General features: G+C 38.8%; 1 protein-coding gene and 4 long non-coding RNA genes across 5 annotated transcripts; 4 read left to right on the forward strand and 1 right to left on the reverse strand.

Moving 5' to 3' along the window:
- Positions 1-168,814: 168,814 nt before the first annotated feature.
- LRP1B (LDL receptor related protein 1B) lies at positions 168,815-802,263 on the forward strand. The gene is made up of 92 exons (XM_068195161.1): positions 168,815-169,078; positions 329,476-329,601; positions 429,582-429,719; positions 504,067-504,186; positions 505,787-505,915; positions 512,854-513,111; positions 533,604-533,766; positions 569,841-570,063; positions 572,923-573,094; positions 575,167-575,310; positions 576,576-576,812; positions 581,213-581,393; positions 584,239-584,458; positions 586,075-586,264; positions 591,088-591,210; positions 593,273-593,413; positions 596,679-596,804; positions 598,543-598,659; positions 602,126-602,206; positions 603,454-603,621; positions 605,312-605,494; positions 611,716-611,916; positions 613,375-613,620; positions 619,540-619,737; positions 620,407-620,611; positions 622,929-623,093; positions 623,617-623,861; positions 630,041-630,172; positions 631,344-631,571; positions 634,369-634,543; positions 634,839-634,933; positions 638,525-638,674; positions 647,433-647,573; positions 648,314-648,439; positions 649,595-649,726; positions 653,198-653,332; positions 654,081-654,210; positions 656,562-656,688; positions 656,843-656,994; positions 657,282-657,406; positions 660,502-660,873; positions 671,060-671,249; positions 673,161-673,365; positions 677,336-677,528; positions 678,716-678,841; positions 680,838-680,966; positions 682,322-682,441; positions 683,955-684,068; positions 684,264-684,413; positions 686,947-687,069; positions 688,815-688,934; positions 691,591-691,719; positions 692,602-692,724; positions 693,558-693,698; positions 694,826-695,013; positions 696,452-696,635; positions 697,848-697,933; positions 701,407-701,529; positions 705,222-705,403; positions 707,595-707,794; positions 719,625-719,813; positions 720,579-720,727; positions 724,434-724,527; positions 725,632-725,748; positions 725,919-726,038; positions 728,414-728,533; positions 734,034-734,150; positions 739,058-739,164; positions 739,826-739,955; positions 740,955-741,061; positions 741,397-741,529; positions 744,743-744,865; positions 745,324-745,446; positions 745,706-745,843; positions 746,364-746,498; positions 747,152-747,271; positions 748,425-748,666; positions 754,383-754,606; positions 754,861-754,967; positions 756,696-756,812; positions 758,479-758,652; positions 759,168-759,293; positions 766,875-767,039; positions 775,449-775,610; positions 779,666-779,840; positions 780,495-780,599; positions 782,574-782,687; positions 791,970-792,046; positions 794,131-794,221; positions 796,501-796,645; positions 797,648-797,746; positions 800,104-802,263. Exons 1-92 carry the CDS (start codon positions 168,997-168,999, stop codon positions 800,242-800,244), a joined length of 13,914 nt encoding a protein of 4,637 aa, XP_068051262.1. The 5' UTR covers positions 168,815-168,996; the 3' UTR covers positions 800,245-802,263.
- LOC137477584 (uncharacterized) lies at positions 322,253-323,929 on the forward strand. The gene is made up of 2 exons (XR_011001066.1): positions 322,253-322,778; positions 322,873-323,929. It is a non-coding gene; the product is annotated as an uncharacterized lncRNA (long non-coding RNA).
- Positions 429,970-434,448, reverse strand: LOC137476815 (uncharacterized). The gene is made up of 3 exons (XR_011000628.1): positions 434,221-434,448; positions 430,349-430,459; positions 429,970-430,068 (listed from the first exon to the last, which is right to left on the reverse strand). It is a non-coding gene; the product is annotated as an uncharacterized lncRNA (long non-coding RNA).
- Positions 802,264-830,643: 28,380 nt separating the features above from the next.
- LOC137476811 (uncharacterized) lies at positions 830,644-848,661 on the forward strand. The gene is made up of 3 exons (XR_011000627.1): positions 830,644-830,811; positions 843,256-843,392; positions 848,545-848,661. It is a non-coding gene; the product is annotated as an uncharacterized lncRNA (long non-coding RNA).
- Positions 848,662-862,895: 14,234 nt separating this feature from the next.
- LOC137477585 (uncharacterized) lies at positions 862,896-876,886 on the forward strand. Its single transcript, XR_011001067.1, has 3 exons — positions 862,896-862,952; positions 870,109-870,149; positions 876,685-876,886. It is a non-coding gene; the product is annotated as an uncharacterized lncRNA (long non-coding RNA).
- The last annotated feature ends 46,415 nt before the right edge of the window (positions 876,887-923,301 follow it).

Genomic DNA, 923,301 nt, shown 5'->3' on the forward strand with positions numbered 1-923,301 from the left:
CAGAGGATGGTTCTACACTGGACATCAGACAGAAACTAATCAGCCACAGTAAAATAAGGAGGAAAAAAAGCAGCTACAGTCACTATGCTGAGAAGTCATCCCTGTTAAAATCAATACTGTGATTAATGTTAAAACACAGGAGATCAGAATCCATCATGTAATATTTTTCCTGTCTGTGCTGTTATTTTTATAGCTGAATTTTGCTATGCTGAACTGCTTCACATCTGAATAATTGCTGGAAAGGAGCTCCAACCCTTTCTGGAGAAACAAAGATTGAGGTTTGTACTTACGTGGAAAACTAAGTGAAAGCAAATCTGTGTTATTTATATGAACTGCAGAGCACGAACTAAACCACACAACCTGGCAGGCAATTCCTGCTGAAATTGCTGCAAAATCTTTCAAGGTTTCCTGAGATGAAGTTCCTCACTCTGTGCTGCAGACACCCCCACTCTGGTGACCCCGGACCTCCCTGCTGAAGGGCTGGTGGTCACAGGATTTCTCCCCCTTGCCTCCTGCTGTTCTTTTCTGAATTCATTTTCCACTGCAACAACAGCCATGTCCTCGATTTCCATCCCCTTAAAAGCAAACACTGCAAAGCAACCATGATGCATTGACAGATAATTTTAAAAGACAGGATCAAGTTCAGATAATTAAAAAGTATCTGTTCAGAATACTTCAGGCTTTCAGTTTCTCTTTTTTTTTTTTTTAATTGAAAGTCTTTGATTGCTGAAATAAGAATGACCTTGATACATAATAAATATATTGGTTGTCTGGTAGTTTAACATGAAGTTGCAATGTGGGGTAGGCTGCTTTATGGAAAGGGATAAAATTGGTTTTTCTTAGATTCTTAAATTAAAATCACAAGTCTTGCATCTACTAGTAGAAGTTGTTCCTGCCCATGGCAGGGAATTGGAACTAGATGATTTTTAAGATTTTGTCCAACCCAAACCATTCTATGGTTCTATGATCTAAGAACTTCGATTGGTGACACAGCAATATTCACTGTATGGAAACATGACTGAACACACTGTGCAAGAACACAAATAACTTTTTCTACCCATAAAGCTACAGAAAATAGTCATTAATTCCAGCTAATCCCCATCCCCACCCACCTACAGCGCCTGCTGGGAGCACACTGGTGAGTACCAGCAACTTCATAAAGAGGGAAAACCACCCCTTGAGCACCTCAGTTACAGAGTGCAAACTTCTGAGCCACATACAGGGAAAATAGTCACTCTAAAGGAACTAACAAGGAGTAACCTCCCTTAGCTATGAAAAAAATACAACAGAGTTCTCTTCTACTTAAAAACTATGCACAAGAAAAGAAGAACAACTCAGTCCTCCTATTTCTGCTTGGTTGGGCTCTCTGTTTATAAACAGACTGCAGAGATGTGGCAGTCTAATGTACTGAGCCCTCAGTTTTGTCCCTCTTCCACAACAATAGCCCATAATACTATTGTTTTCTAAACAATTGAGGTGATTTGCATTTGCCTTAAAACTGACACGGCTGAACATGTTTTTAAATCCCTTTTGGTCTCACTACACTTATATATAAAAACTGCAGAAGCATTGTCAGTGGATATGTTACAAATTTGCTGAAGACTATTATTTAACCATGCTAATTATAACAATAAATGATTAAGCATTAATTATAAAGTCATATAGTAGAGAAGTACACATATTTTATACACCTAGCAGATTTTATTAGACAGGTATATTGGGCTCTGGTTTTCATCATCTTGCACAGGTTTATGCATCAAAGATTTCAGTTTGACACTTGCTTTTTACCTTTCCATTTTATGATATTATTGATGCATTATTAAACGATGGAAGATTTTGAACACATATGTTGATAAACAGAAAAGGAGCTTTGTTTTCCATATGAATGTTGCTTTTTATCTTTTCTTCGTTGAATTGTCAAGACTGCATACTTAATCACAGCTGGATGTTGGGCCTCATCTTGAACACCATAAAGTCGACGAGAGTTTTGCAACTGATTTTTATTGGAATGGGACCGAGCACAGTATTGGTAATGTGCAACTTATAAATGCCATTTGCACACATATCAATTTTATTAACTCCCTTAGTATGGAATTTTCAGAATGTAATAGTTTGGCAGGCATTACTTTAGATTTATAGTGCTCCAGGATGACACTATTAAGCCACATTCACACCTCTGAAAATTGCTATAGCAACGGACTAGGACCAGTTCTTCCTCCACACTGGTGGGTGAGAATTATCTCAACAACTGAGGCTCCTGCTGCTGTCTTTCGGGGGGCGTTGCTTCAGGAAAAGGTGCCTATGTGAGATGTATCCACCAACAAAAACACACACAAATAAATATAGATGCAAACAGCACTAGCAGATGGTCACAAACTGGTAGAGCAGAGATGATATGGGAAGGCATGGAATGTGTGGGACTGCCTAAGCAAACTGCTCGAGTGGATTTCTCTTTGGGAAGAGATGTCTTCTGATCAGGAGGAATAGGAACAGGCAGCTCAGAGGAGCAGGGATATCACCATTCCTGGAAGCGTTCAAATGACAGAACTGGCACTTGGGGACAAGGTTTAGTGTGAATTTAGTGCTGGATTAATGACAGGACTCTGATTTTAGAGGTCTTTTCTGATGTCAATGATTGTGATTCTAACCTATGAATCTTTAATCTTCTACAGACCTGATAAAAACAAGACAAAACCTGGGAAGGAGGTTTGAGTACTCCTTGAAATATCAATAATTCCTATTAAAGAGAGAGGAGGTGACCAATCTGGCTCTCAGTGCTGCCTCCAAAACTCTGCAAAAGCCACATCTGACCTTGCCAGAGTCCTTCTGCCATGGCAGGGGAAATATCCACCCCTCATCCCTGAGAGGTTCCTCAGAATGAAACAAACAGAAGGGCTGAACAGACAGGGGAAGATGAAGTCAAGCTTCACTTGAAGTCAAGGGTGCTGCTGGAGAGAAAACTCAGGCCTGAAACTTCCACTGACCTTCATGGAGGAACAGGGATAATCCAGGCAGAGACTGACCTGAGTCACTGCTTTCTTTGGGAGAAGAAATGAGGATTCTTCCTCTGAGAAAACAGATCACTAAAAAAAATCTGGAAGAAAGACAATCTCCTCTTGCTATTTCCTACACTCAGAGATTTGCCTTTATCCTGGCCATGAAACCATCTTAAAACAGCAAATATTAAGGGACCACAATTTTTATAAGGTTACTTTTAACTATTTTTTCATACTTTTAACTAATCTTTACATTTCTATTTGCCCAGGGGGAAAAAAGTGCATCTCTGAATCCAATGGCCTGTCAATTATTGTACTTCTAAGTGGAATTTCAGAATTACAGGTCCATTTCCTCTGTAACTTTAACACATGGTAGAGCCTGAGTCACTTTTTTGGCAATAATGCCATTACTGACTAATGCTGAATGATGCTGGCAATGCTATTTCATAATTTTCTAGCAGAGAAGCTACAAGTGACACTTTCTCCAAATTATGACTTAAGATCAATTTGTCTACAAAACAAAAATTAAACTCATTCTATACTTCTGAGTTCTAGATGTTCTCTAGTTACCTAATTCTGAATTATTCCCTCCTAAAGCATTTCTGAGCAGTTGCTTTTGGGTAAGATTATGGAGGTACAGGTAGTTAGCAGACAAGCTTTTGAAATAAAGAGATTTAAAACCCAGAGGAGTGATCTCAGTGGCTGGAGATGGAGTGCAACCATCACAAAAATTTATTTGCTTTTTGTTCTTCGAGAGATGTAAAAATGCTTCCCTCTTCCATGATAGGTTGGAGGGCAAAATCTGATAGCTTCAATTGGGTGGCCTGTCTTTCCTGTTTTCTAACCACTGAGAAACAGATTCTCTCTCTTTCTGCAGTAATTTCAATTAGACAATAATCCAAAGAGATTCCAAATCCAGAGAGAGAAAACTCTTGTCCTTCCAGGCATACCAAGACAAGTGCTCACAGGGGCATAAATCCCACCGCCTTAAATCAGCTGTGCTGGGTCTGGCCCAAAGCTCTCATGATTCATTGTGCTCAAAGGTTTTAAATAAAATGTGAAACCATTGCCATGGCCACTGCCATCAGCTGTGTCACCATCCTGGCTCCAGTGTATTCCCTGGCTTATCACTGCATCGTGACCATGGGGTGATACCAACACACTCTTATTGAAGAGGACTTGGAAAGGAAGAAGTGAGAAATTACTTCAAAACTTGCAAGAGAAATAGTATTGTCCTTGCAAAATATCTACTGCATCGAGCCTCAGATGCAGCTGTTCCATCACAGCTTCACTGCATCTTGGCTTGTGCCTGCACAAAACCTGAGTGCTCCTCTAAGCACTTCTTTGTTGATGCACTGCTGTTCTCCCATGGATGAATTTTGAAATGTGGTCTAGCTCACCAGATATGGAGCTTACGCTTTCCTTTTCTTGCTAAACTGAGCACGTCCTTAAAGTGAATACAGTCTCCCATGCACTTAGACCTTCCTGCAGAACACATTACATACTGCTAAGATGCTATAACTTGTTCATATTTGTTGACAGATCTCTGGTCAGGAAGAATTAAAATAATTAAAAGGCTCTTCATTAGGAAAAGCAGGGAAAAAAACCCAACTAGTAGTGGAGTTTAAAGACAGGAAAGCTACTTTTAAGGTTTTAAAAGAACTAAGAGAATCAATGGGCAAAAATAGGAGTCTACTAAAAATTTTTCTGTGAAAATAATTTAAAAATGTTTGGAATTTGGGGCAGTACTCTCCGTGAGAGTGGTAAATAGCACACATTCTTTCCAACACACTTCAGCTCCTGTCAGCTCAGTTCTGCCTACCCATGTTTAACTCCCTCTGTTCTTCCTATGGATCAAGGTCCGGAGTTATTCTAGAATAACTGGAATGTGTCTGCCCATGGCAAGGGGATTGGAACTAGAGGATCTTTAAGGTCCCTTCCAACCTCAAAACCACTCTATAATTACGTGCCAGCTGCATAAACTGCATATTATGGTCTGAGAGAATTGTGCCAGTGTTTTTTCTCTTTTACCCGTTTCCTCTCAGACAGGTTGTTCAGATATGCTTTCCCAAACTTCCCCGCTATTTCAGCTAGTCTCTTAAATCTCTGTTTCCTGCAGACTGATCTCTGACAAAGCTCTTTTCTCCAACAAAGCCATTCCAAGGATTACTAAGCTGCAAATCACTATGGAAAGTATTTCACGCCTAAACCTTGAAGTGAGCTAAACATGATTTATCTTTAAAAAGAAAAAAACAAACCAAACCAACAAACAAACAAAAATCAAAAAGCCAACAGTCTTTGGATTGACATGGGATACAGTCAGGAAAAAAAAAAAAGAACAGGCATTCATTTGGAGCAAAGGGAAACATCAATGCAGGTTACAAACACCGGATATTTGTGCTTGTGTTTTCCTAGGCTGGATTATTGTTGTTAATAATTGCATGTCTAAACCTAAGTCCCCATTCTTTAATGTGTAGACAGACTTGTAAAAATAGGTGTTGCTAAGTGCTACTGTCTTTTTGAAGCCTTCTACAAAACCACAAACTAATGACTGCAACACTGATTTTTATTTTCTGTTTTTCTTAAATGTGTATCAGTGGGTTTTCTCTCTCAAAAGCAGATTGCTTATTCAAAGGAAGGCTGGATATATGCTACACAGGCTCGCTTTAAAGTAAGAACAAATTTCCTGCTTCCTTTTAATCTATCTCTAAACTGTGAAGTCTGCCATCAAGTAGCTCCATATTAGTTGTGGGTGTTAAAACCTGTCAATCATACAAGATAATTTAAATTCATAGGTTTCTTAGAGAGTGATTTTCTCCCAGATATCAAGTTATCTCCTTCTTAAAAAGGATACAATAACTTGAGACACCTGTAAGAAAAAAAAAACACAAGAAGATCATTAAGCTTGTGGGTTTGTTCCCATGTATAATTTGGTGTTATTCTTAAATTTCCACATAAAGTCTCTTTTATAGGAGTTATTTTCATTTTTGGTGATTAAAACTTCACGACTAGAGTCACAAATTTTCTAGTACAGAGAGGAAAAAAAGAAAAGAAACCATTCTGTAATCAATTGTCTTCAACATGTGGGGTGCAATCTCTTTTAATGGCAAAAAATTCCCTTCTAGGTGAGACCTTTGATCCATTGAATCCAGCTGGGAGACTTCCTGTGGTTCACAGCCTTCTCCAACATCCACATTTCCTGGATTAGGGACTTTATTGCAGACATCTCTGCCTGTTCCCTTCCATCAGTATATTTTTATGGACTTCCATGGATTTTTCTAACCCCTTTTGAGCAGGCTGATGTTGTCTGTCTCCACTTCCTCCAGAGGCAGCCACTTCCAGACCTCACTTGCACAGAGATCAAAAAGCACTTTTCTTTTGTAGGATTTGAAGATCTTCTCGTTCTAATGAGTTTCAGAACCAAGTGTGGCTCATATTAGTCTCTCCAAAGAGAGAGAGAGAGAGAGAGAGAGAGAGAGAGAGAGAGTCCTTTAGTCTCTCCAAAGCCCAGAACTCCACGAGCACAGGGCGACGCACTTCTCTCTTTTCCTGGGGTTTTCCAGCACATGACTGTGCCCATGAAAGCCCCTGTCCTGTGTGAGAGTACACAGATCACAGATTTTTCACATCTTCCCTTTCTCGGAGTCTCTCCATTTACCTCCAGTCCTACAGTAAAAAGTCTCCCCTCTCTCCCTGCAAGGACATCCATGGCAGTGATGCAACCTCTGCGTGCAGCAGAGAACCCATGGTGGGTGTGGATCAGAAGCTGGCTCTGCTGGAGACCCTTTAGCAGGAAACACCACAAAACCAAAGGAAAAAACCAATTCTTTCAAAGCAGCAGTTCCCAGGAAACACCAATGCTGCGACAAAATGTGTCAATAAATTTAATTCAACCATTAAAATTACTCTAAGGATGACCTCTGCAAAGGTAGGATATAAACATAAGCCTCTAAGAACAGTGATTTAGATTACTTCTCTCTTGTGGTTTCCTAACAACACACAGCAAGCCCCACTGATTAGTACACATGAACACCTAAAGAATGAAATGGACTAAGAAGAACAAAACAAAACCAAAAAAACCCCAAAAAGGCAGGATTTGTTTAGCTTGGTTTTGTGAATGAATTCCTAAAGCTTGCTTTAACTGTTTTCCTAATTTAGATAGATGCCACTTGGAGGCACTCTTATACTATTCTTGCTTGAAGTCTCTTGGAAGTTCTTCATGCAGGGAAAAAGTAATTTTTTTTTTTTATTATTTCTTTTTTCTTCTAATAATCATCTGGAAATGGGTAATTAACAATGGTTTGGGTAGTTAAACTTTGACATTACTTGTATTTATTACCTTGTAATTTTGTCAGAGGTAAATAGTCCCCTATACTCTCAGTAAAAGTGACTTAATTCCCTTATGCAATGGGTGATAAGCTGTGTCTGTGATGCAATGCTGGCTAAAAGAAGTGGCTAGAAAGGATTACAAACTGCCAACTTACACAGATTATTTACTTTAAAACTGTGTGGGGTTTTATCATTTCAGATTTGAAATTAAGCATCCAGTTTATCATTATACCCCTTATATATTAAATTATATAAAATTATCTTTGAGAAGCAGATAAAAGTGTTTCTGTTTTATAGGCACATATAATCTCCCAATATTGATTGCATTTTAGATATGGAACTTTGGAATACATTTCAGTGTATTTGGAGCATTGTAAAATTCTTCTCAGTCTAAGCAGGGGTGACATTTTGCAAAACACTGCAGGAGTACTTTTAAAACTCACATGTAATGTGCTCATTAATTTTCAATAGCTCACCAACCAAAAAATTAATTAGGCTAAAAGAAAGCTTGGCCATTCCTTGCAAGGCAACACCTTGCATACCTGGGAAAGCCTACAAGAGGGAGAAAAGAACTTGGAACACAGTGTTTTCCTTAGTAAAGGATGCATAAAAAGGGAACTGGTCTACTAACATGGAAAAAGCAAAACCACGATTCACAAAGTCAGATACTGAGTCCTTTCCACCCTAACCCTGGGATGTGCACCCACTCTCCTGTCCCACCTCACACCCCTGCAGGGGGCCAGCCAAACATTTGAAAGGGAACGATGCAGGATCATTCTGCTGAGGAAGTGCAGCACAGGCCCAGGGTGTGCTGTAATTCCCACCAGCACGGCCTTATGGCATCATGCAAACAGCAATTTTACAAGATCCTCTCATTCTAAATGACCATATCACACCGCTCAAATGTGCAGTTCAAAACCCATCTGAACAGAGATGTACCTCACACTCATCTTCCCAAAGAAATCCTTGCATATGCTCTAGATAAATATTAGAAATTCCTCAGAGTGAAAGAGATTAGTAAAAACTATACTTGAGCAGAGCAAAAGTCTAAATAGTGAGTGGTGAGGGATAATACCTGCCTGGGGAGCCATCAGGACAAAGTGTGCTTAGGGAGAATGATGGCTTTCAGCAGTGTCACAAAGAAGGCAGCAAGAGGAACCCTCTGCATTGGGAAGGCTGGAGAGAGATGAAAGCCAGGGAAGTCCAGTGCCACTAGAAGGGCAAAGGCAAATGGATATCAACCCTTTGGAAATCTTCTGGCTCTGCTGGCATCCTGCTTTTTGAGGGCTAAGTTTCTTTTGCAGCATGCACTGACCATGCTTTTCTGCCAGCCTGGCTCTTTGCTGACACAGGAGCAGCCACAGAGGCCCAGAGCAGCTGTGCCAGATCCCACATCCCAACTCCAACAGCAGGGAAAAGCCAAAGCCTCTGCCCTGCCCATCCCATCCCAAAGACCCACCAGATGTGCTTTCCAAGTAGTAAGACATCCACAAGGGATTGATCTTCAATATGTCCAGCTTCTATTTGAACTTAAAGTCTCTTTTCTGTGGGTTTTTATATTCTCCTCTCTGCTAAAGACCCCTAAGCTGAGCATGTACAGCATATGGAAGTAACAGTGGCTGTGAAAAAACGATGGAGAGGGTACAAATTTTCCCCACATCCTGTAGCAGGAGTTTTAAAGCTTATCCCACACTTCATAGCTTGTTTGTTTTGAATCTGCCACCTCCTACTCATCCCTCTATCTCCCATCACTTGAAATATTTTTTTTAAATTTTGCCCTTTTCTCCTTCCCTTTTTATTTGCTTACATTTACATTTTCTCTTTTTCACTCTACCCCTAACTCTTTCCCTGTTCTTCTCCTCTACATTTATTTTTCTCTCAGTTTCTACAGCTCTCTCTCTCATTTCAGGCACGTATTATTGGCATAAAAATATTGCCTGCAAAATTAAGGAGGAATTGGAAAGTCACATCCCCTAAGAGGCAGGATTTCTTACAGGTCTTATTCTATTTAGACAAATCTTCTGGCACTATTCATAATTCAGAATTGTATTGAGTAAACTCCTAAGCACTTTTATCAATGAAGTAGATGATTTGCCACATCCTTCCTTTGCTGCATCTTCCCTTGCTCTTTGACTGCTAAAGATTTTTCACACAACAGAAAGACTTAAATGGAATTTGACCTGAGCCAAGCACTTACACAGAAGTCAAATTTCCTGAGAACAAAGTGATGGAGGCAACGCAAAGGATCTGATGATTGATTTAATGAACATGCCTGTGAGATGTTACCCCACCACTGTCAGTTCAGTTAAACTTGGCTTTCTGAACAGCCCTCCATTAAGGATGGTCTGGTGTCAAAATCACAGCAGTTGTTGGATAGTGCCTGGCATTAACGACTCATAAATGTCCTTTCTTTGCTGCTGTTTCATGGAAGCTCAGTAGGCACCTCCACGACTTCATGGTAAAAGGATGCAGACCCTGCAGCGGAGAGGTCAGCTCATAGTGGCCAACCTCCCGCTTAAAGGTGGCACCAGAGCACGGGAAAGGCTTCTCTTCGAGTTACGTTTCCTTTTAGCCAACACTTCATCCACCCTCCGGTCACCAAATGACATGATTTTACATTCAAACCAGTCTCTGATGCTAATTTGATAAGCCAACTGATGAATCCTTAAAACACTTTCCTGTTAAAGCGACTAGACAGAGTTGAAACTGTGCATTAGGGCGTCAGTCACAGAAACCATCTGTTCCAACAGGGCTTTTTGTTCTTTCCAAATTCAAGCTTTCTGAATGAGATGCTGTTTTATAAAATACTGACAAGAATCAGTATACAAGAAATTACCTATTCAGCATCTCTAAGAGCTGGCAATTGACAGTAGTCAGTTAAGAAGTAAAGATGTTTTGAATGATTAGCATTAGGGAGGATGAGTTATAGAGTCTCTTCGTTAACTCTGTATTAAATTAACCTTCCTAGCACTTACAGTTTCAGAATTGCTTTGCAAAACACTACAAATGAGCCTTAAGTGCAAGGCATTGTTTCCCATGGCTAGTCACAACCGTCATAAAATAAATCTGGGGTCGGGATAAGCTTTGCTGCCTTTCTTCAAGACAATATCCTAGAGCAATTTTATTTTTGGCCACAAATGTCTCACTATCACCTCCATCTTTTCATTTATCACTCTAATCTTTCAAAACTAAGGAACAGTGACTCAGACAAAGCCTTTTCCCCCATGATAGCAGTAAATGAGAGAAGAAGATTGCCCACCTCCAACCCCATAGGTTTGCAGGATCCAAGTGGATGAAGCCCCAGACAAGTGAGTCAGACCCCAGGGCTGTCCCTTCTGGAACAGGAAGTCTGACCTAAGACCTGCTGGGGCCCCTTTCCTACATAAATTACCCTGCAACCCTCAGATCCCAACGTTGGCAACTTGCATCAATATCTCTGATTGACAATTCATAGACATCAGGCTGATCCTGCCTTGTTTTGAATACACCAATGCTCCAAAAGTTTAAGGCAGTCATTTTATTATTTCTCACCAAGCTTCAACTCTGATCTCTGCTTTGGCCCCTTTAGCAGAGCTGACACTTAATTACCATACCAGAGTTTTCTGGTGTGGTGAAAAATTTTAATTTCCTAGAATTTCTTCCTTTTAGACTCTCTAAAGATAGTTTGGATTGATAGTAGATTATCATGCAGAGAAATATCAATATTTTGATCACAGTTATTTTGAAATTTTATGCCCCTCAGTAGCTACATGGCATTGCCATCCCAAATCTCTCACATCAAACTGTAACCAGCTTCTTTTTGGATACCTGAAATTTGAGGAGACACTTTTCTATTCTGAGGACACAATTCACATAGATAAAAGTGATAATACCAAGAACTCAAGCAGAAGGAACAATTTCATATCAGACTCCCCTTAATAAACAATAAGATTTGTTTTACTTTATTGTGAAAGTAGCAGCTACCAACTTTTTTTACAAAGTATTTCTCATACCAGAAAATGAATTCTTCTCCCTCTCTTTATATTCATAGAAATGGCATGAAGTTGTATTTTTTTTCCTTGGTGAAGCACCTGAGGCTGCTTTCATCAAATCACAGAATGAGTTGGGTTGGAAAGGACAATAAAGATCATCTTGTTCCCTGCCCTGCCATGGGCAGGGACACTTTCCACTAACCCAGGTTGCTCCAAGCCCTGTCCAACCTGGCTTTGGACACTGCCAGGGGCAGCCACAGCTGCTCTGGGAAACCTGTGCCAGGGCCTCACCAACCTCACAGGGAAGAATCTCTTCCCAATATCCCAGCTAGTCTAGCCCTCTGTCAGTGTGAATCCATTGCCCCTTGCCCTGTCACTCCAGGCCCATCTCCAAAGTTCCTCTCCAGCTCTCTTGGAGCCCCCTTAGGTACTTGGAGGGGCTCTAAGGTCTCCCCAGAGCCTTCTCCAGGCTGAACACCCCCAACTCTCCCAGCCTGGCTACAGACCAGAAGGGCTTCAGCCCTCTGGGTATCTTTGTGGCCTCCTCTGGACCTCCTCCAGCAGCTCCAGTCCTTCTTGTGCTGGGGTCCTCCCAGCTGGATACAGTGCCCTGAGTGGGGGTCTAACTTTTGAGAAGAATCTATCCATTAATATCATCCCTGTACGTGTTGAAATACAAAAGGAAAAAATGGACGAGTGAACATAACACTACAAATATATTTTTCTATATTAAAAAAGAATGACATCACAAATATCTGTTATATTACTGCAGAGCATTCCTTTACCAGCAAGCTGTGAAGCTGAGGATGCTCTAGGTGTTCTCTGCAAGGCTGCTCAACAGACTGCAGGGATAGAACAGACCTTCACTCTGTGAAATCCTGCTGACAGCTCCGAGCTGAAAGCTGCAGTTCCTTGTCCCCTTAAGATAACACAATTGCTTGGATGCACAGCATCTTCTGCAGTTTATGAGGCAGTGATCAATCTCTGATTGACAATTCTAATTAGCAGCTCTCTTATGTGCAACATTATGACATTTTATAGCAACTTTCTCCTGGATATTAAACCTCCACAACCATCTTACAAGAAATAAAGTACTTTACAGATCATTTGATACCCAATGCTATCAATTCTGTTTGTTTATACTGAAAGGCTTTGTTGGTATTATAATATGCTGGTTTTGATATAAAAATTCCTATCTTTAATACCCAGCAATATCTTCTAAGGCCTCAGCTTTTCTTCTCTGAAGAGCTCTTGGCATTCAAGGCTGATACAGGAGGAGGAATACTGTGTCCTATTATTGCTATTTCCAGAACTCTGTGTATTCCAGGTATGAAGTTTTGTACATTTAGAGATGAGATTTTTTTCCCCCTCCAACAGCAGTGATTCATAATAGAATACAGAAATCATAAGAAAAAATGACATCTGTTTAAAAATATGGCTCTCTGTTACAGTCACAATGACATATCACATTTTGCTTGGTTGAAAACAGCTATAAAATGGTGTTCATTTGAGATGTGTTATGAAACATCTAAACAGATTTGTCATAGAATAACAACTTTCCCCCCAAACTAGGCAACAGTTACACAGCAGGGTCATTCCTGAGCATCCCCATTCTAATCTGTAACTGGCAGTCCATCAGAAATACAGGAAATAAGCTTGGGTCTGAGTCACTGAATTCCTCACCTGTACTAAATATGAGTTGGTTTCAGGGTATTTTTTTTCCTCCCTGATATTTCTTTTGGAAAACTAGGCTTTCCATCATACAGAAGGTGATAAATTACTGAGAAAAACACAGTGTCTTTTCTTGTCATGTGTGTGGCTTGTACCAGAGATCTGTTTTCCCTGGTGTTCTTGGAGGGAGAGACAGTATATAAAATAAAGTTTTCCTCCTCCCTCCCCAGAAATCCCTAAACAGTAATTTGAGCTTAAATGTTACCTTAAGCCTACTTTAAATTAACCACCCTACATTTCCAAAACTAAATTTAAAGATGAGGAATCAGCAAAAATTCTGTAACAACACCAAAAGAAAAAAAAAAGATTGTAAAGTACAGATAAGGAGGTTGATGATATATACACTTGAAATACCAGATATCAGCAGACAGAATGCAAAGCACAGCAGGGCAGTTACAACTCAGTGTGATTCATCTTTTAAATGATAAGACTTCTCTAATTTTATGAAGTATTTGTCATATCAAATGCTTCCTAGTCCCATGAAAAATTTCTTTGCTTTCCATCCCTTAGGATTTTGATGTACAGTACAGTGCTGCCTTAATATCAGGATTAATGCTGGAATTATAAATAAACTACTCAATATTTAGGGCTATTGATGGTGTTAAGTGACACCCTGAAAGTTGAATTTCCACACTAAACAGTAACTTTACAGTATTGCAAAAACCAGGAGCTGTACAGGGACGATCTCCTCTATTTTATTCAGAAGGTAGAGGGCCTGAAGATCCATTGATTTCAAACTTATTTTGCAAGTTTTCATTTAAATATCATAAATCCTCCTAGTAAATTGAGAAAATACATTTTTTTCCCCTTTGGAAATTAACCACTAGGCAATTTATATGCATATATCTAATACATAGGCATACACACGTATAAAAATGTGATTTGAGGGAAGAGATTGTATTGCATTAATAAAAGCAAAGCTAAAAATTCAAATAGGAGCATCAGCATAACCAGTCCCTCCAAGTCACATTGACTGTGCAGGAGTTCAGGCACCCAAGCTGCCCTTTAGCTTTTCCTGCAGGTCATCCTCCAGCCTCCTGGCTCAGGGATTTCTCCTTCAGCTGCCAGCCCCAGTTGCTGTTTGCACAGCCAAGTGCTCTGCTCATCCTCTGCTAACGAGGCATTTCTTCTGCTCCACTGACAAACTTTGTCTTTTGCTATTTTGGCAGGCTTCACTCCCTCCTACCTACGCCTTCTCACCCTCACCATCCTCCTCTCCTGCCAAAACACACCTTTCCGGAGCCGCTTTTTCTCCATTTCATTTCCACACCTCACATATAAAGCAATTCCTGTGTGAATCATCCAAATGCCCCTGGTCCCTAAACATCAGGGAGAACTTCTGGTACATGCTCAGGGTTCTCATGTTTTACCTTTAAACAGAGTTTTGCCATGACACAAAACAATTTGCGCTGAATGCTTTCACTCAACCTGTTAAAGAATGAGGGACCTTGTTCAAATTTAAACAGGACTCTCCCTGCTACACACCAAAAACCCACAAAATGACCCTAATTTTCTTCCTATGTAAAACAGCAATAATCAGAAGTGACAAAGAATGCATTTGATACCCAACACCACTTCTACTTGAGGGAGGCATCAGCCTCACCCACCCTGAAATTATTGTTAAATTTGGCATCACTAACACGGCCACAGAGAGGATAAATCTTCCTTCTCATCCACATTCAGGCACAGTTTAGAGCAGCGCTGCCTGTTCCACACTTCTGCTTTTCTCTGCTGAGTTTGGGTAGAGAGAGGTATAAAATATGCAATACAGACCCCTGGTGCAAACTGGAGGATGTGTGGTTACTCCTGCTTTGATGGAGGGAAAACATGTTTCTCTCATCTATTCTCCTTGGACTGCAAAGGCAGGAAAAGGGAAGGCCATGGTACACCTTTGGAAAGGAGAGTGCTGTTAGTCCAAGTAAATGAGTCCAGAAATAAAAAAAAAAGCCATTAGAAATAGTTGGTTAAAATTGTGTGATATTCCCTATGGAGCAAAAATACTTCCACAATTTTAAGGTGTCAAGATTATGTTTTGATGGTATAACACACCTCAAATCTCACTCAGCACTCAAATTTACTAAATAACTATTGGAAAGCCTCACGTGTATTTTAAATAATATCCATAATTTTTTATCCAGTATCTTTAGACCTATAGTCAAAAAGACACGTAATGAAGCATGTAAACAACACTCACACTGAGGAATTTATTTTATTCTACCATTTTTATACATATATAGACACACAAGACAGATCAACTTTATCCTAATAGTTTTCAACTTCTGTTGTTAATATTTTTTTAATATTCGGTTCATGTGGCAATCCAAAATTAAGGCATTTACATATAAAGGGCAGTAAAACATAAAACATTAATTTTGCATTTTAACATTAATTTTATCTCAGATACTTTATGCCACTTCATAAAATTTAAAGCCATTAAATTTTAAGGCTTCACTTATATTGAATTTTAGCGCTTGTCTTATTTAGAATAGACCTTCAGTACAGGAGATGTAATTTAAGATGACCTGTAAAATGTATAGACAAAGCATCTTCTGATACCTGTCCTATACCAGGTTGATTTTACTGACATGCCCTCAAAAATTAGCTTGCCCTTGACAAGGAAATTATTTCAAAATTCTCTTTTATTTTTCTTTATCACTGTATACAAGGGAAACAGCTTAACAGAAAATTCAATTGCCCAAGATTATCTAGGAACTCAGAGGTAAAGATCCAGATTGAATATGCATCTTCCAGCTCTTCAAACACCAATACATTCCCAAGAGATCTTATCCTATATCGTATTAGCTAAAAAAAAAACCCAGAAGATAAATGGCAGGCATGTCAGACAGCAGCCCTGCCTGCTGCTTTCCCTAGTTAGAAATGCAAACAAGAATTGACCTGTGCCACTTCTGATCTCAAACCAGTTATCAGAGTGCATCTCCTTCAGCAGCCAGGCCAAGGGAACTCGAGTCAATGACCGTGGATAAAAGCTTTTCCGATAAACCCTCAATCCATTAAATCAAATGGTGACTTTAAATTGATGAAGATTATAATAAATTATTTCTTAATCCTGATGTATCAATCTATCATAGGTGGTGGCACAGCGCAACGAGCAGCAGCACTAAAAGCTTTATGGAAGTCATCTCCTCTTCCCTCAGAGCTCAGCAGGTGGGAGAGGAGCTACAGCAGGGGACAGAGGAGGGACAGGTCACAAGTCCTGTGCAAGGGGGAAGGAAGGACCCGATGCTGGCATCTTGCTGAGAAAAGTGACACTGACAAAAGTTCACGTTATGGCAGAGGCTGACAGTGCCATAGACAGGACCAGTCCGTTCCAGTTACTTTGAGGAGCAGAAAGAACAGGATACTTCCTCAGTTTGGGGACTATTTACAGCTGTCAGTTATCCTATTGATGTTAACAAGATTGAGAAGCACAGAGACCCTTTAGTCTGCCGCTGGCATGCTGCTAATTCTGAACTCTGCACACTTATGTTTATCATACTAATTCAGGGAATGGCAAGAATGAACTCTTTTTGGAGCCTGCTCACAGCTATTTCCTAAATAATGAAACTCAAAACAGTTTCTTTCAAAGCTCTTGGAGCTCATAAAAAGAAGAAATGGCAACTCTAAGGAACTTTCATTTATTGTTTAACCAAACTATTCTAATCCAAGCAATATACAATGAAAGCATTCAGATCCAAGCCTGGCCTTTACTATTTTACATTTCTGCCTGATGTATTTCTCCTGGATTCAGGCACTTCCTGGTGAAACAAGGTGTTGTTTTTGATCCACTGTACTGGGTCCTCATTGCCCGAGGCTGTTTCTCCACTAACACAAAGGAAAGAGGGATAATGACCCCAAGGAAGTGCCTGAAGTGGGACAGCATGAGGGCCTACACCTATGGCCATCTCCAAGTATTCCAGGCTGTGCAACCTTCCCCACGCTGCCTTTGTGTCAGGGTCTGTCCGAAAATCCCTCATGTTTGCCTCACGACTGCCTCCAAGGACTAAGACCCCAGACCCTGAAAAGTAGCTCTAGCCTGGCTGAGGTGGAAAATCTGCCAAGCCTTAAGGACTGGTATGCAATGCCATGGGAACTCAGTGCGAGAACAATGGACTGGTCATGGTGGACTGAGCCCTAATCAGTTCGTCCTGTACCTTCGGCCCTGTACTCTTGGTCCTGCACTGACGCGATGATTACAACTGGTTCCCAAAACAACGAGTCCACACCCACCGTGTAGCCAGGAGAGCTGCTGCTTTGGCCAGATGCCACCCGCTTTGAGGAACCCTATAAAAGACTGAAGGAGTTTTGAGGACTTTGTCCGGACCCCACCTGGAGAAGACAGCCTATGAGCATCTCGTCAAGCTCCGAGGGCCTCGTCTCTTCAGACTGGTAGCTATAATCCCCTTCCCCTCTTTCTTTATCTTTCACTCTATCTCTTTATTTCTCTCCCACTATCGCAGTTGTTGGCACTAAATAAAAGTGCATTTTTGTTTAAGCAAAGTGTTGTGTCCCCTGCTGTGTCTTTTGTGCTTTGAGATCTCCAAAAAGAACCTATCAGGGACCCTGCATGCATTTGCGGACCCTGACACTTTGTTTAGAAATTCCAACATGATTTGGCCAGGATGGTGGTCTCTCTTTACACCTGTTGACTTTCACCGTCATGGGAGCTTCCCAATTATTTATATTCCTCCAAGCACACAGGGTTTGGCATCAGGGCAAGGACAGCATTACAAACCCACCTTCTTTTCACACTGAATGTTAAGAGCTTAAAAAGACCAGATGAGTTTTTCTACAATTCCTGGAGAGTCTGGTCCAGTGAATACTCAAAGACCTTTATTTTATAGCCTTTGCTTCACAGGTCAGCTGAGCTCTTTATCTACCCGTCTTGTACGCCCTGAGCTGAAACACTTGAGAGCTCTAAACCCAAAAATGAACCAAAAAAATGTTTGACTTTGAGTTGCATTTTACTTCAGACACTTTCTATGCGCCACTGCACGCACACAAAAGGCAAATCTGAGGGGAATACTGCATAAAAGGGTGTTGTCATCAGGTTTTGAGACCACTATGGAAGACTCAAGACTTCAGATAAAAACTCAAAATTTTGAAGTCTTCCCTGTAGTTAGTAATTTATATTTACACAGCCAGACAAGCAACTCGCAACATTTTATATTTCTTCTAGAAATAAATCTTGCAGCATCTGTGTAAGATAGAAACTTAAATACAGTTATTTTACAGATGAGGAAACTTAAGCACAGAGAAAAGTGTATGACTAAGAAATTGACATTTACTTTCAATGTCTAAAATGGACTCTCAGGCATCTAAATGATGGCTTAAGTATTCAGATTCAGAAATGAGCATTTTGCTCCAATTAAAAAAAAAAAAAAAAGAGCTGTCAGGTATAAAAATACATAAACCCCTAAAAATAACCTAGTTAACATCTTAAGCTGATTTAAAGACTTCTAACTTCTACCTGGTAACTTTCCAAACAGCAACCCTGGGGGAAAGCAAGATCTAAATATTAATAACAGGATTTCTGTCACTGGACCTACTATTATTATAAAGAGAAGTGATTATTTTTGGCTTAAAGGTGTGCGGTTGGGATGTTTATTTATCACCTTGGTAAATGAAAAAAGAAACCCAGAAACTTCAATTCACAAATAGAAGCACAGTAGGACAGTTAGGAACTGCTATTGCCAACAGCTGGTCCATCTCATGATGAACAATATAGGTCTCATAGCTACTAAAGAAAATTTTTGTAATTTTCTATAGCAGGACTTTTTTTTTTTTTTTTTTTTTTTTTTTTTTTTTTAAGATGTGAGGTATATTTATGTTTTCCCTAAGTGTCAACCCAAGGCATGCATTTAATTTTGATTTTTTTTTTTTTTGTGTCTTCAAAGCTTGGTCACACCACCTTCACACACCTGCCACTTCCCAAACCTCTTTTCTTCTCCTTTAGCACAGAAGATGGCCCAGACAATGCAGCAATCATTCAAATCACATCACCAGCACACACGCTGGATCTGCTATGGCTCGCATTGCTTCTATCCCTTGAAATAAATTTTAATCAGATACTTTGTACCCTGTTGTACTCTAGTCTGAAACCATCCAAAGTGCTGTTGTTGCTAAGGAAACCACTTCCCGATATCCTCACACTCATCTCCATTGCCTCCTTCCCTCCCCTTTCCCTCTCCCCATGTTTTCCTTGGCTCCAAGGGGCAACCCTGGCACCACTGAGCCATTTACCCCCTCATACCTTGGGGTGCAAACTCACTTGAAGCACATAAGAAATCTTATGCAAGCAGGATTGGTGGTATTTAAAGTGTGACCATCCCTGCACAGGCCCATTATTTAATTAGTCCCTGCACAGCCGGGAACAAGCCAATCCCAATGGCTGCAACAGTGAGGAGAAGCTCTAGCCCGCTGTGAAAAAAGGCAGAAATTCAGCTCTGGGCTCCTCTTGCAGGAGACGAAAGAAGAAAGACATGGAACAGAATATATGGGCTGGAAAAAAAAGTGTTTGGGTATTTCTCCAAAGGAATGAAGTTTCATACCCCTGCACTCTCCCCTGCAGAGCCCTTCCACCATAAGAAGCCCTCTACAGGAAGAGTTGTTTACCTCTTCCAGAGAAATCAAGTCCCCTTGAGCCATTTGACTGCAGAATTGATTTCTGACCCTTTGCTTCCTTCCAGGCTTCTGATGTTTAAATCCTCATGAAGGGTGCTCGTATTAAGTGTTTTATCTTCTCAAAGCTGTGAGCGGCACGTGCAGAGCATGGTTCTATCACCACAAGAACAAGGGAAAAATAAGAAAAGGGGAAATTTGGCTTTTGCCATGACCATCCTGCACGCCCAGAAGCAGAAGGCAGAGCTAAGCCAGGCTGTTAACTGAAAGAGGCACAGGGGAAGCACAGCAAGGAACCAGTCAACAACCATTAAAGTGCTTTCTTTTACAGGAATAGATAAAACAGCATTTGAATAATATTTCATGTTTTATTTGGTAGGTTTTTTTCAGGGAAAAGGAAATTCATTCAGTACACACCATGCCCTAGTGGAAAGGCCCTTTTAACTATATATTGTGGCTGTCAGTAATGGGAATTTTGACACATTTGCCCTTTTTCTACACTCATTACTCTTCTCCCCACCTTGCTTTTGCTTTTTACCACAGTCAGCTTTGTACAGGGGGGTGTAGAAGAGACAAAAGGCAAAATTCAGAGCTAAAAAGCAAACAACCTCTAATATTACAGAGCTTTCTCTGTGTTTTTGCTTTCCCCAACTAAGCCTCCCTGCCACTAGTATTGAGTGTGAGGAACCTGCTGGGTCTGTTGCAGTTGTCCTATTGACTTTCTCTGGATGAATAAGTTCCTGTCAAGAGCAGCACTAAATATCCACTTTAGAAAAGCACTTTTAGCCATAAAGAGCACATTTTCCCTTCCTTTCTAGAGTCAGAGCCAGCGCTGCAAAGCACAATGAAAATGCAGTCTTTGGAGACAGATATAATTATAAGTAAATACTTCACAGGCATTAATTAGCAACATTTTTTCACCTGTGGTTTGTATAGGGAGTCAAACATCTCTCAGCAGAATTTGCTACTGCTCCTATACTTGTTACCAACACTTCACAAGTAATAATTACACCAAACCCTTGTACTGCACCAAGCTTCAGACACTTGAATAATCCGAATCTAAAACCTTAGTTGTGGATTTTTTTAAATTTTTTTTCAGTCAAAAGCAGCTAAAATATAGATCCTGAATCAACTGCATGTAGCTTCTTAATACTTTGTTGTGGTCAAGAGGTGAATCAGGGATAGACCCCTTGCAAAAAAAAAAAAATTCATAAAATTCCAGAGCGCTTATTTGGGATTTCAGCTAATTATCTGGAAAAAAAAAATTTGAGAGGAACAAAGCAATGGCTCATCTGCACTCAGCATCAGTGCCACAAGATGAAGGTTAAAGAAAAATCTGTACAGAAACAGGACAAAAATAAAGGCCAGCGTATTTGGTCTACAGCCTTGCAAAACAGCAAATGCTCAGTGAGGAACACAAGCCACGGGTCTGTGTTTGCCAGCAAAGAGAACAGCCCGTTTCTTTGGTCTGTGCATGTCCAAAGGTTCTGCAGGTTTTAATCAAAGGCTACTGCTCTCACCCACTTAGACAATATATTACTGATATAATAGAGTATAATAATAGAGTATAATAATAATAGAGTAAAGAATTCCTGAAATTATTTTTCACATACTAAATTTCAGAATTCTTGACTCACTTGGCAGAGTTCTTCCCTTTCCTTTGGGCAAAAAACATAAAAGAAGTTGTTCCCTTGCTTTGTTGGGGTGATGTTCAGAGTTGAGGTTCCTATGCCGAGTATAGAATGGAAATCCCACAGAGAAGCTTATGCATGTATTGCTAAATTATTACAGAGGTTTTAGTCTGGAGAGTATTATCATCAATAAACCTACATGTTAGAGAAAGTTCAGAGGCAGGTGGGAGAGAAACATCAATATATTCATCTGAAAACTAAGTTAAATGTTAGAGTGTAAGAGGCCGCCTGAAGCTCCCACATTTGCCTACTGATTGCCACGAGGAGAAACCCCTTCCTCCACTGCAGTTCCGGCTTGGAGAGAGCGGCAGTGCAGGTGCAGCTGCTGCACCGTTACGTTAGCTCTTCCGAACAAGGCCTGGCAAGGAGTTGGCAAGAACTTGGCAAGGAACCAGCAAGGACCTGGCATGGACCCAGCAAGGAACGGCCTACTGCATTTTTGCCCACTCTCCTCCTTTAAGCCGAATGAACTTTTGGGGTGACTCCCGTGGTCCTTCATTGAAGACCCTCATCTGCCTTGTTACCACCGTGACAGACGGACAGAGATCAAAAACCCTCCTCCTAAGGACTGAGACCCCTACTACAGGGAGGGGGAGAAAACGGTGGTCTGACCACTAATGACATGACCTGTTTCCCTTCAGTAGTTTCAGTGGACTTATTCTTCATTGTGTTCACTTTGCTTTGGTGGTTTCAGTGGACTCACCTGCTCCCCCACAGCAATCACAAAAGACTCTCATTGTCCTGCATGTTCCCCCCTCTTTCCTCTGTGGACTATATCTGGACCCCTGGGTTGACCAGAACTTCGGAGACTCCCCCGACACGACAGACAGATCCCCATCGTCCGGACCACTGAGGATCTCGCCTGTGTTGGTAGCTATTCCCATCCCCCTCTTCTCTCTCTCTCTATCCTTTTATCGCCTTTCAGATCCCCACTATCGCATTTACTGTTTTGGCCCCTAATAAAGGTGCATTTGTTGTGATTAACTGATAGTCCCTTGTTGTTTGCCTTTTTGCACTTTTGGGATCGGTGAAAAGAACCATCACAACACCCTGCAACAAGCGGATCGTGACATTGAGAGACTGGATTTGTTTTGCATAAGCCTTGGAACTTGTGCCAGGAGTGTGGCCCTGGAGCAGCTTTGGGAAGCACTGGCTGTGAACACAGACTGGTGGAAAACCAGCACAGCCACTTATGGCTGTGACTCAGCATCATGAGTGTCTCCTGACACACAGCCTGCTGCCACCACGTACTCCAAGGGCTCCTTCCGTCAAGCAGCAGAACCTGTGTTTTCATTCCTAAACACCTCCAGATTTGCTTATGAGGGCCTAGATCACCTTGTCCCTCAGCTGGGCAGAGGGGAACATTCACATAACCACCTCCAGATTTCCATCTGAGATGCAGAGTTCACTGTTTTAACATATGAATATGCAGTCAGGAACTGTCAAAAAATCATGCAGCTATTCACTGGAACAAACAAGAGAGGAGAAATGTCTTAATATCAGAGCTGGCTTGACATTTCCCAGCATAACCAGATCTGGCCGTGGTCTGCAAGAAATCAATTCACAGGGAAGCCACAAATATCAGCTAATGCCTTGGTTCATAAACTTTTATCCGTGCTGGTATGAAAGACCTATTAAAGTAAATAGGGCGAGAGCCACAGGCTCAGGTTGAGGGCCCAGAGAAGGTAAGAAGTCAAGCAGGCTTTTTGAAAGCTCCCTGAGGAAAAGACCAGGGATATCACTTGGAAAACAGCCCTAAAATTTTTCCTTCATATGCATTGCCCCTATTTCACATACCCTGGACAGCCTGAACTAAAGAGATTGCTTAGTGCCTTAGTTTTGGTAAAGGTCATATAAATATTGATTACTACTGGAGAAGTTCAAAAAACATTTTAAACTGATGCCTTTTGTTTGGCACCAATTAATTTTTGTTCCCATATTCTGAAATGAAAAGTTCCTGATTCCACCTACTTGACAAATGATTCTGAGTATTGTGAATAAGAAGCTTTTATAGGACTAGGTAAATCACTGGGAGATTTTTAAGGACTGCAGTTCACTCCTTTAGATCTGTTGTTCTTGACAAGAGGAAAGAAAGGTTAGAGTAGTGTACAGCATAAATAATTTTCAACTAATGACCTAAGACTTCGGGGTCAGGTCTTTCAGGAGTTTATTATTAATCTTTTGACTTCAACTGACTTGTGGTTTCATTCGTGGGATTTTTTTTTTTTAAAGAAAATAAGGAGGTCTTTTTCCTTTTAGAAAAAACATTGTTAGTTTTAGCTATATTCTCAGGTTTTCACAGATTAAGGTCTTGATTATGGTTTTCCTGAATGCATGGCATGTTTCTGATGAAGAGAAGGGCTTGAGATCTATTTAAGTTGGTGACAGGATTTAACACTAATTGGCTCTACACTAGGGATTATTCTTACAGGTATTATTACAATGGAAATAGAGACAGCCAAGAGGACAAACATTTAATGAAAATATGCACTAAATAGAACAGTGCTTGCAATAATTAATATTTCAGAAACCCATGAAAGTAAATTGGCAATAAAGAGGCAGAATTGCAACTTGGATTTCCAGGTTTCTGCTCTAAAACCAAGCAAGGTCAAGGATAGGATTAATTTCTTTAGTGCAGGTTATGGTCTCAGTGACTGCTTAAATTTTATATGACCATAATGGCCATAAAACAGTCAGGAAGAGAAGAGGCACGAGAAGAAAAAGGAAGTGTATTTTTATCCTCTGGGGGAAAAAAAAAATCAAGACCCATTGGAATTTTTTCCATAGAATGTAGGATGAGTTGGGTTGGAAGGGGCCTTTAAAGGTCATCTAGTTCCAATCCCCCTGCCATGGGCAGGGATTTAATCAGTAAGTTGGTTTTGATATCCAGATAGTTCTTTACCATCAGTACAAACATGAGCTGCAGAACCTTACAGCAGGTGTTAAACATGCAATATCTAAATATAAAGACAATATTTCTGTATGCTAATCAAAATATTGCACTTTTAAAGATAAAGCCTACTGAAAACAAGACTTTTTCAGAAACAGGTCTGATTTTCTATCAGGTGCCCTTTACTCATGAACATGTAAAAGCAGCTCCCATTTAGGTGAAAGGCATGAATAACTGCTTTAAGTTTGTAGTGGAAGAGCTTTTATCTCTCTCTTTTTTTTTTTTTTAAAGTATGCAGAGAAGTTAAGATATCTCTATTTGGAAATTGTTCCCTACAAATTCCACACAGACTTGTGTGATGGCTGGAATGACCATGTGGTTTGCTAACCTGACCTTGGTGTCTTCTCTCTCTCTCTCAGGTGCAAGGAGGTAGCTGAACAAAACCCTTCCACTCTGGAGACAGACTTTGGAGCTGATTAGTCAGCCACACACTTAAGTCTATTAATACACAGCACTATTGCCATGGTAGCAGGTTAAAGTTAGAAGTAACTAGATTTGAATAATTTAAATATGCTAAAAATACCAACTTCTAGGCTTAAGTGGTTCTATTTGTCACCTATAATGACAATTACCACCTATGCTAGAAAGTCTCCTTGGAAAGCTTAGTCTCAGCATGTGCAGGATTTTCTATGTGAATATGCTCCAAAATCTGTATCATAGTTCCATCTGCAGACGCCAAAACCAATAGTTGTGTTTCTCAGATATAGTGAATACACCCAGCTCCATCTCTGTCATAAACCAAACCTAACCAAACAATTGGAAGGTTGATTCCAATTAGCTTGACTTGGTATGGTCAAGGCACCTCCCAGATGAATCCAAGTACAACTTCACAAGTTTCCCTTTTCCCACATGCTTACATCTACAAAGAGACCACAGGGGAAAAAATAAAAATCTTAGAATTTAAGGAGTTTTGCAGTGCACATGTATACTAAAACCTACAAAAGATGCAAAGAATACTGAACTATATTGTCCTACCATCTAAAAACATTGACTATGCTTGCAAAAAAACCAACCCAAATCAACTCCAACCAACCAACAAACCAATCCAGAGCACAACAAACCAAACCATAAAAAAGAACACTTTTTCAGAGAGGTGGTAAGAAAAGTTATGTCTCCTACATTAGTTTACCAAAGTGCAACCCAAATGCAAGGTAAAATTTGTTCTATTTCTAAGAATTTCTGAGTTGGTGCTCCAGACTCACTAAATTAATGCAGTGTCAATTCCAATCAATCCAACCCACTCACCTAAGTAAAATCCTGCAGGTACATTACTGTTTCCAGGTCTGTTTGACAGCAATGGGGAAGATACAGGGCTCACAGTTAACAAAAAAATTTCAAAACCAGTTTCTGTCTGTATTTAGCACAGACACCATATTTCAATTCCTAGCTTGTCGTGTTCATTTCTTAATTAAACATCTAACAGGGAACATTAAACGTGTTCCTATTTCATCTTTCAATATGCAGATTGTAGATGCAAGCCTACTGGTAGCAGCCTACTGTAGGATGTGGCTGGATGACACAGGTGCAAGGAGGAAAGATAATTTGAACACCAAGAGATTACAACTACAAATTTACCTATCAGTAACCCAGCTGGGAAGCTGATTAATAGACACTGGATTGAAGATTCTGAATGAAAAGTAAGAAAAATGCAGAATATAGGAGAATATATGGTTAGCTCTGTGGTTTTATATAATTTGGGAGTGGACAAACTTTTTCACCTTCTGGGCGATTAAAAAAAAAAAAAGCCTTTTTTTCTTATTTCTATGCCAGCCTATAGAAATGAAAACTTTTTTTTTTTTTTTTTTTGCAGTGTTCACCCTTCCCCATCCATCTGGTCACACCATGAGGCCCTGGTTCCACAAGGGTCTGATCATCCATATCTGGGTGCAGCTGCGTCCACATGTCTGTCCCAGCCCCTCAGGGGCAGAGCAGCCCTGATTTGGTGGGATATCGGGAAAGACTGACTGGCCCATGGTGAAATGGCTCTGTCAAGCTGCCCACAGTGCAGAACTGCAGCCCTGGCAGGTCCAGACCCTGCCTGGGCAAGCATCGAGTTTTCCTAAAATGATGTTATCACACACAGGAACAGCAGGCTAATTGGGAAACAGGGCTGCAGCAAGGAGCTTCCAGGAGGGGTTTTAAAGATAAAGAAGAGCCAGCTAAGCTTATAGAACAAGCCAATACTGATAGCTGTGTGAAATGCAGATGCAGGGAGCCAGATGTGTTTTAAACTTGAGCTGTTGTTGTGACCATGGATAACCAGCTCTGCTTCAATTGCTGCCCCCACTAGATTGCCACTCTGAGTTTCTGTGTTGGGTTATGCTGTGCTGGGCCAGCCTTCTCCTGGGATCATTACAAATATCTCAATTTAGTTTTCCAATAAAAATAGGAAAGTTGCAATTTAGCGGCACAGCTGCACTTATTGAAATAGCTCTGTCTCTGCTGGTGAGGGCTGTGAGGTGGAGAAGGAAAGGGAGAGGAACAGCTGCAGTGCAGAGGAGCTGGCTGGGGACAGACACAAAAAAGGCAGGGAAGGACAAGGAGGCCTCACATCAGGAGAAGCACCCAAGGTGATGCACATCCGCACAGGCTTTATTCCATTGTGTTCCTATTTCATGTTTTAATGAATTAAGAAATCTTGTCCGAGTCAGAGCCAAGGCTGAGAGTTCACCCCCATGTCCCATCCTGCTCTCTGACCTGTTTATGGTCCTCTGTACGTGGATATATTGTGTATAATTACAGTAGCTATTGTGTATAATTGCATATAACCAACAGCCTGAGTAGCTCCTAAAACAAGCAATACAAAGACATCTCCTCACTGTGCAGAGCAATCATAAAGGTGAGCAGCACACTGAGGAGGTGCCACCCTTGCTGAACTCGTGGGACAGCTTTTCATACTCTGTGTGCTGACCCACCTGTCACTCATGTTTCTCATACAATTTAATTATTTTAAATGATGATTCTTTGCATATATCAATGGGCAAGTATGACCAAGCTGTTGATGAACTTGCCCTTCAAAACAGATTTTGAAGGTCACCATTAGAAATCTCAGCTGCCACAGTTTGAATTGGTACACCTAGGAATTCTGGCTTTATTTTTGCTCACAATCAGGAAAATGAAGGAATGAGACTACGAATTGTTAGCTAAAAAAACTGAAGGCAGGAGATGTAAAGATTCACAGAACAATTATGTTCATAATTCCAAAGGAAACAAACAAGGAAAAATCTACATTAAAAGGAAATGTCAGCAAATGTGGAGAAGTTGTTAAGACATTCTGTGGAATGAAAACAAAACAAAAAAACCTTTTAAAATTCAGGACAGCTGTTGTTAATGGATAACTTATTCAGGGCACAGTATCAAATAATCCTGATGCAGGGAAAATGGAAGAAATAGAGACCCAGGACCTCTTTAACAACCCAGATAATCAGAAAGGAATTGTATTTAAAGTGGAGTTGTGCTGAAAGTGTATATATAATTAAGGATAAGTGTAAATGAACAGTACAAGTATGTAGGCATACAATTGAAAAGACAGATGCACAAAGCAAGATATGACCAGCTATTAATGTGAATGAAAGCAGGAAAACAATTCCAGAAATGCAACATTCATAACAGAAGATAAAGAGCCAACAAGTTCCCTTATTTTAGTTATAATAATGGCAAATGCAGGAAAACTCAAGTAGCCAAAACCTGCCTTTCTTCAGTTTTCACTTAGATTAATTACAGCCAGATACCAAAACAATTAGTTTTAACTGGGAGCTAAAAGCATAGGACAGGAATATGAAAAGGAAAGGTTTAAGAATATTTTAGTTAGACATATTTGACTACCAAAGACAAATGAAATGTGCTGTAAAGTACTCAAGGAATTAACGTGAGCCATCTAAGGACCATCAGCAATTATCTTTGAGAATTCAGAGGGCAGGGAAGTCCTGGGAGACTGGGGAAGGGCAGAGAGAGCACCAGCTCTGCAAAGAGAAGACAGAAAGAAGGTCCAAGGATTTAAAGATCAGACAACGTTGCTTTTGTATTTGGGAGTGTATTAGAACTGTGCTTAAAATGAGGGGATAAAAATGTGAACGTTTAGTGTGTCAATGTCTGGAGAGCAGATTAACCCTGTCACCAAAAAGAGGCATTGCTGACACGGAGGAGCACGTGGGAAGCTGCAGATGCAGTCTGGTGAGGCTATTGATAGCAAGATCAACTCTCATAACTTCCATAAGTAAACTCAGAAAGCAAGGTCCAAGAGAAGTTCTTGTGAAGCATGTAGACAGTTGGTTTTAAAACAGCACTCCAAGCTTTTACCTTTGACCAGCCTGTAAAATGGAAAGATGCTGCCAGGGACCGTCCTGGACCTTCCAGGACAGGGAAGGCTGTCCTGGATTTTGTTCTGCATTCTCATGCTGGCTTTGGCAGGATTGATTCCCACGCGGAGCTGCTGGAAGCTGTGCGTGACCCAGGGACATGGCTGCTACTGCTGAGCAGCGACTGCACAGAGCCAGGCACAGTTCTGCTCCTCACTCCACCACCAAGGGGGCTGGAAGGGCACCAGAAGGGACAGCAAACCCCAGTGGGCCCAAGGAACATCCTGGAACGTTTGGCATCATGCTCAGCATGTAACCTGGGGGCGAAAAGAGAGAACTGGGGCCATTCTGAGCCCTGTTTTCCTGGGGATGGCTGAACACCTGCCTGCCCATGAGAAGTGGTGGAGGAATTCCTTGATTTGCTTTGCTTGCATGAACAGCTTTTGCTTTACCTATGTCCTGGTTTAGGACAAATTAGGGGAAAATCTCCAAAGGAGCCCCTTAAAGGAAACAAACCTCCACAACTCCTCCCCCCTCCCCACTACCGGGTTCAGGAGGAATTTCCTCGGAGGATAAGTGGAAAAAACTTGTTTATTAAGCAAGAACAAAAAACACTCTCCAACACAAGAAAAAACAGCCCGAGATGACAACAAATGTTTTCACCAGTCCGAGAGAGGCCGAACGGCGTGGGCAGTCTGCTGGGGAGGGTGCTGAGCTTCTCTGTAGTGCAGACTCCGGAGGAGTTCCTTGACTTTCCCGAATCAAGGTCCGAAGCAGGTCCGATGTCTTCAGGGAAAGGGAGGAAGGAAGGAAGGGAAAAAGAAAAATAGAAAAATGGCAAAATAAGGCAAGCAAAGAAAAAAACAAAAAAAGCAAGCGAGCAGAGCAAGCGAAGCAGGCCTAAAGCTAGCAGCAGCAAGCCAGAGCAAGCAGCCGGGCGAGGGACACGGCTATAGACAAAACAAACTGAGAGCACGGGAACAGGAATACACGATTGGGATACAAAGCATGAAAATGTCCTGTCACCCCAGGACAACCTATTAAACTTTTATCTCGGCCCACAAGGTTCTCACTTCTCCTGTTCTTTGCCCATCCCACTGTGGGGAAAGCGAGTGGCTGTGCAGGGCTTAGCTGGCAGCTGGGGCTAAGCCGCAACAGCTCTTTAGCAAGAGATGCATGTTTTGACAAATACAGCTGTTTGTGTGGTCCCAAAGCAGCAAACAGATAATAGAGTAGCATTTTGCTGGAGGACTGGGAACAGTTATTTTAAGTTGGAGACATTTCTGGAAAGGTTGTCTTCCATGAAATGCTGTATGTAGTCACTGTGCTCAGCAAGCCTAAGTTACCTCCTGCTTCTGAAAGGGATCCTGCAGCAGAGCCAGGCAGAGTGACAGTGCTGGAGACAGATCTAAGGAGATGAGGATTTATCAGCTGAGATAAGGGCCTTTGGCTTCCTCATTAGTTACAGTCACTGTGGCTGAGCAACTGCATTGCCTCCTCCTCCTCCACACCAGGGGGGACAAAGCAGGCTACAAATTGCTGGGAATGCTGCATTTATCATCAGCTCCAATTCAATCCCAAGCTAAGCACTAGCAATGCAGTTGTATTTATAACTCATTCGGGGGGGAAAATAAAAATATTAATAGTCATAACAAAGAAACAGCCATTTTGATGCAGTTTGATCAAACCCTATTTCTAACTTTGGAAATACAAGAAGCTCAGAGTCTCCACCATCTCAGAACAACGCAACACATGCAGGAATATTTTCTTGAAAATCAGCCAAGCATAAGGACCAGGCAGACCAGGTAGAGGGTGCTCATCTTATAGAGCAATATTGCTCTTGGTACTCAGAGCACATCTCGCTCAAGACTATGGAATCAGAAAATATTTTATCCCTTTTGTTAAATCTCCTTCATAGACCCCTGCAGAAACAGATAAAGGACACACTTTCCCTCATGGAATCAAAACACCTCTTGAAGGTGCTGCCTCAAAACCTTAAATAAGTTTGAGAGTCACAACAAGTAACAAAAGACCAATGAGTCACAGTAACAGAACACAGCACAGGAAACAAACTCTACAACTGTCTTTTCCTAGAGGAAAAATAGCTTTGAGATTGGCCCTTTTGTAAAAGGAAATAAAACCCACTGATGCACCTTAAAGGGCCCAGTGTTAGGTATTGTAGAATAATAGAAGGATAAAGGGTTGGAAGTCCCACCCCCTGCCATGGCAGGAACACTTTCCTCTATCCCAGGTTGCTCCAAGCTGACCCTGGACACTCCCAGGGATCCAGGGGCAGCCACAGCTTCTCTGGGCACCCTGTGCCAGGGCCTCATCGCCTTCACAGGGAGGAATTTCTTCCTGATATTAACCTAAATTATCTCTCTTACAATTTGTATCTGCTACTCCTTGTCCTGTCACTACAGTTCCTGATGTATTTTTCCTTCCTGTCTAGTGTTAAAAACAAACTCTACACATTTTCCTCCTTCCAAGGGGATCACAGATATTTTTATGCATAATATGGCTTGAACCGGAAGACTGTTAATTCAAGGAATACCTTGACAGCAGAACTGAAGATAAAACTAAGGGCAATACAGCAAATTTAAATTGTTGATATGATAGTTGCATATTCATCAAACCAGAGTTGCTGAGGCTTCCACATTGAGCTAAATTGGGTTCACACAGAGGGACATGAGCAGTATGAAAGGAGTTCTTCCTCACCAAAACTCTTTCACTCTAAGCCTGAGGACCAGGAGTGAAGCAGCAACAAAACCAGCCAAAAAAAAAAAAAAAAAAAAAAAAAAAAAAAAAAAAAAAAAAAAAAAAATTAAGGCTATTACTTTCCTCCCTGCAGATATCTCAGCAAGCCAGTATGAGTACATTGAGTACATGCACATGGTATTTGGAAAGAAAACAGCAAGGGGGGAAATGCGCTTGTGCTTCTTTCCTACTTTGAAAGTATTTTCTGAAAATTCTTCTTGTGTGGGACTAAGATTAGCCTTCCTAAATCTGCCTGAATAACACGGATGTTTAGCAGGAATGCTCTTGTCTTAAGGAGATTGGCAGGTTGAGAGGTCACACTTCAGCAAGATGATCTTCTACAAACTCACTGAACCTCTGACACTGCTTAAAAATCATGAAGTTATTACCTAAAATGCTCTATTTTTGTCATCAGTGTTACCCCCTGCACCAACTACAGAGTAGTTCAGCTTTAACTGAGACCAAACTTCTGATGGGAGACAGGAGCAGAGTTCTCCCCCAGTCCTGCACAAATATTGCAACCCTGACACAGAGCATCCAGCCAGGTCAGCAACCCTTTTTGTCCAAGTAATGAAGTGTTCAAAGCCATGTCCCCCTGGCACTGTATACACAGACACACATGCACAGATCCCACTGTGCACTATTTCACACTGCAATACAGCATTAAAAGGCATATTTTTCCTTCAAAGTCCACTTATAATTCCCACCAACACTTAGGAGAGCTGTGCAAACCCATTAAGAAAGAGATGAATATACTTCCCTCCTGAGCACAGCCTTGAATTACAAACCAAGAGCAGCTACAGAGGTCTGACACCTAAAAGTAAAACTTGAAAATCTATATTTCTTGCAGAGATGCGTCTTCTCCTCTCAATCCAGCAGTGCTGCAGTACAGTGTGCTCTGCTCACCTCTGCTGCCATCATAGTGCAGATATTCTTTCTGTGGTAAAAGTTAAGAAGTGCTAATGATATTTAAAATCCATTTCCAGTTCAGCCCTATCTGCATCTGTTTACTTGATTGGAAAAAAATCTCTCTGCAATACTCACTTATTTTTCTATAGAAAAGTCATGCTGACATATATTCAAGGACCAGAGTTCTTCAGCAGGTTTCCAGGCTGTTTTGGTATTCATTTCCAAAGTGTTTTGCTTCTTTCTTTTATAACAACAATCATAACAAAACAGGAACACAAAAGTCAGCTGATTATGCCCCTCATCCCCCTGCCTCAGAGGCAGACAGGAGCTCTCACTTTTCATAGATAAAAAGCTGTTCTTGAAAACACTTTTTGGTGGCCTTTCTCACCTCCAAGACTACAGATCTCTGACCAAGGCCAGGTTTGTTTCTTCAAACATACCTTAACAGTCCAGTGATGCCAAACTCCTGCTGAAGCACAAATGTGGGCACTCAGTGGGATTGGCAATTTGTCCCACACAGGTGAGATGGGAACACACACCCATTATTTGATAAGGATATCCAGAATTACATCGAGTTTACATGTGTGAGAAATTAACTCATAAGGAAAAACAGCTCCTCCTCATAAGAAAAACCAGCTCCTCATTTTTCTTTAAGGATGCAATGAATGAAATTCTATCAATGGTCTCCTGAATCATTTCCTTGCATAGACTAGAATGAGCATAAATTGGAGCAAAATGATAATTAATTGTAATTTTCTTTGCTTAAGGAAAACATCATTTCCTGGACTAGGTGTAGAGAAACCCCAGCTCTTTTCCAGTCACCCACTGACTCATCTGTCCGTGTTGTTTTGCCTCTGAACAGATTTCTGTACTGGTAAGAAGAGGGGAATAATTTCTGATTTGAGTATTGCCAGATCAATTTGCCTTAAAGACATCTGGACACACATAACTTCATAACAATTTTCAAAATGCTCAAGCCAATCTCCTATTCCCCATCAGTGAAGCTTCCCATTGTACCGCTACAATCTGGAGTAACAGCTAACCTCTCAAATTCCCAACACACAGCAACTCCTTCAATTTTCAACACTTCACTGTCACTGACAGACAACTTGTGCAGTTGTTCCATTGCACAAAGCACATTTTCTGCAGGTAGATGATGGCTTAACACACTAGTGGTGATGGAACTCTTGCAGAAATCAGAGAGGTTTGTGTCAATCAAGTGACCCCAGGGAGCTCTTTGTTGCCCAGCTGCCATGAGGATTGCTTGTGGCTGTGCCTGTCCTTTTGAAAAATAGATTCTTCAGATTCATCTAAGATGCCTGGACAGGAGTGTCCAGAAATCCTTCATTTTTTTCTCCACTGTACACAAATCAACCCCTTGGGACATGCTTGCTTCCACTGAGGATTGTCCAACCTCCTGCTTGCCTGCTTCAAAATTGATTTTCACCTCTTGGAAAATTTAAAAGCCCCAACAGTACAGAATTTACAGCACAGTTGCACCAGAGAGGCATTGGACAAGCTGCCCACACATCTGAGCACATGCTTCTGGTGAGTCTGCCTTGCTTTTGCCACCAATGGATGCAGCTGTTCTGGTTTGGTGGTGCTGTAATATTTCATCCTAAATTAGCCTAATGTACTCACCTGCTAAAGGAAGAAGTGCTATCACAGGCGACAGGACACAGCAAGCTGAATGTAGACAGGTGTTCTTTTCCACTGGGGGAAAAAAAAAAATCTTCAAACAGAGAAAAGCTTCCCTGGGGTTTCAAGTTTCCTCATCAGAATTCAACACCACTCCAACACCTCTAGGGTGAGCAAACACCATAGAGGAAAGAGAGCTTGGTGAAGAAAGAAGCAAAGCAAGGTGTTTTAAACACTGCACTTGATTCACCTTCCCTTTCTCCTCAGACATCCTTGCTTTCCCCTCACCACTCACCCTGAGAGGTCCCTGCCCTGTGGCTCCTCTGGAGCAGGTTAAGCCACATCTGCCCACAGCTGTGTGTGTCAGAGCCCACGAGGCTCACGTTGTATTTGCTGCCTCACAGCATCATAAATGGCTTTTTCAGGGGGCAGTGGCAAAGGGTGAAGTTTGCTGGAGCCTGAGGGAATCAAAGGAGGAACAAAGCTTACTGAAACAGCTCCTGGTAACAGCAGCAGACTGAAAATCAGCCTGTTTGTTGTTCTGCTTGGGTTGATGAACCTCCAGAGTCTGTGCATAACATCAGCAGAGAACAGGACACAGCTTTCCTGTCAACTCTCAGTTCAACTTTTAGATATTCCTGATGGTTTAGGGCTGCACTTTGTTCTAAAGCCTCAGTCCATGGTAATGGGCTAAGCAGGTGCTTGCTCTAATAGAAAATTGATTACACAGCAAAGTTTGTTGCAGAACTGAAACAGTATGGGTATTAAATGGCTATTTAGCAAGGAAAAATGATTAGCTATTGCAAATGCTAAGTTCTGATTTCACATAAAATGTCAATGTTAAAAAAGAGAAAAGTAGTTCCAGCTTCACTGAAATACTATTATGACAGATGTGTTAGAGGGCTTGGGGAGGATCAGGGATGCACAGGAGACTGCCTGGTGTCAGGTGGAAAACCCATTGCACCTAATGTATGAAAAAAAGGAGTTCAGTTTTCATCCACCTTATGCCTCACCTGGCCACTTCCACCAGTGAAATACAAAAAAATTGTCATGTAAGGAGAGGAAAAGTCTACACCTACAGAGAATTTGCTTTGCCCACCTGTAATGCTCCAGCAGAGACTGTGTTGCCCACTCACCATCATGTAATTCATAAGGTGCTCTAGGGGAGCCTAAAGACAAAGCAGACTAATTGAGAAGGCACAGAGAAAGCAAAAAAAACACAAGAGAAATAAAAATAAGAACAAATGTGGCTGGATATAATCTGTAAAATGGACTGGATATCTGACAAGCCCTTTTTTAATAAACCTAAATACAACAACTATTCCAATGTGCAAACAGCACATAGGACACATCTTTGTGTTATTTACTAGAGACTCGTATTGTCCAAGGCAGAGAGGACAGTCAAGATCATGATGGGCAGATTTCAATGCTTTTGTTTAAAGAAGCCATGAAATAATAAAGAGGTACATACATATATAAAATACATACAAGCACTTTCACAGTCTGGAAGACAGAAGGAAATAAGCAACTGAGTTGAGGAAAATACCTCACCCAAGAGCCAGTTCAGCATGTTGGTGTTTCAGGTTGTTTTGTTTTGTTGTTTTTTTTTTTTTTTAAATACAGGTAGCAGAAACCAACTATGTCATCCAATATACAACCTCAGTCTGACAATGGTTTGGCACAATAAATGTATTTAATATTGTCATTAAATTAATTATCTCAGTGGAAGACAGACAAGCAACTGTAACCACTAGTATGCTGCAGAAATATATTTTTCACTAGGGAACACAAGGAAAGGGAAACTAAAGGAATTCTGCCAACCACCCACTGCTAAAAAGAAATAAGTCTCTAGAATTCTCTTCACTCAGACAGAAAGAAGAAAAAAGGAGACAAGATTTGGACACACACACTGATCACGGCAGGAAAATGAGCAAAATAAGTTGATTTGTGTACAAGTACTGAAGAATGAGCGACATCACCCTTGAAGGAAAGCAAACAGAGACCCCATTTTGCTTTGAGAAGATCTGGTATGGCCAACAATGGAAACTTTTTGCACTTAAGGACAATTTCTATCTGAATAAATGTACTCAAAGAAGTATCAACATGTCTGAGGACCAACAAGTCTGAGTGGTACTGAAGGACTTGGTTAATGGTTAGGTAAGTGCTTGAGATGGTGTTCATTGTTGTTAAACTTGGGTGGAAGAAGAGCAAATCAAACTCCTTTATCTGGGGGAATTTAGGAGCAAGTGCAAGCCAGGCACTTAAGGAGAGCTGGTAAAATATCTTTTCCAAGCACCTCCCAAGACCAAAAATCAGTTGAGGGTGTTTTTTTGGGGGGGTTTTGTTTTGGGTTTGTTTTGTTTTTCCCCTTGAAATGGGAGTCTGAAATTTAAGTTGTCATGAACTCTACTCTTTGTATTGAAAAAGCCAAAAAACAACCAAAACAAAAACCTGAAACGGGGTCTAGAGGAACAAGGGTAACTTGCCCACCACAACACAGACTTCCAGATTTGGTGCTTCTGAGATGAAAAGACAGCACATCTTTTCACAAAGGACTGCCGAGATGATTGTTTCTGCACCTTCAGAGCCCCCTTCCTCACAGCTGTCAGAGCAGGGGGAAACACCCTCTGGGGATGAGAAATCTCCTCTGTCCAAGTGCTTTTCCTGCCACATCCATGCAAGCCATGCAGCCCCAGGAGTGCTGGCTCTGGGAGCAGAACCTGGAGTGAACACTTTCCACGTTCACGTTTTTACCCGAGCTCACTGAAGTGTGACTAATGACTCCAGCACAATGCTGCAGATCTTAAACCCCGAACAAAATGAGAAAATCCTCACTTTACTCACCCAGCCAATATATTTCAAGCTCGTGCATAATCAGTGTTCTACCTGGCTCTTGCCCAGGAGCCCTCTCAGAAAAGCCATACATTTCCCAGATCTCCTCCACAACCACGAGTTAAAAAGGGAAGCTTCAAACTGAGAAATAGCCAGTGTAGGTTTTTATGATTTTTTTTTTAAGCATATTTACCTCCTATCATTAAATAGATAATATCTTGTTAAAAATAGAGTCAAATTACGGCCAACACTGCTCTTAAGTTTTCAGGAATCTTGCAAAAGTCAAGGGGAGAAACACTTGGCAAAAGAAGAAAAGGTAAGAAGTCATTTTTACATTTTCCCTCACGTGGGGTGGGGGGAAGCGTTACAGGCCTTATGCATTGGAATCTCTACACTTCCCTCTCTTACTCACAGATCTCAGAGCTACACTGGAGCAGAGAGTAGGATTTTAATACTGATTTTCCACTGAAGCCTCAAGAGGCTGTCACAGAACTGTTTATTCTCCGTACTACTCAAGTTTAAAACTCATCATCCACCCCACAACACTGGGACAAATGAGTGCCTAAAGAAACAAGACACCTCAATTTTGAGCTTTAACACAAATATCATTTTCGCCAAGCAATAAACAAGACTATCAAATTTAGCCTGCTACCACCTAGGATTTCCTGTGACAAATACCCACTGTGTGAGGAGCTTGGGCACCTCACAGTGGAAGTTCTTCAGGGTGTTCCTTCAGGTCTTGCCCTCTGATGTTCAACATCAACACGGCTCTCAGTGGGGAAAGACTCGTAGCCCTCGGTGGCATTTGACACGTGTAGGTTGCCGTGTCCTGTTAGAGCTCCTGTATTCCCTCAGTCAGAGGTTAGGAGGCACAAACATTCCCTGTGGCTAAGTGCTTGTAATTAAACACAGCGCTGAAGAAGCTAATTAAAAAAATGTTTTGATGATAGCTGTGTAATACTTAATAACCTTCATAGTGGAACAGCTGTGCAGAAAAATCTAAATTTGTGCACGTTTTTAGGAGTGTTACATCAATACTGTGCTGACATGACTGCAGGCACTAAGGAGCAGGAGAGAGGGATCAGTTTGGGTGGCTTTTGGGCAATTCAGAAGGACAAGAAGTCACCTTATGTGCCCTCAAGGGAGCCCTGCTCTGCATCACTGCCTTCTCTAAGCACAGGGGCTATTTTAAATGCACTTATACCCTTAGGGTAAACTTGGGTTGGGCATTTTGGGTGCAAAAGTTGCATACAGGCGTATCCAGGTAAAAATCTGAATACCTTCCCCTGGTGAGGACCTTTCCTTTCATGACAGAAGTGGTTTTGGCTGCTTAGACATATATATTTATATACACAGACAAACACACTCTCCCCCCTTTGGTCTACATGGGACCTCAATTAAAAGTTAGGAATATTTGGATTCCACTGTGGTGTCAGCTCTGAGGAACCTGATCTAGTGGAAGGTGTCCCTACCTAGGGCAGAGGGGCTGGAAAAAGATTTTCTTATTAAGTCCCTTCCAACCCAGGCCACTCTGTGGTTCCATGAATGAAGAGGCAGAGGTCACAGCCCTACAGATAGGGAGCATTTCTGAACTACCTCCTCTTCCCCAGATTCAGACATTCCCTCTTACACCAAATCCTCACCCCCTACCAGATCCTGGGACTCTGCATCTCACTGAACTAATGAAAAAAAAAAAAAAAATCACTTTCTCTGTGCCTTAACAGCACAATCAGTGTTCACAAACCACAGAAGTCACAAACAGATCACTGTAAGGGACAGATTCCAAACATATTTCAACTTCTTAAACGGGGACAAAGAAAAATCAATGGCAATATGCTTACTAATATGTGCCTTAGCCACAGGCTGCAGCATGGGATGCAATATACATAAGGTAAACATCTTCAATGCAACACAATTCAATAAAATGATAGATATTCCAAAAATAAAGTGTCCCCCAAGAAACAGAAAACATAATATCTGCCAAAAAAAAAAATAGAAAATCCATGTAAACTCAGCCGTGAGTATACAATAATATATGCCTTCAATGTTAGCTTTGGAATAAAAAAGCCTTTTGAGGGAAAAAAAAAAAAAAAAGTAAAGTTTCCTCTATTGCAGAAAGGCCAGGCAGGCCAGGGATGCTCACTAGAAGTTCTCAGCAGGGCTGACAGGGGATGCAGTCCTGCATTGTAGGAAATGGATTTGTAGAGAGTTTTTAGGGTTTGATGCAAGGTTTGTACAGTATTTATTTGTATGTGAATTTTGAGATAAGAAATGTTGATTTAGAAATGTTATGGAATAGGGATAGATACTGTTGAGAGAGAAAGAGAAAAAAGTTTTAAAGGATGGTTTTGTAAATAAGGTTAGATATTTTGGAGAAATAGAATTATGAAAGATGTATTGTGGTAGGATTTATGAGGGGTAGTTTTAGATGATTGGTTTTAAGGTGTTTATAGTATGGTGTGGTAAAAAGTCGATAGGTTAAGAAATGTTTTTAGTGTATTGTCATTAGGAAATAGTTGGTTTTTGATCGTCATAGCATGAATTATAACATTTGTATTGTTTCACTTTTTTTATGAGGCAGAAAATGGAGTAAAAGTTTTTAAAACTTTTTTTAGTTATTTTCTAAATTAAGAAAAAAAATTATTAACAGCATCAGGGCTGGGGCAGCTCCAGAACCTCCTGGGGGGCTCTCGGGGGAGACCCGAGCGGAGCCTCCCAGTCCGGGGGCAGGAGCTTCCCAAGGGGAGTAAATCCTTCTGACAGCACAGGATCTTCCAGGAGCAGACAAGAGCAGCCGAAATTAACACTTTAAAAAGCACAATTTCCCCTTCCAACAGCTTTCAAAGGGCCTTGTTCCTGCTGCACTTCTCACCTCTCTTCACTGTCACCTTGGGACTAATTTGACACAACACTGCCAAGGGTTCACCCGATTGCGGCGTGGAAAGGAAACACAAATCCATCCTCACTGTCTGTTTGACGATCATCTGATTTTTAAAGCAATCCCCCGGTGCATGTGATTTGTAGGGGAGGATGTGAGTTTGACAGCCACATCCCTCAATACTGCACACAAATTAAAAATACATCATGGACATCTCAAACAAAATGTTGAAACACTTAGCCTGTTCTTTCGCAACAAGTCCAGCTAACTCCTTTTCAAGTATCTTCCTACTTAAAACTGATCTTCCTTATTTCAGCCAACTGGCAAAAGCCAGAAACTGGGAGGATGATGAATTAAGAAGCACTGGAGCTTCTGGTCGTTTAATTTTTGTTTATGAAACACTGAACTTGTGTTAAATGCTAGTGCTGAGGGTTTGGTCTAATTGCTGCTTTTTTTCATCTTGTCAGGTTATTTGCTTTAATCCTGTCACCACACTGACTTCCAGCATCTCATTATACCTTGTAGAACCAAGTTAACCACCAAAAAAGAACTTGGCCAAGGTTTCTTGAACACTCTCTTAAGGCATAAAAACGAAAAATTATAAAAACAATAGTTCAACAACAACAACAACAAAAAAAGACAACTCTTCATAAGACTATTTTGCAAGAAAAAGTATTCTTCATGGACTCAAGGCTTTTATTGAAAAAGCCTTTTATTGCCATCTTTTTGGACGGCAAAAGTTTCTTGAACCTTGAATGACTGAGCACCATTTTTCATTATGTTAATTTAAGTGGTAAAGGGCTTGCCTGACTGACGTTAATTGATGGTCCCTCCTGGGGCTTAATTGACACGAGCTTGTCTCTATAAACCTGCGCTGTTAATCAGCTCCTCAGCCACTCCAGAAAATGTTTGCAGCTGGAGAAGTGTCGGTGGGGGTTGCAGACAGACAACATTGATTCTGAGTGAGGATGCTTTCCAGCACTCTTGTGATATTTCATTAAACTGATATTTTCCTGATTCATTTCCAGAGCAGAAAAATAATGCCTTACATTCATTTTCTGCTGGATTTATTTTTGCTGTTTGGGAATTATTTCATTTAGCTGTTAAGTGTTTCCTTTGATCTTCTTCAGTAGGGAGATGTTAAATACTGGCTGAAAATGTCTCGAATTAGCCACGATATCAAGTAATCCACAAAGAAAGTTGTCCTTTGCTACACCCATGTATTTCCTGTAGTGATATTGTGTTTAGAAAATACAAGTGGAGAAAATTTTTTTGTTTTAGTGATAGGACCAATATCCTTTCTTCCTTTTGAGAGCCAGCACTGAATATTTTCTAAAGTTTCTCTCAACTATTAAATTACACCAGTATTGCATTTCCCTAGCAACTCTGTCCCTTGCTATGATATATTCACATTTTGATTTAAAAAGTCCTTTTAAAAACTGCAGTTTTCCATGCAAAATTGGCCTATAGCCACAGTTCCTTCTGCTATCCCTGCCACCAGAACTATTCCAAACACCTCATTTTTAGCACATCTTTTACTTGCATTGGTTTTCCAATTTTTAAGAAATCCTGAGTGCACATAGTGTAAGTCATTACCTGTTAATAATGGTACAATTATTGTAAACACTGAAGATAGATGGGGATTCAGATATTTAGATTTCTCATCTATCATGCACAAAAAAGTGACTTCATAGCATTCTCAGTAGAAAGTAGGGAGAGTATTAAGGTAACACTTTGATTTACTTTGCTGACAGGAGTGTTTGCTCTCTAAAGATATCAGACAAATGGTTAAAAGAAGTTTTAAAGAATAAAAATAGTGATGTACAAAATATGACCTGTGATGTACAAAATTTTCCTGCTCATTGCAGATGGCAGGGATGCCTGGCAGAAATGGGAACTGCTCAGTAACAGCATGATAGGTGACTTACACCAAGGCAGAGGCTACTCTGCATGTTAGATGGACTCTGAAACAAAGTTTTATTCTCAAAAGATGTTTGGGATGATAAAGCAAGACAGCCTAGTATTTCCTGAAATAATCTGGGACAAACATACACTGCAATTTCATCTCATAATGTGTTTAGGCACCAGCTATAGACGAGCAGTTATTTATGACTTAAAATTAAAGTTCTGCAGAACTTTACCCACAGGATATTTTGGGGATGTGACTTTTCCTCTTGCCCTAAGGGCATGCTTCCATCTCTGGGGCCCCAGGATCAGCACAGCCTCCCAAAGCATTCCTGCTCCACTCATCTCAGCCACAGTGCTGCTGTAAAGACGTTTCACTAACCCGCCCTGCTCACTCCACAACATTGGCTTCCACCGCTTGGGTTTTTCAAACAAGCACCTCTAGGTCACATTTTACTCTTGGGACTAACACTTTAGAAATATCTTTAAAAGTACTTCACTATTCCCCTTCCAAACTCATCATAATTCGCCTGCTATGAAGCACCTTGGAATAGTAACTAGATTTTGGAGGGGGGGCTACCCTGTGCTTAAATAATTCTTGCTATAAGGTCATAGAAGATGTAGACGAGTTGATAATAATGGTAATATTTGGTAGGTTCACAAAAATACTGAACTGCCTCCAATTTTATGACAGCTACCTGAGTGGGAAGCACACAGCAGTAAACATGGCTAAATCCATTTTTATGGACATGTATATAAATTATTGGGATAAACTCATCAAAAGCACAGCAGGCTAACTGTTACACCAATGGGAAAAATCTGATGGTGTCCTAAAAACAGCAATACAAGCATGGCCTTTAAATTGTTAAATTATGTGGACAGGGAAAATTATGTACATAAAGATAAGCATGGGATGCATCCTGAATAATTTATTTCAGTTCAAGTTCTTGTTTCCTAAGAAGTCAAAACTTGTGGGTTGCTTTGAATTTACAAGTCATAATGGGCTGACCCAATTATACCAGCACACTGCAAGTCTCCAGAACCATTTTTCACATTGTTCACTTAGCATTTCTTTCTTTGAGGGCTGGATCGTTTAGCTGGGCATATGTGAAAAGATACCATATGCTGCCAGGAAGTTTTTTTTAAAGTTACACCGAGGGGCAGAAAGATTGAAAAGATTTTAAGATAGGCTTGTGAAAACTTTAAATCATAAACCATTCCACAATGCATAAATCATACAATTGTTCAGATAGCAGCCCTCAGTGCATGACGGTTTACATCTGTTGGGCGAGCAGCTATCAAAGCCATTTCATATTTCTTCAGTTCTATTTGCCTGCTTCATAGTCTGCCCAGTGTTGTTTTCCTCTCCTCTTGCCTGAAATGCAATATATAAAATACACAGATATTGTTTGCCGTTTCATCAACTCAGTTTTGAATGTTGAACAACAAAACGCTGAGAAATAAAGCAAATTTCAGACAGAATAGGGAGAGAGTCACATGTTTCATCCACAAGTTATAGTTATACAGTGAAAGCTGCCATTTCAGGGTTCAATACCAAGTTATCTATGCTTTCGCTGGCAATCCCCCAATATATTTTACTAATATAACAAGAATTTTTCCTCATAAGCATTCTGCATTCTTACTCTTATCCATGAGATGCTGAAAACCAAACTCACACCAGGCAACACACACTGTATTTTACAGCAATATGCTGAGAGACTCCAGAATAAGCATGTCTCAGGCAGCCCAAGAGATGATGAGTCCAGCCCTAGAGTTGCACCTTGGCTGTGCTACCTGAGCCAGACAGAGACATAAATATCACTTCATCCAAAAGCTTTGCAGCAAGCAGAAATGCCTGCAGCAGCTGAGAAAGTTATAACTGAAAACAAAGCTCTACAGTCAACACTGACAAATTCCTCAAAATGCTTTTTCTAAGCAGATTACATAAATTATGTATAGATGTGGAGGAGTGGCTGTGTGGCAAGTTTACCTGGAATTAGTTCAGGAATTTAAGGTTTTCTGGAGCCCCTTAAAGTTCAAACACCTTCCCCACTCCTCTGATGCTGTTGGGTGTAGATGTTACACACCAAGACACTGCAAAGCCCTTCTTCCACTTCCAGCTGTGGTACCAGCTCCTGAGGTATCTTCACACCAAGGAGGATCCCTTACAAATCCCATAGCCTCAAATATTTTCTTTCTTAATATCAAAATAACTGAACACTCCAAAATCCATTTATTCCTATCTTAATGAGGCTGGGTTAAATGAAGGTATCATTCAAAGTCCAGATAAAATCAAAAGTTTAGAAGGATTCAAATGGGAAATGCAATCAGGCTCATTTAATATGCTCAGTGCAATGTAAGCATAAAACCCCTTTTCTTTTCTGAATTGAGCAGCCAAACTTTAGACTCCTATTCAATCTAAAGTAGGCAGGAGCCTAGGTTTAATCCATATCCTCAGGATTGCTTTCAAAGGCACAAATTTGATGTTGAGGGGCTATCACCCTCAGCCAGATTTGCCATTTGCTTGGCGATTCATTCACATCTCATCGCTCCTGCTCTTGGACCTGTTCAGAAAGTTATCCTTCAAAGCTTCACCTATTTGAAAATATATATTTTACTTTGGGAGTTCATTTTTTGTATTTAAATGGATGGAAAACCATAAATCCATTAAGCCAGAAAAGTCTCCCTCGCCTGTTAAAGCCATTCACAAACCTAAGTGCTGAATGGTTCCAATCAGCCGTGGACACAGAAAACTTTGACATGTAAACAGAAAATCATAGTTTAGAAATCTATAAACTTTAAACCCATTTATAGAGTTAATGGGCCTTGATTAATGACTTTGGGAAAAATGGATGGCGCATAATCCTAGCCTTGGACTTAACAAAATCAGAGAATTTAAATGCTGAAAGAGCTGGCATGTGTAATTAAGTTCATGGTGGTAAAATATTAGGAGTTTTGAGAGAATTGCAGTGTTTGCTAATTTACATGCTATGAACTACACTAGCAAGCTCTGGGGATCTTTTTATGCTAATGGGATCTCGAGTAAGACCAAAATGGAATTCCAAATAAACATATATATGTACGGGTCATAATCCAGTAACTGTAATAAACACATCCTGAATAAAATTACAGAGGAGAGCAACAAGAAATCCTTGAGCAAACCCTGGAGTGTTTTTGGGTATTTTATACACACCAAAAAACCCTTTGTGTATTTGTATATTCATGCCATAGAGGCACCATGCAGCAGTGCAGCCTTCAAGCCCCTTTCCAAAGACTCAAGTGATCAATGCCAGAAGAATCAGTGACTCAGATTTCAAACAAGCCATTTCACCAAAGAGCTCTAACACGAAGTGTTTGCATTGTCAAGTCAAGGGGAGTGGGTGCATTTCCAGTATTTTACTTTAATAAATTAAAAATGGAATTCTACTTTTTTAATAAGGTGTTTTAAGGATAAACTGTATAATTAAGAAACTACGTTTAAATTATTTTTATTTTTAACTTAATGACTAATTATTTGAAAGGTGGATTTATTTAATTACATAATATTACTTGAAGTTATGAAGAAGGATTAGTTTTTGTTTTAAAATTTTGTTATATATTATTGTATTTTAAAATTTTAATTTTTAAGGTTTTTATTATGTGATAATATACTTTTATTTAAATCATAATATTTTATTTAAAATTTTGTTTATTTTAAATTTAAATAAATAATACAATATACTTTTATTTAAATTACACACTCAACCTTTGTTTTATTATTCCATTTTGGAAGTTTTTTCCATGGTCTTAGGTTAAATACAGTGTTGTTTTGGGGGTTAGTGTTAGCAGAAAAGTCTAGAATAGAAAGTCTAAAATACTCTAGAATAGAAAGTCTAAAATTCTCAGTAGCTAGGATTCTAGCAGCATATAGCCAGTTATTGTGAGCTGATCTACAGTGCTTTTCTAGACACGAGTTTCTGCTAGGAAAGTTAGTTTATCCACTGGCTGGTCTGATTAATTTACTCTTTCAGCTCTGTAGCTGTCACAGTACAGAACTGAGGTGCATGCAAAGAGACTCTTTCCAAGTCAGCATTTTCTAGACCATAACAAGTGGTCTGACTATCAAAACTCGCCCAGGCCAAACGCTTAATGCTCCTATCCAAGTTTCTGGTCAAACATCCGGCCTTGGTTCACTGAGCACACCAGCGGCATGCAGTTGTAGCCTTGCAGGGGCATTTCAAACCTGTCTTGACATAATCAATAAACCATTCTCCACAAAGAACAAGCAGAGTATTGGAAATAAACATCTGTGTCGCCAGGTCAGGCCCACGCTTGCTTTTCCAATTGCAGCACTTTTGTACACTTTTGTACAAGGACTTACTGCTCCTGAAGTTATGCTAAAGAGAGGCAAATAAACCCTTACCCAGCAGCTCAGGCTACCAGCATGGGCTTTGCGGATGCTTTGATTAGTCAGAAGCTGATTATAAAGTCAAAGAATGGATTTCCCTTGTGTGGTTTCACATGTTGTCCCTGTATCTCTTCTGCCAGTTCACCCTTATTTTATTTTCTTAGTCAAACTGGCAGTGCCATTCCTGCTGTACTTTTCGACCCTTCAGAGTTATCACCCATCTTCTTGTGGCTATTTTCAGGAAACTAATCTTTGGGAGGGGATTTTAGTAATACTCGGTAGGATCTACCATACATTTTGCCACTCATCCTCTCATTTACACACAAGAAATGTGCAATACTTCAACAAATACTGAATAATTTCTGGTTCAAATTAACTCCCTTAAATTTAAAAACTCATGAAGAAACTAGAGCTGACAATAAGGGTTCAGGACAAAGCTCTTCACTCACATTTACTGTGAAATGTTGTGAGACAAAAGAGTATCCCTGCTAAACATTGTTTTCAAAGTGTTTCACAACACTTTTATACTGCAGCTTTTAAAATATAAGGACTAACTGTAAGCCACATATAATGTATTTGTCTTTTTATTACACTTTTAAAAGTAATAGCTGCAATAAATTCTCTTTTCTGATGACATTAGGAGTTGTCCCTATTAAACATTCCCAAAGAAGACTCATCCTATATGGATTTTTTTTTAAAAAAAGAGGCCAATCTAAGAGAAGTCAGGAAGCCTGAGAACTACCCCAAATGCACTAATGAAAGAAACAAGACAGATCAAGAACTTGAATTCTGTCTCAGAGTTGCATTTGTTTTCAGCAAGCGTAGCTTATGCATCTTTGAAGTTTAGACCAATGTGGACAATTAGAGTAATTAAGTCTAGGAAGAAGCTCAAACACATGGAAAAGAACTCATTTCTGACCATTCCATTTCATGTGCATGTTTGCCCAGTCCTCCCCAGCAGATACATTCTGTGCTTTCCTGATCCTGGGCTGTTACGCAGCCAGCACAACAGACAAGATAAAGAAGTGAAAAAACCAACCCCCAAAAGCCAGGTAATATCTCTTTGTATCAGTGACCCATGCTAGCCTAGAGCAGGTACAAGAGAAGAAAATGGAAAAGGGATGGAGCAGGAGGGCAGTGAATTCCTGACCCTTTCAGGGGATGCACCGACTGAGGTTAACCCCAGGTCCCCAAGAAACCACATCCTGGTAAAAATGGGCAAAACCATTGTGCAAGGTGGGCATGAATAAAGAGACATCTTTCATTGTCAGTCCACTGAAAACCAAGAGAGGAAGAATCAAAGAATCACCTCTTGCAACCTGCAAGTTGACATGATATTTTGAAACCAACACTGAATTCCTATTTTAACGCTCAGCACAATTGACCTTGTATCAGCAACTCTTCCTGTCATCACATTAGCAGGAAACTCACTCATTAAAACACCTCCCCTTTTGTGCATCCCTGAAAAAAACATCCCAGAGTAACACATTGCTCAAAATTCCCTGGGTTTGGAATTCTTTTATCCAAAAAAGACTCTGCACAGCCTTTTAATAGAGGCTTTACAAGAAGAACCCTAAAGAGATAGAGAAAGTAGTTCACAAAACTCACCAAGGCTCACCACTGCCATGGGAGGAGACCCCAGATGTTCTGTTTAAGCCTGGAATTGATTCCTTCTCACAACAAAAGTGTTCACACCTGGGAAAAATACTTAGCTTTAGCATCAAGTTGGTGTTGTGCATCCCCAACACTGCTCTGTGTGCACAGTGCCTCCAATAAATATAATAAAAAGAAGCAATGCTGTGCTATGACCTCAGAAACACAGCAAGTGGGGTCAAAAGCACAAGAACCTCAGACAAGGGGAAAGAAACGCAAGCAGATGGAGGAGGAGTAGCTCTAAGCATGTCAAAGCAAAGAAAAAATTCGATTTAAAAAAATCCAATGTGAATTTAAAAAAAACTCAAGGTACTGCTGCTAGGGAAATTTAGGTTTCCCTAACCTGTTTCGTTAAAAACTGGGTGAAGAAGGTAGAATTTCAGTGCCTGCTGTTATCTCCAAGGTGCCCCATATCTGGCAAGGTACTGAAGAGCCAGAAGAGCTGGAATTAATTCATTTAATTCTAGTCTTAAGTAGTCAGTGCAACAATGTTACAAGAGAGACACATGACCTCTCAATCAAAGTTGGAGAGTTAATCCCAACACTGGAGGGGATGACATGCACTCTCCCCAGTCTAACCAGCCTATTTTCCCATTTATTTAGATTATTCTGTATTTATGTGTGTATTTAGGTGAGATTTTCACCGTACTAAGCCATAAATGGTGGAAGGAAGAGCTGTTCATAAACAGCGTACCAGGTGTCAGGGTTGCAATTCAGCTGTCAATGGCCAAGACTGAATTGTGATAATAGAGGCAGAATTGCATAAAGGAAGTTCTCCTCACTCTTGAATTAGATTATTGCACCTTTGTCTTATTCAAGGTTTTCTCCTTTATAAAAAGGAAAAGAAAGCCTCAGTTCTGACTCCTCTGACAAGTGATAAGGAAAATATGAACATGTTGGACTGGGAAGAAGCGGCTTGTAACTCTGGCTCTGTCCCAGAAATCTGTATGATCTGGAGCAGCCCCTGTTCCCCCTTGTGCTTCGAGGGAGCTGACTCCCCTCACACACATCCCAGAACCAGCAGCTATAAATAAAGTATACAAGGCTGCAAACCAGCCAAGAGAGTGTTTGGCAGTCAGAGTTACCCCTCATTATATTTAAAACAACAACAAAAAATAAAGCAAGAATAAGATCCCAGGGAGAGCATAAAAAGTAGTGGCAACTAACCTAAAAAGACACCAAACCTCTCTGAACAGCATTTTTAACTCCAAAGCATAAAGTTCTGTACTTTAAACAGATTTTTTTTTTAAAAAGCAATGAGGCATTGGTTCTGCCTGTAACAGCCACAGTAAAATGCAGCTTTCTGAAAAATAGAAAAAGCTTAGAATATTTTCTTTCTTTTTTTTTTTTATAGTGTGTCTTTGGAAAACATCATCAGTAATTATGCTTGTGCTGTTGCATATTTTTGGTATTGCTCAGGCTCCTTTGTCTGAGCCAGGTGTCTACATGAAGGGAACAGATCCTCAAAAGGAGTTAATACCTCATAGCTTCACTTGATGAAGGCATTATCATCTCTGAAAAAGTCTCCCATCTCTTGATTTAACCATCGTTGCATTTACAAAGAAACGAATGCAAATAATTTATGCAGACAAGCTAACAACACCTGCAGAAGGACCTGCCAGTGTGACCAGGAAGGTCACACTGGTTCTGGAGAATCTCCATTTTCAATTTCCCCTGCTCCAGCTGGAGGGTCACAGCTGACAACAAGCAGGCAGAGATCTTGGAAAAAATCCTGAGCCAAATGCTCTAAGATGCAGCAGGTCTTTCTAAGGGAGGGACCTATAACCAGGTGGACCAGCAGAAAAAGAAAACTAGAAATATTCATATTTCACTTGGCAAGTTCTTGTTGTACACTAAGAAATAATTTTGGAGCTCCTTAAAGGATAAAAATGCCTTTTTTAAGGATTAATTGGGAATTTCAAAGGGCTCTTAAAGGGTTTAAGCATTCTTCCAGCACCACAGGGAAAGCAATAATTAGCTTTTCTCAGCCAACCTGTACTTTTGAGTGCTGGAGAATAATGAAGTATTTTCCATATCCCTACCTCCACAACGTTTATCCTCGTCCCTGTGAGCCAAGCTCAGCCAGCCAGGCTGCAGGTGGCTGTGGGCTTTGCTAATGTTAAGAGAGGTATAGGCACTCCTCTGGGGGGAATTAACTGTGAAATATACAGATCAACAAAGTAATTCTTAACCTTATTCTTTGTGGAACAATTCATTTAAACTGCCCTTATTATGTTAATCCACCTAAAGCAAGTTTCATAACAAACAAGCAGCCACAACCATTTTCTCTCCTAAACAAAATCAAAACAGAATATCTAAGCATATACATTTTGAAAGCTTTTTTTTTTTTTTTTTTCCAAAGCTTCTTTACTGGCAACATCAGGATCAGTGGGAGGCAACACAGAGCACCAGTGAGACAGTATCTGCAGAGGTTTGCTTGGGTGAATTCATTATTGCTTGGCAAACTGAGCACTTTCCTCAGGAAATATTTTGTCCTTTGGAGTTTTTGATTTAAACATACTTAGTTGGTGCAGCTTTTTCCTAAGTGTCTCTTTCTTAAAAGCGCCTCTGGCAAAAAGCAGAGGATAAAGGCACAGCAGAGCCAAGTAACCCAGGATGCACTTGCAGCCTGTGTGCCCCTGTTAAACCCCCAGGAGGCAAGGGCAGGAGGAAGGTGAACACTTGGCTCTGTTGTCCTTGGGCAATCACAATTTGGAGGGGGGCACAACCCACCAGGAGGTCTGCACTGCCAGTTTTCCTCAGTTAAGACTAAAAATGTGCAGTCCTTGCAAGGGAGCCCAACCACCCTCAGTCCACCCCAGCCACTCACCTACGCCTACCTCACCACCAGGCTTGCTGTAATCATCCTTCCCCCTCCTCTCCTTCCCTTTTAAATGCTTTGCTGCCATCAGAGATGTAATTCCTGCCACCTGTCCTACAGGGCAGCCTGTCCCACCCTCATCCCCAGAGGCCCATCACATTAATAAATGCTGTGCCACAGCAGGATGGAGTCTGTCTCAGGCTGCCACTGCCTGCACACCGAGTACAGGCTGCAGAGATGAGGCAGACTAGGTAAAAACCCTAAATATTTTCTATCATGAACATCAAGTAATGGATGAAATCTTGGCTCTCCTCTAAGAATTAAACTCGTGGGAAAAGAATACAACTGTGTGATGTAAGCTACATAAATCCATCCAGGTGAAAGACATGAATTTTTATCTTGGACTTTTTTGGTGTCACAGTAGACTATGCAGATAGGTATGCAGACTCCAGCACCTCATAGAGGAGGTTCTTAGTTTCCAGCGAGCAATAACTGGATTATCTGGATGAGCTGGATTTATTCCAGCAGCCACATTGTGATGTCCATCCAACACATTGAGGGAATTCATCCAGACCGTGTCAGTCCCTGCTGCTTGACAGTGCAACATCTGAGTTGGTGCAGTTTCCAAACCAGCATCCACACAGTGAGGGAAACCTCAGTGCTGCAAGGAATTGCAGCTGCTAACAGCAAAGCTCCTCAGGGCCATCAGCTCCCTGCTCATCCAGGACAATTTTAAAGTCATTTGCTTGTGAGAGCATCCTGCAGGTCACAGTCACAGGGAGTCCCCACTCCTGGTCACTGCCACCAGTGACAGGGAGCCCAAAGCTCTGCACAGGGGTTGGGAACCCCCTCATTCAGTTTCTGGACACCTGGCTCTGCAGAGCAGGACTGCATAGTGTAGGTTTGACAAAAAGCAGAGGCAGAAGGGGAAAGAGTTTATGTGGTTAAGCTGAGTGTGAACACCAGAGAGGTTGGACCTAAATATCAATATAACCTATTTCCTTCCAAGGATATATTTCTTGCCCACTGAATGATCAGTTAATCCTCCTTTTTACTCTCCTCCCTTCAGTGAAACTCCCAAGTTATTGCAGGTGCTATCCAGGGACACAATATTCGCAGTTCCATTTGCTTATGTTTTACTGCTCCCATTAAAATCTGTACAAAGTTTAGAGACTGAACTTGAATTGTGCCCTTACTGGAAGCAGCTTGAGCCCCTCAATTCTTCCATGCTACAAAATGAGGAATATCCCCAGAACTCTCTGAATGAGAAATTAATCCCTTGCATCATTTCTTTCCCTTTTTTTCCCTTTCTTATTTTTCTTTCTCTATGTCCCTAGCCTTGCTTTTTATATACCTTTCAAACCTCAGCATATGCATATACCTCATTTTGGGCCCATCTTGACTTGCTAATATCATATGCAATCCATGCCTTCCATCTCACCAAAGTGAATGCAGTAAAAGAGCAGAATGCTTTTTTTCTGAGATGTCATGTAACACAAGATATGCAAACTGTCTCTGATTGGAAAGAAGATATTATTTTTCCTGTCAAATACATATGCTTTATGTACACTGCTTGTTAGAACAATGTTCAACAAACATTCCATTTTTAAAGGCTAGAATATGCTGAAAATGCGTTTTGCATGCAAAATCTTGGTGTATAAGACGAAAAATTGGAGTACTACACAGTGCATTCTGTTATCAGAAATGAACATGGGCAGCAAGAAGCTTCTGAGGGAGTGGAGACTGCCAAGTTTGTCTGTAGAATTTTGGGTTTGTCCTTTTTTTATAATGACCCGTGTGGTGGGGAGGGAAAATACCCGGCGGTAGTGCCAGCCCTGGTGCCAGTGCTAAGAGGAGGGAGGAGCTGCTGTCGGGACACAGCGGCTCTGTGCGGGCTCTGAGGTATCCGTAGGATTTAGCCAATCTGTTCCTGCAGATGCCAGTTTTATGCATGATTTACCTGGCTGGATGCAGCTCCCGCGCCAGCGCTGCCAGCTCCCGGCTTGGAAAGCCGCGCTGCCAGGGCTGCTCAGAGCATCCACCCAGCCCTCTGCTGCCCCAGAAAAGGGAGGAGAAAGCCTCCAGGATTTTAGTCTGCTTTGTTTTAGTTGGCGTTTGGATTTTTTTTTTTTTTTTTTTTTTTTTTTTGTCCCTGAGCTTTTCTGTATAGCTCTGAATGCTTGCAGTTGTTTTTTTTTTTTTAATTTTCTATTTTCCCTCCACTTGGGCTTCTACTAAAGATTACAAGTAAACCAAGGAAAACACATATGAAAAACGGCTTTTTGAGCCAGACAGTGGGACAGCACATGCACTTGTCATCCCTCCATGAAGCATAGGCTATTAAAGATGCAATATTTCCACTATATCTCAGCTGCAGTATAACAAGTGACTCCAGGTGAGCATACGCAGCTGACCTTCCATAAGCACTTCCAATACCCTTCAAAATATCACATTATTTACCAGTTGTGGGAAAGTGTTCTTTAGTAAGCAGCACAAAGCAATCACAGTGGCTTTGGAGATTTTAAAGGTTTCCTAAGGAGCCACAAGTGTCTGTAAGATGCCCTTGGGGCTTCTGTTTTGCACTGTGATTGTGCAGTGTTTTATTTCTGTCATAAAGTGCATACAAAGGGAAAAGGAAAGAAGTAATCTCCTACAGCTGGAAACCAAATTACAAGACTCTCTTACAATAAGGAGAGATTTTCCCCAAAGTGACACTGTGGGACATTAAGTCTTTGAATTTGATCCTACCTAAATGAACAGGAAAAAATTCCATTGACTTTAGTGGTAGAGGATCAAACTCCAAAGGAGCTATTTAAAATATTATGCAGGTGATGTATGAGTGTGGTTTCATATACGTTCATTAAGAGTCTTTTTATCCCCTCCTCCCCTCTGAAAATGCTGCAGAGATATTACCAGGTTCTGTGATTACAGCGTGTGCTGATATGCCAAAGGTATCTCTAAGAGCAGTGTTTCTGTTGAGGTGCTAACAACGATGGGTTTTATATTAACAGGAGTTCACAAATAAGGTTTTGTTATCTCTGCTCCTGGCAATTGTCAGGGCGCACTGAAGCATTATTAACATTCCTGCAATCAGCAAATGAAACACCTCAGTGCCGACCCAGGATCCAGCATTATCCCTAATTTCAGTTCCAAACAGTTTCCTTCTAATCTACCTTTTAGCACTACTTCCAGAAAAGAAGGAATTAATCTAGTGAGAAAGCAGAGTTTCTGAGAAGGACTCTCTGGCATCTTGAATCCTCTTTGAAATTGGAAAAAAAAAAAACCAAAAAAAGTAATGATACCTGCACCCCATTACTTTGGTGTGACTCGCATTTAGGAGATTCAGTTTCTATGGCTGGTTTTACAGAAGGCAATATTTCCTACTTTGCCACTCCATGAATACCTGGACCAGAGCTCAAATGCAGAGAAAATAGGAATTTTACAATTATTGAGGATGAAAATGGATATCATTTAAATTAATGCAATAAAAAATGTTTGTAATCCACCTGAATTTACCTTTCCTATTTGCACAAAACTGGAGTTGCTTGCAGTCACCTGTCTCAGGGTCATACTCAGAAGTATATTTGCAGGAAGGAATTATCACTTGTGAGGTGAAATTTTTCAGTCTCATTCCAGTTAACCCAATGTCCTGAAAGGACTTGGACTTGTCTTGACTCTTCTTTAGCCATAGGATAGTTCATGAACTGCAGAACCAGGGTTTAGCTCCTTGGAATATTTTGGAAAGTCACAACTGTCTCATCGTAAGGCCTGATCCAGAAAGTGTTTGTGTTCATCTTCCTATTCACTAGAACAGACTTTAGAAAATGTTTAATAGGAGTCAGAAAGTGATATGAGAGAAATCGTACACTGACTGCCTAACTGTTAAAAGAAGAAATTAGATAAAACTGAGTTAATGCCTTGTCTTGAGAGATTCCTATGGGATAGGATCATCCTTAAATAAAAGCTGTTAAGAACAGGCCTTCTAATTTTGTGGTAGTTGCTCAAGTTTCGCTCTTCCCACAAAAAGAACTTTTAGTTTACAAGGTAGGGTATAACATCGCAGTATGGGATAAACCAGGCAGCTTCAGGACAACTGATGAAACAAAATAAACTTTGAAAGGTAAGGGAAAAAAAAAAAAAAAGGCCTTTTAAAAGTAGTGTCCTGGACATCCATCCAAAGAAGATTATGATTTTGTAATTCAGTTTCTTAACAAAATCCTTGCTAATACTCACATTCCTGTAAGCTCTGAAGTGCTGCTTTCATACAGACAGGCAAGTCCAGTCTGCCCTAACCTGAGCTGATCCCTTCCAAACCATTTCAGTGGAACCCAGTCATATCTCTAACAAAAGGAGCTGCAGTGGCTGTTTGACTCCTGGCAGTGGCTTTATCTCTCCCCTCCCTTTTGTGGCTGCCTCTAAGCAGCGGTGAGCTCGTCGCTGCCAGTCTGGTGCTGGGATCTCAGGTTTTTTGCTCTCCTACTCAGCAGAGTTTTACCTCAGTGCTTTGAGTCACTGCTTATGGGATCCTGAGTTCTTTTTAAAAGTAACTAAGGGCTGTGGCTGTGCACAGATTAATGGCTGTGGTGCTTTGCTGCTCCCAGGTGGGTGGTCCGATCTCTGCTTTTCACATCTCTGTGATCCCTCATCCCTCCTGCCAGCCCTGCTCCCCAGCTTCTCTGTGAGTTTGTTCTGTATCACCTTCCAGGAACAACCCTTTTACTGGGTGCTTTTTCTACCGCCATGTGAAATTGGATTAGAATTGTAGAATTACCTCGTGGAGGTGTCTGCGGGGCAGCAAAGCTGGTATAAAATACACAGATGGAGGATGTAACCAGGAGCAGTGGATGGGAAGATCAGGGTCTCCCCTTTTCAGCAACAATAAACTCTTCTGTTAGCTCACCACCTCATTCCCACAGACATCTAATGGCTGCTGCAATATCTTTCAGTCTGCTCCTTTCTAAAGCTGTGTTTTGTTAGGTTGGAAACAACCTGCACAGCAGAGCAGCCTAAAATTGATGTGCTTAGTCTAAAGCTGCCAAGAGGGAGACACAGCACATCTCTGGCAGAGCTGCTTGGGGCTGCCTTCAGCCAGGGCTCTCCATTTGGTGTCATTAATGTCACACACTCCTCTGCAGGGACCTCAGCTGGATTCCTTGAAGATTATTATTATTTTTGTTAAAATCACAGACTGAGGCTAGAATGACCATCTTCCTACCGAGAGATGCGGTCACAGCTCCTCTCCAAAATCCTGGTGCTGCTCCATCACTTTAATCACCTGCACCAGCAGAAAGCCTGGCCTCCACTTGGCTGTTACAGCTCTGAGTCCTGTGTTAGGCTTGAACATGAATCTCTGCTCCAGGGGGATGATTACACAGTTTACATGAAACTCCCCAGCATAAATAGCTGCTCTTTGAGGCAAGGACTGCACTCCAAGGTCCCTTGCTCCTTAGCATCCCAACCACAAGCCTACAAAAGCTTCTTTCATGTTTTTTGTCCTTTCTCTCAATATATTTTGAATACTTGATGCTGAGTGAGGCAGCTTGAGAAAGCGAGAGGTGCCTTTAACCTGCACTGGCTGTGTGCAGGTGGCTGGTTTGTGCTGCACAAATGGCAGCTCCAGGTTTTACCAAGCAAAGTCGGGAATTCAGAATGTTGCTTTCACCTCTGCCATGTGCTCTCCATAAGCTATGGAGAGAAGGGATGCAATACCACCTTCTCTGAAAGCAAACAAGGAATGTGGTTGTGTTTTCATCCTGGATGAAACTCACTTTTCCTGGGCTGGTAAAATGAGGTCATGATGAGCAGGAAGGGCCTTACAGCTCAACTGAGAGTAAAGAATCCTTCAGGTTGAAAAATACCTCTAAGATCATTGAATCTGACTTCTGCAGCCAGTCCTGGTGCAAAGGGAGAAAGGGAAAAGTTGTAAAGTCACACTGCCACACGTTCAGAGGCAGATATCTTGCTGAAATGTCTACAACAATTTCTGGAAAGCTCTTGCATTAAAACTACTGCATTCAGATGCTTCATTAACAACTCTAGATTTGATTGCTTGATATGTTTTCTGCTCAGTAATTTGAAGCCATAAATCACTGTTTAAGCTCCTAAAAATGAAGTGATCGTTAAGGAATTAAGAGTATATTACTGTCAGTAATATCTGATCCTTTGAGATGGGAAGAACATCTTACACCACATAACATCTTTTTAACTATCTCTGTGGAGATTGTGGGGAAGGAACTGATTACTTTTTAATGCAGATATTAGACTTGGAATTCCAGAAGTGCAAACTGGGAATATTATGTTTACAAGAAGCCTGATAGCCTGAAATCAGAACAGCTTTTACCTAGATACTTTAAAAAAAAACAACAAAAAACCACAAACATCATCAGTGGAAGTTAGCTGAACTGGACTGCTGATTTTACCCAGAAATAAACAAAAATCCTGGTTTTGTATATATTTAGAAGTAGGAAGAGTAATCAATCAGTCAATAAGATTGTCCTGGACTAGGCAATAGGTTAACCTTCCTGAAAAAGCATTATTTCAGTTTTAGAGTTGACTTCTTATTAGATCAGACCAGGCTCTGTTTCCAAACAAGAATTCGGGTAGATAGATAAATTAGATACCATATCACCTAATTAAAAAAAAAAAAAAAAAGGAACCAACAAGAATTAGCCTGATAACAGAATTTAAAACTCACACTCAAAACTAAAAAACTAAGAGTTTAGACAGCTAAAGGGTGTAAGAGTAATCTAGAAGACTTTCACATTGTGGGACCATTACTAGCAACTAGCTATTAGGAAATGGTAAATATATAACTGTCTTGGAAGCCTCAGTTCTCCCTGGAGATTAAATGCCAGGCTGAATCAGGTTGGAAAAAAGGCATTCCCATTCCCTCCAGGCTCCCCAGTCTGCAATATATTCCCGAGGGTTTAAATCAAAAGTTCAAAAAGTTTAACTCTGCAGAAGTCCCAACTTCACTGGCAAAGCCAAGCAAAAGCACCATGACTCAACGCCCTGCTCTGTGCGAGCAGGGAGAATGTGCATTTTTCACCTCAGAAAGCAGCACAGAGAGGCAGCACTTGCACAGCTGTGGGGTCACAGGATGCAGCAGGTCAGGAGTCAGACAAAATTAACAAGGTGGGATATAAAACAAGCTGTAGCAGAGAGTCTGGCCATCAAGGAGCAGGAAACTTCTGCTCAAGTTCATGCTTGCTTCATTCTACAAGGGAGAAGAAGAGAGGTGTGTGAGGGATTTGGATCTGTTAATGACATAAAAGCATGGATTTTGGGGGTTTATTTCCCTTTTTTTTTCTTTTTTCTTCACTTTAGGATGTCTTATTTAACTATACTGCACTAGTTTTGTCTCTGAAAGGATTTCAAAACTTAGACTTGCAGCATTGAAGATTTGTCACAAAACTGAAGGTTTGGCTGAGATCTTGTTTTCAGTCATCCTCTGAAATTTTTAGTAAAGTTCAATTTCATGTACTCATAACAATTTTATTTGTTTTCTGTTGAGTGACAGGCTAGGGATAAAAACATCTTTGAAGAACTGGGATTTATACTGGATACGAGTGCACATCATTTTTTTTTTCTTGAGTTCCCTAGGCAGCACCCAAAATTCAGATCATTTTAGGGCAGATTTCTGATGGTAGCAAGATAAAATTGTAAGGGAGCACCTACATAAAATTGTAAGAGAACAACTATTCTTCAGGTAATTTTTGTTATCAGTGACAGAGATTTTTCCAGCAGAAATGTGCCTCTACTGTGGGCTGCAATTCTTGTGACTTGGAGCTGCATAAGCCAAAGGCACTGATTTCAGTGCACTGAGCACGGGTGGTAAAACAGCAGACCCTCATTTGGAAAGAACATTTTAAAATTAATTATCTAATGCTGCAAAATGTGAAAAATAATGGAAATGTAGTTAAATTTTCCATATGTCCTATTGAATCAATCTCTGATCTTGGTAAGCAAGTTAAAAAGCACCTGTCTTTAATAAGGGTGAATTACTTCTCCAGGACCAATTCTCCTGGCTTTTGGAATTGGCATTGGAATTTTTTTATGCAATGTGTTGCTTGATTTAATTTCTGGCATGATGACTTCTCTGCCTTGGTAGATTTTCAGCTGCTCGAGAAATAGAAAGATGATGGATTTGGTCTCTCTGAGAAAATCTTCCTCAATGAAGCAAACTGGCAATTCCATCTAATTCCAGACAGAATGAATGAACACCACACAGATAAGAAATTTTAAAAAAATTAAAATTATTATTCAATGACATTTAAGTCTTGTGTTAAATTTCATTGGGAAATAAAACATTTGCCTGAGAACATATTAACATCACCAGACAGCTTCATGCCCAGACCAGAGTGGAAATAGACAACTTTCAATTAGGCTGAAGCTTTAAGCTTGCCCCACATGTATAAAAGTTTTGTAACAGAAGGAACACTTGCCTTTCATCTTTGCTATTGGCACAGAAGCTCTTTGGATAAACGGATGAGCTCAAAAGTTGCACATTTATCTACTAAAGTATTAAATCAAGCTGTGGGCCTACATGGCTGAAGAGGCTGAAACGTTCATCACTTGTCTGTAGGGACATTGTACAAAAACTACAAATAACATAAAGCAGGGAGTCATTTAAATGTTGACTTTGTCCATTAGGATGTGCAATGTAGAACAGCAAGTTTTAATTCCATATCCCATTTTTTTTCAGCAGGAAGATTGCTGCAGCATTACACTTCATTATGTATTTAGCAAAATCAGCAAACAATCCAGAACTGAATACTAATGAGGATCACACATGTGTGAAACGGTACAGGAGGAGGCAGAAGGACAGAGTTGCAAGCTAAAAATCTTTGTAGGAAGAAGTGGCTCTCCAAAGTTTGCCTGTGATCATAAAATCATGGAATGGTTAGGGTTGGAAGAGACCTTAAAGAACATCTCATTCCAACTGCCTGCCATGGGTGGGGACACCTTCCACCATCCCAGGCTGCTCCAAGCCCTGTTCAAGCTGGCCTTGAGCACTTCCAGGGATCCTGGTCCTTGCTCATGCAAGGATCTCAGCTTGCTCATCAACAGGGTAATTGCTTGAGTAATTATGACAAGAGTTTCCCAGATCTTAAGCCTGTTCTGCTAAATAAATTTGTGCCTCTATAGTTGCACCTTTGGTGATGCTGAGGGGCTGGTTTGCACCTCAGTGCTTACTTTCTGCTTCAGTGAACTTCTTGAAGGTGCTAAAATGCCTATTGAAAATGAGGAATTAGTAGATAAGAAAAGGACTTTTAGGAGGATCCATGTCTTCCCTTCAGTGGAAGTGATCTGAGATCTCTGTGCTGTCTTCCACTTGTCAGCCATACAAGTGTTGCCCACCCACCCATCCCTTTTACCAATAAAATTTCTCCCATTTTGCATTTTCAGCTGTTTCACAGATAATTTTAGACATCAGTGTTTCACTCTTTGGAAAACAAGATTTAGATACTTTGTCCATGGAAAATACTTTCCAGATAAATACCAACAAGGACAGGCAAGAAATAATAAAGATCAGTAGGTTGAATTTTTCTTGAACTGATCTTTGATCTGTGCTGAATATAACGTTAGCCAAAACCAAATGCCAAATTAATTTTTTCCTTTTCAACTCCATTATCTGTACAACTGCAATATCAGTCTGCAGCTGATGGTGGCCATATTTTTTTCTAGACTCTTAGGAAATTCTCCAAAGTAAATATTAATAATGTCTGAGCATATCAATCTGTAAAAGCTGATGGAAAATCTTCCTGGCTAAGGTGATTCTGGTCCTTAGTGGCACCCTCAAGTGTTCTCCATCACCCAGGAGAGGCTGCAGCACCAGAAACCCTAATGTCAGGGGCTAAGGTCACTTCTGGAGTGTCCTGTCTCCCTCTGCACTGCCCTGACACAGTATGGGATGCTCCAGGTATCCTGGAACAGATCGGTACCTGCTCCTTGGGACTTCTCAGAACCACAAAGATCTTGAGACCTGAACATGCACCTTGTAGTTAAAAATCTGTGCAGAGGATATTTATTCACCTCAAGAAAAACAGTATATAAATGTACTTTAAAAAATATAAAGCACAGTTCCCCCTAAGAAGCCACAACTAATTTTTAGGGATTCTGATACAAATGATTATTGCATTACTGTCTGATTATGGAATTGAGAAAGCGCAGCTGTTGCTCTCCAATTTCTGTGCAGTAAAAGCTCCTTAAGTTTCCAAGATATCCAGAGGAATTTCCCATACTGTGTCTTCATTTTCAATGTATTCTGATCCTGCAATGTGATGTTGAGTGTAAGGTGCAAGGAAGATGCTTTTTCTCTCCTCTGCAATGCTTTCTGAATTCTCTAGGACTGCTGTATCTCATCTTGCATAACACAGCAGATGGGAGAGAGAACAGAGTGGGGCAGAATCCAGTAACATCCTTTGGATGGTTGGACTGGCAGATTGCAGGAAACTGTGTTGATAGTACCTGCCAAGTCACCAATCAGTCTGAATCAATTAATTGTCAAACTGGCACACAACTCCTAGCAGGAAGCTCCATGTCTCATTTGGGTTGGTTTTCTTTGTGTTTTTATTTTTATCTATCCAATGTCACTTTGTTTTGTTGTTTGTTTTAATATCTTTACTCTTTTGAAGGTTCATCTTTTTGTTTATGACATCTTGAGTATCCATGCTTCTTGTAAGTCTGTAGATAATGCATCAAAGTCAGTACTGCCTGGTTTTGCTGGTGTTTAATGTTTTCTGGATAAAAAATTGTTTTCAGGAAGTGAAAATATTATTCAAGGGAAAATATGTTTAAGATATCAGAAGTTAAAGCATCACTGACAATACTGGAAAAGGTGTTTTATTTCTTCATTAGCAACATCCTCTAGCCACCTAAAAGTTCTGGTTTCTATTTTTGTGTGTGCCTTTCTCCAGCAGTAATATTGCTGTTGGCTTCCCATAAATGACCTTGTTTATATCTTCATATTTATTCATAGCACGAAGCTATGACATAGTATACAAATGTAATATACACATTACTAACAGCACTGAAATTAAATATGGACTGTAGCAGAGGCAGCTCTTCCCTGGGATAGCGAGGTCCATCCCCACTATCCTTATTCCTGTTGGTAAAATCTTTCTCAGTCCTATATCTCCCAGGGCAGGGGACATGACCAGAATTGCCCCTTGCAGCCCTAGTGCATTCCCACCACCCAGGAAGCATTGCAGCTGCTCTTTTTCTATATATTATTTTCTTCTGGATTGTTTTTGGAGTAGATTTAGCTCTGCCTCACCTCCCTGCCTGCCCAAATGCCTGTGAAGGTACACGTCTCCAGGTCCAGCAAAGAGCAATGTTTCCCAGCACAGTGGGGACCCCTCATGTCCTTATATCCCCTGGCACAAAATCAGGGGGAACTGATAAAAGCTGCTGTGGTGTGGACAGCAAATACATACCTGGCTGCACCAGAACTCCCAAACCACCATGTCCCCACTATTTTTGGATAAAACATAGTGCTGCTCATAAGTGTTGGGAGCTGCAACATGAGCTCGACGCAAAGAGCTGCTGTTCTATGGACTCACTTGGCAAAAAGAGTTAATTTTTCACAGAAATAACTTTCTGATTTTTGTGGTTGTGGGGAAGACAGGAAATGCTTGCAGGAGTGGGCCCTGGCCTGTGGGAAGCAGGTGTTCTCTCCCAGCCCCGTTGCCATCAACGGTCTCAAGACATCTGTCATTGTGCAGGGAAAGGTGGTCTGAGCTCAGCGGAGGCACAGACGGAACGAGCCGAGCTTGTACCGCGTGGAAAAGAGTTACAAATGTTTCAGAAGAGAAATCAGTGTTAAATACTGCAGCCTGTGCAGGGCCTGGGAGAATCTTCTTGTCTGAGATGGTCCCAAGGGTTTGACAGTGGGTGGAGAGGGCCAGATGCACCCCTCAAGTGGTGATGGACGCTGGGACCTGCCAGAGGAATCCCTCAAGTGGTGATGGACTCTGGGACCTGCTAGAGGAATCCCTCAAGTGGTGATGGACTCTGGGACCTGCTAGAGGAATCCCTCAAGTGGTGATGGACTCTGGGACCTGCCAGAGGAATCTCTCAAGTGGTGATGGACTCTGGGACCTGCCAGAGGAATCCCTCAAGTGGTGATGGACTCTGGGACCTGCCAGAGGAATCCCTCAAGTGGTGATGGACTCTGGGTCCTGCCAGGCACATATCAGCAATGTCAATGCCAGATCTTCACTAGGATTGGACCTGGTGTCTCCACTTCTCTCAGTCATCTGGGCGCACAACATGGATTTTGTGTCATTGAAGGAAGACAAAGACTGGATGTCTCAGCATCCAATGACAATGATGAGCAGGGCATCTCCTCACACAAATTTAACCCATCAAAATCTCCTGAATCAGCTGCATGAGTTCAGACCAGGCTCTGTATGAGGAGGCCACAGGGGCTGTAACCACGTAGCAGACACCCTGCCAGATGATTTCTGAGTGGGGATCTTGCGTAGACCGTGGTCTGCCATATCCATGGTCTCACCCTTCTCCTAGACTGTAAAACATCACTCCTGCTCTTGTCAGAATGCACTGCACTGGGGCAATACTCACCTCGGATCTTGCAAGCCCAAGCATGCAGAAGATCAATTGGCCAAACCCCAAGAATAAGAGCTGAAATGATTTTAAGAAGCACAGATCCTCTGAAGACCAAAGCATAAAGGTGTAAGGGTGTGTCTGTTGTGGAGGTGAAACCATTGCACTCACAATCAAAGAATTTGAGAGCAAAACTTTTCCCAAAGCCAGCCATCTGCCCTCACACAGAATTGCATATAATATCTTAGTAATTTTTAATGTGTTTTAATCCAGCCTTTATGGTTTCTTTGGATACTTGCCACTCTCTTTCCATATCAATGCATTATGGTATAATAAGTTAAATCTTTTACAAAGTTGCTTTATGTGGCTGAGTTTGAACTGCTGTACAAAGGATTTTTCCACTTATGAACTTGGTGGATGGTGATTCTTTCTCTACAGTTGTCCAATTAATTTTATTCCTAAATGTGAATAAAAACCAACTTGCATCAGGATAGTTCCTGTTATACTTCAATGTGATTTTGATTACATTATGTTACAGAAGTAGCACTGGCCTTCCTTCAAGTCTAGGTGGGAAGCTAATTGGTTTCAAACTGTTTTAAATATGCTGAAGTTATAGTTGTCAATTATTTTTCTGGAACAATAATAATTTCTGAGATTGAACTCTGCTTTGTTAAAGGGCTTTAAAAGCTGAAATAATGAAATAACTTCCTTTTTTTTCTTGTTTTTCTCTGCTTTCACATTTAGAATCTCTTGGTTCCTGACCCCCACAGCCTGTTAATTTTGATCAGCTTTCATTCTGATTTGAAAGTGGGCTCTCTTCTTTTTTTTTTAAATTAGTATTGTGTTAATGCATTTTATATTGCTTAAAAGTTACTTCAGGAGCTGGTTCTGAAGGAGGCATGGCAATATCATTTAATAAGCTCTCTATTCATGTATACTTTTAATGTCTTTTGACTGATTTAATCAATAATTCCGAAGCAGCATTGCACCATCTTTGTGGGCATCTGTCATCAAACCAATTACAAATTCTTTTTAATAGACATCCAAGGGTAATGTGTTGTTACAAAGATTTAGCTATGGAAATGCAATAGAGCTGAATACACACAGAATTGCCTCAAAATTTCAGCTGAGACTTACAGAAAATTATTATCCACTTCCCAAAAGGAGAAGCAGTTCTGCAAACATTGCCTTAGGTGTGTGTTTGTCACAGCACCACATTCAGAACACACATCTGGCTACTCCCAGCTACAGCAGTTTTTTACTGTTTTTTGGATAATATATTGTCACAGAACATTTATCACTTTTGATACATAATTATCTTTAAAACAGGGATAAGGATTTTGTTGGGTAAGGCCCAGCCATATGTGAAATCAGAACAAGGGTCATTACCTTTAATGCCTTTTTATCTCTTTGGATGCTGCAACAATTACTGCCTGGGAAGAGGGAGGATGGGGCGTGAGAATGGGCACTCCAAGGTGTTCCAGACATCTGTTTGCCCAGACCAGCATGCAAGAGAAAAAGAAACACTGAGAAATTCAACCAAAAACTAGAAGGTAATCCTCCTGAAAGGCACACAGCAAAACCCGTCACCGAAAATGGAGCCTGTGCTGGTGTGGGATGGGATGCGGGTGGACCAGAGTGATTTGATTTCCTGATGGAAGAAAGGGGATTTCCTTGCCTACCTATGGCCAGAGCCATTTTTCCAGTTTTTTTTTTTTCCAGTTTTTTTCCAGTTTTAGCACTCTGTCTTAATGGCAATTGAGGGTTTTACCAATGGAAATGATGAGATTTCATGCTGAAGCCCAAGGGAGATAGCTTTAGTTTTGAGGGTTTTTTACATGAACAGCCAATATTATGAATGTGTTTTATGAATATGGGATTCACCTTGGCAGATCAGATTAGTCCAGCACAAGATCTGTCTAACAAGAGTGGCCAGTATTGATGTCTGATACTGTCAAGCACTTCTTGGCTGTGTCTACAACAACACTTCACCCTGACCCTGGGCAACAAGATAACTTCCCTCCTGAAATGCAGGGATTTATGATGCTCATATATTTCCATGCTCTCAATGTAACTACAGATATTTTACTGGGGTACTTTTCTTTTATTTTCAAGTGTAATTTCCCATCATCTTTGAATCTTACTGACCTTTGCTATGATGAGCTGTTAGGCCGAGCTGCTGTCGCTGCAGCTCCATGTGTTTACCTGGAAGGATTCATTGAAAACGACATTTATAAAGCTGGACACACTGCTCTTCAAATCCAGAGCATGGACACCTGCTCCTGCTCCCGTTGACATCAGGGCACTGCTGCTGGTGCTGTACGTGGAACAAAGAGGAGATCCTGAGGGTGTGGATTTTAACAGTTCTGGGCAAGGTGCAAGGAAGCTGTGGTCAGAGTGGTGGAGCGTGAGGTGTGCGAGTGAGATCTGGGTGTCTGCTGCAGCCTCCTCGAGCTGCTGCATGGTGGGCACAGGTGAGGAGAGGGGTGGCAGTAGCTCCAGATATCCTCTGAAGAGCTACCTGCTTCCCCTACCTGCTCCTCTTCCCACTGACCTGCTGGATAAAGCAAACTAAGGATCCAGAGCCCCTCTGCTCTGCCCACAGAAGAAAGCTTCCTGGAGCACATGGAGGGGAAAGGAAACTTCATTTTCTTGTTCTCTGGTGACTTTATCCATGCAGAGAGGCTCCTGCAGAGTGTCACGACGCCAGGATAAATGTTAGGAAGCTGAATTAGTTTATTACTGAAGGTTCCTTCCAACTGAAAATATTCTTTCTATTCTTCCCCATTCCATTCTTCCCCATTCCATTCCATTCACCAAGCACCCCCAAAAGAACGATCTGACAGAAGGCACCTGCTAACATATGGTGTGCTGCACTTGGGGGCTGGGAGGAAGATTGTGCTGGGAAGGCTTTTTTTCTGTTTGGTTGAAAATGTACTTAGTGACTCCAGAGAGCAGGCTGCAAGCCCCAGAAAACAATTCTTTCTGCACATTGAGAGCATGAGCTGCTGCAGCAGGCTCTGCTTGCTCATTCTGTGAACATGTCCCTGTCCTGATGAGGACAGACCACCTACTGAGAAGTGCAAGTAATTCTCTTTCCACACCAATTCATTTTTTGGCTCCTTCACTAAGATTAATTCCTCCCTTTGTATTTAACAGCATCTCCAACTAGCAAAACAAGAGCAGCTTTATGAATAGCAGCAAACAATCGCCAGCCAGGTTGCCAGGTACTGTGGTGGCTTTGCAGGAGAGACATCTGTCTGATGGCAACTTGACCAAAACCAACAGCAGAGCAGAGTCACACTCCCATGTGCCAACATCAAGCTGGTGTTGCCAGCCACGGACTAAAGGAGAAGTTGAGATTTTTTTTCAGTTGTGTTACCACTGGTCTGAAATTTCCTGTCTGTATCTAAAAACTGCTCTTTATTTGGCACTTGGCATAACAAATGCCCCGGAATTCAGTACACAGCTTTAAAAGCAAAATAGCCTGTTCTCCTTGCCACTGAGCCTATGCTCAGGCTTTTCTCCAAGGTCTTCTCTCAAAAGATTTTGGGATAAATTTCAGTCCCTGTAATAGTCATAGCCTGAGAAAAAAAAAAAAAAATTAAAGTTTCTGAATAAAAGAAAAAAGAAATCCCAGATAATTATTCCTGAAACTGGAACACAGGGCCAAAGTATTCATCTCTTGCATCAGAACACACACCCAGCTTTAAGTCCAAACCCACAATGGATGCATTCCTCATGTAAGGAAGAGTTGAATTCACACGAGAAAAGCTATTTTTGTAAGACTTTGGCTTTTGATGGCAGGATCTGAGATCTAATCTCTGCAATTGGAGGCTGAGCAGTTATGGAGCATATGTTGTGAAACGCAGAACAGAGTTTCTGACCCTCCATTCCAGCATTTCGCAGCCTCCTGCTCCCCAGCATCCTTCCCTGAGCCCTCGGGTCCCAGTTTGTGCACAAAGAGCCAGCTTTTCCCTCCTTTCCATGCCAGCTCCAATCTCATCTCTCTTCTAAATATGGGCTTGGCAGTGTTTTAAGCATTTGGTTGAAGCCTGTGTGTGTTTTAACCAGAACGCTTTTTCTCCGCAATCCCTTTACAGGAACATGCCAGACTGGTTGGAAGTGTCTGATACAGGAATTACTTATTTGCCCTTCCACACAGGGACTGCAATGCTCTTAAAAGGCACATTTTAACTGGAATAACCAGATCTGTGCCAATACAGCTCAAGGGGTGCAACCTCATGGTGCTTGCAGTGCTTTTCTCCAGTTTGCTGCATCACTCCTTGCCACGACAGCTCAACCTCTGCTTTGGTCACCTTTAACACCTCCCATCCCCACTCTAAGGTAGACAGGGCCCATCAAACCTCTGTTATAATCTCCACAAGTCTCTTTAAAATAAATTAAATCCACAGTCCAACCTTGAACTTCCAGCATGCCCTGAAGCTGGCTGAGCATCTCCTCCCATGCTCGGAGTGCGGTGTGCCTGTGTTTGTCCTTGTTGTACAGTGGTTCCTGGTGAGACATGACTGTCAGCTTTGCTGGAGACACAGAGTAAATGTTTTGCACTTGTACAGCAGTGCACTCACTGGAGGAAGTGCTGCTGCACACCAGCCTGTGCTGGGTTAACAGGAAAAGGGACTTTTCTCATCTCTCTGGAGTAGCTCAATCTGCAGTGTGGCGCATGATTTAGCAGCATTTGTGATGTTTCCCTGATTAATTCTCAGTAAGGTTTCTCAGCAACAGATGAAGGGAGACCACGAGCACTTTGCCACAGAAGGAACTTCTTTGTGTTGTTGTGTGGTGTGAAGTATTAGGATTTTTGCTTTCCCCTTTGTAAGTGCACACAGAGGTCGCTGGCATGAAGTCACTTCTCTGTATATACATTCCTGACATAAGTGACCGGGTCAGGGAAGCTTCCGTGGCATGAGAGAAGTGAGGGAAATAAGTAATCTCTTAAAATTCTAGCAACTGGATTTGAAACTCACAGTGATCACTTGGTTAAAATATTTCTCAAAGGATGTCAGGTCCAATTTTAGCGATTTACAGGAAATATTCTGTAAGCCACTAGGCCAATCTCAAAGGAAAAGAGTGAGAAAAGCAAGGTAAGACTTTTATTTTTACATTCCTGGACATGGAACAGTTGTATTTACAATTAATTTCCACTGTTACAGAAACTGCCTGTAAATGTGTGTTTTAGCTCCTGTCTGATACAACCAGGAAATTTGATATTAGAATGGGACCCTTATAGATTTTTAATGTGGAACTTAAATAAGACAAAATAGAATAAATGCACCATTTCCATTATTCCCTCCTATATTTCAGCCCATAAAAACCTATTCCTTTAAAAATTAGGCACAGTGCCTACAGAGAAAAAGTGTCATTAGCAAAAAAGCTTCATGCTTCCACTGAAACACAAAGTATCAGTAGAACTCATCTGTGATTGGAATTAAAATTTTACCAGAAGACTGCATCACTTGTGCATCCTTCTGGAAAAGTAAAGGTGGAGCCTCCATGGCAGGTTTGTCTTTGCACTCAAGGAAACTTCCAGTAGGTATACAAGGAGGAAAAAGCTGGCATTTTCCTAAGGGTAGTAAACTAACTAGTTAATCCAAGGAAAACTCAACTGGATAATTGTAAACTGTTAAATCCTTAATTAAAGGACAGTACAAAGGTATCTCAGCAGACACACAAACACAGAAAGGTATTTGTCCTCTCCTCACTTCTAATAAAATTGTTGTTTGGATGGATTTATGAATTGACTTCAGGATTAGATTTTTCCCTTAGATGTGTCTTCATGGCCTGGGAATAAAATTAACACTACAGCAGAATGCAGATTCCAAAGTGAAAAAGAAGTGCTGAAAAACTGAGAAACAAAGATAGGTGCTTAGTTGAGGGGCTGCTCCTCTTAAGAAAGTAAAATCTAACAAAAGAAGTTTGTTTTCCTGTGAATTGCAGCTCAGAAGCAGAACTTTGTGTGTAATTAATCCCAATTTTATAATGAGTATTCTGTGTTTGTGGATTATTGCTGAGGTAAAGGTTTTCAAGACTGAGCTCCCAGCACTCATTCCCAGGTCATTACCTTTAAATCAAGTCTTGGAAGTTAAATATTGAATTTCTGCGGTTTCTGAGGAACCCGTGATGAGTATTTGAAATATCAGAAGGAGGGATGGACAGATGGACCAAGAGGCAGATTTTGGTTCTCGTGCCAGGGAGAGGGAGGAGGTAGTGAGAACTGCAATCCCTGCTGTTCCATCCTGCACCCAGAGCTCAGCAATCCACCCAGCTCAGCTCATCCTCTGCTTTTCTTCCTCCCTGGGGGGCTGCCCTCAAAATAAAAACCCTCAGCTCCCCCATTTCCACTTCTCAGCTCTCCGTCCTTCACACTGCAAGCAGGCAGCTCCGTGTGCTGAGGAACAGCTTGACAATTTAAAGAAGTGTATAGGAACATCCATCATGAATATGAAGACTTGAAGGAATGTTTAATTTTGCTTTCTTTGGAAAACCATCAGCCCAAGATTCCAGCTGCTCAAAATATGTCAGCAGTGGCTGCAACTGCAGGGCCCTGAGAGGGAATTTGTAGAAGCCACGTGGATTTATACATCTGCTGCTTCTGTGCTGCTAAGCTGGGTCTCCATCTTTTATTGTTGGTACATCCCACCCATATTTATTTGATTTTTACTCTCAAATTTTGTACAGTACAAAACACAGCTCACCTTACAACAGTAGCAGTCCCACTTCTCTCACAAAGTCATTTTAGAGGCAAAGGGCAGCAGGGTTTCCATGTCCTTTCAGCAGATGCCATCAATTAACACACCTTCTAACCCCAAATGTTAATATTTTATAAGACTGAGAGAACACTCACTTATTTTATTCCCCTTCCCACAAGCATACACTTGCAAAAATGTTTTCTAACTTATCTTAATTCATATCTCTTATTTCACAATTACCATTTTGCTATTCTTTCTGCCCCCGTCAGAGTTGTGGTTTTTTGAAATTTAATCAAATAATAATTAAATTCTGAGGGTAACACCTCTGGTTATCTCTTCATAATTAAAGTTTACTTTTTTCTTCAGGAATATTTGAAAGGAAAAGGCAATTGCTTGTAAGAATGCATGCATATCATTTGTGTGTGAGTTTGATGACTGAAGTGACTTTGGCAGGGAATTCAGAGGAAATAAAATTTATGTATTCAGATACTGGGACTTTGGAATTTTTCTTTTTACATTTGGATTGGTTAGCTGGTTTCAAGAAGTCCCAAGTACATGCCAAACGAAACCCAAGAGGCTTGTAAACTTTCTGTCTTAAACATTGCTTTTGCTGAGCATGGTAGGTGCTACAAACTGCTCTCTTTACCTTCCCTCACAGGCTGACTAAATTCTTTCCAAGATGTGTTCAAGACCCGTCACTATTTGCTTAATGGGGTGCAGTTTTTTCCCCTGAAATCCTAGGGAAAAAAAAATCCAAATCTCACTTTGCTGGAGAGGAGTGAAATTCAGTTAAAGCACTATTAATGCAGAGAAAGCTGTGCCCCAGCTACCATTCTGCTCAGACAACAATTTTTCTTTGCTCTAGTCCAGGGTTACTTGGCATCTGAGATTTATAAAGGTAAAAAATAACCCGACGCCATAACCCTTTCAATATTTCAGAGTTTACATTGACAAAATTGTTCTTAATATTTTATTGGACTATCTCCTCACTAGACAGCTTGAGGATATTTTCCTCAAAATAAATAATGGTCAAGAAGATCTAAAATAATAGCTTTTCATTCTAGGGTTATTCACAGTCCCATGATTAAGTCATGAAACTGCAGAATATGCATAGAGGTGATTATAACATTGTCAGTGTCCAGCAAATTGTCTGACAGGAGCTAGCTGGGCCACTGCATCCCCAGCTGTGACAGATGTGGCAGCAAAGAAAGACAACACAGTTTGAGTCTATCGGCAATGGAAAACAAGATTTTAAATGTGCTGTCAGAGATGAACAGCGGAAATCATTCCGGTGCTAGAGAAAGTGATGAAAGTTTCCCCAAAGCTGAACTCAGAGCAGGGCAGAGGGAACAGTAAATAATCAGTGCTTGTGCTACAGGCAGGGTGATGTGTTTGTTCTTGGTTATGTGGAATAGTTCTGCAAGCAAAATGGGCTGTTAAGTATTGCACATCAGCGTTTCTTACCTTATTAGATTACAAGGTTTTACAGCGCTCTCCCAGAACCTGGTAACAGTCCTGACTCCCTCTCCTTTCACAAACCTTGACAGCCATACAACATTTTACATTTAATTACTTGAGCTGAAACTGTTCCTTGTACAAAGGTTGCTTTCAAATTAATTAATCTGCTTCCTCCATATGTCACAATTCTCTTTTGTATCCCTCATGATCTTTCAGACATGAACAAAACTCATCCAAGATCCATATGTCTCTATATTTGCTGTTGTTATGCACTTGTACCTGATTTTTTTTAAACTTTCATTGAAAAGCTACTTTTAAAACTAAAAAAAAAAAAAGCTTTTCACAATGTCACCTATTCATAATAAACTTTTTTTTGTTGTTGTTGTTGCTATGTGAGAACTGTTATCACCAGCATGAACATTAATCTCATTCATATAACTACCTAAGGAAGCTACTGGGCATTTAGACTTTTTAATGCAATCCAAGGGCTGGAATAACTTAAACCCATGGATAAACAGCGGGAACTCTGCAGGTCACTCTCTAGCTGCCCACAACAACAATATTTGGCAGAAGTCAGCACCTAATCTAATTAGTTTACTTGGGGGAGAAAAATATGGAAAAGGGAGAACAGCATCTCTCTGGGTTTATAATGTATAATTTTTAATCCTGTAATTAGCATTGCAGTGGCTTACCCTGGTAGCATGAGACAGTCAGAGCTATCAGCTTTGCTACCCAAATTTGAACTCTTAGTCTCTCCTGATTCCATCTCAAAATAATAATAATAATAATAATAATAATAATAATAATAATAATGTATTATTTAAAAACAAGAAGTGAGGAATCTCACAGCTGTCTTGTGCCCTCATGTAGTGAATTTGAAGACAAAAATTACCATCTTGTTATTTTCCAGTGGTTCTGAGACAAACCTCTGGCATCTCCATATTTCTCTGTGTAAAACAACAGGAAAATTCCTCTGGCTGTGGGAAATTTTGCAGTCTTTTGATCGAGGAAGGGCAGCTGTGACCCAGGAGAGGATGAGCTCTTGAACAACTGCTGTTCCCACCTGAAATGTATTCAGCCATTCCCATTCTGGGAAGGTTTGGAGGTCACTGGATTAATTAGCTAAATATTCATTAATAAAGTCACAAGCATTAGAAAATTGTTCTCCCCAGCTCTTTGCAATCATGGGTTTTGTTATCAGAAAGCTGAAAGAAACTGGATTGTTTTCCCTACCTAAATTTTACTTCTCCTTAGGGTAAAGGGAAAGGAAAAGAAAGCATCTATTGCCTGAATATTGCCCCCTGAACTGGAGTCTCATGGACATTTTTCATGGTTTAAACTTTGAAAAATAGAAAAAAAAAAAAAGACTGGTAACAGCAAAGGTTGATTTGGCTGAGTATCATCGTGTGACACAAAAAAGTCAACAACTCTTAAACAATTTGCTGATCTTGTGCCTTCTGTGTCATCAATTTTCTTTATTTTTAGATCAGCTCTTGAGTGCAAAGCTGTATATTGCTGCACCTAGATTTTTTAATGTCCTGGTGAAAGATGAGAGTCAGCTGAATTTGGAAAGATTCTCATTGTGACAATGCTTTTGGGCATCAATGCATGAGATCTGAATATTTCTGAATCTCACATAATCTTTTTCAGGTCTTGGCAAAACCGTGGAGCTCCATCTTCAGGGGATGCACTAGAGCATGGGAAGAGCAGAGTTTGTACTAACAGTAACACACCAGCTCATAAATTCAATGGCATTGTTAGGATTCCACTGAGAATATTATTAATTTTGTAGATTACAACAACATAATCACACAGGAAGTGCTGCATAAAAAGGCAAAAAAAAAAAGATAGCAAACTTCTACTTCAAGGCTCCAAGGTGTTTTTTTTCCTGTTATTTTCTCTTTTATTATTTTTCCCATATTAAAGAGAGATAACAAAAAGTCCATGGTTTTCACTTCACATTTTACCGTGTAATTCTGAGTGCACCTTAAACCATGAAGGATAAGGCATGGAATAGCAAGAATTCTCCATGCTGCAGCAGAAAGGAGACAGTGCCAGCATAGTTTTTTTCCCATCTCTTCTTCACAAACAGCAGCAGAGGAAGATGGAGAAATGAGAGGACGATGGTTTATTACTGGCAAGAGCTCCAAGTCTGGGAAGCCTGACACGTGACTCAAAATGTGACAGCTGAAAAATATGAAATTTCAGAGTATTAGGAACATTATTCTGGATGTCTTATTGAAACACACTACACAATCATCTGCCACAAAAGTGGAGTGATTCAATTTTAAGGCAATTTAAAAATCAGATTGAGGACATCTCTCATTTGAAGTGAGTGAGACTTGGCATGTCCTTTACAGACAAGAAGAGTTGAGCCCTGCTGCTGCCTGTAAAGTTCTGGATCACAGAGGTGGGAACCACAGAAGGGGGAAAAAAATAAACATTTACAACTTCTATGACTGAGAGGAGAAGTGTGCCCTTGAAAACCAGAAGGGAGATCAGATGAATCATTTGTGTGGGGTTTTTATCTCCAGGTCAATGGGTTCTGAACAATACAGGTTGTTTATGTAGAAAAAAAAATCTTAAGAGCAGGGAACAGAAAAAAAATAACAAACACAAAGGAGTTTTTTTCTCAAAAAAGTCAATGAAAAATAAGAATTCATTACTAGAGAAGAAGCATTAGCAAAGTTCAGCAAAGAGCCAATGAACAACAGGGGGAAAACAAAAGCACAACAAATTTTGAGGGTAATCCCAAGAAATGGGCCCAATAATCTTTAACACAGGTATGACTGAATGGGTTTGTAACTCTGATTGTTAATGGGATTGAGACAAATAATTTGCTACACAGAAAAAAATGAAAGTTTTGCAAAAGCACCTGGTGATCAAATCTATGAATTTATTCAAGTGACTAAACATGCACAAAAGGATCAAAGTCGATTTTTAAAAGCACATGGATATTTCCACATATTCTTGGCCCCAGTTCAAATTTTTGAAATGACCTAGGGTCAGACTTGAGAAGTTATTCAACAGCCTAAAATATATACACAAGTACTAATGGGACCTACATAATTGCTTAACTAATTCAGTTACTTGACTTCTGTTAAAAATTTCAATTAATATATTCCACCGGGCTTTGAAAAGGAATTGGAAATGCTGAGAATTTATTCATTAAGAGCTCATCTTCATAATCTAGTGTGTAAGAAAAACAATGTTAAATTCTCTTTGCTGTCATCAGATGTATCTGTTGATCATCTAAATCCGAGCAGTCTGAAGTTATTTTTGTACTCTAGACTATTCACTGTGACTTTATCAAACATGCCAAGGCAATTTAATTATTATTTCTCCTGACATAAAATTTGAGTTTTATCTTCAGATGTATCAATATGATTTTGGCTCCATCTGCACTTGCTAAGTAAAATTAATTGGAATCACATTTACCACGATCAAACTAAAATTAAATGAGCTTGTTATACTGGACACATGTGCTTTTTTGTGTTTTAGGTAGAATTAAAACAGAGGTGTTTTCCTGCTTTTTCCTGGATGTGATATTTTTTCTCTTAAACTCTTAAATACAAAGAAATAGAAGGAATTCAGCATAAAATATGGCGTTTTTCTTTTCTCTATTACTGGTTAAAAACACCATGCAGTCGTTTTCATTAAAAAAAAACCCAACAGGAGAATTATAGACTTTTCTATTTTTTGCAAAGGATACCATTTTGCAAATACACAGAGAAAATTATTAATAAAAAATGGAGCACAGCACTGATTGAATATTAGTGTATGTGCTCAGCCACTAAGCCAGTCTGGGTGAGATGTGCTTTGTACTCAGGGCATTGTGTGCATTCAGAATGAGATAATCAGTTTAAAACTATCCAAGAACTTCTGAACTGCAGATTAACTTCCATCATCCTCTGCAGAAAGGGAGAGTGATTGCCATCTGCTTGCTGCCAACACAATCCAGGGGAGGAATTCTTTGCCCTTTCTTCTCTATTTACATAGAAATGGCATGGAATGTTTAATTTATTTCTTGGTGAAGTACCTGAGGCTGTTTTCATCAGATGAGAATGGTTTGTGTAGGATGGGACAACAAAAATCCCCTAATTCCAACCCCCTGCCATGGGATGCCTTCCACTACCCCAGTTTGCTCAGAATCCCATCCAGCCTGGCCTTGGACACTTCCAGAGATCCAGGGGCAGCCACAGCTTCTCCGAATAACCCATGCCAGGCCCTCACCACCCTCACAGGGAAGAATTTCTTCTTAATACCTAATCCCCTGCTCTCTGTCAGTTTGAAGCCTTTGCCCCTTGTCCTGTCACTCCAGGCTCTTGTCCCACATCCCTCTCCAGCTCTCCTGGAGCCTCTTTGGGCCCTGGAAAGGGCTCTAAGGTCTCCCAGGAACCTTCTCTTCTTCTGGCTGGAAAACTCCAGCTCTCCCATCCTGTCTCCAGAGCAGAAGGGCTCCTGCCCTCGGAACATCTCCGTGGCTCCCTCTGGACTCGGTCCAGCAGGTCCCTGTCCTTTTGATTTCCAGGGCCTCAGAACTGAAGAGTGTTCCTTTGTTAATTATAAATATTTATTTTGTGCCCACTGACAAGACAGGAAGAGCAATACAAATTAACAAAACCTTAGAATTATCTCAACAATTAATCTGCAAATCATTTCTGCCTGGCGTGCTGCTACCTAACCCCTGATGTCCTACATCAAATTCCATTTCTGCTGGCCCCTCTCTAACCTTGATTTAAAGGTCCATCTCCACCCTTCCTCCTTCCAAACAAATTTTTCTGTCTGGATGCTTAAGACAGGAGATAACACTATAGTTTTCCACTTTGATTTTTAGAAGGCATTCAATTTCTGAAATACTTTCAGTTAGTAGAACATGGCAAATGATGTCTAAGGCATCTCTCATTTCCGAAAAGGACACAAGCTTTCATCACTAACTTGTCAATGCTGTACTCTTGATCTGATGCACTTTTGCAAAGCATCACCTTTCTCTTTGTTGTCAGGGACCACATACCTGTGACAAACATTTCAAAGTGAGTGATAAGGTTAAAAACTTCTTCTCTGAGTTTGTGTACAAACATTCTGCACATTCTCAAGCCTCCCTCTGCCCAACTGGCTTTCTGTAGTCATGTTCTTCATTCTTACACCGGTGCTGTGGTTGCTGCGCCTTTAAATGTTGCAGCACCATGAGAAAACCCTAAATCACAGTGCACTGTGAGTGCTGACTTAGTAACCAACAAAACGAGAGCTTTACTGCACCACACAAAAGATCCATGTTTCCTCACATTTAACAAACTGCTGAAAGACCTGCAATTTAGATAGCAGGAACTAAGAAGTTCTGTGCTCTAAGTAGGCAAGAGATAAAGGGCTATGAGGCAAAGGAAGGGAAAAGATAAAGAGCATCACTGTAAGACCAGTTTTTGATACTATCAATCCCATTTAGCCATCTTCTTTTAGCTAAAATGTTTGTTTACACTGTCCTGGGGTTTTATTCCAAATGTCAAAGTGACAGGAATGATATGAAAAAAAACATAGATTAGAAAGCAATTGCTCAAGTGCAGTGTCCTCTGAGACAGAGAGGAGAGTTTCTTCATGAAGCCTTGGATAGAAGGAACATGATAGTGCTTTCATTCTCCACATTTCAAGCCAGCTGACTACAACAGCACTGCTAAAATCCATCATCTCTCTACCCTTCTTGTTCTAAGCAGCAATTGCCATCTATACCATGCCAACTGTGCCTGTTCCTGGAGTTCCCCTCAATGGAGGAAAGGGAAAATTCCTTCTCTCTGTCTTGAGAGATCATGCCAAGGAGAGACACTTGACCTTGAGGCTCATGGAGATGGGTGACCTCACTCCCAGGGTGTCCAGAGCTGTTGCTCCTGCACAAGTGGAGTTGCCAGTTGCCAGTCTGTTGGAGCAGACTGGCAAGGTCTAAATGGTAGAATGCTTGGTTTGCAGTCCCATGGGGTGCATATGGTCACTCCTGTGGCCAAGCAGGGATCACAAGAAGAAACCAGGATGCATCAACATAGACCCTGTTTGCAACAGAGCAAATAAGCATTGTCATAAATCAAAAGCGTCTACAAATTTGTGTGATTTTTTTTTGAGAAAGCATTAAAAATGGTACTTTGCATAGCCATGTGACCTATTTTAAGTGTATATAAAACCAGCAGCCAGTTCTTTACTGTCTTAGCACCCAATTTTGCAGCAAACTTACCAGCATAGTCCCACTTGCTTAGGAAAAACAAACAACATTGATTTATTTTCTTTTAGAGGTGCTGCTTGAAAAATTTTGTTACAAATAGCTTTCACTGAACATTAAAAGGAAGTTATGTTATATATTGCAGGAGGAGTCAGCACCTTCCATCATTGTTCCCTGCAGGAAATTATTAAAATAACCAAAAATGTTGCAATTATTTGGAGAGTTTAGCCAAGGTATATCCATACAACCATTTCTACAGGGTTTTATTGTATTCTAGGCAGTACCTGAGCCCACTGTGGGCACATCCACACAGCCCAAGAAATAACCTAAGCTCCAGAAAAGGTCACAGGAGCAGGCAAGCATACAGGCATGGTGGGCAACCATGGGAATCCCAGGGCTTCTCAGTGGGTGAGAATCATAGAATCGTTAAGGCTGAGAAACACCTCTAAGATCATCACGTCAAACCATCAGTATAAGCAAACACTTTCTAAGCTATAAGTTGTGAAAATGAGGACTCTGGACTGGATTATCAGGAGCTGGAAAATGCAGCTGCTTTTTATGTTCTGCATGGAGGCATTAATGGCAGCTCTGAGAGTTGTCTGCGTTTGGGATGTGCCCTGAACCCTTCACACTGCACAGTGCAGTGATTGACTGGCTAAAGGATGTAAGTCCAGCTCAGAGCAAAGGTGAGCAGAGCAGTTTAAACCACTGTTCAGCAGTCATTTAAACCAAACTGGACTGAATTAGGTCATGCAAGTTTACAGTCATACCAGCTACAGCCGAGGAGAGCTGTAAAAAGCTGTCCTTGACACCTCTTAGCTTGTAGTTATTCTTCTCTCCTTGTTTCTTTATATCTCTGTCATTCAATCCACCATTGAATGGATTCCACCAGCTCAGGAACAGCTCAGGCCAATTCCCTGGTTTTTGGGAAAAAAATATGGTGCTTAAAGAACAGAGAAAGTCTGAGGGTTGGACCAGGGGCCTTGGCAGCAATGGAGGAACTGTTTGGTCAAAGAAACACAGGGGAGCTCCTGACGAGGAGAAGCAGCTGTAAAGATTTTGGTCCTGTGGTGAAAATTATCAACAGCTCTTGGTAATGATTGAAAGGATTAGACTGACATTTGTCCTTCTAACTTTGATCTGTCCACTCATTTTTATATAAATTAAACATCACACAATCATCTTAAAAAAAAATATGCAACATTGTGGGTCGATTTGAAATAGAAATAATAATATTTGGCATATATTCTGCCCCAAATTTAGATTTGTATTTTTAGATTTGGAGTGTGCTCCTGTCAGTGGTGAGGTTGGTGATCCCTGTTTTGCTGGTCACTCCCCCATAACTATAGAATTCACCACCTCTGAGACTTACTCATTTAGTCTGTAATAATAATAGGTAATTGAAAAAAAAGAGATAAAAACAACATAATTCTACCCCCACACAGTATCACTAATGCATTCAGTTTGACCTGGTCTTATCTTGGGCTGTCTTGGGTCGAAGAGAGCAGTTAGGCCCAGGAATAAAAGGGGAGAAGGGCTGGTGTGGTTCCCATGTTCTTCCTGCTCTTGCCTAAGCAGCAGCACAGCACAAATTGGAGTAAAACCTCATGCTCCCATTGCACCCTCACAATAAAATGTTCAAGGAACCAGAGTGGGATCAGTGAAGGTATCACCCAGATATCCGTTTTTAATCAGGTGTTCCTCTCCAGCTTTCAAATCCTGAATGAGGGAATTTGCAGAAGCAGCACAAGAGGCATAACCCAGTGTGTGGGTATAATTAAAAAAAGTAGCAGCATAATTAAAATTATAACGGAGGCAGAAAGGTAACCAGTTTTCAAGGGTGATTTGAGAAAGCACCAAGGTGAAATGGGATTTTTGCCATTAACTTTACTAAAGCTGGGTTTTCCCTACCAATTTAACATCTTCCTGGGTGTCCTAATTTTTTTATTTAAAGGAGCTCTACAGGTAAAAATCAATTAGATCATCATCATCATTGTGTGATACTTTCAAAAAAGGCAATAAAGTTGTCTGCTAGAAACATAATATTTTCATTTTAGAGCATAATATTTATTTGATAGCTCAGAGCATTGTTTCAGCCTTTCCTTCTACATGAAATAATATGTATGCAACAAAGTGATACAGAACAGTGTGATAAAAAACATTTCCCAAAGTTCAATTGCTCATAATGGCTTATATTGCCTATGCATATGTGCCTGCACAGGGGAAGGTTTATTTCAGGGGAAAAAAAAAAAAAAAAGATAAAAAAAAAATTGCAGTATTTGTTACACTTATCAGACTTGAACACCTTTAAGCGGTTTCCCATGAAAGATGTTTCTATGTGACCAAAAGCTGTTAATAGCAGTTTTTTTGCTGGAGACCTCCAGCTGTCTCTCTACAAAAGACTGAGGCTGTAAAGTCCTTGTCTCTGTGTCTGTTACAGACCAGGGAAACGCAGCTGCAGCGCTGCAGAAGGAGGAGCTGTGCTCGTGGGGCTGGTTTCCTTCAGAAGGGCAATGCTCTGCACCTTGTCTGCCTGTGTTTCCACAACAATCCACTATTGCTTAATAACAATCCATAATGTTCTAAAAATAATAAGCCTAGGTGGTCTGAAAAGCTAGGAAATAGAAATGCTGTCACATTTTCTCCAGAGGGAATTGATACATTTTGTTGTGCTCTATTCCCCAAAGGGCACAGCAGATGTACAGGTACTAGGCTAGAAATTGTTATAATTACAAAACCTGTATTCAGTTCCTCAGAGAGCTTTGAAATTTCAACATACAGTAGAAACTGGAGCTTTGAAGAGGAAAAAAAAAAAAAATCCATATGCCCAAAGAACAATAGAGTACAGGATGATTTCCTGAATTATTTACTGCAGCAAGTCGATCATTAAGAAACACAACACAACAAACAAAACTTACAAGAAGCACTGTAAATCTAAAGTACATCAAAACCAAAATTTCTTGCCCACAAAGGATTTTTTAAAGGATATACAACTTTTGTTTTGCACTTTCTGCACAGAGTGGTTATATAAGAATCTATACAGACCAATATCACTCTCCTCCTCACCCCATCTCCGTTGCCTGTGAATTGCAGCTATTTGTTTTCTGTGAGGGGAAAAGTCTTTATTAATGCTAACACAGGAAAATGAATTGAATTATTTATGTTCCTATGCAGCTAAAAACAAAGCAAAACAAAAAGCTTACTGTCTTACTCTGTATTTGGAAACGGTCAATCATTGGTGATGGCAATGGAGGAGAAGAGGTTTTCAGGTCCTTGCTTATTTCATCGAATCATAGATTCATGAAATGGTCTGGTTTGGCTGTGGCTTTAACACTCATCTAATCCAAACCCCTTCCCATGGGCAGGAACACCTCCCACTGTCCACCCTGTGCCAGGGCCTTCCCTCCTTCACGAGGAAGAATTTCTTCATAATATCCAATCTAACCCAGGCCAATTTCAGAGTGAATCCATTCCACCTTGTCCTGTCACTCCAGGCCCATGTCCAAAGTCCCTCTCCAGCTCTCCTGTAGCCCTTTACAAGAACTCACAGTAGTTGTTCTGTTTGGTCCCATGCCATTCTCTTAAGGCCACAAACCCATGGGTAAATCCTCTGGTTTCTTGGGCACCTCCAAAACTTACTGACATCAGTATGAGGCTCGCAGGCCTTCATCAGTACTTCTGGGATGCTCACATGTTCCTTCTAAATCAAGATATATAATTTATGGATATCCTCTGGAGATGAGAACATTTCATGTAGATCTGTCCCAATTATTTGACAATCTGCATTCTTCAAATTTCATCCCTTCATAGTATCACTGGAAATTCATATGAAAATTGAAATGCACTGTAAGGTGGTTTCAGATTTCACCTGGGAATCAAGCAGAAGCAGTTTCCTTGGGTTTAACATTTTAACCCCCTGCTGTATTTACCTGAGGCCAATTTGCTGCAGGGGAGTGCAGAAATCTCACAGGCAAACAGGGAGAAGCCTAAAGTGTCTGGTGCCTGGAGCATTTGGTGACTGGCATAGCACCAAATTATTAATCCTGTGATAGCAGCTTTAAATCAGATCCTGTGATGTCTGTCCTTCTCCTTTTAATTGCTGAATCCTTTCTGCTAGTCACTGTCAGTGCTTTTTTTTAAACTCTTACCTTTAGGAGACTGTGCTTAGGTAGGAAGGGTGAGGCAGGGGAAAGAAGGAGAGAGCAGAGGGAGGAGGATGAGGATGAGAAAGCAGAATGAGGCAGAAGGCCCAAGGTAAATGTTCAGAATATTCAGAATATTATCCAAGCCCAGGCAGCCACCACAGTGAGGTGACACGACTTCCAGAGCAGATACCTCCAAACAAGGATGAAGCAGGAAGTGTGATTTTCCCATTTTTCATTCTGATTGCTAAACTGTTCTCAAATCATGTGTTGTGTGCTACTCTTAGTGCAAATAACAGCCTAATCCAAATTGTTACTAAAATTGTTTGAGACATAATCTTTTATACCAGGAAAGCTTCAGTCTCGTTGAAAAAGTGAAAGCTATTATACAATGGATTTTTGACAGGCTCACTGGAGCCCACTCTGATAAATCTATAGGGAAATCACTCTTAATAGCATTCTTACATATACAATAAATTGTGCTAGCACGGCTCTTAAGGAGAAGCATTTGAAAGAAAGGTATTTGGGGGTTAAAAAACCCCCACCAAACACAAACAACAACACTCAGAGAATATCCTGGCACTTACATTTCTCACAATTAAGTTCGAAGCAAGGGATTTCTCCCTACTTTGAAGGAAACTTCTGTAGTAACCTTTTCAAATTTTGCAAAGCCATAAGAGGACGTACTAGAATTGCAATGCACTGTGTTTCATCTGGCCTAGCTCTTCAATCTCTTCAATAATTTCTGGTGCCACAAAATGTCTTCATGTAACATAGCAACAGTTTCAGCAACTGTGCAGATTTAGAATCATCAAAAACATTGTAGTTTGGTCGAAATTGCATGGCTCCCTTCCCTCTTCTATACATTGCATAATGTGTAGGTGTATAATTTGTAAATAGCTGTCTGTACAAAAAAAAAAAAAAAAAAAAAAAGGCAATCTGATGCTGGAAATCCCTACAAAACATCTGAAATGTCTTGGAAAGGAAAAAATCCTGACATAGTGGAAAAATACCTTTTTCCTTCTGGATACTAAATGACTATACATTCTTGGCCAAAATAACCACATAGGAATAAATAAAGTGGAAATTATAAAATGAAGAAAAATCTCTGGCTTGTGGAACGTGTGCTTTCTTATACAATGTGTTGTGCTTCTAAAGGCCTTTCAAATGACACTCAGTGTACAAGTTTGTGTTTCCAACAGGGCATGGACACGCTGATTGAGTTCAGAGAACACTGTGGGGAGTGCCAGAGCCTGGGAAATGATGGTTCACAGGCAGGAGCTTCTACACAGAGCACAGTTTCCTCACATCAAATAAACACTGCAATAGGATTTTAAGTGTACTTTTAAGGTTACATATTTAAATAAGGAAATGTGTAGGATTAACTTGCTAAAGGTTTGGTGTTTTCTCTTTATCTGTTTGAGAAAGGATGATATAATGGTCTATCTTTAATTTGTGGAGTGTTTAACTGTGCTCAGTTGATGGTCAGTGAGGGGAGCCAAGTGCTGTAGTTACACTTCAGTGTATATAAAAACTTATCTGTGTCTGGGTGTGTGTAAAATGTATGTGAGCAAATGCAGCTTGAACATGGAAACTCTGTCCTGAAAGGAAACTTCTTTCTCACCTCTCCCTAATGTGCAAGTAGGTTCCAAAATTGCAGCTGCAGGGAGTTCTCCTTCTTAGCAGAAGCTCCCCAGTCAGAGCAGGGGAAAGGAGCAGCTGCACAGTGGGATGGGGCCCTCAGTGGGGTGATGCATTAAATGTCTCCTGATCACACTGAGATGAAATCAAGACTTCTGGAACACAAAATGAAGACCATGCTCATCTGAAAACACTGAAGAATTTTATTAAAAACCAGAAACCCCTCCTGTAGTTCTGCTGACTGACCTGAAATTTCCGATGAGCACACTCAAGATACAATAACCAAGCATGTCTAAGTAGGTGGCACTGAGATGCCACCAGGCTCTGCTCCCACCCCAGAGATGGGAACTGTTCTTGCCTCTGTGCTGAGCTGAGATGCACCTCATAACCCTGCACTTGGGTTTGAGCTGATGCACACCATTCCAGTGGGCAGCAAAAGCAGAAGGAGCTGGTGCACAGCCCAAACCAGCCTCTGCCAATGAGCATGGATCACCACCTTGTTGTTTTTACAGTTTCCCTCTCTTCCTGGAGCAGATGTAGAAGACACAGAACTCACACTTCAGCAGCCACTGAGAGTCCAGAACATGAGCTGATGGTAACCAGGTGAGCAATTATCTCATTCTAAATATGCAGTTTCTGGAAATATCTAATTTTCCCTCTCAGACAGTGCATCCTAAAAAATAAGGGTGAAGAGGAACATGGATGTGAATGTTACAAGAGCTGCAAACTAAAAATTTACTGGTGGTGCCTGACTTCATCTTTAGCAAACAGCACATTGGAAGAGTAGGAGAAAGTGCAATGTAAAAATCTCTTTTAAAAACAAATATATGTTCTGTCCCTTAATTAAGTTCATTAGTTCTTGCAATTAATCTAATTGTAACTGGGATTTCAAACAAATAGTTGCTGGCAATATTAGCATAGATAGTAACACTTGCCACAGCTGGAGGTCATAAGAACTTAAAGGCATTTTCCAGCCTCTTCCCTGAGCACCATTTTGGCGAGGAATAATTATGCAGAGTGAAAGCTGATTGATTGTTCTGATATCAGTGAAGCCTTCATGTCTTTTCACCAGATGTAAAGTGTAATCAGAATTTTTCAGAAGTACTTCTGAATGTCATTTTTACAGTTTTATTGGCAGCTTTTTAGAATCCATTTCCTGCCATACATGGAGGCACAAAGAGGCAGAATTGTAAAAACGCTGCACTTCTTTTCCTCCTTTTTCTTCAGCAAGGGGAAGATAGTGACAAGAAAGGGAAGACAGAATTGGTATCAGATGTGCAGCACTGTGGGAACTTTGGTTGCCCTGTAAACTGGCTGCAGGCTTTTTCCATGGCCTGATAGTGCCAGGCTGCCTATAATCCCAACTTTTGTAATTAAAATGTCTTTAGTCAGAAGTACCCGTGTATTGCTATGCTCACTGACTGAAAATTTCCCTTCATCAGCCTCCCCTGCCAAACACCTCGTGCACGCTGCGCTCAGCACCTGGAACCTGTGGTTTACAGCAGCTCCCTGTCCTGCAGAAAGGAAATATTTGGATTGCAGTGGCAAAGCAGAGCTGATGGCGGCGTGTGGGGAAGTGCAGCTGTGCCAAGGGCAGCAGCACACGGAGCAGGGGAAGAGCTCAGCAGAAGGTTGCCCAGTTGTTTTTGTGGACAATCCACACACCTGGTCAAACCTTGGAGAAGCCCGTGGCCAATCACCAACCAGCAATCATTACTGGATCTTTAATTAAAGTGCATCACTTCTGATTGCTGATATTGCACAGTTAATTTGGTGTTGGTAGATCAGCTGTAGGGACTGTTGTCATGGACGACATTTGGGAGTCCACGGTGCCAGATCATAAAAAGATTGGCAGCACACAGCAATATTGAGAATCTTCCACCTGTAAAGCTGTCAAACCATAGATAATGTATGTACCCATTGTCTCACAAAGCAGATAAAGAGAAAGGTTTATCAACAAGAAAGGATTTTTGCCTGCTTGACTTCTCCAAATTGAAAAGAAAGATCCATATTGGCAAGATCTTTATCAACTGAAGGCTGTTTTCTGAAATCAGCAAGGACATTTTTGCTTCTCAGGCTTCCTCTCACTGCTACACTGGGAGAATGAGCTCAGTCTTTTCTGTTTTGCTCCATAGTGAGAATTTTCACATCATGAAATGGGCCCTTTCACACTGTACACAGGGGACAACTGGGTGTTGCTTCAGATCTGACTGCACAGTGAGGGGACAAAACTCAAAGCTCCTACCATTCTCAGTGTGGCACAGAAATGGACCCCCATTTCTGAAACATCAAGGCAGAAAGTGTTGCCTAGAGGACAAAAAGTGCAGGTAGATGATGTGACACGTTAGGACCAGCCAGCAAAGGCACCTTTGGAAAACTTTTGGGTGAAATAAGGACAGGAATCTTTTATTTGTTATTTGCTTTGATGACATTACCTAAGCAACAAGGACATATTAGAAACTATGGTTTTGATCTTGTTGGGACTTAATGGGACGGTACCTGTGAGCTGGTGATTGTGGGATGACGATTGTGGGTGCTGTTCTCCCAGGAGGTCTTTCACACAAAACTAAAAAAATTGTCAAATCATGCTATGAGTAACCCCAGGAGCAGTGCACCTGAACACACTGACATATCTGTTGGGTAGGAACTGTCCAAAGAGTTTGCCTTTGGTGCAGTTAATTAGCCCAGTAAGAGCTTGCAGAGTTGGAGATGAAATGATGCTCCGCAGTTTTTGCTCAACGGTCTGCACAATGTGGTTGCACTGGGAAATTATGCTCGAGCTTGGAAACAAATCAGTCTAACCCAGCTGTCTGCCTGTGCATCGTGCACACAATGCAAACTCCACAAGCTCTTTGTCATGACTACTCATGTTATTTAAGATCATACTAGAAAATTCAACATTTATCTCTGTCCATTATTCCATTTTTTCTCTTTTTCAATATTCAACAGAAAGATGCTGTGACTATCAATATATGTTAGCGTTTTCAATGTTTGGCTTTTTTTCCCTCTTCAATACAATTATCTGTGTCAACTTCTTTCTGTTTCAAAACTGTGACTGCAGGATTGCCACGTTTACCATATTTGTGCACTCAGAGTGAATAGAGAAAAATATTTCTGGATAGCCAGGGAGTTTGGATATTCTGAGTCTGCTAAACTGCCCTTCCCATTCCTTGTCTCATTTTAAGATGGATCTACCTTTCCCTGAACCTTCTTATTTACCTTGTTTGGCTTTTCTCTCACAGGCTTGGCATCCCTGCAGTGATAAAGTTGCTCATGAAGATATAGAATTTCAATACCAATGTATTAGAAAAAAATGCACCTAATTATTTTCCAAATATTAGTATCCACACCAACAGAACTGCTTTTATGACAAAGTAGAATGGAGCTCCAAAATCTGCTTTCAGATTATCTTCAGGCTGCTGGGATGTTTTCCAGTGTGCTTAGCCTTGGTTCCAGACTTCTGTCCTGGTGTTTATGGCCGATGGGTAAATGGAGAATGAGAGGATCAACAGGAAAACTGAATAATTTGGCATAAATTCCTGCAAGTTGTTGTGAACCTGGGAGATTCCCTGGGGCAAAAAGCCTAAGACATAGGGGTTTTGTAGCAGCTGATAATCAAGATAGGCAATGCTGTTACCAGCACTGTAAGAAGGTTTATTTCTATTCCTGTAATTTCAAGTACGTCTTAAGTAGAAGGCAAGTATCTGTCATGTTTGCTGTCTGCACAGCTGTGAATTTCATCAAGTCCAGTGCAGTTCTTAGGCATTTAAGGAAGGAGCTTCTAAATCAACAAAGTAAAAGCTGAGTTCTATTCAGAAATATAGCAAAAACAACTTCTGAGGGAATCATCTATCTCCAAATCTGCTTCTCATGGCTTTGTGTGATACAGAGCGCCATGACCTTCTCCCACAAACCCAAAAGAAAGGATATTTTGCTTTCAAGAAGCCTTTCAACTTTTCTTTGACATCCTCAAGGTGCCTAAATAAGAGAGTCAAATTGTCCAACCTTGAAGTCAACTTAGCCAGCCTTGATTTTTCCGGACTCACACACCAATACGAAAAGAAATATTGGCTCAAAGTCAATAGGCTTATGCATGCACGCAGGAAGATTTAAGTCAGTGTTGAACACAAGTACTTGATTTCAGGTTTGGCTGAGTACAATCAAAACTCTTGTCAGATAAAAGTCTTTAATTAGATTTATTTTTTCCCCATGCTATTTCTACGGTAACATTTATATTATCCATGAGAGCTGGTAATATCATTCTCCTTGCAGCATGTTTACACTCCAACAAGCTCCTGTGTCAGTAAATGCACCCAGACAGAGCACATCAGTTGCCACCATGCCACTGCCAAGAGCCAAAACAAAAGAAAAAGGGCAAAGCTGTTAGTATATTTTTCCAACAAACTGAAGAAAAAGAGTCAATCATGAGAGCAAATGATTGCCACTCCATGAGAGATAGGAGGATTGCAGCTGCAGAATGTAAAAGAATTTCATTGACCTGTTATTGGTTTGAAAAGATAAAGGGCTTTCTCAAGAAGTGCTTTAAAAACACAGACACACACACACACACAGAAGGGTAACAGAAAGCTAAAAAGTTCAGTTGCAAGAATTTATATCAACAGAGCTGTGATCTCTTGATGTGACCGGGAACAGGTTGTACTTGTCTCATAGCTGGTCGAGGAGTTTCTGAATGTCTGGGAAAAGAAGAGTAAGCCCTGTTAATTAAAGCTGGGACTGGGAGAAACGAATCAGTAAGAAATAAAGCAAGAGAGGTAATCAATGAGGAAGGAGGATTTTGCTGGTAGGCTGCAATTAGACTTAGAGGAAAAGGACACAGAGCAATTGATCATCCAGTAGCTCCCTGGCTATCCAGAAATATTTTGCTCTATTCACTCTGAGGGCACAAATGTGGTAAACGTGGCAATCCTGCAGTCAAAGTTTTAAAACAGAAAGAAGTTGACACAGATAATTGTATTGAAGGGGAAAAAAAAATCAAACATTGAAAACACCAATATGTATTGGTAGTCACAGCATCTTTCTATTGGATATTGCAAAAGAGAAAAAATGGAATAAAGGACAGAGATAAATGTTGAATTTTCTAGTATGATCTTAAATAAAAAGAAAAATTGTGGGAAAAGGTTTCTCCTCAGCAAGATTGGTACGATCAGGAAGCCTTTTTGACAAAAATAAAAGAATAGACAAATAACTAAAACAAGAAAAGGCATAGAAAAGCACTAGATTTCTTTTTCTGCAGAAACCCTGAGGCAGCCTGTAGGTGATGTGGCTGACTGCCTGTGAGGCTTTTGTGGGTGGAGATCTGTTGAAATAGGATGGACCACTGTGAAAGTCTAGTTGGAATGGTTTTGGACCCAAATCTCATTATATGATGTGAGTTCACATGTTAATATTGAAGTCTGTTCTGGCCCCTCTAGGGGGCCAGGCCACCACAGAGGTAATGTCAAATTCCTTTTAGATGGGGTGGACTCACAAACTCGTAACTAACTATCAACTCAGTTGTTTATTAACAACTAAACCAAGCCTTACATTTTTGTAGAAAGTGAATTAACCTAATTTTCAACTTCCATCAGCCCAGTATACCTGCTGGATTATTCTTCACATAGGCTCTGGATTTTAAACTTTTTTTTTTTTTTTTTTTTTTTTTTTTTTTTTTTTTTGTGTGGTATTTTTTTTTTCCAAATTATTCAACACCATATGACAAGTGACCCCAAAAGGTTAACCACTGGGGCCACAGACCAGACCAGGGGAGGATGTTACAGAACATAAATGGAAAGAAAATGGAAAGAAGAAGCTGTAAATTCCTAACACACTGACTTCCTTCCTTACCTTCACCACTGGGGCTCCTGGGATATAATATTGCTGCCACTGAGGAAGTCACCTCTGAAACTGAAACCCAGCAAGGGCAAGTGCTGTGTTCCCCTTTGCAAGTTGTTTTCAGAGAGGAATTTCTTTGTTTTCCATTCTAGCAGGGCAGCTACAGCAGTTCTTTCTGCTTTTCTTCTTAAAATAATGTTGTGAGCAAACGAAAAAAGTCACTCCTAAAATATTTCTCCATCTGTAAAAATGGGAATAATAACATCTCCCTGACAGGGGTGTTGTACATCCCAATTATAGGTTTGGCACTCTCTGAGGCATCTCCTCTCTCTCAGTGTGGCTTGCTCAGCACTCAGCTCCCTTGTCACACGTTTGCACAGGAGCTGATCCTCAGCAGCTTCTCAGATTCCTTGATTTTGTTTAAAGCTGGTAGCCTAAAGCTCCTGTCTATCCTCCAAATTTCTACTCTATACTCCTGTACATCTTGAGTTTTACTCTGATACAGACTTCAGAAGAATCCATTAAAATATCAAATGTGTTGGATGATTATTTAAGGGCTTTTTGTAGTAATATGCTCTAAAATTAAAACTTTAAAAGATTTGTCAGTGGCACTTGGGGACAGATTTCAGTGGTTAGCTTGGCAGGGTTCATGGCTGGACTTGATGATCTTACCAGAGGCCTTTACCAACCTAAATAATTCTGTGATTCTAATCATTGTGCAGCCTGTGGGTGCTGCTAAGTAAAATCCTAGGGCTATCCAAGAGGGAGGATGTTCACACCGTGCTCCTTCAACTCAAGGACCCACAGAGAGCCAATGCCCTGTGTCCTGTGCTCTCTGCATGCTGAATTCAGGAGCTGGCCACCCTCCCTGAAACTTTATAGAAATTATTTGAAACAGATTTCTTTTTCTTTTTCTTCTACTTCCTTCAAGCTGATGTGAATTTGGATAAATTTTTTGCAGGTTGCATTCTTCCTTTCCAACATGAAATGTGACATCTGTTGACAGCTGGGTGATATTTTCTTGACAGGAATGGGTTTTTTGGGGAGGAAGAGGAATCAGATTTGGTGACATGAAACATTTAACAAATTTACTTTACTTTCTCTGAGGATCTTGTGCTGAACAAATTTCATAAAAGCAGTTCTGTTTGTGTTGACTTTACAGCAATAAAATAATATCATGACATCTTAGTGAGCATTACTGTTGTGTAATGGAAGTGCATGTAGGCAAAAGATATTTAATAAGAAAATGTTTTAAGGACACTAAACCTAGATTAAAACAAAACAAAACAAAACAAAAAAACTCAAAAAACAAACCTGTCTCTTACAGCATTCCTTTCAATGGAGAATGTTTTCCTAATAACATTTTAATGCTGGAATATTTCCCACTGTTACATATTAGAGGAATTGCAATTCATATTGAAGATAATTGTCTTTAAACATTAGTGGGAGAAGGGATGTCAGTGGCATCTTTTCTCCCTATTTAACAAGCATGTTGCAGCTTTTCCTGGGCAGGACAGGAGTGCTCCCTTCCCTATCTGTGCTTTGTGTGCCCCACTGGAAATGGCACCCAGTGCAGGAGGGTAGGGACACAGTTTTCCTGTTTTATAGACATCCTTCTTACCAAGGGATGCTGTCTCTGCTATCCTGCACTGGTTGGAATCACAACCCCAGTAAGAAATAGAGATGCTTTGGTGTAAAACCAGACTAAGGAAGGGAAGAATTCAACACCCATCTCAGAAGAGTTCCCAGTAACATGATTTTGCCTGTAGCAATGGTTTACTTTTGAGGTCACCTTTCTACAAAATGTACTTTCAACAACTGTGTGCTGTTTTCCAAATATTTGGAATATATTTGCAGCAGTTCAAGGGAGTCAGGACTGTGAGAAAGCAAATGAGACACCCTCACCATCTTTGAACATCACAATTTAAATATCCTTTTTCCTACCCGGTTGCATATCTACATGCACTTAAAATGGAATATATTTTTCACTGAACTTCAGTATTTTTCAAAATTAGATATTAAATTCAGTTTCACATGGCAGTGTGAGCAGTAAGAGTGGTAGTGGCATAAGGGCTCTTCCCACCAGCCCACCTGTCCCTTCCAGGGGGTCCCAGTGCTGCACCCCTTCTCCCTCCCTCCTGCCAGCATTCCCAAATTGCTGCTTCCAGCACCTCTTTGTTTTGGTGGTTCCTCCCCCTTAAAAATGTGAGCACCTTGGTGAATGTCAGACCAACCCTGACGGGATGAAAACCCTCAACAGAAAGATGGTGATTACAGACTCATTAGGCCAACCTGTAGTGAAAGTGCTGTGACCAAATGTTCAGCACTTAGGGTGCCATAAATTTTACTAAATGGGAAAGCAGTGTTTTAAGCAGGCTCACACTTATTCTAGGTCAGGGTCATTAGGGAAGGATTCTCTCCTGCTGTAACTCATGTGGCAGAAGCAGAGCTTGTATATTTTGGGGTTGCTTCATTTTTACTTTTAAAAGATGGTCTCAAGCCAAAAAGCCCGGACGTGAACTCAAGATTTGAATCCAGGTTTGGTGTTATCAAAGCTGCTTCTAAGAGCTAAGGGCAGTGGAACATAGGAAACGTTCCTTTTGGATTTGAATTTCAGACTTCCATCTGAAAAATCTGGATCCTGGATTTTTGATTCACCTAAAAATGTAGAGTTATCTGTATGCAGGGGAACAATTTTAGTTTGCACCTCTTTGCTATGTGGGGAGCATAAGTGGTTTTATGTTAATTTTTTTCTTTGTTTTCAAGGTCAGGCTGGACGGGATTCTGAACAACTTGGTCTAGTGGAAGACGTCCCTGCCCATGACAGGGGGGTTGAAATGAGATGGTCTTTAAGGTCCCTTCCAACCCAGGCCATTCTATGATTCTGTGATTCATAAAGAAAGAGAAGTGTAGTGTTTTCACAGCTGCAATTAATATTAAATATGCTACATATATAATTGATGGCAATGAGGACTGTGTAAATGAAGCCTGGGGTTTATGTTTCTTGGAGACATTTGTGTCTTTCATCCAAAATTGATTATTTGTTTTGCCCTGACTTTACTGCCCCACATTAAACTCACTGGCTCTGAACCCACTGCCCTGTGCCTTTGTGGGGATGAGCAGTACAACGTCCATGGAGGAAAGAGAAACCTGGAGAGGGGAACAGTGTTATTGATGTCTGTCCTGTAGTAAGAGAAAATTATGCCCTGTGCACCCTCCACTGGGTCCTCCAGAACTGCTGGACATCACTCAGATATTTCCCTGTAGGAATATCCAAATGGAAATCTTGGCCTCCTACAAGAAACTAGAGGTAATAAAAAACTGGTTAGTCTTTGGGTACCGTTCTGCTATGATTAATAGTGGAAATAGTGAATTTTATTTATAATAGTCCATGGGGTTGCTAAGGTTGGCCCAAGTGTACCTGAATGTTACCTTTGGACCATTTTTTTCTGTGTACTGCAGCTTTTTGTCAGCTGTATCAGGAGTTACTGTTCGGCTCTAGTCACCAGAGGGATAGGCAAAACAAGCTGAACAATAATAGAGACATTTGTGCAATTTCAAACACTCTTGCCTTTGCTTCTTGAGTGACAAGTGGCAGGAAGCCAACTTTTCAGTGAGTGTTTGGAAAGAAGGGACGAGCTCATTGTACTGCTGTTCAAAGCATGCCCATGGGTGAGGGAATGGAACAATTCACCACTGCTGGAAGGTTGAGAGGGGACACGATCTCCTCCCTCAGTACAGCATGGAGCTTTACACTGGGAACGAGGAGGAGCTGCTGAGCTTAATCACAACACAAGAGGAAAACAAACAGAATAAATGTTCATTAATAAATGGAGGTGAAAATCGGAAGGGTTTTAACTATTACAGGAGTGAAGTTATGAAAACATGTTTAGATATAAGTCCACATATCAGCAGAATCTTATTCCTAGAGATGCCTCAGCTGTATTTATCTGACTTCTTTCATTCCTTTCTTTAAAATGAAAAAATGAATCATAGAAATGCACTATTGACATAATGTCAGTCCCACGAGCTTGCCATGTTCTGTTGAGAAATAACTACAGCTCCACACTTATCCACCTCAATGTAACTCTTAGATTTGCACATTTGCTCTCTTTTTCTTTTTTCCTTTACTTATATTCCTTCTGCAATATCTTTCAAAGATTAAATAAATTGCTATTCAAAAGGCAACACTACAATTCTATTTATATTCCCAGGCTCTTCACCAAAACTCAATACTACAATGTAGTTTCTAAAAGTGAAAGAATTTGCCTTTTTTTTTTTTTTTTTGGTAAAATATGTTAATATAGAAAGGCTTTTGAAGGAGAAGGAACTTGAAAGACTCTCTAATGCTCTATTATTATCTAGTCCATAAAAAGGGCACCACAGCAGCATACCTTGCTGACTGTGCATATGACTATCTATTTTTATTATTTTTTTTTACTTCAGGACATATAAGGAAAAATGAATTACACTATCAGTCATTTCACAAAATGGTTCTGGGGAAAGATTAAGCTTCACCTGTGCATTTCCCTGAAGCACAGTCATTTGTGTATATACATGAAGCAAAATGCATCTCTACAATACTGGGCCATTATATAGAACTGTTTTCCACTAAATAAATATTCAGCAAATGGGCAATTTTGCACCTTTGCTGTTTTGCTCCTTATGCTTGAGGGATTATTTGAGTTACTCTTCTTCATACCCAGTGAAATATCACTTGACTGAAGGACCTGGGGGCTCCTACAGGTATTTCAGCTGGGAATATTGAAAAGGAGTCCAGTGTCTTGCCATGATTTCTGGATCTGTTTCAGTGAGCACACAAGTGAAAAACAGCATCTGCCACCCCATTGGGTGCTGTTGGATTCCTTAGGGCTGTGCCCCTCTACCTGCTGGGCATCTCTGGGGCTACAGGAACACGAAGGGGATGGACCACATGGATGGATAATAGTGTCAGCCCTCACAGATATTGCCACAATATTCTTTCTGCCTCTGTTAACAAACATAATGTCTCTTACATCCTTTAATCACTAGGGATTTTTTTCTCTAATGAACCATATTAACAAAAAAAAAAAAAAAAATTGGACTCACACACATACACAATGATATCTTTTGATATTAATCAGACAAGATATTGCATGTGCTCCAAGCCATGGAAATGTTTTAGTCTCCAAAGGCAGTTACAGGTGTTGTGATCATTATTAAAGGAAAATAAAAAAGAAAACAAGAACCTCAAACTGCCAAAGCTTCAGAAAGAGGTTTCTGAAGGTATCTGGAGGTCTCTGGGAGGCAATGGGGAGCACAGCTTGCGCAGGGTGGTCCTCAGAGGAAACACACAGAGCTGACTCAACCCAGCACTGTGCCACGCTCGTGTGGCAGTGAGTGGCACGAGGCTACACAAACCAGTATTCCATGGAATTGAAACTGCTGATCTGCTTTGAAACAAAGGCTGCAAATGTGCTTAGGAATCTTTTCTGCAGTCTTTTCTCAGAAGGTTTTAGCACAACACAGCTCTGGACAGATCCTCTCTAGACATGTTTAGGATCCAAGACTGAAGGAGGGCAGAGCTTTTCTCTGTGGGCAGTGCTCCCAGTGCCACACCCTCAGTGTGGGGCAGGGGAGGCATAAAATAAACCGGGGTAAAAATCACCCCTTTTCAGTTCTTTTTTTGATTTAAGAAAACTGCACACTGCCAGAAATGAAAGTGTGAGAAACATCTGTGTTTTTTTCATTTTTCTAGAACTGTTATTCTTTGACTGCTGGCTGATGCATATCCTACGCTTTTTTTTTTTTTTAATAGTTTGCACCTTTTTAATTGAAAGATATTTCTTCTACCATTTTCAAGCACTGCTTACATTTCCTGCCATTGTAAGATTTTTTTTAAGTTTACAGGAGGAAAAGCAGTAACCATAAGATTTTGAGGTGACTAGATAAATTAAACCACAAAAAGAACCTGTAACAAGGTATTACAGCAGAGAGAACCATCATCCCCAAGAAGTCAGTGAAAGCAGAGGAGTGACAGGACAAATTATGTTCTATAAATTAAAATGTAGAGAAACTCTTACTAAGCATCTTGAATGTCTCATGAAATAAGAGGTCACTGAAAGATTGTTCTTGATTCTCTCCATGGGATCCCACCAAACACAAACACCTGCCTTGTGCTGGTGGGATGATATATCTATTCCTCCATGACAACTTCTACACTTTTGTTTTGCATCTCTGTCAAACATTGAACACAGCATCTCTACCCATTACCTTATAAATCTCCTGCAGTAACCTAGGAGTCATAAAATTGCCAATGTGTATTTATGGAATAGGTCTATTTTATCAGGGCTTTTTTCTTCCACAACTTTTAGTGCTTGTAGACTGATCCCTATTGAAATTCTGAAACATTTTCTGCAAATATATGTTTATCTTGCTGTTATTTAAATATATGAGACTGTACTCTATGGGTGGCTCCTGATACTTACATGCAAATTTCTTTTAAAAAGATGACGAAGCCAATTTAAACTGAAAGTAAAGAAAACAGTTCTTTGCTGAGACTTGCATGCCAAATTTGAGCCAGAAAGGATTTTAATATAGAACTCTTAGACTCACAAACCCTCAAAAATACTATTTATAATGGAAATTTTGACAGCCCCTTCAGTACAGCAGTGAAAATAACACCGCCATAATGAAAAAGAAATGATGATAAACAGAATATATTATAAAGAAGGGTCTAACAAATTCATAGCCTTTAGTTTTGTCAGCAAGCTGGCAACAAGCAGTGAAATACAAAACAAGCCTTAGCTTTTAAATGAGAACAGCCTGAACAATAAAAGAGTTTCCGTAAAATAGATTAAGAAAATAAAATACCACCCTTACTGCATAAAGTACTATTTTCATTAGGAACCTTAATTCACAAATTAACACTAAGAGCACTTAGAATGGAAGAAGTGGAAAATGTAGCTATCTGTCATTTTGGTAGCATATTTTCTTCAAAAAGACATTACATTTGCCAGGCAGGTTTGCTAATGCCTTTTGTTTAAATATTCATATGTGGGTTTTTTGAGCCTGATTCTTGTGAGGAGAGACAGAGCCTGAGAGCTCCTGCTGAAGCAGCTCCGAGATGTGATCCATGGCACAATGAGGGGACAGACATGGGGCATGTCCTGTCCTCCCTCCTGTGGCATCCCAGTGCCTGCTCATGCCTGAGCACACCTACCCACACATTTATGTGCCCACAGGCTACTCAGGAGCCTGGCATCTGCTAAAATTTCCAAACCAAATACTGGGAACCATCCCCTTCCCATATTTTTTGACCACATCTCTGTATTATGGCTTCCAAAGGTAGCGGCAGAAGATGGGTTCCAGTGGTGGAACGTTGTGGTGTTGGGGATAGAGATCTTCCCTTGTCCAGTGATGCACCAAAATAACATCTCCATGTGAAAGCAAGGTGGAAACACTCACATAGAAATAAATGTGGCTTTTATATCCATTTTTATTGGCATGAATACAGCTATTAGCTTGCATAGTGAGCCTGTGTAATAATATGTTAAACATGGGATCAGGCATTCTTGTACTGATGGAAAAACCTGTATGTAGTGGAAATACACACCTATAATAGAGCTTGGGTTTTGTAAAAATGTGGAAGGTAAAAAATATAATCTAGGCACTGCTTTGTTCCCACATTTCATCTGCCTAATGCAATGCAGTATTTGAAAAATGAAATGTAAGACAAAAATTTTAGTCCACGGATGCCCCCCCTCACCACTTGGAGCTGGAGGTTGGAACTGGGTGATCTTTTAGGTCCCTTCCAAACCAAGCCATTCTATTCCAGGTAAAACAGATACTCCTGAGTTTGCAACATATCTAATTTTTCTTTTAAGACAAATATCAAAGTTAATCCACTAGGTAATATGCATTTTTTCCTCTTGCTCCCAGAGCCTCACTAAATGCAAAGTCATCTGTGGGCTAATATGAGCTGAGTTCTTCAAAGTGAAGAAATTGATGGCCTCCTATATAATTTTGTAAATACAAAGCGAGAAATTTTATTGTTTTTATTTTTAACTTTACTTCACTCTTCATCACTATGTTCTTTGCCAATTTATAGAATGTCTCTCTCTAGCATGTTGGCAATATATTTAGTAATCAAGATGCTATCTTTAACCTCTCTATTAATTTCCTCCTGGCAGTGTCCTCTTCACACTCCCAGCTGTGTCCATCAGGTTATCTGAATTTCATGCATGATCCATGCTATGTGGAATATCTCTGCACTTGTCCCTCAGCCTGTAAGTCCTCGTAACCTTGGCAAGGTGTTCCTAGCACTTCAAAGTGCTGCATCATCTGTCCTATCCATGGATTAAAATTAAACCATCTGCATTGCTATTCTTGGCCAAGACATGAAAGTGCCAAGGATGAGGCCTGAGGGCAGCAATGCTGGGCCAAGGTCACCTCCAGACTCCTGGGGACCACAGCTGGTCAGGAGACAGCAATGAGCCCCTGTCCCTTAGGTTCAGCCCCTTGGACTCTTGGTGCCTCTTCCCATGACACTGGAACCAGCTTGGGCAAAGCAGTAACCTCTGCAGAGATCTTACAACAAACAATGTGATAAACAGCAAAAACTGGGCTTTTAAACATCACTTTATGTGCTATCCCACTCAGCAGCTGACAAATGCAACTTCCATTCATTAGGCTGTGCCTGGGGAACAACAGGCTCTTCTCCTTTTGACTGCTGATGATTTCCTTTGGCATTAACCACATTACCCACACATTATGTTCCATCTCTAATTTTCTATTAACTTATAACACTTTCTGGCCTCAGATGACCTAACCTGAATTCACTCTTCACTCGAGTGAAGATTTGAGTGAACATTTCTTGTCTGGGAGCACTGTGGGTGACACCATCAGTTAATCAGTTTCTAGCTCTTCTGATAAAATCTTGCAGATATTTTCCACCCAGCACGTCTTGTATGCATAGGTTTTATAAATATCAAAACAGCTAGAAATTAACCGAGACTTTTTTCCATCATGAATTTCAGCTTGTGCAGCCCTCTTCTCTTTAGCTTTATGAGTACATGCCTGTCTTGAGCAGAATACTGTTCTTAATCCCCTTTCTTTCTCGTCTTACTCCTCCTGCTTTCTCTCCTGTGTCAAACATAAACTTCTTGTTTCCTCCTCCAAAGCCATGTTGTATCCCCATCTCCTACCAGATCATAGTGCTGAACTCCATTTTTAAAGGATTCATTTTTCAAGTTGGCACTTTGATGCTTTCTCCCATACTATCACTCCCTCTTTGCAGGAGCTTCCCATAAACATGAGAAAAAATAACTACTCCTCCTCCAGAATGTCCCTCAAACCTCTCTTTTTGTGAAGTGACTGTTTTTCATTGGCTATGGCCACACTGAGATATACTACACACCATGTTAATCAATATTACCTCATTGCTTTCTCGTATTCACCATTCTCTTTTATTTATTTCTACATTCTTGCCTGTCTTACTTTGAGATTAGAAAATCATCTTTATGTCCTGCATGTTCACCTTATTTAGATAGCTGCCCACCCCTATGATGAGGTCTCATAGGCAATATAGTGACACTAAAAATAAAGAGTTATAGGCTTATAAAGACGTCTGCGAATCGGAAGCACCCTCCTAAAGGGAGCAGAGTGGAAATTTACTGGTGAACATTAAATCTCAACTGTTCTCTAATTTTAAAAAGATGGTACACCCAGACTCAGATGGAGATGTACTGGTGAGGAGCATGTGGTTTTTCATTAAGTATAGAGATATACTTTGAGTTATAGCTATGACTTGACTCATGCTTTATAGGAGAAAGGCATAGACCCTCGATAGGATTCATCTCTAGGTAAATATTCCTGTCTCTGTGAGCCCAACATTTCTCCCAACAAGGGGTCATACTTTAGTGCTTATTTCTGGAAGCAGACAAGGAAGCAAATTCCCAAAATGCTTTTCTTCCCTCTTCTTCAGGACAAATGTTTCCTGGTTGGATACTACATGTAATGTAGCATATGTACTTGAATATGGAAGAGTAAGTAATACAAGGCTCCCCACCTTTTACCAGTCACTGTCTGCAACCATTAGGATGAAAAATTGTAGCTGTTTTCCCATCTTACATTGCTCTGCATAACAACTAGTACAGCATAGGCATGGCAGGAAACACAGGATTCATCACTGTAATACATTTTAGAGACAAAACTTTACACTGTGGTATTGACTAAAATGCCCCTGTTAAATTGGTGATGACACCACCTCCTTTTTATGGTAAGGACAAAAAAGTGGTAAGCTCAGATATTTTTTAATACTTCCTTACATGTAGAGATGATGGAATGAAATAGAAAATCATGCAAACAACACCTTCATCAGTCAGTCCTGGAGGCCAGCCAGGGACCAGATAATTTGGACAAGACCATGATGGGCTGGATGAAGGAATGGGAACAAGGTACTGCTTCCATGCTTTGTAAAATGACTGTAGACAGTCTGTCCCTTTTTAAAATGTCCTCTTTTTTTAATTTCACACTGAAAACACAACCTAATATTTTTTGCCTAGTTCATTGGAAAACAAAGTCTTGAGAAGACGAATGAGAAAACCCATGTTTGCTGTAATGCTGCTATGTTATTGAGCCATAAGATTATGGCACAAAAAATACACCTCTTAATAATCTGCTTTTTAAGAGCTGCCAGGATTTTTAACCTCATTTCAAAGTGCATGAGAGACCTCTTAAAATGTATGGCCTTAGTACATTGCAAATCTATTCATTTAGCAGTTTTATCAGACATATTTCTTTGTCAGCCACCCATTTAAGATGGGATCATCTTAAAAGGCACTGACATAAATTGTTGCGCAGAAGATCGATCAGTTTAAAAGGTTTTTCCTTTTAACAGATCAGATATCTATTATATCTCACCATTTGGCATATGGAATTTCCATTGAATAATTTCAGTGTTTAATCACTTCTTTAAACACGTATTCATTTTAAAAGATTTCTCCCAGATTCCATGATCATGGCTTACTGGAAGGAGTTTTATGCTTGTGTGTTGTATCAAACAGATGTGACCAAACAGCTGGGACATTCTTCTTAAGGAACTAGTTTAATTAGCTGAGAGAGGCCTTTGGTGCAAAGGTAGGGGTTATTCAGCTGAGGCAAGGAAAAACAGTTTTACAAGGTAGGTGACAAATTATCAAAATGTTGCTAACTATTCCTGAGTGTACAGGTGAGCATTACAGACCTCTAAAAGTCATGGCAGGGCTGTTGGTGGGATCCCATCCTCCCCACGTTAATCACTGAATCAATTCCTGCAGATGTGCAAAGGAGTGCTCATGGACTGTTGCTCTCTTTACTGCTCTGAAAATCACACTTCTTGACAGATATGTAATTGCTATTGTTTCTTGAAATTAGTTCATAAGAGAGATGCTGAAAACAGCAATCTGGTAAATAACTTTAATTGAATTCTAGGGGCAAAATGCTGCCAATCATTAGTCCCATTGGTAACACCTTTCTCTACAATCATACCATTTGGCTGAGATTACTTTTGGGGTTTACATCAGGTGCCACACAAATAAACGACAGAGCAGAACTTCACCTGAGCACTGAAACATGGCACCAATGTTTCCTTCTCTTCCTCTCCTTCCCTTCCATCTTGCTCAGGCTGAGGGACTCCATCCCTTATCCCAGACCACCAGTGCTTATTCTGTGGGGATATCAGAGAGGCTGGATGTGCTACTGCTGAGCATCCATAGCAGTCAATTTGTTTCCTTCCTCTCTGGGGACAGCATGGAGACCAGAGCAAGTTCTCATATCCAGTGGCCACGATCCATTTCTCCTCTGGAAGATGAGCATCCAATTTCCAAATGGCCATCCAGCCATGATGCCACTTGGATAGTGTAAATAGTGGATAACAGAAACATAAAGTTTCAGCAATAGACTTTGTTTATACTGCTTCTTCTGTATGAATTCCAACTATTTATTTTTTCTCCTTGACCTGATAAAAGTATTATTTGACAGCTCCACAAACTTCAGATTCACTGAGAATTAAACAAACTAACTGCAGTAGAACTATGATCTCATCAGCCTCCCACACATTTACTTTTGTGTTGTACTCATTTATATTGCATGCCTAATTAGTCAGGGGACATGACAATTACAAAATTAAACTACCAATAGATTTTCTTGAGTTCTTAAGGCTTTGAAAAAAAGAAACAGAATCAGAAAGAAAGGATTATGAATCAGACAGTTGCTGGAAATTGTATAACACAGTCCTTCCTATTTAGAAGTCATCCAGTTATCTTTTCAAACCCACCAATGAATTTTTAGCCTAAGTCTCAAAGTAAACCTAGATTTATACTGCTGCTGAGGGAATTTTTTTTGTTATTTATAGTTTGTTTTCTCACAAAAGCCATAGATAGAAACAAAAAAAGCATTTCCATCCTTATTCCTTTTTTTTAGCATGCTTCCATAATCTGAACATTAACAAGATGTCACATTTTAGATGAGTTAGACAGATTCATAGAGTTTTGAAGGCAAGAATATCTCCATATGAATGGAATTTCAAACCCAAACTCAGACATTATGCTGTAATTCCCTCTGAAGATTCACATACCACCACATTTAATAACAATCTGAACTGACTCCATGTTTCTAAAAGTAGACAATGTTTAGTATTCCAATAGCTATTTGCAGAAGAGCTGTGCACTCCACATGCAATGCAGAGATGTTCTCATTCCCCTGAACCTCTTTTCTCTGCTAGGACTGTGCTCTTCTTTGAGCTTCCTGTTGACTGATACAAATTCCTTTTGAGTGTTTGTTGATTGCATTTGACACAAAGGTCTGCTGGGGACAAAAGCTGTGTAACTCAATGAAGATTCATTTTCTAAAGCCACCGACCTCCCAAGTGACAGCAGGGACACTTGTGCTAAAATTATTGTTTTCTTCATCCTTGTAAATTCCTCTTTATATCTCTGAGCTTTTTCAGTTTGTGTGCATACGATTGTGTATGTCCCAAATCCATTTGGAGACTAGGAAGGAACAAGACTCTTTTCATGCTTTTGTTGTGTTTTCTGGACTCTCCGCACAGCCCTTCAGAGGATGTCTCTCATAGGACATCTCTTCAGGAACCAATGAGATTCCTATACTATATTCTGTTCTCCTCACAGTCAGGGCAACACTAACTAGCAACTACAAGGGGAGAAGTCCTCCCAGCTCAGAAATTTCTCAGGGCTCCTGGACCTACCCTCAGCAGGCAGGAAGTGAGGTACCCTGAAAAATCCTGTCCAGGGGCTCCATTACTACAGAAAATCCATATGTCAGAAGTCACAGAGAGCAAATATATTTGTTCTGCATAGGTCAGACAGTCTGTGCACTAAAACTGATAACAAATAGTCATTTTTCTTTGCTCTGTGTCCAGTGAGAGTAGATGAATTGTCAACCAGCCCACCCACAAAACTATCTGCTTTGCATACCTTCAGTAGACTTATTTTCCCTCTCCTTGTACATTTCCAGATTCCCTCCTGCTGGATTTTAACAGAATTTGTAGAAGCCTCCATTTCAGTTGTGTTCCAAGTGGCTCTTGGCGTGAGGGAAGTTTGCTGTTTCTGAGTCTTGCTGTGTCTCCATGAGTCCCTGAGGTGGGTGCACACTTTGTGAGCTCAGGGTGACTGTTCTCTCACGTGGAGAACTGCAGCTACTGTCAATAAACTCCACAACTCAGATTGTCCCATTGCCACATCATTGAATACACTCTTCTCTTCTGCACCTACTCCAGGCCAACACATGTTCAAACAACCAGTTTATGTCACCCCTGCTGGATTTTCCTGGGGAGCCTCAATTGTCTATCTGCTCTCAGCATGTTCATATTACACATCACATGGCCATATTTCTTCCCACTGCTTCCAGGATTATACTGTTTCTTACTATTCAGTTCAACTGCAATTTGAGAAAAAATAATTACAAGCAATGCATCCAAATGCCTAGCAAACTTTTTTCCTACGTTGCACTTATTGCATTGTTTTTGTCAGCCTTTGCATATTTTTGTTTCATATTACTTTATAGATTATATATGCTTGACATGAGATCTATCAGTGTGTCTGGCTCTTCAGCAAAAGTTCTAGTCATAAGCACAGAAAACAACTTGCTGAAATATTTTCCAAAATTTGTCCTTCTGGTTTTCCATTGAGTGCCACTCACAAAAAAATTAGAAAGAAGTGAAAGCAATCTATCAGGAAAATGGAACAAATGCAGTTGAAGGAAAAAGATCTGTGTTTGGGGACATTTGTATCAGACTATTGGGGCTTTAGTTATGTGCCCAGGCAGAGCACATGCCCTAATAAAGCAGATAAAGCAGTGAGACTTTGAATTAGTTCCTTCAGGTTACAATTTTTATTGGCAGGTGCAATGAGTTATGTGGCATTTGTTATGTATTAATGATGAACAGCACTTTCATGTACATAAACAAGGTGATTTTGCAAACAGATGCATGGCACACATTGGGAATTTAGAAAATAGCATTAAAATTTCATCTCTAACAACACCAAACCTATGTCGTAGGACACTTTTCCAAAAAAAAAAAAAAAAAAAAGCATTTGTGGGATGTACTATAGCCCCTATAGCCCCTCTGTGAAGAAGCCAAAAGCAGGTAATAGTTCCTAATCACAGAGAAGGAGGAGTCTTTTGAATAATCAAAGGAGATTTGTGCCTACTTAGTATTCCAGAATTGTTTCGAACTTGGGGAAAGCTCTAAGAGCCTCTCAGGAAAAGCTGGCATACTGTAATGCAAAAGCAAGATAAAGATTAATATGTGTTTTCAAATATATATAAGAACAACTTCTGGTAGAATAAGAATTCAAACATTTCCTGTATTATGCTTGAAGGCATTCAAGCTGCCAGCCAATAGGTATAACGAGAAACTTCCCATTTTGCTATTATATTGTTGTGCTGTATAGAGTTTTTCTCTGAAGCATCTGGTATGGGTTATTGTCAAAATCCTACTTTGAGCATCGCTCCAGCTTAACATGAGAATTTCTGTGCTTCTGAAACTGGGACATTCTAATTATCTTTCAACAATACAGTGCTGTGCTACCAAACCCACCTTAATCTATAATAATAATAGAATAGAATCATAAGCCAAAAGACTGTTTACAAGTTGACACAAATGACCCAATCTTTACGAGGAGCCATGGTGGAAAAAGTGTGAAAAATGTACTTCACAGAAGCATCCTTGGCAGAAGATGTGAATTCAGTGAAAAGGTTTAAAACATTTCAACGAAAGCTTGAATTGGATGACAGAGCTGCAAGAACTTTATCTTGTACCAAAAGAGGGAACAGAAAAGATCTCAGAAAAATACAGTACATATCTGCTCTGTTACCAAACAGACTTTAAAATAACAAAAAGAATAAACAGACAAATGGCAAGAAAATGCCTAAACACAACAAACTAACCTCTGCAGGGTTCTTCACGGCTTTATTCCCTCGTATATGACCTGTGATTTGCATGTATATCAATATTTTTCTAGCAGTTGCACGGGTCCATTAGCCAGATGCCATTCTTCATAACAAAACCATTATAAATATATGGCCTCAAAGTGCTTTTGGCCCGAGTCCAGCAGATCCCATCTTTCAGCAAGCCATTTCAATATAGGGAAAAGAGAAAGAAAGAAGGAAATTCTCTTTTCGAGCGTGTCATACCTCCAAATCTAATAATGAGTAGTGGGACAGATCAGGCAGGTTTCTGTACTGGCCAAAAGTTACAAATTAAACCTAGGAGAGGCTGTTTAATGAAGTCTGAGTGCAGCACAATAGGAAACCATGATATTGCCCTCAATGCTGCTGCCTTGACAGCATTTAGTTTCCTTTAGGGAAAGAGAAGTGAGGTTTGAAATTCCACATTCAGAGAGGAAATGCCCAGCAATATTGCAAACTAGAAGAAGACAAATAGAAATAACTATTTTATAAAGTTTCCTTAATAATATTTTTTTCATTATTTTATCAAAGCAAGAGAAGTGAGGACAACTGTCACGTCACTCTGAAGCAAACTGTGCTTACCAGTGCTTAAAGAAAAGCCAACATGGTTCACCAAGACTTTGTCTCTGAAAATCGACCTTTCTTAGCAAAGTAAAGGGTGTGAAAACCCTCTGCTACTTTAAAAGACACCTGAAAACCAGACCCCAGCTAGGCACAATGTTCATTTTCACATTTCAGCCATCAGATGTTAACATTCTAGCATAAGCAGAGTGGCATTCTAATTGTGAACTTATTAAAGTAAAACATAATTTTATGGGTTTCATTTTGTTGCTTGGGTTTTTTTTTTCCTTACCAAATGAGGTACAATATGAAATCAAGCAATTCCAGTAATGTTAATGGGATCATGAATAATCGGCTGGGATTTTCCCCATTCTGGGGGTGTCAGATGCAGTTTGAGTTAAGGCAGAGAAGAGATGTAAAAGCACTTGGCAGAATATATTTACCCTGTAATACAAGGATAAACAGATGCAAATAAGCAATTAAATATGTGAGAAGATTAAAAATCATGGACCTCTACCCTTAGTGCCACAGAAATAAGCCTTACAAAAATTGATAACTTCAAAGAAAGGTCTCACCCCTCAAATAGTTTGGAAATTCCCTAAATAATTTCTATTTTCCTGGCCCCTATGTTTGTTCTTCCTCCCCTCAGGAAAGCTGAAAAAAGACCTGAGCACATACTAAAATAAAACAAACCACAAAACTGAACATAGCAGATAAAAACAAATAATTTGAGGGATTGAAATTTATCTTATATAGTTAGAGCAAAGCACAAACTCCATCATTCAGGCCAGCAACAAAGTGGAGACATCAGGGAGGGCTTAGCCAGCTCCAGGCAAGGCAAAGCCACTTCAGCCAGAGGTCTCAGAGTAGTGAGAGACCCCACAAAAGCAATCATGGGAAGGGAACAAATATGTGAGCCTGTGGTAAAAGAGACTTTGCCTACATGTGTGACACGAAACCCAAGGAATAAACAAATTGTGTCTAAACATTGCAAAAGCTCTTGGCTCTGCAGAAGTTCTGAAGCAATTTGTGGTTGCAAAAATGTGTGGAGAGCAGGGGAGATCCAGAACCAAGTCACTTCTGCTGCTGGGCCACACGTGTGAGTGGCTTTGAGTCTGTCAAAACGATGCATCAGTGTGCTTTACGTAGGTGTCAGTCAGGTCACTGATACATTGGATCATGTTAGGTCTGAGCTTAATGAGATCTGAGCTTAATCTGATCTCCTGAAGTCCCTTCTCTGGCCCAAGCACTGTGGTACTGGGTTTTATGCAATACAGACCCATCCTTCTCAAAGCTGCCCTCCAGCAAACCCAAAAGAGCAGCAAATACTGAAATACCACGTGCTGGATAAAGGCTCCAAACTGCTGAGCACCAAATCCCCACCCCTGCTGAGAGAAAAGGGTCAGGGGTTCAGGCAAAGGCCTATTTTGAGTGTCTGAACTGCCAGGTTTGGGTTATCACAGTGAGGCACTCATGTATTAGGCAGCGAGGAAAATGATAGGTATTCATTTCAGTTCATGATTTTTCAATTTTTAATTTGATTTTAAAGATTTCTCATCAGCAGCATATTTCCTAGTTTTTCCACTGTCTGAACTTGTCAGACAGCTCTGAACCAAAGCCAGACCGCATACACTGCCTCAAATTAATGAAAAAGGTGAAATGAGAAAGTTCTGTCTCCACTAAACTAAAGAAGAAAGCTCTGTTGCAAGTATGCCAAACACATGAACAGAACCCAGGCAAGGTGAAACCACTCCTAACACTTCTGAGAACCACTTATTTCACAAAAAGAGTACAACTTTCAAAAAAAACCATTTCAAACTTAGCAAAAAAAAAAAAAAAAAGAAAAAAAAAAGGATAATGCTCTGGGGCCCTTGTCCCCTGCTCTATTGTGGCATTAGGGACATTGGGAAATTCTATTAGCGACTGGAAGTTCAGTCATGGTGACTCAGCCGTGCTGCACCAGTTGAGTGAGTCTTTAGGCCAGCTCAAGATAAGGCTCAGTTCAGGAGAGGTTTGTGTTTTTCTTTAGAAACTTGTGAGAACATGATACTTGGATTGAGACACTCATCTTGAGAAACAGCATTTGCTTTTCAAATCTGCGGGAGTTATTTGGGTAGCGTGTACTCTCTGGTCCTTCATTTTTAATGGCCATAATGCCTCCATTGTGTGGTTGTCATTAAATATAACACTGCCCTCCAACCTTTGGATTGCCACTAGAAGCTGCCATGAACAATTTATGTGCCAATCTTGATTCTCAGAAGAAACTCAGGCAAAAGCTTCTCCTTTTAAAATGTTCAAATGTGCTTTGTATCAAAAGGAAAAGAAATATATTTGTGAAGTACTTACCATCGATTACAAACATCTGTGGTAAAATTAAGTAGTGGAAGGCTCTTTTACATCCAGAAACTTTAAAGAATTAACAAAAGTTGAAATGTGTCAGATATTTTAAGTAGATTTATAAAAGAATACTGTATCTATGGCTTTAGCATCTCATATGTACAAAGCTAAACTGACAGAATTAAAGCTATTCATGCTGGAAAATCCCACAGTGCAGTTATCAGACTCCAGGAATAATATGCATAAATGAAAGAAGTCTTATGATCAGGAGGGAATTAAAGAAAAAAAGGGCTCTGATCCTCAGTGTCGGTGTGTTGTTAGCAAACATGGATCCTGTGCACCTTTCCAGACTAGAGCCTAAAAGCATGAGGTGCCACAAGTGCCTTTGGAAATCAGATAAGGGTATTCTGTATTTCACTATTGTGCATGAACCACTTGCTTTATGCAGGATTTTGACAGTGGGAAGTGTTATGCATTATTTTAAATAATTAGCCTTATTTTTAAGCCCTTAAAACTGCTTTTGTACTGCTTGCAAAGGGTTTTGTCTTGTTTTTAGTCTTTCTCCTCCCACCCATCTACCAAACTGCTTTTATTCTAAAGAGCAATATAGCAATATCTTCTTCTGTTTATATGACCAAGAATGGCTCTCCTAAGCATTTTGAGTTCTTGTAGAAGCTGCACACCATATTCAACACCAGGAGAACTGAGATGGACACTGATGCATGTACATTAAATATTGTGCTCTGCTTGCAGGATCCCTTTCAAATTAGGGGACCATGAGATGGTCCCCATGGGCCCATGCTTTGAGACAGGATTGCATATGGGCATGAGAATAAAGTAGTTAGAAGAGCCAAAATGCCACTGTGCTCTGCATATTTTATGTGCTTTAATTGTATTATATTGATTTGAGTCCATTATAGCCTGGTTTGTTACTCTAATAAATTACATTGTTCTTTGAAACAATGATGGCTTAAGACTGAAATATTATATTAAAACTTATATCTGACTGGCAGGCTTCACATGTGATATTTACCACTGGCTATGGAGAAAGTAATCCTTGAAAGACTTTCACTCTTTAAATAAAACCTCCCAGTCAGAATGAACAAGTTTAAAACTGGTCCTCAAGTATTGGTTAAGAGTGGGAGGAGAACAGCAGAGGGAACAGGCATTCTTCAGGCTGAGATTTGCAAAGAGGACATGTAAGCAAAAGAAAAGAAATAACTTTTCATTTAGATTTGAGGAACAGAAGAGTTTTAGCTTTTAAACTCCAAATAAAGCCTTATTATAATGCCTTTCTGTTTATATTTTAAGTTGAGGCTTTGGAAGATTTAATTCCTGAAAGAAAAACAACTTTCCAAAAATGTATCTGTATTAAGTATTTAATGTTTAATTGATTGCATGTTTTGTATGGCAATTCCTATGAAATCTAAAGCTGAAAGAGTTCAGCATATAAAGATAAATTATTTTTACGACTGGGCTTGGTTTTTTTAAAAGAACAAGAAAGAACATTTTTTAAAGTAAATACCAAGCCAAGACTGAGAAAGTAGGGCTTTTTTAAAAAGGAAGCCTGCTAGGCACCATGCATATCACATATCCTCTGTGTTTTTCTGGAAATACAAAGTTTTTTTAGGTGAAGTAAAAGGGAAACGGGACATTGTTGGAATGGAAAACTGTAAACAGGAGCTCAGAGTAGATTAAAAAAAGAAATTTCATGACAACATACACATTTAAAAGATGAAGGTGAGTCATCACCATGAGATGAATACCTTATTTTTTAAACCCTATGGGAGTTGTCTTCGATGAGCAGCAGCACAGTCGCTGCAGGTAGGTGCATTTTGACAGGCAAAGAGCTGCACTACACTAATTCGCTCTGTCAGAAATTCCCACCACAGCACAGAGGTGATTTTGTGGGATTTAGCTCCTGGGGTGCAGCAAGTCTGGAGATGGGGCCCTGCAGCAGTAGATGTTCAGTGGCAGAAGAGCAAGCTGCCACCAAATAAGGAAATTTTGTCTTTACAGACAAAACTACTGAACATCACCTTCAGACATGTAGGATTTTAAACTTTATGTAAACTTATTCATTAAAAAATTAACCTCATTTAAAATATCCATAGACATCTTTTAAAAACACCATGAAGAGATGTAAGCAACAGAAACTGAATTTTGGCAGTTGTTCAAACCTGGTTGTATTTTGGCGCTTATTATTTTTATATATACCAGCTACTTTTTTTGATTACTTCTTTTGCCTTCTGGTGAATCTGACAAACAAATGTATCAGCTGATGGCAGGTGTAAAAGCAGTTCCACGTGGGTTACTTGCCCCAGCTTTGGACTGAAGCAGGACTGAGGCTGAGGAGCTCCCTGTGCCATGCAGACGGGAGGAGCTGATTCCTGCAGTCCCTCCCAGTCCCTCTCCCCATCGAGGTTTCCAGACAGCCCAGGACTGTGTCACTGCTGGAGTTACCACTGGGACTGACATTACAGAATTGGCCATTCATCATCTTTGACACCAGGGCTATTTCAGAAAGTACTGCTTTGGCACATTCAGGAATAATCATATCAAAGTTGGGGCTGTGCTTTGCTTCAGAGGGAGGTCATGCAGACAATAATAATGCATCACGGGTTTTTGCTTTATTGTAATGCTTCCTATGTCTTATATATGGGTCATGGTACTCCTCTGAAACCTTCCAGGGTCGAGTGTTTGCCTTCAGAGACAGCCTGCAAGAGAGCAGGCAAAAAGAAGAGAAAAAATGGGGAGCAATGCAAAAGAAAACAAAAAGAAATAACAAAAAAAAAGTTAAAGTAGAAAAAGGTAGGATTCTTATAAACAATTGTTTTAACGTATTCAAAAGAATTCACAAGGAAAGTCAATGTTGACTTGTAAAAATCTCAGACTTACAGATCAGTATGCAAACTGCCATTATGCATTCAAAACAACATATTATATTTCATTTATAAAGGCACATGTCATAGTCACAGGGGTAGACACTACAAAACTGTCTGATTTACACAAAGTAGAACATACACACACCAAATTATAAACACAAACCTGAATGTTTTCCATGCAATCAGAAGGCCTGTCTGTACACCTTTCATACTAATAGCAAAATTATGTTTCCAGTAGGCATAAGATTGGCTCATAATGGCCTAATCCCACTGATGTTCCTTACCTTGGCATAGTCTGACGTCAGCCTTATGAATAATTCCATGGGTGTCAGGAAAGATGCAGCTGTTAAAATGCTAAGCCAGGCCTGATCATTACATTAGCCTGAAAACAGTGACTTAAAAATGTGAGTTCTCAGAACTGACGTCTGATGTTAAACCTTTCAGATCAATTTTCTCAAGATCTTCTTCACCAAAACTTAAAATTAGCATTTCTTTTTCTCCTATTCCTTTCTCATTCTTTTTCCTCTTGAAAAACTCAGTTTTCATCAGCAACCATAGCTCCTAAAGAAAGTTTGTTTAAGGGGAATATTAACTGAGACAAGAGTTACAATAAACAGGCAAGAATCAGCAACATGGAGTTTTCATGAGATCTCTTCATTTATCAAGGGCTGTCGTAAGGAGATGCAAACTCTTCAGTGGCACACTAATGACAACATTTTATCTTTACATATTAGTGTAAAGTGAACTTGGAGCTCAAGAAGCCTTACCCATCTAGTTATATTATCACAAAGAACATGCACTTGACAAGCAAACCAGCAGAATTGAGATGGTTTCAGCCCTTGCTTTCAGTGTGCATTATAAACAAACACCAAAACCCACAGTTTATTACATCTACTGCTGCTTGCATCAGAGGATATAAAAATATGTATATGCTTCTCAGGAAAAGTATTAGGACTTTGACCAACTGGCAGTTTGCACTGAAAATAAAGGATCAAACGTTCAAAGACCAGTTTTCTTCACTCTAAGGTAACAGCAACATAAAAAGTATGGGGTATTATTTTTATTTTTACCGTCCTTATAACGATGATGAAAACAGGACATTAAAATAGTTCCAGGAAAAAAAAAACCCTGAGAAATATCCTTATGCATTCTATTTTTTACTGGAGATTAGGCATTGAATATTTCATCATCACTGTCCTTGATTTCTTATAAGCAAAACACTCCTATGAGTTAAACTGCCAACAAAAACCCAACAACTGCACTCCCTTTCACTGCTTTCAGATTTTGTCAAGGAGTTTTTCACCATACAAACATAAAGTTATGGTTTAATATTTCAACTGCAACCAAAACAGTCCTTTTTCTGGCACACAAAGCTCCCCTGGAAAACACAGAGTGGTAGCTGATAATGAGGATAATTCAATAATTCAGTGTTTTAGGCACTAAGCGTGCTGAAAGTGGAATAACAAAAGTGCAGATGTTACTCACAGTGCCAAGCAGAACTGAAGAGGGAGGACAGGCTGAAGGTGAGGACGAAGAAGGAGGAAGTGATGCAGGAATGCAGATGAAAACCCCTCTTCCAATATGCATGTTCCTCCAGGACCCTAAAGAAAAAGAAAAGAAAAAGGATAATAATTTTTGTTTAAGAAAATCACCATAAAATTCCACATATAGATACTATGACAATTTGAGATCCCAGTGAAACTGATCATGATTTAGCTTGCCAGTTAGAAAAACTGTCAGAATCATAACTCTGCTTGAAGAAAATCATGGAGTTTAAAACTGTGGGGTTATAACCAACAAAAAAAATGTCTGTAGCACACCTCAGTCATTAACTAAAAACCAATCTCATCATCAAAAAGGCATTGTTTATCTGTTTCTGGTGTCAGGAAGCAAACTCCCTCCCTTGTTCCCTGGCTCCACTTCTTCCAGCTATCAAATGTTGCCCATCTATTCATGACACTTTTAGCACCTTATGTTGCTTTGACAAAATGAAAGGTTTTTATTCTTCTTTTAATTGTTTCTTCTTATTCGTTTGGTTTTTCTGCCATTTTTTTGTCACTTCAGTGCAAAATTTGAGGGCGAATCTCCTCAGATGAAAGAAAGGTGAAAGTCAAACCTGTTCTCATGTTTTAAGATTTAAGGTGTTACTCCTAGGTGGTGACTGTGGGATCACAGCTGATATGTGGGCACCTGAAACTACTTTACACATTACATGTTCAGTGATGGTATTTGGCAGGGATTAGATTTCCAGTTGAAGTTACACATTCCAGAGCTTGCTAGAGCCACATAAACCAAAATCTAACTAAATTGATTCAGGTATTATGTAAAAATCCTCTGAAATACTAAAGCCCTCCTGAAGTACTAAAAAATGTACTATGTAAATTTTCCTCTAAAGCAAGGAAGATAATATTTTTTCTCTGTCTTTACTTACAAGAACAACCCAAAGCAAGCCCCAGGTTTTCACTTTTAAAAATAAGCCCATATCTTGAATGGAAACTCTGAGGAAAATGTTAATTAACACTTAAGAAGACAAGGAGTCCCTTTAACGTAAATTGTCTTTCTTCCCAGTAGCTATTAAGAAAGGCAAAGGAAAGCTTTTGGAACATAAAGGATGCAAGCCCCATCACTTTCACTACAAGTTTCTTTGGAACAAAAATGAAAGCTTTATGTTTGATGAGCACCAGAAGCTTCAATATCTATGGGGTGTAATTTAAGTCTCATGTCAAACAAACAAAAAAGAGGAATTTTGGCATAAAATCCTCCAGTAATTTACTGCAACACTTGTAACTTACTCAGGAAGTACCGGGTAGGGAACCAGTGACTTTGCTGAAACTGGAAGAAATGAGTACATCTATTTAATAGCAATGAGAGAGCTTCATTTGGAGGAAATGTTAATACTTTGGTCAAGCATTGCTGTATACAAGATAGAATTTTAGAGATAGATTCGCTGCCTCACACATTTCCCCAGACTTACCATAAAGCACCAGAAAAATTGCATCTATTGCCTGGAATTACACTGTTTTATCCATGATATTACACTCACAAAAACTAGAATATAATTTGTCATTTCTTGCCCTTACACTAATTGAAGTGACAGAGCTCTATTAAAATGAGTCAAATCTAATAACAGTGTTTCAATGGATAGGAAAGATATCTGCTTGTTTTTCTTAAAAGACAAGAAGGGGGGAAAAAGATATTTTTGGGTTGGCTAAGCATCTATTCCCAACACATAATAAGGTTGTTATCAACCAGAAAAGCCTATTAAGATAGAAAATGAATACTGAAAGCTTTCTAATTAAACACTTTCCACTTACATGATACTGAAAAAATAGAGTGGGAGATGCTGGTCCTGATACTGTATTAGTCATTGTATCACTCATATCATGATGTTGTAATCAGCTCTCGGGATGAATAGCCCAGGTGCTCAAGCTGTGCTGCGATTTGTAATTGGAAACATCTTTGGATAATAGTTGTCTCATGAGTTGTTTTCTCCTCTTGTCATATATTTTTTTTTTTTAATGTGATGTGACTTATAATTGAGTTTTCTATTAGCTGTCATGCAATTGTGGTTTTAAAAAAACTTTAAGTCTGCTCCTGCCAAGCTGCTCTGTGCAGGTTCATCCTGGGCTGGAGTGGGTTGTGTGCATGGCCATGGGGCAGCACAGGTCCTGTCCCTCTGAGGCAGCAGGCAGGATTAGGGCTGTAAGATTTCCTTCTTTGAGGGAGAATTATCATTTTGATATCTATCCACAAGGATCACCACTCTTCTGATATTAGTAAATTATTCTAACAGGGACAAAACTAAACCAACAGCAGCAGTCAGATTCCCTTCTTCAGACAGATTCCTCCTGTCACATCTCACCAAAATGTTACATAGCAGACAACTCAATAGGTTCTTTTTACTTGCAATATTCCAACATGCTACTAATAAGCATAACTTTTGCCACACCTTCAAATAAGTTCATAGTTCTACATATCTGGTTGGTTAAAAGTGTCGCAATGACTTTTATTGTTAGGAGACTTCCAAGAAAGAGGGAGGATTTGGTAGCCAGCCTTGAGAAATACAAATTAAATTTGGTCTGAGTGGAAGGTTAAAAATCATATCATGTCAGTTACATTAAAACCACTGGCATGTTATAGATTCTAGCACGTCTATAGCTTCTGCTATAGAGCAGAAGCTCATAGTATTCAAATTTATATCATTTATTTCTTTCATATTTTTAATTAGGTACTTCAGATCCGCCACATACTGTTCATGGGTTCTACTGAGACACAGCACATGTCTATACAACCAATAATCTTGAAACACAGAAATCATAATTATCTTTAATGTTCTCAAGTGCAAATTGCTCCTAATATATATTCTTCTATGTAATTGGTCAAAAGGTTTTAAATTATGCAATAAGTGTATAGCAGTACCAGTATGGATATGAGAGCTCTGGATGCAGTATTTTCACAGAGGTGAAGCAGAATAAAAAGTTGGATATAAATATATAGTTCCTCTATTAAATGTCTAATTTGAAAGAGCTTAATGCTGTGTATAGGAACATCCCTGCTAAGGGAGCACGTGTCAGCCTGTGCATAGCAGATCAAACCCCCTGCAGCACTGGCCCCAAGGAAAGTGTGGTTTAAAGAATTTCCATTTATGAAGATTTCTCCAATTCCCTTTCTGGGGATGATCATTTTTTCTGTCGTAGGAACAGCCTGCACTTAGTTGCTGTTTATTCCCTTGGCTTTCCCCAGTGGCCAGTGGTAATTCCCCAAGCACACATAAGAAGGATGAACAGAAATTTGGGCTCTTTTTCTGACACGAGAAGTGGAATTGCTTGTTGTAATTTTGGATTATGATGATTACTGAAAATATTTTGAAATTTTAGGCAGGGGATTGTTGTTGACCCAGAAGATGCAGTGTGTCTCTGGCAGTGCTGCTGTCTGTGTCACCAGCCTTCCTTGGCTGATCTGCTGCAGGGTGATATGTAAAAATTCAAGCCAGGTTTTAATTGCACTCTCCTTTGGAGGAGATGATTGTGGGCTCTTGAATCCAAGCCCCATGGCTTCCTCACCCGGTTTTGTTGGCCTGGCTCCTTTGCTGCCCTCCCCTTTCTGTTTGGTTACACACAGAGATACATCAAATATCACCTTATGCTGTACAGTGGCAGAGGCTGCCCAAAAAATTATCCTTGCCAGCCAAATTTCTGTGAGGCAATGTAGCTAATTCTTGTTCTAAATTCTACCATCACCACACACAAGGTCACTCTCCTCACCCCTGTGAATCGACCACCAAGATGGGAACTAAAACACGTTGGGGTGGCCCAAAATTTTAGATTTAAATTGCAAATGTGCAAGGAAAGTGCCAGCTCAGTTCCTTAGTTGTTGGTAAAATATACAGAATCTTAAAATGCTTCCCTCAGATGCAAATTCTGCAGTGTTTGACTGTGCAGAAGCTTCCTTCCCTGGGAGTTTGGGAACTTAGTTAACGATGCAACCACGTGGTTATTTATTCTAATTAATGTGAATACATTTGCATTTGCAGATCTAGCAGCTTTTGCAAGCCAAGAAACAGCCCACAGTGGTTTTACAGGGTGCACACAGATGTGCTGGTGCAGCACAGGACACACTGGTCAATGCAGAATGTGGCAGATACCCAGTGCTGGAGTCCCCAGAATGGGCTCAGTAGATGTTTTCCAACATCTTTGACCCATGAGAGGCTGAACTTGCTGTGCAACAGTAGTGGGAACCTTTTGTTCCAACAGAGACAGTTATCAGAAACTTGGGTAAATTATTCACATTAAAAAAACAAATAAAAAATAAAGCACGTAGATGAGCCTCCTTGGACCTGCATAAATTAGAACTGGCCCATTCCTCTATGCTTTGTTCCCAATTGCTGTTACTTTCTTCTACAGGCAAGGTTTTATTTGGGAAGTCACAAGTTCTTAGTTAAAACAGGTTTAACTATTTAGCATCAGATTCACCCACCTACATAAAACCCTCCAACTGTTGAAGCTGTTAAAAGGACACTGTCAATTTTAAAACTGCACGTCTATTTAAAAATGTTTTACCTTCTGTTGTTAGAAGTGATCCCTAGGGTTGGATACTTGAAAGGCATTAGAGAGAATATATCTCCTTGAGTATTTTAAGTATCATCTTTTTCACTGTTTTTCTCCCTAATTACCCAGGCCAAAGACATGCACTGATGCCCCCGTGGGGAACTTGGGCTACAGTGTAACTCCTCCAGCTCTAAATAGATTTTTTTTACCTAAGTGACTGCCTGTCCAGGTGATGCTCTTTTGTAGTTTAAATAAAGGATAAACTAAAAAGCAAACTTTCCACAGCATCAGCCTAGTCCCTCGTGGGACACCACAGGCTTCTAACCAAAAATTAATTCTTACAAGGACTGACCAGCACTGGAAGAGGAGACTTCAGTGGCTTCAAAAACACAGAAAAAATAAAGAGAGAAAAGTAGGAATAAATGAAGAAGTAAGAAGATTTAAGGGCATATGAGATAAAGCAAAGGAAGACTAATACCGTGAAGCAGCGAGGGAGAAGTTTTGTGGAAAAAGAAATGCAAATCTGCTGTTAAAGACAGTATTATATTTTATATGCAGAGGGAGGCTTAGTTTGAAGTGGCATAAGGTAGTAATGATTTTTATGGTATTTCCATGCTTCTAAGTGTTTGATTTTGCTAACTTAACTTTCTTTTAGTGTATTTTTAATGTAATATAGAGATTTGGGATGTTTCATTTTTTGTGATTTTAATGCATAATTCTGACTGACTCAATCTTTAATTTGATTTCCTCTTCATAGTTCAGATTAGAGAACTTAAATAGAGCAGCATGATATAAGTGAGCTTCCTCTCCTTTAATTGCAAAATGGGAGATTTTGGGTAAGTTAGCTTTCACACAGCTTTATCTCTGGGAATAAATGGAAAAAAGAGGTAAGAAATGCTGAGGGGACACTGGCAGGCAGCGAGGAGCACCTCACACCACCAGTGCCTTGGGCTTCCCAGGCATCACAGAGAGAAGCAGCCACTGGAGAAGCCAAGAGAAACTCCTGGGATGAGCTTGCTCTGTGGCTCATCTCCATATTTTTGCATACTGATGTGTGCTAAAGGGCACACATGCTTCTCAAGACAGCACAAAGTTGCTGCCTTGAGGAGCAGAACTGGCTCCCAAGGCATTTTAGATGTTGTGTAAATTACCTACATCAAGCCCTGTTGTCCCCATGTGCTGCTTTGCAGGTTCTAAATAAGCAAACCAATGTGTCTCAGCAGTTGCATTTTTGGAATCTCTGTGCTCCTAAGCTGTAGAAGAAGGTAGGATGTGTATTCAGAAAAAGAGGAAAAGGGAGCCTTTGGTTACTTTTTTGTCTTTCTAGAATGTTCTGAATGCCAGCAGGGCAGGGGAGGTGATTCTGTCCCTCTGTTCTGCCCTTGTGAGACCCCACCTGCATCCAGCTCTGGGCCCCCTACACAGGAAGGACATGGAGTTTTTGGAATGAGTGCAGAGGAGGCCATGAAGATGCTCTGAGGGCTGGAGCCCCTCTGCTCCAGAGGCAGGCTGTGAGAGCTGGGGCTGTTCAGCCTGGAGAAGAGAAGGCTCTGGAGAGGTCTTAGAGCCCCTTCAAATGCCTGAAGCGGTAGAAGGACTTTGGACAAAAGCATGAAGTGACAGGACAAGGGGGAATGGCTTCAATCTGAGCAAGGGCAGGGTTAGATGGGATACTGGGGAGAAATTCTTGACTGTGAGGGTGATAAGACATTGGAATTGTTTGTCCAAGGAAGCTGTGGATGCCTCACTCTGGAAGTGTTCAAGGCCAGGGCTTGGAGCAACCTGGGAGACTGGAAGGTGTCCCTGCCCATGGCAGGGGATTGGAATGGGATGATCTTTAAAATCCCTTGCAACTCAAACCATTCTATGATTCTCTGATTCTGCCTTTCTATAGTTTTATATTTTTAGTCATTATACATTGTAATAATGAAGACTCATGTTCTCTTCCACCTCCTAAAGTTAACTAAAGACTATATGAGCAAACTAATATTGACTGGAATGGACAGGAGGATTAATGCCTTTTTAGGGAGACAAGAGAAAGGAATAGACAGACATAAACATGTAAATGTGCTAAAGCTCCATTCATTATTGTGAATTGTCATTCACAATCACAATTCATTATATGTTAGTAAAACTGCCCAAATAAAGGCAAACATTTAATCCTCCGAGAAAGCAGAATTACTTTCTCTGTAAATAACTGCAGAATAGTGTTATCAGACACCTGATATTTCTCTTCAGGATCAGTGCAAGGGACACTTATTCAGATTTCACTATCGCAGTGCACAAGACAGGACAATTTTTATCAATATAATGATGTTTTTCTAAAAGACCTGGTTTTAAAGGTGAATTATGCATACTGGAAATTCAGGGAAAAGGAAGGCTGAGTGTCTGTGTGAATGACTTTTGCTCATATTCCATCATAAGCAAGAATATTAATGAATCTTGTGAATAAAGGAAAGAAGTTCTGCATTAGCTGACACTCATTTTTTCCAAAAGATATAACTGCTTTACTTAATGCCTGATCTAAAGCCCTGGGAAATTTTTCTCACTTCATTGTACTCCCATCTTCTCTATGGAAGACATACTTGGTCAAACAGTTAACAATTAATTAAGTAAATTAAATACTTTGGCCCTAACTTCTTTCCAGTAAGACTTGAGTAATAATAATGATATCAGTGTGTGACATATGTGCAATGAAGTCAGCATTTGACATAATATTTCAGAAGAAACTTTCAGTGAAGTATGCACCATTAATGATGATAAAGCTTAGAGAAAAGGCTTAAAAATTGCATCCTCTTACTTAGCAGATATGATCCTGATAATCTCAGGGAGGCTGTCAGAAATACGCTTGACTCCAAAACATGTGTGCCCCATATAGAGCTGCAGAAAGGCAGTAAATAAATAAAAAAATACCATTTTTATGGTATATTTTCCTAGTGAATTTAGTGAGAATGAGACAACTTTATGGGGCTAGAAAAGCAACAGACTTGTTATCCCTTAAATATGGTAGAGTTTTAGTGCAAAGGGAAAACAGAATCAAATAAAAAATCCTCAGAAGTCTCCCAGCACAACTGCAGTGACAGCCTTTCCAGATGAAAGAGAGAGAAAAGGATGGAGAAAAGTATTTCCTGTGCTATAATATGAATGAGAAGCATTCTAAATGGTCCAGAGGGATTTGAAAAGTATTTTGTTGCTTTTGTTGCTGCTATTTGCTCTATAAGTAAGATTTGTTTATTTGAGAATTAAAATAGATTAAGTTAATTTGAACATTTTCCCCTGTTGTGGCTTTATGATGTTCACTGCTTTACTGGTGAAAAAAAAAAGCTGAACCTGCTCTGGAGGTTTGCTTAAGAGCCATTAGTGTGCAGTAATTTACAGCTACTCAGAACCATGCATTGAGCTCCTAATTGATTGCTAATGTTGATGCGCTTGATTAGTTGTCAAGTTATGTGTAAAATTTATTGAAAATAATTCTGTTTCATCCCCCTCTCTAACACCACAGACAGTAAATTGAAATAGATATGCAGATAGCTACATCTATTTCCTAAGGCCTGAATTTTATAGAACCTCCCACCAAATCAAACCTTTTCAGACTGTACGATCAGGATATCCTAAAACCCCTTACTAAAAATAAGCAAAGTAGAATATTCCCATGCCCTTTTCCCCCTCCATCATTTTGCACAAAAACATAAAAAACCGTTGCTAGCACCCAGAGCCAGAGCTACTACGCCCACATTTCAAATGAGCATCTTTAACCTCACGAGCTTTGATATCAGCTGGAACATTAACCGCGATACTTCTTCCTCTGCGGGCTGCTCAAAGTCCCCATGGTCTTTTAAACTGGGAGTTGCAGGTGCTGAATTGCCCATGTGGGATGAAAGAGTGACAGGTCTGAACTCTGCCAACCACTCAGGAGGCAGGGGATGGCACCCCAGGGAAAAGAGCAACCTGGAGACAGCAGCGCTGCAGATGGCACCGTGTGCTGCTCTCGATGGGATGTAGCAGGATTTTTGTGTCCTGCGCTTGCCTGTGCTTCAGGCCATGCCCAAGAGGATCAGCTGAGCAAAAGGTTTTTCTAACCCTAAAGGAAATTGCAGCTATCAATTCATATATATAGATAAATGTATATTTATCTATATATATGTGTATATAGACTCAGCAGCAGGAAGGCTAGATCAGGATTGAAATACACAAATGTTTACTTGTTCTCTAACTGGTAGAGGGAAAAAAGAAGTTATTTAGAAACATTTTAGAGCAGTATTTGTTTCAAGCATTTGGAGCATTGAAACAACACTACTACCCCTCTAACAAAGGAATAGTTTGGTAAGGCTGGAATTTGTGCTCCTTTGCACCCATGGCCGAAGAAGGGAAACTGAGCTGGGGTCTGGAGCACAAGTCTGAAGGGTCTAGCGGGGCTCAGCTTGGAGAAAAGGAGGCTCGGGGGGGCCTTCTTGCTCCATCAAATTTTCTGGAAGAAGGGTGTTGCCAGGTGGGGGTCGATATCTTCTCCCAAGTCACAAGCAACAGGACAAGAAGAAATGGCCTTAAGTTGCACCAGGGGAGACTTAGAATGGATATTGAGAAAACCTCTTCACTGAAAGGGTTGTCAAGCCCTGGTACAGCTGCCCAGGGCAGTGACAGTCACCATCTATGGAGGGATTTAAAAGTCATGTGGATGTGGCACTTGGGGACATGGTTTGTGGTGGCCTTGGCAGTGCTGGGGGAATGGTTGGACTCAATGATCTTAAAGGTCCTTTCCAAACTATGTGATTCTGTGATTGTGTTCTATCAGAGATGGAGAAGATTGGACAGGACATAGCAGGGACACAATGCATTTGACAAAGTTGATGCAGAAGTATCAGCAGCACTGATGGCATCCAAAACCTTAGAAGCACTTCTGTGTTTGTCTACTCATAACAAAGAGCACTTTTTAATCTAGAAGGTGGCAGAGATACAGGAAAAAATATACACTGTTTATAAAAATCTTTTCCTATCCTCTCCAAAGATGAACTAGATTGAAGAGAGCAACTCATATAAAAAAAAAGGGGACAAGATCAGATTTGATCCAAGTGCTTTATAAAGGGTCTCATTTTGGAGAAGATGTGGAATGATCTAACCAATATTTCTGTTCCAAAGATTAACTGAAAAAATTAGTTTTCAAAAGCATTAATATCACCAAGCAAACAGCAAAACATCTCTTAAAGTCTGTGACACTAAGATATTAATATTTCTTCCTTGAATATTTTTCAATGCCCCTCCTGAGACAGCAGCAGGACTAGAGCACATGTTCCCTGATTTCACAGTAATTTTACACTTTTGCCTGCTGCCCCCCATGCCACGAATGCTGGCAGATCCCTCCACAGCACTGCAACATGACAGAAACTCCACAGGGTAAATGCTGAAGAGCTTTTGCAACAACAAGCTGGTCCCCAGGAGATCTCTCAAAGGAAAAGCCAGACTATCCTACAGAGCCCAGTTCCAGGCTTTCCATGAATTAAGATGTGTTTTATTTAAAGGATAAGTAATTAACAGTTGTATCATAGAAGAGAGGAACTTTAGAGAAGTAGGGGTTATGTCTAAAATGGATTATTTAAAAGAAACTACAATATTTAATAGGGATATTTTGAGGGAAGCATTTCACCAGTTATTGTTGCTGTGTTTTGCTGTCTAAACATCCTCCTCTGTGCTGTCATCATGCTCATTTTTCAGCTGTCAGTGCTAGAGACATGCAAATAGTGAAACAGCAGCATGTCCAAATTAGCTTATATAATCATGAATAGAGCAGAGTAAATAATTTAATAGGAGCTGTGTATCTGGAAAACCTATCTCTGTGTTTTTCCTATTCAGAATATGCTTGAGAGAAGTTCAGAGTTTACACAAATTAATTCACGATTTGGTTTTGTATGGAGAATTTCCAGCTTGCAGTCTCATCTTGAATACCTCTTCATTAGGTTTTAGTAGTTTGTGTTTAAGGGAAAGGCAGTGGCAGTGCTCAGGGCTGCTGCCTGGGAGCTGGGAGAACAGGATTACATCTGGCAGGGATTTGGCCTCAATTCTTCTGTGCCTCTGACATCCCCCTGAAAGCTGACAAGAGTGTGACAGTCTTTTCCTGAAGCCCAGAGGAAGCTCCTTTCCTTGCAAAAGTAGGGAAATCGTGGAAAAGTGACTGTCTATGGTTCACATTCTTGGGTACCACCTAGTGGCACCAACTTGGTTAAGGATGGATGTGACTGATTCACAGAGCCAGGGTTTGGTTACTGGGATCTTGACACAAAGTTTGTGTCCTTATCGACTGATCTATCAGAGCACATCGAATGTAACTAAAAATAACTTCAGGAACCTCCTGAAAAGAAACAGGGCAAATATTCACTGATATCATGCAGCAATATTTATCCCAGTGGAATCACAATAATCCACTTCCCAAATCTTGTTGTAGTGGTCGCTGGATTATTTTAAGCCTTTTTCCTTAAATTGCAACCACATTAATAGAAGCTGAGTAATTTTAAGAGAGTTTGTACCAGTCTGCTACCATGGGCATGTTGTTACCCCCACAGAGAATATCTCTCAACTAAAGAGGAGCAGCACACCACACTCCTCCTGTGGGTTTGATGGTTTGATCCACCAGCAGCATGAACTACTTGCAGACAATGCAAAATGCCTTTGTTTTATAGATTCTTTCGCTGCGCCCTGAATGAAATGCATATCACTAACCTATTAAGTACAAATCGCTTAAAGATGTAAATTTTTTATGACTTGCTAAATGTTAATGTATGACTTGTAAAATGTTAAAGTAGTAAATAGCGTCTTTGAGCTCATACACACTGAATTTCATTCTCTAGCCCTGAGCATTTAAGGTAACAGTCACAGGGTATTTGTCAGAGAGATTTCCATAATCCTCATTTACTTTAATTTATCGTTGTTCAAAAAAAAAAGATAATTAAGAGTTAATGTCCATAGAATAGAAAAATAGGCCTTTGTCAAAGGATAATGCTCTCCTACTAATAGGAAACTGCTGAGACATTCCCTAAGAATAAATGTTGTGAAATATGAAACACATGATACAATACCACAATATGTAATTACAGCTATTTTCTGTCAGCTGTTCTGAATGACTCCAGAAGACGTTATCAAAATCTGATTAATGTTTCCACATTCGATACTTCTTGATTTATTGATGTAATAACCAGCTGAGAAGGTCTCCTCACAAAACCAATTTATTTAAAGTTTGCCATAGAAGCTCCTATATACTCTGCTTCCCATCTGCTAGAATATTTCCTATATTTAGAATAATATACACATAAAAATGAAAGCCACCAAGTGGAATTTGTTCTGGCTGGAAATATCAGAGGCTGATATGGTTATTTGTTGAGAAAGGAGCAAGCTAGTTTCCAGAGAATATTGATGAATGGTCTCCAGATACACAGCAAAGAGCTAAATCCAGAGATGTGAAATTAATGTGACTGCACCTGTGAAAACTAGCCCTGAATTTGTTCCAAAATGATATATTATGTATATGTGGAGATAGCAAAGATACCCAGGGCCTTGGAAGAAATATTGTAGTAAATCATGAAGATCCTAGCATTAAAAAACAACAAACAAACAAGAAAATACAGGTGCTATTTATGCCCCCTTTGCTTAGCTATTTCCAAGTTAGCTAGGTATTTAGCACCAAATTTTGATTCTGTTATTCATGGAATATATTAATTTTCAGGGGCTGTTTAGGAATTGGTTCTTGCTGTCAGTACAGCTTCTCCCTGTAGGTCACAAGAGAGTAGATATGCTAAATATTTCCATCTTGTACAATAAAGAGCATTCTGTTTCAGTTCTTAATAACGTTTTGAGATCTATTCCAAGCGTGATTCATTTAAATAAAAATCAATAGGCTTAGCTGCTTCTTTTGAATCATTTAAGACAACATCTTTCCATTGGATCTTCATCAGGGGCCAAATTCTGACCTGATTTATGCTCTAATTTACACTGGAACCCATTGCCTTTAGAAGATCTGCACATTGTGTAAATTAGTACAGATTTGACTCCAGGGATCTTTGGTAAGTGGCATAAATTAAGAACAGGGAAAATCTGCTCTCTTTTAAAACCCCATAAAGGTCAATACAAAATTGAGAACAAGATACAGCCCCAAGTCTCTTAGTTAAAATGTATTAAAAGGTTTCACGGAGCAGTTTTATCCTCCCTGCCGCAATCTGCCCTCATTCTCCTGTCCCGCAGTGCCTCATTCACATCCAGCACGCTGGGACACTGAGACTGTGATGAGCCAGATTTTGCCCCACAGAGGATCATATTTTGCATACTGTGTTGACTTCTAACTTGGCTGATAGCACCTGGCAGCAGCTTAAGGCAAAGGTGACTGTGGCTGGAACAATCTTTTTAATCGGCCGCGATCCCACAGGCTGCAACTTCCGTCCGAGGGAAGGATTTATGCAATTGCTAATCTGGGCATTTCATTACAAGTATTCATATTTGAGGACATCTGGGACTTCTTCTGGAAGACAACTGCATAAAAAATTTAGCAGTACCAAGGAGTATGATTTCTTCTGGTTTTCTTTCTTTTTTTTTTTTTTTTTTTTTTTCTAAGGTGCTCCCTTCTGGCAAGAGCACCTTCTCTCCCCTGTACTAGTCAATGTGGAGGCACAGGGATATTTGTGGCCAGTGTGGAATGCTGAGCTCTCTCTGGGTAATCAATCACTTCCCCTTGGTCACCAGGATAGTCAGGGCAGGTTGCCCGCTGCCGTTTGTGCTGACAGGGGCATTTTGGCAGAAGCAGGAGGGACACTAAAGAAGGTGAGATGTCCTTTAGCACTGCACAGCACACGAGCTGAATGGAGAGATTGCTTGGAATTATTTAGGGTTTTCTTAACAAGCATCAGTTCTGTCTGCCTATAAGGCCATGGGTCTCCTTCACAAGGATCCCCAGTGCTCAAAGCAATGCTCAGTTGTAGCACATCCACAATTTTTATAAGAAAAAAACTTATAAAATAATTACGCTTCAGCTGTGATGCACAGTAATTTCACACAGTTTGATTCACCAGTTTGGACTAAATTTATATGTCCTGTGAATATAGGTCCTGCTAGAAAATTTCACATGAAGCCACAGTTTGTGCATTAGTTTCTTGTAGGACAATTGATATTTTCACCTTTTCTTTCTGGCAGCAGTGACTGCAGTGTATATCATGAGATCCCATCACTGGAATTAATGGGATGCAGGAAATATTTTGACCAGTATAATCTATGACTCCTCTAAAACAAGAAGTAGGGGACCAGGCATCAAAACTGAAATTAAAATTCAATTTACTCTCAGGCTGCAGAGACGAGGCTTTCTGACATGTGAACAAGCAAATGTTTGTAAACAGCAGATAGCCCCAATGGACTGGGCTCTGGATGTGTTGTGGGTACAGTTAATCATCGTGGGGTGAAGGGGTTTGCATAATCCATGGGTTCAGAGAGCAATGAATTTTTTTTAGGTTTTCTAAGAAGAACTTTTTTTTTGCAATGTTGAGAGAAGCACAGGGCTTATTACTCACTCATGGTAAGTGATGCAAATGAATGCAAATATTTTGTGTGGGCCACAGCAGAGAGAATTTTACGTTTAAAGAATAAGATAAGTTCCCTTTTAATACCAGACATGAAACTAAGTTCAAGCACCCAGAGCACTCTGTATATTGACAAGTCCACAAATGCAAAATGCCACAATGGGCCATGTAGTTCCCAATTCTATATCTGGTTCTCCAAGGAATAATTTTCAAACAGAATTGAGAGGTTTTGTCCATTTCTGAGAGATGCTTAACACTCCCCCATGCCTGGCTTTGCAGGAATTAGCCTTCAAAAATTATTTCAGTGGGTGCAGAGATCCACTGTAGCTATGGTTTCTAGCATTTGATGCATTAATTGATTCCTCTGCAAACAGAAATCAACAGCAAGGACTGCGAACATCGCACTGCAATACCTGAGCAGGGAATCCATGAAAATTCCAGATTCCATCTACACATTCACTAGTAATGAGCATTGTCATTGCAGGGAGCAGCTAAACAATGAGCTGTGATTAACCTCTGCTTGTGAAGTGCTGCCACTAATTTTGGCATTTACCATGGAAATGCTTCTGAAATTTTATGGATTTGAATAATTCTATTGATATTTTCCTGGGCTTTTTGATTAGTGAGAAATGAATTATCAGAACATTTTAGAGTCATGAATATACTAGAGATGAGGAAATGTGACAATACCTTCCTCATTAAAATCAGCTTTAAGGCACAGGACATAGGGAATTAAAAAGCCAATGTAGCTAAACTATTTATAACTACCTGATACTCTTTCAATCACTTTATCTAACATTAGGCTATTTTGAAAGAGACATAAAATAAAACCCTCAGCACACTTAAATCCACCGACTTCAAAAGCGTCTAGCTATCAATTATACTCTGTTATTTTTAAGGAATAAGAATTTTGTGAGGGATAAATTAATTGACTCAAGTTTAGCTTTTCAACTACACTAATACTCATTTGGTTTCAATTTCCCAGGTTTTCCATCTGGGTTCATTTCCCGAGGTGAAATTCATTTTCATTTTACTGGGCTCTATCAAGGTGGATTTTAGAGGTCTCTAACTTAGATAAATTAGACATGTATAAAAATTGGCCAGACGATGAATGGGACAGGCGTTGGGGCTCACATGTTTATAAAAATCTGACAGTGTTTTTTACCTGCACTTACTCGGAATTAAGGCAAGAACTAATTTTTTTGCTTTTAACTTGCATCACTCTGAATTTCTAGAAGTTTATTCCTCATTAATGTCTTAAGAAAAAAAAAAATAAAACAAAACAGACAAAAAACAGTGACCCCAGTTTTATGCAGAATATAATTCAAATAAGTTAGGATATTAATTTTAGTAGTAGTAATTTTGACAACATATTTCATTCAATTACGGAAAATTCAGATTTTTTATTAACACTTATAATCTATTCATACAAAGTCCTTTAGGCCTCATGAGATCAAACAAATATCAGATATTTGAGATAGAGGGATCAGCCCTTCTTGAGACAAAACACACAAGAAAAGGATATTTAATATATCAACTGGGAAGTAAAGAAAGAAAAGTAATGAACATTGCTACAAAGCAAACACAAAAATAAAATTTAATCGATTAGATAGTTAAGAAACAGCAACTCCCAACTGTCCTGAAGTCCACTGTGTAATAGGATGTCTACCTGCACTGGCAAATGTATTGAATTAATAATTAAATTTTATACAATAGTTCTCAATAATTTTCAATAGTTCTCAGTTTTATACAATACTTCTCAAATACATGACATAGGGACAACCATAGGAAGTGAAGAAAATCTTTTAAAAAGTAACAAAAAGGAGAAGACAAAAGAGTGAAATATTTGCAATAACCTGACAACTTTTAAATTTAAAAAAATAAAACCCAAAACTTGGTTTGGACTTCAGGCAAACCCTCAGCAAAACCATCTTCAGAAAAGGTCAAGAAAAAAAAAAATCATGGGGCTTAGTTAAAGAACACTACACAGGAGGTAATTAGAAAGAATAAGAAATCTTTGAAAGAATCAAATCCAAATAATGGAATTAATAGAAAACAGTATGAGTTCTGTGAATTTAAATGTGGCAGCACGGTCAGGCAGACCTGGGCAATGTGAACACCTTCTGCAGGAAGCAGATTTCACAGCTCTGAGTAACAGCCATAAAATAGCTAAAGAAACTATAGATGCAGAAGTGGTGTGGGAAGTCACTACTCACTCAGAGTCAGGAAAGCCAACAAAATTCCAGGATGTGTTAGGGAAGGCACAGAAAGTGAAAAAGCAAAGTTATGCAGGGCTATGTCACTTCACAAACCCACAGCATTAACGCCCTGAACAAATACTGGAAAGGCATGGAAAAGTTTGGAGAAGATGACTGGAGGTTTAATAAATGGGATGGCTTCCGTGTGAAGATCAACAAAACCTGTGGTCTGACAAAAATGTATTTTATTCTGTTTTGCTATTCGTGGCAAAGGCTGGCAGCAGGTGGCCAGTGTCACTTGGAGAGCTGGCACTGTTAGTCAATATCTATTTGTGGGATGCCACATCACTGATAACATAAAAATCAGAGGTAGTAGAAGTGAATTTTGAATAGTTGATACCATAGCTTGAGCCAAATTTAGTGAGTTTTTCTCATCCATGATTTAAAGAGCCTTTACATTATCAGATGTCCTCTGTGCTATGAATTTAGGGGTTTTTCACATCTGCATCTCACTACTATGCAATAAGATGCAGGTTTCCAACTTCTCTGCCTTGGCCACTTTGAGATTAACTTGCCACAAGGTCTCCCCATGCAAATGTTCCTTCAGTCTCCTGGGTAAGAGATGGAATTGCAGAAGGCTCCTGAGTGCTATGAGTCTGGTACAGGTTTTTCTAATGGCTTCTGACTTGGATCTGGGATGGAATTTTTTCATCTATTAATTCCCAAATGCCACTGGATCTGCCCATAGGAAAGGCTGCAGCTCCTCCTGAGAGGATCTCCTACAGGATAGAACTCCTTCAGAAGCCATTCTCAGTGCTCACATTCAGACCAGGCCTTCCTAGTAATTTCCATGTTTAAGGACATTTAATGTACCCAGATATTATTCTTCACAGGTAACAGAGCAGTTCTAACACAGACCCCTTTGATGGGTCTATATTTACCGAAGTAATGCTGATATCATGGGAGATTTCAGTGATGTTTCATTCCACACTTACTCTGCAAACCAGGATGATTGTACCTAATGCAAATTAAATTGTAGATTACCCTGAAAAGAAGGTAAAAAGGTAATGAAATAAACAGTTTATTTAACCTCATCTATTCTAGAAGTTTTTAAAGCTAACTTCTATCCCATCCTTGGATTGCACATCCCCAGGTTCTGTCATACCTTGGTGACAGCTCCATTTGTCCCATGTGTGACCCTTGTATCCAATACTGGTGCTCTGAGATTTCATGAGAGAAAAAGCTGTATTTTAATCTACCAGATATTTGAACAAGCAAAAAAATGAGTAAACCCATTGCTTTCTGACTAACATGAGATAATGAAACAAGAAACAGAGATGATACAATTTAGTCAAAGAGGGGAACATTTTGCAAGCCACAAGTTCTCCAGTATAATAGTTTTTATATGGCTTCATTTTAATTTTGTTTTCAAAAAGCAATAAAGCAGAAGTTGTTTTCACAATGCAGACAGAAAATTGATTAATTAAGTGTTGATCATTGTCCAAGGGTACTTCAGAATTTCTAAACTACTGCATATTTAATAGGAATTTTTTTTAGTTAAAATAAAAATCCAAATAAAGAGATTAACGGTTAACATGCTGACGATTTACATATTGCTAGGTGCTATTATTCCTGCTACAATTATCCATTATGTTCTTCTGTTTGCTCATACTTAAAAGACTTGGAACATTTTGGTCCTTTCTTGCATTGATTGCTCTTTTTGCTCACCTTAAGTAAACTACTGTATAGCTGAAAATGAGAATCTGAATATAATAGCATATTGCAAGCAATTTACTGCTTGTACTGCTCATTTCAACTCTTTTTTTTTTTTTTCCATTTTCGTTTTTTTTTTGACAGGAATGCAATTTGCATTTTCTTATTAATACTGATAAGAAGCCGGACATTACAGTTATTGGAAACAGAAGTCAATTTGGTTTGCCCTTCAAACAAAATACTCCTTTGTTACGAGACTTGGCAGCTCTGCAGTGTAAGATTGATAGGTCTGAATGCTGAATTCTTTGTAACCAAAAGGTTACCAGCAAAGACTGTTTATACTAAAGCTGAGAGTGAATCTGATGCTATCTGCAGGTAAAAATTAACAAAAAAAAAAATGAATACCTGTGAATTAAAAAAAAAATTATATGAATACCTGTGAATTTTAATTCTAAGTCCCTCTGAAACAAATGTGAATTTTTACCAGTGCACTCAGTGTACAAGAGAGTCATTGCAGAGGAGTTCTTGGAGTGATGCTGAAGCAGAAAGTACAAATGCACCTTCTGCAAGAACAGCACACAAATTGTCTTTAAGGGAAGGGGATTTTTATATGCAGTCCAGCTCACAGGGGGTTTATAGCCAAGGTCACATAATTTTATAGACAATGAAACCAGTGCCAAGCAGATAATAGGCTGCTGTACTTAGAATATTTGTTTTTCATAAAAAATGCAAGTCTAGTGCCTCCACTTCTCTTGCTAAGAAAGTAGATATTTTATTTTTAAAATTTTGATGGAAAAGGCTTCCCCCCCACCCCCATTTTTGTAGCTGTTGTTGTTTGTTCTATGTTTTTTTTTGTTTTTGTTTTGTTTTTTTTTTCCATAGGAAAACTTTTTTTCTCAATCCACATCTAAGGACATAACTTGATTCAGAAGCAATAGTGACTTAGGCTTCTTAGTGCTTCTGTTCTTCTTTGTAATTGAAAACTTCAAAAATAATATTTTTATGTCTAAAAAAAGGTTGAGAGGGGAGGGGGAAGAATGAAAGGCATCACAAAAGAGAATGAGAAAGAAAACAGAGCAGACCATAAAACTATTTTTTTTCTTTTATTGTCATTATTAATTCTTCCACCTGAAACTTAGGTCCCAGAAGTACTGGAAAAATATTCACCTCTGAATAAATGTCTCTCCCTTTCAAAAGAGCCCTCTGCTACCACCTCATCACTGTGGATAAAGAAAAGTACCCACTTTTGGTTGTTTGTTGAGGGTTTTTTCTGCATTCAGACAGGATTGATACAAACAGTGGTCCAAGCCCATTCCCTGGGATCACACAGTGAGTTTGGCCACTGAGTTTTTAGGATCTGTGTTTTGCAAGCCTGTATGGATGAGGATTTTCCTCTCAGTGAAGGATCCAAGTGTGACAAGTGACAACTCAGGCTTTGCACTCACAACTTACAAGCAGGTCATTTAATAGGGTTCAGCTGGGCTGTGCCTCAGCACGTGGTGAATGTCTTTATTGATAAAGATATTCTTTTTATTTAGAAACATACCCCTGGCAATGAAAATAACAAAAAAAAAAAAAAAAAAAGAAAAAGAGATGCCACAGAGTCCTTTGGTGCTTAAAATAGAGTTTGCTTCTAACTTTATAGAAACACATCAGGGCTTAGGGATCATATGACACCAATTTGATTTATATAAACTCCCTCCACTGTTTGTCTTTGTAAGTTGTACTAGACTTCAAGGACAGTTTTCATGTTGGAATGACAGAATGGCAGGATTCAAGTAAACAGAACAGTCAGGGTTTTTTATTTTCTTCTCCTATTTAATATAATTGCTAGTTTTTTTCTCAGAGTGACCCTGAAAGTCATCTCAGTGGTAATGAAATTGAGCTGCATAAAAAAGCTGTCTGATTTGAAGAAAAAATTAAGGTCCCAGTTTTTCATAGGTAAGGAGCCCTTCCCAGACTGACAATTTGTTTTTAAATTGACCGTCTCTAACAGAATAGATGCCTTTATTACAAAAAGCACTATAGTTTTCTTGATGAGTGGGTATAGAACAGAGAAATATGTCTTGATCTGCCATGTTTAGTTAACTTAATATCTGTTTTCTAACTTCACCACTCTTGCTTATCCTCCCAGCCAGCCAGCTCAGGACTGCTCCTATTCCCTGTGTCCAAGAGCCTTAATGGAGGGGTTAGGAGGATTCCAATCGAGCACACTGTACATACAACACCTAAAAGGAAAATTAATTGCTTTGTATATACATAATCATAGAATCATAGAATGGTTTGGGATGGGAGGGACTTTAAATACCATTTCATTCCAGGGGCAGGGGCACCTTCCACTATCCAAGCCCCAGCCAGCCTGGCCTTGGACACTTCCAGGGCAGCCACAGCTCTGGGAAACCTGTGCCAGGGCCTCATCACCCTCACAGGCAAGAGCTTCCTCCTGACATCTAACCTGATCTCTCCTCTTTTGGTTTAAAACCATTCCCCCTTGTTGTCCCATCACCATCTGCCAGTGTAAAAGTCACTCAGCAATGCTGGGCTCATGGGAATGAGAAAACACACTGAGCTCAGCTCAGGTGATTATTGCGTGTCCATAGGATAATCCTTCAGTAATGGGAGAGAGTTCAGAATACCCAAGCAAGGCATGGGGAGCTGGGATGATGGCTCCTCCTTCCCTGGAGGTGTGGGCACTCACAGCTCTCACTTCAGCAAGTTTGCTCCGCATTCACTCTCTGACATTGCTTTATTTGGTGCATTCCTTGGCCACCTTAAAGCATTAAAGCATTTTCATATGGATAAATCTGTCTTCTCTGAGGAGAAACAGATGTTGCCCAGCATTCATATGATACATCCTATTAGATTTAGGATATTAATTGTGTAGGCTACTCTTTTCACCCATTTTCTCTAACTTTGGGAAGAACTATGCCTTCCCCCTTAGCTTCGCCACTGTTGTCTCTTTACAACACTTTTGAACCTTTCCTGATCTGTTCTGTTATTCTTACATCTGAAATATTAACAACCTGAAAGTCTGATGCTCTTCAAACCGAAGCCAAAGGATGCCTTGCTGACACCATAAAAATCAGATGTAAATGAACTGGGCCAATTATTTCCACATATTTTTTGCCTTGCCTCTCTCCCAGCATTAAATTTTCATTTTAATTGAAAGCAGATAAGTTTAAGTAACACAGCCTGTTGGCTGTTGGGTTACTTCTTTAATCTCTGACAGTAGTTGCTACATGTTCTGTGTCTTCAACACACCACCAAACCCACCAGTTACTTCTGTGTGAAATCATATCCAGTAATGATTTTTTCCCAGTATCAATCAGAAGCATAAAGCAGAATGGATAGCTAGATGCAGGAGTCAAGATTTTGATTGACAGTGAAGAGCAAACAATATTTCCAGCTCAATAAATGTCAGTGAGCTATTGATAAGTAAGATAAACTGTAATAATCTCTGGAGCAGAACATTGTACAAGAATAGTAAAAAAAAAAAAAAACAACAACATAAAAAAATAAAACCCTAAAAATTTAATTTCGGTGGAAGAAGCGAAATCAACTATTTGAATTATTTAAAGCATTTCTGCAAAATGTGGTTCACAATTTCATATGAACAGATGTTATGGAAAAAGGAAAAGTAAAGAGCTTGTTTTCATTAATTCTGTAGATGTAATGAAAGGACCCAAAAGAAACACAGCAACATAAAGGAAGAAAATGTTAGTTTTGTATTCCTGAATTAATGTTCACTTCTTATACTCACAATATCAAAAGAGTAAATTTAATCACCACATGTGATATGTCTAATATTATATCTGGTCTGAATATAAGGGCAATAAAGTACATGATAGAAATCACTAAGGATCATTTCCAAGAGTTAGACAGAAACCATATAAAAGGAACCATGCACAGAAATCTGTGCATGAAACAGATTCCAAACTGTGTGTGGAAACTCTCTCTTGTTTGTTTGGTGCAGTTTGCAGGCAGATATATTTGGGATCTCTGGACATTCATTTCCATGGCGCATATATAATATGTCTCCAAAACCTATTGAGTATTGTTATCTATATAACTTTTCTTTCCATTTGGGGCAGGGAGGAAGGGAAATACAAAACATGAATTTTTTGTGCATAGGAGTCATCATGTCGTCCTCTCATTAATCAGGGGTAAGAAGATTAGACTCAGTCCTAGAAGATTACAAATTTTGTAGCCCATCCTTATATTCTCAGTCTCTAGAGAGCTTTTCAGGGTAGTATGGCAAACCAGAAGTCAATACTTGGACTTAGGGAGATGCGGATGAATAAACAGGTTAACTCTCTCCTTTCTAAAACCTGTCATGCTGCTCCTCAACTTCCTTCAATAATCCAGCATGACGAAAATGAACCAGTTCAAAATTTTAAAGTGATTCTAAATCTTGAACTTCTGTGCAATTTTCTAAATTTATTTAGTAAACCCTTGATTTAAGTAGTGGATTCACACCTTATTCTCAGGCTGAGAAACTGTTTATATTTTCCCCCAACTTGCATAACCGGTTGCAGGGAGGAAGGCTTTGGAGAATGTTCTGTACCTGTGAGGAGGTAAGAGGTAAGGTGAGTCTGACAGATGAGTTGTTAATGTAGAACAACTTGTAATGATGTTTTGGGGATAAGAATATATTATTCATTTGGTGACAGAATATTTTTGCACAGTGTAAAAGTATATTATGATTTATCTGCCTGCTCAATGTCTAGTGGACAAAAATCTATAAGGAAGAAATGTCAGTTAGTCTTCTAGTGACACATTATTATTTTGGTAGATTCAGGATTGGGATGCATCTAGATCAAGGCTTTAAAAAGGTTTTGTTGAGGTTTTTTGTTTGTTTGTGGAGGTTTTTGGGTATTTTGTCAAATAGTTTGTTTCTGTAACAGAATGCCAATACTTAGGAAGGAAATTTTTCTGGTAGACACAGAATGCAGCTATTTAGGAAGGAGAAGGCCTTCTGAATCATGAATATTCTTCTAAAAACTCAGTGGCTGTACTTGATTTTGACCCACAGAAGAATAATATGATATAGGGTCACATCAGAGGTTTCTCTGCAGCCTAAAATGGTTACTTTGGTCCAGGCCTTGTTTTTTGTTTAATCCTTTCAACATCTGTGAGACATAAGAGTGCATTAAAGCCTATGTCTAAAAACAAACTACAAAAGGGAAGATCTTTTGCACTGCTGAGTGCTCACTGATTTCTAGTGCCTCCGTTTTGGGGAGGAAGGGATGTGCACTCATCAGAGGCATCTAAAACTTGTTCAGAGATGTCAAAATTACTATAATCAGCCTCCACTCATAATCAGCTTCAGTGAATGAGTATTCAGCTAATCTAAAAATTGATCTCAAGAGTGTCTCCAGCCGCATGTTCAAGAGGGACCCGAAATGCGGGAGTGCCCTTGGGACTCTGGGTTCACTGCTAGGCCAGGGAGGCTCCAGCACCACGGGCAGTGGAGCAGCTCTGCTGCAGCCTCACCCTCCAGCAGCTCCTCTCCCTCAGCTGAGGTCAATTTGCTGCTATGGGATCTGCTCCTGGCTGTCACTGCAGGCTGATGCAGAGACAGCCACTAAGTGTGTGCATGGATCTCGGGGGCTGTGTTTATAACTGGGTTCTGTGCTCAACACCAGGTCTGTGACCCATTCCTTTTATGAAGTGAGAGGAGGATGAACTACATGGTCCTTCCCTAGAGCCAAATCATGAGATCATGGTAGTCTGAGAAGTGTCTGATATATTTTTTCCCCACTTGTGGAAATGTTAGTTTTAATGTGCATTTTTTTACTAATGAAATTACCATATTTTGTCTCCTGTCTATTCGCTGTCATCAACTTAGCTCAAAATAAAATAAAGGAATTTAACAATTAGGATTCAGTGTTTGGGAACGATGCTGCCTTGACTGAGAGCTCTGGAAATGGCATTGTCATTTTACAACAAAGAATCGCAACAATTTGCTCAGTGACACTGAAAGGCCACCCACGCTCTTTTACCTCTCACAACATTGATTTGATGGGATCCATCTCAAAAGGAGAGAGAAAGTAATTTTGGCTATGAAAATCTTGCCTTTTTCCTTTTCTGCAAGGCTGGCCGCTGGTGATTATATGGTGTAAACACCTCTCCATCATCACACAGGCTGTGAACATCAGCAGTGAGCACGGAGGATCACCTGAGATGGGGTAATAAAAGCCTCCTCTCAGCAACAGAGATGACCAGATTGGAGCAAGACCTCAAGTGAATTGCACCAACACAGGATTGGACATGGATATCCATTCTGGACTGCTATAATTTACATTAAGGAAAGAAAAAAAGAAAAAGGAGAAAGAAAAAAAGAAAAAAGAGAAAGAAAAAAAGAAAAGTGTTGGACTGACCAGTTTCACCTTTCTTCTTGTCATTTAAGATAAAATTATCTAAAGCCTTTTTCTTGGCCATAAATTTGTCAGATTTCTTACATTTTAGGTTTCAGCCCTATGCAAATAAAAAAATGGGGACATCTGTTACAAAATTAAGTTCTTCTTCTCCTGTTACCTATCCCCTCAACTATTTTCTGCCTGCCCAGTTCCCTCACAAGTGTCTCATTCTTGCACTTTTCCTCTTACATACTAAATGACAACCCTGTATTGATCTGGCAACAAAAAATCTCCTCATTTAAATCCCCTTCAGGCTTTTCCTCTGTCGTGACAACTTTGGGAAATCATCCAAAAAATGGAAAATTATTTGGATGAGGAGATGCATGAAAAAGTGTATCTTTAAAGAGAACAAGTGTATGTAACTCCCATGTTCTTCCTCTTTTCCATCCTTATGGAACTGCCTCCTTTTCAGAAGCCTTTTCAGAAGCTCTCTGGCCCCATTCATTGGGGAAAAAAGGAAGAAATAGGGCTAAGGAGCCATGCCCTGACTCCCATCAGTCCAAAGGGGCAAGCCAGAAGGGATTCCCAGCCCAAGAGCCCTGAGCCAGGCCAGCACCACATCATGTGGGGAGGGAAATGAAATGTGGGGCATTGCCTGGACCAAACAAATCATTTCACAGACACCTTTAATGCCATCACTTAATCAGTTTGGGGTTTGCTTACGTTTTTAACAACTTCCAAGTAAATGCCAAAGTTATCTGAGGATGAAGGTTCAGGTAAATAACTTGGTGCACATGGATTACTGGTGGGGGTGGAAAGCTTCTCCTTTCCTGCAGTTTCTCACCATATGGAGCTCTGAAAAGTAAAGATTTTTGTTGTCTGTGTACTGTGCTGTACGTTATTTAGGTTCCACTGAAAACAAATCAAGTAAACCAGGTGGGATTTTCTCTTCTTCCTCCTCCTTCTTGTCCCTCCCAGGAGATGGTGGATGCATAGTCTCCTTATTAGAAATATTTCAGTTCCCTTGATAATAACATGTTTCTTGTGCTCTGTTGCATGTTGTTGTTCTTAACTAGACCATTAAATGCTAATATATCTTTCTTATATTGCTTTTTACCACGGTGACTCAAGGAAGTCAGATTCTAGAGGAGTTATTTTAAATCTGACTTTAGAGGACATTGGATAGGATCCTGAGTTTGAAACACCTTGTTATGCCATCACAGAAACACATTTTGGTACTCTCTGTTTGAAGATACCATAAATGTCATAGATGATCTTTTATTAATAATTTACTGTTGCAGCTGATACAGTTGGATTTAACGCTGCTCTTTCTTCATGGATAAATTAATTCTTTAAATGGTTTTGAACCCTTTTTAAGTATGAATTTCCCATTCAATATATAGGGACAACTGGTTAATTAGACCTGATTTCATTTTATTCCCCTTTTCCAAATTTTGCTTTTATGTGCACACTACCCTGAGAATTATGTTTATTTTCCAGTGTTAATGATACCAAAACTGACAAAGCTATTCACAAAACCAGCTACCAGCTAAGGTGGTGTTCCATGTTTATCTTGCATTTTCTTGGATGATTCCTGGTACTCACTGGAAACCAGAAGTCCTGAGCTAAATCGTTGATTAAAACTACAACCACAATGATATAGAATTATGGAATTATAGAATTACAGAATGGTTTGTGTTGGAAAAATCTTGAAGCTTATCCTGTCCCACCCCCTGCCATGGGCAGAGACACCTTCCAGATGCTCCAAGCCCTGCCCAACCTGGCCTTGGACACTTCCAGGGATGGGGCAGCCACAGCTGCTCTGCACAACATGTGGACTGATCCTTAGTTATTGTGACAAGTGTTATCCCTAAAAGTTATGAATATTTTGGAAAATTATGAGTCATGAAAGGAGCTGCATACACAAGTAAGAAAATCTATTTGATCAATCCCAATTTCAGTGCTATTGACTATTATTCCTGAAGAACAAGGAAATCCATATATCAATAGTTGTCATCTCCAAAACCCACCAAATTGAATTAGTGTTAATTCACATTTCATTATAAAATTATTTTTATCAATCATCTCAGGGCTCTATGCAACAAAGCTTACAGTGCACAATGGAGAAATAATGCCAGGAAATTAAATCAGGAAAACTTACAAAATACATTATCTAGATTAAACCTATGATTCTGCAGATATTTAAATTCTGCATGAAATTGACCCACAATATTCCAGAAGGGGAAAAAAATGCTATTTGGTCACAGAAGTACCCAGACTAGTCTCATTTGTGTCATCTCCCTCTCTTTACAGGTGAGAGCTTTGAGGGATCACAGTAGAAATATATTTCCCATATCTTCCTGAGCATCTTTCAAAAACAGACATGCATAATAATAACAATAATAATAATGAATATCACAAATTCTCAATGTGTATGCATTTTGAAAAAGAATTATATATAATTAAATTTTCTCAGTTCATAGCCAGAGAAACACCCATTCACAGCACTGCCCACCAAGCCCAAGACCCAGTAGCTGCAACTTCCTGCCTTTGACACATGGATCCATGAAGGCCAATGATAATTCCAGTTTTAAAAATGTTTCCATCTTGTTCTATATATAGTGATTGCACTGACTCAAAGCTTCCAATTTCACCTAAAATTAGCTCTCAAACCTTTCTGAAATTTGGAAAAATAAAACATTACACACCTTAATTTTCTATGAGTGTGTCAGCAATGAGTCACTTTACCCCTGGTAAAAGCAGGACAAGCAAAAGCAGTCCTGTCTCCTGATGTCCCCCTCCTCCTTCCCTGCTCCACGGAAAATGGAGCTTGGTGGGATTTCTAAGAGTTTGTGAGCCTGTTGAACTCAGGCTGTGCACCAGCCTGAGTGCTTACCTGGGAGAGAGCAGGACTCCCTCCACACTCCTCTTTTATTTGTGTGGCCACTTGAGCAAATTCCTTGTGCAGTTGTGCACTTGAATCCTCTTGGTTACGATGTTTTATGCTGGAAAACAAGATCTGGGAATGTTTTAGTGGATGCTGGTGTCTTCGTGCAACCACTCTCACACGGGATTTCATGGGCTGCCCCAGCCTTGCAAAGACAAGCATAGAACAGCTCCAGCTACCCCAAATGTGATGCAGAGAAGGATGTTGCAAGGATATTTACAGGTAGCCATCTTCTGTTTTCTCACATAAATATTCTAAATATTCTAAATATTCTCTGGCTCAAAATTTCATGAAAATTACTAATTCAAAGTGACTTTGTTTGCACAATCCTGTTCTCTCAAAGCTCTCCTCCATGCACACAGTTTCTAGAGGGTTTTTTGCAGACCCCTCCCTCCCCAGCTAAAAAGCATTAGAGCCACCAGAGCTGGGCACACAATCAAACCAGGCTGAGTTAGAGCAGTAAAACAGATTATACTTATTAGCCAAGTGACTGCAGCTGATTTTGTACACAGGATGGGGTTTTTTTGCAATGACAAGCACAACACTTTAGCTTAAACCTCTGTGGAGGTGATTTAAGTAAGGTCTGCTGCTTTATGATTTGGGCTTTGAAAATGTCTTTCTGTGGTCTCAGTCAAATAACTTAATGTTACCTCATGATGTTTCAAATGCTTTCCTCTTAAAAAAGGAAGAACACTTGTCTGACATGAAGGACCATAAAATAACTAAATTTGTTTTTGATAACTGTTTATTTGAAATGCTGAAAGGAGATCAATATGTTGATTTGGTTTTGATACTGATTTGCATGAGCAGATACTGATTTATATGAGGAGATATTTGAGAAAGTGACAAAAGCATTAATGTTTTTTTCCTAACTAATTAATACCTGCAGAATACTGCAAAAAAAGTCCTACAATTCACTGAATATAGGGGTATACAAGGCCTGAAATTCCCTTCAGTTAATTCAGGCAATTTCTGCCAAAATTTTTTTTTAAAGGCGTGAAAGCTTCATCATGATGGAGTCACGGCATTTACCAGCCAGGACAACCTGAAAACTATTCAATAACGGTAGTTTGGGTCCAATTTGAAAAGTAGCCCAAGACAGGAAGCAATTTTCTCATGCCATAAAACACTTTCAGATTACAAAAGTCCCATTCTGGGGTGAGGGAGAACCAAGAGGTTTCAGAAATTTTCACCATAAAACAAAATTATAAAAACTCTTTGTTGGAGGCGTTCACACAAGGTGTGACCGAGCCAAGCTTGGCTCTTCCCCTGTCTGGTTTAGGGTTTTCAGGCTTCTGGACATCAGTGCCCGCCAGCCTATTGCATATTCCTCTGCTGATCTTCTGCTGAATGGGGCTGATTTCCACAGGTAAATAAGCAGGTTTTGTAGGAATAGATGTGTAAAGGCGAGGAAAGGAGGCTGAAGAAGTACTTGACTCTAAACCATGGCATGATCCTGTTTCCAGGTGAGGACAAGACAGTCAGAAAGTCTTTATCACTGTGGTTCCTCTTGGTATAAATGTTATTTTGGAAAAGGAATCTTGGTGGCCTTAATTATCCTATGGTTCTATACCCCAGTGAGGATAGATGTTCACATATTTGAGGAAAGTTGTGTTCAGGTAGTTTGCATCAGAAAAAAATAGATGTAGTTTTCTCTTTATATTACTGGAATTAGAATTTTCACTCCCAATTTGTATAACATTTTAGGCAAAAATTTTCTCAAAACTGTTACTTTCCCAGAAAACAATTTGCTTTGTTACAGTCAGAATTTTTTAATCAAACATTCTGCTAAAAAATAAAAAAATCCCATCCGAGTATACTGTAATTTTTGTTCCACCAATAAAGTTGTTGGTGGAAGTTGTTGCAATCTGCAGTCAAGTTCAGAAGAGCATTGTCAATATGCAAAATAACCATTTAAGCATAAGGTCTGCTTCACACTGAGGTCATGGTGGACTGATTTGACTTATATTTGCTACAGAGAGGCAACAAACTTATTTTTCCCACCTTCTGCTCAGTCAACCATCTCAGCTCCTATTGATTCCAACAGAGATTCTCTTGCTTTGAGGTTTGATTTGCAAGTTATACATTTTGCATTTGACCTATTACCAAGATACATTTATACCCATAGTCTCTATTTCTGTCCATGCATTTTAATCCAAACAAAATTTTACAAAGAAACAGATCATCTAATTATATATATCTACACATTAAAAAAAATTCCTCTTATTCGAAGATAATCAGAAAATAAGCAATGTTTAAACTGCTCATCAAGACCATTTTTTTTTATTATATTGATCTTTTCTATATCATGATCAGAAATAGAATTAAAATCAGTATACTTGCATTCATAAGTTAGGGACATCTTTACAGAATGAACTAGGTTTATAAATTTTTTCTCCCTGACTTAGGAAATTATTCAGTGTGATTTTGGACAAGATCTAAAAATGGTACAGGTGCCTAAAGGATGACTCAGGTGAAATTGAATTATCTCAGTTGAGGATTTTGCTCAAAATGTCCTTCCAGCTGCGAGGTACCCTGGGCATGTCGGGATTGACCTCCTCTGCTAACCACAGCCTCTCTCCTGCACCCATCAAGCTGATCAAAACTCAGAAATCAGATTTTTTTTCCTTAAATCTCTTGTGGAATTTTGATCTAATAGCTGTTCAGAGATCACAGCCAACAAACGTAAAGAATACAGATGAAGTGACTTGATTTTTAAAACTTGGCCTTGAGAGAATGATTGGTGGCAGTGCTTATGTGTTATATACACTATTTCTTATAGTGTTTGCCCAAGAAATGGAGAATATATATTTGATTTCACCTTCTGCCAGGGAAGGTGCAAGCTCACATTCCCAGCCCCTCAATGCAGTTCCTTAAGCAGCGCTGGTGAGTTTCTGATCTCAGGACCAGAGGTATTTTCCAAAGACAGTTTAATCTAGCAGCAGAGAGTTTAATTGCTTCCAGCAGGGCAGGGAACTGCACTCCAGGCTCTGTGTCTGTACAAATGATCAAACAGCTGGCAGCTTCACAGGCACTGGGCCTGCTGCTGGCCCTTTCTAAAACAAACCCCTGTCAGCGTGTGAAGGGATGGTCAGAGGTGCCTCTCCCAGGATGAGGGGCTCAGCTGAACCATTCACCCACCTCAGCCAGCCCTTGGCCAGCAGACAGCTAAGCCTGGATGAGGCAGGATGGGAAAACCTTCTCCAATCATCATTGATTAACACCACACACCACAGTGCCCTTATCAGTTCTTGTCCTGAATAGCCTCATGGAGACTTTCCCTGTGGTGTGATGATCACCATCCCAAAGATGTTCTGTGCAAAACAAGTAGCCCTCAATAAACTGCATTTGTTGAAACACGTCTGAGGGGCTTTTTTTCCCCTTAGTTATTTAAATAGTACATTACTATAGCAACTAGTGCCTCACTATCTTTAATGTATTAAACTTCATTACACCATATGAGGCAGGAGAATATTATTATTTTACTTTACAAAGGTGGGAGCGAGATACAGATACTAAATGGGTGTTTACACAGAAAAGCTAAATTAGAATTTCAGCAAAGAAGACACATCCAGGTTAACTCTATTTTAACAGCCACTGGTAGCAACAGGAGCAAAGACAACCTAATGTGGACTGGTAACTGGGAGCCCAAATCTGCCAGTTCCCACTGAAACCTGCCCCTGCTCTGCTGCCAGGGGTCCACATGTTGAACTCATGCTCATGCACATTTTACAGCCACATGTTATTTTACCTCAGTGATGATGGGCAGGAACTTTCTTTTCATGAATCATAACACAATATTTCAATCCTTTTCTGCCACAGGAAGCGAGTCCTGGAGAAAGCTGCAGCATCATCCAGCACAGAGCCATGACCCCAGCAGCACCTTCATCCCACTGCCAGGCCAATCCTGCATGGAGCAGGCAAAGCTCTGCATCACACAAGGTTCTGTGTGTCTGTGTGTCTGTGTGTCTGTGTGTCTGTGTGTCTGTGTGTCTGTGTGTCTGTGTGTCGTGCCCCACACAGGACCACACGATTTAAGATGTGTCACTTCTCAAAGTCACCATTATTTAACTGAGAAAGCACATGAATTGATAACACTTTATTAGCATTGCTGGCACATCGCTCCTACAAAGCAGAGTGGCAAGCGAGGTCATTCCCTCATGCAAAAGAAAGGTGTTTTATTATTCCAATACTTGTTTTGATCTTTAATTTATTTGCTTCATGTAAAAAAAAAAAATCAGTGAGAGATATGTTGATTCAGAACGTCTGTTAACGGTAGCGCCCTAGGTTTATCAAAGAAAGACAAGTTTTTAAAGGAAGCTATATTTTGAAAAAGAAAGGAAAAGCAGAAGTCGGATATAACATGAGTGCATTTTTTTTAAAACCTTTCCTGAAAATTCTTTAACAGCAGTTGTTCCTTCAATTAGATTTTCCTTTTTTTAATTCTTCAATTAAGATGCTATAACAAGTAGGTTTAGGTTTAGATTTAACTTAACCAATGAGTCAATAATTATAAAACACTGCACATGGTAAGGGTATCTATTATTAACATGAGTTTGGCCATTCATACAGGTAGCTAATATACACAGGCCTGAGACACAGTCCACAGAAGTCTCCCTAATAACTTCAAGAAACTGCAAACAAAACCATTGAATAGAATACTGCAGAGCCTAGCCCTGCACTAGAATTTGCATGGCAAACTGTTCTTCATTCTAAAACCATCTTCCAGAGTCTCAGGCTGTAGTTTTCAAATGTTCTGCCACTAGTCATGATGGCTACACAGAGGAGCTTGAAAAACTTAGCTGAAGGTAAGACACTGCAAGAATATCTCTGAGATTTCAAAGCCTGAAATAGTGTTTGTGAGAAGCAGGAATGAAGCATTCATCTGAGATACTCATTAAATCCCAGACCCTGGAGTAAGAGCTGGAAGAGAATTCGATGTGGGGGGGGATCTAAAGAAACAATGGATTCCAAATCAATATGTAACACAATTGCTGCTGTAACTGCATGATGTTCTGTTTTTCCATTCAGACTCCACTTCCCCTTTGGCCATATCCCTGTTATCTTGAGACTAAACAGCAGAGATTTCATTCATTTCACTGCCCCAGTAACTAATCTATCACCTGAACTACTTCTATGTGCAAGATCAAAAGTGGTGTTGAAGAATAGGTGCTTGCTGTTAGGTTTAAGAAAAAAAAATATTCTAATTTGTTGAAGCAAATTCAGCATTGGAAAGGAAAAAATAAAACAAACCAAGAAGTGATGAGGGAGAGTCAGTGCTGATAGTGGGAAAAGCCTGAGGATGTGCTTTGCATTGCAGCACATCATCACACACCGTCAGGGACGCGCTCTCTCTCTGAGGAAGCTGGTTGCACTTCCCGGAGAGAATAATCCTCCTTTCCCAGGCAGCAAAACCTCTGCTGATGGCAAGGAGATGGGATGGAGGGAATTGCTCTGAGAAATGCAGGGGAGTGCTCCCACAGCCCAGCTGGAAGGGGAAACAGATAAACTCCTTGTATGGCTTCTCCTCAGGGAACAGCTCAGCACTCATGAGGGGTTTTGCAAAAAGAACTGAATGATCTTCCGAGGCCAGGGAATAATTGTGCAAGACGACTGGAGGCACCAGAAAAGAGCCCTGCTTGGAGAATAAGTTCTGGGGATAGCAAAAGTTGTTTCAGTTTTCTTTTTGTCAATTTAAAGAGTATCACCTGAGGGGGTCTTATTGCTGTGTTCAGGGATTTTTTTGAATTTTTAACAGGATTTAAAAAAAAAAAAAAACAGTTTTCAATTCTTAACACATACAGAATCACAGAATCATCAAGGTTTGAAGAGGCTTTCAAGGTCATCCTGTCCCATAATCAGCCTAGCTCCAATGTAAATATCCCTAAACCATATCCCTAGGTGCCACATCCAGACACCTCTAGAACATTGCCAGAGACAGCAACTCCACCACTGGCCTGGACACTCTTTCAGTGAAATTTTTGTTTGCAATATTTATTTGCAATATCTAATCTGGACCTCCCCTGGCACATCTTAAGGCCATTTCCTCATTTCCTCTCATCCTTTTCCTTTAGATAATGTAGAGGGGACTGACCCCCTCCCTCACTACAAACTCCTTCCAGGTAGTTGTAGAGAGGAATGAAATCCCCTGCAAAGAAGTTGTCTTGAAAATATAAATGGGATTTAAAAGCCCAGCGATCTGATTGCCAGGTTTTGTCTGGGACTGGCTGTAGGCACTGTGGCACAGACCCTAAGGAGCCTTCCCAATCCTTTATTCTCCTTATGACATGGCCCAGCAAAGGCCAAGTGCTGACACTTCTCTCCCACTCCTCCTCCTCTTTCTCTGCTCTGCTCCAGCCCTTTGAAATAGTCTCCATTTGCCTCTGAGCACTGCCTAGGTACACCTTGGCCACTCTATCCACCTTTTGTTGCTTCATATGGAGAGGTGTGAACTCTCTCAGTCTCTGACTTGAAAGCCCCACTTTGGGGAATGATGTGAAAAGCTTTTTTTTTTAAATTAAGAAAGCGAATGGATTTTTTTTTTTTCTTTTTGTAACCATCAAGGCTATGAATAAGAGCAAGGAAATACATGAAAGTAACCAGCTGATGGGTGCTGAAGATGTCCACTTTGGATGGATTATGAAATCCATCCTCAATATATTTCAAGGCACATTTTATAAAAGGCATTTGACTATTAAAATAATAGTAAAAGTAAAAATAATGGATTTTTTTAAAATTTAAAATAATAGTCTCTCTTCAGTCTATAACAATATTCCAGTTAATGACTTGATCTATGATATAGTTCTGTTATATGCTAATAAAGTTAATATACTTCCCATTTCAAAAGTGCTTTCCAAGATTATTGTATCAATTACTCTTAATAAAGCCTTCTGATGGTCCTGGGGGGTGGACTGTGCAAATCCAAGGGATGTTATTATGCCTCCCTAACCCTTTAAAATACAGCCAGTGTGGATGCTGTGTTTTGAGCATTGTTAGACCAATGCGTTGCTGTTGTGTATTAGAAAAATCTTTTGCAAGAACACTGTCAAAAGAAAATAATGCCATGGTTAGCTGTACATTGAGCAAACTAATGGATCTGAAAGAAATTTCAATGTGGTAAATAATCTTCTGTCTGCTATAATTAAGGATGTATTTGAGAAGAGGAAGATTACTTATCTGCTAGCACGAAAGGAAGAGAGTGTGAATGAAAATAAATTATGTGCAGCCCTCTCCAGGGAAGGGGACTGCCCCTGGGTGCTCACTGTGAGAGATTTATGTGTTCCTAAAGATGTTCCTGCATCTGCCCTGCTGTGCACAAGTGGCAGGAGGATGGAGGGGAACCTGTAACCCAAAGCTGCCATTGATCCTGATCCCTCTACATCAGGAAAACGCCATGCCAAGGTCATTGTGGCACCAGAGACCCAACAGCTCAGTGCACGACATCACTAAATTATTCTCCACTCAAGTGGGATGAATACTGACATGATATTTCTGAGGCTGACAGGACCTGGTGTACCCCAGAGTCTGTATCACTTCACATTGATCTACCACAACCAACAGCATGGGAAAACTGGGAAACCTCTAAATGACCCAAGTTCTGTTTAACTACAGCATGCACAGTCCTCCTCCCTGCCCTGCCTTTTGTGTTTAAAAAAAGATTGGATGTGGCACTTGGTGCCATGATCTAGTTGAGGTGTTAGAACATGGGTTGGACTCGATGATCTTAAAGGTCTCTTCCAACCTAGAAAATTCTGTGAAATTCTGTGAAATTGTTTATAGGATGCTCACAGCACACATTAGGTTGGACAGCAAAACCAGCAAGTAGATGGAGAACTATTTCACCTGAGCATGATTTCACATGGGATTAAGGAATAGAGCACAATGTATTTTGAAGAGCAGTGAATGATCTAGCTATCCATGTGGGAGCCAGAGCCTGTATCAGTGCAGTGTCCAGACCTCACTCACTCAAAACTACACATCACTTCCTCTTCATTTATGGTTTTCCTCCCATCTGCAGAGATAACAATAGTGACTCCAGTGAGAAACAGGGCTAGAGGAAGACGCTAGGAGAAAAGATTTTTTGGAACAGAAGACCTGAATTCTATGAAATATGAAATTATTCATATTCACAGAGGCTGAGGGTCTGTCTGCAAAGTTTCTAATTAGTTTGAAAGCAAAAAAAAGTCAAAATCAGTTTTTTTTTATTGTTTGGGAGATGTAATGGACCTTGGTATGATCAAAGCACAGTAGTTTTCTTCTCTCAAGCACTTGCAAGAAAGACACAAGAACACCTCAGAAGGGACAGCAAGAGAGTGCTTTCCTTATTCCACTATGTGACTGACTAATTCCATGAAGTGTGAGCATTTTAGGAAGTTTTCACTGTACATTTGTCAGTGATGATCTTACTATGCATAAAAACCCCTACTCTTCTCTGTAGAGCCCCAACAGTCACTAATCTTGAGTTCCAGGGGTCAATAGTGGGAGAAGAAGGTAGGGAGAGGAGATGTATAATTTTACATTTTCTTATATGTTTGAAAGGATAGAGTTTTCAGTTTTATTGAATGTTTTATTTCTCTTACACTAAGAAAGTTGATATGCTCTCAGAGTTTACATCCTGGTAAGTAATATACAGCACTTAGGATTTTATTTACTGCTTCATTTTTCATCATTTCTGCAGAAGTTAAACCATTATTACTGCCTGTAATATAAAACCAAAATTATCTCAAGGTTTCTCTTTTTTTTTTTTTTTTTTTACAGTTTATGTTTTTGCTCAGTATATCCCTTTATTAGTGTTACATGTTCTAAGAAATAACCAAAATTGAAGGCATAATTGCAGGTGAGACCATAATGTTGAGATGATTTGCTGATACTCTAACCTCTCCAGGAGTAAAAAATGCAGTAGAAAAATAGTCAAGTATTTTATTTGCCTTTCATTCTACTATTATGGGCAGGGATACTATTAAATATTCCACTACACAACTCAAAACATCTGCAAGAATAAATTAAAGTAGCTATTGTATTTTTACCAGCAACTAGAATGCTTTTAAGAGGTATTTCTGGTTAAAAGGTGCAGACTGGGTGGTTCTTTTTGTTCTTTTGCAATTGTCCCATCATTTAAGCTGATAAGCACCCTGACTCTCCCAGACCTTAGGGGTGGAAACACCGGCTCATAATCATTCTGAGAGCTCCTGGAGCAATGCAGAGGCCAAGCTGTGTCAGCTTGCACGGGCAGGATATTGCTGCATGGGAGAACCTGGAGGAAGGCAGTAATTTGAATGGATGGGAGCTCACATGGAGACTTCCACTGAATCTATTTCATCCAGGAAATCCAGGAATGCAAACCATAAGTTGTGACTCCATGAGCCAGTCTGGGAAAGAAACATCCTGTTTAGTAGCAAAGGATAAATTTCAGCTCAGTTTTCTTAACATTGTCTTTTCCCTTTCTCCTTTCAGCGTTCCAGATGTCCTGCAGAGTGCCCCCTCATTTCTTTCTGGAAGAGCTGTACAGCACTTACAAAATCAAGATATAAGTCTTACTTCTGTATCCGACTCCTCACATTCCTTGGGCCAAATTGGGATCTCATTTATTTTTCAAGGCTGTGCTGGTGTGTTTTTCTGCAGAGCACTGGCTGCCTGAGGACCATGAGCTGTACATATCTGTATATGTTTATATCAATACATATACATATAGACATATATATAAAGTGTCAGGTTCTCTGATCCTGAAGAAACTGCACAAATAGCCCAGAAAGTTTCACAGGAAAGTGACTTTGTAGTGTACTGGAAGCACCAAACTGGAGGAGTTTGCAGCTATTTTTCTTCTTAGCCTAATTTCTAATTTTGTTTACTTTCCTGATATGTCCACTGACATCTGAGGAGGAAAGATTGCTGACTGCAGAAACATCTCCCTTTGGCAGCGTCATGCCAGTAATTTGTGCTGACCATATGAATATCTAGGTGGTTAATACAGCAAGGGAATGTTTTATTTTTTCAAAGTGGGGAAAAAAGATTTCTCTGTGTCGTGCTGGGTGAGAATATGGGATCTCCTTGAACAATTCAGTTGGGAAAGAAGTTGGAGTTCAAATGAAAATTTTCAGTTAGTCCAGTTTAGATGTGAAATTATTTCATTGAAGTAAGTGAAATTATTTTTGTGTTACCTTGAGGTAAATGCTCACAATTCAGCCACACTGCACCATTACATATTTTTCCCTACTAAAAAGGCAGAATAGCACAACTTACTTTTTGATGGTGAAGAAGGAGGCTTTAGGACCACATTCAAAGTGGAAGTTTTAGCTCCTGTGTCACACGATTTCCAGGACAGTATCACAGATGAGCACTGCAGCCTGCCTACCTTGGACAGTAATTGCTTTCCTAGCTGGCTTGGGGTGTATTTCATTTAAAAGAAGCTCTTTCCATATAAATTTGGAAATGTATAGTAGGTACACACACATATGTGCATACCTATGTGTGTTGATATCGTGGCAATGAGGAAAAGCAGGTAGAAATACACACATTTGTGGATTCCTCTAGAAAGGGCAAGAATGAGGATGAAGACAAATCTTAAAAAACCCCAAATCTCAACTCCCAAGATCATCAACTTTCAGTGTGTGAATTAGTCAGCCTGAAGTTAACCCAATTACTCTCTCTCCAGTGTTGATTCTAATTCTTTCTGGATATTTTTATTCATTTCCTTGAGCTTCCCTCAGGCTGATTTATGAGTTTTTAAGTTAATTTTTAAGTTCGGGGTTGTTTGTTTTGGAAACTTCAGAATATTTGTCGTTTTCATGTAGCAACTATCCTGGATTAATGGGTTTAGCCCACAGCGCTCTATTACAAACTAAATAAATGAAAAATAAAAATCTATTAACCACTGATTTTATAATAACTCCTAAATTATGGGAATTATATTTTGAGGTAAAAATAGACAAGCTTTTAAATTCAAAACTAAGGAAACCATCTCTGTGTATTCATAATGGCTCAAATCAAATTATTTTCTTGGGTTTGGATTTTTACTACTGCTAAAACTTTTTAAGAAAAAATAAGTAAAATAACCCAGTGTTCTATTTCAAGTCTTGGTAAGTTTTACAGGAGATCACTGGTTATCATGAATAAATTTAATGTAAATCTAAATGTCTATTGCATTGTGGATTAAATTAGATGTTACTTATTAGATATTTATTGACTTATCTAGTAAGACTATTCTGATTTGGAGTTTATTCTAAAATGATTACAAACAGAAAGAGAAGTAAAAGAAAATATCCTGAAATTTTTGCTTAACAGATAGGATGAACTAGAGAGGACAGGGGAGCAAGAGAAGGATGGAGCTGATTTAAACCCCCTATTGTCCTAACAGCTTTGAAAAAGTACAAAGAAACATAAAATCTTTCCAGTGAGAGCTTTAAAGAGAAAGGGAATAAAAATGATCACTTTAAAACTGTGAGCATATTCACTTATGGCTCTGTTACTCCAGCAAGACACCCACAGCTCCCCTCCATGCCAAGCTCAGCAGCTCAGGAGCATCAGCAGCCTGACAAGGCAAACTAACAACATTTTATGTAGGGAGATATATTTGATACCGCTCAGTAGAGTCTTATACTTCTATAAAACTAAAGATGTGTCTTCTCAAAATCACCAATACCAACCCTATTTTCTTTATTTCCACACACTCATCCTGTCCAGGAAAGTAGTAAAAATATTTGCAATGATTATGGGTCCCTTTTTCCTACTTCTAAATTTAACATAGTTCTAAGCAATAATATCTTTTAGTTTTGGTCCTGCCCTGAAATTCAGACTTACATGAATTTAGTGTTGCTATGAATGAACAACATCTGTAAGGACCATGAGGCTATGAATGGACAACATCTGTAAGTAACAAGACCTTGCATACATTTAAAATAAATCAATAAAATTGAATCCATGCTAATGATTCATTTGCAAACATTTTCAGGTTCTTGTAATGAGCAGAAGACAGAGGTGTAAGTTGAATCATGACTGCATATCACTGACACAATATTATTTCATTCCTTTAAACGAATTTGAGCTACATGAATCAACATGAGATTGGATCAGAAATGGGATGGAACCAATTTTCCTGCAGCATGATCTCTTGCAATACATTTCCGCTGGCAACTTTGGGGTGAGTTCTTTTTGTGATGATGCACACAGTTTAATCTCTCACCTTGAAGTTAATTTTATCCTGCAGTAGGCAGAACAGCCATTATGTAGGAGCAGAATGAATTTCAGAGAAGATGGTTTCACATGCAAACACACGAGACCTGGGAGTGCTTGAGTGCTGCTAGGGTGCCAAGGCCTGTCTGTCTGAGATGGTTAGGGAGGATGGCTCAGCAGCAGGTCTCTGGAAATGCAAACACATCTCACCAAACAGCCACAAGTCACCTCGGTCTAGATTTAAAATATGGCCAGGAATAGCAGAACACAAAGATGTAGGAATTAGGAACTTGGACTAAAAGTTGAAAGCCTCAGAAGTATGAAGCACTCTAAGGAGACATGAGCTCCTCTATTCTTGTGCCTCTGGGTGCCAGGCTGGAGGGACACCTTCCAGTTTTCCCATTTCTACTTGCCAGTGGGGAGGAGCAGGATTTTCTGGGTTTAAAAATTTAGGGCTCTTGGTTGGTAGAAAGGAGCTCTAGCTCTAAGTGTTGCTCCCTTTACACTATAAATAGTTACCAGATACATGGAGATAACCCTGATTAACAGAGCATTATCAGATGTAAAACAGAAGGACACAACCATTACAGGGAAAATAAAATTTAAAAAGACATGATTTTGCGATGTCTGAGAGGCATGTTTTCCTCACAAAGAGATGGGTACTGCAAGGTAAGTCTATTACTTCTGCACAAATGGCATCACTGATACCTGAGAACATTCTGCAGCACAGGACAAACTGGATAAAAGTCTGAGGAGTTCTGGTTTGGACTAACAGTGATTCCCCACCACCCCCCTCCTCTTTCTCAATAACTTTTTTGTAGGAACAGGGAACCTTTAAGGGAGAAGTGTTATAGGACAACAAAATTGCCATTTTTCTGCAAGTAATCTGCTTTTCTCAATATACTTCTGATTCATTATGTTTACATTGACCACAACTCAGTTTTAGACCTAGTAATTCTTGGTTCATCAGGTCAAAAGAAACCTACCAAGGCAGTTTGGACATATATCCTGATGCCCACCAATACTGGGGTGTGGATTAAAAACTTTTTTTCAGGATTGAATCTTTGGCTTGAGCCATCTCATTGTGAATGGGATGTCCTTGGCATTCCTGAATGCAAACTGCTATTAATATTTAGGTGCTTCCTGACTGATGTTCCCCACCCAGAGCCTTTAGGGAGTTTATTGCTCTTCCTGGTACAGGACTAGTGCAATACTGGCTTGCTGCCAAGCTTAGGGCACTATTAAAACTGCATTTCAAAGTTTACACTTCGAGTGCTCTGTTACGCAACTTTAGATTTTTGGCTGAAATGTTGTAAAGCCAGAGAAACGTCTAAAAATAATACTTCATAATTGCAACATATAAATCTTACATAACGCCGCCTTTCAGCCGAGACAGGTTCATTTACAACGGGAAAGAAAAGCCCTTGGTGCTGCTGCCTAGAACAGAGATTCTGATGGAGGGAGGAGAAGAGAGCAAGTCTTGTTCTTTCATGTTGTTCATTTTTACTGTCAGGATTCACATCTATTCCAAGCGGCACCTCAAGACCTAAGGAAGAGGGGAACCATGCCATAAATATGGAATACAAGAATTTACACAAGGTTGTGCCACACAGGACTGGGTAAGGTAGCAGCAAACCTTTTAGGGCTGCAAACTCTTTTTTTCCTAGGCTTGAGCAAGGATTGCGCTAAAGGAGTAAGAGGGAAGTACAAATATAGATGCTAAGGTGAAGAGGCCAACAGAACCAAACAGGATCCTTCCGCAGCAGCAGAGGATCAACAGAAATCATGTGTGTCTGAGCAATAAACAACCAGTGCAAAGCATTTAACAAGATTCAGACTCAGGTTTGGGACTCAAGATTTCCTTTTCTCATTTTCATATTCATAACTTATAATAATTTCACTGCCATTTAAAATATGGCTGAAAGGAAGCATAAGGTAACGAATAATCATTAGTGCCAAATTAAGTAGGTTTTGTCTGTAAGTAAACCAAAAATAAATCAGTTTATTTCTGATTATAAAAGAAATTTCAAAACACAGCTATAATTTAAATATCTTTAGACTTAAAGCAGAAACACTTTTCCTGTAATTTGGGTAAGCTTTGAGGTCAATTTTTGCTCTTTTAGGTTGACTTTTTTGCATCCTTAATTGTTTAGCTTGGTAAGTAAAAAGCACATAATTACCATAGCTATGCCTATAGCTTTGCAATTTAAGGACCAGAACATGCAAATTCTATCTTGAAATTAGTGAACATTTTAATCTTCTCATCTAAGGCCTTCAGTATAGGAGTGTACAGGTGTGCTTTGGCTTCTTAATAAAATGCTAATACCTCTCAGTAAGTAAATATTTGTTCAAAGAAGTAAAATTTTAAATTAAAATAATCTTTTTCTCACTACTATCAATAGATGGAATAGGTAAGAATATTGGGAAAGAACAAGGCAGCTACACATCACATTATAAGGTATTCTCATATTCCTGTGTTGAGCATGTGGTGAATAAAGGCTTTTTATATATTTCTCCAGACACGCTCAAGGAAAAATTGTTGTCTTCATCAGCAGAGGCAAAAGGAATCTCTCTCTCTCTCTCCCCTTTTGCCCAGATCTCATATTTCTGTGGTTGCTATAGAAAGCTATTACTGGAACTCATATCTAGTAAGTTTTCCTCTCCATCACCAAATAAGTCTTTAATACCCAGTATTCCAAGCTGTTTGTTTTAGATATTGTTCTCCAAGATCCCCTTTTCCTTCTTTTTTTTTAACCTGTAAAAGGGTCAAGGTTTTATTTTCTCTCCAGATATCTTCTAACTTCAAAGTTTCTGAATTCAATAAAATTCCTCCATTGTCAAGCAACAGCCACCAAGACATACAACAAATCACTCTTACTTGTTTCACTTTTGTTCTGTTGTGAAGCTGAGCAGCTCATGGTTCTTGCTGCAGCTGACAAGGAGCAGTTTTGGTGGCCTGACATTTTCAAGTGGACTGATTTCTGCAAGGTGGCAAGTCTTTGCCTCTTCCTTCCATAGTAGCAGGGGCTCTGCCAGCCTCTGCTGGGCCATTGGGAGCCAGGATGGGAGCAAGAATGGGAAATGGGGTGTGAACAGGAAGAGTTTTATTAAAAACAAACAAACAAAAAACACCCACCAGTAACAAAGCACAGAACTAAAGGGTTTTTTTCCATTTTCAGAAAAAAATAGCTACGGCAGCAGCCTTGCTTCTGAAAAGCAGATGCTACATGCATGACAGAAAAAGGCTGAACTCTAAAGTCTTGAGAGTGACTCTTGCAAAACATTCAGGACTCCTTTGTACAGGTGACTCGTGAGGGTTGAGTTTTGCCCAGGGCAGCAGAGCCCCTCCAAGGCTGATGGTGTGAAAGGATTACTCAGAAAAGCTCCTTCTCTGTCAGTGTCAGGTATGTGTTTCAGACAATGCAGAACTCAATGATGCATCATTTATGTTATTGTCCTATGAGGGTTATGAATTCCATAATGTAAAAAGCTCTGTGTGACACACATCTTCTTTTTTCCCACTCCTTTTAGTGAAGTTCAGGAAAAAAGATGTACTAAAAGCAGAAATGTTAGCTGAATTACACTCCATCACAAGAGTTTTGTATATCAAACAAAAGAGGTTTCATACATCCAATTATGCAGAGTGAAATGCAATAGTCAACTCAAAGACTATTTTTTTATCTTAATGCTTAAATGTTAAGCTAGATATAAAAAGGACATATAAATAAATGATAAATTGTTGATTACTTTGAAAGCGAATTTGAAATTTGTGTACTGTGCTGCCAACAACAAGTGTCCTGAATTGGCCCAAGAGATGCAACTTAATGTAGAACATCTGAGAGGGTGGAGATTCACCTGATAAGGAGATGGGGGTAGGAGATGGGGTTCAAAATATCAAAGTGATTCTGTCCACAGAAAAATAAAGCCATTACACAACTTGTTAAAATATTTGTGTGAGATTTCTAACAAAGGAACAGTGAGGGAGAAAAAGAACTCAAAATTGGAGTGTTAAATCTGGCCTGGACTTGACAAATGCACACAAAAAACTATGACCTTCAACTCCTGTGCTGAGTATTTCAGTGTAGCATAAAATTATGTTTAGCTGGTTCCCTACTCTTTGCCTCCATTTCTACCAAAAATGCACTTACATGGTTACATGCTCACGTTTCACCATATGCACACTGATTCCCCAGCACATTTTAAGGTGCCCCAAATTGATACAGCAAGTGGCAGATCATGGCTTTTATGGTCTGGCTTCAGAATTATAACTGTTCCTCATGCATTGAGTGTTGAATGCACTTCAAAAGGCAGCTCCTACCCCAATTCAATCTTCAGGTTGCCATCACGTCTTCAGTCTGTCCAGGTCCCTTGCTCAGGTGCTGGCCTTTGTGGGCTCCTGGAGGCTCAGAATCCTCTCCCTGCCATCCAGTAGAACAAGTATTGTCTTCCATAGCTGAGGGCAGTGCAAGCAGGACACAGCCAGCCCGTCTTTCCACAGCCTGCGGGCAGATCAGGTGTTACTGAGGGTTAACACACAGAGGAATGGGATGTGAAAATGGCATCTGAATCTCTGTTTGCATTACAACCCTCTGCTGTTTGATTAAAAAATCAGGGTTAGTCATCTCCCTTGGGAATCTCCCTCGCCTCTACGGATATTGCAGTGTTCTGGAAGTCTACATGAATATTGGCTTGTGATGTACTTCTGGGGATATGGATATCTGGGGAAGTGGGAAAGGTTTTTGTGCATTGCATGGAAAAGCCAGAGGAACAAACTGTCACAGCCTTTTCACAGAGCCACACAGGCACTGAAATCAGCTGCTCTTTGGAAAAGCTTGGACAAATGGGAAATATTTGATCCAGAAAAGCATACTTTTAACTAGCTCTTCTCCTGAAGGAATTGGTAAACTGGGGCAATGAAAGGCAATGTCTGACAGTTTCAGCAGAAAGCCAACATCTAGTGAAAGATCAGGACCTTGCCCCAAAGGCATTGCCCTTTCCACGTTCCCCCTTGAATGACCTTATCACTGGCAGTCCGGCTCCATCTGTGCTCCAGCCTTAGCAGGGTGGGTGTTTCCTATCAGCGCTCTCCAAAATTAGGAAAGCAATTTTACTTCTGCCTTGAATTGCCATAATTAAGATGCTTTTTGCATCTGATGCCTTTCTGCGTGCCTTTCATCTGATGCCACTGATCACATGGCCTGGACAATCCTTCCCATGCCATCCACCACCACCCGCCTCTGCTGCTGCTGGCTTCCTTCTGCACTGTGCAGGGAACAGCAGCATGTGCTCCACACCCAGGAGCATCTCCCCTCCCAAACTGGGGATGGATGGGTGGCCAGCTACAGGATGACAGAAAGACAGAAGGCAGCTCATGTGTGGGACGTAAGGGTGGGGAGAACAATGCCTGCCAAAACCTCTGAGATCTGGATGTGCTCCTGGTTTGGTTTGAGTTTGGTTGCTGGTCCAGGTCTGCTCTTCCAGCTTCCTGGCTGCTCCATGTGCTCGCTCCCCCAGAGAATAAAGGTAGGGCTGTATTTTTAGGAAGCTGAGATGAGTCCCCAACTTGGGGGTTTCACCTTGTGCTGCCTGACTCCTTAGAGAGGAGCATACGCTCCTCTCTGAGGTGGAAATAAGGAACGTGGGTCCCAGGAAGTGGGATCATGGTTCTGAGTGCCAGGACTGACATCCCACAGCCCCGGGAAGGAGGCCAGTGCATCTTTTGAATCTGAATTTCAGGCTCTGGGGCACCAGGATCATGTTCAATAGATCTCATTCTCTATGTGCCAGACCAGATCGTGCACTCTGAACGTATCACTCAAGCTGCTGACAACAGGGTTCAGCCAGCTGAACCTGCACGATCCAACCCCGCCTGGTGTGGAAAGTCTGAGCTCAGGAAGCAGGCTGAGCTTTAACGGGAGGAAATCTCATATTTATTCATGATTTAATTAAGAGAGACCAGGCTTTTCAGCCTGTTTTGAATATACATGAAAACAAGTACATAGATAAGGCTATCGTTCCTTTTATGAGCCCCGTGCTTCTGAACAAAACAGCAATTTCAAATATTCTGGATAGTGAGATTTAATCCATCACTAGGGCCTGACCCTGCTTTTCCCATATAGGGATTTAGAGTGTGGTGCTACAGATTTGAATCCTGAACACCAAAGAAAAGACACATGAAAAGCAAAAATCTCTCACTGAATTTTGTTCCAGCCTTGTTTGAACACAAACCTCCTTGTGATTTGGGTTTTATTCATTAAAATAAAGCACACAGAATAACTCTCACCTACTAGTATTAATCATAAGGATTTGCTCAGGAAAACAAATATACTTGGGCTTTCAGAACAAATCAATTTGGAGAAAGAGAATATTTTGTCTGTCATGACAGCCCAGAAGAGAGTAAAAACAAACATCTCTGCTGCTGCTGGTTTACAGCGGACTCTGCGATGGACTGCTGATGATGTGTGATGCTATTTTTAAACAGCAATTGTTTAATCACTTCTGTTCCCATGGGCTGAGACTAAAAATGATGCCTCCAGAGAACTTTGTCTACAAGCAGGTAGAAATAATTTGATCACATCCTTTATGGCTGCAGAGGAGATGGAGCTTTATGAAGCATCGGCAACACATTTCACAAAGAATCCAAATATTGAGCAGGAGTGAGAGTGTGTTGATCATGACATCTAAGTGGCATAATGTCACCAAGTGATCTGTTGAAACATATCACCCTCTCCAACAGAAAAGGGAAGAGCTTTGCTTAAAGCTGTGTGTTTTTTCAGGCTTTTTTTTCCTTTTTTTACGCAGACTTAACTCTTGGGGCTCATATCCCCACTTTCCATGAAAGGCATGGATTATGCTGAAGGACACTGGTAATTGTATGAAAGCATTTTGAGTGTAGATATTTCTGGGATTGTTTATTGGACTTGCTGTTGGTTTGTTGTACTTCACAGCTGCATTGTGAACTTCTCCCAGTGAAAGCAAAATTAAACACCATAGGACTTGCCAGGATGAGAGTGTGACAATGTCTCACACAACACAATCTCAGCCACAGCCTCCTCACAATTCTGAACAAAGACTGACTGTACCTCTACACTCAGATGTTTACAGCATGCTTGTACCTTGTAACACGGAAACAATTCCTATTATAAATATTGAAGCAGTCCTCCTGCAGAAAATCATTCATTTCGGCAAACTGGAACTATTCCCTCGGTCAAACCCTGGCGTAACTCTGCGTAAATCAGAAAATTATGCGAACGAGAAACTTGACCTAATAGACAGAGCAAACACTTAAACCTCCAGCACGGAGAGTAATAGCCCAGCTTCACAGATGTCAATGGGAATTTTACTATTGACTTCCATAGGGCCAGCATCTCACCCATATCTGCATAGATGATTAATAGCTCCCCTGCCTTTCAATATCCTCCCTGGCTAACAATAAATTATCTCTGCCAGTGATTACTTTTAAGATGTAGCTCATAAAAATCCCTGTGAAAAGCAAATAGTTTTGCCTTTGGGACAGACGATATTAAAGTAAGTGTTGGATATTTTTGAAATCTTCCCCAGATGGATTGCCATAGGGCACTACAAGATCTTCCTGCCTTCATTTCAAATAATCCCAGACACGTGTCCTGCTACAGTTTACCCTTGTAGATTTTTTTTCAGAAAGAAGAAATTAAGCTTACTGTCAAAGTGTGTTTAATATGAGAGATTGCTAAATGTTTTTTTCCCCCTCTTAGTTTATGTGTTTGCAGAGATATTTTTGTTTACTTTGAGAAAAGACATAAGTACCATCCCTTGTGTCTGAGTTTTTTTGTTTGTTTTGGGGTTTTTTTTGCAGACATTTGTACCTCTTAAATATAGTGTTCAGAACAAGTTAATGTGAGGAATCTGCTAGTTTCAATTTGTTTTCATAATCTGAAAGTATTGGCAAGTGCTAGCTTTGGTGTGTATTCTGCTGCAAAGCAAAAGACAGAGAAGAGATAAATAAAGTCTGATTTTGAAAGTTGCAGGACCCTTCATTCAATAATCCTCCTGTGAACCAATGGTATTTAACACCTCTTTCCATCAGAAAATTCATTTCCATTCCTGTCTCCGCTTTCCTTTTTTTTTTTTTTTTAATAAATTTAAAAAAATTTAATAAGCTTTTCAGATCAGCTGGAGAATGTTTCCCTCAGGACCATGATTCCCAACTGGCCCAGCTGCCAGTGACTTTCTCTTCGGCACATTTCTTGGGTTTCCCTTTCTGTCTTCTGTTGCTCCCTGTATCATTTGCTCACTCTTCAATCCCCTGCATTCTCATTCAGAGGAAGGGCACCAGGTTACTGGTTTACACAAGGCTCCTGCATGTATTAGGACAAAGTATAAACTCCAATGTAGATGTGTTCTTGGCTTGCATGTGATGCTACAGAAATATCCTTGGGGACTCCTGGAGTGACTTCCACTTTCCTCACTGAGAAAATAATAATAATGTACTGCTACCCTTTGTTTCTAATCACCTAGCTATTTATCCATGAAGAAATTTCCTCTCTCATCCTGCTGCAAGTTTCCTTTCAGACTTATATGACAGAATCCTTGAAAGCCCTTTGAAAAGAAGGCAGATGCTGAACTGTGTCCCTCTCACATGGAGAAGAGGAGCTGAGCCCCATTTTTCTACATGTGCAGAGAACTGTATGTTGCTGTCAAGGGAAAAGAACTGGAGAAGAAGAGCTTTATGTTCATATCCTCATGATTAAAGCTGAAAGTGATGCCTTAGTCCCTCAGGCCAGGTCCCTCACACCCACTGACATCCACGTGTGTTTTGACATCATCTGCTTTCTTTTCCTGCTGTGCCTCTATTGAAAAAAAAGTTGAAGCCCTTGAAGTATTTTTGCACATGTAACTGTCATTGGATATTACCTAATATCCAGTGCCCTTTCATTTCTGCATGAGTGCACAGCTTGCTCTGCTCCCCCTTTAGATGGGCAGGTAGCACACAGCCATGAAAGAGCTGCTCAGGTTATTGAAGTGAGTTCCCATCTTAACCAGGATCACCAAAACAAAGAGTTGGTTCAACATAAAGGTCTTCTGTCTCTCTACTCTTCTCCTTTCCCTCCACTAGAACTACCTGTATCCTCATTCCAGGTAAAGACGATTCATAATTTGTCCTGGCCAGAGGAGGGGGATACGCATCCTTTAGATGAGACAGAAAGAGGGGAAAGGGAGCAAATCAGCATTTTGAATCAGAATCATATTTTTCAGAGGAATCCTTCTAAAAGCTCAAGCAGTGACTGTAAAACTGTTATCAGTCAAGATCTGTCTAGCAACTTCTTTAAGACCTACTCAGTGTGCACTGCAGAGCTTGGGAGGAGAAACAGGCTGCGGAGTGTCCCACTGCATCAGGCACGTACATGTGAGCTAAAGTCTCTGCTGTGAGAGAAGGGTAACAGCAAATGAGCTGGACTTCACACTCAGGAGAGTCAGAGTCACTCCATGGGAGCAGTTACTCTGCAGTTTTAGGTCAGGGATTAAATTCAACATACAGAACCGTGTTATTCTGATCTGTGCACTTGCACTGGTAACAGATCTACCTGCTTCTGTTACAAGGAAGAGATAAATAAAGATGAATGTGATCTTTGTTTAGAAGTTGAATTTGGATTTTCCCTCTCTATCGTTCACTGTAGTTTCTCATTTTCAGCTCTCTCTCTCCTCCATGTAGCAATTTCTGCGTTTCATTGTTATTCCATCTGCAGACATGAGAGTAAATGCTGTGACTCCCTAACAGCATTAGCTAGATAAGCCTGGGGGAATTAACCCCTCAGAGAGTTTATGTTCCACTCTGAATCACCTTCTAACATATTATTCAATGACTGCACCCACTAAACTTTTTTTTTTTTTTAATATCACTGTTAATTTTTTTTCTCAATAGTTTCCTTTGCCTCTTCTACCACTTTCCTTCTTCATGCTCCTTAAGTGCATTTGTGCAGACATGAGATGCTCCAAAGGTGGGTGGGTATGTGACAAGGAGGTATCTGACCCTGCCACGGTCATATGTGTGAAGCTTCTTTATCTACAAAGTGTGAAGTTTCCTTTAACATCAACCACAGATAAAAAGACAACATATTTTAGTGTCAATATAAAAAAAGAGAATATTTAAAAGAGAGAAGTTTAAAAGTCCTACTTTTTAAGTCTTCATAATAAGTAGCTTGTTTTTTTTTAATTTTCTAATAGAATTTATGAATTTATATCAATTATTTTGAGAACTATATAATTTCAAGTTACAGTATGCTTTTGTAGTTTTTATTCCCATAAAAATTTGAATTTAAAAAGTAACTATTATGCTTCTTGAAATATGCTATATCTATTATTTTTTTCAATTTGAATGACCACATTGAAATAAATTATGTTTAGAATTATCTGAAACCTTAACCTGACTAAACACAGACTATTCAAAAAAATAAAATACAATGTAAATAGTGACTGGCTCTACAGTTAAGTAAACCACTGTAATGTTCCTTTGTGATCTATAATTTTATTGCGGGGGGGACAACTTCGATTTTAAGATTTTACATTCCTTTTCCCCCAAAATTGAAAGATTTTTTGGGTTTGAGCCTAGTTTAAAGTGATGATTTTAGCAGTAGCCTATGGGGGGCACTCAAGGACTGCAAACAGATCCCGCGCCTCCCAAACTTCTCATATCGTCTGCGCCGGGATGGGGCAGACCCTGGGGCACATTTTCACATTACCTTTTATAAAAGGAATAAAAGTGAGGAAAATAAACTAAACCTTTTTTTTTTTGTTGTTGCAGCCTCACTATTCCCCAATGAAAGACAAAATTATATTAAAAGGTGCATTTAAATGACATTCAGAGCCTGATTATGCTAAAAGCGTAAGAGCATTGTGCAGGCTGTGGAGCTTGTCTGCATTTTTAAATTCCAAACAAGGTACCTTTTACATGATGTTTCAATAGTAGAGACAATTATTGTTCGCCTATCGAGTTTTTGGGATTGTTTTAAACTTTAATGACATTTGCAGGCTCTGTTCTTGGCTTTATGGAGTGAAACAATTATTTATGCAAATTGTTTTGATTTTTTTTTTTTTTTTGCCATGAAGGAAAATTTTGCCTACTGTTGTAGTGATGGCTGTTTGCCACAGCAGTCATTTGGACTGCAACCGTAAAGCCTTTATCTGATGGCAAAAATCTTGTACCAGATGTTCTTTTATTTGGTCTGTTTTATGATTAATCACATTTAGCCCAAAACCAGAATGAAAACCCTGCTCTGGCACCTGGCTGCTGTCGCGCAATAATTTGCTTTGTAGTCGGGTGGGAGGCTCGTTTAGCCTTTGAAACGCTGTGGTGCAGACTCATAAGTTTTCATTCTGATACATTTTGGAGGAAGAGAGTAAAAAGTCACTATAATAGCTGTCAGCAGGATAATTTTCCAAACATCTCAGACTGGCAAATAGCACTAATTTCTCCTAGAGGGAAAGTTAAAGGAAGTTTGGACAGCAAACAGTTACGCACAGAAGCTCTCATGCCTGGCCAGGCAGTGCTGATGCTGCTGCAGTAGGGGTGGGACAGAGCCTGGGCTGATGCACCACCAACCAGAGGGCTAAACCTCATCCAAATAGTAAAATTCCACTTCTCTGTAGAAAAATATCGTGCCAGGAGGAAAGCGTTCGTACAGGCTCCTTCAGTAATGCAAGTGTCTAACGTTTATCAAGAAGCGAAAATGTTATGAGTTTATAAGGCTGCTGAATTGAGTATTCTGGAGGTATGTTTGGAGTGGAAAGGGAGGGCTCTTCCCTTAGGAAAATCACCTAGAATACAAATGTGAATCATCATCACTGTTTTGGTTCAAGCTGGGATCATTTTGGCATGAAAAGCCAATGTACAACAGAGAGTGGCAACTGTAATTTTTTAATAATCAATAAATTAACTATAGTTGATTTTATTGCATAAGGAGAAATGGTTTATGTGTTTCCTGGGCTTGCCAAACAACCCTGAGCTCCCCAGGTTTGTGAAAAGAGGCATCCCTATTTCTGTGGTATATCATCTTTTCTTCTTATGCTGCATAACTGGGAATGCACAATTGATATTTGTCAAATAGCTTCCATTTACAACACAAGTATCTCCAATTTCAGCACCACCAGGTGTAAGTCTTAGAAAAAATACCCTTCTTTTTTAGATATTCCTTCTGTGCTTCTGGCAAATGACAAATATATGATCCTTGAGAGCAGTAAGATATGGGAACATAACAGGAGATTGTGGAAATGGATAATGACTTCTGTCAATGACATTATGCATTACGCATTATTGTTATTTTAATCATTTGCCATCACTAAGAAAGATCCTAGTAGGTTATTCCTGATTCCATGTTTAGGAAAATAAAAGAGGTAGATAAAGGTGTACACTTTACTTCACAACACTTGCACAATGAAATTGAAAATTTCATAAATAAGTTGCATTGAGATCTCATTTAAAAATAAAAATAAAAAAATAAATAAAAGACGAATTCTCACCTTTGGCAATTTTCATGTGGGTTTTTGAATAGGTGTTGTGAGAATGCCATAAATTACGGAGTTAATCCTAAATTACTAATGGTAAGACTTGTTGTCTCTGCTACCCCTTGGTCCTACTGGAGAGGCACTTAGTTGTCCAAATCTCAACAATTTCAGTAACTGGACCTTCAAGACAAAAGATGTAGAGCAAATTCATGATTAAGCACATGTTCATGGGTATTTGGGAGATGAACTTTAGTTATCCACTGTCTCAGAAAATCACATTATATTAAACAAAGGTAATTATATTGTGTTATTCAGAGCTATGCATTATATTTATTTGGAGATAAACTGGTAAAAGAAGTACTTTGAACTGACTAATATGCCACATGGTCTGGTCATAAATTTTACCATGAGAGTTTGAAACAGATGGAACCAGATATTTTTCTCTTTTTTTCAACTTTTCATACTTTTTCTGAGCAGTGACTGTGAACATTTTTTTTTTTTTTTGGAAAAGGCGTTTCTATTCCACTCATTGGAAATAAATTTAATTTCTCCCTGCATGTGAGTGCAGCACCTCTGAGTACAGCAGGATGGTGGGTAAGAAATTTGGCCTGCTTTATATAAACATCTTAATTTATTGGGTAACAGAATGATTTGGAACTTTCTTTTGAAAGAAATACTTTTTTGTGTGTGTGCGTGCCTCAAAATTGTCCTTTAAACAGACTTGAAAGGTGATGAGTTCTTTTCTGTTCTAATAACTTTTATGAGGCTATTTTTATGAGAACCAAACCTTGCAATCAGCATTAAGATTTCCCATTTATGCCTTCGCTAAAGCATGTCCAGTTAACTGCAAAATGTCACTTGTCCTGAGCAGATGTCTGGGTACCACAAGCTGGCGTTGAGCTGCCCTTTAGCAGAGCTGCATCAGTTCATTGCATTTCCCCTGGTGTGGAATGCACCACTTCTCAAGACTTTTGCAAGAAAAAAAAAAAAAATCAGAATTTCTTTACAATAGCTGGAAGATGGAGTTTAGTGCAGATCAATGTCATGGTTTCCAAGATAAGGACTTTGTGTTTAGCTTTGTGTCTCATTTATTGTTGCACTAGTGAGATAGGGTCTTCACATTGATCTGTTTTTATGTGGCTTTTAATACCTCCCAATTTATGTATTAAATCCACACCAAATCATCTGGAATGCCAGGCAGCAATTTCCATCCATGACACTTGGTATGCAAATATCCACATTACAGATCACACATGGAGAACTTTTCCTGCAGCTGTTGGAGATGCACATTCAGAAAGTCTTTAATATTGAAACCAATGTTGCACAGCAGTAATGAAAAATTCCTTCAGGGATGTTTTCTCCAGCAGGGATAGCATGGAATGCAACTCTCTGAATTCAGATAGGGTGGGTTTTTTTGTTCTGTTTTTAATCTTTGGTCTTTCTTCTCTTCTCGATCCTCTCAAATACTTTCTCCCTTCTTTCTGCTCCTGTGTCAGCTGCTGCCTGGCAACTTTTCTCTGCGTGGTGGGACGGGGCAGGGCACCCGACCGCCTTTGGTCTGGCTGCCAGCACCATCCCCTAGCAACCAGGCCAGGCACTGTGATGCTCTGCAAAGGGCTGCACACCAGCCAGCCACCTTTGTCCCCACTGCCCCCGTCACACCAGGCACTGGGGGAGTCACTGATGCCACCATCCCTGCCTACCCACACAACCACTCGAAGGCCGTGGCTGGTACACAATAAACAAGAGCACAACCCAGGTCTCAGTGATGCAGTCCAGGCGTTTTCATAGAGACTAACGCCAGAATTACCTTCTGGTGATAATTAATATTCCTGTGTTGTATTATACCGGCAAGTATGAATGATTGGTTCTACTTTGTTTAATTTATCTAAATAAGAGATTTCATAATATTCTATAGCTTGATGAATTAATTTATTTAACTTGTCAGTGTTAATAATTCTGATTACGAGGAAGAAGTTATAAAGTACCGTAAGTGCAAACAGATCTCTAACAGCAGTTTTAACTTTGAATTTACTTCTGACAAGTATTTCAGTCTAGTCTCCTATGGAATTAACTTCCTTTTTTTTTGGCTGTTGCAAGGAAAAGAGATTCCCTGGATTCTTTTCTGTATCTCTCCACTGTATCTGCTCTCTGTGTAACTCCCCAGTGCTTCTGATTTGGATTATTTAAGTGGGACTGAGTGAAGACTTCAATAAATATTTGACAAGCCAGACTGGTTCCTGAGCTGTGTACCTGCACTGGTCCTGTGTGTCTCGACATTCAGACACCACACAGAAATCTGAACACAGCTGTGTGCATTCAAACAGCAACAGGGAGGCTGGGAATGCAGAAACTGCTTCCAGCTAAAATTGCCATTCCCTTTTTTTTCCTCAAGTCTGAGGCTAAAAAGCCTGTCATACAGCAGGTGATGGCTTGAAGCATCTAAATTATAATACATGTATAAATACTGCCTTGGACTATGATCATTTCAGCAAACATTTCAGCAAAGGTTTTTTTTTTTTTTATTCATAGAATATATACATTAAAACTTTCATACACTTCTTGGTGCAGCCTTTTTTTGGATGTGGAAAGGAGAGATGAGAGTTGAGTTACTTCTATGTATTTTTACTGTACTGTTGAGGTCATCCCATTCCATCAGAGATGCACCATCCTTCCAACACTTCCTAGCAATTGATGTTTAATGGAAATGAGGCTGAGGGGAATGATTTATCAAAGGTCAACTTTTATTTGTTCAACAGCCTGTATTTTAAATACAAGACTTCTATAAGAATTCTCACCTCATGGCGTTATCTTAAAGCAAGTTACATTTTTAGGCAATTTGAAAAATAATTACTTATCAGTAATTGCGTTTTAAGTCGGTCATAATTCACATTACATACTCCATATTGACACTTTATGTCCTGTAAACAAGGGGGCCAGTGACTTTTATTATAAATATAATTTAAATATTTTAATAAGCTTATGTGCATATGTGATCAGCAGTATTGAAAGCAAGATCAATCAGTTCTTCAAAGTCTCTCATAAATGCTAATGTTTAAATTGGCACTAAATGGCACAGTATCATTAAAGGAAATTATTCACAGAGAGTAGAGAGGACTGTTGTTAAATAAGTATGCAATAAGAATGAAAAGGAGCAAATTAGATGGTTGAAAAGCAGGATTTTAGCCGAGGTGCTTTTGTGGGGAGGCACGAAAGGGCAGCACACCAATTAACAGATAATGTCTGGGGGAAAAGCATCACCACTTGCAACCCTGCAGACCTTGAGAATTCCGCAGAAAATTTTGCGAGAAGACAAGAAGAAAGAAGACTATTCTGCAAAGACAGTTCCACATCTTGAGAATGATGGGACAGCGTGTTCGCTGTGAATATGTGTGTCTTTATACCATGTGACAGTCCTGGCACGGGGGAAATGTCACTGATTTAATGAGGAGTTCCTTAAAACTTGGAATTCCCTTGTTTTCCTTCACACATTTTTCTCACTTTGCTCCAGCATCTACAGATTTTTGTATTTGAAATGCAATAGGTTGCTCAAATAAAGCCACAATTAAGGCCTAAGAGCCGTATAGATGGCTTGGGGGGTTTGAGGCAGGACACAGAGCAATCTCTTCCATAAACCTGGTGGAATGATGTTCCAGTGTGACATTCAGCATGACTTCATTTTGGTTATAAAAGCAACCGATTTCCAAGACCACGGACACTGCCAGATTTTTTCATCTTTATTCAGACCTGTTTCTGTATTAGCAAAGGTTTTCTACTCTGGGATCCATAATTCTGCTCAGCTATGGCTGTATAAATACTAATTGACTGTAGGTGAATTACACAGGCTTTAAAGGCAGTAGATGAATGCAGAATTTGATCCAGCTGGATTTTCCCCTTTGGCTGTAAATTCTTTGCTGTCAACAAGCAAACCTGAAACCCTCTGTGAGTCCTGACAATCCTTGACCTCAGAGACGGCTTTGGGACCCAGACTGGGCTCTTCAGTTCTTGGGCAACTGAACTTCTCCCACTTCAACAGATATAATGAAATATTTGACATACTACGTTGTGTACTTTTCTGTCCTTCAGCATTGCTTGGTCTGTCTGGTCCTGGAAGCTTCCTGGCTGTAGTGCTTCATATAAAAGGTATTTAGGTTCTGTGTTGTGGATATAAACGTGAAGGTGAAAGAGCTGAGGCTTTACCCTTGGAATGTGAAGGTCTCAGCCATCAATATTAGCACCCGGCTGTCTTTGGAGAAAACTAATATCTGAGGATGATGTAGAAGCTTTATCACCTTTCACCTATTAAAGGGTCTGTTTAAAGAAAAACAAAAAACGGAAACAAATGTGTGAAGATGTGATAAACTCTAGCTTTTGTATGGGGCCATTTCAAGGTAATACTCTTACATAAAGTCTAAACAGGCAGTATCGACTGTGAACTGAGACCTCAAGACAAAAAAGAACACTTAGAGAAGATTGAGCCGTCATTGGATATGGCATTGTGCTGTTGAAGTAGCGTGATCCCCTACTTTCATTGTCTGAGAATTACATAAAAACAAAACCGTGTTCAAGGACGGGTTGGCCGAGGCTCAGAGCCACCTGTTCTACTGGAAGATGTCCCCGCCCATGGCAGAAGGTTGGAACTGGACGGGCTTTGGTGTTTACCACAAACCACCCGGCGACTCCGTGGAGCATCATGAACCGAAGCCAAATTTACCTGGGCACCTCTGGACAACGACTTCGCGCTCCCAGCCCGAGGCGGTGCGCATCCCCTTCCCTCAGCATCGCCATCCCTCAGCATCCCCGCAGCTTCACACGGCAAAAGGGCTTGTGGGCTTGCAATTTTCCTCTTTTTTTTAATATATATATATATACATCTTTTTCTTTTTGCTAACTCACTCCTCCTCCCTCAGCCTCACTCGCCTTTGCGGATTATTAAAAAAAAAAAAAACCGAAAAGCGAACCCGAAACGAGCCCTCAAGCCGCAGCGAGCGTGCCCTGGGGGCGGGCGGGGGCAGCGGCTGAGGGGCGCCTCCCTCGAGGCGGCTTCGCGCCTCCGGCGCGCGCGTGCGGGAGGCGGCGCGCGGCCCTTTTGAGGGGGGGGGGGGGGAGCGGGCGGCGCGCGAGCGGCGCGCGGAGCCCCGCGGGAGGCGGCGCGCGGAGCCGTGAGGGGCGGCGCGCGGGGCGGTGCGGGGCGGAGCGCGGCGCTGCCGGCCGCCGGCGCCCCGCGCTGCCCGCTCGCTGCGTGCGGCGAGCCCAGCCGCGCTCCGCGCTCCGCGCTCCGCGAAGTGCCGGCGGTGCCGCCGCGCCTCCTCCCGCGCAGGCTCTGCCGCTCCGCACCCGCGGCCGACAGGCTCGGCTCCTGCCTCTTCTCCCGCACGCCCGCCGCGATGTCCGCGCTCCTCCTGGCCCTGGCGACGCTCTGGGGATTACCGCCCGTCGCCGAGGCGCTGGCAGCGGCAGCCCGCGGAGGTAAGGCGCGTCCGTGGCGGGGTGCGGAGCCGCGGAACTTCCCGCCGCTTCTGCTTGGGAAGTTTTGCTCCCTTGCGCCTTGCGCGGACGGGCGCGGTCGCGGAGCGCACCCCTCACCGCGCTCCATCACCGCGCTCCCGCACGCCTGGATTGCGGGCGCGCTGCGCTGGCTTGGGGGCGAACCTTGGCGGCGGCGAATACACGGGGGCGAGGAGCGGGATGATGTCCCCAGTGGTCCCCGTGGTTCGTGCCCGGCGAGGCCACGGAGGGGAAGAGCCGCTGCTGCCGGCGGGCCCCCCCCGGTCCCGGCCGCGGCTCCCCGAGCCAGCCCTGCGGCCGGCGGAGATGTGCCGCAGGAACGGCGAGCGCCCTCCGCTTCCCACCACCTTCCAAAAGTTCCCTCTTCAATGTCCTCGAGTTGCCGCTCGCTCAGTGCCCGAACTTGGATTTGGGCACGGGGGCTCGGGGTCCCGCAGCCGCGGGGTGGGCGATCACGGAACTTCCAACTCTGTTCTGCTCAGAGAAGTCCCTGATCCAAGAGGGTTGCGGTTCCCCCGCCGGAGCGGGGCTCTGCGTTTCGTGTCGCTTTACTGCACAGTCACCAGAGCGCTCTCATTTTCCTGCGAGATGTTTGAATTGGATATTTTTCTAAGTATAGCCCAAGTCCGCCTTCTGTGTGGCTCAGGTGCGGGAACGGCGGTGTGCTGCTCTGACTCAGGTTTTCTCTCCCCTGTCGAAAACCCCGCTCACCAGAAAATTGTCTGTCGGCTTGTTGTAGCCCTTCAGCTCCCAAACTGCGTGATCTCATGAATGAGATGCCCTGGGTGGTATACGCAGTCTGCGAGGGTTTAGTTAGATTTCCGTAGAAATGTAACTCTCTAAAGCCTTGAATTCTCGCTGTTAGACATCCTCTCCATCATGTACACATTACCTACTAAATTGTTTACTAACTGCTTACAACTCGTTTGGGTGAGTGCGGATGCCTCTGCACAGCCGGTCTGGGATATAGATTTCTGCTTCAGTCGAACTACCAAAGCTCTCCCGTCCCTTTCCCACGTAGCCATCAGAATTACATAGGTGATTCATGCTGCGAAAATGAGAAATAACTACCTATCAACGAGGAAAGTATTGCTGCAGCATCGCTAACTTGCATGTTTCAAACACTGCATCACAAGGTGCAGGGATATTTATTGTGAGGAAATGAGGATAGTGTTCCGTAGAACGGCACTTGAACAGCCAGAGAGGAAAGGTTCTCAGGAAATCTTTTCAGTTTTATGCTTTTGCTTTGGTTCACAAAGATTCGTGGTCGTGGTAGTGCTTGTTTGATGGAAAATATTTCAAGAACTTTCCATGTTATTCACAGAATGGTCAGATTAGATTTCAGCAACCGTAGCTTGCATCTGATTTTATGAATAAAAATCAAACTTCCAAACATTTTGTGAAATTGTTTTGGAAACTGATTTGTCACTCTGTATTCCTTCACAGCGGTAAGCAAGTGCCAATTATGCATGAATATTAATTTCTGGTGTTTAAATTTTGTTTAATTTTACCTTTTTTTAAATTTTCTATAGTTACCTTGCTCTGATTTAGTGTTTCACAAAAAAAAAAAAAAAAAAAAAAAAGGTGCTGCCACCTTATATTAAAATCAATCCTATCTTAAAAGGCAGCATCCTTGTAAATCATACCAGCCCCAAAAGTGGGATAAATCAAATTTACTTAGAATCAACTAACTCATCATATCATAATGTCATGTCTTATCAAAACTGAGCACTGCACAAATTATGACTTTAAAGGCATTTTGTTTCACAAAAAATGTCAAGTGGTCTCAACCTAAAAGGGATTCAGGATGAGGCGTCCAGAAAGGGAATTACACTTGCACATCTGATAAACTTTATGATACAGTACAAAAATTATTGACCATACCACGTTGATTTGCCTTTACAGGAGGAAATTCTGAGTCACTGGAGCATGTTAAGCTTACTGTATGTAAAAGGCACTGAAATTTGGAATGCACTGAGCCTGGCCATAGGTAATAAGAGAATTGGGAAAATGTCATGGGTTGTGTTAATAGCAGTGTTGTGGTAGCCATGGTAATATAACATACTAGTGAGGTGCTGTAGGGAGAGGTAACACTTTCTCTTAAATCAGTGGGCAACATCAGGAGGAAAAAAAGAGGTGGGGGGGAGCCCCACCAAAGTTTGAATTATCTAAGCCCTTTTCTCTTGAAATACAATTAAATTCTTTTCGTCTTATCAGGTCTGTCCTCAGCCAGGTTACAACTCCTCTAACTTCATGTATATAAAAAAAATTGTGAAGAGAAAGTGATATGGAGAAGGGGAGCTGGAAATGAGATGAAAAAGGGAAGTGAGCAGAAGGGAATCCAGCCAGGATAGTGTGGTAGGATAAGGGCCAAGTCCTGCTGCAGCTGAGGTTGTGCCACTGAAACCACAAAGAGATGATTTCCTTTCCTTCTGTCCTTTCCTTCCTTCAGTCAGACCTTCCTAAGGAAATGGATGGACTCAGATTCCTTGTGACACTTGCAACTCCTTCACAGTATAGCTGCAACAAATGAATTTATGGAACCTGAGAAAAACCGTGCAGTTTGAGAAGCTGAGGAGGCAACATTTGTTACCTGCTCTCCCTACAGACGCTCAAGGGAAATTCACAGGTCCCATCAGTGTCTGTGGTTCTGGTGGGCGTTTCCTTCCCACAGCTCTTGCCAGCCTTGGAGCTTCACCCTGCTCCTTGCCTGGGCTCCTACACCCTTTTTTGTCATCCTTGATTTTTGTGTCTGCTGCTGTGAACATCATGACATGGATCCACTGCACTAATTGGAGTGATTACCTCGGGGTGATCCAAATTGCAGAGATGCCCCGGATAATGGGAGCTTGACTGGATAGTCTCGGTGTTGTCAGTGAGATGTGTATCCACACCAGTATTAATGAGTTGCATTGCTCATTATGAATCGACTTGCTGTCTGTGCTGAGGCTTGTTTGTGTTGGGTTTTGGTGGCACGTCACTGCTGTCAGCAGCACTGAGCCACTGTCTTCTCCCATTCTTTCATGTGTGGGTTTAGTGTTTTGGAGCTCTCAGGCAGGCGCTGGCATGGTGAAACAGCTTCTCAGCAAAGTCTTACAGACAAGAGATCTCCTGAAAAGGGAGACTTTATATGGCATGGGAAAATGTTGTCACATAACTTAAAACTCAAGTTCATGAGTGATGGCATATCACATGTTATTTGTTAATATTTTTTTTTTTTGCTAATTTGAAAACTGTTTTTTTGAAGGATCGAGAAATCTTCATGAATTTTACTCCTTTTTGCAGTCCCAAAAACACTTCTAAAATGTCTGTCTTTATCCCACAAAACAGGGAATTTATTGTTCTCACAGTGTCCTTTTGACCGTATTTAAGTGAAATCTGGAAGCAAATTACTTTGAAATGGAATTTTCAGGCTTAAGGTTAGGCTGGTGAGAGTTTGGATTTCTCACCCTGTGGCAGAAACACAAGCCAGGCAAAAGAAATTTTTCTCCTTGGGACGATTGCTGATGGCCTTCATTCCCTGGTAAGGTGCCACAGCAGGTGACTCTGCACCCGGAGCCTTTACAATACAACTTTGTCATTATTAGCAGCTTAATGCTGGAAACTGGGTGTACCAGCACTGCTGTACTTCACCAGACTGAGCTCCAGCTTGGCCATCTGTTGGAAAGTGTTCTTGAGAAAACCTACAAAATCTGTTTCTGTGCTGTACTACAGAGGTGGATGTTCCCACAGTTAACTTTGTTATGTTTTGAACATAGATAATAAATATTAGTATCTAATGCACAAAAGAGATGCTTCCAATGTCATAGTGACTTTGTTGTTTATTTATTTACCCTAAAAAAATTACTTAAGAACATGCCTATCATTACAGAGGAGGGTGAAAATATATCAAGGAGTTTGGGACAGTTCTTTGCAGGATATGTTACAAGGGTTACTTAAAGTCAGAAATGGTGGGAGATGTCCACAAGCACAGTTTCAGTGGCTGGCTGGTTTTGGAGACACTCAGTGCTGGCTGCCTGCCCTCAGCTGAGTGTGTGAGTGCACACACAAACCCCTGGCACTCCTGAGCCTGAGCTCTGTGTGTGGGTTTTGTGAACTGACGTGCACATTCTCTCTTACTTGGGTTGCTCTTTTAAGTTCAGTTGTTTCTGAGAGCTGTAGTTTAGTAAAAAGAAAGTGGTAGAAACACACTAACTATTTAAAGGCTAAGCTGCATTTCAAAGTTCAAAACTAGGTGTTTGATGTGAAAAGACTATGTGTAAACTTGTTCTGCAGCAAGCCTTTTACTAATTTATCACAGCAGTTCTGCTGGAGCTGTGGCAGGTTGAAGGAGCTGTCCTCCAAAGGCTTGGAGAGAAGCTCTCACTTCACACAGTGCTTCCTTTGAAGAGCTGCCTGACGGCTGCTATGTAAATCTGAGTATATGCCATACCTTTGAGGTTCATATGGACCCCAGTCTTTCTGCATTTAACATGGCAAAACTCACATTGACTTCAGTCTGCAGGTTGGAAGCAAGTGTTCCTCCAGCACCTTCTTCCACCTCCTTTACTGGTTATTTGCAGTTGAAGAAATTTGATTTCTCCGTTTTGCAGTGGCTCTAAGGACTTACGTAATTGTAACTTGTGAATTTAGAATTATGGCTATCTCTAGAAAGGCTGGCAATTTAGATAATAGAACATTGTTTTTGTTACAGTAGCATATTTGGAATCCCAGCATGTTGTTGCTTTTTTCTTAGTTTTTATGCATTAATCTGTCGCTTAATAGTCTTGTTCTTCAAATGCAATTAAAAAAAAATTTGCTTAGAGAACTCATTTTAATTGCACTTCCTCAAAACATTCTTAATGATGAACAGTGAAGATGAAAATAGCAGAACTTGGCTACTTCTAAGCGAGTCATGCAGACTATTGAGTCTGTATTTAATGTCAGTTTGGGCTAAGTGTAGACATTGGAGAACTATGTCTTAAATTTGTAAGTGCAATTAGGAACTAATTGGGTTTCTTTAAAAATATAATTACTCAAATAATGACTTTGCACCTTCTGTCCAACCCACTAGTTTGCTTTTTAATTGAACAAGTTTAATTTTTTCCCCCTTAAATTATCTCTATCGAAGAGATGAAAATATTTGTAAACTTATCCCAGCTAGCTAGCCAGTTGTTGACCATAATGGGACAAATTCCCAAGATGTACCAAAACATAGTGCTGTAAAGTGATACAAATCTTCATTTTTAAGCAGTTGATAAAGTGAAATAACCAGGACTTGTTGCTGTAGAATCAGCTGCCCAGCCCAGCCGTGGTCCTGCTGCCAGGATTCCTTTGGTGAGGATGCTCTGGAGCCTCTGCAGGAGCCAAGGGCATTTTCCCATGGGTGCTGGGCTGTGTGAGAGCAGGATTGGACCTCAGTAATGGAATTCTAATAAAACTCACTCAGTGCCTTTTAATTAGATTTAATGGCAACTGGGAAGGATCATTAGAGATAAACACATCCTTTTGCCAGTAATACGTTCACCATATTATTAATCTGATTTAATTTGCAAGATCCACATAGCAGGAGTAAGATTTTTCTCTGTACCTGGGAAGTGTTATATAAGCCCATTATATTTTGTTGTTGTATATGTCATTGCTTCCCGAGCACTATGTAAGTCCAGAACTGGGGTTGGGCTCTGTGTGTGGTGGTTATGAGCCCTGGCAGTCTGAGGGTAGGGCTGCAGGCTGGAGAGGAGGCTGTTTGTCTCTTCAGAAACCTCATTTTTATTGACCATTTTGCTATAAATTGCAATGGTGTATTAATAACAAAACACTGCAATATGCAGAGTATGCTGCTAAGTAATAGGGCTTTTTAGAGATGATGTAATGCCAGTCTGGAAGTGAGGTACGCCTGGAGATTTTTATTTCCATGCAGTTGGAAATGCAGCCTAGTTCTCTGAGGCAGAAAAACAGATTACAGCATAACGAGTTCTAGATATGGTACGTTGCATCCTGAAATGCTCTTCCCAACCCGCCCGATGCTCCTAAACACCTCTCCTGCTGCTTCCTGCTGAGTGATGGGGCCTTCCAGAGGAGCCAGACAGCTGAAACTCAGCTTCACTTCAGAAACAAGGATGTACCTATTTCCTCTTCTTGGAAATACCCATGTGTTTTGGGCTATCTATTGCCTGGTTGTCTGTAGGACATCCCTTGGTAACTTTTGGACATGGCACTCTTAAATGACTTACTCTTCAAGTGCAGTAGAATAAGTGCTGGAAACTAAAATCTAAGCCTTCAAAATAATATCTATAATTCTTCAAAGTTTTCACTACTGCAGAGCTCTGTTTTTAACAGCAGTTCATAAGAATCACTCTTGATTTTCCTTGAATGAGCAGAGAGAGTGTAAAATGCAGTTTTGATTTTTGCAGTGCTATTTTGGGCTGGGGATGGGCCGCTCTGCAAATGCAGTGTTTTGATGTGAGGTGTTCTGTCTAGGAGATAGTTCTGTGAACTCAAGGACATGCTCCCACAAAAATTCCCATGTGCCTTTCTTATAAAGCTTTCTGATTGTAATTTACCTGCCTTGAAACTAACAAAAATATCTTGTCAGTGATACTTTTTAAAACACAATTTTGATATTGTCAAATAGTTTGGACTGCTGTTTATAGTCTTCTCAGAGGCTGTGATATGGTGTAGAACACTTGGGTCTCCACCTCCCTAAACATGCAGGAAAATATTTTTACTCAAGCGAAGTTCTGAATAATTCTAAGGCACTGGAAGTACCAAAAAACCACCATTTCTGATACATTCCTCTTAGTCTATATTTTTTTTTTTTTTTGAGAAATGCTGTAGTGTTGTGTAGTCAAAAAATGCAAGTTTGAAAAAGTTACAATAATGCCAGAAGATCATGAAAAATCACAGCAATTTTCTACATGATAGGTAGGTTTCCATAAAACACCTGCCTGTTTTTGCTTGCAAATACAGGGAAGATAAAAGAGGAGAGAGCAAAGTAAGTTCATTGCTGGTTAGATACTCTTTTGCATATGCAAACACACACTGATTTACCCAAAGTATATTGGTATTTGTGTAAAGCTGTGTGCTTAGGAAATCAAAGTGTGTCATTTGCCAATGAGACGTTTTCTTCTCTGGAGCAAAACATTTTTCATGTTTTGTAAACAAATAGATTTCAGACCTTCATCAAGACCACTGAAGTCAATAGGTCCTTTCTTTTGTCCTTGATATAATAGAATTAGGTTTCATCTAAGTGTAAAGGAACTTTGAAAAAATTTATTAAAATTTCACTGGAAATTTTTTATTAGAGGACCTCTAATTAAATTATGTTGTCTGTATTGCCCTATGACTTTTATGCAAGAAATACCTATTTCTTGAAATATTTCTATTCCAATAGTTGGTTCAATTTTGTTGGGTTTCTTAAACTGAACCCATGTTTTTATTTCTCTTATCTAATTTTATATTATGTGCATCAAATACATGATTACTTCTCATTTCAGAATTTGTAATAATCCTCTAGAAGAGGAATTATTGCATAAGATATTTTAATAAAGTTAATTTGCTATTTTTTCCTGTAAAAACATCAGTTTTTCCAAGGAAACTGCCTTCCTGTAAGGTCAGAAAACCTGAGAAAATTCCAGACAGCTCATTATGCTAAGATGCGTGTTGTCTGCTACTTGCACGTCATTGGGTTGGTTAAACCTAGTTTTTTGCTATACAGAAGGATCTGCTGGTCTTCTACATGATGCACTACCCTTTTCTTCATTAAAAAATGTGTATTGGCTTTGGAGATGTGGAAGGATTATAAAGGTGGCACCTTCTCACTCTGAACATCAGTTCCCTATGAATCTTTGTAGATTTATCCAAGGATGAGCATGCTTGACCTTCTTTTGGAACCTGTCCTAAAGCAGCTGTTTTTCCAGCAGTATTTAGTAAAGTATAATGAGGGGTAGGTCAAGCCTGTGTGCTTTCCAGTGCTGATAGTCATATATCTCCTGGAGGGAAACTGGCCTGCCTTCCAAATTCATCAGAAACACTTGGTTTAAAATAGGTTTATTTTGTGTAACTATTGAAGTTGTTTTTTTTTCTGAGGGATGTTTGCAGGCAGTGGGAGTTTAAGAGTACAAGGACTGGAGGAAAGCTGTAAAATGGAATTTGTTCTTCTTGGGTCCAAGTCCTAAGCCAAGTGTTTTTATTTTTATATTTAGATTGCAGAAAGAATGGTGAGCAGCAAATGGTTTCTCCATAGTGTTATCTTACAGTAAGGAATATTAGGCAAAACTCTTGAGGCTGCAATATTGAATCCTGTGCAAGGGAGATGAAGCAGGTCCGGATTATAAAGGTGTGAAAATGTAAGCGCTGTCCCAGGCCTACAGCCTGTGGGTTGAGTTGCTGGTATGCCTTTGGAAACAAAGCTGTTCTGTGTTGGGAGCAAAAAGATGTTTTGGAGGCTCACCTGAGCAGGTGATGCTGTAGGGCTGCTGTAAACCACTTCTGCACATATATACATATGTATATAGAGCCTTGGCTGTAGAAGGGGAGACGTGGGAGGTGCTGTGCTAAGTGCAGCAAAGCCAGGAGTACCAGGGCTTTTTTCAGCAGATAGAATCTGATGCCCTGACCCAAGTGGCCCATTACCACATTTCTTCAAACTGGAGCAAACTATTCAGGTCAGAGTGTGTGTACAGACCCACCTGAATGAATTCCTCAGCTTCCACTTGCTGTGTTACGTTTCTTTCTCTGGGTTTCCAGTGGCTGTTAGTTGAGCGGAGTTGACAGTACACAATATTACCTATTTACTCTGTAGATTATACTCCTCTGGAGAATTGGTGTCAGCTAATCTGCTACTTCTGCATTTTCAGAGAACTGCGAACTGCATCTGCAGTAGTATTGCAGGAGAGTGTCAGATCTAAATTTCTATAATTTTCTTATTTACCTTGGATTTCTGGGCCTGTGTGTCCAGGTCTCCAGCCTTTGACACTTATTTTGTCTGTGAATCATTTGCTTTCTGTGCAGAAATTCTCTCTGTCAGTATCCAATTTTGGCCACTCTTAGGGCGGTAAGAAGTTTGAAGCAGATGGTTGTCAACAGATGATGACAAAATTCTGAAATACGGCTCTGATACAAACTGTGAGGCTGAGTATTTAAAGCCTGTTTGAAGCACATTCAAGTGTATAAAGCCTGCTTGTATTTCTAATGCTATTGCTACCTTAGCTGTGGAATATTCTCGGAACAATTCATAAGTTCCATATTTTTTTCTGAAAACAGCATAACTCCCTACACCAATTAGTGGTGTTCAGTAGTGAGTATATGAACCATGATATGATTTTATGTCAGTTAGAATTGTTAAATGCTCCTTGATGAAACCATGCTGATTTACATTAATTGGTGGCCTGTCTTCCCACAATGGCATCACACTGTGTCAGAAGTGCCTCACAAAAAGTTGTAACATAACTAAACTCTCAGTGATTGCCCATGATTGCCATTCTGCTGTTGACTGCTGCTCTGAAGACTTACCAGCAAAAGACTTGAAAATTCAGGTGATTTTAATAAGTGGCTGTGAGGCTTAGGAGCATAACTAAAAGCATTTGCGTAAAATGAGTGCTGAGATCCGGTAGGTGTGGCACAACTCGGATCCTTCCCCTGCATCCCCTTTGCTAATCCAGCAGCTCAAAGAAATTGAAGTGCATTAAAGGCTGTTTACGTGTCTATGAAAAGCATGATGCAAATATGCAAATTCAAGAGTGTGTCTTCCACAAGTTTATATATCTTAATGAAAAATGTCAGAGCGTAATATATCAACAGTCTGCTTCGCCCCACTGTAGCCAGTTTTTTCTAAAGATAGCACAGCATGTCCTTGGTGTGGTACTAGGAGTAAATTAACACAGCAGAGTGCTTGTTCTGAAGCCAGCTGATGATTCTTCTGCTGTTTTTTGGGGAGGGAAGACTTGTCTGCTGAGGGTTGTCATCTTGAGCTGCTTACCACTGCTTGGTTATGCATGCACACAAGTATTTTCCCCTCACTAGTATTAAAAAAAAAATCTTTGTTTCATTTAATTCAGTATCCTGTTTTCTGTTGAGTGGAAAAAGTTGCCCCACCTGAGTGGAAATCTTGTATTGTGTATCGTGGGACAACTGAGAAGCATAAGCTGGCCATGGGTTTTTTTGCTCGTGGGCCAGCAGAGTGGTGACTCCCACTGGTTTGCATCTGATTTCACCTCACGAATTCTGGTTTCATCTTGAGTAGGATATCCCTCTCTTTTTTCCTTTTTTTCCTTCCCTATCAAATTTACAAAATCTCATGTCTGGGAAATTCCCTTGCAGCTTCAGGAGCCCAGGTGCTGCCGAGCTCATTGGAGAGTCACAGCTGTTGATGGTACAGGTGTCTGTCGAATACTGTTTTCATTTGGGGTTTGCAGCCACAGGGAAAGAAACAAACTGGAAGTGAATGGAGGAGGGTTACTTGTTAAATTACAGCATTATTTTATTTGATGCAAAGCTAAAAAGGCATGTCCAGTACCAAAAAACCCTTACAATCTCCACAGTGTTTCTGAACCAAAAAGAACTTGTGTTGCTGAATACATGAAGAGTTAAACAGCAACATTTGGTATGTGCAAGTATTGTCTTTGATAAGCCATGGGGAAATCAACATCTCTCTTTCTTTCCTGAAAATACAGGAGGCTTCTTGAAGCACTTGCATTAGGGAATGAGTGTATTAGTGAAAAGTTCATGGATGATCCAGATCTAATTTTTATAGAAATGAATGGTAACCCACTGTGGGACCTCAAGTCTGTGCGGGAGTATGTTACATTCACCTGCCTTAATCTAGACTTAAAGAATTCTTTTTCTTTTTTTTTATTTTCTCCACACTGATAAATAAGTGAAGTTTAAAAGTAACTAATCCCAATAGGAATCACTACCACTGTAAGGAGGGAAAAAAAAGAGGTCAACAGTAGTGCAGTGATGTTTCAATAACACCATGTAATCCCCCCACACTTCAGTAATAAAGCTGCATGGGCTGCAGTCAGCTTTCCTGTCAGCACCTTTCTGTTGACATCTTTTTGTCAGAAAAGATGAAGTGAAGAGTAAAACCTAACTCTGTTTTCTCTTATGCTAAATGTATTCTGCAAAGCTTTGGTGAAATACAAAGCGTGTGGACTTTGCAGATAGTGTTTGCATTTGGGACTTGTGGGAAAATTTATGTGAACTTTGTGCTGTGGGAATGGTTGCCCTTTAAAGCAATTGGTTATATTTAATGTAAGTACATACCTCAAAACTGTATTTGGTGGAGTGCTCTGTTCTTTAGAGCTCTTTTGTTTTTAGGGGCAGGAGTGTGTAATGACTTGTATAAACTGAGTTTTTACAATTTGGTCAGCTTGGCTGTACAGACTTACCTTTTTTTTTTTGCCCCGAGAAGTCTTGTTAGTGTTTAAAAGCAACGGACAAACCCAAAACCCTGTTAAAGTAAGCCAGAGTACTTTGTAGTTGTTGGCTGAAACCGTCTAATAACATAGTCTAAAAGCTCATTAATATTGATTTTCTTAATTCTCTCAATAACCTGAACATTTGTTCTAATTACAAGAGGAATAAAAAGCAGACTAACAGGTTCTTAGATGTCAAAGTCTGTTGGACCACAAAGCATCCAAAAGGATATCCTTCAGAAGGAGTAAGTAAGAAGTATGAGTATGAATTTCATTAGCCAGTAACAATATGCATTCCCATACTTGGGGGAGAAACACCTCTCAAAACATCTTTTTCCTGCTGGACCTCTGGGGCTCGTACACTTGCCAAAGTCACAACTCCTGCCTCCCTTTGCAGCCTTTTCTACACAAGGGGCTGGGGCAAGTTTTAGAAAAACTGGTAAATTATAGTCATTTTGAAAGGAAAATACCTGAGCAGTTGGGACTAGGTAAAGCACCTCTGGAAGGAGTGGGATTGGGCTCCTGCTTCTCCTGTGATGGTGGCAGAGAAGGGTTGCTCATGGTGTGGTCTTCTGGTTCTTCATGTGAATGATGCAGGCATCAAGAACAGGATTAGTTCTTGGAGCAATTTTAAATGTGAGCTAAGTATTATCCTTAAGAAAAAAAAATAAAAAGAAACATTTGTATTTTTCTGGGTAGTCTTAAATGTTATATAACGGGGAAAATCTCTCTTTTGTCTTTAGTAACGCTTTGATTGCCAGAGAATCTGATCTGAGACATGCCTCTATGCTGGTGGTGCTGCTGATGCTAATCCTGGAGTGAGGGGTCAGGGATGGACCCTGGCTCTTCCCCAGGGGAGGGTGCCCCCTCCTCAGACCTCATTCCCTGTCAGGCCCAGATGACCACATTCAGTTTGTTTTGGCTTTGAACCCAACAAAGAGGGAAACAGGGAGGGGAAACCTGTGCAGAGTTTGGGCTCGGCAATACAGTCCTTGAGGCTGAGGTCATTCTTCCTCCCACTCTCTCATCAGGTGGGTGCTGATAAAGCTTGAGATCCCTCTTGAACTTCATTAGAAATTTCTTTTGGAGAAGACTGGCTAGTAATAATCCAAGGAGGAGAAATGGTGTCCCAGGAAAGGCAACGGTGTTGCTGAAGAAGGAAAATCAAAGGATTTTCTTCCTTGAGTGCTGTGCTTCGTACACAGGAAGAAAGGAAAGGCTTCATCAATCTCCCTCTTATTAAACTGGCACAGCTAATATATTCTGCTAAAATGTGTTCATCATGCTGTTTAAAACACCAGGTTAGAAATCTACTGACAATAAATGAAGATTTATTGGGTTTTGTGTCATTGGGGCACCTAAGACAGGCTTGGAATACTAACTGGAATTTGTGAAAAGGAAAAAAAAAACTGTTTCGGTGCCATTTAATTAACTATCTGGCCAATATTTCTCCCTTTTTATTGTAAAATCTGTAAGTTGCAACTGGCTGCAAAAGTACTCTTGTGCAACTCTGCCAACAGTTAACAAATAAACACATTAATATTGAAAGTCTTGTACAGATCCATGTGTACTGGATAAAACCATACCTTGAAGTGCAGAGATGGCTTCCTGTAACAAACCAGCCAACCAGAAGGTAATAATTGTATTTTGGGTATCTCTTGGTACATGTGCTGTGCCGGATAACTGAAATCAGTGCAAATCTGTGCAGTATTTCCTTTTTAACTGAAGTTATACCTGGAGCCTGATGTAAATAACCTATTTTATGCAAGTCCCAAATACTTTTATTGCTTAGTCTCTGTAATGTGTTGTTATTCTAAGCAATAGCACTGTAAGCTGTGATCCAAATACAGAGCTGAAACACTTCAAATTTCTACCAAAATTTGAATCAAGTTTATTGATTAAGGCCTAACAAGATTTAATGATGTTTAAAAAAATGTATTTTTTGTAGACCTCATTTATGTATACATTCAATGTGTTCAAGGGGTCTTGATGGAGAGATATCACTATGGATCATGACTTCAGACACTTTCTGGGATCCACAGAAGTTTAAACTGGGAGTTTGTGTGCTTTGCTGGTCACTGTTCCTGTCCCAGCTCTCCATGGGAGGAGTGCTGCCCTGCAGGCTGAATCTCCCTGACTTTTGAGGAGATTGCTCCTGCTGTTTGGGGAGCTGCAAGCACAAAGGGAAAATTGTGAATTTTATCACTCAAGGTCAAAGCACTGACACCAAATGACTGGTTCGTGTTTTAGCTTAAAATGCTGCAGACAGCACATTATGGGCAAGGATATGTAAAGCTCACCTTCACTGTGAGATCTACCAAAGGGGGAAATAGCTGAGCCTGCCTTGTGATGCATCAAATGCTGTGCCAAGCAACTGTTTTGGGGAGATGGAGACCAAGTTTTGTAAGCACTTAAAAAAAAAAAAAAAAAACACCAAAAATAAATCCAAAGCTGAATTAACTTTATTCTCTCTCTTGCAGCTGCTGGAGCTCTTGCAGTCCCTCTGGTCAGGCTTCCAGCGGGAGCTCTCGGGTTGAAAGGTTAACGACTCATTTACTAAGCAGTGCCATTTTCCTTCATTTTTCATCTGCAATTATCTCTACTCCTCTAAAAACTGAAAGGCCCTTCCAAAACATATTGTACTGATGCATTACTGCTGTCAATTAGTTATTAAATCATAGATCTTTAAACGTGAAATCCAAATATGCATGAATTTATTCGGCTGCTGCACAGACATTCCATTAGAGAAGTGATGAGTATCATATCCAGACAGCTTTGAATATTGGCAGATGTTTCTTTATAAGGATCATAATGTTCATTTGAATTGTCATTCTGGGGGGATTCTGGCGGAAGGATGGATACTGAAGGAAGCACCTTGAGGATGGTGCAGTAGAGGAGCAAAGCAGATCCTGCTGTGGGATTGCTTGTGGGGTGTGAGTTGCTGGGATAAAAGCTCGGTGTGAGAGCTGGAGACAATCAGAGTGAGCAGTTGTGTTGGCAATGCCTTCTATGTAGGGGTGGCAGATTAGAAAAGAGCCACATTCTGAGCCCTGGTTGGAGGGATGGTGGCAAGGAAAGAGGAATTGCCAGTAACTTGCAAATCATAGACTTAAAGACTGAAATAGTGGTGTGATGGGTCCAGGGAATGGAAGATGATGAGGGCAAAAGTCAGATTTATTCACAACTGTTTGATATGGTATTCGTGTTCATTTATGAATTCCTTAAATTAGCAGTTTCACTTTTCTGCTGTCTACAATACTTTGACTCTTAACTGAATTAAGTCACATTATAAATGACATCTTTCCATAGTTGGAATGCAGGTTAGCACTCCCAAGAGGGGTGCTTTAATGAGGTTGTTACTATGACAGCTCAGCTTCAGGTAGCACATGCGCCACTTCAAAATACCCTCTCTCCCCTCAAAACGTTGCAGCAACCTCTGCGAGGACATTTTAGAACTTCCCTTTCAGTGTAATTTATGACCAGCACTTTGTATTTCTCTTCTCCTAATAATGCAGCTGAGGTTTTGTGTTTCTGCTTTTATTCCTGCAATGTTAGTAGCAGTGCATGACTTGACAAGTTAAAGAAACAAGAAGGTGTCGGTTCTTTGGCAATTTCAAAGGATGCTCTGAGGACAAGTCAAAACATTAACAGAAAGAACAGGTGCAAACACTGCAGTGTTTACAGTGGAAATGTATGGAGCCTGCACTTCTGAAATTCACATCAGAGAACTTCACAATAGATGGAAATTGTTTATTACATACTTGGACACCTGGTAGGAATACAGACATTCCTGTTGGGATACAGCCTTGTAGGTGGCTGCAGGGATTTGCCTCTGCAGAGGAGCTGGCTGTGGTCTGTGGCCAGGCTGTGTAATGGCTCTCAGTACCTCAAAGAGGTTAAATCATGCAGTTATATTTTTCAGAAAGACTCTGAGGTTGTATTTGCTTTCCCACTGCTGTCTGCTAGAATCATGAGGCTGCCTGGAGGGGCGAGAAAAGTCTTTCCTCTCAGAAACCAATTCACCCCCTCCCTACCTGTCTACATGAGCTTTACTCTTGTGGAGTGCCAATTTTTGCACAGATAAATGTGGGTAAGGTAGTTCCAAGCTCAAGGCTTTGAACCTCAGTGTGGTCCAGAGAAAGACTGACACTAGTATTTTTGATAAAAAAACCCAAACAAAAATAGCAGAAGTCCTAACCACAGTTTGACAAAGTTATTCCATGAAGATGTTGAAAGAGCCTTTAGGACGGATGGTGTCAGAGTAAGCACTCTGTATTGTGAGTTTTGCTCTGTTGCTGCTTGGCCATGAAATGACAAAATGTCATGTTTAAACTCAAGTGAACAGCTCTAAAATGCATTTCTGCTGCCTCAGTGTTTTCTAACTGCTTTGTAGACACAAGAGACTTTATTGTTGAGTCTCCTCTTCCTTCCAAGCTCTGAATGTGAGTTTTTAGATGTATGACTTTGACATACAGAAAGGAGTCATAGTCAAATCTGACATGACCTATATAAATATTGCCATAAATATTGGCCTGGATGAAAAGGCTTTTTCCCTTTCCAAAGGTATTCAGTTTTGTTTGCTTAGCTATGAATTGTTGCAGTTGCTTCTCATTGGATGTGTGTCTCCACCCACCAGTGGGTGCTCTGCTTCCTCAGTATCTGTCGGAAATAAATTTGTCACTACTCATGTCAATGAAGTTAAACCCAGGGAGATGCTCAGCAACTATATAACCAGAAAGCTTTGCCATTTTGAAGTTATTTGGCTTAAAAGATTTTTTTGTTTTGTTTGCTACTGCCTTAGAAAATGTGCACTGTAATGATCTGGATTCATTTCTTTTGAGTGTTTTATTGAAAGCTAAAACACCTTGGGACTAAAGAGTAAAAAAGCTGGCTTTATAAATCAATGCTTCATTGTATGTATTATGCTATTTACTACTCATCCAAGTATAGTAAATTTTTACAAATGCAAAATCATTCAGCTGTATCTAGATTGGTTTAAAAGGTGCTGATGAGAACAGTTAAGTTTTTTGCAGGTTCTGATAATACTGTTTGCCATAATTGTGCTTGTTGCAGTTCCTTTCTGTGACCATGCTGAAAGTGCAATTTATCTGTAATTTTAATGACTAGTAAATAGGTCCAAATATTCCACACATTATGCTCTCTTTCCTGTTCTCTCTTTGACTTGCTTGGCCATTAGTGCCACTTATTCTGAGATCATAATGTTGCCTTGTCTGGTAAGAAGGTGAGATGGAGATTGGGAGGTTTTACCTCCGCACAAAAACACAGCAGAAAACGCAAACCCAGCACCCAGGGTGCCTCGACAAAAGGAGACCAGATGCAGAGTGAAAAGCACATGGAGCAGATTCTGGCTTCTCCCTGCAAAGATTGCTACAAGAACAGAAAGCACGCTGTGATTTATTCTCGTGGCAAAAAATCCGCAAATGGAACAAAGAGTACAGAAATCTCAATATGTTGTTGCAAATACAATTTACATTTAGAACAGTGTGTCCTCCTTCACCACCATGCTCTGTTTGAACATAGTTAAGTTGAACTAATCTACAGCTTGAACTGCAGTCAGAGCTTCCACTAAATGAACATCTGAAATTTAATGGTAATTATATAGCTTCTAAAAAAAATTCCCCATGTATTATATTTATTCAGTAGTTATCTCCATGTATAATAATATCAAATTATTATGCTGTCTCTCAAAGACATAAATCGCATCATTTTTACACAGACCAGAAATTACTTGCACTTAATGACATGTTTATCTGTGTATATATAGTAGCTTTCAAATTGAACAGTTCCAGACATAATTTTCCTAATATTTGTTAATCCATCTTTAATTAAAATGTTAATTGCTAATCCAGATATCACACAGACAAAAATCAGCCTACAGTAAACTGTGCCTTATTTACACAAGGACAAAACCCCTGCATTTACATGTCAGTTTGCTCCTCTGAGTTTCAGTGTTGTCACCTTTAATGTGTGGTAACCAACTAAAAACATATTGTTGAGTTATTGTACTCATTGTTTACCCCCAGAAATGGCTGTGGGAGAGTCCAGGGCGGCATGGAGTTGATTTAGTGCTAGTTAAAAATTCCCAGAGTAGGGTCTGAAGCACTCTTTGGTGGGATTTTTTTGCCCAGAATGGGTTCTGCCAGTGCTGCTGTGGCTGAAGTTGCCTCTGACAGTTCCTGGGATAGAAAACACTGCTGAAATCGTGTCCTGTGTAGCCCAGAACAAAACTCCCTCTGTGTCTGAGCCCTGTATTCCAGAAGTCAGGCCCAGCCTATCCTGTTTTCCAGCCAAGGGTTAGAGAAGGTAAAATTAGCTAGATGGAAGTTGTTCTTGTAAGAAAGTGCACTAAGGTTAACTTGATTTGGAGGGCTGGGGTGAGAAAGACTCACTCGTGCTTTTCCTCACTAAGATCCAGTCTCTGTGCAGCTGAATTAACTGATATTTTTATTTGTGATACTCCATACAGAGATTTCCAGCACTTCACACCTAACAAGAAATAATCCTGTGATTCCCTGTGCAAAGTTGCACATGTAGCTGCAACCAGGAAGGCCTTTGTTTGTGTATGTGAATTTTAATACCTTCTTGACAGAAGGTAATTACAGTCTTCAAGACTGAAAAAATTGTTATTCTTGCAAAAATTAGGAAATACGAGTTGTTCAGATTTCTTGCCTTGTATATATATTTTTCATCTGTCATTAATGACATTGTTAGGGACAATCCTGTTTAAGCACATTTCATGGGACTTTTTCAGATTTGTTGTGTCCAAATTGTAAACTCTTTAAATCACACAAGAATTTTCAGGCAAACCCATATAATTAATGAGGAAAATAAAGACTTGCCTATAGTGTGCCATCTGTTGATTTTTATCTAATTAGAAACTAATTTTCATACGTCTGTCTTGCTTATATAAAATGTATACTAATAGTTAGGTTTTTAAAAAGAGTGTTTTTTAAAGTCTGAGAGGAAAAACATTTTGCCAAATACGTCTAGAATATTAACTATCACTAAATAGTATTTCACATCTCTTGATTCCAGAAGCCTTAACAATCTGTTCCTATTTGGGGTTTGTCTGAATACTACTGAAAAGGCTTGAGCTTTTGGGTTTCGGAAATGCTTTCTTCATATTTTTTAACCTGTTCATTTTTTCATCAAAGGAGGTCACCTCTTCACCTTTCTTTTAATCTTTCCTCCCTTTCATTCCCCTTATTCCAGTGCTCTTTCCAGCTTGTGAAAGTCACTTAATCTCTGTTTGAAACTGTGCCTGATTTGCTCCGGCAGCACGGCTTCTCTTAGCAAGTTCATCCACATGGCTAAAGAGGAGGCTGCCTTTGACATTTCTGCTGTACCAGGAGGATGCAGCCGTGCCTTGTCCAAGAGCTACAAACAAGAGGTTATTTTAGGAATGCTATGGATTGGTGTGTATCACACTGCCTTGTTTCCAGTCACTCTGCCTTGGTTGGCAGTCATTGAGACGTGTTGGAATATCTGCTATCAGTGCATGGATAATACTGCTATTTATACCTTGTTTGCAGGCAAAAGATGCCTCTCCTGGCCCTGGCCACCAGGAGAGGCAGTCTGCCTGCATGGAAATTGCGTTCGTTTTGGTTCCTTGCTAAAAACAGTCCAAGCTCCACCACTTCTCAAGGTGAGGTGTTGTTTGTGAGCTGTCCCTTGGCCAGGCAGAGCCCTCTCCAGAGCAGCCTGTGCCCAGGTGAGCCCAAAGCCAGGCTCCTGGGGGAGCTCTTGTCTTTGCCAAGTCCTTAAACCATCTTCGCTAAAAACCTGCAAACAAACACGGTGAGAACATGCCATCCCTCCACCTGGCATCTTTATTCCTGCAGCCTGCTTGGAAATGGATTTTCTTCCCCCGGTCTCCTTATGTCTGGTCTGCTGAGCACAGGCAGGGCACTGGGGCTCTAGAGCTCGCTGGCTTGTGCCTCACTTCTATTATTTCCTTTTGTTCTTAGCTAGACACAGCAGATTAAGAATTGCTTCCTCTTCCCCTTGCATGGTAAGCCAGGACCAGCAAAAACTAAAGACAAATCTGCTACTACGGCTCTTGCCTATCAGGGAATGGGGTGAGAGGAAAGGTTCAGGATTGGCAGCTAATAGACACGTAAAACTCATCTTCACAAGATATTCCCAAAGTCATTATTCAGTGAATAATGTTATAAATGAGGGGGTTGCTTAACAATTGCATTCTCAAGTATAATACATTTTTCACTTAATTTGCCTTTGCAAGCTGATTTTTCTTGAACCTGCAAAATTGAATTCCTTCCTAAGTGGAGGATCAGTTATCAAAAGAGTATGAGATGTATATTGGGTGTATGTTGATTTGGGGGTTATCCGGTAAAGGAAAAACAATGCTTTCAGGAAGAGAGTATGCAGATTAATAAAAATTTGTCCTCAGATGAGATCAATACACCCACTCTGTGAATGTGAGGAACTGCCAGACTTCAAATGTCATCTTTCCTTTAACTGGTGATGAAGTGGGGGTCTAAAGGTAAACAGACTGGAAAACTGTTGGAGTAGGTGTTTAAAAAAAAAAAAAGGCAGGTTTTTTGTTAGCATGATAGCAGGGAAAACTGGGAAGTCTGACTAAACTTGTAGTGGGTAAAGTGGCCAGTGGAGTCCTTAAGTCTTGAAACAAAAATTCAAGGGGAAAAAGGATGTATGAAAGGCGGAAGACAACCTTAATTTCTTAAGAATATGTTCTTTTTCCTTCCTTATTCTACATTAACAGCTTCACTCTGTAAAGCTTCTGCATTTATCCTGAAATAACCATCCCTGGAGCTTCAGCCTTTTTACTGAAATACATTTTGAAAAAAGCTCTAAATGGAGGTTTAGCAACCCCTCTCCTCCAATAAAGATTGTGCAATAAAGTCATAACTGTATTCCTTGGCCCAAATCCATGTATCTGATTCTTCACAGATGCAGAGCAAAACCTGCTGGAAGACAAGGAGGGCAGCCACCAGATGAACTTTGTGCTTGTATTCTTGTTTTCTTTTGCCTCTGCATGCCCCTTTTTATGATTTTCATGCAGCAGAAGTTTCTGAGGTGGTTGTGGTTTGTCTTGTGTGAGCCTTATCTTCACATCTTCTTGACAGATGTTTTAAAGCAGCTCTGAAAAGGATCCCTTTCTAACACAGCACCCAATATTTTATGGTGGAAAGCTCTGTGTTCACAAACCCCCCATTCCTTCTTTGCTGTTTTCAGTTGCTCCTGGACCAGCCTGCCTGCAGAACTATTGATGAACCTCTTCCATCCCACTCTGTTCTCTTTGTGTTTAGCTGTTTATTTCCCACTATACTCTTTAAAAGCCTAATAGCTTTGTCTTTAGTGTGCTGTGCTTGGCATCAGCAATTTAGAATTTCCTTGCCAAGTAAGCACAGCCTTTGTTCTGCTCAGGCAACACCTTAAGACGTAAAAACTGTGAGTGTAGTAAATCATATGGGGAGAAAAAAAAGTCTTCCTTTAAAAATGCATCTAATAACTATGTTTGTATTTCTTCAGTGGTATAGCAATAACTTCTAAGTGCTTTACCACTGTGGTGATTTCTAGTTCACTTTCAAAAATGCAGCTTATTGAAAGTGTCACTATTAATAGCATCCTGGTGGCACAATAAATGATAATTCAGTAAGATATCCCAGTTAAGCAGGGTACTGTGTTTACATTGGGTTCCTGCCCAGCAGCTGCTTATGCTGAAGTTCTGCACATAATTCAGGAATTAATCAAGGTGTAACCATGGGGACAATGCCAGTGTGGTCATCTTAATGAGGCCTATAAAGACAAATTATATAATTCATCTGCAGTTTGGTGTGATCATGGGCAATAAGCTACTGATTTCTTGACCACCTTGGCCATATGGTAATGCTGTTGTTGCTGATGCTACCCAGAAGAGGTAAAGAAAATGCAAAAACCCCAATATTTATTGAAATAGAGCTCCATTTTTCTTAAATGTCTGTTCATAAAGTGTAGCAGCCTGAACTGCATACAAAGGCCCTTTCTACTTCTTTACCCTGGACTTTACTAGCAGCAGTTCAGGCTGCTGCAATAAAGTATGAAATATATCTATATAATATATAGATATAAGATATATATTTATAATATTATTTTATGTATATAATATTATATAGTGTGTATATATATATACAGCAGCATAAATGCATGTTTCTGGGTGCAAATTACATAATCACTTGTGCATGTTTTCTGAGACAAAAGTGCTGGGAAAAACAACTGGTCAGTATTAGTGCAAATGAAGTAATTTAATTGGATTTTTCATTTTTATTTTTAGCTTGCAAGATAATTGCCTCATTATGGGTGGTAGATTCTGATTTTATTTTATCAGTGTTAATCAGAACTGTATGCAGTTCCCAGAAAGATGCAACCACTCACAAAAGCCCTTTGGATGCCCAGAAAAGGCTATTAAAAATTGAATAGTTCAAATATATAAAGATGGGATTTCTAGCAAAACATCTATTTTGGGGAAGGGGAGTGCAAGAATAATTTTGTTTTGTTAAATTAATGGTACTATTTCAGTTCGGGCCTCCATTTAGAGCTCATCAAGACACCCATGGGAATATATGAATTAGTTTGTTTTAATTGGATTATTTAATTTGATTGTTTAAATTGCTTTTCTGTTTTTATTTGCAGCCCTTTTTTTAGCCGAAAGCATTTTCAGATTTGGATTTGCACGTGTGCTTGTTTTTTATGCTCACTACTTTGATTCTCTTCCAAAGGTCTTTTCTTTTTCCTTGGAAAAAAAATGGTGAAAATTAATATGTTGGCAAAATCCAGCCATAAGTTCAGAGAGAGTTGTGAATAATGGATGCAGGATCTTTTTCTTTCACTGTGGAGGCAGTACAACATTATCCAGCTTTTTATTAAAAGCACTGCGTTTTTAATTATGCCCCGGAAATAAACAAATCAAATGCAGGAAACTTTTAGACCCTGACCCGCTGGTATTCCATAAGTGGACAGATGGGGCCTGATCTGATGGAAACAGAGTTCTGCGCTGGTTCAACCAGAGTGATGTGCATGGAGCTGGATCTGAGTTTCCAGGCTAAGAAAAAAACAACTTAGCTTTGTACCAGGGCTTGTGAAAAGATAAACATGCAGCGGCTGACACGGGCAAAGATTCTGCCTGCACTTTACTGGAGCGTTACAGCACGAGGTGCTGTAATTCTTGACATTGTCTGTGTCAGTCTATAAAACTAATTTATCAGAAGGGGCTGATAATTGTCTGAACGTGATTCTGGCAGACCAGGCAGGAGTTTGGTTTGTGCAGCCTACGGGAATCCTCCTGAACCATCCACTCCGAGTCAATGGCAGCTTTGTCATCGACTGAAAGATTAAAGAGTTCAATAAGGTGAATTGACATAAATCAAAGTGATTTAACTCTGATTTAAACCAACAGGCAGAAAACCTTGATTTAAATAATTGATTTTAATCTAATTGTGAATTTATAGTGTTAGTGGTTTTCTCAGAGGCAAATTACTTGATTGGTGTATCAGGGTAAACACACTGATTTGTGACCAAAGAGAAATTCAGTAGATACTTTCTTCGGCCTAACAGAGAAACACTCCTCTCCTCCCAGTTTTATGTGTCTTTTCCACATGAAATCTGTATCCAGCCTTAACTCTTTATCAATTTTCAGCTCCTGTTTGAAAAGTGAATGGGTGAGATTTAATTCAATGACCGTTAATTCTCAATATGTATTAATTTTCATCTGCATTTATTTTAAAACTGGTTTCATGCATTTTAGTTACCATTTGGAGTGGATTTTTGTGAACACTAGAGGGAGTACACATTGTTTCAGGAAGTTTTAGTTCAAACCAGGATAATCTAATCAGGGACTATAGCGCTAGATCTGCTATTATAGCTGATGTTAGTAGTCAAGTTTTTATATCTTGGGTCATTTATGGAGGAGAAAACACAAAAAATATAAAGGTTGTTTTTTTCAAAAAACCCTCTAAAAAGAAAAAAAAAATTCTTTTGTTTTTTTATGATGCAAAAGTGGAACCTTGTGTTCTCCAGCATAGGTTCAAATGCAAATCAGGCACAAAGTGGCTAGGCATTGTAGACAGGCTTCAGGCTGGTTTTAGTCAGCACTGCTGGATGTGAGAGGGAAGTACCAACATCATCTGCCTGCTCTGCTTGTCGTGGTGTTGTTTCCCACTGCGCTCAGTGTTTTCATTGCCCCATCACAGGAAATCCCACAACATGTCATCCAGGCAATAGAGATAAGAATTGGAGGATTGTTTTTAATGAAATTTCTAAAATCCACAAGTAAATAAAAAAAAAATAGAAAAACAAGAAAAAAAGTAGTAGTGTGACACCCTCTGCATCATCCTGCTTTCTGTATTATTAAAGATGTGTGTTGCCCGATTAAAATAAGATTGCTACTGTCTAAATATCATTTGGGCAGGGACATGGAGTTGTTGACAGTGCATTAAATGGTTCAAGATGAATGAGGCTGGAGTCATGATACAGAAAATAGAAATATTCCAACTTTTCTGAAATGTAATAAGGTTTGGAGCACTGGTAGATTTTTTTTTGTATGTGTGTGTATGTTTTCCCACTCTTTAGCCTTTTAACCAGTTTTAAATCAGTTTCAATGACTCCAGGTTGGTTTCAGTAGTGTTACATACATTCCAGGGGAAATGTATTGTTTATAATAAGAATAGTTTGTCTCAGATGTAATTTTATTGGCTTGTGTTAAAGTGCATTGATTTTTTGGCTGAAATATTTGAGCTTCGAGGTAGATACATTTGTTCTGGTTAGGAGTGCACTAGAGTTGGTAGAGCTCTTGTGTTTCAGCAAATACATTTTTATTTAAAAGTAAATGTAACATTTGGAAAGATTAAATGGGCATTAATTGGTCAGGTGCTGTATTTTCAAACCTGCCATCAGTTCTAATGCGACACTTGAAAGAGTGGTATCTGGTCATCATATTTTTAATGCATGTAATTATAAATCTTCTTTGTAATATTGTATTCTGTGTAATATTGTAATATTCTTACTAAAAATATACATAAGCCACATATGCAAATAATATTTTCTCTTCCCGTGTTGAAATTCATGGACAAGGCTGCCAAAGAGAAAATGTTCACTTTTTTTTTAGGAGTGCCTCTTCCCCGTTTTCCTCCCACCTTTTAATTCTGCCCATGTCATCTCCCATTGAAAAACTTGGTCTTACTCCCTTCTTTGTGATTTGTCACTAGCTCAGAGTTTTGACAGAATTGAAAGATCTGTGGAAATTATGGATATGATAATTCTGGATGAGCTTTAGCTGAGCTTGCTGTTTGTGTCAGCAGATGGAGCTCTGATGGACCTCGGCTCCATTGCCAGCACTCAAATTGCCTCAGTGCCTGGGCAGAGCCCCATGCCTGGCACTCTGGTCCTGGGTTCATCAATTAAATACATTATTTGTGTTCTTTTTGTTGTTCTTTTCCACACTGGATGTGAGAACCTCTACCACAGATGGAGCAAGCAGGCTGTGGTGTAAATGGCTTATAAAGCAAATATTTCTGTAATCAGCTGTACCTGTGAGGTGGCTGGAAACTGCTGTGCTCTCTGCTGTTTGACCACGTGTGGGAGCGAGGAGAAGCCTTCCTCTTGTTCCCTTCCTCCTGCCAAATACCCTTCCCCCTGATCAGTCTGTGCCCTGAGCTTGAGGAGAATGACATGAGATTCAAAGTGTGCTTAAAATGTGCCTAATTAGGCCAGCCACAACCTTTGTGCCTAATACTAAGATGGAATACCTGGATAACATGTACAACAAACTATTCTGGAAATGTTATCTAACATGTGTATATATGTCCTACGAACTTGAATATTTTTTCCATGTTTGGCTGTCAAACTACCCCAAAATCTCATATAAGATTCCAATTCTATTTATTCTCTCTTTAATTCATAAAAGTCTAAGAATATTTTTTCAGACTCTAGCTACATACAGAAGTCCTGTCAACTCTAATGTCTGTTACTTGCAGTTAAAGAAAGACAACTAGACTTTTATGTGTTTTAAATCCTACTAGTATGGCTATCAAAAAATTAATGACTTACAAAACCAAAAGCAATCCTGCCACATTTAATATTCTGCAACTGCAAGTCAACTTATTATATGCATTAATCAATTTGTCATAAATGAACCCCTGTTTTATATACAAGCAAATAAAACAGCCATGCAACAACATATTTTATTTATAAACCAATATGCAGCAAAGCAAATGGACATAGATTTAATGTCTCACTTTTTAAATAAAATATGTTTGCATCAATCTGCTTGTTACACAAATTTATGTAGCCTATATGAATCAATATGCAATATGTATAAACTACTTTTCAATCTGGCATGTTTGGTACTTCATAATTACCTCAATTAAATGAAAAATTCCTAGTTTTAAGAAGTCCTAGGAGCAACTCAGATTTTAATTAAAAGTTTTACCTTGGTTTTAAAAAGGTCATATTAGCCAAGGGGAGATAGTGTCCTTTTACAGAAGCACATCTTACTTCTGTTGCTGATTGATGTTATTTGCTGAAGAATAATTTATGCTGCTGTTAAGGAAAGAAAGAGGAAAAAAAATCAGTAGTGTTGCTACAATTTTTTGAGGATTATATTTTTTCAGTGCCAGAATGTTCATGTCGTACAGTTCGTCCAGTAGATAAATAGTGTTTAAAAAAGAAGTGCATAGCAATATTCTTAATTGGTGGAAAACTGTGATATTTTACTAATGAAGGAAAAGTGTCTGCCAGGATGTGTTTACTGATGAGACAGCAGCCTGTGCTGTGGGAAATTATATGTTAAAGCATGTACCTGTCCTTGGGCTTTCAACCCAGTCTTGACATTTCTTTTCATTTTGATTGAGAAAATGGACTGTGATGTTCACCATGGCGTGTTTGCTCACCACTCTGAATGTGTGATTGAAGAAAACGACTCCTAGGTACCTTTAAATACCTGGAGATTAAAATGAAAATAAGATATAAAATGAACAAAACAATGTAACTGTTCAAAGAGGATGTGTAAAGCAAGATCTGAGTGTTATTCAAAAATGAAAATAGGCAGGCTTTAAATCCAACAAAATTTTTCTGAAGAGATGTTCCCTCTGGTGCAAAATACTCTCTTTAGAAGACTGAAATACAAGGGGATTCGTGATGGGAGGTGAATCAAAGCAAGGGGAAGACAAACAATAGATTGACAAAAGCAATCAAAGGAACACTATAAGCAAAATAAGAAAAGCAAGGGGAGTATTTTGACATCTTGATCTTTAAGAAGCCTCTTCTCAGTCATCGTAAACCCTTGAACTTGAAGGCAAGAGCTGATTCTGCTGATATGCATCCCCTGTAGCCCCATCATTTCTGTCAAGGACAAAAAGGAGAACTTTTTGAGATGTCATTTTTCCTTTACCATGCACATTGCAATGGGATGCCCAGCCCGAGGACTGAGGGGTATTTCATTAGAATTCAAGAAACCCATGCATGGGGCTGATTTTATTTAATTGATTGACTCCCTCACTGCTTCATTATGAATAACCTGTGTGTTTAAACCACTTCTTGATCCTAAAAAGATATAAGGAAAAATAATTTAGAATTGTAGAATAAAATCATAGAATATCCTTTGTTGGAAGAGACCCTAAGGATCATCAAAGCCCATCTCTTCTTGGTCTATCATGGGACAGCTCCAAGAATGACAGCACATGCCTGAGAGCATTGTCCAAATACTCCTTGAGCTCTGGCAGCCTTGGAGCCATGACCATCTTTGTAACCCTCCTCTGGACACTCTCCAATGGCTTCATTCTTCATTATGTCTGTGGTGCCCAAAACTGCCCCCAGGACTAGAGGTGTCTTTACTGATCTTTGTAGAGCCGCTCTTGCCAGCCCTCTGATTTGTCCAAGCCTCTCTGCAAGGCCCCTTTACTTCAGGCACTGAAGTGAGACTGAAGGGCCTGTAATTTCCAGGGTCATCCTTCTTGAAAATTGAGACAACGTTTGCCGGCTCAACAGGGACCTCTCCACATTCCCAAGACTGTTCAAAAATCATTGAGGGAGGCCTTGTGGTGGTCAGCCAGCTCTTTAGCTCTTTATGTGTTCTCAGCTGAATCCCATCAGGCCCCATGGACTTACAGGGGTCCAGCTGGAGCAGCAGATCCCCCACAAGTTCAGAGTTGACTGGGAGTTTACCGTTCCCACAGTCCATGCTATTTCTACACTGCCTTTTGCTATCAATGCATTTAAATAATCTCATAGTTCCTCACAGTTCTGGCCAACTTCAACTATGATTGAACTCTGGCCACACAAATTTTCTCCCTACGGTGGCGAGCAGCATCTCATTCCTCCCATGTCACCTGACCTTGCTTCCACTGGTTCTACCTTTCTTTTTTTTTTTTTTTTTTTTTGCCTTAGCTCCAGAAGGTCATCCCTGGTCAGCCAAGCCAGCTGGAGGATTTAAATCCTGCCTTGTCTGCTTGTCTTCCAAGATTTTGGAATTGCCTGTGCTGTTGGGAGGTGTTGCTAGAAAGCGACCAGTGCTGATGGACCCCAGCAGAAGTGTTTCCTAGGGGCCTTTACTCGGTGTCTGAGCAGCCTGAAATCTGCTCTCCTCATGCCCAAGTTTAATTTGTGCTTTCCTTCCTGTCACCATGTTTTAAACTCAATTCTTTCATGATTGCTGTGGCCACGATGGCCACCAATCGCCACTTCACTCATGAGGCCCTCTCTGCTGACAGGCAGCAAATCACGGAGGGCATCGTTCCTGGCTGCTTCCCTCAGTTCCTGTACCTGAGGTTAATCCTTACCCACAGACACCCTCAGCCATGCCACTGCCAACTGCCAGCTCCACACATTCCAGCCCTTCTGTCGCATACAACTCCACCCTCTGCCTCCATTCTTAGGGAAGAAATTGGTTAGCTGCCTGGCTGCAGTTTTCATTAAAATGTTACCCCAAGGATGGAGCACAACATTGACAGATGCACATGTAACTTTGCTAAATTTTCAAATGATAAATTCACTAAAAAAGAGCTGAGACACCTTTTGTTAAGGCAGTTATAATTTAAGAGACATATTTACAAACACTTGCTGTTGGCTTGCTCTGAGAATCAAGGATCCTGCTGAGCATTAAGAATTATTGAAAATCAATAAATTCTTAGTGTGCAGAAGGTCAAATATGTTTCTAAAATACAGAGATGTACAATTGAATTATTACAGTGCATATGTGCCTTGTTTAAAAGATCTCTTTATGACAGATTGTTATTCCCCTCAATCTATCAAGTAGTTATTTTTAAATCCTAAGGAAACACATATCCATATGTATGTTACTCTGGAAAGTTGTTATGTTGCTTTGAGCATATCAACACATATTTTTAATGTTGTTTGTGCTTCTGTTTTCCTGTCAAATGGATTTCAGAGACATTGTTATCTTTTATGTTATTTACAAAGTTACCCCTCTGCTGTTCTACAGTACAGCTCATGAAGTTTTATATTTCACCTTTTTCTCTTCTCTTTTCTCCCCCTAGACATCACAGTTCTCTGTCTTTACACCCCAAGCCAGCTGACTTTTCCTACAAGTAACCTGAATCACTTGATCTGGAACATGAATTTTTGGAAATCTGCTCTAAGGCTTAGCATATAAATTCATGCATAGGTACCAGAATAAGTGATTAGATTAATCATCAATATTAAAATTCTCTGTGCTTCCTGCAAAGTCAGACGAGTTGTGCATTATTTGGGTTTGTGGGGTGGGATGGGGTGGGAGGGGGGCTGGCTGGGCTCTGGTTTTAAAAATCTTGGTCCAGGTTTTTACTATTGCCAGGCCAATAGACTTAGGCTGTCTGTTGTCCCATCTCACAGGGTACCTGCAGTGTCAGATGATGTTTTGGTGTTTGATGACAAAATTCTGCTGTCTTGAGGAAGCAACTGCTGGCACTGTGGCCTAGAAATCTTGCAGAGTCTGTTCTTACTTTATATTGGCACTAATAACAGTCACTCTACCACTGCTTGTCGACACTCCTCAAATTATCTTGAAAGTTCTGAATCATCAGTGTAATAATTAGTAAAAAGCTCATTTAAAAAGATAAGGGATAATTGAACTAAGGGCTTTCCTAGTCTGCCTCATAGATAGCAGAAGAGTGGAGATGGTTTGTCTCAAAGCATTATCACCATGGTGCTTGGTAATCTGTGTCTGGTCTCATAAAACAAACAAACAAACAAACCCCCTAAAACATCGACAAAAGACAATAAAACTGTTAATCAATGCCCCAATATATAATGTGTATGTTTAAATGAAAAATTAATTTCACTGGTTTGAATGCTGCCCCTGGGCAGTGAGGAGCTGGATAAAGGGGAATAGTGTTTCCACTTGTGTTTGGGAGGAGATTTTTCTCTGGTTTTGGTGACATTAGGAAGTGGTCATGACTTGCAGCAAGGGAAATTCCAAAAGAAAAAAAAGGATTTCACCATGAGAGAATCTTCAGTGGTAGTACTGGTGCCCAGAGGAGCTGTGATATTTCCATCCTTGTCCAGCAATGTCCAGCAGAAAACCTGTCTTGCTCCAGGGCAAACAGATTTAACTCTGAATTTAATTCTGCTTTGAGCAGGGGGTTTGGACCAGGATCTTTGAAGGTCTGTCCCAACTTACAGGGGGAAAACAGAAGGATCCAAGTACTATTATAGTCTTGGAAGACTTTGAATCACCTCTGCTGTTACGCATTTAAAAAATAAAAGGTTCATCAGTCAGCCACTGCAAAATGCAAGAGCTGTGGAAGAAGCTATTAAAACTTGCTTAAAATTGCACCAAAGTAATGAGTTCCTTGAAGAGCCAGTCCCATAGTTAAGGCCAGATATACACATATGTACAGTTAGCCTAAATCACAGTCTATTTGAAAAAGATTTGTGAAAGCTATCCTGTCTGAGCAAGCCGTTATTGCTCATAGCACAAAATATCAAAAGTTCAAGAAAGAGTCACAATGTAAATTTGCAAAGGGAATTTTCAGAATACAAAAGGCTTTTCTTTAGAAAAGCTGTTTTGTCTGTGAAAGTGTTTCTAACCAGTACACTTACTGATACAAGACACAGAGGGTAGCTGCTAATACAGTGATGACATCGTAATGTCAGTCTCAGAGGTGGGTTTTCACAGCAACCCAGCTTTGGGTTGCAAAGCTGGTTAAGGTGGATATGATGAGTGGCTTGATAAAGTAGAGAAAGACAGGTTTTTCTTTGCTCAGTGACATTGATCCTTGCAGGAATTGTTACAAAAGCCACTGAGCCTTGCCAACACAAATACAACTGGAAAAGAATAAAAAGACTGGCAGGAAAAGTTCAGCTTCAGCAGTGTAGCTTCAACCTGGGCTTGTCAGAAGTGGTGTTGACCCTCAGGCACAGGGAGCCTTGAATTTCACTTGTCAATGCTCCGAATGTAATGCAGAGTACGTGCTGTACTTGGGTCTGTATTAAAGGCTGTATAGCAATGTTTATCCTGCTGCACTTGGACAACAAAAATTAAAGGGTGTCTCCAACTTTCTTGTTGGACCAGAGGTAGTAATTAACTTGAGGGTTAATGTGGGGGGAAATAAAAAGAGAAATTGGGGAATAAAAGCAAACAGTTCCTAAACCGTGCTTGGCAGGGTCAACAAATAAGATACCCATAAGCTGATAGGTGACAATTCTGCTTAGTTGCAGGGGCTGCTTAAGGACCATAATGTTTTGGACAAAGAAAAGCTTCTCTGGGATGGAACAGGAATGTGGGAAAATGTCTGTAAATTATATCATTCCTTCCAGAGCAAGAATGCTGAGAGGGGCAAATTTTAATAAATTTCTCTGAAAGCCTGGAGAGGTTAAGAAATACCAGCTTTATGTTCTTATGGAATAGTCTGCATGTAGTATATAGTATTTATAGTCTGGAATAACAGCAACCTTATTTTGACTTCTTGCTTTCTACTTATTTTAAGTTAAAAAGTTGGAAAGTAATTTATCTCATAACTAATGTCTAATTACATAATGTATCTGTTTCAAAGTGTTTGTTTCCTTGTTTAGATACGCCTATCTAATCTATTACTATAGTAGTCATTGGAAAATATTAAAATATTTAATGAATACTTCTTGGTAATTCAAATATCAGAAGTACTTCTCCGATAATCAAAAATGATGGTGTAAAATTGTGCTGTTTAATGAGTAGTGTCCTTTCCGCACCCATTGAAATGACTGTTCCTCATTTGGATCTGTAATCTCCTACAAACAGTTTTTATTTTCTTTTGGACAATATGGAAATTCAGAAGAATGCCACTTATCATTAAATTGGTATGTTCATCTAGAAGAATAAAGAATTTCAGTTTTTAAGTTTTTGACAGTACCTTTGGGTCAGTTCCTGGATTTAGCTACTTTTTCAGTCTTCTCAAGCTACACTAATATGAATTCCTGCACGTATGAAAAAGCTTTGTGAAGCATAACGTGTCTACAGACTTTTCTGTAAATGTAGCAAGGAAAATCAAACAAAATGGGTACATCAGGGGGAAAAATCCTGGCTGAACAGTCAGCTTGCAATAAAAATAAGAGAAGTAAAAGCTGTGTAAATTAATGGATGAAGTAGCACAATGTCCTTTTTGATGGTGCAGATGAGAAGTGTGAGGACAAGACTGACTCAGGCAAGATGTTATAAATGGCCAACTTTAGGCATTCTGTTTCTTCTCAGATTTAGACAAACACTAATGCCAACCAAACCACTGTGCATTCCATATTCATGAATGAAAAGCCTTTTTTTATTGTCTGCTTCAAGGAAATTGTTCCCAGAACTGAGATTAGCCTCTGAAGTTGAAAATTTTGGATGAACAGGTGAGTTTTTAGAACTGGTAAAACAATAGAAAAATGAATAAATGTCAACCCCAAGCATAACCAAATCTGTTTCCATAGGAACACAGATGTGTAGCTCCTGTGCATGACAGATTTAGCAGTTTGATTGCATGTTTGTTCTGACCTTGCAATTGAAAAAAGCCATTTTTGAACGCTAGTATTTGAGGATCCTAACAAGGGTGTTGTGCTAATGGCTCCTGAAATATCCCTAAACTCCTGTGTTAACATTCATAGCTGTAAATGGGTCACAAAGAATCAGAAGCAGAAATTGTTAGATGATGAGTTCCAGGTTAGCCTTGGCAAAGTGCTTTGCTGATGGTTGGGATGAAGAAAATGTGCATGGACACGCCCTTTAATGTGTGCCCCAGAGATTTTGGAAGCCAAAGCTGAGGTGACATTGAGCAGTGACCTTTATCCAGTAAATGCTGTGTTTCCATAGGTTGCCATGAGGGTCAATGTTCTCTAATGCTCCTTGTGTGGTACCATTGAGGGCTCTCCAGACTCTCCTGCTGCTGACTTTCGTCTCATTGCCAAACTAAACATTAAAAGCAACCAAAGTCTCAAGACAAAAGCCACATTTCATAGAACCATAGAATGGTTTGGGTTGGAAGGGACCTTAAAGATGCTTTAGTTCTGATGCCCTGCTGTGGATGGGGACACCTTCCACTATGGCAGGTTGCTCCAAACCCCTTCCAACATGGCCTTGGACACTTCCAGCGATGGGGCAGCCACAGCTCTGTGGAGGTGTGTAACTCCCTGAAGACTTTTAGATACATAATTTATTACAGTTAACTTTTTGATTAATGTGAAACATTCCAGTGTCCAATAACTTGTTCTGGCTGAGCTTTGTAGTCTAATGAGTTGAGTCTGCATGAAACTTTCTAATCTGCATAAAGGTCAACCAGTCAATAATTTTAGCCTCTGCTGTTTTAACACACTGAAGTGTTCACAAAGATGAAAAAGCTTCTGTGCTAACTCAAGTGGCCTTGCTTTTTTATTTTTCCTTTTTTCTTCTCATATTCAAAGTCACAACCTGAGTGATGCCTTAAGTTTCAGCTTTCATATTTTTCAGATTCTGTACTGCTTTAGTGTGTGACTCTGAACTTCATATAAAGTGTTAGTAAGTTCTCTTCACAGCTTAGCTAGACAAAATAATCCTTTTCCAGCCTGAGAACCAAGGACACCACTGCAGCTTCAGGCCCCAAAAGTGTAAACACCAGCGAATTGAGGAAAGTAAACTGGGAGAGTGGGACTACATAACCTGCAGCTGTAATTGGACAATTGACCCTAATATGTCAAAACTTATAAAAGTGTGAAAACTCGTGACCGGTTGTCCATCTTGTGTCCAGGTTGGGTCCATCTGGGGTAGAGCCATGGCTGGGCTCTTGCACTGCCCAAGGTGTATCCTTTGAAGGCCTTTTAATAAATCCCTACTTAACTCCTTTAACTCTTTATTCCTCTCTAGGCATCATGAACCCCTCTGTTGTGGCACTGTGCCTCAGCAGATGCCAGTGGCGCTTTATCACCTCGGAGATACTGTACCATGACTTATGTCTCTTATTTCCTCTGTAGTTATAAGGAGTATCTAAATTGGAACATAAATTGTCTCTGGTTAATTGTTTCATTAAATGAGCAATGTGGACTTCTAAGCATTATTATTCCCATTTTACAATTGAAGAAATGCAGTTAGCAATGTCTCAGTGATGCAGATGTTGCATATCTGCACTCTCATGAGTATCATAAATAAGCCCAAAATCTGGCATGTTTCAACTGTTGGAGTTATTGAAAAGAGACTGATAATGAAGATAAATTTGTGCATATGCTGTACTTGTTCTGAATGTACAATCACTGCTTATTTCCGCAAGAATCAAAGGCGAGCTCTGAACTCTGGCTACTGAATGCTCCAGGATAATTTGAAAGCCCAAAAAATGAGTCCCAGAATGGGATTTAGTGATACCATTGATCTCTTTGTTGTAGCAAGCTCAGGCACTCTAACAGAGATGTCCACATTTAGAAACCCTTTTTCATCTGGTATATGATTTTTCTGGAGATAAGGATACACTTTACATTCTGGTGGTATTTTTCAAAGCTTTGTCTTATTAAAAAAAAAAGGTTTCTTTTGTTGCAGATCACTTATTTTTGCAAGATGTATGTTACATTTCAGAACAGTGGGAGTACAGGACTGGGTGTTTGTAAACATTTTCTTACATTCTGAGACATTTTTGTGTATTGATATATGGATTTCAGCACTTACTTCAGTTAATCAGAGATGTCTGAATGGAGCATCAAGAACGCTGATCTCTGAGGTGTGTCTGTGGCTGCTCTTGGAGTATTTGAGCTGTGAAACAAAGAAATTGATTTCACCAATTCAACTTTCACAGTATGACTTCTTAAAATACTTAATTTTGGCTCCTCAAATCACCTTGCAAAACCAGTGTCAGCATTTTTTTTTCTCTGATATGCCGTGTTTTTCCAGATCCAGATTTGCTTTTAGGCCTGGTGTGGCACAGCTGACATACCTGTGTAGGTTGTGCTTTCCTTGTCTGGTGTGAAGCGAACACACGGGGTCATGCAGATTGCAATGACTATTTAAGCCTAACATGATGTTACTATTCATTGCACTGGATGATGATGTTATTAAAATAGTCCAGGAATACAGAGCCTTTAGGCACACAAATGCTCCAGGGCTCTAATTAGGTGGTTGAGGGTTTCTTCCTTTTGTGACCTGCCACCAGAGCTGGGGCACTTGGGGGACCTCTCAAGCACATGTAAACCTTGTCAGTTTGTGGAGAGCTGAGCTCCTTGGTCAGATCTATTTGTGAGATCCTGCAGGGAGCCAAGGAAATCTATGTTTCAAATACCCTGTGCCCTGCAGAGAGAGCTTTCATGTAGGCACTTGCTGCAGATCTTGGAGAAAACACTGAACTTTTAAGTGCTCACTGGTGTGTGTCTCATCCAGCCCAAGGGAAATAATTGGGAAGTGTTTATAAAATACAGACTTGCCATCAGCATTCGGAGGGGAATGGGAGAAAATGGAATCCTGTGGTGTGGCAACTGTATTCAGAATTGTAATAAAACAGCTAAAGAAAGAAGATTTGTGTGATGTGTTGTAACTAGAAAGAAGATCAGAAGCTGCCACATCTGCAGGCTTGTTGTGTAATGAATGAGAAATATTTTTATTTCTTATTTCATTATCATTATGCCAGTCCTTTAAAAACATTCCTGAAGAAGAGTGAGTGGCTCAGTGCTAGGAAGAATTACATCTTTTCTGCGGGCCACTTTGTGTGAATATAGGATTTTTTTTTCCCATAATGGGAATGTTTGTTGTTTTACCATCAAAACAGACACACCATGTGTACATCTGCCTATTAGCATATGAATGACAAAATTGCATATAGAAATGTGATGATCATATTTAACAGCAGGGGTCACATTTGGGTACAACATCTGTCAGTTCTTTGTGACCAGCATAAGAGATTGTTTTAGGGCCATTGTGTTGTGTGGGATTAATCTAAATTAAAGTTCTGATTTAGCTGTTATTCCCAGGCTCTGAATAAACATGCAAACTCTGACTTAGTCTAGAAAGCAGGAACAGAGGATGCAGAATTTGCCCTGTGCTGTTTTGTGGGGTGGAGTGTTAGTGCTGGGGGAGAATAAATCTCATATATTCATAAACTTCCACAGAGTGAAATCTGCTTCTTCCTCCAATTCCCTGTGTGTAAATTAGGGGTAGCTCAAGGAAGCTGCTGGGTTGCACTGATGCAAACTGAGTGCTTCTTTCCCTGACAGCTTCAGAGTTCACAGCTTCAGTAAAGGTTTTCATGTATGCACTCCTCTTCAGATTCCTGAAATAGAAATGATCACAGGCTGGTGCCCTCAGACCAGCTCTGCTCCCCATGAGCAGAGGACTCATTATGTTAATCACCATGGAAAGGATGCATTTCATGGGAGAACAGAGAACAGAAAAACATTTTTTCTCACCATTTTTAGACAGCCTTTCAAGAAAGCTGCCTTTTTTCAAGTGCCTGCACAGTGAAATCTCAGATATTGTTCAGTATGGGATGGATCTGAGAAGGGTTGCTGGTGATGCCAAGAGTGGCTGCACCCTCTGAACATCTGGGAGGCTTCTGTATCTGCAGTTTGCAGATCTCCACCCTGCCAGCCAGAGTCTGTGCTGGAGAGGCACAATTTGTAATGCAAAGTAAAGCAAACTCAGAAAAAACAGTAGCACAGATTTCTCCTTTCACCTTTGTATTTTGCTTTTAGCCTAAATAAGACAGCTCTGATTTATCCTCTGTGGGGGAATGGTGGGATTTTATTCTTTAAGGCATTTGCTTCATCTACAGCATGCTTGATAATAAAAACATCTCAGCATTCTGATGCTGTTCTCCCTCCTATGGAGTTTAGAGGCCAGTGTAGTTACCAAACCAAGAATGGCTTAAGGCAAAACAAATTAGATGGGAAAAGAAGATTTCTAAACAGTATTTTTTTAAACTCTCATGCGTTTGGAGGAGTTTGGTAAACTGATCAAAATGGTCTTTCCAAGGAATCTGATTGTCCTCTCACCCATGGGACAGTGGGCAGGGAAAGGGATCATGGCTGGTTCAGATAACGTGAAACATCTTTGAATTTGCCAGGGCCACAGATGCCCTTTTGCTTCTTACTCTGCCCTGTGTTTGCTTCTCTGTCAAGCTTTGTGTGAATAATGTTTGAAAGTATTGACATCTAAAGAGTAAGAGCAGTGATGTATGAAAGGCAGCATTTTACAAACTCCAGATCTTTGTGTTTAATCATAGACTCAAAACCATGCGTCCAAATGTGTTTATGGGTTTTTTTCCCCCTCTTCACATACAATTATGATAATCCAAAATTTCTTCAAGGTTTTGTATGAAATTCTCTCAAAGGAGGCAAAGGGGATTGTTTTGTGGCTCCATCAAAGCGTTTAAAGAACATAAACTAGGCTTTCATGATACTATCAATCAAATGCTTATTTTGGAATTGTTGCCATCATCCAAGTCTTTCTTTTAAGAGGAAATCAGAAGGTCAAGATTTCACAGACAGTTCTCTCCATGGACCTCTTCTGTGTATATGGGTTTTTGATTCAAAGAATGATGACTGGAGTTTGAAAACAGTTGAGAACATAGCAACAGTGTGTGATCTCAGGGGGAAAGTTTTTAAAGGCCTAGAGGGGCACAGAGCAGCTGTACCCCTTAGGAAGGTCCATTACCTGAGTGAGGAGGACTCTGCTGCTGCCCTGGGGAGGTGCCTAGGTAGGTTCCTAATTTGTTGGTTTTTTTTTTTTAATGTCATGTCCAGAATGATGCTTTTGAAGTTAGTGACACTCTGCTTTGAGCATATTAGAAATTACAAGCAATAGGATCACTGTAAACCTTTGCCTGTGTGGTATGAAAATTCATTTTTTTTCAAAGAGAGAGCTAAAAAAACTCAACAACCCTTCTTTCCTCTGACACACCTTACAGGTGCAATGTTGTGATGCTCTTCTTCATCCAGCTCCACATCGAGTTACAAGGAATCTATTTGGAGTGTTTCCTTATCTTTTATTCTTAATTTTATAAATGAATTCTTCTTTTTACAATGGCTTTTAGAACATGTATACTTCTGTTACTCTGTCAATCTTGGTGAATGCACTGGCAATATTTTTTATATTAATAGTATTACATTAAGTTAGAATAAATCAGTTCCAAATTATTTACTGCCCTCTTATGCAAAGTACTGCATGCTCCCAGGGGCTTGGTTTGTTAATGTCTAAAAAAAAAAATGGATCTTCTGCTACACTATCAACTGATACTTGTCTTTAAAGTGTGCTCTTTTCATCTCAGTTGCAATGCTGTTCCCTTTGCAGTACAAAAGGATGATGAGCTTTTTCCTACAGTCCATTCCCATAACCCTGGAATGTAAAACTCACTGCCAGCTGAGGTACAAAGCAGCTGGCACCGAACAGAAAGGACACAAAAGATTGACCAGAATTCAAACTACCACAAAATGAAATTAAAATTATCTCCTATCAGCATCATCTCAGAAGTATAGTTTTGTTTGAACAATGAAAACTAGCATTTCAATTACATAATGGACCTGAACAGAACCACAGAGCTTAAGAGGAAAATTCAGAACACTTAGGTCGGCTGAGCTCCTCTGAGCTTTTCTTGGCTAAAAGGAAATGCAGTGGCAGATGAATGCACTCAAATACTGTAAAAATAATAATGTTCTCTGTTATTTACTGCCTGACACTGGAAGATCTCCAAGAGTTTTTCTTGAAATAATAATTAAGCATTGCAACTAGTTTTAATATTTCTTCAAGAGTGATTTGATTTTGTGGTTTTGTAAGTGCTAGAAATGTGTGATAGTTTTTTCTTTTTGTTTATTTATCCCTGGTTAGAAATAAGGTGAATGGTAAATCTAGGAATAAAATCAAGGTGTCGTCAGTCACTCTGGCATGTAGAAACAGTAGAAATTAATTTTCTTTTCCTTCAAGTTCAAACACTACAAATGTCACAGGTTGCCTGATCTAGTATTGTCATTTCCCAAAAGGGCTGTTTCCTTTCCTGGTAGAGGAGTGCTTGCAGTGGGCTGCTCTTCTGCCCTTTCCATTTTGGGAGTGGTCTTGCATTTCGCAGAAGCCCAAATCTCCAAAAGAGAAGTTGGACACAAATTTTCACCTGAGTGTAAATCAATCAGTTTGAAAAATGGCCATAATCTGGGTACCTGGTACCTTTTAAAATCATTAAACTATATATTAGGCAAAAGGAAATAAGTGCAAAATGAATTAGAAGTGAGGAAACTAGGTGGTTTTTTCACCTCTGATTTTTAAGGGGTGAATTTAATGGAGGATCAATAGAGCTGGCAAGGGTCAGCTTTACTTTAGCAAGGTAATATATGCAGTTCTCAACATCATCTTCTACAGCATCTCAGCCATGACCATCAATACTCTGTGACTCCTGTAGTGCATCAGTTTGAAGCAAAGAATGCCAATCTGCTGTCTTGTGCACTGATCTATGAGCAAATCTATAATAATGGAATTTAGTCGTTGAAGGATGTTGTATGAACATTAATTAACCTTTAAAAATAAGTATGAGGAAAGTGATACTGTTCCTGTTTCAGAGCTTGTGGTAGCTAAAATATGGGAAGATGAGCTTGGCTGGGTTTTTCAAAAATTGCAAGGGTTCATTTGGAGTACAAGGAAGGGCAAGTGCTCAAATCCTGGGGTTCAGCTTTGTGTGTAAGACATCCTAGAAGATCTAGTAAGCCCTGGAGACATCCATCTTGCCAAGCTGTGGAGGGGCACAGCACCAGCAGGTCTGGTGCAAGATGGGACTCAGGAGGTGTCTGTTCATGAGGTGATGGGTTTTATGGGAGGTTTTGCTATCAATGACAGAGATCTCAGGCCATTCTGTACATATCTTAACCACCAAAGCAGGGATTTGTGCTGATGTCTAGTGCCAAAACATGGTGGTACAAATCCCATAGGGGCAGCTTTGTGTGCCCCACACAAAGGGGGTTTTTGAAGCTGAGTGTGTGGGTGTGACTCTGTGTGCCTTTACCAGCATCTCCTCCGGAGCCATGTGAACTCTTCTTTTTTCCCTAGCATATAAAATGACACATCCTTGTGACATATTATTGGCTCTTTCATTAGAGTTAATTTCTTCTCTTGTTTATTTTATTGCACTGACTTAAGAAATATACAATACCACTGTTGTCATTGCCTTAGGATTTTTTTCTCTATAAATATTATCTTTTTGATGATTCCGAGAATTCTGAAGAGAAAAAAAATATTGATTTCTCTATGTCAAAAGGCTCTTCTGTATCTCATAAATATTTGTTTTGTCAGGATTTAATAATTTGTTGTCCAAGCCAGTGCTTAAATAAAATAGATTTACGTTAATACAAACTTTCTTTGGTATTTAGATGATCAATTTTTCAAATGAAGAAAAACAGGAAGGTGTCAGGAGCAACAAATTATCACATGTATTATGGTTTACTTGTAACCTTGGGTTCAGATGAGATGATTTTGCGGAAGGGTTCATTGGGAAGGTGTTGAAATGCTTTTAGGGAAGGAGGCACTTTTGCACAGCAACCTTAGGGGTGATACTGAGACTGCTCATCAGAGTTAGTAGATGTTGAATCAAAATGTTTGTAGTATGGTTTTCCACATTTGTCTTGGACAACATCTGGAAATATGAATATTAGAATTGATTTTCAGATTTCAATTAAACCTTAAAGCTCCAGTTCAGCATGCTCAAAAAGCATTTTTCCAAGTTTGCTGGGTTCAGCCAGATGCCAGCTGTGCACCCACGGGGCAGGGAGAGGCTTTCCCTGGGACTGAGCAGGAGTCTCCACAAGCCAGGGCATCCCTTCTTCTTACTGAAGGTAAGAGGGATTGGGTTGTAAAGTAGTTAATGTATCAGTGAAAGCGCAGTGATTGCAGTTAGAGTTGATGAAAATAAGACAAGGCACTCGCTTTTACTAAGTGTGTTAAATGCCAGTTGGGGACTGAGGAGATAAAGATGGCTGGTTCAGTCTTAATCTTTTGGGCTGTTTTTGCCTGTTAAGCACTTGATAAATTGGGAATAAATGCATATTACAGATCAGATAAAGGAAAAGGAAAAATCCCAAAAGCTGCATGTATTGTGTGCCTCCACTGGCCCACTTATTCTGGCTTTTTTTTTAATGGGTGTCCTTATGGGTGTTGTTCTCTATGGGTATTATCTCTATATGTCAGCTGAGTTTTGTTGCTAGCTTTCTAACAATGAGGAATACAATTTAGAAATAAATCAGCTCCTAATTTAATTACATGGGTTTTGTTTTTAATTGCATGCTTCTACTAAAGAACAGCAGATCATGTAAAATTGAGGATGGAAAAATAAATTCACAGGATATTTTCTTCATGATTTTGGTGAGTCGTTATGTTACAAAATCATACTTTATCCACAAACTGGATTGGGAAGGCAAACTAGAATGCAGATATTTTGTTACATGTTTATTGATGTTTTTTTATTTTAATGGGACTCAAAGTTTGACTTGCTGCCTGATGAAAATTGAGGGTTAAATTTCTTCCTGCAGCAAAGTTTCAGACCAATGAGCCTCCTGGCAGGGTGATCAGAGCTGAGTTTCAGTGATGGCTGTACAGATTACCATATGATATTGTATGTAATTAGCATTTGCTGTTCAGAATTCTTCTTGGTTATACCAGTGAGAAGCCACAAGTACTCTCCTGAGATCAATGCATTTTCTCTGCTATTTGCACTGCTGAAATCACAGTTTAGCTCATTGTGTGTTTGTATAATATGTTGTACACAACTGTGAATGCATATTTGATTATAATAGAAATGTGATTAAATTTCAGCTTTGTTCACTTCACCTGCTTTTGCTCACTGTATCTCTGCTGAAATTTATTCTGACGTTCAAAACTCTTCAACTGATTCATGTGGCTGCCAGAAAAATGAAAACAGCAAACAACAAACAAATAAAAACCCTTCTGCCAAGACCTTGATTCCTTTTCTTCCTGCAAACACAGGTTTCATCTCTGCCACTGTGGCAAATTTATACATTGGGTATTTCCATTCCCTGCAGCAACAGAAACAGAGGCTCACAGCCAAACCATAAGAAATGGATAGATCTTCAAATACTAACTTAAAAATATAAGTCGCAGGTATAATTTCCTGTGTTTGTAGCTTGTTTTCCAAGAGGAAAATTCAAAATTATCCTGGTAATTCAAGCAAGATTGCAGTCTGTGGAACGAAGCTGGCGTGCTTCACGGACGCGCTCTGGGCTGCCCGGGGTCAATCTCCGCGTTTCAACGGAGCCCCTCTGCAGTCCCAGGCACCAAGAGCTCTGAAGTGATGCATCAACCTCTGCCAGCATCACTGTCCTGCCTCTCTCCATGAGAGCCAAGCTCTTGGGGTAAATCAGCCCTCTGCTTTAAGGCCTGTGGACCTAAGCCCAAGTGCTCCTGCTGTAATTTTTCCTTTATTGCTGCATCCAGTTTCATGGAGTAAGCCTGTGTTTATTGTCTGCTCCTCTCCCTGTTTCAAACAGAAAAACCCAAGATACTCTTTCTGAAAAAGAAGAGCAGATACAGCCACAAAACTTGCCTCTGTGTATGAATTAGCATTACATAGTTCTCCTTTTCGGTGGGAAACAATGTGCCACTGACTGGATCAATAAAAATTGATTTTTGAATAGGGAGTAGAAGCAAACAATTGCATAAAGGGGGAAATAATCTTATGCTGAAAGCAATTGAGTAATACACATTTTACCAGGAACCCATGAGTGTGTAGAGATGAAAAATAAAGCAGGACATTTATGACCTGGGGGAAAAAAAAGAAGTTAAATGAGGTTTTAATTCTGATTTGCAATATTTTTATGACTGATATAGACCAAAGTATCTAATTTTATTCTAAGCAGGGTGGTTCAGGGTTTGTTTTTTTTTTTTTTTTTCATCTTTGCTGCCTTATTTCTGTTCAGTTGTGAGAGAAGTGTGCTAAATAGACCCAGAAGGGCTTTCAAAGGATAGATTGCTATTGCTTTCGCTTGTACAAAAAGGTTAATTATGGAGGTTGGGAAAATGTTGCTACTTTAATGATAAGGGACTGCTGTACAGAAATGACTGACTGAGCTAGTTTTCAGGGTCATCTTAATTTAAAATAAATGACAAAACATCAGGCTCCTTGATCATTCTGAGCATTAAAAATGAAAGGTCCGACATGCATGAGAAATACCTAATGATCAGAAAATCTGATAGGTAACAGAGGAGGAGCTCAACCAAAAAATAATTCATTAGAATTTCTATGTAACACAATCTTTGAATTAATTTTAAAAATGTACAGAACCAAAGTTGTAGAATTTTTGCCTGAGTTTATAGACTGTTAAATAAAACAGAATTTGTAATAAATTGAACTGTAATTTAAACCTCTATTTTTTATGCTTCTCTTCATGATTCCTCTTCTACCATTCCAGTCAATTAGGCACTGCAGAATTTCAAAGGAGAACAGAATTTGGATTTTATTGTTGACATACTAGACTTGATGTATTATCACCATTTTTGCTTTAGTATTGGTGCTGTAATACAAGTTTTCACATAGAAAATATGAATTTCTCCCATTTTTGCACTAAAGGCTGAAAAAGTGAAAGGTCTGTTCAAGGTTTATGCCACACTTCTTTGCCAGGAACATGAAGGCCTGTAAAACACAGTGTTTACTAGAAAATACAAGAAAGACCCTATCTGTCAAATTAAGAGTGATTGCTTTACAGCATCATCCTTGAAAAGTGCTGAGAGCAATGGTGGGTGAACCTCAGAAGGTTCCAGAAATTCACATTCTGCCTAAATAAGTGTTCTTAAAGGATGCATTGAGTCCAGTGAAAATCGCTGCAGGCCAGTGAACCTGTGAGAAATCCTGCAATAAGCAGATGTCTTCTGGGATCGACATCCAGGTGCCCTTGAGGGTCTCCTCTGTGAGCAGCACTGAGCACAGGATGTTGGGATCCTGGGCTGTTCTGGGCTGGGAATGGTTGGTGCTCTCTGCCAAGCCAGTCCTGGAAAAAATTCACAGCAGAGGGGAGTTTCCTAAGGGCTCAGATGCAATTGTTTCTTAATACCTTCTGTATCCATTACCTTATTGCTTTGGACTACTGTCATTATTTTAGGTCATCTCCAAGTCTCAGAGTTATGTTTGAGCACCAAACACAAGCTACAGAGAGTTGGAGTTTTCACATTCCCCTCTTTTCTCTTTGGAGTTGCAGGGATTTACATTGATTTTTGAAGACACACTTTTTGTGTCTTACTCCACCATAATGACTTGCTTGGATTGAAGAGAATCCTCCCACTGCCTACCATTGGAACAGAATATCTGTAGGAAGTGCCCAAGCAACAATCTCACCAGCATTCCCAGGATTCTCCATTTGGTTTTAATTCTTCAAAATCCAGTACCCAATATTTAAAAAAAAATATAATCCTAGCCTGTTGTTGTTGCAGTCAATGAAAAAATATGTTTAAGTAATGAAGAACTGGTAATACAGAAGAAATTAGTAGAGATAGATATATGAAAGTTATTTCCTTAATTTAAAATCCATAAAATTAATGAGTTTTGCATAAAAGTTACTATCTCAAGATACTTAGAATGAAAACAATTGTTGGTCTTACAAATTGTGACGTTGCAGGAACAATAGTGGTGGAAATTCAGTGGTGATGAAATATGGGATCTCAGCCAAGTATTACCTATGTGAATTATTAATATACACATGTTTTTGCTTCTATTTGTTCCTTTATTGCTTCTTAAGTGGAAAACATGTGATTTTCCCAGTGTTTGAGGACAGGACTGGCTCTCACTGGGGCTGTGAGGTTTTAGTTCAGATCAGCAGTACGTGCCCCTTGGCATCACAATATTGCCCAGTGGCTGCACAGACTGAGCTTGAAACTCTTAACAGATATCATGGGGTTGTAGTTATTCCTTAAAATTACATATGTATTTTATATATATACATATGTATATATACACGAGCTGCTGTGCTTCTGTCTCGTGTCTTGTTGGTAAGAGTTGCAAGACTGATTCCCAAAATTACATACAACATTGGCTACCATATCCTACAACAAAGAGCAAAACTGTTGCTCGTTCCAGGGAGACATTACTTAGATCTTGGCAGAAACAAAACGTTGGAGTTAATACTACTGGGGAAGTGATGTGGGAAAGCTGGTCATGGATGCTGAGGCTCAAAGTGATGAGAGCTGGAGCTGGAGCTGCAGGAAGGGACTGCTTGGGGGATAGAGAGGGCCGCTGCAAACAGAGATAGGTGGCATTGCAAATGTAGATTGGTAACTGGAGGCAAGCCAAACAAGTGGAGAAGAACAGCATTTAGTAGGAAAACACTGTGCTCAGCAAAGGGGTTAGTAGCTTGGAATTTTGTGGTTTGTCCAAGAGAGTCTTGGAAGCTTAGAGAATAGAAAATTAGAATTATGGTTATTGAGAGTCTGGAAAATTATGAGGATGAAAAAGACTGAAAGGAGGGGCTGGGAAGAAAAGCGTTTTAGTGTGACTGTGTTTGCAGTGAGTTGATCGAGCCAATGCTTTGCTGAAGACTCCCCAGTGCTGGAAGTTTGCCTAGGGGAGTAAATGCAGAATATCTCTGTGCTCCAGCGATCTCATGGACATTAGACAGCCCTGGCTCAAACTGCCATTCAGTTCCTTTTTGGTAGACAACATTTAGCTTATTTAATACATTTTTTCATGTGTAGTGTACTTAAAAGCAGAGTGTGTTATATTGAAATACTTCCCCCAGCAAGCCTAAAATATAATCAGTTGGCTTTGCTTATTCTGAAATATGTAGCTTTGCTAGGACAAATAGCTTCATTTCCTTTTGTTTCACATGAATACAGGAAATAAATATTTTCACTTGCTGTAGTTATGCCATACTAGTATGTTAAAGTTTTCAGCAGAAGCAGCATATATAGATTTAAGAGTTAACCAGGATTTAAGTGTAATTCCTTTTGAGCATTTAGCTATTGACTTCATGCGAGTAAAGCCATTGAGTTGCTTATTTAATGATTTATTTGTTTATATGGAAAATCAATTAGCACAGCTCCTGGGGTTTCCTTACCTTTTTTCTTCAAGGATTCTCCCCAGGAGCGGTACTGGCACAGCGAGCTTTTGGCATCCACGAAGTGCCTCGGCTCACAGGGGTTCCTGAGGTGCAGGAACCTGCCAAGTCAGTGCACCAGAGCAGGGGAGGAGCTGGGGACTGAGACTTCAGTGCCTTTAAACTTGCTCTTACAGCCAACAGTAAGGAATACCAGCCTTGGCTGTTGATGGGGAAGATAATGTTAATGGAAATGAAAGCATCATTGCTTTGTTTGAATAATTAGTGCTCCAAAAGGCTTCGTTCTTACCTGTGCTGTTATGAGCACTTGCAACTTGTTTTTCTTTCTTTTTGTCTCCTCCTTTTGTTAAGAGGTGGATGTTCTCTAGGACGTGTGTATGTGCTGGGGAGAAGTGTGCTGGAATAGCTCTGTGTACATGGGTCTGGAGGGAGAGGTGCTGGGCTCATCTCTCTCTTTTGCTGCCAGTTCAGCTGGTTCTGGGCCCTGGTGGCCCCAGGCCTGCTCTCCTCAGAGCAGGAGAGCCCAGTGCCTCCAGGCTGTGTGCTGGGCCTTTCTGTCCCTGCTCTGAAGCAGCTCTGCATCCTCTCAGGAGTTTCTTGAAGCCTCCAGCATTTTTAGCCCAAATTGGCCCAGATTCACAAAGTGGTCTGTATATGCTTGCCACACTGAGATAAATCAATTTTTTTTCCGTGGAAAGTCAATTATATTCCCACGTATCTGCCTGCAGATGCTTATTAACAGGAAGTCTTCTAGTTCAAGAAAGTGCAAAGCGAAAAGCTGTTGATGGGCAGTGAAGCCTGCACATTTCTCCTGGCACTCCGATACAGACTGGGCACCAGCACGTACCAAGATCCCTTTGGAGCTGGGGTGTTGGCAGCAAACATGTGCTTGAGCTACCAAATTAAAAACAAACGGCATTGATAGCACAAGGGAGACACATGCTGTTAGTAATATTACTTTGAATCAACACGTGAAGGAGTGACGCCAAGGCTGGGTGAATTAAACCCAGCCCTCTTGACCACATCACTCTTGTTTTCAATAGACATTCAAGAATAATTGATTTTTGATTACAGATTTCTCTAAGCACTCATTGTAAATAAGAAGGGAAACTATAAATAAGAAGGAAATTGTGACTAAAACAGCAATAACCAATCTTCTAAATTCCTTTATTTTTAATCTTGGTATCTTAGAACCTCCTAAAGAGCAGCAGATATTTTGACAGTTCTATTTAACTTAAGAGTCTAAATATTCAAAATTTTAAATCATAGAAATGAAAAGGGAGTGCTGTTTTTAAAATTTCAACTATCTCCTTTTTATGGCTTCTGAGAAGTCTGATGACTTAGAAGGAAACTGAGAAATTTGGAATATTTAAACCTGTATGGAAGCATCACTCCTCCAGTTGAATACTGATTCATTAAAATAATTATGCCCAGTTTTGAAACTCAGAATTCAGAAAGGCATAGAGATGATTACTGTTCATAGATAGGATACCAGGAGACATTTCCCAATTTATTAACCCGTGATGCTCAGCGGACGGAAGGCAGAGCAAACACCAGATCCCCACTAGAGAGAGTTTGATCATTGTGTTGGGTGTTGATGGAGTGAAACAGTGACATTCAGCAAACAGGTTTTAAGGCTTGTGTGGCAGATATGAAATGCAGAGTAAATATTCCTAGTGGACTGTGTAAGCCTTTGCCATCAGCGTCTCCGATTGCCTCCGTCAATCACAACCCCCTGGGACTGGCCTTGTGCTGCACAGCCTCATTGACTTTTATGTGGGGTGTATTTCATCCTCTGCAGGAAGGAAACAGAGTCTGTGCATGCAGCTTGCTCTGCAGAGCAAGGGAAGGAGTTTGGTGGAGCGGGGATCAGGACGGCCCCTTGCTCTTGGTTGAGGAAGAAATGGACTTTTGACAAGAGGGCGTAGTGACAGAGCAAGGGAGAATGGATTCAAAGTGACAGTAGAATAAGATTAGATATTTGGAAAAGTTTTCTGCTGTGGGGGTGGTGAGGACCTGGCACAAGTTTCCCAGATAAGCTGTGACTGCCCATTCCTGGAAGCATCCAAGGCCAGGTGGGATGGAGCTCTGGGCAGCCTGGTCTAGTGGAAGGTGTCCCCGCCCATGGCAGGGCAGTGGAGCTAGGTGGCCTTTGAAGTCCCTTCCAACCCAAACCATTCTGTGATTTTATGATTTTGTGATTCTGTGATCTACTTCAGAAGACATAATTGGCCTGAAATTGAATTAATTATATTTTTTCAATACTCTGCACATACTTTCATGTGCTGTAACTGTGCCCAGGGTGTCAACAATGTAATTTTTTCACCTTCTCTCAATTTTCACCTCTACAACTCCATAACAGCCTGACATGTGCAACAGGCAGCCAGACTGAGACTTAATTCTACAGTCTGCTCCTGAATACGTGCATAGTACCCACTAAAATGAAGGGATTTCAACACAGGAGCAGTGGTCTGTTTGGACACAGCTGGAAAAGCTGGAGATTAAATATATTATTTCAGAACAGCAGCTGTGAAGCTGGTGACTCACTGCAAAAACTGCTGACAGGATCCTGCTCTGCATGTATTTTTAACATATGCAGTAATAAATGTATAAAATACAGTTAAAAATAAAGAGTATTAAATCTCCATTAGAAAAAAAAAATAAAGTGCTGTAGTTATCGAGCAGAGAATTTTTTCAGGAAAAATTGAAGTTCTTGAAAGTACCAGAAGATAAATTAAATAGGTTACATCACTAATTCTTGTTCAAGCTGTGGAGATCATTGGTTTGGAAATATCTGAAGAAAGGTGAAAAAAATGCAGAATTTTTGATGTGCTTTTGAGAGGGAGATTGGAGTAAGTGCTGAGAATGAGAGTGGATTGATCATTTTGAATATGAGATCAAGGCAAATTAGGGTAAATGAAAATAATTGGAGGGGAAGCCCTATTTTAAGTACTCTTAAAGAACATAGATCCTTTGTGGAGTTGAGAGTGGTTATTCTCATAAATGAGGATGTTTCACAATGCAAATACCCAATTCTGTGTTACCAGCCTCCATGCCAAACGGGAGATAGCCCTTCAAGGCCTGCTGGCAAAAGGATACCCATTTCCGCTCAGCGGGCACCAAATGGTGCCACAAATAAGAACTTGGGTGCAGCTGGTCAGAAAAAGTAGAAGCAAAAGATTGTTTATCACTCAAACTCATAAATTTGGGGTGCCTCAGCTGGTTGGATGTCATCCCTGGTGAGCAATAACTGAGGAAAGGCATTCCCACTAGGGCAAATTGAACCCAAGGAGAATTTTGTAAGTGTTCCCAGTTAATTTAGATATTACATGTTCAGCAAAAATAATAAACGAGTAAAAGTGCAGCAAATGTAGATACATGTTTTAATGCATTCTTGGATCACTTGTCTCCTGGTCAGCATTTCTTTGAAACGCTACAAAGATGGGCAAGGTAGGGAGTGTAATTGGAATAAGGCTTGTCTGTGAACTTCTCCTGGTGCTAAAGCTCTTGATCCCCAGTCACACCTACACATTGACATTAACTTGCAATTAAACCACAAATCTAGGTGCCTGCTGGTTTCAGGGAAAAGAGAGAGAGTGATGTTGTATTTTCAAAATATCTGTAAACTCTAATATGACACATCTCACAGCAGGTAGAAGGACTTGCTACTTTAGTTGTGGGAGGAAAATCTTTCTTATATTAGCTCTCTTACCTTTCAGATGCTTTTAGAAAGGCTAAAATGTATGGCTGAAAGGAAAAATATTCTACCTGAAGCTATGGGAAAAAAAGGAAGTCAGGCCTTTTTCATCTTGCTACAATTAAAATACAACCACAAACCATGTAGCTCAAATACTGTTTATGAACTCACAGGTCTGAACTGAATAACCATCTGTAAATTTTAAAAATTAAAATCCCTTTAGGAAGTAGTGACCTCAGAGAGCTTAAATTGCTTATAAAATTCTGAAGGCTGAATTAGTTAGGAAAAGTGATGAACTAGATAAAAAAAAAAAGTTTAAAAAAAGTCAGTACAGGCTGTTCTTCCCTGTCTGTCCAAAGGGCTGGAAGAAAGGCCTGACTTCTGGCTGAACTGTCTGGTGTTTGCTGTTTCCTCCAGTTTGCAGTGTTTGTGATCAGCAGCTTTAGCAAACGACTCGAGCAGGGGCTCAGCTCGGAGTCGTGAACCGTCTGCGGCGGCTGCGATGTGCTGGGGGGAAAAGAGGAATGTCAAACAGTGCTTATCCAACAGAAGCATTCCTTGCAAAGCAGAGGTGGAACCTGGTTTACAGAGGGGGATCCATCCCGTTGGGCACTGGAGAGGTGCTTGTGTTGGGGTTCATTGGGGGTGAGGCGTTTTCTCTGCAGAATTCCCATGTAGATCAAAGAGGGGATGCTGAATGCCAACGCTGCAGGCTGGGCTCTCCCAGCAGAGTGAGGTGATGTTAAACTCCTGCTCTCCCTGTGCTGCAGGCCCTACACTGTCAGCTGTAATGGGGCTGTTGTCTTATCTTGGCTGGAGGTGAGCAGCTGTGCTGAGAAAGGTCTCGCTCTGCTCCTTCTTCTCTGCTTTTGTGTCAAATGTGATGCTCCTGTGGAAGTTTTTGGTGGCAGCAGCAAGTTCCCTCTGGCCTCTGGTTGTCAAATGTTACAAAGGCTTTATTAAATGGTAAATAAGAGATGCTATGGAAGGAAAGCCCTAAATAGAGAGATCTTGGCCAAAACAGTGATGCAGAGTGGTCTGTAGAATAACAGGTGAGTGAACTCAAACACCAGCAGAAGCAAGGACGCCCATATTGGCCATTATGGGGCACCTGGAGGCTTCTACAGCAGCCTGAACTTTCTGCCAGTTAATTTTTATGTTGCTTTGAAGCTGGATCATCTTCACTACTGTTGTGAAAATGCCATTAATTTAAAGAACTGTCAGTCAGAGCTGGTTATTCGCCTGCAGGTGTGGTAGCACACAGAATTCATTGTAGTGAATTCTCCATTCCCTGTGTACAGGATGGAGATCAAATATGGCACAAACTGATAAAGAACTTCTCAAAGCTCACAGTGTCTTTTAAACAGACCTTTGAAGCTGAAGTTTTAAAATTCCATTATTTAATGTTTAATCATTAAAAAAGACTAGGTAGCACTGACATGATGTCATCATCTTTTCATAGAATCACAGAATGGTTTGGATTGGAAGGGGGCATAAAGATCCACTGCCATGGGTGGGGACACCTTCCTCTGGATCAGGTTGCTCCAAGACCCATTCAGCCTGGCCTTGGACACTGCCAGGGATGGGCACTCCCACTTTAAGATTTTTTTTTCTTTCAGATATAAGCCAGAAGTTGTCAAATTAAGACTTCAAATCTGAAATTAACAGGATCGTTGTGCCAGTGGTGCAAAAAATTCTTCTAAGAATGAGTTTTACAGCAAATAGGGAACAATTTACTCTGTACAAAAGCCCAAGATTTTTCTACTAGTTAAAAACTTGAACTTGTTTTATCAGCGATCTGATAAATGGCTGAGCTGTGTTGGCTGCAATTAGGTCTGTTGACTTCCTGCTCGTCATTATAAGTAGTGTGTACTACCTATGCTACTATACTAACTTAGGTTCAGATTTGTACCTAAAACAGAGCAGAAAACAGCAGTAAAACTCTGATATAACCAGCACAAAATCTCAATAGTGTACAAAATGTCACTTAGGAAACTCTTTGATGTTTGTGGAAACAGCACATTAGTTTTTTTTTTGTCTGTTTGTTCCATTTGCATTTCTGTGCTCTTTGCTTCCCCAGGAAATCTTTTTCCATTTAATTAGCCACAAAAGCTCAGATACATACTCGTTAACAGGCTTAATTTGCAACGCTGTGCCAAAGGTTCTTTGCAAGCCTTTGTCTGCTGTGTGGGAAGAGAGGACAGTTTCATGTTGTTCCTACCAAGCCCATAGCAGAAATGGCTATTGCTGCTTTCGTGCCACTGTTTCAGTACAGCTGCTGTTGGAGTCAACATTTTTTGCTCTTAATTGGGTGTTTAAAAAGCCCCTGTCTCACCTGCCTTGCCACCTCATACCCCTGCAGAGGTGTGGGTAACAACACCAGTTCTGGGTATTGCTAAACGTGTGACTTTCAAATCTTAAAACTTCAGTCTGATGCATACTAAATGTTTATACAACTTAATATTATCAAAATTTGGGGTGTAATCTTCTGAAAACCAATGTTATCAATATTTTCTAAAATTTTAAGTACTCTGTGGATTATGGTCATCTATTGCCCTCATTAATTTTTAGAACCGTGTTCAAAATAAGGGTGAAATGTCATAAGTTTAATTTCTATTGTACACACATACAATAGGAATGTTCTAATTTGCAGTTAATTTGCAGACTTCCCTTTGTGCATGAACTGTCTATACTAAACCATACCATATTTGCAGCGTGATTTTTCATGCCAAGTGACTTCTGACAGTCCACATGTCCCATTAAAAGGTTCTTCCTCTCTTTTTTTATATAGATAAGTTGTTTACCAGTATTTTGCAAGCAATGGAAAAAAAAAAAATCATTCCATCCATCAAGAAAGATTAGGGACGGTAAAGAATAACCACGACAGAAAAAAAAGCCATGTTCTCCTTTAAAAAAAGGACTTAGGATCTAAACTGGGTCCTGGACTCCAGTTGGCTTGTTGACCCCAAGAACCCCCAATATAATTGACTGATGTATCAGTATGTTAATATCCATGGATAAATTCCATATTGCAATAAATTCAGAGTGTTTCAGCCTCAGAAAGCTGTCCCATGGAATTAAAAATATTCCCCCTAACGCAGTATTAACTCTTAAAGAAACAAAAATCTCTGTTCTCCCACTGATGTCCAGCAGTGGTTATTCCTGATGCCAAACACACTTTTCCAAACATATTCTTTAAATTAATCATCCTACTAAACCAACAGCAGTGTAATCCCAAAGGGTGACTTCCAAATCATCCAGATTTGCAAGTCCTGAGAAAATGCAGCTGGGAATTTAATCACTTTGTGTGTTTTATGCTAGCAGAAGGTGACTGAACTGTCTGAATGAAAACATTTAACAGCAATAATTTGATTGCAAGGAAATGGAGGTGGAATTGAGACAGAAGCAATTGCTTTCTGACAGTGTCTCCCAGATTTCCTTGTGGACCAGCAGAAGAGCTGCTGTCTACTGGGAGCCTGGGAATCCTCAGCATCACCCATCCTGTCTCTGACAGGAGCTGCTTAGGGAAGGGAAGAATTCTGTAGATTTAGACAACAGAGCGATTAAATATCATAATTTTGTCTTCCAGCAAAAATTACTGACTTGCTGATCAGTCTGGGAGTTTTCCTAGACCTCCTGTGTAATTGCCACACTAAAAGTTTGCAGAACAGCCCCTTCCAAGTTTAAGATCCAACGACTGTAGCAGCACCCAGCCCCCTCCTTACAGCACTTGTACATGGAACTGGTGTGCACATATAAATCAACATTAACACCTTTCTGTATTATGTACCCCTGGCATTTCCAGCTCAGTAGCTATATGGGCTACTTAGACTGTATTGTATAAGTTTGGAAGCAATTTAACTCTTTAATTACACATTTTATTATGTAGTAGCAAGTTACTAAATTACACATATGTAATTCACACATTAAGCAGTGTATTGCCCTCGTGCCCTCTGCTTTTTAATTCCCATCCTAAAAGCAACATCTGCAAGTAATTTCTTTATAGGCATATTTTCCAAGATTTGTTGCAAAATAAAATTTGACTCTTTTATTTTATCCTTGCAGTTGGTTGCCACCTTTTCACACTCTTAAAACAGTATTTCATTGTGATCCACCCTACCTATGTTCCTACTGAAATTCCCTACATTTGGTGCAGACTTTTGCAAGAAAGGAAGTCTGGATTTTCAGATCTTTACACTATTAGGTAAAGGTTTGTGGTTTAGAGCACATGTGTGTTTATAGTACAGTTTGTATGGTGAAGAACTTACCCACTACACTGAATGCCCTGGACTACTTTAAATGAGAAAAACTAGTAAGGCTAAGAACTCCAAACAACTGCTTTATTAATTCTATTTCATTTCAAGCTACTGCTGAAAGCTACTTCAAAAGCAGTTTTTAGGATAGTTGCTCAGTTGGGCTGTGTGGATTTATCCCATGTTTGGACGCTGTTTCAGAGGGAAATTCTGGAAAGTTTCTCCTATGAGGCAATGCTGACAATTGATAATTTTTTGAAAACTAATTTTGCTTCTTTATCGGAAATCATACATGCTAAGTGGTTTATTTTGTGTTTACAAGAAGATATAACACAACAAGGACAGGCTTGATTTAAAATAAATTATTTGGAATAACTTAATATTTTTCAGACTGTTTGTGTATGCACATTTTGCAGATTTAGGGCTTGTTCATGATTGGAAAAAGAGTTCAAGTACCTGTTTTATATAGGGTATTAGTTCTGTGCTTCATATCTGATTTGAATAAATTATACTATGCTGAGTCCAGAATATTCTGTGCCCCCCCAACCACGCAAATTAATAAAACAGGCTGAGCATTATATATTTGTAACATTTTACTGAATATGCTGTATATGTAAATTACATTTTTTTTAATCAAGAAGAGGAAAACTCATTGGTCATGTCGGACTTGCATCTAGACTCATTGTAGCCTTGAATTGCTACTTAATTGAAAAAGCAAAAGTATAAGAAATTACACATATAAAAACATTTCAGAACGTCCCTATATTTGAAGGTAGAATCAGTTGTCTGCTTTATCAGGTAATACAGGGTTTTCTTTCCTACCATCCCTCTGTCACAAATTAATCATGATTTATACGTGGAACTGCGCATCATGAGTCATTGACAGTGACAGTGAACCCAGTTTTGGATAGCATGCACATACAGTACATATAAACCACATAAACCAGAATGCATTCACAGGCAAACAAATGCACAGTTACAGTCCTGTGTGCATGAGGACACACCAAATGCTCTCCATCTGCAAAGGGATGACCTTCTGCACTACCAAATGAATTGCAAAATCTTTTCTAGCTGCTAGCAGTGTGCAGATCATATTCTTAGCACACCCATAAACATCCTAGTTACTGCCAATTTGAGGAATTTAGCTCAGTACTCGTTTCTCTCTTGCTGCTACGAGGGGAAAGAAATCCTTCTTGTTAGAAGGACAAGTTGTACTGCTGGATTGTGTCCTGACAAATGACCTTTCCCGGGCTTTAACAGCTCCAGGAAGGGTATCCTTGAAAGTAAGTGGGTGTTTACATTTGCCTTTTGAATGGGGAAGCACTGCACCTTTCTCCTGGCCTCTTTGGGTGGTGTAGGTTAAAACTACATTTTGACATACCCATCCTGTACATTTCTCTTCTGCTGAGGGGCAGCCTGAAATGTGCTGCTTTTGTTTTACTAAATTCTTCAGTTTTGTAAAAATAGACACTGAGTGTCTGGCTGAAGCAGATCCAAGCAGGATTGCTCACTGAGACATTGTGTTGCTGCGTGAAGGGGGAAAAAGGCACTATTGCAACTTTTCATGGAGGAAGGACAAAATCCAGCCTTCCTTGTTCATTAGGCCCTTTCAGGCTGTGACCGTTCTGTCACAGCTGAGGTGACAGGAGGCCATCCTTCACAGTGATGAACATGTCAGCCTATTCTCTTCTGAACTGTCACCCTCATTATGCATATGGCAGAGAGAAGAAAAAAAAGAACGAAACAGAAAAGTCGCAATTTGATTGAAACATGGATTTGTGCAGGCATAAGGATCGTGGGTCAACAGGTGTGAGCCCTGTGTTTGAAACAGGGATGAAAATAGGAATCAGACATCACTGGAGTTTGTATGAGTCGTGTTGGGTGCAAGGGGTTCTGTTCCTGCAGCTTTCCTGCAGGGAACCTGTGCTGCTGATGCCATTCATGATTTAGTCACAGATAAAACAACTTCTTATAGTAAGACTGCACCTCTGTCTTGCAGTGTTTGTATTTACAGGTACAGCTCCTGTTACACAAATTAAAGGAGGAATATCTAGAAGCACTTTATTCTGTTGCCTGTCTGCACCTTTGGAAAGCAAAGCTCTGAGTCAGTAAGGATCAGAGGAGCAGTTGGTCTCAAAGGAGAGGGCTGTGCTGGAGCTCAGTGTAGGGCTTGCAGCAGGACCTTGAGTAAACGGATGAATTGTAAGAATCTTTTATATAATGCACAGCTCAGATAATGCAAATTTTATTTCCTGTGTAAATAAGACAAAGCAGCTAGACAAATACCTGATATTAAAATCCCTGTAGTGGTTAGAAATCTGTATTAGTCCTACAATTCACTGTGTATTGCTTTGATTTATGGAGCTCTGTAACTGTACAGCTGTCTGGAGAGAGCAGAAACATCCCGTGCAGATTTCACAGCTGCCTGGTGTCAGGAGAAGTGACATTCAAAGCCATCATATTTGAAGTCTGGTTTAGAAGGGAGTTTTGTTGCTGCACGATGATACATTGAGTATACTGTCATTTAGTTATTTGAAAGCATGATGATAATGTGACAGAAAAAATAAATGTGAAAATGTTGACCTGTGTAGAAAATCAACTCTTGAAGGGAAGTAAATCAAGTGTTATTCTTGTGATGACCACAGGAAAGTGTTTGACAATGTGATATATGAAGAGAAAATGATATCTAGAGGGGTAGAGGAAAGGAAGAACTGGAATGATTTTAGGAAATATTTATATTTCTGACTTTCTGCTTTTAGATTAAAAAAAACAAATCCAAACTCCTAACTCCTGCAATTCTCATATTACATTTAGTCTGTTTAAGATTCAGTAGTGATAAAGAGCTTGCTGGAGAAGCCAAGGACTACGTGAGAATTTAAAATAAAAGTGATTCAGTGGCCTGGCCTAAACTGGATCTCATTTGCTCTACTTATTGCAGTTTAGTGGAGACTAATTTCAGTGTTAATTACTTCAGAGGTGCTGCCCTGTTCTACAGTCAGGGGAGAAATGTGAACTCCAGTATCAGCCCTGGACTGAACTTTTTGTTGTGGCCCTGAAAAAAACCTGCACTCAGTACTTTTTTAACTTACATAATATGTCTCAGTCCCAATTGCTCTATCAGTCTATTAACCTACATATGGCCATACTGGGGAAAAGAGTGCAGCTCTGCCACTTGCTATTTCTGTGTGCCCTTGAAACTTCAAATAAATCAGATGGAATTAGACCACTCTGATTTCCACCAGCACTGCACAGAGCTGGGTATCACAGGGAGAAAGTAGTGGGGCTCTCATTGCAGTCACTCAGTGTAGCTGCAATGTGTTTACAAAAGATTTTTTTATTATTTTCAGATTAAAATGTAGCATCAGTGATAATACACTCCCTTGTAGTCACACCCTAGGCAATAACACATCTTTTGAAGTATGATCAATGCTATATGCAACGCTTCTTTTTTTTAGAAATAGAAATTCTGAATATTCTCTATGACATGCTTTTAGTATCTTCCCTCCACTGTTACTAGGCTTTAATAAGAGCAAACATCACACAAAAAAATAAAAGGTCATTTATGACAAGAATATAAATATATGGTAAATTCAAAGCAAAAATATGCCTTGGAGTTAGTTAAGGGAGTTCATTCCAGTCTAGGCTTTTCTAAGTGTAGAGGAGCTTAAAAGATTTGTTTATCAACAAATATTATACTTCATAAATTTCGTAGTATGCTGAAGTTTTTCTCCGTTTTTTTCTTTTTTTTTTCTTTTTTTTTTTTTTTTTGTCTGCAGAAGCAGACACTCTCTGTCGCTGCTTTAAGCTGATCCTGTGCAATCCTATCATAGGGAGAGCTGGCCTAGATGGATAATGGGTTTTTTGGGGGAGGCTGAGCTTTTTCAATATTTAAACTTCTTTTTTTTCAGGAGCACTTCACTCAGCGAGGCAAAACGAGCTACATTTAGTGGGGAAAGAAAAGTAGAACAGAAAAATTGAGCTAAGTTAAAGTGATGCTTAGAGGCTTTGCTAGCAGAGCTGCACCACTGTAATTGCTTCTAACAAGAGTGGGCACTGTAAAACTGCTCCAGCACGGGAATGAGGGCACAGGAGCTTGCACAGCTTCCCTGGAAAGCCCCAAACCCCAGCCTAAAGGGCCTCCCTGCTGATGTCAGGTACCCCAGGGATTAATTACATGGACTGACAATTAATAGGACAAAAATAGATTGAGCTGTACTATTTCAGCTTCCAGAATTTCTGGCATTACCTTAAAATTATGTATTTCATAGAATTGTGGATTCCTGGAATGGCTTGTGTTGGAAGGTCATGTCCTTCCAAGCCCCTGCCATGGGCAGGGACACCTTCCCCTAGACCTGATAGCTTGGAGCTCCATCCAGCTGAGGCTTGGAAATAGATCTGAGTCTGAGCTGAACAAGAGGTGGAACTAAGGAAAGCATAAATCAAAAGCAAGAAAATCCTTGGCTATCCAAGGATTTACTTTGTGCTGGATTTCCATAATTTCCTATCTGCCCCAACAGAGAAGTTAAGTTTTCTCTGTGCATGTTAATAAGAACCTGCAAGGGGACTAATAAGATGCAGGGAATGTTTGAGGGCACGGGTACTGTTACACTTTTAATTAATTTTTACAGCAATTACAGTTTTTCTGCTTTTTTGGTTCTTTTCCAAGACCTGTGTTGTTTTTTTGGAGCACTTCCACCCAGGTCTCATTTTCTACTTTTCTGCCATCCTCTTTAAGTTATAGAGGTGTTTATTTAAGGACAAGTGAGAGGTGCTGGGAGGGGCAGACATCATGATTGAATTGTGGGCTCCAAAGTGAAAAGACTTTTAAAGTTGGGTGTTATTAAGAGCACATTTAATCAGGGAAAGTGACAAACAGTTTGTTGTAAGACACATAAATACTAGTGGGAAACTAATTTCAGTGGCATAAAAAACAATCAACACTTGCATATAAAGTAAATGGAAAACAAGTGCCCCTGCACATTATTGCTCCTGCCATGTATCACAGTTATTTACAACAATTACGTTCGGCTCTCAACCATACCACCCCTTTATTACCCACAGAGTAATGCAGGGGCAGAAAAATATTCAGGAAATGCAAAAAACAGGCATGAGACTTTCCTTTTTTTCCTTTTTAGTTGGTCATATTTAATAATCATAAACTTCCTTGTTGCTTAAGAGCCTGACCTTCTCTGTTAGCAAAGCTCGCACCTAAAAATCCTGCAAAGTTTCAATTTCTAAATGTCACAAAATATCAAATGGGTGCAGAAGATAAGAAGCAAGTCAATAAATGTTTGTACTCTTCTTTTGATGCTCTTTTGTATTTCATTTTCTATGGAAAAAAAAAATAACCCCAAGTTTAATTTCTGCTCCAAATAGAAGAAAGAAAGAGAGCAGAGCCTGGGGTAGCAGTCAGTTAAAATATTGATTACAGTGCATAGCAATTTGCTGAGAAATAAATAAATAAACTCCAAATGCCTTCAAACTATTTAGGAAAAAGCATACTGTTTCCTATGGTGGGAAGAAGTATAATTAAAAAGCTATCAACAGTCTGGGGTTGTCAAAAATACTTTGTCACCTGAAGCACATTCCTTGTAATTATCTTTTGGGCTTTAAGCTAGTCACCATTAACCTCCCAAGAAGAAGGGTTACTATGCTTTCTGGTGTGAGAAATTGTATCATCATGTAAATTAAACCCTGTTAGGTAGTCAAATTGGATTTGGGAAACGATTGAGTATTAAACCTAGTCATGTATATTATCAAATGACACAAAGCGTGAAATGCTAAGAGGGAAGGAAAAAGAAAATTATTTCTTCCTTCCTTAAAAATGTCAGCATTCTTGTACAAAAAACTACATTTTGGTTTTGGTGGAGATAAAAACAAGAAGCTGAGGTTATATATATATAGATTTTGATTATTTTTTAAAAAGTTCTTATTTTCCAGAGCATAGGAAATGAGACAAGCCTGTGCTAGCTGATATTAATGTAACAGTCCTTGGATCACACATATCTATTACTCAGGATCTCATACCCTAACACATAATTGCCAGGGTTGATACGCAATGCCTCCTTCTGCCCAAATGAATTGAGTTCACCAAATCTGTTGATGCATTTGCAGCTGTGGTGGCTGCATGGAAGGAAACTTTCTCCATCTCTACCTATAACTCTCTGCTTGATAATAGTAATATGAAACACAGGAAAAAAATTAGCCAATTGCTGAAAAAGTAGTAATGTCCAATAAAGCATAGAAGGTATTGTTTAGGAATAAAATAAATGAAAAAAAAAACCCAAAAGCCCAAAACTTTAGTTTTCTTTTTACTCTATTTCACTTTATTTTCTTTTTACTTGCTTACAGCATAGTCAGTATCTGCCTGAGGAATTTGTGGTTTGGATCCAAGTAGAAGAAATCCCTTTTAAGCATAGACTTTTTTCTTGTTAGCTTTTCCAGCAGTGTTTAGTGACCAGCATAAAATAAAGGGTGATTTCACTCTGATTACAGTGATAGAGGTGAACCTGCAAAGACACTGAGTCTGTGTTCCTGCAAGTGTTTTAGGCAGGACAACTTATAGCATTAAAATTTCAGATTTCAAAATCGTTTGTGGTGGCAAAGTCATTCCTTGTCCTGTTTCCTGCACCCCCTCAGTGTCTTATCTGCTTGCTGAAATGCCATCAGCTCTTGCAGAAATTGTAAGTTCATACCAAATGTCTCTGTTTGCCAAGCCCCAGTGGGGTGTGGGGGCTCAGGGTGTCCCTCGGATCCCTGGCTCTGCCCAGGGAGCGGCAGCACTCAGCTCTCTGCCCAACAGTGTTTTCAACAAGGAAAAGTTAAAAAAAAACCCACAGTTTTTCACTGGTGCAAAGAACTGACAGAAAAGAGAAGGCTGAACTTCATTTAATGTCGAGGGAAGAGTGGATAATATATTTTTCTCAGGAACAGGAGGAGTGAAATTCAGACCTTTGCAAATTGTTAACACCCTGCTTCCATCATTAAGGAGCACATGCTTCTTTGTAGTTGCTAAATATAAAAACAATTTGCTGGCAATGTCCAAAGATGAGAGTTTATATTTACTTTTTTTAAATTTTTTTTTTGAACATAACATTAAAAAAAAATCTGCCAAATTACTGCTGTTGACAATGGTATCCAGCATTTACAGTCTTTTTTCTTTCAACCCGTGGAAAGTGAGTAATTGAAGTGGTGTGCACAACAAAGGAGAACTTCCATTGGTTCCATATAAACCTCTGAAAAGCCTCTGAATGAAAAGTAAGGCAGGCTAATATGAATTGCAAAAGGACACAATTAATTTGTACATGAAAGGAGATTTTTAGTATGCCATTAGCCTCCGTAATAATCAAAAAATAAAAAGGCAATCATGGATAACCTTGCCAAAAGTATGACGAAGAGCTTGTCATGAAGAAGTTTTGCATTTTCAGCAAATGCATAATGTTTTTATTAAAATTACTTTGTTAACTCTTACTTGCTTCCAAGGAAATAATGTTTAAAAAATGTTATCGAAAGGCATAGGATCAGTTCATAGTAACGAAGAATCGGCAGCATCCTCTGGTGCAAGTGGAAGTGTTACTGTTTGGAAGGGGTTTGAATTTTCAGCAGAGCAGTTCTGTCTCATTTCCTCTGTGTCCTTGTGCCTTTCCATATAACTTATTAATGGAAGCATCAGTTTAAAAAAAAGCCATGAGGAAGTCATGAACCTCTGTTCTATCTCCTGTATCTTTAAGAAGCTAATTTTTCCCATTTTATTTTTTTAAAGAAGAAAGTCTCTTCTCATTTTCCCCCTTTTCTTCTCCCTAAGTTAGTTAATCTTTTCCAGCATATATTATCTGCATATTATATAGTATATAGCCTATTTTTAGGAAAAAATGTATAAATTCTAAACATTTATTAAGTGGATTTATTTCTAGCTATAGCAAGCCAAGGTCATAAACTGCTCTTGAAGATTCCTGCTAACAATGAAAGTTAAATTATGCTACAGATATTAAAAAGACAAGATTTGGTGACTGATAAATTATTTTCTGCATACCATGAAAAGAAAATGAGTCATGGGATTTCAATAGCCTAATTTAATCAATAACTCTGTAATTCCTAATCAATCATAGCTTACTTTTATCCATCATTACAAGAGTGCAATAGTTGTTAGTCCTCTATGAGAGTATCTGACAGCATTAAATAATTTATAGAATAATATAGGCACTCTTATGAGACAACAAGGAGCTGGTGTCTTGTCAGTTATGGCGAGAAGCCATCATTTATGTTAATAACAATTAAAAATATCACAGGAGCCTGAAAAGACCCTTGAATCTTACATCAGTAATGGGGACTACAAACTGTACCTGCTGGAAATAAGGTGGGATATACTTGCTGGAAAAATGTATTTCTCAAATATTGCATCATTTACAATGTTTAGTATGTATTTATTTGGAAAAAAAAATCATTATGGCAATTTATGGAGCAATAAACTACTGCAGTATGGGTGAATTTTATAAGCCTTCCTTGTGTGCCCACTACAGAACAGTCTTATCGATTATCAGTCTGATTTTTTTCATCAGTGCTGCTCATTTGTAACTCCATTCATATTCATTTGGTAGCAGGAGAAGGGACAGTTTCTCAGTGCCTGTGGCAATGGAGAGAATTTATCTCCAGACAGAAATCTCTCAGAGTCACAGTGCTCCAGTGGCAGCAGCTCTGTGCCTGCTCTGCAAAGTCCTGGCTCATCTCTGTCCACTTCCCTCCCTGCCATTTACTCACCTTCGGCCTCTTCACATCCAAAGGTTTTGATTCTCCTTTTGGTATCTGCTGGATTATACAAATAAGATCTTCAAGAGGTTCAGTGGATCTCTTTGACTGGGGTTGGTTTATGATTGCCTGTGCTATCACTGGTACATTCTGCTCTACACATACATATATTTGGATTAATCATATGAATTCTGTTCTGGGTTTTCCCCTTTCTCTTTTCTTCTTTGATGCTGTAAATCAGTAGAAATCAGGACTGATGAGACACTTGCAGTCAGCAGATACTGTGTGGCAAAGAATCTGTTTTCCACCATTACAACCAGGTTTTTCTTCTTCCTCTGTGATCTTTCTTTGCCATTTCTGACAAATTTCTCCACTCCACTGTGCTTTATTTCTCTCATTTTTCCTTCCTTCCCGGGATGAATGCTGCCTTCCTCAGCCTCTCATATTTTCTCCAGTTGTGGACTGCTCAAGGCTGTGCTCGGCCATGGACAGTATTTCTTTTCTCCTGCCCTTCACTGTGGTCTGTTCCCATTGCAGCCATGGCAAAGCTTTGCCATAAATCCCAAAAGCGTTTTCTGCCACTTTTCCAGCTGTGGAAAATACTCTTCTTGATGAGCCAGCCATTGCAATTAATGCCAGTTACAGCTGTGTTTAGGATTCCCCTGCAGGTTTGCATTCTCTAACCCCAGGATGGGATTGAACACGGGGACAAAGCTCTACAACCTGATCTAACGGGAAGCCAGCCCAGGGAGGGGCAGGGGGTTGGACCTCCTGAGGTCCTTACAACCTAAATCATTGTCTGGTTCCAAATACAGCTTTCTTCCCAAGGTATTCTTTAAAGATATGTCTAAGACTCCCTAAGGATGCACGAAGCATCTCCTCTTCTTTCCCATCTGGATTTCTGCATTTCATTTTACTTCCCAAAGAATCCACACTTAAAAGCACAGTTGGAGTACTAGGCTTCTTTCCAAAAGAGTTAAAGAAATATCAAGCTTCAATTAGTCTGAAACTTCTCTATTTTTCCTGTTTTATGTTCTGAAATAGAGAAAATTAATTATGACTGCTCCCATATAGAAAACAGGGAATTAAATTAATAATAATAATTAAAAAATTGCATTTTACTTGACTGATCTTTTCTGGGCCTCTAAAATTTTCTTGGCTTATTTATTTAGGACAAAAAAAATCAAAACAAAAACAAAAACAAACAAAAAAAAAACCACACAAACTAGGTGAAGGAGTACACCATTTACTCTCTTAAATTTTGAGAAGAAATGTGGTGAGGCAAAGAGTCACACTCCCCCCGGCATGATTTGATCAGATTCGAGGAATTTACACCAGGGATTAATTTGGCCCAGGAAGTTGGTAATAATGTACCACAGATGCTACAGTGTTTGAAGGCAATGGTCCATTATAGCAGAAGGAACAATATTATGCCCCAAAGGACCTATCAAGTGAATGAGATGTTGAGAGGCTTTTTACACAAACATTGATTCAGTACTGGTTGCAAGATCCAAATGTGCCCAAGAAAATGAAGGACTTTACTGGATCTTAACAGTGGCCTCTCTTTTAGAGCTACCAGGGAGCATTTTAATATCATCACCTAACTGCCTCTATAGAAATGGCCAGTTCCATATGCAAATGGTACTTCTATTTCTTTGCCAGTATTCTTAAAAATATTGAAAGAATGTCCTCCTACTTAGCTCAAAATCTTGGAATATTGTTGTCTTTACAAAAATGCTTAATTTAAATTCTTAATATTTTCAAATATCTATTTTGAAGTAAATGGCTGTTAAAATCTATGCACACTTAAGTATTTTGAAAAGCAATCACATAGTTTATCATTGGAGGCCAGAGGTCAGAGACGTATTAGAAAGAGAACAATTATGGTTTGTACTCTGTGATTAAATATCAGAAGGATTAACCAGCCTCAGCATTACAGTCATAATATTAGAATAAAAATGACAGTTCCTCTTGTAAAAGGCTAATGAGGTGGCGTGTGTATACAGCTCTTCTGTAATTTCAAATTGGATTCAGACCTGCATAGACTGATTCATTCCACCTACTCAAAAAAGAGGAGACTTCCCAAATCTTTCCTTTTTCCCAAAGTAAGCACCAAGTCCTTTGTTATAATCCAGGTGAACTCTGAATCACTGGTGGCTCCTTCCCAGCAAAGCAGCTGGTTAAAGCAGGCAGCTCAGTGGCTCTGGCCTTTTGGGTTTCCTGCACTGGGCAAGTTGTAAGGGACAAGGATGATGAACCTCAAAATGGGCTTTTGTTTTCTTTACTTCTTCTTGAACAGCCACTGGAAACAACTTCCTGAGCAGATTGAAGGGTTTGGTAAAGCCCATTTAACTTGTCCTGTTGATTGCATAACAAGGTGTTTTATATCCTGACAAAATGTCATATTCACTTTCTCCTTTCTTAGCAGTTTGAGTTTTTTCCCCTGGTTGGTTTGTTTTTTCAGCAGTGCTCCTGAAAGGTCATGTGAGTCTCAAATTCTGCAGGTCTTGGCATCAGCTGTGGACTTCTCTGCTGCTGCTGGTTTTCTGTGCATGTGTTTTATTTAGATTAAAAGGCAAAGTACATTCATTCAAGGCTTAGGCAGTTTAGCATAATTAATTGCACAATACAAATAATTTAATTAAGTTTAAACATCACTGAATTAAAGTCCTCATAAAGCACATTTGCTGCTTTCATAATGCCAGACATACTCTCTCTGTCTTCACTGGAGATTATTTTTTTCAGCATATTCAGTGCTAGGAAGTGGCAGAGGATAAACAGTCCCCAAAAACCTAAACCCTGGTGAGGGCCCCTTGCACATGTAAGAAGGGGGTCAAGTGTTCTTCTTGTAAGACAAGTGTTGGATGGACATAATTTTGAAAAGGCTGAAATTATTTGTGTCACCCTCTGCCCTTTCAGTGCTCTGCTGGACAGGTTGTCCTTGCCCTAAATAACTGTGCATATTGTATCGTGTTGTGTTTGACACGTCTGTCCTACAGAAAATGGATTGAACCTGTCAGTCAGCCCCATGTGCTCTCCAGACAATTATGATTTCTTCATTATTTCCCATGATTGTATGTCTTTTAGTGACTTCAAAATGAGGTCTTCATCAAGGTGGTAATCCCTTGGGGCTCATGGGTCTCCCAACACCCCAACAATTTAATCTAATTTATTATGCAGATAGAAATGAAGTGCTGCTGCCACTGCTACATAGGGGAGAGGGAGCAAAGTGCTGCGAGGTCTCAGAGACCCAACCTCCACCCAGAGGGACCGCGGCGTGTCCTCCAAGAGTTTTGTCCTTAAACCTGCTTGTTCCTTTCGGCTCAGTGACTGTTTTCACCTCCTTAATGTGGTCGCTGCTAGTTATGCCTAGCACTGCATATTTCTGCCTTTCTGCTACTCAAGAAAAAGGTAAAGAATAAAAATATCTGCCAGCTAAGGTATTTTCTACTGTTTTTCCAAGATAGAGTCCAGCTGACACATTTTGTATTGACAGCTGGTGAAACGTTCACAGAAATGGCATCTGCCCATTAAAAATATCCCTCTTACTTTTCCTTACCCCTGGGGATTTCAAGACTGCAAATCATTTTCATGAGAGAAGTAACCTTAGATCAAGCTATGAAAAAATACATCACTTCCATCAAGTGAAATAATCACAGTGTTATACAGGAATATTGAACAACTGCCTTCCTGTGTGGCATGCACGGGAATTTTTGGAGTTTTCCTCTCGGTGCCTCCAATTGTTATTTCATATTGTGACACCTGTAATTGTATATAGCAATCTAGACTTTAAAATCCTGACAAGGCTGCTCTGGGTTCCACTGCATACATAAATCCATCACAGCAGACGAGATAGATTTTAAATTGATGGTACTACACCAAGCACTGAAATAAAAGCAGTAGCTTCACTTATCCTTGTAGACTAATAGCTGCAAATGATTTTATGAATCATTAGTTCAGATTCTATAGTCCTACCCATTTGAAACCATTTCTAGATTAATGCCTTTTTGTCTGTGATATGATATTAATAGGCAACTGAAAAGCATGCAGTTTCTAGTGGTGTGCCACAGCAACATCTTAGTGAGGGAAGGCAGTTTGTAGTATTGGAATAAATTATGGATTGCTGGGATTTGGATAACTGGCAGTTTTTTCAGAAGACTGTCTCCTGAGAACTAGTGTCCAGTGAGAAAATATGAATTCTGAGCATGGATTGCCTACTGCTGAGTAGTTCTGTTAGGATGATAACTGTTTGGCTCTCCTAAGACCCCACCTGCAGTGCTGAGTCCAGCTTTGGGGCCATCAGTATAAGGACGTGGAGCTGTTGGAGTGAATCTAGAGGAGGCCATGGAGATGCTGCAAGGACTGGAGCCCTCTGTTCTGGAGCCAGGCTAGGAGAGCTGAGGGTGTTCACCTGGAAAAGAGAAGGCTCCAGGGAGAGCTCAGAGCCCCTTCCAGTGTGTAAAGGGGCTCCAGGAGAGCTGGAGAGGGACTTGAGACCAGGAAAGGAGTGAGAGGACAAGAGGGAATGGATTTAAAATTACAGACATTAGGTTTAGGTCAGATACTGGGAAAAAATTATTCCCTTTGAGGGTGGTGAGGCCCTGGTACAGGGTGCCCAGAGAAGCTGTGGCTGCCCCTGGATCCCTGGAAGTGTCCAAGGCCAGGCTGGCTGGAGCTTGGAACCCCCTGTCTAGTGGAAGGTGTCCCTGCCCATGGCAGGGGGATTGGAACGAGATGATCTTTACAGTCCTTCCCAACTCACATCAGTCTGTGATTGTGTCATTCTATGCGCAGGGCTCTGTGTAAGCTTAATAATCATACAAAAACATCAAATACGGCTCTGTGAGAGTAATTTATAATTACGTAGAATAAGAAAAACTATTTAAATGGTTATTTTAAAGTAAATGAGTCTCAACCACTACCTTTCAGCTTATTAGGTGTTTAATATTAATGAAACTAAAAAGATGCAATAAAATTATGTGAAAAAATAAAACCTGGTGTGCCTGTTCCTATTCAGGCAGGTAAAATAACACTCGTATTTTCCACTTTCCTATCGTTCTTCCTAGGGAGTTTGAGGTCTCTGCTCTCCACTAAGTGCACAGAGCCAGGGAGATGAGGCTCTTCCCTGTGCTTATTTAGTGATGGTTTTGTGCAGTGATGGTATGATGTCACATCTTAACATGATAGCAGGGAAAAAATCTATGGATCTGTTGTTACTTAATTAGCTCTCTTTATCGTGCTGCTGAATCCAGGAGGATCAGAGGTTAGTAGTAACAACGTGATAGAAGGACCTGCAGTGCTGGAGGGCTGATACTTGAAAGGGATGTGCTTTCTGTAATGATAAGGTCTAGGAAAATGTTGCAGTTTTAATGTTGTTACTGCTGCACTTAGTTTGCTTTTCTTTCTACAGTGGAGTAGTAAATTATGCTGGATTTATTTTCTTTTGTGTCCCACACGAGAGGCTGACATCCATTTATACCTCATTTGAAACAAAAGTTAGAACCACAACCTTTTTTTTTCCGCCCCCTCCTTCTACTCTATTCTGAATTTCTTGGCTGCAGTGCTAAAAATAATAGAAATCTGTGTATTTACTGGTCATCTGTAAATAAAACTACATTTTAAAATCACTATAATCTTACCATATATTCATAGGTAAAAAAGTCAGATTTTGCTATCAACGTGCTAGCACTTTTTAGGTTTTTATAATTTTATATTTAGATCCTGCCACGAGACTCATTCTTCAGTCTCTGAGCCGCAGTCCTTGAGCACACACGGGCTGACATTGACGTCTGCCGAATGTGCCGCACAGGGTACGGGAGAGTTATCTCCATCATTATGTGCCTCCGTGCTCCGTAAATAAGCTGGAGGAATGAAAGAGGGGAGGAAGCAAGAACAAGGTTTCCAGAGAATGGCTGTGCAAACCTGGGAAGATGGATGGGTGTTACACCCAGCACACGCTCGTGTAGGAGGCTTCTTCTGCCCAATGTGACCCACATTCTTGCCGGAGGAGAGAACAGCACAAAGTCAGTGTCGCTCTCCCTCTTCCTAAGTATTTTTGTTGTTTTTTCTCTATTCAGGTTTAACTACAGGGGAATCTCATGCCATATAAACTAGAGTAACCCATCCATTTCAGCTGTGGTGCCAGAATTTCCACCAGCTGAGGAGGAGTCCTCGAGCCTTTCCGGAGGTTCGTGGGGGGCATCGCGTACCTGAGTCAGCCTCCTCCGTCTGGCTGCCCTAATCAATTCCTGAACACTGTGCTCAAACATATCATGGTATTCATCAATTCCCCTCTCCAAATAAGCAAGAAAAATTCTATGAAGGTTTTTCTGTCGTTACTGATGTTCATAATGTAGTGAGATTGATGGATTGCACTAAAAGCCTTGCTGTGGCAATGGTGCGTTTTGAAACGCGCTGGAAGAGAAAGGTTTAGTGCAAGGGTATGCAAGAATATTTAAAGATGTTGTGGTGAAACATGCTGGGTTTGTAAGGGATGAGGGGATATTAGGAAAAAAACATATGTTTGAACAAATGTGTAAATCGTGAGATCAAAACCTGTACTGAGCTTGCAAAAAAAAAAAAAAAAGGCAAATTTCCAAATGCATCCTTATTAATTTAGGTTTTGTATTTTGTAATAAAAAAATGTATTGTGTTTTGGACAGTGTTTGGAAAAACCTTAGTGGTGTCTGGCACACAAAAGCCTTCGCAGGAGGTAGTTAAAGGGTTTGTCAGTAAATTTAAAACATGGAGTTATGGAGTTGCTTAGAAGTATTCAGAGCAAACATCCTACATGCAAACATTTCTGTAGAAGAAAAATTAGTTTTCATATATACTTTGTATCCAAAAATTAGAGAGGAACAAAACACAGGATCAGAGCAAATGAGCTTTTAGATCTGAAAATTTGTTGTTGGCAAATGTAGCATTGGCTGCTATTATTCGGCTCCATGTATTAATTAACATCTGTGGAAAATGTGCATGTAACCATAAAAAAAACCCAAACCTTTATTTGTTCCACAAATAGCCAATACAGAACTGTCCAGTCTGCTTTTATTTATCACTAAAAGCAGGAAAATTTCTTACACAGTAGAGGAAAATATATCTTTGCAAAGATAGAAAGTTGGCTTACTAAATCCCAGGAAACATGACTTCCAAAACTAACCTGCCACTTTCATGCCAGAAACAGCATTTCACCTTGAAAACTATTTCTTGATCTTGAGCATTTGATACTCACAGCAGCTGTCTTGTGTGGTCAAGAAAATCAGACTCTCAGGGACTTCCATGTAAAGGGTCACACAAGGCTTTCAAGTCTATTTTAGACAAATCTGAACAATCACAACAAATCAAACTCCTGAATCCTCTACTGAAAACTTTAATTTCTGCCTCCAAGATCCTCTCTCCTCTTTTTTCCAGAAATGTATCAATCTTCCTTTCAAATCAGTTTGCCTATATCACCTTCTTTGGGAAGTCTGCAAATTGTCAGAAATCATCTAAATTCCAGTCTAAATTTATTCATGAACGATTTATAGCCCCTCAATCTTGTACGAGTAGCAGCCTTCAAACTTAAATAATTCTTCTCCTTCCCTGCTGTTTACTTCCAAATGTACCTATAAAGAATAATTGCATCCCCTCTCAGACTTCATTTTGCTAAGCTAAACAGACCAAGCTCTTTTTAATTTCCTCCTCCTTAATCATCCTACCAGGTCTTGGCTGTACTTTCACAAACCAAGGAATGTGGAATGGTTCATGTTGCATCTTGCTAATGCTTTCTGTGGCAGTCCAGACTCTGCTTAAAACTTACCTTCAGGAATTATCTGTTACCAAATTTTGCAAATAAGAGAAAGTACTTGAAGTACTTGCAAGTTAATTTAAAAAAAAATGAATTTCTTTTTGGAGTCCTGAATATCTGTTTGATGGCAGTGCCTGTTGCTGCCTAATTGCTTGGTTTAGACTCAAGCCTTTGCATTCAAACAGGCAAAAGCTTCTGAGAACCCCGATTTCTCTAATTAGCTTTATTGCTCTCTGTTCCAGAAAGAGGCATCTTCATCGTGGGGATGCAATTTTTAGGTTGAATTGTGACTGGTCTAAAGGCATCCTAAGCAGGCTCAGAGTTGCTATAAACAGAAAAACAGCTCCTGTGCTGTCCTCCTTAATTTCATCAGCTGTGGACAAGTTCTTCAGCCTGTGATAAGATCCATAAACTTAGAGTTTCACCTCCTTGTTGCTCATTTTTCATATAATGCTCCTTTTGACACCTTACCTGGTTCATCAGATTAATTTAAATACAATTTTTCACTAATTGGGTGATTAGACAGTATTCACTGTAGTCCTGCTTCTGCCCTCGGGGATTTTCACCCAGGGCAAGAAAACATTGTTTATTTTGTTCCAGATTGCATAAATATTTGTGAATGAGTATAAAAATCTCAGATGTCAAGTACAGTGCAAAAAAAGGCACTGATGAATCTCCTTCCATGCCCTCATTTGGTGGTGATTAGGTGACCTGCCAGCCATCTCGACCGCCCTTCAGTGATCTTACATTTTCTGTCAGCTCCTGAAAGAGCACATGGATAAGAGGCGAGTCTGTCTGGCAGCAGTGAGGACTCTGCTGCAGGTCTGCCTGCCATGACCTGCCCAACCCCTCTGTCACCGCAGCTGCACATTTGGTAAATTACAGTTATCTGGGCCCTGGCAGGGGCGAGGGACCTTGGTTATTAAGAATTAGGAAGAGCAGAGAAATAGTACAGGCAGTCAGTGGGAGAGCTGAGATGATAACTCATGGTGTCTTCACCTGGACCCCGGTGCTCTTTGTGCTAAAGTCAAGCTTATCGTGACGAGCAGCTCTCAGAGCGAATACGGGACATTTTATCAGTTCCTGCAGGAGCACATTGCAGGGGTGCCAGATTCATGATACTGCCCCCAGACAGGAGGCAGGTCTTTTTAAAAATGTGTCTTCAGACTCCCAGCCCTGTGCTTTAATCCCCGGCTGTGCATCGTCTCAGGGCTCCGTTCTGGCTCAGAGGAGGGTTCAAAGGAATCACCTCTGGGATGAACAGAAGGTGTTGGATCCTCCTCTGGGGCAGGCCGGTCTCGGGGGCAGGGAGGGGTCATGGACTACCTGCCTCTGTGTGCTGAGCTAAGGGACACCTGGGAGCATTGGAAGGTGGATGTGGACAACCACATGGTCACCCACAAGCTGGTGATAGTTGGTGACTGAGTACAGGTACAGAATTACTGAGATTCTTCTTCTTTTCCTCTCTTAGAGATGGGCACTAAGTGAAGCTCTCCTTTGTGTTCACACCCTTAGAGATGGAAAAGGTGCTTTAAATGATATGTGTTTTCAAAAGCTGAATGCTGCTTTGCCAGAAATAATGACTCCTTAGCACTTCAGACTGAGCCAATACATGCCAATTATATCAATACAGTTCTGTACCAGTGGGAGGCCACAAGAAATTGTCTTGACCTGTCAGCTGCTGTGAGCAGAGACATTTTCAACATGAAGCCAGGGTTCTCTCTACCTGACTTGGGTGCCACCATTATGGCAAGTGGCAACTTCCCTGCCACCCCCTGTCCTCTCTGCCGTGCCCAGAGTCAGTGGAAGGATGCTCACTAATTTTCAGCAGGCTTTAGCTCTTGTCTTAAATGGTCTGAAAGCAGCCACTTGACTGTAATTTGTTTGTAGGACGTGTTATCAGGAAATTGGAACCACTCTTGATTAGGAAATTCAACCTTTATTCAAAATTCATTAGCTGAATAGAGGATACAAGTGAAGGTGTGTTCTATAGCAGTGGATTTCTGTTTTGATAAAGTTAATCATACACTACATGCCTCAAAAATCCCCAAACCAGACATTTAAGAAGTGTGAATTTTTCACTAGCTGGGGAATCACACCTGAAAAGAATCACACCTGAAAAGAGCTCTTGGATTTTTAAGACAGGAAATAACATTTCCTCTGCCATACCATCAACAAAGCAGTTCTGCTTTTGGGATGTGCCTTGTACTTTTAATGTTGTGCTGCTGGGAAGGCTGTGGATGCCAGTATGGTTTTCCTGCTTCTCATCAAACTGCACTTCTTTTCCAGGGTTTGTGAAGAGGTACCATTACAGGAATATCTCTGTTTCCAAAATATGCAGAAAACTTGATACTTGAAGACATTTGATGCCATCTCATTTGCTGTAAATCCAGACTAGAAGGTGTTTTGGGACATGCAGGGCAGTAAGTGTTGGTTTAGCAAAGACAGTTACAGAATTCCCTATAAACACATATCTGAAGGTGAGATATGTTGAAGATGGAAATCAACATGATTCACCTGATGGGTGGTTCTGTTTTCTCCTGTATCCCTGACATTTTGATTTGTGCAGGACAAGAGAATGGCTATAATAGGAAAAGATTATGTCATTTATTTAAACACCAGTAAAATATGGATTTCCCCCCCCTCCAAATCAGAACTGCAGTGCCTGGAATCACCTCCCCAGAGATGCACGTGGATGATTGTGTGCTTTATAAATCTGAAGGCTGCTTTGTGGAGCTACAATTGGAAAAATTCTACAGAAAGCATCTCTGCTTTAAGTGCCAAAGCCTTTAGGCTGAAAGCAGCCCCTGGAAATACTTTTTTGAAAGCCCATATTGACAGACTGAGTTCTAAGCATGGTTACACTGATCACATGGCACTGTAGTCTCCTCTGGACTAAAACACACCGCTATTAGATGGATTTTTGGTCAGGCGCTATGTGGGACTCAAAGAATGACAACCAATATATTACAGCAGTTAGGCCTTCTTTTCTATTATTAGTGGTAACTTTCTCCTGAATATTGAAAGAATGGTGTATTTTCCACTGAAAAACTCCTGGATAAAAGACATTAGATAGCAGGGGCTGGTGTTCCAATGTTCCAGAAACATTGACAGCAGAGGGAAAGAGGGTCATGAAATACCAACTATTCATCTTTAAGTGGTTTTCTTACTCCCCATGCACTATCATTGTCTCCCTTTTGCCACCTCCTATGTCTTTAGTTATATATCATTGCCCTTAAGTCTTACTCAGTTTTTCTTAAAGCAGTTCTCATCTTTTACCTTGGCTGCTCTGTAGACCTGTGGCGACAATTTGAGATTCATACTCATGTTCTTTCCTCTTGCTTGCCTCGGGCAGGGTATTTGCAGCATCCTGAATAACAAATGTGCATTTGCATACTTTAGATGCTGACTGGTGGCAATGATCATCATCATTTTGCTGTCATGGTGTGCAGCTTTTAACCTTTTGTTTTACCCATCTGTTGTCTGTGCCTCACCTTATGCTGTGGTTGTGAAGTGGCTGTTGTGGGGATCATTTGCCTGGGATGGCTGTTTGTACACCACTTTTAGCCTGCTCCAGTCCTAATCCTAAACCAGAGCTTTTAATTGTTGCTGCAGTGCAAATATATTGACAAGGTCAGGCCAGATGTTATAAAAATTAAAGTCATCTTTTGTCTGTCTCTGTCGATGGCAGTGCCCTTCACTGACACAGAGAAATGCTGTTTATGTGCCCTTAGATGGAAAAAAATTTTTTCTTGTGAGAGTGGTGAGGCCCTGGCACAGGTGACCCAGAGAAGCTGTGGTTGCCCCATCACTGGAAGTGTTCATGGTCAGGCTGGATGGGGCATGAAAAAACCTGGGATAGTGGAAGGAGTCCCTGCAATGGGACGTGGATTGAAACTAGATGATCTTAAAGGTTGCTTCCAGCCCAAAGTATTCTGTGATTCTTCCTGTCTCCAGTGCTACAGCTCTGTGGGCTTTTTAGCAACTTCTCTCTTATTTAGATTATTCTTGTAGTTTATTTCTGGTGCTCTACATTGTGCAATGATGTCTCCAAGCCAGGGAGCACAGCTGAGATGTAGACCATGTTTTCCACATGGTTCAAAAGATTCCTTGGGTCCTTGTCCTTCAACACCTTTGGCAAACCCCATGGAGATGCCACGGACAGGCAGAGTCATGGATAATCCTCATACCAACAATCATGGGTAAAGGATTCCTTTCCCTTCGTGCACCTGAGTGCATAGCACCTGTTTTCCCCTGGGTTTTGAAGCATCCTTTGCAGACTACCATAATTGAAAAGGTTAGGTGGAATGGCTGGTGAATTTAAAACTGAGAGCGTTGTCTCTTGTAATTTCTTTATGCTTGTTAATGAGCCTTCGTCTCCTTCCATTCATATTAGGGAGGTAAAACAGTAGTGGAAGTTGAGATACACAGAAAGGCTTTGAGAAAAGCCAGTCTTCTATGAAATAGAATCTCAACTTTAAGGAAAAAAAAAATTACCTGCTAATAAATTGCATTACAAAATGTGTCTCCACGTAAAACACAAAGTCTGATTTACATAAAAACATGCCTGGGAGCTCTTAAGATCTCATTATTCCACCACAAGCCAAGATCTCTTTCGGAAAGACAAATGAGAAGTGTCCCCACTTGAAATCTTATGTAGAAAACTTGGTGTCTTCCAGTGTCCTCTGTTCCAATGGAATTGGTTTCCTGAGCTTAGACTGTTGATGGGGCAGTGCAGAGGAAGCTTGGGAATACTGGAGTTTTGAAATGCTGTAAACTTCCCTCCAGTACCGTAGAAAATCCCATGCACCTTTTGACTTGTGTGGGCACTGACAGGGACCACACATGCAGGTCTGAGCCTTTAGAGTAAAGAACAGGAAACTTTTTTTCCCTGGAGGAATATCACAGACAGCAGCAGCAAGTAATGATGCCAGCTAATGCCAATCATGATTAGGGTCTGTAGTAGAAGAGCACCCATTGTGGGATGGATCACGCTTCTCCTCTGTGCTGTGAGAGACTCTGCTGCCTACACTTGCTGTGTTCTCACTGAGGGTGTGCCTGTGGTGAGAGCCCTATGCCAGGGCTGTGCACGCTGGAGAGCTCTGGGGGAGCTCATCAGGACAGCAGATTTTTGGGAAAGTACAGGTTCTGAGGATCTGCAGGCAGTGCTGCTGAAGGGCAGCCCAGCACACAGCAGGATGGATATGGGGAAAGGTCATCATGTCCCACTTTCAGAGGGGCCCATGGGCTCTGGGTTGAGCAGGATTTCTCCCCATGGACTCTGCTATCTGTAAATGGCACCAATTCCCTCAAATCTCTGCTCCTGGCCAGGTTTCCAACAAGTCTGTATTTGTTGATTAGGCTCTTTCACTGGAAAAAAGCAGTTACAGAAATACTGTGAACCCATAAGGTGTGTTAGTTATGGAAAGATAAAGAAAGAAACGAAAAGAAATTACTTCTTTTATTTTTCTCCACGATTGTGCTTTCTGAGAGTTAAAATGCTTTCAGAGAGAGCTGGGAAATTCAGATGAAACATGCAATGAATTAGTATTCAGGCTTAGTGTCTCTGATTTCTTAATCCTTCCTTAGCCTAACATCTCCCCAAAACAGCCTTGTAAGAAAAGCAGACCAGGAAAAAAGGAGCATATAGTAGCAACTTACAGGTTTTCTCAAAGGTTAATTAATTGCATTTAATTGTGAAGTGCTGCAGCATTGAACAGTAGCTTTGAATTTGGTAATGAAAACCAAAAAAAAAAAAAAAAAACCAAAAAAAAACCAAAACAAAATAAAAAACGCATATGGAACAATCCTGGGCTTGCAGATGTGTTTTTTTCCTCCCCTCTGAGTACATTCAGTTTGCAAACTTAACTCAAACACAATTTGAGAAAATTTACTAATATGATTCAGTTGAGAATTAATTTCAGGTGGTGTGGTGGAAAGAACAGAATGTTTTCATTAGGAAAGTAGAGACCAGCAGTTCTGTACAGGACAAAATGAGCAAGACTTTGCAGTGATCAATGCACTTCGCAAATAGAGGGTGACTTTAAATGAGATTGGCCCCTGACTTAGGGGTTAATTTAGATTAAAATAGATACTGAATCAATAGTGAATAGAATGGAAGGCTCTTTTTTTGCCCTCTTGAATTGCTCTTGAAGAAACTGCTCAAACACGGACCTATCTGGTTTGGTCTGTGTCGTGTGGTACAGGAACAGGACTGAGACAGTCACTGGAAGGAACTGGGAGCACTTCCATGTCCTTCTCTCTCCAGTTCAATGCTCTGAAGAGTCAGTTATTTATCAGCATTGAAGAAGTGCTAAGAAGCACCAACCTAAAATGTTGTGGGCAAATGTTAGATGTGAGTTTCCAGCCCAGACTGCTCACCAATGTATGAGGTGGGGAAAGGAGTCGATTGAAAATTGATTTCTTCAAGGCCAAAGTCAGTGACAGAGTTAAAAACAAACCCAGAACCCTCTCCTTTTGTGCTGGTGTGCTGTTCCCTCTCTCAACTCTCTCTGCTTCTTGCATACCACGATCTCAACATTTGAGCTGGTGGTGCCACCTGGCATCTGGGCAATGCATGGCCACGAGCACCACGGCTCTGTGACACCCCCAGGGATGCTCCAGAGCCTGTGGAGGGCAGGCTCTGCCACTGATGAAGTTGAAGGAATTCAGGGCACAGCTCCCCGCTTTCCATGGCCCAAAACACGAGTCTCACCGTGCAGGAGAATTCATTTCACTTGCTTTCTCATCTGCTGAAGTAATAGGGTCAGATCAGTGGGGAAAGCAGAAATTACTTTCAAGTTTCCTGACTCCCTGAGAAGGCTGCTCTCTGTATATGATGTGGTTACAGCTCCCAGACTGATGTGTTTATTTTACAGCCACAGCTCTGAGTACACAGACCAGGGTTACACAACAGCAACAACAACGAAAGTTTACACAAGGAGTTACTTAGCTAGTGAACCTACAGCTAAAATAACAGGGTGGAGGTACATGGAGATATGTGAGACATAGCTGGTCATGTTTGTTTAGAACAGACTCATCCTGTCATCATAAAGTCTCCCTTGAGCCTTCTCAAAATCTTATTTCAAAATTTATTATGCTATTTAGCATATACAAGGTTACAAAAATCAGCACCACAGCCAGATGGCTGGGGAATTGTATCATCCTGTTGCTCTCTTCCCTACTGCCAATAAATTCGGTGGCCAAGGCAGGGTACCAGATGCAAGATGCTGCCAATTGGGCCAGCTGTGGGAATGGGAGCCTGGAACTCCTCTGATCACTTCCAGTCCCCAAGGAGGGCTTGTCTGCTTTAGCTGGGCAGCCTCAATCCTATACGAAGTTACTGCTGCAAGAGGAGAGCGAAATGGGTGGGATCAGAGGAATAGGCACTTTATCCACCTGTTAGAAGAATTATTGCCAGTGCAGTGAGGTTGTTACAAAATTAATTAGATAAAGAAGAAAAGTCATATTCAATTAAATCCTGCCCTTTTCCTCCTCTAGACAATGTGACACTGAGGCTATGCTTCAGAGTTTATAGATTTGTATAGAAATTGGTGCTAATAGTTCAATTTTTGTGTAATTATTATGCTAGTAATGTTGAAAATGGAGAATCTGGGTAGAGGGAGGAGGAGACAATACTTCTATAAATACTTAATATCCAGAGGAGGCAGATGGGGTAAAATTATATTTAGAGATTAAAGATAAAGCAAAGAACCGCCACAATCTAATTCCAGCTCTGACCTGGAGTTTCTTTCCATCATGAGATGTCACTAAAGCTCGCTGGGTCTGGGTTATATTTTTTTTTCTTAAATCTTTTACGTGAAGATAATGCCTTGCTATCTCACTGGGGCTTTGTGACAATTCATGTCTGTATAACACTTTGAAGCAGAGCTTGTAAAGTGCTAAGTATTATTAAGATGAGATGAGGAGAATCTCTTATCTCAAACATCAAGTTCTTCAGGGATGGGGAAGGAGGCAGTGATCTATTATCTGTAATACTCTTCTACAGACTAGGTTTGATCAGCCTTAGTGTGATTCAACAAAACCCTCTTCAGCTGTGGACAAATGGACATCTCTATTAGAAGTGATGAAATGGAAACCTGGATAAAGGCAGAAATTGCCCGAAACCGTCTTTGATCATAATCTATCTGCGCCTCAAAGGAGAGCATAATCATACAAACAAATTTGCACAGGTAATCCAAAAATAACTCCTCCTGTTGTTCTGCCTACACAGAGCCATCAGGAATGTGCTCAGGCACTTGTTGTTGTTGTTGTTGCTGTCAGCATTGTGTAGTGCTGCTGTGCCAATTCGGAGGCTGCCAAGTCGCTCACGATGGGCGCCGCATCCCAGCGACCCGATGGTGCTTGTTTGCAAAATTTGCAAAGCACCTCATCATCATCTATGGGAAAGGTAGTGAAGAATTAGGATGAACTTTGTCACTTGGTAATGATAGACACTGCTAAGTCATAGCTGGGATGATTTAAAGACAGTAAATAAAGCCTTGTTTATGGGCAAAAGATTATCGCAAAGAAAAACAGAGGACAGAATCAGCTGTGGAGTCAGAAAGTAGCAGGATAGATGCAGGTAAGTTTCGAGCAGTAGCACAGATTTTCATCAAGTCTTTGAGGAAGAACAGGAGAGAGTGATTTTGCATGTTAAAATGCTCTTATGTGTCAATAACTCTGTTCTGAAGCAGCACAGAGACTCACTGCAACATTCAGAGGCTCTGCTCTTTCAGCAGTTTGAGCTTTCTGGACATAATTTCAAGGTCACACATCAGCGTCACCCCTCTTGTCAGTCAAGTAATCAGCATTTCACTCACTCCTCCTCACTCTTTCTGCCTGATACTCTATTCTGCATCCCTGTGCACAGAGCTAGCCTTTGCAGCTTTGGTGCCCTTTACTTGGTGGTTCAAAAAAATAAATAAGACTTTGAATCCTTCTGCTTTGCAAATCTTTGAGTGTTATGTTTTCCTTTTGGGAAAGAGCTTCCTTTAAGTAAACAACTGGGAAATAAATGCAGTCTAAACTAGCTGTTTTCCTTGTGGGTCTGCAGTGCCTTTCTCTGAGACATGAGACCTGATGAATATTGACATAGAAATAATGACAAACCATTGCAACAGTGTCACTTATCTGTTGAAACCTATGCCTTCATTATTTAATAACAATAAACTAATGAAATCTAATATTTCCACTTGCAAGGTGACCTATAAATTCTTATTGTAAATAACCGTGTACTTCAAAGTAGAAATGTGCTGATTGGAATGGAGTTTTTTGGAGTATTTGTACTCCCAAAGGACATATTTCAACAAATGTTCATTAATAATTAATCCTGACACACTGGTTCTAGGATGTTAAAAAGAGCATAACAAGTATAAGACTTCCAGAATTACAAGCTTGGGGTGAACATGGCATGAAATGTTGGCATCTTTTGATACTTTTATCTGTTCTAGCCATTACTTGGGACAGGAAGTAATGGACAGGAATAATGGACATGTGTTTGTTTTCTGTGCTTCTCTGCTTTTCTTCCCAAGACATTTTTTATGTCAGTAATGATGGGCTCACGTAGGTGAAACTGTGCTCTCTGTATAGGAATATATATATAGGGGAAATAATAGTAGAGCCATCTTTCTTTAAGTTTTTACCTTTGAAGTTTTCATCTATTCTCTTCAGAGCCATCCACGTCTCTGAGATGTCAGGTTTGTATGTCCTACCAGCACAGTATTCCAGGACTGTCCTAATTACATGTGTCAGGTCTTGCCATGCAGCCTGTGAGCCCCTCCACACTCACTCAGTTACTCATTCAGCATCCTAGGATGCTCCTTGTTACTGATGCATCCTTGTTACTGATTGTCTTTTCAATATGCACCTTGGAGATGTCAACATGCTGGAAGGCAAAACTGTGGGCTATAGAAGTTCTTAAAAATCAGATTTTGCCAGCCACAGACTTGTCAAAGGTAAGATTTTAAGGCTAATGAAGGAAGAGTAATGGGATCTTGAGCCTTGCAGTGCTTTATATTAATTGCTTGCAAATGCTGACTGCTGGCAACTATGCCACACTCAAAGCATAATGGGCTGGAGAGGCCAAACTTGCATTCCTGCAATGTAGCAGTGTTTTTATAAGGCAGTCAAAATAACTGCAGAGGACATGGAAGTGTTTGTGTCTACCCAGTGATGTTTGGGAGGTCTGCAGGAGAGCAGCCTTGTACATAACCTCTTGTGTTGCATACACTTAAATTAGGTTTTACTGCTTTTTCAGGTGAACTCTGAAGAGCTGCAAGATACATAAAAAGAAGATCCAATATTCCAGCCCTTCTGCAGTTGGCTCTGAGAGTCATTTGTCTCAATTTGCCAGCGTAGTCATAGATGATACTCACACAAAATATATTAGTTCAAAAACCAGAGCAGATGAATGGAGTTAAAATTCTAGACTTTACTTACTCACAATATATTGTCTGTCTTTTTCATGAGAAAAAAAATAAAGATATATTAAAGACAGGGAAGCAGTGCTTATGTGGTCTGATAGATTAAAAACCACTGGGAGATGAAGCAGGGAAAGGCATGCCAAGCACAGGGAGTCTAAGAGCAACAGTTTGGCTTCATTTGATTCCTTTTTGTAAGACAGTTTCCAAGTTTTCAATTGGCTTCATTAGGCTGAAGAGGTTTATCTTGCTTTGTACATCTCGGCCTACTTTTAGCCTTTTTTACTCTTTCTTTTTACCATGAAGCTCATGTTCTCCTATGAGCAAAGTGAGCGTGGAGAAAGGGAAAGGCTGGCACTTTAGAATGTGACTCTTTTGTCTTCCTGACTTTTTCCCAGCTCAAAATGCTTTAACATTTTGTTTGCAGGGTTTTTGCATATGAAGACACAGGAGTTTTTAAGAGCTGCTAATGGAAGTTAAAACTAAACCAACAACCACTAAGACTTTGGGGAATATCCTGTTTATGAAACATGTTTTCAGCATTTCCCTTTATTCACTGGGAATTTTTAGGACATTGCACATATGTGTGTTCCAAAAAGCTGGTATTTACTTGTAGCCTGCTGCTGTGGGGATGATAATGAATAAGCAATTGTAGCTTCTAATAAAAAGACTTGGGGATCAGTGTGGTTTTAAGAAACAAAATTCTATTTTCATCTACTGGTTTTTAGTGATGGATAATAAAATTACACTATATCACATTAAAGCCTTGCTTCTCCCTTAGGTGTCAACTCCCTGTAACTGGGTGGGATAGTTACCAAAATGTCTCACTGTGTTTTAGGTTCCAGCAGTGGGAGGTGAGGAGGCTACCACTGTGAGCAGTTGAGGGATTAACTTCAGTGTCCCCAGCAGAGCTCAGGGAAAGTTTTCCAATTTGAGAGTGACTTGTTTGGCTGAAGCCAATCCCTCTTTGACAAACATCCTCAGCTGTCAGGTTGCTCTGGGGAAGGAGAGTGTTTAATAACACCGCACCAGGGTTTTGGGAAGATGTAGAGGCTCTCAGGCTGCTTGTGCAGCACTGGTCGTGGCAGGCTCTATCCCACAAACATCACTCCACCAGCAATGAGAGGTGTCCATGTTAATCAGCTCATCTTTATTTTTATGAACAACTCCTGATATAGCCACAGGCTCAAGATTCAAGGCAAGGTTTCAATCAAAATACAGACCACTGTCATTTTTGTGGCCAGTCCACACCCTGAGCTGTGACAGAGGAGCTGTCGCTACCTGTGGCATGGAGCATTCATAAAAGACCTTAAAAGCATCCTGCAGACCAAGCCTGAATTGTGGCTCCTACAGAAGTGGCCAAAGGGTGGATTGAGACACTCTTTTGTCCTTGTCACTGTGCCCTGCCTACCCAGCTCATCACCCTAAACAAGCTGGGTTGACCCCAGGCTTTTGTGAAATGTAAGTGTCCCCAGAAATTACAGAATATGATTACAGTAGTTCTTTTCTATAAACAGTGAAGATTTGTTTTCTCTCCGAAAACACTTGCAGGTTTTCTTAGAAGTTTCTAGAAAATGTACATAAAGTTATTTCTGCTTATACTATTCCATACAGAAACTCATACATAAATTAAATTTGAAAAAATCTGAGCATAGCTAGAATGTTTTGTTGTTTTACCTAAAATCTATATGTGAAAACCAGGGTAAATGTTCCTTCCTTTTGCATTTAAACAGAAACTAGGTAGGTTTTCACATTAGGTAACAAAAATTATTATCCTAGCAGAGTGATTGAGATAAGCTCATTCAACCTAACTAAAATGTTGTCATTTTCAATAACTTTTCTTATTCTGCATGAAGAAAATCATGTTGAAGTCTCAAAAAATTAAACGAAATTACAGTTGCATAATGAAGCTGAGCTCTTTATGGCTGGTAATAGAGGAGCCAGAATTTAGAGTTTAGTAAATTCATAGTGGTTTAGAAATGTTATGACAGAAAGAGGGCAATGCAGAGACAATAACAGAAGAACTTTCCATCCTATGACTTTATGCTGCTTATGAACAGATTGCAAGTTCTGGCACAATCTGCAGCAGAAAACATATCTATTTTTCATTTTGCAATTATCAGAAAGATCAGAGGCTCCTATTTTTGCAGATTTTTGCTGGGGGAATTTGGCTGAATTGCTCGGACACTGATCCCTGAGTGTTTTTCTAAATGGCGTGCGTATAAACACATCCAGGGGTGACAGCCCTTTGCTCAGGGAGCAGCCTCACCCAGATTCACCGTGACAGGAGGACCTTCCCCATTCAGAAGGACCAGTAAAGTGCAGCTCAGAGCATTTCCACAGCTCACCCCAAATTCCTACACAAGTCCTGGTGCCCTCTCTGCCTCTGGCATTGAATTCAGCTGCCTCCCAAATGTGCTGCAGCCTAACCCAGCTGCACACTAAAACACTGTGCAGCGAGACTTATGCAATCATTCCATCCCTTCTGGCTCAAAATTAGGCTGGAAGACAGAAATACAGAGGATAATGGTAATGGAGCTTTTCTGAACATCAGGATATACATGCACTTGATTCTGGCAAAAGGGTCGTGGGCTGTCAGGGTACAGTTCACCACATTCCTGTATTTGTTTCAATTTGCTTACGCATAATCTTGCCAAAGTGATTTTCTTCCCCTCTCCAAGGCTGTTGCATGAATGGGAGCTTCAAAGTGGAGCTCGCAGAAAGTCAAACACGACTCAGTGTGTTCCATCTGCAGCAGCAGCTCTGACACACGCAAAGGGGAGAATGGAAACAAATGAAAACATCCTTCAGAGACGGTGCTCTGCATCAGGTCACTGGCTGTGGGATGCAAGGGACGATTTCTGAGATACATTCTCAGAGAGCAGAGAGAGCTTTGATACTGAATATACACGAGCTACGTGATTTTCGCGCTGCAAGTGCAAAGGGAGCCATGTACTTGGATTGTTCTGTGGGAGGTTTTTTAATAAATTAGGGATTCATTATACTAATAAGTAAAGCAGATGCATGGCAAAAGGTGGTCTGTAATGAATGCAGAAGGCTCTGCTGTGCATAACTTAGCAGAACATTTGAAATGCTCTTTGTCTTTCCCTTTGTGGATGCTCAGCTGCTTAATGTCAAGTATTTTTATACTCACAAACCAAAGCAAACTCCTCTGTAGTGCCTCTTGCCTTGTTGTTTCAGAGACTTGCAACATAACAGAAGGTTTCTTATTCCTTACTTTTGTCTCAGTTCCTTCCTAGAGCACTTTTCACAACTTGGGAACCTCTTTGATTTCCATTGAGTACCACCAGTCCCCTCTGTGTCTGCTGAGTGGGCACCAGCCACTTCATCCATCTCCATCCTTTTTCCTACAAGTTTTACAAAGTTCCCAAATCCTCCCCCCACATGCAGAGAGAGCAGGAGGTTGCAATGAGCCTGAAATGCACAGATGGTTTAATTCTTAACATCTCAAGAACTTTTGTAATATCATTGGGGCTAATAGCAGAAAAGATAATTAACCTTTCATCCTTGAAAGACTTTCCCTAAATAGCTGCAATAGATAAAGTTCAGGACAAATAGGAAGAGGAATTCTGCTTCACATCTTTCAGACCAGAAAATGTGCATACATTTCATGTGTGAAATTGTGCTGAACACAATTTCAGTGATTTCCTGTGCTCAGGCCTCTTGATAGGCTGAGGTTTTGGGAAAGTTGTGGGGTTTTCCTTTTTCCATTTGTAAACATTTGTAAGCATCCTCTAGTAGGAAGGCAGTGTCATCTTGGGCTCCATATCACCCTTTGCCAGACTGAAATACTGAGGTATTCAGCATTGTTGATAAGTCATTTCTCTTTTATTTCTTTCTTTGTGCAGCATCAAGCAGTATTTACTGCTTCTCTAAACCAAGGTGCTCAAAGGAAATCTAAACCTCTGCTGGATTTTCTGCAGAGCATAAAACAATATCTGCAACAAACTTCTTCAGCATTACATGCCTGAAAGCCTGGAAACAAGTCAGCCCCATGCCTGACATGACAATCTCTCTACATTCCTCCACCTGGAAGTTTCTCAATGTCTCTTCCTCCTGACTGATTCATGGCAGAGCTGCTCCCAAGGATTGCTTTTTCAGGCTACTTTTTGGTCCATGTCAGCTGGCAGCTTCATAAGAAGTAGGAGAGGCCTTGAGGGAGCAAAGCCTGAACTCCAAGCAGTCAGGGAACCAGAGTTAGAGAAACAGGAGATGATGGCATGGATGATATTCCTCATCCAAAGCATTCAGTCACTCTGTGTCTGACAATCCTTTTCTTAAATCCCCATCCCAAACCCTGCATCTTTTGTCTCGGCACATGGGTTGTGCAGAGCCCTTGCACTCCTGCTCTGAACATGGCTGGAATTGCTCTCTTTGTTGCCCATCAAAACTAAGGGATGTCCAAACATGAGAGAGAAAAGTGGTATTAAATGCCACCTATGCTGAGTTATTTCAGAAGTAAATTCCTTGTGGGCAGGAAGCACAGCCCTCTAGATGCAGGTGAGAGCTTGTACTAGAGCCAAGCCCAGCTTAGAGCTTGAGACTTGAGAAGAAGTTTTGTCTAATGGAGCAAAAAAAGCTGAAGCAATCAGCACTGCAAAGTGCTGACTGAAAGAATAAACATTAAAGAGAGAAAGCAGACCAGAAGGCAAAAGCAATCAGATTTGTAAAAGAGAGCAGATTCTGATTTTATCTTATGGAAATAGATGCAATAAAAGCATTCTAACTGGAGTTGTATAAAGTTGCAAAATATTTTATGCAATAGGAGAAAAATTGATGCCAGTGGTTCCTTTAATATTTTATGGAAATTTGTTCAGCAAATAAATTGAAGTGTTTTTTTATTTGCAAACAGAAGGTAAATGGGACAACTGAAGCTTTTATATATATATATTTTTTTCTATTAGATGGATTCACCCTATGGTTGAGTAGCTTCTGCAAACAGTTTTTTGATACAATTTAAACATCATGAGCCAAATTATTCCTGACAGTCCAGGACTGAATGTGTCTGGGGCTAGAAATGCTTGGTGTTGTTTCACCACAGAGCTGGACCGAGCTCCTGAGCATGGGCCAGCAATCAGACCTGATGGCCAGCACTCAGATCCTCTCTTAGTGTCACTAATGCAAACTGAAGTGGAATGGAAGTGACAGAGAAGCTGCAGAACATACAGGCATATATGGCTTTTCTTTTGAAAAGCAAGGGAGCCAGCACAATGCATTAAAGCAGTCATCTCCTTTTATCTGATAGCGGGGAAAAAAATTAACCCAACTAAAAATAGTCAGGGCATTTTGCCCTATGATCTCTTTTCATCCTATGGATCAATATGCCCTGAGCTTGCATCCCATACATAAACAGCTTTCATGGGTGAGACGACCTTGCTAAGCAATAGATGGATCTTTAATCAACAGACCGTGGTACAGTAGGGTGAGTAGGGTAGAAGGTAGCAGAGTTTATAAATAACTGAATTCAATTAAATTCAAACTATGATAAATCAGAAAATGTTTCTCCAAAACCTCAAGACTTAATGATCAAAGAGGCATTTTAGTGCCATGGGAGAACTTTGTTGACAGTGGCATCATTTTACCAAAAATTTGAGGTTGTTTGTGGCTATTCAGGAGTTGGACTCCATAAGCCACGTGGGTTCCTTCCAACTCAGGTTATTCTGTGGTGCTGTAACTGCTGAAGGAGGCGGGCAGGACATGAAGAAGCACCTTCCTTTCTGAATTTAGATGTGGAAGGTGGAGGGGCAGGAGGAGTACACAGCACACAGGGATTGTGATGCAATAAGAAATTAGGGCGGGCTGTGAAACCAGGCCTAACACTAAATACCTTTATTATTTTAACATGCAAGGAAAGTGTGTACTGTTTTTATCCCTAAAATTATGAATAACTGGGAACATCTCTTTCTTTTGGAGATCAGTGTCTTTGTGGTTCTTTCATCAGTAAAGTCCTGGGCATGGTGTCCCAGATGAGTTGTCAGAGGAACACTGAGAATTCCCTGCATAATTTTGTAATTTGGTCATTTGGCTGTCTGCAAGGAGAGTTGTATTTGGTTTTAAATCTAAGAAAGAATGATTTTATATATTTTGAGATGTTATTACAAAAATGCAGGCTAGGTCCTAAATTAGCCCCAAAATTAAACATTATTTTATTCCCTTGTTATTTTTATTTCTTCATAATTAGGAAGTAATTTTCTTTAATAACATTGTTGAAAAAGTTAATAGGAGATGTCAAGTTCTCTGTTTAAGAAACAGAGGGCAGACAGGATCACGATGCTTGTGCAGGTGTGCAACATGTGAGATACATAAAAGTACCTGCAGGTAAAAACCCTTCATGCTTTTTTTCCTTCTTCTCTGCAAAACTGCACCAAGTTATTGCAGCAAGTAAAAACATTTGAAGTGGGAAAAACCTGAGTATAATAAATACAAAAATTCTGCAGCAAGATGTGTTCAGCTGTAAATCACATCTGGAGTATTCCAGGGCTGCTTTGTGAGGAAATACTGCTGGTTGGAAGAGGGAGATGTACATCTCACACTGAGGCTGCACCAAGGTGTGCTGCAGAAATGGTCCCAGCATCTGCAGTGGCATTGATGCTTCAGCATTCATCCCTGAGCTGAATTTTTGTGGTTTCCATGCTGCTGGAGAGTCACAAACTCCTTGTGATTCTCAGAGCATGACCGAGCCTTCCTGGGGAGGGGCACTGATCATAAACTCAGGCCATCAGGATGGCCAAGCTCAGCCCAGTCTGACAGGTGTTCTGTCACACTTGCTTAATTTAATTTCTGCCCTAATATAAACTATTATTAAAACTTCAATTTACAGTTTTCATACTAGTTTTAAGTACAGTTCGAGGAAAAGATGTGGAGAGTTAGAATTAGGTGCAATCTGTCGTGTCCTGATTTGATTTCTGCCAACAGGAGAGTTACAAAGGAGAAGAAACATCCACGGAAGCACAGAATGCAAATTGCTCAGCACGCACAGAGTCCTGACACAAGCTGGGTGTTAATTTATTTAAGCTCATGATATTGTAATGAATTCAGGGTTTGCTTGGCTTTGAGGGAGAAATTGCACATATCAGGTAGCAGTTGGATATAATATTCAACTGCTTATTCTGGCCTCTGCTATTGTGGATGAAGCCCATGCTGCTTCCTCCTTCACCCTTTGAAAGCAACGGCAGAGCTCCTCAGGAGTGGGATCAAAGCCTTGTAGAACTGTGCCCTGGAAGGAAGGAAGAAAAGAAGGAAAGAAGGAAAGAAGGAAAGAAGGAAAGAAGGAAAGAAGGAAAGAAGTCCATTATGTGGGTGAGACAGCATCCCTTCACTGTCGGGCACACTGTGTCTGTTTGATCAGGTGAATCACAAACTCAGAGGAGGAGAGGCTGAGCCATTTAAATTTTATAGCCACATAAATTATAGATGGAAATCACTTCTGGAATAGGGAAAATTACAATCGCCGTGTTCAGACCGACCATTTGTATGGCAGCTGATGGTTAAGTTTTGCGAGATGGTGATCACTGGTAATAGTCACCAGTAATAATTTTATTTAAATTTCAACAGTGCCTAGAGACTTCAGTTGAGCTCAGAGCCACTGTGGAAGTTTATGCACAAACACCTGACAAGAGACCTTGGCAGGGTTTTAGAGCAGGAGATAAGAATTGTTATTATTCTAATTTCAGAGATTTAGAGAGATGGAGCAATTTGGAAATGGCTCCTGGGAAGTCTGAGGCAGAGCATTGCACTGCTGTTAGTAAGCAAAGAGGAAATCCAACTGGCACTTTGTTAACTGCATTTGAACTATTCTGCCTTTTTAAGTTGTGCCTTTTTCACCTTTGCTATTTGGAAATACTCAGTGTTACAGTTCAATTAATAAAAAAACTTCTGTTTCAGTCCCTTGACAACTTTTTTCCCCATGTTTGCAAAGTTCCATATACATTAGTCCATAACTACTGCTCAAAGACATTGTCTTACTTCATATGCCTGTCCTGTGGGGTTTTTTGTTTTTTTTTTTCCTTGTGTTATTTTAGAATTCAGTACATAAATATTGAAGATTTCAACCCCAAGTCCATATAAGCAGGAGCATAATAAATATAACATTAAATTATGCATGGTGTAATACTAACCACTTTCATGTTCACCAAGTAAAGTAGAGGGAAATAATTTGTGTCTAAACAAGGGCAGCATTTTTTTTCATTGTGGAGGTCACTGGAACACATTGTTCTCATTAGATACACGGCAACCTGGGGAAGCAGTAGAATCCTAGATAAGCACAAGCAAATCTCTAATGGATAGCCTGGGAATGTGTCAGCTGATTTGTAAAATGTAAATGTTTTATGAGTAATAGGGTTTTAAAGCTGATTTTGATTAATGAAATGCAATCTACTTATTCCTTCAGCAGTCAGCCTACAAACATCTAACCAACTAATTAGTCTGTTTAGTTAAAGTATTAAATCTGTCTTTTGTTTAAAAATAGGAAGAAGAAAAACAGACCTGCTCTGGAAGGTATGTGCAGTAAGGAAAAAGCCTTCACTGGTGTGAATGACCTGATTACAAAAGTACAGTAATTGCATAAACTTTGCAAGGCTTTGTAGTTCTAAACATACTGACAATTTCAATCTCAGAAGTTAAATTATTAAGCGGGAAAAATGGGGAAAAACAAAAATGATATCTTTATATTTTGCATACTTTTGCAGACTGAGGCAAGGATGGTTTTGTGAAATCAGGCGAGGTCGTGAATTTTACAGCCAGTTTAGCAATCACTGAGGTAGACAAGGTCAGAAAGTCTAAGGAGTCTTTCTTGATTATAGGTTTAATTTGCAGCCCTTAGTGCTCTGTTACGAGTGTTGCACACTATGACATTTGTGAATTGGATTCCTGTGGTGATACACTGGAGAAGATGCTTCCAACTAGAACTTGCTGAAAGCCTTTGACACAGAGGTTACCTGTGCAGGACCACTGGTTTTGATTGCTCATAATATTTGTGATAGGAAGCATTAAAATGGATTTGGCAGATTTTTTTTTTTTGTTCCGGTTTTACCGTTCTGCCCAGTTCTGGTTTTTCTTGGCTGTGCCATTAAAATAAGCAGACTAATTCCAAACATGATCAGCCCCAGCATATTCCCCTCACAGGTATCCACTCACAAGACTGAAAACTGCAGGTGATTAAGACCAGTGACTGGATAAACCACCTAACCTTGGGTTATAATATTTACAAACTTCTGTAATTAAATAGTCTGGAGAGGTAATGACACACCTTCATTCTGTAGCCATGTCCATCAAAGCTGGCAACTGGAGAGCACTTTAAAAGCCAGCAGGATGATACGTTAGCAGGGTTAAGAGAAGGGAGATTGGCCAAGAGAGCTGGAGAAGGCAAATGTAGGCTCATCTCATTCCCAAGAACTCTTTAGTTCTCTGAAACAGTGCACTGGTTGAGCTGTTCAGTGCAACCCATGATGGTGCCCTCTGAACCAGAGCTTGGAATAGGGCCTGAGATTGAGAAAGTCAGACACATGGATAGGGTCATTCTTCAACACTCCAACATTGTTGGAGCTGTTAAAACACTGCAGAAAGCCTGTATTTCATCCCACAGGTGTTTGGCCTCTGATGATAAGACACAGTTGTGCTACTTCACTGAACTGTGGGTGAGTTTTTCTGTCTGCATGACAGCTCCTCTGCTGCAGAAGGAAGGCTTAGTCCTTCATCAGTGCTAGAGGCTTTTTCTGTTGAGAATTTTCTCTGACTCCATTTCACATTATCTCAGAAATAATCTGATGTTTTTGTTGTTTTGTTTTTTTTAACAGAATATCTGTTTTCTTTGTCAGTATTTCTTTCAGATATATTTCCGATCCGTCTCTTTCCTCTGTCCTATTTCCCATTAATTCTCACAGTAACGTGCATTGATTGTTCTGTTCTGGTAGTGCCAAGATCATCATGGCAGTACATGAACTATTTCCCTTAGGAAAGGTGTTACTTCTTCCAGGAAGAGAAGAAAACAGGAAAAAATATATATTTCCATTATATTTCTAAAACAATCTAAATTATCTGCTTCAGTACATGTGTAGACCGTACAGTGGAGCAAAGTCAAACCTGTTTTCTCTTGTTTCAGAGATTTTCCATTATTGCACATCTTGATCATTTCTTTAAATGAAGAAACTTCTGCAAGAAAAACATCACGCACAATCGCTCTATTTCTCCATTTTGTGTGATCAGAAAGATTTGGTACTTAAACGCCATTTCATCCTAAAACTGTACTAATCCACATGTTATTAATTTAAGTGTTTCCTCAATCCTGCTTAGGATGACTTTGGTAAAAGATCCTCTGGCTGTAACTCAACATGCTTATTCTGCTAATATTTTCATGATTATCCCATTCTCTCTCTTTTGGATGAGAATTAGGATTTATTCTTCAACTACTCTGGAAACTTCTCACCCTTTCAAATATCCCAGGGGGATCTTTCATAATTCTGTTACTATTGCTCCACAGCTTTAGCTGTGAAAGCTCAGGCAAAGCTGCTTAACAGCTAAGTGAGCTCACTTAGGGGGAAAAAAAGCCAAAAAAACAACCCAACAAAAACAACATAAAATTGTTGGATTCACCAGGCTTTTATGTTTGACACATCAGTGCCACATGTCATTTTGCTGGGGTCTCCAGTTCCTCGGCTTTCCTGCAGTGTCTGCATCAGCAAAAATGGGTTTTCAACCAAGAAGTGACAGAAGCCATGGATCTTGCCCTTTGCTTTCTGTCAATGCATTTGTGAAGTCTTTTAGTAAGACTTTGTTATGTTTCTCGAGAGATGCTTTTAGCACTTACCCTGTTTAATACCCTCTGAGCATTCAAAAGACAGCAGCTTTACATCAGGAGAGGTTTATAACAAGTACAAACAGTGAAATGTTGCTATGTTTCCACAGCAGAGTGGCAAATCCTTGGACCAGGACAATGCCTCGGAGTCAGTAGTGGGGATGGAAGTGAGAAAGCTGCTGGTTTCATTCCGAGCTTTCTGGCACAATGATATTACAAAGTCTCTGGCCACTGCCCCAACAACCTTCAGTGCTTTGGCACTCATTTGTTCAAACAGAGCAAGTGATGCTGCCCAGAAAAGCAGGGTCTTCCTGTGCAGGTACCAAAATATGCAAATCCCAAGAATATGCATGGAAACACAGAACAGTCAAGGTCCGTATGAAAACTGAATCCCAGCCAGCACATTTTGGTTGGTGGAGGTCCCATCCGAAACATGGTGATGAAAGAGCCTCCACTGCGAGGCCACAGTTAGTTCATGTTGCTGCTTCATCACTAAAATTGCTGAATTACATTCATCATTGGGACACATTTATTTTAAAAAATGGACAAATGCTTTTTGCAGCGACACCGTTAGCCCATTTTCAAAAGTCAAAATGGTTGTACATTCTCTTAATGTGTTACTGGAATAAAATCATGCTGCACATTTAGGGCTGGATTATGTGGAGAGCAGCCAATACGTAACATTGATTACAAGGTCTGTGCCTAAGTAGTTTTCTTCCTGATTTATGAGCCAGACATTATCATTCATTGACTGACAGAGTAAGCTACTAGATTTGTTAATTGGACAATAAACCACACTTTCATTCTCCTCTTCCAGTGTTTTTCATTAAAAAGAGACATATCTAACATTTAATGAAATGCTTAAATAAATAAATGAATACAGAAGTGTTGAGTATAAACCCTTTGCTTGTTTCAAGACTAGAGTACGGTGTATTTATTAATTAGTCTGGTGAATGTAATTAAAGGGCTGTAAACTCTATGAGGAAGTTAACCAGCCTTGCAATAAATACCAATTTATAGGTACAGTAGGTCAGCTGCTATAATGTAAAGAGGTAACCTGCGTAGAAGCTCATTTTTAGCAAGGAGACAATATAAATAAGTTATCATCATGAAAAATACAGCTGACCTTGCAGATTCAAAGGCAGCAGATTGCAATGTTTTCACAAGTTCATGTAGTTTTTTATCTCCTAGCAACTGTATGTCATTTACATATTTTACCACATTGAACATCTTAAAGAGATTTTCTGATGGCTGGTGTTGGAAAAGAGTCATTGTAGTGTAGCTCCTGGAAGACTGTTGTTTTTCATAACTGTGCTTAATGTCTTTATGGGAGGCTCAGAAGTGACATAAAAGGTTTCAGCGTAGGAATTTGATACTACAAGCACTTTCAGATTGTTTTTTGTGGTGTTTACAAAAACACTGGGGTCTGAGTTCAAGAACTGGCACATCTGCTGACATCAGTCTGAAAGACACCAATATACATATACACACACATATACATAAATATGAAGTATGTATATATATAAATATATATAAATAAAATTACATGGCCACTTTCTACGTTTTAAAAAAAACAGTGTACGGATTTTCTTCATTAAGATTTTTCTCCATTAGTTCTGCTCATTAATTCTCTGATGGCTGCTTCAGTTAGCACATGAGGCTCTCAGCAATGGCAAGGGAAGGAGTCTGGGGCCGTGCTGAGGCGCACATAGGAATGTTTCTGCCCAGAGGGTCAGACATGAATTCAGCTGAACATTTTTATTTGTATAGAAAATCTTTTATTCTTCTACCACTAATGGTGAAATTTCAGAAACCAGGACAAACCCCAGGAAAATACTGGATGTAGAAGTAGGACCAAAATACATGAGGAGGACTGAGAGTTTGTTGTTACGTCATTGATCCAGTCTTCCCTTTGCTATAGGTGGGAAGCAGAATCCTTATAGGATCTGAGCTGCTGTGATGAAGCAAGGGCAGGACAGAACCTCTCTCACTGTAGCACATGGAAAACCATTTGAGTTCATTTGAGCCTCATCAGCTGAGCCCATGAAATCACAAGCACTCTGCTCACTTAGAGATAAATCTGACACAAGCGGCACTCGATGGCTAAAACTCAGCTTTGCTCACAAGGAGACATGTAAAGGAATTTGAAAGCAGATCTTGTGTTCCCAGGAGTTTTTTCTGATAACTGAGGACTGTAATCCTGGGCAAAGGGAACAGGAGAGTGAAGACACCAGTAGCAAATCTCAGGTTGGCATCACCTGTAGAGAGCTAAGGACACAACTCAGGGTTCAGCTTCACGGAGAGAAATGCAGGCATTGAAATGCTGAGCTCTGGCTTTTCCCTCACTGGAAAGCTGGGTTGTCCTGCTGGAATTAACCCAGGGTGATCCAGAATCACTCCTTGGGTGCTCTGTAATCTGACACTGAACCCAGAATGTGAGCATGGCACCTGTTCTGCCGTTAGGAGTTCAGCTGTGGTTGCTATAATTGACTCTTCAGCCCCACCAATTTTCTATCAATATAATTGATTGTGCGCTTGTTTCTCTCTCCCAGCAATTCCATGTAATCAATTATAGCACCCCAGTCACAGCAGTTGCTTTGGGAAATTTGTGAAATGACAAGGGACCTCATGCAAGCTGTACAAAATTACCAATTATGGAACTACACAATCTTTTCTAGGATGCCATAAAGTGTCATTATTCACCCTAAAAGAGAATGTCTAAACAGATTGGTTTCTCATCAAATGCCATTGCTCAGGGATCTGAAGAATATGGAAATGCCTGAGTTTAAATCATCTGTATGCCTGAAAAAGCATAAGAAATTAGTTTCTTGAGCTATTTTTGTGAATTTTTTTCCTAGCTTACAGCTAAGTCATACATTATGGTGAATCATTAACTACTGACTTTTATAGCTAATCCTTATATTGCCCATTTTTACCTTTGATTACAGTTTTGGGATACAAGATTGTATAGACCACAAATACTCATCAGATAATGCAATTATCTGTTTCCATCATGTCCCCAAGTTGAGTCTTTCGCTGTAGAAAATACAGCAAGAGACTGACCTTTATTTGTAGTGTGCTTTGTGCTGTTCTTTGATTCCTTCCACAGCCTCACCTTCATGGGGAGTGATTTTCCCATCATTTGGGAGAGATGCACAATTCAATTCCTGCTGCACATAAAATCCCCGCCGGTCTGCGCGGACCGGAATAGCTCCATCTGCAATGCCAAGCGCTCTACATTCCCTCCCTGTCACCAGGGAGGGGACAAATCAGCTCAAACTGATTCCTGTCAGGATACGATTGGAGGGACAAACCTGTTTACTTGCTACATTTCAATTGGGAACAAGTCAGGCCTTTAAACTCCAAAGCAAGTTCTTCTGTAATTTCTTTGTACGGAAATTCAGATAATCAAATCTTTTTCTTGCCAGAGACAATGTAATTTTATGCTTTGATTTTTTCTGAAGCATTCGATTTATAGTTATCCCTAGCCCTGAAAGTCCTGTTGGAATTGAATAAAGCCAGGAGATAACATCCCAATTAGAGTTTTCTGTGGGGAAATAAGATAAATAAAGGAAATTCTGCCAAAAAGAGTTCCTTGATGAAACCTGGGGCTCATAGGTGTTTTAGCACATGTAACTCTTGGTGACAGTGACAAAATACAGATAAAACTGAGAATGTAAATGGAAGAACATGTGGGTTTAACTCTGTGTGTGTATGACTCAAACTCTGGAGAGGTGCAGAAACCGTCACTGAGTCCACTTGAAGTCTGTGGGTGTGAGATCTCCTGCTACTACCAGGAGAAAATGCCTGGCATAGCCAAAGGTTGAAGACAGGTGTCCTTCTGAAATGGTTAGTACAATAAAATAAGAAAATAGTTTTGGTGAGTGGGAGTGAGACAGATGATGGAGGTGGCACCTTTTATACCTGAAGAGAGGAACAAGGACAGCTGGGGCACAGCTTGGTCTGGTGCTCTCAGACCTCACATTGCTCTGGGACCTGCCTGAGCTGTGAAAGGCCCTTAATATAATAACAAAAATAATAATAAGATTTTTTGGGAAGGAGATTCATGCTAAAAATGGACAATGTCCTGTCCCTGCAGCGGGGCAGGGTGACAGTGAGGGGGAGTGATGACTGGCAGGGCCATTGGTACTTTGCAAGACACAACCATTAGGGGGGCCAAGGGGGTTTTGAAGAGCTAATTTTGGCTTGTCACACATCAGACAGGTATCCAAATCCTTCTTAAATCTCTCCTTTGAATCTGTCTTCTGCATAGCAAAGGACCATTTAAAGTGTGCAGAAAGATATAGCTGTTTGTGGTTGCTCCTTCTCAGGAACCTTTCAGCATTGCTTACGACTCAGTTCATCCTCATCTTTTTATTCAGAAAGGTTTCACAATATTTTGTTTTTTAAGGAAAGTGAAAAGACCATGTTGAAGTTCAGACAGGTGTGCATTAATATTGAGTGATTTGATTTAGATTGACACTTGGAGATACTTTGGTTAAACTTCGGCTCTCTGCAACAATTTTTTTTTTGTTTCAATGTTTCAATGAAACTATGGCAAAAATCAAACTCTATGGAAAATATTTACCTGGAAATTTTACAAGTATCTCTTCTCACAGCTGAGTTACTGGGGTTCATGTCTAGGGGGTCAGATTTAATCTAAGTCTGTACATAGATGATACCTTTGTACCTCCTTCTCTGTACCATAGTAGTAAGGGCACCAAGGAATTAATCTGTTTAAGTCCATAAAAAAAAAAAAAAAAAAAGAAAAAATAATATTAAAAAATAAGAGAGTCTATTTCAGCTGGGAGGGCTGCTGCATGTAGCTGGTTGCAGAGGACAGGAGTCTGGAGCTGGAGGCAGGGGCAGAGCAGGATCATTGCAGGGATCCAGATTGGTGTGGGGTCAGGGATGGAGGGCACAGCAGTGGGGTGAGAGGTGCTGGGCTCACGTCACCTGGGATGTGTGATGTACACAAATGCCACCTCAGCTGGGTGTTGGTCTCCAGGTCGTGCTGGGCCAGTTCTCAAAAAGATAATAACTAGGCCTAAAATGCTGACTCATGCTGAAGCTGAAGTTTTAATTGTTTTGAGGTGGCAAGTGTAAAATTAATAAAGAAGGTGAGTTTTGAGCTTAATTTAAAGACAAGCTTCATCATAAGCCCTTGCCCTGCCTTGTACAGGTAAGACATACAGCTTGTTCTGTGCACAGACGCAGCAGCAAAGCTGGGAGTATTATGCAGTAGATGGTGGGTAATGATGCTTTAAGGGAGTGAATATAACATTTTTGAATTTTCACAGCTCTCCTTTTTGTTCTTTGTGGACAGGAAAACAATTAGACCTGCAAAGCACTGTGTGAGGCTCTGGGATAAAGTGACATAGCAAATGCCTTTTCTCACAGGGAGGTTGAAGCCTTGTGGGTAAACTTTTAAATAAACAGAAGATTTATTCACAGTAGTTGGGTGCGCTTGTTCCAAACTGAAGGCATCCTTTTAATAAAAATTATCCAGTTCCTTTTCCCCCGTGGGCTCTGAGGGCGTGTGTCCGCAGGGGCGAGCGCAGGGAGCGCGTTCCCTCTGGCTTTGGATGCCTCACAAGTCTTTCTGTGTGTGCCTTAATAGTCCTCTGAGGGAACTGAAGTCTCATTTTGTGTGACTCTGAATTTAAATCCAGGTCACAGAGATGTTAAATAGCAAATGACACATTTACTGTGCCGCCCAGCTGCCTTCTGTAATGCAGCAGGAATGCTTTCTGAGCAGGGACAGTATGCCAATATTAACTTATATACAGGTTGTTTTATAGTGGAAGCTAATGTTAAAAAATAAGGAAAAAAAAATCAAGGGATGCGGCTTACATTTAAATAGCTACTTATTCCCTTTGCACCTTCTCTCCTGAAGTGCTAATGCACTTCCCTGACTAAAGAATTCCTAAAGCATTAATTCTTTTCTGTTCAGACCTTTACATTTCTGTTTGTTATTAAAAAAAAAAGAAAATCCTTAAACTATTCTGGTTTCGAGGTCACCAGAAATCATCTCAATATGCTATTCTAACTCCTGTGCTTAGTTAAAATCTCAAATTACCTCTTTGGTTTCTGGTCCTTTCTGTAATATTCTCTTTTCACAAAAAGCACATACTTTATTTCTCTGGGAGGAAGGTGGTTTGTCAAAGGCTGCTGCATTATTGCAGCCTTACAAGCAAATAATGAACTTGGACACCTGCATTCTGTACAAAAAGGCTTTGATCAGGCAGATGGAGAATGTGTTCCTGGGCATCAAAAAGGCTCATCACAAGATAGAAAAGATGGGGATATTGGGGTATTTGCTTCACAGATGTCCTTTCTGGAATAGTACTGCAAAATACATACTCAACCAGCAGCTAAATGGGCTTCTGACCAATAGATGGAGACAAAAAGTGTTTTTCTTCATTAACCTGCTTTGCTCCTACTGAGAAGGTCAATTTACCTGCAGGTCCTTCTCTGGTACTGAGTTTGTTCAAAGCAGGTATGTAGGTGGGTTTATTTCCTTTTTCTCGTTGTTGGTGTTCGGGTTTGGTTTTGGTTGGTGGTTTTGGTTTTGGTTTTTTGGGTTTTTTTGTGTTTTTTGTGGTTTTTTTTCCCAGTGAATTCTTAGACAAGGGATTTAGCTCTGCTGGTGGTTTCTCAGATGCCACTGTTGGTTTTCCCTTAATTCATAATTCTGTGGAACAGCTTTTTGGGTTCGTGACCTCAGTTTTATTTCAGTTCTGGGACAAGCGTGAGCTAACAGTAACTAGGCTTGTCCTCTGTTTTTTTTCTTTGTGCATGTGTCAGTGGCTTTAATTTAAAAGTTAATCTCATATTACAACTTACCCTTTTCTGAATCTCTCTGCTTTCTGGGACTGTTACCTCCAGATCTAAATTAAAACTTTATTTTTCCAATCACCAGTTGCATGGGTTCACCCCTTTTGTATTTCTTAGGTGTTCTAATTGTCACGTTTCCAAACCACAAATTTGTTCTCAAACCCTTATTAAGCACTGACAATTGTCTTATAAACCTAATGTAGATTAATGTGTACTAAAGAAAAAAACACAACACAAAAACTCCCAAGACCAGTACTGTCCTACCATCTGTTGATTATGTTTTACTGTACTGTAGTGAATCACTACCTATTTCTGTTCCCTGAATCTAAATATAATTTCAGTTTACTTCTGATTTCCTGAAACCCCAGATTACTGTGTTTAATTTATAAATTGCTTCTTATATATTCTGCTCATGGCTGGTGAATGTAATTAACATTTTCTTGCGAAAAACCTGTACCTATAAATATCAAGGCCGTGACATACATTATTAATTAAAAAAAATGACGAGGGTTGTTGGTTTTGCAAATATATAAATAGCTTTCAAAAAATGTGCCATAAATCTTCACATCTCCTTTCTAATCAGTATAAATACATTTATTTTGTCATTATTAGGAAGGGGATGTGGGAATACTGCAGTAGTATTTAAGTATCACAGTAGGATCAAGTTAATGAGACCTGGAATCACTGTTCAGTAATGAACAGCCTTTCCCATGCACACAGCTGATTTCAGCCCTGTGTGGAGGAATTTTGCATCAAAATATAATTCCTAACCTAGGATAAGGCAGTCTGGCAGCTCTATTTTTTCACTGTTAATTACTTCCCCAAACAAACCAGTTTGGATATCATGTGATCATTGTTCTGTTCACAGGTTGGAGAATAAACCAACCCACTTCAATAAATTTGAGAAAGCAAAGGCAAGAGCAATCTGTGCAAAATGGGTTATAATCTGACTCCTTGGAGTGACTTTTTGAAAACATCATTGTGCCTGTGGTGCAAGTCAGTTGTTAGCCCTACTTCTCTTGTTTACTTGCTCCTAGCTGTTTTGGGTTTTTTGGGATTGTCTTCTTGCCCTTTTTTCTAAGGCTTGGATCCCAGTATCTACAGGAATTCCCTGTCAGCTGAAAGGAGTTTACCTCCTACTACTCATTTTTTTCATAATTGACTAAAAATGCAAGATTTAAACACAGAGATACAATTTTGAGCTTATCAAACAAGCAGCAGAAGTCCCTTAAACATAACTTGTTTCTTAATTACCCACTTACTATTGATCTCAGGCTTCGTTAATGTGCAGCAGCAGCAGCAGATTTTTCTGCTGGGTAAGGATGCAAATTTGGGAGGATGAAACATTTTCAAGTGTCTGACTCTTGTTCCTGAAGCTGCCTTTTCCTCTTCTCTCCCTAGTAAGGATTTCTGATGGATTTTCTTGGCTAGATGGCAGATCCTTGAAACCTTTCTTATCTGGCATGCACAAACAAGGCTTTTCTTCAACATGAAATATTCATAGAATAAAACACTTACAAAGATGTTAAAGGACATGGAACATTTAGTCCCAGTCCAAACCTTTCCAACTTCATTTAACCCCATAAGAGTGGAATTCTCCTGGGAGTTACCATAGAGTTTTGAGTCAGAAATAAAGTAATAAGTTTCAAAATTGTTGCTCATTTAGCCCTAAGGGCTAAAACCCTGCATAAGGAGATTCCTTAAAAATAACTGCAAGTAAACCTGACAGGCTTGGTTCAAGCAATGCAAAGTTTTAGCTTGTTTCCTAATGTACTCAACACACAGTTTTCTAAGTGTTATCATACTAAACTAAATTTGGCCATGAACAAGCCCAGATCAACTGGGGATTTGATTAGGACAAGAAAATTAATTGTTACTGGGATTTAGAGTTGATTTGAGCCCACTAAAGAGAGGGTAGCACTATATTTCACCTTGATTAAAGAAAAAAAAAAATCTAGTCAGGTATTATACAATTACAGCAAAAGTGACATCATGATTTATTGTGTCAAACCATTTCTTTCTTCTTACAGCACCACAAAGGTCAGTGAAAAACGAGGCTTCTGCATAAGATCAAGGAAGAAACCGGTAGTGTGAATAAAAGCCATGAATGTCATTTTTAATTTTCAGTGTCCCTGCTTTTGTGGCTGGGAGCCAGACCATAGCATTGTCAGACTGCGGCACGAAATAACTCACGCACTCACTCAAGATGCAAAAGAAGGAAAAGAGGAAGTTTTTTTTTTGACCTCGCAATACATAGAATTCTAAAAGTGACAGTGGATTGGAGGATGAAATTGCCACCTCTCCAACCACACTGGTCAAACCAACAGTCCATCAGTTCTCTCCTCCCACAAAGAAGAATGCAAAACAATCATTATTTACATGAACAGTGGCGAAAACTCTAGTGGAAATATATAAACATCAGAAGGCATAGAAAACTTTTAAAAGAACAGGGCAACATAGCATTTCACTTGTTGTTTTTTTTTTTGTTTTGTTTTTTTTTTTTAACCTATATTTATTTACTGCTTTTTTCAAAGAAGTCCAATTGAACTCCCTGGAGAGCGGGCATCAGACTAGAAAAAAGATCTGCAAACTTTTTTGTATGACAGAACCTGATCTGATGGGATTCCTATTTTTTTTTTTTTTTTTTTTTTTTTTTATATATAATGAAATTTTGTGGCAAAAGGAGGGGGAGAGGTTGCTTAGAAAACCTTGCAGTGGCACATGCTGGCACTGCCCTGCACTGTCATGGAAATTGTTTCTAATTCTTCCAACTTGTAGTGTAATTGGAAAGCAGGAAGAAACCAGCCACCTGTGCTAAAAGAATCTGTAAATCCATATTATTTATAAATTAAGAGCATAAATAGCAGAGGAAATGAATGGCAAGCAAGCAGCAGTCGAAGACACTTGTGCAGGTTGTTTAGTTCTTCTGAACTGATTTACTCAGTTCTTAAGACCATTAGTAGTGTGACTTCAACATCTTGGTGATACAGAATCACAGAAGCCTTTTGATCCTTAAGTAAGAACCTCACTTTGATTGCTTTTGTACATTTCTAATGGTAAATGTGATTATCTTTAACGTAACAATGTTGTATTTAGGATGGAGAGCAGCTCAATTTTCTTGCCTCTTTTTTCCCCAAGCTTCCAGAATGGAAGCATCTTTCCATGCCAGACACAGGAGCATGGTGAGCACATACACCAGGGATCACAGAGGTCAATACTCATTTTTCAGCTGACTGCAGTGATCTTTGATGTGCTTGGCAATATTTAACCAAGTTTTCAAATGCTGTTGTTCCTGCAGGTCAGGTTTAGAAGCTGCAATGCAGGAAGACTGAAACAAGTCAAATAAACCGATTGTGCTATAAAAACAAGCAATCAGCAAAGTGCTAGAAAATCCCATTCTGGCAAGAAAACACTCCAGCTTTGTTCTTTGGTGTTATGATGTGATGGAAAGCCCTCAGCAGTGCTATAAATTTGTGTAACACGAATGTTTATCTCCAGACTTCTATGCATGTAGTGTATCATTCAAAACACAATCAGTGTCTTTCCTCACACATTTGTTGCTTTGCCTCTCACAGTCTTGGTGTTTTTTACAGGAGGTCTCCATTTCCTACAGGCTTAGGTGATTCAGATAAATTAAAACAAGCATCTCCACAGACAGTGTTATTTCAGTTCATGTGACATATTCCACTTTACTACAGATTGCCTGTGGTGCACAAATCTGTTACTTGTGGTAACGAGTTGCTGTGTCCACAACTTTAAACTGTTTTTTAAAAAAATGGATTTAAACCACGGTAAAAATGATTTATGGGGTTTACAAAGTCTTTCCACTAGTTTAGCAAGATTAATTTAAAATCATGCTACGTCAAATAACAACTTGTGGTAGATAAGGGAGTATTCTTTCCTTATCTTTCGTTTCACATGTCCCTTGTTCTTATAATCTCTTATGACTATGTATATTGCATGACTTATTTTGTTATAATTTAACAACAAGAACTTCTGAGCTTTTTCCCTGCAAGCTGCAGGAAATGGCCAGGTTTTTGAAAGAATATAGTTACAGCTTGCTGTTGTAAAAACAGTATTTGTAGAACCTAAAGCTCATGGAAACTGCCCACATGCCCAGTCAGCTAAATGTCTAGGAAATGTCTCAGTCTTTAAAATCCAGAACACAGTGATTTAATTTATGTTCATGTTTTGATAACTTGCTGAAACCTAACTGACTTAAGCAATGCAACATTTGGGAAGGGGAGAAGGTTTGTTCCATAATATTGCTGAACAAGTCCCGTGATCTGTGGGTGGAAACTTCATATTCAAAGTTCAGACTCATAGGAATATTTGCACACGGAGTTTGTCTAGTTAGAGCATGTGATGGGAAGAATGTGGTTGTGGGACAGGTAATTATTGAATGGCTCCTATAATGGAAACAACGAGAGGGCTACGAAATCACTGTCAATTGAACATAGCCAGTTCTAGTTAAGCATAGTAAAAGGAGATAATTTTGGAAGAAATCTTAACTTCAAGTAGTCGTATATAGTGATGTCAGTGCTGAAGAGATGTGATTGCATCAGCTTCCAGCCCATTCTGTTCACACCCTGCTTCTTTGGCCTGGCCCTTGATCCTGCTGCTGTCCCACCTCTGGAGAGCAAGGAGCAGAAGGCCAGGAGTGGCCTCACATGTTATATCAGAGGTATCTTTGGATTCACAAATGCTCAGCAGAGAGGCTTTCATATAGCTCAGCCAGAAGTGCTGAGGACAGGCTCTGCCTCCTGAATCCCACCAGCTGAGTGTACCTTGCAGGGGATACCTGGGGGGTGCTTTGTGAGTTTGAGGTACTGTGCAGTCTGTGGGAATAGGGGACTGGAAGTAGGCAATAGCAAGGATTGTGTAGGGAGAGCGGGAATGCTGAACAGGTAAAATTAGGAATCTGGCATTACATTAATTTCAAACTTTTCAAAACTTCCTAAGTGATGCTCAACCTCCAGGCTGTCTAGGTGGGATTCTATATGAGACTAACCTAAATATCAGCATCTACATGCAGCCAGTGTGTCTCATCTGCCATGCCAGGGGAGACTTGATCCATGAAGCCGTAGAGCCCTGGGGAGTGTCTGGCCCATAGTGTTACTCTGCAAATTCCTGTGCTGGATCTCCAGTGGTGATGGGTTTTAGGCATCTGGCTCACAGACAGGCTTATGAATTCCAACATGGAAATGTAATGTTCTTGTACTGAAGCTTTCTTGCCATGACCTCAGCCAGCCATGATGTTTTGGAGCTTATAAACTTTTAACTCCATCTTAATGAGGTTGAGCTTGTAGAAAGTCCCATATAAATAATTTAATAATATGTCTGGATGAAATGGCTGCTATCTAACTGGTAGAATAACAGAAGTGATTAAATTAAATTCAATATACACATTAGCCACTGAACTACACAGCCATAAAAGAATGAAAAGTGTGGTCTAAAGAGTTGTCTCTTTTCCTCCCACAGCTTTATAATTATATCTTCAGGGAAATGCCACAGCTCAGCATTTAACGATCTGCCATCAGAGACATTTACGAGGAGATTTTCAGGGAAGGAGAGAGTTGAAGGTGTCTTTTGTACCAAAAAAAGCAGTCATTGAATACTCTGGCAATTGCCTGCTGAGAGGCGCATCGATCCATATATTTACATATCATCTGAACTTAATAATTCTAAGTTTTTCCTCAAAGAAAATCCACAACAAGGTCACGATCTCCCAGGAATCATTTGGAAAACAGAGCATAAATCTTGGGCAATGTCAATCTGTCACTACCCTACAGCAGATTTGTGTGGTTTGAGAGAGCACTGCTGACCAGTTCCGGACACTGATTGTGCTCCATGAGGCGGGGCTCTGGCAAAACCCAGCCCCTTTTCAACGCTGGCACACAGGGTGCACTGGAAAAAGTGGGAGACATTTGCAGTGTACAAAGCAGTGGAACGAAGTACTCATGAAGAATTAACAGATGACCCAGAGTAAACAAATGGAAAAAATAGCAAAATAATTTTCCCAGTGCCAGACTATAAATTAAATTGAAATATCCTGAGTAGCTGTAGCTGGTACGGATATGGAGACGTGACTGTTACTTTGAAGGTGGAAACTAAAAGTCTGGATGAAGACTAATGTGTTAAAGGCTCAGCATGAGAAACTTCCAACTTAAATACATATTTAATTTCCCAAATACATAAGGAAAAGTCCAGGCTGTGGCTGTCAGGTGTTTCCTAGACATTTCAAAACATGGCTTTCATAACCACTCATCTCTTAAAGCAGATTAGATTGTCCAAATGCATTCTGAAATGAAGGAAAATATCAAGTACCCTTAAGAAGAAAAAGACAAACAGACCTGTGAGTGCATTTATTTGAGTCACTGAAATGTTCAATAAGATTTGAAGAAGTCTCTTTAATTAAGTTGCATGCACTCCTAATCTATTGAGACAGGGATTTCCAAGGGGATATTGTCAGATTCCCAGTGAGGTGGTAACAACATCCACAGTTTGTCATTTATAGTGGCTGTTTATCACTTGCATTTATCCCAGCATAGGTGGTCAAAGACATAAATCACACTCTTCTGTGCTCGCAGCAAAAATCAAAATACAGTGTACTATTACATTTTATCCATTTTTAAGGTGTTAGCTCCTACTGACCTCATTCATGGACTGGAGCCTCACAGAGCAGTTCGTCTGTTTGTGTGAGAGATGCTCTTTTCTTTTGAGCATCCTCTGCTGCAGCCCGTGAACAGGAGAGTCCCTCATCACTGCTGGGATTTTGCAAAGAGGGAATTACCAAAAAAAAGGTGGTTTAATTTCAAGCTCCATTAGACACAGTGTTTGCCAAATGGAAGAAGACCAGATTGTTTGGAAATCTTGTCCTGAAACCTCTATGTTGGTATTAAAAATCAGAAAGAGTAGGTAATAATAAATAGAAATCACTTAATGTAACATCTGAATCACTCCCTTTAAATCACTTTGAGTCTTTTAATTTTTTTTTTTTTTCTTGTGGAAATGTAAAGTACTTACTCTGGGAGTATTGATTGCAGAACTGTAGTACCAGCCTGGGATTTCCAGTACTAGATTGTTGAAATCAGTATTTGAATGGCTTGAAAGTAATTAGGCTATGTATAAATACATATATATGTGTGCATACATAAATTTTCCTTCATTTTTCTTTATCGTTCTTTTAAAATGTTTAAAATGCGTGCATAGCACTTTATGATGTGAACATAGCAATTAGGGGAAGGAAATAATATAATTAACAAGGAGTAAAGCTGATTTTAATCCAATCTATTATTTTTACCATGAATTTTAAGTGGCAAGATTTTATTCCTCCGTCTACATACTGAAGTGCTTGTGCTCACACAGATCTTTTCCCTCAGGAAGGTCTATGTTCAAGCCTCATCAGATGAACTGCCTCTGTGATGCTGATGTGCAAATGCTGATGCTGGGGGTGAGGGCTCCTGTCCAGGCACTGAGAGCTGGGTCCTGTTGAGTAGGTTGAGTGGTGTTTTACAATTCCACATTTACATTCAAATGACAAAGTCATGCTCAAGTTCATAGGATTCAGCGAAAGTCATCTGCTTGTTCAGTGTCCAGCTGGAGTATACGTAGGGGAAGTTGTTGTCGGCAGAGGCTGAACATGAGCCAGCTGTGGCCAAAAAGGCTGATGGCTCCTGGCTTATATCAGCAGTAGTGTGGCCAGCAGGACCAGGGCAACACCTGTCCCCCTGTACTGGGCAGTGGTGAGGCCACACTTTGCATCTGGGTCAGTTTTGTCCCCTCACTACAAGAAAAACATTGAAGGGCTGGAGTTCCCAGAGAAGGGAACAGAGCTGGGGAGGGATCTGGAGGACCAGCAGCAGCTGAGGGAGCTGAGGGGGCTCAGCCAGGAGAAAAGGAGGCCCAGGGGGACCTTCTCAGTATCTATCAGTCTCTATAGCTCCCAAAAAGGAGATTGTAGTGAGTTGAGGTCAGTCTCTTCTGCCAGGTAACAAGCACTAGGACAGGAGGAAATTGCCTCAAGTTGTGCTGGAGGAGGTTCAGGTTGGACATTAGGGAAAATTTCTTCTCTGAAAGGTTTTCAGGCACTGGAATGAGGTACCCAGGGAAGTGGCAGAGTCACCATCCCTGGAGGTCTGTAAAAGATGTGTAGATGTGGCACTTGGGGACAAGGTTCAGCGCTGGGCTTGGCAGTGCTGGAGGAATAGTTGGACTCTATCTTAGATGGCTTTTCCAGCCTAAATGATTCTATGATTCTGTGTTCAGTAACTAATGTAAGAAATATCTCTCTGACTGTACTAAGCGGGTCGGGTCTCTGCTCTGATGTATGGGTTCAATTGATCCAGCAGCCAGAGTGATGGATAAGGAGGTGTGTGAACTCATCCCTGCAGGCTGGGCTGATGCCGTTGGCTGCGGCACGGGCCCCAGTGCCATTTGTAGGTCTGCCAAGGCCAGGAGTAGCTGTCAGTAGCTGAACTTGCATGGCTTTAGTCTCCTTTTTAAAAAATTTCCCCACAAGAGCTATTACCAGAATTACCAATATCAAAAGTACCCTTAGTTTGGAAAATAGGAACCCTGGGGAGGCAATAATGATGCAGGATCTCAAGCCACAGCCCCATCATGGGGCAAGGGGGCCTCAGCCTGGATGTGCTGCCACATGTAAGGTAGACAAGACTAGCAGGACAGTTAAATGGGTTCAATGGATTAGATTTAAGCTGAATCTGATTTAAAATGGATATACATTTGTGTGCTTGTTTGTTAGGAAAGATAGGATCAGTTGCCAGAGCCACCCGTGGGGGCTGCGCTGGCCGCCCACGTGTGGTGTTGATATGCAGTGCCAGCAGCAGGCTGAGCGTCCTGGAGTGCTGGAGAGTGAATGCCAGCTCGTTTAATCTCTGTCAGCATGGTCCTCCCTCACTTCATCCGCTCAAAAGAAAGTTTTAAAGGACGCATTTGAAGAAATGTTTTTAGGATTAGCTGGAGGAAGTGTGTTGCTGGGTGTCTGCTAGCTCTAGCTTAACCCATGGCTCTCCATGTGTGATTTTGGAATCACCTCCCAGCTCCAGGGATGAAGCATTTAGTTCTTATTGTGGCTGGTAATGCAGTGATTGCTCTGTGACTCAGGAGGCAAATAGCTCTGTGAGTGCTGGGAACTGTTAAAAAAGTCAGTGTTTACCATGAGGTCAGAAATCTGTAGCTGGAGCCAGATCTGTCCTTGTCTGTCGTTTAAATGTTGTATATATACGTTTTGTGTTCAGGTATGTGTATATAGATATATGTATTCCTCTGTCTCTCTCTGTCTTTCTGTGCATGTATATCAAGGTTAGTAAGGAAAGACATTGTCATAGTCTCATACAAAGAACTTTAAAATAAATATTTTTCCATCTGAGTCTAGCATGAAACAAGCAATTCTGACCACTTTAGTGCTTAATTTTTTTGAAGATCTGACGGGTCATTTTGAGAACGTGCTGCATACATTGGCATTTGCATTTGTCAAATCCTTTGGATGCTGCAGGGAGACAGGAGACTTTTACAGCCAGGAAAGAGCAGCTCCTATAGCCTTTCCTACAGAAGCCTCCTCTCCCATAGCAGTGATTTCTGCTTCCCAGGGAGCGGAACTCGGCACACACTGCTCGGCTTTATTGCAAGGCACTGCACCAGCTGAAGAAATGGATCCACTCATTCAGGACAAGTAAGCAAATTCAGCTGGCTGATGAAAGGAAGCCTAGACAACGGTGTTCAAACACTCGCTCCCATTTCCTCCCCCCGTCCCCAGATGTCTGGTTTCAGTTTTAAAACATAATAACATTTCATTAAGGAGTCATAGCAACCCCTCACTAATTTGTGAAGAGTACATCGTGAGCTACATTCTGTACTTATCAACATTTGAGCACTTTAGATCTTGTTTCATCTCATTAGTGGATGTTTATGGGACCTGAGGGTTTCAGCACTCTCTGACAGCTGCACCACCACAGAGATGTCATTTCAAAGAGCTGGATATTTAAATTGCTGGTTCTGGAAAAATTTAGCCACGGGATGGCATTTACAGGAAACAGCAAACCAGAAGAATGTGCCATGTTGGAAATTGCTTGATGTTAACCTCAGAAAGAGTAGAAATTCTGCTCTCCCACTCTGCTCCCCCGCTTTACTGGACCGAAGCCTTTTCCCCCTAAATGCTCCAGTTAGGTTCGTGCAGGATTTAATTTGTATGAAAATATGTGTTCTTTTTCCTCCACTAAATCTATTAAGCAGTGCACCATTTAGTAAACTGTCGGTGGCATCTGTTGGAGAAAAGGCAATAAAATACTGATGCACAAGGAGATAGTTTTTCTAGATTATTGATGTGTAGTTTCACAAATTTATGAAAAAATTCCCATGACACATGCTTTATTTGGAAATAATCCACCAGTCTGCTTTTTGTGGCTTTGTTTCTACTATTGCTTTTCTTCCCCATCACAATGTAGGGTTTTCTCTGAAATGCACTAACAGATAGGAAAAACAAATGCAAGTGTGAATGAACAGTGTGATGTAAACGATGGAGCAGGAAATGGCATCTTAAATTTGTTTACAGTATGCTGTAAGTCAAAGCATAGGAAACTGCTTTAATAACAAGCAGTTGATAATCATGTTAATTAGGAAATCACAGAAAAAAAAAAACTGTGTCACTTGTGTGATAATTGCCTTATTAACACTGCATAGACTGTATTCATTTTTCAAGGATTATTGTGGAATTCACATTCACATGTGCTTCTGCTAAAATGGTGGCGATTTGTTTCATTATAGGTGGAGCCTTGGTGGTATCACTGGGAGAAGGTAGCTGGTAGGGTCTTTAAACATCCCTGCCAGAAAGGGAATGCAATGAAGATCAATATCAGATCTTATCTGAATAAATATTTCTGAATTTTACAGTTGCTACCTGGCAAACTGTGCTTATGGAATAATAACTTTACAAATTGGAAATCTCTTGCCTCATTCATCAAGTGTAACTACACTAACACTGCATGAATTCATGACCAATATTTATGCATGAGTCGCTGGGCGCCTTGTGGTTTTGATGGGAAATGGAAAACTGAAGGCTCTCTGAGGGGGACTTGGATTTGAAGGGAAAAAAGGCAATATTTGATTTTAAAAGGCTGATGTACAGATAGAAGCAACACCAATGCTTCTCTTTCCTGCTGAACAGCCAAACAAGCTGCTAAGTACCCGCGTATCATCCTCCAAGAGCCTCGTGCTGCTGGAGCTGTCAGAGGACACATCATCCTCCAAGAGCCTCGTGCTGCTGGAGCTGTCAGAAGACACAGCAGCGAGGCCCCAGAACCCTCTGTGAGGCCAAGGCTGCCAGGGATGTGGCAGAGGATGTTCTGCAACTCCGGCATGGGGCAGCACCAGAACGTGCTGCATTTGCGCCTTTCCCCTCACTCACATGAGTACAAAGAACTTTGCAGGTGCTGGATGGTTTTGGAGAGGGTAAATTGCTGCATTTAGTCCACCTCACACGTTTCCAGCAGTTAGTCCAAGCTGACACGCGTAGTTTTGCTGCGAGGACCCTGCTAATTGGGACCAGCCCAGCTCAGTACGTGTGTGCCTGCTGGAGTGGCCGTGCTTGAGAACCAGGCAGCAGCTGAGAACATCTTCAGGCTCTAGCGCTTGTTCCACGTCATCCGTGTTTCTTGATTCCTCTCTTCATCTGTACTTACACGAGGGTAAAAGATGTGTTCCTAGAGCTGTCTGGCAGCACAGCTTTCCAAGCTTGGGTTTTTTTTAATGTTACTTGTAGCAAAGTTCTTCCCTTTCTGCCGTGCAGAGCTGAATGTCATCCTGCCTCTGGAGCAGAATGGCAGCATCCTCACACACCCACACTTGTGCCATTCCTGTATCATCCTCGTGGAGACATCCAGGCTATGGGCATTGGAACAGTTGGAGAGATCCAAAAGGAACCTTCTCAAATGGAAGCTGAAGGCTGTAGTCCTCTGGCAGGATTTGGGATAAAATGTAATTTTTTTTCTCTGATCAAGACATAAACTTGATAGGAACAGTTGTAGCTCTGACTGCAAGCAAAGCATCCTGTTCCCACTGTGGGCTTTCAGTTTGATGGAGGATCATAAGGAAAGGGGAAATAATGAGGGAAAGGACTAACATTTTAGGGAAGGTTTGTGCGCCTCTTCATCTTTAGATTTTTTTCCCTGGCTTGCCACAGTGTCCAGTAGCATTTCCTTCCAGAACTGGATAATTCCGTCACTCTGACTCCATGGCCTGACATAAATCTTGCTTAGGTGATCAGCCCCTCAGAGCCAAGGGGAGATGCTTTTCTCTGATAATTTTAGAGGCAAGAGAATTTGCTGCAAGAGCATGGATAACCTAAAGGGACCCAACATTAGATTTTGTCTTGAGCTTGTATTGCTTGTTGTCAGGTATTTTCAGTAGTTGAGGTTAAGTTTAACAGAGTTACTTCTGGAGAACAAGAGGGCATCAAGGCCCTGGAATGGCTGCTTTTAAAGGCTGTTTTGAGGACTTTGGCCAATATACTGGGTGTGTGGAGTGTTTAGTCCTGGGCAGCAGCCGCTGATTTTTGTTATTCATGTTGGCAGTTGTGTCACCTGGTGATTCAAAAGGGATTTTCTCCTTTGTGCTGGGTTCCTTCTGTTCTCAAAATCACACCTCTCTTTCTCACTGTGCTTTCCCTGTGTTTTTCCTTGCTCTGTCCCTGGTGTGTGCCCTCTGGAATCCATGACAGGTCTGCAGTGCTGTCCAGGGGCTGAGAGGATGTTTTCAACAGATTCCTGGAGAATCATAGCAGGAATGTGCAGTATGTACTCCAGATCTATGGTGCTGGTGGCTGCTGGGAGGGCAGGGTCTCTCTTGCACCTTGAGGTGTCCAGATGGGAGAAGCCAATGGACCATGCTGGTAGCCAGCACTCCTCTCCACAGAGAATCCCACTGCTGGACTTCTGCTAAGAAAGATTTATAACCCCTTCAAAAGACCTAAAAAAAAAAAAAAAAAATTAGGTAAATTTGCCACACTTAAAGCATGACTTCTTATCTGTAATCAGATCTTAATCTGCTTTTGCAAAGTCTGCCTTTGTCTGAAGCATTTGTCCTTGGCCATGGTCCATCCAGTGCAGCATCCTGGCTGCCAGGATTTGATTAAGTAGATGACTTACATCTTCTTTTCTGTGTAACGATACTGTGATCTGGACACCAGCTCAGCAGACACTGAGGTGTTTTTCTGGAGTCAGGACATGCAAAAATATATTGCTGGACTGCCTTAGACAAAGTCCTCTGGTGAGCTGAAAATGAGGAAGGAGCAGGAGTTGCATCAGGGGTGTGATTGACTGCTCCATTATGAATCAGCTGGAGTGACTGGAGCCACAGAGATGTCACAGTGCTGGAGCTGCTCCCTCGCCTTGCATTGCAAACACAGCCAAACATAGGATTTTCAGTTGTTTTATGATTTTACCATGTTGATGCTGAGCAAGGGGAACAGGCATAGATCTCATTTCCTGTTGTTATCAACAGCAGTGACAGTTCATAACTCCCCAGTGAGTTAGATAATACTTTTATTCAGTTTTTACTTTCATATAAATGAACCAAAAGAACTGGCAATAAGCACACAGTAGGCAAGAGCATCCTGATGCATATCACGTGCAAAATTTATACAGTAGTAAAAACAAGGGAATATTCCAGTTGAAATCCACTCTCTACTTTGATCTGGCTCACCTACATGGCAAACAATATTTCTTCTAGCTATGAGATAGATGTCACCTTTTATAAAGATATGAGGAAAACCAGTAATTGTTCCAGTCAACGATGGCATTTGTCATATCCCATTTAGTGAACGCAATGTCTTTACTCATTCACAGTGGTATTTGTGAAATCCTTGATGTCTAACACATTGATTTGTCTGTGTAAAAAGCAGAAATACCTGACACTTGCCACAGAACAAAGTTTCCCAGCAGGTGTACAAGCTGCAGGTCCTTCAGGGCCACATGGTGAGAGTTTCTTTAGCTGCAAACCAGAGAACGCATGGAGGGGAATAGGGGAGGCCTCATCCTGCCACATCCATCTCAGGAACTGGGAACTGCCAGCAGATCCCATTTCTGAGCAAAGCTTTAGAGCTCCCATAGTCGCTTACTCACGGAGAAAACTGTTTCTCGAAGGCACTGCCTCTCAGGTTAAAAAAAAAAAAAAAAGAAGTAAAAGAAAAGTGATAATATATAAATGTTGCGATTTTGATTTAATACTATAACTGACTCAATTGATGTTTAATATCTCATTCCATGTTGAACAGAGTCCCCAAACTCATATTGTGCTGCTTATCTAAATAGCAAAGTACATTTTCTTCTGGTTTAAAGGTCTAGTAAGTAGATATTAGCTGATTTTAAGATACATGTACTCCATGCTCTGGTGTAAAGAAATTGTATTCTTCCCAGTTCTGTTTGACTGCAGTTCTACAGAGCAATGTTTCTTCTGCTTAGATAATCTTTTTACCCTTTAAATGTTTAATCTGGGCATAATTTTTGTCCATTTAAATGTTTAATCTGGGGATGTCGTTTGACTTCTTTCTCCGTTCAGGGCACCAGTACAAGTCACGCTGTGCAATGCCCATTTAACATGGTATTCTGCTTTCACAGACAGCTAATGAACATGAGCATTTGGGATTCATTGGAAATGGTCTACTTAATGTGATGCTTCTGTAGGAGATACAGTCCTTTCCAAAAGTTACTGCTTCTCCAGTCCTTGCAGCTATTCCTGTCAGATACACAGGGGAGCCCTGGCAAGGACATGGAGTACACTGCCTTTTTTTAGTGCCAAAATGACTCTAATCGATCTTATTTATTCTTTACACTAACATTCAACAGGAAGAAAAGCTCCAAATTCAGACTTGTGGCAGCAACTTCATTAGGGCATAAGGAATACAGAGAACTTCAGTTCTTGGGACATTTCTTAAGAGACTTTTCAGAGTATTTCCATGTCAACAGGAGTCTAACTCTGATCTTATTCTTTCTGAAGCCCACATTGACTTTCCTGTTAAATGCACTGGCTCAGCATTGGCTGCTTATAAAGGAGGGTGATTGTCCTTCATACTAAACCTTTCAGCCCAGATCACTGTAAAAGTGGTATTAGTGTGATTAAGAAGATCCAGGCCAAGACTATTTAACTGCTTAATCTTAAAAATGAGATAGCAGAGATTGCAGTGTGAATGCCTGGCCTGCAAGATCAGCACAAGAGGTGCTTTAAAAAAAAAAAAAAGTGTGAAATTGTCTTGCCAGTCCATGAAAAACATTGGATGAATGCATTTGTGCCACTTTTACAGTAAAAACAAGGTGCCCCATCCCTGGCAGTGTCCAAGTTCAGGCTGCACGGGCTTGGAGTAACCTGAGACAGTGGCAAGTGTCCCTGCCCATGGCAGGGGATGGAACTGAATGGTGTTTAAGGTCTATTCCACCCCAAACCACTCTGGGATTTTGCCATGCAGACAGACCAAATCATCGTCTGCTAGAAAGTTTCCTGGGCCCCTCTCAGAGGGCATTTGGGGGACAGAGGTGTAACTCAGCAGTTATGGGGCTACTGTGCCCTAAAAAGGGAGCAGATCGTGGCTGTCCCTCTGCCCCCTTGAACCAATAATTGGTGGAACCAGTAGAGTTTTAGGCTGGAGGGTTTGTTCACCCAGTTCGAATTTTTATCCACTTTAGATACCAAAGCTGTGTGCTGCCAGCTCCCTGATGAATCCCTTGTTCTTTAATGTATCAATCTTGATAATTCCTCTGTGAAGTTAGGAAAAGCACAGAAATTTTAATTGTGGCATTAAAAGCCACCTAGATCCTTGTACTGAAATCCAAAGGTACCTGTGAGATTTCTAAAAAAATCTCCTATCAGGAAGTCTGACAGGGAACTGAATCTGCATCCTTTTCATTACAGACTGCTGCTGTAATGATTCAAGCATCTTCTCCTCATCAGGGACAGTGTATTTACTGTGCTATCCATTAGGGAGATGATTGCTCCTGGAAGAGATGCCAAAATACCACTGTTTTTGATGTGTGAATGTTCACAGTCACCTGTATAAATAGCAGTAGGCTGCTGGAGAAAACTGTATTGATGCTTTTTGCTTTTGCTTCTGGGATTTGGTTTATTTGTCTTTCATGATCAGTGAGAATTGTTGTAGAAGTGCTTCTCCAGAACAATGCTGTGAGGAGCAGGGGGGCAGTGGGTGAGCACCAGGGTCCTGGGGGGCTGAGCTGTCAGATGGAGATGATTTCTGTCTGCAGCTGTGAGCTTAATTTAAAAAATATTCGGTGTCTGCATGGGGTTTTATTTCTAGAGCCATAGTTTGAGGCAGAGGAAGGGCAGGGATGTGAGAAGTGCTATCAGTTATTGTTGCCCTGCACGCTGCTGCACCAGAGCAGCAATAGATGCCACTGGATTTCCGGTGGATAATTCAATGGCAACTTTCTTCTGAGCACTGCAGCGGGGGAGCCTTTGAAAGAAAGAGGTTAAGAGACAAGTAAGTAGGATTGGAGTGCTATTATTACAGCTATTTTTCTTTGCTTCTAATACATGTCATCCTCTTTTATTAGGAGCTGACTGTTGAACCAGGAAAACTGATGCTACAGTGTACAAATGATGGCCAGGCAAGGAAGGATCACTGATAAGTGATCTGTAGTATATTGACCTTTCAGAAAAATTGAATAAAAATACACATGCTTTGAGACTTTCAAAAGTAAAAGATCACCTACATCCTCTCATTGTGCACAGAGAGCATGAGTACCTCTAGCAGTGGTACATGGAAAACAAAGCCACCACCATCCCCACTATAACCCCCCCGCCACAGGAACGAGGACACCAGGCATTGTGTCTCACCAAAATCACAGCTCTTGCCATACCAGGGAGCTGCAGGGAGAACTGGGAATACCAGAGATGTCACATTTGAGTGAATGCTTCCCATGTCCCAGTTGTACAGCTCTTAAGCTCTCCATATGCTATTCAAATATCAATTAATTAATGTTTGCTATGGTGTGTGATTTAACCATGTATTCAGGGCTTCTTTGTTCACTTAACAACAATGAGATGTCACAGCAACACCTACTGAGAGACTGAGGAGAAAAGTCAACTTTTAAGTGCAGTTTTGTGAGCTTCCAGTGTTTTCCTAAAAATTTGTACTGCCCTCTCCCAAAATCACACTCTTGTCTTTCCTGCTTCTCCATACCCATAGTCACCCAACCTTCCTGTTCCACATGAGAGGTCACTGTCTTTGTCTTAAACAGTCATTTTTCATAGGTTAGAGTTTGTAAACACCTTTTTTTTCCCCTCCCATGCTGTTTAGATGCATTTGATGTGAAAGCCATCTACTTTCTTCTTTGTCTTCTTAAACAAGGTTTGTGCATTCTTCTCTGCAGAGTCTGTTAATCTCAGCATTCCGGGACTCTTGACAGGAAGGTTTTGGCTGAGTTTGTGCTTGGCTACAACAAGGAATCTGGGGGAAAAAATGAGCTAGCTGGTCACAGCTTGGTTACATCCCAGTTTTCTGGTACATTGTGAAATAATTCTCTTAGAGGAGAATTTACAGCAGTGGAGGTGTCCTAGACCAGCTGAATATAGCTTGGATAGAGGAGGTTTTGGTCAGACTCATCCCTTTCTCTAATGGAACCCAAACATGTATCTACAGAGAGAAAATATAGGTGATAAGGCTGGGGATGAGTATGAAAACTTGGGAAAGTTCTGCAGGTGGACACTCTGTAAGCAGAGAATACACTCCTATGTATATACACATCTATATACACTTGGATCTGCTTTCCCTTAAGGAATGTAGCTGAGGAGATTGGTCAAATAAGGCCTTTAAACCCCTCATTTGTAGATGAGTGACTGATTGCAGCCTGTGTGTCTTCACAGGGACCCCAAGTGCCCATTCTCAGGAGCTTGGAGGAGCCTGTGGCTGGCTGAGTGCTGGGCTGGGGCTCCCTGAGCTGTGGAAGGTGGCTGCTGAGGGAGAAAATAATTTACGCAGGAAACAGCAATCCTCAAAGGAGAGACAGAAATTTAAAAAAAAAAAAAAAAAAAAAAAGAATACTTGAAGGATTCTAAATTCTCTAAGCATGTTTTTCTTCTTCTAATGATTATTGTCATCAGGGAAATTAGGACAGAGGTATAACAGGAACTTAGGAAGAGCTGATTTCCAGAGAGTATCATGTACCATACTGCCAGGTAACTTGAAATTCCCTGATTTCGCTTGATGCTTTCTCAGTTATTTTTTACACACTTTATCCTTGTTTGGATATTGAGAAGGTGGGGACAAAGAGAGAAAGGAACAGGCCCAATGTCACTTGTGAATTTGACTAAGATCTGAGCTTTGTGTTCTGCTGATAGAAAAATCAACCAACAGCAGCATTAAAGGATGGATTTTCTTTTAAATTAATTAGGTTGGATTTCTGTGTGTTCCACATCACAGAACTGTCAGTCTTCCTTCTGTGAACCTGGAAGCTGTTGGTCATGTGGAAGTGAAGGCCATATGTGTGTGAGGGTGGTGGAAAATTTTCATTTTGACCTTCAACAATTGTCCTTTGAGTAACACAGAATAAAACTGCTGAGGGCTTGTGAATGGCCAAAGTCTCTGGTGAGAACTCTAAAACAGGGTCAAGAGCCCTGTTTAAGGAAATTATCTTTCTCTAAGCAGGAGCAAAAAACTAGCAAGGAGACTGGGAGGGTAAGGGGAGCAAATAAGACGTTGGCAGTGAAAGGAGAGCCAGGAGGGTTGTTATCAGGTGAGACTTTACTCAGCTTGGCACAGATGGTCTCTGAGTTTTGGCTGAGCAACAGCTGGAGATGGCACTGGAAATCTGACTGATTCTTTGGCCTGCTGTGTGCAGGTCATTCTGTCATTTTCGTGGGGGGGGTGGAGGGGGAGAAGTTTTTTTCTACATGCACATTCCCTATCAAGATGTTGGGTGGGTGAAAATTACCTGGCAGCAAAGGTCCGGGGTAATGACATTTTGTAAGGCATTGTCACTTTAATAAAGTGGAATTAAGAGCTGATTGAGGGAATCATTACCTAGAGAAGCAGGAGCAGAAGGTATTGACACCTCCACTGTGATCCCTTCCCAAGCTCCTGCCAGGAAGGAGGTCTGAGAGCCCCTGAGCCATTGCCACACTCCAGGTGTGAACGCGGCTGTGCCAACAGCAGGGGGAAAGGAGAGAGAGGTGGCAAAGCCCAGCTGTGGTTCTGGACACTGCTGGAACTCTCAGGAGCAGGAAGGTTAATCAAATGTACCAATTCTGCAGGAACAGAGGGGACTGCAGGGCAGTGGTGACTGTTCCCACAGGGGACTGCAGTCTGACCCTTGAGCTTCTCACTTTCCCTCCTGAGAGGGTCACAAAAAAAGCAGCCTGTTAATTTACTTCAGAGATTGCAGTGTAAAACAAAGGGAGAAATCCAAGCCTTTAGGGTGAGATTTTTAATCTTCAGGTTCAATTTAGACTATTGCTTAGAGTATGCACTGAAATAGTGTTACATGTGTAATTAGCAAATTAATAGCTCACCATGTAGTGCAGAAATGTCAGCCCCTACAAATGTCATTGCTATTTCTTTACAAGCTCAACTTTTCATTTTTAGACTAATAATTTTGTCTCCATTGAGAATGGGCTGTTTCACTGCTGGTTAATGGAACAATGTTTATAAGAAGGCTGCAATTTTAACATTTTGAAGACAGCTTAATTGACAGTAATTGACACTTAAACAGTCTGCATACATAAATATTTTTGTTTGTGAAGGTGATGTTCTCCAGGCTGCTGGAGACAGGGGTGAAGTTTGTTTTAGAAGAAGTAACAGGACATTTTATTCCCCTTTAGACCATACTAACACATGCTCCATGCTGCACTCTGGGATGAAAAACTCATGGTTTGCTGTGGGAACCCAGTTTCAGACAGGGACAGACTGGTGAGGAGTCAAAGTGTGGATTGTGCTTCAGTTTCTGTAGAAATCTGCTTTACTACTGCCAAAGGCATCCCAGGATCTGGTAGCTCAGCAAGGCATTCATCTCTGTTACAGAGTGCACAGCATTTCAAGAAAAAAAGCAAATGAATAATGAAAACATTGTATTGCACTGCATTATACCTACCAGGAAAAAAATGCAAAATGAGGCATGATTTCCATTCTGGTGCCTGCCATTTAAAATTAGTTACCCCCCAGTTAGCACTCGTTTTTTGTTTGACTGGATAATTAGATGGTGATTTCGTTTTGTTAGAGTAAGTGCAACAAATTGATCACACTATTTTCAAAATGCTTCGCTTTCTTAAAAGTAATTGAAAAGCTGGGACCAGAAAACCACCATCAATACCCATATTTATCTAATTTAAAGTTTTAAAGAAACTTTTTTAGGAGGGAAAATACATAATGAGATTACTTTTGATGCTTAGAAAAATAAAGTGGGAGTGGTTTTTTTTCATAGGTTTTTTTTAAGCTAAATCTCTTTACAATGAAAAAGTCTCCTGAAAGAAGTGTTTGAAGGTTGCTGTAAGATAATACAACAGGTTGGTCACTCCTTTTTCAGTTGTTTTATCCTAATTAAAATCCAGTATGTTGTTTACTGCGTAATATTTATTTAATTGAGGCTTGCAAAGTCCCACTAACAATTTACTTTTATTGTTTCAGCAGTTCAGCTTAGTTTCATTTTGATCGCACAAGAGCTACCACGTAAACAGTTCATCTGCATACCAAAGATTATTTTATTTTTCCTGGTGGGAATTTTTCCTTGCAGATTAACTCTTTCTGCAGCGACTTTGACATTATTGTAATTACACCTCATATATAACCTATCACTTCAGTAAGAGGAAAAAAATAAGAGAAGCAGACATTAATTTTGCTCATTCAAATTGTGTTTGCTTGTGAGAAGACAGGCTATTATTTCTTCTTACAAAAGCCATAATGAGAAATTCTCTGAGCTGATTGTTGAGATCAAGCAAAGGGCAATGTGCAGTTGATTAAAGTCCACCCAAAGTCTTGAGCCTGGGAGTATTGAATGGGAAAACAAACGTGGTTTTTAAATCCCAGAAGAATTAGGTAGACCCTGGACATGGGTCAACTGGGATTTTTTTATAAGAAAAAAGAAAAAAAAAATTAGGATTAGATTAGCTGGAAAAATTAAAACTCAGAGAAAAAAAAAAAAAACCAACCAAAAAACCCAGCAAACAAACAAAAACCCAAAAAAAACCAAACCCAGGAATATCTGCTGTAGGAATTCATACCTTGAAAAGCACGGTTGATAAGATACAGATAAAATCTTTTCTTGCCACTTAAATTTGTAAGTTCATTTGATATTCTCTTTTTAGAGACTATTTCCCTCCTACGTTGTTAGCACCTTTGTTTCCCCACATGCAGCACCAGGAAAATAACTAGCAACATGAAATTTGTTAAAAATATCAGTCAGCCTGATGGCCCTTAGTTGATTCTACCCATAATCTCCGTGGGTAGACATGCCATTTCACAGGATCTGATCAATAAGGCAGCAGCAGCAGCAGCAGCAGCCTGGGAGCCCCAGCAGAGTGTTAATAAATCCCACTTTTCCAGGAAGCTGGATGTGAACTCGCGTTGGAGTCACTTGGAGTTTGGTGAGCTGATCAGTGGCAGGGTTGGACTCAAAAGCCAAGTGGAAAGGGAGAGAAATTATTTCTCTCCCACGAGTGGCACTGCCACGAGGAATATGAGAAACTTTATTATGTCGTAGGACTTGCTGCACCAAGCAAAGCATTCAGGTGTGAACCTCCAAGTTTTGCTGGTGCTTGACTGTGTGAAAGTTACAGTAATATGTTAATGTGCCATATGTCAATCCCAAATAATTACTGCCTTTTACACAGGCAAAGGAGAGGGGGAAAGTATTTCATGTCAGTGTGCTCTGGGGAGCTGCTCATCCCTGACTTTCTTCATCACAGAAGAAGTTTCAGCTGCACAATCCCTTGAAAAGGAGCAGGGAACAATTTTAGATGTTCCTAAGCGGATTTTTCCATGAAGAAGCTATGCATTGATAGGAAGGGGTAAGCAGAAAATGATGGCTCTTCAATTCTAGTCTCTGTCTCACAGTGCTGCAGTTGTGCTCTGGCCTGGTGTTCACTGGCCTATTGGATGAGACATGGGACAAAATGTCAAGAGATAAATTGATACAGCTCTGCCTGTGGGATCAGGAGCACCATTCCTCTTCCCACTACCCTTCTGCCTCATTTATTTTACTCTTTTTACTTTGTCTTATCTACCTCAATTAAGTACACAAAGATTAACCAGTTCCAATGTTGGAACTCACAGTAAATGTGCTGTGTGTGTGCTCTAAGGTGAAGAAGAGAAAAAACCTTTGCAAGCGAGCTGAAGTAAAAGATGGGGAACCACTAAGGTTGCTCTTTCCTCAGTTAGAAACTTCCTTACCCATGAAAAGGTTCAAAGGACAGTGCAGGATTTGGACTTCTTGGTTAAAAGGACGTGACATCACCATTTCAAACACTACTGCATTTGGACAGGAGCGATGGAAATGTTTGCCCTGGGGAAACCCAGCTGAGGGGGTTTTGTGGGTGGTGACAGTGACACACTGGGATGCATCTTGTCTTCTGTATCCTGGTGGAAAAGTGCATCCTTCTCAACTTGACCTGCCTGCGACCGCGATATTTTCCTTGTGGTTAAACAAAGGATATTTTTTAGCTGATACTGTATGTGGTGAAAAGCACAGTTTCATTTCTTGTGAGGCCAGCTGGATTCTTCTGGTACTTCCAGCTGTTTCAGCATAATTTTACGTCCCTGAAAATAAGATTTGGAAATATTAATTGAAAAACTGAAAATGTTTGATTTCCTGAAAATGTCTCTGGTCTGATAACCAAAAGGAGGAAGGACACAAAGTGCTGTGTCTAGTTGTACTTTTAACAGAAAAGAAGGGGGTATGTACATGAAAGCAATTTCTGCCTTAGGCAATTTCTTGTTAGTATTCACCGCACTGAAGAGTTTTCTCAGGGATTTTTTTGTAGAGGACAAAATAAAAGTGTTGAGTGGTTTTGTAGATTGAAATCTGAAACCCAAGCAGCTTTACTTGGATGCACTGGATCATGTAGGGTGTCTTATTTCTGGTTAGGAGTCTGTAAGGGCTCTTTCCTATGCCCAGCAAAGTCAAAGAAAGAACTTCCGTTGATCTGACAGAGTTATTATTAGGATGAGATAATTGTGAGGAGGTAGATGAGTGAAAAAATAATAATTATTTATGCATAAACATAATGATAAATTTAAAATTAATGTTCTAATTACATTCTTTTCATATTCTGGGATATTTATTTTAAATTCACTGCTTTGGTGATTAATCTTGCCTTAAATAAATCTGCCAAAATCTGAAACCCAGGGAACACAAAAGGACAAGAATGGAGTCAAAAGAAATTCTTTTAAAACAGTGGATATTTATAAAACGATCCCTGCTCTGGCACCTACCTAACTTCAGGGTTTTTTCTCTCTCAGTTTCTGTTGTGCCTTGTTTATGCACTTGCTGGTTGATTCCTAAGTGAAGGCAATGGGAGTTTTTCCATTAACTGCACTGAACTATGAAACAGGCACCGCGTGTCACCGCATTCATCAACCCATCAGCTTAGGCGTAGTGCCTTCTTTTTTTTTAATGAAACAAAATAATAACTCTGCAGGGCAGCTGATCACCTTATTATTTTCCATAAATCTACATTACTGTCTCACAGAAGAACTGCCTCTCTGCCAGAGAAGAGATTCAATTAAAAGGCTGCCAGAACAAACATACCTGCCCTGCATGCCAAAGTCAGACACGTTTGGTTCCACAAAATACCAGAGCAGTTTTCTCAGATGGAGTCCCTCTCCTTGAAATGTCTCCCCACCATTTTTACAGAGTTTGCTTGAGGAGTCAACAGCTGAAGTGTCTTTTACTGCCCTGATGAATCATAGCTCACTCATTCTTTATCCAGACAGAGATCATATCATCATAGGATAGAGTTTTACACTACAGGTGGTACTAGAGCTTTCATTTTGCCAAATTTTTGCAAATACTATCTAAAAGTGTTGCCTCTTGTTTAGTGTAGGAGCTTTCTAGTCCTTCGCAAGGTATCTCAGTGTGAGGTGGGATCATGGTGGAAGATTCCAATAATCAAAAGACACAAAAAGTAAGTTACTTTTTCAGAAGCTACCCCTAAACTGGGAGGATTTGTTCAGGTGCACTCTTCTTCCAACAAGGGTCCATTCCTCATGTGTTTCCATGGTCTTACTTGGAAATAAAAACAAACAGAACATCTGAATCAGAAATTCTCCTTATGCCTTTCCCATAATACTGATGGGGGAATATGTTAAGGGGGTATTTCAATTATTTACTGCCAGTATAATAAAAGTGTATTGAGGTCATATCTTTCAAAAGTTTGTATTTAAAAATAGTTTCACTATTTTATTTAATTATGTATATGAGAGTAAAGCTTTTGCACCTTAAGCTAAAACTTAAAAGACTGATCCACCATCTGATTTATTTTTTTAAATTATTATTTATCTTTTCTACTTGTTGCTAATTTTTTTTTCAGTGTTACATACATCAGTCACCTATTTCAGTGACCTTTTCTTTCTTATGTGCAGTATCTAATAGCAGCATAAATGCTCCCTGGAATCTCACATTTAGTTATTCACTTTGATGTTTTTAGAAGGCTGTTCAATACTAACTTTGTTTTGCTGTTTTACAGCAACAAAAAAAGTCACATTACATTATCAACTTTTTCCACATTAATTGATCTCATACTTCTTGATTCTTTAGCTATTGTAGAATGGTTTGGTTTGGGAGTGACCTTATAGACCATTTCATTTCAATCCCTTGCCATCAATTCAAATGAGCCTCTTTTTAGTAAAAAAAATTGCCTTTGAAGATACTGAGCAATTTCAGACCAGTACAGACCTCATTTGTTCTTGGTGCAAGTGTCCAAGAGCAAAAGAGGACAGGGGTTGGGAGTGGCTGTATAACAGAAAAGAGAAACTGCAGGTGGATTAAAAAAAAAAAAGTAATAATGTTGGCATGAGTTGCATCTAGGATCAAGATATTTAAAGAGAAAAGTGTAATGTTCTGCCTTAAAGAGAACTTGAGGAAATCTTTCCACAGCAATGGTCATCAGCATGAAACAGAGTTGAATGTCAAGGGATGTCAGTAATTGTACCATTAGCTGTGCCAGTGACAGGCAATTTAAAGCTAAGCCCACATACTGATGGCCTTGGCATGTGAGTTCCCTGCCCTGGATACCTTGGGAAGTGATGAGGATGTGGAAACACCCCAGCCTCTTCCCAAAGGACTCTCCCTCCTCGGAGTAATTAGGCACAGGAAGGTGTAAGGAGGTGTAATAAGCTTGTTTTTCCCATGCCCACGGTGCAGGAGTGATTCTGCCCTAAGGCAAACACGATCCCTCAGGAAGCCTTTTCGAGGGGGGTTTCTAGCAGTGGAGTTGGCTCCCAGCCTTGCAGAAAGCCTTGGACACAGCAGGTATTTTCCTACTGTTTGCCAACTGTCTCATTTTCAAAGCTGCGGCAGAACTGGAGACACGGTTTGAGGAAAATCAGTTTAGACCCAAGACAATTTAAAATAGTTTTAAGAGTAAAAAGCAGTGATGAGCCTGTGTTGATCCTGTATGTCATACCTGCCATGAGCTCCACTAAGTTTTCATTTCTCTGAACTTCTGGCAGTAATTTTTTTTTACAGAAAAAGCAGAAAAAATCCCCTCTAGCAATATATAGATATTTTTATCCTAGCAAATGCCTAATGGTATAAGGATTTCTTTGATGACATGAAAGATTTTTTTAATACTGCTTTATGCTTTGGTAGCCCATCCAAGGAAAACAACGCTGGTATTTGTGAATTGCATTTGAAGTTGGGTGGCTTTGCCTCCTGAAGTGCCATTGCAGAATGTGTGAGTGAAGCCAACAACTTTTTTACACCTTCCTAAAATAATACAGAAAATAGGACAATATTATTTAAGAGTTACAGCACATGGAAAACCTGCAAGAGTGAGCGAGCTGGGGTCTCCTTGGAGGATGATTCCCTTCACCCCTCTCTCTACAACAGTGTGGAAAACAGGAATTCTGCACGAGCTTTGCCTCTGTCCAGAATCTCCTCTCCTGCTCTGGGGTTTCTCTGCCAGTGAGCTGTGACTCTACCAACTGTTAGAGAAACAAAAGCTCTTTGCAGTTCATGTCACCCAGAAATAGCCTGCTGCCGCTGTCTGAAGTCCTTCCTAGCCCAGCTCTCCGCTCTCTATTTTAACATCCTGCCCCAGTTCTGTGGGGAGATCCTAAATCTGCCAGGTGTTTTCTTCCTGCAGGCCTGGCCTGGAGCACCCTGCAGGCTGGGCTGCAGGAGGCTGTGCCACTGTGTTCTTTCAAGGCACAGGGCACAGAGGCTGCTGCAGAGACAGGTCAGAGCCCTCTGTGGCCAGAGATCCAGGGGAGATGCAGCTTCACACGCCCTCAAAGACAAAATCTCGCAAAGGCTTTCAGGGCAACAGATACGTAATATCTCAATTCTATTCTGAAGCTGTCAGACAATAAAATAACAATGAGTCCCTGGCCTGATAATCACATTTCAAGCAGAAGGTAGCAGAGAACAAAATACTTTTATTTGTCAGAAAAAAAGTCTGACTATGCTGGTTATATGCTGCCATCCAGAAATCCTCAAGGAGCAGCCAGTAGACACTAGAGGGTAAAATGTGGGATTGCCCATTTAGTTTACAGATAGCTGGATTTAAAACAAATAATGGTGTGAAATTATATGTACAATGCACTCTACTGACAGGCCTCCCAAGGTGTATTCTGCAGAAACTACTTTGTGTATATTATCTTTGTGTCATAGACAGAACGAGTTGTGGGATCGTGGATGCAGATCCACTCCTAGACCTGGCTCAGAAAAATAGGTGCAAGAATTTTGTTTGATCAGACCTGTCCAAGTTACTGGAGTAACCACAGTTCTCTGCTTAAATGAGAGTTTCCATAGCAGCAAACACAACATTATTAATTGGTAGGAGAAGTAGGTGAAACACCAAAAATTACTTGAAAATCTGTAATATTATTTTATTTCAACTTCATCTGATCAGAAATGGCTTCTAGGGGATTTGTTAATGCATTTTCAAATACACCTTTAAAGCTTTCCTATTTAGTTTTAGCAACTAAATGCATTAGTTCCACCAGAACAGAATATATCTAGCAGACACTCTAAACCCTGGAGCTCCCCTCCTTCATACATTGCTGAGAAACTTTGTGTTGGGAACTTGGAGATCACGGATGACACTATTCCAGCTACCTACATCAAAATTTCTTGATTGCTTTACAGACTTGGCTTACTTTGCAAATCCTGCAAGTACATTTCAATCAAGCTTGAATTTGACTTAAAAATAAAAATATTTCATCCAAGAAATTGGATTTTTCAATTTATTATGACTTTTAAAAAGACTCAAGCTAGTGTGGATGACCTAATACAGTATGACTATGATGTTTTAAAAATCATCAAAGCAATTCTTTCTTATCTGAGAATTTGCTAGCAAGTTTGACCTTACTTGCTACATTTTCTACATGTACTGCAGTGCTTTAACCACATCATTTCCAGTAATCTTTCATGACTGCAGCTCTACTTAGAAAGTCAGATGGATAATAGCATTTCATTGATGTCCCTTTCTTTATATCAAACTAATTTGAAAATTGAATGCACTGAAGTTGCAGGAAAATTGAGGGTGAAGCAATGGCTCTTTTTTTTTCCTATGGAAATTATTTATGATTTTTCTATACAGCTCACAAGTTAAAAGCTGCAGTAGACAGAATGATGTTCCTTTCTTCATCTGTGAAATTCAAGAAATGACAGCTCTTATTTGTGTAATCTTAGCACTGTTGTAGGGAATCAATTGCTGTATGTACTGTACTAGTTACACTCTGGCATTTCCTACACAGATAAATTAAAATAAGTCTCTTCTGCACATTGGAGTGAGACTCAGAAGAATAGATGACAGAGCATATTAAGGCTGTGAATTGAGTTAGATGGGGCTGTGATTCCACCAACATACAGAGAAGTAGTTTCTCAGGTTTCTAGATAAGATTGTTTCTTGTTGATCAAAGTTTAAAAATCAAAGTATAAAAAATAATCCCTTTTCTATTCAATAGTTGGACTCTAAAAGTATTTTTCCTGTATCACCCCAACACTGGTGGTTAAAGTCCTCCAATTACCAAGGATCCCAGAACCATGGAATACTTTGTGTTGGAAGGGACCTTGAAGCTCATCTCATTCCATCCCTGCCATGGGCAGGGACACCTTCCACTATCCCAGGCTGCTCCAAGCCCCATCCAGCCTGGCCTTGGACACTTCTAGGGATCCAGGGGCAGCCACAGCTTCTCTGGGCACCCTGTTCCAGGGCCTCACCTCCTCACAGGGAAGAATTTTTCATAATACCTAATCCCCTGATCTCTGTCAGTGTGAAGCCATTCCCCCTTGTCCTGTCCCTCCAGGCCCTTGTCCAAAGCCCCTCTCCAGCTCTCTTGGAGCCCCTTTAGATCCTGGAAGGGTCTCTTAAGTTCTCCTCAAGAGCCTTCATTTCTCAAAGCCATACTAAAGAATAGTAACTTATGTGTTATGAAAAATGTAAATCAACACAGCCTTGATCATCTCATCAGACACTCTTCTCTTTTTTCCTTTGTTTTACTGGCCTCAAGGTACAAACACAGCTTTTTAATAAAAATTTCAGATGTAAACTGATAAGAGCTGAAGGTTTTGAACTGAAGGTTTTGAAGCTTCAAACCACGAGCTTTTGCAAACAATACTCTCCATATAGTGTTTTATACTTACTGTTTTTACTTCATGTGTGGATTCAGTCTTTGCAATAGCTTTAAGTGTTATAATTACAACTCTGCTGAGTGCATTGGGCTTGAGGCCACAGCTCTTGAGCCACGGTACCTATGAACCTGGTGTCTGCACAGGGTGTGACTCCATTAGCGGGGCAGAGCTGAGTGAATTTGAGTCACAGCTGTGCTTTGGGGAAATCTTCATCTTCTTCCAATATAATTAAGGAAATCCAGGCTGCAGTGGTTCAACACGGACTGTTTTATGCTCACTCAAGTAGCATTACAGGGAATTGCTGAAGAGGTGTATTAAATTCTCAAGGATTGTGTCTGGGACTTTGATTGCCAAGCAAAACATCGAGATGGGTATTTGATGTCTTGAATGTTACATTTCTCCCCTTGTAAAGATGGTATTGTCAAACAGGATAATTCAGTCTTGTGCAAGAACAAGTTCTGTAAATGAAGTTTGTATATAACAACTATATAATATATCAAATCTTCTTACACTGCATGTTCTTGGCAGCACAGCTGGTGCTCCAGGGATGGGCCAGCTGTGACTCGGTGGTGGGAACAGGCAGCCCGAATTACGTGACCAGGAGCACACTGTGCTGGCCACACAGGCTGGGGGAGACAGGCCACATCCCAAGCTGGGGTTTTACTCTTTGGAGCTTTGTGCAGCAAGAGAGGAGTGAAATTTTGCATCGTTTGCATGTCTCAAAAGGCAGAATGGAAATTCCCACTAGAACAAGGTCAGGATGATAAAAGCGACATGAAAGAGGGTCTTTTGAGAAGGAGGGCATTGACAGTCTTGGGCTTTAGAAGGAGAAAAATGTCTCAGGGAGTTGGTAATGGGGCAGAGATTATATTTCCTATAGGTCACTGTCTCTGTTCCTGCTCGGATCAGTGGTGGTGGCTGAACATCACAACGAGCCAGTGGCTGGGTTAGGCCGAGCTGTGAATGTGCCGACTGTTCCAGCCTGTTTTCTTGTGGGATTATTCACATCTCAGAAATGCCATCTTGACTCTGACTAACTGCTGTCCCCATTAGCACTGTAAACAAGAAGGTCAAGGACCCAGCTGGAACAAAGGCTGAGCTATTGCCTCCTTTCAGGAGCCTGGGAGCTCACAGGGAGGATGCAGTCCCTCTGTCAAGAGATTTCCATCTGCAAGGCACTCTTCTTAAAGGGCTCAAATGTCCAGCCACACATAAGAACTCATTAGAAATTAAAATAATGTGATTAAGAGTTTAAAAACGAGTAGTTCAGGCTCTTACAGCTAGAACAAGCAGTGTATATCTAAGAGAAAAACTGCAGCATTATTTTGAAGATGGTGTTCTGCCTCAGCCTGAAAGCATTCTTTAAAAAATCATAATAATATTTACATTTCTAATTTTACACATTTCTAATCCCATGCATTTGCATGGACATGAGGCACTCACTCTCTCCTCCTAAACCAGAATCTGTGCTTGGTGGCCCAGTGATTCCCTGATGGAGAACTGACTGACACCTTTTAAAGGGAGAACCACCTTGAATCTTCCAGCCTCTAAACTCTGATTTGCTGAATGAGACAAATTGTATGTTAAAAAAAAAAAAAAAAAAAAAAAAAAAAACCTTAATAAAAAATTGGAGGGAACACTATCCCTTTAATTTCCAGCCCAATTATATTTTCATCCCTTCAGGTTGCTCCAAGAGCACAAAGTGATTAATGAGTTAAGTAAGAAGTAATGAGCATTTATTTGTCCAGTTGCACCCTTTTACTGGAACACAGAACAAATGCTACTTATCCACTCATCTCTGAAAAGTACATTAAATGCTTCTACCTCCAAACCCCAAAGGTAATATTATTTATCTCACAGGGATACCGATGCAGTCATTGAACACTGCAAAGAATTAACTGTTGGGTCTTTGGGAAGGACCGGAGTGCTGCACAGCCCAGCACATCCCCATCCTTTAGTATCCACAGCCCCAGGGAAGTGCTCCCTGTCCTTATACATTGCCAAGGACAGATAAGAGCTGGAAATGGAGCCAGAGGGGCTGTGCTGCTCCAGGGCCGAGGATTAAATTGGGAGGCAAAGGGTCAGCAGGACCCTGCCGCCTTTACAGACAAAAGCAGCTTGTGATGGAGCACAGGGATCCCCATCTCACTCAGGAATGATCTCTGGGATCACAATTTTGTCATTATTGCAGAGAGCAGCTCTTCTCTCAGCTGTCTGCTCTGGGGGATCCAGCTGTGCTAGGGGAAGTTGTGCCTCTGGACACAAGAATATCGACTTGGACCCATGGAGCTATTCCTCATTGCTGAACCTGCACAGCTGTAGATATTTTGGGCAGTTCCATAGGAGAAATAAGGTGTAGGGTTAGGATATTTTTGGGCCCATTTTTGGATCTCATTCACATGGTAATGTTTGAAGCCAAGAGGGATGTGGATGTTCCTTGGGAGCGGCATGAGCACATAATCTCTTTAATTAATTAATTAATTCATTAAACATCATTGAAGCTGATTGGGTTTATGGTGTACTTTTATCTCTGCTGCCCTTCCTGGGATGCTGTCCAAGGTGATGGTGTCTTACAAGGAGCTGTCAAGCTAAGCCTTGCTGTTCCTAGAGGAAATACATGGTAATTTACACCTTGGCTGTGTCATCCTTGAATCTGAATACTTCCTTCCTCCCGATATCTACTCCTCCTTCTCCTGTCCCATCCAGCCTTACCTGGCTGTTTAAAGATACGTGGCATAAACCTGATTTTCTTGGTTTCAGGGTAATTAGCAATATATTGGGCCTGTATGTTTTTAGAAGGAAACCTCAGGTAGAGAAGTGTAATATCAACATAAAGTCTAATTTTTCTGTCAGTGTTATTTTGGAGTGATTCAGTGTGTGTGTCTGCAATGTGACTAGAAGGTTGATAAAGTAATTACCGTTTTTATGAATCTTGGAGTTATTATTCCCTTAGTACAAGCCTTTGTAACTTGTCAGCTTCAGGGGGAACATTCATCACTTTTTTTTTTTTTTTATAATGGTGACATGATATAAAAATGCCTTATGCAAGAAAATTCTCCTTACATGTTCTAATAACTGCTTTCAATTTGTTCTTCCCATCAGTACCATTAATATGCAAATAGAATACAAAATTATGATGTCAAATCATAGACCTAATCAGTATATTCTACTTTTTGTATGATATTTGCTATTATTGTAGAAAAAATGCAAAATATGAAAAAAAAATAGGAGCCTAATTGTTGTTCACCAAAACAATGACAAAAGACAGGAGAAAAGGAAAAAAACAATATTGGAAAAAAGAATTTGTCCTCTGGGGAAGCCACTGGCAAGTTTCCTTTTCAGACAGCAAAACTGTATTAATAAGATCCCTGGAAAGCAATAGTTTGTGATGTATTTGTTTTCTATTGAATCAGAAGATCATATTGACCCTCAGATTTGTGATTTTGTCTGATTTGCTCTGGACTATTTTGTAATATATTTAAATAAAATTGTTTTTAAAATAATATTCCTGTTTGACTAGGGCAGTAACACATAGTCTGCTATAATAGTTGTATCTGTAAATTTTAACTTTTCTATACACATGAAAATTTTAAAGCATTCGAATAAATGCTAACTTAGTATCCATCTTTAATCACTGAAAAGACATTCCAAGGAAACTGGACAGGGTGTATGCACAGAGTGAGTGCAGATGGCACAGAATTAACATGTGCAAAAAAAAAACCCTGAAAAAATATGAGAAGAAGAAAAACAGTGTTTCCAACTGCTAATTTGAGTTGTCCATCCCTAGGCTCTATGAATCCACAGGCTGTTGTGTAAAAGAAATTTGTGGGAAATATCAATAGGCAGTTATAAAAAGTGATGTCAAAAACAAGAGTGGAAAACCAGCCATTAACCAGGGTTCTGGCAACCTGCTGCTTTTCAAATGTGCAGACCCACTAAACCCCATCCTGGGGATGTGTGACTTCGACACGTTACTTAAAAGGGTTTTTTACAGAATGGCAATGCATTAGGTGATATTACTGGAAAGCTGGGTAAAATTAGAATCAGTTTTATTTTAGCACCAGATATTAATCTAATTTCCAGACCAGTTTGTTTTGTTCTTTAACAGCCCCCCTGGCAGGTGAGCCTGCACATATCTATCATTTCCTTCTAAGCATTGTCTGATGGCAGCAATTATAACTTTATAAACTCCATCACTGGATCCTCCCTGAGAGACCCAGACACTAATGGGAGATTTATGAAGTATTTAAGTACTTGCTCTAGAACTGAGATCCAACAACCACCCTGCAGCTGCTGTTTTTTTGGCTACAGGTTACCCAGACATCTACATTCTCCAGAAAGCCCTTGCTATTTTTGAAAGAGGTACCGGGCTCTGAGGAGATGTAAGCATTCCCCAGCTTTATAAAGCATGCAGGTGCTGTGACCCCACACCATTATAAAACATACTGGGACCATGCCAGAAACTGGTTTATTTATCTCCTCTCCTGCCAGAAATCCTCAAGACCTGGCTGTGCTGCTGGAGTGAGGGGGCACTGCCTATTCTGAGAAGAACACTACAAAGAGCACTGATTTCCCCTAAGATCCCCATATCTTTAAACACACCATTGCAATAGAACAAGCTGTAGTTACACATTTTAAATTTTATTTATATTCTATTATACTTTTTTTTTTCCAAGACCATACATCAAGCTACAGAGCATACAGCATTATTTCAGATTTTTTTTAGGATCATAAAAGTTCAGGTCAGGTGTGATTAAAAAGAATAATTCAGATCAGCTGTGATGAATCATTTGCCTCCTTGTTGGACTTGGTGGAAAACACCTGAACCCAGTAAAGATTTAGGAGGCAAGGGTGGACAAAGAAAAGCAGCAGCTTTATGGTGTTCTGAGAGAAACCAGCTTGTGGGATTTAATCTGGGAAGAAGGAATAGTCAGGAATATGGAGCAGTGCAGAATGAACAGGGTGAGTGATAATTATATTTAGATAAAATACACAGTTTGGGGGTGAAATAGAAAAGTGATCTTAATTAAGGGGGCTTTGAGTCTGGAAAAAGTGTTGCTTTTTATGCTTCCCCAGGATGAGGCTGGGAAGGAGCAGGGAAGGGGAATGGGAAAAGACACTACAGAAACTTTGAGGCAATGATTACACTGAAGGAATAACCAATTGTGTGAAGATAAGGAAGGTGAGGCAGGGGATGTTGTCCCTGGGGTTGGTCTCCAGCTTTCCTGCCCTTTGGGGCTCCAGGGATCTTGGGTGAGAGCTGTTCTGCTCAGAATTTAATGCACTCCTTCTGCCCGTATTATAAATTATTCCTGCTACTGCATCTCAGGTTGAACCTGGGGGAAGAGCAAAGATTGTTTTCAGTGTTCAGAACCAGTAAAGTGTTGTTCAGGTCTGTTGGTAAGAGAAATTTGCTGTTTGCTTGCTAAAGTGTGTGGAAGAGAATATTAAGAAAGTGAAAGAAGTTGGTTTATTTTTATGGAAGGCCTCTTCAAGAAGTTTAAACACAAAACAGAGAAACACCCAAATGCTGTATTATTAGCTATGGTTGAACTGGGACTGCTAATTGCTCTACAGAAATAAAAGCACAGCAGTGCTGCAGTGACTGAGAGACACAGGAGGGCAAAAGGAAGAAGGAAAACCTGCCCTGATGCCACGGGGGAAACCCGGATGGGAGGAGGTGTTGACCCTGGCAGAGCTGATGAGATTTTGCAACATCTGAAATGCTTTATAGTTTCTTTTTAGTTGGCTGTGAAAGCACAGTGGGTTTTCATGGCATGAACCAGCTCAGAGGTTTATTTGTGTGTTGATAAAGCTCCTTGTGATAAGCAATGCTGTCTTTCTATCAGTTGGAATAAACCATATCCAAGGTTCATAACTCTTAGAGCAGCTTGGATTGAAAAATACCTGCATGTATTATTCTGCCATGTCAAAGAGTTTTTGCCAAGCCAGACCCTGTCCCTGGTGAAAGCAGGGGAGAATCATAGAGGTTCTTGGATATAAATGGATGGAGAAGTGGTTTGGCTGGTCATTTGAAAGTGATTTGTGTGTTTGGGTTTTATCAATAATGTTTCCTGAAGCTTGATGCAGCCACTTTGGAAAAGCAAAGGTAGTGTTTCTTCTCTTCAGGCACAGTGTGCTGTATCCACATGCCCAGATAATAACTGCAGCTTTTCCAGTTTGGGATATTCTTTGGTTCTGTGCAAAGTTCAGCAAAGATCTCGTTCATATTCCCCTGTATTTTGGAGAAGAGACAAAGAGGCTGCTGAAATGGCATAATTTAGTGAATCTTGAACATAGATGGGGCCTGACCCCCAGATTTGGGTATATAGGATAAATCATGTTGACTTCCATAGCTGAACTTCTTGATTTACCTGCTTTAGTTTTCCCATACTTGTCTATATTTCTTAGACTCAGCATTCTCTCTGTTGCATAATATCTTATTTCAAGGTCAAAATTAAACTTGCCTCGGCCACTTCCTCCATTGTATTAAAATGAATGTTCCTGACAATGTCAGCAAAACGTGTCCATGTAATCAGTGTCACACAGTGGATCCCTTCTTAATCTGAATTGAGACGCACGAGCTGGAGGCTGAGTGGCAGCCCCAGAGCTGCTGTGCAATTTAAAATGCCAGGGTTACGTCTCAGGATGTTGCAGTGTTCCCTCAAGTCCCAGAACAATCTAAATTGTTCTTCTCTTTTCCTACCTGTGCTATTCAGTGCTGAGCTTTGTAGGCCAGGGCTAATGGAAAATGTGTCTGCCCAAGGGAGAGGGTGAGTTTTGTATCAAGTACTTCCTTCCTTTTAAAGAAGCTTGACTGATTGCTTCTGTTTAAATTTTTATATAAATAGTGATGGGAGCATTCCTTCACAGAAATATCTGAAATGTGTAAGAAGTTCCTGTTTTGTGCACTGTTGCAACATCCCTCAAATTATTTATTTGGAAAATGGAAGCTTATCAAGTATTTGAAACCCCCTTTTCAGAAAATGGAAGCACAGATATTATTTATTTGTTAAATAAAGAATGCAACAGCCTTTTCAATAGATTTTAATTTCAAGTAATTTTTTCCCTAGGCCATTTCTGGCCTTACTTACCTGTTGGCATTAATGCCACTGGTGTGTTCACAAAAACCAAGGTGGTACATTACATGTGACAAAGGATCCCCCTAATTTGTTCTAAACAATTGTAAAGGATGTGATAACCACCACTGAGTGATCTAGAGATTACTGGGAACCTCCAAGATAAGGCTGTTTCTAATTAGCTGTTAATTAAAATCTTGATATCTGGCCTGTATCCAGTGGCAATTCCAAACAAGCTGATAACATCATTCTTTAGTGTAGTTCAGTTATTCTAGAACACTTTACCTCCATTTTTTAATCAACATTTGTCACATGGCTAAACTGCTAAAACTTTTTTTTTTTCCTCTTCTACTTTTCTAGAAGATAGGTATGAAAAGGGCTGGGTAGGGCACAGAGTAAATCCACAGAACTATGGGCTTCATGGTGTCTCAGGACCAGCTGATATTATAAATTTAGAAGGATATGATACGATTGGAAGATTTGAAAACAGAACAATCAAAATCTCACCAAAAAACCCCAAGCCATGTGTGCTGTATTTCTTGAGTTTTACTTCAGCTATTTACCATCATCTATTGCCCGTGTTTCACTCATTTTAATTTCTGGAAGGATTAATCAAGTATCTTTTATTGCAAGCAGTCTATAATGCCATGCCCAGGTGGTTTGTTCCCTTCCATCTTGAACAGAAGATGATCTTTGTTGGCAATTAATTCTGGATGATTTCTCAAGATAGATTTCACGGGTTTATTAAACTTTTCCATTAACTTTTTTCAGGGAGGTTTGAGCATCCTCCTGGAGAGATGATGAAGAGGTGTAATTGGAAAAGTTAGATTTTTTTCAAGGTGACTGTTGGGTTGTTTTTATTGTTGTTCAGTGCAAAACTGGAGCAGGCCGAGCCCTGCTAGAAACAGGGATTGGAGCCCATCCTGACCTGTCTGATGGGTTCCTTGGTGCAAAAGGTCTCTCATCTGGTGAAAGAGGTGTTCATAGCTGACTGGGAGTAAGTTTTCAGAGGGGGGAGTGTGGAGTCTGTAGGTTGGTCTCATGGGAGATGGAAACCTTGGGTGAACTGTCTGCTTTAGCTGGGCAATTTAAGAAGTTGGCCAAATGCTTTGATGTACCTGCTCTTATTCATTAGGCTCCTAACAAAATGGTTTGAAAGGGAAACAGTGAGATAATTCTCATTATTTGTCTAGTGGATATTGATACCAGCTTCAAGGAGAGGGATCTGGTCTGAATCTGTGGTGAGGATGAAGTCACGCTCCAATGGATTCATTAGAAGTACCTGGAAGGAGCAGGATTTCAAACCCACGCAGGCAGCATTCCATCAGCTTTGGTCCTAGGCCAGTCTTCCTCCAGCACGTGTACTTTGGAGCATGAGTGCCGGGCTTTTCCAGGTGTCCCTGAACAGAGACCTGCTCCATTTGCTGGGGGTTTCAGTCTCCTCTTCCTGGAGCCTTCCTGAGCCATCCCTGATGCAGCAGGAATGACTGAGCAGGCGCAGCCTGTGCTGGCTCCAGCAGGGGCAGGGCTGCCAGTGTGACTCAGAACCTGCTGCACTTGACTGAATGTGAGTGTGTGTGTCCTGCTCACATCCTTGGCTTCATAAAGCTCATAACAAACAGTCTGAGTGGCCAGATAGCTTTTTCTTTTTATTTTTTGGAAACAGGACACTGAAAGCTTGCAAAGGTTAATGTCATTTTGAGCAAAGATGTCTGTTTATTTTATGCTAATCCAATGCAAGTTATATAAAAGTAACAACTCTGTGTCTCTTCTGAATGTAATTTTGCTGAGGGGAAGATTCCAACCCTTTTGAAGTCAGTGTCAAAATGCCATTGACTGGTTCAGCCTTTAACCCTCTGTGTATCAACCATGCAAGAAAATAATCTTTTTCTGTGACTTTATCTAAACCTCAGTACACGCATGCAAGTTTTTTAGAATGCTAAAATCAGGCAAAATGCAGCACATGTACTGTTTATACACTGAAGAACTCCAATTTTCTTCAAAGCCAGATCTTCTGCAGTATCATACAATTACTTTCAACTGCGTATATGCTTTTACTTCCAGAACTTGCCTTAAATGTGTTTAAAAGATAGGAAGGAATTTCTACCTGGAGATAGCATGAAAGATCAAATATTTTGCCTGTCTTCATTTTCTTTATCTCTTTAGAAGGCTTAGAGACAGCAGCAGGTAATTTGAGGTGTACTTTTTTGAAGAACATCAGCCTCTAGCTGTTCCCATTACCAAACCAAGACCTCAGAAAAACGTGGTCACTTCATAAGGATGTCTGACAAGAACTGCCTTCTTTTGAGGGAAAAAAAAAAGCTGTTAGTCTTTATCTTCTATTTAAATAAAAAAATGAAATAACTAAAAAGCCAAAAAGCAAAAAGGAAATACAATTCAGCCAACAGAGAATACATATGAAAAGGCATAACCCTACCAGAGGGGCTGCTTCAAGGGAAAAAAACACATTCTTGCCTGACTTTGCACTTGTCCAGCACAAAGTAATTAAAAAGAGCTGGCAGACTTGGGTTTGAAAACAGGAGGAGTGTGTGCTTGCAGCACTCTGTGTGCGTGTGTGCTTAATCCTACTTTTAGAGTTCATGAATTCCTTTCCAGAGTCTAGTTTCAGAAAGTATTATATGATCCTTTTGGTGGCTTATAACAATTAGCTGCAATTGCAAAAAGGTCATCCGTTGTCCAGAAACCAGACATGAAGTTTGTGTGGGGCAAAAATAGCAGGGGTCTACAGGACTGTGAAAGTTGAATTTGGAGGAAAGTGAGACTTTTCACTCCAGTGTGTTCTCATAATAAATTCATTATGTACCACATCCCTCCTCTTTGTCCTCCCCTTCATCTTTTCTCTCAGTGATACTAAATAAGCAGAATCAATATTTCTTAGAATGAAAATACTTGCTGCCACTCCAGCATTTTACTTAAACAAAAAATGGGTTTAGGTTCCGTAGATGGGGGGCTTGTTTCCTTGCTTATGACTCCTTAAATATTCCTGTATTATCAGAAAACCTATTAAAAATTAAGGCAGCATGGCTTCTCAATGCTCTGTGCCCCAAATTCACCCTCTTCTCTCAGCTTTGTGCTGATGGCACCCCTGGGTGCTGGGTGCTGCAAACCCTGGCTCCACTCCAGCCAGGGCACTGCTTGGAGGCATCTGCAAGTCCCAGGCTGTGTAAATTCAGAAAGGAGGGATCATAAACAGTTTGGGTTTCACTTGTGTCCTTGCTATTTTCCCACATTGCTTTGTATCTGCCCTGTAAAGTGTAGCCCAGAAGAGCTGTTAAACTCACTTATATTCACTGTGGATATTAAACATGTGAGTTTGAAGCTGGTGAGCAGGGTTGAACTTTTCTCCTCTCCTTTCTGAAATGGCACTGTTCAGGAGTCCCAGAAGGCTTAAGGAAGAAGGTAATATTTTAATTGCTTTGTATTTCTCCAGGAGATTAATAGCGCTGTCAGTGCACAGAGGGCAGGAAGCCGCAATACACGCGGGAAGATGCACGACAAGAAATAGCAGCTCCACTGCTGGCTCTGAAGGGCCAAATCCTGCTCCCCTGAGTCCTGAGCACTGTGGGGATTTCAGGCCAGCTAGCCATGGCTGAGCTGTGCTGCACATGGACTAGGTGAGGGCTGTAGGTCCCTTCCAAGGGAACTGCTCTATGTCACCAGCCCCCAGCTGCAGCATAAAAGTGCGCGTGTACATAAATATAGGACTTTCATCACTAATTCCTGCTGGAACATCTTTAACTTTTGTGTCAGGAAAACATTTTTAACTGAATCTCTGTGCCTGAGTCATTTGCCAGGGCATGGAGGAAGGAGGGAGCTGCTGTTGGAGCTGACTAGCAGGTACATTACTGAGGGGGTGTCTGGGGCTTTGAAGCTCTCTCCTGGATTTACTTGTAGCCCTACTTCTGTATCTGATGCCTCAATTTCTTATGCTGAATGGTTCCCCCCTCTAATGACTGTTTTGCTAGCATGAATATGCATCACTGCTTGTGGTATAAACCTGAAGGGCATCACAAATAAGTGGGAAGATGTGGTGCTCTCAGATTTTGGCACTTTTTCCCTTACAATAGAGTCGTGTTCACTCTCAACTGATGTTGAGTATTAAAAAAAAAAAAAAAAAAAACAAAAAACAAAAACCCAAACAAAAGCCTTATTGTAGGGGAAGAAATATTAATGATAAAGAAAACATCAAAATTTGCTATTTGGTGTTTGGTCCTTGAAGTGTTTTTCAGTTCAGGTTGTCCGCTGGCAGAGGTTTCTCAGCCCTAACAGATGTTCCTGTTCTCAACCAGAGTCCTACTGCAGAGGGACAAACTGGATTTTTCATTGCTCATATGTCTCGTGAGAGAGGGAGTGATGTGAAACTTAGTTTGTGCATTACCAGGGAGAAAACAGCTGTTTCCGTGAGCTCCAGCTCCACATTTCCACTAATCTTTCTGCTTAGCCTTGTGTTGAGACTCTTGCTGCCTGTAAATGCCAGTGGTTTGTACAGTGCATGGTGTGGGGAGCTGGCCTTTGTGGGTGATTGATACCTTCAATGCAGGGTATTGGATTTATTTGTGTAGCTAATGGCTTTTGTGAATGGAAGTTACACTGCAGGTAATGCTCATTTCAAAGTAAATTTACTAAATATGTGCTCGAGGTTGGGGGTATTCCTATTCAGAGGACCAAGCATGTGTGAGAAGTGGTTCAAACATTTCCTATACATGGCAATTGTCAAACGTCTTAGATCAAAGGAAGAAAAGATTAGCTACTTTTAAAAAAAGTATAGCAAAGCTCCTATTTTATTTGTCCTTTTAAGAGGTGGGAGGATGACTCTGCAGGATAATCTACACTGTTGTGAGGAAGTTCTGGTTAGTTTCATGTTTTTCCTCAGCAGGAGAGATGGATGTGAGCTTAGTCTCCAGATTTTATTCACCCTGGTGAATTCCAGTCATGATTCATTCTCACTAATGAGATCAAAGCACAAAGTTCCCCTTCCACTAGAACACTCCCTCAAAGGCATTAACTGCTTCTCCAAAAAAAAAAAAAAAAAAAAAAAAATATATATATATATATATATATATATATATATATGTGTGTGTGTGTTGGCAAAGCCACAGAGCTTTGTTGTGTTATTGCAGGTGCTTAACCAACCTTTGAGCTTAAAAAAAAAAAAAAAATTGTTTTATTGCACTTTACTCCAAATGAATGGGTGAGGGATTCCTCTGCAGCCAGATGACAGCAGAGCCTGGCAGGTAGCAGTTCTCTGTGAGTGGTGTTAGGGCTGATGTAGGGCATGCTGATAGAGATAAGGGTGATGAACTTCTATTTTCTAGCTTGAGAAACTGATGGGGGCAGCAGAGCTGATAGAAATGGAGTGTAATGCCTTTCTAAATTGGCCTAAATAAGATTGGCTCTGGAGTGGTGTTGGTAAATTATGGCGTGTTTACTTCTGCCTTTGGGAAATGTTCATTAAATTCTTATTGTTACCACAAATCAGAAAGGTTGGCCTATAGGGCAATTATTTTTTATAGCTTAAACAGTCCAGGTTATGGACAATGTTGGGCTTAAAATATATTTTAAAAAATAAAAATGAATAATGTGGTGTTTTACAAACCAGTTGTTTCTTGATGTAAGTTAAATTCTGGCAGGTGTGTATTGCAGGTGGGGATGATCAACTCTTTATGACAACCCTGTTTGTAATTTTCCCCTAATTTTCCTGATTGCTTATGAGTTAATTGTGTGTGTAGTGAAAGAAAGACTTTAGAATGCTGCTTCATCAGTTAATTAAGAGTAAATCAACACATTTTAAAAGGTGGTAAAATAGTTTTTGACTTGTACTTATGGTTCTTGAGCTGTACCTGCTTTATGAAATTTCTTTTTCTTCTTCTGAACTCTGTGCTCTGCAAACCTGTTGTGTAATTGCAGCTGGCTACCAAATGAGAAGTTAAAAAAACTGTTCACATACTAATCAAGAGCTCCTTTTGTATTTCCAAATTTCTTTGCACTGCTTGCAGAAGGAGTGCTGAGTCCAAAGGATGATTTGGTTCTAGTTTGCTAAGGAGTTTACATGAGTATATATATAATTGCACCTCTTTTTGCCAATTGATTTTATTACAGTGCTTAATGGTTTGTTGGATAGTTTATAGGATAATGAATGTCATTTCCTTGTATTATACTATAAATAACTTGGCAAATTTTTAATTAGGATAATCACAGTAGCTTTCTCTACTGCTGTAATCAAGCTTTGCTTTTTGCATCCAAGAAATAATGTACATCTATATCAAGTTAGAACAATTACATTTTCTAGAGATTCAAGACTTTTGTTGATTGTATTTTTTAAATAGACTTCCCTTTTTAATTCTTAGCTCTGCTTTTGTTGAAAAGATAATTAGCTCAATTGGATGAGTTTTACTTACTTTAATATTCTGATTAGAAGAATGAATGAGACAGAACTTTTGTCCTATGTCAGATTTTGGAGTTTGGCTTTCTGTAGCATTGGAATACAATCAGGCACTTCCTAGTGTAATGTATAAAGATACTTTACAACCACACCAAGTTAAATACTTAGTTTGGTTACAGTTGTAATCTCAAAGTCTATTAAATATAGAAAGAATAAAGCAATTCAAGCAGAAGTTTAAGTCCACTGCATGGAGTGATCTCCTGCATGAGGGATGGCAGTGTTGGAAGGCACCTGAGAGATCATCCAGTTCCACCCCCTGCCATGGGCAGGGACACCTTCCACTAGACCAGGCTGCTCCAAGCTCCATCCTTGAACACTTCCAGGGACGGGGCAGCCACAGCTGCTCTGGGCCACGTGTGCCAGGGCCTCACCACCCGCACAGGGTGGAATGAGACATCAGGACAGATAGATGGAGCTGTGGTTAAATCCCCCCTGCCCATCCTGGGCTGCTGTCCCTTGAGTCTCTTTTGGCTGTTTCAGAAGTTGCTGGTTGGAAAATTTTTCAATTTGTAAATTAATCGGGGAAAGAGACCCAGATCTTTTATAAAGGGATTATTCTTGCCCGTATATGGAAAGCCATACCCCTTCCACTGAAACTTCTTCCTGAAGGAGAGTCCTTAGGCTTATGAAAGGATTATGGAGGAGAAAGTCTAACTCCAGCTTTTCTCTTTTGAGCAAGAAACTGTTTTCTAACACCTACAACTTCATAAAACATTCATAAACTTTCTGTCTTACCCTAGTGCTGTTTTGTAAATGATGATGGATCTACAGAAAGGTCAACCCCTCTTTTTCACAGAACCCAAAAACCTAGACAGATTTACCATGTCCTCTGGTACTTTAGTAAATGTAGCCTAGTTTTTGTTAAGGGCTGCCTGGTCTCCTGCTTCTGCTATAACTGCCAGTGTAAATATCCATTTCATTGCTGAGATTTGGAAGCTGTTAATGTGGCTTTCACCACATTGCAGAACGCTTCTGCAGCTTTGCAGCTCCTTTGCAGGGCTCGAGCTGCTCTCTCGCTGCAGTTTTGCAATTATGTAATCAAATACCAATCTAAACATATGGCCATTCCTCTAAAATACAGAGCCTGAGGAAACTGGAGAGAGCAATGATGAGTTGGAAGAAAAATCCAGTAGAAACAGAGTTAAATGTCAATGTCTGCATTGTGCCTAGTTAATATTTCACAGGAATGCCATCAACTTGCTATAGAGCCCAGAGGATTTATACATTTTCCTGACAGATGATCATGATTCCCATCAGTACACTTAATGCCAACATCTGTAGGGCTCTACTTAATTTGGGAAACAAATATATTCTGTCCTCGTCAGAAAAGAATACTTTGTATGTTCCAGGAAATGCTCATTACCTTGGGGTCATTGCAATTAAGCAGAGGACAGAGATTTTTCAAGGGGTACCATTGCACTTCTTTTTGGCTGCTGTCTTTAAATGCAAGTTGGCAGGTGCCAGTTCCTGGTCTTGGCATCGCAGTGAAAAAATGCTTTTGATCATGGGTCTAAGTAAACACATGAAAATCAAGTATAAACATGGTCATTAGGAAAGTTTTGGCCATACACCCATGTTTATGGGTGAGGAATGTTGAGAATGTATTGTACACAACAGCTTTATATCTTAATCATAATTTTCTTTAAGCTCCACTGTATTTTATTTTTATTATTTTTTGCCTTTATTAGTCACTAGGGAAAAAGTCTCAAAATTTAGATTTTATAACTTTCTGTACATTAAATCATGGCCAGTCTAGATATTAAGGACAAGGACACCTGTATAAACATTCCTTTTTCTTGAGTCTCTCTTACCTTCTTCAGAGCCGATGATCTTCCCATCAGCCTCTTCTTCATTTTGCTAAATAAATAACTTTCACTTGATCTCTTCTCTTGGTGATCTTTATTCCCCAGATGGTGTTTCAGCTGGCTGGAATTCTAAATTATTTATGTGGGTGTGATAATACTCAAGGAGGAAGTTATGTTTCATGTTGGTGCATGGATGAGTTTTGTTTATACAAATGTGGTTGTGTGATTCCAGTGTAGCATAACTGCAAGCAGAAATAGAGGTGGAGTAGGAATAGAATTCCTTCTCTGGGAAGCACACCAGAAAACTCAGGGAAGACAGCCTGCCTGGATTAATGATATATTTCCATGCCTAGAGCAGGAACAATCTGGTCAGGAATTATGAAAAATGACAACAGGATTTCTCATGAGCTATTTGAAAAAATAACAGAAAATGGAGAAGATGGGAAATGTGTAGCTTGGGTTTGGTAAAGAAAAATAAAAGACAAGTTTTCAAGGAGCTCATTACTTCTAGGTAACTCATAAAATTATTTTCTTCTAGTTTTTGTAGTTTTGCAGACTTCTGCTATTCATCACTTTTAAGTTATGTAAAGTAATTATCTATGTTAAATTTGGTGTTGTTGAATTTTAATTTTTGCAGTACTTAAGGCAGTTACCTTCAGGGTTGGGGAGAAAAATCAGAATTCTTCATGAAGTGATCTCTTTTATGTTGGTGTTGTTCAACCAGACCATGCCTAGAAAAACTCAGAAGGGATTTAACCCTGGCACAGGGTGCTATTGGGACATTTCTTAAAAGAAAAAGTTTCCTTTGGAGTGATAAATATCCTGTTATGTACTGAACTGTCAGCCTTAAGAATGTCTTGGTCCTCTGTTCCTTTGACAAGATGAGGAAGCACAAGATTTCTATCAGTGAATCTGATCAGAATAAAAATGAACTTTTAAGCCAATAGAGTGAGTCTCCCCCGCTTTATTAGAAGCAGCATTGAGTTAAACAGAACAATCCTGCATTTGGGTTTGAATGATGAATAAGGCTTCACTTTCAAACATTATTTTCTCTGTCTACTTGATGCAAACTCAGTGTACCACTGATAAAAGATTCCCTTTGACTCACCTGGTCCCTCTATGGATTTGGATGTGCAGAGGTCAATTTCTAAGTGTATGAAAAATGTTTCACACAAGGTGATAACTCCTTGATCTGCTTTTTGTTTTGCTTTAATGCTGTATTTTTAAAATATTTTTAGTTGTCTCTATTTTCATCTCCTTCTTGTCTATCTTAACATAATTTCATCTAGTTCTTGCTTCCTTAACAGCAGCCCTGTTACTGCTGTCCTTTTCCCTTTTCAGATGAGGGAGAGCTTTTTCTTCCTATCAGTTTGTCTGGGGCATTCTTAAATCCTGAAATAACATAGTAGGTTGGGGAGGAGACTTTAAAGGACATCTAGTCCAACCCCACTGCCATGGGCAGGGCAGAGACCTCTTCAACTGCATCAGGTTGCTCAGAGCCCTTTCCAACCTGGCCTTGAAAGTTTTGAGGGATGGGGTATTCACAGCATCTCTGGGCAACCTGTGCCAGGGGCTCACCTCCCTCACAGGGAAGAACTTCTTCCTAATATCTTCTCTAACCCTGCCCTCTCTCACTGTGAAGCCATTCCCCCTTGTTCTGGCACTCCAGGCCCTTGTCAGAAATCTCTCTACTTCAGGTCTTTTTCCAGCCTGAACAACTCGAACTCTCTCAAGCCCTTCTGTATAGCAGAGGTTCTCCAGGTGCCAGTCACCTCTGTGGTCTCCTGTGGACCACTCCTGAATGACAAATAGTGCCCCTTGGTAGAAATGAGAAGGGAGATGGTGTCCAGTGATGTTTGGGCCAGCGCAGAAAAGCATGAGGGTCAAACAGTGTCCTGTTGAGGCCAGGCACAGTCAGGGAGTGGAACCATGACAAGTGGTTTTCATGCAAGTGTCCAATGAAAACCTTAAAGGCCTCCTTTTCATAGGTAAAATCAGTGGTGTTTAGAAGAGCTCTGGAAACACGGATTTGTGACTCATTCATCTTTGTAAATTGTGAGAGCTTGTACGATTCCCCCTTAGTGCTCACAAATCCACGAATCTTTTTGCTGCAGAAGGTAGAGTTTGTTTGGCCTGGCAGATTAATCTCTGTGGGAGGTTAAACTTCTCACATGTCGGGACATTATGGATCCAACTCCACCTCCTCACTCTTCATGCTGCATTGTGTCATGTCCCTTTTTAGCTAAAATCATTCCCAGTGGGATGTTTCTGATGGAACAAAAGAAAGAGAACGTGCTGCCCCAGATGTGGGCTGGGGTAAAAAACTCTTATGATGTGGATCTCCATCAGCACAGCAGGAGATAAGAGAAAAAGTGAGCCAAGCCAGTTGAAAGATCCTTTGTTTTGTGGAGCACAGTGTGGGTAGTTTTCCTGTTGGTGCCTTGGTCCATGGGTGTGATAGGAATGGTGTGCAAAGATCTCAGCAGTCTTGAATCCTGCTGGGGCTCTGAGACAGAGCTCTCCTGGAGTGTCCTCAGGAGGCCTCACTCTGCCCTTTCAGGCTTAAAACACATCAGTGTTCCCAGCTGGAGATCTTTGGAAATTCATGAATACTTAGATTTGATTTACCATCTTTTCTGTCAAATTCTAGTGATTGTGATAAAAATATTCCTCACTCCATTTAGCAGGGAAGTTAAGAAAATGCTGTTTGACTGGAGCATCTTATCCTGTTTTTATTCTGATTTTCATTGATCAAAAGTTTCACAATTTTGATGCCTGTTTACAATACTACAATGTCATCTTTCTGTTTCCTCAAAAGGCACATTTCCAAAATGCTTTCAAATAGCCAGCCATTTTAATGAATACCTCAAGGGATCATTGAAATATCTTTAAACAGGTGGTGTGAGTTTAAAAAATTTTCCCCTGTGTATCCATCTGCATTCATCACCTAAGGTCATTTTCAATATTCATGTCTTCTACCTGGAATGCTGGTTTGTCCTCAGTGATAACATGTGGATTTCTTCAAAATTAAGCATATGGTTTATTTTTCTTGTCAAATTGCCCTTAAAATCTCTTGGATTTTTTTTTTCTGGTATTTGTATCTGCTGGGATTGTAAGACTTATTTTTGCTTAAACTATCTCAATATTTATGATTGTGTTCATTACTGAGAAGTAAATGACAGGAAAAAATAATTTTTATTTGTGTAGATACACAAAGCAGCTCTCAAACAGCCTTGGTTTGTTGCTAAATCTTACCTAAAATTCCCTGCCAAGCTACCATAAATTTATTTTCACAATACAATCTTTAGAAATGTCTTCAAAGCCATTGCTGTGGTTTTCTTGGGTGTTTTTTTTTTTTACTTTTTTTTTCTTTTTTGTTCGTTTTGGTCATTTTCCCCCCTCCTTTAACACCACTGCAGAAAATGGATCTAAGAGGGGGAAAAAAAAAAATCAAAACTGTATTTTTATTAGTCGGTTAAAGGTAAATGACGAAAAATGATTAATAAATTAAATTCCTAGAGCTCAGTGTAGTTAGACTTGTTTCGACTTGGTTCAGTCAGTGTTCTGCTATGTGAACTTATTTTCTCAGTTTAACAAATTGTTGTTGATGCTCATCAGCCCTCAATGGCTTAATGAGGAATAGATTTAAATATCCTACAAATAGATGGACTCAGGGCAGGGCTGGGGTGGCCACAGAGGAGTTTCCTGCAGCCGTGGTGGTCTCCAGGGGCACTCAGCAGTGAAGCCATTCAATTTCACAGAATCACTGGGCTGGAAGAGACCTTCAAGATCATTGAGTCCAACCCATGTCCCAGCACCTCAACTAAACCCTGGCACCCAGTGCTGCATTCAGTCTGTTTTTAAACACATCCAATCTCTTTTTAAACACATCCAATCTCTTTTTAAACACATAAACACCTCACCAGTGTGCCATGGCTTCAGGGGCTGCTTTAGTGGCAGTCCCCAAGTGAAGGTGTAACAGTGTCTCCGATTCAATCCAGGAACTAAGTTTTTACCACACTTTTTAAGTGAAAGCAAATACACAGGTCACTGGGGCCATCTTATGAATTTGTGTGCCTTGCTTACCAGTGCTCAAACACATTTCAGTGGGTCATAGCTATAATTCTTGATATATTTTTTTTTATTTTAAAATTTTTTTTAGATAGAAAAGAATAGGTGTTACAGTTCTGCCACAGGTGTGCTTTCTGTGAGACGGCACTTTAAATCTACTTGAGCATCATTATTGTAGAGACTCAAACAGTTTAGAACTTAATTGATATTAATAGGAATAACCCTCGATGACGTGAACTTGGCAAGCCAGAAATTGCAGCTGTTCTCAGCAGTAGTGGCAGTAACAAAGATAATTAATTGTTTTTCCCTGGGAGATATATTTAGATTGTACAAACTAAATATTCTATTCCCTGAGCCCTAATTCAGGCTTGTATTTGTTCTATAAATACAGGAAGTGAAACAAAATTTAATATTTTTTGACTGTCACACCATGATGTGAGCTGTTATAATTATTTTGGAGAAATAAAGTATTTAAAATATTATTACATGCCTTCCAGTAATAACTTCAGCAGTTGATGTTGTGTATGATTTTGTCAGCATAAAATGAGTAATAATTTGATATTTTAAATTCTATTTTTTGTTGGTATACAAGAGCTGGTAGTTCATCTGGCCCCAGCAGTACTGTGCAAAGGGGATCATATTGGATATTGCAGAGCACGTGTTCCTGGCAGAGTTTTAGTCAAAAAGTATTCCTGAGTGAGCACAACTTCATTTGCTAAGAACTTGCAGTCAGCATTATAATCCTTCTGGATTATTAAAGTATGCATCAAGGTTTAGTTTTGAAGTGCACAGGGATGTGTTAATGGCACTGTAAAATGTTTATACCCAAAGTGCAGGAGGACTCTGTCTGGGTTATTGATTGCCAGGCTTTAAATTCTTTCAGTTTTGCTTAAATAAGAGTGGGAAGGAATCTTCGCAGATCCTTCCCCTGTCTCAGCTGCAAGTGGGCTGAGCCACCTGGGGAGTATTTACTTCTGGTCCTGGTTCTTGAAACTGTAATAGACACCCCCACAAGAATGTATATTCATATGCTCTAAGTGTGTGGTTTTTATTAATACTTACTTTAATAGTGGTTGTAAAACTCATGCATTTAAATGCAGTTCTTTAAAGCAATGGCATTTTGAGCAAGGATTTCTTTCACTGGTTATTTATTTCTACAATAGAAAGTCTCTGGCGTGGGTATAATTTTGTCTACACTGATAACATCCACCCTGAAAATGTAACATGCATGGGATGCTCTGTTGCTTGCTACAGAAGTAATTTTCTATTACAGGTTTTAAATCTCTGATATCCTAAAAACGTGGAGCTGCTTCAGGTTGGGCTGGACACAGAGGCAACAGTGCTGAGCAATGCAGGTGCTCTTCAGCACCTCCACAACTGCCTCCTTTCACAGTCAAGAAATGAGGCTTTATTTCCCCAAATTAATATGGCACTAAACCACCAAACTAAACATTTACCTTTGTGATGTAAATATTTCCTAAGCTCAGCTTCTTTCAAATCCTGCAGTTATATGTGCTGCTCAGCGAGAGGCATGGACTTTGCAGCAGGAAAATGTGTTCTTTATGAATGGGATGAAGCTCTTTTCTTCCCTTGCATCTCAAATGCAATCTAAATGATCCATCATGCCCTGCACACAGCAAAAGCAATAGGTATGATGAAAGTCTGATTGCATGTAATCAGCAGCAGTAGTGATTTGAATGTTTTGTCCTGTATCTTCCCTCAGCCTACTGCCCAGAAAAGCTGCTGCTTTAGTGTGTTGAAAGAAATTACTTGAATTCATCAACTGGGTTAGTTTAGAACCCTATTTCTCTGGTTCTCCTGTGGGCTTTTTGATCATTACATGACTGGAATATCAGTAGCTTCAGATACTTATTAAAAATATTAACAATATTGCACAATCTAGGCTGGCATTCAGGTCCACAGCTTCTTAACAGCAGTGGATTTGAGAAGTAAAACTGCTTTTTTGCCTGTGCCCTAAAGTACAGAGAACTGCTCTTAACAAACCACTAGCTAGGGGAAGCTTAGAAATGGGATGCCACTAAAAAAAACACCTGAGAAGTATTGTTATTATTGTGGTCATAGATCAGGCCAAACCATCTCTTTCTGCAGTGTGTGCACATACATTCTGCAGGAATTGTTAAGGAATAACCAGTGCAGGACTAACAGGGCAGTCCCCTCAGTAATTCTCTGACTCGAGCCCACTCACAAGTGAAATCATTCTGCTGCAGAGCTCTGAAGCTGTGTCTGTCTTCTGGGGAAAATTGCCTGCTTGTACGCTTCTGCATCTCTTTCTTTCCTGCTGCTAGAATATAATTAAATATGCTAGAATATAATTAAAGTTGCTAAAAATACATGCTTTCTAATATTGTTTTTTCTGTGTAGGCGGCTGCTGTTACTCTGTTCTCAGGGGAGGAGATGGTATAAAGATGAATGTCACTTAACTCTATTAAGCGGTCCATATTGCACAGGGATATAAAAGCTCCTTATTTGTGGCCTGATCCAAAGTCCCATGGAGTTTTTAAATTTATACATGTATATGTACAATGTTGTTATCTTTACAGAAGCATTTTTTCCCCATCAGAAGAGGGGAGACTTCTGTACTGAAAACTACCACTTTCATGTTAGCTGTGAGAATTTACATTCTTAGTGCTAAGGAAATTAGTAGAACAAGCAGGGCCATAATTACTGTGCTTTTACAATACCGACATTGTACCTAATTAGGGTTTAGTCTTCAGAGCACTCTGTTTGTTTAATAATCCCAGCAGACATAGTTTGAATTTTTGCATCACCTGGATGTAGCTGGGGACAACCAGCACCGCTGTGGAAGTGACAGTTGACCAGATTTTACCTATTTTACAGTATAAAGCATTGGCTCACCTTTGATATGCATGAAATCACTTAAGGGTGAGCTGGAATCAGCATTTAGAGGCAAAGCTCAATGCAAAGAGAGTCTTTGTTCACTTTTTTTGTGTGGTGAAACCAGGGCTTAATTTTCTCTTCACAACCTCAGCAGCTCGCAAAGCTGGTAATAAAATCCTCAGCACCCCTGCTGATGAAGTCAGATCTGCTATTGCTAACAAAGGTTAAACATCCATCATCTTTTGACCTGCTAAAATTATTCCATCTTCAGGTTTGATTCTGAGTTTACCACCCGTCCCATGCCTTTTGGTTTCTATTTAAAGATGACTGATTTTTTTCTGGATATGAAGTTCTTGATTTCCTGTCCTGCTTCCTCAGCCATCATTTAAATTGTAATTATCTTTTCCTCGCATATGGAAAGTCTCAAAAATGACTTAAAGATTTTTGGATAGCGAGGGGACAGAGAGGACCTTGAGTCTGTATTAGTGATGGATTTCCTCCAGCCCGTTTTGTGGTGCGACCTTCCCCTGTGAAACCTGGATATGTCATATTTGTTCAGGTGTCCACCAGCTCCTTGTTCAGCACATCAGGGTTATGAGCCTCATTTCCATGACTGCGGTGGAATTTCTTAGAAGTTAGAGTTTTCTTGGCCACCCTTCAGTCGCCAGACTCCTGGATAGATTGAAGAAAGCAGTTACGTTAAAAATTAAATTATTGCTTCCTTGGTTTTCATGCAACTGAAACATTTACTCTGTGTGTGTAATCCTGCATACCATCCTATCGATTCTGTTCCTGATGCTGTCTTTAATTTTCTAATTGCCTGTTTCTCTTGATCATCTTGTGTGACACAAATAACCTCAGGGATGGCAGGGATCTGAAAAAGCAATAGCTGAGAAAAGCCTTCCCACAGAAATGCTGCCTTTGAGTTAAATGTTTCCTCCATAAGGATATGTGGGGGTCTTTCAGTTTTTGTCAAGTGTCCAACATGGACAAGTTTCTTGGCAAGAAACTTTTAAAATTATTTTGAGCAAGTTGCTTGATAGCTTTATATCCAAAGTTGTCTTTATTTCCCTTGTATCTGTTTTCATAGCTGTTTTTTTACAGTATGTTTTTTAAATAGTAGTCAACACTTACAAATTATAATAGAATGTCCTTAATAAATCAAAGGAATAATTATCTAAACTGATGGTTCATTGGAATTTGTTTGCCTTTGAAAAATTAAATGTTTATATATAATTGCTTTTAAAGAATGTTTGTTTTAAAATGTTCAATAAATAAATGTTTTATTATTTTTATTTAGTAACATTTCATAATTCTGGGCAATAGTATTTGGTTTGCCTTGCATGATGAACCAGTGGTGACTGTAGAACGCAACCCAGGACAAGAGCTTGTTCCTGCAGTAAAGCTCTTGACAGAGCAAGGTCACTCTTGGCTCCCTTTAAAAATAAATGGTTTTGTTATCAGTCCAAATTTGAAGCCTGTAATAGTCTTCTCATCCTTTTATCATTCCAACTCCTCACCTCAGTGTTGAGGCTTTGGCCATTTCCTCCTTGCTTCTGAGGAGCCAGTGGGTGGAGGGGTCATTAATCCTGCCTGTGGTCACTCGCAGCTCCTAGCAGAGAGGGTTTCAGAGCTTGTTTGTGGGTGGCTGAGTGACACCAGGCTGATGTCACATCTGTCTTTACTTTGCTCCTTCTTTGTAACATGGACTTTTCGGGTGAAATACAAGCTTCCCTGCAAAATGCCATTTTAAATATTTTAGCAGAAACCTTTTGCTAAATATTGCATTTTGCTGCCTGTGAATGATATGTTTGCCTGTTCAGAAAATTACATTGAAGACCTACTGACAGCAGCTGCTAATATCACAATATATTGCTCTCTAGTGGTGTGAAAATTATTATTCAATGTATGCATTTCCAAATTAAATTATCAGTCTTGGATCATATTATCAAGAAAGTCATTCCTGAGCTGCAGAAGATCACAATTGTAACTGCTTTCCCAACTGTTATATTGCAATTAAACCTATATTAAGTGACCCTTTGGTGTGCCTTTTACTTAATTCTTACAATTTAACTTAGAACTGTTGATTGTAGCTATTTAAAATAATGGATACGATTTCAGTAGGGCCCAGAATAAATGTGGAGACATTTTTAGGACTCTAGTCAATTTTTAAAGGCTTATATGAGAAACAGATTTAGTTACAAGTTTCTAATATTACTACTATATTTTTAATATTTGGTGACGTCCAACTTGAATAAAAGAGTTAACCCTGGTAATGAGATTTTCCTTTTACCTCTTTACATAGACACTATTTAGACAGGGATTTTAGCTTGGTTTTCCCCTAGTTCTCACATCCTTTCAATAACTGAGTATAGTTTAAAGTTATATTAGTATTTAACCCCATTTCCCTGTAGATTAATTATCCTAATATAAAACAAATGTGTATTAAACATATGCAGTTGCTTACAGAAGCAGATTTGGCTGTTCCATTTAATATAAGTCTCTTGTTGCACAAAACAAACCAGTCATATTTAAGATTTCTCTGGTCATTAAAACTGAATTATGTAATAGGCTTCCATCTGCTATTGAAACCTGTTCATCATTATTTTGTGTCATTTTAAGTGGGAGCATTCTGAGAAATGCTTAGTGACAGCAGGCTTGGTTCTCCTGGCTATGAGAGCAGGGTAGGACACAGCTTCCTTCCTTTGTAGCTGCAAAAATGAATGCACTGTCTTCTGAGAAGGTTTCCTCCAAGAGTTTGGTTCTCGCTTCTCCAGCCTTGCCATCTTCTGCAAAACTCTGTGTTTCGTTTGTGCTGTTAAACTGTGTGCAAGTTGCAGTCCCCTCCCTGGGTCTCCCCCAGCCCGCTGCACTGATTGCTGCGGGGTAAATGCAGCACTGGATCCCATCAGCCCCAGCCCCGTCTGGGGGACACTGGGGGTGCTTAGCAGAGCAGGCAGCACTCGGTGATGGCAGTGCAGTGGCACAGGCGGGCAGGGAGGATGGATGGCCCCGTGCTGCTGTGCTGGAACAGGATCCGGGTAAATGGGATCCGAGCCTGCCGGGGCAGGTGTGGCATCTGCTGGAACAGGAGCCAGGCAGGGCAGGAATTCCACTGCTGCATCCAGGAGCTGCATTGACCACCTGTGAGGGAGCTGGACTGGAGAACAAACCATTTAGTTGATAGAAGATACTGTGATTTCAGGATTAACCTTTTTGGTATCCTATACAATATGTAATTTTTGGATATGGCAAAAGGAATAACATTTGTGCTTGAGTCCTAAAATAAACAAGCAAATCAAGCACCAGTGCTAACATAGCCTCAACATCCTCCTCCAGGGAAATAACAGAGAAAAAAGATGGTTCACTTCAATCCAGATACTTTATAGTTCCTTCCATACTCCCTTTAAATTTTTAATCCTTTATGGTAACTTCTTTTCTGTTCTCTCAGTATAACTTTGTTTTCCCAATTTTGCAGTCATCTGAGTTTCCTAGATCTTACCTATCTATATCTTTCCCTTATAAAGTTATCTGGACTTTAAAAGAAAACAAAAAACTACCTTTATTCAACGTGATGATAAGCAGAGCCAATTTTTTTTCTTAATTTTTCCATAATGTTCCTATTGTCTTAAAATATCTCAACAGTTTATGTGCTTTTCCTTCCTTGTGTGGACAGATGTCATTCTATTAGAGTTTGAAATATTCAAGTGAAATGGCTTTGTTATGTTTTACATGGTAAGAATACTACCGATTTAAAATAATGACATCATTGATTACCCTTTGATAGATGAAATTTATCTAAATTAATTATCTTTTAGTATTTGCTAAAAACATTCATATGTGAAAATTCACAATGATAGAACATCTGCTCAGCAGAGGGCTAATCAAAGGTATTGTAATAAGCTATGTAATGAATGTTTCAGCTTTCAAAAGAGAAAATATTTTGTGTGGCATTTATTTAAATAATTTGTCACAAGTTAGGATTTCCATCCCACTTTAAAAAAAGAGAAACAATTTTGTCATGAAAACATTTTAATGGAATTTGGAAACTTTACAACTCAGTGGGGGAAGAAGTGTAGCTTGGAAATATCTAAATTCCAAGAGCTAGCACAGATAGGAGATGAAAAAGATTCATTTGAAGTCCTGCTTGGAGGCACAGTGAGTGGCGCACTGCGGCGAGCTGGGTTTGAAATCGGCGCCGGGTGACTTGTCCTCAGTCCCCACCCGTCTGCTCATTTCTTGTGCTCTTCAGGAGTTTGCCTGTCAGACCTTCTGGAGGTTTGATCCTGGGAGCAGCTGAAAACCTCAGTCTTTTCTCTCCTGACCTTCCTGATGGAGCAGGAAATATGTCTGTGTACAAGAACTGTGTTTTTCAAGTCATGGCTCCTAGAATTCCTTTTTCTTGTAAAAGTTTGTTGCTTCTTCAAGTGTACAGGAAGTGTCCTTATGTAAGAGCTCCTGTGAAGGGTCTTTCCAAGATGCTTGCCATTCCTTATAAAAACCTATTTTTTATTCCTTTATTTTCATTAACTTTTTCAAGTTCTGTTGCAACCATTTCTTCCTGTCAAATAAGAAATGAAATTATTATGAGCACACTATGACAATACAGGCTAAGGTAGTGGAGAGGCTCAGAGGTTGTCACATTCCATATAAACTCTCTTTTCAAAGTCATTTTGTTCTTTGACATGGGAAAGAAAGAAGGGCTGTTTCAGTGGGAGCCTTTGAAGGCTTTCCACAAGTGAGAACATTTTTGCTCATGTTCACCCTGGCACTGGCTGTCAGCAGCTGAAAGGGCACCTTGTTGACTCTGGTACAGGGCTTGTCACTCTTCACACACAGAGGGATAAGTGATGGTCACTTTGGCCCTCCACCCTGACGTTTACATTTAATCCACGTCAGGCTGCTTGGAAAGAAGGACCACTTCACCCTGGGGAATGTCTTTGCATGTTTCCTTCAGCTTTCAAGGAGGCGAAGGATAATTGTGAAGAAATGGTTCAGAGGGAGCTTGTTTGGCCTTCGGCCTCCTTTCTTTGTAGGGCTACTGGGAGCAGGGATTGGCAAATGGCAGGATTGCAGGTAATGTGTTTCTATTAGGATCTTTCTGTTGTGTTAGAGAAGGCACCTGGCTATTCTGTGGTATTTTTGAGCCATTAAGGAACATAACTATCATGTCATTTTGTAGTTTGCTGAGATAGGTATTATTCTGTGACCCTTTGCTGATTAGATAAAAAATTGGCTCAGGAATATTTGGGTGTTTCTCATTATCTGAGTATTTCTTAAATTTCCCTCTCCCTAGATTGTGCCAAGCTGAGTTTGAATAAATTTCTCTTGTTCAAATCCAGGAGGGAACTTGGTGTCCCACCCTTAATGGAAATATGCTTTTGGCAAAGAAAGAGCCAAAAAGAGCAAGGAACAAGACAGTCCCCAAACTTATCACCTGCCCACTTGCAAAAATACTGCAGGATTTTCATCAGTGGATATTTCTTGTTTTCCGTTAGTACTGATCTCTCTCAATATTTGCCTAATCTGATCCATGAATTATAGTAGCAAAGAGCAAGTCCAAAAAATACGAGGAATTCTTGCATCTGTGTGGTGTAAATAAGGAATTTGAGCATGAATATTATGGACTGAGAGCTGGGATGTCCAATGTCACTCCACAGACTCCAAACAAGATGCCTGTGACCTTGCTGGGTGGGAGATGTGCAGACTGAGGAAAGTTTACACATGGAATTTAAACATATGTGCCTTAAACTAAGCATATGGTGCTTTTACTGACAGGTACCTGTGAGTGTGCCCTACTTATGGATAAACCAATTAACTGATTAGTAAATGCTGAGTAAGTGATAACTATTATGCCAAGAGCTGAATAAATACACATAAAAGATCCATATTCCTGTTTAGAATGCTACATGTGAACATACCAGCAGCTCTTTAAGCCCATTTGCATTGTGGAAGCTCAAATCAGGGTTTGGTAGATGTTGTGAGAGATTTTTGGGTTCTGTAAATAAAATTTCATGACTTTGAGCACAGCATTACACTGAACTGGGTAGGACAGAAATAAATGGTATCTTATATTTTCATAGCCTGAATGTAAAACTCCGTTTACTGTTTTGCAAGACGAATCTCAAGGATTTTGTCTGTAGTTTAGTGTGGTCAAAATGAAAATGTTTTACTCTGTACTGGACTCTAAAAATGTAGATTTAACTCCAAAGGTATGAAAGATTTGAAAAGTGTTATATAAAGTCTGGAATTCATAAGTAGGAAATGCTGTGCATGCTTTTTCTTCACATCTCCCTTTCAGTTACAGTAATTTAGGTTTCAGCGTATGATGAATTCTGTCATAAATTACTACCAGAATACACTTTTCAGCTTTGGAGTAAATTTTGCTGAAATTAATATGGAAACCCTCCCATGTTTCAGTGAGAGATCAAAGAAAATCCCAAATGGAAAACATTCTTTTGAGAGGGGGGAAAAAATAGTTCTGAGTTCTTTGGCTCTTGCAATGAAGATAACTTAATTAAAATCAAAGCAAAACTAATTAGGAGCTTAAAAGTTCAAGTTTTTGGTTGCATAACATCCCTGAAATACGGCAGGATGGGTTTATTATCATTGCCAGAATTCCAGGTTGTGCAGACAGGTGATGCCAGTGGATCCCAATGGAAATGTACAGCTGGATTGCAGTTTTCTGACCACTCCTTTTGGCCTTTCTGCTCTTTCTTACTATTGCTGTTCTCTTGCTTCTGGGAAAAAAAAATATTTTGGCAGGAAATTCCTTTTCTCAGCTCTGAGTTCTCTCTGGGTATGCAGCTAAGGGACAAACCAGCTGAGGTCTAACTGTTTATCATTTTTATTCATGGATTCCATGGTTCATTCCTTGATTTAACCAGTCTCAAGTGGAAAAAGAAAGCATGTTCACACACACATCCCCCTAGTCTGTGTGCATCTTTTCTTGCCCTTATCCTTGAAAATGGAGAGGGAATTGAAAATTTCAGCTTTTGTTGTTTGTTTGTTTCACTTGAAACAAAGTGAAAATATTTTTTAAGTGCAAAATTAAATGAAATCAATTAGTGAGGCATTCTTACTTCACATTGATCTTAAGCTATTGCTATAAAAGCTTTTGAATATTATGTTGTGTGATGATCTCTTATCCTTCAACATTCATTCCCATCGTGCTTGTATCATATCCTTCAAAAGCTTCTCTAGGAATGTGCTTTTTGGGTTAGCGTGCACATGTGGTTTTTCTGAATATTTAGTGAAAGCCTAATGAGCAGGCTCCCTGCTCTAGTGGATCAAGACTTTATGAGGCTGAGTTTTGCTCTTTGAAGAGCGTTGCCATATGGGAGGTTGTTTTTTTCGGGCTCTCTCAGGTGCTCTTGGCAGATGGAGCTGGAATTGCTCGGAAGACAGAGCACCAAGCAGCTCCCATGAAAGTGGCTGAGGGGTTACCAGGACCACAGCAGGAGCCTGGCAGATCCACAGAGTGCCCAAGCAAGGGACTGCTGGGAGTGGGAAGCACAATTCTGGGATTCAGCAGCTTCTCTGGGCACCTGGTTCCTTCACCAAGGCAGTTCTTAATTAGATTCACAGTGAATAGTTTCCAGTCTCGTGACAGAGCTGGAGAGCACTCAATTATATAAATGTTATCTCCCATTTAGTTCTGTTCAAGAGCCCTGTTGACCTGCTTTTCTTCATTGCATTCCCTCAAATAGGAAGGATCCAGATCCCTTTGACCCTAAACAGTGGCCACAAGCAGTGATCTTTTTTAGGAGCTGAATGCCAATTTACAGAGGCAAATGCCTTTTTAATCCGGGAGCATTCCTGGTCCGGGCAGACATCAAGTCCCTGCCTTGTGTGCTGGTTGGTTGATTGGTTTGTTTCCCTTTTTCCTCTTTTCTTTTATCATCATAATGGAATTTTGGTTTTCCAAGTTCAGTGTAATTTTATAGAATATAATTCTAGTTGCTTTCCTAATGAAGATTTTGAGCTTGTCGTCTTTAAAAAATGTTCATCTTGAAAAAAGAAAAAAAAAATCAACACATTTTTGGCTGTGGGAGCATTGACTTTAAACAAAGGCACCAGGTTTTCTATTTCTTTTTTTTTTTTTTACTTTCCTTCTACGAGGCACTGCCAGGTGTTTGCAGCATAGGATAGGAGCATAGGAGTAGTATCCTTAGGGAGACAAGGCTTTCATTTACCCATAGAGGGATGATTTCTCACCATCTGCTCTGTATCTCAGAGAACTGGGATGTTAAAAATGTGAATTTTCCCATCCACTGGGAGCTTCCCTGCACAGCTCACGTATTACAGAAAGAAAAAGATGTCACTGAAAAGAACTGTTTTACTTCTGGGCCATCATAGATGACTATTTTTCAGCAAGAGGGTTGTTGTGATTTTTGTTTTATTTTTTTAAAGCCTGCTAATTAGTGCACGTTCGTAATTAACTGGTCAAATTCATTCTGTAAAGAAAACAGGTGAAAACAAAAATAATTCTGTGGTTATGCAAAATAAAAACAATTGAGAAAGCACTTTCAGAGCCAATAAAACCCTGAGGTAATATTAAACTGCTTTATTCTAAACAAAATCTATTTTTCAAAGTGTTTTATAAGTTAGTGTTTTTTTCACTCTGCTAAGTTTTTCTCAAGGTAGAGAATATAAAAAGCTTAGATCTCCATAATTTCTGTATTGTTGCATAAAATGGAAAGCAAGAATTTAATAGTATGGAAATAGCTTATTTTTTCCATCTTAAAAAAAAAGGTAGCAAACAAGCCTTTTTTCAAGTACAAACGTTCAACTCTGAGCTCAGTGTGAAATTGCTTTTTAAAACTTCTTTATATCCAGTTACTTAGGCTATTTTCATAACCTTTGCCCAAAAGAGGAGCAAATGCAAGATTTTTGTGTGTAGACATGTGTGACCATCTGCAGATTTGAAAGAAGCAGTTGCACTAAGGAAGGGATAATCACCCTGCCAGGTTTTGTTTCAGGCAGGATTTCTCTTCTATAGGTGCTGTACATGGAGTTATTTGGGGAGGCTCATGTAGAGCCAGACACTTGTGTGACCTTGACTGTAGAAGTGTTTTCACATCTTTACATTTCTGTATTTATTCAGTAGTATTTTTCACTTAGCTGTCAGTTCAGAAGCCTCTCAAAATAAATAAATAAATTTGTTACTCTTAATAATGAAAGAATTTTCAACTATCTTTTGCTCTAAGGAATAAACATTCCAGAGCTGAATAAATAAGTGGACATGTTTGGCAATGGTAGTTTTAATATTTCCAGGTCTGTTAGAAGCAGACCTGCAATACACAGAAAATTGCAGTTCATCCTGTAGTAAAAGCAGAAATGTATCATGGCTTTCAAGAATACTCTAAAACCAAATATTATAGAGTTCTTCTCTGTGCTTCTCACACTACTCTATATCTTTGAAATGCTAAAACTTGCCAAACTCTCTACCTCTTTCTGACTTCCAGGATGGTTTTTCAAGATGTGCTATCAAAGCAGGGTCTTTAATCATCTCCCTGAAAGCTTTAAGCAAAACCACTCCATGTAAACTTAGACTCTTAATTATGCAGTTGCTCATTTTTGCTGTTGAGGGGAAGGAATTAAGTTATAAAAAAATACATTCATTCTTGCAGTCTTAAAAGAAGTTGTGCTACAGTTATATTATGAAATATGAAAAATATCTACATAGTAGTTGCAAATTTGGCTTGTTGGAAAATCGAATGGCGTCAGTAGTTGAGAACCTGACCTCGGAAATGAGGCCTGCACACAGGAAATTATTAAATTATTACTCTAATAAAGGGTTCTTCTTGTTTTTTTCTTTAGTGATAATACATCCCATGGCTTTTGGATGAACTAAGCCAATGGAGAGATCTATGAGTGGACTGGGTTTTGTCTCCTCCTTTATACTTGGTTTTATGTCTTTGTGGCAGTATTGACTCCACTGAAGTTATTTCTCTCTTGTGCCAGTGTAAGAATAATGAGGAAACCTCTTCCCTGCAATCTGCAATGTAACCTTGTGGAAGACACTACTGTAATTTATATATTGATAAAATGAATATAATATATTGCACAGAGGTTTTGTGAGCTTTAATTAATATTAGAATAGTTTTACATTGAATAATGATGGAATAGTCTTGAGTTAATTAACTCTAGATCTCAAGGACATCAGCCTGTGGTGGTTGAATGCAGCAGAGAGTGTGGGTGTGCCAAACTTCCAGAATTGCCCTCTTTTAAAAGCCATTGTTTTCAAGGTGCCCCAGTGTTGACTTTAAATTCTTTGTTTGCTAATTTGTCATGTGAACTATAAAATTATTTTAATATAAAAGGGAGGAAGGACTTGGTCCTTAAAATGTGTCTAAGGAAATAGTTGAAAATGGATGAGTTTACTTAAGTAGAACTTTGACTGCTTACAAAAATACATCCTTGAAAATTTGATTGCTTGAAACAATATAAAAATATTTTCTGTGGCAGGAGAGTTGAGTCAGGAACCTCCCTGCTGGTAACACACCATTAAAGCTTGTTGGTTTCTATCTAGTGAGCAAATTTCCTTTGTGCTGAAGTATTTAGAAAAAAAGCAGATTTACTTAAAATTTTATTCCAGAAAAGTAGTTCCTGGTGATGTTGTTCCTCTCAGGTTGGAAGGGTGATGGGCAGCTCCCACTGAGCCCTCAGCTGGATGTTAGAATTCCCTAAGTGAGGCTATCAGATACCACTAAATTATTGCTTCATATTGTTCCTATCGTTTCCTTTGATTTTTGCTTTTTGAATCATTTCATTTTCACTTTGGATTTTCATTGTGCCATTTTTTTTCCCCTTCACCTGTAACCATTTCACTCTAACCCATTCTCATTTCCAGAAGAGCATCCCTTGTGTGACGTAGGGGAGTTCCTGTGCCACGATGGCATCACCTGTGTGTCCTGGCACTGGCTGTGTGACGGGGAGCCCGACTGTCCTGATGATTCTGATGAGTCCTTAGACACGTGTAAGTAAAGGAGGAGCTGCTCTTTTATTTTATCTCCCTTGGAACTGAAACATTTTCAGTCACACTGACTATACAGCTGAAAGGGCAGATTCCATTCTGTTTTATAAATTCTCTTCCTGTTGAGGGGAGCAGGTTGCATTGGTAGTGTAGGTGAGAGACAGAAGATGGAAGGTGTTTTGTTCTTGTGCCACTCTGTCACTGGAGCATGTGTGCCCTCTGCTCTGCCTGAGCTGTCGATGGGCTGAGAGGGGACAAGCAAAGTCAGGCACAGGAAAATGTGCTCCTCTAAATACATTTACAGGGAGTTGGGGTGGAAAAGTGCAAAATATTTTCAATACAAATATGAAAAGCATACAAACATCAAAGGGAAGAATGAAAGATGATGTGAGAGCTGTGAGGGAGGAAATAAACAAAGAAAGGAAGATGATGGAAAGCTTTAATAAAGCATATTTAATTATAGTGAAGACCTTTTTGGGTTTTTTTGATTTTTAATGTGGCTAAGAGCTTTTGAACACCAGAGTAACAACCTTACAGACTTTTTTCTTATCAGCCTTGTAGACTACTGATGAGGTGTTATTAAATCTTAATGTTCCCTTGTTTCCTGTGTTCTGAGGAAAATGAGGGAATTTCCTGATTTTATCCCCAGGATAATCACTTAATGTAAGAGAAGAACCATGTATTTTGTATCAAAGCAATACTGACAATCAGGAAGACTGGAAATAGGGTTTGCTGCTCAAAGAAAAGAAAATATCAAACATCAGACAGTATTTAGGAGTCTAATCTTTAAAATGACGGACAGAAGCTCAAGATGTCTGGGAGCCATTTCTGTCTGGGCAAACACTGCAGTGCTGATTGCAGCCTTCCTGCTCCAGAGCTCCTTCTCTGCTACTGATCAGAAAATTGCCTCGGGGGCTGTGGGGAGGGTGCTCTGATTAACCACCCTCCACACACTTTGGGGTTCTCAGCAGCAGCATCCTGCAGTGTCCAGCTGGGATTTTGTTACTGCGCTGCTGACTGATCGCCCCCTTCTCTGAGGTGTTTTCAAGCACACTGCTAATATGTGCAGGTAAAAGTTTTTCTGACTAATGAATATCGAGATAGGAGCACACTAAGGGTCACACACAGAGTTTTTAACTTGCCTCCTGATATTCACCATGTAGTTCCAAACCCAACAGCTCACTGGATGCCCAGGTATTTTCATCTTGGGAGCTTCACATGTTTTGTAAGACCTGTGTTCAGCAATTCCATTTAAAGCTGTGGCACATTAAAAACATGGCATTTGGAGTTTATTGATGGCTGGAAGAAATGGGGAGGTAGTGGGAAAGAGAGTCTACACTTTTCCTAACATCAACCAGCGTGGTCCTCTTGGAAACCTTTCCCTTTGCAAATGTGACCAGTTTATGTCAGATGCTTTCCTTAGGCTGTCCTAAGCAAAAGGCAGAAGTCAGCACCGTGGTTTTTCTGGTTATAGAGAAGGAAGGTGCTTGAATCCTTATTCTTTTCCAGCTTCCAGGGCCTTTGCTGAGGAGCTGCTGGGTAATGAGGTGCCTGGGCCACAGCTGAGTGTGTGAGACAATAATTGCCTTAGGTCTGCTGCCCTCTCTCACCCTCCCAGTGTAACTCAGGACTGAGTGAGAACCAAGTGACAGTGCTGGGGCATTGGGTGAAACTCTCTTACATAATTGCTCACAATTTTGTTTTGCACTGGATGGTTCTGTATTTAATGGTCAGCACAATTTTCTGTCAAATTGTTGAAATTTGTGTGCCTACTCTGGCTTCATGAGGTAAGTTGTTTCTCATTAAAAATGAATATAATGCTGCTGAATTATTTTGGTGCTGATACTTTGTACACAGGGTCTGTAGAAACTTAAAAATTACATTAAAATATTCTTATGATGTATTTGATCTCTCATGCTAATACCAGGGACATAGCATTCAGTTTTTGTGCACGGAGTCATGTGTCTTTTTGTTTTAGATGAATTTGTCAGCTCTTTTTTGACTTGCATATGATGAATTATTTGTTGTAGCCTGACAGATATTGCTAGTTGTTCCTATAGCCATAAACAAATGGATTTGGATTGATTTTCTGTGGATTTGTGCCTAGTAATAGGGTTTTCTGGGTTCTAATAATGTGCAGGCATTGATCAAAGCTTTTCCTGTGAGTGGAAGTTCTTAACTTCTCTCCTGTGGGAATTTCAAACTGTAGAAAAGGAGAGAAATTCTCAAGCTGCAGCTTTTCCCATGGTGAGAATATGAGAAGTCTTATTAGTATCATCATTCAAGCATCTATTTGCAGAAAACATTCAGGAACTAAATATCTTTGTGAGCAATCTCCTGGTGGTGTTTTAACCAAGTTTACAACAGAACCTGAAAGTTACTTGGCTGTACAAACACACATGATATGCCTGTATCAACTAATTGCCTCAGGAACCCACCTGAAATCCTACAGTCTAATTCCTTTAATAGTGTTTATAAGGAGATCTGGGATGGGACAGAAAAGGGGGAAATGGTGGCATCCTTAGTTATTGTTGAATTCAGTGTGTGTTGGCCCTTCTTGGGCAGGGCTCTGTGCAGGCACAGCTTCCTTCAGCTGTCTGGGGTGTGCTGGGGGTGTCCTGGCTCTGCCTGTGTGTTCTTCTCAGGCAGCAGAAAGCTTCCAGCACCAGGCTGTTCCCCTTCTACTTCCCACCTTCCTCTAAATGGTCTCACAAACAGCTGGGTAAAATCATAAGTGAACCCCTACAGCAGCTACACTTGTGTTCTCTTCCATTTCTTGGCAGCTGTAGTTCTTTCTGCTCTCTGAAGATGCTGGTTTTTACAGTACCAAGATACCTCAGAAACTTATAATGAATAATTTAGTGAACAAATTCTGTTGCTTTTCTCTTCCAGAGTTGTTCATGAGAAAATTGATTTTTGAAAAAAAAAAAACAAAATGTATTAATAAAACTCTTGACCAAGTAATTTTTACGCTTTCTTGGGTGGTCTCTCGGTTGTTCATGGGTTTTTTGCAAATAGTCAGGATTCAAAAATCAATTTACTCAACCTAATCAGATGATGCTGGGTTCTTCAGTAGCCTAAATCAGCAAGCTCACTCAAAATCAATAGAACTTTATCAGACAGACCAGAATCTGGCCAGACAGTTTGGCTTTTACAGATAGTGAGTCTGGAGCATGATGCAAATGTTCAGAGGAACATTTCCATTAAAAGGAAAACTAAAATGTCTGCCTGCAGATTCACCTGACACGTGATTTTGGTGAGACAATTACAAAACTCAAATCCATTGTTGAAAAGCATAGAGTTTAAAAACATACCACTGATGACTATTTGTATATTTGTATCATCAGCTGACTTCACTACTGTGTGCACTTACCACTTAGAAACATCAATGCAGTACTCATTTTCTTGGGGATGGTTTTAGTGGTTTTTTTGGGGGCTTTTTGGTTATTTGTTTTATTTTTGGTGTTTTGATTGGATTTTTTGGCTTATTTTACCATTCTTGCCACTAGTGTTGGTCTTAAGCTGTAAGTATTTGCCTATCTCAGCAACTGTAAGTAGAGAGCTTCACTAATTTTTTGGTATCTTAAAGATCCAGTTTATAACATGTTTTTTTACCTGTGTGTTTTGTATTCCACAACTGTACCTCTCAGTAACATATTCATCCTAAGTAAGCCATGCCCAAGGAGTACTGTGGTTTCTGAAACCAGAAAAATATTTGATGTGATGTGCTATTACCTGCTTTTCTCCTCAGCCTCCTGCTAACAGAGCTGAAATCTAAAAGGTGCATTGGCAAATTACTCCTTCCATTTAGTACTTAAGGCTTTTTCTGTGTATTTGCAGCTTCAGAACTCATCTGGCTTGCATGTTGTTTTCAAATCTCAGCTCACCACCGCCTCTCTGTCAGAATGTATTCTGCCAGGGCGAGGTGAAACAAAGGAGCAGGGAGAGAAGTTGCTTATTTTCTACAGCTTCTTTTTGAAACTGTGCACATGATTATGTTTGGGTATTGTAGTGCTGGGTGCAGCAGCTCCAGCAAGGGCTGTTTGTTGTCTCTCAGCCATGGAGAAGAGAAAGGTGCTATAACAGTACCTTACAGCTGCCCTGTGAGGAGGCACTTGAGGTCTGGAACGAGGTTCCCCTGAGCTCCTTTTGTATCCATCTGTGGCAGAACAGGCAGCAGAGCTCTGCAGCAGCACAGCTTCCCATTAGAACCATCTATGACCCCAAATACTGCTTGAATGTCATTAATAACCCAGAGGGAATAAAACCCTACAATATCAGATCTCCCATTAACAGAGCAGCACTCTAAAAGGAACTGCCAAGTCCAAAAGTGCTTGATTCTCATTTATTTTAGCAGCAACAAAATCCTGAAAGCATTTCACTCCTCACAGCCAGACTGCAACTCTTGTCTGTCCTGTTGTCCTCAACTGCCCTTTGTTTGTGATCCTGACACACTTACTCTGGCATTTAAGCTTTCCTAAATGCTATCCAGATACTGTTTGCATACCTTCCACCCACACAATTTATTTGTGGCTGACTGGCCCTGCATTGAAGCAACTCTGGTTGCCATTAATAAATCATCAAATTTGAATGGTCCCTGTCTCTGGTAGTTTGGGTAGATGTATCCTTATTGTAACATGTTGAAAGTATCTCTGATAATTATCTTCCTCTGGGATTTTAGGGAATGTCAGTGTCTATAATCATGATTAAACTGAAGTTGGAGGAGCAAAAGAAATGCAGCAACCAGAAGTGTCTTGTTTAAAAGCTTGAGTCTCACTTTGGTTGCTAAAAGTGTGTCTTTCATTCTCTGGATGCTAATTATGGGAGACTAGCTTCAGAAGCTTAAAAAATTGTTAATTGGGTACCTCTGTTGTAGTTCTTTTACCAGCAAAGGATAAGATAATTGGATGCAATGTTGCTCTTGTGGTATGAAACAATAAAGATAAAATTTCCTAAAGCTCCTAATTCTTTTATGAGTAGATCCATTGAAATTCAATAGAAGCTGGGATCCCAGACCACTCTTTAGTAGCTTTGGAAAATCCCAGCTCAATAAATAATGTGCATACATTGAAGGTGCACTGCCATGAAGCTGCTAAAGGTAAATGAAGAAAATGCTGGACATGAGGGGAACATGTGGTCTTTTGTTTTCACTCTTTATGATTTTGGTCTGTGTAGTTACTGTTAAACAAGGAATCTGTTATTTAAAATACCTTTTTACATGTATTTTTCAGCAAGACATTTGAAGTTGTTACTGGCAAGATATTAATTTAGTCTGATTTGAGATGATGAATAGGTACTCCCTTTTTTTCTCTGCATCAGGATTTTTCCTATCAGTAGTGTAAAACTTCTGAAGCTGTTGTAGGAAATGAACCACAGCAAAATGACAAATGTCAACAAATTTTATCCAACTGCTGCTAGTTTACATAAGATTAAATTAAATGCTTAATGCAGCAATACAATATTGCCAACTTTTATGTTAACTGGTGAGAAGTGTTTCTGACAGAACAAGATGAATGCTTTGGAGGAGTATTAACTTTCCTGATACAATTTTTACAGACCTGAAACATAACACATTTCCCACTGAAGCTCTTGCAGTTTACCCTGGCAAAGTTTCTGTGGTTGGTGAACAGTGGTAAAGAAAAGACTTATAAAGGCATTTTTATTCTGGCTGGACCTCTTGCCATCCTGTTTACTGGCACGTAGCCTATCAGGGCTGCTGGCTTTGTCCCATCCAGGTAGTTTGCTGTTGGCTGCTGGAAAACATCTTGGTGTCTGTGACCTGGGCTTCAGCTTTTGACCTCCTTTTTCTCCTTACTCCATCATTTGGAAAACCAGAGAGCTCAGCCCTTCCAGGAAATGTAGTTTTGCTGGGGTGATGGGATTGCTGATGTTCTGATGGTTAATGGGGTATTAGAGCAAACAGGCTGGAAAGGATGGGTGTCCATGGTGCTCGTACCCTCTACGCCCTTGGGGAAGGTTACAGAGAAGCACCCCAGTGAGACAAATCCTGCACTGCCATCAGTGTGGAGGAGCTCAGCCTGTTCCACGGGGGTGTTTGGGGCTGCTCTTGATGATGCCCAGTTGTCATCCTAAGCGGGATCGTTCTTGGAGGATGTTCCTGCCTTTCTCTCCACTGATTCTGCTCCTCTTCCCTCTGGGCTCCCATCTTTGGCTGCTGGGGAGCACTTGCCTGGGGCCAGGGGATAACTTTGATGCTTTTACATTTACTTCCTGCCACAGCCAGCATATAGGCAGAGTTGTTGAGGCTCCAGAGAACGTTTAGAGGCAATTCCTTTTTATAATTTCCCCATGGGCTCTATACTACTTCTGAGGCATAAGCACGCTGTCCCATCACTGGGATACAAGCATTTGCCTTCTCTGCATAAATTAGTTTATTCACTTTTTTTTTCTGGGGGAGTGACTTTAAATACTTGGTGGGATTAGACAGTGTCAGGTAACACCATGGGAAGTGAAATTTACACCAGACCGAACATAAAGATCTTGGAAGAGCAAGGTGTGAGTCTGTGCAACCTGAATCAGAAATGCAGATATTCTCATTCCTGGTGAGTCAGGCACTGCTGCCTGAGCTCTAAAGGGCTGGCAACAGCAGCTTGGCCCCCGGCAGCTTCATTAAGTAAGGGGCTACAATTTCAGCTTTCTGAATAAAAAACATTTTTTCTTAAATAATTATTTTGCAAATTTCCTGCTACACTCAGGTATACATTGGGATTTGGCAGGGAATAGAATTACTTGCTTCTGCTAATTTTCTTTAAAGCATTTTAAAGTCTAAAAATGCTTAGTTAAATTTTGTGCTTTGTGTTTTTGTTTTTTTCTTCCTACTTTATTTTCTATTCTATGTATTCATTTCACTTTGATTTCCAGTCTGAAAGTTTTTAACATTGCCTTTACATAGTCCAAATATCCAAACCTGTTCCAGTCAAATATAATTACCTGAAAAAATGGTTGAAGACTTTGAATTTTATTATCATTCTGAAGTTGGTGTGCTACCTATGCAGATATTTAGGCAGTTATTTATGAATTCAAAATATAAACTGTTACATTAACTCTTACTGTAGTGAAATGGTTTTGGTAAGGTGAGCTCATTTCTCGTGTGTTAGGAATGATTTTTGCCTTGCAAATACATAGCAGAAGATTTCTGTGATGCACAAAAAGTTTAAGAAAGAAGAGTTCCTTTGTTTTTTAAATGCTTTCAGTGCACAGTAAGCGAATAACCTTATACAAGATTTTCACTTCTATTCAGTAAAGTGCTAGAGTTTGTCACCCTCTGAGTACACAAAATGCAGCGTAATGCCTAAAATTAGATTTCATTTTGCCTTTGCACATGGTGCAAAATATTCAAAATCCTTAATTATTAATTTGGGGGGGTTGATGATGTCAAAACCACAACTTTTCTAGTTTGTGTCAAAGATGAGAAGTAGATGGGGAGGAATCACGGACCTGTTATTGCACAGAAACTCAGCAGCCCTGGCAAGAGGTCCTGGATCAAATAAGTGTAATTTCCATGGCTGTGTGTTTTCCTCTGGAATAAAGTAAGCAACAAGAAGTTCAGTGTTGAAGGATGTAAAGGTCATTGTATCTCTCAGTGACATGGTTATTAGAAATGCTACCTCCTCTTTTTTGCCTGTGCCTGATTATCCTGAGCATGATTTTCCAAAGTGATTCATGGGGAATTCAATTAAATGACTGCCAGCAAAATGAGCTTCTTTTGAGGTCTGTGGAAACATGGAGATGTAATCCAAGGCCAGCACAGAGCCTTTGAAGGGTGATACCCAATACCTAGAACTCTGAAACAGCTCATTTATGGATTAATTGCTTGCTAAAATTGCAATTCCTACACAGAAGCCAACCTAATGTGATATATACTCGTAAAACGAAAAAATTAAAAGATCAGCCTTTTGAAAAACCTATAAAAGTAATTCATGCTTTGAGGAAGACTTTGTTTTGAAGTTTTTTAACCCCCCAAAAAAATTATTTTCATACCTAAGCTATAAATTATACCCCCCCAAAAAACCCTAAAAAAAAGAATTGCCCCCGGGGAGAGAAGAGATGGAAAGACGTGGCACAGTTTGTCTTTCCTGAGGTTGTGCTGACTGTTAAGCTGAGCTTAATGGCTTTAGTTTTTCTTTCTGAGAATTGACCTTCTTGACAGCATTTGACCACAAGTAAGACACTTGTTTCAGTGTGAGGCATGGTTTGTGCGTGGGCTGTCTGTCAGGCACAGAGGCTGTGCTCTCTGCTTTCGCAGGAGACCCCAGTGAGGAGTTAACAGGAGCCCTGTGGATCAAAGAACTGCACCTCTGAGATACCCTGGAGCAGAAAATGCCCCCAGAAGGGCCAGGAACTGGTCATTAGGCAAGTGAGGGAGCAGAGATGTGGGGTTACAGTGTGAGGGTTTGTTTGGGCTTCTTTTAGAAGCCCTTTATGATATTTTGGTCCCCATTGCTATGCACATTTATTTACAATCCACTTAATTTGTGTCCTATTTAACAACAGTTTTATTTTTTTTTATTTTCTTTTCATATTTATGTCTTTGCACATCTCTCAAGGCCTTCTATACATCAGTTGAGCCCTTTCACTGTAGCACTGCATTTTCACACAGTATTTTGTTTCTCCCTAATGCTTGCTGTGGCTTTATTCATTACTTTCACACTTTTCTTGCTTTTTTTCTTAGTTCTGCTGACAAACTATTAAAACTGCTATGAAAACTATTTTTGCATTTTCTGTGATCCTTTATTTTTCCTCTCTTATCATCATCAACAGGTTCTCTTTCCCCTCTCATAGGTCTCATCAACTTTGCTGATACCCAGACCTACTCATTCACTTTCTGGCTCAGTTTTTATCTTCCCATTAACAGTCCTTTGTGCCTTGCTGTCCTGTGATGCTGTTGTTCAAGAATCAGCATCAGGAAAAGAGAATACTTTGGGAAATGAGGAATTTACCTTTTGCAGGATAATTCAGCCAAATCCCAGAGCTGATTGTGAGGATGTTGATTTTCAGGCTGTCATTTAGGCTTTCTCTGCCAGGAATAGCTCTGGCATAAGGGAGGTGGAGAAATTGCTGTATCACAGCAATGTCTAATCAATAGACATTGACAAAATGTAGAAACATATTTAGGAGAAAACATAAGAATATAGCATCATCAAACCCCTTCTTGGCTCTGCTGACATCAAAAGGTAATTTTTGATAACACAGGGATTTAGAAATTACAGCAATCTTGGGTATGAAATAGTTTCTTGAAAGGTTTTTATCTGAGGTGATGCTACTTCACCCATTTGCACTGAGGCTCATTACAAATGTTTATAATTATAATGATGCATCTGGCTGTAGATCCTACACTGGGAGAAATGTCATGAACTTAAATAGAAGGCTGGGTGGAATTCTTATTTGTCACTTGAAATTGCCAGGGTAATAATCATTTTTCTTCTCCTTCAAAATTACCGATGAACACAACTCTCATTAGCAAGCAGATGAATTTCTGGAAGAAAAGTAAAATTGTTATTTTTGAAAATAGGGCTGTGATTTAAAGCAAGAGTTTATATACATTTGTATTGATGACATGCACAGTAATTTTAGTCAGCAAAGAGGGCACTTTGCCATGGATGAAGAAACAGTGCAAGACCAAAACCTCTGCTCACGAAGAGTAGTGCATAACTATGACAGAGGAGTGGAACTTAATAAAGCAGAAGAGGAAAAGATAAAAAATAATTTCAAACAAACCGAGATTTAAAAAGTATTTCAGTCCTTATGTTAAGTTACAAAAGTACAGATCTAATCCAGAGAGTCCACGTTTTAGCAGCTCTTACTCATGCACTTGCTCTGGGGGAAATTTAAGTGTGCCCGAGGAAACATTTTCATGCCTGTATTGCTAGACACCTTCATGTCACATTATTCAAAGATGCATCAGCATGCATGTGCAACCACTTTGGAGGACTGTGAGATGTGCCCTCAGAACTGGGTCCTAAACTCTATGTAAAACTCGGAATATGCCCACTATGAGGTAATTTCAAGTTAGTTTTACTCATGAGAGCAGCCATTTATAGGACTGGACCCAAGTTTGTGTTTATACTTCCTCACAGAGAATGCTAAATTAATTTTTACCATCTGCCATCTATAACCTTGTTAAAAGCACAGGTATAGCTGTTAATGGTAGATATGCAATAACATGAGTTACTTCAGAGTAAAGATGTGGCAAACTTATTTTTCATTATTTAACTGTTGTAACAAAATCTAGGAATGGGAGGAGAAACCTATTTTTCATAGTACAATAAAATTACCACTGAAGTTTTTATTCTTCCTTCACTTGTTTAGCATTCATAAATAGGCCAGGTCTGCAAGGAATGTCTCTTGCTGCTCTTGTGCTCAGGATGTGGAGAATATTGGGATGCCATTTTCTAACTAATTTTTGTGGGTTTTTTTTTTTTTTTTTTTTTTTTTTTTTTTTTTTTTTTTGCTCTGCTTCTACACCAGGCTATTGATCTTTGAGGCAGTTTCAAAAGCCATTTAGACTAAAGTTGTCTAAGGTGGTTCTCTTCTTTTTGCAAGATGTAGCTTAATTTACAAGTGTGCTGTGTAATCTGAAGCCAGTGAGGCTCAGGTACCAAAAACCAGGTACAAATAATGAATAATATAAATAATGGATACCTGCTCTACTGTGAAGAGAGCAGTTATATTGTAACACCTGATTGGTTCAATAACAAACTAAAACTCACATTACTCTCTACTGAAATCTGACTGTATTTTTGCAGGAAAAAATAGCAGCTATTGTCATTTTGCCTTTCAATGGATTTGTCTCCACCTTCCTAATCCTTTTCAGTCCCAACTGCTGCTGGCATCCCTGGCTCTGCTGTCAGTCCCTGGGAAGTCAGATGCAGAAGGACATGAGCTGGGGCCACAGTGTCAGCATCTGCTTTGTCCAGCATATAAAATTAATAAGGGAATATGTTCAGACACTGTGTTTTCCATAACAACAAAGGCTTTGTTCCTTTGGTTTGTAATCCCAAATTTGAAATGAGACAATTAAGTTTAGTAGCAGCCTTCTTTTCACAGCTGGGTTTCTATTCAGTAGCCAGTAGTAAGTTCTCTGTCCAAGACAGCGAATAATCTTCTCTTTCTCTTTCCTCTTCACCCAAAGCTGGGTTTTTGGATTTTTTTTTTTTTTTGTTCTTAAATTTCTGCTTGCAGATGTAAGTGTACTGAAGGCTGTGGTTTGACTCATTAGGCTCCTCTAACACCAAGTCTCATTTCTTTTTGGCTGCGCTGGAGATGTCTCCGAGGTCAGCCAGGTCAAAGCTGCAGATTCTGCAAGTAACCATAAAACCTCTTTCCTGCTAACAATCCCAGGGATTTGAATGTGCCTGAAGGATAAGGTCAGTTGAACTACCTTTGTATTTACAAAATTATTAATTTGCCTGGTTCTCATCTTCCTTCACGGTGGCTTTGGCCTGGCCTTCCAGCAGAGTCACTCCTCATCCTGCAGTGGATGTCATGCCTACCCTGACTGTGTGACTTCATGGCACGAGGAGGAAATTACAAAAAGATCATTAAAGTGTGAAATTAAATTCTTAAAGATGACACATCTAAAATAGCTAAAACATTACCCCCAAAACAAACAGTGCCATTGATCCTACCTAATTACATCCTTAATAATTTTATACCAATGTAAAGCACATTGACAATGCACTAATCCATTTCATATTCACTGCCACCACAGATTTTCTCTCCTTATTTGCTTTGAATCTCATCATTATCGTGCACATAAAACTAGTATTCTTAGAATTTTTATTGTGGTATTTCCATATGAAATGAGGAAAAGTCTAATATATGAATACTAAACAGCTCATTAACATGGTTTGTAATATATTTATTCATTATAAAAGCAGCTGAGAAATGCTGATATAAAATAGTACTTCAGTCCCAGAGTATATCTAAGATTAGAAAAAACATGCCTCAGATAACAAATACTTCAGGGGAAACAGGAAATTTTAAATACAAATAACATCAAATAAAGAGCTTTGTATGCTTAATTAAACGCATTAACACATGCACTTATTTCAGTTAAATAATTAATATATTACTAATACTAGCAGTGAGAAAATTTTTGTGCTTTAAAAAATTACCTGAAAAGGTTTTTATCTCAGGAGAAAAAATGCTGCCTTTAAAAGAAATTAAAGACATTCTTATCTGGAAGTGGCACAAAGATTGTTAATGATCAAATTACACAGCAAGCAAAGTGCGTGGAAGGAGAGCCTAACCTACCATGTCAAGAACCCTGATCTTTAAATTTGCTCTATATGAGCAAGCCCCTGTCAAGCCCAAGGAGCAGTATGGGCTTTGGAATAATTTAAATGATGAACAGTTCCTCCTCTGTCCATGTGCATTAAATGCTGGTCCTTGAAGTTATTTTCTCTGGCCTTTCAGCCGTGCTTGCTGTGCCCAGGCCAGAGGAACAGGCTGCTGTGAATTACCTGTCCAGAACAGGCCCAAGGCTGTGTGACAGAGAAAAATCCTGCATTCACTGGAAGCATTTTATAGAGTTGGGAGCCGCAGTTTAGGAATATATTCTGCAGGAATAATTGATGCACTGAGGGTTTAAGTTGTTATAAATTGATAATTTGGTATAGATTTAGCTATGTGCTTATTTCCTTCCTGCAAGTGTTTTATACTGACCCAGAAGCTTTTGCTGCTGTTTAGTTGTAGCTGGGCCATATTAATTCAGCTGAAGTTTCATACTCCACATATCCATATTCCATAGTCATATTCAGGATTCCAACCTATCAATAAACACTGCTGATACTTCTAAAAAGGGGTCAGGGAAGGTCCTTGATCTTCACTTAGATAGAAAATTGTACAAATTATGATTAAGATCAAAAGATAACAATGTTCAGCCATCCAAAATGTCAATAAAGAAGTTTCCAGCCAATTGTTTCTACTAGAAACACATCTGGTGTTGTTGACAGGAAGTATTTTGTAGTATCCTTTCCACACTGCTGAATATCCCCAAATTGGAAAAATCCTGCCAATACTATTTTGGGGTTTTTTAGATAAAAGGGAATTTCTCCTCCAGTTTTCAGATTGAGTTGTTTGGGTTGAGTCACCAAAGCAGGAAAAATGGGAGCTAGCTAGAGGGAGAATGAATTCATGTATATGCAAGGTAGCCTGCGGAGCTGTGGGGAAGATGGGGCCATTTTTGATTTCCATTGTGCTTGTGAAGCAGAGAGCACAGTCCTGGTTCTGGGATTGGGCAGAGGGCTGCCTTTGGACTGTTCCTTTCCTTGTTTACCAGCACAGTGATGCTGCAGATGAGCAAGAATATTAAAAGAAGCCATTTCACAGCACTGTTCTTTAGTCTGCTACAGAAAGGGATGCTGGAAGAAGGACTTGGCTAATTTAATGTTTTTGTGAAGTGTGGTGCTAATTGGTTCAAGCACGCATATGGATTTAAACTTTTTTTTTTTTTTTATTTTGTATTTTCCTACAAGAACTGGAAACATGAAATAGATAAATGTTCCTTAATAAGCCAGAAGAAGGTTAACTTTGACTAATCCAAGCTTAAAGAAAAAGAAGCTTGGTAGTTGGTGCTTTTTTTTGAGCTGATGATAGGTTGAAATGATGCATATTATATTCCTTGACCTTTAAGGCCTGGTCTCTGTTTTTTTGGCACGCTGCTGTCAGGAGCAGCACCCAGAAGGATGAGAGCACACCGTGGTTACACCTCCAGCATCCATAATGCAGCCACAGGCAGGAGGGGGGAGTGCAGCTGCTGCTGCAGGGATCTGCTGCTGCTGCTGCAGGGATCTGCTGCTGCTGCCCCTTGGAGAACCCTCCTGAGGCTGTGCAGGACAAATGGCTCAGCAAGAGCCCTTGGCCAGGCAGGGGAAAGCTGGAGATGGAGGAGCTGCAGGATCTGATTGCTTTTTGAGGCTTCTCACAGCCTACACAGGTCAGAGTGAATGGAGCAGCCTTCACACCTGAGCCTGGGTTATGAAGTGCTGCTGCCAGGCAGGGACTCTCTGAGTCACTGCCCTATCACTGAGCACTTCTCAGCTCCTTTTCTTACAGTCAGACATCTTTATCTTGTCCTGTCTGCATCCTACAGTTTTTTTTTTTTTTTTTTTTTTTTCTTTTTTTTTTTTTTTTTTTTTTTCATAAGAATTAGTTTTCAAAGGGCTTAAAATAGTTTGCTCTAATTGGGAGCAATCCAAGTCGAGAAAGAAGTGAAAATTGCAGTCATCCAGACAGCCCTGTGTTTTTTCTGGGGTAAATCATAAAGCCATAAATCACAGTGTGTTTATTCTGTTTTTCTGTGACTCAGCTGCATTTGTGGCTACATTTTAGCTGCCAGCAGGCTTATAATTTTGAGTGTATAAAAATTACGGTGAGATTCTTTAGGGAGATTTTACTTTTTTCAGCTTGATTTTTCTATGACAGTAAAGAGCTGACAAACTTCATGCACAGTCAAGGGAAATGTTTCTTTTCCATTGTGGAGAAGAAAGCTAAGAGACATGGAAAATTGCACCTGAGGAATGTACTGTGAGGAAAAGACAGTGATGCAGCATCTATAATTACCTCAAACTTCATTAAAAAAAAAAAAAAATCCATGTTTCATAAGGGCATAGAATGGTTTGTGTTGGAAGGGACCTTAAAAGTTATGTAATTCCAGCCTCCTGCCACGGACAGGGACACTAGACCAGGTTGCTCCAAGCCCTGTCCAAGCTGGTCTTGAACATCAGCAGATTTTGACCCCTTTCATGTATGATTCTCACTGATTTTTTTTTTTTTTTAACTGAAAAACTCCAAACACTTGGAAAATGAATGTGAAAAGTTACCGAGAGCAGAAGGAGGTGTTGGATTTAAGATGGATTTAATATGGTGTCTGTTGGGATCTCTCTTTTGGTTTTGATCTCTGTTTATGTGTTTTGGCTGTGCAGAGCAGCCCTTCATTGTGCTTGAATGTAAAGATTTCTTTCTCTTCTCAGAACAATAACTTTGTCATTAGTGTGTGTTTGTATGTTCCTATAACAATTCTACCTATGTAAGGAGCCCTGCTCCAGGAGCTGCAGAGTTCAGTTAAACCTGACAGCAAATCTTGTGCTGCTCTGCTGCAGTGCTGGGCTGGCACTGAGCCCCATCCCTCAGGGAGAGCATCTTGCTGTCTTGATCAAAGACATGAGCGTGGTCCACCTGTAGCCCTGCAGGTCAGCAGAGCAGGGCTGACCTGGCATCCCTCTAGCATGATGTGTGATCTTAGAAAGGCTGGGGTCAGAGGGTGTGCCCAGGGTGCTGGTGTTCCAGCGCACAGGGGTGGGCAGGACTCCTCTCAGGCACAGCCTTATTAGTGGTACCATTTAATGAACCTGAGGTGCTGAAGGGATTTTGCCTTATAATGCATCAGGTTGCCAGCAAGATGTCTTTTAGCAACTGAAATTACCAGAATAAAAGAGTGTATGCAAAACCCTCTGGGCCAAGTATCAAAGGTGATTCCCATCGTGGCACACGCACTGCCCGTGTGCCCACTTTATTGTTACTTATTTGTAATGACAGATTGGTTTTAGCACCATGTTTTTAGCTTGTTAGAGCTGTGTTAGTTAGTCAGCAGCCAGCAGTAGCATTTGGAAAGTGATCCATGCCCTCCCCAGCAAACTGCTCACGAGGCAGTGATCTTTGGTGTGGCCTCCATGCATGGTTATGCTGAGCTCATTAAGATGTCTCAGCCTCAAAGAAGGTATCAGCTATATTAAGTAAGGAGTCCTGGCTATAAAAACAAATGCAGCATGGCATGGAAATACATTAACATCCCCTGGTTCACTGTAGCATCGTGTTTTCAGGGAAACAAACAAAGATATAATCAACTGAGCTGGCATCAGCCCAGTTACTCTGAGCAAGCAGTAATAGCTTTCACAGGGTTCAGGGCTGGGTCTTCTGCTCATTAATATTTCTCTAAAGGCATGCAGGATCTTTGCTGCTGAAATAAGGAGTGAATAAAATAAAAACTACAAATGTGTCAGAGCTGTGCCAGGTGTTTTGCTGGGAGATGTTTAATAAGAAGCTTGGCACTGGTGTGAATGGTTTCCCTGCTGGGTGTCAGGGCCTCCTCCAGCCCCCCACAGCACAGCCAGTCACTGATGGCACTGCAGTGCTTATTGTGGTTGAGGACTCAGATTAGTTAAAACCAGTCTTTTCTGCATGTGTGTGTGCTCAGGGTGGCTCACTGACAGCAGCACTGGCCAAAACATCTCCAGGTAAACATCCTCTGCCTCGTATTGCCCAGAGAACTGGGAGGGTGTACAGACACACCAGGATGAGCGTGGCTTGTGCAAACCAGCCTTTTCTCCCTAATCCTCGTGGCACCTCCACTGGTCCCTGGAAAGCAGGATTCATCCTCCCCAGCAGCTCTGGCAATCACGGGCTTTTCGCTGGTCTTGGGAAAGGTTTGACATAAATGCAAAGCCTGCTCTTAGTTTGGGCTTCATGAATCCTTTGTCTGCAGAGCTCAAGTGCTCAGTTTGGTCTTTTTAAAGTCTGGTTTGTAAATCCTCTACTGGTAACTGTTTTTTTCTTGCTTTTTCTCTTCTCTCCTCCTCCAGAGAGACTTTTGGAAGGCTGTTTTAGCACGGATGCCATGAGGCTGATTATGAACTGCAGCTAATTCTGGCATCTTGTAAATATCAAAACAGCACATTTTGTTTTTACACTAATGCACTAAGGTCAAAATTGCCTTTCTATTTGAACAGATAAGCATTTCATCTTTGTTAATATCCACAACCTAAAAGCTGTAGGAGGATAACAGGAATTTTTAATAGTGATATGTTGATGTTTCGGCTTGCTCTCTGAGGAGAACTTCCAAAGACAGAAATATAACATGATGGTATAGCATTCTGCTGTGTGCCAGCTCTCTCTGAGTGCTCTGCAAGGAGCTTTATGTGCTGCTTTCTAGACATTGTACTGTGAAAGAACTAGTCAGTGCTTTTCCTGGAGGTGTTCTTAGCTCTTGTTTCAGCATTGCTCCCTCTTCTGATAACATCTCTCCAGTTCCCAAGCTGTCTTTTCAGACTGGAGTCTGATGTCCACAGGACATTTCTCTGCAGTAGGTTTTTCATATTGCTGACTCAGTTGGCACCATTTCCCCAGTATCATTGCATCTTATTTACTTTATGTGTGCATCTGTTTAGGTCTCGTGCTCCCTCAGGGCATACAAGATCACAAATCTGAGTTCTCAGTTTTAGCTCACCACTTTTCTACTCTTGTGGTTTGATATGCAGTATAAATTTCATTGTTGCTTGAGCACTAATGCACGATTTAAAAATAATAAATACCCCATTTGCTGAAGGCTAATAGTCAATTCATTATGTGCTGCAATATCACCAGTTACTTGGTCTCTCAGGAGGGAGTTTTGTGAGCTTTGCCATGCCATCCAAACTGCTGCACAGTGATGAAATTCTGGTTCTTCTGTTGTTTTTTTGACACATTCCAGAGGCAGCCTCTGCTGTCTTTCTGTGGGTTTGGCCTGGTGGCCAGAGTGCCCCTGCATGTCAGGGCAACCACTTACCCAGTGCTTTGAGTGGTGGAAACGTGGTGCAACCTCCAGCTCTGCAAGAGTGCTGCCTGGACCCCTCCCAAAGGGAGGCTGTTTGGAGGTGAAGGGCAGAGCCCCAGGGTATATCTGGGGGGCACAGCCTTTGCTTTGCACATGGATTCAACAACGTGTTACCCCCAACATTTTAATCAACATTTTCTATTAATGCGAATTCTGGTCCTTTAATTTGACACTATTTTTTTTTTATTTATATTTTTGAAATATTTTTAGGGTTGATTCATTCATGAGCAGTGCTCTTTTTCATTTTAGTCTTGCATTATCTTGAATCTCTTCTATGTTTTTCCTTTCTTTCTGTATAACCTGTAGCACAGGATGGTGATCACTATTTTTTCATATTTATGTGGACTGCAGTGGGAAGGTTTAGGTTGGACATTAGGAAGAATTTCAGCACAGAAAGGGTGTTTAGACATTGGAATGGGCTGTGCAGGGAGGTTGCGGAGTCCGTGGAGGTGTTTAAGGAAAGCCTGGATGTGGCACTCAGTGCCATGGTCTGATATTGGTCAGAGGTTACACTCAGTGATTTCAGAGGCCTTTTCCAACCTAATTGATTCTATGCAATTCTGTGGTTCTTGAGTTCTACAGTCTGTTTTTCTAACGTGAGTCACCTGGAAAATATTTGTTGTTTCAACAGAATTTTCACCCCACATTTTGAGGGACAGCATAGCTTGTGATAGGCTCAATTTCAGTCATGCCATTAAAAACCTCATAGAGGTACAAATGTTATTCTTTAATCACTCAGCCAGGAAGGGCCTGAAGGAAGGTTGGTTAGGTGTGGCCATATAAATAGCAATATTAGCTTTGGCATAACATAACCAGCACTTTCACACTCTCCCCAGAGACTTTTTACACAGATTCTCACAAGTTAAGGATGCTCTGAGAAGTTCCACAAATTGTGGGAGGATAAGAAATGTGTTAGTCCCACATTTATTGAGGATTTTTTATCTGTGAAGTGTGTGGAAACATAAGTAGAAAACAAGAAACAAAAATAACTTGTTGGATTTCAAAATGTAAAGTAGCACATAAAGAATATTGTTCTGTCTAGAAAAGAAATCTATAAGGGAAAAATGTTTGATATTTTATTATTTCTAGGTTGTCTCTGGAAGGAAAAAAGGTTGATGTTTTTCCCTTTTTATTTTTTGTTTAGCAGTGAGGTGGAAGAAGGAATGTCATCAGCTTTTGTGGTGAGCAGTGGTATAATCATTTTATCAGCATTTGATAAATACCTATTGGAGAAGATCCTATATGAAAAGAACCTCATATGAAATACAAACATAGCTGTGGAACCTCTGTGGAGTTTAGCCAGTAGATGTCACAGATATCACATGGGAGATGTAGCTAAAAGGCAAAGCATTTAGTTTCTCTTAAAGGTAATTCAGGTGAAGATTGACACGCACACACATGTGGGCACACAATAACCAGACCTACATACAAAAATTGACTCTTGTAGTGGTACCTTATTCTGGAAAAGGTTTTTGTGGTGCCTCAGATGAAGTGTGTGAGTGTGGAGAGAGAAGCAGGTGCTTTGTCTGGTGTGTTGGCATAATTCTAACAAAACCAAGAAGAAAGCAAGGTGTGAAAACAGAGATGTTGCTGCATGAGGGAGTCACAGGAGCTGAGCTACCACTGAGGTTCAAAGAGTTTCTGAGTTGATTCAGCAGATTAATATCTTTCAGAACGACGCTCTCTCTTGGTGATGAGTTATTTTGCAAGTAGGTCACAATCCTTAATTTTTTGAACCAATTCAATATTTGGGGGTTTCAAGAGAGGTAAAATTTGATTGCCTGTACCCATAGCCTGAGTTGGCAGTGTAACTGTTGAGAGAGCACTGAAGTCCATGAACCAAGACAGGGAAAAGCAGCAATGGAAATGTGTCCTGGTGAGATAAAGGGGTTGTTTCCATCCCCTGCACAGCGTCCTGCGCCAATAGATCTTTCTCCTCTACTGTTGCAGGACTACTCTACTCTCTAAGGCAGTTTTCTAGGTTTTTTTTTTCCTAGAAATGTAATAAACTATATTAGTAAAACACTTGCCCAATGTTTTTCCAGTAATTATTTTTATTTCATAATGTATAATATCACAGTGACACTTGCCTTGTAAAATAAAACAGGTTTCAAAATGATCTAAGCATATATAAGGGGAGCAAAGTATGCTGAGTGCCAGAAATAGTAAGCAGAGGTAGAGCTTGTGGTGACTTCATATTTGGCAAGTTTCTATCTACATTTCCTTCCACGTTTACACAAATATGTTGAGGGGTTTTTCACTGTTTTTCAAATGTGGGTTGATTCAGGAACAGTAGTTTGTTAGATGATGGTTTTGTAGCAACTGCCAGGCTTCTGTCATGAGGATGACAGAATAATATGTTAATTAAACTATTGTTTATTCTTCCTGTCTTGCAATCATTGTGTACTTCCAGACTCATCGTTTTGGGACATGGAGTTGTTAAAACTGGCAGGTAAGAACCACTGCTTGAGGTGGTGGGAGAAGAGTTGCACCTGGTAAAAGGTAAATTAAGCTGCCTAATAACTTGGACACCATTTGCTCCATATCAGGCAAAAAGTGCCTCCCAACATGAAGTGCTCTACCTGATATGTTGTGCAAAATATAATAAAAGAGTTCAAAAAGCTTTCTGCCATGGTGCAGGATCAGTTCAGGTGCTCTAGAGGATGAGGGCAAGGACCATGTAATGGTAATGATTTATGCTAATGATTTAATGATAATGATTATCACTGGTGCACATAAATTGCTAATGAACCAGGAGGCACACTTGTAAGCTTTCCTGGGCTTTCTAGAAAGTCTTTAATTTCCAAGGTAGCAAATAGAGATGCATGGGTTTCTTTCACTGGTCGCAGCAGCATGAAGTTGTCAGAAGAGGCTGTTGCAGGGTTTGTGGTGGCCTGCAGGCAAACTGGTTCAATGAGAGGCAAGACTTGTGCCACAGTGATTTTCAGAGAGAAAAATGTGCAAAGGAGTTCTCACTTTGAAACCCTCACGAGAAAAGTGTGTGAAGGGTTTGAGCTTGGGAAGGGAAAGGGAAGAGGAGATGGCAGCTTTGATGATGTCCCTTCTTGGTGGCAGCGGGAGGCTGTGTTTGGGTGTTAGGAGCATTCCAGCTGCACAGAGCTCATTGAATTGGATTATTGGCACATTTGTGTGTTTGCCTACATTTCCTCTCACATTTCAGAGCAAAGGATTGCTTCCCTCAGAGTCCCAGGCTGAGGCAGCTGTGTACGCACACGTGGCTTCCTCAGGTAGCCAGAATCCATACAGACGGATTTCAGAAAGCAAGATCATGGTTATTTAGGGCATTGCTCAGTGGCTGCAACAACACCGAGCTTTCTTCAAAGGCTTTTCTAAACCTGTAGATATTTTCAATGTAAAATACAGTTTTGCTGTTTGTTTACCTCTTAAACTGTATTTTTCATGCTAAACCTCTAAAGTGCCCTTCTTATCTATCTCTTGCAAAGTATCACAAGTAAAGTTGAAGACTTAATCTACAAATCCCTTTGTCATGTCCTATAATAAAATATGAGCAGAAGGTAGTTAAAACTATTTATCACAGCATACTTGGCAAGTCTGGGACTTTTTAAGTTAGATCAATTGGCAACTGCTCCATTTTTTATCTCATAAGACAGAACTAAACCAGAATGAAACATTGAGCCTTCTTGCTTTAGGAAGATGCTGGAGTTTGCTCCACAAGTCAGAATATGTTCAAGAGAATTTAGGACACTATACTTTTGCTTCTATTTAAATCATCGTCTATATAGTACTTTTTTATAAATTATAATTTCCCTTTCAAAGTAATACTTTTTTGAATATGCCTGTCAGTAAATTATTAGGTATTTCTGGTCACTTTATCTACTTACCGTGCATGCTAAACAAACTCAATAAGCATTTCATTCAGCATTAATGGGATAATTATTGTATGTGGAATACTGATTTATGATAAAAGGCGCTTTTACTGGGATCTGACATTTGTTCAATTCATTACTCCTGTAAGATAGCAATTAAGCTTTACAAGGTTATTTTAGATTGATTGGTACAGAATTTTTGTAACAATAGTCTTTATAATACATCATCTACAGCTCCAGTGCCGTGTTAACCAAACATTAATTTTAAGTCATGTGTAGATGTTCTGCTGTTAATTGTAGCTGCTCGTTGTTTACACTACGTTGTAGCACAGGAGGGCAGAGTATTTTTTGTTGGTGTGATGGGTATTTTGGTCAAGAATGGTTTTGACCTAAATTCTGTTGAAACCAGTGATGCAGTGCTTTTGGATCTCTTAATTACACAGAAAATTGCATCCCAAAGCTATGTAATGGAATGGAAAATGCATCAGGAATTTCATCCCTCTGAACACAACTGTGCAGACAAACACAAATCCTGCTGTTTTTTCTGAGAGGCACTTTTAGCACCTCTGGCTTTCCTCTCCTGTTCCCTTAATCTCCTGGCCTTTTTGGAGAGGCCTTGGGGAGTCCTTGTTTCATTCTAATAAATAATGCATAAAGTCCCTGTCCATCCCAAGAAAAGGCAGAGTGAGTGAGGAAAGTTTCAGTGCAAGAACTGTGTTAGAGAGGCTGCTGACCCTGCCTGGGAACAGGCAAATCTCTCAGCATTCCTGGAGAGGGATATTGAGCTCAGACAAGGGAGGCAAATGAACAATTGTGTCTCTTGTGCGAGGCTCCTGAGCTGTCTCCAGGGCTTCTGTCAAGGTTCGCTGTAGGGGAGCCCCTGCAGCCTGGAGCATGCCACAGGGAAGGGGCAGCTCCAGGCTCCCTGTCCCCACTGACCTCCTGGAAACTCCTGTTCCTCCAACCCACGCCAACAGCAGCACTTCAGCAAATCCTAAAACCATTCACTTCTGGCTCCTTGCCTGCTTGCTTTTTCTTTCCTTTCATGTAAGTAGTAGCTGTTGAAATCCCACTACTGCATCGCTGCTCTTTTCCCCTTTGTTTTATTTTTTCACCCCAAAAATAAAAAGGAGGTGTAAAAGGAATAGGATGCTGAAATGGAAGGATGCTCCTGAGACTAGAAAAGAGAAAAAAAGGAACCTGGCTGTGGGAGGGAGCTGAAAGAACAAAATCTCCAGTCCAGCATAAAGTCAAGTCAAGTGATTTCACAAAAGTGATATTTGCAGGCCTTTTAAGTCTGTTTCCTGCCCAAGATGCCTTCCTTCCACGAAGGTAATTGCCCTTTATTAGGCAGAAAAAGCACAAGCAGGATTTGCAGTATTTGGTTGAGGAACCGAAAATATGTTTTTTCAGGAAATGCTCCACACAGGATAACCAAATAACTGTCTGCATGGATGGAAGCCTCTTGTATCTAAAGGAAATCACTTTTAATACAGTTTTTTTGCTGTTGTTATGACTCACTAATAGCCATGGTATGAGGCTACAAAATGACTGAAGGTAGAAAATAATTAGGAAAATATTACCAGGTATTTAAATGTAATTAGTAGGATTTTTAAATTTGTGAGTTTATTTTAAAAAGGGGGGGAAATATTTCTTTTTTTCCAATAAATTGGAGGAAGATGCTCAGACATGAGTCCTAAGTATATCGAGACCAGCAAAGTGTAGCCTACTATAAAAGACCATACGCCCGTGGGTTAGTGTGCTGAATTATACTGAATTTCTTACAATATTAAAAGTTATTTGTCTTCTAGAATATCCCAGAATTAAAAAATATAAAATCTTTTGTCAAAGTCAGATAGTTTCTAAGAACTTTATATATTAGAAAACTTCATCTTTTCAAGCCCTTGGAAATTGGAAAAAAATCTTGTAGAGAGGAACTCTAATCTCTTTCTCTGATTTATGTAACATATAAAATGTATCCATTCTTTTTAAGCTTCCAATTAAATAAGAGATACTCCCTCATTGTTACACTCTTCCAAAGAGGAAAAAATTGAAATTATATGGAAAAACGAAGAAAACCTTTTTTAAAAGAGAGACTTCTTTCTGCTCTTCGAGTTGACACGTTGGATTTTATGTAACAGCCAGTGACTGAAACATCAGTTCAGCAATTAAAACTCCTCTGTTGTTTTGAAATGTATCATCAACTTCCCAGTCACTCCTGGTTTAATCATTGTGTGATTCCGGAAAGAAATGAAAAGAAAAAAAATAGCACAAGAAGGGCCCTGTAAATTATTGTTATTTTTTTTCTTCTCTGATGCCAATGGATGACTTAAATCACTTATACTGATTAAAAACCCACAACATAATCAGTCTTTTCTTCTTTATAATTTTTTAATGTTTAATGGAGGAAAATCATTGATGTTACTTAAAAGTAGAGAGAACACTTTGGCAAGAAGAAACATCTCAGGCTTTTAGAATTTTCAGTGAACCTGCCCCCTTGAACTTGTGCATCAGTTTCTATCTGATGTTAACCCTAGACTCTGATTTTCCTTTGTTCTTTTTTTTAAAAACTTTTTTTTAAAAACTTTTTTTTTTGTCTGAAACGTCTCTTCGTTATCAATATAGAACTTTTTCTCATCATTATTTCTACATGAGAAATATACTCCTCAGAAGTAAAACTAAGTTTTTCAGGATTTGTGCTGCTTAAGATTGGAAATAGGTTTATGCCCTATACCACAAAAACTAAAAATGGGTTTATATGTTCAGTACCCTGAGTCTGTGTGCTCTTAGAGAAGTTGATATTCTTAATAGAAGGCCAAAATGAATTATTGGCAGGCTTGATTAACTAAAATAAAACAGAACTGAGAAACCAGATTTTAAAAGGGCACAAATGTGCCTTTGGATTTTTTTTTGTTTTAAGTACACTCAATAATTCTAAGCATATAGCATGTTTCAGTAGAATTAAAGGCAGCATTTCCTTGTTTTTTCCCATATTTTTAGCTTTCAAATTTTAGATCATATATGGAGAACTTTCTAAAATAATATATGAGGATGAATTTTTGTAGCTCCAGCATATTTGATTGCATAGGTACTTTTGGAAAAATTAGACTCTTTAAGCAATTAAAAAATGAAGCATTAGTTAAATTAAAAAAAAAAATACTATAATTCTTACTTTCTATTAGGCAATTCATTTATTTCACTAAGCAGAGAGAAATAAAATGCCCCAAAGTATGTCTTTTGCAGAGGATTACTCCCACGGCGTTATTTAATTTTGTCTCTATGTATCCTACTGATATTGCCTATATTCTTCATTTCTTTATTCCTGTTTGTACATAAAGAATCTTATTAGCACATCAGTAATTTGTAGTCTAAGCTCCCTCGAGGGACTGTGTTTTTCCTGCACTTTTTTGTGCAGATCTCCCATTGCTGCTGTTCAAAGTACAATGCCAAAATCTCAGGTTCACAAAAGGAATTGTCATGGATCAGCAAGGTGCTCCTTCTTTTTATATTGAAAAGTGCAAGGGGGAATGTAATTGAAAATAAAGTTATTGCAAAAATGGCTTTGTCTCCCAATCCAGTGTCCTGGCTCCAGAAGGAACGGGCTGGATTGGGAAAATCAGAGTTCAGCTTGCAACCCTAGGCCCTAATGGGTCACAGGACCTGAGTGGTTTTACAGATTTGCCTTCTGGAACTTCACCTTCCCATTTTTAGCACGTCTCTTACTCTGTGTTAGTAAGGTTTTCATCACTCTAGTTACAAAAGGGGGGAGCAGTGGGGAGAGCATCCCCTCCAGACAATCCCTGTTTGCTTTGCCACCCTCCAGAATTACAACTGGAGCCACTCCCCTGCTTCCAGCAGAGATGATCCTCCAGAGTTACAAGTGGAGATCTTCCAGCAGAGATGATCCTCCCTCTGCCCAGGACTCCCTTTCTCTGCTGTGTACAGGTTAGCAGCTCCAGCTGGCAGAGACATGCCCTGAGTGCTCCGTGCTGGGCACGCCGTGCTTCCCCGCGCCGTTCCTCGCGTGCGGCTCCGCGCCCCGCTGGAGCGGGACATTGACTCTGCCATTCTCCTGTCTGCCCGAGCTGCCAGGCTCCACAACAATTAAAGGCTGCATCCACAGAGTTACGACAGGTGCCTGTCACTCCAGAAGTGTAAGTCCAGGCTTCAGATCTTCAGCAGGCAGCTCAGCTGCCGCTCAAGCTGGCAGCTTCCCACAGCTGCTTTCGCAGGGATCGCGCTCAGCTCTGCGGAGGGTGCGTGACGGATTGGGTTGTGTAGGAAACACTGGTGGCAGCTGGAGAGTAAGTATTTGGCACTCACTGGAGCAGGACTCCGAGTGAGGCAGTCATCATTAGCTGACTGTCCTGGCTGGCTGGGTCTCCAATGTGAGTTTTGACTCCAAATGCTCTTTTGATGCCGACCCAGTGAATATTATCTGTGACATGGAGCAGTGCCAGCGAGCAGGAGGAGAGTGCCTTGCTCAGGGATGCTGCACAGGGAAGCCTGTGGAATGGAAGGAACAGGAGATGCACACTCAGACCTTTCTGATGTGGTCCAGGACAGTTTTTGAAAGACAAACTTATTGCAGAGGTGTGGTGTAGGGGCACTGGGATGGGAATGAAAAGCAGCAGCATGCTTTCATCTTAGTGCCACAGAATAAAGGGCTGCATTTCATATCTGCTTTTTGTGTTTTAATTAAAGTTATGGAAAGATGAAAAATAAAAAGCTTATTAATCATAAATGGCTTTTCACCTCCTTCAGCATTTCAGTTCACTTCCTACTGCTCCCCTTTAGGTTACGATAGACTTAGAACCTTTTAAATTTAACTCGGGAATCTCTTGATCTTGCCTTCCCCTTCATGCTGCCCTGTCAGGGTAAGGGGATGGAAATGGGCTGAAGGAAGGTTTGAAATTTGGTTTCTGCAGAGTACCTTGGCCAGCCAAGCCTGTCTTTGGGCAGGTGAGCTGCTGTGCTGCTGCAGACCAGAGAACATCTCTGCTGGGGCAATTCCTGACAGCACCAGGGCCCTGTGGTGTGTGCCTTCACCTTCTGGGACTGAAAGCCCAAATCGTGCCCCTTCAATGGCTCTGGGTGACTCAGTTTGCTTGTGGGGTGTTTGGGGGAACAGAATCAGTGCATCAGTGTAAAACAGCTTTTCCCAATGTAATGTAGAAACAAGAGAAGTTCACTTTGTAAACTGCAAAGAGTAATATTTTAATACTCTGGCTTTTCCTTTCATGCATCCCTTTTGTGCATTTGTTTCCTGTAATGTGTCTGTGTCACAGATATTAAATCTTTGAAAAGGAATTGAACCTATTAAATGAAAAAATATCCAGAGTCCTACCACACTTCTTAATACCGTAGGGTCTCTGCAGACATGCTTTAATCTTTGTTAAGGTTAATAATTACATTATAATTTTTTTGTAACTATATGAGGGTTAATGAAGCAGGAATGTGGTTTATGGAGGAATTCCTTTTACAGAATTGCTTTCAAAAATTTTTCAAGTGGAATAGTGTTCAACTACATATTTTTCAGTTCAGGAAATCTGTTTCAGTGGGAATTATATTAGATTCAGAGAAAACTTATTATTCCAGTGCAACTAATATCTTTAATTTTTAAAGTCATAGTTTGACTATTTTATCTGTGAGATAATGATACTCTTGGTAGCTTTGCCATACTGATATCGCTTACAGCTGTCATTTAGTAAAAAAGTAAAAAAAGGACAATGATTCAATAAAAGAATATCCTGGCCGGGACTAATCCTATAGTTTGTTCCAAATCAGTAAAGTCTAGTTTTTATTCAAGATGATAGCTTTTCCAAAACAAACTGGCCCTATTCATCTATTACTCCTGCTTGAAGGTTGTGGACATCAAAGTACAAGTAGTTTTAAAGTTCCCACTAAACTAGAAAGGGCACACAATAACTTCCCTTCACCTCTGGGACTTGGACACAGACATTGTTGTGTAAAATAAGTTATGGCTTCCTGCAGAAAGGCGTTTCCAGAGTCCATCTGGTGTGCAAAATCGTAAAAGCTCATCTTCTGAAGGAGAGCAGGGTGGAGATAAAACAGCAGGTTCCACTCCCTGGTCATTCTTGACTGCTGTCCACAGAGGCCTGGGAGAGCTTTAATGCTGCTTTAAAAGTTTAGGTCCTAAAAGGCAAAGCAAGCCAGGGGAAGCTGGGGAGGAGCAGCAGGAAGGCTGAGGCTGCTGTCATACACAGAAAACTGTACAGTGCACAATTAGGAACTGCCTTCCTCATGCTGTAAAGCATTCGGAACCTGGCCTTTGCTGGGGAGACAGAGGAAAGGGTGAAAAGGGGTGAAATTTAAAGTGATTCTATTGTTTCCAGAACAAGCTTGTGTTTGTCCCTGTGCTCTGGGGGTGGGGAAGGGGAAATGGAGTGTGCTGCATCCCTAAGAACCAGCAGGTGACACAGATGACAGTTTGCTCAGGAGCCTTCCTAACCTGGTGCCAGTTGGCAATCTGGGCTGCTGTTCAAGCATCAGTCAAGAGATTCTGGGATGAAACTGTTTTGCAAACAGTGCCTCTTCATGTGATTCTAATGCCAAGTCTGCAACATCTGGCTGTGGTTTTGGATTCAGAGCTCATACATTTGTATGCCCTGGTTCCTCCAGAAATTATTTCTGTCTTGGAGGGTGAACAGTGGCCTCTGTATAAACACTACACCCATGGTCTGTAATATCTTCTCTTTTGATTGCTTCTTAGCAGCCCAGAACAGATATTTTGAAATTATTTAGGAGCATGTTAATTTTAAGAGTTTGCTCTAAATCTCTCTATTTGATTGTCCCTGAGTTTAGTTTTTTTGCTCTTGTTGTTTTCCAACTCCTTCATAAGTTTCTTACTGGTTTTTCAGCCAATTCTGTTCCCTCAGAACATGGGGAGTTTTTCCATGCAATTCTGAGATGCCAAGGGCTCTGCTCCATAGAGCTGACCTGGAACATGGACATGGGAGTTTGCATCTTGTGCATACTGGGCTCCAAACCTGCTAATTCTGATGGAACAGAGATGTTTCTGTCAAAAAAACTCAGAATATACATTCCTGTGCTCAACTACTAATTCAAATAATGTTGAATTAGTAGTAAAACCTGAATACATTCTGGGGGTGATTCAGTTATCTCTGTATCACCATTAGGGGTACTAAGTGGAAGATGGGAATAGAAATAATTGTAATTGTTCAACAGAGACAGAAAAAAAAATCAAATTCTTTGAAATACAAGGCTGCAGAGTGTATAGATGGGAATGGTTCAGCTTGGGCTGACTGTTGTGCAGTGCTGGAATTTAATTATTCGGTTTTTCTTTTGACATTGCACTTTTACCTGTTCTGAGTTTGGATCTGAAAGATCTTTTATTGAAACTTTTTTGCTGCGACAGAAAATCAGAAAGAGATAAAACACGATAAAGATAAGCCCCATCTATGGATGGAGCATTAATGAACATAGACCCTCCTTTAATGACCAAAGTGCTTCCAGTGTCACTGTATGCACTGTCAAATACATTTCTTGTCCAATTCAGTGTCAACTTTATTGTCAGTGGGCTATATTATTATAATATAATAATATATATAATGTAATGTTTTATATATATATATATTATATGTAAGATTGTATTGTCCTTGGGCAATATTATTATTGCCAAAATTCTGTGCTTGGTGTATTTGCCTTCAGTAAGCTGGAGGTGTTCTTGGGGAGTGCAGTGACTGACAGTCCCGTGGTGATGGCTCAATGCACCTCCAGCTGCACCACAAATTGTCACCAGGAGTGGAGTAAGAGATTAAAGGGGACTCACTGAGAGAGGCAACAAAAGCAACAAACTCATCCCCACAATGGGACTTCATTTCAGTGTGTTCAGAAAAGGCTGAGCTCGAGTCACAGTCAAATCAACTCGAGTCACTCAAATACCATTTGAGTCACAGTCGAAGCAATGAATTGCTGGAGAAAATTGCTGGAGAAGCAGGAGATGGATTAAAATGCAATTACACAGGGGGAAAAGGTGTTCTGGTAGTAGGACTAGAAGTGACTAATTTTTTTTACAAGCAGTCCCAATCTAAGTCTTTGATGATTGTGCCAATGTATGGGAGATGCAGAACAAAAACATTGCATTTAGAAGACACTGCTTGTAATGGCCCATCTTTCATTCGGGGTCACTTGTGAATCACTGTGTGCATCACACCTCTTTTACTGTGTCACCTCATTGTCTTTTTGATCATGGCAGCCAGACAGATTTTTTTTCTTTGGATATTCTGTAGATTCTTTATTTAAATCTTCAACACGAATGCCATATCATATTTGGATTTTACTGAAAGTTTACAGTTCTGTGATCTTTAGTAAGTCAAATTACCAAGCATAAAGGCCACCTGGTGTGATCCATGATGAAGGAGTGGTTTGTGGCTGGGTTTGCAGCCCTGGTACCCCTCCCTGCCAGGAGCCCCCTCTGCCAGCCCCGGGCTCCCTGTGTGCCCTGGGCAGAGGCTGTGGGGGATTCCTTTGGCATTTGGCTGCCACAGAGCTCATTGGGAAAGGCTTCATTGATTCCAGTGGACTGGGATCAATTAGTCTTCAATTAGAGAATGACCTTGATACTCTTTCCCTGTTACATCAGTGCTGCTTGGTGCTGTCCTAGCTCCAGTCTGAGTAATTTTTTTTTTTCTTATAGATCTGCATTCCTGCTTTTAGATTGGAGTAAAGTCAATTGAAGCAAATTTCCTCCTTTGCTTTATGCCTGTACAAACACATGTCATTTACTTAATGCAACCCATTACTTTTCTTTCTCTCTCATCTGTTAGCCATTATTTTATTAGTTTTAATTTAGAAGCTCTAGATTTCCATCAATAATATTTCAGTTTTAGTATAGATCCTACAATAATTATTTTTTTAATAAAGATATCATATAACATATACCCAGGCAAATACTCCAGTTGGTAATCACATGAAATCTGTTTATTTACTTTTGAGAAACAGAACTACACATTTCTATAAATGCTTTAAATATTCTAGTTAATTGGGATATGATCTTTCCTAAATGTGCCGGATCACTTCAGCCTGAGTGCCATTCAGTGTTCCAAATTTTGTTTTCTGACTTTTAATCATTAGTGGTTATTCCCCTGATGAGCTTATTAGCCTTGAGTACAAATACTTCATCTACCTTAGTGAAGAACTAAAAGTCTGAGAGTCTGAGGAACTCCTTAAATATGCATGGATGTCTAAAGTTCCCTTTTTTTTCCCCTTCTTTTTCTTAGGAAGTTAAGTGAAGTGACACTGTCGTATAACATCTTCACTAATTTTACTGTTTTAAGGTTGAATACTCATATTTCGTAGGGATAGGCAATGTCTGTAGTTCGATATAAAATATAGAAAATACAAGCCTTGTACATACCAGCTATCTGAAAATAGCTCTGTATTTTATCTGTTTGCTGTGGAGTTTTACTCCAAAATTATATTAACGAGTCAAGCAAGAGACACCACATTTCTGTACAGCTTCCATCCATTTGAATTCTTTGGGCTGTGACTGTATTTTGTTCAGAGTAAGGACCGAGTGTAGTCCCAGGACACTTTTTCTTTATCAATCTATGATGACAGATGCTAATAATACATAACTATGCAAGATATAAAAATGCTAAATTAGAACACACAAGGGTTATTTTGGTGCTCATGCTTTCTCTTGAAAACAGAGGTGACTGAAGCTTTGATAACACTTTTCAGTAGTTTTCATTTTGCTCTCAAAAGTTCATCAGTTGGGTCTCTGCTGTGTAATCTTTGTGTGAGAATGGTTTCATCCCCTTCAGTGATGTGGGCAGGGAAGTTTCCTTAACAGGGATGTGAGTTTTGGCTGGTGTTTGTTTGATTGTTTTTGCTTTCATTATCCGGGTAAACATTATTTTCATGGGTTTCTTTTGCTCTATAACACAGCAGAAAAATTCCTATGACCAATTTGAACCATCCCTCTTTCAGTGGAACGTGGGGCAGGACATAGGAGCTGGGACCAGAGACAAGAAAACAAAACAGCAGTAGGGATTTTTTGAAAATATTTGAGTGTAATGTCTCATCAATTTCTTGAGCTGTTTTTTTTTAACTGTCAATCAGTCACTTTTTCTTTAGTTTCCTGAGAATTTCTAGACACTGAAATCTGTAAGCATACTTCAAAGTTTTAGAAACTGTTCTTTTCCTCGCTCTTTTACTTGATTTTGCACTGAGGCACAAGAGAGTTATGTGGCTTTCTCCAGTGAAAATGAGAATAATGGAATATTAGAAACTTGGATTTTAGCATTAAATATATGTACAGTGTGTGTTTGCACTGCTTACATGTATATATGCAGTGCTAAAAATATGTATTATTTTCCCCAACCATCTTGTTTTGCTGGTCATACCTTTAAGTTTCTTTCTTTCCTTTTTTTTTTTTTTTTTTTTTAACCTACTTAAACTTTCCTCAAATATTTCCAAATAGTATGAACCATTTGTAGCTGTCCTAATTCTGGCTCATAAGCAATGCTAAAAATTCCTCCCCCATTTGACAGCTTTCTTTGCCAGATTACAATATTCCCAGCTGATTAGTTATCTTAACCGCAGGGCTTTTTCTGAAAAGTACAATTAGCAGAATTTGTTTCAAGCTCCTACTAACAGTTTGCTGTAGAATGTAATTTCATGTTTTCTGAGCAATGAATGTTATTCATGTATTTTTGAAAAATCTGCTAAGAGTATATTTTCATCCCCTTTCCTTTCTTTCTTCTTCCCTCAATGCCAAGAAATAAAAATTGAAAATATGATTTCATCTGGAACTAAGAGCAGCCCTGGCATTTAACTAAGTGGGATTCTGGATGTGCAGCAGTTGTTACTGTTAAATTCAACTGTTTATGAATATAACACCATGTGGAGAGGTAGAGGTTGCTGGGAGGAGAGGGGAAGCACAGGAGGATTAGGAGTTTTCAGCAGTGGGGATTTCTGAGCTTTGGAGAAGAGTGCTCTGCTGGGCTGAGTTTGAAGAGGTTTCAGCTCAAAGTTGAAGCTGAGAGGAATCAGAAGTGAAGGTCTCATCCTTTGGTAGCACAGCCATTTAGTTTTCATTCATTAGGGAGTTCCAGCTGTAAACTCTACAGCAGAAAGCTGTTGCTTTGTCCCTATTTATCAGCACTGATGGAAAAGGCAGACAGAAAACTTGCATGTAGCTTTTGTTAAACTTTATAAAGATAAAAGCCCTATAATACATCCTTCACTTGGAGCACGGCAGCTGACACTTGCTGAATGTCTGCTGTGGTGTGATTAAATCCTTGGGAAAAAAGGGAAGGGTTACTGCAAGGAGCTTTAAGAAGCTTGAGAAATAAATACAGGAGCCTGGATGTGTCTGGTTTGTGTTGTGGGCACAAGAGGGTGGTGGGAGGCAGCACAGCAGGTCTGAGAGGAAGGATGGAAGAAGAGAATAATGCTGGTCCCAGATTTCCCACTGTCATGGTCTGGTGTTCTGCTAGGGTTTTTTGGAAGCTGAACAAAAATTGGAAGAAGTGATATCAAAACCTCCCTGTCCTAATGTGCATTAAATGCATCCCATATATTTATGAGCTGGAGACAGAGAGTACTGTGGTAAAAAATATGGGGATAGGATTTTTGTTTATAGCTAATAGTTCTGATTTCAGTACACAGTGAGAAGGCTGAAGTGCTACACCGGCACTTCAGAAAATGCCATCAGTTTCTCTCTTAGCTGCATTGAAAATCTATGTCCTTTTAAAAGTAATTGTCAGCAAAATTAAAGACTCTGAATCTATGTTTATTGTAAAATTTCCATTTTACAAATCTCCTCTACCGACTCACTGAATTTAAAGACATTAAATGAGAAGCTGGCCTGGTTGTTTATAAGACATAGGTAGAATTTTCATTGCATAAGGAAATTTCAGTTGTGCACATTCAATCATTAATGTGATTTTCACATTTAGAAGTTAGTGGAAGGTAATGTGCATGTTTATACTCAAGATAATACTTATTTTTAGTTAAATAGTTATTTTCAAACTGAAGTCACAGGAGACTGAAGCCTGCTTCTCTGTTTCTTTCTTTTCTTGCACATTGTTTTCTTTTATAAAGAAATAAAAGACTAAAGAGATTTACACTGGCCAGAGTTTAATTTGTATTGACATTTGTGTCTTACCTCTGAGGTTTTGGTAAAAAATGGAATTCAGTGAGGTCAGACACATACAAATGAGAAGATATTGCTTTGAGTTGCACGAGCACTGAAACACCTAAATCCAACTTAAATAAAAGTGAGCTGGAAACTCAGCCCAGCCTATGAAACATGGACTTTGGGGCTGCAAAACCTGTTTATGTTTTAGTGAGTATTTATTGAAACCACAAAGCCCTGGGTTGGAGGGATGGAATTCAGAATACCAAATAATTTTAATAATAATCTCATTGACAGTGTTTATGTGGGAGAAAAATACCAGTTGATCTGCCATCTTCTGGATGGTAAAGAACATGAAAACTGATCCGATTTGCAATAGTGGTGCTGCAGGTTTTGGTCATCCCCCACAATTTAGAGCATGATGTGACCATAGGCATTTTATATGAGGAAATAAACTTGGCTTTATGGGTTTATAACTTGTATCTAGGACTAAAATACTGTATAAGGAACTCGTAACAGCATATCCTCCTGAATTGTTCTCCTGTTCTAAATTTATATCTTTTTCAAGGAGATGCATAAACATCCCAGCATTTCCTACTCTCTACCAATTTGTGAAGCATCTTCTCAAAAGCCTTTCTTGAGAATTTGCTTCGTGCATTGACTACAGAAACCTTTTTTCCCCCCAGTTGCCTAATGTGGACTGAGGAAATTACAGTTGAATTTTCAGTCACAGGGAAAAAATTCAAACTCTGCATTCTGTTAAGTGTAAAATTTCTCCCTGAGTCTTTTATTCCCAAGATTGTGTTTGTACCAAGTGGGATAAATGCTCTGCTATTTGTACATTAATACTTATGTGATACGTGGTGAAATCAGTAAGCTGCATGTTACAAATTCTGTCACAACGGTGCTGCTGACCATGCCATTACTACAGTTATTTTTGATTAGCCAGCTACCACAGTGATGCTGTGTGGAGCAGGGAAGTCATCCCTGTCGGAGTCTAGGACATCCCTCTGGCTGCTCTGGCTGCCTCGAGACCCTGGCAGGGGGCTCAGGGACCTTGGCACAAAGTCAAAAACACCTGTGGCTTCCATTTTAACCCATGGGAGAGGCTGCCAACTTTATATGAGGAATTACAAGCCGAAAGGGCTTGAGTAGTGTAATAAGGGAATTGACACAGGGTGAAAAAGTGAAATTTTGGGGTTTTTTAGAATGTAATTCAGGGATACAATATGGAGGAATCTGGGCGTGCCCTAGCCTTTTTTCCTTCTTCTTGTCCTCCATGTCTTGGTGTGATGGTGACACTTTTCTATTGGTCTAGGATAGGGACACACTGTCCAACATAGATTTTAGGTATTGGTACGGGAACTGTGAACATGGTACACGTAATTTTGGATATATAATGTGGGAGATGTCCGGGACTCAAGGGAAACTGCCATGGCTTCTGTACTGCTGGACCTCGGCGGGTCAGAAAGAAAATATTTTAGCTAAGAAGAAGTAAACAACCTTGAAAACTCAGCTTCACACCTTCCAGACGTCTTCTTTGGCTGCCGGGCTAGGGAAAAAGGACTTTCACGCTCCTGGGGTCTTGCCAACCCAACCCAGACAATCCCTACCCAAAGCAGCCTTGGACCTCCGTCAAAGGAGATGCTAAAATCACCCTGTGCATCCTGTCATTGAAATGGGTGCTCTGAGCATTATCTGCTGACCCTGATGGCTGAGGGGATTTTAGAATCACTAATGAAAGGCTGCATGTGATGGTAGCTCCTGGCTGATGGGGACTTACCTGACCCTTTCAAGGCAGGCTGCACTGCCTCTGTGCACCAGCTTTATGTAGAATGGTGAAGTTGGGTGTTTTCTTGGGGAGACTCTTGTGAGACAAAAGGGGTGCTCAAAGAGATCCTTTAAAATAACCTGGGTGTCTTAAAAGGAGGTAGTTTGAAACAAATCCTTTACATTTCAGTATTAATGACTCTAAAAGTAAAAATGCTTTTTTTTTTTTCCTTTCCTTTTTTTTTTCACAAACATATCCAAAAGTGCAGAGATCTGCAGTTTCCTGCAGAACCAGGGGAAAAAACTGGGTGTAAAGCAGCATAATGTGTGAGAAGTGGCCCTCTCCCTGCCCTCAATGATGTTTGAGAATAATAAAACATGACAGTATGACAGATACCTTTTGGGAGCACTTAGAGCTTTAAATGGACTCTCTGTATTACAGTACTAAATTGGAGAGTTACTACCATAAAACAAACCAAATAGATTTACATTTAAATTGTAACAGAACAAGGGAGATAATGTCACAATGAAGCTACAAAAATGGGAAAGCAAATCCCAATAAATGTCAGCTCCTTATTTCACTCTCCAGTTTTTTGGGAAGTTAGGAACTTTTGAATTTTGAGTCACTTCTTGCCAAGAAATAAATATATAAAATTGTTCCTATGACGCTTTTCAGCCTCATGGATAAACCCTCTTCAATAAAAGCATGGGTCAGTGTGAGGGGCTAGGACAGATCCAGATCGATGACTGCAACAGCAGTTCCTGTCTCCCAAAGCTCTTCCCTGCTTTCTTTTCCTCCACCATGGTTCAGTCTCTTTACTCTTTGTCATTTTTCTGTTTTAAAAATTGAAGGCTTTATTTTTTTTATTTTTTTTTAGTCTATAGTGGTATGGTTTTCCTCTCTTCCTTTACTTACTTTTAATTTTTTTTTTTTTTCTTATCTGTGGCCTTCACACAATCTCTCTCTGTTGTTCTCTTTCACTTGATTTTATTTCTTCAGATGTTATGAATGATCTAATTGCAGCCTGGCTCCTTGGGACTGTTGGTGCAGTAGTGTAGAAGTGGAAACAACTGGTTTTGGAGAGTATGGCATAGAATGTATCTCTCCTTTGGTTCATAAAACCATCGTAGATTAACTCAACTAATAGTGATTTTTCTGCAGCCCATCAGTGTGACATGGCATAAATATTCAGAAGTATCAGAGGGGCTTTTTTTTGACAGATACTCGATGAGTTTGACTCAGAAGTGCTTTGTGAGCATGAGTCTTCTCTTGATTCATAAACAGCTTGGGTATTAGTCAAACTTGTACAGTTAAATTCTGCTTTAGCATAAAAGCATGGCCTTCACTTGAAAAATCATTTTTTCTACTGCCTAAATGTGGAGTTTTTCAAGGTCTGGTTAATTCACTTAGAAAACTTCTTAGCTACCTTTTGATTTATGAATGGACAGAACTGTGCTTTTAAATAGAAGATTTTTTTTCTTACAAAGAAAACAAAACAGATGTTGAAAAGGGGACTTGCCTGTAACAGTATTTTCTGTGGCTTGCATGAAATGTATTTGTCTTTATAATGACATTGATTTTTATAGCTCCTATAACTACAAAAATAATTAAGAGCATTTCACTGAGCTAAAGAGGGATGTTTCATATTGACTTGAGAGTTAATTTAAATTACAAATGAAATACAGGAGAAGTGCCCTAAAAACTGATGTGTACATTTTTGTAGCACGGTGAACAGATAGCAATTAGTGATAAGTGATTTGCCTCCAAGATGCTTTGAATAGCAGATGAGGAAGAGCTCAATACAGAGCAAATAAGCTCAGGCTCGCTGGAGAGAAGACAGAGAAGTTAATCTCCCCTCCAGGGCAGTGATGTTCCAGGTGATATCCTTACAATGGATTTTGTCACATTGTGTTTTAATGCTCCCAAACAATGTGTTTTCACCTTTTATTTCCTCAGGATATTATCTCATAAATAGTCTGTTTAGCAAGGTTTAGGCTTCCCTTGTGTCTTCTCTTTGCAAATGAATCAACAGCATCAATTAGGATTGATTGGGAAGGTCAAGCTTGGTTTTGCACCGGAAAGATTCAAAACCAGAGGTGGTCATGGCATGAATGTACAGGACTGACTCATCATGCTGTCGGGCTGGAGCAGGGATTGTGTCGGGAATATTGTGCTCAGCAGGAACAGGACAGTGATTGCCACCTCTGCTGGGCACTGCTGAGGCCACACCTTCAGTCCCAGGGTCACTTTTGGTCCCTCAGGACAAGAAAATATTGAAGGGCTGGAGTGTGTCCAGAGAAGGGAACAGAGCTTGGGGAGGATCTGGAGAACCAGGAGCAGCTGGGGGGGCTCAGCCAGGAGAAAAGGAGGCTCAAGGGGCACCTTCTCACTCCCAAAAACTCCCTGACAGGAGGGTGCAGCCAGGTGGGGTCTGTCCCTTCTCCTTGGTAACAAGCAATAGCAAGAGGAAACAGCCTCAGGTTGTACCAAGGGAGGTTTAGATTAGCTATTAGAGAAAATTTCTTCACTGAACTGGCTGTCAAGTCCCCTGGCACAGCTGCCCAGGGAGGTGGCAGACTCCCTGTCTCTGGAGGGATTTAAAAGCCGTGTAGGTGTGGCACCTGGGGACATGGTTCAGTGGTGGCCTTGCCAGTGCACGGTTACTGGTTGCACTCAATAATCTTAAATGTTTTTTCTAACCTTAATAATTCTATGAGAATTAAAAATAATTGCTGCATCTGGAGACAGCTAGAATACACATTAAACAGAAAATATGTGGAAAAACCAGTAAATGACAGAGAATCCAGCCCATATTAATGCCTTGTGAAGGCTGACCTAGAATAGAGAATGGAAAGTTAAAGAATAAAGTAGGGATTTATTAGAAGGCCTCAATGGATCCACCTTGGGCAGCACAAGAGCCCAGCCAGGGCTGCATCCAAGATGAACTCAAATGGTCACAAAATGCACGACTGAACACGGGGTCTCTCGCTTTTATAACTTCTGGTCCATTTGCGTATTTGAGTTAATTGTCCAGTTATAGCTTTAGCCCATGAAGTCCCATCCTTCTTGTTTTCTCTCTCCAGCCCACATTTTTTGTGCTCTTGGGCCTGAGATCTGGATCACTTGTCCTTGGTCCCCACTGGAGAAGGAATTGTTTCGTCTCCCTGCTCTGTGCAGAGAGCTCACCATCCCCTAATATGAAGCTCAGAACCACGCACTAAAGCAGAACAGAATCTGAAAAATATGAAAGCTAAAACCCGAGGCATAATATGAATAGGAGACTTGTAAGAAAGTGTCATCTCTTGACAACTTTTTATTGATGAAATTAGTTCTTTTCTAATTGATAGTTTGGGAACATTGTAATGAAGTGTCAGCAATTTTGCTTCTACCATTATATACAAATGAGTACAGTTGTTTCTGATTGTAGATGGTTTTTATATTGTTTTATCAAATTTGCAACTCTTGGTGATGACAACTTTGAAATCTTTCAGGGATTCATATAGATGGCAAAACATCATATAGATGCCAATGTTGCTGAGCAGCCTGTCTCAATTATATTTTGTGGCAGAGAATTATTTCATATACATAAAGTTTTTCCATTGCTTGGATTTCAATCTATTTTAATTCATACACTTCATCTTTTTCTGATTCTTGATTTTGGTTTTTGTTATCTGTTTGTCTTCCTGAAAATTTTGTAGCGCAATTTGACATTACACCACAGAAGTATGTTTGGATTTTTCTTTTTTAATTATTTTTATATTTTCTGCATTCTAGTTTGGCAGAACTGGGCAGAATAGAACTGCTGTGCGTCTGTATTTCCCGGATGTGTTTACTTTTCTAATGAATATCTTTTCTGGCTGAACTGGAAAATTTCATGACAGACATCCTGTAGCTGTGCCATAGCCAGTGCTTTGGTTAGACTGGAAAAATCCAGGTCTGCTCTTGAGCCACAGTGGGTCAACAGATCAGCACTTGTGCTCCACAGTAAACCCAAACAAGCAGGAGACACCGATTATGGGATATGCAGGTGTGTGTGCATTTCTCTTAGGGTAATCCAGGATAGGAATATGCGAGTCTTAATGACACAGTAAAAATAAAAAATAGCTGGGGGCCTTAAAGGATTAATTTCTGCCAAGCCTGTCCTCAAAGCAGCTTTTATTCAGCACATGATTTATATGTCTGATTTCTGCAGCGTATTTCTCCTGCAGAGAGGCACTGAGGGTGGTGGAGACTCTTGGAAGCCAATTCAAGCACTGTGGGAAGCAGGGGTGGCTCTGTGGTCCCTGAAATCTCTGCTGCCTCCCAGGGGGGCAGATGCTCCCTGTGCTCTGCTGGCTCAGCCCCTGCTTTATTGATCCTCCTGGAATCAATGGGGAAGTGCTGTGCGCAAATTAACGGCGAGGTTTGGTCCTCACACCGAACAGTGACTGTGAACAAAAGCTTAAGAGAGGGGGAAACACGGAGTGGGGATTTCTTACAGAGTACATCCTGTTACAGAAGGTCTTACAGGAGGCTGAATAGTCACTTTTGCTGGTGCCAGCTCAGGTGCAAAGCAGCAGGACAGGTTGGAGCAATTAAAAAGCCACTGCACCCCCTGCCAGACCTTCCAAGGGTATTTGCTGAATGCCAGGTGCAGCCTGCCTCACTAGAACAGAAATTGCTTGTGTTGATTTTGATGATGTTGGGCTTCAATTCAAAAGCTCAAGAAGTTGTTCTGGTGTGGATGTTGAAGAAAAGGACTTCAGAATTAAGAAATAGAATTCAATGCAAAACTCCAGGAGTAAAGTGGCAATAAGAAAAGTACTGGCACCTGTCCATGTGCTGCAGTCTTATTGGAATAAATGCAAATCATTTTTAGGCTGAAAGTAGCTCATGTGAAAGCTTTTAATTTTGGTAAAATGAGTTACCCATCATTATCTTGTTGTTAATATGTAGAAGTAGACTACTGAAAAACATTGAATAGTCACAGTAATTTACCATTAATCAAGGAAAAAATCCTCAAAAGACAGGTTAAAATCACATTACTGGGAAACCAGGTTGCATCTTACATGAGTAATTTGCTGTATAAAATTCAAAACAGAAATAACAGCAGTGTGTGACTCTATTGATGAGGTTTGTCTGCAGGTGTCTTTTAGATTAATAAGAGGCCACACATACTTTACAAGAAAACATCTTTCTCTATACTTTTAGTGTACGATTTGCTTTTCTTTTACATTTCTTCCTTTCTGTAACTGTGGATTTTCTCATTTTGGTCCATACTTGGCTTGGAGATGCTCCCTGGGAGAGCTTTGGTGCTGATCCTTAAAGTGTTGTTTTTGTTGTAATGTGTTTACTCAGGCTGACCTTGGGGTTTGAGCTGTAATTATTACACAGAAGGATGAAAATTTGCAAGGAACGGTGACTTTATTCTGACGAGCACACTTCTGTAAATATTCTTACTCTGTTTATTCTCATTCTTGTGCTTTACTAACAAACAAGACAAAGAGCAAGCTTAGTAACTGCTACAGCTAAAATCACTAGGTTTCCTTGAGAAGGCAAAACATCAGCTTTTCTGGTTTTAACCTTTCCCAAGGATGATGTGAAGAACCTTGTGTTCATCTGCCCCTTCCCTTCTCTGTTACTGCAAATGGTGGCTGATACCATACGAGTGAGTCCCTTGCAAGTGACTTAGTGAAGGCAGATGTGCTTCAAGTTTGTCATGTGCCACAGCAGGTTTTGAGTCAGGTTGTGAGAAAGGACTGCAAATTTAAACCCCATGGGGATTCTAGCACTGCTGCTAGACTGTGAGTCTGAAGGGGAAGGTGTTCCCAGAGCACCTCAGCACTGCAGACTGAACCATGTCCATCATTCAAGTGGGAAGGTGTAGGCACCTTCTGCTGCTCGTGTGGGCACTGCTGTAGCAGCTGCTGTAAGTTCAGGTAGCCCCTTCTCAATTCTCTCAAATCTGTGTGTGGTTGTGAAGCTTTGATCCCTACATGAAGCTGACAAGTGATAAGAGTTTCTGGAGTCCTGGCCTATTTCTGCGTGGTTTATCTTGCCAAGGGAGCAGCAAAAGAACGATTAATCTGCTCAGTCAGACACACTTTGGAGGTAGGATTTGGTTATTGTAACAAATTTGGTTCAGTGATTTCCCCTTTGCAATTTCTCAAATCCTTCCATGTGCCTCATTGTAGCATTTGCAAAACAAAAGCAGAAACATGCTTTTGAATCTGATAATGTGGAGAAATGTTTCATGAATTATAAATGCATGTCAGTGATGTATGAATGTGCATGCTAAACTGATGGAAGATTTGAAATATGCAACATGTTAGCATATAACTTCACTCAGTTTTCAATTTTGTTGTTTCATGTAGGGAGTCACAGTAGTACTTCAAACTCAATTTAAAAATATTGTCATAAAGTGATGTTTTTATTCACTATCAGTATATGGGAGCTGTCATGTACCATATCCTGATATGGGATTTCAAAATCTGACCTTCTGCTCTTCCATCTGGAATTTTTAATAAATTTTCCTATTGAGCTCAGGTTCTTGAAAATCTTTAGATTTTACTGTTTAACCATTGAAAAATTAACTGATGGCAGCTCTTTGGAAAGTGTTTTATTTCTACTGCATGTCATTGAATTCAGGAGGGGCAAGGTATCAAAAGCATGGTTATCAAAACTCTGGTGATGCCAAGCTTCTTGCCAGCTCAATAACATGCTCACATTTCTTCTCTCACACAGCTTTGTGTGTTTTCTTTCATGTCCATCAAAATGAAGCATTCTAAAGCTTGAGGATTTTATTAATCAAGTAAGCTCATCCAAATTAGTTTCATTTACTTGAAAGCTCTGTGAAGACATATGAATCCATGTGATCTTGCTGTTTTTAACCAGGAGGAGAGAATCTAGACTTAAATAAGACTTGCAACTCCAAATTCTGGCTAATCATTCTCTTAAAGAACAGAACAGAAGCCTAAGTTTCTCTCTGTGGTTGCTGAATGGTATGAGGCCAGACAGCTAACATGCTTCACAGTCAAAGGAACAGAAACTATTTGGTTATTTATACTTTTCTTTTGCTTTCATCCTTCCAGTTGTAATTTTTTCCCTTCAGCTTGGCATATTTCACCTTATAAAAATAAACTTACTTAGTATTTATGGGTTCCTTGTACCACAGCGGGGCCTAGGAGGCCTCAAAGGGATGCAATTAATCCAAATGCTTGGAAACAGCATGCTCCCCAATCACAATAAAATTCAAGATAATCAGTTTAATCTAATTTGTTTCAACTGTTTTGAAAGATAAAGTTGATTGTGAGAGCAGCTGGACCTTGAACTTCTGTTCTTTAGACATTTTTAAAGATTTATTGTGAAAAACAAAGGAATGAAAGTATAAAGCTGTTATGCAGTCTAGTGTTGGGGAAATACATACATCAAGACTGAAAGCATTCATTGCACTTTATATTCAAAATGTTTTATTGGCAGGCATTGACTTGTGTTGCTTCTGCAGTTGACCATTCCGAGCAAACACACAGATCAAAACTACTCTTAACCACTTTATAATTATTTTTTTATTTATTGTGCCACAGAGATGTTAATTTAAAATTTATGTTTCAGTTAGGTTTTATATTTGGGTGGAGGAGAGGCCATACTGAAATCCAAGATTTGAATTGTAGTTTTGAGAATGGATTGGTGTGGTGGTCATCATTTTATGCTGGCATGAAGTGTTTAGGAGTATCAGGGCTGTGTATCAATGTGATTGGTTTTGAAGCATTTTCATTTTCACAAATGCAATTAATGTTGAACTACTTATTGCCTTCTGTCGGACTCTGAGTAATATGTTTTTGTGAATTTGTGAATCAGTTCTTCCATTTTTCATACTGCTACTAGACACTAAAGAACAGAAATAGAAATACATTACATGTTCTGAAGAGCAGTCTTCCAAAAGTCCAGTCAAATTCTCCATTTTCTAAATATCTGGAATAATTCCTCAACTATCAGCCCGAATGAGGGATATCAAAGCAGGTGGATTTCTCCTTCCCTTAAATACTGCTTTTGCTCTTTTATACTGTCCCATCTTTAGTGCCACAATTTTTTGATTTAAGGTATGGCTTTAGGTGTGTTTTTATTTCTCTACACCATTCTTTTTGGTTTTGTTCTTTATTGACAATAAAATGGTATCATTTTGTCCCAGCTGAAAAAGTTACTCCCTTCAAGGCACTGCACCTGCAGGTTCATTTTATTGAAAGGCATTTTGAGATGTAGACAGTAAAATTTAACAATTCTTTTGATAGAAATTGATGTGGAAAACCGCCACAAAGATAAGGAAAACAACAGCAGGGAGTGAGAAAAGGTACAGAGGAAAAGAGGGTTTTTTTTTCATAAACTCTGCCCTGTTCTAGAAGACTGACCTGTATTAAAAGTAGGAAGACATTTTAGATCTTGTACTGGGCTTTTCCCAACTATTTTGTTCACAACATTTGATAGCTTGCAACAAATAAAATATTTTGAAATGTTTAAAAGCGAGAGATTTTTAGGTATCTGGAAGATATTCCCTGATCACTTTGGGAACTTTGAGTAACCAGGTGTACTGGAAGGTGCCCATGGCAGGGGTTTGAAATGAGATTATCTTTAAATCCATTCCAACCCAGACCCTTCTATGAGTCCATGAATGTTCTTAGTCTGGTAATCTTTTAATGTAGTACAAATCCAATCCAATGTACGGTTTTCACTAAGCTCAAAGGGAACACTGTTGAATTTATTGTGGGGTTATGGTGATTTACACCAAGATTTTACTACAGTAGGTGTTCAGCCTTCAGTTGCACCTACTCTGACTAAATAAAGGGCTGCAGGCAAGCTTATACCACTTCTTTTTGGTCTGGGTTTGTTTGTTTACTTTTCAGTTGTGAGCAGCATCAGCAATTTTAAGTGATGTAATGAACTAAGAACTTGTTGTTCCTGCCGTGATAATGGAGACTCAATGAGTTCTTAAAGTTGAGCTCTTAAAACTGGCTTTGAAATCAGGAACCAGCTACTGAAAAAAACCGTGGCCCTAGGGTGACCTGCTTCTCCCAGACTATGGAACTTCAGCTGTCCTAACTGTATTTATAGTTATTGGTAACTTAATACAGGAGATTATTCACTTATTAAATCTATTAAGTAATTTCATTGTGAGCTACTGGCTAGCAGAGTTGTTGGCAGTAGAAGGTGTCCATTCCCTTGCTTTAGTAATGGAAGTAAAAAGGAATTTACTAAAAGCCATTTTCTTTCTCTGTCCTTTTTCGATATCTTTCTCTGGAGCCTTTTTGCTTTCCCAAAGTAGATCTTTCTGTGGAGTACTTAAAGTGAGAGGTTGGAATTCTGACCCTTAGAGGCATAGGTAGTTTGGGATTTACATGTGGCACAGCAAAATGCACCAAAGCACCCTCAGGATTTTTGAAGTTTTGTAGACCTTTTTGTTCATATAACTGTTTTGTTAATTTTGGCCATGAGTCAGCCAAATGACTATAGCAATGGTGTTTATTGAGTTGGTTTCCTACCTCAGTTACCACAAGTGCTGTCTTTATTGCCTGAGAGAAAAATGTGCTATTGGTGGGCACCCACCTGCTGAGCTGTCAGAGCCCAGCAGGGCACAGCCTTTACTCTGCACCTCCATCAGCTCCCGCAGAAATCCACCAGAATGAAGTGTGAATTCCAAGCTGGATCCCCACTCTGATTACTTGTGACTAAAAGGACTGGCCTACCAAGTACCATTTCCACTTCTCTGCTGTTTGTTCCCACTTGTTCTTTTCAGGAAAGCTCTGGGATCTAATGACTCCAAAGTCAGGGCTGGCTGACTGCACCCTGTCACAGAAAAATAGATCTCATTTCTTTTCAGTTAAAAAACCCCAGAAAACCAAAAAACACAGTTTTTCTGAAAAGAAGGATCATAAAACAAACTGCTAATGCCTGGTGCTCTTTTGATATGAGATGAGACAGGCAAAGGAGAGCCTGCAGGAGAAGAAATTGCTGGGCATCTCAGTTGTTTTTACCTGCACTTTTCCTGTTGGCCATAAGTGCCTTTCTGGCAACTGATGACAAGCAGTAGAGGCTGTGGGGTGAAGAAGGGATCTGATTTACCTTCATACCAGGATGCTTGATTGTTGTGACAGAGCTAAAATTTCAGGCCAGACCCCTTTCAAGGCTGACTGATCTCACTGGGCTGCAGCTTTTCCTGCCACAGCCCTTTTACAGACCATGGCATGTGCAGGTGTCTGATTTGCTGCTCCATCCATGGAGAACTGCTGGAGGGAGCTCAGGGATGTCAGAGAGCTGCTGCTTGCTTTCTACTGCTCTCCACATTTCCCTCGTGATGAGTGGGTGTAAAAGGCTTCATAAAACATTTGGCATATGCAAATGAACAAACAGGTGAATTAGCAAGAACTATTGGTTCAAGGGGAAAAAAAAAAATCAATTGTCTTATCTTTCCTGGAGACATGCTATGGCCAGATAAGCAGTTCGTCTTCCCAGGTATGTTCCATTAAGTATATTACCCAATCAACTAGGATATATAAAGCATATTGCAAGTCTAATCTCCCCAGGCAAGTAGTATTCAATTATCCTTACCATTTTCAAGAGAGAAATATCCTGAGCATTTAGAGTGCTTGTATTCTTGACACTCAGTCATGTTATGTGAGGGCTAATAAAGAACATTCCAACTAAGAAGGCATAAGACAGGCAGATGAAATATTGAAGAAAATAGCATTATAGAAGTCCTGAGGTGCAAATGTTCACCATCTTTCAAAGTGGTTTCCTGACATCTTATCTAATGTTTTGAAATTGGGTCAAGGATGACAATGACAGAATTGTCATCCACTATGCCTACAGTGTATATTTTGTGTGTATAGTTATAATTAAAGAGAAATTCTGTGGAATACTTTTTTTGCAAGTGCCCTTTCTGTTTTAAAAGTGTTTTTTTGTTGTTGTTGTGTGTTGCTTTGCTATGTAAATTGCTTTTTGAATTGAATACTGTTCAGACAGACCAATTTTCCTGTTACTCTTGTAAGTAAGCATTAGAGATGTCAGAAGCCACGGCTCCTGCAAGTGCTCTTGGAAGCAATGTCTTCTCTGCCACGTGAGATGTGGCAGGTGGCAGCTAAGTTCAGTCACAGACAGCTTCAGAATTTGATGGTTGACAAGAATCCAACGTAATATCTTTGGAGGGTTATGGGAAAAGTTCTGCTTTGTGTCTGTTCCTGGCAGGACTCGCAGCAGGGGTACCTGTGGGGATTGTTTGCTGCCTTCCCAGACCAAACCCTGCTCTCAGGGCTTGTTTCTCTTCTGCTGAGCTTTACATGTATTGCAGAAACTTTAGTGTCAGTTATATCAGCTAAGCTAAATACCAGGGTATTTCAGTCTATGAAATATGTCCAGTGTTTCAGAGAGAGAGAGATTAAGGAAAAATATATTCTTTGCCTGATTATTACATACAAATGGTACAGCCTTTCATGGGATGTGTTGTAAGGTTCTGTGAAGAAAGAAAGCATTTCTCAAATTCCTTTATTCCTCCATTCCTTAAGTGACCTATGAGCTTCTTCATTCAAATATTCAAAGATGTTGTTAAGAGCACGCATATTCTCTTCTTACTGCTGCCCATGATGTACACCTGTATCTATATGCTTCATATCCTTATTTTGCCAAGGTATAAACATGTAAAAAATCACATTTACTGTGTTTTCCTACATTTTAGCACCTTCATTCTTTGCTGGTCCTTTGTTTTTTCCCACAGGGCATGTTCCATACACCCATGAAAATAGTGCAGTGTTATTTCCCTTTCTCTTTGATTTTTGTTTCCCATTCTGTCACCAGCACAGGACAAATTCCTTCATAGCTGCACACCTCTGAAGGCTTGTTTTATGTAAAGCACAGTCTCAGGTGTCATCCCAGGGAAGGTCTGGTCTCCAGCCAGAATGGGATTCTTCACCAAAACTAATATGCATTAATCTGCCTATTAGACAGGCAGATTTAATCTTCACATGCTTTCAGTGTTGCTAGTCAGAGCTGAAACCTTGCAAAAGTAACAAATCTTGAATTAGCCCTTTGTGAGCTGGAAGTGAGCAATGCACAAGACATAAAAAGGTGTTTTTTTCACAAGCCATAAAAAGGTGTTTCTTTTCACAAGAATTTCAATGTTTGCAAGGTCAGAGAGAAACTGAAATCTGTAGATGTGCTCCAGAGCGTGTGTTTGCCCAATTTCAGTCTTCTAAACTCTTGAAATACCTGGTATAACATCTATTTACAGAAGAGCTAAATGTATTCAGTTAAGTAGATAAGTAGTAAAGATTTGCACTTATTAATGGGAAGGAATATATAGATTTGAGCTGAAACTGGAAGCTGACATGAGAGGAGTGATATTCCCTGCATCACTTTGTACCCCATAGTTGTTTTCTACTCAATTTAAATTGTTCTCAGAGCAGTTCTAACCTAATCAAGTGGAATACATCTATTTCCCCCACCCCGTCTAGAGTACATGGCTGTTTGTAAATTAAGGTTTTTGGAGCCTGGCTTTTTCCCTCACTTACAGTTGTTTAGCACAAAACCAAAGTGAAAGAAAATCCCCTAATGTGGTAAATAGGACTTATTACTCAGTGACAGTGCTTTCCATTTCCAACCTCGGGCTCCCAGTGGGTCCCACATTTGCCTCTCCAGCTAACTTTGCAATGAAGTGTTCATCCCTTTCTGAGAGAAATGCCTTTTCAGAAGATAAGCAGTTCAGACAGAAATAATAAAAGCCTGGGTTACAACACTTACCTTCTGGTGGCCACATGGGAAACGCTGCCTTCTTTTACATCACTCATTGCCTGGATTGTGCAGGAGAGAAAAGTGTTTGCCTGTCCCCACAGCTTTTGCAATCTAATTCAGGCCAGTCACAGATACTTAGGTTATGCTGCATGTTTTCCCCTGAATTCCAATTTTCAGAAAAGTTCAAGAGTCCCAGCAGATCATGTTAATTTGGGACTGAACCCTGACCCCGTTTCATGATCTCAGTCTTTGTTCCTCTTGCTCTCCCTGAATAGTTTGCAGCAGCCCAAGGGTCAGGATTTTCAAATAGCTGCTTTATAAATTAGTAGTGTATGCTAACAAAAAATGCTTCATGGAAGTAATTCTACTTTTTTGTTATAGTAGCACATGAGACTAAGAAATGTGGCATTCATGTTAATATCTCCTCATTTCAGAGAGGATTTTAGTGGTAGAATCTGTTACATCACTTATGTTCCTGCTGTTGTTCAAGTCCAGGAATTTCTGAAGGAGCAGTGAGATTATCTGAAGCAACCAGATCTGAACTGGTTCTGTCACAAAGCCAAAGAACTTCAGTTAAGCTTTCAAAATTAGATTTCATTCCTTGTTCACAGAATAATAGCTGTAATTATGGATCTGTAAGGTGGGAACATTATGAAAAAACAAAGGTGCTTTTCTCTTAATTATTTCCCCCTACATTTCTGTTATATCTTCACCATAAGCAGAGCAGAATAAACACTGTTTTGTGTTGTTTGCCCTGTGGCTTTACTGACCAGAGAAGTATTTCAGATAACCTATATACAATGTCTCCTGCCTAAGCTGCAATTTGTACATTTATTAAGTGATTCCTGGTACTGAACTAAAAGTCCAGCTGTTAATAAGACAGTCAAATTTAAAAGACAGCACAATTTCCACTAAAATCCATGTATCCAACAGTTCAGTGTAAGGAATACTCCAGTCAGGAGGAGTTGAGCCAGAAAAGGTGATATCAGGAGGCCAAGACAAGCTGGCAGCTGAAGGACTCCAAACCCTCTGCTGCAAGACTTGGTTACTCTGTTAAAAGTATCTGCCTGTCACTTCCTCCGTTAATTACTGTGGTTGCAACTGCAGAAATGGCTATTTTTCAAATAATTATATCCCTTGATCACCTGCAGCGCAGGTCTGGGGTTGTCTTTTACTGCTTGTGTAGAACCTCACTATAATTGGTTGTGACTAAATCTCCCATGACAAAATTTTGAAATGATTTTTCATCTTGGCGTTTCAGATGCACGCGGTGCGTGCCAAATCTTCAAACCTCAAAATTGTCTGAGGATGGCATATAGGGTCACTAAGGGCATTTTTAGACATGTCATTAAAGCTAAAAACTTTCTAGGCCCAGTGAATATTTAACCAGAAATGCATTTATTTTTTTTTTCCTCACCAAAGTTGACTTTTCATCATCAAAGTAGTTTGTAAGAATAAATGTTAGATAGAATGTAGAGTGCTAAACTATAGAACCTTGATTTTTTATTGAAATATTCATGTATGAGAATACAGACTCCTGAGAGGAAGGCAAAAAATATTGTAGTTTCTTGCTCTGTGTAACTTCATACCAACAGCTGTCTTTCATTATTAGTGCCTAAAAATCCCGTTAATCTAATCCAGAATAAATACATTAGCAGAAAGACAGAAAAAGATAATTCAAAAGTGTAACATATGCAAATACATTTACTCTGTGTGGATTTTTTGCAGGTGCTCCACAAGTGGAGGCTCTCTAACTTTCTGAGTTTCTAAGTTTTATGAAATGTATGCTGTTTTAAGAAGTAATGATGAATATTGAGGAATAAAATTTGTTCTTTTCTCCTTTCCTCTTTGAACAGCACTTTTAATGATATATAAAATCAGCAAGCCTTTAGAAAATCTCCTTTGATTTTTAGAGAAATAGGAAATCTTAACCTAAAGAAATCTGTGGAAATATTGCCTGGGGATATTAAATTTATTCTGCATTTTAATGAAATCACAAATGAGTCAATTTAAAAGCAGTATACTATAAACTCTGCTTCCTTCCTACATCTGTTCATAAACATAGAAGGATATATACCTAGGGGAAACTTGCTTCCTCTGCATGCAAAGAGCAAGAAATTCCAAGTAGGAATACAATTTTTTCCTCGTTCCCTGTGGGTAAACATCACAGAAGGCAACCTAGTTAGGTTTCATTTGTGAGAGGCAGAGCTCCTGGTGGATGCTCGTTGTTAATCAGGTTTGGTGCAGACGGAAGCGTGGCACTCTGCATCTGAGCAGTGTTGCAATTTGCATCGAGCCAGTCGAGCAGAACTCCTGCCTAACAAACCATACAAACTATCATAACAAAAAGCCTAAACAGAACCAAAGACTAAGAAAAGTCTTATTTACTAACAACTTGTTCTGCAGAAAGTTTCCTGGATTCTTAAGCAAAAAGCAACTCTCTTAAAAAGGCTGAAACTAACAATGTGTTTAGTAAAAAACTATGATCAAAATGTTTATATATAATCTCTAGGTCTTCCAGACAGACATTTTTAAAAATTAGAGCTGACATGTGCAGGCAGATTATTAGTGAGTCCTTGTGTCACCATTGCCTGCTTCAGTCAAAAGTGGATCCCAGTTTCTGCTGCACTGCACTGTGTGCATAAACACTTCCAAAATAGTGTTTCTGTTAAGTGACATAATCAGGCATCAGAGGTTACAAGTGACATCTCAGCTGCCACTGTGCAGTCACACAATGATTTACTGCAAAGGGTGACTGCTCATTTGTGTAAAAGGAGTGGGATGTGGGGAGGGTAATCCTTGACCCCAAAACTTGGGTTCCAGATCCACGTCTCTTCTGGGAGAAGTGACTGAGCATGTTTGGTGAACAGAAGGAATATTTTCACCACTGTTAGCTTTTTATTTTCTTTTGTACCTGAGCAGTGTTATATTTATATTTCTTCTGAATGAACCATCCATACCACTTCAGAGATGTAGAACTCAGAGTGAGGACTGCAGGTTTTTTGTTCAGATTAAGCAGTCAACTCTGAAACTTTGTCGATGTGAATGGAACTAAAGGTGTAGTTAATAGACACTTAGGGTGTTGCCTATGCTTGATATAGAAATAGCCTCTAAAAAATGTCACATTTATTCTGATTGATTCAAAACTGTTGCTTTGCTCTATTTTTAATGTGTTTCCTGGCTTTTGTGCAGTGCAGGTGAGCACAGCATATAGTGTATGGACTTCATGCATTAAATTGCATAAAGATGGTGCTCCATGAGCCCAGCCACAAATAAAATGGGGTTTCCATTCCACAGTGGGGTTTCCATTCCATGAGCACTCGTGTCATCCTTCAGTAGGGTAATCAGTTTTGAGCAATCATGAATAATTCTTGAATTCATTTTTGTTTCTGAAATGTTAGAAGGAAGATTCAGAATCGTGAAGGAAGTTGGACATCAGTGAAAGTTTCTTTTCCCAAATGTGTAAATGGACTTTATTGGTCCATGTACAGATGCTGATGCAGTTTTTTTTGCAGCTGTAGGTAGCAGTAGAGAAATTAGAGGTTTGTCATCTGAAGTGTTGATCCACTCTCCTCTCAATGTGATCTTCAGGTGTTTTACAAACATTGCAGTGATACATTGTTCTTATCTCCTTTAAATGAATATTTTCTTACTGAATCAGTTCAAAATGCTCGTGGTCACAATATTTTAACTGCTTTCTTTCTTTTAATATGACACTTCCGTTTGAGGTGAAAGTTGTGCTGTCCTCCATCTCTAATTAATTGTGCCAGCAGCCATAACATTTTATTATGTGATTCATAAAGCTTTTATTTGGCATGGAATAGAAGTAAGTTAGCTTTGGGATATGAACTGTTCTAGGAACAGAGCCTCGTATTTAATTCTCTTTAAAATCACCTTAGAAGGTATTTGAAAATTCCTTTTGGTCTTGCTCAGGTATTTCTGAGGTATTGGTTGTTTTTCTCTTCAGAAGTCGGCAGGTGACAGCTGGAAGATCAGTGCTCCTGGTGATGTTCCTGTTCTCCTGCACACCCCGAGCATGCCCAGCCCTGCGCTGTGGTTTGCCCAGTGGTGCCTGATCTCTGTCACTGCTCTGTGGTGACAGGCTGCCAGGAGCCTCAGGATCAGATTCAGGTTAATCCACACCCCAGCCCATTGTTAATCACCTTTTCTCTCTCCTCAGCTCCAGGTGTGTTGGTGTTTTGCAGTGACATTGGTCGGTCAAAATGCTTGTCAGGGGGAATAAACAGTAGAAGGAGAATATCAGAACAAGCTCAATAGATCAGCTCTTCTCTTTAGCATTTGTGTGGGGTTTAGACTCAAACCACAATGTCAGAAAGGCTAAACCTCTATGAGGGCATCAAGGGAAAGGAAATGTCCCCATTACAGGGAGATAAAAAGCTTTAGGTTGCAGTCTGCTTTCTCTCCAGTGGTAGCAGGGTCATCATTAATCATTCATTATTGCACAGCACCTTCAATATTGGGTTTAATTACAATTCAGGTCATTATGTTTTCTAATAATTTCATATCTAAGATACTAATATCCAAAATTAGAACAAATGTAGTATAATAATTTCCTTATTAGCAGCCTTTATCTCATCAAGAAGCCATATCAGACAAAGAGAGTGAAGGCCATTGTGTTCTACTGGTTGATTAGCAAAGGCTGGGTTTATTTGGTTTAAATATAACACAAAACAAGATGAAGGGAAGGAAATAAAACCCCAACAATGCTATGATGGAATCACTTGGCACAGCTTAAATCTCTGCCTTCTACCTAACACCATGTTAATTCAATATTATAAAAGAAAACTCGAGAGGGTTCAAAAAGTCGACGGTGTTAGATCACTGTATTTGCTGAAACAGACAGAAATGGGACACAAAAGCAGTATTTTAACACTCAGAAACACTGAGACCTTAGCTCTGGTTCATGGCAGGGCAACACAAACCAGGCTTAACCTGGGACTCTGGGCTGGGAGTTTTAAGAACTCCTCTACCCTGTCCATGCTCTCCTGTGGCATCCAAAAGAAAAGATTGATCTTTGGCTCTTTCATATTGACACTATATCCAAAGAGTGATTTCATTGGAGAATAGTTACTATTCACCCTCGTGGCTGCTACATGAATATTTAACACAAGATCAAAATGCCATAACCACGTTCTTGCTTCTGATTCAAAACACACCATCAGGAGTGATTTGCTGTTAATATCAGAGAGCCTCTGGGTGACAACTGCCTCTCAAAACCCAGCCTTCCTAAAGCAGCATTCAAATGTTGTCTGATCTGCAAATACAGAATTCCCCAGGGCTTTCTATACAATAACCTCACATACTAAGTGCAGTTTTGTCTTCTCAATAGAGTTTTTAGGAAATTCTGTGCTTGAAGTCAGGGGTGGTTTTTTGTGTTTTGTAACTTTCTGATGCAATTTTTCAAAGCAAATTCCTTAGAGCCTTTTTATTTTTAAGATCTATTGATTTACCAAGAAACAAGTTCAGAGAAAAAGAAATTCCAAACAGTCCATATTATTGGGGATTGAAGTAAATATATTGTAAATTTCCTTTGAATTATAGTAACACTTGCAAATTTAGGAGCTTTGAGCAAAGCACAATCTATTATATGTTTATAGAATCTATTTCTGATCAGTTTCCTAGGAAATTCTGTGAAAACCCCTCAACCTATAGACTTCCTAAAGATCTTTGTCTTTCAGCAGATTCTAAAAGGTCAGTACTGTCATTCTGATATTTGTGTGGTGTCATTCAAAACTGTGAGCTGGTTCTTAAGATCATGGAATGGTTTGGGTTGGCAGGGACCTTACAGATCAGGTAGTTCCACCCCTTCCATGGCAGGGACACCTCCCAGCAGAGCAGGTTGTTCACAGCCTCATCCAACCTGGCCTTGTTGTGCCTGTTTTCCTCTCATCTGTGTATTTTCTCTTAAAGCTTGGTACTTCTTGGGAGGGTTAGTGTTGGGGAAGATGAAATAGGAAAACCTTATAAATATGATTGCCTGGCAAAAGATTTGGAAAATACAGACATTGAGATGAGAACTAGATTTGAAATAGCAAACCTTGACTACTGAATAACTAGAAAACAATAGTATAGCCAGGCTGAAAGCAATCCCCCTTTCTGATTAAACAATGCCCTTTACCTGCAGATGGGTCCAAAGGTCACATGGAATGCTCTGTCTCACCCCCAATGTATGATTCATCCCACACCTGTGATCCTCCCCTGAAGTATCAGGTATCTGTGACCCCATTGGCCCAAGTCCTGTTCCAGCCCACCTTGAAGCCCCCTGATAAGGTGTGCCCGAGGGACTGGATGCTCTCTTGGACCTTCCCCTGGGACCCTCACCTGGAACCCTCGCTCCCTCTCTCTCCCTCTCCCTCTCCCCCTGGGCCTGCCACGAGTTGCGCCTGGCAACTCCAAGCAGGGTCTTTCCCCCTTTTAATAAACCACATTTTCTAAGACCTGACTTCAGAGATCTCTCATCCATCCAAACCGTCCTGGAGACCCGCGCTCTCTACAGGTTAGGACTTGTAGGATACCATCACATCAGAGTCAGTGTCTTTGGTGTAAGGCAGCACATCTTTTTTTGTGTCCAGACAAATGATATCCCTAGCACACGCTCACACAGTGAATCCCACAGGTGGCCTATCTATTTCTCTTCAGCTTTTGCAGAGCCAGGAGGCTGAGTGACAAACACACTGAACTGCTCAGTGTTTAACCATATTCCAGTGAGGATTGCATTGAGGACCAGACTGTAGAAATTGAGGAAAATTGCAACATTTGCTATCAGCACAGTGTAACTCATACTTCACTTTCTTCTGTGCACTTGCCTATCTGCAGAGCTCTGAATATAGCAAAACTATTCACTGCTGGCAGAGGGGTTTATCACACTGAACAAGAACAAGAGTATTTTACATGCATGGCAATGATTGAAGTATTTTGTAGGCATTTTACTTGCTTTTAAGCAAAACTGGTGGCAATGCACGTTGCAGTTTGTCAGTGTGTGTGTGTGTGTGTGCTTTCAGGTTTCTGCAGAGATGTCTGAGTGCTCTGCTGGATGGGGTCAGTGGCCTGTGCTGAGCACAGAAAAGCTTGGACACATCCTGAAGTGTAGGCACTCAGATCTGGGCTTGGCTGATTTGCCCTAAATACATAGCTAAATATAATACTAGGGAAAGATTGCTGGGATAATGATCAGGAAATGGAGCCTTTCTCAAGGGGATAATGCCCTCTGTAAGATCTTCCAGTGCATCTCTGGTTAAATCCATGGCTTTTTGCTTGTTACAGGATGATCACCTCTGCCTCTGACTTGAGCAGAGCTTGTGCCTACAGAGGCAGTGTACGTACACAGAGGTAAAATAAGGGAGAAAGACTTTCAGAGGAATATTGTAGATTGTTAAATGAACAAAAAAAGACTGCTGGAGTTTGTGGTCTGTGTAGAGAAATATATAAAGGGAAAAAAAAAAAGAGTTATTCCATGAGACAGTTTGATTTCTTATCCCAAAGATAAAAAAAATTTTAGTAAGAAAGTTTTCTTATTTCACACTAATTGTTTACAAGGTGTTACAAGAAAACTGACCACTCTTTTGTTGTATTCCCAGAAGAAAATTAGTATAATTGGATATTCCTTAGAAGGAAGGTCCTCTTTCTCTGGGAGCATCACTGAAATATTGCCTGAGAATTTGCTGCATCCCTGTCCATGTTTAAGAGGGATTTGGACTATGTCCTTAATAATAAATAGAATTTAACTTCTGGTCCTCCCTTAAGTGGTTGGGCAGTTGAACTTGATGCTCACTGTAGTCCCTTCCAACTTTGGATTTGACTGTATTTTATTCTATTCTTTCTATTTTGACACTTAAAACTCAGCCCAGAAAGAAACAAGATCAAAGATATGCAAATAGTTCTAATGAAATGTTGGAGAACATTTACAAAGCCTTCAGTTCAGGTTGGGAATTGGATTTGGTCAAAGGCTCTTACTGAATAATGTGTTCATACTATTATTTGCTTATGCCTAAAAAGAAATTTTCTAATCACTATGAGAGTGAGGTTTGTGACTGCCTTAAATAAAAACAAAAGTTTAACAAAAATCCCCCAAACTAAGTAATAATTAAATTATCTGTAATTAATGTTTTAGTCAGAGTACATATTTCTCACTGACAATTGGAAATAAGATTATTTTCTAATTGCATCTAGTAAAACAATTTTGCTATAATATCCTTCAGTTTTCAAAATGCATCTTGATTGCTTCCTCTGGAGTAAACAAAAAGAGGAAGAAAAATCATTTTTCTTGATTTATTTTGATTTTTAAGAAGCCAACCCATTTGCATTTATATCCTTGTGTGCCTGGGACATCTTTTAAGCAAAGCAACCTGAAATAGTCCTCCATACACATTAGGATATGTTTCAATGTTGCATTTGTCTTCAAATCTGCTTAAAATTTAGTGTTGGGCTATACACATGGACATCTCATAGTAGAATATCATTACAGCAGCTTGTGGAGGTTGACTGAAAGATTTGTATGGTCATGTGAGGTATAATTAGGCCAAATAATATTGTCAGCAGTATTGGGATTGTAATTGAAGGCAGACTGGTGCTAGCACTGGTATGGTGGGACACTGAGTGGGGTGCCACTCAAAATTATTTGTTGATATATACATTTTACCAATGAAAAAGTACAGAAATAGAATTTCAGTGAAATAAGAACTTAAGAGACAGATAATAAATGCACATTTCAATGCAGAGAAGTGTTATTTGTGTACTCAATCTGGATAAAAAACTTGTGACAGAAAATAAATCCCATTTACGAGCCAGATTTGGAAGGGCAAATGGGATGATGCTGGCTTGCAATAGAGCACATTCTGAGGCAGGCCCTGTCACCTCTGTGTTACGCCTACAATTTTTTTTTTTTTTTGCAGCTTCTCTTATTTTTCAGCAGTTTCTGACTCAACAGCAATTACCTTCAGTGCAGGCTAGCAAGGGGTGTTCAGGGAAAGCAGGAGCATTTCATAATCCTTGTGTATTCTGTGGATTTGTGCTTTTATTTCACCTGACAGGAAGAAGCACAGAAGATAAAACAGGCAGCATTAGGCTTTGATTTGAGCTTTTTTCATTTTAAATGTCCTGAGACACTAACACTGTTCAGGCTGTGATATTCAGATTTCCAGCACTTTTATTTCAAGTGTCATTGCTTATCATTATGATAAAAAGACATTGCCACTGAGAGAAAGAAGGGAGTCAGCTGTGCATACTGTCAGACCCTCCTTTGGAGTGGATATTTTCAAAGACAAGGTCCTGTTGAATTTGGAGTGCAGGGAGGTTGATTGATGCTGTAATTGATTTAAAGCTGATTTCTGTTAGAGCTGTCATTGGAGGAGCGGAGGTGATAACACAGCTTTCATGATTAGCTCTGCATATGGCTTGCTGATAAGGAGGTTGGAGAGGAAATACTGTATTAAAAAATCTTCAGGGTGGAAGGAAGAGAAGAGGGAAGGAAGGTGAAAGCTTTGACAGTGTTAACATTCCTGCTGGATCCAAATCAGCACAGAGTCCTGCAGCAGGGCCAAAAGCATGGATACAAACTAAAGAGCTGAAATCCAAAACAAAGCAAAACTTATTTAACAAAAAGTGCATATAAAACCCACAACATAGTGGTAAATTATTCTAAGGCTTGGATATTCCTCAAAAAATTGTGATAAAATCCTTAAATGTTGCTGTCCAATTCACCTTCTGCAGTCAGTTTAGCCTAGCTGAATGCAACTGAAATTCTGATATACTGAATTTTATCTATATGTTATCTATGGTGCTCTGAGCAACATGGAGGTGTGGAAAGTGTCCCTGTCTATGGCAGTGAGGTTGGAATTAGGTGATTTTTAAGGTCCTTTCTGACCTCAACCATTCTATGGTATATATGTGTATTTACACACACACACACACACACACACACACACATATATATATATATATATATATATGTAAATACATGTAATCTTTCATTAGAAAAGGCATGAGACTTTGCTCTCTAGTTTTTGGAGCTCTTTAGGTGCCTGAAAATTGCACATTCCTCAAATCTGTGAATTCTCATGGTTTTGGAAGTTGCTCAAGTTCACTCACACCTTGAGAACAGCTTGAAAATTACCTACCAGTCTGCTCCTGAAGTTTTTCTGGTACCCAAAATGGGAAAATACAGTAAAAGTAACCTGTACTTTTATAAATCTTAACCTGATAATCATACTAAGAATGAAGTGCAAAAATAATAATATTTATCAATTCATGCACTCTCACATCTTAATTATGATCAGTATGAGGAAGATAAATTACCCTGACAAGATTTGTGCCCTGGTTCACAGATCTGTGTCAAAAGGTGGGATTTTGGTTGTGGCACCTCTCTCTGAAGTGCAGCTGGGCATATGCAGTTTCAGCAGGGGCTATGCTGCCCCCAGGGCTTTGTTCACAGGTCTGCCAGCACTTTGGAACCCATTTTTAGGAACAAATGAGGTAAGAAAATGCTATTTATAGCATTTAATGCCTGTGGGGGGTTTTTATTACTTTGGTTTTTTTTTGTCGGTGATAGCTCTTGGAATCATCTTTTATCCTAAAACAAAAGAACACACCATGATGAAGTCTTTCTTATGCAAATGCAGGTAATGATCTATTAACCCCTGGTGTCAGAACTATTTGCACATTCATCATTCAGCAATTTTCTGCTCTAGGGAAATAAATACAATTCCAGCCTACTCTGTTCAGCTGGTCCATTTTCTAACAGTAGAACAAACCTGTAGAAGAATGATCAAAATTAAAAGTACGGGTGAAAGCTGAGGTAAGTGTTGACACAGAAACACTCCCACTAACAATTAAAAAAAAAACCAAACAAACAAACAAAAAAAACACCACAACAACAAAACCCTCAAAACCAAGAAAACACATCTTTAAAATTTAAAATTGTTTTACTTTTGGTTTTGGCACTTGGATGTCAGAGTGTTAAGAGCAACAGTGAATCACAATTAACTGTAACAATGATAAAAGAAAAGCTGTTGCAAGCATAGTACATCATATTAACAAACAATTAAATCAGTCTCTTTTTCTTTTCTCTTTTTTTTTTTTTTTTTTAGCATTTTTCTACCCATGTGTTTATCTTTAGAATACTTGTGACTGGAAAAGGTACCTGCATCTTCTGTTTTACCCATATGGTCCCATAGCAGCAGATGCTTGAAATGGCTTAGGAAAGGTGTGACTCATGCTATCTGCTGGATTTTTCCTGGCATTTTTTCCCTTGATTTGTCAAAATATTGCACAAAAGAATGTTCATTTATAGGATTACAGACCAAAACCTACATTTAGAAATGCTGTCATAAATGCCTGCATGCAGTCTGGCTGTCTTTCCTGCCAAGGACTGTTAATGCTTAAATTAGCCACCTGATGGTCTGGTGCCTTGTTGTTCACAAATGTCAACTGCTCGTGAAAGAAATAACAGTTTTTTTCCATCAATTCACAGAATAACATTCTGAGTGAGCTCATAAACCCTGCTAATTGCTGGCAAAAATTTGCATGTACTTTTCTTTTGGATTGTTTAGTGCTCCATTGCACATGGAGCTGCCACCAAGCCTGCAAGTGGGACTCCAAACTTTGCCTCTTGGAAAGAAAGGGTGGCTAAGTCAAGAAAAAAAAAGTCAAAACTTCATCTGAGTCTTTTTTCTGGTTATAACTATACATAATTATTAGGCAAGGAATTTAAATTGCAGCTTTTTCCTCTTTCCAGAGCTTATTCAGATAAAAGGCATATTAATTTTCTATGTTTTTCTGCCACTGAAGCATCATTATTTAACATGATTTTTTTTTTCCTGGTACTCTCTCTCTCCTCTTTGCCCTCTCTCCTCCAGCTCTGAATTCTGCAAAATACAGAACCTGTATCAAAGCTCACGTGGGTTTTAAATATATATCTATAAATAAAAAAAAGTGTTTTTCATTTGAGAGCAATGTTTAAGAAATGTAATCTTCTAAAAACTCTTTTCTTGAGTTATCAAAGCCACCCAAAGTCAAGCTGTGACATGTTTCCTATAATGCAATCTTATTTCTAGATTCATGTTACCAAAAGAGACATTTAATTTGTACTTTTCAGCAATTTTCAACTAATTCTCTATTGTGGTTTCTGGAACTATGCCTTAGAATACTTTTTGTTTCAGATATATAACTACCCCCTGAAGCTCAGGCAACCTTCATCTGATGAAAATGTGATTTTTAGAGCTGTCTACCACACTATTCTGAGAACTAATGAATCGGTTTGGGTAGCTACAAATACCTGGAATTCCCATAGCTCAGCAGCAGTTTATTTGACAGTAGGCAAATGGAAATATTTTTGAAGAAATAGAAGCTTTAATGGAAAGACTGAGAAAACAGAAAGCCCAGATGGAATATTGTCACTGTTGATGTGTTTGTATCAGGCACAAAGACAAGGTTTGCCCCTGCAGATCTCCAGCTGCAGAGCCTCCAGAGATGTTCTTTAAATCTCTGCCTCCTCCCAGCCTGTTCCAGTTAGGCTGGTCAGGATATTCAAAATAAGAATGCTCTTCATGGTTTTGTAAAGACAAATTTTGGATTCTGCAGAATATGGTGGGAATATATGTGTCAAAATGAGGCAGCTGACTGACATCCTTGGTTTAGTGGAAAGGGTCCTGGGCAATAGCAGGGATTGGTACAAGATGATCTTTAGAGTCCTTTCCAACCCAAACCATTCCATGATTCAATACAGGTCGTGACTTCCACTTTCTTTAGATGAGCAAAGTGCTCTGTGAGAAACCAGCTGTAGAGAAATGACCTTCACTTTTAAAATTTTAAAAGGTTTATTAAACCTCAACAAAAACACAACAAAGGACTGAATAAGGAAAATTGCAGCACTGGGAGCCTCTGTGGTGTGCTCATGTACAAAATGGATGCTCTGCCTTTGATACCCTCAGTCCCTCCCAAAGTTTTGGCAGTTAACTCTTTCTCTGCCGTCCACTGGTGGAGATCACTTCCTTACATCTTGACTGGAGTCAGGTGTTGTTATGCTGCACCTCCTGGTAAGAAGCCCTGACTCCAAATGCCCTGACTCCTGAGGCTGTTACAAGGGCCAGGGGAAAGAGGACTGTGGGAGGACACATTACATTGACATCATTATGCATCTTAACATACACATAGTATTCACCCCTTAATTGTGGGAGTCAGCTATTATATTACTCATCTCTACCACCAGCTATTTCATGGTGCATTAACAATTAATAGGAAAAAACCCAAACTATCAAACAGAGTGTTTCCATGGAGAATCTTGTGTTGTGATCTTTTGCTGTGCATTATTTATGTGTATTTGCTAAAGTGGTGAATGGAAGGGAAAAGCATTTAGGGCTTTACCACTGCATTGAGTAGAGTCATGCAGAAGAGGATTCCCATGTGTTGGAATTACTCCTGTGCCACTTACTTCAATGCAAACAGCTCGTTGTCATTGTTACATTGTGTGGATAAAAAGGATTGGAAACAATACAAAATTTTCCTTCTTGATACACCACTGGGCATTTCTTAGAAAATGAGCAGTTCTCTTACTTTGGGAGACATGCCAGGGAGACTTCCACATCACCTCATGCTTCTTTCAGATGTTCTGAGGCAGAGTTGGGAAACAAGATTCAAAGATGCCGTGTTCTTTGTGCCAGGGCAGAACACTATTTGATGTGGTTTGGAGTTATTATGCACTTCTGCTGCTCTTTTCAATGAATAAAAGAAATAATAAAATATTTAGGCATAGATTAGCTTTAGAACATGGTTACTTTCAGTGGGGAAGTAGAAAGGCAGTGAACAGAAACTGCTCCTCTGGGTACTGTGTACTTTGGTTTTCTAGTATTGCTGCTTCAAAAGCTTTGTAAAGAGAAAAAGGAAATCTGCTGGGCACTATAGAGTTGAATGTCATAAGCAAAATAGTCCATATTTTGGAAAAAAAAAATGATAAAAGAACTATTGTAATTATGTCACTGATTTGAATGTTTTAGGGAAAACCAATTAAATATTGCATTGATTCAAAATACTGTATAGTTTGTAGAAGACTGTTTATTTCTCATAAAAAATGGGATATGAATATAATTACACCATTTTTCTATCCAGTGCTTTTGACCAGAGTATGAACTTTTACAAGACCTATATCTTTTATTAGCTCCCAGCTGTATCACTGCTGTCTTCCCTTTAGTCAGTTTATATAAGCTCCTCATTTTATCTTTGACAGTGTCAAAACTTTTCATCTGAGCATCCACATTATTTCATTTTTGCTTCACAATTTCGATTCTTTTATTGAAAATGTGTTTTATAGTTTTATACCAAAAAATACGAAATTAAAGTTACTTCAGCAGTTGTATTTTTCTTGGTTTTTCAGAATCTATTTAAGTTATTTGTAATAACTAAAATAATTCATCTTGAGAAGGTACAGATACCAGCAGAAGGATAATGTTGTGCTGATATTTAAAAAGAGTCACTGCTGGTCCTGGTGATTGCTGGCCTGTTACCCAGCCTGGTATTGATCCAGAGCAAAATAATGCAGTGCTTAATGCAAGGCTTGCTTAATAAAAATGTAAGGAATGTAATGTAATTAATGCCTATTAGCATTGGCTGAGGGAAAATAGATCCTACCAAGCTACCTTGGTATTGGTTTTGATGAGATTAGAAGTTCATTGATAAAACAAAGATGTAGACTTTATTCATGAACCTTGGAAAAAATATCTGTAGCACGAGCTACCTCAGGAACAGCAGCAGCACAGCACAGTGCTGGAGGTTAACAATAACCAAATGGTGTATTTTCAATTCTGGTTTAAACAATTTTGGCACCTCAGAGTACAAAATCTAAACCTTTTTAAAACTTAATTACAGAGCTGACTGAACAATCTGACTGCAGTGAAGCTCTCCATTTCACCCTGAAGGATTATCACCAGACTGGTGGTAGTGCTGTATTTGTGAGGTCAGTTGACCTAGTGTTCACCAAAACTTTCAAGAATTATGGACCCTGGAGCTTTGCTCAGTGAGGGAATCAAAACTTCTTTCAGCCAAAATTTCCACAAAATTTCCCATTTTAATATGGGTAAATATGCAACTCTTGTCACATTTCTGTCTTCGTAGCAATGAAGTGGGAATTTCTATCTAAAGACATGTTATAAAATTCCATGCATAAACAGAAAGGTGAATAAATTTTGGCTGCTCTAATGCTGCTTGTAAGCTTGGGGAAATCTTCATCAAACTAAGGAATCAGCTGTCAAGAAAGAGCAATATATACCTTACTGGTATAGATATTATTTGAGAAGCCTCAAGACAGGAATGACAGTAAGTGGATTTTTGGAGGGTGAGAAAGAAAGGAAGATAGACAGAACGAGCCCATAGCCAAGTTAAGCAAGACAAATTCCCAATTTTATTTTTAGTAAGATAAAGCAGTCGTAGGGAACAGAGCAATATGCTATAAATGAAGAGTGCTGACAAAGCACATGTTGTTAAAATCTGAGAAAGGATAATGAAATAGGACAGAGAAGGCTGAAATTCTGTCAGCATTTCATAATGCAAATGAAAAAAAGACATTACAGTTGATCTTTCTTGAGGAAGTGGTCTTCACATATTCATTTGTTAAATCAAAAAGGAGATTAAATGCTTCAGTTTAAAAAAAAAATCTTAATTTTCTGTTTAATCTTTTTGTAAGTATCTGGTAAAACTACATTGAGAGTATGAGAGGAGATGAAATGGAGTTTTATTCTCAGTTTTGGTGTAGAATTAAGAGAGTTTCTTTTTTGGTAAAGGGAAAAAGCAGATGATCTTGTAGGGAGGACTGGAGAAACTAGCATTAGGAAAGTTAGTGCTAATTTTAATATAGAGTTGACTTAGAATTTCTGTGCCAAATTCATTTTTGTCTTAAGGGCTAAATTTACTAAAATACGTCTCTGAAAGGATCCTAGACAATAATCTTTATTCTAGATTTTCAGCACACCTAAAATTGCTTTTCTTCTCTGCTGATGCCTTTGTGAGCTCATAAAAATGAGGAGAGTTCCCTGTGTTGATATAGTTAAATAATAAAAGGTGTAAATCAGTGCTCAGGGGTGTGCAGAGCTCATCCTCAAGGCAGCCATGCTATTGTTATATAGATATTTTTAACTGCCTCATTGTTTAGTGTGCATTACTCTAACTTCAGGGTAGTCAGGATAATAAAACAAGAACATGAGTAAACCCCAGACTAAAATATCTTGTAAGCCTGAAGCTACTATTGGTTCAATATTCCTAAATACCCATATGCTTTACATAGTGATAGTGTACTTTGTTTTTTCAGAACTCTTTCCTTTGGTTCATGACCTCTTTTTGGGGTGAGGGGAAAACTGTTGAATATAATTTAAGCAAAATTTTAATTTGTGCTATGCTAGAAGTATAAGGAGTGCTCAAAATCTTCCACTGGAAGCAGATTTCTGGCTTTCCAAATCTTCTCCCTTAACAGGAGATTCTTTTGAACATCAGAAACACGAAGGGCCTTGTCATAAATTAGCCACAGGCTCAATGAACTGCATCTCCAGCTGTTATTGAACAAATATTTCATTGAAAACAAAAGTATTTTTCAATTTTTTTGACATTTTTCCTTAAAGTGATATAAAAATCTGGTGTAATTCACCATCAGTGTAGTTCGAACTCATCCTGCCTGGGGCTGGGATCCCGGCAGCCCCTGGCCCAGGCTGGCCAGCTGAACAAAAGGAAGTCTTAATTAAATGATTACATAAATTCCCTCTGGAGATGCTGAATAAAATTCATTACATGTAGGATTTCCAGCTCTGAGCAGATGTGAAAGGAAATCTGGAAGCCTCATGAACTGGCAGAGAAATCCCAAATCTAAGCTATTGAAAAATGATGGGATGAGAGATGATTATTTTTGAAAGAAGTGCATCCCCTTTTGAGGCACTCGTGGTATTTCTCAGCCTGGCTCGTGTCTGGGAGGTTTGTTTGGAGTTGATTAAATACTTTGTGCTCATGACTGACAGTGTGCTTGGTGCCGAAGAGGGGAGATGGAGGTTTGCTGCACATTGTACACACTTGTCAGAAGGGAAGCAGGGAAACATCTGTTTCTCTGACATGACAAGGTGCTGGTGAACAGCAAATATTACATGTCGAGCTTGTTGGCTTTGTACAGCCAAAATATTTTGCAGGGATCTGTCAGTTTGATGTTTTGGGTGAAGAGGGGAAGGGGAAGAAGGACTTCCCAAATTACTGTGCAAGAACTGTGCTGAAATCGTCTAAAATGACTGTGTTTGAATCTTCTGAACACGGAGAGCAGAACCTTGGGCAGGGGCTGTGATGGGCTTTATGTTCCTCTCAAATACCATCCTGAATATCCATGTTGAAAGGAAGGAGTGTGAGTGTAACTTTGACAATAATATTTCAACTTGCCAGTTCTGGGTAACCATTCAAAAAACACTTAATTTTTCACATTTTAGACCAACCATAGGTTTTGAAATACTAAAATGCTATGGTGAAGTATTGGCACAGCCGTACAAGCGTTTAATTGCCTTGCCTGTGTTGGTGTTTTTTGTCTAAAAATAACTATTAAAAATGGATTTGAGAGGTTGTTGTTCACTCTGGTGTCCCATGGCTTGTCCTGATGGAAGAGCCATTTCTCCCATTTCAGGATGGGGCTCTAGAGCTCAAACTCAAACTGTGCATCCCATCCCACAGAAACATTCCAGACGTGCCATCCATGGGGAGTCCCAGTATTCCAGAAACTTTCCAGAGGTGCCATCCATGGGGAGTACCAGTGTTCCACCACATTTAGCAGCCTTACAGCTGGGATTTTACAAGATCTGGTCTGCTAATAATGCTGAAAGTACAGAGCCTGACATGTTTTTTTAACAAGAGCACATTCTCCCAGTTCTCTTGTGCCTTCCTAATGCCACCACACAGGAAGCAGAACTGCTCACTGACCAATTCAATTATTTTTCTGTAGCTGGACATGTTGCTAATGGTAATCCATTAGAATCTCCTTGTACTGCTGGCAGGTCTTTATTTATCCATGGGACTGAAAGCATTTTAAATCTCTCTGGAAAAAGATCTTTGTAGAGGGAAGTGAATGGTCCTCTGAAAAGATGAGGACAACTCCTGCTTTTTCCTCCTTAGTAAGGACTTTTTAATGGAATTAAGATGTTATGGAAGTATTGGCTCTTGTTTTATGCTGAATAACAATGTTGACGATGATGATGAAAATAGATTGAATCTGACTATTTGCATATGGCTCCTCCAGGACCAGTTTCTGTTGTTTCCTTCATTTCCATCACTTAAAATCTACCCGTGAGCAGAGTGAGCTGATCTGTCTGCAGACTGTGCTGTTCCATCATTTGGGATAACTCTGGTGTTGGGAGCTGCTCTGTGCAGCCTGTGCTGTTCCATCATTTGGGATAACTCTGGTGCTGGGAGCTGAGCTGTGCAGCCTGTGCTGTTCCATCATTTGGGATAACTCTGGTGCTGGGAGCTGAGCTGTGCAGCCTGTGCTGTTCCATCATTTGGGATAACTCTGGTGTTGGGAGCTGAGCTGTGCAGCCTGTGCTGTTCCTCCATCCTTTGGGATAACTCTGGTGTTGGGAGCTGCTCTGTGCAGCCTGTGCTGTTCCATCATTTGGGATAACTCTGGGTGTTGGGAGCTGATCTGTGCAGCCTGTGCTGTTCCTCCATCCTTTGGGATAACTCTGGTGTTGGGAGCTGAGCTGTGCAGCCTGTGCTGTTCCATCATCATTTGGGATAACTCTGGTGTTGGGAGCTGAGCTGTGCAGCCTGTGCTGTTCCATCATTTGGGATAACTCTGGTGTTGGGAGCTGCTCTGTGCAGCCTGTGCTGTTCCATCATTTGGGATAACTCTGGGTGTTGGGAGCTGCTCTGTGCAGCCTGTGCTGTTCCATCATTTGGGATAACTCTGGGTGTTGGGAGCTGCTCTGTGCAGCCTGTGCTGTTCCATCATTTGGGATAACTCTGGTGTTGGGAGCTGATCTGTGCAGCCTGTGCTTTTCCATCATGGGATAATTTTGGCACACTCCAGCTTTCTGTGCAGTCTGGGATGCCAGAAGTGCTAGCACTGGCACAGAGGAGGAGGACAGCCAAGCCTGGGGAGCAGAGACAGAGCAGGAGCAGATATTTTAAACTGCACTCCCAGTGTATTTTCTGAGTCCTGCGTGCCTTGAATGGCAGCAATTTAGCAATTTGCTGGGTAAGTTGTTGTTTTAGAGAAAAAATTCAGATATTACTGTCCACTGACTCAGACAGAATCTCTGTTTATTTCAGTCCTTCACCTTTGCCATGGAGTTGTCTTTCAGTTTCTGCAGTACAGCAAATTTCCAACCAATTTTCAGCTCTGGGTCAGCTAATAGTTCTGTGTGAGGAGGTTCACACTGGTTCAAATGTTGTCTGGCTGTTTAAATAACTTTTTTTTTTGGAAAGCTGTGAAAATGCAACCACAAAAACATAAATGGAAAATAAGGAAGGGAAAAAATGTGTGATACTTCGAAATAAGTTTGTAATCAAATGCTATAAAGAGGTATTTCAGCTAGATAACTCTCATCCAATAATAAATAAATAGTAGCTAAATCAAAGTTTAATTGGATCAGGTGTGTATTAACAATAAATAAGCTTAAAGATTCAGAAGCATAAAAACGTCTAAGATGGAGAATCCATCCAATTCAATAAAGTCTTTTGGAAAGTGGCCAGTAGGGAAACATAAAGCATCCAAGACACAGGGAGACTTATCCAACCTTGGGATATTTGACAGATTTTAACTGATAAGTTAAGGACCAAGAAAAAGCCCTCCTGAGCCAGGGTTTGTATCTGCACCATCCGAGCTGGTTGGCAGTGACAGACTTTGCCCTGACCTGTTTTTGAACACATTGACTTCAATCAAATCCTCAGCACTGTTGCAAAACTACGATTTCAAATGGGAGTTTTACAAGATTCTGTTTATCTTCTTTTGTTTCTTTGAGACACATAATTTTTTTTTAATGTCCTCATATGATTTCACATTTTATTTTGTCTGGTTTTGTTTCTCTTTTTTTATTGTTCTGAAAAATTTCGCTCTACTTGTAGTTTTTTTTTTCCCCCCCCTCCATTACATGTGTATTTTTTTCCTATTTAGAAACTTCTGTAAAGTATCTTTTTTTTTTTTTTTTTCTCTTTTTCATAGTTCTGCCTTTAGGCTTTCTTGAGGTGAGATGCCTGGGATTGCATGGAAAATTCCAGACATGCATCATGAATTTACACAATGGCATGGTGATGGTTTTGAGATATTCTTAATAGTTTTCTATTTGCCTTTTTGAGAGCTACTGAGCATTAAGCTGACACTTTTAGGGAACTGTCTGACACGACACTAAATGTCTTGTATGAGTGGCAATGTCTTATCTTGAGTTTATTATTGCTCTAGGTAGGGTTATTTTTACTTCTGTGCTGCCATTTAGATGTATCTGCCATTTCATCACCAGTCTGTGTTGTCTGTGCCTTTTCCATCAAACTTAAGTAGAAACCTTCCAACTTGCCACATGATTTACTTAAATGTTGAATAGCACAGCTCTGAGCCCTGATCCTTGAAATAACCTACATCCAATACAGGGGGGGAAATAAAAATTCTGCCATAAGCTTTTAATCTTTTAGAGACTCTTTAATTCACAGGATGACCCTCTCTCTTACCTCTAGGTTGTACAGTTATATTAAGATATTTAGGTAAGGGACACTTGTAAAAAGGGTTGTCATATAGGTATAACTTATATTCATTATTCTTTTCCAGAAGCTTCCCACCTTCTTAATAGGCTTGTGTAAACTTGAGAGACACTTTATTTCTATTTTAATTCTATGTCTTTTTTTAGCTTCCTCTATGTATTGTATTAAATACTTTATCATGTGTTTGTTAGTTCTTTTTTTTGATGCAGTTTCCACGTTTTCTACGATTGGAAGTCTCATTTTGTCTCTTCTAACTTCTGTTTTATGTAAATACTAATAACCCACTAATGGCTGTACTACTGCTCCTACTACTAAGGGATGTCACATGTATGTTGTTCATTGGTCCTCAAAAAAAAAAAAGAAATTGAGAGAATTACTTCAATTTTTGTAGTGCATTGCATTGATTTTACTTTGGGGGATGTTTGGGTTGTGGTTATTTGTTTACATAAAGAGGGAAAAAAAAGAGATTCCCTTAGCAATTTTTTTTAATCTGGGTTTTTACTGAGCTCACATTATGATAATGACTCGCCTCTGAAGAATTGTTCTATATAAATTTAGCCTTCATGATTAAATTTAGAATATAGTGAAACAGAATTTTAACTCACTTAGAAACTCTCAATCCATCTCTAAATGAAGTTTTCCATAATCAATTTATATGGGGGGAAAGAAAATTAAGAAAATTCAATATTTAACAGTTAAAATGTGACATTGTGCAGACCCCGAGACAGCAGGAAGAAGAAAGTCCTGCTAGGCTTTCCTTTAAGGAACATTTCCCATTCCTGTCTAGAAGCCAATTTTCCAAATTCATTTGCACCAGTGGAGTAGCACTATCTTTTGAACAGGAAAATTGGATGTTTTCTTAGTAAACTTAGTTTAAGCTAAAAAAAAAAAAGAAAATTGATATATTGTCTTTCTGAGATAAATTCCCAGCAATGAGAAATTGCAAATGAGCGTCAAATCATGATTCTCTGTCACTGAAATGTGTTCTAACCCAGCAGCTCTCACCACACAAAGCTGTCTGGAATGGTGTTATGTAGAGCCAGTGTGTTTTGTGGAGCTATTTAACATACTTATTTCCACATTATTTATTCAGAAGAAATTTCTATTAACAGAGCATTGGACTCACAAGGCAATTAACTTCCTCCCCTCTCATGGATCCCTTTTCAGATATACTGACATGCTCTGCAGAACAAAAGATTTGATCTTTGGGGAAAATAAATTGCTGGAAGGTTTTTCTTTCTTTTTTTCTTTTCATTTTTCTCATTTGCTTATCACAGTGTTAACATGTGAGGGAAAACAATGAGTTACTTTGCTGCTGTCTGTGAAGACACAGATCAGGAGGATGCATTTACACCTACATCCACTTCAGAATTGTTTTCCATCACTGAAGTTCAGAGCATCCAGCATGACTGTCCCTTCCTCCTTCCAGTCTGCTGTGCCCTTGTCTCCCTGGGAAGAAGCAGAAATAGAGTACACAGCTTGTGAATTCTACATTTAGTTTGGTGCCTGATGGGGATACAAAGCACAGATGAAGGCTTCTCTCAAAGAGCACAAGTGTAGCTAGCTCAAGTCTCTAGTATTTCATTAACAGGAAAATGCATCCTTTCTCATTTCCATGAGGTGCAGGAGTCAGTTCTGGGGTGGTGGATGCCTCTGTGCAAGATGGTTTGTTTCTACACGGCTCTATTAAATGCTGCAATGCTGAAGTAATGCACGTTTTAATTATTCTAAAACATAATTTATACATTCGTTTCCATAGTAACTTGTCATTGCTGTGACATGGTTGGAGCTAGTGACATTTGTGAGTCAATTAAGCAATGATTTGCAGTGTTTTATTTCTCAAGTAATATTTTTTTTGTTATAGCCAGCTACATTTATATTGAAATTGTTATACATTCCATAGTTATATGCTAGCTGGAAAATTAGTCAATGAGGTAACTGTATTTTAAGCATGAAAGAAGTGTAATTGAAATCTGTTTCTGCAGAAGGTTGTATTTTCAAAAATACACCACTTTGACACATGGGACTGTTGTTTCTTCAGGGCTTGCTCCACTATTAAATAAAGATTTAAGTGTTTGGCTCTGAAGGAATCATCACTTTCAACCAGGGACAATTCACTGTGCCAATAAAAAGGTTGTGTACAATTCAGAAAGGACCAGAAAACAATGTTCTTGGCTCTAATTAGTTTTCTTGATATATAAGGTAATATATTTCTCAGAAGGATATAAATGATACTAACACTTTTATTTTGATGTAATAAGTCTTCTAAGGAATTACTGAGTTTAAATGAAAAATACATACAGCACTAGCAACTCCTGTTTTCCACTGGTACTCCCACAGTCATAGCTGCATTTGTCTGTACCTGGAGGAAAATCAGGGAGTAAACTGTCGTGATATTGTGGTTGCAAACTGATTTTTTAATGGGGATCTTCAGTAGATTGTGGCCATCTGCAGCAGTAAAACGTGTTGGAGAAAAGCTAGTTCACCCCACAGTGGGTTTGTTGGTGTGGAACAGAAGCAACACGCAAATTTTGTCTCCATTATCCGGTTTTCAAATATTCCAGATGCTATATCAGGAGGAAATTCCTTACTGTGAGTGTGACAGGGGACCTGGCACAGGTGGCACAGTGAGGTTGGGGCTGACCTTGGAAGTGCCCAAGGCCAGGTTGCACAGGGCTGGGACAACCTGGGATGGTGGAAGGTGTCCCTGCCCATGGCAGGGGGTGGGATGGGATGATCTTTAAGGTCCCTTCTAACCCAAAATGTTCTGTGATGTTGGTTAGAGACTCTGAAAGCTGCAAATCCACAACTGCAAATGGTTTGAGAAAGGCACCACAGGTGGCTGAGGTTAGAATGCTAAATACCCATGATCTGATGGAGGAAACTTGCTTTTGTTTATAGATTCACTAGACTGTATTCTAGAATGGGATAAAAACTTGGATATATTTAAACAGTAGCTTCATGCATGAGTTTTTTGGGTTTTTTTTCCTTATAATGTCAGTTTTTAGAACACAGATGAGTAGGTACTCAGAGGAAATGCTTTTCATTACTGCAAAAACACAACTTTGCAGGGATAGCAGCCATAAGTAATACATGGGCACGAGGGTGGAGTCCCTGATCACAGCCCCACCTCTGGGTGGCATCAAACCCTCTCAGCTGGCAGTACAGCACCAGGGGTGGTGCCCTCTGCCACCAGGTACAGCCTCGTGCCGAAATCTAGGGTGCCAAACTAGGGGGAACTTCATTTCAGCTCATCAGTAAATTACTACCTGAATAAGAGCAGGAGTATTGGAGTAGTAACTGTGCCCAGCTCAAATAGGTGTTGGAAAGGTCAGGATGGGGAGTGGGACAGAGCCCAGCAGGAAACTCCTGCTCTCCTCTCCTGCCTGCCCCAGGAATGCTCGTTGTCCATCACTTCTGTGGTTCTCATTCTCAGTCGATGACAGAGGAATCAGAAATAGGTTTGTTCTCTGAGGTCAGTTGAAATGCTGATGAAGAAATGAATTGAGATTGTTTCTCAAGGGAATGTTCTCAGGCATTTGAATAAGGCTTGGCTTTTTCATTCTTTCCCTCCACCCAGTCAACAGAAATAACTGGCCAATGGAAATGTTGGAGACTGATGGATTTGCACCACCTAGAAATTCATCTGCATTTTTATATTTACCCATTCTGAGCATTTCCAGCTACTGATGGAGACAGTAAAAGGTTGTGCATAGCATTACAGAAGTCTGCTCCGAATAACAATTGGGGTTGGGAGGGATAAAATATATGAATAAAATTGGAAAATAATAAAAGTCACATCAGTGAAGCTTCTCAAATACCCAACATGCTTTATTTTAGTAAAATTTCTTAATAGTTTTACTTCCCACAACGATCTGCACACACATATAATACAATTATTGCAGTACTAAAAAGATAATAAAAAATTGTTTAAAAAAAGCAAAGTGTGGAAGACTGACTAGTGAAGCCTGGCTGTAAATTGGAGACAGTGTGGAAACAGCAGGGGCAGATTTGAGATGAAGAATCAGAAGTGTATCTGCCAGTATTGTAGTGTTCATGTTCCAGGTGTTTTTTCTGTAAAATGAGGACAGTAGGAAGTCTGTTGGGTGGGTTGGTCAGAACCTGGTCACGTACACAAATTGCAATAGTTCAGGAAGTTACTACTTGTCAAAGGAGCAGCAAAAATGGTATGAATATTTCATCAATTTTGAGAGTAAAATGCGAAAGCTCAAGCCATGTGCATTATCCTTGGGAAAAAGTGTGTTTTGCATGCACCCAGATATCCACACACACACACAGAGGAGTGACTGTGGCGTGATAGATAAACTGTAATTTAGCTGTCATCACATGAACGTGGCCAGTGACTCGTGAGCAGAACCAGCTTTTTCATCCATGTTTTCCAATTATGCGGTGTACTGGCGGAGGACAGCGTTTAGGCTGGAGCACACGCACTGTTGGTAGTTAGCAGGTTTCATGCACATGCCTTTTTATGCAGTGTTAGGAGTGCTGCTGTTAGAATTGCAGCTATCTGTCTAAGGGACTGAAATGTTGTCAGTGTGGCCACTTGCTTGAGATGTGTTATTCCTTCACTTGTCTTTTGTAAACGCTGATCCTAATGGAATCCAAATGCTTTTAATGAGCTGGCATTTAGGGTGTTGTCTTCTCTTCATCTCCTGGGGGAAGAACAATGAGGATTTCCTCTAGTTTCTCATCGTTTCTCATCCACAGTTGCAGTAATCTTAGTTCAGGGTCGAATTCTGGATTGTTTAGGTTTGGAATTCTTAAAATCTGGATTATGTTTTCATTTCAGTGAACTGCATTAACATCTGTTTCTATTACTGTACAATTTTGCTACATAATTCATCCCCATTTCTTAATAAACAAAGTGTTCTTCCATTTATTTCTGAAAGAATTATCAAAAGCATCCATTTGGTGACTGAAAACTTGGGTATTTTAGCCCTATTTTTAGAATTTAATGAAATATAACATGTGAAATGCTGCACTATATAACCCTCATGGACACTGGGCACCTTATAGAAGTTTGCAAAATATCTCTCAGCTAATTATAGTGTTGTGAGTCTACACAGTTATCTGAAAAAAAAAAAGAAACAGTGAAAGTGTTTTCATTTAGCAAAGTATTTATTACACTATGATCATTAAGATGAAAAGAATTTTAATGCATGTTTAGATTTCCATTGCAAAACTGAGCAGCTTTGATCTGTGTGCACTGCTAGGTCTTCATTCTTTTCCATGACACCTATACACATCAAAAACATGTAGTAGTGAAAATCTGTCAATTTTCACCACATATATCTTTAGCCTGCCACTTTGCTGCATCATTTTTTCACTAGGAAAAGTGGCATGTGTAATTAGAGGGAAGGCACAACTACAAATTGCATGCAATTACAGCCAAACAAGTAAACAAAATAAAACTACATTCAGTGAGCTAAGGAGTAGCTGAAAGCCTTTTAATGGGAATGCCAAAGATGAGCTTTTGCAGCTCTACAATTTGCCAGTCAAATTATTGTTATTTAGGAGAACTTCCCCACAGAAGCTCAGAGTAGAGTAAATGATTGGCAAATTATCTTTTGAAATTGAAATTGGTATATACTCTTCTGATTGGTTTCCCCCCATTATTCCTTTACAAGATCTTAATATTTTCCAAGTTGAGAAATGGAGCATTTTTTTTTCTTTAAATCTAAACTTTCATATTCTACTTGTCTCATGAAATGTGACACATTCAGTGAGGGGCCCATCTCAGGAAATCAGTAACATTTTGAAGGTGTGCTCATAATAAAAAGATTTATGAGTTTTTGAAAAGATGGCACAAAGGAGGATAAATACTGCGCCTACATTGTTCAGAAGTTTATCACTGAAATAACTCCTACCTTCTGGATCTAAATCAATGGGAGAAGTAAACAAAGCTGCAGAGATAAGGCTGTGTTGCCACTAGAGATGGGTCCTATTCTAAAGAAATTTAATTCTGGCTGTAACCAGCTGCTGAGAATTTCTCTGTTCTCCCATGGAAAGTGGAGCTGTGGTGCAATTACAGCTGTAAGGACACAAAGGTTAAACAGATCTTTTCTCTTACCTCTTCCACCCGAGTAGGACTATCTCCCACAGAAGTTTTTTGGAGGTGTTTTTTTTTTTGGGTTTTTTTTTTTGTTTTGTTTTTGTTTTTTTTTTTTTTTTTTTTTTCCCTATTTCTAAGATTAAAAGTCATTGTGAAATTTGGATAAAAGAAAGACCTGGCACAGGGATTCTTTTAGATTCCTTTTAACAAAAAAAGCATGATAAAAAAAGTGTTCCTCAGCCTTTCCAGACACAGATTATTTTATGATAATGTAGAATGTGTTTGGCAGCTGCATCCTCTTGACAAATAAGCCTCCCTCTCCCACAGCAGCATACTTCAAGATAATTGGCTGAAACGTTCTTAGCAAATAATTATTTGACCAATTAACGCTGTTAGTCGGCAGAGTAATGAACTGTGAATAGTTTTAATTCCTGTGAAATCGCAAACTTTTGCAAATGGAGGGAAGATAAAGAGCATCTTGAATTTGTTGAACAAATAATTTTTTTAGAAAACATTGAAAAGATGCAAAAGTTTTTCTTTCTGCAAAGACTGGTGGAAACCAAATGCTACTCAGATTGATGCTTGAGAGAAAAAAAGCTGTAAGATGAGAGATGAATACTGACAGATGCAATTTTTAGAGTTTCTTCAAGACAAGGTTCTTGAATCCTTTTTGAGTTTATTTACACAGAATCATAGAGTGAATGATTATCATATAAGTCAAGGGCCTACCTGTGAAGAATTTTCCATTTAGCCCTTTGTACATTTTGGCTAAATTTAATATGGAATTTGTAACTGGGCAGTAATAGTCTTGGAGTATGTTCCTCAATACAAACGGAGTGGTCAAGCTACTGCCAGGACTTGGATTAAAAATTTTGTTGTAGAAACTAAGGGGAAAAAACTAAGATGCAACAGGACTATGGAGAGGAAACGTGCTTGGTCATATATTAAACAAGAAAGCAGATAACAGGAGGGGGAAAAAACCAAAAAAAACCCAAACAACAACAAAACTAAACAAAAAACACATCAAACAGAGGACCAAACCGGGAGAATCTGAGAAATACTGAGGGTGAAGGAATATTAGCAAAAGCAAGAGGAACTAAACACTGAAGCCAGAGTACAGGAGTGGAAAAAGTAGCTGGGAGCAGAGCATTTATCAGGCTGAAACAATGGCACTTTCACACCATTGTGTTCTGAAGTAATTTGCCAGTAGGACAGAAAAATATCTTGTTTTGAAATCAGATGGAAATTTAAATGCAGCACCGTCTCCCAGGTTCTTTTTTTAGGAAAGCTTTTTGACAGCTACCAGTGTCAGAAAAAGCTTCCTGTCTCAGTGTCTCTAACTTGAATTAAGAAAAATAAGCAAGTAAGACTTTGATGAATCTTGTGTCACTGTGTACATGGATATAAATTTGAGTTATCTGTTACTTTGTGGATACTCTATAGAGAACCTTCTTAGATTTCAGTGACACGAACTGTATGTAAAAGTGGTTAAACAAATTGTGTGGGAGAGTATAGACTGAAAATCAGCGTTCACTTGAAATTATCGTTAGAAAATATCACCTTGCTACTTTTAGTTAGTGTCTCATTAAACAGATGAGGTTACATTTTTAATAAATGAAAAGAAAAAAAGGTTTATGGTGCATTTTCTAGGTAAATAAAAGAGATCTTCCAATACCCTGGAAGTTCCCATATAAGTATGTTTAGCAGTTTTTAAAAGCTAGTTCATTCTCTTCTGGCAATTTTGGATCCTTCCCTACTGCATTCATTTAAATAGAGAGATTGTGTTGAACTGATACAAATGTACATAGTTCCTTATTTTTCTGCTATTTTGTGATTATCATGTAGAAGAGGTTTTACAAAATTTGGGAGGAAGGAATGGCAGTGGGGGTGCAAGGAGGATAGAGGTTTTTTTCTTTTTTTTTTTTTTTATTTTTAATTTTTTCATCTCTTCTTGTTAATCTGAATAATAGTGGACAGAATCTTGCTCCAGGCTCAGACACAGGGTGGATGTTGGGCTGCTTTCTCCATCTGTGGAGCTACAGAATGAGCAGCCAAGAGCCCAGGGAAGTTTGAAGGAATTCCTCCAGCAGCACATTTTTTTTTTCCTGACCCAGTCGGTGCTTGGAGCCTGCAGCTTTAATTACTGCAAATAACCTTTGTTTGATCTTTAGTTTTAGTAAAAATGTCATGGTATATCAGCAATTAGAGCAAAACAAATATTGCAAAAAGTTTTTTGCTGGTCCAAGCTGCAAGAAAATCCATGATTTTTTTTTTTGTTTATTTTCTCCTTTTGCCTTTTTTTTTTTTTTTTTCACTTTGCCACAATAAGAATGTCATGCTTTTATTCCCAAAATTGTGCAAAGGGAATGGCAGGAACATCCCTGTTACCTGATTCATAGGTGGTTTGATTGAGGAGAGATCAGATCAGGGCAGGAATGCCACTGGAATTCAGGAACTAATTGTGCAGCACCATGGGATGCATAATTAGTCAAATGGCTGGTAAGAGGTGTGTGCTGGCAAGTGCATTGCATTAATGATTAATCTGATTTGGAGTAATGACTAAATATGCTCATTACAGCCAGGTAAAAAGGTCTGTATTTCTGGGATACTTTGCTCCTGGGAAATAGTCCCCCAGTCACCCATCAACTTTTCCTACTTGAAAAGAAGCCTTAATGAGCCTCTTTACCTGCATCTATTTTATAGCCCCATAATTGCCTTGATTTCTGTCAACTTACTTGAGATTTATGTTGCTATAAATAAATAAAGAACAAATATTAACTAATACAGCCACACAGTCTCCATGCAATTGTGTAGATGTGAGCTGGATTAGCCTCTCAGCATCCCACTTGAAAGTCTGGAATAAAGAACATCAGGTGTTTTACAGAAAGGTTAGAGAATATTAACAGCCCTAAACAGAAGAAAAAATTCAATTATGAGCCTAATAAACAAATTACCCAGAGTTGTCTTTTGTGTGCTCTTAGTATGCAGTTAATTATACATGATCTAGAAGGCATTTTTTTTGCTTTTCCTCTATATTTGATTACTTGAATTTAATAATTTACATACTCTCCATCAACACACCCTTGGGAACCTTCATCTGATGTTTCCCAAATTAAAGCCTCATTGGTTATGTTAAATGAAGCTAAATATATAATTCAGAAAAATGAGAAGGACCAACCAATATTGACAACTCCTCCTGGAATTCAGGGTCTGGAATAAAACTCATGTTGAAATCTCCATCTGCACCTTGTTGGAAAATTTTATGGAAATGAAACTTTCCCTTTTTTCCAATAATATTTCTGGATGATTTGTATAATTACGTGCATTTCTGGAGGGAATTACAGGGTGCCATAGTACTGTAAACATTTTATTTGGAGCAAGTGGTGACTGTGAGTATCATAAATATATTAAACCATTTGTCCTTATTTTATGTGTTAGGTTAGTGTAGAAAGGTTCTGTTCCCTAAGAATTAAAATAAAGTTAATTGTACCTTTATTTAAATACCTTTAGTAGCAGCATTTAATTTAAAGGTAAATGTGCTGTGGTTCTGCAGGTGTTCAGCTCTAATCTGTGTGTTCCACATGGATGTGAATGATTTGTCCAGCAGTTATTTATGTTGTTTCAAACTGGGAAGTTGTCATTTTGAACTCCTTTTAAATAGTTCTGAATAAGTAGAATAATTAATCAGGCCATCAGAGAGGTATTTTGTTGCTGGGTCTTCTATTTGACACTTCACTCTGGCTTTTTTTTGGCTACCTGATGGTATTTTTATTATTGTTTTTCTCCCAACTCGTGACTTTTGTCATTTAATTAAATTGTTCAGTTTGAAGATGGTTTTCTGCCAAGAACCCAGATCAGGTGTGTCTCTACAAAAGCATAAAAAAAAAATCAGTTACAAACACACGAGGAGTGGCTTTTGCTGAGTGATTTAGTGACAGAAAAGATTTCTCTCACTAAAAATTGCTAGCTTTTCATTAAAGGGTCAGCAGCATAAAAGCAGCTGTTGCTCTTACATCCACTGAAACACGTATCAAACCCAGTGCTCTCAAAGCTTTTTTCTGTTCCAGATGTAAATACTGTTCTTCAGCCTTCCTGTTCTTTCTGTCTCCTTAAAATGATCCCACATACATTATATTGTATCTTTTTGCTGACATTTGCCTTTTCTCCTTTTGAAGCCCCTGTCAGTGTAAAATGGTGTTTTCACATGCTTTCCTCATGCCTTAGCTAATACAGAGAGATAAAAAATCAATGGTGGGTGTGCTTCTTTATCCACCCTTCCTTTCACAAGTGACCACAAATCCCACCTGTACCTGCCTTCCTCCAATCTTCCACCACTTTAACCAGTGGGGACAGGACTCATCCCATGTCTTCAGGACCACTGTGACATCTGGCTCTGCCCTGACACTTTGTATTTTGCAAGGATTAACATTTGCCTTGCTCGTTTTGTGTCAGATGTACGTGGGTTTTGATAAAATTGGGTTAATGAACTCGGCAAGAATCACATCTCATAGTCCTGTCAGAATCTGGAATAATTTTAACTCATTAAGAAGTTTGATCAGATGTACTTTATCTATAGAGTTCATTTGGTTTTGTGTTGTCCTTTTTAGTTTGCTTTTATTTATCATTTGTTTGTTAGTGAAGATGTGGAGTTTTGATGAGGGAAGGGCAAAAGCAGTTTTCAATGGGGAGAAATTGATTTTATGCCTGCATAAAAATTTGCCTGCCTTGGCAAAATTGCCTCATGGAGAAAGGAGTATTGTTTTTTCTTCCAAGTTTGGAAAATTACTTAAAACAAACATTTTTCTGCTCTTTCTTTGTTTTTTTTTTTTTGTTTGTTTTTTTTTGTTTTTTTTTTTTTTTTTTTTTTTTTTTTTTGTTTTTTTTTTTTAATTTTTTTCCCCTCTTTACGGTTTTTATTCAGGGTTGTTTAGGCTTGAAATCAAGCCTCAAAACAGGTCAAAGCCTGATTGTTTTGCTGGCCTCAGGAATAAATGTCAGAGCTGAGGGACTTGTTCTCCTGAGCCTGTGTGTGCTCAGCAGCTCACTGAAGCTCCACCAAGGAGCAGTTGCAGTCAGATCTGACAATCATTGGAGTCTCTGTGCATGTCAGCAGCTGTCCCCAGGTCACGGTGACAGAGACATCTCCAGCTGGATGGAAACTGATGTCAGGTCACTCAAGCAGTCTTCCCAGCTGTTAAACATAGACAAGCTGTACATCACTTCAGGTGAAGAGAGAAAAAAAAACAACCAAAACCACTTTTGAGAGGGAGATCTAGGTGAAAAAGTGAGTTTGGAGTTGGAAAAGCAGCTTGTAAAGGATTCAGTTCCTTCACAGTGTCAGTAACTCTGAAGAAATTCATATTTCCTACTTGAATTTTTGAAGCTTGTTGTGACAATGCAGCCTTCAAACAAGAAGCTTTGCTTAAAAAATTTTCATTTAAGGGTGGAACTGGTGATTACAGCTTTACCACCAAAAAAAAAAAAAAAAAAAAAAAGTGGGTTTGAAGGATGGCATGCTTGGCTGAACTGGAGACACTGACACGAATCAGAAGTGATAAATCCATTTCTGGAACACATGGGGCACTGTTGCCTTCCAGGATGAACACGATCAAACTTTGCCATGCTCGAGGGATGTCTGAGATTGCCCTGACTTCCCAGTGTGCTGGATTTTGCTCCTACCAATTTCCTGTTAAAAAAAATAAAAAACAACAGTAGGCACAGTGCCTACAGAATTGCACAGGGGAGGGAGAAGGGGTTTAATCAGCTATGGCTTTCTACTGGGAAACTCTCAGAAGACATAACAGGAATTGAAGAGAATTGGACTGCCAGCTCTGGGAGCACACACACATGAGGCTGTGACTGGAAGAAATACCCTTCCACTCAAAAAAAATAACCCCAAAAAAAAAAAGGCAAAAAAACCAAATAAACACAAAAAAAAGAAAAAAGAAACAAGCAGCTGAGAAAGAGTAGAAAAACTTGTTTTTTTTTAAGTAATTTTCCAAACTTGGAAGAAAAAACAATACTCCTTTCTTCAAGAGGCAGTTTTGCCAAGGCAGGCAAATTTTTCTGTAGGCATAAAATCAATTTCTCCCCATTGAAAACTGCTTTTCATTTCACTGAGTTGTAATGTGTCCATGAGGGGCTGGGAGCTGGAGCTGGCTGTCAAGGCTGGAATAACTCTTGGAGCATCTCTTGTTTTTGGTCTGAAAGATGCCTACCTGATAACATCACCTGCTCTTATCAGAAGTGATGGGAGGTAAAAGGTTCCAAGCCCTTAGGAAAATGGATTATTTGTTTTCTTAAGTTCATTTGATGCTGTACTAAAAAAAAAACAAACAAACAACACCAAAGAAAAACCCCAAAAAACCCCCAAAACCCCCTGAACTTTATTAAAAGATGATTTCCTGCAAGTGACAGTAAATATGGTTATAAACCAGGAAAGACTTGCAGTGTAAATAAAGCAGAGCCAAAGGATGAATTAAGCAATAACAACCACATCTCTTTCTAAGAGTATTTATCTGTCTGTGGCATGTGTCCAGCACCAAGCAGATGGTAGCTGAAATGCTGAACAATTGAAGCTACAGGCTGAAGGAATCTCAGCTTGCCCATTAAAAACAAAGCAAAACAAAATTATTTTAGTTACTGATCTTACCAAGGTTGTCCTAGAGCTGCAGTAATGAGCAGTGAAGGCACTTTGGGTATAGTCTCACAAATATGAAGTGATGCAAGAGAGAAAATTACATTGGTGTGTTGGAATATATGGAATTTGGTGAACAGGAGCTGCTGAATTTTTAAGTAGTTACAGTGTGTGGGAAATATCAGTTTTAATTAAATGTTATTGAGCAAATTATGAAATCAGAAAGCACGGAATAATCCAGTGACTGATCATCAAAGAGATGGATAATTCAAGTTCATGTGTTTCTTCAGCTCCACATGAAACAGATCAATTAGATTACAGCATTTTGTGCACAGTGTTCACAAAGCAAAAAAAGAATTCTTCTTCCTTTTGCATTTCTACTTGGAAATAAAAAATGTTATAGCAAATGAAAAAAAAATATATATATGAGAATATATATGTATATTATATATGTACAGTTAGTGAATTTTGGCAACAGAAAACCTAGAAAAATTCTCACTAAAAGAGGGCAAGTTTAAAAAAGCCATACAATCCTATAAATAACAAAAGGGGGCATTCCAAAGTGTGCCTACATTTTGTTACAAAGATCTCCTTTGCTTTTACTGAGCTCTGTTGGGAAATCTGCTTTTCTGGAAGATGAGGGAATGATGGTAAAATGCAGAGTCTCCCTGGAATTGCTGTGGCACAGGCACTAACTGAAGCTGGTGAAAACAAATATGAGAAAGTGTTCAGAAAAAATGAAATCTTAGCAGTAAATAGAGTTTTAGAAGTGGGATGAAATAGGTCTGAAGAAAAATAAAAAAGGGCTATTAATAGTGTGTGGTTGGTGGACTAAGAAGACTGAGCCACCATTGTGAATACACATCAAGAGGAAAATTGTATTTAGTTAACATTTAGATTTCTTTCTTCAGATATAAAAGGACACTAATTGTATAATTCACAGTTCATGTTCAGAAAAGGAAGAGATTTGCTCTGAATTAAAAGTCATGCTATGAAACAGCCAGGCAGGAGCAAAATTGGCAGCTCTGCACAATAGGCCAAGCATGAATTGCATTATCCCCATGGCACAGAAAGCAAAGCTTGCTGCACACTGCCCAAAACTGTGTAAAAGTCAAAGTGTGGAACAGGGAGGAGGGTGTTCAGCACAGCAATTAGTCAGCAAGCAATATAACCCCCCAAAACAGGAGCCCAGTGATGAATAAAAAGCTCTGCCTGTCTTGAAATCCACATTTTAAACCAGCTCAAATCCTGGCAGTGGATGTACAGAATTCTAATAATCTGATGAACTAAATTTGAAGATGTAAAACTTAAACTTTGAATAATTTCTTGAGATCACTGGATTTTTGGGAACTCAGAATGCCTCAAGACTTTAAGTAGCTTAAAAATGGGTTTCTGCTTTGAGGCACTTAAGTCTAGGACTTTTTTCTTTTTCCTCAGAAACCATGGCAATTTCTCTAAAAGCTCAACTGGGAGCTAAAGAAGTTCACTTAGACTTCTGACTGAAAATCTTTCAGGTAATAGCTGGTTGTGCCTGCATACCAGTAAATACACAGGGAAACAATGTGAGTACTGACCGGGTTTTGGGATTTCTATGGATCTCTACAAATCTCCCTCTTGTTTATCTCCCAACATATAAAGGTGCCTTCATGGAAGTGAATAAATGATCCATTTATCTATTTGTGGACATACACATACATTCATTGAATATATAGATATGTCAGACCTTATTTTTTAAACTCATTTAAATCAGGAAAGAAACTTTTTTCCTGCTCATCAATCAAAGCCTCTCAGCAAGCTCTGTAGGTCTTACAAAAAAGTGCACAAAAATGTTATAGCAGATGTAGATCTTGAGGGGTTGGCTTTGTTTTTATATTTTCCCCCCCTATTTGCTGCATGTGTCTGTTGCCTAATTTCTTGTCTCTTGGTGGCATCCCTCCCCACAGCAGGAGGGTTGGAACTAAATAATCTTTAAGGTCCCTTTCAACCCAAACCATTTTGTGATTTTTCTCTGTCTCTGATCCTGGGTTATGCTTGCAGTATGTCTTTGTCTATTCAGAGATGTTCGTACTAATACCATTTTTCATTTTATTTTCTCCTTGATGTCTGTACTGACTGATGGATTCTGTAGCTGTTCTGCAGGCAGTGTGAGGGGGAGAAACTTTGTAAACTAATATTTACATGAGCCCCTGCCTGGAGCAAGGAGCCTCACAACTGTTGTTTTATGAAAGTAAGTGGGAAAAGCATTTCTGTTTAACTGCAAAATAAAGGCCTTGAAATGGATTTGGATTCTGGCTCCTAGCCTGGGAGGGTCACTCGGTATTGTTCCTCTGACAAGAGAGTGTTACCTTGAAGCAAACCTGACATAGGCAAAGTTGAGGAATAAGATTCCAAGGAACAGATCTGAAAAGCAGGCAATATATTTGCTAGGAAAAATGGGGCCAATTCTTTGATATTGTGATCTCAGCTTCAATACTTCCCTTTTAATGTATAAAATAAATGCACCAGGGTAAAGCCTGTGACTGCCAGGCAAAGGCATGTGAATAGCAGAACACGAGTCAGGACTAAAGAAATTCTTAAAAGTGGATTTTTTTAAAAATAAAAACTCAAAAAACAAAGACCACCAGGAGGCAGAGATAACAAAAATGAGAGAAAGTCCTCCAAACAGCATATTGAATTTATATATATATATATATATATATATATATATATATAAAACTTTTTTTTTTCCATAAAAGCGTCCAAGGGACAATAGCAGAGAGAAAGGGAAACATCACCTTTTATGTATTTGTTGCAGTTAAGAGGTCCCGAGACAGAGACCATTCTTCATGGTGCAGACTTCTCCTTTTTAATCATCCCTAGCATAGGAAAAAAAGGAAAAAAAAAAAGCATCTGTGAGAAAGGGCATGAATAAAAGATATATTTAAAATACTTCCCTCCAACTTCATTGTTTACTTAAACTCTTTATAATTGAGACATCTGGGTCAAAGATCAGGATGAAAAAATAAAGAAAAATTCCTACATTCTTTTAAAATTGAAACAAATTTCAATGGCACGAGAATGAAACAACATTTTTGAACCAGCAAAAGGGGGATAAAATGTTATCCCAGCTACTGATCTTCTTAGAAGGACATCAGAAGAACCTCAGACAGAAGGGGTGACTCCACCATGACTAGTGACAGTAAAACCAACACAATTGATTTTGGTGTCTGGTTTTAGTCAGAGGACAAATGCAAGTTTCACTATGGAGAGGCCCTGACATTTTTCCTTTTTTAAAATAAGATTAGCAAGGTAAAAATGGATATTTGGGTACAACACTGGATCCTTGCAGGCTTTGTTCTTAAAATTGAGGTATTTTCACAGAGGAAGCCACTGCAGGGTGTTTGTGTAGCAATGGGAGAGGTCTGGAAAAGGAGAATGTGGCAATGCACTACTCCATCTTCTTCAGCAAACACAAAAGGACAGTACAAACTCTGTGCTCCAGCCTTCTTAACCTGCAATTCAGGCCTTTGCCCAGCTAAAAGCTAACAATACTCAGTCTCCTCTTGGAGCAATAAGAGCCAGCATTGATGTAGATACAGCCCTCAAAGCCCAGGTGATCCCAGCTGGAATTAACGATAAAGGGAAATTAATTATTTTGAAGTTAGTATATGGCAGCTGAGTTCTCATCTTTTCCACGTTGCTCCTGTGTGTTGTGCAAACATCTCCCTTTCCAGCTCTTCAAGGTGCTTCTGCATAGCAGTGCTTTGAACTGAAAATGAATTTCACTCACTGAGTTTAGGAGACTTTTCCAGTCTTAGCACTGAATTTAGTTGTCCAAATTTCATCTGGTTTCACTCCACGTGCTTTATGAGCTCTGGATCTACACCCAGAACTTTCTGAAGGTGTGAGAGGTAATAAACAGACAGAAAATTAAATATTTGCAAAATATTTTTTTTTCTTTTTTTTTAAAGCAAAATATCTGTGGACACCATTGACTGCTTTACTTAGGAAAGAAATAAAAGACGTTTATTTGTGAGAAGCTGAATGTTAAAAAATGTGAATGGGTGATAACTAAAATCACATCCTGCTCTTGTGGAAGCTGCCTGAGGTTGACAGGAGTTGAGCATGGATGAAAACTCAGCAGTGCTAAGAAAAGGAGCACAATTCTGTTATTTTTTAAGTTCCAGAAGTATACAGCACAAAGGCAAACTTTGGAGATTAATAGGACAATATTGTCAGTGTAGCAGGCTCTAAATTGAATCCTTTAAATATATGTGTCCTAAAATTCCTTAGGAATGCATTCAGGTAAAATATGAATATTACAGTCTTTTCTTTCTGAGCTGCTTTCATCAGAATAAAGTGACTCTTGTGCTTCACCAAATGCCAGAGCACTGCAGATAGGTTCACTAACCACAAAAGGAATTTCTTCAAATTATATTCACATAAATGAGTTACTTCTCCTAGAACTTGTCTGTAAAGGATGGAAATGATTCTGGCAGCACTCAGACTCACCCATGTGTCTTCTCTAGTTATCAAATATAGAATTTCTGTCATTATTTAGTCAACCACTGTAGACTTAAAAAAATACCAATACCCCACCAATATCTGTTATGTACTGTCACTTTCCTGGAAAATTTCTGCTTTCTATTTCAAGTGAACAATAAATGTCCCTACTCTAAAGATGCTTAAATTGCAGCACTTATTCCCAGCTGCACTGAGCCTGTCCATTTTTTTAGGCACTGCTGATTCTCAGCAAGAATTACTGAATACTGAGTCACTGGTAATATTTTGGAACCATGTCTTACATTTTTTGTATGGCTCTTTTATATATGAAATAGCAAAACAATCAGTTTGATGTCATTCATGTCGTCCCTTTCCTGGAACAGGAGGACTCATTGCAAAGTTGGACTTGAAAATACCAAGTTGATACCAGAAATTTCCATACCAATATGGCCCAGGTCTGTTTGCTACAGGTAGACCAGTGGGAAGGTTACTATCTGTCTAGTCAACACTTTATATATTCAACAAAAATAGAAAGGGTTATATGTTTTTAACCATCATGCAATTACAGGACAATTATATGCTTTTTCTGTCTAAATCTGTTGTTTTTTTTTTTTTTTTTTTTTTTTAACAGATCTATATAAGAACTTTAGAATATTTGCTAAATACAGGCCCAGGAATATGTTTTTTTTTTTCATATTGAACTTTAGCTGTTGAGTCACAGCGTGTTAGCACAAGACAGAAAAAAAAAAAGTTTTAGACAGAAACTCCACTTTCATTTTGACAAAGTAGCATGTTCTAAGGTTTAGATTGTTATATATAAAACCAGCATAATATATATCTCCTTTATAAACCATTTTGACACTTTCTTGGCTTTGATATTTGAAAACATTACAACTGTTCACCTGAATATAGTTTTAAATCTCGAGTCTCGACAGTTAAAGCCCAATATTGTAGGAAATAGTCTTAACAGCAATCATCAGTCCAGCTCAGTACACTCTGTTGCAATTATCTGGAAATCTTTCTACCACTAGTCCTATTGTGAAAGAGACGAAATACTTTCCATAAAATGGATTCCATGCCTGTTAAAAATAGAAGCATATTTTCATTTCTGTCTTCAACACACTACTTTTACCTCACAATTAGTTTTTTACCGTAAACCTCTGGTTCAGGTACATAAAATACTTTCTAAAAATAGTGTATGTAGAACAAGAATGTTGTGTTTGTTTTATGTCTATGTTTGGTAATTTAACTAAGTAATATAATTACCATTGTAATTACTATTTCATAGATTTATATAGAAGAGGTTTGATTTTATTTCATAATTTCATAACAAGTTTTGTTGGGTTTTTTTGTTTATTTTTGTTTGTTTGTTTTAATGGTGATTTAAGTTATACACAGGATTTTAATAAGGTCTTGGATTCATTTAAAGATTTTTTTTTTAATAAACCAAGAGGATGTTTTCTCATCTTGGAGTATAATTTTTAAAGCTTGTTCTGTGGCACACGCATCTCTGCTGGACCTTGCTGAGACCAATAAAGGCTGGATTTCTTGGTAAACACTCTCTGAAGCTCCCCATGATGGAAGTGATTTCCTTAGTCAGAAATGATGAATCTCATGGCTTAGCAGCACTATTTTTTGAAGAGAGAAGAAGAGAAACAGAAGATTGAGATAATAGAATAGATTTTTGGCATTATAAGTTTTAGAAAAGATGGTGCCAGATACGGTAAAAGATGGAGAGCTGGACGTGGTTTTGGTTATTGTCTTCCAGCATTTTGGCTGTTTTCATTCATTGCCCTCTGTCAAAGCCTCTGCACTTCTGGACTTCCTTTACTCTTGAGTTCTCTGAAGTGTTCAGCTCTTCTAGGACATGATGGAAAGCTTAAAATATCCTATAAACAGTGAATATCTACAAACAGTAAATAAATAAACAAAGAGTGAATATCTACATGCTCAGCTCTGAGAGGCTAGGCTGTTGGTGATGAGGGGGGAAATGTCTGGTGAGCAGAACTCAGCAGACAATTAACACTTTTAACCCCAATGTATTCTCTCTGTATTTCACATGAAATTGCTCTTGCTTCTTCAGACTTAATGCCCCAGTCCCCTTCACTTGGTGAGGATTCTGCTGCAAGCCAGGCATGGCTTCCTGGAAATTCCAGTGTCTGGACTATTCTGTTAGTGGTGAAATAGCAATTTCTCTTTCTCTGATCATACAGAGTTGAACTGCAAAAGACATTTTAAAGCTCAGACACACCCTGAGCTCTCCAGCTCTCTGCAATTTGCACCTGTCGAAAGCTCCAGGAGCTGCTGGGCAGGTGGGTAAGGATCACATCTGGAGGTGCTCCTGCTCCTGGCCTTGAGTTCAGCAGCATCTTCTTTCAGAAGGAATGAAGCTGGATGAGCTGGAGGTTTCCCCATGAATTTCATTAATACTTGCTCAATAATGGGGGAAGATCTGCCTTGAAAGGGCTAAAAAACACCATAGCTGTGTCTGACACAGGCTTTTTGTCTGCTGTTAGCAGGAGGCACTTTGGGTTTTGTGTAGGGAAACTGATACAGCCAGGACTGAATCACCTTCAATAATGCCTCTTCAGAATTATTCTAAGAGCACAAAAATGAGCAGGGAGAGCTGTTTAATTTTTTGCTGGTAAACATGTGAAACTATTTTTCTCTCTGAGTTGTAGTACCTATAACACTACAAAGCCTTTTAGAAGTCTCTAAGAATTATTAATTGAACATTTCCTGTGAGCAATACAGCATTCTTTTGCCAGTTGTTCTAATATTTTTGCCCATCTGAGGTGTTGTTCTCCTATTTTCATCACTAAAGAAGGGAAAACACAGGGATGTTGTGAGAGATGGAAATTTTACTGGGATATACACACCAACATATGTTATTTTTTTGTTCCAAATGAAAGAAATTCCAGGTCACTTTATAGTTATGGGCCAATACTCAATCAAATAGGACCCTCAGTGTTTGCACAACACAAAACCCTGCCATTTTTATATTTTTGACACACTGTAAACTCCAACAAAGCTGATTAAATCTTTTATAGTGTTTTATTTTGTACTTAGAGCAATTGAAATTGGTTCTCATCCTTTCACTGCATGACTATGTACAAAAAAACAAGTAAGACACTTACTTTAATTGGATGCAATTTATATGTCTGTGTACAAAATAAAAATGAATAAGTTTATGATTGCACACTGCCTAACTTGGTTTAAAAATGCATGAGAACTATTTCTAAGTTTCTGTGTTAAAGCTGAATTAAACATATAAGATAATCTTTAAAATGAATAAGTAATACAGATTTTTTTTTTAAAGCTCAAATACTTAGACAGTGTTGGTCCTCAAAGCTAATTTTTCATGTGATTATAGAACACAGCATTTTAATGGTAAATTTTTACCATTAAATAAATAAATAAAATGTGCATGTTGATATTAACATCATCTGCTGAAACGTCTGAAAGCATTGCAAATGAGATGAAAACTCTGTGTTTTGCTATTTAAAGTTAGGAGTTAAAGTATCAATGCATGTTCTGGTCCTGTCTTGTTTTTAAAAATGTCTTACATTACAAATTTCATCCAACCATGTGAAATTTTATGTAATTTAGGGCTTGAGAACTGTTTGTGTGTTTGAATTCCAGTTCTGCTGATGGAAAAGTGAGCTTGGTGAATTCCTTCTCAGTCCATAGACATTTCTGAGGTTGTGTGGGAGTGCATAACTGTTCATAAGGCGCAGGCCTTGGGTTTCCATCAGAGCTTGGTATTGCGATGATCCACTAAAATCTTCTTAGAAGGGAATCTTATTTGGCTGCAGTTTCGGGGTCTGATGAAGAGCTGAGCTGGAACTCGATGGAAAGAGAGGAGTGGTGTGTGTAAATGTGTCACACACACAATGTCAAATAGACTTTTTAAAAGGTCTGTTAGGGGTGCTGCAGAGCTTTGCGTGGCTGCTGCATCCAACTGTTCCATTGCACGACTACACTGCTTGATAAAGGACATTTGCAAGTGACATTTATGCACTTTGGCTATGTAACCATCTATAACACGAGTGTTGATGTGTTACAATCTCGCTGGTGTTGGGCATTTTAATTGTTTAGGTAATTAACGCTTTAGTTCACCTCGTGCCATTTTCTCAGTGAGAGCCCAGCAGCAGCCACTGCTGTGCCACACACAGACATCAAGTCACTACAGCAGTTGACACAAGGCTGCCTCGAGATGTGTGACACCAATTAAATCAAAATCTCCAAATTAAAAATAGGTTCCTTATAACTAATGAGGAGTGACCATCTACATGAGAATATATTCATTTTTTACTTCATTGATCATAAATTATTGCTGTGGTGTGTTGTAGTAAATCACCAAAAAATCCATTAGCAAAGCTTTTTTTGTCCCTGCAAGTACAAAGAATATTAATTATTTTTGCTTCCTGAGAACATATTTTTTCTTTTTCTTTCTCCTCGTCATTGACAAATGTTTGCAAAGCCATTCCCTAAAAATAACCAGGGAATATAAATTATCCACGACTTGCTGGTGTTGGTACATACAAGGACCTCCCTTTATATTCTGATAAATACTACATGCAAGAGCTTAGTAAATGTGTGGATTATGTTTTTAATTTTTAGGGTCTGTGGCAAAGAGCACAAATTCTCTCATCTCTGTGAAGTTTTACTGCTCAAGCTGAAGCTGTGGTCATTGAACAAGATATAAAATGCATTGATGCATAACTGTATTATGTTGGACCATTGTGATGGAAGATTGTAATGGCAAGAATTGTTTTATTGTTGTTTTTAATAAAAAAAACAAACTACTCCATCACTGAGATTTGCAAGACTAGACAGAGATTTGATTTTTAAGAAAAATTCATGCTAGATACATTCTCTTGTCAGTTCTTCATTCTTTCTCCAAAGCCCTAACCAGTTTTCTCTACAGATAAATATCTTGATTAGTGTTTCCTGACTGCAAAGAGGGTTTTTTTGATAGCTTGTGTGAGATAATGCTTTAACTTCCATACTATCTAATATTGCAAGACTACATCTTTTCATTTACAGCAATTTGAAATGAAAATTCTAAGGTGAAAGGTGAAATTTCAGAATATTTAAGCCATATCAGAGGACTAAAAACTATGGAAGATGTGTTTCTTCTATCTATATTCACAATTCCAGGTTATTATAGAATGGGGAATGGGAAAGGTGAGGTACCATATTAGCATGGTAGTAGGTCATATGTGCATATGAAGCAGTAGAGAGAAGGCTTTGATTTAAGCAAAATGGCAAAAATGAGGATATTTGTCTTGACTTTTGTAAAGACTGAATTTTTTAACCTGTTCCATAGGAATGAAAATGTCATTTTGCATAGGGGTGCAACCCTGCTGACAATAACAGTAGACATTCCAGCCTCATCAATTCTTTGAATGTATAATTTTCCCTGACATCAGAAAAAAATGCAAGCACAAGCGTATTTTATACTTTAGGTGCTTGTCAGTTCCTCTATAAAGTAAAGTTACGTGTTTGTGTTACCCTCTCCCCTGAACTTAATTTTCATTCTGGTACAGTGTTGCAGTGTTTGAGCACTATACATTTATTAATTTATTTATTACATTGAGCTCCTCACACCAAGAGAATGAATACTGGAACTCCCCGGGCTACACTAGTCTCGGTTCCTCTCCTCTTCTCTTTGCCATCACTTACTCTTGTTTATTTCTGTAACCAGACAGGCTGCAGAGCAGTAAGGATGAGGTAAGGTTTGGTGTTCCAGTTGTGGCCATGGATTTCACTGATCACCCTGAACATTGTTAATAAACAAACAAACAAACAAACAACCTCCAAGCAAAAAAAAAAAAAAAAAAAAAAAAAACTCATTTTGTTTGTATTCAATCCAGAAATGGTTACATTTAGATCTGTTCAGTGAAAAAAATAACCCCAGTCTTGTTGAATGGTAGCATTAGATGGAGGTTGGCTGAGTAGGTGATCTTTTCTCTCTTTGCTAGGTGAATTTTCTAGTTTGAGATAGTCTGGGGATACAAGACATCCAGCTTCATTTAGGACTAGAGATGGACTTTGCTGTTAATGAGCTGATTTTACTATTATCAATCTGAATACCTGCATGGCTTTTATAGCTTTAGTGGCAATGTTGATGTTAGGTGGAAACTACACTTACTTCAGGTCCCAATTCTGGTGGCTGCTCTTGGCCTGAACCCCCCAAGAGCTGTGCTCTGCCTCCAGCCCCCCCAGCCTGACGCTGCCCAGAGGGATTTTTGGGTAATGTTTCAGTGCTGAGCTGTTTCAGAAGGATTCCCTCCACCTCTTTTTTCCTCTCCATCAGCTTTTGTGCAACCTTCAGCACAGCTTTCCCCTGTCTCCAGTGGCCATCAGCTCCATTACAGGGGAAAGGATGAGTCCTGTGGCTCTGTTAATTATTTACATCTGTGCAGTGAAGATGAGCAAGTGTCTGACACGCAGAAAGCAGTGAGAAGGAAACAGAGCCAGAGGGGAAGTGTTTGCTGAAAAGCCATCTCAAACAGAGCTGACAGAGCCCTTAGCGTGGCACTGTGCAAACAGGTTTGAAATGAAGTATTTAAAAAATCAAAGCTGTTGTGTAATAGATTTAGACTGTCTTGCTGTTTGCTTGTCTGGTGTGTACAAACCCACACAGAGGAGAAGGGGAGTGTAGAGCATTACTCTAAAAGTGTGATGCTCATAAAGCCAATATCCATATGCTGTGTGCTGCACCTGTGAGTTCATTTGTGCACAATTCTGGTGCTAAGGGTGTCACAGGAGTCCAGGAATGGGAGTTTTGTCAGCCACTGTGAGCCTTGTTAAGCTTTACAGCCAGATAACATCTTGAACTGTTTTGTCTGCTGTAATGCACAGAATTGGGAACCATCCTTTGGAAGGGAAATTTAATGTGGATTTAAAAAAAATATTATTTATTATTATTATTATTATTATTATTATTATTATTATTGCTACTATTATTATATTTATTGACTGACCAAATTATATACCACAGAATAATTTTGGTCTGAAAAGCCCGATAAGGTTATTGAGTCCAGCACCATTGTGTTCACCATTAACTCATGTTTCCAAGGGCCACATTGTCTTTTAAATATCTCCAGGGATGGTGACCCCACCACTGCCCTGGGCAACCTGTCCCAGTGCCTTTTGAGGCAGAAATTTTTCCCAATATCCAATCTAAACCTCCCCTTGTGCAAATTGACTCCATTTTCTATTGTCCCAAAACTTTGGAGAAGGGACAGACCCCACCTGGTTGCCCTCTCCTGTCAGGAGTTGTGCAGAGCCACAAGCTCCCCCCTGGGCCTCCTTTTCTCCAGGCTGAGCCCCTTTCCAGCTCTCTCAGCCTCTCCTGGTACTCCAGACCCTTCCCAGCTCTGTTCCCTTCCCTGGACACGCTCCAGCTCCTCAAAGTCTGTTGTGTATGAGGAGCACAAAACTGAGCTGAGGATTCAAGAGGAGACTTAAACTGAGCAATGCAAGCCCTTGATGGGATTGGGAATGTTTGGCTGGGGTAGCTGTTTTGGTTGGATTTGGGAATGTTTGGCTGGGGTAGCTGTTTTGGTTGGATTTGGGAATGTTTGGCTGGGGTAGCTGTTTTGGTTGGATTTGGGAATGTTTGGCTGGGGTAGCTGTTTTGGTTGGATTTGGGAATGTTTGGCTGGGGTAGCTGTTCTGATGGGATTTGGGAATGTTTGGCTGGGGTAGCTGTTCTGATTGGATTTGGGAATGTTTGGCTGGGGTAGCTGTTCTGATGGGATTTGGGAATTTGACTAGGTAGCTGGTTTTCTGCTGCCTATGCAGAGCAGAAGGAGCTGTTGACATCCCCCAGGTGAAGAGCAGACACTTGTCACCAGGTGTGTGACAAGTGGAGCCAGCACAGATAACTGCTGGTCAGACTGTGGTGACTCAAAGGCATTTTCTGATTTCTGAAGTTCTTCATTTTCTCTTTTGTTTCTGTTTGCTTTGGTGTTGGTTTTGACAGTCTTAACTCCTCTCTTAGCTTTGGTCATAAGCCATGACTTCTGTGTGCTGGAGCTGCATTTGCTCACTTGCCAACTCACAAAGCCAGTGGTTGCCACTGATTTTATTGGTTTTTTTGAAGCGTTATTTTGGAGATAAAATGCTGTGTCTGCGAGGTCAGAGTTTACACTTCTTGTGCTGTTACAGCTCAGTACTTCTACTTCACTCTTCTTTTCAGTTATCCACATCCTGCTGTAAATGTTTATTATTCTCCTTACATGGGCAGCTGAATACCTGATTTGATTGAAGGTGACTTCAAATTTATATTAATTATCAGTCTGCATGGTTGAATGAAGCATGTGGATAAAAGTAACTATGGCTAAGGGGTTACTTATGCAGCATAAATCCTTATTAAATATGAAATTCTTTCTTTGTATATATATAAGATGGCACAGAGTAAGGATTTTAAATCATTTCCATACATTTATCCCAGTGTTTCAAAGTCTTGGTATTAGAAATGTGCCTCTAGTCTGTGTAAAAATTGTCTTTATAAAGCAGTTGTCATACCATTAGATACCCCATGTGTTTAGTTTACACTTACATGAACCTATAAATACAGCAATTAATACCTGGTATTCAACCTCTTGTGAGAGTTCAAATATTTAAGTTAAAAAAAAAAAAAAAAAAAAACAAAAACACAATACAAAACCATCTAATTTTCCCATAAAAACAATGTCTTCATTAAGGTACAGTATGTCTTGTCTTGGCAGGGGCAGAGACATGACTTTAAGATGTTGTGATTATAAGTATTCTAAAAGATAAGCACTTTTGAAATCTCTGGTTTTTAATGAACTGGGCAGAATATAAATCAAAAACCCCACCTGTGAGAAGACTACTCACAATTAAAATTGTATCAGATATTTTACGTTACTTTGGCCGCATGTTGCAGGTTTTTTCTTGCTGCCAAGAGTGATTTTTAAAGAATAAAGTTTTGAAATCAAATCTGCAGATTTAAATGTCATCTTCCACACTCTGAGTCACAGTAGAAATGGTTCACCAGCAGTGCTTTGGAGGAAAGTTAACAGAGAGAAAAAATCCTCACAATTTTATATTTGTGTTTGACAAGCCATATACTCTTATCTACCATAGTGTTTTCATTTAAACCCATATTTATCCAGAGCGATCCCAAAATTTGTGTTGATTCTTCTTCTTTAAGATAGAATTGAATTCAAAGGCCATGGAATAAGGTTTTGTTCAGGATAACTGCTCACTGTGGAGAAGATTCACTCCAACAAGACACTTAGGAGAGCAGGAAGGATGTGCAAGTCACTGATGTACAACACCAACAGGAATTTTGAAGACCTCCCACAGTTTGGTAGAATTAGTTCTCATGGCTGAGGACAGCCCAGGATTAGAGCTGCTCAAAAACCGCTGGTCTTGAGGTAAATTGGACACAGTGATGTAAAAGGATGTACCACAATTGGCTGCCTCGTCTCTTGCTTAAAATTCCAGCTACTTGCCGAAGTTGTTCAAGGAGAAAGTGCTTTGTATAAACATAGCTGAGAGAGACAAAGGTGAAAAAATGAACACAGAAGTAGCAGCTTTGATGCTTTTTTTGGTAACAGTTGTCAAATAGGAGCACCACTTATTGAATTTCCAATAAATGGATGTGTATGTTTTACTGTAATTTAATAACTTCCTGTGAGCCTTGAATTTGTGTTGTGTACCCAAGTACAGATGGAAATTTGCAAATAGCCTTTTGTCATACTTTGCAACCCCCCTAAACTTAGTATGTGAAGTTGTACCTTAATTTATGTTAGGTTAGAGAGAATGTTTCTCTAAGAGAATGTTTTCTTCAGAAGAAGGAAATGTACATAATAAAATAATGTCCATTCATAATTTTGGCTAATTAACAGTAGTATACATGGTAATAAAAATAGTGGAAGTAGCCAGTTTGTAGAGCCTTAGTTGCATTCTCCAGTTTGAAATGTAGGGGAGCAGGAGCCTGAGGTGAGGCAGGCAGAGTTTTCATTAAGCACAAATTCACAGATGTCCTATGAGGAGTCCATGGTGAAATGTCTCTGCTGGTTCTGACAAAGGCCTTTAATACATTCTCGTGATGCTTCTTTAGTGTGAACCCACAGTTTGTGATTGACTCCTTCCCTTGTCTCCTCTTGGAGGACATCACAAGCACTTCCTGACCTCTTCCCAACCCTCCTGACCGGAGGGTCCCTTCCCTGAAGGGGCTGGAGCTGGATTCCCTGTGACCTGCACAGGTCTTGCCAAAATTCTGTCCAGTTTCCCTCCAGTGAGTGTGACCCGGTGTGACCAAATCAGAAATGGCTTTCCCAGGTCATTTGACAGCCAAAGCAATCTGGACCCGATATTAATCTCTCTCTTGTTTCTGGCCTGTCTCTGGGCACAGGTTGTTTTCTGGAGATTCGGGGAAAGCAGCAATAATCTGTGCACCTGGAATGGAATGTGCCTGGCCTTTGCACCCTCACCAAACCTGACCATCACCCCCTGTCCCTAGGGAAGCACCCAGTCCCCAAACACCCTCCCCTAGGGCTGGGACAGCCCTGCCTGCAGCCCTGGGGGGCTCCCCCGTGGCCCTGGGGGGCTCCCCCATGGCACTGGCTCAGCTTCTGCCGCTCAGCTCTTTCCCCATTCCTCTGCCATCTGTTCCCAGACAATTACTCACAGAAACACTTGGATATTCTGCTTCCTGAGCCGACTCTCTTGAGCTGCTTGCATCCTCTTTGCCCTCCAAGCAGCGTCCCAGGATGAATGTTTGAAACATCGAGATGTTGTATTACCATAATTGCAGCCAGTAGTTTTGACTATTTTTCCACCAACTGGCAAACCTAGGAATTATTATGTCTTTTGAAGGGAAGAAAAGACACCATCAGTCTTTTATATTCTTAGCATTCTTGCACTGATGTAAAATACACCGAGATTATTTTGAAGAAGAACACTTTTAAATTCCTTTTCCCCAAGTTCACTTGATAACACTGCCAGAAGTAGCTGTCTGTTAAAGGGAGAGTGAAGAGGTGTAAACAAGATAAAAAGCTACTCTTCTTTATTTGCATTAGGCATTTCAGAAAGTGCAGCAGCTGGGAAGGATTCAGTGGAAGAAGCTAGTGCTGCTTCAAAGGCATCACAACATGCAGCTTGATTTGGCTTTTTAATTTTTTTTTAGATTTTTCCAATAGAGGTCATAGAAATTGTGGGCAGGGAGGCCTGCTGTTCTATTCTACTGGTGTTGATGGTTGAGACTTATTACCATTTAGAGGTTTTTTGCAGACAAAATAAGTCACAAAGCTTCTATAAAACAGGACTTTTTGGGGCTGAAGCTCATCTTCATTTTTAAGTCAAGTTGCCTTCCAAAGCATGATGCTTGTAACAAGTCAAAAATACAAATGAATTTATCACATGAATAAGGGAATCACTTCCAATCTTCTCCTTTCACAAGTGGTGCAGAAAGTTTCACTCAAAACAAAAAATTTGAGTAATACTTCCTGGAGTGATATTCAGTGTCCCATCCTATGTTCCCAATCAAAGAAATATTAATTAGGAAGCTCCTCTATTAGTATTTTGAGTTAGACAATATGTATATAATTGCACAATGTTTGTGTCCTGGAGGAATCTTGTATTTTAAAAACAAGTAGCATCAAATCAAAAATGTGATAGATAGGAACCTGTCAGATTAGTCTATTAAAGGTTTAAATGTTAATCAGAGATTCCTTCTTTCACTCATTAAATTTAGGATATATGTAAATATGTTTTTATAGTTTTGGTCACAGTCTGAAATTTTCTGTTTGCTAAAGCATGAAAACCCTCTAGTGATCTAAAGTTTATAGTAGTGTAGGTACCATGGTTGACATGCTTCACAGATCTATTTTTTTTTCAAAGAATATTCTCTGTATTAGAAGAAAACACTTTTTCACTCCTCACATTCTCACAGATGCTCCAACACAAAGAATAGGCAAGTTATTACTGGCAAATCAAATAATTAATTTGCTTTATTTATGTGTCAGGTGCCTTCAAGTACTGATGCAGCTGAGGTGGGAATCAAATGAAACCTTGTGGTTTTATATTACCTACCTGGCACTGAGCTTTGGGCTGCTTTATTTATGCTCTTCCTGGAAAGGTCTGCAGAGTCAAACCGGTCCTGGAGGAGTGCCTGGCACTACTAGGGGTTGTAGGTACTATAGATACATGGGATACTTCATGGCATGAAGTGTCCTGCCTCCAGGGTACAAAATGAGCAATAAAGTGCCTAAAACCCAACTCTCTGGTTCTCTCTTCCTCATTACCATAGTCAGCAAATCCTGACATCTAGGATCAATTTTGATCAACTTTCAATGTTCTGTTGTTAAGTTCTTTGTGTATTTTACTGAAAAATGCAGGGAATGTGTTTTCTTTGTGAAACATTTTAATCCCTCCATATTTGAATTGCGTGTGTTCAGCCTGGAGCATGGTGAGGATAGTTTGTGTTTTATCCTGGGAGCACACAAATCCTTTGAGACAGGGTACCTTCATCCCCACAAGCACTACCTTTCCACCCCTAGACCCAGCATGCTGTGTCCCTGTAATCAGGAATTCCTCAAGGATGCCAGTGGTGTCCCTCAGGGGTGCAAAGTGTGGAGCTGGAAGGTCAGAGGAGGGAGCAGGGCACTGCATCCCATTTTCCTGCACAAGAGATGGGCCCTGTTAGGGGTTCCTGCTTTGCCTGGGGAAGGAAGGCACTGCCCTGTGCTCTTGGGGGTTTTCTAATTGGGACAAATTTTGTATATTAGATTTTTTATTTAATGGTCTGTGCTGAGAGGCATCTCAAGCACATTTGTTATAGAAGTTATAGATTCCCCTCAAATGGTTTGTCCTGCTGACTCCAAGAGACAAGACTTGAGAAAGCTGAGATTTTTCAACTTATTAATTAGAGGGCTTTCAGCTACTGATAGTGATTTCTGTCCTTCCTCCTGGAGTTAGTGCCTTGAGGGAGGTGAAAGCATCTTGCACTTGAGCACTGTGCATCCAAGGATAGATTTCCCTAAAGGACTGTTACAAGATGCCAGAGCTCGTCACAGACCCAAAGCTCCAACACAAGAATTCCAGGAGGTTCAAGTTGTTTTCCTAAAAAATTCCCACCCTTTTGGCCTGTGAGTAGCTAATGATATACAATGTGTAAATTATGGTTCAACCTCTAACTGAGCCAAACCCTTCAGACCTCCAAATGTTCTTTGCTGTGTTAAAAATCTGTCTTTATAGTGTGGAATTATGGGGGGAAATTTATCAGTCAGAACCATTTCTGAGAGATAAACAAAAGTGATTCTCAAGAGTCCCTAAGCTCCTCGAAACTCCCTGAACCAAACACTTCAGGGAAAAGGGGACAGAGAGAAGTGATTGCAGGTGGGGTGGTATCCCAAAGGGAGCAATCACATCATCATTATCCTCCCCCTTCCATCCTGGACTGTGCAGTTTCTGAGGCAGTCTCCTGGGCTGGAGCAACAGTTTCTTTCATTTAATGCAGCCACAAAGATGTGACATTTATATGTTTTTTTCATAAATATCTAAAATTATCTGCATAGCACAATAGTGGAAGTAAATACTGGTAACTATTTCTCATTATATGACTCTTGATAGGATATTCACAGGTCAGTTGAAAATCTTATGGTGCTTTTTAGTGTCTACAAAGCTTATTGTAGCAACTGCAAAACACCTGTATTTTAGGAAATAATCCTCTGAGCCATTGATTTGTAATTGCATTAATTATTTCTTGATGACTGTATGTGTGATAACAAGGCCCTAAAATCTTCCAAATGAACAAATTCTTCAAAATGAACTAATACACAGAGTGTCACCCTTAGCTTTAAAAAGGAAACAAGGTGCAGAACTTTCTTTGCTTTAAAAAGGAAACAAGGTGCAGAACTTTCTTTGCCTTGTGGTGGATGTAAAAACATATGTAAGAAATTTTCCATCTGTTCTTTAGGTCCTGAGGAATCAGATTTCAAGTGCAGCCCAAATTTCATCAGCTGCATTGGCATCAACAAATGCATCCACTTGTCCCAGCTCTGCAACGGGGTCTACGACTGCTCCGATGGCTACGACGAAGGAGTTCATTGCAGGGGTGAGTGAAAATTGCTTTGCCCTCAACTCTTCCACTGCATTTTCTTTCTTGAGTTCAAAGAGAACCAGAATCTACTCCTTGGGAATACATATAGGTATATATGTGTGTGGGAATATATGTAAAACATCCAAAAGAGGGCTGATAAAAACGCGTTTCAAGTTAATTCTAAAAAATATTTTGTGTGAACCAAATGCAAGTAAAAGACACACAGAGATTTTCAGACTTTTCCTGCCTTAGTTGCTATGATGGAAACTCTTCTATCAAAAGAAGGATGAGGAAAATTTACTGAGCAAAAGTTGGGCAGCACAAACAATGTTTGCCACAATGAATTTTCTTTTCCTTATAACTTCTGCTTTAAAAACAACAACAAATTAAAAAAAAAAAAAAAGACAAAGAAAACCACTGAAAAATATATTAAATTTGCTATGAGCATTATTTTGCATGGAGGACTTTGTTTCAGGAGGGTTTTATGCAAATAATCTACTGTTTAATAATGTAGTCACCAAATTCTGACAATGAGAAATCTTAAATAGAAATTGGCGAAGGTCAGGTATTTAATAAATCAACTCAACTGAGATGACTTTTTGAGGTCTGCACTGGGGATAGCTTTAGGGCCAAATCTTGGATACTTTGAATCAGTTATTTTTAATAAGAAGATTTCCAGATGAATGATTGTTGATGATTTTCAACAGATCTCATCTTCTAAACCAGAAATTCAGAGACAGGTGCTGGGACTTCTGCTGCAATGCAAAATGACAATACACAGTGAAAGATACAATTAATGGTAGAGTTCAGAAAGTTAAATTAGAATTTAAAATTTCATGTGGACATATTTTCAGAGCTGTCAGAGCAAAATCTAAGCCCACACCAAAAAATAAGCCACATGGAAAAAAGAAATTAAAATTAGGAAAAAAAAAAGCCATCTGGAATTACTCAGTACAATACTGCTGACTTCACAAAAATACAAATAGTTATTTTTACATAACCAGGTGAGGATAGAGGCTGTCATAAAATATATGAAAATTCTTATTCACAGTGATAGGAATCACTTCTTTTCTTGAAGGCTCAGCTGTTTTATAGTCCTTGTTCAATGAGCATTACACAAAATCAAAATTTGTTGCAGCATATTGGGTTTAGCACTGGGCTTTGCATCCAAAGAAAGCCCCAGAAGTTAAAGTGGGCAAAGCACTTTTTGGCCTATACTGAAACTTTCTGAAGTTGCAGGTGAGTGTTTTTCAGAGAATAGCATTGATTCATTATTTTCTGTTTAAATTTACATTCCTCAATATTTCATGGTTTTCTGTAAATTACTCTAGATTAAAAGACAGAGGATTAAAAATCTCCAGTGCTGAATAATTATTATACTATAACTGTCTTATATTTTTATTGTATTTTAAGTCTTTAAACCACAAGATTAGTGAAATCAGAAAAAAAAATATAGACTAAAAGTATAATCCTATGTTAGTGGCAATGACATATGTTTTGCTTTTCTTATTGTACATCTGTCCTGTATTTTGGAATGTGATAGCACATAAAATACCCAATCTATATTCACGTCCTTTTAATTTATGCTCAAATACACTTTGTAAGGTTCATGTTGATTCCCACTCCTTTCTTTATTACCATACATGAATATGAAAGCTTCCCAGTGGAAAAATTAATGTCTGCTTTAATAAATCACCATAGAACTTGGTAAAACGTTCTAAATAAATATTTCTGCTAGACCACACAGAGCAACTACATAACGAAGTGTCACACTGCCTCCTCATTTAGGAAATGGTTAACAACTCATTAATATTGATTTTTGTGGCAGTTCCATGTTTTTACATGCTTATTAGGGGCAGAATTGAAAATATCAGTGGACACATTTCTGTCAACAGAGCCAAAGAATATAGAAAGCCATAATTTTACATTATGATCCTGTAGTTTGTTACAAACAGCTGCAACTAAAGTGTCATTATGTTACATTCCTGTATATCGAATATTTGGTATGAGGTCCTTATAGTTGTTATTATTCTCTCTCTCTCTCTCTCTCCCTCTGTATATATATATATATATATATATATGTATATCTGTTTATCAGAAAAATGTTTGGGTAACTTTTGAGTCATTCCTCATTACTTTCTGAGTCTTTAACACACAATCATATTTTGGATTCATTTACGTGGCCAAAATTTGCAAATTTACTTCAGAAATCCAGCCAAACTATTAATTTTTCCTTTATGTTACAAGAGTGGCATTATCAATTGTGCAGTAATTTACAGTGGTCATGTGAAATTTGTGATCGAGGAAGGCAACAGCAATTTCTCAATATTGAATTGCAAGGAGCCAAGCTGGTCAACCAGCTGGGTTAAAATCATCTCTTGCTGGGGACACTGATAGTGCTGTGTAAATAAGTCACAGTCCAAGCACCTGGAAAATCATTTATGGTTTGAAATATGGGGGTGTCACCAGGTCAAAGCCCATTTCAAGGCACAGGTAACTCCAAAGGGGTGAAATCTCTAAGAGCTAATGGAGGATAAGCATCCAGTAAGTGGAATTATTCTAATTTCTTTCTCTAAATGTAACATTCTCATGTTAATTCATTATTAAGGATCTTTTAGAGTTGTATTCAGGCCTGCACCTTTCCCTGGCAAGGGGAAATATGGTCATTGCTCCAGTGTGAAATGGTAATGTATGGGAAATTTCAAGGAAATAGTAGTAAATACAATGACATTCCTGTATTGTCATCTTTTATTTCAGGCACATATGCATTTTTTGCAGGTGAATGTAATGCATAAATTCAGGAGAGGTTGTGGCAATATGAAATAAAAAATGTTTTATTATGCATGGTTGTTTCACATTATGTGTTCCAATGTCCTTCAGAGGAGAAAGGGGTGTATAATTCACTGGATTTAAACCTCAGAGCATATAATGGTGATAAGACATCTGTATTTGGTCATTTTGGATTCCTTTCCATTTTTTATCTAATTGAAGAATGCTTTGGAGAGGTTGAATAAGGGAGAAATCAAAATATATATTAACCCCTCCTATAAAGCTTATACTTGGGCTGTTCAGCTTTCTGAAAATTCCAATAATTCCAGCATGATCCAGCCCTGCTGAATGGGGAGTTCAACCCATCAGCTCATGGGAGAGTTGCTAAAGCTCAGACAAAATTTACCAATGCCAAAACTAGAGCCAAGCTTGAGTAGTTCTAGTTGAAGACTGCTCCAGATCTGCTCTTGGCAATTAAACTTCTTTCTTTGACACAACTCTTCAGGCTTATTTGGAGAGCCAGGCCTTTATTTCAGCTGCATTTGCAGCCACTTTTACTGCTCAGCTGAGCAATGAGCTGAGAAGTCTCCTGCCCCAGGGAGCTGCCAAATTATGGCAAACTGAACTTTTTAGCTCCAAGTCTTTCTTTCACAGGGCTCATCCCAGTATGGGGCTGGAGCTGACTGTGGCTCTGGTGAGTTAAAGCTGGGCTCATGTGGCTGCAGTCTGATTTTGAGGTCTTTTGAAGGCTAAAATACTTCTTCTTATTTGGTTTTTTTCCTCCTGAAAGTATTAGGAATGACTCAGGCAAATCTCTGTTATAGGGTAGTTGGAGTTACCTGCTCTTGAGTATGTAAAGCATTAGATAGAAGTATTAAGAAAATTTCTAGAGAATTCCAGTCACAATCCCATGAATGTTAGTAAAGGTGAGGGTTATTTTGTAGGGCTGCAGAGATGGACAGTTTTATAAATCAGTGCTTTATATATCTGTATATGGCACATAATTGAAAGTGGTGTGCCAGAATTGGGATTTGGTCTGAGTTAGTGCTATAGGGAACTAAAACTTGTACAGAATATGGAGATCTCATTTTTTAATTAACTAACTTATTATTTAGTAGCTCCTGGAACATCTGTGCTAATATTTTAGCTTTCCAGACAGAAAATGCTAAAAGAATACTACAAAAAAATACCAGTGCAAATACAATCCTTCCAAGTCTTCAGATTATTTAGATCTTTATTAACTATGATCTGAACCATAATCTCTGTAATCTTTAATCAATAAAATATTCAAGGGCAAACTCTGGATCATTTAGTATTAAAAAACTGCAGAACACACATTGAGAAGTTTTGGCCAAAAGTTGTTCTGTTTTAGCAGCCTATAATCAGAGTATTGTTTTTCTGTTTAGGCTTTTTGAATGAATTGTTATCAGAAGATGAAGATAAATGCTGCTATTACTCAGTCATGTTTTGTTCTGGTCTTTCTACAGCTGAAGCACTGGGAAATTTTAAGTAGTGTTTGCCAGAGGGAAAATAAAAATTTCAGAATTTTAAGGAAAATTCAGACCTTTCAAGAATGATGCAAACATATAAATCTGAGAGATATGGACCTACATTTAGATCCCAGTCTTACTATTTTTTTTTCCCTAGTGCAGTTGTGTAACAAGGTAACAAAACCCCCCTAAAACAGTCAGGAGTTATAAATGTCCCTCCGTTTTCTCATGAGAGTTTTTCTGGAAGTAATGCTCACCTGCATCAGAATTCCCTGTGAACTCATTTGATTTATTCTGACAAGCCTTAAATCACTCATCCTTTAAGGCTGTGATGTACAAAGCCTCACATGAGGTTACTCAATCCTGGAATCCCCAGGAAATCTCCCAGAGCTCCTGATGGACCAGTGGGGCTGCTGAAACCATTGGGCAACATTTGGAATGATTCCCACTGTGACCACTCTGCATTCTGCATCAAGGCTTCCATTTGGATTATGAGGCAGAAAAGAGAAAAAAGTGAGGGCATTAAAATACTAAAAAAAAAAAAAAAAAACAACAAAACAACAACAACAACAACAAAAAAAACACAAACAAAAACACAAAATCCTGTGTGGTTTTGCTTTGGAATAGAGCTGCTAGTAAAGAACTCTATTTGTCTGGCTGAAGGCTCAATTTTTATAGTTTAGTATTATTATATGTCCTCATTTCAGCATCCAAACATCCAATTTCTTGTATATTACTGTCTTTCCTATATTTTTGCCTCAATAGAGCATGATGTGGCTCATTCAAATTAGCCAAGGTCATTTAGTCTATTCTACTGTCAAGACGAAGAAGTCATGGGCTTGGTGATTTAATAACTTTCCATCACAAAATCCTTTTGCAGCAAAGCAAATTAGAGGAGGCTGGTGGGGGAAAGAGCAGTGGAAGACATTTGAGTGATGTGATTTCATCCTACCTTGATGGGCTGCTGCTGAGGAGTTTTCAGGCTAGAATTCACAAAGGAAAGCTGTTGTGAAGGTATCAGCGTGCTCTCTGTGGCAAATTAAGTGTAGGATTTAAATGTTTGGCCATTTGTGACGATAATGTGTGACAGCAGGTCATTAACTGGTTCATGGTTTGTAGAGAGTGTTCTGGTCATGTCCACTGGAGGAGCAATGTATGTCCTGTCTGCTCCCAGCCAGGATTTCCATTTCAGTTGCAGTGTCCATTTTCCTGAGAGAAAATGTTGGCTACTGTTCCTTGCTGGTGGAATCAAGTGTTGGTCAGGTCTGGCCTCCCTGACCAAATTTTGGTCAGATTTTTTAGTACACACATGCTTTCTCCAGGGCACAGAAACCCTGCTTGCAATAGCAAATGCAGTGTTGGATGGTTAATCCATGGAGTTCTACATTATGAAAAAGAGGAGTAAAGATTATTACTCAAATATTTCAAGTTTCCTATGATCTCATTGCCCAATAAAATGCACAAAGTGTAGCAGACATGTTAATCTATCATATTTGAGTTGAGATGATGTTTGTTAAGAGGGCCACTTAGTGGTTGTTAACTCGTTCATGGACTGGGCTGCAGAAGAGGAAAGCAGCTACAGTCAGTGACTCAGGGGATGGGAGGGAATGATCTGAGAAATCTTTATTCTACTTGCCAGGGATTTAGGTTAAATGCTATTTATTGTTGTCTGCTGTTGTTGTTGCCTGCTGTTACTGTTTTGAGGCTGCCCTTTTTTGAGAAAACAAACATTTAGACTCATATCATGAGCATCTCCTTTTCAGTTGTACTCAAGATGTTTTATTACCTTTCTGTTGATTAGTGTGTAGAGTTACCTGTTAATTTGTCCCTGCTAATAAGCAAATAAGCTAATAAAACTCCTTAAGGAGTAAGAAATGCAACAAGCTTTTTGTATGAATAAATCTCAAAGGATTTTTATAAAGATAAATACTCTGGGCATAATCTCTGCATCAGGACTTCCAAAATTATTTGCATGGCAAGAAAGCCCTGACACTCCTAAACTCAGCCTGTGAGCAGGAATTGTAGCTGTGTAGCTGCTGCCTGGATGCCATTAGATCACATCACAGAGTAAATCTTCAGTGTATTTTCAACATCCAGGCATCAGAGACAGCTTTTCACCGAGCAGAGACTGGGACCTGACACCAAATGCTTGTGAAGCACTGGTAACCTTGAGGCGTAGGGAGAGCGACAGCACAGGGTCTGTCTTCAGCTATCACCTCCTATATTTGAGGAGATGGGATAGCTTAGACATCCTGAAATCTTATTTAGAAGGAATAATCCTTTTTTTCAGTTTCTTTTTTGGGCATTTTTTCCTCCTTTTTCTCAGGATATACATAAACTATTGCATTTAGACCTCCAGCGTGAGATTTTAATTACTATTTCTTACATTAACTAATAGTAAAATTATATCTGCTGAACAAAAACACATCTGAGGCATCTGTCCATCAATAAAACATGTCACTAAATTTCCATGTACTCTTTTTTCAGTGACATTATTTGCCTATTCATTGCTTCATTCAACAGTGTTAAAATAATTGGGCAACCTGGTGTTTGAAGTGAAAAAAAAAAAAAAAAGTGACAGGCATGTGTGCTGAAAAACGTGATTTTGGTCCTCCTAGAGCAATTTATAATGTCAGCCTAAATTTACAGAATGGTATCAAATTGGAGACAGAGAAGAAGAAGGAAAAGAGCAAATTCTGGGGCAAGCATCACATAATTTGTCAGAAGTGCAGTTGTCAGTTTTCTGCCCCAGGAGCCCTCAGCCAAGCTACACTGTAAGACTTGGTTTCAAGTTCTTCCACTCCTTGCCTGGGGGGATTTGACTTCCCAGCTCCTGATCTTCCCAAGGTGAATAAACAAATAAGGAAACTACATCTGTTCTGTGAAGGGGGTACTTTTGCTCCTCGGGGCTCTTTTCCAGGAGCCATAAACAGTTACACATTTATTGTACAAATACTTGAAGCTGCAGGAGTGTTCATTTGCATTTGCAGAGTGAGTTCTGGCCTCTCACTTGTTCCCATCTCAGCACTTAGCTGTGTGTCATTAACCAAAGCGGTAAATTCTGGGAGCTGGGGTAGGAGTGTTCCTACCTGGAATGCAGATGCCTCTGCACAACATCCACCTGCCTGACCACCTGTACACAGAGCACAGCAGATTCTGCATTTTCACACACTGCAATTCATAGCTGAAATAAGGAGAAACCATATTTTTTTCTTCCAGACAAGGGCCTTACTTCCCTACCTTTCCCCACTTCTTGCGTTTTTCAATTTTAAGCTCATGGAACTGTATAATCCAAAAGCCTAAGTCATTCTCAGACTGTGTAATATAGTTTAAAAATTAAAATTCGCCATTATTGCTGAGACTATGATAAACAAGCCAAGATGTCACCAGCAGTTTTAAGTGAGATTGATACTACTCAATGGTGTGAAGTTTGCTTTGACACATTGAGAAATTACTCTTGCTCTTCCACTCAGAAGCAAGAACATGCACAGAGGGTACAAAAACTGATTTTCAGAATTCATTATACCCTCTCAGACTCCAGTCATCTTTTCTCCACAAAATTCTATGAAAGTGTGACTTAATCATTAACTCACTGCAGTAATGCTCATGATTTTAGTTATATGACAAATGTACAGATTAAAATACTGTGAGATGAAACTGAGTAAGTTAAAAATTGTGGGCAACAGGGGAAAAAATACCTGGAAGCAATCAAGTGAAAACAGAAAACTGGGGGAACACAGAGCCCAGTCAATAGCAAGGTTTCAGTAAAATACTTTATTTAAGGGATTGTCAAGCAGAACTACTTTAAATCAGTATTCTCTGGAACTATGTCCATCAAAGAATAGGAACGTGTTCCGAGTGCATTGACTCCGATAAGAAAATAAAGAAGCTTCCAGCAGATTCCATAACTTAAAAATACTTTATCTCTTGTGAAAATGAGTGGGTTGAAAGCATTATTGCTGTGCATGGGTGACAGGATATGAATTGTGTACAAGAAGGAAAAAAAAAGAAAATTTGTTATGATGAGATGAGACCTGAGTGCTACTGGAATGAATGGTAGCATTTTCTTGGGTTTAGGCTTCTGGATAGGGTCCATCCAAAAAAAAACAAAAAACAAAAAACAAAACAAAACAAAAAAAACCACCAAAACAAAAAACACCAAAACAAAAAACAACAACAACAAATTTTTTGTTGTTGTTTTTTATTCAGGCGCTGTAAGCATTTACATGTGTGGGAAAAAAAAAAAAAAAAAGAAACTCTTGGTGACTTTCCATCTGGGGAAGAATAAAAGAATAAGCCATATTTAAAGGTCAAGATGTGACCAGACCCTCTCTCTGCAAATCAACAATATTTCAATAGTTTCTGACACTCAGCTGTTGAAAAAGGCTGCTGCAGTTGCACTGGCTTCTCCCTGAGTGTCTCTTTCTAAGGGTGGGATACCCTGGTGGAACAAATCCTATGAAATCAAACTTTTTGAGACTATATTTAGCATCTTTCTAAAATACTTTCTGTCAGTCTAGTCCTTCTTAAAATCAGTTAACATGCAGCAAAGTACCAGAAATGCAGTTTGGAAGGTAAGGTGTCTTGTACATGGGATGGATTACTGGAACAAAGTACCAGTGCCCACTTTCTCCAAGGAAGTGTTGGCCACTAGGATTGAAAATGAGGAAAAATTAGCAGCAGTCCAGATTATGATTCCAACAAAAGACTCATTCCACACACAGTGATTTTCTGACTTTTCAGCTTGGTTTTCACACTCGTGTGAGTGAGATTCCACAACAGCTGATGTCACATTCCCAGAGCAGGATCAGGAAGGGAGAAAATGTCTGTGTTTGCAATAAAAGAATCATTCATAGTGGTTCAAGCCCCAAACATATTTTTTAGCCCAACTATACAGAAGGTCAAAATCCTCACTCATTAAGAACTAAAGATGGTCTTTTTAACAAATGCCCTGTTTAATTACCAGCAGGCAATTCAGCACAATTAGTTGCTGTCTAAGGTACTTTTTTCTTTTTTCTAATGGTCTTGCATATTTCATAGCCTCTTTCAAAACCATGCATCAGCTGGAGGACCTGCTACTTGTTTAATTGACTTTTTCCCTCTCTTAATGATGTGCATCTCCTGGAATTTTAGCAGAGATGAGTCCAGCTTACAATTAAAAAAGGAAAAGACAGTTCACAATACTGAAGTAAAAGAACATTTGGTTGTTTTTTAATAAATTGAGCTTTTTTTTAATCCACTGAAAGACAATGAAGCAGAACTGCACAAAATATTTATGTGCAGGTAACTTTTAGGTTTCTACAGGAAAGACACGAGTATAGTTTTACTTTCTCAGACTAATGGCACCCAGTGGCATCAGGAGGATAAAAAGGAATGGGAATAAGCTCTGTTCTGCAAAATGTTGCATAAAATGAGCACAGTTACATTAAAACAAAATGATTCAGACATCCTGAGGACTCACATTTAGTGTACATGGACACTAAAAAGACTTCTGTGAGGCACAACTGTTCTGCTTTCTGCCATGAGCTGACACACTTTATGTTAAAAAATAATTAATGAATTACTTATAAATTTAAGTGGACGCAGTTTGAGGCCCATACTTCTGTTTTGTGGTAAACTTGAATGTCCTGTATTCAAAAAAAAGTGAAGTGAGCCCTTCAGGACAACCTGGGAATGCATCCTGCCCTTCCCATGGGATCTGGATGTTTTGATTTTTAGCGAAGAGGAAAAATAACCCAAACAAACCCAAACCAAATGTGATGTTGGTCACAATGTCTGCTATTAAAGGATAAAGCACTGTGCTCTTCAAACTGTAATTTCTCTCTCTTGATCCTAATGGAGAGGGGGAAAGCCAGCTTTAAATAGCAGAGTGGCTTTTAGTGACATGGTGTGGGTTACAGTTCAGCTGGAGGAAAATGGGGATCATGGAGGGTCCCTCTCTGACTGAAAAGGTTACTGGGCCCTACACACGTCTCCTGTTTGGGTCTCCAAAGGAGAACCAGATGAAAGGCAAAAAAGATGCCCTCACATGATCCCCATAAAAAACAGCCTTTCTGCTGTTTGAAAACTTTTTATTTTGAAGTCCACCAATTTCTTGATGTCTGGAAACTGCAGCAAGGACATGAATCATTCCAATGGAAAAAACAGTCAAGTTTTTGGGATATAAATTTCATGTTAAATGCAGAAATTTTCAATCTCATGATTTACATCTCTTAAAAAGTCCATTCATTACTTGTAATTTTATTTACTGCCAATCGAGGATTTTTTTTTCTTTTTGATGCCAAAGGTGTCTTGAGCTGAGAGGAGCCATTTGGAGAATGCCTCAGGTTTTCTAAGACTCATCACAAAGTCAGAAAGAGCCCTTGCTGTATCTAAAGGATGTATGTGCTCCATATGAGACATCCCTGAGGATGTACACAAATCTACCAAGTTCCCAGCTGGAGAGGGAAGCTGGGCAGGATGTAAAGGCACACAGAGCTGGACAGGAATTGGCTGGGTGTGAACCCCACCTCTGAAAACATCCCTGTACATCCTCAAAACAGGGACCAGAGAGCTTTGAAAGGGTTTGTCCCTCCAGTGCTGGCATTTGGAAAACCACTCTGTTGGTCTTCCAGCACCACTCCTGGTGTTCACCAAAGGACCCAGGAAGCTCTTTTCCATAGATGGACTGTGAATAACAGTAGGAATTGCTGCTGTGTTAGAATCATCCCCAACTAAAAGTACTGTGAGTGAAATACGGTTGTGGTTAAGGGTACATCTGCAGGCCTTTGCTGCTGGCCTCAGCTGCAGAAGTGCTGCTCACGCAGGGCTTTTTCCCCTAATGAAGACACAGCTGTGCATTTAGGGCTTGACAAAGAGTGTGATTAGGGATTCTAGACTTCCAGAATAGTTTATCTGCCTTCAAAAAGAGTTGTTGTTAGCGACTAATTCTTGGAGAGATTCGTTATTGTCTTGTGCTGAGGGCATTTCTGGATGGTAGAAGCACAGAAAAGCTGTGGCAGTTTAGTAAATCTTTGTATTGTCCAGAATTTATATCCTGCTTCATTTGATGTTGGGGTCTGGATGAGCAAGTGAGAGTCTGTAAAACCGGAAAGCATTAATTCAAATAGAAATTACTGGGTGTTTCTTGGTTTTGGCTGGAATCTTTTTGCCACTTCTTGTCTCACCCGTGGTAGTAGCATTTGCTGCAAGGAGAGGTGAGCTCAGCTCAGCCATGCTGTGCTGATTCTGGGCACAGAACCTGCTGTGCAGTCATCTTCTTCAGCTGTAAAGCACATTCTAGCCTGAATTTCTGCTCAGGAGCTCCCCTCCCTGCATGCAAGGATTATAAATGGAGACCATAATTTGTTTGGAATATGTAAAATATGTCTGAGGCTTCCAAGGAGCTGACAATGCTGATGTTCAGCACTGTGAGTTCTGCTGGCAGGTAGCTTGGAGATGTTGATTATAGTGCTAAACATTGCTTGTACTTGCATCTGGTTGTTAAAAAAGACATTTTTTTGGGGGAAAAAAATGTGTGTTGCAAAAAGATAACATGATTTTTTTTTTTTTTTTTTTTTTTTTAATTTAATAGCCTTTAGACAATGAGTTGTGGAGTTTTTAATACAAATCAATCTAGATGGTTTTAATTTTGTTGTGTACAGAAGGCTGGAATATTTGTAAATTAAAAAGTCATAGGTGAATTTTAAAAACAATTTGATATTAGCTCTTTAACAAAACACCACAGACTCTGCCTGATTTAATTATAAGTATAGGTTTTGTTGTGTTCCCATGCTGATGTATTTTAAGAGGAGAGTTGCAGAAACCTCCACTAAATCCATGCTCTACATAGAGGAGTTTACTTTAGGAAAGGTCAGACAATATATTATAGAATTAGAGCTTAGAATTTTGAAAAATTAGATTTTATTGATCGTGATAAAAATGTAAAATAGTTGCTGGAAATTAAGAACAAATAATACTTCATTAAAAAAAAAAAAAAAAAAAAAAAATTTGAAAAGTCCCTGCATTTGGATGAGAGCTGTCTTGTCCCTCTGATATTATAATGAAAACTCTTCTGTGCAAAGCACAGATAATTGATGAAATTGGGAAAACAACAGTTGATCAAAAACTTTCTGGATAAGGAGGAGGTGAAGGTGGTGCTGAGATGAAGGAGACCTGTTGATCCAGGCAGGAAAATGCCCAAGGGAGAAGGAGAGCACTGTGCTTCCTGAAATCACAGAGTTCAAATACAGAATTTTTTCTGCTCTTGTATGCTCTGGACAGATTTTCCAGCAGGCAGGAAATAACCTGGATGAGTAGGGCTGGTCAGAAGCTTTGAAAGCACATCTAATGTTGCCTGGAATAGACAGCCAGGCCATTATAAAGCAGCATGAAAATTGTTTTTACCTCAATCCATGTGTGCTTTTTAAAAAAAGAGATGTGTGTCACCAGCTGCAGTGAAATTTACTTTCAGAACATCGTGCAAAAACTTCTCTAGTCTCCTCAGAGGGTCATCTAAATATGGATGTTTTCAAGGAAAAAAAAAGATGATCGATCCAAAACCTGCAGGACAAAGCTTTTATAACTGTGTTGAAGTTTTTTAGAATTCATAATATTAACTCACATTTCTCGTCTATTTTTTTTTAATTTTGGTTTAAATGATGTTTGTTTTAAAATTTGTGGATACTTGATACCTTTAAACTCAGGGATGTTCTGGAAACATGGAAAGGTCTAAAGTGAAATGGAGTTCTTGGCACATGATGGAGTTGCCTCTCGTACTGGCCATGGTATTGGCAGTAATTTCCTAATTTCCCTTCCTAATTACCTGTATAGCTGGCTGCTGATGGATTGGAGGTTTCCTGTGACAGAGGAATGCCTCACTTGATAGAGGGGATCTGGTTGTGTAGTTTGAACTCCTGGGCACTGAGGTAATAATGATTACCCTATAATAAAAATAATTATGGCTAATCACCCCAGAGACAATTATCACACACTGAAGTGTGTGCATAAGGGAAAACATGTGGTTGTTCCATGGAGCTGGGATCAATGAGAGACCTTAGGGTGGAATACAAACACCCTGGCTGCTCAGAACACTCAACAGCCCCTTCTGTGACAAAATACACTACCAAGAGTAGGGAAAATGCTGCCTCCTGTGCCTCAGTGAAAAACAAAACCGTTTCTAAGAGTTTTGATTGATCTGCAAAATGAAAGAAAGTTCAAGGGGGAAAACATAGCACAGACTGCACAAAAATTTCAACAGTGCTCAGCACTTCAGTGAGAAGAAGCAGAAGTAAAGGAAGAGATTTAAAAGAATGGTTTAAATGTTTGCTTTTTCTCCTTGCTTTAGAAGTTTGTGTAGTAAGAATCAATGGCTATTTGCCTTTTAAGTCCCCATAATCTCTTGGTGGAATGAAAATTTGAGAATTTGTTTCCCTGGCACAGTCAAATGCTTTGTGGATTTATATTGATGAAGATCTGGAGCCTCTTTGCAGTGGTGATATGTGCTTTTAATCCATCCATCTTTCAGCGATGACAAAAAGCGGCTGCTCTCGTTTTAATCATAAAGTTAACTTCAAAAAGGAGATGTCAGTAAGTAAAATAAAGTGATTTTTATCTTTTAATATCACTACAAACTCATTTTTTATTGATAAGTGCCAGAAAAGGTTGCAATCATTCCTCATGGCTTTAAAGCCATAGGACTTCAGTCTGGGCACATTAAATCTGCACCAGTGGCTTTAAGAAGGTGGCAATTACCATGTGGCTTTTGTTCCTCACAGCCAGGGAATGATCAAGTCCATAAGTACAGGATTCAGGTATTTTAATCATCACCAGGAATACTTAAATCTATTAATCATTTTGTTGTTGTTTGACTAATGTTCTGTCATTGGGCTTGATTTGCCAATGCATTCATTTGTTGCTTGTTATTTTATCATTGAGTTATAATTTCATTATTCCCTGACCTTCTTTGTCCTCTGCTCCTGCAATTGCAGTGTAAGGGTGGTTGATGCCATTTGGACAGAATTAAAAACAATCCAAACTTTTGTTTTCCAATGAAGCTGCACGGAACATAAATCCCAGTTAGGTTCACCTGATTTTCTGCTGTGGTTACACCATGAGTGCTGGCAAAGGACCAAACAGTGAGACAATCCAACGTGGAGGGAGTCTGGGTAGGCAAGGAGCACGGTGAGCTAGGCATCTCCTCCATCACAAATTCACTCAAACTGCAGTTTGGGAACTGTTGAAGACTGGATTGTTTTAAAACTGATAAGCCAGATATGTTGTATATATGCATATTTTTTATATTTCTAATATTGCCTCAGAAGTTATTCCCAGCAAAATGAATTGGCTTCTGTTTAACTGCAAAATGTCTGCTACACCTTTCCTCTCCTCATTTGGTGCTACAGATTGAAAATTTAAGATTACTTTTTTTTTTAGAGCACTTCAAAACTAATACTATAGAACAGTTATTCATAGGGTAAGGGAGAACTTTTTATGCCCTAGTTCTCACTACATAGTGAAAAGCTGATGTAACATTTTGAAAACAGGAATTTAATGCACTTCAAAGTGTTTGAATTCCAATATTCTGAATAGTTCATGGTTACTCTGGTGCATTGATATAGTTTTCACCCACTATTTATATTTTACACTTCTGTGAAGCCAGACATACTGTAAAGTCTGCCTCAGAGGTCTTCCACTTCAGCTGCAAATTAAATATCCTGGGCATTCATATGTTATCATGTGTATCTAAACCCAGACCAAATTATTCAATCCTTCTACCCACAACTAACATTGCAATAATGACAGTTAATAAGGTAATGGATGCAACACCCATGTGATAAACTTTTCTTTGGGATAATGGGACTGTGTAGTAAAAAAAAGAAAAAAAAAAAGAAATATCAAAACCTTTCACCTCTGCGGGATTTTGTATCGTTCCTATTGGAATCACAGGAGAGATGAGGAGATGAGAGAGACTGTCCTTCCCTGCCCTGATGCCTCCAAGATAACATGTTTTTGTGATTAGAGAACTCACCTGTTCACCAAGGTTAATAGTGGTTTCAAACAGTGGCTTCTCTTTGCTGTGTATCCTGCACTGCAGCAGGATAATAACCTGTTAATGAACAGTTCTGCCTGACAGCTCTGTCTGGGCTTAGTGGCTCAAAGAGAGCCTCCATCCCCGGCAGGAGCAGAGGGTTGTGCCTCTCCTACACTGTGCCCGCACCAACGGCCAGGGCATTGACTCCATGCCTTAAAAGCTCACTACAGACCTGGATCCAGCTCCAGGCCTGCCGTGGAGGATGGTTATTATCATTGTTAGTTAACTGCCTTCTCCATCTGTGCATCAACTGTGGGGAGATCCTCCCAAACAAAAACAAATCTGGCGGCTGCATGGAAATTTCAAGCAGCTGTGTCCTACATAGGTAGGGTTTTATGTGTGCTGCTGCTGAGTGCTCTGCAAAATACGCCACCACTGAGACCCTCTCCTGGCTCAGGGGGCATTGGGAATGTGATCTGCTAAAGAGAAAATTAATAGCACAGTGAAAGAGGAATGTTTGCTTTTAACAGCGCTTTTATCTTTCCAGGGCTTGTTTTTGTTTTATTTCATTCATGTAATGGCAGAAGTAGGAATGTAGATGTGCCAAAGCAGATCCAAAAGTAGGTAGTCTAGGAACACTTCAGTTATTCATACAGTGGCAGCTTGAGTCTGATTCAGTGATTGTTGCACAATTTGGTTCCTAAAAGCTGTGTGCAGGGTGTTCTGTGCAGCATGGAGGGCAGTCTGGTACCTGGATCAATGGCCTTGTTTGTTGAAAGGGCACCAAAAAGTTCCCCAGTGGCAGTGGGCTAAAGGGAGAGATGCTAAAGGTGAGATGCCAGGAGGGAGAGGGGGAATGGAGGGGGATGGTCATGCCAGAGGCCTTGGAGTAACCAGGAGCCTGGCCTGGCCCTGCTCTGCCTCTCTCACAAGGGCTCAAAGGTGTCCAAAACAGAACCAGAGCTCCGTGGCTCACGTTAGGGAAGCACTTGGTTCCTGTGGTGTTTTATCCCAAAGTCCCCGTGTGCTGCTTTCATTATCTTGGCTGTAGAGTCCTTGTTCTGTGAGGCTGCACAGACTGAACTGTTATTAACTGCCCTTTATCCTGAGCTGCTACTACTAGCACCAGGGCTGCTGTAACAAATTCCCTTCCTTCCATCCCAGACATGGATGTATTTCAGTTTGAGGATGACTCTCAGATAGCTCACAATTACTTTATGATCCTTTTGCATGGAAGATTATTACTGTTCAGCACTGACCTGAATATTTTTCTTATGTGTTAATACAACTGCTTGGCACTTTGAAGCAAAATTGAGGAATAAAAAAGCATAACCTCCCACACCAAGGAGCTGTAGTGTGAAGTGGCTTTAGGAAACAGTTGTGAAATCCTAATGTGCTGCTCATAACTTTTGATGTTTAGGAGGCTGATGCATTGCTCCTGTGCCCAGCCATAAGATTTGGGTGGTACAGGAGCTGCTGTTCTCCTCCTGGCAGCCTTTGGCACACACAGCGGGGAGGAAGGCTCAGCACAGAGGACTCTCAGGTTGCTGCACCTTCCCTTCAATGGTTTCTGAACAGTCTCTTCAGTCCTCGTGCATTTTCCCAAAGCACATTTAAATCTTATGCATGGAAATCAAATAGAAAAAGAAATTACTTTCATTATGTTGGTTTTATTTGTTTTCTGACTTAGCCTAACGCTGAGGATTATTATAGCCAAAATAAATTGCACATTAGAAGCAGTACAACAAAGGTGTGTACAGTTTCAGTGGAAAGAAGTTTATATCAGCAAAAGTGCATAAATATGAGAGCAGCCAAACTGTGCATATTAGGAAGACAATAAATGAAAGTAGGCCCTTTTTACACAGTTTTTAAATAAAATTTTTATTCATTACTGCACTGTCTGTGCTTTTGTCCCTTCTGCATTCTCCACCTACTCCTTGGTATGGATTTAGGGGAGAATAATAATAATAATCCACAAAAGAGGGATTTGTAGTTTGTGATAACAATTCACATGCTTGCCTAAAGAAACTGCACCCTTCTGGAGTCTAACTACCCCAGCCTAAAGGTGGAAACAGACTTCTTGATCTTGAACTGCGTTGAGCTGTGTAATAAAGGTAGCAGAGAGCAGCCAAGGCATTGAAAACAGCCACCATCCACTCCACGTTCAGCTTTCCTGACATTTTTATTCTTTTTTTTTTTTCAGCAGTGCTCACAAATTATCAAATGTATTGTTGTAAACATCAGCGCATTACTGCCGTGGACAAGGTGTACTGAAAAATCTATATTTCATGGAGTCTAAATTGTGCTGAATATCCAAAGACTTTCAGTAGCTACTTCAACGTTTCCTGCTGGGTTTTTTATGTACTTCAGGGCAGTCATTTGGGATGCTTGAGTCACCAAATTTTAAGGTGACATGACAACCCAGAAAAGCATTTCAGTCTCCCAGAGACACTTATGTGCCGTAAGAAGAGCAGTTAAACAACTGAGAATCTCCGTGTTGATTTTTTCAATCTTCCTGACTGTTTGCTTCCCTAAAAAGAAGTTGACAATTCCATATTTCACACTCTTTGCCCCTGAATGACCAACACAGTCGTGCTGTTGGCTATGGAGCAGTGGAACCGGCAGGAAGCCACCGTCTGTCCTGAGCAGGAGGGGTGACCTTGGGGGTGACCCCTGTAGCACAAAGGGGAGAACAAGTGGAGAATGTGCTGCTCTGATATTCCATACTGCACAGAATTAGAATCCATTTTAATGATATTCCTTTTTCCTTGTGTCCACCCTGACACTTGCTCATCATATCAGATGTGCTTTCTTTAAGGCCAAGCTGCAGGGTCTTTTCTCTTACAAGTTCTGACAGTTTTTACTACAAAGCTGGAACTCTAGAAGGGAAACCAAACCTGTTTCAGTTTTCCTTCTACATGGAAAAAACTTGCAATCTGCTACTCATGCTAAGGGAAACTCCTGGGAGCAAGGGCACAGGATTGAAGTGCACTATCAAGAGCACTCCTTGGAACATGCCTGTGTTCTTGAACAGAGAACTCTACTATGACCAAAGTGTCTATGCTGAGTTTGTTTAATAAAAAGAGGAGGTTTTTCCAGTCCATGACCTCTTGCCTTGAGCTGGACATGATCCAGGTTTTGCTTTCACACTTCCAGGCAGTGCCTACTGGGTGCCAACTGTCCAGTCATTCTCATTTGGCGTTTCTTGGCCATACTGCCGAACCTTGGTGAATAATACATATCTTCACAAGGAAAAATACTTTGTAGAACATTGTGGTTTATGTTTTCCAGTTGATGCAGAACAGATTTGCCTGTTTAGATCACAAGGAAATGCCAGCCTGTCTCCTGACCATCCCTTTGATCTGTTTCTTGTCCTGTTCAGAAGAGACTTGCTTGAGCCAGGAATTTGTGCATGTTCAGAAGTAAATCCTATACACAGAGCTGGTTTTAAGGGGAGGTTTTAGGGTTTTTTTCACAGCACTGCCCAGCACCACTTAGTATTACAAGAATCCCACAGGAATTCTGTCTGTGAAAATAAATTTCTGACAATGGAAGCTGACAAGAGCCAGGAATAGGAGTAAATTAATGTAAAGAAGGCAGCAAATATGTATTTAATATAGATTTCATATTAAAAATCAGACTGGGTTCCTGAACTTTGGTTGTGGATGAAAGGCTGAGACACCTACCATAATCTTCATTTAAATTTGATCTTCATTTCTGTTGGTCTGTAATAAAAAATATTTACATAGGACAGTAAGCAAAAAATAAATATCCTACATAAAAATGTTCCATTTGAGCTTCTCAGGTTTTAGCTTAGAGGGTTTTTGGGTTTTTGTTGGTTTTATTTTTTGTTTTGTATGTATGCTTTTTGCGTGATTTCCCCCCCTTAATGACAATTATAGGTATATAAACTAAATTTATTTAATTTCCCCAGCTTTAACAGATGTTACACTTTTGCCAAGTATTCCCTTGTCAAAAATTTGTGCATTTTAGTTATTTTAATGTCATTTAACTTAATTAGGATTAAAAAAAATATATAAAAACATTTCCTTTGAATTAATAGATTAAAATAATATTCTGTCTTCTTTCCTTTCCTTAGGCTTTATACTTTAGCTGTGCATTGATTAAAAAAAAATATGCAGAGGAAAACTCCATGGGACAAAAATGAAATCTGTAATGATCTCAATTAATTTTAAATTTTATCGTATTTTAAATAAAGCTCTTGGAAATTTGTGTAAATCAGTGGATTTCAGTGAGATGATCATAGTTGGAGGTTTATTATATGGTCTGTATTTATTACTGTAATATTCAGTTGATTGTATTTGCCACTTTTCTTTAGACTCTTGACAGAATTTGAAATGAAGGTGGAACTACTTATTGAAGCAAATCTAAGTTTACGAAGAAGGAAATACAGTTTTTTCCCTAAAGCTTGTCTGCATTTAAAATAAAAAAGAGAAAGCAGGTTCCACAATGCAAAAGTTATGAAGATAATGCTATTTATTTACTAATTGGATAGTCTAGAGACATCGCCTGTGCACCAAGTCATGTTAATGTTCTGAGGATGCTTTTTGAGATTTCAAAAAGGTTTTTGCTTTATGTTTTGGTTTTGAGACTCTCAGTTTTTCCTCTCAGCAAAAAACCATAGTGACACTCTAAAACACCCAAAAGCTGAATGGATCCTTGTCAGTGGTACCAGCACTGGGTGGACAGAGATGACAGCCAGACCACAGTTTCAAGCCACAGCTGAAAGAGCATCAGACAATGCTTTTATTGGGATTTTTAGTTTTAAACTAAAAAGGGTTTTAGTGTTTTTTTCATGAAGGCTGCTGTTTCACAGGGAAATGAACTGAAATTTCAAAGCACCTAAAGCGTGTAGACAGAGGTCCTTCCTCTCCCTTATGATTATGGCACTGTAAAAGTAGTGTATTTGCTGACTTTCTCTTCAATTGGTGCCAATGAAATTAATCACTGGGTTAATTCTAACCCCAGTTTTGCTGACTTGCCCAAACTGTGCTGTCATATATTATTACAGCAATTTATACAGGGTGACAGCTTTACACTCCTGAGGTTGAAATTTTAAAAATGCAATATTATTTATACGAACGTGTTAAGTGACAGGAGAATTCACTAAATATAAAAGCATGAGCCAAAATTCCTCAGAGCTTTCCCTGCCTAAGTGACCAGCTAGTGAGATTTTATGTGTCGTTTCAGCCAGTTAGACAACTTGTCTCCATAAATCTCCAGCCAGGTGATAAAATTTGTGTCAGACACGACTGTGCTGTTTATCATTTCATGTGCACGTTTGTACACATTCCCACTCCTCCCCACTGCTATTAGATCTAAGTAGACAGGTATGATCGATGTATCCTGTGCAAGAGTGCTGATCAATATATCTTCCCTTGCTACAAAATAAAGATTTCAGGTTAACAAGTTGGTGGAATTCCAGGGGTCTTCATTGTTGGGAAGATTGTGAATTTCCCAAGAGGACAGAGTAATATTCAGAGATTATCAGTATGGTTTTCCCTGCTGAATAAAGTATCAATTAATATAAAGCATTGCCAAGAAGTTTCTGTCATAGTGTGTTCTCCTTTTTTTTTTTTTTTACAAAAGACTCCATGAAAAATGTTTTGGATTTGTACATATGAACAAAAATAGAAGGAAATCTTTGTTGAGGGATAGAGGTCTCCCTATCTCCCCTTTCCATGAAGAATTGTCGCTTTCCCCTTTTTGACACATGGTACAAGGTATCAAAACTTTGTGGATTGTTTCCAAATGGAGGAGGAAAAAAAAAAAAAAAGGTTCTGCATATCTAGACCTTTATGCTGTTCATGTAACTAGTATATTTTACACTGCTTGTGTTGGTCTTGGAAACAAAGAGGCCAGAAGCATCCCATATGGAGTTGCCTCTTATCACAGAAGTTAAGCCAGAGCTCTCAGATCACTCTTTCTCTGTTATTGACTCTAAATAGACAAATCAAGATGAACAGAAAACTTCTTAATTAATTGTCAGAGATTTACCTCCAGTGTCCCTAAAGCGACACAATAGCATTTTCTTTAAGGCTAAAACATTGCTCATCTAAAAAGTAAAATTGGAACGAATCTTTATCGGTCGAATCTTGGCATGTTTAACAGTGCCATCTGGTGACCTCTGCCATAACGACAGCGGTGTCCCTTGGAGCATCCCTTGTGCGAGGCTCTGCTCAAACACCTGCGTGTTCCCAAACTCTGCTCAGGGACAGCCTCAGACATTCGGTGTTTCTTTTTGTCTTCCTTCGCTCTGCAGCTTCCACAGCTGAGATAACTGATTCATACAGTCTTATTTTTGTCTTATTAACACCACGTTGGAATAATACCCATGTGATGTTTTAGGGTTATACATCTACCTGTAGGAAGGCAGGTGTGATTACAGCTGGGTAACCAGACACTGGCACAGTTAATTGTTCTTTTTTGAAAGATTCCTATGAACTTGCATCAACTAAAGGCAAATCCCTTAAGTCACTGGTGAGGACCCCATTTGCAGAGATGGACCTGAACCATGACCTTTTCCCTTCTTTTCTTATCCAAATAGATTTTTAATAATATTGTTTATAGTAAAACTTGTACACTTATTTATAATAAAAGTCTTAACCTCCGCCCAGTAACATGATAGACATAATGTATATTCCTAATCCTTCCATGTTTTGTGCATTGACATTTGAAGCATTGCAGGACAGGGACTCTCTAAGAATGAGTTGTGGGGATCTCATTATTGGTCTCTGGAAAGTACTTGCAGTAAAACAAGATGTTAGAACTATTTTTTGAAATTTTAAAATCTATTAAAAAATAAATTTGCATTCAAATTAACATTTTGAAAAGGTTTTTGGGAGAGCAGCAAAATAAAATGTTGCTGAATTTTTTTTTTTTCTTTTTTTTTCTTCATGGCTACAAAATCAGTGCAAAAATACTCCTCCCTGCGGAACGAGAAGGAAGAAAATGACGTAGTTAATGCAGTTTAGATATTCTTCCTAAATCATCTTCTAAGTGTGACACAAGGAAGCTCTTCACTGACTAGAGGGGTGGTGGGAGTACCTTTGGACAAACATGGAACACCCCCTGAGCTCTGGGACACACAGCATCCATTTGCACCCACATGGAATAGATCCAGGGAAATGAGCAGAAACAGAAAACCCACAAACAGCTTAAAACTTCTACACGTGTCTTCTGCCCCATAAAGAGGCACTTGTCATGTGCTGTTAACCCAACTAGGGGAAAAGAGAAAAATGGAAAACCAGACCCAAGCAACAGAGGACATTTGTGTCCATGCAAAGCCATTTTATCCCATCTCTTCTGGTGATATTTCTTCATTTTCTTATGTCAATTGACTCATCCCTCAGTAATGATTGCATATCCTCACCACTCCTCCATTTGTCACACCTTATTCCAAACCCACCTTTGGCAAGCCATTCTTTTTCTGAGCACCAGGTGAAAAGTGTTGGTCAGAGATTGTGGCGGTGTTAGTTTGCATCTGCACTGGGCTGCTGCCCTGCAAAGTGCTCTGTGTGAGAACAGAGGGCATGGAGAGAAATGCTGCATGGAGAGAAATGCTGCATGAGCCTGGGGTTTGTAAAGCTCTAAAACATTGTAGGGATGCATCTGCTGTGTTGGTCTGAATTTAAAAAGAATAGTACATTTATTTCCTGGAAAGCAGAGATTGGTAACAGACTAGGACTCAGTGAGTGGTTTTGGTGGTTTTTAATTAAAATTTGAGGTTTTACTCAGTAATTTGGAAGTGATGGTGAATTTTAATCACATTTTCAGAACATGCTGTTCTGAGATGCACAGAATTTTGGGAGAAGACCCCCTTGTTAAACTTAAGGGTTCAGATCATTTCATCGGGAAGCATGAGTTACTTTCAAACTCTTTCTGCTTGAGTCAATGTGAATTTTTCCTGAATTTCTTAACACAGCTGACTAGACCATCATTCAGGGAAGTATTTTGAGTAGGCAGCTCTCAATCTCCATTGGTACTGATTTATCCTAAATTACTTTAATATGAGATATCCTTCAGTGACAAACTGGAGCCTAGGTTTGCATCTCTGGAGGATAAGTACCGAGTTCTAGAGAAATTATCTTTTTATCTTTTGGGTGAGACATGTATTTGACTTGTAAAGTAGAAAATCCTAGCCAAGACTTGTCCTGGTGAGATGTAATTCCAAGTCAGGCAAGTGAGATCTCTGTTTTCATCTCCCACAAAGTGGATATCAATCAAAGGAGTCGGACATGAAAGATTGCTTCTCCCACTTTGCAAAACTGGGGAGAAATGAGTGTAGGGCAGCAAGTTTTATTGAACAAGGATGATGGAGTTATGTGTTTTTAGGATTAGTGGAGCAAGCTAAGACTTCTCATCCTCAGAAATGATTGTCCATGTTGGAATATTTCAGGGATCTGTAAAAGCATGAGTGAGAGGGATAGGGATTGTTGCTGTGTGTCTTTTCAATGACAGAATTTACAGGACATCAGTGAAGGCTGATGGGTGACAGGTGACCAATCACTACAAGCATTTCTTCAATGCATTGGATAAGGAGCCTTTAAAATTCCTCTCCAAAGGGTGTTGTAAATGGGAGTTTTAATGGGTGCAAGGACAAACTGGGTATGAAGAACGGGAGAAGAATTCTCAGAAGGCTATGGGATATACAGCAAATACAGAAAAATCTCTGAGATGAATATATTTAGAGTGTGAGAGGCTGCTAATGGGAAATGTCATTCATATGGCCTCTTCTTGGTCTTCCCTGGACATGAGACAGGGCCACTCTCAGCAACCAAGCCAGATCCACCTTTGGCCAAAGGCCTTATTAATTCTGAACTAGAAAACAACAGGAGAAAAGGTGGTTCTGCCAAAAATAAATCAGTACCTGAGAATACACATTTTTGGCTGACCCAACATTTTTATAATTCCTTTGTTTTCAGTTTGCTCAGGGGATTTGGTGATGGAAATAAAATTAATGTTATGTAGTAACAGTTGCTTCATTTAAATCTATATACAGGTTTATAGGTTTCACATGCAGACGTGTATCATGAATAAATAAGGCATATTGTTCAGGAGAAAGATACATAATTTGAGATGTGTTTCTTTTTAAGAGTGGTCAGATCTAGGCCTTTTCTTAATTGCTATAGGCCTTTTCTTAATTGCTATAATTCTTTTCCTGTTCCTTTTTTTTTTTTTTTTTGGTGGGGTTTTTTGGTTTTTTTTTTTTTTTTTTTCAGTTGTTGTTATCATGCTTATTTTTGCCTTGGATTAGCAATGAATTACATTTCTGGAAAGTAAATACACTCTAACATGCATCAGTCCTGAAGCTCAGAGTGAAGAGATCCCCCAGCTTTGAAGCTCCCAAGGCGCTGCTGCAGTTTGATCCATAGCAGGAGGAGCAATTATCTCTGTCCTGCAGGATCCTGCAGCCTGTGCTAGCACTGATGCCTTGTTCTGAACACAGGTCATGAATGCTCTAATGACCACAATTCATGTTGCCATTTAGAGACCAGGAGAGCACGCTGTGCCCCCCCTTGCTCTTACAAGGCTCGCTGACACAAACAATCAGGTCAAAATCACAGGATATGTGAAGTTGCTTTTATCATATTGGCTCAGCTAACAAGGCAACAATAAATGTGTGTAAGCATTTCCATTATACATACAAGCTTGGCATTTTGAGCTGTTAAAACATTCCAGAAGATGAAACACAGTGTTTGCTAACTTACTAAAAATACAAAAAAAATGAAAAAAAAAAAAATCTAATGCAATAAAGTTCTTCATGTTCACCAAGCATTCTTTTTAATGAGAGAATGACAAATCTGAAATGTGCTGGGCTGCCTGGTCAGTGATTTTAAATGGTGACACGCTGCTTGATGTTGTGCAGTAAGTTGTGCTCAAACACGAAAGCAGACCCGGGGAATCAGTCAGCTCAGCTTAAGCCAGGGAGGAGCAGCAATGTCCCGTGCACAGAGTTACCTACGGAGTTCTCTGCAGGGCTCTGAAGGAGTGGGAAGGGCAGGGAGCTCCCTGTGTGCCTTCCAAGGGTCACTCTGCTCCCAGGGTGAGGATGGAGTGATTGGCACACAGATGTGTGATCTCAGCACGCTCAGGGGATGTAGTTTAGGACCAGCTCAGAGTCTGTGGGATGTCCAGTCCCACCCCTGCAGCTCCCACTGGTTGTCCCAACGTTCTGATGTCAGGGAAGCTCCTAGACATGAACCCAACACGGTACTCGGCAGTAGTTTGTAGATTGATTTATGTCTTACTCGCTTTCTTTTTTTCTCTATTTCCTGCAATAACTGTGTTATTTACAAAATCAGTGCAGAACTTGATGGTTGTTTCAGATTTTTCTCATTATAATGTTGTTATCCTAGCCTGGAACGCTGGGACTGTAATTCAGCAATTCCACATTCTTCCTTTCTACTCATTCAGGCAGGAGCCCACCTCTGCTGAGTGTGTAGCTGTATTAATTACTGAGGGGATTACATGGGACTCTTGTTAACAACTTAGAAATCAGCACATATTAAAGAGGTCTGTGAGCTGGTCATCGTGAAGTGTCTTTTTCAGGCAGTGACATTTATGTAAATGGAAAAAGAACCCAAACAATAACAACCACAAAAAATGGTCTTGGAAAGCTTTGATAAAGTGCATTGCAAAACACTAATTGGTGAATGCATCAAGGGTAGAACCAGGAGGGACTTCAGTGGATAAAGATATTAATGACAGATGGATTTTCTAAAGCAAGTCAGTGGCTAAAAGGGTGCCTTCAGACAATGTGGGGATTTTTCTGCATTTTAATTCCAAGGAGAACAATGCAGTAACATCATAAAGTTTGCTAATGACATTAAGCAGTTGGGAGAAGCCAGTTCAAAGGAAATTTCAATGTTCCCAATTACACAGTGAGATTAAGGGAGTACACAGAGATGTAATCAAGATGCAGTACAAATTAATTCTGAAAATAAAACAGGAATGGAACTACAGCAAGGGTACCAAGCCATCATGTAAATATCTGCATTCCGCAGCATCAAATTGGTGACCCTGAGTGTTTTGTTTGCTTCTTTGTTCTTCCCCACACTCTTCTAGAAACAAAACAACCCTGGATATTTAAGACACTGAGACAAAGAGGCCAAAACCTGAGAGGATTGCCCTAAAAATGTCCCCTTGACCCAAGAGTGTTGGTTTCTTCCTGCTTTTAAGCTACTGGTGAAGTGTTTCAGCTTCAGTTTTAGAATCAACCCAGGCTGAGGACCAACCCCAGGTCAGGTTTTGACTGGAAATGAAAGTGCAGGAGCTGAGTTATCAGTGCTAAAGAAACCAAATAAAAATAAAAACTCTGTCAAAGCATGAGCTAGGGATGAACAGAAATCAGAGATATTTTTTTTTCCTATAAGCTATTTATTTATCCCTATGGATGACTGCAGGAAATACAAAGTAAGATTTTTTAAAAGAATTAATAAAAATGGCAAGGACAGAGAGTTGAAAAAAATTCTAATAAGTTAGATTTTTTTCTTTATATTTAAATATATGTATGTCATTTCCTATGAAGGAATGAACCTAAATAAATTGAATACCAGGTGCCAGCACAAGTTATTTAAATGACAGGAACACAAAGCCTTGGCTGGCTTCTGATTTTTGGCAAATAAAGAACGAAGATTAATTCTTTTGCTCTGTGGTCTTCCTTAAAACATTTAACAAAAAAACTTGCTTTCTAGTGACCACACCTGTTAATATTTTACTGTCCCATATTTTTTTTTTTTTTTTGTCACAGTACATGGCACACATGCATCATAGATCTCCCAGCTGATATATGTCCCCATCCATCTGCTGTGCCACATAAATCTCCTCAGATAGTGATAGTGATGTGATATTTTAAAGAACTGACAGAACCAGTTCATCCAGAATTGGTTTTTGTTGTGTTTTTGTGTTTTGGTTTTTTTGTTTTTGTTTTTGTTTTAGTGTTGGTTTGGTTTGTTTGTTTTGTTTTGTTTTGTTTTTTCCTTTTGTGTTGTTCAGGCAATTCAGTGAAAATAAGAGTGGAAAGTTAGGTCAAAATTCTATGTTTTTTTAAGGGGGGAAAAGGGTGCAAGCCATCAATGACCGTGCACATAATTCACCTTGACATTAAAATCACTGTATGTAGATGATCTGTCAATAGATGAAATACAGAAAGGCATGCTCATAGTGCTGGAATAGAAACTGTGCTTAACCTGAAACATCTCAGGGCAACAAAATGAGAATCAAATATATTGTATTCTGGAGAGCACTGTATGATGAAGCTGAAAAGAATGTATTGCCAGCCTGAAGATTTCTGAGGTATCTGATGAAATACCAAGCCAGACCTTTGAGCAGAGAATAAGAAGCCTCAGACAGCTCCTCTCTCCACCTCTGAATGCAGAAATTTTCCAGGCTAATGACTTGACCTTTATGTTGTGTACGAGGAGCCCGTAATTTTTCAGGAGTGCACAATATAAATGAAATGTGATCTTCTTTACAAAGCAGTATTTAGTCACCAGAGCTCTCTTGAGAGCTTTTCTGTATTAAAAACATATTCTAGGGGAAATACAGTTAAACTCTGCGAGTGGATGTGTATGAGGTTAAGAATTTTGTTCCCTTTATTTCAGTGGAACATACCCATCAGATTGTAATGCTTCCAACAGTTAGCACTTTACCTGCTGAATTATACATGCATTGCAAGGGCTCACTGGCCTTCAGTTCTAGCAGGGACCACTTTGTCCTCCAAAAGAAAAAAAAAACAACAAAACAAAACAAAAAACAAAAAAAAAAAAAAAAAAAAAAAAAAAAAAAACCACACAAAAAAAAATCTGTGTTTACCAGTAAGAAATTTTCATCTGCACTATTTTTTTAATTTCTCCTTTTGTTTGCATTTCAAATACACAACACCTTTGCCTGTTTTATTTTAAGATTCCAGCCTTTCTTAATTGACCTTTTCACCATGTTTGGATTTGGCGGGTTTTTACTGCTCACACTTCTGGCAGTGCTGGGAATTTCAGTGCACTCAGCCTTTGCTGAGTATTTCTTAAAATTATCAAATATGGTCTTTTTTGGAAAAAAGGTTGGGAATCCATCACCTTGCTGAATAACTCATCAAAATAGTTAAAGTAACTAATTTGCTTGCTGTGCCATTAGCAGCATTGCTTCCCAGTGTAAATCTACAACAGGTCTTCAAATTTGATGAGATTTAGGAGAAGATAATCAGATCTCAGCTAAAATAATTCGGTTGACTTCATCGTTCACTTAAAAACATCTAGAGAATCTGTCTTCACTGTGGAGTTTCAACATGTTGCACTCTTGTTGTGCTTTGCTCCACTGGGAGTTCTGATTTTGAAAATAGCTTTATATATTTTCATGGCAGATTTTGTCATAATGCCAAAACTTTGTAAACTTTAAAATACAGGTTTTTTTTCAGTGCATATAGTGAATATTTTATCTGAACCAAGAGAGCAATAAATTAACAACTTTGTTGTTGTTTTTAAGAGTAGAGCCACCCCTGTGCAGCTGGTGTCTGGCCACAGACAGTTCCACAGCATCTGTATTTTCATTTATTGAGAGGGAATTCTCACTCACTGCTTCAGCTCACAGTGTAGCTAAGGGTTTTGCTAAATTATTCACACATCTTTCAGACATTCCAAAGGTTTTAGCATGCAATAGAGAAGTAATCTGTGGGCTAATATAACAAACAAAGTGATGAGGCAGGTCATGCACTGTCGCCACCATTAGCCTGCTAAGTGTGGCCAGGTTCAAAAGCCATGACTTTAAATTACAAGGCCTTGGCTCTCTCTGCAAGAATCTATCCCTCTCCTTCAGATCCACTTCCAGCTGCCAATACTGTCCTTTAATGTGGGGAGGAATAAATGGTTGAACTTGCTGTTGCATCCAGGATGTTCATGACTTAAGAATCCTTTAAAAGGCTGTTGACCCTATTGAGGTTTTCAACTTTGCAGAAATTCAAGCAGAACAATTTAGATGCTCGAGGAATGTAATTAATTAGAAGTTTTTCTTGCCTGACCTAAGTGGATCGAACTGTGGGAATGCTGATATAAACAAGTTACTGGATAACCCCACAAAGGTTATTTAAATTGTTGATCAGGGAGTAAAGCAAGTGTAAGAAATTATGCAAGTTAGAAATACAGGCAGCATTGATACTGAGTGGCATAAATAGAAATGAATCACTTGGATACCAAATAAAGATTAGACACCTTTGTACATCAGTAATTATAGGCCAGAAATAACAGATACATAAAATTACTAAGATCAACATGGATTGCCTGCTTTCTTGGAGTGTATATTGAGGGAAGTTTGGGGGGTTCTAGTTTGGGGTGAAAACTTCTGAAACCTAAGGCTCACTCATCCATTTGTTAAATTAGCAATCAGCCTGAGAGATTTTTTCTGTCTTTACTAGACACTTAAGTAGAGTCTCACAGAAATATTTCTGTGTTTTTTTCCAGTTTCATTGCTTGGCTGGACCAGTTAAGTTTTGATTGTTGTAGCGTACAAAGGCCGTCCCAGACTGGAAAGGCAGACTTGCTCATTTGTAGAGAAATTCCACCTTCTTGCAGTCTCTTCCATCTCAAAGGCTTCTACTTCAGGCTTGCTCCAGTGTTTCCTTCTGTACCATTTTCTGCTAGTTAAAATGTTCAGCAGGCAGTGATAGGTAGGTACAACGTTTCTCCTCCAGATCCGCAGGAACTTTAGCAGCTAATACTCCCCTGGGCTGTCTCAGCGTGTCAGATCTGATAACTATTACATTTCAGCAAATATCTACCATTCCTGTACATAATTGCATTACTAACATTATTATTACTTTGCAGTAAGCAAAGAAAACAGAGGTGCAGAGGTAAACAGCACTTACAGACTGCTGCCTGCCTCCAAGTTGTGCTGCCTCTTGTTCTCACGACAGGAAAGCCACTTTCAGCTCATGTTTGCTTTGTATTTGGTGCTGGATCTGCAGTGTAACTGGATTTGTTAATAGCTGCGGTGCATGGGGTTTTGTGGCTATTCCCTTCATATGGGTTTATTTTTTTTTTTTTTTAATTTTTTTTTTACTCAGGATATGGCTAAATTATCGCTACAATAAAGAAAAAAAGGAAAAAAAAATATTAGTCACACTCCTGGTAGTACTATTGATCAGTGGCTAGTACACCTGGCACAGCCATCACTTGGAGATGTTCACTGGCCTCTGGCTGTCAGCTGCTGGGAAGATAAACCAGAGGAAAGATGACTCTGAACATGTCTTGTTGGTAGTATATTTTCCTAAGCATTTGCTCCTGGCAATTTTCAGGAAGAGGACACAGCCCTGATAGATTTTGTGACTGTGCCAATATGGGACTACATACATCTCCCCCAGCCACTTTCCTCTGTTTTTTCACTACTTTTTGTTTTTCTTATTTTACAAGCTGATGATATTTGTTCAGCAGTGTCATGGAGCAGATGAGAACCCTCTATCCTATGGACATCTTGGACATCAGGATGTATCGGAGACTATTGGGAAAAGCTCTTTCCCTGCCCTGCTAGATTCTGCCTCTCCTGGTTATCACTGCAAGTTCCATGACAAATTTCACAGAAGCTATAAACCGGGTCATTTCTGGTTTGTGCCAGAAGTAATTAATCTGTTATGCCAAGGAGGCAACTTTCCCAAGGTCCTCTATCAGCCTGGACAGAGTTTCTTCTTTATATCTTTCTTTAGCTTTCAACTGTGCCTTACCTGTCCCTGGCAGATAACTGGAATGAAACTTTGTAAAAAGACCAGGCTCTAAACTGGGATTAATGAGTAACATAATTGATAGAAGTTTTAAGTTCTTGGCACTTTTGGTTGGTTGCTGGAACTAGAGTTGGGCTGTATTTTTTTCTGTCAATATTCCATATATTACCAAATAGTCTCTCTGCAGGGTTTTCAGCCCTCTCCCAGGTGCTGAAGTCCTTGCTGCAGTTCTTTTCCATTAAGAGTACCCTTTACCTTCCCTACCTTTTTACAATGAAAAATATTTTTGTCAGTAGTAATTGCATTACTGGTCACTTTGTCCTGATTTGTCTTACCATTTCAAGACAAATGGACTTCATAATCTGTCCAGACAGTCGGGTTGTTGCTTTAACAGATGTTTCATCTCCAAAAGCAAGACATCCCTCTGCTGTTTTCTAGAAGCCTTTCAGACACAGCTTTAATTCATTTTTATGTGTCCAGCCTTTGTTTTAAATCATATTTTTCATTTTTTTCTGAGACATCTGCGAGCTGTGAACGTACCTGCACTGTTTGTCCCATCATGGATCATCAGGAGGATCAGTTCCTTGCTACTTCCCTTGGAAACCAAATTCCATTGCAACATTTACATTCCACCTTTTTCTTTGAAGTTGTTAACTGGATCCAGGATCTTTAAAGGTTTTTTTTTTTTTCCAGCAGGAATTTAAAAAATGATGCTGTAAGCTTTTTTGTTGGTTTTTGTTTTTTATTTTGTGTGTCTGTGTGTGTTTTGGGCTTGTTGGGGTTTTTTTTTGCTAGTTTGTATTTTTTTTTTTACACAATCCTGCTTAGTCACAGAGAATATCCAAAGCTCTTTTCCCTCAACCAGGAATTGCAGGAGAGATGATGTCTTTGGCTCTCCAGCATTCAGCCCAGCAGCTTTCCTGTTTAACTTTGTTTTGTTTTTTCTTTTTTTTTTTGTGTTTTTTTTTTTCTCTTCTTCACCAGTCTTTCTACTTCTTTCTCAGTAATAGAGAAAACAATCCCAAAATAATGCACAGTGAAACTCCTGCTCCCAAATGTCCTGTCCATGCCCTGTCAGACTGAACAGTGGCAGCTACCAGAGTTTTAAGGAAGTCTCAAGTTATTTTCAGCTACCTGGTTCCACAAAGGAGCTTTCCAGCTTCTACCAGCATTTCTAATGAATTCACAGCTAATTCTAAGGCCTATTGTGCACTCAAGGACCCGAGCACAGAAATCTTAGAAGCAAAGCAGTTCACTTTTAGATTATTTGACATTTAACTCCACTAGAAGTAGACTGCAGACAAGGAATTCTTCAAAGAAATTAGAGAGATAGAGTCAAAACAAGAGGGTTTTTTTTGGAATGAGTTTCATTATTGATGTATATTTACAACAGATTATTTTCCCCCTTCTAATTTTAGCTATAAGGGAAAAACAAATCCTTGTCTTAGAAGAAACAAACAAAAAATTTGCTGATGTTTCCTTTCTTAACACTGTTTATTCTCCAGAAGGATTTCACTGTTTTTTACCTTTGATCTCTTAGAACATCTTTTTATTTCTTGTTATTTTTCCCCATGAAAAAAATGTCCACCTCCACATTTCTTTAACAGGAGCCGTGTACGTGAAAATCTTCCTAATTCTTTTGATGAGTGAATAGTTTTGCACAATTTCAGTTACCTAGAAATATTCAAACCATGTTCTGTTAGTAGATAAATCTATTTTTTAGTAGTATTAGGATGAGTCCAATATTGTGGAATTTGTAATTACACAGTTTGGAAAGAAGGATGATTTCCAGGCACCTATTTTTTCATACTATTATAGTTGTGCTGATTTAGTAATTAAAAATAGAGTTAATTAAGTATGGGTTAAATCCATTCATTGACAGTGCATGCTGCACAATTTGAGACCTCTGAATTTACAAACATTTATTTTTTCTAACCTATATATGCCTGAATAACCATATCTTTATTTCCTTTTTGTTTTCCATGGTTTCTGGACAGACTAAAGACTTCTGAAAAATATAAAACCAGGAAGAATAATGTCTGTAACAGAGAGGGGCATGTTTTATTGATAGAGAGAGCTGTTTAGGTCTGGAACTAAACCATTAAATATTCCATACATTGTTATCAGGGGATGCTGGCTTTCATTCTTTGTCAGTTCCATATCTTTTCCTGTTCTTTACACAGCTCCTTGCTCTTCCCTACCTATCCCAGCTCTGGCTTCTTGCCGATTGAGATTTTCCCCTTTCTTCTTTCATTCAGACTCCAGAGCTGAGCCTGGTGTTTGACTCTCTTGCCCCTGAGGCTGGAAGAGTACCAGAATAGAAGGAACCCTCAGTGAATGCAGTGATGGATCTGTTTCATATCTTGCTCTCCAATGACATTGCAGAAAGACTGCAAACCACTCTCACACACATAATTCCAGTAGTTCAGATGAACATGGGGGTGCTCACAAGACCATCTTGAGTTTTAGCTACAAGAATGCTTATAGAAACTCAGTGCTTAAAATAATAGTGAAGAATTGCTTCAGAGGCATTAATTTAATATTCACATCAGGAAATAATTATAGTTTTATAGTTACTGCAGCCATGCAAAAACATGATAGAAACATAATATGGGATCTGTGGTTTCAGACCATTATCTCAGCCTGTAAGGGCTGAGTAACAAATCCCCTAGAGAAACTGAAACACAACTAGAAACTGCACACAAAGAATTATTTACCGAAATAGTTCACAGGGTGTTTCCAAAGGCAATAATAAAAAAAAAAAAAATTAAAAACACTCTGCAATCTTGTTATGAGTAAAAATTAGATCTTATATCATCTAGTAAATTGTTAATTATTTATCCATCTCTTCTTGGGAGTTCAAGTGAGTGTAATTGGTTGGTCCCTAATGAGATTTAGTGAGGATTTACATTTTTTCCTGTGGAGTTGATAAGAATCAAATGAGGAGAGCCTCTGATTATGTCTAAGGTGTGTATGCAGATGGACTAGTTCCAGTGGTGCTGGGAAAGGTCTGGAAGGGCAGCAGGAGAAGAAAGAAAGGTTGGGAGCAGAAGGAGGAACTGAATTGGTGCAGGTTTTCGTCTCTTTTTCTGTTTTGATAAAATGCAGATTAGACACTTACTGTCTGAATTAATGCCTGCTCTCTAAATAGACCAAGTACCACTGATATGAGGCTTTCCAGTTTTCCAAAGTATCACCAAGAAAGAAAACTCGAAGAAAACTAGATGAAATATTCTCTGTAACAGGGCATTCAAAAGTGCACTTCTACAGAAAAATCAAATGCTACATGAGATGGGCGCTCAAGTCCAAAGTCATGCATAAGAATTCAGTTTATTTTGGGGCATCCTTCTCCTTAGATCCCTGTGCTTTGAGCCAGTACCAGATATCTGTGTGCTGTGCTATAGGAAAAACACCCAACCCAACCAACAACTAGGGTTTGAAGTGCCTCAGATAAATTTGCTTTTCTATTGCATTAGTATGATTTTCATTGAAACAAAATAGTGCTGTTTTAAAGAATTTTGAAAACCTAAACTTTAGTGAACTCATGTCTTTCATATTTTGAGCTATATGCCTCACAAGTGAGTCAATAGGGGAGTGTTATCTGTGTGTTTCCTTTACCTTTTTTCATTGCTTTCCTTGTCTTCAGCTTTTACAGCTCAATTCAATGGCCATTACAGCCACAGGAATTCAGAAATCTTCAGCAATTCTTTCCAATTTCAAGTTTGTACAGTAACCACATATTCATTTCAAATGGGGATTAAGACAAGATATATATTTCCAAAAAGGCACTGCTGGAATGTGCAGTGCTTGGGTTGTGCTTTGTCAGTTTAATCCCACAGACAGGTGAGGAGGGAGGGCTGGCCATGCCCTCAAAATACCTTAGAAGAGAGACATTCAGCTGTCCTCTGCACTGCTGGAAGGGCTCCTCAGAGCTGGGGCAGACTCAGCCACCTTTTAAAAAGTCCTTGTTTTGGTACAGGGACTAGTGGCCTTCTGCCCCATGAGCTGCACCCAAAGTAGAGCCAACGGGAAAAGCAGATCTCCTTTACCCCCACTATAGCTGTCTTCAGCAAACTTGAAAATACTGATAGCAATAATAACAACATCTCTGTGTTTGTGACATGGTTATTTAGATTTAGTGCAAACAGCACAGGTTAGCTCAGTTCTCTAGTCTAAACCCCCAGGCATCACATTTTTTTCTAGGGTGCGTTCGAACGTCCCTTCAGGGGTTTTGATGTTTGCCTTGGGAGCTGCCAGATGTAGGAAATTAAAAGACCTCTTGTACCACTGTCAAGAATCAGATTCTTCACTCTGGAAGGCATCTGCCCCAAATGCTGGATCTCAGCACACCTGGTGAACATCTGATGAGGAGGGCTCTGGCAGGGGTTGAGCCACGCCAGATTGTTGTGAGCACACTCAGCTAAAAATCCCAGTGCTGCGAACAATTGCAGAAGTTATTTTTGTTACACATCTAAAAGCTGTGCTTAAAAATTCCATTCTCAAAAGGCATTTTGAAGCATTGACAACAAACAATGAGGACTTTGATTTCCCTATTGTTTCATGGAAACGTTTTTGGTCAGGTTATTTGGAGGTGGGAATGGTTACTATTGTATTTAAAAATGTAAATGGCACATAAAAGACTTTGACATTGACAGCTTCATTCAGGAAGCACAACATCAAAATATAAAACAGGAGAACATTTTTTGTTTCATTATTGTGGTAGAAATCCAAAGAATTAATCTTGGTTTAGATGAATTTAAATTAATATAATTTGACCTAAAGTTACTCTCTTATTACAGTATTTGTTATTTTGTCCTTGATAAATGCATCAGAAGACATTTCTTACTATGAAAGCTCTGCTATAATTAGTGTCATGTCCGAGTAAATAAAATATTCTAGTTGACTGACAATAATGACATTATTTAATTTGCTGTGCCCTTAAATTAATGTTGTATTGGCTACACCTTGTAGAAACACAGCAATCAGGCCTGCTGCATCTGAGAAAGATCACAGTTCACCTCACACATTTCTTTTAACAAATACATAAAATAACCCAGTCATCAGAGAATAAAATAATTGGATTTGGATGTGTGGAGCACTTGTCATTAACTTTTATTCTTTAATACTAATAGTTTTTACAGGAGGTAAGAATAGAGAGCAAATGATCACATTCCCTTCTGTAGCTTCTCCTAGAACAGGGTCATTTTCTTACATGTTTGTTGAACTAAAAATGACAACAGTTCCTTCAGCTTTGTGTAATTTGGTTGACTGTACCCTTGGCTAGGAAAATCAGTTCTATCTGGGCATTTGTTAAAATGATCAATTAAAATGTGATACTAATGGATTGAAATCCCAGTGTAACTTCCTGCTTCATAGCATCTTTTCCTACTGTTGTCTGTTTACTGTAGCATCAAAAGTGGTGGGAATTGAGGCTTCAGATGCTCTTAGGGAGGAATGTGTGGTAACTTCCCCAAGAATTTCATGTCAGAGTGGTCAAATCCTGCACAACAGGAGCCACTGAAAGCAACTGGAATGGCAAAGGGGACTTTGGTGAATTCTGTGTGTGTGCTGCCAAGGCCTTTCAAAGGAGCACTGATAGACTGAAGCTGCCTGGATGAGGTGGTCTTAAACAAGAAAGGGAAATGATTTCCATGTAGCTCTTTCTCATCTGGTAAAGCCAGTGGAAGGTTCACTTTTTTCCTCAATGTTCAAGAGAACTTCATCCTACCAACCAGTGAAGAAAGAAAATCACTCCGTTTTGTTCCGTTTTTAAAAATCTAGTAAAAACCCAATAGAAGATCCCTCTTACTCAGAATTTCTTTTTTATTTCTGTAAAACTACCTTACTCTGATTTTTTTTTTCCTAATGACAGAGCAGTTTTAATAGTCAGTATGTAAGATACTGCTTTTTTAATAATAGTAAAAATATTCAGTTATGACTGTTATTATCCTGTGACTGCAAGATCCACTGCCTTAACCTCTTTCTTCTTTCTTCCAACCAATCCCATTTTGATATCTTTATTCCCTCCTTTACTTTGGCACTAAGGCATTTTCGTCAGCTACCTTAATAGTAGAGTCAAACTCATTTTCATCAAATTATGGGTTTTTTGAAAATACTGCTCAATATTTCATCCAATAATAGTTCATCCATATAAAAAATGTTCTTGACCCTGCTCTGTATCAGATCTGGGATGCTTAATGCTGCAGATGGGAACATTATTTCCTCACTCCTGTAACCCCCATTAGAAATTCAACCCTTTGAGCTTCCAGAGACACCAGGCTACTGTCCATCTGTCAAGGCAGAAGTTTACTTAACTAAAAATGTGTAAGATCTGAGCAACCCAATCATAATTAGCCAAAAGCCCTCCCCATCAATTAGCCATTCCTTTGATCAGCTGGCCCTGCAGGCACAGGTAATCATGGTGTCTGTCCCTGCAGCAGCTTTTCCCTGCAGTGCACAACAGATCCTGTCGTGAACTCCTTGGGGTGGAAACCTCTGTGCCTCGTTGGATGCATGAGAAGATCTCTCTCAGCTACTTGATGACCAATTTTGTGTGTAATTTTGCTAAATACACACTCATAGGCTGGAGCAGTCTGATTGCTAAATTCATACAAAACAAAAAAGCTTCTTATCCCATTCCTTGATTGTCATACTAATGAGAATGAGCAGGACCTGGGCTGCTTTCCTATTTCTCTCTTTGCTGTAAGCTTTTTCAGACACTTTCCATGGCTGGATGCAAGCCTGTACATCAGCTAGATAGAGATTCAGACCAACATTCAACTTCTATAGAACATCTCTTTGGAATAAAACTCTTTTCTTGCTTCAGTTCAGCAAGTTTCTGCTGATCTGCATTCTGGTATCTGCTATGCAGTGAGGCTGAAATCTGTAATTTTCCTGTATGCATCAGAGGGAGACTTATGTTGGTTTGTAGTTGTTTATGAAATATCAGAGATGTGGGTAATTGGGAAAGGGAAATTTGGTTGGGCATTGCCATAAGTATTTGGAATGTTTTATTATAATTTGTTACTGTGTTTCATCTTCTTACTTTATGGTTAAAACCATCATGGAAATACAAGTTTGTCAAAATGCTACATTGTGTAGTTTTAGCTGCCATAATTATACCCCCCACATTTAAGGCTCTGCGAGTTAATTAATTCATTAATTATCAAGTCGGAAACCACTGCAGAGTCACAACACCTGAACTGGTTATTCTTCATTGCTTAAGGACCCAGAATACTGGCAATTGTAAAAGAAAAAATGTTTAAACAAGAATTGGACTAACAATTAGCACACTGGTTTAAATGGCAGAGGGATTATTCTGTTGGGTGATGGAAGTATAAAAAGTCTTTCCTTGATGTGGTTTTGGATGCTCAGGATTGATCAGAAACTGTCAGCTCTGAGGGAAGGGCTGTGTTTTGAAAAGTTCCTCGGAGAGGAAAGCCGCTGGTTCTTACAGCTGGCAGTGCTGAGGCTGGATGGCCACCAAGACAGGTTTAATACATTATCACAGAGTTTAAGGGGTGATGATACTTTTTTTTTAATACATCAGCATTCTAACAAGACCTCACCACACGAAACACCAATGTTCACAGCGCAACATAAATCATTCCTAGCAGTACAATGAGTTTTCCTGGGGCGTCCTGATGGGTGTCAGATCTCAGCAGAAAGCTTCATACATCTGAGAGAGAAGGACTGGGCTACCAGACTCCTTCTTGTCTGTTTATGTCAAGTGATAAACGAAATGTAATATCGTTTTGATCAGCTTCTGTTGTACAGAATTAATGTTCTGAGTTTCAGCTTAAAGGCCTAGTATTTGCATTTTAATTGTAAACAATATTTGCACTTTGTAGTCATTTCTAAGGATTTTTTTTCCTTGAAAAATTCTGATAATAATCTGTCAACACAATTACTTTTTTTCTTTTAATTGGGGTTTGGATTTGTGCAATACAACATAAGAGAGGGATAAAGATTAGCAACTTTAAATAGGGAAAACCAGAACCATTTGTAAGAAGATTTTGTTAAAAGGGAACTGGAAGCTGGATAATAGACTATCACAAGCAAGATATGATTATAGCTCTTTTCTAAAAGAGAATCTATGGGAGAAATTATCAATAGCTGAGAAACAGGATTTTACCATAATTGTCACTGATTTTAGTGATAGCAAGGTTAATTCTTAGCATTGCATTTTCAAACATTTTGCAAGTATTAATTGAGCTTCCTCGCATCCCGCTGGAGTATGTGCAAGTTCATAGCTTGTGTGCTAAATCTCTGACATTCCTGATGTCATCTGGGGCTGGGAAACAACACTTTCCCCTTCACAGCTTGTCTCTTCCTGAGAAGCACAGAGCCATTACCCTCCCACAAACTTTGCCTCACCTGTGTAGCTCCTCCAGTTTGATTTGCAGTTAATCTTTCTGCTCTGTTTCTCATGCTCATCGTTGCAGAGGCAGCCGAGTGAGGTCTGTACAAGCCTGGAACCTGACAGTTGTGATGCAAACACAACAAACTGTCACTCCTTAATAGCACCGGGTCTATTACTACAATTGCAGCAGAGCCTGTTCACAAAACAAGCTGATATTCCTTATGTGCTCATGGTTAATACTGAGATATATGTGCTGTCAGCTGAAATCCAGGTAATGTTTTTATGCTTCTTAGGTTTTTTATCATGCCACAACACTCTAGCAGCAGACATATAGATCCCTGAACAAAGGCAGCCGTCAGAGACATCAAATACACATTTGCCTTTTGGTATAGAAGAGAAATATCTGATTCTAAGCCATTCAGGCTGAGGGGAATTGTATTCACTTTAACACCTCAAGCCATTTGTAAAATCAGCTGAAAATCGGCTGCAGGCTGTTCAGGAAGTTTGATGGCAGGGAAAGTCCTGGAGGTGCCTGTAAACTGCTTTTACACAAAGAGAGCAGGGCCTCTGAGCCTTTCATGCTGCAGAGCAGAGGAGAGAAATGAGAATAAGACACAGCGGAAGAGGCAGGGAAATTATGGGTCTGGTCTTTGCACAAGATAGGAAAACACCGGGAATAGGAATTGAAGGAGAATGTGGGGCTAGAACTCTGAAAACTAGAGAGAGGAATGTAAGAAGTGAATCAAGGCACTGTAGGAGGATTGGAGGGATTAAAGGCAGGAATCAGTAAGAAAAGGTGCTGCTGTTTTCAAAGGCAAGAATGCAGCAGTCTTCTGGAAAGGAGGAAAAGAAGGATTCAACTACTGGAATCAGTGCAAAGACCAAGGAAATAATGAATCATAAAGTGAAAAGATCCTTAATCACCAAGAGCCAAGAGAAAAAAAATGAAAAACAAAAAAGAAAGAGTTCTTTCATAATCATAAAATATATTAAAGAAACTGAATAGTATCTTGCATCTTCGTCCTTCCCCCAGGAAAGCCAGGTTGCTGTAAAGCCATGAGTGTCCCTTTCCCCTTCCTAAGCTAACTCAGACATTCCTGAGTCTGCTGCCATCCTTCCCTCCACAGTCTCCCTCCCTCCCTGCCTCCCTGCAGTGCCCCCCAAGCCCTCCCTTGTCCCCCACCCTCACCCCAGTGGGCAGCCCTGGGGTTCATTGGCACAGCAGTGTGTGAGGTGATAGCCAAAGTCACTGGGGTAAACCAGGGAGAGAGGTTTTTCACGGCTTCCCTGGTAATGGAGGCAGGAAATAAGTTTCTCACATGCCAAACTCTTGATTTGCACAAATCTTGTCAAAATATAATGTCTTTAAAAGTCAGTCTTTTGCTTAGTTGAAATAGTCCAATAGCTTCAAGAGCTGTAAAACTGTCTGCTCAAGTGGAAAAACACACTTGAAAAGTGTAGCTGTGTTCTGAAGAGCAATACTCTTCTCATTTTTAACATTATTCCTAAATTCTTCATTACTGTGAGTGCCTAACTGCACACACAATGTGTTCCTTTCAGGTTGAATCCCCACTCTGAATTATACATGAAAAAAATGAATGTCCAGTGGCTTTGCCATGAAAAGATTATCATGTCAAATCCCAGCATTTCCCTTGCATATTTTTCTAAATGCCTCGTGATTTTGGAGCTCATGAGTCACACAACATTTGCTCTGGGAGCTGTGCTATTAGAGGACAGCAGCATCTCTGCAGGACTCAGGGACAGGAGCTTGACCTGAGCACGTGGATGCAGGCAAGGCTGACTTTACACCCAGCAGAGATCAGTGCAAGGTATAAAACATAACCTCACAGTACCCCCTGGGCACTTCAGTGTGTGTGTGAGCACGCATCAGCTCACTCCCACATCAGCTGAGCAGCACAACCAGAGTAGAGAAGCAGGCTGAAGTCTGCCCAGCCTTTCTGCCCATTGACAGGTTATTTTGAAGCCAGCCCTTGCATTCCCAGCGTTTGGTTCCATGGATTCCTGCTGCACCTGCTGATGGGCACAGAGGAGCTGGGTGCCAGTTGTTGTGCTGCTCCTCCTTCCAGCACCACACACATTTATCCCTGTGGCTCCTGCTTCCTTTATCAGTGCTGCTGCTGCTGCTGCTTTCTCCTATGTGTCAGGGCCACCTGGTCCCACGGCAGGGTGATAGACAGGATCAGCCTCCCTGGGAGCAAAGGCAGGAGAGAGAAGGTGAATATGAAAAAATAAGAGGAAAAAAAGCATAGCGAAAGGTAGACACGCATTTATTTAGAGTCTTATTTGTGTTGCAGCCCCAAGGGGTGAGATATCCACTTCCTCTCCTCTGCTGCTGCCTGCTTCTCATGCAGTTTCCTATGTGTCTCTCAGACCTGCTAAGAAGGACAGGACCAAGGTCACTTTTTCCTTGGCCAGGAGGAAAGCTGATGCACAGAGCTTCTGGCGGCTCTCTCTCGCCTGCAGACAGAGCACTCCAAATCTGCAGTGCCTGCACTTTCCCCAGGGATAGGAACTTAACAACTGCTCTGCATTTGCAATCTGTAATACAAGGCTTTAGTGAGATACACCCAATGTGACAATCCCAGAGCCCTGAATTGCACAAAGGAGTCTCAAGTCTACATTCAGATCTGTGTGTAAATGGAATTACATACTGAAGTATTGCTGCCTACCTGTTTCCTAGCAGAATCACAATGAAAATGAAAAAAAAAAAAGTGCTGGAGTACTGCTGCTTTATCTCAGAAAACATTTTAAAACCTATTACTTTGAGTAGTCATTCCCATTCAGCTCTTACAGAAAATGGATGGGCCTGGGCTTTCCTGCTGAAGGAATTATTCCCTTGGGTGTAGCTGTTGATACTGTATTGTTGTGTGATGAGAGGAAAATAACCTCCAGCACCCAGATCAATTCTAAATTGTAAATATGCAGAAGAAAAACATGAAATTTTGCATAATTGTTGCAAAAAAAAACATGTAAAGCTTGTGTTAATAACATCCTTTGGAGCTTTCTGATTAAAAAGGCTCAGAAGGGTTATGGCTTCAACCAAGGTTTTGGTTGATTTTTTTTTTAAAGAGAATTATTATTGAATACTTACAGTGACATTATTGTCCTAGTCAAGTGTCCTAAATGTTCTGTTTTGTTACCAAAAAAACAAAAGATAAAAAAACCAAACCAAAACAAAAGGAAAAAAAACCCACAATAAATCAACTCTCAACTTCTGAAAGGCATTTTGGTGTTGAATGTAGGGAAATGGATTTTTACTTTCACTGAATGCAGCATAGGTAACATTTGCTGCAGTTGAGCATCCTGAAATAAACAATGGAAGAGGGTTTTTTCTCAACCCTTTGGTCCTGCCTTTCAAATTTCTTCTATTTCTTCCACACAACATGCTTGTTTATTAAAAATCAAGTGACATAGCTGTTCTGTTCCTCCTAATGTCAACTATTTATGCATTTATGCTTATATTCTTTTTGGCTATTATTCAGTCTTTCCAAGAACAAGCCTAATTATTCCTGTAAGGAGATAAATACAAAAAGCAGTTTGCAAATACTAACCCCATACCTATAGTAATTATTGTCATTGGGTTTTAATCCTTAGCACCATGAATTTCCTCCAGCACAGTCTGTGGTGATACTGCTGTGAATTAATTCCATACTGCTCACTAAGTTGTTAGCAAAAACAGTGTTAGATGAGGCCCATTGAGCTCCACTTACTATGGATGTGTGGTAGAATTTAAGAGACCAGAGTTAAGATAATTTTGGCTGGTTGATAAGTTATTTTAAAGGGATGGCAACAACTCAGTTCACGTTCGTTCGAATACAAATTGCAGCCCACTGATGACTTTTTCAAATCATCAATGAAATATTATGCTTCCTCTCTGCTTCTCTGTCACACAAATATAAGTTATCTCGGTCTTTAGAAGCCACCTGGGGCAATTGCTTTTAGATGAAGGAATTAAAATAACCTCATATGTTAAGGTTTATAAGCCACAAGGCTCTTGTTAGGAAACGTGCTGCCATGCCAAGGTACTTGTACAGCCTCGTGCAAAAAGAAATGTGGTTCCAAATCAGGCTGTAAACGTGCCCAGAGAGCAGGAGGGACAACCATTTCTCATCCATGTGCCACTCTGTTGTCTTCCCCACCGTTTGAATTTAGCCTAAATTCTTCTCAGGCATACATTGTAAGAGCACAGCAGGGAATTCCATGCACTACCCTGGCCTACTAGTGCAAATGATCAGGTGCAGAATAAACAATTTTGAATATAAACTGAGACATTTGAAGCTCATTTAATGAATATAAGAATTATAATAGAAGAAGAAAAGATATATTTATCAATAAAACTACAGGAAGTATTCTACATTCATGATTCTCTTAAAAATTGTGCCCAAGTGATTTTAGGATTTTTTTTCCCCAAAAAATTCAGTTTACTTATGAGCAAAATATTTTAAAGTTAAAATTTCAGAAGCATAATAGAATGCTATTAAAAGAAGCATTTTAATAGCATCTTCACATGTTGCAAGTATCCATTTTTTTGCTGAGTGAAGGATTACTCTCCCTTTTCTTTTTCTTTTTTTTTTTTTTTTTTAAGTGGTATGGTTGGCTTCTTTTCATCTAGCTACATCTGTTCCTTTTTATAAATAAGCCTTTTCTCCCCCTAAGGATCAAGCAGAACTTCTTCCAAGCCTTCTATTCTCAAGTGTAACTTCAGAAGAGCAGAAATAATAGCTTTAATACTTGGCCTTTATTGGCTAATTCAATAGCTTTATGTACTGTAACCGAAAAAGGTAAATGTAAGGGGGATTAGAAGGCAATGGGAGAAACTTTTCCTTTTAATTCTGACCTCAAAATAACTTCTCTGCAAAGGTCCAGCTGGCCAAGGATCCAATCTCTGCCAGGAGCCAGGAGTCATTGTTTGGGGAAAATATTAGAAAAAGAGCTGGTGGGGAGACAAGGAGTGTGTGCCCTTTGTTTTGGGAAGATAAGCATCTCCCACAGAGTTGCATCTGGATCTCCTTTTCCCACCTAATTTTATGAACTTCTTTCATCCATTTTGAGAAATTTTATGGTTTTTCCTCCATGACCTCCATAACCACAACTTTTTCCTCCATGGGCACACCATGGCCGTGCTGTTTGTTGTCTATTAGTAATGCAATCAATAATTCCAACCAGGCCAGGCACAGGAGAGATCCACACTAAATGTCCTACACTTCTTCACAGCTGCAGAATCCACAGCCTTCGTGTTTAAGGTTTGGGACTGCACCCCCTGACAGATGGAGTTGGGGGAGTGAGGTCAAGCTCTCCACTGGTATCATCCCTCAGCTCATGGAGGATTTGTGGAAATCCCAGAGGAGCTGGCAACAGCTCAGTCTGAGAGAGAGGAAAATCCTCCTCATCCTCCTGCTCCTCCTGCTCCTCCTTGTCCTTTTCCCTTGTCGTCACTTGGTTCCCCTAGTGAAGGAGTGAATTTTGGCAGCTCTCAGCAGGATTTGAATTGCAACATAATGCTGCTGCCTAATTCAGGAGCTGACACAGGGTGGGCCTCATCCTTTCCAAGAAAGGAAACAGCTTTTTTGACAAACAGTTTTATGTTTTGCCATATTCTTTGAGAATCTTGGCCGTAATGAAAGTCTTTCTTCAATTAGGTATAATTTATCTTACAGAAAATGACACAGTTTATTTGTTTTTACTTTCCACTTACTAACTACTCCCAAAGGCTATAAATCTCAGCTTATTTAGTGGCACACATCTGGAGTGGATAATAGACAGCAGCATGAGTTCACTGGGGTTACACTGTGAGAAATCCTTTGGGAATGACTGCTGGTTATTATCAGTGACCTGAAGTGCATCAAGATTTCAAAAATAAAAGTGAAATCTAACAAAGCAATGATGTGCCAATAGGAGCCAATATATCCACAATCATTCCTCTCTCCAATGAGCGCATTTTCTGAGTGCTGTTTATGACATCCCCATAATGTAAAAGGTTTACGGTGAGGTCAGAAAAATTCATCCATCAAGTTCAAGTCTTATTAACACAACATACTGAAAGATCCAAGTTTTATTATTGGTTGTCAAAGCCACTTTTCTCTGACTTCAGATAAAGTAGTTCATTGAATTAAATGGTCTAAATCAGTTTTGAAAACATCTCTTTGCTTTGGGACGCTGTAGTAGTTATATTACTTTTTTTTTAATGCCCAGAAAATATCTTTTGAAATAGGAAGATAAATCAAAGAGGAAAATATTCCAAGGAAAATTGAATCTCCCACTCACCCTAGAATTTTTTTTTCCTCAACTATTATCAAATATCTGTTTCTTGTGTGAATAATATAATCCCAGATTTGGAATGTACTGGTAGGTGGCCAAATGTACAGCACCAGTGGGAGGGAGTCTTGGTACTGCTGTGAACCCAAGAGTTCCTTGTCCTTTCTGGTCTTTGTTACTTTCCTTCAAACTGGTGTGAGATGATGCTGATATCAAATAGGCACAAGCTTTTGAAAGAAGGAAAAAAAGAAAGTTTTATTTTTATCCAACAGAAACTTGTGCAATCAGAGCTGTGGCTGCAAAATGAGAGTGATTGTGACAATTATAGCAATACAGATGTGGCCCTCTTCATTGAATTCTTCTGTGCACAAGAAGCCTCAGATCAATAAGGAAAAAATAATTCAACCACCTGTGAGTCCTTTCAAAGGACAAATCCACCGATTGGGAAGTTTTTCTGAATGATGATATACAAAGATTTAAAATCAAAGTCACAAAATGTTTTGAGTGAGTTCAGTTGGGTCAATCAAGACAGCACCCATCACTGTGCATTATATGTTCTGTGAATTGTCTAGGGCAAGGAAACTCTAAGGTGGATATTGCTCATTAAAACACATCCCTAAGGCTTTTGATATATGATAATATGTATCTTGATCTAAAATATATTTGAATAATTATCTTTCCTAAGTAAACTACAGCTTTGATCGCTACATGTACAGAAAATCTGGCTTTTTGAGGTTGTCTTTTATATTCCAAGTGAGTTCAAATGTGTCCATTTTATTATAGGTACTAAATTCTGTGCTTTGAAACTCCACATGTACACTAAGCAACAGAAACAGCTACATACCCATGTTTGCATCCTTTATTAACAGAAGCTTGATGGAATTTCAGAGTGCCAAAATAAAAATGAAGAATTAATATGCATAGAAGTTGTAAATTTAATTAGCTGGTGTTATCAATTAAGCACACTCAGTAGAACTCCAGAAGGAATTTTGATTTAGTATATCTGCCAAAGAGTTGGACAAAATGCAAAATGAATATTCAATTAAAAACTGAAAATGATCAAATATTCTTGGGGTTTTTTTTTTTGGTTTTGTTTTTGTTTTGGTTTTTTGTTTTTTGTTTTTTTTTTTTTTTTTTTTTTTTTTTTCATCCCGTAATCTACTGGAACCAGTACAGAGGCAAATAAATATTTATTCACTCAAAGTGATAGTGACCATTTTTGACCAAGCAGGGTGAGATCCTTTAGTTCCCCACTAATTATTCTTAAGCATAAAACTTAATTTCTGCGTTTTCATCCAAGGATAGAGAATTCATTTACTGGCTTATTATGGCCATGGTACTGCTGAGCTAATTTATAAAGAACTCTTAACAATTACTGTGATCAACTCATAGAGGTATTTATAAATTATTCTAAGAAATTAGAGTTGAAATATTTATGTTGTACCTTCTGGTCATCCCTGTTTTAGTTCAGGATTGCTCCCAGGAGTGTAAGTTGAATGAGCCTTCCACCATTTCCACTTGAAAATGAAATAGCCATTAATGGTATATTTTAAAATTCCCTTAGATTGTAAAATACTGGCATAAATTCTAGCAGATGGAAAAGTGAACTTGCTGAAGTGGCTTTACTTTGCACTGCCTCTTATGTACCAAGTGAAAACCAAAATGATTTATAAATTTTTATGTTTTTTAGCAAAGTAGGGATTTTCTTCAAATAATAGAAGACCTTTTTAAAGAGTGTCCTTAGTCCTTTTGAAATGAAATTGAAATGCCTTCAGCTTGCTCATTTGTCCCAAATTTAGACAGGCTCACACCTCAGAAGTAACAAGGACCCTTTGCTTTGTTGCAATGATTTCTTTTAATGTCAGAACAGTTTTTTTGTGTGAATGGAAGAAAGAAGAGGAAAAATGTGCACTTTGTGTCCTTTCCTGATAGTTTTTCTTCTGGTTGTGCTTCTTCCCATTTTCTTCATTCATCTTCAGTCCCAACCATTTGGAGTTTGGGCCAAACTTCTGTTTCCAGGCTGCAAATACGAAACTAGAAAGGAACTTTTAATGCAAGTAACATTTCACAAAATAGAAGTAAGAAAAGGACAATAAATTATGTTTTTTCTGTGGGTGTAAGACACTAATTAAGCTGCTATCAGACATCTAGGCAAGCAAAAGGGCAATTTTAAAGTATAGCACAATTTAATGTGGTACTGGCAAGCATGATCCAAGAATTATCTGAAAGTCATTTTCCTTATTATTATGCTGCTGGAATATTTATATTTCATTAGCATCACCTCTGTTAATTAACACTTCATACTTCAATTTTTGGTAGATCCAACATGCCTCATCAGAGAGTACCAACTTCAAAAGGGAGTCTGTTATAAAATGCAAGTATATAAAAGAGGATTCTGATTATATGTTAAACCAGTCCCCTACCTACATTCAGTACAGTCAAGAAAAAATACCTGCTGCTTTTTTTAATAGAAGTGCATCTCTACTATATTTTCAGCATAGGAGAAATTGAGTTATTCATGCGTCAACAAGAAAATGGATAAATTACAGTAAAAAGGATTTCTGCGCTGAGTTACGGGCAAAAAAAAAAAAAAAATGTATAATAAGCTTATATCTATGTTGAGTAGCCACAGGGTAGTGCACATTACACATTTTAAGATATTTACTCCACAGAATTAATTTTTTTGATGTGTTCCTTGCCCAAAGAAAAGCTAAAATTTAGAGAAATGTAGATAATAAGTTATAATATTCTTTATGGGAAAATATATTTTGTGCTGGTGAGGCTCCTGCACAAATCACCACAGTACCTGAGCTTTTATTGCTAGGATCTCAACTTGTGGCCAGCATAAATATTGAAACTAAACCCAAAAATACCATCTCAGAACAAAGGACACTTGCCTTAGTAGATGACAATTATTTTAGTGACACCAACTGGGAAAATATTTTACTACAAGGAAAAAATAAGCAAAATATATAGTAAAAACAATTCTAATGTGATGTGGTATAGAACAGTAAAATCACTAAGGCTGGAGAAGACCTCTAAGAGTATTGAGTCCAACCTTTGGAAGTATTTATTAGTGTTTTAAAGAATATTTCTGTGTGCTTTTTAAGCTTTGATACTGATTAAACAGAAAGCTTTACAATAAAGCTATCAAAATAAAATATTAAATAAAATAATTTAAAATAATATTTAGTGATTTAGGCTTCTTGGTTTGGAATCCCATGACAAAGAGGAACTTGCAGAGGAAGCAGGAACTTGTAGAAGCACCCATCTCATCTCGTCTTCTTGGGTAGGACAGGTATTTTTATTTGTTCCAGGAATTCATGTTGTGTGAAATATGGATGATCATATTTAGGGAAGTCTTACTCTTCAGTAAAACAAATCAAAACTAAAGAAGTTGTTAGAAAAACAGGGCTTGAGTCTAGGCTAGAGCCAGTTGCACCATGAGCCAAATGAAGAAACAAAGAAACGCGCAGGAAAACATACTGTTAGAGGCAGGGAAAGACTTGGCATTTGGTATTCCTGAAATACCAGGGAAAAAAACCAACAGCAGCTTGGAATGAGGGCTGTAAGGTTCTTATCAGGAGGAGTGACAATGCTCAGGGAGGTACAGAAAGAGCCATTCTGCAGGAAGAGCCATTCTGCAGGAATGCTGGGTGCGGTGGAATTTGCCTGATGCAGCTCCTGTGGCTTTCCAGGTGAGCTCAGCACCTTTGCTGACCCTGCCAGAGGATCACAGCTGTCACACAGAGCACCGCCACTGTCCCAGACTTCAAAATCCCAGGAATGGAGATTCCTGGGAGCATTCTTGATGATGTGCTCAAGTTATCAGGAGGCATGGGCAGGTATCAGCACACCACAGGGCTCTGATTGCATGTGTGTATATAAACTGCCTCCTCTGCCTGTTGCATTTTTTCTGACTATTAAAATTGTCCTTTTTATGCTCTAAATCTCCTTTATTTCCAGTCTTAACCCCCCTCAATCTCTGCCTCTTTCCATAGGCTTGTCCAGCCCCTTATCTTTTAGGGTTATTAGAATATCCCAGCTAGATGGTCAATGTCATTTTTCCATTCCAGCCATGAAGGACAGGGTGTTCTGTGAGGAAAACAAAACAAAACAAAACCACTTTAAAATAGAAATCTTGATCTCCTAAAATAATATTGAAATTATAGCTGTTTTGAAAATCCAGGCAGCTTGACTTGACTTGTGAGCCTGTACCATGCAGAGCTCTCAAAATCAGTAAAAGTTCAGGAGCCTGCACCCTTCCTAACAAAGGGAAGCTGCTGCCTGAGAAACTGTACTTCTTTTGCCTCTGAATTAGAAACTCAGTCGTACAGAGGTGTGGAAAAGCAGATTTATGCCAACAATAAACATTGCTTTAACAGTTGGTTTGCCTGGGATGGGCTGAGGAGTCACCAAACAGTAGTTTTCACACTAGAACTCAAATTGTGTGCTAGATCTTCCCAGACTGAGCAGCCTCTCTCTCTCTCTCCCTATCTCTGTTCCTATTTCAGAACCACTATTGTATCTTCAACAATAATTACTACCCCTTGTAGCTCTTACATTGTGATCTTAGAGTTCAATAAATGATGTTCAAGCAAGTGAATATATTCTCCATCTTTTAAAAGGATATTGAAACTTAAGCATCAGAACTTACATTATTTCTGCAGCTGCTCTTGTTCTTCACATTAGATTTCTGGAATTAATATTTTCCTGATGTTCTTTTCTGCACATTCATTGTTTGCAGCATGATTCAGATGTAGTAGAGCAAAAATCTAGAAAAAGTTTAAAGATATGGTTATATTAAGAGACTTACTTATTCAGTATTCTTAAAGATTTTTACAAGAGGTTTATAACTATTTTTAAAAAGAAATGTTATATCATGCCAGCTGATATAATAGATTTGGGGGTTTATTTATTTATTTTTTTACCTCTGATCTTAAGGAATGAGTTGTTGCATGCAGGTTAGAGTTGGCAATTAAATATTGCAGCATAGCATGGAAAGGGTGAGGGGTTTGGTGTTATTTTTTCCTTAAGGATGAAGTATGGATTATAATAATTCTGCTACCAAAGTGTTAGATATAAGCACTTTATCAGTGCCCAGGTATTTTAACCCTCTCCATTTCTTTTCTTTTTGTAGATACCCAGTGGTTTTCCACTCAATTACTCATTCTGTTTTAATGTTTCATTTTCTTATTTCTTTAACTAACTTAAGTAGAATTTGCTCATCCAACAGTCTGTCGGAATTCTTTACCACATTAATTTTGCTTTAGTTTACTTCAAATCAAAAGTAAAAGTAGATTAATTCTGTAATTGCTGTTCTTATTTGCTTGACTTGTTGGCTCTTGATGCTTTGCTTTGGAATGCACAGAACACTGAGGACTGTAGAATTGTTAAGTGCAGCATATTCATTTGAAAAAGTGCATAAAAATACAATAAATAAATTCTTTAAGAGTTAAAAAGATATGGTAGTCAAAGAGACTCAAAAATAAAAGACTCAGATAAAATCACAAGCAGACCCAGAAATTTTGTTAGTAAGTGCAAAGCAATGAAGCTTAAAAAAGTTAAGAAAAAATTCAAATTATTTACTGGAAAGAAAACTTTTGAAAGAAAATAAAAAATGAATTGCACCGCTGGAGAGAGGAGTAGAAACTGGCCACAAATTTTCTTTATTAATTTTAAGGGTGGTGTGTGTGTGTGTGAGAGAAGATGGTTGACTAAGTTATTTTGAAAGTCTTCTGGACAAAATGTCTCCTTTATTGTGATGGAGCAGCCTAAGAACTAAATAATTCTGCTGGTCTGCCTTGTGTTCAAACTGTGGGATGGAGAGGAGGGAGCAGCGCAGATGGAGAAGCGCAGCTGAAGGAGAGCAGGATGTCAAACAGAGTTTTCAGAGATGGAAACCGGTGTCAGTGAGGGCAGTGAGTGGGAGAGGCGCTGGATGGTGACTCTGGCATTTCTGACAGAGCTTCCCTGGTGACATTGAGAACAAACCGGGAGGCATTTGGAAGTGATTCTCTGTATTGATTCTGTGCTCAGTGTGGAAATGATTATTGTGTTTGTGCAGCAGCTGCTGAACATGCTAAGCTGTTTTATCAGCATCTCTTGGTTTTAATATTCGCCACGATAACCTTTGGCCACTGCAGTCCCACACAGAGAAAGGAGTCCTAATCCCCCCAGCACTTGAGTTGATTTTATTAACACATTTCCTCTCTGATTGACAGGCCCAGTCATTAAATTATGAAATCCAAATTAACCCCAGGCTCTGTGTTCTGTGTCATTCCTTGTCAGGGTCAAGGGAAACCAGCTCAAATTATCCACTGGCTTTTTTTTTTTTCTTACAGATTAGAGTATTTGAAACAGGGATAGAACTATATCTCTCATCTGTTCTGAAAAAAAAAAAAAAACAAAAACCTGTGATGATTAATTAGAAACAACTTTAAACAGAACAAAATTCAGGTTTATTAATACTGACTGTAGAATTAGGAGTACTGAACAATTTGAGAAGAGCCCCTGGATGTCCACACATTTCCTACAGAAGACGTACCAAGATCATCTTTTTTGCACAGTAAACCCAATATGGCTCTGAAGAGCCACTGCAGCATTAGTCAGCCTATTTTGCTGCCATTTCTATTCACAAGAGGGAATAAAAAAATCATCCAACTTCTAAATTCTCTAAATGAGGTCTACCTCCCTTTCTTTGAAAGAAAATGGAAAGCTTGTTGCCTGGTAGAGCTCAGCTGGGACCTGTTACCTCTGAGTGATTAGGAGAACACACTTTGTGCCCACTCTTCTCAGTCAGGGAGCACTTTTCTCCTTTGGGGAAAAAAAAAAAAAAAAAAGAAAAAAAAAAAAGAAAAAAAGAAAGATGGGACAAAGCTATTGTTACTGACCAGCATTTTTCAATCAGGTCATCTCATCTCTTTTTAAAAATCTAAAGAATATTGCAGCTGCTGCCAGTTGTTCTTCTTGAAGGGCTTTTGAATGGCATTTCATTAAAGGAAGAAAAAAAGAGATTGTATTGAGGGATACAGTAATTCCTGCAAGAGATAGGAGATCATGGAAATACATTAGCTTTTTTTATTTTTCAGCTGTAATTGTCACCTTACCAGGTCTCTTAACTTGGGATTTTTTGGTGTTCTACTAGTTGTTTTTTTCCAGTTTTCAGTTGCTTTTCCACAGATTTTTATCAACATCAACCTTTTATATTTGCTATCTCTGTCTCCAAAGAAAGAAATTAAATAATTTAATCTGAACATAATTCATTTAAATATGGAATTAAATTGTAACTTTAGCTAATAAATACTTGCTTATCAATTTATATATGTCCATTAATTGTGGAAAATAGAAGCGGAGGTAAAGTGATTTTTGGAATCATGGGAGGCATCAGTATCTTTAATATGGACTTAGACATTTATGGATTCTTTTTTTCCAGTTTTGAGTCATGCTTTGGGTATAAATAGCAGTATTTTTGTAGTATGTACGATCCAATAATCCATTTTATTAGTTCATTGACTGTTGCAGTCCAGGACATCCCTCTGGCTGCCCTGGATGTCTCGAAACCCTGGCAGGGGTCTCAGAGACCTTGGCACAAAGTCAAAAACACCTGCGGCTTTGATTTTCGCCCATGGAAAAAACTGCCAACTCTGTATGAGGAATCACAAGCCAAAAGGGTTTGAGTAGTGTAATAGGTGAATTGACACAGGGTGAAAATTACATTTTGGGATTTTTAGAATGTGATTCAGGGGTACGAGATGGAGGAATTTGGGTGTGTCTTAGCCTTCTTCTCCTTCTTCTTGTCCTGCATGTCTTAGTGTGATGGTGACACTTTTCTGTTGGTTTAAGGTAGAGACACACTGTCCAACACAGATGATAGGTATTGGCATGTTATTGTAAACAGACTATATGTAACTTTTGATATAAAAGGCAAACACCGCCTGAGAGGCCAGAGCAGAATGCCATGGCCTCCTTGCTAGCCAGAGGTCAGAGAAAGGATGTTATAGATAAGAAAAATAAACAACCTTGAGAACGCAATCCGAAGCATTCCAGACTCCTTGCTTGGCTGCGTCGGGCTGGGAAGCAAAGACTCTTTATGATCTCGGGGTGACCTTGAGTATCTGAACTCCAAGACATCAACAACTGACCTGCCTGACACAGCCATACTTGTCCCGTCTTACTCTTCCAGTACAAACAGGAATAGTAAGTTCAGTGTAGCCTTCCCCCCGTGGCTATGCCTCTGCTGGTTGATTTGCTTTGTGTGTGCTGTTTGTGAGCACAGTTAGTCGCCTGCTGCTTGTGAGAGCCCTGCTTCCCCTCACCGAGCACCGCTGGCCTTGCGTCACCACGCAGCAATTTATGGGAGCTGCTGAACCCTGGAAGTTGGTAGCGAGTTCCTTGAATTTCTCTGAAACGTTTTCAAGAGCGACCATAGATTTTCCATCTGCAGAAGATAAACCAGGCAGCAGACACCCACCCTCTAACAAATGGTGCCATCTGAAAATGTGGAGTTATGATTGTGGTGTTTTAAACCGCGCGGTTTTATTTCAAGCTGGGAGCTGCACATGTTGGGTGGATGTGGGTGTCGGTGTGCCATATCTCAGCATCTTCATGGGAAGTGGTGCCACTAAAAGCTCCTTTAAGTCATCCTCGTGCTCCACTGCAGTGGCTGAGGGAGGTTGGAATAGGCTGCAGAGACCTGGGTGGATCCCAGGAACTATCCTGGTGTTTAATAGCAGAGCTTTCCTCTGTCAGACTGCTACGATAAAGACAATGCATTTGCATACTCCCCATTTCCCAAACAATCTTCCTTCTCCTGGCTTTCCCCACGTGTCTGATGCTGCACAGACCCGTGACCTCCCTGTGCTGCCTTCTGGGTGTTTGACAATCGGCTCTGAGTCCATCAGGCTGCCTCAATTGTGGAGCAGCAGCCGCCAAAGAGCAACTCGACGCAGCGGTATCAGCCTCATTAGCAGCAATAATGGGCTCTTAGTGCACTCTTGATTCTCCTATGATTTTAATGGCACAGCTTTCCCTGTAGGTTTTTTTTGTATGGAGGAAGCATGAAGTCAGAGAACTTTTGTCACCAGTAAAATATGGAGGGGTTGCAGATACACATTTCTTATTCTCGAGGTGTCGTTCTCTTTGTTCCAAGGAGAGCACCATTGTCAATAAAAAAAAAAAAAGTGTTTGATGGGAGATTTTCATTAGAAAACCGAATTTGAAATATTCAGGTCAGGAAGAGCACACTGTGATAGTCAGCATTTGGTTTGAACTTCTGAATGTTGGAAGGGTTTTTGGAGGTGCTGCTTGAAAGGAAGTAGATCTCTGATCTTGGATAGTCTCTCAATTTATTAAAACCCTGAATGTACTAATAAAGGCACTTCAGAGAACATGATACATTGTAAAAAGTTAGGGAAAGTAATATGGGTCCCTTAGAAGTTCTCCATACGAAATTTTGGAAATAGTTTTGGATGTAGTTGTATTTTTCTTACAGCTGAGCCTGGTAGGCAGCCGGGGGCTGCAGAACAATTGGATTTCTTCCTGGTTGATGCATTGCTGGATTTTGCTGGTATGATTTTAATTGGGAGTCTTGTTACCAGTCCTTTCATCCAAGTATAATCCCAGTTTTTTTCTCATTTATATTAGAATAAAGACCTGGGTTTGCTTTTAAAAGGTGAAGCGTGAATTTTGGCACATCTCTGCTTGATACTTTAGCTGATTCTTGCAAGGAAATCTACTTTCCTTTTCATTTTTCCTTACTCCTAGGAGCTAGAATTGCTATGATAATTAGCAATTTGTTTAAATATTTTAGGGTAAATCCCAGAGGTCAGCCAAGTTCCCCTTCCTTACAACTGGGTGGATCACAACAGTGCAGTCACAGGTGGTAGTAGCAATGTAGTGTCGATGTATTAGGGGTAGTAGAGGGAGTAGTAATAAACATGTAATTCTTTAGCCTCTATCTCCATGCCTGTGTAGCAGTCACGAGACTTGCTGTGCTTTCTGAAGACAAGAATTGTTCTGCCAAGAGGAGAGAACTGTAGGAATGTGTGCCTTTTCAGTAAAATATTGTGGGAGCCCAAACCTTACGTGTCCTTCCAGGATCCTGATGAAGGGAAAGTGGTCGAGTTCTCCTGCGTTCATTTTGGGACAGGGGATAACTGATCACATCCAGCCCCAGGTTGTAAAGCACATGAGCTGTGGCAGTCTGACCTCAGACATGGTTTTAATACCGTAGCATTCCAGCAGAGTATAAAGATATATCCACTTGCACAATCAGTGGGATGTTTTCCCTTTGTCACTGCACTGCCTGCATCCCCTCAGAACAATCTGCACATCTTGTTTGCAAACAAGCCATGTCAGAAAAAAAAACCACTTGATCATCTTTAATTTAATTTATCAGGATCAAGAGGATGTGTATGAATCCTACTTGTAGGATTCACATCCTTAGGTTGTGCATTTGGGCTTTTTCCCCAAAGGTAGCCTCTATTAACTGCCCTAAACTTACAACAGTGTAGTTACATCATTTGATATAACAAACTTAAATCATTTGATGTTGTCCCTTTCTTTTTAGTAAATGTTTCCTATCTCAAAAAAAACCCCACAACAATTTTGATTGAGGGGGACTTCTAGGAGGATCGTAGTTTTATTTGAATAATGGAGCAAATTGTGTTTGAAGGAAAGTTACAATTTCTATTTCTTGACTAATTTTTCAAGCTTTAAAAAAAATGTTAGTTTTCCTTTTAGTTGTACTAAAAGCTATCAAAAAGTTGTATTTCTCTCCCTGCAAAAAGGGTAGGAGGTGGGATATGCTCACACTACCTCATTTACACAATTCCTTTTTTATTAATTTAACCATTCAGGGTTGTTTTTCCCCTCATATTTTATCGTAATGGTTGTGCATGTGAAATGAGTCTGAAGCATTGTAGTAAAACTGTAGAAATATTTCTTATACCAGCAGCTAATATCCTGCAGCTCATCTGCATCCTGTACCTGAATCACCTACTGCAGTGACAAGTAGAGCAAGTGCAAGTGAAATAAAATACAAAATAAAAGAAACTGCTCGCTGCAGTTGGAAATATGACCTAAAATTAGCATCACTTCTAGGTCCCACAACAGCCTTTATGTCATCTGAATAATAATAAGCATTTTCTATGTAAATATTCCATTGGATTTTACTGGTAGACAGATATTATTCCTCAAAATCTGAATCAGGTCTGGAGCCTCAGCCATGCTGAGAAGGACAAGCCAATGCAAGAATAAGTGTCACTGTAGAGAAAAGTGAGTTTTTTGGGAAATATTACAATAAAAAATCATGTGATGATGTTGATGCTTTTAAAAAGTGAACACACAGTTTTAAAAAGTGAACACACAGATGAAAATCTTTGTACAAGTACCTGTGCTAACATCTGTTCTTTACTTGTTTATTTTGAAGCTATGTGGGGAATCTTCTTTTTCCTTTTTTTTTTACTTCCTTTATTTTTTTTTTTTTTTGGTTGCAATAGCTGTTTTCTTTGCCTTGTAAAGTGGTCACTTGCTCTGGCTCCCAGATTCCTTTTTTGGCTCAAACCCACTGTTCTGCAGATATATTCACATCCATATAATAATGAGGTTTTTCAAGCAAACCCCATGCATAACTGCATGTATTTGAAATAAGCTCCAAACCTAAAAACTTCCTGTAAAACAGGAGAAGGGATATCAAATAGGAAACGGAAAATGGATGAAGTACATGTGCAGTAGCACTGTAAAGATAACTTATATACTCCTGAGCCTCTCGCTGCAACTTGTGACATCTTTTATAGAAGTGTCACCTTTAGGAGGCTATTTTTGGCAATGATGTTTCAGCATGGGATTGTAAGGGTAACAGTGGGTATTGGACATATCCTCCAGAGATCACCTTCACACTGCCTCAGATATTTCTAGGCACATGAAAAAAAGTGAGCAGTATAACTTGCTGAAGAGCTCTGCACACTTGTTTTATTCTTTCTCATAAAACCAGATTCAGTAAAAAACTTGGCCTGAATCTGCTATAATTTTCATCAGGATTCAAAGCCATTACTTTCTCTGGATAAACAGCAGTTAGTACAAATCTTAAACATACATGTAGGGAAATATTCAGGCTCTGTACCATTTGTCACTTGCAGAACAGCTAAGGCAGCAAAGAGGCACAGCCTGTGCTGGGGGAAAAAAAAAAAAAACCTTTGTACCTAGCTTGTCTGGAATTAGCCAACTGTCACTTTCCTGAGCCAGGAATAGGTGGAAGAGGAGACAGTGATAAGACTTAACTGACTCTTAGTTTTTCTTCTTTCTTCAAAGAGTGTGAGGCTGTTCCGTGGTTCAGGAAGCCGCAGGCTCCAGAGGGCTCGCTGTGCATGAGCGTTTAAGGGAGCTCTCCAAACTCTGCTAGCAGAGGCTTTGACGTTTCCAGGGCTCATGGAGAAGTCAGTCATTACAGACAGGCTGCTAAATTATGGAGGCAATTTTTATCTGCCAGTTCTTTGCTTCTATTGCTTCCTATAAGCTTCAGGAATATTTGAGGGAGAAGTATTGGCGTGCTTGGTTGGATGAGTGGCTCCCTGAGTTACTTACAGCCTTTCATTCCCAGGCTGTTCACAGATTTCTTATGTTGGCCTGGACTCTTTTTGGCCACTCCAGCAGGTAGGCTGATCTCCAGCTCATTTTACAGCCAGTTCTAGGAGAAAAGAAACTTTCGTTTGCTATTCCTCATGCAAAATCCGTTCTGAAGATTCCTTACGGAGCTCTGCTTCTGTATTTGCAGTGCTCCCTGTGCACAGCCTCCAGTCATGGAGCAGATGAAAAATGGAGAGACAGAGAGAATTTTTAAAAAGGGGAGGCAAATACTATGACTTTCTGCTTTGCTGCTTCCTTGGTACATTCCCTGTCAGAATTTACCTTAGTAAATAACTCTATAACTCTATATTTAGAAGGGGAAATATTTTAGCAAGACATAAGACTCAGCACAACAAAATCTGTTTAAATGCAGCATAATTGAAATGTCAACATAGCCATGAAATGCCTCAAGGTGTTTCTTTGGTGAAGGCTGGATATGACACAAAATAGATGCCTGAATACTGTGGCGCAGAAAAATGCTTTTTGTACTCAAGTCCAGTCTCGAGCTCACCTTACGGAATATTTGCAAATGCTTGGCTGCTGCTGTGGTTCCTGCTCTTGCCTTCTCCCAGGAAACCTGACAGTTCAGAGAAGGTTTTGGGCTCAGAGGAGGGAGGAGCTGTTGGTGCTCTCGAGCGGGGGGAGTTTCCTGCAGGGACTCCCAGCGTCAGCCTGGAGCTCGTGCCCTGCCTGGCAGGACAGACCTTGTACCTGCTCAGTGACTGCCCAGGCCCTGGAGATCTGTTGGGAATCCTGTTTCTCCCAGGGTGAGGGTTGATTCTTCATTCAGATTCTGTTAGAGTGACTTGAAAGAAGACAGCACCATTGTACACCAGCTGCTCTCCTCCCCTCCCTCCTCCAAGAAGAGCAGAGAATACAAAGTACCGTTAAAATGCTTTTTTCATCGTTTAGATTTTTACAAAATTTAGCAGTGACTATGTGCTAGTCTTTTCTTAGGCAGGTCCTCTGCTTGCTGACCTATAAATCATGCTCCTTGAAGCAAGCTGCTTTACTGTTCCTCCCATGGAAGTGAAACCTCCATGGTGAAGGGGACTCGCAAGCAGAAGCGTCCTCACAGCCTCCAGCTGGTGCTGCTGAATGAGGATGGGCTGTGGCACGGGGCCCAGTGTGGCTCTAGTTACACCAAGTGTCATATCTGTGTGTATCCTAGTCAGCACTCTGGCTCCAGGTTTCAGTCTGCCTGGGTGACACATCTTTTTTTAGCAGCTGATAGACAGAGAAGACCAATCCATGCGACTCTTGCTTTATGAGGCACCACGGGTTTCCTCAAGAGGTTAAGTTCAGTTTGATCTTCAGCAGCAAGCTGTGATTTCAGAAGGAAAATGAACTTGACAACTGTTTCAACAACCTGAATGTTTATGTACATCTTCAGTTAATGCCTAAAGTCAATATTTGTTAAGTCTGATTGATAAAAATATGTGTCTTTCATCAAGGTCAAATTAATTTGAGGAAATTTGCTTTTGCTTACCATGCTGCTTTTGCACAGAATCCCTTGTCAGGCTTTGCAAAAAACTATGTAGGCATTTTCTCATTTAAATTATGATTATCTTCACTATGAACTTCCCTGAGAACACTACCTCATTTGAATGTGTCTTTTTTTTAAAGGATGCCACAGATTGGATTCCAATTCAGACAGGTGATAAATTACCTGCCTTGACCTAATTCATTAACTTTAATGGTATTTGAAGTCTTTATTTTATCCAGGATCCTCCAATAGACTTGTCTTGTAGACATCTTTATAATAATGTCCATTCATCAGCCACTTAAAGGACATCACTTGCAACTGGATGTGACTGTGAGGATACAGACTCTTTTCTGGGTTGTGCTCTGCCTTAGGATTCCTTGGATGTTGCAGGCTACATCAGGCTGACTTTGCATGAGGCACTGAGGCTTGGGAAGGAGTTCTGGAGCTGTGTGTTAAATATGTATGGCTGGATTTACATAAATTCAAAATTCATCTCATTAAAGTTGGAACTGCTGCTTTCACAGGGCACAGCCACACCGTGTGTTGCACCACAGATCTGGAGTTTCCCTCTGGGCTACAGAGGAGGGCAAATAATGGCACCCCTTTGAACAGGTCCTTAGGGGGCGGCTCTGTGGGACAGAGGTGGAGGATTTTCTCCAGATATTTTAAGTATTACTTTAAGCTGTACTATTAAAACTATAAAAGGCATGCTGTGCCACAATGAGGTTAATTGTAGAAAGAAGAAAACAAGCCTCTGTGGATTTGTGCCTAAGGCAGATTCCTCTTGTGATCGCCTGTATTCTCTGAAAATGAGGGTCTCTTACCAGGTGGTTCCCACTGTATGCTTCTGAAAATGGATCAGTTTAGGAGGGGGAAACATGACAGAGCTGAAAATGCAAGTTAGCACCAAAACTGGAGTTAGCAAACCAGTAACTTTTTCTTTCCAACCACAGAACCAATTTTCTGTCTCATGTTAAAAGAAATGCATGTACAACAACTACTAACACTACACTACAGAAATCACCACAGCTGCTTGTGAGCTGACATTTAACCGCTGAAGGCTGCTGGATTTGTCCTTCTCCTTCTGAGTCTGGGGAGAGATGTGTGGAAGGACTGTGAAAAAGCTGTGGCAGGAAGTGGGAATTGCTGTCTCCTCATCGCTCTGACATGCCACTGGCACAAACACACGGAAGAAAAAATCAATCTGATTAAATTAATGAAAACTGTGGCATTTGCAAAGCTTCATATAGATGGCAGGATGGAACTGTCTGGTGGTACCCTGGCCAGAGGGGATGTGGTCCCACAGCTGCCACAGGGAGGCCAGCAGCAGGTGTGGCTGGAGTTCACTCACAGTAGTGAACTCCATGAAAGCATGAGACAAAAAAAAATACATCAGATTTAATGCATATTAACTAGTTTTGATTAATTGTACAGGTGCAGTCAGGTAACAGTGAGGAGTTTTTAATAGTGGATTTTCTAATCTGACTTTTCCTACAACCTCATCAAAAGAAACAAGAAAGGAAAAATGCTGCAAAATAGCAGTTTTGCCTTCTGAAACCTCTCCTCTTTTAAATGTGGTAGTGGACTTGTTTTTCACAGTTATGCAAGTATTGTGCATTTTTCTTTTAGTTGGACATACCCTGTCTTTTAGAGGCAGTTGAAATAAAAGCTTTTTGGTTTTGGTATCCTTTATTCTGTATGCTGGACTGAGAGCAGTGAAGAAGTTTGGGAGAAGTAGAAAATGCTGCTTTTTGGAGAATAATTGAATGTGTTCAGAATGGAGAATGTTTGGTAGTGTGGTGGATGGAGGGACAATGAGGAGTTTGGAGCAAAATTAAAAACTTGGGAGATATCAAAAAGGCATGTCCAAACAGGGCAAAAAATAAATAAATTAAAAAATAAATGCTAATAGACTTTGCAGAATAAAGCAAAACTTTTTTTTCTAAATTTGAGTACAGTTATTATATTTTGGTTGTTAGAAAAAATGAAGTGTACACATTTAAATGTTGCTGTTGCTACAAATTCTCTCTCAATTTAAATTTCAATTTCTGTTTTCTTCATGAAGAATTTAATTATGCTGCAACCATTCTAACTCATTACCTCTTTAACTGCTCCTTTAATTTCACAGTAATCATCAGTTCAGATTTTTTGCTTTACAGATCATTCTGATATTCAGGTATTTAATGGCTTTTATTAAAAGTCAGTAAATAAATAAATTATATCCTCCTTTTTTTTTTGTTTCCTTTTTGTATTTTCTTGGCTATTCCAATTTCATCTTTAACTTTGGGTATGCTTAAGCTTTTACTGGAATAACAAGAAGATAATTAAGCCAAAATTTGTTTCAGTGATGTTTCATAAATGTGTTTAGTGTGTGTCTTCACACATGAGGATGTAGCTATCAAAACCATGTAAGCAGTACCATTTTCTAGGCACAAGTCCAGTAGCAATATTACAAAATATTGTAGACAAGATGTTTGCACCCTGATTTTGTTTTGGTATCACTTTTCAGGGGGAAAAAGGGTGATTTTTTTAAACTCTGCATTTCTTGTAATGGCTGTTCCAACTCCCAGTGTGATGGAATTTTCTAGAAATGCTGGGAGTACTTCTCTCAGTGGAGAAAAAGTCTCTTTGCAGTCTGAGCATGCTCTGAGAAATCGTGATACCAACTCAAGCAAAAGAGAACATCTAATCCTGACTAAGGGTGTTCCACACCTGGACAAGGCTTCCTGCATTCAGGGAGCTCTTCCAGGGAAAATTTTGTGTCTTTTAGTGATAAAAGCTGCTCTGGAATTCTCTGACTGCATAACCAGGAACTCAGCAACACACAGCCATGATTCAGGGGGGAGCTCTGCTTCTTGTTCTTTGATCTGGTCAAGACTACACAAGAGAAAATAAAAATGAGGCATTTGTCCAATTTCAAACCCATGGTTGATGAGGGTAAAACACAACTCTTTTTGAAAGTTCTTCAAATGGCACACAAAGTTTACAGCATGCTGAAAGCAGTTTCCTTTAAAAAGCTTTTACAAAGGAGTAAATTAATCTCTTCTTCATTTATCCAAGCAGTATGATCTTCATCTTCTGATGTTAAAAATTAGGTGAGCCCTCTGACTTAGGTCTTTTAAAAATTCCTTTAACTATATATGACAAAATATTTATTCAATATTTAATAAATAGAATATAATGAAGATATATACATAATCAAAGGTATTTGACAATATTTTTTGTCTTTAAAAATTACTGCAAATAGTTATTTAGAACTGTTAACTGTAAATCTAGATTTTACTTATATAAAATACAGAGATAACTGTATTGGAATAGTCTTAATGGTACACTGTTACACTGAAAATTTTTATTTTCAAGTAGTCCTAATCTTGCAAAAAATCAATCTGAGATGAAAAAAATAGCTACAAATAAAACCTAAGGTGATGCATTTGTTGATTAACTTTCGTAATTTGGATTTAGGTGCTTTGCCTACTGAACCCTACATGGGTGGAGCTTTATAGTTCTTTAAGGAGGAAATAATGAAGTTCTCTGCCAAACCTGGAATGAGCCAAGAGCAACTGGAGTTACTTCCATCTCCCGAGTTTCTAGTTGAAGAAATTGTGAGAAGCTACATTATGCTAGCAGTTTTCTGTACTTTATGGAGAGAATATCTCAACATAACATTTGAAAGAAGCAGTGATCCACACCAAAACTGCATTCATTGTCTTAAGCCAAGCCCTTGGCATAGTTGGACTGTTCTCTGAAATTATCAGAAGATTTAGAAAAAGGTTCTGGGAAAAAGAAAAAATAGAAACAGATGTTTATTTTTTCCCCTCTCCTTTTGCTTTTTTCTCCCTTGGGAAGCCAGGGAAGAGCCAGGTTAACTTTTTACATGCCAGAATGTAGTGGCTGGCTGTTGAAGCAACCCATGAAGCCCTTTTGTAAACACTGTGGCAATTCCATATTCTCAGAGCTGGAAATAGGGCTGATCTTTGTGGTGCCCTTCAGCCTCCAAAGCACCTGACCCGAGTCTCTCATTTTCACTGTTATCCTTTGCAGCTGTGCCTCCCATAATCTCAGGCTCTGGAATGCTGAAATTGGCACTGAAAACCATCATGTTTTATTAACTTTTTTTTCCCCAGCCTTTTCTGCTTGTGTCCCAGAGAATGAAGCAAGGGGCAGGTTACAGGGATTACATTTATTTACATTATGGCCACTAATAAAATGTGTAAATGACATCTCCTGTGAAAAACTGCATTTTTCTATTCCTTTACATGCAAAGGTATATGCAGCTACATAAAAATATAACTGTACTTGATCATAAAAGCTACAGGTGGCTGAAATGATTCATCACTGGAGTTTTCTGTTCACCAGTTCTTTGATTTATAGGATGGGAAAAGGGAAGGGTTTTATTTTAGGCTCTAGAGACTTGAAATGCTTTGCAAAAAAAAAAAAAAATCCTGAAACAACAGCTGGAGAACTTAAAATGAAAAAAATACAGAATGATGTTATCCCATGTAAAATATTCAGTGAAATTAAGGTTTCCTGCATATATTATGTGTGACTATGGCAATAACATGCATGGGCAATAAGGATGCCCTGGGTAGGTGTCTGACTTGCAGCTGAATGAAGAAATGAATAAAAAACAGTTCTTGGCCTTCTGTTGCCTTCAAACTCAGTGCCACTGAATCAGTGACACATTGCCAAGGCTCAGGGCTCATCAGCTGGCTAAAATATAAGAAATGCAGCAAGGGGAGATGGGTCACGGGGAAATGGCAGCAAGTGTTGCCGTGGTTTTGCAGTGGTGCTGCTGATCGTGTTTGCAGCTGGTGCTCTAAGTTTGGTGCTTCCAAAAAAGTTGTTGCTGAGCAATCCCAGCTGCATGCCAGGTGAGATGACATCAAATCACCAAAGAGGGAATTGTGTGTGTTCTCCCAAACACTGGGACAGCAGGTTTGAGTCACAGCGATTTCCTAGGTGGGGATTTGATGGTTCCCATTTCCTGGCTCTCTGGACACCTGTATTTGTGCACAGTGACACACATGTGTGAGATGGTGACACCCAAGGGTGAAAATGCTCAGGAAAACACTGCCAGCAGTGCCTTGAGAACTGGAAATTGTGAGTGGCTCCAGGCACCAGCAGCAATATACAACTTAAAGTAGAATTTGTCATGAATTGTTCACTTCCAATGGGACAAACACGATCCGAAAGTCAACTTGAATCCCACCCTGCTTGCTGCAGGGAAAAATTTAAATATTCACCCTCTTTAACTGACTGAACATCTGCTTGTGAGGGACTGTATCACTTTTTGTAGCCCCTGCCAGAGTCCAGGAGTACAAATGTCTGTCTCCTTGGAATAAAACCAGTCAACAATTGAATAAGATTTTTTTTCTCTAGCATAATTTTTCCTTGCTACCAGTTTTTAATTTTTCTTCTAACTTAAAGTCGTTTCTGTTACCCTTCACTGGGTTTCGTTTGCACATAAACAATGTTCACTTACTGCATCTCATATTTGGTTCTCTGGAACCTGCTGCTATTTTTGTAATTGATTCCAAGTCCTTGGCTGAGTTTCCAGAAAGGCTCTGCCTCATGAGCCTGAGGTTTCTGCTTGGCAATTTTTTGAGGATTTTATCTGTCAAGTGTAGTTGTGTTCATGAAGAGAAGCAATTTCTGAGGTACTACTTCCATGAAGAGGCATGAAATTGGGCGTTGGGAAAAGCTATTATGGGTGTCTTTTGTGATTTCAGAATGATTTAATTATGTTTTTCCACATAACAATGAACCAAGCAAAGTAAATAAAGTTGCCAGCTTTTTTTTTTCTCCCCTTTTTCTTCACCTCCTTCCCCCTCAAGTATCAGTAAAAGAAAATTAATAATCTTTTGGCCTCTCTGCAATGTTTTAAAAGTTCCACACCCTTCCCAGTTCTGTTGCACCATTATATCTGTAGCACAAGATGAGGCAACACAACAAAGAGAGTCTAAACTTGTTATTTATCTCTAAAAATTCTTGCTCCAGAAGAGGACCGAGACACCTTGGCGTGCCACATGAAGGGGACGTGGCATGGCCACGCTGGGGTGTATTCTCTTGAGGCACATTGGAGATTTTCAGCTGATCCTTGTGGGCCATTGGACTGGGCCATGCCCAGAAATGCACAAATGAAAACACACCGTTGGTTTCGGGTGAGCTGACGCTCTTGAGGGAGTGAGATGGTTCAGTCCTCTGTGAGAGACTGTTTTAAGAGAGACACTGAGCATTGATGATGCTGTACTGTGAGCTGGCTTCCCATAAATAAAGCTGGAAAACATGTATAAAACCACAGGAAACCACACTTTTTCCACTTAGACGTCCTTGTCATCCAGTGACCAGATGAGCTGGGTGGAACTGTGTGCCTAGGTGAGGGGACAACCCAGGAGAGACAATCAGGGACAGTCTCCTCTACATTACTGAGATTTCCAGAGCTCCTCCTGAGAGGCTTCCTAACATCCTTTACTGCCACAAAACATTCCTGAGCATTTTTCCCAGCAGAGCCTGCTCTGCTCCTGCCAGCAAATTGCTGCTCTGGTGTCCAAGCATTCCTCAGGCACTTAACTGCAATTTACTTACAAGGCTGAGAAATTGTGAGCTAATTCTGGAAATGCATTTCATACAGCTAAGTCCAGACTGAAAAGCCCAGGTGATCTGCTCCTGCTGACTTCTGGGCCTCTCTGCAGTTTGTCCCTTCTGCCATTCACTGACTTCATCACTCCCTGCTTTCACCTTTGGCCTTTTAACACGTGCAGTATTGTCAGGCTTCATATCTCATTAGACACCCATAAAGATTATTGTCTGTACCTAAATGAACATGCACTCAATACCATGAAAAGTGTATATTGAATGGCATTGAATATGCCTAAAACTGTAAATGGGTTTATATAAACTTAAATAAAAGTGTATTCTTATCACAAGTATTCTTTTAAAATTATATCTTGTATCCAGGTTAAGAAACTGATAAATTACTTTCTTCAGTCGTGAAATCATTTACCCAGTTTGTTTTTTCCCATGTGAACTTTGCTTTAGCTTATGCTTGTGTATGGCAGCCAAGGTATAACTAAAACAGCAAAAGGTCAGGATAATGAGCCATTTCCACGGGTGAAGCCAATATTTCTCTACATGCCTCCTACCTGCTGATCTCATCTTTTAAAGTGTTGTGTGATGCTGTGGTTGAAGAGCACCACATAAAACAAATTGTTTTGAAGCTGAGCCAAATATTGTAGGTCAAGATTTAGGCAGGCAGAAATTTCAATAGTGCATCCTTGAAAAATAAATTTATCCATGAAGTGGGTAGGGAGATACTGTTCAGGAATATTTTTAAGATAGTTATACTCTGAAAAGAACTGCTGAGTGCTATGGAAACATATTATTTAATCTCTTTTTTTTTTTTTTTTTTTTTTTTTTCCACAACATTCCTTCTTCTCTCTGATATGTTGGAATTGACAGTGGGGAAAAAAAAAATTTAAAAAAATCTGTCTTTTCAAATTAATATCTTGTTACTCAGAAGCAGCCTGAACTTACTCAGCAAGACATGCCCATTTTCACTGAACAATAATCACAGTGAGACACTTCTGGTTGTGTGCAGACTGACAAGCAGATTAAACAAGATATGTAATTTTCCTGTAATCATAAAAGAGACAAACACGCTGTAATGTCTATTTGAAATAACAAATTAAGTTGTTCAGCAACTGATTGCCAACACATAGACAGTGATGTGGGGAAAGAGACAATAGAGGGTTGAGATACATCAGGTGAAATTGTGAAGCACAATCCACCATGCTTGCCTTGAGCTGCTCTTTTCCAAGTAAAACTCCTGCAGCACTTGTTGCTACAGGCCAAGGTTCTCCTGCTGGTGGGGCTGAGCCCTGACACAGTGTATTAAGGCCATTTTTACAAATAAATTATAACTAACGTGACAAAATGAGGTGCTCAGCCTTTACATGACAGCATTGTCCCCACAGCAGTTGTTTAGGAGAGGGCAACCACGACTGCCCAGGTGTTTCCCGAGCCTCAGGGGTGTTCAGACATCACAGCCCATCATCCTTTCCTCCACAGGATGCACCAGTTGCTGCATCAAATGTTTTCAGGTTGAATCAATACTGCTGGGAAAAAGGCTCAGTTGCCTGATGGTTATACTAATGAAAAAGGGTGGAAATACAGCAATCTGTTAATACATTGTATCCAGTAAATATTTTGTGGAAAATTTAGGAGCAGCCTGGTACCCAGGACAAAGCACCATCCTGAAGCATAATTTCTCTGCCTCTGTCTTAAAAATATTATTGTAGCACTCCAGCCTTAGAAGAGATTCTGCCCTCAGGAGTTTGAGCGCATGGAATTGCCTATCAGCAGTCCTAACTTAGACATCCCAGCAGTGTGAAGGAAAAGGCTTGCAGTTATACCCAGGACTTAATATTTGCTTTGGCTTGCTGTCAGAGCTCAGGGTGCAGAGTTTTAACTTGTCATTCTGGGGTCTGATTACCCTGACTGTGAATTGTACAGAAATCCTGCACTGCCTGATGGATCCTGGGGCAGGGCAGCTGGGCTGGCTACAGACTTCAACTGTAAATGGCTGAGTCTTTAATGTATCCCAGTTTATTTTTCTGATAGGTTTTTTTTTTCCCTAGGAGCTAATAAACCCCAGCATTTTAAAATTTGACTCCTTGTGCTTTTCTGCTGAATTTGGCAGCAGCATCCACAGCAGGGCTGTAAGGTCACAATCTCTGATTTCCATGTCTCTTTTTCTGTGGTGCATCTACCACAACGGAGTTATGGGCTGAGGTGTCTGACAAAGTTCATTACAGTTTTGTTTTTTTTTTCTTTTATGGTAAGATATTAAAAACTAATAACATGACCAACAAATATAAGATAAAAACATGCTGCATTATTTCAGTCTAGCAGTTGAATTCTATCAACCAAGCTACCCTTTTCTGCCAGTGAAGCAATCCATGGAGCTTTATATTGTCTTTCTAGCATCAACAATAACAAACAAACAAAAAACTTACAGTAGATTACAACAAAGACTAATTTGTGAACGGGTTGTTATTCAAAAACTCAAAACATAAGCTAGAAAAGAAAAATAAAGCTTATGGCATATGTGTGATAAGAATAGTCTAGACATCAGAGTATGAATATTGAATCACAAAAACTGAATAAAATAGAGATAAGATCAAGTAAATTTATGAAACACAAAGGTACTGAAAAGAACTCGAATATTTAAGAGAAAAAAAAAAAAAGAATGCACGGAGTTCAATCAGAAAAATAGTCGAGTAACAAGCTCCTGTAAGTTTTCCTTTGGGTATATTTCAGACACAAGGCAAGAAGGGAAAAAAAAAAATCTTAGCTCCATAATGAATACTTGTGTTTTAGCAGGTAGCTTGAGGAACACAGTGAAGGAACCTCCTGGGTCACATAAATGCTTTCTGGTATTTCAGGGCCCTTTCCATATGCTGGTTTTCCTTGGTCTATCATGATCCATGTCAAAAGCAAGCACTTATTTTCTGTCCCTGCTCTTCCTGCTCAAAGAGGAGTTCCAGAACCTGATTATGGTAATAGCTAAGAACCTTCTCATTTTCAGCCAGAATTTATTAATGGGCAATTTATACTCATTTGTACTTCTGCCAATAGCCCTTTAGTTTAAATTGTCTCTTTCCCTGCTGTTGATCCTCTGATATATTCATAGACAGCAGTCCTAATTCCTCTTCATTTTCATCCCCTGGCACCAATCAAGATGAAAATTTACAGTCTCCCCATCAGATTGCAGCTCTCCATTCCCCTGCTAATCCCTCAGACTGTGATTCTGCTTAAAGCTGAGCTTATTCTCCTCGTACCCATCGGGGTGTGCACAGCTGCCAGCAGCTGCCTCCTGGAAGGGAAGCACTCAGGAGCATCCTGGGCCTTGACTTCAACACTTCTCTATGGGAAACACTTCTCCCAGTGCTCTCAGTGATGCATTTCCCCTTTTCCCAGGCAGCATTGCACTGGTAGCTCCTGGTCACTCTCTGATGAACTATGTGACAAGGATCCTTTGTTGTTTCAAATTGGGAAGTCCTGAACTGACAACAGAAGCTCTGTTTTATGCCCCTGGTGTATTGTCTGGCACTTTCAACATGTAAACTGCAGCCAGTTTATTTTATTTGCACCAGCTCTGTATTTTTGATGTTTATCAACATTACATGATCAGTAAATTTTAATTCACAGAGTACTTAAATGTTTTCAGTACTCCCCAGTATATATTGTCATTACAAAAAAAGCAGGACAGGATTTATATATTACAGAAGTACATAGGAAACATAATTGGGAACCCATTGCAGCCAAAATGCTTTATTATCATGCAGGAGGTTCAGGAATAATGGCAGCTAAATACATTTTTCTCTTTGTGTGCCTCAAATCTGCTTTCATATGGTCATACAGAATCACAGAGAGGTTTGGCTTGGAAGAGACCTTACAGACTATCTCATTCCATCCCACACCACCCTGCCAAGGCCTGGGACACCTTCCACCTGATGAGGCTGCTCAGGACCCCATCCAGCCTGGCCTTGGTTGTTTTCCCTGTCAGGAAAGACAAAGCTAACAGATGTAGGTGCACACTTTGTGGTAATTGGGAGGATTAGCCTCATCCCCAGTGGGCACAGCTGTGAGAAGGGTGAGCAGCACTGACAGCGATGAGCCATGGAGTGCCCAGGGGCACTGACCAACCACCAAAGGGAACAGAGGGCACACAGGTGCAGTGCATGAACATGAGGGGATAAAAGGCTGGGCTAAAGAACAAGAAGGGCAGGCACTTGCAGCCTTCTGAAGTGCTGTGGTGTTGCTCTGTATGGGTTGAAGCCTTCTGAAATCGTATGGTGATGCTCTGTGTATTGTGGCTGCCTCACCTGTGGCATGTGCTGCAACAAACAGGTGCATCAGTATTTTTTTTTTTTTGACAATCCTCAGTAGTCCCCAGATAAATAAATTCAGTGTTAAGAAACTACAAGCTGAGCTTCTTTTCCCCTTTGTAGAAACAGCCAAAACATCTGAGCATGAGAACCTGGTGTGAACCCTTTGTGAACCTCATGTCAGCTCAGGAAGAACTGACAAAAAGGATAGTCAGATCAATTGCTTAAACCTTTCATTAAAAAGCCATTCAGGAGAAGTTAGTTCCTTATAGCATTCGTCTTGAATGAACTGTGATAAGCAGTGTGTTTCATTGAACACAGAAGGAACAAATGAAGGCAGGATTTTATTATGGTGAATTCCTGTGGGAGCGGTTTGTCCGGGAAGCTTACAGCTCCTCTGAGTCATTGTCAAAGGTGTATCACTTTAGGGGAGATGAGATCAGCAGCATCTTTGCCTGATTGATGCTCTCCTGTGAGACCAGATGCCTGGGAGTTAGAGCAGCATGAAAGTCAGGAAACGTAAGATTGGCATGGGTATCTTTGAGAAAGCAGAGTGGCTTTTGTGGCAGACCTGGATCTCAACTTCAGAGGGTTCTTGGAGATATAGGGAAGTAAAAAATGCTGCCCTTCGTGTCTCCCGTGGAAGAAAGAAAACGCTGAACAAAATGACCTAAATCAGAGTTGGATGAATTGTCACTACTCCCTGGGTTTGGGGAAAGTAGATCATCCTAAGGGCACTCACAGCTGCTTCTGCTACCCCATATTTCTGCAAATCTCACGGCTTGCTCTGCAGCTCCTTGTCTTGAACTGTGGCTCTGCCAGAGAGCTGTAAACTCTCTCCTGTTGTTTCCTTCAGTGCAGCTCCTTCCTTTAAATCTTGCAGCAGAAATAGCAGGCTTTGACAAATGCAGAAGTTTCTGTAGCTGTGATGAAAGTGGAAAGCTCAGTCATGCTCATCCTTCACTGCCTGTGTACTTTGTAAACCAGTTCTCGCTGAGAAAGGGACATCAAAGTGGGTGCAGAATTTTAGAAAAGACAAGAAATGACAGTCCCTGGCTTTTATCTCTTTAAATGTCCTATCTGGAGCATTAAAAATATCAGTGTTCTGCTTCATGATTTTTCTTTGCCTCCTCACTTCCCAAGAAACTTGTTACAAATCTAACCAAGCCTTAAATGTATACACTGTCTTCCATAGCTTGTCCTTCAATATTTCAAACATTGCCAGAGGCAGTCAAACTCTGTTTTCTTCCAAAGGTTTTCAGGATCAGTATTACAGCTATTACAAACCAGCTAGTAAAGTAGAAAATACATTTGCTATTTTAGTGTTTAATGTTTTATTTATTAAAGGCATCGGGTAGAGGCATTAATAACATGCCCTAACTCTTGGTCAGCCCTGAAAGGCTCGGGCAGTGTGACTAAATGATCATTGTAGGTCCCTTTCAAATAAAAGGGACCTACTTTTGTTATATTCTATCTATTCTTACCCTCAATTGTTATTGCATTTTTTTGCTTTTTAACTGATGGGTTACCCTGGCAGGGTTAGCAGATCAGCAACAGAGCAAAAATTTCTGGGGCCAAAAAGTGTCTGTCACAACAAAAAACTAAAATTTATTTGAAATGATCTGATGTATAACTTAGAGAAGGAGGGGAAAATGTCAGTCTGAAGTCAGAAACAGATGACAGCTAACAGTGATTCTTTAATGGTTTTGTAAGGAAAATGCTACCATTTTTCTGTTAAAAGCCACTCACATGATACAACAATAACTTAAAATTAATGAAATACAACTTTTTGTGAAAAAATGAGCAGACAGACTTTTGTTGTTGTTGCTTGGTTTTTTTTTTTTTTTTTTTTTTTGTTTGTTTGTTTGTTTATTTGTTTTGCTTTTAATTTTCCCCAAATGGACCTCACTTCCCAGTTTACTGTCACCGTTCTCCAGCTCTCCTGCTTGTGTGCAGCTCGGTTCTGGTCCAAGCTGCTGCCTGTCTGCATCCATTAAGGAAAAAGTGCAAACAAACCAAGTCCTGTTTGTGAGTCAAAAAGTTCTCATCCAGTAGGAGCTCCTGGCTGAGCAGCATCAGACAAATATTGGAGGAAGAAAATTAAAGGTGGTAAAGGATGGCTGATCCATATTTGCTTAGAAAATGAGATGTGTGTGTTGATTTTGTTCAGATAGACATATTAAATCAACAGCTTCCCATCTCAGTGTGCAGAACCATTTTAGGAAAGTTCTCCAGTTTACCTATATGGGACTTGTTCTTGGAAAGGTGTAGCAGATTTAAGGACTGGACTAGGGACAGGAAACCAACAAATCCAGCTACAGCCAAAAAACAAATTATCTATCACAGGAGCCCAAAAGGCAGAGTAATACACCAGAATCCACAGGGAAAATGGGCAGATTTAGACAGTGTGTGGTTTATGGTGCTCTGGGCAGTCTGTAGATGGTGTGGCACAGAGTTCTAGGGAATGCCCTGAGAAAATTGTGTGAAGGCACTTTCTTTTCAGAATAGCTGCATTAGAATAAGTAGTAACTTTGTGTGCCAGCCACATCCAGTTTTCTCCCAAAATTTCAGCTTTATTTTGACAACGGCAGTCGCTCCAGAATAGAAGCTCCAGGGCTCAGATACTGATAGAGACTCTTCTTCATATTCATTCTACTCCCAAGTAGAACTCGATGAATAATGATCAGATGGATTAAAACTGTTCACATATTAGGATACAGATTTCTCTTTTTCCTTAGGTCATACCCACTTACTTAAAGCCAGCCCTGTAGCAGAAATTTCTCTGTCCATTTGCAGGTTATTTTCTGACTCATCTGCATAGTTTTGAAAAATGCCCTCAGAGCACCTCCGTAAGCTGGGTTTCTCAATTTTTTTTTTTTTTTTTTCATTTTCCTGGGGGGAGGAAAGTGTTGTTCATTAAAATAGTGAGGTTTTTTTGATCAGCAAAATTATTGGAACATAAGGCTGGGAAGGGTTGGAGGAGTTTTTGTTTGGTTTTGTGCTGTTTCATGCTGGAAAACATTGCAGTCTGTATTTCTACAGGATTTCTACAGTTTGCATCATGCCTTGTGCTGATGGTGTGTATTTAAGCAGATTCTATGAAGGATTTGTGCAGTAATGACATATATAATCTCCACGGGTTTATCCAGCATTACATGTCCAACGTTAAATTATTGAGGCAGAATGTATCCCCATTGTTTGGTGTGAAGGTTTTGTGAGCATCATTAAACCAAAACAAGCTTTTAAAAGTTAGAAAATCAATTGATATGAGGAATAATAAAGACATAGGTGTTGAAACATTTCTCATAATCTCAGTTTTTAAAACTGTTACCATTTCAGGGTTGTTTTTGTTTTGGTTTGTTTTTTTTTTTCCAACAATAGTTATGACTAACATGTAAGAAATGGATGTTTAGGCAGAGCAACAATATACCTCAGTAATAAACTTGTGAGCAACTCTTGATAAAAATAAAATGTTGATTTCTGATGTTTAAAATGTTGGTTTCTAATGTTTAAAATGTTGATTTCTAATGTTTCTTGCTGACATGTAGTTTTCATAACAAGCTTTTTACAGGGTGTGTGTGTGTGTGTAATATATTTCCAGCTAATGTAAATGGTGCTGGTGTTTCCTTCCTGAGACATGCACTTAAATATATTTCAATGTTTCTAAAGTTTGAGATTTAGGAATAGCACAAATATTTCGTAACATCTTGCTCTGTTACCATTCCCAGAGTTGCTCCCCAAGTGCCAGCAGATGAATTGCCAGCACAGATGTGCCATCACCAGGAACGGCACCCGCTGCTACTGCGGGGATGGATACGAAACAAGCAGTGATGGGAGAAGCTGCACAGGTAAGCAAGAAATTCAGTGCAACATCACCACCCAGGTGTCTCCATGGTTCCCTGTTGGCTCTCAGGGGCAGGGAGCTGGTGGACAGCCAGCACAGCACTGTTGCTTCCTCATCCTTCTTCGAAGGCGTTGGTCAGGGGCAAGCATGGGCTTTTGGGGCAGGGAATGGGAAAGAGTGCCCCTAAAATGAGAGTCAGGACCTCCCTCCTGACTCTCTACTGCTCCTGTGCCCCAGCAGCAGCTCCCCTGAAGTCACTGAAGGATCAGTGTGTTGGGGTTTTTCACAAATAGGACGGCACTGTTGGGATATGTTCTTTGAGCTTTATTGCAGTATCGGCCTCATTCCATGGCTGAGACAACTGGAAGATGGCAACAGTTCATGTACTGCCAGCAGCCAAAGGGTTTCTTTTGTTACAGAGTATTTTAAAAACTTTCTAGCCAATCACTAAAAGTACAGGTCTACCTGCTTCAAACGATGTTTGCTTTAAGCATCACCTTAGCTTTATTATTTCCCACAGCTCAGCTGGACTGGAGCAGTTCTGGAGCTGCAGCTCAGCTGTGTGAGCTGCTCTCTCTTCACACCCCCCCACCAGGAGAGCCTCTAAAACTTGTACTATTTCTCCTCATGGCCATAAAGTCACACCTGGATTAGAATGTGATAAATGAACCCTCCCAAGGTCCTACTGCTTAGCTGGGAACATTATTTTGGAGTAATTAATTGTAGACTGAAACTATAGACAAATTGTAGACTGTCCTCTTCTATTTTTGAAATATATGACTTCTTCATTCTCTATCCAGGTATTTGTTTCTTGCTTTATTTTCTCTCTATTAATAATCATCTTGGAGTTCTACGGCCCTATGGATGTTCTCACTACCAATCACTCCTCTCTCCAACTAAAAGTACTGAGCCAGATTCTTCATAAATATAATTTATTATAAATTCTTTCTCTCCATGGTTGTCATGTTTTGTGATTAAAAATATATCTCAGGAAATAATTTAAACAGCGGGTTTTTTGAATGTCAATTTATTACTTAAACCCTCAACCACTGTTAAATAGCATATCTTGATTTTATGGTATTATCCTTATACACCCTAGCTGAGAAAAATGTTCTTTATATTTATTAGAGGAGTATATAGTTTTTGATGTTGGATGGTGGTTTAATGGAGAAGTGGTGACAGCTCATTTAAGGAACTGTAAGACATTGCCAGCATAAGTAGGTTGAGAAGAGTAATCAATTACTTCCTCTCCTGAAATGTTGCTCCATTCATCAACCCTGATAACTAGTGATCTCTATTGCTAACAAGGACCCAAATGTCTCCCTAACATGATGTAGGCATTGAAGACTACTTGAAATAATGAAGGTTTTATCTTAAAAAATTAAGAGCTATTGAACTTGAAAACTCCTACCCTTCTTTCTGGCTACTTGAGTGATTTCAGCAGCCAACATCCCTGATAAATTCATGGTTTGAGATGGGGAAAACATCAAACCTCCCACCAAAATGATTCATGACTTAAACATCTCTCTTAGAATTCTCAGTTTTATTGAATAGTTCTTTTTTTTTCCTAATCCCTAAACTAGATCTTGTTAATGTCCTTTTAGATGTGAATGAATGTGACATGTATGGAAGCTGTAGCCAGACGTGTGTAAATACAGATGGATCCTACACTTGCAGCTGTGTGGAGGGCTATGTGCTTCAGCCTGATAACAAGTCCTGCAAGGCCAAAAATAGTAAGTTTTAACATCTTTTTACCTTCCTGAAAATATTTTGTGGTTTGCTCCTGGAGGATTCATGTGAAAAGACAGAGATGAACACAGGTGAGATGAACTTTCCTTCACTCCACTACAAAGAGCTGCACAACAAGCTTAGAAAAAAAACTTTTCACTTATTAAGACAATACTCCAAGGGAAATATCAAAAGTTATTATCTGGATATTATTAATTAAAGAAAAATACTCAATTCAGCCAAGATTAGAAGAGTTCCCAGTTTCCCAATTCATAAATAAATCAAAGATTTTCCTCACACAAACAAAAAAGGCTGTTTATTCTGGGAAGACAATGGAGACAGGGGAAACGATCATGAGGTAATTGTACCCTTAGGATGAAAAAAGACATGAGATTGCTTTGTCCTTGCATCATCCCAAGAGGTGAATTTCCTGATATACATATTCACATGAGGCTTTTTGTTGCTTAGTGCATGTTTTCATTACTTAGAGTGGATTGGGTATTTGAGGAAATTAGTCTATTGTGCTTAATGAGGCAATATAGTACACAGTGTTTTCTTATTCAGCATAATGAATTAACAATGCTTTTATATTAAAACACAAAAAAAGTTCCTTAAGGGATTCTTCAACATCCACAATACTGAAGCATTTGCAGTTGAGTATCAAGTCATGTTTATTGTATATATATTTTTAAGGCTTCCTTTTTGTAACTATTTTGCCATTAGAAAATAGAAAGGTCTAGTGATGGTTTTGAGGCTTCCTCACCTAAAGAGCATTACTAGATGTGTCCTTCCTTGATCACCACTAAGAGTTAGAATGTTTTCCTGCTTATACTGTTTTCTCTTGATCCATACACATTTTCTTTTTTTTTCAAAAAAGACCCTGAAGTCTTGCAAGATAAGAGAGCCCATGCAAAGTAAAAATAATTTATTATTCTTCTTTCTCCACAACATGAAAATCAATAATGCAATTCTAGATCAGGAAATCCTCATGGTGCCAGTACATGGCTTGAGATGACCCTTTTAGTTTTCCTTTTGACACACAGAAAACTGAGTGTTGTAGTTACTGTGTGTTGTAGTTAGCTGCTGGTGTCAAGATGAAACAAATCCCATTAATAAGGAACTTCTCTGTATTTTTTGCTACTTTATCATGTTTATTTGACAGACATTTTCACAATTTTAGTATTCCTCAGAATGGAATCACTACTCATTAATCAAAGAAATCCCTGTAGGACGATACAAACCAGGGTCATGGTGCTGCACAGAAAGGAGTGTTCCCCATTACTTTGTTTTTTTTGGGAAAAAAGGTAGCTTTGGATCAAAAGAACAGAATCCAAGGGGGAAAAAAAAGTGTCTAAGGATAAAAGAAAACCCAGCACTTAGAAAACTTATCAATTTTTTTCCTTAAGGACCTAAAGCAAATAAGGATGGAAAAAGTGCCACCTCTGTGCTTTGTCTACATTTGGCAAAAGCAGTTGTCAAACAGATGAAGAAGAGGAGCTGAGGAACATTCAGCCCTGCGTGTAAAAGCTGTGAGAGATAAGAAGCAGCACTAGAGGTGTAGGCTGGGCTTTCTGTGGAGCTTTCAAAGTTAATAACAGCAGATCTGCTCTGAATATGAATTTCCACCCATGCTGAGATCCTGGGCATGACACGACCTCTGTCGGATCGGTCCGTGTCTCACAAATGGGACGGGACCCTGACTGGTTGTAGCCTTAGGATTTATTATCTGTCTGGATCATGCAAGCAAAAAGCAAGAGACACAGGGAAATAGCAACATCTATGTAAATCTAGATTAGAGACAAGATGGCAGCCCATGCAAAGCCTTTTTCTACATATTCTTTGAACTAATAGTGTAAAAGAAAAGGTGTAAAGCCATTATTCTCTAACCAATAAGAAAAGGACCCATGTGTGTTTAACATTAACAAAAGGACTTCTGTGAACCTCAAACAATGCACAATAATTCATTATTTAAGATGGAAACTTTTTCTATCTTTGCAAAGCATATATCTAGGACTTTTCACATCTTGAACTATCAATAGGTTTTTGTTCTTTTTTGTTCCTTATGATAAATATAAATGTGTTCATTTGGTTCTTAACTTCCTAGCTTCCCATGAAAAGGTTTTGAAATTTCCCAGCCTTTCTTAGCTTTGTGTCTACTTTCTGGGGCCTTTTTGCACTTTCTAGAGTCTTTTACCTTTTTATATTCCTACACAGCCCAGAACACCAAACACCCCAGCTGGCTCTGGAAATGAGCGGGGAGGTTTCTGAACACTAAGGGGTGCATTGGAGGTTTTTGGGGTACGTCCCTTGAGCTTTATTGTAGCTTCAGCCTCATTACATGGTTGAGACAATAGAAAGATGGGAGCAGCTCACGTACAGCCAGCAGACAAAAATTTCTTTGTTACAGAGCATTTTAAAAGCTTTCTAGCCAATAGCATATTGCTAAAGCTTACTGATCATTGTTCTAGCCAGTCACTAGAAGCACATGTACACCTGCTTCACACAATACTTGTCACCAGAGGACACAAGGAAAAACGACGCACCACAGCTTTGGTCACCATGAAGAGACTAATTTGTTTTTTCTGACTCAAATCATTTATAGTTCTCAAAAGGTGCCAGTGGATTGGAAGGTGAACGTGCCACCTCTCCAACGACACTGGACAAACTACCAGTACATCAAATTTCTCCGCCTCTATGAAAGAATGCAAAACAATAGGTTGTTTACAGAAAGTTGCGTGAGAAAGTTCTCTACAAGAATGTAAATTCAGAAGGCTTTAGAAAATCCTAAGAAATCAGGGCGACAAATACTTGCTTGTATGCCTTCTATTAACAACACACAGTACTCCATTATTAAGCTTTAAACCTTCTACTCTCTTGCTGAGCATATTTTTCTGTAGTCTTGAGGTCTATACTAGCCAAGCCTAAAACTCAGACTATTGTTTCATGTCCTTGCTTGCTGTACTACTGTAAGTTTGATACTTTCAGACTTTCCAACTACAGCTAGCTGTAAGTTTTTTACTCTTTCCGTTTCTGAGCCCTACTTCCACAGCCTTCTAGAAACCTTCTTACCTTTGCTGTTTTTCCCACAAGGAGCAGCGAGGTGCAGGAGGTGCTGAGCAGGTGACTCTTGTTGGAACCCTGCCCAGGGCTGGGGACAGCGTGGTGACCCCACAGGTCCATCAGCTGCTGGGTGGCCTTGGAGCCTGTCCCCTCTCAACCATCTCTGCAGGTGTGGGGTGGCACAATGAGCAGAGAACTGCCCAAAAGCTGCTCCTTGCTGCCCTTCAGGCAGCCAAACACTCAGCTGGGAAGGTGGTGAGGTCTTGCCCTCATTAAATTCTGCATTTTCTTCCTCAGCACAGTTAAATAATTCTGGAGCTGAAAGCTTTTAGCTGCACATTCCCTTTGGGAAGGATGTTAAAATAGGTATCAAAACAGCTGGGGGCTCACTGTGGGCTTTTTCCAGACTTGTATTGCATATTTTCTTTTATGAATAAAGAGGCAGTTAATGGTTTCTTCTGAATTAAAAAATGAAACAAAGCACACTTTTTGTGGTTTACTGAATTTAAGAACTTACTTGTTTACCAAGTTTTTATGCCTAAATTGTAAAGCCTTCATGTGATGAGAAGAGTATTTAGGGAAAGAAAATTACAGAATTGGGAATATCTGGATGAGGAAAAGAAATTAATCTGTTTTACAAAATAATCCTAATATGTTTTATATATCCAAAGCCAGTCTAGAGAGAAATGCTGTCATTTGTCATGTAGATAAAGCAGGATGAACTGATAAAGAATAAAGAAAAAAATGAATTCTAGCTTTTAGGGAAAAAAAAATCAGTCCTGTTTAACTGATTTAAGAACACAATTTTCTTGTAAAATCTCACCAAACGAAGTTTTCAGGCTTTGAAAATAAAACATTTGTGAGGTACATTATGGTTAAACATGAAAAGTAATGTAAAAAACAAAATTGGACTTCTCAGGATTTTTTTTTAGATTTTTACACAATACATATATTGGTGACAGCAAAGTCCTTATGATTTACAATGTATACCCCAGGAAAAGGGGGTTGAAGCTGTTTGTAAGCACTGGATTCTGGGGTTTATGCCTTTCATATCATTGTGGTGGAAAAAATAGAAAATGCTGGCATTTCTGAGGGTTTTTTTCAGATGAGAAGTCTGTTGGCAGTGCAAAACACCTTCATTTCTGGTTTGCTGTGGCATCACTTATTGATCTGTATTTTAGACAAGATCAGGTAGGAGGGAAATGCAAGTCTTTCATCTTTTCTACTACTCTGTCTTAAACATAATTCAAAGGAGGATGCTTTCATTTTAGTCAAGAAGGATGAATCATAAAACTTCCCTGGATTAAAGAGCTATTCACTTCTTATCTTTCCTGTAAAATGAGAAAAAAAAAAAAAAAAAAGAAGAAAAACCAAAAAAAAAAAAAAAAGATAAAAACTTGTGAAAAAATAACATGCATGAAGTCCACTTGTTTGAAGAGCTGCTGTCAGTTCACTGGAACTCCCTCTAATCTGTCCACTAAAATTTTTAAGCTGCGTAGAATCTGTTCTCCAGGAACAGACAAGAAATTTCTGTGCGAGTGAGGACGTGTTTTTTTTTTAGTATCTCCTGTTTTTCATCTGCATTTTGCTATACAGTAAGTTGATTTATATATCTTCATATGAAATGTTGATATTTTGTAGAGTTTTATTACCAATATATTTTACTTTTCAAATTATGAAATCAGCCTTTATCTGAGTAACACTGAAATAGCAGGTAATCTACCCTGCTGTGCAAAACCATGATTAACTGCTTTAATCCATTGAATTATTTCATGTATTTATGCTTTAAAAATACAATTTCAAGCAATTGTAATCTAGTAATCTAGTTTCTGTGTTTTTAATGTGTAATGGTGCCTGTTGAGCGGAACCTCTTGGCAATGCCACAGGTCCTTACAACACCTTTGTCTGCAGCCAGGTTTGATTACACCAGCTGCTCAAGAGGTTTGAAGTGAATTCCTTTTAAGAATTCCTTTATGTCTTAGAGCCTAATACCAAAATGCAGCCTTTCTCTGGAGTTTAGTGAGGTATTAAATCCTCGTTACAGTTTTCAAGAGGTTGGTTCAAAGAAAAGATCTGGTTCTCTCTCACAGCCCTAAACCACCTGGTGGCTTTGAAACTGCAAACAGCTCCTGTGAGCTGCCTTCTCTTTGAGGCTTTAGATATTGCAGACTGTGGAAATATCCGGCTTAACACACAGAATAAGAGCAAAAATCATAATAAAGGTCTTACCACACTGCTGGTAGCTGGGGAAAGAGTGATTGAATCCAGAGGTAGGCAATGGTGTTATTTTGTGGGGAGAGAGAAGCCGAGCACAGAGCTGTTGGATGTAAAAATAAATCCCCAGACTCAGCGGGATGCAGATGGAAACTCTCCTTTTGTACCAGTCTGGGGTGAGTGGGTGATAGGGACAGAAGTTCCTAAATCTGCCTTTCCTCAAGGCTAGCAAAAGTTGCTAAGAACAGGGGGAAAGAGAGATTTACAGGCACTGACTGCAAAGGGACCTACCTGGCAGATTTCAAACAAAAATTACTTACTGAAGACCCCCCACCACCTCATCTTTTGGAAAGCAAAAAACAAACAAGACTCGAGAGCTTCACTCATGGCTTGCACCACAAGGGATTGCTTTGCAAAGAAATTCGGTCCCTGCAGTTCTTGGATGTCTTCTGAAATTCAAAGAGGAAATAATGCTTGGATCTGACTGATGGATGGGTGGAAGTGAATGTGGGGATGATGAGGACAGGCAGTAAGTTCCAAAAGTAACACTGCAGAAGTGTGGATTTACAAATGTTCATGTGGCATTTACTGGGGAGGGACAAGATCTGTAATGAGACAGAATATACATTATGGAATGAGAAAGAATAATAAGGAGTAAACGAAATCCAAACTCAAAAGAATACACACTAAAGCTTTATAGAAATATTTTTTTTTCTGCATAAAAAACTAAATTTAAAAAAGAGAGCATCAAGATGTTTAAACAAAGCAGATATTACCAAAGAACAGAACACCTATTGCCGTGGCTTTGAGTGACACCACCGAGCACCGTACTCACTGAAATATTAATTTCTCTTAATCAGACCTGCTGCTGAAGTACCATTTGTCAAATCCTTTTATTTATGCAATTTTTTTCACCATTTAGCCAACTGGAACTGCTTAGGGAAAATTTGAAAACTCCATTAGGTGGAATATTGATAGAAAGTGCTGCATGTCAAAGCAGTGTTCAAACATTGATGTGTTCCTTTGAAAACAAGCAGATCACATTGGGGTGAGAGCTCCTGATGTGGCAACACAATTTTTTTTCACGTGTGCCTGAAGCTGCAGAGTTTCTGTCCTTTAAGGTTTCACTGCACTGGATTTATTGTCAGGTTGGTTATAGCTTCTTTGAGCAGCACCCACTCCTCAGATTTTGTCCTATTTCATAGACTCTTATATAGAAAGCATCTTACAATTTCATATGTCCTTATGAGTTCTGCAGGTTTTCTTGAAAGCATCTTACAATTTCATATGTCCTTATGAGTTCTGCAGGTTTTCTTGGCCCTAATTCTTTTTGAAACGCCAATAATCTGGATAGAGATAATTTGCATAAGTTGTATTTCATTTTATGACTTAGGCATGAAAAATGTTGCAATAATGATACTTGGAATTAAACAGAGGCTGTGGGGCTGGGGTAATTAATTTTCTTTAATGATGTGAACCATTGGAACAGCAGGATAAAATAGACTAGTAATTGGGAATATATGATAGTTATGAAAATAAAACCAAAACCAATTTATTACATATCTTAAAACAAGCAGGTTAGAACATTAAAAACTACATTAAAACCAAAAAGATAAATATGAAATATACAGCTTGTTAATCCTTTAAACTCTCCTCACTTTGTTTTCAGAGCCTGCTGACAGACCTCCTCTTCTTCTGATTGCAAGCCCTGAAACGATTGAGGTTTTATACCTTAATGGCAGCAGAATGTCTGCCTGGAGCCCTGTGAAGGGATCTGCAGTGGTGACCCTGGACTACAGCGACAGAGAGGACACCCTGTGCTGGGTTGAGTCCCGAGACCTCTCCAGTCAGCTCAAGTGCTCCAGGATCTCCAGAGCTGGGACCTTACCAGAGGAGTGGACAGTGAGCATCGCCCAGAACCTTCACAGTGAGTATTTGGCAGTGTTTTGGCACAACCGTGCTGTCTGTCCTGGCCAAAGGGGGCCTGCAGAAGTGTTTTTGGGATTTCAGCTCAAAACAGTCTTGAGGCTTTAAGTATTGCAGCTCACGCTGAAGCCATTTTATGGTTTTTCTCTCATATATTCAGCCTGAGCTGCAGTGTTTGTATCTGTGCAAAGTTTTTTAAGATGTGTGGTTTTATAGACTAACTATAATGTGTGGGAGTTACAAAACCAACAGTGCAATGGAAGAACAAATGTAATAGGCTTTTTATTTTTTTTTCTGGCAAAATAGTGCTACATAAAGCTCATTCTTTGCTGCTGGGACAATACTAACAATGAAATGGAACCACATTTAGCACACCAACTATCATAGGTATGTTAGTTCTTAAAAATACCAAAATATTTCCTGACTTACTGGAAATTAAGTGCTGCCTCTGTTTTTTAAAATTAAGAAAATAAATTTAAAAACCCCTGAAGCCATCACACTAAATTAGCCTTTGCATTATAGCATTATTCCTCAGTCAGCTTTTCAATTTGTGGGACAGTTAACTTATGAGGAAGGTGTTCATCCACACACACACTGGCACCTTAAGTTTTAGCTTTCCTATTTTCCAGATTCTGTACTGCATTAGTATAACTCCAGACCTCATATAAAGTGTTAGTAAGTTCTCTTCACAGCTTAGTTAGACAAAACAATCCTTTTCCAGCCTGAGAACCAAGGACACCATTGCAAAAAATGTCCAAAATGTGTAAACAGCAGCAAATTGAGGAGAGAAAAATGGGAGGATGGGACTTCATAACCTGCAGCTGTAATTGGACAATTGACCCTAATATGTCAAAACTTATAAAAGTGTGAAAACTCGTGACTCAGAGTCCATCTGGGGCAGAACCATGGCCGGGCTCCTGCACTGCCCAAGGTGTATCCTTGAAGGCCTTTTAATAAATCCCTACTTTATTCCTTTAACTCTCTCCAGCCTCTGTTTCAGGTAGCCTCTCAAGGCATCAGCATTAACATGTGAACAGACTGCAAAATGTCATGCAGGGAATGGAAAAAAAATAAATTTCCTCCTCTTTCACAGAGATGGTCTGAAATTTAATCTAAGCTTTGGGAAAATCCTTTTAAGGTGAGATGTGCATCAAAGAATATCTCTGAAAGGATTTCAAACCCTCTGACCATGACTTCAGGAATATTTAAACCACAAATTTGATTGTAACTCTTAGAGGTGCAAAAGTAATAAATTCTTCACTGAGATTGTGCTTTAGACTATAAAGATAACTGGTTTTAGGTATGCTCATTGATGCAGGGTAAGGTTTTTTTTTAACCTATTTTCTTAATTTTATATGTATTAGAATAATAAATTGAATTTTAAAAAATAGCTCCAAAAATAGGGTTTGGATTTTGGGGATCTTTTTATTCACCACTCATTGTGAGTATTCTACTTTTAGTGAACACTCTTATCCTAGGCATAAATATATTTATTTGTAGGGTTTTTTTTTCCTTCTTGTTTCTTCTATTCAGTTGCAATTTTTGGAGATGTTTTAAGTGTATTTTAGAGGGCTTTTTATACTTTAGATATCAAAGTACTCTAAAGATCATGGTGGTAGTATTTCATTGTGCATTTTCAATTCACTTAGCCATTGATATTTTGTTTTCCTTTTAGCAAGAAAAATCAAATTATCCACAGTCCTGGGCAAAATGTGCTTTGTTTTGAACTCTGTGTGTGCTTTCTGTCATGATGTTTGCACCATCAGAGTGGACCTGAGCCTTCCACCCCTTCCCCTGTGTTCCTGTCCCCCTGTTCCCTGCATGTCCAGAGAATTTCTGATCCAGGTGCATCACTGCATCTGTTTGCAAAACAAAGGCCCTGGCATGGGTTTGAAATTAATACAGTGCTGCAATTTATGAGCTGCTCATTTTTCATAATGCCAGCACACATCAGCCTGTGGTCTCTAATATTCTTCTCAAACTTCATGGTAATCATTCAATCTTATTTAGATGAAGAATAATAATTCCCTTGGACATGAACTGACTGCAGAGACTTGCTTTGACTTTTTGATTTTGATTTGGGAAATAGTGCTGAGGGACTTCAATAAAACAACTTCTCTGGGAGCTCTGACTGACACACTCTCACAGATGTAGCTGTGGGAGTGTTTTTCCCAAGCACACACATCCACAGACACTTCTGTTGTGTTGCTCAGTGGAGCTGCATCAATCCCCATGGTCTGGGCATGTCTCCTCAGAGGGAGAAGCAGCATGAAACCTGCTTTTGTCCACCTAATTAGGATCTTCTAGACACCCTGGAGTTATTCCTGCCAGGACATGGCAGGAATCTCATGTTGCTCTACCTGGTATTTTTGCCAGATAATCTTGTGGCTGCTGCAAAATCGAGTTTTGATTTTAAATTCTCTTTTTTCTTCGCTCCACCTTCTGTTACCTGTCAGGTCATTTCTGCTGTTCCTCTTCCTCATACAGCACTACACCTGATGAGGCAAATTAATTTTATAACTCTGTCAAGGAAAATGTTTTCCAGCGTAATTGCATTCTCTGCCAGCTCAAGCCAAATAAATGGGTAGGGCCATGGGGTGGTTCACATAAAATTGTGCATTCTGTTCTTCATAGGAAGCTTTCTTTTGTGTTTGTGTGAAGTTATTTCTAAAAGTACTAGGGGAAAAAACCCCAAACATAAAAGGTTTTCTGAGCAGTGTTTGTGGAATTTATCTTTTTTATTCCAATCGTCTAATCATTTTATTAGTGGAAAAATAAATTTGCATTTGACACAAAATATGCTAGAAAGTCAGTTATACAAAGTGATTGGGACTGCTTGAAGTACATTTATTCAAAGTGTTTTCTTCAGTGAAGGCAAGTAAGTCTTGTAGTTAGGAACAAAGAATATAGATCATCTTTAAAGATGAAAGTCACCATCTAGGAAAGCAGAGACTATGAAAATGACTTCGTTTTCATGATGGGTCATGCAGCACCAGCTCCAGGTACTGAACATTAGCTTTGGATTCACAAAAGAAAGGAAATTATAGTCCTTTAATTTCTACCATTCATCCTCAGAAGAGTCCAATGTGACTTCACTTTGGAGAGGATGAGTCCCAGATGGATGGAATCAGATCCTTTGAAGCACTGGGGAACTTGGTCAGTGTCTCACTCTGCAGAGGGAGAAAGGCTGAGGAGAGGCTGATCCTGCCCTTGGGTGTTTTTTGATCTAGAGAACAGGTGCAGCTGCAGAGATGCCTCCTCGTGCTCAGTAATTAGGCTAATTTCACTCTTAATATTTATTATCTCAGTGCTTGTTTGGTAGTTTTATCCCCTCACATAAGGACAGCGTTCTGCAGGCACAGCAGTATCAGCACAGGCATTTTGGTCTCAGCCAAGGCCAGGCATTGTCACGTTGTTTCATCTTTGTCTTTTTAAGACCAAGAAGTTTTTGGAAGAGAAGCTGGAAATTTTCCTCTTGGGAAAGATTCATGCAGACAGTACTGGAGCCAAATGGGCTTTCAGAGGTGATGCTCCTGTAAGGGAGGCTTGTGCAACCTCTGTCCATAGTAACAGGGGTGCTCTTTGACATCTCACAGCCCACTTCAGTGAGTACAGTGAGACTTCCAGGAACAATAGTTTATTTAAACTGATATCTCTAGGTTCAAACTAACAAAAGTTCTTCCTAATGGCATGAATGTGGAAAATCTCCCAATTTTCTGCCCTTTCAAAGTTATGATGTGCAATCTTACATGAATGCTTTTGTGTGTGGGAGCTAAGAGGTGGCCAGAGCAGCATCCTCTGGATGCAAGAATCTCCTTCTTCCTCATTTTAGGAGGAATTTTGTGTCTTCATCGTTACAAGCACCAAGCACCTTTCATGCTCTACAAACCAGCATCAGGCAGCACAACCTGGGTTTTAGCTGCTATTCTTCTACAGAATAGAACAAAATCTCTTCTGGGATGATGCTTCAATGATGATGCATGATATTTTCTGCTTGGCTGACATTTGATTCAGGTTTTCTTGGCACTCTGTTATCTCAGCACACCACAAGCAATGCTGCAGTGCCTGTGTTCAGCTTTGCCACCTGTGCTTTGTGCCCACAATTGATCACACCTCACCTGGGAAGGGGCACAGGCTTTTCTCTTGGCAGCTGTGTTTGGACGGGACCACTCTGGATTAAAAGAAACATCTTGTTTCTTCTGTAGTAATTTAGTTTTTACCTGCCAAGGCTGGGAGCAGGGGGTGGTTATGGAGGGCCTGGAGTCTCTGGAGGGAGAGGGATTTGCATCTCTGTTTGTGGGACCCAGAACCTTCTGCTTGACCTGCTGGGCACAATCCAGGCTGGCTTTTTGGATCTCCCACTTTCTGGATTTGAGGGCAGTGAAGAACAGCAGGCAGTGAGCCCAGGGAATTTGATCACGATCCAGGAGTGTCTGTTTGGGTACAGTACTGTTTCCTTCCCTGACTTTGGTCTCCCTAATGGCTCCTCCACCTCCTGACCTAAATCACTTCTCAGCAGTGATTATCCACAAACACTGCTGTGTTCAGAGTAGCTGCAGTAATTTCCCTTGGCATTGCTGAGGCACAGTCACTGAAGGAAACACCAAGCACTGGAGATGATGTTCCTGTCAGCAATTCCTGTGAATTGCCATGAATATTCATGGAAAATCAGAGCAAAGTTTGGCTTACTCTGCAGGAGCAAAACTGAGAAGATCTGGGGGAAAGTGTTTATTCCTACACAGTCTGCCCCAAACTTGCCTCCAGACAGGCACTAAGAGCTGTCACAGAGTTGTAGAATGTGGGTTTGCTTTTCCTGCTGTGATAGACAGCCCATGTGCCTTGAAGATGCACAGAAAGGAGCAGATTTCATCTCAAAGGTCATTTATACCTCACATGGTTCCTTAGTAGTGTTCAGAGCACCTGAATCAGTCATGGGGGCCCAAATGGGAGGTGAGAAGAGTGTCCTAAGGGAGTATCACACAATAATTTTCCTGTGTATGGACTTCTCAAGCTCTGACTGATCTTGCATTGCTGTTCTTGCATTTCTGAGAAGACCGATCAAATGCTGGGTTTGGGATAATGGACTTTCTTGCTTTGTCCAAAGGTGGGATTTCTTGCTTTTTGCCTTTAGGTTTTAATTTTTTTTTTTTCAATAGTGTCAACATCTCATTCTTAACTGTTCTAGACAGAACCATGAGTAAATATACAAAACCAGGATAATTTTCTCATTAACTGTTTATTCAGCTATAATTTCCCATCTCCTTTCACTGTCCAACCAGTCAGTCTCCTGAGGCCCTGCAGTTCTTCAAAACAGACCATCCTCTTTGCGGTTCTGGAAACCTCATTTTTCTTGGACCTCATCACCTTGTTATTCGTGTCATCTTCCAGGTGGCTCGTGGATGTTGTCTCACACAGGTTCCAGCACAGGCTGTTGCTCTGGAACTTGGTGGTGTTCCACAGAGAACCAGGAAACCAGGACTGATCCACTTGGGTCATCCTTGGTCCATCTCTGTCCTATATGTCAGGCTACATCTTTCCCGAGTCTTCCTCATGTTTTCCTCAGTGTCTGTTGGGATTTTTGTGTTTCCCTGTTTACATTTTGTTTTAATTTCCATGTGCTTTCAGATATTTTAAGCCCAATTTTTTTTTTTTTTTTTCCGATCTTCATGCTCCATGATATGGGAAATGCATTCTTTGCAGCTGTTTTATTCCTCATTCTGATTCCCTGAACTTACAGAACTTTTGATCCAGGATTTGATACAGCCTCAATAAGGTGCTTTCCTAGCACAGTACAGACTTCTATTTAGTGCAGGAAATGGTGCTATCTGATAATTGTTCTTTTTCAGAAAGTTTTTCTGTCCCCTCTAATGCCAAGACTTTTTTAGAGACTTAGGCCTGTAGAGAAACTTCCTTTGACCGGTGCTCTATAGCTCCTTGTCTTTGCTGATTATTGGTTCTGCACAACCTTTTTGATGGTTATCAGTGTAAGTGGAAGGATAAGGATAGGCCATATCTCTTCATTCAACCTTTCTGCTCCAGCAAGCACAATCACTTGGGTATCATCCTTTGTGCTATGTACTGCATATTTATTATCTTTTTTTTTTTTTTTTAATTAATAATACTCATATAAGCAGGTCTATACCTCAATTCTCGATGGTGTTTGCACAGAAGTTAAGATGTAACCTTTATAGCTGAAACCCTAAGAGGGCCTTTCTTCTCTTAGGGGGTTCTAAATATTAGTTTTGAAGGATCTACCTGCTTTTGCTGCAGGTACAGACCTGCAGCAGACCTTGCTGCAGACCTTGCTGCTTGCTTTTGGGTACAGACTTCTCCATGTGGCTTGGGAATCGTTCTACTGGTTTGAGCATTGTCACCACAACATTGTGTTGTGTCACTTTGAGGCACAAGCTCCCATGGCAGAGAGGCTGACTTGGTGGCATTTCCCTCCAAAGCTAGGTGATCTGCACTTAATCCTTTTTGACACCAGAGCTGCTTATTAAGTGACTGTTAATTGCCACAAATTGATTTTTTTCAGTTGTTCAGAGATGTGATGTTACTATTTTTCAAGCTTTGTTACTCATCCACCTTCCACAATTGATCTTGCATTGACATTGGTCAAAACCCTGTTTCTGTCTTCTGTTCCTAGCAAAGTTGGCATGATATCTGTTCTTTATTTATTCTTCAGTAGTTCTATCTGGGACAGTTACATCTCAGACTGAGCACAGGAAATAAAAAGCCTTATCTCAATGGCATTTCTCAGTGCAAATTTTTTGATTGCTTTTGTTTTGTATTTTTTCCCCCTTCTCTAAACTCCTAGGCTCTGCCTGGAGCAGTCTCCTGAATGCTCTCTCTGCAAAGAGACAAAAATTATCAGTGTTGAATTGTCATATTCCCTTTTCCCTGTTTTATCAGTTTCTTAGCTCACCATTTTTAGACTTTCTTCTTAACTCCAGATTTGTTGTTTTCCTAAAGTGGGACATGACTGGATCATTTTATGTCTTCCTTACATCCCAACCCAATCTGGGTAGAAAAGTTCTTGCACCAGGGAGGAAATACAAGAGCAAGCAAACTCCCACAGGGGCAGAAGGGTTTTGTGAAGAAAAAAGGGCTTTTTGTCAAAGTAGCGGCAACCACATAAATTTATCAGTCAGAATTCTGAGGGACTCTTCATCTCTGTCAAATTGAATTATTATGCTTCTTGCAAAACAGTAGCATTTTGATTTTGTTAACAGGGTCTTTAAGGTGTAATAAAGTAATGGTGGGGACTATAGAGATGTAATGTGTAGATAACTAGGTTTCTGCTAATGTGAATCACAGTTTTGTAGTGAATATTTTACAAAAGTACTTGTATCTTCATATACAACAGTAGTGAAGTATTGGTTAAACAAAAAACATATTATTTGTTTAAATAAATTACTTGTTTTAATATAAAAACCAAGTAATTTATTGTTTCTGAAATGTGGCATTAATTATTGCATGTTTTATGGCATTAGACTCACATTTTTCCATAAAACATTACTATCCACATTCACCATGTTGGCTTCATTTTTTTCTTTACTCAGTAGCCACTGGAACTGTTCTTGGAATTATTCCACATTTCCTCAGTATTCACAGGAGCTTGTCTTCGGCCTTTCTTCCAATGAGGAGAGATATAGGAGATAAATAAGAGAAAAACACTTGTAAGCTGCCCATTTCAGTAAAGTTGTTTATGGACTTGAGGCTTCAAATGCACTCTTGGAAACTTTCTTAATGGCAATAAAAGAAATGATTAATGTTTCAGTATATTTCAATATGCCAATTACGTATGCATAACTTTTTTAGCTTTCTACTGGTACTTTTCTACTGTGTCTATAAATTTCACATCTCTTATGATTTAGCCAGTGGTTGTCTTCTTGAGTGGTAAAATATCTTTGTAAATGCAACTCACATACATTGCTAACCAAGTTTGCTTCATTTAGACTAATTGACAGCAAATTTGCCACACAGATATTTATTTATTAATGCAAATATTTAATTCAGACTTCATTAAAGTCCTAAAACACTCTGCTAAATTCAAGTGAAGAAGTCAAGAATTCTTGGTTTTGGGCTTTTTTCTTTTTTATAATGCACTTTGGATTGTGTCATTAAATGAGTTCTTCTGCCTACTAAAGATTTTTTGTGACCAGCATTACAGTAAACTTCAAAAAGTCTATGTCTTCTTTGAAAGTACTTTTGCCTTTATAGGAGCAAAGGGGACATAAAAACTATAAACTCCAAAAAACAGTTTGTTTGCATCCAGCATCATAACTGAAACCATGCTTAGATATAAAAAATGAAGCACTTGAGCAATTGCAGACCAAAGTCCATCCCAGGGAGAGATTTATCAGTAGCTAAAGCAGTGAGGGAACAGTATTTTGTTAGCAATGAGCCAGAGCAGGGTTAGGAATCCTCTGTGCTACACAGAGATCTGAGTCTTCAGGGAAGTGACCTCCAGGGAATGGCACAGCTGAACCACACATTCCACCTGCTGTAAATCTTGGGGAAACAGCAGGAAAAGAAAAATAAAAGAGAAAAAATCTGTTTGTATGTCTTATGCAACTAAAAGATTCATAGGCTAAGATCACAATTATGTAACTCCTGATCAAACTCATGGCCTCTGGAAATTGCTGTTTCAAAACTCAGGTTTTGATCTGATGCTTTGTTCTACTGAAGGGAAAAGGGTAAATAGAGAGCATGCTTTTCAGAAAGGAATAACAATGAATAACTGCACTAATGGAAGCAAATCTGAAATAGAAGCTACATATGTGATGAAATTAAAACCAGCTGCTACAGCACCTTTGCCTAATCTGCTTTCTGTACTCAGAGCAGCCTGGGTATTTCTGTGCTGGACTGGAGTTTTTGGCAGAGGCACGCCAAAAAGTGTGTGTGTCAGAATAAATAAAGGACTTGTTCTTTCCTTATCACTTTATCAGGAGCCCTTACAAAAAGATGAATTACATATTTTGCAATGTTGTGATTATTATTTAGATTGTGATGGACATGACAAATTAAAACCACCATCTGATTGTGGGGATTTAATATAGGATTGCTTTATTCAGTTTTTAACTTCTTTGACTGGCAGAAGCAATGACTGGCTCAACAAGTAATATTTCCAGATCATGGAAATATTGTTTTTCTTCTCAATACATAAAATTGTGGATTTCTAATTGGAATGAAGCAAATTTGATTTAGAACTTTCTTGTGACTTCAGCTTTGGAGTTGAACTTGAAATGCTGAAAACATTATGGATTGTGTCAGCATCATGGAAATAAATAAAATCTAACAACAAAGTTTGTCCTTTTCATAATTTGTCAGTTGAGTTCAATAAAATAAAATCTTGTTTTTACTTGTACATTTTTAACAGTTGAGTGAAGCACATTTCTGAAACGGACAAATTACATGCAACAAATGTTCTGTCTGAAGTAGATCACTTTTGCTAAAGGCAAAATCTGATTTTCTTTGTTCTGGAAGAAAAAAAGAAAGTGTTGAAACCATTGTAAGCAATGAAATGATAAGGACAGGCTCTGTAAAGGGTCAGTTTGCTTGCATAAAATTGATGTCCTGAGTGTTATCAGCATGTCACCCAGCAGCTGCCACTCAATGTGCTGGGCCAGGCATTCACTGTGGCAGTTCTGAGCTGGGGACAAAGTTTGGGTTCCATAACATTTCTGTCACACTGTGTAAGCAAAAATAATGAGCTGATTGAGGAGTTTGTGGGGACTGTGCCACAACTGACAGTTCAGAGTGCCCTCATTCTTTTTGGAAATTTTGGACTTGGCTTGAATGTTGTTTATTGCTCTTTTACCTAAATGCATTATCATATTTTTTTTAATCAGGGAGAGTTTTTTCTATTGATATATAAGGAGATAAGTATAATGTGTTATAAAAGATTAATGCCTTTTCTCTTAGTGCCTTTTCCCTTCTAGTTGTGCATATACTGAAAATATGTATTTTCCTTTTAAGGCTCTTCAGAGATGATATTGTTTTGTCACTGAGTGAACAACTGGTTGCAGAATTCAGATTTGTTTTAAACAGCCATAACCCCTGCATTACCTTCAGAAACAAATCCACTGAGAAAAGGCAACTCAAGTAAGATGAAGTAATAGAAAATGTATTTTATGACAGCCTGTGAATGCTCTGTGATCCATATTCTGCAGAGCAGAGCTGCTGCAGGCTGGAGGGACAGGGTCTGAGGAGCACCTGGGGCTGTGCCCCTGCTCCACTCAGTGTCACAGCACAGCCTGTGCTGCTTTTGGGATCCCTCAGCACAGAACTGAGCTCACATCAGGGTAGGAAAAAAATTCATGAGTAAAAATTATTGCTAGGAGGAAGACAAGGGGAGCTCTGGAGGAGGGTGCAGTGCAGATTCGTGTTTCTCCTCTGCACTTCTATGCAAGGTTTGGGACAATTTGTTTTTATTGTTTACTTGAAAGGAGCAGTGATTTAGGAAGAAAGGCAATATGCTGTGTTTTGTCTTTTCCCCTGTACATGTAGAATATGTCAAGGGAAGTATAGGATGGATATTAGGAAAAAGTTTTTTACAGAAAGGGTGATAAAGTTCTGGAATGGCTGCCCGGGGAGATGGTGGAGTCACCATCCCTGGCTGTGTTTAACAAAGCCTGGATGTGGCACTGGGTGCCAGGGTTTAGGTGAGCTGCTGGGGCTGGGTTGGACTTGATGATCTTGAAGGTCTCTTCCAACCTGGTGATTTTGTCAATTCTGTGAATAACAGAGAATAACACACGCTGTGAGGTTTAAAATCTGAAATGCTGGGAGATAGACAAGGTGGGAGTGGTTGGCACAAGGTACCTGGGACTTGAGGGGTTGTGAAGAAGTGGGATTATGGGCTCACATCTTCCTAGGGTGGGCAAGGGAAGGGCTGGAAGCCTTCTGAAAGCAAAGGTCAGGTTCTGACATATAAGCACATTGAGTTGGAGTCATATTTCTGGAAGCATTGGCTGTGTGAGTGATTTATGAGACTTTTAAGGGGATCTATGGTGCCATTCTGGCTTAAGATAATGCTCAGGTAGACCAATAGCAGCACTATTGGGGTGATGAGAGAAATAAATAAACAACAACAAAAAAGCAGTGTCTTGATATCTGGTTGAAAATGGATAGAAAAATAATTTATGTATAACTCTTAAGCCATGTTTTATTTTTATTTCTTGCATTACTGGAAATGAGTAAACAAGGATTTTTTTTATTATTATTATTTTCAAGTGCAGTAACAATGTCAATATTTTAAGTCTGGGCAGTAGTCTGTTTTGTTGATCAGGTCACATATAATGAATAACAGTCTTCTTCTCAAAGGTTACTATTTTGATATTTCAAATATGTAATAAATGGGTGAAAAAAAGAAAAGGACAGAGAGGGAGAAAGGGAGCATGAGGTAATGTTTACATGGGATGCATTTTTTATTGTCTGTTGCAGCACTGGTAGGAAGGAAGGGTTTTATTTGTTTGTTTTTCTCAGATGACTTTTGTAGGTGCTGAGCAGTGGTTTCAGAGTCTGGCAGGAGTGCCAGTCTGCTGATGGCATGGTGTGATGATCCCTCTGCTAGAGGGAGAGGAAAAGATTAAGAAAAGAGATCAGTGTCCTTAATATAAGAAGCAATTTTTTTTCTTTCCTTGGCAACCCTAAAAAAGAGGTTTTTTATCTAGTAAAGTACATGAAAGGGTTTTGTTTCCAAAATACCGTGTGAAGAAATGAGGTGTATGTTTGCTAACCGTGCAGGTTCTATTTTTTAATATTAAGAATTAGATTGTCCAAGTTGTAATTCTCAAGCTGGATTTAAAATGGACTCCGTATGCAGACTTTAATTATATTAAAAGCAAGTTATATTTATTCTAGCAATAAAGTTGGATATTTTTGTTTTTTTTTTTTTAATGTGGTTTTTTTGTTTCTTTGTTGCAACTGTTAATCTCCTTTTCCTCTAATATGTTTGAGATGAAGACAAGGACTTTTGTGCCCAATGTGGATGCATCTTTATAACAAAAATAAATATGATCAGTAAATGGTCAATTAAATCTGTGGTCAGTATTACCTTCTGATTAAAACTGAGTGTAATAATGTCCTTTGGGATTGATTTACACTGGTGGGCCATGGCATGTCCTGCATTTCATATTGTCTAGACATTTATTGCTAAGAGCAACTAGAGTGGGCTAGATGAAATTATCCTACAAAATTATGGCCTGCAAGAACCTGCAGCATATCTGGATCCTGTGCGTGAGTGTTCTCTGAGAAATGTTGCCTTCTGCAAAAAAAAAGTACAGAGTGAGTTTCCTTTCCTGAGTTGCCTAACCCACTTTTAAGAGTTGTCAGACATAATTCACTTCTCAATTATTCCCCAACAAGCATTTCTTAAGGCACTGTTGCTTACCTCTGGTATTAAACTGTTCAAAGTTTCTCTGGAAGTCATTTCCCTGAAATACTTTGCATTGTGGAAGTAACTCCATACATTTATTGGCATCTCTTTGCAATGTAATCACCTGCTGCTTAGCCTGTCTGTGGAAGAACGTTTTGAGTGGCTTTATTGTTGTGTGATGAAGGTTTATGGGGTTCATAACCCATGCAGGGGGCTGTCCTAGGGAGGTGGGAGGTGGTTGAAGGAAGGGAATGTCACAGCCTGGAGCAGCCACGCCGTGTCCCCACAGCAGCTCTCCAAGGCCACGTGTTTGATGGGATGCCTGTTGCAGCTGAATTATGCTTTAATTTTAACAGTGGGTGACTTAACTGCTTTGAAGTAAATAACTGGGTTTGATTTACAGTCTCACTAGATTTATAAGAAGCTGTTGAATGTTCAGCTAAAAAGAAGAAAAAAAAAAAAAAAAGACTGTTATAGCTATGTACCTCTATAAATCTGTCTTTATTGTTCAGCATGTACATGGGCCACTGGGACCCCATTACAGGTTTGCAATCACTGGGCAATGTTTTTGAGACTCAGCAATGCAGAAATTAGGAATGTCATGGTTTTCAGCTATTCTTACTTATTTCTGACATGAGATTGATGTCAGAAAATTCACCCTCTGTACAAATCTTAACAGTCAGGATTAGAAGATAGGGCCACTCACAAGGCCCTTACTTAATTGTTTCACACTTTCTCTATGCTCCTTTAACCTGTTGGCATCACAGCCAGCTCTGTGATGCAGGGCCCAATAACAGAAATTTCATTCGTCTGACTTCTTCCAGAAGCTCAATGCATTTCCTGGTAGAATCATTCTATAACAAAAGGAGAAGAAAGATGCTTAAGAATTTAGGACTGGATTTTGCTACCTTGCTGTAAAATTCCTGGGAAAGGCACAAACATATCTGGGGCATCATCACATTTCCACCGAGTGTTGTGTAAAGGAATTTGTTAGAGGAGGATATTGCTGATGATTGTTGTTGTCATTGTTGTTAATATTGTTTTTTTTTTGGATTTCCAGTAGAAGGAGGAAGTTTATTAAAGCCACACTTTCACGTTTCTCTCTCAGTACCTGCTCAATATTCCACCTCAGCCAATGCAGAATCATGGAATCACAGAATGCTTTGGGTTGAAAGAGACCTCTAAGATCATCTCACTCTCCTGCCAAGGGCAGGGACACCTTCCACTGTCCCAGGTTGTTCCAAGCCCCGTCCAGCCTGGCCTTGGGCACTTCCAGGGATGGGGCAGCTACAACTTCTTCCAGCTCCTCACCAAATGCCCAGATTTTTTTCTTTTCTGTACCTGCTGGGAAGTTGAATGCCTGAATCTCAGAGCACCTGAATCGGCCACGTCTCTGAGAGACTTTGTGTCTTTCTGAGCCATCAGGATGCTTTCATTAAGTATTCCTAATATTTAGATTATTCTTATATTTTTGAAAATTCTTTAGCTTGGAGAAACTGCTATTTCTCAGTGTTCACATTTATAGGTTTTTAATGCAGTATATTGTGCTCCAGGGTTGAAAGAAAGCCAATGATATTTTTGTCAGTAACCAAATTGATTGAAATTGAAATACTTTTACTCCACAAAGAAAAGGAAAAGCTTTCTCTTCTTCTGAGGAACTTGAAATCCAGATGCTTTAAAGTGCTTATTTAAATTTTGTGTGTTTTAGGTTCTGCATTGTGCTTCTAACAGAGAGTATCTCTGAAGATGGATTTAATTCAGAGGAATCAGATATTTGAGGATGATTAATTTGAAAAAGATGGATGGATATTCTTCACTTGATTTTTCATTTTTCAACTTATGTAATGATCACTCTGGACATGGCTGTTAAAAGTTGAGACACCAGTGTGTCTGACTTATTGAATGGTGACATCTTTAATAAAAATCATATTTTTAGGTGGCATTACAGACAGAATTATGGCAAATTCTTGGTAGTAGAAGAGGCACAGAGAAAATCCATTCCAGCTTCACTTTCCCAAGGCACTGTGTCAGTACAAGGCTGTCTGGGCTGCTAATTAGGAACATTAATGTCAAAAGAGTGGCACAGCAAAGGCAGTGCTGCTGCAGGGTTTCACAGCTTGTCATTTATGTGTTTTAACACTTCTTACCTGCTCTCACCCTCACTGCCTATTGAAGAAAAAATAATTAAAAAAAAAAGACTTGGTGCTCCTTGTCTTGTTCCAAAGCTGGCTTTTTACTCAGTGGAGGCAAAAAGTATTCCCAAGTGACTTTCTGCTTATCTTTGCAATAAAGTTTGTTTGTTCCCTGATAAATAAAAAATTTTATCACTTTTTTTCTTTCTAACTAGATAATAAATTAAACTGTGTCTGGCCATGCCAGTTTGGACATTGCATTCAGAAAGGAGATATAGGAGTTCTAGAAGAAAAATTAGTAATTTAAAATAATTAAAATAATTCTTCCTTTGAGATTAATTTTTACAAAAAAAAAAAAAAAAAAAAAAGGAAAAAACAAAGCAAGCAAAATCCAAAAAGACCTAAAAACAACCCAACATTTCTGTGTCAAAAACAAAGATTGTTTTAAGCACTTTCAAATATATATTTTTTAAATATACATTATTATTATGGGGAAAATCTAATTATGAATTCAATACTGATTTATATCTGCATATATGAGGAAGTTTTCATTGCAGTAGTGTCCAGACTAAGGAAAAATTGACTATATAAGGCAGTAGAAGCTAAGTTCTTTCCCTTAAAATCCTGAGAAATGGTCAATCTCTTTCATCATTGACAAGAAATATATGGAGAAAAGTTTCACTCAAAAGTTTCTCAAAAACAGTCCAACAACTCAAGAATTCCACTGAGTAGTTTGCTCCAATCAGTTCATACATTAAAAGCAAGGGATGTTTATACTGAAGCTTTTAACAGGAAAGAGCTTGCTAATTTTTGTTTCTACATCTGGGAATAATGAAATCTGTGAAATATAATACTGATTTTAATAGATAGTATTAGGTAGAATCCTTTCTTGTAATAGAAATACAAGAATATGTCACTGTTTTTCCTTCTCTTCTGCTGATGACCTGAAGTCTTGTGCTAGTCTTGATTTGAAATGGAAATAAATGTAATAATTCATACAAGATAGATGTTGGAAAATCAAAGTGAAAGAAGAGAGCCATTTTATTTTTCTCTGATTTCCATAAACTATGGTTTGGCTCTAAGACATGTATTTCCAGGACCCTTTGAAGATTTAGCCACCCTTATATGAAATTATTGTTTTTGCTAAAGGTCTAATAATGTCTATGTGTTTAAAAGACATAGGAAAAGTTCGCTTCCAGACACACTTTTGCTGTGCCCAGTCTACATAATGTCATTAAGTAGAGCACAATTTAACCTATATGCTGTCTTAACTATTCTTTATGAAGTCCTTAAAAGGAAATCCTAGTTTTTAGAAAGTAATAAAGGAAAGATGATCACATTTGGCAGAAATGCTCCAAGGAAACTTTTATTAATATAGGAAAAGCCCTCAGAACTATAGAGAGGATTGCTCAGAATAAATATGTGTGTTTTCAAGGGGAAACATTTCTTTTTAGAGGCTTCTGAAACCGTGCAAATGGAAGAAAAAAAGATTAATTACTTTAAAGATGTGAGTGGACCAGACATCTGCACATAGTGGGGCTTATATATGAATCCAGAAATAGGCATGAAATGAATTCAGTAACTTCTTGAGTACAAAATTTTTATATATATTTTAAAAGCCCCCAGTTCAGCCATAGCCTTACCTCAGTGGTTTACAGTGCATGCAACTCATGGGGAGCTGGGGAGCCATTCACAGCAGCTTCATGAAGAGCTGCTACCAAACCATGGAGATGAAAACCCATAATCTGCCAACTGAGGGGATTTCTCATGTGGAATTTCATTTGGTGGGGGAGGGGACCTGGATAATTCTTTACAAACTTCTGTTGCGAGAAGGTGGATGTGTCCAGCACGGAACAGAGACAAACCCCGGAGCAGAGCAGTGGTGCCTCCAACACACAAATGCCAAATGTGCTCAGTGCCCACATGAATTGCTAAGGACAGTGATGGGCTGGTTTGGAGGGAAGTGTTCTCTGCATAGCAGGAAGAAGCATGGACAGATGACTCTTCAACTACTTAAAGCCGAAAAGTGGTGTGTTTATTACAGCACCAGGCACAAGTGGAATAATTTCCAAAGGCATGTGCAAAGAATCACAGGCTCTGGCTCTCTATTTATCTAAAAAAGTCTTACATATTCATATAATTCCTAAAAAAACTAATACATATTCATTACCTAATCCCACCTACCCTTGTTTCATAGTGAAATGTTTTTAAATAAGTCCAAAGTTCCTTCATGCTTGTGCAGACTTTCATTTCAAATGGGTCGGTGGGTTCTGAAATGGGTTGGTGGGTTCTGAAATGGGTCAGTGGGTTCTGAAATGGGTCGGTGGGTTCTGAAATGGGCCAGTGGGTTCTGAAATGGGTCAGTAGGTTCTGAAATGGGTCGGTGGGTTCTGAAATGGGTCAGTAGGTTCTGAAATGGGTCAGTGGGTTCTGAAATGGGTCAGTAGGTTCTGTAATAGGTCAGTGGGTTCTGAAATGGGTCAGTGGGTTCTGAAATGGGTCAGTAGGTTCTGTAATAGGTCAGTGGGTTCTGAAATGGGTCAGTGGGTTCTGAAATGGGTCAGTAGGTTCTGAAATGGGTCAGTGGGTTCTGAAATGGGCCAGTGGGTTCTGAAATGGGTCTGCTCTTCTGAGGTCAAAGTGACCCTTTACTTTTGCCTTGTTGATAGGCTTTGGACCCCTTGGCTTTAGGTCAAGTATCAGGGCCCAAGTGCAGCCATGGTCCCCTTCTTTTTCACAATTACATCAGCATCCTATCCTGCTTCTTTAAACACAGTAAAGACAAATACATGATTTATATCTGAGCCTTAACTATTCCGTCTGCTAATAATTAACTATCCCTTATTATTTCTTCTTGCTATACTCTTAATTGTTTCTTCCCCTCCAGCCCCTAAGTAAATCTAGCTAAACATGTAACTCTTTCTGTGTCACCCTGATTTCTTAGGATTTTCTAAAGCCTTCTGAATTTACATTCTTGTAGAGAACTATCTCACGCAACTTTCTGTAAACAACCTATTGTTTTGCATTCTTTCATAGAGGTGGAGAAATTTGATAGACTGGTAGTTTGTCCAGTGTTGTTGGAGAGGTGGCACATTCACCTTCCAATCGACTGGCACCTTTTGAGAACTATAAATGATTGGAGTCAGAAAAAATAAATTAGTCTCTTCATGGTGACCAAAGCTGTGGTACATCGTTTTTCCTTGTGTCCTCTGGTGACATTTCTGTTTCTTTAAACCATTGATTCAGGATATTTCTCTGGCAGTCTGTTCTTCTGAAGAAAATTACGGTGTATTAATGTGTTGCTTGTTCTGGAAACTGTGATAAAATCATGAAGCATGGCATGCTCTGGGAAGAGCAGCTTTAAAAGAAATGCAGTTGGAATGAGCCTAAACCTCTCCAATAGCCCGTGCTGATGGGAGATCCATGCCCTTCCCAAATCCTGCTTGGCAGGGAACTTGGATAAATAAGTGTTCACAGCTACCAATGCTGTTTGACACAAAGTTTATGGTGTGGTATTGCTTCTGGATGTCTCACTTTTCCTGGAATGCTGAGCTCAGTTTTAATTACATAATGCAAATGGTTATCCCTATTATGACCTTGAATTAATTATTCTTGGTTTCCATAAAAAAAACAAGCTCTTTGATGCAATTTCTTGTGATATGTTACCAAAAACCTAAGGAAAGAACAGAGCAAATGTTTTATAACTGTAAGTACTGGTATGTTAACAAATGCAATAACCTGTGTGTGATATGCCTTTCATGTATATATCACTTTTATCTCAAAATAGGTATGTTTTTCACACAATAGGAGAAAAAACCCTCCTTCAACAGGTTGCTACTTAACCTCGTTCCTTTTCATCCAGTTCCCAGTGTACAGCAATCTTCTAGAGCTCTCATTGCAGGAATTTAATTACTAGTTTTATTTCTACAAATGTTTGCAATTGGTTCCCTTTTGTACCTTTTGTCCCATTGAAACGATATTTTCTGAAATGCTTCTGTTACGCAGAAGCTTATCTGCAATTTTCAAAAGTCTTCCTGAATCAGTAAACCATAAATTTTTCATTCCATGAGTCTAACTTCAGAAAACGGTAAGCAGGCACATTGAAAACGATTTAACCATTACCAATTTTCAGAGGCACAGAGTTTTCTTCTGGCATTTTTAAAAGCATGTCCTATATTTTGCTTGGAAAAGGGGAGGAGGAAAAAAAAAAAAGTGTTTTCTTCCATTTGTCTGAAATATATCAATGCTCACGTATCTCACAGTGCATTTGACACTGGCCTCCTTTGGAGTTTGGATATTGGGCTAAATGGAGCATTTCTTTATTCTGGCTCAGCAGATCTTGGTAATAAGATCTATCAGGCACAATATTCACTTTGAATTCAAAGGGAAATGAGTAGTGGAAGGGCAGGAATGGGAGAGACAGAAGACAGCAGTGAACTGTGTAATGGGGTGGCTGAGGTGGGATACAGTTGGTGTTCCTGGTATTTCACTGAGTAAATCTTATTTAAGTTACCTGCACTTTGAAGGACAATAAATGAGCTTCCATGTCTGTTTTAAGTAAGAGGCTCATAAACCCTGAGTTAGCATCAAAAACTCAATGAATACAATTTTTGTTCAGTCAAGTTTACTTACTACTCTCCAGTGCAGTGTGGATGTGATGGTGGCAGGATTTTTTTTTTTTTTTTTTTTGGATTGTGGAAAGCAAACCTAAAAATCCCCCATCTGAAGGATTATAAGCATACAGAAAACTAGAAGTTAAAAAAAAAAACAAAACAAAAAGACAGCTTTTCTATGTAATGCTATTTTATCACATCTGAGTTCTCTCATCATGACACAATCTCAGCTTACATTAGCACTATTTTGAAAGCACTGTAATATAATAAACATATTTAAGCTTTATAAATCAAAAATCATTGATATTGATCATTGAAAACATTTAGCAGGATATATTTTTCTATTAATTGCAGTATTCTTTATTAAAGATTAACTAATTCTTTCCTGCAGAGTGGTATCAATACAGTACTATCAATAAGAAGAGGAAGAAAAGAAATCTTAGTTAAATAAAATGGATAAAGTTATGTTCTTTGCACTTCTCTGTACTTTTGCTTACTGTAACAGTAAGATGGTGTATGGGCAGGTCAGCTGATTTATAGAAAAATGGAGGATTTATAAGGCATATACAGAGTGTGGTTCCAGGATCCCACAAGGAAAAGAACGGAGTGAGCAGCTGTGTTAGGGCGCTATGAAGATGACACAGTGTCCTGAAAAGGAAAACTTGGTTGTTAGTGAATGTCCCTGTTTTATCACAGAAAATTTACTTCAGTGCTACTTATTGTGGCAACTATCAGGAATCTGGCAGCATCCAGATACCCCAGAACTACAAGAAAAAAGTATTTTAAATGAAAATGAATGAATAGATAAGGTGGTTTTAGATGTGCATATCACACTTTTTTTTTTAGCCCCCTGCAAATATAACCAACTACCTCCTTTAATTTTTACCAGTGTCCCATCCCAGGGTCTGGCAGACATCCTAGAACACTAAATCCAGAATCTGAGTGGCTTCAGAGCTGCCTTCCCCCAGCAACCTGGTACCACCAGTGTTTCAGCTGTTTCACAGGTGCACCATCATTCAGTGGTGCTGTTTCTGAGGAGACCATAAAAAATCACAATGACACACTTAAAAATATTTAACAGAGCTCAAAACAAATGTGTAGCTTTCAAACTACTGTGGTTGCAATCAGATGTCTGTACTTAAAAAGGAAAAATATTCTCCCCAACCCCTATTTGTGTATTGAGTATTGGATTCCTTATAGAAACCCTATAATAGATGCAAAGCAGCTGGAGCTCTCTAAGTGAGTGAAGCATGTGCTGGCAGAGCAGCCAGCAGTCGCTTCCTTGGATTGAAACTGCACTCCTGAGCTCCTTTTTCTTTCTTTTTTCCTTTTTTTTTTTTTTTTTTTTTTTTTTTTTTTTTTGCAGATGTGCAGCAAATAGCAGTGGACTGGATCACGGGGAATTTTTACTTTGTGGATCACGTCAGTGACAGGATCTTTGTCTGCAGCCAGAATGGGTCAGTGTGTGTGACCCTCATCGAGCTGGACCTCAGCAACCCCAGGGCCATAGCTGTCGATCCAACATCAGGGTAAGGTTCTTTCTTTGCACTAGGATTCATTTCACAGGAGTCTGTGACTGCACATCATGTATGTGTCCCATGCAGATGTTTTAAAATCTGGTTTTCCTTTGCTGTATTGAGTTACTTGCATAGTTGCTGTACTAAAGCAATAACGCGTAATGAACTTGGAGCAAATAGTTAACTGTGCTAATTGCAGTAATTATTGCAGCATGTGCCTTGTGACACATTCTCAAAATGGAATCAAAACTGAGAAAGCAATTTGATCCCTACTTGTCACAACATTTGCTTTTGTGTCTGCTTTTCTGTAAGTTGTGTTTCTTAGTAAAGGAAAGGAATTTTTGAAGGATTTTTATGCTGAATCCCCTCATTTACAGGGATATTGGAAAGGAGTTTACCAAGTTTATTTGCACAAAAAAAATGGAAGAATTTTTTACTGTGCTTTAGGGGGTCAGCTCTAATGGTAGAATTACCATTTTCTGTTCCATAGATAGCTACCTTCAGTGCCAATTGGGAATTAAACCTTGCTCAAAATAAAGAGTATTAAATGTCTTCCCTTTTATAACATCTACCTGGGAAAAGTTTTTAAGCAATAATGATGTAAAAGCATAACTAAATAGGAGTAGGAATAGGATCAAATTAATTATAACTAAATTTTGGTAAGGGTTTTGAACAAGGATTTTACCTTGATTTTATTAATCAATAAGTAGTTCAGACCAAAATCCCTGATGGAAAATGTCCTAAACTGCCATAAGCCCCTTCTTAACAAATACAAAAATATTTACAGTAGAACAGCTTGTCATCCATATGTGGACTTTTGTCAGTCTTTATTTAAAGCCTGAATGAATATTAAGAAGCATTATCACAATGACTTCAATTCTGACAGGAACAGCTTGCATGTAAAATTTACAAAGAAGTTTGATAATGTGATCTTGAATATAGCTGTACTTCTCTCTGCAGCAGATGGTAAGCTTGACTCGATCTGACTGCAGAGTTGTTTTAAAAGAAAAATAAAAATTCATGTAGAAATTGATTTTCTGCAAGTTCTGATCTGAAAGAACTTGAAGCTTTCAAATTTGCTGACAGCAGCCTTTTTTCTATGCCTTTACTTGTATAGTCTTTGCTGGATTTACTGGATGAATCCAAAGCTTGCCATTAGCTAATCTTATCTGTCAGGGATGTAGGAATTGTGCCCAAGCCTTTGGTTTTGTGAGGAGGGACAGAAAAATGAGAGCCTTCAGTTGTTATCTGCTGGCTACAAACCATTCCTGCTTCAGAGCCACCGGTTCAGTGCCATGTGCAAGGTGAACAGTGGCTGGTGTGGGGAGAGGGAAGTGCTGGCCTGTAGGAAAGGCCACAAGTGACCATGATATTTCACACTGTGATTCTTATGAAGCAATCTCCATTTATTTTGCAGTTCAGCAGTTATTTCTTTTTTTTTTTTTTTTAATTAATTATCTGATGTATATTGACCTGTTAACTGGATACCTAACATACATTTTAACTGCTAAACCCCAATGTATGTATTAGTTATGTTAGTTTTTGACTGGGTTTTGATCCAGAATGCAAACAGATAATGAAAAAGCATTCTAGCTATTAAAAAAAAAACACAAAAAAACCCCAAAAAAACCTCTTGATCCTTTCTTTTGTCTTTTGTTGTCTGTCCTTCTTTTCTTCTTTTAACCCTTTCATGCTGATAGTGGTTGTGACTTATTTTGGTGCCAGAGTTTTAGGGTGGTACTGCTGTCTTGATAACTCAGTGGGTTTATTTTATTTAAAAAATCACAAAAGCATCCATCCCAAAACCTATAGTGCAAGTTGAGCTCTGAATGATCTGCTGCTCACACAGAGGGGACCATTTCCAATGCTGGGAAATCCAGAGTGTGACCCCAAGCCTTTATGTCTGTGACAAACTTCCTGTAGTAGCACAGGGTCAAGCCCTGTTATTCTTGCATGTTCACATCCGTGTGTTAGGAGTTTAGTTATGTCATGAACCAGAAATTCTGCTTTTATCCATAAAACAACCAAGGCATGGTGGAAAATTTGCTCATTCCCAATGGTTCCCTTCACTGCACTCAAGAATATCTTTTCTGAGTGTGGTTAATTTTACATCTCTGTGCCTGCAAGTTATGATAGATGTTTAGTGGTGATGGTTTGATATATTCTCCTATGAGCTTGCAATGGAACTTGAGCTACTAAGCTGCTTTCCTATCACACAGGGAGTGAAAGAACTTTTCATAGAAGCCTTTTCTCATAAAACTGAATTTGAAATTGAGAGAAAAAAGATTGTGCTATTCATACAGCTCTTGAAGTGCCATGTTTGTTATGTTTCTCTTCCAAGCACGTTACTTTGGCAGGATTTCAGCACTTTGTCAATCTGAACTGTGTTTGATGTTTTGGTTATTTCAGACTAGATCTAATGCACAACCACCAGAAAAATACCTGTTTCCCCCAGTGAGCTGGTAACTTACCCAGTTAGGGGTTTTGCAGTACTCATCTCTTTCACTAATTATCAATTAAGAGTAGCACAGTGTAAGTATCAGACCAGTGTTGAGGAGAGCATTTCCAGGGACAGAGAATGTGTCTCCACTGATCACTGGGAGCACTTCAGAGCCCAGACACAGCAGTGAAACATGGATTGAAAGAAAAGCTAGGACAAGGAGAGGAGGAAATATAGTGGCAATTGGCAACAGATAGAGAGAATAAATTGTTTTACAATATTATATTATCTATCAAATGCCTTTGAACTAAGATGTTTGGCTCCATATGTCTGCAGTTGATAGCTTTGATAAATTTTAATACGGGACTTCTTTTCTTCAGTGGTCAAGGAACAGAAGCAATTATTTTTGCTGGTCCATGAAATTGGTGTAAAATTGATGATGGTGCTGCTGACTGTCAACATGAAACAAATACAAGCTGGGTTAGAATGGATTTAGCTGAGATCCTCAGTTCAGGTCTGCTGTACTCATGGGGAATGGCTTTTCAAAGTATTCCAGCCAGTATTCCATTGGCATATTCATGAGACTTTGATCACCAGACATTGATGATGGGGAAGGTAACACATTTAAAACTCACAGGAGGATAGATCAGATTTAGGTTCTCTCCCAGCTCTGCCACAACCAGCTAAAAAGCTCTACACAGAGTATTTTATTCTGTTCATGGCTCTGCATCTCTTATGTATTTATTAAGAAGCATAAAATGCCTGTTGTTCAAGCTATGTGATATTTGAATGCATTCAGAAACATTAGGAATTAATATTGTGGAATGCTAACTGTGTATATATTGATATTTATTAATTATATTTATATAAATATGTCTACTTAGTTGCCTCCAGTGTTCAAGGTAAATTGTTGCCTTCCACTGCACCACAATGGCCATGGAGAATGTACTGCACCATTTTACAGAGCAAAAGTGCCTTGGAGCAGGAGGATGTGCTGCAGTTCCCTCCCAACACTTCAGTCCTGGTCATACTGCTCAGACATCTGATATATATGGAATAATATAAATACCAGGGTGTCTTAATGCCTCCTCATACCCATTTTCTGATTTCTTTGGGAATGCCAGAAAATGGGGAAAGGACAGGAAGAGCAGATGAGGTTGGAACCTTGGGGCTACTCCTGGTTCCAGAATTGTGCAGCTCGTACCAATGGCTGTGATGCCTTTTGGGATGCCAGCCATAACTTTCTACTTTATTTCCCAGGCTTATGGAAAAAGATGAACTTTAAGGAGGAGGTTTGAAAAGTGGAGGGTATTGATGTAGCATCCAGTGACAAAACTGTTCAAATAAAAGGAGATGTGTTGCTAGAGGTTACATGGGGTGACATTGCAGAAAGGATGTGCAGAGCAAGGCTGGAGCGTGGAAGGACGTGTGGAACAGAGTGTGGAGCAGTAATGGGAGTAAGGAAATGGTTTAGACACCTCCTACATGAACCTCCACAGAATCATCACAGAATTCCAGAACAGTTTGGGTTGGAAAAGACCTTAAACTCAGCCAGTTCCACCCCCTGCCATGGCAGGGACACCTTTGCTATCCCAGGTTGGTCCAAGCCCTGTCCAACCTGGCCTTGAACACTTCCAGGGATGGGGCAGCCACAGCTGCTCTGGGCACCCTGTGCCAGGGCCTCACCTCCTCACAGGGGTAAATCTCTTCCCCATATCCCATCTGACCCTTCTTCTTTTTGAAGTCATTCCCCCTCGTCCTGTCCCTCCAGGCCTTGTCCTCAGTCCCTCTCCAGCTCTCCTGGAGCCCCTTTAGGCTCTGGAAGGGGCTCTGAGCTCTCCCAGAGCCTTCCCACCTCCACACTGAACACCCCCAAGTCTCCCAGCCTGGCTCCAGAGCAGAGGGGCTCCAGTCCTGGGAGCATCTTTGTGGCCTCCCCAGGAGCTGCTCCAGCAGCTCCTGTCCTTCCTGTGTTGAGGATCCCAGGGCTGGAGGCAGCTCTGCAGGTGGGGTCTCACCTTGACCTGGCCACTCTTCCTGTGATGCAGCCAGGAGCTGGGTGGCTTTCTGGGCTGCCAGGGCACACTGGAGGCCAATAAAAGAGATGGTGGATCGAGGGGGAGAAGAGGAGGAGGGGGAAGAGAAGAACCAGAGAGGATGAACAATCGAGTCATTGCTGGAGTCATTGAGACTTGTGACTGCCATTTAAAAGTTGTTTTAGGAACAAAGGGGAGAAAAGACTTCTAAAGAGATTTGTAAAAGGAGCAAGCTCACATTTTAATACTGCAACAGTGTGTGTCATGTAAATATTTGAATAAATCTTTTAATCGGCTTTTCTTTCTGCTATGGTGTAGAAATACAAAAAAAACCCACAGGCTCTGCTTATTTCTTCCAGACAACGTTTATAAATGCATTCAAAAAAAAGAGATTGTGTTATGATGATTGAAGAACAACATCTATTAATGTGTTATGGTGTTATGTACCATTTCTTGGTAATGTGAGTCAGGAAAAAACAAACAATGCACAACAGCAAAAAAAATACTCTGTTGCATTTTAAGTCTGTAATAGCAATCAGTTGATACCTCTGGGATTAATAAATAAAGGGGATCAAGGGAAAGAAGTGAAGAATTAACAGCTGAAGTTGTCTACTTCATCATCTCAGAAGCTTTTTCTGAGGAAGAAATATAAAAATATTATTCTGTGAACTTCCTCTCTGATTCTGAAGATGCTAAGCATAGATTTCTTCTGTGGCTCAAATCAAAGCCACAATATGAAAATAATAATGATAATTAAAAATACATAGTGTCATTTTCTGAGACAGTAGGGAAATTTGCCTCAGTCTAAAATTTCAGAAGACAGGAGGAAGCAAGGGGGTAAGAAGATATTTTGAAATTCAGCCTTCTGTATAAGAACAGAGTTGAACAGCAGCTTTAAAATATCATATTTGAGGGATCTGGAAGAAGAGTCATAAGAAATATTTAATCCTGCCTTTTTTAATTTTTTTTTAATTTTTTTTTTTTTTTTTTTTAGATTTACTTTTGAATTTATTCTACCTGTCAAATCTGGTAGAGGTAAGAGGAGGAAACTGGGGGTTGGTCACGTGAGCCCTGTTGTGATCAGGGTGTTTAGATGCTGTTACAAATGTTCTTTCTCAAGCTGTGTGTGATCATCCTCGTGGGATGTTTGCTTTTCTTGGCCAGATCAAAATGCAATGCAAGGTCCACTGAGCACTTTTCACTAAAAATCAAAGGGAATGGGAAGTTTTGCACGTCATTGAATGAGAAGTTTTCCTTATTAGAGAAAATGCTCAGGAGATGGTGCCTGGGGTCTGGAAAAACCATCCCAGAGGATGGAAAACAGTCCTTAATGAGTCAAAGAGATTGAAGGTACAAATAGAAAGAGTTTTAGGCTGACAACTCAACCTCTTTGACATCATGGGTAGACATGTAAGGCAGTAGGAGCTGTCCTACTTGGTGGGATTTTGGACAGAAGATGGGTGAGGTCTCTGATGGAATGTTTGATGGGACAGAACCCAAAGCCAGCCCTGAAATCCTGCATTAGTAAATCCACAACAGCCAGCAAAGAGCAAATCAGCTGGTGAGGGATGGAGAGAGACCTTTCTGAAACAAATGTATTGACAGTAATTTTGTTTTTCTTCTCTTTCTGTACCTATGTCTTTCAAAAAAAAAAAAAACCCCACAAACGAAAAAACCACAAATGCAATTTGTATTAGTCACAATTAACAGAGTTTGCATTCAGCTCATATTTGCCTGGAGGTATCAGTGAGGAGCTGAAAATTCTTGCAGTGGAGGAAGAGTAGAAATTCAGAAGGGAGAAGGTCAAAGTATACAATTTTTTCTTTATTTCCTTCATTGTTATTTAGAGAGGGGAGTATTTCAGGGTAAAAATAAAAACCTGCACTTATTGTCTGCTGCTTGTTTTATTCTCTTTTTGCTCTCTTGCCTTTGAGCTTTTATAGCAGCCACTAGGCTTAAGAGAGACTCTAAGTCTTAAAACTTTTTTTTTTTTTTTTTTTTTTTCCTATCAGATTAGTCACCATTTTCTGCTGATCAAAGAGGAGAGTTATAATCATTAAAGCTCACTTTTAAACAGCCAAATCATTACTGGTTTAATAACATGCCATTATTAAAAGAGCTCAGTTCCTTTTCTTGTCACAAAGATTTTCAAAGAGCTGTAAGATACATATAAGAACCACTCACTTCAAAAAACTTTTAAAAATGGCCTGAAAAGGAATCTTAAAAAAATCATTTAAAAAAACCCAAACAAAACAAACCAAAAACCCCTCAAACCAAAAAACATTAAAAACTTTGTAGTAACTAATCATAACTAATCATAATATGAAAGTTTTCATTAAGAATTCATATTTTGTTGCTCATCCTCCCCCTCCACAACCTCTTTCAGGCTGTGAACAGTTGGAGATGGTATAATAGAGGAGCCAAAATAAGATGAGGGAAGCAAAGATACCTAATCGGACCAAAAACCCCCAAAACTACCTTTTTAAAATTATTTCCACTTTTTTTAATCCCTTTAGCTCAAATGCTTGCTAGAAAATTATGAAAATTGTTTTTTTTTGTCTGCTCTCAGGTTTCACAAAACTGCTTCCAGTTCCGTGCTATTCCATCTTTTAATTTTAATTGTTGTAACTAAACTGAGAAAGAAAACTCTTTCACCTTTGCATTTTCCCCTGGATCTTTTTTCTCCCTTGAAATTTCAATTCCAGTGCAGCAGCACAGGTCTGCTCACTGGGAAGCCTTGTGGCTGCTGCTCTTGGTAAGAAAAAGAAGCAAGGGGTATTGTCACATCTGCTCTCCTTCCCAAAATAAAGTGATACAACTATCCTGCATTCGTGTGCAAACAGAAGATAGGAGAAATTATGGTTCTTTTTCTTTTAAATTATAAAATAAGCAAATAAAATTTGATTTTTGAACATGCAAAGATATGAGCTTGTATAAAAAAAGTCAGCTAATTGAGTGGAAAAGGACTCAGAAGGAATTAAAATACCAAGCATGTGACCTAACTGCATTAAAAAGGAACTCATCAGCAATGTCAGGTTATTGGTCTGGACGGAAGTGACAAATATCATCAAAACAATAACAATAGAATAGGTTGGAACAGATTTGGTACATGCATGTTCTCAAGTAAAGATGTGTGTTTGCTCCTGTGCATACCTTTTCAATAATCAAACATTGCTGAAAATAAAGATGGATGAGTATAATTAATGTCCAGTCTTCTGTATGTACCCTGAAGGCGGGCTGTGTTTGGTGCCCAAACCAAGCTGCATTCAGACAAAAAAACAAGTACTGATAGCAGTGACAAAGGATGTATTTTTTGATAATAATCCTTTGTGAAAGAGCTGGCAAAGTGAACATTGGCAATGTTGCTAGAATAGTTCAGAACTGATGTTCTGAGACATGGTATTATAACAATACTGCCTGGAGACTAAAAAGCTAACTAGAGTAGTACTGGTGAAGCATGAACTAAAGTGAGCCTTTTTTCTTATGCAGCACGTGCCCAGTAATGGATTGCATATATTGATACTAAGAGGAACAACATTTGGATACTGTCAGCAACTATGAAAAAAAAAAAAAAAAATCAGTGGGAATACACAAACATTTGTGGAATTACAAGACAGCTGTGGCTTGTAAAAAGAAAAATTAAAAAATCAAAAAATAGCTTGTAAGTCAGTAAAACTTTTCTTCACTTATCCCGAGTGGTGCAGAGGAGCTCGAAGGCAGTGTGGTGTCTCTCCCAGGGGCTCGGGTTCTCCTGGGGAGCTGAGCTGTCAAACCACAGCACCTTCATGACCCAAAGCAGCTCTGCCCGCTGCTTTTGGGCCCTAAACCTCAGAAGTGGCTCAGCAAACCAGGCTGAGCACATGAACAGCACGAATAAAACTGAGCTGCACTGCCTGGGGGCATCCACAGCTGATCCAGCACCTCCTCCCACCCAGCTTCACACCTCCCTGGGGATTGGAGTCCTTACTCCATCCCGCACCCTCAGCCCTCACTAATGAAGCTTCTGCTCAAAATGCTCTTGCATTGAAATTACCATAGATCTATGAATTTGATTTGTTTTTCTTTTATAACTGAGATGTCCAGTTAGAAAGAAGCTACATGATTTAAGTCACCCTATCAGTGATTTTCTTCAAGTTGAAAGCAATTAAGCTGGAGAGAATCGAGGCCACTCTGTTTCTGAATGAGAATATAAATGGGAGTTTAAGGCTCCATAATGCATGGACATTATGTTCATGTGCATTTGAAGTCTCCTTTTATTTTTTTTTTTAATTTTATTACCTGATTGTCTTATTATCTAAGCAGCTTCTGTAAGGTCATTTATTTTGAAGACAGGCTCTGATATGAACTAGAACGCTGCATGAGTGGAAGAGCAGAACTGAAAATATAGCTGCTCAGGACCTTTTTTTTTTTTTTTTTGGTAGATGTACTTGTATTATTCTAGACTAAAAAATGTGTAGATAGATAGATATTGATAGAGATATTTTTTTTTCCTCTAAAATGACAACAGGAACAAAAAGCTCTCAAGTTTAACACAGATAGCGTATTATTGTGTTATAAAGTTTTCCAAATCTGTTTTCCTAGTGCAGCCCACATATTTCTTGTGGTTTTTAACTGAGTCTTGGTATTGCAGTAGTGCAAAATTGTGCAACCCCTGAATTTTCTAATAAGCTCTTGCCATGCCATTCTTTTCCTTCTTCCCACAAGATAAATAACTGCCTGTGTAGATGCCATGTTTGAAGCATAAAACCACTAAATCATAGAATATTCTGAGTTGGAAGAGACCCAAAAGGATCATTGAGTCCATTTCTCTTGCTCTGGATTCACCAGAACCACCCAGAGTAACAAAAATGATGAATTCAGTCAATTCAGTTAATTCATCAGCAGTATGATGATATCATCCTGATGGAACTGCTGTTTTCTCAGGGCTGATTACATGGATGGCTATTTTTTAAATATATATTGATTTTCCAATTTTATATTTTTTTCCTGAGTTTTCTTGCATGTCAGTGGCCTCGTTGCTGTGCTCAGTGGTGTGAACATGCCTTGCTGGCGCTCAGCTGCAACATGACCCCTTTTGGTGGAAGATAGAGAAAAGCTGGAGGAAATCTGGAGATATTAATAGGAAATAAAAAGCGTAAAAATCTCATGGCCTGTGTAAAACTTGCAGGAACTGTGGTAAACTATTCTAGAAGAGAAAATCCATACTATTCCTCTAAAAGATTGGTAGAATAGCAAGGTAAATTTTAATTATTTTTGAGGAATTATAGGAAGGAATACAGGAAAAATAATTTTAATTAGCAGATACAGGTAAATAGAGGAAAAAATTCAAGTATGAGGCAACCTTAGCACTTAACTGCTGTAGAAGTTGGAGTCTCTGTCATTAGGAACACTTGAGACTGAAAGGGATTCAAGGTTCAGCCTTGGATTTCACATCAGGATGTATGTGTGTGGAGGTCTGTAAACTTACAATGTAAAAGAATGGTGTGCTAGAAGAATAAAAGTCAATAATTCTATTTACTAACATTTCAGTGCTGCTATTTCAAAAGTATGGCTGAATCATTACCAAAGTAACCCTTTGTTTTGTTTCTCCACTTGAAGGAATTTGAGAGATTGTAAAGAAAATGGGTCAAAACATAAATTCTAGGAAGTTTTGTTTTTTTTTTTCTTTTCGGGGATTTGCTGCAAATAAAACAGAAAATTGTTTTTTAAAGGGATTTTGATACAAAACTTTATCCTGGAAAACATGCCTTGCTTTTTAGGAATTGCCTTGATTTGAGTGGTTAAATTGTAAGTTTAATTGTTTAGTTTTGTGTCCATAAAGCAGCACGAGCAGCTTTCTCACGTGGTGGTTGAGAAGGGGAATTGCTGCCTTGGGTAGAACGTTGTGGCCATTGGGGTGAGGAGCAGCTTTTCTTTGGAGGTGCTGACACAATTTCTTTGCTGTGTTTGATCAGCCACAGAGCTGTTAAATAAGCTGTCCAAAGTTATCTATTGAAACACAACTCTGTCAACCTACAAGTGGAAGGAGAATCAATTTCTGCTTGGCCATCCTGAAAACTCCAGCAAAAGTCCTCAAAGTGCGGGAGCGCTGGCTCTCTCTTGGTTCTGAAATTAATATGCTCTGGGCTAGAAACTTCTAAACCTTTTGAAGTTTGCTCATTGCCAGTAAGCTTGAGTTAGTTGGTTCATTTTCACGCACAAACATGTTAATGTGCACACAAAAATACTTGGTCCAAATTTGCAGTTGGCCTCAGTCTTGGTGTTTCCAAGGAGCAGAATTTAGGAGTTCAGGCAGTGTGCAGGCTGGCACTTGAAAACTTGTTTACTTTGAATCAATGGATAATTAGCTCACTGAGGAGGCAAACCTTTAGCACAGAGAAATCTAGGAAAAGGCCATAGAGTTACAAAATAATCTCATTGACTCTGCTTCAGTTTTGTTTAGATCGTTTTTATTCATTAGGATTTCACAGCAAAGCGACAAACCCCAAACCAAAATACTCAGGGATCTTTAATCAACAGATATTAAATGAAAATACCCGATTAATAGTAGGGTATTTGAACCTCACTGCCTTTTTTACATGCTGAGAAACCCCTGCTTGCAGTCTGGGAGCTTTGTAGGTTTTACAAATACATGGTTTTGCTGTCAGGCTTCACCAGACCCAGGGATTGCACAGCACCACCTCTTGGCTGTTCTCCTCCAGCAGAACAGAAATGCACTGTACTTTCTGCTGGCACAGCTCCTGGGGCTGAGCAGAAGGAGAGGAGAAAAAGCAAACTGCATTCTCAACAGGGATTACACTGCCTTCAACACAAAATCAGACCTCTAACCAAAATATTTAAATTGGAACAGAACTCGGTTGACTGCACCAAGCCAAGCTCTTGTTTGGATTCCTGAGTGTCTGACATGGTTTACTGATGTGAAAACATTGCATCTTCTGCAAGTTCAAGGATTTATTTGTTTGTTTGTTTTTATATATGAATCTCTCTGTTAAATTACTGTTCTGTTACTTGTCATGTAGAGTTTTCTCAATGCAGTAATACTTTCATAGATCACAATACTTTGGTGTATGCAGCTGTCACTTCAGAAAACTCGATGTCTATTCTAACATTTTCAAAAGTGAAATCTTAATATTGGAATTTGCACGCGTGCTTAAACTTTCAATATGCTGGCAGCTTTACTTTGAAAGGTTTGAATGCCCACAGGTCTTACCCAGTTCTGGAAACAGCTGAGACAGCTGAAGTGAGGCTGCTTACACAATACATATTGTGTCTGGGGATGATTTCCAAGACTTTAGGAGAGGATTCCTGTCTTTTTGCTGGTGAATTATTTTTGCCTGATATCCTACAAGACACTTCTGCTTATGTATTTTTAATATAATTAGACATATATATAAAAATAATATTTGATGAGCCACCTGTGTACGCAGTCAGAAGTTTTGGCTGTGTTGAACTGCCTGTGATTTGGAATGAGGTTTTGGAAATATAATGTCTCAGTGTCACAGGCAGAATCAGGCTCTGCAGCATCAAGCTTAAGCTGAGCAGTCATAATTACCAGGTAGGCTTGAAATTGTGGTTTAAATTCTGTGGAAGGTTCACTTCATTTAAGCTTGGGAGGATTTTGTGAAGGAGAACTCATTAATGTCTGGGAAGCAGTCAGAGACAGAGGTGTGAACACTGGTAAGTGCCTGTTTGGGAATGAGCAGCTTTGCATTCTGAGCAGGAGTTGGACAAAATGCATCTCCGTGGAAGGGTGTGAGGCAGTACTTATGTAAGGAAGCAGCAGTCACTCCTCAGAGCACGAGGAGGGTGTTTCAAAATAATAACCAGCATGGATGTAATCAGAGAATTCTGATTGCTCCTATCACGGGAAAATTTGAGGGAACACAGGAATTGCAATGCTTGGGTTTGTACTTGTAACGTTTTTATGTGCATTTTTATTTTTGTCTTGTTCATACTTATCTCACAGCCTGGAGATAAGTTCCATAGATCCACACCTGCTCTGCCTTGTCCAGTTTGTATGGAAAAGGAGTAGAGATTAGAGGATGAGGCTGGGAGGTTGCTTATTTTATCACATTCTTTGAAGGCAGAATAAATGAGCCTGTGACATTCTACTAACAGGTTTTGTTTAAATTTCATAATCCACAATATTCAGAGAGGAGATTGCATGAACTATACATCTTTGCCTCTGTCAATTTAAGATTATTGCCTCTAATTATCCTGTGAGCTGGCATGCAGAGCAGTTTATTTGCCTCTTCTTGCAGTGACTTTTTAGCTACTTCAAGACAACTAGCAGATACTTATTTTTATCCAGACTAAGACAACTCACTTCTTGCAACTTAATTTTTTTATATATTCCCCACCACTAACACCTTCTTTATCTAAACTTCGAATTTTTTACTTGCTGCACTCTATATACTCTCTGTTCGGTCTCCATTTTCCTGGAAAACTGATGGAAGTAGGAAAGTTTGTTTATTTCCTGTTGTAAACAGTGTAATACTTGCTATTTTCTGGGAGATTTTTCCTTGGCACTGTGACAAAACTGATGTGGGTCTAGATTCTGGTCAGGTGTTTCCTTGGTAAAAGTGATTTAATGATTTGGATTTTCCTCTCCCTGATACATGTTTTTCTGCTCCTGTTCTTTCTGTGCCCTTCCAGCTGTCACTGTCTCACCTTTTAGATCCTCTCCTGAAGAGCTCTTGTGAACCCAGGTTCTCCCTGTCTCGTATCAGTGCAGATGAGTCACTAATCATTATAAAGGGGGATTATAAAAGGGGGATTTTGCACAGGGAAAGCTGTTGGGCTGGTTCAGCTTCTGTTGAAATCACACTATAAAGGCAGCTTTTCCTATACATCCTGCTCAAGTGCATCCTATTTCAGCTGGGGACAATGGGATGTCTAATTCCCTTCCCCATATTCCTTGCCATCCCTTACTTTTTGGTGCTGTTCAAAGCAAGATGTGTTCTTTATTCTGTGGCACATTGTTCATTATTCTAAATGAATAAAGATAGTTTTCTGATGCCCAGCAGAACTTCAGAAAATTATTTCTGCTGTGTTTCCACTTCCATTTTTTAAAGTGACCCTGGAAGGTAGAGAGGGACACAGCTGCCAGTGTAGGAGTGTGAACTCCTGTCTGTCATCACCTCAGTGTGGCACGAGTTAGAGGAGAGTGAATTTGGCAGCAGTTGCCTCTCAGCACAATAATGTGTAAGCTGGTTTTTGACCCTTCTGTAAAAAAGGGAAGAAAAAAAACAAAAAAAGACCCCACATACAGGACAAGACTGTTGTAGCAGAAGTACAGACGTTGAGAGATCAAATGCAAAAGCTTTCTGACAAGAGATTTATTGCTGTTAATACCCACACACAGACCACAGGGCTGGAAAAGGATATTCCTGTCTTTCATCCCATGTACTCCTTAGATATGGCTGTGTATGATCTGCTTCCCTCTTGCCAGTTAAAATAACAGGAAATATTACTTTACTAAACCCCATTATTAGTTTTGAGAACCATCAGCCTCAGAAATACATCCATTTAGTCCATAGCTTGTTAATCAAGTTTTATTCATCTGTCCATACAAGACATAAAGCTCTGCAGTGAACATGTAATTGTAATTAACATCATGGACCAGTTACAGGGTGTGAATTAAACCTTTTATTTCCCAGATGGGGACATCTGAGACTGCTCAGCCTTCATGGCTTCCAGTCAATGGGCAGTGCTCTGAAATAGGAAGGTGAGGATAAATATCTAGGTAAGGAGCTTAAGTAGTAGTGTGAAAAAGACATGGATAAAGAGACTCGAAAAAAAGGTGGGAATTTAGGGGACAAAAAAAGAAAAAAAAAAAAAAACCCAACAGTAGAATGAGTCTTCTTTTATTCTGGTCACAGATACAAAGAAATTTCAATATTTTAAAAAGAAGCCTTGTGCAAGTGGGACAGTCTCAGTCTTTAGCTTTATTGTACAAGTGTTCAACACTCTTGGGAAAATGTGCTCCATCTATTATTACTATTTAAGCTGGAATATTAATGTTTTGATTGGAATATTTACTGTAACCAGTGATGGGACAGTGTTTTGTGGGAGAACCCACAGAGAGCCTGTGCATCTTTCTCTCGTAGCAAGTGCACGTTCTTGAAAACTGAACTTTGCGTCCTGCATGCAAAAACCAACAGGATCTCACCAAAAATTAAAACAAGGACTTCTGAGCAGCGAGTGCTCTGTGCCTGCTGCCTGGGCCCTCGGTGCCTCCTGTGCCCCATGGCACTTTCTGGGCTCTGCCAGAGGGTGCTTTGGCCTTTTGTGAGAAGGGGTTTTGGGGTATTTTATTGCCCAAAGACCAATGAGCTATATCACCTTGAAGGCATCAGCATTAACAGATGAAGACAGCAGGTGATGCTGCAGATGAAATGTTAATATTTTAATGCAGAGTTTTGTTTGCATTCCAGGATAGCAAGAATAGAATTAAAAATAGCAACAGCAAAGTGATCACGTCCTTCCTGCAGGCACTCACAGGCAAGCCCCAATCGTCTCTCACAATGTGCAGCTCTCAAATATGCTTTTCTTCATTTCTGTGTAAACTCTGCTCAGTGGTTATATCACTTAAACTATGGAGTGGGTGCATGTTGTTGTGTTTGGTTTAAGATGTATTACTCAGTCCTAACAAACTCACCAGGTAACAGGGTTGCAGGAGGGTGTAAGAAGTCACAGCCTGAAGTACCACAGCTGTATTGAAGCACTGACATCAGGGCAGCTCCCTTGTGGGGCAAACATTGCCATGGAGACCATGGAAGTGTCTTGTGGACAGGGCTGAATTTATCCACGTGTCACACCTCAATAAGCAGCCAGCAGCCTGCTCCATTCCTGCAGCAACAGGTCTGACCTTTAGGCTCCTGCAAAGTAAAGCTCTGAGTTCCAGAAATCCAGGCACCATTGGCACCAGCAAGCACAAGCTGGGATTTCAATCAGCTGGCAGTTTCCTTTCCTTCTCGTTAGAGAAATACAGTGCTGATTTGTGTATCGACACTTCTTTTCCTTTTGCCTCAGTGGCTCCAGCCTCCACTTGTTAAAAACTTGCACACAAACAAGTTTGGGCATTTTCATTCAAGTAAATGTATGGAAAAGTGGTTGTGGGATTGACTGCAATGCATAATAAGCTAGAGAAATCCAAAAAGATCTCCAGAAAATTCTGCTTTCAGCCCCTGCAACTGATTGAGAAAGTCGTAGAAAAAAAAGTTCCTGGATTTTATTGTTCCAAGTAGCACAAACTTGTATTTGTGAACAAATACAACATGGATTATCCTCTAGTATATTAAATGGCAAATGTTATATTGCAGAAAGATAAGGATTGAAATTCCAGGCAGAATTCAAATCTATTTGCTTACAATACAAAAGATTGTATTGTACAATCATTTGCTTACAATACAAAAGATTGCCCACCTCAGGAGCTGTTCAGCATCTGTCCCCTGAAGGTAATGAGATAAAGACATGACAAACAACATGTAAATATCTGGCAGTTAATACACTTGGAGCCACGGGGAGGGACACAAAGCTGCAATCCAGTTACTGGGGCAGGGCCACAGATAAATGACAGTATAACACTCCAAAAATAAATATGAGCTACAATCGGAATAATTTTGCCCGAGTCGGTGCCGGATCTGTGGGGTTTGTGATGGTTGAACTGGCTTGTTACCAGCCAGCTTTGGAAATTTTTGGATTGCATTTGAGGGTTTGTAAAAGCTGAATGGGAAGAGTAGTCTCACGCATAGACTATTGTACCACACATAGATGAGATTTTGGGAGAGCTGCCTCAGAGGTGCTGTTTTCCACTGGGAGAAAAAGAATTGCACCTACAAATAAACCCTTAGAGGCATTAGCTAAAGCATCCTTTGTAGAAACATCCCCCATACTGTTCTCTTTGTATTTTCATTTTAGTAATTCCAAGGCCTAGAATAGCGCACAGTTTGATTGCTGTTTGTGTTACTCCTTCCTATTTATCACTCTCACATTCAAATGCACCTTAAATGCTCAGCTGAATAAATACAATGCAGATTACTGCTTGATGTATTAAATGCCAAATACTATCTTGCCAAAAGCCAAATATCTATTTATGTTTTGGCTTGCCTCCATATTCACACGCGCTGGGGCTTAATGATGAGTTTTTTATTCTACCATGATATTTCTCTGCATAGGTGTTCCAGGGGAAAAGAGACCATAAAAAAGATGTGAACTTCACAGTTACAGAGCCTTCTCTGTGATCAAGTTTAAAGAGATGGGTTTGAATGTCTTGAGGCTATTGCTTCTCTCTTCAATTTCAAATCACATTGGAAAGCTGTAGAAGGGAAAGTACAATTTAGTGCTTAAAATGAGTATGGACAGACGTGGAAAAGACAATATGAAATGCCAGGTTGTAGAAAGGGCAGTAAAAATAATCTGAGGTCAGACAAGCAGATACAATTCAAAGTGCAAAAGGAGCAAATTGGGTGAGAGGGGACGAAAGTATGCCAAGAGTGGACAAACTTATTTGGGGAAAAAAAAAGAAGAGAAAAAGGAAAGGAGGAACAAAGCTAAGAAAGCTTCAGCATGAAAAGCATCATTAGGTTGTTGCAGACAGGCAGAGGCATTAGAAAAAAGAAGAGCTGTGATCCTGCACATTGCTATATTGCTATAAATTCCTGCAATGTGTGGATGGTTCCCAGGACACAGGTTTGGTTTTGATTTACAGGTCTTAAGGTGTGTTGGCCGCAGTTTGAACCCCGGCCGTCTGCTCTGGAGAAGCTTCTCCAGGATGGCCACTTTGCACCTCCCTGAGCACACAATTCCATTTCTTTGTGCTTCTTTACTTGGTTTTACTCGTTATCAGCAAAGTACCACTGTAAAATCAGATAATGAAGTCTTACAGACCTCTTAGAATAAAAAATATGACAGCTAATAATAACCAGGGGCACCTGAGCTGTATTTTCCCCTCAGCATGTGGTGGGTTTGAGAGCTCATATTAGGTTTGCCATGGATGAGAAAGATAATTTAGCCATTTTCTATCTGCTGAAGGAGAAATAGTGGAGATAGAAGAGCTATGACAGCAGCTTTCCTATGTTTATGAAGTTGTAGGTTCTGTCTTACTGTCAGGTAAGTAATTATGTGCAGTTACAAAATGTGCATGTATTAAATAATCCGAGGTAACATTTTCTGTCTTCCAAGCAGCTCGAAAGCAACTCTGATCCTATTTAAATGACATTTTTACTCGATGTCTTCCTACATACAGTCACACAGACAGATTATATGTTCCCAAATGTGCACCTATCCGAACAGCCAAAGGAAAATGAAAGGAATATATTTTTGTGGTGGGAAAATAACTGCTCTAGTGCTGTGACACAAATCTCCATTTGTTAACTGTCTATGGCTGAATTATGTTTTAATTTAAGCAACCTGCTTTTGTTTAGGTAAAGAGAAAATAGGAGTCATGAATGGGCCACTTCACATAGAGCAGAATTACACAAATTGTAGAAGCTTTGATTTCCCCTTACTCTTGGATGGGACCCAATTTTTCCTTGACGAGACAAACTCTACCATTTCACATCTGGTGTCCTGCTGGTGCTTTATTTCGCTGTTGTGATACTGCAGAGGAATAGAGTTCCTAATTTGCAGTTTGAAATCCACAGGTGTTGATAGGAAGCTTTTGCCACTGCAGTGTGGTATGGATTGCTGCAAATGGTAAGAAAACCCTGAGATGAAGATTGCAGAATCTATCTCTTCTAAGCAGAGATCTTACAGGTTTTGGAGATGATACTGTTTTTCAGTATTAGGAGTAATGACTGTCACTGTCAGTGCCAAACCTCTGGGGAGAGATGTTTCGATTTGGGCTGGGAGGGGATGGGGAGGAAAGAAATTGTACTTAACTCTTCTCAGTCACTGCTTGTTTGCAACCAAAATGAGTAAAATGAGAGCTGCTCCAGCCCTTTTTACACCAATACACCTGACTCCTGAAACCAGCACCATCCTGGAGCAGATATTTTCGGGGAAGCCGCTCGCAGGGAAGTGCCATTCCCTGTGACTTCTGGAAGAGAAGGGAAGGTGAATTGGCTCTCAGGGTGCTCAGCAGCCCCTTTAGCCAGGGTAGTGCTGGCACTCAGTCCAGCCCTAATGGTGTTTTCTGTGCAGTGCTGAGCTCAGCCTGGTGGTTTCCATATTTTTTTACCTCTCTGTGAAAGTAAAGATGATCATTTAAACCCAGTACCATCAGGTCCAAGCCACTCACGTGCTGAACAGGCTCACCCTGGGGATGCTGGGCTCACCCTCAAGCTTTGGGGATGTCCATGGCCTGGATTTTCTGCTTCCCCCATTCCCTAAACTGATTATCAGGCAAACTGTTCTTTAAATTTCAGAATCTTTGAAGAACTTGGTGTTCATGGAAGGTACTTTGACAGGAATTCTGCTACAAAATTGGGAAAATAAGGAAAGATGCTGAAGTTTTATCTGGGAAGTGAATCTGACTGACCATTCTGATTTCCTGCAGATGCATATTTTATCTTGTCTGTGAATACATATTATTTTCCTTAGTAGAATGTCTCATGAAAACTTAGCCAACTGGAATTACTTCATTCTTTTAATTGAAAAAAAAAAAAAAAAAAAAAAAACAAACAAACAAACAACCAACCAAAAAAAATTTAAAAAAACCTGTGAAAATTTCCTTCCTGTATTGCTGCTGAGTTTAGACATGGCTTAGAAGGTTGTTCCAGTTCTGATTTATGTGATTTTTAAATCCTATTTTCTGTTTCTAACACCGTTCCCCCTCATAATAAATAAGGCAAAGGTCATGCCACAGCTCTGTTGGCATCAGGAGTGTTTTGCAGGGCACCTGTCAGAGGTCACCGGCTGCCCATGGCCTGGCCTTTGTAGGTGAAGTTGTCTGTGTTGCATATTTGCACATGTGGTACAGTTTAAAGGGAAAAAAAAGGAAAAAAAAATAATTCACAGAAATAGTTTTAAGTCTTCCCTAATTGTATTTTTAATCATAAGATTGGTGACATTTACTTTTCATGGTGTCATTTTATTTCTCATTTTGTGCTTCAAGTGAGTTTTCCCCAAACTCAGTGCTGCTTCAAAATGCTTAATCAAATGAAAATGCTTATTTTCCATCACTGGATTTATAGCTAGAGTCATGATAGATTAAAGAAAAAAAAATTAAATAGTTTTGTGACAGCAATGAAGAAATATTTCAAGTCATTATATGCATTTTAAAATTCATTGTGTGCTTAAAATACAGTGTATTTATCTACGTGCAACATGAGCTCTTTTCAAGAATATGCAATTACTCTTTATTGCCAAAATCTAAGATCTCAAAAACAAGCTGGATGAATTAAACCTTTTATTTCCCAGATGGGGACATCTGAGACTGCTCAGCCTTCATGGCTTCCAGTCAATGGGCAGTGCTCTGAAACAGGAAGATGAGGATAAATATCCAGTTAAGGAGCTTAAGTAGTAGTGTGAAAAATACATGGATAAAGAGACTTGAAAAAAAGGTGGGAATTTAGGGGACAAAAAAAAAAAAAAACAAAACCCAACAGTAGAATGAGTCTTCTTTTATTCTGGTCACAGACATAAAAAAAGAATATAAAGAAATTTCAATATTTTAAGAAGAAGCCTTGTGCAAGTGGAAAAATCTCAGTTTTTAACTTTATTGTACAAGTGTTCAACACTCTTGGGAAAATGTGCTCCATCTATTATTACTATTTAAGCTGGAATATTAATGTTTTGATTGGAATATTTACTGTAACCAGTGATGGACAGTGTTTTGTGGGAGAACCCACAGAGAGCCTGTGCATCTTTCTCTCGTAGCAAGTGCACATTCTTGAAAACTGAACTTTGCCTCCTGCATGCAAAAACCAACAGGATCTCACCAAAAATTAAAACAAGGACGTCTGAGCACAGGGCTGTTCAGTTGTCAAGTCTAAGTCCCTTGGAGAGGATCCTTTGTACAGAAATGTGTCTGGGAAAAGGTGAAACCAAAGAAACTGCATCAAAGTTTTGGTAAAATCAAGTGTCTTGCCTTAAGTACAGCAGCTGCCACTGCGGCTCTGTGCTATTGCCTGTGGCAGACACCTAAAACCTTGACCAGAAATGTAGAGGAGGCTTTCATAAAACCTTACCAAAACTCAATTTTTATCAAGTTTTCTAGACATGTGTTTAGCAGGAGGCAGAACTGAGCACTTTGTGTTTCTAAATTCTCGGGGTGTGTCACAGGCACAGAGTCCTCCTCGTCTCCTGCAGCACGTCAGCTTAATTCTGCATGAGCCAAATGAGCTTGTTTTGAGCTTTATACTCAATAGAGTTATAAATTGTTTGATGTCAATGCAGGGCTTGTGAAATGAAAGCAAATATTTGCTGTACCTGGCAAACGAGGAGATGCCAATGCATCTCTGTCTCCTGTGATGTGTTTAAGCTCCGGGCACGCTGCCTGCTCGGTGCTCAGCAAAGACCCAGCTATAAACAGCTGGGGAAGGCACAGGTGTAAGTGCTAAAAAACCCACTGTTTTTCCTTCCTGTTTTTATACTTGTCAGTTTTGTGAGCTCACTGCTCTACATTTCAACCCCCCCACTTCTAAAATACCGTCCTGTTGCTGAGTGCTTTGAGAAGGATGATAATTAATGAGTAATTGTTACAAATGACTGATTAGTGACGGCATTTCTATTCGGAAAACCTGAAAAGAGGCCTAATAATATCATCCTTTTCAGTCTTTTTGCCCTGTGACTTTCTTAGCTCTCTTGGATCACTGCCTTTGTTATGTGGCATTAGAGAATGCATTTGAAAACCAGCTGCTAATAAAGCACATGTGTATTCTGCTCTTATGGCTTCCATTTCTGTAGAAATATTCATATACTTCAAACAGAATATGTTGCCATTCAAACTGAAACAAAAATTAATGAACATTTCATGATGTCTAGTGATCTGTTATGACAATGGAAGAGCTTCATGTCCAGTTATTTATTTCTATAAATAGCTGGTGTTTTCACAAATATATGACAGCAGTGTGCAGTTTAAAACCTTCTGAGCATTGATTTGAAGCAGCTTATCTGTTTCTGGATATGAGGATAGCTGGATAACCTTAACAGATTAGGAAAACACAAAATAAACACAACAGCTACTGCCCTTCTAAGCTGCTTCCTTCAGTTTATGCTACTCCTAAGAGAGCATCTTCTGTAAGGAATGACTTGATTTCTGGGATTTCTAGCATCAGAATTGATTGAGATTTTTTTTCTTTGTTTACAAAGAAAGCTGAATCATTTTTATCTCTTAATGTTTCAGAAGTTGAGGTGATAGGAAGATCTTTTTCTGTCCTGCAGAAGATTTTCTGTTCTATTTTTGAGGTGAACCTGGGAACTTTCACAGTTACTATGAGAAAGGAAACATCTTGGGAAAACCTCGGCCATGGGAGATCCTCATGTAATGTCTGGTACTTCCAAATTCAAGTATCTCCACTGCTCTAACACACCAGACAAGTATTTAGCCACCAAATATTATCTTTTTGAAGCTCTTTTTCATTGTCTAAGTAAATAATTTTCATTAGAGAAATTTTTTGTCTTACTCATACCTGGCTTTATTGACTTTGTTCTCTCTTCTCTTTTAAATAGTAATAGAAAAGTTTCAGAAGGAAATGTTGGGCCAGGTTCTGTGATGTAGAAGTAGGTACATGGAGATTTGAAGAACTCATCAAGTCAGCAGCAGATTTTTCCCAGCCCTTGGGGTATCTGGTAAACTCTGCTACATCTGGTACACCCACCAGAAAACTTCATGTGATGCTGAAATCACTGTGCTTGATAAAATACTAAAGCAAAATCCCTAATGCAGAGTAATTAACTGATAAACCAAAGGAATGCCCTGCTCTCTCCAATAAATACTTCTCTTTGATTGAATTTTTCCTCACCTTTGGAATTGTTCTTGGATTTTCAGCTGTTATTTAGGTACTGAGGAGAGTGCTGCCTTTTCCTAGACATGTTCAATAGCACGATGCTCAGATGGCAATTTATTTCCTCTTTACAGCTGTCTGATGCTTGTAGATTAGATGTTCCAGCCTGGGCTTTGAGTGGCAGAGTTTTGGGAGCATGTGTTGAACATACCCTGACTTATTTAATTGAGTTCAGCTCACAGCACAGCCTCAATTACTAGTTTAATTAAGAAGAAGAAAATAAAAAAAAGAAAATAAAAAAAAAGAACCAAATAATAGCAGAAAGGATGGAGTTTTGAATTATAATTGAGTGGTGCTTCTGTGTTCAGAGTTTTTGGGGTTCATCACTTGTGTGGTGAGACCTTGTCTGACTTAACAGGGATGGGGACTGGATCTCTGGGACTTGGGAAGCAATTAAGATTTCCAAAAAGAACTGAATCCCAGGGGTTTATCCTTTTTATTGGTGTAGGTTTCACAGGGATTTGGGCACCATCTGATCTGCTGTGCTGATTGTCACCGCTGCTGTCTCCTCATTATGCTTTGACAAGTAAGCACCTCCCTTGCCAGGTACCATCAAGAGCAGGTTGAATCAAGCAATTACTGCTTGCTGAACACAGGAACAGCTCTTAAGGAATATAAAGTAGTATCCTTACTGCTCTTCAGTCTTCCCTCTTTTGGAATCAAATGTGAAAAGACCAGGAGCAGATCTTGTAATGAGGTAAGAAAGGAAATGACTGCTCTGCAGCAGGTGGTGGCTGTGTGTCCCAGCCCAAGCTATCTGCTGCCTCTTCTCAGAGGGCACTGAGGAATGTGAGTGATTATAAAGTGCTGGAGGTTGTTAAATGGTTCACTGGGGGAGTGTCAGAGAAGGACAATTATGTTGAAGCAAAGGAAGGGGAAGAAAGCTCCAAGTTAATCTGTGCTCCCTTCACCTCAGGCTGATTAAATTCAATTCTATTCAGGTAATATGCAAAGTAGGTATTAATTATATTTCTGGCATCAGACAAAAATAATGTAAAAAGTATGTTTCATTAGTGGTGCCTGTAGATTATTGCTTTTATCCTGTAATCAAGCAAGCAAACAGGCAGTGCCCTGCTCCCCTCCAAATCCCACCAGGCTGCTTGCTGATCCACTCTCACTCATGTCAGCATATATCAGTTTTATCTTAAAATAAAGAAGTGAAGCCTTCCTGACAGGTAGGCACACCATGATCTGCTTTCAGGCTGTCTGCTGCAGAGGGAGTCTTCTCCTCAGACTGTATCAGCTGTTTTAATAAAAGTATTTCCATCAATACCTCTTGGGCTGCACGTGCAGCTGCCTTCCTTGTGTAGCTTCACCTCCTTTCCTGCTGTCACTCAGTACATGAGATATCAGGTACTCAGCATTTGTATTGGGGTTGAAATTGTTTCTTCTTCTCCTAAAATGAGATAATTAGTTAATTAATAAAACAAATAAGCAGCTCTAAAATGCAGCTGTACTCATCACTGTGTGCCTGGTGGCCTGGAGACTTGGGGAGCAGTGCTGCTTTGAGCAAGGAAAAAGTGATTTACTGATGTGACCAAAAGCCTGTGAGACTGAGTGGTATGAATCATAAATATGTAAGAATTCCATTTTTCATATAGTAATAATGACATCAGCCATAACTTACTTCTTTGAGTTCTGAAATTGTCTGAGAATTGATAATAAAATCAGTGAGGTAGTGTGGATGGCTCAGCTATCAGTTCATGCTGGCATAACCTAACTGCTTTGCACATTAATTTAGTCCTATACTTGGCCAGAAAAGTATTTTTATTTTATTTTTCCTGCAATTCTTTCTTCAACTTTTTCCATTTTAGTAATATTCAGAAATTGTCTTCCTAGCTAATTCTGTGTGGGGTAGGTTGGTATTTGAAACATTATTACAGAGATGGTGTGTGCAGCCATCACTGGGGTGTACAAATCCCCCCCTTTTTCTCCTCATTCTGCTTGGAGCCAGGGCTGCTAATACATCTCTACATTTCTGGTGTTGCAGAAGAGTAATCAGGAAGTGGATTTGTTTGCTGGCTTCAAAATTGTCTGTGAAATTCCTTCCCTGAATAAGGAAATCCAGGAATGGGTTCGTTGCACGTTGCTGAGGAAAATGTGCGGTGGGGTGATCCTGTGTGTCCCATTCCTCAGAAACATGGACAGCCCAGGGCAGAGTGGAGCAGGGCAGAAGGGGAAGTGCTGAAGTTCCCTTTATTTTTCTGTTCTGTTAGTCATTTATGATTTGTGACTTTCTGGAATTCTTTCCATGCTGAACATGCTATCGCTCCATGCTTTTATCCCCAGAGAACAAGGAGGAGTCAAAATCTCCTAGCAGAAAATGTCTGATTGATATGAATAGATAGATAGACAACCCAATAATCCGCTGAAACAATATTTATTTTGTTGTTGAATATCTTGATCAATTTTCCCCATGGCTTTGTGGATTCTCTGGAAGGAGGCAGGGAATTTATTTTATTTCTATCTTAGTTTGTTTGATTTCAGCTAATCCCTTCATCATTTTCGTAAACAAAGCATAACTTTTTGCTACCACATTTTGCCAACTGCTTTAAAAATATATATATAAAAATGTGTTTGGAGCAGAAGTGGGTGCCGTGCCTCTGGATCAGCTGACAGCCTCTTTAATCCCACAATTCCCACATTGCTTCTTGCAGCCTCTTCTTTAATTCATTACTTATGTTCACAACTCTGTAAGCACAGTGAGTGTATTACACATATGGCTTTTCTATAAAGTACTTTGTCATGCCAGCACAGGTTTTCACTGCTCTTCAAATGACACAACTTCATGTGGAAAGTAGCAGCAGGTAGTTCAGTAAAAAAAATTATTAGAATGATCCGCTCTAATGAAAAGGGAAATTTCAAACCAATGACTGAAATAAATAAATACATGCATATTTATCTCTTTGAGCATCAAAATGCAGAACCTCCAGCAATTTACTGTAACACTTCAGTCAGTATGTCCAATCATTGCATACCACCACATACTGAAATTTTTTTTCTTTATATTCTTCTTGGCACTCAGTAAATCTTTCAGGAAAAGTCTGTGAAAATGTTTCCTAGCTAGAGCTAAAAGCAGAAACTCCTTTTGACAATTATTTGTATAACTTTTTTTGCCAAAGTAGAAATTTATTAAGTAATGTGGCAGATCATCAATGGGCTTCAGTTGGGGAATCTTTGGAAGTCAAAGTGGAAATATTTCTGTTGTTTATATATTTGTGTTGCAAATCAGCGCTCGTTGACTTTAAATCCTGAATATATGCACAGCTTTCTAGCAGCTTCATATTAGTTCTAGTAATTAGGCACTAATTACTAGTGGTATCATAAATAATTCTTCCTTCCCACTAGGCCTCGTTGCTGTAAATTAAAGGTTAACAGATCAAGAATAGATTAACAACAGCAAAAGCACAAGAGCCTTCTCCGTGGTGGAATAAAACCAATTTTGTTGACACTGAACTGAAATTGAGTTCTCTTTTGTAGTGCCTTAAGAAAAAATATCATGAAGATTTAAGGAGTGTGTGATCTCAGAAGAGATAAAATAATGCAAATGCAATACTTCCAACTTAATTTCAAATATTACTGTTCTGTAAAAATCCTGCTTTGCTTTGTCTTTCTACTAACTTGATAATTTGTTGCCTATGATCTTTGTTTTAGAAAAGACTTCTGTTTGGGGTTTGGGTTTTTTTTATAATTTTAATTTGCATGTACGATTTTGAGGAGAAAATTACTCATTTACTCAGTAGTTACTGAGGAAGCAAAGCTGCCTATTTTAACTTATTGTCAGATGCCAGGATGAGACATGGAATCAGGTAATTCACTTGTTGCTGACATTAAATAATGCTCCGTGTAGGGATTTGTAGTGGGAAGATTTGTAGCTCTGAGTCCTGCACAGAGATGTGCCATCACTGAGCCTGGTGTGGAGCAGCAGCATCCAAACCAACCTCTGCAGCAGAAAATATTTGAAATTCAGAAATATATTTGAATATTGAAATATTTCAAATATTGAAAAATATTTGAAACATCAGAAATTCAAGATGCAAGTTCTAATATTCACTTCAGAAATTATCGCTTTGCAAAAAAACCCCACAAACATTAAAGAACAGAGATTCCTAAATAGGAGCATCGAAGTTCTGGATGAGAATCTTGGGTTTATTTCAATTTGTGCAGTTATAATTTGGCTAGATACTTTTTTTTCTTGGTGAGCCCTGAGTATTTCTCATTGCTGTTCACTACTGGATTAATCAATTGAATTGGAATAATTCAATTAATAATAATTCTGCAAAGTTTACTGCATCACCCCAAAGGAAAGCCAGGATACAGATCAGTTCTGTCCATTGCTGCCAAGCACAGTCTGTCTATTTTCTGTTCTACACTGTGATAAATAACCACTGGCACAATTTAAACCAGCTCAAGGATTTATTGTGTTAGTAGTGTTTGCTTGTGGAGGTCAAATATTAAATGGTTTTGCTCCTCTTTGGCATAAGGTAAGATCATTAACTTGTATAAACTTAATTTGAAGTAATTTTTATACAAATTAGGGTTTATATAATGTAATTGAAATATAAATTTAAGAATTTTTTTATCAGAATAGTTTTTTACAGCTTTACCTGTTTCTTTATCCACGCTCATCTTCAGCTTTGATGACATTGATGATATTTAATGACTTAAATTTAACCTGAGAGCTTTCAGAGCAGGGGCACTGAGGGATGTACCAGCACCATTGCTTCCCACAGCATGCAGAGAAAACAGAAAACAAACAAACAAAAACAAGCAAAGAAACAAAACAAAAAGCAAACAAACAAACAAAAAAAATAAACAAACAAAAACCTAAAGCACACCTTAGATGAGAAGGAAAGAATAACCCAGCACCCAGCAGCAGCTCCCACAGCAAACCTGCCAGCTTCCAGCTGTGTGCAGTGCTGGCATTTTCAGGGTTTGAAACATCATTGCATTTAACAGTTACTGATACAGCCTTCCTTGAATCTGCTGGAAAAAAGAAAAAAAAAAAAAAAAAGAAAAAGAATTCCCATCCCTTTTGTTGACTGCCAACTCATCATAACTTAAAATCATCAGTTTTCAGAGTCTGAAGCCTTTGGGATCTAAAGTCTCAGTGTAATCCTGGCCTTTCTGCCTGGGAAGGAGCCCTGAGATTCCTAAAGCTTGCAAACTGTGGATTTTTGATTAATTTAATGTAATCCTACATAATGATGATTATTGTAGCATTTTCTGCATAAGATGGATGAGACAAGTTCTCAAATGCCAGCTATTACTGACATTTAATCTGGTATAGGTCATCAAATACCATGGTGGAAGAACTGTTTTAATTTATTTTTTCTCATTAATAATACATTTAAAAGAAATTAATAATGCAAAAATGTTTCCTTTTTCATTGCTTGTCACTAAGTGGAAAAAAGTTGGTTGACAGAAATCACATAGTTGGAGACAAAGCATCCTGTGTTGTGATTGATGCTGGTGGTGTGGAAAACATGATTTTAAATCCCTGACAAACGGAGTGGGCCCATTTTCCACATTTCATAGTGCCAAATGCTCCTGCAGCCATCATTTCTCAGGCTGGGTTGAAAAGGCCATGTCTCAGATTCTAGGAAGGAAAAGGCCCTGGAGAAGTGAGGCTGTGTTTGGGAAATGATGGCCTCCTGTGTCTAGACAGTCATTTTTAAACAAGGACCTGCTGCTGGTGCTGTCCTGATTTGCCTGAGCCTGAGCTTAGCTCTAGGACAAAAATTAAACCCTCCAAACTCCACACTGCTTTAGCCTGAAGCTCCTCAGGCTGCAAGTCAAACACAATTTCAGGGATCTTCTTTATTTCTACCTTTATTGCCCTACAGTCACTGAACAATTAATGAAAACTTTCCCTCTTCCTCCCTGCTCCCTCCCCAAAAAATCCTATTTTCAAAGTAATTTTTAATATTGTCACTTTTCAACTAAGGGAAAAGGTTATTTATTAAGTGAAAGAAGCAATAGAGTCTGACTGCACATAATAATATCTTGTGGAAATTAAATACCTTCAGGAAAAGTGCTGCATTTATTTCTTCTGTGAAAGAGCTTTGGTACAATAGTAAGGAAATCTTTGAAAATCAGTGTATGAATGTGTGCATTCTGCTCTGTACATAAAAGAGTGCATGTAAAGAGTATAAAAGGTCACAGGCACCATTTTGATGCTCCAGAAATCATTCAAAGCAGAATAATCAAAAATTGCACATTAAAATACCTATCTGAAGTTGAGTTTCAAAGATGTAACAACTGTATCAGAGTCTGAGTTGCCAATGAGGAAAGAGAATTTTAATTTTCTATGGCAAAATTATTTCCCTGTGTCTTGTACATCTGGTAAAGGAGTGGAAATGAACCATCTTACCCTCAAAAATAAATACTCAGGATAATCCAAGAACTATTCATCATCATGTTCCAGATTTCAGTATCTCTAGCATCAGTGTGTGGTTTGACTGTAAACATATATTTTATAACTATATAAAGTCTGCTAAATATTTTCTTTACTTTAGGGAGGGTTTATATCTACTTTTTAAAAATATGATGGAGACTTCATGGTATTATTTAGATGTCACATTTAAAGTCTTCTTAAATGTTGATATAAAGCCATGTAACATGGCTCTTTGTTTATAAAATGAATTTTTTCAGTGGATCAGCACATCTACTTGGCACAGCTGGTTTGTGATAAAATGTGAATTAATCAATGTTTCCTCATTTCTGTTCTAATTGATGAGCTTGTAGTTGCACATGGGGAAACACATTTAGTCTGAAAGGACTCTTAATTCCAACTTTCTGCATCAGATTTAAGTCTCAATCCTTACATTTTCAGATAAAGGGCAATAATCTGACAAATAAGTACTGATGTTCAGGGCCCTTAATGAATCCAGGAATACATCTGCAATGTGTCTTTCATTTCAAACTGACAGTTATTAAAACTTTGCATGTAGTTATGGAAAAAAATGTGGCTGGAAAGGTAATATTTGATTTGCTTACTAAAATTTTGTATTGGGAATAAATTTTGAAAATTCGGAGAGCATGCTTTTTATTCAGAGAATTACTTTGTACACAAAATTACTCAAGGTAATTAGATGATTTTAATGAAAAGATATTGAATTGTATGTAGACAGAAAGCAGGCTTAAGCAAGCATAAATTTGATATATTCTAAAGGATGCACTTTTCCAAGAGTGCATCCCATTGCTGTAGTCTGCATATGGGAAAAAAGGAAAAACAGATGACTCTTGTGATGAGAGTGTAGGAAAACTTCCTGTGCAATTTTATCCACAAGCAAAACCTAGGGGCTGAACTTCCATTTCTCTGTGTGCTTGATTTATTGCTGTTATTGTCCAGATGTGCTTTTCTGAGCGTGTACAGCCACAACTGCTCATAAATGGAGCAAGAAATAGCATATGGCAGGATTGATACGGGTTTCTTGCATGTTTACTTATTTTACGTATTCCTCTGCATAGGATGGAGTAGAGCTTGTGTGAGAAAGTTGCACCTGTAACCAAACATCATTAGAGAGAAACTCAGGTGTACATATTTCTGTCCTACATCATCCCTGCAGGGCCCAGAGATGGTAGCTGAGTGCACAGGAGAGGCATCTGCACTCTCACCCTGCAGAAAAAGCATATTTGGGTGGGAAAAGGAGGGGCAAACACTTTTAAGGATTATTATGAATTTTATGTATATTTGATTGACATCCCTAAGACAAATGAAGTAAAGGTTTTTATACCCGCTGGAGTGGAAGGGATCAAACTTGAAGAACAGCATGCAGGATTGCTAAAACAATTGTGATGTACAGTCATAACAATAGAGTAAATAAACATCCTCACTTAGCAAATTACGTTCACTTTATAAGACCTGAAAATTCACATTTCTGTGTCTGTAAGGAAATGGGGGGCTGACCTGTTGATGGCAAACCAATTTAGCTTTCTAACAGCCATGTTTTTATAGATGGATGTTGGACAGTTTAAATAGAAACAAACAAACGAACAAAAAAAAAAAAGACAACTTGTGTGTTCTTTAGCAGTGAACCAGCTTGGCTCTGTTTTTAATCCATCCCCAAATTCTCAGCTACTTTCCCTGTTTGCTGTTCAGGCCTCCACCCCTGTGTCTTCAAATAAGAAAATTTTTGTTTGAATTGGCAACTTCCCTGTAAAGAGAAGTGTATTTCATTACAAATGTCCCCCCTGGGGGCTGAGTTTTGCTGATTTTTGCCTGTTGTTGTGCAGCAAGCAGTGAGTGGAGCTGGGCTCTGCGTGGTGAGAATGAGTTGTCTGACTGGGTTTTACTTTTATCTGCAGCTCGACCCTGTGCTGCTTCCTGCCTGGCACTAAATCTGCAGCTCTCCAGGAGAAGAGACCATTATTATTTTACTCACAGGCACTCAGAGCTAGATTTCCAAAATGCCAGGAACATTTGGAACATATGTCCTCCTCTACACTGCAGAAATCACAGAGGAACTTTAATAGAATTTCACTCCCATGCAGCACAAAAAACATCCACTGGATATTTCCTTCCAATATCAGTTACAAAAAAAAAAAAAAAAAGGCACTTTGCTGGAGAGCCAAAGAGTTTCCAACCCCTCAAAACAGTGTGGGAAATGATCCTCCAGGTGATGGATGCTGCATTGTGCTGGAAAGAAGCAGGAAGAGGAGGGAATAACCAAATCCAATGGTATTTCAGTTCCTCCTCTGGGGGAAAATTTCCCTTTGCCCCAAAGCTGAGAATTGCTTTCAATGTGTGTGTGTGCTCTAGCAAACAGTGGTCTTCAAGTTCCTAAAATCTGTCTGGGATGCTGAGGGCCATGGATCATTTATTACCAAAACTGGGCCAAATCTGAGGGTGGCCGATTTCTTTTGCTTTAGATGTGGATGAAAAAGAAAAGTGCTGAACCCAGAAACCAACCTAAACATCATCAGAGTTAAAAATGCTCCTGGACCATGCCATAAAGCTTATCATTAATTAAATGTGATGTAAGCGAAATGAAATCACATTCAATTTTTAAAAAATGTAATAGAAGTCAGATACAGTGGCAGCCTCTTCTGAGAATCCAGTCAGTGGCTCACCTCACAGCACAGGCTGCAGGAGAACCCCAGGGATGTTTTTACACACTCCTTTTAATTAGCTGTTTTGATCACCTCCTCTGAAGAAGGTTCCTTGTTCACCACAGTCCCCACAATTTTAGTTATTTTGTTTGTCCTACAGGAAATCTGGATGGTGCCACTCAATGCCAATGCTGTTCTCATTATGTTTCAAACCAATTAAATTGCACAGCTTTTCTTTTAATTCCAATTCAAACTTCTTTCCCACATCACAATCCTGCTCCTAAATTGGTAAAAAAGCGTCTAACATTTTGTGACTTGCTCATTTTGCTAAGATAAACTGAATATCTTTAGTTGCCTTCTGTCTTGAAAATTACTCTCTCAGTGTACTTTCTGAAAATTAAACCCTGTCCTTTCTACTCATAGCTCCTGTTGAGATGTGCTAGGAATTGTTCTACTTTATTCTAGTTAGGTGTTGTCCATAGCAGTAACTTTGCCTAAGAAAGCATCCTCTTTTTCTAGATATACTTTACTAACTTTCTTTCTGTAATATTTCATTGTTTTTTTTGTCAAGGAGCACTAGAATTGTGTATTTTTGTCCCCTAAACTCTGATTGTGCTGTACAGCGTTTGGCATCTTAGGTGCATTAGAAATTAGCAGTTTTCAGTTATGCAAGTGCCCAAATGTAACTTTACAGGGAAAACAATTCTTTCTCAGCTAATTAAATAGGTGGTTTATGAACGAGGTGACTGGAAGCTTGGAAAACAAAAGGAAGTGAGGAGAGAGAAGGTTCTGGACAAAACCAGTGGTGATAAGGGATTTGGCAGATGAGCTAAGGCAGTAATTATCCTAGAGATGTCTCTGTAAGGAAAGAACAACAGCCCTTTTGAGGCCCTCCTTACATATTTTTGAGGCTTGGCAATGAAGGAAAGATGAATCTGTGACCACTGGTGTGAGAGCAGGGACTGGGAAGTTCACTGTCACTTTTGTCTCATGGCAGCATTATTTTCATCTGGAATTAGGTCTATTTGGTAACATTTATTGCTGTTTTTAGTCAGTGGGCTTGTCAGGGAGGATTATTTTAAGAGGCTGGAGAGTTGTCACTGCTCAGATATGGACAGAATAGTCTCTGTGTATTTATTCCTAGCTGGAACCAAACTCTCTGGAAAAGTTCCAGCCATAACTTTTTAAGACTAAGTTGTTAGACTGAGGAGGGTGCATGTAATAGAGGGAGAGGATGAGTTTATATCAGCAGTGTAATAGAGCTGTGAAAACAGCAAATGTCATCCAGGGGAGGCTGAATCTGCAGCTGGTGCAGGGAGGTTGCTGGGCTGTTGTGCAGACCCCTGAACAGAGAGGTGAACTCTCTCTGGAGCAGCAAACCCAGTGCTGGCTGTGCTTCTTCAATCACTGACCTAAAATTGGAATGACTGCACAGGAGGGCAACAGAAAGAGCCTGTCTTATGAGAGGAGGAAGTCTGCCTTGCCTTGCTTATCTCTAGCTGCTAGGCAGAGGGAAAGAATTTGATTTCCATCTAGAAATAGCTCTGGAGAGGAGGACCTGTGAAAATAGCTGTTTAAGCCAAATAAGCTGCTGCAGAAATCAGTCTGTGTAATCCAGCCTGGAAGATATCACCATTAGTTATTAGATGTAGATTCCTAACTGCTGGGACCACAGTGAAATCATTTTGGAAGAGTCAAAACAACTGAATACTTCTGAGTTTCAATGCCTGCAAAGCACCAGGATTTGATGGAGAAGATTCCCCTTTTTGTTGTTGTTGAACTCGAGGCAGAATTCAAAATCTCCACACATGAAGTCTATAGCTTTCAAAAGTTAACCTGCCTTAATAAAATTCAGTTTAGTGCCAGCATTTTTACTGTTGCAGCAGCCTCAATTAGCAATCAATTAGCCTCGTTGGCAGTGTCAGGAAATGAAGGCTGCATTGGCTCTCTCTCCCTGTCAGCCCCAGTGCCCTGAGCTGGGCTCTGCAGGGACATGCCCTCGGTCAGTTTTCCTCCCAGAGCTGCTCTGGGAATGGATAAAAGATTTCATTGCCCTCTGCTGAAAATGGAGAGGCAAACCCAGCACCATTTGTAAGCACAAAAATTAGCCTTGAGCTGAAATAAATGCTGTACCATGCATCCTTTAGAGCTCCCAAGGCAGAGGCAATACAGTGTAATTGGGGGTCAACTTCCTGTGTTAGAAATGCAGTTCTGGTTTAAAGCTCACTCTAAAAATCTGCATTAGTCTTTAAATACAGAATTGCATTTCAAGATTACACAGTAAAGCATTTAATTTTCTTAATTTAATTTTCAGAGCACTTTGATCATGCAACAGCACTTAGGGATCTACTTTCTTGTTCTGTCTTTTGCCTCTTCCTTTAATTATAAAGTTTCATTTTTGTCAGTCTCAAGGAGAATAATGATTTTTAGAGTAAAAAGAGTGTCATTTACACATGAAGTCATGATAACTTGCACAAATGATGTTATTGTAAGAGAGATATTGAGGAAAAAAAGAAATGACCCCCTATTCCACAAGGCTGGAGCAACTTCTTAAATTCTTAAGTATTCTTAATTCTTAGATATTCCTTACTGGATCTATTTGTTATTGACATACAAACATTTTATTTCTTGTCTGATCTGAAAAGATATTCTCCTAGTAAAAGGCTAATAGTTATTTTTTTAAAAACTTTTATTTTATTCTGTAGAAATGTTAAATTATTATTAAAACTAAACACTATGCAGTAGAGCCAGTCTGAAGTCTAACTTCAGGTGTTTCTAACTGCTGTGCTGTGTCTGGTTGTGTATTTACACACATGTGTGTGTTTCTATATTTATTTATATGTAAGTGTCTGGTCACAAACCCAGTTGGTTCTATGATTCCAAAATGAGCTTTATTTGAATTATTGAATCTTGAGGCACAAAGTTCCAATAAATAACATAAATCAAATCCCCAGAAGAACTGATTGTAGTCTGGAGTACATGTAATGTTTTAACAACTTATTTTCAATATATATAGGGGTTGGCCTTGTTATTTCTGATTATATGAATACTTAATAAATAAGTATATATACTGCTATAGAAACACTTTTTTTTTTCTTTCTATTTTCATTCCAAATTACTTTTGCTTTTCAGGCCTGATTTTTACACTGCAAATATTCTGTGCTATGGACATTTTGATTTATATAGACCTGAATGTTAAGTTTGTGATTTTAAATATATTCTTAGAGTACAGCTGGGATAAAGAATGACAATGAAGGACAAGACAGGAATTCAGAATTATTTTGATAAATAGAAATCCCTGTCAGGAATGGAGTTATCCCTCAGGAATGTTATAGGTAAAGTTTATTCTGCCTTATGGCCTGGTGATGGACTACATGACCTTTCAAATCCTACTCCAGCCCTATTTTATGATTCTGAGATCAATTCATTTTGGCATTTGACAGCTCCTGCACATAGACTATAGATGATTCTAATGCCTTTACTTTTTTAAAAGAGTTGTTGTGTTTGTTTTTTGTTTTTTTTTTTTTTTTTTTTTTTTTAGTTTTAATTTTTGCACTTGAAACACTTTACCTCTAAAATATATTCTTATTTATTGGAAGACTGAAAATAAAGGATATGGGTTTCATTCTGCTGTTCAGCAAATAGCCTAAAACTATTTTAGGCTATTTGGATTTTTATGAGAGGTTATAAATTACTATAAATTACTACTATAAATTACTGCTCTGTCACATAAAGATATCTGAAGTTTTATATGCTATTGATCCAAAGTTATTCCCATAAGTGGTAATAAATAGGAGATAATTCACTTCATTTGGATAATGAAATCCTGGTTCTCAAAGTGGTTTTAGTAACATTCAGCCTGGAATCAGATTATTCTTTGCAGCATGTTAAAGTCATGGCAAGGTGGTCTTCAGCCTGCAAGTGTAATTTGTTCTCACAAATAGGTAATCCTGTTAAAATACTGTCAGGTTAATCAAAATTGATTTGCTAAACCCAGTGAATGCTAATCAAGCATTGGGTTAGGGAGCTTTAGCAGCAGTTGTAAGTCTTCGATAGTTTCCCATTATTCCTGAATGGAATGACTCACTGGATTTGTGGAGGCATTTTGAAACCTGAGCACCTTTCCAAGGGTGGAGACAAATGTACTACAGACTAAAGCAACTCCTTCAGAAATAGATGTTAGAACAACACCTGGCAGTGGGGATCCCTGTATTTGTTATAGCTTGTGTGCAATAACTGTTCTGCAGACCTGAGTGCTTTGTGCTTTTGTCACACTTGCCTGTAGCTATTCTACCATTTTCTACAAATAATGGCTAAAAATGAATTTAAGATTGTAATTTTAGAGTGTTACATGGTGCATCTGTTTTGTAAGGAAATGCATTTAGAACTTCTGTGCTTTACATTTGAAACATAATCCTGTGTAATTGTTAATTTGTGAGAAGACATGGTGAATTTAAAAAAAAAATAATTATGTGCTTATCAATATGGGGTATATAGGAAATTGAAATGACAAAGAATGAAAACTTCCTTTTTCCAGAGCCAGCACGAGCTTTGCACTCTGCTCACACTCTTTAAAACTTACAACATCTTATTTTCTTTCAACAGCAAGCTTTTCTTTACAGACTACGGGAATGCTGCCAAGGTGGAGAGATGTGACATGGATGGAACGAACAGGACGTGGATAGTAGACTCAAAAATTGAACAGCCAACTGCTCTGGCACTAGACCTCATCAATAAATATGTGTACTGGCTTGACATATATCTGGAGAGTGTGGAAGTTGTTGACTATCAGGGGAGAAGGAGGCAAACAATAACTAAAGGCAGACAAGTAGGTATTTATTTGCAAATCAGTAAAAAGTAATTATATCAATAAATGAATGCACATAGTGCTAGCAGCTACAGAAATTTCATAATTTCTTTTAAATTTTTAGTTCTCATGTGTTAGAATTGAAAAGATCCATCTGCATGCTTTGGTTTATCTGCAATTTAGAAATTTTGCAACCTATGAATATTTCCATGCAGTGTCTCATTAACAATGCACCCTGTAAGTCACCGTTGTTAAAGACTTCAGGAGGGAAAATCTGAGGTGCAAAGGTGCAGGGAGATAAATCATTAATGACATGATGTCCTTACACTCAGGAAGGAGAGACTAACATGCACAATAATGTGAAATAGAATAGCAAAAGCTGTTCACCCATTCAGACTAATCTGGTTGCCCTTAAATCTTATTTTTGTTGGTGGCAATCATGCTTTTCACAGCTGATTCCGATCTTCAGAGTCATAAATACAAACTCTAAAACTGTGAGTCAGAGCAGGAGCATTTCAGTCCCTTAGCCTGGAGAGTGGAAGAGTTGTCTGGCACTTGTGAGTCTTATGTAAATCCAGGGAAAATCAGCAAAGACCAAACTGTTCTGGTCACTAACTGAACTGCCAGGTGTGGGCACCAAGTTTGTATATATTTCTGCCTGAGGTTAAACAGGAGATGTAAAAATGTGCAAGCAGAATAAACATTTTACCTGTTCTTCTGTCATATGTTGCTTCCAAGTAATCAGTGTTTAGCAAGATGTAGCTGGTGAGACTGTTAACTAAAAATAGGCAGAAAATGTGACAAAAAGCAGCCTAAGGGGTGGTTTGGCAAAAACCTTCCTATTTTTGCCAATCTGTCCCCTGTTTTTAACCCGTTCTTGAACAAGAGGTCTTGAAAACTGGGGGGTTTTTTTTGTTTTTTTTTTTTTTTTTGTTTTTTTTGGGTTTTTTTGTTTGTTTGTTTGTTTTTAATGTACCATTTTGGAGTAGATATTTAAAAAGCTAAAATCATTTTCAGAAGGCATTAACAAATACCTTTACCGGCTCCTAACTGAGCTGTACCTGTAGCATAGGAGAGATGCTTGTTCTTTTTCTTTCTGAAATATAGATGCAAAAGAGGATACTTTACCAAATTCGGAGGGATTCTTCTCCTAACTAGCTCAAAAATGAGATCTCTGCATTTTGATATGGGTGAAGGGTATTAAAAAGTTTGACCTCTCAGTGTTGCCACAAATGGTACTGATTGTCTTTCCACTCAAATGAAGAATTGGTAGTTTCAGTATGTCTTGTGCTGCATATGCCATGACCTAGAATGACTCTTTCTTCAAATTACTCCTCATTAGTCCAAGGAAACAGCAGACCACAAAACTATTCTCAAAATTTTTTTTGGGACTAAAGTTTATTGTGCAAGTACAAACATGTCAAATATGTGCTTTCCAAACAAAACTGGATTCTGTGATTGACAGCCTAGGTGGCTTTAAAAGGAAAAGCCAGTAATGTTTTCACTTGTGCACAGGATTGCTGGAAAGCTTCATGAGATGCAGAAAACCTAACAAATTAAAAAATAAATACAAATAATTAGATCATTATAGAAAGCATTGCAAAAGGAGCCACATACCTTTAATAGTTTTAATAAAGAAAATTTCTCATGGGACTTAAATGATAAAGATTTAAACTGAGTGGAAATGGAAATAGGGTAGAAAGGATTGTAATTCAGGGGAGAATTCCACAGTTTGGTGCAGATGTGGCTTTATTTTCAAGGCTGTTTTCTTTTCCATCTTACTATAATTGCACTGAATTTCTATTGGGTCTTAATCAAATGCCTGCAATGATGTCAATTATTATTCTTTTTTCTGGGTGAGGACGGAATACAATGGCAAGACTGGGCCAACTGTGGTATAATTTCCAGAATGACTGAAATACTTGATGCACAACAGGGTTTTTTTTGTTTGGGTTGGTTTTTGGTTGACGTATGTCTGAATTTGGGAAAGAATGAGATAAGTAAATACTTTTTGGTGAGCAATTGAATGATTCAAGTAATAAGATATTCAGCCTGTGAATATCTGAATGTCTGCCAAAAAATTTTCTTTAATTTCTTCAGTTTTCAAAATTGCCAGTGAGATATTTTATATTTTCGAAATCTATAAATCAAGCACAGCCTCTAAATTATTGACACTTTGAGTTTGAGCTGTGATTGTCTAACTACCAGCTATTAGATAATTTTTAATCAATGTACAGAGACATATCAGAGATTATCACAATTTTAGAACTCACTTTTTGATAAACAAGTGCTACCAAGTGGCCACCACCATATTCAGAGACACCAACAAAAAGGAACACAGCAGAGCTGACAGAATTTGTTTATTTCTCATAAAATATTTTCTCAAGAAAATATTCAGCAGGTATATCTTGCACCATTTGCCCTGATTTGATCAAAAAATATTTGTAAAAAGTGGATCAATTACACCTATGAACTGTGTTTTAAATTTCTGAGTTTGCTGTATTTATTAGTTAATAATAGTTAATTTATTTTAGTTACTGTTAGTTAATGATCATTAGTTAATACTAATGTAGTTGTTGCACTTCAAGAATGTAGATTTTAATTTAAAAAACAGAGAAACTGAGGAATTTGTAAAGGAATTTAGATTGCATAATTTGAATTTTCTACCTTTCTTCTACAAAGCTTTTCTAATTATGAATTTCAGACTACAATAATATGAACTATACTTTTGATGTAATTAGTGTTTATTATTTACAAGTACTCAGAAAGTCTTTTGTGCAGTTTATCACATACAGTCCACAGCAGTTTTTGACGTTTACAACTGATAGATATGCCTAAAATATTGAGTTAAAACAATGATACCATTTGTTTCTTTTCCAGATTAGGCATCTTTGTGGTTTGGCAGTGTTTGAAAACTATTTATATACAATTAATTCAGACAACTTCAGCATTTTACGAATACACAGATACAATGGTACTGATGCTCAGGCTCTTGCTAGGCTGGACAATGCCAAAGAGATCCGTGTGTACCAGAAGAGAACTCAAGCAGCAGGTAAGATCAAATTTCCTCTCTCTAGAAAGCACAAAACCAGATAGTAAGTGGTTGTGCTGTTCAAAAGGTCATACCAGAAAAAAAAGTATCTGAAGATGGAATTAAAATTTGTACTTTTGATGCAACATTCTGTCCCTTGAGTTTTGTCTGGTTGTTCCACTTTTCCCGTGTCTCTAAGCTCCAACTCAACCCTTTCTGGAGAACTCAGTTTGGAGAACTGCGCAAGAGCCCTGCTCTGCATGTTCTGACACTCAGCATTCTGAGAATTTAACACCTTCAGGATTGTTGGATGTCCATTGTTGTCCGCATGCTTTGGGTCTCAGACCTCAGAGATTCCTGGTATCGCTGGGCTTGCTTTTCAGGCAGACCCCACATCTCAGGTGAGCTCCTGTCTTTGGGGCTGCCAAAAAGGCACAGAGGTGTGGGCAGCTGAGCTGCCAGCACAGCCCTGGTGAGAGAGGGAAATGCTGACAGGGTGTCCTTGCTTTGTGTGAATATCAGCTTTGCCATCTGTAAAAGAAATCTTCATTTTCATCGAGAATGAAAGAACTCTTTTTTATCTTGGATTTTTTTTGTAAAACATCAATTTCTGATGTCTGTAGTCCTGTATGACTGTAATCTGTTCACATCCTTTCTGTGTGCAGAACATCAGTGAGAGTTCTGGGAACTTAGTGCAAAGATAGCAAGATCCAAAATATTTACCGTGATGCTTTATTAGAATGTTTTTGGCACGACTGATAACAATAAATCATTGCCATGACTGCTTAGACAGAAAAGCCAACACATCAATTCTCAGTGTCGATGTTTCTAAACAGAATGGCTGCTTCTGAAGAAGTTTCTGAAGTGGGAACAAACTCTAAATTGATGTAGAGTGGGTGAACTAATTTTCACCCTGGAGCTGAGGACATTGATTTGCAGATGTCAATGTCTGAAGGAGGCTGTAAAGACTCTTTCTCTGCTATTATCATCCCTCTCGTACTCCTGAGGGAGTCAGAGAGGTTGAGTAGAGGAGAGACATGAGCACAGTGTAATCTTTTATTACATCCTGTGATTACTCCACTACTCCTTTAGTTTTGAATGGACATGTTTGTTCCTTGTCAAGATTCTCTGTAGCAGCTGTCTCACCTTGGTGGAGTTTCAGTATTACCTTTAACCTTATCGACCCTAAACCACTTGATTGCTTTATTTTAAAAGAAACAAACCTGAAAAGCTTGAGGTAAAGTAGGAAGAACGGAACATTTTTTGAACTAGAATACTCTTCTTTTCTGGTTTAAGCCAGCTTAGAAAGTGTGAGACAGCCTGGTAGATTTTGTTTCCTCAGCATACTGCCTTAAACAGTTAAAAAAAAAAAAAAAAATTAGGCTGCTAATATAGAACCATGCATTTGGAAATATGCAATCAAGGATAAGGAATTATTTGACTTCTTCAGCTGGATTTATATCCCAACTATACAAATCTGCACCCTATCCCAGGAAGTGTTCAAGGCAAGGTTGGATGGGCCTTGGAACATCCTGGATTAGTGGGAGACATCCCTGCCAATGGCAGGGGTTCAGAATAAAATGGGCTCTAAGGCCCCTTCCCACCCAAACCATTCTGTGATTCTATAAATATGGAAGAATTCTACAAGGCTTGTTCTGTTCCTTAGTTTCAGCATATGTGTCTGCCCAGAAAGGTGCTGTCTAATGGAGTAGAAGGAATACCAGACTGTGTGGGCATGGGATGCGCTCTGTCCTCAGAAAACCCCAACCAACCACATGAACCAAAGCAACAAATGGAAAAGGGGAGAAGTGTCAGCTCCCCCCAGGGAACGCTGCCCAGCAAATGCTGTGCAGGAGCTCATTCCCAAAGGGGTGATTGTACACAGCCACGGGTGTAGCTCCATAGCCCGGGGCATTATTGGCCTGGCTTGGAGATCATCTTTAAAAAACACCTTCCTTAGCAGATATATTCTGGGGAAAGATTTCTTGTGACACAAATCCCCTTTCTTTATGTTTTCCCTCTGTCTGACCTCTCTCCACGCTGATGCAATTGTCTTGCTTTCGATGATCTGAGCTGTTTTCCCCTGGCCACAGTCAGAAGCCACGCGTGTGAGCCGGACCCGTCTGGAATGCCGGGGGGATGCTCCCACATCTGCCTGCTCAGCAGCAGCCACAAAGCAAGGACCTGTCGCTGCAGGACTGGCTTCATCCTGGGGAGTGATGGCAGGTCATGCAAAAGTATGTTCTTGACAGCACAGTCTGCCAGCCAGGAATAATCCAGGGGATGGTTCTGGGTGTTCTCTCTAGCAAATCACATGGGCTGCTTTGGGGTAAAGTTTGTTTAAAATTAAATGTGTGAGACAGTGTTTTTCTGTTTAAATTCAAATGTTTATTAAATCTTACCTATATTATAGTCTCACAGACAGTGAATTTTACGATACTTTAACAAACTAAAAATAGTTTTATTTTTTAATAAAGTTTTTTAAAGATAAACTATCTAATTAAAAATAATACTTAAATTATTTTTACTTTTAGCCTAATAAATAATTACTTATACCAAATAATAGAGACTTTTCATTTAATTTTAATTATTAATTTTAATTTTTATTATAATTTAATTGCAATTTATTAATTACAATACTATTTAAACGCATTAAAAAAAGGCAGCTCAATTCCATCAAAAAACCCTGAGAGCCAGCAGAAAAAATATATACAGAATTTCAAGAGGTATATTGATAGCATTAAGGCTCTAAGGATAAGTATCTTTAAGGAAAGAAAATCACTTTGCTAAGCTTCAGTTGTTTGTAATCACCTTAATTATTTGAATTGTAAAAATCTTAGAAAGATGAACTTTTGATATCTGTGTTTTCTACCTCAGCTGGAAAGAACAGAGTATGTTGATTTGTTTTATTCCTTTCAATCTTAAAGAAATTTAATCTTTTTTGTTGTTCGATTCTGAGAAACTTTAGGTTGAAAAAAAGCATTACGTATATGCTGGCGTTCATGGTGTTGCTAGATTTTGAGATTACTTCAATCATGGTCAATATTACCTTGATAGATCCTAATGAATTGTAAAATTAAATGTCTACAGAGCTATGTATGTCCACTTCACAGCAGATGCAAAGTTATTCTGTGATCGACAACTGCTTTTTCAGTGTGAGCTTTTGCACAAAAAAATAATTAGATGTAAGCTGCTCACTGAAGTAACTTGTATTTTGAATAAGGTAATGTAATTAGCTATTTTTTCTTGGGGGTTTTTTTGGTGTTGTTTTTTTTTTTGGGGTTTTTTTTTTTGTTTGCTTTGTTTGGTTATTTTTGGTTTTGTTTTGTTTTTGTTTTTTTTTAATCTAGATGCCTTCAGAATATATGGAAGTTTAATTTTTGGTATGAAGTAAGGCTCCTGCTCCCCACTAATTATGCCAGTCAATTAAACAGGGGCATTATGCACTGTGAAGAAGATTAAGTAGCATCAATTGTTTATGTTTGTAATCTTTCTTTTGCAGGACCAAAGAATGAATTGTTTCTTTTTTATGGGAAGGGACGGCCGGGAATAATCCGGGGAATGGACCTGAATACCAAAATATCTGATGAGTACATGATCCCCATAGAGAACCTGGTCAATCCTCGTGCTCTGGACTTCCACGCTGAAAGCAATTACATTTACTTTGCTGATACCACCAGTTTCCTGATTGGACGACAGAAAATTGACGGCACAGAGCGAGAAACAATCCTCAAAGACGGTGGGTGACGCTCAGTGGTGGTGCCATTCAGAGATGCTCACTACTGAGAAGTTGAACTGACATTTGCAGATAGTTTAAAGGGTTTTTTTGGATCTCCCATAGAAAACAGACACAAATTTGACCTTGAACAGAATTGGAGGTACTTTTTTACAGCTTCCTGTTTTTTATGTTTTTTTTTCCTGAGGGCAGAAATGTAAAGTTTGGTTAAGTCCCTCTGTTGTGAATTCTAATTTTGTCCATTTAAGCTCACCACTGGTGAGTAATTCCTATTTCTCCACTTTTTCCTTCCAGTATCTGGATATTTGTTGAGCCATCCCAAATCCTTGCAGACTTTGTAAGACTCCTTTGCTCCAGCCTGCATCACACTGTGGATTCTGGAGCTTATTCAAGTAGTTTGGCAGAATGAGACTGTCTGTAGTGCTTGAAAACTCATTAGGAAAAAAGCATTGTCTTTCCTGATGCATTTTCCATTGTGAATGTGGAAGCAACAGTTAGACCTAAACATTTATTAGAACCTTAATTAAGATGCTTCTAACGTTTATTATAGCAATAAGAGAAAATGCCAGCAATTCTTTAGTTTCCACATCTCCCACTACACTGAATCTCCCTGGTCTGGAATCATATCTCATCACACCAAATGCTGTTGTGGTGAAAAAAGCTTCCAGTTTGTCAGTCAATATTTTGTTTGCCTTTATGGACCCTTCTCTGAAATACTGCTTAAGCAGGAGGTAGCAACTGCCTCAGCTGAAATTCATTCTACAGTAATTGTTTTCTGGTCCTCAATCCAAGAAGAAGCATAAATATTCATCTTAATATCTTTCCTTGTGAATGGAAGCTCAGGACAGTGAAAGTCTCTAAAATTCCATTGTTTCAGCAGAGGGATGTTCACTCCCTGCCATTCATAAGGCATGTTTTAATCCACACTTCTGAGGAGCCATCTCCTCTGTGCAGTGATATGATGCTCTTTTAGTGTAAGGTCTCTCCTCAGAGTCTGCACAAAGATCCCTTCAGCAGCAGTTGCAAGGAATAGTGACAGGCTTTTTACCCTGCTCTGGTGAATGCTTAATAAAGGGCATTTGTCTCAGAAAATAACAAATACTCAGCTGTCAGGCCAGTTAATTCTTCATTTCACTGCCAGCACAGGAATGGATAATGTACATCTCGCATCTTCCATTGCTGACTTTCCTAACTGTGCATTTCATTTGACAACTTAGTAGTTCAAATGTGGAGTAGAGGAAGGAGCAGGAAATATGTAAATTAAAACATTATAAAGGAGCAGCAGGCAGCATCCTGGCTGAAAGGTGTCAGACAGGTTGGGGTCAGACAGGTCAGGGTCAGGCAGGTTGGGATTGATCTACTCAAACATGAATAAACTTTGTATGCCAAACCAGAAAATTGGTGATATTCCTGTAAATAATGTTTAAGTGCAATGTCTACTCTTTATAAGTACAACATAGCAAAAATATTAATGCAATATGGAAAGAGCTGTGGATTATCTGATGATTTATTATTGGTGATTCTACTATTTGCAAAGACAAAAAATATGTCACTGTCATTCTCCCCTTCCTTTTCCCCCAGGAGCTTACACTGTTAGCTCTAACTTGGTGTAGTTTCATAACTTTAAAGTATATTTAAAGAACATTTGTTAATGTATTTTTCATTATTTAAAAAATTAATATTGCCTCCAGCCATAACACCTCAGCTCTTATTCTTGTTAACTCTCACAAACTCAGCAGGGACAGATTAAATCATTCCTTGGTGGAAGGCTACTACAGAAAATCAGGTGTGTCAGGAGGTGGTTTAATATTTGCTCTGAACAGCGTGCTGCTAAGGGCTTCTAGCTGTGGTAGGTGCCACTTCTCAGATTAGAAGTTGCCTTTTTTTGGTGACTATCAGGTTTTTAGAGAATGTATACACTTGTTCAGGCAGCATTGCAGTTCAGATAATTACAGTTTGCCTGCATGAGAGCCTGATCCTACAGCTGTTGACTGGGAATTGAGATCACTGAGCACCTCACACTGCTGGAGTTTGATTTCCCATATAGTTTCAGCTGTGATTTCTGTTTCTTCACTTTAGGAAGCAAACTGCTGGGTAGTATGGATAACAATTTGACAGCCCCCAGCACAGCCTGGCTTAGAGCTGGTGGCACAGCTGCAGTAGTACTGTACTTCCACCAGCAACAAGAATTATAATTAACCTTTCAAACTTGCATTTAAAATCAGCCTTTTACATTAAAAATTGGGAAAAAAACTACAGACAATTTTAATGTCTGTGTTTTTAAAAACCACAGACATTTTTAAATGGATATAAATACCGCTCAGTGAATGTAACATGAACACAAGCTCAGGGTTTTTTTACTTGTCTTTGTACCTCTAATGTTTTTTTGGGGGGCATTGCCGTGACCCTAAAATTATTACAACATTTACTTGTAAATATTATTCAAGATGGTCAACCTGTTGCTTAAACAAGGTCACAGTAGGTCTGTAAAGCTCTTTGGAAGCTGTTTAGATGGTTGGTATATGGAAGAATTCTTTTCCCACCAGGTTTTATGTTAATCTAGCATTTGAGGCACTATTTATTACACATGACATTGGTGAATTTGGCCATTCTGTACCCAATTACATGTTGTGACTGCTCTCTGTTTCATACTGAAAAGCAGTGTGGCAAACTGCTGCCTCTAGAACTGTTTCTGAAAACCTCCCATCTGCATTCAACATATTTGGAGCTCTCCTATTAGTGTTGGTAGTAAAATTGTGGTGGAAATTCCAGAATTATAAATGTTAGCTTTTCAATTAGCAAGTGGAGAATGATCACAAAGGTATTTTATTACCTCATCCCTTTTGTGCTGAAAGGGCTTTACTGCAGAAGGACTGAATTCCTGTAGTCAAATCAAGACAAGAAAGGCAGAATGACCATTGTTTTCTTCCTGTTTACTACTTGATGTGAAACCCATTTGAAGAGTAATTAATGTATTTAAATCTTTTATTGAAATGAAAATTAATTTTTAATTATAACTCCACAAAACCAATTAAATCTATCTCTATGGGGTCATGCTGTAGAATTCTCCTTAAAAAAACCCCAGCTTTCTGATGTATTTAGTATCTAGTTACCATGAGGGTTTTTTTGGACTTAGATTGTGTTTAGTTTAGAATCACATTTGCCCCAAATTCCTGCAGAAGGCAAGGTAGCTCAGAGACAGTATTATATGAAGCTGAACAGATGTGGAGCAAAAGTCGTGTAACTTTTAGGAGGTGTCCAGCATTCTAATCTAACAATTTTGCTGCTGATACAAGTCCATATTTGGACTGGTCTGACTCCCAAAGAAGCAAAAAATCAGCAAAATATTTTTCTTAAAAAGATTATGTTATTAATATAAAAATCTGAGCTTATTAGTATAAAAACTGTGTTTAGCTCAAATTGCCTATGTCAGACAGGATAAAATGGGTTTTGAACGAATCACTCCTTGTCCTCAAGCTTGATTTTACCCATGCCAGTAGTTTCTTGATGAGCAAAATCTGCTGAGGCCCCTCAGAGCTCTATGGGACATTTCTTGCACAGCTCAAGTTTCTCTGTGTTGCCTATTCTGTTCAACAGTTTTGTGGTTTTTTGTTTTCCCTGGGCCTTGGGCTCCAGGTCCTTGGTTAAATTCTCTCTTCTTTTCTCTTCCATTCTTAGCACTTTTCTCAACCTCCATGACCACTCCCAAGACCAAAGGCCACTCTCCTCTTTCGGGAAGTTTCAGCTGCCTCTGACATTGTCTTTTCAAAACAATGCAGCAAAGGCACTGGGAGATGAAAAATAAAACTGGCAGTGTCCATCAGCCTGGGGAACGTGGCTGAGCTGCTGGCACTGCTTTGAGACACTGCCGAGCCACAGTTCTTCTGTGCTTTGGGTGATTCTTGTCAGACCAGGTGGTTGCTGGGTTAGAAATGTCATCATTCTGTTGTTTCATGTCCCAGAGAGCTCATTCTGACACCTTTGCTTCCCTCCAGCTTCTTAAACCACAAGGAAAAATAGGTTCCCAAAAGTGCAGTGGTGTTCAGGTGTATCAGAAGTACAGATAAAAATGTTAAAACACATTTTGCGAGACTCCTCAGCTCATGCCACTTTTTTTTTTTTTTTTTAATAACTTTCTCATATTTTGTCTCACAGGACGTATTGTCACCTCTACACCTGTGATTGATTTACAAAATTTCAGTTAAGTTTCTTAAGTGAACAAGGTTTAGTTGGTACTTTGGTTGGTACCAAATATCTGTAATTTGCTTTGGACCTTCAGTAGATAAGGGAAAAAAGCAATTTTAAATATATGGCATGGGCATCACAGAGTAAACAGTGAACATAAGTACACATAGAACATAAAGAGTATTAAACTCCTACTACTGTTCTCTCTCTCTCAACAGACCTTGATAATGTGGAGGGCATAGCAGTGGACTGGATTGGAAATAATCTCTATTGGACCAATGATGGCCACAGGAAAACCATTGCTGTTGCCAGACTGGAAAAAGCTGCTCAGAGTAGGAAAACCTTGTTGGAGGGGGACATGTCCCACCCCAGAGGAATTGTTGTCGATCCTGTCAATGGGTATGAAGCAAACTGATTTTTCTGTAATGGTTGTCCCTGTGGCGTAAATACAGGATTCAATTTGCTCAGGATGAGGTTTGTAGAGTCATGTAGCGATCTGTAATCCTTCAGGAGCCTGTAATATCTTTAATTCCTGCCCAGCATGCTTGCCCTGAAGCCTTCAGAATAATTTGTATGCCTGTCACTGTTGCATGTCTGTCCTGTTAATCTGAATGTGACTCACCTTTTTCTCAAACAAATTGAAGATATAAGTCCTGTATGAATTTTTAATATCAAGTTAATTTTAAGATGCTCTCCTGTGTTTCTCTTTCTGTAATCTCAATTTCTGGAGCCAATTATGACCATATCCTTGTGCACATTGGTTTACAAAACTGAGACAGGTACTTTTCATTACTTATTAGCTTAAATTAATTTTAGGAGGCCGCATAATAAAGAAAACAACATTATATTACTGTGATATAATGGTCATTTACTTAAAAAAATCACTGCAGAATGATGTAGGTAGGTACATCATTTCAGTGTGGCTGGATTGATTGCTATATTCCTGTTATAGAAAATATTTACACTCAGGTTTTCCCTTTTGAGTCTGTCCTTTGAGGGGTGGAAGTGGCTGTGGAAATTCATTAAGGTCAGATAGTGAGGGTATAAAATGAGACCACGAGCCATAACCACACCTGCAATTACTTTGTTAAATTTTCCAGCTCAGTAAATGCATGGCACAGGAAGCAGTGTATGAAGATGTATTGCCTGAAAAGGGCCATTATATAAAACACTTCTCTAATAAAATAGCGTGTCCTTCATGATTACACTTCTCATGGAAGCTCTTCCTGAGGGATAGCATTTATTATGGCTTTTTAATTGTGTTTCCAAAATTTTAGTCTTGATTTAAGCGGTGTTGGAGCATTAACTGCATTTTGAGATACAATTAAAGCACATTGACATAAACGCCTATCACTGTAAGCAGGTTTTAGCTTATGACAGGATAAATGGAATAAGGACAGACAAAAAGTTTATGGGGAAAAGCTCAGTAATTGCTGTTGAAAAGTCATGTAAATATTTGTAAAACATATTTTGTCTCCCAATAAAATAAGTGCTATATTGACCTGAGCCTCAGGGCGTGTGCAGGGTTTATAATTCTGTGATTAAACCTAGTGCTGTTAGAGTCAAACATGCAATGGAGTTTGTAAGGCTTGTGGATCAAAAATAGACTGATGTTCTTTGCACATATTTACAAAAAACATTAAAAGAACCCAAAACAACCTTCTAGTGGGTGATTTGAGAGAAATGAAAAATAAGCAAAAAAGCTGCATGTGCATATCTGCAAACTTGTGTAACACAATTTTTCTTTTTTTTCCAGTTTCTCATCAATATCAAATTATGCTGATACATAAAAATACATTTGAATAAAATTTTTGACCAGTAAATTTGATATAATTTACACAGACAGGTGTGATAATAAAATAATTTTTCACTCAGTGTATCATTCCTTGGTAAATTCAGTATTTAAATTCCAGGACTTTACTCTTCAAAGTACCTGCCAATTAAATGGCTAACGGGTTAGGATCACAGAAGTTATCTCAGAAACATAAATCTAGTGAAAGAAAAGGTGAGGTACATTAATAGCAATTAAACCATGATGAACAAATAGGATTCAAGATTGGCATGATTTTTTTTTTCTTTAATGCTTATTAATTGAAGTCCTAGGATGACTAAAAGTAAACATCTGCTGTCTGGCAAATGTTTTCATTTATGAACTGATGTGACTGTATGTGATACAATCTGAAATGATTCACAGAGTGCTTACAGGCTTCTAAGTATTTATTCCCAAAAGCTCATTTTCTTAGAGAAAAACAGATTAGAAAAAAGAAAAGTAGTGTTTCTTAGCATATTTGCTATCTGTTTTTGTCCAAAAACAGTTGTGTATTTGAAATGGTTGAAATCACTGTTTTCAAAGGTATATTCTGTAATGGAATATGGTATTCAGAAAATTTAAATAAGGAAAGGTTTATTCTGTAGTTCCCTGTAGAGGATGGCTCGTAGAATTGCTCTAAGCCAATAATGTTAGAGGAGTTAATAGATTTTTTTTAACTTTTCCAAAGTAATATTGGTGCCTTTCTTTCAGACTTTGTTATTTTATTTTTATTTTATTTTATTTTTATTGTTATTTTATTTTATTTTTATCTATTTTTAATTTTTTTTTTACTCTATATTGCTGTACTATAAGCCATAAAACTATGTTCAAATTGCCTACTGGCTTTTTTGCAACTGATTTTCACAGCAACTGTTTCTAAACATTTTTTTGATGGACAAAGTGCACCTTACAGTTTCTGAGTGATTTAGCTGCTTTCATGAAGTTCACAGAATGTCAAGACGTTCTAGCTCTAAAACCAGAGTGCAAATAATTATTGTGCTGCAACTTCTTTGATAGAATTAGGTGTAATGAAAACGAGATTTAAATCATAAAGGCAAATTGGACCTGGCCAGAACCAGCTCACTGTAAAAATGTGAGGTTTTTGGCAAAGTCAATACAAGTAATGATTAAAAAAAAACGACAAATAAAGAAACTCCATAATTCCGGTGGGAATAAATAAGGTCTTAATTCTTTAACTTTTCTCGTCTGTTGGTTTTCTGGTATTCATGTAATTTATCACAATATGAGCAAAATAACATCAGTGTCACTTCAGCAGCATCCAGTGGTCAGGGACAGTAAATAGAGCTGCAGAAACAGCAATGGAGAGAAACATGGAAAAAGTCAGAATTGCTCTGGCTTGGACGAGCTGAAAGCCTGCAGTACAATTCACCTGATTAAAATGGGATGTGAATGCTCATTTTTGTAATTCCCTAGATGGATGTATTGGACAGACTGGGAGGAAGATGAAATAGATGCCAGCGTGGGGAGGATTGAGAAGGCCTGGATGGATGGCTATAGCCGGCAGGTTTTTGTCACATCAAAGATGCTCTGGCCAAATGGTTTAACTCTGGACTACCGTGCCAACGTGCTGTACTGGTGTGATGCCTATTATGATCACATTGAAAGGATCTATTTGAATGGGACTGACAGAAAGGTAAATGAGAAATGCTGCTGGTTTGCCACAGGCATGTTCTGTCTATGGATTTTATTGTGTTACGTTAAAAATGCTTCCCAAGGATTTTAAAGTCTGCGGAACCTGCGGCGTGTCCCACGTCACCTCTGCTGGAACGATGGTGACAGAGGCTGAAACACAGCTTAGGGTACTCCTCTGTCCTAAGTGTCGCCAAACCTGATTTTCATTTTATTTTTTTAATCTATTTTTTCTCATGTGGCAATGAGTTATGTTTTGATTGAGCCATGAACCTGCAGAGAGCTTTTCGGTAGAAAAACGTGGGTTTTCTGGCTTTACCAAAGACAGGCTTTTCCTTCAACTTCACTGGATGGGTTTTTCTGAATCTCTGTGCCTCTTTTGAGCATTTGTGGTAATATTCAGACGGGCAGCACTCAGCAAATACTGTTAAAGATAGAGAGAGATTGCTTTGGTTGTTACTAATGCCTGTACTAGCTGGATACAAGTCTGTGCAGATATTCTGTCTGGGTTTGTAGAAGCAACAAGCACAGAATAAGAGACTTTGAGAATTGTTAAGGCTCAAAATGGAGTCTGATAATTTGGGGAAGTTTTACCATCTGCTTCATAAAATTAGTGACTGGTGAATAATAAGAAGCACATGTCTACAGGTTTTATTTTGAAGTGTGTCACAGAATTTTTTTTTTTTTTGAAAAGTGAGTATTCTGTAATCCTGAGATGTACAAAAAATGCATCACTACTTGAATTTATGTAGCTGAAAATAATGACAAGATACATGTTTCTGATGCTTAATTATTTGTATTTAATCATAGGTTATTTTTGTCAAAATTTAACTAGATCAGTCACATCTATAATTCTTTATTACAGTAAAGATTTTGGTGGATAGGGAGGTCTTTAATTCCACTAATAGCTGCCCAATTATTGACTGATTGATGAATTTGGATCAAAAGCAGTTTAGAGGTGAGGAGCTTTGACTATAAGAATTCCAAGTCCAGAGAGAAAATTTAAAGGGCAAAAGAGAATGATGTTTGTCACTCGCCTCAAAAGAGTATTTTAGTTGCCTTTATCTCCCTGTTCTCTTGGGTTTGTGTCTAGAAATAGACAAGATAGGGCATGTGAGGAGCTGCTTCCTTCTCTCTAGAGGCAAGGTAGAAAAAAAACCTCTTGATTCAAGCAAGGATCCCAGCCAGAAGAAGGAGACCAGTGATTCCAAACTGAATCTGCTGGGATAAAATCACAGGATCATAGAATTATTTATGTTGGAAAAGTCCTTAAGATCTTCAAGTCCAGCCCTTAACCCAGCACTGCCAAGTTCACCACTAAACACAACCCTAAACCCCACTTCTACATCTTTCAAATCCTCCCAGGGCTGAAGACTGCAACACTTCCTGTGTTCTCTGATGGGGGCCACTTAAAGTGAATTTATATGAAGGTTTTTTCAAGTTAGATATTGGTTCTGCTGCACAGAAGGGGTTTGCACTCTTTATTTCATTTTATTGCAATAGGTTGTTATGTTTGGGACAGTAATGATCTCAGTTTTCCTATTTCCTGTTTTACTTTCTCTGAAAAATGAAAGGTTCTTTTAACCTTGCTGATGCTCACCTACCACTAATTAATTGCAGGTAGTCTACAATGGAAAAGATTTGAATCATCCTTTTGGACTGTCACATCATGGAAATTATATATACTGGACAGATTACATGAATGGGTCAATTTTCCAGTTGGATTTGGTAACAAGGAATGTGACACTGTTGAGAAGTGAGAGGCCACCTTTGTTTGGGCTCCAGATTTATGATCCACGCAAACAGCAAGGTACTTATACAGTTTCTCCAGAGGTCTGTTATAAAAGGATGCTTTCCCTAGAGTCTCCAAGAATTTTGAGGTGACTGGATGAACAAAAATAGAAAAACAAATACGGGTTGTGGAACGAGAAAGTTCCTCTCCAGAGTTTCAGTCCATTTAAGTAGAAATTGACTCTCTCATAAATACTAAAAAGTGAATCACAGCATTATTCCTGTCTGAATTCCTTCTGTGCATTCACACTGCCTTTATTTCCCTTTTTTCCTTGTGTGACCAAGAGATGCTGTGCAAGTATCAATTACAGAGGGAAACATATCTGCATTGGCTCATAGACATAAAATATATGATACCTTTTCTTAAATGAGATCATAGATCCTGCCTGCATTTTGCTTGTTTGTTTGTTTTTAATTTTCTCCCCCATCTTGGTCTACAATCAACACTGTGTGCTGCACAGGACAACAGTAGTTTGAGAGTAGTGGAAAAATCCATAGTTGTTGATACTTGTATCAGTAGAGAAATGAGATAAAAGCCATAGGTTTGCATGGATGGAATTTAGAAATTAAAATTGCTACTCTACAGATAAAGACAAAAATGTGTTTTACTGAAGAAAACGTTGCATTCAATTTCCTACATCCAATGTTCCTGTGAGTTGTTGATTATTTATTTGCTCACTTTAGTTAAAACATATTTCTAATTACCAGATTGTTTGTTTAGTCGGCCACCGAACATAAGCATGAGCATCGGGAATTAATATAGATAAAATACTGTTTAAAAGATGATTTTTTTACTGGTTAAATTTTCTCATTTCTAATACTGTAGCATCTAAATTTCCTTCCCCTAAACCAAGCCAGTCTGTGTAGCACTGTGCTAAGTCAAGGTTGCTGCAACAGTGTTCCTCTTTTCACAGCTGCTTTTCAGGGACTCTCTCTGACGTTCAAAGACATGTAAAAGTATAGTTTGTTTGGGATTTTTCTTCTATTTAGTGTGGGTTTTGTTTGGTTGGTGTTTTTAAGGCAAAATCTGGGCCCAAATCTACCGTCAAGGTGGCCAAATTTCAGAATGCTGTGCCTGCTAATAGAAGATGTAGTGTTTGCTTTCAATATGACTGCTGCTTTATTTGGTACTCAGAAAATTCCTTTATTTTTCAGAAAAAGGGACATTTAATGCAGTTGCTGTTAGCTTCCAAATAAGCTGACACCAGAGAGAGAAAGTATTGCCTCTTAGACAGTTTTGCTGAATGAGCTAAAGTCTTAAGGGAGGGAATTTGGCTTGTTAATATATTCTTTGTTTGAAATTGTAATTGGGATTTTGTAAGCTAACTGCAGCCTTTAGGAACTTCCTTTTTTGTCATGCTCAGTGAGGTTGATCTTGCCATTGCTCCCAAAGGAGCATAAAATTTTCTTTTAAAGAAACTATTTGTGAGTGTGTGCATGTTTTCCTTGTAAAAGAGCAAGCTCAAGGCTGAATAGTTGTACGGAGAAAACCACAGGAAATCACTTTATAGATGAGTTGTATATTAAAGATTATACACACATCCCTCAGAAACTTTTGGCTGTGATCTTTTGAGGTGACTGCTTTGATGCTGCTGGTATTGTCACACAAGCAGAAACTGTCACACAAGCTGGTCTTATCAGACAAGCAGAAAATGTCATTTCATTTGGGCATTGTTCAGTTCAGACTGACATTTTTAATGGGGGGCTTTTCCAGGATGCTGTTCCAGTCCTGCTCTGCTTTGGGTAGGGACATGATGCTTTTGGGATCTCCTCAAGGAGAGGTGTTTTTCATTGTCTCTCTCTCTCATGAGGCATGATCTCCTTGAGGAGGAATGCTTTATTTTAATTTTATTTTTATTTTTTTCCCTTGCTTTCAGAGCTTAGAACTCACCTTACTTTCTTAGGCTGAGTCTTTGGGTCTCTGTGCATCATAAAATATGGGAAGGTGAAGCACAGTAATCATAGGAGTTGGATTACACTCAGAATATGACCCTGCAGGTATTTCCACTGCATTGAAAGGTTGGATTGCTACTTCCATGTGAATAATTCTGGACAAAGTGCATTTACAGCAGTTAAAGTAGCCTCTTTTGAAATCAGCTAATGTTTTAACTCCTCAGATTGCAAAGAAGAGCTCGAGCACTAGGCTGCTGCTCCTCGTGTGTGGAGGATGATCCTAAGAGTGGGCTTACCCAATTTAACAGTACTTGAGGTTTGCTTCATAAGAAGCTGCAAAGGCAATAAATACTTCAGTGTACCTCTTAAATGAAAAGATTAAACAAATGTGCATGGTTTCCATTTTTCTTTTTAATTGAGAACCATGACTGAAATGCAATTACATTGTTGGTTTAGTTGTGGACTAATTTTTTAGCTAATTAAAGTGGAATTGGCCTAATTTATTCACATGCAATCAACAGGGCAGCAACTGTTTTAAAAGCTGTCAAAATATGAAAAATATGGTAATAGCTTTGAAAGTATTTTAAAAGCTTGGGACTACTTTAAGAATAACCATATCAAATAGCTGTTAGGAACTGTAGTCAAGGAAATTTAATTCCCCAAATACTTGATAGCTTTACAGGTTCTACCTTGTTCAATGAAGAGGCTTAACCTACTTGAACTGTGTTTTGGGAGACATTTAAGCCTAGGAGTCTCTTCAGCAAGACCGATGGGACTGAAGGTCTCATTGCACCTTCAGGTTGAAGACTGCACTTTATAAACCTTTTTATCGTGGATCTTTTTGCTTTTACTCTTGGTACTTCTAGTTTCCTTGTCATCATCCCCTCTTTTATCACTTTGCTTAGCACATAACCTACTGTGCAGGAGTTTGTCATCCCAATTATGAGGTTAAGTAGGAACTTTTCATCTTCAAGACCATTTGACTTTGATCTAGTGATTTAATTTTTGATAGTATTTATTTTCAGCTTTAATTGGGCTTCAGAATCATCATGTGTTTTCTATATTTGCCTGAAATAGTCCTTAATTCTGTAAGTTTATTCTCTTTTAGTGAGCTGACAAACTCATCTACATGAGTTTCATTTTAATTAAATCACTGCAAATGTTTTGACTTGTGCCATGTAATTTTGGAGTCACTTTTGAAGATTGTATTTTGGTTTGTTTATTTCAGCAGCTTCTGAGAACTTTTTAAATCTTTGTGTTATTGACATCCTTTGATTTGAACAATGATGGCCCTGTAAAGATGGAGAGACTTTCAAAGCAACTTTTTCTGAGGCTTTGTTTTACCTGAGGTTTTCCAAAATTTAGACTCAAATAATAATATTTCAGTTTTGGTGAGCATAGATGTAACAGTTGATTTTTTTAGCTGTTTAGGTCATAGTCTCAGACTCAAAGTCAGGGCCTAATAATGTGTATTAAGTGTCCAGTCTAAGCTCTTTCTAAAATTGTGATCAAGCCCTCAGACTTCTCAGAGAATTCCCATTTTCCCTGGTTATACAGCTGTGTTCTTGTCATCTCACTCACACCCTGTCCAGTGGAAGTACAAGTACCACAATGGCCTATCACATCATTCTCTATTAATCATTTTGCACAATATTATTTAAAAGTTCAATGGGGCTTTAATGGACTGTTGACACATTTTCTTCTAAGAAATGTTGTGTATGGTGGATCAGAACAAGTGTAGAAAAAGGTTATTAAACACTGCTCAAAATTGTAAGACATATTAAGGTACATCTTAAAAAATAAAAATTTTCAAAATCTTAAATTATTTGTTCATTGTCTGATGTTCATTTGATAATTTAAAGAGATTTCCCTGCACCTGCAGGACTGGCTGTGATGGGACAGTTTAATATCCATGTTCATAGCTCCATGAGAACTGAATAGCCTATATTCTATGCATAGTGAAGTGACAAGCTTTGAGGAGAGGGAAGCTGATAGTTCTTTTCTACACCTTTAAAAGGAGGAGCTGCTTTTTACTAGAACAGGAAGATGAAAAAACCCGTCGTTTTAATTTAAAGGTTCAAGCAGACATGAAGTTTTGTATCTTGCTTGATCATAATCACTTCTCACCAGCAGCTGAAATCAGCAGAGCTTTGCTCATGGGGAGCTGGGTGTCCCCAGCAGTGCAGACCTAAGCAATCAGGGCATGACCAAAGTGACACAAACAGAAATTGGGACATTTGTGGGCTCTCAGTGACTGAAGCCTGGTTGCTTCAGGAATGAGCTGGTGAGTATGCAGCAGCCCTTGGTGGATGGTAAAACACCTGACAGCTGTCAGTGTTTTCATGGGAACAGCTTGGGAAAGGAACAATAACACGGAAAAGCAAAGCACAGCAATGGCAGATGTGCTCAGAAAATAGTAGTGGAATATTTGCCTGTAGTCTATCTGCCATAAATTTCTTCATACTTTTGTTTTCTCTCTCTTTTTTTCCTAATCTGCATTTGTAGCCACATTGTTTTAATGTGTACAGACGTCTATTAACTTCAGAACATTCCTTTATCTGCTGTTTGATTCCTTGAAGCCACTGTGTGCATGTAGCTGTGCCAAATATTTTGCAGTATTTGTTCCCTTCATAAAACAGGCAGATAAAATGCTGTGAGCTGATGGTGCAGCTTTTTGTGCTATTATTACTATTATTGTTATTATCATTATTATTATTATTATTATTATTATAGAGTACTGCAACCTATAAATAATTATGTTTAAATATTATGACCTACAGTAACCAAAATATGAGAGTAATGTGCTCCTAACACAAGAGGAAAGTAATGCAAAAAAAAAATTCTTCATCTGTTTATGTTCCCAAAGGAAAATAAAGGCAACTAAAACCCCCATTGTTTAGTCCTAGTGTGGCTGTTAGTTTTAAAGTTGCTTTTTATTTCTTTTCCCAGGTGATAATGCCTGTCGTGTTAATAATGGAGGCTGCAGCACTCTTTGTTTGGCCATTCCTGGAGGCAGAGTTTGTGCCTGTGCTGATAATCAGCTTTTGGAGGAAAACAGTACAACCTGCATGAGTAAGATTCTTACAGAATATCTGAGTTGATGCTGCTGTTAAAGGATCAAGTCAGACCTGAAAATAAAACCAGAAAGTGTGGCCTCCTAGAGGGTCTATAAGACAAAGAAATATTACTTGAATAAATATTCTAGTTTACAGTTTACAGAATATAAAAGCTTACAGTTTACAGAATATAAAAGCTTTTCCAAAGAAAACAGAATATTAAGTACACTATTTAAGGATAAAATGCATTGGAAAATATTTCAGCATATCTGATATGATAAACTTAAATCATAAAAAATCTTAAACTTAAATAGTTCACTGAAATAATTAAAAATTGATCCATAAAATGACTGTATTAAATATATATGAAAAGTTTTCAGATTATTCCACTAAGTGTCTTAAGAGGAAATCTGACATTGAAATGTTCATGATGAAACTGTTCATAAAACACATCAAGCAGATGTATTTATGTATGATGGGTTCTGACACAGGCTGTGCAAATATTGCTGTCTTTCATCTCTTCTTTATATATCTTCATTGAAGCAATGATAAAAGTTGTACTAATAAAAGGTGGGGATTTCAATTAAAATAATAACTTGCCAGGTACTACAGGTATTTATTTTTTAAAATGTTTAGACTTGTTGTTTGTAACTTTCTAAAAATTTCTTCTGGTTTAAGTCTCATTAATGTATTTCTTGATATTAATTGTAACATTTTACATAAGTCTCCAGCAATAAGCTTAGTAGAGATAAGTAAAGCATAAGGATTATTTCATAACATGATGAATATTATGGAGCCTGCAATGACCAGGCAGAGCCATCACTTTTTTTTTAAAAAAGCTATATTTTCTTTTTAGCAGAAGTAACTGGAATGGGGACTCTTCATTGGTAAGATGGAATGTAGGCATTAGGAAGAGAGGTTAGAGACTTTGAGATTGGAATGGGGCAGCTTTCCTGTTTTTTTTTCCCAACACACATCACTGCCTGGCTCTTTCCAAGGACTCTGGTATTCCTCAGAGGGTCCTGGACTCGTGTGTGGCATTTACACATGAAGCATTCTGAACCTGATATTGAGGAGAACATCTGCCTGGATTTATTAATAAGCTTCTAGCTTTCTACTTAACTCTACCCCAGCAGAATTTTATTCTTTCTTCTCTACCAAGTCTGTACCAGTCCATAATGCAAGTGTTTGAGTTGTTGCTTGGATACAAGATACAAGTAATCATTTCCTATCTCTAAATGTGCACCAGAATTTGGCCAATGCCTTTCAGAATATTTTCTGCTTGCTTTTGATGAGGTATTGCAATATTTAAACTGCTATTTTACACTGTAATGAAAACACAAATTCAAAAACCAGTTTGAGTGACATTCTGTTCAGAGTTTTTACATTTATTAAAAGCTCATTCCTTCAACCATACGCTCAGATATGTGTGCCACTACAGGCTTCAGGTGGAATTACCTCAGATGCACTGAGTTTACGTAGAAACGTTCTGAAGTGGGAGAACAAGAATTGATATTTCCCTCAGTTTGGGAAGGACGTTGAGACGCTCCAGCGCGTCCAGAGGAGGCAACACGGCTGGAGAGGGGGTTGGAACACAAGCCCTCCCTACTGAGGGAGCTGGGGGTGTGTAGCCTGGAGAAGAGGAGACTCAGGGGTGACCTTATCACTCTATAACTCCCTGAAAGGTGGCTGTGCTCAGGTGGGGTTGGTCTCTTTCTCCAGGCAGCACTGACAGAACCAGAGGACACAGTCTCAAGTTGCACCAAGGGAAATAGAGGTTGGATATTAGGAAAAAGTTTTTCATGGAAAGAGTGATAAAGTTCTGGAATGTTCTGCCCAGAGAGGTGGTGGAGTCACCATCCCTGGCTGTGTTTAACAAAGCCTGGATGTGGCACTGGGTGCCAGGGTTTAGGTGAGGTGTTGGGGCTGGGTTGGACTCAATGATCTTGTAGGTCTCTTCCAACCATGTGATTCTGTGAATTCTGTGAACTCTGTGGTATGTATTTATGTAGGGGCAATATTGCATTCTGGGTGTGTCAAGCAGATAAAGAGATGTTCTTGTTGGATGTTTTCCCCAGTTAAAGAGGGAGAGGTGCTGCCCCAGCTGTGCAAGGCAGAGCAGTTCCAGTGCAGCAACAAGCGCTGCATCCAGGAGCGCTGGCGCTGCGACGGCGACGACGACTGCCTGGATGGCAGCGACGAGCACTCGGAGATCTGCTGTACGTAGACACTCTCCTTTTACCCCACAATCCATGCTTGACTTCAAGGATTGCAAACTAAACCGTGCAGCCAAACTAAAGCAATCAGCCTGCAGCCATTGCTGCAAATCTTTCATTTCCTTCTTTTCCTGCGTGCAGTAATGACAGCTCTTTCAAATCTTGCTGGCGCACTCGTTGCATAGCACAGTGCCAGAGCAGTCCTCTTTTGGGGTTGGCATTGTCATTCCTGATTCTTTACATATTTGTGGTTTTTGCTTTGTTTTCCACTATTTCTTACACGTGTCACAGAATAACACCCAATGGGAGAGAATGGAAAAAGGGAGCCAGGCTTTTCTTGGTAGTGTCACTAGCAGGACAAAAGGTAATGGGCACAAACTGAAAAGCATTAATTTTATCTGAACATCTGAAAGATAACAGTTTTTTGCTGTCAGACACTGGAATACATTGCCGAAACTGGTTGTGTTGTTTCTGTCTGTGGAAATGCTCGAAACTTCTATGGACATGGTCCTGAAAAACCTGTTCTATCTGGCCCTGCTCAAGTAGGGGATTACACCAGGCGATTTTAGCAGGTCCCTTCCAACCATGAAAATTTCTGAGATTGTATAATGCATTTTTTAAAAAAACACCCAAAAATCCTCAGGAAATAAAGGAAAAAAAAAAGCAAACAAGCAAAACTAAAAAAACTCCACAAGTAATCAAACCAAAAAATGAATAAACTACCTCCTCCCCAAAACTCCCCAGGGAAACCAAACCAGCCGCAAAACCAAAACTCAAATCTCTACACGACTTGGAGTATTAAATTAATGTACGTTGCCTTCAAAGTTAGTTTTACAAGAGATATATTTTTTTGCTGTAGAGGAGTTCCACTGTTGAAGTAAAAAACAATAGAAAACATACCAATTATGTCCCTGTCATTTCTGGAAGGTTCTTAAGTTGCCTACTTTAAAATTAGTGTTGCGGCACTGAGAATTCTCTTCCTTACTCTGTTTGTCACGATGCTTTCTATTTCTGTCCTTAGATCATTTCTCTAAACCAAATCTCCTCTATTGAATTGAAAGTACAATGTTTCTCCCAATCAGTTGCAGACATGAACACTCTTCTGCTGTGCAGTATTGTTCTATGTATCTGAAAACTCTTTTCATGGTCTCTCTTTCTTATCTCTTTGAGACCAAACAGCTCTAAACTGTTCTGGGTTTTTTTTAGTTTGTTGTTGTGTTTTGTTGGGTTTTTTTTAAATTTTTTTCCCCTAGTGGATTATGGCAGGTTTTTTGTTTTTTTTTTTCCTTCGGGTTTCACTGCTCTTTTCTGAAGTGATTCTAGGGGTTGGATGTCCAAAACTGGATGTGTGTATTTCTGCTGAGGCCTTAGTGAAGCTGGTTAGGCTGAAAGAATGTGTTTTTGAAGGGTGATTGTTTATTCATCCTTGGGTCAATCTTGCCTGCTTCACGTGGGCCTGAGTCTGCTGATACAAACGTTCTTCTGATCCTTTGTAACGCCTAGACCTTTTGCCATATGGCTGTTAAATTGCCAGTTTTGGATGTGTTTTGTTTCATTGTGGGTTTTTTTACAGCATTTATTTATTTTGGTAGCTCCATGTGGTAGTCATTGCTGATTGCAGTAATCTTTTTTTAAAATATTTTTCTAGTCCTGACTTGTGGTGCTTACTCTCATTTTGTTTTGAAACCAGCATTTCCTGCACTTAAAACAAGGAGCTCAGCTAGTAAAGACAGTGAGAAGGAAAATCTTTCAGCAGATTTGACTTGATTGTCTTTTAAATTAGTGTAAGGAAGACCAGTTCATTGATCAAAGCTTGTAATCCTCAGAGGATTTATACAAATATAAATGGAATAATAACCTGGTCTTAAACCTGAATGTGATCTATAGTTTACATGGCCAGTGTGATAACATTGATCTCTTCTCAGCAGTTGCCATAGTAACACCAATAGTTCTTTATGAGTTTGAAATATTTGCAATTATGAGTAGAATACACACTACTAAATATATATGAGCAAAAGCATAATGACCATTTAAAGCAATATCTATGTCAAGTATAAAGTCAAATAAAAGAAAAAATCTTCAACTTGTGATTTTGATACTTGGATGCTCCAAGTTTTGTTCTCCAGTAACATTGCAAACTTTGGAAGTATGAGATTTGGGACACCTTTCTACTCAGATTATTAATTAATCTCTGCTTCCTGTGCTTCTGCACCCTACACACAAACCAGGATTCATGTGTTTTTGATATCACCCTCGCTCTGTGTCATCTTCAATTGCAAGAATAGGCAGAAAGGTCAAAGATAAAAGCTACTGAAATGTCAAGGATAAGCCTGCAAGACATCTTTTCATTTTTAATACCCTTTGTTTCCAGATGTATGTTAAACTTTAAAAAAGAGTCTTTGGATGGCTGAGTAGGTGAAAAATGGCTGGAGATTATTTTTAACCAGCGTTTGGAACCGTGTGCAGTTTACTGTTCTTGTCTAGATCGAGATGAGTGAGAGCAAGACCTGCTAATAATAGATGTTATTAGCATGAAAGAAGCAGAACATAAACACCTACTAGAGTTGCAAGAGCAGGCCAATAGTATTTACATAAATCCTGTGCATTCAGCTTCGTTCTTTCCGTGAGAATTGGTAGCCAGCAAAAACATGTTTGAGAGATACCTTATTCACTCCTGAATACCAGATTTTTTTTTTTGTTAGTTTTACATCGTGTTGCATATTTCACTTTTTGACACCTACAATTTCATGGTGAGTAAACAGCAGATCTATATGTGGCCATTGACAGTAATGTGCCTCATTTTAGAAGCATTTTATGACCTGCCCAAATCCCTGCTCACTGTGGTAACATATTTTGGATCTGCACTTAGCAGCTTGCAGCTGTTCTCTTTGGTGTTTTCCTTTGTTTATATGCACTTTAGTTTGCAAACCTCATCACACTGCCCAAATGTGATTAAGAACATGTTTCTTTAAGGAAACAACTCTATAAAATGCTGCTATCTTCTATCACCTAATAGAAGAGGATCCCCATATTGGCATCTTTACTAGATACTATTTAATTTATGGCTGAAGTACTGTAATGTTTGTAATTAACTGGTTTGCTGAACAATCTTTATGCCATGGTAGTTATACATACAGGGTAACCACACTAACTGCATCACTAGGGAACAGCATTTAATGTGTTCTTTTCCAGATTTCACAGCTGTTTTTCTCAGGTTATCTTCTTAGGGGAAAAAAAAAAAAAAACTCTGTTTTTTTTTTCTCCACAGTCAATCACAGCTGTCCTGATGATCAGTTTAAGTGCCAAAATAATCGTTGCATTCCCAAGAGGTGGCTTTGTGATGGAGCTAATGATTGTGGAAATAACGAAGATGAATCAAATAAAACTTGTGCAGGTAAAAATTTTACTTGGTTGTGCAAACAGGTTCTCTAACTCCAGTTCCATGAACAGTTCAGGACTGATTTGAACTGAACTGAACCAAGCTGGTACTTATAATCTGATTATTGATGTCTTAAATGAATTCAGATTTTGATGCCACCAAGGCTGGAATGCAAATTATATTTTAGTTAATCCATGTGCATGGCTGCGCTTTCCAAAGTTATTCAGCTCTTAATCTCTCCGTATGGGTCGACTGTCAAAGCAATGCTCAGGTACAAACTCTGAGGTACAAATCTTTTTTGGCAGTTAGAACATTTTTTATTAATGTGCTGTGATGGGTGCCACGTCACCAGTAAATTTTATTTTATGCTGATTTAGTTCATGCATAATTAGTTATTCAGTTTCCACTTGGTGCCTTGAACTTCTTTTCATTTCTGAGTTATTAACTGGTGAGTGGGTTTTTAAGGAAATAGCAAGATGACTGTTGTTTACTGATTCCCCTGTAGTAAATCATGGAATTCCCAAATCTGTCCTTTGCTTGTGTGGAAGTGATGTTTAGTGCTTGCTGTCAGAGTACTCTAAACAAGCATTAAATCTCAAATATGCAACATGCCAGCCATCAATAAGCTGATGAGTGTTTTGAACTCAAGTGTAGTGCAAGACAACACACATTGTGTATTAAACTATTCCCTGTTGCCTTACTGCCTTGATATTCTTTGATATCCAGCTGTTTGCTTGTAGGATGAGAGTCTAATTTGAGGACTATTTTTTTAAACTCTGTGTCAGGTGGCAATGGATTGAATTTTATATTCTTGTTTTTCCATTTATTCCTGCAGTGGCAAACACAGTTAATGTTAAAAAAATTACTTTGAAATGTTTTAAACTTAGATTCCTCTTTTGTGTTTAGGGCTACTTCTCTGAAGAAAAAGGAAAATGGTAGCTGAAAATAACAAATTAAGAAATATTTTTTCAGCCACTGGGGTTTTTGACATATCAGCCATTTTTTTAAGGTGTAGAATAACATGGAGATGAACTCTAAAAGCTTAAATTTGGAATCAAAATCTGTGTTGATATCTCTGGCATTGTTATGGGTTCAAATTATAAATAAACAAAATTATACATAATGACAGATTTCTGTGTTAGCTTTTAGTGACATTTTACAATTCATCAGCTTTCAAAGTGATTTCTGTAGCCACATAGCACAAATTCTCTTAGTGATCCTTATTTCTTTAGGAGAAAGACATGCATTGATTCCTTTAATGGATGACTGCAGTCAAGTGTTTGCCAAGGATTCTAAGAACAGTGACACCAGGCCCATCACACACAGGCTAATTCCCATTTTCCTTTGTAAATACAAAATTCACAAAATCATTGTTCATGGTGTGGAATACATGTTAATATCCCAAATTTTGGGCAGTTTTATGACCTGATCTTTGTTTATTTCAAGCATTAGTGCATGTGAATTACCTTCTTACCTCCTGGTTTTGCACAGTTATATCTAGAATTTCCTGTTATTTTATGAGGAAGAAACCACCTAGAATTCCACAGAGCAGAGGTAGAACAAAGCCCTGCAGATGACCTCAGTTTTCTCTGAAATCAAAGGAGGTGAATGATGTGTAGTCAGAGCAGGGGAAAGGTGCAGCAGGCCAGGAGGTGCCCTCCAGCCCTGCAGCTTCTAAAATCAGACACCCACCAAGACACCTAATGGATCTAGTCCATTTCCCTTGTATTTTTGGAGTGTTTTGTCTTGACAGCAAGAACTTGTCAGGTTAATCAGTTTTCTTGTGGGAATGGACGGTGTATTCCAACGTCGTGGCTGTGTGACAGGGAGGATGACTGTGGAGATGGAACTGATGAAATGACATCCTGTGGTAAGTGGAATTTTGTTTTGGGGGGGAAAGGAAAATTCTTCTGTAACATATAAAACATATAGAGATCTCTTGTCAAATGAGATGATAATACAGTTTCTGAAATGGCAAATAGAATTTGTTTGGTTGATAAATAAACCCAAAGCAAATGCAGCATTTTCCATTTAATGAGTTTTTAACTACAATACCAAATATGCAGATCAATCAAGAGTTTTTTAATTTACAGCCCATTATCAAATGCTGTCACCCTCAAAAATTGGTCTTTATCTCTGCCACATACCTCTCTACATGGGCCTCCTCAGCACATTCTAGATGTCAATAAAATCAGCCTGTTTCAAGTCTCAACAGAAGTATATTTGACCTTGTATTTTTCAGAAAAAAAAAAAAATCTTGGTTTTATCATGAGAGAGTATCAGCAGCTGTGCTGACTGCTGCTTTGCTGAGATATTGCAGAGAGGGGTGTGCTTTCTCTAATCAGCTGCTTCCAAACAATTAAGGATTTTAATAGTCAGTTGTTTTGCAGGGCACTGGTAACTGCTGTGAGTCTGAGAGCACAATGGTCAATGAGCTGTCGGCAGATGCAGAATCACAGAACATGATGCAGAATCACAGGGTGGTTGGGGTTGGAAAGAACCATAAAGATCACTTTTTTCCAACCCCTTGCCATGGGCAGGGACACCTCCCACCAGGCCAGGGCTCCATCCAAACTGGCATTGAGCACTTGCAGGGATGGGGCAAAAAAATGGAGTCTTTACATGAATAAAAAAGGATAATATTAGTAAGGTAGACTTCTAATGGCCTTGCTTCAAATCAGGTAAGTTCAGTTGTGTACAGAGGTGGGACGAGTGACCAGGGGATTTGTATTTTGCATTCTCTAAAGTTCTAACTCTCAGTTTAATGGCACAACATTGACTCTCAGTGCTAGAACAGTTTCTCTGCCTCTACCTCATGTTCTCAGGCACATCAGCAACACACAGATGTTACTGGCAGCTTTGGAAACCCTTCCTGTGAGCTTTGTTCAGTATCCTCTCAGCTGACCTGGGATATTTCTTCAGATCTTTTAATCAGGATTTATGTCACTGGCTGTTTTTCTGTGTAGTCAAACTTCTTTCATGTTTTAGTGTCTTGTTTTGTTATCCTCAAACACCGTGGCTGTGCAAATATGGTCAAATATTTCATTTTTCATCCTGCCCTATAATTTGATCACTAATGGCATTTACTTATGCGTTCTGTTTAGTGGGACATATCTCCTTCTATGAAACTCTTTAAAATTCTTGTACCCATAAGGACACAAGAGAGAAATGAGATTGGTGTTGTTCTGGTTTGAAAACAAAACCAGTGAGAGACTCCAAGTCAGAAATACAATTTATTAGGAAAAGTGAAAAAGGAAACAAAATGCATGCAATAATACAAAAGAAAATCCACTGACAGAGTCAGAAAACAACCTGACACCCTTTTTGGTCAGGGAGTTGGTAGCAGTCCAGATTGAAATGGCTGCAGTCCTCCTGGGAATCCAGCAGAAGAGCCTGAGTATGGCGTCCCCAAACTCCAGATTATATCCGGTTAGGAATGCTTGGCTCCTCCCTCTGAATGAAGCCTCTCGCAATGGAATGTTCTAGTTCTTATCAGTCATGCAGTGACATTCAATAGCCCATTATCAGCAGATGTCTCCCCAGAGGGAGAATTGGTTGTGGAAGAGATAAGGAAAAATTGCCCACTTTACAGAAGATAACTGCCATACAGATGGCAAATGTAATACATCTTGCCTTTCAAGCGGGGACAGGTGTCTACACTGTGCAGCGACCTCACGGGGAGCTCGAGTCACCTTTCCTCATTTCTGTGTCTCCAGGGCACTCAGGACAGGGCTGGGTGTGGGTGAGCTGCAGGATGTGCATCTCTGTTCTGTGAAGTAGGAAAGGACCATGGGGACAATGAGGGGAAGTGCTGGCTATCCTCTGGGATGTGAGGAGAAGCTGTGGCTAATGAAGGCTAGGGCAAACTCTGCAGATGCTACAAAACATTCTTGGAAAGGCTGTGCTGGGCTGGGGGTCATGAGCGGGCTGCTGCTGGTGGTAGTGAGGGTAATCATAATTCATTTTAATCAGTTTCTATCCCTTTGTACAGGTGACCATAAAGAAAATTAAGTCATGGAGGCATTCATGTATGGAAAAGAGGAAAATTACATTTAACGAATGAGCTAAATTTGTGGAAAAAATTATTTGAAAGAGCAAAATTAAAAGTTGCTTCTAGCTTTGCTTGAAGCACATGGGGCATATATTGTGGCTAAGCACTACTGCAGTTGCACACTTCCATTTTTTTTCTTTGAACAGATTTTTTTGTCATTGTAATGTTTATGTTTAGCAAAAACCCAAAACACCAAAACCCCTATACCAACAAACCCAAAACAAACAAACAAAACCCAAAACAAACCAAACAAAAAAGCAAGAACTTTTTAGAAGTAACTAAAAAAGTGTTGTCATCGATGGTAGCTTTTTTTCTTATCCATTTCACTTTTGAAGCAGGATAATCACCTCTGTTCAATTAAGTTCTTGGTGTTCTCTATGTAATTTTTAAATAAAAATTTATTTTATTTTAAATCTGTTATTAGATTCAGTGGGTTTGGTTTAGTGCTTCATCAGAGTGTGACTCTTTTTGAACCAAAACATTGCGAGGTTCAGTAAAAACAAAGTGATTTCAGTAGTCATGCTAAGAAAGTCTTATATTTATGTGGCATGTTTTAAAAATTTAGAAAACTCTTCAGTATTTCCTGGAATGTTTAGCAATTTAATAATAAATGCACACATCTACGTATGTCATTGGATTTAGAAGAAAAGTCTGAAAAAATTCAGACTATATTTAAGTTACTTTATTCAGAAACATATTAGGTAATTATAGAAACAAATATGTGTGATCAATACAGATAATTCTTTGTGAGTAATAATTTCTCAGATTTCTACTGCTTTACTGGAATGCTGGGAGAAATTGCTTGTGAAGGCTGACATTTTAATTTTGTATTTTATTGTGCCAGTGTAGAGTAACTTTATTTCTTGGCTGTTCTTTAGCTTGGTACTTAACCTTCCCATTTTATAGTGCTCCATTTCCTGTCTCTTCCTGGCAGTGCTGTTTCAATTGGATATCCTCTCTGTAAATAAGCACATGGAAAATAGAGTTTGTATCAGTCATCAAGCTATGGTTAGTCTTAAATATTGGCATAGTGGGAAAACCACCCTTGGTCTGATGAATTTCATGTTGATGAAAAGTAGGGTTTGGACGGTATATACAGTTTGAAGCCATTTTATCTTTTCTTTTTGGTGTCTCATCTTTTTCTCCTCTCCAGATTAAATACCTGGAAGGTGCAAATGTTTGCTACACACACTTGTGTATTTTATGCATATAGGAAGGTGACAGAATGCTGCTGAAGAGGATGTTATGTTAAATAGTTTTTATTTCTTTTTGAACACTTTCACAGAATTCCCAACATGTGAGCCACTAACTCAGTTTATCTGCAGAAATGGAAGATGCATTAGCAGCAAATGGCTCTGTGATTCAGGCAAGTATCAAATCCTCTGTATCTGAAATGAATATGAGGGATATCACATACATATTGCTTTGATGCTCTTTTTTTCTGAGACTCATATTGACTTGTAAGTGGTCAGAGAATAAATGAAGCATTTCAGAATTACTGATATGACCTAGAAATCAGCAACACTGAAGGTTCGGATAAGGAATGATGCATTGGTTACTGTAATAGGCACAAATATTATGTTATGTAGAATGAAGTATGATGATTCATTATTAAAAAAAAAAATAAAGGAAAGCAAAGCTATTGCTTATGAAAGTATTTTCTGTTCTTAGAAAACAACATGATTTTGGTGACCAATATATCTGATTTTTTGTTTTTTGTTTTTTATGGACAAGTTCATTTAAATAAATAGCATCCCTGAGGAGTGAAGGCCAGTGAAACATGACAGTGTGCTTAGTTCTTTTGGCTGGAAGAATACATATTTAAATGTTAAAATGACTCTCCTCTCAGAGCTTGTGGTGTGGGAGTGATGTTGCTCCAGTCCTAATAACATTGGGTTGGTCCAAAGCGTTTGGTGTTTCTATAATTTTATTTGTCTGACATGAATTTTTAGCTGTAAGTGGACAAATTCCCAAAATTGTCACAATGTGCTGATGAATTTCTGTGCATGGAGACCCTTTAGAGTGTACCTAACATATTTATCTCCTTCCTCCCTTGATGAGCACGATCAAATTACGGGAATTACCTTAAAACTGCTGTAATGACTACAACATTAGAGTAATGAGACACTGCAGTCCATGATTATTTATGTGCTTTTTCCACTTTGCACTCTTGTAAACACATGGAAACAAAGTTTAATAATATTGAAATTTGTTAGGTTTTCATTTTGGTTTATATGAACCTGTTTGTGTCTGTTATTAACTATCTTGGGTAATCACAGAGAATAAAGTCAACCAACTGTGTTTGAAAGCCTGCGTAGTCACACCCAGCTAAAGAAATTAAGAAAATCTACAGGCTTTTCATGCTTGCTGCTGTCTCTGATTGAATAACTGAATAAGGGGCTAGACTATCCAAAATTACTGTGTTGAGTGCTGTTGGTAAATAAGATTTAAGGTGTTACGTGCATTAGAAATAATTTGATGCCTGTGGGCAGAAAACATACTACTTTATTTAATGGATTTTTTTTTCTCTTGCTTTTTCAAAGTGATTTTCCCTCCTTACATATTTTGTTCAAAAATTTTATATTTTAAAATATTTTAAAATGTTGTTTGCAGATGATGACTGTGGTGACGGCAGTGACGAGCTGGGCTGTGTTCACTCGTGTTCTGCTGATCAGTTCAGGTGTCAGAATGGCAGATGTATCCCAGGTCACTGGGCATGTGATGGTGACAATGACTGTGGAGATTTCAGTGATGAAACCAAAACAAACTGCAGCAGGGAAGGTTAGATTTTATTTTATTTTTTCTTCCAAGTTTTTAATATTTATAAACACAGAGAATAATTTGTTTTAAATACCTGACCTTCAGCCAATGCGAAAAGAGGAAATGCTTTTAACCTTGGTAAAGGCTGGAATGGGAAATATGTCAAGTGCAATGTGGTAACACAGATATTTATAATCAAGAGGAATGCATTTGAAAACAGAACAGGTATTACAGAGAGATAAGTTTTACAGTTTTACTTCAGTGAATTATACTAGATGTGGTATTTGTCTTATTGCAGAGATGCGTGCTGTCTAGGTAAAGAGACAGTAAGAACCATTCTTTAAGTTATTATTGATATTTTCTATTTTTTTTCATGCAGTGGAACAGTAATACTCTCATTTTTGTGTGATGCAAGTCTTTGAGTTTGTGGGGTTTTTAAACATAAAAGCATTTTAACAAACTGCAGCCCTATTTAAATGCCATACGTTATATTTATTTCACTGGGGAGAGAAAGGAAGGAAGGATGCTTATGGCAAAGGATAAAGAATCATCAGATCAGAATGAGGGAATATCTTTCATATTTTCTTCCTAATGTTTTTTCTGCAACAAAGTAATTGTACATAATGTTATTCGTCCCCTTTCATAACTTAGTATTTTAAATCTAGTTGGATACCTCCTACAAATACATGAATTATCAGAATCCCATATTAATTTTATGTATTCACAAAAGTAATTTTTATCTATCTCTATCAAAATGATCAGTCTGGAACTGAACAACCCTTTTATCCCTGTCATTTCCATTTTAAATTTAAAGCCTTGCTCTAACCTTTTACAATAGAATACAAGAATGCTGATTATGTAAGAAAAAACCCAACAAAGCAATGTTAAATAAAATAAAATGTATATTTATAAGTAGTGCTCTAGGAATTCATTCAAATAATGCTTTTGGTACAAGCAGGAAAGTATGAGTATGCCATTACTTTAAAGTTCATGTTGTTGTTAGTACTTTATTAAATAGTAGAAATACAGTAGTAATAGCTTGGGAAAAGAAAAGCAAGAATAAAATTGAAATGGCCTTAAGCTAGAAAATGCTTAGAGAATTATGTATGTGATGAATAATTAAAATCTCCCAGTAATTATTGTTTGAAGCAGTCAGCACTGATTCCAGGGCTGCACTGAGTGAAGCCCCTTTGCTGTGGAGTTGGGAACAGCTGCAGCTGCTCCTGCAGTGCTGTGACAGCACAAACCAGGCAGGTGTGGGGGCCTTGTTAGAGCACAGGTGGGACCTTTCAGGTTCAGGTTGCATTAGGAGATGGACCTTGTTGGGTAAAAAAGGAGAATGAGGAAGGATGGGGGAAAGCAGCTTGAGGATTAAGCACAGGGTTTATGCAACACCAGGGAAATTTCATTGGCCTTGTTCCTCCTCCTTATACCTCCAGTTCCTGTCTGACAGATGTGAAAAAAGGAAATAAAAATAGGTATTGTGCATGTGCTGGAGGGGGAGTGAAGGAAGTGAGGAGGATAAGAAAGAGTTTGTTTGAAGCTTGAGTCGGAGTGATGAGTTATACGATGGATCGGGGCATTTTGAGTGTTATACTTGGGAACTCTGATTCTAGCTTGGGTTAGGAAGAGTATTCTAAGCCAGTGTAGACTTGGACTGGAAAAAATTCCACACAAGCAAATTCTTCAATGTAATTCTTATTTTTCTAAGAAACTCCCTCTCCTGGAAGGTGCAGTGGGAGGGAATTTCAGTGCAGTCCTGACGGGAGCTGCGTTCCTGAGCTGTGGCGCTGCGATGGAGAGAAGGACTGTGAGGATGGCAGTGATGAGAAAGGCTGCAATGGAACTCTGCGGGTGTGTGATGAGAAAACAAAGTTCTCCTGCAAGAGTACAGGTAGGGGCTTGCACATGCATCTTGCTCTCACTTACTCTGTGTGTTTCTGTGTGAGTTTGTGTTGTTTCATCACATATCACATCTTTAAATAATGCTTAATACTAATGAGGTGAGGTTACCCATTGTATTCCTACCAGGAAAATAATACTGATTTACACATCCTGTTTTCTGATTTACAATATGAAATGGATGAGTTTTGAGGTTACTTAAAGCTGAAAGCGCTCTCTATGATAGTACATCACACCAAATACTTAAATAAAGCATTTACTAGTACTCCAAAGTTCAGGTATTTTCTTCTATTTCCCCTTTATGGTCCTAGAAATAAGTTGAATGAAGTGGTATAAAGTACCTTGAATATTGTGAAGAATTACAACTAAAGCACTGGAAATTTGAAGTGCACTATTGGAAGAAAAATACATTGATTTTGTTTAAAATCAATTTTTTTCTCTAAGTATACTACACAAAAAGGTGGGATAAGAAGGTGGCAATCGTTGCATGAGGACATGCAATGATATAAACAATAATGTTTAGATGGCACGGTTTTTTTTAAGGGAAAGTCCAGTTAAAGAAGAAATTAATATAATATTTTTGTGATTTCAGTCAAAGCTTCATGTGATATTAGGGTTAAAACAACTTTTGCAGCAATATTTAAAGGCTATTAGAAGTAGGAATGTTGTTGCCTCTGGGCAACTACAAATGTTGAAGGAAGAGAGAGCCCATTCTGATGCTTGTGTTGCAGCTAAGCATGATAAATGTGTCAGAAGAGTTGTGTGATCTCTGTCCAAAAGTATCTTGCTGTTACTTGGATTTTAAAGTTATATAAATTATGATGTCTTGAAAAAGAAATATGGAATACTGAATGGTGTCTAAAACAAAAAAAAAATTCCTTTTGTGTTCTTACTATTTTCCTAAAGATGTGTAGAATATGTAGCTGTTAAATGAAACGCTTTCTATAGGTAAAAATGGATTATTCACTTCAAACAGAGTGGTCTGTTTCCTGGAAGTGAGTGATGGAATCCCCAATACAGGAAATACTCAGCACCAGGAGCGAGTGTATTTCCTAGTGCCTAAATGGGGAAAAGCTAACACCAGTCCAAGTGGCCAAAGAAGAATTATTAGAGGCAGGAAAGGTGAATAAATCACAATAGAGGAGGTTTATTTTCATCAGCTGCATTTGGAAAGCTAAGGAGACAAGATATTATTGCTTTAGTTAAGAGAAAGCAGAGCTAGGTTAGAGGCAGCGTGGGAATACAAGGTGAAGTGCAGATTTTCGTCATTAGGCTTCACTCCTTTCAGAAAAGCTTGCTTCTTAGGCTGGGCTTTGGTTTCTTATTTGTCTTGAATGATTTTAGATACAGAGAGTGGAAATCCCTTTCTGGTTGTAAGCTAAGATTTTCCAAATACAGCTGCCATAATAACAGAAAATACAAAGGATTTAAATTCAGCATAATTGTCTGAATGAGCTGTTTTTTCCACAGAGAACTAGAACCCCATTTCAAAGTCCACATTCCAAGCTGCATTCCCTCATCATGTACTTCCCTGTGTTTGTAGTCAGGTTAAAGGAGGGCACTGTCTCCGTTTACAGGGTCAAATGAGCCTTCTGTGGTGGTCACATAGAAATACAGCAAAGCCAGAAATTTTCTAAATTCAAGGGTATATGGCTTTGATTTGAAGGAAAATGCAATCATGCTTGTTTGTTGTATGGAAACACCACTGGAGCAAGCAGTTATGACAGTCATCATTTTCTCTTTTGCAATATTCCTTCCTGCTGAAGGGGCAAAACCGCTGTTCTGGAGGAAGCATGTAGTAATGCACTGTAGCAGAAAACAGCAAAAGCAAAGTTTTATTTGGCTACTTTTCCATTTGTTCCATGTGGTTTGGGCAAAGGAGTAATATGAGTTTATGAGAAATAGTTACTGGAATGTTTCAGAAGTGTAATTTTCTCTGTGCATGATTCTAAAGAAATAATGCTGTCTGGCATGTGCATTTATGGCAACTGATCTGGCGAGGAGGCACTGGCTAATTGTCCCCTCAGAGACTGCTGGGTGGTGACATCTGATACAGAATGTGATGGCTCTGTGTGTGTGGAGGGAGCTGAAACAGCCAGTACTTCATGAGGGAAGGGGCAGCTGGTGAGAAGAGTAATAGTGAGATGGTTCGACCCATTTTTTGCTTATTTCTTTTCATTTTATGTCTGTAAATAATAGCTGCAGGGTCTTTCCTTACTATGGCTTTAGTTGATGTGTCACAATGCCACAGGCATGAGTGCCAAGCTACAAAACCAGAATTTGTCAGCATTCAGCCAAAAGGGATTTTTCTGCTTACAGGGATGGTGATCTCAAGAACCCATCATACACAGCTCCTTTTCCAATATTCAGTTAAGGATCTGTGCAGAGTGTATTCTGTATTCTAAAACTTAGAGATGGCCTTTTGTCATTTGCTTTTAGTAGCTGAACATTAATTTCCTAACAAGTCATCTGAATCCTTTAGATATTGAATGACGTTTGGGTCCCTAAAAGCATTGTTTGTTGAAGAAACAAATATTTTTCTTCTCCCCTTGCGTATCTTCCATTTCTGTTTTATGTTTTTACACCTCTATTATTTTGGTTGGTTTTGCTGGAACTGTCCAGCCTGGACAGTCCTTGAGCTGCTGTGTCCAAAGTCAGCCAAAATGCTGCAGGGTACTTGAGCTACCAGATTTCAGAATTGCTTTTCTAATTTTTTTTTTCAAAACCATCCCATGTTTGTTTGTAGTGATGTGTGGTGAAAAATATACTAGAGGTTGCATAGCAGTAGGATGTGAGAAGCAGTCATTACCTGATTGAGATTGACTGCTCTTGGGCTGCTGCTAGCCAATTACCTTCTGGTTTTAAATTAGATTAGGCTTATTTTAAATTAGACTAGATTAAATTAAATTGTACAAAGGTCCAACTTTCTATTTTAAACTCTGATTCTGTCCTCCAAAAATTATTACAGGCATGTACTTCAGCTCAATTTTATGTACTACATAAATTGACGCTTTTTATTCCATCTCCCTACTTTTCAGCTAGTAGTGCTGCACCAAGAGCAGAATCTGTGCAATCTCACTTAAAATGTCATCTAATTACTCTGGTGATCATAATAAAATGCTTCTGTGAAGAAAAATGCAAAAGAGCCATGAATGCTTCAGTTTAGCAAGCAGTACATCTGAGCTGTAATGCTTATTTGTCATACTGTTCTTTTTATTTTTTCAAGTAGCAGTTGGTATCCCACCATTTTGGATGCCACTCTGTGGACTATATTTTTATACTTTCCTTTTTTTTTTTTTCTCCCTTACATGTAATGATATATTAGAGGGGGGAAAAAAGATTTTGAGAAAAGAAGTAGTATTGTTTTGGAATGGAAAATAAGGAATGTACAGAGAGGAAATCAAATCAATGGGTGCAGATCACAGTGATGCTGTAAGAATATAACAAAAGCAGCACCGGTGCTGTCTGGATGGGAATTGTCAGAGTCCAGATTAGATTTGTGACCAAAGAAGCTGGTGCTGAGGAAGACTGGGAAGGAAAGGTTTTCCAGAAACATGATGAGGAAACTGGTAGTATTTTTATCCTTAGTTCATGGCCATATTATTTTCTGTGGTATCAGCTCTCTTCTTCTTCTTTAGGGCTGTTTTTTTGGCTTTTTTTTCCCCCCTCCTACATCATCCAGGAGTCATTTATAAACACCTGCTTTGTAGTAAAATCTTTAAATTGAGAAATGACCACATTTTTGAAGCAATGTGATGCAGTCTAAGTCCCATGTGTATTCTACAGGACAAGTGAGATCACGAGCCATCACATCATTTTGTAAAATATGTCAGGTTGGAACATTCTGTAGTGTTGATGGGATCAGGATTGAGTCCATGCTATAGTTTAGGAAGGTGTTACATTACAGCTTTAGGCAATAAGAATTAGCTTTAAGAGGAAACAGAGCAATTAATGCTCCACCAAAGTAGTTTTCCTATGGTTGAAGATGTATTCAACCAAAAAACCTCCTGGGTTCATTATCCTGAGGAAAACTGAAGCGATGTATAAGTAGTTAATTCTGTTGATAATATTTGTAGGAAATAAAAAGCATTGGAGAAGCATTTGGGTCAGGCTTTCCCACATAGCTGCTGCTCAAGCATTCTGTTTAACTGTGTTACACAAAAGAGCTTTGGAAAAGGGCAGATACATCTATTGAGGTAATTAATTTATGATGGAATTTCACTAAAGAGGTTTCTGGAAACCAGAAGTGTGAGTTTCACTAAGGGGCAGTAAAGGAAAAATACTTCAGTGAATCTTAAGTAATGATTTCACGACAGTCATAATATTTCATTAAGTCCATCTCTTAAGAATCTTGGCAAAGATTGATTCCTCGAAAGTATATTCTACTTAAGAACATGTCATATCTATCATAATGAAAGATGAGTCTTTCATTATAAAACATCTTCACTAAGGTACAAGAAAGGCAGGCAAACTGATTTTCTCTGTAAACATTTGAATGCATTAAAGATTAAAACAACAGATTAGGAGCACTACTGGCAGCAACTTCAATTTACTGTGGGTTACGGTTGGTTTGGTTCATGTTGGTACTTTCCATTAGCTTACATTCTACTGCTGTGTTATAGTAATATATAAAATCAATGACCATTGAGGAAAATAAAGAATAGGGACATTTTTTTTAAACACTTGTGATTGCATGCAATGATAAGCTGCGTACATATCATGCATAAAATTTTGTTTCCTCGTGTCTGTGCAGTTCTGTCTTTTCATATTTGGGACGTTGGCCACTAAAGAAAATGGTGGAAGCTTTTCATTCTAATTGCCACCCCTCCCTGTTTGTTTTCAAGCTGATTTTGCACTGGCAAAATGATGTTCTGTTGTTTAAACCCCGCATTCAATGTAGTTTGATGCTGAAGTTTCACTTCTTGCTTTTCTTCACCAAAAGTGAAAGCAGTCTCACCTTTTCCTCATGAGTGCTGCAGAATCATGTGGGGTTTTTTTTTTTTTTTCCGTCTTCTTGTTTCACTGTCTTTTATCCCCTTGACTTTCTGTGAGGACACGAGCATTTTTTTTTGCATGAAAAGAAGACAAAAATGTGAAACCAAGTGCATTAAACCAGTCTTCAACCAATGTGTCCTTTTAAGAAAACTGTAATCTGACATTGTATAAGCTGGGAAGGGTGGGCAGAAAGTTGTGTCAGTTCATGCTGAGCAAGTTTGAACTTGGGAGTCTCAGGCTTTGCCAGTCAGTGCCTGGGCATCCACCAGAATTGCTGTTAATGGAACTAAACATTCCCCGGATCTTCCTTCCCATTCCAATTGAATTTTTCTCCGCATAATTAATTCATGGGAAAAAAATATTTCTAGATCAGTTTCATTACCTGTGGTTCTATCTGTTCTTTGTCTATTAATTGAAAAATAAAGTACATAACATTTCTGTTCAGGCTTGGTGTTATCAAAATTTACAGCTAAACCCTCCTGGCTGTAAGTAGTGAGTAGAAAAATACACACACACACCTGTAAGAGCATTCACAGTCTTGGCTCTTTTCATTTAAATCCCTCCTTTTGTTGATTCTAATTTAATACCTCCACGATCTTAAAGATTAAAACCCTTTTTCTAATCAAGAGGTTTTCTTGCCTCTCTAAAATTGATAGTCATCACAAATTCCTTTTCTCCCTTTTGAGACATTTAAGAAATTTTGTCTGCTGTGGTTATTTTGCATAAAAGCTGATCATTTATCCGACATCACTGGGGAATGGGTTGTGTCTATTTCTAGAAAGATTTTGCTTTGCAGACCCATGCTAATTAAAAGTCATATATTGAAACAGTGCTTCCATGGAGGGCTGTTGCACTAGAAGATAAAAGAAGAGATTAAGAAAAGCAAAAATTAAAAATAATTAGGAAATTTTAGTATTATTTGGTGTAATTAACAGATTTTGAGGTTCTGTTATGCCAGTATGCAATTTTGTGCAGCACACAAATAAGTGGGGCTGGTGTTGTTTGGAAAATTAGATTGTCAAAAGTGCTGTGAATGATGCTTCATAGTATAAGTGCAAGTTGGTTTCTTTCTGTTCATCAAAGTGTAAAAAAGTATTAATAGAAAATAACAATAATAATAAAAAAAGAGAAATCTGTACATTGTTTTGAAGGTTTTTTTTCCCTCCTAAAGTTTGCTTCCAGTCTGATTTCCTGTGTTTATTGTCTCTTTTCCCCAAGGGAGATGCATTAGCAAAGCGTGGCTATGTGATGGCGATATTGATTGTGAGGATCAGTCTGATGAGGATAATTGCGAGGGCTATTTGTGTGGACCACCAAAATACCCTTGTGCTAATGATACCTCCATCTGCCTACAGCCTGAGAAGCTCTGCAATGGGAGAAGAGATTGTCCTGATGGATCTGATGAAGGCGATCTTTGTGGTACTTTTTAGACACCTTTTTCTGATTGCTCATGATGCTGTCTCTTGTGATACCTCCTCTTGGGAAAACGGTTCTTGTACTGAAATCTTAGCACTGGAGTCTCTGTGAGAATTTTAGTTTAGTTTTTCATACTGGGTTTATGCCTGAAGTTTTAGCTTTCTTCAAATAAGGCAAAGGAGACAAGTCTTTCATTTTCAAGCCCCTTAAAACACTGCTGGAGGTAAACAATTTAATGGGCATCGATGTGTAGAAAAGGACTTCAGCTCATTTGCAGTTCTCTCCAACTACAGAAGCTTGAGTTCACATCATAGAATGGTTTGGCTTGGAAGGCACCTTAAATGTCATCTCATTCCAACCTCCTGCTCAGGCAGGGATACTTCTGTTAGACCAGCTTACTCCAAGCCCCATTCAACCTGACCTTGGACACTTCCAGGTATCCAGGGGCAGCCACAGCGTCTCTGGACACCCTGTGCCAGAGCCTCAGCACCTTCAGAGTCAAAAGTTTTCTTCCCAATGTCAAATCTAACTTGTCCTCTGTCAATTTGAAGCAACTCCTCCTTGTCCTGTCACTGCAGGCCCTCTCCAGCTCTCTTAGAGTCCCTTTAAACCCTGGAAAGGACTCTAAGGTCTTCCTGGAGCCTTCTCTTCTCCAGGCTGAACACTCCCAGCTCTCAGCCTGTTTACAGAGCAGAACTGCTCCAGCCCTCAGAGCATTTTCATGGCTTTCCCTGCACTTGCTCCAAAATGTCCCCATCCTCCTCACGTTGGAGGCCCCAGAGCTGGATTCAGTCCTCTTACAAGAACAGAGGGGAATCTCCTTCTTTTGAGGTACAGCTTTATTTGATGTAGTTCAAGACACATGTGGCTTTCTGGGCTGCAGGCTCACATTTCCAGGTCATGTTGTGCTTCTTGTCCACTAACACCACCACTTCCTCCCCCTCAGGACTGCCCTCAATCCATTATTTTCCCTGCCTGTATTTGTGCTTGTGATTGCCCTGACTCAGTGCAGGTCCTGGTATTTGGCCTTGTTGAACATCAACATTCAGGTGGCACAGGCCCCACCATTCAAGCCTGGCAAGGTCCTTCTGGATGGCATCTTTTCACTGCTGAATCACTCACAGAACTCTGTCTGATCAGAAACTTGCTGAGAGTGCCCTCAATCCCACTGTCCATGTCACTGATAAAGGTGTTCAACAGTGTCAATCCCAACACTGACTCCTGAGGATCACCACTTGGACATGGAGTTATGCTGAAACCTTGAAGTGTTCAGTAAAGCTACCAGATGAATGGTTGCACATCAGATAACTTCATAAACAAGTATAGAAATTTGTTTTAGCAATATAATTTTTTCTTTAATCATCTTGGAGGCTTTTGTAGGTGTTTTAAATGACTTTGCTATATACAACCTCACTGACAGCTTTTGCAGCCATTTATTATTGTTTTTCCATGTTATTTCAGACGAATGTTCACTTAACAATGGTGGATGTAGCCATCAGTGTTCTGTGGTTCCTGGAGGAAGAATTGTGTGCTCCTGCCCTGCAGGATTCAATCTTACTGCAGACAACAAAACTTGTGAGATTATGGATTACTGCACCAAGCACCTCAAGTGTAGCCAAGTTTGTGAACAGCATAAAAATACTGTCAAGTGCTCATGTTACGAAGGCTGGAAGCTCAGTAAGGATGGAGAGAGTTGTGTGAGTACTGGTAAGTTGAAATTCAGTGCATATTTAATATTCAGGATGTTAATAGCTGTGATGGCAATTTACTGAGAGCTTTCACTTTTTTTTTTTTTTTCTAATATATGAAATACAGGCTGGGATTGTCCAAATGTGGGGTTGATTGCAATCTAAGGATTAAAAGATAAAATTAAGGATGAAAACTATCCCTATTCTTGATATACAAAGGGATATTGAAATATTAGGCTGTTGCTAATCTAAGAATGCTAATACCAGATGTTTCTAGGAATGTTAATATGATATAATTCTGAAACTGGTTGAAGTTGCATACAGTTTTTCATGTATGCGTGGGCATATATGTATCAACACAATTTTGCATTCTCTAAGGGGAATTTACTATGTATTGTTAAGAAATGGATCAATTGTGATATTGATCAGTATTGGTTGCGGGTTCAGAAGGTTAATTTTGAATGTGCAATTATATGCTGCCTGTTAGTATTCAATATTTAAGATGTTTTTTCCCGTTAGACATTCTGGCACTTGTTTTTTGACAGCAGTAAAAGCCTGCTCAGCTCACTAATCGAGGTGAAAACCAACATGAGCCAAAAGAGGAGAGGGGAATGTACTCCCCTCATTGGTCACTCTTAATAAGTACTGAGGCATCAGCTGGAAACTGTTAGGAGTGTGTTTTTCAGGTGCAGTGTTGTGTGTAAAACAGAAACATGCATGTGCAATATAAACTGTTATCCCACCTTTACCTCCCTGGTAGGCACTTAAAAATAGTCTTGAGTTTGCTTTCTAGATGTTCTTAATTCAGTTTTCTTTGATTCAGCATTCTGTGATAATTTTATTCTATATTATCTCTATTCTTTCATAGAGTTTTAGCAACTCTGAACAGAAATATCTTCCACATTCTCTTTTGCTTATTTGGATATTTCATAATTCAGTAAATATGATTAGTATATTCTTTATTTACTCTTACTCTGCAGTGATTGCTGTTAAAGATCTTGCTTTCTGTCAGTGCTTTGGTCTCATTCTCAATGATATTTGATCAATCTGATTTGCTATATTGTGGGCACTTCCAGTAACTGAAAAAAAGTTCATTCTTATTGGATTAGAGAAAGGAAAGGATTAAAGGAATTTAAGACAGTGTTAGTAACTCATGTGAGGAAAGCTTGAAAGAAACTTTAAACTAAATCAGGTAGAAATGACCAAAATTTGGAAACTAAATTGGGAAAAAAGTGAAGTATACTCACTTGTGGTATAAAATAAGAAAAGTGAGACTACAGTTTCTTGGGTTTCTCAAGCCCATGGGATATTTCTGCTTAATGTTTACCGGTGTTGGTGGGAATCTGAACTTACAAATTGATTTCTCCAGATTTTTTCCAAAGAATGTAATACTAAATATATGATCTGAGACCTGTGATGTCAGCTGATATAAAGAAAAATGATCCTTTTCTTTACAAACTGTAATGATGCTACCCTAATGCCATCAAAGCTGTGACAAAATTATTCCATATTAAATATGGCATGTGCTTTTAGAGGCACAAATCATCTTGGCTCTTTTCAGTTTATTTAATTCAAAAGGCATGGGAAGTTCTCTGGAGGACAGATCCTCTAACACTTCAGTTGCTGACTGTGTGAAGGGCATTTTAGGAAAGTGAGAACAATTTTGGTTTCTTTTGTGGATCTGTGAGACTCAAAATGTCCCGATCATCTACGTCTCTGAGCATGAGATCTTGAATGAATTTAGAATGAAGAAAAAACTTTTATATTACACTATTACAAATAAAGTTCAAAGTGACCATATGAAGGCAAGCTGTCCCCCAAATGCCATTTCAACAATTTCAGTTGTTATGGAATAATTCTTAGAATAGCCATAGTGATTCAAGCTGCCTTGAAACAGGTGTCTGTTCAGTTAGAACAGTAACTTGTAATCTGTTTTCCACAAGAAAAAATAAATTACTCAGAAGAAAATAAGAACGTTGCCCTTTACCCTTTTTTTTTTCTCTATCTGAAGTAGCATTTTCCTATGTATAAGAAAAATTTCACAAGCACACAGCAATAACATGTAAAGTTAGTATGCAACACATTTTCAGATTATGGTAAAATTGGTTTATTTGTGAGCCTGTTAGAAGGGGAATATGAGTGCTGAGAATGCAGGCATTAAGTGATTCTAACTTCTTTTCCTGATTACATTTCAGTATCAAAAAGTGTGTTTGTCAGAGAAATCTAATGAATTGCCAGTGAAATATAATGAGTTACAGAATAATAAGTATATAGAGCTAAAATGCTTGAATTGAGCAGTGCTACTCTTCCCAGTTTCTTTTTCCAAGCCTTACTTAGTTTCCTCTGTTGTATCTTATTTCTACTTATGCTGTTATTTCTTGAGGGTTTTAAATATTGTCTTTTTTCTCCAAAACTTCTGCACTTTCCATGTCTCTTGTTATCATCTCGTTTGCTTGTTGCTGTTCTGGCATTGTGACATTACTGACTTCCCAAACTTTAAATGTTTCCTTTAGATTTAAATTTGTATTGATTGAACTAAGAGTGTGTTACAGAGCTCCATTATTCAGATGGAAAGTCGATACAATTTATATGTTTTCATACTCATGTTCCTGGTTACTCTTAAAACACATTTCAAAGTAAGTTGTGCTGACCTACTGCATTTGCTCTTTTAAATGATAATAAGCATACAGAGAAAAAAAAAAAAACAAACAAAAAAAAAAAAAAAAACCCACAACTGTTCTTAAAAGATATTTAAATTTCATGTTTATATTCAACCTTTCAGACTTCGGTATAATGAATGTTAGATGAGCTCAGAAACACTTAGTTTAAAATTGATTGTCAGCCTTTCCTAAGCAGTGGAAACTGTTATATCACTTCATATATATATATATATATATGTGTGTGTGTATATATATATATTTTTTTTTTTTTTTTTAAATTAGAGGATGGTGTGTCTGTCTGTTTGATCTGTCTTGGCTGGTTTGAAACTCAATTTTGTTCTAATTTCCAGATACCTTTAAATATTAAAATGGAGAGGGGAATAGTCCAATCCTCTCTGAGCTTAGTCAAGCTTTTAATTAAGGTTTCTTTTCAGAATCGTTATCAAGTTATTGTTTTTCTTTGAGGTAATTTTCATAAAAGCACAGTGTAGATTGTTTGCTGTGCTGGTATTGTTACAGTGAGCTTCAATCAAACAATTAGGTACAATCAGAAATTTATCTAAGAAAGAATTTTAAATTTAACCCACTGAAAAATGTGAGGCATTATTCTTTATAGAGTCTTTTTTTGATGGCACTGTGTGGGCAGCTTTATTCTACCAGAGTTTTTTTGGAATTTTTTTGTTTTGTTTTGTTTTTTTTCTGTTTTTTTTTTTTCTGTTTTTGTTTTTTACAGCTTTTCATGTAGCTTATACTTTGTTTACCTCATATATTTTATATCCTAACCTTTGTGGTAAAAAAAAGTAAAAAATTGAGGCATTTATGAAATCACAGTGTGCAGAAATGTATGATTTTTCTCAACAAATTGATAACAGTTATTTTTCCTGAAAATTTTAAAGAATGTAAATCAATATAATAACCAATACAAGAATCAATACAATAACCATTGTATTGATTTACAGAAATTCTTTTAATCAGTTTGCATAATAAAAAGTATTTGCTCTCAATTTCTAGAAGATTAATCAGGAAAAATAACATAAAATTTTGGGTTTATCTGGTGATAGAAGCTTTTTTTTTTTTTTTTTTTATTTTTTGATTGAGCGTGAAAGTCCCAATTCCCTGTAATGTAGCTGGTTTTATAGAGCCATTGAATGATCAGGTTGGAAGGAAGATCAAAGCCCAGCTAATACTGCAGCTGTTTATCTGCTTTCCAAGACCTTCAGGACACCTTCAGTGCTGCACTCCAAGTTTCCCAGGGGTGAAATGTCTTGTTGACTCACTCTCCTGAAGGCTTTTGTTTTTCTGGTCTTTGAGTCTTCCTGGTCCAGTTTAAGCCTTTAATCCTTGCCCTACTTGTTATACAGAAAACAGGATTTTTCCTGTTTTCAATTCACAAGCCTTTTATGACTTAAAGGAATTCTGTGTGCTTCCACTCATCATCTTATTCCATTTTTTTTAGACTAAGCAGTTCCAGATTGTTCATTCTTCCCTTGCAGGCCATGATTTCTAGACCTCTTGGAACACCTGCTCATTTCTTCTTGTGTTGCTGTAATGATTCACACTCTTCAAGAGCTGTGCTCAGAGGAGGATACAGTTTTGCAGGCTGTTGTCAGCCAAGCTTATTTCAATTGTAAATCCTGTCAAGATCCCATTGAACTTTAATCCTTTTCATAAAGATAATTTGCACTGTAGGTTATTTATCTTAAACTGGACCTCCTCTACTTTGAATGAAAAAAAAACAATCGAACATAGCACAGATTTATTAGGTTTCTTTTTCTCCCACTGTGGTGTTAATTGCTGAGAAATAAAAAAAAAAAAAAAAAGCTGCTAGTGAGGATTATGACTTGTTTTCCTATGCATTGGAATTGCCAAAAAACCCCATAGACCAGTAAATTCCTGCATAACAGCTGCCAATTTATCAGAGTTTGGGAAGTGCCATTAAAGTATGTCTCAAGTTCAGATAACTGGTGCTTGTGAAACAGCTCCTAATGTCAGTGATCCTGTTCTGCACTAAATTATTTAACCACTGCAGCGCTTTGGAGAAATTTGCTTTGCCTAAAGCCATTCATTGCTTTAACAGATAGGAGAATCATTTGGAAAGCTCAAGGCAGGTTGTGAACAAGTGCTTCAAGAGCAGAAACACAGCTCTGCTGAGGTGCTTGATTAGCCTAAATCATCACAGATAATTTGTGTGTGCAATGGCCATCAGGAGAAGAGGGAGCTGCAGGAGGAAGTGAGCAGTGAAGTGATCAAGTGAATGAGAAGAGTTAAACTGGGTGTTTTTGGAGACTCTCAGGAGCTTTGAGTAGCAGGAGTATTGCCTATTGCCATAAACTGGCCAATAATCTTTTACATAAATAAGTTTAATTGTGTGGAAAGCAAACATCCCAGTATCATCTGTGTTTCACTCTAGGAGAAGGAACTCAGAGTCTTGTGAGGGGAACAACTGCTTCCCCCAGAAAAGGCTTGCTGTGAAAAAATATCAAAGTGGATATACTGAGTTGATTCAACAGTTTATAGAATCCATTCTTGTCTTCCTTGTTTGTTTTATTAACACAGCTACTTGCTTGAAAAAGCTTTTCTAATCTATGTAAGAATAAGAATTATAAAATCAGTTTCATAGTCTGGTTGGCCAATGCTGATCATGTTTACAGATATTTTTATGCACCTTGATATCAACTCACTGGCACAAATCATGTAGCATTAATTCATTAACAATGGAAGGAGAAAGCCATTGGTAGCTGGATTAGTGATGGCATGACATCAAATGTTCATTCTCTTGCTTGTTAGTTTGGCATGAGGGGTTTTTTATGCACTTCAATTGAAAACACAAGGTACACTGGATATTCAAAAGGTACTTTATGTATTAGTACATGGTATCAGCTGATTGGCTTTTGAAACAATGTCTGTTTTAATGGTTCCCTTTTTCTGAACCTTTTGAGAAGAAGATTTTAAATTTGATAATGTGACTTTTTAAAGTTCTAATTATGGGCTCATAATGCTAGAGCTACAAAATACAGTTCAACAGTTGAGTCCGATATTCCTAAATGTAATGTCTAATATCTCTAGTTGGGATCAAAGATAATGCTAGAAGGGAGAATTAAGAAGTCTGTTGGACTGAAAAAGTAATTGAAAGACTCCTTATCAAAAGATGAATTGTTTTAATCATCTCTTTCTCCTGATAAAGTATTCTGTTGTTCACCTTCCACTTGTCATTTGTATCAATTTATAGCAATATATTTTTTATTATTCCTTTGAAATGTTTAATCTTCGTCTTCCAGATCCATTTGAGGCTTTCATAATTTTTTCGATTCGACACGAGATCAGAAAAATTGATCTTCACAAGCGTGACTACAGCCTCTTAGTTCCTGGTTTAAGAAACACAATAGCCCTGGATTTTCATTTCAGTCAGAGTTTACTGTACTGGACAGATGTGGTGGAGGACAAAATTTACAGAGGCAAGCTCTCTGATACTGGAGGTATGGCTTGAATCTTTATTTCCTTAACAGTTAGAACACCTGCAGTTACAGGGTGTGAGACCTGGTCAGTCATAACTGAGCTGCCATTCACAGAAACAGAATTTATGATGGCGCTCTGCTTTCACAAGGGTTATATCAAGGTTGTACTTCATTTCCAGGCAGATAGAAGACTTTTGTTATCAAAGTTTCCTTTTGCAGTATGCTCTAAGGGGAAGAAAATGGCAGTTGCAAAGAACTGGTGTTTCTCCCTGGTTCAATGAGTGCAATATTGATTTTTTTTTTTCAGTTTATCTTCACCTTATTAAAAAATTGTAAGAATTTATTGGATGTCTGATAAATTAGCTCCTCTCACTAGGTGAAAGCTTCTGCTTCAAAATTTTATAGCATTATAAAAGACTTTTTTTTGCTCTGGTGACATAATGATGGTCTGTAACTCAATATAATCTCATGATATATACAAAAGAGATTCTACAAAATGTTCTTTGTTGAAGTGTATGTTCCAGTGCTTTCATCTGGGAGGCAAGCCCCATATATACCAGAATTCACTTTCAGAACATCTGACGAACTTGTATGTCCATGTTCATGCTACCAGTCTCTATGTCAGTTCTTTAAGAATCTCTTTTGCTCTCTATTTTTCTCTTGTTTCTTATTTTTTGTTTTTTCTGTAAGGTGTTAGTGCCATTGAGGTTGTGGTGCAGCATGGCCTGGCCACTCCTGAAGGTCTGACTGTGGATTGGATAGCAGGAAACATTTACTGGATAGACAGCAATTTGGACCAAATTGAAGTGGCAAAACTCGATGGCACTTTGCGGACAACGTTAATAGCTGGAGCTATGGAGCACCCAAGGGCTATTGCTTTGGATCCCAGATATGGGTAATTATAAATTACAAAAGCATTATTTTTCCTTGTTGCAAAATATTTTAAAAATTTTTTAAATGTGATATTTGTTTTATTTCCTTTTTTGCTGTGAGTTGTCGTTTTTAACTTATCTTTGGTAGTCCTTGGAAGTCTATTTGGAATGATAAAGCATCAATTATTACTGTGCTTTTGTAATTGAAAAGGATTAAAAAACTGTAAGACAGGGAAGACAGGGATCTTTTTGTTGGCAAATTACTTACCTTGCCCTATTGTTGCTTCATTTCTTTTTTTTTCAATGTGGATGATAACTGGAATGTTTGGTCTAACATTTCTGTGTGGTTAATGGACTGATTTGGGTGATTCTTCTCACTTAGAGACCATTTTTTTTGTTTTTTGTTTTGACTTTTTGTGTTTATTTGGGGATTTTTTTTTTTGGGGGGGAGTGGTTTTTTTTTTTTTTTTTTTTTTTTTTTTTTGTTTGGCTTGGTTTTTTTTGGTGGGACTATAAAAATGCAGCTTAGATGTTACTGGAAGTCTAATGACTGAATGAGGTAAATGCCACCTTTTGTATTTGGTTTTCATCTCTAAAGTGGACATAATGCTTGCCAGTTCCTGTCAGTATTTTTTCTAGCTATTCATTAGGGGTATGCTGTGAACCAGAATATTATGTATATTCAATAACTCCATCCTCTTCTCAAAATTATTGCTCTTTCAGAGAAGGGGAAAAATCCTGAAACAAACAAGAACATTCAGAAAAACACAACAAAAGTGACAAGCCACCAACCACAAATTAAATGTGGCCAAATATAACACAACTGGCCTGTTTTCAAAGTCATATTTAATTTTGTTTAGGAATTTGCTGTGGTCTGTTATTTGTCTTCACTGAAAATTTCTCTCAGAAGCAAAGCTGTGAATAAAAAAATAAAGATTGATAAAGGTCCCAAATTCTGGGATCTAAAGTGTGAATTAGGATGTACATGCCTTAATGATTAAGGCTTTTGTCCTCTCAACTGAGCTGTTAGAAAGCTTATTTACAGAGTACATCGCTTATCTCTAAAGATCTTTAAAAAGAGGCATCCTGTTGGCAGAAAAATTGGCAGAGAAGTTGCTCAAATTAAATGGTTGGGATGGGAAAAAAGCAAATCACCACTTTTCTTGAAACTGAAGGCTAAATCTGCCTTTTGAAGAGCTGGAAGCAATTGGTGCTACATTATGTTAGATGTCAAGAAAGAAAAAATCTTTAAACATAGACAGGAATAGCTCCTCAATCCTTTCACAAATAAATATGAATAAACACTGGTGATTCAAGGAAAAGGGTTGTGTTGGAAATGCACAAATCCTGTGTCCTAGTGGAGGCAAAGCTGCGCTCCAGCCTGCAGTGGGGCTGAGCAGGTGCTCTCAGTCCACACCCACACAGATGTGTGCAAAATAAACATCTGCAGATGAACACATCCCCTGTGAACCTCCCTGGCTGCTAAGGTCGAAGGTCTCTTAGAGGGAAATACTTGTCAGAAGTTTTGTTGCAGTTAACTCTTTGCAAGTAACTCTTTACACCTAACCACAAGTTTTCCTATCAAAAGTATAATTTTCCTTTAATAAGTCTCTGCGTTGTTGAAAATTCAGTAATCTAAGAACAGTTAGAGTTTATTTCTGTCTTCTTGATGATGCTGCTTCTGTTATTTAACAAGACACTTCTTTGGTTATAACAATGAAAGTTCTCTTTATTAGAAAAACAGTAGAGATGGTACAAAACTGAGAGAGACAACAATAAAACCCATCTTTGAAGTTTTCTTAGCTGAATCTGTATAAAATTCTTTAGTGACATACCAAAATCCAGAGGTCTTCATTAGAGCACTCTTAAGAGTAGCTGAAAATCTCTTGTTTAGCCTTTTCCTTGATCCCTGCTACCTCAAATCACCTTTCTTCCCATTCTCCCCTCCCCAGCCTTCTTATCCTTGGATTGCTTTCAAAGGCTCTCATTATAATTTCTGTTAATGAGCTGGGTTTCTAATTATAGAGGGAAGACAAGGCAAGCTGCCACTGTATAACTGGATATGGAAAAGGGAATGCTACTATACCCCTAGTTTGTTTTTTTTTTTTTTTAAGTTCTTTATTTTCATGATGGCTCTAACTAATAATGGAATATTGCCTCCACGTTACCCTAAAGAATTTATATAGAGAGCCAAATTGATCTATGTTTAATCCTTTCATTTAAAGTATGTAAATGGTTGAACCTTTTTTCCAACTGTTGTCTCATAAACCATTTCAGATTTTTTCTTCATGTTTTAATATTTTCTTCTATCCCCCTTTCTTTTCCTTTTCCTCTCACCAGAATTCTGTTTTGGACAGACTGGGATGCAAACTTCCCTCGCATTGAGTCTGCTTCCATGAGTGGAGCAGAGAGGAAAATCATCTATAAGGACATGGATACTGGAGCCTGGCCCAACGGCCTCACTGTGGATCACTTTGAAAAAAGAATAGTGTGGACAGATGCCAGGTAAAGTGCTCACAGCATCCTTATTGTCACTGGGAAATCCTCGTTCCTCCATGCAGAAATGTGAACTGCAGTCTAAGTGGAATGTAGTTATGGACATGAAGAGCCCTGGGCAGGCACATGTACAATATGTACATTGATTTAATTGCCCTGCCTGCTGTGGGATCACATGGTCCTGGCTCCCTGTGCCTTTCCATGTGTCCTTCCTGACACTCATCCATGCAAGGCCCAAATTACTTCATTATTTTTTAAAGTTCATCTGAAAGAAAACTGAATATCTTGTTGTATTTCTCACAGCATTGAGGTAAATTAAAACATTATACAAACAAGTATTTAATATGTCTGAGTTAATTAATAATATGAACTTAATAATCTATAAAGTTAATGATTGCACTGCAAAAACTCTTTGGTCTTACCACTCTTACAAAGTAAGTTTTTTACACATTTTGCCCAATGTCATAATGGTTGTGTGATTTTTTTTTTTATTTCATTTTTACATAATCTTAAATTTGGGGTTGTCTTCTAGATCGGATGCCATTTATTCTGCATTGTATGATGGAACCAGCATGATAGAGATTATTCGGGGTCACGAATATCTTTCTCACCCTTTTGCTGTTTCTTTGTATGGGAGTGAAGTTTATTGGACAGATTGGAGGACCAATACTCTCGCCAAAGCCAATAAATGGACTGGCCAAAATGTCAGTGTAATACAAAAAACAAGTGCTCAGCCATTTGATCTCCAGATTTATCATCCAAGTCGTCAGCCACAAGGTGAATATTTATAGAATAATTTATTCCTGAGGAAGGAAAATAAGTATTCTTTTTATATATAAATGTCTGTGTACTATTTTGTCTTGAACTGTTGTATTCAGCACTAGATGAAGTCAAAAGTACACAATCCATGTGGCAGAAGTTTTTATTGGGTACAAATATATATATATATATATATATATATATATATATATATATATAGCTGAAAAAAACAGTATGGATTTCTGTTGTGAGATATAACAAAAGACAGCGAATATTTTATAGATAAATATTGGAAAGTGAAAAATACCACTGGAGGATGACCACCAATTAGTTACAGAATCTTCCATGTTCTCTGGATAAATTTCACCTTTCCTGGCAAGAAGTTGATGTTAATACAATACTATTTTAGAATTTATCTCATTAATACTTGTTGTGGTTCTTTTTAATACTGAGAAATGATATTTTGTTTTTCTCCTCATCCAGGGTTTATAGTGCTCAGTAAGAAACTTAGACTTCTATGTTAGTAGGTTGTGAGCAATCTTCATTTGAAAACTTCAAATCCTGACAATTTTGGATGGCTGTGTAAATGTATTGGAGCCCAGTTCTGCATTAGTCATACACAGAAAACTGTGGTTAAAGCTCTAATGTAAATGAATACCAGCAAGGAAAATTCTACTGCACACTAGAAGGCAAAAGATTTGAGGAATGTTCTCACATGGAATAAAGGAAAAGCAATGAATGCCACTCATTGCTGGGAAGTGTGTCCAAGAGTGGTGGCAACCGCAACCTCTCAATATGTGACATAAATTGTCCGGATTCATTTTTCTGATGCTTTTATTTTAAAAATAATAATGAATGTATATTGAAGATATATGTTACAGGTTTTCAGTGGATGTCAAGTCTCTTGGATTTCATCACTTTCTTAAATAAGGCACTTATTTCCCTTATTCTTCAGAATTTGCTTTTTGGGGCAGAGTACTTTCTTAAAAGCTGCCTGACTTGTGCTGAAGATAGTATGTGTGCAGTTGAAATAGGGGTGGAGTAAATATTCATCTCTGCACACACCTTTCAAATAAGTTTTTGTTTTTGTTTTGTGTTTTCCTTTTGTTTCAGGTTTTTGGGTGCTTTTGTTTGGGCTTTTTTTGCAATATTCTTTTAACTTCTTTAATTTTTCTTTTAATTTAATCGCTCCTGACTTTGGGATTTGGGGAACTGTGTTCCATATTTGATGTTTTTAGAGTAGCAGTAAAGTTGGTATTTGCTTTTTCTTGCTCTCAGAAAAAGAACAACTCCTTTCTGTTTGGACTGGGGCCAGACAGCCTCTTCAGAGGGCTTCTGTAGCCCAGGCAGACATCAGGCAGTATTCCAGTCACAGATATCCTGGCCCCCAGGCAAATAAAACCTGCAGAAAAGTCTTCAGGTGTTTTTTGCTAAAATCAAGTTGTTCAAGGATCAAGTTGTGTAATTGCAGCTTTTATTTTATGATGTAGAAAGCTCTGGATTCTGATTTATGTTTGGCATTCTGGGTTTGCTCTAAATTATTGTCTTCCAGCAGGAGCAATTTTTTTTCTTCAAATCTGCAGTACCTTTTTATTTGAGCTAAAGAAATGATACTGCCTGGTGACTTGTTAAATTTTCCTTTGAATTTTTAGCTATTTTGCAATACATGAACAAGACAGGGTGCAGGTTAGAATCCTAAAATAAAATTAGATTTACACTGCAAATTGTCAGTATGAGTAGAGCACTGCAGGATGAACATCTTGCATTTTCATCTCCATCTGGGTCATCTACGTGGATGAAAGTTTATTAGCTTTTAATTCATATATCAAGGAAGATATTTTGATTGAAATGAAGTAGAGCAGAGCTAAATAAACTCTCCCAGCCTAAAGCCATTTTATTTGAGTCAATCTAGGACAGATGCTAATTTAAGGTAGCCAAGTTAAAGTGAGATATTTGTATGGATGATAAGTTCAGCTGTCAGCAAAACCACAGGGGACTGGGGAAGCTTCTCCCCTAATGCAGAATATTCTCAGGAATGTGAGCTTGAGCCCCACTTGTCTTCCCAGAATCAAAGCTGTGTGTCAGGAGTGCTGTTAAGATGGCAAACAGGGTTTTTTAGGAAGATTTTAAAATTGTTTTCAACTCTCATTGTCTTTTAAAAATCCACCTGCTGCAAACAGCAAGGCCTGTTTAGTCACAAGATGTTGTAGCATTACACCGTTGAGGATGGTGAGAAGAGGGGTAAATATAGAGCATTGGAAAGATCACATCTTGAAAACACAAAGCTGTGAATTTCTCACGCTTCCCCCCCTTTTTTTTTTTTTCATTTTGCCAAGGTATTAATTTGAATTAAAATTAAAAACCAAACATGGATATGATATTATTTTTCTTTCTGCAGATTAGGTTTTTTTTTGTTTTTTTTTTTTTTTAAATCAGGACAAACAGTACAATAATAAACATAGTACATTGGTACCACTGGGCTCGTTTGTAATTAATAAAATGAAGAACATTTAACTTCATAACACTGTTTTGTTACAATATTCTATTGGGGCCCAGATTGCCAGATGTTTAAAATAATAAACTCTTACAGAAATGTAGCTTAAGATGAGAAGAACTAAAAAAATTGATTACTTTGAGATCTTATCTCAACCTTTTATATGCTCTTTTTACTTCAAAACTAGCAGAAAGTTTGGTATATGTATTATAAATAATGCAAAATATATATATTATTATTTTACTTATATTTATAGTATATATATATTTTATATATATATATAATAACATATGTTTTTCTGAGCCTTTTCAAGAATTGTGCTTTGTTTTAAGACTATTCCTCTTTATTTAGTTTTGTAGTGAATATGAACTGGCTAATTTTTGAAATGAATTATTAAAAACTGAGAGTGATTAGAGGAAATAAATATTTACTTTAGAACTTGCACATCTGATCAGTCCCAATCTGTAAATTTCAAAGATTGGTGTTAAAATAAGCAGATATAATCAGGCAGTATAAAGATTTAACTTGGCTGAGCACTTTGGCCTTAGGAAAAGCAATTCTATTGGAAGTATCGACAGTGAGCAGAGGATTTGATCTGTAACTGATTTTAAATATGAGTGGGAATCGATTGTCGGCAATTTGAAAGCACCTTTTGATGTGACTGTAGTGCAGATATTTGAAGGTTGAGGCAGAATTCAAACATTTTGTGCACCGTTAAAGTGTAAGATCAAACTTTGTCTCGCTAAAATCTGGTGCCACGAAGGGACAAGCTCAGTGGGAAGTTAATGCAGGGGATAAGTTGGCCAGAGGAAATGCATATTGAGAGGCTGTCAGAGTAAGTTTTCATCTGTCAGCTGGTGATGGAATGTCTGAGAGGGTTGTTTTTAAGGGTTACTGGTCAATAAAAATAAGCATTTTGTTTAAATGAAGGTTTAGAGAGCAGTCAAGAAGCAACGTGACAACGCTGACGTGTGTACACCTGTGCACAGCACTGTGAGACAAACAGATTGACAAGCAGTCAGCACTGGAAATCAATCAAATAATGAAAAAGGCTGGCCAGTCAAGGAAAATGCCAGATCTGTGGCTTGCTGTGATCAAAAGGAAAATAGATTGGTGGAAATGATTAGGAAAGGAATAAAGCAGCACAGGTAGTGAACTGTGATGCTGTATGAATCCGTGTCACGCCCACAGCTGGAATACTGTATACAGATCATATGCAGCACATCAAGAAAGCCTGACAGGCTGATCCAGGGTGCAGGACAGGTTTTGCTCTGGGGACAGGTTGGCTGATGCTGCTGGAAATACCATTTATAGACAGGCTTCTGTATGGTGGCAGTCTGTGAAATCATAAATGGCACAGAAATGGTGAGTAACAAATGCTTATGAGGTTATTCACCACAGAAATAGAAGTGTTAGAATGAGCACAAGAAAATAAAAAAAGCCAAATTTTTGAGAGTCAGAGCAATTACAATGTGCCCTCAGGAGAATTAGTTTTTATTAGGAAATAAAGAGCAGGCTTAGCTATTATTCCGTGAAAGCAGTATGAATATGAAAGGAATATATAAATATGTGCTGCTAGAAGTAATGTTTAGATCATGGTACTTTGCTCCTAGAGTGGTGCATTCATGTGGAAAGAACCACATCTGCTTTGTAACATTTCTTTTCCCACCAGTTTTGTGTTCTGTGCAGTATGGAGGGAGCTGTGATGTGAACAGTACACAAATTGCACTGGCTTCGTGGTGGATGCTCGGAGCACACTTGAACTACAACATTTTCTTTAAAATAATCATTAACCAACATGCCTTTTATTTTTTTCTTCTGTCTGTTCCTCTTTTTAAATTCCATATGTTCAATTCCATAAAGCACTGTTTGCCTGGAAAGACAATACAGGGATTCATTATTCTTAGGCCCAAAATAAATCCCTGTCAGAGAGGCTGAAATCCCTCAGAAATTACTGTATTGGCAAATAAATGAAAGGAAATGCTTCTCTGCAAAACACAGGACCAGATTTTTACAGTCTTGCAGCACCTGTGGAAAAAATGCCAAAAAATTGCAGGAGGTTGAATGTCTAGCCGGTCTCCTGATATCCCTTACAACATAAATGATTCTATGATCTCCTTCACAATATTTTCAAAACTCCAAGTTGTGCTTTGTTCCTGATGTATACCTCATAGGGATAGATGACTTCTCTTTACTAATAGTTTATTAATAATTGGAAAGGCTCCCTGAGCCTTGTTAACTTCGGTGGTTTTTGTTCAACTTGATTTTTTCTTGTCTTCCACATGAAATTGTGAACATATTACAAGAGATCACCCCAGATTTGCTCTGTGTTCCTACTGATACAAGAAAAGTGATGTTAAATAAACATTCCTCTTTTTTAGTTCCTGGGAAAGGCTGGGTGGCCTCCAGTGCTGCCAGTGCTTAAAAGGGGCAAATGGGATGATTTTATAGAAAATATTACAAGCCTGGCTTGGTTTCTTTTTTGTTTTTTGTTTTGTTTTGTTTTACTAGAATGATGGCTACAATTGTAATTATCCTGGTTTTTAAAGATTTTTGAAAGCTTCTTTCTTCCCACAGTACAGGTTAAACAAGTAAGTAGTTAAAGGATTCAGGAACTCCTGGATAAATTAAAGGAATTATGTACTGGTGGAAAGAACAAGGATCAATGAAGCAAAATTGTCTTTAATTTTTAGTGCTTGAGTTTGAGCTAATTTTTTTTTTAAGGAAATTCATACATTAGATTGCTGTGGTTATCTAATTATTTGTACTGCAGCCTAGCACAACATTAGAGAAATATATTCTGCACTAATTGGTTTTGTTAGTTATAAGTTTGTCTTTGAGTCACTCAATCCCACTTCCCTTTTCATAATTGTTAATTTTCAAAGGTTGTTTTTTTTTTTTATTATTATTTTTTTTTTACAAAAAGAAGACTCAACATTACTTTCTGTTTATGCTTGAAATGTCTCCTCAGCAGTGCTCTGGAGCTTTGGGGTTTATCACAAGGAATGAAGATGATAAGAACCATTTCCAGGTTTTGTAAGACTAAGGGGGTCCTCTCTGGTCAGCTTTCTTCCTGCTCTTTAAAGCAGTTTTAGCACATCTTATTCTATCAGTGAGCTATAGGAAGCAACTTCTGAAAACACTTAGGAGAGTTTTTCTTTGAGAAAAGCTGAAATACTTTGCTGTGTTTTTTTTTTTTTCCTCCTTTCAGATTCTATTTCTGTGTTAGATTTCCAGCTAATATTCTAGTAATGAAATCAAATTGAGAAGAAAATTGAATTTACCATAGTTCACCTCATAATCTAAGCTCTGACAATTGCTTTCACACAATTAAATCTGTTTTTCAGGTCCACATCATATAGATATTTTTTTAATCCCCTGTGTCTTGATTAGGCGTGCAAGATTTAAATCTTATGAAAAGGCTGCAAAATTGATATTTCCCTGGGAAAATTATATCCACTGGCTTCCTAAAGTTACAATTATAAACTTTGGCTGTATTAACAAAACAAAAATTAAATAAATGTATATATTCTTGCACTAGAGTTGAATATTAGCCTATTAAAAATTATTAGAGAGCAAGCTGAGCTAATCACTTAGACTGGGTTTGTCTTCAGACAGAAATTTTACCTCCCCCCAGCTGTTTGACAAGCCTTGATTTAACAAGTGTTTTTACATGTTGTGTGTTTCAATGATTCTGTTTTAGCTCCCAACCCATGTGCTGCTAACGAGGGCAGGGGTCCCTGCTCTCACATGTGTCTGATCAATCACAACAGAAGTGCTGCCTGTGCCTGTCCACACCTGATGAAACTGTCTTCAGACAAAAAAACATGTTATGGTAAGTTTTCCTCCCACAGCCTGGCAATTGCATTGATTTTAGAATCAATGGCCAGATTAATGTTAAAAATAACATCTCTACAGTGCTTTTTAATGGTGTGTTTTAAAGGAGAAGCTGCTTTTTGAGAATCGATGACTTATTCTAATAGTTGAGGTCTGTGGTGCTTTGATATTTGCTGCCACAGCTGTTCCTTTGTGCTACTGGGGTGTGTGTGATGTGCTCATAAAATTTATCTCTACAAAACAGAAAGCTTTTTACTGAAATCATCCCAGCATTCTGAGTCAGGTAAGCTGAATAACAAAAAGATGCTTAGTAGCTTAAATCCCTACCTGCTCTAGAGTTGTCTTAGTTCCATTTTCAAGGATTAAAAAACAAAGAGTCAATATTAGAAGTGCATCCTTGCAGGAGAGTTTTATAAAAAAACTGCAATACACACTTTTAAGCTCTAAAAGCCCTTGAAATGTCAAATAATTGTGTGTATTATCTATAAAACCTTGTACTAAATTATCCTTTTTACTGTTGATTAATAACATTCAAGAAATAGAAAAGAAAATAGTATTTTGGCATGTCAGGGATATTGCAGTAAAAGTTACTTTTACTGTTCATTTGCAGGTGCTTGCTCCAATCATTCAGCGTTTTGAGATTAAAAAGAGAGCTCTGCTTTGCCTTTAATTTATCATCCTTTTTCCCTAGTGAGGGTGTAAATTAGAATAACCAATCTGCCCTTGTTGTTCCAGCTCTTTGCTTTTCACACACACACATTTTCTGTTTGCAACACTTCCCTTTTACAGAGAATCTGATACCCTGAGATAGCAAATCTTAATATATGTTATAATGTGCAGGTGAAACAGGATTTGTTTGAGTGGACTAAAGAGGGTGAAATGTTTAAAATAACGTTTTCAACATTTTTTCCTTTCACACTCATAAGACCATATTGATTTAGAGGTGTGGCAATAATGTTGAATGTACAGAATTCTTATTTTTTCTGTATTTTTTTGCTCTGTAACATTATTTCTCAAGTGTCACTAGGCTGCAGGTTTTCTGGAGATGTTTAATCACATATATAAATGTCATCTACACATTTGTAAAGTGCTCTCAAATGAATGACTTCGATTTCTGTCAGAGATATTGTGAAGAAGATGAGGAATGACATTTTCCCTTTTTCTAACAGAAAGAAAGAAGTTTCTTCTTTATGCAAGGCGTTCAGAAATAAGAGGGGTGGACATAGAGAACCCATATTTCAACTTCATCACAGCCTTCACTGTTCCTGACATTGATGATGTGACAGTCATAGATTTTGATGCTGTTGAGGAACGTTTGTACTGGACTGATGTGAAAACACAGACCATTAAACGTGCCTTCATCAACGGGACTGGCTTAGAAACCATTATTTCAAGAGGTAAACAGCACAGCATTGAAGTAAAAATAATTCCTTCTAGGGAAATGAGCATGCTAAAATAGGAGCATGCGGGTTCTTGATATGTGTACCTTGCCCTGGTATTGGGTAATTGATCTAAACAATAAGCAAGTAGAATTTTCTTTAGGATACTGGTTCACTTTATTGATTGATAATTCAATTTTATGTAAACAAATTGGGATGTAATTTTGCATTGATTTTGTACAAGACTGAAATGTGTAGTTAAAAAAAAAAAAAAGGAAATTAATGTCTTGAAGGTAGAAAGAATAAAGATAAAAAACAGGAGAAGCACAGTATCCTGACATAGCTTCGCACTGAGGAATTTCCTCTGTCCTTTGGCTACCTATGTTGACCTAGCAACGAAATTGGCTCTGTCAGGGTTATTTTCTCTTTCCAGTCCATGTAAATCTCTCGGCTTTGGGACCATTGGTGAAACCACACCATGGCAGCCTGGTAATTTTGGTGATATTGGTGTAATATGTTTTTATTTTCTGTACAGAATATGCACATAAGTACAGAAACTTAATGAATATAAAGTCCATATCTGATTGCTTCAACAGCAAGTTCAAGTAGCCCTGGTACTGAAGCGAAAACCATTTTTTGTCCTTGGTAACATTTGTTTTTTTGTTTCCAACCACTGTCAGTTCCTCTCCTGGCAGCACTTGCTGTTCTACTTTGTAATGTACCTGCCTGCTTGAAAATAGGAAAAACTGACTATGTGAAAGCAAATTTTGCTAAATCTGGTTCCCCAAGAGTTAAGGAATGTTTGGTGGGGAAGAAGAGAAAAGAAATAGCTCAGTTATGTAAGATCAGACCTTTTCTGACTTGGAGAACAAATAAACCATATACTTGATTATCTGGGGACTTTAGAAAATAAATAGTTCAATCTCTGCCCCTTGTGTGACTTTAGAAGAAATTACTTCTGTGTTAGCACATTTGGGGAAATGTTTGGACAAATATGGCAATTTCCCCATTTTGTAGACTGTGAATTCATTTATTTTTGTATGGCTACTTTTTCTTTTCCCCTGCTGTTTCAGAGACAACTTTATTAACAATCAGATATATTTTTCAGTCCCAGTAATGAGAACAAGGTTTAGAATGCTTCCTGGAGATCTTTATATCAGGAATTCAGGTGCCCAGCAGAGGGTCTTGTTGCTTGCTTTTTTTTTCAAAAAGTAGTAGAATAAAAATGTTGTTTATTATAGAAAAACCACTGAACTTCTCAAGGAACTTAATGAAACCAAAAGAAATATACTATTCTTTCATATTCCTTTTATTATGGTATCTTCTGTGGTAGAGTTTTCTGTGGTTTGTTTTGATTTGATTTTTGGTTTTTTTTTTGTTCCAGATGTAACTTTCGTATAATAAGTTTGAGAAAATTACAATGTTCTGGCACATCAAAACATTGTAAAAACTATTTATTATGTGTAAACTATCTCATTTGCTTACAGTTATATTTTTATACTTATAAGAACATAAGAAACTTTGTAAGCACGTCCTGGTGGGATTCTCATTGGGTGAAGTCTTATGCCAGTGTCACAAAGATGCCAAGTCATACTTTAATCTTTTTAAGAGTATAAAATCATTATTTTCTAGATCCTACAAGCAAAAAAATAAAAACCCAGAAGGGCAGGGGAGCAATTTAAAATGGGTCAAGGACTGTGTGTTTGGTGTCCTTTGCTGCATTCTGTGAAGCTGGCAAACTTCCTAATGCCCAATCACTGCTCAGCCTCATGGACCTGCAAACCAGTCCTCAGCCACATCCATGTCAGTTTGTCAAGGGCAATAATCCTGTCAGGGCAAATTACCATGTTGAGTTGACAGGAGATGTGTATAAATGATGAACTAAAATGAATCATTAAATCACCCTTGGCCTGCTTCCTTCTCCACAAAGATGCCAACAAGTATTAACTGAGGGCAGAGGGGTGTGTTGGGACCTAGAGATGGAGCAGTGACTTTACACCCAGTATTTCAGGCAGATTTTAACACAGGTTGACATTTCTTCAAATACCTTGCTAAGGAACACCATCAAGTTACCAAATCACTCATATCATACTCCTGTTTTGCTGCCTCAGGTAATTCTGGTGCTGTGACCCTCAGCCCCCCACAGCTGCTCCTTCACGGGGAAGAGAATCAGAAGGGTAAAAGTGATAAAAGTCTTGTGTATCTTATAAAAAAACAACTTAATATGAAAAGTAAAAGCTGTGAACACCAGGAAAGCAAAATAAAGAATTCATTCCCTGCTTTCCATTGGCTGACAGATGTTTTGCCATATCAAAGAAGGCAGGGAAGTAACTTGAAGCCTTCAAAAGTAAAACCAGTAAACCTCTCCAGTGACACGAGTACTTCAGAGCTACAGGACTATGCTATAGACCAGTGGTTTTAATCCAGATCCTCTCTACTGAGCCTTTGTGGAGCTGAAGAAGGAAGGAGGCTTTTAAATTTCAGCATAGCATTGTTCTGGAATGCTACTGAGCAATAAATGCTTTCAGAAGTAGAAAAATACAATGCAGAAGTTCAGCATCTCTGACTAATTTTTTGGGACAATAGGTTTCATGCAGTGAATATTCAGTGTGATTTTCATGTTCTTATGGTGAGTGTATCAGGCCCAGGAAGAAAAACTAAAATTATTAATTCTTGGCAACTAGTTAAGATATCCATCTGAATAGAATATTGCACAGGATTGTTAACAAACTGTGGAATAATTTTATTTTTTTTATCCCTAACACTGACAACAGTCCAGAAAGAAAATCAAACAACCTGCTTTCTCTTTTTGCAGATATTCAGAGTATCAGAGGTCTTGCAGTGGATTGGATATCCCGTAATTTATATTGGATTAGCTCAGAATTTGATGAAACACAAATTAACGTGGCACATTTGGATGGTTCCTTGAAAACCTCAATCATCCATGGAATTGACAAACCCCAGTGTCTTGCAGTTCACCCAGTAAAAGGGTAAGGTATCCATGGCTGTGATAAATAAACTGCACTAAAGCTCATCAGAAGGTGGCTCTTCATTTATATTTTAAGTTTGGCCATTCTGCTTTCTTTCAAACCTAAAAGCATGAATTTGAAAGATTTTACTGAAAATATTTTGACTGAATGCTTCCTTTAGAAAGCTGCTGATTAAATCATGTAGATATTAGTTGTGCACTTTGTCTCCTAAACTGATGAATGTTTTCACTACTGACTCATTAGAAACACTGTGTGCACAAAGCAATATTGTAAATATGTAAATTCTCTTCTTCAGGAAGCTGTACTGGACGGATGGCAACACAATCAACATGGCAAACATGGATGGTAGCAACAGCAAAATACTGTTTCAGAATCAAAAGGATCCTGTTGGTAAATACCTGTTTTTCCTGTTTCTTTTTTTAACAGACAGTGATTTATTATGGACAGTATCTTGAATTCCTATTTGAATGTACAATGAGGTTTTTCATCTACAGTGATAAGAACAGGCATAAAGATATGAACAACACTCGTGTTACTGTTGTGTTCCACAATTTAAGCTATTTTTGGCTCATTCTAACTGAAATCCACTAGATTTAGTGGAGTATTATTGACTTCTAGGACTACAGTAGACTGAAGGAGAACCCATCCCTATTTCTGCATCTTTGTATCATGGTTACAAAAATGTGCAGGTCAGAGTTTTAATAAGTCATGGATATCTGTGAGAGGATGCTTTGAGTGCAAATTTGGATCCTTCCTCACCAGAATCTTAGCTGCATAATCAAAATATAAACTGGCCCTTAACTTTTCACAGAGAGAAAAAAGCCACAGTTGAAGCATGCATTTCATATTATGATTTCGCCTCAGTTTTAGCATTTGGGGAATCGCATAGTTGGTGATAAATTACGGCATTAAAAAAAAAAAAAAAAAAGAAAAAAAGCTCTTTCTATGTGTATTTTTTGGTTTTACTCATGTCTTTTTTGGTAGATAATTTCATTCTTTAGAGAGTTAAAGTGGTTATGTCAATTGTTGCTGCCTTGTTAATGGAACGCCAATAAAGCGATTTTAAAACATTTATTTTTTTACAGCAGAATGCAAGCAAGTGAAGTGAAAGTGATTTAAAGGATTCAATAAATTTGACATAAGAACAACATGACATGCATTTTACACTCTAAATTAAATGAATTTTGTGGAAATTACTTGATAACTGTTTTACTGTTGATAAGATTATCTGTCTATCCACTTGAAGAAACAATTATCTTTTTTACATTTTTATCTAGAGAGAAACCCACTAATTTTAAGGTGAAGAACAAGGACTTTTAAGACTATTAAGGACAGCTGTGTGCAAAACATTGCTCTGAATATTTTGTGATCAGAGGTCTCAAGGTCCTAAATTGCAATGCTTAGGGTTTCCAATATCAAACAGATTCAAAATATATGCAAAATGCCAGTTTCAATGGTTTAAATTATTTTTTACCATTAACATAAGACAGTCCCATGCTAAGAACAACAAAACACTTCTAAAGATTTAGAAAGTAGCAGTTGTAAAACCTTAATTTAATATTTCATTTGTGCACTGAGAAAACTGTCTTTTTCTATAAATGAAGCTCTAGTTCACGCAAGGTTAATTTTGAGTGTTTGGGGAGTTCGCAGGTAGATTGCTGGAAAAGACAAATATCTGTTTTATTAGAGTTGAATATCCTGGCAATTGATGGTATGCCTAATTTTCTTGATGCAAAATTTCAGAATTTGAAAAATAAGGGAATTTTCCAATCTGTGACCTGAATTAAGCTGATAGATTTATTTTTCCTATTTGAGTTCCATCAAAACAAGGAGACAATTTTTCAATTACAGTATTTTCTATTATTACCAAGAGTATTTTTAGTTTGGAAATTTTGGGAACTGACACTCTTAAAAATAAATGACACCATCTGTCTTCCTATCTTAACTAGTACAAACTAGTTATGGTTTGCTGGTCCATTCTGCTGTTCTAAAAGTCTCCAGTGCTAACACATATATTTGATGATAAAAGAGCTGGCCACTGGAGTGCCAACAGTCTGTATTCTTAGGAATTCAGAATTCATGTTTAATTTTGTACTTTGTTGGGCAAATCATTTGCTCATTTGAATTCCCTGAGAACAATATTGTCCAATCCTTATGCTCAGATTCATTTTAGCAGCTCATAAGGTTTAAGCCAGTCACCTACTCTTGAATTCATCGTGAATATCTGTGATGCTTATGGCAAATAAACCACTTATTTTCATTAGTAAAGCAGGACAATTCCGAAGAAAATCTAATAAAACATGCTCCGCCTACATTAGAAATAACATGGTTTTGCAAATGTTGGGAATAGATGAAAAGTATTTGGGGGAGAACAATGTGCTAGACTTGTGTAGAAGGAGACAGGAATGTTTTTCATGTCAGTTGCTGCTGTGTAGTTGGAATGCCTGTGTGAAGAAACACCAGCTGGATATCTGAAGTGTAAATCCGGACAGGACAGGACTGTACTCGCTGCTCAGCTGGCATTGGCAGTGCCTCACAAACAGATCCCCTCCAGGTGCAATCTCTGGGCAGCTGCTCATGGGCAGGAGCTGTGGCAGGTCCCAAAAGCCGCCCATCTCGGAGCAGGGAAACCTTCCCTCTGGTGTGTTCCCTGTTAACCCACACTGATATTCCCGGGGAAGTTCCTCGTGCTGGGAATTCCCTGTGCTGTGCCTGTCTCCAGGATCCCTGGTGCTCTCTGCTTGGAGGGAAGCTGGTTGTACAAACATGAGGATGTGGCACTGCAAGACGAGTCCCTCCTGAAGGCCCTGCTCCAGATCATCTCCCCGTTGTGTGATATTTCCTCCTGGGTGAAACCCTTGCAGAGAGGTGGAAGGAAATATCAGTCCCTGCAAAGGGACTGGGAAGGTGGTTTTAGGAAGCTCAGAAAGTAGACACCTTTTGGCCTGCCATGTCCAATGTGCATGAAGAAACAGTGACACGATGGCAGCTGTAAGGGCTGCAGCTCATGGCACTGCTCTCTCCTGTCGGGGTTTCCAAAACAGCTTTCCACAGGATGAAAAAGACTACAGTGCAATGTCCAGAGCTTGACCCATGCAGTGAAATACACTATTTTTTGGCAACTTGCTGCTGGGTACTTAGCATGAATTCTGGGAAAGCTGGAGCACCGAAGCAAATTGTTACGGCGGGTATTGTTACCATGCCAAGAATATTTTACTGTGGAAAATCTCCTGCTACCACTTCTTGAACATTTTTAAAGGATTACAGAAGTCTGAAATGCATTATCTCCTAGTTCTTTACCCTTACTTTCAGAAAACTCTATATTTTATTCATTTAGTAGCTTATTTTGCAAGTATCTTATTGTTGACAGTTCTCTTGCTTCAAGCTCCAAAGAACTGATTATGAGGTCAATTCACTATGAATCAAAATGAAAAGTAATACTATAAATTTATCAGGAGTTTGGATTAGATTTTGCTATTTCATCATCATAAGCAGGGAGAGAACAGACTTTTTATAGTTCTGAATCACAAAATGTACCTTGTTTACCAAGTCTCTGTGTATTCATAATTTTAAAATATAAATGATGGCTTCGGGTTTGCATTTACAAGTTGTTAATAACCTTGCTTAGGACCTCAGCTTATTCAAGTAATTCTTCATTGCCAGATAATGCTCTTTCATCAGTCAGTCATTGATTTTGGTAACTGCTGAAAGAAATAAAAGGCACTAATCTTTCCAAAAGCCTGTGGGTGGTGTGTTTTTTTTTGGTTTTTTTTTTTTTTTTTTTTTTTTGTTGTTGGAAATGACCAAGTTTGTTTTTTTTTTTCCTCTTTTTTTCAGTGTAAGTATATGAGTGACTAGATAACATAATTGTGTGTGTGTATGTATATATTTCTTAAGTGCACTTCCATAATGAAAACAGCTTAACAATAAATGTCTATCATCCATTAAAGCCACAGTTAAAGTTGAATGCATTAATTACAGGTTTATCAATAGATTATGGGGAGAACAAGCTTTACTGGATCAGTTCAGGAAATGGAACCATAAGTAGATGCAATTTGGATGGTGGTAATCTTGAAATAATTGAATCAATGAAAGAAGAGTTAACAAAAGCCACAGCTTTAACCATTATGGGTAAGTCCAGTGATAATATTTCTTTTTAATTCTTCAAAGCTAATTAATAATGAAATATAAAAATCTTAGGGAAGTTATTGTTGGTTTTATGTAAATAATACATACAGTGCATTCACAAGTCAGACTGGGTTGTCCATGAAAAGTTCTTTGTGTTCAGTTGAACAGTTTGCAATCTCCATTACAAGGATATTTCTAAATGTAAACATATATATATATATATATATATATATATATATATATATATATATATATATATATATGTATATGTCTGTGTGTGTGTGTATATATATGTATATATGTATGTATATATATATAGGTATATATATATGGAATTAAGGTAACAAATTGATGGCTTATATTTACTATAGTCATATGTAAAGAATTTTGAAAGGGGAAGGAGCTGTCACGCTGTTTATTACACAGAATTATCCATTATGTGTTTCCTCTGCTCAATTCCGCCTACTTAGTTCAGAATATTCCTGGTTTGTTGGATTGCCTGGCACTTTGGGAAGACTTCTTTGGGTTATGAATTGATGACTGAGGATTTGGATCTTCAGATGTCTGCTCATATTCCATGTACTAAATTGATTTAAAGAAAAAAATTCTATTTGTTACACTTTGTAAATATGAAATTTTTAGAAAGTTCAAAAACATCTATCAAAAAATTCAAAAAACCAGTAGCATAAGGAAAAATTCCTAAAAAAAAAAATCAGCTAATTGCTGATCACTGAATATTATAAAAATATTGCTTCATTGACTTTTTCTTATATGCACCTTCAGCTCTTGGTTCTTGTTGTAGCTGGGACGAGTGTAGTAAGAAATTCCAGTTTGACTCAGAATTTATGTTTATGCTTCTGCTTTATTTAGAGGTGACGTTAGAGCTTTCCATATTTCCTACAAATTACTGGCCTCTATTCTGGTTCACTTAAAGATCAGTTATATTTATCTTGGATATTAAAAAAAAAAGTTCAATTAATAAACACTTTTGTTGGGATGAGTGAGTTATCAACTGCCAGTGTTTTTTATGAAATATTTTTATATTTCTTACTAATTTTTATATTTATTATATTTTTAGTTTCTTATTATTTTTATATTTTCTTATTATTTTTACATTCTTCTTAATTTTAACGTTTTATTTTTTACATTTCTTATTATGAAATATTTTATTTGATTGACTAATTAAGTAATAAAAATAATGTACATATGGATGGTGTGCTAGTGAAAATGAACATATGGATGGTGTGCTAGTGAAAATGAAATAAGATTTTATGATTTTTATGAACATGGTGTAAATTGTGTAATATTTAAAGTGGCAATTACTAAATCAGATTTCTTATACACCCATTTGGCCAGTACTGAACTCAAAATGCTGTCAGTATCTATTGGAGGTGTTATGCTTTCATATGTGCATTCCTAAAGACGAGCAGGTTTGGTGTCAGAAGGAGTCATGAATGTTCATTTGGACAAACTGTTTTTCATTAGTTGGATTGTGACTGGAAGCAGACTGAATAAATGACCCTTACTCTGGGGAGCTGTTGGAAGTCTTTACCAGGAGGTGTAAAGAGTTTTTGTTCATACTGTCACTGAGCTGGTGGTGGTGGCAGATCTTCACCTGCCGTTCACAGAAGCTACAACACTGATGATCCCTCTGGGACAGGCAATAAAGAATGCATAGCTGCCATGTAAAGAAGGGTGCATGAAAGTAGTCAAATTTTTGCACATCTGGAGATGGAAGAATATCTGCCGTGTAGGTTTTATCACATGTACCTCTAATATTCATAGTTTGGGATGCTTGGTTTTTATGGGTGATGACAATTCTTTCTAGTCAAAAATGGTGAACAAACCTTACAAAGAGTTTGGGGCTTTCTGTTTGTTTTGCTTTGGGGTGTTAGAGTCCTAGTTATGCTAAACTGCATCTTGGCATTGTAGTGGGATTCCCAATAAAAATCTGCTGGAGAAAAAGTACAAGCACAAACAATTTTATCATAGTATTGTATGTGCTGATTGAAAAACATGAAAAGTTCCTGCATTTCTCCTGTAAATTTCTATATTGGGGAACATACTGTGGTAATATAAATGGCATTTATTTTCCTGAAGAGTGAGTGGATGTGCATCAGCTTCTTACAAGCAGGCTTTTGTGTATGTAAAGTGGGTCAGAACAGAAAATCCAATGCCATATGAAGCAAGGTAATAGAACTCTAATTGATAAATGGTCATAACTAATAATATATAAGTAAAGAAGAATGACTAATTTGTTCCAATGAAAGATTTAACGTGAGAGTGTGTGAAAATGTACTACCCCTGCTGATCTGCTTGTCTACAAGTTTAATCAGAGGTTTTACACTGAATTTACTGAATCACAGTAAATTCAATGTTTATTTCATCAATTTTGCTCCTATTCCTAAATTTTCTGGACTGCTTGTATCTAAAAACACAGTAAACACGATAAAGTATGGATGAAGTATTTCTCCTCTGTGAATATACTGAGATATAATTTTTTGTATCATTTGTATTCATCAGTGACTGAAGAGAAAGATGATACCTGTGCCCAAACCCTTAACTGTTTTGTAGAATTTAATTTCTGCTCAGTGCTGGAGAGTTCTGTAATTCTTTGGCATTATTCTTTTGAATTTAGTGTCTTCCCAGCTAAAAGCAGTGTTTTGTACAGCTAACTTCCTTTTTGGTACATTTTTACTATATGATCTTGTCATATTGTTGGGTTATGTTTCCACTGAGCAGAAAAAGGAGATGGAGTTTGGTATTTTGAAACTCCCTTTGTACAGTTGTGTCACCAGGTCACAGAGTTGGTCACTCGTTGATCACCAGGACCTTTAGTGGACTGAGGAGCTGAAACAAGGAAACAGTTGAGGGCATGGGTAATGTGATCTGAGACAGCCCTGGTTGCCATGCACCCATTCCCTGCCAAGGCTAGGTGCACTGGAGGAGAAAGGATCTTCAGAAAAATTCCTGAATTTCTAATAAATTTACTACACCAGTGATGTCTCTTCAAGCACCTCAGCTATTGATTTTGAAAATGTCTTTAGCTGTTTGGGAAGAATCTTCCCAAGCCATCAATCTCCTTGTGAGAAAGTGTGACCTCAGAGACGCCCAAAGAGAATCCCACAGCCTGTGTCAAGAGCTAATGCCTTCCATCCCATGTCTGGACAGAATTTTGCACAGAAAACTCACAGATCTGACAGTTCCCAGTGGCTTTTGCTGTATCTTCCACTTCATGTTGCAGAAGATTTTTCAGAGCTATAAAAAAGGCAATGACTGGGAGAGGCTTGGCCCAACCAAGACTTCTTTAGTTTGCCTCGGTAATCTCTGTGCTGTTCTGAGAGTTGGAGTTTCTTATCTTTGATTCTGTTAGTTTCAGTATTGGAAAAGAGAAGCAGTTAGGCACTCCGTGCTTGTGTTCTATGATTTGAACTCAATAGACACTGCTAGTGAAGTCAGTATTTGGTTTGCTTTGTAATATGATTTATAGAGTGGTTCAGAGCTTCACCAACAATGAGCCTTCTCCTTTAGCGCGACCCCTCAATCTCCACATTGTTTTTATTGCTTTCAATTCCTCTATTTTAGCATTGCAGTTTAGCTGTTGGAAACCATTTGGAAGTTACCACCTCTGTTTCAGATGTTTGCTGTTGTTTAGTCCTTTCCAGGCTGTTTAAGATTTTCCTACTATTGCATTCTTCTGTGGAAGCTTATAGAAGGTAATAAGACATAAAAAATGATGTTAGCAAACAAGTTGATGCCAAAGTAACCGTCAGTTTTATACTTGAGGGGAATGGGAACAATATATATTTCACATCTTTCTGAATTTTGGGTCTTTCATTTATTGGTTTTCTACTCAGCAGTGTCAGTCATCTTTCTTTTTCAATATGCTGAGCAAAATTCCTAGTCTTTTGGTGACTGCTTTTACTAAATCTTTTTGAGCATGATATAGATGGGATGAAAATAATATTCCATTTGATATGTACAAAATGGCTATTTTTTTCCATGCCTTTAGGCATACAAAAAAAAATGGCTGTTGCCATTCTGTAATACAAAAAAATTGCTGTAAATCTATGAAGTCCTACATGCTTTCCTACTCTTACCACTTTTTCTTCAAATCCCTATTCACTCTGTGAGATGTCAGTGCATGCAACATCAGCCATTTTTAATTAATCTATCAGTCAAAACCACATGAATGATTTGTCTAGTATCTCCCACTGGTTGTTGTCTTGCATTTGGTCATACCAATTTTCTTCTGTTACTATGTAAACTTGACATTTTATTTCCTTCAAAGACTTCTGCTGGTTTTCTTGGTCATTTAGAAGTTTAGCTGATTCACAGCACCCTGTGCCCTACAAAATTTTCAACAACCTATAAGTTGGTATCAAATAGATCCCCTGTTCTGATATTCAGCATGTTCAATGTGAAAGAATCTCTGAATGTCTTATACAGTACAGCAAAATTCTTTTCAACAATAATAAAATACTTTCTATATTTGTCTTAAGGATTGAGTTTAATTTACCATTCAATATCTGATTTTAGCCATTTTCCTGGTAGCCAGTGTTTTGAGTAGGATCAAATGACAAAGATCTATTTGGAATTCTGCATAAAGTCTCATTTCCTGCCTTTTAGGTTACTTAGTAAAAATGGTTCCTTAACTGGTACTGAACCTGGTTAGAAATTGTCCTTTGATGTAAGAGCTGTATTTCTGGATTGGTGAGCAGAGTCATTATTTCACATGATCTGAGTTGCCGAGGAGCTCGCAGCAATATCTGACGTGTTTCCAAACTGGTGTGTTGCTTCTTGAATGACAAATGACTCTGAATGAGAAACTAGAAAAGTATTGATTAGTTACTGTGAGTCTGTAGCTGAGAAGAAAGGCATGCTGAAGGCTTCTGTCAGCAGTTTTGGTGGAGGCGTTTGGTTGGATTTTGTATTGGGTCCTCGCAGAAATGCAATTTACACAAAACCACAAAATTCAGCTCATGTCTCTACAAAATAGGAATATAATGTAGATTGTGTAATGAGGATATAATTTGTCGCACATTTGTTCTTTTTTAGTATAAAATAGACTAACTCCATGTAGTGAATGATTTTATGTGTAAGTGCTATTTCTGTTCAAGTTCATAATAAAAAAAAATTCAATCATCAATACAACAAAATCAAATATACATAATAGCTTTTCAATGGGCATGCAGATATTAGAAGAATGTCTTTTGAACAAAAACTGTATATAAATATAACCATCAAGTTATATTATCAAGCTATCAAAACAGAAAGTAACAATTATAGTATTTCATTTAGACAGAAAATGTAGGTTAATATTACCAAAATATATTCATGCTCCTGTTTACTTTCATCGTGCATTAGATGATATACTGGTTATTTGATTTTTGTTTCGTCCTAAGTAAAGTTTCAAAACTAGAACAACACCAGAATGCTTTCCCAGTAGCTCAGTTGCTGTGACTTTGCTGAATCTGTTTGCAAAGTGAAAGGGGCCGCTCAGATCAGGGGACTTCAAACACATACACCTTAATTTTCCAAGTCATCAGTCTTCTAATTGCCATAACACCATTCATTACGTTAGCATTAATACATGAAATATATCTAGGCAATTTGCCCAGTTCTAAGTGCAGTACATAGTTGTCTTCCATAAATACTCAAACCACCATTAATGAAAACTAATGGCCCATCAAAATTTGCATTCAGAGTACTACTTGAAGTCTCCAAAGGACTGTCCACAGACCTAGGGTAGCAATTTTTGGCATTTGAAGTTGCTGTTTCCCAATATGTTGCAGCACTTAATGCTAATTACCTAACAGAATGGAAAAATACAACAATTTTAATTTATGTTATAACCCTGTTTCAGCTACAAGATTGTAATTAGCGATCAAGCAACATTCTTGTTAGCATAATCAAGCAAATAATGATGTTTAAATGTCCAAAACAGCATTTTTTCTTCCCTAGTGTATGAAAGCAAGTTGTCTTTACGCGTAAGTGGGTTTTTTTGTAAAATCATCTACTATATTTTAAAATTAATATAGAAATAATTAATCCTGAATACTAAACATCATAGATGAGTTATCTACTGGCAGAATATCAGTTATGAAGAGACAAATAGTCCAAATTTAACTTAGAATTATGGTCAAAAATAGATGTGTAATTGTTTTTGTTGTTTTGTTTGTTTTTTTTTTTTTATTTGTAACTTCAGTGGTGGTTGTTGGTCACCTAGCAGTTTCTGAAGAATTGAAACATTTATTTCTTAGGTTTTAGAGCATAACTGGCAAGTTTTTGGCCAGGTAGTCATAAGAGGTTTGACCTCAATGTGTCTGTACTTCAGAATTTGTGTGTTGTTTTGTTCAGGCATTTTGGTTTGGATTTTTAGATTTGTGGGGTTTTTTTTCATTTTATTGTATTTTTTTACCTTTATTTTTAACTATACTAGGTCAGGATTTGTATGACCTTCCTAATTTAAATCCCCCTAACTCTATATTTGTCTCCTTCCAAAAATCATAGTGTGCCACTCCATGTGAGAGAATAATAAACACTAGTTCAGTTAGATTTTGTAAGTTGCACTTTTATTTAAAGGTTTATCCAGGTTTCACGTTAACAAGAATGAAAGCAGAAGGTAAAAGAATAATTTTGAAGCGTATTGTGATACTTCACTTGTGACTTGCTGTGATTTGTCCTTTATATTGGTGTAGGGGATGTAGGAGACTCCTCAACCTCTGCAGTCACAGTCAAGTGCATTAGGATTAGCAATGAGTTTATGAAGTGTTATTTTTGTCACCAGAGGAGAACAACTCCAGGATCTCAGGTGTCTTACACCACTGATGGAAATTGTTTAGACACTCTAAACTGTGCATGGAAGCAGATGTGGTCTCGTTGAGTAGCTCAGAAAACAAAAGAGATCCCTGATGGAACATTCAGCTGCTCGTGTAAAAACGGGTTTGGCTCTGGACTTATTACCAAAGGGAGAAATTAAAATATTTATGGTATAGATTATCACTGGTAATTAGACTTCTTGATTAAGTACATGCCATATGTTCATCTCTTGGTAAATACACGTTGGTTATTTGGAGTTTTTGTTTCTTTCCTTTTCCTAAGGAGACAGGCAGGTCAGCCAAAGACAGGTTTGGGAGGTTGTTGAAATTGTAGCCAAAGTTGAGATTTTGCACAAAATATTAAATAAATGGTTAAATCATTTGATTGCTTGAGCTAAAGGATGAACCCACCAAAACCATATGTAATTTGCTTTCTTCCTGTACTCCAGTCTTACAAAACAACTCATTTTTAATAAATGTGTTTGGATATGTAAAACAGTAAGTTCATGTTACTATGCACAAAACACCTGTCATCATTTAATTTGGTTAATTAAATTAACCAAAATTATTTCATGGCCGTTTCTGATTTGTGGTCACATAGAGGATGTGAAGAATAAAAACTTCCTCACATACAAATATTTCATTGAAAAAGTTCACCTAGCCTTTAGGATTGTGGGTCATTATCTAACAGGAAAAAAAAACAACTCCAATTCCCAATATTTCATATATGGATTATAGCACACAGTCACCTTCCAATTTTTAGCTTTCATATGCCTTTTTTTTTATAATTTACATAATCAAAATTGAGCACAGGCACTTCTTGTTCTAAGGATTTTCTGATAAAAGTGTCTTTAGATACAAGGTGCTGTTAATTGATTATTATTGCATAAGGAAGTTTTGAATCAGTCAATTTTACACTGACTAGTCAATGCATAAAATTAGAGGATTTATTTAAATCTTATCCAAATTTAAATAGAGAGTTCCATTTGTGTCTCCAAATCTTGATATTTAGAATATTTTTCATTGCACAGATTCTAGTCTTATATACTTGTGGAGAGTATGTTTTGGATTTTTCCTAGATATTTTATTTTGTGCTGTTACTTTTTACAGTTACCACAGTGGAAATTATTTTTTAGATCTGCACTTTCTATCACAAATCACTCAACTGTGTGGCTCTGTAAATTTCTTATTTAAATATTAAAACTGCAGGATAGGCAAAAATTCTTTTAACTGAAAAGAGAATTAACTCAAATTGAAGTTGATACACAATATTTTTTTGGGAAGGCAGTGTTCCTGAAGTTTAAAGGTTTTCAGTTGAAGGGTTTACTTTTGGTTCCTCTACAGTAATTATCTTTTCTGGCTGAAATGAAGAACCCTGAGCCCACCTCATCACTCATCTGTGTGGACTCAAGGAGTCAGGACTCATGGACGGGGTAATCAGAAGATTGGATAGAGTCTTCAGCCATTAGTTCACTGAAGTTTGAGCTTGAAATCAAAGCTGTTAAAAGTGTAATTCTGAAACTTTGTGAAGCAGTGCCTGCTTTTCAATTTTTTCAGGCTTTCTTAGTAACTGATTGTAACTTTTTTTTTTAATAAAAGACTTAGTTTAATATTTCAAGCAATTTTGTTTGCTTGTGAAAATGAATTTCTCCCCTAGGGTAACACTAGAATTTCCACATATACATGAAAAATGAGGCATTTTTCTACGCAGGTAGCCTTAAATCAGCAGTTGTCTCAGCAAAAGTAAAACTGGTGAAAACTGCTTTCGTGTCTGCAGAATCTTAATAACACAATTCCTTCAAATTTTCTCTGAAACCTCTTTAGGCGATTTCCCTTAAAACTGATCTCAGAATTAACCTCAAAAGCTTTTTCCCACCTTAGGTCTCAACCATATACAGTTTGATAGTGATCCTCCTAATTTCTGAAACTCAATTTTACAGATAAAAAACTTTGGTGGGCAGACCAGAACTTGGCTCAGATTGGCACCTGTAATAAAAAAGATGGAAGAAACCCAACTGTCCTGCGCAACAAAACTGCAGGTGTTGTTCATATGAAAGTGTATGATAAAGCAGCACAGCAAGGTAAGTCACATTTGAAGGATGTTTAGCCAGGTTTTAGAGTGCACAGTATCTTTTCTTGTGTGGTTCTCCCAGTGAGAAGAAAATAATAACTTGTAATCCATTAATTCCTTGGCTATCTTAGTGAATTTAAATTTTTCTTCATGAAGCTTCAAATTTCTGAGATGTGTTTAGTTTACTGTGTATAAAGCCTATTATAAAACCTATTAAAATATATTCATCTATTGCTTAAATATTGTAATAATTAGGCAGTTAGGAGCATGGGTTTGTGAGATCACTTTGGAGTATGTCTTAAATATACTAAAATGGCTTGTTCGTGAAGATTACAAGGCTAATATAATATTTGATGAATGAATAGGATATAACTAATGATTTCTTCATGGTCTAGATAAAGATACACTAATGTCAGTGAGATGCCATCATTAATTCAACATACAATGTTCAGGTTTTTCATATGGTTTTACTTTAAAATAGGCAGATTTTTTCAGAAGACAGAATTATTTATGTTCTGAGGGGAAATGTGGGGTTGAAATTCTGCATGAATATGCAGAAGTGAATGCATGAGTGAAGCATGGAAAGGTATATGAATTGATGAAATATTTTATGCATATCTTAATTTTTCAAATAGGTTATCTGAAAAAAAAATGGAAATAATAATATATTGGCAACAACACTTAGATTTTAGTCAGGGTTGCATTGCTCAAGTTTTGATTTCTCTTGTCTCTTCTCCTATCATGCCATAGGCAGCAATTCCTGTCAGTTAAACAATGGGGGATGCTCCCAGCTTTGTTTGCCAACATCAGAAACCACCAGAACTTGTGTGTGCACGGTGGGCTACAACCTCCAAAAAAATCGCATGGCCTGCAAAGGTAAAATGGCTTTCAGGATTTATTTTAACCAGCTTAAGTTCCAGGGCAACATTGCAATGAGTAAATAAACCTACTTTAGTCATTTTTAGTTAAATAACTATACTTAATATGCTTGATTGAAACAGTAACAGAGAAATGCCTGTTGTGGTTAGGACAGAATTAAATTTCGCTTTTCCCTAAATTATTTGAATAAATAAATTTCTGTGGTAACTGATTATTTTTTTTTAATGTGGACAGAAAAGTAGACCATATGGAACATCATTCATAAATATTTGTTCAAGGTCAGATAACTTATCTTTAAATTACAGGTTACAAGTATCTGAATGGTTGGGTATCTCATCCTGCTCTTTATATAAAATAAAATAATTTTTTTTTCCTTAAATCTTTTTTCTTTTTTAAGTTGGCAGAAGTCAGAACATAGCTCACAGCCAAAGTCTTACTCTTTGCCTGAATAATGAAAAACAACCTTATGGTCAAGGTGTTTTATAGTTTTGTAAACTCAATGTTATTTATAACTATTAATTAGGACTAAGTAATTATTGAGAATTACTATGTAAGAAGAAGTCTACATGGTAGAATTTATTCCTACTTAACAGAAATAGGTGCATTTGGAATTTGATTAATCTAACAGAAAAGTAGACATTTAAAATGCATCCCTAAAACTACGTAATTGTCTCTCTCTGCAAAGGAAATGTGCATAACTGAAGTAAGATGAAACCTATACCTCAAAAAAAATTTACTTTCATGTTTACCTTAAAAAAAATTACTTTAATGTTTTCCACAAGTTCTATAAAATTATCTCTTGCTGAATATGTTCAGAAAGCACAGTTGTGCACTGAAAATATTCTTAAATTTCTCATAATTTCAACCAAATTTTTTCTTAAGTTTTAATTTTAAATTCTGCTAATTATCTGATTATAAGGGGGTGTTTGACATGGACTGTGATTCCCTTCTCTTTATAGAACCACACTTGTAATTTAATTAGAAATGCACTGTAATGACTCACGGATATCTTTTCAAAGAGCTAAAGTTGTCACTCTGAAAAACTGTGGAGCTCTTGTGGAAAATGATGTCTAGTGTATGTTAGCTCCTCTAATCTTGGTTATTTGGAAAGTTTCCACTCTGCTCTCATTGGCTGCTTTATCTTTCCCTTAGGTATTGAATCATTTCTCATGTACTCTGTTCATGAGGGAATTAGAGGAATTCCTCTTGATCCGAATGATAAAATGGATGCTTTAATGCCTATATCTGGGGCTTCATTTGCTGTGGGCATAGACTTCCATGCAGGTAAATATAATGTATAATTTGTTGTATGTATGGTTAAAATTGAAAATTCTTGTCCTAAATGAAATAACCCCTTGTTCTCAAACCTTCTAAATTACAGCTGTGTTTAAAGGAATTGGAAACGCATCATGTTAGAGAGTTAAGCTCTACCTTTAATATTTACAGTAAATATTGTGCACATGCCAATTGTTCTGGCAGCAGCAGCTGCTGCTCTCTTTTGGTGGAGTCATCACTGAGAACTTGAGTAGGAAACTGGTGGTTTTAGAGAAAGTGTAAAAAGGCTTGTTCCTGCTATGACACTTTTTCCATGGAATTTTCTTAGGCCTGAGTGGTGCTGTACCTAGAGGTGGCTTTGACAGCTGAGTGGGACGGTTTTCTCCCTGTCCAGCCCAGCTCAGCCACATTCCTGCAGGGCACAAGCCAAGTCTGGATCTGTCTCTTCCTTCTGGAAGGAGCTCTGACTGTCTGAAGAGCAGGCATTTCCACCTGGAGTACACTACGTACCTTTCCACTGTATATACAGAAATAGTTTTTAATTTACACAGCCTCACAAACTTCCTATGAAACTAGGAGGTTTCGGCTTTGCATGCATGTGAAAAAAGCTGGGAAAAAATTGCAGACCAGGTTCTAAAAGTGATTTGATACATCGCCCAGTGGTGGTTGGATATCTTCAAACATATTTTTGATTAGTTTTTGGAAAATAATCTGTGACCAGGTAGTGACCTGGAAAATATCCTGTCTCCGTATTTTTCACCCATCAGCCTTCCTTCAAGACTCATTTTGTTACCCATCGAGTTTACAAACTGGCAGTCTAGAAATAAAATCTGAAGTTCCCTATGTTATATAAATACAGACATTACCTTCTTGCAACATACAATTATTTTGTCATACTCCGTTGTTTTTTATTTTGACATAAATTCTGCCTGGGAATTCAGCATTGAGAGATACTAATTTTTTTTTTTTTAATTTTATGTTAATATTTGCCTTGGTATTGAAATCAGACCTATTTCTGTCTACTCTGTTGGACTACTTCATCACACAAATATCACTAAACTTTTTTTATCAGGTTGGAAGTTAAATTCATTAGATCCTCACTTTTTTTGACCTGCTTCTTCACTGATGCTCTTGCATCTCTGCCTAGCAAAATTTCAAGTTCTTTCAACATTTTACAGCACCCTCATAGTTGCATATTTTGCTTTCAAATCAGTGGCAGCTGAAGTTCAGAGCTTTTCTCACATCATGGGTATAGTTCAGTTATAGTCTCCAGAGACATAAAAATCACTTAAAAGCCAGTGCTTTTGAGCACACAGCTGAGATGGGAAAGACTCAGTTACAGAGATTTAATCTGTTCCTGGAAAGAGACAGGACAGAGAGACGTGGCCACACATATTCATGACAGAGACTACTAAGGCAATGCAGTCAAGTTTTCTAGAGATTTTTCTTTTTTTAATTTAAATTATGGAAAACTTTACAAAATTCTTACATCTAACACTGAAGACTAAAATTCGACCTTTTCAATTTAAAGTAACAATATTTTATTGACTTTTATTGGTTTTATTGGCTATTTTGCATCTCATGTTTTTTGGTTTGGAATTTTTTTTTTTATCATAGTCATAAAATATGCTAGCTTTAGAGAGGTTTATGTGGATTTAGCTAATAAATATGAAATAAATATGTAAGAATGAGATTTTTGACTTTTTGGAAAAATGGAATTTGAGGCTGGATGAAATTGAGATTCTCCAACTTGGCTTGATGAAGTCACAGCTCAGGGTACATGGCTAGAATTGGCAGTGACAAATGCATTGCAAAGATAAATGTAAATGGTGTGCAGCAGTGAAATCACAAGGGGATAGAGTGTTATAAAAAGGTCACAGCTTTCACCTGCATTTCGGCTTCAAAAACATCTGTTTTTCTCATTTGGGTACCTTACATTGAATTGTATAAATTCATTTCTAAACCCTGCATATATCAAATATGACTCAGAAAGCAAGTGGAGGTAGTTTCAGATTTCATATTGGTTTTTTGTTTTCCATTTAGTGAGTGGTGCTTTCATTTCATTCTTAATCAAGAAGGATTCCCAGATTTTGCTGTTATCTCAGTAACTTGGGTATGCAAAGTAGATAAAATGTATTTACATATGCTAGTAGAATAGCACATCATAATTAAAAGTCTAATGACGATGTTTTTGAAGAGATGAACAATCTAGGAGATGCATACACCTTTTTTCTCCCTGTGTTTTGATACTTCCAACTAAATTCTAATTAGCAAATAAGTAGCAAAATGCATGGCTCTCATATTTGTTTTGACTGCTTGAAGTCAGAATTGTCATTTGTTTAATTGGTGGTGGAGTAAGATTCTTGAGGATATCAATATTGTTTGGTCACAAATAGCTACCTTATTTTATAAATAAATCTATCAATCTACACAAATATTCACACACACATACATATCTATAGATACATGTATATATATATGTAGATATTAAATATTTATTTATATAGGTAACATTTCTATGCTGTATATAGAAATATATATAGTCTATAAATATGCTCCCACTATTACGGAATTAAAAACAGATTTACAAAGCATGAAAAAATAAATGAAGGAACAAAGATTATTTAATATCTCACTCAGGAGGTCATCAGCTCATTACTTTGCAAGCAGGATGTTGGTTGCAGCTTATTTACAGAACACTGCCAGTGAAAATAGAGACAATTCTGCTCGAGGGACGTTCTCACTTTGCTTGCCCCACCTCTTTTTTGAGGTTATTCTGTGCCACGGAGGGAAGTTTGTGTCTGTGCTTGGGCCACTTCAAATTCTCCATCTGGCTGTTGAGTTTAAAAGGTCAAGTTGTCCCTTTTTTCCACTTTAGGGACAATCACTGCAGCAGAAAGGCTGGAAAGACAGCTGAGATGTCTTGAAACACCAAACAAAAAGACTGTTAGTGGAAGCTTGTCAGGACATTTAAAATAACAACTAACTTGTGGATGGAATATTTTTTTTTATTCTTTTGTCAGCATATCACTCTCAAGTGTCATTTTTTATTTCTCTATTTTTTTTTTCCTCACACTGTTAAAATTCAATGTGTCTGATTACTGAAGGAAAAGACTGTATAAGCAGTTTTACACTGTAGCTTTTCAGACTCCTAAATATTTTGGAGTGGTGACAAACAAAACAGTATGTTTTTGAGGCATTTATTCTATTAGGGAAAAGGTAAATTATTGTGATTTTTATCAGAGGTAGTAGCTTCCTGACATAGTCCTATTGTGCTATATGTGCTGAACAACCTAGAATTCTGATAGAATTATTTTAAACAAAATTGAAGAAAAGGCAAAGGAATGAGGAATTAAAGCTGATAGTTTTGATACTTAACACATGTTAAAGCTATAAGTGGCAATATTTACAGTTGCTAATGCAGAAACTCGGACTGAAGGAAGTGAATTAATCTGAGAATCATTGTCATGTGTTTTATAGGAAATGATACAATCTATTGGACAGACATGGGCTTCAACAAGATCAGCAGAGCTAAGCGAGACCAAACCTGGAAAGAAGACATTGTCACAAATGGTCTGGGGCGAGTTGAAGGCATTGCAGTGGACTGGATAGCAGGTGGGTCTGAGCCTGCATGCTAGAAAAAGGCCTTTTTATTCACATAACTCCTTTTTATACAGTTTTACAGACCTCGTGTGGGACTCCAATTGGTTAGTTGTTTTCTTGCCAATTACTTTTATTGGTTAGTAACAAGTTGTTATTCTGTACTGAGTGGTCACTCAAACTCTCAGTGTATACCTGCAGGGAAGTTGTTTGCAAAAGATAGTTTCCGTTTTTCTATCTAAGGGGCCAAAAACAGTTTATACAGGTGCAAGCTGTTTTTTACCAGGAATAGATTGTTATACTAACTAATCGCTCACAATAGAATTGCTTTCACATGGGAACTTGCAAAATGCTACCTTTCACAAGGCCAGCCACTGACTCCAAGAGAGCAGGCTTGATTTTATGAAGCCTTTCTCTGATTTTTCTACCTTACTGCAACACGTGTCATCATTTCTGAGAGTACAGGTTAAATAACTTTGATTCCTTTCAGCTCTGATTTCTAGTATTGTAAATGTCTGGAAATTTCTTATATATAATTATATATATACTATATATTTTATATATATATATATATATATTTGATGGTACTTCCTAGACGAACATGTTCAATACCAGTTTATGCTATAAAAAGGCTGGTTAGGACTATAAATTACTAATATAAAACCTATGGAAATTAAAATATAGCCGTTAGTTTCTGGTTCTGACTGAAACACTTTTCAAGTAGTCTTTCCTTCCTGCAGTGACTTCAGGGTATTTTTTCCAGGTAACATATACTGGACAGACCATGGCTTCAACCTGATCGAGGTGGCGCGGCTGAACGGCTCGTTCCGCTACGTGGTGATCTCCCAGGGGCTGGACCAGCCACGCTCTATCGCGGTACACCCAGAGAAAGGGTAACATGTTATTCCTAATGTACACAGAGCTTTCGCCTTGCTCTCTGAATTCATAACGTTCTGAAAGTTCTCTGCAAGACAGTTTTGGTTTTCTAAGGAAACCTTTTCACCTGAAGGTTAGGCGTTGCTTGGAAGCGTGCCTCGATCTGAAATGTCCAGCAAATCCAAGGAAGCCACATCAGCTGATGAGGGACTTCATGATGAAATCACAGAGCAGTGTAATCCTTGATAGTTAGAAACTCCAGGATTGTGTAACATCCCTGTGCAACAACCAGGGAGAGTGGCCAGGGTAGCTGAAAGTCACGTGAGATTAAGGTTGTTGATTGGAGAGTAACAGTTGGCAAAAGCAACATCTGTCTTCACCCAGCTGATTTTTTTACTACCCTGCAGCATTGACAGAAATAGGGAATGTACCATCCCCTTCCATCTCCAGAACTCCTTGTAGAATCCCCGTCCCTGGAGTTGTTCCAGGCCAGGCTGGGCAGGTGTCTGAGTAACCTGGCCTAGTGGAAGGTGTCCCTGCCCATGGCATGGGGGTTGTTAGGATACTTAAGGAGAATTAGAGGAGCACAGACTACTGTTTTACACATCTGGTAGAACAGTGTATTTTCTACAAAGGAAGGAAATCTTTATTTATTTTATTATATTGTGATAACTTGAGATGTCTCCACTCAGTTCCTCCAGGAGAAGCACAGTGTTTTGCTAGGGAAGTACAGGGCTGCTTTTCCGTGCAAAGATCAAGGTCTTTTTGCCCTTTGCATTATTGTAAAATCTCTTCCCCTTTTTGAGGTAAAACTTTCAAAGGTGTTCTTCCCTCCCTTTGCCCTGACTTCACATTCTGCATTTGTCTGGAAGCTGGAGTTGACATCTGTAAGAATAGAGAAGAAAATAGCAGTTATTAGAGCTCATTGAATCTGCCAGTTATGCCAAGATGGGGAGCAGGCAACATTCAGCTGGTTGGTGACATTATTTATTGTCAGTGAGGAAAAAGTGAGGAACTTGTAGCCCTACAAAAGGTTGTCTTTGTCTCCCATCAGGTATACTTATTCATATAATATTTTTTGGCAGCTGTTTATGATTTTCTTTGGAGGATTTTAGATTCATTTAACCTGCTAATTATGGGTTGGTTTAAGGAATGTTTGAGTATACAGTGTCTGCTTTCCTATGGTCAACATTTGGTTCATATCCTATATTATGAAAGTCTCAAATAACTCTGACTTCTGACCATATGCCTGAAAGCAATTTCAGTTCTGTTTAGAGGTGCTGTTAATGATCTGGTTAAAATTGCATTAAACTTCTGTAGTGATTGTTAAAATTCAGCTGATTAATACTGCCTATTTTGGCATTCCTAAACATATTTTTAATTTAACTCATGTTGCAGTTCTGTTTCCTAATCTGCGTGTGTTTTATCATCGGTATAAATGGTATTGTTTGTTACATCAAGAGCTATGAGAACAGATTCATTTTTCCTGAAGCCAGGAAGCTCTACAATGAGAGCCAAAGTGGGTTGTTTTAGAAGCTGAACCCGATGAGGAAATTATAGGATTCATTTTTTTTTCACTCTTATCACATTATTATCCCTCATTATTTGACATTTCTGTAGTCATCTAGTCAAATACAGCTGCTTAACCACAGACTGGTGTAATGTCACCAGACACAGGGGAGAACTGTTCAGTAGTGCCCAGAAGATTTTGTAGTCTTTGCGGTTACTGTTCATAAAGGAAGTGCTCTGTGTAGATTTTTTTGGCCTCATTTTGTTATACCTGAAGCAACAGGCTGAGAAGTTTATCAAGGTAGAAGTTTGACAAAGCATCTTCTCCCACATTAATGGTGCAACTGTGGCAGTGAGTATACAGGAACATGAGATTAGATAAGTAAGATTCAGATTGTTCCCATGAAGCATTTGGCAGAATTGAAAAATATTTTCTTCTCAAATAAGGTCCCATTTCTCTACCATTTCCCACAGTGTTTTCACTACTTCATATCTAAAACATTTTTAAATTAGGTATTCCTTGTATTATCCCAGCGTTTGTTAGTGATTAGATGCAAGAGCCTCTGTTCTAGAATTTATTTTTTTAACTTGCCTTTTTTTGTTCCCAAGCACAAAGCTGAATTCTTTAAGGAACAGAATTGCATATGGACTCATGGAATACAGTTTTAAGAATTTCTTCATATATATAATTTGTAAACAATATCTTAACAAAGTGTCCAATTAACAAGTATTATGATACATTTCACTTCTTAAAACTATGTAGAGACATGAGCGCCATATGGGTTTTTTCTTGTATCCGTTTAATGGTAATAGTGCATTTTGTTTGCAATTTTAATTGGTGATTTCTACAACATTCTAGGTATTTATTTTGGACAGAGTGGGGACAGAGCCCTTGCATAGGCAGAGCACACTTGGATGGCTCTGAGAAGGTCGTCCTTGTGAGCCTGGGGATTGCGTGGCCTAACGGGATTTCCATCGATTATGAGGTTGGTTCCTCTGTATTCCAGCATACCTTAAAACACGCAGTATTTGTTATGTTTCATTAAAGCCAACTGGTGTTCCACCTTGATGTAATGTTAATAACTCTTAATTAAATGCTTGGACAAGCCTGTTGACGTTTCCTTTGAAATTAATCTTTAGGAAAATAAATTGTATTGGTGTGATGCTCGTACCGACAAGATAGAAAGAATTGACCTTGAGAGTGGAGGGAGTCGGGAGATTGTGCTGTCAGGGAGCAATGTGGATATGTTTTCAGTTGCTGTGTTTGGAGCTTACATCTACTGGTCTGACAGGTAATTTATTTTTCATAAGTATTTTAAATCTCAAAATGTTGTTTCGGTGCCAGGTGCCTCACCTTTGTAGGATTAGCTGTTCCTTAGCAAGGTCGCAGGCGGGATCGCGGAATCCCGTGCAGTTTCCAAGGAGAGGGAGTTCTGAAAGATGAAAAGTGCCTCAGTGCCATAGATAAGAACAGGCTTCTCCACCTCCTGTTAAGTGAACTCTCCACTGCTCTTCAGTCATTTGTTTGGTGTGAATTAGTTGAGGATTGTTGATGAGACATCTTCAACTTTTTTGGCAGAGCACATGCAAATGGCTCTATTAGAAGAGGCCACAAGAATGAGGCCACGGATGCTGTGACCATGAGGACTGGCCTTGGAATAAACCTGAAGGAAGTGAAAGTCTTTAATAGAGCACGAGAGAAAGGTTGGCTGTTCTTAAGGATGCTATTGATTGTTTTAATATCACCTGCTACTTTTTCTGTATATTAAAGCATACCAAAAATCAAATAATCAATGATTCTGTCACCACTTTTTACTCTTGAAGTATTTTTTTTTTAAACCAAAATTAATGTACTAAAGAAAACATATAGTACAAATCCTACAAAAACTCTTCAGAGTGTTTCAAAGAGAAAACCTAAAACCAAAACACTTCCTATCATTCCAGGTTTGATGGTTTTTGTTGTTTTTATTAAAAGACAATCTTAGCATTGAGAGACTTTGAACTCTTAGGATTGAGAGACCTTGACCTGTGCTTTACAGAGCAGTAATTTCAGGAGTTTCAGATTTCTATTGGAAAGCAAACCAGAATTTTTTCATATTAGAAATTCCCATCCTCTGTGTCTCAATATTTTTTGCTGACATTATTGGGTTTGAGTCTCATTTTTTCTTCTTTTTTTTTTTTTTTTTTTTTTTTTTTTTTTGTTCCTTCTGTGGAAGGAGACCTTGTAAATAATCAGATTTCCTTTATATTCAATTAGTTTAGCAAACTCAAGAGACAAAAGTTACTATAAACTCACTGTGATTTATGGTACTGATGGTTAAACTTTATTCTCCACTACCTGACTAAGAATAATCTTGCTATTTAACTGTCTTTTTAATTCTAAAATTCTGGTTTTGACAAGACCTTGAAAAACTTGTTTTACTGAGGAATATTGGTTAGCTATCTACCAAAAATTATGATGATTTCCTCAGAAAAAACTGCTACCAGCTAATCCAGACAAAATTTTCTAGAAATTTACTCAAAAAGAGAGAAAAAAAAAAAAAGACCATTATATATAAAGTTTTTAATACAAATATATTTCTAGTCTTGGTAGCACTCAAAATTTGCTTTAATCACAGCATTATATATCCAAGGATTATGTTTCTTCTACGTCAGTCTCTCTAAATAACTGCTTTAAATATGACATGTTAAATAAATCTGCATTTTGAAAGGAAGCGTATTTATGAATTATTAAAACTCTTAAAAAATTAAATATTTTTGAGGAAAAAATAATTTGCAAACATATATGCATAATAATTTTACTAATAATTTCTGCATGCAATTTCAGAGCATCGTATTTTGTGGATAAAAATAAATGCACACCAAAATCCATTTCTTTTAACTAGGCTAGAAATTGTTAATGTCTGCTGGCTTGGAAGGGCTTTACATTTTAGAATTAGGAAAATAGAACAGTGGGATAAAACAATGCTTCTTTATGTGTAATTTTGATTGATGGATTTAGAGACTTGATCACATAAGAAACAGGAGAAATGGTTACTGAGGCTAAAAATCTACTGATGTTAGTTTGGAAAACATACCTGAACGATTTTTTAATATATTTTTCAAATTTTACTAGGGTACAAATGGTTAATGTCATTGGGAGGGGATGTCAGTGAGCCAGAAGGACAAAAGGGAAAAAAACAGGTGAAAAATGTTTTTGGAATGTTTTTCTCTCTCACACTATTATATATATTTTTTTTTTAAGTTTATTGAACTAGAAGTAGTTAAGTACTAAAAAAAACCAACGTAATTAGTTTCCTGAATTTTGTTATTAAAACAACCCCCAAACAAAAATAAAACAAAAAACAACCAAACAAAAAAACCCAAACACCCTGATGAGCTGTGCTGATTGTGATAGATGCTTTTTTTTCAAACACCTGTTTTACCCTTTCTGATGAATCCATCCTGCAGTGGGACTTGCAAAGATTCCCACCCTTCAGTGCAATTTTACAGGTGTGCAAGGACATGCCCTGACTACCCTGGCTTCAGAACTGGCCATTTTTAAAGATGCTTACTGCTGGTGAACCATGGAAGCATTGAAGTTTTCCAAGAGATTTCAGAAGATTGAGGATCTATTTAATATCTTTTTTTTTTTTTTTAATTCTCAACCTCTCATCCTTCCAAACAGATATTAACTTTTCTAGCCTAATAAAACTTTTAAAGTACCTTTTTAGCAAACGGAATGTAAAAATGTGTATAGCTGAATCTCCACATGTTTTACATAACTCCAGAGAACTAGCTCATGGAATTTTTCCTAGGAGAACAAAATTAAATATTTCCGCTTTAATAAGAACAAGTTATCTCTCATTTGCCATGATTCTTTCTTAAATGCATTTTCGGCTTGAAATGTATCAGTTAAGAATTCAATCAACAGTACTTTCAGATACTACATCTTCCCAAAAATTACAGTTTTGAACCTCAAAACATTCTATTAAAATGTTTATTCGCCTTCATTATGCAAAAAACTTTCAGAAATGGGAAAATTACTATGCTAAAAAAGCTGAGTAGTTAGGTGGAAAGGGCTGTCAGAAACAGAAACTGAATTATCTCAACTAGCTATAATAGTAGTTCATAGATAGTCCAAAATAAAAAAGAAAGACAAATAGCTCCCAATTATTGGTGATTATTGTTATTTTAAATATTACTTGCAACACGTGTGGTTACTAATTTGACAGAGATTCCTTAAAGGTGTGCAGTTGTCAGGGAGTAAGTTTTTGAAGTCAGGTTTTGAATTAAATTAGAACAAAATGCTGGGAAATGTCTTCATTAAAAACAGGGAACTGGATTTGAACAGTTTTTTACCAGTCAATACATGCATATTTAACTTGGTAGAAAATACCTTAAAGCAGTACTGTATTCTGATGGTAGCTAAATTTGACTTTTTTGCCAGTAACAGGTGTTTTAAAAAAAATTAAAGCACAAAGGACTTGAAACATTTTCTAAGTCTTCAGCTGGTTTTGGAGGAATAACCCATCTTATCTTTTTCTATTCATAAAATATATGCTGTTGTGAATTGAAAAGGACATTAACTGTCTTTCCTCATAAATTGTATTTGCTCATTAATTGTATTCTTTAAAATTATCTTTTGGTGTGGTTAAAGTTGCATTATTTGCTCTTTTGGCCTTTTGTTTTCCTCGTGAACATAGCCCAAATAATTTTTAAGAGGAGAGTTCCCAGAACACATAAAAATTCATTTCTATTTAAGTTAACTTAGCATATTTTTGTTTATAACAGACAGGATGCATTATACTTTTTGCCAGGTACCAACGTGTGTGCCAAGAACAACGGCGGATGCCACCAGCTCTGCCTTTACCGCGGCAACGCGCGGAGAACTTGTGCCTGCGCTCACGGGTACCTGGCAGAGGATGGGATCAGCTGCCTCAGGCACGAGGGTTACCTGCTCTACTCAGGAAGGACAATATTAAAAAGCATCCACCTTTCAGATGAGACCAACCTGAATTCTCCAGTGAGGCCCTACGAAAACCCAGAGTACTTCAAAAATGTGATAGCGCTGGCCTTCGACTACAGCCTGAAGGGAAGGGGCACCAATCGCATATTCTTCAGTGATGCCCACTATGGAAACATCCAAGTTATTAAAGACAACTGGGCAGGCAGAAAAGTGCTAATTGAAAGTAAGTAAAAAAAAAAAACAAAAACAACAACAACAACAAAAAAAAAACATATTTCCCAATATGCCTGTTTTATTTCAATAAACTTTATTGAGTGAAAAGTTGGTGATCACTTGGCTTTAAAGAGTAAAAAACTCAATGAAATTTTACCATAATTAATTCTTATATTTTATTCCTGTAAGATATATTTAAACATTACCCACTTCAAAATAATTTGTTTTAAAATGGGCTTATGAGGTGTGAAGCATATTACTGGAAAACAGAAGTGATGGTGGCAATGCTTAATTTATGTCACTGTGATTTTAAGAGCTTTACTGTTGAAACAAAACCTCACTGTGCATTGCTTGGAAATGACACTATTTGGTTGTTTATTTTTCTGGTTAGTGAGGGTGAAGTCTCTGTTGTAGCCATTTCCCATTATAAAATATTAAGACCTTGGTCAGCATGTTCAGTTGATGCACCCTTCTTGAAGTGAAGCCCAAGAAGGGGATTTGTGCTCATTGATAATCAGAGGCAAATTCCAATCTAGCCTTTCTAGCCTTTGAAACTTGAAGATATTGAATCTAGTTATTTTCTTCAGTTCTATAACAAGACCAAACAGTGATGAGGAAAAATGGAAGTTTGTTTGATGTATCACCCTTTTCTGTTACATGTTAATGGGAATATACTTTAGAAAAGAAAGAAGTTAAACAAGTGACATTGGATAGTTGTTATATGTTCTACCTCTGCACTGAGGTTCTGTGGAGTTATTTGTGGTTATGAAGGCAGTTGACACTAATGCATGGAAAATCATTCTAAATGTGTTTAAATTGAAAGACGGCAGATTTAGATGAGATATAATGCAGAAATTCTTCATTATGAGCGTAGTAACCCCTGGCACACAGTGCCCAGAGAAGCTGTGGCTGCCCCATCCCTGGAAGTGTCCAAGGCCAGGCTGGAGTGGGCTTGGAGCAGCCTGGGATACTGGGAGATGTCCCTGTCCATGGCAGGGGGTGGAAGGAGATGATCCTTTAAGGTCTCTTCCAACACAAACCATTCTGTGATGATATATGATTCAAGGTCTTTAGGCTTTTTTCCATTGATTTCCTATGTGTGGATATCTTAGAGGAATTTATGACATCTGTATTGAGATATGTTAAGGATAAACTAAGCAATGTTTTCAGGATATTCCCATTGCTCCCAGAAAAGCACCAAGGGGTTCAGAGTTGAGCCTAGCTGCATGAGAGACAGAAACGTGCAGCGATGACATGGAAGCACAATTTAAACTCTTGTTTTATAAGAAGAGATTAAAAGTATTATATGAAAAGTCACTGGAATTTTCAGCATTTGAAACAGACAAAGAGGAGAAATAAATACTGGTGAAGCACTAATGCAGATAGAAATTGGTTTTTAAAAGAACAATAAAGTATTCCTCATTACTTCATAATAGGTTGCTCTACAAGAGCTAAAGACATTCCATAAAGCATAGCTGGGAATTATAGTTTTAAGAAATTGTTAGGAAGTGTTTCTACTTGTAGCTTAATATGCCAGATTTCATTTTTCATTAGCAGAGTCAGCACTCTGAATAATTGAATGTCAGATGAAATTTTCTATCCTTGTAAAAGCCTTCACTGTACATGCTTGGGATGTACATGTGAACGATGGCATTTTGTGGAAATACTTCAGTAGAAATGCTTCCTTCAAAGAGAGAAGGGATATAACATACATGAATATGTTTACTGCTCTCTTTCATGTGTTTTAAACCTCTTCAGTTTGAGTCATTCTTTTTCAGCTGGTATTTTTGTAGCCTTCCATCCCACAGTCTGCACGTGATTTTTCTCTCACTGTAAACATCAGACAGCTCATGAAGCTGCTTGATATAGTGGAGGTATTTGTTCAACGTCCACCTATAAGGAGAAAAGCAGTGGTAAGATTGGTTGACACCAGTAATTCCATTCACTGGAAGATGACAAATTCTAAAATTGTCATATTTCCACGTTAAGAATCTTTGATCTAGAAATTATTAAATGCAATCCTGCTGAGAGATTTTAGTAATAATTCTTCATTTCAGGATTGAAAAATAACATATTTGACATTAATTTTGCTATTTTTTCCTCTAAATTTACTTGAATGCATCTGTAGGAAGTTTTCCTTTATTAGGAAGAGATTCAAAACCCCACTGGAAATAGCTAGTGTGGTTATATCAGTTCTACACTCTTTTTCTACTTCATTAAGTTGAAGACTACAAATAGTGCAAACCTTTACTCAGTAATTGACTTTAATAGAGAAAATAGGGTATGATATATCCAAGACACTGTTTTTCCAGATTTTTCATTCCCTGAATGTAAATCTTCTCATAAAGGATCTATTTTCAGATGGATCTCTCCCTCCCTGAAATCAGATGTGCCACTTGAATCTAATAGATCCGTGAACTTTTCTGCACACTAAAAACACTTAAGACTCATAGAGCTCTTTGTAAAACAGGTTTCCAGCTCACTAAAAACAGATTTATAACTCACGAGCAACCCATTATCTAACATGTTTTTAGCTCACGGAGAACAGATTTACTACCCAGAAACAACCCATTATCTAACATGTTTCCAGTTCACTGAAAACAGATTTACAACCCATACACAAGCTATTATCTAACACAGTTCCGACTCACTGAATATTGATTTAGAATTCATAAACAAGCCATTATCTGACAAATTTTCACCTCACTGAACAGATTTGCAACTCATAAACAACCCATTAGCTAACAGGTTTTCGGCTCAGGGAACGTAGATTTACAGCGTATAAACAACTTTATCTAACTTGTTCTGGTTCACTAAAAACAGATTCAAAACTCACAAAGATTCCTGTACCTGGTGGGGTCCTGTCTTCAGCAGGAAGAAGCAATGACAACAGCAACAATAAACCAGTCCAGGATGTGCACAGTGCCATGCCCTAACAATTGCATTATTGGTGCAATGTAGGGGGTTTTTGAGGGGAGTCTTTCGTATCTCTAAACTCCTTGGGTCAATCAGCAGTGGCTTTATCTTTCTTTTTTTTTTTTTTCCTAAGTAACTTTATCAGGTTAACCTTTCTTATTCCCACCTTTTAAAAGCAAGAACCGTGTTCTTGCCTCTGGTTTTCCACAAATGATCTTTTGGCTGATCTATGTTATTTCAAAGCTTATGTTTATACAAAGAAGCCTTTTTAGAAGTTGAAGTCTCAGTTTCTAGTCTATTACTGTTTTTTAAAATTTATTTATTTATCACAGGGAGAAGTTTAAAGCAATATATTCACTAACCAAGGCCTGCCTCAGTGTATCTGTAGAAAAGCAGTGCAGTGTTCCAGCAGGTTTACACAGGGGTACAACAGTAAACAGAAGACCACCAAGAAAGTTAAAATTACAGAAAAAAGGTAGAGGCAAGGAAAAACAAAAAAACCAAATGAAAAAGAGGGAAAAGTATTAAGATGACATACACTCAGTGAGCTGTTTTTTCTCCTGCCTGTGTAAACAATGGCACTGAGACATTTTGCCAGTGTAGTGTCTTTCACAGCACAAAAAGGAAATGTTTTCTGAAAAAAACTCTCCTGTTTTGAACCTGAGATGCTCATGCCCAAGGAACGCAAAAATCTTTTCACTGCTAACATAAAGTGTCAAGTCCTGTGATTTATTTTAAGGCTTTTTGCAGTCTGAATCTTTTAAAGATGTTCCAATGTGTGCTGCTATTCTTCCCAACTAAATGGGTCCAATTTAACTGTCAAAAAGGCATTTATGTTCCCATTTCTCTTACAGAGCATTATATTTTGTAATTGTATGAGATCCCTTTAGTTTTGGAGCTTTCTTCTCCAGGAAAGAACTTTTTAATCTGTTAAAAATAAATACTTGAATATTCCTGTTTTTCTTTTCATAAATGAATGGGATTAATGATAACTGTGTCTGTTGGAATAGAGGTCCAGTGATTTTTCACTTTTTAAAGGAGGGAAAGTGAGAGGCTGTTGTTAAATCTAGGAGATTTAAATAGTAAAAAATAATATTTATTATTACAATGAAAACATTGTTAGAGGAAAAAAAAGTGTCTGATCTGTCAATATAATGTTTTTATGTATGTTGCTGCATATTAGAGAATCAGACAATCACAGAATGTTTTGGTTGGAAGGGACCTTTAAGATCATCTTGTTCCAAGACACTGCCAGGGCAGGGATATCTTCCACTAGACTAAGATCATTGGGTAAAATCTATGGTTGCTCTTATAGGTAGATGAAATTTACTAATTTTATATTAAATATTTTTAAATTTTATTTTAGAAATTTGTATTCCTGCACTCTTCATGCTTAGTTTAGGTGTTCCTGGTGTGAAATTCTGAAATACATTCATGATGGCAGCTGACTCACACTGATCTTTTAGTTTGTTATGTCCTGAGCATTGCCAGCCTCATTACTGAGGAAAGATGTTCCTGCCTTTTGCATTTAAAGGGTTCTTGCCTATTGCACTTGAGATTGTTTGTGAAGAATTAACAATGTTTGTGACTTATTCAACTTTAAACATTGCCCTTAAATTTATATTGATGTACACATTTGCTATTTCTTTTCCATTAGCAGATGTGATTTAGTTGCACAAAATGTAAAACTGTGGTGAATTGTCAGGAAAAAGTTGCAGAGGAACATCCCGTTAATTTTATTGGGTTTTTTTTCTAAAGGGTAATGTGATCTAGCAAGTATTATTAGATCATAAGGCTTTACTAGGCTATTCTGTCATTAATGCCCCAAATAGCTCTTGTTCAACAGCAACAATAAAAGTGTGTGATTATATACATTTATTAGAAGGCTTATTAGGATAGTTGTGATATTGTTCTGAAGGTGGTAAGGGTGAAGAGTTTTGGGGCATTTTTAGAGTGCACGTGTAATACATAAAAAGATAATGTGAGCTCCTGTAATTAGGAAAACATTTCTTCCATGAAAATTGTTGAGATTTTTAATAATCTAGTAAAAATGTGTTAGTTTTCCATTCCAGATCTCTTTCTGCTTTTAAATCTTCTTTTATATGGATCTGTTTAACTACACTGAAGTTATGATATCATAACACTTGCTAACTAGTAATAATTTGTTGAAACATCTTAGGAGGGTTCCAGTTATATAAAATACTATTGGCTTCCTAAATTCCTAATGAGTACCCTGTATTTTCTAAGTTTTTGATGTATCATTAGTCTTTGCTACATTATTCCTGCTTGACCCCTAAGACAATCCCTAAATTCAGTAAAGAAGTAAGTTATATCTCAGAAAACGAAGCACAGAGTATTGCAGGTTTGCATCTCTCTTGTGGTTTTCCTTGGTAAATAATCAGAGAACATTTGTGGAAGGGCTATATCCATTGTCTGGAAAAAATAACTGGAGGTAGGTATAGATTTTGTCATAAAAATCTGTTGATTTGTTTTGGCAGACACCAAATATTTTGCTAGATATGAGATTTCAGTATTACACTTTCCACAAAAAACAAACAAACAAGCAACAACAAAAAGAGTGAGGGATTTTTCTGCTTTTACAATGGTCTTATATTTCTTTATATCATTCCCAACAAATGTTCATTCTTTCCAATATTGTCTCAGGCAGTGTGAAGGAGTAATAAGGTCACATCCATGGAGATGTTTGTAGCGTCTTGGACTTAAGCTACTTGTTACCTTGAAGAACCCAAAGCCTTTGTTAAATTTGTCTTATTGCATTTAAAAGTCTTTTACATGGGATAGCTTATAGCATGGGTTTATTTTTTCAGGACAGGGAAAAATGGTACAGATATATGCTCATTTTTGGTCTAATTTTGGAAAACTTTACATATACTCTGAAACTAAATTGTATTCTCAGGCTAAATAGAAGAATGTCATAATTGGTTATTGCAGCTTATTATAAACTTAGTTCTGTCTTAGAACTATTGTTTAGCAAAAGGCTTTCTGGTACTAGAGGAGCAAAGTGAGGGTTAGAATTATGGGAAGTTCTGATTGTGCAGGCAGTGAGAGATGTGAAAATAAACATTTTCCTTCAGGTGCCTTGTTGCTCCCAAGGATTTGCTTTCACCCGAGATCAAACAGTGACCACCTGTTACCTGTCACCATAATCCTACACAAACAGAGTGACAGGAACCACGGCCCCCTCCTGCGACCAGCCTGCTGGAACAATCCACAGGCTGAATCCTGAAAGGGAAATTGCAAAACTGAGTCAGAGAATGAATACTGAGCGTTAAAGCCTTGGCCAATGTTCTGATAGCAAAGTGCTGTTTATGCTCAATTTTATTACTTTGATGGCTTTTCAGTGTTCAAAAATTGATGATGTTGACAGTTGTTCTTACTTTGCATCATTGTTGAAGAAAAGGAGTTGGTTGAAATAGGAAATTAAAGGAACAAGGTAATTGAAGTGGTGCAACTGGAAAAGTTTTGACTGTAAATTTTCTAGATGGTTTCAAAACAAGATAAGAGGTAAAAATCTAGGAAATGGGGAACTAGTGTGTGTGTGTGTGTGTATATATATATATATATATGTATGTATGTATGTATAACCAAACTCAATTATTATTGGATAATTTAAACTTTGCCCTTTAGTATTTTTATTTTCTGGTTGCATTAATACGGAAGCATATTCTGAGTTCTTCAGTTATTGATTTGTTGCTTGTCTGCTCCCTGAGAAAGTCAGATGAAGATCAGCATGGCAATATTTATAGGCTGCATCTCATCTGTGGGATGCAATCTATCTTCGTTAACTTCAGTAAAAGTGATAGATGGCATTTGGCAACGTAATGATGTGATCACTCTGCCATTGCCTTTGTAAATCATAGGCTGTTGCGTTCTCTTGTGTAGATATTTAATCAGTTATACACCCCATTACTGATTTAATTCAGAACGTCAGTGGCAGGTGAATAATGTGAGTATTTGTATATTAATATCATATTGTATTAATGTTCTTTTCATTTAAGTATGCTATTCATGTGAAAATCATAAACTGTTGCTTCATGGCTAGAATAAATTTAATCAGTGCTGTAGGCATCTAATACCATCAGTGTTTTAATGCAATATGTCAGTGAAACAAATGGGATTCTTTTCATTTCCAGTTTCTTTATGCTTTACCAATTCAGAATATTACATGATGCTGCAGAAATATGAAGCTTAGAGTAAACAAATTGCTAATTTTCAACCTTGGGACTAAATCCCCCAACTGTAGCACCAGAGAGGATGAGTACATATTTCTGATGTATTTTCTAGTAGCTGAGTATATAATGATAAATTAAATTTAGGGAAAAAAGTGCTCTAAAATATTCTTTAAAGGAGTATGAAATAAGTAAATATAAAATAATATCCATGCAAATCTGTACTGATATAACACTGCTTAGGAGTCTTCTCCTGTGTCCTGTCTTTAGAAATATAAAGTTGCTGAAATGTTTTAAGGAGCAGTCTAAAGTCTAGAGGACCATTTCTAGGAGAAATCTTTCCTTGGTAACTGTTTTATCACTGATAAAAAGATTTACAGGAATTTGGGGAGTCATCGACAACTAAACAAACAAAAAAACAAACAATCAAAAACCCAATCAACAAACAAATTTAATCTAGAAGCATATAAATTAGCAAAAAAGTGCACTGCTGGCATATCCAGCTCACACCACATGCTAACAAGAATGAAGTTACTTGTGTTATCCATTGTAAGAATTTATCTAAAAGTTGTATCTCTCTCTAAATCTTCTGCCCTCGACTTTATGACCACCTTATTTATAGATTTCTAAAGCTATTAAATGAGTCACTTCTATATTGGTTGAGTTGTCAATTCCATAAATACAGAACACAATAAAACTAAAAGTTTATTAGCAAATAAAAGAGTGTGCCTGGTGTAAATCCTTCAGAATGAATGTTCTTGGTGGAGTTAAGAAAATGAACTTGGTGTGTATTTGCAGAAGTTAGTTTTCTTTCTTAATTTTTTTTCTTGTCTTGTAGCAATTGAATTTCTCTGATTCTTTTTCTTTTTTTGTAAGACCATTTTTTTTTTAACTCTGAGTTTTTCTTTTTCAATTATGTATGAAACAATTTGTATGACAAAGGTTTTTCTGCAAAACTGCATATTTTAGATAATTTATGAACACATTTTTCATCTGTGTGCTAAATGTTTGCTTGTCTCCATACATGCTATAATCTTCCATGTAGCTGTTGTCTAAAAATTTAGAAATTACCATATTATAAACAGTAACTTGCAATAAAACCACCTTCTGTCACCATTCACAGGCCTAAACATGGAACTGCAGTATGATGTAAGAAGGGGGAACTTTGCTTTCTGATACCTGTGGGAAAATTGGGTTTCTCCTCTTTAGTAGAGAAATCACTCATAAAACAAGAAATCTGGTATTGAAGAGCACTTTCATCCCTGTAGTTGTGTTTTAGTTGATCACATCTTGCTGTGACAGGAACAACATCATTATTTTTTGTCTGCTACAGAAAAGTTTTGGATTATGTTCTGTAATCAGTTTGCTCTCAAATTTGTTGACAGACTCAGACAGGAAACAAAGCTAAAATTGATAGAAATTCAAGAGGTTACACCAGGAAAATTATTTTTTATTTTTCTGTCATCTTACAAATGAAGAGCCATAAATGGTTTGATGGTTTGTTCATTACAAATGCAGTGTAGAATTGGTCAGAAAATGTCAATACCTCTGTCATTTTTTTATAGAATCCCAGAATATCCAAGTTGGAAGGGACCCACAAGGACCATCAAGACCAAGTTGTGATTCTACACAGAGAAACCTAATAGTTAAATCATATGTCTAAGAACACTTGTTTTAGTTTAGGGAATTGTATGTAGTTTTGAATTTGGATTCAGTGTATAATTTTAATGGAAATCTCTATTACAATATTTGAAAGAACTGAATATATTTGAATTTCAGTAGAATGACTTCTAAAACCTTCACTATATTGCAATATTTTGAGTTACTTGTAGATGAGCTGAAGGTACATGGGGTTTGTTTCATAAATTCTGTTTCATAAGTGGGCAAACTATTTTTTACACATATTCACCTCCCTTTAAGAAGTGTCATCTCATTTATTTTTTCTGTTATTTCTTCTTGAATACAAGTCTTTGTTACTTCTCCACAGATACGTCACAAAATGTGACATCAGAAGATGGCCAAATGCTTTAAGAAGAAAAATACAAAAAACTGATATGTCGTTATTGGCCTCATAGTTTTGATTTATTTGCCTTGAATTTTTGATTCAATATTTACCCTTTCAAAGTGATCAACCTCTTTTTGGGACTTTTTGTTCTGTATATATGAACTGCACAGTAAAAATTACATCTTTCAGCAAACTGAATGTAAATTGTAATAGCCAACATAATGTAATCCTAATGATATTTCTAGATTTTTGCCTTCTGTAGCTCATTAATAAGCTGCATGAACCTTCTGGTCTAAAAATATTTGTTTCTGGAAAAATAATAAGTGAAGTTATCAACATACATATTTCAGTAGTAATTCACAAATAGTGGTAGGAATTAATTATTCCTATTTCTCACAGTCTATCACTTTTATATATTGGGATTAAATACAATTTATCTTTTCAGGGCATTAAATATATGTTTTAGCTGCTTATTAATATATTTTTTTCCTAGCTTACAGTTTTTTGTATTGAGTGTGGTGTCATGGCTTATTAAAATTATATATTGATGCTGAGACCTTCAGAGTTGGTATTTTTCCAGTAATTTTCAGGTGTTTAGCAAAAGCCAATACAGTTGTTAACAACAGGGTACTTTGATCCCTATTAGTACAGTGTGTCAGTGCTACAAAACACATTGAGAGATGGCACTTAATAATACAAGTAACTATTGAAAAAATGCCAAGACCTGGTTTAAATTATATTTGAAGATGAGACTAAATAATTATTGTCTTGAATAAATGCCTGTTATTTCTGAAGTGTTATCTGGGGACACTGTAGTGGTAATACCAGTTTAATGTTGTTAGAAGTGATAAATATAGTAAAGTGTTATTAACAGTGGTCTTGCCCTCTATGTTGTTTTCATTTAAATTCATGATAATTATAAGATTTTGATATTTTGATTACAACAAAAATAAACAGAGGAAATGATAAAAATAACAATAAGCTGAAATAACTGAACCCTGTGAATCTGCAGGATCAGCTCTGAGGAAAAACAAAACCCAACCCGTTAGCAGGAGTTTGATTTGCTCTGTCACCGTATCTTCCAGATGTCGGGTCGGTGGAGGGCCTGGCTTATCACAGAGCTTGGGACACTCTGTACTGGACCAGCTCCACCACGTCCTCCATCACCAGGCACAGCGTGGACCAGCGGCGCCGCGGGGCGTTCAACCGCGAGGCCGTCATCACCATGGCTGAGGACGACCATCCCCACGTGCTGGCCCTGGATGAGTGCCAAAAGTAGGTGTTACATCTCTCCTGCAAATCCTAATTCTTGCCTGGTGTGAAGCAACACCTCTTTCTTTCAGTCAGCCAGTGTTGCTGAACCCTACGAAGGTTGATTAGATTTCTCCATTTAGGAGGCAAATGTTAACATGTTTTATTGTTGGTATCTTTTGTTGTCTTGCTCTTATAAAGAAGTTGCAGAAGTAAGATTCAATATTTTATATGGTCTTATGCTCCAGATCAAATAATCATTGCATTTTCATGGAATGTAAAAAAAGTTCAAGCTGCTTTTCTTAAGAGTGAGCTAAACACAAATTATTGAGTGGTCGTTTTCTCAGATGTGTCACAGATGCCTCAGGTTTTAGCTTTTCTATTTTTCAGATTCTGTGCTGCTTTAGTGTGTAGTTCTGAGCTTTGTTTTAAGGGCTAGTGAGCTCTTTTCACAGAGTAGGGAGACAAAACAATTCCTTCTCTACCTGGGGGGACCAAGGACAAATGATCCAGATCTCTGGCCCAAGAGCACAAACAACATAGGCTGGAGAGAGAAAAACAAGAAGGATGGGACTTCATGGGCTAAAGCTATAACTGGACAATTAACTCAAATGTACAAATAGACAAGAACTTGTAAAAGTGAGAGACCAGTGACCAGTTGCCCATTTTGTGACCATTTTGGTTCATCTTGGGTGTAGCCCTGGCTGGGCTCTTGTGCTGCCCAAGGTGGACCCATTGAGGCCTCCTAATAAATCCCTACTTTATTTTTTAGCTCAGCCTTCTAGGCTGAGGTCAGGCCTAGGTCAGGCTTCACAAGGCATATCATCACTCTTACAGCTTGAGTTTAAAAAAAAAAAATCCGAAATAATTTTGAAGCACTTACAAAAAGAAGTCTGAGTTTCTTGTGTGCAGGACAGAGGCCCATGTGTTTATCACAGATATCAGTGTTGTATAAAAGTATGTAACAATGGACAAAATCATGCAAAGTCTAATTTAGTTCCTACCCACCACTCTCAAAAATACTGTGTGAGAGGATTTTTATTTTTACTTCAGTGTCTTACACATTTGAGGTACTTTAAATTTTCTCTGTTAATTCTAGGAGAAAGGCAAGCTGCTTTTTCTACTTCTTGTAACTGTCTCTGTCTTTTGGGGAAGTTGGGGAACATTTCTGCCATATTAAACTCTATTTTTAGTTGTGTTAGCTGAATGTACAAAGCTGCATCAATACTGGAGCATATTTCCATGTGTGATTTCATGTCCTGTTAATGCAATCTAGAATTTATGCTGCATTTTAAAATGCAATTACCAAGGTACCACCAATAAACCCCAAAGCTCTGATGAAGATTACAGTGAGAGGAAGGGCAGGTTCTGTCAGTCCATGGATTAGAATTCCATCAGCAGCCCGGTCCATAACATTTTCTGTCATTGTTAACAGCAACAAGGGGCTGACTGAGCCTCCTGTAGAGCACATTAAGGTCCTTTTCTTCCCATTATCAACTCTCTGCACATCAGTCCTTGGGTCTCTATTACAGCTCTAACATGGGAGACGCTGCAGATTAATTTCACTGTTAAATATTACTAATACACACATTAGCTAAATTAAGTTTATATCATTACACAGCTTGTATCTCTCTCTAATAGTAAATTAGTACAGAGAGAAGATCAGGATTGAAGAGATCTGTAAGAGAAGAAAATTGTACTCCTATATAAATTAATGAACTACAAAACTGCTATAATTTATATATATAATTTATTTATAGACTGTTGCATTTTCTTATTTACTACTGATTATCACAATTATTTGTAGATGTCATTCAGAGTTGTTTATGAAGGTATTTGTTTTTTTTGGTTTTTTTTCTCTGTTGCTCATTTCGTAGAGAATTAAATTATAAAATGTATCTTATGGTTTTGTTTGTTATTTTGATTTTAATACAGCTTAATGTTTTGGACTAACTGGAATGAGCAGCTCCCAAGCATCATGAGATCCACCCTCTCAGGCAAAAATGCCCAGGTCATCATTAGCACTGATATCCTGACACCAAATGGACTCACCATTGATCACAGGGCAGAGAAACTTTACTTTTCAGATGGCAGCTTGGGAAAAATTGAGAGGTGTGAATATGATGGATCACAAAGATATGTAAGTAAAACAAAAATCCTGTGCATACTCATTGTAGGTTTGTTTACATTCATTAGCATCTTCAAAGTGAAATTGTTATAGAAAGATTAATTGCCTAATTTTCTCCAAGTATTAGTTGTATATTAGACTTTTAACTTGATTGAAATACAAATAATGCTCAGTTTGCTCAGAATTTCTTTTGTGTAATGCTTAAGTGTTACTCAAATCTTATTTCTAATATTTTCTAACTATACATTTTCAGATATTGAACTGTTCTCCATTAGTCTTTCATCATAATATATTTTGGTCCTTGAACACTCTTTTAGTTTCAGCTCTAGCAGATGTTTTACTAGGAATGTGCTGAAGGCAGTTGATCTGTGCTTTTGGATTTGTTACATCTTTAGCCCTACATTTCTCATATTTCATGAAATCTTCATTTCAGTGATTTTGTACCTCCCAAAGTTCAGGATATAATGAATGAAGGGCATGTTCTGGCTTGTATTCAATTCCCAGCTTTACAAGAAAATGCATATCAACTCCCTTTGATAACTGTTAACTTGTCAAAACTGCTTCATATGCAGTATATGAGCTTTGAAATATTTTTTTCATCTTAAATGAAAATTATATGGCTTTTTGGAATCTTATCCAGAAGTTCCCCACATTATTTTAGACAAATATTTTTTTCAGAATGAAATAGGAGAGCCAAGCTTGTAAGAGCAGAACTGAAGTACAGTCAGCATGGATAGGCATGTGCTTTTCCTTTTTCCTTTTGTTTTCCTTCTAAAAAAATTGACCCCAGCTCACTAATGCTTTCAGATGCAGTAACTGTATCAGAAACTTGGCAAACCAACCAAATGTATTCTGAAGTTTTCACTCTCTGACTATATACTTATGAACACAGAACAGAAATACAAAGTAATTAGTAGATTGTGATTAAATAGTTTAACTATCTTTGCATAAGGTGTCACAAAATAGGCATCACAGACATGAAGTAGGACATGATGCCACTTAGTTACAGAAACCCTTACTAAAATACTACTTTTTTGATCAGGTCTTTGGCTTTCACTTTGCAGCAGCAAGAAAAGGATCATTGAGTTTTCTCAGCAATTGAACATTGAAACTTCCAATTTTTCTGAGTACCATGCCTCTTGGTTTGGCTTTCTGACAATTTACCTCTTCTTCTCCATTGCAGTAAAAAAAAATAAAAACCTCATGGACACAATAATCTGAGTCCAGTGCTCTTTTTTGAAGGGTTTTTGGGAGCTCTGGTGTGTTACACCAATACCTATTGTGGGATAATCAGCTGATTATGCTGTCAGAAGCACTGATCTGGGTTCTCACTCTTCCTGCATTGCTTAGATGAGGATTGTTATGGCAGAAGGAAAAGCCCAGCAGGCTGCTTGGCCTCTAGCAGCACTTCAGTGGCTGATCACGCTGTAGATGCATTTTTACTGGCACAAGCAATGCCAGAATCCAGCCTGTTAACTCTATTATTAACCTAGTGAAAAATAATATTTCCAGGGCAGCTGTTTTACTTTGCCCGGGTGCTGTCCACCTGGATGAGATCTTGGATTTCTCTGACATCAATGCAAGTTGTGACTGGGCCACTCTTCTGGTGATCTCAGATTCTTCGGGGTGTTTCAGTCCTCAACCACCTGTCAAAAATTGTTTAGACAGATTACCCTTTCTCCAGTATCTCTGCTTCATTGCTCTCTGGTTTCAGTTAGGTTAACAAGGGTAAAAATTGGGTAGCAGAACAGGAAAGGCTAGTGGTAATGTAATGAGTTTCCTTCCAGATAGCAGCTTCGTTCTTCATTCTGCTCACCACAATAATCTAGTACAATGAATTAGGACAAAATCATTTAGCAATATTGAACTGACTCTTTAAAGTGGATTGTAAGGGTTTATTGATTTTTGTGTTGAGCTGGTATTTTAAAACCAGTATTTGGTTTCAAGAATACTCTTTCAAGTTTGGAAGAATTTTTTTACTATTGTTCCCACTTATTACTTAAATTAGGACAATACTCCCCAGCACAAAAAGCTGAGCAGGGCAGCGCTTTTAGTTGGTTTTAACAATAAAATCTTTCTAACTGGGACAGTTTCACACTATCACAGAGAAGAATATGGGGCTGAAAAATCTGCATGGCCAGATTTCATAATGATCTTTCAGAAACATTCATGATTTTTAATTTTTTTGCCCCTTGAAATGTCTGAATATAAATACTGCAAGCTTTTAAGAGTGTATTATGAAAAGTCTCTTACTGGAAATGTGCACAATTAGAGAAGAAATCTTTCTCCATTAATTTATTCCCATTTATCTTTTAATACTTTTCGTTCATGGAAAAATATTGGGTACAGAAAAGTTGTCCTCTTGGGATATTTATTGTGGGGAAAAAAAATCTTGCCTGGGTAAAATGATATGCTGTCCAACTCTCTTCAAAATATGCAGAAATACATGATGTGCATAGTGAAGCAGAATTTGTTATAATTATCTGATTAATGTAAGCAATTTTGACATTCTGTCTGTATCAGTGAATTTAAACATGGACAGGAATGCTCCTGTGCACAGGAGTAGAATTATTTATGTTAGCAGGTTGTTGAGCTACCCTGAACTGGCACAGGTGGGAACAAACTTGGAGCATCCCTTGGTATTGAATCCTGCAGAACTGGGGCACATTCTTAGTCTCTGAGACATAGCTGCAGTATCAAAACTGGGGGCTTTTGTTTCACAAAATGAAATTTGGATGTCCTGTATAGCAGGTGCATTTGCTATATGGAGGCAAAGACTTCCTACACACCCACAATGATTTTTTTTTAATAATTAAATATGGGATTGACTATTACTACTCCCTTCTCATTCCAGCCTTTTTTAAAGAGCTGTCACACAGCATCCCCTTGCAAGCACAAAGCATTGCTGATTCATGGAGATTTCCATGAAATCTCATTGTTGTTATAAGCTCCCTCTGGGAAGGGGGATAGAGCGCACAAAGCAGATGGAAAACCATGGTGATCTAAGTAGATATGTTAAAGGATATTATTTTTCTAGTTTTATCCCAATTTCCCTATGATAAGTACCACATAGACATAGTTTTGTTTTTTTTTTTTCATAACCTGGGTGAGAACTGTTCCCACTTTATATTTATACATAACTTACTATTATTTCACATAGAAACCTAGAACACAATTCAATAAAAATATTAAGAGTATTATTTATGTCCATTATCTAATAAAGAAATATTAACCCCTTTCCAGTAATTCTGTTCAGCCAAAATTAAACTTTCAACTAAAAAACTGGTATAAATTCATCAGATTCTTCAGAAGGGAAACTGTTCATATGAAATTTTTAATTCTGATACATGGAAAGAAAGAACATATACAAATATATTTACAGGAGCTGTGGTTTGGATTAGGATCAAATTCATTGTATTTCTAGATTTTTTTTTTCAAATTTTACTATATAGTGACCTTAAATTAATTTTTCCTTCTAGGTTTTAAATTAGTTATTACTGCGGTGAGTTTTTTTTTCTGAATTGGGAAACATGAAACACTTATTGTCTAGGGTCAAGTTTCTAATGTGATGATGTGATGAGCACTCCTCAGTTCTAAAGCACTTCAGTGCCTAAAGATTGAAAAACTTTGGTTCCTAAAGACTGAATTTTTAGACTTTCAGCCATGCTGAAAGAACCTCTTCTCTCTTCTGTTGGAGCTATTAAGCAGGTAAAGTGTTGAGCAGGTATTTTTATGGGCACATTTAGATAAACTGTGATTTTTTAAATTAAGGAACAGATGCCTGGTTTTCTGAAATTTGGATGCCTGCTGCATCCTTTTAACATATTTTAAGTGCTGTTATCTCATTTCCCCAGGTGCTGGAGGTAAAAAACTATTAAGTGTTTTGCCTAACGTGATGGGAGTCACAGTTTGCACTTTAAAATCTTCTCATTCAGTGACAGCACTTCCTCTTCTGTTCTTTTTCTGCACTTTTGCATTTTAGGTCATTGTCAAGTCTGGCCCAGGCACCTTCCTCAGCCTGGCTGTGTATGATGAGTACATCTTCTGGTCAGATGGAGTAAGGAGAGCCATCCTGCGTTCCAGCAAATACACAGGAGGAGACACCAAAGTTCTCCGCTCTGACATCCCACACCAGCCCATGGGAATCATCGCTGTCGCCAACGACACCAACAGTTGTAAGCTACAAAGCCATTTTCTTAAAGCCAACATCATTCATTTTGGGGATTTTACTTAGTTTTAGCTGAGTTCAAAGTTTATATGGTGTTTCATAAATTCTTTCCTTAAGCAAAGATGGGGTATAACCTTTTCCCAAGTGTCTTGGTTTGAAAAGCCAGGTGTCTGCTAAGGAAGGCAGGAGCCTTCCTTGAAATGGAAAATGTAAACCCCCTCCCTACAAATTATTATAATTTTGAAATTAAGGGGCTCTCAGACAAAAAAAGATATGGGAATAGGCATAACAGTTCTTTAATAGGAAAATTTAAATACAAATGCAATAGTAAAAAAAAAAAAAAAAAAACCAAAAAAAAAAAAACCAAAAAAAAAAAAAAAAAACAAAGCCACTTAAGCCACTTACAGAGTCAGAACATGACCTGATGACCTGACACCCGTTGGGTCAGGGTGTTGGTAGCAGTCCAGTTGAAATGGTGGCTGCAGCCCTCCTGCAGTGCCAGCTGTGCTTCTGCTGGAGCAGGGATCCTGCACAAGGCTGGAGTTTTCCTCTGAAGCTCCAGGGCTGCTGGAGATGGGCCTGGGCTTCCTCTGGGAATGCAGTGGGGAAGAAAGCTGCTCCTCTGGGAATGCAGTGGGCAAAGGCTGCTGTGGTGTTCCCAAGGTCAGATTGTATCCAGGTAGGAATGCTTGGCTCCTCCTCCTGGGCGAAGCATCTCCCCATGGGATGATGGAACTTTATCACCTCATGCAGGGACACTCACCGGCCATGAACAGAAGAGATCTCCTGGAGGGAGGGTTGGTTTGTGGAAGAGATAAAGAAAAAAACTGCCCAATGAACAGAAAATGACAAATAGAATACACACATATCTTACAACCCAGGGCACCAAGTAAATAAGCATTATTCAGAATGTTCTACTATGGGCGCTGAGCTCAGTGGATAGCAGTTAACTACTTTCCTGTCAAATTTCTGCAGTTTTGAAAGTTGCAGGTTTTTAAAATTGTTATTTTTCCGGTGTTTGTTTATCTTTAGCATGCCAGCATCTGAGGGATGCTGACATTTTCATCTGACTGATAAAACCCAAATCAATTGCCCATGAATCTGAGATATGGTGACTTCTGCTCTCTCAAAGACATTGGCCATTGAAGCAAATTTAATAAAATAAGAGTTCACCTCTTGTTGTTTGTCTTCCAGGTGAGTTATCTCCCTGTGCACAAATGAATGGAGGCTGCCATGATTTGTGCCTTCTGACGCCTGATGGACGAGTGAACTGCTCGTGCAGAGGGGACAGAGTCCTGATAGATGATAACAGATGTGTGAGTAAGTAATGGTGGCAGACACAATGTATTTCTGTGCTGTGAGGCACTTGGCTTTCATGGGACATTTGGCCCAAGCCATTAATTTTACTTCTTCGGTATACTGTAAAAATTGGTCTGACAATTCAGCACAAACCAGGCTTTTAACTCTATTGTCTTGTAAGTCTTTTGGGGGGTTAAGAAGTGTTCATACTCTCCTTAAACTCCTATTATGGTGGTGGGATACTGTTTCTTATTAATAGGATGTTTACGTATTTCTCACAATTACTGCTGATATAAAAATATCTGTAAGTATCCTTCCCTAGGGTTATGTGGGAGAAGCTACTGAAGTTGAACCTTAATTAAAGCACTTTCTCACCTATCTCTGTGTTGTCAAACCAGTGATTGGCAGTGGAAGTGAGAGAGGTTCAGCAGATTAATTCACATGCCTAACAATTTATTTTATAATTATATGGCATTTCTATTTTCCAAATGCATCGCAACTCTTAAAATTGCTCTTAGGTAAAACCATGTTTAAATTGACATCTAGGACATGAAATAAGATTTAATCTTCTAAATTATTCTGTAGAGTGTTTGCAGGAAATGTTGATCTCAGCTATCAGGAAAAAAAAGACATTAAATGATGGGGTAGAGTAGCAGATAAAGGATGGAAACAAGACAGACTAGAGTTTAGCTTTGATATCAAAAGTTCCTTTCTTCATAACAGAATTGCAAGTGATACTCAATAAAATTAAAAGTTAGCAATTCCAGCTGTGAAAAGGAATTAACTGTCCTTTCACAGTGTAATTAGGCTGTATAACTTCTTGCCAGTCAAGAGTCTTGAGACAAAGCTTCAGTGAAATTCTAAGAGGGAGTGATGATGATATGGGTAATGACTACTCTGACATGTAAGTACATGTCATCAAAGAAACCATTTGAAAGGCATTTAAAATTCTTTGTTTCTGCAAGATGGAGTTTGAAGCAATCTCTACAAGGGTGTCCATTTAGACTCAAATTGAGGGCAGGTTATACTATATATACTTTTATTCTTTTCATTTTTTTTTCTAAAGATTGCAGTCTAAGATGCTGAACAGATGAACTACAAATGTAATTGATAATTATTCTCCATACAATGCTAGAAAATGGAGGGAAAAGAGATAAAAATATTTCAAATGTAAGGACTAAATAAATCATATTCAAGACCAGATCTCACCTTGTTCAGAATCTGTTTTCAACACTTTTTCTTCATGTTTCAATCAAATCAAGAAATATTTTCAATTTATATTGGCTTGGCTGTTGCATATAGCAGACATTGGTTCTCCCTGAATTTGTACTGACGTGATTATAATCGAAACAAGAAAGAAGCATAACAATTGGATATCATTTCCCCATTGTTCTTCTTAGTGAGTTGTCCTAAATGCACCTCTTTTCTCTTCACTTTGATATTTTGGTTAGAACCATGCTCATGAAGCAGATGTATGACTTATCCTGAAGTTCATGACCAAATTGTTGTGTCTAATTTGTGAAATATTTTTTTTCTTAAGTAAAAGAGGAAAAATTTTAAGCGTGCACCTGGTTGTTTTCTAAAATAATACATAAAACATCCACTAGATGAGAAGGGGAGGGTTTCTGTGAATAAAAGAAAACAGTAAAATGGAAGCAGCAGGTTTTCTGCCTTGGGGTTTAGGTTGTATCATTGAAGCTGGGAGTTGGCAAGGCATGGGTGATTAGAAGGAAGCTGAGCACAGTAGTTCCAAAGTTCTTATCTTATCAGAATGGGTGCTTGTGAATAGCTTCACTACATGTTCCTTCATGGATATTTGTCAATGTATTTTCTTTTACAGGTTCTCTTTGTAGAAGCTTTTAAGTTCTGATGCCATGGTGTGTTTTACTGTTTTGTACTCAAAACAGTAAATTCAAAATTCGTGTAGGTCAAAATTGAAATGCAGCCAGCATGTTTTCTCATTTTCACTAGTTGTAAAAGCTTTTAAAAATTACATGCTAATGTGGTTTATTTTTAGGTAAAAATTCTACTTGCAACATCTATTCAGAGTTTGAATGTGGGAATGGTGAATGCATTGATTATCAGCTGACTTGTGATGGCATTGCTCACTGTAAGGACAAGTCTGATGAGAAACTTTTTTACTGTGGTGGGTATTTCCAGATCTTTCACCTTCCTGTTGTCATTATGGTGTTATACATGCTTAGACTACTTCCTTTTATTCACACCAACTGCTTGGCCAAGATGCCCAGGAAGAAAATGCCAACACACATTAAGAAAGCCTTGACATGACATGGAAAAAATTACCTGAAAATATTTTTTTCTTCCAAACTTCATGTATCTACTGACATATTTAATAAAAAGCATGTCAAATGTTCTCATGTTTCTGTCTAGAACAAAAATAAAGAAAAACATAGCTAACTGCTTTTTTAAAGATGGAAGATACTTTATTGTACGGTAACATAAAATATATAAATGCTAGTTATTAAATTTTTAGATTGATAAATACAAGATTTTTTACCCAGAGCAGCTGTGCCTGCCCCCTCCCTGGAAGTAACCAAGGCCAGATTGGACAGGGCTTGGAGCAGTCTGGGATAGTGAAAGGTGTGGAGTGGGGTGGCAGGAGATGATTTTTTAGGTCCCTTCAAACCCATTCCATGATTTTGTGATTCTGAGAACCAACAATTTGTCTTTCCATGGATTTGCCACATAATTTTATGAAGGACATTCTTTTAATTTGCAGTGTGACAGTGAACACCTAGCCTCATTTAAATCAACTGTACCAAATATTTTTCTACACATTGGAGAAAAAAACCTGGAAGAACTGGGGTCCTTTCATGCACTAGGTCATATACAGGATGTTGCTTTCTGAATCTGATAAAGATCAGAGTGCTGGACTCATTATTTTGATTAACTAATGCAGTGAACATTATTATTGTGACTTCTGCAATAATTAGAGCTTTAGTAAATCAGTCTTGAATTTTCAAAAATATCATTATATGTAAAATTCATACATTCTTCACTAGTGTTCTTGAGCAGAATGCTGTTGGTATTGGTGCTCAGAAATCCACAAATCTCTCTGCTAATATTTGTTGTCATTTTATTCTCCATTTATTCCTGTTTCAGTTTAGGCCAAATTTGGTATACTTAATTCTGTGTGATGTCACGTGCAAACATTCTACCCAAACAAGTGTGTCAAAACAAATGCATTTAAAGTACATGGGCATTTTGTACCAAAGTAATGAAAGCTGGGAATTAGGCCACCCTTTTTCTTTTTTTCTTTTGGTCATTCTTTCTCATCATGCTTTCATTTATTGCTCTTTATCCCTTTATCAGTCCAAGCTTTGCTGCATAATAGATGAACAATTTCTGAAGTTTTTTTTTTCCGGTAGCTTGGAATGCATCATCAATTAAAATATTGTTCTGGAACGTTTGTTTGGATTGAGGGTAAGGCTGTTTTCATGAGGTGTCAATCCAATCATGAGCTGGTATTTAACTTCCCAGAAAACAGAGGCTGTCGGAAGGGCTTCAAGCCGTGCTCCAATCGCCGCTGTGTTCCCAGTGACAAAGTCTGTGATGGTGCCAATGACTGTGGTGACAACTCTGATGAATTTGACTGCAAAGGTAAATGGCATTTTATTTCCAAGGCGATTTCGGAATATTGCTTTGTAAATACTCATTATGCAAATAGGAGTAGCTGGAAAATAACGTGTGATTTAATCATATGATGGGATTGATGCAGAGGCTGATTTTGGTTTGCACCTACAGTCTTCTAGAAGGAGAGTGGTTTTGGCTATAAAATATAAAATATACATATGCATTATGCATATAATATTTTATGTTTTATATGTATAAAATATAAAATACAGGTTCTGTATTTTGTGTGAAGTAATGAGAGAGTAACTGTACCGCAGACAGGTTGAAAGATGGTGATTTCTCCTCTGCAAGTGCATCTTCTCTGAAGCAGCAAATGCTCTATTTCTCTGCTTCTCAGATGCATGGCAGTGTCCGTGTCCTTTGTAAAGCTTCCTAGAATTGTTCTCCTCTTCATATCAGAATTGTTTTTTGATTTATATCTTTTAACATGAATATTTATATCTGTGCAACAGCCAATGCATATAGACCAGCAAGCAGACCACACAAATCCTTAGTTACAATTCAGAAAGGTTGGCAGGGATATTATTCCACGAGATTTATAACTAAAAGCTGAATAGCTGTAGTAAGAAGCATTTTTTGAAGGCACCAAATTATTTTTAATCATTGATCTGAATATAAGTAAAGGGAAAAACATATAGGCAAGAACCCCAAACTGGTCTTACAAGAAATAAATCTCAGAGATTCACAGATGATCCTGAAAATGCTTTTTCCTCCCTCAAATGATGATGTGGCAGTTTCAGTCCAAAACCAGGAGGAAACACCAATTTCATGTGGTGGTTTTGGTTTGCTAATTTGAGATTTTGCCAATTTTGAGATTTCTGGCCAATGCACCAATGAGTGTGGTGGGTTCAGTGCTGGCCAATCACCAGTGCACTCACTTCCTGCTGTGAGGTAGGATTAGGAGGAAGGCAAAGCATGCTCAAAACTTTAAAAGGGTATAAAGAAAAAATTACCATCAGTAACTAAAAGAGTAATAGGAATCAGAACAAATCCCTTAGAGCAGTTCTCCTCCCCCCACCACCTTTTCTTTCCCACTGGCAATGTAAAGAAACAAAACCTAAAATTTCAGTAAGTTTACCACTTCTAGAAAAGTCTTTCTTCAGTTCACTTAGGGAGAGAAGTCCCTCTTGTTAACGTTATGGAGATTTCACAAGAAAAAAAAAAACATTCTTCTTGTAGCTCTCAATTTTTTCACAAGTAGCAGCCACCAAGGGAAATCTGCAATTGTGCAAAACCAGGACAATTGATAATCCCAAAATGAATTACCTAGAGACACTCTTAGGCTAAAAAAAATAAATTAAAAAATTAGCACCTTAGAAGGTGTAATAAACTCCAAATCATATGTCTGCTGGAAGGTACAGTGTGTTCTGTATGCCTTATTCTGAAAGGCAGAAGGCTTAAGCATCATCATGTGTCTGGTGTGCATCTGAAGAGTGTGTTTAGCACACAAATTTACATCCTTTATAACCATATGTTGCAGACTCGGCGTGCGCCCCGGCAGAATTCCGCTGTGCAGATGGGGCTTGCGTCGGGAAATCAGCGCAGTGCAACCAGATCATTGACTGTGCAGATGCCTCGGATGAAAAGAACTGCAGTGAGTTTGAGTTTGTGTTTGTGCTCCCTCCCAGCAGCTGCTCCCTGATTATTCCTTGTTATGGAGCAGTTCATTCCTGGGTGTTGCTGCTTAGGATTCCAACACCTGCGTGGGCTCCTTGAGCCCAACGTGAAAATTAAATGTTGAGGCTCTCAGGCTCTGTTAGGTGTGTGGTAATTTTCTGTCTCTTTCCAGATAATACAAACTGTGCTTACTTCTATAAACTTGGGATAAAATCTTCAGGATTTATCAGCTGTAATTCAACTTCCCTCTGTATACTGCCAGAATGGATTTGTGATGGGTCTAATGACTGCGGAGATTATACAGATGAATTAAAATGCCCAGGTAACTGTAAAAAAATAAAAAAAAAAAAAAACCAAACTCAAAACATTAATTAACCTTTTAAGCAAAGAAAAAAGTCCTATATGGGGAGGGAAGAGTGTTTCTCATTGTGTTGCAAAATGTTTATTTGCTCAATACTGATTTATTTAACATAGACATTATTGCAATGCTAAATGCAGTTTATTCACCCTTATTTTGTGTTTCCTGGGATTATGCAAATTATTACAATGGATACTGACCCTTTTTTTCTGAAGCAAACTGTGATGTCTAGCTTTCTATTTCCTCCATGTTAGGCCTGCCATTTATCATTTTTATTTGAGTAAAACATGAGTCATTAAAATGTCAAGCTAATCAAGCATCAGCATAATCACTCAGGAACTTTTATTAGCTACTGCTTTAGTGGGTGGTATTTCTTTTCTTGCTGACTTGTTTTACTTTCTCTTTTATTTGGTGGAGGTCCTTGGGATAGGCTGCAAGGGTAGAATCCAGGGTTATTGCTTTTGTGATAGCAGCCAGGAGAAAGGGATCATAACAACTTGAGCCCCAGACACAGGACTGGGGTTCTATTTAATGTTAACTGATGAAATATTCATAATATTCAATTCTTAACTAATGAAGGAGGGCATTTATGTGTTTGCTCCATTTTTATCCAGAGCCCCTCATTTGAGTTTGCTAATACTAAGTAAAAAATGAAAACTTTTTAAATTTCTATTTCTTTTTATAATTAATTAATTCTAGAGGGAAATTAACCTCCTGTTGACCAGTAACTCACCTTCCTCTAAGAATTAGTGTTAAATAAAAGTAAATATTTACTACATAATAAATTTTATTCATTTGTAAAATTAAAACTTCTGATTTTATGTTGTTCAACACCATCAAATTTTTGCATAGTAGTGGACGTAATCTGATTCTTTCCATTTAATGTTATCTTTTCCTATGTGATGATCCTGTTGTGTCACCAGAAGGCTCTATTAGAATTCTCATATTCATTGTGCCAAATTTATTGACAAAATATTGCCAGGATCCAGAGGAATCTGGGACTTCAGCAGTACTGTCAGCCAGCCTGTCATTAAGAACATCCATCAGTCCTATAAAATATATGCATATTAACTTAGATTTCCATTCTATTTTCTACATTCTCTAGATTGTCTCTTAATTATGTAGAATTTATTGTATATAACATTTCTTTAAGGTCAAAATAGCTTAATTTGCTGTATTTTTAGACAAAGGAAGTTGTTTTTTTTTTTTTTTCCATACCACACAAAATGTTGAGAGCAGTGTGCTACAGCTTTGGTAAACTAATGTTGCATAAGTACACTAATGTGCACTTTATTCCATTGTCCATTTATTTGTATTACTTCTCTCTGAATTCCAAATGCGTGCCAAAATGTTCCATCATTTTAATGTGTGACTAATTGCCTGGATCATTCCTCCCTTTACTTGGAAGCAATATCATTCCCACTCAGCCTACATGTGATTTCCTTTGCCATTTCATTCAAAACTGACCAGCTCTGGCACATTAAGTTTTTGAATGTTGTTTCTGTTATGAATATTGCAATTCCCATTAGCAGTTTGGTTCAGTGTCACTGTTCTTACAGAAAATTACAGCAAAATATTCATGGAAGGTAGCTATGCTTAGAGAATCCTTAATATCTACCAGGTCATCACAGATGTTCCACTTCTTTCTTTATTTTTTATTTCCGCTTCTTTGTTTTTTTTTTTTTTTTTAATTCATACAGCTGTAGAATCCATAAATGTTTACTTTACCTTTCCTTTCAAAAGAGAGGAAGCTGAAAACAAATCCAGTGCACTGAGGGAATAATGAAAACCATGGCAGAGAGTTTCAGTGGTCTCCAGTGCTTGGAATTCCATCCTGGGTTTTCCCAGGTCCTTGCTTAAGATTTTGAAAATAAGCTGTTATTAGACTAATATTTCTGCTTGCATCATGCAACTCTACATGTGGCATGTTTTCTTTCCTCACACCTAATTTCTTAATTATTCATAAAAGTCAAATTTTAAATTACTTTCTGACTCAAAATTAAAAAGACAGGGGAGAACTTTTTAATTTCTGACCAAGTCTAAACCTCTGGCTCCAGCATCACTGGTGTAGCTCCTGTTAGTCAGTGCATGCATGAGATTTGTGGCTTCTCCCAGTGACAAAAATACTGCCACAATTAGATTATCTTGTAAATGACAGCAGAAAGTTCAAAAGGGCAATTTCTTCAGCTGGTGTAAAACAACAAGCAATGCTGACCTGCCTGACCTCAAAACCTGTAAACTGAACGACTTTCCTCTCTAGCCTTTGATTTAGCTTGAAGCTGTGCTCTGATTCTTCTCTAAAAAAATTAAAAATAACTATTTCAGCTCACTAAATTACTTATCTATCACTTTATTTTATGATCACAAATTATTTTTTTTCCATTTTTTAGACATAAACACTTTATCCATCAGTATTCAGAAATTTAGCAGAAATGTATTAGGCTCCTAATCATACTAGTAGAGACCATTTTACATTACATTCTTTATTTTATCACAGTTCAAAACAAACCCACATGTGAAGAAAATTATTTTGGTTGTCCTAGTGGAAGATGTATTCTGACCACCTGGCTTTGTGATGGGCAGAAAGACTGTGAGGACGGAGTAGATGAATTGCACTGTGGTGAGCATTTTGTCTTATTTTTATTTCTCTAGTCACTAATGCACTTTGGAAACAAAGAAGCGTGCATTTATCTCAGAGATTCTGTAAAAATGTCTTTAATGCCGTGTTTTAAGATTCAACTCTAATACTTCATACTGCCAATACCTTAAATTCTATTTCATGCCAGAATGAAAGCCTTTTAATTTATTTTTTCCTCTTAAGGATATATTTATATACAGGGTTTTCTATTACTTTAATATTTAACAATTCTGCTAATTCTTCACAACTCCTCATTAGAAGAGTTTTACAGATATACTGAATTTGAATCAGTATCTGGAGCCCAGCAGGAAATACCCAAACCTCAAAGAAGGCATTGCTTTGCATCACAGATTATACAGATATAATTGTTTAAAGTAAGGACAAAAGTGATGTAAATAAAATAAAGCATGAACTGTGTACTGGGTTAAGGGTCTGTTATGTCTCAGATCTTTTCAAATTCTTAAACTTTTCCTAATTGAGACACAAAGCAGGTTGGTTCTACTCCTAGTGAGAGCTGGCCTTTTCAATTTGTATGGATTACCTGACTGGATTATTTTTGTATTGAAATTGTACCAGAAAGCAGTGTCACATTTTCTATTCCCTTTTTAAATAAAACTAAATAAAACCTGAATTTTGGGGTTTTTTTTGGGTTTTTTTTCAGTTTTTTGTGGTATTTTTTCTTTACTTCTTAACATGACTGAACATTTTAAATTACTCTCTTCATGACCCAGTTCCCACTGACATGCTTCCATATTTGATTTGCAGTTTACATTGTATATTTTAATCTCATAACTTTGAAATTAGGAAGTACTGTGCACTGTGGCAATCAGAATCTTTTCTGTTGGCCACATTTCTCAAGCATAACTTGGTGTTTATATTTCCAGGTGTTATATACACTTGTTTACAATACTGTAAACTGAGTTAGCTGATTTTTGTGGGCAAAAGGGAAGGCAGTTAAGTCAATGCCTATTAATTGCTCTTGCCCATTTTGAGATACCTGTTACAATTCAGATTTAAATTCAGATTTCTTACCTAATATTCTTTTTAATGTTAATATTAAAATTTGTTGTCATCAGAATCGGTTGCAACAAAAGAAACTTTTTTCTTAAAGAAAGAACCCTGGGAAAAATGCAAGACCTGAATTTTTCAGGAAAGAATAGCATTGATTTAGGACAGTTTTGCAGTCTGATCTTGAATGTAGAAGCTCTTATTTTCAGTGTATAGCAAGGTGTAAATGGGATAAAGCAAACAGATTTTTTTTTTTTCCAGTGAGAAAAATAACTCCATCTTTAAAAGATATCATATTAACATCAGGAATATCAGGAGGAAGGCTGGGTTGGAAAATTTGAACTGTGCCCTCTCTGTCCTACTACCCAAATAAAGCAGTTCACTGTAGTTGTAGCATCTGTTAAATACGCAAACTAAACTTCAGTTTTTTAAAAGTGTTTATCCTCATCCCACTTTACAAAATATTTGAAAATATTGGAATGTCTTTTGGAATGTGTCACTGTTTATTTTTTAAAATGTGTTGGTGAATGCAAATTCTTGACAAATTGATAATATGATGAATAACAAAATTGGGGTTGTACAGAGTTGGAGTGTTTTAATACATGGAAACTGGGAGGAGAGAAAGGAGCAGTGCAAAAAATCCTAAACTGTGCTTGAAACAGCAGGGAATGCAGTGATGTTGTGAACCTAACAAATGCAGGGCCTGCTGTCATCCCCAGATTCGTCCTGCTCCTGGAATCAGTTTGCTTGCTCTGCAAACAAGTGCATCTCCAAGCAGTGGACCTGCGATGGTGAGGACGACTGCGGAGATGGTTTAGATGAGAGCGATGCCATCTGTGGTGAGTTGCATCTTTTCAGTTCTGGGTTGGGTCAGATCATGCTTAATGAGGGTGATCATGTGTTCCAAAGCAGAGGCTGGGAAGGGAACAAGGACAGAGTCTCCAAAGGGTGTGAGGGATCTCCTTCCTCAGCCTCCTCCAACCAGCAGATAGGTTAATTTTATGGGAACTATATGATTTGTGTAATTCTATTGATGCCTAAAGGGGCTGACCTGGAGCAGAGGCTAGACAGAGTTAAAGGAATAAAGTAGATAATTATTAAAAGGCCTTCAAAGGATACACCTTGGGCAGTACAAGAGCCTGGCCATGGCTCTGCCCAAGATGGGCCCAAAATGGTCACAAAAATGGACGACCGGTCACGAGTTTTCACACTTTTATAAGTTTTGACATATTAGGGTCAACTGTCCAATTACAGCTGCAGGTTATGTAGTCCCACCCTCCCAGTTTGCTTTCCTCAATTCGCTGGTGTTTACACTTTTGGGGCCTGAAGCTGCAGTGGTGTCCTTGGTTCTCAGGCTGGAAAAAGATTGTTTTGTCTAACTAAGCTGTGAAAAGAACTTTATATGAAATTCAGAGTTATACACTAAGGCAGTACAGAATCTGAAAAATATGAAAGCTGAAACTTCAGGCATCACTCTCAGTAAAGTTATGAATGGTAAGCCAGCTGGGTAAAAGGACAGCCAGCCTGTTCTCCAGTTCCTATCCTTGATGTAAAACCCCTTTTGAGTTTTACATTTGAGTGCCAGGTATTCAAAGACCCTAAAGTTATTGTATTTTTGTTTTAGGTTGTTTTTTTTTCCCTAGCTCTTTCTTTTATTCCCTCTAAAATTTTCTATGCCATAAGCATATACTGGATGATATTCCTCTCAAATTCCCAAACTCTTCAAGGTGCATAAGGAATTGAAAATTTTGTGTTTACTCTAGGGCTCTATGGACTGGAAATGTGTTATTGAATTATTTTCCAAAGAAAATCACATTGTGTCAAGTCATGCTGTCACAATCGGGTGATATTTATACCTCATTTCCGTCGCTCTCTGTATTTTAAGATTCTTTTTAAAATTTCAGCTTTTACCATTTAAAGATGTGTTCCTTTTCAAAAATCCTTCTACTTGAAGTCCATTCAACAAACAATATTTATTCTACATTTCCAGTGTGTAATCACAGTAAAAATATTGTTGATAACTGGAAGTGTTAAGTAGACAGAGGAAAAAATCTGGTTTGTTGAAATAGTTGCTTAATCAAAGATGTAGAAATGCCAGCAAATAAAAGGTGTGGGGGTAGAACTTATACTGTTCTAATATGGTAAAATAGTAATTATTTAGGACACTTAACTTCTCTCAAAGAGGGAAAAATCTGCACTGGGTATGACAACGGGAGTGTTAAGGCTGTGTTTCTTTTTAGGAACAGTAGTCAGATCTGAATTGCAAGGAGAAAAGAGATCAAAATTACTTCAGATTTTTCAGTCTTAGAAAAATCAGTATTTTTTTAACATGAAGTTCAATTCCAGAAATATCAAAAAGTGGCAAATGCGTTTAAGTAAGCAAAAGTTGCCTCTTTTGCATAAGTAAGATAGAAAATATTTTTTAAATTAATATTTTATTAAATTTTAATTAAAACTAGTATAAGATGCATTGTCTCCTTTTTATTGAAGAATTTTTAACATAACTAAGAGAATGCATAAAGTGGTGGATTGCACAAAAATTTACTTCCCAATGGAGGAAGTTTAACCCTAGAGTATAATATTGTCTAAAAAATAGCCAAAAAAAAAAAATAGGTAAATAATATGTGGAGTTAGTTGGGTCAGAGCTGTCAGATATTTTTTTACTCCCACTACTGTTGTACTTGGTGCACATAGTTTTCTTCTCTGTGGGATTGGTTAACAAAAGTTTGGAGTGCCTTTGGATTCCTGGCACAGAGTTTGGAGATGCGGGGATCATGTGGTTTGATCAGTTCCTGTGGCCAGTCAGTCCAAACACGCAGCCAAAGTTACTGACCAAAACTGGTTTGAAAAGCTATTCTGCTGGATAGTTTCCATGAAGCATGGGAAAATTAAGAGACTGAATAAATGAAAAGAGTGGAAGAAACAGCAGATGGTCAAAAGTTGGGGGTGTTTAGCCTGGAGAAAAGGAGACTCAGGGGTGACCTTATCACTCTATAACTCCCTGAAAGGTGGCTGTGCTCAGGTGGGGTTGGTCTCTTTCTCCAGGCAGCACTGACAGAACCAGAGGACACAGTCTCAAGCTGCACCAAGGGAAATAGAGGTTGGATATTAGGAAAAAGTTTTTCATGGAAAGGGTGATAAAGTTCTGGAATGGCTGCCCAGGGGGGTGGTGGAGTCACCATCCCTGGATGTGTTTAACAAAGCCTGGATGTGGCACTGGGTGCCAGGGTTTAGTTGAAGTTCTGGGGCTCGGTTGGACTCAATGATCTTGAAGTTCTCTTCCAACCCAGTGATTCTGTGAATTCTGTGAAAATTTGACTGTAAAACAATCCCAGCCAGTAGATTTAGCATAATGTGCAGAATGAAATAATCGCTGAGATTTTAAAATAAACCCCTTTAATCATCACCAGTCACTGTGCAAACATGGGCTAGGGTATTCCAGCTGGGGATTTGGGATGGTTCAGTGCTGAGGGCTCCCTTGCCATGTGTCCCCAGGCTCAGTGACGTGTGCTGCAGACACCTTCAGCTGCCTGGGCTCCCACGCCTGCGTGCCCCAGCGTTGGCTCTGTGACGGGGAGCGCGACTGTCCCAACGGAAGCGATGAGCTCTCCACAGCGGGCTGTGGTAGGTTTGCATGTCAAAAAAAAAAAAAAAAAAAAAAAAAAAGTTATTCTCATGCTATTTCATGTTATTTTCATGTTCACTTTGCTGGTGAAGAGTGCTGACCCACGTGTGAGCACATAGGGAGGATCCTTCACAGCTTTACTCAGGCTGACACACCAAGGCAGCCCAGCTGGAGATCAGGATGTGTTGCATGTCACAGGCTTTTTGCAGTGTTTACTGGTGAAAATCAGCACTTCAGTGACTCTGCCATTTTATTGCTCTTCCTGAAGAAAATGCTGCTGCTCATGTCAAGGATGTTGTGCATCAAGAAGGGAGATGCAAGTTCTGTCTTCAGTTTATTCTGGCTAATTGTTCAGATCCTGACATCTCTTGCCCTATAAAATGTTACTTCCAGGCTACCTGAGACACAGTTCCATGAACAGTGTCAGGAGTTCAGTAATAGTTTCATTGGAGGTTTTTTTTTAATTAATATATAAAAATGGTACATACGTGTATTCTATATATTTTGAGTGTTTGTGGACTTCAAAGAGCATTTGTTCAGGAGCAGACCAATATAAGGACATCTCTTCTTCCCAAATATTCTTTTCTTCAGAGCCAGACCTTAGTTTAGTCATAGACAGCATCGACTTCTGAAGCTTTTCTTTCTTGGATTACAGAAGATTTTAGCTATCTTTACTTCTGTAGCTTTCTTTGTGCTGAGTAGCTTTTTCTGGTATTGAATTGTGTGATGCTTCTTATCTGACTAAAAAGTTATGGTTATTTCCATTGAATTCCCTCAAATTCACTTCTCATTTCATCTTTGTGTAAGAAAATTGGCTGTTTATCTGATTGTTTTCAATTTCTTTTCTTTTTTTTTTTTTTTATGTGCTGTATTTTCCTTAGCTCCCAATAACACTTGTGATGAGAATGCTTTCATGTGCCATAACAAAGTCTGCATTCCCAAACAGTTTGTTTGTGACCACGATGATGACTGTGGAGATGGATCAGATGAATCCCTGGAATGTGGCAAGTATAAAAAAATAGAGTAAATAAAACAATTTCACACTGCTAACTGTAAAGCATTCTTCAGGGTCTGCCACTCTAAGGCATTATTGAGAAAGAAAGCTCTTCTTCTTTAATTTTTTTTTTATTCTTACTTTTAAATTATGCATTAATTAATACAGCTGGGAATTAACTTGCATCTGGGACTACAGTGGCAAATTATTTTCCATAGAGTCTTACAGTTGATTGCTAATAATATTTGTGAGAATTTTAAAAGTATGCCCTAGAATTTCTTGTTTAATAAGTTTATCTTTATTATATGTATTTTTGTCTTTGTCTCCATATATGTTTTTTTCCTATCAAAGAATCAAACATCTGTCATGATTATCACTGCATTTAAATTATATCAACTATAACCATATGTGAATATTTAATTTTCACCATTCACATTAATTTAGGGTTTCTTATATGTTCTGAGTGTCTGTTCAATGTATCTGGGCCATACTCAGAAACATTAATCCATATAAATAATACTTATGGAAAGTACAGAGCAAATATCCCCTTCAACATGACAATTTGGTGATTATCATGCCTGGTTTTGTGCTGTTACAATGCATATTGGTTATTTACTCTTAAATTTGCTCCAGAAATGAGAGCCACAACAGAAAATAGATAGAAAATATCTGTATATTACAGATTCCTTTATTTTGATTTCTCTCTTTGCTGGTGTATGAGCACAACACTCTGCATCTCTAAATGGAGCAAAAAATAATTTTCTTTGTGTTGCTTCAAAAATGCAGAATTTTACATTGAAGCTGTGAGAGCAAACATGAGGTGAGTGGTTGCTGGTTTTGTAGGGTATCGTCGCTGTCGTCCTGGGGAGTTCACCTGTGCTGATGGGCGCTGCCTGCTGAATTCCCAGTGGCAATGTGATGGGGACTTTGACTGCCCAGACCACTCTGATGAAGCACCTTTCAACCCCAAGTGCAAGAGTTCAGGTTTGTAATTTTTTGAACACGAGTGGCCTTTCTTTTTTGAGAGTGATGGTTTAGAGTGGTAAGTCAGCAAAAACCTCATAGCTTAAATTTCTAGTGCCTTCATGGTGATTTTGCTCATGTCTTGCAAGGAGAAAGTGTTCTAAGCATCCTAAACTTCACAAAGTCCAAGCCACCAGTTCCTATGGAAAAAAATAGCAGACACTGCCTTAATGCATAACTCCTGTTGATGTTAAAAGAAGATAATATTAATATTGTAATTTCCAAAGTTTCTAGCTTGCTCTTATAATGGTTACTGTGTTCCAGATATTCCTCACACAGAAGGAGATCATATAAAAGGAGATGTAAAGTTGCTCCCACTATAAATAATAAACACTGTTTTAATTTTCTTAGTAAATTATTGACTGAATGCTATTGGTTTTATTGATATTTTCTGCTTACATTAATAAGTTTGATGAGGTCTGACTGGTTTTTGAGAGGGAAATTAGTCCTGGTCTGCATCTGTTGTTCTATTCTGTGGCTTTCTGAAAGACCAATTCTTCTGTCTAGACCTTAGCATTTCATAGCACTGTAGCCTGGTTCTTTTTTCCAATTTTGATGGAAAACACTCATCTGCTGTGAGGTGAGGCAGCACACCTACCTTATATTTATTTAAATGTTTCAGTTGTTATTTGAAGGATCTGAATGTAGCTGAAATGATGTATTGAAGTTTTGCCAAACAGGGAAGAACTTATTTGCAGGTCATTAGATGAGGATTGCATTGGAATTTAGTCAGTTGTGTTCCTAAACCCCTCAGCATCCTCAGAGGGTGGAACTCATGGGTTTTTTTTTAACTTTTAGAAACAAGAACTGTAGTTTGTGTAGAGATTATGTAGAGTGTTCTCCATTATATGAAAATAAATATGTAGAGGGAGTAATAAATTGATGCTTTCACTCATTTTTCCAGGAGAGGCATAATCTTCAAAGGCACTGAAAAGTGAGAATTTATTATAAAGCTATCAATAAAAAATAAATATTCAATTGTTACACAATTTTTGACTTTTGCATGCACACAGCAGCTGATCCATGAGAAAACTAATTCCAAATACTAAGAGATGACACCAAGTTGTGTGTTCTTTTTTGTTTTCCAGAGCAGTCATGTAACAGCTCTTTTTTTATGTGCAAAAATGGCAAGTGCATTCCTCAAAGTGAGGTTTGTGATAACAAAGAAGATTGCAGTGATGGGTCTGATGAGAAAAGCTGCCACATTAATGAGTGCCTGAGTAAGAAAGTCAGTGGCTGTTCCCAAGATTGTCAGGACCTTCCTGTTGGATACAAGGTGAATAATTGCAAAATGTAATTTAATATAATGTGAGTTTTTAGCTCTTAAGTGTTTAACTATGGCATGATTATGAAAAAGCCTCACTGTATGGTGTCTCTTTGTAGTGAAGTAGCTTATGTGCCAAAATAGCAACATTCAAATTTTCATTTCCTGTAAGCAAACAATTGCCAATTGTATTTCAAAAATGTACATATTTTTAAAGCTATGGAAAATACCATTCAATGCTTTAAATACCACAAATCGTACTGGTGTATACAGAGCACTGAAAATCAATGAGTAAAAATTTTACAATACATAGGAATGAACAGCAGAAATAGTGGTTTTCTCCAGGTTTTTTTTGTTTGGTTTTTTTTTTTTTTCTTTCCCCAAGACAGAGACTCTTACAGAAATATTTAAACAAAGTAATATCACCTTAGTAGCAGAATAAAACTGTTCATTGTCTGCATGTGAGGATGTTTTTTGAAATTGCTCTTTGGCCTTGACAAGTAGAGAGGAACAGCCTGCAGCAGCCTGTAAATAGCAGCTAAAAATAGAAGAAAGACTTTTTTCAGGGTTTTAACTCTGAAGTAACCCTAACTGCACTCCTAAAGTTTCATCTTTTCAGCTGAACATTGGCCCACTGAGAACTAAATAAAATCTCTACAGCTTGGCTTAGATCTGCAGGTATTCAACCCTCTGGAAGTGTAAGGGTTGAGACAGAGACTCAAGAGCTGTGGAGTTCAACAAAAACCTTGTTGAAGTGGTGGAAAAAGCACGCCCTGGATCTCTGCAGAGAGAAATAGAGAATGTAGGAGGGAACATGACAGGAAGTCCTCTGTGGAAAAAATTTATACCCCTGTTTTAAAACCCCTCTGCCCAGTTGTATTGTGCACCTTTCCCATTGCATGTGATAAACTTGCCAGGATCAGAGAATATTCTGAGTTAGGAGGGATCCACAAGAATTGTCCACATCCAGCTCCTAATGGGCCTCAAGAGTTCTCATTCACATTTCTGTGTTGGTTACACAGATTGCTAGGTGGTATCAATGATTCCAGGGAAAACAGTTAAAAACTGTCTATCTTTACGAAAAAATAGATTTATAATTGAAAATGAAGACATCCAAAGGTCCATCCATCATTATTTTCAGGAAAAAAATCCTTTCTATAATTTTGAAAAGATGTGCTTTACTTTTTCTTCAGTTAAAGTAGAAAGAATAATTACTCATTCTACAGGGTTTTGTTTGGGATTTTTTGAAATGGTGCTTAGGATCACATCAGCAATATTTGAAAAGAAAATTAGATATGCCTCCTGTAAACCATACAACCGGCAAAGTAATTAAGATGTTAGATGAAAAAATGAGATGCATAAAAAGTTTATGATGCTAACATATTCAGAAGCAAGTACACACAGGTGATAAACAGAATTAAAAATGAATGTATTTGGTTTTCTTTCCCAGTGCAAATGCTGGCCTGGATTCCTCCTGAAGGATGATGGCAAAACGTGTGTAGATATTGATGAATGTTCATCTGGATTTCCCTGTAGCCAGCAATGCATCAATACCTATGGAACCTACAAATGCTTGTGTGCAGAAGGGTATGAAACACAGCCTGATAATCCAAATGGCTGCAAATCCCTTTCAGGTATTACTGTTTAATGCTTTTATAATCCACAGCTGTATTCAAATAATTTCTGGAAAAAAAATTAGCCCCAAGGTCTGTGTTGCCTTTATATGCAAGATAAAAACAGAGTTACTTTGAATCTGCTACTTTTTCGATTTAAAATAGCAATGTGACTGTGTCTGAATGCAATAATAAGTTATATTTTTAGTCTGTATTTTCCTCAGCTCATTTGTAATAAATAGATACAGTGGTTTTAGAAAGTGTGAATAATTAACTTTATTAGAAAAAGTATTAGAAAAGTTACAATGCATCACTTAGTTCTGCTTCTGAGTCAGATGATAATAGCATGGTTAGGATAAGATTTCATCACCTTTAGAATATTAGAATATGCATCAAACTTCTTCATTGAAAAGGAGGAGTAGGAAAAAATAATAGAAAATGCAAACTTTGTTATAACATGCAAATGTGTCCAGTACAGGAGCAGAGTAGGCTGGACAGCACATTACATTCTAGAGTGCAAGAGCAGTAGATACAAAGCCTTTAATACATTTTTATTATCACTAGTGATCTTTTTTTTTTAAATTTTAGTCGAGGTGTCTCTCAAGAGAGCTAAAATAAACACAGCCTTGAAAAATATTTTTAGAATTGTGTATGTCAGTGTCAGAGATGTTTCAGTGATGTCATGACGGAGTATCTGAAGGTAAATATTTTTTATAAACTAGAAATCCAGGGTTACACAAAGTCAAATCTGGCTTCAGTCCAAACTTAAAAAAATAAAGATTTTTATGAGTAGCTGTTTCTTTCTCGCTGTATCATTCAGACTAATGAAATCTCAAAAAGCAAAGGTCAAAACATGCTTGGTTTGCAACCATAACTAGTAGTCAGTGTTAAATTGAAATGAAATGTTGAAATTAAAACATGGAATGAAATATATTTCCCATTTAATCTCTGACATTAAATTAGGATAAAATACAGTGTGGTTCCCATATTACAAAGGCAAAAGTGTTAAATTGCATTGAAAGATATACTAATTGATTGCTTTGTTCATTTTTATACTGCATCATTGATCTTTCTTGGAGCATTTGAATGTTTTAAATATTTCTTTCATCCATAACATTGATCAGAGCATGTAACATTTATTTTTCAAGCCATCTGTATTTCAGCATTGTATTCCTGATTTTCCATAAATTAACGTAAAAGCTAGTCTAATATATTCTTTCTCCCGGGGTTTAGATGAGGAACCTTTCTTAATTCTGGCTGATCATCATGAAATAAGAAAAATTAGCACTGATGGATCCAACTACACTTTGTTGAAACAGGTATAAACCATAGTACCATGCTCTAAGTTTAACTCAATACTTTTATTTTTTTCTAAAGTTTGCAATGGACAGAAACATCATCCTATAATTGGCATTGTGTGCGCCACAGAACAACTGCAGTCCCCTCAGAGTTATTACAATACTTTTAATTGACTATTTTTTCTGGATTTGTCATGATAAAAGCTCAGGCAGTTGTTTTGTCAGTCATTCTGATGTACTAAAAAATTATGTTATTTGTGATCCTCTTCCATCACAATATGTTTTGTGCAATTTGTCTATTTCAGTTAAAAAAAAAAGCAAACAAAAATCCCCACTTATTTGGCCATGTATTATTAGGGCCACTTACTGTCATAATCTAAATCTATTTTCAGACAGGCAATCCCAATACTTATGGTATTACAAAATGTGAACTCTTATCTTTGTGTAAAGCTAATTTTTAAAGTAATTCCTCTAAAATATTATAGCAGAGAAAAGAAAAAGTGAAAAACTGGAAAAATAGAATGTGACCCAGTAAATACAGAGCTGCCATTTTTAGCAGTCTGCTGTCCTTCTGTGCTTCACCTAAGTGTAGTTATTTGCCACAGATTAGATTTCCAAAATAAGTTTTAATAAAAATATCGATTTCCTTGAATACTAATGGATCAATTGTAGTAAGACTAGGAAATGATTTACTCCCCATCAATAGCATTAGGCTTTTTGTAACTTGTGTCACTATGCTGTGCACCTAAAAGTCACAAGAGAGGTGCTCAGATCTTCACAGCAGTAATTATGAAATTAACCATCTTGAATGAAACATTGCCTTTATTTAAGCTTAGACATTGTGGAAGTCTGTCTGTTCTCCTGAAATCCTTCTGATTCCCTCTCATTTGCATCTCACTGCCTCTCTCCTCTTTTGCTGGTGGGCCTGTTCATAGACGCCTGTGAAAAGAGGGGAGCCACAGGACATTTTCTTCGTGGTTAGTGCTGACAGATGGTCCTGAATTCAATGGACATTGGAGACCAAGCAGCTCCAGCCACTGAACAAAATATGTGTTTTCCATGTTCCATCCATTCACTGGGGTGATAAAGACCTCTGCTGTCGAGCCCACTGGTGTTTGCTCCTGCAAAGGCAGCTTTTGATGTGAAAGCCAAAGAGGGATCTTTACCAGCAGAACAGGGGGGTTGTGTCCCTCATAAGGACATCCTTGTGTCCTTGTAGTTCCATGATGGATTTGGCTCTTTCCTGCACATCTACCAGGTGATGGCAAACACCAGAGTGGCTCTGGCAGAGGAGCAAACCCACCCTTCTCTCTGTATTTGGTCTGTGATTACCATTCTAATAGTTGTTCATACAAACTCAGAATAAAGGAGCTGAAAGTAGGAGCTCCTTCAGTCTTCTCTGAGTTATGTGCCAGCTTTTTCCTCTGTTTTCTTTTTCTTTCTTTTTTTTTTTTTTTCCAAATACACATAAACAGTACAACTGTTTGAATTGTGTCTCATGTATCATCTTTGCTTTCCATTTCCTTTACTCCTAGTCATCAAAATCCTCAGGGTTTCAATAAGCAGAGTAGATAATCATCCTCGTCATTTGTGATTTTTATCTCCATGTTTTTAAATGGGGCACCAAGGGAACACAAATCACAGCCAGGGATATACTGTGTGCTGTGTGCAACAGAAACAAACCCACAGGTTTATGATGAGAGACTAAGGCAGCTGATGCCATTTGAAATCTTCCCTATTCCTTCTAAAAAGCAAATTACTTGTGAAATGACAAAGAATTATGCTAGGAGGGTTTAAGTGAGATATGTATATGATAAAGAGGAAATTATGTCTGGACAGAAAACTCTGTTATAGACATACAGAATTCTTTACCTGCAGTTGATGTTCTGATAAAAATTGAAATTAAACTGACCCAAAATAAAACACTGAAAGCAAAGATGTGCAGGCAGTCAATTCTCTGTATTAGTCTTGATCCTTAGGAAACTTTTACAGTATTTAGAGAGATAAGGCCATATTTTTTACAAATTGCTGACTTTGATTTATAGAATGTTATAAAATTTTATTAAATAATATTTTGTGTTCGTTGACCTGTTGTCTCCTTGGTTAAGAATTTTGGGTGGGGGTTTCTCTGTAGATGCAATAATACTAACAGGAGGAAAAGACACAGGAACAGTGTTTTGCAGCCCAGTTATGACTGACAGAGCTGCAGCAGGTTTTGTGAAAAGTGTCTGCATGTATATTGTATTTTTGAAAAAATGGGAGTGGTCTTCCTGCACTGAATTGTTTCAGGCTTTTTTCCATGATGATATGTGCAGCCTAACTACTCTTTTCCTCTACATTTTGATCAAAAGGTGGATTTACAGTAATTACACAGCAGTAGATGGCGGATAAGCCGTGTATCAGTTTCTGTACGATTAAACATTGTTGTGCTTAGTTGTTTACTTTGGAGCTGGCTGGTCCAGCACACCCCTTCCCAGCAATGAATTACACTAAACAGGGAGGCTGCTGATCTACCTGAGAGCAGGATGCTATTGGGCTGATAAGGGAATTGATTAACTGACCTTGAATTTATAGAGGGAATACAGACCACATCCGTTCCTTTCACCACTGCTGCTCCGTATTTCACTGATAACAACTGGCATATTAAGAATATTTGTGATTTCACTACATATCAGAACATTCAGCAGGTTATGGGGCAGATAAGGAAATAAGAGGCATCATCTGAATGCAACCTACTTCTTCCTTATCTACCATTTGGGATGAAAAGCCATTATAGTATGATTGCTCCTCCCAGTGTGTTGGAGTACCTCAGATATAATCACCACTCTCTCTCAAAATGTGTTGGCTTTGTAATTGGAGCCACGGGAGATTCCCAGGTGCCTGCTGGATCTCCAGCTTTCACACCTTTTGCATCTACCACCTCTGTGTCTGTGTGTATCCACGCACACATATATAAATACATATATGTAAAGTACCTATTATACAGCATCTAAGAAGTCAAAACCTCCTCGTTCAGGAATTAACATTAATGCCTTTGTGCACCACCACCATTTTGAATCCCTGATTTATTTATAGTACTAAGGATTTTTTTTTCATGATTTAAATGTCATAAACATTATACTGTTTCTGATTCTCACATCTAGTTTGCCAAAGAAAGGCCAAAGGTAGAAATCAACAGTGAAACTGAGCAAAAGTTAGAAGCATTCACTGCTAAACTTCATTTATATAAGAGTACAGAGAAACACAGGAGCCTCACTTAGTTTCATTTGTCATCTGCATTTTTTGAAGTGACTCAATTTGTCACCATATTGATTTCTGTTACAGTCTTTGTCTTTGTTTTCAAGTAATGTATGCAAAAGAGAGGGAAGTGCTTCAGAAATATGCAGACAGTAAAATAAAGCATTAGGAATATTAAATATGTTTTGCATTCTGAATGCTATCCAGCAGTTTGTGTTCAAACATTTGAATAAATGGACTTTTTTTCATGTTTTTAGGGGCTGAACAATGTGATTGCAATAGACTTTGACTACAGAGAAGAGTTCATTTATTGGATTGATTCCAGCAGACCAAATGGCAGCCGCATAAACAGAATGTCTTTAAATGGAAGTGACATCAAGGTAATAGAGGATTAATAATGTCACTACTAGAATTAAATTTTTTGAGTGCTTTGGGAAATGCTCCTTCAAATATTTAAACCAGATTGTGAGGCTTTGGTGTATGAATACAAACGCAGCATGAGCTAGCAAGTCCTAGTAAAATTTAATTGCATTGGTATCTTATTTGAAGTAAAGATAGGGGCAAGGAGAGCTGTATTTAGGAGCTAAATTCCTTATGACTTATCTGACAGTTTACTGAATTGGCAGTTCCATGTGGCTTCCAGAATGCCAAAGAAAAAAAAAAGAGCTATAATTAGGTGTAAGCTGTGTAAATACACTGGCGTATTATTTCTTCCTATATAACATTTCCTGTGATCTTCAGTTTGTTTTTGTTTCACCTCCACTACTTTGATAATTAAAATAACTCAATGTCTTTGCTGTGAAGGGTAAAAGTGCACTCCCATTTCTGCACAGCCTGTCTGTTCTGCCTCTTTAGTGGATTAAGTTCACAAATCCACTATTAAGCACATTTGTTGACTTTTGTGAACATTTTCCCAGAACTGGTGATAAGCAGTAAGGAATTCTTTGTTTATTCTATTATGTCTGGCCTTCTGAAACAGAGACTTAAATGAGCAGGAACCTATCCTATGAATTTTGTCCCCTCTCTGCACACCAATAATCATGCAGAGAGAAAATATTTGTGCTTTTCCTTCTCAGCTTGGTGCATGGACTGACACATCCTCAGAGCACGTCAGCTTTGCTCATTATGTGAATTAGGGTTTGAAACTCATTGGCTTCAGTGAAACTTGTTTGCATCCTTCACACCAAAATAATTGTTCTTATAAGAAAAAAAAAAAGGAAGTGGATGAGCAGCTTCTGTCTATCTGATTGCATTGGGGTAAAAGTAAAACTCAGCATGCACTCAGAAGTTTTACCTGTGTGGGGAAAAAAATAGAAGACTGGCAAGTGTGGGGAAAAAAATCCATTAAATCCTTAAAATCATATTTATTATCTTTAAACAGTTTCCAAAGCATCCTCCTCAGCTTCTGTCCCTTCTGGATGATTCAGTATTATATAAGGGCTGGGGATTACTCAGACTGTTTATTTCTAATCTTCACTATTTCAAGAACAAGGAATTCTTCCTAGTTAAAAGTGTTCTAATAACCAGGTAGAAGATTATAAAAAAAAAATTGCTTTCTACTGATTCATTAATAATTTCATTTTTTAAGAAAAGATATCAAAAAGTTGAACAATCACTAGAAGAAAATTAGGATCTGGACATTTTGTTTAGGATGAGGATATTTCATTTTTTTGTCAATTTGCAATTTGCACAAGTATCATGTCAATTAAAATTTTATTCATATAGGAATCTATATTCAAAGCAATAATCATAAAAATAAGTCCATTTAATTTTCATACAAAAAACTGTTTTTCTCTGAAAAACTTGGCCCAGATCTGGCCTCTGAAAACTAAAAAAAGGTGAAAAAAAATAGCAAGAATTATATACTCCAACTCTCTAATAGTCTGTCAGTCACCTTTTATGCAGCGTCAAAGTTTTGTGACTCTTTGACTTTTTTATTAGCTTGCCATAGGACATACTTAATAGCTGACATAATTAAAAATTATTTCAAATGAAATTATAATAATTATTTCTTTAATTATTTAAATGCTGGGGTTATTATTTGTTATCTAGTAAACCTGTATACATATTTTAATGGGGTTGTTTTGTCACAAGAGAGAGTTTTTATGGTTTTTCCCCTGATGAATCTCTCATTTTAATATCTTCCCACTTGTGTTATTCTTTGCTATAAATAGATCTGCTGTCAGTGTAAGTGATGCTATTTGATGTATTGCCTCGGATTCCCCTTGCAGGAGATGGCATTTCTTCAGCACACCAGCTCTGGGAAGCCTGATGGCATCTCATTTTTCTTCTGCCTCTGCTCATGGAGGAGATACTTACAGAATTGAAATGGCAGCTTTTCACATGGCTGTGTTCAGCTGTTAACACAGTGTTTTATAGAGAGTTTAGATTCAAATGTTAGTGGGAAATGAAGTCAAAAGCTGGACCATGCACATGAAGTGCCACAGTGGTGATCTCAGTGACTGGGACAGGTTGAAGTGACTCTCCCAAGGAACAGTCTCCAGAAAGAGAGATTCATTAGTTTGGTTGATGCTCTAGTGTAGTCTTTAGACAGCTAAACCACTACCTAAATTTTCAGAATTATCTATTTCTGCATGAAAGGTCCCTTGTGCCAGTGCAGCAGTTGCTGCAATTACACATTTATGAACTGGTGAAGCTGGTAGTGTGGAGGCTTTAGAAAACAAAACCTCTTATTCCCATTAAAAAGGTGGTGTCTCCTGGAATTTAACTTTTTAAAAAGAATTTATAAGGTGATAAATTATGTAACAACCTGAGAAGGTGCTTTTACATATTCATAACTGTAAAACTGATTTAAAGCATCTCACTATATCCCTTCTTATCTTGAAGGCTTTTCCATGTCTTCAGATGGTAAATAAGTCTAAAACTAGCACATTCAGTTATACATAATAGAGGTTTATACATGAAGTTTATAGTCTGGTGCACATGCTGTTGGTGATGAGGATAACAGTAAATTAGAATGTTCACCACAGTAATAAACCCATTATTAGTGCTTAAGAAATCTCATAAATTTTCAAATATTGTTTTCTGATTTGTGTTTTTTTTTTCCTGAAGTTCTAGCTGCACAGACCTAATCAGAACTTAATCAGGAGTAGGTATCAGGTCAGGATAGATCTTCTCAGGAGTAGAATTTTCAAGCCTAGAAGAAATTGGACTCAAATGATTGTCACTATTCAAATATTACTGAACACTTAACATGAAGTAGTCCCAGACAAGCCAGACTGACTCATGCTGTCATGAGATTTGCAATCACATATATCTAGAGGAATTTGATCAAGTTCCAGAATTATCCAAGTCATCAAAACCCCTGAGAATAACACATCCCTGTCAGTAGTCTGTAGGCTTTCCAGAAGGTGATTAAACTGCTTTTGTCTCTTAACAATGTCATCCTTTCGAAATTTAACTAATTCTTGGGAAGTTCCTCATTCTTCTGCCACATGAATGTTGGAAATAAGAGCCCAGTATTTCCAACCAGTAACTCTGAGTGCTCTCATGGTCTCTCTGTCACGATGACATATGGCACTACTGTGACATTAAAATGAAGGATATGCTGATGGGGACTGCTGAGAGAAATGGGCAGATGAGAAGCAGATGTGCTCAAGGGCACACTGTGGGGAGAGCAGCCACATCTCCACTCCGTTCTGTGGAACAAAAAACAGAATAGTGAAAGGGAGAAAAGTTTGGTTTTGTTTGATTTTTTTTTTCTTTTTGCATTAAGAGAAAACTAGGTACTTAATATGAAAAATGAAAGATCAAAAGTTTTTAAAAGTTCATGCATAATGCAAAGAAGTTGGCAATTTCCTCTTTACAATATCATAGCATGCTCCATTTTCCCTCACTGGAAGGAAAGTGTCACATTGCTGTAGCTACTTAAGAAGTGTCATTACCTGAGAAGTGTCAGTGTTTAGCAGTGCATAATACCCAATTTTTACATGCTTTATGTCACTGTATGAAATATCCAGTCTCTCAATATCCTGGCATCAGTAGCTCTCGGATTATTGTCCCTTTTCCCAGTTATTTAGATAAATAATTAATGTAATTTTTGCTTTTCCAGGTAGTTCACAATACAGCTGTTCCCAATGCCCTGGCTGTCGATTGGATTGGGAAGAATCTCTACTGGTCTGATACTGAAAAGAGAATTATTGAGGTGTCTAAACTCAATGGCTTGTACCCAACTGTCCTTGTGAGCAAGAGAGTGAAGTTTCCCAGAGATCTGTCCTTAGATCCTCAAGCTGGGTAAGAATCAGCTTCAACTTTCAGTACTTCCTACTTAATCCTGATTTGATATTAAAATAATTGTTATTCAAAAATAGGAAATAATACTTTGTTGTTTGTTGTTTTGGGGGCTTTTCTATCTAATATTCGGTGATAGAAAGTTGTGTTGATCTAGACTCTACCTAACAAAGAAACAAAGTGTTTTTCCTTGCATAAAAATAGAAGCTATCTAGTTTACTAGTTTTTTCAAGATAAAAGCTATTTTCTACTATTTCTTAGACGTAGAATTTAATTTTCTTATAACTGTACCTTTTCTTCCTTGTAAAATTGGGGAGGGAGGATGCAGAGCTTTGTTTAATGTTTTCAAGAGATGAATACATGGGATATTTCTGTGGTTGCCTAGGCATCCCTGAGTATGCAAAAATCACTCTACAAAGTTATCACAGAGAGTCCCAGTCTTTCAGGAAGGCTTAGATATATAAATAAATAGGCATAATAACTTACTGCAGGAGTTTTTGGTGTGTATAAACAGCTTTCCAAAGCTGTTTTTTACAATTTTTTATTGCTAAATATAAGCTTTTCTTCATTTCTTTCAATACAGAATTTTACTGGAAATAAAACCTTGAATTCAGATATAATTTGAAATGGTGTTACTTGTATCTTGGGGTTTCTTTTTCCTCACAAACGAGAAATGCTTATCCTGCTGCTGCCATGCAGTTTGTTTCCAAAGAAAACATTTTCTGCTGGAGAGAGTGGAGAAAGTTTCCTCTCTCTGTGTGGAGCAGGCTGGGTGCCAGCATATTGCACCTGTGTGTTGTAGCATACCTGTAACTGTTCTTAGGGCCACCATTTCCTCCTGCACACAAATTCTGTTCCAGATGGTTATTAAGAATATGAGCTACATCTGGGATTTGGAGGGCCTGTCCAAAGCCTGTAGAGCAGAATCAGCTTCCCAGCTGGAAAGATCTGTCCTGAGGTTCTGAGTAATGGCACACAACAGCAGCCACACACATCCATGTACTAAATAATGGGATTTTTCTTTCTTTATGGCAAACATGCTCTGAATTGTGGATAAATAGCATGTTGAGGGGAAAATTGCTGCTCAGCTTTCCGACAGTCTCTCTCAGTGTTTCACCCATTTTTAAGCCCTCTGTGCGTGAAACTGTTTTAATGTTTTGGAGCTAGTACTTCTTGAAGCAAGTCAATTTGCATTATGTGACTGCATAACAGCAAAAAAGGTTTTGTAATATGTGTCAAAAAAAAAGAAGTAGATGCAATATTATATTTATGATAAATTTATTAATGATGCCATTTACGCAGGATATGAGATTCACAAAGTCCAGTTTTGGTGGTGCTTCAAATCCTAAGGTATCAAGACTAAGCCATTTAAATGCACATTATGCTAGTCCGTAATCAATTTAATAAAATCACACCTAGCATGAGGATTCTTATTCAAACCCTTTACATTCAGCACACCTATTTACAGACAGGTTCAGAAAAATGCAAAGATTTATCTGGAAGGTGGAAATTTGTACAGTAATTACTGATTTATTCTTGAGGTCAACTAAATAAATTAAGCATTGAGTCACAGAATGGTTTGGTTTAGAAGACACCTAAAGATCATCCAGTTTCAAATCCCCAAAATGGGCAGGCATTCCATTCACTATCCCAGGTTGCTCAAAGCCCCATCAAACCTGGTCTTGGACAGTTCCAGGGATGGGGCAGCCACAGTTCCTCTGGTCAATTATTGCTGCTGATGCCTAGGTCTAGGCTACCTAGAACAGAAACTAGATGGAGCTGAAGAATAAAGTAGGGATTTCTTAGGAGGTTTCAATAGATCTACTTTGGGTAGCACAAGAGCCCAGCCAGGGATACCTCCCAGATGATCCCAAAATGGTCACAAAGTGGACGACCGGTCACGAGTTTATAAGTTTTGGTCCATTTGCATATTGGATTTAATTGTCCACTTATAGCTTTAGGTTATGAAGTCCCATCCTTCTTGGTTTTCTCTCTTCAGACCACATTATTTATGATCTTGGGCCTGAGATTTGGATCATTTGTCCTTGGTCCCCAGGTAGAGAAGGAATTGTTTTGTTACCATTTTCTTATATGAAGCCCAGACCCACACACTACAGTAGCACCGAACCTGAAAAAGATAAAAGCTAAAATCTGAGGCATCATTGTTACTCAGCTGCTGTGTTTTGTTTCACAGATACCTGTACTGGATCGATTGCTGTGAGTCCCCTCACATTGGCCGTGTTGGGATGGATGGATCCAGGCAAGCTGTGGTTATAGAAACACAAATATCCAGACCTATGGCTCTCACCATAGACTACGTCAACCACAGACTGTACTGGGCTGATGAGAATCACATTGAGTTTTCTGACATGGATGGATCTCACAGACATAAAGGTTGGTCAGCACTTCAGTTGTTTATTTGTTTTCTTTTTGATGCTTTCCATATTATGTATAGTTATGTAAAAACTGTCCTTTAAAACCTCTTTCCAACCTTTTTTGAGATGATTTTTTTTTCTTTTAATCAATATTTTAAAATCTGCTTTTCATTTTTGTTCTCTGTTATGGATGTGAATAGCTTTTAAACGTGCAGTACTACGTGTTTGTGGGAAAAATGTCAAATAGAAAAAGAAGCTCTAGCAACACATGCAATAATCTGAGGCACCCTTTCAATTTTATACTCTGGCATATATGGACATGTTCTTGATTACGTTACAAAGTGAGTAAAAGTAGAAGGGAGAGATCCTCTGTGCCATGTGTCAGAATAGGGGGATAAAATCAGCCTTTTCTCTCACTTCAGAAAGCCTGAAAAAGCTATTAGTCTGCTCAGCATGAGACCAGTATTTCTAATGTAATTTGGGACTTTCCTGGTAGATGGGTGAAATAATAACTTTTGAAATACTTATGTACTGAACTAATCTTTATCCCTGTGTTTTGCTTCTCACCTGACAGATAATGAAAAAGCTTGTGTCATTTATCTGTAAAGCACTAAAAATAAAAATAATACTACACTATGATGAATTGTTCTCATATTCCAAATTGTATAATTAAAGATCTTTCATTTTAATTCAAATATATGAAATAGTATCGGCCTACTAAGTTTTTTGGGGGTTTTATTTGAGATGAAATTCTTACCTGAGCTCCTTCCTCGAGCTTTACCCAAACCTCAGCACTGCTGTACTGCAGGTAAAACTTCATGGATTTGGGATCTTTTAGGCTTTTAGCTCGTATTGGGTGCCTCCAGGTCTTCTCCAAACCACAACTGATGAAATAACTATTTTATTTTCAGATCAAAGCTTCACTATGAAATAAAAAAGAAAAAAAAAAAAAAAGGGAAAGCAAAACAAGTTTTCTAGCCCTTATATTCATGAATTGTAGGTTACAAATACATCATGAATAATTCAATGGCAGTTGTCTGAGATGGTGGATTGGAGAGACTCTAGCAGTAGCTACAAGAGCTGTAAACATTCCCATTAATTTCAGGATAATGTCCATGTTTTTTTGGGATGAACACCAGTCAGTTGTAACCTGCTCACCTAAGCAGCTCTTGCTCAGACATAGCCCTGAGCTGGATTCCTGCTGACAGTCTGCTCTTCTGACAGAGGAAGCAAAGCTCCCTATTCCTCTTGATGTCATTCTCTGTGCTGCTATCCTGCTTTTTGTTCTCATAAAATTATCCTCTTACTCTTCTTTCTGGATCTTTCAAAGGAAAGAAGTAAATGGTAGCCAATGTGTCTCTCTTAGCCCTAAACTGACTGCAGTGGTCAAACTTTTCAGTCTTCCCTTTCAGTCTGAGAGTTTCAGAATTTTTCTTTCTGCAGAAATGTCTTCTTGTCACTAAACTCAGGAGATAGCTGCAAAATCCCAGCCAGACCATCTTCAGTGTCCATTGTCTTGGTCTCCAGCCTGTGGGATTCTCCTGCACAATTGGATAAAATCAGTTTCAACTGCTTTGTATCTGCAGAGCTAATGTCTTCTTCTGAGGATGCCTGATCCTGGTGAAGAAGGAAATTTGTCACAATGCCACAGCAAATTTATCCAGATTTGGTACCAGTGAAGTATCTGAGGCAAGCTCCAAAAGCAATAGTGATTTTGTGTAAAGCTGGTATCGTGCTGCTTTTGAGGACACGTCTCTTTGAAGTCCACATGGTGTATAAATATTCAAGCCATAACTGAGCTTTGGGAGAAAGATCCTGAGGTATTTAAATGATGTGAAAGCAGATTTTTTCCTTAGTCAATGATCGTAAAGGATGAGGTTGGAAGAGACCTCATGGATCACCTAGTCCAACCTCATGGATCACTTAGTCCAATCTTTTCCGGGAAAAGCATGGTCTAGATGACCCACAACCATGTCCAGCTGCATCTTAGAAGTATCCAATCCACTATTTCCTTGGAACAATATTCCAATATTCTCATTGTGAAAATTTTTCCTCTTATCTCCGGTCGGAATCTTCCCAAGAGTAACCTGTTCCCATCACCCCTCACCTTTTCCGTGTAAAAAGGGAGTCTCCGTTTCTTTGCAGCCTCTTTAAAGGCTGGAATGTGGTGATGAGGTTTCTCTTCTAAAGAGTGAACAAACCCAGTTCTCTTAGCCTTTGCTCTCATGGCAGGTTCCCAAGCCTTGGATCATCTCTGTGGCCCTTGTCTGGATCCTCTCCCACCTGCCACACCTAATGCCTCTTGTCGCTTTCTGCTGTCAGGAGTTTCACTTAAATCATCGTTAACAAATCAAAATGAAGTTTTAGAAAAGTTTCTGTGGATTTAACAAAACAGGGATAGAATTCTTGGTGTCTGAAACAGATGAAACAGCCCTGTGGGTGCTCCAAGGGGAGCTTTGACAGTTTTGCAGAGTTCACACATAATAGTCAATTTGCCTTTAATCAGAGTTTTTTCCCTTTCTCCCTGCTTTCTCCTGGAACAACCAGCCAAAAAAAAAATTTCTTTGTGATTCAGCACAAGACTAGAAATATTTTGGACGATGAAAATTAGCCATTGTAAAATAATTATTTTAATAGGAGAAATTCAGTGTTCAAGTTCAGTGTTTGGAACTGTGATCCCCCTTGGCCTTCTGATATCTGTAATCCACACTGATAAGCACTTAAATGAGAAAGATTAGCTTTTATCTCTTGTGATAACTGTGTTCCTTGAAGGCATGTTTTTCACATGGATTTCATGGTCTGTTTTCCTTTGTCATTTTGGACATTTTTTATTGTCAAAGTTAACTAAGGGGGAGATGGTTGAGTTTGCTCTTATCCTTTGTGTTTTTGAATGGAGAAGGATAAAGGCACAGATACAGTGACCGCAAAATACATTTGCATGGAGGAGAGGGAAAAGTCTGAACAGGAATGCTGTGAGTGATGCAATCTGAAGTGCTCCTAATGGCAAAGTAATCATTTTCTCACCTGTTCCTGTGACCTCTGAAGATAAGGCTGGCTTGCTCCGAGGTTTTTTCCTGAGACTATGAGTTTTGGATTTTAAATTGTCTATTACAAAATGTATCAGAAAAGGGCACAGAGATTTCAAAAGACCCAGCAAATAAGTAACTCATGAGAATTAGTGGATTTCACATCATTAAGGGATGGTATGAGACAGTGTGCAGTGTTCTGTGCTCCACGTCAGATAATTTAGGACAAACACAACAATCTTAGGCTAATTATTGACACGCTGTCTGCTAAACCAGGGGGTGTTCATTATATGCAATAGGAGTTTATATGTATTTAGATCTTGGTATTAACATTTCTTCAACAAGTATGGGGTTTTTAAATTGGGTTGTTTCTTCTGAACCTTAAAGCTGTTTGAGGAGAACATCTGCTGCTTTTCTCTTGTAAAGTTCCTCTGCATTTCAATAGAGAAATTGTCTTTTATAATTGCCAAGAGACTCCTAGTAAGAATTTTGAAAACATGCTAACTAGGCCAGAAATCTTAGAGTGCTTGGAAGCTCTTCTTGGCGCTGGGGCAGCCATGACCTTGCTGGGCTGTTTGAAGTTTAATGCTTGGTTATATAAACTGTCTTTAGAGCTTAGTCAATTCAGCACTGCAGCATTCACAAATGTTATACACTGTAAATGATTAAGCAAGTATTGAAGCACTAATCTGGTTTACTTATGTGAGCTTAAAAAAAAAATAAATTAAAAATTTAAGAATTTGTCAGACTTAACTGCTCTCTGTTCCCACCACCCAGAAGAGATGCAGGCTTCACAGTTCCCTGGGTATCTGGTTCTCCATGCAGGTTTTCCCAACCTTCAGGGCTCCTAAATCCCAGAGCTGCCTGCATTCCCCCATTTCTCTTTGAAGATCAGCATTTCAGTATAATGAAACTGTAAAAGGGAAATCTGACAGTCCAATTTAGGAAGTACAGAAACTTCTCTGAGATTAGGTCTTAAACTGTTTCAAGTTGTTGGTTTATACAGTAAAAACAAAAAGTTGGGCACTTCATTCATTCATCTGACAGAGGCATGGAAATTAGCAATGGAAAAATGTTGCACTTTAACTAAATTATTATTATTAAATTACTTCTTTAGGTGTAATATAGTTAACAGAGAATAACTTCCCTGGAGTAACTCAATTTGAAAAAAACCACCCTGTTCTTGAGACAGCTTCTGCCTAAATGTTTGCAATTCTCAGAATTGGAGAGAATGCAAGTTTTGAAGTAACGAGCACAACGGGTTTGGAGATTACAACCACTTTCATTTTTAGTGCCTGTGATTTCAAAATTTGCTCATTGTAAGGGGTTTGCAGGTAGGAAGTGGGTATTTGTGTCTAATTCTGACAGAATTAAAAACCAGAATTAAAACCAGAGTTTTAAAAGAGAATATGCCCAATTGTTCATAAAATTGTCCTAATGTAGAAGTGATCTAAAAGATTACAGTAACCAATTCCTTCTAGATTTATACTGGAAGTTCTCATAGCTCAAAAATTAGAGAAGTCTGAAAGAGGGTTTGTTTCTCAGAGCAGATGAGAAGTAGCTCTGATATGGCAACAGTTTTTTCCCAACTTTTGAAGAGTCTATAGAATTATTTATTATAGCCACATCTGATGGCACAAACTGATAATTGCTTCCTCTCCATTATTGACTTCTGGATTCACTTTTCATAATTGTTCCTATAAAATTCTCCAATCCATATGTCTTGCCAAATCTGATTACTTTATTTTATTGGGTCCCTTCTCTTTTAAAGGACAATATTCAGGAGAAATTGTTCAGATTCACCTGTATTTAAGGCAGTTCACACAGTTACTTTACTCTAAGGTTGCCCAGTCTCCAATTTATGAAGACCAGTTTATGAAGGTGATGCCTTATGAAAGCTGACCCAGAACAGAGACTGGACAGAATTAAAGAATAAAGCAGGGATTTATTAGAAGGCCTCAATGGATCCACCTTGGGCAGTACAAGAGACCAGTCAGGGCTACACCCAAGATGAACCAAAATGGTCACAAAATGCACGACTGAACACGGGGTCTCTCATTTTTATAAGTTCTTGTCTATTTGCATATTGGAGTTAGTTCTCCACTTATAGCTTTAGGTTATGAAGTCTCATCCTTCTTGTTTTTCTCTGTTCTGTCTGCGTTGTTTGTGCTCTTGGGCCTGAGATTTGGATCATTTGTCCTTGGTCCCCAGCTGGAGAAGGAATTGTTTTGTCTACCCATTCTGAGAAGAGAGCTTACTGTTCTCTAATATGAAGCCCAGACCCACACACTACAGTAGCACAGAACCTGAAAAATATAAAAGCTAAAACCTGAGGCATCAAAGGTTGCCAACAGTTTGGTTTCTGTATATTCTGCTGGTCTTGTGAAATATGCTCAAATTAGATTATAAACTTCCGAAAATAGTTCACTATACCTGAAACTTCTCCATGAGTTGGACTTGAGCTATCACAAATTTTAAGGGATGGGCATTACTTACCATGCAGCTGTTCCTGTCAGGGGGTAATCAGGACAGAGAACATAAACCAGAGATTCTCTGTTTTCTCCCTGTTCCAATCAACACAATGGAAAAGGGGAGGATTTTGATCAAGGGAGCTGCTGTGTTGAACAGCTCCCATGGTTTCAGTAGAAGATAGATGAGATAAACCAAAGTGGCCCAGTGGTTTATGTCCTCACAGTTGGATGGTGGCAGGAGAGGGAAAGAAAAAAGAAGGAATAGCTTGGGGGTCTCTGGGAATGGATATGAAAACCAGCAGCAAGACAGGAGTCTAAGGTGAGGGGCTGGCAGGCAGGCAGAAGGTCTCTGTAAATCTGAAAAATAATTAAAAAACCTTTAAAACTCACTAGCACAAACAGTTGTTCTACTCAAATAGTGACTTGTGTATATTTGAGAGTAGTTTATTACTGCTCTGTACTGCCATGGGGTAACTGGCATATAAACAACTGCTCACAGTGAATTAAAAAAGGTAATAAAACATTTTAAAGTGGGACAATAAAATATTTCATTCCTAGTTTTTATCAATTGGTTTTATGGGCAGATTTTGAAAAATTTATGCATCTATTCTCATGGTGTTGTTATATCTAATCATGAACTTTAATATCTCAAGCACATTAGTACTTTAAGATGTTTAGATTTAAGGCTAAATTTCCAGCTTCTTTAGTGATAGCAGTTTGGGGATGTATAACAAGTTTTGTGTGAGTTTGCTGTACTGAAATATTCTCAGTTTTCATTGTTTCAGTTGCATTTTTATACTGGCAAAATAACCCACCACTGAATGCTAGGATTTTATCTTCCGTACTTAACCCAATTTGGATGTGTGATGTATATATTAATTTTGCAGAAAGAAATATTTATGCATGGACATGTTATTAAAGATATGAGTAATAACACCCTAAAACTATATATATAACTATATATATATTAAAAACTATAAAAATAATATATATATAGTTTTATATAGAGTTAATCTATATATTCCATTAATATTTTTTTTTCTGTTCATTGAGTTTGATAGGTTTAGGTTTCTAAACCAAGTGTCAATTTCATAAATGTAATAATGATTATAAAATATCTTTAAAATACAGTATTTTAATGTGATATATAATGTGATGTAATATACTTTAATTATATCTGTCAGAACTACGCACTTTGTCACAAGCTTAATAGAGATAATTTTATTGTCATTATTCATTATTAATTTTATGGACTAAGCACTTCAAATTCTTTATCAAAGGAAGCAAGCATCAGGAATAAGTAGTATAGGAAATAAAAAAGTATTGACTGTGTCTCAGAGAGGCTCCGAGTTGAATGTAAAATGAGACAGAAACAGTTACAAGGGAGTTCACTTGGCAAGGGGACAGTGAGGGCCAGGAATTGCTGCAGAAGAGATCAGCAATCTCCAAGTTTATTTGGTTTTGTAGGTTTAATTGCTATTTTGTTATTAAGTGTTCTTCCTCGATGCAATTTGTCTTTGGAGGGTTTGTAACCCTTCCTGGGAGATTACCACTGGTTCCATTTAGATCGAGATGTCAGTAGGATTTTTATTTCTCTTTTATTGCAGTTCAGAACTTAATTTTCAGGGAGTGGAATTCAAAACAGTGTAGCCTGTTTTTTCAGGTTTGGTCACCCATGTAAATTTTCTGTGTTTGCATGCCAAAATTCTAAAACAAACTGCTCTAATGCCAGAGGGAGCTAGAAAGTAATTTAAATTGTTGCTTAACAATTAATGACTTTTAGCAATTGCTTCCTAGCACTGGCATTCTATAACAGGGTGAATTCTTGGGAAGAGCCTAAGAGGAATCTTTCACCTCTTCTGTTTTTGTAGATTTTGCACAAGGGCAGGGCAAGGTTGCAGTCCCTTGTTTTTGGAAAGGGAAGAGACACATCCCTTTCTGTCTTGGAAGTGATCACACATCGTCTGGACATGATTGGACACTGATAATTTTGGTTTTGTTTTTCTCTTAGAAGGGGTCAACATTTGTCCTTTAAAGGACACTTTTTCTTGATACATTGATTTTACCACCTGCCAATGAGGCCATTTTTATTATTATTTGAGTTACTGTATTTGCTTTTACTTTTGGAAAAACTTGTGTTTCAGTAAGAGCCAAGGGAGCTGGGCTTCACTTCTGTATGCCTTCAGGTTTTGTAGCTCAGGAATCCTAGATGGAATGATTTTCATTCCTGAAATAAAATGAACATTTTTTTTATGCTTAAGTAAATGTGCTCAGAAAATATAAGGGACGCAGAGTTCACTTTTCAGAGAAAAGTAAATATTTGTATCACAAATATGACTTACAGCCTATGACTTTATATTCTTGGATCAAAATTCATACAAAATTTGTAAGTAGGGGAGAGAGACACAGATATTTTAAGTCTGTCATGGTTCTCATGTGTCAACATAATCACATAATCTCCTGTGGCACTTCTCTTAAGTTCATGCAGCACTTTCTCTTCCTTATGTTATATATTGTCATTTTGTCCTCAAGTATCTAATAATTTTTATTTCACACCACTTCTGATCTGTTACAAGCCTCCTTGTTTTTCCCTTTATTACCTGCCTGAGTTTTTTCTTCCTGTTTTCTGCAGCTTTCTGAAAGGCGTGTGCATTCCTTCTCCTTTCTGCCTCCTCTTTCTCACCCCTTTTCTCATCTACCTGGTTGGTCAAGCACTGTTTGGGATTAGCATTCAGTGTCAGAAAATCCACGATTTATGGATAAAGTGAGACACCACCAGAGAATCAGAGCTGGCAGCAGGTTTGTAAGAAGAGGAGGAATTGCAAGGAACTTGCCCAGCTTTGAGAGGAGGAGGTTGTGGTGGAGAAAGGAATCACAAAAGTAAATTTTTTAGCTTTAACAGAATATATTCCTTTCTTACTAATGGGTTTGCAATGTGATAAAATGTTCTCAAATAGCTGATGCAGAGGAAAGAGAGGTGCTTTGTTGTCACGAACCTGCCTTCACTTTAAATTCATACAAAATTATCTGGTTTTGCAGTGCTTGCCAAAGAGGAGCAATGAGTCTTCCTCTCCTGTTTAAAACTGATTCACACCACAGAGCTTGCTGTAGGGTTAATAATTATTATTAAATGGGGTTAATAACTAGTATTAGACACACAGGATTAGTACTGTATGTCACTTAGGTTGAGATCAATCAGCTAAAGCTTTTTTGGAGTTACAGGAAAGAGTTAAAAAAGGAAGTGGGTGTTTCTACTACTCCATACATTTCTAAAAAATCAGTATTCACTGCCTGAAATTTTGGACAGTGTGAAACACTGATATCCTCAAAGGCAAAGAATAAAGAGCATTATGGAGCATTTTTACTGCTCCATCAGATAATCAGATGTAAAAATGACCTCAATTTTCTGTTCATTTTTTTTTGGTTAATGGGAACTATAAATTCTAGAACCTCTTACATGTCAACAGTTCTGATGTTTCCATGCTTATAACATACTAAAAGGCAAAAAAAAATTTGTATTCAGCTATGAATACAACTATTCCTTCATAGACTAGAACTATTCCTTCCAATAGAACTGTTCCTTAAACAGTAAAGTAAGTCAGAATTGGTAGCCACTCAATGCCTGTTTTCAGAAAACTCTCTCAGGCTTTACAGGCATATTTTCTACAAGAAAATACAATGAGTTTCATGATCAGCTTAGAAGAAATATTATAAGTTTTTCTGTTATGTAATTATTCTTAATTCTTCTTTTATAAGAATTTTATCTTTTTATGGTCAGTGTAGAATTTTTATAAGAAATATTTTCCAGTCATTCTGTAGTTACGTTCTGTTTTACTTCAAATGGATTTTTATTTCCATATATGTGTACTATTCATTGCTTTCTTAATTGATTTTTTAATAACTTTCTCTATGTTTCACAACAGAATACATTTAGCTTTTACAGCTTTTAATGGTGCAAGTTTGTGTTGATTGTGACCTAATGAAAAGTTAATGCAGAAGACCATTAAAATTACAGAGTTGCTCAGAAATAAAAATAGGGACAGGACAAATTGCAACCTGAATCTGTGAGTGTTATGCCATTGACAGTTCCAACTTTATACCTATAAATGGTAATAATAGAAAACCCAGTTTTTAGAAACAAATATATTTTGTCATTCTTATTTTAAAGAACATAAAAAGAAGAGTCTCTATTATTTGTTGCATTGTTCCTGATAAGGTGTGTTTATTTTTAAGAAGCTTGAAAGAGTTAAGCTTTTAAACCTGGTACTTGCAGAATTTATTTTTCTTTTAAATAAAAGAAAATTGTACTTGAGTCAATGAACAATTTTCTTCTGTGCAGTGTTCTAACTGTACTATTTAATATTTTGTGCCACACACTTCACTTGGCTTCCTGTTAATGCAGTGTGATGGGCCAATTCAGGCAGTGTTTGGTAATCTCCTGAATCTTCTTTAGCTCATCAATACAAAGTTTCATCTGGATTTTGATGTATGTCTAATCCAATGAAGGCAGGATAAATTGTCTGGTCACCCACAAACATCCACAAAAGCAAAGAATAAGCATTTATTCATATATCTATGCTTAGGCTATGGGGTTTGCTTCCTGGATATCCAAAATAAAGATGACTATTAGGTGTATTTTTCTTTGGTGGGGAATAATAAAGATGATGAAATCAAAATAATTTTTTTCTATGTAAATCTCTTCATGAATGTTAATGCTTTTATATGCCCTCTTATTCTGATTTTAATCTTAACTTTGATCAGAAAAAGAGAAAACTGACTGATAAAATAGCATATTTTTTGTCTTTAGAGAGACTGGAGTGGGACTTTTGACTTCTTTTATTTGGTGCCAAAAGTAGAAGCAAGGGTCATAATTTATATGAACCAATACTGTCTCAGAACTGAAGCAAAATTAAAATAATTAGTTTTATGGTGAATTTCGGGGCCTCATTCAGGGCAGCAGCTTCTGATGTCCCATCCTGCTTCTCCTGTCAGCCAGGTTTGTGTTTCTCATTGGAAACATTACACAGTGGGACTCTACAAATCACAGAAGATATAAGAGCTCTTCTTGTACTGTACCCTGTATGGAACTGTGGCAACTTTGCCTCTGTAATGAGGGTTAAGGTTAAAATTGCCAAGATTTCTTTGGACTTGGACTGATTTCTCGGAAATGCTCTGAAGCTCTTTCAAAAATATCATATTCTTATTTCATTGTGATAGATGTGGTTCATGGAGACATACAAGAAAGGAAAATAATTTCAGGCCTCTTGACCAGAGGGCAACATGCCCTGCACTGGAGTTCAGTACAGGGAGGACTACTGGATAGAAAATTGAATTTTCTAAGTTGTTCCATATACTCAGTACCAGTCATGAGATCTCAATGAGCTATAAATTGTTCCAATGGGAACTTTAGATTTGCCTACTCTATGTCGACAGTTTTCAGGTAAAAAGATGCAGAAAACAGGGTAAAGGTGTTAAAGATGTGCTGGTTAAACGTGACAGTCAGCTGCTGTGCTCTGCCTCTTCACCTCTAACAGTAATTAGGTGATTCAACAACAAAAGATTATCGTTTACAAATTAATTATTGTGGTCAGATATTCTCCTGTGACGTCTATGATTACTACTATTGATGTTTAAAGGAGGAAAAAAGAAAGGCAGCATTCAGTTACTGTTTACCAAAAACAAATACTTCAGGTTAAGGAGTATACTGAAGGATAAAGAATGCTCCAAAGCTTTTACTCCCTTTTGTCCTTTCATCCTTTTCCAAATAATGTTGGCTCATAATTTTCTGATACTGTAGCTATGGACTTATTTTTTTATATTGTGTGGTTGGTGATGCTACAAATTATCAATATTTCCTCTTACTGCAAGACTTCCTGTCTTTCTTGTCAGTATATTTTGATGAAATAAAATGCTATTAATTGTGTGAAAGGGTACTAAACACAGAGCATCAGGAGATGTATATGTTATGTTCTAAATGTTTTCTAATAACTTTTATTCCAGTAAAAGACCCAATTTATATCGCTTATGCAAAGAGTAGGGAAAGTTATATTTGGTGCTTACTATTTTAAAGTTTGATGTGCCTTTAGTTTAAAATCTGGAGGTTGTTTTTGGAACTGAAATTGTTTCATTTCCTTAACACTGACTAGGCCAACAAATTCTAAGCAAGTAGAGCTTGTCCTCCATCCACCTTCATTGTATCTGGTAATAAAGGACCCTCTGCTGCTGGTGTGTTCTCACCATAATTATCCTCTGGACATTCCATAGCAGTTGTTCTGCCAGCCTGGGCAGTGGGGAATATTTTAACTGGCACTTTCCCAAGGGTGAACATTAATCTGAGCATCTCTCCTTCCAGTCCCTAATCAAGACATCCCAGGGGTGATTGCACTGACATTGTTTGAAGACTACATCTACTGGACAGACGGGAAAACCAAATCCCTCAGCCGTGCCCACAAAACCTCTGGCTCGGACAGGCTCTCCCTGATTAACTCGTGGCACACCATCACAGACATCCAGGTGTATCATTCTTACAGGCAGCCTGATGGTAATTATCCTGTCTCTGCTTTCCAAGCAGCACATGGAGGTATTTGGCTGAGTAGCCATGTGCTGAGGTACTGCATGCTCATTTATCTGCAATGATTGTTTCTGTTCTGTTTCAGATTGTGGAAGTTTTCACATGATCATTTTTAAACATAAATCTGTGATTAATGTTTTAAGCACATCCAGTATTAAATACATCTAACAAAACTTGCTCAGTCGAGAGATAATTTATGTGCTTAAAAATTAACCTAAATACTGACTGAAAGTAAACTGTTAAGTTGCATTTCAGTACAAGTTACCATTTTTTAAGAGGGGAACAGTGTGTTTTGAAAACTTTTAACCCAGTTCTTTGAAAAGTGTTAATATTTCAGAAGAATACTGCTAGACTGAGGGAATGTCAGAGAATGTGAGTGGTATGATTCTGTCTTATCTGCTGATATCACAGTATTTGAATTGTAACTGAATGCTATTTGGCAATTGACCTAGATAAGATAATTTTCCTCACATTATAAAAAAAAAAAAAAAAGAGGTCTTTTCTTCCTCTCATTCTTTCAGTATTGAACTTACAACCATGGTAATAATTCATTTTTGCATACAACAGAGAACAGCTTAAAGGCAGCAGGAAGAGTTTGCCTCTGTGGGTTTTTGATCTGAGACACTGCACTGTAAAGACAGAACATGGCACACAATTTCCCTCCTCCATAAAACAGATACCCCAAAGCGTGCTAAGATAAGAGGCTCTGATCTACCTCCCCTCTTCTGTCCACAGTGTCCAGACACGTGTGCACGCTGAACAACGGTGGCTGCAGCCACCTGTGCCTGCTGGCCCCTGACAAGCTGCACTCGTGTGCCTGCCCCACCAACTTCTACCTGGCCGCGGACAACAGGACGTGCCTGTCCAACTGCACCGCCAGCCAGGTACGGCCTGCCTGCGGACTGACTGCTCTGCTCCTGCTGTGGAACAGGGAATGCTGGCTTCACCCAGGGAATGGGAGCTTCAAAAGGAGCTCAACACTCAGAGGGGCACTTGGAGCGTTGTGAGCTTGAAAGCTCACAGTGGTCTCCTTGCATGGCTAAGCCGGGAGGAGCTGGCTCATGGAAGAGAAACGGGAGTGATGGATCTAGCCTGGAAAATAAAAACTTTAATAACAAACGGGGTGCAGGGAACAGAGCTAGATTCCAAAATCCCCTTGGGCAGGGCAAACGCAGCCAGGTCTTGGGGCACAAAGTCCAGTCAGGAGGGTGAGCTCAGAACACGACCTTATAAGAAAAAAGTCCTGAACCAAGAGAGAAGGAGAACTGGAAACTTGACCAAATATAGGATGGCTCTGTTAGCATACTACTAACTCCCATGAGCCCACTCTTCCCACCGTGGCCTGGTCAGGTGTCCCCTCCCCTCAATGCCCTGCCTGCCATGGTTTGTGGCCAAAGCCCTCTGCAAATGCGTCTAAATCATATATTATATGAAGCAGGAATCCCAGTTGGACAAGATTCCGCAGAGCGTTTCGTCTCCAAGGCTGTTAGAGGGAAACACTTGCAAATGGCTTTTTCTCCAGAGAATATGGGACTTGTTCACTTTCAAATGTTGGTGTTCCTGCCAGTCACCAGAAAAAATACAGCTGCTAAACCTGTAAAAATAGCCTTGAAAAAACATTTGTCTGAAATACCAAATACTAAGTGTGTATAACAGTGATTTGGGATGCATGAATGAATTTTGCACTAAAAAAAGACAAGCTCAGTCTAGTTAGAAGGATTGGAAAATGATAGACTTGTGTTAAAAATAATCCAATATGTAAATGGAAAAAAAAATCATCAATTAAAACACTAAACTGTATTCCCTATTACTTAAAGGAAAAATTTATTACTTTTTTTCTTAAAATGTAAGGTAAATAAGTAGAACATACTGATTTCATATAAGAGAACCACTTTGATAAAAGCCTTTGGATTGTTCTAACCAGACAATGAAATTGTTGATTGTTATAGTACATATGGCTTTTAAAATATTTTTAGTAGTTTGATTTTCTAATAGTTCCTTTTTATTAGAGGTGTGCTAATGACTTCTTACAATGTTCTACATGCATGGTAATGATTTCCAGCATTAAGGAAAATAGTTTTACTCATAATTTTTAGGGGGCAGTGGCCATCTTAATAAAAGAGGCACAGTTTCACTCAAATAATAATCTTATTTAAGAGACTTGACTTTCTCTGTTTTCTTAAGATGTATATCACTTCTAAAATTGGGAATTTCTTAACAATTTTGCCCCATACCTAGTTCCTCAAATTTAGCTTAAAAAAAATAGACACTTAAAAAAATTCCTTAGGTGACACTAGAAGCTTATACCACAGTGAATTTATATACTAACAGTTGTCTGAATGGCTCCATTCCACTCTAATTAATTCAGTGGTAATATGAATTGAAGAAATAGCATCACATCTTGGACACTTGAGGAGCAATATTTTATCCACCACAGTGGAGAGCAGAATTATGTGAAAGAGGCAGCTTCAGACAGGAAGTTTGAGCTTGGCATTGGTTATTCATAATTTTTTTCCAGGTTTGCAATCTGTTTACTCTTTGATAACTCATCAGTCTGATGGCATCAGATGCAGAGATCAGTGGCAAAAAGTTGTCTCTCCTTAAGATTTTCAGATGATGCTGTCAGATCAGAGCTGCTCCTACGATGTCTTAATTTTTGACAGCACAGCCACCTTTGGCTATTTCTGATGGGAAGGAGTCGTGGATGGTCCATAAACTGACCTTGCCTCTCCAGACCATCCTGTGCTGGCCCATCTGGCATGAGAAGTTTTTTAATACAAATCCCATTAGACTCTTGGACACCAAAAATCCATCCATTTAAGACCCATATGACCCTGATACCTGATTTTGCAGGGTTTTGTGTCCTGAGTTTGGAAGGGAATGCAAGTATTTTCATAACAACATCTCAGAGTTAGTGTCTATTTCCTGGAAATAACTTTCTGATGCCATTTTGGCAGCCTGAAGTCCCTTTTGGTGAGCAGAGCACGTGAAGAGGACAAAGAATGGCAATTGTCTGAGTTTCTGTTTGCCTCCTGCTGACCCCTCTGAGCTGCAGATCTGTGTGGGGCAGTAACAGCTGCCCCTCAGCCCAGCCTGTTACACAGCAGGTCCCTCAAGGTGCTACAGGAATGATGTAGCTCCAACTATAGGTTCTATATCATAAATGCCATTGAAATCCTAATTTTCCTTGGCAGAAAAAATAAACTGAGCTAAGGTTCCAAATTTATTATATCATTTAAATACAGCTTTATTGAATAATCAATGATTTTTAAAATGTGAAAAAAGCTGCCCACAGACAGAAAATGAAATATCTTGCCTTTCTAAATCTTCTGTTTTCCTTCCTTTCTGTGTTCACAGAGACAGCAGGTAGGAAAACCAACATTTCTTAAAAGCTGACTGATAATCTACCCAGATTTTTGTCCCTGAAATGAGCCTCATAATGTACTCAGTTATTAGGTTTAGCCCTAGAAAATGACATCAGTTTATACCATTTGTTTTGTTTGCATTCCTCTTTCAGTCAGAACAAAATACTCTACTCACCTGAGTAGAGAGTAAATGCACAGCCTTCCTACAAAAGATTTTTCTTTTTTTTCTACAGATTTTTTATCCTTTTGAAAGTCTGTAAGGCTTTACATTTGATTTTTTCATTTAATTCAAACAATGTAAGCAATACTGTACACAACACCACACATTAAGGCTCTTTTCAACTGTGAGTGTTTGGGTTTATCTGGAAAAATGATGTTGTCTGCTTCAACAGTCTGCAAAAAGTGAGAATTGAAGTGTTTGCTTTGAATAAGACCTTCAAGAATGAAATCACAGAATACAGCAAAATGTAATGAGCAGTTTGTATTAGGGCATTGTAAGCCAGCATAACACAGTCATTGAAACGACAGTGATTTTTATCACTTTGGCAACCTCAGTGCCAAAACTTAAAACACAAGTTTTGTAAAATTAACAGCCAGAAAATTATTGATGCATCAATGCCTCAAGCAGCTGATTTGCTGAAAAAAACACTCCACAACTTGTAAGAGTTGTAAAGTCGCTATGATTTATTTTAGCGTTGGGCGCATGTGGGATAGCTTCCTTTAAAGGACACGTGTACTTCTGAAAATTCCTGAGTGTATTTTATCCCTCTCACCTGTTGCATATGCATGTATTAAACTGTCTTATCAATTTTTATGAGCCTGCACAGTTCTTCAGTCATGCAGCTGTAATGTGGTGCTTGTAACCCAGATTCAGTTTTTCTGTCTGCTTTAGCCCCAAGGTCGGTGGAGTCCTCTTAATCTCTCTTCAGCTTGGATGCTTGTGTTCTTTTCTAAGTAGCTTTGAATCACCTTTGTTTTGTTTGCAGAGAAGCTCTTTGTTTCTCTTTTGCAAGCACAAAAAGTTAACAGACTAAACACGTTTAAACAGCAGACTCCAGCTCAATCCAAAATTGATTTCTACCTTGAGTTAAATTTCTCAGCCCCTGTCTCACAGCGGAGCTTATTGTCATAATCTGCGCCATCCATCCTTATAAATAAATAAATAAGCAAATGAATTAATGTCAACATGAAATAGTTTATTGCTGCTGGTCTTTCCTCTTCGCAGTTCCGTTGCAAAACCGACAAGTGCATCCCGTTCTGGTGGAAGTGTGACACGGTGGATGACTGCGGGGACGGCTCCGACGAGCCCGCCGAGTGCCGTGAGTGCGCGCCAGCTCTGGGGTCTGCCTCTGTCAGCAGGGCCCAAACCAGATAGAACGCTTCATAAATAGGTTTAGGAAGAGGATTTTTGTGGACGTTTCTTTTTGCAGCACAACTTTATGCTCCTTGGTCTCTGAGTCTATTGAGGTGTTTGGAAAATCATACATATTTTTCATCTTTCAAACCTTTACTTCGCCTCAGTTACGTTTTCACTAAAGATTTTAATTTTGAAGCTGTTACTTGGAGGTTGTGGAATTCTTTGCATGAATACAAACTCCTGACAGGTTTATTTGGGTTTGTTTTTTTTTTTTTTTTTTTCCTGTGTAATAAAAAAAAGTGTGGGATTCCAATCTCATTTGCGTGTGTTTTGTTGCAATTGTAGACATTTAGACACACATTATTCTTCACTGCAGCTTTCTGAGCAACAACAATGCTCTCCCTGTGATCCTTGCTTCCCTCCCTTAAGCTTATATTTGAAAAAAAACTTGGTGTATTCCACAGTCTTCTAGTTAATTAACAGTTAATTTGAATTTTTGTATTGAAATCCCTCACCCAAATTTTTGCAATTTTATAATTAGTTCTCTTCTCCTGCTACAGAGGCCTCTGAAGCAAATTTTACCATGTGTAATCATTCCACATAAGTTTTTATTTTAAGCTATTCTATACTTATATATAATATTACTGTAGAGGTACGTAATTGCTCATTATTTCTAATGACAGTGGCTGGAGAAGGAACAATTCCTTCCTTGAGAAATAAAATTACAGTGGGATAGAGAGTTTCTTAAAAGCAGACTTGAACTCAAGTGTTTAGATCTGAAATTGCAGGTCTCTGTTGAGCCTTTGGTAAGCTTCAACCTGCAGGGGGTTTTCACTCTGTGTCATTAGCACTGTAACTAGAGCTGCACAAATTAAAGATATCAGACTTTGAAATTAGTCTTGCAATCTTATGTGTACCCTTTAATTACTAATATATACTCAGATTAAGATTATAAAGGAAATACAAGTTTATAGGTATATTGGATTAGTCCATGGGGTAAGAAAAGCAATATTGAGACTTTAAACATTGCTCTGGTGTATTCATAAGCCGTTTTGTCTTTTCCCAGCTGAATTCAGATGTCAGCCAGGACGTTTCCAGTGTGGAACTGGGCTTTGTGCTCTTCCAGCCTTTATCTGTGATGGAGAGAACGACTGTGGGGACAATTCTGATGAACTGAACTGTGGTAGGTGCTTGTATACACTGCAGGCTTCAGAAACAGGCCAAACTGCTTTAAATGTCATATTTCACACACTGTCAACAAACAGCATTTTTCTTCATCTACCTTTGAAGTTTTGAATCTTTTCAACTTTTAATCATTTTAACTTGCTCTTTTAATTTTCTTATAATTTACAGACACACACGTGTGTCTGTCGGGGCAATTCAAGTGCACAAAGAACCAGAAGTGTATCCCAATAAACCTGAGATGCAATGGCCAGGATGACTGTGGTGATGAAGAAGATGAAAGAGACTGTCGTAAGTTATGCTTGGAGAATTTATGCTTAGAGAACCAGTTATGCAGCTGGTTTTAAACAGGGAACTGGAGTAAAACACTGTAAATGTCCTCTATATAAAACAATTCGAGAATGTGCAAACAGTTAATTCACAGGACTGGTGTGCAATGCTTCATAGACAAAAAAGCAAGCTAAAATGAAATTTATTAACTCCAAATTTAAAGTCATTGCAAAGAAGAGAGGAGTATAAACAATTTCAGGCATTTAATTGGGTTTTTGACTGAGATTGAAACACGTATTTGACTCTGAACCACTTCACAAATGACTCATATTCCTGAGCTTTCATCTGCTATGCCTTGCAGCAATACATTACAATGGAAAAAGATGTTTTTTCAGAATCTTTTGTTGGAAAAGCTGTGGATCCAAAGCTCCTTTACATTCTTGTTGTTTCATTGATTATTTTTACCTTTTCTGTTCCCCTTTCTCTGGGGATTTCATTCATTTATCTATGTAACTGGATTTCCATTTAGTGCAACTCAGCTTTTAGTGCAAGTTACTTTTCACACATTTATTTTCACTTTACATTTCTTAGATATAAGTGGAGAAAATATTTTTAGATTTATAATGGAAATTTGTTGAATAAGTTTGTGTCTTTGATCATTTTGTAACAAAGATGATGGGGTTGCCTTGAAATGTAGCTCTGTGTTTTATTGATTTCACTGCTCAGATCTGCTGCTGATCTGAGCTACTTGTTCTGGATCAGCTTTCTCAAGGTTTGCATGTGCTGAATTTCTGCAAAGAACAAATCCTTCTGCAAGGGGAGAAGGGTTGCTAAGGATAGAAAGGCTTTTTGGATGGTCATGTTTGATGGCTGCCTTCCAAACTTCTCGGGAGAGATGTAAATACAAGTTTTGCAGAAAGCATTTTATATAGGTTTGCATGTTGGATTTCTTAACTGATTAAGAGGGATCAGGAAAGCTCCTGTGAAAGATAAGGGAGATTACTTTTTCCCCCTGGAAAGAACTGCACATGGTACATGGAAGGCTCCCAAACACCTTGAGGTGTAGTTGGCAGAAGTTAAATCAGAGCAGCAGAGTCTACAGTTCAGGGACTGTGAGTTCATATTGACTTGGGCTCCTGGCACAAGACAGGTAACAGGTGAGATTCTCTCTCACTCTAATGTCACCAGTCTGGCATCCATAAAATCATTTTTTTTTTAAGTCTGCCACTGTTCTGTTTTGCTTACCAGGTGATTTTTTCAAAGTCACATTTCATACTGAAGGCTTTCCAAATGTCCAGTGAAGGTCACTGTGCTGGTGTTTCTTGTAAAGCACTGTGAAATCCCCTGGTGATGTGTCCTAGCTGAGGATCAGAATTATTTGTTGTGGTACAGTTAGGAACATACCCAAGTCTATGGAAATGTGACACTGAAAGAAATAATACACCAACTTTTAGCAAACCTAAAATTTTTCGTCTTGCCAAACCCAAGAGACAAGAATGGTAATATCAGGGAGCAAACTGCTTTTCAACAGGGGTAGGAAAGTTTTTAAAAGCACTACAGAATTCCTTAGGTGAAGGTGGGACATACATTCATGTGGGAAAACCTTATCAAACATTTCCTGTTTCTCTCCTATGGTCAGTTCAGTTTAAAATTATTTGGGGTACATATACTCATCTCTAAAGAACATCTAGAATCACATGTGTGCACTGAGGATCTGTTTTGTTTTTAAATGGCTGTTCTGAGGTTAATGCAGTTAAACTCTAACTTAGACCATCCTTAAAGAATAGGCTGAAAGCTCAGCTGCATCTTTGCATCTTTTTCTTGCTGCAGGATTCAATCAAAAATTGTTGTTCTAAACTGATAAAGTGAAATATTTGTCAGGCTTTTCTCAACATTTGCCCAATTTAACAGAGCTCAGAATTTCACAAAAATCATGCATAATTTTAATTCTGTTTTTGATCAAAGCATCCAGAGCTGCCTTAGTCTTATACACTGACTCTCAGAATTTATAACTGGCATTTTAGAAAGGTAAGGTAAAAAGCTTGTCTGATTTTTGCTGAAGTGGTTTGATTCTATCTATGGTAAGTCTATTTGCTGTTAAAAGAATATCAATATATTCCTTACAATATATTCATCACAATATATTCATTGTGATATTCATATTGTCTCATTATATTTCTTTTACCTTAATGTTTCTATAATATAATATATAAGAAAATGACAAAACTATAAACAGTATAAACCTGAATGTTTTTTTTCTTACAGATATTATATAAATTATGCTAGAGATATCCAGTTTCTGATTCTTGAATCATTAATTTTTTTTTTCTTTAAAACACATGTTTTAAATATTAGCAGAAATTTCTAATCTTGATCTGGAATTCTTTTATTTAAAGCTGAAAACAGTTGTTCTCCAGACCACTTCCAGTGTAAAACAACCAAACACTGCATCTCCAAGCTGTGGGTGTGTGATGAAGACCCAGATTGTGCAGATGGGTCAGATGAAGCAAACTGTGGTGAGTATGCCAGTGGTCCTGCATCTGTTGCTGTGGCTTGACATTTTTTTAGCAAAAGGAAATAATCTTCCCAATTTGTATATCCTCTTTCAGTGTTTGATAATGCCTAACTGGAACATCTCTGGCTTATCCAGTTCTTACTGAATGGCAATCTTTGTATGAGTAGTTGATAAATTCCTGTTGTACAACTTCTTTATTGGCAGGAGCTGCAAATGAGGCTCTCATTTGGAGTCAGGGAAGTGGCACAGAATGTAGTGGCTGTCATAGGATAAGGTTATGTTCTTTATTTTTAAATATAGTTATCCAGTTTCTATCAGTTCAGTCTGTACTTAATTGCTGCTGAAGTTCATAAATAGTGAAAATATAATAATTTGCAAATCCTGGTAGTTAAGACTGATGGTATAGAAAGGTTCAGAGCAGTTTCTAACTTGACGTGGCCAACTTCTCTCTGTGAGCTCCAGGGAGTTATGAGTCAGCTCTTACTGTTATAATTAGAGAAAATAATAAATATTCTGCCTGGGAAATGGATTACAGACAATCAGAGGCAAAGTGGATCAGTACTGCTGGAAATTCCCTGATGGATGTCGATGCAAGACACACACTAACCATGTGCAGAAACACTTGTGAAACTTCCAAGACTGGTCTATAAAGGAAAAAACAGAAAAATGGTCTGAGGTGGAGGAGAACAAGACAAATATGGAACATTTAAAGCTCTCACCATTATTCATCCACACATCAGTGAATGGTTTGATGAAACACCTGTGTCTGGACAGGTTTATCTCTGGGACAACAGAGTAACAAAACTACAGGCTGCAGTCAAGGACAAAGCACTGAGATGCTTTTCCACGGATGTGTTTCAAATAATTGACACATGAGTATATAAAAAATGCTGAAGGTGGCAAATATGGCTGGGAAAATGAACTTTCTCAGCACTGAAAATCCAAGACCATTGTTTGAATTGCCAGGATGGGGAAAATAGTTACTCCTGTCAAGTGGTGCGAAGTTTACAGTCCAAGGAATCGTTTATCTTGAAGAAACAGTGAATGCAAAGGAGGTGGAGCTCCATGTCCACTCCTGGGCTGTTATTGAAGCAGCCCTGCACTGCTCACTTTCTGATCTACGTCACAGCTACTCTCTCCTCCACCATTCCACATCACCTGGATCTCCAACATGCTGTGGCTTTCCAACTGGGACAGCATTACAAGCTTCCAAATTGTGGATTCACATTTTGGCCAACCTGTGCACACCCAACTGATGTGGCACAAATGGTCGTAAAATATTTCTTCTAGTAATACGCTCAAGTCACAATTTATTTTTTTTAAAGAGAAAAAGAAATAATACTGACAGTAAATAGGAAAAATTGTGTTTAGAATAAGTACTTCACTCTGAGCCATTATTTTACAATAGTTAGAATAAAAATTACTCACATGGCTAAAAAGATTAGAGAAGTAATGTGTGCAGTCCCAAGCTTAAAAGGTTCTTTAAAAGGTTCTTCAAATCACAACATATCCAGCTGGAGGTGTTGGTTCATATCTGAGAGTCAGCTTGACTTTTGTCCTGTCTCTGGGCAGGAATATGTGAGCAAAGCAGGCCCACACTGAGACTTCCCTGGGACACTCCACAATCCTCTAACAACTGGAGAATCAGAGACATTGTCAGTCAAATATGTCTCTGTGTACAATAATTCATCATAGATTTCACTTTTTCTGCCTTTGTAAAGTTTTCACCACGTGCTGCAGCGAGGTGTCCCACAGCTTAACCACGCACTTCCCTGCTAAAACACCCACATGTTTATTTTTAATCTCCTGGCTGCATACACTGCTCTTGATTTTTGTGTTGGAGGAGACAGAATAATTTATCCATAGTCACAATTTCTGTGCCAAACACGGTTGCATACACATGGAACAGCTAAGCCTTGACAAGAACAGGGTGTGTTTAATCATATTTTGAAGTTTTCCATATTTTTAGCATTTGAAATATGGTTAAATGACCTTACAATGACAGTAGTTTCAACACAGTTTGGTCCTCTGCATTTTATTTTTCAAGTTAAAGATTGTTATTTTTATGTACAAAGTTTGGTAGAATTAAATTCTATGAAGTATATGAATGAGTATAAAAAGGATCTACATATGTTGATGTAACACTAATTTGTTATTGTTTGGAGTTCATTTCTAAAATGTCTGCAATTCAAAACTTGTGTAAAATAATCTCTTTTTGCTTGAGTGCTGCATGGCCATATGTATTTTGCTTAGTCAACTTCTGCTGCTGTGTGTTATTGGAGATGTTACACTGAGTACACTTCTAGAAGCAGTGTAAATGTATTTATTCTTCTGTGGTTGCTTTCCAACTCAGACAGTCGAGGTAGAATCAGGAAACGTGGGTTTCTTTAGGAGTGTCTGGTGTTTCTCAGAGAACATGAGACAGAGTTCATTGGTGCTAACAGTCCAGGCAATTAAAGAAAGCCATTAGATTATGCTAGTCCTTGCTCACAACTCTGATACTTTACATTAAAATGGACTAGTTTGAGTTAGAATCTGAAGAAAGCTGTATGTGGTCTTGGAAAGTGATTTTATAATAGTCTTTAAAGGTTATATATGTTTCAGGTCTTTATTTTCCTGAGGTGTCAACATTGGCATGACTGCTTTCTTCTTTCTCACTTTTTTTAAATATTGATTTTATTTTTAGCTGTGAAAGTAAAAAAGTAAGCTTTTTTTCCCGATGATAAAGAATATTTTCTTTGAGGCACTCGAAGGATGCATTACATAATCTTAAACTTCCTTCAACAGGTTTATAATTTCCTGTACCCAGCATGGGTGACAGCCTGCCAAGCTCTAGGACAGCCAGCTGATTCTGAATCAAAAGCAAATTCCTTTTAGTTTTGGATTTTATCCCACTCAGACACACACACCAAATGCACACACATGAAAATGTATGGATTTTAAATCCCCAAAGAAGAGCAATGTATACAAATTAGTGCTTTCATTCACAGGGATTGATATTTGAATCAAAATGTGTTTAGGGTGCAGATGGGCTTTTTTGCCTTGTTTTGGTTTTGTTTCTCCATTTTAGCCTTCATCCTGTTTTTCTCATGCTCATTTAGAAGTATTTCTAAAATAAAATCCTAGTTCAGTTCAGCAGCATCCGCAGCTCCCTCTGATCACACAAATTTCTAAGGAAGGCTGTGCCTGTTACAGCAGGTCAGTGAATCTCTTAATAACAATTTGAAGAGAGCAGTATGAAAATGGAGTTATCAGTGCTTGCTCCTTTGCACCATTTCTATCTGAACTTTCACACTTTAAGGGGGTCTCATTTTAAGAAAAATGAGGAAGCAATTTAGTGTTGAAGGCAGAGATGACAAAACATGTGTGGGCTCCTTTGTGCTTTTCATGGTTCCACAATTCCCAATAAAAAAGGTCTGGCACTGTTTCCTTTGAGTGACTGAATCCATCATTCTCAAAGATCAGATAATTGTTACAAAACTTTCCCAAATGTTCTTCTTTGTTATATCCTACCCCTGGTATCCCAGTGTTTCCCTCACTTCTCATATATGTGAAGAAAGAAATACAAGACAAGCAAATCTGGTTTGTAAGACATTGTCAGCTGTAAGCTGCTACACGAGATCGTTCAGCCCTGAGGAAAAATAAAGTTTTCATATTTGTGAAGAAAGGAGAGCCTTACAAACATGCAAAATGTTTTGTATTTTTAAAAATTGTATTCCTTTATGTTTGGTAGGAGTAAAGCATGAAGAGAAAGATTAACATTCAAGTAGCAATCAGAGGTTAAGGTTGGATAAATTAAAAAAATCTAGATTTTCTTCAAATATATAGGAAAGGAAATGGTGCAAAGTGGATTTAGTATGCTTCAGAACTAAATAATTCTTTATGAAGAGTAACAAAATATATATTTCATATTCAGGTAACTGAAATGAATGGGTGTCATCTCTGGCTCTGTGTATTACTGATTAGATCTTGGAGTTTCTACTGAATGTGGAGGGGTAAATAGAATATTTATATGTTGCTGTGATGTTATCTTTCATTAGTGCTACAATTCATTTTATGGGCAAATATTCTTGTGGAAGATTGCAGACTTTAGTGGAAGTGTTTTAATAAACATAGGATGGATTTCAAGTTTGAGACTTTATCCTTTGCAGAGCTACAGAATGAAAATACAAGAGTGTGATAAGTTTGGGAGGAATATTTTTATATTTTGTAATACTAAATATTTTTAATTGTTTTCCAGTGCAGGTATTTGAAATATTATGATGCAAGTATCATAGACTGTAATATTAAAAAATATCATGGGGAAAAACATAATTTGGGAGAAAACTTCTTGCAATTGTGACGTTGGCAGAGAAGAAGGAGCAAACATAAAAGACAGAATTGCAGTGATCAGATTTTTGAGTGCACACCACTGAGCTGCAACACCAGTCTTGGTACTCAAATGTCATTTGATCAATCTGGTTCCAGAGCCACACCTGAAGCAACAGACAAAATGCAACATTTGGCCCCTAGCATCACATTAACACCTCTAATTTGTGGTTCAGCAGCAGAGGAATCAGTTGATTGGAACTGCTGTTTGTCAGTCATTAGCAGCCCTGGGGTTGCCATGAGAGCAGAGTGAAGCTGCTCTGACATGTTTTGACTTTTCCTGACAGAAATTTAAACATTTTCTAGTGCAATATCACAGTGACATGTAATTTTAAATATGTCATTGAGGCTTTTACAAAGCAAACTTTTTTTTTTCCCTCCCCCCAGTGAAAATGTCACTGATAACTTTTTAATTTACTTCATTTCATCTCAGTCCTTAGAATCTGAACAAATTGTTCAAGAGCTGCTCACAGAAAACACAGAGGCAGCTCCTACCTGCTGGAGGAGTTCGGGTGTTCATGTATCTCTAAAGAGGCTTCCAATGCTCCTCTGTAAATAGAAAAGCTCATTGAAAAGGAAATTTCCCTCAGTTCAGCACTATAGGCTTTGTAATGTTTTACCTCATATGAGTAACATCCAATCCATCAGTAGATAAAAATTTAAATCAAAGTGCAAAAATTTCCTGTCCTAAATTATTATATGTCAAAGTAACTTTTGAGAAATACATATTTTGTACATTTTTCAAATCAATATTTTAGTGGTTTACTGTGACCTGATCTTTTTTAGGGCACTCTTACAGATAAATTCAAGGAAAAGTGAATTCAGTTCTTGAGATTCAGTGTACTTATACCCTCTCTTGTGACCCTTTCTGAATTTCATATTTTTTAGACTTTATATGATAGTTTATGCACTGCATATTTTAAATTCATCAAATTTAAGATTAAGGTGTGAATGTATAAATAGATGTTTAAAGAATGTGATGAGAGATAAATTATTCCTTAAAGTAAAATTTCAAATATTATGGTTGCTCATCTTTATATGTATCCAGTAATCTTATAATGATTTTAGTGGGAGTCTTTCTCATTTTGACTCTTTGTTTTCAATGCTGTAAATATTACTCACCCTAATTACAGATAAAAAAACTTGTGGACCTCATGAGTTCCAGTGCAAAAACAACAACTGCATTCCAGATCACTGGAGATGTGACAGCCAGAATGATTGTGGAGATAATTCTGATGAAGAAAACTGTAGTAAGTAACTTTTACCTTGGTCCATGTTAGAACAGAGTCAGCTTGGCAGCGTGCAAGAGAAAACTTCTTAATTTTTATAAAACACCTGTATTTTCATTCAACACCCTCTGATCTGCTGACCACAATTGAAAATGTCCCTTCCTGTAATTCTCAAACTCTGTTCAGTCTTATGAATAGCTGTATCAGCTATGAAAAAATGCTTGACCTCCAACTGCTCAATAATCTGGTAAATTAAAAATAAATATTATGATTAGTTTACCTTTATCAGTTAGTTACATATCAAAAATTTCTTATATTTAAAAAAGAATCATAAACACTGTTCAAAAGTGAAGTGATAAGCATTTAACAGGGAATTTTGATCAAACATTGCCTGCTCGTTATATTCATTGTATTCTTGAGATGATTTGCCTTGTTTCATATTGAGAAGTCAATTTCTTTAGTATTTAATTGCATTGAGAAGTAGATGTGGTTATTCAAAATAGCTCAGTTACCCAGTTCTCTCTTACCCATGAGGAACCTGAAGGCCTAATAAATCTCTGTAATACCACTTTCAGGGAGTTAATTTCCATCTGGGTCTCAGGAAGAAATGAAAAATTTGTAATGCTTTTATCTAATAATTACTGTCTTTATAGAATATTTCAAGAGGGACATTCCCTAAATACTTCTGAAGTGCCTTCTCTTGACAATTGCTGTGGTTTTTTTCCTTTTACTCGGAAATGCACCAAGTTAATATCTTTTTCTTGCACATAATCTTCAATACACATTCCTGATTGTATACCATGAGTGTATATTTAGTATCTTCAAGGGGGTGATGTAAAAAGTTTCATAAATTAGGCATTCTAATGCTGAGTGAATGCTGCTGCCCCTTTCTGCAGTCCAAGATGTGGTGTCCCTAGGTACAGAGCGTCTCATTCAGCTTGGGAGGTTAAAGTGGATTTGTCTGCTTGGTAATTACTCCCTGCACTTGAAAATGTTGTGAGCTTTATTACTGCAAGCAGTAGTGCTGTGGTTCTCATATGCAAGTGTTACATAAAATAAGGAAAATGTGGCTCAGTAATCACTCAGAGCCTTTTGTTGTTGTACCCCAGGGGGGTTGGCACACAAAAGCTTTCTTAGCTTTGTGGGAGATTTTACTTAGGGATTGATTATTAGTGTCAGTTTTCTGTACTACAAGTAGCAAGAAATTATTTTATGTTTTTATTCTCATGTAGAAATCAAATAGAGAGTGATAGTTTTGCTGTGATGGTGTTAGTCTGCAGGACTGGGCAGTTTGAAAATTTGGAAAAAAAAGGAAAAAACAAAAGCTTCCACAAAATGTTGCTGCTGTTGGCAAAATAAGTGTTGAGTATCATATTTGGAATTAGCTATGTGTATGACCCAGCAGTAATAATTATCTTCCTTAAAGTTCAGATCATCATACTACAAAGTGATATCAAAAAGTTCAAATAATGAGAGAGAAATAATCTGAAGTTTCTAAGAAAAAAAAAATTCTTCAGTTAGCCAACTTTGTGTCCATATTAATAGCTAAGTTATATATTCAATTCTTGGTTGTTCTCTAGACTTGAAGATAAAAAAAAATTGTAATTAATTGTAATGGATGGAATTAGTGAGTTGACAGTACCCAGGTAAAAAAGGTGTTAGGGTTTTTTAAAATTTACTTTTGCTTGTCAAATGCATAGTTAAATTCTAGCTGTGGATTCTACTGTTTAAATTAAACACAGCAGGCTTGCATAGTTTTAAAATCCAAAATCTTGGAAGCACTGGGAGGCTACATAATACTGTTGAGCTCTTTGAAATAGTTGTGTGAAATTTTTATAGATCATCAAGCCACTTACAGAATAAAGTGTAATGAAACAAATACATATAAAATTAGAAGTTTAAAAGCATTTGACCAAATAAGTTACATTGCACAGTGAGATAAATTGTTCATGGCATCCATGAATATAATATACAAAAGGCTGTCAGGGAATTATATCAGAAAATGAGTTGTTTCTCCAGAATGAGGAATGAATTCACTGAATTATAGAAATTCAGCTCAAGCATTTACACTTTTCTCTAGCATTTCTTCACATGCAAGATCTTTACTCTTCTGCTCATATCATAACAAAGTCTCAAAGGGCACAGTGATATAGCACTAATAATTTTTCACACCCGTTCAGGTGTTATTTCCTTTAACATGTAATGAGCAGATAGTATTTGATCAAAATTCCTTGTTAACAAATGCTTACCACTTTAGCTCTGGACAGTGTTTAAGATTCTTTTTCAGAGGTAAGAAATGCGATACGTAACTAAATGATAAAGGTAAACTAATTGTAATATCTATTTTTAATTCACCAGATTATTGAGCAGTTGGAGGTCAGGCATTTTTCTTTACAAAACCTTTTGTCATTATTTGTCTTACAGTCTGTTGTTCTTTAACTATATTTTGACGCTGTGAAATAAGAGTTATTGGCTTGGATATTGGTACGTAATGGGTCCACAATAAGAAATGTAGGATACATTTTTAATTCTTCTGAGGTAGTATCTGTCTGGAGGGAGAATTTGCTTTCAGAGTTATTTGGATTTTTAAAAACAAATTACCACAAAAATGGAGTTTCCTCTTTCAGGAAACTCCAAAAAAGGAAAATTCAATAGGAATGAATCTTATTCTATCTAACCTAAAAAGAAGGCACCAGTATTTTTTTAATTTAATGTGATTAAAGAAAATGTAAGGCACTGTAACCATTGAAGCAAAGCAAACACAATAATGTTGTAGCAAGACATGAATTCAATCAGTGTAAAAATATTTGTGCTCCTACAAGTTCTTCCTAATGCTCTTTTGTTGCTTCTACAAGTTGCCAAGAAAACAAATTAGTTAATTTTGTCCTGGGATAAGTTTGTATCGCAAATGCTTTTCTTGGGAAGGAGTTTCAGTGTTTTGGTAAAGCAGAAGCTAAGGAATGTTGTCCTTCATGGGTTATTCAGAAGTCCATTAATGCTTGTTCCTTTAATATTGTTTTGTATTAATTCTCATTCCTTTCTGACAATCTGAGCACTGATGGAAAAGTACTTTTCTGTGTTCATATGTAAATCACAGAGCTGGATCACAGCAGCAGAAGAAATATTTCTTGCAAACAGAGAATTGAGTAGTTAGCTCTTTGTGTACATTTTTTCCAGGATCAAATCTCTGCTTATAAATAATTTATTAACAGTATTGCAAAAGTATTTGCTTGTATTTTTCCACTCAATATAGAAACATGTCAAATGTTTTGTTTGCTTGCGAATTACTTTTCCCACAAATTATTTCCTTTATATATTTTATCATCTCATGAAATTCTTCTTCTTGGCTTGTTGAAAACAAAAAGAATCAAATGTCAAGTATTTACTAAAGCTTACATGTTGAAAGAAAATTTGAGGTAGTGTGCATATAATCTGAGCCACATAAATGCCAACCTTTGATTTGCTGAAATATAACATCTCTGGAGAATTGATGCAATTGCTGTAGATGTGCTTTTAAAATTACTTTCCTACAACTTCAAAACATGTTCCTATCCAAAAAAATGAAATTTCTCTTTAAAAATTTCAAACAGAGTTATTTTGAATCTTTTTATGAAGTAAAGAGTGGAAAAAGGCAGTGGAAAAGTTCATTAAAACTATTCCTTTCCTGGAACAGTTTTTGCTTTTTATAAATCCTGGGGGAAAAGAACAACCAGCCAACACAAAAAAAAAAAAAAAAAAAAAAAAAACAACAACAGCAACAAAAAAAAACTCCAAAACACATGAAGTCAAGTTTGTTGCATCCATGTAACTTGTGTGTGGTGTATTCTCATGCTGGTATTTACCTAATTTTTCTCAGTTTGAGTCCTCTCCTTTTGTGTTTACTTTTCTTTATCACTGTAGTACATTTTTAAAAGCATTAATGCTTGCACCTTCCATAACTCACTAAAGGACCCTTCAGCATTTCTCAATTTATTGTTGTCCATTGCTGCTGTCTGCTCTGTCTCTTCTCTTTTTTTTTTATCCTTCTTCCTTTCATTCAGTCACTGTCATTTGTTGTTCCCCATCTCTCTGCTGAAAAGGTTTTACTAATTAATCCTTATTCTGGATTTTACATCATTTACATAATGCATTGTTTCCTGTGGTGGAAATAATCCCACAAATAATCCTTTTTTTGCTTTTTAAGTCCTTTTTTTCCCCAAGCCCTCTGACTGGCAGATCTAAATTGCATATAGAGACTTGTTTAACTTCTCCTAAATCCCCAATACCTTCTACCTTTTTTTAGTCTAATGCTCCAGCATCCAAAAAATGTCATTTGGAGTGGTCCTCATTCTCAGGAGGAAAGCACATGATGTTCTCCTGTGGGACTCTCCCTCAGAGGTCCCCCTTGCCAATGTTTCTGTGTCAGCAGTAGTGAAAAATTTTATTTTATTCGAAACACCAAATTTTGTGTTCCATTTGCCATTCCCCTGAATGCTGAGCACGGGGGAAGCTGACTCTTGGCATGCACACTCTAAAAGATATGTAATAAATGATGTGCTAGTGAGTGGTGGAAAGACAGAAATCTGCTTAGTTCTAATTTCATTGGATATTGACATGCAAAATGTATTTCTGGTCCCTGGTGCATATCTCACAAACCCTCCAATGACACACATGTGTGGAAATTAATAACATATGTATACTCAACGTCATGTTATTTTGCAAAGAAACTGAGTGGAACCCAAATGTATGAAAGTAATGAAAGTATTTTCATTGCTGTCTTACTATATGTAAGTGAAATTTAGTTAAAATCCCACAGAAAACCACTCCTTATCATTTGCACGCTAATTGTTTTGAGTTTTTCATATTTATTCATTGATTGGGGGGGTTTATGTGTAAAATATTTAAAGGAAATTATAATAAACCTAGGGTTGTTTCTTTCCTTTCTTCAGAGCCTCAAACGTGCACTTTGAAAGATTTTCCTTGTGCAAATGGAGACTGTGTTTCAGCAAGATTCTGGTGTGATGGAGACTATGACTGTGCAGATGGCTCAGATGAGGTAGGCATCTTCCAGAAAAAGTATTTCTTTAGAGAATTAGTAGCTTTAAATTGTTGGAGAATGCATTCCTGCACAGAAATTTTCTGAAAGGCAACAGTGGGAAATCCACAAATGAATCCCTATATGCAAATATCATTACTAAATTAAAACCAAACCTTCTGATGTAATTATTCTAAAAAGAGAACATATAAATAAATCAAGTAAAGTTAAAGAGTATTCTACATTTTCTTGTCCCAGCAGTGATCTGAAACTCTTCCCATCATATAAGTACTTTGTGTCCTGCTTGGGAAACCATTCTTTTTACACACAGCATTGCTTTGGTTTGAGAGATTTTTTTGAGATAACAATGAAGACTGTTTGTTGTGTATCAGAAGCTCACTGAATAATACTTTGCTGGTTTTCTGTTCTTTTTTTTTTTCCCCCTTTTTTCCCTTCTCTTTTCCTTTCAATACTGGACCTCAGGTGTTTCCCAGCTATTTAGAGGGTGTGAGTCACCATTTTGAATCATCTCCACAAATATATTTATTTTCACAAGACTTTAATTACTACATTTTTCATAACATGGAGGATTATGGGCTGTAGCTTCTGTCACCAGCTGCATATTTACCAATGTTTATATTAAATTCTTGATCTTGTTTATTGGTTGTTTCTTTGGTACCAGAGGTATTGTGAAACAGGCTGTTCTAGGGATCAGTTCCAGTGCTCCAATGGCCAGTGCATCTCGGCAAAATGGAAATGTGATGGCCATGAGGACTGCAAACTTGGGGATGATGAGAAAAATTGTGAACCAGGTATTGTTTTAAATAATTCTGAATTATAAAATGAAGCCAGGAATGAATCAGAGTGAAGGAAGAAGATAAATCATCAAATCATGATTTCTTGGGCACTAGTAGCAGCGAGAAAGTGCAAAAAAAAAAACCTTGAAATACTTCACCTTTTGACTTTGCATCATTGTGTCTTCCTGCTGGTGTTTGGAAAATCCTACTTATGTACAACTCTGCAGTGTGAAGCTTGTTGGGGCATAAGTATTTAATTCAATTATTTTGAATTATAATTTGTTAAGAAATACTCAACATATAAAATTCTGCTCTGAAAATGTCAGTAAATCTTGGCATGTCCTGAAACGTTTTGCTTTGTGGTCTTCATTCAAAGTTTAATTGTCTTTATGCAAAGATTTTTGTCTACTAAATTATTGCTATTTTTATTTTATGTTATGTTTGCTTTCTTGGAAAATACAGTTGTTTATTTTTGCAGGAACTTTCCTAATTTTTTTTGTAAGCTAGATGTAAGTGATAAAAGCCTATGACAAAACTATTCTGATTTGCAGTGCAACAAAAAATATCCACCTTTATATTAAAATATCCTGCTTAATATTTTTGTGTTTTAATTGTAATAATGAATACTTTCCAATAAGATGGTTTCCTAAAAATTTAGTTTATTCAATTATAAATTAGCTACACTTAGCTAAACTCCAAGCTCATTTTAAGGAATGCAATTTTTTTAAGTATACTCATTCTCTGAAGATATGCATTTGTGTAGTTGCCTTTGTTACCAAGCTTAAGGAAAAAATAAAATTTAATTTCTAAGTGAAAAACACAAATGCCTTTTCACTATGCTTATACAATTTATTTAGGATGCCACAATTCAGATTTGTCAAATGTTTTATTGTAGTTTACGGAAGTGCTTAGACACAAGTTGGCTTACTGTTAACTAGAAGGAAACTTTAAATTAAAAATCAGTTTATTCATAAGTTATATTTTCTTAATGCTAAAATATGTGTTTGTAACCAGCATCTCCAACCTGCTCTTCAAGTGAGTACGTGTGTGCAAGTGGAGGCTGCATTTCAGCATCCTTGAAATGCAACGGGGAGTTGGACTGTGCTGATGGCTCTGATGAGGTACCTGACACATTTCTGGTGATTTATTTCTTTTTCCTGATTTTTTGTTTTATAAATTTTTTAGGTCTCAAAATAATTGAAAGGGCCAATAGGGTTTTCTTGCATCCTTTGAGTGCTGTCAGATAACTTAGCCCCATGATTGTATGTTTGTGTGCTCTGTGGACAGGTTTTGACAACCTGGGCACTGGACAAGCGCAGAAATGTGTGTTCTCAAAATCAACCCCCAAGCGTGGTTCTGGGGCGGTTTCCATCAGGGACTGCTCCATCCTGGCAGCGGGGACAAGCTGTTGTTGCTCTCAGTCATTAATCCATAGCTGATGTCTGTGTTGCCACAGATGGATTGTGTAACAGAATGTAAAGAAGATCAGTTTCGGTGCAGAAACAAGGCCTACTGTATCCCTGTGCGATGGCTTTGTGATGGGATCCATGACTGTGTGGATGGCAGCGATGAAGAAAACTGTGACCAAGGCAAGAGACACGTCTCCAAAAATGTTTATGGGCTTTTTATGAACACACACATTGCAAGTTAGTGGTACCCTGGCCATTATGAGCGGAGAAAGGAAAGTTCTGTGACCTCTTCTGACGAAGACAGTACAGCAGCTTAACAAGTGATCTGTAGGAATAAGCAAAACTTAGGTTGTTCATGACTTGTTCTTCCTTTCTGTTTCCCTCCCCAGTGATGAAAAGGTCATGTTATTACTGGAAGCATATTCTTTTTCATCAAGGAAATCAACAGTAAATCTGGTTAATTTAAGCTTTTATAGGACACAGTAAATTACAAAGCCATGCACAATAAATCACACAGCTGTGCAATATAATGAACATTTGCTAAATAAGTCATCTTAAGAAGCCAGGTTTCTGTTTAATTTCAGAGAATCACAGAACACTTGGGATTGGAAGAGACCTTAAAATTCATCCAATTCCAGCCCTGTGCCATGGGCAGGGACACCTTCCGCTGTCCCAGGCTGATCCAAACCCCATCCAACCTGGCCTTGGACACTTCCAGGGATGGGCATCCAGAGTTTCTCTGAGCAACCTGTGCCAGTGCTTCACCTTCTTTTTTTGTGTTTGTCCATGAGCAACCTGTTCATCCACAGAGTCCTTCTGGCACACTCTGACTTACTCTTTGTTGAGACACATCACTCCTGGGCTTGGAAGAGGTGATGCTTGGATACCAACCAGGCTCTCCTGGGCCCCTCTTCCCTCCAGGGCTTTCCCAAGCCCATGCTGGAGAAGCCCAAGTGTGCTGTCCTGGAGCCCTGGAGTGTAGAGAGCTTGCTCTGCACCCTCCTTGCAGCCTGAAAGGTTTCTAACTCCCCCATTCCATGGCCAGAGCAGCCCAGGCTGCCCTTGACACGCACATTCCTCACCAGCCCCTCCTCTTAATCAAATTAAAGGAGTTTTTTTCCTAAAGAATAATTTTAATTGACATTTTGTCATCTTTTTAGGTTTTTTCCTGTATTTTTCTTCTTTCTTTTTCTTTAAAGTGGCTAGTTCTGTGGGTTAGCCACCTACAGTCACATGTTCTGTGCATAAATTCAAAGCATAATGGAGTACAGCTATATGTGATAATCAGATACAAAGCAAACATAATAAATTGGCCTTTCCTTGTTTTAAGTTTATTACACAATGCTTGAGACTAAAGGGGGAAAAAAGATACAGTGTGTGGATGATTAAGTTTGAAAGAGAGACCAGGAAATCCAGAGAATGTGCCGAATATTCCAGAGGTGTTTAGGTGCAAGAAGACAGATAACAAAGTCAAATAAATAAATAAATAAATAAATAACAGCCATCTAGTCCATTTTAAAACTGCTTTTAAAATATCTGGACTATATCTCTTTAAAACCCAAATGAAGTGGAAGTAAATAGTAACCCACTTATTTTATCTGACATCCGCGTTATTCTTTGGGCAGCATAATGGAGCTTCTGTGAACTGCAAATTGCTTACAATACAATAAGAAGAATTTTCCTAGTTGGTTATTGCTATCATACTTTCTATTTATGTCACAATTATGATTCTGTTGCAGAAATCTATTTTATAAAGGAATTATGACAGGCAGAGCAATCACATGAAAGAAATGCCAGTTTATCTCACTGATAACTAATTTTTTCATCTTTGGAAATACAGCAAACACAAATGGAGTTTTATTCTACGGCATTCTAAAATAATATCCATAATATTTATCTGTGGCCCACTGTGCATGTTTACAAAAATAACTCTCTTCAATCTTATTAAACAACTAGAATGATGGTTATATTGTGATTGCACACACTATTATTTGGATTCATGCCTTTCATCATGAAGAGTACTTGAATTTTATATATTTTCCTTGGATAATTATACAGGATATTTCTGTTAATGTTCATAAGTTATATTTGCCATGAGAGTGAATAATACCTGGTAGCAGTGTGAGAGTTCCAGCATCCTTTTATGCAATGGGCATTTCATGGAAATTAGTTTTTTGGGGGAAAAAAGTTCAGCCATTCTGAACCTTTATAGCAAGAGAAAGCCTTCTGTTGATTTTAATGAGGTGTGAACAGGGCATTGAATGAATGAGTAAAAAGCCACTGAAGCCTGATCTAGCTCTTAGAGTGGGTGTGATGCATTGAGGTAAGCCACAGTGAGAGTTTTGGTATTATCATATAAAACTTCATTGTTTCCTTCTCTGCAGGTACCCAGCTTTATTTATTTTATACTCCACTCCTCTCAGGAAACTGAAAATCCAGTTACCTTATAGGAAATTAATTGCAAGAATTTGCATAACTTTGTTGATTGGTCGTGATAAAATTTAGTCATAATTAGGAAACAAATTCTTTCTTATCACAACATACATTAAAACTGAATCCACCTTGAACTAATTTTTAAAGCCTGAGAGCATTCTGCCCTAAACCATTTTCCCTTACCCAATGTTCCCTTTTGTTAGATGATTCAGAACACATGGAAGGTTTTATTCTTGCTGCTTTCTGTGTTCAATAAATATCCCAGTGAGGCATTTCAGAAATTACAGAAAGGAAGATCCTGTCAGAGGTCACTTTATTTTATCTGTTCTGTGCCCACATGGCTGGACCTTTCCTAGATACAGCATTTGGAGGTGGTGGGGGTTTTACAAAGCTGGCCAAGCCTGCTGCTCCTCAGGAGAAGAAGAAGGTGCTGCCTCATGGCTGATGGGCTGCAATCACTTTGTCTCCAACATGTGACTCAGAGAGTGGAGTAGGAATAGGATCAGACATTGGTGTGAAACAAACCAGGACTGAAGTGGCTTTTCACATATTTGGCCCCTATTTCTGTTTATCTCGTTCTCTGATGACCCAAATTCCTGATGTACCAGCCAGGCCTTTGCTGAGAGGCTGTAGCACCAAGGAGAGTTGCAGACAGGGAGTTTGAACATCTCCTGCCTAAATGCAAATGGAACATGCCCAGCTGGTCACTGGTTTGGTGATTCCCAGCTGGCAGTCAGGGACAAGAACTGTTTGGTCAGCAAATAGATTTTTGAATGAGTATTCCTCTGCCTCTCCAGCCTGTTCCTTTGGGATCTGTAAATTTAGTTATGCTACCTCTGTTACTCTCTGCAAATAGTGTGTGATAAGTGGTTGTAGTGGTTTTATCAAAAACTGACATTCTTTCTTTTTTTGTTTTCCTGTTTTTGTTTTTTTTTTTCTGTTGTCTTTTCATCTTCCCAGGGGGAAATATATGTAGAGCTGATGAATTTTTGTGCAACAATTCCCTCTGCAAACTACATTTTTGGGTTTGTGATGGTGAGGACGACTGTGGAGATAACTCTGATGAAGTTGCTGAAATGTGTGGTATGGCATTATATTTTTCAGAGTTTTTTGTATAATAAAGCAAGAATGACATTTAAGGCACACAAATATATAAAGGCACATGTGTCTTAAATTTTTTTTTTGCTTTTAGAAGATAAGCTTGAAATATGGGGATATAGTTTTCTTTTGTTATTGCTTTTCATGTAATTTCAGATATTTGATATTTTCTATTTTTGAGAAATGAAACTTTTCTGTAGGAAATCAACAAAGGGAGCAAAAAGTTACTTGTATGATGTGATGTTGAGCATCATTACACTTCATCCTTCTTTTGCTATTTTTCTGCCATATTTACTAGTTCTCAAAAAAAGGGTATAAATCACTCTTATCACACAAAACCTCTAAATGAAGAACTTAGAATGCCAACACATATCTGGCTTTGGTGTGTCATTAAAAAAGGATTAACAGCTGGCTAACAGCTGCTTCTTTTCTTTGCTGTGCAGTAAAGTTTCCCTGCCCTCCAACGAGGCCCTACAGATGTAGAAACAACAGGGTTTGTCTGCGGCCTGAGCAGATTTGCAACGAGGTCGATGACTGTGGAGATAACTCGGATGAAGATCACTGTGGTAGGTGATATTGCCTTTCAAGGCATTCAGAGCAGAGGAAACACCTTGAAGGCAAACTCTGTTACCTAGATCTGCTTGTCCTTCAGTAAAGCTGAACTGCAGGTTAGCAGATCAGAATTTGAAACCAAAAGAATTTAAGCTTGAAATAATTTCCAGTTGCTTAATGCTTGGCCGTGATTCCCGTTTGTATGTGTCTAAAATAACTCGAGAATCCTAAATACTGATTTATTTTTCCTCTTATCAATCTGTAATTATGTAGACAAAATCACGTTTAAAGCCAGACCGTGTAAAAAAGATGAGTTTGCTTGCAATGACAAGAAGTGCATTCCCATGGAGCTGCAGTGTGACTGGTTTGATGACTGTGGAGATGGCTCAGATGAGCAAGACTGCAAAATAAGTGAGTTGGGCTGGCAAGATCTGTTCTCTTGTTTGTAGCAGAAAAGAAACGATTAACCAAGACAGTCATCTGTGCAAGACCTATTAAACAATACAGAACTCGGTTTAACGCAGTTCCTTCTTTTAGTTAGAATTGAATGGAATCCTGTACCACAAGAGCAAGGGAAATTTGATAGCAATTCAGGTTGTAGAGCTTTTTTGGTGTAGCTATGAGTTCTTTACAAAATGTAAGTACAAGTTGATTGTATTGTTTCATATTTGCAACAAGAAAAAAATTAGTATTAAATTCTTGATGGGAAAAGTATCTCAGTTAAATACAGTCATTGCATAAAATACAATACATTAAATCATGCAGCTGTAGATAAACACTATAATGTCATTTATTTGTTAAAAATGTACCTGATGCTCTTTAAACAGAAAGATGAATTTGTTATTTGTTGTTGTTAAATTAGATATCATTTTTAACACTTTGAACAAAGTGTTAAAATCAGGGATTTTTTAGACATATTGTTTATTTTTAGGCATCGCTGAATATACATGTGAAGATAATGTGAATCCTTGTGGAGATGATGCATTCTGCAATCAAACAAAATCATCCCTTTTGTGTCAGTGTAAACCTGGATTTCAGAGAAACAGGAGGAATAGACAATGTGAAGGTACAGATATTTTCCATGTTCCCTTGTTGTGAAGTATTAAAAGTCAATTCTGTAGTCAATTTTCTGTGCTGGAGAAGGAGATACATATCATGTTTGGTGTTTTTCTTTCTTCACAGAGTAGAAGCTGTTTGATAGCTATGGGATTATGAAATTTAAAAAAACAAACAAAAAACCCCCCCAAAAAAAAAAAAAACAAAACCAAAAACCACCAGAAAGTATTTAAAAAATGTAGATTCATACATTTTACCTGGAGAGGTTATCAAAGATTTAACATTAGTTGTTAAGAACAACTGATTCAACATAAGTTGTTAGAATGTCAAAAGGTTCAAGTCAGGCTATTAAATAATTTAAGGACTAAATGGATTTTTTTAAGGTCTAGTAGATCATTTAACATTGGTATTGAGGTTGGCATATGAGAATATTTTGAGATGCTTAAAATAATAAAGATGCATAATACAAAACTGAAATCAAGGTAAACAGATAGAAAGTGAAATTCCTTAGAAAATGAGTCTTAATATGTATGGTGCCACACTGGTCAGTAGAAAAATGTTTGAGTTCCCTTTGTTCATCTGCTTTGTTCCATGGTTGCATGAACATGTTAAATAGTAGTGTATTAAACTACAGGTATGTAAATTACAATTTTGTCTTCATAGATATCAATGAATGCATGGTATTTGGTACCTGCTCCCAACACTGCCATAATTTAAAGGGCTCTTACAGATGTGCATGTGAGAAAAATTACAAGGAGAGGAACAACAGTTGCATAGCAAAAGGTAAGGCTGTAAAAATCAAAAGAGACAGTGCTGTCATTTGTTATATACATTGTCCAGGTTTTTTGAAGCAAATTTGCCATGGGAAGATCATATTAATGAGTCGTTAGTATTTCACACATAACATGGACTCTCTCAGGGTTTGGCATCATTGCCTGTTACTAAAGAAATCAGATTATGACATGGGAACAAATAGGATTACTAATTGAAGATAATGGTTTGTTATTATAGGAACACAGACATAATTCTGAGGTCTTATAATTTAAAAATCTGGGAATCATTATCCTAAATCTGAATTGTCCACCAGCTTAATTTCCATTGTAATACAGTTCATGCTTCCTTCTTTCCTCCCTGATATTTGCTTTAACTAACCTCCTCTTTGTTCTTGCATTTATCAGGAGGAAGGGAACAAATGATATTTGATATTTCATACTCATAAGGAGGAAGTGTGTTGGACAGACATTTAAAATTGATTCTCTATGGATAAATGCAATATGAATGGGGAAATAAACATAGTACAAATACATTCTAAATTATCAAGCAGATTTTAACTTTCTCAAAACAAAATTAATTGATATGAGAGAACACTTTCTTATGAATAATATACTTTACAACCTCTGGATCAAAATGGTATCTGGCTAGCTGAAATGAAGAGACGTAAGACACAGGTTCTGTTGCAGTCAAAACTCCACAGCCTACACTAAAGATAAAATCATTCCACTCCTAATTTCCAATTGAGCAATATAAAACCATGTTTATTGGAGCTCTGTGTTCCTTTAAAATATACATTTAGGACCCTCTAAAGACATAATGGATATAAAACTATGGGATTCATATGGGCTGAGTGCATAGTATCCTCTATTTTTGTATACTGCTTTAAAATATTCAAATTCTAATATTACATACTCCTTAAAATGTAGTTCTGGTGTCTCACTGTGTACTTGGTGAGCACTGAAGTTGATATGTTGATATCAGAATATCAAGAGTTGCATTTATTGCCCAGAGTGTAGGTGTTTCTGCAGTCTTCAACAACCAGAAAATAATTTTAACCTCAGAAGTTATATCAGCTGAGCACCAAAAAGCTACTTGAGTAAAACACACTGATTTGCATTAGTTGACATTTACCTTATTTTTGTTTCATTATAATAATCCCTAGGCTCTGAAGATCAAGTTCTCTATGTTGCTAATGACACTGACATCCTGGGTTTTGCATATCCATTCAACTACAGTGATGCTCATCAGCAAATATCACATATTGAACACAATTCAAGGATAACTGGAATGGATGCATATTTTCAAGGGGATATGATTGTTTGGAGCACTCAATTTAATCCAGGAGGGATTTTCTACAGAAAACTTCACGACAGAGAGAGAAGGCAGAGTAACAGTGGCTTGATAGTAAGTGTTCAAAATCAAAGATTAAATCACACAAATTTAATTCAATTTATTTTTTCTATTCTGACTCTTCTATAATAGCATGGGCTGATTCGGTAAATTAAAATGTCTATCTGAGAGTGATTTTATTTCAGTGATATATATGGCTACTAAAGCTTTTCTTTTCAAGACTCTGACAGATTTGGTAGAGTCTCCAAGACAACACAATTGTAGGATTTAAAAAACTCTCCTGCAGAGAAGTAATCACTATATTAGAGCATTGAGAAGGCTGTATCCCATCAAGATTTTTTATTTCAACAGAGAAAAGGGAAGAATATAATATATAGAAGAAGAAAGCCATGAATTTCAAATCTTTGGAAGACAGAAAATTGAGATTAAACAAAATTTAATTTAATTTCTACAGAGATAATATAAACAATAATATTGGCAAAGTTATGACATATATTTAAACGTTAGAACAATTGGTATTTACTCCTGGTTTTTATTTTGAACTTCATAGTATCTTATTTTTTATAAACATTAATGTAGGTTTAGACTTTGCAACAGAAATGTGGATTTTCATAAGCATGGGTAATTTTAAGTGGTCTTTACTTGAAAATAAAATTAATGCAGGTTGTTACTCATTTTGCCTAAAATATTTCTACAAAATTCTCTAGGGAGGGATATTGCTGAATTTGAATATACCAATGTAGTCTTTGTATTGGTGTTTCTATAATGCTGTAAATTTAGATTTGGGGGTTTTTAGTCTTCATTGAATTTGATAGTAGAGTAGAGTTTTTAATTTTTTTTTTTCCTGGCCAGTTAGGAAAAACACCTGTCTGGCTGTTTCACGTTTCCTTAAACTTAGGAGAGGTAACAGTGATGACCTCCCATCACATGCCTGCTTTTATACACCCAGAATAAACAGGAGTAGCAACAGTAGCTCAATCTTTCATCTATAATTCATACACTTCTGAAACCACTTGAGTACATTCCACCCAAGGATATTTCCTCTCCAAAGGAATGACATTCCTGACCTTTGACACCAGCAGGGCAAAAAGCCTCCTGATGTAGGCACCAATGGGCCCTGAAGATACCTGGAATCTGTTGTTGCTTCTTTATAAGAGTGGTTTCAAACCAACACTTCCACCTGCCCAGCAGAAATGTCTAGATTTTGTTCAGAGAAAGTGTATGGAATGTAGACCTGAAGTAGAAAATAATGCCTAGGATCTCTAACAGGTCAGCACTGACATTTGAGTTTTGCAGAAGGATGCCTGTATTGAAGATGTGGAGTAATTCTGCTGTGGAGTTTTTCTCATTTAAATGTGGTGTACGTTTCTGTTTAAAAAATCCTGATTAACCGATCTCTGTATTGAATTATTCATTAGAAAATAATGAAAGTGTAAAGCCTTGTGAAGTTAGTGTTGAGAGGGTGGTAGTGTTATTTATTTATTTTGTTTCTTTCTGGGGGTTATATGCAGGTGCATTCTGCAGCAAGAGCAGCTTGCTGACCTGTAGCCTCTCTAAAAGATCTAACACTTTCTTAGAGATCCATAAAATGGAACATAAGCTTCTTTCAGACATCTTCCTAGTCCAGGGATTGAAATTTTCACAACTCACTTGTCACTGTCTCCCTGTTTAAACTAATAGAGATAAAATATTGTTAGAATTAGTATTTTCCTAATATACTGAAATAGTTTTCACTTTTCGTATCCTTTTTCACTGTTATCCAAGAAGATCTTTTAGTCACTTCCTTTTTGATTCAAAGATATTGAAAAAATGATGTTTTCCTTTTTACCCCATGTTCCCCTGTCTCTTCAGTGCACGTAGGTCCTTGTGACAGTTTGATCCAACAAACAAATTCAGATTACAAATCTGAATGTGGAAAATGCACAGACTGTCTTTGAATATATCTTGGACACTTCTCATTTATATTTGTGAAATATTTGCTTCTCATTGTGCTTAACTATTCAGTTATTTTCCCAGTGTTATCTCATTAATATTCTAATATTGTTGCCTTATTTGCAGCTGATCAATAGGTTAATTGGTTTTATAGTGTTGCTTTAATATTGTCACTGAAATTTGGTTTTAAAAAGCTTGAGAATTCCTTAATTTTAACCCAAGGTTTGTTTTTTTTTAATGGATAAGTTTTCAAAGGTTAAATTATAACTTTTATATCTAGACTTTGATATGTAAATCAGGACAGTAAACTTGAACAAAGTCACCTGCATTTTCAGGTAATTACATTAATGCAAAAATCCATCTCAACTGAAATTGCTCCACAGAATTAGCATATCAAGAGCCTTCCTCAGAGAATAGCTTTAAGTACCTTTCCTGATTTTCTGTGAAAAGGGTTTTAAGACTGGTACAAATTCAAGCAGTAAAGGAAATAGTAAATATCAGCTCTTCAGAGTTTATTGACAGATGCAGAAGAGGATCTCATCGCAGCCGAGTTCAGGCAGTCAGAGTGAATTGGTGATAACTGGAGCAGCTGCTTGCTGCCTAATCCTTGGAGAGAGCTGCAGAAGTTATCTGAGGTGAACAACGAACACGGAGCCACGCCACACTTCTGCTCAAGTGCTTTATTTTATGGAGGAGGACAAAAAAGATGAACATTAAATGATGATTCCAGCTAACAGGAAGAAAAGCACAGGTTTTGTAGTGTATCCAGTCAGTTTATGGGCAGCCTGCTCCAGCCCCAGAGTTCTGAGAGCTTCACAAGAACCCTTAACCACCCCTAGGATGGGTCCACTCGTGTTTCCCAAACCTGCCCCAGTGCACCCCTGCGAATGCCATCTGCTTCCAGCCCATTTTCTCTAAACAGCAGGAGTTTGTGGTTTTACCTTAGAGCTACAGCTCTGTCTGGATGAAATTTATATACTTAGAAGACTCTTTCTGGAATCAGCTGGTTTGGGTTTGTAAGTGATCCTACTTTATGTAATACAAGTGGTGGTTTGGTGAATTACTGCACCCACTGGGATGCTCATCTATCAAAAAAAATATTGTGTTTCTGTGGGCAAAATTCTAAACATTTTAATTTCTTTTTACTGTTCTAGTAATATAACATCAGAGATTGTATTATTTTTTAATGAAGATATTTTAGGCAAAATAAAACATTCCTTTACTTTGTTCCACAGCAATTCCATACCCAAAATATCTGCAAAATAAATAAGATAAAATACTGCTTCATACGTGCTTATAATACACATTAGATTTATTCTTCCTGTCATTTATTCTTCCTGTTAAACATTGCAAAGGGGTGCATTCCTACTGCATGTGCAACATATTTTCTTCAGTCAAACTCAGCTTTAGGGGCTGAACATCTATAATCTGCCATTATATGTAAAAGGTTTCCAGATCCAGGTCATTACTGCAGCTTCTTTTTTTGTGTTTGTTAGTTTGTTGGGTTTGTTTTTTGGATTGGGTTTGTTTGTTGGATTTTTTTTTTTTTTGTTATTAATTCTTTACCTTGAAAACAGAATTTATAAAAGACATCAGTTCTGATCAAAAGTCATTGAGCTGACGTAGTCTGTAGCTCTGCAGAGACTTCCAAACTGTGAAAGGCAATTAGCTTTCAAACCCCAGTTTTTCTAATAAGTTGTAGCACGTTATAATTAGCATCAAAGTGGGCTAAAATCACTGCAGAAAACATTAATGTGATTTTCTTCCTGTATTTTCATCCTTATTTTGTATGCATAATTATTCTTCAAAATTAACATTATCCAAATAAGCTATTAGGTAAGAGCTCATTTCCAGTTAGTAATTTTGCTAGAGAGTGTGAGAAGATGCAGAAGACCTCACAAATATGATGTAGCTGCAACTTAATGAACACAACTGGAAATTACACAGCCACAGCATCAGCTAGTGGGTTTTTATTTTCCTCTTTTTTTAAAATCTTTTATACCAGATGGCTCCTTGACATTTCTTCTGTTCGTCTTCTTCTTCATTTGATCTTTAATATTCCCCCAGCATTACTGGAGTTTCACTTTTCCTGTCTGGTTGAGGACACAGGGTCAGTATTCCTCAACAACCCCATCCTCACTCCTCAATTTTTGTAGGATGTCTCTTTTAGGATGTCTCATCTGCTTCTAGAACCACCTTTTTTGGGAACCATCTCTCAGTCTGCTTGGCAACTCCCATCTTGGACTTTCCAGGCTCTCAAAAAAGAGTCTTATTGTAAACTGTGGGTTTGAACAGGAAAAAAAAAAAAGAAAAGGTGAGAGGCTTTTCTGGCCATGACAGCTGCTTTCCTTTTGAAAGAATATTTGGTTCCAGCATTGTAAGCCATTAATCCTTGTAGTATCCAAAGAGATCTCCAGGTATGAGAGGTTTCTTGACTCAGGTGCCTGAATATTGCACAGAACTAAAAGGAGTTTGGACTAAAAATATAATTAGTCTTGTCTGGAAATACCGCTCTTTTTGGTATCTGGTCCTTTCTGTGAATGTTCCTTGGATAGTAACAAAGAAAAGTTTGTTATATGCAAATGCTACGCTTAAAAAAAGAATTCTGTTATTTGTGGAAGCATATGCCACCACTGTCATCATCTCATACCAATGAATTATGGTACAATATTTTATTTCACTTTAAAAATCAACTGTGACCCTGTTTTTAAAGAAATACTGTTTTATAAATGCAGTGATTGATTTTGCTTACTTTACTATTCCTCTAAGTAGAAAATCAAGGTTCTACATATCTATAAAGCATTCCTTCTATGAAATTTTTGCAGAATTAAAAGTTTATGAGCAGTGAACTCTCTAAAGTCACCCTTGTGGTCCTATTATTTCACCTGGAGAATGAAATGACCTTTATTTTATGATGAAAATAGTCTACAAATGTCTTGTGGTATTAGGGAACTCTGACACTTAAGGGAAAACAACCTTTTTTTAGGATTTTCTTTCCTGGTTTTCAGTTATGTGTCTTAGTAGCATTTCATTGCTTCTTTTTTTAAGGAATATCTGGGGTTTTTTTCGTAATTTAATTTGATATAGTTATAAGTAAATAGGCAAAAAACTGTGCATGTATTTATAGTTTATTCTGGTCTTGAGGTTTTTATGATACACTGCATTCATGTTAGAAGGAGCTGGGTAATCCTCATTTCTGCAGGAATTCCAGTAAACTTTAGAGTTGCTCGTACAGATCTCCTGTTTGCAATACGAACTCCTGTCCTTAGGACCATCTTTCAGAGCTAAGCTTAATCATTATGAAAAAAAAAAGTGATAGATATCCTACAGTTGATAAATTTAATGTTATAATCAGTCAAGCATCTTTTATGTGTGAAGATGAATATTCATGAATACAGAGGGAATTTGTGCAGTTTTCTAATGCAGATTTTCTCTACCCACTCCTCAGGATGGGCTCAAGCTGTTTTCACTGAGGGCTTTGGGATGGAACACCATGGAATAAAATAGCTGCATAATCTTAAATCTTCCTTTTCCTTCAGTTTCAAATTACAGTCCAAAACACTTATTTGCTTCAGTATCAATAGTTCAAGTAGTTGATGTCAAAGTGACTTTTTCCTAATGTGGGTAGCCTTAAACTTGAGAGAACAGATTTGAAGCATTGACTTGTTCCTCTGCATGGAATAGAGGTGTCAGCAGATCCCTCAGAGCTGAACTCCTGCAGGTGCAGTTTAAATCTTTCCAGTGCAGTGTTTCTGAAAAAATGACAGGAATCTGTGGCTGTGCAGCTGCTGTGGAAGGCCATTTCCACAAATCTGACTGCAACATTTGTTCCTTTTAGTGTCCAGAGTTCAAAAGGCCCAGGGGCATTGCTGTGGACTGGGTGGCTGGGAATATTTACTGGACTGATCATTCCCGAATGCATTGGTTCAGCTACTACACAACTCACTGGACCAGCCTCAGGTACTCCATCAATGTGGGACAGCTGAAGGGACCCAACTGCACCAGGCTCCTCACCAGCATTGCAGGAGAGCCATATGCAATTGCTGTAAATCCTAAAAAGGGGTATGTATCCTTCAACACCTCTCTGATTCGGTAATTCAAATAAAATTTCCAAAACGGAGCAAGGGAAAGAAAATTCTGCAGTTGTCTAAACTTTTCCAGGTTGTTTACGTAATTTCCTGCTCAGCTTACCTGGCTGTAAACCAAGACCTTCACTCTGCAGGAATGCTGAAAGGCTCGCAACAGTTGAGCATCAGTGAAGTGTTTTGAGGCTCTGTGCAGGCATTCAGGTGAATTTTTGTGTTTAACACTTTCAGGATGATGTACTGGACCGTTATTGGGGATCGGTCTCACATAGAGGAATCATCTATGGATGGTACTCTGAGAAGGATACTAGTTCAAAAGAACCTGCAAAGACCTACAGGTAAACACCTTATTTTTCCCAAATACCTGCTACTCACTAACTCAGGAGGATTTCAGTTTCTCAGTTAAAAAAAAAAAAAATAAAACACAAAAAAAACCACAAAAAGCAAAACAAACAAAAACCTGACAAAACACCCAAGAAACGGGCATTTTCCTGTATTTACTGCCTGGAAATACTTTAGTTACACCCTTCTGTGTTTTCTTCCTTTACTACATGGTAGGAAATAGATGTTCATGGAGTTTTTTAATTTTTTTGCCAGATATTAAACACAGCCCCATATAGAGGGAATGCAAAGAAAGAGTTCAAACTTTTAATATTTCCTCCCAAATGGGACTTTACTAATATTGTTTACACTGTTCTTAAATTTGTTACCACATATGGCTTTCCTATTTCAAATAGGAGGGAGTGAGAGTTTGAGCATGTGGGCTTGACTTCATAGGATTCACACAGAAATTACTATCACAAGAGTGGTTTATGTATGAAACAAATAGAAGTACTTCTTTTATCTCTGCATACCATGAAGGATACACTGAGAATGCTAGTTATGTATTAATTTGTATTTAAATCTTCTCATGAAAGTGCAAAGAATAATGGAAATCTGGAGAGTGGGGACTGCTTCTAAAGCATGCCCCTTACAGGTCCCATGTATCACACAGAACTGACACATGGTGATTGCCTTTTGCCAGAAATTATTCTCTTTAGCCATATCCCTGAATGCCAGTGTTTCTTTAAAAGAGGGCTTTTTTTTAATGGAGTTTTAAATGTAAACATATTTCACTGGTCTGTGAGTCAGATTTTCTGCACTTCCTCTCATCTATCTGTAGCTGATTAATTTATGACCTTGAGAGGAGTATTTTCACTGTTATGTATAATTTCTTTTGATGCATTTTTTCTGACTTACCTACTTACATAAATAAGAAGAAAAATACCTTTTCCCCTTCTTATTAAAGATGCACTGCAACTTCAAAAGCTCAGAATTAAATTATTTTATGGTTTCAGTATTTTCTTCAGGCTGAAGTTTTTAACATGACCTAAAATGGCATATTAACCATTTGATCTTCCTCTATAAAGCATGGACTACTTGATTTAACTATTTAATTATTGCCTAGAGGCTGGGTATTTGTAATGTCATTGATCTTTTATTCTCTTTTGTTTTCTTTTCATATACAGGTAAATATATATCTATATAGCTATATATCTGCCAATATTGCTGTTTAAGTTTTGCAGCAGCAATGTAGTTAAAATAATCTGATTTTTATGTCTGCAAGACTGCATGGGAAGGATTGGTGATAAAAATGAGAACAGAATTAAATACATGTGGAAACAGGGTGCAAAGACTCCATGAACTCTGAATGCCTAGTTTTTAACACAGGATCACACTGGTGCAATTGGCATATTAGGTTTTGGTTGGGAGAACAAGTTAGAGGATTTGACTCTATATTTAATTCCCACCTGGTATTTCTATCCCTACCTGCTGAGGAGAATGGATTAGGTGCTGACTTTGGGCAGAGTAAGGTAAAGAAAGTAAAAAACCATGGTTTCCCCAAGAGGAAGGTTTAAGTGAGAGCTGTAATATTTTATTTGCTTTGTTTTCCTTTCAAATCTTCTAATTGCTGCAATATTTTGTGCACATAAGAATATAAATGACATAAAAATGTAGAGTTATAGAAAAATACTAATTTTTTTTCCAGGTTGTATGTTCCTATTTGAACTTTATCTCCTTTGTAGGTCTCGTAGTTGATCAGTTCAGCCAGCGCTTGTTCTGGGCTGATTTTGAGTTGTCTGTTATTGGCAGTGTTCTTTTTGATGGGTCCGACTCAGTTGTGTCTGTGAGCACAAAACAAGGTATGGAGAGCCTTGGTTTAACATGATTCTCATTTTATTTTGTTTTATTTGGCTGAAGTTTCATTCTTCAGAGGAACTATGTAAGCAAAAAGCAGTGATTTTTGAGTATGATTTTGTGCTTTTGTTAGACAATGCTTCAAACCTTATCTAAGCAAGTGCTTTAGATAAGATAAAGATAATTTCAGCATTAAGATAATCTAATAAAATTACCTTAGGGGAACAAAGATATGTGCAGTTCTCCAATTTTAGGTACTATTGAGTAACACTGTGATTAATATTTAAGCTTGATCTCACTTGGACTTATATTAGAGCTGCCTGCATTGAATTGGAGTTCCAGGGGTTGTAGAACAGTTGATCTGAATCAGTTCTGGGAGAATAATGGGCTTGGCTTTCAGGTCAGGGACTAATCACAGAATTCTGCTAACAGAATGTGAATGAAGAAAGTTCCTTTTGATAAAAAAGGAGATTCTGGTCAAGCAAATTGTTTTCAGTTGCATGATGGCTTTTTAACAATTTGTTAAGTAAGAAATTCATGAAATTTGAGTAGAAAATAAAAGGGACACATTAAAAAAAAGATTTGAAAACAGCCTTTTGGGGAGGATTGCTTAGTGGGCAGATGGCTCTGGAGAATTGTCAGGGTGTTATTATACCTGATGCTACTGAGTGTTTTAACCCAGAATTCTCCAGGATATTCTGGAATACACTAGGAAGAATCTTCCATAATCCTAACTGGGCAGGACAAGTTCGAAATCATCTTATTTTGTTTTAAAAGCATTTTATTCCACAAGTTATATCAATAAACATGAAGATAATAATCTGAAGAGAGATCACTTTGAGTGTAGGAGTCTGACCACGACCTCCTCTAGCACTGGACCAAAGGAAAATTGGGGGAGTTTAGAAATTCCTTTGCAATGAGACTAAAACCCATTGAATTCAACCCATTGAATTAAATAAGCCTTAAAGTTTTAATAAAAATTCATACATATTTTTTTGAAAGTGAAATACTGAGTACCAAGCACTGAGAGCATGAAAGAACAATAGGAAGAAATAAAGGCTGATTGAAAATTAAGTAAATACAAGGGAAATACAACAGGAAATCCAACTGATGGCCTAATAGACCCTCAGAGCTCTTAAAAATGAGGAGTTGGTAGAGTTAACAATTTCTTTTGCATTAATTTACTATAATTATGAATTAAAACAGGTGTAGGAGAAAACCTAGCATTTCAAATTTGTTAGGAAGGAGCTGAAGAAATGTTTTGTCAGAATAATTTCTTTGATGTGAAACAAAATGACCTCTTCCTTGTCACATACATCTAGTTAAAGTGTTGTACCTAAGGTACAACAAGTAGAACAAATCTCTTCTAATTAGTGAGTTGTTACTATGGAGTTTCTTTTTTTTTTTTTCAATGATCAGCCAGTTTCTGAGGCTCAATTTTGTGGAAAACTAATAAAAATCTTGAAATTTAAGTTGCTTGCAAAATGGGAAGAGTTCCTTTGAGGAAGATTGCTTTTTTAAAGGCAATTTCTGTGAGGACCAAACAAGCTGTCTGAAAAATAATGTCCTTAGGTGTTAATCACAGTAATGAATTGGAGTTTTTCATTTAAAAAGTTTATTATTATTTGAATATGAATATGTATTTGTATTTGCTATCCATCTTTACTCAAGGTTTACTGCATCCACATAGAATTGACATTTTTGAGGATTACATATATGGAGCAGGCCCTAAAAACGGTGCATTTAGAGTGCACAAGTTTGGCAAGAGCCTTGTAGAATATCTCAGTGTGGATGTTGATAAAGCAAAAAGTGCCTTGATTTTTCACCGCTACAAACAAACGGACTGTGAGTAAGCATAACTACTTTAAATTCAACATCAACTTGGGGTGGTGGTGGGGGGAAAGTTGTGTAAACATAAACCAGAGCCCGATTGTACAAACTGAAAATAGATTTAGTCATATTTCTTGATATAATTTTGATGCGTTTGCACCCATTTGAAAGGATGCTGGACAAATTTCTACAGAAATGCCTTTGGTACCTGCATTGTAACTGAGATATTAAAAAAAATTAGAAGAGAGATGAATAGCAATCCCTCTAGCCAGAAGCAGATGAAATTTTTTACTCCATGTTACCAATACATTTTTTGGTAAAGGAATGAATTCTGTCCTTCTGTGGGTCTTGCATTGCTTTTTGGGGGAGTGGGTCCACAGACTTGAGGCTGTTCATGTCCTGGGAAGTGGAAGTGTATCAGAATTTTTGTATGTGATTATTTATCTCTTTTTTAGCTTTAGAACATAGCTCTGAATTCATTAAATAATAAAAAAAAATCAATATTTCTAATATTTTGTCTTTTTAAACAGTGCCTAACCCCTGCTTGGACCTGACGTGTGAATTCATTTGTTTACTCAACCCTTCTGGTGCAACATGTGCTTGTCCAGAAGGGAAGGCATTGATGAATGGAACGTGCATTGATCAGAGCCTCCTAGGTAGGTACTGAAAACTGCAGGAAAACCAGAAAATAAACAGCTGGTCAGTTTTGGTCATTGCAAAATGCCAGGCTGGCTGTGAGTGCGGAGTTTTGTGATGTTGTTCAATACACACATTAATTAGCTGAAACTGAAAGGTGAAGAGACAAAATCCCTGATTCAAAAAAATATCTCCCCTGCTAATATTCATCAAAATGAAAAATGAGCTTTCAGCTTAACTGATACAAGATGATATTTAAAAGTGAGTGAGTATAAACACTGACCAAGAGAAGGTTGAAAAGCATTGAGGTGTTTTGGATCCCAAATTAAATGTGAGTCATTCAGGAGAAAAAAAACACTGCAACAATGGTGAAAAGGCAGTGAGAGCAACATAGCAAATATTAATGACTTTGAAGTAACAGTCAAAGAAAGAAAAAAAAACTGCAGCAATTTTATCTAAAATTATGTATTCTGGGAACCTCTGTAATGACTAATACTGAGACACAGGAAACCAGAATTCATGAGAAAAGAGCCTCTACGTTCTTGTTGTGTTTTAGGGATGGGGAAGGAATCTTTTCCATAGAAGATTGCTAAGTACTTTAAAATGTCTTTAATTTGGGCCAAACCTAGCTTGGTCACACTGCTTGAATGATTTCTTAGCCAGCTTGAATTTGTAAATGTTCCAGAAATCACAGAATAGCATTTCTTGTGTGTATTATGTGTATTAGGGTGTTTTTCTGATGTTTCATTCCAGGCTCAGAAGTGCAAGTGATAGATATTTTGGTGAGATCCTCTGTGCTTAAAGTGCTCAATTTAGCAATTAAATTAATTTACCTGAAATGTCATAATTCTCTGAAGAAAATCTCATTGATCTATACTGCCTAGGCTTTAAATATTGAATTAACAAGACTGTGCTTTAGTGCTTCATGATGTGGTATTAATAACACCGTCCAGCTCCAGACACAAATCAGTCTGAACACCCTCCCTGCCCAAGGGTCAGCTCTTTGTCCATCTCAGGTGGACACATGTCAAGAATTTCTGCTGTTACAGAACCACCTAAAAATTATTTCAAATCACCCATAGTTACTACTTAGGTGTTGAAGAATGGACAAATAAAATAAATATGTTTTCACTGCTGACTTGTACCAGTTTGAACTCATAATTTCAGTAATGTTCCATTCTCACTAGTGGGCAAAGGATTATGCTGTGGTCGTGTTTTCAGGAATGTGTGTTTTTATTAAAGAGAGATCTGAAGAGGTTTTTAAATTACTTGTTATAAATTTTTATGGGTAGACAGAAAATGCCTAGAGAAGCATTTTTAATATATTGATAATTTTCAGTACCTTCCCATGGCTGCAATATCTGTTACGACTTTTTAAAGGGCTGCTGAATAAGTGTTTCTTTAGTTTTTTGTTTACAATTATGTTTCAAGTAATGCCTAATGTAGGCTTTTTCTTACTTTTTTTCATCTATTTTATTTTTGTAATAGTAGACTGCAAGTTTTGTAATATCACAGATTACAAATTATGAATTGACACTTCTGTATTACAGTACTCTCTAATAATTTTTCTGCACTATTTTGATTTTTTTTTTAAGTGGAAGTGGATGTTAAATGTTTGTCTCTTCCTGAAACTCCACTTCAGCTTCCAAGGACCAGCAGAGATTTCTGGAAATATCAGTGTTGACCCCAAGATCAGCATTTTGAACTGATACAGATTTATAATTAAATGCTGGCTGACAGTCACTTGCCATTAATAGGTCACTAATAGCAAACCAATGAAAAATCAATTTATAAATCAGGTTCTTTTCCTTTAGGAGGTTATAGAGTATAGAATAAAAACTAGGAGCTGCAGTTTTCCTTTTCTGATGAAGATCCAGAAAATGTATTTGAAATATTCCAGACCCCACACATTCAGCTTGTTTAAAGCTATTCAGAACATTTTTGGCACAGTTAAGGACGTCAATAACCCCAAACAGAAAATCCTGCCTCAATTGACTGTTTAAGGGTGACCTGACAATCCAAAGGGAGCTTATACAGACTTTTTTTTTTTTTTTTTTCTGTTACTGTGCAATAAAATCCTGATTCAAAGTCAGTCAACATATTCTTGTTGATTTTGGTGGCCTTCTGGTTTTTGAGGTGTTCTGGTTTTATTGTGCTTGCACACAGCTGTTTTAGGTCATGTAAGAAGTCTTTTACTCTTAGAAATTAATAGCAATTGTGCTATTAATTCAAGAATTATTATCAAGAATTTGTAGGGTTGAACTGTACTTTTGGAATAATATATAATTCAAGTTACAATAGAAAATAGTAGAATCTTGAATATTCATAATATTTTAAATGCCTATGAGTGGTTTTTAAGTCTTCTTAAATGCGGTAAGGAAACTACTGATAGATTTCCATGACTTGGCAGAGCCAAAATGGGACAGCCTTCTCCATTTCAATTCAATGTCTCTTAGTCTGTCTACCATAAAGGTTGGTGACTGCAAGGTAATCTCAGTCTTGCTCTGTTCCTTGTGCTACATCCCAAAAACTGACTCAGATTTTTGTTCATTAGATTGTTCAGTTTCTTTTTTCTTTTTTTTTTTTCTTCTTTTTTTTTTTTTTTAATCAGAAGGAAATTAGCTAAGTCCTAAAATTCTGCATACTGCTTCTCCTGTCTTGGTCCATTGCTTTTTTTCTTCATCAGCCATACATGAGGAATTTTAAATATTGGCTCCTCAGTGGCTTTCTGTAGTACTGAATCCAGATTGCCTCAGACACCTCAAGCAACTGAGGATAAACAACTTCTGGGTTTGATTTGGAGTTTTCAAGCTGGAGTCATTACAACATAAGGGTGTGTTGCATCACTGGGAAGGTTTTTTAATAACCAAGTGAGTATAAGTTCCAGTGTTTTTTGAGATAAGCTTCCATCTCATTTCTCCCTGGATCATTGTGAGTGACTGACAGATCAGAGTTCTTTTGGGGTTTATTTATTGATTGAAACAGGCAGGAGTTTTTCAGTTTAGAAGCTACCCTTTAGTTTTCCTGAAGGAAAGAGCAGAGTACCGCCTCGTTTTCCTAAAAGAGACCCCTCGATTTGCATCCATTGGGTTTCTTGTATCTAACTGTCTGTAGCACAATGAAGCTAAAAATGTACCCAGAGGATGAAAACAGAGAGACTTGCACTGGAGGAAGACATTGAGTCCCACAGCTGAAGGAGCAGGAGTAATGAAAACTTCCAAGAGCTCCCTGTTCTGGAGCCTCACATTTATCACTTTCCTCTTAAGAGTGGAGCATTTCTGCTCTTTTGGTTGAATGGAAAGCCTGAGGAAAAAATTCCAAAGACTCAGAACTGGTGTTGCTTCTGAACAGAGATGAAACATTTAATTTATCATGTTGCTTCCCTCAGCACGTCTCTGTGGGGACTTGCCCAGTGCATACAGGGACTGCAGGCAGAGAAGGTGCTTTGGCTGGGGTTGGAGAGGTTCATCCCTGTGTGCCTTCTTTTTCAACCCCAAAGTCTGCCTTAGGGAGGAGGAGCTACTGCAGTTTGGTCCATGCTATCTTCCTGGGGGTTCTGCTGCTTTTCCAAACTTCTTAGATTAAAAAAAAAAAAAACAAAAAACTAAATAAAACAAAAAAACATTGGTCACAAAGAAATCTGCTTCTGGTTTGAAAAGGAATCTTCTGTTTACAGCATTTCTTCTGTATTTGCAAAGGGGTTATTGTTGGGGGGGGTTTTCCTAGTACAGAAGAAAATGGGTGCCAGTTAGATTTTCTTACTCTGCATCCTTTTCTTAGCCATTCTCTTCCTTTTAAAATCGTAAAGAAAACAGATGTTTTAAGAGGGAAAAAAATGTGAAGGGAAAACAAAGAGGAGCATCTGTCTTGCAGCCTTCAGACAAAATCTGGGGAGAACAACTTGTTCTGATACTTTTCAGCATATGGCGAATTGGCAGGTGTAGTACGACTCTCATCTGAAGGAAGATTTATAAAACCTTACCTCAACATCAAAAACTCTGCTCTCTGTCTTTATTAGGTGCATTCAGCTCAGTAAAGGATGAGCTACATCTTTGTCCAAGGGAGAGCCAAGAGCAAATAACTTTCTGCCCCATGGGATGAGTGTTTCCCACTGTGGGGGAAACAGTTCTTCTCCCAAAGAATGCAGTTCCCGAACCTTGTGCTCTGTAACATCATCTCCCCATTTAACTTGTCTTGTCCAGAAAATGGGAATACTTCAAAAAGGAGAAAATAGCAAAAAGATGCATTTTTCTCAAGAAAGAATAGGGTTGATATAGAAATGCCAGTAAAAGGTGTGTCTTGTGTAAATTGGGGAGAGGAGAGGAATAACAAAAAATTGAACAAGTAAAAGAAAAAAATACCAGTAGAGTTCACAAAGCTTTGGTTTGCTGTTTTATCAGTGTTTCTTCTTTGTAAGGTTTTCCTTTTGCTTCCAGTAAAAGGGAAGAGTCAAAGATGAAGCTGATAAGACAAAGTCTATTAATGTTTGTGTCAAACATTTTTATTGTGAAGAAAATCATAAGAGAAATGGCAAATCAAAATTCTTTGATTATGTATTAACAATGTTAAGATTGAAATAGGCAAAATAAGGCAGCAGAAGACTAAATATACGGATTAGGGGAGAATATATAAAATTACATGATGTGCAATCCTTTCTTTCTTTCATATTAGAGATTCACTAGCTAGACTAGAGGTAGGATAATAAGTGAAATGATATACCTCTGTCATTTCAGAAGTGAAAAGAGCAGCTGAGAGGTCTTTAAGCCTGAGTTTAGCAAGCTCAGAGCAGCATTGAAGACTGGAGTTAGCAACTTTTCTGATTTTGTCTTTTTAACAAGTTTGTTCCAAGGGTGGGTACTTGCTAGAACTGTTCCCACTTCTTTCTGAGTTATTTATTCAGTAATTCCAATTAACTGCATTCAGCTTTTTCTACTAATTCTTCTGTATTTTCTCCTGTATTCCTTTTCTTCCTCTCTTCTCCTATGGAACTATTCTGCTCGTGTCTCCCACGCAAAGACAGGCATGTCATCCCCTTTTGTGCTCAGCTGATGTGAATCCATGTAATTTGTTTCTTGTATTTACCTCCAGACAGCAAAGCAGCAGCATTAAACCCCATATATTGTTCAAGTCTAATACCCTATTTTAAAACTGCTTTTTCCATTGCATCTTTCAATCCTCTTTCTCAGCTTATTGAAAGTCCAAAATTGCTGTATTACCATTTCTCTGTTTCATATTAGAGTTATACTGAAAGTCTTGAATTCAAAATGTTTCATAGAGAACAAAATTAGTAGTATTTTCCATTTTTTCCCCCAAATTTTATATCTTAATTTTGTGGAAATGCTTTAAAAGAGAAATAAAACTTTTTTTTTAATGCACTATCAGAAAGGTTCATAAAAATGAGCTGTTGTCTATACTTCACTGTTATTTATTCTGGTTTTGCCAAGTTCTGCTCCATAAACTCATGAGTAATGATAAGTAAAACAGATAAAATAAGCAAAACAAAAATAGACCTTCTCTCCAATAAGATATGCTACATTATCCATTCAAACAACTTCTATAATGAGTAACCGAAGAACGGTTCATGGAACATCAAAGGATTTAATGAACCACCCAAATTAATAAAACACTGAAGCATCCTCAAACTCCCAAATACAAAGTAGCTTTCTTACAGCAATTGTATATATACAGGGTGGATACCAAAAAAACAAGTGAAAACAGGATTTCATATTTTTATTGTAAAACTCAGGAAATAAGGAGGTGCCGGTCAGTCCAGCACAGGAAATTTAGTTGCAGCTTAATTTTAGAAAGTTACAATTATCTGAAAGATGACAGTTTCCAGAAGTTTTGTTTAAATAGGTTTGATCCCAGGTTTTGTGTCTGCACCATCTCAGCACTGGCTGGGAAAGGAGGCATAGACCCTGCTGAGGAGGGATGCACACAGGCAGGAGAGAGAGAGACTTGGGAGCATCCAAAGAAAGGGCTCTGCACAAGCGCAGTTGTGTTCCTGGGTTTTACAGAGTTCTTTCTGGAGAGAATAGTTTAGGTAGAGAACATCCAACACTGCAAAGCTCTGCACTTGCAGCACGATGTGTTCCATTTAACCTCAAAGGAGGTGCTGTGCCTGTGCCGTGCCAGTCAGTGTTAGACCTCAACCAGAAAGGGACAAATAGCAACTTGGACTCTTTTTCATGAATTGTTGGACTAAAGCAGATGAATTCAGCAATACTCCTGCAGCTGCTGGATGTATTATTGAAAAGTTCTCAGTACTTGTGGCATCTCTCTTGTTTAGAGCCATGTTGGCTAAATTTCTGGATTAGTTAGTAAGCAGTCTGGCTTCACAGAATTGGTTTGCTACTTGACAAATGAAGTCTCGTTGCTGAAAGTATGATTTGGGCTGGAAAGGTACTTTTCTGCTTCTTTAGGATTACAGTTGTTTGTGTGTTTGAGCATTGTATGTGTGCTCATCTATATTTGCTGCTGTTGTCATTGAGTGATTTTGTACCTTGTTCATTGAAATTAATAGAGGTTTACTGTTCAAAGTGTTTCTAAGAGAGGCACAACTCTAATCACACAAGAGCTTTACATGAGGACTGAGTCTGGCCTGATCAGAGTTTGTGTCCCCTTATAACTCATCACTAAGAGGGTGGCACTGCTGCCATAAGCAATGTGATTGCAGAGCAGCAGGCAGCTTCCCATTCTTAGGGATTTTACAGTCTGAGCAGAAAAAAAATAAATTAGCAGAAAATATGGCTTAGGAGAAACAGGTTTGTATGCAAATACCTATTTTGGAAGAGGATTTAAAGGCTAAATAATTTCATTTTAAATACTTTGGACGGAGCTTACTTAAGAAGGCTATTAGTTAGAAGAGAGAAATCCAAAAAAGGCTAATTAAAAAGGACTGAAGTCACAAGAAAATGACTGAGAAGTTTTCTAAGGTGGCCCAGATGAAGCCAGCATTCAATTTTACAATTCTCAAACTTGGAATTACAATTTCAAACAAGAATTCATACTATCATTACTCACTTATCCTAATATCCTAGGGAGGCCAACCTACCTCCCTGTCACCAGAGGACACAAGGAAAAACGACGCACCACAGCTTTGGTCACCATGAAGAGACAATTTATTTTTTCTGACTCCAATCATTTATAGTTCTCAAAAGGTGCCAGTGGATTGGAAGGTGAACGTGCCACCTCTCCAACGACACTAGACAAACTACCAGTCTATCAAATTCCTCCGCCTCTATGAAAGAATGCAAAACAATAGGTTGTTTACAGAAAGTTGCGTGAGAAAGTTCTCTACAAGAATGTAAATTCAGAAGGCTTTGGAAAATCCTAAGAAATCAGGGCGACACCTCCCTGTGACATGCAAGAGCTCCCACCAGCTCTACAGCTCCTGAGAGCCTTTCCAGGGTTTATGGTCCCCAAATTGTGGCTTTTTTTCCTGTCACTGTGCAAACAGAAGGGCATAGTTACTTTCTCCATTGTGAAAAGTGATATTCTGCCCCTCACTGACAGAACTCCGTGCCTGTGTTTGAGGCAAGGTTCTGTTTTGCCGTTTCATGGGGCTGGGGTTGTTGAAGCTGTGTGTGCTCTTGCTGCAGATGACAGCTGTAAATTAACCTGCGAGAACGGAGGGAAGTGCATTATAAATGAGAAGGGGGATGCCCGATGCCACTGCTGGCCAAGCTACTCTGGTGAAAGGTGTGAAACCAATCACTGCTACAACTACTGCCAGAATGGGGGAACCTGTGGGGCCTCTCTCCTTGGTAAGTATTTCTGAACAGCTCTATCTTGCTGTTATACCTGCATTAAATGCTTGAATTTGTTCCTTTAATTTTTTTTCTTTTTCTCTTTATTTGCTTTGTCTGTACTTAAACACTATGCAAAAAATAGCAGCATATTCCACACATATTGCTTGTCATCAATAGGGCTTTTCATTCACTTATCTGGGTGTTTCAGCACAATTAAACTGTATACCAGAAAAGGGAGAATATAGGTAAATATTCGGTGTAAAGACTCATGTGTTTTGGTGTAGCAGTGGAATTGTAAAGCAAAATGTCCAGTCAAACTACACCTACAACAAGTTTAGATTTCTTCTCTAAATTTATATCAATTCACCCCCTAAATTTATACGTGCATACACAGAGATATATGCTTAAATACCTGACCTCAGTCCTTTACCTTTGTCTTACTGGAGTTCACCAAATAGGAACTTTACTCACCTAATTCTCAGGAAGACTTTGTTGATGAGAACTCAGATCCTTCATTTTCCTGAAGGAATTTGAAATTGCATCTCCTGGGTTCAGGGGGTTTATCCTGTTAAAAAGCAGGCATTTGACAATTGGTCTTTGTCCCTAACACATAAGCTTTTGTATCTTGTGTAATGTTTGGGCTAGAGAGGAAAAGTGTAAAAAGAAGTACTCTAAAATGTAGCAATTCTGTGAGAAAGGAGAAATAGAACTCTATTTTCTGCTTCAATGAATATTTAAATATTTGATTCAAAATACAAGAGCTGGAGAAGAGTTTGCTACCTCCTTCTCAGAAACTTTCATCTGCTTAAGATGCTGTGAATCATTTTCTCCTGTGTGATGAAGTGGCCACCACCCTCTGAAAAAAGTCCAGGCACCTGACATTAAGAAAATTATGACTGCTCATCAGAGTTTCCTCCTTGTAATGCAGAAATCTGTATCTGAGTTTCCATGGCAGAGAGGACTTAGACTGTAAAGATTTCCATGGCACTCCGTACTAATTAATGTTAGCCTATGTAATTTGCTAATTTAGCCCCACTTGCTGGCTTCTCTGGAGCCTCCTCCCATTGACTGAAGTGTGGTGGCAAAATTCCAAGGGAATACAAGTCTAATAATTTATTCTTTCAGTTCTGAGTTGTTGAGGGTTAATAATGTTGTTCATAATAATGACTAAATATCAGAAAATGAGAATTACTTGTACTGGAAGTTGATTAATTACACTTTAAACTGCTCCTAACAGCTGATGGAACTACTGGCACAAGTGATAAGCAGAGATTTTTATCAATGTGTTGAGATCAATAAATGCTAAGTAAGGACGTGCAAGTGAGTGGAAGTGATGGTTTAAATGGTGCGCAGAGCTTCCTCATCATCTGAAGAGATGTTTATTCCCACATTTTTACATGTCTGGCATCTAATTGATTCTTTTGTGGGGTTAAAAGGCTTAATAAAATTAATAACTTGGCTCCTGGAACTCAGCTCTGTTGTGAGTCCTGCAGAGACCCCAGGGATTTATTTAATCCTTTTTTTTTTTTGGCAGTAGCCACCGGGCTCACTCACCTCCAGCAGTTTGTTTTCCCTTTCCCAGGCAGCTCACACTTGCTGTGCTCACACAGCTATGCAATTGCATGGATATTTTTAATTTTCATTTTCCTGCTAAATCCAGCCTCTGAAATCTCTCAGCCTTGCTAAAGCAATTAGTGGTTTTGCCACCAGTGGGTTTAGGCAAGATATGAGCAGGGCCTACAATACACTTTGTTGAATTCCTAACATGGGCCTGGGGAGGGCAGGGATCAGCCTGATGCTTGGTCCCAAATGGAATGGTATGTCTGCACTAAAGTGCATCGGGAGAGCCAGCATGGGTGTCACCACAGTCCACATTTCATTGTTCTGCTGCCTCCTTTGGGGAGAATCTGAGTCTTTAACAGCAGCTGAAGTTTATTGTAGCCCACATGACCAAAGTGTGCCTTTAAGAGCTGAGACCAACACAGAGCTGGGTCTGATGGCTGTACCTGTGCACACCCACTGATAGGGGTATTCTTCTGACTGCTGGCTCCATTTAGTTTCATCAAATTTTTAACAGCCATATTTCAAGTTAACCAGATGTCCTACCTGCCATTTCCTATTCATGAGGGTAGCCGTGCCTTGAAGCCCACACCATAACTTTTATGTGCTGGAAATGTGGAAAAAAGACCTTGTATCTTTCTAAATCACAGTGACTCCATCCAATATTCCAGATAAAATGTTCAAGTTGATGTGCATCTCATCTTCCTTGCATGCCTAGCCCCTGGACCTGGTAAATATTCTATTAAGAGGAAATCTGTATTTCTTATCAGGCTGTATTTCTTATCTCTATCAGTCCATAAATCCTGTGTTACTGAAACAAACTAGCATGCCAGTGAGATGCCCCTTATCACAGTTTAATCTAGCCCATGATGTACTAAGGCTGTTACATGTTTTACAGACAGAATTTACGCTGGACTCCCCAAAAGCATTGAAAAATGTAATTAAACCAAGAAAGCTTAATTCCTCAAGCATTTTTGCAGCAGCCATTTTGTCTTTCCAGTCAGAGACACAGCCCTTGAATAGGGCAGAGCACTTTTAGCTGCAGGGGATGGACAAGCCCTTTGCAATTGGGCTGAGGGTATGAAATCCAGACCAGCCTTCTCCTTGTGTCAGCCTCCCAGCCAGAGCTGATCTGCTGTGCCAGGCTCATGTGACAGTTAGTTTGTCGTTATTTTATTCTTGCACATTTCTACGCATAGGAGTGAAAATTTTCTTTATTACCAGAATTGCTCAGTTTCTCATTAATGGTTTTAGAACTTCAGCATTATATTTTGTCTAGATTTGTAGCTTGTCCTACCAGGTTGGTCTGTCTGACAGCAATAGAATCATAGAATCTTTAAGACTGGAAAAGACCTCTGAGGTTGAGTCCAGCCCTTAACCCAGCTCTGCCAGGTGCCCCACTAAACCAGGTCTACAAGTGGCACATCCTTTAAATCCCCGTGTTCCAATAGGTATATTGCAAACTGATTTTGGTAAAGAACTCCCTCAATCTCTGTGAAGTATAAGATTACTATTTTAAAATTAAGTCAGCTCAGTATCGTTTGACTTTGATCTGCTGTACTGTTGCTGTCTGTGCTCACAAACACCTCCTCAACAAGCAGCAGTCATCCTTCTGATCCATTATACATCTGACTCATCAAACTGACCTGCTAAACTCATGCAATCAAGTTCTACATGTTTTCCCAACCTTGCCTTTTCTTAAAGTGTATTTTTGTTCAAAATGATAACAATTTTTCCTCTGGTGGTTGCAGAAGCCGTACATGTACCAGTGCCAGTCTAAACCCATCTGCAAGATACAAATGGCCTGTGGTCATTTCAGCTTGCTTGACCCTCTCTTCCTTGGAGGCTTGAATTGCCCTTGTCAGTTCTGACGTATTATTCTAACAGCTTTGATACAATCAATCTCACAAGTGTCGTTTTGTACACGTGGCCTCTGGAGAGCTTAGGGGCTGCCAGCAATTTTAGCCTCATGAGATGATGCTTCCAAAGGATCCCCACAGCTGGAAGCTTCCCCAGGAGTCAGGGAATTTCCTTAGTGATTATTTCTGGCTCAAAATTGAGGAGATTTCCTGGGAATGAACTTTGATTCATATTCTGATCCAAATAAAATGATGCAGCGTACAAAATAATCTTCTGGTGAATGTGTGTGTTCTAGTGGATGTGTAAATCCTCTTCTCTTTCCCCACCTAATATAGAATAGTAATGTGATAACTAATTAAGTAAATTGCAGAGTATTACTAATTTTTTTAAATATGATTGTGCTAAATCTTTGCTGGATGTGTTAAGTTGTAGAACCTCATTATCTGCACACAAATGTTAATTTGTTAAACAAATCCCACTGGCAATTCAGGGATTATTCACTGTTGGCTTACTTAATGCTAAGCCTTTTGGCAAATTCCTATGTGAATGTTATATAGCCAGAGATTGGAGCAGCTTTAATTAAAATTTATAAGTTTACGACAGTTGTATTGAACTACAATAATTGAACAAAGAAAATGTCATCAGTTAATTAAAAGTACACATCTGAGACATGTAATTAAAAGTTTGGGTGTAATAATGAACACTTTCCAGTAAGCCAAATTAATGGGAATTTGGGCAAAAAAGTCACTGTTACCATAAAAACACACTTTGTTTCTCCATGTAATTTAAAGCAAAAATATTGCAGCAATAGTTTGCTGATTGTCTCAAACACATTAAGTTAACTCATTCTCAAAATCAGAGAAATCACTTTGTACTATACAAAAGGTGTGTCTAATCATACAGAATTGTGATGTTTGTATCAAAATGAGTGAAAAAAAAATATGTCCTTCCTCTAAATGGAAATATATTAAATATTCTGAAAGAATGGTGTATGAAGCAGATGTTATTTTGTATTCTATTTTATGAGCAAAACAAGGTGATTTGGTGCCTCCTGAAAACACTGTGAGTGAAGAACCTGTTTTGCTGATGCCACATCAGTCCCAGCAGTTTCCCGTGCTGCTGTCAGCGGGACAGGCACTGTGGGCAGCATGAGGGTGGTTCTTCCCTGGAGCTGATCCCAGGTGCCAGCAGAACCACCACCAGCAGCTTTGGAAAGAGCGGTCCCTGAGACTACTCAGAGATATTTCGAAATTGTTCTTTTCTCCTTTCCAATAACACTGAGGGACTCTGAATCTGTTGGGATAGATTCTAATCAGCTCACCTACTAACTATCTTCAGTAATGCAGCTTCTCTCCACTCCTATTGTTTCAGTAAAGCTAATTATGGTTCATCAACCACACAGAAATGAATTATTGTGATTCCCACAGACTGCTGATAACAACTCCAAAGGACAAAATATTGCTTACAGAAAGCTCATGTAGAACCACCTCCTTTTCTTTAATAGTGACAGCAAGTTAAATATTGAAATTAATTGTGCATATTCACACATAATGACTTCAAAACACACATTGCTGATAGTGAATTTACCAGTGACTGGAAGAAATAAATAATGTGGGTTTTGGTGAAGACATTCATCTGGATGATCTCATTTATAAAACTTCCATAAAGCTTACAAAAATAATGCTATTGGCCTAGGTTTTAATTATTTTAAATTTTTTTTAAACTTTATATGGTTATTGAAAATGCAGTTTATCTCTGTTGCTTAGGCAATATCATGAATGAAAATTGATCTCCTTAGAATTCTAGTCTTTGAAAAATATATATAAATACAAGCTTAAGGTATATGAATGAATTCCCAAAAGAAGTCTCCCACATATTACCAAGAAAGTAAACCAAGATATTTATGAACAATTTTTAAAGTTTATTTGAAAAGTTATTATATAGACAATAGTTATTATATACCAAATTAAATTGACAAACCAGGAGTAACTACAGCCTCTGTATCTAAACCTAATTGAACATTGAAAGATTTTAATCCCTGCTATATTTTTTTGCCTTTCTGAATGATTTATTTTTTGTGAGAAAGGGTGAAACTACATTTCATTTCTTTGTCAAAAATTTCATCTGTTTTTTCACATCCTACTGCCGAAAATAACTTGTCTTAGAGTCACCAGAATATCTTCTCCTTTATTCTACTAAATTCCGTTCTGCATTTTTCCCATGAACCACTTTCCATGTGAATATTTTTCTACTAATGCTAATGTGTTGTGGCTCTTTCTGTGGTGGTGAGGGTCGAGAATTCAGAGAGAGTTTTAATTCTGTTTCTGTAGAGTTCTAATCCTGAGATTTCATGACCAGAGAAGGTGCTGGAGCTCTCTGTGCATGAGCTCATCCTGCAATTTCTGCCATCTAGGTTATGTGACATCTTGGTTACATCACTGTTTCCTTTGCAAACATAAATCTATGTTCTGATTCTATGACACAAAACCTTATGCCATTGTTTGGCATTGTTTAATGCTGCAGTTTTGTTAAACTGTCCTGGAAACTTTTTTTTTTTTTTTTATCAGAAATAATTTATGAGGATAAGGCAGATGAAAATGTCATTATTAGTATTATTTCTGGTGTCAACAGTCAGTGTATAAATAGGCAATGGACTGTTAGCATTACTGAAAGTCATGTTAAATTGAGTGACAAAAATGGGTTTTAGGCTATATTGTATTAAATTTTCATTTAGCTGTCAGCAGTTTGGCATATTTATAAGTCTACTTTAGTAAAGAATAGAATAATCTTTTCTACAAACTAGAAAAATATCATTGTCTCATCCTTTTAACAGATAGAGGAGTATTTATAATGAAAACTGATTTCAGACCTCCAGATCTATGTTCTATCACTATTTTATGGGGTTTTTTTACTGAAACACTGCTTCAGATGAAGGATTATGTGAAACCTCCTGTCTTGGGGGCAGAAATTTAAATACAACTGTATACATGGGGAAAAACAAGTGGAATCTGTGCTAACATCTGAGTTCAACATCTTTGATTTAATGTTTAGATCACAGGGGACAGATATGAATTACCAGGCTGATGCATATTAAAGGAGTTGGAGCTATTTTTAGGTCAATGGTTTTGTTCCTGCTGTACTCATTAGAGAAAGAGACTAACTGATCTCATGGCCCTTAGGATGATTTGCAAAACACTTTAAATTAGCATAGCTTAAAATAGAAAATACAGAAAAGAATGACATGAAGTGTGTCGTGTTAGAAGGGTAAGAAGTGAAGGAAAATGATTGAATAAATCATTCTGCATGAGTCAGAGAGAGGAGACAAAATGAGGGTGCTTCGCTTGCACTGAAAAATTCTCCAAAGAATTTGATATTAAATGATTGCGCAGGATTAAAAGAAAGGCAGACCAGAAGAAAAATCAGATTGTGGGGTTTGTGGAATACACAATTTAATCTTAATTACTCAATAAGGCAGCCAGCTAAGTGGAGAAGAAAGACCAGCAAGGTAAGCAGGTTTGCACACCTCAGAGTTTCAGGTGCAGCTGTGGTGAACATCAGGAGGCAAGTGGGAAAGTAAGTGTGGATACACTGGGTGGTCAGTGGTAACATCTGAAAGGTTATTTTTCCTGTTCATGCATGTAGTTCCAGTCCAGTGATTCTGCATCACACATGCAGTACCTGACATAGTTAACTTGATAAACACCAAATCATGAAATGTTTTGGGTTGGAGGGAGCCTTAATGCTCATCATTAAAAGGGCAGACACCTGCCCTGTCTGCCCTTTTATTTCAGAAGGCTCCTCAGGTCCTGCTTAATCTTCATCTCTTTCCTTCCTGGGAAGCCAGGAAAAATAAAAGTGTTAAACTTTGTTCTCCACAAATTTAGGAAAATCCTTAAAGCTGAATGAAAGCAAAGAGGAGGGTGGGGGGAAAAATAATGTATTGCAAGATATAATGAAGAATGAGAATAGTTTATTAGGGAGTGAGAAGGGAGATGGCTGGTTGGAAACATCAGGTCATTTACCTGAAGATTATAAATGAGTTAAAAAAAGCAAAGTCAGGAGATGGAAAAACATTAATGGGATCTAGAAGTTTGTTTTAAAGAAGATAAACCTTAAGAAAATAAGACGGGAAAGTGGAAGGGTTTAATAAAACAGTGGAATTGTAACAAAGCTATAAATCCTTTAGACATGAGATTTAGATAAGGAAAAAAAATGGTAAAACTACAATAGAGAATGATCATAGGAGGAAAATGCATTGGGTTTTGAAGACTGTTTTTAAAATCCTTTGAAAAGAAGTTGTAGACTAGGAGTTCATTGTGTGCAAATGTTCATCCCCAAGTGTTAACTGTTTTTCAGACATTGAATATTGATGTTACAGGCATCTTTGGTCTGATGCCAGACAGCAATTTTTGTGTAACAGTCTTCATTATCTGAGAGGGGTGGCACAACAAAACAGGCACAGGTACTTGTGGTTTATTAAAAATTGTTCTGTAAAGTGTAGCTATTAGTGCATTAGTAAATATTTGTTTTACATGTGATTATATGTCAAGGTTTGTAGATTTCAGAATAATGTAGTGCACCCTGAAGAGACACCAATGGTGATCACACAGTTATCCTCTGCATCAGGAGGAGCCCAGCATGGCAGGATGACTTGAAGAGTTCAGTCATATCTTAAATTCCTGCTTAGGACCACCTTTGAAATTGTACATTTTAAATAATGACTTTTTTCTCATAAAATAGTCAATGACTGCACATGCACAAGTGTAAAAATGTACAGATGCAGTTTTTGAGTGCCCATGTCTCCCAGAGACTTTTTGGTTTTCAGAAGTTCTGCATTCAAGCAATGTTTGCAAAGGCACGCTCCCTCAGCGTCCAGGGAAACACAGTTGGGCTGGAACACTGAAACTTCCTACTCTTACAATAAACCTGTGTGGAGAAAGTGCTGATTATTGTTTCAATCTGTATTTATTTTTATCATAAAATAGCTTTCTCTGTTTTGGACAGGCCGGCCAACCTGCAGCTGCGCTCTGGGTTTTACGGGGCCGCGCTGCAACCAAACCGTGTGCGAGCGCTTCTGCCAGAACGGGGGCACCTGCAGTGTCACTGCTGGCAACCAGCCCTTCTGTGCCTGCCTGCCCGAGTACACAGGAGACAGGTGCCAGTACTGTAAGTAATCTCCACAAATTATTCCGTCTGGGTTTGTAGGAAAAGCTCCACGCAATGGAAGTTTAAAGCCCATGAGGGTGTTTTTTTTTTTTTTTTAATGCGCTGTTAAATTTAGCCCCAGATTATTTGTGCTGCTGAGGCAATGTCATCTGGTGTATTCAGGTGATCTTTGAGCATATTTCTCCCCGTCTACATGGCTGAAGAAAGAGTTTTTTTAAGAACGATTTATTGTTATTTTCATGAATAAGCCATAGAGTGGAGCAGTACAGGACAGATGACTTTGTCCATAGCCGTGAGATAATTGTGTTAAAATCTTCTACTACAACTTGTCATGTGTTTTGTTATGCTGGTAATGAATTGACATAGTTGGTTAAAGAACCTTCTGGTGTCCCTAATTTTTGCAGACAAAAAAGTCTTTTAAACTGCTCTTTTACCTTTGCTTTTGATTTCTAACCCCAGCAAGCAGCACTTTGAGGATATCTTTGAGTATCACAAGGCTGCATTCCTTCACCGTGCTCAAAGATCACCCTGAGTATGGTTTTTGCCCCATCCTGGTGTTGGAATTTTAAAGGATTTCTGAATGTTACTCTTGTTTAATTCTCAGGACTTAGCTTCTGTCATTGTATCTGATTTTCTGCCTGTTTTTTCACTCCACTGACCCATCAATCTCTTCTCATTGAGATAGTTTTCTGAAGCTTTCCATGCCCTTAGAAAGTCTCTTCTCACTTTCTACAATGTCCTCTTAATTTTTCACTTCTTTAACAGAGGAGTAAGAAAAGTAGATTATCAACCAATAGACATTTTGCTTTTACTTCATTTATATTTCTTTTCTAGCCATGCAGTTGTTTTTTTTCACCATTATCTCTTTCAGTAACTCAAGACATTTGAACATAATCTTGAATTTCTTCTTTTGGTCACTTATTTACAAATGACAGTTTGTCTTCCCCATGTCTTTTCAAAAATGATCACTAACAAGCAACCTTCCTTAAGTTAGAGCAAATTCTTTTACTGAGATCTGAATGATGTTTTTTAATAATCTCCTGCTTTTCTTTGATGTAACATTCTAAAGGCAAGGACTGTCATAGCCTTGTTAGACTGTCATAGTGCTTGTCATAGAACATTAAATGTGAAAGCCATCATCTCTTAAATACCTTCAGTGAATTTGCTGAAGAAGGCTTGATTTAAGAAAAAACGGGATGGGAAATTAGCTGTTATAAAGGTCTGGTTTAGAATTATCTACAATATAAAAAGATATTTAGTTTTAGAGAAAGGTATGTCAGACAAGGAAAGGGATAGTGTGTATCTTAAATAGGATTTGTACTGAAGTAAACTGAATATATTTCCATTTGGGAGACTATGAAATAAATTGAAACCTTCGAATGGAAAACCAGCAGTAATTGTGACTCTCTCCCTCTTGGTATTAAACAAACTGCATGAATCCACAAATAAGTATCTGCAAACACAATTGGGTATTTGAAAATAGTATAGCACATAAATCATGCACAGACAGACACACAGATTAAGGAAAAATATTTACTTGAGGCTTACCCAAAACCAAACAAATTGTTTCTAGTTGAATGCTTCTGCAAACATCCTTTTTTTTTTTTTTTTTTTTTTTTAAAGAGAATTAATTTAAATGTAAATTCAGGAATTTAGGGGTACTTCTTAAACAGTGCTTATTATCAGATTTGGATTGTCTGGGAAACTGTCACAATACAGAGGCTCGAAGACATTATAAAATACAAAATAAAATTAAGCATTTGCTGATTTAAAACTTAAGCCTTCTGGGGGAAAAAGAAAGTCTTACAACCTTTTAGGGTATTTTTTGCTGGCCAATAAGTTTTGTTATATTATACCAATCTACAGTTAATAATGTGTATATAAAGCCATAGCTGTAATTTTTTTTGCTTTATTCACACATGTGCATGATCTTTTGCTTTATTAATTACCCTCACTTTGTATGCCAGTTGGAGTACATTAAATGGCATTATTGCAGAGATTGGTTGCCTCCCAGATATCTTTTTCAGTCTGTCTTTGCTGTGATTGAAGGTAGTTCATATGCAAAGGATGACACATGAATGTGTGTAGGTATTTTACTCCTGCTCCCAAGCTTAAAATATTATTAGTAGGGTTTTATGGCAGGGAGAAGACATTTGCTTGCAGTATTACCAGCTTGCAAAGACCTCATTTTCCCCACACTTATTGTCTCCAATTACCCAATGCAGAGTTTCTCCTGTGATTAGTTCATATAAGGGCTAATAACCTAAATGAGCGCTCCGTGTCAAGGCGCTGGCATGGCTGACATAAATTTAAGTGACTGAATTTACATAGAATTCTACTAACACTGTGCATGTTATTAAATACACATAAATCTGATGTATTTGAATGTAGCTCCCTGTTTTAAATTCCAGAAAAAGACACACAGAGTAGCTAAAGTTCATTTCTTGTATCATTTAAGGCCCAAACTACCTAAAAAATAGGAAATATTTTCCTGCAGTTACAATCATTCAAAGTGGATATGGTGATCCCACAAGCTGTGACTTTGAAGCTGAAATCCCTTTTTTTAGGAGAAAAAAGAAATAATTCTGTGTAATTTCAGCCCAAATGTAGCATAAACATTTTAGATACTGCAGATGACTATAGGTGCTTGTGACTGCAGTCAATTCTAAAAACTAATCATTATTTTGACATATGACCTTCCTATTCCTACATGTTTGTGTTTTTTGGTTTTTTGTTGGCTTTTTTTATCATAATGCACATGCAAACATATGCCCCTTGTACTGTTCTTACATAAAATCACTTTCAGTATTAGCTTTCAAACTGCAGTAGTTTTTGTTCCAAAAACAGAACCCCTGCTGCAAATTGCCATTCCATACCTGGAACTGGGGAACAAGAAACAATGAACAACTTCATTTAGCTCCTTTTAAGCTGCTGGGTTGCTGATTCCTTAAGCAGCTGAGCCTACAGCCTGCACAGGCAGTGGAGACATAAAATGAATATTCAAACAGAAATAACTCCTCCAACAGCCATGCTCTGCCCCTCACCAAAACTCTTCCAGCAGTTCTCACTCCTTGGAGAGGAGGAAAAGCAGCACGGAGAGTAGCAATAGCAAAATGTGTTTCTGACTTTGAGATACCCTCACAAGAGATGCCCAGAGAAGCTCTGGCTGCCCCATCCCTGGAAGTGTTCAGGGCCAGGATGAGGCTTGGAGCAACCTGGGATAGTGGAAGGTGTCCCTGCCCATTAAGGAGCTTAAATGATGACTTTAAAGGAAAAAAACAAACCACAAAATAAAGTTGTCACTACCACATAAATAAAAAATAACCCTAATGTTAAGATACCAGTAATTTGTAGCCCTTGGAAGCTTCTTCAGTTAGGCAATTTGATTTTTTTAAAAGGGATGAAAACTGAGACACTTACTGGTGGTTCTGAAGAGTTAAAGATTTCATTACTTGAAATCTCAGTCCTGCTGGCATTTAAACAGTTAAATACCATAATAGGGTCTTGTACAGTCTGTGAAGCTTATGCATGCATGTGGTACTTTGTAGAACTTATGGATTATGTCTTTATACATTATTATTAGAACTCCATGAAATTTTAATATGTGGATAAATGAAAATAAAACTTAATTATTTCAAAATATTGTTTCAATTTCAGTTTAGCATAATGCTGTTAATGGTAATGTGAATGTATCAGAAGATTTTTATTCAGCCAATGTCCCATTAAATACATTAACATAGCTCTGCTTTTCTCATCAGGAGTCTTTATATTATGTGGAATGATGCCATAAATGGTTAGACAACTAGAAAGGAAAAAAAAAAGACCCTCTTATGAGTTTATACTTCCATTTCACTTCCTAAGATTACATTGTTAATATATTATATATCTGTTTATGGGGTATTCTCGATGGTATTCACTGGGATGCCAGTGAGTCACTGCCTTCAGTTTCCATTTTGTTTTCGTTACAGTATCCTTTAAAACATGAAAGCAATGTATTATTTATTTCTATGATCCTCCTTAATGCCTCTTAGTTATTAGGCCTGGTGTTGTTTCAGATGTTTGCCACCACTACTGCGTGAACTCCGAGTCGTGCACGATTTCCAACGACGGCCGCGTGGAATGCGTGTGCCCCGCGCGGTTCGAGGGCCCCAAGTGCGAGGTGGACAAGTGCAGCCGGTGCCACGGGGGACACTGCATCACAAGCAAGGACAGCAGTGACGTGGTGTGCAAGTGAGTGTGTGTGTGGGGGAGAGGTCTTGTTCCAAACCCTACAGTTAGCAGCAGCTCTACTGCGTTGTCCTTTACATCTCTCGCGCCGTAGCTTGTCCCTGGAGCGGTCACGTCACGTCAGTTCCTCTGTGTGTGCTTCCTGCCCGTGTAAAACCAGCTGGCTCCTGGCTTTCAACACCAGCTTGTGGAGCACTCCTCACTGGAGGAAGCACAATATAGCTTTTCAAAGAATGGCTTTTCACTTGGAAACATTGAAATTAATCAAGTTAACAATGGAGTTCTTCCATACTGTTGAAATTTCTTCATTGTTCTTCACTGTTGAAAATTCTACATTATCTGTGACAGTGATAGAGGATAGAGACATACTAAATACTGTTGGAGGCATAGGTAACGTGTGCTGCTCTATTGCTGAGTGATTGTTTTGTATTATAATAGTTTATTTTCATTAAAAGAAAGATTAAATATATACTGTGCAATAATTTAATTGCCTGTGCTAACTTTTCAAACCAGAAACCTAGAATTCTTTCAATCAGTAGATCTTATAATAATATATTAAAATACTGATTTTACAATGAAATGCTCAGATTTACTGAAACACTGATTACACTTTGCTTTTTTTTTTTTTTTTTTTTTTTTTTTTTTAAACCATTGCAGTTGCACTAATGGAAAGATTGCCTCTACCTGTCAGCTGTGTGATGGCTACTGCTACAATGGTGGCACCTGTCAGCTGGACCCAGAGACAAATATACCTGTCTGTCTGTGAGTATCATTAAAATGCCTGTGTGACAACAAGTACTGAAATTATTGTGCACGTGTCTGCATTTTTGGTCTCTCTAGGATGAGTAATGTGCTGGTTGGAGTTTCAGTTTACAGTATTTGTTTTCTAGCTATTTGTGTAACCTCATACGTTGCATACCTTTTTGCAAAATGTGTGTTGAAATTTAGAACTAAGGGCTCTATTGTGAATGCATATAGATACAAAGATATATCTTTGGAGACTTATAGTAATTTTAGGTCTGTTCAGGCATTTTTTTCTGGAATAGAAACTCGAGATTGCCTGTCTTGCTTCTCAGAGGTGGATTAAGTTTTTTTTCCTACAGAGATGGTCAGATTTGGAGGCAAAACCCTCCTCCTGATGGTGAAGAATAGGGAAAATCATGTCAGTGTTATTTCCCTTATGGAGATATGCTCATGTATTTCACATTTCTGCCCTAAGCTTCCCCCTGCCCAGAGTATTGTGGCTGTTCTGGGGTGAGATTGTGATCTCTCTCCTGTGCCATGGTGTCGAGAGTAATTCAGGGTGCTTTTCTTAAGCTCAGACATAAAATGCCAAAGAAATTCTGATTTTGTAGCCTAGAAGAGAAGTACTGTTGCAAGGAGAAAAGCCTACGTTCTACTCCTTTCTTGAGAGCTATGGTGTATCTTCTTTTTCAGCTGCTCAATATAAAATACTGAAGTAATCACTGTAGCAAGAAATTAATTTCTTTCCTGCTCTCAGTTATTCTGAGCTACGTAGTCACACTCTTTTAGTTATTTTTTTACATTTTTTTATTTATTTCCTTAAAATATTAATTTCACAATGGTCTTCCACTTCTCCAAACAACCTGGAGCTCAAAGCATCCTCCAGGCTAGAAGGGAGAGTTGTTGGAAGACAGAATTGGACAAAAGTGTCTCATTTCCTGGGTGATATGAGCAAATTGTTGCCCAAAGGGATTTGGCACCACAACTTTGTGAATAAAGATACAGCCATTCCTTCATTTTGTTGATGCAGGTGATCTAGAAAGAGAGTTCTATTAAGTCTATTCAGTCTCTCAAAGGAGTTTCATAAATGCCTAGATTTTGTTAGTCTGATCAGTGGAAGAGACGTGACAAGGGTTCCTCCCTGTGAGAGATGAAGCACTTCTGCAAGAGAAAAAGGACACACAATTGTAGTGGCACTACCACTGAAAAGTTTTCAATGTATGTTTGCAGGTTTGGGGCTGAAGACGATGTAATTTAGTTTTGCGTGGTAGCCCTTATTCATTTGGAAATATTTTTGGTGCTTATTTTTCTCTTTCATTATTAGTTTTCCTCTTTTTACCATTTTGCCTGTTACTTGTGCCTCTTTAAATATTTTTAGTTGAGAACCAGAGACTGATAAATCCTGACAAAAGGAGAGTATAGTAGCTAGAATGTGTAAGGCCCAAATATGCTGACTAAGCCTGGTGATTCATTTGCTTAAACACCTAGAATGGCTGTTTTGGAAGCTTGTGACTTTTCATTAATTTTTTTCCTATAAAACTCTCATATTCTTTTTCAATTCACATGGAACACCATAGCATCTCAAGGAAAAAAAAAAGGTTTTGTGCTTTAATCTGTGTGTGGATTTACAATACATAAATGCTGCAGCATACACCAACACCACTAACAATGCTAAGAAAATGGTAATGAACATTTTTAAGGCCATTGCATTCTGGATCAATCGATAGAAATGTACATCTGACAACAATACTCTGAGATCCCTTAGGCAGTATAGGCCCATTGTTTTAAAAACTATTTGATCATCAGTCATGAGCAAACTTTTCAGTGTTGTCAGATGGACCTTCCATGAAAAGAAAATATTGATTTTTGTCTTCTGTGGGTGTGTGCCCGTGTATGTGTGCGTGTCTTGCCGTGGTTGTATATAATGCGTTTAAAATCTGTCCAGCACAAGGCAGAATATTTATGTAGGTCTATTTTACTGAAATTCTGCAGATGCTCTGTGGGGTTTAAAAGTCAGCGCTGTGACCAGAAAGTGAACCCTTGTGATTACTACTGTCAGAATGAGGGAATTTGCACTTTAACCACGTTTAATGAACCGAGATGCAAGTAGGTTTAACCTTCCACTTAATGCTGCACATTCTGTGACATCATTCCAGGCCACAGTTCATTGGTTCAAGTCATGCACATTCACATACATTTCACAATATATACTTAATCTGGGGGACCATTTCTATAATACACACTTACCCTTTGAGAGTTGCACTGATGAGTATATTTAAAAATACATTTGGAGTGTGTGTATCATCAAAGGAAGAAATAAAAGGCTTTATTTTTACTAAGTAAATTGGAAAAAATTTGAAAATGCCGCTCAGCCTCTATTGCTCATGTTTTGAGATATTTTACCAAGTTAATCCAACATTGCATAAAGTTTAGTGAACAGTGATATTGCACATGTTCTGTAGTCTGATTTCCTATTTCTTATCTGAGCAGGGAAAAGAACAGAACAGCTATTTAGGTGCTAATTCAGGAATGAAGCTGGTATTTATAAGTCTTGTTGTTAATTTTATAGAAATAATGCTGTAAAACAGAAACTGTTAAACAAAAGTATGTGAGCTACATCATAGCATTGACTTCTTTGGTTAAAAAAGAAAATTATATTTGTATTCTCTACTTCTCTGAAGGATTTTAGGTCTATTTCTTAAAAAGAAATTTTTAATCTTCATCAGGATAAAAGCCAGCCTTAGTCTTTGAAAATCCTGTAAGGCAGATGTACAGAGAGATTCAAAACACCTGTCAGATGAACATAGCTTCACTCAGTGGTTGTGATGCAAAAGTCAGTAGTGAAATCATGAACCAAAGACCTAGAATTGGGAGAAAATGTGAAATTCCCATAGATTTAAACTTCTCTCAGTGAATGGTTTATGAAAACGCAGAATGCTGTGGGGATGTGATGTGGGTGTCTGGTGGGTACCAAAGACAGTGACTGCTTAGGGTGAATAATCTATTTTTTTTTTAACGTGATCTCAGTTGCTTTGTCACTGTTCTCATGCAATGAAACTCTCTGGCTTGAGGTTCCATAAATCAGTTGGAAACAAGATTAATGCCCTAACTACCACTTCTTGGACTTGGAAGAGTATGGAGTGGTCAGCAGTGTGTGGGACAGGGGTGCTTGGAACTTTTTGTATCTCCATGTGTCATGCTTGTGTTTTCAGAATCATGCAGCCCTGAGAACAACTTACTGGTGCCCATAAAGTCACATATTGGATGTACCTTTCCTGCTTTTTCTCTCAAATGCTCTAGGAGCCATTTGTCCACAGGTTAATGTTTTTCTAAACCAGTCTCTAACTGGGGAGTGGGTGATTTTTAGAAGAAATAGGAGATGCCTGGGTTTATTGTCATTCAGCAGGAGCTCTGCTCTCTCTCACAGTCAGCATCACTTGAGAATGCAAACTTTACACATAATCATGCCCTTATTATCATTCAGTAAAGACAATAGAGAATGAGATTTAGCTGTTCCAAAGGGCAATCCTAAAGCCATAATTATAGAGCAACTCTAAGCCTGTAAGAACAGACTCTCCTTTCAACAACCTGTACTGCTAGCACACATTTTTATTTTATCTTCTTGTCTCAAGGTGTCTTTTTAATGTTGAATGCACTAAATGACCTAAATATCAGTTGCACTCTGGAAGGAGGAGTTGTGGTTTTCACCCAACCATTTTAGGAATGAATTAAGGCCTTACTGTGGCTTCATATAAGCCACCAAAAAAAAAGAAAGTTTTATGAAGGCTGTTGCCAGTTTCAGTGAAAGCTCTGTCAGGGTTTAAAATATGCAGAATATGCTGTGATTTCTCTTTGGACTTCTATGCAATCTAGAATATTAATTCTTCACATTATTTTTGGTATGTCATGATTATTATTCCCCCTCGCCCCACACACATTATTGTTCTTGCTCAGTTAAAAAGGTTGTGAGAGAATTCCAGAATGTTAAAATTTGGCATAATGACCTTTTCTGAAAAGTGTTCCACTTAGGGTGTCGTAAGGTAGCATAAGTTACTGTCATTTTAGTATTCCCACACTATATTTTCAAGGATTTCTTTAGTACTGCTCACTAATGGGTGGGGTCTGTGTGTGATGTGCATAACAGGAGAAGCATGTGAGATATGCCTGAATTGCACCAGTAAATTCACAAATCAGTTGAAAAAAAGAATGATCAGGAGATCAGATTCATATGGGAAATAATCAAGAAATGTTTTTTCTGTGTATTTTACAAACTGTTCATTCCATCTGTTCTATCAGTCTGTCTTTAAATAAATACCTTCATTTATGTCTCTGTTTCCTTCTCACTAACTACCCACCTGGATATACATTCCTGCAAGAGAAGCAGGGTTTAGAGAGAGATTACACCTTGTATGATACCAGTGAAGAGAACTGGAAAGAATTGAAATTTTCAAGTACTCAAGAGTGGCTCTGGTTGTTGAATGGGCAGAGCTTTCATTACAGAATCTTTAGCACAGAATATTGCTCTCTCTCAGAGCAATATTCCTTTGTTTCTTTTATACCTTCATCATAACTATATGTTGCCAGAACTCCATCTTTTTTTTTTTTATTACTATTGGTATTTGTACCTGCACATGGATGTGTTCTATTATTATTATCTGAAAATAAATGTGATCAAATCATAACCCCCTTACACAACCCCTTAGGCATTCTAGAACTATAAAAAGCAGAAGACAAAGTACAGCATTACATTAGTTGCCTGTGGCTGGCTGTGCTAACTGTTCAGAGGGATTCAAGTGTGTGTTGTATTTCAATATTAGAACAAACATCAGTTCCTCTGTAGTGAAGAACAACTCATCCTGGAGAGTTAATGAGAAGGCACAGACCATGCAGGAGCTTGGAGAAAACTGAATTTGGTAACAGAGGAAACTGAAAAGTGAAGGATGGAGAAAGAATAAATAACTTCATTTCTTAATGGAGAATTTTAGTCAAGTTAACAGGTTAAGTACCATGAACAACTGGGGAGAGAACAAGTTGTGGAATAAAAACTGATAACAAAGTTTGAACCTGGAAGTTGAGACATGCAGAAATTAGGAAATGTAGCTCCTGCAGGAGTGAAACAAGCAGGAGAGCTGTTCTTACAGAATCCTAGGATGCTTTTGGTTGGAAGGGACTTTAAAGCTCATCTTGCTCCAGCCCCCCTGCCATGGGCAGGGACACCCTCCACTGGAGCAGGCTGTTCAGAGCCCCACCAAGCCTGGCCTGGACCTTCCAGGGATGGGGCATGCACAGCTTTTCTGGGAACCTGGTCCAGTGTTGCCAAGTTGTTCTTGCCAGCTTTGTACCCAGGAGGCTGGAGAGAGACAGTGTGTGAGGGGAGAGCGTGGGGGTGAGCACTGTGTGTGCAGGTGTGTGTGTGTGTGTTTAGGCCCCAGAATTCAGGAATAAAAGAGTGCATTCCTCTTTACGGAGCAGCTCCCCTGCAGCTCAAGTGCCTGTGATGCTGTACCTTCCTCCTGACATTCCTTTCCTGTTGAAAAATCTTCAAATATGAACAGTTTTTATTCAAGTGCACATGCAACTGTACAAGTGCTACATTTATGCGCAGGTTTATAATAAATAAACACATCACTAAACCAAACCTCTGCTCAAAAAAAGGGTCAGGTACATCCATGGTCCAGGTGTGGACAAATAAGGGAGCATAGCCTGCAGTCCCTGACTGGCATTTTCTGGAGGCTGAGTAGAAAAAGCCTCTGTGGTGTGCAACAGTCACTGGATTGAAAAACCTGACTAAGAGAAGGCTCTGGTGACCCTGAGAAGCAGCACAAACCAGGAAATTTTATCAAGTATCCCGCAATAAATGCTTTCCATATGATTTCCTGGGGTATATTTAATGAGCTCCCCAATTGCAGTTACAACAGGTATGTCACAGCATTCTGCCAGTCCTTTGAGAGGTTTCTTTTTCAACTAAAAATATCTTTGTTATAAATATCTTGAAATTGAGTATAATCCGCAGGTTATACCTTTGTATGATAAAAGATCTTTTATCCACTTTGTACCACAAACTAGTGGTAGTTCAAGAACCAAATGAAAACAGGTGTTTGAAGAGTGGTTGTCAGAGGAGGAAATTTTAAGATCTTGGAAAAGAGGAATATGTATCTTTTTCATGGAGCATTTACTAACTAGGCTGTAATGCAGATATCCTTTGTCCATGAGTTTAAAATTGTTCAGTTAAAACTTGTATAATATTTGCTGCTGTATATCACTGCTTGGGAAAAACATGTTTGGGTTTTTATCTACCTACTTACCCAGTCTTTTCTCATATTTTCTTTTTAGTTTTACCATTTCAAACTCTTTTCATTTTGTTTAATTGCTCAGTGTAATTTCAGCTACAGTAGTAGTCACCTGGACATGCTTTTATATATTTTTCTGTTATTATTTTTAGTACTTGTATAGCCTCTGTACTGTACACATATTGCTAATTGCATGGTAATTAATGACTCCCAGTTTCTTCTTTTTCTAACCTTGGGATGAATGAGGCTGAGTTGCACATGAAAGTTGTTCCTTACAGTGAACATCATGCAGCTGTGAATAGTGATTGGTACATAGTAATCTCATGCCCAAATTAAAATTCATTTTTAAAGTCACTATTTTTTTTTCATGGTTTTTTTTTTTTTGTTTTTTTGGTTTTTTTTTTTTTTACTAAATTTCAGGGGTTTTTTTAGCGTTCCTGAAAAGAAATTTTTTATTGTTTTGCCTGCTTTCGAATGATGTAATTGTTCTATTCTGAATGTATTGGACTGCAAGGTTAATTTGTATTTCATTTTCAGGTAACAAGTATAAATTTTGTATCCCTTAGCTTCTACATTATTTTCCTTTTATGATGTTGAGGGACGCTCATTAGACAAAACTATGAAAATGTGGTTTATTCATGTATAAAATGATCATGGAAAAGTTATTACTTGAAAATAATGAAACCCTACAATAGAGGGCAAGCTGCAGAATGTGGAACTACTGATCAGCCCTGGGTTGGGATTTTGGTCTTTGTTATGAAATTGCTTTACTTTAGAGAGTTTATCAGTGGGTTTAACTCTATTATATCAGCTCCCTGTATGAACAATGCATATCTGCAGAAGTATTCCTAAATTTGTTATAAGGAATAGTTTAATTATTTGGTTGAGTGCAAGGCTTTTGTCATCCTCTGGCATCCTACAGAGTTTTGGGGGAAAAGGGAATTTTGATTTTTATCTTTCAATGCAATTTAATGTAGATAGTAAATAACTGTAATCCAGATGTTCTCTTGTCTTACAAACAGCTTGAATATTAATGATAAGACAAGTTCCAGTGAAATTTTAATGTTAAATGCTCTTAAAATAGCGAGGCTAGATACTTTCATTCGGATCTTTTAGTATATCTTGCTATATAATGACCAAAAGGAAAAGCAAAGTTAAAAAAATTACTTTGTATGATGAAGAAATATCCTTTATAGCTAAGAAACATTTTCAGTTCCCCTTCCACCTTTGTTTTGTAAGGACTGTTCCACCGTTTCTGTTACGCCTCTAGACTAATCTTTCAATGTTGTTGCCATTTTTGGATCTGCACTGGTATATTGAGTTGGAAAACAGTTGTCTACAAAAGCAATTTTGACTGCATGTTATGCCTTCTGTATTATATTTTTATGACAATGCCTGTGGCACAAAGAGGGAGAAAAAAGGAGAAACTAATTTTTTTTTAATTGTACATTGCCACCAAATTCTCTCTTTTTTTTACTTTTTTTTTTCTATTTATTCAGTCATTTCATAGTCAAATTGTCAAGTACCTGAATAATGGAGTTTAGAAAGTTTGATCAGACTGACCTGTAAGGGTTATACAGAAATAGAGGAGAGAGACATTTTGTCATGAATGGACTCTGTAACAACAGCATGATCAGAAATGTAAAGATCTTCATTCTAAACATTCCTCACTCCAAGTGCAACACCTTCATAACCTCAACTGAAAGTTTTTTTAAAATGTCTCTCTTTCCAATGCTATTTCCTCAAAGTAGATAATTCCAATGGCACAGGCATTCAGTACCTGAGGAGGCATTTCCCAAGCACTCATCTCTTTATAAATGTGGAACTGAATTGTTACTGAGAGAGCTGTAGCAGTTTTATTAATGACCTTGGCAGCAGAACGTGTGCAACCTTTATTTTTTACATTCACTCTCAGTTTTCATATGGGCATCCCCTGTGGAACTGTTGCTCTTTGATCTTTCTCTGGTTCTGCTGGGAACTGGAGATTTGCACCTGAGATTTTCTCTGCAGCACCTTGCATCACACAACTGACTCCATCCTGTCCTTCACTGTCAGCTTCCCCACCTGTTTCCATCTGTGTTTGTCTGGGGGTGACTCAAATCAGGCATTTCCACTGTTCTTTCTCCTGAGTTTGGGATCATGTGAACATCTTTGATGAAACAAAGTGGCTTCATGTGGTTCTGCTTTGTTAATGCCTTTTTGTTTGCTTGTACTGCAAATGTCCTGTCTGACCATACAGCCCCTGAAAATGGCACAGGACAACAGCTCCTGGTACCAAAGAGTTTGGAAAAGGACAAACCACTGCACATCAAACTCAACCAGGAGTCAGTTCCCATGCTGGCAACTGAGCAGTCTGAATTTAAATGTCCTGACACAAGAAAATGCTGTTATTAAGAGCAATTTCTCTCTGCAGACACTTCAAACTGGTTAAGATCTGCTCATTTCCCATGTTCCTGCAGGAACAGTTGTCCATGTCCCAGCCCTATCATTGTCCATGTGCCTGCTCATGGCTGATTTTCTGTGTCAAATTCCCTTGCAGGAAACATCCCTTTCCCCGGGCTTTATTCCTTTTTCTCCTCTGTCTGCCCAAGACAAGCCTTTAGTACCTTGCTGGACCATCAAAGGGCAATCATTTCACCTCAAAGTGAGAAGGAAATGATTGCCATCCTTCCAGCTTCAGTCTCTTTAAAGTTTATTGGAGAAAGCAAGCATTTGGAAAAAAAAAATTAAAATATAGTGGCAACTGACAATGTTTTTATGAGACTTCTAGCAAATGCCTCAGGTGTTTCAAAATTGCTGATTTTTGCAATTAGATTGACAAGATAGGTAAAGAACTTTTAATATGCTTGCGTTATTTTTTCCTCTGTTTACTGCATATCTAGCTGTGGGATTTTTTTTCTTCACCAGCTGTTTTAATATCATGTCTGTTAAAAGGTTTTGAAGAATGTAATTGTACAAGTTTCTCATGAGCTTGTACTTGAATGCTTCATGGTGATCCTTTTGCTAGTCTCACTGCCTTATCTTCTCTAAAGTGTTTTTATGACAGATTTATCATAATGATTTTAGATACAGTGGAAGCATTTGAAACATTTAATATAAGAATTTAGTTGCAAAGTTAGATTTGTCTAACACTAAATTATTTTTCCCCCTTCTGTAATATAGTATTACATGCAAATTGCCTGTCATCACAAGTTTTAATTACATGAGCTGCATCCTGAGCAGGAATTATGCAAAATATCAGTAAGAAATATAAAGATTTTGTTTCATGTTTGTCATGTGCCAACAGCTGGGAGCTGAGTAGAATATTCTAAGTATAAAGATATATAGTGTTTCTCTACAAGAATGGAGACACTTATTTTGCAGCTGTATGTTGAAAATTGGTATTTTTAAAAAGCAAATTCCTTGAACAGTATCTTAGTAAGGTAAGCTGTCAGTGCAAGCTTATTTTTATCTTACATAATTGCTAAAAAGAGATCTGGAAAGAAAAAGGAACAGACACATTTTTTGAAAAATTAAAGCTGTGTTCCCTGTGACTTGCAGTGTGCTGAAGTGATGGTAAGCAGGTGGAAAAGTCAGTTGGGCTCAGTTATAAAATATATCATTGTGAAACATGTGTGCAATTAGGAATTGGGGGTTCTTTGCAGTGAGGAAACCTAACTGCGTATTTGCCATATTTATTTAAATAAACAGACTTATTTCAGTGAAGAACTTCTAAATTATAATGCAATTTAGTTAGTGTGTGACAATGTATGAATCAACTAGCAATAATAAGAAATTTATTTTAAAAAATCAATAATGCTTCTAAAGACCCTCCATAGAGCTTAAGCACTTTCATAGTGTATCCTAACAAAAATTAAATTAACTTTCCAAAAGAAGTTCAAGCTTAAAATGAAACCCAGTAAAGAGTTTTATCTGAATGTCAGGTTGTGCTGGAATAGGCTTAGGATCAAGGAGAGAAATGAGCCAGTCTTCTGCAGTGATCTGCAAAGAGAAAAAAGAGCCCAAAGTATCACCAGCAAAGCTGCCTGGAGCTCCTCTCTGAGAATGGCATTGTTTTAGTCTAGAATATTTGGTGTCTTTCCAAAACTTCTTTTATTATAGAACAAGACCAGTTGTTAAGCATAACCAGCTCTAAACTTTGCAATTTATTAAATCCTTAGGAAGGCATCGGATAGCAGTAATTCTTGGAACTGTATGAGGGTAATGCTCTATTGCACCTCCCTAAAGATAGCTGATGTTGAAATTCATAAATAATTCAAAAATACTTAGAAAAAACATGATTCATTGCACAATATGCAGCAGAGACAGATGAAAAGTGACTACTTCCTGCCGTTTCCACAAGGAGAGTTTGAGGGTCTGTAGTAAACTTAATCATATTTACAGCAGGTTGGATAAGCAATTGGATTTCATTCAGGTATTTGTTTCTGCTTTTGATGGATTTGCTGAGTCTGCTTCCATGGACTCCTTGTGTTTCCTTGTATGCATGGAGAGTGTTCTGAATCCCAGCTGAAGAACTATTTGCATATTGATATTCACACAAGGAAATTATAGCAGAATAGCTGAAATTTAGCAGAATAGCAGAATCCAGGCACCTGGCTCCTGGAACACATATTCTGAATATAAATAGTATTTAGGGCTTTCTGAGGCCAGGAGATGCTCCTGTCCCTTTAGGACAACTCTTTATCCTTTGACTCTCATGCCTGCTTACACACACACACACGCACATGTGGCTATATTTCTGCAAATAAATATCTGGTTATAAAGTTCAAGGTTTCAAAAGTTAAACTGCTAATATAGCTTTGATTAAACTTGTTTTATTATTTGAGAAATTAGAAAAGAACGCTAGAATTGAGGTTGCAGTGACAATAACAGGAATCGAACACACAAAGGTGCAGGTTGAAACTAAATCCCTACTCTGAGTGTTGTCAGTGCCGTGGCAGAGTCCTGCTGACTCTTTCCATGAGGATTCTTGTTGGTTTTGTAGAAGCACTGCTGTTGTTCATGTAGCTCTTGAGAAGATGCTGGTGGTCTCTTTCATGGGTTGCTGTGTTAATAGCTGACAATTAATAACTTTCCCATCGTAATTGGATCCTTTCAGATGTTCAGCCAACTGGTCAGGCACACAGTGTGAGAGGCCAGCTCCCAAAAGCAGCAAGTCTGACAACATCAGTACCAGTAAGTACTTCCAATCACTGCTGTCACTTGTCAAATTTGACTCACTTTAGAAATACAAGCCTTGTGCTATCTTCAAATGGGAGTTTATGTCATGAAAAATGCTCATTACTGGTATCTTTTTCTTTTAAAAAAACCCAAAATGTAGATATTTCTAGACTTTTAGATTGCCATTTGGTGTTGCACGAGACAGCTCTTAGGCCTTGCACTCCCTGCTCCAAGGGCTAGCTGCACTTTTTTAAGAAAAGACTATCCAGTGACTAGCATTTGGCCAGATCAGCCCTGTGCAGAGAACTAGTGAGAGACCTCTGACCATTTAAATCCTACTGAAAGCATCAAAAATAGATCTGTATGTAGTGCATAACTTTTGTATTGGCCATCTGCAGAGGGGTGAGTTTCGCCTACTGTGAAAATCATCCTGAAAGTAAGAACAGCTCCTGCTGAATGTTTTTCAACACGTCTGAGTGCATAAAAGGATGGCATTGCTGCAGTATTGGCAGCTGAAACTGGCCAAGGCTGCCTGCAGAGTGCTGAGTGTGCTGCTGCTGCCCTGCTGTACCTGCCCTGCTCACATTTAGCCCAAGTGGAGCAGCACAATGAGCTGCCTGCTATTCAGGTCAGTTTGGTGCTTAGATGAAACCTTCCCAGCCATCCACACGAGTGAGACAACACTCACAAGCTGGAAATAGGCAAAAAAAGCAGGCAGAACTTGGGTCACTGTTTCAATGTGAGGGAATAACAGCTGCAGTTTGGGGAAAGGGCTTCTCTTAGACCCCAGGCTGCACCCTGGCCACCAATGGTAACTCATGCCTGGTGGGATGTTTTTCAGGGCTTTTTTTCTGAGTGTTTACATGCCAAGACAAAATTAACCTCTTTTTTTTTTTTTTTTTTTTTTGGCACCTAAGTAGAACTTAACACACTCATTTATCAAATATTTTCTTAAAAGAGCCTTGTTGCAATATCCTTTACATGCTGAATCCTCATAAGCTGAAGTGAACTCAGGATGCTTCAAGTTTTTATTCAGTACTTCATTTCGTGTCTCTGACAACTTGACTTGGCTTTCAAGCAGAAAGCCTTCAGGCAGAATTCAAAGCAGTTTTCAATTCTTTATTTAGACTGTGCTTAATGTAGAGCAGACACTGCCAGCAGCTTATTTTTTTAATAAATCAATAAATGTTGTCAGTGAAACAACCAGCAATATTTTTGGTTTCCACCAGTTAAGGAGTGTGTCATTAAACTAAATACATGCCTCTCCACACTGGCTTTATCCTGAATTCCTGCTTTCATATGTCCTGTATTTATAACATAAAATTATTTGTTGCATGTATTTCTTTAGAAGCAGATACTTGAAGTAAGGCTCCGAAATGAGGGTACAGTTACTGACCTTATTTTTGCAGATAGTCTCATTTCAGTGAAATTATCTGCCAAAATAATGTCAAGCCCATTTTGTTCTTCCCTGTTCCCTCCTCTCCTTTAACACTGCTGTCTAATCTGTGCACTGTTTTTCTGCTGCATTAAACATTATTGTAGTTTTTGTGATTGCCTATATCAACATAACAAAATTGCTGGCTCTCGAGTACAATGCAGTAAAATGCAGCAAAATGCAGGAATGCACCAACCATCTAGAAATGAAGATGCTGCTTTTTATTTTCCCAAAAATAAAGATAATAGGTACCTATAAATACTAATTAATTCTTCAACCAGAGCTGAGCCTACTGGATATTTTAAATTAATAATTGCGTGACCTAAACGGCTGAAGATCCTGGCTGTGCCACTCCAGTTCAAATTGTTCAGCCGTTCCAGGCTTTCATGGACTGTTGCTGCAAATGAGGGCAGGGAATTAATCCCAATTAGATTGGTATCCACAAAGAGGAAACTCCTGATTTTTTCATAAAAGTACTTGTGTGTACACTATTAACTGTAATGAAGTTGGGTTTTTTAGTGATCAGCATTAAAATCTCAAATTGATGAGTGAAGCTCATCACGTGAAATTGCATTGTTGGTGTGGGAAATTATTCTCTTTTAATTAATTTAACTTTTACAGCTGCGAAGCCATGATTATTCAATGATATTTCCTTCTGTTTTAGGAAGCATAGCAATCATTGTTCCTCTTGTTCTACTGGTGACTTTGATCACTACTCTTGTAATTGGACTATTTCTTTGCAAAAGAAAACGAAGGTAAGTAATTTGTTATTGATTTATGAAGTAAAAATATGAATAAATCTTTAAAGTATTTGCATCTTCCCAACATACAAAAAATCACTTTATGTGAGGAGCAAAAATGCAATAAATGACCCAAGACTTGTTTCTGGAGGCAGCAAATCAGTTACATTGTGGGTCTTGCTGGGACAACTACATCTGTTGTTGATACTTAAGTTCCTCATGCAGTAGACAAAAAATTGTAGTTCTTACCCACTTTCCTCAATCCTGTACATGTGTTAATAACTTTATCCAGAGACTTAGAGAACTTAACAGAATGAATTTCATTGAAACCACATACTCAAATTTTGAGTATTGTTTACATCTTCAAGTTATATTGAAGATGTAAACAATACTCAAAATATTTACTGTAGAGTCCCAAACCTTTTCCTCATTACTGTGGTCCTTTAGTATCTTGCACATGAAGAAAAATTCCAGAACTGAGCAGAGAATATTTTGTTCTCTTGAATTTAGCTGTCTTAGAGCTGATAATGACCTTGAGTTTGGCTTTTTGACTTTGGGCATTTCTTCCAAGGCCACGTTTGGTGGCCAGGGGTGGCAGGAGTGTTTCTGCTGTATGAGACACCTGAGACAGTTGCTGCCCTTCACATGTTCAAAGAACATCATGTTGATGGTGACGCAGATTTAGCAAGGGAAGATTCCTGGTGAAAAGGACACAGCCCACTAGGGAAGGCGGAGTGGGAATCAGAGAGCAAACCATTCACTTCAGGCCTGTAGCTGTCCTGCTTGCTGGCCTTGAGCAGCTGTCTTCCTTTCTCCTGGGGCTTGTTACCCCACACCTGAAACCAAGATAATGTCTCTTTGTTAAGTCCTTTAAAAGTAAGTGATGAATCTGCTGTTTCTGCAAACGTGGCCATTTACGAGGCTATTTCAGTGCTCCAGGCTAAAAGAATCTTCTAAGTTACTATGATCTGGCACCACATGCAGCCTCTCTCTCCCCTGCAAACTCTGGTGTAAACTAGTGAGCATCAATTTTTAAAACCTTTTTTGTAAAGCCAATAAGATAAATGCATTTCCTGACCATACTGTTAGTAATGCTGACCCTGCCAGACTCCATGGATGTCATTACGTGCTGCTGCATCTAAAATGCCAAGTTTTGTGATAGCCAAATACTGAAACCAGTTGCTGCCCTGTAAATTATTTAGGTTATGGAGAATCATTTGTTAAATAATAGATGTTCAGTGGAGAAATAAAAACTAGCCTCAATAAAGGGCTTTCTTCTTAAAATTATATTTGAAAATGTATTTTAGAGTTATTTTATTTCTTCAGAGAAGATTGTCAGTATTAAACCAGGTGTAGCTGTTCAACACTTGCATGCTACTGTTAAGTGCCTATTTTGGGAAATATTTTTTCAATGACATTTCTGAAAAATACAGATCATTTAGTATATTGGATTTCAGACACTGACTGCATCTTACTCAGCCAACAAGAGGACTTCACTGTTATCATCCTGACTGTGACCTCCGTATTATTCCCTTGTAATTCTAGAGAACATATTGCACTGGGAAAAAATTACCCTCTTGAGGCTATTTCAATTGCTAGGTCTGAAATCACCTCCTTAGCTAAAAGAAATGAATTCAGCAACAGAAACAATTCAGCTCAACCACTTATCTTTACTGATACCTAATTCAAGGTTAAAAATAAGGCTCTGTCTTTTATTTAAAGCTTGAAAGAAAATTCAAGTTGAACCTCAGTGTTCCAATCACCACAGGCAGGGAATACAAACTGGAATGATGAGAAGTTCATACATTTTTAATGCACCGTGATGGAACCATTTGCTTGTCCTCAGCTTACAGCTGACTTTGGGCAGCTGGTTGGAAATAGAAGTGAAATGAACGAGCAAGGGGACATGACTCATGTTCTCTCTGTCTTCGTTCCTGCAGGGAATCTGCGATGACTTTGCAAGGCTTTCCTTGGAAGTGAGGGAAGTCTGGAAATAACTGAAGGAAGTCAGGGTTGTAGACAGCAAGTTAGCACTTTATATGGATTCATACCACTACAGCTAAACTGAGAAAAACAGTAAAATTCTGCTTCCAGCTTCTGTGAGATCTATACGTAGACTCAGATTGCTACTTTGCTTGGAAAATGGAAGGATTTTATGATTGTCTCTGTAGGAAATGCTTTTTCATCCTGTTGATGTTAAGAGATTAAAGAGAAACAAAATACCCAACAGCTTGCTTGAAAGTTCACTATCTGGTTTTTTTTGTTTTTTTTTTTTTTATGTTTATGCATTGCAGGACAAAAACTATCAGAAGACAACCCATGATAAACGGAGGAATCAATGTAGAAATTGGCAATCCATCATATAACATGTATGAGGTGGGCCATGACCACAGTGAAGGTGGTCTTTTAGCCTCAGATTTTACTCTAAATGCAGAAAAGGTAATTTCTTTTCTCTTTCTAGTGGCAAAGCCATTTTATGTCTTGCAAAGGTTTTGTCTTTAAATGTAACCAATAGAAATGTAGAACAATGACATTTAGATTTAGTTAATGAATATAAAACCAAGTTAGATTTCATTAGAATAAATGTCATGTATATATTAACAGCTGTTTTGTAGTCTGATGCTGTCTGATGGCCATTTTTCCTGGTGCCCGTATTTTATCAAAATAGAGTTAGAAATTAACTACAAAATGGGTTTTTTTTGTCAAGGCAGACGTGTCTGTGAGCTGGCAAACCACAACCTAGTGGCAAATATTTAGAATTGGAAACACATTATTGTCCAGCCCTGTTTGAAGCACGAAAGAGTGCATGCATACATACGAGACTAACTTATTTCACACGTGAAAACTTGCCAAGTCGCGAGGAGCTGGGATTCCTGACGGGGCAGATAGATTAAGTGTTTGCACAAAGCTAGTAAGTATTATCATTTCCTTGTAAGAGATGCTGTCAGTCCTGCAGCACCACTCCAGTGATTGAAGTGCCTGAGTGATGTGACACGGGATGAGCGGGGTAATGCCGCGATATCTCTCCCGGAGCTCCGTAATCAGACACACACCAAAGGGCAGCCATCACTCTGTGGCATTTCTGACAAAGCAATAACAGGATTACTGATAGCTCTAGGAATGTCATCACTGCATCACACAGGCAGTGTGCTCAGTGCAGGAGGTAAGCTGAAAATGGAGTTACTCACTGGAGGCAGAGTGGCTGAGCCAATGCTCATTGTGAAGTCTGGCCCTAATCCTTTAGTGGAAAATGCTGGATTTTATTCCCGTATTGAATGTAAGAATTTTTCGTGCTGAGGATTGCCTGGAAGGAGGTTTTTATAAATGTAGATCACTCTAAAATAATGTTTTTAGTTGGTGCACTGTTTATTTAACAGTGTTGATAAGTACACATGGAAAATGCTCTATTAGCCCAGAAACTGAAATTTTCTGTTTATACAGGCCAGATACATAGGGGGAGGGTCCACTGCATTCAAGCTTCCCCACACAGCTCCATCAATCTACCTAAACTCTGACTTGAAAGGACCACTATCAACAGGGGTGAGAAATGATGATCCAAGTCCATTCCATTCCACCACAGCCCCTTTCTAAAGAAAGTTTGTCTGTCATTTTTGAGTAGAGGCATTTTCTGTTCGTTTTTAATTTTGTTTTTCTTCTTTTAATGGAATTAAGAATGACAGTAAAAAATACATTTTCTATTTGAAATAAAGGGTCCCCCTCCACATATAAAATTTCATCTGTACCATCATCGTAACATGATCTAAAAACTGCAAATGTCTTTGAAAAGGAATAAAAACCAGTAAACAATGTGATGCTTTGCCATAACGTTATACAAGTTTAGCATGGCCTTCACAGCCACGTATCCTGATATATTTGGAATTTGTATGTAATTACAGGCATTTAGTGAAGTTTATCAAACTGAAAGATGGTCCCAAATAATGGAAACAAGTGCTTTTATTTTAGAGGAATTTGATGCACATAAAAATTAACAATTTCCCTCAATATTTGCAAAGCATGTTACAATTGTTCAGATTTCAATGGATTTGTATCATAAAAGAGCTCCTTCTAAAACATTGGATTTTTTACTGCAACTTAGTATGAGGTTTGCAAACATGAAGATTTAAGATACAAAAGGAACATCAATACAACATTCATATTCACGTGCCTCTATATATATCCATCTTTTGTGCCATTCATGTTCGTGCATGATTGTAATATGTTGTATTTGGAAATGTAATAATTTTTACGGGGTGTGGTTTTTCTGATAGAGCACAGAACCATGGATGATGAAAGCCAGAATATTCACCCATCTTTAACTTTTTCTCTTAAATTCTGGTCACTCCAGCTTCTTTCTGTACCTCACTGTACTGCCTTGTGCAATCAGTACCACTCAAAGAGGGATCATGAGGCAGACCCTGCTATTTTGCATAATTTTAATAACTCAATAAGGCACTGCAAAGATGCAAAGGATCTCTGGTCTGTTGTGGTTATCATCCTTAATAATGGTTGTCAGTGAAGTAAAAAAAGTCCTGACAATTGAAATAAAACTAAATTTCTGATTATAATCATGACCACAAAAGTAAAGGTCTATGGGGACAGACATGCAGAACTGAGAGTAGCTTTTTTTTTTTTTAATAAATAAATGTGGCTCACCTTGTTCTGCCTCCCTTCCAGGAAAGTCTGGACCACGAGGCAATCACTTTTTCGTCTGTAATAGATGGAATGGGCAGCTTTTAAGTCACTAACTGAGCAGCTGCTGTAGCTATCCAGCCTGAGGAATATCTGAATCCTGGGCTCAGAAACAGAGTTGAGCAACAAGGAAAAAAAGAACTAAGACTTAAAGTCATTTTTCATTCCTTGTTTCCCTGGGTGTACTCAGGATATTTTCAAGTCAGGAAAACCTACTCAGTTCTGGTTTGGCCAATTCAAAGTTTAGCCACTTCATATTACACCAAGCAAATTATTTTCTTTTTTTAGAGCTCGTTGGTGTTCCACTCAGTATCTGTGCAAGCAGAGCAGTGCTGATAAATTAGTTATGAAAAGAGGAGGATTTTGACACAAGGTGCCCTTTCCTGTTTTCATGGGTACAAGCTGAACACTTATTGGATAGCAAAGTTCTTCTAGAGACAATAAAGGCACAAAGTATGAAGGAAGTAGTGGAGACTCAGGGGATTTCTCACACAATGAAGGGCTTTGCAGCATTAAAAATGGACTTGTCCTATGCTGAAGTGCCACTCATTTCAACAGATGCTTTTTATTACAGTCCAAAGCAGCAAAATTGCTGAGAAAAGACTTCTCAATTTGTAACTACTATGATATATTAGCAGTTATGCTGGTTTATTATTAAAGTTTAATTTACATTACAAAAGTCTTGAATTTTTTGGTCAAATCATGTTGTGTATTTGGGCCACAGAATTCGAAAACATGGTCAGCTATTGATGGGATGCTGATGTCTTAGAACAGGTAATATATGGAAACTGTTGGCTGCAGTTTTCTACTGTTAAACTTGTCACATGGTCTCACAGTGCACCTTCCCTATAAACTCCTTCATACCTATTCTGAAATCTTCCAGTGTAATAAGGTGGACAAGTCAACCTCAGAGACATTTTTTCAAGGTTTTTTCATTTAATTTTTGTCAATGTTTTTTGTGGTTTTAATACCATAATATGCTGCATGTCATGTCATTGGTTGCTTTAATAGCATGTCTCATCATGAATTTAATTTTCAACTAAATAATTAACTCATCATCAGGTTTGCAGATGTCCAGGTATCTATTAAATATGTCCTGTTGTATTTTATGTGTACTTGTTCTTGCTGTAACAAAGCCATTTCCATTTCCATAAATGCTAATTTTGATCCAATCTGACTGGTCTAATGTTTGTTTAATTTCTCTGCAGCCCACAAATTACGTCAATCCAGTATATGCAAAGTTATACGTGGATGGACAAAACTGTCGAAACTCCTTAGCAAGTGTTGATGAAAGAAGAGAACTTCTTCCAAAGAAAATAGATATTGGGATAAGGGAGACTGTGGCATAATCTGCTGTTACCTTTTATACTCTGTATAAATGTATAAAATATAAGGATTACTTTTCTATGTACCAACAGTATTATAATTGTTTTGGCATCAGCATTACCTCTGTTTTTTGTTTGGTTGATTGTTTTCTGGGTTTTTCTTTTGCTGATGACTTTTGACTGACCATTTGTAAGGTATTTTTATGAAAAAGAAACTGCACTACGGTACAATTTACAACAATGCTGCTGAAATAACACACCTTTAAATTTGTTAAAATGGCAAACAACTTATTCGTTTGTAGCGTGAAAATGAGCAATCTATTTTCTATGAACTTTTTTGGTTCTACTTAATCGATGGAGATGGTATCTGCACTTTTTCATTATGTAGTCTGGAAGCTGTAGTACAGTGTGTAATTTTGTTTATTTTAAATGGTGAAAGAATGATTGAATGGTCTACTCTCTTCTTTGTGCCCATTAGAACTTCTCTTCAGATCCTGATGAAGCTAGATAACTTCTCACAAACAAACATAACTTGCTTTTAAATTAGTTTTAGGTTGCCAAGAAGTAAACAAGACTATAGAATTGAAACATCTAATGATCTGCATGAACACAATGATTATGTTTCAGAAATTCAGTGACTGTACAAGATATACTAAACATATATACCATGTAAACAAGCTTTGTATTTATTAAAACCTTATAGAACATAGTAATGATATATCTTGGAAGCTGAAACCTTACTTGCTGTGGGACAAAGCATACAAACTCCAACAGTCCTGTAGGACAGTAGCCACCCTAGAGCACAAGAGGGCATTGCCTACACATGCTTTACATGTTTATTCACTTAATCACACACAGTTCTTATGGATTAATAACTCCTCAACTCACACCCAGCAGTAGGGAAAAAAAGCCAGACCCCAAACCTTAAGCACACTCAGATGATCACAGCATTCGGTTTTGACAACCATAAATAAAACCCCTCACACCCGTTTAGTGATATTAAAGGATTCAAAACACAGCAGTTTCTTTAAATTAAGATGAACTGTGGTATTGTGGAGGTAAAAGGAGCCAAGCTGCATATTAGTGAAACCTTAGCAAAGCCCGAGTTTCAGTAGTCTGGGTTCAATATCAAAGTCCAAGTACGAAAAGTGAAAAGCATCAGTATCGGTTTCCAGCACTTCTCTGACCTGGCCTGTTTTCTGTTGTTGCTAAGAGGCAAAATCCAACTCACCTTTTCTTCATTTTGATGGAAATAAAGAATACGATTGCTTTCAGGTTTGAACTGAATCAAAATATTTTATACATAACTTTAAAGGCACAAAAGACGTATTCACACATATACTGTGGAGGACTCTTCCTTCCTCTGCTAGACATGACTGACTTTTAGCTATCATAATATATTAACCTAACAGATTAAATATGTTTGTGGTTGCTCTTTATTCCCTTTGTACATGCATTACAAAAATAACTGCTGTTTTATAAGAGATTTTTGTTGTACTATTGTGCATGCATACTACCTATTTCTAAACTTTGCCATATTGGGGCCTTTATAAAACTCTTGATTTATGTAATACTAGTGCAATTTTGCTTGAACAATGTTATGCATATCATAAACTTTTTCAGGTTCTTGTTTAAGTACATTTTTTTAAATTGAACAGTATTTTTCATTTTGGTTATAATAGTCATTTTGCCTATGTTTCTACAATGAAGTGTTAAATACTTTATAAAAAAATTGTTGACTGATTTATTTAAATGAAAATCTACATACTTAATTCAGCGTGTTGACTAATTTTTAAATTTAACTTATAAAATGAAAGCTAAAGAAAGAGCAAATTGAAGCAAAAGAACATTACTTTGTACAAATGGCTAAATCCATTTTCCTAATGAAAATTTTTGCTTTTTATACAAATTCTATTTGAATGTTTTTGCAGCTCTGCACGTGTTTGGATGACTTAGGTGTATAGCTGTATATTAATGTCAATAGAATTTTAAAGCTATTATTTTTTCTATAAAATACTGTATTAAATAGTTTCATACCACACAGCTACGATTCCACAGGTTCTGCCTTTGTTCTGCTGACATCATCAGAGATGGATTAGGTCCTCTTTTATATTTTTTTCCCCACAATTACAGTCATTATGAGGCGTAAGTAGTTGGTCATTTCAGAAACTTTACCATTAATTTTCTGGCAGAGAATCTCTTATCTTCAAAACTCGGGTAGATCTAAATTTTATCTGGTGGGTATAGAAGTAACATGAGTTTTAAAACATGAATTCTTACACAGGCCTGAGGAATTTTACTTATTGTGATGTCTCAGTTTCCCTTCACTGAGATATTTGATTTAGTTTATACCTGCTTGAGAGTTAATTACTTTATAAATAATAATTTATTTCTTTCTGAATACACAGTTGATGTTAGTGGAGCTATTAAATATTCGCCATTAGATCAGAATGAGGTCATGAATATGTAGGCAGGATTTTGATGGCAATACCGAGCTCTACCACTGCCATACTTAATAATCTTTAAATTGCACATTGGTGTAACAATCCACAATGGGTTTTTGTTTGTTTGTTGTTTCACTTGACCAAGGTTCTCTACAGGAACTCTTTCCACAATCCTTCCACAGCCCCAGAATTCCCAGGTTCTGTAGGTGGGCAGAACACACAAGGAGCTGAAGGGTGAAAAATTGAGGACCTGATCAATTACTTATACATGCATCCTCATCAGTTCAGTAAAATGGTTTTGGGCAGGAAATTTTGTAAAATTTTACAAGGAACAAGAAAAATGTTTAACTTTTTACATTCCCTCAGCCTTTTTGCTGTTATTTAGAACACAGATTCATGTGTGTTGTAAGCTGACACAAGGTTAGAAGTTAAAAAAAATTGGCTACATCACAGATAGATGCATCTTTCTCTTCAGAGTGTAGTTGCAAGGCTTTTCCTGGTTGTTTTCCTGTGAAAGCATTCAGTGGACATTCAGGTGAAATGCCAATTCTGTACTATTTCACAGCATTTCATCGGCATTTTTTTTTCTTCCACAGTACTAATGATTTTGCTTGGCAATGGGAAGTTGTCTGTGGTTTCCACAAATAGCAGGAGTTAAAATTATTTACAGAAATGCAAATGTTCATTGACTTTGTGCTCTTAGGCTAAGGAATACCCACATTTTCATTCAATAGACAACAAAAATAAGTCTAAGTTTAAAGGGAGACATATGATGTGCTCCATCACAAACTAGGTTCTAAAATTCTTTGCTGAATGGAGAATCTCTATGCAAAACATGAAAAAAAAAAACAAGATGTGTTGAAAATTTTATAGTTCTGTCTAATGGATTTTTTTATTTCCTCACAGAAGTTATTCTAGTTTATTTACATAATAGTGCAGTGGAGTCTCTGCCTTGTAATTGGCCTCTTGGTCTATACAAGAGTTTGCATAAACTCTGAATGATGACAACAAAATTCTAAATGACAAATTGAGGTGGGTGATAATCCTGGTACTCTGATTAGTCACTCCACATAATTGAGATTGACAACATCAATGCAGTCCTGTTGATGAACACACTAGGAAGCAGATTTGAGAATATTTATTTTGAGAATATTTATTTTGCTGTGCATATTCTATTTTTTTCTTTCTCATTTCTAAGACAGTCATGGTGTTTGATGTTTGCAGAAGGAAAGCTCTGTAGTGGAATGCCTTTAAAATTCCTACTTCAGTCTATTACCTGGCAGTGAGATTGCTGAGAAACTCCTAATGTAGCAGCAATTGTTTTATTTTTTATCAGAGTCAGTGTAGTCACACATATTAACTAAATTTTGTGTAAAAATTTCAGAAAATTTGTCAAAGTTATCATCACAATAGAACCAATTATGTATAACCAAAATTATATATCAGAATAGAACCAATGCATCCCCTTTTTGGAGGATGAGAAGGTGATAGAGGGAAGCAATGTCAGTGATGATAAAAGGTCCTCAAGGTTGTCAGCCTTAAAAGTGAAGACATTTTTCATGTGGAACAAGCAGACCAACAATGAATCTTGTCTGTCCAGCCCTGGGCATCTCTGCAAAGGTACTGAGGCATTTGGAATTTTTCAAGTCTTAGCTGGACAGAAGGATGGCTGATGGAGGGAAGGATAATTTATCATCCTAGGTCACTAATTTATTGTGCTTACCATCTCCACATGTGAAATGCAGATCTCATGGAGGCAAGGGTTTCTCTTTCAGTGCCCACATTTTAAGGTGACAAAAAGGAAGAAAAAAGCATAAGGAATCTTTTTGCTTCCCTGTGCCAGCTGCACATCACTTGGTGCGTGTTGTGCCTCTCATGACCTCTGACAGTGATGTTCAAAGCTGAACTTGTATAGAGGGAATTGTCTGCTGGCCTCAAAGGATGTTCAATGAATTTTCCCTGGAATGAAGATGATGATACTGCTGACCTCCACTACTGCTACTAAGCCTACAAATGATCCATTTTTTGTTAAAAAAATAACTTTAAAATGCCATGATACGTACAAATACAAAATGTATATAGTGAATAGTATAGTATGAGAAGTCATCTCTAGTTACTTTGAGTAAAAAATAGTTTTCACTGTTGAATAGAAAGGAAGAGCTGAAACTACCATGGAAGCTCAAATGAAATAGTAATTTAGGATTATTGCTAAAGCTCTTTTGAAGTATCTGTTCACGCTGGAGAGGGAAAAAAAGGATTATAGAAACTAGCCACTGATTTTTCTTAAAATATTTTTTAAATAAACAATTTTGAATGTTACAAGAGTTGGCACTTCAGAAGACTTCAGGAAAAAAGCTGTGGAGTCCAATAGTTTCTCACTGTTTATAATGCACAGGCAGCATTCTGTCACGAGTTGGTGTTTGATGATTCATTAGTGATAAAGAGAATAAGGGAAGTGTGTGCAGATTCATGAGAGCACTTGCTGAAGAGATGACCTGCTCAATAGGTGAGTGTCGAAGCTCCTGAAAAGCTCAAGGATTGCATTTGAGCCTCGGGAAATGGGTTTCCACCTGATGGTGTTTACATCTGGTGCCCTGTGTGTGTGAGCAGCTCACCGAGCTCTGTGACAGACCAACACCTAAACCAGGGCAGGAGCCACGGTGGACTTGCTCCATCCAAAGAGCGGCAGCCAACGTTAGGGCAAAGTTTTAATTCCATTGAGGACTCTGAGCTTTGGGGTATCCCAAAGTGGAGCCCTGGTCTGATAGAAAAGCAGGAATGAAGCTCTGAAGAGCACGAGGTTGCTGGGTGTGAGAGCAAAACTGCAGCAGGGAGCTCAGGAGGGGCTTTCTGCCTTCCAGCTCAGCCCTCATGCTGTGCTGTGGGCATCACACACTGCCTTTCCTTCACATTCAGAGAGTGGCCAGCTATCCCCAGAGCAGCCCAACAGAACTTCTGCACACTTGGTGAAATATGAGATTAACTACTTGGTAAATCAGGAAGTGATGACTGAAAAGTAAGTATAGCAGCTATAGTTGTGCTGTTACTTTGGGGTGTTAGAGGTCCATACATTTTTTTCTTTTTAAGAAAAGGAAATTTTTCTTTTTAAAAGGAAAAGGAAGAAATGTTCAAGTAATATTCCCACATACAGGGAGGTGGCCTGCCATGTCTTATAGTAATACATCAGGAGAGATGTCCTTCAGGAAGAATAAAACAAGATGGGATGAGTGGTCGGGTTTATGTGTAAGGTTAAGTAAGGTTGCTCTCCTCCAGGAAAGTCTGTAATTCTGGACATTTCTTTTCTCCTACCTGACACAAAGATGGAATATGTGCATATCCTGCATTTTTCTGTAAACATTAAACTTCAAAAGCCTGGTCTTATCTGCTGCTTTTCAGAGCAGGAGGAGTGCACTGGGGAGTAGAACTGGGTAAAGGTGTCCACTGCATTCTCCAGTGATCAGATTTGTTGGACTAGCAATGTCTGTCCTTAGTTCAGGAGTCCCAATCTTCCAATTAGAGCCTGGCAGTCATTGAAACTTCTTTTGTGTAGCAAGACTGTACCAGGGCTCTTTGTACAGCAGAGCCAGAGTCACTGTGCAATAAAAGCTGTGTGTGAGCTCCCCAAGGCTGGTGTGCAGCCCCTGCTCCCCCAGGCTGCAGATCCCACGGACTTTTGGTGCCCTTTCCACTGGCTGTGGTGAGCTATGGTGGTACAAGCAAAACCTACCTAACCTGTGGGGCTCTGTAGCTCAACAGGCAGCTGGAAAATTGGTCTGTCATAAAGAGAAAGAGACCTTCTTTGGGATTTGTGTGCGTGATTGGGCTCAGACCTTGCTCTGCCCTGATGTGTCTCATCTGACACTTTTCAGAAGACGTTAAGCTTTAGAGGAAGATGTGTGATGATTTTCTGCATATATTCAGCTATTTTAATAATCTTGAAATTTCTGAAATCCTAGTAGTTCATTGCCCTGAAAAGTAATTTAATGTAAATTTTTCTACAGTTTTAGCTCTAGTTCATTTTTTTCTAGTTTGTTTCCTACAATGCAGAATCAGATATATTTCTCCCCTCTTCTTAATGAACATGAATAAAATAAAATACAATGCCTAATTTGAGAATGGTATTATGTAGATATACTACCACCGTTGTGTCTGACAGGATTAAGTTGTGCTTTTTTCTGCTTAAATTAAAACATTAATGCAGCTTTCAGTGATAGGTACTGAAACATCTTCATAAATATTTGAAAAGACGCTGTTCAATGAACTGTGCAAGACAGGAGGCTGACCTCGCACAACTAATTAATTACCACAATCAGAGGAACTCCAGACAAAGTACCCTCTCCAGCAATTTGAAAGGTAATTAACATTCATGTCTCGTAAAAGTCACTTGACTTCCAATTATGATTAAATATGCAAGGGCACGGGGACACAGCACTGGAAGAGCTGAGAGTAATCCCCGAGTGCCGTGGCAGCAGCTGGAAAGGAATGTCAGGCATGGAAGGACTGGGAGTGAAATAGGGATTTAGGGGTTACACATCTTTGTGTCCCACTGAAGGACTCATGGGGTGAAGGACCACCAGCACCACCACCACTGGGTTTGGCCCCACTTCTTCAGCCCAACAAAATTCTTAGCTGGTTATTTCCCAGACTGAGTCATGCTGGACAGTTTCAGTTGTCCATAATCCTACCCCAAATATTATCTACCCAGATTTAAGAATATCTGGCAAACTGCATGACAGCTCTCATGCATTTTGATATGAAATTTATAAGTCTTAAAGGATTGAACAGCATCTCTTGTCACTGAAAAAGTCCTAATTAAGCACACCTGACTTGACAACAGAGTTGTTTTTCTTTAAGGAATATCAAAATTGAATGAAACCATATTGAATTACTTTTAAGGGTCTATAATCAGCAGGGCAAACCTCTTTTTTGTGGTAAAAAGTTCATACATCCATTACAACTTGTGTCTACTGCTGTGTTTTAAAATATAGCTAACATTTCAATATTTGAAAATACCTTAAAGGAATTTTCTTCTCACATATCTTTTAAAAGTAGACTTTCAGAAATATGCTTTGTTAAATTAACATTTTAATGAAGGAATAAAATAATTCAGGTTAACAAGCACACTAGCAGTAAATGAAACAGCAAATCAATTGCCATAATGAAAATTGAAAAGCAGCAATCATATTGTCTGTTTAAATAGCCATATCCCATAAATACAGTATGACAACCTGGATCTTGTCACATATTACTGTATCACATCCTATTTTCACTGACATCATTAATATCAGAACAATTGCTACAGTTCACCAAAGAGAAAAATGCTGAGGTCAGTCATCCCGGGGTGGTTAATATCTTCCATGTCAGCCAGGAGCAGGCAATAACCTGTGAACACTGAAACTCCATTGCACTGCTGGGTCAAGTGTGTTTATTTGTACAGCTTGATGTAAAATATGGAAGTTCATTGAAAAGGACACTTCACCCTGAGACAAGCTGGTGAGTCTCTGGAGGGAGGGGACAGAGGTGTTACCTTCCCTGGGACAAGGAACACTTCATTAGTCCATCAGGAGAGGAGATGTTTCTTGACCTAGCAAAGCAACAGTTGTGTCTCAGAGGAAGGGAAATGAGGCCCTTCTCAATTAAAAAAAAACACCTACACAGCCTTGTAATGGCAAGAGAGCAAGATTAGATCTGGGATGAGCCTTTGGGGAGCTCACAAAATCTGCCTGGCTCCATGAACAAGTGCTGGGAGAGGGAACTGTCTCCAGAGGTGTGGAGCAAAATGATGAAGATTCCAAGAGGTACATGGAAAGCTACATGTAAGTTACCTAAAATTAAAAAAAAAAAAAAAAAAAAGAAAAAAAGATAAATAATTAGACGTGGTTTTGGTGGGGACTGTTCATTTGTAGCTATGTGGTCTATTTTAAATGTGGATATTATGATGAAGTAATTCTGTTTAAATTTTCCCTTAGCTGGCTGAGGGGACTTTGAGGGATGTCAAAGTTCAGGATAATAACTCCTCACAAGAAGTTATGGAAAATGAGTCTAGCTAGTAAAACACCTTATATATCTGACAGGATCCTTTTAATTCTTTTTTTCAGATATTTCAGAGAGTAACAATCTCTATAGATACTATGCATACCCAAAGTCTGTAGCACTCAGTTCCTGGAAGCCTCTTATTTCCTAAATAGTTTTCAACCCTTCCTTATTCCTATTCCAAAGTACTCAAATGCAATTCTAATTCTTTAATATTTTCATAGGTGTTTTTAATTCCTACTCCCTGGCAGGTTGAAAAAAGTCAGGGAAATTAACTGGATTTCCATGCATACAGATAATATGAAATTGAGTTCTTTGCACAGAGCTGTTCCTTTAATTTATCCTTTCTGCAATTTCAGAGTTCAAATTGCAGTTTAAAAACTTGTGGTGTTTTGGAAGAGCTGAATGACAGAAAAACAGAATCATACTCATTACAGATGACAGAAACCCTGTGGACAGCACCGAGGGAGGGAACTACTTAATTAAGAGTAAAAAAACAGAATCACAGGGCTTGACAGTACCTTGGGGTTCTTCTTGCCCTCTCCACATTTCCCTAACAACATCAGCTATGGCTCAGGCAGCCTCCTTAGGCATTCCTCCAGAATTTCTAAAGAGTGACAGCAATGTCCCTGAACAGCCAATTTCAAGAGTGACAGCAATATCCTTAACAGCCAATTTCAGCACTTGCCGTCCTTATATTTTAATTTTTTTTTTTTTTTGATGCCTATGTCTCAGTTTCCACCGGTGAAGTTTAAAGCTGCTTGTCCCATCCATCATGGACAAACTACCCTACTTTTTACAGCCCTTAAGAAAGTGAGGAGTTAAAATGAAGCAGAGATGACCCCGTTGTGGTGGGACCCGTGCTACACCTCACAAGCACGGAATGTCACCTGCTGGAATGTCACCTCCAGCCAGGCTGTGGGGCAGCACAAAGGCCACAGGGGTCTGGTTGTCCTCTTTTGCTGCACTCCATGGTCTCTGTGTGATATCTGAGGGGGGAGGGACTCATGGAGACTCTGTGCTCTCTGTCTCCTCCTTACTGCAGTCCAAGTGACCACAGAGCTCTGAATTGTCACTTTGTTGCTTGTAAATCTTGCTCTGTAAGTGAAGACATGCATTGATCCCTTGCTGATGCCAGGCACGATCTGTAAGGAGCTAACCCCCAAATTGAATTGGCACTGTGACAGATATCTTCATATTTCAGCAGAGAAAAACTCCAAGAAAACAAGGCTGCATCCATGCCTCTGCAAAATTCTGGGCATCGGAGAGTCATGCAGATAGTATTTATTGTATCTAAGAAGTTGGATCGATGCCTGTGGGTTACTTTGAACGCTGTATGTTCTATGATCCTATGATAACGTAGCCAATGTAGCTGATTTCATTGTGTCTATAAGAGCAAGATCTGTGCCTATATTCTGAATCATTTCTGCTGGAGAAACCTCTGAGTAGTTTTGGGTTGGAGGAAGGTCTGTGCTGGTAGAATGAAGAAGAGACTTTTCCCAGGATAACATTTCAAATAGCTGGTGTCTTGTCATGTTTCCAGGTGCTCTAGGGAGGTGGGATTTTTTGTTGTTTGGGATTCCTCTTACCTACCCCTTCAGCATTATTAACTGCTAAAGGGAGGATTTCACAAAACAGAAAAGAAGGCAAGAGAAATGAACACCAGAGAGCAATCCTAGGAAGGCCCTGACCCCACATTTCCTTCATAAAGAGCAGTAAAATGCTTCTCAGTAAAGGCTGTAGTCGTATAAGGCATCTGCTCTGCTCTGTGCAATTGCAATGATCACACCCCTTTTCTCTCAGCTGGTTTCAGCAGCCCTTAACTTGCACTCCAGCTCCCTCCTCTCACTCCTCACCCTTGCCACCAGGCTCTCTGGCCCCGAGGAACTGAAATTCTGCCATTTCTCCTGATGGCTCTTGAATTCTCTCTCAGCTCCACGCTGTGCTGACCTGCTCTGGGCAGCAGACTCAGGACGTCCAGAGGATGGACACCTCAGCCAGCTTGGCTGGACTGGCTCGCTTCCCTCAGGGCTCATGATAACCTTACACAGTAGTGAGGTTCATGAAAAGTTATCTTCTAAAGGATACAGAGGGAAATGGACATTTATGATAATAATGGCATCTCCTGCTTCAGTTTTCTTTGCTGTCACTGCATAGAGATTTTTTGTTTCCATTGAAAACTCTGCCTGACCTAACCTAGAGCAGCCTTGCAAAGCAAAGTGCTCCATTATCAGACATTTTTTCCCCCTGTAATTTCAGTTTTGATTGCTTTTAAGAGTTCACTGTACCTGCTCTGCTTGCTAAGCTGTGGGGAACTTGGCAGCAACCACCACAGAGATGGATCTGCTTTACTTGATTCTGCTCATGGTGCTGATTAGCTTCCCATTAGAATGTCAAAATCACTTTTGTAAGTATTTTTTGTGTCAGTGTGAGATGTGGTGATACTGATTTTTAGGGGGTTTTAGGAACTTTTAGGAATTTTAGAATATTTGAGACTATTGTGCTGCAGAAACACATGGATGTCTTCTAAAGTCCAGGTATATGGTCAGGAAAAGAATTTCTGATTTTCATAGCATGGTATCACATAATTAATTTTCAACTAGGAAATGGATATTTGCATAACCTGCTCTTTAAGAGTGCTCGGAATTCCAAGTCTGCCAGGAACAGAGCATTTCTCGTGATGTGACATGTATTCAGTGTCTATTGCTTTCCTTAGATGATGGCAAAAAAGTGCCACTCTCATGGGGACTAAACAGCTTTACTCATGAAGCATTGAAACTGTTGAATTTTAATCTAATCTACTTAACTATTTTATCAGCATGCTTTAAGCTGATTAAATCAGTTTCTTTATACTCTAGAATTTAAAATCCCTTCTCTGGATGTTTCCTGTGAGAGCTTGCAGTTCGTCCAACGTGTGTGTGTGAATGTACAGTGGAAATTAAAGGCTGTTCAAAATTCTGTATAGTAAACCTGCTTCTTAATGACAAGAATTTTTTTTTCAGGTTCACTGTGCAGTCTGGGCATATGAGTTTATCTTTTTTTCCTGAACCAAGTTTACAGCTGAAGGTAGCAGCATAGTTCACACTAATGCATAAATCTGCAGGCTGAAACCCTTGTAAGAACACACAGTATTGCTACTGAGAGTACTCAAGTGAAAAATTTGAAAAATTGGTGTATTTTAAAATGCTTGTAAAACCCTGTTGCCCTATGGATACGTCCAGGCCCCTTGTTTACTTTCATTTTTCAACAACAATAACAATAATGTCACTGCAATGTGCATTGTTTGGACACTGCTGATGGGCATCAGGATGTGAAATGATAGTCACATGCCAAAGGCCAAAAAGAAATAAGAACCATCACTCTGTCAGAGCAGCACCATCTTCTCCACACAGCCTGGAGAAAACCTTGTTTTCCCAATGTACACCTCAGGACATTCCATGATTTAACCCTGCCAGTAACAGTTTGGCCATTTCCTGGTCCCATGGGCTCTTTCATGCATCGATGGAGCTTTTTTTTGCTATGAAAGTATTGGCCAAAGGGAAAGGGCTGTCAGTGTCCTACCCCCTGGAGCACCGGCTCGGCTTGGGCAGGGGAACTCCTACACATACACCAGAATTTCACAGGAAATATCTACAAACTGTTTTATATGGTCCCTACTTTCCCATCTTCATTCTCAATAGTTTTTTCTCATAAGAGTATTTTATAAATTCAAAATGTATTCAGTGTATCTCACTAGGAAAACACCTTGATCTAAAGTGAACACTTAGATTTTAACCAAGCCCACAATATACACAGCATATCTGCTGGAGGAAGGAGAAATCCAGTTCTTGGGAGACAGAGGCAATGTAATTAACTTGAGTTACATCACTTACTGCTCTATTCATGGACCCAAATTCAATTCTCTTTGACATACCTTTTAAAAAATCCATTGCTATGAAAAGTAAAGTGCAGCTTCACTACTGAAACTCATTTTGAGCTCCTGCTTTTCCCAGCACTTTAAAGTTCAGTACAGAATGGACAGGGAGCCCTGCTTGGCTCCTGAGCCTGGAGAATTTGGGCTGAAAGCAGCACAGGGTCACTGATCTGTGTCTCTTCCTTGGAATCCATCCCGTCCCTTTGCTCCTCCTGGCATAACCTGATGGTTTTATCTTCCTTCAGCATTCAGGATCCTATACAAATTATAATTTTTTATATATGTTATCCATTCATGAGAAATAATTAGCACTGTCAATTAGCCCCTGTATCCAGCATCTTCTCTTTCTTTGCTGCCAACTGACACCTGTATGCACCTTGCATTGAATTACATTGCACTACAATATTATATTAATTACATTATTTACAGTTCTCAGCTGATATTTCAAGCAGAATTCCTCTGACTGAATCCCCTACACTGTTTATCACGTAGATACAGCTGGGAAACCTGGTGCTGCCACTTAAGAGAAAAGTGAATTTCACAACAAATATTTTGCCTTACCACCTTACCCTTTTTCCTCTGGGCTCTGTTTGCCCTATTCATGCAAATATTCTGCAAGTGTGGGACTCTCCATGTCCAACATGAAGTGTTGCTCAGATTCTGGGCTACTGGTGGGTGTGGCATAGCAGAGGACAGAGCAGTGGGAAGGCACAGCTGGTGGAACACTCAAGTGCAGGGTTAATTGTGCCTAATGAACCAGTGAGGTGGAAAGCAAAATATTCACTCACTCCCAGCTTTAGCTCTCTGTGGCTCTGGTAAATTGTTCTGTGAAACTCTTTGCTCAGCAGTAAAGGCTGCAGGAGGCTGTGTTGGATAGCAGGGCATTGTGAAACTCATATAATGTGCCTCTGGCTTCGCTATTGTTCTTCCTTTGTCTATGAAGATAAGTTGGGGTGAGGCACTTTGCTGCTGTGTGTGTATGCTGAGTGTCACAGGGACATCAGGCTGCTGCTGCCAAGGCTGGCTCCAAGCTACAGGGGCCAGGTGCTCTCACAGTGAGGGCAGTTTTCAGCTCTGGAAGGGCTTTTGTGTGTCTGAAAACCAACAGGGGCATTCGTGAAATGGAAAAGATAAACTGCAACAAAATGATTGTGTGTTTTCAAGCATGTTACTCACTTTTCGAGGCTCAGCTCATCTCTGCTCCACACAGCAGCCTCTCCCCAACCTCCCTCATGACCATGGCCACCTTTGCTGAGAAGGAAATTCATCTGCCTGTGTCCATGCACTTGCTGCTCCTGCTCTGGGGAAGGTAAGCTGAGCAAACCATCCTTTTTGGAGCATTAATACCTGTGACTCTGAGGTGTGCTTACAGCAAATATCTCCTGTGCCAATTTAAAACCCCCAGTCTTCACTGTTTAATCAACTGCAAAAGCTGTTTATTGCTTCCTATACACGAGTGTCTCAACGCTGTGCTTTAATTAACGGCGTTGGCCTGGGCTGTCATTTGACACAGCTTTTATTGGAGATGATGTTCAATCCTGTCTTTCATGACTGTGTCTTGAACACAGCTGTACTGAACTCTTTTAGGCAGTGATTGGTTTCCATCAGCTTTCCCTTATTCATTTCACATTTGCCCACAGGCAGGCTCATTAAAGTCCAGCACAACTTTCCTTCCCAGCTCCTTGGGCAGAGCGGGGAAGCTGTGGCCCAAATTTATTTGCTCTTCTGGAGGGCACTCCCGAGGCTGATCTTTACCAGCCCAACCTTCTCCTGGGGTTACTGCAGCTCTCTGAAAGTCACCTCATGCTGGGGAGCTCCAGCAGTGATTCCCACAGCAGCAGGGCAGTGTCAGCCCTGAGCGCACCTGAGAGGTGGCAAATTTCTCCAAAACTCTTTTGGTCTTGCCATTTTTTCCTCCTTGCCCTGCCTGAAGATCCAAAGCCACGTCCTCCACTCCTTTCTCTCTTCCCTTTGCTCATGCCCAAGGCATGGATGCCCTGCCCAAGGCATGGGTGCACAGCCCAAGCCTGCAGGCTGCTGCAGCACCCCAGGCAAGCAGCCTGTGTTCTCACACTGAGCTCCACACTCCTCCCTCCCACTGCTGTGTCCTCCTGGCTGCACTTCATCACATGGGATGGCATTTTCCTGGCTTTCCTGCCTGATTTAACCAACTGCTTACCCACCAGTGCAATATTTTTTTTATTCCTCTTTTATATCCTTCTTTATAAATGTTAGGTTAGAGTTTTCTAATTTTACAGTTGTGGATCCTTGGAGAGTTTTTGGAAGGGAAGCGGATATATTTCTCTTTTGCTTTAGCCAGAAGCAGCTAGAAATCTGGAGGTGACATATCTGAGCTGCTCTCCTCCCCTCCACCTTGTCCTGGGGAGAGGCAGTGCTTGGTCTCTAAACACCATCACCCTTCAAACCCACAGCACGATCCCTGGAAGGCTCCCATGCAGAGCAAAGCTACCAACTTATCCACTGACAGAGGTGCTTTTATGTCACCATTACCCCTGTGTTTGTGTTTATTTTCCCCTTCCTCTTGGCATTTTAGACACTGTTATTTGCCAGCTCACACAGCCCAGCTCTTTGTAGGTTAAACAGGGTGGCCACTTTTCTCTTCATGGCTATTAGTTAAGTATTTAAGAGAATTTAGGTACCAACCCAAGGCTTTTTTATAGATCACTTCCAAATATGTGTCGTCTTCTTCAGCACACAGACCCAAACCTCTCCCACCTGAGCATCCCACCCCAGCACACTGCCCACCCTCAGGAAGGGCACCCAGCTAACAGGGTAGGAGGAAACAAAAGTAAAAAAAACAAAACAAAACAAACCCAAAAACCCAAACCAAAACAATAACAAGAACAACAAACAACAAACTAAAAAAACACTCTATGTCCGACCCAAAAACTGCTGCAGATCCTGGGCTTTTGTGCTCCTTGGTGAGGCTGAGTGGAGGCACACACCTGTGAATGCTCTTCAGGGCTTTTTTCTCAGTGAATTTGTGCTTTGGGCTGCCTTGCCATTACAGATCTCTAAATAGAGGATTGGACATTATTGGAATAAATTTACCCCCACAGGAGAGACGCAGATGGAAAGAGAATATTTAGTGTGCAGAAATGTGCATTCCTATGCACCCTGATGCTGTTGTGACTGTGCCTGAAGTTTTCCCATCATTTTTAGTTCCTTTTGGGGGATGCTGTGAGATTCATCTTTCTCTATAATGCTATTTATTGATGGAGCTGGCTTGAGCTACCTTGAAAAAGTCATGTATTTATATTTAACATTTAATTGTTGCTATTTTCTCAGGCCTTTGGAGAATGATCTATTTTAATATTCCTGTGATACCCACTGTGAAGTTAGATACTATTGCTTGTAATAGGAAAAACAAACAAACAAAAATAAAAAGCCAGTCTTTCCTTTTTGTCTTTATTGTTCTAGAAGTGACCAAATCCACCAAGCTGTCAGCTGTTTGTGCTCAGGAGCCTTAAAACCAAACTGCCCCAAAGAGCTCGCAGAGAAAGATGGTCCAGAAGCTGTCAAAATGGCTCATTTAGTGAGGAGATGAACTGCTTGTGGGAAAACCCTGCCACTAAATGGTTTCCTGTAAAATCCTAATGGCAGATGTGTGGATATTTGGCCTTACTCCAAGGGCCACACGTCCTAAAGTTGAGATTGGGTGTATTTTGAGGCAAGACATTAATGCCAGTGGGAGGGTAGGGATGATACATTTTATAGCCTTTCTGGAAAAAAAAAAATCTCTAGCCTAGGTGCAGGCTACTATTAAGAAAGGAGAAAGGATTTTTCTTCTTCTTTATATTTATGTAGGGTGTCTGTCCTGAACAAAATTTGCAGGTACCAGCTGTAAGAGCTCGTGGAGGTGCAGCCAGCCCCACTGCTGCCACTACATCCCCCAGCCTGTGCTGGACAGGTGTGCCCTGAGAAAAGTGTCAGCTCTGAGCCCTGTCCTGTCTCTCCCTCACAGCTAAAATACATCAGGTTTGTAAGCTCATCCTCCCTTGCCAGCATACATCATGTTTTCTTCCCCCACACTTACACTTCACTAATGCCATCAATAATGTCCTCCTTCTTCCCTGTATTTATTTCTGGTTTTCATTTCTTCTGCTTCATTCCTGGCACTTGCTCCTGATTCACCTCCCTCCAGCCCGAGCAAAAACCAGTAGGTCCCTGCTGTATTTCCAAATTAAATTGGGATGTGGGGGGGCTGGGCAGTGCTGCCCTGGAGATTGGCTCTTCCCTGAGTGCTGCCTTTGCCCTGCTGTCCCCTGGCCCTGCCTCAAGAGAAGTTTCCCCCTCCCTGCCCTCCCTTTCCCCCTCTGTGGGTACCGCAAAGGGGCAGAACGTTGTGGAGGGATGCCTCCCCCAGCCAGGCATCCCTTCACTAGCACATGCTGGTCTCCATCCAACAGCAGGAAGTTCTTAAAGGACAAAATATTGGGAAAAAAGGGAAATAGTTTGGTTGTTAATGGAAACAGCATATCTCTCCACCAGCTAGAAAGTGCAGAGAGAGACATGGTGAGCCTTCTAGCAGTTAAAGGTGGGGAAAAAGCATTACTGCTTTTCCAGAAAACTTTAGCTGTATCCCAGTGGCAGGAAAAGGTGTTTGTCACACAAATGTATCCCAGCAATGGGCACTGGGGTGCAGGCTGATGTCAAAGCTGCACATCTGCCAAGTGCAAGGGGTTTCACAGCCACCTCTGCCTTCCAGCCTGGACTTTTCCTCTCGTTCCTATCCCAATCCCTTGACAAAAGTGCAAAAGTAGGGCCCCACTTGCACACAGAGCACCAGAGCCCGGCTCCTCCTGACACCTGCAGCAAAGCCAGAAATGAGGTGCCCCACACTGAGTCTTGTCCAGCTTGGGCAAACTAAATGGGTTTTTCATTTGGGAAGGCAGGAGCTGGTGGCTGGAGCCAAGAGCTCTCAGGAAACCACTGCTGCTGCCTGGGACAGAGCCCATTTCTCTTCCTGCAGCAGCCACAGCAGCCCTGGCCAGTGGCTGGGCTCAGCCTCTCCCTTCTGCTGCTCCACCACCACTCTGGGGCTGTTTGTGGTTATTTATTGGAGCCATTTCCTGCAGCAGCCTTCTCCAGCCAGCTGGAGATGTCAGATAACATCCAGAACCATCCAGGCCTGCTCACAATGCAGCTCCTGCTCTGAGAGCTCATCAAGGGGAGGTGTGAGGATGGGAGACTGGAGTGTCAGGGAGCTGACAGCCGAGGCGGGCACGGGAAGAGTTATGGGCATTCAACAGACATTAAAAGGACAATAACACACTGGCTTATGGCTATTTATTTTTTATGAGTGACTTTGGCAGTATTTTGTTTGAAGTTTTGATGGCCATATGTTTTCCAGGGAGGCACAGCACTTTCCTCTGTTTGTAAACTGTGCTATAATTGAAATTGAATTTTTATGAAATCTATGTGAAATGTGATAACACATTAAAACACTCTCCTTTGGAGAGTTTCCTCATTGATTTTTGTTGCATTAAATCTGTTTACACATCAAAGGGAAATATTGCATTCTGTCTGTCTTCATTTCAGTCACACCCTTCCTTTTGTTTCCCAGAGACCACACATGGCAAAGCAAAATCCTCTCTGCTGAGAGCTCTTCCAGCATGGACACTTCTCTCGGTGAAATGATGCTTTACACTATAATTTGCCTTCTTTCTCCCATCTGCTTAGGAAACCAGGAACTTTATAATGTCTTTTTCTTCCTTCATCTTTTCAGCAACTTGACTATGTTTATACAATGGAACCAATCCGTCCCTGCTGAAAATACATGGGATTTGATGGCTGACTTTGTGTCCATCAGGATCAATCTGATAAGGACAAACTCTGTAGCTGGAGTACAAAACGTCATGGCTCAGTTCACTTCAGAGGAGCTGTGCAGATTTATCTGAGAATCTGTCCCCAAGAAAGGTTTTTTGTTTTGGGTTGTTTTTTTTTTTTTTTTTTTTTTTATGACAGAAATAATTTTAAATTCAACCAGCATGTCTTATCTCTGGCTTCTCAACTATTTCATGTGTGTGTGTGTGTCTGTAAAGCTCATGAATTAATGTCCTAAAAAAAGCTTGTAGGGTGGCAAGGTAAATTGATACTTATTTTGAAATCAAGGTATTCTGAAAGCATAAATTTTAACCTAGTGCTCTCCACGATTAGCCTACTGTAGAGGTTTCTTCTCCCTCCTTCCTCCTGCCCATGTGCATGGCAGTGTATCTGAGGTGAGAAAATTCAGTTTCTGGGGGTGCCAAATATGGTGATATTTGTTGCAAAGCCTGATGCTGTGCTGACAGCAAGTGGCCTCTTTTTCTACCCACAGACTGCTGGTCCAGAGTGGGCAACCTTCCTGCATGACAGAGAGGGGAAGTGCATGGATGACTGTCCTACACATAAAAAGAAAAGGTGAGGTCCATTATGCCCAGTTTTCTGCTTGGAGAAGTGGAAATAGGATTAGTTTATAGTTAAATCCTATCTTCACTAAAGACAAGTGTGACACTGTGCCCCAGCAGGTGCCTAAACATGTGAAAGACTGAGGGATTGATATCCCTAACCCTTATAGGCATAAAAGAAAAATCCAACAAAAAGCCACCAAATACAAACCTAAAATTATTTTCTGATCTTATAAAACTGAATGTCTTCTCCTGCCTGGAGTGCTATGCAGGGAGCCAGCCCTGCCCATTCCTGTCTGTGTCTCCCAGGGCAGGTGTGATGGGACCCCAAACCAGTCAGAGATGGTCTGCACTTGCCTCCTCTTGGCTTTGAGATCTCAAGAAGGAGCAGTGTTTTAAATTTAAAGAAAAAAAAAAAGACAGAAGAAACACCTACAAAATATTTTTTCAGTTCACTTTTGCTGAATATTTGCCATCTAAAACAAACAGAAATCTTCAAAGGAATGAGCTGAGCAGCAACAGAACAACAGCAAAAAAGAGTTTTCTGTGCATCTCCTCCTGTCTCCCCTGCCACACTTGCAGGTCTGTGCTGACTTGTGGGATTTGCTTTGGTTAATTCTCTTTCTGAGCTGCAGCAAACTGTACCCTCCTCTCTCTCATCTCTGGGCAGGTTCATTTTCTCACCTCCTCTGAGCCCAGGCTGTTGTCTCCTCATCTTCCCTGCAGCCTCTCTCCTTGAGCTACGTGCTCCCCACTTGTAACTTTGCTTTTCATGCCCCTACACTCTGTGGCACAAGGGGTAGGGGGCTGCCCCCGTGCACCTGGGGCCACTTGCTCCTCTCCCTCCTTTATGGGCTTCCAAATAAAATGGAAAACAAACAAATCCAAGCTGCTCCCTGGCAGAGTAGGCAGAGTGAAATAGCGTGTTAAAGGTAACGAGGTGTTTTAAGCAAAAGGGAAAGGAGATAAAAGTGAGAGAATTAAAAGTTAGAAAAAGGGGAAAGTGGTGGAGAAGGGCAGAGAAAACATGTAAAACAGAATAGAATGACATCATAGAGTATGGAGTGGTTTGGGTTGGAAGGACCATGCAGTTCCAGCCCCCTGCCAGGGGCAGAGACACCACCCACCAAGGACTCATCTAGAAGTTGTGGTGCCCCAGCTGATGTGAGACCAGGTAGGGTGGGAAATCACAACTGGTGTCTGCTGCGAGCAGATCCTTTGAAGAGCTCACCACATTGAAGCAGTGTGAGCATTTCGTATTCAAAATTAATCATAGCACCTCCTCCTGTGACAAATTATTAAAGAAAGCATTAGGAGTTGCTGAGGCTGCATATTCAGAGTGTCACTTGCCTGTTCCATATGTCAAGTGATATTGGTGAGGGAACAGGCTCCAGACCCATCCCTTCAACCAGTGCCCTGGCTGTGGGAAGCTGGGATTGTCCTCACAGGGGCACGCTCCATGCCAGCAACAGCACAGGCTCCTCACCTCTTTCTTCCTCAAACTGTGGCTATGCCCTGCAGAAATAAGGCTAATCTGTACTTCTGACAGGGATGGGAGGGGAGGACAGAGCAGAGGCTGCAGCCTTTTCTTCCATACAGATTGTGTGTGTGTGTAAATATAGGCAGCTCTGCCTCTATATGCAAATATATGTCATATATTGTATCCTTATTAAAAAAATATGTATAGATTTGAGTCAGTGCATGAATTAACTGCATTCAAGAGTCCTTGCCCATGGCATGGGGTTTGGAACTAGCTTAAGGGTAGTTGAGATTAGTTTAAGATCCCTTAACCTTAGCTAAATGTTAAGATCCCTTAACTAGTTAAAGGGAACTTTATGGTCCCTTCTAACCCAAACCATTCTGTGACTCTATGGCTCTATGAAATGTAAAAACAAACATCCCATTTACAAAAAATTATGCTTATATTTTCAGGGCCACCTCCACAGTACTCATTCCCATTCAGGAGGAGACAGCAACCTCAGGAAGGACTTATCCTGCATGTTTTTCTGGGCTGCCCAGGTTTCTAGCACACTGCCCTGGATGCTCTTCCTGCCTTGTGCTCACCTGGAAGTCAGGTAAACCCTTGGAGTGCCTTTCTGCTTATTGAATATTGGTCTTGTTAGATGCATAAAGCATTTTCTTCATGTTTAGGGTGAAAAACCTCACTTGATGGTGTTCTGGCACTTAATTCCTTATGAACCTCAGTGAAATCAGTGGGTCTGAGGCACAGATGAGTGGTACAGTGCTTGAGGTACTATAGGGGTGACTAGGGTATTAGAAATGTGCATTTTAAGGAATAACAATTTGTTTATCCAATTACAGCTGTCCTGGGGTATTCTGCCGCTTTTGGCAATCAGTTTAAATCACAATTTGAACTACCAGCACCAGGTGTGTGGGCATCAGGGCAAGCATTTGGGTGGGAATGGGAGCCTATCCTGTGGGTAAGTAGGGATGCAGCCTATACTGAAGCAGAACCAGGGCTGAGGATGGACGGACACCAGTGCACTTCCTGCAGGAAACTTGGCTTCCCTTAATTATGAAGTGGTGTTAGACCAAAGAGCCGCAGAATGAAGATAACAACAGCAGACAGTTTAGGAAACAGTATTCCACAAGTTGGTTCATTTGGCCAGTCACGTTGTGGTTGATAGTAAATATATGGCTGGTTGGTTCTGCCATAACAAAAAGTAAATGTAGACACTAATAAAGAGTTATGCATTTCTGCCAAAACCTGGATGTTAACTGTAGATTTTGTTAAATGTGACCTATAAGACTTAAGCTGTTTCTTCTCTTAATTAAACATAGCACACAAAGTATTTCTTTTATCTGTATTTATAAAGAGATTAATATGCAATAGCTGACCAAAATGTTCCCTTGTTTTAAGTAAAGACTGAAACAATGGTCTTTACAGTTAATGCATTTTCAAAATTATTTTTTTTAACACTTGTTTTCTTTCTTGGTATCTCTCAAGCTTTCTAATCTTTCTAGAACTGTGTTCAAAATAATATTTAGCTTAGAGAGAAACACTAAATATTTCATGGTATAATTAAATCTTATTAATGTAATTGTCTGCTTAGTTCATATTAAAAATTTACAAGAATCTTTTTCCTTTTCACTAAGAGTTCTATTTTCTTATGAATTTCCATAAATGTTTTGAGCTTAACCTAATTGTGGGAAGCATCAGAAGTTTTCTCATGATTTGATGTTGAATCTAATTTGCTTTTCTTGTATTTTTCTTAGCCCAGCCAGAGACTCTTTGTCATGGCTTTAGTACTCATTTAATTAAGGTGCAAAATATTAAGTATTTGCTTTACCATTTGTGGATCTAGCTGCTGGCATTTAATGTTTTTCCACTTTTTGCATTCTCTTTTCTGTTGAAAAGAGGTTTCACGAGCGGATGTTTTTAATACTTTATTTCTTCTACTTCTGCACTGTGCTACATTCAAGGCATGTACAGAACAATATTCAATTTGAACTTTATAAAAAGTATCTTTCTGCACAACCAAATTTTTATCAGCTGAGTAATTCCACACAAGTCCATTCTACTACTCACTTGTAGCACCAAAGAAGCTGTAATGCGGCCTGTGAGTGCAGAGGAACAGCATGTGGTTGTGGTTCATCTCAGCTCAGTGCTTTCCCTACTGGTATTCTGGAAAGTGTCCTTCTCTACCTCAAGCCCCCTGCCCCAACTCTCCCTCCTGCTGAAGACTGAATCAATATTCCAGGCTGTCCCTGAAGACTGACATGTCTACAGCTATAGAGACTCCATGCTCACTATTCCTTCTCCTTAAAAAATTTATATTTTTGGATGGTAAAAACCACCACAACTCCCTTTAAGCAGCAGGAAGGGAACATGTTTCAGTCATTCTCTAATTTCCAAGACCTTTATGATAAAATTTAAATCCTTATGAAGTTCTCCTGAATCCATCAAATATTCATCCAAATTGTTCTGTTTATTGGCATTGCCACATTAGCAATTTGGCCTGTTCAGATTCACTCAGCCATTCATCTGCCTGGTGCTCCACATCCAGCAGACTTTGCTCAGACACCACTACCATTAAAATAAGCTTTTTCGCCTGAACTTGCTTTCATTTAAGTCACTGCTAACGTAGAAAGGAGCTCATTTAGTGATGCCTTTTCACCTTTATGTTAACTCTGAATGCATCGTTAGCAGGGAGATGTTGACTAATTTGGAAGGAGTTTAGCAAAAAGCTCTAGAAATGGTTCGCAGGTCGGCAAAGCAGGGACTGTGCGGAAAGATAAAATGAGCTATCAATGTCTAGACTGGCAGGAAAACCATGATTAGAAATGCTTAAAGGATGTAAAAATGGGTAGAGGAATGGTTCAAAGCATTAAAACTCTGCTGGAGGACTGACACAGGTAATGTGAGCACAAAGCACAAAGTAGAAAATCCCTCTTTAGATATTTATGGTGGCCGGTTGGGGTTGGAACATCACAGTGCAGGGAGACAGACCAAAGGATTTCAGCAGCTCTTGCCTAGTGAAAAAGTGTGTGTTTTAGTAGTTAAGAGGGGGGAAATGCCACAAAAGCTACAGAGAAAGAATGAATACAAGGACAGAATCACCACTTATTTGTGGCAACATTTTTTCTGGCAAGACATTTATCGAGTTATAGAAGTCTCCCTTCCAAACTTCCGAGGGGTTTAGTGTGCACAGCTTTTGAAATCAGAAAATAGTAATATGAAATGGAGAACATTCTGGCATTTCAGGGGACTTTTGACCCAAATCCCCACTGTGGGGCAGCTCTAATAGCAATTGCCACCACCACGACAGAGTTATTTCAGCGTTGCTCCATCACAGAGCCTCTGGGTGGTCTGAAAGAGCATTCACTTGCAATTTATCTCCTATTTTATTTTGATTTGACTCACAGCTGTGCAAGTCAGGGCCTCTGGATTTGCAATTTCAGTATCACTGCAGAGTAATGCACGTCACACAGGCTTTTGGTTGTGCCCACTTTGCTTCATCTGCCCTTCACCCTCACAGACAGCAGGCTACAAACCAGGGGCAAAATCACGTGTCAGAATCCCACACAGGAGCTACTTTGCACAGTCACAAAATATTGTTTAATTTGTGGATAGACTGCAGGAGCACTGAATGATGGAGTTTATAAAAGAAATTAAGTTGGGAAGAATTCAAATGAAATATCTTCTTCTGAGAGTAAACTCATTTGTATTCCAAAATGCAATTATAAAGTGGCCTCAGGAAACTCCGTGCTCCTTCTGGTCAGCAGCACTGGCAATATCTTTGCGTGAGATCATGGACAGCTTTAATTTCCAAAGAAGAAACTCAGCAAGAGGAACACAAAAACCACAATACAGGTAAACATTTCATAAGCTGCCTGACAACTGTGCTAGAAATATTAAACAAGTTTTGAAAGCGTTACTGAGTTCACCTACAAATTGTAATGTGATTGCAGAGAAAAATGCTGCCTGACTGCACCTGAGGATCCAGTGATTAAGAACTGAATGAGACCTAAAGACCACACATTTCAGCATTCTGTCTTTGTCAGTGATGAGATGCCTGAAAAAAGGTAAAAAGTAAGCTCTTCCCCTAAATTCAGGATGCAAAGATACAAAATGCAATCCTGCCCACTAATATCTGAAATATAAATGTTTGAACTTCCTTCCAGCTTCTTCAGGAGCTGCTAATTATGTCTCTGGATACCTTGGCTGTCCATAGGATTATCTACTCCCTTTGAAAATTCTTGTCCTGTGGCAAATTTAATCTGCAAGTCAGGCTGTAGTGTAGGAACTGCTGCTGCTCAGGGATTAAGTTCTTGTTTGACTCAAGCAGGGATGTACTTTAAACTCTCCTGCTTGTTTGCTTATAACTAAAATTCTGCGTAAGCTTTCACAGCTTTGAGGCAAAACTTGTGACAATCCTTATGGATGCCTCATCCCTGGCAGTGTCCGTGGCCACGGTAGATGGGGCTTGGAGCAACCTGGTCTAGTGGAAGGTGTCACATGGCAGGGGGTGGAACAGGAGGATCTTTAAGGTTCTCTCCAACCCAAACCATTCTATGATTCTGTGATATTAAAAAAGCAAAAACAACCACAACCAACCAAAAAAAAAAAAAAAAAAAAAAAAAAAAAAACAGAAAAAACCAAACCAAACAAACAAACAAAACGCACAAAAACCACCAAAGAACAATCAAACAAAAAAAGCAGATCAGAGGAGAGGTTGAGAGGAGGGTCTGCCTTGATCACAGTGTCTAGCCCTCCCAAACCAAAGCCAGGCACCTTCACCCAGGTGATCTTTAAAAAATAATAAAGTGAATTTGCTTTGCCCACTCCAATGGCTTTTTCTGAGTCTATCTGTGGTTTATTAGGTTATTTTCTGGGACCACTGACCACTGTATTGCTAAGGAAAATTTCCATAATATAGTGGGTTTTGCAGCAAATCCACATCACATACCACTGTCCCAGTGGGTGCTGCAAGTGACATTTGGCCCAAAGGCCAAATCTTCCCTCATTCAACAGCAGAAAAATATTCCCATATAGATGAAAATTAGCACATATTCCCAAGGGAGTGATGTGTGCAGGGTGAGGAGCACAGGGAGCATCCTCTCCTGCAGGCTGGGCTAACTCTGCTCTAAGATGGTAACACAGAGATTGTTCCTTGTGCTTAAAAAGCTGGTGAAGCATGAGTTTAGCTGGAGGGAAATGCTGATGCAAAGGATACTCCAGGAGAAAAATGATGGGTAGAAAAAGTAATTTATCTTGCTCTTCCATCCTAATAGTTGTAAGGGGAAGAAAAAAGGCAAACCCAACTCCGCCCCCTAATCACCTGAAAAGTCTCCAAAAGACCAGCCAAAGGAACAAAACAGAAGTAAAAATGTAAGAGAAGAAGAAAAGACCTACTCAGTGGAAGTAAGTAACTCCTTGTGTTTTAAATATTAATTGAAGGAATCACATTAAAAAGGGGTAATTTTTTATTGTGTTTAGATGTTGATATTTTATTGCAATATTCTCATGAAAAATACTCATGATGTGTATAGCTGTGTTGAAAATCAGATTTTTTTTTCTAATATCTTTTAAGAAAAATTAATTAGGAAAAAATGCACTTTTTTATGACTCAAATCAGTCCCTAACATGATGTGTTCAGCATTTTCAGTAAAACACATGGTAAATTAAGATTAACCAAAATTACTGAAAATTAAACTATTTCCACTTCACCGAATTTCAGTGAAATCTAATGTATGAATATGCTATGCCAAAGGTTAAAAAAATAAGCTATTTCACTATTAAAAGCCTGAAGTATTATCACTTACAAAGGCTAGAAGATAAGACATGTTTATTCTTTTCAGTGCTTATAGCTCTCTGCATTCAGCAACACACATTACCATAATTTGTTTTTATTTAAAGTGCAATATAGGCGTGCTCCTGCAAGCAAATTTAACCCCATTTATTTAAATCTGCTTGAAAATTCTTGGCTGGGAATCAACAGAAATATATTGCAAACGTGTGATATGCACCTGTGTAAGGTGTGTCTAGAACTGAGCGGGTCTCAAACCTGCACCCTCCATTCCAGCTCCTGATCCCCATCCTTTGTTTGCCTTCCAGCTAACACCAGAAATGAGCAATTTCACAGCCCCAGTTAGTGAATTTACTGACAGCTCCAAGAGGGGGGATGCAAAACTCTTCCTTTCTCTTAAGAGGCTTTTGAAACGTGACAGTGCTGGGATCTAAATATGCCCCGTATCTTCCCTGAGCACCTCAGAATGAGACATTCAGCTTTGTTTCATCCAAAGTGCTTTATAGGGGATCACAGCATCCCCCATAGGCATGGATCCAGGTGTCCCACAGCAACAGCGCAGCTCACATGAAAGGAAGGAGGAAAAACAACTTTATTTTTGTAGAAAGCAGTGAGGGATTTAGATGATGTCGGCATGCTGGGAGCTGCCTGTGCTAACTTGAAGTGGAAAACCTTTATTTCAGAGCTTTGCTTGGATTAGATGACGTGCCTGTGAAATTGGGGAAGATGGGAGGAGCTGAGGGTTGCTGTGCCATGGCCAAAGCACTCCCACTGCCTGACAGAGCTCGTATTATTAAAATTATATTATAGTATTAAAGACAGTGATGTTATCAGCAGCTCTCTTTTTCTTTCAGGGAAATTTTTATTTATTATGATTTACTGTGAGGGTGGTGAAGCTCTGAAACTGTTCACCTGCAGAAGTGGTGGATGCTCCATCCCTTGAAGTGCTCAGGACCAGGTTGGATGGAGCTCAGAGCAACCTGGTCTAGTGGAAGGTGTCCCTGTCCATGGCAGGCAGTCAGAAGGAGATGAGCTTTAAGGTCCCTCCCAATCCAAACCATTCTGTAATTTTACTGTTTAGTTGCTCTACTATTATAGTACTGCCAATTTAAAGGCCTACATAATATGGGATTAACATCTGTTCTGCAAAGTTAACCAGCATATGATTTAGCAACAGAATGATTAAGACGAAAAATTCAGTTTAAAAAATCAAGCATGCAAAATCCCTTCTTCGGGTATCATGCCTCACACAAAAGTGATGGTGGCTTGAAGGAAGAGCATTTGACCTCAAAGACTACACATCCCAGAAATCCTCTGTGTTGAGGGCTGCTGCTCCCAAAGTAACTTCTCTAGGGAACTTCTCTTGAGAGCTCAGTGCATCATCATGTAGGCAACACTCAAAGCTGCTAATATTATTAATAAGGATATTGTGACTTTTGGCAAGGCTAAAACAAAATATCAATGAGCCCAGCTAATGTCTGAAACTAAATATAGTTTGCATTAAATTTTAAAGCTTTGAATTGCATGAAGAGCTTCACAAGTTCTAGTTCAATCAACAGCAATTTCAATTCGCCCTCAGCTACTGTGTCTCCGTGTTATTTTTCCTTGTTGGTGTGGGAGATAACGAATGTGTGAATGACATTTCAGGCTGGTAATTGGGCCATTTATAGCTCCTTGTTAGTTCCTGCTGGATAAGGGCTCTGGTGCTGATTTTACATAAGGATCAAGCACCTCATTAAAAGCCCTGCTGAAAGCATGCCTGCGATACTTGACTGCGAGACAAGTGTTGCCATGTAATACACGAAAAATAAGTGACTTTGTGCTTGCCATTTTCATTAAAAGATGGCACTTCTGACAGCCAAAGTGATCCCTTAGTCTTTTTCCCCACTGACCTCCCTGTTAGGGAAGGCTGTGTTGGTTGGAGTGCTGTTCCCTCCTCCTTGCCCTGCCTGTTTCTGCAGGAGCTGAGCCAGGATGGCTGGTCCCATGCCAGCCCTGCTCCCTGCTGCCTGCTGGGGACAAGGCTGGTGGGAGGCCCCAGGAGATGCTGGAGGTTCCTCTGTGCAAAGCCCTGGCTGCATTCAGCTCAGCTGGCTCTGCACATGGACACAGAGACTGCACAGGGCATCGTCCTCCTCCATCCTCGGTGCTGATCACACCATGGCACCTGTGGGGTTCTTGGGATTACCCTGTTCAGGGCCAGCAGTTGGACTCGAAGGACCCTCATGGGTATCTTCCAACACAGAGTATTCTATGATTCTCTGTTTATTCCTCTTTATGTGTCACTCACTTCCAGAGGCAGGTAAGCCAGAACAGAGAACTGCAGTCCTGTTTTTCTCCCCCTGTTTTTTGGACAGTTTTCACCCCAAGGCCATCAAGAAGCTCTGAGTGTCTCTTTAGAGTAATATTTTGACTGTCTTTGGCAATGTCAGAGACCGTGAGTGTTGGAGGATTCCCTGGCCTAGGTGGTGTAAATGAGTTATAAGTGGTTGTAGGAAGAAAATTGCTCTCAGAAGAGGAGGAAAATCACCAAACCCCAATAGATGCTTTCAGGTACAAAACTTCTACCACAGACAGAGATTCATCACTCTTCCAGCTATGTTTTCATCACTCTTCCAGCTATGTTTTAATAAAAGGTATTTCCTCCTTTCCTGAAAACCTCATCTCTCTTATATTCTAGTTTTTACAATGCTACTGTCATAACATTAGCAGGAAAAGGTAAGCATCTATTCATCTGCAAACCATTCCCTGATACCATCAGGGACTATGATTTTTTAACTTAGATGCATAAAAACAAGATTTTCAAGTTATGAATATTACTTCTGTAGGAAAAAAAAAAAGTTATTTCCCCACCACTCCCCATCAAGGGTTTGTAACACCATTTTATGTTTGGTTTTGGCTGCACTGCTGTACTGTGGAGGCTGCTGGAAATTTTCAGTGGCAAAATGGGAGGAATTTAGTGAACATGTGGGAGAAAAAGCCTGTCTAGACTTGTCAAGATTGTCACTTAGGGAAAAAATGCAGGTTGCATTTAACACTATACTAGCACTGACTTGGAATGTTTCTCGTTATTAAATTCCTGGTGTTCACAGTGCTCAAAAGTGAGTGTAAAATGTGCCTGACTCCTCTAATGGGTTTTGGAATCAGAAAAATATGTAAATGCCTTAAGATATTTCCAGTAATGTTGTCATCATCCATCTGCATTGCATTTTTGCTTCAAACTAGAAGATTCCTTCACGATGAATAGGATGCTTAGAGGGAAGGCTTCTATTGCCTCTCTTATTGATTATTAATGAAATCACAGTGCTGTCAGTCTGTTACAGCTGCAGCCCTAAAATAAGCCTTTGCAGTGATAATTGCTTCTCTTAAATCATGGATGTATTAAGGAAAGGAGCTTTTCTGGAATAGTTTATGATTTGTGAAAAGTGTTTAATAATTGTTGCCTGATTTGCTGGGAATTTGGAGAAATACTTGAAGCTTTTTTGGAGAAACCATTATATTTTATATTTTTTGAATTTCCAGGCATTGGGTCAGGAGAAATAGTTGGAAAAACCCAACAGGTAACAACAAAAAATGTGACAACATTCTTAATAAAAGAGCAGTATAGAAAGCAATAGCCTGGCTTTTGCTTTTTGCTGGCTTTTTCTGGTATCTAAGAGAGCAGAAAATGTTTATAAATAAGTAATAAATCTGTTTTTATTGGTTTGCGAAGGCAGATGATGTACCAAATAGCAACTAAATTTTCCACCTGGAACATGGATTCATCAAGAAGAATTCCATGCCCAGGCTGTGAAAGCAGAGCAGGCCACTGGTGGATCTGCCCTGGACCAGGGATGTGTCCTTAGGGACATAAGGCCAAAATGTCTTGTGTGCTAGAACATCTCATCCTGATGTCACAAGGGAAACTGGATTTGCTTATAAAGGTGCAGAAGAACTTAATGCAAAAAATTCAGGAACTATGCTTGATGTACTAAACCATTTTAAATAATCTGTTTTAGAACTGGTCAAAGCTGAATTTTCAGTTAAATCTTGTTGATTCAATGAAAATAATGAAAACAAGAGTTCTTGGAAGGAGTGTTTGTGCTCACCTGGCACCAACACGTATAACACAGCATGAGACATCACCTGTGCCAGGCACTGGCTGCTAAAAATCCTCATTCCTTTAACTTTTTTCATTTGCACAGTGTTTCCATGGAATTGCCATGCCAGCAGGATCAGGTCATCCCTAGTTAATATGCTGCCACATGTGCAGGTTGAGTTATAGTTTTTCCTGAGCTCAATGACTGTGTTTCCTTTGTATGGGCAGAAATTACTGAGCATTGTAAAAGTTTCCATTTTATTCTTTCATTCAGGACATTCCTTGAGCTACACCTTTAAGATTCTGAGGGGTTGAAAAGGAGCCAAAATACTGTTTCAGGTCAGTTCATTCTTATTTCGACAAAGGCAGACTTCCAGCTCCAAGCATGTCTGCTTAAATTCAGTTCTCACAAAGGCTTTGCATGGAGTGATCGCCAAAGCAGGTATTGTCTCTTTTTTAAGTATCTTTGTAGGGATATTTCTTTTTTAGTTTTGCCAAGGAAATTGCTTAAAAATTGCCAGATAATGACTGCCTAAAGAATTTTGACTTTGTAGTCAGTTGAAGGAAAATCAAAAAGACAGAAAAATATAATTTTCTGTGTTATAATTTTAAAAAGTTTTGTGATTTTGATTGCAGAAAAATACAAAATACCTGAAAATAGTCACCTCAGAAGAGCATATCATTTGGGGTCTGTTAAGAAATGTATGTAATTTTTCACCTTTAAGCAGACAGATGTATTTGCAGTAAGAAACTTTTTCTATAAAACATTTCTCAGTAACAAATGTTCTTAGCATTTGAGGAATTAAGAATTTAGAGTGTTTCGAAAAAGAATTAATTTATATTTAAGTTATTCAAGCCCACACAAAGCCTTCTAGAAATTAGACATTTTCCTACAAATAGGGATAAGGAAAGAGCCATGGATGTGCCAGTTTGGGGTTTGCTGACCTCCTGCTGCTGGAGCAGGAAAAGCACCTGGTGGTAAAGCTGGGGGGTGAGAAGACACTGAGATTAGACCAGGGTAATGAGGAGCTGTGAAAGAACACCTGCTTTGCATGGCATCGATAGAGCCTGATTTTTCTTGATGCAAATATGGGAAATAATGAAGTGTGTGAATCAGAGACTCCCTTCACTCCACAACTTTACATCTGCTCTTCTCTGAGACAGCAACATCATCATTAGCCTACTCTGCCAGGGGTAGGAGCATCTCTCACACAGATCTATTTGGATTTTATACTCTTGGGGATATTAAGGAGGTTTTGGCTTGGGTTGTTTTGGTGGTTTTTTTTTTTTTTTTGAACCGTCTTCTGAAAGTTTCCCACCCAGGAGACCAAGTCTGTCAAGTGAAGAATGATTTTACAGATCCATTTTAAATCCAAACCCAATGGAAATTCCCTGTTTCCTGTTCATCTATCAAGTAAAAGTAAAAGCAAAACAAAAAAGAGCAGTCCCCAAAGTCACAACTAGTTATTTTTCTGTCTTTGACTTTCAGATGAGGAGCTCTACCTGCGTGTCTCCTCAACATCATCATCTCCCACCTCCTGCCCCTCAAATCTACCTCCCAGGATTTCTGACTATGCCCATGCTGTGTCAGGACCCCCAGACTGACAGAGGGTAGCTTCCCAAAGCCAGGATTTTGTCTCTTTCTGGTTTTATTGCCCTCTCTTTTCCCTCACTTTATCACTAATGCTGGATGGGTCTAATCACCCTCTGACCTCCCCCAGCCTCCTTCTGTCCCAGTTGTCCCAGTTCTGGCGGCCCCCAAGGGTAAAGAGGGAGGAACAAGGAGGAAATGTAGGTGCTTAAAGCCCACCTTCAAGGGCACAGATAAAGAGCCTCCCCCCTTTTCCTAATCTTTAAAGGCCACCTGGGGCTTGCCTGCATAACTGTGAGTCCTTCCAAAAAGTGGGGTAGAATTTCACTTATAAAGCGTTAAAGATTTTTTGCTGGGTTTGCCCAATCTTCTCTGACTTGGCTGCTAGCATGCATAGTATTCTAAGAGTATCATGTTGCAATATTTGTTTTCCATTTGTAATGCATATGGCACGTTTTAAATGGGATTTTTACAAAGATATGCACAGTTTAATGTTCTTATAGGTAATCACAGACTCCTGGTGTGTTTGTTAAAGATTGCCATCATTTAATTTAAGTGCGTAGGGTTCTTTTTCTGAAGATAAGCAAGATTTTCTAATTGATAAAAAGGATATATACATCTGTGCACTCCTTATATTTTACATTATCTTTCAGTGATAGCCTTCAAACTCACATAGTTATCACAATCAAATATAAGAAAGTGTCACAGATGCTGCCTGAGTCATACAGACTGTGATTTAGTAAGTACTAAGTTAGTCAGGTTTCCAACTCTACAACAGTTCTCTGAGAACCAAATCTTTCAGGTTCTCTTGAAAATTTCTGGCCTTAAAACTTAGAATGAGTTTTTTTGTCAGAGCGAAGTTAGTGCTTCATCTTTTCTAGGTTATTAAGTTTTAGCCTTCCACCACCCGTAAGAGCAGCAGTAGGTACACAGAGAGGGCAATTGACTGTCTCAAAAGGTTAACTGCCTTCTGGCTGAAAATGAGCACAATTACTCACCAAAAAGCAAATGACTAAAACCCTCCTCTGAGGAGTTTTCAAATGCACCCAGAATAGACATGTTCAGCTGGGGAAGGATGGAATTCATAGAAAGAAATCAAAAAACATCTCAAGAAAGGAAAGATTAAAGTGATTTATGGTAGTGTTCCCAAACAAATGTAGATTATTTGGGGGTTTGGAAGAGAACACACCATTTACTGTTCTTCCTGAACTTGGTTGCCCTGAAGTTGTATTAATTTGTTCAGCTGCGTGGTGGAAGGCAGGGGAATGAGAGGAGGACACGGGTCACTGCATGGGCCAGTCCATCCTTGTTTCCAGTATTGTGAGGAGACATTATTGACCAAATTGAACACAGCATTAGATATTGTTCATTTCAGGCCAAGCCTGGCTCTGTTCAAACCATTGAAAGGTTTGCTCTTCCACAAAAGCAGTGTCGGGACATCAATGCTTGGGATTGTGTGGGAGCAGGAGAAGGAAAGTCCAAATAATGTAAAATATCTGCAAGATAGAAACACACCATAATTTGAAAGACTGTTTAATTCAACCTAATGTGGCAAGTCTTGCAGCATTTTCAAGTTCTGATATTTTTACCATTTGGTCTTTTTTTTTTTGACTGTGTGATGTGTAGAAATTTTGAGTGCTTGTAGATGCAACTAATGGCAATAGGAGGAGTGCACTGCACGTACCTCATGTCACATAATGCTGAGCACACTCAAAAATTCACTTCCCAGAGGCCCCAGGCTGGACATTCAAAACTAGCAAACAGTTTTGACCTTCATCTCTTGTCACTTCAGTTTCCCAGAATGAAATGAGCAGGTTCCTGCCCTGTCCTTGTGGTGTCAGTGTGGGGATCAAGCAGCTGCTCTGCACAAAAGCAGAGGAATAATGAATGTGATTTGAAAGTCAGTGGGGAGCCTGGCAGGTCAGTCCTCAGCGCCGCATTTAAACAGGGCTGGTACATGTGATGCAGCCACACAATTAACAGCGGGGCTGCAATAAAATATTGACGAGCTGTGCTCATTAGAGGAGCCGTGGCTGATCCATGCACCAAACGAGTCGAGGGTCCTGCAGAAATAATGGCAAGTCCTGCTGTAATTACAGAACTCATCAATACAGTGCACAAGAGAGCAAAAGAGGAGGTTGCCCAGACAACCCAGCTTATGAATGCTTGACTTTGCAATATTAATGACAAATGGTAATAAATTATTAACATTTCTATATTGTGTGTGGTGGGTACAAAATGTAACAGAAAGCTTATCTAACCTTTCTGTCAGGTGCAGTTTGGTGAGACAGACCACGTTCAGCAGCTCAGACACGTGCAAGAGTCATTGACACAGGCTGTCCTAGGAGCCTGAACGAGCTCACCTCAACTCTTACTAGGCCCTTAGCTTTTAAACAAAACTCTGTGCTTTTAGTTTTCTCAAGCAACAATCATCTGCAGGTGCAATATCCATTGTTTTCTGCTGAGTTTGATTGAATTGTGCTGATTGATTTCTGCTGACTGATTCATTTATTTAGGCATAAACTAGAGCAGGTCGCTTTGGTATAGACCAAATTCAGGTCCCTGAGATAACCCCAGCCTATCCTGCCCATCAGGGACAGCTGGGGCATCATCTGGCTGAGGCAAAGTGGCAGCTCATTTGGAGAGAAGCCTTTATATCTTCTGGCTTTTAAAAATAAAACAAGTTATGACTCTTTGCTATCTTTTTTTCCCTTCTACATTTGACTGATCTTAACTGACCCACAGTTTTTAATAAGAAATTCAAGCTTTTTTGCTACAGCCTTTCTGAGCTGCAGCAGCTTTCTTGTTGTTGCCTAAACTCGTTAACAGCTCCATCTGTTTCACAGTCTTCATTTCCCATCATAAGCTATTCAGGAATAATAAAAGGTCATTTAGGCCTCGCAGCTTTGCTCTCTTTATCTCTGAAAGTTTTGTACCCAGCCATCTCACATTCTGTCTGGTCTCTTGGGCAATATATTTTAATAAGCCTCAAATGCAGAACTTAATTATCTGGAACTGAAAATTCAAGTTCCTAAGCATCCTTTCTCCCCCCACCCCCTTCTTAAGAAAGCCTTAAAACTACAGAGAAGCACATAATTTACTTAGTTACATATTGTTTTCTTTTGGCCATTAGGTGAACTTTAGTAATGTGTTTAGAAGCAAATGATTTTATATTTATGTGACCTGTGTTAATTACTGCCAGGCATTGCTGCCCGCCCAGCACTGGGGGGTATTTTGCTGTGGGATGTGACTGCCCTCTCCTACCAGAGGCTCTGGAGTGGCCAGGGTTGGAACTACCTGCTGAGAGGCCTCTGTGTGCAGGGAAAACTCAGAATATAAACCAGAAACTGGCTGTGATGGACGAGGCTGTGGAGTCACCCCGTTCAGGGTTTCATCTCTGGCTGTGGCTGTCAGCAAATGCCTGAGGAAGGAAAACACACCTGCAGCCTGGCTACCCTGCTCTCACCCACACAGCATCCACATCATTGTAGATTGGCCCCAGAAGTGTGTTTCTTCCCTCTATTAGTTTAATTGCCTTTGAACCTCTTTATGATTGTAACACCCTATAATTACCGGTTCCACAATTTAATAATGAATGCATGAAAAAAAGCTGCCCTTTGCCTCTTCTTAAATTACACAAATTAATTTACTGCACTGTCCCAAACCCTTCTGTGTTGGGAAGTAGCAGATAATTACTCCCTATTAACTTTTTCTGTGTTGTTCATAACTTTCCTCTGCGACATCCCACCTGAGCCATCTCTTTCCCAAACAGATTGCACACCAGCCCATTTAATCTCTCCCTACTCAGAGGCTGTATCTACATCTACATAGATCCAGCAGCCTTTTCCTCTCCTGTGTGCTTCTCCTAGCACTGCCATGTGTCTCACATTTAATACCTCCCTACTTGGTTTCTAGTCTGAGTTGTATCAGTTGAATTGTGTAAAGTCAACTCCGTGTAATACATGTAAGGAAAACTGCTCTAAAATCATGCTTTGATGTTACTTCAGAGGTATCTTTAGACTGGAGATCAAACCAAGGCACTAAATAGGGCCCCAGTGTGAATACATGCATTTCCATGGAGAAGTACTTAGGTGTCTTTTACAGGAGACAGTTCCACAATTCCTGTTTCAGATAAATCCGAGACACACGAGGCATGAATGAAACGAAAGCAGGACCCTTGAATTCTGTCTTTTTTCCCTTTGTATGAGAAAATGCAGACTTCTCCTTCATTCACTGCTCATTATCATGGATTAGGAGCAGACCTTGACGTTGCAAGGTCAGGTAAACCAGGATCTGTGAAACCAGGAGCAAGTGACAGGATTGTCCATGATGCAGGAATGGGGACACCTAAATTGCTCTTATAGGAACTAATTTTCAAGGTGGGCTTATGAGGATTTGTAGTAATTATATTTGAAACATTTGCTTATACCTAAAGATAGTCCAGATTCTGATAATATAAACCAATTGTCCCTTGGCACCCACATTTTAATTTAATGAGGGTTTACACCTCTTATGCTGCTCACTGAGAAGATGCTCCTAGTTTTTCCTGTACTATTATGGAACAACACTGTGAGAAAAGCTCCCCACAGGCACAAGTGTTTGCAGAGCAAACACAGAAAATAGGTAGGTTTTGTCTGTGTGTGTGAGTTTAAAGGTTCAGCCCTACACATATCTGAGGGGCCCAGGGCACAAATGTGTCATGTGGGATGATGAGGAATGTTGAGGAATGAAAATCCTAATTCAGAACTGTCTCAGATTTCATGTTTCTGTGGCATTTATTCACGAGTAAAGACAATTCAGTCTGAGGATGCTCTAGGAGTTAGGTCAGATCTACTGAATTCATACAACTTTGATGGAATTGTCTATGATGTATCAGCTGGCCCAGATACCAAAAATACATTTAAACAGCAAAGAAGTAGTTTTTTCTTTGCCTTTGTTTCTTTTAGTCTATAGCTGTGTGCTTAAATGTACAAACCAACATCTCTCCAGCCCCTCTCTGCATTAGCTGCCCAGTCAGCCTGCTTTAGAGGAATGATCAGGCTTGCTGAGATTATGTCAAAGTTATGATAAGTAGATTACAAGCTACATGTTGCCTTTTATTTTTTACCAAATAAGAAACTTGCAACTGAGTGGTAATTGCCACACAAACTACATTTTTTGCCGCCTTAAAGGTGGTTGAATAATATGTGTCTTTTCTTGTGGATGATAGGAACATTTTATACAGCATTATTCCTTCACCTGGAGATCTGCCTCATGGGAATCACTAGTGAAAGCTGTACTTTATGGTGGAGGTCTGGCTGGGTAGGACACCAGCCACCAGTGCTAATGGTTCTCTGCTGAGAAAATCACTCGGAAAATGTAAATGCGAAAGAAGATGCATTTCAGATAATCTTAGAAAATGAGGGAGGAATAAACAAGGCAGCTGGGACTTGGTGGCATTTCCTGATTTGTGTAGGTCCTGTTCCCCTCTTGTTGCCAGCATGTGTGCAAGCAGTGGCCATGCATTTTGTACTGATTAGCCTGACGGTTTGAAAGATTAGCTTGGTTTGACGTGGAACGGAGGACGCAATTAGGAAAATAGGACCATATGTTATAAGGACCTTAGCTGGATAATGAGAATGGAGGGAGATGAAAAGTGTGTTCCAAAGTCTCAGTGAAGTGATTCGCTTAACAAACAGAGGCTGTCAAATCTCGGCTGACTAGACAGAAGGGCTGCTGCATGTAGTTATTACTGCAGAGGATTTGCAGAACATGATGAGCAAATGGCAGATAATTTCACAAAGCAAAGACAAATAAGTTAACAAAGACAAAGTCATCAAGAGTGTGCTTGAACTGAAAACAGCATTGTCATGGGCACTGGTTCTCCTTAGCTACAACACTTAGAGTTATAAATAACACATTTAAGGAGAGTGAAAACCTGCAAGATGAAGCTAATTTATAAATTGTTTGGAAAATGAAGATCAAATTGATCTGAACTTTGCACACCAATTTTTCTTGTGGGTTCAAATTTTTCTTATTCGGGATGTGTGATGCTGCTTGTCAGACACACCAAGAAGGCTTCTTCCCTTCCCTTTTCTTGACAACATTTCTTGAGAAGTGCAAAAAACTGCCAAGGAACCCAAGAGCAATGTGGTCAGGCATAGTTAGAAACACTTGTCTTCAGAATCCATCTGATCTCAAGTATTTTTGCCCTTGTCTTTATTCCTGTATCACCTTGTCATACAGTAACATGCCTCTTCTTTCCCCAAAATCAGGGATGGCAGCTGTATGTGGGTGCCCCTGTGAACAGCACATGGTGTAAACCTCTGGTCATACCTCCTGCACTTCTCAGACATTTTTGGTTGAGCTCCACAACTTCTTTTGATTTACAAAAGAATAACTGGGTGCTTTTCACCATTCTGTAGTTGTGCAGAGGATTGTTCCTGTTTAAGCACAAAATTAGTTCCTGCTGATTTTTTCCTCCTTTATTTTCCTTTATGGATCCACTCCACCACTCAAGATCATCTGTTTCATATTCCATAATGTTTTCATATTCCAGTATGTTTGCAGTTCCCTTCTGCTTCATGTTAGGTGTAAATTTTATAAGTCTGTTGCTCTGACCTTCCCTGGTCACTGATAAAACCTGTCCTTACAGGAACCTGAGGATGCTGCAGCTCTCTCAGGAGCTGCTTGCCAGGTCTGGCATTCTGACACTTCAGCCCCTCCTGCCTTCCCTCTCAGTGTGTGTTTGCTGGCAGTCTTTCACTCTCCATCCTAACAAGCTCATTTAAGTTGTGTTAGTGTAAGAAAAGCACATGAAAGTAGCACAAGTCTTTTACTGTGATACAGGAAAATAGTTGACACAACTGACAGTGAAGAAGTTTGTCACAATCACGTCACAGTTCTTGATGAACTTGTGTTGGTTGTTAGCCATTTCCCTAATGTCTTCTGGGTACTTGCAAATACTTAATCTAACTATTTGTTCTAATTTTTTATTCTTGGTAAGAGAGGTTAAATTGACTGGTCTGTAAACCTCTGACTCTTTTGTGCTTTGGCTTGGTTTGGTTTAGGTTTTTATCTCCCCAGGGGTTTTTACGTTTTAAAGGTCTTTGACATTTTCCAGTTTTCCTTTTCCTCACCCATTTGCAATGCATTTTAGCTGACAGACTTGAAGTCAGACAGAGCCACTCATCATAAAAGCTTATGTTGTAAAACATTTTCCAAGCATGCACAATCGATGTACGAATGTTTCTCAAAATCTACATGCTTCATTTTTCAAAACATCAACAAAAAACCCCACTGGGAGCAGAGAAACACAAACACTTGAGAGAACAGATGAAACCCAGAGAAAATACTGGTTTGCTGCAGTCTTAACCTGCTTATCTTACCAAAGGTTATCAAACACTTTAAAGAGACCTTTTCCCTTGTCTGAGAGATTGTTTTGGCTTTTTCTCCTGTGACGCTTTCAGTCCTCTTATACACAAAGAAGTCAGGATTTTTTTCTAATTGTTGCCTAATTAAAAACAAAACAAAATAATTACCTCTAATAAAATAATGACTCCTACTTGAGGCCATCAGCTCTCTCAGCTAATCATTAATCCCAAGGAAATGAGACAGGCTTGATTGTTATTACTAAAATATATTCTCATCCTCCTGATCCACCCAAGAAATTCTGCATGAATTTATCCACATACAAGTTAAAAGATTATTGCATTAAACAAGTTCAGGGTGTTACTCAGACAAGTAAAATAGTCAGAATTTTAACCAGCAATGGAAATAGCAAATTTAATTTTAAGATATGGTTGTGGCCATAAAAAAGCATTTTTTCTAAACAGAATGGCTGTTCAGAGAGGGGGACGAGCTGTGAAAGCACCACGGTGAAGCCTTCTATCTGTACCACCTCAGCTTCCAGTTGTGTTTTGTTCATGTGTCTGAGAGTTTGTGAGCAGATCCTCTCAATTTTGTATAATTTTTACATTTTTTTCATGATGTTGATCGTAATTGCTAAATCATGTTAATGTAGGTAGTTTTAAAAAGTAGTTCTATAGTGGTATTGAGAACGGTTAATTCTATAATTATTGGAGCACTTATCCATCATTACTGAGATGCAGAAAGGATTTAATCACAATCAATGAGAGTCCTTATATATGAATGGCTGTTGAACTTGGAGGGTTTGGTCTATGATAAAATATTAAATAATTAAGAAAAACATACATGTCAACCAGAAATGTCAGAAATTTTGTCAATGCTTTAGAGGTGGTGGAGGCTTCTAAATTTCTCCCCATTTGCAGAGGAGAGTACTAATAGTATTCTGGAAAGATCGAAGAACACCAAAACTTCCTCTTTCTTATACTACGAGACCAGATTGAACTCTGAATTTTTTGAGACCTGATAAGTTCTTCAGTTTGAAATTCTGCAAGAGAAAAGCAGACAATGCTGTCTCCATTTTCACTTAAAATAGTTTAAACACTCCATGAGTAACTGAGACTGAAACATGCTGTAAAAACAACAAAAAAGATACAGCAAACCATGATATGGAAATGTTTTATTTCAGCCTTCTGAGTGATTAGAAGATGCCTCTGTCTTCTTAAAGCTTTATTTTGTCAAGCTGGCAATAAATCTAAAGAGATAAGAATTTAACAGATGGGTTGCGAAATGCTAATGTATGAACTGTACCTCTGGTGGACTCTCTGCCCTTTCTTTCATGACTGTCACCTCTTAAATATATGTGACAGCAATAGCCCTGAGTTTGGCCTGTGTTTTGCAGCTGGAAGTGCTGTGCTAAGAACGAGCTTCACAGCTTGGTGGAAACCCTGACCTTACTGTCATCCATGGTTATGTGCTCGGTGACTTTACCAGCTCTCACTCTTACACAGAATCAAAAGGGGAAAAAAAAAAAGCAAATTACTGAAAACCTCTCAAAACCCCTTTTGGTCTCTGGACAGCAATTTCCAGAGCATTACTGGATTCAAGGACTGCCTGTATGGGAGCAACCCAGTCTCACAGAAGGCATCCCTGCACACAGCAGGGGGCTGGGCTGGTTGACCTTTGAAAGGTCCCTTCCAGCCCAACCCATTCCATGAGTCGGTGGTTTGTGTTCTCCAGGTGTGGCAATGGTGCCCTGGTGTCCTTTTACTGGCACCCCAGGGCAATGCTGAATTTCCAGTGCAGCCCACAGGTGACCAACAGCACAGCATGACTGTCCCAGACCTTATCCTGTCCAGGGCAAAGGTTTAACCTCCATCTGTTTAACTTCAAAAGCTGCACTTTTCTCTCAGCCGTGTGTTTACACTGGCATAATTGCCTCCATAAACAACAGAGCTGTGTCAACAGGGTCCAAGGATTCCCACAAAAATTGGTTTTGCTGCATCTTTGATGCATTTCATATGCTGTACTTCTTTCGTTATTTTTCTTCTCTCCCAAGTGATAGCTTTTGGGGTTTTATGATAGATATTTGATGACGTTGGCTGATTAATTTGAGCTTCTGTGGCTGATGTTGCCATGGACGTGCAATGGAGCTGATGCCTCCCCCGTGCTCTTCCTCCACAAACAGCAACGATGATGTTTGACTACCAAGCCACCAAATGAGGGAAGGAAAGTGTCAGCCAGCATAAACTTCATATTACAACAGGAAAATTGTGAATATCAAATAACATCACAGTTGAATGGAACAGGCTTGCTGGTGATTAGCAGTCAGAAATAAGGAAAACACCTGGTTTTGTGCAAAAATCGAAGTTTTAGTCTCAGGCAAAGCATGAATGGTCATTGCTAAGCTGTCTTAATTCAGTATTTCTTGTATATTTTAGAGAAGTAACTTTAAAAAGTGTTGCTGTGTCTGTGATCTCACAGGGCAGGAGGAGCAGCTGTGCTCCCTTGGTGTGAACACCCCTGCAGCAGAATTTCCACTTCGTTGCTGTTTTTCATGAGCCCCTCTGCAAACTTCTGACCCAAACCACTCTGAAGTTAAAAGAAATTATTCTGTGGGCTTCACTTTACTCTTCTGCTGAGCCTAGCAGAAAACCAGGAAAGTTTGGCACAGAGGAAGGATGTGGGGGTTTTGGTACATTAAAGTTCCATCATTATATTTGGTTTTGGGTTTGTTTTTTTGTTTGTTTGTTTGTTTTTTTTTTGCCTTGAATATCAGGTTAGAAACTGGTAAGTCACGCTGTCTGCAGGGCCCCAATGAAAACACCTCAGAGAAATTTTGTTTTGATGGACAGATTAATTGCTGAATGCTTCAGGCTACTGATGTACCCGCACCTAGATCACGTGTGAGGCAGGGGATCTCTGCACAGCACAGTCCCATTTGTAATTAGCTGGTGATGGGGCGTTGTTTGCTGCCTTTCTCGAACGTACAGAGTGATTTCTGCCTCGCTGGTGACTGTAAACATCATTCTAAGTACTGTTTTATGATCCCTGTAGGAATAACAATGTAAACAGCGTAATTATGTTCACCTTTGAGGCATATCTAGAAACTTTGTTCTTCCAGAAGAGTGATAACAGAAATGAGTACTGTTGACAAGGTAAACAGAGAGTCACCACAACCTGCTTGTTAGAGACAGCTAATGCTTGAGGGAACTACACATTCAACACCATAAAAAATAAATTAAAAAAAAAAAAAAAAGATTGTTATATGGTTATCTAGAGATTTATTCATGAATGTATTACTACACGGGACAAAATATTGAAAGCAATATATTTTGAGATCTTTCTTCTTCTGAAAGAAGCATGAATACTTACAATAAGTAAACCATATTTCTCTGGGTAATTATTTAGAGTTCCATAGATGATATGCATATTTGTGTCTATTTTTACCCACATTTTTCCAGCACTGGCAAGGTTCCTCCAGGGTTGATCTGTACTTGAAAGACACTCACTATCTTCAGACTTCAGCCTTTCTTTGTTTGAGCAGTGCATAGCAGAGCATCCTGCTTTAGACTCCCAGGTTGTTAGCTCTTCACAGGGAGGAAACCTCAGGAATATTTCCTATCTCTTGGACTCTTCAGTGTAACACAATTAGATACTTTTTCACTGCAGGTATTTCCATGGGGTTTTGATACTGAAGATAAACCTGCAGCTGTGATTAGGAGTCACAGAGCATAATTTAACCATTTGCTTTAGATTTACCTACCATAAAACATAAGATCTGGGGTGGGGGGTGGGGGGAAATATCTACAATTCTGAGAAAATTCTCTACAGATTCCTCAGTTTCTGTACCAAGACTGAACATTTTTGGAGCTCTGTCTGGAGACATTGGAAGGCTCCTGAGTCCTTGCACACAGCTTTTGTTCTATTGCTCACCTCCCTCCTCCACAGCTCATCTGAACAGCAGAGACTGCAGAAGTCAGTTCCTTGCTCCAGTTCAAGCCTCCTGCAAGGTGCTGTTTTTTGAAGCTGTCCTCCTCTTCTCTGACTTTTGGGAGAAAAGCCAGAATCTGTCATCTGACACGTGAGTCTGCCCCACCCTGCAAACCCAGGTTCTATGAAAAACAAATATTTTATGGACTGGTTTCCTGATGTTTTGCAGCAAGGTATCATCCTGGTTTGGATAAAGATTCTCATCTCTTCATGACCCTCCATTTCTATATTAATTTGGGTTAATTGCAGAGGTGGCATGTTCCTGTTGACAGGCCTGAGAATGAATGCTGGATGCTAAACACACACAGGAATTCATGATATGCTAGTTTCACAGCACTGAAGACAGTTTCATAACTTAAGACAAATCCTACAAATAGATGCACCTGCTTATCTGCAGATGGAGAATATAAAGTGTGTTATTACTGTGAAACTCCTGAATGCAATTTATGTGTTTGCCTTACTCATAAATTATACTCACAGGTTTAGAATAAACATCTCCAGCTTCACACTGCAGAGAAAATTATTCTCAGCTTTTAAATACTGCTTTTCTGCAGATTAGTCCTGCCTGTAAGACATCATAAAGTAATAAAGGTACATTTTCCACCTAACTGCATTTGGGGATGGAAAATACCTAATGATAACAACAACAATTCTTGGCATTATTATAACAGCGTTGATCCAAAGATCTCCAAATGCTTTCCAATAAGTAATTAATTAGGCCTCGCCAGCACCCTGGAGAGTTAATTACAAATTATCAAGCATAATCACAAACTGCTTCCATTGAAACTATTCTTGTACTCTTTCCAGAGGAAAACAAAATATTCTGGCTATAATGCTGTGACCTTTCTCTCCCCTACTTCATTGTGAAACTGTAATTAGATGAGAATTTGGATATATGCTGTTTTAAGGAAAGCTAATATGATCACTGCTGACCACAAACTCATTACAATTTTCAGTTTCTCCAGTGAGACAATACTTTTTAATCTTGCTCTGTTCCATAAATCAACAGCAGCAACAACAACAACAAAAGAAACACTGCTAAGTATTCCAGTGGAATTCCAGAGAGATTCTAAATTGTGGTTGTTCATCTGCTGTTCTTTCACAAGGGTGGTGATTTTGAGGATGCTTGATCCGGGGTTTATTTCTTACACAGGAAGAAGGGGAGGACAGGTCTGTGCTGCCTCCATTCCTTCTGGGATGCAGCAAGCTCTGCTAATCCAGATAGGATAATTTGGGTCTGAGAACATATTTGTCAGCGTGTTGAGTCCCAGGGAATATCAGGAGAGAATAACAGTATTTTATTTCATGTTTTCAAAGTGCCCCACAGCATATGAACTCAAACACTCATAGAGGATGAGCTGCTCTAACCCGGCCTTCTGAAGAAATTAAATTTGGGGTCTTGGTAAAATAAGAATAAAAATGGGTGGAGGCAAAGGGGGGGAAAGACTGAAAGGTAAAACATGCCCAAACAGCATAAGTAGAAACGTCCTGAATTTCCACAAATGACAAGATGAGATACAGCTTTTGCCCATCAGAGACCGGTGAATTTACCTTCATCTCATATAATCATAGGAGTGATTAAACCCCCTTTTATTTATGCTAGATTATGCCTCTTGTTGCACCATAGTTATTGGCTTGCTTTTGATACAAGATGAAGCCAGCTTACTTGAATAATTATCTGAGGGCAGAGTTCTCTCTTTTTTCATATACCAGTTTTAGAAAATAAATGAAAGAAGGAACTCATAATGCTCTTGTTTGCAAGAATAAATCTCATGGACAATTTGCCATCTGAAAAAGTTCCAATATTTTAGCAGTGAAAATATGGTACATATTCACAGGAAATATGTACAGGAACCATCCAGAAATTTCAAAGGCTACTCCACTTAATATGTGAAATTAACAGTGAAGATCATTTTTTGTCCCTCTAGCATAAAAGTCTAAAAGCAGTGATGAGAGAAACCCTGGAAATGTAGAATCTGATTGAAAGTTTCTCTTCTCTGCTTGCTGTTGGAGTGGGATCCACGTGTGTAAGCAGTAAGTATTTAAATATGTATATGGCACCAGAGCAGTACAGTGCATGACCTACCTTTCCTCCCTTTTTTTTTCTCCCTTAAATTCTAGAGGGAAGTCTTTAATAAGAAAATAACAGGTTTATGAAATTTCATAAGGGCTACCAGAGGGAATTACCCTACAGACAATAAAAATAAATGTTAGGAAAATAACCGAGGACTCTGTGTTGTAAGTACGTGTTTATGGTTGATTTTGTGCCACTGCTTTATCCCATCAAAGAGAGCTAATTTTCTGAAAGTATTAATTTATTAAGCATCCATTGGTCTCATTGTACTCTGTTTTCATATCTGCACATGCAATCCCAGTGAAGTCAAGAGCTTCATCCAGATGTGAAAGATAATTTGATCCCAGAAGTCATTCCAAAACATAATATAAATTAAATAATTCCAAAGCATAACAGAAATACTGCTATTTGTCTCTACAGTTTTTAAAATGTAACCAAACTATTTGAAAAAAGGATGCAGAGTCTAAAATCAGTTTGATTAAAGCTCTAAACACCGATTGGGTCCAGAAGATAATTTAGAGGCAGGCACAGAGATTTTAGTGCTGGTGAAGGCATAATGAGAATGAGAAGAAAGCCCCAGGAAAGCTGGACTGGTACAATTACATAAGGGAACAGGGTTGATGATACGTGCTGTAAAATGCCTGTATGCAAATAAGCACAGGAACTGCTCAAGCATTCTGTTCTTCAAACAAAAGAAGCTACATGGTACAAAATGAGGATTTGTAATTGCACTGTGGGGCAGAACTGGAGTTCTCCTTACAAGCACAAGAAGCCCTGGCTGTAAGCAGCCCTTCCCATCATTCATCCATCTCCTGGAACCGGGTCCCTGACTGGCAGCCCTTCCCCTTGGAAGAACTGAGTGAGGAAAAGCTATCTTCAACTCTGCAGAAGTTGTTTCTTCAACTCAGCAGAAGCTGCACGGGGAGAACGAGGCTGATTTTATCCCCTGTTCTGGAACACAGCAGCTCTGTGTTTGTTTTCAAGGGATGGGGCCAATTAGAGCACCTTGAACAAAGGTTTCTCTGGTTTATGTTTACCATGACTTTTCGTAAGAGTGGTATTTTTCTATATCAGAGATGGGCTGAGGCTTGATATATTAAGGGGAAGCTTAGGTGATGAATTCTCCTCTAATAATCATCTTTAAAAAAACACTAAGGTGAGTCAATATGGTGTTAATCTTTTGCCAGCAAATTTCCTATTTCCCTTGTAGAATTTAAGTCACTCTTCTTCATTTCCCTGTAATTTATCAGACAAAATGGGGCCATTATGAATAATAATGCAATGCAGATTCAATACAAAGCAAAAGTGGGAACTGAAAAGGGAAGCTAAAATCTCATAGTGCACTTTCTTGTAATTTAATGAAAAAAAATTGCATATCCATTCAAGAAGAAATAAAAATTATGTTAATGAAATAACACGTTTACTTTGTTTTAAAAATACCCACCAGCAGCATAAGTTTAGGTGAAGCTGTTTAGATGCTATCCATCATTAAAAGGCTGAACTTAAGTCCAAATGGGATCCACCTCTCTTTTAGCTGCTCCAGATCTGAATGTCCACATCTCATTCAGAACACACAGGCAGGTGGCCAAGGGGAATGCAGAGAGGTCTGGGCAGGTCCCCAAGGTGGGAACGCCAAAACAACAGAGGGAGCTGTGGGATGGCTAGAAAATGAGCACCCATTTCCAAAGAAGGGTCCCAAAAGATCTTTTTATTGGGACTGTAGACACAGAGTAAAGCAATACCTGCTTAAGGTAAAAAATTCTCAGCTCCAGTGACCCAGAGGGTAAAAGTCAATGAACTGATGTAACTTGGGTCATGGTAATTTTTTATTTTTTTAATCATTTAACAATGAAACCACAGATCCTTGAAAAAACATGTCTTTGGCCAAATCTATCTAAATCTAGACTTATTCTTCAGTCTTTTTATTTTTTTTCTACACTCCTATGTTTTTGTGTGTTTGGGGTGTTTTTTTTCCTATGGGGATGGGAATTCTGGGTATTTCTGCTATTTCTGTTTGTTGGTTGTAGTGCAAACCTGTGAAATATTGCTCTTTTCTCCCAATGATTCTTTCCCAAATACTTCACATGGTCAAAGATACATGGAAAAAAGGAAGTTGGCCTTGCTGTTAATGTAATTATATGAGAAGAAAGGTAATCAGCTGTTTTCATGCACTCTGATAATGAGCTACAAGCTGTGAGAAATCTACTTGCATAATAATAAGAAAGATGCACAATAAACACTGAGTGTGATTAATTACCCAAGTACATTTGTATCCAATTTAGCATCAAAGAGTGACACTATCAGAATATTTGGTCTGTCTGGAGCCTGGAACAGAAGTATGAATGAAAGAAACTCAAGTGCATTCTGGCAAATGCTACGCCTAATGTATTTGGTTTAGAATATAAAGCCTTAGAGGTAATTAGTAAATGAAGTCCTGATAGCAATACGTGCATGACTGCCATTATTGTCAATGTTGAACATGTGCTTAACACCCTGAGCTCTCTACCAAAACTTTATTGAAGTAGTAGCAAAAAGATGTCCAAAATGCTGCAGAGCCTGGAGTAAAACAGACTGCTAATGTCAGCTACCGTGTGCAATAAAGCCAGCACACTGATTAGGTGATGCTTTTCTGAATCTCATCTTTGGAGAATAATTACTAATCTTGAAGAGTCAGTCAGCAGACTATACAGAGCACAACCTGCTCTGTGATATAATGACTAAATAAAATACCTTCTTGTGAGTCAGACTCCTACGGCCATAAAGCTGGTGAGAGAACAGGCTTCAGTCACTGGTCAGAACAGCAGCATATTGATGCATTGTTGTCTCTCTACTTTACATGCAAACAAAGTCTAAAATTCATCATCCTTTGATTGCTGCTTAGTGCTGTGGACAAATCTTTTAAAAGTCTAGGCATACTATTGAAGAAGGGCAAAACTAAGAAATGACAGAGCTCAGTGTAAAAATTTGGCTTCTCCGGGAAGGTCAAGAAAGTTTTGCAATTATAAATAACCATAGGATGAGACATATTGCATACCTGTGTTGATTTGCCTGGCTTTAAAATGATGTGGGTTTTTTTTTTTAGACTTCTGACATCATCTCTTGTTGAAAAACAAATTATGATTGTCACTGTTTAGACAGTGGCAATTAATCTGTAATTTATTCTGCCACCTTAGGAGTCTCCAAGCTGCTTCCCTGTCCTGCCAGGGGCTCACTCCCTCAGCCCACGTCCCCGCTGTCCAAAGTTCTGCAGCTCTCTGAACCTCGATGTGGTAACCATGGTGAACAGGCACCTGAGGCAAGTTACAACCATTATTCTGCATCCTTGAAAACAAAACCCTAGAGAAACTATTTATTAGGTTTTACTGAAAATAGCAAGCAGCAGAAAGAAGCTGGGATAAGGGAAGAATTATAAACAGAACGGCTTTCATAATGGAGCATTCAATACTTGGGAGCATGGGTAAAAAAAGCCCTGGTGACTGTTTCTATTTACTTTCCCAGAACTTACTATTTCAGAGTTATTCCTTGAGATCAATACCAGCAGCAAGATCCACAGAGTAAATCCAGATGACTGGAGCTCAAAGTCTTGTTAAATGGTTGGGTGGTGTTTTTTTTCTGGCTGTTCCTCAGCACGCAAGCCAGGTTCTGCAGGAGCTGCAGCAGGGAGAGGAATGATAAATGCAGAGAAAGGCTGGGGCTTTGCACACTGCTGAATGGGAGAAAGACAAAGGGAAAGCACAGAGGCAGGACTTTGTGCATGGGTGTAATGATTATGTGCCACAAAGTTGTAGTTAAATGAAGGAATAAAGGCATGGAATGTATCTTCACTGAATAAAGAGGCAAGGAATTTGCCTTAAGTTCACACCCCTGTGAAAATCTCCTTGATACTTCTGTGCAGCAATGTGCACAGAGAGGAGAGTGTGGTTTGTGGATGCTCTCAGGCCTCCCTGCTGTGTCTCTGAAAATAGATGCTCTCATGGAACAGGCTGCATGTCCATCTCACGTGAGACTACCTAAAAGCTGCCTGAAGTAACATGACTCAGTCAAGACATTTCCAGATTACAAACGTGAAGTTTGCTCTAAATGCAAACATTCTAACTCGGTTATGGAATCAGCAGTCTCTTTATGCACAAGAGGAAGAAGTAGTTCTGAGCAAGAAAAAGCTCTACAAGATGCTTAACAACTGTTCATTGTCACTACAGGTGATGTGATTATAGAAATGTAAATACTGCCAGAAAATACTCATCTGAAGCACCCCCCCACACACACAATGCACACAGACTGAGCTCACAAAGGAAAATATTTACTGAAAGCACAGAGACTCTTTAACTCACAAGAGTTCAGCACGTTGTCATTCAAAGAAAAGGTGTTTATTCTAGTTGGGGAGATGAATATTTTAAAAATGAAGATTCACCCGATACTTATTTGACACTTCTGTGCATGTACCTTATTATTCATGGTTTATTAAACTGGTTAAAGTGGTCAACGGGCACTGCAAATGCCTTTATTTTAATGTTGCATGTTACATTAGAAATGGCTGGATAAACTTATCTAAGACATTTGGCAGTGTGAAGTGCAACCCTAAAATTCAAGTAAATGGGTTTTTAATAGTGGTTGATGTGTTATGACTATGCTGGACCATAAATGTTATGCATACTATTTTTGAGGTATTTACACATTGCTAAATTCCATCTATAGTACTGATGTGTTTATTAAATTATATAAACAAACATTAAAATAAATGTAACAAACATTAAAATAAATGTAACATTCAAGTGTAAAGTTTCCCCCTCAGATCTGCACAGCAGAAACCAGTTTGGATATTCCAGTGCTGTTAAGTTTCCAAGGCTCTCACTGAAAGCAGTAAGATCAAAACTACAGCTAAAAGGAGCACTCGAGGTGTTGGGATGTTCATCTGAGTTCTGTTGATGTGGAAATCCAGAATTGCAGATTTGCTTGTTTCCATACATTCTCAGTGAAATTCAAATAAGGTAGAACTTCAAAGTGACCAGTTTTTGATGGATGCAGAATTCCTTGTGATAGGACATTTCAGTAGATCTAAGCCTGTTTATAAACAACATGGCAGCCATATCTATAGTGAGAATTCTGTGTTTAAGCCAAAGTTGTCTAACAGTTCCCATAATCAACCTCTAATTTTCAGTTGTTTATAACTACCCACACATGTTACACATGTTTGCTCCTGGCTACATAATTTTAGCCACCATACTTTGATTTAATCTCCTGCTATGAGAGCTTGTTATTTGTCAGCAGATGCTCCTGCACCAGAGGTGCTTTTTGCTGACTTTGCCATCAAAACTTCCCTAAAGGGGAAATCTTTTCAAACCTCTGCGTGTGTCCCCAGCTTTGCAGAGAGCTGCTGCAGAGCTTTGCATGAGGCATGCACAGTCCATACTTGCACCGCTCCTACTGAGGGGTGACAGCCTGCCCATATTTCTAGTGGAAGGTGTCCCTGCCCATAGCAGGGGCTTGGAACTCGATGATCCTTAAGGTCCCTTCCAATTCTGTGACTCTGTTTGGGCCTCCAGCTGCTGGAGCAGTCAAATCTCTTTGCATTTGGGGGTTTCTGTCTCAGCCAGGCTCGAGCTGACAACAAAATGCCGTCTCACCCTTGCTTTCAGCTGTGCAGGTGCCAGAGGCAGGCAGGGGATCACAAAACCTATCTGAATCAAATGATGAAAGGTAAGGATGAAAAGGAGGGAAAAGAAGGAGAGGGACTGAAGGAGGTGATAGGAAATGGACTGTAGCCCATTGGGAAATGGAAATGGGTGGGATGTGAGCTGAAAGTAAAAGTAAGGAAGCTGATGAGAACATTAGGAGCCATAAAGATGATGGGATAGGAGTGATGATGGTGCTAAAGGGGGGCTGGAGTCAATGCAAGGGCACTTCTTTGGGCAGCAGTGGGGCAGGAGATGGGGGAAATAGCAGGAAACAGAAGGAGCTAGAGAAAAGAGAACTGAAAATGAGGAGTTAGATCCACACAACAACCCGAGCCAGCTGACCACCAGCATGCCCAGCTCAGCCATGTTCATCAAACAGATCATTTGCTACCCTGAGCACTGGTAGTGAGGGCCCTTCTGGTGAAGTGTGGAGCCATGGATTGTGTCCAGCTGTGCTGTGGGCTGTAAAGCAGGTGCACAAAGAGAACACTGCAGCTCATGACTCCTGTAGTGTTCAGCAGTCACTCAGAACATGCTCTGGAGACACACAAGCATGCTCCTGGAGCAGGGCACTCAGAGGATGTCCCTCTCAGAGGTGTCCCAGCGGCTGTGTGCCTGTGCTTTATGTGCTTGCAGTGAAGAAGATGAATCTGAGTCATTCAGTTCTGGAATGGATGTGTCGGGCAAAGGGGCCTCTCTGTGTGAGCCTGCAGTGAGCCCTGCCACGATGCCTCTGCTGGGGAAGCAGTTTGGGACAAAGGAAAGGAGCCCCCAGGTATCAAGGCCTGTTTGCCCCTTGGCTGTCAGGGGGGAAGGAGGGATGTTGCCCAGCAGTGTTTGGAAGCTTCCCCCTCTCTCATTTCCATCGCAGCAGGGACTGGGGGATGCTGAAATCACCAGAATCACCAATCTGCATGTGAGGTGGTGTGTTGTGCATCGGGTGGCTGAGATGGAGAGGGTTTATGCCTCAGATTGGGAGTGTCCAAATTGCTCTTGCATAAATGAAAAAACAGAAAATAATTGTCATGCTTTTATATACTGTAAAACCTCTTATGGCATTGACTACAGTCTGACCTTCCTTAAATGAAAATTTCATCTCAACAGCTTGTAGTATTTTCCATCCTGGAAGGAGATCCATTGAGAAATTAATATTAGAGCATTTCAACACCAGCCACAGCACTGATTAGCTCCAAATTATATGATTCTTGAATTAGCTACTGTCTGTTTTCAGGAGTTTTTCATTACAAAGGGTCAGGAACCAGAGGAAATAGTTTTCTAAACCAGAAAGGAATATTAAATGACACAGCTGATAAGTATGAACAGTGGTGCAGAAGATTTATTGAGTAATGTGTTAGGTTGATAAATGATAACATTTATTTGCAATTTGAGGATGTGACCCAAATGACACTCATTAGCTCAGCTTGTGTAGAACCGATTAGTTTTGTAAATGTATTATTTGTCTGGTGCTATTGGAAGGAGAGTCTGTTTTAATTGATTGGAAATCTGTTTTATTTCAGTGAATATTATGTATTCTGTTTTTAATTGTATTCTGTTTTTTTCCTCCTGAATGTCAGGGATATTACAGTCTATTACTTGAGCAGTGGAGCGCTAGAAGGCTGCAGTGAGTGCATTAATCCATACAGAGAGGGGCTGTAATAAAGAAAAATTTCTGTTACCCACTGGGATTCTTAGGAGTGCACTGGGAGGGAAATGAGGATGCAGCTGGTTGCCCTCCTTCTGCTGGTGGAGCTTCAGCAATATATGTTCAGCTTCCCAAAAAGGGTCATGGATTTCAAAGCATGATTCCAATTGCATGGAGCCTTTGCCCATCAGCAGTGCCAGGTGAGGACACTGAGGAAATGTCAGGTGCTCTCTTCTGGACCCCAGCTGTAAAGTGGAGGGGTTTGGAGAACCTGAGAATATAGGCTTGTGTTTCACCCTCTGCTGCAAAACTCTAGTGAATGTTAAACAATTACGATTTTCCATAGGTCTTTCTGTCCCAGAAAATGGAACAGAAAGTCGTGCCTTTGTTTTAGGAAAGTTCAAAAAGCCTAAAGAAAGTCATAGGATTTCTGGAGTTGTGTCTGTGTAACATTCTGAATTAGGTGAGAACCTTGAAAGGTGTTTTGAGGAGAAGCACTGGCCTGTTGAAATCAGGAAAATGTTTGTTTCCACAAAGATATTGATGTGAAACTCTTCAGAGAGAAAGGCTTGCATGTTATTGAAGAATTTCATTCCAACCCTTTCTAAACCCATTTATATGCTTTCTGAAGGATGGAATGAGTTTTGTTTTGATACTTTGCTCTCCCTTACTGCAGTGTAAACATAACAAAATCAAAACTGAAATGAAACCTGAGAAAAATAAAAGTTTTGGTGGAAACATGAGAACTCCACCAGCCTCACAGCCTCTTTGTAATGGAGAGTGAGATCTCGGCCCTCACCCATTCCAGGCAGCACAAATGTCCCAGACTGAAAAAATTTGGGTGAAACCAGAAAACTATTTCCTTCCTAGTTGTCACAAACCTTTATCATGGATATTTGTTTCATTTAGTTTCAGCTAATGCCTGCTTCTTTCAAATAAGCAGTTTTACTAGAGAGAGGAGACATAAATGAAAACTGTCCATTTGTTCCTATAGGTGCTCTGTTTATTATACCACTAGGGTAGATGGTAATGTTTCCTAAATCTCAAAAGAAAAGCCCCAACAAAAGGCTTGTATTTTTTTTCCTGATGCCCAGGTTTTCTAGGACACCACAAATTAATTTTAGAATGAGGAAAGTCTACAAATGCATCTGACACAAGAAACAAATGATTAGAGTCAATGGCTCCTGAGAACTTGTGGTGAAAGGTGGAAATGCAGTGCTGGCTGGCTGTTGTTCCAGAACAAGCACATCCTTCCTAAGAGAGACACATTTCCCTCATGAGAAGAATTTTCCCTTCCTAGGAAGTATTGAGATTTGAATAATTTTCCTGGGCAGAGGTGACATCTTCTGTTTGGAAGTGTAGGATGCACACTCATGTCCTCATGCTGCCATTTCTCTATCTTCCAAGAGCAACCCTCACCATGAGGTTGTGCAGACAAGAGGCTTTAGGATTCCATTGTTTGGATAAAGGGATAAAGGACCTTTCCTTGTACATCCCTGTTTCCTCTCCTGGGTATCAGTGTGCTGGTTCCTTCAAGGAAGGCATTTTTCATCCTGAACAGAACCTCCAGCTAAAAAGTACTGCCTGACATATTTCATTGCTCAGATAGTGTTTTCTACCAAAAATGGTCCAGCTATGATAAATTATTCTCCACTGATGGCAATTCATCAAAGAAATTCCCAAGTGTGGTGGGTACCAGCCCATTTGTTTGTTTGTGCAGTTGGCACTCAGGGCTGGGTGACAGCAGTTGCTCTGCTCGAGGCAGGACAGAACAAGTCCTGCTGTGACCAAAGGAGCCTGGACATGCACGAGGCTCCTGCATCCTTCTCATGTGTAACAAATACAGGAGCAGCCTGCTTTGCCACAGAAATACCTTTCTAAAACTCCCCCATAACTTTCTTTGGCTGTTTGTTTGCTTCAAAATCAGTTTCAGAATCACCCTGAGCTGAGATATTAACATTTTTCTGTCTCTTCATATTTTCAGGGTTAATTTAGGTCTTCTTTTCCTGGGTCTGACTTTTATTTCCTTCAACAAACACATCTTTCTTCATGCAGTTTTGAGCTACTGAAACTATGGAGCTCATCAGCAGACCAGTGCTGCAAAAGGCAGCTCAGTGGAGCCCTGTGGGCTTTCCACACTTACTGATAGAAATCCTGGCACCAGGGTTTGTGCCAAAGCTTTGCTCAAGCAAAGCACGAGAGGACAGAACACTCCTAATCTCGGGAAACCTGGCCAGTGCTGCCATCTCCAGGGTGGGCTGCCTAAACTGCATCTCTTGCTTTTGCTCCTGAGGCAAAGAGAGGCTGTAAGTCCATCTCTGCCCTGGCAATTTTCATTGGTATGGGAGATCTGTGGGAAAAGCAGAGCATAAGATGATCCTTAAAATATGTTTTAATAATCAGCATAGAAATGTGTTTAATCTGGATTTGAATTTCCTGGAACTATTTTTGGGGGCTTTTTTGGGTTTTTTTTTGTGGTGTTTTTTTTTTTTTTCTTTTTGTTTTTTGTCTGCTCTTTTAACCAAAGACATCGTGCAGACAGATCTTTGGAGCAGAAAATGAGAGGATGAGAACATAAACCTGCTCACAAGTACAGAGCCGCTACTTGTGCCTCCATAATGAAATTATCCCTTTTGTTGTTCACACATTATCATGTGCAGAGCAAAATAAATATGCATGGTGGAGCTGTTAATGAATACCACTTGGACCCAGTTTCAGGAATAGATCTCAGGCATGCTTTGGAGGAAGTGTAGCTCTGTGCTCATATGATCAGCCAGACTCGAGCAAATCAAGCCTATCATGGCATTTCTTTTTCCTGATAATTATCATTTTAATCTAGTCCTAGTCTGATAATATTAAAAAAACAAAAAAATATTTGCTTGTGGTGCTTTATCTGTTACATGGTCCTTTTCTGCTGAGAAACTTTCCCATCTTTTTGGAAACACCCGAGCAGGATATGAAGCCTCCAAGCAAAGCAGCTGCAGCTCATGCATAGAATTGCAGCTGGAAACAAATATTTTAAAGTGATGCACAGTGCATGTCTATGAGCTAGGCATGCAGAAAGGGATGGCAATACAGGCATCAGCCCACCATCCTTCCTGCACTTGTGGGACTTTTTTTGTCCCTGATGCTCCCTGTCCTGGCAGCTGAGCATCAGCTCCAGCACTTTTTTACCTGTCTGACAATCCCACAATACCTATCACATCTACCTCCAAATTCAACATCAAAATGTTCTTATTTATACAATGGTAAATACCACCCCCCAATTACTTTTTTCCTTCCTTGTAAGCAGAACAAATGGTTGTCTTTCCTTGCTGGCCCCATGAGACTGAAGACAGTACTAAAAAATAAATGCAGCATTTCCTCTGAATTGTCAGCTTACTCTTGCCAAATAACTCGGGGACATAGGAATTAATATTGCTAAACACTGAGAGGAAGGAAAGAGTCATTTCATTGCTAGCCCACGGACAGAACTAGAAGAACTTGCTGTAATTATTTAGTGCTGCAGAACAATCCATGCGTTCAGCATTTCAGTTTCTTCTTATTAATAAGTCCAGAAGAAAAAATTCCCTTTATAAGAGAGCATTATGCACATTCCTGAGCAGAACTGGAGTTGTTTTGCTGAGAATTTACTCAATTCTCTACCCAACTCTGTTACCTCTGTGGTTTATAATGCAGGAACAAGAAAGTCATGTGCCTTTATCCTTCTTTCCAAACCAGAGGCTGGATGCTGGCAAGAATAACCCATGGAACAGCCAGCATTTGGAAAACAGCAGTCAGCTTTTGGTTTGGGGGATTTTTGTTTTTTGACTAGTGCACCCAAATGGCAGCTTCTGCAACACTCAGCAGTGTGGAATGAAGGGAAGGGAAGGGAAGGGAAGGGAAGGGAAGGGAAGGGAAGGGAAGGGAAGGGAAGGGAAGGGAAGGGAAGGGAAGGGAAGGGAAGGGAAGGGAAGGGAAGGGAAGGGAAGGGAAGGGAAGGGAAGGGAAGGGAAGGGAAGGGAAGGGAAGGGAAGGGAAGGGAAGGGAAGGGAAGGGAAGGGAAGGGAAGGGAAGGGAAGGGAAGGGAAGGGAGGAGCTGGACCCATCAAATTTTAAAATCATGTACCAACTCAAAAAATTGAAAAGCCACCCAGAGCTTTGACACTTCAGTCAGTTTTTACGGCAGTGTGGTAAAGGTAAGGAGTTAAATTTATGCCACGGATGAAAAAGGGACTCAGGAAGTGTAGCATATTTAGCCTGAACGAAAAAGCACACTGGATGATGATCTCATTACAGTGCCTAAATATATAAAAAGATTATAGAAGAATCTGGTCATGACCTACCCGGCTGGACTTTGTGAAAATTAAGGGAAGATATATTGGCCGTGACGGACAATGAAATCTGCAAAGAAATGAAATGGGTAAAGTTTTAATAATAAAGCCTTTTGAGCTGGTCTGGAGCACAAAGTCTGGAAGTAGAAAATGCATATGAGAGACTTTAATAGATAGCCCAAGCTGAGGTGTAAAGAATAGAGATGCATATGAATAGAGATACATGTGAACATTGTATTTTTATTACTGTTTCTCAAAGCTTTTTAATACTCCAAGTACTGCAGAAATTATCAAGACAGTCAAGAGGAACATTTTTGCAGAAGCTGCATTCATAGTTGACAGAGTAGAGGATGATGGTTTAAAACACACAAACCATAGAAGAGGGGAAAAGAAGAGTAGGCTGGGAAGGAACTTGTCAAAATCAGCAACTTGAGTCAGGGCTGTGTTCATCTGGCTCAAACCCAACCCTGCTCGAGTCCCTGCTCCAGGTACAGTATAGTTAAGTATAGTTTTAAAACTCTTTCCAAACTTACATCTGGCAAAAAACATGAAAAAAGCTGCCCATGGGTGTTTCAGTAAATGAACTTCTATTAAAAGATAAAAAATAAGAAACAACACTCTCCAAGCTTTTTAACTCGTGAAAAAATGAAATATGCATAAATATAATGCTCTTATTGGTGCAGAAATGAATAACTTGGACAGATAGCCACAAATCCTCAAAATTAGGAAATTAAGACCAATGAGAGAATTCACTCAGGCAGATCTTTTTACTCAGGATAGAAAATACAAAGAGTAAGTTATCAAGAAAGGTCATAAAAGGCAATGACATAAATGAATTTAAGAGACAGCTAGACATTTTTATGGAGAGAAGGGATTGAAGAATTCAGAGCCAGTGACAAATCAGAGAGATGAGGTTGAGATAAAATTAATGAGGACAGGCTTGCTTGTGGCCAGAGGCATTTTACTGTCCAGCAATACCTTATGTCCTCTGTCATTACATCCTAATCTAACGCTGACATCTGAAGATAGCATGAAATCTTTTACACCTCCTAGTATATTAAAAAGGAAAAAAGGCTTTCAGTGTTTTCCCCCACGGGGAAAAACATAAAGTTTTTTTTTTCACTTTTCAACACATGCACGTCATTGCCACGGCTGCTGAAAGGACTCAGTCTCTGACAGTACAGCGTGGCCTGATTACAAACTCACAGTGTGCTCCCTTGGTTGCTGTAAAAGCCTCCACAGAGGTGTTTCAATCATATTTGTAAGCAAAATCTTGTTTCTTTTCCTGTAGTTACTTTTTTAAATCACGGAGAACAAGTGGAGACTCTCACAGAGGTGTCCTGCTTCTCCAGTGCTGGGTTCACTCCTCCTGCAGTGCCATCACCTCTGCTTGCTGATGGGTGGGCAGAACCTCATGGGGCTTTAGCAGATTTTGGCGCTGTCCTTGGGACTCCAGCAGCCAGCCACTGCCTCCAGAGGTGCCCCATTGCTGGTGAGCCATCAGAGTTCCATGATCCCATGACCTTTTTAGTCCCCAGACATCAAAGGCTTGGTGCAAAGCTACAACCTTGAACAGAAGGAAGAGCAGCTCATGCTGTTAATTTACCTGGAATTGGAAGAGAGGGCTGTGTGCCAGTCAGGAAACTGTATGTATCCCACGCTCTTCAGGAGTTAATGCTCATGAAGGGAAGATTGGAGGAAATGGGCCTTGACGTTTTGGAGGATGTAGTTTTACATTAGTTCAGGCTTAAAAGTATAGAGGGCAAGTAGAAGGCACGGACAAGGACATCTGGGATAACAGGGCAACTTCATAGGCGGACATGAGAACTTTTCCAGGCAGTAGATAAAGCTCAGGTAGCTCTTTCTCAGTTAACCCTTCTGAGAGAGTGCTGGGCACCTCTGGAGCGCCAGATCTGCCTGGCAGCCCACAACATTCCCTGGGTCCAGCAGAGCTTTCCAAGACCAGAGAGGCCAAGCAGCAAAAAATGTGTATTTCACCCTCAAAAATTCATGCAGGTCTCATGTAGCTGTGCTTTGAGGGAAATTAAAGTCTGTGTTTCTACTTCGTCCCTGTGAGGAGGTGAGGCCCTGGCAGAGAGTGCCCAGAGCAGCTGTGGCTGCCCCTGAGTCCCTGGAAGTGTTCAAGGCCAGGTTGGACGGGGCTTGGAGCAACCTGGGACAGTGGAAATTGTCCCTGAATATGGCAGAGACTTGCAAAGGTGATCTTTAAGGTTCCTTTCAACCCAAAACATTCTATATCTGCCCCTGCACGTGAACCCAGAGGCTGGGGCAATGTCAGGCTTGGTGAGCTTTACAATGTGCATATTCTAAAGAAAATACCTATCTACAGAACATTTCTGTCCTGCTGACAAGTGCAGAGATGCTCTCTTATTAACAGAATCTTTTTCCTTCATGGTGATAGCTTCACATTGCTAATATGAATTGAATTCACACAAAAACATCTGTGTTTTTTATTTGCTATATTTTCCATGGATCTCTATAAATATGCAGACCCCATGCCTCTTTGCAAAGAAGCTGAAGCATGTCCCTGTTTCTGTAGGGTTTACTGTAACCAACTGTTCAATTTAAACTGTGCTAATGAAGTCTAAACACAAATAATGCTAATTTGAAAAAAAAATGCCTGATGTGATTATACTTTCATTGAACACAACAGCAAGACTAGAACATATTTTCCTTCCTTTTTAGCTGCATCTGCCCTAATCTGAATACCAGCATCTTAAATCCATCATGAGCCCAGCAGGCAGCCCACCTTTATAGAGAACTTTACCCTTAAAAATAGAATGAAAACAGCTCTTATGGGCCATCAGGGGTTGGGCAGCCCTGCCAGCTCAGTGTGTTTAGCTAATATGGAACAGGAGGAGGTGGAGGTTCTTGGATTTATTCTTGTTTTAAACAGCCCTTCTGCTTCGCAAGGAGCTGTATTGATGGACTCCAAAAGAAAGCTGAGGTCAACTCTTTGTCTTGGTGAGTTAGTGGAGAAATATTTAACTGAGACCTTATGGAAACTACTTAGCTGTAATAATAACATCAAATTGCTGCTGAATGTGTTTCAGGAGCTGTCATTAACCACATAGCTATACAACCTAATTCTATTTGTTTAAATAAAGATCTCCCGAGGTCACATTATTCCAGTATAAATTTGAAAGGCTCGGCTGCTGCAAACAGAAAGCTGGAGACAGAAAGCAGGGTTTGGATGAGGTCCAAGCTTTATCATATCCATTCCTTGGCGTGGGCATGTGGGGACAGAGATCTCGCTAGGACTTTATGGGCTCCCTAAGCAGCAACACCATGCAATTCCTTTTTGCCATTCTGGGATGCAGCTGCAATATGAAATCAGCAGCTCCATTTTATCACGGGGGTTCTGGCAGGAAATATTTATGATGGCTTAGGGGAAATGGTCCATTTCTCTGTTTTTTCCCTGTTGATCAGAGTATCACTCAGCAGTGAAGACAGGCTGTTACCCAAAGATAGGCAAAAATAGGATGAGGGGCTCCTAGTGCAATTGTTGCTTAAGACTGAACTCAATAAAAGGGACAAAGGGACATAATAGATTATTTTCACTTAGAAGAGACCTACCACGATAATGTAATCCAACTGAAAGGGGAAAAAAAAGTGGATTTCAGTTCTTTGCATTCTAGCCTTTCTCCTAAGTGTCTGGGATACAAAACTGTACAGTGAGGAGACCCCCTCAATGATTAAGGTCTTTAACTGCACAATTTAGGACACATCCACTTAAAATAAATGTAAGATATTAAAGAGGAAACTCCTTTGCATGCTGTCCCCACTGCAGCACAGGTTTCTCACCTGGGGCTTCCTAGACCTGTCCACATCCAGGTGCATCTCACCTGAAAGGACTGAATGAAGAGAGGCATCACCTGCCTGCATTTGAAACTGATGGAGGCTCATGTAAGAACAGCATCCCTGGTTAAATGTGGAGTAGAACTCCTAAAAGGGAGGTGGTTTGACATTTTTTATTAGTAGGCTGAGTTTAGTCTAGTAGTCTTGGGATGGGGCTAAGTCCTTCTCAGCCAGGGGTAAGATCCATTTTCTGTGTCCTTCTCAGCAGTTTTATGTGAGGATGCAGTCAATATCCCTCCCTTTGACTGTATTCCACATTTCAGAAGTGATATGAGATTCATTCCAGGAAAATAGAACATGCAGCCCAAAAAAGCAAGGCCTGCTGCAAAAGAGTCACTGCTAAGAGGAGGCAGCAGAGAGACTTTATAAAGAAACAAAAAAAGGACTGGTATGGATGGTCTAATTGTAAAGTGAGTATATAAAAGTCTCATTGATAAAAGGGTAAAAAGGTCAGAAGTGTCTTGAGCACCCACTTCCAGCTGAGAGGGGCTGCAATGTCCTTCAGATGCTCTGCAAGAAACATTTTAGACCTCCAAAAAGTACTTTCATAGCACCACTGAGAGGAGATAAAACTGTTAAATATTTTAGTTATTACCTGGAATAATATATTTGAAGTAGAGAGCTGAAAACCCAAAGGATTGTGAAAGAACTGTCAGGATCCAAATGAAATGCTTAGAAAGGAAAATATTTCTTTCCAGTCTGGAACTTGTATTAATCAGTTGTGCCTCTCCTGCAGGTGAAACTGGAAAATGGCTTTCTTAGGGCTAGTTAAACATATTTTTATTTGTGGATTATTGCTTTGAGTAAAATTCTTTGGCTAACCAATTCTTTATCTAAATTCCATATCCTTTCACTTTGCACTCAGAATCAGAGGATATTGCAGGTGACTGATGGTCCCTGAGACTCCACTCAGAGCAGGATTGACCCATTTGAGCAGTTCTTCAAGCAGGGAAGGAGGCATTGCCCAAAAACCTGCCAGAGCTCAATGTGGTCAAGATCTGATTTGATTTGAACCAGTCCTGAAATCAAAAAATTACTGCTGTGACCAAAGAAGAATTTGGTCTAAAATCTTCATTACATGCAAGTTCCACCAGGATATTGCATAGTTAAGGTCTCTGAATTCATTTGAAATAATCCTCTTTTCCTTTATGTAATGAATAGAATAGATGGAATTGCTTCCTCAGACTTTCTGAGGAAATTGAAGTGATGTGCTAAAGATTTAACAGCTTTTATTTCTCTTTTCAGATCTTAACCAAATATGGAATATTAAAGTCCTAATATATTTAATGAAACCAGAAGTTGCTGTTATAATTAATTTCCTTTCCGAGAAAAAGTATTGCCAGCTTCTTTTGGAAAGAATGTGAGTAATCCTTTGAAAGAAAACCAGAGCAAATGTATAAAAACCTTTCTCTTCCTTAAATCTCAACCATAAAGCCTTTTATTAATCACCTGAAGAGCACAGAATGGCTTCATGAAGCAGAGCTGGTGGTAGTCCATGTGTATGTCTTCGTTACCAGCACAGACACACCAAATGGTTCCTGTCCTCTTCCTGCCTGGAGACAAAGCAAAAAGGAGTCTTGCCAAGTATCTAAAATAGATTTTTTCTTTTTTATCATCAGTATTGTAAACAGCCATTTTTTTATCCTCTAAGTTTATTTGTGGATTATTCTATAGAAGACTAATAATGCATTTAAAAAATTCTGATTGCTGCTGATAGAAAGAGCTGAACAGATAAACCAGTTACCTCAGAAACTCTTACATAAAACCTGTGAACAAGGATGAGGGAAAAGAAAAAGTCATAGTTACGCAGTAGAAATATTTTTAATGGAAATATTTTTAACTATTTTCCCACACAGGTTTCTCCTCCTTACAGATGCCCCTGGAGAAATGGACACTTCATTGGACACAGCCAATATTCCTGGATGAAGGACATGGCTTGGGGTGGCTCTGCACCCACACAGCCTCGCTGTCCTCGGTGCACACAGGATGGAGAGGCAATGCCTGGCTGTCACTTCTTTTGAGAAAGTGCTCCCCAGGCCAGTGGATCCACACTTGCCATCAGCCACGAGAAGGTATTGCTCAAGGGGGTTGTTTTGTTTTGGTGGGTTGGGGCGCTGTTTGCTTTTTGGTTTTTGCGGTGTAACATTTTGGAGTAAAAAATAAATCCTAAAGAACAAGACTCTCCTTTATGCATGCAACATATGAAGGGATTTAAAATTATTATAATTTTCTAGTTTGCTTGTTTATTCAAAAAGTCAATGAAGACATCTGGTGCTTTTGCAGCTAGATGAGCATGCCAAAAATACAGTAATAATAAAAAAAAACAATGAACAAAACCTTCCTCAGGGCCACAGCTGGGAGCAAAATGATGTCTGACATAAAAGTGACTAACCCTGTCACCTGTTTTCATTTGCCCTTTGGTATGCTGCAAAACAAGCATATGAAAAAGGTAAATCCATCTAGCAAAAAACAATAAAACTGTAAGGGATTGGTTAGCTTATTTTTTTTCCTCTCTCTTGTTCAACTTCATCAAAGATTCATTTAAAATACTAATGTTTTTCAGCCTATTATTTGAAGTTAAAAGAAGCATATGGTGCTCTGAGACAAAAGATAATTAGATTTCTTGTCTGCCTTCAGTATTATAGTTTGTTAATTCACTTTAATGGCGTTTACAAACAGCATAGGCAGAATAAATGATAGAATAGATTAAGATGTTTAAACTGATGAGTGTTGATTTTCTGAGTTTGTTCCTTGGACTATCACAACTGTCCTATGGCCCAGCCACTGCAGCATTCTTTGCTCTTTAGGCACTGTTTGTTAAGAATAAGAAAATCCAATAATCCTGGTGGTGATGGAAGTCACAGCAGTGTTTTCCTCCTAAGCACTGCAGTTCTTGTTATGGCCTGAAGCAAAAGCCTCACAGCCCTTCATTGTGTCCTTATTTGATGTTCAGTCAGCCTCCTGTCCATCCACACCCATTGCTCATCATTCATTTGAATCCTTCTAAACTCCTTCCCTGGGTACCATCTGACAGCAACCAGTTCAACAAATTGCAGATGCATGGTCCAAAGCCCAGGCCTTTCCTTAGCCTAATTGTTTGATGCCAACCAAAATAATAACTTAAGAGTCTTTAGAATCTTAAAAAATCTATTGATACAAAACTTCACCCAAACACTGCCTAGACATTTTGATGTAGCCTTTACAACTCCTAGCAGGAGGAAAAGAAAGCTTTGAGGCAAGATGTGAAACCACTGCTGTACAGTGACCTCACCTTTATCTGCACTCAGAACAAAAAAAAAAATGCATACGAGGCAATAAAACAAAATGCTCTGTAAATTTACTATCTCTATATCATCATGATTTTTTTTAGACATGATTTGTTTCAGGTGAAAAAAAAAAGAAAATGAAAAGTGAATATTCTGGGGGTTGAGCTTCAGCACATCTGATATGTTGCAAGATGGAAAATTATTACTTCAGGTAGAGAAGCTGGTGATGAAGTCATCAGTTTGACACCTGAGAAAATATAAGATATCATATTCAGCTACATGCTGCTTACAAGCTTCTCTGAGGGGCTGTAATTGCAGGCTCTTTCCAGTGAAGATAATTAAGTATTTACGTGTCTTAATGAATAAGACTCTGAAGTGAGTTGCTGCACACCTTGACTGTTACTCCTCTTCAGATATGGTGAATCCAGATCAGAATTGCTACAGGAAGGGATAAAGGATCTCAAAGGAGAACTTGTTTACAAAATCAGACTTTTTTCTGCTCAATCATTGAGAGGGGGAGATATGATTACCCTTGATAATTGAATTTGCTGAGGTCACTACTGGTATAACCTCTTCAAACAGCCCAAACTCAACAATACTGGGTCACAGTGACAAGGTTTGCACTGAAGAGGAACAGCTTTCATTTCCTACTAAAATGGCATTGGGAGATAACATTCCTGTGTGGCACATGTACTGCTGAGGTGTAGGAGTCAGATGAACTGCAGTCCTCTTGACAGGAAGGGAAAATATAGTGCTGCCTGTATAATGTCTTCCCTTAATGCAACATGACCCCAGCCAAAATTGATTTAATCATTCAAATAGTATTGTTTCATTTCCCTTATCTTGTCTAATTTCATTTTATGCTGAGGGGCTTGCATTCAATAATTATTTTTGCATTGACATACCTCTCAAAGGCAAGTTTTCGTATTTCTTAAAAGAAATTTATGAGATGAAACATTAGACCTCTGCCCTCCTTGGTTAACAGGACACAGGCAAAGTAGTTTTTTACACTTATGTGTTAATTTAGAATATTAAAAAGACATCGACTGTAAAGTTTTATGTGTCTTCTTTTTTGTATGCAGACCTGCAGCTGATACTTTTACATTGCAGCATATTCTGGGTTATTTGATATTATTATTCTCCTATAGCATAACGTGAAAGATACGGATGACTCTTCTTTTTGCTTACTAAAGTTTGCATAAATGTTTGCTACAGGGTGTGTGATTTCTAGTCATTAATGGATCCCAAGGTCTGGTTATGAGGCAGTAAAAGTAAACAGCCACTCATAAATGATATAACTGCAGGATTTCATTCCTTCCTTGGAGAACAAGCATAATTTCAAGGCTGTCTGTGATCCATCTTGTCCATCTGGTTTTCCTCATTTAGTATGAAAAACAACAAGATTGGTCTAAAATCCTTCAGAAACGGGTAAAGTGAGAAACCAACTGAGAAGCAACTAATAATAACATTGTGCTTGAGCTTCAAACTAGTACAAACATCAACAGAAAAAGTTGCTGCACCTGGTGAGACCTGAACAATCAATTTAAAACGAGCTCCCCAGAGCAGGTGTGTGGCTACATCTATTCAGTATTGTTATTCTCCTATACAATAATGTTAACACTGGCTAGGATTTTGATTTCCTCGAGTTTACACAAATACTTTCATTGAGTACTTTAACTGCTAGTCCCTACCAACTTCCCAAATTTTAAGTCTTTCCCAGACACTGACTCTCCAGCAGAAGGGTAGACACGAGCACAGGAAAATGACTCTCTGACTCCCTCAAAGTGAAGCCCTCAAATTCCCCCTGACAAAACAAAGAAGAAACCAGAAGTTGGCTTGAAATGGCTTGTTTAGAAACCTGGCAACAAGGACCTTTTAAAACTTGATTTAAAAAAAAAGCAGAAAAGGAATATAAGCATCTCTTGCCAGCTCAGCATCATGGAGGCCAGATTTGTTTAAGCTGAGGAATGGGCATGTTTGCCTTCAACTCCTTTGAAACAGGTGACAGATATTGTGCCAGAAATAATTTACTGACACAATTATTGTTTCTTCAAGTCAATGTTTGACCTAGACCTTGGGCCAAGTGTGTTTCTTTTCCTAACATAATCTCAAGACATTTCTTCCCTGAAGGTGAGGAAGCTTAGAGTGAGAAAAAGAATTAATGTACACAGGCACACAGAAAGTTTACTAGTTGGTGGCAATCCAAAGTTAAAAATATTTGAAACACTGTGCAAGCACATGCACATACCTACTTGAGAGTCAGAGCCTGTTTGTACAGCCAAAATCTCCTGTCCTAGCAGGCTGGTCCAGAAAAATCCTTCCTTCTGCTTCAGCTCCTTTCCAGCTGAGAGGCTGCATAGAAATGTACCCTGGCTGTCAAAACAGATTATGGTCTTTGACAACAATTAACATTAAGGAAATAAATACTGTGCTTTCATATTTTGGTAATATCTTTTGAAATTGTGGAAGGAAGATGTGAGGATGTGTAGACCTATAGGAAAGCACACGTTGATTTCAGGATTTACCAAACAGCAAATATATCTTTGCTCTGAAAAAACTCTCTCAGGGAAGGTCTTTACCTCTGCAAACCATTCCAGTATTTGTAGGAGAAGCTACCAAATATCCCAGTCTCTCTCTTTTTACCAGTTTAACATCTCTTTCTCGCTCACTGCTCTTTCTGTTTGCTAGCCATCTCTTCTTTTCATATATACTTATAAAATTTCTGACCTTCTTATATCCACCATCTAGAGAAGGTGCTTGAAAAGTGTTCAGAAGCCTTTAAATTGGAGTAACAATTATGAATGATCCATACTCTCAAGGGGAAGGATCAGTGTCATTATTCTCATGTGAGCAATGCCAAATCATCTCACCGCATATTATGATTTTACTTGGTGTTAATTTTAAATATAACTTGCAGCTTGATTTCCGTTAGTTTACATCATGTTGAAGGATTTGAACTAAATGTGCTGGTTCTTCTTTGTATTAATGGCATTGTTCCTTCTTTCTTTATTTCCCCCTCTCCTTTGGTGGCTCTTTTCCCTCCCCTGTGCATCAAAAGGGATGCACTTATGCATCCTGTTAGAAGACAGGGCTCTGAGCAGCCTGATCTGATTGAAGATGTCCCTTCTCATTGCAGGGGGTAGGACTAGGTGACCTTTAAATGTTCCTTGGGAAGAAATTATTCCAAACAATTGTTAGCCACCTTTTTGATGCCAGGATGAACTCTAACATATTTTGCTGTAATTGTTTTTGGGCTTCTGTAAAGAATCTTTCTTGTAGTAGAAGTAGCAACTTCAGTTCAGTTAGATCAAAATTTACTCCAAGAATTTCCCTGTGTCTGCTTGTTTCCTTCCAGCACTCTTGAGATAATTGCAGGAGTCTGATGAATAACTAGAGTGGATGCAGATTAGATGTACTCCTCCGGATACTCTGAAGTGTGCTGGAGCAGCCAGACCTTTGGTCAGAAACACATTTACATTATGACTCAGCCTTCTGACAATTGCTTCATTAGTAGATATTTAAAAAAGAAAGAATAAAGATTCCCATCTGACCCACTCATTTATATTCCTCTGAGCAAGCGAGGCAAGAATGTGCAGAGCTTTTGCACTCAGAAAATGTTTGGTTTGCACAGTCACATTGTTAAATTCTCAGCCATGCAAGGATTGCAAATTGTTACATTCTCAGCCATGCCAAAAATTATTAAAATTAAATTTTAAAAAATTAATTAAAACAGATAATTTTCTACCTTAAAACTTCTATTTTACTTTATATACATTATTATATTGTAAAAATGTAAACTCTAGGTTTTCTACTATATAATATTACACACTTCTGTTTAAACTATACACCTGTAATTTTATATGTATTATTCAATTTTAAAGACCTTCTATACAACCTCAAATCAAATATAATAGTCTCTTAAAAATCAATACCTGTCAGCACAAAAAATCCAAAATTCTCAATAACCAAAATTCCAACACAAGGTTTTCTCCATAATACAGACATCTCCAAATTCCTTGAAATTGTGGCAGTGAAATGTAAACAAAAACAAATTAAAAACTGTAGAGTTTTCTTTCAAAGTAGTCAGGAAAACCTGAGCTAATCATACCTAAAAGAGTAATTAAAAGGAGTATTGCTCCTTAGTGAGGAACAATACACAGATTTTCTGACAAGATGCAGTGAAAGTTGTGATGACACATTGAGCAACCTGCTCTGGTGGAAGGTGTCCGTGCCCATGGCTGGGGGGTGGAACCAGATGACTTTTAAGGTCCTTTGCAACCCAAATTGTTCTGTTATTCTGTGATTCTGCTGTAGCAACAGAGGGACAGCCCCAAGGATTCATGATGGCAAAACCTATACATCACTTGCAGGGATGGACTTGTTTGTTGCGGGATTTGTTTTCTGGAAACAGCCCTTGCAGGGCACTGTGACATTGCTCTGTGGGCAGAACTGCACTCTGCTCTGTCACAGGTGGTCAAGAGCCTGGGCAACATTTAATGACTATATGGAGGAAATCTATGAACAGCTTGTCTCAGAAAAGCAGTAATGATTCCTTGATACAGGGAAGCTGAGCCACAAATCCCAGCTGTATTCAATTACAGCGGGCTGAGATTCAAAGCTTGACTTCTTGGGTGTCAGGATGAATATTCTGAGGGCCTGAATTCATGGCAGCAACTTTAACTTGACTGTCTTGTGGTGGAGAGCTGTGGGTGTTTAATACTTCTGTATGTTTTGTTTTCCAGAAGGTAAGGACAGAGGGTATTTTAAGGGACAGGGAAGCTTCCAGAAATCACTGGAAAATCGTAGCTGGAGTCTTACACTTGTGAGACCTGCCAGTTTCAGAGATAAAGCCAAATGACGCAAAGAGGTTTTTGAGACCTGTATGGAACAGGGACTTTTATTCTTCTCTTAAAGTGTCTGATGTTAAACAGAAAACAAAAGAGAGGATTCAGATTACAATGAGGCAGATTGTGCCTGTGCCAAAGTAGGATCAAAGGAAGCAGTGTATTAGCTTGGAAAGCTTTAGGTCTGGCAGTTGAATAAAGTGGATGTTCTTCAAATCATTTCTTGGGAGAAAAATTAAAATGCAGAATTTGAGCTTTATCTCATATGTGACCCAAGAATGTAGGTCTTTTATTTCTTATTCTAGATTAAATCCTGTTATACGGTTGCCTTTTGAAGGTTATAACTGCTCCAAGGAATCATGCTTATACAGCATTCTTCACCTCTTAAAATCAGTCTTAGTTTAGCAGTGCAGCCCTTTGATGGGAATATTTCATGGCCTGTGTAAAGTGGGTTAGGACTTTGTTCATTCCCTTGTCAACACATTTGAATCCTGGCCCAAATAAATGTCATGTCTTATTGGCAGGGACCACTAAAGAAATCTTAGCCTTATTGAGAGGATTGTGAATGTAGGACTTTTCCAGCTCCAGCATTTATTTCAAAGATTACAGTATTTTGGAGCAAAATGTGAGGATCACAAAACCAGTTATCTGCTGCTCCTATATTATGTTCTTTTTGGGGGAGAAATAATAGCTCTAAAGCTCTGCTTTGCAAATAAGAAGAGTTGTCCTCTGCATTGGTGGATGATTAAAAGACAAGAGAGAGAAAGGTGTTCATAATTTCCATGAAAAATAAGCTAAAGGTTTCTGAGGGCTCGCAGAGGTAAAAATGATAAAGCAGGATGAAAGAAAATGTGTGTTGTGTTTTCAAGGTCTTCTGAGTACCACTTTTTTTCACAGTGTGCTTGTGTTTATCCACTGAGGGATTTTATTTTGTACTATGGGCTTCAGTGGTGCTAAGATCACACTGCAAAGGTTGCCAATATCTAGGAAAACACAAAAGCAGGAACTGACATGGGTTTATATAATTATTAATTATTATTTTCAAAGAAAAAAAATTACTTAGATTTACTGTGTTTCTGAAAACTTTATTCTTCCTCTTTCTTGCTACGGTTGAGAAGTGATTCCACTTGCAGATCAGCCTGAAATGTAGGAAACAAATGTCAGCATCCAATTTTGTATATTAACATTTTGAAAACGTTCCATACTTCTTCTCAAGAAAGTTTGAATCCATTATTTAGTTTGCTTTGTAAGACAAAAGCATTCTGTTATTTACTGTGAATTTATTTTCTGTTGAGTAAATTCAGATAGTTCATTCTCAAAGTGTCATTGAAATAAAGATTCAGTCATTACAATATCCATAATCTGAATATAATCATCCATGAAGCAAATGAAGAATAAGCAGAATTACAGAGATATGGTGAATTCTTTCTCTGAAAATCAAACTCTGCCAAAAAGATCCATTTTTTTTCCATGAAAAAAAAAGATGTATTTTTGGTTCCACAGAAGTAGCTGCATGACTCAGAAATACACTTGGATATCGTTATTTTTATGTTTTCAGGATGCAATGAAGGAGAGTTTATGATATTTATGAGTCAGTGACTGTAGAGACCAGCACTTCCTGCTGATTAATTGTATCAGACAATGGCGTCAGCAGAGGTGAGAAAGCTGCTGCCAAGAAAAACACAATTTAGCAATGAGAAATACAAAAATAATAAATACCTAAGGATGCACTGATGCACCTAAAATCACATAGATGTCAATATATTTAATATCAATGATCCCAATTTCAATGAGAAAGCATCAAAGGAGGTAGCATGACTTTACATATAACAATTTGTGTAGGTGAGAATATCAAGATATCTTGCTTGTTTACAGGCTCTGAAGTCAAAATCTGTCTCTGAAAAAATAATATAAAGATCATAAATAAAGTAAAAATTCGGCTAGATTTTAACTTTAAAAGAGTTTTTCCTTCAGATCTAAAATCAACTATACAATAAGAGGTTTATTTCAGTAGAATTTTTTCATGCAGCTGACCCCAAACCCTCCCCAAGTCAAGTTTTTGCATAGCAAGGCCTGAGATTTTCAGTATGTCCAGTAGGCTGCTAAACAGGGGGATGAACTGCTGCACTGCTGGGCATCGTTAATGTGCTTAAATGTTTTTTAACATCTTAGGCAAGATTCCCACAAATATATACTGAATCCTATTTCTACTTTGAAGATTTATTTTTATTACTAAACATGTGATGTCATCTGCTACTTTATTTGTTTATTTTACTTACATAAGCAATTACACTTACCCACAGATATTCACAGTTGACTTAACAGGGATGGCTCCAGGAATCTGTTTGTGCTGAATTTATGAATTTTGGATGGAAGTCTAAAATTGTTCCTTAATTTGATGCTTTGATATATCTGAGTTCTGCGCAGTTTCCCATTAGCAAAATTTTGGCTAGAAATGATGGGAAGTTGTTAAAGTTTGATGACCATTCAGGCACGTGGACCACCACCAGACCTGAAAGATTATCACCACTGTGGTCAGCACTGCAGCGGGGCATGAGTGAAAGAAGAAGGGAACTCATAGGTCAGGTGAGATTTTGGATTCCTGCTTGGCAGGAGAGAAATGGGGCACAGGAAGGAGGGTAGGGTCAGGGTCTATGTGTAAAGGTATTGGGGAAAGTTAGGAGAATAAATACCTACAGGATTTCCCTATCGAATCCAGATTGATGCCTTTGTTACCCTAGCCAAAGAACAACTAATGAGCATCTAAAGCCAAATGTCTGCTGCTTTTGTAGTGCTGTGTGTCCAGCCATTCATTTTAGAGGAGTTATTCTATCTTAAAAAAAAAAAAAAAAACCAAACCAAAAAAAAACACAAAAAAAAAAAAAAACAAAACAAAAAAAAAACCAAAACCTCCTGGTTTAAACCATCCTCTTTAAAAAAGATACCAATGTAAAGAATGTTCCCCTGCTCAGATCCTAGGGGTGGTGCCATGCTGCATCCCTGTCTCCAAGGATGAGGGATCAAGAGCAAGAGATATAGATAAGCTTGAAAACATTCATATATGATGGGCTGAGACCCAAATATTGAAACGTAGAGATTTTCTATTTGTTTGAGTCCTGCAAGTTCGATTAGAGACCCAAAACTGCCAGAAGGATTCCTTCTGAGCAGGACAAGAGGGACAATGACCTCATAAGCTTCCTGTTAATGCTTTGTACATTAATGTTATTATCACTGTTGTTGGTATTATTAAACAGAGCTTTAAACTACACAGAATCTCATAATAATAAATGACACTTTTGCTATATTACCTGTTTAATACTACAGCAATTGCTTGCAATTAGATACAACTAATAAAAAGGCTTCTTGCCAACTTGATCTTCTTAATTAAGTGCTTCATGGCTTCTAGTAAAAGTAAAATATGTTCTGTTGGTGTTATATTAGCTTGGGACATCTGCCCTGATGATGTACTTTTTCTTTTCTCAAAAGTTATCATTTTGTTCCTCACAAGACCTAAAGGCTGCTGATGTCACTTTCATTGAATATTTGCACTGACTCCCTTTTACTTTAGATGTAATCATTCAGATTTTGATGCTCTGCTTGTTCCCCTTTTTGATCTTTCTAAGTATATTCTCAAAAGGAGCTTAGCATTCAACCAAGTGGCTCCCACCAATTTCATGAGCAACACTGTCAGATCCTGAGGTTCAGAACTTTAACAAATACCAGTACCTTCCTGAGCAAGGCTTTATTTCATGACCTCCCTAACATTTCTGAGGAGAATTTTCAAGAGCAGTGGTTCCTGCCTCATTTAAACACTGTCAGTTTTTATTCTCTTGCTCTGTGTCTGCAACCACTGATGATAGATTTTTGGGCCTAAACAACAAGAAAATGTCAGTCACTGTCTGTTAGGAGCCTCCCATGGCCCATCCTCATCCAGAGGTGTGATCCTGCCACCAGCAAAACCACCCATAAACCACATAACCCAACCAAAGACCCTAAAACCTAATTCCTTGTGTATATTAGTGTGTCCTTGCATTGGATGATGAATTATGATTTTTTTTACAAGCAAAAGAAATCAGGCTGGCAGCCCACCAAGAGTGAGCTATAGAAGATGTCAGCAGGAGGAGATGCTGCCCAGCTAGCTCGTTAGAGTACCTGGGCTAATCAATCATTGGAATTCCTCTTTAGCTTGGGTGCTTGATCAAAACTTATGGATGTTCAGTGATTGCAAAGGAGCTGCAGGTTGAGTTTCAGCCCATTTCTTATATTTATTTTGATTGTGTTGATTTTTCCAAGCTAAAGTGAAGGGAACGAGCAAATGTCTCCCCATCTGAAGCAGGAAGAAAGCATTTCAAGTACACACATATCTTCTGAAAACTGCTTTTTTCACAGTTCTTAGGCCACAGATTTCAGTTCCACAAATGATTCATTTCAAAGTTAGGTTGACACAGAAAGCTGAGCAGATATTGTTTGCAGAAGGAAAAAAAACCAATCTTAATAGAAATACTTGATTTTTCCAAGGTCACTTTATGTACATTTACAGTAGAATTTCAGCCTCATGCTGGCCAACAGAGACTCCTTCAGGGAGATATTTAGAATATTTGTAGATTTTATGAGTGAAAAGGGGCAAAGTATGTAATAGAATTACTCTTGCAATTATACACTACTTATTATTTTTAGCTCCAGAATGGTAGTAAATATGGTTTTCTGTGCTTGCTTGGGGCAAACAAACTAACTGTAGAAATGCAACGTTGTGGAATTTCCATTTCATTTATTGCCTCATTAATTTCATTAACTTACAAATAGATGAATACATAAAATTAAAAAGTAATTTCCTTTAAATATTTTTAAATTACTCTCTCCAAGTATTCAAACCTTTTAATCTGTTCTTTTAAGGTCTCCATCTAATCGCTCTTACAGAGGCATGATTGGGCTTTTGTGAATCAGATATCAGTGTGATTGATTATGAGGAAGATAATCAGAGGGTGCCATTCACAAGACAAATGCAATTGTTTCTAAAATATTTCCTTGCAGTCTGTGGCATTTCACTAACTCAGTAGCATGTATGAAATGATGTGTGGGTGGGATGTGTGAAGGTGTGGATTTATGTGGGGAAATCAAATCTAGCTATGGAGGAAATGTTATTTCTTCTTTTTTTTTTTTTCCTCTTTTTTTTTTTTTTGTTCCTTATACAAGGACAAATTGCATGGGAATTATAGTGTTTCCCATTTAATAGAAGTAGCCTTCATGCTGATGTTTTTCACAACAGTGACAAATGGCAGCTAAAAAGAAAGGGGGAGAATGTAATCAATCTTTATACCTTTAAAAATAGTTGAAAACTAAGATGAAAACTAAACCAGTGCAAGAGAAAAAGAAATAGTTGGAAGCAAACAATTATCCGGAAGAGTAGGGAAGTGCAGAAGATGATTTGGGACTCAGTGCTGGGTCTTGGAGGAGGGCAAAACTCCTGTTCTGCTTTTCTTTCTTGTTTGGGACTCCAGTTTCCATGGCCACAGCACTGTAACACACATGTCCAGAAAGGAGAATATTCCCCCAAAAGGCCACAGAGTCTGAAAGCTGAAAATGTGTAAGGGAGACATTAGGAAGAAAAATTGAACTCTCCTCCAATTCCCAGGAATTGATGACTGTTAAACAGCAATAGCTGAAGGTGTAGTTCAGATTAGAAATCATCCAGGTATTTAACATGTATTTAATGTTTATATTTTAGCTATGCACTAACACAATATTTGTTAGTGTTACTGGAATCCTATGAAAATAGGATTTTAAAATTAAGTAAAATATTTGAGATTTACATAGATCAGAATAAACAGTAAAAACACAATGTAAAAACTGCTATACCCTCTGAACCCATTCTAAAAGCTCATGTAACAGACAAAAGATTAAATAGGGAGTCTTGAACATTTTGCTGAACACAAAGGAAATTAACTCCTGGAAGGATTAGATCAGACTCTGGTAGGTGTGCTCTGGATGATGGAAGATTTGGAAGGGAAAACTCGGCACTTCTCAAATTACAGGCGTTGAGAAATGAGCTGGTCAGTCAGAAAATGGCCCCCTATTTATTCTGTTATTCAAATGTCCCTCCTGCAGCTGTGGGGCTCAGCTGGATTTCCAGACTTTATATAAAGCATCTGCGTCAAGTTTGTGTTTTGTGTGCTTAGAGCCTGCCAACCAAATGTTTTCTCGGATAGAAAATGTTACTGCAATGCATTTTTTATTGGGAAAAAGAGATGTACAGATGCTGTCACCTCCAGACTTTCACAAAACTTTCCATTCTTCCTCTTTAAATCAAGTATTGATTTGGCCTGGGTTCAATGTGTGCTTTAAACTAATGCACCATAATGAAAAGTCGTGGCACGATTACTTAGGGATAAGTTTTTTAGATTTAGCTGAACTGCACTGTTTTCATAATTATAATGAAGACACTTAAGGGGATATTTTTCATTAAATGCCTGGCAGTAATCCAATGTCATTCCCATTAAAATCACCTGGTCAGAAATTAAGCTCCTGGTGTTTGAAAACTGTAATTTTCAAGTAACAAATTATTTTCTCTTTAGTGAAATTTAAAAAACTCAAACATATTATTTATATCTTTTGCATTTATTATATGAGAACCGAATGCCATTCTTTAAAACAGGTGGTGGAAGAGGATAGAAAAAGTTTATTTTTAATTTTTACCATAGCTGCGATGGACAAATTGTAACTGTAATTTTTGGATAACTGTAGAGAGCAGTTACGAGATCCAAAATAGACATTGTTCTTAAAGGACTAGTTTTTATAATACAACTAGTTTTTATAGTACAGTAAATAGTTTTTTTCTTTTGAATGATTTTTCACAGCCAAGGCTTTCTTCACATCCATACAATTATTGATTACTTATAACTCCCTTTTCACAATAATCTCCAAGTACAATTTTCGGTACTTTTCTGAGATCCTTTTTTATAGTACCTTAATATACCTGTCTAACCCAGGTTTCCACTTCCCCACAAGGAGCTTATAAGGCTTTTCCTTACATTCTGCTACCTGACTGGGTGAGAAGGTCTAATTGTTGCACTGTGTCTGAGCTGTCTCCTTTCTTCCTGCCTTTACTTCTGCACTTGTCTACCCAAGACTTCAAAAGACCCACTTTTAGGAGAGCTGTGCCACTAACAGAGACTTGTATTGGTGCCTTCATCATCTTGTTTTTGCAGATGGTTGGAACATGACAGGGTCTGGCAGCAGATTTCCCTTCTGTTGCACCCAGAGGAACTGTGGAAGCTGAGTTCTCTTTATTTTCCCCCTGGGGAGTATGGATGAGCTGCTCTCATTTCAGCTCCCAATACCCATTTTACTCTGAGATTTGAAAACCCATTAATGTCTAACCACCCTCACTAACATCTAAATATAGATGAAAATAAATCTAAATATAGATCTAAATATGGCCCATCTCTGACCACTCTTCTGTGTGTGTCCTTGTCTGGCAACTTTCTGTCACACATTTCAAGCATGACACTTGTCTAACACAGACTTCCCAAACTCATCATGCTCCTCTGCTTCTGACATCTTAAATTACTGCTCTGCCTCTTTCACCCACTCCTTACTCTGTGCTTTTTCTCTGCTCTTGTACAGACTATTCAAAAGGAGATAAAATCTAAAGTTGCTCATATTGGTGTTTCTTCTCCTTGCCCTTTTCCCAGGAGATCCTTCACAGGTTGATTTCCTCAAAGAACCTGCAAGCCCTCAACAGAGATTGGGATGGTCAGTAGCAGAGATTCAAATGTCAAGGGACAATCTCTTTTGAACAGAGTGGAAACACCTTCAGAAATCTGGCTTGCTCCTGGAGAAGTCAGGACTTCAGGTGGTTCATGAGAAAATATGAGCAGAGAGCCAATGGCCAAGTCTGAAGGACAGCTTGTCCTTCTCTGAGACATGACCTGCTATGTGAGCTCAGAAAGGCAGCCTGCACCCCACACTGGGAGTGCACAAGGTGACACTGGCAGCCAGAAAGTGTCAGCAAGCAAGATGAAAACTCAGTTTGCTGGGGACATCTTTGGCAACATCAAGATTCCCTAAATAAAGTTAGAGTTCAGGGAGGGTCAGGGAGAAAAAACAGCAAAATGCCAGCAAAACTGGGAAATGCTATCAAAGCATCTCACAAGCTCAGCAAACACCAGAATTGCCTCTCCAGTGAAGCTTAATTTAAAAGTCTATTGTTTCCATTATTGCTTAATGATTCCTCCAAAAGTAGAACAAAAGTTTATTTTAAAAGTTAATTATTCCTGAAATTTTAAAGGGATATGAGGGTATTTTCCTCTATCTCATTTGGTAACTGAACCATTAAGGAGAGTGAAGCAAATGGTGGTGTAAGAATTGGTGAAAACAATTTAGGTCTCAGAAGAAAGCTCCTCATGTCAGATATCATGGTGTTTTTGCACAAAAAAACAATCTCCTAGCAAATTAAGTTAACTTTCTGTGCTGGAAAATACTTGTCAACAACTTCTCCCCATTTGCTCCTGAATTCTAACTGAGACTCAGCATGAGGAAATGGTGCAGTTGTTTCTGCAAGCAAAGGAGAAAATGGACCCATCAGGGCATAGCACTCACTGTGCTGCCAAGAAAGCTTGATTCTGCTCCCTCACACTTGTCTGTGCTAATTGCCATGCTGGGTTTTGTCATCTATCCAATAAACTATGCATCAAAACTCAGGATTTAACATTAAAGCTTCATGCTAGTGGAAAAAAAACAAAAAACCAAAAAACCAAACCAAAACAAAGAGGAAGAAAAAAAAAACCCAAACCAAAAAGAATTCTAAATTAAATATTTTTCAATATGATGAATTGTGAAATTGATTGTTGCATGTGGGGACTACATATTATTACACTTTAGGAAAAGAGCCGAAGAAGTATTGTTATGTGCAGGTTCCTATATCAGCTTAATTTTCTACCAACTGCATGACTTTCAGAAGTGCATTAATCAATTTACTAACATCTGACATGTGAAATTTATTTTTCTTATTCCTGTCCCAAACAGTTAAGTGGCAACAATAATAAATGCCATGAAAGGCAGAATTTCCAAAAGCACCAAAATAGGGGTCAGTACAATGCCTGTTTCCCAGTCATGTAGATATTGAACTATAATCAGGGACCTTACTCCCTTCTTAAGGTGTGTGCCATGACCTGCACCGCCCACACTGAGGCAGTTCACACACGTTATCCAGGTTATGTGAGTCGAGGACAGACTGAAAATTTCTCTGAGATAATAAGGGTGATCCAGTAATAATTTCACTAAAAGTCAATCACAGCAGTACAGAAAAATGCAGCAATTCCAGTCTCTTGAAAAGACGATATTACTACCTGCTCCACAAGTAAAGGTATTTTGAAAGTTTCAGATTATGTAAACTTTGACTGAATGGAAGAGAAAGGGTCCATATTTAAATTTCCTAGCATTTCCTGTAAGAAAAGCATTTTAAGAGGGTACTTGTGCAGGTGCTTTTCATCTGTATGCTCAGTGGCATACCTGGAAGGTGCTGATATTTCTTAGGCTAGTATTTTTGATAGAAAACCTCTGTTAATCATCTCTTCTCCAGCTGAATTACAAATGGGGGTTAAAAGTTTTGGTGAGTGTGTGCTGAAGTGTGAGGCGCAACTGATGTTCTGGGGAGTGAGCTTTCAGTATATATTATTGTAGGAAATGGAAATAATGTAATAATATGTTATGTTCTTATCGCCAATTTTTATTTTATTTGATTACATTTAGCTATCTATTAATTTTTGGTGATTAGCTTCAGAAACATGCATCAATACCGCAAATCTATTTTTATTTATCATTATCACCACTTTCTACATTTTGTTGTTATTATGAGCAGTGTTCATTTTCCCACTCAGCTTTTAACTCCTTTAATTTCTGGGACGATGTGGCCATGTTTACCATTAGAAGCAGGAGCATGCATGAAACGTTTTAACTCTGTTTTTCTGTAGTTTTCAAAGGGCATACAAATCTCACTGAAATTTTTAGCAGGTATTGCTGTGTATTCGTGTTTTCCTTATAAGTACACAGAGAGGACAAGGAAACTCTTGGAGCCTTGGGCTCTCAGTAACGTCAATCCTTTAACCTTGCTTAATCTCACAACTTTTGAAAGGGTTTGAACCAAGGAGCTGGTGGTGAAAGATCACTTTCCATCAGGAACGTTTGTCTTTCTGATCAGCCTCTGCAGCTCTGCTCTCCGTGGCATTTTCTCTTGCTCGGGCCCATCTGTGTGTGTGTGTGTGTGAAGGTTAACTGCAGGAATCACTCACCGGCTTCTCTCCTCTTGTTAGTGTGAACCACCAGTGCCCAGCAATGATTTTTGAAACAGCAGCGTCTTCATTCGTTCATTTACTGGCCGCGAGGAAATTGATCTCCTCAGGAGAAGAGAACGGCACCTGAGCTGCTGGAAAACAGAGATTTAATGTTCTGGGACAGAAATCAGAGCAGGGAGCCTGAGAGCTGCACACAATTGGGTGCATCCTTCACTAGGACCTGTCAAAACCAATCATGTCTTTCCTAAACAGGTAAAATTGTCAGTATTGATAACTGAGTGAAAATGATTCTTGGGTGAAAAAGAGGCAAGTCCTACTTACAGTGTAGTCTACAGAAGCTGAAAGAAAATAGCTTCTATTTTTTTCCTCTTTTATGTCATATGTGAATCTCTTTTGGGAACTTCAGACGTAAGTGGAAAAGAGGAGGTCTCCTAAGGAAATACTAAAGCAACATCATTTTACTTTTTTCCTAAGTCTTTCCCTTGTGGAGGAAATACAAATCTACTCTTTTCTAGTTAAAATGTACCACATAAGCATCTTGCTGAAAAACAAATATTAAACTCTGTTTTATGCTAATTATACAATAGTTTTGTTTTGAGATAATGGATTTATTTTCTTTTCAATTAAAACTTGAATTATCAGAAGTGCAAGAACTAGTGATAAAAGAAATAGTCTTGTAGGTGAGCCTGAAAATCTCAATAATTTGGTTTATTCAGGAACTCAGGTTTGATTTATTATTTGTAATCTAAAAATGTTCGTGCCTAATCAAAACCCTTTAATTTTCTCTCTAATGTAAATCTCCGCGAAAATGCACAGCTTGGAAGACTTAGAAGCTGTAGATATGATAGAGGATGATCAGTCTTCAGCTGTGTCTTTTAAAAGCTCTGTGTATCAGCCTCTTAAGATGTCTTTAAGGTTTTCTTGAAATGGAAATTTTTGTCAATGGGCATCAGTAATTTTGGATGCTTCATACTGCCTTATTGATATTTATCATGTTTACGAGGTCAGCGATGTTGTGAGGAACTAGTCTGTGTATATCAAAACATTCCTCTGCCCTGATAATAGCAGAAAACAAAAACTATTTTATGTAGGAATGTTGCAGCATTCTAGGTTGTCTTCTGTAGGAAATCCTGGGGGTGGGATGACATTCAGCTACGTCTGGCAAGATGTGTTATTTCACAAAGCTTGGCATCAGCTGGAAAAGCGAGAAAGGCGAGATGTGCATGTGTTTCTTTACACTGCAAACTATTCAACAGCAGCTTTTCTGCCTCTAGCCACAGTTTTCTTGTGTTTTGCTTAACCAAATTGGGCAGAGATAGAGATTCTGAAGTACTTTTTTTATGTATTTGGTAAGATTTGGGGATAAAATGAACCAATGATTTCTGCTTTACTTGCCTTATTTGTTTTATAATTTTTTTTCTAATGTAGACAATTTCATCCCCAACTCTTTCTGATGCTAAATGATGTAAGCCTTAAAAAATAAAGAGAAATATATAAATGACACAGAGAGAGAGAGCAACAAGCTAAACCACTCTAAAGAAAAGTAATTTAAAGTTACTCCGACTTTTGCTGTAGGGTTACATACTCTGTATTTGATGTTGAAATGATTGGTGTGATCATTGCTGGTAAGGGGCTGAGTAAGGGCTAGTTTATAATATCAGACATTTCCTGTCTGATGCCATTGGTGTTGAGGGTGATACCAATGTAAAATCTGTTTTGGAGTCTGCAGTCTCAGCAAAGGAAACCCAGCTACAGATAACTGATTTTCACCTGCCTAATTTCCTATTTTATCTTGTTGTCAGAACTCTGATGCCAAAGGGCTTTGGTATCTAATCCCCCTGGGAGATATCCTTGTGTTTACAAAACACAGTTCAACAGGTAACAAGCAATATTGTTCCACGGGGGTCATGTTACATTCTTGAGATCTAAATATAATTATTCACAGTCGTAGTTCAAACACACTTTTAGAAATTTTGTATTACAGAAATCAACAGGAGTGGCTTTCACACATTTTCACTATGTCATCTTAAGGTTTTCTAGAAATAACTTAATGAAAATAAGAAAAAGCACTGAAAAATTATGAAAAGAGGATAGAGTACACATGTGAGGGAGAAGAAAGCAAGGGAGAGAGAAAAAGAAATAACTGAGAAATAAAGAAAGAATAAAAGGAAAAAGAAGAAATAAAAAAAGTCCAAAGAAATAAACTTGCACACTGTATTTGATGACCATAATTGCTTTGCTCTGTACAAAGGCTTCTGGTTTTGATTAGAGACTAATAGATAGGTACTACTGAAAACAGTATTTAAAATTCATTATTTTTCTTCTTTTCCTTTGAATTCTTCATTATGTAAAACATGTACTCCAGTGCTCTTGCAATCTTTTGTTCTTTTCATTGAGTTGCTCCACTTTTATTTTAATTTCACTGCCCTTATAGACTGGGTATTCTCTGAAAATGCTGCCTATCTGCTCCTACAGTGCCTGTTTCCCATTTTGTCTTTAAAATTCCTTTTCTAAGTGAAAATGTCATTTTGTTTGTCTGCTTTTTTCTTTTAAATACCTGCCTGCTTTTGTTTCTTACACTGGCAGAGTGCCCATGGGTCAGATCCACACTCACTTTTCTTGCCCAAATTTAACCAGTGGCAGTATGGGATTAGTAGATAACACCAAAGCAAAATTAAATATTAATAAAATTATTAATCAATTATTTGATAAAATAAAAATGATTATTTTTATTTTATAAATATTAATTTTTATGCCTCTTCCTGAAGATCTAAAAGGAACCACTTACAGGGATGTTAGTAAACTTCACTCCTGTTGATATTTATGAAATGCCAGACTGCTTTGTTCCAAAGGCAGAGAATTGGAGAATGTTTTGGGTTGGAATGGAACCTTAAAGCTCATCCAATTCCAACCTTTGCCATGGGCAGGGACACCTTCCACCAGACCAGGTTGCTCCAAGCCCTGTCCAACCTGGCTTTGGACACTTCCAGGGATGGAGCATCCCCAGCTTCTGTGGGCACCCTGTGCCTCACCACCCTCACAGCCACGAATTTCTTCCTAATACTGAAGCTAAATCTCTCCTCTTTTGGATTAAAATGATTCCCTCTTGTCCTGGCCCCATCTGCCCGCATAAGAAGTCCTTTTTTACAAGCCCTCTCTAAGTACTGAAAAGCCTCAATGTGTTCTCCTTAGAACCTTCTCTTCTCCAGGCCGAGAAAATAATATATAGGTACAAGTTCCCACATCAATTTATCTACCTTTGAGCATCTTTAAGATGGCAGAGGAAATAAAGCCAGACAAGCAGCTTAGCCACTGAAACCTGTGCCTTTCAACTCCTTTCTGCTCCCCAAAATCCATCGAGCAAGTGGCTATTCAGTTAGACACATTGTTTTCATATAGGCTTATGGGTCTGCATGCAAAGAAACATTTTTATTGAGGTAGAACAGCCTCATGATGGTACTTGTTTTTACTGTGGGCTTCAGCATTTCAAGAGTTATGGACACCATCCAAGCAATGCTAATGTGCAGAGGCAGTATCAGGCTGATATACTGAGCATCATTACTTACTGTGGACTTTTTAAGAAGTTGGGAATTGAAGGCTGAATTCTCAAGACAGTCCTCTCAGTAGTTCAAGGACTTGGACTTAGAGTTATCCATAAATTTTGTTTATGTTTATCCAATAAGGACTAAGTCAGTGAATGCTGTGAAGAATCATTTACTTAAACATAAATGGGAATTAATTAGCCCACCAAATGAAGGCAAAGGGAATTCTGAGGCAACATGCACTCATAGGCACAGCAACACATCATCTCTTTGCTTCATAGGCCTAAAATTTCTTTTGGGGTGGCTGCGAAATAATCTTGTTTCTTTTGTTTATCAGCCAGTTTACACAAATACCTCACTTGAAATGGGAAAACTTTCCTATGGCAGCCATTTTAGCATCTGATTTCTCATTGGAAAAAAATTCCTCTGAAAAATACATTTTGCTGTTTATTGATTAATGATTATTTTTACTTGAGCTGTGTGCAAAGATGCAGCATCAGGTACATTTCCAACCTCCCAGCCCCCTGTTCAGCACATCAATTGGTGCAGTCTTCAGTTTGCCAGTCCTGCACTAAAAGAAATTAATGGACTATCCTACTTCATTTCATGGCATCCGGGTGATGGAGTACAGAAACTGCTATAAACACCGGGGTTCAGTGGGATTGCTGGCATGAGCAAGGTGTACAATATTTGGCCAGCATTTCACATCAGCATTAACCAGGCAGAGTTAAAATTATCACAACAGCCTGTCTGGAGTGGAAGCAGGAAAGTGGTGCAGGCTGTGCAACCTCCTGACTATTAAATTGACCCATTGTCGCTTTTATTCGTTCCTTTACTTAACTTTGTGCTATACTGAAATAAATGAGACCACTTACAATGTAACAGGAAGGACCAATTAATCTGGCCAATACAGCATATTAAAATTATATGTGTTCCACAGTTTATAATCAAATATGATACTCTTCCTGAAATAAGCACTCTCTGTATGTAATGATACTCACTAATGGGTCTACTGGGTACCCAAGCACAGTAAATTCAAATGCTGACTGTATGGGGATGCTGTAGCTTTTTCCTTGCTTTTGTGTTATTTTAATAGAGAGAAGAGTCAGGAAAATAAGGGGAAATTTCCTCTAAGGTAAACCAACAAAATCTCATTTAATTATATCTTATAAATCTCATGCTAGTTTATGTTCTTCTAAAGCATCAACACTTAGAATCACATTTTTTTAGAACTATATTTCCCTGAACGGGAAAAATGACAATGACATTCTTTAAAATTATATTTCCCTGAATGGGAAAAATGACAGTCTTCATAGACAGGAAGAAAGTCATGAAAATGTCAGTTGAAGATGAAAAAGCAGATGGAAAACACAAATAGAAGTAAAACCTTTTGCTGCTGAAGCTGGGCTCATGAAGTCAGAACATGAAAGTTGTCACTGCTGGTGTATAGTTCCTATAACTGGTGAGGCTCCTCAGGATCCTCATGGCCATGAGGGAGAAGAGGACAGGGTGGGAAGAAGAATTCTCTGCATGACACATATATTTTTAGAGATACTGGGTGCTGACAGGGTAATTTGTGGCAAGCCTAAGGACAGACATAAATACTCTTCTTTGCCCTTTCAGATGAAGCAAATGCAGCAGATCAGAGAATGTTGCACTGCAGAAAGGGTGTGATTCAGCATTGTGATTTATTTATAGTCCATACCTTGTAAAAAGGAAAAACAGAGGGACAGGGGTGGAATCACAGGCTGAGCGAGGTCAGCAGAATAATGTCCTTAAAGCTTCATGCCAAAATTCACCAGCAGAGATTCCCAAGGCTTCCTCAGTCCTTGATCATCAGTAGCTTTTGTTAATTCAGTGGAAATTCCAGGTGAGCACTCGATATTTTGAAATTCCCTTGGTACAATCAGAACCCTGAAACTCCCTTGGCATGTTTTCTTTCCTGTGCTATTTCCCTCTGCTTTTTATTCCTCTGTTGATTTTAATGAACTTCAATTACAGTGTCTTGTTTCTGAATCTTTAGAGCTTTGTTTATACAGAGCACATACTACTAGATCACTAGAATAATTTTTTCTCCCCTCAGACTTCTTAAGCACTATTTTTCACACTGGTCTATTATTTTAATTGAGCTAAATTTAGAAACATTCAGATACCTTTCAAAAATCTGCAATTTCACTGCTGTTTAATGAGTTTTTCTTTATGGATATGGTGTGATATTTGACAATTACATAGTACTGTGTGTCATCTAACTCTGATGTTCTGAAAGCTCAGAACTTCTTCAATCTGTAGTTTAGTCACAAAGTAAATTCACAAACCATTCCATCATTATCTACCATTCTACCATTAGCAAATGGTAAGAGAGTTTTAGAGCAGGAGAATTTTATTCCCCATTCATAAATTTAAATCACTTCTCACCCTCATATTTTATGTTTATGGAAATGTAGCTTGAATTTTAAGTTTAGCAGCTCTGAGTACTGAAGTGGGAACAGCCAACTCCTCCCCTCATCTTTCCAACCACTGCAAACCTTCTGTACCCACTGCCAATGAGACAAAATATTAATTATGTACAAATAAAACCCTACAAACACTCATGCACAATTGCATTTTTGGGGTATAACTGCAAAGCTATTGAATCACTGTCATTAACCAAAAATCTTCAAAAGTGGACATTTTAATTCATATTTATGCTCTCTCCAATTGGCCAGACTTTCAATGTTATTCTAATAAGTTATGTACATTTAAATGCTTAGCATTGCCCTTAGAGAATAGCTCAGGGGGAAGAAACCAGTGAAGCAGAGTCTGGTTTAACTTACAGTTTAACTACAGTCTGAATTTAACTTTGTGCATGTCCACACCAGTCTCATCAGAGGAAAAGGGCATATTCAGGCAAACCACAACCCAGTCTTCTGAAAACTTCAGTCCATGAACCACAGTTCAGTTCCCAGAAAGCTGCCCTGTCCTAGACGTTTCCTTGAAAGATAGATAATAAAATGCAAAAACAAGTTCTCCACTATCTGACAACTTCTCTCAAAGGGCCACTCTTTAGGAGAGCAGAGAACAATGCTATGCTTTTCCAGAGAAAAATTCTGATTTGCCTTCTCTCCAAATAAAGTAACTTCAAGGCTGTTGTTAACAAAATTGCCTGGTGACTCCTGCCACAACAGGATTGATCAGCAGTGCTTTTTCAGAGAAATGACTGATTTCTATAACCAAATTCCTGCTAAGTAGGTGAAATCTTCTCCCTGATGTGAATATCCAGTTAAAGCTGGATAACATGTTCTTCATTATAACCCAAATGACTCAAATAGTTTGACATACACAGAAGATTTTTCTCCTCTCACAGAACTGAATTTCCTTTTGGTAAATTTACTGTGTAGGAAAATGTCTCAAATAAATTTTAACCATGTGCTCTTCGAGTTGGAAACTCATCCAGCAAAAACCATTTTGAAGTGCAACGCCAGCCTGTGGTTAAACTTCAGCTTTCTTAATCTGTCCCTATCCAACGGCTGGGAAAAGTTTTAACCTGAGACTAGGTAAGCTTTAAATGATCCTAAAGAAAACAAATCCCTAGTCTAAAGAAGTATCTAATGTTTCTCAGCCTTGCTTTTTGGAGGTTCACTGTATCAGCTCACTTTGGCAAACGTGAAGCTCTTCCAGACAACCTGCCTTGATACCACCTCTTCCCTTCCAGCAAGGCAAAGGTAACTTAAAAAATGCAGCCTTTTAGCAATAGAATGTATTTCCAGGAGCAATGCCCCACATCTTTATTCATGATGTGAATGATGATAGGAGTGGTAATAATGAAATGGGGTCAATAAGGGTTTCCCAGTGTGAACTAGTATTAATGTAATTTCCTACAGGGTGTTTATCTAAGTCAGAAATAACCAAGCAGTTCAAAATACTTTGGCAAGTCTCTGATGAAAGGAAGCCTGGGAAGAGCAAAGGGTTTCTGGAGAATGCTAAATTGCATTCGCTCAGCTCTGCTAAGGCTAAGCTGGTTCTGGCAGGGTTTTGCCAGGATCTATCCAGTGCAAATTTTCTTATTACTATTTTTATGAATGTTAAGAGCCATCAACATTTAAAATAAAAATCCAACAATGAGGATTCAGGACTTTCATTCATAACAACAACAATTTTTCCACTCTCAAAAATTTGCATAAATACAAAAAAATCTGTGGGAGGTTTTAATTAAATTATAAAATGTAGTGCTAATGTAGGTCCTTTACACAACTCCCTCCAAGTGTGCCAAAAGGCATGAGCTACCCACTCTCCCATTAACATACTTCTAGGCTGTCAACAACGTAGCTTTTTTCTGCAACTCCATTTCTGTTGTGAGTGCAATTTGCCTGCCTTGCCCTGCCATTCACAAGCTGTCTTTAGAGATGTGGACACTTTGAAATATGGGGAGCCCAGCATTTAATTTCCATAAAGGAAACTCGAGTTTTTCCCAGAGAAGGACAAATCTGTACTGCTGTCATTTCTATTCCTAGCAATTTTTTTTCCCCTAGCCATTCATCCACTGAGATTGCCTACCTTCTCAGGTTAATTAAGTGAATATCAGGTTTTGGGGGGTAGTGATGGAGCAGACACCTCCCTGGCCTTGTGGGCACTGCCAGTCCAGCAAAGATGTGGCTGGAGAGTCTCTGGGAACCAGAGCTTCCAGTTGAGAAGCAATTCCCTAAATCACAGCGAGGGAATGTCGTACCCGATGTAGAAAATGGCTCGCTTGAATTAGCATATCTGACAGCCAAGCAATTTAACTAACATTCAACCTCATACTTAATGAATAGTCCATATGTCCAGAGAAGCAGGTAATTTATAGTCTAACATTTTCTTTTGATCTGTCGTTTGCTCTTTCTCCGTAGAATTAAATCACTTCTCAATGCACAAGGGAAGGAGGCGAAGGGAAGAAGTCTTTTTATTTTTAATTAGAATGTGCTAAATGGTAATAAAGTAATGGGAATACAGCAGAGGCCTCTTAAATCCATAACAGTAAATCTATTGCTGCAACAGGTTCATCCTTTATCTGGTGTTCATTTAAGAAGCCTTCACCTGATGTGCCACACTGACATGAACTGATGCTAATGGAGTAATATATTTAAAGAATTCAATAAAGCATCTGTTGTAGATTGTGATATGCCTTGTAATTTTATTGACAGAGGTTTGTTTTGTCCTGAGACATATAAAATGCTTGGTTAAATGGCTTGATTATATAGTACTTTTAAAATATATTCATTTGACTGGTGTCTCATACCGAGCAGCTTGTCAGTGATTAATCAAGATGATATTTAAAATGCAAATAATTGGATTGGCTGTTAAAAATTAGGAATTCATTCCCTTGGGAAGTAATTCTAATGTGTGTGGCAGGAGCAGTAATCTGAAAATGATGTTTCCTTGTATGCAAGTGTTAAGGTATTAGGTGAAACAACACAGAAGGATGGTTTAAAGACATCTATGTAGAATGGGAAAGGCATAATTTCAGAAATAAAAACGTGACCAAAATTTTTTCTTTATTAGTTAAGTAAAATACACTGGAATTTAGACATATTTCCACTATGCCTTTTTCTCTTTTTTCATATATATAGACAGCTTGCTGCTACTTGAGTAAAAGTGGATTTTGGCTATGACAGTAAACTTCTTTCACCTGAAAGCAATTATTTCCACTTTGGGTATGTAATCACCTATTCCCCCAATCCTCTCTGAACCCAGAAGCTGAAAAAGGCTCTGAAGACATGAGGTGTTTTCTGTCCCATTCACACCTCTGGCTGAGGGGACACGAGTGCTGTTTGGACATGGCACAGATGAGTTTGGGAAGATCTCTTTATTTCCAGGTTAGCAGGGGGCTTTGTTTTGAGTAGCACCAGTAATTTGTGTTAGATATGATGGCTGTCTTATTTGAAATGGGTTTTTTTTTCCTAAAACAACCATCTTCTCTACTTCTTTCATAGGCACTTGATCCCAAGCCAAGGCCTCCAGCAGCACTCCCCTGGCCGGGCTCAAGGCACAATGCTGTGGATTTTGTTAACCACTCCTCTTCCCTGTTCCTCCCACTTTGAGGACAGGTATGTTTTCCTCTTTTCAGCAGGAGAATTTGTGGCTTCGTGTTTCAGCACGTTTTGTGGCAAGGAAAGTAAATCACTTCTTGGAGGGATTATTGGTCCCTGAGGACCTTGAGGCTTTGAGGTGCCTATAGGATGCATGTGTGGATAGATTGTGGAGCCCTTCTACTCAGTGCCTTGATTTTAATTACTGTTGGTGCACTTTGTTTCTTTCTTTTTAATGGATATATTTTGGGAGATATTGCTGCTTTTACTTTGCTAGAAACAAGGGTGATTGCACACATCGTAAGGATTTGTACCGCAGCTTTTTGCTTTAATTTTAAATGACAGCTACATCTGTTGGAAGTTTGTTCCCATCTTCTATTTACTTGGTTTGGGGTTTTTTTGATTTTTTTTGGTGGGTTTTTTTTTTTTTTTTTTCTTTAAACTTCCCAGGTTGAAGGAGCCTTTAAATGACAGTTTTGCAAGGGTCAGTTTTTGAGATGCTCTTCCCAGACTGTGAGCTTCTCCACACTGGTTTTGTTCTTTGGTAGAAGTTCCAGGTGACTCCAGAGCTTTGGTAGCAGCAGCATCTTTTCCTGTGGGGAAAGGCAGAAGCAGACACTCATTTTAATTTACACCAGTTCTGTATTTTGCAGGCTGGGTGGTTTGTTAGGTTTTTTGGTTGTGGTGTTTGTTGTTTTTTTTTTTTTTTTTTTTTTTTTTTTTTTTTTGTTTTGTTTTTTTGTTTTTTTTTCTGTGACACTGAGGTTAAACTCAGGGGACACACACATGGATTTAGATGGTGGATTATAATCTTATAATCAAAGCTTGTCACAGTTTTAGCAGGAGTTTCAGTTCCATTTTCCTTCTCCTGGAATCAGGTTTTGCTTCACTGTTGTAAATTGATGTCAGGGTTTCCATGATTCATTTAGCATTTCCTGTGTTTTCTGCACTGCATGTCTCAATATTTCCATCATGACATTCTCATTTGCTATTAGTTTAGTCAACTGAAGGCTGCCGTAGAAGCTACTTGTTCAATTATTTTGAATTTTTCTAGGTTTATTCATGTGCTGACACATTCATGTTTAGTGCAACACTCCTGATAAAATAACTGAGATGTTGCCCAGTGTTTACATTAAGCAGCAGAGAATTCCAACACTAGAAAATATGTGTGTGCAAACAGTCTAAATAAAGAAAATTGAAAGAATGCTCTAGCTAGGAAAAAAAAAAAAAAAACTCATAAAAATAATCTTTAACTCAAAATTAAAAAAAAATCCATTCTGTCTTCTTTTCTCTGGAATCTGGTGTGGCCAAACTGGTGCTCGACTGCTCACAATCATTACAGATTTGCCCCCAGTTATCAGCCAAAGCATTTCCCTCCCAGCTTGTGGTGGTGATCTAACAAGTTTTAGTTAAGATATTTCTTCCCTCTTCACTGCTCTAGATGTCCCAAGTGCACTCCCTGCTCACCAGAAGGTGGCCACAAGAAAGGATGCCAGGGTTTGCACACCCACAGCACAGTTCTCCTGGAACTGTGCAAGCCAAAAGACTATTTCTGCCCCTTTTGCTTCTTCTAATTCCAAAATACTTTCACATGATACGTGTAAAAATCAAAATGTTATTGCAGTAACTGCATCAAAATGTTATTACATTACAATGAACGTGGGCTGGGCTTTCAGCTAGAATTTTAATTATTTTAGGGTGTTGCACAATCTCTGGTCACCAGCTCTAGATGGGGAACGTTCAATTTCTCTTAAGCCTCTGCTGTTAAGGCTCAGCAAAGTCATTAAAATTAGGACATTAAAAAAAAAAAAAAAAGCAGAACAGCTCCATAGATGCAATTTCCAGCCTTATTTAATTATTAGCTATGATTACTCTAATTGTACAACTTCATTAGTTTTTCTTTTCCCCACTTAAAGGCAATATGGAATCTTTAGGCAATTACAGAAAATAATTAGCCTTCAAGCGGTAACAATAAGCCACTGAAAACATGGAATCATAGAATGGTTTGGGGTGGAAGTGAACTTAAAGCTCATCACCTTCCACTGTCCCAGGCTGCTCCAAACCCTGTCCAACCTGGCCTTGGACACTCCCAAGGATGGGGCAGCCACAACTTTAAAATTTAAAACAGCCTAAATGCAATTTGACAGTGGTTCAGTGTGAAATCAGCAGCAAATATTACCACTAAAACACTATTTTCAGTGGAAATTGTTACAAAAGGTGCTGTGATATTAACCTATATTCTGCTAAAGTGTACTTATTATGGATAAATGTCAATCTTCTTGCACTGAGTATTTCTTCATGACCTGCTTGCAATGTGTGCTTTCTCTAAACCAATGAATTTTACAATTTTTGTTACTTCTTTATTAAAACTTACCTGAGCAACCTTGTTAACAGCTGCAGATGTTGCTAGTTATATTTGACTTAGACTACTCATTCCTTAAACACAAAATGCTTTGGGGAATATCCATATGGATATTTATATCTATAGTGATATCAATGTCCACATCTGTTTCTCTCTACAAGTGTAGATATTGATATAGATATATATAGATAATCATTATATATAGATAGATATACTATTATTTATGTAGTCACATGTGATATACAAAAAAGTATAATAATATATTTTGCAATTAAAATAAATACAGTTTTGTTTGTAGTCCATCTTTGCAAGGTATTTTATGAACTAAAGCAAACACAGAAATACATCACTAGAAATAAGCCACAGTCATGGATGACTGCCAAATGACATTATATCTGTGTGCTGATCCCCAAGTCAATACAGTTTTTATTTTCCAGTGAAAGAGCAACTTAAACAAATTTGCATCCACCTACCTTTTTCCCAGAGCACGTAGTTACTTAAATCACAGGAAGAAGGATAACATTGCTTAGTCTGAATTGTTGGAAAGAGTGGATTTGTGGCTGAAACCACAGGAGGAGCCACTGATTTTGCTTATGCTCCTTGACCTGTCCCATGACTCCAGTTTTCATGGGACTCCAGTTCCTGATATTAATCTCTCCCAAGATGGAGTACCAAAGCTGGAGAGATTCAGGGATTTTACTAATTCCTGGCAAACAGAGAGCTCGGCTGGATCTGGTCAGAGAGAAGATGTAGGGAAAATCACAAGATTTTTTAAATGAACAATAAATTTGTGTTATAATTCATTTTTCAAAGACAATTGACACAAAGTTGCATATGCTTAATTAAGTACATTTAAAAAAAATAAGCCGTTTTATTTGACTCTCTCTACCAAACACAGCACTCTGCCATTTAATCAAATTACTGTGGCAGAGAACATGGTGATGCCCTTCAGTGAAATTGCCAGTGTGAAATCCTTGAACATAAGAGGAGCAGCAATAGCCTGACTATTTTCACAAGATGGTTTGGAGAAGCAGATGACCAGATGGAGGAGAGGAGAGGCAAACACTCCACTGCTGGCAAGCACCCAAAGCTTCTTGAACCCCATGTACTCTTCCCTAATAAATATGTCATTTCAATACCAGCCATGGTAATGCAGTGATAACAGCAGGAGAATAACCCTCCTTATAATTGTGTGAGACATCCAGATATATTCCCCTGTCTCCCTGACTAATGTTTCCAACATGACTTGTTAGCTTCTGCAATGATCAAGCAGCTATTAAAGATAAAACTGTGTTAACCTTTTCAAAAATTAGAAGTGCATGACTGTAACTGGAACTACAATGGCTTCCCGGAGACCAGAGCCAGAGGGTGAAAGATCATCCTGCTGAGACATTAGGAAGGGATGTATTATTTATTTAGTGTCTCTGAACCCCATATGGAGGATGTGGCCCTGTGCAAATGCCTCCTCCTTGCTGTGTGACTGCTCTAACCCATGTAGGCAGGTAAGCAGAAAGGTCCTGGATCAGCTTTTACAAGAGGTAAATTATTTCTCTATTTAGCTTCCCTCCCTGGAGCAGAGTCTAGCAGATTCATCATGGAAAAAAAAAAACTCTTGAAACTCTGAAATCAACCACATTTTTCTTCATTTTAAGTTGGACCCCAAACCATGTTAATCCTAAGGAATTTGTGAGAACCAACCCACCCTTCACAGTTTGTTCATATTTGCACCTTCAGTCACAGATCCATGAGTGTGACACTAATTTATACTTCATATAAAAACCCCTCAAGGATGGCAGAAGGGGTGTCATGTCATGCCACGAGCTGACAAACTAGAGGTGTTGGATATTCAGAAATTAACTTGTCTGATGATGCAGGTGAATAAAAAATCATCCTTGACAGGCATAAGCTGTAATAAAAAAAAAACAAGTCTTTGTTTATTGATAAGTATAATCTGTAGACTACAAGTGACAAACAGACAATAAATCCCAACTGGAAATAAGAATGTCTGGCAGTCCAAAAATTCCCTAGCAGTCTGCAATGAAAACCTTTCTGGATTTGTTTTTCTAAATAAACTTTTTACTGAAGTTATCAGAGTTGCTGATGGAATAAAGCTCATAATAAAAATAGATAATAGCAGAAAGAAAATTGCAGAAATGTAATATACAATCCCAGGCACATGGAATATTTATAAGGTCTGACTTCTATTAAGGTAGCACCTCAGTCGCATTTTTGAGATTTTAATATCTGCAAGTAATTCTCTGTCTTCCCACAAGGACTGGTAAAAAGATCATCTAAATGAGCACATCCAAATTAACTGTTTCCCTCTCTCAAGGTTAGCAAACACAGCAAACCATTCCTTTGGGAAACTGGGTCTGCTGCCTGCTTTTATACAACAAAATGGAAAGAAGCAAAGTCCATAGGGAAATACACAAAGGGTTAAGCTGCCCTGTGTGAAAATGTTTCGCAGTTCAGGAGCTGCTGCTCTCTTGGCAGAGGTAAAACACAGCCCATAAAAATTCAGGCAACAAAAGAGTGGGATAGGCAGTGATGAAATGTGCCTGACTTAGAGGTAAAAGAGAGAGTTCTTCCTGAATTTGGATTTTGGTGGTCATTTCCACCATGAGAAATTCACCCTAAATAGGCAGTGAATCTCACGGGGGACCCTCCTGTGACACAGAGCAGGAAACAAGCAGTGCAGGTAATTTTTCACCACTTCTCAGTTTATTCTGTTCATTCTATTAAGACACAGAACAAACCTAAACTGTTAAACAAAAGCACTTTGAGATCTGGTTCATTTCATTGTAGCATCTTCTTGCTTCAGCTGCCCTTCTCACCTTTAGCTATGAGACAAATAAATGTACATCTACCATGCCACACACATTTCTCATCTTGCATCTCAGTCAAGGCTTCAAAACTGCAGGACCAAACAGGCTTCTCTCATACCACTGTGAACAAGGTATATTATATTTTACATATGTTCTTTGATACTGGAGTACCAGAGTCCTGTCTGCTCAATAAAATATTTGCCTATGAAAAGAAATGGAAAAATAATTAACTAGAAAAATATTTTTAGTACTGTGGCATATATTTTTTTTTCAAAGATAAACTTTGTTTAGTCAGAGATATTAAGAAGGAAAAAAATCTATAAATCCCTCTGATAATAACCAATGAAATATTAATACAATATTAATGTTCCTTTTCATATTTTGATGACAACTATAAATATAATGCAATTTCATTAATTTACAGCTTTAAAATGCAAACTGATACCCCACAATAGTGCAATTTTAGTAATGAAGAAATAAGTACCTTTTATTCTAATGTCCCTACAGATAGATTTCTCAGTAGTAATAAAATGGCTTTGAACTTCTCAACTACCATTTAAAAAACCAGTCAGTAATCTATAACTGAAGCTCTGTTGTGTTTAAATATGTGTAGCAGCACATTGATAGTAGTTGTATATCATCAAAATATATGTCCCCAATACCTAAATGCAAAGTTTGGAGGATTCTTCTCCAAAACCATTTTGTAAAATTCCATGGCTTAAACAGCATTTTTTTTCGCAGTCCTCTGTGATATAAGCACTTTAGTGGCAATAATCTTGTTAAGCCTTTCAGAAAATCATTAAACAGCCTGAAAGGACCCTGAGTTCACTGGAGGGTAGAAGAAAATGGAAATCCTGGTGGTCCAGTTGGAATATGTGTCCTGGAGCAAACTGTGGGGAGCTGCAGGGCAGAAATTAGGAATTTCTTTCATTATTAGGTTTGCATACTGCACACACCACCCAAACCACAGGCACACACACAAGTGAAAAAAAAAAAAAAGAAAACTACAAAAGAAGAAAGAGAATAGTGAGAGGAGCTACAATGTGAAGGAGGTGCTCAGAGATTTTATGGAACTTGAACTGAAGGTCAAGTGGCAAGGGACAATCCATGCTCTTTTCCTCAGTGCCATGACTGTAGTCAAAATACCAGGGCTTTTCACAGTAAGATTAAATTTTCCCTTGCTCAGTGAAAACAGGAGTTCTTTATAAATAATAATGGAAATTATGTCCCCACCTGTTTTCTCATGTAGAAGCTGTGCTAAGTTTCCCCTAGCTGTTGTTTTCTCTTTGGATTTCCTCTACAGAACATTTAGGGAAAATGGACATTTTGTCTCTCTGTCTCTACTCTCTCTAAATTTTTTTCAAATTCTAATTATACTTAGGGAACCTCGATGATCAGATCTCCACATTTCTGAAGTCCTTCCCAAGAATTCTTTCCCAATGGAATGAAATCCCAATTTCTAACAGCCAATTCAATTATTTGCATTTTAAATATCATCTTGATTAATCACTGACAAGCTGCTCGGTTCAAGACACCGGTCAAGTGAATATATTTTAAAAGTACTATATAATCAAGCCATTTAACCAAGCATTTTATATGTCTGAAGTCAGAATTCTTCTGCTATTATTAGATAAAATGCAAATAATTTTTTCCATATGTGTTTGGCCTATCTGTAGAATGTTATGCTAAAAGGACATTTTAAATTTATCTTCCTCACTGGGTGTTTTTGGGGGTTTTGATTTTTTTTTTGGGGGGGGGGGAAGGGAATCAGAAATCAGTTCTCACAAAGAAAAAAATATGCACAATAATCCACTGCTACAAATAAGCAGTCAAAACAACCAGGAGTGAACAATATCATGCTGTAAGTCTAGAAGTGACACAGTCACACTTCAGACTAACGCGTTTCAGGAAACTCTTTAGGGGATTTCAGAATTTATCTCCCCTGTTGCCACTGAAATTAGAGCAAAACCTGTATTTCAGGAAGGGGTCTGGCCAAGGGAGTGTGACAAGGAGAGGGGAGGAGACATCTCAGATTGAGCTACCAAGGGCAGGGAGGAGTCAGAGCCTTGGTGCTGCCACTTTTTTTCTGTTAAATGCACTGATTCTTGATAGCAAATGAGGGATTTTGCTGCACCTTGTGAAGAGGGGAAATGGATTGGAACAGGAGAGTCTTTGAGTGGTGAGCCCAGCTCCCCAGGGCTTGCCTTGAGGGCAGGAATCAGAGGTGGGACAATGTAGAAGACTTTGGCTTGATCCAAGAGTGCTGGGTCCCAGCTGGGGTTTCCCTTTGAATCATGGAATCACAGAATGCTTTGTGTTGGAAGGGACCATAATTATCCAGTTATAATTATCAATTATCCAGCTATAATTATCCACGCTGCCATGGGCAGGGACACCTCAGATTGCCCTGTTCAAACTGGCACTGAGATGGAGCATCCCCAGCTTCTCTGGGCAGCCTGTGCCAGGGCCTCACCACCTTCACAGGGATGAATTCTTCCTAACATCCCATCCAACCCTGCCCTCCTGCAGCCTAAGGCTATTCCCCCTTCTCCTGTCACTCCCTGTCCTTGTGAAAAGTCCCTCTCCAGCTCTCTTGGAGCTCCTCGAGGCACTGGAAGGGTCTCTTTGGTCTCCCAAGAGCCTTCTCCAGTTTTTGCACTTGCCCTGCAGCCAGCCTTGCCTTGTCTGGGGCTCCATCCTCAGTACTCAGGTTTCCAAAGTAATCAACTCATCCCGAGTATTATTGAGGAGAAACACATGCAATACTCACCACTGACATCCACACAAAAATATTTTTAAATGTGGAATTATACGGCTGTTAAATATTTAATATTAAGTAACCAGTGGGAATTTTAATATATTCTACTTGAAGTGAATACATAAAGTAATGATAAAGAGGTGAAAAGAAGTGGAAAACCTGGTTCATCTGAAAGCACGCAGCAGTTTTCAGTTGTATTTTATATATGAACCCAAGAAATGTATACAGAAGAAATTAAATGTATAAAATGATTTATAGGTGGATTAAAAAGGCTTGCAATTTTTTTCATTTCATACATCTTCAGGGAAACAGTTATAAATCTCTGTAACTTAAATTGCTTATCCAAGTTCTACAGAAACAGCATAAACAGAGCAAGCAATTATCTGTAATAAACTTTTTCTTTAATATTGTGGCATTCATGTTTTGGTAAAACTACCTATTATAATTTATTTTGTGCTGTATTAGATTCTATTTTCTAGGCTCACATATTCTTTGCAGTTCTGCAGAAACTGTCATCTTCTTGGTAGGGTGATCCAGTCATTAAGTGTTAATAAAATAATAATGCAACATAATCTGTGCTTCTGGAAATTAATTTATATGCATGTAACATGGTGTTTTTTTCTCTTTCTTACACCACAGAATTATGAAAGCTCCAGAAAAATCCCTTTGTAAGTGTGGTTTTGGAGTGCTTAGAAATTCAGTTTTCATTATAGCCAGTGCTGACATTTGAAATGATAATTTGAGCAATGTTTCCTGGGGTTCAGGCACCGACTGTTACACTCAACAGAAGAGTCTGATGTTTTTTGTGACAGCCATCTAAAAATGTTCGGTTTGAAGTGGTGTCAGCTTTGTTGAAGAAAAGCTCCATAATGGTGGAAGATGTGGGCTTTTTCAGAAAAACAGCCTTTTGCCTCAATCTACATCCCAAAATACAAGTGTTATCATTTGCTTGGAGCAGTGCCTGGCAATGGGAATCATGGCTCTGTGAAGCACGGAACAAATCTGAGTAGAGGAGGATCCAGGAGCGGGATGAGATCAATGCTTTGGAGAGCAAAACCACTGGGATTGATCACAAGATACAGAATCACAGAATCACAGGATAAAGAGGTTGGAAGAGACCTCTAAGATCATCAAGTCCAACTTATGCCCTAACGTCTCAACTAGATTATAGCACCAAGTGCCATGTCCAGTCTTTTTTTAAACACAACCAGAGATGGTGATTCTACCACCTCCCTGGGAAGACAATTCCAGTACTTTATTATTCTTTTGGTGAAAAGTTTTTTCCTAATATCCAACCTATACCTTCCCTGATGTAGCTTGAGGCTGTGTCCTCTTGTTCTGTCAGTTGCTGCCCAGTGGAAGAGACCGACCCCACCTGTCTACAACCTCCCTTCAGAGTATTTTGTGTAAAAAAACCTCATAGTCTGCTCTGAATCAAGAAAAAGACAATCTGTAGAGATTATTTCAATATAGACAGGGTGTCACATACACTGTATGAGGGTTTCAGTGGAGGGGACACTTCCAGGTGGGATGGAGATGTGGCAGCATTGTGGTTCAAGACATGGAGTTTACAGCCCTGTTACTCACCTAAGGAAATTAAAGACAGAAATGCAATTTCCATTCAGCATCATGTTCCTCTGGATTGTTAATCTGTGCAGTGCCATCTCTACACAGTGCTTGCTTGTTGTTGTGTTCCAGGGCCTGAACTTCGTCTGTTAAACTTCATGCAAATTGCTCCAAATTTGAGGTTGAGGGAGGAGGTTTTGCCTTGAGCGACCGAAGCCTCGAGTCAGCAGCTCCATGGACACACACAACGTCACTGCTGGCATGGGTGGAGGAATTCACCTTCAGGAAACCTTTATGGCAGGAGGCTGGTTTTCCCAAGAGCCTTGGGCTCTCTCTTTCACCTTCATTGTCCATGACACAGGAGTGTCTACCTGTCTCCATCCCAATGTGCATCTGCAGTGAAGAAAATAAAAAAATCTCCCTTCTTAAAACTAATGGAGCAGTCTTTTACATATAAGACATCCCACTGGCTGAGTTAATTCCTGTCTTCAACACATGCTGAGAAGCCTCAGAGCAGTGGTAAGTTTTCCAAGTGTCCTGAAAGCAGAAGAATCAACTGACCTCTCCACACAATTCATTTTAATTATTCTAATTTTTTTTTTAAGGACATAATTTTTATTGCAAACATCTTCCATGCCTACTTATCTTTAGATTTAATCCTCCATATCCTACTATTAGCAGCAAAGGCCAGATTCAAATAACAAGCTGATGTCTTCGAAAAAAAACTGCTTCTGTCTTGTGCAGCCTCTGTGAATTCCTGGGATCAATAATATTTTGGTAAGCCCTATTTCCAAACAGTCAAATAATTAAACTTGGGGTGACTGCATTGGTAAGGCAGATGGTTAAAGCTTCTTACCTTGGTGCTCTGTTTCACCACCTCTAAAGGCTGATCCATACCATCTTAAAAATATATGTGAAACATCAGGAGTAGCTTAGGATGGATAACCTCAATGGTTTCCATCCCTGGGGGGATCCCTCTGTCGTTGCCCCTTTGTAGGATGCTGTTGATGACATGACAGCTATTGAATTACCAGGGTTTTCCATCAAATACATTATGCTAATCCAGTAGCAGCCTCTCCTGAAGTTGGGTGATGTGAATTTTTCTCTGGAGGAGAAAAAGCAGAGATGCCATATGAATCTCAATTCTGTTCTGCCAGTGGAAAAGCATTTCCTCCAAGCACGTGTTCCATCTTTAATTTCTCAGAGTTGATCCTCAGGAAAGGAAAATACCAGAAAAATACTTTCAAAAGACAAGCCAGGAACTAAATCTTAGAAGGTGACTGGTTAATAAAAATCTGTAAAAACTGGTTTTACAGTACATTACAGTCTTCCTCTCACCCATTCTGCAACACTGAGCATCTTCATATTACTCCCAAACTAAGTCATGGTCCCTTTTCCCCTGATATCAGCCCTCCCTGCACTGATGTGCCAGCTCCCTTCTCTGCCACAAAGTGATTAACACAATTAGCTTGAATTATGAGCTCTTGTGTCTGGCCTACATTAAGCTGAATTTTGTTCTTCTTGTCAGATTAACAAAGCGACTCTGGCTAGAAAGTCTCTCTGTTTTCTGATTAATATTAGTTGGTTTAATAAGGGATATTACCTTTCCCTATAAAAGATATTTCTCTTGTAATGTTAAGTAATGTGTTCACTCACAGAGACACTGTTGGTATTTCATTACTCAGTTCCCCCAGTCTAAGAGGAGGGCACGTGGGAAAATGTCATTTGGATATCACTTCCCCCACTCTTCTTCCTTGGCTGGGCTAGGTCCTTGCTTTGGTGCCAGGGAATACGATAATGTCAGAGTTTGGGTGCAATCAGCCTGACTGATTTCTGCTCTGTGTGCCAAGGCTGGACTCTCTGGGGGTCCTGGCCCAGCTCTGAAGGAGCAAGTCACGTTCCAAGGTGGAGCTGGGGAGGTCTCACCAGCGCTGCTTCATCTCTGCTCTCCTGTTGCCCTGATTTTTAAAAGCGTTAAGTTTTCTTTTATAGTTCTTTTGAAAGTTTTAAAGTCTCATAAAACTTCTTTAGCCTTCTGATAATGTTTACATATTTCTACTGGAGTTCTCATGCACTGTTCATGTAAATAATGATTGTTTTGCTTTCTTCTTTGTAAGAGGAGAAAATTGATAGATTGTTAGTTTGACCAGTGTGGTTGGAGAGGTGGCAATTCCATCCTCCAATCCACTGTCACTTTTGGAATTCTATATATTACGAAGGTAGAAATAAAATTAGCTCTTTTTCTATCTTGAACTCACCAAGCTTCTGTGTACTCCTTTCGTGTCCAATAGCAACACTCTCCTCCTGCACAGGAGCTTTGCCCTTCACCTCACTGAGGTGCAGGTTCCCATCAAAGCATCCTTCCTCCAACACAGGAGCAGAGAAAGATCTCCTTGACATGAAACAGCAGAGTCGCTTTTAACTCCACTCCTCGGTCTATTCTGGCTTCTGCTAGGCAGGGTGAGCGCTGCCGTTTTACTGCAAATGCTCTGTACAGAAAGCACATGTACATCAAACCACTCCTGTGACCATGTTTGACTTCCCCTCTGCAAATAAATGGGATTAGAGAGCTCCTATCCCTCAGGAGCTGCTGGCTGCTGAAAACTGAGAGCGGCTGGGATATGCAGATGAAACATCCCTTTCTCCACAGCAAGATGTGAAAGCTGAGAGCTCCTTACCCTTCCGAGGTTCAGGCCAAGGGGCTTCGACACTCACAGAGCAAACGGGAAGATGTGTGATTAGGTAACTTCCAAACTTCAGAAACGTTTTCATTTCAAATTCTGACTTCCTGCCATGCACATATTCTTCTGTAAGCAGACTCTGAGGCAATTTATTAACATCTCTGGAGGAGTGATATCTGCAGGATCTGTTTTTCAGCTTTTGACAGCTGAGCAGGGCTAATGTTACTGTTTCAGAGTGCAGAGCAATATGTATTCTGTATATTCAATGAATTGTCCTCTGAGGGTGCAAATGAAACAGCTTATCTGAGGCAAAAAGCTAAAAAACACATGCTAATATTTTAGATCACTTATCAGCAGTTAGGAAAAAAAAAGTGAGGAAAAAAAAGTTAGCATATATTTTCCAAAGAGTTTTTAACAACTATCAGCTGGAAGTTTCAACCTGTGTTTCTTTCTGGCTCTACTTAAGTAAATATTTTAATAGAATGCATTACAACACATACACACACACAAATCTAAGTTAAGCGCTTGAAGTAATTTAATTTCTTAAAATAAAAAAATTAAAAAACAACAGTGAAGATGCTTCTACAGCCTTGAAAGCTTAAAAAAAACTTCTCAAACAGACCTAAGCTCTGAAATGAGGGGTTTCAAAGAAATGCTCTAAGTATGACATAACGAAAAGTTATAGAGGTACTCCAGGAAGAAATAAAGGGATTTTTGATCACATGAGGGATTTAAAATGAATCATTGAAGCCTTAACATTGTTCTTGAACTTTCCCAGAACAGAGGTCTTCCTTTGGATGAATTTTACAAGAAGGGTAAAAGAAGAAGTTAGAGCAAAGTAGGATTGACATGCATGATGAATTACAGTTCATTAATCCAATTAATGAGTAATTCCAGAAGCTTTAATCCCAGATAAAGCTCTTTATCATAGCTCTGGTGGCTAGTGCTGCACCAACTAAGAGCCTGTCAGCAAATCCATTGCAAGCCTCTGTTCTATGAAGCCTGCCATGCACTGCCAGAGCTTTTTTGGAAATATTTTGTCCAAAGCAATAATGAAATTTACAGAGAAAGAAGCAGTCTCTACACTTATTTGACTGGATTCACATTATAAAAGATTTCAAAGGTACATTTAAAAAGACACAATCCAAGTGAAAGTAACATCAAATATTGATAAGAGCTCTTGGGTCAGAAAGCAAAAGTCTTTTCCTGTTTCTGATGTCATCTGTGTGCAGGATTTCCTCATGCATGTCCTGTTGACTGATGGGAGCCAGTGGAGTATGATGAGTGTTTTGAAAACAGTCTCTGTTCCATTTTTGCTCTCTTTAATTTTTTTGGTAGTACTACCTAAAAGTGTGATGATCTCTGCACAGTTCAGAAATGCAATCCCTCCTCAACTCTCACAAGCATAGAGGGATAAAAAAGGGAATAAAGAGTGGGAATAATATGAGTTTACACACTGGTTACCCTCATTCTCTGCAGACAGCCCAACAGAACAGAGCTCATAAGAGGGAGTCTCAGGTGAGACAAGCACCTGAGCTTCTAGTGGGTGTCTAAGAGTGTCAAACAATGGATTAAAATTTGTACAGCAGAAAAAAAGAGTGTATCTGGACTTCCCAGAAAACCAGGAACATTTCCTGTTTAAGAAGCCACTTCAAATTCCTACCTAATGTTCCTGTCAGAGCAGCCTCTCTCCCTCCCAGCGGTTGGCCAGCTCCAATATTTATTCACCCACTGTGATGGGACTGACAACAACTGGGCCTTCACTGAGACCCCTTCAAAAACTCTCCTGTTGACTGGATACTGCTCTGGATACAACTCTGGATACCGCTGTGCAGTTATTTTGATTTGGGGAGAACTTGGCTATCCCAACTCTAGGACCGTAAATTCATTTATTTTAATGCCAGCGGAGAGTAGCCCATGAGAGCCTGTGCAGCAGGCTCAAGGTTTGCCCCCAGCTGCTTTGCGCAGCGATGTCAAATTATCTTCTGCATTCTCAGTTAGTAAAGCTGCATGAGCAAGACACAGGATCCTGCTATGATGACTATTTCAGTAAAAGTGCATCCCTTCTGATGCTGCCAAAGTGCCAGTTGTGGGATGAAGACAGTTCACACCCAATTACACGCAGTGATGGATTCATATTTCTTGATCAATGACTTTGAAGCCTTCTGGAACAGCACTGCACAATGATCCCTCATCTTAAAGCCCAAATAAGATGAAAAGTGACATGCAGAAGCAGGAGTCAGAATTTCAGGCATGCCAGAGCTAGTTCTGACCAGTCTGCCTGTAACAGTGCTCCTGAACTGGAAGAAACTGCAATCACTCCAGCACAGAGGAAGGTTTGATGGAAACAAGCAGCTACAGAGATTATTGGAGCAGGAACACAATTGTCTCAAAAGCACTCCCATTTACCAAAAGCAACATCACAATTTGAAATCTAGGGCTGAATACTTGTGCTGCCAGTTGGCAGAACTTCAGATTTTGGGAGTTTGGAAACACAGTGGAAAATGGGAGCTTTGATGAGGACTCGATACACTTCAGTGTGTATTGAGTGTGTATTCAGTGCATATTATTACAGCTGATTGGTCTTGCCTTACATGTGTGAACCAGGGTCACAGAAATGTGTGGTATTTAAAATGGTCTTTGAACCTATTAAAGCCTTCCTGGTCTCTTCATTAAACCCCTAAAAGTTTGTCCTAGACTATCCAAAGGGACTGTTTCCACCTTCAAAAAACACAGCAGCCTCTAAAAAGGAAATGGTTTTGCTCCACAAGTTTTGGTCTTGTATAACTATAATAATAATAATTATATAATCATGACTACCTATCCAGGAGAAACAGCACATGGATCAGTATTTGACTAAAGGAAAGGAGGGAAGAAGAGGAGGAACCCACCTCTGCAAATCCATGAGGAAGAACAGATGTTCCCTGGGAGCATTTCTGTGTGGCAGGAGTTGCAACTGGTGCCAGCAGATTTTCTGGATCCCACCTTTCACCCTCTTTCTGGAGGTGCCTGGGGAGAAATCAAACACCAGATAAAAGAAACTAAAAAGGATAAAGGCACAAGATTAAGACAGAAATGGAAAGAAGAAAGATCACCAAGATGGCCGGAATAAAACCATCATGCTATTAGTCTTCCAAATGCTTTTAAAGCTAAATAGACCTTTAGATTTGTTTTCTGGCACTTTTGAAACTGGTAAAAGCTGCAAACAGTTAACCTGAAAGAAGCACAACAAATCCACCCTGTTCAGATTTTCTGATATGCCACCGCTTGTAAGCGCCCTTAAAAAATGCCTTTTGCAACTAAAAAGCATGCCACATGTTTGTAAATGGGAAATTAAAGATAAGAAATCCTGAATAAAGTCAGGCTACTGGATATTTACATTCAAAGTGCTTTGCAACTATCAGTCAATTACCTCATCGTGTTTTCTGGCTCTCTCCAATCTGGCTGAAAAATGCAAGCTCACGACTTCTCTGTGAGATAGGTGTTATTAACCTGTTTTTCAGAGCTGGAAGCTGAGACAGAGGAGAAGTGGGTGGCTCACTCTGTGTGGTGCTGGTGGCAGAGCTGGAAATGGAACGGTTTGTTTTAACATGCTTCCACCTCAGGATTTTGTAAGCCTCTATCACAGAGGTGAATTGAAATTTTGGGATCACAGGACAAAATATGCCTCCTGCTACTCACATAACCCATTTTTCTTCTCGGGCTAATTATAATATAAATATTCCTTGTTCATGAAATCCTACTTTTATCTCAGTGTTTCCCTTCATTGCTGGCTCCCCACTGCTTCAGGACGGGAATCTCTGTATTCTTATAACTAGACTCCATATTTTTTTTTTTTTTTTAGGTAAGATTAGGATGAGCAGTGGGAGGACAGAGGTATGGGCTGGTGGTATTTCTCAGTATCAGTTATCAGCATACAAGGCAAAATGGGATGTACATTTCCAGACTTCTCTGTTTGCCTTGCTGGCAGATTGTATGATTCCTTTTTATTGCCTTTATAGTCTTTTGATTTTTCCCTTAAAAAGAAACAACCAACCTTCAGTTCCTCAGGGAAGGACAGGTAGTGGTTTTTACATCCAATAAGGAATCCATTCTGGAACACTCATTTTTAATCTGATGTTGGTCGTAACAACAGCTCTTCTCCTCTGCAAGCAGTGATTCAGTCTGCTCTTGCTGTTAAAGCATTGCATTTGTTCTTTGCTGTATATAGATAAATCATAATTTATTTATAATTTTTTTCCAATGACAGCTCACTTTGGGCCCAGGTAGGAGTGTTTTGGAGTCAAAGGAAGATTGGCTGTTCTGCATTCATTATCAGAGGAAATTACTACACTTTTTCCTCCCCACCATCCAAGGAATTTTTGGATCCCCTGTCCAAACTCCAGGCAGGGCTCCTCTAATGGAAGGTTTTAAATAGTTAAGTAAAATGGATTTAGATTTTTCACTTGTTAGAGTAGCTCCTAATACATGACACACCATTTTTTCTCTTGAACACCATGGTGATGTGAATCTCCTGTTAAAGCCTAAAGATGGAATAATTGAAAATGGATAAGTGACCTTGAAAAGTCATGTCTTTCTGAGAGTCAGTAGGGGCTGTGCACATTAATTAGTGTTTTTCAGATTCTACTCTTAATATTTACCAAAGCAGAAAAGCTTTCCCTCAGTCAGTCAAGGGCAGAACTGCATAGCCTGTGACTGTTGACATATTTGCCTTTATCATGCTTTCCTTCATATTTGATTTAATTTGCAAAAATGCATTTAATATTTTGTTAAAGAAAGCTCCATTGAAAATATTTCTTTATTACAGCTTTATCTGAAAACACGCCTATGAATAACAGATATAACACAAGCATTATAGGGCAACTTCTTACCAATGACAGAAATATGATAAAAAGGACACAAAAATATGATTCATTAGACAGGACATTAACTCAGAGGTTGTAAATGCAACTTGCTAAATTTTATCAATCATGACAATAACCAAATCCTAATTTCAGAAAAAAAAAGATTGGTTAAGGTTTACATTTAGCCAGTTTTTCTTAATCAGAGAAGAGTAAAATGTCTGACAAATGTCAATAAATATCAAAGAGAAAATTTTAACAGCACTATCTATTTTATTGCTAAATTATTTCAGAAGTCTCATAGGAACACTGGAGACCAGACTAGACAGGACACTGATGAAACAAAAGGCAAAACAATCCTGTGCTAATAGAAAAGTGAACAGGATGAATGTTTTCCATTTTCTTTAGTGGTTTTCTGCTTGGCTTGTAAGTTATTGCAATCAAAGGACAGATAAAATTTCTTGTAGAGATCTTGCTGGCTCTTTCAGTAAAATTTTATTAAATGATGGTGCGATTAGACTTTTATGAATGATAAAGTAAATAATTTTAAATAAGGAACTGTAATTTTTTTGTTCTTTACCTAGACAAAGGGTGGTCATACTGTATTTGTTGACTTTGAAGACAAATATCCTTGTCAGGGAATGCCTAATTGCCAGCCATTACCATATGTGCTTGTAGCGTTTGAAATATGCACTTGTGTTCATAAAGGTAACTCAAGCCAGAGTCAACTCTCCACACGCAGCCAAATTTTGATTTTCTGGTAGAATTTTCCTGCCTGCCTCTTCTAGGGGCTTGGATTGCTGCTTGGATGAAGTGCACTGAATTCGGTCCCAGCAGATGAAATGGGAATTCCAGCTGTGAAGGACTCCTGCAATGCAGCCAGCTCCCAGCACAGCTGACTCTGAGTGAGCTCAGATATTTTTCCCACTCAGGGCCCAACATTTTAGGAGACACAGATTCTCCTTCAAGTAGAGGTTAAGCAAGGAATGACTTTTTTTTTTTGCTTCCACCTTACAGAAGAGGTTGGGTAGAATGTGCTGAAGTGGCAGATGGGCCATACCCAGAGCGGTGTGTTGCAGTGCTTAGCAAGAGCTAGAATTCATCCAGGACAGATAAAACTTGTTTATGAATTTACTTGAGCCTGGGACAATGCTTTCTGCTGCCTCTCTTGATCACCCCAGAAATTCAACGTGTTTTCACTAGAAACCCAAACTGAAGAGGAATAAGGAATGGGCAATATTGTGTGAGTAAGAGTATTTTCAGTGAATCTTTTTAAAACATAGTAGATAATTTTTAATTATACATTCCTGTACATTGCAAATGTTGCACCACAAAGCCAGTCCAAAGGTCAGCTAGAAGCAAGTGCTATTTCATCCTCTCATTATTTTAGCCAGCCAATAATTTCTAAAGATTTTAAATGGGCCACAACAGGAGGAGTATATTAGTCATGATGTTGAATAAATTTATGGATGTAAAGAGCAGTTACACTGGGACTGCATGAAAACAAACAGGTAAGATCAAGCACATGCATTTTCTTACCCTTTCATGTGCACAAATTTGCTTTAATCTTGACAGTTCTTAACAGCATTAAGTTAAGGATGACCAGCTTGTAAGGGGACTGGATCTCAAAATGCCATCAGGAAATAAAAATCCCCATCCTTGCTTCAAACTGCTTTCCTACTACAGTAGTAGTATTCAAGCCATGCCTTGTAATTGCTTATTTCTTTGGTGTCACACACATACTTATGGCATTATTGATATTTTCATAAAATATCTTAGTTATTCCCACTCTGACATATTTATTTGCTGTACTTGATTTTTTAAAATATTTATTTATATAGCTATGAATTAAGTAGCTACATACAGACTATAAATCAAATTATGTTGATCCAACACAGGTAGATTTCAGTGCTAATATTATCCTACTGCTGACAACAGGAGGAGTTTTATCACAGAGGAAGAACAAAACTGCTCTCAGCTTTCTACTCTGGAATTGTCAGCAACTCAGGAACTGTTATGTGAAAGAGAAAATTTTGTTAAAATGTCAACTATCATCTTAGCTGGAAAATATATTTTATAGTGTCCTTTTTTGTTTGTTTTGTGGGGTTTTTTTTGGGTTTTATTTGGGTTTTTTTTTGGGGGGGAGCGGTTGTGTTTTTTTAAATAAGCATCTTCTTCCATCTCCCATTTACATCAGTTGCAGGTTTGGGATCAAAGGCACTTAGAGGGTGCAAAAGTAAGACCCAGATCCAGATTTGCACCCCCAGAAGAGTTCCCAGGAAAACATAAAATGAACTCTTGAGGCTTTCAAGGTCCCCAAGATAACCTCTTAAACAGTTCAGTAAGGCACCTCAGGCCCTGCAGTGTCCCCTGCTCACAGATGATGCCATCCTGGCTGATTCTGTACCCCTGAGCAGCAGGACCAAGGGAATCCAGAAATGTCTGCTGGAGGAACATCTGGAGGTCATCTACTCCAGCCTGGATGGAGCAGGATGGTCAACAAGACCAGAAATAACAGGAATGTGCAGGATGATCACCAAGATCAGGTATGGCCAGGAACAGGAATGACTCTGTGTCCTCCTGACCAGACTGTGCTGTCAACACTGGATTGCAGAGAGCAAGGATGCAGGAGAGAGAGAAAGAAAATGCTTCCAGGCTCCTTCCTTCTCGTGTTACAGCTGAGAGCTTAAGCCTCTTGCAATGAGCTAAGTGCAGCCTTTATATAAATCATGTCTTTTGCCCACTAATCAGCCGCATTAAAATTAATAAAATGTAAAGAGAAGATCTAGATTAATTAGCAATTGAGTATGGACTACACTTTTATTATCTATAGATTTTAGGCAGCTGCAGGAAGATCTCTTTAGTGCATAGCACACAGCCAAAAAAGCAAAGACAGGCATCTATAAATCTCATAAATTTATATTGCACTCTGTATGTATAGAATAGCTGCTTGCATGTAGCACACACATTATTACAGTCCTGAACAAAGCTGCTGTTCCAAAATTATGCTTTGCAAGTCACCTTTCTAGAAAACACTTCTATAAGCAATGTCCAGTTTTCACTCTGGGTCTGTGTTGCCTCTAATTTTCCAGTTTGCTTGAATGAAAGGGAAGAAGGGTCCAAAATTCTAGAGCCTCTCCCAGGCTCAGCTGGGTACCAGGGCTGGCTTACACCCCACAATCTCCTTGCACCACACAGCCTCCCGCAGGGCAGTGGCAGAAGAGGATAATGAGATTGCCAGTTATTTTTCTCCATCAAATAAAGTGAGATTGCCAGTTATTTTTCTCTATGATGTAGTATTTCTTACATTTTAGTTCTAATTTAGAAACCTTCTAAGCTGAGGCTGCTACACAGGCTTAAGAGAGGAAATACCACAGAAGTACTCAAAGTAATAAACAGAACCCAACCCTTTATCATGACCTGCTTGTCACAGCTACATTTGTTTTGCATTCCTCCTGATCTGAATTTGTGAAATTGACTTCTTGGATGAAGCACAGCAGAAGGGATTTTGAAAGCACCCTGACAAAGGGATGGAGAGCTGGAGTCTGTTCCCACAAAATCAGCAATAAAATTGACTTCAATGAGCTCAGGGTGAGGCTGGGAATGACTCCATGCAGCAGTGCACCACTGGTTCCAGTGACCTGCTTCAGTGGGCTTGAAAGCCACTTTTGGAGGCAGACAGACTCCATCCTGCTTTGCCATCACACTGAGGTCACCCACAGCCGGTGCAGGCTGCGAGATCTGACGCTGAGAACATGGAAATTCCTTTGTAGGCTGATCACATTTTCCAAATGCAAACATTGAGGCACTTTGGAAATGAATTGCATATGAGAAATTTAAATAAATTAAGAGCTGTAGCTTACGGTATCCCAGCATTTCTTAAAGTAATTAATAGCATATCAAATGGATTGCTCCTCTAAGATAGGTGAATTATCAGAGAGATGGCTCTTATCTACTACAAATACTCTTTTGTTACGTGCTGGGTTTTCTGAAGGTCAGCCATGCTGTGATGTGAGTGACTGTTGCAAATATCACAGAGTTCTATCTTGCACTGTTCCTGCTATTATTACAAGAATTGTATAAACACTCAACTCCTGACTCTTAGTTTTGACAAAAATCATGGTGTGTCCCCGACACCAAAACAACAACTGCTGCATGGGAAAGCCAAAGTGGGTTGCTGTTTTTTGCCACTTCTTGAAACTATAGGGTGAAATGACAATTTGAAAGGTTGAATCCCAGTCTGAGTTGCAAGTCAAATTAAACAAGGAAAGATTTTGCTTTGATGAGTCCGATTTAAGAATGTTGCTGTAATGAAGGATAATTATGATGATGGAAATTAAGGACAGAATTATGTTAATTGAAAACTCAGTTGTGGCAGATATTAAAAGACCCTGGAGTTCTGGGGCTGTTAAACATTACCATTAAGATCCTGGTAATTAGAAATACTTGACAAAGGATGGGTGAACATTTAGTAGAAGAAAATCTTGGGTAATATTTTCTGATAATCCTGTTAAATTGCACACTGTATTACATGTTTATGTCTTCTGTGACTGAGGCTGCTTGATGGCATAGCTGCTTTCTAGCATCTAAAACTTCCATCTTGCTACTTTGGAAATAGATTAAACTGGGAGGGGGGGGAAGAGAGAGAGAGAAGAGAACATACTAGAAGACTTCTTGCATTTCATCCCACTGCTCTAATCAAGCACAGACAAGATAGATAAAGATCTAATTCCCACGAAAGCTAGCTTGTGACCCCGTTCTTGGTACTATACAACTGAAATGTCCCAGTTCCTCTGCAGCTGTCTAAAGTTCATTTCAAGAATGTAGGGTATGCATTATTCCACTCTCTTTGGTGAAATTTTTTGGCTGCTTTTTCTGTAAGTAAGAGAACTGCTTCTATTTTCTATTTTGAGAGATCTCCTTAATTTATTTATCTTTGGGTTACAAGGAAATCTTCTTCTGATCATCTGTGTAGAGATCAAGTGCAGTGAAAAGACCAGGGGAATGTAAGATTCAAAGGTAATACTCATACTATTCAGAACCAGGATGGTTAGGTAAGACTTGATTAGTTTATTAATTATTTTTAACTGCTTGAAAATGAAGTGCTTTGGGTCCTGGAGCACAAAGAAGAAAGAAATTGCTAGACTATTCCTATTTGAGCCAATTTAGAAGAATTTATCGCTTGACCAGCAACTAATTCCTATTACTGTAGGGTCCAATTCTACAAACCCACAGTCCTGGCAACCCCAGTGGAGAGTCCTGGTGCCCACAGCAAAATTCTGAAGTGAGAAGTATTTCTGCACCTCCAAGCTCCCATCCTAGTCCTGCTGGGGACAGGGATCAGCTGTGCATGTCTGATCCTGCTCCTGTCACCACTACTTTAACTCCAGATAACAAACCTTGTTCCCCCACAAAGAACACCTCCTCTCTGAGTGACATGTTTTTAATACACTGTTTTATCATTGTCAGATACAGGATTTTTATTGCTGAATTTTGAATATTGTATTTAAGGCACTTTTTTCAGATTGCAGACATTTTACATATAAATTGCCTTATATTACAAAAATTATACTCTGTAGTTCTCATGAGCAGTCTCCTTCTCATGTCTCTCACATTTTGATACCTTACTGTGCATGGCTGAGTGGGTGGGATAACTGCAACCCAGGCTACAGCTCTGCAGTACCAACCTTGGTCAGGCATGGCCTGTGCTGTTTGAGGAAGCACACTTGAAACAGAATTTTGGGGCCCACCCTCAAATTTCAGCTGTGTTTGCACTGTAGGTGCCTCAAAGTTCTGATTTTTCTGAGAGTTCCCACCAGGGTCAGAATTCCAGATGCTGGAATATTCTGCTAGCTCTGTGCAACCTCTCTGCAAGGTTAAGTGATAGAGCTCGAGGAAAGCTGCAGGTGAGCAATATTAAAAAAAAAAAAAAAAAAAAAAAAGTTTGGTCCTAAATACTTTTTTACATAATATTCAATATTCATAATCGGTTATTGTTTTCTTGGCACTCTATTAATATAGAGTCACAAGACCTAAATAGGTATGACAAATTTCTGCTCCTGCTGGCATCAGGAAAATTACCTGCATCATGTTCCAGACTTTGGGTTCATAAAAGTATTCATGAAGATCTACAGCAGCTAAATAAATATGTGCAGCAGCTCATGAAGTCTGCACTGAAACACGTCATTCCTCACTCCTCTGGAAAGCCTCCAGATATGGTGTCAGGTCAAAACTTATTGAACATTATCAATTATTATTGAGTATTATTCAGCAAACAAATTTTTGCAACTGCCTTTGGGTGATCGTTCCCAGCTGGTGACTGACCATTTCAGGCTTCAATGGCTTATAATAAAGTAAGCAAAAGATTAAGTAAAACTTAAGAGCGTAGAGAGAGGCTCCACCCTAAAAATGCTATTTCCCCTCTCTAGCTCCCAGCCAAAGGCACAAACACCATCAGGTCTGTGATTACTTCTCCCGTGGGGTATCTTGCTCCATGGCAGCCAAACAGCCAGGAGAGGAGCTGATGTTTGTAGATGTGCCAGCAGCTCAGAGGGAAAAGGACAAAACACAGACTGCAAAAAGGAGATGGAAGAGAGTCAGCAAATCTAATGAAGCGTCTGCTCAGGAGAGGGGAACACAGAGCAGAATAAAATGTTACAAGAGCTGAAAAAGAAAGAAACAGCTTATTGCTGGTAAAGATGATGAGTAATTGGGTTGTCCCACATAAGCTGTGGAAAAGGCTGAAACTCCCAGGAGGTAATGACACCACAAAGCCATGGCTCAAATGCTGCTTGTAGCTGATTGAAATTTCTGGAAAAGAGATCTTTCAAAGAATTATTTATTCCTGATAGTGAGAAGGGGATCTCTCTCATGTCGCCAGCATTTTATGCAAGACAACTGTAAGAATGCTTAGTTTAATAGATCAGAGAATCTTGTTCCAATCCCTCTGCCATGGGCAGGGACACCTTCCTCTAGACCAGGTTGCTTAAAACCTCATCCAACCTGGCCTTGAACACTTCCAGGGATGGGGCAGCCACAGCTTCTCTGGGCAAGCTGTGCCAGGGCCTTACCTCCTCACAGGGGAGAATTTCTTCCTAATATCCAATCTGACCCTGCCCTCTGTCAGTCTGAAGCCATTCCCCCTTGTCCTGTCACTCTCTGCCCTCGAAAAAAGTCCCTCTTCAACCTTCTTGTAAGTCCCCTTTGGCTACCAGGCAGCTGATATATATCAGTAACATTTATTTCTACAAGAAGGACTATCAGGATGCTGCAGGAAATAACCTGTAAATGCAATAGTGCGAGCTGTGAAATCCTGAACCAACTTTTCCAGTGCTGTTCCGCGCAGCCTGGCTGCTTCCCAGGGAGCTCAGAGCAGAGTAGTTGAAATAATACCACCATCTGCTGGGCAGCTGGATAAGTCAGGGAGTGGAGATCTCCTTGGGAGATGAGTGTGTGTGACAGCTTCTCTGGTACACGCTAGAACATGCCTGGTAAGCCCTCATCACGTAATTCTTAATTATTTCTGTTACTGATACCGACGGATGCTTTCCCAGGCTGCTTGCTGTGTAAGACTTAGCTAAACAGATACATAACAAAACACGTCTGCCTTGCCTGACATGAGGAGGGACTTGGGGAACATTTTTAACAGCATTTCTGCGTGGGGAGCAGCACCCCTACAGCAGCTGTGCCCTGTAAAAGATATATGATTTTAATTCCCATCAGGACTGAGATCATTTGCTCTCCCAGATCTGTTGCTAGGTCGCATGCAGCTGCTCACATCCAGCCTGGGAAGCAGAAACCCAGAAATAGCAATGGCCACTGACAGGTTGAGATGCTTGCCACGGCCAGATGTGGGGAACAGCACGTCACCAAGACCCAGGAATGGTTCTTGCAGGAATTATCAATGCAGCAGGATCACTTGCTGCTGGATGTGTCAGACTTTCTGTAGCCTCATTTCTGACACAAGTATGTTCCAGGGAGGATGTGAGGCTCCTGTGACACAGAGGTGGCATTCAGCAGCAGTGAGCTGAGAAGCCACAAGGCTGCCAGCTCAGCTAACGTGGGCAAGGCTCATCATCTTCTGTAGCCTGAGGCACCAACGGGGATGACGTGCCTGGGGTTGTGTGAAGCTTTTCCCCACCTACCAAATGACCAAAGACTTGCTAACAGTTGGATCCGTGGAGAAAAGCTTTCACAGGAACCAGGAAAAAAGGCTCAAGCATGTGCCTGTTACTGTGGGGAGACAATCTGCTGGGGTCCCTCAGTGAGGATGAGCAACAGCCCTCGTGTGAAAAGTCAGGGAGATTTCCCATTTCTGCAGAGGAAGAATTGCTGGAGTTACACAAGACATACCCCCACTCCATCAGCCCGTTGATTTTTACAAAGTTATAAAAGCTGTGACACCTCCAGCTATTTCAGACACCCTTGGGGAAAAAGAAAAACAGGATGAAGTAATTCAATGTCCTGAAACTCCTGCTGGGTGCTACAGAAATAAAAAAAAAAAAAATAAAAATAGAAAATGAAAATTAAAAAATAAAATTTAAAATCCTTCCACTATATTTATTCACTTGAATTTACTTATAAATGAAAAGTAATCGCATCAGATAGCCAAGGTGCAACTTTTCCATCGGGAGCAGGAGCAGCAGTAGGTCCTGTGCATTTATAATGATCAAATACCACTGGTGTCTGTCACACATGGATGAAGCTGTACCACGAGCTGACTATCTTTTCCAGAAAGGACCTGGCTGACAATTTTTTATGTGTTTTTTTACACCCAGTACCTATCCCCCAGCTATCCTCTGGTTCATGACAAGATATCACTACATGAGCCGCACTTGCTTCAGCCCAGGTTCTAAAACAATGCAGAGGACGTGGTCAGAAAGGTTGAATTAATATTAAAAGTTCATCACAACTATCAAGGAATTATTTGCCTTGAGCCAGCTAAGAGCAATCACACTACTTAATATCACAATGTCAAATTATGGGAGAGATTATTGTAATGTTGCCAAAATACTGACCAAATAAAGTGAGGAGAGGATATTTTCACTTCAGCTGTGGAATGACCACATCTGAACAATCCTGTGAGTATTTTTGACCTGAATGACCCTCAGGCTGTGACCTTCAGACTCTGCTCATTATATTTGTAAATAAAGTCCTGACTTTACTGCTTCTCCTGGAGCAACTGCTTCAGAGAACATCACGTGGAGGAAGGAAATATATTTAACTGCAGTATTACAGCTGGGTCATCTGAGACAGTTCTGTGTGCTTTGCAATTGCTTTTTTGCAAATTTCAAGTGCCAGAATTTTTTCCCCATATTTTCCTTCTCCAGTTTTTTGATTTAAAGTGCCCTGTTTATTTTTGAAGTGTCGCTTTAGCTGAGCTATGTGTTATCATCAAGGCATGCTGCTGTAGTTAACCCAGGAAAACACTGTTTTCTGGGAAAACAGTATTAAAGCTATTGGTGCAATAAATTATTTTCTTTTGTATGGAGATCAAGTAATTCAGTGCTTACTTCAGAAAAGACAATACAACATATATTGTGAGTCCATTAACAGCAACAACAAATCTTTTCTGGCTCTAGAGGAAGAATTAATTATTTACATGTTTCTCATTAACTTTTTACCTACTGTTAACAGTAGGTTTTTAAAAGAATCCCTTTCTCTCTGTGATCAAAGCTTTCAACAAGCCCAAGTACAAGCATCATATTTAGCCATTTTAAATCATTTGCAGTCTGTCACCAAATGACATTAGCAATTTGTAGGCACTGCTGAAATGCTGCAGGTATTCCAGAAATTCCAGAAAGTCTTTTTGAAATGCCAATGCTTTCATCCACTGCCCTTGTGCCAATGTTAAAATACCACCCCATAACTTATCTTCACCTTACAAAAAAATGACAACAAACCTCATGAGAGACTGGAAGCTGCCTGTAGAGTCCAGATCCTTGGGTCTAGTGGTCATGTGTTTCCCTGGAGTTTAATCTCTGCTTTAGCAGCTCCTGGTAGAGCAGGTAGTACAATCTTGGCCAACAGAAAATGGGTTCAATACTGCTATTTTAGGGGGAAAAAATGCAAGTTTTTTTTTTTCCAGCTAAACCTGGAGTCAGTTTTGGTAAGACAGTCTCAGAGAAACTGGTGATAAAAGGGTCTTCATAATTCACCTGAAAATCTTACAGAATCTTTGAAATTCTCAGTAATTTCAGCCAAAAAAATGGGCCAAATTGTATTGTGTCTTGGTTCGATTTTGACTCAGATCCTAAAACACAGAGAAAGCCAGAACTTATCAAAAATATTTCCATTTATTCTTTGATTTAACGAACCACTTAGACCTTCATCTCTCTGTGAGCTTGTGCAACTGAATCTTTTACTAACTGATTTGCCTTCCAAACAATTTTAATAAAACCAAAACCACAACAATAGAGCAGGATAATATAATGGGAATTAGATCATCAGATTTACTGATTCACACTAGAAAAGAAAGCATGCCTTTCCAAAAACTGGCTGTTGAGATTCCTTTGCCCCACTGAAGTGCCTCATTCCCCAAATCCTCATCTCCAGTGCCAAGCTCTGCAGGGCCAGGGGGATCCTGACTCAGGGGCACTGAGGTGGGCTTTATCCAAAAGCTGAAAATGTGGCTGATGCAACAGTTCCTGCTCCATGAAACAGCCAATTTCTGCTCTGTGACCCACTCCAAACTCGAGGAAGCATTTGTGATGTGACAAGCCAGACTGTTCATTTCATCAGGCATTGCCCAGCACCAGCTGCTCCTGAGGAAAGTTCAGCAAACTTGATAATGAGCACTGGGGGAATAACAGAAGTTTCCTCTTCAGCTGAGCAGTAGTTGGCTCATATCTTAAATATTTTATGTCCACTATACACTCAAAAATGCTGTGAAAGGTCTGTGTAAGCTCCTGGTTTTCATATTGATGTTTAGCCTACACACAGAGAAAATTCAGTGTTAAAACACACAGAGAAAATTCAGTGTTGTGTAATGCTATTGAATATCACAGATCTAAGATTTATTGCCAAAGGAAATTGCACTGAAAGAACTTGCTGGAAACAAAACAAAACCTATGACTCGGTGATGGATGACTTTGTTCTCTAGTCTTACACCAATTATTTAACAAAGCATTTGTTAGATTTGACTTTAGGCCAAGCAACGATGTGAGTTGACATTTTCTAGAATATTTTAAAGAACTGACAATTTGCAATACATTAGCAAGCCCCAAAAAGAGCAAAGCACATTAAGATGGAGTTTTAAAATCAGATACCTTGATAAGTTAGCCAGTGGTATTTAGTCATAATTTAGCCATTGGTATTGAGTCAGTCCTACTAAGAGTGTAACAAAATGCTGTAACAAAATGAATCATAAGCTCCATGTCCCTTAATGCAACTTATTGAGTTAGCTCTTAGCAGGATGCCATTACCTGCAGTGATTACACGTTCACAGCATGGGAGGCAGAAGCAAATCTGGCAGGTGCAAACATCTGCTTCTTTTTTTAGAGCTGCAGAGAAGTGTCCTGTAACCCAGTGCGCTTCAGCTTGGACTAGGATTTTATGAAGTTCTGGGTGTGTTGGGGAAATAAAATCCAAACTTTCCTCCTATGCAATTTCTGAGGACTTATTTCGCTTAATCCAGGTTCTCTAGCTGGAAAAAAGGGCTTGGCTGAATTTTTGAAAGGAGTTCTGCAGGCCATTGTTTTAGGCTAATGAAATGTATATATATATAAAATACATAATACATAATACATAATACATAATATATAATATATAAGATGTAATATACTGTATTATATATAATATATTTTATATATTATATATTATATATAACAATAATATCTATTACAATATATATAAATTAAATTAATATGTGCTGACAGGAAACACTGCTCTGAGTGTTTTATTGTGGAAAACACACACAGAGCAGGTCTGTCTTTTTTGCATTATGAGATAATTCTGAAAATGAGCTTTGAGCTGCTCTGGCACCAAACTTGAACCAAAAGGGTCTGGTCAGCCCCTTCAGAGCACTCAGCCAAAGGTGAGGGAGAGAGTGGGTTGGGATGAAACAAAAAAATCACCTTTCCTACACAGCTATTAGAGAAATAACTGCTTTAATGGCCTTTCAACCATTAAAAGGCAGAATTAGAAGCTGAATTGGAGCATTCAATTAACAAGCACTCAGATGTGTAAAACCCATCACATGACACTGAGACTGTAAAATCCAAACAGGTAAATGTTATTAAAGCCCCTAATAAAGTAAAACTGTTTTTTTTTTCCTTGGGTTTATATAAATAAACACCAGAATGCATTCTTAAGATTTGCTCTGATACACCACTAATTTCATGCCCCTGCATTGCACTGCTTTGAGCCACAATAAAAACTAACGCTGAAAACAGAGAAATTATCTCTGCTGCACTTGCATTGTTTTCATGGGCCTTCAGAAGCAGCAACTGCAGAATTTTTGGGTGGTTCATAGCAAATCTAATGTTGCCAATCAAACTGAAAGGATAGAAAAGCAGCTGGAGAAGGAAACAACAGGAATAACTGGCTGAAGGCAAGATTTGAATTTTATGAATATTAGAAGCTAAGGGCCATTGCACTGAAGGTGAAATGTCCCTTAAAAAGTTGGCTGAAACAGCTAATCCAAAATGAGGTCATAAAAATGTCAAAATGGACAACAACAAAAAAAGTTGGGCAGAAAGCAAGGGATCATTGAAAAACTAGCCCGAGGGAGGTCTGTGTGCAGTGGGAGACAGGAAGGCAATTATTTAAGAGCAGCCCATTATCTACTGCCCAAAAAGCCACACAGGTTTGTAACACAGAGTTATGATTCCAATTTATGTGATATTTGAAATGAATACTTACCTTGGTGAAAAAAACCCACATGAAATAAAACTTATTCTAGCCCCTTCATTGCCTCTAAAATGCTACTGGTCTATAACAATAAATATTATTCCATTAGTTTTATATTACTGGGTTTTCAAAGGAAGGTGAATTAGATGAGATCTCTTTACAAGAGATGAATTTAAGAGACAACTGTTATTTATAAGAGCTGCAATAATGTGTTTGGAGTGCCTCCATTTTTATTTAACACCTGCTTTTTCCCTGCACACAATTTTCTTCAGAAAAATTCAGTAATGAATTGATTTTTACCTGTCTCAAAAGATGAAAATCTGGATTTTACAAAATGTGTGGTGGAGAATACTGAACAGAGGAAGCCTTGTGGAAAATAAATTATTGGGCTGGCTAGAAATTGACCCTTAGCTCCCATGAGGTCTTTCTGAGCTCTGTTGGAAACTTGCTTTTCCTGTGGGGTGATGTGTATAAATCAGATTAACTTCACTGAGAGCAATGAAGTAAATATATCTGAGAGAATACAGCGCTGTATTTCCAACATTTCTATGGTTTCTGGTGTTTCCAAGGTGGCCACTTGGAGGTTTATGACAGTATCAGCAGTAAAAGAGTGGAGATTTTGAAAACAGTGTCTGTGAGAGGTGGAGGAGAGTCTCTCATCCATGGCTGGATTAGGTGTTTATTTCAGCAGCTCCTGTTCCACCTTCCAAGGCAGCACAAAGCAGCAAATCACGTATTCCTAACAATTCTAATCATTTATAATTTAATCATTTTTGTTTCATACATAAACCAGAGGCTGATGAGGTATTCCACCACCCTTTTCTTCTTAAAACTGATGTATTCTGTAAAATCCCTAAAGAAGCTTTAGGAAAAAAGCAAAATAAAAGCAGGGAGCAGCAGGTCCCTGTGGATGAGAGTTGAGGTGCCATGGCTGATTTATAGGTCTGGAAAATATTTGCAATGCCCATATTACTCTTGTTCTGGGGATAAAGAGAGGATTTAATTCACTAGTGCTATCAATCTGTTACCTTTCAAGGCAGTAAATTCACAAAATTCAGTTAAAAAAGCAATGCAGCATCGTGGAGTTGTTATACTATATCATTTATCATTTATGGTATGTAAGTACCAATAGCACAAACATTTAAAATCATCAAAAGAACTATAAAGAGATGAAAGAAAAATGTTTCAGAATAAATCTCTCTCTTTTCCAAAGCAATCTACTCTGTGATAAGGCTGTCGAGTGAAACATATGTCACTGGGAGTTTGACATAAAATTCTTATTTGTAATTGCAAATGTTTTAACAAAATTGTTAAACCTCATTTCCTATTTGTGTATGACACAGACTGGAAGAAGAGGAGGAGTTTTTAGAACACACTTTGATGCCTTGGTTTCTGTTACAGTGATGCAGTGAGGATTCTCCTGGGGATTTCTCAGGGATCCTGAAACAATAAATTATGGTGAGCATCCTACGGAGGAGCCTGACTGTCCTCCTAAATCTGCTGGGATGCCTGTCTCCTAGGGCTTTAGAGTTAATCTGATAGTGATGGATACTCCCATTAATACGTATATTAACCCATCATCTCTGAAAAGAAATGATATTTGCAGCATTTTTCTGTCTTGAATGAATGTGGAAAGGCAATTGAATCAAATTAGGGAAGTGATCTCCACCGCAATACTCGCATTTCTCTGCCACTTGTTTTCATTCATCCAATAGCTCTGCCATATTTTACATCTCAAACCATTTATATAATCTTTTTGGTACAGTTCTGATGGTTCTTTATTTACTCCTGGCATCCCTAGCCTGTTTGAAAGCTTGGAAGAGGCAACATCAGTGTGGAAGAAGTGACAGCATCCTCCAGGCCTGCCCCAGAGGAGCCCTGCCAAGGCCAGGAGCAGGAATTGAGCTCTCTCTGAACCCAGCATCTCCTTACACAACCTCTCCTACGACATCAAATTGTAGCAGCCAGGGTGGGGAAGGAGGATGAGGGAAGAGATGACAGATATGTGGACAGCCAGTTGCAGGGCTGGTTCTAGTCTGTTTTCAGTCCAAGCTGGTGGTTCTGCTCTCTTTCTCATTATTACCCCTGGCTGGAACACCTAGGAGGGGATTGCCCTTGAGAGTTTTGATTTCTTCAAAAAAGAAAAGGAAAAGGATTTATGAAATGGTTCAAGGGATGGACAACATCTTTCCACTTCATGCCTTTCCACTGCAAATACCAATGAAAACCTCCTGTGGAATGTCTTTCTGCTGCCTTTTCAAAGGAAATTCATTCCTATATGGAAAGTTCACTCAGTGGGAAAATTCAGTCAGAAAATTTCCTGAGCAATAGTGACTGCATGAAGGCTGTGAGAAGCCATTTCTCTTACTCTTTCTTTTACTATTGAGACAAAATAAGACTTAGGGAGGAGAGGCAAAGTGTTTCAATAACACTTCCATAGTCATTAATATTAATTTTGCAGAAGAAGGACCAAAATGTAGTTTGTTTGGTTATTTAATCATGTATCCATTTCACTTATGTTGCACAATAAATGATGTTTGCAGAGGCTGAAGCAGTCCCTTCAGTAGTAGAAGTCAGAAGTCCCTGAAGCAGTAGAAGGAATTCAGACAGCCAGAGCAGTTCACAAAAGTGAAATAAATAGTGAGCTGATCTAGGAGGAAGAAAAAAAAAAATTTCTAAAAAATGAAATGAAAGATTTCTCTTTCATACAGATTTAGTGGAAATCATGAGCTTTTCTGAAAATGGATTCTGATGGGAAATCACCAGCCAGTTCCAATATACATAGTTTATACATGAGTGTCCTCTTTACCAATATTTGGTAATTGCCAATCCCTTCACTTAGAATAATCATTTTTGGGTTTGAGCTGCTGAGCAACAACAACCATTCTCAGACATGTCTTGGGGCACTCTGGAGCAGAGGCATATTGCAATGTGATTTATTTTGACACCTGTGCAACAATTTGGGGTTTTCCATTAAATAAGGAGCTGATATGAATAATTCACACACCAGTCCTGGCTGTGCCCTGGCAGCTGGAAGTGGTGCCATCCAAGAAGGGCACTGAGGGGACACTCTGCAGATTTAATAAGGGCACCCTGTGTCCAGATAAAGTTCAGGTGGTCAGAGCAGCAAAACAGTGAGGAGAGAGCAGCAGAGACTCCTGCCCCTGCTCTGCCAGAGCTGGGAGGGCTCCAGGTCAGGTCAGGGAGCACACCCTACCTTGATCCATGCCATGGGGCACTGCAGTCACAAGGAACTGATTTATTGCCTCTAATAAGTGCACTTATGCTGTCTCAGAGCCCAGGCACTCATGCTCTTGCTACCCTGAAAAAAAAGGAGGGGATCATGAGGTTCCTGCATTTTGTCTCTGCTTTAGAGTTTGGAGTCCTGTATTTTCCTTCACTGGCTAATGAGGAGTGATTCTCTAAAAGAGTTCTCCCTCTCACAAGGGAATTAGGAGCTGAAAGATAAACACATCAAATGATCTAAGGTAGAAATCATTCTCTACAATCCCAGAGCTCTGAAAAGCAGGATATGCTTATGTGTAATGAATTATTACCCTAAAAATCACAACTAGTTCTCACTTAAATGAAGAGCTTGGTCCTCTAAATTACATACAGTACTTGCATTGTTTCCTCAACAACCAGCAATGCTCTCTTCCATACACAAGAACACAAAACAGAAGAAAACAAGATCTAATCACTGTATGCCCACTGTGTATTTCCCTAAAGTGGACATAAGCTGAGATGATTTTCTTCCCACTCTATGTCATCCGTGCAGTCCTAAAGTAAGAGATAAGGGGCAGTTTTTTGGGCTAATAAGAGGTTTGAGTACTGCACTTTGGTGATCCTAAGATTTTTGGCATCTCTCTAAAATATATGGACAAAGGTGACTAAAAGAAATAGGGAGAGAGAATCCCAGAACTGATCCTCTTCTCATCCCTGTTAGGAAAATCCTTTGGTGAGAGGGGTGCTGGGACTCAGTCAAAACCCATTGTGCCAAACTTTCCTTCTGCTCAGGGGCTGCAGAAAGGACTGGAAGAATCAGACGACACAGCCAGCCCATACCAACAGAGAGGGGACTGCCCTGAGAGCACAGAGAGTTTACTCCTTGTCACTGGACTCGGCCGGTATTTTCAGTCAGATGAAAAAAAAAGCAAACAAAAATGGGCAGAGGAGGGTATTATCAAGTGAATGTGTAAATTCAGACTTGCAAAAAAAGAAAAACTTTATAGTGAAGACAGCTTTTCCCTCTGAAGGACACTGTCCTACTAGGAAAGTGTGTGTTCTGGCAGGGTCATGCTCTCTATGTCACCTGTGAATAACAAATCTCTTCTCTGCCTAGAAAGCCACCCCAAGGGACAGCCTCATGCTAAGGGTATTCCTCATAGGAAGCAGAAGGAAATAAAGGATTGTACAGCTCCCTGCTGGCTTGAGTGCAAAAGGAAACTGCTAGCCACACATTTTGAGAAGCAGAACATGAAACACCCCTCTCCTTTCCTTCCTGGGGGTACCTAAGTGGAAGGATGCTTCTACCTGACCTTCAGAAAATAT

This window comes from Anomalospiza imberbis, chromosome 7 (genome assembly GCF_031753505.1).
Source record: "Anomalospiza imberbis isolate Cuckoo-Finch-1a 21T00152 chromosome 7, ASM3175350v1, whole genome shotgun sequence".
NCBI classification, from domain to species: Eukaryota; Metazoa; Chordata; class Aves; order Passeriformes; family Viduidae; genus Anomalospiza; species Anomalospiza imberbis.

Bases quoted from the DNA above. Each gene is read 5' to 3' on its own strand.
- LRP1B (XM_068195161.1), top strand. From the start codon at position 168,997: ATGTCCGCGCTCCTCCTGGCCCTGGCGACGCTCTGGGGATTACCGCCC. The intron at 586,265-591,087 runs GTACTTATACAG...TTCTTTTCCCAG, and splicing joins TGATCCACGCAAACAGCAAG to GTGATAATGCCTGTCGTGTT. The intron at 692,725-693,557 runs GCAAGTATAAAA...CTGGTTTTGTAG, and splicing joins AGATGAATCCCTGGAATGTG to GGTATCGTCGCTGTCGTCCT.